The sequence below is a fragment of the Bombina bombina genome, chromosome 1 (assembly GCF_027579735.1).
Source record: "Bombina bombina isolate aBomBom1 chromosome 1, aBomBom1.pri, whole genome shotgun sequence".
Lineage (NCBI taxonomy): Eukaryota > Metazoa > Chordata > Amphibia > Anura > Bombinatoridae > Bombina > Bombina bombina.
In genome coordinates, this window is record NC_069499.1 from 1,509,574,489 (window position 1) to 1,510,727,921 (window position 1,153,433).

At 39.7% G+C, this 1,153,433-nt stretch overlaps 2 protein-coding genes and 2 long non-coding RNA genes across 5 annotated transcripts in view; 3 read left to right on the forward strand and 1 right to left on the reverse strand.

The window, feature by feature from the left end:
• Positions 1-85,730: 85,730 nt before the first annotated feature.
• LOC128643637 (uncharacterized) lies at positions 85,731-86,304 on the forward strand. The gene is made up of 2 exons (XR_008399854.1): positions 85,731-86,097; positions 86,189-86,304. It is a non-coding gene; the product is annotated as an uncharacterized LOC128643637 (long non-coding RNA).
• A 3,510-nt stretch (positions 86,305-89,814) lies between these two features.
• On the forward strand, positions 89,815-90,222 carry LOC128643643 (uncharacterized). Its single transcript, XR_008399856.1, has 3 exons — positions 89,815-89,911; positions 89,992-90,078; positions 90,166-90,222. It is a non-coding gene; the product is annotated as an uncharacterized LOC128643643 (long non-coding RNA).
• Positions 90,223-175,734: 85,512 nt separating this feature from the next.
• On the reverse strand, positions 175,735-702,638 carry PECAM1 (platelet and endothelial cell adhesion molecule 1). Of its 2 annotated transcripts, XM_053708076.1 has the most exons (19): positions 702,444-702,638; positions 609,131-609,424; positions 606,056-606,352; positions 589,301-589,597; positions 456,305-456,328; positions 360,289-360,582; positions 347,756-348,052; positions 328,211-328,495; positions 286,707-286,973; positions 279,612-279,902; positions 275,262-275,549; positions 262,394-262,501; positions 249,695-249,722; positions 249,116-249,183; positions 246,726-246,788; positions 233,201-233,269; positions 228,409-228,471; positions 204,796-204,818; positions 175,735-175,952 (listed from the first exon to the last, which is right to left on the reverse strand). In XM_053708076.1, exons 1-19 carry the CDS (start codon positions 702,475-702,477, stop codon positions 175,920-175,922), a joined length of 3,123 nt encoding a protein of 1,040 aa, XP_053564051.1. In that variant the 5' UTR covers positions 702,478-702,638; the 3' UTR covers positions 175,735-175,919. The 2 variants fall into 2 exon arrangements, with proteins under 2 accessions (XP_053564051.1, XP_053564058.1); XM_053708083.1 differs by lacking the exons at positions 589,301-589,597; positions 606,056-606,352; positions 609,131-609,424 and adding an exon at positions 702,338-702,361 and having other exon boundaries at positions 702,444-702,632.
• A 257,074-nt stretch (positions 702,639-959,712) lies between these two features.
• Positions 959,713-1,153,433, forward strand: part of TEX2 (testis expressed 2) — a 487,045-nt gene continuing 293,324 nt past the window's right edge. The window contains exon 1 of the mRNA XM_053708096.1: positions 959,713-960,023. The gene's annotated coding sequence lies outside the window, so the exon portion shown is untranslated. The remainder of the gene's footprint in view (positions 960,024-1,153,433) is intronic.

The following is a 1,153,433-nucleotide window of genomic DNA, read 5'->3' on the forward strand; positions in this document are numbered from 1 at the left end:
CCCCCCCTATACCGCCGCCACCTAGAATTAAGTTATTAACCCCTATCCTGCCAATCCCGGACCCTGCCGCAACTAAATAAATAGTTTAACCCCTAAACCGCCGCTCCCGGATGCTATCAGCCAATCAGATTGAAGTTCAATCCGATTGGCTGATCCAATCAGCCAATCAGATTGAGCTTGCATTCTATTGGCTGTTCCGATCAGTCAATAGAATGCGAGCTCAATCTGATTGGCTGATTGGATCAGCCAATCGGATTGAACTTCAATCTGATTGACTGATAGCATCAGCCAATCAGATTTTTCCTACCTTAATTCCGATTGGCTGATAGAATCCTATCAGCCAATCGGAATTGAAGGGATGCCATCTTGGATGACATCCCTTAAAGGAACCTTCATTCAGTCGTCGGCTGTCGGGGAAGAAGGATGTTCCGCGTCGGCAGGATGAAGATGGATCCGGAAGAAAGAAGATTGAAGATGCCGCTTGGAAGATGACATCGCCCGGTTGGAAGATCTCTTCAGCGCCGCCTGGATGATGACTTCATCGGATGGAAGATTTCTTCAGCGCCCCTTGGATGATTACTTCTGCCGCTCTGGATCTCCTCTTCAGTTCCATCGGTGGTCGGCTGGCTGAACACGACTCAAGGTAGGATGAACTTCAGGGGGTTGTGTTAGGTTTATTTAAGGGGGGTTTGGGTTAGATTAGGGGTACGTGGGTGGTGGGTTTTAATGTTGGGGGGGTTGTATTTTTCTTTTACAGGCAAAAGAGCAGAATTCTTTGGTGCATGCCCCGCAAAAGGCCCTTTTAAGGGCTGGTAAGGTAAAAGAGCTTTGAACTTTTTTTAATTTAGAATAGGGTAGGGCATTTTTTTTATTTTGGGGGGCTTTGTTATTTTATTAGGGGGCTTAGATTAGGTGTAAGCAGCTTAAAATTGTTGTAATATTTTTTAAATGTTTGTAACTTATTTTTTTTATTTTTTGTAACTTAGCTTTTTTATTTTTTGTACTTTAGTTAGTTTATTTAATTGTATTTAATTGTAATTTGTATGTAATTTATTTAATTAATTTAATGATAGTGTAGTGTTAGGTTTAATTGTAACTTAGGTTAGGATTTATTTTAGAGGTAATTTTGTATTTCTTTTAGCTAGGTAGTTATTAAATAGTTAATAACTATTTAATAACTATTCTAACTAGCTAAAATAAATACAAAGTTACCTGTAAAATAAATATAAATCCTAAAATAGCTACAATGTATTATTCATTACATTGTAGCTATCTTAGGCCTAGATTTAGAGTTGGGCGGTAGCCGTCAAAACCAGCGTTAGAGGCTCCTAACGCTGGTTTTTACCACCCTCTGGTATTTGGAGTCAGTCAGGAAAGGGTCTAACGCTCACTTTGCAGCCGCGACTTTTCCATACCGCCGATCCCCCTACGCCATTTGCGTATCCTATCTTTTCAATGGGATCTTTCTAACGCCGGTATTTAGAGTCTTGGCTGAAGTGAGCATTAGAAATCTAACGACAAAACTCCAGCCGCAAAAAAAAGTCAGTAGTTAAGAGCTTTCTGGGCTAACGCCGGTTTATAAAGCTCTTAACTACTGTGCTCTAAAGTACACTAACACCCATAAACTACCTATGTACCCCTAAACCGAGGTCCCCCCACATCGCCGCCACTCTAATTAAAATTTTAACCCCTAATCTGCCGTCTGCACGCCGCCGCAAGATACGTTATACTTATGTACCCCTAATCTGCTGCCCCTAACACCGCCGACCCCAATATTATATTTATTAACCCCTAATCTGCCCCCCTCAACGTCGCCTCCACCTACCTACAATTATTAACCCCTAATCTGCCGACCGGACCGCGCCGCTTTTATAATAAAGTTATTAACCCCTAATCCGCCTCACTCCCACCTCAATAACCCTATAATAAATAGTATTAACCCCTAATCTGTCCTCCCTAACATCGCCGACACCTAACTTCAAGTATTAACCCCTAATCTGTCGACCGGATCTCGCCGCTACTATAATAAATGTATTAACCCCTAAAGCTAAGTCTAAACCTAACACTAACACCCCCCTAAGTTAAATATAATTTAAATCTAACGAAATAAATTATTTCTTATTAACTAAATTAATCCTATTTAAAGCTAAATACTTACCTGTAAAATAAACCCTAATATAGCTACAATATAAATTATAATTATATTGTAGCTATTTTAGGATTTATTTTTATTTTACAGGCAACTTTGTATTTATTTTAACCAGGTACAATAGCTATTAAATAGTTAATAACTATTTAATAGTTACCTAGTTAAAATAATTACAAAATTACCTGTAAAATAAATCCTAACCTAAGTTACAATTAAACCTAACACTACACTATCAATAAATAAATTAAATAAAATACCTACAATTAAATACAATTAAACCTAACACTACACTATCAATAAATAAATTAAATAAAATACCTACAATTAAATACAATTAAATAAACTAACTAAAGTACTAAAAATAAAAAAGAACTAAGTTACAAAAAATAAAAAAATATTTACAAACATTTGAAAAATATTACAATTTTAAACTAATTACACCTACTCTAAGCCCCCTAATAAAATAACAAAGCCCCCCCAAAATAAAAAAATGCCCTACCCTATTCTAAATTAAAAAAAGTTCAAAGCTCTTTTACCTTACCAGCCCTTAAAAGGGCCCTTTGTGGGGCATGTCCCAAAGAATTCAGCTCTTTTGCCTGTAAAAGAAAAATACAACCCCCCCAACATTAAAACCCACCACCCACATACCCCTAATCTAACCCAAACCCCCCTTAAATAAACCTAACACTAAGCCCCTGAAGATCTTCCTACCTTGTCTTCACCACACCGGGTATCACACCGATCCGTCCTGGCTCCGAAGTGTTGATCCAAGCCCAAGCGGGGGCTGAAGAGTGACGTCCATCCTCCGGCTGAAGTCTTGATCCAAGCGGGCAGAAGAGGACATCCGGACCGGCAAACATCTTCATCCAAGCCGCATCTTCTATGTTCTTCAATCCGATGACGACCTGCTGATCTTCAAGACCTGCAGCGCGGATCCATCCATCTTCACCGACGACTTCCCGACGAATGACGGTTCCCTTAAGGGACGTCATCCAAGATGGCGTCCCTTGAATTCCGATTGGCTGATAGGATTCCATCAGCCAATCGGAATTAAGGTAGGAAAATTCTGATTGGCTGATGGAATCAGCCAATCAGATTCAAGTTCAATCCGATTGGCTGATCCGATCAGCCAATCAGATTGAGCTTGCATTCTATTGGCTGATCGGAACAGCCAATAGAATGCGATCTCAATCTGATTGGCTGATTGGATCAGCCAATCGGATTGAACTTGAATCTGATTGGCTGATTCCATCAGCCAATCAGAATTTTCCTACCTTAATTCCGATTGGCTGATAGAATCCTATCAGCCAATCGGAATTCGAGGGACGCCATCTTGGATGACGTCCCTTAAAGGAACCGTCATTCTTCGGGAAGTCATCGGTGAAGATGGATGGATCCGCGCTGGAGGTCTTGAAGATCAGATTGAAGAACATAGAAGATGCGGCTTGGATGAAGATGTTTTCCGGTCCGGATGTCCTCTTCTGCCCGCTTGGATCAAGACTTCAGCCGGAGGATAGACGTCACTCTTCAGCCCCCGCTTGGGCTTGGATCAAGATTTCGGAGGCTTGGATCAAGACTTCGGTGGACGGATCGGTGAACCTGGCATGGTGAAGATAAGGTAGGAAGATCTTCAGGGGCTTAGTGTTAGGTTTATTTAAGGGGGTTTTGGGTTAGATTAGGGGTATGTGGGTGGTGGTTGTAATGTTGGGGGGGGTATTGTATGTTTTTTTTTACAGGCAAAAGAGCTGAATTTTTTGGGGCATGCCCCGCAAATGGCCCTTTTCAGGGCTGGTAAGGTAAAAGAGCTTTGAACTTTTTTAATTTAGAATAGGGTAGGGCATTTTTTTATTTTGGGGGTCTTTGTTATTTTATTAGGGGGCTTAGAGTAGGTGTAATTAGTTTAAAATTGTTGTAATATTTTTATAATGTTTGTAAATATTTTTTTATTTTTTGTAACAGTTCTTTTTTATTTTTTGTACTTTAGTTAGTTTATTTAATTGTAGTTATTTGTAGGTATTGTATTTAATTTATTTATTGATAGTGTAGTGTTAGGTTTAATTGTAGATAATTGTAGCTAGTTTATTTAATTAATTTATTGATAGTGTAGTGTTAGGTTTAATTGTAACTTAGGTTAGGATTTATTTTACAGGTAATTTGTAATTATTTTAACTAGGTAACTATTAAATAGTTCTTAACTATTTAATAGCTATTGTACCTGGTTAAAATAAATACAAAGTTACCTGTAAAATAAATATTAATCCTAAAATAGCTACAATATAATTATAATTTATATTGTAGCTATATTAGGGTTTATTTTACAGGTAAGTATTTAGATTTAAATAGGATTAATTTATTTAATAAGAGTTAATTTATTTTGTTAGAATAAAATTATATTTAACTTAGGGGGGTGTTAGGGTTAGGGTTAGAATTAGCTTTAGGGGTTAAAAAATTTATTAGAGTAGCGGTGAGCTCCGGTCGGCAGATTAGGGGTTAATAATTGAAGTTAGGTGTTGGCGATGTTAGGGAGGGCAGATTAGGGGTTAATACTATTTCTTATAGGGTTATTGAGGCGGGAGTGAGGCGGATTAGGGGTTATTAACTTTATTATAGTAGCGGTGAGATGCGGTCGGCAGATTAGGGGTTAATTATTGTAGGTAGCTGGCGGCGACGTTGTGGGGGGCAGAATAGGGGTTAATAAATATAATATAGGGGTCGGCGGTGTTAGGGGCAGCAGATTAGGGGTACATAAGTATAACGTAGGTGGCGGCAGTGTACGGAGCGGCAGATTAGGGGTTAATAATAAAATGCAGGGGTCAGCGATAGCGGGGGCGGCAGATTAGGGGTTAATAAGTGTAAGGTTAGGGGTGTTTAGACTCGGGGTACATGTTAGAGTGTTAGGTGCAGACATAGGAAGTGTTTCCCCATAGGAAACAATGGGGCTGCGTTAGGAGCTGAACGCTGCTTTTTTGCAGGTGTTAGGTTTTTTTTCAGCTCAAACTGTCCCATTGTTTCCTATGGGGGAATCGTGTACGAGCACGTTTTTGAAGCTGGCCGCGTCCGTAAACACCGCTGGTATCGAGAGTTGCAGTTGCGGTAAATATGCTCTACGCTCCTTTTTTGGAGCCTAACGCAGCCCTTCTGTGAACTCTAAATACCAGCGGTATTTAAAAGGTGCGGCCAGAAAAAAGCACGCGTAGCTAACGCACCCCTTTGGCCGCAAAACTCTAAATCTAGGCGTTAGGGTTTATTTTACAGGTAAGTATTTAGTTTTAAATAGGAATAATTTATTAAAGTATAGTGTAGTGTTAGGTGTAATTGTAACTTAGGTTAGGATTTATTTTACAGGTAAATTTCTCTTTATTTTAACTAGGTAGCTATTAAATAGTTAATAACTATTTAATAGCTATTGTACCTAGTTAAAATAAATTGAAAGTTGCCTGTAAAATAAAAATAAATCCTAAGATAGCTACAATATAATTATTATTTATATTGTAGCTATATTAGGGTTTATTTTAAAGGTAAGTATTTAGTTTTAAATAGGATTAACTTAGTTAATAAGATAAATATTATTTATATGTATTTAATTAATATTTAAGTTAGGGGGGTGTTAGGGTTAGTGTTAGACTTAGGTTTAGGGGTTAATAATTTTATTACAGTGGCGGAGGTGTAGGGGGGGCAGGATAGGGGTTAATAACTTTATTATAGGTGGCGACGGTGTAGGGGGGGAAGATTAGGGGTTAATAAGTTTAAGATAGGTTGCGGCGGGGTCCGGGAGCGGCGGTTTAGGGGTTAAACTATTTATTTAGTTGCGGCGAGGTCCGCGATCCGCAGGATAGGGGTTAATAACTTTATTATAGGTGGCGACGATGTAGGGGGGGCAGATTAGGGGTTAATAAGTTTAAACTATTTATTTAGGTGCAGCGAAGTACGGGATTGGCAGGATAGGGGTTAATAACTTAATTCTAGGTGGCGGCGGTATAGGGGGGGCAGGATAGGGGTTACTAGGTATAATGTAGGTTTAGGGGTTAATACATTTATAAGAGTTGCGGCGGCGTCTAGGAGTGGCAGTTTAGGGGTTAATAACTTTATTCAGTTGTGGGGGGCTCCGGGGGCGCCGGTATAGGGGGTAGAACAGTGTAGTTTAGTGTGGGTGCTTAGTGACAGCTTGTCAATAAAGCTGTCAAAAAGCCGAAGAGCATCGAGATCGGATGTGTGATAACTATCACAGTCCGCTGCTCATCGCCCCGTACTTGGTGCGCGGCTTTTTGACAGCTTTTTTGATAACTTAGGCGAACGTATTCAGGTCCGCGGTGGCGATGGTAGGCGAGCTTAGGCGGGCGTATTGGACCGGCGAAGGCAGATAAAGTAGACGGCTTGATAACTACCCCTCTATATGTCCATTTCATCAGTTTTGGTATCTGCATGTTATTACATTTATAATTTAATGTTTTGACTTCATGCTAATTCCTTATAATGGTTTGATTGAATAACTTGTATATCTGTGCCATATTTTTACCGTAAATGGACATACACATTTTGCTGTTATTGCTAAAAATATCAATAAAAGATTATTTAAAAAAAGTATTTTTTCATGTTTTCGATGTATTTTACGTGAACATTATTATATATACTATATATAAATAATCAATAATAAAAAAGTACGTTATTTTCTATGTGAAGAACTTAGGAATGTAAAATATGCTTTTTGCGCATCAGATTTTGCAGTCGGGTTAGTGCACATGAAAAGTTAGTAATGGCGCATTATTGAAATATTAAATATTTTAAAAATATTCATAAAAATTATTAAACATACTGTCAAAAATATAGATATATCATATGGATTATTTCAAATATTTTACAGTATGTTTAATATTTTTATTAATATTTTTTTTAATATTTAATATTTCAATAATGTGCCTTAAAATTAGTACATTTTCATGTGCACTAACCTGGTCACATTAAATCTAAATCACCAATCCGGATGCGCAAAACACATATTTTACATATTTTTCACGTAGAATTGTTTTTATTTTTTATTATTAAATATATATTTCTATATATATCTGATAATGTTCATGTAAAATACATATCTATACCTATACATCTATAGGAATTAATATACAGGTGTGTATATATATATATATATATATATATGTGTGTCTGTATTTACAACATAAAGGACATATTCCTGTAAGTAAGAACATTGGAATATCAAATATGTACAGTAAATATACAGTAACACACATAAATATTTATGTTTAAATATTTTTTATTTAAGTTTGCAAAGATTTATGAAGTACATTTACATCAAAATTTGCCAATTACGTTTTCAAACAAATTGAAAATAAAACACATTGTCATAACAAATAAAGTTTCGAACTTGTATAACTCAAATATTCAAAAATTAGATCTCAGTTCTCCGCAATCATGATGTAAAACATAACATATATGGTGTCCTAGACCTCCCTCTAAGAGACATAAAAGAGAAAGGGGGAGGACTTATCCCCTTCAGCAATGTAAGACAAGGAAGGTAAGTTATATCATAAATTTATATGAAAAAAAAGGGGGGGGGGGGGGGAATATAAAATAGGTAAAAGTGACAACATATCCAGCAACAGCTGGATAAGCTTATCATGGTAGTGCTTTTGAATCTAAGTGTGTAATGCATGTTGATCAAGGTATAGTACTCCTATTGGGTAGATCCCGGTCTGAAGCATCCCCATTTATCCAATAGAACCAGATCTGATGAAATGTGTCCTTGTTGTCTAGGATCCCAGATGCCAATTCGTACATATTGTATGTGTATTGTATCTTATTAATTATTGCAGACCAGGTAGGGACCCCTGTCTTCCAATATTTAGCAATACATGTTCTGGTGACCGTACATAGAATATTGAAAAAGGTATTTAAGCGAATTTTGAAAAGAAACCAATGGCACTACTATCGTATGAGACCTTAATTCCTACAATTATTCAAAAGTTTGTCAGGATATGGGTGCTGTGTATAAAACCGTATTGTAACAAAGAAAGAGAGAAAGTATACACTTATAGCACACCTAGGTCAAAGGTAAATTAAATCTAACTGGGTTACACAATTTATTCCCTAAGGAATAAGTGAAAGGGGAGAAAACAGATTACTAATTAAAATATAACTTTTATTGGGTTGCGTTTAAAATAGGAATGAACTTAAAATCACACTTAAGCACCGATTTTATTGATGTCAACAAATATATATAAGTTAAGATTGTTGCTCCTAATACTTGAGTGTTAAATGTAGGCTGGAGTGGAAACTGCTGTATACTTGCGTCTTAGAGATGTGATACACCAAACTTTTATTGTACGAAGTTACCAGTTCAAATATAAGAGTTAGGTATATAGCGTGTTGTTAAATCTCCAAAATGATATATCTTTGTATGTGAAGTTAAGTGTAAATTAAATTAAATATTGGGTATAAAATTCTATTTATTACTGCTTATTTCCAGCTGAGATTATATACACCACTTACTTTAATTCTAAATATATAGCAAGATGGAACTTATTTCTATGACGTTGGTGTCAAAAATTATACACAGTCTCTTTTCAAAGTGACTCAGTTTCACTGAAAGTTTAAGGTGTAGGCTATTCACTCCAAAAACATCAAGAGCTAACTTACATAAGCACTCTTATAGTGTATATTAATGAATCAGCTCAATTCTGATACAATTTCTGTTTATTGAGACATTGTATAACCTTGTTCAACTGGATAAACTTAATTATGTATGCTTCCTCTACGGTTATATATAAAAACCGTAGCTACTGGATAAACTCAAATTTGAATTGCAAGGATTGTATTCTTAGTTGTGTGCACTTGAGCTGTCTGTGTTAAACGAACTTCAGTAAGATTTGTATGCTCACGATTTTATTTGGTGTCAGTTTAAGTAGCTCACTATACTACGGCAACTAAGTAATGATATATTTTTTGCAACAATGGAGCATAACTCTTCTTATCACCACAGATTTAATTGAGTATCTAATAAAGTACCTCACAGTGTTCCGGTAGTTGAATAGTGTAGTTTGTTAATACAATACAACGTATCTATTCCTAGTAACAACTGAGCTGTGGCAGAAAAATGTTTAGAGATTGTGCTTATATTGTGAATCTATAGAGTTAATCTTACTGTTCGTTTGGATTTGCACACTCGCAGTTGACTATCTTAGTCTGTGTATGTTCTACCTCCCATATAAACACAATTGCCACAAATTTAGTTTGTGCACTGCTCTATTATATGAGCCGTGTTAGAGGCGAAATTGTGCTTATGTGATCAAGCTGCACTTAATAATTAAACGCAAGGCAGATCCAATTGCGTTTTGAATATATTTAGTGCCCAATAGCTTTGGGGCAGATATAACTTACAGCTAAAGGTATCGTGGATATATACCAATACAACTCAAGGTTTATTTTATCTTATTGGACAGTAGCCACTAACGTAATTTTGTTGTCCGGTTATTGTATACTATAAGATTCAGAGTTAGCCATTACAGGAGGAATAGCACATTCGGTACCAGCACTAACCATTAACACATAGTTAGGTCTGAGCATTCAATAATACAAGTTAAATCATAGTTGACTACAGTAATTTGCGGTAGCTTAAGGCTGTCTAAAAACACAGGAGCTCCTAGGACTCCTCACCATTGCCCTATCGTCCCTAACATGTTTCGCAACTTAATGTTGCTTTTTCAAAGGTGAACGCGCCGCAATATTGGCGGCTTTTTAAGGCCGTTGGATACACGCCCCCAATAGGCGTGTATTGTAATTCAGACCAATGACACGAGATGGATTAATGATTGACGTAGAGAGACCTGTCTGAATTTTACTATAGAGCGGTTTATTTAATTCTGTTGTGAGCTTATTCTTGAATTCTTTCAAAAGCCTAATGATAGATAAAATTAATGAAATGATGGTATAGTGACAACAGTTAACCTGTTCAAAAGAGGTTTTCATTTTCCAAGTATATTCACAGAGGTGGCTGATGTTTTGTTGACAACAGTGACTCTGTGCATAAGTTCGTGTTGTTGTAGCAAGCTATTTTATATTGATTTATTCTAAGGTGTTTATTAACTAGGATTGTATTCTTCTGAAACCTAATCTGCTATTAATATTATGTGATAAGCATAATATGAAATAGCGTGTTACACCGTGAAGTAAAGTAAATTCCCAGCATTTGAGTTCCGCAACCCATCACACAATATTGAATGGGAAGAAGCATTAACAGAATGCTCAGGAAAATTGATGAAAATACTCATTAAACATGATAAGGAAGAATATGACTGTTTGGAAATCAAAGTTCAGGAATTAAATAAACAATTAGAAGAATTAGGCTTTTGAAAGAATTCAAGAATAAGCTCACAACAGAATTAAATAAACCGCTCTATAGTAAAATTCAGACAGGTCTCTCTACGTCAATCATTAATCCATCTCGTGTCATTGGTCTGAATTACAATACACGCCTATTGGGGGCGTGTATCCAACGGCCTTAAAAAGCCGCCAATATTGCGGCGCGTTCACCTTTGAAAAAGCAACATTAAGTTGCGAAACATGTTAGGGACGATAGGGCAATGGTGAGGAGTCCTAGGAGCTCCTGTGTTTTTAGACAGCCTTAAGCTACCGCAAATTACTGTAGTCAACTATGATTTAACTTGTATTATTGAATGCTCAGACCTAACTATGTGTTAATGGTTAGTGCTGGTACCGAATGTGCTATTCCTCCTGTAATGGCTAACTCTGAATCTTATAGTATACAATAACCGGACAACAAAATTACGTTAGTGGCTACTGTCCAATAAGATAAAATAAACCTTGAGTTGTATTGGTATATATCCACGATACCTTTAGCTGTAAGTTATATCTGCCCCAAAGCTATTGGGCACTAAATATATTCAAAACGCAATTGGATCTGCCTTGCGTTTAATTATTAAGTGCAGCTTGATCACATAAGCACAATTTCGCCTCTAACACGGCTCATATAATAGAGCAGTGCACAAACTAAATTTGTGGCAATTGTGTTTATATGGGAGGTAGAACATACACAGACTAAGATAGTCAACTGCGAGTGTGCAAATCCAAACGAACAGTAAGATTAACTCTATAGATTCACAATATAAGCACAATCTCTAAACATTTTTCTGCCACAGCTCAGTTGTTACTAGGAATAGATACGTTGTATTGTATTAACAAACTACACTATTCAACTACCGGAACACTGTGAGGTACTTTATTAGATACTCAATTAAATCTGTGGTGATAAGAAGAGTTATGCTCCATTGTTGCAAAAAATATATCATTACTTAGTTGCCGTAGTATAGTGAGCTACTTAAACTGACACCAAATAAAATCGTGAGCATACAAATCTTACTGAAGTTCGTTTAACACAGACAGCTCAAGTGCACACAACTAAGAATACAATCCTTGCAATTCAAATTTGAGTTTATCCAGTAGCTACGGTTTTTATATATAACCGTAGAGGAAGCATACATAATTAAGTTTATCCAGTTGAACAAGGTTATACAATGTCTCAATAAACAGAAATTGTATCAGAATTGAGCTGATTCATTAATATACACTATAAGAGTGCTTATGTAAGTTAGCTCTTGATGTTTTTGGAGTGAATAGCCTACACCTTAAACTTTCAGTGAAACTGAGTCACTTTGAAAAGAGACTGTGTATAATTTTTGACACCAACGTCATAGAAATAAGTTCCATCTTGCTATATATTTAGAATTAAAGTAAGTGGTGTATATAATCTCAGCTGGAAATAAGCAGTAATAAATAGAATTTTATACCCAATATTTAATTTAATTTACACTTAACTTCGCATACAAAGATATATCATTTTGGAGATTTAACAACACGCTATATACCTAACTCTTATATTTGAACTGGTAACTTCGTACAATAAAAGTTTGGTGTATCACATCTCTAAGACGCAAGTATACAGCAGTTTCCACTCCAGCCTACATTTAACACTCAAGTATTAGGAGCAACAATCTTAACTTATATATATTTGTTGACATCAATAAAATCGGTGCTTAAGTGTGATTTTAAGTTCATTCCTATTTTAAACGCAACCCAATAAAAGTTATATTTTAATTAGTAATCTGTTTTCTCCCCTTTCACTTATTCCTTAGGGAATAAATTGTGTAACCCAGTTAGATTTAATTTAAAGGTATTTAAGCGTTTGTTATATAAGGTGTTGTGATCGTGTAAGAGAGCTTGTTATATAGTGAAATTGATCTCCTCACCTATCAGGTGACCAATAAAAGAAGCCAATCTCATCCAGATCACATTGACCCTAGCGCAGTCCCACCACATATGGCGATATGTGCCTACCTCCCCGCACCCTCGATAGCATAGTTTGCTGCCATGTGTGGACATCTGTGCGGTCTTAACCGGTGTCAGGTACCATCAGAAAAGTGTTTTCATAACGTTTTTTTTTTAAGTCTGCACTCAAAAGGCCTCTATCAGCAGTCTGAATAGGTCTTTAGTCATATTCAAGTCCCTTTCCAAGGCTGTCATAACCGAGGATTTGGTCTTAAGTGGACCAGATTGAAAAGTCAAGTATAGTCTGGAAATAGTGTGTTTGGAGCGATGGGGGCTATTACAAAGTAGTTCCAAAATAGTAGGGGCTCCCTTCTGAGTGTCTCTGAGAAATGATTTGACTGAGGAGCTGAGTTGGAGGTAAAGATACCAATGTATTTGTATTGGTGCTACTTTCTCTTGCAATTGATTGAAGGAGAGCAACTTCCCATTATTTAATATGTCTGCAACTCGGTACAGTCCCTTATTCTCCCACTTCTTAAACTGTGGTCTTAGCTCGTCAGGAAAGATATATTGAATTGGGGTGGAAAGAGAGAATCTTGGCATTAGATCGTTGCCCAATATCACTTTCGACCATGGATGTAAGGTAAGCTCTGAAGTGTATGGTGTTGGGTGGGATAAAGTGGATTGTTGAATGTTCCTGTCCCAGAAGATTAAATCTGGTTCACCCCAGCCTCCCATCTCTGCCTCCAATCTGGGCCACAATGCATCTGTAACTTCTGTAAAAGCATTTTATCCTGTGCTATTCTAGCGGCTGTATAGTAATCTAACAATGCCGGTCCTCCAACCCCTCCTAGTGTTTTGTGTCTATTTATTATAAATTTCGATACTCTAGCAGATTTGCTCCCTCTAATGAAGGAGAGAAGCTCAGTTTGCAACTTCTCTATATCAGGCCTGTTGATCTTTATAGGGAGTGATCGAAATAGATATCAAATTCTAGGTAAAATAGTCATTTTGACAGCTGCAAGTCTCCCTAGCCAGGAAAAGTACACATAAATATTTAAAGGGACACGAAACCCAAAATTTTTCTTTTACCATAGAGCATGCCATTTTATACAACTTTCTAATTTACTTCTTTTATCTAATTTGCCTAATTCTCTTGGAATCCTTTGCTGAAAGAGCAGTAATGCACTACTGGGAGCTAGCTGAAAGACAATGACAAAAGGCATATATATGCAGCCACCAATCAGCAGATTCTGAGCCTACCTAGGTATACTTTTCAACAAAGAATAGAAAACAAGTTAGATAATAGAAATAAATTGGGTTTCATGTCCCTTTAAATACACACACACACACACACACACATATATATATATATATATATATATATATATATATATATATATATACACACACACATACAACATGCATGTTTAGACATGTGTATGTATGTATGTATATATATATGTTAAAGCCCTTTGCATCTCTTTTTTTTTCCAAACACCTGAGACCTCATATCTTTGAGCCCTTATAACTTTTTAATTCAATATTTTTACAATAATTTTTATCAGTGTTATTATGAGTGTAACTGTACATTTGATTGTGCTCAAGTGAACATGTTTACTTTCAACTCATAATACAAACACACAAAAAGCCAAAAGAATCAAATATCGCTCACGCACAACAGTAATCTAGCCCCAAAATATCAGGACCGTAAACAGCTTTATTTGTGGCGCAGCTGTAGAAATGACTAGCGTTAATGCAAAAAGTGTTGCAATGGCTGTTTTGGCTAGACAATCCTTATTGCTCAAGTCATGGTCTGCATACATGGTTTCTAAAAGAAGACTCATTTCTTCCCTTGCAAGGGAAGATTTTGTCCGGACATGGCCAGATGTAATTATTGCAATTGTCACTGGAGGCAAGGGAGCTTTCCTGTCACAAACCAAAAAGCTAAAAGGCAGGGTTAGGTCCACTGTATGTTTTCGCTCATTTTGTCTAAGAACCAAAAGCCTTGCTCCAGATCTATTCAGGGGACAGACTTCTTCAAGACTCCTTTGAAGCCCAGCTCTTTTTGATCAACATCAAAATAATTTAAGAAGTCTGCTCCTGCCTCAAACATGAAGGTGCAAGTAGGTGCAGCCCCCAAGCCTGATGACATTCTGTTTTGGGGCAGATTGAACTTTTTTGAGGAAACCCAAGAAAATTTGGTGTTAAACATAATTTCCTAAGGGTACTGAATAGGTTTCCGAACACCACCTCACTGAGGAGGGATCTTATTTGCCTTGAGATCCCTCAAAAGCCAAAGCCATCGTCGTTCATGTTAAAGACCTGGAAGCAATAGGAGTGATTGCTCCTGGTCCGATCATGGAACAGAATTAGGGTTTGTACTCTAATAACAATTTGCATTATATTTAGTGCAGGAGGGTCATCAACTGAAAAGATACCTGTTTACATTTACCTATTCACATGGATCATGTGAAGCTCCTGAGATATGCCTTTCTAGGCAGGCACTATCAGTTTATGGCACTTCCCTTTAGTCAAGCAACGGCACCCAGTGTCTTTATGAATGTTCTTAGAGCACTATTAACTGTGGTGTGAGCTCAAAGAATTGCCGTAGCTCCGTATGTACAAGCACCTTCTTTCCAGTTGGTGAGAGACCACACACAGAGGATTATTCTGCTGCTGCTACACAATCACAGTTGGAAAATCAACCTAATAAAGACCCCCTTATCTCCACAGATCTGGGTATCCTTTCCAGGGTTCCATAATAGATTCAGTGTCTATGAGACTTTGACAGAACAACAGAGACTCAAGTTACAGAAGCTGTATGCCCTTCTACAATTTAACTTCCTTTTTTTCATTGGCTCAATGCATCGAAGTGGCAGGCTTTTTGGTAACAGGTTTAGATGCAGTTCCCTTTACCATATCCCATCTGCAACCTCTCCAATTGAGGATGTTCCAACAGTGGAAAGGAGATTACAAGGATTTGTCTCAGAAGATCTTACTGGACATTAATAAAAAGACAACCCTCACATAGTGCCAGAATCACCAGTCCATTCTTTAGGGAACTTCCTTTATCCAACGTGAATGGTGATTACCATAGATGCCAGACTGGGGTGCTATCTGAGGTCCCAGAGGGTGCATTGACTGTGGTCTTCTTAGGAGGCGAGGTTACCAATCAGTATTTTGGAACTCCGCACAATTTTCAGGGCCCCCAGAATTGGCCCAGCCTAAGGTATGTATACTTTCTCAAGTTCCAATTAAACAATTTCACAACAGGGGCTTACATAAATCATAAAAGCGGAGCACAAAGCTCCTAAGTGATGAACAAAGTTGTTTGAATCCTCACATGGGCAGAACACAATAATTGCTTAATTTCAGCTATCCTCATACCAAGAGTTGACAGTTGGGAAGCAGACTTTCTCAGCCACCAGTAATTTCACCCAGGTGAATGTTATTTGAGCCAGGAGGTGTTTAACCAGACTGTGAGACATTAGGGCACGCTGTCAGGGTTTTTTCCCTGCTTTGTTTGCCATGTGCTGCTGGCAGCCATTTTACTCACCTCTCTTGCTGACTCTGGTGTATACTGTGTGATGCTGCTCATTTCCTGCTCTTCCTTTTATGGCCAGACTGGTGTACATCATCCGTGTGAGACAGGATGCAGTCTCAGAATTGTGATGTCATCACTTATTATTTAAAGGGCCTCTTTGGCTCCTGACTTGGCTCGTCTGACTACCAGCCCTGGTTTTGATTCCTGGCTTGTTATTTGACTTGTGGACTTTTTATTATTTCTTGCTATTAATAAAGGTGTGATTATTTTTGCACTTCTCGTCTCAGTCTGATTCCTGGCACCCTGACACACGCCCAACACAGACCTTATGGCCTCCCACTTAAACACCAAGCTGCTCCAGTATTGTGCCAGGTCTCAAGATCGTAAAAACAGTATTCTACTGAGCACAGGTGGATTTCGCAGCATTGTTTTTATTACATTTGTACAAAATGTGCAGGTTTTTTTTCTTCTTTTTGTTTGTTTTAAATTAGTCAGCAAAAGCATGTCCATGATCACTGGGCCCTGGGTGTCATATTTTGTACAACTGTCCATTGAGTTTTTAGTAGACTGCAGTAGGATTTGGAAGTGGTACTTGTAATGATACTGCTATGGTTCAGTAGATTTTGGAACTCTGAGTTTTTAAACTTCATCTCATAGATAGAGAGGGGTGGAACAGTAATGAAATAATGTGTGTAGGAGTCCTGCCCCCCTCCAATATGTGCTTGTGTTTGTGTTGTAGAATAGTGTTTTTCAATATTTTATGTAGCAAGTAGCCCTACAGGTATTGCAACACATAAACATCAGTTTAAAAAATACAAAATAAAATAAATAAGCGTCAATCATTCATAACCAAACTAACAAACTGGTATCAGATATTTTTTCAGTTTTCAGAAATGTTATTTTAAAATCCAGTTTTACTGAATGCAAATTAGGCAAATATTTTAAAATATATGAGCCATAGATAATAAAGACAGCAACTTATTGAGAACCCATATTCAGCACATACTAAAAATACATAGTACCATAGTAGATAAGGTTGAAAGAAGACAGAAGTCCTTAAAGTTGAGTCTTTACAGAGACTACCTAATTTACAATAAAGAAGCTGTCTATTTAATAGCTATTGTACCTAGTTAAAATAAATACAAATTTGCCTGTAAAATAAATATAAATCCTAAAATAGCTACAATATAATTATTTGTTATATTGTAGCTATATTAGGGTTTATTTTACAGGTAAGTATTTAGTTTTAAATAGGAATACTTTAGTTAATAAAAGTTAATTTATTTTGTTAGATTAAAATTATATTTAAATTGGGGGGGGTTAGGGTTAGGGTTAGACTTAGCTTTAGGGGTTAATACATTTATTAGAGTTGCGGCGAGGTCCGGTCGGCAGATTAGTGGTTAATACTTGAAGTTAGGTGGCGGCGATGTTAGGGAGGGCAGATTAGGGGTTAATACTATTTATTATAGGGTTTGTGAGGCAGGAGTGTGGCGGTTTAGGGGTTAATAACTTTATTAGAGTAGCGGCGAGGTCCGATCGGCAGATTTGGGGTTAATAAGTGTAGGTAAAGTAGCGGCGATGTTGGGGGGGGGGCAGATTAGGGGTTAATAAATATAATATAGGGGTCGGCGATGTTAGGGGCAGCAGATTAGGGGTACATAGGTATAATGTAGGTTGCGGCGGTGTACGGAGCGGCAGATTAGGGGTTAATAATAATATGCAGGGGTCAGCGATGTCCGGGGCGGCAGATTAGGGGTTAATAAGTGTAAGGTTAGGGGTGTTTAGACTCGGGGTTCATGTTAGGGTGTTAGGTGCAGACTTAGAAAGTGTTTCCCCATAGGAAACAATGGGGCTGCGTTGGGAGCTGAACGCTGCTTTTTTGCAGGTGTTAGGTTTTTTTTCATCCTAAACTGCCCCATTGTTTCCTATGGGGGAATCGTGCATGAGCACGTTTTAGCTGCTTACCGCTACCGTAAGCAACGCTGGTATTGAGGGTTGAAGTGGCGGTACATTAGGCTCAACGCACCCTTTTTGGAGCCTAACGCAGCCCTTCAGACAACTCTAAATACCAGCGTTGTCTTAAGGGTGCGTTGGGAAAAAAAGCGGCGTTAGCTACGCGGGTCTTTACCGACAAAACTCTAAATCTAGGCGTTAGAAAGCCTAGCCATTTAACACAAACAACCATACCCCTGAATTCTATTTTTAGCCAGAAATGTATCTAAGCCATTTTTAAGTTGATCTAAGGTATCGGCAGCCACTATCTCCTTTCCCCTAGCCTTAAATGGACACTGAACCCAATTTTTTTCTTTCATGATTCAGATAGAGCATGCAATTTTAAGCAACTTTCTAATTTACTCCTATTATCATTTTTTCTTCGTTCTCTTGCTATCTTTATTTGAAAAAGAAGGCATCTAAGTAAAGAAGCCAGCCAATTTTTGTTATAGTAAGATGGACAGCACTTGTTTATTGATGGGTGAATGTATGCATCAATCAGCAAAAACAACTCAGGTTGTTCAACATAAATGGCCCGGCATCTAAACTTACATTCTTGCTTTTCAAATAAAAATACCAAGATAATGAAGAAAATTTGATAATAGGAGTAAATTAGAAAGTTGCTTAAAATTGCATGCTCTATCTGAATCACGAAAGAAAAAATTTGGGTTCAGTGTCCCTTTAAATTGTTACCTCTAGTCACAAACTACTGCCATGGAATAAAGAACACTTTCACCAATTCTTTATATGGGCCTTGAATATATTTATATAAACATATCACCTCTCAAGTGTGTTTTTTTTCTAGAGTAGAACAGACCCAATTAGGCTAACCTCTCTTCATAGTTTAAATCCTCCAATCCCCTTATTAGTTTTGTGGCACTTCTCTGAGCTTTTTCTAATTCAGCAATGTCCCTTTTTAAAATTGGTTTCCAAAACAGCACTTACCAGGTCTTACCAGGGATTTATATAGAGACAGAATTATGCTTTCTTCCCTTGCATCTATGCCTGTTTTAATACATGCTAGTATCGTATTAGCCTTAGAAACCACTGCCTTGCATTGCACACTCATTTTTAGCTTGTTGTCTAAAAGTATGCCTAAATCCTTTTCCTCCTCTGTTTTGCATATTTTTACTTCCAAAATGTAGAAACTCACATTTACTAATATTAAATCTCATTGGCCATTTATCAACGCATTCCTCCATTTTTTTGTAAATCCCCATGCAAAGCAATTACATCCTGCACTGACCTAAATACTTTACACAGCATTGTATAATCTGCAAATTTAGCGATGTTGCTATTTAATCCTTCATCCTAGTAATTTATTAAAAAGAACAGGGTCCAGTACTGAACAGTAGGGAACCTCATTAATTACATTTGTCTAATCTGAGTATGATCCATTTAGCACAACTCACTGCTCCCTGTCGTTTATCCAGTTACCTATTCATGAGCTAACATTTTCCAGTCTCTATTCTCAGTATCTTAATTTTTTACAATAATGTATCACATGGCTTGGTATCAAAAACCTTTGCAAACTCCAAATAAATCACATCAACTGATTCACCTATATCTATATTTTTGCTTACCTCCTCATAGAGTATAATTAGTTTAATTTTACATCTATGATCTATTAATCATCAAACCATTCTGATTTGAACTCATAATTTTGTCTTCTCGAATATACTCTTGAATATAATCCTTTATAATCCCTTCCAGTATCTACCCTACTACTGGGGCGCGATCCGATATCGATCGCAGTTTGCGGCGCAAGCGAGGGAACCGGCGTCGCCCGCAGTTTCAGCTCGCAATTCGAGCCATCCCATATAGGTCGCCGTCAGATGCTAACGTGCCGTAAGTCTGACAAACCAGCGATGTCCAGAAATCTGCGTAAGTACAAATTTCTGGCGTCGCCAGTGACTTGCGCCACGTTAGAATCTGCCGGCGCCTATAAAACCTGACTAAAGTCTAAAACACCCGCACTGTCTAACACGCCTCCCTAACATAGCCCGCACTGTCTAACACGCCTCCCTAACATAGCCCGCACTGTCTAACCCTCTATCCGCTATCCCCCCTCACTAGCCTAACAATAAAAATGCTATTAACCCCTAAACCGCCGCTCCTTTACCCCGCCGCAACCTAATAAAATTATTAACCCCTAAACCGCCGCTCCCGTACCCCGCCGCCAGCTATATTATATCTATAACCCCCTAAAGTGAGCCCCTAACACCGCCGCCATCTATATTAAAATTATTAACCCCTAATGTAAGCCCCTTACACCGCCGCCATCTCTATTAAAATGATTAACCCCTAATTTAATCTACCTACCCTGCCGCCAGCTATATTATCTATATTAACCCTAAGTATATTATAGTTAATATAGGTATTACATTATATATATTAACTATATTAACCCTAATTATATTAGGGTTAATATAGTTAATATAGTTACTATAGTATTTATATTAACTATATTAACTCTATCTAACCCTAACACCCCTAACTAAATTTATATTAAATTAATCTAATTAATTTATAAACTAAAATATTCCTATTTAAAAATAAATACTTACCTATAAAATAAACCCTAAGATAGCTACAATATAATTAATAATTACATTATAGCTATGTTAGGGTTAATATTTATTTTACAGGTAAATAGTTAATTATTTTAACTAGGTATAATAGATATTAAATAGTTATTAACTATTTAATATCTACCTAGTTAAAATAATTACCCAATTACCTGTAAAATAAATCCTAACCTAAGTTACAAATACACCTACACTATCAATAAATTTAATAAACTACAAACATCTATCTAAAAATACAATTAAATTAACTAAACTAAATTAAAAAAAAAAACAAACACTAAATTACAAAAAATAAAAAAAAGATTACAAGATTTTTAAGCTAATTACACCTATTCTAAGCCCCCTAATAAAATAATAAACCCCCAAAATAACAAAAATTCCCTGCCCTATTCTAAATTAAACAAATTTCAAAGCTCTTTACCTTACCAGCCCTTAAAAGGGCCTTTTGTGGGGCATGCCCCAAAGAATTCAGCTCTTTTGCATTCAACAAATACAATCACCCCCCCCCCCCCCATTACAACCCACCACCCACATACCCCTATTCTAAACCCACCCAAACCCCCCTTAAAAAATCCTAACACTACCCCCCTGAAGATCTCCCTACCTTGTCTTCACCACACCGGGCCGAACTCCTGATCCGATCCGGGCGATGTCGTCCTCCAAGCGGCAAAGAAGAAATCTTCCTCCGGCGACGTCTTCCTCCAAGCGGCAGCAAAGTCTTCATTCTTCCGGCGGCATCTTCAATCTTCTTTCTTCGCTCCGCCGCCGCGGAGCATCCATCCCGGCCGACTGCTAAACTTGGAATGAGGTACCTTTAAATGACGTCATCCAAGATGGCGTCCGCCGAATTCCGATTGGCTGATAGGATTCTATCAGCCAATCGGAATTAAGTTAAAAAAATCTGATTGGCTGATTGAATCAGCCAATCAGATTCAAGTTCAATCCGATTGGCTGATCCAATCAGCCAATCAGATTGAGCTCGCATTCTATTGGCTGATCGGAACAGCCAATAGAATGCGAGCTCAATCTGATTGGCTGATTGGATCAGCCAATCGGATTGAACTTGAATCTGATTGGCTGATTCAATCAGCCAATCAGATTTTTTTAACTTAATTCCGATTGGCTGATAGAATCCTATCAGCCAATCGGAATTCGGCGGACGCCATCTTGGATGACGTCATTTAAAGGTACCTCATTCCAAGTTTAGCAGTCGGCCGGGATGGATGCTCCGCGGCGGCGGAGCGAAGAAAGAAGATTGAAGATGCCGCCGGAAGAATGAAGACTTTGCTGCCGCTTGGAGGAAGACGTCGCCGGAGGAAGATTTCTTCTTTGCCGCTTGGAGGACGACATCGCCCGGATCGGATCAGGAGTTCGGCCCGGTGTGGTGAAGACAAGGTAGGGAGATCTTCAGGGGGGTAGTGTTAGGATTTTTTAAGGGGGGTTTGGGTGGGTTTAGAATAGGGGTATGTGGGTGGTGGGTTGTAATGGGGGGGGGGGGGGTGATTGTATTTGTTGAATGCAAAAGAGCTGAATTCTTTGGGGCATGCCCCACAAAAGGCCCTTTTAAGGGCTGGTAAGGTAAAGAGCTTTGAAATTTGTTTAATTTAGAATAGGGCAGGGAATTTTTGTTATTTTGGGGGTTTATTATTTTATTAGGGGGCTTAGAATAGGTGTAATTAGCTTAAAAATCTTGTAATCTTTTTTTTATTTTTTGTAATTTAGTGTTTGTTTTTTTTTGTAATTTAGTTTAGTTAATTTAATTGTATTTTTAGATAGATGTTTGTAGTTTATTAAATTTATTGATAGTGTAGGTGTATTTGTAACTTAGGTTAGGATTTATTTTACAGGTAATTGGGTAATTATTTTAACTAGGTAGATATTAAATAGTTAATAACTATTTAATATCTATTATACCTAGTTAAAATAATTAACTATTTACCTGTAAAATAAATATTAACCCTAACATAGCTATAATGTAATTATTAATTATATTGTAGCTATCTTAGGGTTTATTTTATAGGTAAGTATTTAGATTTAAATAGGAATATTTTAGTTTATAAATTAATTAGATTAATTTAATATAAATTTAGTTAGGGGTGTTAGGGTTAGATAGAGTTAATATAGTTAATATAAATACTATAGTAACTATATTAACTATATTAACCCTAATATAATTAGGGTTAATATAGTTAATATATATAATGTAATAACTATATTAACTATAATATACTTAGGGTTAATATAGATAACATAGCTGGCGGCGGGGTAGGTAGATTAAATTAGGGGTTAATAATTTTTATATAGGTGGCGGCGGTGTAAGGGGTCAGATTACGGGATAGATAAGGTAGATGGCGGCGGTTTTAGGGGCTCACAGTAGGGGGTTAGTTTATGTAGATGGCGGCGGGGTCCGGGAGCGGCGTTTTAGGGGGTAATAACTTTATTAGGGATTTGGGGGGGGGGGGGGATCGCGGTTGACAGGGAGATAGACATTGCGCATGCGTTAGGTGTTAGGTTTATTTAGCAGCTAGTTTAGGGAGTTACGGGGCTCCAATAGTCAGCGTAAGGCTTCTTACGGCTGCTTTTTGTGGCGAGGTGAAAATGGAGTAAGTTTTCTCCATTTTCGCCACGTAAGTCCTTACGCTGCATATTGGATACCAAACTGCGCGGGTTTGGTATACCTGCCTATAGCCCAAAAAACTGCGGGCGACGGCAGAAATATACGCGCGTAACTTCTAGCTTACGCCGTATATAGGATACCAAATCCGCGCAATTCTTGGCGTCGCCGGCTTTTGCGGGCGACGATTTTTATCGGATCGACCCCCTGATGTCAGACTTACTGGTCTATAGCTTCCTGGATCAGCTCTGCTTTCTTTTTTAAAGAGTGGCACCACATCAGCTTTATGTCTTGAGGTGCTATGCCTTAGGATAATGAGTCTTGAAAAATTTAGAGCAGAGGTTAAGCTAAGACAGTGTTAATTCTCTTAGAACCTTTGGGTGTATTCCATCTAGACGGGGAGTTTTATTTACCTTGATATTATCCATTTTTTCCTGATATCATCTAGAGATTACACAGTTATTGGTATAGGTATATTGGTATGATATAGTTCTTTAAAGGGACAGTCAACACCAGAATTTGTGTTGTTTTAAAAGATAGATAATTTATTACCCATTCCCCAGGTTTTCATAACAAACACAGTTATAATAATACACATTTTACCTATGTGATTACCTTGTATCTAAGCCTCTGAAAACTGCCCCTGTTCTGTCAAGAACTCCAATTCATCAAAAACTCCAATCTGATGTCACTTCCGGTGACTCTTTTATTTTAATATCTGTTTTGCCTCTGTCTGGGGGGCCACCGCAGACCCTTTGGCATACACCCCAAGTAAACCATTCGCCCCCCCTTGAACCCCCCAGGCGGAGGCAAAATAGATAGTGAATATAGGCGATTACAGGGCCTATCTGATTGGTTGTGAATCCTGTCACTCACAGGACACGGACCAATCAGATGTATGGAAATACTGGAAGTGACGTCAGATTGGAGTTTTTCGACAGATTGGAGTTCTCAACAGAACACCCCCTTATATCAGTTCTCTTGACAGACTTGCATTTTAGCCAGTCAGTGCTTACTCCTAGGTAACTTCACCTGCGTGAACTCAATGTTATCTATATGAAACACATGAACTAATGCCCTATAGGGGTGAAAAACTGTCAAAATGCATTCAGATTGGAGGCGGCATTGAAGGTCTAAGAAATTAGCATATGAACCTCCTAGGTTTAGTTTTCAACTAAGAATACCAATAGAACAAAGCAAAATTGGTGGTAAAAGTAAATAAAGTTGTTTAAAATTACATGCCCTATTTGAACCATTTTTGTTTTGGACTTGACTGTCCCTTTAATATTACATCACTTACATTAAAAAACATAATTTATGCTTACCTGATAAATTTATTTCTCTTGTAGTGTATCCAGTCCACGGATCATCCATTACTTATGGAATATATTCTCTTCCCAACAGGAAGTTGCAAGAGTCCACCCACAGCAAAGCTGCTATATAGCTCCTCCCCTAACTGCCATATTCAGTCATTCGACCGAAAACATGCAGAGAAAGGAAACCATAGGGTGCAGTGGTGACTGTAGTTCCAATGAAAAAATTACCTGCCTTAAAGTGACAGGGCGGGCCGTGGACTAGATACACTACAAGAGAAATAAATTTATCAGGTAAGCATAAATTATGTTTTCTCTTGTTAAGTGTATCCAGTCCACGGATCATCCATTACTTATGGAATACCAATACCAAAGCTAAAGTACACGGATGATGGGAGGGACAAGGCAGGTACTTAAACGGAAGTTACCACTGCCTGTAAAAAACCCTTTCTCCCAAAAATAGCCTCCGAAGAAGCAAGGTATCAAATTTGTTAAATTTGAAAAAGTATGAAGCGCAGACCAAGACTCCGTCTTGTAAATCTGTTCAACAGAAGCCACATTTAAAAAAGGCCCAAGTGAAAACCACAGCTCTAGTAGAATGAGCTGTAATCCCTTCAGGAGGCTGCTGACCAGCAGTCTCATAAGCTAAATGAATTATGCTTTTTAACCAAAAAGACAGAGAGGCTGCTGAAGTCTTTTGACCTCTCCTCTGTCCAGAATAGACAACAAACAAGGTGAACGTTTGATGAAAACTGTATTAGCTTGTAAGTAAAATTTTAAAGCACAAACCACGTCCAATATTGTGTAATAGATGTTCCTTCTTTGAGGAAGGATTAGGATACAAGCATGGAACAACTATCTCTTGAGTGATGTTCTTGTTAGATACCACCTTAGGAAAAAACCCAGGTTGGTACGCAGGACTACCTTATCCGTACGAAGGACCAGATAAGGAGAATCACATTGTAACACAGATAACTTGGAGACTCTACGAGTCGAGGAAATAGCTACCCAAAAAGAACTTTCCAAGATAAAGATTGATATCTATGGAACAAAAAAGGTTCAAACGGAACTTCCTGAAGAACCTTAAGAACCAGGTTTAAGCTCCATGGCGGAGCAACAGGTTTAAACACAGGCTTGGATCTAATCAAAGCCTGACCAAATGCCTGAACGTCTAGAAAACCTGCCAGACGCTTGTGCAAAGAAATAGACAGAGTAAAAATCTGTCCCTTTTAAGGAATTAGCTGACAACCCTTTTCTCAAAAACATCTTGGAGAAAAGATAATATCCTGGGAATCCAGACTTTACTCCATGAGTAACCCTTGGATTCATAAAAATCAGATATTTACACCATATCTATGTTCAATTTTCCTAGAGACAGGCTTTCATGTCTGTATTAAGGTATCAATGACTGACTCGGAGAAGCCATGCTTTGATAACATCAAGCGTTCAATCTCCAGGCAGTCCATCTCAGATTGATTCTATTTAGATGGTTGAAAGGACCCTGAGGTAGAGGGACCTGTCTCAGAAGCAGAGACCGTGATGGAAAGGATGACATGTCCACCAGATCTGCATAGCAGGTCCTGCGTGGCTACGCAGGCGCTGTCAAAAAAACCAAAGCCCTCTCCTGCTTGGTCTTGACCTCCGGAGGAAATCCCACTCCCCAGGAAGAAAAGTCTGACGACTTAGAAAATCCACCTCCCAGTTCTCAACACCTGGGATATGGATAGCTGATAGACAAGAGTGAGCCTCTGTCCAGTGAATTATTGTAAGACTTCTAACATCGCTAGGGAACTTCTGTTCCCCCTTGATGGCTGATGTAAGCGACAGTCGTGTATATTGTCCGACTGAGAATGATGTACCTCAGAGTTGCTAACTGAGGCCAAGTCTGAAGAGCATGGAATATCACTCCCAATTCCAGAATATTTATTAGAAGGAGGGTCTCCTCCTAAGTCCCCTATCCCTGAGCCTTCAGGGAGTTCCAGACTGCATCCCAACCTAAAAGCCTGGCATCTATTGTAACAATTGTCCCATCTGACCTGCGGGAGGTCATATACTTGGACAGATGGACCCGACATAGTCACCAGAGAAGAGAATCTCTGGTCTCTTGGTCCAGGTTTAACAGGGGGACAAATCTGTGTAATCCCCGTTCCTCTGACTGAGCATGCTTAGTTGCAGCGGTCTGAAATGTAGACGTGCAAACGGTACTATGTCCCTTGCCGCTACCATTAAGCCGATTTCATTCATGTACTGAGCCACCGAAGGGCGCGGATGGAATGAAAAACACGGCAGCAATTTAGAAACTTTGACAACCTGGACTCCGTCAGGTAAATTTTCATTTCTACAGAATCTATCAGAGTCCCTAGGAGGGAAACCCTTGAGATTGGGGATAGAGAACTCTTTCCTTGTTCACTTTCCACCCATGTGATCTCAGAAATGCCAGTACTACGTCCGTATGAGACTTGGCAATTTGGATGTTTGACGCCTGTATCAGGATGTCGTCTAAATAAGGGGCCACTTCTATGCCCCGCGGCCTAAGGACCACCAAAGCGACCCCAGAACCTCCATAAAGATTCTTGGGGCTGTAGATATCCCAAAGGAAAGATCTACAAACTGGTAATGCCTGTCTAGAAAGGCAAACCTGAAAAACGATGGTGATCTTTATGCATCACAATGTGAGGATAAGCATCCTTCAAATCCATTGTAGTCCTCTATTGACTCTCCTGGATCATAGTTAAGATGGTACGAATAGTTTCCATCTTAAATGACGGAATTCTGAGGAATTTGTTTAAGATCTTTAGATCCAAAATAGGTCTGAAGGTTCCCTCTCCTTGGGAACCACAAACAGATTTGAGTAAAAACTCTGTCCCTGTTCCTCTCTTGGAACTGGATGGATCTCGTACACAATGTAAGAATGCCTCCTTCTTTATCTGGTTTGCAGATAATTGTGGAAGGCGAAATCTCCCCTTTTTATTGGGGGGGAATCTTTGAAATCCAGAAGATATCTCTGGGATATAAATTCCAATGCCTAGGGATCCTGGGCATCTCTTGCCCACACCTGGGCGAAGAATGAAAGTCTGCCCCCTATAGGAACCGTTACCGGATAGGGGTCCGTTCCTTCATGCTGCCTTAGAGGCAGCAGCAGGCTCCTTGGCCTGCTTATCCTTGTTTCAAGTCCGATTGTCTCCAGACCGCCTTGGACTGAGCAAAAATTCCCTCTTTTTTTGCCTTAGAGGAAGTGGATGCCACCCTCCAGTGATATAAGCAATAATCTCCTTCAAACCAGGCACGAATAGGGTCTGCCCCTTGAAGGGAAGTTAAATAGCTTATTTATTAAAGTCACGACAGCTGACCATGATATAAGCCATAGCGCTCTACGCGCCAGTATAGTAAAAAACTGAATTCTTAGCCGTTAGTCTAGTCAAATGAACAATGGCATCAGAAAACAAAGGAATTTGGCTAGCATAAGCTTGTCAAATATATTCATCCAATGGAGTCGCTAACTGTAAAGCCTCATCAAGAGACTCAACCCAGAACGCCGCAGCAGCAGTGACAGAAGCAATGTATGCAAGGGGCTGCAGGACAAAACCCTGTTGAATAAACATTTTTTATCCATTGGATCTAAAAAGCACAACTGTCCTCGCCAGAGGTAGTGGTATGCTTAGCTAGAGTAGAAACTCTTCTCTCCACCTTAGGAACTGTTTGCCAGAAGTCCCGTGTGGTGGTAACTATTAGAAAACATTCTTCTAAAAAAATAGGAGGGGAAGAGAACAGCACACCTGGTCTATCCCATTCCTTATTAAAAATGTTTTAGTAAACCTCTTTAGGTATTGGAAAAACATCAGTACACACCGGCACTGCATATTATTTATCCAGTCTACACAATTTCTCTAGCCCTGCGATTGTACACATTCATTCAGAGCAGCCAAAGCCTCCCTGAGCAACAAGTGGAGGTTCTCAAGCATAAATTTTAAATGTAGAAATATCAGAATCAGGTTAAATCATCTTCCCTGAGTCATTCACCCACAGATTAAGCATATTGTGAGGTAGTATCATATATGGTTCTTAAAGCGTCTGTATGCTCTGTATCTACCCCCAGAGCTATCTGCTTTCCTTTAATTTCAGGTAGTCTGACTAATACTGCTGCCAGAGTATTATTCCCCACCTTTGTCACGTCTTGTAAAATAAACGCTATGGGCGCCCTTGATGTACTTAGCGCCGTTTGAGCGTGAGTCCCTGAAGCGGGAGTCGAAGGGTCTGACACGTGGGGAGAGTTAGTCGGCATAACTTTCCCCTCGACAGAATCCCCTGGTAAAATAAACGCTATGGGTGCCCTTGATGTACTTGGCGCCATTTGAGCGTGAGTCCCTAAAGCGGGAGTCAAAAGGTCTGACACGTGGGCAGAGTTAGTCGGCATAACTACCCCCACGACAGAATCCTCTGGTGATAATGTTTTTAAAAACAAAAAATGATCTTTATTGTTTAACATGAAATCAGTACATCTGGTACACATTCTAAGATGGGGTTCCACCATGGCTTTAAAACATAATGAACACAGAGCTTCCTCTATGTCAGACATGTTAGAACAGACTAATAATGAGACTAGAAAGCTTGGAAAACACTTTAAATCAAGTTAACAAGCAAATATATAAAACGTTACTGTGCCTTTAAGAGAAACAAATTTTGTCAAAATTTGAAAAACAGTGAAAAAAGGCAGTAAAACAAACGAAATTTTTACAGTACATGTAATAAGGTAACAGAGCATTGCACCCACTTGCAAATGGATGATTAACCCCTTAATGCAAAAAACAGATAAAAAAAACGACATAGACGTTTTTAAAAACAGACACAACAAAACTGCCACAGCAGAGCTGTGGATTACCTTCCCTATAAACGATTTTGGAAGTCTTTTTAGCCCTTTAGAAATGTCCTGTAGTATTCATGGGACTGCTGAGGGAATCTAGATGATTCATTTTGTAATTTTAACTGCGCAAAAAAGCGCTAAATTAGGCCCCTCCCACTCATATTACAACAGTGGGAAGCTTCAGTTAACTGTTTCTATGCAAAATTTAAGCCAGCCATGAGGAAAAAACTTAGGCCCCAATAAGTTTTATCACCAAACATATGTTAAAAAACGATTAAACATGCCAGCAAACGTTTTAAAACACATTTGTACAAGAGTATGTATCTCTATTAATAAGCCTGATACCAGTCGCTTTTACTGCATTTAAGGCTATACCAACATTACAGTGTTATCACCTATGTTCGTTAAAAAACGATTAAACATGCCAGTAAACGTTTTAAAACACATTTTTATAAGAGTATGTATCTCTATTAATAAGCCTGATACCAGTCGCTATCGCTGCATTTAAGGCTTTACTTACATTACTTCGGTATCAGCAGTATTTTCTTAGTCAATTCCATTCCTAGAAAAATATTTTACTGCACATACCTTATCAGCAGGAAAACCTGCACGCCATTCCCCCTCTGAAGTACCTCACTCCTCAGAATGTGTGAGAACAGCAAATGGATCTTAGTTACGTCTGCTAAGATCATAGAAAAACGAAGGCAGATTCTTCTTCCAAATACTGCCTGAGATAAACAGCACACTCCGGTGCCATTTGAAAATAACAAACTTTTGATTGAAGAATAAACTAAGTATAAATCACCACAGACTCTCACGACCTCCTATCTATGTTGAGGCTTGCAAGAGAATGACTGAATATGGCAGTTAGGGGAGGAGCTATATAGCAGCTTTGCTGTGGGTGGACTCTTGCAACTTCCTGTTGGGAAGAGAATATATTCCATAAGTAATGGATGATCCGTGGACTGGATACACTTAACAAGAGAAATGAAACATGATGTGAGAAGTAATGTTCATGTTTCTATATTTCTGCAACTAATTTTATCACACAGTTTTTCAGGCTAGTTTAATTGGGGCATACTTGGGTATAGAACACTTTGCCTTGCACCTTTTACCATGGCATATATTTCACTGTGGCGTGTCTCTTTGACACTTTGTCACAGGGCTATACAGTTTACCTGGCACTATCCCTGTGACATACTTTATGTCAGCATTTCACAGATTCAGTTCTCAAATGTCACTAGCGGACGGATTTGCCTACCTCATTACAGGTGAGTCCCTCACAGTGAGTAAATTGCTGACAACCCACGCAGGAATTTAGAATCTAGGCCTGTTAAAGGTGATTTAGGGTAAAACTGAGAAGCACTGGTTTCTGTAATACAATGAATGCCAAAAATAATAAAATACCTCTTACCAATGCACTGAATGCCTCTTACCAATGCTCTAAGTACCCCCAGAAAAAGTACTTGTATGCTTATTTCTGTTAAATAATCCCCAGCACGCAACTCTATTTTGTCCCACAGGGTGGCAGCATTATTCTTTAACATTGTTCTGAAAATGATTAAACAACAAAACCACTGGAAACATCTCATCATTAGATTTCTTTCCCAGCATTGTAATATAGCGTCATATTAAAGAACACAATGAGATTGAATAGGCTGAATATGTATAAATAACAGTTACTGGTGCAAATTATTATGGAAATATAAGATTAAAAACCGAGCTGTCAAGTTGCTCTGTGAGACAATGAAATTAACAACTAATTAAACTATAGATCAGTAAAATCACACTATCAGATTGTGCAAAACTCCTTTTTTGTAATCACATAGACTCAGAAATCTTCAACAACTTTTAAAAAAAAATATTATATCTAAAACTTTGTAACAGCAATAACATGTTTGTACTCCAGATTATGGGCTAGATTACAAGTGGAGCGCTAATTTGTTTATGGGCACGCAATAAATAACGAGCTATTACAAGTGGCTCAATTTTTTTTTAAATGTCCCCCTAATGCCCCCACAATAACACGTGAGGTCTCTTTTTAAAAACAAAAAACTTCACTAAGCAGTTTTTGGGGGCTAAGGTTGGCGGGTGTGGGGTGTTAGAAAAAAAGCCTCAGAAAAGTGCCTTTGCATTGTGGTCTATGGTGACTGTGTGTTCCCTGTAAATAAATATATATGTATATGAATATATATATATATTTATATATATATATATATATATATATATTTATGTGTTAATATGTGTATTCGACACCCCATCACTGCGCTAGTTCTCATGCCGTGTCTCCCAGCATGAGAACGAGACTCCGATTGGAGCCTATGGAAGTGAGCTCTCGTGAGCGCAATGCTTTCATGCAATGCTAATGCAAGGTCGCATTTGCATTGCATCTCGCTTTTGCCTTTGCATGCGCTGGTATAACTAAATTGAGTGCAAATATTGCTTTCTCAGAAGCGATATTTTGCGCTTAACTTTTAATCTAGCCCTATATTTTGTAAAATGTAGTCAGTATCTATATACAGGCTTACTAGATTGTTTAATTATGCAGATTTTCTCTGGACAGTCCTGTTTTTGGCCTTCTGTTCATCTACGTATTTGTCCCTCAAGTCTGCAACTTATTTCACTAGCAGGACCAGTGAACAAATGTTGCTAATACTATTAGAGGGTCTTAGTTGGTCATTGTTGTTGTATTGGGTGTTTCTGGCTGAATATAAAGAGTGAGACTATGTTGGTGGGCCTGTTTAATATTCCCCTAACCTGCATAACTTATTATTGCTCTATTGCAAAGTGTCCTGCAGTTAATTTAAAAGACCACTCAATGCAGTATGATTGCATAATTAACACGTGCATAATAAACAGACAATGCTTTAACACCTCACATTTTCCGACCCCTTGTATCATGTGACAGACATCAGCCTATCACATACTAGTATACATATACCCTGTAAGTTTGTGCACATGCTCAGTAGGATCTTGTGCCCCAGAAATTGTGTATATAAAAATACTGTGCATATTTTGTTAATGGAAGTAAATTGGAAAGTGTCTTAAAATCGCATGCACTATCTGAATCATAAAAGTTTATTTTGACTTGAGTGTCCCTTTTAAAAAAGCAAAATAGATGACGTCTCAAAATATATCGTTCTATTTAAATAAAATAGCACACTGGTTTTGCTTTAAATTATTAAAATTAAGATTAAATACATTTTTAAATTAGAACAATATTTTAATGAAAGTATTCCTTACATGTAAATGTCTTTAGATACCCTGACCAACACAGTGCCACACTGACTCTGTTTCCCAACACTCCGGGTTATACATACTTGTGATGTTGAAATGTATGAGGTTTCGCTTTAAAAACAAAACCGGTGCAAATATCAGTATAGAATGCGCATAGAGCCTAAAAAGTATCTCCAGGAATCACAAACTACATCCCTGCACCAGCCAAAATCCACCTCCATATCAGCCAAACTCCAATCCCTTAGGACAGTTAAAAGAGCATGAAACCCAATTTTTTTCTTTTATGATTTAGAGAGCATGCAATTTTAACCAACTTTCTAATTTACTTATTATCTTATTTGCTTCAGTCTCTTGATATCCTTTGCTGAAAAGCATATATAGATAGGCTCAGTAGCTGCTATTTAGTGGCTGCACATAGATGCCTCGTATGATTGGCTCACCCATGTGCATTGCTATTTCTTCTACAAAGGATATCTAAAGAATGAAACAAATTAGATAATAAAAGTAAATTGGAATAGTAAACTACTAAATTATACTAAAAAATAAAAGTACAGAATTCAAAGAGTGTTTAACGCTTTGATGCAGATGAGAAAACAGAGGGACACATTGGCCAAACTCGTCTTAATAGGGACAAAACCACATTTTTAATTCCCCATAAGTTGAATTATGGGTAGTAAAGTACTTTGCTGTATACTTTTTGTAATATCCAGAAGCATTGGAAGCACAGACTGCTACATTCTACATAATGATTGTTTTTGAGGGCAGTATTATTTATATCTGACTAACTGGCGTCAGCAGCTGAGATAAGAGATGTTTATAAAGGTTATTTCCCAAGGCGGCAAGTAATGGAAATTTTGCTAACAAATTCTTTAAATACATTTGTTTTTGCATGCAGACCTTTTACAACACTGTGTTTAATTGCTTAGATATACTATGCAGTTAGCAAATAAGGTTTAGGTCCCTTTAATGATTCTAAAATTAACTTGCATTTTTTATAATTTTATACTCGGTTATGTGCTTGTAATCTGTGTAATTCCTTTTTTCTTCTCTGAGACAAATTAGAACAAACTTAAAGGGACATAATACCCATATGCTAAGGGGTAGATTTAACATGCAGCGTATACTGTCAGCATTTAGCGATGTCGGGCAGACATGATTCGCTACAGCGAATTATGTCCGCCCGGCACTTGGTAAATTGACCCCTAAATCTCTATGTAAAAAAGGAAGATATTTCACCTTCAAATTTCTTCCGCTCACAATAGTATGTGCTGTGTGAACAGTTATGCTTCAGCTGCTGTTATCTGCATGTTGAAAACAAACAAACCAGCAAATCATCTTCATCAGTGCTAATGTCACACTTTGCTTTACTGTGATCTCATGAGATTTCACTGATTTCATAGTAAAGTAACTTAAAGGGACACTGAACCCAAAAAAATTGTTTTGTAATTCAGAAAGAGCATGCAATTTTAAGCAACTTTCTAATTTACTCCTATTATCAATTTTTCTTTGTTCTCTTGCTATCTTTATTTGAAAAAGAAGGCATCTATGCTTTTTTTGGGTTCAGTACTCTGGACAGCAATTTTTTATTGGTGGATGAATTTATCTACCAATCAGCAAGGACAACCCAGGTTGTTCACCAAAAATGGGCCGGCATCTAAACTTACATTCTTGCATTTTAAATAAAGATACCAAGAGAATGAAGAAAATTTGATAATAGGAGTAAATTAGAAAGTTGCTTAAAATTTCATGCTCAATCTGAGTCATGAAAGAAAAATTTTGGGTACAGTGTCCCTTTAAATTGAGCAACGGACTGTGCTTGCACATGCAAGATGCACACTCCCTTGCAAGTCCCAGGAATGGCATCCTTATTGGCTGCTTAACGTCCATTTACAATGGGATGTGGCTACTCAGGATTTTTTAAGGTAAAATATCTTCTTTTTTCCATAGAGATATTATTCAGGTGATATTTTCTAGTCAGCTTTTTACAACTGTGCTGTATCAGTTTCAGTGCTATAACATTTGGGTATCATGTCCCTTTAACATGTTTCTCTCCACCTTTTCATTGATTTCCAATAATGAGTTAAGACTAGCCAAAGACAGACAACAAAAGTGAGAGCCAAGGAAAAGTTCATTAAGTTTGGCACAAATAAAAAAAGTCAAATCTTACGCAAGAGAAAAAAAATCAAAGGAATGGGAAAGAACATAACACAAAGGAAATTTCTTTATCCTGTTCTTTAGTTGAACATATTGTTCTGTGTTTCTCTGGCATTTCGCTGTGTCCCTGTCTTGGTGGATGGTTCCACACCTTGGTGACACAAAATGACAACCATGTGCCAAGATAGCTTGCTGCTGCTATTGTTGTATAATTGGGTATTTTTTAGCACATTACAGAATGAAGGTCAAAGTCGTTTGTCCTCTATGTCAACTTCACAAAACATTTCCTTTGTTATTTAGAACCAACAACAAACACTGTATCCGTTTAAAACATTTTTAAAATGTGTTATTATTGAAAGCAATATTGATACGTGCATTTTATGAAATATTTAATTACGTACCAAGGAGTTAATGATGCTTCTTTTACTGGAGAGCTTGGGGTGCAGGGGAGGTAATTAGCATGATCTGAAAGGTTCATATCTACTGGCACTGTCCCATACTTCACATATCTTCCTCAAGTGCTCTCCTTCCCTTAGACTATCCAGCCATTACACATGCAGGTGCTCTTCCATTGTATACACACATACTTAGGCGCTTTCCTGTTTTTGTACAGACCTGCCAGGTGTTTTGCCACAAGCACATTTCAGGCAGAATCCAACCTTTAAAGTACAACTAGATACAGTAGAATTGCATAATTAACGGGTGCATAATAAAAAGACAATGCAATAACATTTACTCTGAATTGCACAAAAGCAGTAGATTTATTTTTCTGGCAAATTCATTTTTTCTCTCATTTGCCACCCTACTGAATCATGTGACAGACACCAGCCAATCACACACTAGTAAATGTATACCCGGGGAGCTTGTGCACATGCTCAGTAGGAGTTGGTGTCTCAAAAAATGTGTATCTAAAAATATAAAATAAAAATATAGGATCTGCAAAAAATATAATCACTTTGCCGCACAGTGTAAGCAAGCTACGCAACTACATGCCGTTAAAACATACACATCGGGGTGCGTGGTTGAGCTGATAAATCTTCTTTCTCTTGTAAGGTGTATCCAGTCCACGGATTCATCCATTACTTGTGGGATATTCTCCTTCCCAACAGGAAGCTGCAAGAGGATCACCCACAGCAGAGCTGTCTATATAGCTCCTCCCCTAACTGCCACCCCCAGTCATTCTCTTGCAGATCTCGACAAGGGAAGTAGCTACAGAGATGTGGTGAATTAATGTAGTTTATCTTCAATCAAAAGTTTATTATTTTCAAATGGTACTGGAGTTGTACTATTTTGGCCTCAGGCAGAAAGTTGAAGAAGAGTCTGCCTGAGGTTTTTGATGATCTTAGCGGTTTGTAACTAAGATCCACTGCTGTTCTCACACATAACTGAAGAGATGGGTAACTTCAGCTGGGGGAATAGCGTGCAGGATTTCCTGCTCTGAGGTATGTGCAGTTTTAAATTTTTCTAGAGAGATGATAAGCTAGAAAATGCTGACAGTGCCTGATTTATTTAAGGTAAGCCTGATTACAGTGATTTAATAACGACTGGTATCATGCTTGCTGTAAAGGGTAATATTTTTGTTATTTACTCTCATTACTTAATAGATATAATGTTTGCTTGATGTATATAAGCGTTTATTACAATTGGTGATAAAACTTTATTCTGGGGCCCAGTTTTTCCACATCACTGACTAGATTTTGCCTAGGGATAGTTTTTTAAGGCCCTCTCACTGTGAGTACATGTTGGGAGGAGCCGATTTTCGCGCCTTAATTGCGCAGTAGTTTTTGCATCTTGAGACATCCAGCTTCCCTGAAGGAGTCCCCTGACATATAGGACCCCTCTAAAGGGTTTTTGTGCCTTCCAAAGTCGTTGTATGGGCAGGTAGGAGCCACAGTAGAGCTGTGGCAGTTGGTTGTGACTGTTTAAAAACGGTTATATCGTTTTTTTGATCCGGTTTTGATACTAAGGGGTTAATCATCCATTTGCAAGTGGGTGCAATGCTATTTCAGTCTATTATACACACTGTAAACATTTCATAGAATTTACTGCTTTTTTCACTGTTTTGCCGTTTCTATGATTGTTTTTTTCTCTTAAAGGCACAGTACCGTTTTTATTTTTTGCTTGTTCACAGTTATTAAAGTGTTTTCCAAGCTTTCTGGTCTCATTACTAGTCTGTTTAAACATGTCTGACATAGAGGAAACTCATTGTTCATTATGTTTAGAAGCCATTGTGGAACCCCCTCTTAGAATGTGTACCAAATGCACTGATTTTACTATAGATTACAAAGACCATATTCTGGCTTTAAAAAATTTATCACCAGAAGAAATTGACAAGGAGGGAGTTATGCCGTCTAACTCTCCCCACGTGTCAGAACCTATAACTCTCGCTCAGGGGACGCCAAGTACATCTAGCGCGCCCATTGCGTATACATTACAAGACATGGCGGCAGTTATGAATCATACCCTTACAGAGGTATTATCTAAACTGCCAGGATTGCAAGGAAAGCAAGACAGCTCTGGGACTAGAATAAATACAGAGCTCTCTGATGCTTTAGTGGCTATGTCTGATACACCCTCACAATGTACTGAAGCTGAAGCAGGGGAGCTTCAATCTGTGGGTGATTTTCTGATTCAGGGAAGATACTTCAACCTGATTCTGATATGTCTACATTTAAATTTAAGCTTGAACACCTCCGCATATTGCTCAGGGAGGTCTTAGCAACTCTGGACGACTGTGACGCTATTGTAGTCCCAGAGAAATTGTGTAGATTGGATAAATACTATGCAGTACCTACTTACACTGATGTTTTTCCAATCCCTAAGAGGTTTTCTCAAATTATTACTAAGGAATGGGATAGACCAGGTGTACCGTTCTCTCCCCCTCCTGTTTTTAAAAAGATGTTTCCTATAGATGCAGCTACCAGACGGTCCCTAAGGTGGAGGGAGCAGTTTCTACTCTAGCTAAGCGTACCACTATCCCTGTCGAGGACATTTGTGTTTTTCTAGATCCAATGGACATAAAATTAGAGGGTTACCTTAAGAAAATTTTTATTCAACAAGATTTTATTCTCCAGCCTCTTGCATGCATTGCCCCAGTCACTGCTGCTGCGGTTTTCTGGTTTGAGTCTCTAGAGGAGGCTCTACAGGCTGAAACCCCGTTGGAAGATATTATTGACAAGCTTAAGGCCCTTAAGCTAGCCAATTCATTTGTTTCTGACGCCGTTGTTCATTTAACCAAGCTAACGGCTAAAAATTCAGGTTTTGCTATTCAGGCGCGTAGGGCGATATGGCTTAAATCCTGGTCAGCTGACGTGACTTCAAATTCTAAACTTCTTAATATTCCCTTCAAAGGACAGACCCTATTCGGGCCTGGACTGAAGGAGATCATTTCTGACATCACTGGAGGAAAAGGTCACGCCCTTCCTCAAGACAGGTCCAACAAATTAAGGACCAAACAGTCTAGTTTTTGGCCCTTTCGAAACTTCAAGAGTGGCGCAGCTTCAACTTCCTCTAACACAAAACAAGAGGGAACTTTTGCCCAGTCTAACCCGGTCTGGAGACCTAACCAGGCTTGGAACAAGGGGAAACAGGCCAAAAAGCCTGCTGCTGCCTCTAAGACAGCATGAAGGAGCAGCCCCCGATCCGGAAACTGATCTAGTAGGGGGCAGACTCTCTTCGCCCAGGCTTGGGCAAGAGATGTCCAGGATCCCTGGGCATTGGAAATTGTGTCCAAAGGTTATCTTCTGGAATTCAAAACCTCTCCCCCAAAAGGGAGATTTCATCTCTCACATTTATCTGCAAACCAGATAAAGAGAGAGGCATTCTTACATTGTGTTCAAGACCTCCTAGTTATGGGAGTGATCCACCCAATTCCGCAGGAGGAACAGGGGCAGGGTTTCTATTCAAATCTATTTGTAGTTCCCAAGAAAGAGGGAACATTCAGACCAATCTTAAATCTCAAGATCTTAAACAAATTTCTCAGAGTCCCATCCTTCAAGATGGAGACAATTCAAACCATCCTTCCTATGATCCAGGAGGGTCAATATATGACTACCATAGACTTAAAGGATGCTTATCTTCACATCCCGATACACAAAGATCATCATTGTTTTCTCAGGTTTGCCTTTCTATACAGGCACTACCAGTTTGTGGCTCTTCCCTTCGGGTTGGCCACGGCACCAAGAATCTTTACGAAGGTTCTAGGGTCTCTCCTAGCGGTCCTAAGGCCGTGGGGTATAGCAGTAACCCCTTACTTAGACGACATTCTGATACAGGCGTCGACTTTTCAAATCACCAGGTCCCATACGGACATTGTTCTGGCATTTCTGAGGTCCCATGGGTGGAAGGTGAACGAAGAAAAGAGTTCACTATCACCTCTAACAAGAGTTTAATTCCTAGGGATTCTGATAGATTCGGTAGAAATGAAGATTTACCTAACGAAGGCCAGATTGTCAAAACTTCTAGACTCTTGCCGTGTTCTTTATTCCACTTCTCGTCCTTCAGTGGCTCAGTGTATGGAAGTAATCGGTTTAATGGTAGCGGCAATGGACATAGTACCGTTTGCCCACCTACATCTCAGGCCGCTGCAACTTTGCATGCTCAGTCAGTGGAATGGGGATTACACAGATTTGTCCCCTCTACTAAATCTGGATCAAGAAACCAGGGTTTCTCTTCTCTGGTGGCTATGTCAGGTCCATCTGTCCAAGGGGATGAGCTTCCGCACACCAGATTGGACTATAGTAACGACAGATGCCAGCCTTCTCGGCTGGGGTGCAGTCTAGAACTCCCTGAAGGCTCAGGGCTCATGGACTCAGGAGGAGGCTCTCCTTTCGATAAACATTCTGGAACTAAGAGCGATTTTCAATGCTCTTCAGGCGTGGCCTCAGCTAGCTGGGGTCAGGTTCATCAGATTTCAGTCAGACAATATCACGACTGTAGCCTACATCAACCATCAGGGGGGAACAAGGAGTTCCCTAGCAATGTTGGAGGTTTCAAAGATAATTCTATGGGCAGAGGTTCACTCTTGCCATCTATCTGCTATTCATATCCCAGGAGTCGAGAACTGGGAGGCGGATTTTCTAATTCGGCAGACTTTTCATCGGGGAGAATGGGAACTCCATCCGGAGGTATTTGCTCAGTTGATTCAACTTTGGGGCAAACCAGAACTGGATCTCATGGCGTCTCGCCAGAACGCCAAGCTTCCTTGTTACGGGACCAGGTCCAGGGACCCCAAGGAAACGCTGATAGATGCTCTAGCAGCGCCTTGGCTCTTCAACCTGGCTTATGTGTTTCCACCGTTTCCTCTGCTCCCTCGTCTGATTGCCAAGATCAGGCACGAGAGAGCTTCGGTGATTTTGATAGCACCTGCGTGGCCACGCAGGACTTGGTATGCAGACCTGGTGGACATGTCATCCTGTCCACCATGGACCCTGCCGCTGAGGCAGGACCTTCTACTTCAGGGTCCTTTCAACCATCCAAACCTAATTTCTCTGCGTCTGACTGCTTGGAGATTGAACGCTTGATTTTATCAAAGCGTGGTTTCTCTGAATCGGTCATTGATACCTTAATTCAGGCTCGAAAGCCGGTTACCAGGAAAATCTATCATAAGATATGGTGTAAATATCTTCATTGGTGTGAATCCAACGGTTACTCATGGAGTAAGGTCAGGATTCCTAGAATATTATCTTTTCTCCAAGAAGGATTGTTGGCTAGTTCCTTAAAGGGACCGATTTCTGCTCTGTCTATTCTTTTACACAAGCGTGTGGCTAATACTCCAGACGTTCAGGCATTTTGTCAGGCTTTAGTTCGAATCAAGCCTGTGTTTAAACTTGTTGCTCCACCATGGAGTCTAAATTTAGTTCTTAAAGTTCTTCAAGGGGTTCCGTTTGAACCTTTGCATTCCATAGATATCAAGCTGTTGTCTTGGAAAGTTCTGTTTTTGGTAGCTATCTCCTCGGCTCGACGAGTTTCGGAGTTATCGGCTTTACAATGTGATTCTCCTTATCTCATTTTCCATGCTGATAAGGTAGTGTTGCGTACCAAACCTGGGTTTCTTCCTAAGGTGGTATCTAATAAGAATATCAATCAGGAGATTGTTGTTCCTTCACTATGTCCTAATCCTTCTTCAAAGAAGGAACGTCTATTACACAATCTTAATGTGGTCCGTGCTTTAAAATTCTATTTACAAGCCACTAAAGATTTTCGTCAAACATCTGCTTTGTTTGTGGTTTACTCTGGACAGAGGAGAGGCCAAAAGGCTTCGGCAACTTCTCTTTCTTTTTGGTTAAGAAGCATAATCCGCTTTGCTTACGAGACTGCTGGCCAGCAGCCTCCTGAGAGAATTACAGCTCATTCCACTAGAGCAGTAGCTTCCACATGGGCTTTTAAAAATGAGGCTTCTGTTGAACAGATTTGTAAGGCGGCGACTTGGTCTTCGCTTCATACCTTTTCTAAATTCTAGAAATTTGATACTTTTGCTTCTTCGGAGGCTATTTTTGGGAGAAAGGTCTTACAGGCAGTGGTGCCTTCCGTTTAAGCGCCTGCCTTGTCCCTCCCTTCATCCGTGTCCTATAGCTTTGGTATTGGTATCCCACAAGTAATGGATGAATGCGTGGACTGGATACACCTTACAAGAGAAAACTAAATTTATGCTTACCTGATAAATTTATTTCTCTTGTGGTGTATCCAGTCCACGGCCCACTCTGTCATTTTAAGGCAGGTGTTATTTATTTTTTAAACTACAGTCACCACTGTACCCTATAGTTTCTCCTTTCTCTTGCTTGTCTTCGGTCGAATGACTGGGGGTGGCAGTTAGGGGAGGAGCTATATAGACAGCTCTGCTGTGGGTGATCCTCTTGCAGCTTCCTGTTGGGAAGGAGAATATCCCACAAGTAATGGATGAATCCGTGGACTGGATACACCACAAGAGAAATAAATTTATCAGGTAAGCATAAATTTTGTTTTTTATCTCTCCGAAGTCTCACCATTCCTGTTTTTTTTTAAGAGATATGTGCATAGTATCACTAGCGGAACAGACATATAATTTCTATGCAGAAAAAGAAGCCAGGCAGACCTGAATAAGAAGGTACACAGCAGAGGCCTAATAGCGGCCTGGACCTTCTTCTACCCCCCCCCCCCCAGTTTCTTGATAAGCCAGGCTGAACAGCTCTTAAACTTAAGAATAGCAAACTTCAACGCTATATTAAAGCTATATGATGGAGATGTTACATTTTACCCTGCTGGAGAAATTGGACCGTTTACTGTGCAGTCATTTCTCAAAACTTGAAGAGAGCATACTGGCAGCATGGGAGGGAGCTGGTGGCTTGGAGATGTAGAGAATCCCATTGAGTACCCCAGACAAGGTTTTAGCTGTGTAAATGAGACTGGGACCTACGGGGCAGGCGATCTCAGGTGAATTGACACAATCAGAGCCAAGAAATACTCTCCTACTTACCCCTGCTAATGCAACACAGCTAATGGACACGACACTTGTTCTCATACCACCGCGACAATTGGCTACTCCTAGAGGGGATATTAGCTCAGATTGGACCGAGTGTGATGGACGTGCAGATCCCCAAGTGAATAAGACGGCATCTTTATACTCACAGCTACTGAGAGGTATAGCGTGTCAGACGGGCGCAAGTGAGAAGAGGGATTGGATACCACTTGCTGAGGAGGCTCGCTCCACTATTAGAGGCCTCAGGCTTACAATGCTGACACCTTGGGTGTGGTGGCTCAAACCCTAAGAAAACAGAAAGAGGTTTAAACAGAGGGATTTGGTAGGACCTACAAAAAAGAGCCGGTATAGGATAGAGGCATAGTTGGAAATGAACAGCTCCGTGGTCATCAGTAGACTCATAGGCCCCTATTTAAGAAAGTCTGGCGGACCTGATCCGACAGTGCGGATCAGGTCCGCCAGACCTCGCTGAATATGGCGAGCAATACGCTCGCCGTATTCAGCATTGCACTAGCAGCTCACAAGAGCTGCTGTTGCAACGCCGCCCCCTGCAGACTCGCGGCCAATGGGCCGCCAGAAGGGGGGTGTCAATCAACCAGATCGCACTCGACCGGGTTGATTTCCGGCGATGTCTGTCCGCCTGCTCAGAGCAGGCGGACAGGTTATGGAGCAGCGGTCTTTGTGACCGCTGCTTCATAACTGCTGATTCTGGCGAGCCTGCAGGAGCTTGATAGATAGGCCCCATAATCTGCATATCCCAAACTTGATACTCTATACGGTTTCTTATATATGTCTTTTGTTATGCACTTACTTGGTTACTTTCTGCATATAGGTTTATCTAAGTCTCAAGTACATGTTTCTCTTATATTCGCCAAACCTCAAAGTAGTACTAATATGATAATACCAGTGTTTACCTTTATTTGCGTTATACTTGTGGATTGTATATGCATATTCAGATGGCATAGCCATAACTTATACTTAGCTATTCTCAAAAAAAAAAAAAAAAGGGAAAGCCAGATTAGCTTGGATAATTAATGTATAGAAGTTAACTTTAATAAGTTAATACTTGTTTGTGTTTAACTTACTAACGGCTCTAACACTATTTGTTGCTTTGATCATGTCGACGTGCTACCGGTGGCCGAGGTAGCACGATCACGCTATCAATAACAAGTTATTAAACACCTTCTCTTATATGTACTTAAAGAGAGAGCCAAAGGGTCCGAATTATCAAGCTCCTGTTTCCATGCGAGCCTTCAGGCTTGCCGCAAACAGCAGTTATGAAGCAGCGGTCTAAAGACCGCTGCTACATAACTTGTCTGCCTGCTTTGAGGCTGCGGACATCAATCCGCCTGATCCTATACAATCGGGCTGATTGAAACCCCCTGCTAGCGGCCGCGAATCTGCAGGGGGCGGCATTGCACAAGCAGTTCACAAGAACTGCTTGTGCAATGATAAATGCCGACTTCATATACTGTCGGCATTTATCGATGTGCGGTGGACATATTACGCTACATCGTATCATGTCCGCTCGCAGTTTCATAAATCGTCCCCAAAGTCCTTTATATGTCTGGGGCTCATAATTTAACCTACTTCTACTAATCCTTACAGACTGGTTGCTGGTACCTGGATTTTATATGCAATACACATCGAGGACTGAGAACTTCCACAATTGGTTAAATGTCACAGTCCCATAAATATCTGTTTTACTCTTTTCAACGATAGATGCATAAGCGATAATCCAGAAATATGTTATAATGCTATGTTACATTGTTAAGAATTAGTATAAGATGTGAGATTGTTCCTGAAGATGTATATCAGATCCATATTGTCCCTTTGTAACCTTTTTTTACAACTAATAGCATGGAGTCCTATTTACAATACGACTCTGGAGACATTGTTCACTAATCTTCTCCATTTAGTCCCCTTAGGAGCCGGGATTCTATCTATGTCAACATTACTAACGCCTAGATTACGAGTTTTGTCGGTAAAAACTTGCGGGGCTAACGCTCCTTTTTTTTCCAGCGCTCCCTTAAGCCAACGTTGGTATTACGAGTTTTCTGAATGGCTGCGTTAGCCTCAGAAAAGTGAACGTTGAGCCAAATTTAGCTCCACTTCAACCCTCAATACCAGCGTTGCTTACGGTAGCGGTAATCTGGAAAAACGTGCTTGTGCACGAATCCCCCATAGGATACAATGGGGCTGAGCTGGCTGAAAAAAAACCTAACACCTGCAAAAAAGCAGCGTTCAGCTCCTAACACAGCCCCGTTATTTCCTATGGGGAAACACTTTCTAAGTCTACACCTAACACCCTAACATGAACCCCGAGTCTAAACACCCCTAATCTTACACTTATTAACCCTTAATCTGCCGCCCCCGCTATCGCTGACACCTGCATTATACTATTAACCCCTAATCTGCTGCTCCGGACACCGCCGCCACCTACATTATCCCCATGAACCCCTAATCTGCTGCCCCCAACATCGCCGACACCTATATTATATTTATTAACCCCTAATCTGCCATCCCCTACATACACTTCTTAACCCCTAATTTGCCGACCGGACATCGCCGCCACTATAATAAATGTATTAACCCCTAAACGGCCGCACTCCCGCCTCGCAAATACTATAATAAATTTTATTAACCCCTAATCTGCCCTCTCTAACATCGCCGCAACCTACCTACAATTATTAACCCCTAAAGTCTAAATCTAACCCTAACACTCCCTAAATATAATTTAAATAAAACGAAATAAATTTACTATAATTAAATAAATTATTCCTATTTAAAACTAAATACTTACCTATAAAATTAAACCCTAATATAGCTACAATATAACTAATAGTTACATTGTAGCTATTTTAGGATTTATATTTATTTTACAGGCAACTTTGTATTTATTTGAACTAGGTACAATAGCTATTAAATAGTTAATAACTATTTAATAGCTACCTAGTTAAAATAATTACAAAATTACCTGTAAAATAAGTCCTAGCCTAAGTTACAAATACACCTAACACTACACTATCAATAAATTAATTAAATGAATTAACTACAATAATAATAACTATAATAATAACTAGTATTTATATAGTGCCTTTCTCCCAGTTGGACTCAAAGCACTTTTTCAGTGCTCGCTCTCGGAATTAACCAAATTGGCAGCTCAATAGTAATAGTTTAATGGTACCAATTTAATGGTACTCATTGATCACAATGATCTAAACTAAAATACAATTAAATAAACTAAACAATATTACAAAAACAGCAAACACTAAATTACAAAAAAATAAAAAAATATTACAAGAAGTTTAATCTAATTACACCTAATCTAAGCCCCCTAATAAAATAAAAAAGCCCCCCAAAATAATACAATTCCCTACCCTATACTAAATTACAAAAGTAATCAGCTCTTTTGCCAGCCCTTAAAAGGGCTTTTTGCGGGGCATTGCCCCAAAGTAATCATCTCTTTTACCTGTAAAATAAAATACAAGACCCCCCCAACATTACAACCCACCACCCACACACACCTACTCTAAAACCCACCCGATCCCCCTTGAAAAATACCTAACACTACCCCATTGAAGATCACCTTACCTTAAGCTGTGTTCACCCAGCCGGGCACCGATGGGCCAGAAGAGGACATCCGGAGCGGCAGAAGTCTTCCTCCAAGCGGCATCTTCTATCTTCATCCATCCAGCGCAGAGCGGGTCCATCTTCAAGACATCAGACGCGGAGCATCCTGTTCTTTCCGACGACTAACGACGAATGAAGGTTCCTTTAAATGACGTCATCCAAGATGGAGTCCGTCGAATTCCGATTGGCTGATAGGATTCTATCAGCCAATCGGAATTAAGGTAGGAAAAATCTGATTGGCTGATGTAATCAGCCAATCGGATTGAAGTTCAATCCGATTGGCTGATTGTTCAATCCGATTACCTTAATTCCGATTGGCTGATAGAATCCTTTACAGCCAATCGGAATTCGAGGGATGCCATCTTGGATGACGTCATTTAAAGGAACCTTCATTCATCGTTAGTCGTCGGGAAGAAGAGGATTATCCGCGTCCGATGTCTTCAAAATGAACCCGCTCCACGCCGGATGGATGAAGATAGAAGATGCCGCTTGGATGAAGACTTCTGCTGGATGGAGGACCTCTTCTGCCCCAATCGGATGAAGACTTCTGCCGCTCCAGATGTCCTCTTCTGGCCCATCGGTGCCCAGCTGGATGAACACGGCTCAAGGTAGGGTGATCTTCAATGGGGTAGTGTTAGGTTTTTTAAGGGGGGATCGGGTGGGTTTTAGAGTAGGGGTGTGTGGATTGTAATGTTGGGGGGGTCTTGTACTTCATTTTAAAGGTAAAAGAGATAATTACTTTGGGGCAATGCCCTGCAAAAAGCCCTTTTAAGGGCTGGTAAAAGAGCTGATTACTTTTGTAATTTAGTATAGGGTAGGGAATTTTATTATTTTGGGGGGCTTTTTTATTTTATTAGGGGGCTTAGGTTAGGTGTAATTAGTTTAAACTTATTGTAATATTTTTCTATTTTTTGTAATTTAGTGTTTGTTTTTTTGTAATATAGTTTAGTTTATTTAATTGTATTTTAGTTTAGATCATTGTAGTTAATTTATTCAATTAATTTATTGATCGTGTAGTGTTAGGTGTATTTGTAACTTAGGATTCATTTTACAGGTAATTTTGTAATTATTTTAACTAGGTAGCTATTAAATAGTTATTAACTATTTAATAGCTATTGTACCTAGTTAAAATAAATACAAAGTTGCCTGTGAAATAAATATAAATCCTAAAATAGCTACAATGTAACTATTAGTTATATTGTAGCTATCTTATGGTTTATTTTATAGGTAAGTATTTATTTTTAAATAGGAATAATTTATTTAATTATAGTAAATTTATTTTGTTTTATTTAAATTATATTTAACTGGGGTGTTAGGGTTAGGGTTAGACTTAGGTTTAGGGGTTAAAAACTTTATTATAGTAGCGGCGATGTTGGGGGCAGGAGATTAGGGGTTAATAATTGTAGGTAGGTTGCGGCGATGTTAGGGAGGGCAGATTAGGGGTTAATAAAATTTATTATAGTGTTTGTGAGGCGGGAGTGCGGCGGTTTAGGGGTTAATACATTTATTATAGTGGCGGCGATGTCCGGTTGGCATATTAGGGGTTAATAAGTGTAGGTAGGTGGCGGCGACGTTGGGGGGGGCAGATTAGGGGTTAATAAATATAATATAGGTGTCGGCGATGTTAGGGACAGCAGATTAGGGGTTCATAGCTATAATGTTGGTGGCGGGGGTGTCCGGTCGGCAGATTAGGGGTTAAATAATTTTATTATAGTGTTTGCGATGTGGGGGGGCCTCGGTTTAGGGGTTAATAGGTAGTTTATGGGTGTTAGTGTACTTTGTAGCACTGTAGTTAAGAGCTTTATGTTCCGGCGTTAGCCCATAAAACTCTTAACTACTGACTGCAGTAGGAGTCTTGGAGGTAGAAGCTGTACCGCTCACTTCTTCCAAGACTCGTAATACCAGCGTTAGGCAAATCCCATTAAAAAGATAGGATACGCAATTGACGTAAGGGGATTTGCGGTAGCCAAAATTCGTGGAAGAAAAGTGAGCGGTACACCTGTACCTGACAAACTCGTAATACCAGCGGGCATTAAAAAGCAGCGTTGGGACCTCTCAACACTGCTTTTTAAGGCTAACACAGAACTCGTAATCTAGCCGTAAGATACTTGTATATGGTCCTATAGTTTTATATCTTTTACACTGATGTTAATAGCTCTATATAGCTCAAACTTAAATATGTACTTATACTATTTGATGTTTGCCATTTTCACTTTATGGTTAATCTAAAGCCTATATAAGTTTGTTGCTACTAACATACCTAACTCATTTAAAATGAGGATATAAGAGCTTGTTATATACCCTACAAAATGAAAAAACTGAGATTCACCATTCAAGACCCAAGAGTGGTCTCCTATAGCTTTGCACTATTTCTATAACAATGAGAGGTCCAAGAGTGGCCTCATGGGTCCATTGGAAGGCATACCGTCTAACTGGCAAACACTATCGGTGAGATTACGAGTTTTGCGGTAACAGGATTGCGTTGCTAACGAGCCTTTTTTTTTTCACCGCTCCCTTAAGACAACACTGGCGTTAGCCGCAAAAAAGTGAGCGTAGAACAAAATTTAGCTCCACATCTCACCTCAATACCAGCGCTGCTTACGGTAGCGGTAAGCTGGAAAAACGTGCTCGTGCGCGATTTCCCAATAGGGAACAATGGGGCTGAACCGGCTGAAAAAAAGTCTAACACCTGCAAAAAAGCAGCGTTCAGCTCCTAACGCAGCCCCATTGATTCCTATGGGGAAATACATTTTATGTCTGCACTTAACACCCTAACATGAACCCCGTGTCTAAACACCCCTAATCTTACACTTATTAACCCTTAATCTGCCATCCCCGACATCTCCGATACCTACATTATATTAGTAACCCTTAATCTGCCGCTCCGGACACCGCCGCCACCTACATTATACTTATGAACCCCTAATCTGCTGCCCTCAACATCGCCGAACCCTACATTTTATATATTAACCCTTAATCTGCCCCCCAACGTCGCCACAACTATATTAAATGTATTAACCCCTAATCTGCCGCCGCCAACGTCGCCGCCACTATAATAAAGTTATTAACCCCTAAACCTAAGTCTAACCCTAACCCTAACACCCACCCTAATTTAAATATATTCATAATAAAATTGCTACAATGAAATAAATTATTCCTATTTAAAACTAAATACTTACCTATAAAATAAACCCTAAAATAGCTACAATATAAGTAATAGTTACATTGTATCTAGCTTATGGTTTATTTTTATTTTACAGCTAAGTTTGTATTTATTTTAACTAGGTACAATAGTTATTAAATAGTTATTAACTATTTAATAACTTCCTAGTTAAAATAAATACAAATATACCTGTAAAATAAATCCTAACCTAAGTTACAATTACACCTAACACTATCATTAAATTAATTTACTAAACTATCTACAATTAACTACAATTAACTACAATTAAATTAAATAAACTAAAGTACAAAAAAAACAAACACTAAATTACAGAAAATAAAAAAAGAATTACAATTTTTTGAAACTAATTACACCTTTTCTAATCCCCCTAATGAAATAAAAAAGTCCCCCAAAATAATAACATTCCCTACCCTATACTAAATTACAAATAGCCCTTAAAAGGGCCTTTTGCGGGGCATTGCCCCAAAGTAATCAGCTCTTTTACCTGTAAAAAAAAATTCAATACCCCCCAACATTAAAACCCACCACCCACACACCCAACCCTACTCTAAAACGCACCCAATACCCCCTTAATAAAATCTAACACTACCCCCTTGAAGATCTCCCTACCTTGAGCCATCTTCACCCAGCCAGGCACAAGTGGACCTCCATAGGGGCAGAAGTCTTCATCCGATCCGGGCAGAAGAGGACCTCCAGACCAGCAGAAGTCTTCATCCAGGCGGCATTTTCTATCTTCTTCCATCAGGAGCGGGTCCATCTTGAAGACATCCGACGTGGAGCATCCTCTTCCATTTGAACGGCGATTGAAGAATGAAGGTTCCTTTAAGTGACGTCATCCAAGATGGCGTCCCTTGAATTCGGATTAGTTGATAGGATTCTATCAGCCAATCGGAATTAAGGTAGGAAAAATCCTATTGGCTGATGCAATCTGCCAATAGGATTGATCTCACATTCTATTGGCTGTTCCAATCAGCCAATAGAATGCTAGCTCAATCCTATTGGCTGATTGGATCAGGCGTTAAAAAGCAGCGTTGGGACCCCTCAACGCTGCTTTTTAAGGCTAACGCAAGACTCGTAATCTAGCCGTATGTTTCCTAATTTTATTACAAAATGTCTTTTTTAATTTATTTTTATTGATTTTTTCCATATACATATACAACATAAAAATAACAACAACAAAACAAAGCTGTCTAAGCAGACTTAGTGCCTGCATAAATACAACATTATATCATATAAATTACATGATCTCTATATTGGAACAGATCTTCTTATTTACAATTGCTCTCTTAACTAATTAAATTATATCATGCCAGTTTAGTCCAACACCTTTTTTCACCTTCTAATATGGCTTAAACCTATTTCTAGCAATTGTAATTAAATCCAGCTCTCGTAAGAGGCAGCGTATATGGAGAGAAAAACAACAGAAAAAAAAAAAAACACCAACAAAAAACCACAAACATAAACCATCTAAACCTTGAATATCGACTTGTATATCCAGTTATACATACAGTATATTCCATGATGGAGTCATTTATAGTTTTATAATTTCACTAGGTTATATAACCTTATCGATTTAATTTAACTTATTACAACCATTTTAATCTCCATCTTCCTCTTATTGTGTACTATAGTGTCCGCCTATTACCTCGGACATAACCATCTTTATATATTAAGGTTTGTCCTGTGTATAACCCAAAAATAGAAAAATAGTACTGTCTGTGTACTTATCTATGTGCCGGGGGGGGGGGGGGGGGGAGAGACTCTGTGCATCCTTCCAGTGCACATTGATTTGCCTATAGTAATGTCTTCCATGTAGCCGGCAGCTTGTCATTAGCTATCCAGTGTCTTACTAGAATTGATTTTATTAACGGCTTAATAATCTGTATTTGTACCATCATTGGTTGGGCCTCTATAACTTTTAGCCATTTATACAAGAACATTTTAAGTACTCTCTCTGACTTTGGTTTTATATTATATTGTTCCATAGCCATCTGATTTATCATTTCTACTTTAAATTGGGCAATACTTGGCGCCTGATTAGATTCCATTTAGCAATGATCAATATACGCCCCTGCAAGATAGTGGTATTGATCAACTTTATATTGCTCAGTTGACCAGGCTCATATAAAAATATAATACGCTTACTATTAAGTTGGCATTTTTGTTCTAACATCTTATTCAGCCAATATTGTACTTTTAACCAAAACTGTTTAATTTTTGGTCATGCCCATAAACAGTGTTCCATATCTGCCAGTCTTGATCCACATTTATAACAGACTATACTATAATTTTTATACCAGTATGCCAGTCTACTAGGTGTGATATATAATTGATTTATTGGCATGTATTTTTCAAGCCATCAACCGCAAATACGCTGGAATTCCGCAGCGTATTTGTGGCGAGCCTGATTCACCTTAGTTATCAAACCCTACAAACCGGCAAAAGTAGAATTTAGTGACATAACATACGATCCGCCGGACTCAGTCTGACACAGATCGATGCTTACGCCACTGCAGATGTTCTGAACGCAAGTTCGGCACAATCTGGCTACTTTTGGAAGTTATCAAATTCCTACCAGGTACGCTCGGCACTATTCCGGCCCAGCGTACCTGGTTTTCAATCCGCCGCCCTGGAGGCGGCGGATGCCATAGGAATCAATGGGAGTCAGAAAGCAGCGAGAGCTTATGTTCGCTGCTGCCCGATATCCCATTGATTCCTATGGGAACGTTTACACCTAACACCCTAACATGTACCCCGAGTCGAAACACCCCTAATCTACCCCCCCTACACCGCCGCCACCTAAATTAAACTTATTCACCCCTATCCCGCCGTTCCCGGACCCCGCCGCAACTAAATAAACTTATTAACCCCTAAACCGCCACTCCCAGAGCCCACTGCCACCTACATTATACTTATTAAACCCTAATCTTCCACCCCCTACACCGCCGCCACTATATTAAATTTATTAACCCCTAAACCTAAGTCTAACCCTAACCCTAACACCCCCTAACTTAAATATAATTTAAATATATATAAATAAATATTCCTATCATTAACTACATGATTCCTATTTAAAACTAAATACTTACCTATAAAATAAACCTTAAGATAACTACAATATAACTAATAGTTACATTGTATCTAGCTTAGGGATTATTTTTTTTTACAGGAAAGTTTGTATTTATTTTAACTAGGTTCAATAGTTACTAAATAGTTATTAACTATTTAATAACTTCCTAGTTAAAATAAATACAAATATACCTGTAAAATAAAACCTAACCTAAGTTGCAATTACACCTAACACTACACTATAATAAATAAATTAAGTAAACTAAATACAATTAAAAACAATTATCTAAAGTACAAAAAAACAAACACTAAATTACAGAAAATAATAAAATAATTACAAGTTTTTTAAACTAATTACACCTAATCTAATCCCCCTAATAAAATAAATAATAATAAAAAATTAATAAAAAGCCCTACCCTATACTAAATTATGAATAGCCTTTAAAAGGGCCTTTTGCGGGGCATTGCCCCAAAGTAATCAGCTCTTTTACCTGTAAAAAAAAGTACAATACCCCCCCAACATTAAAACCCACCACCCACACACCCAACCCTACTTTAAAACCCACCCAATCCCCCCTTAATAAAACCTAACACTAACCCCTTGAAGATCACCCTACCTTGAGAAGTCTTCACCCAACCGGGCCGAAGTCCTCCACGAAGCCAGCAGAAGTGGTCCTCCAGACGGGCAGAAATCTTCATCCAGGCGGCATCTTCTATCTTCATCCATCCGGCGCGGAGCGGGTCCATCTTCAAGACATCCGACGCGGAGCATCCTCTTCTAACGACATCCGACGACTGAATGACGGTCATCCAAGATGGCGTCCCTTGAATTCCAATGGGAATTAAGGTAGGAAAATCCTATTGGCATCAGCCAATAGGATTTTTCCTACCTTAATTCTGATTGGCTAATAGAATTCTATCAGCCAATCGGAATTCAAGAGACGCCATCTTGGATGATGTCATTTAAAGGAACCGTCATTCAGTCGTCGGATGTCATTAGAAGAGGATGCTCCGCGTCGGATTTCTTGAAGATGGACCCACTCCGCGCCGGATGGATGAAGATAGAAGATGCCGCCTGGATTAAGACTTCTGCCCGTCTGGAGGACCTCTTTTTCCCGGCTTGAATGAAGACTTCTGCCCGTCTGGAGGACCACTTCGCCCGGCTTCGTTGAGGACTTTGGCCCGGTTGGGTGAAGATGTCTCAAGGTAGGATGATCTTCAAGGGGTTAGTGTTAGGTTTTATCGATCGGGCGGATTGAAGTCCGCAGGCTCCGTGTCTTAAGACCGCTGAAGGCTCGCACGGAAACAGGTGCATTAGGCACTATTCGGGGCATGTTATATCGGCCCTATTGAGTAATTATCAGATGGTACAAGCCCCTTAGGTTTTCTGAGCAAGTGCTGTGTCTAAAATGCTGGTGCACGGTGCATACTTAAATACACTTTTGAAACAGCAGTAGTTTTTATTAGAAGCATATTTGCTAAATCATGTATATTACAAAATGCTTCTATTTAAAAGTGAAATGCATCTATGTGGATTCCAGTTTTGACTGGAATGTCCCTTTAAGGTTATAATGCCGGAGGGGGAGAGGAGCGATTATCAATTCTTGAAGCATAAGGGTAAGAGTACATACTTATAAATGCATGCAATTCGTATGAAAGCTTACCCTTACTTTCACTGTTGTGCTTGATAGTCTCTAAATTAAATTAAGTCTCATTTGCCATATTTAGCATTAGTAGAAATAACACAAATTATTTACAGGCATATTACGGAAATTTACACAGCAGGCAAAAAACAAAAGTCTTATTTTTTAAAGTGTAAAGTTAACTCCCAGTAGTGCATTGCTGAAATTGAGCCTACCTAGTTATGCTTTTCAGTAAAAGATACCAAAAGAACAAAGCACATTTTATAACAGAAGTAAATTGGAAAGATCAACAAAAAGGCGTGAGAATAAAGAAAGAATTCCCACTAAAGAATGCGATTACAGCACTCACAGCCCTGACTACTAGGCAGAAAATATCAAACAACTAAAATAAAACATAAGTGTAGTGCCTGATACTACGCTTATTGCTCGCATACCAACCTCTACTTTTCATTTAAGCCTTATATAATAAGAGGCTATCTTACCTTAAAGGCCTATTTAATTACTAATAATAAGGGTCACTATTATTCAACTACTGCGTCCATGGTTTTAAACTTTTCACCCATTTTTTTTATATATTATTAAAAGTTATGTTTTAATTTAGTTGTTTGCTATTTTCTGCCTAGTAGTCAGGGCTGTGAGTGCTGTAATCGCATTCTTTAGTGGGAATTCTTTCTTTATTCTCACGCCTTTATGTTGATTTGTAAGATTGTGCCAAGCACCCATCTCTTTAGAGAATTTAGAGGGAGTTAGCCCCCTAGTGGTGCCATTGCTTTAAATTTAACTCAATTATATATTGGAAAGATGTTTAAAATTGCATGCCCTATCTGAATCATTAACATTTAATTTTAATTTTGCCCCTTTAAAGGTATAGGAAAGTCAAAATTAAACTTGCATGATTCTGCTAGAGCATGTCATTTTTTTTTTATTTTTTTTTTTTTAATTGATTTTCAACATGTTACATTCAAACAATATATTTTTCAACATACAACACATAATTTTAAATCTAAACATTGTTAATTCCACAATCAGTAATATTATTAATCCCAACTGGATTTGTAATCTCTAAATTGACAAAACATGAGTATTAGCATATAAAGGTTGGATCCTAGCAAAGTTTAAGTTATTACTATAGATTAATCCAAAACCAATTCCAATCCTATACTATGCTACTAGAAAATACCTCCAAGGATAATTTACCATCTAACGATCAGAGACCTAATCGTATTCTTATTATATTCTCGTTTATAGTAGTTAACTTAAATGATTGCAATTTTTAATTATATGTTGTGATTTGTACTCATGAATCCATTTCATCTTTAACCTACCTTCTAATTTAACCCACTTAGCTGTCTATTTATCCAAAATAAGCAAAAAACCAAAAGAAAAAAAAAAACATCCCATGAGAGGAAAACAAAACAAAAAAAAACAAAACAAAAAAAAAAACAATAAGGTCCGTCTCTCTCCTCAACTCTACTCACCATATCCACAGGAGTACTAATTCTGAATTTTGAAATGGCAGAATTATCTGATCGATTTCTGAGGCTGGGAGTGATTTAATAAATGCCGCCCATTTACTGAAAAATTGTCTGATATCAGATTCTTTGTCGATATTGGCATCTCGCTGTTCTAAAATACATTGTTTCTTGAGAAAGTTTTTAATCTCTGATATAGTTGGTCGATCTCTTAATTTCCATTTCTTAAAGATTAAATATCTAGCCGCTAAAATAATTGATATAATTAGCTTTTCATTAGGCTGACGTTTTTCCTGATTTTCTAGACAGAAGAAGATCTGAATCCGTGAGAGCGCCAGAGGGGAGATCTTAAGTGATACCTTCATCCAGAATTCTATTTTATACCAGAACTGTCTAATCACTGGGCAGTTCCAGAGCATATGTATTAGATCCGCAGCCAACAATGAACATTTGGGACATTTATTAAAGTGTAAATTCTGAAGCTTATATCCTTTTTCAGGGGTATAATAATATTTATGTAGAAGTTTAAGATGCGCCTCCCTCCATGTAGCTGAAAGTGTGGCCTGAGATACTTTGTGAATCGAAGTTTGTATGAATTTAATGTCAATATTGTCTTGTGAAAACTTTAGATTCCATTCATGAGCAACTTTTTCAAGAAGGTACCTCCCCTTGCCAACTCCAAGCAGGTGGTAACATGGTGTGATAGACATCAAGCCATTCTTTGCTAAAGTCAGCCAACCCTCGAGGCTGCCTAAATCCCATCGCCACTTGACTGCCCTCATTAATTCTAAGATATAATGCCTTGTCTGTAAATACGCAAAAAAAATCTTTATTTGAAAGATTAAAATCATTCTTAAGTTCCTCGAATGTTTTAATACTTTTCTTCTCTTGATCAGCAAAATATACAATCCTGTCCAAACCTAATAAATGCCAATTTTTAATAACTAATGAATCTAAGCCCGCCTGAAATTTTGAATTACCTATTACAGGTAAATATTGCGAAGCCTGACAATTTATTTCTAAGAGCTTTCCAATCTTCCACCAGGCTCTTAATGGGTTAAGAAACATTTTGAGTGCTCTAATACTAGTTGGCCATTCCTTTGGCTCACAATGTATCAGTGCTCTTGGCAAATAGGGATCACAGATTTTGTCTTCAAGTTCATTGTTCAAGACATAGTCCTTGGAGAAGATCCAATCAGCCACAATACGACAATACGAGCTAAAAAAGCAAGATTATACAATCGTATGTCCGGTAGGGCAAAGCCTCCGAAGTCTTTTGGAGAAGTTAGTTTAATTAACGAAATCCTAGGTCTTCTATTTTGCCAAATAAATCTTCTTAGCATGTTATTTATTGCCCGGACATCTCTTTCTAGAAGCATTATTGCAGTGGTCTGTAAGATATAAAGCAATTTAGGAAAGAGAACCATCTTGAATAGCGCTATTCGACCAGAAATGGAGAGTGGTACATTTTCCCATCTTCTAAGCCTTTCTCTAAAATTTGATAAGACTGGAAGTATATTAAGATTGTACAAATCTTTGGGGTTACTTGGGATATAAATACCAAGATATTTGAATAAATCTTTAACCAAACAGAAAGGAATATTGCTAAGGGAGCTATTATTTCTTCTGAGCCAAAATAATTCCGATTTTGTGGTATTTACTTTGTAGCCCAAAAATGAGCCAAATTGAGAAATGATTTGTATCAGTTTAGGAATATTGGTTTTAGTATCTGATAAATGGATGAGTATGTCGTCTGCATATAGGGCTACTTTTAATTCATATTTACCTATTTTAATGCCTTCTAATTGGTGTCTGATCATGATTGCTAAGGGTTCAATGCAGAGATTGAAGAGGAGGGGGGAGAGGGGACAGCCCTGGCGAGTTCCCCTGCCCAGTGTGATTGGCAAGGAGAGTATATTATTTACAATTATTTTTGTATATGGTTGGTCATATAGATTTTTAATAAAGCTGAGAAATGGTCATGTTGAACCGAGTCAAAGGCCTTCTCAGCATCAACTGAAATCACCGCTGAGTCAGGGGCTGCCTCTCCCCACCCCCCGTCCCTCACGCCCCCGCACTGAAAAAAAAAGAATTCTGATACCACTAAGGCCTCTCTAATTTTAGCAGAAGAGTTTCGGGCATTCAAAAACCCGGCCTGATCTTTAAGAATAATATTAACTAATATTTTTTGCAGTCTCTGAGCAAGAATTGAAGTAAGAATCTTGTAATCAGAGTTAAGTAAGGCAATAGGCCTGTATGACTCTTTCTGACTCGGGTCCTTCCCACTTTTCAAGATTAAAGTTGTATATGAAGCTGAGAAGGATTTCGCTACTGGCTCTCCATCAGTAAACATATAATTATAAAGTTTACAAAGATATGGTGTAATCTCTGAAGATATAATTTTATAAAATTAATTTGGTAGCCCATCCGGTCCAGAAGCTTTATTCAAGGCTAGATCAGCAATAGTTTTCCTAATTTCTTCTTCTCCAATTGGTGCATTAAGAATCTCAACCGACTCCTCAGATGCTTTAGGAAAATAAATTTTGCTCCAGAAATCCTCCGCCTGAGCTAAATCTGAATCTCTGGAGGCATATATTTCTTGGTAATATTTTACCATCTCCTCCGCTATTTCTTCATGTTTAAAAACATGCTTACCACCTGATGTTAGCTTCACAATTAGTGGAGACCTTTTATCATTTTTGACCAAATTTGCTAACAATTCTGGGTCAAGGGTGTTAGGCGCATATACATTACAAAGCGTGAAAACACGCTTGTCCATTTTTATTTTTAAAATTACTGATCTCCCCTCTGGATCCGCTTCAACATACAACACTTCTGCATTGATTTTTTTCCCTATTAGAATAGCCACTCCTCTCTTTCTCCCAGGACCTGGTGCGGTGAATACCTCTTTAACCCATGATGTTTTTAACTTTAAAGCTTCCTCCAGGTTAAGATGTGTTTCCTGGAGGAAGGCTATTCCTGTATCCATTTTCCTTAAATGATTTAAAGACGCTTTCCTCTTAATAGGGGTGGTGATGCCTCCAATATTCCAAGATACTATTTTAAAATTAGCCATAGAGTTTAGTTAGCAGAGGGGAGAGAGACAGAGGGGGGAAAAAAAGGAGTTTTATAAAGATAGCACTCATTCTACCTATTATAAATCCCTGCATTCTTTATTGGTAAGGAGTCAACAGAAAATCCTAAAAAAAAATAAAAGAAGTCATTTTTAATCGGAAGAGTTTAATTGAATCAAGAGTTTTTCTGCATCTTGTGCATTTTCAAAAAGATAGACCTCTCCCTTAACAAAGACCCTCAGCTTAGAAGGATAGATAATTAAGGCCTGATAGCCCTGTTGGATAAATTTAGAGCATGTTGGGGCCAAATTCCTTCTTTTGAATGCTGTTTCTGCTGAGAAGTCTTGGAAAAGAAGAATTCTATTTTCCCCAAAAATAACAGGCTGATTTTTTTAAAAAATATTGTAGCAGAGTTACTTTATCGTTAAAATTTAGCAGTTTAGCTATTATTGGTCTGGGTCTGTTATTTCCTTTGTTGTCAACCTGTACCTTCCGTATTCTATGTGCTCTTTCTACCACTATCTGAGAATTAGTAGAAGGGATTTTGAGCAGCTGCACCAGGGTCTCTGAAATAAATAAACTTAAATTTTCAGGTTGTTTCCCCTCAGGTACCCCAATAATACAGATGTTATTTCTCCTGGCACGATTTTCGAGATCCTCGATTTTAGTCTGCATTTTAGTTAAAGTGGTAATTGTAGTTTCTAAAGTTGTGCCTTGAGTGATGGTGAGATCCTCAAGATCAGATACCCTCTGTTCTACTTCATTAATTCTGTTGTTAAAATTTCTAATTTCTTGTGATAGTAAGGTGATATCCTGTTTGATCTCCACTCTAAGAGCATCAAATTTGGGGGTTAAGGCCTCTGCAATGCTTGATACTAAAGCCTGCATGTTCGTCAATTCATTGATGGCTAGTAAACTTGCAGGCACTGACTGTGTATCAGTTGCAGGATCTGTGGTGGTTTTAGTTCTTTTATCTCTTTGCCTCGCTGCCATGGCTGGCGAAGGAGTCCGGGAGTGACTGTGTAGGAATTTGTCCATATACCGTGACAAGGGAGTGAGAGAAAAAAAAAAGAAAAGGAAGAAGGGAGGGAAGACCAACCCAATCTATTAAGAAGGAGATCCCCCCGAGCCGTGGGGGGAAAAAAGGGGGGTAAAAAAAAAGAAAACCTTGTGAAGGAAGGGAGTGCAAAAAGAAAAGCAAGAATAAACACTAGTGCCTAAAAGATATTCACATATAGTGTGGTGTATAGTGAGAAATTAATTAATAAGGGAGTCACAGGACCAGCCATAGAGCGAGTCTACAATGTGTAGGGACATAATCAGAGGGGGGGGAAGGAAAAGGGACACACCCTCTTAACCCTCTTAACTTTCTAAATTATCTATTAGCAGTAAACCCTATTTACCAAGGCAATAGACCACCATTTAAATTAGAATTGACACTAGCACTATCATGTGATCAGACACTGTATATTTATCTAGTGGAGGACTGTAATATCTGTGGCCTATAGTCAATTGATATGTGCCTCCTAAGCAGTGCTGTATTAACTAAGCTATACTTAGTATAAAGGGTCCCAAATACTGGGTATGTATTGTATATCAATATCTTACGTAATCTATACCGTATACCGGAATACCCTTGTGTTTTTGATATATGTGATATACGCCAGGAAATTTCACTCTAATCCCTGTGTATTGTAGCTGATTAGTTGCTTCTATTCAGAACGATCTATGTATGTTATTCAGGAGTTGCCTTTGTGTGGCTGTATAATATCACGATCTCTTATGTACTTGAACGTGAAAATATTAGAAGATTTAGTTTGAAAGCAACTCCGGTATAATGTACTGTTTTTCACCGTTATCAGAATAAAGCTTTTTATACAGTATATTCTCTGTGTCCCTCCACTTCAAGAGGGCTGCCAAGAGACTTGCTTTTATTGCAAATACTCTTCAGTGAGTGGTACATGTGACTCTGGGTTGCAATGTATTTTGTTTCAAATTACGTAGCAATTTCAGTTATGCTTAGTGTACATTTTGAACATACAGCCTAAATACCAGTATCTACAGCTGCAAACAGCTTGCTACACAGTACAAGTGCACATGCTCCAAGCACGATGAAAAGTCTACCTACAGGAGAATTCTTAAGGCTACGCAGAAATTGCTCAGATGAGCAGGTATTCAACAACAGGGCAAAAGAATTGGAGGAGAGACTATGGACAAGAGGGTACAGTAAAAGAAGTACCAAAAAAGCCAAATATAGAGCTCTACATACTCCAAGACATGACCTCCTTTTCAAGAAATGCAAAAACAGCTCGAATATACCGAGGCTGATTATGACATGCAACAGTCAAACACCACAAATTCTGAGTATCATACAGAAACATTGGAGCATCTTAATGATGGATCCGACATTAAAGACCATCTTAGGAGACAGGCCCTCAGTTGGATACAGAAGGACGAAAAACCTAAAAGACCGTGTAACAAGTAGTCATTTTCAAAGAAAGAAAACCTTAACAGCATTCAAACCAGGAGCACGCAAATGTGGCAACTGCAGCACATGCAAATATATGCGTAACACTGATACTACTACAGACAGGTTTGGTAAAAAACACAACATCAAAAGATACATAAGTTGCAATACAGAGAGTGTAATCTATGTACTACACTGTACATGCAATCTGTACTATGTAGGAATGACCTCGAGGAAACTACACCTGAGACTAATGGAACATTTAAGAAACATTAAAAACGCAGCGAAGGATAAGGAAGAAATGAAAGCCATAACTAGTGTAGCTGCACATTTCTTAAAATTCCACAATTCCAATCCAAATGACCTACAATGTTGGGGTATAGAAAAAGTGAGTCTAGGAATGAGAGGAGGCAACTTGGAAACAGCTTTACTGAAAGCTGAAAGCCGGTGGATTTATTTATTGAACACAGTTCAACCACACGGACTAAATGAACAGAACAATTATTATATTTTTCTGTAAAAAATACATGAATAACAACAGTGAGTGATATAGAATCCCTGTATATTAAGTAGAGACATAATCTACAATACAGATGAATTATTATGAAGATATCGTAATACAAAAACTGGACACACAACATATGTAATAAACAATAAAATTTAATATATTAATGAAAACATAGAAAGATAGTAATAAGAAGACATCACAAAATATATATTTTTAAAAAAACTTTTTAAGAATCAACGTTCACCGTTCTCCCCAATTCTGGCACTAAAATCACATTAACACATAATTCACGCATATATCACACAGTTCCCAATTAATTTTTAAGATCCCCCAATAACACTCCCATTCACATCATAGAACTACCTCAAATACTTGTTCTATCACCACTGACTGAATGTTAGCTATAAATATAAACCAGCCACAGCAGTATTAGCATGCAACATTAGATTGCAGTAAGAACACGTTTGTCACCTATAATATTTACACTTAACATGGAAATCAATGTCACACTGAGGAATAATCAGACAAAAATAATTTTATTGTTACCAAGACACTTATAGGACCCAACAAAACATTCACATTTAGATTAAAATCCCACAAGTTTTTTCATAATCATTTTTCCCCCAAGAGCACTCACTCATTGGAGCACTAAGGTGACCACAATGTCGTATTATAGAATATTGAATATAACATATCAAAGGCTGTCAAGTATATTAAGAATATCAAGTCTGATTAATAAATGAAACACCTTGTCCGGTATTTAACATATAAAAGAGTATGAAAAATGAATACAGATGAACTACCCAAGGAACCCTAATGAGCTTTGAGAGAATCTGACATGTCATGCAGTGACAGCTCACAAAACCCCGACAGTAGATAGATACTATCATTAGCATCAATTGATTGGAACCTTAAGCTGTCAATCTTCAGAATTTGTCCAACCGTAAAATACATCAAAAATCGAAGAAGGCGGGACTTACATATACCCCCAAACAAACGGCGGCGCGCCGCCTTTGACAAAGCCCGGAGGGGCGAAACTAGTCAGGACTCAGCGTGACCGTTTGGGCGCTCTGGTTTTAACAGCCTAGCACTACATGTTGATCTAGCCACATAGAAAATTATAGCTATACTTAGTTAATCTGTTGAACAGTCTGGGTTGTGCCAGACTTAGCCAGTGTTAAAGTAACCTAAAACATAGGTATTTATTAAATTGTATACACTCTGAGATAGTGCCAGAGGCAGTGAATATTGGCTATACTTAGCTTTTACAAAATAGAAAAATAACTGAAAAATATCGACAAATATAAGAATAAGCGAGTATTTACTCCAATACAGGCTTTGGTTGCAGAGAAAATGGAGCCAAATATAATTCTGAAACATAGTGGCAATACAGAGCTTATGCTTCCTTCCAATTAAGCCATTATACAAGTGCGGGTTATATGCCTGCAACGCATATATAGCCAAATACAATTTATATTAACATAGGCAACACAAAATTAGTGTTGTCTTTAAATTTTGATACTGGTATTTAGGCTGTATGTTCAAAATGTACACTAAGCATAACTGAAATTGCTACGTAATTTGAAACAAAATACATTGCAACCCAGAGTCACATGTACCACTCACTGAAGAGTATTTGCAATAAAAGCAAGTCTCTTGGCAGCCCTCTTGAAGTGGAGAGACACATAGAATATACTGTATAAAAAGCTTTATTCTGATAACGGTGAAAAACAGTACATTATACCGGAGTTGCTTTCAAACTAAATCTTCTAATATTTTCACGTTCAAGTACATAAGAGATCGTGATATTATACAGCCACACAAAGGCAACTCCTGAATAACATACATAGATCGTTCTGAATAGAAGCAACTAATCAGCTACAATACACAGGGATTAGAGTGAAATTTCCTGACGTATATCACATATATCAAAAACACAAGGGTATTCCGGTATACGGTATAGATTACGTAAGATATTGATATACAATACATACCCAGTATTTGGGACCCTTTATACTAAGTATAGCTTAGTTAATACAGCACTGCTTAGGAGGCACATATCAATTGACTATAGGCCACAGATATTACAGTCCTCCACTAGATAAATATACAGTGTCTGATCACATGATAGTGCTAGTGTCAATTTTAATTTGTGTGTCACCCTTATTTTAAGTGCAATTTATAATAAAAGTTATATTTTATTTCAACTCAGTCCGGAAAAAACGTCTTACAGTCTAGGCTCAGAGTGCTTATAAGTGCATACTTACAGAAGAGATTCACATCTCTGTGAATATCTTCTTAGTTTTCTGGAATATTAATTTTCTATGCATCTAGCACCATTCCCTATAAAATATAAGCTTGATTGACCAATAAACATTAAGTTTAGAAACATATAATAATAGGGAAACAGCCCGTGTGGTGCCTTTGTTCGTGTGTTGTACCATTTAAATTAGGTTTAAACCAACCAAAAATAGGAAGCAATTATTATTTTCTTACTTTGCCTCACCTTGCTCCCTCTCTTTGATTCAAACGCCCAATTCTATCTGTACATATGAACAATCAATACTAAAGATTAAGTACCAGCAAGCTTTTGTTACTAAATCAAAAAATAACCAGTTAACTATAACACAGTAATACGTTATAGATGTTCAATTTTTAGGAGAGGAATAGTTAACACACATTGACCGTATAGAGTATTTGCTTATCTTTTGCACAGAAAGAATACTCAAGCAGAGAGAGGATATAGCCGCTTAACCTTAAAACTATACAGAATCAAAAGACAATTAAAAAAAAAAAAGAAAAAAAAAGAAACCTTGTTGCTTTAGACAGAAAATTTTCCTGAGCTTACAGTTCTGCCCTCCTGGCTAGGCAGAAAACAAGGATGGTATAAACACAGCAATTTAGTACCAATATCCAAATTTTACATAAATCATTATAACCTCAGACAGCTTTGTTACAATCAAGCTCTAGAAATCTCCCTTTCAATATACAAGGAGAATAAAGTCCCATTTAGTGAGAGATCAGTCCCAGGGATAATTTCAGAGTAAAGTTAAAGTTAAGCTTTTCTCTCCTTCTCTTTTTTCCTTTGCTTTTCTCTTCCCCTTCCCCTTCTGTTTCCAGTTTCTCTCCTCCTGAGTTACAGCAAGGTTATTCTCTCCCTCTACCAGGGTTAACTCATTTATCGTTATTCTTTCTTTCTTTCTTAAATGACTGTTTTCAACTTTTTTAAAAAATAGGTTGCACTTTTAGACAGTTATATCCACTTTAGAATGGTCAGTTTATGCCAATAATACACGCTCAGGCCAGCTACTTTGTATCTTTGTAGTGGTAATTGCATTAACTGTAATGTAGTGTATACTTCCTTGCAGGGCCTCCCAACCACTCTGCCGTATAACCCGGCTCCCTTTTTAGCTTTGCAAGTAGCAGTAAAAGTTCTTGCTCACCTTCCCTTCCCCTGAGATTGGAAAAGCACAGTACCTCTAGAGAGACCTCTGCGGCGTTCAGCGTTCACCCCCTCACGATCGGCACATTTCCTGCTTCTCAGATCCTTGCTGTCACTCAGAGCAAGCTAGCCTCCTCTCTCGCAGCACCGGTGGGAGAGGAGGGCAACAGCTGGCACTCACGAAGCACTGCCCCGAAAGAGCGTCTTCAGCTCCCGCAGTCAGATCAGCACAGAGCCTGCCTCCTCCCACGCAGCACCGGTGGGGGAGGAGGAGGGACAACCGCACAGCCACGCACAGGCTCGCCAACAAGCCCAGTGAGGAAGTCAAGAGGGCTCTCCAGGACACAACACAGATGCTCTATCTTCGTGCCGCTAGTGAGTATGAGGGGGCGGTCAACTGAAAAGGCAAAAACTTGTTTTTTAAGTCTCGTATGGGGAGGAGAGGTCGGTAGACGGAGTCTCTGCCGGGTTAATACAGCGAGCTCTGGTACTGAGCTTGCCCCGTCCCTCACCTCTCACTGTGAGAGAGGGGAAGGGGGGAACCAGTCATTAATGTTTACTCCTTCTTTGCTTTTAAAATAACTTGCGTTGTGGGGTAGTATTTTGTGGAATTATGTATCCGCTTTTTCCAAGGCCAAGGGGTTTCTACCACAGTGAAATGGAGTTCCACTGTGTTTGTTCCGGCAGCGTTGGTTCCTGCAGTCCAGTAGCTACCCCAGTTTCCAGGGCTTTAGCGCAAAGTTCACCGCCAACAGCTTTAGGACTGGAGAGTAGTTGCTCAGCCACCTAGAGCATGTAATTTTAAGATACTTTAACATTAATTTCTATTTTCAAATGTGCTTTGTTCTCTTGGTAACCCTTGTTGAAAAAGAATATCCACATATTCTACACTATTAGAAGCTAGTTGCCAGTAGTGCAATGATGTTCCTTCAGCAAAGGATAGCAAGATAATGAACCATATTTGATAATAGAATTAAATCATGTAAGGGAATGTTGGGGTTTAGTGTCCCTTTAAATGCTACTCTTTTATGTGGATGACATGCATTGTGTAAGCACTTTATTTCTTTAATGCCAAATATCCTTATCATCAACACATTCTGTTTTGTAGTTACATTCTGCATTACTTTCTCTATTATTTTTTTTTATTAACCAAAATAGTCGAATTTGCCCAATTGACTGTACTTTATAGCCCTCTCTTGCATCAAAAGGGTTAACCACATTTTCATGATACTGCTACCCCGATGTTTGAAAACAATATAACAGTCTTAATGGACACAAAGACTGGAGATCATTCAAGGAAGCGGAAGTCAAGTTATTGGTTATAGAGAGGAAAAATAAGCAAACAAAGTGTCGGAGGTAAGGCCGGCATCCCACAGGATGTGAAACAGTTAAGAAAAATAATCACCAGCCTGTCCCACCCCTAGATAAGAATAATAGAGAGGCTTATTCACTCTAATGAAAGAAAAAAAATGTTTAGAATATTGAGGTCAGCACTATGTTAGGAACCTTAATTCCTTCTTCTTGTGATGCTTAACCACTTGGCTGCCAGAGAAGACGGCAATGACTTGCACAGTAGCCAAGGTATTAAGCATAACAAGAAGAAAGGTTCACTCTTTCACAAATCTTAAAAATATTTTGAATTTTTTTTTTATATTTTGAAAACATTTTTAGATTTTCCCTACAGGAATGTCGACAATTCACTATAAAGGGCATTAACTGCAGTTTAAGAAAAAAAAATTATATGGACATGAAACACAACATTTTTCTTCAAATAGAGCATACAAGTTTAAACAACTTTCCAATGTACTTCTATTGTCAAATTGTCCTTGTTTTCTTGTTATTCATTTGTTGAAAAGCAGGATGCTAAGTTCAGGAGTGTGCACGTGTTTGCGGGACTATATGGAAGCAGTTTTGCAGCAATGTTATAGCAAGAGCACTAGATGGAAGCACTATTTCCTGTCATGTAGAGCTCCAGACATGTGCACGATACCTATCTAGATATCTCTTCAACAAAGAATAACATGATAATGAAACAAATTTGATGATAGAAATAAATTGGAAACTTTTTTATTTGTATCATCTATCTAATTCATGGGAAAAAAAATTTGGGTTTTGTGTTCCATTAACCAAGATAAAAAAATATACTGCACAAACATATACAAAGCTTAAATGATCAATGCCTTAGAAATATTTATGCTATAGTTTTTGTATACACATGGGGGTAAGAAGCTGCTCCTTAACCTTTTAGGATGATTGACAGCCACTGCTAGCAGCCGATTGGCCACCAATGAGCAGGGGAGGCATTGCACAAGCATTTCACTAGAAATGCTTATGCAATGTTAAATGCCGACAGCGGAAATGATTCAGTACAGCGAATCAGGTCCGCTCAACCTTTGTTAAATCTACCCCATGGACTGGATTGAAATAACAAATTATCTTAATGCAAAATACTCACGGTTAAAGAGATGTGAATGTCAAATTTAAATTTTCCTATTTCATATAGAGTGTGCAATTTTAAGACGTTTCAATTTGCTTCATATTTACTTTGCTGTCTTGGTATTCTTAGATGCAGACGATACCTTAGTAAACTCAGGAGCTAGGTGGTGATTGGTGGCCACACACATATGCCTTTTGTTATCAGCTCACCAGTTGTATTTAGCTAGGTAGCACTAGTGAATTGCTGCTCTGGAGCTGACTTTAAAGGGACAGTCAACACCAGAATTGTTGTTGTTTTAAAAGATAGATAATCCCTTAATTACCAATTCCCCAGTTTTGCATAACCAACACAGTTATAATAATACACGTTTTACCTCTGTAATTACCTTGTATATAAGCCTCAGCATACTGCCCCCTTATTTCAGTTCTTTTGACAGACTTGCATGTTAGCCAATCAGAGCTGACTCCATGGTAAATTCACGTGCATGAGCTCAATGAAAAACAATCAAAATGCAGTTAGATTAGAGGCGGCCTTCAAGGTCTAAGAAATTAGCATATGAACCTCCTAGGTTTAGCTTTCAACTAAGAATACCAAGAGAACAAAGCAAAATTGGTGATAAAAGAAAATTGGAAATTTATGTTTTATTGTATGCTTGTTATTTTTGTTATTATTATAAAAAAATTTTTTTATTTAATAATAAGAAAAAAAAAGTAAATTGGAAAGTTGTTTAAAATTACATGCCGTTTTTGAATCATGAAAGTTTTTTTGGAACTTGACTGTCCCTTTATCTATGTGTTTAACTAATTTGCGGGGTTGAATATATAGTTATATGTAAGCAATAGTGCATTCATAAAATGCTCTAACACATTAAAGCTTTTTCTCTTTTCACCTTTTTATTGTTATAACTTCTTATTGTTATAGACGCAAGCATGTATAATTTCCATACATAATGACAAAACGAAAGATGTAATTGGTTTTCCATTTTTGAACAAAGAAAAACATAAATTTAAACATTTTAAACATCAATACACCAAACATTGTATCATGCAGGCAATTTGTATATTGGGAGTCCAACTTCAGCTTTCAAATTTAGTCTAACGCTCAATGCATTATTGCTGGCAAAAAAGGTGATAATCATAATCCAGCCTTCAGGCTGTTAGACCCTAACCACATTCTTGGCTCTATTTAACAACAGGTGGAAGGACAAGGTTCCCTTCCAGGAACCTGTCCGCTCGGCATCGTGGCAGCGGTCATCAGTATGCTATCTGCATGTAACATTGCAGAAGGGGCTGTCAATCACCCCTGTTCGGATTTGTCCAGGGTGATTTCATGCAAGCCTGCGATTCAAAGCTGCATACGCAGATTGATAAATGGAGCCCTATCAGTATAATCTTTCTATGCACATAACTTCAAAATGACAGCACCTATATATAGGTCCTATAGATCTGAAGTCTAAAGATACTGAAGGTGTTGTAAATACCTTGAGGTTAAACCTACACATAGCTTGAACCTAGATGGCTAACCTTTGCAGAAAGTGATGTGAAATCAAGAACCACAATATCTTATAGAGAAATATAACAATGGCAGATTATTGAAATGACAGCCTTATAACAGTAAAAGTGTAAAGATTATAACATATTAAAAGCATTAGCCTTCAGTAATTTTAAAGCATGCCCATCTCTCTCGGAAATAATTGTGAGGGTAATATGACGTACCATCTTCTGGTTATGTTATTGATCAATGCAACAATATATAAGCATGGCTCAAACATTGTATGTAGGGTTAGCTGAGACAGTGAATTAAAGGCTGTGCAAATCTGACCCTACACTCCCCAGTCTAGGAAGAATTTTGGTGTAAAAACAGCAAATTATTAATAACATGTCGAAAGAAAAATAATAAAAAAAAGGGTTACTGCTACCTTCCCTAAGATGGAGCTCTATAGTGAAAAGGAGTGAGTACAGACAAAAAGCCTTGCTTTAGATAGAAAAAAGTGATAAAGACACGATTATAAAACAACCAATACAACAATTGTAACTGAAAAATTCTATACTGTCAAAGCTATCCTCCTAACATGGAAATTGAGGTACAGCAAGCTTACAAACAGACTGTTCAGCATAGACGTTCTGCTGCATTAAACAAGACTCTTTTAAGCAGCTGGCTCAAACAAGAGTATATGCTCTCAGCCAAGACCTCTCATAGGGGACAGTCCACAAATAATTGTGACAAGCATTTCTTCTATGCTGTCTGTCTATGGGTATACATCTTGAAATCAAGGGGATCACCCATCCGATTCCCATCTCAGACTGCTAGGCATGGTATTCTTTGTTAGCCCCAAGCTCAATAGCGCTAATTATGCGGAATGGTGCATTGACAATGAAGGTCGTTGTGTGTGAGATAAGCAACTCCACATTCGAAAGGCAGCCTTGCTCCATGCCTTCCTCAATTACAATACAAGCATTGAGGTGAATGGGGAAGTCCTGAATCGATAAAGGAATGTTGCACCTTATCTATTACCCTGTCCATTGAGTAATCAAGCATTACAGGTATAAGGTTAATGACTGGTAATGGCAGGTCAAGAGATCCTTTTCGGTGGTGCACTGCTGGGTTCAATAGCATCAGGTGCTAGGCAGTCTGATCAGAGACCATCCACGCTGTTGCACCTGCATTGCTAATTGTCAAGCCAATATAAGCCTTTACTAAGCAGGCTGCCTCTTTACCTAATCCCACCTCCAGTAGAAGTTTCCCAATCTTTGAAGCTAAGGAGTCAAATAGAATTGTAAGCAATTCAAACAAATGAACAGTAATGTGTTCCATCTTGCCAAAATACAAATTAATATATGGAGTAGGTTGGCCATGTGAGTAAGCCTGGCAGCATTAGTACATTCAGATGACTTCTCAGTGGGCAAGATAAATTAAATTGTGATCCTTAAAGTGTTACGGGTACAATGGCTGCTAAGGAAGATTGAATGGTGAAAATTTCAGCCACTAGGTATCTTAAAAATGAATTGCTAACCCAGAGCAACATTAGTCCATGGCCATTTTTTTTTTTTAGTTTAAGGGTTTCTATAGTAACGTTAATAAAGCTCTCATTTAGTTACATCTTATTTCCTCCATCATTTAAAGATATTCCTGTGCAATTGGGTTAATCAGTGACCATAACTTAGAAGGAGGGTATATATGCTTATTGAAAAAAGATAGAAGAAGAAAAAAAGAGGTGCAATATTATATGTATGTTGATTTTATACATGCTGTTCTAGTCTGAGATATATATTTTTCTTTAGTGTTTCATGTGTTCCATAGCAAACTTCTAACATCAGACTTTGAGACACATATTCTTCAGTATGTAACTTGGTAGCATTATAATGGTTTCCTTTTTTTACAGAACATGAAACCTTGAGGTATTTGTTCTTTGAAGTGACATTGTATGGCAACGCTGTAAAATTCTGATGTTCTAATTGTACTCAATTTTTAATCACCTCAATAAAAATTACTTCTGGAAAAAGAAAAAAGGCTAAAGGTTCCTTTTAAATAGCGCTTTGTTGTAGCTGTTGCATAAATTATATATATTTAATGATAGTTGTATTTCTATACTTTACTGCCTGCTGTTATTTGAAAAGTCTCAGCAACATAGCAGTTTTACCAACTGCCAACCCAACCCAATTTCATCTCCCAATATGATTCATTATAGAGCATAAACTCTTTTTTATTAGACATACATTCAGGACTGCTTTTTACTTCAACCACTGTCACCCCTCCACCACATTTGTAAATAATTTGTTCCTCTTAGACCAAATGCCAGTGAGCAGCTGTTCTGACAGATTAGTCAATTCCTCAGATTAGCCAATTCAGTCACTTCTGGAGAAGTGGGATCAGTTGTCTGACTGCAAATTCCTTCACTACGCATGTGCTCCACTGTGTCACCGCATTCTCCACTACATCACCACATTCCAATCTGCGCAGGTCATCAGATCAGCCAAATCTGACAAAAAATTGACTCAGTGTGCATGAGCTCCACAACGGAACTGCTTGCTAACCACACATATATACAATTCACTGTAATTTCCTCATCTACACTATTATTTTTTGCCTCCACCTGGGGGGGGGGGGGTTCAAGTGGGGCAACCCGCAAATCCTCTGGCATCCACCCAAGATGAACCTTGGGGAATGAACCCCCAGGCAGAGGCAAAAAATATAGTGTAGATGGGGGAATTATAGTGCATTGTATATATGTTTGATGCAGTGACTCGATAAAGCGCATGCGCAGTGAGAGAATTTGCAGCCAGACAGCTGATTCTATGTCACCGGAAGTAATAGAATTGGCTAATCTGAGAGGTTGGCTGATCTGATAGAACACAGGAATTATCCACAGACAGGGTGGCTGTTCTTTGCTCAAAACACTTTACCACCACATTGCAAAAAATTGATTGCTCCTTCTGCCACAGCAAATGAGCAGGAAACATCCTCATAGTAAGTAGTAGCTGTCAGTTTTGGGCGTCAGGTAAATAAACTCCCACTTTGACTTGTCTAGATGACGAATAGTTAAGAGATTAAGATATTAGTAGAGGAAATGAGCCACTTTAGAAGGTTTGGGAGTGAGTAATAAGATTTGTGTGTTTTCAGGAAGGAGCAACCTAAAAAGGTGAAAGCCAAGTTAAATGAACCTGACAAAATGTGATCATCTGTTAATGTCTTGATTTTGTAATAAAACAGGGGAATTTCAGGGGAGAGTGGTGAAAATACTTATCCATAGTGTGAAAGGCAATAATAGTCTATTCAAATATATTATTTTTTTTGCTGTGTATTTACATTGAATTCAAATAAATGGTTTATATTTCAATATTCTATTGCTGAGAATATCATTCTTGTGTGTGTAAATAAAAGCTATAATCATTAATATAATAGTAAGGAACCTGTTGGCCTACAGTTGAATATTATAGGGGTTGACAAATTTGTTTATAAACTAGGAACCAGGTCAAAAAGTTTACGGGCTATTTTAGTGAAAAAAAACTACAGGCTCTCATTCATTAGAGCATGCAATTTTATGACTATTGACCCTACAGTGCTACATGTTTAAACCACGCAAAGGGGTTAAGCACATAGGTAAAGTGCCACTCGGGATGATGCAGGACTTGACGTTTTAATATGCTGTTTCCCTGCATTAGTAAGTTGTGTCCCTGCATTATATATACGAATCTCACTTTTACACAAAGAATAGAAATCTCATCCATTGATTTTCTAGATGTCACTTTATATATATATCAAATGGGAATATATGCAGCAAGCTATACAGAAAACCTACTGACACTAACGGTTACTTAGACGCGCGTAGCAGCCACCATCCTAAATGGATAGAAAATATTCCATTCGGACAGTTTCAGAGACTGAGGCGAAACTGCTTAGATATGAGTAATTTTGAATTAGAGGCAAATAACCTCAAAGATAAGTTTACAGAAAAACACTATCCAACTAAAACTATCCAAAAGGCATATAATAAAGCAATTCAACTTAACAGAGAAACATTAGTACATGGTAATAATCAACAATCACAGACACAATTAACTACAATACCAGATACAATAAGGGCAACACAGAAAAGAGATAATAAAATTAATTTTGTTACAACTTTCAATGAAGGCCACTGGAAGATTAAGAACATTTTACAGAAAAATTGGTCAATCTTGAAAAATGACCCCATACTAAAAGACACTATAGGCAACAGACCATATGTCACATACAAGAAAAACAAGAATCTAAAGAATTTCTTAGCACCTAGTGACATTCAGAAAACCAGGAAAACAGATAAACAACCTAAAAGTCAGATTACTAATATACAAGGTTTTTTCAAATGTGCAAGAAAAAACTGTGTGTGTTGTGCACATATAAATAAGAATAAAAATTTCAATAAATTTATAGACTGTGGAAAAGGAGAAAAATATCCGATTAAAGGTCTACTAAATTGTAGATCTGATCATGTAGTCTATATGCTGGAGTGCACCTGTAACACCCCAAAAAGATATATAGGACGCACGACACGGGGTTTAAAAATCCGCTGTCTGGAACACATGAAAAATATAGAAGCAGGAACCCTCAAAAATCCTCTCATAAACCACTTTACGAATATTCATAATAAAAACAAAGATGCTTTTTTCATTAAGGCTATAGAACAAATACACAAAGGTAACAGAGGAGGGAGTAGACTTCTGGAACTACGAAAAAGGGAGACAGTTTGGATCCATAAATTGGGAACGCTAGAACCCAATGGGTTAAATAGAGATATTGATCTAGCAGCATTTTTATAATCACTGGTATACTAACTGGGGAGAATCTTTTGAACACCACTTGATCTCTCCCCCATATATGTATTCCAAAAATCATGAGACAGTTAATTTATGTTTTAAGTTTTTAGATTTTTAAAAAATATATAAACCATTAGGAAATATATACTATAGCTTTTAATTAAGTTAGTTTGGAATATCCAATCCCTTTAGAATTTTATCTCCCCTTTTAATAATATGCTAATTTTATGGTGTTTTGATATTTCTTGTTCTTTTAAGTATCCTTTTTCATCAACAAATATGAGGCAGAAATAATACGAGTATACATAACGTATCCCAGTAATTCTGTACCTATTCTTAATAACATTACAGTAATTCTGTACCCATTCTTAATAACATTTTTATTTAAAATGATAGTCACAATACATTTCGTTAAGTTTACTATATGTATATATTTTACTATTATTTTTATATAGACCTTACTCTTTTAAGTATCGTTTCTAACTGGATACTTCAATTTGATATAGTAACACTCAAAGTTACAAACAAGCACACAAAAATTTTGATTGCCAACTTGGAACTAAAATTCTATTGGCAATTTCAAATGTATGACTAACGAAAAAAGAAAAAGAAAACTAAAAATACTGGGTTTAGTAGAACAGTAAAGCCTGGCCACTTGCCCTTAAACAAAATGGCGACGAGGGGCTAACACTTGGCCAATCAGCCACAGCCACACGCATTTATAGAGCTAGGTTGGGGGGCGGCCCACACCTCTGATGAAGTAACCCATTGGTTACGAAACGCGTTAGGATCCGCCCCCCCGCCACACGTCACACCTGCACGTTTTTGAGTGCACAACATACACGGAGCTGCATAAGGTAATCGGTTGCTGGGCAACGAAACTAGCCTTATTAGCTCCGATTTATACCTTTGGTGCTCCTTATCTGTTTACTTGTATACTTGTATATTTGTATATCTGTGATACTGTCAATTTCTAACGTTCTAACAGTTGTGGAGCAATTTAGTGTATGCATTTGGAAACAGACCTTTTGTATAAGGATCTAACTACCGGTCAGCACTACGGCTCACTACCATTGTATATACATGTTTGTTCAACTTGCATCCTAATCAGACAAGGGTGTCTGTTTTATACTATTTAAAATAAATATATGGTTTTATAATCTCTGTTATATTATAAGGTATTGTGTGGTCAATTGAGATATATAGACTATACACACACCTCTATACATATAATATCCCCTTACTCCCCTTATCACTGACAACGAATAACGGTGAACCACTGAAGATACACCCAACACTGGAGGATCGTGGACACACGAGAGGGGAGAAAAGGAACAGAGTACAACCATATAAGTGCACTTCTAGTACCTCACTACTTGAGGGTACACCAGGTGAGCGCGGATAATTCCCCCACTGTTTGCTTTTTATGTAACTTCTGTGAACGTATTACACGAAGTGTGCCCCTGTGCGCCTGTCTCCTTCTATACTTTTCCAGACAATTTGAGAAGAACCTCACTTTGCGGGGGATCATCTTTAGACCAGACGGGCTGCCCACACCTATAGCACACGGGAACTAGCTTTGTGGACTATATGGAATATTATACATCCACAGACTTTCCATCCGAATAAGACTGCCATTTGCACTAACTATAAATTGTTGCATACATAGAGACATATATCTATATAAATATATTTATTCTTAATAGTGGATGAGAATATATATTTATTGTAAATAGCAGTTCATACATTAACTTTGAGCGCTGACCATTCTTTGTTTTTGTATTTTTGGGTATTCACTGTGACCACTTGTGATCAGAAGTGTTATATCATGTCATCAGCAGCTGAAGATTCATCCACATGTAATTTTGGAATGTATTTTGATCCAAATAGTAAAAAAAGAACCTTGTCTGTAGATTTACAAGGGGATACTAACATCAGTAATGTACAAAAACCAGTTAACCCTAGAGAACTATTTAAACAGGTGGAAAAATTGATTAAAATACAGATTAAAAACTGGTGCGATATAATAGGACTAGAAGCTTATCTGAAGGCAGGGGTAATACCCAAAGGTTTGATGTTAACAAAAACAGCTATATTCAACAGTACAGACATAGAACTCATTACAGAGTGGGAAACTGTTCTGGAAGAGAGTTCAAATAAATTGATATGTATTATAATCAGATTTAGAGAGGCAAACCTGGATAAGGTTACTGCAGAACTACACAAATTGCGCACTTTACTGTTACCCTTTAAGGGAGACACATATTATGACAAATTAGATAGTGACATAAGAGAAAGAATGAGCAAATTAGAAAGAGATTTAAAACTTAAAAAGAAGAAAAAGTTGGAACGAGACTTACAAAATAAAGTTAGTGAACAAACAGGAAATATCGAAATTGAGACCGATGTACCTTTAACACCAAACACACCAGGGGGTAATGAGACACCCAACACTCCACTAACAACCACAAACACTCTATACAGTGATGTAATTAGGAATAATCATCTCAAAAGTTCGAAGAAAATAGGTTCAAGAACCCCCAAACAAACAAACATTAAATTCAATTTCCCCTCTAGAGAGTATACTCCTAGACAAAATAGGGGTCACAATACTAGCAGAGATAACTATTATCATAATCCAAACCTGAGACATGATTCCCATATGATTGAAAGAGAAAATAGAGAGGGAAATTATTATCACTCTAGAGGTAGAGCACATCCCAGGGGAGGTATAAGACATTATAACCATAACTATAATTATAATTCAAATTATAGATCCAACAGGTACAATCAGGATTCATATGGTAACCAAGGGTGGAATGATACAAGGGCAAACCAAAACTCTAATTGGGAACAACAACCACATACCTACTCTAGAAATAGAGATAGTTATAATGATAAGGGTTTTCACGACAGACATCTGACAGACAAACCAAGAGCTTTAGAGGTACAGAGAGAAGTAAGACCCCCACCACAAGAACATATACCACTAGAATGGAGACAACCACAAACACATGTAGAAGGAAGAAGGGGAAAAAGACATATGGAAGAAGAAGAGGATGTAGAGCTGGTAGAAAATTCCAACTTAAAAAGACACAGAGAGATGAGACAGTAAAAGAAGAAACCATAAAAATCTTCAATTTGTCCACACACAATCTAAGTTTAGACGAAACAGACCTTCTAAAAAAAGGTTTGTCATTTGCGCCTACACAAAAACCAGATCCATTTGAATTATTTATTGACATAAACAAATTCATACGTAAACTAACATTAGCTAGACATTTTGAAAAAGATAAAAAGACACACAATTCAGTTAGCCTCACACAATCAGATTTAGAAACACTGGAAGCCTTAATGGATCTAGAGAATGGGAACAACCATCACTCACAAATAGATTGTAATAACTATTTTGGACCAGAAGTTGACTCAAATGAATTAAGCATTATTAATAGTGGCCTAAGACCCAAGTCCATTTTCTTCCCTGTCCAATCAAAGGGAAAGTATATAACTATGTTTAAGGATAAGGTCATTCAAGACTGTATGGAACTCTGCAGTAACTACAAAATCCAGAAACATAATATGAGCATAAGAGAGAAAAGGGTGCTAAAAACACTAATGGATAATGAACAGATTGTGATACGGGAGGCTGACAAGGGAGGAGGCATAGTCATTCTAGACAGGAAAGACTATTTAGAGGAAGCTAATCGCCAACTCTCTGATAGTAAGACATATATGACCCTGAAAAGTGACCCTACACCTCTTTTTTTTGAGAACTTATATGGAACACATAAATTCTGGTTACCAAAACAGAATACTCACGGACAGAGAGAGAAAATATCTCTCAAATGATGAACCGAAAATGGCAATATTTTATTACCTACCAAAGACCCACAAGAGCCTGACCAAACCACCTGGCAGGCCTATCATTTCAGGTATAGATTCAATAACATCTAGACTATCTGAATATGTGGATCAATTTTTAAAACCTATGGTACTTAATCTCAAATCATACCTTAGAGATACACCCCACCTTCTCCAAATTATAGAAAGAATAGAATGGAAGCCAACTTATAAATGGGCTACACTCGATGTAACAGCATTATATACATCTATCCCTCATGACCAAGGGATAAGTGCGATTAAGAGATCACTAGACAATGCTAATCAGATTGCCCTTGAGCAGAGAAACTTTCTATTAGAATCCATTAGATACATCCTACAGAATAATTATTTCAAATTCAAAGGAACATATTACCTGCAAAACACAGGAACAGCCCTGGGTACAAAGTTTGCACCTAATTTTGCTAACTTGTATATGGGTATATTTGAGGAGGAGATGGTTTATAATAATTTTGAATTTAAAAACAAAAATGTTGTATTCTGGCATCGCTTTATAGATGACATCCTAGTCATTTGGGATGGAGAGATTAATCTATGGGATACATATGTACAAGAACTTAATGCCAACTGCATGAATCTCACTTTTACACAAAGAATAGAAATCTCATCCATTGATTTTCTAGATGTCACTTTATATATATCAAATGGGAATATATGCAGCAAGCTATACAGAAAACCTACTGACACTAACGGTTACTTAGACGCGCGTAGCAGCCACCATCCTAAATGGATAGAAAATATTCCATTCGGACAGTTTCAGAGACTGAGGCGAAACTGCTCAGATATGAGTAATTTTGAATTAGAGGCAAATAACCTCTAAGATAAGTTTACAGAAAAACACTATCCAACTAAAACTATCCAAAAGGCATATAATAAAGCAATTCAACTTAACAGAGAAACATTAGTACATGGTAATAATCAACAATCACAGACACAATTAACTACAATACCAGATACAATAAGGGCAACACAGAAAAGAGATAATAAAATTAATTTTGTTACAACTTTCAATGAAGGCCACTGGAAGATTAAGAACATTTTACAGAAAAATTGGTCAATCTTGAAAAATGACCCCATACTAAAAGACACTATAGGCAACAGACCATATGTCACATACAAGAAAAACAAGAATCTAAAGAATTTCTTAGCACCTAGTGACATTCAGAAAACCAGGAAAACAGATAAACAACCTAAAAGTCAGATTACTAATATACAAGGTTTTTTCAAATGTGCAAGAAAAAACTGTGTGTGTTGTGCACATATAAATAAGAATAAAAATTTCAATAAATTTATAGACTGTGGAAAAGAAGGAGAAAAATATCCGATTAAAGGTCTACTAAATTGTAGATCTGATCATGTAGTCTATATGCTGGAGTGCACCTGTAACACCCCAAAAAGATATATAGGACGCACGACACGGGGTTTAAAAATCCGCTGTCTGGAACACATGAAAAATATAGAAGCAGGAACCCTCAAAAATCCTCTCATAAACCACTTTACGAATATTCATAATAAAAACAAAGATGCTTTTTTCATTAAGGCTATAGAACAAATACACAAAGGTAACAGAGGAGGGAGTAGACTTCTGGAACTACGAAAAAGGGAGACAGTTTGGATCCATAAATTGGGAACGCTAGAACCCAATGGGTTAAATAGAGATATTGACCTAGCAGCATTTTTATAATCACTGGTATACTAACTGGGGAGAATCTTTTGAACACTACTTGATCTCTCCCCCATATATGTATTCCAAAAATCATGAGACAGTTAATTTATGTTTTATGTTTTTAGATTTTTAAAAAATATATAAACCATTAGGAAATATATACTATAGCTTTTAATTAAGTTAGTTTGGAATATAGAATTTTATCTCCCCTTTTAATAATATGCTAATTTTATGGTGTTTTGATATTTCTTGTTCTTTTAAGTATCCTTTTTCATCAACAAATATGAGGCAGAAATAATACGAGTATACATAACGTATCCCAGTAATTCTGTACCTATTCTTAATAACATTACAGTAATTCTGTACCCATTCTTAATAACATTTTTATTTAAAATGATAGTCACAATACATTTCGTTAAGTTTACTATATGTATATATTTTACTATTATTTTTATATAGACCTTACTCTTTTAAGTATCGTTTCTAACTGGATACTTCAATTTGATATAGTAACACTCAAAGTTACAAACAAGCACACAAAAATTTCGATTGACAACTTGGAACTAAAATTCTATTGGCAATTTCAAATGTATGACTAACGAAAAAAGAAAAAGAAAACTAAAAATACTGGGTTTAGTAGAACAGTAAAGCCTGGCCACTTGCCCTTAAACAAAATGGCGACGAGGGACTAACACTTGGCCAATCAGCCACAGCCACACGCATTTATAGAGCTAGGTTGGGGGGCGGCCCACACCTCTGATGAAGTAACCCATTGGTTACGAAACGCGTTAGGCTCCGCCCCCCGCCACACGTCACACCTGCACGTTTTTGAGTGCACAACATACACGGAGCTGCATAAGGTAATCGGTTGCTGGGCAACGAAACTAGCCTTACTAGCTACGATTTATACCTTTGGTGCTCCTTATCTGTTTACTTGTATACTTGTATATTTGTATATCTGTGATACTGTCAATTTCTAACGTTCTAACGGTTGTGGAGCAATTTAGTGTATGCATTTGGAAACAGACCTTTTGTATAAGGATCTAACTACCGGTCAGCACTACGGCTCACTACCATTGTATATACATGTTTGTTCAACTTGCATCCTAATCAGACAAGGGTGTCTGTTTTATACTATTTAAAATAAATATATGGTTTTATAATCTCTGTTATATTATAAGGTATTGTGTGGTCATTTGAGATATATAGACTATACACACACCTCTATACATATAATATCCCCTTACTCCCCTTATCACTAACAACGAATAACGGTGAACCACTGAAGATACACCCAACACTGGAGGATCGTGGACACACGAGAGGGGAGAAAAGGAACAGAGTACAACCATATAAGTGCACTTCTAGTACCTCACTACTTGAGGGTACACCAGGTGAGCGCGGATAATTCCCCCACTGTTTGCTTTTTATGTAACTTCTGTGAACGTATTACACGAAGTGTGCCCCTGTGCACCTGTCTCCTTCTATACTTTTCCAGACAAATCGAGAAGAACCTCACCTTGCGGGGGATCATCTTTAGACCAGACGGGCTGCCCACACCTATAGCACACGGGAACTAGTTTTGTGGACTATATGGAATATTATACATCCACAGACTTTCCATCCGAATAAGACTGCCATTTGCACTAACTATAAATTGTTGCATACATAGAGACATATATCTATATAAATATATTTATTCTTAATAGTGGATGAGAATATATATTTATTGTAAATAGCAGTTCATACATTAACTTTGAGCGCTGACCATTCTTTTGTTTTTATATATATATATATATATATATATTTATATACACATGGATTGTCTCTCTATGTACATTAGCTGTTTTCATTTTAAAAAAAAAACAGTACTATAAGTGGTTTTGTTTAAAACGGTTTAATTTTACAATAAAAGATGGCTTCTTTATATATATATATATATATATATATATATATATATATATATATATATATATATATACCCCAAGGCAGAACATAGAGTGATCTGAGATGTCATCGCAGAAAATGCAGCATGTCTGCAGAAAGAACAGGAACTGTTAGCACTTTAACTTTTCAATGCTGCTCCACATTAAGCTGTTCTTTTTAAACAGAGCTGTTCCCCGGCTGCATTGTATAAGTTTTCCTTAAAGGGACACTGTACCCAATTTTTTTCTTTTGTGATTCAGATAGAGCATGCAATTTTAAGCAACTTTCTAATTAACTCCTATTGTCAAATGCTCTTTATTCTCTTGGTATCTTTATTTGAAATGCAAGAATGTAAGTTTAGATGCAGGCCCATTTTTGGTGAACAACCTAGGTTGTCCTTGCTGATTGGTGGATAAATGCATCCACCAATCAAAAACTGCTGTCCAGAGTTCTGAACCTAGAAAAAAGCTTAGATTCCTTCTTTTTCATATAAAGATAGCAAGAGAACGAAGAAAAATTGATAATAGGAGTAAATTAGAAAGTTGCTTAAAATTGCATGCTCTATCTGAATCACGAAAGAAATATTTTGCGTACAGTGTCCCTTTAACACAGTGCATCCAGAGCAAAGTGCCATTTGAAGATGACAGTCAAATATGCAGCAGTGCTACAAAGCAGCAGGCCATTGATTGGTGTCTGGCTCTGAGATTTTTGCAAGCTCGTTCCCTAGCTTTTCACAGTCTGCAAAGCTGTTTTTCTCTGAATGTAAGATGTTTATATGAGCAATGCACCTTTTTATTACTACATTTCTATGTTACAGGGAGTGCAGAATTATTAGGCAAGTTGTATTTTTGAGGATTAATTTTATTATTGAACAACAACCATGTTCTCAATGAACCCAAAAAACTCATTAATATCAAAGCTGAATAGTTTTGGAAGTAGTTTTTAGTTTGTTTTTAGTTATAGCTATTTTAGGGGGATATCTGTGTGTGCAGGTGACTATTACTGTGCATAATTATTAGGCAACTTAACAAAAAACAAATATATAACCATTTCAATTATTTTTTTTTACCAGTGAAACCAATATAACATCTCAACATTCACAAATATACATTTCTGACATTCAAAAACAAAACAAAAACAAATCAGTGACCAATATAGCCACCTTTCTTTGCAAGGACACTCAAAAGCCTGCCATCCATGGATTCTGTCAGTGTTTTGATCTGTTCACCATCAACATTGCGTGCAGCAGCAACCACAGCCTCCCAGACACTGTTCAGAGAGGTGTACTGTTTTCCCTCCTTGTAAATCTCACATTTGATGATGGACCACAGGTTCTCAATGGGGTTCAGATCAGGTGAACAAGGAGGCCATGTCATTAGATTTTCTTCTTTTATACCCTTTCTTGCCAGCCACGCTGTGGAGTACTTGGACGCGTGTGATGGAGCATTGTCCTGCATGAAAATCATGTTTTTCTTGAAGGATGCAGACTTCTTCCTGTACCACTGCTTGAAGAAGGTGTCTTCCAGAAACTGGCAGTAGGACTGGGAGTTGAGCTTGACTCCATCCTCAACCCGAAAAGGCCCCACAAGCTCATCTTTGATGATACCAGCCCAAACCAGTACTCCACCTCCACCTTGCTGGCGTCTGAGTCGGACTGGAGCTCTCTGCCCTTTACCAATCCAGCCACGGGCCCATCCATCTGGCCCATCAAGACTCAATCTCATTTCATCAGTCCATAAAACCTTAGAAAAATTAGTCTTGAGATATTTCTTGGCCCAGTCTTGACGTTTCAGCTTGTGTGTCTTGTTCAGTGGTGGTCGTCTTTCAGCCTTTCTTACCTTGGCCATGTCTCTGAGTACCTTGTGCTTTTGGGCACTCCAGTGATGTTGCAGCTCTGAAATATGGCCAAACTGGTGGCAAGTGGCATCTTGGCAGCTGCACGCTTGACTTTTCTCAGTTCATGGGCAGTTATTTTGCGCCTTAGTTTTTCCACACGCTTCTTGCGACCCTGTTGACTATTTTGAATGAAACGCTTGATTGTTCGATGATCACGCTTCAGAAGCTTTGCAATTTTAAGAGTGCTGCATCCCTCTGCAAGATATCTCACTATTTTTGACTTTTCTGAGCCTGTCAAGTCCTTCTTTTGACCCATTTTGCCAAAGGAAAGGAAGTTGCCTAATAATTATGCACACCTGATATAGGGTGTTGATGTCATTAGACCACACCCCTTCTCATTACAGAGATGCACATCACCTAATATGCTTAATTGGTAGTAGGCTTTCGAGCCTATACAGCTTGGAGTAAGACAACATGCATAAAGAGGATGATGTGGTCAAAATACTCATTTGCCTAATAATTCTGCACTCCCTGTAGACTAAGAGAAAAGAAAACAAATTAATTCAAGAGACATTTTGCAATTACTTTTTTTTTGTCTGCAGCTAATTTGCAATGCAGTTTTCAACTACTGCACTAGATTAGACAACTTTAAATATTGCTTTATTCTCCAGTTAACCAACACATTTCAATTAATCTCGTGATTTAGTGTAACTGACAAATTTACCATTTTATTTTATTTAAAAATTACCGGCAGAAAAAATTTTCACTAAAAAAATCTCATCGCAGAAAGTGAAAAAAAGTGATGTCTCTGGGTATATATATATATATATATATATATATATACAGGTATACTCCGCTCATACAGTGGGTTAGGGGTTCAATTAGTATTCAATAAATACTGTACCTGTAAAATTACTGTCAGTCACTTATCTCATGATGATTACAGCACTGTTTCAAAATCCTTGGAGGTTGAACTTCAGCTCCACAAAGCGCTGTATTAGCGAAGCGCTGTATAGTGAGGTATACCTGTATATATATATATTTATTTATATATATATATATATATATATATATATACACATACAGTGCCCTCTACTAATATTGGCACCCTTGGTAAATATGAGCAAAGAAGGCAGTGAAATTGTGTCTTTATTGTTTAACCTTTTGATCTTCTGTTAAAAAATACACAAACTTTATCTCTGTTTATGAGTATTGCATCTAATATAACCTCTTTTTTTAGTAGTTACCTGACCTGCTCACGTGATTCTTCTTGCAAACATTCAAGAAAATACTTGCTTGTAGCTGATTTAGCAACAGGTGCTTCCCAGTCTGTGGGGCTGATTTATCACGGCCCGAATGGGGCCGTATACACCTGTTTCCGCACGAGTCTTCAGGCTCAAGACCGCTGCTTATTAACTTGTCTGCTACCTCTGAGGCGGCGGACAGCAATTTGCCCAATTGCATACAATCGGGTTGATTGACTCCTCCTGCTAGCAGCCGATTGGCCACGAATCTGCAGGGGGCGGTATTGCACAAGCATTTCACTAGAAATGCTTTTGCAATGATAAATGCCAACATTGTATGCTGTCGGCATTTATCGATGTGCGGCGGACATGATCCACTGTCACTTTAATAAATCGGCCCCTATATCTAGCAAGCTATAATCACAACTAAACACTTTACCCTTCATGATCATTTTAGTTATTTCTTCTATACTTGGGGCTCTATTTATCATCATAATTCTCCTACTTTTGCGCCTATAATTTCTCTGTCGGATTTATTCTCCTATTTATCAACACATTTTATGCCCAAAATAAGCTGTAATACGACCTAAAAATACGACCAGTTTTTCGCTCTCGCCAAGGCGCACAGGTGCTCCAAATACAGCCAAAAAACAATGGATTTCAGTCGTATTTTTAGAAATACTCCCAAGAAATCACCGAAAATCATATTTATCATTATTTTGCGCCAAAGGAGAACCTATAATTCTCCTATAAATCCGACAGTGAAAATACTCCATAACCAAGTAGGAGAACTTACAATTTACTCCCATATTTTATTCATAGAAGATGGAGTTTTTTTTTATTTTGGCCGCTATTTCTCTTGCTCAGTCCCATGAAAATCGTGAAAATGATGGAAATATGTTCCGGAGACGGCAAAGAGTTCCTCAATTGTTTTTGCCCCGTTGTGGACTTGAGGCATTATCCGATCGTGAAATTAAGCGCAAATTCAGGATAAACCGAGAAAGCATTTTGAATCTATATTCTCTGATTAAAAATGACATTGATCCCCGAACCAGAAGAACAAGGGCAATACCTGGACTTTTGAAATTACTCGCAGTTTTACATTTTTTGGCAACCGGATCTTTTCAGGCTGTATCCAGTGATGTTGTGGGCATGAGTCAGCCTTCATTTTGCCGCCATTTAACAATTGTTTTAAAAGCAATTCTAAAACATCTTTCTACATTTATTTATGTTCCTAGGAATGTGCATGAATGGCATACAGTGAAGTCCAACTTTTACCAAGTAGCCGGTATGCCCAATGTTCTTGGTGCTATAGATTGCACCCATATTGCTCTTAGACCACCATCCCTAAGGGAGGAGCAATATAGGAACAGGAAAAGCTTTCATTCCCTAAACATACAGGCTGTGTGTGATGCAAACCTTAGAATTTGGGCTGTTCGATCTGGGTTTCCTGGATCATGTCATGATTTCCACATCCTAAAACAATCTGCACTATTTTCTGCTTTTGAACAGGGCAACATGCCACACGGTTGGCTATTAGGTAAATATGAACTTATTTCCATATAATCTAATTATAATGCAATCAGTTCTCTGTATTTTTTGGAAGTTTTTTCCTGATTTGCACTTTATACATGTCATAAATATATATATGAATTATGATTAATTGTAATGTTTAAATTATTTATAATCTCTAATCAATTTTTCTTTTTAAAAAATAGGTGATAGTGGTTATCCGTGCCGAACTTGGCTGTTGACACCTGTCCCAATGCCACATACCAGAGGAGAAATTAAATTTAATGAATCCCACCGTAGCACAAGAAGTGCTATCGAAAGAACTTTTGGGGTTTTAAAAATGCGTTTCAGAGTTTTGGATAGGTCTGGAGGAGCACTTCAATATTCGCCTGAAAAATGTAATGATATAATTCTAGTTGCATGCATGTTGCACAACATTGCAATTTCCCAAGGCAATTTAGAGGAGGAGTGTCCCAATGATCCCACAGATGACACTTATATCCCTCAAGAAATTATAGGCAGACACACTACAAGGGCAGGTGTACAAAATAGATTGGAAATTATTGAAAGATATTTTTCATGTAAGTATTATTGCAAACTATTTAGAATTGTGTATTATTCTATTAAATTTTATGTATTTGAATTACTAATATTTCTTTTTTTTTTTTTCAGAATACATGTCATCACCCAGAGTTTTAATTATTTTATAAGAAATGTACACAATTCTTTGATATTGAAGTTAACTCCACCCATTTGAAAAAATAAAACTTTTGCTTATTTATCAAAAATGTTTCTTTTATTAAGGGATAAATATCTTTAATGAAAATATAACCAAAACAAACTATATATAAATATGAATAATACAAACTTTAAAACAAACAAAGCGAAAATAAATGTAAATCAAAACAAAATTTAAAAACCAGAAAATATATACACTTAATTTTTTGGATTCTGTGTATCAATTCTGAGATCTCCGATTCATAATTTCTATTTTTTTTTTATAATATTCACTTTTTATTTCTGAATCACGTTTCAGAATATTGTTCCTTTGTTTCTGTAATTCAATGAGTTCCTTAAAAAAAGCACTTTGTTCCTGTCTAAATGAGGATGCCATATCTGTCAGTGCCTGTATGTCATTTGTTCGCTCTGTGATTGGAGGTTGTCTGACTTCTTCTGCTGTTTCATCAATGTCAGATTTGTTGACCATTGGACTTGCAGCAGGTGTATTTAAATCAGGTGGTGTTGGTCCCTCCTGTGTGTGACCATGTATTTGTGTCTCATCATCATCATCATCGTCTTGATTGATGGTGTCCTCGACTAGTGGTTGCAGTGTCAATTCGTCCTGTTCTTCTTCAAAAACAAAAATAAAATTAAAAAACAAATTAAATAAAATAAAAACAACCATATCTAACCTTTAAAATTTACCATTTCCATACATACCATCATATAATGCAATTGAACTATCTTGCATAGTTTGAAGCAATGCTCTAACACCTGTTGAGAAATAAAAGGGTTAACAAACTATATTTTCAATTTTTGAGATTTCAATGTACACATGCGTTCATTTAAAAATATTTTAAACATCGAAGAATTTCAATACCCATACAAACATTGTTTGCTTGATTACAAATTAAATTCCGTTACAAGGTTCATTATATTTATATAATTATGTTAAGAATATATATTTTGTTTGGTTATTTATTTGTGCTTAATATTGCTTTTTAATTATGCCCGTTCAAAAGGGCAATTTATGGTATTACAGTAGTCACACCCATAGCTCTATACATCACCCACCCCTCTAACCCTATGTTTTGCGATCTCGATCTCCAAACACTGCAAAGTCTCTTTTTTCTCTCTATCTACCATTTTCTTTTTCTCTCCATCACCCACACCTCTCTTTTGAGATCTCTATCTCTCTCACTTTCTATCTCTATCCCCTCCTTTCTATCTCTCTTCCCTCCTGTGTTATCCATCTTTCTATCTCAACAGCACTTTTTTGAAAAGCCTCTGACAAAGTAACGATATGACATACACATATAATTTATTTTTTATATTGCTTACATGCGGTTTCTTCTCGATCTCTATTTGTTTGGGAAGTTGAAGCTTGAGGTTCCTGAGACGTGGTTTCATGGACAAAAGGTTGGTCCTCCTGTGCATTTACCTCCTCTTCCCCACAGACATCCTCATGTTGTTCTTAAATATAAATAAAAAAAATTCAATTCACAATATACCTACAAATGTAAGAACACCACCCAACAAAAAAAAAAAAAGAAATAATAAAAAAAACATTTTACCTCTAAAGTCCATTGTGTCTCCAGGAACATCCAGGCCGAACACAACTGCATCCCCCATCCTGGCATAGAGAATTTGTTCGAAATCAGTCAATTCCGCCCTGTATCCTGGTCCTCCACCTGTTGCTTTAGCCGATTGTTTTGCTTGGCATACCTTTTTTTTTATGTTCTTTCTAATGTCGTTAACCCTCTTACGACATGCCCTTACATCCTTCGGAAAGCTACCTTCTGAAGACACAGATGCGCTGATTTGGGTCCATATTGCCCGCTTTCTCTGTGGGTTAACAGTTCTTGCCTGGTAGCCGATTATCTCCTCATAATGTTCCACCACTTGTTCCACCAAAATACAATTTTGACGATGGGTGAACATCACACTTCTCCCACTTTTTGTCTTTCCTGCTTGCAATGATGCCATCTTAAAAATGAGTAGTTAAAGTGCGCAAAATGGTATCCACAATTTAACTAAACTTAAATTTAAGTTACAATCTAATTTAAAGAATTTGTGCATAAAGGTTGCGAGAAAAGGGCGTGAACTTTATTTTTCTGGAAAGATCCCTATGTCGCATTAGTATTTATAAATAAAAATAAAATAAAATGAATAACGGTCATGTGTTTGGTTATGTGTAGATAATGTAATTTGAATAATATTTATATAAATTCTTATTACATGTTAGTTTTGTCTGTTAAAGTAACAATTGTTATATTTGATGGATACTAGCATAAAAAAATACATTTGTTGCAATACGGTAAAAAGTTAAGGTTTGCTTAGAAACTATTAGAGACAATTGATACAATAAAGATTATAAAGCTTAGGATGTAACTAAAAGTTAATAAAAGTTTATAATACATATTGAAACATAGATTAAAACCTATAGAAATACCAATCTATATCAATATTGATTTAAAATATTGGATTATTTTATTACTTGTAATTGCGCATTTTTATATAGAAATTAGTTCCGTTACTTGGCTACACCCTAGAAATAGAAATCAGCACAGCAAGATGGCAAGATCTAGGAAATTCTCTATAGGTGAACTATTGATAATTTCTTATACAATGGAAAAATATTTTCCAAAAAAAAGAAGGGGAATTTACACCTTGGACCAGGATAGGAGAAATAATATTCTCTGTGAAATGGTAAGAAGAGTGAGGCGTATATCTGGACAGAGGAGGACGAGAAAGCAATGCCTAAAACACTACAATGATTTGTACAGGAGACAATCTAAATTGAGGACACTTATCCGGTGATACCTGCGCAAATGTAAGACTTTGACATAATCCAGATTTAATTTTTACAATGTATGTTGCTCAGAAATGTATATATAACATTTGTATTTTTATCAATTTCATAACATGTGCATTGGAAAACACATTTATTTTATAAAACTATCAAATTTAATTGTGTTATATAATTTTATTGTATCTCTAGAAATCACTTAGAGAAAAGAAATTCTAGATATGCTCAGAGTCTGGTGATTTATGGCTGTACATTTGTCTATTGTGATTGGCTAACACATTTTAATAGAATTTTACTTTCACAGTTATCTTGAGTGTTGTTTCTAAAGTTAATTAACTTACATTGTTTGGGTTCTCTACTTTACAAGTTTAAAAAGAGATAGTGATGTAAATCTTTGGATTCAACAGTAGTCACTGTATCCCTTGAAGAATGACAAGGTTTTTATAATATGTCTGATTCTTTCTTTTATCTATTTATACTGAATTATAAGCCAACTTTGTTTTGATGTTTGTAAAAGAAAAGAATGTGTGAAAGTATGTTGTGCACATCCTAGTATTAAGGCGATTAGATAAAATAAAATAAAATTTTAGAAAGATTATCTAATCTATTTCTAACATTGGAAATATGGTCTTTTTCAAAAAGATATGTACAAATTAATAATTTTTCTTTTCTATTAAATTGTAGATTACATATGATTTTACATATAATATGGAAAGTGCAACTAATTTGTTTACATTTTTAAATAGTTAAAAACCGTAGAGCACTGAGATATCTCTGTCCAATTGATGACAATTCCTCAAGTTCTGGTGGAGAATCTGACCCCTTGCCAAGGGTGTTTATGGACAGGGAGGGAAATGATATTCCAGGTATTTATAAATTGTAATAATTTATATATATATAGATCCATACAATGTTGGCAATAAAATGAACATTTTTTGTGTTTAAGTAATAAGAAGGCAACAACGTAGGGCAAGGCCTATTATTGAAAATGAGTCAAATGAGGAAGAAGAACTTCAGAATCCGAATTTGGAAGGTTAAATTAATTTTATTACTTTTTATTGCATTTATAATAAAAAAATAATTTTATTTGAAATGTAAACCATTGTTTTGTTATACATAGATGATGCAGAAATTCAGGTTGAGAATTACCGTCAAGATGGAGAGGCAAATAATGAGGAGAGAGAAGAAGTGGTACAAGATTATGAAATAGAACAAGTGCTTGTGCAGGAAGACGATTTAGAAGATAGTAATAATATATTAGAAAAATTCTAGTGATAACAGAATATTTATATATATATATATATATATATATATATATATATATATATATATATATATATATTTAATAGAGAGAGAGAGAGAGAGAGAGAGAGATAGATAGATAGATAGATAGATAGATATAGAGAAAGAAATAAAAAAAAAGGATAATGAATTATTTTTAATATATACAAGTGGAGTAAAATCTAAAATTTCATTTTATACAGTGATGCAAGAAGAAGAGGTGGACAGAGAGGTGCATGATGAAAATAGTTCAAATGATTCCTCTGATACCATTAATTATGACTGGGGTGAGTATATCAGACATGTGTTTATATATGGATTTAAAAATACATAAGAATAACCTTATTCTTTATTTTATACAGTACCTGAAGATCAAAACATATTGATTAACAAGAAACAGTTATTGGAGATATTAAAGAAAGCTGAAAAAGGACTGAAAGAAAACTATTCAAGTTTGCATGAAATGCGCCTTAAAATAGAAAAAATGTAACAATACAATTTGATTTATCATAATGTGACCAAATTTTATTTTTATTTTTGTGATAAAAAATAAATATTTATGTTTAACCGTGTATTGGTGTCCTTATAAATTATTATAAACATAACACTGAAATCAATATAACAATGTATGAGATTGAATAAGGGACAGTCTCAAATCTATTTTTTTATTGTTTGCAAAAGATTGATATTCACTTTATTTCTGAGTTTAATGTTTAGCATTAACAACTCATTTATATTAATACACTTTTTTTTTTATCTGTGGTTACCTTGGACTTCTTCCAGCTCACTGATGAAATGACTATCACTGATTATTATCTATTCTCTTGCATTAGCATTGTGTAGTAACCCCAGTGCCTGAACAGAGTGTTATCTATATGGCCAACGTGTAATTTCAAACTCTTTTGAAAAGATATTTCAAAAGCCTGTGATAAGAGGCAGCCATGAAATTAGCATATGAAGTATGTTTAGTTTAAAATAAGATTATTTACAAAAAAGACATTTCACCAGAAAAGAAATGTGAAATTGTATTAATATTAATAAAGGTAGAATGGCAATAGTTTACTGTCCATAGAAACACTTTAGAAATAGTCATGTGGGTCATGCCAAGGGGGCTTGGATCATGTCAGCTATGAACTAAAAAAATATACATTTATATATATATATATATATATATATATATTTTTTAAAAATCAATATTTTACAAACACAATATTGAATATTTGTCAATTCAAATAAATATTGAGGAAGTAAAATTGATGTAATGCAAGGCAGATTATATTAAAATGGATTTAAAATTTATAAAAATAAAATAATAATAATCAAATGGATTAAAAAATTTAGAAAAGTATTATATTAGTTATTAAAAAACAAAGGATAAAAAAAAAAAAATGATATTAACATTATTGGCTCGAAATAATCGACATTGTAAGCTGTTTTAATGATAAATAAGGCGCATTTTAAAAAATTGTGGCGAGATTTATCAATAATCCGCCGCATCTCGACAATGGAAATCAGCGATAAAATACTACTGGTTTAATGATAAATATTGGCGCACATGTGCGCCTTTGCAAGGGCGAGATGCGGCGAGTTCATAGGAGAATTGAAAGTCGTAATTCTAAAATGAATGATAAATAGAGCCCTTGGTGCAATCCTTTATCCTGTAATGGAAGCCTATATACAATATTAGACATGTTTCCCCTATTTTCCACAGTCCCCCAAATACATTCCACATTATAATTAGTATCTAAAATTTTAATAACCTTTATATTTTCTTTCACATATAGAGCAACACCCCCTCCCCCTTTCACATACAGGAGCACCTATAGACTCTCTGACAGCCTTTGTCTGTGCCCCAGATTTGAAGTTCTAGAACAGCCCTGGTGGACTTGCTTTTTGCATTGAAATTCCAAAACTTAAGGCAGTTCTTCCGCTAGTCTACATAATACAGTAATTGCATATATATGCAGTCCTGAAACATTTAATATAATGCTATCTTCTAAATTCATATTATGCCAAAGTTGGACCATTGCTACATATCAGTATTCCCTTATCCAATCAATTGTGTTACCCATGTTTTACTGAAATATACAACATATCTGTTGAGTGTTTGTCACTTCCTTTTCCTTTGCATGTTTTTGTTACTATCTATTGATCCTTCAGCTTTGATCTTTTTGTTTTTGATAATTTTTGCGTTGGTGCCACTTGCAGTCAACTATTTTGCGTGTGAATTTCTCTGTGTACTTGAAGGAAATAATCCCCTTTCAACTGTAACCACAACAACTTTGTCTTGACGGTCTCCTCTTGGTTTGTCTCTATCATTATTTGCACCTTTTAAAAGAACTAGTAAAAAAAAGATAATTACTCATTATTTTCTAGACTTAAAGGGCCATTAGAAACAAAAATAAAATGACATGCTCTAATCCATTAGATCATTTCATTTTAAGACTATCAACCCTAGACTACTCTGGCCCAGATTACAAGTGGAGCACAAAATATAACTTTCATGAAATCGAAATTTGCGCTCCACTGTGTAATACCAGCGCACGCTAATGTGTGCTGGTTTTACAAGTTGTCAGCAATGCAAATGCGAGCTTGCGTTTTCATTGCTGGGAAGCATTGAGCTCATGGGAGCTTCATTATGATGCTGTCAGAGACAGGATCAGAACCTAAGCGAAGTTAAAGGGGTAAGTAGTGCAGAGATGGCAGCCAGGGCCGGCCTTAGGGGGGCCCCGCGGGTTCAAACAAACATTTATTTATTTATTTTTAATTTTTTTTGGTGCGCTGACACTTTATTTTTTTGGCGCCATTTTTAAATTTTTTGGGTGCAATTTATTTCCCAATCCCGGCAAAGGAAAGTTCAGTGAGGAGCGGCTGAGCGGAAGCACAGGAGGAGGAGACTGAGGAGTGACAGGCACTGGGCGGGAACAGGCCGAGAGGTACCGGGAGAGTCAGGTGTGTATCAGCACATAATCAGCCCGACCCAGCACCATTACACACTGCTTGCCACTAACACACCTACTCGCACCAGACATATTGGCAACGGTCCAAACATGGTTACAGCTCACGCTGCACATTCTTCCTCACCTGCAGAATGGATTGCCTGCTTAGATAAAAGGTACCGACCTCCCCATGTAAAATGCTGAACATTTTGTGTGACAATCATTTTGCATGGCATGTCTCTGAGCATTTTAATTAAGGAAAATAGGTCTACAAATATTGGATGGAGAAATATAAAAGCAAAGACTGCATACATTATTATTATTTTTTTAACTTCAGTGTATTTTTGTATTATACACGCACAAAGGGAAAGGAAAGGATGCAGGAATGATGCTGATAAGCTGTTGAATTTGTAGTTTGTCCTTGTGTTTAGACTGAAGGTCTGCATTATACATGCCTGGAAAAATCAATAAACTCTGTGTGTCCATTAGGAAAATAGCTGTCCATAATGACTAAGCATATACTTAACATAACATAAAATATTTTTAATACAAAAATATGTTTTTACTGTTTGAGACAATTTGAGTATCCTAACTCCCGCAGGCACTCATGTGTGTGTGCTGTTAGCGAAGGGATGAGATCTTTAGCCTAGGTAAACTTAGATTGACACACACTTGACAGTGACACCGTGGATTAAGATTTCCAGTCCCTCTCACCATATATGATGATCCATTGACGCTGGTTTGTATAAGTACCACAATGCCTTCAGCAGATTAAGAGCATTTAATGTTCTGGTCCCCTGAGATCTGAACTTTAGTAATTATAAATATGTAAATGATTTGCAAAGACAATAATCAGGGCAGAACATCAGTAGGTACAAAAGAGACTGGGGGACCACCTGCTACTCACAATACTTTGCTTACTGCTTTTTGTTTGCATTGCTAATGCTAAGTGTCTTATTTTGAAATAAAGTGGGCAAGCTCCATACATCTGTTCTGAGGTTTCACCAGGGAATATCACTGGCATTAAAGGGGCAATAGTTTCTATGTATCTGATTTGGGATTTCATTTGACATATAATTTTCATTAAGGGGGCTGCATGTGGAAAGCATATGATCTGAAGCCATACAGAAGCCTCTGGGACAGTGGAACTGCATGGGCATGTATGTAATCTGAGATCTCATTTGGACTCTGGGATATGATTTGGACATACAGCTTAAGTAAAGGGGTCTATAGTGACCAAACATCAGTTAATAGTTCCCTCTTAGTCACATAGCTGGCAAAAAAAGGAGACTACAGAGGCTGAGTGTGTGTGTGTGGGCTGTGTGTGTGGGCTGTGTGTGTGTATGGGCTATGTGTGTGTGGACTGTGTGTGTGTGGGCTTTGTGTGCGTGTGTGTGGGCTTTGTGTGTGTGTGGGCTGTGTGGGCTGTGTGTGTGTGTGGGGGGCTGTGTGTGTGTGTGGGCTGTGTGTGGGGGGGGGGGGGCTTTGTGTGTGTGGGCTGTGTGTGTGTGGGCTGTGTGTGTGTATGGACTGTGTGTGTGTGGGCTGTGTGTGTGGGGTATGCGTGTTTATGTGTGGGGGCGGTGTGTGTGTGGGCTGTGTGTGTGTGGGGGGGGATGTGTGTGTGTGTGTGTGGGCTGTGTGTGTGTGTGTGAGGGGCTGTGTGTGTGTGTGTGGGCTGTGTGTGTGTGTGTGTGGGCTGTGTGTGTGTGTGTATGGGCTGTGAATGTGTGTGGGCTGTGTGTGTGTGTGGGCTGTGTGTGTGTGTGTGTGGGCTGTGTGTGTGTGTGTATGGGCTGTGAATGTGTGTGGGCTGTGTGTTTGTGTGGGCTGGGGGTGTGTGTGTGTAGGCTGTGTGTGTGTGTGTGTGTGGGCTGTGTGTGTGGGCTGTGTTTGTGTGTGTGGGCTGTGTGTTTACACCTGTGTATGTATATCTGTGTACCTGCGTATAAAAGTATCTCTGTGTGTGGCATCTCTGTAATGTTCTTGTTATCATAAGAAAACACATAAAAATAAGGCGGGGTGGGGTTAGGGTGGAGATTGGGCGGGGTTAGGGGCGGTGATTGGGCAGGGTTAGGGGGTGGAGATTGGGCAGAGTTGGAGGCGGGGATAAAGGGGGCCCCATTTTGTCATCCTGCCTTGGGCCCTGCAATGGCTAGGGCTGGCCCTGATGGCAGCAAATGCTAAATATATATGTATATGCTTATTTATGTGTTAATATGTGTAAATACACACAGTAACACATTAATATATATGTATATAAGCATATATACATATATATTTACTAGGAACACACAATTCCCATAGACCACAATGTAAAGGCATTTTTCAGTGCCGTTTTTTTTTTTTCTAACACCCCACTCCTGCCAACTTTACCCCCAAAATACTGCCTAGTGCAGTTATTTTATTAAAAAAATAAAGATGCCGCTAGCTTTATTTTTTTAATAAAATACACTACACTGTATTTTAGGGGCATTTGGGAGATCTGATCTCTGGTTAATTTTATAAGCGCTAATTGCTACCATGAAATTGCGGTAGCAATAACTAGCCACTTGTAGTGGCTAGTTATTTATTGCTTGCCTGCAAATTTAGAGCTCCACTTGTAATCTAGTCCTATGTTTAACCCCTGCAAATAGGTTAAACAAACAGTAGAAATACTGCTCACGATTTTACAGAGCACTGCTGGTCCCGAGCGGAAAAGGCAGCGGATCCAATTAGCAGCACTAGTCGCACGTAGAGATGTACAATTTCTGGAAATTTAAAAGCCATGTGAAAAAAAGTTTTTTTTTTAATATTTTTATTTTTTTTAGGAAAAAAATGAAAATTTTCGGAAAAACTGATGGAGAAGCCCTTTGTGATGATGCAGTTGTTGTAGAAGGAGCAGAAAAAGTGTTTCTGGAATGGAAATATTTAATTCAATTAAAGGGACTGTCTAGTTAAAATTAAACTTTCATGATTCAGATCAACTTTAAACAACTTTTCATTTACTTTTATCATCAAATTTGCTTTGTTCTATTGCTTTTCTTTGTTGAAAGCTAAACCTAGATAGGATCATATGCTAATTTCAAAAGCCCTTGAACAGGGGCGTATTAAGGCCTAGGCACACAAGGCCTGTGCCTAGAGCGGCAAATTTTGGGGGGGCGGCACTTTTTTACATTGCCCCCGGCCGCTTCTGCACTTTAACATTTTTGGGGGATTTCCAGTCGGATAGTAGAGCGCACACAGTGCACACCACAAATACACTCTAATAACTGAGTTATTGCGAGTGCGCATATAAGTTGCCTTTCACCTCTGGCTACTAACTCAGAGATGTGAACTTTTGCATTGTGGATCCGGATTGCCGCTGCCCCGTTCACACCCGAGGAGATGTGACAGTTGCTATAGGTGATGACGTGGCTGTTCCGGAGTAAACATGGCAGCAGAGTCGGACATCACTTTACTTTACTGATTAGAGCTAGCTTGAAGACGCGGTGGGGGTGTCACTGCCTGAGAGAGTGATGTGCTCAGGAGAAGCCGCCCGTGGGGGAAGTTTAATGGCAGATTCTGTGATGGGGGGAGTGAGGGGAAAAGATGGTTGATATTTACCAAGGCAACCTGTAGGCTAAAGGGAGCCCTGTTTTTGCTGCAGCCTGCACATTTATTACATCTGACTGCAGAAATGTGATAGGTTTGTCACAGAGTGTGGCTTGTGCTTAGGTGTCTTATGTATATACCATGCATAATCTCTTTGCCAGCGCCTCACATAGCTTATTTTCTCGGTTTTAAAATTTGAATTGCGTTATTTAGAACCCTGCAATATTTTTATAGCATGATCATACCCACAAAGCATATGGGTGCATAGGTGTTCTATGGGCAGAGTCAGCATGTGTGGGAGTAGGGGCATCTTTCCGCTGTATATATTCACTGGTTAAAAAGAGCAGTGTTATTGTGCAGAATGGTTCTGATTTCCCACTATAGAGACCTGGGACTTTACAAAAGCAACAGAATTTGTACAGGATCTGGTTCTCTGCAGACTGGTTGTGTGGCACACAGGAATTAAAAAAGAAAAGTTTAATTATGCAGGATTGGGTTTCCAGGCAGATGGCGTGAACCTAGGAGAAAAAAAGTGTAGTGTTACTGCTGCACATGCCTGCTGGGAATTGTAGTTTTTTGGCACCATTAAAATGGCAGTATAAGTGGTTTTAGATTAAATCAATTCTTAGGATTCAATTTTAGGGTAATATTTTTGTAGAAATATGCCAAACAAAACCACAGGTGGGTTTTTCAGGCTCAAAAAAATATTTTCTTTTTGTATTTATATGTCTATATCTCTACATGGCAGGAATTGATATAATGAGAAATAGGAACATACCTGCATTAATAATTAATTAGTTTTACTGTTTACATTTGCATTAGCTGTTACATTTTTGCTTCCACAGGACTCTTCATGTCTACATATGAAAACCTAAAAAAAGTCTGAAAAATGGCTGTCGCTAATAGGATTTTACAGATTCATTTACAATGTTCCAAAAATACTGCATTCAATTCTTAGGTGGTTGAACTAGCTCAGACATCCAGGTGCCATTAAAATGAGAGTGGAGGGCCCTCTAGTGGGTCTGTAACAACATTAAGGGCTTACCAACTTGAAGTCTGGAGAATGTGAGATTGTGTTTTGTTACAATGTTGCAAAGGAGGAGGCGGTGTTTGTGCTTACCTTTATAGGGTCCTGCAGCAGAGTATCCGGCCTCTTTTTCCAGACTTCAAGAGGAAAGTTTCTGTGTCCCTGAAGGAAGAGTGTTGAGGATGGATAGGTCTAGGAGGAAATCTCTGCCACCCAAGAGATACAGGGAGGTTGTTGAGATGACGTCCAGGAAAAAAGGACCTGCTAGACAGACAGAGGAGCATGGATCAGATGATGTGGTACCCCCAACCCCCCAAAAAACGCCCACCCAGAGAAGTTTTAATAAGGGAAAAGGGCCTGCAAAGGGGGGTAGGAAGGGTACTGGGCCCAAATCGAGCCCCATAGTGAGGCCTGGGTTAATATCCGGATCGCAGCCTGGGGGAGTGGGCTGTGTGGAGACCCAGGCTGGGCCTAGTGGGGGGTGGGAAGGCCCGCGGGTGCTGGCGGCTCCCCTTATGGGTCCTGGGGTTGATTTGGGGAGGGAGAGTGCAGATCCCTTGCAAGCTTTGCCACCGGCAGCCATGGCGGCGGTAATGGCCCTGGCACAAACTTTGGCCTCTGCTATGGCCCCTTCTGCCCAGGTGCTGGGTCCGGCCGCGGCCCAGGCTGTCGGTGGTTCGGTGGTGATACAGCAGGCCGATGGGGCGGGGGGCCCGGTATCGGCGAGTGCAGAGTGAGCAGCGTGGCCTTCCCTCTCAGGTGGCGGGTCACGCAAGATCTACTCCTCTAGTTCGTCAGAGGAGGAGGATCTCGGCCGCCATCTTGGAGGGAGGCCTGAGGCTGGAGATGTCCCACCGCGCGACCGGAGCGGCCCAGGTAACTTGGGGAGGCTTCCGGTCGTGGGTGGGGTGACAACAGGCGGCAGCGGTGTGAGGCAGGAGTACTTACCCAGGGAGGCCAGGGTGCATGGTGCGGTTCAGGCTCAGGGGTGCAGCATGGAGGAGAGGCCCAGCACCAGTGCGCAGGCGCGCGCGTGTGCTGAAGGGCAGAGAATGACCGCGCATGCGCGCATGGTTGTGGCGGCTGGTAGTCAGAGGTGTGAGGCTGTGACTGATGGTGCAGGGGGGCCTTCAACTTTGGTGGCAGCGCGTTTGGGTGTGAACGGTTCCCGTGCAGCTGCGCATGCGCACACGGGGACTGGAGTTTGTGAAGGTACAAGTGCGTCTGGTGCTGGGGGGAGCAGGAACGTTGTTGCCTGTAATTTAAGGCTCACGGATGCTAGAGGTGGCATGTTTGTGGGGAATGCTGCTAGGGGCTCAAGTGGGTCGCATGCGGGGATAACGCATGGCGATGCCCATGGGGCACAGTATGGCATCAGTGGAGAGACAGTGCTTGGCGGGCATGGTTGTGGGATGTCTGCGAATGAGGAGTTAGGGGTTGCTGAGCGTGGGCCGACATTAGGACAGGTTGCTACGATGCAGGTGCAGGAGGAGGTCATTAAGAGGGCTGTTGAATCTGCGCTGCGTGAGATGGCAAGGCAGCAGGCTCCTCCCGGGTTGAGTGCACACGCTCAGGAGGGGTCTGATCAGGAAGTTTTGATTAGAAGAGCTGTGGCTGCAGCTCTAGGGATGAGTGCTGGTGGGGACCATAGGATGGAGGGGAGGAATGTCTCTTTTGGCGCACCACCTGTTGGCCAGAGTACTCCCCAAGTTGCTTTGTCTCCACAGGTACAGATTAGGCCTGCTTCAGCTATGGCGACCGAGGCTGGGGCACTGGTGGTGGCGAATCAGAGCAGCGAGCAGCTGGATCAGATAGGATCGTCGGCACCAGCACCCAGCGAAGAAAGCCGCCCTGGACATGGTGAGTACTACGCACCCCACACACTACAGGCTGACACGGGGTCTTCATCTAGTGGCTCAGGGTCAGACAGTGGGGAGGACCTGGGACTAGTGGGGAAAGGCCAGCGTAGAATGTTTAGGTGGATCAAGAAGATGGCGGCAGGGCATGCGAAGAACAGGGCCAGGGGGTCGGGGCCCTTGGACGGGGAGCCTGGGGTCGCAAGACCTGAGGGAGGTGCCCCCGGGGCTGCCGTGCCTCATAAGGTGGCAGCACAGGGGGACACTTACCCGTGCTTGGTTCATTCACTTTACGGTCACCTTAAGATGAAAACAATTACGAAAATACAGGAGGGTCGCTACGTTAATGTTTTCGACCTCTCACTTGACGCGTTTAGGGCGAAAGAAAGGGCCCAGGATGGATCCGGCCCTAAAAAGGTACGCAGGCCTGAAACGTACGAAGAATGGCTTAAATGCTTCAGAGTACTAGCGGCCTGCTATGTGGATAGGTGGCCGTTGCAAGGCCAGAACCTCTTTAAGTATCAGGATACTATTGAGGATATCCACAACAGATTTAAAGAGGGTGCATGGCGGGAGTATGACATGGCCTTCAGGAGGAAGATGGTGGGGAACCCATTACTGCATTTCGGCACGCAGGATATGCACCTGTGGTCGAAATTAGGGCTGGAAGGCGGAACCCCACCCCCAGCGCAGGCGCGGCAGGGACTTCAGCGACAAGGGGCAAGAGTCAGTAGGCGGGGGCGCGAGTGCTGGAAATTCCAGGACAAGCAGTGTGACAGGGGGAGCAATTGCTCCTTTCGGCACATATGCAGATACTGTGGCGGTCCGCACGCCGGAGCGGTTTGCGGTAAACGCAAGGACCAGGGGCAGCTTAAACCAGCTCCAAAAGCTTAAGCTGCCTCCTATGCTAGCATGGCTGGCACACTACCCAGACCGGGAGGCAGCGGCGCTGCTCAGGGACGGCCTGGAGTGGGGTTTTGTGATCCCGGTGACAAGAAATGTCCAGGGGTCTGGGTTACACAAAAATTTGAAGACGGCTTATGAATTCCCGCACGTGGTACGGGATAAATTGGCGAAGGAAGTCGCGTTGGGTAGGGTGTCCGGCCCATTCGCGGAGCTCCCATTGGCGGATCTGGTGATCTCGCCTTTGGGGGTGGTGCCAAAAAAGGAGCCGGGGAAGTTCAGGCTGATTCATCACCTGTCTTTCCCAAAAGGGGGATCGGTCAATGACGCCATTGACCCCGAAACCAGCTCGGTGCATTACCAATCGTTTGATAATGCTCTAGAGGTGGTAAGGTCGTGTGGCCCGGGGGCACTGATGGCTAAGCTCGACATAGAGTCGGCGTTCCGTCTGCTACCCCTCCATCCCTCGGCATTTAGGCTCATGGGGATGAAGTTCGAGGGGTGTTACTACGTGGACAGGTGCTTACCAATGGGTTGCTCCTTGTCCTGCTCATTGTTTGAGTGCTTTAGTTCATTCTTGCACTGGGTGGTGGAAACGGCGTCAGGAGGTGGGGCGATTGCTCATTACCTCGACGATTTCCTATTGGTGGAAAGAGCGGGTTGCGCGGAATGCGACCAGCTCATGATGGTCATGAAGGAGCTGATGGCTCGTTTTGGGGTCCCCCTAGCGGATGAGAAGACGCAGGGGCAATGTACGTGCATAACATTTCTTGGGATAGAAATTGACACGGTGCATGCGGTTTGCAGATTGCCGGATGACAAAGTGCAACGTATGCTGCAGGCCGTCAGGGCATTTATGGGGCGGTCAAGGGTTCCCATTAAGGAGGTCCAATCTTTGCTTGGCCTTCTGAATTTCGCAGGGCGTGTGATCCCAATGGGAAGGGTCTTCAACCGCCGCCTGGAGGGGCAATTGAAGGGCCCTCGGGGCCATGCAACATGGGCTCGGGTCACAGATGAGGTGAAGGAGGATCTAGAGGTGTGGGATAGGTTCTTGGTTAACTTCAACGGGGTTTGCCTGTGGAGGCACCCGCCAGTTTCGAATCAAGCCCTTCACCTCTTCACAGACGCAGCAGGCAGCTCGGGTTACGGAGCATACCTGGATGGGGAGTGGAGTGCGGCTCCATGGCCCAGAGACTGGATAGAGGCTGGGTGCGTCAGGAACCTGACGCTACTGGAGCTGTTCCCAATTATAGTAGCTGTGGAAATATGGGGTGCCTGGCTGGCAAACAGGTCGGTGGTGTTTTGGACGGACAACCAGAGTGTGGTGTACGCCATTAACAGGTTGTCTGCGACTTCGCCTAATGTCGTGTGCTATCTGAAGCACTTGGTGTTGCGCTGCTTGCAGCTCAACATATGTTTCACCGCCAAACACGTCCCGGGAGTGCAGAACGTAATAGCGGACGCACTCTCTCGATTCAATTGGGGGCAGTTTAGAAAAGCAGCGCCCAGGGTGGCGAAGGAGGGTCTAATGTGCCCTTCTTATCTTTGGCAGTTGATGAAGGTTGGGAGAGCATGGGATGCTTTCTGTCGTTAGAGAGGCATTCAGGTACAAGGGGCCAATAGGGTTCATGTGTTGGAATGGCTGTCTTGGATGCGGAAAGAGGGCGTTAGCAGGGCAGGAGCTGCAGGTAGGCTGGCGGCAGTGTCCTTCTTTAACAAGGCGCTCAGTTATGCGGACCACTCTCGGGCTTTTCTGGTTAGAAAAGTGCTGAAGGGTTGGGGGAGGATGGTTCCCCGGGTCAAGGACCATAGGGAACCTATCACAGCGACTAGGCTGAGGCAGTTGGCACTTGGCTTACAGGAAGTCTGCAAATCGGAATACGAGACGCTGCTCTTTCGAACAGCGTTTGTGTTAGCGTTTGCAGGAGCTCTGCAGGTGAGCGAGTTGGTATCATCGGCAAAAACAAATGGCACAGGGGGGGTTTTGGCGGAACATGTGCGGCTAGCCCAAGGGGGCGCCTTACTATTCGTTCCAAGGTCCAAAACAGATCAAGAAGGTAGGGGCACGTGGCTCCCCCTGGCGAGACAGGAGGAAGCAGTATGCTGCCCTGTGCGGTGCGTGGAGGAGTTCCAGAAACTCCGCCCGCAACATTGTTCGCAGTTCCTCGTGCACGAGGATGGAACGGCATTGTCAGTATTCCAGTTCAGAAAGGTCCTGGGGAGAACGGCGGGGTTAGCAGGGCTAGACCCCAAGAGAATAGCGGCCCATTCCTTTAGGATTGGCGCTGCTACCTGTGCAGCGGAGAAGGGGGTGGCAGCGTCGGAAATAAAGCGCTTGGGTAGATGGAGGTCAGCCCAATATAAAACTTACATTAGGCCCGCCCCTAGTCCACATTCCTAGAAGGGGATGTGGTTCAATGGCGCTTAGTTAGTCATGTTTAGCGGGCACCAACGGGGCCCCCGTGGGGCGATTAGCGGGTTGGTGCAAGGTATGGGGGCGGCGTATAAGGGAGCTTGACAGTGGGGGGCTGTGTTGTGGGCCAGTGTGGCTCTGGCTTATGGGATATCGTCTGTTTTACCAGGTGTTTTAAGAAGTTCACCCCCAGTTCAAGTGTGGATAGTTGGACACTCATTTATCCATTGGGCGTCCATCAGGGCGCTGCGGATGCCGGAAGGGCAACAACTTGGATTCCAAACGTCCAGGGCCAACTTCCGGTGGTTAGGACGCAGAGGTCTTGTGTGGGGCGATTTGCCAGCTTTGTTGCAGGAGGCGCATAGGAGGTGGGGGCAGCCTAATGTTATAGTGCTGCATTTGGGTGGTAATGACTTGGGGGCATTACCGGCCCTGGATTTGATTAAGAGGATGACAGCAGATATCAGGTGGATTTACACCTGGTTGAAAGAGGTCAGAATTGGTTGGTCCAACGTGGTTGCTCGGCTGCATTGGCGACACATTGTGACCCAGAGAGCCGCTTATAATGTGTGGAAGAAGGTGAATAGAGAGTTGGGGAGAGCGGTCACGGCCCTGGGGGGCTTCGTGATTAGGCACGATGGGATAACGGCCGACAAGAAGGACCTATTTCGTCCGGATGGGGTCCACCTGACCGACGTCGGTCTGGACTTGTTCTTGAAAGACCTTAAGAATGGGTTGTTAAGGGTGCTATAGAGTTTAAAAAAAAAAAAAAAAAAGGGTTTAATTGTTAATGGTTATTAAGGTTATATTTAAAGTTGATGTTAAGTTATTATAGGTGCCTGTCGGTTTTTGTGTGTGGCGGCAAGAGAACGCCTGGCTCTTGTGGCGGGTGGTCAGGGCCCTGGGGAGCGGGAACGGGGAGAGAAGAGTGACGGTCTAAAAAGGGGAGGGGTTACACCCGCCAGACGCCGGTCTGGGGGTCCTCTCCCTTGCGAACAAGACCGAAGATCTCTAACCTTCACAGCTCTCTCTCAGTGCCATTGGGCGTGACAGCCGGGTGTCACGCTGCAGACATCGAAAGGGGCCTTGACCATCTACCTAAAGGGACTAGGTTAGGGAAAGATGCCGCCAACTGATATTTCTGTATACGAACTTGTTGCCAAGTTTGGAAATAAGATTAAGTGCCTAAGGTAATTCGAATAACATTAGGCACTAGTTATTCGTTTATTTGAATAAACGTGACCGTGACCGGTCTTTTTCTTCCCAACTTGGTGTGCTGTCTTATTTATTTATGGTATGCTACACGACGTAGGACGTAATAGGGGGTTTAGACCTTATGAGAGTGGAGGGCCCTCTAGTGGGTCTGTAACAACATTAAGGGCTTACCAACTTGAAGTCTGGAGAATGTGAGATTGTGTTTTGTTACAATGTTGCAAAGGAGGAGGCGGTGTTTGTGCTTACCTTTATAGGGTCCTGCAGCAGAGTATCTGGCCTCTTTTCGGTTCCAGACTTCAAGAGGAAAGTTTCCCGCCCACCCGTCCCTGGAGTAGCAGTGAATTAGCAGCGATGCGGCTTGGTAGGGTGAGTTAGCCCGGCAGGGGTAGGTTTAATTGAGCTAGCCTTATGTAAGACCGGGTTCTTAATTTAGTCACCCACCTCCTTCAATAGGGTTGTACGATTCGATTGATCGAGGTCACCTTACTGGGTTGGTTTGATGCCTTGGCAGGCGGGTGGTCAGGGCCCTGGGGAGCGGGAACGGGGAGAGAAGAGTGACGGTCTAAAAAGGGGAGGGGTTACACCCGCCAGACGTCGGTCTGGGGGTCCTCTCCCTTGCGAACAAGACGGAAGATCTCTAACCTTCACAGCTCTCTCTCAGTGCCATTGGGCGTGACAGCCGGGTGTCACGCTGCAGACATCGAAAGGGGCCTTGACCATCTACCTAAAGGGGCTAGGTTAGGGAAAGATGCCGCCAACTGATATTTCTGTATACGAACTTGTTGCCAAGTTTGGAAATAAGATTAAGTGCCTAAGGTAATTCGAATAACATTAGGCACTAGTTATTCGTTTATTTGAATAAACGTGACCGTGACCGGTCTTTTTCTTCCCAACTTGGTGTGCTGTCTTATTTATTTATGGTATGCTACACGACGTAGGACGTAATAGGGGGTTTAGACCTTAAGACAACCAAAAATGTCCCTAATTGTATTCAAAGTTTTAGCAAACAAAACTCTAATATATTGCAAACAACTACAAAAACTTGTAGTAATCAAGGATAATAAAGTCTGGCACAGAGTAGCATCATCCTGATTATATGTATACATATAAGCCTGACCAAAAAAATATTATGGCCAAAAACAGCCTAAAACCTAGGGCAGCACAAAACCTAAATACGCCACTGCCCTTGAAGCCTGCCTCTTATCTCAGTGCATTTTGAAAGTTTTTCACAGCTAGACAGCGCTAGTTCATGCGTGTCATATAGATAACATTGTGCTCACTCCTGTGGAGTTATTAATGAGTCATCACCGATTGCCTGAAATGTATGTCTGTCAAAAAAACTGAGATAAGGGGCAGTCTGCAGAGGCTTAGATGCAAGGTAATCATAGTAAAAAGTGTATTTTTAAAAAAAATAAAAAATATTTATTCTCTCACAGGAATATACAGTTCAAGTACGATACATCAGCAATTGTTGTTAACAGATATGTTTGTAAGTGTTCGTATTGTTCCAGTCAATAATAATTGATAAAATAGTCCTTCCTGCAAGGATTGAAGCGCAAAATTAAAGCCAAAGAGGCCTATTTATCAAGCCGTCAACCGCAAATACGCTGGAATTCTGCAGTGTAATTGTGGCGAGCTTGATTTACCTTATTTATCAAAGCCTACAGACCGGCAAAAGTAGAATTTTGTGACGTAACATACGATCCGCCAGTCTCAGTCCAACACAGATCGATGCTTACATCACTACAGATGTTCCGAATGCAAATTCGGCACTATCTGACTACTTTTTTAAGTTAAAGGGACACTGAATCCAAATTTTTTCTTTCATGATTCAGATAGAGCATGCAATTTTAAGCAACTTTCTAATTTACTTCTATAACCAATTTTTCTTCATTCTCTTGCTAGTATTATTTGAAAAAGAAGGCATCTAAGCTAAGGAGCCAGCAAATATTTAGTTCAGTACCATGGACAGCACTTATTTATTGGTGCTGTCCAATCAGCAAGGACAACCCAGGTTGTTCACCAATAATGGGCCGGCATCTAAACATACATTCTTGCTTTTCAAATAAACATACCAAGAGAATGAAGAAAATTTGATAATTGGAGTAAATTAGAAAGTTGCTTAAAATTGCATGCTCTGTCTGAATCACGAAAGAAAAAATATGGGTTCCGTGTCCCTTTAACAAAAATCGACCAGGTACGCTCGCCACTATTCTGGCCCAGGGTACCTGGTTTTCGATCCGCTGCCCTGGAGGCGGCGGATGCCATAGGAATCAATGGGAGTCTGAAAGCAGCGAAAGCTTATGTTCGCTACTGCCCGATATCCCATTGATTTCTATGGTATAATAAAAGTAAAGTTTACACCTAACACCATAACATGTTCCCCCGAGTCTAAACACCCCTAATCTGCCACCCCCTACACCGCCGCCACCTACATTATACTTATTAACCCCTAATCTGCCGCCCCGCCACCGCCGCCACCTACATTATACTTATTAACCCCTAATCTGCCGCCCGTACACCGCCGCCACCTACATTATACTTATTAACCCCTAATCTGCCCTAAACCTAACAACCCGCTAACTTTATATTAAATATTAACTCATCCCTATCTTATAATTAATTTAAACTTACCTTTAGAATTATATTAAACTGGGGGCGGAGCCAGCATCCGTAGCTGCAGGACGTGTTCTTTCAGAGCTCTCGTCTCTAGATTGTATAAATAGCTATACTAAACTCGATTAGAGACCTTATACTACACTATTTCTCTTGATTATGTCCTAGTGCTCAGGGAAACTGTGATTTGAAACTGAAATGGGGCATTTAACACTGCAATAACACTAAGAATTTGCTGGCCTAACCGACGACATAAGATAACCCGCCATCTTTGGGGCCTTGTGTGTAATATAGTTACTGTTGGCGGTTTTCCTCATTATCTCCTACCGCACATAGACTCAGCCTTAAGATATGCTATGGAGCTGCACATTTTGTCAGCGCTAAGTGAACTGCTATACTCCCTGGACACCCATCAACAATAACTTATTGCGGAGTTGAGAGGGGCTGTACGCCATAATTGTGAGCCACACATCGCTAAGGGGTCTGAGGAAACCTCCGGACCCAGCGCTTCATCTAAACCACGATCGAGAGGAGACACGCCTCTGGACCCAGAAGAGACGAGTCTCGTAGATACCCAGAGCTCTGACTCCTTTACCGCAGACCAAATAGATTGCTGTGAGCAGCGCAACCTCCTACAGCCCAAAGTCTTTGCAGCTGAATATGTACAGCACCACGGGGGACAGATTCATAATTGCTCACTAAGGGCCTATAGGATAGAAACGAAATTACGCCAGGATTTAGCTGTCACACACTCTGGAGAACCAAGCTACATGAACAGTTCTGTCTCCGGTGTTCTTAGCAACGATTCCTGCGCAGAATTATATTAAACTAATAATTAACCTACCCTAACTATTATAATAAAATTACATTAAACTATATTAAATTAATAATTAATCTAACCTAATCTTTATAATAAAATTACATCAAACTACAAATTAAATTAACTATATTATATATTTAGAAACCTAACCCTACTCAAATAATTTAAATCTACACTAAAAAATTACTAAGTTACAAAAAACTAACAACTAAGTTACAAAAAATAATAAACACTAAGCTACAAAAAATAAAAAAGAAATTATCAAAGATTTAAACTAATTACAGCTAATCTAAGGGCCCTATGAAAATAAAAAAGCCCCCCCAAAATAATAAAAACCCCTATCCTAAAATAAACTACCAATAGCGCTTAAAAGGGCCTTTTGCGGGACATTTCCCCAAAGAAATCAGCTCTTTTACCTGTAAATAAAAAATACAAGTAACCCCCCCAACAGTAAAACCCACCACCCACACAACAAACCCCCCCAAAAAAACTACCTAAAAAAACCTAAGCTCCCCATTGCCCTGAAAAGGGGATTTGAATAGGCATTGCCCTTAAAAGGGCACTTAGCTCTATTGTACCCAAACCCTAATCTAAAAATAAAACCCACCCAATAAACCCTTAAAAAATCCTAACACTAACCCCTGAAGATGAACTTTCAGTTTTGAAGATCCGACATCCATTCTCCAAGAAGCCGGCAGAAGTCTTCATCCAAGCGGCCGAAGTCTTCATCCAAGCCCGCAGAAGTCTTCACCCAGACGGCATCTTCTATCTTCATCCATCCGGCGTGGAGCGGCTCCATCTTCAAGACATCCGACGTGGAGCATCCTCTTCCATCGACGTCTTCTTCGGAATGAATGTTCCTTTAAATGATGTCATCCAAGATGGCGTCCCTTAGATTTCGATTGGCTGATAGAATTCTATCAGCCAATCGGAATTAAGGTTGAAAATATCCTATTGGCTGTTGCAATCAGCCATTGCCAATAGGATTGAGCTTTCATCCTATTGGCTGATCCAATCAGCCAATAGAATGCAAGCTCAATGCTATTGGCTGATTGGATCAGCCAATAGGATGAAAGCTCAATTCTATTGGCTGATTGCAACAGCCAATAGGATTTTTTCAACCTTAATTCCGATTGTCTAGGTTAGGTTTCTAAATATATAATATAGTTAATTTGTAGTTTGATGTAATTTTATTATAAAAGTTAGGGTAGATTAATTATTAATTTAATATAGTTTAATGTAATTTTAAAGGTAAGTTTAAATTGATTATAAGATAGAGATGAGTTAATATTTAATATAAAGTTAGCAGGTTGTTAGGTTTAGGGGTTAATAGGTTAATTTAGTTTATGGCGAAGTGGGGGGCTGGCGGTTTAGGGGTTAATAACATAATGTAGGTGGCGGCGGTATAGGTGGTGGCAGATTAGGGGTTAATACCATAATGTAAGTGGCAGTGGGCTCCGGGAGCGGAGGGATAGGGGTTAATACATTTATTAGAGTTGAGGTGGGCTCCGGGAGTGGCGGTTTAGGGTTTAATAACTTTATTTAGTTGCGTTGGGGTCAGGGGGCGGCGGTTTGGGGGTTAATAACTTTACTTAGTTGCGGCGGGGTCCGGGAGTGGCGGTATAGGGGTTAAACATTTTAGGATAGTGGCGGTGTTTAGTGACAGTATACAAATAAAGCTGTGAAAAAGCAGAATAGCAGCGAGATCGATGAATGTCAGTTAACAACAGTCCGCTGCTCATCGCCCCGTACTTGGTGCGTGGCTTTTTTACAGCTTTTTTGTTAACTATGGAGACTGTATTCAGGTTCGCGGCAGCAATGTTAGGCGATGTCAGGCGAGCGTATTGGTGCCAGCGAATGCAGCACAGTTGACGGCTTGATAAATAGGCCTCTAAATCTTCTGAGGTTTTTAGTTTAGTAAACAAAACATACAAACAAACAAAATAAAATTAATTTAAATGCAGATTAATATGCACAGTTATGCACAGTTGTGATATATTTTAGCATGTTGCCAACAGTGCAACAGTTATATAGCTTTGATTTTAAGTTCCTAGTTATTATCTATTTTATTCTGAGTTAATCAAAATTTAACATCCATTCTCCACTAAGCCGTGCAGTAAACATAAATTCAGTGTTTCTCAGTGGGTACAACAGCTGTGTTTGCAGTTGCTGAGACAGGCTAAGCAAATAGCATTCCCATTTACCCACAAATTGAGATGTTCTTTGTGACATATCCCCAACTGAGTCATACAATTCTATTGTCAATTGGTGTAGGATAATTTAGTTAGAGTAGGAATGGTTGAGGTGTTCCATGTCTTGATAACCAGTTTTCTGGCTATCGGTATAACCGTACCTAACAACTTATCTCTCCTTTTTAGGCACTTAGGTAACTGTAAAAAGAGTATGGTATAAGTAACTGGGTGAAATCTATACCGCATTTTATTTTAAGACCATATGCTATCGATTTCCAATATCTTGTTAGGCGAGGACAACGCCATATTAAGGCCTAGATTTGGAGTTCGGCGGTAAAAGGGCTGTTAACGCTCCGCGGGCTTTTTTCTGGCCGCACCATAAATTTAACTCTGGTATCGAGAGTTTAATCAAATGCTGCGTTAGGCTCCAAAAAAGGAGCGTAGAGCATTTTTACCGCAAATGCAACTCTCGATACCAGAGTTGCTTACGGACGCGGCCGGCCTCAAAAACGTGCTCGTGCACGATTCTCCCATAGGAAACAATGGGACTGTTTGAGCTGGAAAAAAACCTAACACCTGCAAAAAAGCAGCGTTCAGCTCCTAACGCAGCCCCATTGTTTCCTATGGGGAAACACTTCCTACGTCTGCACCTAACACTCTAACATGTACCCCGAGTCTAAACACCCCTAACCTTACACTTATTAACCCCTATTCTGCCGCCGCCGCTATTGCTGACCCCTGCATATTTTTTTTAACCCCTAATCTGCCGCTCCGTAAACCGCCGCAACCTACGTTATCCCTATGTACCCCTAATCTGCTGCCCTAACCCCGCCGACCCCTATATTATATTTATTAACCCCTAATCTGCCCCCCTCAACGTCGCCGACACCTGCCTACACTTATTAACCCCTAATCTGCCGAGCGGACCTGAGCGCTACTATAATAAAGTTATGAACCCCTAACCCGCCTCACTAACCCTATCATAAATAGTATTAACCCCTAATCTGCCCTCCCTAACATCGCCGACACCTAACTTCAATTATTAACCCCTAATCTGCCGACCGGAGCTCACCGCTATTCTAATAAATTGATTAACCCCTAAAGCTAAGTCTAACCCTAACACTAACACCCCCCTAAATTAAATATAATTTTTATCTAACGAAATAAATTAACTCTTATTAAATAAATGATTCCTATTTAAAGCTAAATACTTACCTGTAAAATAAATCCTAATATAGCTACAATATAAATTATAATTATATTATAGCTATTTTAGGATTAATATTTATTTTACAGGCAACTTTGTAATTATTTTAACCAGGTACAATAGCTATTAAATAGTTAAGAACTATTTAATAGTTACCTAGTTAAAATAATAACAAATTTACCTGTAAAATAAATCCTAACCTAAGATATAATTAAACCTAACACTACCCTATCAATAAAATAATTAAATAAACTACCTACAATTACCTACAATTAACCTAACACTACACTATCAATAAATTAATTAAACACAATTCCTACAAATAAATACAATTAAATAAACTAGCTAAAGTACAAAAAATAAAAAAGAACTAAGTTACAGAAAATAAAAAAATATTTACAAACATAAGAAAAATATTACAACAATTTTAAACTAATTACACCTACTCTAAGCCCCCTAATAAAATAACAAAGCCCCCCAAAATAAAAAATTCCCTACCCTATTCTAAATTAAAAAAATTACAAGCTCTTTTACCTTACCAGCCCTGAACAGGGCCCTTTGCGGGGCATGCCCCAAGAATTTCAGCTCTTTTGCCTGTAAAAGAATAAATACAATACCCCCCCCCCAACATTACAACCCACCACCCACATACCCCTAATCTAACCCAAACCCCCCTTAAATAAACCTAACACTAAGCCCCTGAAGATCTTCCTACCTTGTCTTCACTATACCAGGTTCACCGATCCGTCCTGAAGAGCTCCTCCGATGTCCTGATCCAAGCCCAAGCGGGGGCTGAAGAGGTCCATGATCCGGTCAAAGTCTTCATCCAAGCGGGGCAGAAGAGGATCTTCCATCCGATTGAAGTCATCATCCAGGCGGCATCTTCTATGGTCTTCCATCCGGAGCGAAGCGGCAGGATCCAGAAGACCTCCAGCGCGGAACATCCATCCGGACCGACGACTGAACGACGAATGACTGTTCCTTTAAGGGACGTCATCCAAGATGGCGTCCCTCGAATTCCGATTGGCTGATAGGATTCTATCAGCCAATCGGAATTAAGGTAGGAATTTTCTGATTGGCTGATGGAATCAGCCAATCAGAATCTAGTTCAATCCGATTGGCCGATCCAATCAGCCAATCAGATTGAGCTCGCATTCTATTGGCTGATCGGAACAGCCAATAGAATGCGAGCTCAATCTGATTGGCTGATTGGATCAGCCAATCGGATTGAACTAGATTCTGATTGGCTGATTCCATCAGCCAATCAGAAAATTCCTACCTTAATTCCGATTGGCTGATAGAATCCTATCAGCCAATCGGAATTCGAGGGACGCCATCTTGGATGACGTCCCTTAAAGGAACAGTCATTCGTCGTTCAGTCGTCGGTCCGGATGGATGTTCCGCGCTGGAGGTCTTCTGGATCCTGCCGCTTCGCTCCGGATGGAAGACCATAGAAGATGCCGCCTGGATGATGACTTCAATCGGATGGAAGATCCTCTTCTGCCCCGCTTGGATGAAGACTTTGACCGGATCATGGACCTCTTCAGCCCCCGCTTGGGCTTGGATCAGGACATCGGAGGAGCTCTTCAGGACGGATCGGTGAACCTGGTATGGTGAAGACAAGGTAGGAAGATCTTCAGGGGCTTAGTGTTAGGTTTATTTAAGGGGGGTTTGGGTTAGATTAGGGGTATGTGGGTGGTGGGTTGTAATGTTGGGGGGGGGGTATTGTATTTATTCTTTTACAGGCAAAAGAGCTGAAATTCTTGGGGCATGCCCCGCAAAGGGCCCTGTTCAGGGCTGGTAAGGTAAAAGAGCTTGTAATTTTTTTAATTTAGAATAGGGTAGGGAATTTTTTATTTTGGGGGGCTTTGTTATTTTATTAGGGGGCTTAGAGTAGGTGTAATTAGTTTAAAATTGTTGTAATATTTTTCTTATGTTTGTAAATATTTTTTTATTTTCTGTAACTTAGTTCTTTTTTATTTTTTGTACTTTAGCTAGTTTATTTAATTGTATTTATTTGTAGGAATTGTGTTTAATTAATTTATTGATAGTGTAGTGTTAGGTTAATTGTAGGTAATTGTAGGTAGTTTATTTAATTATTTTATTGATAGGGTAGTGTTAGGTTTAATTATATCTTAGGTTAGGATTTATTTTACAGGTAAATTTGTTATTATTTTAACTAGGTAACTATTAAATAGTTCTTAACTATTTAATAGTTATTGTACCTGGTTAAAATAATTACAAAGTTGCCTGTAAAATAAATATTAATCCTAAAATAGCTATAATATAATTATAATTTATATTGTAGCTATATTAGGATTTATTTTACAGGTAAGTATTTAGCTTTAAATAGGAATCATTTATTTAATAAGAGTTAATTTATTTCGTTAGATAAAAATTATATTTAACTTAGGGGGGTGTTAGTGTTAGGGTTAGACTTAGCTTTAGGGGTTAATCAATTTATTAGAATAGCGGTGAGCTCCGCTCGGCAGATTAGGGGTTAATAATTGAAGGTAGGTGTCGGCGATGTTAGGGAGGGCAGATTAGGGGTACATAGGGATAACGTAGGTGGCGGCGATTTGCGGTCGGAAGATTAGGGGTTAATTATTTTAAGTAGCTGGCGGCGACGTTGTGGGGGGCAAGTTAGGGGTTAATAAATATAATATAGGGGTCGGCGGGGTTAGGGGCAGCAGATTAGGGGTACATAAGTATAACGTAGGTGGCGGTCGGCAGATTAGGGGTTAAAAATTTGAATCGAGTGGCGGCGATGTGGGGGGACCTCGGTTTAGGGGTACCTAGGTAGTTTATGGGTGTTAGTGTACTTTAGGGTACAGTAGTTAAGAGCTTTATAAACCGGCGTTAGCCAGAAAGCTCTTAACTCCTGCTATTTTCAGGCAGCTGGAATTTTGTCGTTAGAGCTCTAACGCTCACTTCAGAAACGACTCTAAATACCGGCGTTAGAAAGATCCCATTGAAAAGATAGGCTACGGAAATGGCGTAGGGGGATCTGCGGTATGGAAAAGTCACGGCTGAAAAGTGAGCGTTAGACCCTTTAATCACTGACTCCAAATACCAGCGGGCGGCCAAAACCAGCGTTAGGAGCCTCTAACGCTGGTTTTGACGGCTACCGCCGAACTCCAAATCTAGGCCTAAGTGTATTAGGTCAGGGTTTTCTTTTCAACATTTAGGACAAATAGTAGCTGTCTGTGGTGCCCATTTTTGTAATGTTTTTGGAGTTATGTATGCCTGATGCATTAGTCTGGCATGAGAGTCTTTTAAGTCTTGAGATAATATTACTTTAAGCATAGTTTTTATGCTTGATGGGATTAATGTATCTATCTGCTCACCTTTGGTTTTAGACCAATTTTCAGCTCTTTGTACACTTGTATTTGTTTTTAATGATTCCAATTATAGCCAATATATTGGAGATATTGTATGTATTTCCTGAGTAACTAGCGAGACCAATTGGGTTATAGGTCTTGTTTGTTTAAGAAAAACTTTTGTTTTTAATAAATCTGTCACGTAATGTCGGGCTTGAAAATATGCAAAGTGATGGTTATTTGGTAATGAGTATTCTGTCTGTAGAGTTCTGAAACTTTTTACAGAGTTGTCAGATTCCTCTAATATGTGAGAAACAGTGCAGAGTCCCTTTTGGTGCCATACTTGGGTTGTGTTGTAATGCCAGCCACAAAGTTGGGATTTCCATGGAGTGGTAAATATTTAGTGCAAGTTTGGGGATTGTTAGATATTTGCAGAGAGAGCTCCAAACTCTTATAGGTTCTGTAAGTGGGGGCACATCGCCCACATGACCTAGTACATGTTGTGTAGTTAGGTGGGGTAATACTGGCAGTGAGCAGGGTTTAATCTCTTCTTCTCTTAGATTTTTGAATGTGAAATGAAATTGCAGACTCAGTCAATGCAGACTAGCACAAATTTCTAGAGGGATGCCCAATTGTACAGCATTAGGTTAGGGAGTCAAAACCTCCATACCACACTGAGCTTGAAAGTTTTGAAGAGTTTATATAATGCTTTTTCCCTGCCCAGACAAAGCTAAGAATTTTGGAGTTGAGTAGTTTTAAGTATTTTCTTTCTAAGAGGGTTGGCAGCATCTGGAACACATACAGTAACTTTGGAAACGTTATCTTTTTGATCAAGTTTATACACCTAGAAAGTGAGAGAGGCAAGCCTCTCCAACTCTCTAGTTGATCTGTCACTTTTTTTAGAAGGGGGGTGTAGTTAAGACTGTACCAACGAAACAGATTCAGTACAGGACTGAACAAGCAATGTACATGGATAGCACTCAACAATTAGATAAGCTTATGTCAGTATTAGATACTGGATAGAAAGGATCCATGCAAGAACATTCTGTCTGCATAGAGACGTTTAAAACTTAACTTTTATTTCACAATAAAAACCAATTGAAATGATACACACAATTAAAAACACTGTAACAAGAAGGGCCCCCCAGGGTGAGAGGATAAGGTACTGCTCCAGGTAGCAGTGGGGCAAGAAAGTGTAGGTACTCGGTACAATATAGTAACCTCTTAACAATATTAACAATATTACCTGCCCACTGAGGGTGTGTATCTATTGGCAATATTCAAATCACACAGTGCCCAGATACTAGAACAAAGTATATATCTTGGTAATTGATATTGCAGATCTCCAACCATCTAAGTATGATCCTATTGATTGAATAGCACATCTGATGGGGTATAATAGTAGGGTACAATGACTACACCCAAAAGGAGGTGGATTTAATATTATTAAAATCAAAATTTATGGTACCACATAGATTGGGTTAGTATGTATTAATATATAGACCCTGGATAGAGGAGGTGCAGTAAAGATAAGACCAGTCCCTTACCCTCGTACCTAAAGTAAGGATATAACTTATAGCTGTTGGCTATGAAAGTCACCGCTAAGAGGTAGTTGTATTATTCTGTAGGTACAATACCATAGATAACTCAATAGGTATACTGTAGTTTTGGACGACAAACTACCCTCTCCCAATTAGTTTAGGGGGATAACTAGTAGTCAAGATTTTTCTTATAGTAGAGATTTACCCGTAGCAATTAGCTGTACATATAATTACTTGGAGGTGATGGTATATCACTGTGGGTATTACACCAGAGAAAGCTGAGTAGGTATATTATTAATATTTATATGTCAGTTTTTTCTATAGTGAATAGGCGATTTAAGAAACAATATATTTTATTTCAACTTAACAACAATCAGGTGTGTTTGGTGTGACTGTATTTATTAGAAAGCACAAATCCCACTCCCAATTGGTTTTGGGGGGATCGTTAATATTCAGAAGATCCAGCTGTATTTGCACATGTGCAATTTAACTTCTATCTGGTATAAACCATAAATACAATATCTATATATATATTGAGAGAGGAATGCAGTGTCAAATAAATCAATTTAACAGTCTGCCACAGTTGTCATGTGACTTTAGGAATCAGTGTAATTAAACACCGCCTAGTTCTCCCCACTCTAAAGTGCTACCACTGAGTATCTTCATGTATATTTCTCTTAATTATCTAAGATTGTATAGATCAAAAATTGTAATTAATTATTAAGACACTAGACAGAGTGGGAGCGTAAAGGTTACACCTTATAGTTAGCAAATAAAGTTTCTAATGGTACTCCCAAAGGAGTAATGGCTGCGAGATTTTTACCAAACAAGATTAAAGATAATATTACCTATTATACCGTCCTGTCATTGACAGGAAATATTACAAAATAGCAAGTACCAAAGATACCGGAGCTGAACTAAATTGTATTTAGAGGGACTACCTAATAGTAACAAGTCAAAATAAGTTTACGGAACTATAGGTAGACCCACGAGGGCCGTTACAGCAATTTAAAACACACAACCGGAGAGGGACCTAAGCATCCCAACTCCCCCTAACATGTTTCGCAAAAGAGCTTTATCAAAGGTGGGGCGGCCGGCTCTAATGCAGACATTTATAGGCTGAATTATTCGTTATGTCATGGTACTCCCTCAGCGGTGATAGGAGAAGTGAATAGTACCAGCTCATTGGTTCTGCTGGGGGGCGCGGCTGACCAATCGAATGATCAGTTCAGTGACGTGTAAGGACGTTTCCATGGAAACAGTGTTAAACAGCAACACTGGAAAGAAACACAGACTGATAATCGGGTAAATCCCTGGATCTAACATCCAAGCTAATCGAATGTACACTCAATATAGCAAAAAGGAGGATTTGCAATCATAGTTGAACCGATCAGTTACCTGTTCTCATATCGATCTAGGGATATAATATTCATAGGTAACTGACAGATTTATCATAAGGCACATTATAAAAACCGGCAAGCTGTTATTGGTCACAGATACACGTATGATGTATGCTCTTATGAAAATAACAATAACAGAGGTGATACTAATCAGTGACTAAGTCAAAGGTTATCTTAGGGTGGTCCTCCGTTCATATGCATTCATATCGTAAGGCACATTACAAAAACGGGCAAGCTGTTATAGGTCGCAGATACACGTATGATGTATGCTCTTATAAAAATAACAACAACAGAGGTGATTCTAATCAGTGACTAAGTCAAAGGTTATCATAGGGTGATCCTCCGTTCACATGCATAATGGAAATACCCATCTTACTATATAAGACACTAATAGAAAAGGGGAAGGGAGGAAGGGAAAATAAATAAAAATGGGAGATACTGAATTTATATCAAGCATGTTTTTATTTTTATTTTAATAGTATGCACCTCAGAACCAGATGACAATATAAACTCGAAGGGATTTCTAAAAAGGTGATAGTTAGTGGCAACGGTTTGCCTGTGTGGGGTGAAAATGTGATCGTGTGAAAAAAATCCTATAATAAGCTGGTGATTACTAAGATGAAAGGTGTGTGGGAAAAATGTGGACGTCAAAGTGCTGTGATGCGTGATAAGGGGGCTTTTATGGTCCCTGAATATTAAAGACATAATAATACAAATTTTAATTAAAAAAATATATACAGGGGTAATAATCAGATATGGTGAAATGTAAACATTAATAACAAAATAAATATAAGTTCCGCATAGTGATAATGTGTAAATGAAATGTATTTTTTGCATAATCCCAATAGGGTGTGAAAATAGCCAAAGAATGGATAAGAGTGAAAATAGTTTATATTAAAAATCACCTTCTTAGGTTACGGAGTGTAATTACACCACATTGACTGTGCTTTAAAAAAGCATAAGAATAAACATGAAAATACTAATGAAAATAATTTGTGTTATGGTGAAAAAAATGAACCTCTGTTTGAGGAGGGAAGAACGAGGGTAAATAAATATGGAGTTTGAAAGTACGGAGAGGGGTAGCCATGGCAGAAAACCCCTTTAATTTAAAATCACCTCAGGTTTATGTCAAATAATGATACTAGATTTGTTCATAAGGAATTTTTATGTTATAAGAAACATGCATAGTTATTCTGTTCGTTAAGTCCCTTTGGGTCAACACAGTCAAGCAAGTAGATCCACCTACATTCTGATCTTAACAAAGCTTGCTCCAAGTTGCCCCCCCGAATGCCAAGGGAAACTTTTTCCATTCCCTGGCATTTCAATTTTGAAGGATTAGATTGATGGTATTGCAAAAAATGTAGAGCCACAGAAGTCAAGGGCTTATCCTCTTCCAAGTCTTTACCTGCATTTTTAATGTTTCGAATATGTTCTTGCAGTCTACGATGTAACTTGCGGCTCGTCATGCCAACATATATCTTCGGACAGGGGCAATGTAAAGCGTATATGACACTTTGAGTAGTGCAGCTGATGTAATGTTTTATACGATGTGTTCGTCCGAATCTATCATGGATGCTGTCACTCTTTATGATGTGTTTGCAGCTGGAACATGAGCCACACGGAAAAGAGCCAGGGACAATGGCTGTCTTAGTTTTCTTCACTTGGAAGTGACTTGTAGATACAAGGTCCTTAATATTTTTACTTCTTCTGTATCCAACTTTAACAGAGTCCCCAATATTTGGTTTCAGATCTTGATCTAGTTGGAGAATGGACCAGTGTTTGTTGATAATTCTGGTTATTAGGTGCACGGATGGATTATAGGTTAGTATTAGTCTGGTCTGGGCATCTTGGTCTTTTTTGGTCTTTTTTCTGAGTAAATCTGACCGTTCCATTTTAAGCGCCCTAGTCCTTGCTTTTTTGATCCCGCGTTTGCTGTATCCTCGGTCGACTAATCTCTTCTCCAGATCTTTAGCCTGTGATTTGAATAAATCCAGATCACTACAGTTTCGTCTGATCCGGAGAAATTCCCCAATGGGTAGTGATTTGGTGGTTCCAGGTGCATGGGCACTAGTTTTGTGCAACAAACTATTGGTGGCAGTCGGTTTACGGTATAGATCTGTATGGATTTTACCATCTTCATCCTTAAAGATGGTCAAATCTAAAAATTCAATTTTAGATTGACTCAAATTGTAAGTTAATTTGATATTCAGAGAATTCTCATTAAGTTTACTCAAGAATATATCCAGATCCTCTCGTGTGCCTTCCCATAGGAACATAATGTCGTCTATGTACCGAATCCAGAGAGGTATCTGGTTCGTCTCTTCGGTCATAGAATCCGTGAATACACATTTTCGCTCCCACCACCCGAGGAAGAGATTGGCATAGGTGGGTGCACAGGCCGTGCCCATGGCCGTGCCTTGTATTTGTAAGTAGAATTGGTTAGCAAAAGTGAAGAAGTTGTATTTCAGTATGAATTCTAATAGTTTCAAAATGAATGAATCATGCATGGGTTCCTCTTTTGAACCCTCTTCTAAAAAGAACTCCACTGCTTTAAGGCCACGGTCATGGGCAATAGATGTATAGAGGGCCTCGACGTCAGCAGTCACTAACCATGTTTCTTTCTTGACATTAATATTGTCTATCCTGTGTAGCACCTCCATCGTGTCTTTTACGAACGACGGTAAAGCTTCAACAAATTCTCTAAGCCGGTAATCGACATATTGGCTGGCATGTTCAGAGAGGCACTCATTGCCCGAAACAATTGGCCTGCCCGGCGGTGTGTTAATATTTTTGTGGACTTTCGGGATGAGATAGAATGTGGCTACTTTAGGTTCTTTAACTGATAGAAATTTGGTTTCCAGGGTATTTATTATGCCTCTATCATTTGCCTCTTTGATGATCTTATTGTAAATTTTCAGGTAAGCCTCACTTGGATTGCTAAACAGTTTTTGATAACATTGTCTGTTTTTTAGTTGTTTATCCACCTGTTTAATATACATTTCTTTAGGCCAAATGACAATGTTGCCACCTTTATCCGCCTCCCTGATTACCACATAGTCCCAATCTTGTATCTTTTTCAAAGCCAATTTCTCTTCCGAATTTAAATTACTCCCTGAGTGGGGAGTTCTCATCTGTGAAATTTCCTGACAGACTAATTGGTTGAATGTGTCTAAATGGGAGGAAGTGGTATTTTTAGGAATAAATTTGGATTTGGTTTTTAGATTATTCCTCCAGTTAGTTGCTTCCTGACTGGTTTCTTCAGATAATTGTTCCAAATCACTAAGAGCAGCCAAATCATCTTCTGTGAAGCTAGGATCAGTTTTTTTGGCAAAAAACTTTTTTAAGCCCAATTTTCTAACGAAAAGCTGTATGTCTTTAATCACTTCGAATTTGTTCAAAGTACCAGTGGGACAATATGATAGACCTTTGGAAAGTACAGATATATCCATTGCGGACAGTGTATGCTCCGAGAGATTAATCACTTTTAGTGCTGTAATCGCATCTGGGAGAACGGGCTGGCTGCTCTCCTTGTCGTTCGACCTCCTCCTCTGTGAGATACTCTGGGGTGACCCCTGGATCGGGTGGGTCTTTTGTTTAAATTTTTTGCCTCGTCTGGAGGTTCGGCCTCGTCTTGTATGCCAGAATCTAAAAAAGATTTTCTTTTATTCCTTGATGGTAAAGTGAAATTTGTGGTTGAGGAAGTGGACGGAGTGCTGTTGTCCTCTAAGGTCTCATTATCCTCACCATCAGTATCAGACACATCACTTTGAATTGTGTTGTTTTGGTAGGATCTAGATGTATTATTATAAAAATTCCTCCTTCTCCACTTGTAAATCTTTTTTTCTTTAAAGTCATTTATGTCTCTGATCAATTTGCCCTGTTTGGTATCTTTGATTTCTTTAATGTATTGATCTAATTCCTTCTGATAGTTTTTGTATAATTTTTCGAAATCATTATTAGTTTCAAAAGTTTTTAATTGGGTGTACTGTTCCTGGATTAATGTTTCTAGTTTTTCATACTTTTCCTTGTCATGTTTGACAAGGATGTTCATAAGTTTGACAGAACATTCAGAGAGAGCGGTCTCCCATTCCTCTGTCAGGATTGGATTTTCAAATTCGTAGGCCGGGAACAGTTGAATCCTCAAGCCTCTCGGGATGAGTTTTTTTTCAATATATCTGTCAAAAAACTTTTGATCCCACCATACTTTTTCTTGTTTGAGCATGTTTTTGTGTACCTCTTTTAGGGCAGCATCTAATGATAATGAGGATATTACATTCTCCCTTGATGTATTTTTAAACATATTATCCAAGTCTATTGATCTTTTAGACTGTCTTTCCGTGCGGTCCTTACTAATAATATCAGCCATTTTTATATTCTTGTTCTGTGTCACGGTCTTTCTATCACTGTACAAAGACTGTACCAACGTCTGGGATTAAATGATAATTTGATACCCAGGTATTTAAATTCATTTGTGACTACTTTGAAGCCAAATCCAAAAGTACTTGGAGGAGTCTCTTTATCCAGCCAAATCAGCTCAGATTTATCCTGGTTAACATGATAACCTGAGATGGTGCCAAATCTCTCAATTAATGTCATCAACTGGAGTAAGTTAGATTGTGGCTCTGATAGGAATAATATCATATTGTCTGCGTATAATGATAAATGCATGGTGGATGTGCCTATCTTTAATCCTTCGGTCTCTATTCTTATAGCCTGGGCAAGGGGTTCAATAGCAATGTCAAAGAGGAGAGGGGAGAGTGGGCAGCCCTGTCTTGTGGCTTTGTGCAGGTGAAAGTTGGGGCACCTTCAGGGTTGATTCAGGGTTGTAGTGGATCTCTTTTAAAATCATGCTAATATGGACTTTAGTAAATCTATGGTTGGTTTGAGTAGTTCCTGAAATTATTTTATTGTATAGATTAGTCAAAGTTCTCATTTTTCATTAACTTATAGAACTCAGCTTGCATTCCGTCAGGGCCAGGGGTGTTATTAAGAGGGGTATTTTGTACGACTTTAGTTACTTCTTCCAATGTAATAGGTGCATTTAGCATGTGTATTTGATCATCTGAAAGTTTTGGCAGTTTTACATTTTCCAGGAATCTATTTATCTGATCCCTATCTGGGTCATAGGGACTATACAAAGTGGCATAATAATCAGTGAATACTTTTGAATGTCATCAGGTTTTGAAACCATATTCCCTTTATTATTGATTGCTGGTATGATATTTGGAGGCCTAACTAATTTGGTGCGGGTTACTAATGATCTGCTAGTTTATTTTACCAAACCTATAGAATCTCGCTCTAGACTTATTGGTGGCTTTTAATATTTTTCTGTAATAAAAGATTATCTCTAGCGGTTTTAATTTGTTTATATTGTTCCCTATTTTTCTCTGTTGGGGCCTTAAGATATTTATTTTGTGCATTCATTAGCTGTTTAAACAATAGCTCTTCTTGTGCAACAGACTTTTTCCGGACTCCAGCAGCATAGTTTGTGATAACCCCTCTCAAAACTGCTTTAGCTGTTTCGCAAAATAGCAAGGGGTTCTGAAGGTGTTGTGTGTTAAGGGAACAGTAAGCGTGCTACTCGCCAATGAGCTAGTGGAGGAGATTGGGATCTTTATACAGATATGTTGGGAAGAACCATTTATTTTCTTTTGGAGGGTCTTTTTTAATGGTAAGGGTTAATTTTACTGGGGCATGATCAGAAAAGGTAACTATGCCATTTTTAATATTTGCAATATTCACACTAACAGGTAGATTACGAGTTGTGCGCTCATCTTTTAGCTTAAAAAATGGTAATTTCAGCATTAAAACAGCAATGCAGCCATTACAAGTCTTGTCGGTATAGCTGTACTGCAAGCCTTTTAGCCTGTAACGCAACGTCAGTCCGGCACTCGTAAAAATGACATTTTTAAATGGGATTCCCATAGAGCTGCCATTATGAGTTTTGCGGTGAGGCTAAAAAGCTTGCGTTACACCCTATAACGACGAGATCCGTACCGCTATCTGAGAGCAGTAGTTATGAGTTTTACGCAACAAAACTGTTACCTATTAACCCCTAAACCGAGGCCCTCCCGCATCGCAAATACTATATTAAAGTTATTAACCCCTAATCTGCCACTCCCGACATCACCACCACTAATAAAATGTATTAACCCCTATTCCACCACTCCCAGACATCGTCACCACTATAATAAAGTTATTAACCCCTAAACCGCCGCCCTCCCACATCACAAACACTATTTAAATATTATTAACTCCTAATCTGCCATCCGCCCACATCGCCCCCCACTATACTAAAGTTATTAACCCCTTTTCCGCCGGTCCCCGACAGAGCCGCCACTATAATAATCCTATTAACCCCTAAACCAAAAGCCCCCCACATCGCAATAAACTAATTTAAACTAGTAACCCCCGAACCTTACACCCCCTAACTTTATATTAAAATTACAATTTCACTATCTTCAAATAAATTAAAACTTACCTGTCAAATTAAAAAAACTAAGTTTAAACTAACAATTAAACTAACTACCAATTAAAGAAAACTAAAATAAACATTAAAAAATCCTAACTCTACTATAAAAATAACAAAGTATCTCATTACAAAAAATAAAAAATACTAAATTACAAATAATAACAAACACTAAATTACGAAAAATAACAAAAGAAATTATCAAAAATAAAAAAGAATTACACCTAATCTAATAGCCCACCCAAAATAAAAAAACCTAGCCAACAATAAACTACCAATAGCCCTTAAAAGAGCCTTTTGTAGGGCATTGCCCTAAGTTAAACAGATCTTTCACCTGTAAAAAAATACAAAGACCCCCAACAGTAGAACCCACCACCCAAACAACCTACCAAAATAAGAAAACCTAACTCTAACAAAAACCTAAGCTAACCATTGCCCTGAAAAGGGCATTTGTATGGGCATTGTCCTTAAAAGGGCATTTAGCTATTTTAAGAAAAAAACAAACCCTAAACTAAAAAAAAAAACACCCAAAAAAGTTTAAAAAATCCTAACACAAACCCCCTTACAGTTTCTGAAGTCCGGACATCCAGGCGGCAAAACGTCTTCATCCAGGCGGCGAGGTCTTTATCCATCCAGGCGCCACTTCTATCTTCATCCCGGCGGAACGGAGAGGCTCCATCCTGAAGACATCCGGCACGGAGCATACTCTTCATACGGTCACCGCCGTATACTAAATCATCAATGCAAGGGAGCCTTTTCAAAATGGCGTCCCTTGCATTCCTATTGACTGTTTTGATTTTGGAAATTCAAATCAGCCAATAGGATGACAGCTACTGAAATCCTATTGGTTGTTCAAATCAGCCAATAGGATGAGAGCTACTGAAATTATATTGGCTGATTTGAACAGCCAATAGAATTTCAGAAGCTCTCATCCTATTGGCCGCAGAGATGAAGATAGAAGATGCCGCCTGGATGAAGATGGAGCCGACGGGATGAAGATCGTTCAAGTGGGACTTCAGCAACTGTGAGTACCTAAAGAGGGGTTAGTGTTAGGTTTTTTTAAGGTTTTTTGGGTGGTTTTTTTTTTTAAATTAAGGGTTGGGCATTTCTTAAAAGAGCTAAATGCCCTTTAAGGGCAATGCCCATACAAATGCTCTTTTCAGGGCAATGGGTAGATTAGTTTTTTTTTTTAGATAGTTTCTTTTTGTGGGTGGGGGGGGGGGGACTTGTAATGTTAGTGGGTCTTTGTATTTTTGTTTCAAAAAAGAGCTGATTTCTTTAGGGCAATGCCCTACAAAAGGCCCGTTTAAGGGCTATTGGTAGTTTATTATAGATTAGGTTTTTAAGGGCTATTGGTAGTTTATTATAGATTAGGTTTTTTATTTTTATTTTTTTATTTTTTAAATGGGCATTAGAATAGGAATAATTTTTATTATTTTTGATAATTTGCTATTTTGTGGTATTTTTTTTTTTTGGGGGGTGTTTTTTTTTTAGAATAGACATTTTTTATTTTTAATTGGCAGAATAAGAGCTGAATGCCCTTTTAAGGGCAATTCCCATACAAATGCCCTTTTCAGGGCAATGGGTAGATTAGGTTTTACTTTATTTTTATTTTGTGGGTTTGGGGGTGGGGTTTGTATACTGTTAGGGGGTGTTTGTTTTTCTTTTGTAGAAAAAGAGCTGATTTCATTAGGGCAATGCCCTACAAAAGGCCCTTTTAAGGGACCACAAAAGGCCCTTTTAAGGGCATTGGTAGTTTATTATACATTAGGATTTTTTATTTTGGAGTGTTTTTTTAGTTTTTTTTTTTAAAGGGTATTAGAATAGGAATAATTGTTATTGTTTTGGATAATTTCGTTTGTTATTTTTTGTAATAGTAGTTTTTTTATTTTTTGTAAGGCAGCTTAGGTTTTATTTCATAGGTAAGTTGGTATTTATTTTAACTAGGTAGTTAGTAAATAGTTAATAACATAATATAAACTTACCTGTGAAATAAAAACCTAAGCTAGCTACAATCTAACTATTAGTTATATTGTAGCTAGCTTAGGTTTTATTTCACAGGTAAGTATGTATTTAGTTTTGTTTTAAATAGGTATTTAGTTAATAATTGTAACTTTAATTTAACTCTAATTTAATTATGTTAAAGTTAGGGGGTGTTAGGGTTACGGTTAGGTTTAGGGGTTAATATAGTTTAATTTAGGTTGTTGCGATGTGAGGGGCTGGCATTTTAGGGGTTAATAGGTTTATTTAGTGGTAGTGATGTGGAAGGCAAGAGGTTTAGGGGTTAATAACTTTATTTAGTGGCGGTGATGTCGGGAAGTGGCGGAATAGGGGTTAATAGATTTATTATAGTGTGGGCGATGTTGGGGTGCAGGGGAATAGGGGTTAATAACTTTAGTATAGTAGCTGCGATATCGGGAGCGGCAGATTAGGAGTTAATAGATTTATTTTGGTGGCGGCGATATCGGTAGCGGCAGATTAGGGCTATACAGATTAGGGCTTGATAACTTTATGTAGGTGGCGGCGATGTCGGGGGCAGCAGATTAGGGGTGTTTAGACTTGGGGTTTATGTTAGGATGTTAGGTTTAGACGTAGGTTTTATTCTAACCCAAGAACAAATTTCCAAAAGCGCCAACAAAAAAAGAGAGTCAAATAGACCCACTATTTAAAAATACGGGGTTAAAAATAAACACTATAAATTCACAGGGTCTAATGCTTAATCAAAAATCATGCACATATACATTTAGACTTAATCCTGAAAAGAAGAAAAATATACTCTTACCAAATGTATGTTCAACAAAGGCAGATAAAAAACTAATTAATTTGTAATGATAGTTCAGAAAAAAGTTCACAATTTTCCTCCACACTGTCCTGCTGCTCCTTATATTCCACTGGTGTAGAATCCGTGGTAGTAAAACTGAAAAGAATCCCTGTCAAAAGACACAAGAAGACAGAAGCGCAACTCCGTGCACCAAACAGTACACGGATGATCTAAGTGTAGATTTAAAACAATTTTAATGGTAGTAATACATGTAAAAACATCTAAACAAATGATTGCAAACTCACATAGTAGCCCTCAAACATATGAGGTATGTCAGCACATCATAAAATAAGAGGAGTGTATGTCCCACTGCTGGTCTTTTCCTCTCTCTCTCCCAAGTTATTCGATAGCCAGCGGGTAAATCCTCTCATGAAAAACGGACCCTCTCTGCTCTCAATGCGATAGACGCTGTACTGCAAATAGCCGGCTCCAGTCCAGGTACTAACACAAACGTCAGAGTACATCCTACGTTGCGTAAAGTGGGCGAGGAAAAGACCAGCAGTGGGACATACACTCCTCTTATTTTATGATGTGCTGACATACCTCATATGTTTGAGGGCTACTATGTGAGTTTGCAATTATTTGTTTGGATGTTTTTACATGTATTACTAGCATTAAAATTGTTTTAAATCTACACTTAGATCATCCGTGTACTGTTTGGTGCACGGAGTTGCGCTCCTGTCTTCTTGTGTCTTTTGACAGGGATTCTTTTCAGGTTTATTCTAACCCGCTCTCCCCATTGATGTCTATGGGGAAAGCGTGCACAAACACGTCAAAACAGCACTTGTATTTTGTGCGGTATGGAGCTCAATGCAACCATATCGCACGCACAAGCCAGCTGTTTCAAAACTTGTTATGGCAGCGCTATGGTGGGTGAAATAACGCAACTTTTGTTGCTTTCGTTAAATTCCCTCTAACGCGCATTACTTGTAATCTACCTGTAAGTGTTTTAGAGATTAAGAAATAATCAATGCGGGAAAGGGTGTGTTTTGAGAAAGCAATGCATGTATAGTCCTTAGCTTCTGGATTAAGTGAACTCCAGATATAGCCCTTCCTCCTAGATATGTAGAACTAACCACTTCCTGGACCCAGCCCTGTTTCAATTTTAGGTGTCCCTCTATGTTGAGGTGTGTTTCAGTTAATATAGCAATATCTGTTTTCTTGTTTTTTAGGATTCTCAAAATGCTTTTTCTTTTTATGGGGGATGTAACTCTGCCAACTTTCCAAGTAAAAAATTGAAAAAATAGGTTATTAACTCCCTATAGAGATGCGCTATGGATCCAAGCGAACAGTAGTAGAATGTCCACGTCAGGCAGCTCTCCCAAAGTCAAAGTGTCAGATGAAAGTCCTAAATGAGGAATAAGAAGGCGCCAATAGGGTAATAACGTCAAGTGAGGGTAAGCAAAACAGAATGACGATTATGTACTCACAAATGAAGCGGCACTTGATTGTGCCAAGACTCGCAAGCCGGGACCTCTCTGTCGCCCGACAGGCAACAAACAGCGATGGCTACCAGCCGGTCATGTGGGAACCCTCCACCAAACAGGAACAGACCTGCACCAACGCCTTCCTCTGGGGTATCCAATCGCCAGTCGTGCTTGAAGGGATGTGTAGATTAGATACACCCTGTTGTTGCCGGGTATTTAGCTTGTTTCAGCAAATATATACAAATAAGTATAAATCAGTTCAAAAAAAGGGGAGATCGACTCCAGCAGGGATACAAACTTAAAATAATTTTAATAGAATAAAAAAGCGTCAAAATCCAGCTATACTTTCCAAGTAGCTATATTTATTTTATTAGCTGTCAGTATGGCCACTCAGCAGTATAGAATATATGCAAAGCATTACATAAGTGTGTACAGTGTATCAAGCAGTATACTTGCTGTTTAAATTAGGTGTGTTGCAACAATAGTGTAATAGTTTCATTCCTTTGGTGCCGCTTCCTGTTAAGTGCTTTCGTAAAGGAGTGATGGAGTGGTAGGAACTTCCTGATATCAAAACTGTGGACATTTGAATAACATATAATTAAGATCAACATATAAAACCAAAACCAACAAAAATACAAGAAACATATAGAACATATGAAACATGTGAACTGCATGGATTTGACCTCTTCCACTTGGTACTTCATTTCCCTCTAAACAGTCCCCTCCCCCCTCCCTGAGAGTAAACAAAAAGGATATATTAACAGCTTTCACTATGTTTTATCATTGGTGTCATCTGCTTTCCAGTGCTCTTGAAAAGTCCAGAGATAGTAAGTAGACCCTGTTTGTGTAAGTCTGATTCATATATTTTCCATTTCAGATGCCTGATCCAACTGGTGATTTTCTCTGAGTGTGTTGTCTTCAGCTTGTAAAAAGAGTTGGAGCGGTTTAGGTGTATCAAATAACTTTGGTCCACTAAATGTCTGTAGTCGTAGCTTGGCAGGACACAGTAGCACCACTGTTCGTCCCTTTTCTATCAGCTATTTGCAGTAGGGTGAGAACTCACAACGTTTTCTGGTTACTTCTGAGGAGTAATCTTGATATATTAGTACCTTCTTCCCTTCAAATGTAGTAGGCCTGGACTTACGATAAGTCCTGAGTAGTTAAACCTTGTCCTTGAAATTTAGGTACTATTAGGACATGTCTAGGTGATCCATTGTTGGTCTGTTCAGATCTTGGCTGTCCCACTCTGTGCGCCCTCTCTGCGATGCAGGGGATATTTGCTTCAGTCACTTTGAGCAATTGTGGCAGCACAGTCTCTGCAAAGTGTAACAACGATGAGCTTTATACAGATTCTGGGAGACCTACAATGCATAGGTTATTCCTACGGGACCTATTTTCAAGGTCGTCCAGGCATGCTTTCAGCTCCGTGTTTTGCTGTTGTAATTGGGTGACAGTTGTAGAAACTTCCTGATGGCGGTCCTCATGTTCGGAAACACGATGTTCCAAATGAGTGAGCCTTCTTGAGAATTGTTTAAACTCTGTTGACAATGATTCTACCCCCATTTGCAGCTGCTCTATGTTAGGGAGAAACAGAGCATACATTTGAGATACTATTGGGTGTGTATCTTGCGTTACTATCATCTCTTTTGAAGTGGTCGGAGTTACGAGTCTTGTAGGTATAGCTATAACGCACGCATTTCAGCCTGTAATGCAACATCAATCCCGCACTCAAAAAAAATGACATTTTTTCATAGGATTTCCATAGCACGGTATTACAAGTTGTTCGGTGAGGCTAAAATGCTTGAGTTACAGCCTATACCGACATGATCCATTCCGCTATCTGAAAGTAGTAGTTATGAGTTTTGCGCCACAAAACTAAAAAAAATAGTTCACAAAACTCATAACTAAACTGTTACAAATTACACTAATACCCATAAACTACCTATTAACCCCTAAACCGAGGCCCTCCCGCATCGCAAACATTATTTAAAACTTATTAACCCCTAATCTGCCACCGACCCACATTCCCGCCACTATAATAAAGTTATTAACCCTTATTCCGCCGCTACCTGCCACCGCCGCCACTAACTAAACCTATTAACCTCAAAACCGCTAGCCCCCACATAGCTACTACTAAATAAACCTATTAACCCCTAAACTGCCAGCCCCCCACATCGCCACTAATAAATTAAACTATTAACCCCTAAACCTATCACCCCCTAACTTTAAATTAAAATATCCATATCTAAAAATAAATAAAAACTTACCTGTGAAATTAAAAAAACCTAAGTTTAAACTAACAATTAACCTAACATAACTATTATACTAAAATTAAAATAACTACCAATTAAAAAAACTAAATTACACATAAAAAAAAAAAACTAACACTACTAAAAAAATGTAAGTCTAAAATTACAAAAAATAAAGAATACTAAATTACAAAAAAATAACAAACACTAAATTACGAAAAATAACAAACGAAATTATCCAAAATAAAAACAATTACACCTAATCTAATAGCCCTATAAAAATAAAAAAGCCCCCCTTGCATTCCTATTGGCTGATTTGATTCTTGAAATTCAAATCAGCCAATAGGATAAGAGCTACTAAAATCCTATTGGCTGATTTGTTGCATTCGTGCTATAGGGTTTCAGTTGGTAACACATAACAAGCTGTTGCGAAGATGAGGGAGGGGTGTTTATCCATACTTTAGATGATAGCTGTTTTATGGAAAATTGAAACGTTTTCCCCACTGATAAACTCTTCCTTTGTATTACCCCTTGGTAGCAGCAGAGGGTCAAATATAGCAATCTCAGTCAACAAGTACAAAAATAAATATCAAGGAATGCAAACTTTAACAGCTCACTGTTTTGAAGCTTTCTTATGTGCAAGTTAGTCAATGATCATTAAAATAAGCTGTGTCCTCTGCATATGGTATGCATCTTTGTAGAATATAAAGGGAAAAGCTTCTAAGGATATCGTTTTATGCTATACAGTAATAAAGTCAATTATTGCTCTAAGTATTCAGCGAGGTCTTGCGGACCTGATCCACAGTGTCGGTTCAGGTCCACAAGACCATTCTTAAATAGGGGCCGATGTGTGTTTCTGAGATCTGGTGAAGCCATTTTTAGGCACCACGCGGCACTCCGGCCAAATCTAAGATGGCGCCGACAATGCCGTCCCTCTCCTCTAGCGACTTTGGTTCCAGGCGAATAAACCTTGCCCCACGGTTCTTTAGAACTAGAGATAGTGTATTTGCACTGCTTTTATAAGCAAGCTGCTTCCTCTGCGTTGTCTCTCAACATCTCCAAAAAGTGATTAAAATGCAAAAAAAAATAGGGTGTATATATATATATATATATATAAAAAGAAACAAAAGAGTGATGATCCGATACTATCAATAAGATTTAATATTGTTCCAAAAATCACAATTTAAAACACATCATAATAAAAAACAAATGTCTGTGTAAAAAGCATATAGTGTCTCTAGGTTGGCCAACATTCCTGTGCAAAATACGCTGTATATATAAAATCAAATAGGCAGAAAGTAGGAAATATCATCCAATACCAAATTCCTGCTATCAAAGTGCTATATATGACTGACAAGATAAGATCAGAGTTGCAGCTTAAGATCAAATGGCAGATAGCAAAAGATCAAAACATCAAACAACATAAAATCATCTGCTCTTAAAGGGCCATGATACCCAAATGTTTAAACACTTGAAAGTGATGCAGCATAGCTGTAAAAAGCTGACTAGAAAATATCACCTGAACATCTCTATGTAAAAAAGAAAGATATTTTTGGGGCCTATCTATCAAGCTCCGAAAGGAGCTTGACGGCCCGTGTTTCTGGCGAGTCTGAAGACTCGCCAGAAACAGCAGTTATGAAGCAGCGGTTACAAAGACCGCTGCTTCATAACCCTGCCTGCCTGCTCTGAGCAGGTGTGACACATAAAATATATGTGCACAATTGTATATTGTTTTATGCAATTTTCATGTTTCATAATGAAAGATGTTTGTTTAATTATATTTATTTTATATGGTGCTTGTAATAATTTTCTATGAAAATGCAACTCTCTGTTGTGAGAGCATAGGACTCCTATTTTGTAATAATTTACTATGAGAATGCAACTCTCTGTTGTGAGAGCATAGGACTCTTATTTTGTAATAATTTACTATGAGAATGCAACTCTCTGTTGTGAGAGCATAGGACTCTTATTTTGTAATAATTTACTATGAGAATGCAACTCTCTGTTATGAGAGCATAGGACTACTATTTTGTAATAATTTACTTACGGCTAGATTTAGAGTTGGGCGGTAGCTGTGAAAACCAGCGTTAGAGGCTCCTAACGCTGGTTTTAGGCTACCTCCGGTATTTGGAGTCACTCAAAATAGGGTCTAACGCTCACTTTTCAGCCGCGACTTTTCCATACCGCAGATCCCCTTATGTCAATTGCGTATCCTATCTTTTCAATGGGATTTTTCTAACTCCGGTATTTAGAGTCGTGTCTGAAGTGAGCGTTAGAAATCTAACGACAAAACTCCGCCGCAGAAAAAAGTCAGTAGTTAAGAGCTTTCTGGGCTAACGCCGGTTCATAAAACTCTTAACTACTGTACTCTAAAGTACACTAACACCCATAAACTACCTATGTACCCCTAAACCGATGTCCCCCCACATCGCCGCCACTCGATTAAATTTTTTAACCCCTAATCTGCCGACCGCCACCTACGTTATCCTTATGTACCCCTAATCTGCTGCCCCTAACACCGCCGACCCCTATATTATATTTATTAACCCCTAATCTGCCCCCGACAACGTCGCCGCCAGCTACCTACACTTATTAACCCCTAATCTGCCGACCGCAAAGCGCCGCCACCTACGTTATCCTTATGTACCCCTAATCTGCTGCCCCTAACACCGCCAACCCCTATATTATATTTATTAACCCCTAATCTGCCCCCCTCAACGTCGCCTCCACCTGCCTACATTTATTAACCCCTAATCTGCTGAGCGGACCGCACCGCTACTATAATAAAGTTATTAACCCCTAATCCGCCTCACTAACCCTATAATAAATAGTATTAACCCCTAATCTGCCCTCCCTAACATCGCAGACACCTAAATTCAATTATTAACCCCTAATCTGCCGACCGGAGCTCACCGTTATTCTAATAAATGTATTAAACCCTAAAGCTAAGTATAACCCTAACACTAACACCCCCTAAATTAAATATAATTTTAATCTAACGAAATTAATTAACTCTTATTAAATAAATTATTCCTATTTAAAGCTAAATACTTACCTGTAAAATAAATCCTAATATAGCTACAATATAAATTATAATTACATTGTAGCTATTTTAGGATTAATATTTATTTTACAGGCAACTTTGTAATTATTTTAACCAGGTACAATAGCTATTAAATAGTTAAGAACTATTTAATAGCTACCTAGTTAAAATAATTACAAAATTACCTGTAAAATAAATCCTAACCTAAGTTACAATTAAACCTAACACTATACTATCATTAAATTAATTAAATAAAATACCTATAATTACCTACAATTAAACCTAACACTACACTATCAATACATTAATTAAATACAATATCTACAAATAACTACAATGAAATAAACTAACTAAAGTACAAAAAATAAAAAAGAACTAAGTTACAAAAAATAAAAAAATATTTACAAACATAAGAAAAATATTACAACAATTTTAAACTAATTACACCTACTCTAAGCCCCCTAATAAAATAACAAAGACCCCCAAAATAAAAAATGCCCTACCCTATTCTAAATTACTAAAGTTCAAAGCTCTTTTACCTTACCAGCCCTGAACAGGGCCCTTTGCGGGGCATGCCCCAAGAAGTTCAGCTCTTTTGCCTGTAAAAAAAACCATACAATACCCCCCCCCCCAACATTACAACCCACCACCCACATACCCCTAATCTAACCCAAACCCCCCTTAAATAAACCTAACACTAAGCCCCTGAAGATCATCCTACCTTGTCTTCACCTCACCAGGTATCACCGATCCGTCCTGGCTCCATCTTCTTCCGGTGACGTCCAACTGAAGAATGACGGTTCCTTTAAGGGACGTCATCCAAGATGGCGTCCCTCGAATTCCGATTGGCTGATAGGATTCTATCAGCCAATCGGAATTAAGGTAGGAATATTCTGATTGGCTGTTGGAATCAGCCAATCAGAATCAAGTTCAATCCGATTGGCTGATCCAATCAGCCAATCAGATTGAGCTCGCATTCTATTGGCTGATCGGAACAGCCAATAGAATGCGAGCTCAATCTGATTGGCTGATTGGATCAGCCAATCGGATTGAACTTGATTCTGATTGGCTGATTCCACGTCATTTGCGTATCCTATCTTTTCAATGGGATCTTTCTAACGCCGGTATTTAGAGTCGTGTCTGAAGTGAGCGTTAGAAATCTAACGACAAAACTCCAGCCGCAGAAAAAAGTCAGTAGTTAAGAGCTTTCTGGGCTAACGCTGGTTTATAAAGCTCTTAACTACTGTGCTCTAAAGTACACTAACACCCATAAACTACCTATGTACCCCTAAACCAAGGTCCCCCCACATCGCCGCCACTCGATTAATTTTTTTTAACCCCTAATCTGCCGACCGCCACCTACGTTATACTTATGTACCCCTAATCTGCTGCCCCTAACACCGCCGACCCCTATATTATATTTATTAACCCCTAACCTGCCCCCCACAACGTCGCCGCCAGCTACCTACAATAATTAACCCCTAATCTGCCGACCGCAAAGCGCCGCCACCTACGTTATCCTTATGTACCCCTAATCTGCTGCCCCTAACACCGCCAACCCCTATATTATATTTATTAACCCCTAATCTGCCCCCCTCAACGTCGCCTCCACCTGCCTACACTTATTAACCCCTAATCTGCCGAGCGGACCGCACCGCTACTATAATAAAGTTATTAACCCCTAATCCGCCTCACTCCCGCCTAAATAACCCTATAATAAATAGTATTAACCCCTAATCTGCCCTCCCTAACATCGCCGACACCTAACTTCAATTATTAACCCCTAATCTGCCGACCGAATCTCGCCGCTACTGTAATAAATGGATTAACCCCTAAAGCTAAGTCTAACCCTAACACTAACACCCCCCTAAGTTAAATATAATTTAAATCTAACAAAATAAATTAACTCTTATTAAATAAATTATTCCTATTTAAAGCTAAATACTTACCTGTAAAATAAACCCTAATATAGCTACAATATAAATAATAATTATATTATAGCTATTTTAGGATTTATATTTATTTTACAGGTAACTTTGTATTTATTTTAACCAGGTACAATAGCTATTAAATAGTTAAGAACTATTTAATAGCTAAAATAGTTAAAATAATTACAAAATTGCCTGTAAAATAAATCCTAACCTAAGTTACAATTAAACCTAACACTACACGATCAATAAATTAATTAAATAAAATACCTACAATTATCTGCAATTAAACCTAACACACACTATCAATAAATTAATTAAATACAATATCTACAAATAAATACAATGAAATAAACTAACTAAAGTACAAAAAATAAAAAAGAACTAAGTTACAAAAAATAAAAAAATATTTACAAACATTAGAAAAATATTACAACAATTTTAAACTAATTACCCCTACTCTAAGCCCCCTAATAAAATAACAAAGCCCCCCAAAATAAAAAAATGCCCTACCCTATTCTAAATTAAAAAAGTTCAAAGCTCTTTTACCTTACCAGCCCTGAACAGGGCCCTTTGCGGGGCATGCCCCAAGAAGTTCAGCTCTTTTGCCTGTAAAAAAAAAACATACAATACCCACCACCCACATACCCCTAATCTAACCCAAACCCCCCTTAAATAAACCTAACACTAAGCCCCTGAAGATCTTCCTACCTTATCTTCACCATACCAGGTTCACCGATCCGTCCTCGGAAGTCTTGATCCAAGCCTCGGAAGTGTTGATCCAAGCCCAAGCGGGGGCTGAAGAGTGACGTCCATCCTCGGGCTGAAGTCTGGATCCAAGCGGCGGCTGAAGAACTCCATCATCGGGCTAAAGTCGGAAGTCCATCATCGGGATGAAGTCTTCTATCAAGCCGCATCTTCAATCTTCTTTCTTCTGGAGCGGAGCGGAGCCATCTTCTTTCCAACCGACGCGGATCCAACCTCTTCAACCGACGCCTACTCGCCGAATGACGGTTCCTTTAAATGACGTCATCCAAGATGGCGTCCCTCGAATTCCGATTGGCTGATAGGATTCTATCATCCAATCGGAATTAAGGTATGAATATTCTGATTGGCTGATGGAATCAGCCAATCAGAATCAAGTTCAATCCGATTGGCTGATCCAATCAGCCAATCAGATTGAGCTCGCATTCTATTAGCTGTTCCGATAGAATGCGAGCTCAATCTGATTGGCTGATTGGATCAGCCAATCGGATTGAACTTGATTCTGATTGGCTGATTCCATTAGCCAATCAGAATTTTCCTACCTTAATTCCGATTGGCTGATAGAATCCTATCAGCCAATCGGAATTCGAGGGACGCCATCTTGGATGACGTCATTTAAAGGAACCGTCATTCGGCGAGTAGGCGTCGGTTGAAGAGGTTGGATCCGCGTCGGTTAAAAAGAAGATGGCTCCGCTCCGCTCCAGAAGAAAGAAGATTGAAGATGCGGCTTGATAGAAGACTTCATCCCGATGATGGACTTCCGACTTCAGCCCGATGATGGAGTTCTTCAGCCGCCGCTTGGATCCAGACTTCAGCCCGAGGATGGACGTCACTCTTCAGCACCCCGCTTGGGCTTGGATCAACACTTCCGAGGCTTGGATCAAGACTTCCGAGGACGGATCGGTGAACCTGGTATGGTGAAGATAAGGTAGGAAGATCTTCAGGGGCTTAGTGTTAGGTTTATTTAAGGGGGTTTGGGTTAGATTAGGGGTATGTGGGTGGTGGGTTGTAATGTTGGGGGGGGGTATTGTATGTGTTTTTTTACAGGCAAAAGAGCTGAATTCTTTGGGGCATGCCCCGCAAAGGGCCCTGTTCAGGGCTGGTAAGGTAAAAGAGCTTTGAACTTTTTAAATTTAGAATAGGGTAGGGCATTTTTTTATTTTGGGGGGCTTTGTTATTTTATTAGGGGGCTTAGAGTAGGTGTAATTAGTTTAAAATTGTTGTAATATTTTTCTAATGTTTGTAAATATTTTTTTATTTTTTGTAACTTAGTTCTTTTTTATTTTTTGTACTTTAGTTAGTTTATTTCATTGTATTTATTTGTAGATATTGTATTTAATTAATTTATTGATAGTGTAGTGTTAGGTTTAATTGTAGATAATTGTAGGTATTTTATTTAATTAATTTATTGATCGTGTAGTGTTAGGTTTAATTGTAACTTAGGTTAGGATTTATTTTACAGGTAATTTTGTAATTATTTTAACTATTTTAGCTATTAAATAGTTCTTAACTATTTAATAGCTATTGTACCTGGTTAAAATAAATACAAAGTTACCTGTAAAATAAATATAAATCCTAAAATAGCTATAATATAATTATTATTTATATTGTAGCTATATTAGGGTTTATTTTACAGGTAAGTATTTAGCTTTAAATAGGAATAATTTATTTAATAAGAGTTAATTTATTTTGTTAGATTTAAATTATATTTAACTTAGGGGGTGTTAGTGTTAGGGTTAGACTTAGCTTTAGGGGTTAATCCATTTATTACAGTAGCGGCGAGATTCGGTCGGCAGATTAGGGGTTAATAATTGAAGTTAGGTGTCGGCGATGTTAGGGAGGGCAGATTAGGGGTTAATACTATTTATTATAGGGTTATTGAGGCGGGAGTGAGGCGGATTAGGGGTTAATAACTTTATTATAGTAGCAGTGCGGTCCGCTCGGCAGATTAGGGGTTAATAAGTGTAGGCAGGTGGAGGCGACGTTGAGGGGGCAGATTAGGGGTTAATAAATATAATATAGGGGTCGGCGGTGTTAGGGGCAGCAGATTAGGGGTACATAGGGATAATGTAAGTAGCGGCGGTTTACGGAGCGGCAGATTAGGGGTTAAAAAAAATATGCAAGTGTCAGCGATAGTGGGAGCGGCAGATTAGGGGTTAATAAGTATAAGGTTAGGGGTGTTTAGACTCGGGGTTCATGTTAGGGTGTTAGGTGCAGACGTAGGAAGTGTTTCCCCATAGAAAACAATGGGGCTGCGTTAGGAGCTGAACGCGGCTTTTTTGCAGGTGTTAGGTTTTTTTTCAGCTCAAACAGCCCCATTGTTTTCTATGGGGGAATCGTGCACGAGTGCGTTTTTGAAGCTGGCCGCGTCCGTAAGCACCGCTGGTATCTAGAGTTGCAGTGGCGTTAAATTATGCTCTACGCTCCCTTTTTGGAGCCTAACGCACTGAAAACCCAGCCATTCTGTGAACTCTAAATACCAGCGGTATTTAAAAAGTGCAGGGGGAAAAAAGCACGCGTAGCTAACGCACCCCTTTGGCCGCAGAACTCTAAATCTAGGCGTATGAAAATGCAACTCTCTGTTGTGAGAGCATGGGACTCCTATTTTGTAATAATTTACTATGAGAATGCAACTCTCTGTTGTGAGAGCATGGGACTCTTATTTTGACATGGACTTATGATCCTGAAGGATTGTGGGAGATCATGGGTGGAGCAAAGAGACTGTTTTTGTTTTACCTCATAACCATTGAGGATTATGTGAAGTACACACCCATTCTCCTTATTTCCTGTTTTAACAGGTATGCCTAAAGAAATACCACACAAAATACTTCAGGTGTAAAAGAGATATTTTATGTACAGCTTTATTAAATGTCAGATGGGTGGGAGAAAATAAGAGAGATATGTTAACATTTTTGTATTTAATGAATCAGTTGATCTGTAAATATGTCTGAGGTAATCAAAATAAGATTGTAAGGCTCCAGTTACTTCTAAATTATTTTATTAATGTATTATTCATTCCAGTTACTTCTAATTTATTTTATTAATGTAGTATTCATTGCAAATACTTTTTAAAATTAATTTATTAATGCAGTATTCATTGGTGTTAAATGCTATATTAATGTTAATATAAAATGTGTATTGGTAACAGCACTGTCTGACACAGAGACAGTTATTTACAGTTAAATGTACTTTATATGCAGATAATTTCTTTATATGCAGATAATTTCAGATACATTATTGTCTTCTTTTTGAAAAGATTTATTACATGTCCTGTTATGTATGACATTCCCTTGTATAGATAAGAATGTAAAGTTTGTGAGATTGATTTACATGAAACTGATAGAGGAATACTGTAGGGAAAAATGAATATGTGCATGTTTAATATTTATGATAAATAAGCACAAATTACATGTTACTTGATTATTAAGATTGCAAAACTTTATTGTTTGAATACAATTGCAAAACTTTATTGTTTACATACAATTGCAAAACTTTTATTGTTTGAATACAATTGCAAAACTTTATTGTTTAAATACAATTGCAAAACTTTTATTGTTTGAATAAAACTGCAAAACTTTATTGTTTGAATACAATTGCAAACAAATATATGTTTAATAAAGATAACCATTGCGGATTATGTGAAGTACACACTCATTCTCCTTATTTCCTGTTTTAACAGGTAACATTTAATCTCTTGGTATCCTTTGCTGAAAAGCATATATAGATAGGCTCAGGACCTTCTGATTGGTGGCTGCACATAGATGCCTCATGTGATTGGCTCACCCATGTGAATTGCTATTTTTTCAACAAAGTATATTTAAAGAATAAAGCAAACCAGATAATAGAAGTAAATTGGGATGTTGTTTAAAATTGTATTCTCTACCTCAATCAAGAAACATTTTGGGTTTAGTGTCCCTTTAAGGAAGTTTACTATGAAATCTCATGAGAGTTAAGTGAAATCTCATGAGATCACAGTAAAAGAGTTCATGACCTCAGCACTGCTGATGCTGATTAGCTGCTGTTCATTTCTTCATTACTTTTTGTTTTACCTACAGCTGGGCAGCAGCTAAAGTATATTTTTTTACACCGAACTTACTCTGCTGAGCTGAGAAAATTGTGAGGTAAAATATCTTTTTTTTTTTTTACATAGAGATGCTCAGGTGATATTTTCCTGTCAGCTTTTTACAGTTATACTGCACCAGTTTCAAGTGATTTAGCATATGAGTATTATGTCCCTTTAAGTGGTAAAGCAGTATGGTCCCTATGTACTTTGATTTACTGAATAGGGTGGAATATGAAATCTGTAGTGTATTTGGTATTAATCACAGTTAATTCAGATCACTACATAATGGCATCCATCCAAAAGCCAAATTTGGTATTTCACAGTCTTAGTTGCATACTCAACAGAATAAAGGTGATTGTTTCTTTCAATATTATCCTGTATTTCCCTGGTCAGACCGATTCTGGAGCAGGATGGAGGTGCATTCTTGTGTCAGTGTTTCACTGAATGTATCTTACTTCCCGCTTTATGGCTCCCCCTGTGATGGTGTCCAGTCTGGGCCAAAAAGGTGTGAATTTGGATAGTGCTGTATCCTAGCAATGCGTTTCATCTGTCTAAGCAGCCTTTGTCAAGAAACTAATCACCCACATAAGATATTTATAGAGACACTATCCCACGGTTCTTTAGGCAGAGGCTCTTCAAGGCTTGTGTGTGGGAGCTACAAAGGCTTGGTGGCATGAAATATACCAAAATGGGCCTAGATCAATACTTTGGGAAGTCTTCTAAAAAAAAATATATACATGTCAAGGGATATTCAGGTATTCCTGACAGATATCAGGGTTCCAATGTAACTAGCGCTCATTTTGAAAAAAAGTGGTTTTGAAATAGCAAAGTGCTTCTTGTATTTATTTCCCTATAACTTGCAAAAAAAGCAAAGAACATGTTAACATTGGGTATTTCTAAACTCAGGACAAAATTTAGAAACTATTTAGCATGGTTGTTTTTTGGTGGTTGTAGATGTGTAACAGATTTGTCAGGGCCTGCCACGGCACAGTGTCACACCAGTGCAACTCATATCTGGTGTAACAGTAGTGTACATTAAAAAAAATACAATTTTGACTGTAATAGATTGAATAGCAGTTAGTTGTCTGCAAGCGTGTGTGTCAGGCCTACAGCGTCTACTCTGCCAACTTCTGCCAGTGCACAGTGCCACTCATATCTGTTGTCACAGTAGTTTGCACGCATAGTACCACTAATGGAAAAAAAAATGACAGGCAGAGGCAGGCCACCCCGCAGGGGCCGTCGTGGTGCTGTGATTCCCTTTGGCCCTAGAATAATGCCCAGTGTTCAGAGGCCACGTACCCTGAACTCGAAAAGTTCTGAGGACATAGTTGACTGGCTAACACAGGACACCCAATCTTCTACAGCTTCCACTCGGAACCTTGACACACCATCCTCCTCCAGCTTAGCTTCGGGCACCTCTCAAGTTACCACTCGCCCGCCTGCCGCCACCACCAACACTAGCACCACAGCCACTTGACTTGATCTGTCAGAGGAGTTATTTACACATCAGTTGGAAGAAATGAGCGATGCGCAACCATTATTGCCAGAGGATGTAGATAACAGGGATATGTCTCAGTTAGGCAGCATTACACACATGGACGTACGGTGTGATGATGATGATGATGTTGTACCCGCTGCGGGAGTGTGGTCTGTCACTGTGAAGCGGGCGTAACCCTTACACTACCTGATCAATACAGCATCATACCTAATGTTTTAAAGCACGTTATTCCAAACAATTTAGGAATGTTAGGCGATTTATGCCCTTTATGGATTAAAACCAGACTCTGCATCAACTATGTAATTTTCCATGGGAGTTTTGCCATGGATCCCCCTCCGGCACGCCACAGTCCAGGTATTAGTCCCCTTAAAACAACTTTCCCATCACTATTGTGGCCAGAAAGAGTCCCTGTGGGTTTTAAAATTTGCCTGCCCATTGAAGTCTATGGCGGTTCGCCTGGTTTGCCGGTTCGCGAACTTTTGCGGAAGTTTTTTATGTTCGCGACATCACTATTGTCTAACATGTTTTCTAATTAAACTGATTTTATATTCTTTTAATGTATATGTTTATACCATCATATATTTATACACATCAAATTGTTTTGTTTGCATATTTGCAAATCCAAAATATATGCACTTTAAACAAAGGGTTAATGGTCTATATGTTCCCTCTCCTGTGAAGTAGGTGACCTGTTGTTAATTTTGATTGGTAGAGTTCAAATATTTAAGGACTAATTGTTGTTAACACTATATGCCTGATGAAACAGCGTTTGGACACGCTGAGAAATGCGTTGCATAGTTTGGGGAGAGTGAGCTAGCAAACCCTACCTCCACATTGGTTCTTGTTTTTAATATCACTATATCCGAGTTTTAATAAATCGTTTTTACTTTATTAAAATTGGAACTGTGTAATGCTTCATACTACCAATCACTTTTGCTGGGAGTGGAGATTTCAGTGCTCCATTATTCTGGAATTTATTGACTGATTCATTTATGTATTAGATTCATATATGTGCATGCATTTTATACCATCATATATTTATACACATCAAATTGTTTTGTTTGCATATTTGCAAATCCAAAATATATGCACTTTAAACAAAGGGTTAATGGTCTATATGTTCCCTCTCCTGTGAAGTAGGTGACCTGTTGTTAATTTTGATTGGTAGAGTTCAAATATTTAAGGACTAATTGTTGTTAACACTATATGCCTGATGTAACAGCGTTTGGACACGCTGAGAAATGCGTTGCATAGTTTGGGGAGAGTGAGCTAGCAAACCCTACCTCCACATTGGTTCTTGTTTTTAATATCACTATATCCGAGTTTTAATAAATCGTTTTTACTTTATTAAAATTGGAACTGTGTAATGCTTCATACTACCAATCACTTTTGCTGGGAGTGGAGATTTCAGTGCTCCATTATTCTGGAATTTATTGACTGATTCATTTATGTATTAGATTCATATATGTGCATGCATTTTAAGAAGTGATACCGTTTTTTGGGAAGACTCAAGCTTGTAATCATTATATATTTTTTAATTCAATATTTTTTAATTCAATATTTTTAATTCTATATATTTTTTAATTTGATATTTTTAATTCAAAATATTTCTAATATATATATATATATATATATATATATATATATTTTTTTTTTTTCTTCCCAATATATATATCAATATCTATCTATCTATCTATCTATCTATCTATCTATCTATCTATCTATCTATCTATCTATCTATCTACAGTATATATATATATATATATATATATATATACATACATACATTTTTTATTTGATTCGAATATATGGATTTCTAAATACTATCGGCTAGATTTAGAGTTTTGTCGGTAAAGACCAGCGTAGCTAACACAGCTTTTTTTACCAACGCACCCTTAAGACAACGCTGGTATTTAGAGTTGTCTTAGGGGCTGCGTTAGGCTCTAAAAAGGGTGCGTTGAGCCGAATTTACTGCCACTTCAACCCTCAATACCAGCGTTGCTTACGGTAGCGGTAAGCTGGCAAAATGTGTTCATGCACGATTCCCCCATAGGAAACAATGGGGCAGTTTGGGCTGAAAAAAAACCTAACACCTGCAAAAAAGCAGCGTTAAGCTCCCAACGCAGCCCCATTGTTTCCTATGGGGAAACACTTTCTAAGTCTGCACCGAACACCCGAACATGAACCCCGAGTCTAAACACCCCTAACCTTACACTTATTAACCCCTAATCTGCCGCCCCCGCTATAGCTGACACCTGCATTATACTATTAACCCCTAATCTGCCGCTCCGGACACCGCTGCAACCTACATTATACCTATGTACCCCTAATCTGCTGCCCCTAACATCGCCAACCCATATATTATATTTATTAACCCCTAATCTGCCCCCCCCAACGTCGCCGCTACCTTACCTATACTTATTAACCCTTAATCCACCGACCGGACCTCGCCTCTACTCTAATAAATGTATTAATCCCTAAAGCTAAGTCTAACCCTAACCCTATCACCCCCCCTAAGTTAAATATAATTTTAATCTAACGAAATAAATTAAATCTTATTAACTAAAGTATTCTTATTAAAACTAAATACTTACCTGTAAAATAAACCCTAATATAGCTACAATATAACGAATAATTATATTGTAGCTATTTTAGGATTTATATTTATTTTACAGGCAACTTTGTATTTATTTTAACTAGTACAATAGCTATTAAATAGCTATTAACTATTTAATAGCTACCTAGTTAAAATAATTACAAAAGGAGGGCGGAGCTAACCGCCAAGCAGGAAAGTCGCACTAGTTGTGAGCAATTTCAACTACTTTAGGGTAGTATTAGTGCTCCAAAAGCGCCCAAAAAGGACAACATTGGGTATAGCAGTGTGGACTGCAAGATTCTATACCCCCTGAAGCACTTGGACGGAGCCTAATTCGTTGGAGGTACCTCTATTCTCCAGGCCTGCCGGACGCATCACAAGTACCTGGCTACAACTAGACGCAGGGGCAGACTGAGGCCATCGCTCCGGAGGATCAGGGCTCCGCTCCGGAGGGTCGGGGCTCCGCTCCGGAGCGACGGATCTAGCCTTTCCAGAAGGTGTTAAGAGAACGTCTGAAGGAGACCGGCCTGGAAGAGTTTGGCGCCACAAGACACACTGCCCCTATACTATAAAGAGCTCCCTGCACAATTGGAGCTTAGTGGAGAGGTCCTAGAAGCTTGCTAAGGGGGGCTTAACAGTGGAAATTGGCCCCAGGGGAGTAAAAGTGAAGGTAACGGAGTGCAGATTAGCGGCGCGAAACTGCGCCATTTTAACTTCAGGGCCTAGCCGCAGCACGTCCGCTGCTGATATAAAGACAGGACATTTACAGCAGTAGACACCCGGGTGAGTGGTTATACCCGATCCTACAGCAATTGTAAGTTCAAGATCAGGCACATTCCCCAGAGCGACCACCCATGTGCCCTAGAGTGTGGTGTACTTATATAGAAACATAGCCCTGCTGTTCACACACGACTATACTTCTTATCAGGGGAATACAACATAATCTAATAGCTGATGAATCTCAGACAGGCCCAAGGCCTAAACCCCCCTCTGCCTGAAATTCAAAAGTCTCAAACATAAAAGATATCGTTGTCTCATGCAGTGATCACACTTCTGTATAGGGTGTTCAGCCCCTCTACTCCACATAAGGAAAAGAGTTGAGATTAGTGTCTTAGACCCACAGTAGCAAACTGCAGGCTCTGAGATACAAGCAGGCCTCTACCAGCTAAATGACCCAAACCACTAATTAACAGCACAGGTGGACTCAAGATTGGTGGGCATCACATTACGTAAGAGAAGGGAACTGCCAATCACCATGGCTCTCATGAAAGCACAAATCAAATACAGGTGGTCTTTCCCATTTAGACTTATGTTTCTCTATAATAAATCCACCTATTCCTGCACATCCGTTGAGGAGGGAACAGACCTACTTCGATGATTACATTTAAAGGGGGATGACACTCCCTTGCCATTACCACCCAGACCACCAAGGAAACAGATACAATAGATGTGGAACAGAGTCCCTAGAGTTTCAAACTCGCACAGCAGGCCTAGTGACATTTCAGACATGGAACCAATTCACCATTCCCAGGCTGCAACTAACCGATGAAGGATTCTGTTACAGGTGCTTCAAAAAACTGTAAGCTGGACACTGATAAGAATCATATGCTTCTTTCCACACTACAAAGTTTGGGAGAGACATCTCAAACTTGGGGGTCCGCTATCTATTTAGAAATTGTAAGGCTAATGTTTTAAGGGTTAACAGCTGCCCAGGTTGGAGTCAGCTTACTTAGGTTTCTAGTTCTGTTTATTTCACTCACACTGGTTTAGTTCAATTTAGTGTAGCGCTGCAGCTACAACTCTAGCAAAAGGTAGGCCCCTCTGGTCTTATCAGAATGCTCTACATTAAACTTATATACTATAATTTTATTAATGTTGCCAGTTCCTGTTAGTACTGTTAGATAGTAACAAAAGGTGGGCCCAGACTCACATGTTGATAATCGCCTATATTGATAGACTCTAACAAATATAGTCTGGTCTGATGTTGTTGTTCTATTTAGATCTAAACTAATTGCCACTGTTAGCTATACTGTTTATACACCTTGTGACCAATGTACCTAGTATATAGGGAAACTAGGTATCTCGCACTGATACTAATGTTTATGTTTATATCTGTCGTTATGTTCACAGTTTATATTTTTCTCCTATTTCTAGTTCTTTTCTATCTTTCTCTGAGTACTTGGGGGGCCATAGTTGCTGGACAATGGTGTTGGTGCATGGTACCAATTTTAAAAGGTAGGAACGAGATATCTCACAGACATTATCTGGACACTATAGGAGTACAAACTAGCTTAACAATACAAACACGTAATGTCATTTAAGATACTCTCCCATAATGTAAGAGGGCTTCACTCACATGTCAAAAGGAAAAAAGCTATTGCGGAATACAAAGCACAGGCACATATCATAATGTTACAAGAAACCCACTTTACTTCTACACGAAACCCGAATTATTGGGATACGCCTTTCCCGACACAGTACCATTCTTTCGGCCATAAGAAAAAGAGAGGAGTCTCTATTATTCTTCATGCATCCCTAAATTTCCAGGAAGAGGAGGTAATTAGAGATCCAGAGGGAAGGTTTATAGTATTGAGGGGGAAGATACATGGGAATTCGATTGTATTAGGAAACATATACGCCCCTAATGATAATCAGGGACACTTTATGGCCAAAATTAGTAAACTATTAACTTCGTGGAAAAAATACAAAATTATTCTAGGGGGGGACTTCAATCTAACACTTAATGACAGGATTGACAGATCCCCCACCACAGGGGCGCCTTCAAAAAAGATATTGAGCGATTTCATACTAGATCATAACCTGTTAGATGTCTGGAGAATCCATAATTTAGGGGTTAAGAACTACACATACTACTCTGCAGCCCACAATTCTTTCTCCAGGATAGACTATATTTTTGCTAGTCAGATTTTATGCCCATTGACAACATACGCCAATATAGCGCAAACCAGCTGGTCTGACCACTCTATTGTGGAAGTGTTGATTAAAGGTTTTTTTGACCCCTCTAGAGACAGATCCTGGTCCTTGGACTCTTCGCTCCTAAGAAATGAAATAATATGTCAGAAGCTTACCCAACAAATTAGATTTTTTTGGGCAGATAACAAAAACTCAACTCCAAACCCTTTATTTATCTGGGGTGCATTCAAAGCCTTCCTAAGAGGTTTTTTAATTCAAGAAAAAGCAAACTTAAATAAACAGAAAAAAAAGATAATTGAGGAAAGGAAACAAGAGCTCGAGGAGCTCAACACACAAATAATAGCGAATAGAAGTCCCAATTTAATTAAACTAATTGCAGCTAAAAAGACAGAATTAAATAAATTACTTGATGAAGAAGTGTTGGCTTATCTGAGGATAGCTGACGCTCAATATTTTGTTTACGCCAACAAACCTGACCGAATGCTAGCCAGAAAAATTAGAAACATTACTAGATCATCCTCCATCCCTCAGAATCAGACTACATCAGGCTCAATAATTAATGACCCTCAACACATTGCTAACTCTTTTTGCAGACTTTTACCAGTCCTTATATGGACTGCCAAAGAGCCAAACAGAATCCAGAAGAAATAGAATACAGGAGTTCTTGAGAGAGTGCCATCTCCCTACCCTAGAAAAAACGGCTCTAGATCAGTTGAATGCTCCCATTACGGCCCAGGAAATCGTTATATCAATCAAACAACTTAAAAGCAATAAAGCTCCTGGGCCTGATGGCTACTCAGGAAGCTTTTATAAAAAATTCTCGGTGGATCTCGTCCCTCATTTAGTAGAGACATTAACTATATAATGGAGGGAGGCACAGTCCCAAATGACCTATTAACGGCCCGAATTTGCGTGGTCCCTAAACCGGGTAAGGATAAGTTGCACTGTAAAAATTATAGACCTATATCGCTCATCAATTTAGACCTCAAACTCCTTACTAAAATTATGGCCACTAGACTAAACTTACACATATCCAAACTGATAGTAAATGATCAGGTGGAGTTTATTACGGGGAGGGAGGCTCCTGATAATGTGCGTAGGGTTATTGATCTTATTAATTTTGCAACAAATGAAAAAATGCCTTCTCTGTTCCTATCTTTGGACGCAGAGAAGGCATTTGATAGAATTCATTGGGATTACATGTTTGAGACTCTTTCACAGTTCGGTATTTCGGGTTCTTTTGTTAAGGCAATTCAAGCCATTTATACCAGTCCGCCCGCGTATCTTAGGGTGGCAGGATAACAATCCAAAAGAATTCATATCCATAATGGCACCAGGCAGGGATGTCCCCTGTCGCCCCTGCTATTTGCTATATGCATTAAGCCTCTAGCCGCGAGCATTAGAAATCAGAGAGATATATCCGGAATAATAGTGGGCAAAACAGAACACAAATTCTCATTGTTTGCCAACGATATAATTTTAACGATAAGCAAACCCCTATTATCACTACCAATTCTATAGACCTCTTATCACAATTTGGCACCCTGTAGGGCTATAAAATCAATAATGATAAGTGTGAAGCAATTGAGGTGCACCTCCCTTGCCATACAAAAAAATTATTGGAAATCAATTTTGACTTCAAATGGGCCACTAAAGCAATTAAATATCTTGGAGTCTTAATCCCGTATAACCTTGAAGACTTATATAAACTCAACTACCCCCCTTTATATAAATACCTCCATAAAGAAATGAAAGTCTGGAGTACATACAAAATCTAATTTTATGGAAAAATGGTAGTCAGCAAGATGGTGATACTTCCAAAATTGTTGTATCTCTTTAGATCATTGCCTATAGATGTCCCCTTAAAAGACCTTAAAAAAGTCCAAAAACATATTTTTAAATTTATTTGGGCTAATAAAAAAGCGAGGATAAATAGGAACACCCTCTTGAAACCTAAAGCTGAAGGTGGGTTGGGAGTCCCTGATCTACAAATTTATTTTAAAGCTGCTAGTCTAGCTCAAACAACGCTCCTACACAACTCTAATAGTGACCTAGCATGGGTTCAGTTAGAGAGAGACATGTTAAACTTACACCCGGTATATCGGATGTTTTGGACCCCAAAAAAAGACAGACCAGATACCTGGAAAAAATACATAGCACTTGTACATACGATGGGGTTGTGGGATAAGTTACAAAAAAAATATAATTTAATTCCTATAGGCTCACTTCTCACACCATTATCTACATTCCCCGACCAACATAACAATAGTGACAAAACTAGCACGGTTTGGGCTAACAAAGGCTTATATAGGATAGCAGACACATTACGCAACTCTGAGATTATCTCGTTCCAGCAGTACGACGCTCTCCCACCCTCTACACCACACTCCTGGTTTCATTATTTTCAATTAAAAGGTAAGTTAGACGAAGTCCGTAGATTAAGAGATCCAAAAAGCACCACATTATTTGAGAAAATATGCAGCTCTACTTCTAGGACTAGAGGTACAATCTCTAGCCTATACCAGTTTCTGTCCACTAGGCAACGACCGGAGAAGCCATACTATATTCGAAAGTGGGAAAATGAGGTTAACCTCTCTAGGGATTTAGTAGATTGGGCAAACATAATACAAAAAGGTCTAGCCTGCTCCATTAGCGCAAACTTGAAGGAAAACTATATTAAAGTTGTATATAGATCGTATAATTATCCATGCAGGTTCAAGCATTACCAGTTAGCGACAAACTTAGCAAGCCCACCTCAGTGTTACCATGGCTGCCTTTCAGAGGGCACATATACTCACATGTGGTGGAGTTGTCCTGAAAGTTCTAAAATTTGGGACGCAACCTCGGAACTACTAAGTAAGATCTTCAACAAACAGAATGCATTAAGTATGGAGCAGGCTCTCTTGCATTTCCCTATTGAAGGGCTTCACAAATACTCCTTAAAACTAGTGGGTATTATCTGCACGGCTGCTAGAACAGTAATTGCGAAATTTTGGAAAACAAATGTTCCCCATTACGATATTATACTACACAAAATCAGGTACTATTACCAGATGGAAAACATAGCATCATCCTTACTGGATAAAAGACAAGAATTTTTACAGATATGGGAGGAATGGATAGTATGGGAAGATTCTGTCAGAATGCAAACTAGAAGATCCTTAGGCATTAGAACCGACTAGGAAACCAGGTTCTTCAGGAAGATTTCCCTGCGAGTGCTCAAATTCTTCTTACTCTCTTCTTTCTTTCCCTTTTTCTTCTTCTCCTCTTACTTAGAAACCTTCCTACTATTCTATTTCCTCGTATCTTTGTTATAAATAACATTATTTGTTATGGAAGTCTTTCATGCCCCAGCATAAGGAGCCAGGGGGTCAATTTGTATTGTCCCTTTGGGCCAACAGTGTATATTGTAACAATACCTTATATCTGTTATCTTGTGGGCACTAAATATGTATCGTACAGTTATGTGATGTATTTTGACTATTGCTTGCCAATGCTCTGTTTGTCAAATGATAAGACTTCTTTGATAATAAAAAAATATTTACAATTAAAATAATTACAAAATTACCTGTAAAATAAATCCTAACCTAAGTTACAATTAAACCTAACACTACACTATCATTAAATAAATAAATTAATTACATACAATTAAATAAACTAAACTAAATTATAAAAAAAAAAAACCATTAAATTACAAAAAATAAAAAAAGATTACAAGAATATTAGGCTAATTACACCTACTCTAAGCCCCCTAATAAAATAAAAAAGCCCCCCCAAATAATAAAGGTCCCTACCCTATTCTATTCTACATTACAAAGTAATCAGCTCTTTTACCAGCCCTTAAAAGGGCTTTTTGCGGGGCATGCTCCAAAGTAATCAGCTCTTTTGAGTGTAAAAAAAAATACAACCCCCCCAACATTAAAACCCACCACCCACATACCCCTACTCTAACCCAAACCTCCCTTAAATAAACCTAACACTACCCCCTGAAGATCTCCCTACCTTGAGTCGTCTTCACTAGTGATGTCGCAAACCTAAAAATTTGGGTTTGCGAACTGCGAACGCGAACTCCCGCAAAAGTTGGCGAACCGGGCGAACCCCCATAGACTTCAATGGGCAGGCGAATTTTAAAACCCACAGGGACTCTTTCTGGCCACAATAGTGATGGGAAAGTTGTTTCAAGGAGACTAACACCTGGACTGTGGCGTGTCGGAGGGGGATCCATGGCAAAACTCCCATGGAAAATTACATAGTTGACGCAGAGTCTGGTTTTAATCCATAAAGGGCATAAATCACCTAACATTCCTAAATTGTTTGGAATAACGTGCTTTAAAACATCAGGTATGATGTTGTATCGATCAGGTAGTGTAAGGGTTACGCCCGCTTCACAGGGACAGACCAAACTCCCGCAGCGGGTACAATATCATCATCATCACACCGTACGTCCATGTGTGTAATGCTGTCTGACTGAGACATATCCCTGTTATCTACATCCTCTGGCAATAATGGTTGCGCATCACTCATTTCTTCCAACTGATGTGTAAATAACTCCTCTGACAGATCAAGTGAAGCAGCTGTGGTGCTAGTGTTGGTGGTGGCGGCAGGCGGGCGAGTGGTGACTTGAGAGGTGCTGCCCGAAGCTAAGCTGGAGGAGGATGGTGTGTCAAGGTTCCGAGTGGAAGCTGTAGAAGATTGGGTGTCCTGTGTTAGCCAGTCAACTATGTCCTCAGAACTTTTCGAGTTCATGGTACGTGGCCTCTGAACACTGGGTATTATTCTAGGGCCAAAGGGAATCACAGCACCACGACCACGATGGCACCTGTGGGGTGGCCTGCCTCTGCCTGTCATTTTTTTTTAAATGTACCCTTACACTACTATTAAACAAGATATGAGTGGTGCCACTGGGCAAGTGGGCACAGTATACGCTGTGGTCCTGACACAAAAAAGCAGACTGATGTTTCACAGTCCAAAAAGTTTTTATTTTTTTAAATGTACACTTACACTACTATTTAACAAGATATGAGTGGTGGCACTGGGCAAGTGGGCACAGTATACGCTGTGAGTCTGACACAAAAAAGCAGACTGATGTTTCACAGTCCAAAAAGTTTTTTTTTTTAAATGTACACTTACACTACTTTTAAACAAGATATAAGTGGTGGCACTGGGCAAGTGGGCACAGTATACGCTGTGAGCCTGACACAAAAAAGCAGACTGATGTTTCACAGTCCAAAAACTTTTTGTTTTTAAATGTACACTTACACTACTATTAAACAACATATGAGTGGTGGCACTGGGCAAGTGGGCACAGTATATGCTGTGAGCCTGGCACACACGCTGGCAGGCAGGCAACTGCAATTAGATTACACAAGCAGACTGATGTTTCACAGTCAAAAAAGTTTTTTTTTTTTAAATTTACACTACTGTTACACCAGATATGAGTGGTGGCACTGGGCAAGTGGGCACAGTATTATACGCTGTGAGCCTGGCATAAATGCTGGCAGGCAGGCAACTGCAATTAGATTACACTAGTAGACTGTTGTTTCACAGTCAAAAAAGTTTTTTTTTTTTTAAATTTACACTACTGTTACACCAGATATGAGTGGTGGCACTGGGCAAGTGGGCCTTGCACACACGCTGGCAGGCAGGCAACTGCAATTAGATTACACTAGCAGACTGATGTTTCACAGTCAAAAAAGTTTTTGTTTTTTTTAATTTACACTACTGTTACACCAGATATGAGTGGTGGCACTGGGCAAGTGGGCCTGGAACACACGCTGGAAGGCAGGCAACTGCAATTAGATTACACAAGCAGACTGATGTTTCACAGTCAAAAAAGTTTTTTTTAAAATTTACACTACTGTTACACCAGATATGAGTAGTGGCACTGGGCAAGTGGGCACAGTATACGCTGTGAGCCTGGCACACACGCTGGCAGGCAACTGCAATTAGATTACACTAGCAGATTGATGTTTCACAGTCAAAAAAGTTTTTTTTTTTTAAATTTACACTACTGTTACACCAGATATGAGTGGTGGCACTGGGCAAGTGGGCCTGGCACACACGCTGGCAGGCAGGCAACTGCAATTAGATTACACAAGCAGACTGATGTTTCACAGTCAAAAAAGCTTTTTTTTTAAATTTACACTACTGTTACACCAGATATGAGTGGTGGCACTGGGCAAGTGGGCCTGGCACACACGCTGGCAGGCAACTGCAATTAGATTACACAAGCAGACTGATGTTTCACAGTCAAAAAAGTTTGTTTTTCTCTTGCAAGGTGTATCCAGTCCACGGATTCATCCTTACTTGTGGGATATTCTCATTCCCTACAGGAAGTGGCAAAGAGAGCACACAGCAGAGCTGTCCATATAGCTCCCCCCTAGCTCCACCCCCCAGTCATTCTCTTTGCCGGCTCTGGCAGCAGGGCCTCTCTACGGGAGGGTAAAGTGAATGTGGTGTTAGATTTGTAGTTTTATATCTTCAATCAAAAGTTTGTTATTTTTAAATGGTACCGGTTTGTACTATTTACTCTCTGGCAGAAATGTGATGAAGAATTCTGCTGAGAGGACAATGATTTTAGCATGTTGTAACTAAAATCCATTGCTGTTCTCACACAGGACTGAGGAGTACCAGAAAACTTCAGTTGGGGGGAACAGTTTGCAGGCTTAACTGCATTAAGGTATGTTTCAGTCATCTTTTTTCTAGTCAAGACAAGATAATGCTAGAAGACTGACAAGAATCCCCATGTGGGAAGGGTAAGCCATGTTCTGAGACTCAGTATAGAACTAAAGGCTTATTTAAGAGGGCTCAATAGGCTGGTTTACACTGTTGCAGGGCAATCGATTATTTTTTTTAACAAAATACTCATTAAAGACACTTTTTAAACACTTTGGGTGTGTTTATTACAGGGTTTTTATTCCACATGGCATTATTTTAGTCACCTAAAATGGGGATTCTGAAGGCCTCACAACTCCGGAGTGGAGTGGGAGGGGCCTAATTTTGCGCCTCAGTTGCGCAGTTAATCCTGACAGATTGTTCCTGCTGCTTCACATGGAGGGTTCAGAGACTGTTTGAGGACTTCCAGAGGCTTGCTTTTCACAAAACTAATCCCTAAGGGCAGGTAGGGCCACAGCAGGCTGCTGTGGCAAGATGCTGTAGTTTATTAACCGGTTGTAGGCTTTAGACTGCTCCGGTTTGGGCATTAAAGGGTTAATCAGGCTGAAACTTGTTGTGCAATCATATCGAAGCATTAGGCACATACTGTGAAAATTTCAAGTGATTTGGTTCATTTTTCACCGTTTTGTAAAATTGTGTGCGCTTTTTATTTCTTAAAGGCACAGTACAGTTTATTTCAAATTGTGTTTTTTATTGATTAAAGTGTTTCCCAAGCCTGCTTGTGTATAATACTAATCTGTTAAACATGTCTGACACTAAGGAAAAGCCTTGCTCTATGTGTTCAGAAGCCATGGTGGAACCCCCACTCAAAATGTGTCCCAAGTGCACTAATGTGTCTATACACTTCAAAGATCATATTGTGTCACTTAAAAATATAGCCCTAGATGATTCTTTGACTGAAGGTAATGAGGATAGTCCGCCTTCCTCTCCCCATGTGTCATCACCAGTTACGCCCGCTCAAGCGATACCTAGTACCTCTAGTGCATTGGCACCTATTACATTGCAACAACTAGCGACAGTCATGGATAATTCCCTTGCGGCCTTTCTATCCAAACTGCCAGTTTTCCCTAAAAAGCGCGATAGCTCTGTTTTAAGAACAGATGAGGAGCAGTCGGAAGCTTTGGGAGGTTTATCTGATGTACCCTCACAACACTCTGAAGTAGGGGCGAGGGATGTGATGTCTGAGGGAGAAATTTCTGACTCAGGAAAGGTTTCTCAGCAGGCAGAATCAGATTCACTAGCGTTTAAATTTAAATTGGAACACCTCCGCGTATTGCTTAGGGAGGTTCAACTCTGGGTGATTGTGACCCTATGGTGGTCCCAGAGAAATTGTGTAAAATGGACAAATATCTAGAAGTCCCTGTATACACTGATGCGTTTCCGATCCCTAAGAGGGTGGCGGATATTGTTGCTAGGGAGTGGGAGAGACCAGGTGTACCTTTTGTCCCCCCCCCCCTATCTTTAAGAACATGTTCCCCATAACTGATCCCAGGCGGGACGCGTGGCAGACGGTCCCTAAGGTAGAGGGGGCAGTTTCGACACTAGCCAAGTGCACAACCATCCCAATTGAAGACAGTTGTGCTTTTAAAGATCCTATGGATAAAAAGTTAGAAGGTTTACTAAAGAAAATATTTGTTCAACAAGGTTTCCTTCTCCAACCTATTGCCTGCATTATTCCTGTAACTACTGCAGCGGCTTTTTGGTTTGAGGCACTGGAGGAGTCGCTCCAGAGGGAGACTTCATATGACGAAGTCATGGATAGAATTAATGCTCTAAAGCTGGCTAATTCTTTTATCACAGATGCCGCTTTGCAATTAGCTAAGTTAGCGGCGAAAAATTCTGGTTTCGCCATTATGGCGCACAGAGCGCTTTGGCTCAAGTCATGGTCTGCTGACGTGTCGTCCAAAACAAAATTACTAAATATCCCTTTCAAAGGAAAGACCCTTTTCGGGTCCCGAGTTGAAAGAGATTATTTCAGATATCACCGGGGGAAAGGGCCATGCTCTCCCACAAGATAGGCCTTTTAAGGCTAAAAACAAGGCTAATTTTTGTTCCTTTCGCAACTTCAGGAGCGGTCCTGCTTCAACCTCTGCAACCGCAAAGCAAGAGGGTAACGCTTCACAGCCCAAGGCAGCCTGGAAGCCTTTGCAGGGCTGGAACAAGGGTAAACAGGCCAAGAAGCCTGCAGCTGCTACTAAGACAGCATGAAGGGGTAGCCTCCGATCCGGGACTGGATCTGGTAGGGGGCAGACTCTCTCTCTTCGCTCAGGCTTGGGCAAGAGATGTTCCCGATCCCTGGGCATTAGAGATCGTTACTCAGGGATATCTTCTAGAATTCAAGGACTCCCCTCCAAGGGGAAGGTTCCACATTTCTCGTCTGTCTACAGACCAGACAAAGAAAGAGGCATTCTTACGCTGTGTAGAAGATCTACTCAAGATGGGAGTGATATATCCAGTTCCAATTACAGAACAAGGACTGGGTTTTTACTCAAACCTGTTTGTGGTTCCCAAAAAGGAAGGAACTTTCAGGCCAATCCTGGATCTAAAAATTCTAAACAAATTCCTCAGAGTTCCATCATTCAAGATGGAGACCATCTGGACAATCTTACCTATGATCCAGGAAGGTCAATATATGACTACCGTGGATCTAAAGGATGCGTACCTACATATTCCTATCCACAAAGATCATCATCAGTTCCTAAGGTTCTCCTTTCTGGACAAGCATTACCAGTTCGTGGCCCTTCCCTTCGGGTTGGCCACCGCTCCCAGAATTTTCACAAAAGTGCTAGGGTCCCTTCTGGCGGTATTAAGACCGCGGGGCATTGCAGTAGCACCTTATTTGGACCACATCTTAATACAGGCGTCGTCTATTCCCAGAGCCAAGGCTCATACAGAGATTGTTCTGGCCTTTCTAAGGTCTCACGGGTGGAAGGTGAACATCGAAAAAAGTTCTCTGTCCCTGCTCACAAGGGTTCCCTTCCTGGGAACATTAATAGACTCGGTAGAAATGAAAAGATTTCTGACGGAGGTCAGAAATTTAAAGCTTTTAACTACTTGCCGAGTTCTTCATTCCATTCCTCGGCCATCTGTAGCTCAGTACATGGAGGTAATTGGATTAATGGTAGCGGCAATGGACGTAGTCCCTTTTGCTCGAATACATCTCAGACCACTGCAACTGTGCATGCTCAAACTGTGGAATGGAGATTATGCAGATTTGTCTCCTCAGATACAACTGGACCAGAAAACCAGAGATTCTCTTCTCTGGTGGTTGTCTCAGGATCACCTGTCTCAGGGAATGTGCTTCCGCAGACCGGAGTGGATCATTGTAACGACCGACGCCAGTCTGTTAGGCTGGGGCGCGGTCTGGGACTCCCTGAAAGCTCAGGGCCTATGGTCTCGGGAAGAGTCTCTTCTCCTGATAAACATTTTGGAACTGAGAGCGATATTCAACGCGCTTCAGGCATGGCCTCAACTAGCGGCGGCCAAATTCATCAGATTTCAGTCGGACAACATCACGACTGTAGCATACATCAATCATCAGGGGGGAACAAAGAGTTCCCTAGCGATGAAGGAAGTAACCAAAATAATCAGGAGGTGCCATCTATCTGCAATTCACATCCCAGGTGTAGACAACTGGGAGGCGGATTTTCTAAGTCGTCAAACTTTTCACCCGGGGGAGTGGGAACTCCACCCGGAGGTTTTTGCTCAGCTGACCCACCTATGGGGCATTCCAGAATTGGATCTGATAGCGTCCCGTCAGAACTCCAAACTTCCTCTCTACGGATCCATGTCCAGGGACCCCAAGGCGGCATTGATAGATGCTCTAGTAGCGCCTTGGTCCTTCAATCTGGCTTATGTCTTCCCACCGTTTCCCCTTCTCCCTCGTCTGGTAGCCAGAATCAAACAGGAGAAGGCTTCGGTAATTCTGATAGTGCCTGCGTGGCCACGCAGTACTTGGTATGCAGACCTAGTGGACATGTTATCTGTCCCACCTTGGACACTGCCAGGATCTGGTGTTCCATGCAGATAAGGTAGTTTTGCGTACCAAACCTGGTTTTCTTCCTAAAGTTGTTTCTAATAAGAATATTAACCAGGAAATCATTGTTCCTTCCTTGTGTCCTAATCCAGCTTCAAAGAAGGAACGGCTATTACACAATCTTGATGTGGTTCGTGCTTTGAAATTCTATTTGCAAGCAACCAAGGATTTCAGACAAACATCATCCTTGTTTGTTGTCTATTCTGGTAAGAGGAGAGGTCAGAAAGCGACTGCTACCTCTCTTTCCTTCTGGCTGAAAAGCATCATCCGATTGGCTTATGAGACTGCTGGACAGCAGCCTCCTGAACGAATTACAGCTCATTCCACCAGAGCTGTGGCTTCTACATGGGCTTTCAAGAATGAGGCTTCTGTTGAACAGATTTGTAAGGCAGCGACTTGGTCTTCACTGCATACTTTTGCCAAATTTTACAAATTCGATACTTTTGCTTCTTCGGAGGCTATTTTTGGGAGAAAGGTTTTGCAAGCAGTGGTGCCTTCCGTTTAGGTTACCTGTCTTGTTCCCTCCCTTCATCCGTGTCCTAAAGCTTTGGTATTGGTATCCCACAAGTAAGGATGAATCCGTGGACTGGATACACCTTGCAAGAGAAAACGGAATTTATGCTTACCTGATAAAATACTTTCTCTTGCGGTGTATCCAGTCCACGGCCCGCCCTGGCAATTAAGTCAGGTTAATAAATTTTTTTGTTTAAACTACAGTCACCACTGCACCCTATGGTTTCTCCTTTTTTCCTAACCTTCGGTCGAATGACTGTGGGGTGGAGCTAGAGGGGGAGCTATATGGACAGCTCTGCTGTGTGCTCTCTTTGCCACTTCCTGTAGGGAATGAGAATATCCCACAAGTAAGGATTAATCCGTGGACTGGATACACCGCAAGAGAAAGTAATTTATCAGGTAAGCATAAATTCTGTTTTTTTAATTTACACTACTGTTACACCAGATATGAGTGGTGGCACTGGGCAAGTGGGCACAGTATATGCTGTGAGCCTGGCATACACGCTGGCAGGCAGGCAACTGCAATTAGATTACACTAGCAGACTGATGTTTCACAGTCAAAAAAGTTTTTTTTTTTAAATTTACACTACTGTTACACCAGATATGAGTGGTGGCACTGGGCAAGTGGGCCTGGCACACACGCTGGCAGGCAGGCAACTGCAATTAGATTACACTAGCAGACTGATGTTTCACAGTCAAAAAAGTTTTTTTTTTTAATTTACACTACTGTTACACCAGATATGAGTGGTGGCACTGGGCAAGTGGGCCTGGCATACACGCTGGCAGGCAGGCAACTGCAATTAGATTACACTAGCAGACTGATGTTTCACAGTCAAAAAAGTTTTTTTTTTTTTTAAATTTACACTACTGTTACACCAGATATGAGTGGTGGCACTGGGCAGGTGGTCCTGGCACACATGTTGGCAGGCAGGCAACTGCAATTAGATTACACTTGCAGACTGATGTTTCACAGTCAAAAAAGTTTTTTTTTTATAATTTACACTACTGTTACACCAGATATGAGTGGTGGCACTGGGCAAGTGGCTTGGCAGGCAGGCAACTGCAATTAGATTACACAGGAAAAAAAAAAATCAGACTGATGTTTTCTAGCCCTAAAAAGGGCTTTTTGGGGTGCTGTCCTTACAGCAGAGATCAGATGAGTCCTTCAGGACTGTAGTGGACACTGAATACACTAGCCTAGCTATCAATTTCCCTATTAAATCAGCAGCAGCTACACTGTCCCTCCTCTCACTAAGAATGCAGCTTCCAAATGAATCTAAAATGGATGCTGTCCAGGAGGTGGGAGGGTCTGGGAGGGAGTGTCTGCCGCTGATTTGCTGTAATGTGTCTGCTGACTGTGAGGTAGAGGGTCAAAGTTTACTCAATGATGACGAATAGGGGGCGGATCGAACATTGCATATGTTCGGATCGAACATTGCATATGTTCGCCCGCCGCGGCGAACGCGAACATGCTATGTTTGCCGGGAACTATTCCCCGGCTAACTATTCGCGACATCACTAGTCTTCACCCAGCCGGGCCGAAGTCTTCATCCGATGGGGCAGAAGAGGACATCCAGACCGGCAGAAGTCTTCATCCTATCAGGGCAGAAGAGGACATCTGGACCGGCAGACATCTTCATCCAAGCGGCATCTTCTATCTTCATCCATCCGGAGCGGAGCGGAGCCATCTTCTTCCAGCCGACGCGGATCCATCCTCTTCAACCGACGCCTACTCGCCGAATGAAGGTTCCTTTAAATGACGTCATCCAAGATGGCGTCCCTCGAATTCCGATTGGAATTCTATCAGCCAATCGGAATTAAGGTAGGAAAAATCTGGCTGATTAAATCAGCCAATCAGATTCAAGTTCAATCCGATTGGCTGATCCAATCAGCCAATCAGATTGAGCTTGCATTCTATTGGCTGTTCCGATCAGCCAATAGAATGCAAGCTCAATCTGATTGGCTGATTGGATCAGCCAATCAGATTTTACCTACCTTAATTCCGATTGGCTGATAGAATCAGCCAATCGGAATTCGAGGGACGCCATCTAGGATGACGTAATTTAAAGGAACCTTCATTCGGCGAGTAGGTGTCGGTTGAAGAGGATGGATCCGCGTCGTCTGGAAGAAGATGGCTCTGCTCCGCTCCGGATGGATGAAGATAGAAGATTCCACTTGGATGAAGATGTCTGCCGGTCCGGCTGTCCTCTTCTGCCCAGATAGGATGAAGACTTCTGCCGGTCTGGATGTCCTCTTCTGCCCCATCGGATGAAGACTTTGGCCCGGCTGGGTGAAGACGAATCAAGGTAGGGAGATCTCCAGGGGGGTAGTGTTAGGTTTATTTAAGGGGGGTTTGGGTTAGAGTAGGGGTATGTGGGTGGTGGGTTTTAATGTTGGGGGGGGGGGGTTGTATTTTTTTTTACAGGCAAAAGAGGGTAGGGACCTTTATTATTTTGGGGGGCTTTTTTATTTTATTAGGGGGCTTAGATTAGGTGTAATTAGCCTAATATTCTTGTAATCTTTTTTTATTTTTTGTATTTTAGTGTTTGTTTGTTTTTGTAATTTAGTTTAGTTTATTTAATTGCATGTAATTGTAGGTAATTTTTTAATTAATTTAATGATAGTGTAGTGTTATGTTTAATTGTAACTTAGGCTAGGATTTATTTTAAAGGTAATTTTGTAATTATTTTAACTAGGTAGCTATTAAATAGTTAATAACTATTTAAAGGGACAGTTTACTCAAAAATTTTCTCCCCTTTATTTTGTTCCCAATGATCCACTTTACCTGCTGGAGTGTATTAAATTGTTTACAAGTAGCTCCTTTACCCTTATATTGGCATTTGAAATTGTTAATTTAGCATGTGGTATCCCCACCTATTCTGAAAGTTTGTGGCCGCGCGTACCAGCTATAGATAAGCTTTGTAAACACAGCCAGCAGAAGAAATTACACTCCCAGTGTGATAAAGCAGAGATAAGGTAATAAAATGTTGATTTTCCATTGTTCTCTCAAAGTATTGGTGATTGTTTTAAGGACAGATATAAGATAAAGAAGCAGGTATATGTGCACAATGTGGTACAGTAATGAGATCTGATTATACCTACAAGCTCAACCTATTTTATTAGGCTGTGGCTTCAAAACACAAAATCAGAGCTTTAATATACAGAAATAAACCTTAAAAAGCTCATTTTCATACATTTTTTACTCTGCAGTTGGTAAAAAAAGCAATTGTAAACACATTAAGGGAAAAACTATTTTACAGTATACTGTCCCTTTAATAGCTATTGTACCTAGTTAAAATAAATACAAAGTTGCCTGTAAAATAAATATAAATCCTAAAATAGCTACAATATAATTATTTGTTATATTGTAGCTATCTTAGGGTTTATTTTACAGGTAAGTATTTAGTTTTAACCCTTTGAGTGCTAATGACGGCTCTGAGCCGTCACAGAGTTTCTCACTCTGGTGCTAATGACGGCTCAGAGCCGTCATGAGCACTCTCCCACCTTGAGGGAGATCTGGGGGCTCCTTAATGATCCTACCCCGGCGATCGTGCCTGTAGAGTGACAGGCATCGCCGGGGCTTCACGTGATGTGCGGTGACGTCACGCACAATTACGTGATGACGTCACCGCGCAACTTTATTTATACTTAACAATGTTAAGTATAGGAGGAGTGGGCATGCTGCTTAGAAGCCTGTATCTCAGGCATCTAAGCAGCTACAGGCCCCCAAGACGCACTGTTGGAAAGGTAATCACCTAACCTCTCCAGCAGTGTAAGTATTGGGGGTCTGTAAAAAATTTTTTTTAAAAAAATAATAAAATTAAAAGAAAATATTAGCACCCAGGTGGGAAATGGCTTAGCAGCCAAAGGGTTAAATAGGAATACTTTAGTTAATAAGATTTAATTTATTTCGTTAGATTAAAATGATATTTAACTTAGGGAGGTGTTAGCTTTAGGGGTTAATACATTTATTATAGTAGCGGCGAGGTCTGGTCGGCAGATTAGGGGTTAATACTTGAAGTTAGGTGGCGGCGATGTTAGGGAGGGCAGATTAGGGGTTAATACTATTTATTATAGTGTTTGCGAGGCGGTAGTGCAGCAGTTTAGGGGTTAATACATTTATTATAGTGGCGGCGAGGTCCGGTCGGCAGATTAGGGGTTAATAAGTGTAGTTAGGTAGCTGCGATGTTGGGGGGGGCAGATTAGGGGTTAATAAATATTATGTAGGTGTCGGCGATGTTAGGGGCAGCAGATTAGGGGTTCATAGGGATATTGTAGGTGGCGGCGGTGTGCGGTCGGCAGATTAGGGGTTAAAAATATTTATTATAGTGGCGGAGATGTGGGGGGACCTCGGTTAGGGTGTACATAGGTAGTTTATGGGTGTTAGTGTACTTTAGAGCACTGTAGTTTATAAACCGGCGTTAGCCCATAAAGCTCTTAACTACTGACTTTTTTTGGTAGTAGGAGTCTTATCGGTAGAGGCTCTACCACTCACTTCAGCCAAGACTCTAAATACCGGCGTTAGGAAGATCCCATTGAAAATATAGGATACGCAATTGGCGTAAGGGGATCTGCGGTATGGAAAAGTCGCGGCTTGACCCTTTCCTGCCTGACTCTAAATACCAGCGGAGCGGCCAAAAGCAGCATTAGGACCCTTTAACGCTGCTTTTGATAGCTAACGCAGAACCCTAAATCTAGGCGTATATGTTTTTTCTGATATTACACTGATCAAATAACTTTCCAATAGACCATTTTAATAAAACATTTTTTTGATAAAAGCTAATGTTTAAAAACCGTTTTAAAATATACACAATTCTGATAAGACCATATCTTCATTAACGTGTATATAATTTTCTGATGCAATAGCCCTAACAAACACCTATGGCTATATAAGCACACAATCCGTTGCCCTTTTTAAAAATGGGGTTGTTATCATAACTGGAGATCACATGACAAAAACCGGAAGTTACATAAGACCTGATGCCATAATACCGGAAGTTGCGCGATAATCAGAAGTGAAGCAAATTAGACCAGACAGCCGGTTTTTGGCAGGAACAATCTATCAATGATTGCAGTACTTAATTGGTCAATATATCCTTTAATAGCTCATACGACTATAAGCCTGATATATATTTTTTCTGCATCCAGTTTTTTGATACACCCTTTACCCCAAGGACACTAGGGATTTATACATATAATTATTTTGGGATTCTTGATTGATTTTTATCTCACATGTACACGTTATATATGTTTTTTTATATTTTTTCTATATTTATCTATTTTTTTATTTTTTTTATTCCATTCTTTTTCATATCACATCAAGGACCACATAATGGATCCACTTTGAGGACTTTAACGCCTTATGAACTTTACAGACTTTTAATTAGTTTTTCAGTTTTGATGCCATCCAACTGAAGCCTGATTCTGCTCCATCGTAACGTATCTGCATAAAAAATATTCAAAAAATGTCACCTTTTTTTACAAGGTTTTTATAGGGAACTAGCCTTCATGCACACTAATTCCAAACACGTTCACAGTATAATTTAAAGTCTTACATCTACATTATTGAACTCAAATTCACAAATGTGCAATCCATTTAGATGTTCAATGTTTGATACAATGTTGAGATTGAGCGGGTTCATGCATTTTCAGTACTGTAAAAATCCAGTATAAGAAGATTTCATAATAGAAACCCATAGTCTTGTTCTTGTTTTCAGATAACGCTAACCCGGAGATGGTGCTTTTACAATCAACAAATGTAAATATTGTAATAAACAAATATTAAAAGTGAAAATATGACTGAGCAATTGCACCAAGTATGCCCATCATACCTTCATACAATTGGCATTCAGATGGTTTAGCAGTAGTAAGGAGGGATTCAGATAGAAAAAGGTTAATTTCACACATGTAAATGGGCATTTCCCTTACACAATGCATGACCTGGACAGTTCGGGTTTCCATTTGTGTGTCCAGGTTTGAGTCAGACATGCAAATGTCCGGGTTTGGTGGGAAACACCAACATCCAAAAAGGTGACGTGCATTTGCAACATACTTCACATGCCAACAGTTATTTTTTTCTTACGTGTGTCTTTGTGTGGGAGTGTGTCTGAGTGTGCAAGTATATTTGTGTTTGTCTTTCTGTGTGAGTCTGTGTGTGTGAAAATAATTCTATTTGTGTTTGTGAGAGAGTGTGTGTGTGAGAGTGTGTGTGTGAGAGTGTGTGTATGCGAGTGTTTGTGTCTGTGTGTGTGAAAGAGTGAGTTCGAATGTGGAAGACAGTATGTGTGTGTGTGTAAAAGAGTGTGTGCTTGCGAGTTAGTGTCTGCGTGTGAAAAAGTGATTGTATTTGTGTGTGTATGCGAGTGTTTGTGTCTGTGTGTGTGAAAGAGTGAGTTTATATGTGTGTAAGAGAGTATGTGTGTGAGTGAGTGTGTGTGTAAAAGAGTGTGTGCTTGCGAGTTAGTGTCTGTGTGTGAAAGAGTGAGTGTATTTGTGTGTGAGAGAGAATGTGTGAGAGTGTGTGTGTGAGAGTGTGGGTGTGCGCATGTGGGAGAGTGTATGTGAGAGTGTAAATATATATGTGCGAGTTTGTCTTTATGTGCTATTATACATAGTGTGTACTCTGCAAAATATCTTTTTTGCTGTGCTGTGCACGGCGCAAGAGTGTTGGGGTTTGGGCTGAACTAAAGGTGGCAACCCAATCAGCCACCACTGTTTAATAAAAAATCCCTTTCCTGTATGATTGTGTCATAAAGTACCTCTTTAAAGACTCAAATATTTCTACCTTTATGCTAAACATTCTGTTCAAGATAGATAACTGAGAGTACATCATTGGTATAAAATCTTTATTTACAACAAGCTGTTCAAAAAGAAGCAACAAAATATACTATTGCTGGGGGATTCAAGTCTTGATTCAGCTAAGTTTAACATTAAAGGGACATTAAACACTTAATACATTAATAAGCATAGTGTTTAGAATTAGATTATTCCCTGCCTCCCTCTAATAATGGGTGCTACCAGTACTATATTCGAGTACTGATGCGTTTGCAGCACTCTCCCCCAAGATACCTGCAGTATTGGTTTCTATAATGGCAGTGCCCATGATTAGGGGGAGGTGCATTAAATGTATTCCGTGTTTAGTTTCCCTTTAATTGAGGGATGAGAATTTTGAAGCAGAAGTGCAGGTTTTAGATGAGTCTAAATAACTTTCCCTGTTGGTTTTCACCAGGAATGTTTACAAGGAACACACTTCATCTCTTATCTCTTAACTACTAACAATAGAAAATTAGTACTGTACATATAGAAGTCTCAATATTGTTACCAACGTCAGTCTAGCTTTAAATAAAGCACTGTTAAACCACTCTAACAAGAAAACTACAGATCAAGACAAGAGAGTGGTACAGGTGGGGTCCTCATTTTCTGCCACTTAATTGGTGCTTTTATTAGTTAAAGGGACATTGAAGTAATTATTTATGCATCCAAAATTACTCACGTTATTACGGACAGATTTTTGCACAATTGAATATTTTATGGGGAATAACATTTTCAGTTTAACGTCCCTTTAAAGGGACAGAAAAGTCAAAATTAAACTTTAATGATACAGACAGATCATACAATTTCAAACAACTTTCTTATTTACTTATATTATCTAATTTACATTGTTCTTTTTGCATCTTTTGTTGAAAAGCTTTGCTAAGTAGGCTACTGGGAGCAAGCTGCTAATTGGTGGCTGTACATATATGTCATATTGTCATTATTTCACCAGATGTGTTCAGCTCCCACTAGTGCATTTCTGCTCCTTCAACAAAGGATGCCAAGAGAATGAAGCAAATGTGATAATTAAAGAAAAGTGAATAGTTGTTTAAAATTGTATGTCCTATATGAATCAGGAAAGATACATTTGTTTTTTTTATCACTTTAATTTTGTTCTTGCCTATTTTACCTCTCTGCTTGTCCTGCTAAATGACGTACAAAAACAGCAACTTTCTAATTTACTCCTATTATCAATTTTTCTTCGTTCTCTTGTTATCTTTATTTGAAAAAGAAAATCAAGAACCCTGGACAGCACTTGTTTATTGGTGGATGAATTTATCCACCAATCAGCAAGAACAACCCAGGTTGTTCACCAAAAATGGGCCGGCATCTAAACTTCCATTCTTGCTTTTCAAATAAAGATACCAAGAGAATGAAGAACATTTGCAAATAGGAGTAAATTAGAAAGTTGCTTAAAATTGCATGCTCTAGCTGAATCACAAAAGAAAAAAAATTGGGTTCAGTGTCCCTTTAAAGATAGAAGACATTTTATTACATATACTCATAATGTGCATTTATACCTTTGTGACTTCTTGTCATTCTATCAATGTGAGATAAGCAGGAACGATCAGGGTGGATTTACCCCCCATTTTTTTAAGTCACTTGCGCTCAGTCATTGCTAACAGCCGTAAATCATGTGACTATCCAGAACAATGCCTCCTTAGGCAGTTGCTGATATTGGGCTAGACTATGAGTGGAGCGCTATTTATCGCTCCCACATGTGCATTAACTTTGCTAGAAGTAAGCTTTTTGTGCGCGTTGGGTTGTGTGCATATTACAAGTTGAAAGGAAAAAGTTTTTACTTGCACGCAAACCCGATGCACACAAAAAGCCGAAGTTAGAATATCGCAACCCGTTAACGTATTCCTCCATAGACTTCAATGGTGAAAACAAAAACTAACACCCTATTCGCACACAAACCGGATCGCATTTTTTCATGTGCACTAACCCAACATGAAAATATTAATATTTCACATTCCAACGTTCTTTACATAGGAAAATATGTTCTATTTGTTTATTTGTTCATATTTCTACATATATCTGATTTTTTTTGTTACAATATATATATATATATATATATATATATATATATATATATATATATATATATATATATATATATATATATATATATAGATAGATAAGGAAATATTCCTATATATATCTGTATATATAATTATGTGAAGAGCATTAGGATGTGAAATATTTACACTAAAACACAGTATAAAATTTTATTGAAAATGAATATTGCATAAATATGATTTTGCATGTTTTCATCTACTTGACTGCAAAGGGCATAAATATGTCTATATGTGTGTACATATACGTATATGAATATATATATATATGTACACACATGTCAACATATATATATATATATATATATATATATATTTATATATAAAGCTGAATGTGTATGCACTCCCACTATCTCTGGTCATCTGCCAGGGTGCTATAGTTGTGAAATGATAAACAGGATTGAAGATAAGCACTCACTGAACTCCGGACAGCGTGGTTAACAAAAATTCTTTATTTGTGCTGTGGCGTTTCGGGACTAAGCACTGTCGGGACTAAGCACTGTCCCTTCCTTTCAGAGGAAGGGACAGTGCTTAGTCCCGAAACGTCACAGCACAAATAAAGAATTTTTGTTGACCACGCTGTCCGGAGTCCAGTGAGTGCTTATCTTCAATCCTGTTTATATATATATATATATTTACACATGTATATGTATGTATCTCTATGTTAAAGACTTTTTTTTCTAACACCTGAGACCCACCACATATCTTTGAGCCCTTATAACTTTTTTGCATTTTTTTAAAAATAATCTTTATTAGATAGTGTTATTATGAGTATAACTTTACTTTTAAATGTATTTTGATGTATTTTGTGCAATTTTTATTGGAGTGTAAGAGTTAATCAGAGCTCTGAAGTCACACTATCTCAACGCGTGTTAAATTCAATTGCACTTTAAACCTGTAATACGAGCGCTACTTCCGACTCGTACAAACAGGCGCGATAAACCCAATATCGCTCATGCACTACTGTTAGAGCACCACTCATTATCTAGCCCATTGTCTAAAAAAATCCAGCTTTTAGCACTGGTTTCCATAGGTAGTAGGGCTATGCCTGTACGTCACTCTACTGTAAATGACATTTTAGTATAAAAATAAAATATTTACAGTAAATATATATATATGAATATTCATGTTTTCATCTACTTAACTGCAATGCTCCAATGCACTTATATATATGTCTATATATGTATGTATTTGTGTTTTTATGTGTATATATGTCTGTAAATACATATATACATATACTGTATGTATATATATATATATATATATATATTTATACACACACATAAATACGTATGTAACATATGCATACATAAAAAGACATACAGTACATATACACCTTTAGAAATATATATGTGTGTATCTCTATATTAAAGCCCCTTGCTTGCTTTTTTTCTGTAACACCTGAGACCTCATATCTTTGTGCTCTTATAACTTTTGTGTGCAATATTTTTTTAAATAATTTTTACTAGTTGTTGTTATTATGAGTGTAACTGTACTTTGTAATGTATTTTTAATGTGTTTTGTGAAACAGTTAACCAGAGCTCTGAAGTCGCGGTAATCATTCTATCGTAAATCACAATTGAGCTCAAGCCCGACCAACCCATAATCAGTTAAAGGGACACTGAACCCAATTCTTTCTTTCATGATTCAGATAGAGCATGAAATTTTAAGCAACTTTCTCCTACATTGGTGTGTCCGGTCCACGGCTTCATCCTTACTTGTGGGATATTCTCTTCCCCTACAGGAAATGGCAAAGAGAGCACACAGCAAGAGCTGTCCATATAGTCCCCCCTCTGGCTCTGCCCCCTAGTCATTCTCTTTGCCTGCTCTGAACAAGTAGCATCTCCACGGGGATGGTAAAGAGTATGTGGTGTTAGTTGTAGTTTTATTTCTTCTATCAAGAGTTTGTTATTTTAAAATAGTGCCGGTTTATACTATTTACTCTACAACAGAAAGTGATGACGAGTTCTGTTAAAAGAGGAGTATGATTTTAGCAACAGTAACTAAAATCCATTGCTGTTCCCACGCAGGACTGTTGAAACCAGAGAACTTCAGTTGGGGGGAACAGTTTGCAGACTTTTCTGCTCCAGGTATGACTAGTCTCTTTTCTAACAAGACATAGTAATGCTAGAAGACTGTCATTTTCCCTTATGGGATCGGTAAGCCATTTTCTTAGACTCATAACAGAATGAAGGCTTATAAATGGGCTCTATACGGGTTGACACTATTGTGGGCTAAATCGATTGATTTATATATTATTTATATGACTTTTGGAGTGTTTTGTGACTTTGAAACACCTTTGGGAACGTTTTTATTACGCCTGGCAGTTGTTTAGACACCTAATCTAGTCAGGAAGGCCCCTTCACTCTGGTATGCAGAGGGAGGAGGCCTCATTTTCGCGCCTCAGTTGCGCAGTTACTTTTGGAAGCAGTGCATGCAGCTTCATGTGAGAGGGTCCTGTGGCCATAAAAACGATTTCAAGAAGTCTTATTTCTGTGTTGAATAACCCCCAAGGAAGGTAAAAGCTGCAGCAAAGGCTGTGGCAGGGACTGTAGTGGGTTTAAACTGGCAAATTGAACAATTAGCTCCGGTTTGCTCATTTAAGGGGTTAGAGACTTGAAATTTTGTAAAGATCGGATATTTCCTTCATAGTTTTTCAAACATTCAGAAATAAAGTGTGCTCTTTTTATTATTTAAAGAGACAGTAACGGTTTTGTTTAAAAACAGTTTTCTTGCATTAATAGCCTGCCAAAGTCTGTCTAACATGTCTATACCTTCAGATAGCATATGTTCTGTGTGTATATGACGACTGTAGCGTACATCAATCATCAGGGGGGAACAAAGAGTTCCTTGGCGATGAGAGAGGTATCCAAGATCATCAAATGGGCGGAGGATCACTCCTGCCATCTATCTGCAATTCACATCCCAGGAGTAGACAACTGGGAGGCGGATTATTTGAGTCATCAGACTTTCCATCCGGGGGAGTGGGAACTCCACCCGGAGGTCTTTGCCCAGTTAACTCAACTATGGGGCATTCCAGACATGGATCTGATGGCGTCTCGTCAGAACTCCAAGGTTCTTCGCTACGGGTCCAGATCCAGGGATCCCAAGGCGACACTAGTGGATGCATTGGTGGCACCTTGGTCGTTCAACCTAGCTTATGTATTTCCACCGTTTCCTCTTCTTCCCAGGCTTGTAGCCAGGATCAAGGAACAAGGGTAAACAGGCCAAGAAGCCTGCTGCTGCTACCAAGACAGCATGAAGGGGTAGCCCCCGATCCGGGACCGGATCTAGTAGGAGGCAGACTTTCTCTCTTTGCTCAGGCTTGGGCAAGAGATGTTCCGGATACCTGTGACTAGGAAAATTTACCATAAGATATGGAAAAAATATATCTGTTGGTGCGAATCCAAGGGATTCTCTTGGAGTAAAATTAAAATTCCTAGAATACTCTCCTTTCTCCAAGAGGGTTTGGATAAAGGGTTGTCAGTGAGTTCTCTAAAAGGACAGATATCTGCTCTGTCTGTTTTGTTGCACAAACGTCTGGCAGCAGTGCCAGATGTACAGGCATTTGTACAGGCCTTAGTCAGAATCAAGCCTGTCTACAGACCCATGACTCCTCCATGGAGTATAAACTTAGTTCTTTCAGTTCTTCAAGGGGTTCCGTTTGAACCTTTACATTCCATAGATATTAAGTTACTATCTTGGAAAGTTCTGTTTTTGGTTGCTATTTCTTCTGCTAGAAGAGTTTCTGAATTGTCTGCTTTGCAGTGTACTTCACCCTATCTGGTATTCCATACAGATAAGGTTGTTTTGCGTACCAAACCTGGTTTTCTTCCAAAAGTGGTTTCCAACAGGAATATTAACCAGGAAATAGTTGTTCCTTCTCTGTGTCCGAATCCAGTTTCGAAGAAGGAACGTTTGTTACACAATTTAGATGTGGTCCGTGCTTTAAAATTCTATTTAGAAGCAACAAAGGATTTCAGACAGACTTCATCCTTGTTTGTCGTTTATTCTGGTAAGAGGAGAGGGCATAAAGCTACTGCTACCTCTCTTTCTTTTTGGCTGAAAAGCATCATCCGATTGGCTTATGAGACTGCCGGACGGCAGCCTCCTGAACGAATTACAGCTCACTCTACTAGAGCTGTGGCTTCCACATGGGCCTTCAAGAACGAGGCTTCTGTTGATCAGATCTGTAAGGCAGCGACTTGGTCTTCTCTGCATACTTTTGCCAAATTTTAAAAATTTGATACTTATGCTTCTTCTGAGGCTATTTTTGGGAGAAAGGTTTTGCAAGCCGTGGAGCCTTCCGTTTAGGTAACCTGACTTGTTCCCTCCCTTCATCCGTGTCCTAAAGCTTTGGTATTGGTTCCCACAAGTAAGGATGAAGCCGTGGACCGGACACACCAATGTAGGAGAAAACAGAATTTATGATTACCTGATATATTTCTTTCTCCTACGGTGTGTCCGGTCCACGGCCCGCCCTGGCTTTTTAGTCAGGTTTAAAAAAATTTATTCCATACACTACAGTCACCACGGCACCCTATGGTTTCTCCTTTTTCTCCTAACCATCGGTCGAATGACTGGGGGGCGGAGCCAGAGGGGGGACTATATGGACAGCTCTTGCTGTGTGCTCTCTTTGCCATTTCCTGTAGGGGAAGAGAATATCCCACAAGTAAGGATGAAGCCGTGGACCGGACACACCGTAGGAGAAAGAAATTTATCAGGTAAGCATAAATTCTGTTTTCTAATTTACTCCTATTATCAATTTTTCTTCTTTCTCTTGCTATCTTTAGTTGAAAAAGAAGGCATCTAAGCTTTTTGTCTTGGTTTAGGACTCTGGACAGCACTTTTTTATTTGTGGATCAATTTATCCACCAATCAGCAAGGACAACCCAGGTTGTTCACCAAAAATGGGCCGGCATCTTAACTTACATTCTTGAATTTTGAATAAAGAAAAATTGATAATAGAAGTAAATTAGAAAGTTGCTTAAAATTTCATCTATCTGAATCACGAAAGAAAAAATTTGGGTTCAGTGTCCCTTTAAATACATAATTAAAGACATGCTCCTGTGCCACTTCAAATATGGATACAGCCGGTGAGCAAATGAAAAGCAGCCATACATATGTATGCTCCAGTCACTGGTCATATAATCATCTTGAGCGAAATAGGAGTGTTTTTTGGAGTGCAACTTGACTATGTGTTAAAGGCACAGTCAAGTCAAAATTAAGCTCTCATGATTTAGATAGGGTATGACATTTTAAACAACTTTCCAATTGACTTTTCATTAAATTTGCTTTGTTCCCTTGGTGGTATTTTTCAAAAGCTAAACCAAGGTAGCCTCAAACTGATTTCTAAACCGTTGAAAACCGCCTCTTAGCTCAAAACATTTTGAAAATTTTTCACAGTTAGACAGTATTAGTTAATTTGTGTCATATAGATAACATTCTGCTCACTCCCGTGGAGCTATTTAGGTCTGCTCTGATTGGCTAAACTGCATGTCTGTCGAAAGCACTGAGATAAGGGGCAGTCTTCAGAGACTTAGATACAAAGTAATCACAGAGGTAAAACATATATTAATATAACTGTGTTGGTTATAAACGGAGTAATCCTGTTATATAAAAGGCCAAGTGTGTTTGTCCGAAGCTGTCATGCACAGTAGAAACTGCACAAGGACAAACACACCTTGCCTTCAAGAAGACTGACCTGGCTGGCATCTGGGACGACCGTGTGTGATGGGGGCAGGACTGGCCGGGCATTACGTGGGCGGGGCCGGGCGTTGCATGGACAGGGCTGGGCGGGGCCGGATGTAACATGGACAAGGTTGGGCGTGGCGTGGGTGGGGTCGGGCAGATGTCAGAGAGAGAGAGAGAGCTCAAAAAAAGAGGGGGTAGAGAGAGAGCTCAAAAAAGAGGGGGATAGAGAGAGCAAAACAGGGGGGTAGAGAGAGCAAAAGAGAGGGAGAGAGACAGCAAAGAGATGGGGGAGGGAGAGCAAAAGAAAGGGGGGAGAGCAAACTAGGAGAGATAGAGAGAGCAAAAGAGAGACAGCAAAAGAGAGGGGGGAGAAAGGGGAGAGAGAACAAAAGAGGGGAGAGAAAGAGAGTGCAAAAGAGGGGGGGAGAGAGGGAAGAGAGAGAGAGCAAAAGAGATGGGAGAGAGAGAGAGCAAAAGAGAGGGGGGAGAGAGAGAGCAAAAGAGAGGGGGGAGGGTACAAAAGACAGAGGTGAGGGAGCGCAGAAGAGAGGGGAGAGACAGAGAAGGAGAGAAAAAGAGAGGGGAGAGAGAGAGAGCAAAAGAGAGGGTGAGAGAGAGCATAAGAGAGGGGGGAGAGAGAGCAAAAGAGAGGGGGAGAGAGACAGCAAAAGATAGGGGAAAAGAGAGCAAAATAAAGGGGAGAGAGAGAGCAAAAGAGGGGGGAGAGAGAGAGAGAGCAAAAGAGAGGGGGAGAGCACAAAAGACAGGGGAGAGAGAGCGCAAAAGAGAGGGGGGAAAGAGAGGGGAGAGACAGAGTGGGAGAGAAAAAGAGAGGGGAGAGAGAGAGAGCAAAAGAGAGGGTAAGAGAGAGCAAAAGAGAGGGGGAGAGAGACAGCAAAAGATAGGGGGAAAGAGAGCAAAATAAAGGGGGGAGAGAGAGAGCAAAATAGGGGGGGAGAGAGAGAGAGCAAAAGAGAGGGGGGATAGAGAGAGCAAAAGAGGGGGGATAGAGAGAGCAAAAGAGGGGGGATAGAGAGAGCAAAAGACAGGGAGAGAGAGAGCAAAAGAGAGGGAGAGAGAGAGCAAAAGAGAGGGAGAGAGAGAGCAAAAGAGAGGGGGAGAGAGAGCAAAAGAGAGGGAGAGAGATAGCAAAAAAGAGGGGAGAGAGAGCACAAAAGAGAGGGGGGAAAGAGAGGGGAGAGAGAGCGTGCAAAAGAGGGGGAGAGAGAGCATGCAAAAGAGAGGGGGAGAGAGAGAGAGCAAAAGTGAGGGGGAGAGAGAGCATAAGAGAGGGGGGAGAGAGAGCAAAAGAGAGAGGGAGAGAGCAAAAGAGAGGGAGAGAAAGAGCAAAAGAGGGGGATAGAGAGAGCAAAAGAGGGGGATAGAGAGAGCAAAAGAGAGGGGGGAGAGGGAGCAAAAGAGGGGGGATAGAGACAGTAAAAGACAGGGAGAGAGACAGCAAAAGAGAGGGGGAGAGAAAAAAAGAAAGGGGGGAGAGAGAGCAAAAGAGAGGGAGAGAGAGAGCAAAAGAGAGGGGGGGGAGAGAGAGCGCAAAAGAGAGGGAGAAAAAGAGAGCAAAAGAGAGGGGGGAGAGAGCGAGAGCAAAAGAGAGGGGGATAGAGCATAAGAGAGGGGGAGAGAGAGCGCAAAAGAGAGGGAGGAAAAGAGAGGGGGGAGAGAGAGCAAAAGAGAGGGGGAGAGAGAGAGAGAGCGCAAAATAGAGAGGGGGAGATAGAGAGCAGAAGAGGGGGAGAGAGAGAGCAAAAGAGAGGGGGAGACAGAGAGAGAGCAAGGGGTGGAACCGCTGTACTGCAAAAAATGGCCCGTGTACACGGGTTTTAGGACTAGTGGGTAATAAAGGGATTATCTATATTTTTAAACAATAATAATTCTGGTGCAGACTGTCCCTTTAAACATTTTTGAGGAAGTTGAGCACATAGTAATATAAGGGAATTTGTTTTCAATTAAAATGCTCTAACAAAACAGAATATTTTATTTTACCACTAGAATATCTATTCTAATTAATATTGTTATTGTTCTTTATTTGGTTGCTTCTTGACCTGCATTTATGATGATAGTGGGAAGCTAAAATAACTGTATTACTGAACAGTAACCCAATCCCATTACATCTAGAATTATATGAAGCACAATGTGTAACTGGCCCCTACCCCAGCAAAACCTTAGTGGCAAAATACATAATTAAAGGGACATCATACTTTTTTATATCTTTGATTTATCTAAAATAGAGTATTTAAAAGGTATCCTAGCTTTTTTAGTTAATGGGATACTAAACCCAATTTTTGACATTTTAAGCAATATTCTCATTTACTCCTTTTATTAATGTTTCTTTGTTCTCTTGAATTCTTTATTTGAAAAAGCAGGAATCTAAGCTAAGGAGCCGGACCATTTTTGGTTCAGCACCAGGATAGCGCTTGCTGGACATTTTGCCACCAATCAGCAAGCGCAATCTAATCAGCAAGAACAAAGAAACATTGATAAAAGGAGTAAATTAGAATTATGCTTAAAATTGCATGCTCTATCTGACTCATGAAAAAAAAAAAAAAGTGTGTTTAGTATCCCTTTAATAAAAAAATTTTTGTCTGGATTCTGAAGGTGCGTCCCTTCCAGTCAATTTAACTAGAGGAGTGGTCCTTTTTGGCCAATGAGCAATTGATACAGTTGTTTCAATGTCAGCTTAAATAGCGTTTACTTTACCCTTTACTCATACAAAAATAATTTTAATGTACATAATTGCTGCTCTTTAATGTGCACGACAGAAAATGCTTGTTTACAATGTCCCTTTAATAATTATTTTTCCAATTCTTGATAAAAAAAATTACTAACACTTTGCATAGTTATTTGAGGTACTGATTTACACTGGAAAAGTCTGTAGTTTTCTTTTATAAATAAGTGCAAAACAGTTGACATCTGCTTCTCTCTTTGATATCAGATCTTTATTAAATGAGCCACTAGGTCGCATCAGGAGGAGAGTCGTTTATTCTCTGTAAGAGACAGGAAAGAACCAAGTTTAAATTAGTATAAAACAAAAATAGGAAAACCATCTTTTGATCAGTTTTAAGAATACAAAGGCAGATTTTTTGCGGTTTTGATTTAAATCACAATTTAAATTACTAATCAGTAAGACTAGATTTAAATCATGGTTTCCCACATAAAAACGCATTCTTGCTCGTTCTTATAATGTTAATATTTACAACCAGATTAAGGTTTAATTTTTAGAATAACTTTTCAGATTAGTTTTACAATTATATCAGAAAACTTTCATTCATATTTGGCCAACTTTTCTACTGTACTTTATTGGAAAGAGAAAAAGAATTATTACATTAAAGTGTAAGTAAAGTTAAACTGACAGTTCGCTACCAATGCAAATAACATCAAAAATAAAGTATAGTTTCATTCATCGTTTTTTTTTAAATACCTTTTTTAATGCAGTAATTTAGTTATTTATTATCCCGTCTAATAACCTCCTTCCTCCACCCGCATACAAATTTTTTTTCGGTTAGTAGTGACGTTCTCATCCGTATCTAACGGATTGGGTCCCCCACTGGCGTCTACATAGGAATTGATGACTCCCACTTCCTGTATTGCGCATGCGTTAGAGATTAATCTCTAGTACTCTGGATCTGCGCGTTCACAACTCCCGCATGCGCACTTTGAACAATCGATCGGCATCGGACCAAAACATTCTTCTTTCTGCAATCCCTTTTTCAAAGTAAGTTTAGATATAATAAAATGCAATTGATATATATATACACACTCTTAAAAAATATTTACATACTTTGATATACTGTATCGGAGTGTAGATGGCAGAATTGCGCATGCGCATAGTTCCAAACATCGAGAACGCGCACTCAGGAGGAGCGCATAAATCATTTAGAGAGACAAAGCAGGAAGAATGCAAGGGGGAGGAGGAAGCGGAGAAAATAGGGTATGAATAAATATAAGATTTACTTGAAAGCAATGGTGTTATTCAAAAAACAAAGTTAGCGACTAGGATGTTGGTCAGATTATATGTTATAAGATGCATTGCACTTAGAAAAACTTTACTTTCACTTTAATAACAATTTAAATAGTTATTATTTAACTAAAACAATAACATAGGTTTCACATTACTGCTTGCCCCTCCCTTCTCACACGTATCTCCTTGTGCAGATCTACTCTACTCCAAACAATTTTCTATTTATTGACCTTCTTGAAGCTTAGCACTTAAAGGCACATGAAACAAGTTGAGATGGTAATAGAAAAAGATCAATTGTATATGAAAAAAAAACCTCTGCAATATGCCTTCATTATTTATTTTATCCCCTTTTCCTGTAATTCCATTCTGAAATTGTGAGCTTTTCAGTTCCTGTGAGAAATGGAATTGCAGAACAGTGTTATATTCCAACTCTAGTGTCCCTAATTGGCCACAGCAGAGAATGTTACAACATGGCAGCTCCCATTGTGTTATAGACACTAAAACTTTGAACTTATTTTGTCAATATTTAAACAGCTAGTGAAACTTTAAAAAATACATCTAAGTGTTATTCTCAGACTTACCAGAGCGCAATATTTGTGCTCCACTCAGTAATTACAAGTCAGTGCACTTCCATAGGCTCCAATGGGAGCCTCGTTCTCATGCCGTCAGACATGGCAAACCATATAGCGCAGTGCAGGGGGCAAATCGCGCAGCGTTGGGAAGCAAAATAACCCTTTATTTTTATTTTTTTAAAACTGCACAAAGCAGTTATAAAGCTGGTCAGATTTTTATTTTATATTACTCTACAGGCCTGGGGCAACTTTTTTTCATTAACCAAAAGTCTGATCTCTGGTTAAGGATTGCTAGAGTAAAGTAAAATTGAGCTAACGGTAGCATTAACCAGACACTTGTAATGGCTAGTTATTTAACTTTTTGACTGTCAAAGGGACAAATTTGCCTCGTTACCAGCAAACTTTAAGATAGCGCCTCACTTGTAATCTAGCCCTTAGTGTTTAATGTCCCTTTAAGATGTAGTAGGTTGATTCTGTTTATATAGATTTGCAGAGGAACAATGGTATGAAGGTCTTTTTCTCAACTCTGTATGTTTATTTTATAATATTTTTGCGGTCAAGTAGAGGGATGTTATGTTATATCAAATTCACAGTTTTGAGTACTGCAAAACCAAGAAGCTGTGATAAAATCTTTTAGATAGAAAAAATGGCCAAATTAGGGCTAGATTACAAGTGGAGTGCTAATTTATTACGCGTCCGTAAACAGGTGAATTCGCTTATTTACGGGCATGCAATAAATAACCAAAAAAACATAATTTATGTAAGAATTTACCTGATAAATTCATTTCTTTCATATTGGCAAGAGTCCATGAGCTAGTGACGTATGGGATATGCAGTCCTACCAGGAGGGGCAAAGTTTCTCAAACCTCAAAATGCCTGCAAATACACCCCTCACCACACCCACAATTCAGTTTAACGAATAGCCAAGAAGTGGGGTGATAAAGAAAAGAGCAAAAAGCATAAACAAAGGAATTGGAATAATTGTGCTTTATACAAAAAAATCATAACCACCATAAAAAGGGTGGGCCTCATGGACTCTTGCCATTATGAAAGAAATGAATTTATCAGGTAAATTCTTACATAAATTATGTTTTATTTCATGTAATTGGCAAGACTCCATGAGCTAGTGACGTATGGGATAGCAATACCCAAGATGTGGAACTCCACGCAAAGGTCACTAGAGAGGGAGGGATAAAGAATAAAGACAGCCAATTTCCGCTGAAAAAATTAATCCACAACCCAAATCATAAATTTTAATCTTATAATGGAAAAGAAAAAAACTGAAATTATAAGGAGAAGAATCAAACTGAAACAGCTGCCTGAAGAACTTTTCTACCAAAAATTGCTTCTGAAGAAGAAAAAATATCAAAATGGTAGAATTTAGTAAATGTATGCAAAGAAGACCAAGTTGCTGCTTTGCAAATCTGATCAACTGAAGCTTCATTCTTAAAAGCCCAGGAAGTGGAAACTGACCTAGTAGAATAAGCTGTAATCCTCTGAGGCGGGGATTTACCCGACTCCAAATAAGCGTGATGAATCCAAAGCTTTAACCAAGATGCCAAAGAAATGGCAGAAGCCTTCTGACTTTTCCTAGAATCAGAAAAGATAACAAATAGACTAGAAGTCTTCCAGAAAACTTTAGTAGCTTCAACATAATACTTCAAGGCTCTCACCACATTCAAAGAATGTAAAGATCTTTCCAAAGAATTCTTAGGATGGGGACACAAAGAAGGGACAACAATTTCCCTACTAATGTTGTTGGAATTCACAACTTTAGGTAAGAATTTAAATGAAGTCCGCAAGACTGCCTTATCCTGATGAAAAATCAGAAAAGGAGACTCACAAGAAAGAGCAGATAATTCAGAAACTCTTCTAGCAGAAGAGATGTCCAAAAGAAACAACACTTTCCAAGAAAGCAATTTAATGTCCAAAGAATGCATAGGCTCAAACGGAGGAGCCTGTAAAGCCTTCAAAACCAAATTAAGACTCCAAGGAGGAGAGATTGATTTAATGACAGGCTTGATACGAACCAAAGCCTGTACAAACCAATGAATATCAGGGAGTTTAGCAATTTTTCTATAGAATAAAACAGAAAGAGCAGAGATTTGTCCTTTCAAGGAACTTGCAGACAAACCCTTATCCAAACCATCCTGAAGAAACTGTAAAATTCTAGGAATTCTAAAAGAATGCCAAGAGAATTTATGAGAAGAACACCATGAAATGTAAGTCTTCCAAACTTGATAATAAATCTTTCTAGAAACAGATTTACGAGCCTGCAACATAGTACTAATCACTGAGTCAGAGAAACCTCTATGACTAAGCACTAAGCGTTCAATTTCCATACCTTCAAATTTAATGATTTGAGATCCTGATGGAAAAATGGACCTTGAGATAGAAGGTCTGACCTTAGTGGAAGTGGCCATGGTTGGCAACTGGACATCCGGACAAGATCCGCATACCAAAACCTGTGAGCCCATGCTGGAGCCACCAGCAGCACAAACGATTGCTCCATGATGATCTTGGAAATCACTCTTGGAAGAAGAACTAGAGGCGGAAAAATATAGGCAGGTTGATAACTCCAGGGAAGTTTCAATGCATCCACTGATTCCGCCTGAGGATCCCTGGACCTGGACAGGTACCTGGGAAGTTTCTTGTTTAGATGAGATGCCATCAGATCTATTTCTGGAAGCCCCCACATCTGAACAATTTGAAAAAACACATCTGGGTGAAGAGACCACTCTCCCGGATGTAAAGTTTGACGACTGAGATAATCCGATCCCAATTGTCTATACCTGGGATATGGACCGCAGAAATTAGACAGGAGCTGGATTCTGCCCAAACTAGTATCCGGGATACTTCTTTCATAGCCTGAGGACTGTGAGTCCCACCCTGATGATTGACATACGCCACAGTTGTGACATTATCTGTCTGAAAACAAATAAATGGCTCTCTCTTCAATAGAGGCCAAAACTGAAGAGCTCTGAGAATCGTACAGAGTTCCAGAATATTGATTGGTAATCTCGCCTCTTGAGATTTCCAAACCCCTTGTGCTGTCAGAGATCCCCAGACAGCTCCCCAACCTAAAAGACTTGCATCATTTGTGATCACAGTCCAGGTTGGACAAACAAAAGAGGCCCCTTGAACTATACGATGGTGATCTAACCACCAAGTCAGAGATAGTCGAACATTGGGATTTAAGGATATTAATTGTGATATCCTTGTATAATCCCTGCACCATTGGTTCAGCATACAAAGCGTCCGATGCTGCAGTCATGAGACCTAAAACCTCCATGCACATAGCTACTGAAGGGAATGACTGAGACTGAAGGTTCCAACAGGCTGCAACCAATTTCAGACGTCTCTTGTCTGTTAGAGACAAAGTCATGGATACTGAATCTATTTGGAAACCTAAAAAGGTTACCCTTGTCTGAGGAATCAAAGAACTTTTTAGTAAATTGATCATCCAACCATGTCTTTGAAGAAACAACACTAGTTGATTTGTGTGAGATCCTGTAGAACGTAAAGACTGAGCAAGTACCAAGATATCGTCCAAATAAGGAAACACTGCAATACCAGACTCTCTGATTACAGAGAGTAGGGCACCAAGAACCTTTGAAAAGATCCTTGGAGCTGTCGCTAGGCCAAAAGGAAGAGCAACAAATTGGTAATGCTTGTCTAGAAAAGAGAATCTCAGGAACTGATAGTGATCTGGATGAATCGGAATATGAAGATATGCATCCTGTAAGTCTATTGTGGACATATAATGCCCTTGCTGAACAAATGGCAGAATAGTCCTTATAGTCACCATTTTGAATGTTGGTACTCTTACATAACGATTTAAGACTTTTAGATCCAGAACTGGTCTGAATGAATTTTCTTTCTTTAGGACAATGAACAGATTTTAATAAAACCCCAGACCCTGTTCCTGAAAAGGAACTGGCACGATTACCCCAGATAACTCCAGGTCTGAAACACACTTCAGGAAAGCCTGTGCTTTCTCTGGGTTCACTGGAATGCGTGAGAGAAAGAAACTTCTCACAGGCGGTCTTACTCTGAAATTTATTCTGTACCCCTGAGAGACAATGTTCTGAATCCAATGATTTTGTACTGAATTTATCCAAACGTCCTTGAAAATTTTTAATCTGCCCCCTACCAGCTCAGCTGGAATGAGGGCCGCACCTTCATGCAGACTTGGGGGCTGGTTTAGATCTCTGAAATGGCTTGGATTTATTCCAGATTGAGGAAGGCTTCCAATTGGAGACAGATTCCTTAGGGGAAGGACTAGGTTTCTGTTCCTTATTTTGTCGAAAGGAACGAAAATGGTTAGAAGCTTTAAATTTACCTTTAGATTTTTTATCCTGAGGCAAAAAAGCTCCCTTCCCCCCAGTGACAGTTGAAATGATAGAATCCAACTGAGAACCAAATAATTTATTACCTTGGAAAGAAAGAGATAGCAATGTCGATTTAAAAGTCATATCAGAATTCCAAGATTTAAGCCATAAAGCTCTTCTAGCTAAAATAGCTAAAGACATATATCTAACATCAATTCTGATGATATCAAAAATGGCATCACAAATGAAATTATTAGCATGTTGAATTAATTTAACAATGCTATACACATTATGATCTGATACTTTTTGAGCTAAAGTTTCCAACCAAAAAGTTGAGACAGCTGCAACATCAGCCAAATAAATAGCAGGCCTAAGAAGATGGCCTGAACATGAATAAGCTTCCCTTAGATAGGATTCAAGTTTCCTATCTAAAGGAACTTTAAAGGAAGTACTATCTTCTGTAGGAATAGTAGTACGTTTAGCAAGATTAGAGATGGCCCCATCAACTTTGGGGATCTTTTCCCAAAACTCCAATCTATCAGTAGGCAAAGGATACAATTTTTTAAACCTTGAAGAAGGAGTAAAAGAAGTACCCAGTCTATTCCATTCCTTAGAAATCATATCTGAAATAGCATCAGGAACTGGAAAAACCTCTGGATTAACTACATGAGGTTTATAAACCGAATTTAAACGTTTACTAGTTTTAGTATCAAGAGGACTAGTCTCCTCCACATCTAATGCAATCAACACTTTTTTTAATAAAGAACGAATATACTCCATTTTAAATAAATAAGAGGATTTGTCAGTGTCAATATCTGAGGCAGGATCCTCTGAATCAGACAGATCCTCATCAGAGATAGATAAATCAGTATGTTGTCGGTCATTAGAAAATTCATCAACTCTATGAGAAGTTTTAAAAGACCTTTTACGTTTATTAGAAGGCGGAATGACAGACAAAGCCTTCTGAATGGAATCAGAAATAAATTCTCTTAAATTTACAGGAATATCCTGAGCATTAGACGTTGATGGACCAGCAACATGTAATGAACTACTACTAATGGAAACATTCTCTGCATGTAAAAGTTTATCATGACAACTATTACAAACCCCAGCTGGAGGAACAGTTACCACAAGTTTACAACAAATGCACTTAGTTTTGGTAGAACCGATATCAGGCAGCAGGATTCCAGTAGTAAATTCTGAGACAGGATCAAATTGAGACAACTTGCAGTATGTAAAAGAAAAAACAACATATAAAGCAAAATTGTCAATTTCCTTATATGACAGTTTCAGGAATGGAAATAAATGCAAACAGAATAGGCCTCTGACATAGAAAAAAAGACCAGAGGCAAAAGGAATGAGGTCTTAAATAATTTGTAGGCATTTTGAGGTTTGGGAAACTTTGCACCTCCTGGTAGGATTGTATATCCCATACATCACTAGCTCATGGACTCTTGCCAATTACATGAAAGAAAGTAGCATTTTTTTAAATAAAAAAAAAACTGTAAAGCAGTCATGAGGGCTTAACGTTGGTAGGTGCGGGATGTTACATAGCAGTCTATGGGAACTGTGTGTTCCCTGTAAATGTATATTCTTATATACATATATAGTTATGTGTTAATATGTTTTTATACACATATTAACGCATACATTTATATTTACAATCTGCTGCCCATTGCTGCTTACCCCCTTCGCTGCGCTAGTTCTCATACTGTGTCTGACAGCATGAGAATGAGGCACCAATTGGCGCATATGGAAGTGTGCAAGGTCACGTTCGCATTGCACCTAACTTGTAATACCAGTGCACATTTGCGTGCGCTGGTATTACTAAGTGGAACGCAAATATCGCTTACGCGGAAGCGATATTTTGCGCTCCACTTATAATCTGGCCCATAATCTTTTACAGATACCTCTAGGAGAGCATGACAATGTGAATAGATTAATAAAATTAATTTGCAAAAAAAAGGAAATGTAATTATTGCAAACGTAAATATACAGCCCCATGCTACATCATTAAAACTAATTCTTATTTTAGGTTGAATAACATTTTTTTTTTTTTTTTAATGTATCTTAAAGGGACATAATACTTAAGTGATGCAGTATAACTGTAAAAAGCTGACAGGAAAATATCACCTGAGAATCTCTATTTAACAAAGGAAGATATTTTACCTTACAATTTCCTCAGCTCATCAGCGTAAGTGCTGTGTACAAGTTATACGTCAGCTGCAGGTAAAAAATAATTAAGAAATGAACTGCAGCCAATCAGCATCAGCAGTGCTGAGGTCATGAATTCTTTTACTGTGATCTCATGAGATTTCACGTAACTCTTATAATATTTCATAGGCCGCGTTCGGCAAGCGCTCCAAACGAACTGGCACTCGCTTGGAGCGTTCTGTGAATACTTGCCAGTGAGACGCTTTGGTTTTCCCTCAGTGCTCTGATGACATAAGTCCCAGTGTTTCCAACGTGCTCAGACGCTTGTAAACATGGCATCCTCTATTTATATACACACGTGTTGCTCGTGGAGGCTGCCATATTTACAATAATGTAAAAAAATCATGTTGATTTGTGAAAGCATAATTAAATTTATTAAACTTATTTATATTTATTTATTTATATATATATTTATATATATATCTCAATAAGTGTTGTAAATTTAATAATACTTTTACAAGTAAGGGAGCTTATAATAAACGTTCGCATGCGAAGGGATCTGCTGCACAATAATGGAGTACTCCTATATAATTCACATGTGAGACGTTTTATTTACATGCAATATTTCTAATACTTAAAAGGTAACAGAAATATTGCATGCAAATATAAGCGTCTTACATATGAATTATATAGGAGTACTCCATTATTGTGCAGCTGATCCCTTTGTGCATGCAAACGTTTTTTCTAAGCTCCCTTACTTGTGACGACTCCTAGCATCACGTCTTCCCTGGAGCAGATGTGCCCAGCGCTGGCTCTGATAGTAAATATCCTTAAAATAATTAGGGAAATAACAATAGTGTGCATGAGGCCCACTCCCTTGCTTGTCCCAGGACAGACATACTGATTTGCTGCTTAAAGTCCTTTACAATGGGGTATGAATACTTAGGACATTTTGAGGTAAAATTTCTTTCTTTTTTACATTGAGATGTTCAGGTGATATTTTCTAGTCAGCTTTTTACAGCTATGCTGCATCATTTTCAAGTGTTTCAACATTTGGGTATCATGGCCCTTTACATAGATTTTTCCTAAAAACAAACAAACATTTTAATAAAAAAATCCAATTTAAATAAAAAAAATATGATTTAAATCAAAATAAAAATCGAATTCAAATATATATATTTATATATATATATATATATATATATATATGTACTATAATCTCGTTTGTAACACGTCCTTCGCCAGTTGCGCACGCATCCTTAAAGGAATGTTGGCTGCACGCTTTGCTGCATCCCGCCGGATTCCGAAAATGGCAGGGAGGTGATTCTTTTACCACCCTGCCATTTTCAGAATCCACTTGGATGCAGCGTAGGCAAACCAAGCCTTAAAAAACAAACAAAAAAAAACTGCAACCGCCCACAATAAATAACTAAAAAACACGTAACCGCCCGCAAGAAATAAAAAAATAACGAACCGCCAGCATGAAGGCGGCACAGAGGTGCGGATCTGGCTTTTCCGATACATGGATCCTCAGCGGCGGTCTTTAGCGGCGGTCCTCAGCGGTGGTCTTCAGTGGCGGCGGTCCTCAGCGGTGGGGAGGCTCCTCTTCATGCAATTGTCCGTCGCACACTGAAGATTGAATACAAGGTACCCCATATTTATTGGGGTGCCTTGCATTCCTATTGGCTGAAATTTTTAAATCAGCCAAATGGATGAGAGTTACTGAAATCTTATTGACTGATTTGAACAGCCTATAGGATTTCAGTAGCTCTAATCCTATTGGCTGATTTCAAAATTTCAGCCAATAGGAATGCAAGGTACCCCAAATTGATTATGATACCTTTCATTCAATTTTTAGTGTATGCCGTAAATCGGATGTAGAGGAGCCTCCTCGCTGCTGAGGATCGCCGTCGCTGAAGACCGCTGCTCTGGATCCATGCATCGGGGAAGACCGCTCTGCACCGCCTTCAGTCAGGATGAAGATAGGACTTCAGGAACGTTGAGTACCTATTTGGGGCTTAGTTTTAGGATTCTTTATTTTATTTTATTTTTAAGATTAGGGATTTAATGGGCTGTAAAAGAGCGGATTGCCCTTTAAATGGCAGTAAAAGAGCTGAATGCCCTTTTAAGGACAATGCCCCTAAAAATGCACCTTTAGGGGCAATGGGTAGTTTAGGTTTTTTTAGTGTTAGTTTTTTTTTATTTTGGGGGGGTTGGTTCGGTGGGGGGTTTTACTGTTAGGGGGTAATTGGTAATTTTTTAAAGTAAAAGAGCTGTTTAATTTAGGGCAATGCCCTACCAAATGCCTTTTTAAGGGCTATTGGTAGTTTAGTATTAGATTAGGGAGTGTTTTTATTTTGGGGGGATTTTTTATTTTTATAGGGGTATTAGTTTAGGTTTACATTTTTTATTTTGGATAGCTTTGTTTATTTTTCTATGTAATTTTACATTTTTTATTTTTAGTAAAATTAGCTTGGGGATTTGTATTTTTTTAAACATAGACTGCCCTCTGGGCAGGCTTATCACCTAGTGTATGTGTGTGTGTGTATATATATATATATATATATATATATATATATATATATATATAAAAACAGATTACATGTTCCAGTTATAAACCTCTTGATGCTTAAAGGGACAATATACTGTAAGGACAATATACTGTAAATTAAATTAAATTGTTTTGCCTAAATGTGTTTCCAATTACTTTTTTTACCAACTGAAGAGTATAAAATGTATGAGAATTTGCTTTTTAAAGTTTATTTGTGTAAATTAATTAGCTGATTTTGTGTTTTGAAGCCACAACCTAATAAAATGGGTTGAGCTTGTATAACCAGATCTCATTACTTTATCACATTGTGTTCATATAAATGCTTTTTTTTATCTCATATCTGTCCGTAAACCAAAGACCTATACTTGGAGAGAACAATGGAAAATTAACATTTTATTACTTTATTTCTTCTATACCACACTAGGAGTGTACTTTCTTCTGCTGGCTGTGTTTACACAACTTATCTATAAGGCCAGAAACTTTCAGTATAGGTGGGGATACCACAGGCTAAATCAACTATTTCAAATGCCAATATAAGGGTAAAGAAAATACTTGTAAACAATTAAATACACTCCAGCAGGTAAAGTGGATCATTGGGTACAAATTAAAAGGGCAGAAAAAATTTGAGTAAAATGTCCCTTTAAGGATAGCAATGAGTTGCTACCCTCTCTGACATTTAATGACTTAAACCCTATGATCTAGATTCTGCCAGTATGTAGACCTTGCATTTTGCCTGTATCAGTTAACAACATTACCTATATATTTGAAAGTAATGTATGTGGGGTATTTTAGGAATGCAACATTATACATAATTATACACTCACTGTTTTAAATGTTGAGATGTCATGTTGACCTCTTTGAGTTTAACCAGAATGTCATATTTTACTGGAGGTGCCTAGTTTAATATTAGCTGGTACTTTCGTATAAGTATAGGCATTATTTATGTAAGTAACAAAACTAATCTATTATTTTTTGCGCAATTTTGTAAGATTGCAAGATGGTAAGGTGCTTCTATCTGAACATCTGCAGTGGTATTAGTAGATTTTCTTAAAACTGAAATGAAATGCTTTATAAATACTTAAAGGGAGATAACAGCGGCATTGGAAATGCACTACATGACAACATTTTATGTATGTATATATATATATATATATATATATATATATATATATATATATATATATTGTATTTTTATTTTATTTATTTATTTATTTATTTATTATTATTTTAAAATATATATATATATATATATATATATATCTTTCTCCAACATTGGTGTGTCCGGTCCACGGCGTCATCCATTACTTGTGGGATATTCTCCTCCCCCACAGGGAAAGGCAAGGAGAGCACACAGCAAGAGCTGTCCATATAGTCCCTCCCAGGCTCCGCACCCCCAGTCATTCTCCTTGCCGCTCTGAACAAGTAGCATCTCCTAGGGGATGGTGAGGAGTTTGTGGTGTTTAGTTGTAGTTTTTTATTCTTCTATCAAGAGTTTGTTATTTTAAAATAGTGCTGGTATGTACTATTTACTCTGAAACAGAAAGAGATGAAGAGTTCTGTTTGAAAGAGGAGTATGATTTTAGCAGCAGTAACTAAAATCAATTGCTGTTCCCACACAGGACTGTTGAGATGAGAGAACTTCAGTTGGGGGGAACAGTTTGCAGACTTTTCTGCTCAAGGTATGACTAGCCATTTTTCTAACAAGACTGTGTAATGCTGGAAGGCTGTCATTTTTCCCTCATGGGGATCGGTAAGCCATTTTCTTAGTCTCAAACAGAATAAAGGGCTTATTATGGGCTATAAACTGGTAGACACTTTTAGGGGCTAAATCGATTGCTTTATTTAAGTATTATATGCAGTTTGAAGTTGAATTTCACACTTTTATAACATTGGGGAACGTTTTTTAGCACCAGGCACTTGTTAAGACACCTTCCCAGTCAGGAAGGGCCTTTCTCTGTAGTAGGCAGAGCCTCATTTTCGCGCCATTACTGCGCAGTTACTTTTGAGTACAGTACATGCAGCTGCATGTGTGAGGGTCTGGAATCCACTAAAAACGTTCCTAGAAGGCTTTATTTGGTATCATATATCCCCCTGGGATTAGGGTTGCCAAGTGTCCGCCACAAAAATACCGAACACCCAAGAAAACAACTGCGGGGGGGGGGGGGGGAATTGGGCGGTGGAGTTTGAGGTGACATTATATATATATATATATTATATATGTGTGTATATATATATATATATATATATATATATATATATAATATATATATATATAAAATATGTATTATATATAATATATATATATAATATATATATATATATATATATAATATATATATATATATAATATATATATAATATATATATAATATATATAATATTATTATATATATATATATATATATATATATATATAAATATATAAAATATGTATTTTATATATATATATAATATATATATATATATATATATATATATATATATAATATTTATTATATATATATATAAAATATTTATTATATATATATAATTACTTATAGAATTTGTTGCATCAAGGTCACCAGAGCAAAGGCGCAAATGAAAATAAAGAATAAAGTTCTGTTCCCCAGTAGGTCCCTGCTGGCTGAGGGGTCCGCAACTCACCAGGTCTTACCTGGTCAGTGTCACACACAGTGAAGTGACAGATTGCTGTGTGCTGACTTAGTGAACGGCATGCAGACTCAGAAGCGCCACTCAGCAGCCAGCTAACAGCACAACCCGGTCTTCTCAATGACGTGATGTCACGTGCACGGCGTGATCACGTGACGTCCGTCCGACAGACTCTCAGTCACTGCAAGCTGCGCGGTTGTGCCCACCAGGAGTCCAGCTCTAGCTGAGCTAATAGCAGCCAACTAACAGGCTAGATTGGGTGCTGCTGGTTGGGAGTGGGACACAGCCTGGTAGGGGTAGTGGAACTCTGGGAGGGAACTTTTTAACGGATCATCACAAATAAAATAAAAAAAATTGAAAGTACAGACAGTGTGACTGTCTTAGAGAGACTTGTCCGTTTTTTTTGTATTTGTATTACCGGGCAGCAACTGAAAATACCGGACTGTCCGGTCAAATACCGGACAGCTGGCATCCCTACCTGGGATTGGTGAAGTCGCAGCAAAGGCTGTGGCTGGGACTGTAAGGGGGTTAAAATTGTAAACGGCTCCGGTTTCAACATTTTAAGGGTTAACAGCTTGAAAATTGGGGTGCAATACTTTGAATGCATTAAAACACTGTGGTGAAAATTTGGTAAAGATTGGATAATTCCTTCATAGTTTTTCACATATTCAGTAATAAAGTGTGCCCTGTTTAACATTTAAAGAGACAGTAACGGTTTTGTTTTAAAACGGTTTTTGTGCTTTATTAACCAGTTTAAGCCTGTTTAACATGTCTGTACCTTCAGATAGATCATGTTCTGTATGTATGGTAGCCAATGTGGTTCCCCCTTCAAATATGTGTGATAATTGTGCCATAGCGTCCAAACAAAGTAAGGACAGTACTGTCACAAATTGTAAAGTTGCCCAGGATGATTCCTCAGATGAAGGAAGTAGACATAGTTCTACATCATCTCCTTCTGTGTCTATACCAGTTATGCCCGCGCAGGCGACCCCTAGTACTTCTAGCGCGCCAATGCTTGTTACTATGCAGCGATTGACGGCAGTAATGGATAACTCCATAGCTAATATTTTATCCAAAATGCCAGCATTTCAGAGAAAGCGCGATTGCTCTGTTTTAAACACTGTAGAGCAGGAGGGCGCTGATGATAATTTTTCTGTCATACCCTCACACCAATCTGAAGTGGCAGTGAGGGAGGGTTTGTCAGATGGGGAAATTTCTGATAGGAAGAATTTCTCAGCAGGCAGAACCTGATGTTGTGACATTTAAATTTAAATTAGAGCATCTCCACGCATTACTTAAGGAGGTGCTATCTACTCTGGATGATTGTGACAATCTGGTCATCCCAGAAAAATTGTGCAAGATGGACAAGTTCCTTGAGGTCCCGGTGCACCCTGATGCTTTTCCGATACCTAAACGGGTGGCGGACATAGTGTATAAGGAGTGGGAGAAGCCAGGCATACCTTTTGTCCCTCCTCTTATATTTAAGAAATTGTTCCCTATGGTCGACCCCAGGAAGGACACATGGCAAACAGTCCCTAAGGTCGAGGGGGCTGTTTCTACTCTAGCCAAGCACACGACCATTCCTATTGAGGACAATTGTGCTTTCAAAGATCCTATGGATAAGAAATTGGAGGGTTTGCTTAAAAAGATTTTTGTACAGCAAGGTTACCTCCTTCAACCTATTTCGTGCATTATTCCTGTCACTACAGCGGCGTGGTTCTGGTTCGAGGAACTGGAAAAGTCGCTCAGTAGGGAGACTCCGTATGAGGAAGTAATGGACAGAATTCACGCACTTAAGTTAGCTAATTCCTTTATTTTAGATGCCGTTTTGCAGTTAGCAAGGTTAGCAGCGAAAAATTCAGGGTTTACAATTGTGGCGCGCAGAGCGCTCTGGCTAAAGTCTTGGTCGGCGGATGTATCTTCCAAGACAAAATTGCTTAATATCCTTTTCAAGGGTAAGACCCTTTTTGGGCCAGAATTGAAAGAGATTGTTTCAGACATCTCTGGGGGAAAGGGCCATGCCCTCCCACAAGATAAACCTTTCAAGGCTAAGAATATCCAATTTTCGTTCCTTTCGCAATTTCAGGAACGGACCGACTTCCAACTCGGCAGCCTCTAGACAAGAGGGTAACGCTTCCCAGTCTAAACCAGCTTGGAAATCAATGCAAGGCTGGAACAAGGGTAAACAGGCCAAGAAGCCTGCTGCTGCTACCAAAACAGCATGAAGGGGTAGCCCCCGATCCGGGACCGGATCTTGTAGGGGGCAGACTCTCTCTCTTTGCTCAGGCTTGGGCAAGAGATGTTTAGATCCCTGGGCACTAGAAATAGTCTCTCAGGGTTTTCTTCTGGAATTCAAGGAACTACCCTCAAGGGGAAGGTTCCACATGTCTCACTTATCTTCAAACCAAATAAAGAGACAGGCATTCTTACATTGTGTAGAAGACCTGTTAAAGATGGGAGTGATACACCCAGTTCCAACTGTGGAACAAGGTCAGGGGTTTTACTCAAATCTGTTTGTAGTTCCCAAAAAAGAGGGAATTTTCAAACCAATTCTGGATTTAAAAATTCTAAACAAATTTCTCAGAGTTCCATCGTTCAAATCCAGGAGGGTCAATTTATGACTACCGTGGATTTAAAGGATGCGTATCTACATATTCCTATCCACAAAGATCATCCAAGGATTTTCACAAAGGTGCTAGGGTCCATTCTAGCGAAAGACCAAGGGGTATTGCAGTGGCACCTTATCTGGACGACATTCTAATCCAAACGTCATCTCTTTCCAAAGCAAAGGCTCATACAGACATTGTCCTAGCCTTTCTCAAATCTCACGGGTGGAAGGTGAACGTAGAAAAGAGTTCCCTGTCTCCGTCGACAAGAGTTCCCTTCTTGGGAACGATAATAGATTCTTTAAAAATGAAGATCTTCCTGACAAGAGTCAGAAAGTCAAAGCTTCTAAACGCTTGTCAAGTTTTTCACTCTATTCTGCAGCCTTCCATAGCTCAGTGCATGGAAGTAGTAGGGTTGATGGTTGCAGCAATGGACATAGTTCCTTTTGCTCGAATTCATCTAAGACCATTACAACTGTGCATGCTCAAGCAGTGGAATGGGGACTATACAGACTTGTCTCCAAAGATTCAAGTAGACCAGATGACCAGAGACTCACTCCGTTGGTGGTTGTCACAGGATCACCTGTCTCAGGGAATGAGTTTCCGCAGACCAGAGTGGGTCATTGTCATGACCGACGACAGTCTATTAGGCTGGGGCGCGGTCTGGGATTCCCTGAAAGCTCAGGGTCTATGGTCTTGGGAAGAGTCTCTTCTCCCGATAAACATCCTGGAACTGAGAGCGATATTGAATGCTCTCCAGGCTTGGCCTCAACTAGCGAAGGCCGGATTCATAAGATTCCAGTCAGACAACATGACGACTGTAGCTTACATCAACCATCAGGGAGGAACAAAGAGTTCCTTGGCGATGAGAGAGGTATCCAAGATCATCAAATGGGTGGAGGATCACTCCTGCCATCTATCTGCAATTCACATCCCAGGAGTAGACAACTGGGAGGCGGATTATCTGAGTCGTCAGACTTTCCATCCGGGGGAGTGGGAACTCCACCCGGATGTTTTTGCCCAGTTGACTCAATTATGGGGCATTCCAGACATGGATCTGATGGCGTCTCGTCAGAACTTCAAGGTTCCTTGCTACGGGTCCAGATCCAGGGATCCCAAGGCAACTCTAGTGGATGCATTAGTGACGCCTTGGTCGTTCAACCTAGCTTATGCGTTTCCACCGTTCCCTCTCCTTCCCAGGCTTGTAGCCAGGATCAAACAGGAGAAGGCCTCTGTGATTCTGATAGCTCCTGCGTGGCCATGCAGGACTTGGTATGCAGACCTGGTGAATATGTCATCGGCTCCACCAGGGAAGCTACCTTTGAGACAGGATCTTCTAGTACAAGGTCCATTCGAACATCCAAATCTAGTTTCTCTGCAGCTGACTGCTTGGAAATTGAACGCTTGATTTTATCCAAGCGTGGATTTTCAAATTCAGTGATAGATACTCTGGTCCAAGCCAGAAAACCTGTGACTAGAAAGATTTACCATAAAATATGGAAAAAATATATCTGTTGGTGTGAATCCAAGGGATTCTCATGGATTAAAATTCCCAGGATCCTCTCCTTTCTCCAAGAAGGTTTGGATAAGGGATTGTCAGCGAGTTCACTAAAAGGACAGATTTCTGCTTTATCTGTTTTGTTACACAAACGACTGGCAGCTGTGCCAGATGTACAAGCTTTTGTACAGGCTTTGGTCAGAATCAAGCCTGTTTACAGACCTTTGACTCCTCCCTGGAGTCTAAATTTAGTTTTTTTCAGTTCTTCAAGGGGTTCCATTTGAACCCTTACATTCCATAGATATCAAGTTACTATCTTGGAAAGTTCTGTTTTTGGTTGCTATTTCTTCTGCTAGAAGAGTTTCTGAACTATCTGCTTTGCAGTGTGATCCATCCTATCTGATGTTCCATTCAGATAAGGTTGTTTTGCGTACCAAGCCTGGTTTTCTTCCAAAAGTTGTTTCCAACAAGAATATTAACCAGGAAATAGTTGTCCCTTCTTTGTGTCCGAATCCAGTTTCAAAGAAGGAACGTTTGTTACACAATTTAGATGTAGTCCGTGCTTTAAAGTTCTATTTAGAAGCAACAAAGGATTTCAGACAAACTTCTTCTTTGTTTGTCGTTTATTCAGGTAAGAGGAGAGGACAAAAAGCTACTGCTACCTCTCTTTCTTTCTGGCTGAAAAGCATTATCCGATTGGCTTATGAGACTGCCGGACGGCAGCCTCCTGAACGAATCACAGTTCACTCTACTAGGGCTGTGGCTTCCACATGGGCCTTCAAGAACGAGGCTTCTGTTGATAAGATATGTAAGGCAGCGACTTGGTTTTCTCTGCACACTTTTGCCAAATTCTACAAATTTGATACTTTTGCTTCTTCGGAGGCTATTTTTGGGAGAAAGGTTTTGCAAGCCGTGGTGCCTTCTGTTTAGGTAACCTGATTTGCTCCCTCCCTTCATCCGTGTCCTAAAGCTTTGGTATTGGTTCCCACAAGTAATGGATGACGCCGTGGACCGGACACACCAATGTTGGAGAAAACACAATTTATGCTTACCTGATAAATTACTTTCTCCAACGGTGTGTCCGGTCCACGGCCCGCCCTGTTTTTTTAATCAGGTTTGAAAAATTTCTTGCTCTATACACTACAGTCACCACGGCACCCTATAGTTTCTCCTTTTTTTCTCCTAACCGTCGGTCGAATGACTGTGGGGGCGGAGCCTGGGAGGGACTATATGGACAGCTCTTGCTGTGTGCTCTCCTTGCCTTTCCCTGTGGGGGAGGAGAATATCCCACAAGTAATGGATGACGCCATGGACCGGACACACCGTTGGAGAAAGTAATTTATCAGGTAAGCATAAATTCTGTTTTTGTTCCCTTTATTTACAAGCAGGAAAGTCTTTGCAGTAAATAAATCTAAGCAAGGTTCAGATGATTCACTAAGAGGGTCACTTTTTCTATAGAACCCATTAAAGCAGTGCTTTCCAAACTGTTTGTCGTAACACATTAGTGTGTCGGCGGCAATGTGTATGTGTGTCCCTGCTTCAGCAAAAAAAAATTTTAATTTAATTTTTTTTACATTTTTTTGTGGTTTCCGAATTTCCGCCTGCCTGCTTCGCATATCACATGGTTAACACATGATTGATACCTAGTGGGTCACAGATCATCTTAACCTACTGTTGCAGCTCAGTGGGAACTGAAACTATTCCCATTGGCGGCACATTGGCTCCTGACTGTACGTGTAGACTCCTCAGTCGGCTCATGACTGCATGTGTAGTCAGTCAATGGGACAGCAGTGTGTTTTCTGTGCAGGAAGTAGTCAGTCGGACTAGGGCGGAAGCTTAAACGCTGAGCTGAAGTCAGAAGTCAAAGTGTTAGGTTTTTTTGCAGCTTTAGCTCCCAGTAGTGCATTGCTGCTCCTGCTCTTGATATATGGATAGGAAGTAGAAGCTTAAAAATGCTTGATGATGAAATGCATCATCCCATCAACCTCATACATCCCATTAAAATAGAAAGTAGCTATTGGTGTTATTAAACTTTTTTTAATTCTTGCACATACATACTGTTAATTGTAAATACATTTCGTTATTATATAATTTATGTATGTGTCCGTATCTCTTAAAACAAGTTAGTTTAACCTCCTGTTTGCTAGTACACCTGAATTACTGTGTCACGAAATGATGTAGGTCTAAAAAGTGTGTCACCAACATGAAAAGTTTGGAAAGCTCTGCATTAATGGGATACTAAACCCAATTTTTCTTCGTTCTCTTGCTATCTTTATTTGAAAAAGAAGGGATCTAAGCTAAGGAGCCAGCCAATTGTTGGTTTTGAACCCAGGACAGCACTTGTTTATTAATGATGGCTTACATTTAGCAACCAATCAGCAAGAACAACCCAGGTTGTGAACCAAAAATGGGCCGGCATCTAAACTTATATTCTTGCTTTTTAAATAACGATAGCAAGAGAATGAAGAAAAATTGATACAAAAAAAAAGCGATGTAGATTATTGAGGGGGGGCAGTTACACTACAGAAAACAATGTTTTGAGATAAAAAATAAAAAAAAACTTTTTTGGGGGGCAAATTGGGTACTGGCAGACAGCTGCCAATACCCAAGATGGCGGCAAATAGGTAGGGGGTTAGAGAGATGTATGGGGGGGGGATCAGAGATCTTGGGGGCTAAGGGGGGATCCATCACTGCAGACTGTATGTAAAAAAAATAATAATATAAAAAAAATAATAAATACTTTTTATTCCAGTACTGGCAGACTTTCTGCCAGTACTTAAGATGGCGGTGACAATTGTGAGGTAGGGGAGGGAAGAGAGCTGTTTGAGGGGGGTCAGGGAGGGATCAGGGAGTGGGATGTGGCACTTACTTCCAAAACTAGTAGATAAAAGCTCAAAATGTATTGGAGATCAGTTAAAACAAGTGCAGACATGGCAGGTAAAAAACATGCAGGTAAATCTTACGTGTTTCACGCCCCGTACAGGCGCTTACTCATAGACTAAGGTCTCTGTAGATACCTGGTCTATTTATGCAAAGCGAACAGCAGTGTTAACTATTTAATTTCCACATTGCATAAAAAGAAAAAGATAAAAACTAAGTGCATGCAGCTATACACGGAATATCATCATTCAAATGGCTCATAATTTCTATAATAAGCAGAAGAGACTCAAAGATTACTTTAGACAGAGTTAAAAATACATACATGTTACAAAAAACATATGTTACAAAAAAGAGAGAATTACCAATTATGTGAGAAAAATTGATTACTACTTTTATACATGAACAATCAAGCTGAAAAATTCATATACATATAATATTTGTTCATATTGAGATTATTATTCTGGGGACAAATTACAAAAAGTTAACAGGTGATTAATGAATAAATACTACCTAAACCTTAATATAGGTAGCATTGTAGTCATGGATAAACACCAGTATTTCAAAGAAGCTTACAGATAATTGTCGGATAATAGGGTGTGTAGGAAACTACATTTTAATCCCACTGAAGTCTTCCAGGAAAAACTAAGAAAGATTGTTGGGGAAGGAATTACATTGGGAATTTTTAAAGAATAAGATATGGATACACTGGTACCCCAGTATCCAATTTGCCCTATCTTTCATCATGTACCAAAAATACACAAGAGTGTTGAGTGTCCCCCGGGTAGGCCCATAGTGGCTGGCATTGGCTCTCTTTTTGAACCATTAGCCGAATGGCTAGATCGCATCTTGCAGCCATTTGCTGTATCACAGCTGTCCTACTGGAGGGATACATCACATCTCATGCTTACACTGGATCAATTTGTCTGGCAGCCTGGACATACATGGGTTACTATGGATATTGTCTCGCTGTATACTTCTATTCCCCAACATCTTGGCATACAGGCGGTTGAATTTTTTATGACCAAGGAATCCAAATTTTCCCCTGAACATGTAGAATATATTTGTAGTATATTGAGGTTCCTGCTGTCACATAATTATTTTATGTTCAATAATGAATTTTTCCTTCAAATATGTGGCACCGCCATGGGCGCAAAATTTGCGCCCACTTTTGCGAATATTTTTGTGGCTTGGTGGGAACAACTATATATATATATATATATATATACCCCTTACAACCCATGGAAAAATAGGATACAGCTATTTGTACGGTATATAGACGATCTGCTCCTTATTGTAAAAAACCCTGTAGAAGATTCACAATTTAGCAATTTCCTAGCTTACTGTAACAAGAATGATTTGGGCTTAAAGTTCATGGGGGCATATAGTTGTGAACAGGTTAACTATTTAGATCTCAATTTATGTGCTGGCGACAAAGAGATTACTACCAAAATCGAAAACCATCAGCGGGGAATACGATCCTACATGCCACCTCACAGCACCCCGATCACCTTATAAAATCTATACCCAAGTCTCAATTCTTGAGGCTTAGGAGAAATACCAAAAATAATTCAGTTTATGATCAACAGTCAATAGAACTTAGAGATAGATTAATAAAACGAGGGTACAGACATCACCTCCTGGAACCATGTAAGGAAAAAATCAAAGAGGTAAAACCTTCCCAAAATGTAAATTCTAGCAAAAGTAATACCAAATTTGAAGATTCTATAGTCTTTTCAACAGAATTTAGCCAACAGTATGATGAGATTGTAAATATTTTAAAGAAACATCTACACATATTGATGGCGGATGATACACTGCAGCCACATATCAAAAACTGTAAATTTGTCCCTAAAAAAATCAAGGACCATTGCACAAATGTTGTCCCCCAGTTAAGTCACAAATAATGATCATAAAAAACAAGGTACATGGTTGAATAAAACTGGCACTTATAGATGTGGTAGTAGAATTTGCTATGCATGTCCCAATATCTGCTTAGGTAATCAGTTCAGTAGTCATATCACAAGTAAAACTTTTGATATAAAGTTTTATCCAAATTGTAGCTCCCAATATGTAGTTTACTTATTGACATGCAATATTTGTCTCTGTCAGTATGTAGGGAAAACTACAAGAATGCTTAGAACTAGGCATAATGAACATGTTAGGGATGTCAAAAATTATAATAAGGATTCCGCAGTTGCCAATCATTTCAACAATTTCCATTTTACACATATTGCAAATTTATCTCTACAGGTTATAGATGTGGCAACATTACCCTCCAGAGGAGGTGATAAAGCAAAAATGTTGGGAAAATAAAAATTATACTGGATACTCAAACTTCAAACTCTTAGTCCTTATGGCATGAACAGAAAATGTGACATAATTTCTCTTAGTCCTTATGGCATGAACAGAGAATGTGACATATTTTTTCTCCAACATTGGTGTGTCCGGTCCACGGCGTCATCCATTACTTGTGGGAATATTCTCTTCCCCAACAGGAAATGGCAAAGAGCACAGCAAAAGCTGTCCATATAGCCCCTCCTCAGGCTCCGCCCCCCAGTCATTCTCTTTGCAGCTCTGAACAAGTAGCATCTCCACGGAGATGGTGAAGAGTATGTGGTGTTTAGTTGTAGTTTTTTATTCTTCTATCAAGAGTTTGTTATTTTAAAATAGTGCCGGTTTGTACTATTTACTCTAAAACAGAAAGGGATGAAGAGTTCTGTTTAAAAGAGGAGTATGATTTTAGCAGCAGTAACTAAAATCAATTGCTGTTCCCACGCAGGACTGTTGAGCCTAGAGAACTTCAGTTGGGGGGAACAGTTTGCAGACTTTTCTGCTCAAGGTATGACTAGTCCATTTTCTAACAAGACTGTGTAATGCTAGAAGACTGTCATTTTCCCTCTTGGGGATCGGTAAGCCATTTTCTTAGACTCTTAACAGAATGCAGGCTTATTATGGGCTATACACTGGTTGACACTCTTGTGGGCTAAATCGATTGCTTTATTTAAGTTTTTTTTATGAAGTTTGAAGTGATATTTCTAAACTTTTAGTGTGGGGAACGTTTTTAGACGCCAGGCAGTCATTTAGACACCTTCCCAGTCAGGAAGGGCCTTTCACTATAGTAGGCAGAGCCTCATTTTCGCGCCATAATTGCGCAGTTTCTTTTGGATGCAGTGCATGCAGCTGCATGTGAGAGGGTCTGGTGATCATTGAAAACGTTCCTGGAAGGCTTAATTTGGTATCGTATAACCCCCAGGGACAGGTGGAGTCGCAGCAAACGCTGTGGCTGGGACTGTAGTGGGGTTAAAGTTGTTAATTGATTAAACGGCTCCGGTTTCCTCATTTATGGGGATAAAAGCTTGATAATTGGGGTGCAATACTTTAAAGTTAACTCAATTATGGGGCATTCCAGACATGGATCTGATGGCGTCCCGTCAGAACTTCAAGGTTCCTTGTTACGGGTCCAGATCCAGGGATCCCAAGGCGACTCTAGTGGATGCATTAGTGGCGCCTTGGTCGTTCAACCTAGCTTATGTATTTCCACCGTTTCCTCTCCTTCCCAGGCTCGTAGCCAGGATCAAACAGGAGAAGGCCTCGGTGATTCTGATAGCTCCTGCGTGGCCACGCAGGACTTGGTATGCAGACCTGGTGAATATGTCATCGGCTCCACCATGGAAGCTACCTTTGAGACAGGATCTTCTAGTACAAGGTCCATTCGAACATCCAAATCTAGTTTCTCTGCAGCTGACTGCTTGGAAATTGAACGCTTGATTTTATCCAAGCGTGGATTTTCAAATTCAGTGATAGATACTCTGGTCCAAGCCAGAAAACCTGTGACTAGAAAGATTTACCATAAAATATGGAAAAAATATATCTGTTGGTGTGAATCCAAGGGATTCTCCTGGAGTAAAATTAAAATTCCTAAGATTCTTTCCTTTCTCCAAGAGGGTTTGGATAAAGGGTTGTCAGCGAGTTCTCTAAAAGGACAGATTTCTGCTTTATCTGTTTTGTTACACAAATGCCTGGCAACTGTGCCAGATGTACAAGCTTTCGTACAGGCTTTGGTCAGAATCAAGCCTGTTTACAGACCCATGACTCCTCCTTGGAGTCTAAATTTAGTTCTTTCAGTTCTTCAAGGGGTTCCGTTTGAACCTTTACATTCCATAGATATCAAGTTACTATCTTGGAAAGTTCTGTTTTTGGTTGCTATTTCTTCTGCTAGAAGAGTTTCTGAATTATCTGCTTTGCAGTGTGATCCACCCTATCTGGTGTTCCATTCAGATAAGGTCGTTTTGCGTACTAAGCCTGGTTTTCTTCCAAAAGTTGTTTCCAACAAGAATATTAACCAGGAAATAGTTGTTCCTTCTCTGTGTCCGAATCCAGTTTCAAAAAAGGAACGTTTGTTACACAATTTAGATGTAGTTCGTGCTTTAAAATTCTATTTAGAAGCAACAAAGGATTTTAGACAAACCTCATCTTTGTTTGTCATTTACTCTGGTAAGAGGAGAGGACAAAAAGCTACTGCTACCTCTCTTTCTTTCTGGCTGAAAAGCATTATCCGATTGGCTTATGAGACTGCCGGACGGCAGCCTCCTGAACGAATCACAGCTCACTCTACTAGGGCTGTGGCTTCCACATGGGCCTTCAAGAACGAGGCTTCTGTTGATCAGATATGTAAGGCAGCGACTTGGTCTTCTCTGCACACTTTTGCCAAATTCTACAAATTTGATACTTATGCTTCTTCGGAGGCTATTTTTGGGAGAAAGGTTTTGCAAGCCGTGGTGCCTTCCGTTTAGGTAACCTGATTTGCGCCCTCCCTTCATCCGTGTCCTAAAGCTTTGGTATTGGTTCCCACAAGTAATGGATGACGCCGTGGACCAGACACACCAATGTTGGAGAAAACAGAATTTATGCTTACCTGATAAATTACTTTCTCCAACGGTGTGTCCGGTCCACGGCCCGCCCTGGTTTTTTAATCAGGTTTGAAAAATTTCTTTCTCTATACACTACAGTCACCACGGCACCCTATAGTTTCTCCTTTTTTTCTCCTAACCGTCGGTCGAATGACTGGGGGGCGGAGCCTGAGGAGGGGCTATATGGACAGCTTTTGCTGTGCTCTTTGCCATTTCCTGTTGGGGAAGAGAATATTCCCACAAGTAATGGATGACGCCGTGGACCGGACACACCGTTGGAGAAAGTAATTTATCAGGTAAGCATAAATTCTGTTTTTTTATTGACAACTAGATAAATATCATAGCACTATGTCAATTTTGTCCAATCTGTTCTTGCCAGTAAAAAGGATAAGAGGAAAGTTTTTCTCTAACCCATGTTCTTATATATATAAAAAATATTTTTCTCATGTACATGTCTATATAAGATTTTTACACACTCTCTGTGAGCATTCCATGTGCCCAGGCAATATAAGTATTTAGGGATAAGTATTTTTACACTCTTGTCTATATTTTGTGGACATGAGGAAACATATATTAAGGTTTAGGTAGTATTTATTCATTAATCACCTGTTAACTTTTTGTAATTTGTCCCCAGAATAATAATCTCAATATGAACAAATATTATATGTATATGAATTTTTTAGCTTGATTGTTCATGTATAAAAGTAGTAATAAATTTTTCTCACATAATTGGTAATTCTCTCTTTTCTGCAACATACATGTTTTTTGTAACATATATGTATTTTTAACTCTGTCTAAAGTTATCTTTGAGTCTCTTCTGCTCATTATAGAAATTATGAGCCATTTGAATGATGATATTCTGTGTATAGCTGCATGCACTTTGTTTTTATCTTTTACTTTTTATGCAATGTGGAAATTAAATAGTTAACACTGCTGTTCGCATTGCATAAATAGACCAGGTATCTACAGAGACCTTAGTCTATGAGTAAGCGCCTGTACGGGGCGTGAAACGCGTAAGTTTACCTGCATGTTTTTTTACCTGCCATGTCTGCACTTGTTTTAACTGCTCTCCAATAAATTTTGAACTTTTATCTACTAGTTTTGGAAGTAAGTGCCTGCCGCTTTTCTGTTGATCCTAGAGAAGCATTTACAACCATTTGTGCCATAATTGCACAAGCTGTTTGTAAATAATTTCAGTGAGAAATCTAAAATTGTGAAAAATGTAACTTATGTTTGATTTGATCGCATTTGGCGGTGAAATGGTGGCATGAAATATACGAAAATGGGCCTAGATCAATACTTTGGGTTGTCTACTACACATATAGTAGGTTAGGGAAAATTCAAAGGGTTTATGACATTAAAGCCAAGTGCTGAATTAGGCACTATTATAATTAAATAGAGTAGATAAAAATAACACTTTATTAAACATTTATGCAAGGACAAACAGATCACTTAAATTGGATCATACTAAAGAAACAGGTAGTCACCATTTGTTTCTATATTCAATCATGTATAATGATCCAACAATAGGATAAAACTAAGAGTTAAAAATAAGGGCAGTGTGATCTAATAGATGCTTGTGCAGTGTGTAATTTAAATGAATCCAGGTTGTGAAGTAAGGGATATTAAGGTGTTTAAACCAAACACAAACACACAGGCTATGCGCTCAAAGGCGTCCTCCTTCCTGCGTACTGCTGAGATTTAACCCAGTCAGCCGATTTCTAATTTGTATCCCTATAAATAAACAGCACAACATTCATTCAGTATCAGTGTATCCTTGAAAATCAGACACTTAGGCTCGTATGAGTAGAAATATTCTATTGTATATTAGTAAAGATATAGCGCTAATAGTCATGTATTCAACATGCAGAGTGTACATCAAACCGCCTTATAATTATAAGGGTTTTGCTTTACAAGGTCTAGATATGCTAACTTAGCCTAGAGAATATTCAACATAGTTCTATGTGCATATCGTCACTAAACAAACTTTTCTCTACAATATTGGCACAGTTAGCTAATTAAATGTACAGCTATCGACCTTATGTGCTATTACGCTATAATACAAATACGCTGTTGAACCAGCTGTTATTTCAACAAACAAGCATAAGCTTCAATGACTGCTCTCACACCATACTAGAACTTGCCCACTGACGCGTTTCGTCACTGTACGTGACTTCGTCAGGGCATAGGGCCGGCCCAGCCTCATAGTCCGTCTTTTGTAGTCAACGGTTGCCGTAGTGACGGCTTGTGTATAGCGGAAGTGTTCACCGCAATAGCTGTCTTCCAACTGAGTACATGCAGTATTCTCATGTAGATGTGTAGATCGAGTACATAATATCAGGATATCTTCCTAAAGCCAAAGTCTTGCTTACCTCTGTTTATAACAACACCTGTACACATTTACTTATACCATGTCAGTACTTAATAAAGAGCAACAGTTGTTGCAGTTTAATTATGCGATATTTTGAATCAGCATATTATGTTTACTCTCTGTTTTCATGTACATTAATTACACAAAGATCAATTCAGAATTATTTACAGCAATTTAGAACCATCACTCAAATGCAACATGGTAACCAACTAGGTCCATTCAGTATTTTCATGTAGGTGTGTAATTCGAATACACACATTTTCATGTAGGTGTGTAGTCTTTAGACTGAGGCGGCAGACAGAATACGATCGGGTTGATTGACACCCCCTGCTAGCGGCCGATTGGCCTCAAATCTGCAGGGGTCGGCATTGTACCAGCAGTTCACAAGAACTGCTGTTGCAATGATAAATACTGACAGTTACGCTCATTTCTGGACATCGCTAGTTTATCCGACTTACGGCACTTTATGAACTGCCGGCGCCGTATATGTAATACCCCGATGTGCGAGGTGAAATTATGGGCCGAAACCTGCGCCGTATATGTGATCGCGCCCTATATTTGTAACTGTTTAATATTAGATCTTTTGCCTAAAACAGTATATTTAAGACAGGTCAGGGAGATTTTAGTTTATTGATTATTTCAAGAAAAAGCAAATCATTGTATTACTTCAAATCCTGTTCACCTATGCATGATAGAAATCAGTACAATGTTCTCTTAAAAAACAGGAAATATTTATACAAATAGATATGTATTAATAGCCGATAAACTCATGCTGAGACAAAAGTTGTATCCATTTTAGTGGATATATATTATTTTATAACCAAGATGCACTAACAAAATAAAACAACGTCTCAGGTCACAAACAGTCAAATTCCTGTTTAAATAAACCTATTCTGAATCACTGTTCAAGAAGAAGAAGAAAAATGTGGTTTGTGTAAACTCATGTAGCTGACTTCTTTCAGAGCTTAGAAGAAATAAAATGAATTTGGTTACCAAGAAAGGGATCTGGGAGTGTATTTCCTTCCTGTATTTTTGAATTGACAGGTTTCTGAGTTAGTTTAAGAAAGTAGCCTTTGAAAACATGTTTAAGGAAATATCTTAACAATGAAAAGGTCTCCAAGCCAAGAATCACTAATTTAGTATTGTTTAGTGTTTTCAAAATGCTTAATTTTTCCTAAGCGTTTCTGTTTTGCATTAAATCATTACACTACTGAAAAAAAAAAAAGATTAACCTCTTTGACACCCAAGTATGATACTCTGCAAAATTCACACAGCTAATAATTCTCAGTACAATAATTAAAACAAGACAGGGCATATAAATGATATCATTGTGAAATCTATACTCACATTCAAATTATTTTCAGCAGCATCTGCAAAATAAATAATTATTAATGGCTGATTCAAATAGTAGTTTATTTTAAATTCTTATTCAAATTAAACAGGACAAATTGTAATATGTTGTTATCCAGTCCCCTTTTTAATAGGAACTTATTGTTGATGCAGAGAAAAGTTATGTAAACTGTAAGATTCATATTTTTTAGTTAAACTCTCTCACCTTGTATGCTTGTGCATGTGTTGGCCAAAATCGTATATAGGGGCATATTTATTTAGCTCCGTACGGAGCTTGATGCCCCATGTTTCCAACGAGCCTTCAGGCTCGCCGGAAACAGAAGTTATGAAGCAGCAGTCTTTAGACTGAGGCGGCGGACAGAATACGATCGGGTTGATTGACACCCCCTGCTAGCGGCCGATTGGCCGCAAATCTGCAGGGGGCGGCATTGTACCAGCAGTTCACAAGAACTGCTGTTGCAATGATAAATGCTGACAGCGTATGCAGTCGGCATTTATCGATGTGCAGCGGACATGATATCATCATTTCTGCTCGCACCATAGTAAAAAGAGGTTTATCGCAGGTGTTTGCGTGCATCAGGTGTTCGTTATACAAGTTTACAAAGTGATCGCGTGAGCGCAATTGAAGTTAAAACATGTCGGGTTACCGATACATCAGAGATCTGGTTAACTGTTTCGCAAAACAAAGTGTCACAAAACACATCAAAATACATTTAAAAGTACAGTTACACAGTTACACAATAAAACCATCTAATAAAAGTTATTAAAAATAATTGCATAAAAAAGTTATAACGGCTCAAAGATGTTCAAAGGACTTCAAAGGGCTTTAACATAGTGATACATATATATACATGTCTAGATATGTATGTATATATATATATATATATATATATATATATATATATATATATAAACAGTATATATATATGCCTATATGTGTTTACATATGTATTTATGCATTTTTATGTGTATATATGAATTTACAGACATATATACACATATAAACACATAAATACATATGTACATGTACCTAAACATGTGTGTGTGTGTATATATATATATATATATGTGCAGAGCCATTTGTAGTTCAATGAAAACATGTAAAAACATATTTATGCGATATTCATATTTAATAATGTTAAATTGTATATTTACTGTAAATATCTCACATTACAAAGTTCTGTACATAAGTGAATATATTTTTAAAAATATATTCCTATATATTTCTGTCTCTAAACCTTTACAAATTCCCCTTTTCCTCTTTCTGACCATCATGTCCTCACTTGTAATATCACAGCGCTTCCTACTGCCCTCCCTCCTTCTAAACCTCACACCAAACTCCACAGGAGCATTAAAGGAACACTAAACCCCAAAATTTTCTTTCATGATTCAAGTAGAGAATACAATTTTAAACATCATTCCAATTTACTTCTTTTATCTAATTTGCTTCATGTTTTAGATATTGCTTGTTTAAGAAATAGCAATGCACATGGGAGAGCCAATCGCACAAGGCATCTATGTGCAGCTACCAATCAGCAGCTTCTGAGCCTATCTAGATATGCTTTTCAGCAAAGGATATCAAGAGAATGAAGCAAAAAATTGAAGTAAACTAGAAAGTTGTTTAACATTGCATGCTCTTTCTAAATCATAAGAGAAAAAAATTGGGTTTCATGTCCCTTTAAGTCACTTGATCTGCAACATCTTTCAAACTTTCTCAAACCTCTTCTCTCTTCCGACTCCTCCTTTTCCTGCCCTTACCAATCTATCTGTCACTATAATTCCCCTCCAGTCCTTGACAATTTGGCACCTCCTACCATAGCTCAAAAGTCAAGCACTAATCTTCAGCCCTGGCATACTCCTCTGATACACTACCTACGTAGATGTTCCCGCACCGCTAAGTGACATTGGAGAAAATCCCGTTGTTCAGCTGACTTCCTTCATTACTAGTTCATCTTAAATTCCTACTATTCTGCCCTTAACCTCTCCAAGCAGAATTACTTCTCTACTCTTATCTCTACTCTTTCTTCAAACCCACAACGTCTGTTCTCCACTTTTAACACCCTTCTCCACCCACCAACATCTCCTATTCCGACTTCTCTCTCAGCTCAAGATTTTGATAACCACTTCACCAGCAAAATAGATTCCATAAGAAAAGAAATCATCTCTCAACCCACTACCAGTCTCCAACCGCCTCAAACGATCATCAATGTCCAAACCCACAAAGCATAAATTCTTTTTTGCTCCTGCTACTGAGGAAGAAGTTTCTGCCCTAATATCCTCCTCTCAACTCACTACCTATCACCTTGATCCATCATCCCATCCAACTACCACCCTATTTCCCTATTCCCCTTGCCTCAAAACTTCTGAAAAGACTTGTATATACACACTTATCACATTTCCTCACATTAAACTCCCTTCTTGATCCATTGCAATCTGGATTTCGCCTTCAACACTCCACAGAAACTGCCATCATTAAGGTTACTAATTACAGCAAAATTAAAAGGCCCCTGACTTCCTTCATTACTAGTTCATCTTAAATTCCTACTATTCTGCCCTTAACCTCTCCAAGCAGAATTACTTCTCTACTCTTATCTCTACTCTTTCTTCAAACCCACAACGTCTGTTCTCCACTTTTAACACCCTTCTCCACCCACCAACATCTCCTATTCCGACTTCTCTCTCAGCTCAAGATTTTGATAACCACTTCACCAGCAAAATAGATTCCATAAGAAAAGAAATCATCTCTCAACCCACTACCAGTCTCCAACCGCCTCAAACGATCATCAATGTCCAAACCCACAAAGCATAAATTCTTTTTTGCTCCTGCTACTGAGGAAGAAGTTTCTGCCCTAATATCCTCCTCTCAACTCACTACCTATCACCTTGATCCATCATCCCATCCAACTACCACCCTATTTCCCTATTCCCCTTGCCTCAAAACTTCTGAAAAGACTTGTATATACACACTTATCACATTTCCTCACATTAAACTCCCTTCTTGATCCATTGCAATCTGGATTTCGCCTCCAACACTCCACAGAAACTGCAATCATTAAGGTTACTAATTACAGCAAAATTAAAAGGCCCCTTTTCTCTGTTAATCCTTCTTGATCTGTCTGCAGCCTTTGACACTGTTGACCACACTCTCTTGCTCCAAATCCTCCAATCCTTCGGCATCTGTGACACAGCCCTCTTGTGGCTCTCCTCTTACCTGTCTAACCGGAACCTTTAGTGTAACCTTCTTTGGCACATCCTCTGACCCTTTACCACTTTCTGTAGGGATACCACAAGGCTCTGTCCTTGGTCCCTTTCTCTTCTCAATTTTTGCACCATCCTTAGGTTCCTTAGTACAGTCCCATGAGTTTCAATACCATTTGTATGCTGAGGGTACCCAAATCTACATCTCTGTACCAGACCTATCCCCTTCCTTATTAACTCGTGTCACTAACCGTCTTTTTACTACTTCTTCCTGGATGTCCTCTTACTACCTTAAGTTATTCTCTCAAAAACTGAGCTCCTTATTTTTCCCCTTCTTACAAAATCCCTACCCCCCACAAAATTCTCTAACTGTTGATAATAACATCATTACCACAATCCGGCATGCCTGATGCCTTGGGGTCACACTTGACTCAGATCTCTCTTTCACTCCCCACATCCAGTCTTTGGTCAATTCCTGCCGCCCCCACCTTAAAAACATCTCCAAAATTCACCACTTCCTCACAAAAGACACAACTAAGACTTTAATCCACTCTCTTATCATTTCCCGCTTTGACTATTGCATCTCCATCCTCGCTGGCCTCCCTAGCTGCCGTCTATCTCCCTTACAATCCATAATAAATGCCTCTGCCAGGCTAATCTTTCTCACATGTTGCTCCTTATCTGCTGCACCTCTCTGCCAGTCCCTTCACTGGCTTCCTCTAACCTCCAGAATAAAACACAAAATCCTGACTCTAACGTTTAAAGCTCTCAATAACACTGCTCCACCCTATATCTCCAACCTAGTCTCCAGATACTCTCCCTCCCGTCCCCTTTGCTTTGCTCATGACATCCTCTGCTGTTACTTCCTCACATACCCGTCTAGGAGAATTCTCCAGACTAGCCCCTTTTTTGTGGAATTCTCTGCCTCACTCCACAAGACTCTCCCCTAGTTTTCAAACCTATAAGTGCTCCTTAAAGACTCTACTAATCAGGGATGCTTATAATATACACTAACATTTTCCTATCTTAGTTTCTCTCCTCCTTTAGTTATACCCTTGAACCCCCTTAGCATGTAAGCCTAGAAGCCTAGCTGTTTTGTAGATTGTCTTCCATAATTGTTACCTTGCATATTAGACCCATGTTTCTAGGGCTGCGTAATCTGTTGGCACTCTACAAATAACTGATAATAATAATATCTATACGTATATACTGTATAATTATATATATATATATATATATATATTTGTGCCAAAATTCATCAGATATATGTAAAAATATGTATTATTGAATAAGTAGAACATATTCTGCTTTGTAAAGAACATTGGAATGTGAAATGTTCACATTTTCATGTCGAGTTTGCGCACTTGAGAATATGCTATCAGGTTTGCGTGTGAGTAGGGTGTTAGGGGTTTTTCCACTTTTTTGCTCCATTGAATTCAATGGGAGAATACGTTATCGTGCACATGATATTCTAAGTTCAGTGTTTTACATGCATCGGTTTAGCACACTTCTAGCAGAATTAACACTCAAGCGGGAGAGATAAATACTGCTCCACTTGTAATATAGCCCATCATTTTTTTTATCAGATATACTGTATATTAATAAAAGCATTTTAACTTAGTGTAAAGATCTTTTTCCCCTCAGTGAAGTGAATATTTAATCTACAGAAGATGAGTGTTTTACATGTTAAGGTTCCTTATATGGTTGACCAAGTACAAGATTAAAAATTAAGCATTTGTGTGTCTGCAATGAACAATTTAAATGGGGTTACTCTTGAGCACCTGCATTTTGTAGGCGCACATGTAAACCATGTCTCAATAGTAAAATAATAAAGTAATTAACATTTTGCTCCCTAATTTGTCTATACATAGCCATGGGCACTGGTCCTTTTAGGATTTATGTACTTATAGAATAATAATGTATTTTTAAAAATGTGTAGGTAGTGATCTTTCTTTTGCAAAGTGGGTTCATTTTACTACACAAGACTGACAGGTGCTCAGCATTGCAACCATGACAATTCTGATCCATGGGGATTACTGGAGTGGGGTTGAGAAGAGGAAAGCACATCAAGAGGGATAAGGAAATGTCAGTCCAAGGTGCTAACCTTGTGGCCTTTTTTTGTGAATGGACAGATTTAGCAACATCAGTAAGTGCTCTCCAGGGACTCAGACCCAATGTATTGGGGTGATTCTGAGGCCACTCAATAATCTTACCCAACAACATGGTTTCCATCAGCAAAATACCTAGCTATCTGGCTCCTTGCAATTGCCATGGTATCAGGGAGACAGAAACTCCACCTCAAAGCTCTTTTTATCTATAAAGGAGAGACAGCCATTTACAATGGTGCACACTCAAAAGACCTTAAGGCTGACAAACTATTAGTCAGCAGTTCCTGCGGGGTGACAAACTATTAGTCAGCAGTTCCTGCGGGGTGACAAACTATTAGTCAGCAGTTCTTGTGGGGTGGTGTGTTTATAGTCAGAAAGCATTTATAATTTGTAAACCTTTAACAATCTGTTGATGCCGTTTTGTTAAGAAAAACAATACTATAGGATTTTTAAATAGTATATTTAAAATGTAAGATGTTTGCAGTTCACTTAAAGTATGTAACCCAAATTTACTGCTAGGAATTTTAGTTTCAGCACCCTGGATAGTGCATGCTTATCGGTAGCTACATTTAGCCACCAATAAGCCCCAATAAGCCACCAATAAGCAAGCGTAACAAAGGTTCTGAACCAAAAATGGGCCAGCTCCTAAGCTTAACATTCCTGCTTTTAAAATAAAGATAGCAAGAAAATGAAGTAAAATTGATAATAGGAGTAAATTAGAAAGTTGCTTAAATTGCATGCTCTATCTAAATCACTAAGGAAAACAATTGGGTCTAGTATCCCCTTAAATATTCACTAATTTCATTAGAATATTCTTGCTCCAAGATTGTGGGAACAGTCTCCTACTTTGACTTACATCTAACGTAGTTTAATGAATTTATGTCTCACTTTTGCCACTTGAGATGTTTATTTGAGTTGAAAATGTCATACTATAAGATTGTTCCCCACCTTCTGTTTATAATTTAAGTTTTAAAATCTTGACCAATAAGGAGGCAGTTAAGAAAAGCAGACAGACCCATTAGAATGTCCAAATGGACCATATAGTGACCAGTAGTCTTTATACTGTCCTTATTTTTTGTTGCTCTAATACAGAAGAGTACAGTGCAGCCCCTCATAGTTTGTTCTATAGTTTTATTCTTTTTTTCTTCATTGATTCTTTATTAGACTATATTTTTCTCACTCTTTTTATCCTTATCATTTTTATTTGAAAACGTTTTTATGGTTTCTGTTTCCTTTTAACCCTCGCTTTCACTTTGCATACCATGAGGCTCCGTATGGAGCTTGTGGGCCCCTGTTTCTAAAGGCCGCTACTCCATAACCCTGTCCGCCTGCTCTGAGCAGGCTGACAGGAAACGCCACAATTCAACCCAAACGGGTTGATTGACACCTCCCTGCTGGCGGCCCATTGGCCACGAGTCTGCAGGGGGCGGCGTTGCACCAGCAATGCTGAATACGGAGAGTGTATTGCTCTCCGCATTCAGCAAGGTCTTGCGGACCTGATCCGCACTATCGGATCAGGTCCGCAAGACCTTTGATACATAGGCCCCCATATGTTTTCTAGTACATACCACATTTTTTCCCTTTTTAATGGATCATTTTCTGCCTCTCTTTTCATTGTTATGAATGTCAACATTATTCCAGTGCATTGTGCACACTTCCTCCTCACCCTGTCCTTCTTTTTCACCTTTTTGCATTGTTACTACTTTTTTTTTTATATTTATCAGAAACACTCCTTTTATTATCCCTCCTTCCCACCCCTCAAGTAAATTGGCAAGTGTCTATATGCCAGAAGATCTCTGATTTAAGCGCTGATGATCTAAACAACCATGGTGATATGTTCAAAAGGGATCTGTTGCGGGTTGGAGATTGCCAAAATATTCAAAAGGGCAAAAATCATTTTTTGAAGGCAGTCTCATCTTATTGTTTTGCATAATAAAAATAATAAAAAAAATTCTGTTACATTAGAAACTCCTAAAACTCAAGTACATAAGAAAACACAACTAAGACTTAGGGCTAGATTATGAGTGGAGAGGTAATTACCACTCCCGCTCGGACACTAACTCTGCTTGACTTCTGCTCTTGGTGCACATTGGGTAGCACGTGTATTATAAGTTGAAAGTATTTTTTTTCCCGCTTGCACACTAACCTGAAGTGCGCAAAGAGCAGAAGTTAGAATGTTGTAACTGTGTTAATGTATAATGTATTCCTCCATATACTTAAATGGAGTGAGAAAGAATGAACACCCATACTCGCACTAACCCTAATTGCCCTAAACCCCTATTCTAATAACCCCTAAACTACCACATACCTATCGCAAAGTACCCACTACACTATTAACCCCTAAACCGCCACATCCCCATCACAAAATACACCTCTACACTATTTACCCCTAAACTGCCACAACACCTATTGCAAAATACCCCTCTACACTATTAACCTCTAAACTGCCACACACCCACATCACAAAATACCCACTAATATCTAGATCCCCTAACCAGCTAACCCCCTAACCTAACGCCAGATTCAACTTTGGTGAGTACAATCTTTGGTGTTTAGTGATAGGATTTTTTGGGGTGTTTTTTTTTTGTAGAATAGGTTTTTTTTTTGTTTTTTTTTGGGCAGCAAAACAGCTAAATGCCCAACTAAATGCCGTTTCCAGGACAATTTTTGGAGTAGGTTTTTTCAGATAGCCTTTTTTGGCAGGGTGGGGGGTTACTTGTAGAATGAGTTAGTATTTATTTTAGTGAAAAATAGCTAAATTACTTTAGGCCAATGCTCTACAAAAGCCTTTTTATGGGCTATTGCTATAGTTTAGTGTTAGTTTAGATTTTTGTTTTTTTAAATGGGGCTTCTGTTTTAGAATAGGCATAACCGTTTGTTTTTTTTGGTATTATTATTTTTTCTGCATTGGTAGGTTTTTATTTTCTGTAATGGTATATTTTTATAATGTATTTTGTTCAGGTAAAGTTAGGTTTTTTTCTTCAGCTAAGGTTAGGGTTTTTTTCAGGTAAGGTTAGGTTATATTTTTGGGTAACTTAGGGGGTGTTAGGTTAGGGGGATTAGCTTGTTAGAGGGTTTAGATGTTAGTAGGTATTTTTCAGTGGGGGTGAGTGGCGATTTAGTGATTGTAAGTGTAGTGGGGTATTTTGCAATGGGGGGTAAGGTGGTTTAGGGGTTAATAGTTTAGAGGTGTAGTTTGCAATGGGGGTTGTGGTGGTGTAGGGGTTAATAGTGCAGTGGGTACTTTGCGATGGGTATGTGTGGAGGTTTAGGGGTTAATAGTGTAGTGGGGTATTTTGTAATGGTTAATAGAGTAGTTTAGTGCAACTGTTTCCTCTCAGGTCGCTTAAAAATTTTGAGTTATAAATGCGATTGTGTTTGTGCAATCGCATTTACTTTCAACTTGTAATACGAGCGGACATGGCTGCTCAACCCCGCACTTATAAAATAGTTCACGTAAATTAATTTGCAGTAATTTAAACAGAGTAGCACTTGTAATATGGATTTGAGTTTAAAAAACACAGTGATCTTGCGATCGTGTTTGTGCTCGTAATCTTGCCCTTAGTATTTTAATAAATTGCTTTTCTCAGGGAAGATTTTAAATTACCCTAATATTCAAAGCCACTGATCTTGCCTAAGCAGAAACCCAGAAATCTATTTTTCTTCTGACTCCAACACATTTTCCAAGTCTTTACATTTGGGAGATATTGATATAAAAAAATGATATTATCCTCTTTTTCAAAAAAAATAAAAAAAATTATATATACAGTATTTGTGTGTGTGCACTGAAATCATCGGTATCCCTTTTGAACTCCTTCAAATCAGATTGTTAATTATTTTTATTCTCTTTTGAAATCAGTTTGATTATTTTACTTTAATTTAACCCCTCACAAACTGAGGTTACTCATCATAAAGTGGGACTTCCAATATTAAATACATTCTGTAGAAAACTTTTGCAACTGTTTTATACCAAACCAAAAACCCCCAGCATCTTTCAAGTTACTTAGTGGCCCAGTTTATGAACTTGATTACAGTTACAAATGGGGCAGTACATCAATTATGGATGAACTTGGGTTTTTAAATATTTATTTTTGGGCTGATCTAGAGTGTAATATTTAGGTTTTCTGACCATCAATTTTGTTATACCCATCATGTTTGTTTTTTTCCAGTGATCTTACAACTATGTTCAAGATACTCAGTGCAGTTCTTGTAACCTGCTCTCCTGCAAGATTGTCTCTGTCCTTTTATGTCTTTTCTGCAACATGGTTTGAAGTATCTAAACACCTGCCACTCAACATTAATGTTTTGTGGATCAAGTTTAAAGCTATTATTAGGTCCATTCTGGGCCGGCTCTACAATTGGACCAGGTGGGACCATGGGATAGAGGCTGAAGATAACAAGGGTGACACAAAAGTAGAGTATATTTAGGCTAATAGTGTTTTTAAGTGAAATTATTTTCTTTTATGGTTTGTCAGTTGAGTAACAGCAAGATATTGTTTCTACTAAACTTTATTCTTTAAAACAATATGGCTGGGTTTAGATTTTAGATAGGAAGCATCTGGTGTCTCAACAGACTCAATGTATTGAATCAGAAGGACAAGGGATTCAGGATTAGCATTGTGTATTTAACTTCCCTCTATAATCTTTGTTAATCTAGGAAGCGGCATTGTAACTGCCACTAAATTCACACCAGATTGGAATGCAGAACTCTTGCCTTAAAGGGACATTACAAATAAAATTGAAATGCACATAGATTAATTACATCTTTGGATAGAAACATATTTACAATAGACATATATTGGCAAAACAAATTCTAGTAAAAGTTATCACTGTTTTAGTGTTAGCATTTTTCTCTGTACTTGCATGTGCAAATAAATGTATAGTGCAAAAATGTTTCTATTCAAAACTGCAATGCAACTGTGTGCATTCCTATTTTGGCTGTAATGTCCCTTTAACAAACAGCCCAACTATTGCCAGTGTTATTTTGTACCATGTGGCTGGAAGAATTACAAAGAATTTTTGTTATTAAACCAAAACAGACATCATCACCACAGACAAGTGCAACTTAAAGGGACATGAAACAATTTTTTTTCTTTCATGATTCAGATAGAGAATACCATTTTAAACAACTTTCTAATTTACTTCTATTATCTAATTTGCTTCATTCTCTTGGTATAATTTGCTGAAGAAGCAGTAATGCACTAATGGTTTCTAACTGAACACATGGGTGAGCCAATCACAATCTCTCTCTCTCTCTCTCTCTCTCTCTCTCTCTCTCTATATATATATATATATATATATATATATATATATATATATATGCAGCCACCAATCAACAGCTAGAGACTAGGTTCTCTGCTGCAAGTGAGCTGGCCTAGATAAACCTTTCAGCAAAGGATACCAAGAGAAGGAAGCAAATTAAATAATAGAAGTAAATTGGAAAGTTGTTTAAAATTGTATGTTCTGTCTGAATCATGAAAGAAAAAATTTGGGTTTCATGTCCCTTTAAGGTTGGCCTATTAGAATATTACAATGTTATTCCCTAGTTCACCTGTATGGTGATGTTGAGCCCAAACTTATTAATCGAATATTAAAGTCATTTATATTCCTAGTATATTTCAAATGATGGTAAACTTTAGCTAATCAAATGCCATATATATAATATTTGCCATTAAAAAAGTAAAGAGAATGACTGGGGGTTGTGGGTAAGGGAGTGATACTTAACAGTTTAACTGTGGTTCTCTTTGTCTCGTCCTGCTGGCCTGGAGTGATATTCCCAACACCAACAGTAATTACTCAAGCTGTGGACTCACCATATTTTAGGAAAGAAAAAGTATGTGTGCACTTTTTTTTTTTTTTTTTTTTTTAAATCTATCTGTGAAAAGGGTTAAATGTTATGCTGGCCCCCTCGGATGCACTCTTTTTTTATGACAATGCCAATAAACATCCAATCAGTGTGTGTGTCATATGACACTCTTGAAGTCCTGCCCTTGGAAAGCTCTTAGGAAGTCTATGTAGAGAGAGTGTGAGACTGCTCTCTATGTCACAGCCCAGCCAAAAGAGGAAATGTAGGGGGAAGAGGAACAGAAGATACCCAGTAGGATTATAAATCTAGTATTATAAAATATATATTTACTTTTCTTTAAAAAAAGAATTATGCAGTTTTTGCTTATACACTAATATATTTTTCATTGCAACATTCTTAAAGTCTGAAATTTACCATCACTTTAAGCAATTAATAATTGCATTGCAAAGAACCGCATACAAGTAACATCTTTACAAAAATGTAAAACTTTTTTTTGATATTGTAAAGTTGTTTTTTTAATTCAACACTTTTGAGATTAAAGGCACTTGAAAGTAATGCAGTATATATGTTAAAAGCTGACTCAAAAATATCCCCTTAAGATTTCTATTTAAAAAAGGAAGATGTTTTACTTCAAAATGTATTAGGCAGCCAATCAGGATGTTATTTCTGGTACATGCTGGCACAGACATGTTATTTCTCTTACTGAAATCTAATGAGATTTAATTAAAAACACATGAGATCACAGTGAAATAAAGTATGACATGAGCACTGATGTAGCTGATTGGCTGTTGGTGTTTTGCTTTTTCTCAGAACACTTACTACTGAGAGCTGAACACATTTTTAAGATAAAGGCTCCATGTACGAAGCAGCAAGAGCTGCTCCGAGCCCTTGTGGGGCAGGTTCGCATATGCGAGCCTGCTTTCCGCAATGTAAATGACCGCTGCTTCTTACACCCTACACCACCTCTGAGGTGGTCGTGCTAATGAAGGCGCGGGCATAACAAACTGCGATAAGCGTGTCATGATACATACGGGCCAGTGGATCAACAGATCCGCTGCTCGTATGCAGCGAAGGTGGGCGGACACTTTTGCAAGTTGAGAAGCTGTCCACCAGACTCAGTACATAAAGCTCAAAATATCTTCCTTTTTTTACATAGAGATGTTCACGTGATATTTTATGAGTCAGCTTTTTACAGTTATGCTACATAATTTTCAACTGATTTAGCATATGGGTATTTAAGGGAGTCTTATTTTAATATAGGGCTAGATTACGAGTGGAACAGTATTTTGTTCTCCCGCTTGTGCGTTACCTCTGCTAGAAGTACGTTTTTTGCACGTGGCGGGTAGCGCTCATATTACAAGTTAAAAGTAAAAATGTTTTGCTTGCGCACTAAAAAGTCAAACTTGGAATATCACGATCAAGTAAACAAATCCCCCCATATAAGTCAATGGAATGTGAAAAGTGGGAAAAAACACCCTACTTGCGCACAAACCCAATCATGTTTTTTCAAGTGTGCTAACACAACATGAAAATATGAATATTTCACATTCCAATGTTCTTCACATAACAGAATATGTTCTATTTATTCATAAATACATATTTATACATATATCTGATGGCATTTTGATATAACATAGATCTATACCTATATTTATAGATGATTACCTATAGGTATAGATACTGTATATACTTGGAACACATTTCTCTAAGTGAAGAACATTGGAATATGAAATATTTACAGTAAATAAACAGACACTTTCTTAAATATGAATATTGCATAAATATGATTTACATCTACCTGGCTGTAAATGGCTCCAATGCAATTGTATATATATATATATATATATATATATATATACTGTATATATATATATATATATATATATATATATATATATATATTTAATGTATATATGTCTGTAAATACACACACACATACTGTATATATATATATATATAGATATATGTATAAATATATATATATATACAAACAAATACATATGCACACACATATAAGCATATATATATATATATATATATATATATATATATATATATATATATATATATAGACATGCTTATGTATGTATCTCTATGGTAAAGCCCCTTGCATGCCTTTTTTTTCTAATACATGAGACCTCATATCTTTGAGCCCTTATAACTTTTATATGCAATTTAAAAAAAATGTTTTTATGAGATGGTGTTATTATGAGTGTAACTGTACTTTTAAATGTATTTCTCTTGTAAGGTGTATCCAGTCCACGGATTCATCCATTACTTGTGGGATATTCTCCTTCCCAACAGGAAGCTGCAAGAGGATCACCCACAGCAGAGCTGTCTATATAGCTCCTCCCCTAACTGCCACCTCCTAGTCATTCTCTTGCAGCTCTCGACAAGGGAAGCAGCTAGAGAGATGTGGTGCATTAATGTAGTTTATCTTCAATCAAGAGATTGTTGTTCCGTCACTGTGTCCTAATCCTTCTTCAAAGAAGGAACGCCGATTACACAATCTTGACGTGGTTCGTGCTTTAAAGTTTTATTTACAAGCTACTAAAGATTTTCGTCAAACATCTGCATTGTTTGTTGTCTACTCTGGACAGAGGAAAGGCCAAAAGGCTTCAGCAGCTTCTCTTTCTTTTTGGTTAAGAAGTATAATCCGCTTATCTTATGAGACTGCTGGCCAGCAGCCTCCTGTAAGAATTACAGCTCATTCCACTAGAGCGGTGGCTTCCACATGGGCCTTTAAAAATGAGGCTTCTGTTGAACAGATTTGTAAGGCGGCGACTTGGTCTTCGCTTCATACTTTTTCTAAATTCTACAAATTTGATACTTTTGCTTCTTCGAAGGCTATTTTTGGGAGAAAGGTCTTACAGGCAGTGGTGCCTTCCATTTAAGCGCCTGCCTTGTCCCTCCCTTCATCCGTGTTCTATAGCTTTGGTATTGGTATCCCACAAGTAATGGATGAATCCGTGGACTGGATACACCTTACAAGAGAAAACTAAATTTATGCTTACCTGATAAATTTATTTCTCTTGTGGTGTATCCAGTCCACGGCCCGCCCTGTCATTTTAAGGCAGGTGTTTTTTTTTTTAATTTTTAAACTACAGTCACCACTGCACCCTATAGTTTCTCCTTTCTATTGCTTGTCTTCGGTCGAATGACTGGGATGTGGCAGTTAGGGGAGGAGCTATATAGACAGCTCTGCTGTGGGTGATCCTCTTGCAGCTTCCTGTTAGGAAGGAGAATATCCCACAAGTAATGGATGAATCCGTGGACTGGATACACCACAAGAGAAATAAATTTATCAGGTAAGCATAAATTTTGTTTTTTGATGTGTTTTCTGACACTTTTTATTTTAGCATAACAGTTAGCCAAAGCTCTGGGGTAGCTCTATCCCGATGCATTTTAAATTAAATTGAGTTCAAGCAACTGGGTTTACTTTCAACTTGTAAAATGCGTGCTACTTCCGGCACATACAAACAGTCGCGATAAATGCGATATCGCTTGAGTGCAACTGTTAGCGTGCCACTCGTAATCTGGCCCATAAAGCGTTAAAGCTGGAGACAAATCAGCCCATAAAGGCAAAGCATTGTAGTGTGAACCAGTCAACATTGGGACACCTTGTAAATTGGTGACTGGCTTAAGCAGAATATGGTCATATTGTTTGACTAAGATTCCAATTTTAACATGAAATCATGGGTGTTTTTTTGCAGGTAATTTTGCAGCATTTATAAATGTTTTGTTTATTTGCAAGTGGATGTGAGCCAATACCCTTTGTTTTGTGTAACTATTTGGTCTCAGGGGCTGCACTCCCAAAAATGTATTTGAAATTTTTGTAAGGTTTGCTATAAAAAAAACAACTTTGTGGCGTGTATGGGTATTATGTCCATTTAAAGAGGCAAAAACATTGTTTTTTCCCCGATTCAGCTACAGGATACAATTTTCAACAACTTTCTAGTTACTTGTACAAACATTTTCTTGGTATCCTTTGTTGAAAAGCAGGAAGGTAAGCTCTTAAGCGTGCACGTGTCTGCAGCAATATTTGACAGCAGTTTTGAAAGAATGTTATACATTAGCAAAAGCACAAGATAGCAGCACTATTTCCTGTCATGCAGTGCCCCAGCCATGTGCACACTAGCTAACTAGATATTTCTTCAACAAAGAATAACATGAGAATGAAGCAAATGTGAAAATAGAAGAAAATTACAAAGTTTAAAAACGTTATGCTCGTTCTGAATCATGAAAGAAAAATATTGGGCTTCATGTCTCTTTAACATCACTTTATAAGTATCCTATAATATACTGCACTACATTTCATACTACACTTATAAAATAATTGTGCATAAAGCTATCCTAAGGCTTTTTTTTTGTCATCATTATAGTTGCTGTTTGTTTATTGTAAATTCCCCTCCTCTATGATCTATCAGCCCTGGGATCAAGGCACATGAAATCTGAACGCTGTATTCTACAGCCAGGCTTGAACGAACCTGTCCTTATCTGAGCCAAACACTTTTCCTGACCATCACTCAGGAAGCACAGAAGCCGTTTAAACAATGTAGTGCAATAACTGTTCCAAAAATAACTCATGACTTTTTTTCGTCTTGTTATGAAAAAAGGCAGGTGGAATGGTGTTTTATCACTGACAGTTTATTTGTCCAAATATTTTTATGTGTGGGAGTGCAAAGTGTATTTCTTTTGCTGTTGACTATTATTGAATGGGCTTTGCAGACAACTTTTTCTTTGTTTCATCCGAAATAGGGCATTTCAAAATGTATAATATTCTTTTTTCTTCTTCTTCTTGTTAAAGGGACATAAAACAAAAAAAAAAAATGATTTCATGATTCAGACAAAGCTTACCATTTTCAACAACTTTCCATTTCAACTTTTCTATTATTTAATTTGCTTTGTTCTGTAGGTATACTTTGTTGAAGGATACCTAGGTCGTCTCAGGAGCTGGAAGCTAGCTACTGGTTGGTGGCTGCACATGTATGAATCTTGTCATTGGCTTAGCAATGTGAGCTCTCAGTAGTGCATTGCTGCTCCTTCAATAAAGAATGCCAAGAGAATGAAGCAAAATTGATCATAGAAGTAAATTGGAAAGTTGTTTAAAATTGCATGCTCTATCTGAATAATGAAAGAAAATGTTTGGGTTTCATGTCCCTTTAACTCATACTCCTGACCTGACTAAGCCAAGATGTTCTTGTCACTGTTGCAGATTTGTGTCCCTTTCCATCCCCAAAACTGTGGCTGTTGTCCTTTTTCTTCTCCCCTTTAATTTGTTCACAATTTTAATTTTACCTGCTGGAGTGTATTAAATTGTTTACAAATATCTCTTTTTACTGTATTTAATAAGGATATCTGATTTCCCAGCAAGCTCAACACATTTTGGCACAGATTACAAGTGACTCGCTATTTAGCGCTTTCGCTCAAGCATTAACAGCGCTAGTCTGAAGATTTTGCGCTCACGGGTTAGCACGTGTATAACAAGTTGAAAGTAATACTTTTGGACAAGATCAAAACCTGATGTGCAATAACTACAGGACTTCGAATATCGAGACTGTGCTAATATCTATTCATATAGATACATAGGTATAGATATATATTTTACATTAACATTATCATATATATATATATATATATATATATATATATATATATATATATATTTAAAAATAAAAAGCAAATTTTTTTCTATGTGAAGAACATTGGAATGTAAAATATTTGTAACACGATTCGGGATGCACGCTTTGGGTCTATGTGCAATGATTATGCAATAGATTGTTGAAAAAAAACATCTTTATCAATCTGTTTAACTAATAACCCAGATGAATCAACTTAAAATGTTTAAAATATATCATTTATATCTTTAAATAAAAGGGATTACCTTGGATTAAAAAAGAACTCAAACTTCCCTAGTCTTTGTAGTATCTTCTAAGAAAAGTGAGCCCATGAATTTAACCTTCACAACACACACACTGGTGATGATCCAGAGCAGAACTTATTCAAATTGAGACCAATAATCCGGGCCTGACTTTACATGTGTTTAACCCTTTTAGATTGTAAATATCCACAGGAATAAGGCCCTAAATGTCTCATCTATTTGTTGTGATCTCGCTCAAAAAAGTGGGGCACTGCAGAAATAGATTTGCAGAGTTAGCGATGCAGAGAGGGCCACTCTGTGGCCCTCTCTGCATCGGACAGCGGTGGTGCTGATCGTTGGTGGGTGGGAGCCTTAGCAGGGAGGTGGGCGGCTCATCGCAGTTGCGGCATCTGGATCCTGTCCGTGATCCTGTGAGGAGGCAGGGGGCTGGGCTCGGGAGTGCATGGTAATTACATTTACCGAAAATGTATAAGCAAAGGAAGGAGAAGGGAAAGGGAGGGGAAAAATGTTTTTGAAAGGGATCCGGGAGGGGAGAGGGTAGGGTATTGAGGGGGGGGGGGGGGATCTACACTACAGAAAATAGGGGGTTTCGATTTTTTTATTAAAAAATGGCAAATTTGTTAGGAAACTGGGTACTGGCAGAAAGCTGCCAGTACCTAAGATGGAGGCCAATAGGTCGAGGGGGAGGCTTAGAGAGCTGTTTGGGGGGGAACAGGGAGGTTGGAGGCTAAGGAGGGATTCTACAAGGCAGAATATTTTTATTTATTTTTTAATTAAAAAATAAAAATACCCTTTTATTTTAGTACTGGCAGACTTTCTGCCAGTACTTAAGATGGCAGACAATTGTGGTGTGGGGGGAGGGAAGAGAGCTGTTTGGGAGGGATCAGGGGGTGGGATATGTCAGGTGGGAGGCTGATCTCCATACTAAAGCTAAAATTAACCCTACCAGCTCCCTAATTAACCCTTTCACTGCTGGACATAATACATGTGTGGTGCGCAGCGGCATTTAGCGGCCTTCTAATTACCAAAAAGCAACATCATAGCCATATGTCTGCTATTTCTTAACAAAGGGGATCCCAGAGAAGCATTTAGAACCATTTGTGCCATGATTGCACAAAACTGTTTGTAAATAATTTCAGTGAGAAACCTAAAATTCTGAAAAAGTTAACTATTTTTTTTATTTGATTGCATTTGGCGGTGAAATGGTGGCATAAAATATACCAAAATGGGCCTATATTAATACTTTGGGTTGTCTACTAAAAAAAAATATATACATGTGAAGGGATATTCAGGGATTCCTGACAGATATCAGTGATCCAATGTAACTATCGCTAATTTTGAAAAAAAAATTGTTTGGAAATAACAAAGTGCTACTTGTACTTATTGCCCTATAACTTGCAAAAAAAGCAAAGAACATTGGATATTTCTAAACTCAGGACAACATTTAGAAACTATTTAGCATGGGTGTTTTTTGGTGGCTGTAGATGTGTAACAGATTTTGGGGGTCAAAGTTAGAAAAAGTGTGTGTTTTTACATTTTTTCATCATATTTTATATATTTTTTATGGTAAATTATAAGATATGATGAAAATAACGGTATATTTAGAAATTTTATTTAATGGCGAGAAAAACGGTATAAAATATGTAGGGGTAGAGTAAATGAAAATTCATTAAAATTAAGATTTCTGATTTGCTGCTATAATCCTGTTAAAAGGTTAGCTGTGTTAAAACAGTATTTTTGAAGCAAAAAATTTAAGAATTTGCATATCTAATTTGCATAGCTTACCCAGAATTCTCTTGTGCATTGGTAACATTGTATATGAGTTATTTCTGGGGGAAAAGGAAGCAGGGATTCTTGCCTAGATGTGCTAATTTCCTATGCAAATATTTACATTGATTTTACAGTAAATGAGTAAGAGGAAAATTACAGCTAAACACAAACACAGCAGAAATGTAAAAATAGCCCTGGGGTCCTTAAGGGAAATTGAAAAATGGCCTTGTCCTTAAGGGGTTAAATCAATTGAACCTATGGACAGCACTGTGGAATATGTTGGCACTTTATGAATAAAGTATAATAATAATAGTAATATTAACCCCTTTGGGAGGGTTAAACATAAAGTGCCAGATTATCTAAAGCTCTCCACTCTGGCTGGATTATCTAAGAGGTCTTGAAAAGCAGGGATTTATGCCATTTCTGAAGCACTTTATTGCAGCAGTTTTGCAAGAATGTTATCCATTTGCAAGAGTACTAGATGGCAGCACTATTTCCTGCCATGCAGTGCACATGACACCTACTAGGTATCTCTTCAACACAGAATATCATGGGAATGAAGCAAATTTGAGAATTGGAAACTTTTTTAAAAGCTGAATGCTTTGTCTGAATCACAAAATATTTTTTTTGGGATTCATATCCCTTTAATCTCTGAAAAATAGAGATGCTGGAATGGACCCTGCAGGATTTTGATCTGAGACCCTTCAACACTTCAGCATAGGGAATATGATGAACAATAATGTATAATAATGCAAACTGTGCTAATGTAATGAGAGTTTAAATGCCTTTCAAACATTTAGAGCTAGATCACAAGTGGAGTGATTAGCGCTCTACTTTGTAATACCAGCGCATGATAATGTGCGCTGGTATTACAAGTAAATAGCAAAACGAACGCGAGCTTGCGTTTGCATTGCTAGGAAGCATCCTATTGGAGCCTCGTTCTGATGCCGTCAGAGGTGCATCAGAACCTCGCGCAGCGAAGGGGCTAAGTAGCGCAGCGATGGCAGCAAACTTAAATATATATGTATATGAATATATATTTATGTGTTAATATGTGTATATACACATACTAACACATAAACATATATGTATATAGACTAGTCATATACAAATATTTATTTATAAAATATTTTACCAGGAAGGATACATTGAGATTTCTCTCGTTTTTAAGTATGTCCTGGGTCCACAAAACATTGCATTGATACAATAGGGTACAATAAAATACAGACACAATATTAATACATAATATATGCAAAATTTAACATAGAACAGGTAGGAAATATAAAATCAACCACGACAGGTGCATTTTGTTTTGAGATATGTATAGAGGGATCTCTTAAAGGATATTAGGCTTGGGGAAGGTTTGAAAGTGTGCGGGAGGTCGTTCCATAATTGTGGCGCTCTGTAGGAAAAGGAGGATCGAGCTGCATAGCGGTTAATGGCAACACACAGTTCCTATAGATCACAATGTAAAGGCATTTTTCAGTGCTGTTTTTTTTTTTTATAATATCCCACTCCCACCAACTTTTAAGCCCCAAAACGGCATAGTGCAGTTTTTATTTATTAAAAAAAAATGCTAGATTTTTTTTTAATTAAAAAAAAAAAAAGCCCTCTATTTTGAGAGCATTTGGTGGCTCACTTTAAGAAAATTAATCAGAGATTTTGGTTAATTTTAGGAGCGCTTACTGCTACTGCGAGGTCACGGTAGCAATAACCAGCCATTTGTAATCGCTGGTTAATTATCGCTCGCCAGATAATTTAGCGCCCCACTTGTAATCTAGCCCTTATTATATAAGCAGCCGTTTTGTTATGCACTAAATGATTGCTGATATATATCACAAACGTGCCTAAAAATTTAATGTATATGGCCTTAAGGATATAAACAAGGAAAAGGCCAGTAAGAAGTCACCGGGATATCTGAATTCCAGATGCTGCAGGATTTGCTGATGAGGGAAACATAAGACCAGAAAAATGTACACTAATCAGAGCATTGGGACCAAATGGCATTGTTGTTATAAGAAAAAAGGAAGAAGGATATTACCATAACAATATAATATATACTGTATATAAACAGAGGGAGAGGCATAGAGCAATATGGGTTAGATAGATTGATAAATAGATGATAGATATAGATAGACAAACAGCCAGCCAGACAAACTGATCGAGGATAGATAGATGATAGATATAAATAGACAGATGATAGATAGATAGATAGATAGATAGATGATAGAACAAGCTAGATAGATAGAGAGATAGATAGATGGATAGACAAACAGACAGACAGATAGATAGATAGACATTGACAGACAGCAAGACAAACTGATAGATGATGGATAGATGATAGATAGAAATAGATAGATGATAGATAGATAGATAGATAGATAGATAGAACAAGCTAGATAGATAGAGAGATAGATAGATAGATAGATAGATAGATGGATAGACAAACAGACAGATAGATAGATAGATAGATAGATAGATATTGACAAACAGCCAGCCAGACAAACTGATAGATGATGGATAGATGATAGATAGATAGATAGATAGATAGATAGAGATAGATAGATAGATAATTTATATATATATATATATATATATATATATATATATATATATATAAACATTATGATAGATGAGTGAAAGGATAGAGATAGACGGACAAGCAGATGTTGATAAAGAAAGACATTAAACATATTCTCTTAACATTTTCCTACTCCGCCCCTACGCCTGTTTGATACAAGAAAAATGCCTCTATTAAATATTGTAGAATATTAATAAAAGTATTTTTAAAATTATGTGTACTCACAAGAGCTGCTGGTACAATACTGAATACGGAGAGCGTATTGCTCTCCGCATTCAGCGAGGGCTTGCGGACCTGATCCGCACTGTCGGATCACGTCCTCAAGACCTTTGATACATAGGCCTCTTAAACTAAAACTTAGTTCAAATTCTTCATAAAGGCCTAGATTACAAGTGGGGCACAAAAATATTAGTGCTAACACCATTAAAGTTAAATCAATAGTGCCCCTATTCTTGTGCTTATATAATAAGTTGAAAGTAAAAAGTTTGCGTGTGAGTCACTCAGGCGCATCAATATCTGGAGGTCGGATAGTGTGGTATCCCTAAATCTTTCCCCAACTACGTTAAAGCTGAATGCGTGTTAAGAAATGCTTCAAATAGCATTGTTCTTTACTTAGATGAAAATGTTATTTTTATTTATTTATATATATATATATATATATATATATATACACATATATATATATATATACAAATCATATAAGCATTCACTGGACTTGAGACATCTTAGGGCTAGATTACGAGTGGAGCTCTAATTACCGCTCACGTGCTTACTCCACTCGATTTTTGCACGGGTCTGCTACCGCACATATTATTAATTGGAAGTAAAACATTTAGGCTTGCAAGCTAAATGTAGCCTCTAATCAGCAAGCGCTACCCAGGTGCTGAACCAAAAATGGGCCGGCTCCTAAGCTTATATTCCTGTTTTTCATATAAAGATTCCAAGAGAACAAAGAAAAAATGATAATATGAGTAAATTAGAAGTTGTTTGAAATTGCATACTCTGGACTCTATTTATTAAGGTCTGTCGGACCTGCCGTATTCAGCATTGTACAGCAGCTCACAAGAGCTGCTGGTGCAACCCCACCCCCTGCAGACTCGCGGCCAATAGGCCGCCAGCAGGGGGGTGTCAATCAACCCGATCGTACTCGATCGGGTTGATTTCCGGCGATGTCTGTCCGCCTGTTCAGAGCAGGCGGACAGGTTATGGAGCAGCGGTCTTTGTGACCGCTGCTTCATAACTTGTGTTTCTGGCGAGTCTGAAGACTCGCCAGAAACACGGCCCTTCAAGCTCCGTACGGAGCTTGATAAATATGGGCCTCTATCTAAATCATGAAAGAAAAAAATTGGGTTTCGTATACCTTTTGTTTCATACAAGCTACTACTCTCTGAGAAGTTGTGGTGTTTGAATGCTAATTCACAAGGCGTTCACAGCATATGTGCGTATGCCACTGATAAAATACTAATAACTTTTACTAGAGGCATTTTTGATAATAGAAGTATATTGCAAAAATGGTTCCATTTAAAATTTAAACTTACCCATTCACATTGCAATTTTGATTTTTCTATCCCTTTAATTTTGTAATTCTAGATATATTAAAATACATTTGCTGTTTTCTTTCAGATTTAAATTTCTCTGTTACATTTTTGCTACGTTTTGATACAACTACTCGTAATAACTGTGATAAAACATATTAAAGTGAATGTAAAGTTTAATGAATAAGTGCCCGGTATCTAAAAATACTTTTAAAAACAGGGGCACTTTCAGTCATTAAATTGTACACTGAAGCTTCTTTTTTTAAAAACGTACCTTTGCGTTATGGAAAGCAGATCCTCCGCCCTCAGCTCCTGCTGTAGTTAGCACAGAGATGACTAATCCGTCTTCTTCCAATCGTTGCGTGCCTCATGAGCTGGACGCCAATGGGGCACGCAACAATTGGAGGAAGCAGGATTTGTTATCGATCTGCTAACTACCGCTGTGGGCGGAGCATCACCAGTCTTCTATTTTAAAAAAGAAGCTTTAGTGTAAAGTTTAAAGAATGTTTAACTTATTTATTAAAAATTACGTTTGCTTTAAGAACTGTTGCTCAAAATTATTTGGGGGGGATTCTGCTAGACAGAAGTTTGAATAGCAATGCAAACACATTCCATTTTATGGGTGTTCAACATGATCTAAATTATTTAATCTGGGCTCTGTGCCACTAAAGAAAGGACAAAGCCACCCAGGCTATGCCCCTAAATCTGCATCCTAAATCTTGTTTACTTACCATGGTTAGACTTTCTGATTTCACTATATACTGCATCTGTCCCCTTCTTGTCTGTCCCTGGAGCTGTAAAATGTGTTGGCACAGGATGAATAGTATTGATTTGGAGAAAGGTGAATTTAAATAAACAGCTAGATTACGAGTTTTGCATTATGAGCGGCTCGGTGCTAACTTGCAAGTTATTTCCACCGCTCACCTCCCTATAGAGCTGCTATTACAGGTTTGCAAAAAAACGGCGTTAGCAGGCAAAATGGCAGCGTTGAGCCCCATTGAGCTCCATACCGCACTCAAATACCAGCGCTGCTTTGAGCTGGTTTTACATGCTCATGCACGATTTCCCCATAGACATCAATGGGGAGAGCCAGCTAAAAAAAAGCCTAACACCTGCATTTTTATGTTTTACACCTTACACCCTAACATAAACCCTGAGTCTAAACACCCCTAATCTGCTGCCCCCAACATCGCTGACACCTACATTATACTTATTAACCCCTAATCTGCCACCCCCGACATCGCCGACACCTATATTAGTTATTAACCCCTAATATGCCGCCTCCAATATCGCCGCCACCTACATTACAGTTATTAACCCCTAATCTACCGCCCGACATCGCCGCCACCTACCTACACTTATTAACCCCTAATCTGCCACCCCCAATGTCGCTACCACTATACTAAAGTTATTAACCCCTAAACCTAACCCTAAGTCTAACCCGAAAAACCCACTAACTTTAACATAATTAAAATAAATCTAAATAAAAATTACAATTAATACCTAAATAATTCCTATTTAAAACGAAATACTTACCTGTAAAATAAACCCTAAGCTACCTACAATATAACTAATAGTTACATTGTATCTATCTTAGGTTTTATTTTTATTTCACAGCTAAGTTTGTATTTATTTTAACTAGGTAGACTAGAAGTAAATAGTTATTAACTATTTACTAACTACCTACCTAGCTAAAATAAATACAAACTTACCTGTAAAATAAAACCTAACCTGTTTTACACTAACACCTAACCTTACACTACAATTAAATACATTACATTAATTAAATACAATTAACTAAACTACCAAAAAAAAATAAACACTAAATTACACAAAATAAAAAATAAATTATCAAATATTTAAACTAATTACACCTAATCTAATAGCCCTATCAAAATAAAAAAGCCCCCCAAAATAAAAAAAACCCTAGCCTAAACTAAACTGCCAATAGCCCTTAAAAGGCCTTTTGTGGGGCATTGCTCCAAAGAAATCAGCTCTTTTACCTGTAAAAAAAAATACACAAACAACCGCCAACAGAAAAACCCACCACCCACACAACCAAATCCCCCAAATAAAATCCTATCTAAAAAACCCTTAGCTCCCCATTGCCCTAAAAAGGACATTTGGATGGGCATTGTCCTTAAAAGGGCATTTTGCTCTTTTTCAGCCCAAACCCCTAATCTGAAAATAAAACCCACCCAATAAACCCTTAAAAAAACCTAACACTAAACCCTGAAGATCCACTTACAGTTTTTGAAGACCAGACATCCATTCTCATCCAGCCGGGAGAAGTCTCCATCCAAGCTGCAAGAAGTCGTCAGCGAAGCCGGGAGAAGTCTTCATCCAAGCGGCAAGAAGTAGTCCTCCAGGCGGGCAGAAGTCTTCATCCAGACGGCATCTTCTATCTTCATCCTTCCGACGCGGAGCATCCTCTTTTTTCGAATCCTCTTGAATAATAAGGGTTCATTTAAATGATGTCATCCAAGATAGCGTCCCTTGAATTCCGATTGGCTGATAGAATTCTATCAGCCAATCGGAATTAAAGTTGAATAAATCCTATTGGCTGATGTAATCAGCCAATAGGATTGAGCTTCAATCCTATTGGCTGATCCAATCAGCCAATAGGATTGAGCTTGCATTCTATTGGCTGTTCCAATCAGCCAATAGATTGCAAGCTTAATCCTATTGACTGATTGGATCAGCCAATAGGATTGAAGATAAATCAGCCAATAAAAAAATTTCAACTTTAATTCCGATTCGCTGATAGAAATCTAGCAGCCAATCGGAATTCAAGGGACACCATCTTGGATGACGTAATTTAAAGGAACCTTCATTCTTCTTCTTGAAGATGGAGCCTCTCCATGTCAGAAGGATGAAGATAGAAGATTCCATCTGGATGAAGACTTCTGCCGCCTGGAGGACCACTTCTTGCTGCTTGGATGAGGACTTCTCCTGGCTTCATCGAGGACTTCTGCCAGCTTGGATAAAGACTTCTCCCGGCTTCGTTGAGGATGGATGTCCGGTCTTCAAAAACTGTAAGTGGATCTTCGGGGTTTAGTGTTAGGATTTTTTAAGGGTTTATTGGGTGGGTTTTATTTTTAGCTTAGGGTTTGGGCTGAAAAAGAGCTAAATGCCCTTTTAAGGGCAATGCCCATCCAAATGCCATTTTCAGGGCAATGGGGATCTTAGGTTTTTTTAGATGGAATTTTATTTGAGGGGTTTGGTTGTGTGGGTGGTGGGTTTTACTGTTGGGGGGTTGTTTGTATTTTTTTTGACAGGTAATAGAGCTGATTTCTTTGGGGCAATGCCCCGCAAAAGGCCCTTTTAAGGGCTATTGGCAGTTTAGTTTAGGCTGGGTTTTTTTTTTATTTTGGGGGGATTTTTTATTTTCATAGGGCTATTAGATAAGGTGTAATTAGTTTATATATTTGATAATTTATTTTTTATTTTGTGTAATTTAGTGTTTATTTTTTTTGGTAATTTAGTTAATTGTATTTTATTAATGTAATTGATTTAATTGTAGTGTAAGGTTAGGTGTTAGTGTAAGACAGGTTAGGTTTTATTTTACAGGTAAGTTTGTATTTATTTTAGCTAGGTAGTTAGTAAATAGTTAATAACTATTTACTAACTAGTCTACCTAGTTAAAATAAATACAAACTTAGCTGTGAAATACAAATAAAACCTAAGATAGATACAAGGTAACTATTAGTTATATTGTAGCTAGCTTAGGGTTTATTTTACAGGTAAGTATTTCGTTTTAAATAGGAATTATTTAGGCATTAATTGTAATTTTTATTTAGATTTATTTTAATTATGTTAAAGTTAGTGGGTGTTAGGGTTAGACTTAGGGTTAGGTTTAGGGGTTAATAACTTTAGTATAGTGGCGGTGATTTTTATGGCAGCAGATTAGGGGTTAATAACAGTAATATAGGTTGCGGCGATGCTAGGGACAGCAGATTAGGGGTTAATAATTAACTAGTGTTTGTGATGCGGGAGTATGGCAGTTTAGCGGTTAATATGTTTATTATAGTGGCGGCGATGTCGGGAGCGGCAGATTAGGGTTAATAATTTTAGTGTTTGCGATGCGGGGGGGCCTCGGTTTAGGGGTTAATAGGTAGTTTATGGGTGTTAGTGTACTTTTTAGCACTTTAGTTATGAGTTTTATGTTACGGCTTTGTAAAATAAAAGCCATAACTACTGACTTTCAGTTTACAGTACGGATCTTGACGGTATAGGCTGTACCGCTCACTTTTCGGCCAGACAGGCAAACTCGTAATACCGGCACTATGGAAGCCGCTTTGAAAAAGCTGCGGTAGTTACGTTGCGTTACGGCCAAAAAAGTGTGCAGTACAGATATACCTGCAAAACTCGTAATACCAACTGTAGTGAAAAAGCTTCGTTATGAGGCTTTTTCACTCATAACGCAAAACTCGTAATCTAGCCGAATGTTTGTTGCATATACAGCTGAAAGATCCCACTCAATGGGTTCAACAAGGGGTCTTATTCATTTTCAATTTTAGCCAGAATTTAAAACCTGAAATAAATTATGTACATGAATTTCCTTGATATGTGCAATTACTTACTTAAAGGGACATGATATCCAAATGTTGAAGCACTTGCAAAAAGCTGACTAGAAAATATCACCTGAATATCTCTTTGTAAAAAGGGAGGATATTTTACTTCATATATACTAAGTATTCACACCCCACTGTAAGACTTTGTAGCAGCCAATCAGAATGCTAATCACAGAACTTGCAAGAGAGTGTGCATCTGGCATGTGCAGGCACAGCCATATTTTTTCCTATTCAGTTTAAGTAAGTGCTATGAAATCTCATGAGATTTCAGTGAAATGTCATGAGATTTCAGTGAAATCTCATGAGATCACAGTAAAGGCAAAGCATTACCTCAGCACTGCTGATTCTGTTTTCAACTTGTAGCTGGGCAGCAACTGAAGTATAACTGTTTACACAGCACTTACTCTGATGAGTTGAAAAAATGTTGAGGTAAAATATCTTCCTTTTTTACATAGAGATGCTCAGATGATATTTTCCTGTCAGCTTTTTACAGTTATGCTGCATCACTTTCAAGGGCTTTAGCATATGAGTATTATTATGTCCCTTTAATATTTCAATGTTTTATCACTATATACACCCAGAATGTGTATCTGGCAATGTTGCCATTGCAGGAATCATGCTGACAACATTGTCCTGGGTTGGCAAGCTTCAGGTAAACCCTAATTACATCCTAATCCTTAAACCTAACCTCATTTTCCAATTCCATCTTCAAAAACATCAATGTTTCAACATTATGGTTAGAGATCTCTGGGCTATTTGTTTTAACAGTCAAATACTCAGAACTCAGATATTGTTATTCCAGAGATTATTAGCACATCTAATATTGCTTCTGCATCACTGTTTTAGTAATTAGCATAGACAACATTATTGTATGGTAGTAAAACAACCTAGAAATTATTAATTTAGGTTGCAGGAAGTTTGCAACATGAATAAGATGAGAGATACTTACCTAGGTGAGTGTTTGGTAATGCTACATCCACTTCTGTGTACTCCACTTCACAGTTTTCCTTGCTGTTCCCTGTAGCAGAAAAAAAACAAAATGTATGCTTACTTGATAAATTTCTTTCTTTCCGGACATGGAGAGTCCACAATGTCATTCCAATTACTAGTGGGATATTCAACTCCTGGCCGACAGGAGGAGGTAAAGAGCACCCCAGCAAAGCTATTAAGTGTAACTTAATACCTTACCCATAGCCTTACCCATAACCCCCAGTCATTCAGTTGAAGGAAATGGAAAGGAAGAAACACAAGGGTGAAAAGGTGCCTGAAGTTTTCACCAAAAAACTGCAGAATTATAATTTAAAAAGGACTGGGTCGTGGACTCTCCATTTCCAGAAAGAAATTTATCCGGTAAGCATAAATTGTGTTTTCTTTCCTATGACATGGAGAGTCCACAACGTTATTCTCATTACTAGTGGGAACCAATAACTAACCTAGAGGACACAGAATGAACAGGGAGGGAGAAAAAAGGCAGGAGGACCTAAACAGAAGGCACCACCGCTTGAAGAACCTTTCTCCCAAAAGAAGCCTCAGTTGAGGCAAAAGTATTAAATTTGTAGAATTTGGAAAAAGTATGAAGAGCGGACCATGTTGCCGCCTTGCAAATCTGTTCTACAGAAGCTTTATTTTTGAAAGCCCAACACAGGGATACAGCCCTAGTGGAATGTGCCATAATTCTCTCAGGAGGCTGCTGTCCAGCAGTCTCATAAGCCAAACAAATCAAACTTCTCAACCAGAGAGACAGAGTAGTAGAAGTGGCCTTCGACCCTTTTACTATAGAAAAAAACAAACAGGGCAGAAGATTGCCTAAAATCTTTAGTAGCTTGTAAGTAAAACTTTAGAGCCCACACAACATCCAAGTTATGCTAAAGACGTTCCTTTTGAGAAGAAGGATTAAGACAAAGAGAAGGAACAACAATTTTCTGATTAATGTTTCGATCCGATACTACCTTAGGAAGAAACCCAAATTTAGTACGAAGGACCGCCTTATCAGCATGAAAAATAAGGTAGGGGGAATCACACTGCAGAGATGAAAGTTTAAACACTCTGCGAGCGGAAGAAATGGTCACAAGAAACAAAACTTTCCAGGATAATAGTTTTATATCAACAACATGCATAGGCTCAAACAGAGCCTGCTGTAAAACCTTAAGAACTAAATTAGGACTCCATGGAGGAGCAACAGGTTCCAACACAGGCCTGATTCTAATCAGGGCCTGTACATAGACTTGAACATCTGGTAGATCAGCCAGACATTTGTGCAAAAGGATAGATAACACTGAAATCTGACCCTTTACTGAACTGACCGATAAACCCTTATCCAGTCCATCCTGAAGAAAAGACAAAATCCGGGGAATCCTCACCTGGCTCTGGGAGAACCCCTTAGAATCGAACCAATAAAGATAGTTACACCATATCTCATGGTAAATCTTGCGAGTAACCAACTTCCGAGCTTGAATCATAGTATCAATGACATCTCCATGCAGGAAGCTTCAGAGAATCTAGGTTTGGATGGAGGAAAGGACCATGAAGTAGAAGGTCTTTCCTCAGAGGTAACCTCCAAGGAGGTAGAGAAGACATCCTCACCAGATACACGAACCATATCCTGTGAGGCCCTGCAGGAGCTATTAGGATCACTGATGCTCTCTCCTGTTTGATACGAGCAATGAGTCGTGGAAGGAGAGCAAACGGAGGAAAGACATATGCCAGAGAAAACCTCCAAGGAACCGCTAGAGCATCTATCAGAAAAGCCTGAGGATCTCTTGACCTTGAACCGTACTTTGGAACCTTGGCATTTTGGCAGGACGCCATTAGATCCAACTCTGGAACCCCCCACTTGAGAGTTATCTGAGAGAACACATCCGGAAGAGCCCACTCCCCTGGATGAAAAGTCTGTCTGCTCAGAAAATCTGCCCCCCTATTGTCCACTCTTGGAATGTGGATGGCAGATAGGAGACAACAGCAGAATTTGAGTCACTTCCTTCATGGCTAAGGAACTCCAAGTTCCTCCCTGGTGGTTGATGTAAGCTACTGAGGTGATGTTGTCCGATTGAAATCTTATAAACCGGACCAACACCAGTTGAGGCCATGCTAATAGGAAATTGAAGATAGCTCACAACTCCAAAATGTTTATGGGAAGAGAGGACTCCTCCCAAAACCACAGGCTCTGAGCTTTTAGAGGGCCCCAAACAGCACCCCAACCAGTCAAGCTGGCGTCCGTAGTCACAATTTCCCAGAAAGGTCTCAGAATGCAAGTGCCCCGAGACAGATGTTCCTGTGACACCCACCATGAGAGAGAGTCTCTTGTCAGAGGGTCCAGATTTATCCTTTGAGTTAAATCCGAATGATCTCCATTCAATTGAGGGAGCATAGAAAGGCAGGAAGCAAGAATATTGTCCTTTCTGACCTCCGTCAGAACAATCTTCATGGACAGGGAATCTATTATAGTTCCTAGGAAACACAACAAGAGAACTTTTTTCCTAATTCACCTTCCATCCATGGGAACGTAGAAAAGACAACAGCATCTCTGTATGAGATTGGGCTAGTTGAAAAGATGACGCCTGAACTAAGATGTTGTCTAGACAGTGATTCCCTGGGATCTGATCACAGCTAAAAGAACCCTCATAACCTTTGTGAATATTCTGGGAGCCGTGGCCAGACCAAAAGGAAGTGCAACAAATTGGAAGTGTTTGTCCAGAAAGGCAAACCTCAGATACTGATGGTGTTCCCTGTGTATGGGAATGTGAAGGTATGCGTCCTTCAGGTCTATGGTCATCATAAACTGACGTTTCTGTACCAAAGGGAGAATGGAACGAATAGTTTCCATCTTGAAGGACGGAACCCTGGGGAATTTGTTAAAACACTTGAGGTCTAAAATGGACCGAAAAGTTCCCTCCTTTTTGGAAACCACAAATAGATTTGAGTAGAATCCTAGACCTTGTTCTGCTAGAGGGACAGGAAAAATAAGTCCCAGAGAGAATAGGTCTGTTACACAGTTTAAGAAGGCTTCCTTCTTTATTTGGTCTGAGGAAAGTCTTGACATGAGAAATCTGCCCTTGGGAGGGCAAGACTTGAATCCCATTCTGTAACCCTGAGATACTATGTCCACCACCCAAGGGTCTGGGATATCGCATATCCAGGCTTGACGAAAAAAGAGAGAGCCTGCCCCCCACCTGATCCGCACAGGAATCTGGGGCGGAACCTTCATGCTTATTTAGAGTCAGCAGAAGGCTTCTTGTTTTGTTTTCCCTTATTTCAGGGTTGGCTGGATTTCCAAGAAGATCTGGGTTGATCTGGTTTAGATGAGGAAGAGGAGGACTTTTGTCCCTTAAAGTTACGAAAGGAAAGAAAATTAGAAGTCTGATAACCTCTAGGTCTGTTCTTCTTATCCTGAGGTAGAAAAGATCCCTTTCCATCTGTAATCTCTGAAAGACCAGGTCCAAACAGAGTCTTTCCCTTGTAAGGCAAAGCCAAATGCTTGGCCTTAGAAGAGCCATCAGCTGACCAAGATTTTAACCACAGAGCCCTGCGAGCTAGAACTGTGAAGCTAGACATCTTAGCTCCCAGACAAATTATTTGCATATTTGCATCACAGATAAAAGTGTTGGCCAATTTAAGAGCTTTGATCCTATCCTGGATCTCCTCTACAGTAGTTTCCTCTGTAATAAGATCAGATAACTCATCGCACCAATAAGATGCAGTAGCTGCAACCGTAGCAATATTCACTGCTGGTTGCCACTGTAACCCTTGATGGACATACATCTTTTTTAAATAAACCTCTAGCTTTTTGTCCATTGGATCCTTAAAAGAGCAACTATCCTCTATAGGAATGGTAGTTCTCTTAGCAGAGTAGAAATAGATTCTTCTACTTATAGGAAACATTTTCTTAATAACAGGTGAAGGGGAAAAAGGAACCCCTAGTTAGTCCCATTCCTGAGCAATAATTTCAGACATCTTCCTTGGTACAGGAAAAACCTCCACAGAAGATGGTAAATCATAGACTCTTTCCAATTTTGATGACTTTATTGGGTTGATAGCAACCACTGGTTCAGAGTCGTCCAAAGTAGCTAGAACCTCCTTCAAAAGTAATCGGAGGTGCTCAACCTTAAATCTAAAATTAACTTCTTCAGATTCTGAAGATTTTTCTGCTAAAGTGTCAGAGTCTGAAATCTCACCTTCAGAAGCTACTGAAGTATTTTCATCATCAGACATCTGAGCAAGAGTGGCTAATGCAGTTCTAGAAACAGAAACCTTAGCATTAGGCAAGTGTTTAGATTTTCTCTTACGCTTACCCAATGAAGGGAAAGCTGACAAAGCCACTGTTACTGCAGAAGAAACCTGAGCGGCAAAATCCCCAGGTAAATAAACACCCCTAGGTGAATTAGAGGACACGGAAGGCATAGTATCAGAAACAACTAAGGCTTGGGACGTTTGAGGAGAAAGCTGAGGCATATCACGCACAGCATTATCCTTAGAGACATTAGGTTCAGAAGGGAGTAATTTGTCTTTAAATTTTAAAGTCTTAGATAAACAAGAAGAACAAAATTGCATAGACAAAACAATTTGGGCTTCTAAACAAAGTAAACATTTATCCATGGCGCTAGACTGATCCTGTTCTAAGTCCATAGCTAATAATTCCCACAAGTAATGAGATACAAAAATAAAATGCTTTAAATTTTATGAAATGTAAAAAATCAAATGTCCCCAGAAAAATAACACAGATTGCCTATGACAGAAAAGTAAAAAAAAGCTTTAAACTTAATAAAGCTTAAAAATTAAATGAGGAAAAGAAAAAACTTTAATACCAAAAATACCTCAGATTACCTGAGGTACCTACTGGCAAGGAAATATCCCACTAGCATTAGGAATGGACTCTGACTTGCTCAGCAATACAATCTGATGAGAACACCAAATGCAGCTTCCACTTTGAAAAGCTGAATTCAACTGCCAATCAGTCCGGTCACAAAGGCACCGTTCCACTAAACCGGAAGTGCGGGTGTCACGTGACCGGACCGAAAAGAAAGTGCGCAACAACTTCTCTGTAGAGAGAAAAAGGTGCCAGTTAAAATCAACTGTCTATAAAAATTAAAATATTTAATATACATAAAGCAACTCTTCCTTGGTACAGCGCAAGTAAGAATAATACTTTGGCTCACCAGCCATAACCCTTCTGATCCTTTTACACATGTCTCTAATAAAAAAAAAGTATCTCTGTCCCAGCCTATTGAGAGAACTCTGGCTCTTTCTCCAAATTAGGAATAATTTATCTCCTTTAGAAAAATGCCAATAAAATGTGCCCATATGAATCCTTAAAGGGACACTGAACCCAATTTTTTTTCTTTCGTGATTCAGATAGAGCATGACATTTTAAGCAACTTTCAAATTTTCTCCTATTATCAAATTTTCTTCATTCTCTTTGTATCTTTATTTGAAATGCAAGAATGTAAGTTTAGATGCCGGCCCATTTTTGGTAAACAACCTGGGTTGTTCTTGCTAATTGGTGGACAAATTCATCCACCAATAAAAAAGTGCTTTCCAGAGTTCTGAGACAAAAAAGAAGCTTAGATGCCTTCTTTTTCAAATAAAGATAGCAAGTGAACAAAAAAAATTCATAATAAAATAAAAATGTCATGCTCTATCTGAATCACGAAAGAAAAAATTTGGGTTCAGTTTCCTTTTAAGTTGAACAAGGATTATTATTTTGCAAAATAACAATCTGGAGGTTGATTAACCCCATTAATGCTGTTGTCCTTCATTACCTAGAAGGCAAAGGCACTTACCTTAGATTGTATAAGAGATGCTGATCCTCAAGGTGTGGCAGGCACTACGCTCCCTGTCATGAACCTGTAGGAAAAGAAAGAACAGAGTAACCAATCCTGGCTTTTCACAAAGGGGTAGCAAAGTGTTAAAAGTAAAGCAAAGGACTGCCTTTTAACTGCTAAAAGCCACCACTACTCTTACTCAAGAGACTGACGTGGACACAGCTTGACCCCAATCCTTACTTGCAGGGAAAAGTACCCATACAAGGATTAAATTCTTCAGACACTAACTTCGCACAGCTTCCATTGACAGAGGCTGGGGGTTATGGGTAAGGCAGTTACACTTAACAGCTTTGCTGGGGTGTTCTTTGCCTCCTCCTGCGACGTTGTGGACTCTCCATATCATAGGAAAGAAATTCAGTTATTGCTCTAAAAGGTTTCTGCTAAAACAGTTTCTAAACTGATCACATGGTTAATAAAAACATATACAAATATGTTTTTGTTTTAAAATAGCTGTACACTTTGTTGTCATAATAGCATTATTTAGGTTGGCAGAACCAAGTATGAGCTTTTTAAGGGGATATTAAACAGTAAAATTCTTAAAGGGACATAAAACCACAATTTTTCCTTTACATGATTCAGATAGAAAATACAATTTTAAACAACTTTCCATTTTACTACTATTATCTAATTTGCTTTATTCCGGCTAGATTACAAGTTTTGCGGTAAGGTAAAAAAGCAGCGTTAACAGGTCCTAACGCTGCTTTTTTACTTCCGCTGCTATTACGAGTCTTGCAGGTTTAGGGGCCCCGCACACTTTTTTGGCCTTACCGCAAACCGACTTATGTAAACTTCGTAAACCCTTTTTTCAATGGGACTTGCATAACGCCGGTATTACAAGTCTGTCCTAATAACTACCTAGCTAAAATAAATACAAATTTACCTGTAAAATAAAACCTAACCTAAGTTACACTAACACCTAACACTACACTACAATTAAATTAAATTAAATTAAATTAGCTAAATTACAAAAACAAACAAACACTAAATTACAGAAAATAAAAAACAAATTACAGATCTTTAAACTAATTACACCTAATCTAATAGCCCTATCAAAATAAAAATGCCCCCCCCAAAATAAAAAAAAAACCTAGCCTAAACTAAACTACCAATAGCCCCTAAAAGGGCCTTATGCGGGGCATTACCCCAAAGAAATCAGCTCTTTTTGCTTTAAAAAAAATACAAACATCCGCCCAACAGTAAAACCCACCACCCACACAACCAACCCCCCAAATAAAATACTAACTAAAAAACCTAAGCTCCCCATTGCCCTGAAAAGGGGATTTGGATGGGCATTGCCCTTAAAAGGGCATTTAGCTCTATTGCAGGCCCAGAGCCCTAACCTAAAAAATAACCCCCCCCCAATACACCCTTAAAAAAATCCTAACACTAACCCCCGAAGATTCACTTACCGGGAGAAGTCTTCATCCAAGCGGCAAGATGTCCTCAACGAAGCTGGTAGAAGTGGTCCTTCAGACAGGCAGAAGTGCTCCTCCAGACGGGCAGAAGTCTTCATCCAGATGGCGTCTTCTATCTTTGCGGAGCATCCTCTTCAAACGACGGCTTCTTCGTAATGAATATCTCTTTAAGTGACATCATCCAAGATGGCACCCCTTAGATTCCAATCGGAATTAAGGTAGAAAAAATCATATTGGCTGATTAACAAGCCAGTCCTTGTCTTTGTATCTCAGTCCGTTACCTGTGTTTTAAAGTTGCGACTTAATAGGGCATTAGATGTTATTCATTTCTGCCTGGGCAATTTGTTTACCTTTGTATATTACTTGTTCTCAAATTGTACCTTTAAAGTGGTATGAAGTAGTGAAGTATTGTGTCTACCCTAGTGGTGTGGGATTCTGGTTCAGGCCCTGTGAGGGATGTTTTATTTCTTCTCCACTTGATGGTTTTGTGGCCTTGTGGCGCTTTGAAAAGCAGATTCGTCAGCAATGTTTACTGATTATGGGTCAAATCTTTATTAGGCCTAATGTGGTAGGGATCTCCCATTGAGCCTTATCGTGGCGTATGTTTAAGCCTTATTGCTATAATCATTAGCGGCTCAGTGGAGGAGTGGGACTCACCACGTGGCTGACTGCCTTGATCTATCGTCTCCTCTTCAAGCTCGGCAGTCTGTTGTCCTGATGTTGCCTGAGGGCTATTGGTACCGCTAATAGGTTCGCGGGTGGCCTAGGCCGCAGCGTCTGTCAGCCAATGTTGTTGTTTTGCCTCTTAGATGTATTTTCGGCAGGCTGTTCTGATAAGAAGGTGATCCGTTCACCTTTAGCAGATTAAGGCAGCTTTACAAGCTGATATTTAAGTGGATGGTTGCACAATACTTTGAGTAAGAACATTGGGGACTACGGCGCTCAATTAGTGTGCTGCCATCTACCAGTGTAGCTAGGCTCCGCCCCTTCTCTGAACATGTTCTAAGTCTACAATGTATTTTTTTGAGATTGGTCCCCAGAACTACACTTTTAATACATGCTAGTATCTTATTAGCCTTGATTAGTGTTGCATACCTGAGTATAAGCTTTCTTGTTTCTCCTTAATCTGGGCGACTCTTTGATCCACTGATGTTATATCTTTTTTAAGCTCTCTACACATAGTTTTGACATCTAACATAGCTTCCTTAAAATCCTCTTTTGATGAGAGTAGTTTAAGGTCATCTTGTTGTGTGGAGTTAGATCTGTACTGTGGATTTGAGCTGCGACTGTTTGTTTATGAATATCCTGTGGGTCTCTGTTGATTGTAGGAGTGGAGTCCGCTGCAATGAGATAATTCTCCATATTGGAGGTCTGAGCGCTTTTGGAAGGTCTTGGCGATCTTTTGTTTGGTATCATATTGTTTTCTGCTGTTGTTGGAAGTTATTGTGTACTGCCTTTGGTATTACTGTCATATACCAGATTATGTGGGCCTTATTGACTTTTGCTGTGTCCCAAATGGGGAATTTAATCCCTTTTTGGATGGTTAGGATGTTGTTTTGTTAACAATCTGGGTCTATCTTCTGTATGTCATTGGAAGTGGGAGGGTTTATTATTGTGATTTCGGGCACTTAAGGCAGCTTTACAGACTGATATTTAAGTGGATGGTTGCACAATACTTTGAGTAAGAACATTGGGGACTACAGAGCTCAATTAGTGTGCAGCCATCTACCAGTGTTGCTAGGCTCTGTACCCTTCTCTGAACATGTTCTAAATCTACAATGTATTTTTTTGAGATTGGTCCCCAGAACTGCACTTTTAATACATGCTAGTATCTTATTAGCCTTAGAAGCCACTGCCCTGCATTGTGCATCCATCTTTATCTTGTTATCTATAAGTACTCCCAAATCCCTTTCCTCCTCTGTTTTGCTAAGTGTAGTCCCATTTAAATAATAGGTTGCCTGCTTATTTTTACTTTTAAAATGTAGAACCTTACATTTACCAGTATTAAATCTCATTATTGCCCATTATTCTAATTTTTGTAGATCCCCTTGTAAAGCAATTTCATCCTGCACTGAGTTAATAACGTTACACAACTTTGTATCATCAGCAAAAATAGAGATGTTACTATTTAATCCTTGCTCCATGCAGGGGCGTAACTAACGTTGATGCAAAGGTCGCCATTGCGACCGGGCCCAGCAGGTCTCCCAAACAGGGGGGGGGGCCAACAAGGCAGGTTTTTTTTTTTTATTAATATTTTTATTTTTTTTTATATATAGGGGGCACACTGCCGCACTAGGGCAGCCAGGCACAGCAGCACATGCCAGGGATGTGAGTGCGCCAATTCTAGTTTGTGTTGTTGCGCGGTGGGCCGTGTGCGACTACGCACTGAATCTGACTGATATCCATCCAACCATCTAGTTCTCCCTCCAGGCTCCTCCTCACTCCTGAGTCCTGACTGACTGGCTGCACTGCACGCACGTCAAGTGTATCTCAACAACATTGGCACTGCAGTCTCGTGACTGCACGTGCGGTGCAGGCAGCAGTCAGTAGCAGGAGAGTCTGTTGACGGTGGGGACTGGGAACATATGGGGACCTGCTCCTGTGAGTGACTGTCCTGGCGGGTCCAGTAGTGGGAGTCCCTCCTCCTTGGGCACTGGTCTGGACTGGAAAAGTGCTACCTACCTCTGTCTATGGTGGTCCTGGAAATCCGACTCCTCTCAGGTAAGCACACCGGGTCCGGGGTCCGGTCCGTATAGCTTAGCTGCCTCAGCTGCCTGAGTGCGCCTGGCCGTCTGCTCAGGCTGAGGGAGGGGGCCGCGGCACGGGGGCATGGACGGTGACATCGGTGATGAGCAGTGAGCACCTCAGTCCAGGCTCAGACTCAGAGTCAGACAGGGGGGCCGCGGGGGGGCACGGACCGGTCACTCACGGCACTACACGGACCCACCCCACAGTGAGCTGAGCTCACTCAGCTTAGACAGAGAGTGACACACATGTTATTTTTACATCACTGCCCCTTTTAGCACAGAAATTCCAAATGATAAAATAAACTACGATGTCTTGAGTGTTCAGAATCAATGAAGATTACCCTCTCTCCATTACTTTTTTTTACTATAATTTATGAAATTGAAATGTAACGCATGTCCTTTGCCACTGACTTGTGTCTAAGTTTGAGAGACTGCTTGGCACAGGTTATGGGGTAGGGGTTAATAGAGGCTTAAAGTGTGACTAAATTGTTTTGGGGGTTACTAGACCTGGGGACCTATGTAATTACATAGGTAGCCAGATCTCACATTGCACCATACCAAGGTCACTTACCTTGCACAGTATGTATACTCACTCAAACACCATGATTATTAACACTTCACACACAATCACTACATATGACCATTTGATTTAAGCCATTCTATATATATATATTATTTCCCAAATCACACGCAGCCCACTCACCAGGTCTAGTACCCCCAAAACAATTTAGATAATGTAATGCAAGTGATTGAGCTGGCTATGTGGTACTGTACAGTGTGTAAACTAGGCATGGGGGCATTATGCATATAATGTAAGCTGATTATGGGTAGATGGCATTGCTAGGGTAAGGGTTGTTGTATTTATTATACTGAAGGATGAGTAAGCTAGTTTGCATACATATAGTAGAGGGATGGTGTAGACATATACATACGATTAGATTTATTTATTATACCACTGGTGACCCTAGGCAACATTTACTTGGAGTGACTTTAACACAATAGTGTGAAATGATACAGAATGTATCAGAGCTAAGAAGAGAAATACTGAACCCCCTAATGTATATCATCCAATAGATTATAAAAGGCCTGCTAATTATGCAGTACAGTACATCATGTGTAAGAAGAGTAGATCATTACACTTTTACATTACTTGGGCAGAAAGAGAGAACTGTCTGATTAAATGAAACCCTAGACAGCTACCTGCTTTAATCAATGACAAAGCCAACACTGGCAGTAAAGGTAATATAGTATAGCTGATATACATTCTGCATGGTGATTATCCTGGGTGGGTAGTGGGTGTAGATAATGTAGTTTAAGAAACTTGGTTATATGAGAGTACATAATATAATTGAGAGACTAAATAAGAGGCGTACCTAAAATAGCAAATTACCTGAGTATGAATTAATATATCTACTCCTGTGTCATGGCTTAGGAAACTAACTATAAAATAAGTGACCTTATTAGTAGTGTAAATGATAATGGGTAAGTGATTTGGTTAAATGCTACTGAATTACTATCCTTGGTATCAGTGTACTGTAATGTTAGCGAATAGGCACTGTCTGTGCTCATTGCTTATTTGACTAGTTTTTAAAGGCAGGCAGATTATGAATTCAACTAGTCCTAAAGCCCGTTCACACGGGCCATTTTTTGCAGTACAGCGGTCCCACCCCTTGCACTCTCTCCCTTCCCCTCTCTTTTGCTCTCTCTCTCTCTCTCTCTCTCTCTCTCTCTCTCCCCCCTCTCTTTTGCTCTCTCTCTCCCCCTCTCTTTTCAGCTTTCTCTCTCCCCCTCTCTCTTTTGAGCTTTCTCTCTCCCCCCTCTCTTTTGAGCTTTCTCTCTCCCCCTCTCTTTTGAGCTCTCTCTCTCCCCCTCTCTTTTGCGCTCTCTCTCTCCCCCCTCTCTTTTGCTCTCTCTCTCTCCCCTCTCTCTTTTGCGCTCTCTCTCTCCCCCCTCTCTTTTGCGCTCTCTCTCCCCCTCTCTTTTGAGCTCTCTCTCCCCCCCTCTCTTTTGAGCTCTCTCTCTCCCCCCTCTCTTTTGAGCTCTCTCTCTCCCCCCTCTCTTTTGCGCTCTCTCTCTCCCCTTCTCTTTTGCGCTCTCTCTCTCCCCCTCTCTTTTGTGTGCTCTCTCTCCCCCTCTCTTTTGCATTCTCTCTCTCCCCTCTCTTTTGCTCTCTCTCTCTCCCCCCTCTCTTTTGCTCTCTCTCTCTCCCCATCTCTTTTGCGCTCTCTCTCTCCCCCCTCTGTCTCTCCCCTCTCTTTTGCGCTCTCTCTCCCCCTCTCTTTTGTGCTCTCTCTCTCCCCCTCTCTTTTGTGCTCTTTCTCCCCTCTCTTTTGCTCTCTATCTCCCCCCTTTCTTTTGTGCTCTCTCTCCCCCCTCTCTTTTGCGCTCTCTCTCCCCCCCCCTCTCTTTTGCGCTCTCTCTCCCCCTCTCTTTTGGGCTCTCTCTCCCCCCTCTCTTTTGCGCTATCTCTCCACCCCTCTCTTTTGCACTGTCTCCCCCCTCTCTTTTGCGCTCTCTCTCCCCCCTCTCTTTTGGGCTCGTCCCCCCTCTCTTTTGTGCTCTCTCTCTCCCCCCTCTTTTGCGCTCTCTCTCTCCCCTCTCTCCCCCCTCTCTCTCTCTCCCCCCCTCTCTCCCCCTCTCTCTCCCCCCTCTCTTCCCCTCTCCCCCCCTCTCTCTCCCCCTCTCTCCCCTCTCTCTCTCTCTCTCCCCCCCTCTCTCTGTCGCTCTCTCTCCCCCCTCTCTCTCTCTCCCCTCCTCTCTCTCTCTCTCTCTCCCCTCTCTCTCTCTCTCTCTCCCCTCTCTCTCTCCCCCCCTCTCTCCCCCCTCTCTCTCCCCCCCCCTCTCTCTCTCCCCCTTCTCTCTCTCTCTCTCCCCCCTCTCTCTCACCTCTCTCCCCCTCTCTCCCCCCTCTCTATCTCTCTCCCCCCCTCTCTATCTCTCTCCCCTCTCTATCTCTCTATATCTCTCCCCTCTTTATCTCTCTCCCCTCTATTGCGCGACTTTGCCCAGCCACGCCCCCTTCATGCCAGGCCACGCCCCCTGCAGGGCATTCACTTTGGCCACGCCCCCTTCATGTCAGTCATGCCCCCCGGTCATGCCCACTCCTGCCCTTCTTAGATTCTTGCACCTGGGCCCTGTGGTTCATAGTTACGCCTCCGGCTCCATGTCATTAATATTAAAAAGAACAGGGCCCATTACTGATCCCTGGGGGACTCCACTGGTTACCTTTGTCCAATCTGAGTATGATCTGTTTACTACTACTCGTTGCTCCCTGTCTTTTATCTAGTTATTTAACCATGATCTAACATTTGCAGCTATTCACAGTCCCTTAATTTTGTACATTAATCTCTCATGTGGCACTGTATCAAACCTTTGCAAAATACAAGTATATCACATCAACTGATTCCCCTTTAGCTATATTTTTACTTACTTCCTCCTAAAATCTAATTAGATTAGTTTAGCATGAATTGAACGTATGGAAAAAAGTACAATACCTGTTTTTTCCTCTGCCATTTTATCAACGTGATTTTCATCCTCAGTTTGGCTAGTCCCAGAAACTAAGCAGAAAGCAGAGATATCATTATGAGTGAAAATCCTCATAAACTAAATAATATGCTGTTGTTTTTTTTTTTAAATATATATATATATTTTTATTGATTTTCTTACAACTAAACACAGTTGCAACAAAACATGGCTATACGGGCATTCTGAACATTCAGATACAGTACAGCTAATAATGTAATTACAACATTGAAGTTCCTGAAAAGAAAACCATTCTTATATATCAAAGGTTAGCTCATGAGGAGACCGGAAGTGCAGAATCAACCTTATACTGTATAAAAATCTCAGCGGCGGAGTAATGGGACAAAGAAAGAAAAAAACCTCCACAATATTAACCTCCCTGACAAAGCTATATCTTGTAAACCCTAAGGGGCCGAATTATTAGCTTGATGCCCCTGTTTCCGCCCCTGTTTCCAGGCTCGCCGGAAACAGAAGTTATGAAGCAGCGGTCTGTTATCCTTTCTTGAAAAGCAAGGAGGTAAGTTCAGTAGCGTGCACGTGTCTGCAGTACTATATAACAGCAATTTTGCAACAATGTTATACATTAGCAAGAGCACTAGGTGGCAGCACTATTTCCTGTCATGTGGTGCCACAGATATGTGCACAGTACCTATCTAGATATCAATTTTTTTTGTACCAATGACCTCAATTGAAGATATTGAAACTAGCAAACTGGGTCCAGCAAGTCTAACTCTAAATAGTGTGTAAAATTAATAAATAAACCATTGCATTATTTTCCTATTTATTCTGTACAAACTGAGTATCAGGGGGAGCCAAGGAAGACAGGGTGTAGGGCACAAACTTATCCCACATAGAGAAAATGTAACCAATACTATATATCCCACATGAAAACTCAATGTGCTACAGTTATGTATGTCTTCCAGAAGGAGGGGCTGCAGCCCCTAGAGCATCATAATAATTTAAAGATGGGGACAAATCAAGTATGTCAGATTTCAGTGGTACCTATTGTAGGTACTGCCCTATTATGCCACAAAGCTGTTTGGGCTAGCCTGGCTGCATAATAATAAGATACCAAGGGGCTGATTTATCAATGTGTGGTGGACATGATACGCTGTACTGGATCATGTCCTCCAGACATCGCTGAATGCCGACAGCATACGCTGTCAGCATTTACCATTGCACAAGCAGTTCTGGTGAATTGCTTGTGCAATGCCTCCCCCTGCAGATTTGCCGGGAGTGTCAATCAATCCGATCGTACACGATCGGGCAGATTGATGTCCGTCGCCTCAGAGGAGGCGTATTAGTTAAGGATCAGTGGTCTTAAGACTGCTGCTTCTTAACTCCTGTTTCCGGCGAGCCTGAAGGCTCGCACAGAAACAGATGCATTGGCGCCGATTGACACTTTGATAAATTGGCCCCCAAGTCGTTTTTTGGGAGGCGCAGAACCAGCACAGGGGATGGTGACCGGAGCAGGTAAGGTTCTGCCAGTTGGAGAACTCTGCGACCGGTCAGGAAAGTTGCGCAATATTACTGGAAGAGTAAAGTTTTTGCTGCCCAAGCAGCAGTATATGTTGAGGGAGATCCTGCGGGATTTGAGGGTTCGCTATTGCTGAGCATTAGTTGATGGGTCACGTGCTGAGCATTGGTGTATGTTTGTTAGCGAAAGGTGAGCATTGACTTTGTGTAGGTGAATGCTGAAAGCTGGCATTTGGCAGTAGAGGTTTTGCATTGGTATTTGGCAGGGGGGCTTTGCATTGGCATTTGGCAGGGGGGCTGACTACTGGCATAGAGCGTTGAGGGCTGACAGAACTGATGATTGATTATGGAATGTTGCAGACTGAATCGAACCACAATCATTTGTATAAAGGCTTAGTGTTGCAGGGTGCTGGTTCCTGGCTTGCTTGAGCAGCTCCCTGCACTGTTTGCTTTATACATGCCCCCCTTCACTGTCTGCGTGTGAACGTGAAGTGGCCTTTTCCCTCCCATATGTACTATCATGCACTCATTATATGTTAGGAACTAATATGGTTAATATATCAGCTGTATGTTCTGCTCCAGCTACCCCTCTACACACATGGAGGGGGCTGCAGCACTGGGGCATAGTTGGCTGGGCTGGAGGGGGCAGGGCTGGGCTGGAGGGGGTGGGGTGGGGTGGGGCTGGAGGGGGGCGGGGCTGGGCCGGTCTATACTAATTTCCAGGCCCGGTCTGAATGAGTGTCCATTGTTTTAGTATCAGAAGAAAAATTTTAAATCAAGCAATCTGTTAAACTATACCATCAACAATTTAGCTAACAATGCTTCCACAAAATAGAGCAAGATATTAAAAATTATTAATACACTTTTTTTATAACTAAATATTTACCGAAGTAGGAAACCTCTTCATTTTTGATTGTTAACTTCTCTGGGTTGGAATTGGTGGAGTTTGTAGTTCTGTAATAAAAAAAGTCAAAATTTAAAAAGATTTTTCCACTATTAAATAAAAAAAAAATATTGCAGATCAACAATAAGCAAATTTTCACATTAAAAAATATTAGATTAGATAATATATGATTAAGGTTCCCCAGCTTAACACATGTTTCTTTGTTATTGAAACCAGGTAAAGTGATTATTCTATAAAGTTGGTGTAAATCATGTGACAATTACTCTCTCGTGTTATTATCAAAAAGTGTCTCACTGTGATATTTACTAAGTATGTGTATTTTTTCAGAATTCGGCATTTGATATAGAAATGAATGCCGATTATGTCCACCTGCAGCGACATTCTGCTTGATTTGGTGATGGATTTTTAAGTGTAAAATTGCATCACACAAGATTTATGCAAATTCAGATATTCATTTGTTGCACTTTCACACAAATACATTGTGCACTGAAAAGAGGTAAATGCGCATGTCTAGTAGCAGCTAAGCCTGGCCAAGAATATACAATGAAAAGTATCACGTACCTTGCATTGTCCAGTGTAGCTCCTCGGTCTGTAATTACAAATTAAATTACAATTGAATGTATCAGCAAGTGCATTTTATAAGACTGTTTGCACAGACAGATTGACATGATTGATTGCACTAATGCTAGTACTAATACTTGGGTACTAGGACAGTGATATAATATAGTGAAATAATAGTACATAAGAATATAATGAGCCCCGTTAGCAAATGCTGGTGAGATTAAACAGTTGTTTGATCAACATTCGAGATGTTGCATACCCAACAATCTTTAGATCAATTACAATTACATATTAAATCGTTATAGCTTACATAGAAATACAGTATAGAATTTGACTAGATAAGAACCAAAAAGGCCCATCAAGTCTACCCATATTACATGTTACTGTTTTCTTAGGACAGCCCTATGAATGTCTCAGGCATTTTTTAATTTATTTACAGTCTTTGGAGCCGATTTATCAAGGCATCAATATTGACACATTCGCGATGAGCTATATGCTCGTCATACATCGCTGGCGCAAATCTACATTCAACGTCCTTATTTTTCAAAAAGACTCAAAAACACGCACGTCAAGTCCGGCGTGATTAGCATCAGACTGTTGATAAATAAGATTCATCGATGTCGAGGGGGCGGAGCCTACACTCAATGCGGCAAGACGTGTCTCAATGAAGCTCTCTGAGACAGACATTAATTATAGGAGTTATATACTGCAAATCTTGACATTTCCTATCCTGAACTCCGGGGTTACGATATCCTAAAATAGGATTGCCAGCAGTCATATACTGACTGTCTTTTTCCTCCTACGAGAGAACCATTACTGACAAGACAGTATCATTATAAGAGACTACCCTGCTATAGTACCTATTCCTAATCCGACAAGCACACATGGAGGCCCTAACAAAGTGGGAGACACATATACATAACCTCCAACAGGAAAACTTCTGTGATCTAGAAAGGGATCTTTGTGAAATCCTCGCTACACATGCTCGGGTGACAGAGGAGAGCCCGGATATCATTTCGACCGGGAGGGCTTGTGGGGGAGAGGCCCTCTCGACTACAACCCAGACCCCAACAAGCTTGAGCTCAGAAAAGTCCCTCCTGACGGTACAAGGGGCCCACGAGTTACCCGAGGATGTGTCCCACATCACGGTGCCTCTTAGCCTCTGGCTGGATCGCAGGCTAGATGGAGAAGATAACGCGGCAGCAAGTGAGGGGGAGACCCGCAAGGAACTATACATCACGTCCACTTCCCTACCTGAGCTGACTACTGCCACGAGCAACACCACAAAGATAGGCATGACTACACATGTAGATCAGAATGGAGTTTACATGCAAGGATCAGATCCGGTCTGCCTTTCTTTCACAAGTGACGCGGAGACCATTCCAGGAGGGGATTACCATTTAGCCACCGCAGATGGGCTTGTGTTAGAAAGGGGTCATTTGCTGCGATATTTCAAAAGGCAGCTGTACTACCTGGCTCAGTTACAGTGTGGAGACCGGGCTGTGGGATCACTTCGCTGGGTAGCTCTGCAAAAGGACTTAAAGGACGCTACATTTTGCTCACAACATCCACCCTTCATTCCCATGGTGGTAAGACACGCTAAATTGTTGGGACTGTTCAGTACGTGGAAGGTGGGAATAGGTTAGATCATTTGTGAAGTCCAGTGTTACCTTAATACCCTTTGGTCTACACAGAACAAATATGGCCGAACTGTGTAGGTTTTAACTCATTGCCATAGATGACCCATTTGTAGATAACATATTGAAGGTCCTGGTTTTAAAGTTCAATTAGTTCAATTTGTTATTATTTGTGTAATCCTTTTGTCGCTATGTACGCTTTCTCTCCCTATTGGTGTACTATATACTGTTAAACTATATGTATAACAGTGGAATACGTGTGTGTAAAGATAGATGTTATGTCTGTTATGTGCAGGAAGTTTCTCAATATGCTGCCAGTGCTAAGTGTTCAGGGGTCATACTCCATTCTGTCTAAGGTGTAACGTTAATCTTTGCTCCACGCACAATACCTCGTCCCTTTCCCAAAGTTTCTTATGTAGGCAAGGGTACACAAAATAAACCTACATTTTATTTCCTTTTGCATCTGAAATCTGCATTTCTCCAAAGCCTCTACTAGTCTGTGGAGAGGATTACTCTATGTAGCTAGTTGACCCACCCCACAACTACAGATATCCACTATTTAAAGTATGTAATTTGGCAAGGTGGTCTTTAACTGAAAGATCAGGATGTTTCTCTCTATTTGACTATTCCCAGAGGTTTTCCACACAACCAATGATATATCAGTAAGCCCCTTTATATCCTATATTATAATACATTCCCTGTTCTAGAGTGCAGCTCTATAAGGCTCGCATGTCAGTATATATCCCAAACCTGAACACTCTTACAACTCCGGCTTAGGCATGCATATAGTGTTAACGTAGTGGCCCCATATAACAGACCCTAGAGCGTTTTATTCTCTATGTACATCACAAGTTATTATTTATATTTTCTCATTTCACCCATTTTTCATGGCCCAAGAGTGACTGTATTGCCTATTGGAGCGTCTCATCTAAACCATTTAGTTTACAAAGGCCCATAAGTGACTGGTTGCAATATTGAAGGTGCATTCATCCCGTTTATAAAATGAGGTTTCAATTCTTTAGTTTGGCGGTAACCTGATTAATAGAACTATACTGACTCTATATATGTTTGCAGCGGTGTATTATACACTCCAATATTTGTTGTTCTGTAATGTAATAGCTACTTAATTGATGATGTACCTACGGTACTTAATATTGAATTTTTGATTAATATTATTTATGTATATAACCTCAATAAAGATCATAAAATAAAAAAAGATTAATCGATGTCGAGGATATCCTTAAAAATGATCTACCCTGAATGTCCATCAAATGAGGACAGTTTTGTCTGTTTTTTTCCAACTGTATTTATACTATTTCATTACTGTCCATGAACAAGCACATTTTTCTAAAGATAATCTTTTATTTTTAATCTGTTAATGTCCAAGAAATAGCTAGATTTATACCAATAATATCTCATAGAAAGTTATTTTTCTATTTATGTTTTATACAAAAAATCTGATATATGATATCTTCACATAAATGAATGTGTATTTGTATTTCTCATGATATGCTTATCTCATGTTTTTTTTTAAATGATTATTAATGCTAGAATTTGTACATATATTTTTGCACATACTTGTGTATATACAGTATATATGTGTTATGTCAGAAATCTTTTGCAAACATATTTACATGTCCCTAAATTCTTTTTTTTTGTTCTAAACGATGTTGTCTTTCATATCTCTGTGTTTATTTATACCACTATATGGATATAGTGTAAATATATCATTATTCGGAGCAAGAATAATTGCAAATATAATGTAATCAGGGTATCATATGGATATTTTAAGAGCTGGGACAGTTTTCTTTCTGCACCTGTGTATCACTTCCTGATTGAGTCTAGTTTTAAACACCACTACTACACAGGTGTTAAAAAATGGGCTGGCATTTAAGATGACGTTTCTTAATGAAAATTAAATTCAAGAGAAGGAAGAAAATAGGATGACATTAAAGAGGTGATTTTAATTTCTGTTGTATCTGATTCATGACAGTTTAATGTTAGGTAGACTATCCCTTTGAGCTATCAGCTTAAGATTATATTGAATCAAACATCATTCGATTATGAAAATCATTGTCAAAAATATTACACTGTGTGGCCTAATGTCATCATCAATGTTTATCTTTAATACTAATTTCCCATATACATACTTTCAAAGTATAATACACAATGTAACAAATGGCACTTACAAGTTCTGATAAGTGATCACTGTTCAGTGACACAAGTATAGAGCAATTTGATTAGTTAGTGATAGTAGAAAATGTATATTTAAATCAGATTGGCTGATTTCATTAATCACGTGATTATGCATTTCCCAATAAAAAGTGGTGAAAAACGTAACTAGTTTGTGGGTTGTTTAGGAGTTTGAGGTTTTGTATCAAATTTGGTGCAAAGTATTGCGACAAATTTGGTGTGAAGTACTGCTCCAAATTTGGTGCAAAGTATTGCGTCAAATTTGGTGCAAAGTGGAGAGTGCTGCAGTCTGCAATCCGCCCGATCATATACGATCGGGTTGATTGACACCCCCTGCTAGCGGCCACGAATCTGCAGGGGCGGCATTACATAAGCAGTATTCCATGCGTTAAACATGGTGCAAATAGATTTATCAAAAAAAGGAAGTTAGCTATATTATGTAAAGTATTTATTTTATTTTTATCCTTATATCTACTAGTACTGCTGCCAGACAGGCATTACCTGTTTTTATAGCTGGTTCAGTCATTATAAACTTACAAGGCAGGCTAAAATGATGGAAAAACAAATAAGAATAAATGATAATAAACCAAAGATTTCTTAAAATGCTTTTGAAATTAATCTGTTCTTTGAAAATAACATGTGATTATAACATCTCCCTACTTGATTTTATTTAGTAATAAGGGCAGATCTTAATATATTTTGTTAGCACAAAAGTTTAAAGGGACATGAAACATTTTTATTATACTTCATGATTCAGATGGTTCATTAATATCCTCCTTCCGCGTCATAAAAGTATTGCAAATTTAGAAATATTCTGCATGTTAATTGTTAACTGTCTGCGATGACAAACAGCATAGAACAAAACCTTTTCAGACTCCCATTGATTTTCATGGCATTCGCGGCCTCAGAGGTGGCGGTTTGAAGGATAGGTACGCTGCGTCTGAATAGACGCGTACATGTTAAATGTTTGATAAATTGGTAAGAGGGTCAAATAGAGTCGAATGTGAAGGCGGATCATCAGTAATACGCTCGAATAGAGTGTAATGTGAAGGCTGATGATCTGCATTATGCTTGAATAAAGCAAGCAATAATTTGCATTGGATTGATCTTGTGGGAGCGTATATTATGTTGAACATTTCAACATTGACACTGTGTTAACGAGGGCGGATCAACTTTGCGTCTAATTCACAGTTGAAACTTTGATAAACTGGCCCCTTTGTGTTTAACACCTTAATAGGAAGTTTATTTTATGAATCCACCACCCTGCTTCCTCACATTTCTCCTGAATCTGCTACCCTCAAACTTTAGATTGTGACCCCTTTCTCCTGTTAAGTGTAGTCAGTCCACGGGTCATCCATTACTTATGGGATTATATCTCCTCCCTAACAGGAAGTGCAAGAGGATCACCCAAGCAGAGCTGCTATATAGCTCCTCCCCTCTACGTCATACCCAGTCATTCTCTTGCACCTAACTAATAGATAGGACGTGTGAGAGGACTGTGGTTATTAAAATTAGTTTTTATATCTTCAATCAAAAGTTTGTTATTTTAAACAGCACCGGAGTGTGTTGTTTTTTCTCAGGCAGCATTAGAAGAAGAATCTACCTGAGTTTATGTATGATCTTAGCGGTCGTAACTAAGATTCATTTGCTGTTCTCGGCCATTCTGAGGAGTGAGGTAACTTCAGAACAGGGGACAGTGGGCAGGGTTCACCTGCAAGGAGGTATGTTGCAGTATATTATTTTCTAGGAATGGAATTGACTAAGAAAATACTGCTAATACCCATATAATGTAAGTGCAGCCTTAAATGTAGTAGTAGCGACTGGTATCAGGCTGATATGTATGTATGTTACACTGAGGTATTTCTGGGGAATGGAACTTCACTAAGAAAATACTGTATACATTTAACTTATATTTGAGCCCCCACTGCAGTGAAAGCGACTAGCAGCAGGCTTATTAGTATCATTTCATAATTTTATTTAAAACGTTTTTCTGGCATGTTAATCGTTTTTCTCTGAGGTACTTGGTGATAAAAAATTTTGGGCATTATTTTTCCACATGGCTGTCGTTTATTTATGAATAAATTCAGTTTACTGAGCTTCCCCACTGTTATAATATGAGTGGGAGGGGCCTATTTTGGCGCTTTCTTGCGCAGTAAGAATTCACTCACAGTCTTCCTATTCCTTCCTCCATGATCCAGGACGTCTCTACAGAGCCCAGGGGTCTCCAAAACTAGTTTTGAGGGAGGTAATCACTCACAGCAGACCTGTGAGACTGTGCTTTTGACTGTGATACAACGTTTTATATCTGTTATCCGTTTTTTTGGGTATTAAGGGGTTAATCATCCATTTGCTGGTGGGTGCAATCCTTTGCTAACTTATTGCATTTATTGTAAAAATTTGGTTGCTATAACAAATTTGGTTCATTGTAATTCAACTGTGACAGTTTATTGGTGTTTTTTAAAGGCACAGTATCGTTTTTTATATTGCTTGTAAATTTATTTCAAAAGTATTTTCCAAGCTTGCTAGTTTCATTGCTAGTCTGTTAAACATGTCTGACACAAAGGAAACTCTTTGTGCAATATGTTCAAAGGCCAATGTGGAGCCCAATAGAAATTTGTGTACTAATTGCATTGATGCTACTTTAAATAAAAGTGTACATGTAAAGAAAATTTCACCAGACAACGAGGGGGAAGTTATGCCGACTAACTCTCCTCACGTGTCAGTACCTTCATCTCCCGCTCGGGAGGTGCGTGATATTGTGGCGCCAAGTACATCAGGGCGGCCCATACAAATCACTTTGCAAGACATGGCTAATGTTATGACTGAAGTATTATCTAAATTGCCAGAAATTAGGGGTAAACGCGACCACTCTGGGGTGAGAACAGAGTGCGCTGATAATATTAGAGCCATGTCTGATACTGCGTCACAATATGCAGAACATGAGGACGGAGAGCTTCATTCTGTGGGTGACGGATCTGATCCAAGTAAACTGGACTCAGACATTTCAAATTTTAAATTTAAGCTTGAGAACCTCCGTGTATTGTTAGGGGAGGTATTAGCGGCTCTGAATGATTGTAACACGGTTGCAATTCCAGAGAAAATGTGTAGGCTGGATAAATATTTTGCGGTACCGACGTGTACGTTTTTCCTATTCCTAAAAGGCTTACAGAAATTATTAACAAGGAGTGGGATAGACCTGGTGTGCCCTTTTCTCCCCCTCCTATATTTAGAAAAATGTTTCCAATAGACGCCACCACACGGGACTTATGGCAGATGGTCCCTAAGGTGGAAGGAGCAGTTTCTACTCTGGCTAAACGCACCACTATCCCGGTGGAGGATAGCTGTGCTTTTTCAGATCCAATGGATAAAAAGTTAGAGGGTTACCTTAAGAAAATGTTTGTTCAACAAGGTTTTATATTACAACCCCTTGCATGCATTGCGCCTGTCACGGCTGCGGCGGCATTCTGGTTTGAGTCTCTGGAAGAGACCATTAACTCAGTTACATTGGATGAGATTACAGACAAGCTTAGAGTACTTAAGCTAGCCAATTCATTTATTTCCGATGCCGTAGTACACTTAATTAAACTTACGGCTAAGAATTCAGGATTCGCCATTCAGGCGCGCAGAGCGCTGTGGCTTAAATCTTGGTCAGCCGATGTGACCTCTAAATCTAAATTGCTTAACATACCTTTCAAAGGGCAGACATTGTTCGGGCCCGGTTTGAAAGAAATTATCGCTGACATTACTGGAGGTAAGGGTCATGCCCTGCCTCAAGACAGAGCCAAACCAAGGGCTAGACAGTCTAATTTTCGTGCCTTTCGTAACTTCAAGGCAGGAGCAGCATCAACTTCCTCAGCCCCAAAGCAGGAAGGAACTGTTGCTCGCTACAGACAGGGCTGGAAACCTAACCAGTCCTGGAACAAGGGCAAGCAGGCCAGAAAACCTGCTGCTGCCCCTAAGACAGCATGAAGTGAGGGCCCCCGATCCGGAAACGGATCTAGTGGGGGGCAGACTTTCGCTCTTCGCCCAGGCTTGAGCAAGAGATGTCCAGGATCCCTGGGCGTTAGAGATCATATCTCAGGGATACCTTCTGGACTTCAAAGCTTCTCCTCCAAAAGGGAGATTTCATCTTTCAAGGCTGTCAGCAAACCAGCTAAAGAGAGAAGCGTTTCTACGCTGTGTACAAGACCTTTTACTAATGGGAGTGATCCATCCAGTTCCGCGGTCGGAACACGGACAAGGGTTTTACTCAAATCTGTTTGTGGTTCCCAAAAAAGAGGGAACCTTCAGACCAATTTTGGACTTAAAGATCCTAAACAAGTTCCTAAGAGTTCCATCGTTCAAAATGGAAACTATTCGGACAATCTTACCTATGATCCAAAGGGGTCAATACATGACCACAGTGGATTTAAAGGATGCCTACCTTCACATACCGATTCACAAGGATCATTATCGGTACCTAAGATTTGCCTTCCTAGACAGGCATTACCAATTTGTAGCTCTTCCCTTCGGGTTAGCCACGGCTCCAAGAATCTTTACAAAGGTTCTGGGCTCTCTTCTGGCGGTACTAAGACCGCAAGGAATTTCGGTAGCTCCGTACCTAGACGACATTCTGATACAAGCGTCAAGTTTCCAGACTGCCAAGTCTCATACAGAGTTAGTTCTGGCATTTCTAAGGTCGCATGGGTGGAAGGTGAACGTAGAAAAGAGTTCTCTGTTGCCACTCACAAGAGTTCCCTTCTTGGGGACTCTTATAGATTCTGTAGAAATGAAAATTGACCTGACAGAAGACAGGTTAACAAAACTTCTAAATGCTTGCCGTGTCCTTCATTCCATTCAACACCCGTCAGTGGCTCAATGCATGGAGGTAATCGGCTTAATGGTAGCGGCAATGGACATAGTACCTTTTGCACGCCTGCATCTCAGACCACTACAATTGTGCATGCTAAGTCAGTGGAATGGGGATTACTCAGATTTGTCCCCTATGCTGAATCTGGATCAAGAGACCAGAGATTCTCTTCTATGGTGGCTTTCTCGGCCACATCTGTCCAGGGGGATGCCCTTCAGCAGGCCAGACTGGACAATTGTAACAACAGACGCCAGCCTATTAGGTTGGGGCGCTGTCTGGAATTCCCTGAAGGCTCAGGGATCATGGACTCAGGAGGAGAGTCTCCTTCCAATAAACATTCTGGAATTGAGAGCAGTTCTCAATGCTCTTCTGGCTTGGCCTCAGCTAGCAACTCTGAGGTTCATCAGGTTCCAGTCGGACAACATCACGACTGTGGCTTACATCAACCATCAGGGAGGGACAAGGAGTTCCCTAGCGATGATGGAAGTCTCAAAGATAATTCGCTGGGCAGAGTCTCACTCTTGCCACCTGTCAGCGATCCACATCCCAGGCGTGGAGAACTGGGAGGCGGATTTCCTAAGTCGCCAGACTTTTCATCCGGGGGAGTGGGAACTTCACCCGGAGATTTTTGCACAACTGCTTCGGCGTTGGGGCAAACCAGATCTGGATCTCATGGCGTCTCGCCAGAACGCCAAGCTTCCTTGTTACGGATCAAGATCCAGGGATCCGGAAGCGGTTCTGATAGATGCTCTGACAGCACCCTGGGTCTTCAACATGGCTTATGTGTTTCCACCCTTCCCGATACTTCCTCGTCTGATTGCCAGGATCAAACAGGAGAGAGCATCAGTGATTCTAATAGCGCCTGCGTGGCCACGCAGGACCTGGTATGCAGATCTAGTGGACATGTCGTCCTGTCCACCATGGTCTCTGCCTCTGAGACAGGACCTTCTGGTTCAGGGTCCTTTCAAACATCCAAATCTAATTTCTCTGAGGCTGACTGCTTGGAGATTGAATGCTTGATTCTATCAAAGCGTGGATTCTCGGAGTCAGTGATTGATACCTTGATACAGGCTAGGAAACCTGTTACCAGGAAAATTTACCATAAAATATGGCGTAAATACTTACATTGGTGCGAATCCAAGAGTTACTCATGGAGTAAGGTCAGGATTCCTAGGATATTGTCTTTTCTACAAGAAGGCTTAGAAAAGGGTTTATCTGCTAGTTCGTTAAAGGGACAGATCTCAGCTCTGTCCATTCTTTTGCACAAGCGTCTGTCAGAAGTTCCAGACGTTCAGGCTTTTTGTCAGGCTTTGGCCAGGATTAAGCCTGTGTTTAAAACTGTTGCTCCGCCATGGAGCTTAAACTTAGTTCTTAACGTTTTGCAGGGTGTTCCGTTTGAACCCCTTCATTCCATTGATATCAAGCTGTTATCTTGGAAAGTTCTGTTTTTAATGGCTATTTCCTCGGCTCGAAGAGTCTCTGAGTTATCAGCCTTACATTGTGATTCCCCTTATCTGATTTTTCATTCAGACAAGGTAGTTCTGCGTACTAAACCTGGGTTCTTACCTAAGGTAGTCACTAACAAGAATATCAATCAAGAGATTGTTGTTCCTTCATTGTGCCCTAATCCTTCCTCAAAGAAGGAAAGACTTCTGCACAATCTGGACGTTGTCCGGGCCCTGAAATTCTATTTACAGGCAACTAAAGATTTTCGACAAACTTCTTCCCTGTTTGTCGTTTATTCGGGACAGAGGAGAGGTCAAAAGGCTTCGGCTACCTCTCTCTCTTTTTGGCTTCGTAGCATAATACGTTTAGCCTATGAGACTGCTGGACAGCAGCCTCCTGAAAGAATTACAGCTCATTCTACCAGAGCTGTGGCTTCCACTTGGGCCTTTAAAAATGAGGCCTCTGTTGAACAGATTTGCAAGGCTGCAACTTGGTCTTCACTTCACACCTTTTCAAAATTTTACAAACTTGACACTTTTGCTTCTTCGGAGGCTGTTTTTGGGAGAAAGGTTCTTCAGGCAGTGGTTCCTTCCGTGTAAAGGTCCTGCCTGTCCCTCCCGTCATCCGTGTACTTTTAGCTTTGGTATTGGTATCCCATAAGTAATGGATGACCCGTGGACTGACTACACTTAACAGGAGAAAACATAATTTATGCTTACCTGATAAATTCCTTTCTCCTGTAGTGTAGTCAGTCCACGGCCCGCCCTGTTTTTACGGCAGGTCTAAATTTTAAATTAAACTCCAGTCACCACTGCACCCTATAGTTTCTCCTTTCTCGTTTGGTTTTGGTCGAATGACTGGGTATGACGTAGAGGGGAGGAGCTATATAGCAGCTCTGCTTGGGTGATCCTCTTGCACTTCCTGTTAGGGAGGAGATATAATCCCATAAGTAATGGATGACCCGTGGACTGACCAGGAGAAAGGAATTTATCAGGTAAGCATAAATTATGTTTTTTTGGCATTTGTTTTTTTTTGTGGAAAATGCTTTCAACTTTATTAAGTTTATTAAGTCTTCCGTTCTCTCCTTTTAAACTATACATATTTAGGTCATAGGGGTTGATTTATCAACCTCCGTATGGACCGCTGCTACGTTAAAGACCGCTGCTCCATAACTTGTCCGCCTGCTCTGAGGCAGTGGACAGAAATCAACCCAATCAAATACAATCAGGTTGATTGACACCCCCTGCTAGCGGCAGATTGGACGCAAATCTACAGACAAGAACTTCACAAGAACTGCTGGTGCAATGATAAATGCTGACAGTGTATGCTCTCTGCATTTATCGATGTGCAGCGGACATGATATGCTACATCGTATCATGTTCGCTCGCACTATAATAAATATACCCATAGAACCTTTCTTTGTATGCTTTATATTTTAGACCCTGTACTATTTTAGTAGCCCTCTTTTGGACAGCTTCTAGTTTATTTATATCTTTCTGAAGATATAGGGGCTAATATATCAAGGGCCGAAGGCCTCTGATGCCCCTGTTTCCGCGCAAATCTTCAGGCTCGCCGGAAACAGCAGTTATGAAGCAGTGGTCCTAAGACCGCTGCTCCATAACTGGTCCACTGCCTCTGAGGCTGCGGTCTGCAATCTGCCCGATACTATACGATCGGGTTGATTTTCACCCCCTGCTAGTGGCTGATTGGACGTGAATCTGCAGGGGACGGCATTGCAAGAACTGCTTGGGAATGATAAATGCTGACAGCGTATGCTGTCGGCATTCATCGATGTCTGTCGGACATGATCCACTGCTCCATAACTTGGCCGCGGACAGAAATCAACCCGATCGAATATGATCAGGTTGATTGACACCCCCTGCTAGCGGCCGATTGGCCACAAATCTACAGGGGGTGGCATTGCACCAGCAGTTCACAATAATACTGTCTGCATTTATCAATGTGCAGAGGACATGATACGTTACATCATATCATGTACGCTCGCACATTAATAAATATACCCCATAGTCTCCAGAACTGTACACAGTAACAAAGAAGGTGGTTATTTCTGGAGAATGAATTAATTACTTTTATAACTTTGTAACCATAAAGTAATAGTTGTCCTTAATATTCAGAATATTAATCATTTTAAAATTAAGAATTGGTTTATTATGATGTGACATTGCCCCACAAGAAATAATCTAACTGAATGATGGGAGAAGCATGAATTTGCATACATTTTAGTAAACATAAGCACTGTCACTTTGTGATTAAGTTTGATCAATGGGAATTGAAATGTTTTCTTGAAATATAACTTTTTGGGAGATTCAGCATGACCAGAAACACATCCAGAAGGCGCTAATACACAGAGGCCTTACTTTCTTATATAAAGGGGTTTATTCTATTATTATAGCAGCACTAAAGCACTAGTTGTCAGGAGCTTGAACGGTCAATACTACTGCTGGGGTAGGCTGCATTGTTTGTGGAGCAATTGCTCTTAATAAGGAGGAAAACATTTTACCAATAGGAAGAACAGATACACCGCTACATAGTGTGATGGGGTAGAATAATTACCTTTTTTCTTCCTGTCCACATATAAGTAGATGATGATGCCTATTGCAGCTATAATAATAAAAATAACAAAGCAGCTGATAATTCCTTTCTTCCATCTGGCTAGGACACCTGCAAATGAAGATATTGGTGTAAGGCACTTGTCTTGCTGTTACAGAAAACATCCAACTGACTTGCACAGAAAACTAAAATACCAACACTAATGGTAGAAGTATTTTTGTATCATAAAATAATACAGTTTATTTACAAGCCTGCTTTATATGGGTATGGAGCAATCATCCAACCAGAAACCACAGTATCGTGTCTAATGGCATACAACACAGGCACTATTGTTTTTCTAAATAAATAAGGCATGGCTTGTCAGATCCCTAGAGAATAGTCACTACATTTTCTAAAATGTTTGGCACCTATATTTATGGATTAATACTTAGTTTATGCTTAAGAATTCTGTGTTAAGTAAAAACCGTGATAATTTTTACCAGAGAATTTTTAGCATTTTTGTTATCACTCAGTTTAAACAGAAATAGAGCTTTTTTTAAATTTATATTTACATAGTAACATAGTAGATAAGGTTGAAAAAAGACCGAAGTCCTTCAAGTTCAACCTATGCAAATCTAAAATACTTACAAAAATCTCCAGTTAAGCTCAAAGGGACACTGAACCCAAATTTTTCCTTTCAGGATTCAGATAGAGCATGACATTTTAAGCAACTTTCTAATTTACCCCTATTATCAAATTTTCTTCATTCGCTTGGTATCTTTATTTGAAATGCAAGAATGTAAGTTTAGATGCCGGCCCATTTTTGGTGAACAACCTGGGTTGTTCTTGCTGATTGGTGGATAAATTCATTCACCAATAAAAAAGTGCTGTCCAAAGTCTGAATAATAAAAAAAAAAGCTTAGATGCATTATTTTTCAAATAAAGATAGCAAGAGAACAAAGAAAAATTGATAATAGGAGTAAATTAGAAAATTAAAATTGCATGCTCTGAATCACGAAAGAAAAAATTTGGGTTCAGTGTCCCTTTAAATAATCCCACTAAAAGGTTACCCATTTAATATGAGCAATCATATCAGTGAATTTTGTTTCTAGACAGAAATGTATCCAAACAGTTTTTAAATATATCTAGGGTATTGGCATTCACCACCTCCTTTGGTAATGAGTTCCACAATTTTATTGCTCTTACAGTGAAAAAACTTTTCCGTTGCAGGAGATTAAATCTCCTTTCCTCCAATCTTAAATTGTGACCTCTTGTCACAAACAATTTTCTTGGAATAAACAGAGCTTCTGCCATCACTATATATGGGCCTTGAATATATTTATATAAAGTAATCATGTCACCTCTCAAGCACCTTTTTTCTAAAGAAAACAGACCCAGTTTTGCTAGCCTCTCCCTGATAGTTTAAATTTTCTATTCCCCTTATTAGCTTTGTGGCCCTTCTCTGAACTTTTTCTAGTTCTGCAATATCTATTTTTGCAATCGGTCCCCAGAACTGCACTCCATACTCAAGGTGAGATCTTACCAGGGATTTATATAGTGACAGAATTATGCTTTCCTCCCTTGAATCAATGCCTCTCTTAATACATGCTTGTATCTTATTAGCCCTTGTAGCAGCTGCCCTGCATTGCGCACCCATCTTTAGCTTGTTATCTATTACTACTCCCAAATCCCTTTCCTCCTCTGTTTGGCTAAGGGACATATTTATCAAGCTCTGTATGGAGCTTGAGGCCCTTGTTTCCACAGAAGTTATGAAGCAGCGGTCTAAAGACCGCTGCTCCATAACCTGTCTGCCTGCTCTGAGTCGGTGGACAGAAATCAACCCGATTGAATATGATTGGGTTGATTGACACCCCCTCCTAGCGGCCGATTGGCCGTGAATCTGCAGGGCGCGACATTGCACCAGCAGTTCACAAGAACTGCTGGTGCAATGATAAATTCCGACAGTGTATGCTGTCAGCATTTATCGATGTGGAGCAATGTGCAGCGGACATGATACGCTACTTTGTATCATGTCCACTCGCACATTGTTAAATATGACCCTAAGTCTTGTCCCATTTAAATTTTAAGTTGCCTGCTTATTTTTACTTCCAAAATGTAGAACCTTGCATTTTCCCGTATATAAATCTAATTTTCCATTTACCTGCCCATACTTCTAATTTTTGCAGTTCCCTTTGTAACGAAAGGTCATCCTGCTCTGACCTAATGGCCTTACTTAACTTAGTATCATCTGCAAAAATAGAGATGTTGCTATTTATTCCTTGCTCCAAGTCATTTATAAAAAATATTAAAAAGAACAGCGCCCAGTACTGATCCCTGGGGGACTCCACTGATTACCTTTGTCCAATCTGAGTATGATACATTCACTGCTACTCATTGCTCCCTATCTTTTATTCAGTTATTTATCCATGAGCTAAGATTTTCAGCTATTCCCAGTCCCTTAATTGTGTGCATTAATCTCTCATGTGGCACTGTATCAAATGCCTTTGCAAAATCAACTGATTCCCCTTTATCTATATTTTTACTTACTTCCTCATAGAATCTAATTAGATTAGTTTGACATGATCTTTTTTCTCATAAAACCATGCTGATTTGAAATTATAATTTTGTTTACACGAATGTGCTCATCAATATAATCCCTTCAAATATCTTCCCCACTATTGATGTCAGACTAACTGGTCTATAGCTTCCTAGATCATCCCTACTTCCCTTTATGAAGAGTGGCACCACATCAGCTTTACGCCAATCCTTGGGTACCATGCCTGAGGATAATGAGTCTTGAACAATTAAGAGTAGAGGTTTATCTATAACAGTGCTAAGTTCCCTTAACACCATTGGGTGTATTCCATCTGGGCCTGGAGTTTTATTTACCTTAATATTATCCAGTTTTTTCCTGATATCCTCTATACATAACTCAGTTAATGGTATGGGCTGGCATGTTCTAGTTTGTTCCAAAGTATTGTCCATTGGTTCCCCTCTTGTGTATACTGAAGAAAAAAACTGGTTTAGTACCTCAGCCTTCTCCCTGTCATTATTTATCATGCTACCCTCCACACATTTTAATGTACCTATATTGTTCTTCTTAGATTTTTTGCTATTTATGTACTTAAAGAACCTTTTAGGGTTAGACGTAGAATCCTTTACAATTAATTTCTCATTTTAAATTTTGGCTAATTTGATAGTTTTTTTGCATGCATAGTTACATTCCTTATAAATATGGTATGTTGAGTCTGTACTATTTTCTTTGAATAATTTAAATGCCCTACGTTTTTTCCTAATTTCTCTTAACACATTTTTATTTAGCCACATTGGCTTGGATTTTTTATTTTTATGACCATATGGTATTTGTTGATATGTATATTTATATAACAAAGTTTTAGATTTTATCCATTTATCCTCTGTATTTTTATTAGAGAATACTTTGTCCCAATTTATGTATTTAATACTTTCCTTAAATCGTTGAATTTTGCTTTCTTAAAATTAAAAGTTTTAGTTAAACCTTTAAGACACTGCTTATGAAAAGAGATTTCAAAAGTGATCAGGTTATTTACCTATGAAAACTATATGTATTTTTAAAGGAGACAACCTAAGGTATTGATCAAGGTCCATTTTGGTATATTTGATTTCACTACTTGGCCCCCAAATATGATCATATAAAAAAAAATTGTTAACTTTTTCCAAGCTTTCGCTTTCTTACTGAAATTATTTACACACAATTACGTCAGTCATAAGAAAAATGGTTGTAAAAGCCTCTCTGTAGCTACGTGCCACACTTCTGAAATTCCCGTCAGTAAAGGGGGTTATCAGTTAGCTTGTAAGGTTCATTTTTGTGTAGTTATTGACTACCCTCCTGTCTGATACCTCCCACCTCTTGATCTCTATCTCCCCCCCCACACACACACTGGCTACCACCATCTTAGGTACTGGCAGGCAGTATTTATTTTTTAACTTCTGTAGTGTAGGGATCCATCCTCACCCTCCCACCTCCCTGATTCCACCCAAAAGTTTGAATACCCTTCCCCTTCCACTTATCTCAGCCAGTCTGCCAAAAACAAATGATGATTTATTTTTTAATATTTATTAATTATAAAAAAAATTCTGTAGTATAGGGATCCCCTCACTCTCCCCAACTCCCCCTCCAAGCATATACTTTATTCTGTAGTGTAGGTTACTTCCTCCCCCTTCCAACTAATAATTTTTCCTGTAGGGACCCATCCCTTCCAAAGCATTTGCCATAACATAGGGAGCCCCATCCTTTCCTCCCCCCTCCTGCACTAGGCTTTCCACTCACCCACCTCCCTCCTTCCCTCCCACCCGCCCCAATGGCAGATTGTTACAGAGAATGCCACAGACAGTGTCAAACACTGTAACAGCTAGGGATCTGGCTTCATATGGTAAGGGAGCACAATTTGTGCTCTCTTACCATATGAAGGCAGATACCCTCTGCCCCCTGGTTGCAGCTTCCACTATCTAAGCTGACTGCTAGGGACTGCAAAATGCACCTCTGTGATGGATGTAGGTAGTAGGTCAACACAGTATGCTATGCAAAGTAAAAGATGAAAATGTGTTAATTTTCAATATAGTCATATAAGGATTGTGAGAAAAAAAGGTACAGCTAAAACTACTTTGACTGGCATGACAATTCAAAACTTACAGGAAAACTGTCAGTGATTTGCAAGTGAATTTTACAAAATTGGCAAATTATTACTAAAGGTATATAGAAGTCAAAAATAAATGTTTATGATTCAAAGTCTACAATGTTCCTCTTTTTCTCTGTCCCATTGGTTGAACACTGGCTTATTTCCATAAAAAAACATATTTAGATAGGCTCAGAAGTATGGAAGTGTCTTGAGTACTATATGGAAGCAGTGTGTGATAACAGTGAAGACAAACAGTTCTGCATCCACTTATACTGTATGTCTCCTGTATAACCTCTCAGTTTTTGTTTTATTAAACAGTGTTTCTAGCTATACAGCTGTCATGTTCACTAGTTTAGTTTACCATAGAGTTTTACCATAGAGTAGCTGAAGCAACTGATCTGACCTCTACAGGTTGCTTATATTACATTGCTTCACACACTGCTGCCACATATTGCTTAAAGGGACATGAAACTCAATTTTTTCTTTCAATATTCAGAAAGAGCATGTGATTTTAAACAACTTTCCAATTTACTTGTATTATTTCATTTGTTATCTTTTGCTGAAATGTTTATCCAGGTAAGCTCAGGAGCAGCAAAGAACCTATGTTCTTCCTGCTGATTGGTGGCAGCATATATATACCGATTGTCATTGGTTCACCCATGTGTTCAGTTAGAAACCAGTAGTATATTGCTGCTCCTTCAAAAAATGATACCAAGAGAATGAAACAAATTTGATAATAGAAGTAAACTGGAAAGTTGTTTAAAATTGTATGTTCTTCCTAAATCATAAAGGATTTTTTTTGCGTGTCATGTCCCTTTAAGACAAGTTCATGTTCAACCACGCCGACCATGAGCAAAATGTAAATTTTAGAACAGAACTGAATTAAATATGTTTTTTTTTTAAATGTATCCTCTGGGGCCTATCTATCAAGCTCCAGATGGAGCTTGAGTGTTTCTAAAGACCGCTGCTCCATAACCTGTCCGCCTGCTCTGAGCAGGAGGACACACATCGCCGAAAATCAACCCGATCGAGTATAATCGGGTTGATTGACACCTCCCTGCTGGTGACCGATTGGCCGCAAATCTGCAGGGGGTGGCGCTGCACCAGCAGCTTACAAGAGCTGCTGGTGCAATGCTGAATACGGAGAGTGTTTGCTCTTTGCAGTCAGCGAGGTCTGGTGGACCTGATCCGCACTGTCGGATCAGGTCCGCCAGACCTTTAATAAATATCCCCCAATGTCTGAATCATGCATGTTTAATTTTGTCTTCCAAGTCCCTTTAACAAGCAGGAAATTAATCATTTTCTTTTCTTCTCACCTATGCCATATGCATGTGTGCACTAATTTGAAAGCTGCAAATCACCTACAATTAAAGACAGATCAATTTTTGCAGTAGTCATTTTCTTTCTAATATCGATCTCCCATGATTAACAAATATATAAAGATAGTGGGCTAGATTACGAGTGGAGCGATATTTTGAACTTCTGCTCACACGCTAACTCCGCTAGAAGTAAGCTTCTTAAACAAGTCGGGTAGCGCTTGTACTACAAGTTGAAAGTAAAAAGATTTTGCTTGTGTGCTAACCCGATGTGAGCACAAAGCCGAACTTCAAATATCGATGAAATATATATATGAAAATATTAATATTTCAAATTTCAATATGTTCTATTTATTCATAAATACATATTTCTACATACAGTATATGTCATGGTATTTTGGTACAATATATATCTATAGCTATATGATTATATGTAGGTATAGATATATACAGATAAATACTTAGAACATATTCCCCTGTGTGAAGAACATTGGAATGTGAAATATTCACAGTTAATTCATAGTTAAACACTTTATTAAATAGGAATATTGCATAAATATATTTCTCTTGTAAGATGTATCGAGTCCACGGATTCATCCATACTTATGGGATATTCTCCTTCCCAACAGGAAGTGGCAGAGAGAGCACCCACAGCAGAGCTGTCCATATAGCTCCTCCCTTAGCTCCACCCCCCAGTCATTCTCTCTGCCTGCTTAACTGCTAGGAAGGGCAAAGTGAGTGTGGTGACAAAAATGTTAAGTTTTTATTTTCTCATGCAAAAGTTTGTTATTTTAAATGGTACCGGTGTGTACTATTTACACTCTGGCAGAAAAGGGATGAAGATTTCTGCAAGGAGGATGATGATCTTAGCATTTTGTAACTAAGATCCACTGCTGTTCTCACAAGAGCTGAAGAGTACAGGAAAACTTCAGTTGGGGGAACAGTTTGCAGGCTAAACTGCATTAAGGTATGTTCTATTTTTTTCTAGACAGAATATCCCCATGAGGGAAAGGTAAGCTGTATTCAGAAAAAGAGAAATCCAAGCTTGCATAAAGGGCTCATAGTTACTGGTGACACTAATAGGAAAAAACGTTTTGGTTTAATTACAAATAAAACGTTTTTTGAGGGACTTTAAGGGGTCTTTGTGGCTTGTTTAAGGGTTATTAAACCACATAGCTAGTTTAAGAAACACTCTGTGGTGTTTTTTTAGGCCCCATAACATCGAGTGAGGTGGGAGGGGCCTATTTTCAGTTGCACAGTTTATTTACCTCAGAAGCATCCAGATACTTCTCCAGAGATTCCTGCTGTATTTGAGGGCTGTAAAGAGGTTTTTTCCCCCACAAATCGTTCCTAAAGGGCAGGTAGGCGCCACAGCAGAGCTGTGGCAAGGTGCTGAACGTTATTTTACCGGTTTTGAAGTTTTTTCAATCCGGTTTTTACATTAAGGGGTTAATTGTTTATTTGCATAGTGGTGCAAAGTTACTAAGGCTTTATGATGCTACTGTAAAAAATTTGTTTTGTTTACTGCTTTTTTAAACTGTTTTGCAGAGTTTGTGCAGCTTTTTTTCTCTTAAAGGCTCAGTACCGTTTTTGTTTAAAGTGTTATTTTCTTTGATTAAAGTGTTTTCCAAGCTTGTTTGTTTCATTACTAGCCTGTTTAACATGTCTGACACCAAGGAAAATCCTTGTTCTATGTGTTTAGAAGCCATTGTGGAACCCCCTCTTAGAATGTGTCCCACTTGCACTAATATGTCTATAAATTATAAAGAGCATATTTTAGCACTTAAAAATATTGCAATAGATGATTCTCAGTTAGAAGGAAATGAGGGTTTAGCATCTAGCTCTCCCCAAGTGTCACAACCAGTAACGCCCGCACAAGTGACGCCAAGTACCTAATGCGTCAAATTCATTTACTTTTCAAGACATGGCCATAGTTATGAATAAAACCCTCACAGAGGTTTTCTCTAAACTGCCTGGTTTACAAGGAAAGCGTGACAGCTCTGGGTTAAGAACAAATGCTGAGGCGTCTGACGCTTTAGTAGCCGTATCCGATATACCCTCACAATGTTCTGAAGTAGGGGTAAGGGATTTGTTATCTGAGGGAGAGATTTCTGATTCAGGAAAGACGCTCCCTCAGACAGATTCTGATATGACGGAATTTAAATTTAAGCTTGAACACCTCCGCTTATTGCTCAAGGAGGTATTAGCTACTCTAGACGATTGTGACCCTATAGTGGTCCCAGAGAAATTGTGTAAAATGGACAGATACTTAGAGGTTCCTGTTTACACTGATTTTTTTCCAGTCCCTAAGAGGATTGTGACTATTGTTACTAAGGAGTGGGATAGACCAGGTATTTCGTTCGCTCCCCCTCCTGTTTTTAAGAAAATGTTTCCCATATCTGACACCATACAGGACTCGTGGCAGACTGTTCCTAAGATGGAGGGAGCTATTTCTACTCTTGCTAAGCGTACAACTATACCTATCGAAGACAGTTGTGCTTTCAAAGATCCTATGGATAAAAAATTAGAAGGTCTCCTAAAGAAAATTTTTGTTCATCAAGGTTTTCTTCTCAAACCTATTGCATGCATTGTTCCTGTAACTACTGCAGCTGCTTTCTGGTTTGAGGCTCTAGAAGAGGCTCTCCAGGTGGAGACTCCATTAGAGGATATTATGGATAGAATTAAGGCCCTTAAGTTGGCTAATTCTTTCATTACAGATGCTGCTTTCCAAATGGCTAAATTAGCGGCAAAGAATTTAGGTTTTGCCATTTTAGCACGCAGGGCGTTATGGCTTAAGTCCTGGTCTGCTGATGTGTCATCAAAATCTAAGTTGTTGAACATCCCTTTCAAAGGAAAGACCCTATTCGGGCCTACACTGAAAGAAATTATTTCAGACATCACTGGAGGGAAAGGCCATGCCCTCCCTCAGGATAAAACAAATAAGATGAGGGGAATTCTGTCCAATCCAAGTCAGTCTGGAGACCTAACCAGGCTTGGAACAAAGGTAAACAGGCCAAGAAGCCTGCTGCTGCCTCTAAGACAGCATGAAGGGGTATCCCCCGATCTGGGACCGGATCTAGTAATGGGCAGGCTCTCTCTCTTCGCTCAGGCTTGGGCAAGAGATGTTCACGATTTCTGGGCTTTAGAAACTGTGTCCCAAGGATATCTTCTGGACTTCAAAGACTCCCCCCCAAGGGGGAGATTTCACATTTCTCAATTGTCTGCAAACCAGACAAAGAGAGAGGCGTTCTTACGCTGTGTAGAAGACCTACATACCATGGGAGTGATCTGCCCAGTTCCAACAAGGGCTAGGTTTTTACTCCAACCTGTTTGTGGTTACCAAAAAAAAGCGGAACTTTCAGACCGATCTTGGATCTCAAAATTCTAAACAAAGATTTCAAGATGGAGACTATTCGGACTATTCTTCCTCTGATCCAGGAGGGTCAATATAGGACTGCCGTGGATTTAAAGGATGCGTATCTACACATCCCTATTCACAGAGATCATCATCAATTCCTCAGATTCGCCTTTCTGGACAGGCATAACCAGTTTGTGGCCCTTCCTTTCGGGTTGGCCACGGCTCCCAGAATTTTCACAAAGGTGCTAGGGTCCCTTTTGGTGGTTCTAAGACCGCGGGGTATAGCAGTGGCGCCTTATCTAGATGACATCTTAATTCAGGCGTCGACTTTCCAGCTTGCCAAGTCTCACACGGACATCGTGTTGGCTTTTCTGAGATCTCACGGATGGAAGGTGAACATAAAAAGAGTTCTCTCGTCCCTCTCACAAGAGTTTCCTTCCTAGGGACTCTGATAGACTTGGTACAAATGAAAATATTTCTGACGGAGGTCAGAAAATCAAAACTTTTAATCACTTGCCGAGCTCTTCATTCCATTCCTCGGCCATCAGTGGCTCAGTGTATGGAGGTAATCGGACTCATGGTAGCGGCAATGGACATAGTTCCTTATGCCCGCCTACACCTCAGACCACTGCAACTATGCATGCTCAAACAGTGGAATGGGGATTATGCAGATTTATCTCCTCAACTGCATCTGGACCAAGAGACCAGAGATTCTCTTCTCTGGTGGTTGTCTCAGGACCACCTGTCTCAGGGAATGTGTTTCTGCAGGCCAGAGTGGCTTATAGTAACGACAGATGCCAGCCTGCTAGGCTGGGGTGCAGTCTGGAAATCCCTGAAAGCACAGGGCTTATGGTCTCAGGAGGAATCTCTCCTCCCGATAAACATTCTAGAACTGAGAGCGATATTTAATGTGCTTCAGGCATGGCCTCAGCTAGCTGCGGCCAAATTCATCAGATTTCAGTCGGACAACATCACGACTGTAGCCTATATCAATCATCAAGGAGGAACACAGAGTTCTCTAGCGATGATGGAGGTAACCAAAATTATCCGATGAGCGGAGGATCACTCATGCCATCTCTCAGCAATCCATATCCCAGGAGTATAGAACTGGGAGGTGGATTTCCTAAGTCGTCAGACTTTTCATCCGGGGGAGTGGGAGCTCCATCCAAAGGTATTTGCCCAGCTGACTCAGCTATGGGGCACACCAGAATTGGATCTGATGGCGTCCCGACAGAACACCAAACTTCCTTGATACGGGTCTAGGTCCCGGGATCCCCAGGCGGTACTGATAGATGCTCTAGCAGTGCCCTGGTCCTTCAATCTGGCTTATGTATTTCCACCGTTTCCTCTCCTCCCACTTCTGGTTGCCAGAATCAAGCAGGAGAGAGCTTCAGTGATTCTGATAGCGCCTGCGTGGCCACGCAGGACTTGGTATGCAGACCTGGTGGACATGTCATCTGTTCCACCGTGGACTCTGCCAATGAGGCAGGACCTTCTAATCCAAGGTCCATTCAAGCATCCAAATCTAACTTCTCTGCGTCTGACTGCTTGGAGATTGAACGCCTGATTCTATCAAAGTGTGGTTTCTCTGAGTCGGTCATTGATACCCTGATTCAGGCTAGAAAGCCTGTCACCAGGAAAATCTATCATAAGATTTGGCGCAGATATCTTTGTTGGTGTGAATCCAAGGGTTACTCATGGAGTAAGATTAGGATTCCTAGAATTTTGTCCTTTCTCCAAGAAGGATTGGAGAAGGGATTATCAGTTAGTTCCTTAAAAGGACAAATATCTGCTTTGTCTATTCTTTTACACAAACGTCTGGCAGATGTCCCAGACGTTCAAGCGTTTAGTCAGGCCTTGGTCAGGATCAAGCCTGTATTTAAACCTGTTGCTCCACCATGGAGCTTGAATTTGGTTCTTAATGTTCTTCAAGGGGTTCCGTTTGAACCTATGCATTCCATAGATATTAAGCTTCTATCTTGGAAAGTTTTGTTTTTAGTAGCTATCTCTTCGGCTCGAAGAGTTTCTGAGTTATCTGCTTTACAGTGTGACTCACCTTACCTAGTTTTCCATGCAGATAAGGTGGTTTTGTGTACCAAACCTGGGTTTCTTCCTAAGGTTGTTTCTAATAGGAATATCAATCAGGAGATTTTTGTTCTTTCTCTGTGTCCTAATCCTTCATCAAAGAAGGAACGTCTGTTGCACAATCTTGAGGTGGTTCGTGTTTTAAAGTTCTACTTACAAGCAACTAAAGATTTCCGTCAAACATCTTCATTGTTTGTTGTTTATTCTGGTAATCGGAGAGGTCAAAAGGCTATGGCTACCTCTCTTTCCTTTTGGCTGAAAAGCTTCATCCGTTTGGCTTATGAGACTGCTGGCCAGCAGCCTCCTGAAAGAATTACTGCTCATTCCACTAGAGCAGTGGCTTCCACATGGGCTTTTAAAAATGAGGCTTCTGTTGAACAGATTTGTAAGGCGGTGACTTGGTCTTCGCTTCATACTTTGTCCAAATTTTACAAATTTGATACTTTTGCTTCTTCGGAGGCTATTTTTGGGAGAAAGGTTCTACAAGCAGTGGTGCCTTCCGTTTAAGGTACCTGTCTTGTCCCTACCTTCATCCATGTCCTAAAGCTTTGGTATTGGTATCCCATAAGTATGGATGAATCCGTGGACTCGATACATCTTACAAGAGAAAACAGAATTTATGCTTACCTGATAAATTTCTTTCTCTTGTGATGTATCGAGTCCATGGTCCACCCTGTCTGTTTAAGACAGGTAGTATATTTTTATTTAAAAAACTTCAGTCACCACTGCACCCTATAGTTTCTCCTTTTTCTTCCTAGCCTTCAGTCGAATGACTGGGGGGTGGAGCTAAGGGAGGAGCTATATGGACAGCTCTGCTGTGGGTGCTTTCTCTGCCACTTCCTGTTGGGAAGGAGAATATCCCATAAGTATGGATGAATCCGTGGACTCGATACATCACAAGAGAAAGAAATTTATCAGGTAAGCATAAATTCTGTTTTTTACATGTTTTCATCTACTTGACTGTAAAGGGCTCAAATGCACTTATATATATATGTCAATATATATATTATATAGATACATATAGAAAAATATAGATGCATATACAAATTTAGACATGTATATGTATGTATCTATATGTTAAAGTCCTTTGCAGTACTTTTTTTTTTTTCTAACACGAGACCTCATATCTTTGAGCCCTTATAACCTATTTATGCAAATATTTTTTATAATAATTTTTATTAGATGGTGTTATTATGATCTTAACTGTACTTTTTAATTGTATTTTTGATGTGTTTTGTGACACTTTTTATTTGAGTGTGACAGTTAACCCTAGCTCTGATGTTGTGCTATCCCCACATGTGTTAAATTCAATTGCGCTCAAGTGAATGCGTTTACTTTCAACTTGTAATACACTCACTATTTCCGACTCACACAAACAGGCACGATATAAACCCAATATAGCTTGGGTGCAATCGTAATCTGGTCCAATATTTGTAAACCGTATATTACATTTTATAAGTATTTTTACATCTGACCTCTCACAGGCAGAGGATTACTCTGTATTTGGTGGCCGGCTTTGTTTGAGGCTATACAGTAATAGCTTCCATCACGTTGTTTGCTGAATGACTGTATTTCATGTTCTGCAAAGTCTTCATTATCTTTGGTTGTGTTGTGCAAAAACTCATCTTTTCCTTTTTTCACATAAAAACTAAAGTAAATTGGCAACGATCCCTTTTGTACTTTGCATATCAGTGTTAATTCTGCCCCCTCTTCCACTTCTCCATTGGATGGAATAATTGTGAGAGTAACATTACTGACTGGAGCTGAAAAAGAAAAACAGAAGTTAAAAACAAAAATGAGCATTTCCCCCCCCTTTGCAAGAATGTACTTATCTCTTTCACCATTTACCTATGTATATTTTCAGAAATTATACAGTGGCTAACTTTGTGTTTAAAGGGACACAAAAGAACAAAAAGCATGTTATTATTGCATAATTGCTTGCACATAGCTATGACCTTGATCACAATCTTTCTGATATTGGCTCCCAGTATGGAGGTTTCGGTTTCAGGCAATATGTGCAGCGTGTTTTTCAAGTGATCACAATCACAAATAGATTCAGCTGCTAAAAGGCCCCAGCCATAAAAGAGTTTTCAAATGAATGTGTTTTTAGTTGTTGCTATAGGGATTGAATTTTGAATCAAAGTGAAAATGACAAATAAAATGGCAATTTTTCACCTCTGAAGATTATATTATAGGACTTTAGACCCCTTTGTACATAAGGTAATGAAAAAAAAATCATTGACGTATGGAAAAGTAACCTTTGTAATTCTAAACCTTTTTGATAAATGTTAAAGAATAAGAATTCCATTTGTATATGGGCATGGCAAATATAGTCTGGGCATGTTTGCTCAATGAGTTTTTTTAAAGGGACACTGAACCAAAAATGTTTCTTTTGTGATTCAGATAGAGCATGCAATTTTAAGCAACTTTCTAATTTACTCATATTATCAATTTTTCTTCAATAGAGATTCCAAGAGAATGAAGAAAATTTGATAATAGGAGTAAATTAGAAAGTTGCTTAAAATGTCATGCTCTATCTGAATCACGAAAGAAAAAATTGGGTACAGTGTCCCTTTAAAGTAATTTAATAAATAGGGGGGCGATTTATCAGGGGCTGGACTCGCCGGAAACAGTAGTTATGAAGCAGTGGTCTTAAGACCGCTGCTCCTTAACTGGTCCGCCTGCTCTGAGGCTGCGGACATCAATCTGCCCGATCTCATACGATCGGGCTGATTGACTCCCCCTGCTAGCGGTCAATGTGCAGGGGGTGGCTTTGCACAAGCAGTTCACAAGCAATGATAAATGTTGATAGCGTATGCTGTTGGCATTCATCGATGTCTGTCGGACATGATCCGCTGAGCGGTTCATGTCTGACAGACCGATGATAAATCAGCCCCATAGTGTTAAATGTTTATCATTGAATTTAGACATTGGCATATTAAATGTGAAATTTCAATGTCACATTCACTATTCAAAATATATGGGAAAGTTGCAAGCATCAGATATTAAATCTCAAAAATAGGCATCAGTATTCAGTACCAATAATTGGTTAAATATCTGTTAAGTAAAAGAACCAGTAGTAATATTCTATCACATTCATAGTAAAAGCACTTGAATCAGGAGATGATTTTTGACAACTGAGTTAATAGTAAGTTATCCACTTAAAAACAGACAGCGATTTCAAACAATCTTTTTAACAGGAAACCACTACTTCCCTTACCCACTTTCCTCTGCCTGCATTTTTTGTAAGTTTGGGTGTGGAGGAGGCTGTTTCAGAACTTGCTGCTGTGCTGCAAGGTTGCTATCATGTCTTCTGCTGCTTCAGCTCTTACATAAATTTCCTGTCACTCATTTAGATAGAACATTACATTTTAAGCAACTTTCTAATTTACTCCTATTATCATTTTTTCTTCGTTCTTTTGCTATCTTTAATTGAAAAAGAAGGCATCTAAGCTTTTTTCTTAGTTCAGCACTCTGGAGAGCACTTTTTTATTGGTGGATGAATTTATCCACCAATCAGCAAGGACAACCCAGGTTGTTCACAAAAAATGGGCCGGCTTTATTCTCTTGGTATCTTTATTTTAAATGCAAGAATGTAAGTTTTACATTCTTGCATTTAAAATAAAGATACCAAGAGAATAAAGAAAATTTGATAATAGGAGTAAATTAGAAAGTTGCTTAAAATCTCATGCTCTATCTAATTCATGAAAGAAAAAATTTGGGTTCAGTGTCCCTTTAAGGTAGTGAGAGGACATTCAGGATGAAATATTAGAAAGACAGTTAGAGACATGAGCTATTAAAGGGACATAATACTCATATGCTAAATCACTTGAAACTGATGCAGTATAACTGTAAAAAGCTGACAGGAAAATATCACCTGAGCATCTCTATGTAAAAAAGGAAGATATTTTACCTCACAATCTCCTCAGCTCAGCAGAGTAAGTTCTGTGTAAAAAGTTATACTCAGCTGCTCCCAGCTGCAGGTAAAAATAAATAAATGAAGAAATTAACTGCAGCCAATCAGCATCAACAGTGCTGAGGTCATGAACTCTTTTACTGTGATCTCATGAAATTTCACTTAACTCTCATGAGATTTCATTGTAAGCTTCCTTTGACCTGAATAGGGAAATAACATGAGAGTGCACGAGGCTCATCCCCTTAGCTGTCCCAGGACAGACATACTAATATGCTGCTAAGAAATCCTTTACAATAGGATGTGGCTACTGAGGAACTTTTGAGATAAAATATCTTTCTTTTTTACATAGAGATGTTCAGGTGATATTTTCTAGTCAGCTTTTTACAGCTATGCTGCATCACTTTCAAGTGTTTAAACATTTGGGTATTATGGCCCTTTAAGGAAAGGGATAGGTCTGGTGCAGAGATGTAGATTTGGGTATCATCAACATACAAATGGGACTGTATTAAGGAACCTACTTGGTCTATTTTGGTCTGGCTCTGGCCATCACGGTTCTTTTCTAAGGTTTCTTTTCACTTGGTTATATGGTAAAATTAGAGGGAAAGGGGAGTTAATGGTAGGTGAAGGAGTTTTCTGTGAAATAACTTAAAGGGATATTAAACTTTTTTCTTCTTTTGATTCAGACAGAACATACCATTTTTTTCTATCATCAAATTTGATTACTGCTGCCATATAGTGCTCCAGAAATGGGCCGGCTCCTAAGTATACGACTGCGCTTTTCAACAAAAGATACCAAGGCGTCTATAAATGTAGGTGCGGATAGAGATGATCCACTATAGCGAATCATGTCCGCCACACATTGATAAATAAGCTGTTGGCATTTATCATTGCACCAGCAGTTCTGGTGAACTGCTGGTGCAATACCGCCCCCCTGCAGATTCGCGGCCAATTGGCCGCTAGCAGGGGGTGTCAATCAACCCGATCATAGGACCACTGCTTCTTAACTTCCGCTTTAGTCGGAACTGAAGCAGAGAGGGTCGGAAGCAGCATCTGCTGCTTCATAAATAGACCCTCAAAAGAACGAAGAAAAATTGATAATATAAGTAAATTAGAAAGTTATTTAAAATTGCATGCTCTATCTGATTCATGAAAGAAAAAATGTGGGTTTCATATCCCTTTAAGGTTTTCAACGAGATGGATTACTATTAGCCCAATTATCTAGAATCATCTGCTTCATGTGTTGTCACTGTGAAGAAATTACTTTAAAAAAAAATAAAAAAATATGTTATCTTCAAAACTTATACAGTCAGCGAGTATAAGAAGAAACAATTAACTTTTTTCATGTAATTGCTAATCTAATGCATTGGTCAATTGGTCATTGTCCCTTATACATTTCTATACATAGATTTTAATAATTTATTAGGCCTTAACGCTGTTAGGATGTTCCATTCCATCCTAACAGCGCTGGGCTTTAACACTGTTAGGACGACATGGAACGTCCTACCATATAGGACGTCCTGCAGCTTCCCCCTTTTGACGTAAGCAAGGATCTGCCGGGGGGGGGGGGGTTTAGCAGTGTATCTGATCGTGTGATTTCATTTTTACTAATAGTGTTTTACACACTAAATAAATGCTAGATATAATCATGTATTGAAGTAAAAATTAGCATAAGTATGATGATGTATATTTTAATGTTATATTAATTGTTTAAATATTGAAGAAAAAAGTGTAAAGTTTTAGTTTGTATAAAATAATACGCCCTGCCATGTTGTAACTTAAGTTAACGTCCTAGGTTTAAAAGTGTTTTCACTTTATCTTATCTCTTCTGCTGGGGCCAGTTAGGAAAGCTATATATAAGCTGGTAAAATTACATTCTCACATATTTTAATGCACATATAAAAAGTCTTACTAATGACAGTGATGTTTATAGTGTCGCTGCTTTGTCTGGAGGCTGTATTCCTGTTTTCAGCTTTGCATGTGTACTGCCGCAAATCATGTTGCTTGGTGACGTTAACTTTAAATACGGCTGCTTCGTTCTTGTACACTTCTATTTTTCCAAGATTTTCATCTTCTCTTGACAAGGAGTAATTTATAGGATGAGTCCCATGTTCAGATTTGCAGCTCAGTTCGAGGGTCTGTCCCAGTACCACCATCCTGTTACTTTTGTTAATATGTGTGAGAACTGGCTTGGAGACAGGAGCTGTACAGGAGCAATAAGCAAAACTGTTGAGCCGAGGTTAAGATAAGACTGAAAGGAAAAATTCTAGAACTGGAAAACAATAACCACTTGCTATAACAGGAGTATGATAGGATCAACAAATTGCATTGACATTAAACTAACTATACTTTATGGTGTGCCTTTAAACTGTGGGTAAAACAGGTGCAAAAAGAATTACATATGGACATTATAGATAATAACACATTGAAATGCAATATTACATATTCTGACTTATTAGAACATGTCATTTCTTCACCACTACAGTGGAAGACTGTGTTTAAATCAAGCAAAGCAGTTATACATTTAAATATACATGTAAATAGTCCTGTCTGGGAGCAGCAGAGAACTGCTAGGAACAGCCAGTGAACCAATCAGCGGCAGCGGTCGTACAACCCTGCCAATCAGGCGCTTTATGCAACTCGAGAGCTGCAGTGCTTGAGGCTTCCGAGCAGGACTTTACTTATGTACTTAATCACATGGCATTCTATGGTGAGTACTGCAAACATGACACACTGTAAAAAATCAGAAGATTAGAGCATTAAAGAATTCAATTTCTCTTGTTAAGTGTATCCAGTCCACGGATCATCCATTACTTATGGGATATTCTCCTTCCCAACAGGAAGTTGCAAGAGGATCACCCACAGCAGAGCTGCTATATAGCTCCTCCCCTCACTGCCATATCCAGTCATTCTCTTGCAACTCTCAACTAAGATGGAGGTCGTAAGAGGACTGTGGTGTTTTATACTGAGTTTATTTCTTCAATCAAAAGTTTGTTATTTTTAAATGGTACCGGAGTGTACTGTTTATCTCAGGCAGTATTTGGAAGAAGAATCTGCCTGCGTTTTCTATGATCTTAGCAGAAGTAACTAAGATCCTTTGCTGTTCTCACATATTCTGAGGAGTGAGGTAACTTCAGAGGGGGAATAGCGTGCAGGTTTTCCTGCAATAAGGTATGTGCAGTTAAAATATTTTTCTAGGGATGGAATTTTCTAGAAAATGCTGCTGATACCGAAGTAATGTAAGTAAAGCCTTAAATGCAGTGATAGCGACTGATATCAGGCTTATTAATAGAGATACATACTCTTATAAAAGTGTATTTTAAAACGTTTGCTGGCATGTTTAATCGTTTTTTATATATGTTTGGTGATAAAACTTATTGGGGCCTAGTTTTTTCCACATGGCTGGCTTGAATTTTGCCTAGAAACAGTTCCTTGAGGCTTTCCACTGTTGTAATATGAGTGGGAGGGGCCTATTTTAGCGCTTTTTTGCGCAGCAAAAATTACAGACACAGACATCCAGCTTCTTCCTGCATGTTCCAGGACTTCTCTGAAGGGCTCAAAAGGCTTCAAAAGTCGTATTGAGGGAGGTAAAAAGCCACAGTAGAGCTGTGGCAGTTGTTGTGACTGTTTAAAAAACATTTTTGTCATTTGTTATTCCGTTTTTGGTATTAAGGGGTTAATCATCCATTTGCAAGTGGGTGCAATGCTCTGCTAACTTGTTACATACACTGTAAAAATTTCGTTAGTGTAACTGCCTTTTTTCACTGTTATTTCAAATTTGGACAAAATTTGTGTTTCTTAAAGGCGCAGTAACGTTTTTTATATTGCTTGTAAACTTGTTTTAAGTGTTTTCCAAGCTTGCTAATCTCATTGCTAGTCTGTTTAAACATGTCTGATACAGAGGAACCTACTTGTTCATTATGTTTGAAAGCCATGGTGGAGCCCCATAGGAGAATGTGTACTAAATTTATTGATTTCACCTTAAACAGTAAAGATCAGTCTTTATCTATAAAAGAATTATCACCAGAGGGTTCTGGCGAGGGGGAAGTTATGCCGACTAACTCTCCCCACGTGTCAGACCCTTCGCCTCCCGCTCAGGGGACGCACGCTAATATGGCGCCAATTACATCAGGGACGCCCATAGCGATTACCTTGCAGGACATGGCTGCAATCATGAATAATACCCTGTCAGAGGTATTATCTAGATTTCCTGAATTAAGAGGCAAGCGCGATAGCTCTGGGGTTAGGAGAGATACAGAACGCGCAAATGCTGTAAGAGCCATGTCTGATACTGCGTCACAGTATGCAGAACATGAGGACGGAGAGCTTCATTCTGTGGGTGACATCTCTGACTCGGGGAAACCTGATTCAGAGATTTCTAATTTTAAATTTAAGCTTGAGAACCTCCGTGTATTGCTTGGGGAGGTATTAGCTGCTCTGAATGACTGTAACACAGTTGCAATTCCAGAGAAATTGTGTAGGCTGGATAGATACTATGCGGTGCCGGTGTGTACTGACGTTTTTCCTATACCTAAAAGGCTTACAGAAATTATTAGCAAGGAGTGGGATAGACCCAGTGTGCCCTTTTCCCCACCTCCTATATTTAGAAAAATGTTTCCAATAGATGCTACTACACGGGACTTATGGCAGACGGTCCCTAAGGTGGAGGGAGCAGTTTCTACTTTAGAAAAGCGTACCACTATCCCGGTTGAGGACAGTTGTGCTTTTTCAGATCCAATGGATAAAAAATTAGAGGGTTACCTTAAGAAAATGTTTATTCAACAAGGTTTTATTTTGCAGCCCCTTGCATGCATTGCGCCTGTCACTGCTGCGGCGGCATTCTGGTTTGAGGCCCTGGAAGAGGCCATCCATACAGCTCCATTGGAGGAAATTATTGACAAGCTTAAAACGCTTAAGCTATCTAACTCATTTGTTTCTGATGCCATTGTTCATTTGACTAAACTAACGGCTAAGAATTCCGGATTCGCCATCCAGGCGCGTAGGGCGCTATGGCTTAAATCCTGGTCAGCTGACGTGACTTCAAAGTCTAAGTTACTCAACATTCCTTTCAAGGGGCAGACCTTATTCGGGCCTGGCTTGAAGGAAATTATTGCTGACATTACTGGAGGCAAGGGTCATACCCTTCCTCAGGACAGGGCCAAATCAAAGGCCAAACAGTCTAATTTTCGTGCCTTTCGAAATTTCAAGGCAGGAGCAGCATCAACTTCCTCCGCTTCAAAACAAGAGGGAACTGTTGCTCGTTCCAGACAGGCCTGGAAACCTAACCAGTCCTGGAACAAGGGCAAGCAGGCCAGAAAACCTGCTGCTGCCCCCAACACAGCATGAAGGAATGGCCCCCTATCCGGAAACGGATCTAGTGGGGGGCAGACTTTCTCTCTTCGCCCAGGCGTGGGCAAGAGATGTTCAGGATCCCTGGGCGTTGGAGATCATATCTCAGGGATATCTTCTGGACTTCAAAGCTTCTCCTCCACAAGGGAGATTTCATCTTTCAAGGTTATCAGCAAACCAGATAAAGAAAGAGGCATTCCTAAGCTGTGTGCAAGACCTCCTAGTATTGGGAGTGATCCATCCAGTTCCGCTGACGGAACAGGGACAGGGGTTTTATTCAAATCTGTTTGTGGTTCCCAAGAAAGAGGGAACCTTCAGACCAATCTTGGATCTAAAGATCTTAAACAAATTCCTCAGAGTTCCGTCATTCAAAATGGAAACTATTCGGACCATCCTACCCATGATCCAAGAGGGTCAGTACATGACCACAGTGGACTTAAAGGATGCCTACCTTCACATACCGATTCACAAAGATCATCATTGGTTCCTAAGGTTTGCCTTTCTAGACAGGCATTACCAATTTGTAGCTCTTCCCTTCGGGTTGGCCACAGCCCCGAGAATCTTTACAAAGGTTCTGGGCTCACTTCTGGCGGTTCTAAGACCGCGAGGCATAGCGGTGGCTCCGTATCTAGACGACATCCTGATACAGGCGTCAAGCTTTCAAATTGCCAAGTCTCATACAGAGATAGTTCTGGCATTTCTGAGGTCGCATGGGTGGAAAGTGAAAGTGGAAAAGAGTTCTCTATCCCCACTCACAAGAGTCACCTTCCTAGGGACTCTTATAGATTCTGTTGAGATGAAAATTTACCTGACGGAGTCCAGGTTATCAAAACTTCTAAATGCTTGCCGTGTCCTTCATTCCATTCCACGTCCGTCAGTGGCTCAGTGCATGGAAGTAATCGGCTTAATGGTAGCGGCAATGGACATAGTGCCATTTGCGCGCCTGCATCTCAGGCCGCTGCAATTATGCATGCTAAGTCAGTGGAATGGGGATTACTCAGATTTGTCCCCTCTACTAAATCTGGATCAAGAGACCAGAGATTCTCTTCTCTGGTGGCTATCTCGGGTCCATCTGTCCAAGGGCATGACCTTTCGCAGGCCAGATTGGACGATTGTAACAACAGATGCCAGCCTTCTAGGTTGGGGCGCAGTCTGGAACTCCCTGAAGGCTCAGGGATTGTGGACTCAGGAGGAGAAACTCCTCCCAATAAATATTCTGGAGTTAAGAGCAATATTCAATGCTCTTCTAGCTTGGCCTCAGTTAGCAACCCTGAGGTTCATCAGATTTCAGTCGGACAACATCACGACTATGGCTTACATCAACCATCAAGGGGGAACCAGGAGTTCCCTAGCGATGTTAGAAGTCTCAAAGATAATTCGCTGGGCAGAGTCTCACTCTTGCCATCTGTCAGCGATCCACATCCCAGGCGTAGAGAACTGGGAGGCGGATTTTCTAAGTCGTCAGACTTTTCATCCGGGGGAGTGGGAACTCCATCCGGAGGTGTTTGCTCAACTGATCCATCGTTGGGGCAAATCAGAACTGGATCTCATGGCGTCTCACCAGAACGCCAAGCTTCCTTGTTACGGATCCAGGTCCAGGGACCCGGGAGCGACGCTGATAGATGCTCTAGCAGCTCCTTGGTTCTTCAAACTGGCTTATGTGTTTCCACCGTTTCCTCTACTCCCTCGACTGATTGCCAAAATCAAGCAGGAGAGAGCATCAGTGATTCTAATAGCGCCTGCGTGGCCACGCAGGACCTGGTATGCAGACCTAGTGGACATGTCATCCTTTCCACCATGGACTCTGCCTCTGAGGCAGGACCTTCTAATACAAGGTCCTTTCAATCATCCAAATCAAATTTCTCTGAGACTGACTGCATGGAGATTGAACGCTTGATTCTATCAAGGTGTGGCTTCTCCGAGTCAGTCATTGATACCTTAATACAGGCACGAAAGCCTGTCACCAGGAAAATCTACCATAAGATATGGCGTAAATATCTTTATTGGTGTGAATCCAAGAATTACTCATGGAGTAAGGTTAGGATTCCTAGGATATTGTCCTTTCTCCAAGAGGGTTTGGACAAAGGATTATCAGCTAGTTCTTTAAAAGGACAGATTTCTGCTCTGTCTATTCTTTTGCACAAGCGTCGGGCAGAGGTTCCAGACGTGCAGGCATTTTGTCAGGCTTTGGTTAGAATTAAGCCTGTGTTTAAAACTGTTGCTCCCCCGTGGAGCTTAAACTTGGTTCTTAAAGTTCTTCAAGGAGTTCCGTTTGAACCCCTACATTCCATTGATATTAAACTTTTATCTTGGAAAGTTCTGTTTTTGATGGAAAGTTTCTGTTTTTGATGGCTATTTCCTCGGCTCGAAGAGTCTCTGAGCTATCTGCCTTACAATGTGATTCTCCTTATCTGATTTTTCATGCAGATAAGGTAGTTCTGCGTACCAAACCTGGGTTTTTACCTAAGGTGGTTTCTAACAAGAATATCAATCAAGAGATTGTTGTTCCATCATTGTGTCCTAATCCTTCTTCAAAGAAGGAACGTCTCTTACATAATCTGGACGTAGTCCGTGCCTGAAGTTTTACTTACAAGCTACTAAAGATTTTTGCCAAACATCTTCCCTGTTTGTCATTTACTCTGGACAGAGGAGAGGTCAAAAAGCTTTGGCAACCTCTCTTTCCTTTTGGCTTCGGAGCATAATTCGCTTAGCCTATGAGACTGCTGGACAGCAGCCCCCTGAAAGGATTACAGCTCATTCTACTAGAGCTGTGGCTTCCACCTGGGCCTTTAAAAATGAGGCCTCTGTTGAACAGATTTGCAAGGCTGCGACTGTTTTTGGGAGAAAGGTTCTTCAGGCAGTGGTTCCTTCCGTTTAATCCTGCCTTGTCCCTCCCATCATCCGTGTACTTTAGCTTTGGTATTGGTATCCCATAAGTAATGGATGATCCGTGGACTGGATACACTTAATAAGAGAAAACATAATTTATGCTTACCTGATAAATTTATTTCTCTTGTAGTGTATCCAGTCCACGGTCCGCCCTGTCCTTTTAAGGCAGGTCTAAATTTTAATTAAACTACAGTCACCACTGCACCCTATGGTTTCTCCTTTCTCGTCTTGTTTTGGTCGAATGACTGGATATGGCAGTGAGGGGAGGAGCTATATAGCAGCTCTGCTGTGGGTGATCCTCTTGCAACTTCCTGTTGGGAAGGAGAATATCCCATAAGTAATGGATGATCCGTGGACTGGATACACTACAAGAGAAATAAATTTATCAGGTAAGCATAAATTATGTTTTTTACACTACAATGTCTGTTTAACTTTAATGTAGGGGATGTACCAATGTCTCATTTGTTAAAAGTAACATTTTCATTATGAACAAACATAGAAAGTTTGTTGAACATTTAACTTTCAGTTTTTCCAAATGATTGTTTAACATTTTTTAAATTGAAATTGAAAATACCAAAAATGTTTCTTTACGTAAAGAAAGAGATGCATTTTTTAAAATTATTATTTATTGCTGTAGAGTCAAAGATTTCTCTAAGAAAATATCAACCTCTCCAAGTATTTTTTGAGATAATGGCTATGTCATTATTATGTATCTTGATAACTATTCAGATGGCTTCCTAATTAACAGATATGACAAATTTGTACTCACCATATACTGTGACGTTGATTGAGTTGCTTTTTTTGGTGATATTTGATATTGTAACCTCACACACATAAGAACCAGCGTTATTCTCCATTGCCCTTATGCTGTATTGTCCATCCTTGTTCATTACTATTCTAGTTGCTTTATTCCTCAGCAAGTAATAACTTTCATTGTGTGCAAACCCAGGAACAAAGCATGAGAAAGATAATATACTTCCTTCATTGATATCTGAACTTTGGATACTTGAATTAAGACGAGGCTTTGGAAATAACTCTGTAAATAAAGAGAACGTAGAAGGCATAAAGGATTTACATTACTGACATGGAGGAAACTCAACTGCTAATGCAAATAGGAAAAGGCTGCTAATAATAACAATGCTGTCATTATGGTAGATTATAACTACCCCAAAATAAACTAGGCCAATGAAACTAACAATACAGCTGAGGGAGATAGATTTTTAAATGTTTTCAAATATAATTTAATTTAAAAATTAATAGAGGTGTCAATTAGGCATAAAGCTATATTGGATTTAGTGTTATCAAACAATACAGAAATAATATCAAAGAAGTTAAAAATATTTGGTAACTGATCATAAATTGGTAACATTTGAAATCACTTTCCATAAGCAGTGTTACAAGGGCTCAAACAAGACTTTTAATTTTAAGAAAGCAAAATTCAGTGATTTAAGGAAATAGATAAATAGCATAAACTGGGACAAATTATTCTCAAATAAAAACACAGAGGATAAATAGATAACAGTTAAATCTTTGTTAAACAAATATACGCATCAACATATACAACATGGTTATAAAAGTAAAATAAATAAATCCAAGCCAATGTGGCGAAATAAAAATGTGAAGAATTAGGAAAAAAACATAGGGCATTTAAAATATTCAAAGAAAATAGTAAAGACGCAACATTCCAAATATGAGGAATGTAACAAAGCATACAAATTAGCCAAAATTGAAAATGAAAGATTAATTGGAAAGTCAAACCCTAAAAGTTTTTTTTTTTTAAGTATATAATTGGCAAAACAAAACTAAGAAGGAAAATATAGGTACATTAAAATTTGAGAAAAGTATCATGATTAACAGTGACAAGGAGAAGGTTGAGGTACTAAACCAGTTATTTTCGTTCAAGAAAAATCTACTTTAATGATTGTTGGATTACCCTTATATGTGGATATATTTACAAATAATTATTATTACTTGTAATATAATAGTATTTGTTAGGGTTTAGGTGCTATGTACTACTTCACATTAAAGCTGGGCTGTCAATACAAGACTGATCTGGATGTACATCTGGATGTACATACTGTATGTTAGTACTCACTTTCTGAAGCTAGAACAATGTTACTAACGTAGGGATAAGTTAAAATGTAACTTTTATTGTATCAATTAAAACAATGGAAACATTAAAAACACAAGGAAACCTTGCTGGAACACTCAGTATTCATGCTTGGAAGAAATAAGCATAGGTAAAGGAGGATTCTTTTTCTTTAACAGGCCTAGGATGTGGATTTTAATCCATAGTCTGTTATATATTTATTAATTGTTATAGCTGCCAATAAGCGCTGTTGTGAACCACTATCATGCCTCACTCACTTATTCAATTAATCCCAAAGAACTACTATATATGAATCCAACAATGGGATATGCAGATCAGAGGCATATACTGTTCCGTTCTATAAATTCATGGCACTCATAGACAGCAAAAACTAGAGAAAAAACATCAGTTTATATATAATAGCAACCTTAATACCTTTTGATATTTGAATTGGCCAAGTTATCTGAAATATACTGATATGTCAGCAATATGGGTAATGCCATAAGTCTCTAGCTGAGCCGTTGAGCTATTGCACTATTAAGAACATATTTCCTCTAACAATATCAACGGTGCTTTTAGTAAATGGCTAATATTAGATCGCTACTATTAGATCGCATATTTGGTCCAGAGTTAGCTTGCTTTTAAAAACACTCAGAGAGCCCATTAACACTCCCCACCCTCCCCTAACATGTTTTGCCATAACCGACTTTTTCAAAGGTTACCTATGATTACATCTGTCCAAGCATGAATGCTGAGTGTTCCAGCAAGGTTTCTTGTGTTTTTAATGTTTCCATTGTTTTATTGACACAATAAAATTTACATATTGACATCTCTATGTTAGTAACTTTCCTCTAGGTTCAGCCTCAAGGGAAAGTGAGTGCTAACATATGTACATCCAGATCAATCTTGTACTGACAACCCAGCAGTTATTTTCTTCAGTATACACAAGAGATGAATCAATGGGAGATACAGTTAAACAAATTAGAACACATAAGCCCTTACCATTAACTAGGTTATCTCTAGAGGATATCAGGAAAAAAATTGGATAATATTAACGTAAATGAAACTCCAGGTCCAAATGGAATACATTCAAGGGTTTTAAGAGAATATATCACTGTTATAGCAAACCTCTTCCCTTAACTTTTCAAGACTCATTATCCTCAGACATAGTACCACAGGACTGGTGTAAAGCTTATGTGGTTCCACTTTTTAAAAATGGAAGCAGGGATGATCCAGGAAGCTATTGACCAGCTAGTCTGACAGTCTGGTAGTGGGCAAAATACTCGAAGGGAATTAGAATTAGAATTAGATTATGTCAAACTAATCTAATGTAATTAGATTCTATGGGGTCAATTTATCATTGTGCGGACGGACATGATCCGCTATAGCAAACCGTGTCCGCTGCACATCGTTAAATGCAGACAGCATACGCTGTCTGCATTTATCATTGCACCAGCAGTTCTTGTGAACTGCTGATGCAATACCGCCCCCTGCAGATTTGTGGCCAATCAGCCGCTAGCAGGGGGCTTGCCGGAAACATGGGGCATTAAGCTCCATACGGAGCTTGATAAATTGACCCCATAGACTCAGTTTATTTGATATACTAGGATTTTGCAAAGGCTTTTGATACATTGCCATGTAAGAGATTATTGTACAAAATTAAGGAAATGGAAATAGCTGAAAATGTTAGATCATGAATAAATAACTGGATAAAAGACAGGGAGCAACAAGTAGTAGTAAATGGATCATTCTCAGATTGGACAAAGGTAATCAGTGTAGTCCCCCAGGGATCAGTAAGCAGACAACCTAATATTTAAATGGGACTATATTTAGAGAAATAGGAGGGAAGGGATTTGGACATAGTTATAGGTAACAAGCTGAAAATAGGCGCACAATGCAAGGCAGTGGCTTCTAAGGCTAATAAGATACTAGCATGTATTAAAAGAGGCATTGATGCAATGGAGGAAAGCATAATGCTGTCACTATATAATCCCTGGTAAGATCTCACCTTGTGTATGGAGTGCAGTTCTGGGAATCAATCTCAATAAAAGACATTGCAGAGTTAGAAAAAGTTCAGATAAGGGCCATAAAACTAATAACAAGGTTAGCCAAATTAAATCTGTTTTCTCTAGAAAAATGTGCTTGAGAGGTGATATTATTACTTTACATAAATATATTCAAGGCCCATATACAGAGATGGCAGAAGCTCTGTTTATTAAAAAAAAATGTTTGTGAAAAGAGGTCACAATTTAAGGCTGGAGGAAAGGAAATTTAATCTGCAGCAACATTAATTTTTTTTCACTCTAAACTCAATCAAATTATGGAACTCATTTCCTAAGGAGGAAGTGAATGCCTATACCTTAGATACATTGAAAAATGGCTTTGATACATTTCTGGCAAGGAACAGAATTCAGGGATAAGATTGTTTGTGTGAAATGGGTTTCCATTTAAATTGATAAATTAAAGCTCATTTGGAGCTTTTATTGTAAGTCACATATGTATGTATGTATTGGGTACTTGTAAAGCGCGGCTAATCACCCGTAAGGGTCTCAAGGCGCTGCTCATTTTATCGACCTCGGAAGGATGAAAGGCTGAGTGGACCTTGCCGGGGATCGAACCTACAACCCTTGGGTTGCTACAGAGCTCAGCCACAGTGCCTTAGCATGCTGAGCTATCTGTCAAAGGTACGCAGCAGCAACCGCAACGTTTCGGGCTATTCACCCTTAGCATGATTAAGGGTGAATAGCCCGAAACGTTGCGGTTGCTGCTGTGTGCCTTTGCTTTGTATTAGCAAAAAGATCAATAAATGCTTTAAAGATTAAATATTTTTTCCTTGTGATTGGTGTTGTGGAACCTAGCTGCTGTCCATCTTATTTGTTACTATGTAAATTGGAAAGTTGTTTAAAATCAAATGCTTGATCTAAATCGTGAAAGAAAAGTTTGGGGTGTCATGCCCCTTTATATAACTCTTAAAGGGATATTATTTGTTTCTCTGTTACATGTTGCTTTTAATGGATGCTTGTGTTCTGAAAATGTTTTATTTTTATATTTGTGGGGATTGTCATTGTCCAGTGAGCTTCTATCTTATGGACCAGTGGTGCAGTTCCTGTTTGTCTCAAAATTACAATAACAAATTTAAAAACAAAACAAAAAAAGAAAAATAATACATTGTAACTTGCTTAAAGAGGCATGAATCAATGCTTTTCTTTTATGATTCATTTACAAAAAAAAATCTATTTCCATATTTACTTTATTTCTCGGTATCCTCTTGTGGAAGAGCAAGTAGGTAGGTTCATGAGTGTGCATGTTCCTGTATCAATATGGCAGTAGTTTTGCAAGAATGTTTTTTTTGTTTGTTTAATTTTATTTTATTTTGTGAGATAGGATTTTTACATGTACAGTAGACATTGTATGTTAATAAAGACAAATAAAACAGAGAATGCAACTACAAACAAAAATCAGTGATTGTCTATTTTATGTAATTCTAAAGATATAGACAATGAAAATTATTCTTATTCCTCACATTTTACAGTCATTTTAACTTAATCTATTTTAAACCGTGCTGCTTAGATCCAGAAGCTAATCGGTTTAGATGAATAACCAAAGGAAAAGGTAAAAAAGAGGAAGAAAAGAAAAATAGAGAGAAGAGAAAGGAGAGGAGGAAGAGAAAAAAAATGCAAGAATGTTTTTAACAATGGTTATACATCTGCAAGAACCCTCAATGAAAGCAGTGTTTGCACAAATTTGATAATATAAGTAATTTAAAAAGAAAATAATTAGGTTTCATGTCCCTTTAAATAGTACTCTTTTGTATGCATTATACAAAATTGTACTTGACGTCCATTCAAGAAATGTTCAGGTAGATTACGAGTTGTGCGTTCGTGTTTTAACGCTGAAAATTTAGTCATTTCAGCGTTAAAACAGCAACGCAGCCATTACAAGTCTTGTCGGGAAAGCTGTATAGCAAGCCTTTTAGCCTGTAACGCAACGTCAGTCCCGCACTCGTAAAAATGACGTTTTTTCATGGGACTTCCATAGCTCTGCCATTACGAGTTTTGCGGTGAGGCTAAAAAGCGTGCGTTACACTCTATAACGACAAGATCCGTACCACCATCTAAGAGCATTAGTTATGAGTTTTACGCAACAAAATTGTTACATAAAAGTCGTAACTAAAATGTCACAAAGTACACTAACACCCATAAACTACCGATTAACCCCTAAACCGAGGCATTGCAAACACTATATTAAACTTATTAACCCCTAATCTGCCGCTCCCGACATCGCCGCCACAAATACAATTTATTAACCCCTATTCCGCGCTCCCCAACATTGTCATCACTATAATAAAGTTATTAACCCCTAAGCCGCCACCCTCCCGCATCGCAAACACTATTTAAACATTATAAACCCCTAATCTGCTGTCCGCCCACATCGCCCCCACTATACTAAAGTTATTAACCCCTACACCGCCACCACTATAATAAACCTATTAACCCCTAAACCGCAAGCCCCCCACAACAAAATATACTGAATTCAACTATTAACCCCTAAACCAAAAGCCCCCCACATCACAATAAACTAATTTAAACTAGTAACCCCTAAACCTAACGCCCCCCTAACTTTATATTCAAATTACAATTTCCCTGTCTTAAATTAAATTAAAACTTACCTGTTAAATTAAACAAACTAAGTTTAAACTAACAATTAAACTAGTATAACTATTAAACTAAAATTAAACTAACTACCAATTAAATAAAACTAAAATACACGTTAAAAAAATCCTAACACTACTATAAAAATTACAAAGTATCTAATTACAAAAAATAACAAACACTAAATTACGAAAAATAACAAACGAAATTATCAAAAATAAAAAAGAATTACACCTAATCTAATAGCCCTATAAAAATAAAAAAGACCTCCCAAAATAAAAAAAAAACCCTAGCCTAAAATAACCTACCAATTGCCCTTAAAAGGGCCTTTAGTAGGGCATTGCCCTAAGTTAAACAGCTCTTTTACCTGTAAAAAAAAAATACAAAGACCCCCCAACAGTAAAACCCACCACCCAACCAACCCCCCAAAATAAAAAAACCTAACTCTAACAAAAACCTAAGTTACCCATTGCCCTGAAAAGGGCATTTGTATGGGCATTGTCCTTAAAAAAGGGCATTTAGCTCTTTTAAGAAAAGCCCAAACCCTAAACTGAAAAAAAACCACCCAAAAAAGATTGAAAATCCTAACACTAACCCCCAAAGATCCACTTACAGTTTATGAAGTCCGGACATCTAGGCCGCGAGAAGTCTTCATCCAGGCCGCGAGGTCTTCATCCATCTAGGCAGCGTCTTCTATCTTCATCCAGACGGCATCTTCTATCTTCATCCCGGCGGCATCTTCTATCTTCATCCTAGCAGCGCGGAGCGGGTCCATCCTGAAGACATCCGACGCGGAGCATCCTCTTCATACGGTCGCCACCGTATACTGAATCTTCAATGCATGGGAGCTTTTTCAAAATGGCAATTTTTGAACAGCCAATAGGATTTTAGTAGCTCTCATCCTATTGGCTGATTTGAATTTCAAAAATAAAATCAGCCAATAGGAATGCAAGGGACTTCATTTTGAAAAGGCTCCCTTGCATTGAAGATTCAGTGTACGGCGGCAAACATATGAAGAGGATGCTCCGCGCCGGATGTCTTCAGGATGGACCCGCTCCGTGCCGCCGGGATGAAGATAGAAGATGCTGCCAGGATGAAGATAGAAGATGCTGCCTGGATGAAGATGGAGCCGCCTAGATGAAGATGGAGCCGCCTGGATGAAGATCCTTCAAGCGGGACTTCAGCAACTGTGAGTACCTAAAAAGGGGTTAGTGTTAGGTTTTTTTTTAAAGTTTTTTGGGTGGATTTTTTATTAGATTAGGGGTTGGGCATTTCTTAAAAGAGCTAATGTTTTTTTTTTTTCGTTTTGGGGTGGGTTTTTCTTTTTAGAATATCCATTTTTTATTTTTAATGGGCAGCAAAAGAGCTGAATGCCCTTACAAATGCCTTTTCAGGGAATGGGTAGATTAGGTTTTACTTTATTTTTATTTTGTGGGTTTGGGGGGTGAGGGTTTGTATACTGTTAGGGGGTGTTTGTTTTTCTTTTGTAGAGAAAGAGCTGATTTCTTTAGGGCAATTACAAAAGGCCCTTGGTAATTTATTATAGATTAGGGTTTTTTATTTTGGGATGTTTTTTTTTTTCTTTTTCTTTAAAGGGTATTAGAATAGGAATAATTTTATTGTTTTGGACTATTTCTTTCATGTAATTGACAAGAGTCCATGAGCTAGTGACGTATGGGATATACAATCCTACCAGGAGGAGCAAAGTTTCCCAAACCTCAAAATGCCTATAAATACACCCCTCACCACACCCACAATTCAGTTTTACAAACGTTGCCTCCTATGGAGGTGGTGAAGAAAGTTTGTGCTTAGATTATAGGTTTATATGCACTTCTCAGCATTTTAAAGCCTGATTCCTCTCAGAGTACAGTGAATGTCAGAGGGTTGTGAAGGGAGTATCACCTATTGAATGCAATGGTTTTCCTCATGGGAGATCTATTTCATAGGTTCTCTGTTATCGGTCATAAAGATTCATCTCCTACCTCCCTTATTCAGGTCGATGATATACTCTCATATTACCTCTACTGATAACTGTTTCAGTACTGGTTTGGCTATCTGCTATATGTGAATGGGTGTCTTTTGGTAAGTATGTTTTCATTACTTAAGACACTCTCAGCTATGGTTTGGCACTTTATGTATTATTATAAAGTTCTAAATATATGTATTGTACTTATATTTGCCATGAGTCAGGTTTATGTATATTTCCTTTTGCAGACTGTCAGTTTCATATTTGGGAAAAGCATATTTAGGAAAATATTTCTTCTGTTAAGTGTGATCAGTCCACGGGTCATCATTACTTCTGAGATATTACTCCTCCCCAACAGGAAGTGCAAGAGGATTCACCCAGCAGAGCTGCATATAGCTCCTCCCCTCTACGTCACTCCCAGTCATTCTCTTGCACCCAACGACTAGATAGGATGTGTGAGAGGACTATGGTGATTATACTTAGTTTTATATCTTCAATCAAGAGTTTGTTATTTTAAAATAGCACCGGAGTGTGTTATTATCTCTCTGGCAGAGTTTGAAGAAGAATCTACCAGAGTTTTTGTTATGATTTTAGCCGGAGTAGTTAAGATCATATTGCTGTTTCTCGGCCATCTGAGGAGAGGTAAACTTCAGATCAGGGGACAGCGGGCAGATGAATCTGCATAGAGGTATGTAGCAGTTTTTATTTTCTGACAATGGAATTGATGAGAAAATCCTGCCATACCGATATAATGTCATGTATGTATACTTTACACTTCAGTATTCTGGGGAATGGTACTTCACTAGAATTACACTGTAAGAAATACATAAAGCTGTTTAATAACTAAAGATTATGTTTAACGTTTTTGCTGGAATGTAAAATCGTTTTCATTTACTGAGGTACTGAGTGAATAAATGTTTGGGCACTATTTTTCCACTTGGCAGTTGCTTAATCTGTTTTCTGACAGTTTCTGTTCTCCCTCACTGCTGTGTGTGAGGGGGAGGGGCCGTTTTTTGGCGCTTTTACTACGCATCAAATATTTCAGTCAGAAACTCATTGTATTCCCTGCATGATCCGGTTCATCTCTACAGAGCTCAGGGGTCTTCAAAACTTATTTTGAGGGAGGTAATTTCTCTCAGCAGAGCTGTGAGAATTATAGTTTGACTGAGATAAAAAACGTTTATTCTGTAATTTGTTTCCTGCTTTCAGAATTTGTTATCTTTGCTAATGGGATTAAACCTTTGCTAAAGTTGTGTTGTTTACAAGGATTGAGGCTATAACTGTTTCAATTTATTAATTTTCAACTGTCATAGATCTTCTGTGCTTCTTAAAGGCACAGTACGTTTTAATATTATTCTAATTGAATTGTATTTCCAAGTTGCAAGTTTATTTGCTAGTGTGTTAAACATGTCTGATTCAGAGGATGATACCTGTGTCATTTGTTGCAATGCCAAAGTGGAGCCCAATAGAAATTTATGTACTAACTGTATTGATGCTACTTTAAATAAAAGTCAATCTGTACAAATTGAACAAATTTCACCAAACAACGAGGGGAGAGTTATGCCGACTAACTCGCCTCACGTGTCAGTACCTGCATCTCCCGCTCAGAGGGAGGTGCGTGATATTGTAGCGCCGAGTACATCTGGGCGGCCATTACAAATCACATTACAGGATATGGCTACTGTTATGACTGAGGTTTTGGCTAAATTACCAGAACTAAGAGGTAAGCGTGATCACTCTGGGGTGAGAACAGAGTGCGCTGATAATATTAGGGCCATGTCAGACACTGCGTCACAGGTGGCAGAACATGAGGACAGAGAACTTCATTCTGTGGGTGACGGTTCTGATCCAAACAGACTGGATTCAGATATCTCAAATTTTAAATTTAAACTGGAAAACCTCTGTGTATTACTAGGGGAGGTGTTAGCGGCTCTGAATGATTGTAACACAGTTGCAATACCAGAGAAAATGTGTAGGTTGGATAAATATTTTGCGGTACCGGCGAGTACTGAGGTTTTTCCTATACCTAAGAGACTTACTGAAATTGTTACTAAGGAGTGGGATAGACCCGGTGTGCCGTTCTCACCCCCTCCGATATTTAGAAAAATGTTTCCAATAGACGCCACTACACGGGACTTATGGCAAACGGTCCCTAAGGTGGAGGGAGCAGTTTCTACTTTAGCTAAGCGTACCACTATCCCGGTGGAGGATAGCTGTGCTTTTTCAGATCCAATGGATAAAAAATTAGAGGGTTACCTTAAGAAAATGTTTGTTCAACAAGGTTTTATATTGCAACCCCTTGCATGCATTGCGCCGATCACGGCTGCAGCGGCATTCTGGATTGAGTCTCTGGAAGAGAACATTAGTTCAGCTACTCTGGACGACATTACGGACAGGCTTAGAGTCCTTAAACTAGCTAATTCATTCATTTCGGAGGCCGTAGTACATCTTACTAAACTTACGGCGAAGAATTCAGGATTCGCCATTCAGGCACGCAGGGCGCTGTGGCTAAAATCCTGGTCAGCTGATAATACTTCTAAGTCTAAATTGCTTAATATACCTTTCAAAGGGCAGACCTTATTCGGGCCCGGGTTGAAAGAGATTATCGCTGACATTACAGGAGGTAAAGGCCATGCCCTGCCTCAGGACAAAGCCAAAGCTAAGGCTAGACAGTCTAATTTTCGTTCCTTTCGTAATTTCAAAGCAGGAGCAGCATCAACTTCCTCTGCACCAAAACAGGAAGGAGCTGTTGCTCGCTACAGACAAGGCTGGAAACCTAACCAGTCCTGGAACAAGGGCAAGCAGACCAGGAAACCTTCTGCTGCCCCTAAAACAGCATGAATTGAGGGCCCCCGATCCGGGATCGGATCTAGTGGGGGGCAGACTTTCTCTCTTCGCCCAGGCTTGGGCAAGAGATGTCCAGGATCCCTGGGCGCTAGAGATAATATCTCAGGGATACCTTCTGGACTTCAAATACTCTCCTCCAGGAGAGAGATTTCATCTGTCAAGGTTGTCAACAATCCAGACAAAGAAAGAGGCGTTTCTATGCTGCGTACAAGAGCTCTTGTTAATGGGAGTAATCCATCCAGTTCCACGATCGGAACAGGGACAGGGGTTTTACTCAAATCTGTTTGTGGTTCCCAAAAAAGAGGGAACTTTCAGACCAATCCTGGACTTAAAGATCCTAAACAAATTCCTAAGAGTTCCATCATTCAAGATGGAGACTATTCGGACAATTTTACCTATGATCCAAGAGGGTCAGTACATGACCACTGTAGATTTAAAAGATGCTTACCTTCACATACCGATTCACAAAGATCATTACCGGTACCTAAGGTTTGCCTTCCTAGACAGGCATTACCAGTTTGTGGCTCTTCCATTCGGTTTGGCTACAGCTCCAAGAATCTTCACAAAGGTTCTGGGTGCTCTTCTGGCGGTACTAAGACCGCGGGGAATCTCGGTAGCTCCATACCTAGACGACATTCTGATACAAGCTTCAAGCTTTCAAACTGCCAAGTCTCATACAGAGTTAGTACTGGCATTTCTAAGGTCACATGGATGGAAGGTGAACGAAAAGAAAAGTTCACTCGTTCCACTCACAAGAGTTCCCTTCCTGGGGACTCTTATAGATTCTGTAGAAATGAAGATTTACCTGACAGAGGACAGGCTAACAAGACTTCAAAGTGCTTGCCGCACCCTTCATTCCATTCAACACCCGTCAGTGGCTCAATGCATGGAGGTAATCGGCTTAATGGTAGCGGCAATGGACATAGTACCCTTTGCACGCTTACACCTCAGACCACTGCAACTGTGCATGCTAAGTCAGTGGAATGGGGATTACTCAGACTTATCCCCTTCTCTGAATCTGGATCAAGAGACCAGAAATTCTCTTCTATGGTGGCTTTCTCGGCCACATCTGTCCAGGGGGATGCCATTCAGCAGACCAGACTGGACAATTGTAACAACAGACGCCAGCCTTCTAGGTTGGGGTGCCGTCTGGAATTCTCTGAAGGCTCAGGGACAATGGAGTCAGGAGGAGAGTCTCCTGCCAATAAACATTCTGGAATTGAGAGCAGTTCTCAATGCCCTCCTGGCTTGGCCCCAGTTGACAACTCGGGGGTTCATCAGGTTTCAGTCGGACAACATCACGACTGTAGCTTACATCAACCATCAGGGAGGGACAAGAAGCTCCCTAGCTATGATGGAAGTATCAAAGATAATTCGCTGGGCAGAGTCTCACTCTTGCCACCTGTCAGCAATCCACATCCCGGGAGTGGAGAACTGGGAGGCGGATTTCTTAAGTCGTCAGACTTTTCATCCGGGGGAGTGGGAACTCCATCCGGAGGTCTTTGCCCAAATACTTTGACGTTGGGGCAAACCAGAGATAGATCTCATGGCGTCTCGACAGAACGCCAAGCTTCCTCGTTACGGGTCCAGATCCAGGGATCCAGGAGCAGTCCTGATAGATGCCCTGACAGCACCTTGGGACTTCAGGATGGCTTACGTGTTTCCACCCTTCCCGATGCTTCCTCGATTGATTGCCAGAATCAAACAAGAGAGAGCATCAGTGATTCTAATAGCACCTGCGTGGCCATGCAGGACTTGGTATGCAGACCTGGTGGACATGTCATCCTGTCCACCTTGGTCTCTACCTCTGAAACAGGACCTTCTGATACAGGGTCCCTTCAAACATCAAAATCTAACTTCTCTGAAGCTGACTGCTTGGAAATTGAACGCTTGATTTTATCAAGACGTGGGTTTTCTGAGTCAGTTATTGATACCTTAATACAGGCTAGGAAACCTGTTACCAGAAAGATTTACCATAAGATATGGCGTAAATAACTATATTGGTGTGAATCCAAAGGTTACTCTTGGAGTAAGGTTAGGATTCCTAGGATATTGTCTTTTCTACAAGAAGGTTTAGAAAAGGGTTTATCTGCTAGTTCATTAAAGGGACAGATCTCAGCTCTGTCCATTCTGTTACACAAACGTCTGTCAGAAGTTCCTGACGTCCAGGCTTTTTGTCAGGCTTTGGCCAGGATTAAGCCTGTGTTTAAAACTGTTGCTCCACCATGGAGTTTAAACCTGGTTCTTAATGTTTTACAGGGCGTTCCGTTTGAACCCCTTCATTCCATTGATATAAAGTTGTTATCTTGGAAAGTTCTATTTTTAATGGCTATTTCCTCGGCTCGAAGAGTCTCTGAATTATCAGCCTTACATTGTGATTCTCCTTATTTGATTTTTCATTCGGATAAGGTAGTTCTGCGTACTAAACCTGGGTTCTTACCTAAGGTAGTTACTAACAGGAATATCAATCAAGAGATTGTTGTTCCTTCTTTGTGCCCAAATCCTTCTTCGAAGAAGGAACGTCTACTGCACAACCTGGATGTAGTCCGTGCTCTAAAATTTTACTTACAGGCAACTAAGGAATTTCGACAAACGTCTTCTCTGTTTGTCGTTTACTCTGGGCAGAGGAGAGGTCAAAAAGCTTCTGCTACCTCTCTTTCTTTTTGGCTTCGTAGCATAATTCGTTTAGCTTATGAGACTGCTGGACAGCAGCCTCCTGAAAGAATTACAGCTCATTCTACTAGAGCTGTGGCTTCCACTTGGGCCTTCAAGAATGAGGCCTCTGTTGAGCAGATTTGCAAGGCTGCAACTTGGTCTTCGCTTCATACTTTTTCCAAATTTTACAAATTTGACACTTTTACTTCATCGGAGGCTATTTTTGGGAGAAAGGTTCTTCAGGCAGTGGTTCCTTCTGTATAAAGAGCCTGCCTATCCCTCCCGTCATCCGTGTACTTTTGCTTTGGTATTGGTATCCCAGAAGTAATGATGACCCGTGGACTGATCACACTTAACAGAAGAAAACATAATTTATGCTTACCTGATAAATTCCTTTCTTCTGTAGTGTGATCAGTCCACGGCCCGCCCTGTTTTTAAGGCAGGTAAATATTTTTTAATTTATACTCCAGTCACCACTTCACCCTTGGCTTTTCCTTTCTCGTTGGTCCTTGGTCGAATAACTGGGAGTGACGTAGAGGGGAGGAGCTATATGCAGCTCTGCTGGGTGAATCCTCTTGCACTTCCTGTTGGGGAGGAGTAATATCCCAGAAGTAATGATGACCCGTGGACTGATCACACTACAGAAGAAAGGAATTTATCAGGTAAGCATAAATTATGTTTTTTTCTTACCTGGGGTATAGTTTTATTTCTATTGACTGTTTTCTCATTAAATTTCACGGGCAAAATTAGGCTCGCAAGGGCGCAAAATGCCAAAGTTTATTGCGTTACTCTTGGCGCGAGAAATTTTTTGACGTGAGGTTACGTCCGATGACGCAAATTCGTCATTTCCGGCGTCTTAGTTGATGCTGAGTTCCTTGCACAAGTTTGCGTCGTCAATGACGCATGTGTCATTTCCAGATGTTGTTAGCGCCAAAAAAAATTTCACTTACGTTGTGCGTCATACTTGGCGCCAAATAATTTCATTATTTAATACCCCATTCCTATGCGCCTCTTGCCTTTTTCTATGTTAGAGGGCTATGCTGTTTGCATTTTTTCCCATTCCTGAAACTGCCATATAAGGAAATTGATAATTTTGCTTTATATGTTGTTTTTCCTCTTACATTTGCAAGATGTCTCAACCTGATCCTGTCTCAGAAACCACTGTTGGAACCATGCTGCCTGATAACAGTTCTACCAAAGCTAAGTGCATTTGTTGGAAATTTGTGGAGATTATGTCTCCAGCTGTGGTATGTAATAGTTGTCATGATAAGCTTTTACATGCAGAGAATGTGTCCATCAGTAATAGTACTATGCCTGTTGTTTCTTCAACATCTAATGTATAAGATATACCTGTGAAGTTAAAAGATTTTATTGCTGATGTGATTCAAAAGGCTTTGTCTGCCATCCTGCCTTCTAATAAACGTAAAAGGTCTTTTAAAACTTCTCATAAAGTTGTTGAAATTTCAAATGACCGACAACATACTTAATTATCCTCCTCTGACGAGGATCTATCTGATTCAGAAGATCCTTCTTCAGATATTGACACTGATAAATCTACTTATTTGTTTAAAATGGAGTATATTTGTTCTTTGTTAAAAGAGGTGTTAATTACATTGGATATTAAAACTAGTAAACATTTAAATTCTGTTTATAAACCTCCTGTGGTTACTCCAGAGGTTTTTCCAGTTCCTGATGCTATTTCTGATTTGATTTCTAAGGAATGGAATAGGCCTGGTACTTCTTTTATTCCTTCTTTAAGGTTTAAAAAATCGTATCCTTTGCCAGCAGTTAGATTAGAGTTTTGGGAAAAGATCCCCAAAGTTGATGGGGCTATTTCTACTCTTGCTAAATGTACTACTATTCCTATGGAAGATAGTACTTCTTTTAAAGACCCTTTAGATAGGAAACTTGAATCTTATCTAAGGAAAGCTTATTTATATTCTGGTCATCTCCTCAGGCCTGCCATTTCTATGGCTGATGTTGCAGCTGCATCAACTTTTTGGTTGGAAAGTTTAGTGCAACAAGAAACGGATCCAGATTTGTCTAGCATTGTTCGCTTGCTTCAACATGCTAATCATTTTATTTGTGATGCCATTTTTGATATCACCAAAATTGATGTTAAATCTATGTCTTTAGCTATTTTAGCTAGAAAAGCTTTGTGGATTAAATATTGGAAGGCTGGTATCTAAGTCTAGATTACTATCTCTTTCTTTCCAAGGTAATAAGTTATTTGGTTCTCAGTTGGATTCAATTATTTCAACTGTCACTGGGGGGAAGGAAGTTTTTTGCCTCAGGATAAAAGACCTAAGGGTAATCTAAAGCTTCTAACCGCTTTAGTTCCTTTTGACAAAATAAGGAACAGAAACCTAATCCTTCCCCCAAAGAATCTGGTTCCAATTGGAAACCGTCTTCAAGTTGGAGTAAATCCAAACCATTTCGGAAATCAAAGCCAGCCCCCAAGTCTGCATGAAGGTGCGGCCCTCATTCCAGCTCAGCTGGTAGGGGGCAGATTAAGATTCTTTTAAAACATTTGGGCAGATTCTGTCCAAAATCATTGGATTCAGAGTATTGTCTCTCAAGGGTACCGAATAGGATTCAGAGTAAGACCTCCTGTGAGAAGGTTTTTTCCTCTCATGCATCCCAGTAAATCCAGTAAAGGCTCAAGCTTTTCTGAAGTGTGTTTCAGACCTGGAGCTTTCATGGGTAATCATACCAGTTCCGTTTCAGGAACAGGGTCTGGGGTTTTATTCAAATCTATTCATTGTCCCAAAGAAAGAAAATTCTTTCAGGCCAGTTCTGGATCTGAAAATTTTGAATCGTTATGTAAGAGTGCCAATTTTCAAAATGGTGACTATAAGGACGATTCTGCCTTTTGTTCAGCAAGGGCATTATATTTCCACAATAAACTTACAGGATGCATATCTTCATATTCCGATTCATCCAGACAATTATCAGTTTCTGAGATTCTCTTTTCTAGACAAGCATTACCAATTTGTCGCTCTTCCGTTTGGTCTAGCAACAGCTCCAAGAATCTTATCGAAGATTCTCGGTGCCCTACTCTCTGTAATCAGAGAACGGGTATTGCGGTATTTCCTTATTTGGACGGTATTTTGGTACTAGCTCAGTCTTTACATTCTGCAGAATCTCACATGAATCAACTAGTGTTGTTTCTTCAAAGACATGGTTGGAGGATCAATTTACCAAAAAAGTTCTTTGATTCCTCAAACAAGGGTCACCTTTTTAGGTTTCCAAATAGATTCAGTGTCCATGACTCTGTCTCTAACAGACAAGAGACATTTAAAATTGGTTTCAGCTTGTCGGAACCTTCAGTCTCAGTCATTCCCTTCAGTGGCTATGTGCATGGAAGTTTTAGGTCTCATAACTGCAGCATCGGACGCAATCCCCTTTGCTCGTTTTCATATGAGTCCTCTTCAGCTTTGTATGCTGAACCAATGGTGCAGGGATTATACAAAGATATCACAATTAATATCCTTAAATCCCTATGTTCGACTCTCTCTGACTTGGGGGTTAGATCACAATCATATAGTTCAAGGGGCCTCTTTTGTTCGTCCAACCTGAACTGTGATCACAACAGATGCAAGTCTTTCAGGTTGGGGAGCTGTCTGGGGATCTCTGACAGCACAAGGGGTTTGGAAACCTCAAGAGGTGAGGTTACAAATCAATATTTTAGAACTCTGTGCTATCTTCAGGGCTCTTCAGGTGTGGCCTCTGTTGAAGAGAGAACCGTTCATTTGTTTTCAGACAGACAATATCACAACTGTGGCATATGTCAATCATCAGGGTGGGACTCGCCATCCCCAAGCCATGAAAGAAGTATCTCGGATACTTGCTTGGGCAGAATCCAGCTTCTGTCTAAGGTATAGACAATTGGGAGGCGGATTATCTCAGCCGTCAGACTTTACATCTGGGGGAGTGGACGCTCCATCCAGATGTATTTTCTCAGATTGTTCAGATGTGGGGTCTTCCAGAAATAGATCTGATGGCTTCCTATCTAACAAGAAACTTCCCAGGTACCTGTCCAGGTCCAGGGAACCTCAGGCGGAAGCAGTGGATGCGTTCCTTGGTGTTACCAACCTGCTTATATCTTCCCGCCTCTAGTTCTTCTTCCAAAAGTGATTTCCAAAATCATCATGGAACAGTCGTTTGTGTTGCTGGTAGCTCCAGCATGGCCTCACAGGTTTTTTTTTATTTTTTTGAAATAATTTTTTATTGAGGTAAAAAGTGATAACAACAAAACAGAAAAATATGTCCAGGTACAAATTATACTTGACAAGAATATCTATACATTTCTCGTACAGAAAGTATAATTGAACTAAAACATAAGGATACCCTTATTACCATACAGCGGTGGTAAATATATGCCAATGAAGGCTTTTAGTTTACAGAACAGCAAGTTCAACAGCCAGAAAATGGATTCTTACAAGGGATATAACAGTATATCTGACATGTGGATCATAAAACGTATGATATATAAAATTAAAGATAGAAAGAAATTCAAGTGTGGTAGATAAGGGTAACTGGAGCATATAATTATGAGAGCTCATTTTTTTTTTTAACCTTTAACTTAGGAAGAATAGTAATGATCCCCAGAATGGTTTATCTATTCAGAACAGATTGGGGCGAAATGGGGGGTTAGTAGCAAGGTTTTATTTTTTTAAGGGGGGGGGGAATTCAGCGGGCCAGAGCCACTCTAAAATGGGGGAGGGGGGCGGAGCTAGTTAGAATATCAGTCTGGGAGGGCTTTTGGGTCTCTAGGGCTGTTGGGCATAAAACGAGGGAAGGCAGCTCCCAACGAGATTGCGTGTAAGGGCAAGGAAAAGAAAAAAAAAAGAAAAAAATATTAATATATACTATATGCCACTTGGCGAAGACACTCAAACAGGGAGACTCCAAACCATTAGGCTGCCACAAAAATTCCCGCCGTAAAGTTATGTCCCTTAAGAATTTCCATAGTAGGACGCACATAGTGCTAATTCAGAATTATAGGGGCATAATATATATGTATGGAGACCCATGAACATTGAGCACAAGTACCAGAAGGCCCAGTTGTCTAAGATATCCCTTACCAGAGAGTGCCGCGTCAATAGTATAGTTCATTACCACACGTATAATAATCATTAACCTAGTCCTAGGGAAACCTGTGAGGAATGTTAACTAAGATGAAGGGCACCTGTCAGTATGATTGCCTCTAAGCAATGTGCTATATGAAGAAAATCAGGAGGAATAACCAATATAGCATATACCAACTTCATGAAGCTGAGCATTAGAATATATAGACCTCTGTAACACATATATATGTTAATAATTATGTTTTCTTAAATTGCTTACCAAGTCATTCTCAGATTTCTGGGCTATGCAGAGCTAGTGGAACACACAAACTGCCAGAGGTATACCAACCCCTACAATTCTTTAACACTTATCTGTACAGGACTATTCACTAGACATATGGTATATATTGTGTGACATACAAAAGCGTGGTTGAGTATCTCATGAAGTGGAGCTTTGATGGAAAAATGGGAGCCCTAACAGCATATTAATACCTACATATATAACTTTGTATTAAAATAAAAATAAAATAAAAGGCATTTAGAATGGGTCCAGAGCAGAGAATAACAGCCATTCACAGATGAATATATATAATATCATAACAGCTTTACAGGTCAATAGGCAGGGTCTAGGGGGTAGAAGCCAAACAATCCACTTGGGGTATGTACCACAATAGTTAAGTGTAACTGTATATGTCAATTCTGAGTTTGTTAGAAAATAACCCATCATCACTTAAGTAAATATGAGAAAGGGAGATGGTTAATAAAAGTAACCCCCCTGAACCAAACTATCACCTAGATTTAGAGTTTTGCGTTAGCCGTCCAAACCAGCGTTAAGGGGTCCTAACGCTGGTTTTGTCCGCTCTCTGGTATTTAGAGTCAGTCAGGAAAGGGTCTAACGCTCACTTTCCAGCCGCGACTTCTCCATACCACAGATCCCCTTACGCCAATTGCGTATCCTATCTTTTCAATGGGATCTTCCTAACGCCGGTATTTAGAGTCTTGGCTGAAGTGAGCGTTAGAACTCTAACGACAAGACTCCAGCTGCAGAAAAAAGTCAGGAGTTAGCTTTCTGGGCTAACGCCGGTTCATAAAGCTCTTAACTACTGTACTCTAAAGTACACTAACACCCATAAACTACCTATGCACCCCTAAACCGAGGTCCCCCCACATCGCCGCCACTATAATTACATTTTTTAACCCCTAATCTGCCGACCGCACACCGCTGCAACCTACATTATCCCTATATACCCCTAATCTGCTGCCCCTAACATCGCCGACCCCTATATTATATTTATTAACCCCTAATCTGCCCCCCCCCCCCAACGTCGCCGCTACCCACCTACACTTATTAACCCCTAATCTGCCGACCGGACCTCGCCGCTACTCTAATAAATGTATTAACCCCTAAAGCTAAGTCTAACCCTAACCCCCCCGTAAATTAAATATAATTTAAATCTAACGAAATAAAATAAATCTTATTAAATAAATTAATCCTATTTAAAGCTAAATACTTACCTGTAAAATAAACCCTAATATAGCTACAATATAACGAATAATTATATTGTAGCTATTTTAGGATTTATATTTATTTTACGGGCAACTTTGTATTTATTTTAACCAGGTACAATAGCTATTAAATAGTTAATAACTATTTAATAGCTACCTAGTTAAAATAATTACAAAATTACCTGTAAAATAAATCCTAACCTAAGTTACAATTAAACCTAACACTACACTATCAATAAATTAATTAAATAAACTACCTACAATTATCTACAATTAAATCAACTAAACTAAATTACAAAAAAAAAAACACTAAATTACAAAAAATAAAAAAAGATTACAAGAATTTTAAACTAATTACACCTACTCTAAGCCCCCTAAAAAAATAACAAAGCCCCCCAAAATAAAAAAATGCCCTACCCTATTCTAAAATAAAAAGTTAACAGCTCTTTTACCTTACCAGCCCTTAAAAGGGCCTTTTGCGGGGCATGCCCCAAAGTAAACAGGTCTTTTGCATTTTAAAAAAACATACAATACCCCCCCAACATTACAACCCACCACCCACATACCCCTAATCTAACCCAAACCCCCCTTAAAAAACCTAACACTAAGCCCCTGAAGATCTCCCTACCTTATCTTCACCACGCCGGCTGATAGGAACAGCCAATAGAATGCAAGCTCAATCTGATTGGCTGATTGGATCAGCCAATCGGATTGAACTTGAATCTGATTGGCTGATTCAATCAGCCAATCAGATTTTTCCTACCTTAATTCCGATTGGCTGATAGAATCCTATCAGCCAATCGGAATTCGAGGGACGCCATCTTGGATGACGTCACTTAAAGGAACCTTCATTCGTCGCCCAGAAGAAGAGGATGGATCCGCGTCGGCTGCTTCAAGATGGTCCCGCTCCGCGCCGCCTGGATGAACATGTCTACCGGTCCGGATGTCCTCTTCTTGCCGAATAGGATGAAGACTTCGGAGCCTCTTCTGGACCTCTTATTGCCGGATAGGATGAAGACTTCGGTGATACCCGGCGTGGTGAAGATAAGGTAGGGAGATCTTCAGGGGCTTAGTGTTAGGTTTTTTAAGGGGGGTTTGGGTTAGATTAGGGGTATGTGGGTGGTGGGTTGTAATGTTGGGGGGGGTATTGTATGTTTTTTTTAAATGCAAAAGAGCTGTTTACTTTGGGGCATGCCCCGCAAAAGGCCCTTTTAAGGGCTGGTAAGGTAAAAGAGCTGTTAACTTTTTATTTTAGAATAGGGTAGGGCACTTTTTTATTTTGGGGTGCTTTGTTATTTTTTTAGGGGGCTTAGAGTAGGTGTAATTAGTTTAAAATTCTTGTAATCTTTTTTTATTTTTTGTAATTTAGTGGGGGGGGGGGGGTTTGTAATTTAGTTTAGTTGATTTAATTGTAGATAATTGTAGGTAGTTTATTTAATTAATTTATTGATAGTGTAGTGTTAGGCTTAATTGTAACTTAGGTTAGGATTTATTTTACAGGTAATTTTGTAATTATTTTAACTAGGTAGCTATTAAATAGTTATTAACTATTTAATAGCTATTGTACCTGATTAAAATAAATACAAAGTTGCCTGTAAAATAAATATAAATCCTAAAATAGCTACAATATAATTATTTGTTATATTGTAGCTATATTAGGGTTTATTTTACAGGTAAGTATTTAGCTTTAAATAGGATTAATTTATTTAATAAGATTTTATTTCGTTAGATTTAAATTATATTTAACTTAGGGGGGTGTTAGGGTTAGGGTTAGACTTAGCTTTAGGGGTTAATACATTTATTAGAGTAGCGGCAAGGTCCGGTCTGCAGATTAGGGGTTAATAAGTGTAGGTAGGTAGCGGCGACGTTGGGGGGGCAGATTAGGGGTTAATAAATATAATATAGGGGTCGGCGATGTTAGGGGCAGCAGATTAGGGGTACATAGCTATAATGTAGGTTGCGGCGGTGTACGGAGCGGCAGATTAGGGGTTAATAATAAAATGCAGGGGTCAGCGATAGCGGGGGCGGCAGATTAGGGGTTAATAAGTGTAAGGTTAGGGGTGTTTAGACTCGGGGTACATGTTAGGGTGTTAGGTGCAGACTTAGGAAGTGTTTCCCCATAGGAAACAATGGGGCTGCGTTAGGAGCTGAACGCTGCTTTTTTGCAGGTGTTAGGTTTTTTTCCAGCTCAAACTGCCCCATTGTTTCCTATGGGGGAATCGTGCACAAGCACGTTTTTGAAGCTGGTCGCGTCCGTAAGCAACGCTGGTATTGAGAGTTGAAGTGGCGGTAAATTATGCTCTACGCTCCCTTTTTGGAGCCTAACGCAGCCCTTCAGAGAACTCTAAATACCAGCGTTGTTTAAAAAGTGCGGGGGGAAAAAAACACGCGTAGCTAACGCACCCCTTTGGCCGCAAAACTCTAAATCTAGCCGTATGTAAATAACACTTAGGCCGATAGCTATACATTTCTAAATAAAATAAGCTCTGTAAGTGATTACATTAGAGGGTATGTGTAATACAGTGAGTAGCATAGAGTACAAGATAAGTTCCGGAGGCCATAACAGAATCAGCTCTGGCAGACACAAACGGCAACTTCAATTTAGCCAATACCTCCTCTAAGTTCACAGAGAACAACAAGAATTGCCACCTCTATAGGGAGCAAGGATTTATCAAAGGTCCCCTATTCATTCCAGAGCATGAGCGGTATCTCAAATAGGATCCGGGAACCACTGACAAGGTAGGTTGTGACACGGTTCTGAACCATATGGTAGTCGGCCAGACCAATGGCCATGCATCTAGGATCCCCTGGCAATTGCTCCGGGTTGATACCTTGAATATTTGGGGTTGTTAGGGTCTCTCTCTCCAGCGTCTTCATGGTAGATTTACAGGCTTCCCTTGGGAGCGTGACTGTGGTAAACGGCAGCTGCAAAGTAATGTCTATCTCCGTCAGACATGTGGTGCAGCAAGCATCGACAATAGATTCACCAGTAGCCATGACTAGTGCGGAGCTAGAAATCCAGCTCTCTGCATGAGGATTTGAAGCGCTTATTGGAGGTAAGGTGCTAACTGACTGCGGTGCTCTGCCTCTTAGACTATAATCTTTTCCCAACGGAGTGAGCAAAATAGAACTCTTCTCTCCTACAAAACCCGTCACTGGATTCAGAGGGAAAGATTGTGTCGGAGACTCTGTGCGGGTCTGGGGTGCTTTCAGTCCCGGTGATGAGGTTCTTGCGTTGAGGTGCGAGGTCTCGGCGTTCCTAGCGATATCTATTGTAGGCACCATTTTAAGCGTTAGGTTAGTCTCTCCTCCACACTGACCTCTGACCACAAGTGTTAGATCATGAAAGCTGTAGTCCATCTTCTCCTCGAATTTGTGGAGTAACGCTTGTACCCTTTCATAGAAATCTGCCATGTTTAGTTAGGTAGCCGTGGGTTTTGTATGAATGACACTGTGGCTGTAAAATGAGCAAATATTTCTGCCTCGTGGTTCTACCAGTCTGTGTAGCTCCAGGCCGGCATTGTAGTAGATGTTTAAGGCTTCGTCAAGATCAAATGTAAAAAGGATGTTTTCCTTCCCATAGAAGTGTAGATCAAAGGCTGAGATAGAAAGTACCAATTATACCCTATAAAAGGCTTAATATTTGTTAATATTGCAGGAGCTCAAATGTTGTGCGTCTTGTCTCATCTGTTGCTAGCTCCGCCCCCCAAGAGTGATAAATTTAAAACCACCTCAGTAGTGTCCTGTAGTAAAGTTCAAAACAAGTAGTTGAGGTAGGTATTCAGGGTATATTAGGGGAGTTGGGTCAGGTTATATTCCCTGTGTGTGTGTGCAGTATCTGTTGCGCAATTCTGAGGAAAGATGGCGTCGTTCCCTCTCACAGGTTTCAGGCCTATGTCTGGAGCTGCAAACCTTAGAGCCTGATGTGCAGTTATTTATCAGGGATGGTAGTTCTGCCTGCTTTAATCTTATTCTTTCCTGAAGATTTCAGGCTCTTTAATGAGCCAGATACTTCCAAGGTAGGCCGAAGCCTGGGATTTTCCTGAAAATCCTCTGGAACTCCTTTCTGGGTAGATCGAAATTTGTCTCAAACTCAGCCAAATTTCAGCCAATGGCCCCTTGTAGTGAGTAAATACTGCTCCAAAGTTTTTTTCTGGGAATCAGCTCCTAAATCGTGCTTTTTAGGGCTAATAAATGACAGGTTTTAACTAGAGCTCTGTTAAATTGTGACTGTCTAGGCTGCTGGCTAGCTCCGCTCCCCCGGCCTCACAGGTTTTGGTATGCAGATCTTGTTCAAATGTCCAGCTGCCATCCTTGGCCACTTCCATTAAGGTTAGACCTTCTGTCTCAAGGTCCATTTTTCCATCAGGATCTCAAATCATTAAATTTGAAGGTATGGAAATTGAACGCCTAGTGCTTAGTCATAGAGGTTTCTCTGACTCAGTGATTATTACTATGTTACAGGCTCGTAAATCTGTTTCTAGGAAGATTTGTTATCGAGTTTGGAAGACATATTTCATGGTGTTCTTCTCATAAATTCTCCTGGCATTCTTTTAGAATTCCTAGAATTTTACAGTTTCTTCAGAATGGTTTGAATAAAGGTTTGTCTGCAAGTTCCTTAAAGGGACAAATCTCTGCTCTTTCTGTTTTATTTCACAGAAAGATTGCTAAGCTTCCTGATATTCACTGTTTTGTACAGACTTTGGTCCGTATCAAGCCTGTCATTAAATCAATCTCTCCTCCTTGGAGTCTTAATTTGGTTTTGAAGGCCTTACAGGCTCCTCCTTTTGAGCCTTTGCATTCTTTGGACATTACACTACTTTCTTGGAAAGTGTTGTTCCTTTTGGCCATCTCTTCTGCTAGAAGAGTTTCTGAATTTTCTGTTCTTTCTTGTGAATCTCCTTTTCTGATTTTCCATCAGGATAAGGCAGTTTTGCGGACTTCATTTAAATTCTTACCTAAGGTTGTGAATTCTAACAACATTAATAGAGAAATTGTTGTCCCTTCTTTGTGTCCCAATCTTAATAATTCTTTGGAGAAATCCTTGCATTGGATGTGGTAAGAGCTTTGAAATATTATGTTGAAGCTACTAAAGATTTCAGGAAGACTTCTAATCTATTTGTTATCTTTTCTGGTTCTAGGAAAGGTCAGAAGGTTTCTACCATTTCCTTGGCATCTTGGTTAAAGCTTTTGGTTTATCAGGCTTATTTGGAGTCGGGTCAGGCCCCACCTCAGAGAATTACAGCTCATTCTACTAGATCAGTCTCCACGTCGTTGGATTTTAAGAATGAAGCTTCAGTTGATCAGATTTGCAAAGCAGTAACTTGGTCTTCTTTGCATACATTTACTAAATTCTACCGTTTTGATGTATTTGCTTCTTCGGAAGCAGTTTTTGGTAGAAAAGTTCTTCAGGCAGCTGTTTCAGTTTGATTCCTCTGCTTATGTTTAAAGTTTTTTTCTTTCATTTATGAGAAAAACTTATTTTTTTGGTTGTGGATTTAATTTTCTCAGCGGAAAATGGTTGTTATTATTTCTCTTGTAAGGTGTATCCAGTCCACGGATTCATCCATTACTTGTGGGATATTCTCCTTCCCAACAGGAAGCTGCAAGAGGATCACCCACAGCAGAGCTGTCTATATAGCTCCTCCCCTAACTGCCACCTCCAGTCATTCTCTTGCAGCTCTCGACAAGGGAAGTAGCTAGAGAGATGTGGTGCATTAATGTAGTTTATCTTCAATCAAAAGTTTGTTATTTTCGAATGGTACCGGAGTTGTACTATTTTAGCCTCAGGCAGAAAGTTGAAGAGTCTGCCTGTGGTCTTTGATGATCTTAGCAGGTTGTAACTAAGATCCATTGCTGTTCTCACACATAACTGAAGAGATGGGTAACTTCAGCTGGGGGAATAGCGTGCAGGGTCTCCTGCTATGAGGTATGTGCAGTTTTAAATTTTTCTAGAGAAATGATATGCTAGAAAATGCTGACAATACCGGATTTATTTAAGGTAAGCCTGATTACAGTGATTTAATAACGACTGGTATCATGCTTGCTGTAAAGGGTAATATTTTTATTATTTACTCACATTACTGAATAGATATAACGTTTGCTTGAAGGTGTATGAACGTTTATTACATATTGGTGATAAAACATAATTTATGTAAGAACTTACCTGATAAATTCATTTCTTTCATATTAGCAAGAGTCCATGAGCTAGTGACGTATGGGATATACATTCCTACCAGGAGGGGCAAAGTTTCCCAAACCTCAAAATGCCTATAAATACACCCCTCACCACACCCACAATTCAGTTTAACGAATAGCCAAGAAGTGGGGTGATAAAAAAGTGCGAAAGCATATAAAATAAGGAATTGGAATAATTGTGCTTTATACAAAATCATAACCACCACAAAAAAAAGGGCGGGCCTCATGGACTCTTGCTAATATGAAAGAAATGAATTTATCAGGTAAGTTCTTACATAAATTATGTTTTCTTTCATGTAATTAGCAAGAGTCCATGAGCTAGTGACGTATGGGATAATGACTACCCAAGAAGTGGATCTTTCCACACAAGAGTCACTAGAGAGGGAGGGATAAAATAAAGACAGCCAATTCCTGCTGAAAATAATCCACACCCAAAATAAAGTTTAACGAAAAACATAAGCAGAAGATTCAAACTGAAACCGCTGCCTGAAGTACTTTTCTACCAAAAACTGCTTCAGAAGAAGAAAATACATCAAAATGGTAGAATTTAGTAAAAGTATGCAAAGAGGACCAAGTTGCTGCTTTGCAGATCTGGTCAACCGAAGCTTCATTCCTAAACGCCCAGGAAGTAGAAACTGACCTAGTAGAATAAGCTGTAATTCTCTGAGGCGGAGTTTTACCCGACTCAACATAGGCAAGATGAATTAAAGATTTCAACCAAGATGCCAAAGAAATGGCAGAAGCTTTCTGGCCTTTTCTAGAACCGGAAAAGATAACAAATAGACTAGAAGTCTTACGAAAAGATTTTGTAGCTTCAACATAATATTTCAAAGCTCTAACAACATCCAAAGAATGCAACGATTTCTCCTTAGAATCCTTAGGATTAGGACATAATGAAGGAACCACAATTTCTCTACTAATGTTGTTGGAATTCACAACTTTAGGTAAAAATTCAAAAGAAGTTCGCAACACCGCCTTATCCTGATGAAAAATCAGAAAAGGAGACTCACAAGAAAGAGCAGATAATTCAGAAACTCTTCACCACCTCCATCGGAGGCAAAGTTTGTAAAACTGAATTGTGGGTGTGGTGAGGGGTGTATTTATAGGCATTTTGAGGTTTGGGAAACTTTGCCCCTCCTGGTAGGAATGTATATCCCATACGTCACTAGCTCATGGACTCTTGCTAATTACATGAAAGAAAACTTTATTCTGGGGCCCAGTTTTTTCCACATGGCTGACTAGATTTTGCCTAGGGATAGTTTTTTAAGGCCCTCTCACTGTGAGTACAGGCTGGGAGGGGCCTAAATTGTGCATTAGTTTTTTCAGTTTGAGACATCCAGCTTCCCTAAAGGAGTCCCCTGAACATTTAGGACCTCTCTAAAGGGTTTTTGTGCCTTCCAAAGTCGTCGTATGGGCAGGTAGGGCCACATTAGAGCTGTGGCAGTTTGGTGTGACTGTTTAAAAAACGTTTATATCGTTTTTTTGATCCGGTTTTGAAACTAAGGGGTTAATCATGCATTTGCAAGTGGGTGCAATGCTCTTTTAGCCTATTATACACACTGTAAAAATTTTGTAAGATTTACTGCTTTTTTCACTGTTTTGCCGTTTCTGTGATTGTTTTTTTCTCTTAAAGGCACAGTACCGTTTTTATTTTTTGCTTGTTCACAGTTATTAAAGTGTTTTCCAAGCTTGCTGGTCTCATTACTAGTCTGTTTAAACATGTCTGACATAGAGGAAACTCATTGTTCACTATGTTTAGAAGCCATTGTGGAACCCCTGTTACGGTTACCCTTAGTCTCGCTGAGAGATGGACCGCTTAGTAGCCTGGATCCCTATTGCTAAAGAGGGGAGAAGCTGCTTTCCATAGTATTCTATATGAGTCTCGCAAATATAGAATAATCTCCCTTAGCTGCAGTACAGCTAGGATACCCTTCTGCCCACAAAAACGAGTCAACGCTGCGATTGAGGGTCAAACAAGAACTCAGGACTGGGATGCCCAGCCTGCTTTTTATTAAGGTTTATGCACACAGGGCACTCCCAGGGGGAGAGGGGGGAAGCACAAAATCCCCCATCACACATTTAGATAGAGAGCACTGTCCTTTGACAGGCCACAATAGGATTACAGTACTTAAGATAACAAGTTTACAAGTTCATCTTATCAATTAGCAGTCTGGCTCCAGAGGTGATTAGACAAACGTGTATTTAGGCAATAGTTTCTAAAAGCTGAAAAAAAAAAAGAGTTAACTCTTTATGAAATGATACTTGTTACGGTTTTCTTGGAGCCCTTCTTAGGCACTGGCTTGCTGGTTCAGGCATTGCTGCTGGGAAATAAGCTCTTTATAACAAAATAACTAATGCTTCTGTAACAGTGCTCCCTTTCTGTGGAACACTCTGGCAGACACGGTCTGACCCCTTTTCGGGGCAGACTAAGGCTGTCCAGACCGCTGGTTATGCGGGGCTGAGGTCGGTTTGTCTGGACAACCCGTCGGCGTTGCCATTCTGTTTCCCAGGTCTGTAAGTAATGGTGAAATTGAAGGGTTGCAACGATAAGCTCCAACGTAATAGCCTGCCGTTATCTCCAGAGACCCGGTTCAGCCACACCAACGGGTTATGGTCAGTGACCAGAGTGAACTCCTGACCATATAAATAGGGAGTCAATTTCTTTAATGCCCACACCAAAGCCAAACACTCCTTTTCGACCGCTGCATAGCTGACTTCGCGGGGCAGGAGCTTCCGGCTGATGTAGGCAACTGGATGCTCCCCTCCATCTTCGCCTACTTGGCTGAGGACGGCTCCCAGCCCAAACATGGAAGCATCTGTATGGACGATAAAACGTTTGTTAAGGGCTGGGGCCGCCAAGACAGGAGCGTTAATTAGAGCATTTTTGAGAGCCTGGAAAGCCGTTTCACAGTGGGGAGACCACAGGACCTGTCGAGGTAAGTTCTTCTTGGTCAAGTCAGTCAGGGGTTTGGCAAGTGTGCTGTAGTCTGGTACGAACCGTCTATAGTACCCTGCCGTGCCCAGGAAGGCTAGGACCTGAGTCTTAGTGATGGGGGTGGGCCAATTGGCGACAGCTTCTATTTTGGCCGGCTCTGGTCGCTGCTTTCCACACCCCACCCGGTGACCCAGGTACTGTACCTCGGCCATCCCAAAGTGGCATTTTTCTGGCTTCAGAGTCAGGCCAGCAGCCCGGATCTGATCCAGAACCATTCCCACATGAGCTAAGTGGTCCTCCCAGGACTCACTGTGGATCGCTATGTCGTCCAGGTAGGCGCAAGCAAAACTCTGGAAGCCATCCAGGAGCCTATCCACCAAGCGCTGGAATGTAGCTGGGGCATTCATCCCAAACGGCATTACCCTAAACTGATATAAGCCGAATGGGGTGACGAATGCCGACTTGGGGATAGCCTCCGGGGCCAGGGGAATCTGCCAGTAACCTTTGCAGAGGTCAATAGTGGTCAGGTAATTTCCCCTGGCTATACGATCGAGTAGCTCGTCTACCCTGGGCATAGGGTAAGCGTCCGTCACGGTATTTTCATTGAGCCTCCGATAGTCTACGCAGAACCGGGTGGTCCCATCTTTCTTGGGCACCAAGACAACTGGGGAGGCCCAGGGACTATCGGAGGGCTCAATTACCCTGAGCTGGAGCATCTCATCGATCTCCTTCTTCATTCCTGTCCTAACTGCTTCGGGGATTCGGTACGGAGCCTGGCGCAAGGGAGCTTGTCCCGGAGTATCTACCTGGTGGGTGGTTAAAGTAGTGTACCCTGGCTTCGGGGAGAAGGTGAGGTGTTTGGACTGGAGGAGTTGGTTGAGCTGCTCCCTTTCAGTGGGGCTAAGTCGGTCCCCTATCTGAACCTGCGCCACTATACCTGTGGGGAGACTCTTTTCTAATAGGTCTGGAATGGGTAAACTGTCGGGGTCTTCCTGAGGGGAACAACATACGGCCGTCACGTTCTCTGGTCGCTCAAAATATTCCTTGAGCATGTTTACATGGAATGTCTTTCTAAGATTGTTGTCATGGCAGCTAGCTATCACATAAGTGGTGTCTCCTCTTTTCTCTACGATCTGGTAGGGACCCTGCCAGGACGCCTGCAATTTGTCTGTCTTCACCGGCTTAAGTACTAACACCTTTTGTCCTATGGTGAAGATTCTCTTTCGGGCCCCCCGATCGTACCATACTTTCTGTCTTCTCTGGGCCAACTGGAGATTAGCCCGCACGGATTTGGCTAATTGCTCCATTCGGTCCCTGAGTTCCAGCACGTATGGCACAATGGGGACACCGTCAGCCTCCATCTCTCCCTCCCAGTGCTCCCGGATCAGGTTTAGGGGTCCCCGTACCTTTCTTCCGTAGAGCAACTCGAAGGGAGAGAACCCTGTTGTTTCCTGGGGCACCTCCCGATAAGCAAATAGGAGGTGCGGCAGGAAGCGTTCCCAGTCTCGGTATTCCTGAGTGAACGTCTTGAGCATTTGCTTGAGGGTCCCATTGAACCTCTCACACAGCCCGTTCGTCTGGGGGTGGTATGGGGAGCTCAGGAGGGACTTAATTTTGCAAACCTGCCAGAGTTGTTGGGTCAATTCAGCCGTAAATTGGGTGCCTCGGTCGGATAGGATTTCTTTTGGAAATCCTACCCGGGAGAAGACCTGTACTAGTGCATTCGCTACCGTATCCGCTTGTATGTTGGATAGGGCGACAGCCTCTGGGTACCTGGTAGCGTAGTCCACTACGGTAAGAATGTAGCGCTTACCGGAGGGACTAGGGGTAGCCAGTGGTCCCACTAGGTCAATAGCAACCCGGCTGAAGGGTTCCTCTACAATGGGCATATTTACTAGATGGGCTTTAGGGTGATCGCCTCGCCTTCCTACTCGTTGACACACATCGCAGGTGTTACAGTAAGTTCTAACGTCAGCGTGCACCCCTGGCCAAAAGAACGTGTGAGTAATGCGGTGTAGGGTACGGGTTACGGCTAGGTGGCCTGCTAAGGGGATGTCGTGGCCTATTTTGAGGATTTCTTGACGGTATTTGTGGGGCACTACCAGCTGTCGCCTACGCTGTCCCCTTTTCTCTGTCCAGCGGTATAGTTTCCCTTTTTCCCATAAGAATGTTTCGTTATCTGCCCCGCCCCCTCTGGTCTCTGCTCGTTCCCGGTACTTTTGGAAGGTCGGGTCAGTCTTAGACTCTGCCTCGAAAGCATCTGGGGTGTCCCAGGGTATGGGGCCTAACCTGTCAGGCAAGGTCGGGGTAGGTCTTACCTGTGTCTCCCGCACTGGTGAGAGCTCTCGCTCCGTCCGGGCTTGGGCCCGTGTAGTCACTGGGTCCGCCTCGTTGTTGCATACTGGAGCATAGGCAGAAGTCATGGGGCCCAAATCGTTGCCCAGTAGTACTTCGGCAGGTAAATTATCCATTAGGCCCATGTTCACAGCCCCCTTTCCCGCTCCCCAATCAAGATGCACTTTAGCTGTTGGAATTTTGTACACATCCCCCCCCGCCACTCTAACGGCCACAGTCTGTCCGGATCGCTTGTGCTCTGGCACCAAATGACTCTGTACCAGCGTGATAGTAGCCCCTGTGTCTTGCAATCCCTCGGTAGATCGCCCCTCGAGCCATACCCTCTGCCGATGGTGCTGGCGGTTATCTGAGGCAGCATGTACAGGGTCTGCCTCGTGAAGCGGCCCCACATATCCCTCCATAGGGGCCTCTTGGTTAACACAGAGGGCCCGGGCCGGACAATAGGACCCAGAGGGGTAATTGTAATTCCTGGGTGTCTGGTGCGTATTAAGGGGGCAGCTAGCCATGAAATGCCCTGGTTGCTTGCATCGGTGGCAAGTCGGTCTGGGACGCTCAGAGCTGTTATTGGGTGGTCCTGAGTGTCGGACGGGCCCTGTGGGCACCGGGGCTCGGAATTCAGCACGAGGGGGTGCACGGTAAACCTCTCTCGGTTCGACCCGTGCTGGAGCTCGGTAGTTCATGGGTTCGTGAAGACGGGAGTCATAATGTTCATCGGCCAATTTGGCTGCTTCTTCTAAGGTAGAAGGCCGCCTGTCTCGCAGCCATTCCTTCCCTTGCTGTTCCATGCCATTATAAAAATGTTCTAAGAGAAACAATTGTAAAATTTCCTCCCCAGTCACCGCTTTACTTCCGCTCAGCCAGTGATTTGCCGCTCTCCGCATTCGGTGCGCCCATTCCATATGGGTATCGTTAGGCTTCTTTTCCGTGCCCCGAAACTGTCGGCGATACGTGTCCGGAGTTACAGCGTACCGTCGCAACAGTGTCTCCTTAACTAGCTCATACTGTGTCACTTCCTCAGCACCCAGAGTACGAAAGGCTTCCAGGGCTCGCCCAGATAGTTTCCCAGACAATATCGTGGGCCACTCTCTGTTGGGAATCTGGTGCAGGGCACATTGCCTTTCGAAGTCCGCCAAATATTCATCAATCCCTGTCTCGCTCTCTAGGAAGGGTCGAAATGCCGCATAGGGTATCTTGGGCCTCCCAGCATTTTCGACAGGGATGATTACCTGCGGGGCTTCAGCATTGCGGTGTGCGTTCGCTAGGTTGAGTTCGTGGGCTCGAGTCTCTCGTATATCCTTGTCCGCCTCCGCCATCAACTGCTGTACCAATTTCATGGAGAGGGTTCGGCCCGTATAATGAGAGCCTTTCCCGAACAATCCTGGTTTTTTCGTCACTAATCGTGGTCGGTGTTTCCGCCATTGTGAAGCTCTGATCCAGTTCGGTCAATTCTGCGATCAGCTCTCTCCTCGGCCGGTTGCTGGCGTACCCCCCTCTGCTTTCAAGTAAATCCTTTAGCGTTGTACGCTTCAATTTTTCGTAAGCGCTCTCCATCCGTTCTGTACCTCTCCTAGGAAATCCAGGAAAATCCCGCCGCTGCCGCCAAATGTTACGGTTACCCTTAGTCTCGCTGAGAGATGGACCGCTTAGTAGCCTGGATCCCTATTGCTAAAGAGGGGAGAAGCTGCTTTCCATAGTATTCTATATGAGTCTCGCAAATATAGAATAATCTCCCTTAGCTGCAGTACAGCTAGGATACCCTTCTGCCCACAAAAACGAGTCAACGCTGCGATTGAGGGTCAAACAAGAACTCAGGACTGGGATGCCCAGCCTGCTTTTTATTAAGGTTTATGCACACAGGGCACTCCCAGGGGGAGAGGGGGGAAGCACAAAATCCCCCATCACACATTTAGATAGAGAGCACTGTCCTTTGACAGGCCACAATAGGATTACAGTACTTAAGATAACAAGTTTACAAGTTCATCTTATCAATTAGCAGTCTGGCTCCAGAGGTGATTAGACAAACGTGTATTTAGGCAATAGTTTCTAAAAGCTGAAAAAAAAAAAGAGTTAACTCTTTATGAAATGATACTTGTTACGGTTTTCTTGGAGCCCTTCTTAGGCACTGGCTTGCTGGTTCAGGCATTGCTGCTGGGAAATAAGCTCTTTATAACAAAATAACTAATGCTTCTGTAACAACCCCCTCTTAGAATGTGTACCAAATGCACTGATTTTACTATAGATTACAAAGACCATATTCTGACTTTAAAAAAAAAAAAATTATCACCAGAAGAAATTGACAAGGAGGAAGTTATGCCGTCTAACTCTCCCCACGTGTCAGATCCTATAAATCCCGCTCAGGGGACGCCTAGTACATCTAGTGCGCCCATTGCGTATACCTTGCAAGACATGGCAGCAGTTATGAATCATACCCTTACAGAGGTATTATCTAAACTGCCAGGATTGCAAGGAAAGCGAGACAGCTCTGGGACTAGAATAAATACAGAGCTCTCTGACGCTTTAGTAGCTATGTCTGATACACCCTCACATTATACTGAAGCTGAAGCAGGGGAGCTTCAATCTGTGGGTGAATTTTCTGATTCAGGGAAGATACTTCAATCTGATTCTGATATGTCTACATTTAAATTTAAGCTTGAACACCTCCGCGTATTGCTCAGGGAGGTTTTAGCAACTCTGGACGACTGTGACACTATTGTAGTCCCAGAGAAATTATGTAGATTGGATAAATACTATGCAGTACCTACTTACACTGATGTTTTTCCAATCCCTAAAAGGTTTTCTGAAATTATTACTAAGGAATGGGATAGACCAGGTGTACCGTTCTCTCCCCCTCCTGTTTTTAAAAAGATGTTTCCTATAGACGCCGCTACACGGGACTTATGGCAGACGGTCCCTAAGGTGGAGGGAGCAGTTTCTACTCTAGCTAAGCGTACCACTATCCCTGTCGAGGACAGTTGTGCTTTTCTAGATCCAATGGATAAAAAATTAGAGGGTTACCTTAAGAAAATTTTTATTCAACAAGGTTTTATTCTCCAGCCTCTTGCATGCATTGCCCCAGTCACTGCTGCTGCAGCTTTCTGGTTTGAGTCCCTAGAGGAGGCTCTACAGGTTGAAACCCCGTTGGAAGATATTGTTGACAAGCTTAGGGCCCTTAAGCTAGCCAATTCATTTGTTTCTGATGCCGTTGTTCATTTAACAAAGCTAACGGCTAAAAATTCAGGTTTTGCTATTCAGGCGCGCAGGGCGCTATGGCTTAAATCCTGGTCAGCTGACGTGACTTCAAAGTCTTAACTTCTCAGCATTCCCTTCAAAGGACAGACCCTATTCGGGCCTGGACTGAAGGAGATCATTTCTGACATCACTGGAGGAAAAGGTCACGCCCTTCCTCAAGACAGGTCCAACAAATTAAGGACCAAACAGTCTAGTTTTCGGCCCTTTCGAAACTTCAAGAGTGGCGCAGCTTCAACTTCCTCTAACACAAAACAAGAGGGAACTTTTGCCCAGTCTAAGCCGGTCTGGAGACCTAACCAGGCTTGGAACAAGGGGAAACAGGCCAAAAAGCCTGCTGCTGCCTCTAAGACAGCATGAAGGAGCAGCCCCCGATCCGGAAACGGATCTAGTAGGGGGCAGACTCTCTCTCTTCGCCCAGGCTTGGGCAAGAGATGTCCAGGATCCCTGGGCATTGGAAATTGTGTCCAAGGGTTATCTTCTGAAATTCAAAACCTCTCCCCCAAAAGGGAGATTTCATCTCTCACTTTTATCTGCAAACCAGATAAAAAGAGAGGCATTCTTACATTGTGTTCAAGACCTTCTAATTATGGGAGTGATCCACCCAGTTCTGCAGGAGGAACAGGGTCAGGGCTTCTATTCAAATCTGTTTGTAGTTCCCAAGAAAGAGGGAACATTCAGACCAATCTTAGATCTCAAAATCTTAAACAAATTTCTCAGAGTTCCATCCTTCAAGATGGAGACTATTCGAACCATCCTTCCTATGATCCAGGAGGGTCAATATATGACTACCGTAGACCTAAAGGATGCTTATCTTCACATCCCGATACACAAAGATCATCATCGTTTTCTCAGGTTTGCCTTTCTAGACAGGCACTACCAGTTTGTGGCTCTTCCCTTCGGGTTGGCCACGGCACCAAGAATCTTTACAAAGGTTCTAGGGTCCCTTCTAGCGGTCCTAAGGCCGCGGGGTATAGTAGTAGCCCCTTACTTAGACGACATTCTGATACAGGCGTCGACTTTTCAAGTTGCCAGGTCCCATATGGACATTGTTCTGGCATTTCTGAGGTCCCATGGGTGAAAGGTGAACGAAGAAAAGAGCTCTCTATCACCTCTAACAAAAGTTTCATTCCTAGGGACTCTGATAGATTCGGTAGAAATTAAGATTTACCTAAAGGCCAGATTGTCAAAACTTCTAGACTCTTGCCGTGTTCTTTATTCCACTTCTCGTCCTTCAGTGGCTCAGTGTATGGAAGTAATTGGTTTAATGGTAGTGGCAATGGACATAGTACCGTTTGCCCGCCTACATCTCAGACCGCTGCAACTTTGCATGCTCAGTCAGTGGAATGGGGATTACACAGATTTGTCCCCTCTACTAAATCTGGATCAAGAAACCAGGGATTCTCTTCTCTGGTGGCTATCTCAGGTCCATCTGTCCAAGATCCGCAGGCCAGATTGGACTATAGTAACGACAGATGCCAGCCTTCTGGGCTGGGGTGCAGTCTGGAACTCCCTGAAGGCTCAGGGCTCGTGGACTCAGGAGGAGACACTCCTTCCGATAATCATTCTGGAACTAAGAGCGATATTCAATGCTCTTCAGGCTTGGCCTCAGCTTGCTGCGGTCAGGTTCATCAGATTTCAGTCGGACAATATCACGACTGTAGCCTACATCAACCATCAAGGGGGAACAAGGAGTTCCCTTGCAATGTTGGAGGTTTCAAAAATAATTCTATGGGCAGAGGTTCACTCTTGCCATCTATCAGCTATCCATATACCAGGAGTAGAGAACTGGGAGGCGGATTTTCTAAGTCGGCAGACTTTTCATCCGGGGGAGTGGGAACTCCATCCGGAAGTGTTTGCACAGTTGATTCAACGTTGGGGCAAACCAGAATTGGATCTCATGGCGTCTCGTCAGAACGCCAAGCTTCCTTGTTACGGGTCCAGGTCCAGGGATCCCAAGGCAGCGCTGATAGATGCTCTAGCAGTGGCTTGGTCCTTCAACCTGGCTTATGTGTTTCCACCGTTTCCTCTGCTCCCTCGTCTGATTGCCAAGATCAAGCAGGAGAGAGCTTCGGTGATTTTGATAGCACCTGCGTGGCCACGCAGGACTTGGTATGCAGATCTGGTGGACATGTCATCTCTTCCACCATGGACTCTACCGCTGAGACAGGACCTTCTACTTCAGGGTCCTTTCAACCATCCAAATCTAATTTCTCTGCGTCTGACTGCTTGGAGATTGAACGCTTGATTTTATCAAAACGCGGTTTCTCCGAGTCAGTCATTGATACCTTAATTCAGGCTCGAAAGCCCATCACCAGGAAAATCTATCATAAGATATGGTGTAAATATCTTCATTGGTGTGAATCCAAGGGTTACTCATGGAGTAAAATCAGGATTCCCATAATATTATCTTTTCTCCAAGAGGGATTGGAGAAGGGATTGTCAGCTAGTTCCTTAAAGGGACAGATTTCTGCTCTGTCTATTCTTTTGCACAAGCGTCTGGCGGATGTTCCAGATGTTCAGGCGTTTTGTCAGGCTTTACTTAGAATCAAGCCTGTGTTTAAACCTGTTGCTCCGCCATGGAGTTTAAATTTAGTTCTTAAGGTTCTTCAAGGGGTTCCGTTTGAACCTCTGCATTCCATAGATATCAAGCTTTTATCTTGGAAAGTTCTGTTTTTGGTAGCTATTTCTTCGGCTCGAAGAGTTTCAGAGTTATCTGCCTTACAGTGTGATTCCCCTTATCTGATCTTCCATGCAGATAAGGTAGTTTTGCGTACCAAACCTGGGTTTCTTCCTAAGGTGGTATCTAATAAGAATATCAATCAGGCGATTGTTGTTCCGTCACTGTGTCCTAATTCTTCTTCAAAGAAGGAACGTCTATTACATAATCTTGACGTGGTTCGTGCTTTAAAGTTTTATTTACAAGCTACTAAGGATTTTCGTCAAACATCGGCATTGTTTGTTGTTTACTCTGGACAGAGAAGAGGCCAAAAGGCTTTAGCAACTTCTCTTTCCTTTTGGTTAAGAAGTATAATCCGCTTATCTTATGAGACTGCTGGCCAGCAGCCTCCTGAAATAATTACATCTTATTCCACTAGAGCGGTGGCTTCCACATGGGCTTTTAAAAATGAGGCTTCTGTTGAACAGATTTGTTAGGCGGCGACTTGGTCTTCGCTTCATACTTTTTCTAAATTCTACAAATTCGATACTTTTGCTTCTTCGGAGGCTATTTTTGGGAGAAAGGTCTTACAGGCAGTGGTGCCTTCCGTTTAAGCGCCTGCCTTGTCCCTCCCTTCATCCGTGTCCTATAGCTTTGGTATTGGTATCCCACAAGTAATGGATGAATCCGTGGAATGGATACACCTTACAAGAGAAAACAAAATTTATGCTTACCTGATAAATTTATTTCTCTTGTGGTGTATCCAGTCCATGGCCCACCCTGTCATTTTAAGGCAGGTGTTTTTTATTTTTAAACTACAGTCACCACTGCACCCTATAGTTTCTCCTTTCTCTTGCTTGTCTTCGGTCGAATGACTGGAGGTGGCAGTTAGGGGAGGAGCTATATAGACATCTCTGCTGTGGGTGATCCTCTTGCAGCTTCCTGTTGGGAAGGAGAATATCCCACAAGTAATGGATGAATCCGTGGACTGGATACACCACAAGAGAAATAAATTTATCAGGTAAGCATAAATTTAGTTTTTATCCCTCCCTCTCTAGTGTCTCTTGTGTGGAGTTCCACATCTTGGGTATTTCTATCCCATACGTCACTAGCTCATGGACTCTTGCCAATTACATGAAAGAAAACATAATTTATGTAAGAACTTACCTGATAAATTCATTTCTTTCATATTGACAAGAGTCCATGAGACCCACCCTTTTTATGGTGGTTATGATTTTTTGTATAAAGCACAATTATTTCCAAATTCCTTTGTTGATGCTTTTTACTCCTTTCTTTTTCACCCCACTACTTGGCTATTCGTTAAACTGAATTGTGGGTGGTGGTGAGGGGTGTATTGGCATTTTGAGGTTTGGGAAACTTTGCCCCTCCTGGTAGGATTGTATATCCCATACATCACTAGCTCATGGACTTGCCAATATTAAAGAAATTAATTTATTAGGTAAGTTCTTACATAAATTATGTTTTCTTTTGTTATTTTTTGTAATGATAGGTTTTTTTATTTTTTGTAATGGTAGGTTTTAGTGTAAGGCAGCTTAGGTTTCATTTCACAGGTAAGTTTGTATTTATTTTAACTAGGTAGTTAGTAAATAGTTAATAACTATTTTCTAACTAGTCTACCTAGTTAAAATAAATACAAACTTACCTGTGAAATAAAAAATAAAACCTAAGCTAGCTACAATATAACTATTAGTTATATTGTAGCTAGCTTTGGTTTTATTTCACAGCTAAGTATGTATTTAGTTTTAAATAGGTATTATTTAATTAATAATTGTAACTTTAATTTAGCTCTATTTTAATTATGTTAAAGTTAGGGAGGGTTAGGGTTAGGTTTAGAGGTTAATATAGTTTAATTTAGGTTGTTGCGATGTGGGGGGCTGGCGGTTTAGTGGTTAATGAGTTTATTTAGTGGTAGTGATGTGGGAGGCCAGAGGTTTAGGGGTTAATAACTTTATTTAGTGGCGGCGATGTTGGAGAGCGGCGGAATAGGGTTTAATATATTTATTATAGTGTGGGCGATGTTGGGGTGCAGAGGAATAGGGGTTAATAACTTTAGTATAGTGGAGGCGATATCGGGAGCGGCAGATTAGGGGTTAATAGATTTCTTTCGGTGGCAGCAATGTCGGGAGAGGCAGATTAGGGGTTAATAACTTTATGTAGGTGGCGGGAATGTCAGGGGCAGCAGATTAGGGGTGTTTAGACGTGGAGTTTATGTTAGGATGTTAGGTTTAGACGTAACTTTTTTTCCCCAATGGGGTTGCGTTACGGAGCTTTTCATTCTGCGATCTCAGGTGTTAGGTTTTTTTTCTAACCCGCTCTCCCCATTGATGTCTATAGGGAAAGCGTGCACGAGCACGTCAAAACAGCGCTTGTATTTTGTGCGATATGGAGCTCAACGTAACCATATCGCACGCACAAGGTGGCTGTTTTAAAACTTGTAATGGCAGAGCTATAGAGGGTAAAATAATATTGCGCATATCTTGTAATCTACCTGGTTGGTCTTTAAGAGGAATAATTTGGGTCAGGGGCATAGTGAGGGGTTTGTTAGAGTTAAAATGTGTGGATTTGTTCAATCCTAAATCTGATCACCATGCACAGTCATTGATGTATTCCTAATGTACAGAAAAAGATTACTGTGTTAGCACAAGTTTGTGCATGCTTGTGGCAATGTGTGAATAATATATGTGTGTGCATACTTTACTGACTTTATTCCCTGTGTGTGCATGGCAAAGGAATAATTAGCAGTATTGCATTTTTTATTGGACTTAAGACTCATATATTTTTCTAAACACCCCAAAAATTATTATTATAAATAGTAGTTTTAGTATTATTATGTTTTGTGTTTCTTATTTTTTAAAATTGAATTAATCAGTCTTTTGAATTAATTAATTTTTATTTATGCAATGTATTTTTATTTCAATATTTGTGTGTTTCTAAATGGAATCGTGCATCCTTAAAATACCTTTCTTAACTGGACAGCTTTGTGTGTGTGTGTATGTGTATGTGTGTGTGTGTGTGTGTGTGTGTATATTTACTTTACTGAATTTATTGACTGTGTGCGCATGACAAAGAATTAATCTGTGTCAAATTTTTGATTGGACTCAAGACCCATATCTTTTTGCATCCCAGTAATGCCAAGCACATGGGAGCTGAATGCATTTTTGTATTAACTACAAGTCAGACCACCTATATATTTTTTTTTTTCTTCTTCTTATAAATAAAAGACAGTGTATAAACCCTAAAAAAATCCTCCAGGACAGGGTTCTTTAACCCATGGGTTGGGACCCTTTACTGGGTCACAACACCATGTTTACTCGGTCGCGACTTGTCTGTGTGTTGTAGGAGAGTGTGTGTGGTGTGTGTGTTGTATCAGAGTGTGTGTGGTGTGTGTGTGTTGTGTTTGTGTTATATTAGAGTGTGTGGTGTGTGTGTTGTATGAGAGTGTGTGTGGTGTGTGTGTGTGTTGTATGACTGTGTTGTGTGTTTGTGTTATATTAGAGTGTGTGGTGTGTGTGTTGTATTAGAGTGTGTATGGTGTGTGTGTTGTATCAGAGTGTGTGTGGTGTGTTTGGTGTGTGTGTGTTGTATGAGAGTGTGTGTGTTGTATGAGTGTGTGGGGTGTGTGTGTGTTGTATGAGAGTGTGTGTGGTGTGTGTGTTGTATGAGTGCATGTGTGTGTTGTATGAGAGTGTGTGTGTTATTACCTTTTATATCACTTTCACGTTTGACTACAATCAGGAATAAAGTACACACACGTTTTAGTCACTTTGCATAAAATTGCAGCTACAGTATCTTGTATATTACTTCAGAATTTTTCAGACCAAACATTAAAATAGGGTCACGAAGGTATGTGGTATCATTGCACAGGGTCTTGGGTAAAAAACATTTGAAGAACCCTGCTCTAGGATATGTACAAAAATCCTAAATGATTTTGGATAAGATATTAAATCCACATCCAAACCCCAAAAGGCCAAAATTGACATGGACAAATACAATAGAAATATACATTATTAATCAGATTGCACTAATTATGCACCAGAACAACACAAAACATCCTTTGTTAAAACTGATATATTACCTGTAACATGTATGTAGACATTGGCAGTTTTCATAATGCTATTTAATTCTGCTTTGCATGTGTAGTTGCCCATTTGGTTTACAGTGGCGAGCTGAAAATATATTGCAGTTTCTTCCTTGGAGCTCACCAAAATAACCTTGTCCTTCTGAATTGTTATTTCCACAGGATTTGAATCAATTTTAGATCGAATTGAGGACTTTATTATGGAGCATGTCACAGTTATGTTTTGCCCTTCGGTGATGTTCGTTGAAGGATAGACGTACATTTTCGGAGTAGAAAAAGGTTCTGTAATATAAAATAATAGACTGAAATAGATATTTCCAGCTTTATCAAATTTAAAATTGCAGAACTCTCTACCATCCTATATAATGCACATTTGTCACAGTTTAAAAGCTCTGCCCTTCCTGTCTCCTCACAGTCAACCCTTTCCTAGAAAAGTAAACCTAAAGTCTGCGTTTACTTCACCTTACGGCTCACCCCAATTCCACCCATCCTATTCCAACCTTGTTATTCATTGCTCCGCTCACAGCTTTGGTCACAATGCTCCCCCAGTCTTGGTCTACTAGTCTTTGAAGACATCTGACAATTGTTGGGAGGTATAAGATTAAATAAATGTAAGACATTGCATGGAAATACACTATCATGAGGGCACATAATACAATATTATCAGTGGTGGCTGGTTCATTTGGTTGGTGATTATTATTATAAATAATAGTATAAGTATTATTCTGGTATGTGTTGCTTAATTTTTTAAATTCAGTATTTGAATTATCTTGATTAATTTTTATTTATGTAATGTATTTTTATTTATTTCCTAAGACATGGAGAGTCCACGATGTCATTCCAATTACTAGTGGGATATTCAACTCCTGGCCAGCAGGAGGAGGCAATAGCACCCTAGCAAAGCTTTTAAGTGTAACTTCCCTTACCCATAATCCCCAGTCATTCTCTTTGTCTCTGTCAATGGAGGTTGTGCAAAGTTGGTGTCTGAAGATAATAATCCTTTTATGGGTAGTTTCCCTGCAAGCAAGGATTGGGGTCTAGCTGTGTCCATGTCAATCTCTTGAGTAAGAGTAATGGTGGCTTTTAGCTGTTAGAAGGCGGTGAAGTTGTCTTTGCTTTACTTCTAACATTATTGCTACCCCTATTATAGAAAGCCAGGGTTGGTTACTCTGTTCTTTCTTTTTTGCCCAGGTCCCTGTTAGATGTATGATGATGCTGACTAAACCTGGAGTTCGTAAGAAGAATGAAGACGTCTAACTGTGAGTCCCTGTATCCTCTGCCCCCATGACTTATGGTCTGATTGAGACATAATAGGGGTGAGGGGCTTTTATTATTGCTGGGTACCCTCTAATGAGAGTGGGCAATGAGGGAAGGGGTTATATAGCCTCAGCATTTATGACTTCTAGTGAAGTTTTTCACATCCTGGGCTTGGATTCTCCCTCCCTGCAGCGGCGGTTTAATCTCTCCTCTATATAATTCATCAGAGACAACCGCACACATGTCGGCAGATAGTTATGCTTCTGCGAATAGATTTGGCGCCATCGTCTATACTCTCTGTAGAGCCTTAACTCTACTGTATGTATCTCAGGGCAGCAGCACAAACAGAAAGAGAGTACTCTTTGCAGGAGAGTTTTGCCTGTATGTTTAATGCACTTTTATGTTTAAAGTACGGCGCCTTTTTTCCTCATGTGTGAGGGCTGTACACACGTTCAATCCTAAGTAGTCATGGCGGCTGTGTGTTGCGATATTATTTGATCATTTTTGGCACCATTTGCCCTAACTCCTGGCAGCATTTCCCGCTTGCCAGGTCTCGTACTTAATTATCGCTGCAATGTGATGTTAGGAGAAAATGTTTTTATCTCTACGATGTGTCTAGTGTTTGTAGTACACGGTCGCTTAGACTTAGAGATCTTTAAAGTGATATATGAATAAATATTTTCTCTTTATTTATGTAAAATTATATAAGACTCTAGAAAATGGGGGCTGAGGGCTATCTGAATCAGTTTGCCATCATTTATATTTTTCTACCTGGTGTATTAAAATATTACAAAAGGACATGAGGGAATATATTTCTCTTTCTTTTGTCACGTTTTGCTCCTGAGCTTCATGATTTTTTACCGCAATCTGGTGGAAAATCAGTAAATGATCATTCACATTTTTAAATGTTTTTTGTATATTCATTTTGCATTCTATCTCTTTCATATGGAGATTAATGCGCTGTTGGTGGCATATAGATTCATTGTCTACTGAGTGCCCTCTTTCCTGTCCCAAAAAGGAGGGAACTTCGTTCTCACCTTCTCCTGTTTTTTTATAAAAAAAAAAAGTTTCCTATTGCTGACTCCATTCGTGACTCATGGCGTTCTGTGCCTAAAGTAGAAGAAGCTATCTCTACTCTAGCTAATATAACTACCATTCCTATAGAGGATGGTTGTTCTTTCAAAGATCCAATGGATAAAGAGCTAGAGGCTTGCTTTAAAAAGATGTACATCCATCAGGGATTACAGTGGCAACCTGCTGTGAGTATTGTTACGTTTGCGGTAGCAGCATCTTATTGGTGCGATGCCTGTATGATCTTGTTTCAGAGGAGACTACGGTAGCGGAGATCCAAGATAGGATCAAAGCTCTTAAACTGGCCAATTCCTTTATCTGTGATGCCAACATGCAGGTAATCAGACTAGGAGCTAAGATGTCTAGCTTCGCTGTGCTAGCTCACAGAGCTCTGTGGTTAATATCTTAGTCGGCTAATGTCTCCTCAAAGGCCAAGCTTTTGGCTTTGTCTTATAAGGGTAAAACCCTATTTGGGCCTGGTCTGGCTGAAATCATTTCAGAGATTACGGGTGGAAAGGGATCTTTCTTACCTCAGGACAAGAAGAATAGACCTAAGGGTCATTAGACTTCTAATTTTTGTTCCTTTTGCAACTTTACAAGTCAGAGGTCTTCCTCCTCCTCTTCCAAACCAGACCAATCTAGGTCCTCTTGAACTGCCCCCGATTCGATTTTGGGTCAGGTGGGGGGCAGGCTTTCTTTTTTTCGACAGGCTTGGATACGCGATATCCCAGATCAGGGTTATAATATAGGATTCAAGTCTTGCCCTCCAAGGGGCAGATTTCTACTGTCAAGACTATCCTCAAACCAGTTAAAGAGGAAGGCCTTCTTAAATTGCATAGAGGACCTATCCTCCCTGGGAGTATTTGTTCCAGTTCCTCTAGGGAAACAGGGTCAAGGATTCTATTCAAATCTCTTTGTGGTCCCCAAAAAGGAGGGAACTTTCCGTACCATCCTAGACTTAAAATACCTAAACAAATTCCTCAGGGTTCCGTCCTTCAAGATGGAAACTATTTGTTCCATTCTTCCATTGGTTCAGGTAGGTCAGTTCATGACGACCATAGACCTGAAGGACGCGTCCCTTCATGTTCCCATACTCAGGGATCATCACCAGTTTATGAGGTTTGCCATCCTGGACAAGCATTCCCATTTGTTGCACTTCTGTTTGGGCTGGCCACGGCTCCCAGAATATTCACAAAGGTTCTGGGGGCTCTATTGGCAGTGGTCAGATCCCAGGGAATTGCTGTGGTGCCTTATCTACACGACATCTTGGTTCAGGCGTCATCTTTTCAACTAGCAAATCTCACACAGTGATGTTGTTGTCTTTTCTATGTTCCGAAGGGGGGAAAGTGAATCTGTAAAAGAGTTCTCTAGTTCCAGCTACGAGTGTGTGTTTTCCTAGGGACAATGATAGATTCCATGTCCATGAAGATTTTCCTGATGGACGTCAGAAAATACAAACCTCTTGCTGCTTGCCTTTCTCTCCGGCTGCCTTCATCCAACAGTGGCTCAATGCATGGAGGTGATTGGTCTGATGTTGACTTTCTTGGACATCATTCCTTTTGCTCGGTTCCATCTTCGACCGCTGCAGCTTTACATGCTCAGTCAATGGAACGGAGATCATTCAGTCCTATAAAAAAAAAATAGATCTGGACTCCCTGACAAGAGACTCTCTTTCGTGGTAAATTTCTCAGAGAAACCTGACTCTGGGAACTTGCTTCCTGAGACCCTCCTGAGTGATTGTGACTACGGATGTCAGCCTATTGGGCTTGGGAGCAGTTTAGGGCTCTCTAAAAGTCTCTAAAAAAAATTTTTTTAGTCCGGTTTATCAGATTCCAGTCGGACAGCATCACCTCAGAGGCTTACATCAACCACCAGGGAGGAACTCAGAGTTCCTTTGCTATGAAGGAGGTGACTCACATTCTGCAGTGGGCGAAAGCTCACAATTGTCTCTTATCTGCCATCCACATTCCAGGAGTGGACAATTGGGAGGCGGATTTTGTGACCCACAGACTTTTCATCCAGGGGAGCGGGATCTCCATCCGGAAGTGTTCTCCAGATAACCCTCAGGTGGGGGGTTCCAGAGTTAGATCTGATGGCGTCTCGACAAAACGCCAAGGTTCAAAGGTACGGTTCAAGGTCAAGAGATCCTCAGGCCGTTCTGATAGATGCTGTAGCGGTTCCTTGGATTTTCTCTCTGGCATTTCGGTTTCCTCTGTTTGCTCTCCTTCCACGAGTCATTGCTCGTATCAAACAGGAGAGAGCATTGGTAATTCTAATAGCTCCTGCCTGGCTTCACAGGATCTGGTTCACGGATCGGGTAAGGATGTAATCTCTACCTCCTTGGAGGTTACCTCTGAGGAAGGACCTTCTAATTCAGGGTCCTTTCTTCCATCCAAACCTGGATTCTCTGAAGCTGACTGCTTGGAGATTGAACGCCTAGTTCTGTCTAGACGTGGTTTTTCTGGAGCGGTCATTGATACTATGCTTCAGGCTCGTAAACCTGTTACTCACAAGTTTTACCATAAGGTATGGCGTAAATATCTTTATAGGTGTGAATCTAAGGTTTTCTCCTGAGACGGGGGAGGATTCCCCGTATTTTATCCTTTCTTTAGGATGGCCTGTAGAAAGGTTTGTCAGTACTCTGAGGGGTCAGATTTCTGCATTATCTATTTTTTTGCATAAACGTCTGGCAGACTTACCAGATGTTCAATCTTTTGTACAGGCCCTGGTCAGAATCAGGACTGTGTTTAAACCTGTTGCTCCTCCATGGAGCCTTAATCTAGTTCTTAAAGTTTTGCTGCAGGCTCCATTTGAGCTGATGCATTTTGTTGATATAAAATTATTATCTTGGAATGTTTTATTTCTCCTTGCTATTCTTCTGCTCGCAGAGTTTCTGAACTTTCAGCTCTGCAGTGTGATTCCCCGTACCTTATCTTTCATGCAGATAAGGCAGTCCTTTGTACTAAATTGGGTTTTCTCCCTATGGCGGTGTCAAATTGAATCTTTAATCAGGAAATTGTTGTTCCTTTTTTTTGTCCTAATCCTTCTTCTCATAAAGGAACGTCTTTTGCATAACTTGGATGCTGTGCGGGCTCTACAGTTTTACCTACAATCTACTAAGGGTTTTCGGCAATCTTCTGCCCTGTTTGTTGTTTCTCTGAAAAGCGTAAAGTTTAGAAGGCCACTTCTACTATTCTTTCTCTCTGGTTGAGAAGTATGATTCGTTTGGCTTATGAGACTGCTGGACAGCAGCCTCCCGAGAGAATTACAGCTCATTCCACTAGGGCTGTCTCCTCTTCTTGGACTTTCAAAAATGAAGCTTCTGTGGAACAGATTTGCAAGGCGGCTACATGGTCCTCTCTGCATACTTTTTCCAAATTCTACAAATTTGATACTTTTGCCTCGGCTGAGACTTCTTTCGGGAGAAAGTTTCTTCAAGCGGTGGTGCCTTCTGTTTAGGTCCTCCTGCCTTTTTCTCCCTCCCTGTTCATTCCGTGTCCTCTAGCTTGGGTATTGGTTCCCACTAGTAATTGGAATGACATTGTGGATGTCTCTCCATGTCTTAGGAAAGAAAAAAAAAATGTATGCTTACCTGATAAAATGTTTTCTTTCCGGACATGGAGAGTCTTTTTAATTATAATTCGGCAGTTTTCTTTAGTAAACCTCAGGCACCTTTTTCACACTTGTGTTTTCTTCTTTTTCCATTTTCCTTCGGCTGAATGACTGGGGATTATGGGTAAGGGAAGTTACACTTAACAGCTTTGCTGGGGTGCTCTTTGCCTCCTCCTGCTGGCCAGAAGTTGAATATCCCACTAGTAATTGGAATGACGTTGTGGACTCTCCATGTCCGGAAATAAAGAAATTTATCAGGTAAGCATAAATTTTGTTTTTAAAGGGACAGTAAACATTTAAAATAATGTTATATAATTCTGCACATAGTGCAGCATTATATAACATTATCTTAACGGCAGCTTGCAAAAACAAAAGCATTGCGAGATATTTTATATCAAAGTTGGAGTTAGCAGTTCTCCACTCCAGGATCTTCTGAGCTGGGCTTGGATTTCAAAAGCGTGTTATTTAATCATTAAGATATGTGCAGCTGTAGCCCACAGCCATAGGAAATAAAACAGGATTCTGTCATTGACAAATAAAACGAAAACAATTAGAAGAGCAAAGTGTTTTGGAATCAAAAAGTTAACCCCGCCATGAGGATTTCACAGAAACATCAAAAACAAGCTTTTTTATCTTACGTCTTTTGCAGCTTCAAAAGGTTACAACAGTAGAATGGAAATTACAACAACCTGTTTCAGAAGATCTCTTTTGACTTCAATACAAGACAATCTCTACCTTGGTGGCAGATGCACCAATCATTGATTGAGAGAGCATCATTTCTACATCCAAATTGGGTAGTAATTACCATGGAAATGAGCATGCTGGGATGGGGCTCGGTCTGGGTTTCCCAAAAAGAGCTGAGAGTTTGGTCCCCTTGTTAGGCAAGGTTACCAATCAACTTGGAACTCCCTGCAATCTTCAGGTCTCTCAGTCAGACAATGTCACATCTATCGCCAATGTGCTACTCAATTTCCTTAGTGATGAAAGATTATCATTGCATGATTTCAGCAATTCACTTTCCGGGTGTGGACAATTTGGAAGCGGACTTCCTCAGTTGTCCATACGTTCACCTTAGTGCATGGTCCTTGAATTAGGATGTATTTTAATAATTGGGGAAGGCCAGACATAGACCTCATGGCCTTTCACTTGAATCTCAAGCTACTCCAGTATTGTGTGAAATGAGTTTCACAAGTGACTCTAATAAAAGAACTAGTGATTCCCTGGTAATTCAAACTCATTTACATCTTTCCACCTTTTGTTTTACTATCCAGGATAATAGTCAGGATAAAACAGGAAAGGGTCTCAGTGATTCTAGTTGCTCAATTATGGCTTTGCAGGACTTGGTATGCAGATCTGGTACAAATGTCCTTGAGCCAGGATTGGCACCTCAGAAAGGACCATCTCTCTTAAGGTCCCTTCTTCCATCAAGACCTTAAAATCTCTCAATTTGATGGCATTGCACCTGAATGCCTAATATGGTCTCAAAGTGGTTTTATAGAAAGCAGGTTACAAGACTCAATTATCACAAAGTCTGAAAAGCTTTCCTTTCCTGGTGTGAGTCTAAGAATTACCATTGAAACGCATTTAGAATTCCTTGAACACTTCAATTTTTTCAGGAAGGCCTGGATAAGGGTTTATCAGTCAGTTGCCATAAAAGCCCAATTTCTGCTCTTTTAGTTTTGTATCACAAGAGGATTTCAAGACTTCCTAACTTCCAAGCCTTTTTCAAGCTTTGGTCAGTAAAAGACCAGCTATCAGACCTGCTTTTCTCTGTTCATTGTCAAAACCAGTATATAGTAGAGTCTTGAGATTTTATCTTCAAGCCACTATAGAATTCAGAAATTCTTCTTCCTTGTTTATCAATTTCTCAGGTCCCTGCTGGGATAGAAAGCTATTTCAATCACCTTTGCAGCTTAGCTTAAATCTTTCATAAAGCATACCTAGTAGCAGGGAAGTCTCCCCCAGAACAAATGACTGCTTATTTTACCAGAGAAGTTGCCACCTCTTGGCTTTTAAAAATGAAGCTTCCGTTGAATAAATGTTCAAGGCAGCTATCTGATCATTTCTACATATAGTACATTTTCCAAATTCTACCACGTTTGCCTCCTCTGAGGCTGCTTTTAGTAGGAAAGTTTTGCAGGCCACAGTGCCTTTACTGTTTTTCCCATTCTATTTCATGGTGGCCTCATGGGCTTCACAGCTTGGGTATAGGACTCCACATGCAATGGCTTGTGGATTCTCACCAACTTTTGAAAGAAAAAACAAAGTTTATGCTTACCTGATAAATGTATTTATTTCCGGATATGGTGAGTCCACGGCTTGAGTAATTACTGTTGGGAATATCACTCCTGACCAGCAGGAGGAAAGAGCACCACAGTTAAACTGTTAAGTATCACTCCCTTACCCACAAAGCCCAGTCATTCGATCGAAGGGAAATGGAGAAAAAGGAGTAACACAAGGTGCAGAGGTGCCTGAGGTTATAGTCAAAAGAACAACTGTCTTAAAATAAAGTGTGGGGCCGTGGACTCACCATATCCAGAAATAAATAAATTTATCAGGTAAGCATAAATTTTGTTTTTCTTTCCTAAGATATGGTGAGTCCACGGCTTTAGTAATTACTGTTGGGAACCAATACCCAACTAAGAGGACACAGATAAATAGGGAGGGACAAGACAGTCAGTCCTAAACAGAAAGCACCACCGCTTGTAGAACCTTTCTCACAAAAGAAGCCTCAGTCAAGGCAAAATTATCAAATTTGTAATATTTTGAAAAAAGTATGTAGAGAAGACCAAGTTGCAGCCTTGCAAATTTGTTCCACAGAAGTCCAGCAGTCTCATAAGCCAAACAAATTATACTTCATAACCAAAAAGAAAGAGTAGCAGCAGTAGCTTTCTGACCTTTACGTTTCCCAGAGAAACAGACAAAGAGGGCATAGGACTGGCGAAAATCCTTCGTCGCCTGTAAGTAGAATTTAGCAGCACGTACAACATCTAAATTGTGAAACAAACGTTCTTTTGAAGAAGAAGGATTAGGACACAGAGAGGGAACAACAATTTCCTGATTGATATTTCTATTAGAAACAACCTTAGGAAGGAAACCTAACTTAGTACGCCTTATCGGCACGAAAAATCAGATAAGGGGAATCACACTGCAGAGCTGAGAGTTCCGAGACTCTTCGAGCAGAAGAGATAGCAACAAGAAACAAAACCTTGCAAGATAACAACTTAATGTCTATGGAATGCAACGGCTCAAACAGAGACAGCTGTAAAACTTTAAGAACAAGTTTAAGGCTCCAAGGAGGAGCAACAGACTTAAAGACAGGCCTGATTTTGACCAAGGTCTGACAAAAAGATTGCACATCTGGCACATCCGCCAAACGTTTATGTAATAAAACTGAAAAAGCAGAAATCAGACCCTTCAGGGTACTGACTGACAATCCCTTCTCCAGGCCTTCCTGACGAAAAGATAAAATTCTAGGAATTCTAATTCTACTCCAAAAGTAGCCCTTGGATTCACACCAATAAAGATATTTACGCCATATCTTATGGTAAATCTTTCTAGTAACAGGTTTGCGAGCCTGAATCATGGTCTCAATGACCGACTCAGAAAAACCTTGCTTAGACAGAATTAAGCATTCAATCTCCAAGCAGTCAGCTTCATAGAAATGAGATTTGAATGAAGGAAGGGACCCTGAATCAGGAGGTCCTTCCTCAGAGGTAGTCTCCAAGGTGGGAGAGATGACATCTCCACTCGGTCTGCAAACCAGATCCTGCAAGGCCACGCTGGGGCTATTAGAATCACTGATGCCCTCTCCTGTTTGATACGAACAATGACTCATGGAAGGAGAGCAAAAGGAGGAAACAGTTATGCCAACCTGAAAACCCAAGGAACCGTCAGAGCATCTATCAGAACGGCATGCGGATCTCTTGACCTTGAACAGTACCTTGGAAGTTTGGCGTTCTGACAGGACGCCATCAGATCTAACTCCGGCACCCCCATTTGAGGACTAAGTTGGAAAACACCTCCGGATTGAGTTCCCACTACCCAGGATGAAAAGTCTGTCTGCTCAAAAAATCCACTTCCCAGTTGTCTACTCCTGGAATGTGGATGGCAGAAAGACAGCATTTATGGGTCTCTGCCCACTGAAGAATCCGAGTAACCTCCTTCATGGCTAAGGAACTCTGAGTTCCTCCCTGGTGATTGATGTAAGCCACAGAGATTATGTTGTCTGACTGGAACCTGATAAACTGGGCTGAGGACAACTGAGACCAAGCCAATAGAGCATTGTATTGCCCTCAACTCCAAGAATCCAAAGGCCCTGAGCTTTTAACAAGTTCCAAACTGCTCCCCAGCCCAGCAGGCTGGCGTCTGTGGTCACGGTCACCCAGGAAGATCCCCCGAAAGCATGTGCCCTGAGACAGATGTTCCTGAGAAATCCACCATGGGAGAAAATCCCTTGACGACTGATCTAACTCTATTCTCTGAGATAGATCTGCATGGTCGCCATTCCATTGTCTGAGCATGCACAACTGGAGAGCTCTCAAATGGAATCGAGCAAAAGGAATGATGTCCATGGAAGCTACCATCAGACCGATTACCTCCATACATTGAGCCACTGAAGGATGAGCAGAAGCCTGAAGACAGAGACAAGAGGAAATTATTTTGTTTTTCCTGACCTCTGTCAGAAAAATCTTCATCAATAAAGAATCTATTATGGTCTCTAAGAACACTACTTTGGTAGCAGGGGAAAGGGAGCTTTTTTCCAGATTCACATTCCATCCGTGGGAACGAAGAAAAGACACAATATTTCTGTGTGAGATTTTGCTAGTTGAAAAGATGGCGCCTGGACCAATATATCGTCCAGGTAGGGTGCCACAGCAATTCCACGAGAACGGATCACTGCCAAAAGAGCCCCCAGAACCTTTTAAAATATTCTTGGAGCCGTGGCTAGACCAAATGGAAGGGCCAAGAACTGGAAATTTTTGTCCAGAAAGGCAAATCTCAGGAATCTGTGATGGTCCCTGTGAATAGGAACATGAAGATATGCATCCTTTAGGTCTATGGTTGTAATGAACTGGCCCTCTTGTACAAATGCAAGAATGGAGCATATAGTCTCCATCTTGAAGGATGGAAATTTGAGAAACTTGTTTAGACACTTCAAGTCTAGAATGGTACGGAAAGTTCCCTCTTTTTTGGGAACCACAAATAGGTTGAAGTAGAACCTGAGACCCTGTTCCTGCACTGGAACTGGAATTATCATTCCCTCTTTATCTGATCTGCAGATAATCTTGAGAGAAAGAATCTGCCTCTGGGAGGAAAAGTCTTGAATTACAATTTATAACCCTGGGATACTATGTCTACAGTCCAGGGATCTGGGACATCTCATATCCAGGCTTGAGAGAACTGAGAAAGTCTACCCCCCCCCCCCCGATCCAATCCCGGATCGGAGGCAAACCCTTCATGCTGATTTGGAATCAGCTGCGGGTTTCTTTGATTGTTTCCCCTTATTCCAAGACTGATTGGGTTTCCAAGAAGACTTGGATTGTTACTGCTTGGAAGAAGAAGGGGAAGGGTTTCCTTTGAAGTTACAAAAGGAACGAAAATTACTCTGACGTCCTTTAGGCCTATTCTTCTTATTTTGAGGTAGAAAAGACCCTTTTCCACCCGTAATATCAGAGATAATTTCTGCCAAACCAGGTCCAAACAAGGTTTTGCCCTTGTAAGGAATCGCCAGAAGCTTGACTTTAGAGGAAACGTCCGCAGACCAGGATTTCAACCATAATGCCCTGCGGGCTAGGACAGCAAAACTAGAAGTTTTAGCTCCTAGTCTAGCAACCTGTAAAATGGCATCTGCAATAAAGGAATTGGCCAACTTAAGAGCTTTAATCCTGAATGAATTTCATCCAAGGAAGTCTTTACTTGAAGAGAATCAGACAAGGCGTCAAACCAATAAGATGCGGCACTAGTCACGGTGGCAATACACACCGCAGGTTGCCATTGGAGACCTTGATGAACATAAATCTTTTTCAAATAAGCCTCCAGCTTCTTGTCCATTGGATCCTTAAAAGAGCAACTACTCTCAATAGGAATAGTGGTTCACTTAGTCAGAGTGGAAATGGCCACTTCAACTTTGGGTACAGTATTTTCTTAAAAATGGGAGACGGGGAAAAAGATACCCCTGGTTTCTCCCATTCTTGTGAGATAATCTCCCTAGCACGGTCCGGCATAGGAAAAACATCCGAAGTGGAAGGTTCATCAAAGAAACTATTAAGTTTACTAGATTTCTTAGGAGTGACAACGACAGGGGTATCAGAGTAATCTAAAGTAGCTAAAATCTCCTTTAACAATACACAAAGGTGTTCAAGCTTAAATCTGAAAGATACCATCTCAGATTCTGAGATTTCACCCTCAGAAAGTCCCGATGTATCTTCCTCATCAGACTTATGAGAAAGGGCAACTTGGGAAGCAGAACTGAGGACATGCACCTTACTTTCTGAATTTGTAGATTTCCTCTTGCATTTTACCTGTAATCTGGGAATGGCAGCTAATGCCGCAGATACCACTGAAGATACCTGGGCAGCAATTTCTGCTTTTAAATAAACTTCACTAGGAGTTATAGAGGAACTGCAGGGCACTGCATGTGATGCCATTGAGGCTTGGGACGTAGCAGGAGAAAGCTGAGGTATTATTTTAACAGCATCATCCTGAGAGACATTAAGCTCAAAACATTTTACCTTTATTTTGCAAGGTTTTCTTGACACATGAAAAACAAAATTGCATAGGAGCTGCAATTTGTGCATCTAAACATAATAAGCATGAATTCATGAGAGCAGGCTCTTGCTCCATATCAGGCATGTTGTGAAACAGTAAATAAACTTGTACAGATAAGTTTCAAAGATTTTAATATTTAATTAAAATAAGCCAAAGGAAAAAATTATTTTTACATTTTATCCCAAATTAGGATCGATCCCCAGCTAAAATTATGTGAGAAAACTTAAGAAAAAACATTTAATAAACATCAAATAAACTTCTAAAATACCCCTCAGGCAACCCCACACCTCATTTACTGAGGTGCCTTACTGCTACCAAAGAAATAGAGAAAAATAACTTTTTCCTCAGAAACGTTATGAAGTAAAGCCGGTCATTTGACCGCAACTGCCGAGCTCAAATTACTGCTGCAACATAGAGAGGCACTAAAAATAACTTCCTGGTGCACTGAGTACCAGAAATAACCATTTTTTCAAACCGGACAGTTTAAAATGTTGCATTGGTTTATTTTAAAGCAAAGAGAAAATAAATATAAGCTGCTGAAATAGAAAATCAAGCCTTACTTTCAGTTTGAACTTGTATTGTTTTATCAAGTAAATATGTGTCTAAAATATAAAGCCTAAAATTTTACCCTTTCTTTTTAAAAGAGTTTAAATTTTAGTCTCACACATGCTACAGTGCCTGCTTCATGCCCCAGTGTAACCCATACAATAGGAGTATCTATGTCCCAAAAAAAAAGCAGTGTCTTTTAATTTGTTAAGTGCATGGTATCCCCAACTGGAAGAAAAAGCACTTACCTGCTCCGCTGTTCAGCATGTAGACAGTTACAAGGTATGAGAAGACACAGTTCTTCACAGAGACCTTTAAAAAAGAAAGAACAGAGTAGCCAACTCTGGCTTTCTAAACTAGGGCAGCAATTGTTAGGAAAACTCAGTAAGTACCTCTTTACAAGTTTCTAACTGCTTTAAAGCCACCACTACTCGACTGCAAGGATTGACGTGGAATACGGCTATACCCCAAAACTTGCTTGTAGATGAAATAAAAACATTTCTTCAGACACCTAAACTTCACCTCCTCCATGCACCGAAGGCAAAGAGAATGACTGGGCATTGTGGGTAAGGGAGTGATACTTAACAGTTTAACTGTGGTGCTCTTTACCTCTTCCTGCTGACCAAGAGTGATATTCCCAACAGTAATTACTCAAGCCGTGGACTCACCATATCTTAGGAAAGAAAAAAAAATATTCTTACCCACCCTTGTTTTTCCATAACAGTTGGCAGCAGTACCAGTTTGCACTACTATTACCCTGCTCTTCCTTTCCTACTTTCTTATTTTCTCTTGATCAAATGTATGACTAAGTAATCATAGGAAAGTTGGATGGATAAAGCTCTGTTATGTGGGGTGATTTGCCTCCTCCTGTAGGACTGGACTTTAATCCCACAAGTAGACTCTCACCATAATGAAAGCATTAAACATAATTTATTTTTATTTTTTTACACGATTACCATATATTTCCATTTTGGCAAACAGTTGCAACTTTGAGAGACCAACTCCCCTCTTTAAATGGGAGGTTGTATACCCCTCTATGCAATGCAGTTTTAGACATTCTGTGGTTATTCTGTTTTATCATGGACTTGTAATACCAGATTGCACACTAATTTTAGTGTTGTTCAACAATATCGATAGTGCTCTTTGCACTATCAATAGTGCTCAGCCAGTTTGTGTAAATGACAAGGGACTCTAATAAGCAATTTGGAGAGATAATGTCAATTTTATCAAACATCTTGGGTACAAGCTCCACACCAGACAAGCACATTGGAGGATATTTCTGAGAAGTCTGTATATATCTCCCAGTTATTGCTTACTGGTCCTTGCCATTTAGCTAGACTGCTGGGTGTGAGCATATATATAGATTAATGAAGTGCCTATAGGCAGAGGCATTTTTTGACTGCTTTTGGCACTGCTGAGGGGGTCTTTTTCCATAATTTATTTTGGATTAAACAAAATGTATTTTCAATCAACTTCATCATCTTTTGAATAGGGTTTTATGTTATTTTGCCACTGTAGTGGCTCATCTATCAAGACTATTGCCTATTTATGCCATTACTGATCCTAAAGCCTGTTTACATGGGCCATTTTTTGCAGTACAGCTGTCCCACCCCTTTCTCTCTCTCTCCCCCTCTCTTTTGTGCTCTCTCCCCCTCTCTTTTGTGCTCTCTTCCCCCTCTCTTTTGCGCTCTCTCTCGCTCCACCTCTCTTTTGCTCTCTCTCTCTCCCCTCTCTTTTGCTCTCTCTCTCCCCCCTCTCTTTTGCTCTCTCTCTCCCCCCCTCTCTTTTGCTCTCTCTCCCCCTCTCTTTTGCGCTCTCTCCCCCTCTTTTTTGCGCTCTCTCCCCCTCTCTTTTGCGCACTCTCTCGCTCCACCTCTCTTTTGGTCTCTCTCTTCCCCCTCTCTTTTGCTCCCTCTCTTTTGCTTTCTCTCCCCCCTCTCTTTTGCTCTCTCTCCCCCTCTCTTTTGCACTCTCTCCCCCTCTCTTTTATGCTCTCTCTCTCCCCCCTCTCTTTTGCGTTCTCTCTCTCCCCCTCTCTTTTGCACTCTCTCTCTCCCCCTCTCTTTTGTGCTCTCTTTCTCCCCCCTCTCTTTTGCGCTCTCTCTCTCCCCCTCTCTTTTGCTCTGTCTCTCTCCCCTTTTTTTTGCTCCCTCTCTCATCCCCTCTTTTGCGCGCTCTCTCTCCCCCTCTCTTTTGCGCTCTCTCTCTCTCCCCCTCTCTTTTGCGCTCTCTCTCTCCCCCTCTCTTTTGCTTAGTGCTCTCTCTCTCCCACTCTCTTTTGCTTTTGTCTCTCTCCCCTTTTTTTTGCTCTCTCTCTCATCCCTCTCTTTTGCTCTTTCTATCCATCCATTTATTTTGCTCTCTCTCCCCCCTCCCCCCCTCTCTTTTGCTTTGTCTCTCTCCCCTCTCTTTTGCTTTCTCTCTCCATCCCTCTCTTTTGCTCTCTCTCTCCCCCTTTCTATTGTTCTCTCTCCCCCTCTCTTTTGCTCTCTCTCTCCCCTTTTTTTTCTCTCTCTCTCCCCCTCTCTATTGATCACTCTCCCCCCTCTCTTTTGCTCTCTCTCCCCCCTCTTTTTCTCTTTCTTCAGTCTCAAGTATCCAACACAGGGAATGTATCAAGGTGTGCCAGCAACCAGGTTCCTGCCAGAACCCAACAAATAAGCACAAACAAAGATGAAGCAGCACCACCAAATTCTTTCTTCAAGTAGCTTTATTCAGCTTGAGGAGTAGCCAGACCAAAAATTCAAAAACAACAATGTTTCGGACACAGTCCTTAGTCATGTATGGCTAAACTGTACATAGAATCAACCTTAAATACTATATAAGCCCCACCCCCACACCTGTACAACTGCACAATACAAATTAACCCCTTACAACCTAAATCTTAACACACAGGTAAGGTATAAAGAAAGCACAGTTATATACTGCAATGTCATTAAAGCTAAACATAGCTACTTAATATATATTAGAATACAATCATGCATATCTATACATCAAGCAAAAAAGCAGAAAATAATCCAAAGTCATCTGAAACAGAAGAAAAATAAAAAATAATTAAACAATTTATACATAGTATGTAATTAATTAAAGGCACACAGACAGGTCAAAATCCCTATTCATCCCATTTGGGTATAATGTCCCCAATTTGTTAATCCAGAACATTTCTCTACTTTTAAGAATTTTAACCCTGTTCCCACCCCTTCTAGGAATTGGAATATGTTCTAGGACTTGGAATCTTAACTGATTAAGGTTATGTCCAGCAGACAAAAAATTATATGCTACCGGTGCATCCAATTTTTTAGTCCTAATACTGCTCTTATGTTGAACAATACGTTCTCGGATACTATGGGTGGTCTCCCCGACGTACCCCAATCCGCAAGGACACTTAATGATATAGACTACATATTCTGTATTACAGGTAAAGTAATCTCTAATAGAAAATATATACCCAGTCCTAGGATGGCTAAAGGTGAGGCCTTTAATCATACTGTTGCAGTTAGAGCAACCTAGGCAGGGGAAATTACCCCAATTTTTCTTGCCTATATAGCTCTGTACCCCCCTCTTTTTAAGAGGGCCAATATCAGCCCTAACCAGTGAATCTTTAAAATTTCTGCCCCTTTTATAGGCAGGCATAAATGGTTTACAAAATTCCAAAACATCAGATTCACAAGTTTGCAAGACATGCCAATGTCTAAGCAAAATTTTTTGTACTTTTAAACTTAATGGAGAGTATTGGCTAATGAAAACCAATCTGTCAGATTTTTCTTTTTCCACACTGTTTTTTTTAGTTAAAAGGGACTGCCTAGATGTGGCAAGGGCACTCTTTAATTCAGCCTCAATTAAATCCTTAGGGTAACCCCTGGCTAAAAAACGATCACCCATCTCTCTCAGTCTTTTTTCTGCCGGATTTTCATTTGACACAATCCGTCTTACCCGAAGGAACTGGCTCTTAGGTAAAGATCTGAGAAGAGATGGGGGATGGGCACTGGTGTAATGGAGGAGAGCCGCCAGGATCACTACTTTGACCCGGGGCTCCAGGGACTTTTTAAAATCCTCACCAACACAAACTGTGAGTAAAAAATTGGAGTATCTGGAAAAGAAACATGTGGCATTCAAATTACATGCGGTAACACTAGCTGAGTACCACAGGGTGAAGCGCATACCAAGAGGGTTGAGATTACACCTGCGCCCCACTCTTATGCAAGATAATGTAGAATACTCCAATAAATTCAAGATGATATTGAATAAATGTTCATTTTATATAATGGTCTTGACGGTAGAATGTCTGCAGAGAGAGATTGAGAACCAAGGCACACAAATTGACATTATGAAACAAGAGCTTAAACATTATTTTTGATAATCACTTTCTATATCCATTTACAACTCTCCTTTAAGTTTAAAAGTACAAAAAATTTTGCTTAGACATTGGCATGTCTTGCAAACTTGTGAATCTGATGTTTTGGAATCTTGTAAACCATTTATGCCTGCCTATAAAAGGGGCAGAAATTTTAAAGATTCACTGGTTAGGGCTGATATTGGCCCTCTTAAAAAGAGGGGGGTACAGAGCTATATAAGCAAGAAAAATTGGGGTAATTTCCCCTGCCTAGGTTGCTCTAACTGCAACAGTATGATTAAAGGCCCCACCATTAGCCATCCTAGGACTGAGTATATATTTTCTATTAGAGATTACTTTACCTGTAATACAGAATATGTAGTTTATATGATTAAGTGTCCTTGTGGATTGGGGTACGTCGGGGAGACCACCCGTAGTATCCGAGAACGTATTGTTCAACATAAGAGCAGTATTAGGACTAAGAAATTGGATGCACCGGTAGCATATCATTTTTGGTCTGCTGGACATAACCTTAATCAGTTAAGATTCCAAGTCCTAGAACATATTCCAATTCCTAGAAGGGGTGGGAACAGGGTTAAAATTCTTAAAAGTAGAGAAATGTTCTGGATTAACAAATTGGGGACATTATACCCAAATGGGATGAATAGGGATTTTGACCTGTCTGTGTGCCTTTAATTAATTACATACTATGTATAAATTGTTTAATTATTTTTTATTTTTTATTTTTCTTCTGTTTCAGATGACTTTGGATTATTTTCTGCTTTTTTGCTTGATGTATAGATATACATGATTGTATTCTCATATATATTAAGTAGCTATGTTTAGCTTTAATGACATTGCAGTATATAACTGTGCTTTCATTATACCTTACCTGTGTGTTAAGATTTAGGTTGTAAGGGGTTAATTTGTATTGTGCAGTTGTACAGGTGTGGGGTGGGGGCTTATATAGTATTTAAGGTTGATTCTATGTACAGTTTAGCCATACATGACTAAGGACTGTGTCCGAAACGTTGTTGTTTTTGAATTTTTGGTCTGGCTACTCCTCATGCTGAATAAAGCTACTAGAAGAAAGAATTTGGTGGTGCTGCTTCATCTTTGTTTGTGCTTTTTCTCTTTCTTCCCTATATTTTGCTCTTTCCCTCTCTTTTGCTCTCTCCCCCTCTCTTTTGCTCTTTCCCCTCTCTTTTGCTCTCTCTCCATCCCTCTCTTTTGCTCTCTCTCTTCCCCTCTCTATTGCTCGCTCTCCCCCTCTCTTTTGTTCTCTCTCCCCTCTCTCTTTTGCTCTCTCTCCCCCCTCTCCCCCTCTCTTCTTTTGCTCTCTCTCCCCCCTCTCTTTTGCTCTCTCTCTTCCCCTCTCTTTTGCGCTCTCTCTTCCCCTCTCTTTTGCGCTCTCTCTTCTCCTCTCTTTTGCACTCTCTCTTCCCCCCTCTTATTTTCTCTCTCCCCCTCTCTTTTGCTCTCTCTCTCCCCCCTCTCTTTTTCTCTCTTTGCCCTCTAATTTGCTCTTTCCCCTCTCTTTTTCTCTTTCCCCTCTATTTTGCTCTCTCTCCCCCCTCTCTTCTGCTCTTTCCCGTCTCTTCTGCTCTTCCCCCTTTCTTTAGCTCTTTCCTATCTCTTTTTGTCTCTCCCCCTCTCTTTCTATTTCTCTCCCCCCTCTCTTGCGCCACCCGAGCCGGGCCACGCCCCACCACCCCCACCACGCCCAACCACACCCGACAATGCCCGGCCACACCCACGCTCCCGTCGGCCACATCCACACCCCGCATGGCCACGCCCACTTTCGCCCCACTGCCACAAACAGCATGTCAGGTAAGGCCAGGTGTTTGCGTCCTGTGCTGTCTCTACTGCATGACAGCTTTGGGAAAAAAAAATGGCCTTTTATATTATAGGATTGGTCTTCATCTAAGATTGCTGTTATTTATAGAGCTTACCAGCAACTGCCACCATCTGTCGATCACTGGGCTGTGACATCTCATCCTTTGTTGCAAACTGGAGTTTTACTGTACACTCAAACCTTACTTCCCTCTCTCCAGCAAGAAAAGTATAGGTAGTTTTGAATTGATTGGTTGTAGTAAATTTGCTTTTGATTATTGTTTTCTCTTCGTTCTTAGTCTTGTAGAAAGTAAAATAATACATTGTGGCCTCTTCTGGAATTTCACAGGTCATTGAAACTTCTTCCCCCTCTTTCGCACTATTCGTAGAAAGGTTTAATATTGGTTTAGGTAGTCCTTGAAAAGTGAAAAAAAAAAGATAAGATGAACATCGTCATAAACTAATTGAAATCTAATTGAACTTCCAAAATGTGACTACTATAAAGATATTTGTCAAAAAAACAAACAAACTGTAACCTCCTCCTCCCTAAAAAAAGCCAATATTTAGGTGAACCACATAAGTTTAGGCAAGATGTAAAGCTTCACCATATATAAGTTATGAAAGTAGCAACTGTGGACTTTTGAACCCTGAAAGCAAAGTTTATTTTTAGGATGCAAAGTGTAGGTACATTATAAGATAATTAATAATTCCTGTAAAGAAATTTAAAACAAGTGTACGCTAATTTATTGTGCAATAAATAACCAGCTATTACAAGTGGCATTTATGGGTTTAAATATGAATATATATATATATATATATATATAAATGTGTATATAAGTATATACATATATATTTAAACTCTTCTGCCCATCACTGCGCGACTTTCCCTCTTCCCTGCGCTAGTTTTCATGCCGTGTCTGACAGCATGAGAACGAGGATCCCAATGGAGCCTATTGAAGCACTCTAGCTTTAGCACATAGCTTTCTAGCAAAGCAAACACTAGGTCTCGTCCACATTACGGGCCATATAAAATACCAGCCCACAATTGCGTGCACTGCTATTACAGGTGGAGCGCAAATATCGTGATTGCGAAAGTGCAATTTTGCGCTCCACTCGTAATCTGGCCCTTATTGTTTAATTTTTACTGTGTGAGCTAAAACTGTCTACACTGCCATGAGAAGATTTTATTATAAAATGCACCTTTTAAATCAAGCCAAAAGTTGGTTGCATATTAATTGCCATATTTCTCATCACGTACAGCATATATTTTAATGATTACTGACAATTAATTTGAACATAAAACTGAATGTGGAGGTTTAAGATGATTTTTATACCTATTGGATTAAAAATAAATTAACATATATTTTTGCAGGGTATTAAAGGCAGATGTTAAAGTAATGCATTTCTTCTGTTATGTGCGATCAGTCCACGGGTCATCATTACTTCTGGGATATAACTCCTCCCCAACAGGAAATGCAAGAGGATTCACCCAGCAGAGCTGATATAGCTCCTCCCCTCTACGTCAGTCCCAGTCATTCTCTTGCACCCAACGACTAGATAGGATGTGTGAGAGGACTATGGTGATTATACTTAGTTTTTATGACTTCAATCAAAAGTTTGTTATTTTACAATAGCACCGGAGCGTGTTATTACTTCTCTGGCAGAGTTTGAAGAAGAATCTACCAGAGTTTATTACTATGATTTTAACCGGAGTAGTTAAGATCATATTGCTGTTCTCGGCCATCTGAGGGAGGTAAAGGCTTCAGATCAGGGGACAGCGGGCAGATGAATCTGCATTGAGGTATGTAGCAGTTTTTATTTTCTGAATGGAATTGATGAAAAAATCCTGCTATACCGTTATAATGAGAAATTGTTACTAAGGAGTCATGTATGTATACACTTCAGTATTCTGGGAATGGTTTTTCACCGGAACTACTCTGTTAAAGGTCACTAATCCTTTTAATAAATATTGTCATGTTAAACGTTTTTGCTGGAATGTAGAATCGTTTACATTGCTGAGGTACTGAGTAAATAAATGTTTGGGCATTATTTTCCACTTGGCAGTTGTCTGCTTTAAATTGTGACAGTTTCGTTTCTCCTCACTGCTGTGTGTGAGAGGGAGGGGCCGTTTTGGCGCTCTTTTGCTACGCATCAAAAAATTCCAGTCAGCTACTATTATATTTCCTGCATGATCCGGTTCACTGACAGATCTCAGGGGTCTTCAAACTTCTTTGAAGGGAGGTACATTCTCTCAGCAGAGCTGTGAGAATTGTTATTGACTGTGAATAAAAACGTTACTCTATAATTTTTTATGTCAAATTTAGTTATTTACTAATGGGAACAAACCTTTGCTAAAAGTTGTGTTATTTTAAACTTGATGCTATAACTGTTTCAGTTCATTATCTCAACTGTCATTTAATCGTTAAAGTACCTCTTTGAGGCACAGTACGTTTTTGCTAAAAAAGATTATAACCAGGTTGCAAGTTATTGCTAGTGTGTTAAACATGTCTGACTCAGAGAATATCTGTGTCATTTGTTCCAATGCCAAGGTGGAGCCCAATAGAAATTTATGTACTAACTGTATTGATGCTACTTTAAATAAAAGTCAATTTGTACAATGTGAACAAATTTCACCAAACTGCGAGGGAAGAGTTATGCCGACTAACTCGCCTCACGCGGCAGTACCTGCATCTCCCGCCCGGGAGGTGAGTGATATTATGGCGCCTAATACATCTGGGCGGCCATTACAGATAACATTACATGATATGGCTACTGTTATGACTGAAGTTTTGTCTAAATTACCAGAACTAAGAGGCAAGCGTGATCACTCTGGGGTGAGAACAGAGTGCGCTGACAATACTAGGGCCATGTCTGATACTGCGTCACAGCTTGCAGAGCATGAGGACGGAGAGCTTCATTCTGTGGGTGACGGTTCTGATCCAAACAGATTGGATTCAGATATTTCAAATTTTAAATTTAAATTGGAGAACCTCCGTGCATTACTAGGGGAGGTCTTAGCAGCTCTCAATGATTGTAACACCGTTGCAATACCAGAGAAAATGTGTAGGTTGGATAAATACTTTGCGGTACCGGCGAGTACTGACGTTTTTCCTATACCTAAGAGATTAACTGAAATTGTTACTAAGGAGTGGGATAGACCCGGTGTGCCGTTCTCACCCCCTCCAATATTTAGAAAGATGTTTCCAATAGACGCCACTACTCGGGACTTATGGCAAACGGTCCCTAAGGTGGAGGGAGCAGTTTCTACTTTAGCTAAGCGTACCACTATCCCGGTGGAGGATAGCTGTGCTTTTTCAGATCCAATGGATAAAAAATTAGAGGGTTACCTTAAGAAAATGTTTGTTCAACAAGGTTTTATATTGCAACCCCTTGCATGTATCGCGCCGATTACGGCTGCGGCAGCATTTTGGATTGAGTCTCTGGAAGAGAACCTTAGTTCGTCTACGCTAGACGACATTATGGACAGGCTTAGAGTCCTTAAACTAGCCAATTCATTCATTTCGGAGGCCGTAGTACATTTAACTAAACTTACGGCTAAGAACTCTGGATTCGCCATACAGGCACGTAGAGCACTGTGGCTAAAATCCTGGTCAGCTGATGTTACTTCTAAGTCTAAATTACTTAATATACCTTTCAAGGGGCAGTCTTTATTTGGGCCCGGGTTGAAAGAAATTATCGCTGACATTACAGGAGGTAAGGGCCACGCCCTACCTCAAGACAAAGCCAAAGCTAAGGCTAGACAGTCTAATTTTCGTTCCTTTCGGAATTTCAAACCTGGAGCAGCGTCAACCTCCACTGCACCAAAACAGGAAGGAGCTGTTGCTCGTTACAGACAAGGCTGGAAACCTAACCAGTCCTGGAATAAGGGCAAACAGACCAGGAAACCTGCTGCTGCCCCAAAGACAGCATGAACCGAGAGCCCCCGATCCGAGACCGGATCTAGTGGGGGGCAGACTTTCTCTCTTCGCTCAGGCCTGGGCAAGAGATGTTCAGGATCCCTGGGCGCTGGAGATCATATCTCAGGGATACCTTCTAGACTTCAAATTATCTCCCCCAAAAGGGAGATTTCATCTGTCAAGGTTGTCAACAAACCAGATAAAGAAAGAAGCGTTTCTACGCTGTGTACAAGATCTGTTATTAATGGGAGTGATCCATCCAGTTCCGCGGTCGGAACAAGGACAAGGGTTCTACTCAAACCTGTTTGTGGTTCCCAAAAAAGAGGGAACTTTCAGGCCAATCTTAGATTTAAAGATTCTAAACAAATTCCTAAGAGTTCCATCGTTCAAAATGGAAACTATTCGGACAATCTTACCTATGATCCAAAAGGGTCAGTACATGACCACAGTGGATTTAAAAGATGCTTACCTTCACATACCGATTCACAAAGATCATCAACGGTATCTACGGTTTGCCTTCCTAGACAGGCACTACCAGTTTGTAGCTCTTCCATTCGGATTGGCTACGGCCCCAAGAATCTTCACAAAGGTTCTGGGCGCCCTTCTGGCGGTACTAAGACCGCGAGGGATTTCGGTAGCTCCGTACCTAGACGACATTCTAATACAAGCTTCAAGCTTTCAAACTGCCAAGTCTCATACAGAGTTAGTTCTGGCATTTCTAAGGTCGCATGGATGGAAAGTGAACGAAAAGAAAAGTTCTCTTTTTCCTCTCACAAGAGTTCCATTCTTGGGGACTCTTATAGATTCTGTAGAAATGAAGATTTACCTGACAGAAGACAGGTTAACAAGGCTTCAGGATGCATGCCGTGTCCTTCATTCCATTCAACACCCGTCAGTGGCTCAATGCATGGAGGTGATCGGCTTAATGGTAGCGGCAATGGACATAGTACCTTTTGCACGCCTACACCTCAGACCGCTGCAATTGTGCATGCTAAGTCAGTGGAATGGGGATTACTCAGATTTGTCCCCTACCCTGAATCTGAATCAAGAGACCAGAAATTCTCTTCTATGGTGGCTTTATCGGCCACACCTGTCCAGGGGGATGCCATTCAGCAGGCCAGACTGGACAATCGTAACAACAGACGCCAGCCTATTAGGTTGGGGCGCTGTCTGGAATTCTCTGAAGACTCAGGGATTATGGAATCAGGAGGAGAGTCTCCTTCCAATAAACATTCTGGAATTGAGGGCAGTTCTCAATGCCCTTCTAGCTTGGCCCCTATTAACAACTCAGGGGTTCATCAGGTTTCAGTCGGACAATATCACGACTGTAGCTTACATCAACCATCAGGGAGGGACAAGAAGCTCCCTAGCAATGATGGAAGTATCAAAGATAATTCGCTGGGCAGAGTCTCACTCTTGCCACCTGTCAGCAATCCACATCCCGGGAGTGGAGAACTGGGAGGCGGATTTCTTGAGTCGCCAGACTTTTCATCCGGGAGAGTGGGAACTTCATCCGGAGATTTTTGCCCAAATACTTCGACGTTGGGGCAAACCAGAGATAGATCTCATGGCGTCTCGCCAGAACGCCAAACTTCCTCACTACGGGTCCAGATCCAGGGATCCGGAAGCGGTTCTGATAGATGCTTTGACAGCACCTTGGTAACTTCGGGATGGCTTATGTGTTTCCACCCTTCCCGCTGCTTCCTCGATTGATTGCGAAAATCAAACAAGAGAGAGCATCTGTGATTCTAATAGCACCTGCATGGCCACGCAGGACTTGGTATGCAGATCTAGTGGACATGTCATCCTGTCCGCCTTGGTCTCTACCTCTGAGACAGGACCTTCTGATACAGGGTCCATTCAAACATCAAAATCTAACTTCTCTGAAACTGACTGCTTGGAAATTGAACGCTTGATTTTATCAAAGCGTGGTTTTTCTGAGTCGGTTATTGATACCCTGATCCAGGCTAGGAAGCCTGTTACCAGAAAGATTTACCATAAAATATGGCGCAAATACCTATACTGGTGCGAATCCAAACGTTACTCCTGGAGTAAGGTTAGGATCCCTAGGATATTGTCCTTTCTACAAGAAGGTCTAGAAAAGGGTTTATCGGCTAGTTCATTAAAGGGACAGATTTCAGCTCTGTCCATCTTGTTGCACAGGCGTCTGTCAGAAAATCCAGACGTCCAGGCTTTTTGTCAAGCTTTAGCTAGGATCAAGCCTGTGTTTAAAGCCGTTGCTCCGCCATGGAGTTTAAACTTAGTTCTTAACGTTTTACAAGGTGTTCCATTTGAACCCCTTCATTCCATTGATATAAAATTGTTATCGTGGAAAGTTCTATTTTTAATGGCTATTTCCTCGGCTCGAAGAGTCTCTGAGTTATCAGCCCTACATTGTGATTCTCCTTATCTGATCTTTCACTCAGACAAGGTAGTTCTGCGTACTAAACCTGGGTTCTTACCTAAGGTAGTTACTAACAGGAATATCAATCAAGAGATTGTTGTTCCATCCTTGTGTCCAAATCCTTCTTCAAAGAAGGAACGTCTTCTACACAATCTGGATGTAGTTCGTGCCCTCAAGTTCTACTTGCAGGCAACTAAAAATTTTCGCCAAACTTCTTCCTTGTTTGTCGTTTATTCTGGACAGAGGAGAGGTCAAAAAGCTTCTGCTACCTCTCTCTCTTTCTGGCTTCGTAGCATAATACGTTTAGCCTATGAGACTGCTGGACAGCAGCCTCCTGAAAGAATTACAGCTCACTCCACTAGAGCTGTGGCTTCCACTTGGGCCTTTAAGAATGAGGCCTCTGTTGAACAGATTTGCAAGGCTGCAACTTGGTCTTCGCTTCATACTTTTTCCAAATTTTACAAATTTGACACTTTTGCTTCTTCGGAGGCTATTTTTGGGAGAAAGGTTCTTCAGGCAGTGGTTCCTTCTATATAATGAGCCTGCCTATCCCTCCCGTCATCCGTGTACTTTTGCTTTGGTATTGGTATCCCAGAAGTAATGATGACCCGTGGACTGATCGCACATAACAGAAGAAAACATAATTTATGCTTACCTGATAAATTCCTTTCTTCTGTTGTGCGATCAGTCCACGGCCCGCCCTGTTTTTTAAGGCAGGTAAATATTTTTTAAATTATACTCCAGTCACCACTTCACCCTTGGTTACTCCTTTCTCGTTGATTCTTGGTCGAATGACTGGGACTGACGTAGAGGGGAGGAGCTATATCAGCTCTGCTGGGTGAATCCTCTTGCATTTCCTGTTGGGGAGGAGTTATATCCCAGAAGTAATGATGACCCGTGGACTGATCGCACAACAGAAGAAAGGAATTTATCAGGTAAGCATAAATTATGTTATTTCAGTTTGAAGGTACTGATTTTTTGGACCCTTTAACTTGTGAGACATTGTCATAAAGAATAAGGCAAAATGACATATAAAAGAGACACAAGAAATAATTACATGCGGGAGATAGAGAAGCTCCAAATGATTATATTTATGGTGCCAATTAAATCATACTTAAACATTCAATAGAATGTAGACTACTTTATTTATTTATGAGCTGTGTATTGTAATGTACTCAGTAAACATTCCATTTCCCAACACATCACCCTGAGAATAAACTGGGTGCACATGCTATAAGTTTGGCAGTATTTACAGAATAAACGATGTGTGCATTACCTGAAATGGGCAGCATTTAAGAGTCAATTAGTTTCAAAATGAAGTTGAGATGACCGCAAATAAATAAATCTATCTATCTAACTATCTATCTATCTATCTATCTATCTCTCTCTCTATATATATATATATATATATTTCATTATTTATTTTATATATATATATATATATGTAAATCAATATCCGCACTCACTGGACTTATATCAGTGTGTAATTTATTGCTGTGACTTTTCGGAGCCAAACTGCCCCTTTATCAGACCAACCATATCAAGTGAGAAATCGAGCATAATATACCCTCATAAGCCCCGCCCCAACAAACAAAATTGCGCCAAGAACAGTTACCATAGTGATGGTGCATAATCATACAATCATAAATAACAACAATGCAATGTGATATACAATAGGGGTAAAAAACAATATGTTCATATACAGTATATCGTTAATTATCTAAAGCGTGCATGTTTAAAACACCTAATGGATCCGCTGTTTTAAACATTTTAGATCAATGTTTCCCAACTGCGGTCCTCAAGTACCCCCAACTGGCCTGGTTTTCATTATAGCTGAACCAGTGCACAGGTGAAATAATCAGCTGATCAGTAACCATGGTTACTAACCTGCTCTCATCCATCAGATGATTATTTCACCTGTGCTCTAGTTCAGCTATAATGAAAACCTGGACTGTTGGGGTTACTTGACGGACCGCGGTTGGGAAACACTGCTTTAGATAATTAAGGATATATATATGAACATATTGTTTTTCACCACTATTGTATATCACATTGCATTGTTGTTATTTATGATTGTATAATTATGTACCATCACTATGGTAACTGTTTTTGGCGAAATTTTGTTTGTTGGGGCGGGGCTTAAGAGGGTATATATGGTTGCTCTGAAGAAGGGGCAGTTTGTCCCCGAAATGTCAGAGCAATAAATTACACATTGATATAAGTCCAGTGAGTGCAGATCTTGCTTTACATGGATTCATTTCTTTTCCTGACACCCTGGCAGTTAATTTTCTGAGATGTGAGTGCAAATCCACCTTGACTTTTCTCATATATATTTATTTATATATATATATATATATATATATATATATATATATATATATATATATATATATATATACACTAATTAAACTATATATACATTAATTAAAGATACTACAGACAAGACCCAGCGAGTGCCTTCTCTTTTTGATGTTATATTGTGCACTGGAGTGCACCCTGGGCACCACGGACGGACTCAGTCCTTAACATATACCTGGAGTGCTTTACCATTTGAAGTGTTTATATATATATATATATATATATATATATATATATATATATACATATATATATATATATATATATATATATATATATGGATATAGAAAGTGATGATCAAAACTAATGTCTGGGCGCACAGCAATAACAAGTACTAACAATAATACTGGCTATGATATGATTGATCTGAACAAATGGATGTGTATACAAAGTTCAAATGCAGTTTCATTAGTCGCCAGTCTTTTCTTTTTAAATAGATCTCAGTATGAGGTAAGTATAATGTACTTACCAGAGGGTACCTCAATCGTATGAGGTAAGTGATCAGCAGCTATATAAGTAAAGATGATCCCCAGGCTCTTTCTGAAGTGGTATCCAAACGATTCCCTGTAAGCGCCAGGTGGTGTCAGGAATAGGTCTTTTTCTTTCCCATCCATAACTCCTGTGAGCATCTGAGGAAATTGTAGATCTCACCACCAGAGGAAAGACAAGAAAGATATCAAGAGAGTCCAGGATTTCCATTTGTTGCAAAGACAATCTACAGGAAACTGTTAAGATACCTCTTCAGAAAGAGCCTGGGGATCATCTTTACTTATACAGATAGCAAGAGAGTCCAGGATTTCCATTGTTGCAAAGACAATCTACAGGGAATCGTTTGGATACCACTTCAGAAAGAGCCTGGGGATCATCTTTTTTTTTATTAAATCTTTTTATTAAGGTTATTCCAAAGAAAAGAAAAACAAAATTACACAATTTGTCAATATCATATACAGTGAGTACATCAATAGCTTTGTTGGTACAAGCTTATGTAATATACTAAAGGAAAACAAGCAAAATTGTAAAGCATCTGAAAATCAGAGTAGTACTTTAGCATAAATGTACAATGTGAATGGAACCTCATTTTTAATTATTTTTAGGGATATACAGTATGTGCCTCCATAGCTTCAAAGGGCCACTCATGGGTCCATAAAAACTTAACTAACTCATAGGAGGAATTATGATATTGGGGATCTTCAAGGGTGCCCAGGGGGCCACTTTTGGGCCTCAAACTAGACAAACCTACATTTTATACTTAGCTGAAATCAAAAGGAATGCAACCAAGGATCTCCCATTGCATATACATCAATAATAGTACAGGAGATGCTTCCAACTAGGAGGCACAGTCCCTTCAAAAGGGCTAAAGTTGTATAGGGGGACTATATGGGGGGACTTAAAGAGTTACAACCGAATACCAATGATATGAAGTAATCCTGTAGAGTTGTAAAAATACGGTATGGTGCTAATGCACATTAGGTAAAAACTAGATGAATTGAAACGGTGTATTTACTTACATTGTTAAGGTATTGAGCTAGAATCAACCATACACTTATCAAAATAATAGAGGGCAATCCCAGTGTGGAAATACAATATTGAAAATGCCAGTGGTAGGGAGGTGACTTATGAATTTATAGCTGGCGCACTAGTGAACCTCACATATTGATCTACACAAACAGTAATATCTAAACATATGGATGAAATGCAATGATATTAACATACTAACAGAGGGTGAGCTCAAAACTAATTTATCTGAGTTGTCTCCATAGTCCACAACACTGACTTAGACTAGCAGTTGTCTAATAAGTAAAACATTCTTATTCAGAGTCACTGACCATATTGAGAATTCTAAAGTTGGGCAAACCTCACAATGGGGGACATGGTTGTTCAGGCAGTGAAAGCCTTCATAGGAAGTCCTCATAAAGAAGGTTGACAGTGTAGGTATGGCAGGTATGTCTATTAGGGGCCACTGTGAAACTTGAAAACAGTACATAGACCAGTTGATGAAAAACTGCCTATGCAGATTGCAAGGCACGTAGTCGTTGGGCCCCCAGCTATCATATTACAAGACTGTCAGCCTATTCCGGAGCGTAGGGCTACACCACCTGCCCTGAGGTGAATTTTCCCACAGGTCCCCTTGTACCTACAGAGGTGGTCATTCCTGAGGTGTTCTTTGTTCCCAAAGAGGAGATCATAGCTGGCCCAGCGCAACCACCGCACACTCCAGCTGCACACCCTCGAAGTCAGCGGACCAGCCTGATCGCCGGCAAGAGGCCGAGTCATGAGTAGTTGGTGACCCCTCGCGGTTTGACAGGGCCGCATGTATACTGCAGGGTCACTTTTTGTAGACTCAGCTGCGGCGATCTGATCGCACAGCAACAGACCCGGCTCCCTCATGGCAAATTGCCGGAACGGGGCATGGCACTCCTGGGTCGCCACACCACTGTGGAGCGGCACAGAGGCCGCTGGGCATCCGCTCAAGCGCTCGGGATCATCGGCACAGCAGGAGGTAAGCATTGCATGGGGTACTTTGTTCTCTGCAACACCATCAAATTTTCCTTCCGTAACGAGCAGAGATGTGGGTCTCCTGCGTGTGGTTGCCTGGAAGGGTGCTAAATCCGGCTCTGTAGCTTCATCGTTCTCACAAGGTTCACCGGCAGAAAAGGTTGGTGATACACTCGAAGTGAAAGTTTCAGGAGGGGGCCGGAGTGTATTTCTAAGAGCACTTGAGAAGACCTCTTGATAGTAGGAGAGCAAGTTGCTGAACTCTCCGATAAAATGCGCATCCTCCATGCTAGATACATCCATGTTAGGGGACACTCAGTAGTAATCAACTGGGTGTTCAGGGAATTGATGTTATTGACAGTTATGGCTAGTTAGTGAGATAAAGTTCTTGAAGATCTTTATGCTAAGTTTTTGCAACGGAACCACGGCGTTGCGCGACGGCAGAGCCCTAAGGAATCTCTACCGGGGGGTTTAATTGGAGGCCGCAACCTCAGTATATGCTCCGGTGCTCTGGTGCTGACAGCAATTACAACAAGTTTAAGATCGTCAGGTAGATGATGGTTAGCTTGATTGTAACAAGTATTGTTTCTTGCCAAATGGTGACTTATTCCAGTTTTATCAAGTAAATTCTATCTAGGCTGGAGCAGCACACAAAACTGCGACCTATCATGGCCGCCGCCCGGAAGTTCCCCCCCTGGGGATCATCTTTACTTATACAGCTGCTGATCACTTACCTCATACGATTGAGGTACCCTCTGGTAAGCACATTATACTTACCTCATACTGAGATCTATTTAAAAAGAAAAGACTGGCGACTAATGAAACTGCATTTGAACTTTGTATACATATCCATTTGTTCAGATCAATCATATTATAGCCAGTATTATTGTTAGTGCTTGTTATTGCTGTGCGCCCAGACATTAGATTTGATCATCACTTTCTATATCCATTTACAACAGTGACAAGGGTACACTGTATCAACTCATAGGCAGCACGCATACACCATACAGGATCAAGCTACCATCCTATACTCTTGTATCATACAGTGATTCTTGCACTTTAAAACACTTACTATAACACTAGCATAGAATCCAAAATCTGTCCAAACAGATTTAGATACATCAGTTTTATAGACTTTACGCACATTTAGGTGTTACAGTTTTAGCGCTGGTGCCAATCCTTTTTATCCATAGTAAGTTCCCATGGGAACAGGGCTCCCAGTTCCCCCTGTATTTGTTTGTTAAATTTTGTCTGGTGTCTCATATTTTACTGTCCTTTTATCTTTGTTACCCATGGACAGCGCTGCTGAATCTGTTGGCGCTTTATAAATAAAGAATAATAATAATATATATATATATTTCCATGTGTTTGGGTATTAGTTGTACCAATTTATTTCATGACAGTGCATGGGCATTAGAAACCACAAGCAACCGGAAAAATGTTGCCAATCAGAAAGGTTTAATCCATAATTTCTTACCAGTTATATTAACTTGTCTTTCATCAGTAGTTTTTTCCTTGTCTTCCACAACCACTTTACATGTATAAATTCCAGAGTTGGACACCCGGGTCTGATTGATGGTGTAGAATACTGCTTCTGTGTTGGAGCTGACATTGTAGAACAAATCATCATTTTTGTAGAAGAAAAAATGGTATTTCAGCTGAAATTCTTTATTTTTTGCAAGTTCCACAGAGCAGTTCAAATCCATTTTGTTTCCACTTTTTAGCTCATTAGATGGAAGAACATTTAGATCAATGCTGTTAATTTGGAATACTGAAATGATAAAAAAAAATTGTCAGCTCAAATATGAGTTCTCTTATGTACAATTATCACTGCCTGGGAACATACACACACACACAACCTCTAGAGCAGTTTAGGCACTTTCTTTTTTTTTTTCAAAAAAATAGGGTACTTTAAATTTAAGATTTAAACCGAAACAGCTTTAGCGCTATTTGGTACTACCGGAGCCCTTAATGCACCTCTATCTCTCACACCTGTGCTACTAAACTGCAGTTTGACACCAGACAAATGGTTTTATCGCTCATTGGTAGCGCTGGTTTGCTAGAGGCTAAAGTTCTGACTTCTCTATTTCTTTATTCTGAGGTGCAGTAGTCATTTTAAAGGGTCGGGAGACGTTCTCTAGCATCAGAAGGGGGTGAGACATTGGGACATATCAAAGTATATGCTCAATACTGTCTATATAATTGCTGCTGATAACATTTTATTGCTGGTACTTACTGATAATGCAGTCTTTAAGGGGCTATTGTTATTAAGTGTACTTTTTTGTATACCCTTAAAGGTTTAACCAGTTTTTCATTGTGCCATGTTATCTGTCATATGACTTAACTACTTTCCTGCCGAGTTTGTCTTTGTCTGTGTGCCCTATATACTGTGTCTGTGCTTAGTTTATCTCCTCATCCGTACTTTACCTGCCTTTCCTTACACTGCTGTACTGGAGTAATTATGGACCTAGCAAGGGTCTCAAAACTATAAGCTAGATTACAAGTTTTGCGTTGCGGCTTGTAATGCTGAAAATATGGTATTTTCAGAGTTAAAACAGCACCGCAGCCATTACGAGTCTAGTCAGTATAGGTGTACCGCACACCTTTTAGCCTGTACCATAACGTCAGTCCCGCACATGTAAAAATGATGTATTTTCATGGGATTCCCATAGCACTGCTATTACGAGTTATGCGGTGAGGCTAAAAAGTGAGCGTTACAGCCTAAAACCACAAGATCCGTAACGCCATCTAAAGTCAGTAGTTATGAGTTTTACGTTACAAAGCTGTAACATAAAACTCATAACTAAACAGGTACAAAGTACACTAACACCCATAAACTACCTATTAACCCCTAAACTGAGGCCCTCCCGCATCGCAAACACTATAATACATTTATTTACCCCTAATCTGCCGCTCCCGATATCGCCGCCACTAAAAAAATGTATTAACCCCTATTCCGCCGCTCCCCAACATAGTCACCACTATACTAAAGTTATTAACCCCTAAACCGCCGCCCTCCCGCATCAAAAACACTATTCAAATATCATTAACCCCTAATCTGCTATCTGCCCACACCGCCACTATAATAAACCTATTAACCCCTAAACCTCAAGCCCCCCTAACTAAATATACTAAAATAAACTATTAACCCCTAAACCCAAAGCCCCCCACAACGAAATAAACTAATTTAAACTAGTAACCCCTAAACCTAACAACCACCTAACTTTATATTAAAATTACAATTTCCCTAGCTTAAATTTAATTAAAACTTACCTGTTAAATTAAAAAAAATAATTTTAAACTAACAACTAAACTATTATACTTATTAAACTAAAATTAAACTAACTAAAGTGTAAGGCAGTGTTTATTGTAAGGCAGCCAATAGAATGAGAGCTGCTTAAATCCTATTGGCTGATTTGAATAGCCAATAGGAATTTAGCAGCCCTAATTCCTATTGGCTGATTCGAATCTTTCAGCCAATAGGAATGCAAGGGACGCCATCTTGAATCACGTCCCTTGCATTGAAGATTCAGTTTACGGCGGCGACCGTAAGAAGAGGAGCTCCACGTCGGATGTCTTCAGGATGAAGATCGAAGAGGCCGCCTGGATGAAGACTTCTTGCCGCATGGATGAGGACTTCGCCGGCTGGATGAAGATAGAAGAGGCCGTCTGGATGAAGATTTCTTGCCGCATGGATGAGGACTTCGCCGGCTGGATCCTTCAAGCGGGACTTCAACAACTGTAAGTGGATCGTCTTGGGGTTAATATTAGTTTTTTTATGGGTTTTTTGGGTGGGCTTTTTTTAGTTTAGGGTCTGGGCAGTAAAAGAGCTAAATGCCCTTTTAAGGGCAATGCCCATACAAATGCCCTTTTCAGGGCAATGGTTAGCTTAGGTTATTTTAGCGTTAGGGTTTTTATTTGGGGGGGGGGGGTGGTTGTGGGGGTGGTGGGTTTTACTGTTGGGGGGGGGGGGTGTTTATATTTTTTTCCAGGTAAAAGAGCTGATATCTTTGGGGCAATGCCCCACAAAAGGCCCTTTTAAGGGCCATTGGTAGTTTATTGTAGGCTAGGTTTTTTTTATTTTGGGTGGGCTTTTTTATTTTGATAGGGCTATTAGATTAGGTGTAATTCTTTTTTATTTTTGATCATTTGTTTGTTATTTTGTGTAATGTATATTTTTAGGGGGTGTTTTTTTAAGTAAAAAAGCTGTTTATCTCAGGGCAATGCCCTACAAAAGGCCCTTTTAAGGGCCCCCCAAAAGGCCCTTTTAAGGGCTCTTGGTAGTGTGGGGGGTGGGGGATTGTATAGTGCTAGGGGGTGTTTGTATTCTTTTGAAAGTAAAAGAGCTGGTTATCTCAGGGCAATGCCCTAGAAAAGGCCCTTTTAAGGACCCTTGGTAGTTTGGGGGGGTGGGGGTTTGTATAGTGTTAGGGGGTGTTTGTATTCTTTTTAAAGTAAAAGAGTTGGTTATCTCAGGCCAATGCCCTAGAAAAGGCCCTTTTAAGGACCCTTGGTAGTTTGGGGGGTGGGGGTTTGTATAGTGCTAGGGGGTGTTTGTATTCTCTTTAAAGTAAAAGAGCTGGTTATCTCAGGGCAATGCCCTAGAAAAGGCCCTTTTAAGGGCCCTTGGTAGTTTGGGGGGTGCGGGTGTGTATAGTGTTAAGGGGTGTTTGTATTCTTTTTAAAGTAAAAGAGCTGGTTATCTCAGGGCAATGCCTTTTAAGGGCCCTTGATAGTTTATTCTAGAGTAGGGTTTTTTAATTTGGGGTGTTTTTTTTTTTAACGGTATTAGAATAGAATTAATCTTTTTTTTGTTGATAATTTCGTTTTTTTGTAATGATAGTTTTTTTTATTTTTGGTTTCAGTGTAAGGCAGCTTAGGGTTTATTTCACAGGTAAGTTTGTATTTATTTTAACTAGGTAGTTAGTAAATAGTTAATAACTATTTACTAACTAGTCTACCTAGTTAAAATAAATACAAACTTACCTGTGAAATAAAAATAAAACCTAAGCTAGCTACAATGTAACTATTAGTTATATTGTAGCTAGCTTAGGTTTTATTTCACAGGTAAGTATGTATTTAGTTTTAAATAGAAATTATTTAGTTGATAATTGTAAATTTAATTATGTTAAAGTTAGATGGGGTTACGTTAGGGTTAGGTTTAGGGGTTAATATAGTTTAATTTAGCTTGTTGCAATGTGGGGGGCTGGCGGTTTAGGGGTTAATAAATGTAGTATAGTGGCGGCGATATAAAGAGCGGCAGATTAGGGGTTAATAATTTTATTTAGGTAGCGGCGATATCATGAGCAGCAGATTAGGGGTTAATAACTGTAGGGAGGTGTCAGCGATGTTGGGGGCAGAAGATTAGGGGTGTTTAGACGTAGGGTTTATGTTAGAGTGTTAGGTTTAAACGGTATTTTAATTTCCCCATAGACATCAATGGGGCTGCGTTACAGAACTTTTGTTTCCGCAATCGCAGGTGTTAGTTTTTTTTTTTTTGCCTGCTCTCCCCATTGATGACTATGAGGAAATCGTGCACGAGCACGTCTCAGCAGCGCTCTAATTGTGTGCGGTATGGAGCTCAACACAATCATATCACATGCAAAAGGCGTATGTTTGAGAACTTGTATTAGCAGTGTTATAGAAAATTAAATAACGTAACTTTTGTTGCGTTCGTTAATTTCTCTATAGCGCTCAAAACTCGTAATCTAGCTGTATGGCAGTTACTTTAGCCACTTGGCTTAAAGCCTTACGGCTAGATTTAGAGTTTTGTCGGTAAAGACCCGCGTAGCTAAGGCTGCTTTTTTTTCCAGCGCACCCTTAAGACAACGCTGGTATTTAGAGTTGTCTCAATGGCTGCGTTAGGCTCAGAAATGGGAGCGTTGAGCATAATTTACCTTCCCTTCAACTCTCAATACCAGCGTTGCCTACGGTAGCGGTAAGCTGGAAAAACGTGCTCGTGCACGATTTCCCCATAGGATACAATAGGGCTGAGCTGGCTGAAAAAAAACCTAACACCTGCAAAAAAGCAGCGTTCAGCTCCTAGTGCAGCCTCATTGTTTCCTATGGGGAAACACTCTCTAAGTCTCTCTAAGTAACACCCTAACATGAACCCCGAGTCTAAACACCCCTAACCTTACACTTATTAACCCCTAATCTGCCGCCCCCGCTATCGCTGACACCTGCATTATATTATTAACCCCTAATCTGCCACTCAAGACACCGCTGCCACCTACATTATCCCTATGAACCCCTAATCTGCTGCCCCTAACATCGCCGACACCTATATTATATTTATTACCCCCTAATCTGCCCCCCCAACTTCACCGCTACCTTACCTACACTTATTAACCCCTAATCTGCCGACCGGACCTCAACGCCACTATAATAAATGTATTAACCCCTAAACCGCCGCACTCCCGCCTCGAAACACTATAATAAATTTTATTAACCCCTAATCTGCCCTCCCTAACATCGCCGCCACCTACCTACAATTATTAACCTCTAATCTCCCGCCCGCAACGTCGCCGCTACTATAATAAAGTTATTAACCCCTAAACCCTAAAGTCTAACCCTAACACCCCCCTAACTTAAATATAATTAAAATTAAACGAAATAATATTCCTATAATTAAATAAATTATTCCTATTTGAAACTAAATACTTACCTATAAAATAAACCCTAATATAGCTACAATATAACTAATAATTACATTGTAGCTATTGTAGGATTTATATTTATTTTACAGGCAACTTTGTATTTATTTTAACTAGCTACAATAGCTATTAAATAGTTAATAACTATTTAATAGCTACCTAGTTAAAATAAGTACAACATTACCTGTAAAATAAACCAAACCTAAGTTACAAATACACCTAACACTACACTATCATTGAATTAATTAAATAAATTACCTACAATTAGCTAAACTAAAATACAATTAAATAAACTATTCTATAATACAAAAAAAAAAACACTAAATTACAAAAAATAAAAAAAATTACAAGAAGTTTAAACTAATTACATCTAATCTAAGCCCCCTAATAAAATAAAAAATCCCCCCAAAATAAAAAAAATGCCCTACCCTATTCTAAATTACAAAAGTAATCAGCTCTTTTACCAGCCCTTAAAAGGCTTTTTGTGGGGCATTGCCCCAAAGTAATCAGCTCTTTCACCTGTAAAAAAAAATACAACCTCCCCAACATTAAAACCCACCACCCACATACCCCTACTCTAGCCCACCCAAACCCCCTTAAAAAAAACTAACGCTAACCCCCTGAAGATCTCCCTACCTTGAGTCGTCTTCACCCAACCGGGCCGAAATCTTCATCCAAGGTGCGCAGAGGAGGTCCTTCATCTGGTAGAAGTCTTTATCCAGGCGGCATCTTCAATCTTCATCCATCCGGAGTGGAGCAGAGCCATCTTCAAAGGAGCCGACGCAGAGCCATCCTCTTCAACTGACGACTGAACAACGAATGAAGGTTCCTTTAAGGGACGTCATCCAAGATGGCGTCCCTTCAATTCCGATTGGCTGTCAGCCAATCGGAATTAAGGTAGGAAAAATCTGATTGGCTGATTCAATCAGCCAATCAGATTGAAGTTCAATCCGATTGGCTGATGCAATCAGCCAATCGCATTGAGCTTGCATTCTATTGGCTGATTGGAACAGCCAATAGAATGCGAGCTCAATACAATTGGCTGATTGGATCAGCCAATCGGATTGAACTTCAATCTGATTGGCTGATTGGATCAGCCAATCCGATTTTTCCTACCTTAATTCCGATTGGCTGATAGAATCCTATCAGCCAATCGGAATTGAAGGGACGCCATCTTGGATGACGTCCCTTAAAGTAACCTTCATTCGTCGTTCAGTCGTCGGTTGAAGAGTATGGCTCCACGTCGGCTCCTTTGAAGATGGCTCCGCTCTGGATGGATGAAGATTGAAGACGCCGCCTGGATGAAGACTTCTACCGGATGAAGGACCTCCTCTGCGCACCTTGGATGAAGATTTCGGCCCGGTTGGGTGAAGACGACTCAAGGTAGGGAGATCTTCAGGGGGTTAGCGTTAGGTTTTTATAAGGGGGGTTTGGGTGGGCTAGAGTAGGGGTATGTGGGTGGTGGGTTTTAATATTGGGGGGGGTTGTATTTTTTTTTACAGGTAAAAGAGCTGATTACTTTGGGGCAATGCCCCGCAAAAAGCCCTTTTAAGGGCTGGTAAAAGAGCTGATTATTTTTGTAATTTAGAATAGGGTAGGGCATTTTTTTATTTTGGGGGGATTTTTTATTTTATTAGGGGGCTTAGATTAGGTGTAATTAGTTTAAACTTCTTGTAATTTTTTTTATTTTTTGTTATTTAGTTTTTTTTTTTGTATTATAGAATAGTTTATTTAATTGTATTTTAGTTTAGCTAATTGTAGTTCATTTATTTAATTAATTTAATGATAGTGTAGTGTTAGGTGTATTTGTAACTTAGGTTAGGATTTATTTTACAGGTAATTTTGTACTTATTTTAACTAGGTAACTATTAAATAGTTATTAACTATTTAATAGCTATTGTACCTAGTTAAAATAAATACAAAGTTGTCTGTAAAATAAATATAAATCCTAAAATAGCTACAATGTAACTATTAGTTATATTGTAGCTATATTAGGGTTTATTTTATAGGTAAGTATTTAGTTTTAAATAGGAATAATTTATTTAATTATAGGAATATTATTTTGTTTAATTTAAATTATATTTAAGTTAGGGGGGTGTTAGGGTTAGGGTTAGACTTCGGTTTAGGGGTTAGTAACTTTATTATATTAGCGGTGACGTTGCGGGCGGGAGATTAGGGGTTAATAATTGTAGGTAGGTGGTGGCGATGTTAGGGAGGGCAAATTAGGGGTTAATAAAATTTATTATAGTGTTTGCAAGGCGGGAGTGCGGCGGTTTAGGGGTTAATACATTTATTATAGTGGCGGCGAGGTCCGGTCGGCAGATTAGGGGTTAATAAGTGTAGTTAGGTAGCAGCGACGTTGGGGGGGGCAGATTAGGGGGTAATAAATATAATATAGGTGTCAGCGATGTTAGGGGCAGCAGATTAGGGGTTCATAGGGATAATGTAGGTGGTGGCGGTGTCCGGTCGGCAGATTAGGGGTTAAAAATTTTTATTAGAGGGTTGGCGATGTGGGGGGGGGGCTCAGTTTAGGGGTACATAGGTATTTTATGGGTGTTAGTGTACTTTATAGCACAGTAGTTAGCAGCTTTATATTCCGGCGTTAGCCCATAAAGCTCTTAACTACTGACTTTTTTTGGCGGTAGGAGTCTTGTTGGTAGAGGCTCTACCGCTCAGTTCTTCCAAGACTCCAAATACCAGCGTTAGGCAAATCCCATAGAAAAGATAGGATACACAATTGACGTAAGGGGATCTGCGGTAGCCTGGAGTCGCGGAAAGGAAGTGAGCGGTAGACCCTTTCCTGGCTGACTCTAAATACCAGCGGGGGGTAAAAAGCAGCATTAGGACTCCTTAACGCTGCTTTTGACGGCTAACGCCAAACTCTAAATCTAGGCGTTAATTTGTATGCTGTACTTAGTCACTACTCCCCCAAAAGCATTACTGCTAATTTCACTACAGCACTTGCCGCTTCTTGTGCCTTCTGCAAAGACGCCAGATTAGTAAGGAAACCACTTGGTCTTCTTTGCATACATAACTAAATGTTTCCACTTTGACTTGTATGTCTCTTCAGAGGCTGCTTTTAACAAGAAAGTACTGCAGGCCACAGTGCCTGATCAGTTACATACCTGCCTTAACAGTTTTGCCCACCCTATTGATGGTTGTCTCATTGACTTCACTGCTTGGGTATAAGATTCCACATCTGATTATTTTGTGGACTCACAGGGGCCGATTTATCAAGGGCCGAATGGCCCCTGATGCCCCAAATAGCAGTTATGAAGCAGCAGTCTTAAGACTGCTGCTCCTTAACTGGTCTGCCGCCTCTGAGGCTGTAGACATCAATCCGCCCAATCGTGTACGATCGGGTTGATTGACACCCCCTATAATAATAGTGATAAATGACAGAAATAAATTATTATTTTTGTAATTTAAAGGCAATGGAAAAATAACATATTATACTTATTTAGATAATGTCATTTTTGCATTAGGGAGCCTAGATTATTTTGGCCTACATTGCAAGTTGATCAATATTGATTGTGAGCAGATAGTTATTTTACCCTTATCTTTGTGCAATCAATATCACTTGATTTGGTTTACTTAATAAGATGGTGAGAGCCATTACATGTGAGATTAAACTCCAGTCCACTAGGAGGAAGCAAAAACAACGTACTGGGGCTTTTAATCTTTCCCCTATGCAACTCATAATTGTTTTACCTACATCAAGGAGTGAGGTGAAATTAGAAGTGCTGATCTATATGTCGTTGATAGGGGTTCTAACCAATATGAGACCCATTTTCCCATTTTCCCCTTCAAAGTCCCTAGGAAGGACAGAGGGAAAGAGTTCATATAGGTTAAATGTGGGCATGCTCTTTAATCTCCTGGTCTACAGTGTGCCGCTCCTTGTCCAGTCCTTACAAGATCCTTGGCACAGTGTTGGTACTGCATTGGATGGGCATGCCTTCTGCAGCTGAGGGGAGCACATATTTTTAAAATAATTTTATTTTATAAGGTGGTGAGAGTCCACGAGCCATCACACATGGAATTAAACTTCAGATCGTGTGACAGTGTGTCTACTATACACAGCTTGGTAAGCACAGTATAGTGAGTGCTGACAGGTATGTAGGTTACACACTCACGCAGTCCACAGGCTGGAACTTGCACCTGCTTTCTTCTTTTTCTAGGTCTCTATAAGCTCTGGCAGCCATTTTATGGTATGTATCTTTATTGTTATCACTTAGGATATATCATCCTATTTATTTTGTTTTATTTCGTTTTTTTGCATCAGAGAGTATCATAAGTTTTTCACTGAGATAATTGTTGCTGTTTTATTTCTATACAGACTATTATTTATATTCAGTTTCACATGTCACTGCCTTTTTAGTCATCGCTTCTTATTTGGCATTATATCTTTGTGTTGACATTATAGTTTCAATAGGTAAATATTTACTGTTGGTTATTTTATGTGTGTGTGTAGAACTTGTCTCTCTCCTTGCTCATTACTCAGTGGGATCTGTGTTTCCCTTTCTTTAATGGAGCAAACTGGAATAGTCCCTAATCCATCTTTGCAATCTGACCCTTTAGAGGGGAGATCTACAGATCATCTACCAATTTATGTTATATTAGTCCTAAAGCCCGTTCACACGGGCCATTTTTTGCAGTACAGCGGTCCCACCCCTTGCGCTCTCTTCCCCTCTCTTTTGTGCTCTCTCCCCCTCTCCTTTGAGCTCTCTCCCCCCTCTCTTTTGCGCTCTCTCTCTCCCCCTCTCTTTTGCACTCTCTCTCTCCCCCTCTCTTTTGCGCTCTCTCTCCCCCTCTATTTCTTCTTTTAAGTGTGATCAGTCCACGGGTCATCATTACTTCTGGGATATTACTCCTCCCCAACAGGAAGTGCAAGAGGATTCACCCAGCAGAGTTGCATATAGCTCCTCCCCTCTACGTCACTCCCAGTCATTCTCTTGCACCCAACGACTAGATAGGATGTGTGAGAGGACTATGGTGATTATACTTAGTTTTTATCTTCAATCAAGAGTTTGTTATTTTAAAATAGCACCGGAGTGTGTTATTATCTCTCTGGCAGAGTTTGAAGAAGAATCTACCAGAGTTTTTGTTATGATTTTAGCCGGAGTAGTTAAGATCATATTGCTGTTTCTCGGCCATCTGAGGAGAGGTAAACTTCAGATCAGGGGACAGCGGGCAGATGAATCTGCATAGAGGTATGTAGCAGCTTTTATTTTCTGACAATGGAATTGATGAGAAAATCCTGCCATACCGATATAATGTCATGTATGTATACTTTACACTTCAGTATTCTGGGGAATGGTACTTCACTAGAATTACACTGTAAGAAATACATAAAGCTGTTTAATAACTAGAGATTATGTTTAACGTTTTTGCTGGAATGTAAAATCGTTTTCATTTACTGAGGTACTGAGTGAATAAATGTTTGGGCACTATTTTTCCACTTGGCAGTTGCTTAATCTGTTTTCTGACAGTTTCTGTTCTCCCTCACTGCTGTGTGTGAGGGGGAGGGGCCGTTTTTTGGCGCTTTTACTACGCATCAAATATTTCAGTCAGCAACTCATTGTATTCCCTGCATGATCCGGTTCATCTCTACAGAGCTCAGGGGTCTTCAAAACTTATTTTGAGGGAGGTAATTTCTCTCAGCAGAGCTGTGAGAATTGTAGTTTGACTGAGATAAAAAACGTTTATTCTGTAATTTGTTTCCTGCTTTCAGAATTTGTTATCTTTGCTAATGGGATTAAACCTTTGCTAAAGTTGTGTTGTTTACAAGGATTGAGGCTATAACTGTTTCAATTTATTAATTTTCAACTGTCATAGATCTTCTGTGCTTCTTAAAGGCACAGTACGTTTTAATATTATTCTAATTGAATTGTATTTCCAAGTTGCAAGTTTATTTGCTAGTGTGTTAAACATGTCTGATTCAGAGGATGATACCTGTGTCATTTGTTGCAATGCCAAAGTGGAGCCCAATAGAAATTTATGTACTAACTGTATTGATGCTACTTTAAATAAAAGTCAATCTGTACAAATTGAACAAATTTCACCAAACAACGAGGGGAGAGTTATGCCGACTAACTCGCCTCACGTGTCAGTACCTACATCTCCCGCTCAGAGGGAGGTGCGTGATATTGTAGCGCCGAGTACATCTGGGCGGCCATTACAAATCACATTACAGGATATGGCTACTGTTATGACTGAGGTTTTGGCTAAATTACCAGAACTAAGAGGTAAGCGTGATCACTCTGGGGTGAGAACAGAGTGCGCTGATAATATTAGGGCCATGTCAGACACTGCGTCACAGGTGGCAGAACATGAGGACGGAGAACTTCATTCTGTGGGTGACGGTTCTGATCCAAACAGACTGGATTCAGATATTTCAAATTTTAAATTTAAACTGGAAAACCTCCGTGTATTACTAGGGGAGGTGTTAGCGGCTCTGAATGATTGTAACACAGTTGCAATACCAGAGAAAATGTGTAGGTTGGATAAATATTTTGCGGTACCGACGAGTACTGAGGTTTTTCCTATACCTAAGAGACTTACTGAAATTGTTACTAAGGAGTGGGATAGACCCGGTGTGCCGTTCTCACCCCCTCCGATATTTAGAAAAATGTTTCCAATAGACGCCACCACAAGGGACTTATGGCAAACGGTCCCTAAGGTGGAGGGAGCAGTTTCTACCTTAGCTAAGCGTACCACTATCCCGGTGGAGGATAGCTGTGCTTTTTCAGATCCAATGGATAAAAAGTTAGAGGGTTACCTTAAGAAAATGTTTGTTCAACAAGGTTTTATATTGCAACCCCTTGCATGCATTGCGCCGATCACGGCTGCAGCGGCATTCTGGATTGAGTCTCTGGAAGAGAACATTGGTTCAGCTACTCTGGACGACATTACGGACAGGCTTAGAGTCCTTAAACTAGCTAATTCATTCATTTCGGAGGCCGTAGTACATCTTACTAAACTTACGGCGAAGAATTCAGGATTCGCCATTCAGGCACGCAGGGCGCTGTGGCTAAAATCCTGGTCAGCTGATGTTACTTCTAAGTCTAAATTGCTTAATATACCTTTCAAAGGGCAGACCTTATTCGGGCCCGGGTTGAAAGAGATTATCGCTGACATTACAGGAGGTAAAGGCCATGCCCTGCCTCAGGACAAAGCCAAAGTTAAGGCTAGACAGTCTAATTTTCGTTCCTTTCGTAATTTCAAAGCAGGAGCAGCATCAACTTCCTCTGCACCAAAACAGGAAGGAGCTGTTGCTCGCTACAGACAAGGCTGGAAACCTAACCAGTCCTGGAACAAGGGCAAGCAGGCCAGGAAACCTGCTGCTGCCCCTAAAACAGCATGAATTGAGGGCCCCCGATCCGGGATCGGATCTAGTGGGGGGCAGACTTTCTCTCTTCGCCCAGGCTTGGGCAAGAGATGTCCAGGATCCCTGGGCGCTAGAGATAATATCTCAGGGATACCTTCTGGACTTCAAATACTCTCCTCCAAGAGAGAGATTTCATCTGTCAAGATTGTCAACAATCCAGACAAAGAAAGAGGCGTTTCTACGCTGCGTACAAGAGCTCTTGTTAATGGGAGTAATCCATCCAGTTCCACGATCGGAACAGGGACAGGGGTTTTACTCAAATCTGTTTGTGGTTCCCAAAAAAGAGGGAACTTTCAGACCAATCCTGGACTTAAAGATCCTAAACAAATTCCTAAGAGTTCCATCGTTCAAGATGGAGACTATTCGGACAATTTTACCTATGATCCAAGAGGGTCAGTACATGACCACTGTAGATTTAAAAGATGCTTACCTTCACATACCGATTCACAAAGATCATTATCGGTACCTAAGGTTTGCCTTCCTAGACAGGCATTACCAGTTTGTGGCTCTTCCATTCGGATTGGCTACAGCTCCAAGAATCTTCACAAAGGTTCTGGGTGCTCTTCTGGCGGTACTAAGACCACGGGGAATCTCGGTAGCTCCATACCTAGACGACATTCTGATACAAGCTTCAAGCTTTCAAACTGCCAAGTCTCATACAGAGTTAGTGCTGGCATTTCTAAGGTCACATGGATGGAAGGTGAACGAAAAGAAAAGTTCACTCGTTCCACTCACAAGAGTTCCCTTCCTGGGAACTCTTATAGATTCTGTAGAAATGAAGATTTACCTGACAGAGGACAGGCTAACAAGACTTCAAAGTGCTTGCCGCACCCTACATTCCATTCAACACCCGTCAGTGGCTCAATGCATGGAGGTAATCGGCTTAATGGTAGCGGCAATGGACATAGTACCCTTTGCACGCTTACACCTCAGACCACTGCAACTGTGCATGCTAAGTCAGTGGAATGGGGATTACTCAGACTTATCCCCTTCTCTGAATCTGGATCAAGAGACCAGAAATTCTCTTCTATGGTGGCTTTCTCGGCCACATCTGTCCAGGGGGATGCCATTCAGCAGACCAGACTGGACAATTGTAACAACAGACGCCAGCCTTCTAGGTTGGGGTGCCGTCTGGAATTCTCTGAAGGCTCAGGGACAATGGAGTCAGGAGGAGAGTCTCCTGCCAATAAACATTCTGGAATTGAGAGCAGTTCTCAATGCCCTCCTGGCTTGGCCCCAGTTGACAACTCGGGGGTTCATCAGGTTTCAGTCGGACAACATCACGACTGTAGCTTACATCAACCATCAGGGAGGGACAAGAAGCTCCCTAGCTATGATGGAAGTATCAAAGATAATTCTCTGGGCAGAGTCTCACTCTTGCCACCTGTCAGCAATCGACATCCCGGGAGTGGAGAACTGGGAGGCGGATTTCTTAAGTCGTCAGACTTTTCATCCGGGGGAGTGGGAACTTCATCCGGAGGTCTTTGCCCAAATACTGCGACGTTGGGGCAAACCAGAGATAGATCTCATGGCGTCTCGTTACGGGTCCAGATCCAGGGATCCAGGAGCAGTCCTGATAGATGCTCTGACAGCACCTTGGGACTTCAGGATGGCTTACGTGTTTCCACCCTTCCCGTTGCTTCCTCGATTGATTGCCAGAATCAAACAAGAGAGAGCATCAGTGATTCTAATAGCACCTGCGTGGCCACGCAGGACTTGGTATGCAGACCTGGTGGACATGTCATCCTGTCCACCTTGGTCTCTACCTCTGAAACAGGACCTTCTGATACAGGGTCCCTTCAAACATCTAAATCTAACTTCTCTGAAGCTGACTGCTTGGAAATTGAACGCTTGATTTTATCAAGACGTGGGTTTTCTGAGTCAGTTATTGATACCTTAATACAGGCTAGGAAACCTGTTACCAGAAAGATTTACCATAAGATATGGCGTAAATACCTATATTGGTGTGAATCCAAAGGTTACTCTTGGAGTAAGGTTAGGATTCCTAGGATATTGTCTTTTCTACAAGAAGGTTTAGAAAAGGGTTTATCTGCTAGTTCATTAAAGGGACAGATCTCAGCTCTGTCCATTCTGTCACACAAACGTCTGTCAGAAGTTCCTGACGTCCAGGCTTTTTGTCAGGCTTTGACCAGGATTAAGCCTGTGTTTAAAACTGTTGCTCCACCATGGAGTTTAAACCTTGTTCTTAATGTTTTACAGGGCGTTCCGTTTGAACCCCTTCATTCCATTGATATAAAGTTGTTATCTTGGAAAGTTCTATTTTTAATGGCTATTTCCTCGGCTAGAAGAGTCTCTGAATTATCAGCCTTACATTGTGATTCTCCTTATTTGATTTTTCATTCGGATAAGGTAGTCCTGCGTACTAAACCTGGGTTCTTACCTAAGGTAGTTACTAACAGGAATATCAATCAAGAGATTGTTGTTCCTTCTTTATGCCCAAATCCTTCTTCAAAGAAGGAACGTCTACTGCACAACCTGGATGTAGTCCGTGCTCTAAAATTTTACTTACAGGCAACTAAGGAATTTCGACAAACGTCTTCTCTGTTTGTCATTTACTCTGGGCAGAGGAGAGGTCAAAGAGCTTCCGCTACCTCTCTTTCTTTTTGGCTTCGTAGCATAATTCGTTTAACTTATGAGACTGCTGGACAGCAGCCTCCTGAAAGAATTACAGCTCATTCTACTAGAGCTGTGGCTTCCACTTGGGCCTTCAAGAATGAGGCCTCTGTTGAACAGATTTGCAAGGCTGCAACTTGGTCTTCGCTTCATACTTTTTCCAAATTTTACAAATTTGACACTTTTGCTTCATCGGAGGCTATTTTTGGGAGAAAGGTTCTTCAGGCAGTGGTTCCTTCTGTATAAAGAGCCTGCCTATCCCCCCCGTCATCCGTGTACTTTTGCTTTGGTATTGGTATCCCAGAAGTAATGATGACCCGTGGACTGATCACACTTAACAGAAGAAAACATAATTTATGCTTACCTGATAAATTCCTTTCTTCTGTAGTGTGATCAGTCCACGGCCCGCCCTGTTTTTAAGGCAGGTAAATATTTTTTAATTTATACTCCAGTCACCACTTCACCCTTGGCTTTTCCTTTCTCGTTGGTCCTTGGTCGAATGACTGGGAGTGACGTAGAGGGGAGGAGCTATATGCAGCTCTGCTGGGTGAATCCTCTTGCACTTCCTGTTGGGGAGGAGTAATATCCCAGAAGTAATGATGACCCATGGACTGATCACACTACAGAAGAAAGGAATTTATCAGGTAAGCATAAATTATGTTTTTACGATCTCTCCCCCCCTCTCTCTCCCCCCTCTTTTGTGCTCTCTCTCTCCCCCCTCTCTTTTGTGCTCTCTCTCTCCCCTCTCTTTTGCGCTCTCCCCCCCTCTCTTTTGCGCTCTCTCTCCCCCCTCTCTTTTGCACGCTCTCTCCCCCTCTCTTTTGCGCTCTCCCCCCTTTCTTTTGCGCTCTCTTTCTCTCCACCCCTCTGTTTCACTCTCTCTCCCCCTCTCTTTTGCGCTCTCTATCCCCCTCTCTCTTTTGTGCTCTTCCCCCCCTCTCTTTTGCGCTCTCCCCCTCTCTTTTGTGCACTCTCCCCCCTCTCTTTTGCGCTCTCTCTCTCCCCCCTCTCTTTTGCGCTCTCTCTCCCTCCCTCTTTTGCGCTCTCCCCCTCTCTTTTGTGCACTCTCCCCCCCTCTCTTTTGCGCTCTCTCTCCCTCTCTTTATCCCCCCTATTCTGCTCTCTCTCCCCCTCTCTTTTGAGCTCTCTCCCCCCTCTCTTTTGCGCTCTCCCCCCTCTCTTTTGTGTTCTCTCTCCCCCCTCCCTTTTGCGCTCTCTCTCTCCCCCCTCTCTTTTGCGCTCTCTCCCCCTCTCTTTTGTGCTCTCTCTCTCCCCCTCTCTTTTGAGCTCTCTCTAGCCCCCTCTCTTTTGCGCTCTCTCCCCCTCTCTTTTGCGCTCTCTCTCTCCCCCCTCTCTTTTGCACTCTCTATCTCCCCCTATCTTTTGCGCTCTCTCTCTCCCCCTCTATTTTACGTTCTCTCCCCCCTCTCTCTCCCCTCTCTTTTGCGCTCTCTCTCCCCCCTCTCTTTTGCGCTCTCTCTCTCCCCCTCTCATTTGTGTTCTCTCTCTCCCCTCTCTTTTGCGCTCTCCCCCCTCTCTTTTGCGCTCTTTCCCCCCTCTCTTTTGCGCTCTCTCTCCCCCTCTTTTTTGCGCTCTCCCCCCTCTCTTTTGCGCTGTCTTTCTCTCCCCCCCTCTTTTACGCTCTCTCTCTCCCCCCTCTCTTTTGCGCTCTCTCTCCCCCTCTTTTGTGCACTCTCCCCTCTCTCTTTTGCTGTCTCTCTCCCTCTCTTTATCCCCCTCTTCTGCTCTCTCTCCCCCTCTCTTTTGAGCTCTCTCTCTCCCCCCTCTCTTTTGCGCTCTCCCCCTCTCTTTTGCGCTCTCTCCCCCCCTCTCTTTTGCGCTCTCTCTCTCCCCCTCTCTTTTGCGCTCTCTCTCCCCCCTTTCTTTTGCGCTTTCTCTCCCCCCTCTCTTTTACGCTCTCTCCCCTCTTTTTTGCGCTCTCTCTCTCCCCCTCTTTTGCGCTCTTTCTCTACCCCTCTCTTTTGCGCTCTTTCTCTCCCCCTCTCTTTTGCGCTCTCTCTCCCCCCTCTGTTTTGCGCTCTCTCCCACCCTCTTTTGTGCTCTCTCTCTACCCCCTCTCTTTTTCTCTCTCTCTCCCCCCTCTCTCTCTCTCCCCCTCTCTTTTGCGCTCTCCCCCTCTCTTTTGCGCTCTCCTCCTCTCTTTTGCTCTCTCTCTCTCCCCCTCTCTTTTGCGCTCTCTCTCTCCCCCTCTCTTTTGCGCTCTCTCTCCCCCCTTTCTTTTGCGCTTTCTCTCCCCCCTCTCTTTTGCGCTCTCTCCCCCTCTTTTTGCGCTCTCTCTCTCCCCCTCTTTTGCGCTCTCTCTCCCCCTCTCTTTTGCGCTCTTTCTCTCCCCCTCTCTTTTGCGCTCTCTCTCCCCCCTCTGTTTTGCGCTCTCTCCCACCCTCTTTTGCGCTCTCTCTCTACCCCCTCTCTTTTGCTCTCTCTCTCCCTCCCCCTCTCTCTCCCTCCCCCCCTCTCTCTCCCTTCCCCCCTCTCTCTCTCCCCCTCCCCCCTCTCTCTCTCTCCCTCCCCCTCTCCCCCCTCTCTCTCCCCCTCTCCCCCCTCTCTCTCCCCCTCTCCCCCCTCTCTCTCTCTCCCTCCCCCTCTCCCCTCTCTTTTTTATCTCTCCCCCCTCTCTATCTCTCTCCCTTTATCTTGCGAGCGACCATGCCCGGCCATGCCCCCTTCACGTCCGACCACGCCCCCTTCACGGGCCTTCATGTCGGTCACGCCCCCTTCACGTCCGACCACGCCCCAGCCACGCCCACCACTGCCGCAGATCAGGTAGGGATTGAAAAGGCCAGGTGTGTTTGTCCTCGTGCTGTCTCTACTGCGCATGACAGCTTCGGACAAACACACTTGGCCTTTTATATAACAGGATGTGTTCTTTGCAAACAAGCTTTTATTTGTTACCCAGCCCAATTATGCATGTCCTGTGTGGATAATATTGCTTCTGCTAGACACACTCTCATGTCTGGACATGGTCAATATCCTCCTATCATTGCTACAACTCAAGGATGTCAATTGGATTTTTCTCCAGGATTTAAAAAATACAATCTCTAAAGTATTAGCAACTATACCACCTCTATGTAAATGTCAGCATTTAGTTGCAGACTGATATGATACTGCCTTGAGATTCAGTTCTTCTGGCACATTTTACAAGAGTTGTACATTTGTATATCTTCCAAAGGACTTTGACCTAGAAGATTCAGGTATCTCTATAGAATAAAATATATTGCCAGCATCCTACCATGGATTAGAAATAAAAAAAATCTTCCTTTTTTTTTATAATGGAATATTTATATACTTTGCTCAATTTTTTTTCTCCATAATATGTTTTATTGAAGTTTTTATAGTTTACAGCATATGGCTATGACTCTATCTATCTATCTATTTCTATCTATCTATCTATCTATCTATCGGGTTCTTGTAAAGCGTGGCTATTCACCCGTAAGGGTCTGAGGCTTGCAGTTCAGTCGAAGAGCCAGGTCTTGAGGTCCTTTCTGAACTTAGTTAGGGCGGTAGCTTGTCTGAGGTGCAGCGGGAGGGTGTTCCAAGTCTTGGCTGCAAGGTGAGAGAAGGATCTGCCTCCCGCTGTGGTTTTCCTGATGGGTGGATGACTGCGAGGGCTTCGCGGTGGTTCAAGTATTCGGGACCGATGTTGTGGAGGGCCTTGAATGCGTGGGTAAGAAGCTTGAAAGTTATTCTTTTGTTGATGGGGAGCCAGTGCAGGTCCCGCAGGTGTTTGGTGATGTGGCATTGACGAGGGATGTCGAGGATTAGTCAGGCTGAGGCATTCTGGATGCGCTGTAGTCTCTTTTGGAGCTTGATGGTGGTGCCGGCGTAGAGTGCGTTACCATAGTCCAGTCGGCTGCTGACGAGGACGTGAGTGACAGTCTTCCTGGTCTCAGTTGGGATCCATTTGAAGATCTTTCACAGCAGGTGAAGGGTGTGGAAGCATGCAGAAGAGACGGCGTTGATTTGCCGGTCCATGGAGAGCGATGAGTCCAGGATGACGCCTAGATTTCATGCATGGTTGGTGGGCGTTGGAGGGTGTCCGAGGGCTGTGGGCCACCAGGAGTTATTCCAAGCGGATGTGGTGGGACCGAGGAGGAGGACTTCGGTCTTGTCTGCGTTCAGCTTTAGGCAGTTGTAGCTCATCCAGGTGGCGACTGCTGTCAGCCCTTCATGGACGTTTCTCTTGGTGGTGGTGGGGTCACTGGTGAGTGAGATGATTAGCTGGGTGTCGTCGGCGTAGGAGACGATGTTGAGGTCGTGTCGTTGGGCGATGGCGGCGAGAGGGGCCATGTAGATGTTGAATAGGGTGGGGCTCAGTGAAGAGCCTTGGGGTACACCGCAGCTGATTTCTGTGGGCTTGGAGGTGAAGGGTGGGAGTCTAACTTTCTGGGTTCTGCCGGTGAGGAAGGAGGTGATCCATTCCAGGGCTTTGCCGGGTATGCCGGCATCGTGTAGTCGGTTGCGGAGGGTGAGGCGGGAGACAGTGTCGAATGCTGCTGAGAGGTCTAGGAGAATGAGGGCGGCGGTCTCTCCTCGGTCGAGTAGGGCGAGGATGTCGTCTGTGGCGGCGAGGAGGGCGGTCTCAGTGCTGTGGTTGCTCCTGAAACCGGATTGGGAGGGGTCCAGGGTGTGGTTGGCTTCGATGTAGTCAACGAATTGCGCGTTGATGGACTTACAATTTGTTGATAACATGACAGCAAAAGAAACATACACCTAGATTACAAGTTATGCGCGCTATAGGGTTTTTAATGACCGCAACAAAAGTTGCATTATTTCACCCTCTATAGTGCAGCCATTACAAGTTTGGAAAAAGCTGGCTTGTGCGGGCAATATGGTGGCGTTGAGCTCCATATCGCACCAAAAACAAGAGCTATTTTGATGTGCTCGTGCAAGCTATCCCTATATACATCAATGGGGAGAAAGTGTCTCCTGCAATCTCGGAATGAAAAGCTCTGTAATGCAGCCCCATCGATATCTATGGGGAAAATAAAAGTTACGTTTAAACCTAGCACCCTGACATAAACTCCACGTCTAAACACCCCTAATGTGCTGCCACCGACATCACTGCCACCTACATAATGTTATTAACCCGTAATGTATCACTCCCGATATCGCTGCCACTATACTAAAGTTATTAAACCCTATTCCCCTGCACCCCAACATCACCTACACTATAATAAATCTATTAACCCATATTCTGCCGCTCCCCGACATCGCCGCCACTAAGTAAAGTTATTAACCTATAAACCTTTGGCCTTCCACATCACTACCACTAAATAAACCTATTAACCCCTAAACCGTCAGCCCCCCACATCGCAACAACTTAAATTAAACTATATTAACCCCTAAACCTAACCCTAACGTAACCCTAACCGTAACCCTAACACCTCCTAACTTTAACCTAATTATAATAGAGCTAAATTAAAGTTACAATTATTAACTAAATAATACCTATTTAAAACTAAATACAAACTTACCTGTAAAATAAAACCTACGCTAGCTACAATATAACTAATAGTTATATTGTAGCTAGCTTAGGTTTTATTTTTATTTCACAGGTAAGCTTGTATTTATTTTAACTAGGTAGACTAGTTAGTAAATAGTTATTAACTATTTACTAACTACCTAGTTAAAATAAATACAAACTTACCTGTGAAATAAAACCTAAGCTGCCTTACACTAAAGCCTAACATTACAAAAATAAAAAACCTACCATTACAAATTTTGAATCGCGTACCTTGCATTGAAGATTCAGTGTACGGTGGCGACCGTATGAAGAGGATGCTTCGCGCCAGATGTCTTCAGGATGGACCCGCTCCGTGCCGCCGGGATGAAGATAGAAGATGCCGCCTGGATGAAGATAGAAGAGGCCGTCTGGATGAAGACTTCTTGCTGCCTGGATGAGGACTTTGCCGCCTGGATGAAGATAGAAGAGGCCGCCTGGATGAAGACTTCTAGCCACATGGATGAGGACTTCCCCACCTGGATGAAGAACTTTCAAGCGGGACTTCAGAAACTGTAAGTGGATCATCGGGGTTAGTGTTAGGTTTTTTTAAGGGTTTTTTGGGTGGGTTTTTATTTTAGATTAGGGTTTGGGCAGTCTTAAGAGAGCTAAATTCCCTTTTAAGGGCAATGCAAAAGAGCTAAATGCCCTTTTAAGGGCAATGCCCATACAAATGCCCTTTTCAGGGCAATGGGTAGATTATTATTTTTTTTAGAATTAGGTTTTTTTATTTTGGGGGGTTGGTTGGGTGGTGGGTTTTACTGTTGGGGGGTCTTTGTATTTTTTTTATAGGTAAAACATAATTTATGCTTACCTGATAAATTTATTTCTCTTGTAGTGTAGTCAGTCCACGGGTCATCCATTACTTATGGAATATATCTCTTCCTAACAGGAAGATGCAAGAGGATCACCCAAGCAGAGCTGCTATATAGCTCCTCCCCTCACATGTCATATTCAGTCATTCGACCAAAACCAGACGAGAAAGGAGAAACCATAGGGTGCAGTGGTGACTGGAGTTTAATTAAAATTTAGATCTGCCTTAAAGACAGGGCGGGCCGTGGACTGACTACACTACAAGAGAAATAAATTTATCAGGTAAGCATAAATTATGTTTTCTCTTGTTAAGTGTAGTCAGTCCACGGGTCATCCATTACTTATGGAATACCAATACCAAAGCTAAAGTACACGGATGAAGGGAGGGACAAGGCAGGAACATTAAACAGAAGGAACCACTGCCTGAAGTACCTTTCTCCCAAAAATAGCCTCCGAAGAAGCAAAAGTGTCAAATTTGTAAAATTTTGAAAAAGTGTGAAGTGAAGACCAAGTTGCAGCCTTGCAAATCTGTTCAACAGAGGCCTCATTTTTAAAGGCCCAGGTGGAAGCCACAGCTCTAGTAGAATGAGCTGTAATCCTTTCAGGAGGCTGCTGTCCAGCAGTCTCATAGGCTAAACGTATTATGCTACGAAGCCAAAAAGAGAGAGAGGTAGCCGAAGCCTTTTGACCTCTTCTCTGTCCAGAGTAAACGACAAACAGGGAAGAAGTTTGACGAAAATCTTTAGTTGCCTGCAAATAGAACTTCAGGGCACGGACTACATCCAGATTATGCAAAAGTCGTTCCTTCTTTGAAGAAGGGTTAGGACACAGTGATGGAACAACAATCTCTTGATTGATATTCCTGTTAGTAACTACCTGAGGTAAGAACCCAGGTTTAGTACGCAGAACTACCTTGTCTGAATGAAAAATCAGATAAGGAGAATCACAATGTAAGGCAGATAACTCAGAGACTCTTCGAGCCGAGGAAATAGCCATCAAAAACAGAACCTTCCAGGATAACAGCTTGATATCAATGGAATGAAGGGGTTCAAATGGAACGCTTTGCAGAACGTTAAGAACTAAGTTTAAGCTCCACGGCGGAGCAACAGTCTTAAACACAGGCTTAATCCTAGCTGAAGCCTGACAAAAAGCCTGAACGTCTGGAACTTCTGCCAGACGTTTGTGTAGAAGAATAGACAGAGCAGAAATCTGTCCCTTTAACGAACTAGCAGATAAGCCCTTTTCTAAACCGTCTTGTAGAAAGGACAATATCCTAGGAATCCTAACCTTACTCCATGAGTAACTCTTGGATTCGCACCAATATAAATATTTACGCCATATCTTATGGTAAATTTTTCTGGTAACAGGCTTCCTAGCCTGTATTAAGGTATCAATAACCGACTCCGAGAAGCCACGCTTTGATAGAATCAAGCGTTCAATCTCCATGCAGTCAGCCTCAGAGAAATTAGATTTGGATGGTTGAAAGGACCCTGAATTAGAAGGTCCTGTCTCAGAGGCAGAGACCACGGTGGACAGGACGACATGTCCACTAGGTCTGCATACCAGGTCCTGCATGGCCACGCAGGCGCTATCAGAATCACCGAAGCTCTCTCCTGTTTGATCTTGGCAATCAAACGAGGAAGCATCGGAAATGGTGGAAACACATAAGCCATGTTGAAGACCCAAGGGGCTGTCAGAGCATCTATCAGCACTGCTCCCGGGTCCCTGGACCTGGATCCGTAACGAGGAAGCTTGGCGTTCTGGCGAGACGCCATGAGATCCAGATCTGGTTTGCCCCAACGATGAATCAGTTGAGCAAAGACCTCCGGATGAAGTTCCCACTCCCCCGGATGAAAAGTCTGGCGACTTAGAAAATCCGCCTCCCAGTTCTCCACGCCTGGGATGTAAATCGCTGACAGGTGACAAGAGTGAGACTCTGCCCAGCGAATTATCTTTGAGACTTCCAGCATCGCTAGGGAACTTCTGGTTCCCCCTTGATGGTTGATGTAAGCCACAGTCGTGATGTTGTCCGACTGAAATCTGATGAACCTCAGAGTTGCTAACTGAGGCCAAGTTAGGAGAGCATTGAATATTGCTCTTAATTCCAGAATATTTATTGGGAGGAGTTTCTCCTCCTGAGTCCATAGTCCCTGAGCCTTCAGGGAGTTCCAGACAGCGCCCCAGCCTAGAAGGCTGGCGTCTGTTGTTACAATCGTCCAATCTGGCCTGCGAAAGGTCATCCCCTTGGACAGATGTGGCCGAGAAAGCCACCATAGAAGAGAATCTCTGGTCTCTTGATCCAGATTTAGTAGGGGGGACAAATCTGAGTAATCCCCATTCCACTGACTTAGCATGCACAATTGCAGCGGTCTGAGATGCAGGCGCGCAAATGGTACTATGTCCATTGCCGCTACCATTAAGCCGATTACTTCCATGCACTGAGCTACTGACGGGTGTGAAATGGAATGAAGGACACGGCAAGCATTTAGAAGCTTTGATAACCTGGCCTCTGTCAGGTAAATTTTCATCTCTACAGAATCTATAAGAGTCCCTAGAAAGGGAACCCTTGTAAGTGGTAATAGAGAACTCTTTTCCACGTTCACCTTCCACCCATGCGACCTCAGAATGCCAGAACTATCTCTGTATGAGACTTGACAGTTTGAAAACTTGACGCTTGTATCAGAATGTCGTCTAGGTACGGAGTCACCGCTATGCCTCGCGGTCTTAGTACCGCCAGAAGTGAGCCCAGAACTTTTGTAAAGATTCTTGGAGCCGTAGCTAATCCGAAGGGAAGAGCTACAAACTGGTAATGCCTGTCTAGGAAAGCAAATCTTAGGTACCGATAATGATCCTTGTGAATCGGTATGTGAAGGTAGGCATCCTTTAAGTCCACTGTGGTCATGTATTGACCCTCTTGGATCATGGGAAGGATGGTACGAATAGTTTCCATTTTGAATGATGGAACTCTTAGGAATTTGTTTAGGATTTTTAAGTCCAAGATTGGTCTGAAGGTTCCCTCTTTCTTGGGAACCACAAATAGATTTGAATAGAATCCTTGCCCGTGTTCCGTCCGCGGAACTGGGTGGATCACCCCCATTAGTAAGAGGTCTTGTACACAGCGTAGAAACGCCTCTTTCTTTATTTGGTTTGCTGATAACCTTGAAAGATGAAATCTCCCTCGTGGAGAAGTTTTGAAGTCCAGTAGATATCCCTGAGATATTATCTCCAACGCCCAGGGATCCTGGACATCTCTTGCCCCAAGCCTGGGCGAAGAGAGAAAGTCTGCCCCCCACTAGATCCGTTTCCGGATAGGGGGCCCGCTCTTCATGCTGTCTTAGGGGCAGCAGCAGGTTTCTTGGCCTGCTTGCCCTTGTTCCAGGACTGGTTAACTTCCAGCCCTGCCTGTAACGAGCAACAGCTCCTTCCTGTTTTGGAGCGGAGGAAGTTGATGCTGCTCCTGCCTTGAAGTTACGAAAGGCACGAAAATTAGACTGTTTGGCCTTTGATTTGGCCCTGTCCTGAGGTAGAGCATGGCCCTTACCTCCCGTAATGTCAGCTATAATTTCTTTAAAGCCGGGCCCGAATAAGGTCTGCCCTTTGAAAGGAATATTAAGCAATTTTGATTTAGAAGTCACGTCAGCTGACCAGGATTTAAGCCATAGCGCTCTGCGCGATTGGATGGCGAAACCGGAGTTCTTAGCCGTAAGTTTGGTTAAATGTACAACGGCATCAGAAACAAATGCGTTAGCTAGCTTAAGTGCTTTAAGCTTGTTCATAATTTCATCCAATGGAGCAGTGCGGATGGCCTCTTCCAGAGACTCAAACCAGAATGCCGCCGCAGCAGTGACAGGCGCAATGCATGCAAGGGGCTGTAAGATAAAACCTTGTTGAACAAACATCTTCTTAAGGTAACCCTCTAATTTCTTATCCATTGGATCTGAAAAAGCACAACTATCCTCCACCGGGATAGTGGTACGCTTAGCTAAAGTAGAAACTGCTCCCTCCACCTTAGGGACCGTCTGCCATAAGTCTCGTGTGGTGGCGTCTATAGGAAACATTTTCCTAAATATGGGAGGAGGGGAAAAAGGCACACCAGGTCTATCCCACTCCTTGCTAATAATCTCTGTAAGCCTTTTAGGTATAGGAAACACGTCAGTACACACCGGTACCCGCATAGTATCTATCCAACCTACATAATTTTTCTGGAATTGCAACCGTGTTACAATCATTCAGAGCCGCTAATACCTCCCCTAGCAATATACGGAGGTTCTCAAGCTTAAATTTAAAATTAGAAATCTCTGAATCCAGTCTCCCTGGATCAGATCCGTCACCCACAGAATGAAGCTCTCCGTCTTCATGTTCTGCAAACTGTGACGCAGTATCTGACATGGCTCTCACCTCATCCGCGCGCTCTGTCCTTAACCCAGAACTATCGCGCTTGCCTCTTAATTCTGGCAATTTAGATAATACTTCTGACATAACAGTAGCCATGTCTTGCAAAGTGATTTGTAAGGGCCTCCCTGATGTACTTGGCGCCACGAAATCACGCACCTCCTGAGCGGGAGGCGAAGGTACTGACACGTGAGGAGAGTTAGTCGGCATAACTTCCCCCTCGTTGTCTGGTGATAATTTCTTTGCATGTAAAGATTGACTTTTATTTAAAGTAACATCAATGCAATTAGTACACAAATTTCTATTGGGCTCCACATTGGCCTTTAAACATAGTGAACAAAGAGATTCATCTGAGTCAGACATGTTTAAACAGACTAGCAATGAGACTAGCAAGCTTGGAAATACTTTTCTAAATAAATTTACAAGCAATATAAAAAACGCTACTGTGCCTTTAAGAAGCACAAAAAGCTGTCACAGTTGAAATAACAATGAGCCAAAATAGTTATAGCAACCAATTTTTCACAGTAAATGTATTAAGTTAGCAAAGGATTGCACCCACCAGCAAATGGATGATTAACCCCTTAATACCCAAAAATGGATAACAATTTAATAATTAACGTTTTTCTCACAGTCAAAACACACTGTCACAGGTCTGCTGTGACTGATTACCTCCCTCAAAATGAATTTTGAAGACCCCTGAGCTCTCTAGAGATGATCTGGATCATGGAGGATGAAGTAGACAGATTGTGACTGAATTTTTACTGCGCAAAAAAGCGCTAAAATAGGCCCCTCCCACTCATATTACAACAGTGGGGAAGCTCAGATAACTGTTTCTATGCAGAAAACAAAGATGGCCATGTGGTAAAAATCATGCCCCAATAAGTTTTATCACCAGTACCTCACAAAAAACGATTAACATGCCAGTAAACGTTTTAAACATACATTTTAAAAGTTATGAAGTGTTATTAATAAGCCTGCTACCAGTCGCTTTTACTGCAGTTAAGGCTCATACATTATTTCAGTATTAACAGTATTTTCAGAGTCAATTCCATTCCTCAGAAAAATAATTTACTGCACATACCTCATTTGCAGCGGGGGCCCTGCATGCTATTCCCCTTTTCTGAAGTTACCTCACTCCTCAGATGAGAACAGCCAGTGGATCTTAGTTACGTCTGCTAAGATCATAGAAAACGCAGGCAGATTCTTCTTCTAATGCTGCCTGAGAACAAACAGCACACTCCGGTGCCATTTAAAATAACAAACTTTTGATTGAAGAAATAAACTAAGTTAAAAAACACCACAGACCTCTCACAGCGACCTATCTTTTAGTTAGGCTGCAAGAGAATGACTGAATATGACATGTGAGGGGAGGAGCTATATAGCAGCTCTGCTTGGGTGATCCTCTTGCAGCTTCCTGTTAGGAAGAGATATATTCCATAAGTAATGGATGACCCGTGGACTGACTACACTTAACAAGAGAAAAGAGCTGTTAAACTTAGGGCAATGCCCTACAAAAGGCCCTTTTAAGGGCTATTGGTAGTTTATTGTAGACTAGGGTTTTTTTTATTTTTGATAATTTAGTTTTTTATTTTTCATAATTTAGTGTTTGTTATTTTTTGTAATTTAGTATTTATTTATTTTTGTAATTAGTTACTTTGTAATGTTTAGAGTAGTGTTAGGATTTTTTTAATGTTTAATGTATTTAAGTTTTCTTTAATTGGTAGTTAGTTTAATTTTAGTTTAATTTTAGTTTAATAATTATATTAGTTTAATTGTTGGTTTAAACTTATTTTTTTTAATTTAACAGGTAAGTTTTAATTTAATTTAATATAGGGAAATTGTAATTTTAATATAAAGTTAGGGGGGCGTTAGGTTTAGGGGTTAATAGTTTAATTTAGTATATTTCGTTGTAGGGGGCTTGCGGTTTAGGGGTTAATAGTTTAATTTAGTATGTTTCGTTGTGGGGGCTTGCGGTTTAGGGGTTAATAGGTTTATTATAGTGGCGGCGGTGTGGGCAGACGGCAGATTAGGGGTTAATAATATTTAAATAGTGGTTGCTATGTGGGAGGGCGGCGGTTTAGGGGTTAATTACTTTATTATAGTGGCAGCGATGTCCGGAGCGGCAGATATGGGGTTAATACATTTAATATATCATTGCTCCCTGTATTGTCAAAAATCTTAGAAAAATGCGTCCATACGCAATTATGCGAGTATTATCAACTTTCTAACTATCTGACCCCTGATCAATCAGGTTTTAGACCGAATCACTCCACTACAACTGCCCTCCTAAAAGTTTGCAACAACATCCAAACTGGCATGGAACAAGGAGACCTAACTGGAGCTATTTTCCTTGATTTTGCTAAGGCTTTTGACACAGTGGACCATGACATACTACTTCTCAAACTAAAAAACTCTGGTATTGCTGATCGCCCGTTAACCTGGTTTAAATCATATGTATCGGATCGATCACAATATGTCTCTGTTTCTAACAGTGACTCCCTCCCTCTCCCAGTCACGTGTGGTGTTCCCCAAGGTTCCATTCTCTAGGTTCCATTCTCGTCCCCCTACTATTCACCTTATTTATAAATGATTTGCCTAATGTCTGCAAATCCTCAACTGTACACATGTACGCAGACGACACGGTAATCTATGCAAACAAATCTGATCTGCCGCAGCTTGAAGCAGTGCTCCAAGACCAGTTCACAGTGGTAGAAAAGTGGATCTCGAAAAACAAACTCTTCCTAAACACTGACAAAACTGTCACAATGATCTTTGGAACGGGACCTAAATTACAAAAATTACAAAATTCCCATCTTCGCATCAAAACAAAATCCAATTGCACGCTGACCGCAGTCCACTCTTTTAAATACTTAGGTATGTTGTTAGACCCCAATCTATCTTTTGGACTCCACATAGAAAAACTTGCCTCTAAACTTTATCCAAAACTAGGTGCCCTGTACAGAAACAAATCTTGCCTTAGCCCTACAGTAAAGGAAAAGATTGTACAGCAAATGCTGATACCTATTCTTTGATTATGGGGACATAGTATATGCACCTGCTCCGCAAACTCACCTAAATAAACTAAATACATTATATAACTCGTTCTGCCGCATTGTGCTACAATGTAACTACAGGACCCACCATTGTGACATGCTAAAATAACTAAACTGGCTGTCGCTGGACTCCAGACGCACCCTCCATCTTTCCTGCCTTGTCTTTAAGAGCCTTTCTGGGAAGCTCCAACCCTACCTGAGCAGAATGCTCTCTCCTGCTATTCCCACCTCCTATAACCTCCGATCCAATAACAGCACATTATTTAGCTTGCCTCAATATAAAAAGAAAGCAGCTCGATCCTCCTTTTCCTACAGAGCGCCACAATTATGGAATGACCTCCCTCACACTTTAAAAACTTCCCCAAGCCTAAAATCCTTTAAGAGATCCCTCTATACATATCTCAAAACAGAATGCTCCTGTCATGGTTGATTAAATATTTTGTACCTGCTCTATGTTAAATGTTTGCATATATTGTGTATTATTATTGTTTTTGTATTTTATTGTACCCTATTGTATCAATGCAATGTTTTGTGGTCCCAGGACATACTTGAAAACGAGAGAAATCTCAATGTATCCTTCCTGGTAAAATATTTTATAAATAAATAAATAATATAGTGTTTGTGATGTGGGAGGGCCTCGGTTTAGAGGTTAATAGGTAGTTTATGGGCGTTAGTGTACTTTGTAACACTTTAGTTATGAGTTTTATGTAACAGTTTTGTGGCATAAAACTCATAACTACTGGTCTCAGATGGCGGTACGAATCTTATCATTATAGGGTGTAATGCTAGCTTTTTAGACTCCTAGAAAAACTTGTAATACCAGCGCTATGGAAATCCCATGCAAAAACTTCATTTTTACGAGTGCGGGACTGGCGTTGCGTTACAGGCTAAAAGGCTTGCGGTACAACTATGCTGACAAGACTTGTAACGGCTGAGTTGCTGTTTTAATGCTGAAAATACAATTTCAGCGTTAAAAGACGAACGCACAAACTTGTAATCTACTCGATAGATACATAATTGTGAACCTCAAGTTATTGTGGCAATCTAGAGTATAATAGAACTATCTCCCAGCAAAAATACGTACTAATTTGACTACTTGAGTCTGATGGAACTCACATTTCTCGAGTTTACAAAACAGGCCGTTCTCACGTAGTCTCTGAAGTACCCGTGTAACATCAGAACGATGAGCCTCAAGTGTGGGTGAGTGTATGAGGATGTCGTCTAAGTACACCACAACACACTGTTGCAATATATCTCGTAGGACATCATTAATAAATTCCTAGAAAACAGCAGGAGCATTACATAGGCCAAAGGGCATTACAAGATACTCATAATGCCCGCTCCTGGTATTAAATGCTGTTTTCCATTTGTGGCCCTCCTTAATCCTAACGAGATTGTACGCCCCTCTCAAATCAAGTTTAGTAAAGACCGTAGCTCCCTTGAGGCGGTCAAAGAGTTCCGTAATAAGTGGAATAGGGTAAGCATTCTTAATGGTAAGATGATTAAGACCCCTATAATCGATGCATGGTCTTAACTCGCCACCTTTTTTCTTCACAAAGAAGAAGCCAGCCCCTGCAGGAGAGCAGGATTTGCGGATGATCCCCTGCGACAGAGCATCGGCAACATACTCCTCCATAGCACAATTCTCTGCAACAGACAGAGGGTACACCCGGCCCCGAGGAGGAATGGCTCCGGGTTGCAGGTCTATGGCACAATCGTAAGATCGGTGAGGAGGCAACGTACCGGCACGCACCTTGTCAAACACGTCTAGGAACTCTCGGTACTCCTCTGGCAATTGAGATACCGAAGAAGTGCACAAGACTTTAACTGGTTTCCGAAGACAAGTGGAAATACATTGCGGGGACCATGACAAAATTTCGGACCTGCGCCAGTCGAGACTGGGATTGTGCTTTTGGAGCCAGGGATAACCCAGAACAACCGGAAAATGCGGAGAGTTTATCACCTGGAACTGGAGGGTTTCAAAATGGAGAGCCCCAACAGCCATGGACAACGGAGCAGTTTCGTGAGTAATGAGTGCGGGCTGAAGGGGCCTGCCATCAATGGCCTCAATAGCAAGTGGAACGGACTGAGGCAAAACATTAATGGAATGCTTTGATACAAAAGCACTGTCAATGAAATAGCCCGCAGCACCAGAGTCAACAAGAGCCTGGGTGACTATGGAGGAGTCCACCCAGGAAAGGACAACCGTGACCAAAGGTTTCTCCTTAAGCGGTTCCGGGGACGAGGATAAACCACCCAAGGTCTGCCCCCGACAGGACCTTAAGTGTGAGCGTTTCCCGGCCGTGTAGGACAAGACTTCAAAAGGTGGCCCTGTAACCCACAATAGAGGCAGAGCCCCTCCCTCCTCCTAAAGGCCCTCTCCGCTGCGGAGAGACGCGTGAATCCCAGCTACATCGGTGCAGCAGTACCTGGTGACTCGGGACCAGGAGGCATGGGAGGAGAGGGAGGCATGGGTGGGAATGAACACGTAGGAGACAATGGAACAGGAGGCTTCCGCAAGCGCTCCTTGAAAGAGGGCCTCTCTCTGAGTCTGATGTCAATTAGGATAAAAAAAGACACCAATGCCTCGAGATCCTCTGGTAAATCTCTGGCAGCAACTTCATCTTTGATCGCATCAGAGAGCCCATGAAAGAAGGCGGCAACAAGGGCTTCATTGTTCCAACCTACCTCTGCGGCAAGCGTACCGAACTCAATAGCATACTGAGCAACAGATCTTGTACCTTGCTGAATAGACATAAGTCGTTTAGCAGCAGAGGAGGAGCGAGCCGGAACATCAAATACCCTTCGAAAGGAGGCCACAAATTCAGGGTAATTTGAAATCACAGGTTTATTAGTCTCCCACAAGGGATTAGCCCAGGCAAGAGCTGTGTCAGAGAGTAACGAGATGAGAAATCCCACCTTAGCTCTGTCAGAGAGAAACGCCTGAGGTAACATCTCAAAGTAAATGCCCACCTGGTTCAAAAACCCTCTGCACTGAATAGGATCGCCTCCATATCGCTGAGGTAGAGGTGCAGAACCGGACATGCTCCTGGTAGGTATAGGTGCAGCAGCGGAAACAGGAGCAGCCATAACTTGCGGGACACTTTGGTCCAAATGTGCAGTGCGAGTCAGCAGGGTTTGCAGGGCTAGTGCAAATTGATCCAAGCGGTGATCCTGTTCATCCATCCTGGAAATGATGGCAGGTAAAGGTGGATTATTAGCACCATCAGGATTCATGGCCCTTGCGTAATGTCAGGGTGCCAGGAAACAGAAACAGGGAAAACAGCAGAGTCAGGAACAAGCCAGGGATCAGGAACCAGGAAGGATGTCAGGCAGCCAGGTAAAACACAGGAGCTCTCACAAACAGGTCTGAGACAACGCAAGGGCAAAGCATACTGAACAGAGGCCCTTTAAATAATAAGTGATGACATCACAATTCTGAGACCGCATCCTGTCTCACATGGATGATGCACAACAGTCTGGCCATAAAAGGAAGTGCAGGCAATGAGCAGCATCCCCCACAATGCACCAAGACAGGAAGAGAGGTGAGTAAAATGGCTGCCAGCAGCACATGGAAAACACAACAGGGAAAAAACCCTGACACATTTGACTCAAATCTGTCCTTCATTTCCCACATCCAATTGCTCTCTTCATCCTGTCGCAACCACCTACGCAATATATCAAAAATTCCTCCATTTCTAAACGCTGAAACTACTAAACAGCTAATCCACTCCCTGGTAATTTCCCGACTTGACTACTGTACTACTAACTGGCCTTCCTCTCTCCCACCTCTCTCCCCTTCAATCCATCCTAAATGCATCTTCCAGGCTAATCCACCTCTCTTGATGCTCTATTTCTGCTGCACCACGCTGTGAGTCCCTTCACTGGCTCCCCATTCACAGCAGAGTTAAATTCAAATTTCTCACCCTGACCTACAAAGCCCTCACCAATGCTGCCCCACCCTACCTGTCCTAACTCATCAACAAATATACTCCAGCCCGCCCCCTAAGCTCCAACAATGACCTGCTCCTTGAGTCCTCTACCATCACCTTCTCTCATGGTAGACTACAGGACTTCTCTCATGCAGCACCAACCCTCTGGAACGCACTTCCTGGAGCTGTCAGACTTTCCCCTAACCTCTCCTCCTTTAAACGTTCGCTAAAGACCTTTTTGTTCAGGGAAGCTTATGACCCGACTCAGTAACAATTTTTTACTTGCTTAACAGTTGCCCTCATCTATCGCCTCACCTTTGCAGTCCCCACCTCCTGTTTCCCATCCTCCTACCCATCTAGATTGTAAGTTCCCACAGGAACAGGGCCCTCAATTCCCCCTGTATTTGTCTGTAAAATGTTGTCTTTCCTTCTTAATACAGGGAGAGTCCACAGCTGCATTCCTTACTTGTGTATTTGCCTCCTCCACCAGGAGGAGGCACAGACACCCCAGCCAAAGGCTAAAATACCTCCCCCACTTCCCTCATCCCCCAATCATTCTTTGCCTTTCGTCACAGGAGGTTGGCAGAGAAGTGTCAGAAGATTTTGGAGTAGTTCCTTAGGAAGGGTATCTACCCTTCAATATGGGACTGGAGTTTTAAGTAGTCTTGTCAGCCTCTCAGTGAGAGCATTGATGAAAGTTAGAGTCTGGCGATGCAGGGAGAGTCTTTCTGCGAAACCATCCAGACTCATATTAACAGTTCCTAAGCAATCAGCGTTGACGAGTTTCCCTGCCTGCTTTTTTTTTCTCAAGTCCATGTCAGAAGCGATGCTACAGTCTGTCACACTTGAAGGACTGTGTTTCTTTTTCACGGCATAGATTCCGGTAAGATTGTTTAATTTTTTATACATATGTTAACGCTAGAAGACAGGGTCACAGTGGGACTCCTTTATCTTTATGGAATCAAGGGTTAATATCTCCTGAGGGAGATTGTTGAACACTGGGGTGTTAATCATATTTGTTTATGTGATTTATGCTGCTTATATGTGTGAGATGTTTTGGGCTCATAGGCTGATATGGAACGTACAGGTTGCTCCTTTACTTTGAGAACAGTGCAGTTTTATTAAGCTTGGCGCGCTTTTCCTTTAGCAAGGGAGGTCATGCATTGCGCACCGTGTGACCGAGAGTGGTCACGGTTTCCTTTTTCCTATTCCTGACCGAGTGACTACGGAGAGGAGCGAGTTTCATTACACTGTCTGGGTCATAGGAGGTGGTGAGTGCCCCAGCCATTGGGGGTATAGGTGCCAGTTGTTTTTTCTTTGATTTATATAAAGTTACCTAGTTATGGAGGATTCAGATTTTTTAGAGGATGAGACCTCTACGACAGAATTCGATACCTGTGTATATTGTGAGGGGGCCTGGGTAATCCAGCCCTCTCAATTATGTTCCATTTGCCGCAACAGGGTGTTTTCATCAACCAATGTTGAGATGTTAGATGCAACTGAGCCTTCAGCCTCTAAGGACTCTTCGTCCCGTGTGGTGTGTCCCCTACATTCATCTGATCCTACACATGCAGCTTCCCCTTGTACCACTAATCCTCCACCTGGAGGGGACCATTTTCCACCAGACATTACTGCGCAGTTCAGTATGGCGATGTCTGTGGCCTTAGCCGCTTTGCCTCGTACAGCTATGCGCAAATGAAGGGTTAATCCTTGCACTCCTACACAGGGAGCATCATGTAAATTGACAGTTGTATTCGATCAGTCATCTGAGGATGCGGTTCTCTCTGAGGCTTCAGAATACGGACCTTCTGGGTGGGAGCCTGCTGCTTCTATTCCTCTGGCAGAGGAGGATTTCACCTTTAGATTTAAAGTAGCACGCCTGTGCTTCCTTCTAAGAGAAGTTTTGACGATATTAGAGATTCCTAGTACTGATCTGCCAATCAAATCTCAGAGCCCTAAATCAAAGGGCGAATTTGATTAAGGCGGGTGGGGAAGGAATGGAGATCCTCTTCCTTTTCATCTATATTCTTTTTTTAAGATTCTCAGTTGCCGGGCTCTTTAGGGGGGTTGTGTTGTTGCCCATCCCTACTTGGCTATCACTTTTTGTGTGCTTGCCTATCATTTTTACTATTCAGTTTGGGGATAGTTTATTCTTAGAGCTCTGGGTTATCAGAGGAAACTCTTTTTATGAAGATGTTTCATCACGTGGGATATTTATGTACTGACGACTTGGAGACTTCCTATTTAAGCATCTCTGTCTCGATTCAAGGTGAGGGTTCCCTCGATATTTTCGAGAAATAATTAAGACATTGGAGCTTATAATTATTTTATCTGTGTCTTTCACAGATTTTTAGCCCTAAGCTAGGGCTTCAGGTTTTTTCTGTTCAGGCCTTGAATCGCTCTGACAGATATGGCCTCGGAATCTACTCTTTCCTTCTGTTTGAGGGAAAGATTTAATTTGATTCTGCTATCTGCGGTTTTACCATTTGATGAGAAAACAAATCTGAGAGACACATTTCGTTGTCTTATTCTTAAAGCCCAGCATCATAGACCTCTGCTAAGCCTGAGCAATCCAGTTATTTTTTGGAAGCTGACTAAGTCCAAACAGAGGAGAGGCCAGCCGTTCCTAGGTTGGCGGAAGGGGCCAGTCCCAGGTCCTATCTTGGATCGAGTTGGGGACAGACTATCGCTCCTTTATCGCTCCATGGGTCTTAGAGGTCATAGCTAGGCTTCAAAGCTCAGCCTCCCAGGACAATTTCCTTCTCTTGACCCTGTCTTCCAGACAGAGAGAGACCACTTCAGGTGGGTGCGGGTTTCATTCTCCTTTGGAGTCATTGTCCCGGTGACTATCGCAGAGTGAGGTTTGAGATATTATTCAAACCGTTTTGTTCGTGGTCCTACAGAGGGAGGGAACTCCCATCCTATTTGGGTCCTAAAATTCTTAAGCAAACTTATTCTGTCTCCTTGTTCCAGAGGCAGATTATAAGGTCCACTCTACCCTTGGTAGAGCAGTGCAGGACCACTGTTGAGGATGGATATCATGCTTTTTCATTCCTCCTCAGGAAACATTTCCGGTTCCTAAGGTTGACGTTTCTGGACCAGCCCTTCCAGTACATTGCTCCTCCTTATTGGTCTCGCTCCTGCTTCTAGAGCCTTTTAGGAATCTAGGGATTTTTGGGCAGTTGCCAGAATCTAGATCTAGTGGTAGCTTCCCTTGTCTAGACAATTCTGGTACAAATCGCCATCGTCTCGTCTGATAGCAGACCATTAGGGATTTCGTCTGTCTTCCCCATTCCTCAGGATTGTAGAATTTCTTGTCCAGTGTTTTCTGGTGTAGGGCACCAGGGTCGGCTCCTGGATGCATTTTTTTTAGTCTTCATAGACATGAGGATATTTTCTATCGGACTTGTGAAGTTATGATAGCTTCAGCAGGTCGTACCCTCCAGACCTCCTTCAGGCCATCGCTGGCTCTGTGTGGTAATGATTTGTCATGTGGTCCATCTTGGACTTTACTCCTTTGGCCAGGGCTCATCTCTGTCGAGGCTCGGTGTATGCTGAGGCAGTGGAGCGGCGCTGTTTTTCAAATCTGTCTTAACAGATTTACCTGGACCACTGGTTGAGAGAATTGCTCTCTAGTGTCTTTGTCCAGATCTCCTTGTCCTGAGGGACTTTTTTCTAAATTCATCCAGGACAATTTTGACTTTGGTCGCAAGCCCTTCAGGATGGTGAGGGCGTGCCAAGAGGGCATGGGGTCCGTGGAATCAGGAGGTTTCCCTCCCGATTTCTTTATGGATCTTCAGGCATTCTTTTTGTTCTGAAGGTTCAGACTACTGGGTTATTCTCAGTTTATAGATTCTAGTCTGTCTTACTCTCAGTGGCTAAGAGCTCGATCTTAGGGGAATGAGAGACTCCCTAGCGATGAGGGTAGTATCTCGGGTTTGGTAGTGGGCGGAGGCTCACTATCAATGATCCACTCTCCGGGGGTGGTCATCCGGTACAGATGTTCTTTACAGACATTCCACTTATCTGGGGATAAGGTCTTCATCCGAGGGGTTTCGGATATGTGTCACTGGAAGGGGAGACGCCGGATGAAAATCTTAGGTCTTCCTGTTTCAATACCAAGTTACCCGCAGATGGGTCATGGTTCTGGATACTCTGGCGGAGCTAATGGATGCATTAGCGGGACCTTGGAGGTTCAATACAATTTTTCCTTTTCTGCCATATCACTCCTTCCTCAAGTGGTGGCTTAAAACTAGCAGGAGCAGGCGTCAGTGATACTGATTGCTCCATCGCGACCGCGAAGATCATGGTTTGCGGTTTAGTGGGGATGTTGTCTTCCCCTCCATGAGGGTTACCATGTCGCAGGGATCTGCTGGAACAGGGCCCCTTTGCGTCATCAGATCTTAATTCTCTGAGGCGGACTGCGTGGAGATTAACACTTAGTCTTAGCCAAGAGAGTTTTTCTGAGAGGTTATGGTCCTCTCCTTCCAGCGCGTAAGCTGGTTTCTCGTCATCTATCTTAAGGTGTGGAGGACCTCCTTCTTCTGTTGAGAGTGTGGTTCATCCTGGCACACTATCAAGTCTGTCAGGATTCTTTTCTTCCTCCAGGATGGTCTGGAGAAGGGCCTCTTAGCTAGTTCCTTGTTGTGACAGTTTTGGCCCTGTCTGTTTTCAGTCTAGAGGCTCACTGAGCTTCCGGATGTACAGTTTTTTATTAGGGCTCTGACTACGATCAGGCCGGGATGTCGATCTGATGCTCCTCCTTGGAGCTTAGATCTTGTTCTTAAAGTTTTGCATCAGGCTAATTTTGAACCTATGCATGAGGTTAACATTAAGTTGTTATCTTGGAAGACTCCTTTCCATCTATATATTGCTTCTGCATGCAGAAGTCTCTGAGACTGTGACCTTGCAATGCGAACCTCCTTATCTGGTGTTCCACGATAGTAGGGCTGTTCTTCGAACCTAGTTAGGATTTCCTCCTAAGGTTGTGTCAAATCGCAATTTCAATCAAGAGATTGTGGTTCCTTTCTTATGTCCTATTCCTTCTTCCTTGAAGGAAAGTTTACCACATAATATGGATTCTTGCTTTGAAGTTCTATCTTCAGGCTACTTAAGAATAGACAGATTTTTTTTTTCTCTGTTTGTTATCTATCTGGGAAGCGTAAGGGTCAGAAGGCATCTTCGATTTCCTTATCTTTTAGTTGAGGAGTATCATCTGCTTGGCATATGAGACAGCGGGACACAAGCCTCCTCAGAGGATTATGGCTCATTCTATGATAGCAGTGTTGTCCTTTTGGGCCCTTTAAAATGAGGCCTCTATGGATCAGATTTATAGGGCCTACTTACATTCTTTTTCTTAAATTTTTAACATTTTTTTTTGCTTCTGTGAAAGCAGCCTTTCGGGAGAAAGGATTTTGCAGGCTGTGGAGCCCTCAGATGGGTGCCGCCTCTCTTTTTTTTCCCCTCCTGTTAGCATTCAGTGTCCTCTGGAGCTTGGGTATAATTTCCCACAAGTAAGGAATGCAGCTATGGACTCTCCCTGTATTAAGAAGGAAAACATAAATTATGCTTACCTGATAGTTTCCTTTCCTTCTGTACAGGGAGAGTCCACAGCTCCCGCCCGTATTCTCCGATAAGCAGCCCTAAATTTTAACTTATTCTTCTGGCACCTTTTTCACCCTGATATTTATCCTACTGTTCCTTGTTCCATCGGCAGAATGACTGGGGGATGAGGAAAGTGGGGGAGGTATTTAAGCCTTTGGCTGGGGTGTCTTTGCCTCCTCCTCGTGGCCAGGTTCAGTATTTCCCACAAGTAAGGAATGCAGCTGTGGACTCTCCCTGTACAGCAGGAAAGGAAATTATCAGGTAAGCATAATTTATGTTTATGTATTGTATTGTTTCTCCATTGTAATTTTATCCTTGTACTCATGGGCAGCGCTGTGGAATCTGTTGGCACTTTATAAATAAAGAATAACAATAATTAGAAGACCGTTGTAGGAATCTCCCATTCCACTTCTCACCTCACAATGTTAAAGACAGTGCCTCTCAACACACTGAGTATAAACCAGACCATTGTTACACTTGGGGAGCTCGGCCGCACCCTCCGTAACAACACATACAGGCAGCTTTAATCTGGACACTTCCACTGCATTGTTCCCTGGGGCACCTTCTGTACTTACCACTGTCCTATGTTGTTGGGCTATAGGTTATTCTCTTTGTGTCTCAGTTAAATACTCCAGGCATTCTGTCGAGATAATGGCAGGTCTCAGTGCAGCCAGGGCCAGCTTATCAATGGGACCAACAGGGTCCCACGGACCCAGGCGGCACTTGACAGGGGGCGGCAGTTCAGTCAGTGACTAATATTATTATAGTCTCTGCCGACTGCCGCTCCTGCCTGCCTTCCCCCTCTCAGCAGCATAAGTGTGAAACACTGTCTGTAATTTCCCCTCTGTCAGGCTCAGGCCGCTCAGCGGGCGGCATAAGTGTTAAACTGTCTGTGTCACTGTGTATATATATATATATATATATATATATATACTCACTCACACACATCAAGATGATTCCCAGGGGGCAAGGGCGGGCCAGACAGACTCCAGACCTGAGGCGCCAAGAGAGGGGAGCGAATATATAACGTATGTCATTGTCATATATCCCTGCCCCCTCTGGTTCTGCCGCCGCGGCTCTATTAAGTCTAGTTGAACGCCTGCCTAATACAAATGCGAGGAGGAGACAGGACTACAGGAGAGTGACTGACTGTGTATCGATTCGCAATCGCTGGCTGCTGGTAAGTTTCTTCAGGACTGGAGGCTCCTGTCCTATGGGCTTGCATGCTATTGTCTCATATACCTCTTCCTATACACCCATGATCTATATCACCTGCTGCGTTGCTGCTTTTTTAACAACTTTCACTCATTTGTACAATCCCCGGTTTTTAATCTCTCTCTCTGTGATGCCACCTCTCTCTCTCTGTGATGCCACCTAGTTTTATCCTATGCCATCTCTCTCTCTGTGATGCCACCTCTCTATCTGTGATTCCACCTCTCTCTCTGTGATGCCACCTCTCTATCTGTGATTCCACCTCTCTCTCTGTGATGCCACCTCTCTCTCTCTCTGTGATGCCACCTCTCTCTCTATGCCACCTCTCTCTCTCTCTCTGTGATGCCACCTCTCTCTCTCTCTGTGATGCCACCTCTCTCTCTCTGTGATACCACCTATCTCTCTGCGATGCCACCTAGTTTTCTCCTATCATACCTCTCTCTCTCTGTGATACCATCTATCTCTCTGCGATGCCACCTAGTTTTCTCCTATCATAGGAGAAAACTAGGTGGCATCGCAGAGAGATAGATGGTATCACAGAGAGAGAGAGAGGTGGCATCACAGAGAGAGAGAGATGGCATCACAGAGAGAGAGGTGGCATCACAGAGAGAGAGTTGGCATTTCACAAACAGTATGTGCCAGTGAGACATTGAGCCAATAAGAGACAGAATTGTATGTGTGATAACCTAAATTTAAACAGAGAATACACATGTATTAGAGTGGTGGCATCACAGAAAGAGCTGCATAACAACAAGATAGGTGGCATCACAGAGAGAGATGGCATAGGAGTCCTATGCCATCTCTCTCTCTGTGATGTCACCTATCTCGTTATGCAGCTCTTTCTGTGATGCCACCACTCTAATACATTTGCATTCTCTGTTTAAATTCAGGTTATCACACATACTATTCTGTCTCTTATTGTCTCAATGTCTCACTGGCACATACTGTTTGTGAAATGCCTCCAGGTATCAGCAACACGGTACCAGTTAGGCTTGTTACCTGACTCAGGAGGCCCTAAGAGATCATTTATTTATAATATCTTAAAACACTGTGAAAAGGCTTTTAACAAAGCTAACCTAAATTACAGAGCTATGGGAAATGTAACTTAGAAATTATATACTAAAAATAGTAGCATTCTTTTTTATTCTATTTCATGACTTTTATTCAATATTATCAGGTCTACATATAGCAAATTCATCTTGTAACAACAGAAGGGTATATTTCCATGAATTTTAAACACAACATACTAATTCCCTAAATTACAAAGGGTACATAGTATACACAGACACAAACATTCACACACACACGTGTAAACTGACATGCATACACACAGACACTGACATGCACACACACATATACACACAGACACTGACATGCACACACAGACATACTGTATATACACACATAAATACACACACCCCTAGTGTACACACAGTGACACATATATACACACACATATAGACGCACACACAAATAAATATACACACAGACTTACACAGTGACACACACATGTATATATATATACATACTAATATAGTAATAATATTAAGAATGTAATGCATTGCTATGGATGGAGTTAAATAGGTAGAAGTGTGTGTATGGGGGGGTGGCGTTGAGGGGGTCGGGGCGGCGTAGGGGGGTCAGGGGCGGCGTGGGGGGCAGTTGGGGCTTCGTTGGGGGGGGGCGTCAATTTGATCTCGGACCAAGGCAGCACAATGTCTTGAGCCAGCCCTCTTATGTACTGGAGCGGACTGACTCTGTGCCGTCTATGTTTTGGGACCCAGACTGTTTGTTCCAGCACCAATGTACTGAAACCTCATTCTCTCTATCTTCAGCTGCCGAATGCCTGAAGGTGGGATAGCTTGTTTGGAATGGAGGGAAGCATATCCAGATAGCAATGAGACTAACCCCTGTTCAAGCTCCTCCAAGTGGCTCTGAATCAACAGGGATACTTCTGCTTCCCACTTGTTTAAAACGTTCATGGCCACACTCCGTCTGTTACGTTATAAATTCTCTAAGCCTTTGCTGAATTTAGTGATAGATTGCTGTAGAAGGTCTAATTTTTTATAAGAATAAGAGCGCTGTTTCCTCTTCCCCGTTAGCCTCAGCCATAGTATGTATCCAACTAATAACTGAGCGTAGAACTGTGTATAAGAACCTTGTGAGCAGCGATAGTGTATGGAAACTAGTTCACTGGAGTATCAAAGTACTCGGTAACCCAGGTATCTGGGGGGGGGGATTGTTGCAAAAGCCCAAGCCACACTGAATGAAACTCATAAAATATACCTCTAGGTAGTGTAGGTTTGCGTAGCTTTTCTGAAGAGCAGTATAAGGCCTAGATTTGGAGTTTGGCGGTAAAAGGGCTGTTAACGCTCCACGGGCTTTTTTCTGGCCGCACCATAAATTTAACTCTGGTATCGAGAGTTCAAACAAATGCTGCGTTAGGCTCCAAAAAAGGAGCGTAGAGCATTTGTACCGCAAATGCAACTCTCGATACCAGCGGTGCTTACGGACGCGGCCAGCCTCAAAAACGTGCTCATGCACGATTCTCCCATAGGAAACAATGGGGCTGTTTGAGCTGAAAAAAAAGCAGCGTTCAGCTCCTAACGCAGCCCCATTGTTTCCTATGGGGAAACACTTCCTACATCTGCACCTAACACTCTAACATGTACCCCGAGTCTAAACACCCCTAACCTTACACTTATTAACCCCTAATCTGCCGCCCCCGCTATCGCTGACCCCTGCATTTTTTTTTTAAACCCTAATCTGCCGCTCCGTAAACCGCCGCCACCTACGTTATCCCTATGTACCCCTAATCTGCTGCCCCTAACACCGCCGACCCCTATGTTATATTTATTAACCCCTAATCTGCCCCCCACAACGTCGCCGACACCTGCCTACACTTATTAACCCCTAATCTGCCGAGCGGACCTGAGCGCTACTATAATAAAGTTATTAACCCCTAATCCGCCTCACTAACCCTATCATAAATAGTATTAACCCCTAATCTGCCCTCCCTAACATCGCCGACGCCTAACTTCAAACATTAACCCCTAATCTGCCGACCGGAGCTCACCGCTATTCTAATAAATGTATTAACCCCTAAAGCTAAGTCTAACCCTAACACTAACACCCCCCTAACTTAAATATAATTTACATCTAACGAAATAAATTAACTCTTATTAAATAAATGATTCCTATTTAAAGCTAAATACTTACCTGTAAAATAAATCCTAATATAGCTACAATATAAATTATAATTATATTATAGCTATTTTAGGATTAATATTTATTTTACAGGCAACTTTGTAATTATTTTAACCAGGTACAATAGCTATTAAATAGTTAAGAACTATTTAATAGTTACCTAGTTAAAATAATAACAAATTTACCTGTAAAATAAATCCTAACCTAAGATATAATTAAACCTAACACTACCCTATCAATAAAATAATTAAATAAACTACCTACAATTACCTACAATTAACCTAACACTACCCTATCAATAAAATAATTAAATAAACTACCTACAATTACCTACAATTACATACAATTAACCTAACACTACACTATCAATAAATTAATTAAACACAATTCCTACAAATAAATACAATTAAATAAACTAGCTAAAGTACAAAAAATAAAAAAGAACTAAGTTACAAAAAATAAAAAATTTTTTACAAACATAAGAAAAATATTACAACAATTTTAAACTAATTACACCTACTCTAAGCCCCCTAATAAAATAACAAAGACCCCCAAAATAAAAAATTCCCTACCCTATTCTAAATTAAAAAAGTTACAAGCTCTTTTACCTTACCAGCCCTGAACAGGGCCCTTTGCGGGGCATGCCCCAAGAATTTCAGCTCTTTTGCCTGTAAAAAAAAACATACAATACCCCCCCCAACATTACAACCCACCACCCACATACCCCTAATCTAACCCAAACCCCCCTTAAAGAAACCTAACACTAAGCCCCTGAAGATCTTCCTACCTTGTCTTCACCATCCAGGTTCACCGATCCGTCCTGAAGAGCTCCTCCGATGTCCTGATCCAAGCCCAAGCGGGGGGCTGAAGAGGTCCATGATCCGGTCAAAGTCTTCATCCAAGCGGGGCAGAAGAGGATCTTCCATCCGATTGAAGTCATCATCCAGGCGGCATCTTCTATGGTCTTCCATCCGGAGCGAAGCGGCAGGATCCTGAAGACCTCCAGCGCGGAACATCCATCCGGACCGACGACTGAACGACGAATGACTGTTCCTTTAAGGGACGTCATCCAAGATGGCGTCCCTCGAATTCCGATTGGCTGATAGGATTCTATCAGCCAATCGGAATTAAGGTAGGAATTGTTCCGATCAGCCAATAGAATGCGAGCTCAATCTGATTGGCTGATTGGATCAGCCAATCGGATTGAACTTGATTCTGATTGGCTGATTCCATCAGCCAATCAGAAAATTCCTACCTTAATTCCGATTGGCTGATAGAATCCTATCAGCCAATCGGAATTCGAGGGACGCCATCTTGGATGACGTCCCTTAAAGGAACCGTCATTAGTCGGGAGACAACGGAAGAAGAGGATGGATCCGCGTCGCCTGCTTCAAGATGGACCCGCTCCGCACCGGATGGAAGAAGATCGAAGATGCCGCTTGGAGAAGATGTTTGCCGGTCCGGATGTCCTCTTCTTGCCGGATAGGAGGAAGACTTTGGAGCCTCTTCTGGACCTCTTCAGCACCGGATGATGGATCGCCAACCCCCGCTTGGGTTGGATGAAGATGTTGGAGCCAGGACGGATCGGTGATACCTGGATGGTGAAGACAAGGTAGGAAGATCTTCAGGGGCTTAGTGTTAGGTTTATTTAAGGGGGGTTTGGGTTAGATTAGGGGTATGTGGGTGGTGGGTTGTAATGTTGGGGGGGGGTATTGTATTTATTCTTTTACAGGCAAAAGAGCTGAAATTCTTGGGGCATGCCCCGCAAAGGGCCCTGTTCAGGGCTGGTAAGGTAAAAGAGCTTGTAACTTTTTTAATTTAGAATAGGGTAGGGAATTTTTTATTTTGGGGGGCTTTGTTATTTTATTAGGGGGCTTAGAGTAGGTGTAATTAGTTTAAAATTGTTGTAATATTTTTCTTATGTTTGTAAATATTTTTTTATTTTTTGTAACTTAATTCTTTTTTATTTTTTGTACTTTAGCTAGTTTATTTAATTGTATTTATTTGTAGGAATTGTGTTTAATTAATTTATTGATAGTGTAGTGTTAGGTTAATTGTAGGTAATTGTAGGTAGTTTATTTAATTATTTTATTGATAGGGTAGTGTTAGGTTTAATTATATCTTAGGTTAGGATTTATTTTACAGGTAATTTTGTTATTATTTTAACTAGGTAACAATTAAATAGTTCTTAACTATTTAATAGCTATTGTACCTGGTTAAAATAATTACAAAGTTGCCTGTAAAATAAATATTAATCCTAAAATAGCTATAATATAATTATAATTTATATTGTAGCTATATTAGGATTTATTTTACAGGTAAGTATTTAGCTTTAAATAGGAATAATTTATTTAATAAGAGTTAATTTATTTCGTTAGATGTAAATTATATTTAAGTTAGGGGGGTGTTAGTGTTAGGGTTAGACTTAGCTTTAGGGGTTAATACATTTATTAGAATAGCGGTGAGCTCTGCTCGGCAGATTAGGGGTTAATAATTGAAGGTAGGTGTCGGCGATGTTAGGGAGGGCAGATTAGGGGTTAATACTATTTATGATAGGGTTAGTGAGGCGGATTAGGGGTTAATAACTTTATTATAGTAGCGCTCAGGTCCGCTCGGCAGATTAGGGGTTAATAAGTGTAGGCAGGTGTCGGCGACGTTGAGGGGGGCAGATTAGGGGTTAATAAATATAATATAGGGGTCGGCGGTGTTAGGGGTAGCAGATTAGGGGTACATAGGGATAACGTAGGTGGCGGCGCTTTGCGGTCGGAAGATTAGGGGTTAATTATTTTAAGTAGCTGGCGGCGACGTTGTGGGGGGCAGGTTAGGGGTTAATAAATGTAATACAGGGGTCGGCGGGGTTAGGGGCAGCAGATTAGGGGTACATAAGTATAACGTAGGTGGCGGTCGGCAGATTAGGGGTTAAAAATTTTAATCGAGTGGCGGCGATGTGGGGGGACCTCGGTTTAGGGGTACATAGGTAGTTTATGGGTGTTAGTGTACTTTAGGGTACAGTAGTTAAGAGCTTTATGAACCGGCGTTAGCCAGAAAGCTCTTAACTCCTGCTATTTTCAGGCGGCTGGAGTTTTGTCGTTAGAGCTCTAACGCTCACTTCAGAAACGACTCTAAATACCAGCGTTAGAAAGATCCCATTGAAAACATAGGATACGCAAATGGCGTAGGGGGATCTGCGGTATGGAAAAGTCGCGGCTGAAAAGTGAGCGTTAGACCCTTTAATCACTGACTCCAAATACCAGCGGGCGGCCAAAACCAGCGTTAGGAGCCTCTAACGCTGGTTTTGACGGCTACCGCCGAACTCCAAATCTAGGCCTATATTTGCTGTCAGATTAGCAGGGAACAATACATTGCCAATAGGTGATTCTACTTGAGAATATATAGGGAAACAAAATTGAAGCCAGGAGCTTCACAGAGATGTGTCCTGCCACTTCAGAAGTTGGCTTCGCCCCCTGTGAAAGTGTGCTTTTTTACCTCAAGACAAAAAGATTAAGAGCAAAAATAGATTTGCTAGTCATTTTTTTTATTCCTTTCCTCAATACAGGCATCAAAAATCATCTTCCTTTCCTAATCTAAAATCGGAGTCTTCCAAGGCCTCTTAGAAAACAGGTAATGCTTGGAACAAAACCAAGAAATCTAAAAAATCAGCCACTACTACTTTGCTCAATGCCTCCTTGAGGGCAGTCCCACCCAGTCAATAGCAAGAGCCTTTTTCCAATGGAAGATATGAGAGAAATTATTGCATTTCCTCAATCAGAAAGAAACCAAGGTTTTCATTCAAATCTATTCATAGTACCAAAGAAAGAGGGAACTTTTAAACCACTTCTAAATTTAAAAAATTTTGAACAAGTTTTTTTGAGTTTCACTTTTAAGATAGAAATTATTCAAACCGTTCTTTTCTTGGTCCAGGAGGGTCAGTTCATGACCACAACAGATTTAAAGGATGCCTACTTGCATATCCCAATTCAAAGAGATCATTTTTAGTTTCTCTGAGTTGCCTATCAAGACAATCATTTCCAGTTTGTAGCTCTTCCTTTTGGGTTAGCTATGGTGCCCAGAACATTTACAAAGGTACTGGGGGCTCTGCTATCAGTCTTTGAGCCCAGGTCCCAGCAATAGCTCCTTATTTGGATGACATCTTTGTCCAGGATCCTTCTTTTCACCTGCAGAGATTCACAACCATGTTCTTTAATTTCTTCACATCCATGGTTGGAAGATAAATGTCTCAAAGTACTCCTTGTCTTTTCAAATGAACGTTTCCTTTCTAGGAGTGTTAATGGATTCTGTAGCCATTGATTTTTCTCTCACAGAGAAATGCTAAACAAAGTTACAGAGGGCTTGTGCTAATTTACAGCCTCTGTCACACCACATGCTAAGTGCATGAACTTAGTGGGCTTAATGGTGGCGTCTTCTGACGCAATTCCAACACCTTACCTGCAGGTAGATTTGATTTCAATTAAATCGATTTAAATTATTATTTAATTCACTAGTCAGTAAGACTCAATTTAAATAATGGTGTTCTATATAAAGGTTTAATTTCTAGAATAATAACTTCTCAGATTATTATTATTATTATTATTTTCCAGTTGTATCAGAAAATGACTGATTTATTTATATACCATTAGAAACACATGATTAGGTGTACAATCCCAATTCCGAAAAAGTTGGGACAGTATGGAAAATGCAAAAAACAAACAACAAGGGGCCCAATTATCAAGCTCCGAATAGAGCTTGATGCCCCTGTTTCCGCGTGAGCTTTCAGGCTCGCCGGAAACAGCAGTTATGAAGCAGCAGTCTAAAGACCGCTGCTCCATAACTGATCCGCTGCCTCTGAGGCTGCGGTCTTCAATCCGCCCAATCCTATACGATCGGGCTGATTGACACCCCCTGCTAGCGGCCACGAATCTGCAGGGGGCGGCATTGATAAATGCCTGAAAATTGGCCCCAAAAAGTCATTTGAAAATTCACCCTGTACTACAGTATATTGAAAACACAATATTAACAAATTATTTGATGTTTTACTTTGTGAATTTAATGTATTTTTGAAAATATACACTCATTTCAAATCTGATGACAGCAACACACTCCCAAAAAGTTGGGACAGGAGCAATTTAGGACTTATAGCAATGTGACAAGTTTAAATAAGAAGGTGATGTGAAAAAGGTGAGGCAATTGTGTAATCTTAGTATATAAGGAGATTTAAAAAAAAGAGCAAGGATAGGTCGAGGCTCGCCAATCTGCCAACAGATGCATCAGCAAATAATCCAACACTTTCAGAACAACATTCCCCAAAGACAAATCAGTAGGATTTTGGGTATTTCACCTTCTACAGTGCACAAAATAATTAAAAGATTCAAGGAATCCGACCAAATCTCGGTGCGGGCAAGGTCTGTAATGGATATCCTGACATAGGCTCAGGATTACTTTGGTAAATCTTTGTCAGCCAACACCATTTGCCGCTGCATCCCCAGATGCAAGTTAAGGCTTTACTATGCAAAGCAGAAGCCATACATCAACACTGTCCAAAAGTGCTTCCGACTTCTCTGGGCTCAGTCTCATCTGAGTTGGACCGTAGCACAGTGGAATTGTGTTTTGTAGTCTGACGAGGCCACATTTAAATAGTTTTTATTTAAAACAGTCATCGTGTTCTCTGGGCCAAAGAAGAAAAGGACCATACAAGCTGTTATCAGCGTCAGGTCCAAAAGCCAGCATCTGTAATGGTATGGGGCTGTGTCAGTGCCCATGGCATGGGTAACTTGCAGATCTGTGAGGGCACCATTAATGAGCAAAGATATGTTTAGATTTTGGAGCAACATATGCTGCCATCCAGATGTCGTCTTTTCCATGGACGTCCCCCCAGCAGGACAACGCCAAACCCCATTCTACCCATATTACAAGCACATAGTTGCATAAGCAGAGTGTAGGTGCTAGCATGGCCTGCCTGCAGTCCTGACCTGTCTCCAACTGAGAATGTGTGGCGCATTATAGAGCGCAAAATAAGGCAACGGAGGCCCTGTACAGTTGTGCAGTTGAAGACATGCATAATGGATGAATGGGGGAAAATTCTGCTTGCTAAACTTAAAGGGACAGTATACACTTATTTTCATATAACTGCATGTAATAGACACTACTATAAAGAATAAGATGCACAGATACTGATATAAAAATCCAGTATAAAATGGTTTAAAAAGGTACTTAGAAGCTTTCAGTTTAGCTCTGTTGAAAAGGCAGTTGGAAAGCCCACTGCAAGTGGGAAATAAGACACTCCCCCCTCCCCCTTCTTTTGTATATGAAAAGACCCTTTACACAAACAGGAGCAAGCTGTAGAAGGTAGCTGACGGTATTCAAATAAAACTTTGGGGCTTGGTTAGGAGTCTGAAAATCAGAGCAATGTTCTTTAAAAATAAGCAAAATTATACATTTTTTTAAAAAACAAACTTTATGGGCTTTATAAATAGATCATCTACAAAACATTTATGCAAAGAAAAAATGAGTGTATAATGGCCCTTTAACCAACTGGTGTCTTTAATGCCCAAATGCTTAATAAGTGTTATTAAAAGATGTTACACAGTGGTAAACAGTTAACTGTCCAAACTTTTTTGGAGTGTGTTGTAGCCATCAGATTTGAAATGAGTGTATATCAAAAATACATTAAATTCACAAAGTAAAACATCAAATAATGTGTTCATAATCACCTAGATTACAAGTTTGTGCATTCGTCTTTTAGCACTGAAAATATGGTATTTTCAGCGTTAAAACAGGACCGCAGCCATAACTAGTCTTGTCGGTATAGGTGTAGCGCAAGCCCTTTAGATTGTAACGCAACGTCAGTACCGCACTCGTAAAAATTACGTTTTTTCATGGGATTCCCATAGTGCCGGTATTACGAGTTTTGCGGTGAGGCTAAAAAGCGAGCATTACAGCCTAAAACCACAAGATCCGTACCGCCATCTAAAATCAGTAGTTATGAGTTTTACACTACAAAGCTGTTACATAAAACTCATAACTAATGTGTTAAAAAGTACACTAACACCCATAAACTACCTATTAACCCCTAAACTGAGACCCTCCCGCATCGCAAATACTACAATACATTTATTAACCCCTATTCCGCTGCTCCCCAACATCGTCACCACTATAATAAAGTTATTAACCGCTAAACCGCCAGCCCACCACATCGCAACGACCTAAATTAAACTATATTAACCCCTAAACCTAACCCTAACACCCCCTAACTTTAACATAATGAAATTAAATTAAATTAAATGTACAATTATTAACTAAATAATTCCTATTTAAAATTAAATACTTACCTGTGAAATAAAACCTAAGGTAGCTACAATATAACTAATAGTTACATTGTACCTAGCTTAGGTTTTATTTTTATTTCACAGGTAAGTTTGTATATATTTTAACTAGGTAGGCTAGTTAGCAAATAGCTATTAACTATTTACTAACTACCTAGCTAAAATAATACAAACTTACCTGTGAAATAAAACCTAACCTGTCTTACACTAAAACCTAACATTACAAAAAATAAAAAAACCTACCATTACAAAAAAAAGCAAATGAAATTATCCAAAAAAATAAAGATTTTCTTTCATGTAATTGGCAAGAGTCCATGAGCTAGTGACGTATGGGATATACGTATGGGATATACAATCCTACCTCAAATGCCTATAAATACACCCCTCACCACACCCACAATTCAGTTTTACAAACTTTGCCTCCCTATGGAGGTGGTGAAGTAAGTTTGTGTTTGATTTTCTTCTGTGATATGCGCTTCTCAGCATTTTGAAGCCCAATTCCACTCAGAGTACAGCGTTTGTCAGAGGGATGTGAAGGAAGTATCGCCTATTGATTTTTATGGTTTCCCTCGTGGGAAATCTTTTCAAAGGTTCTCTGTTATCGGTCTTAGAGATTCATCTCCTACTTCCCTTTTCAGATCGACGATATACTCTCTCATACTTTACCATTACCTGTACTGATACTTTTTCAGTACTGGTTTGATTATCTGCTATATGTGGATGTGTGTCTTTCGGTAAGTACGTTTTATTATTTAAGACACTCTCAGCTATGGTTTTGGTGCCTTATGTATTAATATAAAGTTTTAAATACTGTATATGTATTTACTTATATTTGCCATGAGTCAGGTCTATGTATATTTCCCTTTGCAGTCTATACCGTTTCAGTATAGGAATCATGTTTGGGAAGCTTATTTAAACTTTTTGCTTACCTGGGGTTCAGTCTTTTTCAATTTGACTAATTTTTTCGCGGGCAAATCTTGGCTCGCAAGGGAGCAAAATGCTGTTTTTTATTGCGTCATTCTTTGCGCAATTTTTTTAAATTTGTTTCATCATTTCCGGTGTCTTTGTTGACGCTAGTTGTTTTGGCGCAAAATCGCGTTTGTTATGACGCAAATTGTGTCATTTCCTGGTGATGTTTTGTGCCAACATTTTTTAATTCATTTTGCCTTATGCGTCATTCTTGGCGCAATAATTTTTAGTCATTTTACCCCTATCCCTCTATTGCTCACTGTTTTCTTACGGCTAGATTACGAGTTGTGAGTTAAGGTAAAAAAGCAGCGTTAAGAGGTCCTAACGCTGCTTTTTTTACGCCCGCTGTTATTACGAGTCTTGAAGGTTTAGGATCACCGCACACTTCTTTGGGTTTACCGCAAAACAACTTACATAAACTTCGTAAAGTCTTTTTTCTATGGGACTTCCGGTCGCCGGTATTACGAGTCTGTCCTGGGAGGCCAAAAAGTAAGCGGTACACCCTACCCCGTCAAGAGTCCTAATGCATTTAAGAGTCAGTAGTTAAGAGTTTTATGGTACAACGCCGTAGCATAAAACTCATAACTAAAGTGCTAAAAAGTACACTAACACCCATAAACTACCTATTAACCCCTAAACCGAGGCCCTCCCGCATCGCAAACACTAAAAGAAAATTTTTAACCCCTAATCTGCCGCTCCGGACACCGCCGCCACCTACACTATATTTATGAACCCCTAATCTGCTGCCCCCAACATCGCCGACACCTACATTATATTTATTAACCCCTAATCTGCCGCCCCCAATGCTAAATTATTCCTATTTAAAACTAAATACTTACCTATAAAATAAACCATAAGCTAGCTACAATATAACTAATAGTTACATTGTATCTAGCTTATTTTTATTTTACAGGCAAGTTTGTATTTATTTTAACTAGGTAGAATAGTTACTAAATAGTTATTAACTATTTAATAACTACCTAGCTAAAATAAATACAGAAAATAATAAACAAATTACAAGATATTTAAACTAATTACACCTAATCTAATAGCCCTATCAAAATAAAAAAAAGCCCCCCCAAAATAAAAAAAAAACCCTAACCTAAACTAAACTACAAATAGGGCCTTTTGCGGGGCATTGCCCCAAAGTAATCAGCTCTTTTACCTGTAAAAAAAAATACAAATAAGTCCCTAACCTAAAAATAAAACCCACCCAATACACCCTTAAAAAAAACCTAACACTAACCCCCTGAAGATCAACTTACTGTTCTGAAGATCCGACATCCATCCTCAAGGAAGCGGCAGAAGTCTTCATCCAACTGGGCCGAAGTCCCCAACGAAGCCGGGAGAAGTCTTCATCCAAGCCGGGTGAAGTGGTCCTCCAGACGGGCAGAAGTCTTCATCCAGACGGCATCTTCTATCTTCATCCATCCGACGCAGAGCGGCTCCATCTTCAACACATCCGACGCGGAGCATCCTCTTCATCCGACGACTAAAGACGAATGAAGGTACCTTTTTAAGGTAGAAAAAATCCTATTGGCTGATGCAATCAGCCAATAGGATTGAAGTTCAATCCTATTGGCTGATCCAATCAGCCAATAGGATTGAGCTCGCATTCTATTGGCTGATTGGAACAGCCAATAGAATGTGAGCTCAATCCTATTGGCTGATTGCATCAGCCAATAGGATTGAACTTCAATTCTATTGGCTAATTGCATCAGCCAATAGGATTTTTTCTACCTTAATTCCGATTGGCTGATAGAATTCTATCAGCCAATCGGAATCTAAGGGACGCCATCTTGGATGACGTCACTTAAAGGTACCTTCATTCGTCGTTAGTCCGTCGGATGAAGAGGATGCTCCGTGTCGGATGTCTTGAAGATGGAGCCGCTCCGCGTTGGATGGATGAAAATAGAAGATGCCGTCTGGATGAAGACTTCTGGCCGTCTGGAGGATCACTTCGCCCGGCTTGGATGAAGACTTCTCCCGGATTCGTTGAGGACTTCGGCCCGGTTAGATGAAGACTTCTGCCGTTTCCTTGAGGATGGATGTCGGATCTTCAGAACAGGTCTTCAGGGGGTTAATGTTAGGTTTTTTTAAGGGTGTATTGGGTGGGTTTTATTTTTAGGTTAGGGACTTTGGGCCGCAAAAGAGCTAACTGCCCTTTTAAGGGCAATGCCCATCCAAATGCCCTTTTCAGGGCAATGGGGAGCTTAGGATTTTTTAGTTAGGCTTTTATTTGGGGGGTTGGTTGTGTGGGTGGTGGATTTTACTGTTGGGGGTTGTTTGTATTTTTTTTTTAACAGGTAAAAGAGCTGATTACTTTGGGGCAATGCCCCGCAAAAGGCTCTTTTAAGGGCTATTAATAGTTTTGTTTAGGCTAGGTTTTTTTTATTTTGGGCGGGCTTTTTTATTTTGATAGGGCTATTAGATTATCTGTAATTAGTTTAAATATCTTGTAATTTGTTTATTATTTTCTGTAATTTAGTGGGGGTGGGTTTGTGTACTTTAGCTAATTTAATTTATTTAATTGTTTTTAATTTAGTAAATTTATTTAATTACAGTGTAGTGTTAGGTGTTATTGTAACGTAGGTTAGGTTTTATTTTACAGGTACTTTTGTATTTATTTTAGCTAGGTAGTTATTAAACAGTTAATAACTATTTAATAACTATTCTACCTAGTTAAAATAAATACAAACTTGCCTGTAAAATAAAAATAAACCCTAAGTTAGATACAATGTAACTATTCGTTATATTGTAGCTAGCTTAGGGTTTATTTTAAAGATAAGTAGTTTTAAATAGGAATAATTTAGCTAATGATAGTAATTTTATTTAGATTTATTTAAATTATATTTAAGTTAGGGGGTGTTAGGGTTAGGCTTAGACTTAGGTTTAGGGGTTAATTTTAGTATAGTGGCGGCAATGTTGGGGGCGGCAGATTAGGGGTTAATAAATGTAGGTAGGTGGCGGCGATGTTAGGGACGGCAGATTAGGGGTTAATAATATTTAACTAATGTTTGCGAGGTGGGAGTGCAGCGGTTTAGGGGTTAATATGTTTATTATAGTGGCGGCGACGTTGGGGCAGCAGATTAGGGGTTAATAAGTGTAGGTAGGTGGCGGCGACATTGGGGGCGGCAGATTAGGGGTTAATAAATATAATGTAGGTGTCTGCGATGTCGGGGGCAGCAGATTAGGGGTTAATAAGTGTAAGATTAGGGGTGTTTAGACTCGGAGTTCATGTTAGGGTGTTCGATGTAGACATAAAATGTGTTTCCCCATAGGAATCAATGGGGCTGCGTTACTGAGTTTTTGAAAGCTATTAAGCCTGCTTTTGTTTTTCTTTACTGAAACTGTTACATTATGGAAATTGAATATTTTGCCTAAATGTTATTTTTCTTTTTCCCTGTTACATTTTGCGAGATGTTTCATTCTGATCCTGATTCTGATGTTACTGTAGAAATTATGATGCCCTGGAACACAATTCTACAAAGCTAAGTGTGTTCTTTTCATTAATTATTATGTTTTATGAAAAACTGTTTCTACATGTATAATGACATTTAATGTTTTTTACATATTCAGTTCTTGTACTTGATTTCATTTGCAAACATTACATCTTGTTGCTTATATCATAAAGGTTATGACTGCTATTATGCCTTTAAGTAAACTTACGAGGTCTTTTCAAAATTGTTAAAATTTAATTAATTTTGTTCTTACCGACAGCATACTTAAGTTTATTATACTGATGAAGGTTTCTTTGTTTTAAAGATCCTGTATCAGACAGTTTGTTAAAAATTCTCCTTATTCATTTTGAACATTTTTTATGTTCTTTGTTAAGGAAATATTTGTTATTTATAGCTTTTAGGAGTACTCCTATTAACTATCAGCTAGATTACAAGTTATGGCATTATGGCTGCTCGCTAATTTCGTGTACGTTATTTTCATCACTCACCTTTCATAACGCTGCTATTAGAGGTTTGAAAAAAGCAGGCTTGTGCGGGCGATATGGTGGCGTTGAGCTCCATGCTTCACCCAAATACAAGTGCTGCTGTGATGTGCTCGTGCACGATTTCCCCATAGACATCAATGGGGAGAGCTGGCAAAAAAAAAAAGCTTAACACCTGCAATCGCGGAAACAAAAGCTCCGTAACGCAGCCCCATCTATGGGGAAAGAAAAAGTTATGTTTAAACCTAACACCCTAACATAAAAACCAAGTCTAAACACCCCTAATCTGCCACCCCTAACATCGCCACCACCTACATTACAGTTGTTAACCCCTAATCTGCCGCCCTTAACATCTCCGCCACCTAAATAAAACTATTAACCCGTAATCTGCCGCCCCTAACATCGCTGCCACCTACATTACAGCTATTAACCCCTAATCTGCTGCCCCTAACATCACCGCCACCTAAATACACTTATTAACCCCTAATCTGCCGCCCTTAACTGCCGCCACTATACTAAAGTTATTAACCCCTAAACCTCTGACCTCCAACATCACTAACACTAAATAAATATATTAACCCCTTAACCTAACCCTAACGTAACCCTAACGTAACCCTAAGCCTAACCCTAACACCCCCTAACTTAAATATAATTAAAATAAATCTAAATAAAACTTACAATTATTCCCTAAATAATTCCTTTTTAAAACTAAATAGAAACTTACCTGTGAAATAAAACCTAACGGCGAGATTACGAGTTTTGCGTTAGCCTTAAAAAGCAGCGTTGAGAGGTCCCAACACTGCTTTTTATCTAACGCTGGTATTACAAGTTTGACAGGTAGAGGCTCACCGCTCACTTTTCTTCCGCGACTCGAGGCTACCGCAAATCCCCTTACGTCAATTGCGTATCCTATCTTTTTAATGGGACTTGCCTAACGCTGGTATTACAAGTCTTGGAAGAAGTGAGCGGTAGACCCTCTCCTGTCAAGACTTCTACCGCGTATAAAAGTCAGTAGTTAAGAGTTTTATGGGCTAACGCCGGAACATAAAACTCTTAACTAAAGTGCTACAATATACACTAACACCCATAAACTACCTATTAACCCCTAAACCGAGGCCCCCCCCACATTGCAAACACTATAATAAAAATTATTAACCCCTAATCTTCCGACCGGACATTGCCGCCACCTACATTATACCTATGAACCCCTAATCTGCTGCCCCTAACATCGCCGACACCTACATTATATTTCTTAACCCCAAACTGCCGCCCCCAATGTCGCCGCCACCTACCTACAATTATTAACCCCTAATCTGCCGACCGGACATCGCCGCCACTTTAATAAATGCGAGGTCAATTCTATTGGCTGATCCAATGAGCCAATCGGATTGAACTTCAACATAAGTCTTCATCCAAGCGTGCAGAAGTCTTCATCCAAGCGGGCAGTAGTCCTCGTCGAAGCCGGCAGAAGTCTTCATCCAAGCGGGCAGAAGTCCTCATCGAAGCCAGCAGAAGTCTTCATCCAAGTGGGCAGAAGTCATCATCCAGACAGCATCTTCAATCTTCATCCATCCGGCGCGGGTCCATCTTCAAGACATCCAGCGCGGAGAATCCTCTTCTTCCGATGGTTGCTGTAGAATGAAGTTTCCCTTTAAGTGACGTCATCCAAGATGGCGTCCCTTACATTTTGATTGGCTGATAGAATTCTATCAGCCAATAGGAATTAAAGGGGAAAAAATCCTATTAGCTGTTGCAATCAGCCAATAGGATTGAGCTTTCATCCTATTGGCTGATCCAATCAGCCAATAGGATTGAGCTTGCATTCTATTGGCTGATTGGAATAGCCAAGAGAATGCGAGCTCAATCCTATTGGCTGATTGCAACAACCAATAGGATGTTTTCCCCTTTAATTCCTTTTGGCTGGGTTAATAGGTAGTTTATGGGTGTTAGTGTACTTTGTGACAGTTTAGTTATGAGTTTTATGCTACAGCTTTGTAGCATAAAACTCATAACTACTGACTTTAGATGGCGGTACAGATCTTGTCATTTTAGGGTGTACCGCTCACTTTTTGGCCTCACAGCAAAACTCGTAATACTGGCGCTATGGGAGTCCTATTGAAAAAGGACTTTTTTAAAAGTACAGTACTGACGTTGTGTGAGTGCCAAAAAGGTGTGCGGTACACCTATTCTGACAAGACTTGTAATAGCGGCATTAGGGAAAAAGCATAGTTATGTAGCATAACAATGCTATTTGAGTCATAACGCAAAACTCGTAATCTAGCTGTCTGTTATTAATTATTTTCAAAACTGGATTTTTTTGCTCTTGAGGTTTTTTCCCTATTATACTAGTTGTATTATATTCTAGAGAATGTTTATCCTGATTCCCTTTTGGGATTGTACTACTATTTCTATGGAGATTGGTACTTATTTTCAGGATTCTTTAGAATTTTTGAATATAACCTTGGTAGAACATATTCATGTACTGTTTATATTTTTTTAGCTCAGCTTTATCTATGGCTGACATTGCTGTTTTCTCAACCTTTGTTGAACAGTTAGTATAAACAGTTTCAGCTTCTCAAGTATATAACTCTGTTTATTTACTTCAGATGTATTCATTTAATTATGTTTACTATATATATTATTATGATTTCGAATATATTTTATTATCTCTATCTTGATAGGATAATAATTTGTTTGATTTCTATTTTCTCCACTATTGTTGGAGATCTAGAATTTTTTTCTGCCCTACTTTAAGTCTGGTGATGTAGATCAGTTGGTAAATGTCCTTACTACAAATTTTGTTCTAGATCCAAGTTTCTCAGATTCATATTCCGGCAGGGTTATTGTTATTACAGCCCACTGGCCTTTTAAGGTCAATTTATTGTACACCATTTATTTGAGTAATAATGACTGTTTTTTTCAGCTGCTAATTTGGTTAATTCCGAATGTAAGCACTGAGTAAACGTTTTTTGTATCCTTTTGGGAGAAAAACGCTATATGTTTACTAGTTATTAGACTGCATGAAGGTGCGGTTCTCTATCCAGTCCTTCTGGTGGGGGGCAGACTAAATTGTTTTTGGATCAGTCCAAAATCTATATTATTCTTAGGGTTTGAATAGATTTTCAGAAGGAGACCTTCGATGGGAAGAATCTTTCTTTCTCAGTACACTCTGTGAATTCTTTCAGGGGGGATTATGCCAGTTCTTTTTCAGGAACAAGGTTTGGGTTTCTATCCAATTCTATTGTCCCAAAGAAAAAGGGTTTATTCAGTCCATTTTTGGATCTGAAGACTTTTCTATTGTTTTGCTAGAGTTTCAACTTTTATGTTGGCGATTATAAGGACTATTATGCCTTTTGTTAAGGTCATTTCATGTCCACTCCATTTTTCAGGATGTTTATCCTCATATTTTAATTTCGTTCAGACCACTTGTGGATTCTGAGATTTTCTTTTATAAATAAGCTTTACCAATTTGTCACTTTTCCATTTGGTCTAGCGACAGCTTTATGAATCTTTTCATAGGTTCTTGGTGCCTGTAAGGAAAATGGTTGAGGTCATTGCTCATGTAACACTTGCTTTAATTTGTATAACTTTGCCTTTAAGAGAGTGTGCCTTTAACAGAGTTAAAGTACATGATTAATTTCAAGTAGATGACACCGTATTTCTCTGAGTCATGTTACACTGGTAAACAACCAATGGGTACTAATGATAATGAGTCAAACCCAGACAGAACAAAGGTGTAACTCTGACAAGGGGGGTCACTTACTGACACTAACAGAACATCTTAAATACTAGTTATTTGTTAAAGGATTAATTATTATTAATTGTAGTGTGCTAAGTAATAAAGCTATTATGGTATTTCAGCTATTATATAAAGCTATGAGAGATTGTTAAAGCTAAATATTATTGTTACTGTATTTGGCAGAGGTAATTGTATAAGAACACCTTATCAGATGTGTAATGTTAAAGGGACACTGGACCCAAATTTTTTCTTTTGTGATTCAGATAGAGCATGCAATTTTAAGCAACTTTCTAATTTACTCCTATTATCAATTTTTCTTCGTTCACTTGCTATCTTTATTTGAAAAAGAAGGCATCTAAGCTTATTTTTTGGTTTAGTACTCTGGACAGCACTTTTTTTTATTGGTGGATGAATTTATCCACCAATCAGCAAGAATAACCCAGGTTATTCACCAAAAATGGGCCGGCATCTAAACTTACATTCTTGCATTTCAAATAAAGATACCAAGAGAATGAAGAAAATTTGATAACAGGAGTAAATTAGAAAGTTGCTTAAAATTGCATGCTCTATCTGAATCATGAAAGAAAAAATTTGGATTCAGTGTCCCTTTAAATATGAAGTTTGACAGCATAAGCCTAGGAATGACGTAAGGGATAGTACCCTGGTATGCCCCTGATAAGCTTGGGTGAGGCTAAAGCAGACTGGCCAGATGCTTTGAGCTTCAGCCAACCTGCAGGGAGTGTCTAGGGGTCTGTGGATTTGCGCCAAAACTGTTACATAAGTTGAGATTATAAAGAGAGGTACCTGTGGGCAATCTGATTAGGAGACTTGTGACCTGTGGATGGACGCATCATCAGTGTTGTTCCCGAGACCGCCTTCTCCTGTTCAGATTGCCCAGATGTCTTCTCCAATTGAGCCACAGGACAGGATGCTGAGATGGGGGATCACGGTTATGTATTACTTGTTTGTTTAAAACTAGCTAGAATTGTCTAAGTAGTAATGTAACATAAGATTGTTATCGGTGGTTGTGCAGGCAGCTTAGTTATAATTTTTATCACTAAACAGTAACTGAAACTGCATAGATGTGGTAAGAATAAGATAATTGCAGGAGTATTGTAATTGTATAAATGTTCTAAGCATGAATAGAATTTTGTGGTATATTGTTATTATAATCATATTGCGGAATAAAGCCATTATTGTTATTGTAAGTATTGCAAAAAACCTGGGTGACTTGTCAGTTATTTCCTTGCTCTAAGTGATATATGATATGTATACATCCTAAAAGAACCACAAAACAGTGACCTTCTTTCTGTCTTCAGACAGTAAGTATGGTGGTGCTTCCTTTTTTGGATGGTATCTTGGAATTAGCTTAAACTTTTCTTTTATTAAAGATGGACAGATAAACTCAGCATATTAATGCACTTTGGCTGAGCTCTGTTGCAACCTGAGGGTTGCAGATTAGGGGGTCGATCCGATAAAAATCGTCGCCCGCAAAAGCTGGCGACGCCAATATTTGCGCGGGTTTGGTATCCTATATACGGCGTAACCTAGAAGTTACGCGCGTATATTTCTGCCGTCGCCCGTAGTTTTTTGGGCCATAGACAGGTATACCAAACCCGCGCAGTTTGGTATCCAATATACAGCGTAAGGACTTACGTGGCGAAAATGGAGAAATCTTACTCCATTTTCACCTCGCCACAAAAAGCAGCCGTAAGAAGCCTTACGCTGAGTATTGGAGCCCCGTAACTCTGTAAACTAGCTGCTAAATAAAACCTAACACCTAACGCATGCGCAATGTCTATCTAACTGTCAACCGTGATCTGCTAAATAAAACCTAACACCTAACGCATGCGCAATGTCTATCTCCCTGTCAACCGCGATCCCCCGCCGCAATCCCTAATAAAGTATTTAACCCCAAAACCGCCGCTCACGGACCCCACCGCCATCTACATAAACTAACCCCCTACTGTGAGCCCCTAAAACCTCCACCATCTAACTGATCTATCCCCTAATGTGAACCCCTTACACCGCCGCCATCTACCTTATCTATCCCCTAATCTGACCCCTTACACCGCCGCCACCTATATAAAAAATATTAACCCCTAATCTAATCCCCCTATACCGCCGCCAGCTATATTAATATTATTAACCCCTAATCTAATCCGCCTAAAATAATTATCTCTATTACCAGCCCTTAAAAGGGCCTTTTGCGGGGCTTTGCCCCAAAGTAAACAGCTCTTTTGCCCTATAACCTGCCCTCCCTACACCGCCGCCACCTATATTAATAGTATTAACCCCTAATGTAAGCCCCTTACACCGCCGCCATCTATATTAAAATTATTAACCCCTAATTTAATCTACCTACCCCGCCGCCAGCTATATTATCTATATTAACCCTAAGTATATTATAGTTAATATAGTTATTACATTATATATATTAACTATATTAACCCTAATTATATTAGGGTTAATATAATTAATATAGTTACTATAGTATTTATATAAACTATATTAACTCTATCTAACCCTAACACCCCTAACTAAATTCTTATTAAGTAAATCTAATTCATATTATAAACTAAAATATTCCTATTTAAATCTAAATACTTACCTATAAAATAAACTCTAAGATAGCTACAATGTAATTAATAATTACATTGTAGCTATGTTAGGGTTTATACTTATTTTACAGGTAAATTGTTAATTATTTTAACTAGGTATAATAGCTATTAAATAGTTATTAACTATTTAATAGCTACCTAGTTAAAATAATTACCCAATTACCTGTAAAATAAATCCTAACCTAAGTTACAAATACACCTACACTATCAATAAATTAAATAAACTACAAATATCTATCTAAAAATACAATTAAATAAACTAAACTAAATTACAAAAAAAAAAAAACACTAAATTACAAAAAATTAAAAAAAGATTACAAGATTTTTAAGCTAATTACACCTATTCTAAGCCCCCTAATAAAATAATAAAGCCCCCCAAAATAAAAAAAAATCCCTACCCTATTCTAAATTAAAAAAAGTTCAAAGCTCTTTTACCTTACCAGCCCTTAAAAGGGCCTTTTGTGGGGGCATGCCCCAAAGAAAACTGCTCTTTTGCCTGAAAAAAAACACATTACCACCCCCCAACCTTACAACCCACCACCCACATACCCCTAATCTAACCCAAACCCCCCTTAAATAAACCTAACACTACCCCCCTGAAGATCTCCCTACCTTATCTTCACCACGCCGGGCCGAACTCCTCATCCGATCCGGGCGATGTCTATCCAAGCGGCAAAGAAGAGGTCTTCATCCCGGCGATGTCTTTATCCAAGCGGCAGCAAAGTCTTCTTCCATCGGGCAGCATCTTCCATCAAGCGGCATCTTCAATCTTCATTCTTCGCTCCACAGACGCGGAGCATCCATCCCGGCCTACGACTGAACGTCGAATGAGGTACCTTTAAATGACGTCATCCAAGATGGCGTCCGTCGAATTCCGATTGGCTGATAGGATTCTATCAGCCAATCGGAATTAAGGTAGAAAAATCTGATTGGCTGATTGAATCAGCCAATCAGATTCAAGTTCAATCCGATTGGCTGAACCAATCAGCCAATCAGATTGAGCTTTCGTTCTATTGGCTGTTCCGATCAGCCAATAAAATGCGAGCTCAATCTGATTGGCTGATTGGTTCAGCCAATCGGATTGAACTTGAATCTGATTGGCTGATTCAATCAGCCAATCAGATTTTTCTACCTTAATTCTGATTGGCTGATAGAATCCTATCAGCCAATCGGAATTCGACGGACGCCATCTTGGATGACGTCATTTAAAGGTACCTCATTCGTCGTTCAGTCGTCGGCCGGGATGGATGCTCCGCGTCTGTGGAGCGAAGAATGAAGATTGAAGATGCCGCTTGATGGAAGATGCTGCCCGATGGAAGAAGACTTTGCTGCCGCTTGGATAAAGACATCGCCGGGATGAAGACCTCTTCTTTGCTGCTTGGATAGACATCGCCCGGATCGGATGAGGAGTTCGGCCCGGCGTGGTGAAGATAAGGTAGGGAGATCTTCAGGGGGGTAGTGTTAGGTTTATTTAAGGGGGGTTTGGGTTAGATTAGGGGTATGTGGGTGGTGGGTTGTAATGTTGGGGGGTGGTATTGTGTTTTTTTTTTCAGGCAAAAGAGCAGTTTTCTTTGGGGCATGCCCCCACAAAAGGCCCTTTTAAGGGCTGGTAAGGTAAAAGAGCTTTGAACTTTTTTTAATTTAGAATAGGGTAGGGATTTTTTTTTATTTTGGGGGGCTTTATTATTTTATTAGGGGGCTTAGAATAGGTGTAATTAGCTTAAAAATCTTGTAATTTTTTTTTTATTTTTTGTAATTTAGTTTTTGTTTTTTTTTGTAATTTAGTTTAGTTTATTTAATTGTATTTTTAGATAGATATTTGTAGTTTATTTAATTTATTGATAGTGTAGGTGTATTTGTAACTTAGGTTAGGATTTATTTTACAGGTAATTGGGTAATTATTTTAACTAGGTAGCTATTAAATAGTTCATAACTATTTAATAGCTATTATACCTAGTTAAAATAATTAACAATTTACCTGTAAAATAAATATAAACCCTAACATAGCTACAATGTAATTATTAATTATATTGTAGCTATCTTAGGGTTTATTTTATAGGTAAGTATTTAGATTTAAATAGGAATATTTTAATTAATAATATTAATATTAGATTTATTTTAATAAGAGTTTAGTTAGGATGTTAGAGTTAGATAGGGTTATTATACTTAATATATATATATATATATATATAAAATAACGATATTAACTATATTAACCCTAATATAATTAGGGTTAATATAGTTAATATATATAGTATAATAACTATATTAACTATATTAACCCTAATATAATTAGGGTTAATATAGTTAATATAGCTGGCGGCGGTGTAGGGGGATTAGATTAGGGGTTAATACATTTATTATAGGTGGCCGCGGTGTAGGGGGATGTAGATTGTAGGCAAAAGAGCAGTTTACTTTGTGACAAAGCTCTGCCAAAAGCCCTTTTAAGGGCTGGCAAAAGAGCTGAATTCTTTGGGGCATGCCCCGCAAAAAGCCCTTTTAAGGGCTGGCAAAAGAGCTGTTACTTTGGGGCAATGCCACGCAAAAAGCCCTTTTCAGGGCTATTTGTAGGGTTAGACTTAGGTTTAGTGGTAGGGATAGTTTAGTATTTTAGGGGTTAAATAATTTAATATAGATGGCGGCGGGGTAGGGGGATTAGATTAGGGGTTAATAATTTTAAAATAGATAGCGGCGGGGTAGGGGCTCACTTTAGGGGGTAGGTAAGGTAGATGGCGGCAGGCGTTAGGGGCTCACTTTAGGGGGTTATAGATTTAATATAGCTGGCGGCGGTTTAGGGGTTAATAACTTTATTAGGTTGCGGCGGGGTTTGGGAGCGGCGGTTTAGGGGTTAATACATATTTTATTGTTAGGATAGAGAGGGGGGATAGCGGATAGAAGGTTAGACGTGTCGGGCTATGTTAGGGAGGCGTGTTAGACAGTGTGGGTGATTTAGACTTTAGTCAGGTTTTGTAGGCACCGGCAGTTTCTAACGTGGCGCAAGTCACTGGCGACGCCAGAAATTTGTACTTGCGCAGATTTCTGGACATCGCTGGTTTATCCGACTTACGACACGTTAGCATCTGACGGCGCCGTATATGGGATAGCTCGAGTTGCGAGCTGAAACTGCGGGCAACGCGGGTTCCCTCGCTTGCGCCGCAAACTACGCCGTTTATCGGATCACGCCCTAGATTCCTGGTGAGGTCGATTAAATGAGCATCGTTTTGAGTCCCTTACGGGTAATTAGACGCTCTTACAAGTACCCAATACATGCAGTATTCATTTATATGGATCTTTCTTTTTTGGAATCTCTTATGAATCTGTTGAGTTTTGTTTCTTCAAAACATAGTTAGAGGATTTAATTTACCTAAGAGTTTCGTGATTCCTCAGACAAGGGTCACTTCTTTTTGGGTTTTTAGATGGATTCTGTGTTCATGTCTTTGTCTTTATCGGACAAAAGTCAATTGTAATTGGCGCTAGCATGTTTAATTTACAGTCTGGAACATTTCTTTCAGTGGCTATGTGCATGAAAGTCTTAGGTCTCATAACTGCAGCATCGGACGTGGTTCCCTTTGCTCGTTTTTCATTTGAGATCTCTTTTTGCTTTGCATACTGAATCTATAATACACGGATTGTTTTCAGATATCACAGTTGATATTCTTAAATCCTAAACACTTTACTCTCTCTGTTTTTGATGATTAGTCTATCATCGTTTTATTCAGGGGGCCTCCTTTTGTTCGTCCTTCCTGGACTGTATTCTTCATGGATGCAAGTCTTGCAGGTTGGGGAGCTGTCTGAGGGTCTTTGACAGCACAAGGGGTTTGGAAACTTCAAGAGGCGAGGTTTCCAATCGTTATTTTGAACCCTGTGCTATTTTCAGAGCTCTTTCAGGCTTGGCTTCTTTTAGGAGAGAATTTTTCTTTCAGACAGACAATATCACAAATGTGGTATATATCAAGTATTTAATAGGGACTCGCAGCTCCTTAGCAATTAAGAAGTATCTTGAATACGTTTTTAGATGGTGTTTTATCTCCTGTCAAATCTTTACGATTTATATCTCAGGTTTAGACATTTGGGAGATGGATTATCTCAACCATCAATCTTTACATCTGGGAGAGGGGTATCTCTATACAGATGTGTTCTCTCAATTTCCTAGGCACCTTTTCAGGTCTAGGGATCCTCAGGTGGAAATGGTGGATACATTAGCAGTGTATTGGTTTTTGCAACCTGGCTACATCCTTCCGTCTCTGTTTTTTTTCTTCCAAAGGTGTTCTTCAAGATCATATTGGAACAGTCTCATATGTTTCTGATAGCATCAGCATGGCCTCTCAGGTTTGGTATGTGGATCTTGTTCAGATGTCCAGTTGCCATCCTTGGCCGCTTTTTCTTTGGCTAGCCCTCTTGTTTTAGGCGCTATTTTTCCATCGGGATTTCAAATTACTAATTTGAAGGTATGGAAATTGTTTAGTGTTTAGTCATAGAGAATTTATTTTACTCAATTTTTTAACACTATGTTGCAGGCTTATAAGTCTGTTTTAAAGAACATTTATTATAAGGTTTGGTAAATCTATATTTTATGGTGTTCTTTTCATAAATTCTCTTGGCATTCTCTTAGAATTTTTCAGTTTCTTCAGGATGGTTTGGTTTAAGATTTGTCTGTAAGTATTTTTTTGAGACACATCTTTGTTTTTTCTGTTTCTTTTTATAAAAGAAAAGAAAAGATTACTATTCTTCCTGATATTTACTGTTTTGTTCAGACTTTTGTTCATATCAAGTCTGTTATTTAATCAATTTCTCCTCCTTGGAGTCTTACTTTTTTTAAGGCTTTGCAGGGTCTTTCGTTTGAGCCTATGCATACTTTGAATATTAGACTACTTTCTTGGAAAGTGTTGTTCATTTTTAAACTTTTGTTACTTAAAGCTTATTTGGAGGCGGGACAGTCTTCACTTCAGAGAATTACAGCTCATTCTACTAGTTCAGTGGCCACTTCTTGGACTTTTAAGAATGAAGCTTCAGTTGTTTCGTTTTGCAAAGCAATAACTTTTTAGGTTTTCTTTGCATACATTTACTAATTTTACCATTCTGATGTATTTGCTTCTTTTGAAGCAATTTTTGGTAGAAACGTTCTTCAGACAACTGTTTCAGTTTGATTCTTCTGCTTATGTTTTAAGATTTTTTTTTCTTCAGTTTATGAGAAAAACTTATTTTTTGTGTGGATTTAATTTTTTCAGCGGAAATGGCTGTTTTTATTTTATCCCTCCCTTCTAGTGACTATTCTGTGGTCTTCCATGGTCTTCCACATCTTGGGTATTTCTATCCCATACGTCACTAGCTCATGGACTCTTGCCAATTACATGAAAGAAAACATAATTTATGTAAGAACTTACCTGATAAATTTATTTATTTCATATTGGCAACAGTCCATAAGGCCTACCCTTTTTATGGTGGTTATGATTTTTGTATAAAAGCACAATTTTATTTTCAGTTCCTCGTCTTGTATGCTTTTTGTATGCTAAAAATATACATTACACAAAATAACAAACAAATTATCAAAAATAAAAAAAAATATTCCTATTCTAATACCCATAAAAAAACACACCAAAATAAAAAACCTAATCTAGAATAAACTACCAATGGCCCTAAATGGCCTTTTGTAGGTCATTGCCCTAAAGAAATCAGCTCTGTTTATAAAATAAAAATACAAAAAAAAAAAAAAAATGAATTCAAATTAGCCAATAGAATGAGAGCTGCTTAAATACTATTGGCTGATTTGAACAGCCAATAGGATTTTAGCAGCCCTAATTCCTATTGACTGATTCAAATTTTTCAGCCAATAGAAATGCAAGAGACGCCATCTTGAAATGCGTCCCTTGCATTGAAGATTCAGTGTACGGCGGCGACCGTATGAAGACAATGCTACGCACCGAATGTCTTCAGGATGGACTCGCTCCGCGCCTCCGGGATCAAGATAGAAGATGCTGCCTGGATGAAGATTGAAGATGCTGCCTGGATGAAGACTTCTCGTCGCTTGGATTAGGACTTCGCCGCTGGGATGAAGATTGAAGAGGCCGCCTGGATGAAGACTTCTCGCCACCTGGATAAGGACTTCAACCCTGGGATTAAGATCGTTCAAGCGGGACTTCAAAAACTGTAAATGGATTGTCAGGGGGTTAGTGTTAGGCTTTTTTAAGGGTTTTTGGGTGGGGTTTTTTTTAGTTTAGGGTCTGGGCAGTAAATGAGCTAAATGCCCTTTTAAGGGCAATGCCCATACAAATGCCCTTTTCAGGGCAATGGGTAGCTTAGGTTTTTTAGATATTTTTTTTTTGTGGGTTTTGGGGGGTGGGGGTTTGTAATGTTAGTGGGTATTTGTATTTTTATTTCATAAACAGAGCTGATTTATTTAGCGTAATGCCCTACAAAAGACCCTTTTAAGGGCCATTGGTAGTTTATTCTAGATTAGGTTTTTTATTTTTGATAATTTGTTTTTTATTTTGTGTAATGTATATTTTTAGGGGGTGTTTTTTTTTTTAGCAAAAGAGCCCTTTTAAGGGCCTCCCAAAAGGCCCTTGGTAGTTTGGGGGTGGGGTTTGTATAGTGTTAGGGGGTGTTTGTATTACTTTTTTAGCAAAAGAGCTGTTTAACTCAGGGCAATGCCCTACAAAAGGCCCTTTTAAGGGCCCTTGGTAGTTTGGAGGTGGGGGTTTGTATAGTGTTAGGGGGGTTGTATTTTTTTGGAGCAAAAGAGCTTTTTAACTCAGGGCAATGCCCTACAAAAGGCCCTTTTAAGGGCCCCCCTAAAAGGCCCTTTGAAGTGTCCTTGGTAGTTTATTCTAGATTAGGCTTTTTTTATTTTGGGTTGGGTTATTTTAAAAGGGTATTAGAATAGGAATAATCTTTAATTTTTTTTGGATCTTTTTTTTTTTTTTGTAATGGTAGGTTTTTTTATTTTTTGTAATAGTAGTTTTTTTTATTTTTTTGTAATGTTAGGTTTTAGTGTAAGGCAGGTTAGGTTTTATTTCACAGGTAAGTTAGTATTTATTTTAGCTAGGTAGTTAGTAAAAAGTTAATAACTATTTACTAACTAGTCTACCTAGTTAAAATAAATACAAACATACCTGTGAAATTAAAATAAAACCTAAGCTAGCTACAATGTAACTATTAGTTATATTGTAGCTACCTTAGGTTTTATTTCACAGGTAAGTATTTAGTTTTAAATAGGAATTATTTAGTTAATAATTGTAAATTTAATTTAGATCTAATTTCATTATGTTAAAGTTAGGGGGTGTTAGGGTTAGGGTTAGGTTCAGGGTTAGGTGTAATATTGTACTGCATCATATGAGTGTTTTGTTACACTTGCACTTTGTGCTTTCGATTTTATATTACTTTACACTTCAAATTGGGTCCTTTCAGTATTATTACATGTAAGCGTTGCATTTTCTATTTTAATACATTTAGATTTAGACCCAGCAGTGTTTTTACAGATTCTGATTATATTTTGAAAGTTTCTGTGTTACTTTAACAAATTTGGATCATACTTTATATATTTCTGTGTCGCTTTTACAAATTACATTCCAATTTGTATTTGCTATTTTGTGTATTAAAACTGACATCTTCAGAAAGTGAGAGGGACAGGGGAGTTCCCAATGCTGAACAGGGGAGTTCCTAGGGTATTTCAGAAACAAAGGTATATATCTATCCTGCTCTTATCGGTATAAGCTCTGAGAACCAAAAGGAGCCCCCTCAGTACTCCTGTAAGAATATTTTGTGTAAGGGTAGGAAGGTAAACAGAGCGCTAATAGCTAATACCTAATGTCGAGAGAATAGTGTATGTTTGCCATGTCATTTTTGTAGAGCAACGGTGTCTAGCAGTGTCTAGCCTCTGCTAGAGTCAATAGAGAATCCACAATGTGTGGAATAACCTAATGACTAATGTTATATGTGGAGAACCAACATATGCAAAAAAACACCAAATGTTTATAATATACATTCGGCTAGATTACGAGTCTTGCGTTAGGCTTAAAAAGCAGCGTTGGCCGGTCCCAACGCTGCTTTTTAACGCCCGCTGGTATTACGAGTCTTGCAGGTACAGGTGTACCGCTCACTTTTTTGTCCAGACTTGGAAATACCGCAAATCCACTTACGTCAATTGCGTATCCTATATTTTCAATGGGACTTGCATAGTGCCAGTATTACGAGTCTGCCACAAAGTGAGCGGTACACCCTCTCCTTTCAAGACTGGTACCGCATTTTAAAGTCAGTAGTTGAGTTTTACACTACAACGCCGTAGCATAAAACTCTTAACTAAAGTGCTAAAAGTACACTAACACCCATAAACTACCTATTAACCCCTAAACCGAGGCCCCCCCACATCGCAAACGCTAAAATAAATTTTTTGAACCCTAATCTGCCGAACTGGACATAGCCGCCACTATAATAAATATATTAACCCCTAAACCGCCGCACTCCCACCTTGCAAACATTAGTTAAATATTATTAACCCCTAATCTGCCGTCCCTAACATCGTTGACACCTACCTACATTTATGAACCCCAAATCTGCCGCCCCCAACGTAGCTGCCACTATACTAAAGTTATTAACCCCTAGATCTAAGTCTAACCCTAACCCCCCCAACTTAAATATAAATGAAATAAATCTAAATAAAATTCCTATCAACTAAATAAGTCTTATTTAAAACTAAATACTTACCTATAAAATAAACCCTAAGCTAGCTACAATATAACTAATAGTTACATTGTAACTAGCTTAGGGTTTATTTTTAATTTACAGGCACGTTTGTATTTATTTTAACTAGGTAGATTAGTTACTAAATAGTTATTAACTATTTAATAAACTACCTAGCTAAAATAAAGACAAATTGACCTGTAAAATAAAACCTAACCTAAGTTACAATTACACCTAATACTACACTATAATTAAATAAATTCCCTAAACTAAATACAATTAAATACAATTAAATAAAATTATCTAAAGTACAAAAAAAAATCACTAAATTACAGAAAATATTAAACAAATTACAAGATTTTTAAACTAATTACACCTAATCTAATCCCCCTAACAAAATAAACCCCCCCCCCCCCCAAATAAAAAAGCCCTACCCTACACTAAATTACAAATAGCCCTTAAAAGGGCCTTTTGCGGGGCATTGCCCCAAAGTAATCAGCTCTTTTACCTGTAAAAAAAATACAAATCCCCCCAACATTAAAACCCACCACCCACACAACCAACCCTACTCTAAAACCCACCCAATACCCCCTTAAGAAAACCTAACACTAACCCCTTGAAGATCACCTTACCGGGAGAACTCTTCATCCAACTGGGCCGAAGTCCTCAACGAATCCGGCAGAAGTGGTCCTCCAGACGTGCAGAAGTGGTCCTCCACATGGGCAGAAGTCTTCATCCAGACAGCATCTTCTATCTTCATCCATCCGGCGCAGAGCGGGTCCATCTTCAAGACATCCGGCGCGGAGCATCCTCTTCTTCCGATGGTCGCTTCTTCCACGGCGACTGAAGAATGAAGGTTCCTTTAAGTGACGTCATCCAAGATGGCTGCATCACCCAATAGGATTTTTTCTACCTTAATTCCGATTGGATATCAGCCAATCGGAATTGAAGGGGCGCCATCTTGGATGACATCACTTAAAGGTACCTTCATTCTTCAGTCGCCGTTGAAAGAAGAGGATGTCTAGAAGATGGACCCGCTCCGCGCCAGATGGATGAAGATAGAAGATGCCGTCTGGATGAAGACTTCTGCCCATCTGGAGGACCACTTCTGCCCGTCTGGAGGACCACTTCTGCCGGATTCGTTGAGGACTTCGGCCCAGTTGGATGAAGAGTTCTCCCGGTAAGGTGATCTTCAAGGGGTTAGTGTTAGGTTTTCTTAAGGGGGTATTGGGTGGGTTTTAGAGTAGGGTTGGTTGTGTGGGTGGTGGGTTTTAATGTTGGGGGGATTTGTATTTTTTTTACAGGTAAAAGAGCTGATTACTTTGGGGCAATGCCCCGCAAAAGGCCCTTTTAAGGGCTATTTGTAATTTAGTGTAGGGTAGGATTCGTTGAGGGCTTCGGCCCGGTTGGGTTTTAGAGTAGGGTTGGTTGTGTGGGTGGTGGGTTTTAATGTTGGGGGATTTGTAATTTTTTTTACAGGTAAAAGAGCTGATTACTTTGGGGCAATGCCCCGCAAAAGGCCCTTTTAAGGGCTATTTGTAATTTAGTGTAGGGTAGGGCTTTTTCTATTTGGGGGGGCTTTTTTATTTTGTTAAGGGAATTAGACTAGGTGTATTTAGTTTAAAAATCTTGTAATTTGTTTATTATTTTCTGTAATTTAGTGTTTGTTTGTTTTTGTACTTTAGATCATTTTATTTAATTGTATTTAATTGTATTTAGTTTAGGGAATTAATTTAATTATAGTGTAGTGTTAGGTGTTACTGTAACTTAGGTTAGGTTTTATTTTACAGGTACTTTTGTATTTATTTTAGCTAGGTACTTTATTAAATAGTTAATAACTATTTAGTAACTAAAATAAACACAAACTTGCCTGTAAAATAAAAATAAACCCTAAACTAGATACAATGTAATTGTTAGTTATATTGTAGCTATCTTAGGGTTTATTTTATAGGTAAGTATTAAGTTTTAAATAGGAATAATTTAGTTAATTATAGTAATTTTATTTATATTTATTTAAATTATATTTGTTAGGGGGTGTTAGGGTTAGACTTAGGTTTAGGGGTTAATAAATTTAGAATAGTGGCGGCGACGTTGGGGGCGGCAGATTAGGGGTTAATAAATGTAGGTAGGTGGCGTCGATGTTAGGGACAGCAGCTTAGGGGTTAATAATCTTTAAATAATGTTTGCGGTGTTGCGGTTTAGCGGTTAATATGTTTCTTATAGTGGCGGCGACGTTGGGGCGGCAGATTAGGAGTTAAGAAGTGTAGGTAGGTTGCGGCGACATTGGGGGCATCAGATTAGGGGTTCATAAGTATAATGTAGGTGGCGGCGGTGTCCAGAGCGGCAGATTAGGGGTTAATAATATAATGTAGGTGTCTGCGATGTCGGGGGCGGCAGATTAGGGGTTAATAAGTGTAAGATTAGGGGTGTTTAGACTCGGGATTCATGTTAGGGTGTTAGGTGTAGACGTAAAATGTATTTCCCCATAGGAATCAATGGGGCTGCGCTAAGGAACTTTACGCTGCTTTTTGGCAGGTGTTAGACTTTTTTTCAGCCGGCTCTCCCCGTTGATTCCTATGGGGAAATCGTGCACGAGCACATACGACCAGCTCACCTCTAAAGTAAGCAGCGCTGGTATTGGAGTGCGGTAAGGAGCAGAATTTTGCTCAACCCTCACTTCTTGTCTGGGTTGTAAAAACCTGTAATACCAGCGCTATCTGTAAGTGAGCCGTGAGCATAAACTGCTTGTTAGCACCGCACAGCTCAAAACGAAAAAATCGTAATCTAGCCGTATGTCTCTTATTGTCAGAAAAAGAAGAATTTATTAATCTAAAACCATGTATAAGGATTACTACAAATGTCCTGTGTATACAGTTAAATACAATGTAATATCTATACTATTATCGCGTTTTCAAAGCGTCCGTCGCCAGTTGCGCACGCATCCTCAAAAGAATGTTGGCTGCGCGAGGCAGCCAAAAGAATGTTGGCTGCACGCGCAGCCAAAATAATTAATCTGGATGCTGCAAAGCTGCATCCCGGTGGATTCCGAAAATGGCAGGGTGGTGAAAGAATCCACCCTGCCATTTTCATAATCCACCTGGATGCAGCATTAGCAAACCCGAAGCCTTAAAAAAAAAAAACATGCAACCGCCCGCACGAAATATCGAAAAAAACACATAACCGCCCACAAGAAATAAATAAAAAACACGTAACCGCCCATACGAAGTATAACCAAAAAAAATAACCTCCCGCACAAAGTATTAACAAACACCTAAACCGCAACCCCCCACATCGCAAAATAATAAAGTAATTAACCCCTAATCCGCAAATAACCTAATTAAAATATTAACCGCTTAACCGCCAGCCCCTCACATCGCAATAAACCTAATTAACCTATTAACTGCCAACCCCCAACTACGCAATAAACCTAATTAACCTATTAACCCCTAAACCACCAAACCCCCACATCGCAATTAACCTATTAACTCCTAAACTGCCAACCCCCCCACAACGCAAATAACTAACACCTAGATTATGAGTTTTGCGCTAGAGAGGGTGTGAAACGAACGCAACAAAAGTTGCGTTATTTCACCACCCCCCCATAGCGCTGCCATTACAAGTTTCTGAAAAGCCTCCTTGTGCGTGCGATATGGTTGCGTTTAGCTCCATACTGCACAAAAGCCAAGGGCTGCTTTGACGTGCTCGTGCACGCTTTCCCCATAGACATCAATAGAGAGAGAAAGTGTTAGAAAAAACACCTGAAGTGCGGAATGGCGATCGCCGTAACGCAACCCCATTGATGTCTATGGGGAAAAAAAGTTAAGTTTAAACCTAACACCCTAACATAAACCCCAAGTCTAAACATCCCTAATCTGCTGCCCCCGACATCGCCGACACTAATTAAAGTTACTAACCCCTAATCTTCCGCCCCTGACATTGCCACCACTAATAAGTTATTAACCCCTATTCCGCCGCTCCCCGACATTGCTGCCACTAATAAAAGTTATTAACCCATATTCCGCTGCTCCCCGACATCGCTGCCACTAATAAAAGTTATTAACCCCTATTCCGCTGCTCCCCGAAAACGCAGCCACTATAATAAATGTATTAACCCCTAAACCTCTGGCCTCCCACATCACCGCCACTAAATAAACCTATTAACCCCTAAACCGCAAGCCCACCACATCGCAAAAAAATAAATTAAACTATTAACCCCTAAACCTAACAACCCCCTAACTTTATATTAAAATTACTTTATCCCTATCTTAAAATAAATAAAAACTTACCTGTAAAATAAAAAAAGGAAGTTTAAACTATAAATTAACCTAACATAACAATATTACTAAAATTAAAATAACTACCAATTAAAAAAACTAAATTACACATTAAAAAAAAATAACACTACTGAAATAATTTAAGTTTAATATTACAAAAAAAAATACTAAATTACGAAAAACAACAACGAAATTATCAAAAATAAAAAAATTACACCTAATCTAATAGCGCTATCAAAATAAAAAGCCCCCCCAAAATAAAAAAAAAACCCTAGCCTACAATAAACTACCAATAACCCTTAAAATGGTCTTTTGTAGGGCATTCCTCTAAGTTAAACAGCTCTTTTACCTGTAAAAAAATACAAAGACCCCCCAACAGTAAAACCCACCACTCAACCAACCCCCCAAAATAAAAAACCTAACTCTAACAAAAACCTAAGCTACACATTGCCCTGAAAAAGGGCATTTGTATAGGTATTAAGCTCTTTTACATTGCCCTGAAAAGGGCATTCAGCTATTTTACATAAAGCTCAAACCCTAATTTATAAAAAAAAAAAACACCCAAAAAGATTTTTAAAAAACCTAACACTAACCCCTGAAGATCCACTCACAGTTTCTGAAGTCGGGACATCCAGGTGGCAAGAAGTCTTTATCCAGGCGACGAGGTCTTCATTCATCCAGGGGGCATCTTCTATCTTCATCCAGGCGGCGTCTTATATCTTCATCCTGGCGGCGTCTTATATCTTCATCCCGGCAGCATGGAGCGGGTCCATCCTTGAAGACTTCTGGCGCGGAGTATCCTCTTCATACGGTCACCACCGTACACTGAATCTTCAATGCAAGGGAGCCTTTTCAAAATGGCGTCACTTGCATTCCTATTGGCTGATTTGATTTTTGAAATTCAAATCAGCCAATAGGATGAGAGCTACTGAAATCCTATTGCCTCTTCAAATCAGCCAATAGGATGAGAGCTACTGAAATTCTATTGGCTGATTTGAATAGCCAATAGAATTTCATTAGCTCTCATCCAATTGGCTGATTTGAACAGCCAATAGGATTTCAGTAGCTCTTATCCTATTGGCTGATTTGAATTTAAAAAATCAAATCAGCCAATAGGAATGCAAGGGACTCCATTTTGAAAAGGCTCCCTTGCATTGAAGATTCAGTGTATGGCGGTGACCGCATGAAGAGGACGCTCCGTGCTGGATGTCTTCAAGGATGGACCCGCTTCGTGCCGCCGGGATGAAGATAGAAGACGCTGCCTGGATGGATGAAGATCTCACTGCCTGGATGTCTGGACTTCAGAAACTGTGAGTGGATCTTCGGGAGTTAGTGTTACATTTTTTTAAAATCTTTTTTAGATTAGGGTTTGGGCTTTATGCAAAAGAGCTAAATGCCCTTTTCAGGCAATGTAAAAGAGCTGAATGCCCTTATAAGGGCAATGCCCACCCAAATTCCCTTTTCAGGGCAATGGGTAGCTTAGGTTTTTGTTAGTTAGGTTTTTTATTTTAGGGGGTTGGTTGGGTGGTGGGTTTTACTGTTGGGCTGTCTTTGTATTTTTTTTTACAAGTAAAAGAGCTGTTTAACTGAGGGCAATGCCCTACAAAATGCCCTTTTCAGAGCTATTGGTAGTTTATTGTAGGGTTATTTTTTATTTTGGGGGGCTTTTTATTTTGATATTAGATTAGGTGTAATTGTTTTTATTTTTGATAATTTCATTGGTTTTTTTCGTAATTTAGTATTTTTTGTAATTTTAGACTTCAATTATTTTAGTAGTTTTAGGTTTTTTATGTGTAATTTAGTTTTTTTAATTGGTAGTTATTTTAATTTTAGTATAATTGTCATGTTAGGTTAATTTATAGTTTAAACTTAGGTTTTTTTAATTTCACAGGTAAGTTTTTATTTATTTAAAGATAGGGATATTGTAATTTTAATTTAAAGTTAGGATGTTGTTAGGTTTAGGGGTTAATAGTTTAATTTATTAGTGGAGATGTGGGGGGATGGCGGTTTAAGGGTTAATAGGTAGTTTATGGGTGTTAGTGTACTTTGTAACACTTTAGTTATGAGTCTTTGGGGTGGGTTTCTTTTTAGATTAAGGTTTTTTTGGGCTTGAAAAAGAGCTTATTGCCCTTTTAAGGGCAGTAAAAGAGCTGAATGCCCTTTTAAGGGCAATGCCCATACAAATGCCCCTTTAGGGGCAATGGGTAGTTTAGTTTTTTTTAGTGTTAGTTTTTTTATTTTGGGGGGTTTGGTGGGTGTGGGGGTTTTCCTGTTAGGGGGAACTTAGTATTTTTTAGAGGTAAAAGAACTGTTTAACTTAGGGCAATGCCCTACAAAAGGTCCTTTTAAGGGCTATTGGTAGTTTAGTATTAGATTAGGAGGTGTTTTTATTTTGGGGGGTATTTTTTATTTTTATAGGGGTATTAGTTTAGGTTTACATTTTTTATTTTGGATAGCTTTGTTTATTTTTTTCTGTAATTTAACTTTTTTTATTTTTTGTAACTTTAGCTTAGGGGGTTTGTATTTTTTAAACATAGACTGTCCTCTGGGAAGGCTTATCGCCAAGTAATACAATAAAGTAAAAGATTGACCAACCTGAAAAAATCTAAAAGGAATCTAAAAAATCGAATTAATGCGCAAACAAACTAATATGAGGGGGAAAAAAAATATATATATATATATTTTAAAAAAAATATATATCTATCTGTAGAAGAAAGTCCTTAAATGAAGCAAGATCGGTGATTCCGTTTGAAAGTACAGTTCATCTCTATATTATGTTAAGCACAGTTCATTCGTATGTTGTGTTAAGACACATATCGTAGTCTTACTCCTTTTTTAAAAAACGAGCGCTTACCATGAAGCGTGTTCAGACTCGTCACAGTATCCGCCACGGTATCCCAATGTTATGCTTAATATTAATAAGCGCTTCATACCTTGATCTTCTTGGAGTCTTGGGTTAGGTATCTTCTTTTCTTTTGGACGAAAATTATTTATTGTCCTCCTTTCCGCTCACTAATGCCGGTCCCAGAGCCTTGGTCTGTCAGTATGTACGCACTTTCAGTCCCTGTTTGGCGGTTCAGGAGATTCAAAGCTCTACGGCACGTCTGTAGTGTCAAAAGAGTTCAGTTCTGGTTTCTCCTACTCACAGGATTATTGCAACGCGTTTCAGCTGAATTAGCAGGCTTTCTCAAGCATAATTCTGTGAGCTATAGAACAGGGATTTATATGCTGAGGTTAATTGCAGCTCCATTTGTCAATTTATATTTAACTGTATATTTAACTATGGATGAACTGTGCTTAACATAATATAAAGATGAACTGTACTTTCAAACGGAATCACCGCTCTTGCTTCATTTAAGGAATTTGTTCTATAGATATATATATATATTTTTCTTCATATTAGTTTGTTTGCGCATTTTTTTAGATTTTTTAGATTCCTTTTAGATTTTTTCAGGTTGGTCAATCTTTAACTTTATTGTATTTTATTGCATTGCATTAATCCTTATACATGGTTTTAGATGAATAAATTCTTCTTTTTCTGACAATAAGAGACTATGGGGCCTATTTATCATGATGCGAGTCGACATGATCCGATATTGTGGATCATGTCCGCTGCACATCGATAAATGTCAACAGCATACGCTCTCAGCATTTATCATTGCACCAGCAGTTCTTGTGAACTGCTGGTGCAATACCGCCCCCTGCAGATTTGCGGCCAATCGGCCCCTAGCAGGGGGTGTCAATCAACCCAATCATATTTGATCGGGTTGATTTCCGGCGATGTCTGTCCACCGCCTCAGAGCAGGCGGACAGGTTATGGAACAGCGTTCTTTAGGCTCGCCAGAAACACAGGGCATCAAGCTCCATTCGGAGCTTGATAATTCGGCCCCTATGTATATTATAAACATTTGATGGTTTTTTGCATATGTTGGTTCTCCACATATAACATTAGTCATTAGGTTATTCCACACATTGTGGATTCTCTTTGGGGAATACAGTTATTGACTCTAGCAGAGGCTAGACACTACTAGACACAGTTGCTCTACATAAATTGCATAGCAGACATACACTATTCTCTCGACATCAGGTATTAGCTATTAGCGCTCTGTTTACCTTCCTACCCTTAAACAAAAGAGTTCCTAGGGTATGCCTGAAGCTCTCACACAGTTCTTGTGAAATGTTGTAAGCATTTTAAAAAAGCTAGTCTCACTGAATTATGCAGGTGAAGCTTGCTCAAGATTCTCAATACACTTATTTTAACAGAAAAGTAAAATATACTAAAGTGTAGGTTTAATTTGTAATAGATTTAAACTGAGCCTATATATGAGCCCAGGGGTTCTCCTGTTAACCTCTCTTTCCAATGTGAAATTCTGTATCCCATAACTTTGTAATACCAGCAAAGATTAGTTTGTGCTGGTATTACTCTATGGAGAGCAAATATCACTTTCAAGAAAGCGATATTTAGAGCTCCACTTGTAATCTGGCCCTTATACACTTATATTACTCAGTTTATATATGTCATGCCTCCAGCAGTTAAACACAGACACTTGCAAGGGGCAGAAGGAGATCCTTAAAAGCCCTTAAACTCATCATGGAGATCCCTTAAGGTGTGACCAGTCTAAGTACTCTGCTGGAATCTGAAATAATCTCAGAAACTTAGGACCCCTCTGCTGAGGACATGGCAAAAAGAGTCCTTTAATTTGAGGCGTGATCATCTACACACTGTGGGAGGTTTTACTGGCTTTGGAAGTAGAGGATCTCCTACTACAGACCAGCAAACAGTAAAAAAGATTGATAAATTCTTCAAGACAGCTCCTAAGCAACTGCCTACTATCCCTGTACCTGGTTGATTACAAAGTATTAGAACAAACCTAGGATTACTTTTGTTCCCTCAACCAAGTTTAAGAACATGTTCCCACTCACCTCTGCAAAATTATAGGCATGGGAAACCATCCAAAGGTGGATGGAGCAATATCTTGCCAGGCAGACTACAATCCTTTTAGAGGATAGCATCTCTGGCTGGCTTTATGTGTAGACCAGCTGTCAGCGTAGCTGAAGACCCCTTATGCTAAACCCCCTCTGCTACTAACCCTAAACTGCCAATATTCCAACCCATAAAAATCCCCTATGCTATTAAACCCTAAACAGCAACTACCCTTATTGCTAACCCCCCATTCTATTAACATCCTAACCTTCTATTCCCCACATGCATAACCCACCACCCCAAATTGACCCCATAGGAATAAACTTCCCTCCCTAATAGACCAACCAACCAATCTATGCAGTTTATAGTTATAGAGTCATAAAGTTAATAGTGGAGAAGAATTTAGAATGTAGGTTATCCATTGGGGTAGCAACAGTTTAGGGGTTAATTTAAACTTTGGGGCAGAATGTTTGAAAATAATGTTTGTGCCTTTGCTAGATATTGTACTAACACAAACTACTTTACTGCTCTAGCACAAAGAATAACACTCACATAATTATCTCTGCAGAAATAAATAACCAAATAGTTGTAACGTACCTGTAACAAAAAATGAAGCGCCATGTTTATTCATTAAATGCAAGCAATAGAGTCTAACGGCTAGATTTAGAGTTCTGCGGCCAAAGGGGTGCGTTAGCTACGCATGCTTTTTTCCCCCCGCACCTTTTAAATACCGCTGGTATTTAGAGTTGTCAGAAGGGCTGCGTTAGGCTCCAAAAAGGGAGCGTACAGGCATATGTACCGCCACTGCAACTCTAAATACCAGCGGTGCTTACGGACGCGGCCAGCTTCAAAAACATGCTCGTGCACGATTCCCCCATAGGAAACAATGGGGCAGTTTGAGCTGAAAAAAAACCTAACACCTGCAAAAAAGCAGCGTTCAGCTCCTAACGCAGCCCCATTGTTTCCTATGGGAAAACACTTCCTAAGTCTGCACCTAACACCCTAACATGTACCCCGAGTCTAAACACCCCTAGCCTTACACTTATTAACCCCTAATCTGCCACCCCCGCTATCGCTGACCCCTGCATTATATTATTAACCCCTAATCTGCCGCTCCGTACACCGCCGCAACCTACGTTATCCCTGTGTACCCCTAATCTGCTGCCCCTAACACCGCCGACCCCTATATTATATTTATTAACCCCTAATCTGCCGCCCCCAACGTCGCCGCCACCTACCTACAATTATTAACCCCTAATCTGCCGACCGGACCTCACCGCTACTCTAATAAATGTATTAACCCCTAAAGCTAAGTCTAACTAACCCTAACACCCCCCTAAGTTAAATTTAATTTTATTCTAACGAAATAAAATAAATCTTATTAAATAAATTATTCCTATTTAAAGCTAAATACTTGCCTGTTAAATAAACCCTAATATAGCTACAATATAAATAATAATTATATTGTAGCTATTTTAGGATTTATATTTATTTTACAGGCAACTTTGTATTGTATTTTAACCCGGTACAATAGCTATTAAATAGTTAATAACTATTTAATAGTTACCTAGTTAAAATAATTACAAAATTACCTGTAAAATAAATCCTAACCTAAGTTACAATTAAACCTAACACTACACTATCAATAAATTAATTAAATAAACTATCTACAATTATCTACAATTAAATCAACTAAACTAAATTACAAAAAAACAAAACACTAAATTACAAAAAAAAAAAAAACACTAAATTACAAAAAAAAACAAACACTAAATTACAAAAAATAAAAAAAGATTACAAGAATTTTAAACTAATTACACCTACTCTAAGCCCCCTAAAAAAATTACAAAGCCCCCCAAAATAAAAAAATGCCCTATCCTATTCTAAAATAAAAATTGTAAAACTCTTTTACCTTACCAGCCCTTAACAGGGCCTTTTGCGGGGCATGCCCCAAAGAAAACAGCTCTCATTCTATTGGCTGATCGGAACAGCCAATAGAATGCGAGCTCAATCTGATTGGCTGATTGGATCAGCCAATCCGATTGAACTTGAATCTGATTGGCTGATTCAATCAGCCAATCAGATTTTTCCTACCTTAATTCCAATTGGCTGATAGAATCCTATCAGCCAATCGGAATTCGAGGGACGCCATCTTGGATGACGTCCCTTAAAGGAACCTTCATTCGTCGGGAGTCACCGGAAGAAGAGGATGGATCCGCGTCGGCTGCTTCAAGATGGTCCCGCTCCGCGCCGGATGGGAGAAGATAGAAGATGCCGCTTGGATGAAGATGTTTGCCGGTCCGGATGTCCTCTTCTTGCCGGATAGGAGGAAGACTTTGGACCCTCTTCTGGACCTCTTCTTGCCGGATAGGAGGAAGACTTCGGAGCCTCTTCTGGACGGATCGGTGATACCCGGCGTGGTGAAGATAAGGTAGGAAGATCTTCAGGGGCTTAGTGTTAGGTTTTTTAAGGGGTGTTTGGGTTAGATTAGGGGTATGTGGGTGGTGGGTTGTAATGTTGGGGGCGGTATTGTATGTTTATTTAAATGCAAAAGAGCTGTTTTCTTTGGGGCATGCCCCGCAAAAGGCCCTGTTAAGGGCTGGTAAGGTAAAAGAGCTTTACAATTTTTATTTTAGAATAGGGTAGGGCATTTTTTTTATTTTGGGGGCTTTGTAATTTTTTTTAGGGGGCTTAGAGTAGGTGTAATTAGTTTAAAATTCTTGTAATCTTTTTTTATTTTTTGTAATTTAGTGTTTGTTTGTTTTTGTAATTTAGTTTAGTTGATATAATTGTAGATAATTGTAGTTAGTTTATTTAATTAATTTATTGATAGTGTAGTGTTAGGTTTAATTGTAACTTAGGTTAGGATTTATTTTACAGGTAATTTTGTAATTATTTTAACTAGGTAGCTATTAAATAGTTATTAACTATTTAATAGCTATTGTACCTGGTTAAAATAAATACAAAGTTGCCTGTAAAATAAATATAAATCCTAAAATAGATACAATATAATTATTCGTTATATTGTAGCTATATTAGGGTTTATTTTACAGGTAAGTATTTAGATTTAAATAGGAATAATTTATTTAATAAGATTTATTTTATTTCGTTAGATTTAAATTATATTTAATTTAGGGGGGTGTTAGTGTTAGGGTTAGACTTAGCTTTAGGGGTTAATACATTATTAGAGTAGCAGCGAGGTCCGGTCGGCAGATTAGGGGTTAATACTTGAAGTTAGGTGTCGGCGATATTAGGGAGGGCAGATTAGGGGTTAATACTATTTATTATAGGGTTTGCGAGGTCGGCAGATTAGGGGTTAATAACTGTAGGTAGGTAGCGGCGACTTTGGGGGGGGCAGATTAGGGGGTAATAAATATTATGTAGGGGTCGGCGATGTTAGGGGCAGCAGATTAGGGGTACATAGGGATAATGTAGGTTGCGGCGGTGTGCGGTCGGCAGATTAGGGGTTAAAAAATTTAATAGAGTAGCGGCGATGTGGGGGGCCTCGGTTTAGGGGTGCATAGGTAGTTTATGGGTGTTAGTGTACTTTAGAGCACAGTAGTTAAGAGCTTTATGAACCGGCGTTAGCCCAGAAAGCTCTTAACTCCTGACTTTTTTCTGTGGCTGGAGTCTTGTCGTTAGATTTCTAACGCTCCCTTCAGCCAAGACTCTAAATACGGCGTTAGGAAGATCCCATTGAAAATATACGATACGCAATTGGCGTAAGGCGATCTGCAGTATGGAAAAGTCGCGGCTGGAAAGTGAGCGTTAGACCCTTTCCTGACTGACTCTAAATACCAGCGGGCGGAAAAAAACAGCGTTAGGACCCCCTAACGCTGGTTTGGACGGCTAACGCAGAACTCTAAATCTAGGCGTAAGTTTTTATACAGTGGACTATTTAGAGCTCCCACTTGTGCACAATCATTTTGCATGCGTCGGTTTGTGTGCGTATTACAAGTTGAAGGTAAAAAAAGGGCTTTGTGATATCGCGACCAAGCTAATGTGAAAACATTGGAATGTAAAATATGCTTAACATGGGGTTCACAATTTAGGTCTAATGCGATGTATAGTTAGTGCACATGAAAAATTACTAATCTTAGGGTGATTTATTGACATATTACATATAAAATATTAAAAACTCTTAATAATAATTATTATAGATACTGTAAAATATATATATATGCTGTAATTTTTTTTACAAAATATTCCATACAATATATATATATATATATATATATATATATATATAAACGTTAGTAAATAGAGACCTGCACTCCAAATCTCATATCTTGAGTGAGCAGTCCCCAGGGTGCTATATCAAAAATATAAATAGTCACATAATAAGATAGCAGTCACTGGATAAAGATAAAACTTAGCTTTTATTGTAGATTCTTTAAAGGTTAAAACAGTTCCATGACGTTTCGGTGCCAAACAGCACCTTTATCAAATGGATCAGATGGTTCCTACAGGCAGATCACAGAGCCTGACATCCAAAGAGAAGGCAAGTTAAAAACATGGGAAAATCGCAGCTTTATATACATAGTGTCTTGTTTAATTGGAAACTGGTAACGCTGTGTGCTTGCATGTCCGTGTGCACGTCACGGAGGCCACGCCCCTTCCAGATTCATAACAAGCTGTAATAGGTGCAACTAGCATCAACATAGCTTGGATCCTTAGTAACGGAGTTGCGTATGGCACATGGCTAATTAGCATAACAACTGCTGCGTGACGTATCAACCCAGGAAATCGCTTGAATCCCATAACGATGTTTAAAATCAAGCACTGTTTGCAAAGGACATAATTGGTATATAGTAATTAGTGTATCATATTAGACATCTATTAATGCATGATATAATCAAGGAATAAAGGAATAAAGGGTATGATTTGAACGTATAATGTAGACACATGGTAGAAGTTTCAAGTCACATAGGGGATTGATCACATAAGCCGATCAGATTTAAAGAAAATCGAAGTGATCAAGTAAAAAAAGTGGACATCCGCTGGGCACCAAACCAGCAACTCATATGCATATCACATTGTGCAACCCCATTATTATGATGTAGGACTTCATCCTATAAAGGGGACATAATCTAGCTGTATGTTAAGCCCCCTAGGCTCCACAGTGTCCAAAGTATAAATCCATTTGGTCTCACGTTGTAGGAGGATTTTGCCATGATCACCTCCCCTTGTTAGAGGTGGTATGTGGTCTATAATCATAGTTCTCAAACTGGAGACACTGTGTTTTAATTGTGCAAAGTGGCGCGCCACTGGTTGATCTGAGGTGCCCTTCTTGATGGCATCGCTAATGGCGTGTCTATGGTTGGCCATTCTTTCGCGGAAGGTTGTAATGGTTTTCCCTACATAGACAAGGGAGCATGGGCAAATCAGAATATAGACCACATACGTGCTGCTGCACGTCACTCTGTGTTGTATCTTATAGCGATTACTGCAATGTGAGTGTTGGACAGTGGGGCCCATTTGCATCCCATTACAGGTGATACAGTCACCGCATCTGAAGCATCCTTTTTTGGTGGATTTGAGCCATGTATCCTTTTGGTAGGAGTCCTTAGGGTCAGTTTAGACCAAGATATCCCGTAGGATTGAGTCTTCAATTTGACAAGTTCTTGTCAGTCTGTAGAATGTCCCAACGATTGCAGACCGCTTTGGCAACACAGTGGTGATCCGGAGTGAATGTCGTGATGAAATTTATGTGTGTTTTACCCCTCTCCAAGAGTGTATTTTGTGATTGGCCATCCAAACATTGTCTGGCTGTGTCAATGTCCTTTTTTGCATACCCTCTAGCCTGTAATTTGTTACACATATTATCCAACTGAGATTGGAGGATGATAGAATCTGAATTATTGCGAACCCCCCTCGTTAACTGAGAGGTGATTATACCCAATTTTTGGTGGTCGGGGTGGCAGCTTGTAGATAGAAGAAGCGAATTTCTATCTTTAGGTTTAGTATATAGCGAAGTGCCAAACCTATATGACCCTTCTGTAGGGACCTTAAAAATATTAAGGTCCAGGAAATGTACACTTTGCGTACTACATTCCATTTTGAATTTGATAGATGAATCAATATGATTCAAATCAAATACCCATTTTTGAAGATCTATTAGACTCCCTGTCCAAACAAAAAATAGATCTATGTAGCGAGTGTAAAAGGAAATACATGGATGTGTTAAGGGTTTCATAATGGTAGACTCATAACCCAGCATAAATAGATTGGCATATACAGGTGACATATTCGACTACATGGCCGTGCCAGACAGTTGTAGATAAAAATTTTGTTTGAATTTGAAATAATGTTTCTTCAGTGTTCCATGAGTTCTATAACAAACTCAAGAGGTGGACCCGTGTAGTCAGAAGAATCCCCCACTATGGTTCTGATAGTGTCTAATCCTGACTCATGGGGAATAACAGTATACAAACTGTCAACGTCCATAGTAACAAGAATGTCATCAGAGTTCAGACTACTGTGTTTTTGCAATATACAAATCAAAGATGTAGTATCCTGTAGGTATAAAAAGGACTTTCGTATCACTGGCTGCAGATGAAAGTCAATAAATTCCGCAATACCAGAAAAAATGGTGGGCTGTTTAAACTCTTGTGTATTTTAGGGAGTAAATACAAAAAAGGTATCTTAGAATAAGATATGGACATATAATTGAATTCATTCTCATTAATGTACTGCATTTGTAAACCACGAGATAGAGATAGGTCTATCAATTTTTTATACTTAGCAGTAGGATTAGTGTCTAGTCTCATATAGGTAAGTGCATTCAATTGTCTAATGGCCTCTAGTTTATAGTCACTGTAATCCTGAACCACTATGGCCCCACCCTTGTCAGCCGGACGTATGATAATACTGTAGTCATTGGCCAGGGTGGTCAAGGCTTTATATTCATCAAGTGGAAGATTAGAGTAAGTACGTGTATTGTCCTGCTTGGTACAATCATTGCGTATTAGCCGAGTAAAGCTTTTGATAGAGGGATTAGTAGTTTGTGGATCAAATTTAGATGGTGGTTTAAATCTATTATCGTTGCTGGGTAACGGTCTATCATGTTTGAAAATCTCTCTGATATTTAGAGTCCTCTGAAATTTTTGTATATCAACCGAGGTTTGAAAATTATCATTTTTAGGTGTTGGAATAAACAATAAGCCCCTATTAAGGAGATGGCTTTCACTGACAGTCAAAGGTCTAGTGCTTAAATTGTATATTATGTCAGTCGTTTCTTTACCCCATTTGTCTTTTTCTTTGTGCCCCCCTCGTCTAATGTGGGGCCTTCCCCGTTTTTTGACTGTGCATGTGGTGGTTTAAAAGAAGATCTAGTTGCAATGCCACTATGTGTGTCCCTATTGTCGCTTTGTATATTGACAGTACCACCATCTGAGGAGTCTCCACCACTGTTATCAATAGTATCTACTTGGGTCTTGTGTCTCTGCATTCGCTGCCTAGGTGTATACGGTCTGCTAGTATCATCTTTACCATAAAGCTATTTATAGATACGTTTCTCACGGTAGTCATTTTCTACCATGTTAAGTTTCCTGTTCTTAAAACTAAGTAGCTCATTGTGATATTTTGTAACTAAACCCTCGAGTTTGGTCACCCAGTTCTCAGGTTTATCATCAATTAATGCTTGGTAACCATTGACTTTAATAATGTCAATCTCAATCTGCAACTAACTTCCTCAATGGAAAGTAATATAAGGTCATAGGAGGACTTGTTAAGTATGCAGCACCGATTTCTGAAAAATTCAGGGTTTGATCTGCCTAATGTGGGTACATTACTGACCCTAAAGCCTCTGGGGATATATTTGTTCTTGTGATAATTAGAGAGATAAACAGCATGCAGTTGTAATCTACCTTGCGTTTTCTTAAATTTAATAGCTTATGGTATATATTAATGGGTATATCCCCCCTCAGTTCACAGACATCCGTGGTAGCACAGATTCTATCTGAAGATGTCTGTGTTAACATTATCATCATTCTTTACTTGATCACTTTGATTTTCTTTAAATCTGATTGGCTTATATGATCAATCTTCTATGTGAATTGAAACTTCTACCATGTGTCTACATTAAACGTTCAAATCATACCTTTTATTCCTTTATTCCTTAATTATATCATGCATTAATAGATGTCTAATATGATACACTAATTACTATATACCAATTATGTCCTTTGCAAACAGTGCTTGATTTTAAACATCGTTATGGGATTCAAGCAGTTTAACATAGGGACGCTTTCCTGGATTGATACGTCACGCAGCAGTTGTTATGCTAATTAGCCATGTGCCATACGCAACTCCATTACTAAGGATCCAAGCTATGTTGATGCTGATTGCACCTATTACAGCTCGTTATGAATCCGGAAGGGGCGTGGCCTCCGTGACGTGCACGCGGACATGCAAACACACAGCGTTACCAGTTTCCAATTAAGCAAGACACTATGTATATAAAGCTGCGATTTTCCCATGTTTTTAACTTGCCTTCTCTTTGGATGTCAGGCTCTGTGATCTGCCTGTAGGAACCATCTGATCCATTTGATAAAGGTGCTGGTTGGCACCGAAACGTCATGGGACTGTTTTAACCTTTAAATAATCTACAATAAAAGCTAAGTTTTATCTTTATCCAGTGAGTGCTATCTTATTATGTGACTATACATATATATATATATATATATATATTTTTGATACAAGAGATAGGGTGCACACAGATAGAACCAAAGGGTAAAGCGTATTGTGCTGGCAATCCTAAATGAATATAAACAAATTAATTAGAAAAGAGCTCTAACATATCAAAAGAGCTAAAGCGGATACCTGGCCGCACCAACACACCCCTACAGTATACTAAGGAATGACATCCTAAACAGGTATGCTGAACATATGCTTTTAATAAAACAAAGCCAAAAAAGATACATGCTGAGAAAAATGGCAACAACAAGATACAGCACACAAATATATACCAAGCGTAGTGCACTACTGTCAACTGTGAGCTAGCATTTGCATAGTATTGTTAACTCATGAGAAAGTCCGTTCTTGATGCCGGGCACTTAAGTGTTAAAAACACGCTCCGGTTTAAAGATTTAGACAGATAACCGTCCTTGATATCTCATTATGTGTATTTGTTCCGGTACCGGATTAAGGATATAATGTGAGAGTCCAAAGGATGGTACTAGTACTATTGCAAACTTGATCCCATGTGCTAATGACAGCTCCAACTTTAAACTTTCAGTGTGCAAGACTTATTACTGCATGGCTTACCTTCGCTATCTTCACACACTCTACGGTATTACCTGGCAGGATCTCATCCGTGGTGTGACTTACAGCGATGTATTCCGCCTATGCAGCTCTTCACTTGCTTGGTTGTGTTGTGTTCCCTTGATATCGTCAGATTCACAGCATATCCACCATGCTGGCGTTCTCCACACTGTGTCTTGTTCTACACATTACGCGTTTCGCCCCTCCCCCTTTCCGGGCTGAACTCAGGGCTTCATCTGATGAAGCCCTGAGTTCAGCCCGGAAAGGGGGAGGGGCGAAACGCGTAATGTGTAGAACAAGACACAGTGTGGAGAACGCCAGCATGGTGGATATGCTGTGAATCTGACGATATCAAGGGAACACAACACAACCAAGCAAGTGAAGAGCTGCATAGGCGGAATACATCGCTGTAAGTCACACCACGGATGAGATCCTGCCAGGTAATACCGTAGAGTGTGTGAAGATAGCGGAGGTAAGCCATGCAGTAATAAGTCTTGCACACTGAAAGTTTAAAGTTGGAGCTGTCATTAGCACATGGGATCAAGTTTGCAATAGTACTAGTACCATCCTTTGGACTCTCACATTATATCCTTAATCCGGTACGGAACAAATACACATAATGAGATATCAAGGATGGTTATCTGTCTAAATCTTTAAACCGGAGCGTGTTTTTAACACTTAAGTGCCCGGCATCAAGAACGGACTTTCTCATGAGTTAACAATACTATGCAAATGCTAGCTCACAGTTGACAGTAGTGCACTACGCTTGGTATATATTTGTGTGCTGTATCTTGTTGTTGCCATTTTTCTCAGCATGTATCTTTTTTGGCTTTGTTTTATTAAAAGCATATGTTCAGCATACCTGTTTAGGATGTCATTCCTTAGTATACTGTAGGGGTGTGTTGGTGCGGCCAGGTATCCGCTTTAGCTCTTTTGATATGTTAGAGCTCTTTTCTAATTAATTTGTTTATATATATATATATATATATATATATGTTACGTGTAAAGTCCCAAAATCCGGGTAATCCTAGTGAACCTTGGGGAATGAGGTTCGCCCCCCTTGACCACCCCAGTAGATATACAATGTTACCCGGGTAATGCTAGGATTACCCAATTTTGGACTTTACGTAAGACACATATAAATATATATATATATTATATGGAATATTTAGAATTTTTTTAACAGCATGTATAATAATTTATAATAATTATTATTCATAGTTGTTCAAATATTTTAAATGCATTATTTCATTAACACACCTTAAGATTAGTAATTTTTTATGTGCGCTAACCCAACCAAATTAGATTTAAATTGTGAACCCCAAAGCGTGTTACGCCTTTTTTCCATTCCTATGTGTTTCACATAGAAAAAAATAAATATTTGTATTATTAAATATATGTTTCTAAATATAAATATATGATAATATTTATGTAATATATAGCTATAGGAATATCTGTATAGGTATATACAGATACAGTATATATATAGGAATATATATTTACAATAAAAATTATATTGTCCTCTATGTGAAGAACATTGGAATGTGAAATATTTACAGTAAAACACATAAATACATAAATGCATAGGTACACACACACACACACATACACATATATATATATATATTTAGACATGTATATGTATATATACAATAAATACCTTTGCAGTCAAACACCTTGTCATATACCCTTATACCTTTTTGCAAGGGTTTCAGCCGGGCTAACCAGGTAACTGTAAAATGTGATCACGTTTACTTTCTACGCGTAATATTTCCAGACATCTTTTTATTATTTTTATTATAAAAAAAGTTGCTGAAAACACAGGACAGGAAGTGATATGCATCAGTTTATTTTTTCTACTTCTATATTTTTTTGAAAAGGGATGTTTTGGAAGAGTTGGCACATTGTGATGCTCCACAAGAGTATTTATAATATGTGATAATATAGTGCAGTATCTGATGTGATGACACTGGGCGTATGTCATTCTCAGATAGATTTCCAACATTTTCACAGCTGCCAATAATACATCAATAGGACGTGCTCTTGTGGAAATTTTATGTAGTCACCAAAATGTCAACGTTTTGATGTTTACTTTCCAAATATGACTCAAAATTGCTACTGTGCCACTGAGTTTAAACAAAGTGAGTGATGTGAAGTGTACAGCTGCTGTATGATTGTTCAATCATTTGTTATTACTGTAACTTTATATCTTCCAGGACTATTTCCCATTAGGTAATGGTTAATTTACGGGTTGTCATATTATAAAAACCCTGTGTTGTGCCACGGAAAGGTGATCACTGGGTTACAAACTCAGTGAATATTAAAAACTCACTTTGTAAATTTCAAACTTAATGGCTCAATGCCTGTCCACTCATATGGGCAGGACATTTGGTATGGACGGTAAAAAACACAACGGAGCTGTTACCCCAGTGACTACATGTAAGATAAAGAGAGCAGTACTGAGTACCATTAAAGGGACATAAAACAAACATATATATATATTTCATTATTCAAATAAAGCAAACAGTTTTAAACAACTTTCTAATTTAATTTTGTGCACATTTCTAGAGCACTATATGGCAGCAGTGTTTCAAGAATGTTATCCATTGCAAGAGTGCTAGATGGCAGCATAATTTCCTTTCATGTAGTGCCCCAGACACCATTCAACAAACAATACTATGGGAACAAAGCAAATTTGATAGCAGTTAATTGAAAACTTTTTTTAAATTGTATGCGCTATCTGAATAACAAAAGAAAAATTCTTGGTTTCATATTCCTTTAACATATAAGATAGCATTTTTTAATACCCTTTACCTACATATTTGAAATACATAGAGAAATAATAGGTGTTTAAAATTAAGCTGCCATTATACTATAACTATAAAATAAAAAAGATAATTAAGTGTCCAATATTTTTATTGGACAGCCTGCTGAAATACTTGACTGTCCCATAAAATTCTAGACACCTGGCAACCTTACTTTTCAGTCAAAATTATTCATCTGTTCAAACGGTTTGCACATTTGGAAATCAACATTTAACACATAATTTGTGTTTATGTATGTGCATGACTGTGTTTGTGTATGTGTGTATAAATATATATATATATATATATATATAGAGAGAGAGTGAGAGAGAGAATAATGAAATATATATCTGCACTAATTGGACAATAATTACAGGCCAACCAGAACAGTAAAACAAAAAAAGTATAATTTTAGTGTAAAATCCACCCCGCACAAACTTCATAAATCTGCCAAGTGGGTAATTTAATGATGATTTGTACAATAAAAATTGAACTTTACCTCATTTAGATATATATATAATCATATATATAAAAATATGTATTTGTGAATAAGTAGAACATATTCTGCTATGTGAAGAACATTGGAATGTGAAATATTCATATTTCATGTGGGGTTAGCACACTTGAGAATATGTGATCAAGTAGGGTGTTATGTCTTTTTTTCCACGTTTTTAACTTTTTTTTCTTAAATGAGCGAATTTGCTAACGTGTACGCGACATCCTAAATTAATTTTTTTGCGCACATTGGGTTTGCAAGCAAGCAAATACGTTTTGCTTTCAACTTGTAACACTGCTCCACTTGTAATCTGGCCCTAAATGTAAAACACATTTTCAAAAGTGCCACACCAGCATCTTAACTCAGAGATAAATACATTGATTTTTTATTTAAATCTAGTTAATAACCGCTCTAACATTTTTTGACTGTTCAAGTGAAAAGGGTGGTCACACATTTATCAGTGCATTTTTCACTTCCCATCAGGAATGTCATATTGAGGGCAATATGTCACCTTTGCAGCAATGTTGCAGGAAACAATAAGGTTGCCGTCCTTTATGCGGGCTCGCCATTTGGGCAGGGTGAGCGGGTCACCAGCCCCGGGACCTGCCCTTTGGGGTTCCCCATGCACACATGATAGAACTGTGGTGCAGAGTGCAGTGCTGCTCCTCTGAGTTTGAGGGCTGAGCATGTGGGCATTGAGAGATCAGGACAATGTTAAGTGAAGTGGAGGCTCTTCTCTCGGTAGAGCCTTTATCTCTTGTTCAATCCTTCTCCCTGCTCTTAGGCAGCCAACTGCATGGAAGCAGCGAGTTTGTGGTGATTATCTCTGCCACCTAGAATAAGAAGCATAGACTGCCCTTTAAGGGCTTGATTACAATTTGCACGCTAACGATAAGGGGGAAGTAGTAAGCATATTACATGTTGAAAATAAATGCGTGTGTTTGAGCACATATGAATTTAACAAGAGTTGTATTTGCATTACATATATTTATATATATATATATATATATATATATATATGTGTGTGTGTGTGTGTGTGTGTACATATGTATTTATATGTGAATATATGCATTGACAGACATATATACTCATATAAACACATACATACATATCTATACATAAATAGACATGTAGGGTTTTTGGAGCCCTCTGCAGTCAAGTAGCTGAAAACATGAAAAATTATATTTATGTAATAATCATATTTAATAATATGTTTAACTGTGTAATTACTGTAAATATTTCACATTACAATATTCTTATGTTCTAAGTATTGGTAAATAGTTATTCCTATATATATATATATATATATATATATATATATATATATATATATATATATATATATATATATATATATATATATATATATATATATATATGTATGTATATATATATATATGTGTGTGTGTATATATGTATGTATATAACTATACCTATTATTAATTAATTTTATATATATATATATAGATTTATATATATATATATATATGTGTTTAGATATATATTTTACCAAAAAAAATTTGATATATTTAAATATATATTTAAGAATAAATAGAACATATTCTGCTATGTGAAGAGCATTGTGATGTGAAATATTTATATTTTATGTTGGGTTAGCGCACTTAAGTAAACGCGGTTAGATTTTCACGTGACTAAGGTTGTTATGTTTTTTTTTTCCACTTTTCATACTCCATTAACTTGCAGTGGAGTAGCAGCAAGTTTTGGCCAGGGGACCAGTACAACTCACACTTATTTTCGGCAACTGTCAATATATAGTGATGCTTATAAACATTTATACACTAATAATCACAACACTTTGCACTATATGAAAATGCAAGGCATCTATACACTAATAACATGCTGAAAAGAATAACTAATGCAGGGTACCTATACACTGATAACATATATGCTGCTCTATATAATAATGTTGAGTGTTCATACACTAAAAACAGAACAGGCTTCCCTGTATAATGATGATGGGTGGTGATGGTGAACACTCTGTGCTGCATAATGATGCTGAACATTTATACACTGAAAATGAACACACTGCATTGTATAATTATGCCAGCTATATATACACTGTAATAGGACATGTTGTGCTGAATAATGATTATGGCCATCTATGCACTTTAAGGTATAGGCATGCATGTAAAGTACACAGATAACGTCTGGTTATGTGCAATACTGATTTTATATATATATATATATATATATATATATATATATATATATATATATATATACACACACAGTATAGATAGATAGATAGATAGATAGATAGATAGATAGATAGATAGATAGATAGATATAGATATAAAGATAGATATATAGATACAGTATATTGATATATACACACACATACACATATATATTTAAATACACACGTCAGATACCATGTACAGTGTATATCAAAAGCTGGAGGATTGTCGGTACTTCTACGAGTGCCCATCAGCCCTAATAATACCCACTAGGCTGAGGGTCTTACTGCTGTCTCCGGCTCCACCACCTTTTATGAAGGCTGGCCAGTACTCTCTGCCTCCATATATTTTAGGGGAGTCTCCTTCCATTCTAGCGATTTATGCCATACCACATATGGTCACTACTCTAGTCAAAAAGGATGATCTTCCTGGGGTCATTCAGAAATAATAGATGACTCCAGACTAGTTATCAGAAGCCATCCTAAAGTATGCCCACAGGCTGTAATATTTAAATGAGATGACTATAGAGTAATCATTCTGAAGTCATCACCCACATTTTGTTTAACTTAGCTGATGACTTTGCAAGCCTAATCATGTCTGATAATGTGCAAATTACTTCTAAAGTACTTTGATGGTCATCAAATTACTACAGGATGGTCTCTAAAGTAATCCGGTTTGTTTTGGGTAATCTGAAGCCCAAGTTAGGTAGCAAAAATAAATATAGACATTTTCAAAAAATCATGTAATTCACCAAATTTGCAGGGGCGACTTTAGGGGGTTGCCTAGTCTGCCTCTATTGTATCAACGGCCCTGAGGGGGGCTGAGACTTGGTAGATATTATACATTTCAGTGGAACTAACTGCAGCTGCACCACACAAAAAGTCTGCTCCATTTTGAAAAAATGTTATAGAAAAATCCAGTGTTTGTGCAGTTTGTATGTTTTTGTTTTTTATTTGATGACAGTTGTTGAAACATTTCAGAGTAGTTTTTTTTAACATAGGGTTAAAAGCATATGATGAGGCACATCTTACCATATATTTTCAATATCATGTTATTCTTAATCATTAAACAGATATATAGATGATATATCCAAAAACTAATGCACATGTCTAATATAAATAAATAAATAAATATATATATATATATATATATATATATATATATATACACACACAGAAACATGCATTGTTAGCCGTTAAATATACATATGTTCATGTTGCAATAATGTATTACCTTGAATTATCTAATGTAAATTTGGGAGAATGATGCAATATTAAAATAAAATGTAAGAAAATGTACATGAAAAGAGGACAAAATATATAATGAAAGTATATTGCAATGTTGTTTCACTATGCATAATTAAACATGTTATATACAAAAATCAAGGTGTTTACTGTCCTTTTAACTCCTAACTCTATTCCCTAACTCTATTAAAATGTTGACTAGGACTTTCTTGTACTAAAATATCATAGAAGGTGATAACTCGCATGTAAGAACTGCAGTTGCAATATTTAGACCACAAGATTGTGGTTGACGATCTTGCACCTGATAGTTGCTACCTGGATACCAATTTATGTATTCTTTTCTCTAGCTATAGATTTATCTATTAATAGAAACTTGTTTATATTTTCCCTACCTTAAAACCATAACAAACACAATATGGAATCCTAAAAAGTTATTTTATTTGGCACCCTAATTATACATTAGAATTACTGCTACAAAAACACACAAAGAATGTAAGTACCAAATGATAGCTTAGACTGTAAAGCTCCTGCACCAGATATCTGTTATTTTTTTTAACTATTTCTTTAATGATAGATATACTAGTAACAAAAGGAAAAACTATACTTACTGTTTTCTGCATTGGTTGTCCCCCCTGAAAAAGTGAGACAGCAGGCTGTTATTTCCAGTTTTTTTAAGATATTGCAGTTGATAAGCTTAAATAACTTGATACTTACATCCTCCAATAAGCAAAACAAAATATAAATACATCTCTGCATCAAAGTCAAAGCAGTTTAGTTCTCCCAAAAAATAAAATATGTAATAGTAATCCTGTTGTAAATCTCCGAAAAACAATCCCAAAATCTAAGCTATGGCTTCCAGAGTTCTATTTTGAAGTCAAGTAATCATCGATTCAGTGCCAAAACTGAAACTCACGTATAATCATTCAGTATCTATGGTTTGCAGGCAAACTGTTCAGGAAGCTATGGAAGTTACACTTTTCCTGAGCTCATTCTTCCTGCCTTGTTCCTTAAGATGTATTCAGAAACAATGAAATAATGTTTCTGTAATGTGAATTTTGATTAATACTTACAAAGACATCCAGTTCCTTTGGAGCTGATGATATTTTTTCACATGTTATGACAGTATGATAGCCCTGCCCTTGTGAAATACAAATCTCATATCATTTTTATATTTGGATGGCAAAGATGCCTGGAATTTTAGGCTCTAGTCATCTTGATGTCTACTCCAATTTTTTTACAAAAGCTGTTTGTAGTAAGGTGTCTTTTAAATGAAGCTGTTACAGCCCCTAAGTAGTTACTCTTTTATTGAAAATCAGATGGTGTTGAACTACATAAGCTATATTTAGAACTTCACCAATAATTTTGCAATCTTTTAGAAAGCTTTTTTTTTTTTTTTTAGTAATTTAGGTTCTTTAATCCCTTGGAAATCTATATTGGCCAATCACATGGTATATATGGGCATTTTGTAGGCTTTTGGGGGGTAATTATCACATGTGCATGATCAGTTCTTTTTTTTTTCAACAAAAATGATAATTTCCTGGTTCTATTAAAATTTTATAATAGTCAATAAACTATTGTAAGGAAAATGGTTGAGGTAATTGCTCATGTAACACTTGCTTTAACTTGTATAACTTTACCTTTAAGAGAGTGTGCCTTTAACAGAGTTAAAGTGCATTATTAATTGCAAGTAGTTGACACTGTATTTCACTGAGTCATGCTACACTGGTAAATAACATAGGCACTAATGATAAAAAGTCAAAACCCAGACAGAACAAGGGTGTAACCCTGACAAGGGGGGAAACTCACTGACACTAAAAACATCTTGATAGCACATTAACTGAGGGTTTAACACTAGCTATATGTTAAAGGATTAATTATTATTAATTGCAGTGGGCTAAGTAATAAAGCCATTATGGTGTTTCAGCTATTATATAAATCTATGTGAAGATTGTTGAAACTAGTATTGATGTATTTGACAGAAGTAATTGCATAAGAACCAGGGCCGTTTCTAGAGAATCTGGCTCCCAGGGCATAATTTCAAAATGCGCCCCCTCACAGATTCTAAAGTCCCCCTTCTAGAACATTTATGTCACTCTGTCATTTAGAGGTCAGCTCCAAAACAGCAGTGCACTACTGGGACCTAGCTGAACACATCTGGTGAGCAAATGACAAGAGACAAATGTGTGTTGCGGCCAACCACCAGTTAGCTCCTAGCAGTTCATTGGTGCTGCTAAGAATATGTACATAGGCTTTTCAACAATGGATACCAAGAGAACAAGAATGATAGAATTGTCTTCAAATTTTTTGCTGTATCCTGAATTATGAAAGTTTAATTTTGACTTTCCTATCCCTTTAAATATGTCCTTTTCAGCAGGAGTTCTGAGCACTGAATAGACGCAATCCCCGGGAGTCCAGGAGGTCCTCTGGGAGTGGGGATAATGTCTGTCCCCCTCCGCCCCCTTTCCTTCCCCCCCCCTTGCTCTTTCGAGGGCTGGGATTAATGGATCATTATTAGAATTATGAACCCTTTGGTAAACACTAGCGGCTAGATTTAGAGTTTTGTCGGTAACGACACGAAAAGCTAACGCTGGCTTTTTTCTGGCCGCACCTTTTAAATAACTCTGGTATTGAGAGTCCACAGAATGGCTGCGTTAGGCTCCAAAAAAGGAGCGTAGAGCATATTTAACGCAACTTCAACTCTCGATACCAGAGTTGCTTACGCAAGTGGCCAGCTTCAAAAACGTGCTCGTGCACGATTCCCCCATAGGAAACAATGGGGCTGTTTGAGCTGAAAAAAACCCTAACACCTGCAAAAAAGCCGCATTCAGCTCCTAACGCAGCCCCATTGTTTGCTATGGGGAAACACTTCCTACGTCTGCACCTAACACTCTAACATGTACCCCGAGTCTAAACACCCCTAGCCTTACACTTATTAACCCCTAATCTGCCGCCCCCGCTATCGCTGACCCCTGCATATTATTTTTAACCCCTAATCTGCCGCTCCGTAAACCGCCGCTACTTACATTATCCCTATGTACCCCTAATCTGCTGCCCCTAACACCGCCGACCCCTATATTATATTTATTAACCCCTAATCTGCCCCCCACAACGTCGCCTCCACCTGCCTACACTTATTAACCCCTAATCTGCCGAGCGGATCTCACCGCTACTATAATAAAGTTATTAACCCCTAATCCGCCTCACTCCCGCCTCAATAACCCTATAATAAATAGTATTAACCCCTAATCTGCCCTCCCTAACATCACCAACACCTAACTTCAAGTATTAACCCCTAATCTGCCGACAGGAGCTCACCGCTATTCTAATAAATGTATTAACCCCTAAAGCTAAGTCTAACCCTAACACTAACACCCCCCTAAGTTAAATATAATTTAAATCTAACGAAATAAATTAACTCTTATTAAATAACTTATTCCTATTTAAAGCTAAATACTTACCTGTAAAATAAACCCTAATATAGCTACAATATAAATTATAATTATATTGTAGCTATTTTAGGATTTATATTTATTTTACAGGTAACTTTGTATTTATTTTAACCAGGTACAATAGCTATTAAATAGTTAAGAACTATTTAATAGCTAAAATAGTTAAAATAATTACAAAATTACCTGTAAAATAAATCCTAACCTAAGTTACAATTAAACCTAACACTACACTATCAATACATTAATTAAATAAAATACCTACAATTATCTACAATTAAACCTAACACTACACTATCAATAAATTAATTAAATACAATACCTACAAATAAATACATTTAAATAAACTAAATAAAGTACAAAAAATAAAAAAGAACTAAGTTACAAAAAATAAAAAAATATTTACAAACATTAGAAAAATATTACAATTTTAAAATTATTACACCTACTCTAAGCCCCCTAATAAAATAACAAAGCCCCCCAAAATAAAAAAATGCCCTACCCTATTCTGAATTACAAAAGTTCAAAGCTCTTTTACCTTACCAGCCCTGAACAGGGCCCTTTGCGGGGCATGCCTCAAAGAATTCAGCTCTTTTGCCTGTAAAAAAAACACATACAATACCCCCCCCAACATTACAACCCACCACCCACATACCCCTAATCTAACCCAAACCCCCCTTAAATAATCCTAACACTAAACCCCTGAAGATCTTCCTACCTTATCTTCACCCTGCCAGGTTCACCGATCCGTCCTCGGAAGTCTTGATCCAAGCCAAGGAAGTGTTGATCCAAGCCCAAGCGGGGGGCTGAAGAGTGACGTCCATCCTCGGGCTGAAGTCTGGATCCAAGCGGCGGCTGAAGAAATCCATCATCGGGATGAAGTCGGAAGTCCATCATCGGGATGAAGTCTTCTATCAAGCAGCATCTTCAATCTTCTTTCTTCCGGAGCGGAGCGGAGCCATCTTCTTCCCAGCGGACGCGGATCCAACCTCTTCAAGCGACGCCTACTAGCCGAATGACGGTTCCTTTAAGGGACGTCATCCAAGATGGCGTCCCTCGAATTCCGATTGGCTGATAGGATTCTATCAGCCAATCGGAATTAAGGTAGGAAAATTCTGATTGGCTGATGGAATCAGCCAATCAGAATCAAGTTCAATCCGATTGGCTGATCCGATCAGCCAATCAGATTGAGCTTGCATTCTATTGGCTGATCGGAACATCAGCCAATCAGAATTTTCCTACCTTAATTCCGATTGGCTGATAGAATCCTATCAGCCAATCGGAATTCGAGGGACGCCATCTTGGATGACGTCCCTTTAAGGAACCGTCATTCTTCATTTGGACGTCGTCGGAAGAAGATTGATCCGCGCTGGAGGTCTTCACGATGGAGCCGGTCCTCATCAGATGAAGATAGAAGATGCCGCTTGGATCAAGATGGTTGCCGGTCTGGATCGCCTCTTCTTCCCGGATAGGATGAAGATTTTGGAGCCTCTTCTGGACCTCTTCAGCGCCGGATGATGTATGTCTAGCCCCCGCTTGGGTTGGATGAAGATTTTGGAGCCAGGACGGATCGGTGATACCCGGTGAGGTGAAGATAAGGTAGGAAGATCTTCAGGGGCTTAGTGTTAGGTTTATTTAAGGGGGGTTTGGGTTAGATTAGGGGTATGTGGGTGGTGGGTTGTAATGTTGGGGGGGGGGTATTGTATGTGTTTTTTTACAGGCAAAAGAGCTGAATTCTTTGGGGCATGCCCCGCAAAGGGCCCTGTTCAGGGCTGGTAAGGTAAAAGAGCTTTGAACTTTTGTAATTTAGAATAGGGTAGGGCATTTTTTTATTTTGGGGGTCTTTGTTATTTTATTAGGGGGCTTAGAGTAGGTGTAATTAGTTTAAAATTGTTGTAATATTTTTCTAATGTTTGTAAATATTTTTTATTTTTTGTAACTTAGTTCTTTTTTATTTTTTGTACTTTAGTTAGTTTATTTAATTGTATTTATTTGTAGGAATTGTATTTAATTTATTTATTGATAGTGTAGTGTTAGGTTTAATTTAACTTAGGTTAGGATTTATTTTACAGGTAATTTTGTAATTATTTTAACTATTTTAGCTATTAAATAGTTCTTAACTATTTAATAGCTATTGTACCTGGTTAAAATAAATACAAAGTTGCCTGTAAAATAAATATTAATCCTAAAATAGCTATAATATATTAATCCTAAAATAGCTATAATATAATTATAATTTATGTTGTAGCTATATTAGGGTTTATTTTACAGGTAAGTATTTAGATTTAAATAGGAATAATTTATTTAATAAGAGTTAATTTATTTCGTTAGATTTAAATTATATTTAACTTAGGGGGGTGTTAGTGTTAGGGTTAGACTTAACTTTAGGGGTTAATACATTTATTAGAATAGCGGTGATCTCCTGTCGGCAGATTAGGGGTTAATACTTGAAGTTAGGTGTCAGCAATGTTAGGGAGGGCAGATTAGGGGTTAATACTATTTATTATAGGGTTATTGAGGCGGGAGTGAGGCGGATTAGGGGTTAATAACTTTATTATAGTAGCGGTGCGGTCCGCTCGGCAGATTAGGGGTTAATAAGTGTAGGCAGGTGGAGGCGACGTTGTGGGGGGCAGATTAGGGGTTAATAAATATAATATAGGGGTCGGCGTTGTTAGGGGCAGCAGATTAGGGGTACATAGGGATAACGTAGTTGGCGGCAGTGTACGGAGCGGAAGATTAGGGGTTAAAAAATTTAATAGAGTGGCGGCGATGTGGGGGGGCCTCGGTTTAGGGGTACATAGGTAGTTTATGGGTGTTAGTGTACTTTAGAGCACAGTAGTTAAGAGCTTTATGAACCGGTGTTATCCCAGAAAGCTCTTAACTACTGACTTTTTTTCTGCGGCTGGAGTTTTGTCGTTAGAATTCTAACGCTCACTTCAGACACGACTCTAAATACCGGAGTTAGAAAGATCCCATTGAAAAGATAGGATACGCAATTGACGTAAGGGGATCTGCGGTATGGAAAAGTCGCGGCTGAAAAGTGAGCGTTAGACCCTTTTCTGACTGACTCCAAATACCGGCGGTAGCCTAAAACCAGCGTTAGGAGCCTCTAACGCTGGTTTTCACGGCTACCGCCAAACTCTAAATCTAGGCCTCGGTTTTTTTCTTATACTTTACTCCTTTTTCTTTACTGTATTAAGAGGTTCACAAAAAAAGATAAATATGAAACAGTATTCTCAGACACAGCCAGCTGTAACAAAGAGTGAGAGACTTGATCTAGTTTGTAGGATCCTATACCCTCAACAATGTGCCCCCTGGAAATATGAGGTATTTTTAAACACATGGGAGGTACTGGGGATATACGGGACATATTGGGTCTGTTACCTGTTATTGTTATCAAACCTATTCCTAAATTATTAATGTATTGTATATGATCAAAAATTCTTGTTATAATGAAAATAAAAAATATTTAAACATAAATATGTCCTTTTTCTACTACAATGTTTTTTCCAAATATATTGATATTATCTAAAAATATCTTTATATATTTTACTAATTGCCATTATATTTATACTTTTCTCATAGCTATGCATATTTATTTGTTTAATGCATATCAATCCCTTTAAATTCTTATCCAAATTGTATCTACAATACGTCCAATAGACTTTAAAGTTGAACTTTGCAAAAAAGTCATCAGGTAAGATTTTCTAAAGGATTGCAATATGTCACTAGGTGTATTTGTAACATATTTAGGGGTCTATTACAATTATTAAGAAAAGTTATAACAAGTTTTTTTTTTTTACAAAATTCACTATTAAAGTCTATGGCCTAGATTTAGAGTTCGGCGGTAGCCGTCAAAACCAGCGTTAGAGGCTCCTAACGCTGGTTTTGGCCGCCCGCTGGTATTTGGAGTCAGTGATTAAAGGGTCTAACGCTCACTTTGCAGCCGCGACTTTTCCATACCGCAGATCCCCCTACGCCATTTGCGTAGCCTATCTTTTCAATGGGATCTTTCTAACGCCGGTATTTAGAGTCGTTTCTGCAGTGAGCGTTAGAGCTCTAACGACAAGATTCCAGCCGCCTGAAAAAAGCAGGAGTTAAGAGCTTTCTGGCTAACGCCGGTTCATAAAGCTCTTAACTACTGTACCCTAAACTACACTAACACCCATAAACTACCTATGTACCCCTAAACCGAGGTCCCCCCACATCGCCGCCACTCGATTAAAATTTTTAACCCCTAATCTGCCGACCGCCACCTACGTTATACTTATGTACCCCTAATCTGCTGCCCCTAACCCCGCCGACCCCTATATTATATTTATTAACCCCTAACTTGCCCCACACAACGTCGCCGCAAGCTACTTAAAATAATTAACCCCTAATCTTCCGACCGCAAATCGCCGCCACCTACGTTATCCCTATGTACCCCTAATCTTCTGCCCCTAACATCGCCGACCCCTATGTTATATTTATTAACCCCTAATCTGCCCCCCACAACGTCGCCGACACCTACCTACACTTATTAACCCCTAATCTTCCGAGCGGACCTGAGCGCTACTATAATAAAGTTATTAACCCCTAATCCGCCTCACTAACCCTATCATAAATAGTATTAACCCCTAATCTGCCCTCCCTAACATCGCCGACACCTACCTTCAATTATTAACCCCTAATCTGCCGACCGGAGCTCACCGCTATTCTAATAAATGTATTAACCCCTAAAGCTAAGTCTAACCCTAACACTAACACCCCCCTAAGTTAAATATAAATTTTATCTAACGAAATAAATTAACTCTTATTAAATAAATGATTCCTATTTAAAGCTAAATACTTACCTGTAAAATAAATCCTAATATAGCTACAATATAAATTATAATTATATTATAGCTATTTTAGGATTAATATTTATTTTACAGGTAACTTTGTATTTATTTTAACTAGGTACAATAGCTATTAAATAGTTAAGAACTATTTAATAGTTACCTAGTTAAAATAATTACAAATTTACCTGTAAAATAAATCCTAACCTAAGATATAATTAAACCTAACACTACCCTATCAATAAAATAATTAAATAAACTACCTACAATTACCTACAATTAACCTAACACTACACTATCAATAAATTAATTAAACACAATTGCTACAAATAAATACAATTAAATAAACTATCTAAAGTACAAAAAATAAAAAAGAACTAAGTTACAGAAAATAAAAAAATATTTACAAACATAAGAAAAATATTACAACAATTTTAAACTAATTACACCTACTCTAAGCCCCCTAATAAAATAACAAAGACCCCCAAAATAAAAAATTCCCTACCCTATTCTAAATTTAAAAAGTTACAAGCTCTTTTACCTTACCAGCCCTGAACAGGGCCCTTTGCGGGGCATGCCCCAAGAAGTTCAGCTCTTTTGCCTGTAAAAGAAAACATACAATAACCCCCCCCCAACATTACAACCCACCACCCACATACCCCTAATCTAACCCAACCCCCCCTTAAATAAACCTAACACTAAGCCCCTGATGATCTTCCTACCTTGTCTTCACCATGCCAGGTTCACCGATCCGTCCTGGCTCCAAGATCTTCATCCAACCCAAGCGGGGGCTAGACATCCACTGAAGAAGTCCAGAAGAGGGTCCAAAGTCTTCCTCCTATCCGGCAAGAAGAGGACATCCGGACCGGCAAACATCTTCTCCAAGCGTCATCTTCTATGTTCTTCCATCCGATGACGACCGGCTCCATCTTGAAGACCTCCAGCGCGGATCCATCCTCTTCTTCCGACGACTAGACGACGAATGACGGTTCCTTTAAGGGACGTCATCCAAGATGGCGTCCCTCGAATTCCGATTGGCTGATAGGATTCTATCAGCCAATCGGAATTAAGGTAGGAATTTTCTGATTGGCTGATGGAATCAGCCAATCAGAATCAAGTTCAATCCGATTGGCTGATCCAATCAGCCAATCAGATTGAGCTCGCATTCTATTGGCTGTTCCGATCAGCCAATACAATGCGAGCTCAATCTGATTGGCTGATTGGATCAGCCAATCGGATTGAACTTGATTCTGATTGGCTGATTCCATCAGCCAATCAGAAAATTCCTACCTTAATTCCGATTGGCTGATAGAATCCTATCAGCCAATCGGAATTCGAGGGACGCCATCTTGGATGACGTCCCTTAAAGGAACCGTCATTCGGCTAGTAGGCGTCGCTTGAAGAGGTTGGATCCGCGTCCGCTGGGAAGAAGATGGCTCCGCTCCGCTCCGGAAGAAAGAAGATTGAAGATGCTGCTTGATAGAAGACTTCATCCCGATGATGGACTTCCGACTTCATCCCGATGATGGATTTCTTCAGCCGCCGCTTGGATCCAGACTTCAGCCCGAGGATGGACGTCACTCTTCAGCCCCCCGCTTGGTAAAGATTCTATCAGCCAATCGGAATTAAGGTAGGAATTTTCTGATTGGCTGATGGAAGATTGAGCTCGCATTCTATTGGCTGATCGGAACAGCCAATAGAATGCGAGCTCAATCTGATTGGCTGATTGGATCAGCCAATCGGATTGAACTTGATTCTGATTGGCTGATTCCATCAGCCAATCAGAAAATTCCTACCTTAATTCCGATTGGCTGATAGAATCCTATCAGCCAATCGGAATTCGAGGGACGCCATCTTGGATGACGTCCCTTAAAGGAACAGTCATTCGTCGTTCAGTCGTCGGGCCGGATGGATGTTCCGTGCTGGAGGTCTTCAGGATCCTGCCGCTTCGCTCCGGATAGAAGACCATAGAAGATGCCGCCTGGATGAAGACTTCAATCGGATGGAAGATCCTCTTCTGCCCCGCTTGGATGAAGACTTTGACCGGATCATGGACCTCATCAGCCCCCCGCTTGGGCTTGGATCAGGACATCGGAGGAGCTCTTCAGGACGGATCGGTGAACCTGGATGGTGAAGACAAGGTAGGAAGATCTTCAGGGGCTTAGTGTTAGGTTTATTTAAGGGGGGTTTGGGTTAGATTAGGGGTATGTGGGTGGTGGGTTGTAATGTTGGGGGGGGGTATTGTATGTTTTTTTTTACAGGCAAAAGAGCTGAAATTCTTGGGGCATGCCCCGCAAAGGGCCCTGTTCAGGGCTGGTAAGGTAAAAGAGCTTTTACCTTTTTTAATTTAGAATAGGGTAGGGAATTTTTTATTTTGGGGGGCTTTGTTATTTTATTAGGGGGCTTAGAGTAGGTGTAATTAGTTTAAAATTGTTGTAATATTTTTCTTATGTTTGTAAATATTTTTTTATTTTTTGTAACTTAGTTCTTTTTTATTTTTTGTACTTTAGCTAGTTTATTTAATTGTATTTATTTGTAGGAATTGTGTTTAATTAATTTATTGATAGTGTAGTGTTAGGTTAATTGTAGGTAATTGTAGGTAGTTTATTTAATTAATTTATTGATAGGGTAGTGTTAGGTTTAATTATATCTTAGGTTAGGATTTATTTTACAGGTAAATTTGTTATTATTTTAACTATTGTAGCTATTAAATAGCTATTGTACATGGTTAAAATAAATACAAAGTTACCTGTAAAATAAATATTAATCCTAAAATATCTACAATATAATTATTATTTATATTGTAGCTATATTAGGATGTATTTTACAGGTAAGTATTTAGCTTTAAATAGGAATAATTTATTTAATAAGAGTTCATTTATTTCGTTAGATTTAAATTATATTTAACTTAGGGGGGTGTTAGTGTTAGACTTAGCTTTAGGGGTTAATCCATTTATTATAGTAGCAGTGAGCTCCGGTCGTCAGATTAGGGGTTAATAATTGAAGTTAGGTGTCGGCGATGTTAGGGAGGGCAGATTAGGGGTTAATACTATTTATGATAGGGTTAGTGAGGCGGATTAGGGGTTAATAACTTTATTATAGTAGCGCTCAGGTCCGCTCGGCAGATTAGGGGTTAATAAGTGTAGGCAGGTGTCGGCGACGTTGTGGGGGGCAGATTAGGGGTTAATAAATATAATATAGGGGTCGGCGATGTTAGGGCAGCAGATTAGGGGTACATAGGGATAACGTAGGTTGCGGCGGTTTACGGAGCGGCAGATTAGGGGTTAAAAATAATATGCAGGGGTCAGCGATAGTGGGGGCGGCAGATTAGGGGTTAATAAGTGTAAGGTTAGGGGTGTTTAGACTCGGGGTACATGTTAGAGTGTTAGGTGCAGACGTAGGAAGTGTTTCCCCATAGGAAACAATGGGGCTGTGCTAGGAGCTGAACGCTGCTTTTTTGCAGGTGTTAGGTTTTTTTTCAGCTCAAACAGCCCCATTGTTTCCTATGGGGATATCGTGCACGAGCACGTTTTTGAGGCTGGCCGCGTCCGTAAGCAACTCTGGTATCGAGAGTTGCATTTGCGGTAAAAATGCTCTACGCTCCTTTTTTGGAGCCTAACGCAGCATTTGTTTGAACTCTCGATACCAGAGTTAAATTTATGGTGTGGCCAGAAAAAAGCCCGCGGAGCGTTAACAGCCCTTCTACCGCCAAACTCCAAATCTAGGCCATAGTTATTCCAGAAGTTTTTCCAGTCCCTGGTGCTATTTCTGAAGTAATTTCTAGGGAATGTAATAATCTGGGTACTTCATTTACTCCTTCTCAAAGGTTTAAGAAATTGTACCCTGTGCCATCTGATAGATTAGAGTTTTGGGACAAAATCCCTAAAGTTGATGGGGCTATCTCTACTCTTGCTAAACGTACTACTATTCCTACGGCGGATAGTACTTCCTTTAAGGATCCTTTATATAGGAAGCTTGAATCCTTTCTAAGGAGAGCTTATTTATGTTCAGGTAATCTTCTTAGACCTGCTATTTCTTTGGCTGATGTTGCTGCTGCTTCCACTTTCTGGTTGGAGGCTTTAGCGCAACAAGTGTCAGACCATAATACTCATAGCATTGTTAAACTTCTTCAACATGCTAATAACTTTATTTGTGATGCAATTTTTTATATCATTAGAATTGATGTCAGGTATATGTCTTTAGCTATTTTAGCTAGAAGAGCTTTATGGCTTAAAACTTGGAATGCAGATATGACTTCAAAGTCAACTTTGCTTTCTCTTTCTTTCCAAGGTAATAAATTATTTGGTTCTCAGTTGGATTCTATTATTTCAACTGTTACTGGGGGGAAAGGAACCTTTTTGCCTCAGGACAAAAAATCTAAAGGTAAATACAGGGCTGCTAATTGTTTTCGTTCCTTTCGTCAGACTAAGGAACAGAAGCCTGACCCTTCCCCTAAAGGAACGGTTTCCGTTTGGAAACCTTCTCCATTCTGTAATAAATCCAAGCCTTTTAGAAAGTCAAAGCCAGCTCCCAAGTCCACATGAAAGTGCGGCCCTCATTCCAGCACAGCTGGTAGGGGGCAGGTTACAATTTTTCAAAGATATTTGGATCAATGCGATTCAGAGCCTTTGGATTCAGAACATTGTTTCACAAGGGTACAGAATAGGTTTCAAGGTAAGGCTGCCTGCGAGAAGATTTTTTTCTCTCTCGCATTCCAATAAACCCAGTGAAGGCTCAGGCGTTTCTGAAATGTGTTTCAGATCTAGAGTTGGCTGGGGTAATTGTGCCAGTTCCAGTTCTGGAACAGGGTCTGGGGTTTTATTAAAATCTATTCATTGTTCCAAAGAAGGAGAATTCCTTCAGACCAGTTCTGGATCTAAAAATATTGAATCGTTATGTAAGGATACCAACATTCAAAATGGTGACTGTAAGGACTATTCTGCCTTTTGTTCAGCAAGGGCATTATATGTCCACAATAGATTTACAGGATGCATACCTTCATATTCCAATTCATCCAGATCACTATCAGTTTCTGAGATTCTCTTTTCTAGACAAGCATTACCAGTTTGTGGCCCTTCCGTTTGGCCTAGCAACAGCTCCAAGGATCTTTTCAAAGGTTCTCGGTGCCCTTCTCTCTGTAATCAGAGAACAGGGTATTGCGGTATTTCCTTATTTGGACGATATCTTGGTACTTGCTCAGTCTTCACTTTCTGCAGAATCTCATACGAATCAACTTGTGTCGTTTCTTCAAAGACATGGTTGGAGGATCAATTTACCAAAGAGTTCTTTGATTCCTCAGACAAAGGTAACCTTTTTGGGTTTTCAAATAGATTCAGTGTCCATGACCTTGTCTCTAACAGAAAAGAGACGTCTGAAATTGGTTTCAGCCTGTCGAAACCTTCAGTCTCAATCGTTCCCTTAGGTAGCTTTGTGCATGGAAATTCTAGGTCTCATGACTGCTGCATCGGACGCGATCCCCTTTGCTCGTTTTCACATGAGACCTCTTCAGCTTTGTATGCTGAACCAGTGGTGCAGGGATTATACAAAGATATCAAAATTAATATCCTTAAATCCCAATGTACGACACTCTCTGACGTGGTGGATAGATCACCATCGTTTAGTTTAAGGGGCTTCTTTTGTTCGTCCAACCTGGACTGTGATCTCAACAGATGCGAGTCTGTCAGGTTGGGGAGCTGTATGGGGATCTCTGACAGCGCAGGGGGTATGGGAATCTCAGGAGGCGAGATTACCAATCAACATTTTGGAACTCCGTGCGATTTTCAGAGCTCTTCAGTTCTGGCCTCTTCTGAAGAGAGAATCGTTTATTTGTTTTCAGACAGACAATGTCACAACCGGGGCATATGTCAATCATCAAGGTGGGACTCACAGTCCTCAGGCTATGAAAGAAGTATCTCGGATACTTGTATGGGCGGAATCCAGCTCCTGTCTAATCTCTGCGGTTCACATCCCAGGTGTAGACAATTGGGAAGCGGATTATCTCAGACGTTACATCCGGGCGAATGGTCTCTTCACCCAGAGGTATTTCTTCAGATTGTTCAAATCTGGGGACTTCCAGAAATAGATTTGATGGCCTCTCATCTAAACAAGAAACTTCCCAGGTATCTGTCCAGATCCAGGGATCCTCGGGGGAAGCAGTGGACGCGTTGTCGCTTCCTTGGAATTATCATCCTGCCTATATCTTTCCGCCTCTAGTTCTTCTTCCAAAGGTGATTTCCAAAATTCTAATGGAACGTTCGTTTGTACTGCTGGTGGCTCCATCATGGCCTCACAGGTTTTGGTATGCGGCTCTCATTCGGATGGCCAGTTGCCAACCTTGGACACTTCCGTTAAGACCAGACCTTCTCTCTCAAGGCCCTTTTTTCCATCAGAATCTCAAATCATTAAATTTGAAGGTATGGAAATTGAACGCTTGATTCTTAGTCATAGAGGTTTCTATGACTCAGTAATTAATACTATGTTACAGGCTCGTAAATCTGTGTCTAGGAAGATTTATTATCGAGTCTGGAAATCTTACATTTCTTGGTGTTCTTCTCATAAATTCTCCTGGCATTCTTTTAGAATTCCTAGAATTTTACAGTTTCTTCAGGATGGTTTAGATAAAGGTTTGTCTGCAATTTCCTTGAAAGGACAAATCTCTGCTCTTTCTGTTCTTTTTCACAGAAAGATTGCTAATCTTCCTGACATTCATTGTTTTGTACAGGCTTTGGTTCGTATCAAACCTGTCATTAAGTCAATCTCTCCTCCTTGGAGTCTTAATTTGGTTCTGAGGGCTTTACAGGCTCCTCCGTTTGAACCTATGCATTCTCTGGATATTAAATTACTTTCTTGGAAAGTTTTGTTCCTTTTGGCCATCTCTTCTGCTAGAAGAGTTTGAGTTATCTGCTCTTTCTTGTGAATCTCCTTTTCTTATTTTTACCTAAGGTTGTGAATTCTAACAACATTAGTGGAGAAATTGTTGTCCCTTCATTGTGTCCGAATCCTAAGAATTCTCTAGAGAGATCTTTATATTCTTTGGATGTAGTAAGAGCTTTAAAATATTATGTTGAAGCTACTAAAGGTTTTAGAAAGACTTGTAGTCTCTTTGTTATCTTTTCTGGTTCCAGGAAAGGTCAGAAAGCTTCTGCCATTTCTTTGGCGTCTTGGTTAAAGTCTTTGATTCATCATGCTTATGTGGAGTCGGGTCAGTTTCTACTTCCTGGGCGTTTAGGAATGAAGCTTCTGTTGATCAGATTTGCAAAGCAGCAACTTGGTCTTCTTTGCATACTTTTACTAAATTCTACCATTTTTATGTTTCCTCTTCTTCTGAAGCAGTTTTTGGTAGAAAAGTACTTCAGGTAGCTGTTTCAATTTGATTCTTCTGCTTATAATTTCAGTTTTTTTTCATTATTAAGATTAAAACTTTTGTTTTGGGTTGTGGATTATTTTTCAGCGGAATTGGCTGTCTTTATTTTATCCCTCCCTCTCTAGTGACTCTTGCGTGGAAGTTCCACATCTTGGGTATCTACTATCCCATACGTCACTAGCTCATGGACTCTTGCTAATTACATGAACGAAAACATTTATGTAAGAACTTACCTGATAAATTCATTTCTTTCATATTAGCAAGAGTCCATGAGGCCCACCCTTTTTTGTGGTGGTTATGATTTTTTTGTATAAAGCACAATTATTCCAATTCCTTATTTTGATGCTTTCGCTCCTTTCTTATCACCCCACTTCTTGGCTATTCGATAAACTGAATTGTGGGTGTGGTGAGGGGTGTATTTATAGGCATTTTGAGGTTTGGGAAACTTTGCCCCTCCTGGTAGGAATGTATATCCCATACATCACTAGCTCATGGACTCTTGCTAATGTGAAAGAAATGAATTTATCAGGTAAGTTCTTACATAAATTATGTTTTTTTAATTAGCTCGGTAAATCAAAAAATATATACATATTATGTAAAGACCATATATAATTTGTCATATGCATAAAACATCACCTCTTTAGTGACACAGATCAGTGAGATAGGAGACTGCTTTCCTCAGGGTGATTCCTATCCTTTTTACTTTCAGTTTTAGCTCTAAGTAGTTATCCAGTCTTAACACACCCCCACTGTGAACTTGTTGCTCCATTAGTATGATTGACATCCAATTCAGCCAATTAACATAACAGCTTCCTTTCAAATATATATATATATATATATATATATATATATATATATATATATATATATATATATATATATATATATATTAATTCCTCAGAAAAGATAAGCACAGTCTTACAATGTTGTCACAGCTGCCAGGGTGCACTTCCTGTTAGTATAAACAATTCCCATCATAGAAAAAAGGCACTCGCTTGACTTTGGCACAGTATCCAATACTTAATTCATATTCAAAAACATCTCATAAAAGACATAACGTTTCGGTGTTATATTAACACCTTTGTCAAATGTCAAGTTTACAGAACAAACATGTCCCCATAGAAATTCCTGGAACTGACACTGAGGAGAGGCTTTTGGGAACCCTGGAAGCACCCTTAAAAGTCAACGGTGGAATCGTTGAACATAAAAGTCCTATACTATACATGGAAACAAGGGGAACAGGGGCCATTCGGCCCTTTTTAAATAGACCCCATGGTATGAGAACGCATTTAAAATGGAACTCCAGGCAACATGAGACTCGCTTATCCACCAAAGTCGGCTTAACTATAACACACATTTGCAATATAGACTGCTATTCACCCTTTTGCTCCAAATTACATTTCTTCATTCCTTTATATTTGTCAGCATTGGATGCGGGTATAGCAGATATCCCTGATTAGTATTCTTTTTGACACTGCATATGTTTAATCTCTATTGCTAAAAGTTAAGTGGTAGTTACTTCACTTTTTGTTGTTTCAATATAGTTTCATGTTCTACTTTGAGGTTGATATTGGTTATGCCCCTAATACTGTGTAGCCCTGAAGCTAGATGCTTTTATAAGTAAAATCTGTTATGAGAGTAGGAAGTGACGTCACCAGATTGGGGGCGGGGCTTAGGTCCGTTTGTCTGTGTCGCAGTCAGTTAGTGAGAACAATGCTACCAGATGTATATTTCCATGCTCTACGATAAAATAGAGTTGTACCATCTTTGCTGTGCCCTGCGTGTGTCCTGCATCTCATGACATAGTGTCAGAAGTTCTTGCCTGCGCTTCTGTTTCCTGATCGATGACGATGTCAAAGTTTACCCCACCCGAGCCTTTTGATTTCTCTCAGCCTGCAGCTTGGCCCACATGGCGTCAGCGGTTTCAGCGCTTCAGGATTGCTTCCAAGCTGGACAAGGAGAGTGGTGAAGTACAAGTTCATTCTCATTTTTACTCTATGGGGAAAGATGTGGAGTCAGTGTTCAATGCTTTTTCTTTCCAAGAAGGGGAAGAATTTGACTTTGAAATAGTTATGAATAAACTCAGTGCCCACTTTGTGCCCAAAAGAAATGTGATTCATGAGAGGGCTTGTTTTCACAAACGTGCTCAGCGTGTGGGAGAAACTGTGGAGTCATTTGTGTGCAGCCTGTATCAACTAGCTGAATTCTGTGAGTTTGGTGTTGCTAAAGAAGAGCAAATCAGAGACAGAATATTTATTGGAATCGCAGATGCTGAAGTCTCACTGAAGCTACAGTTAGAGTCTGATTTAACATTAGATGGGGCTATTAGGATGGCCCGCCAGAGTGAACTGGTGAAAAAGCAAAGTGCTGATCTGAGGTCTGAGAGTATTGTGGATGAAGTGCAGCAGTTCAGGAAAGCTGCTAGTGAAAGACACAGTGTGAGCGGTAGACCTAAGATAACAGATAGGCCTAGAAGTGGATGGGCGCAGCATGCCCGATGCACACGGTGCAACCGTGCCCATGATCAGAGTGTCATATGCCCTGCTAAAGACAAAAGATGTAGAAAATGTAACAAGATGGGCCATTTTGAAGTGGTGTGTAAGACTGAATATATTAAGGAGATGCAGGTGGATAGAGACCAGGAGGGTCAAGAAGTGTCCTTTGTAGGGTCTGTTGTTGAACGGCCGGGTTCAGAAGATGATTGGAGGGTTACTCTTACTGTAATGGGAGTCAAAGTTACCTTTAAGATTGACACAGGAGCAGACATCACTGTAATGTCTCTTGCAGCGTTCATAAAACTGCCTCGACAGCCCCAGCTGGCGAAAGTTACAACAAAGTCCATAGTCCTGGTCGCCGCATTGATTGTGCGGGGAAATTTCTTGCCAGCTGTGAGTACAAGCAAAGGAAATTCACCATGTGGGTGCATGTGATTAGAGGTCAATGTGTTAACAACTTATTGAGCAGAAAAGCAGCCTGTGGTTTGGGCCTAGTAGCCAGAGTGAATGAGATCTCAGAAGATATGTTTGGTGAATTGGGCCTACTGAATTGCAACCCAGTCCGTATATCACTTAAAGGTGACGCAGTCCCATACAGCATTACCACTCCCCGTAGAATTCCGTTCCCGCTCATGCCTCAGGTGGAGAAGGAGCTTCTGCGTATGAAGAATATGGGGGTTATTGAAGAGGTTGTTGAAGCAACTGACTGTTGTGCCCCCATTGTGCCTGTTGCAAAGAAAAACAGGAAGGTACGCATATGCGTAGACTTGAAAAGGCTGAATGAGGCAGTGAAGAGAGAGAGATATGTGCTGCCGACACTTGAAGACATAGCTCCGAAATTGGCGGGGGCGAAGTTCTTCTCTACATTGGATGATTCTAGCGGCTTCTGGCAGATACCTCTAGATCCAAAGTGCCGCAAACTGACTACCTTCATTACACCAGTAGGTCAGTTTTGTTTTTGCTGACTCCCCTTCGGGATAGTCTCTGCTCCTGAAATCTTCCAAAGAGAAATGAGTTCTCTCCTAAGAGACCACGTGGGCACGGCAGTCGTCATATACGACATCTTAGTGTACGGGTTTACATTGGAGGAACATGATCAGCAATTGAGCTGTGTGCTGCAGACTATCAGAGAGTCCGGGCTGAGGCTAAATAAAGAGAAATACCATATTGGGAAAGCTGAGTTATGTTACTTTGGGCATATCATCAATGGGGATGGCATCAAGCCAGACCCCGAGAAAATTTGTGCTATTAAACAGATGAAAAATCCTTCTGATGTACATGAGCTGAGACAAATATTGGGCCTTGTAAATTATGTGGGCAGGTTCCTTCCAGATTTATCCACAATACTACACCCTATCACAGAGTTGCTAAAGAAAGATGTTGCCTGGGTCTGGGGACCTTCACAGGAAGAATCTTTTATGCAGGTCAAGTCCCTGCTGGGGTCTGCCCCAGTGTTGGGGTTCTACGACCTTTCCAAAAAGTGGTTAGTGCTGATGCGAGCAGTTATGGGTTAGGGGCCGCTCTCCTGCAGCTGAATGAAAACAAACTACAGCCCATCGCCTACTGTTCCCGTACACTGACGGCTGCTGAGTCAAAATACACCCAAATTGAGAAAGAATGCCTGGCTGCAGTTTGGGCCTGTGAGCGCTTTCAGCGTTACCTAGTGGGTTTAGAGAAATTTAGTCTGGAGACTGATCATAAACCGCTATTCCCTCTAATCAACTCCTATGATATTGACAAAATACCCCTAAGATGCCAGAGACTTCTAATGAGGCTGCTCAGATTCAACGTTCAGGCAGTGCATGTGTCGGGGAAACAACTGGTTGTGGCAGATACACTATCCAGGCTCCTGCTGGCTGCTGCTGAAGAGTCTTCAACGGAATCGGATGTGAAAGTGTACATAGATTCAGTTCTGGCCTCCAAGTCCATCTCTTCAGGGAAGCTAGAACAAATAAAGAAAGAGACATATTTAAATACAGATCTTCAAGAAGTTATAAAGTACATAAAAGAAGGTTGGCCCGAGAGTCGGGCAGCCTGGATAGCTTTAAGTTCTTACCAGACAGAAAGGTCGCAACTCATGGAGCTGGATGGGTTGGTGCTGTTCCAGGACCGCATTGTTATTTCTGTCAGTATGCGGCAGGAGATGTTAAACAGGATTCACAATGGCCACTTAGGCATTACAAAGTACAGAGAAAGGGCAGCTACGGCTGTATGGTGGCCTGGGATCAGTTCCGACATTGCAAGCCATGTGTCTAAATGTGCCTTTTACCGAGAACGCCGGCCGACTCAGAGAAGGGAGCCCTTGATTTCTACTCCGCTGCCTGCAGGCTCGTGGCAGAAAATAGCTGCTGATTTGTGCGAACTGCACAGGAAAAAGTTCCTAGTTGTGATCGACTACTACTACTATTCCAGGTATTTGGGAATTGCACCTTTGAATAAAATCACAAGTCAAGCCGTTATCACTCGTCTCAAGAGCTTGTTCGCCCGGTGGGGCATACCAATGGAGTTGGTGAGTGATAACGGGATGCAGTTCGCTTCCACAGAGTTCAGTTCTTTCAGCAGGGAATATGATTTTATACATTCCACGTCAAGTTCACATTACCCTCAAGCCAATGGAATGGCTGAAAGGACAGTTCAAACAACAAAATTAATTTTGAAACAATCTGAGCCGTACCTGGCCCTCATGTCCTATAGGGCGACTCCCATTCAAGCCACAGGGTTTAGCCCGGCACAGCTGATGCTAGGATGCCAGATTCACACCACCTTACCCTCTGTGGGTGTCTTCCAGCCAACTAGCTCTATTCCTCGGGACGAAGTCCTTAGGAGGGATGAAGAGTCAAAAAGGGGCTTTCGATTCTTTTATGACAGGAGACATTCTGTGAGGCCCTTGCAGGAGCTGAATGCGGGGCAAAGTGTCAGAATTAAACTGGATGATGAGAAGAAATGGAAGACTGCCTGCTACGGTAATTGAACAATAATATTTTATTTCCTCTCTAAAGAACCTTAGTACTAATTGGCAAACAACTTTGGAAAAAGCAATTTGACAGCACTGGAACACCTCTGTCTGCAGTCTGCATGCGGTTCTGTAATCTGTATATGTTACGATTCATAGCCTATACAGAACCGCATCCAGACTGCAGACAGAGGTGTTCCAGTGCTGTCAAATTGCTTTTTCCAAAGTTGTTTGCCAATTAGTACTAAGGTTCTTTAGAGAGGAAATAAAATATATATAAATTATTGATATATATTTTATTTCCTCTCTAAAGGACCTTAGCACTAATTAGCAAACAACTTTAGAAAAAGAGAATGCAGGGATCCCTGTTAATAAATAAAGAATATCCTATCTTCCCCCAGTACACTATAATATTCTGTGTTTTGATTTAAACAAACACTATACTTGCTGCATTTTAAAATGACCTGCCTATTTCTGCCTATAATGCACAGTTTATACTCTATATTTACAAGCTACAATTTCACTGACGTTTTTTTATCACACATGAAGCTATAAACTAAATATGGTAACTGCCCTTTACAAATATTTAAAACTAACATTAGGGAGGGGCGGAGCTTGGCCATACCAGATAATGGCCGCACATTAGAATAGCCCTTAAGCCTCAGAAACATTCCATATATAAAAATGGGTGGAGATAGCTCTAAGGAGCAAAATTTATTCATAAACCAGCAACAGGACATGATCATTTATTGTTTATGCTCTAAATTCAGCGAGCAAGGCATAATAACTGTGCTGGAAGAAGGAGGAGAAAGGGCGCGAAAGGAGCGCAATCTGTTTCAAGCCGGCGCACTGACCTTTCTAAATGCTGTGAGGTGAGAAGAGGTGCACTAGTTATCCCAGTAACGTTACTTTAACTGCGGCCAATAACATATGAAGAGGACCCGGCTGGAGTGTCACATAAGGAACCACAACGGCTGAGCGCATCCCCGCCATTACCTTCAGTAAGCAAGCAGAACACAGCAGCAGCGGGGAACCCCAACCACTGACGTCGCATCAGGAGCTCACGGAGGTACACTTGCTTTAGTGATCCGGAGATCAGAGTCCTCACTTACCCCTTAGCAAACGGAGCACAGCTACAGCGGGGAATTCCAGCCACTGACGCCGAATCAGGAGCCCACGGAGGTAAACTTGTCTTAGAGTTCTGGAGATTGGGGTCCTCACTTACCCTGTAGCAAACGGAACTCAGCTGCAGCGGGGAATCCCAGCCACTGCCGTTGTATCAGGAGCTCATGGAGGTACACCTGTCTTAGAGAGCAGGAGATCAGGGTCCTCACTTACCCCCTAGCGCAGCTAATACATTACTCAAATAGCAGGGGTCGCACTTTACTAAAAGCAGGAGAACAGACAGGCCCAAAGCTAAAACAATCTTCAGGCAGCAGTAGGTTTGGGAACATACAATTATACATAGACTTTTCTCTCCCTAAGCACCAATATAAAGGGAAACTGGCTGCAATCACTTAGTATAACATTGTGGCATAAAACAGCAAGGATAATAACTATATAAAACAAAAAATAAGGGGGAAAAGATAAAAAATATATATATATATATATATATATAAAGTGATCTACTCACAAAATCTCAGATCCTGAGTCACAGGAGACTGTATTGGGAAACTTTATCGAAAACATAATTTATGTAAGAACTTACCTGATAAATTAATTTCTTTCATATTAGCAAGAGTCCATGAGCTAGTGACGTATGGGATATACATTCCTACCAGGAGGGGCAAAGTTTCCCAAACCTCAAATGCCTATAAATACACGCCTCACCACACCCACAAATCAGTTTAACGAATAGCCAAGAAGTGGGGTGATAAGACAAAAGTGTGAAAGCATAGAAAATAAGGAATTGGAATAATTGTGCTTTATACAAAAAAATCATAACCACCACAAAAAAGGGTGGGCCTCATGGACTCTTGCTAATATGAAAGAAATGAATTTATCAGGTAAGTTCTTACATAAATTATGTTTTCTTTCATGTAATTAGCAAGAGTCCATGAGCTAGTGACGTATGGGATAATGACTACCCAAGATGTGGATCTTCCACGCAAGAGTCACTAGAGAGGGAGGGATAAAATAAAGACAGCCAATTCCGCTGAAAATAATCCACACCCAAAACAAAGTTTAAATCTTATAATGAAAAAAACTGAAATTATAAGCAGAAGAATCAAACTGAAACAGCTGCCTGAAGTATTTTTCTACCAAAAACTGCTTCAGAAGAAGAAAACATAACAAAATGGTAGAATTTAGTAAAAATATGCAAAGAAGATCAAGTTGCTGCTTGCAAATCTGATCAACCGAAGCTTCATTCCTAAACGCCCAGGAAGTAGAAACTGACCTAGTAGAATGAGCTGTAATCCTTTGAGGCAGAGTTTTACCCGACTCGACATAAGCATGATGAATTAAAGATTTCAACCAAGATGCCAAAGAAATGGCAGAGGCCTTCTGACCTTTCCTAGAACTGGAAAAGATAACAAAAAGACTAGAAGTCTTTCGGAAAATCTTAGTAGCTTCAACATAATATTTCAAAGCTCTAACTACATCCAAAGAATGCAATGATCTCTCCTTAGAATTCTTAGGATTAGGACATAATGAAGGAACTACAATTTCTCTACTAATGTTGTTAGAATTCACAACCTTAGGTAAAAATTTAAAAGAAGTTCGCAACACCGCCTTATCCTGATGAAAAATCAGAAAAGGAGACTCACAAGAAAGAGCAGATAATTCAGAAACTCTTCTAGCAGAAGAGATGGCCAAAAGAAACAAAACTTTCCAAGAAAATAATTTAATGTCCAGAGAATGCATAGGTTCAAACGGAGGAGCTTGAAGAGCCCCCAGAACCAAATTCAAACTCCAAGGAGGAGAGATTGACTTAATAACAAGTTTTATATGAACCAAAGCTTGTACAAAACAATAAAAATCAGGAAAACTAGCAATCTTTTCTGTGAAAAAGAACAGAAAGAGCAAAGATTTGTCCTTTTAAGGAACTTGCAGACAAAACTTATCCAAACCACCCTGAAGAAACTGTAAAATTCTAGGAATTCTAAAAGAATGCCAAGAAAAAAGATGAGAAAAACACCAAAAAATGCAAGTCTTCCAGACTCGATAATATATCATCCTAGATACAGATTTACGAGCCTGCAACATAGTATTAATTACGGAGTCAGAGAAACCTCTATGACTGAGAATCAAGCGTTCAATCTCCATACCTTCAATTTAAGGATTTGAGATCCTGATGGAAAAAAAGGACCTTGTGATAGAAGGTCTGGACTTAACAGAAGAGTCCACGGATGGCAAGGAGCCATCCGAACAAGATCCGCATACCAAAACCTGTGAGGCCATGCTGGAGCCACCAGCAGAATAAGCGAACGCTCCTTTAGAATTTTGGAAATCACTCTTGAAAGAAGAACTAGAGGCGGAAAGATATAGCAGGATGATATTTCCAAGGAAGTGACAATGCATCCACCGCTTCCGCCTGAGGATCCCTGGATCTGGACAGATACCTGGGAAGCTTCTTGTTTAGATGAGAAGCCATCAGATCTATTTCTGGAAGTCCCCATATTTGAACAATCTGAAGAAATACCTCTGGGTGAAGAGACCATTCGCCCGGATGTAGCATTTGGCGACTGAGATAATCCGCTTCCCAATTGTCTATACCTGGGATATGAACCGCAGAAATTAGACAGGAGCTGGATTTCGCCCATACAAGTATTCAAGATACTTCCTTTATAGCCAGAGGACTGTGAGTCCCTCTTGATGATTGACATATGCCACATTTGTGACATTGTCCGTCTGTAAACAAATGAACGACTCTCTCTTTAGAAGAGGCCACGACTGAAGAGCTCTGAAAATTGCACGGAGTTCCAAAATGTTGATTGGAAATCTCACCTCCTGAGATTCCCAAACCCCTTGTGCTGTCAGAAGCCCCCATACAGCTCCCCAACCTGTCAGACTTGCATCTGTTGAGATCACAGTCCAGGTTGGAAGAACAAAAGAAGCCCCCTGAACTAAACGATGGTGGTCTGTACCACGTCAGAGGGTGTCGAACAATCGGTTTTAAAGATATTAAATGAGATATCTTTGTATAATCCTTGCACCACTGGTTCAGCATACAGAGCTGAAGAGGTCGCATGTGAAAATGAGCAAAGGGGAACACGTCCAATGCAGCAGTCATAAGAACCTAGAATTTCCATGCATACCGAAGGGAATGATTGAGACTGAAGGTTTTGATAAGCTGAAACCAAATTCAGACGTCTCTTGTCCTGCAGAGACAGAGTCATGGACACTGAATGATCTATCTGGGAATCTAAAAAAGGTTACTCTTGTCTGAGGAATCAACAAACTGATTGGTTAATTGATCCTCCAACCATGTTCTTGAAGAAACAACACTCATAAAAAGCTGGAAAGGATCTTTCCATTGAAAATGAGCAAAGGGAATTGAATCCAATGCTGTTAAAACTTCTATGCATATATAGCAACTGAAGGAAATAATAGAGACTAAAGGTACCGACAGACGGAACCCAATACAAATTGTCCCTTGTCCGATAGAGACAAAGACAGTGACATAAACCATCTGGAAACCTAAAAAAGGTGACCCTTACGTGAGGAATCAAGAACTTTTGAAAAAAAGATCCTCTAACTATGTCCTGAAGAGCAAAGTGAATCATATGAGATTCCGCATCCTCAGGAAATAATCTGAATGAAAACAGAAAAATGAAAAATATGCATTTATTGTATCTAATGAAAACAAATAATGCTATCAGTGACCATAAAAAGGCAGAATAGTTTGAATAAAACTCCAAAACCCAGTTCCTAAAAAAGGAACTGGGAGAAATACCCCAGAAGATTCCAGGTCTGAGCAGTGCTTGAACCCCATGGGTGCCCAGCCATGCTTCAACAGTATCCAAAATATATAGGACAGAAACACACTTAAAGAAAGTGTTAGCCTTACTGGAATAAAATCAAAGAAATTTGGACAAAATAGAACCAAATAAATTTCAAAGAAGTCTTAACCTGCCCCTTACCAGCCAAGCTGGAATACGGCACGTACATCGCAATATTAGGGAGCTGATTCGAACCCCAATTATAAACATGTTACTTGGGAAAGAACTCAGGAATTCGTTCCTTAATAAGAACAACCAAACTAGTATAAGCTTAAAGTTTTAGTCTTAGAACTCAATCTTGAAGCCCATAGTAACAGTTAAGAATTGAATCCAATTATAAAACAAATAATTGATTATCTTAGAACAAAAGAAATATGGATTTTCTCTTTTTTTTTTTTTTTTAAAAATCACAAAATTCTTCTAGCTAAAATAGCTAAAGACATAGATTAACCCTCATTTGCGAATATATTCAATAAAATGAAGATACAAATGAAATCATAGCATGATAGTCCAGTTTAAAGGACCAGTCAAAACAGAGGACTTGCAAAATGCAAAACAACAAGACAAATGCAACAGCACCTAGTCTAGTAAATGTTGTCCCTTTAACAATGCTAAAATAAATCATAATCTGATATTTGATCTTAAAGTAAACAGAAAAAAATGAAGCAATTGCAATATCACAGGACCAAGAAAAGTACCTGAAACTAAATAATTTTCCATAAATAAGATACAACTATATAAAGGAAAATAAATATTATTTTGCTATAGAAACAATAGCATAATTAGTAGGAGTAGAGATAGCCCCAATAAATTGGAGAACCCTCCAAATTGTATTTAACTGCTGGCAAAGAATATAGTTTAAAACCTTTGAAGAAGGAATAAAAGAGAATTCTCAGCCTATTCCATTACCTAGTATGGGGAATTGTAATGAAAACCTCTGAAATCACAGAAGAATAAAAAGGCAGAAATAGTGTCAGCTAGTCTTAAAGAACTAGTTACCTTAATATCCAAAATAATCAACACCTCTTCAACAAAGAACAAATGTACTTTAATAAAAAATTTCTAAAAAAGTAGATTTGTTAGTGTCAATATCTGATGAAGAGAATTTCTGAAAGAGAAAAAAACATCATCAGAGAAGGATAAATCAGTATGTTGTTGGAAAAGACCTAAAAATTGTATTAGAAGGCACGAAGTCAGACAAAGCCTTAATCAGAAAAAATATTTCTTATAAATCTTCTAAACATTTCTTGTACTTAACAATGGAAATGTATAAAGCATAAATACTAATGGAATCTGCATGTAAAAGTATACCATAATAACTTATTACAAACCATAGCTAAAGATAAACATTTATAACATTTAAAATAAATGAACTTAGCTTTGGTAGAACTGAAACTCAGTTAAGCATTTTTCCAGAAGTGGCTTCTGACTCAGGGTCAATCGTAGACATCTTGCAATATGTAATAGAAAAAAACAACATATAAAGCAAAATTGATCAAATTCCTTAAATGACAGTTTCAGGAATGGGAAAAAATTCTAGTGAACAAGCTTCTAGCAACCAGAAGCAATAATTAATGAGACTTAAATAATGTGGAGACAATAGTGACGCCCGTATTTTTTAGCGCCAAAAAAGACACCCACATTATTTGGCGCCTAAATGCTTTTGGCGCCAAAAATGACGCCACATCCGGAACGCCGACACTTTTGGCGCAAAAAAACATAAAAAAAATGACGCAACTTCCGGCGACACGTATGACGCCATAAACAGAAAACAAATTTTGCGCCAAAAAAATCCGCGCCAAGAATGACGCAATAAAATGAAGCATTTTCAGCCCCCGCGAGCCTAATAGCCCACAGGGAAAAAGTCAAATTTTAAGGTAAGAAAAAAAATTGATTACTTCATATGCATTATCCCAAATATGAAACTGACTGTCTGAAATAAGGAACGTTGAACATCCTGAGACAAGGCAAATAAATGTTTGAACACATATATTTAGAACTTTATATAAAAGTGCCCAACCATAGCTTAGAGTGTCACAGAAAATAAGACTTACTTACCCCAGGACACTCATCTACAAGTAGTAGAAAGCCAAACCAGTACTGAAACGAGAATCAGTAGAGGTAATGGTATATATAAGAGTATATTGTCGATCTGAAAAGGGAGGTAAGAGATGAATCTCTACGACCGATAACAGAGAACCTATGAAATAGACCCCGTAGAAGGAGATCATTGAATTCAAATAGGCAATACTCTCCTCACATCCCTCTGACATTCACTGCACGCTGAGAGCAAAACCGGGCTCCAACCTGCTGCGGAGCGCATATCAACGTAGAATCTAGCACAAACTTACTTCACCACCTCCATAGGAGGCAAAGTTTGTAAAACTGATTTGTGGGTGTGGTGAGGGGTGTATTTATAGGCATTTGAGGTTTGGGAAACTTTGCCCCTCCTGGTAGGAATGTATATCCCATACGTCACTAGCTCATGGACTCTTGCTAATTACATGAAATAAATAATATATTATCACTACAGATCATTACATCTACTAGACTACCTGTGTGTGTAGGGGATAAGTGTATACTCTAAACTGTTTAAAGACCCTTCCAATTGCTGTTCACTCCTTATAACCAAGAAGCAGACATGTCTCTTAGAAGGAACACGAAAACAGACAAACCACCCAAATCATCCACACTAACCCAATACTTAAAATTGCCGGAGGCCTTTGCAGGGATTGCAGATGATTCGGAAACACTGAATACTCAGCATATCTCAGTCCAAGTGCAAGAAGCTCTTACTATGGAAAATGAAACTGCCACTAAAGCAGATCTTAGGCAACTAGCGTCAAAGGATGATATACAGTCTGTGTTGGCGGAGGTCCGTCAGCTGTGCGGTGACATAAAAAGAGACATTTCATCTATAACCCAACAGGTACAGCATGTGGAGGTCAAGCAGAAGGAACTAGAGGGATCTGTATAAAAAGTAACTCATAAACTACAAGACCATGATGATAGCCTGTACTACTTTATGGAAAAGGTTGAAGACCTTGATAATAGGAACAGGCGCAACAATATCCGTATCAGAGGCATCCCTGAATCAGTAACACCTAATGCTTTACCTGGCTACCTGCAGGATTTGTTTCGCACTATGAAGGGGACCCCATCTTCTAAAGACATAACTATGGAGAGAGCTCACAGAGCCTTAAAACCACGCCCACCACCTAAAGCTCCTCCTCGAGACGTGATCATTAAACTGTTGAACTTCCAAGACAAAGAGGAAATTCTAAAGTGCTCCAGAGCAAAACAACAAATAACACACGCAGATATCTCTTTACAACTTTTCTCAGACTTGAGTCCAGCCACTCTGCAAAAGAGAAGGGATCTCAGGTTTTTCACCTCTGTTCTGCAATCAGAGAAAATAACATATCGCTGGGGTTTCCCGGTCAGCATCACAGCAACCAAGGATGGGAAATCAACCACATTCAAGTACACAAAAGATCTACCGGAATTCTGCAAGACTCTGAACATCCCCTTAATCACTCCTCTTCAAAACAACAGTCAGCAACACTTTGCGGCAGGGAATACTACTGCTTCTATACCAGAAGAAGCTGAGTGACTTTCCATCCAGCCCCCTGCAATTTCTTGGGACTTATACTGATCCACACTTTTGGAACACGTAAATATATAAGGGTCCACCCAATTAGAGAAAATGTTAATGTTTAAACCTTATTATTATATTCTACTTGCATAGGATTATTTTATAGAGTTGTTATATATACACACTGTTGGTAATGTTCATAGTAAAAAAATTCAATGATTTGTTACAGTTTGTTACTTCCAAAGTTACTTGGTTCATCGTATGTAATTCATTTCTGTCTTAGACTCAGATCAAACCCTGGGACCAGATTGGTTCTGGACCCTATATTTTTATACCCCCTGTTTAACTAACTAATAACACTACCTAAAGATTTCTATACCTTACACATGGACTTAGTCCATAATTAATGTAACAGAACGCAAATGAGGATACAACCCTCGAGTTCTACATCCCACCTTATTGTAGTTTACTACATACTTTTGTTTTCTACTAGACGGGATACTATCTGCAGTCTCCTTTAGTCATTTTATAACCTTTACCCAATCAGCCAATCAGATTGAGCTCGCATTCTATTGGCTGATCGGAACAGCCAATAGAATGCAAGCTCAATCTGATTGGCTGATCGAATCAGCCAATCGGATTGAACTTGATTCTGATTGGCTGATTCCATCAGCCAATCAGAATATTCCTACCTTAATTCCGATTGGCTGATAGAATCCTATCAGCCAATCGGAATTCGAGGGACGCCATCTTGGATGACGTCCCTTAAAGGAACCGTCATTCGGCTAGTAGGCGTCGGGAGAAGAGGATGTTCCGCGTCGGAGGTCTGCAAGATGGATCCGGAAGAAAGAAGATTGAAGATGCCGTTGATAGAAGACTTCATCCGGATCATGGACCTCTTCAGCCTCCGCTTGGATGAAGACTTCAGCCGGATCATGGACCTCTTCAGCTCCCGCTTGGATGAAGACTTCAGCCGGATCATGGACCTCTTCAGCCCCCCGCTTGGGCTTGGATTAGGACATCGGAGGAGCTCTTCAGGACGGATCGGTGAACCTGGTAGGGTGAAGACAAGGTAGGAAGATCTTCAGGGGCTTAGTGTTAGGTTTATTTAAGGGGGTTTGGGTTAGATTAGGGGTATGTGGGTGGTGGGTTGTAATGTTGGGGGGGGGGGTATTGTATGTTTTTTTTTACAGGCAAAAGAGCTGAATTTCTTGGGGCATGCCCCGCAAAGGGCCCTGTTCAGGGCTGGTAAGGTAAAAGAGCTTTGAAATGTAGTAATTTAGAATAGGGTAGGGCATTTTGTTATTTTGGGGGTCTTTGTTATTTTATTAGGGGGCTTAGAGTAGGTGTAATTAGTTTAAAATTGTTGTAATATTTTTCTTATGTTTGTAAATATTTTTTTATTTTTTGTAACTTAGTTCTTTTTTATTTTTTGTACTTTAGCTAGTTTATTTAATTGTATTTATTTGTAGGAATTGTATTTAATTAATTTATTGATAGTGTAGTGTTAATTTAATTGTAGGTAATTGTAGGTAGTTTATTTAATTAATTTATTGATAGTGTAGTGTTAGGTTTAATTGTAACTTAGGTTAGGATTTATTTTACAGGTAAATTTGTAATTATTTTAACTATTTTAGCTATTAAATAGTTCTTAACTATTTAATAGCTATTGTACATGGTTAAAATAAATACAAAGTTACCTGTAAAATAAATATAAATCCTAAAATAGCTATAATATAATTATAATTTATATTGTAGCTATATTAGGATTTATTTTACAGGTAAGTATTTAGCTTTAAATAGGAATAATTTATTTAATAAGAGTTAATTTATTTAGTTAGATTTAAATTATATTTAACTTAGGGGGGTGTTAGTGTTAGGGTTAGACTTAGCTTTAGGGGTTAATACATTTATTAGAATAGCGGTGAGCTCCGGTCGGCAGATTAGGGGTTAATAATTGAAGTTAGGTGTCGGCGATGTTAGGGAGGGCAGATTAGGGGTTAATACTATTTATTATAGGGTTAGTGAGGCGGATTAGGGGTTAATAACTTTATTATAGTATCGCTCAAGTCCGGTCGGCAGATTAGGGGTTAATAAGTGTAGGCAGGTGGAGGCGACGTTGTGGGGGGCAGATTAGGGGTTAATAAATATAATATAGGGGTCGGCGATGTTAGGGCAGCAGATTAGGGGTACATAGGGATAATGTAAGTAGCGGCGGTTTACGGAGCGGCAGATTAGGGGTTAAAAATAATATACAGGGGTCAGCGATAGCGGGGGCAGCAGATTAGGGGTTAATAAGTGTAAGGTTAGGGGTGTTTAGACTCGGGGTACATGTTAGAGTGTTAGGTGCAGACGTAGGAAGTGTTTCCCGATAGCAAACAATGGGGCTGCGTTAGGAGCTGAACGCATCTTTTTTGCAGGTGTTAGTTTTTTTTTCAGCTCAAACAGCCCCATTGTTTCCTATGGGAGAATCGTGCACGAGCACGTTTTTGAGGCTGGCCACTTGCGTAAGCAACTCTGGTATCGAGAGTTGAAGCTGCGTTAAAAATTCTCTACGCTCCTTTTTTGGAGCCTAACGCAGCCTTTTTGTGGACTCTCAATACCAGAGTTATTTTTATGGTGCGGCCAGAAAAAAGCCGGCGTTAGTTTTTCGGGTCGTTACCGACAAAACTCCAAATCTAGCCGATAGTAAATTATTTTAGTTTACTATTTTTTTTCACTTATTATTTGCCTATTGTCTTTCTTAAAATCACCTTTACCATTATTTATTTCCCTGTGGTACAACAATGTGCATCCTGGTGGTCTCTCCCTAAACCCATTACCCCAGTTATTTCCATTTATGTAAATTTCTATGAAGTCCACAACATTTTAATCAGAATATAATAATAGAATATAATTCTGAGTCACATATTCAACTAAATAAACAAAAAACAAACGCAGCATTATTTGAGAACATTTAATCTTAGTACATGATTTAACACACAAAATACATATTTTGGAAATGATGTAATGTTTTGTGCATTAGAGAATTGATACTGTTGGTGTTTTCTCCTTGTGCTTTAAGGTATCTTCCTTAAATGATGCAAACTTACAGGATGACAAAGTATTTATGGTTAAATAAAAAATCCACTGAAGTGCCATAAAAAATGTCATGCCTGAGAGTTTGCTTAACTTAAAGGGACACTGAACCCAATTTTTTTCTTCTGTGATTCAGATAGAGCATGAAATGTTAAGCAACTTTCTAATTTGCTTCTATTATCAAATTTTCTTCATTCTCTTGGTATCTTTATTTGAAATGCAAGAATGTAAGTTTAGATGCCGGCCCATTTTTGGTGAACAACCTGGGTTGTTCTTGCTGATTGGTGGATACATTCATCCACCAATAAAAAAGTGCTGCTCAGAGTTCTAAACCAAAAAAAAGCTTAGATGATTTCTGGTTCAAATAAATATCATTATTTATTTGTAGAGAGCCAACAGATTCTGTCTGGGATTACATGAAGAGACAGAAGTAACTGAGGCTGCCTAAACTTGTAATACGGGTGCTACTTTCGACATGCACAAAGAGCCGCGATAAACCCCTTTTCTCTTGCAAGAAGTATCCACAGATTCATCAATACTTGTGGGATATTCTCCTTCCCTACAGGAAGTGGCAAAGAGAGCACCCACAGCAGAGCTGTCTATATAGCTCCTCCCTTAGCTCCACCCCCCAGTCATTCTCTTTGCCTACTCTAAGTACTAGGAAGGGCAGAGTGAGTGTGGTGACAAAAATGTTAGTTTTTATTTTCTCAAGCAAAAGTTTGTTATTTTAAATGGTACCGGTGTGTACTATTTACTCTCTGGCAGAAAAGGGATGAAGATTTCTGCAAGGAGGATGATGATCTTAGCACTTTGTAACTAAGATCCACTGCTGTTCTCACAAGGCCTGAAGAGTACAGGAAAACTTCAGTTGGGGGAACAGTTTGCAGGCTAAACTGCATTGAGGTATGTTCAGTCTATTTTTTTCTAGACAGACTGTGATTATTCTAGAAAAGACTGGCAATATCCCCATGAGGGAAGGGTAAGCTGTATTCAGACACTTAGTAGGAATCCTAGCTTGCATTAAAGTGAATGTCAATTTTCCGGTTTGGATGATATAGTTATGTAGACAATCATCCTATTTAGCATACCGCCACAAATTTTTTTTACTAAAAGTATTCATTTATTTCTAATTTCATACCGTAAATATTCTTCACTTACTTTACCCGCTCCTTCCACTCACTGTTTCCTTATTCTCCTCAATATTACGGAAACAGCGGTCCCATCCGCTGTTTACGTATCTGCAATGTGCGCTCCCGCTTACTATTGCCATTTTGTAAATAATATCAGTTATAAATTTGATTCACAATATGACCATTTTTGTTTCGATCGAGAATACAATATACCTATATACTGAGCCCTTTCATATCAACTTACCGAGTGGTAAAATAGTTAGGAAACGTCAGGACTCCGTATACTGTTCTATTGCGCATGCGCGAAATGTGCACAAGCTGTCACGTTTATCACTCCTGTCCCTTTAATTTTACTTGAGACTCTATATAAGGCCCCTCCTTCCCAACATCAGTGCTAAGTATTTTGTCAAAATCTTCATTAGTGAGGACACTTCAACTTAGCCTGTCAGTATAGTAAGTTTAGGATACAAGGCATTACTTATCTGACTTCAGACGTTCCTGCAATATAATTACTTGTAACCAATCATATAACTACTCCAATAAAAAACTGTTACATTCGTAAGCAGGCTCTACGTCATTAGGCACGCTGCCAGAAGACGCCACTCTCACAGACTGTCGGAACTTCACTACTGCAGCGTGTAACGCACACGCCATTCTCTGCTGAAGAAGATTGCAAACAACGAGACCACTACATTAAACGGAACGACCAAACTCCGGTCTTCAAACCGGGTGAGTACATTACTCAAGTATAGCGCATGTCATCCTGGAACATTCAAGTCACTGTTAATCAATACTAAACATTCAGATACACGGACTGTAATACAGCTTAACTTGTTTACGGCTTCAACTACCTCACAACGCCTTATTGTTACAAGAACTGCAAACGCTAAGCTATTACAGAGGCTCATACAGGTTAACTCCTTAAACACTCAGAAATAAAGTTTAACCGGAACCGCAAATCAGAAATAATCTAGAACTATTATTGCAACTGTCATAAAGCCTCTATTAAACTACTAAAGGAGACACTGCTCTCAGATCTCTTGGAACGAGACTGCATCTACTTAATAAGTGAATAAGAACTACTTCCACAACATTATTGTACAGGTTCACATATTGAATACCTCTTGCAAACTTGATCTTATATGAATCATTAAAAACACACACTGAATCACTATTTAGCTAAATCCAGTTTAGCTGTGTTACACAAACTTTATCTCTTATACTCTGTTTTATCTCTGCACATCTGATTTAGACAGGGAGGCTGTGTGATACTCTGTTCACCCATTTTGCTATCTCTATCTAATTTTCCCTGACTGCTTACAGTCCCCTCAGTCGATGAGCAAAATCTTGACTTAAAGACATCTAAGTCAGTGGGTTGGTGTGAGACTGAGCGGTAATAGGCTGCATGCTTATGATCCTCAACTTAGTTTAATGTTACATTATATGTGATATACATGTAGAATGAGCAGTAATTCTTTCAGGAGGCTGCAGGACTTGGTATGCAGACCTAGTGGACATGTCATCGGTTCCACCATGGACTCTGCTAATGAGGCTGGACCTTCTAATCCAAGGTCCATTCACGCATCCAAATCTAATTTCTCTGCGTCTGACTGCTTGGAGATTGAACGTCTGATTCTATCAAAGCGTGGTTTCTTTGAATCGGTCATTGATACCCTGATTCAAGCTAGAAAGCCTGTCACCAGGAAGATCTATCATAAGATTTGGGGCAAATATTTTTATTGGTGTGAATCCAAGGGTTACTCATGGAGTAAGATTAGGATTCCTAGAATATTGTCCTTTCTCCAAGAAGGATTGGAGAAGGGATTATCAGGTAGTTCCTTAAAAGGACAAATATTGGCTTTGTCTATTCTTTTACACAAACGTCTGGCAGATGTCCCAGACGTTCAAGCGTTTAGTCAGGCCTTGGTTAGGATCAAGCCTGTATTTAAACCTGTTGCTCCGCCATGGAGCCTAAACTTAGTTCTTAAAGTTCTTCAAGGGGTTCCATTTGAACCTATGCATTCCATAGATATTAAGCTTCTATCTTGGAAAGTTTTGTTTTTAGTAGCTATCTCTTCGGCTCAAAGAGTTTCTGCTTTACAGTGTAATTCACCTTACCTTATTTTCCATGCTGATAAGGTGGTTTTGCGTACCAAACCTGGGTTTCTTCCTAAGGTTGTTTCTAATAGGAATATCAATCAGGAGATTGTTGTTCCTTCACTGTGTCCTAATCCTTCATCAAAGAAGGAACGTCTTGAACAATCTTGATGCGGTTCGTGCTTTAAAGTTCTACTTACAAGCAACTAAAGATTTCCGTCAAACCTCTTCATTGTTTGTTGTTTATTCTGGTAAACGGAAAGGTCAAAAGGCTACGGCTACCTCTCTATCCTTTTGGCTGAAAAGCATCATCCGTTTGGCTTATGAGACTGCTGGCCATCATCCTCCTGAAAGAATTACTGCTCATTCTACTAGAGCAGTGGCTTCGACATGGGCTTTTAAAAATGAGGCTTCTGTTGAACAGATTTGTAAGGCGGCGACTTGGTCTTCGCTTCATACTTTTTCCAAATTTTACAAATTCGATACTTTTGCTTCTTCGGAGGCTATTTTTGGGAGAAAGGTTCTACAAGCAGTGGTGCCTTCCGTTTAAGGTACCTGTCTTGTCCCTCCCTTCATCCGTGTCCTAAAGCTTTGGTATTGGTATCCCACAAGTATGGATGAATCCGTGGACTCGATACATCTTACAAGAGAAAACATAATTTATGCTTACCTGATAAATTTATTTCTCTTGTGATGTATCAAGTCCACGGCCCGCCCTGTTTACTTAAGACAGGCAGTATATTTTTATTTAAAAAACTTCAGTCACCACTGCACCCTATAGTTTCTCCTTTTTCTTCCTAGCCTTCGGTCGAATGACTGGGGGGTGGAACTAAGGGAGGAGCTATTTAGACAGCTCTGCTGTGGGTGCTCTCTTTGCCACTTCCTGTAGGGAAGGAGTATTACCCACAAGTATGGATGAATCCGTGGACTCGATACATCACAAGAGAAATAAATTTATCAGGTAAGCATAAATTATGTTTTCGCTCGCATTCAACAGTTTTCGTGACACACATTATCTGGCCCAGAGTGTCTAGGAAGGGCAGAAGGGAATGACAGAGTTCAGCCAGGCAATGATTATCTTCTCCCTGTGAGGAGATGCTGCTAGCCTCCCAGGTGAAATGTTGTTATGCCTGCCAATCCCCTGGTCTACAGTGTGCTGCTATTTGTAACCAGATTCTTGGCACCGTGCTTGCACCGCCTTGGATGGGCCGTCTACTGGAAGCTGTCTTCTGCAGTTGAGGGACGCATGGTAGGTGCTTACAGGCAATTACAATGCACCTTCACAGCCTGCAGGCTATTAGTATGGTCATGTACACACAATTCAATCATGTCAGCTGCAGTTCCCCTTGTTCTCCAGGTTTGATTTTGGCAGAAGTTTTGCAAAAAATCAGCTCATACTAATCTTCCCTGGCCATGCTTCTTTTTCTTACCTCAGAGGTTGGTGGTCACCTTTTCAGCAACCTTGCAGTTTCCAGGTGCTCAGAGCTTAAACAAATCTAGGGCTTTATCCCTTTGTAACATAGCAACAGCAGTTATTTATTAAAATGAACTGTTTCTTTTTTTTCTTTGTTTTGTTAAAAAGACTGTAAACAGTACACTTTTATTTTAAATCCATATAGAGACTTTAGTTTTTTTTCAATGTGTCACCTTTGCCGTGTTTCCTACTTGGGGTTAACCCTGTGCTTTATTATTGTGTTTTGTGCTCAAATCGACCTATATATATATATATATATATATATATATATATATATATATATACTTCATCCTTTCCATTCTGTACTTGCTAAATAGAGCAAAGTGATGAAGCTCAGGTCTCTGACCCCCTTAAAGGGCAATCCAGGGTTAACTTAACGCCTTCAATGTTTTGTTTGCTATGTACGGATATTTAAATTTGGAGTGTCCATCTACTCAGCTATGCTCAACATGAGTCTATGTCTAATAATAAAGAGGGTCTTGCAGAGCTATCCTTACAGCAGAGTGTTCAAATGTTTACTGCCCACCAGGGCCAATCCCAGGGATGCATGTAATAGACACTACTATAAAGAAGAATAGGCACATATACTGATATAAAAATCCAGTATAAAACTTTTTAAAAACTTACTTAGAAGCTCCCAATTTAGCACTATTGATGAGGTTAGGATAGGACACCCAGTGAAAGGGGTTGGGAAAACAGGAACAGCGGACACAGTATACATCTAAAATATTGGGGCTTGGTTAAGAGTCAGAAAATCAGCACAATGCTATTTAAAAATAAGCAAAACTTTACATTTTTACAAAAACACACCCAGATAGACTATATAAATGTATCATCTACAAAACATTTACGCAAAGAAAAATCTAGTTAACAATGTCCCTTTTAAGAGCAAATGCTTGCAAATTGTAGAAGGTGATCCTTTCCAGGCCTTGAGCTCATTAGGGACATCCTTCAGGAGAGACATGTCTAAATAACCAGCAGAGAAGAGGGGTACCTTTGAATCTGAAATTTCAAAATGTGAACTCAAGATCCCGCTGCTAAAGAAGTTGCATAAAATGTCCTTTAATGTTAGGCTTGAGCATAAACACGCTCTATTATGGGAGTTTTACTGGATTTTGCAGTAGAGAATCCTCTACAGACAAGCAAACAGTAAAAAAGATTGATACATTTAATACAGCTTTAATTTTGCAACCATCTACCTTCCCAGTACCTGTCTTAGATTCTTGTTAGATTACAAAGGAATGCAACAAACCTGGGATTTCCTTTGTTCCCTCCACCAAGTTTAAAAACATTTTCCTGTTCACCTCTGCAAAATTGCAGTTATAGAAAACTATCCCAAAGATGCATGGAGCAATATCAACTCATTCCAAGTAGACTACAATTCATTTAGAGTATCCCATGGGTAGACAGCTTTAAAGGCTTTAACAGAACATCCTTCCAGCTAGCAGACTTTATGTTTAGACCAACTGTCAGTGTAGTCTGCGTGGCAGCAATTACTGCAGTTTGGGTGACAACCTAGATGACTATATCACTAAATAAACATCCCTGGAAGAAATTTGCAATTGTTAAAAATGGTCAAAACTGCAATCAGTTTTATTTGTGATGCAGCTGTAGAAATGCAGACATGGCTTTAATGCAGACTCTTATCTCTTCGCTTCAAGGGAATATTTTGTTTAGACCAGTACAAGATGCAGTTATTGCAACAATCAATGGAGGTAAGGGAGCTTCCTGCCACAAGCTAGTTTTTGCTCATTTTGTCAGTCTAAGAACAAAAAGACTTCCTCCATATTTACTCAGAGGACAGAATCCTCCAAGACCCCTTAGAATCTCAGTTCTTCATAGTCAAAGTCCAAACAATTCAAAACAATTGCTCCTGCCTCAAAGTCTGCATAAAGGTGCGGGCCCCCAAGCCAAATGACATTCTGGTAGGGGGCATACTGGGAGAATTTGTTTTAATATTTTTGGGTGTTAAACATAATTTCACAAAAGTACCTAATAAGCTTTTGAACAAGATCTCATGTCTCATGTGCCTTGAGTTCCCTCAAAGGCCAGTCTTCTTGGCTTGTTTAAAATACATTGAAAAGATAGGATTGATTGCTCCCGTTATGGTCCTGAAACAGAATCAGGGTTCTAATCCAATATGTTCATAGTTCCAAAGAAGGAAGGTACTTTTAGGCCTATATTGTGCTATATTTCTCTTGTTAAGTGTATCCAGTCCACGGATCATCCATTACTTATGGGATATTAACTCCTCCCCAACAGGAAGTGCAAGAGGATTCACCCAGCAGAGCTGCTATATAGCTCCTCCCCTAACTGCCATTACCAGTCATTCTCTTGCACCCAACGAATAGATAGGATGTGTGAGAGGACTGTGGTGATTATACTTAGTTTCATACCTTCAATCAAAAGTTTGTTATTTTTTTTAATAGCACCGGAGTGTGTTATTCCTTCTCTGGTAGAATTTGAAGAAGAATCTACCTGAGTTTTTCTATGATTTTAGCCGGAGTAGTTAAGATCATATTGCTGTTTCTCGGCCATCTGAGGAGAGGTAAACTTCAGATCAGGGGACAGCGGGCAGATTAATCTGCAAAGAGGTATGTAGCAGCTTATTATTTTCTGACAATGGAATTGATGAGAAAATTCTGCCATACCGATATAATGTAAACTCAGCCTTAAATGCAGTAGCAGCAACTGGTATCAGGCTGTCATGTATGTATATTTTACACTTCAGTATTCTGGGGAATGGCACTTCACTGGAATTATACTGTATGCATAAAACTTTAGCCTAATTTGCAGGGACTAGCAACAGGCTTTTTAATAACACTCAATTTATTAATGTTAAACGTTTTTTGCTGGCATGTAAAATCGTTTAATTTTCTGAGGTACTGGGTGAAAAAATGTTTTGGGCACTATTTTTTTCCACTTGGCAGTCGTTTTATTTAATTTATGACAGTTTACTGATCTCTCTCACTGTTATGTGTGAGGGGGAGGGGCCTTTTTTGGCGCTTTTGCTACGCATCAAAAAATTCAGTCAGAAGTTTATTGTCTTCCTTGCATGATCTGGTTCATCTCTACAGAACTCAGGGGTCTTCAAAACTTGTTTTGAGGGAGGTAATCACTCACAGCAGAGCTGTGAGATTGTAGTTGACTGTGATAAAAAAAAAAAAACGTTTATTTCTGTATTATTATTTTTTTCTGCTATCAGGGTTAGTTATCCTTTGCTAATGGGAGCAATCCTTTGCTAAAATTGTGTTTTTACAAAGATTTGATGCTATAACTTTTTCTGTGCTTCTTATAGGCACAGTACGTTTTCATATTATAGTAAATTACTTGAAAAGTATTTCCAAGTTGCTAGTTTATTTGCTAGTGTGTTAAACATGTCTGATTCAGAGGAAGATATCTGTGCTATATGTGCTAAAGCCAAAGTGGAGCCCAATAGAAATTTATGTACTAACTGTATTGATGCTACTTTAAATAAAAGTCAATCTGTACAAATTGAACATATTTCACCAAACAACGAGGGGAGAGTTATGCCGACTAACTCGCCTCACGTGTCAGTACCTGCATCTCCCGCTCGGGAGGTGCGTGATATTGTAGCGCCGAGTACATCTGGGTGGCCATTACAAATCACATTACAGGATATGGCTACTGTTATGACTGAAGTTTTGGCTAAATTACCAGAACTAAGAGGTAAGCGTGATCACTCTGGGGTGAGAACAGAGTGCGCTGATAATATTAGGGCCATGTCAGACACTGCGTCACAATTTGCAGAACATGAGGACGGAGAGCTTCATTCTGCGGGTGACGGTTCTGATCCAAACAAACTGGATTCAGATATTTCAAATTTTAAATTTAAGCTGGAAAACCTCCGTGTATTACTAGGGGAGGTGTTAGCGGCTCTGAATGATTGTAACACAGTTGCAATACCAGAGAAAATGTGTAGGTTGGATAAATATTTTGCGGTACCGGCGAGTACTGACGTTTTTCCTATACCTAAGAGACTTACTGAAATTGTTACTAAGGAGTGGGATAGACCCGGTGTGCCGTTCTCACCCCCTCCGATATTTAGAAAGATGTTTCCAATAGACGCCACCACACGGGACTTATGGCAAACGGTCCCTAAGGTGGAGGGAGCAGTTTCTACTTTAGCTAAGCGTACCACTATCCCGGTGGAGGATAGCTGTGCCTTTTCAGATCCAATGGATAAAAAGTTAGAGGGTTACCTTAAGAAAATGTTTGTTCAACAAGGTTTTATATTGCAACCTCTTGCATGCATTGCGCCGTCACGGCTGCAGCAGCATTTTGGTTTGAGTCTCTGGAAGAGACACTTGAATCAGCTCCATTAGATGAGATTACACACAAGCTTAAAGCCCTTAAGTTAGCTAACTCATTTATTTCAGATGCCGTAGTACATTTAACTAAACTTACGGCTAAGAATTCCGGATTCGCCATTCAGGCACGCAGAGCACTGTGGCTAAAATCCTGGTCAGCTGACGTTACTTCTAAATCTAAATTGCTTAATATACCTTTCAAAGGGCAGACCTTATTCGGGCCCGGGTTGAAAGAAATTATCGCTGACATTACAGGAGGTAAAGGCCATGCCAAAAAAAGCCTCAAGACAGAGCCAAACCTAAGGCTAGACAGTCTAATTTTCGTTCCTTTCGTAATTTCAAAGCAGGAGCAGCATCAACTTCCTCTGCACCAAAACAGGAAGGAGCTGTTGCTCGCTACAGACAAGGCTGGAGACCTAACCAGTCCTGGAACAAGGGCAAGCAGGCCAGGAAACCTGCTGCTGCCCCTAAGACAGCATGAATCGAGGGCCCCCGATCCGGGAACGGATCTAGTGGGGGGCAGACTTTCTCTCTTCGCCCAGGCTTGGGCAAGAGATGTCCAGGATCCCTGGGCGTTAGAGATCATATCTCAGGGATACCTTCTAGACTTCAAATTCTCTCCCCCAAGAGGGAGATTTCATCTGTCAAGGTTGTCAACAAACCAAATAAAGAAAGAGGCGTTTCTACACTGCGTACAAGATCTTTTATTAATGGGAGTGATCCATCCGGTTCCGCGGTCGGAACAAGGACAAGGGTTTTACTCAAATCTGTTTGTGGTTCCCAAAAAAGAGGGAACTTTCAGGCCAATCTTGGATTTAAAGATCCTAAACAAATTCCTAAGAGTTCCATCGTTCAAAATGGAAACTATTCGGACAATTTTACCCATGATCCAAAAGGGTCAGTACATGACCACAGTGGATTTAAAGGATGCGTACCTTCACATACCGATTCACAAAGATCATTACCGGTAAGGTTTGCCTTTCTAGACAGGCATTACCAGTTTGTAGCTCTTCCATTCGGATTGGCTACGGCTCCGAGAATCTTCACAAAGGTTCTGTGTGCTCTTCTGGCGGTACTAAGACCGCGAGGAATTGCGGTAGCTCCGTACCTAGACGACATTCTGATACAAGCTTCAAGCTTTCAAACTGCCAAGTCTCATACAGAGTTAGTACTGGCATTTCTAAGGTCGCATGGATGGAAGGTGAACGAAAAGAAGAGTTCTCTCTTTCCACTCACAAGAGTTCCCTTCTTGGGGACTCTTATAGATTCTGTAGAAATGAAGATTTACCTGACAGAAGACAGGTTAACAAAGCTTCAAAATGCATGCCGTGTCCTTCATTCCATTCAACACCCGTCAGTAGCTCAATGCATGGAGGTGATCGGCTTAATGGTAGCAGCAATGGACATAGTACCCTTTGCACGCCTACATCTCAGACCGCTGCAATTGTGCATGCTAAGTCAGTGGAATGGGGATTACTCAGACTTGTCCCCTACTCTGAATCTGGATCAAGAGACCAGAAATTCTCTTCTATGGTGGCTTTCTCGGCCACATCTGTCCAGGGGGATGCCATTCAGCAGGCCGGACTGGACAATTGTAACAACAGACGCCAGCCTACTAGGTTGGGGCGCTGTCTGGAATTCTCTGAAGGCTCAGGGACAATGGAATCAGGAGGAGAGTCTCCTACCAATAAACATTCTGGAATTGAGAGCAGTTCTCAATGCCCTTCTGGCTTGGCCCCAGTTAACAACTCGGGGGTTCATCAGGTTTCAGTCGGACAACATCACGACTGTAGCTTACATCAACCATCAGGGAGGGACAAGAAGCTCCCTAGCAATGATGGAAGTATCAAAGATAATTCGCTGGGCAGAGTCTCACTCTTGCCACCTGTCAGCAATCCACATCCCGGGAGTGGAGAACTGGGAGGCGGATTTCTTAAGTCGTCAGACTTTTCATCCGGGGGAGTGGGAACTTCATCCGGAGGTCTTTGCCCAAATACTTCGACGTTGGGGCAAACCAGAGATAGATCTCATGGCGTCTCGACAGAACGCCAAGCTTCCTCGTTACGGGTCCAGATCCAGGGATCCGGGAGCGGTTCTGATAGATGCTTTGACAGCACCTTGGACCTTCGGGATGGCTTATGTGTTTCCACCCTTCCCGATGCTTCCTCGATTGATTGCCAGAATCAAACAGGAGAGAGCATCAGTGATTCTAATAGCGCCTCCATGGCCACGCAGGACTTGGTATGCAGATCTAGTGGACATGTCATCCTGTCCACCTTGGTCGCTACCTCTGAAACAGGACCTTCTGATCCAGGGTCCCTTCAAACATCAAAATCTAATTTCTCTGAAGCTGACTGCTTGGAAATTGAACGCTTGATTTTATCAAAACGTGGTTTTTCTGAGTCAGTTATTGATACCTTAATACAGGCTAGGAAGCCTGTTACCAGAAAGATTTACCATAAGATATGGCGCAAATACTTATATTGGTGCGAATCCAAGAGTTACTCATGGAGTAAGGTTAGGATTCCGAGGATATTGTCTTTTCTACAAGAAGGTTTAGAAAAGGGTTTATCCGCTAGTTCCTTAAAGGGACAGATTTCAGCCCTGTCCATTCTTTTACACAAACGTCTGTCAGAAGTTCCGGACGTTCAAGCTTTTTGTCAGGCTTTAGCTAGGATCAAGCCTGTGTTTAAAACTGTTGCTCCACCATGGAGTTTGAACTTAGTTCTTAATGTTTTACAGGGGGTTCCGTTTGAACCCCTTCATTCCATTGATATCAAGTTGTTATCTTGGAAAGTTCTGTTTTTAATGGCGATTTCCTCGGCTCGAAGAGTCTCTGAGTTATCTGCCTTACATTGTGATTCTCCTTATCTGATTTTTCATTCAGACAAGATAGTTCTGCGTACTAAACCTGGGTTCCTACCTAAGGTGGTCACTAACAGGAATATCAATCAAGAGATTGTGGTTCCATCTTTGTGTCCTAATCCTTCTTCGAAAAAGGAACGTCTGCTACACAATCTAGATGTAGTCCGTGCCCTGAAATTTTATCTACAGGCAACTAAGGATTTTCGACACACGTCTTCCCTGTTTGTCGTTTATTCTGGTCAGAGGAGAGGTCAAAAAGCTTCGGCTACCTCTCTCTCCTTTTGGCTTCGTAGCATAATACGGTTAGCCTATGAGACTGCTGGACAGCAGCCTCCTGAAAGAATTACAGCACATTCTACTAGAGCTGTGGCTTCCACTTGGGCCTTTAAGAATGAGGCTTCTGTTGAACAGATTTGCAAGGCTGCAACTGGTCTTCTCTTCATACTTTTTCCAAATTTTACAAATTTGACACTTTTGCTTCTTCGGAGGCTGTTTTTGGGAGAAAGGTTCTTCAGGCAGTGGTTCCTTCCGTATAAAGAGCCTGCCTGTCCCTCCCGTCATCCGTGTACTTTAGCTTTGGTATTGGTATCCCATAAGTAATGGATGATCCGTGGACTGGATACACTTAACAAGAGAAAACATAATTTATGCTTACCTGATAAATTTATTTCTCTTGTAGTGTATCCAGTCCACGGCCCGCCCTGTCACTTTAAGGCAGGTAATTTTTCCATTAAACTACAGTCACCACTGCACCCTATGGTTTTCCTTTCTCTGCATGTTTTCGGTCGAATGACTGGTAATGGCAGTTAGGGGAGGAGCTATATAGCAGCTCTGCTGGGTGAATCCTCTTGCACTTCCTGTTGGGGAGGAGTTAATATCCCATAAGTAATGGATGATCCGTGGACTGGATACACTACAAGAGAAATAAATTTATCAGGTAAGCATAAATTATGTTTTCAAAACCCTTAACAACTTTTTCAAAATACAGATCTGCACTATACTTCCATTGATGTAAGAGGGTCAATCTATGTCGACAGTCAACTTTAAAAATGCCAATTTACATATTACTATTCACACGGATCATTTCAAGTTCCTGACATTAAACTTCCTAAACAGGCACCATCAGTTTATGGCACTTCCCTTTGGACTAGCAAGCTTGCAAAAGTTCTTTAAGCACTATTGACTGTGGTATGAGCTCATTGAATTGCTGTAGTACCCCATCTATATGACAGGAAGCTTTTCTCTAGTTGATGAGTGATCACCAAAATAGGGTTCTTCTGCTGCTGCACAACCAGGGCTGGAAAATCAACCTGTTAAAGTGCTTCTCATCTACTCAGACCTGGGTATCCTTCCTGGGGTCCATTATAATTCAGTCTCTATCAGAACAATGCAGACTGAAGTTACAGATGGCATGTGCCATTCTACAACTGAATTTCCTTCCTTCAGTGGCTCAATGCATGGAAAGGGTAGGCTTAGTGGTGTCAGCTTCAGATGCAGTTCTCTTGGCCAGATTATATCTGCAACCTCTTCAAGTGAGGATGTTGCAACAGTGGAATGGTGATTACAAGGTTTTGTCTCAGATTTTCCTATTGGACTTCAATTCAGTGCAGTCCCTGACAAAGTGGCAGACTCAATAATTAATTCTTCAGGGGGCCTCATTTCTCCTGTTAATGTTGGTAGTGATCACAACATCCTGACTGGTTGGGATGCTGTCTTAAGTTCCCAGAGGGTGGAAAGAGTGTGTTCCCCATGGAAGGCAAGGTTATCAATTAACATTTTGGAACTCTGTGCCGTCTTCAAGGACCTCCATAGTAAGCCCAGCCTAATGCAGGTATCCTTTCTAAGGTTCCATTCAGACAATGTCACAGCAGTGGCTTACAACATGAATCAACAAGATGGAAGACAATGTTCCCTTGCAATGAAGAAAGTAGCCCACATTCTCATTTGGGCAGAATGCAATTATTGCAGGGCTTTGGCAATCCACATCCTAAAAGGGTGAACAATAGGGAAGTAGATTTTCTCTGCCACCAGCACCTTCATCGGAGGTGTTTGACCAGATCATAAGATGTTGGGGCACACCAGAGTTAGACCTCTTGTCCTCATGCTTCAACTACAAGATTCTGTGGTGTTGTGCCAGGTCTTGAGGTCCTCTGGCAACTTTCATACCTTACTATTATGGTCATCCAATATGATGTTCATCTTGCCTCCATTTGTTTTGCTTCCCAGGGTAATAGCCAGGATCAAACAGGGACACGCATCAGTAATTCTGATTGCTTCCATGGAGGAAACTTCTGTTTTACTGCAATATTTCATGGTGTTCTTGTGGACTTCACTACTTGAGTATAGCATCCAACATGTTATGGCTCATGGACTGTAACCATCCTATGAAAGAAAACTAATATTAAGCTTAACTGATAAATTAATTTATTTCATGATGGTTCGAGTGCACAAGAACAGCCCTTGTTTTTTTTTGTACAGTTAGCAGCAGTACCAGTTTGCACTTCATTTGTCCTGCTTTATCTTTCCTGCTTATCCGTTTTACTCTCTTCTGTTCGCCATATGTATTTCTGAGTTTTAAATGTGTGCAATATATTTAACTAAGATCAGCCCCTAGTTAAAACATAAGCTGAAAGTATCATTCTTTATCACAAATATGCGTATAAAGTTTTGGAATGTAGCTAATATATCACACAAACTTAACAATTGAAATAACAAGTAGAAAGCTATAATTTAGCACTTGATGTGATTTTATAATATAGAATTGTAATTACCTATGAAAAGTTATATACTGTACAGGCAGTCCTTAGGTTACGCTGAGTATATATACAAACAGACTTTAAGTTAGGCAAAGTTATATACACGCAATCCGTAAGTCTCAGAACAGCAGAGATTATAGAAACAGTATCAAGGAGTGAGGAGCTGAATCTGAACAGTGTGTTAGAGAGGCAGCGTGTGGCAAAAAACATACAGTGACGTCACTTGTTATATGTATATTAGAGGAGAGAGTATTCACAAACAGAATACTAGACTGAAACCGTCCTTTACAAAAGACTTGTGGGAATACTTGGGATCCTGAGACTAGCTGAAGAGAGTGGCTGGAAGCAGGAGTCAGACACGGTGTGGCTGTGGTGATTGCTGTTCCGGAAACAAATGCCGGTCAGATGATTAGAAGAGAGAGTAAGAGACAACAAGATCCACAACGATTGAGAAGTGAACAGCTTACTGCTTGCAATTAATCAAGCAATGTGGAGAGTTTGAAGCTGGTTTAAATAAGGCAGTTGGAAAGGGAGGTACTTGAAATTAAAGGTACAGCAATGTGATATGACAATGTGCATGCATGTGTAAAATAAATTAATTTATGAGGTACATTTCTTTCATAAGATGGTGAGAGTCCACAAGAACATTGCTTATTTAAACCTTTTTGGAGACATTGTGTCTAACTTCCATATCTCTTTGGCCTCTCTCCTTTTTTTTTTGGGCTTGATCTAAAATCATAAACCTTAGCTGATTAGCCTGATGCCCAGTCTCCAATGGGCTAGTACAGGAAGATGAGTCATAGGGGGGTAGTTATCAAGCCGTCTACTTTTCTGCCTTTGCCGGCCCAATACGCCCGCCTAAGCTCGCCTACCTTCGCCGCCGCGGACCTTGAATACGTTCGCCTAAGTTATCAAATAAAGCTGTCAAAAAGCCACGGGGCGATGAGCAGCGGACTGTGATAGTTATCACTCATCCGATCTCGCTGCTCTTCGGCTTTTTCCCAGCTTTATTGCTAGCCTGTCACTAAGCACCCACACTAACTACACTGTTCTACCCCCTATACCGGCGCCCCCGGAGCCTCCCGCAACTCAATAAAATTATTAACCCCTAAACCGCCGCTCCTAGACCCTGCCGCAAGTCTTATAAATGTATTAACCCCTAAACCGCCGCTCCTAGACCCTGCCGCAACTCTGATAAATGTATTAACCCCTAAACCGTCGCTCCCGGACACCGCTGCCACCTACAGTATACCTAGTAACCCCTATCCTGCCCCCCCATACCGTCGCCCTCTATAATAAAATTATTAACCCCTATCCTGCTGATCCCGCACCTCGCCGCAACTAAATAAATAGTTTAACCCCTAAACCGCCGCTCCCTGAACCCGCCGCAACCTATATTAAACCTATTAACCCCTATCCTGCCCCCCTACACCGTCGTCACCTATAATAAATTATTAACCCCTATCCTGCCCCCACTACATCGCCGCCGCTGTAATAAAATTATTAACCCCTAAACCTAAGTCTAACCCTAACCCTAATGCCCCCCTAACTTAAATATTAATTAAATAAATCTAAATAATATTTCTATTATTAACTAAATTAATCCTATTTAAAACTAAATACTTACCTTTAAAATAAACCCTAATATAGCTACAATATAAATAATAATTATATTGTAGCTATCTTAGGCCTAGATTTGGAGTTTGGCGTTAGCCGTGAAAACCAGCGTTAGAGGCTCCTAACGCTGGTTTTAGGCTAACTCCGGTATTTGGAGTCACTCAAAAAAGGGTCTAACGCTCACTTTTCAGCCGCGACTTTTCCATACCGCAGATCCCCTTACGTCATTTGCGTATCCTATCTTTTCAATGGGATCTTTCTAACTCCGGTATTTAGAGTCGTGTCTGAAGTGAGCGTTAGAAATCTAACGACAAAACTCCAGCCGCAGAAAAAAGTCAGTAGTTAAGAGCTTTCTGGGCTAACGCCGGTTCATAAAGCTCTTAACTACTGTACTCTAAAGTACACTAACACCCATAAACTACCTATGTACCCCTAAACCGAGGCCCCCCCACATCGCCGCCACTCGATTAAATTTTTTTAACCCCTAATCTGCCGACCGCCACCTACGTTATACTTATGTACCCCTAATCTGCTGCCCCTAACACCGCCGACCCCTGTATTATATTTATTAACCCCTAATCTGCCCCCCACAACGTCGCCGCCAGCTACCTACAATAATTAACCCCTAATCTGCCGACCGCAAAGCGCTGCCACCTACATTATAGCTATGTACCCCTAATCTGCTGCCCCTAACACCGCCGACCCCTATATTATATTTATTAACCCCTAATCTGCCCCCCTCAACGTCGCCTCCAGCTGCCTACACTTATTAACCCCTAATCTGCCGAGCGGACCGCACCGCTACTATAATAAAGTTATTAACCCCTAATCCGCCTCACTAACCCTATAATAAATAGTATTAACCCCTAATCTGCCCTCCCTAACATCGCTGACACCTAACTTCAATTATTAACTCCTAATCTGCCGACCGGAGCTCACCGCTATTCTAATAAATGTATTAACCCCTAAAGCTAAGTCTAACACTAACACCCCCCTAAATTAAATATAATTTTAATCTAACGAAATTAATTAACTCTTATTAAATAAATTATTCCTATTTAAAGCTAAATACTTACCTGTAAAATAAATCCTAATATAGCTACAATATAAATTATAATTACATTGTAGCTATTTTAGGATTAATATTTATTTTACAGGCAACTTTGTATTTATTTTAACCAGGTACAATAGCTATTAAATAGTTAAGAACTATTTAATAGTTACCTAGTTAAAATAAGTACAAAATTACCTGTAAAATAAATCCTAACCTAAGTTACAATTAAACCTAGCACTACACTATCAATAAATTAATTAAATAAAATACCTACAATTACCTACAATTAAACCTAACACTACACTATCAATACATTAATAAAATACAATATCTACAAATAACTACAATGAAATAAACTAACTAAAGTACAAAAAATAAAAAAGAACTAAGTTACAAAAAAATAAAAAAATATTTACAAACATAAGAAAAATATTACAACAATTTTAAACTAATTACACCTACTCTAAGCCCCCTAATAAAATAACAAAGACCCCCAAAATAAAAAATGCCCTACCCTATTCTAAATTACTAAAGGTCAAAGCTCTTTTACCTTACCAGCCCTGAACAGGGCCCTTTGCGGGGCATGCCCCAAGAAGTTCAGCTCTTTTGCCTGTAAAAAAAAAACATACAATACCCCCCCCCAACATTACAACCCACCACCCACATACCCCTAATCTAACCCAAACCCCCCTTAAATAAACCTAAAACTAAGCCCCTGAAGATCATCCTACCTTGTCTTCACCTCACCAGGTATCACCGATCCGTCCTGGCTCCAAAATCTTCATCCAACCCAAGCGGGGGCTGGCGATCCATCATCCGGTGGTTGAAGAGGTCCAGAAGAGGCTCCAAAGTCTTCATCCTATCCGGGAAGAAGAGGCGATCCGGACCGGCAACCATCTTGATCCAAGTGGCATCTTCTATCTTCATCCGATGACGACCGGCTCCATCCTGAAGACCTCCACCGCGGACCCATCTTCTTCCGGCGACGTCCAACTGAAGAATGACGGTTCCTTTAAGGGACGTCATCCAAGATGGAGTCCCTCGAATTCCGATTGGCTGATATGATTCTATCAGCCAATCGGAATTAAGGTAGGAATATTCTGATTGGCTGATGGAATCAGCCAATCAGAATCAAGTTCAATCCGATTGGCTGATCCAATCAGGCAATCAGATTGAGCTCGCATTCTACTGGCTGATCGGAACAGCCAATTGAATGCGAGCTCAATCTGATTGCCTGATTGGATCAGCCAATCGGATTGAACTTGATTCTGATTGGCTGATTCCATCAGCCAATCAGAATATTCCTACCTTAATTCCGATTGGCTGATAGAATCCTATCAGCCAAACGGAATTCGAGGGACGCCATCTTGGATGACGTCCCTTAAAGGAACCGTCATTCTTCAGTTGGACGTCGCCGGAAGAAGATGGGTCCGCGGTGGAGGTCTTCAGGATGGAGCCGGTCGTCATCGGATGAAGATAGAAGATGCCGCTTGGATCAAGATGGTTGCCGGTCCGGATCGCCTCTTCTTCCCGGATAGGATGAAGACTTTGGAGCCTCTTCTGGACCTCTTCAGCCACCGGATGATGGATCGCCAGCCCCCGCTTGGGTTGGATGAAGATTTTGGAGCCAGGATGGATCGGTGATACCTGGTGAGGTGAAGACAAGGTAGGATGATCTTCAGGGGCTTAGTGTTAGGTTTATTTAAGGGGGGTTTGGGTTAGATTAGGGGTATGTGGGTGGTGGGTTGTAATGTTGGGGGGGTATTGTATGTTTTTTTTTACAGGCAAAAGAGCTGAACTTCTTGGGGCATGCCCCGCAAAGGGCCCTGTTCAGGGCTGGTAAGGGAAAAGAGCTTTGACCTTTAGTAATTTAGAATAGGGTAGGGCATTTTTTATTTTGGGGGTCTTTGTTATTTTATTAGGGGGCTTAGAGTAGGTGTAATTAGTTTAAAATTGTTGTAATATTTTTCTTATGTTTGTAAATATTTTTTTATTTTTTGTAACTTAGTTCTTTTTTATTTTTGTACTTTAGTTAGTTTATTTCATTGTAGTTATTTGTAGATATTGTATTTAATTAATGTATTGATAGTGTAGTGTTAGGTTTAATTGTAGGTAATTGTAGGTATTTTATTTAATTAATTTAATGATAGTATAGTGTTAGGTTTAATTGTAACTTAGGTTAGGATTTATTTTACAGGTAATTTTGTAATTATTTTAACTAGGTAACTATTAAATAGTTCTTAACTATTTAATAGCTATTGTACCTGGTTAAAATAATTACAAAGTTGCCTGTAAAATAAATATTAATCATAAAATAGCTAAAATGTAATTATAATTTATATTGTAGCTATATTAGGATTTATTTTACAGGTAAGTATTTAGCTTTAAATAGGAATAATTTATTTAATAAGAGTTAATTAATTTCGTTAGATTAAAATTATATTTAATTTAGGAGGGTGTTAGTGTTAGGGTTAGATTTAGCTTTAGGGGTTAATCCATTTATTAGAATAGCGGTGAGCTCCGGTCGGCAGATTAGGGGTTAATAATTGAAGTTAGGTGTCGGCAATGTTAGGGAGGGCAGATTAGGGGTTAATACTATTTATTATAGGGTTAGTGAGGCGGATTAGGGGTTAATAACTTTATTATAGTAGCGGTGCGGTCCGCTCGGCAGATTAGGGGTTAATAAGTGTAGGCAGGTGGGGGCGACGTTGTGGGCGGCAGATTAGGGTTTAATAAATATAATATAGGGGTCGGCGGTGTTAGGGGCAGCAGATTAGGGGTACATAAGGATAATGTAAGTAGCGGCGGTTTACGGAGCGGCAGATTAGGGGTTAAAAATAATATGCAGGGGCCAGCGATAGCGGGGGCGGCAGATTAGGGGTTAATAAGTGTAAGATTAGGGGTGTTTAGACTCGGGGTACATGTTAGGGTGTTAGTTGCAGACGTAGGAAGTGTTTCGGCATAGCAAACAATGGGGCTGCGTTAGGAGCTGAACGCGGCTTTTTTGCAGGTGTTAGGTTTTTTTTCAGCTCAAACAGCCCCATTGTTTCCTATGGGGGAATCGTGCACGAGCACGTTTTTGAGGCTGGCCGCGGCCGTAAGCAACACTGGTATTGAGAGTTGAAGTTGCGTTAAAAATTCTCTACGCTCCGTTTTTGGAGCCTAACGCAGCCTTTATGTGGACTCTCAATACCAGAGTTATTTTTATGGTGCGGCCAGAAAAAAACCGGCGTTAGCTACGCGGGTCTTTACCGTCAAAACTCTAAATCTAGCCGTTAGGATTTATATTTATTTTACAGGTAACTTTGTATTTATTTTAGCTAGTTAGAATAGTTATTAAATAGTTATTAACTATTTAATAACTACCTAGCTAAAAGAAATACAAAATTACCTGTAAAATAAATCCTTACCTAAGTTACAATTAAACCTAACACTACACTATCATTAAATTAATTAAATAAACTACGTACAAGTAACTACAATTAAATACAATTACATAAACTAACTAAAGTACAAAAAATAAAAAAGCTAAGTTACAAAAAATAAAAAAATAAGTTACAAACATTTTAAAAATATTACAACAATTTTAAGCTACTTACACCTAATCTAAACCCCCTAATAAAATAACAAATCCCCCCAAAATAAAAAAATGCCCTACCCTATTCTAAATTAAATAAAGTTCAAAGCTCTTTTACCTTACCAGCATTTAAAAGGGCCATTTGTGGGGGCATGCCCCAAAAAGTTCAGCTCTTTTGCCTGTAAAAGAAAAATACAACCCCCCCCAACACTAAAACCCACCACACACATACCCCTAATCTAACCCAAACCCCCCTTACAAAAACCTAACACTAATCCCCTGAAGATCATCCTACCTTGTGTCGTCTTCACTCAGCCGAGCAGCGATGGAACCGAAGTGGACATCCGGAGCGGAAGAAGTTAATCCTCCAAGCGGCGCTGAAGAAATCTTCCATCCGATGAAGTCATCATCCAGGCGGCACTGAAGAAGTCTTCGATCCGGGCGATGTCATCTTCCAAGAGGCGCTGAAGAGGTCTTCTATCCGGGCGATGTCATCTTCCAAGCCGGGTCTTGAATCTTCCTCCCGCCGACGCGGAACATCCTTCTTCACCGACGGACTACGACGAATGAAGGCTTCTTTAAGGGACGTCATCCAAGATGGCGTCCCCTCAATTCCGATTGGCTGATAGGATTCTATCAGCCAATCGGAATTAAGGTAGGAAAAATCTGATTGGCTGATGGAATCAGCCAATCAGATTCAAGTTCAATCCGATTGGCTGATCCAATCAGCCAATCAGATTGAGCTTGCATTCTATTGGCTGATCGGAAAAAAAACGATCCGTATTATCCCTGAGTGTGGGTATTTGAGTGGCACAAACCTATATTCTGCTTGTAGTGTTACCACTCCAATTTGAATCTCTAGGTAATTTACTAAATTCCTTTATTTGTGGACATGCTTCCTGCAGGAGAGCATTTTTTTTCTGATATTCGTAAATACTCATGTTATTGTATGTACTCACAAAAGTCATTCTATCAAAGTTGCACCCCCTAGGCCTAACCATACTGTTATCCAATACTTCTTGAATCTTTTGTAATTCCTGTTCTTTATATCCCGTCCTGATAAATTTCTCCTTCATTTTTTCAGATCTACCCTGTGTAATATCAGGGTCAGTAACTATTCTGTTGACCCATACAAATTGTGACTTGTGGACAGGATCAGTGGGCTTAACATATAAATCAGTCTGTAGTATTGTATTCAAAAATTATATCCATTAAGTGTCACTTTTCACAATGAATTTCAATAAAGGAATTTCCTTTCAATATATGACCTGAGTTCTTGAAGCACTTCTGGCATGCCCACACTACACAATGAACAAGTCATCAATGTAGTAGAATCCACCCTAGACAGAGCTGCTTGTGTAATGGATGTGAATATACTATCTTCTCTTCCAAAGTATCCATAAACAGACACTCTTGATCCCATCGCTGTCCAAGTTTTCTGCATATCGTATGTCCCCTCAAACTTAAAGAAGTTATTGATTAACATCAATTCTAATTGGCCTCCAAAAAACTGTAAATGAATAACACTGTACTGTTTGCTTGATAGCAATACACTCTGAATACTAGTCATACCAACAGTATGTGGGATAACATTATATAAGGAAGTAACATCCCAGGTATCTCATCACCCAAAGTTTGAAATTGTTGGATCTTAGAAATACAATTCTTAGTGTCATTAATATTGGATCTTTCTTGTGTAGCCAATGGAGATACTATTTTGTCCAAACATGGTGCTGCTAGACTTAGAATCAAACCCATTCTGGCAACACTAGGTTGACCAGGAAGGTTTTCTAAATATTTGTGGACTTTTGGAACTACATACAAAACTGGAACCACTGGATGTTTTGTGAATAGAAAGTCATAACTTTTTGCTGACAATACCATTTTCTTTCTAATGGCATGGAGAGTCCATGAATCAATTCAAATTACTAGGGGGAAGTCAACTCCTGGCCAGCAAGAGGAGGCAAAGAACACCCCAGCAGAGCTGTTAAGTGTCACTCCCATTACCCATAATCCCCAGTCATTCTTTACCTTGTACATCAGGAGGATGTGTGAAGATGGTGTCTGAAGAAATCAAGTATAATCCTTTAATAGGTACTTTCCCCTGCAAGCAAGGTTTGGGGCTATGGTCCTGTGTCCATGCAATCCTCTTTAGTAAGAGTAATGGTGACTTTTAGCAGTTGGAAGACGGTGAGGTGGTCCTTGCTTACCTTCCAACATTTATACTACTCCTATATAGAAAACCAGGGTTGGTTACTCTGTTTTTCTTTTTCCTTCAGGTCCCTGTCAGTGGTCAGGTGTGGCTCACAGACCTGAAGCTACTGTGACTGCTCCACAGTTGAAGACCCAGGAGGGTAAGTCCTTTTCATATATATTTCACAGGGAGATATCTTGAAGGCAGGACAGGAAGATCAGGGACCTGGTGGGACCTGCTACCTCCTGAAGGGGTTCACAATTTATTATTTCTATATATCTGTTACTTCAGATATATTGCAGCTGAGCAGCTAGCTGGTTTTTACCAGGTACAAAAGGGAATTTTGCTGCTCCCATAGCAAGTATTTCTATTGCTAACCCTGGCTTTATGGTGTGTGGGGATTGGGTATTAGGGTAATACTTTCTCTCACACTTAATTTTCCCTACTCAGTCCATTTTACGGACCCTTATAGTGCTTAGAGCTTTGGGAACATATTCCCTCTGTCGGCTATTTTGTGAGGAATATTGCCTTTGATGGAGCAGTATGTTTTTCATGCCTGCTTTTGTTATAAGGATTACAGCCGTCAGTACTAGGCTGTTGTTTTCCTTTAATTGTTATCTCCTTTGTGGACACAGCTTTCCAGGTCTGACAGCAGAATCTGGCAGTGGAATTAAGGTCGGACTTGCCTCTTGCCACAAACTGTGGTTTACTTAGCAGAACCTGACTAATTGCTGAGCATGTAATTTACTCAGCCATTGTGGGTGGATAACTAAGGCCGCTTTGTTATTTTTGCGGCGGTGTGTTCAGCTTTTATATCACCAACTGAGGGATTACATTTGTTGGTTTTAGAGCTGTTTATGTTGCGCTATATCTTTCCTCAATGTGTGAGGATATCTGCAGTCTGCAGATATTGAGGATGCCGGTTTTCTCAAATGTGACGCCTCTGACTGAATTGAGAAATTATTTTGGTTTGTGTATTTTCTATGAACTAGCCCGTTTTTAAGATATCATGAGTTTTCTAATATCCTGCCTCTCTGCACTTAATTTTTCTAGACATACACCTAGATTACGAGTTTTGAGCGCTATAGGGAAAGTAAAGAATGCCACAAAAGTTGTGTTATTTAATTCCCTATAGCGTTGCCATTACAAGTTTGAAAAAAAACCCGGCTTGTGCGGGCGATATGGCTGCGTTGAGCTCCATACCGCACACAAAAGCAGCAGTGTTTTGACATGCTTGTGCATGCTTTCCCCATTGATATCAATGGGGAGAGCCAGCGAAAAAAAGGCTAACACCTGCGACAGCGGAAAAAAAATCTCCATAAAGCAGCCCCATTGATGTCTATGGGGAAAAAGAAACTACAGTTTAAACCTAACACCCTAACATAAACCACAAGTCTAAACACCCCTAATCTGCTGCCCCTGACATCGCCGACGCCTGCCTACAGTTATTAACCCCTAATCTGCTGCTCCCGATATCGCCACAATTTAAATAAAATTATTAAACCCTAATCTGCCGCTCCCGATATTGCCGCAACTATATTAAAGTTATTAACCCCTATTCCGCCGCTCCCAATATCGCTGCCACCTAAATAAAGCTATTAACCCCTAAACCTCTGGCCTCCCACATCATTACCACTAAATAAACCTATTAACCCCTAAATCACCAGCCCCCCATATTGCAACAACCTATATTAAACTATTAACCCCTAACCCTAACATAACCCTAACACCACCTAACTTTAACATAATTAAAATAGAACTAAATTAAACTTACAAGTATTAACTAAATAAACCTATTAACCACTAAACCGCCAGTCTCCCACATCGCAACAACCTAAATTAAACTATTAACCCCTAACCCTAAACCTAACCTTAACATCCCCTAACTTTAAAATAATTAAAATAGATCTAAATTAAATTTACAATTATTAACTAAATAATACCTAGCTAAAACTAAATACTTACTTGTGAAATAAAACCTAAGCTAGCTACAATATAACTAATAGTTACATTGTAGCTAGCTTAGGTTTTATTTTTATTTCACAGGTAAGTTTGTATTTAATTTAACTAGGTAGACTAGTTAGTAAATAGTTATTAACTATTTACTAACTACCTAGCTAAAATAAATACAAACTTACCTGTGAAATAAAACCTAACCTGCTGTGGTGGATTTAACCGTCAAAGAGAACAGACATGTTGAGAGGAAGCTCTCAGTTATAGTTCACCTAAAAGTGCATTTTTAACACCTACTTGAGGCCTTTTTGTGTTAGACTTTTGGACTTATATTGTGTAGGAAACCCTAGCCAGCATTTAGGGGTCTGAACCCCAAGAGAAACTTTTGACTATATTTGCCCAGGTTCAACGCAGGTCCGGCTTCTCTAATACTAGCCAAGAGTGGCCTGCAAGAGGTCCGGATGGTGGGGGATCCGCTCCGGAGCTGAAGATAAATTCATCTAAAGCCAATAGTGAGGTACTGGCTTGACCAGTCACATACCGGACCTGTGCTTTCACAGCAACAATAAACTCGTCTGAAACAAGAGGGTGCCTTAATCTTTAAAGCCCCATCGGAATAAGCTGTCTCGCACCTCTTAACCGACAGTCAATGGAAAATATAGTACTTCGCCTAGCTGCATCTCAGATCTGATTGACTCTGCTGACCCGGTCTTCTTAAAGCGATCGTTATCGGAGGTTTGGCACGGAAGTCTACTATTTTCCCTGAGACCTTCCCCCACTTCACGAGGTGGACAAGTTCCCGAGCTTTGGATGAGGCCTCCTATACAGTCGGGAGAAAACACGAGGGGCCGGTGAGACTCTTCTCAACCTACCTATACCCCTCCATCCCTGCTTCTTGGATCACCTGCTCTCAACTCCAACAAGACCCGGTATACTTTCTTCTCGCTCCAGCAGGGACCTGCATGCTGAGAAAGTTTCCTACTTCACTTGCCTGAGTGGTCTTGGGGGCCCTCTCCCCCAGTGGTTCAGCAGTCCCATCAGAGATTGTTATTCCCTGGGTGGATGCCATCAGAGGGGTTAGAGGACCAGTCACCTCTGATCTAGCGCAAAAATCCACCATCTTGGATACAGCCTTCCTGGCTCCACACGGAGCCTACTTAAGTCCAGGAACCGAGACAGTGAAGAGAGAAGGTGGACAGCTGGTAAGAGGTTCTTACACCAAACACATCCCTCTTGTTGGCCCATATGGCCTGACATTACTGGGCGCCACTAAACTCACTATTACTTACCTACATGGCAATAAGACCTGTATAGTGATCTGGTACATTTTAAGAGGGCCCCTGGGTTTTTCCATCACATGACCCAGGGAATCCCTAAATCTTAGGGCCAGAACTACTCAAACATTACAGAGACGACTCTCAAGTTGTACAGAACCTGGGCAGTATAGGATAATATATATAAGAATTAAGCACTAGGAATAGTGAACATTATGAGTGAAGTGAACCACACCAAGGGCCACATACTTTAGAGACTGCAGTATAAGGAGGGATATTGATGAGAAAGCTGCAGGGCAGCCAGAGGAAGGTCTGGGGTCAGAGGAGAAAGAAGTGCCACTGCAAGATACTGATCCCTTACAACTACCCCTACTTTCTCAGTTCCAGACCAGGAGTCCACCCAGACATCTTAAAAGACACCCAAAGCACCCCCACCTCTAATACTCAGTCCCACTGCCAGCAAAGCCTCTCCCCTGCCATTTCCCACTGAGGGCCTCTTGGTGGGTCATATCCAATTTCCGTTCTCCCACATAGTCATCAGATGACACTTTCCCCTGGGGAGAGGCCTTCCCTGGTTGTTAAAAGACTTTTCTCTCTTGAATATCAATGGCCTAGGGGAGGCGGCTGGAGCATGGGGGGGGGGTGAGATGCCAGAAGTCCCATCTACATAACTATGCTCCATGTACAAGGTGTATATCTAAAGTGCAAGTGAACCAAGATACATCTGTCTAGCTCCTACTATGCCCCAATCTAACAGGAAGAAGTCCAAACCAGTGGGCCAACCTAGAAGAACTGTTGTTGATCATTTTAAATCTTCCCCTAGGGAGGATAGAGGCTCTTCCCCTGAGGAGCTTACACTTTGAGATTAAGAGAACGACCCTGTGCTTAGTGCCCACTCGTCTGAGACCCCACCTCTAGATAATATGGCGGCCACCATTGTGGATACTCTGTCAAAATGAATGAATAGCATACAGGACACTCTTACTAAGACCATTAAGGGGTCTGCAGCGGAACTGCGCATAGATATGGCGGTGATTGGTGAAAGAACGGAGGCTTTAGAGAGTAAGCAGGAAGATCTAGTGGTTGATCATGAAAATTTTATGTCAGCCTATCTAGCCTCTAAAATTTCAGATCTGGAACTTAAACTCTCGGACCTTGAGGACATATCCAGAAGAAACAATTTAAGGTTTAGAGGAGTCTCTAAGGAGATTACTACACTAGATCTGGACGGCTTCATTAAAGAGTTCTGCACTCAATTTCTTACTGATCTAGACGCTCTGAACTTCCTTCTGGACCGGGTCCATCGCACCTCAAGACCCCAAAATATCTCTGCGGACAAACCCAGGTATGTATTAGGTAGGATCCATTTTTTCACACACAAGGAGAAGATTCTGAGAGAGCTAGCCAATAAGTCTTCACTGCCTGAGAAATTTCAAGCCATCTTAGTGTTACCAGATCTATCCCAATTTACGCTTCAGAGATGCAGGTCCTTTTCTCCATTCACACAGGTCTTGAAACAGCACAATGTAAAATATCGCTGGGGTTATCCAACTAAACTAAATGTTAATAGGAATGGAACATGGTCTCTTCTGTGAATGATGGCATGGACCTTCTTAAAAATATGGGACTTAAAGAGGATCTAATCAAAAGCTGGAGAGGCAAGCACCCCCCCCCCCCCATCACTGCTCCAAGCGTCAGCACCAGAATGGACACCCCTTCCTAGACGTCCTGTCTTGGGACCGAACCCCGGGGATTCTCCAGCCTCCTCCCAGACCCATACTATGGAAGAGGAAACTTGATCCACAGGTCACCAGTTTATTGCTGAACTCAGTCAGCCCAATCAGTTACAGAGGGAAGTTTGACACTGGAAGTAATTTAGCCAGTTAGAAATGCCTAGATTCATAAAAATGTATAGTGATATGTTCCCTATATTGTTATTGTTCATCTGAATGTTTTATTGTTCAGGGTTTTAGTTGGTGCCTCACGGGTGCTAGGGCCACACATTACACTAAGTCATAACCTGCCTAAGGTAACATAGAGGGGAACCACTAGATTAGTATACTGCTACAAGGTCAGATCACGCCCCTCTCTAGGTATACCCTGGACATCTTAAAGCAGCCCATTTGGTATTCCATAATACCTTACTCACCGGGACAGTCTCTACTTTGTTACCATGGGACCTAGGTACTAATATTTACCACCCACTTTTAGACCCACACAGTTCGAGCTCCTAGGTTAAGAATGCTGATTAAGTTGCTAGGAAGACATAAGATCACTAATTCACATAGAGGTAAGTTCACCTATATTAGTACCATACGTCAAAATGTCCTGGTGATTCATTGATAGGGTTAGAGAGATACCCAGGAGACTTTAGGTCCTCTTATCTTGCCGAGACTAGTCTTACACTGAGTTCACTATGAGAAATGCACCAGTTTAACCGGGCAAATTAACATTAGGTGAGCTCCTTTCACGGGTTACTTTTCAGAGACCCTAAGCTAGTTTTAATGTTAGCCCTTGACGTCCTACCCAACAGGGCAGTTCCCCTTCAGATTTAATAAGACCTTGGTGCTATATATATCTACCATTCTTTACTATACTCCTTTAGCCTAAAGTTACTGGATGAGGAGTATAGAGTATGTTCTTAAGTTATGCTGATGTCACTGTTTCTTGTTAATTGTTGCTACTGAGTTATGTTCACTGCTATTTATTTGCTACACACAAAATTGTACTACTGTTTAATGTAGCGTTCCCAGATGATGCTTTCCTACCCCTAGGTCCTTACTGATTGCCGAGTCATGCCTCTTGTCTCAACTCATCTGGAGGGCATGATAACTTAGTCTGCCACCTCATGATAGGCCTCCCTCTCATTGGATAATGACCCAAGTTTATGGGTTATCTTAGACGACAAGATGCACATCCCTTAGTAATTAGGTTTTTACCTCTTTGTTACAGTGTGGCCTGGGGACTAGGATTCACCACCTCCCCATATAATGATCATTTTGAAATAAGATGGGATACTTCCCTGTATTAATCCAGAGTCTCCAGACTCCATGGATATTTTCACCATGCCCCCCCCCCCCATGACCACTAGCTACCCCCTCACTAGAGGCACTCTCTGTAGTTCAGAAGTAGGATTTCCCTCGAGATTCCCCCCCCCCCCAATTTTGCTATTTCTCATCTTGAAGAGATCAAGGAATTAGCATACCATAGGGTATATTCGTGAGTTCCTTGTTAGGCGATTAATAGTGCCGCCAATTTCTTTAAGTATAGGATTTGGCTGGATATAACCCTAGTGCAATAGTCCGTACTCTCGTTGTCACTCTGGTTTCCACACTGCCTGTTTGAGTCATAGACTCGATTGAAAGACAGTTTTTCTGTATAACTCCTGCCCTGTGTTTGACAACCAAACTAAAAGTATTCTCTGTCTCCCATTAGCAGACGTCTAGACACATTGCCGCCAAGGTATGAAACCCTATACTCTCCAACAGCCGGTTTTGCATTTTGGTATCCAGGTAGGTGGAGTTCTTCCTTTCCCCCTGACCCTACTCTTAGTCCAAATCAAAATCAACCTAGGTCCCTTAAGACATTACTACAAAACATAAACCGAATTAAGTCGGGGAGGTTACTGATGGGAGGTGATTTCAATATGATATAGGATCCCTCACTAGACAAAAGAGTTAGGCCTGACAAAACCATAGACTTTTATTCAATCACCACAGCAAAGAAATTTAGAGACCTTATCTCTCAACATAACCTAGATGACATTTGGCGGGCATGCCATCCCAATACTAGAGTCTATACATTTTTCTCTAGACCACAAAATTCCTACTCGAGATTGGACTACTTTTTCACAGACTCTTGGACTCTCATCAAAATCAAAGATGCAATTAGGTCTTGTTCCTGGTCTGACCATGATGCACTTACATTTTCCCTTGACTCTAACTTGCACTCATCATCGTGCCCGAGCTGGAGGCTACCAGACCATCTCTGGGCTAACCCAGATTTTCAACCTTTAATTCAGAACTCTATCCAAGAGTATCTGAACCACAATATTGACTCTACCACCTCCCACCAAATGATCTGGGCGACCTTAAAGGCCTATATTCGAGGAGTCTGCATACACAAACAGGCCTCCCTTAAAAAATTAAAGAGAGTCCCTCTGGGTCTCTTGCTTGCCAGTCTTAGAACAAAAGAGATGCTTAACAAGCATAGCCCAACCCCTGGGTTAGCAGCAGAAATAGCAGCTGTACGCAGCCAAATCAGGGAGATAGAAACTACCCGGATCCCGGTAGCGGTATGCAGATTCAAGCAACTTCTATACTATCAGGGGAAAAAGACATCCACTATTCTTTCCCGCAAGTTGAGAGGTAGATGTGCGAGCTCTTGCATTCCTGCCATTAATAGAGAGGGTCAACAGGTTACTTCCCCTCAGGACATTGGGAAAACATTTGCTGCGTTTTACGCCAACTTATATAATCTCTACAAAACCGAAACGGATGATATTCCTCTCCGAGACAAAATCTGTATCTTTTTGAAGGGGTTGGGCCTTCCAGCCCTGACCCAGGAGGATATAGATATACTACTGGCCCCATTCTCAGTAACTGAGATGAAGGGAGTAATCCACCAACTTCAAAATGTAAATGCACCGGGCCCGGATTGGTTACCGGCCTTGTTCTATAAAACCTTTCTGACAAGCTCTCTCGCCTTTACTACTTCAGGCCTTTGAGGAGGCCAGAGAATGGGGCTCCTTTAGAAGTGAACTCCTGGAAGCAACGGTTCTCACCATACCGAAACCCAATAAAGACCCTTCCCACTGCGGTAGTTACCGACCTATTTCACTTATTAATATTGATGTAAAACTCTACTCAAAACTTTGGGCCAATAGACTACGCCTTATCATCCCCACATTGCTTCATCCAGACCAAGTGGGGTTTACCTGGGGTAGAGAGGGTTCGGATAACACCAGACTACTATTAAACATTTTTACCAAAGCAAATAGGTTGAAGATTCCCATGCTGGCCCTGTCTTTAGAGGCAGAAAAAGCATTTAATAGGGTCAGATGGGAATATCTCTGGGAAGTACTTCTCCAGTTTGGGTTCCCTAGGCAGGTGGTCTCGGCTATTCAAGTCCTATATAGTTCTCCATGTACAAGAGTCAGGGGCTTAGGTTTTTGCTTGTCAAGATTTTCTATAGCTAATGGGACGAGGCAGGGCTGTCCCCTCTCGCCCATAGTATTTTCCCTAGCTATTGAACCACTGGCCCAAGCCATTAGGAATTCAGACTTGATACGGGGAGTCCCTTTGAGTCACCAGGGGGGTGGGCTGTGGGGAGGGGGAGAAAGAATAGCTTTATTTGTGGATGATATTACTCTTTTTCTGACAAACCCTATAGGCTCCCTCCCGGCGCTATTCAATATTATTACCCAGTTCAGTTCCCTAAGCTTCTATAAAATTAACCTCTCCAAAACAGAAGCCATCAATTTAACTGGACATCAAAGACTATCACCCACTTAGGTGTCCAACTAGGCCCAGATATTGCCAAAGTTAGGGAGAAGAACTATGACAAGCTTTTGCATGAATTTAGAACTTTTCTCAACACATAGACCTTTCATGAGATGTCCTGGTTGGGTCATATCGCATCGTTTAAAATGACTTTTGCCGAAGATCTTATATCCGCTAAATCTGCCTCGAGAGCTCCTCGACAAGTTGAATGCCCTGATCACACGTTATATTTGGCAGGGGAAAAAACCTAGAATCTCTAGAAAAACACTGCAAAAACCCTATCACCTGGGAGGGGTCTCCCTCCCCAATGTATCCATTTATTACAAAGCAGCTCGCCTCACACATATTTCACAATGGGGTACTGCTGATAGGACACGGGGCTGGAAAAAAGTGGAACAGTTCTCTTTACCAACAGGTTTCACCCTTAGAGACTTACCCTGGATACCTGACGATCAAATTGATAGCTTACTTATACAAAATCTAATCGTTAAACAAAATCTAGACTGTTGGAAAACTATTAGACATTATTCTGAGATAGCGCGTCCCCAATCCATTCTATCACTGGTTTGCTACAAGGGCTCCCGAACTCCCATGTCTCTCAGTGGAGGAATGAGGATCTATCACATGTATCTTACCTTTATAAACAGAATTGTTACAGAAGCATTAGTTATTTTGTTGTGAAGAGCTTATTTCCCAGCAGCAATGCCTGAACCAGCCAAGCCAGCGCCTAAGAAGGGCTCCAAGAAAACCGTAACAAGTATCATTTCATAAAGAGTTAACTTTGTTCAGCTTTTAGAAACTATTTTCTAAATACAAGTTTGCTGACATCAGCTCTAATTAAGTTTAGTGATAAGCATTCACATTGTCTAATCACCTCCGGAGTCAGACTGCTAATTGATAAGATGGACTGCATTGTTTTCTTGTGTGTAACTTGTTATCTGCTGAAGTACTGTAATCCCATTGTGGCCTGTCAAAGGGCGTTGTCTCTCTATCTAAATGTGTGATGGGGGATTTTATGCTTCCCCCCCTGGGAGTGCCCTGTGTGCATGTAACCTCAATAAAAAGCAGGCTGGGCATCCCAGTCCTGAGTTCTTGGTTGACCCTCAATTGCAGCGTTGACTCGTTTTTGTGGGCAGAAGGGTATCCTAGCTGTACTACAGCTAAGGGGGATTATTCTACATTTGCGAGACTCATATAGAATACTATGGAAAGCAGCTTCTCCCCTCTTCAGCAATAGGAATCCAGGCTACTAAGCGGTCCATCTCTCAGCGAGACTAAGGGTAACCGTAACAAGAATACTCTACAGTTAGCTGACCCATCATCCATAGAAGTAAATCCTCCTCTGCCATGGTTCCAGTTTGAAAGGTTCAGACTTCATAAGTTCCTTACTAGCTGGGACTTCTCACCCTCAGACCTTACGCAGCAATCCATTTTGGAACAGAGATGGATGTCGGGCTCGAGTTTGGGGAGATCCCTATCCACTCACTATATGTTAATCATGAAGAATGTGGTTGCAGACGAGGTGTAGCAGTTAAGGGCCTCAGTGGAATTATATGTCAAGGTATCACTTAGGTGGCACTACACCCCCATGAGACTGGCGCAGATGTCCTCGTCCCACTCATCCTTATTTTGGAGGAATTGTGGTCAGGTTGGCTCAGACCTCCATATCTGGTAGTCCTGCCCAGAGATTGAGGTGCTATAGGAGGAGGTATTTCGGTTGTGTAGTTTGGCTGGGATTCTACTCCCGAAAGAACCTAAGGTGGCCCTTCTTAATATTTTCCAGCAGAAAATGTCCAAAATCCAGATACAGTTGTCCATCTTTATCTTCGCAGCTACCAAGATCTTGATTGCTAGACAATGGAGACAGCCTAATCCGCCTGCATTGTCTGGTGTCCAAAAAACCCTAGAATTATACGCTTCAATGGAATGAGGATTCTACTAGCATTTGAACAAAATAGATTTATATTGGAAAATTTGGGATCTCTGGTCCCATAGACAGGAACCTTAAGGAAGTTCATAATATATATCCAAAATCAACCCTGGGATTGCCTTAATATAGTGAGCCCAAATGAGATCTTAACCCCCGAGGGGATTTATCCCCCTTCCTCCACCTCCCCCCCCCCCTCTCCACCTCAGTACTCCTTTCCCCCCTCTTCCCTCCTTCACTCCACCTGCCTGGAAGAAACTGAAGCTAGGTAAAGTAGTTCTAGTTTGATTTATTGGCCTATGCCCCCCTTCTAATTGAATAGTAAATTTAATCCTCTACGATATCTAATTGGAACAGCCAATAGAATTAGAGCTCAATCCTATTGGCTGATTGGAACAGCCAATAGGATGAGAGCTAAATCCTATTGGCTGATTGGAACAGCCAATAGGATTTTAGCAGCTCTAATTCCTATTGGCTGATTGAAATCTTTCAGCCAATAGGAATGCAAGCGGCACCATTTTGGATTGTGTCACTTACATTGAAGAATCAGTTTACTGCGGTGACCATATGAAGAGAATGCTCCACACCGAATGTCTTCAGGATGGACCCGCTCCGCGCCAGCTGGATGAAGATCGAAGAGGCCACCTGGATGAAGACTTCTTGCTGCATGGATGAGGACTTCCCTGGCTGGATGAAGATAGAAGAGGCCGTCTGGATGAAGACTTCTTTCCGCATGGATGATGACTTCGTCGGCTCAATGGATCCTTCAAGCGGGACTTCAACAACTATATATGGATCGTCGGGGTTAGTGTTAGGTTTTTTAAGGTTTTTTGGGTGGGGGTTTTTTTTAGATTAGGGTTTGGGCAATGTAAAAGAGTTAAATGCCCTTTTAAGGGCAATGCCCATACAAATGCCCTTTTCAGGGCAATGGTTAGCTTAGGTTATTTTAGATAGTTTCTTTATTGGGGGGGGTTGGTTGGGTGATGGGTTTTACTGTTGGGGGGGTGTTTGTATTTTTTTACAGGCCCTTTTAATGGCCATTGGTAGTTTTTTGTAGGCTAGGGTTTTTTTTATTTTGGGGGGGCTTTTTTATTTTGATAGGGATAATAGATTAGGTGTAATTCTTTTTTATTTTTGATAATTTGTTTGTTATTTTTCATAATTTAGTGGGGGGGTTGTAATTTAGTTTGTTTTTTTGTAATTAGATACTTTTTGTAATTTTTAGAGTAGTGTTAGGATTTTTCAATGTGTAATTTAGTTTTATTTAATTGGTAGTTAGTTTAATTTTAGTTTAATAATTATAATAGTTTAATTGTTAGTTTAAAATTAATTTTTTAAATTTGACAGGTAAGTTTTAATTTAATTTAAGATAGGGAAATTGTAATTTTAATATAAAGTTAGAGGGTCATTAGGTTTAGGGGTTAATAGTTTATTTCAGTATATTTCGTGGTGGGGGGGCTTTCAGTTTGGAGGTTAATAGTTTATTTTAGTTTATTTCGTTGCGGGGCTTTTGGTTTAGGGGTAAATAGTTTATTTTAGTTTATTTCATTGTGGGGGGCTTGCGGTTTAGGGGTTAATAGGTTTATTAAAGCGGAGGTGTGGGCAGATGGCAGATTAGGGGTTAATAATATTTAAATAGTGTTTTCGATGTGGGAGGGCAGCGGTTTAGGGTTAAATAGGTTTATTATAGTGGCGACGATGTCAGGCAGCGTCAAAATAGGGGTTAATACATTTTATTAGTGTCGGCGATGTCAGGAGCAGCAGATTAGGGGTTAATGAGTTTATTATAGTGTTTGCGATGCGGTAGGACCTTGGTTTAGGGGTTAATAGGTAGTTTATGGGTGTACTTTGTAGCAGTTTAGTTATGAGCTTTATGCTACAGCTTTGTAGCGTAAAACTCTAACTACTGACTTTAGATGGCGTTACGGATCTTGTCGTTTTAGAGTGTAACGCTCACTTTTTAGCCTCACCGCAAAACTCATAATACAGGCTCTATGGGAATCCCATGAAAAAAACATAATTTTTACAACTGACGTTGCATTACAGGCTAAAAGGTGTGCGGTACACCTATACCGACACGACTTGTAATGGCTGCGGTGCTGTTTTAACGCTGAAAATGCCATATTTTCAGTGTTACCAGCGGCAACCCAAAACTTGTAATCTAGGTCCGTTATTCTCAACAGCCGGGCCACTGCCGGGCCGCGACGGTGGGCCGCGACCCGACATACCCCTGCCACTCGCTCTGACAGGCCCGCCACTCTACACATATCTTTGAAATTCTGGACGGGCCTGTCAGAGCACCACTGCGAATGTCCGCTTGTGCACTGTTCCGCTGTCATTGAGTAGCAGCGGGGAGCGTGACAAGACGTGAAGGACCGGCATTTGGCTGACAGGTTGGTAGCCCACTGACACCAATGTATAATTACATAGTTAGGGAGGCCACTGACACCATTGACTGTTTTTTTTTATTATTAACCCACTGACACCAATGACTGTATTTTATTATTATTAACCCACTGACACCAATGCATTATGATTGTTATAATTAACTCACTGACACCAATATATATATATATATATATATATATATATATATATATATATTTCCCACTGACACCAATTAATTGTTAAGTAATTAACCCACTGTACACCAATGTATATATACATATATATATATATATATATATATATATATATATACATATATATGGATCCCACTGACACCAATGAATTGTTATGTAAATAACCCACTGTACACCAATGTGTATATATATATATATATATATATATATATATATAGAGAGAGAGAGAGAGAGAGAGAGAGAGAGAGAGAGAGAGAGAGAGAGATCCCACTGACACCAATGAATTGTTTTTTTTTATATAACTGACTTTATTGGAAAAAAAGCATATTTGGTACAATGTGGCAGACACAGCTCCCTTTAGTACAACAATCTTGTCAGTTGAGTTTTACATAATAACCAACAGTAACAGAAAGGAAGAAATAAACCTCTATATATTCTAAAGTTGCATGAGATATTACTGTTATAGAGAGGTTAAGGAAAGAGGTGGGGGAAGTAAGTATACCCGAAGAAGGGTATCCGGGGAAGAGGAAGGTGCTGCATGACCTCGTCCACACGAGCTTGTTAAGTTCAGTTTTTTTAAAAAATTTATATCTGTTTTAAGGCTAGTTAATGTATGAAATTGGTTTTGTTATAGTCTATTTAAGGGTATAACCCATTGCTAGAATTCGTCTCTAAATAGTGATCCCATGTGGCTCTAATCTCTGCGTATATATCCATTTTATCGTTTACCATGTAGAAATATTCTTCTAGATCTAGAAATTCCGAAACCCGGCGGGACCACATTTCTAATGTTGGAGCAGTTCTGCTTTTCCAATTTTTGGCTATTAAGTATTTGACACTGTTTGTCATAATATAGAATAATTTATAATAGGGTTTGTATTTGATTTTAGGTGGGTAGCCTAGCAACCATACTAATGGGTCTAGAAGGAATGTAGTTTCTAAAATTTTCTCCATCTCCGCTATGGTGGTTCTCCAGAAAATCTGGATCGTGTTACACCACCACCACATATGTGCCGCGTCACTGCCCTTGTGGCTGCAACGCCAACAATGGTCTGATCTGTGATTAAATAAGCGGTGGAGTTTTCGAGGGGTGAGGTACCACCTGTGTAATAGTTTAAGGTTAATTTCCACTGCTGAAAGTGAGATTGACGATTTAGTTATGCTCTGAAAGATGGATAAGCATTTTTGTGGAAGAACTATAACTCCTAGGTCATCTTCCCATCTCTCCATAAATGGAGCTATATAACCTGGAGGGTTAGTGGATAACAATTTATATATCTTTGAGAGAGTGTGTGATAGGGGGGGAGTTCGAGTACAAAGAGTTTCGAAATTTGTTAAGGGTCTTAGCATGTTTCTGTAATGTTCATGGCGGGTAATGTATTGATGTAAACGATGATAGCTATACCAGTTATGAAAGTATATGAATCCCTTTTCCACTAGCTCAGATTGAGAGAGGACTTTCTCATTGGATGAAATCATATGTATAGTGAGATCACGAATATTACTATCTGATATGATGTGGGTGATGTTGGGTCCTAGTGAAAATTGCTTGTTATCAATAAGGGATGTTAATGGGGATGGTTTGGATGAGATATAGATGTTGTGGGACAGAGCATGTTCCCATATAGCATAGGTTTCTGTCACCATGGGGGGTATGTGGGAATGAGTGGTTTTTGACACCAATGAATTGTTAAGTAATTAACCCACTGTACACCAATGTAATAATATGGATCACACTGACACCAATGATTTATTATATAATTAATCCATTAACCCACTGTACACCAATGTATTTTTTATATATTTATATGTCTGTATGTATATGGGCTTGATCCTTTGGCGCCAAATGTAACTGACTTCCCCCAGTTTTGCTTTTAAACATTGCTGTGAATCTGCTAGTGAGTGCTGGGTTTTTGTGTTTTGTGTTAATGTTTGTAATGCTCCCCTGCGGACCTGACACCCAGGTTGCTCGGGGGTTAACTGCCTGGGTTGCTGGGAACTTTGCAGCTGTCTGTCAGTGTTCAGGGCTGTAGAGTTAACAGTGGTTTAGGATGTGTACCCAGTCCAGTCTGTGAGTGCGGTCCATTCCTGTGTTTTGTATTTATATAGGGGAGGTTACAAAAGCCTGTGTCACCCTGGGAGGTTCCCAGTTGGTTTGTTTGGAAGTATGCATTGTGTGGGTGCTGGTTAGGGTCCCAGGAAGGGGGAGACCTTGTCGTGGTCCTGGGCTTGATCCTTTGGAGCCAAATGTAACTGACTTCCCCCAGTTTTGCTTTTAAACATTGCTGTGAATCTGCTAGTGAGTGCTGGGTTTTTTGTGTTTTGTGTTAATGTTTGTAATGCTCCCCTGCAGACCTGACACCCAGGTTGCTCGGGGGTTAACTGCCTGGGTTGCTGGGAACTTTGCAGCTGTCTGTCAGTGTTCAGGGCTGTGGAGTTAACAGTGGCTTAGGATGTGTACCCAGTCCAGTCTGTGAGTGCGGTCCATTCCTGTGTTTTGTATTTACATAGGGGAGGTTACAAAAGCCTGTGTCACCCTGGGAGGTTCCCAGTTGGTTTGTTTGGAAGTATGCATTGTGTGGGTGCTGGTTAGGGTCCCAGGAAGGGGGAGACCTTGTTGTGGTCCTGGGCTTGATCCTTTGGCGCCAAATGTAACTGACTTCCCCCAGTTTTGCTTTTAAACATTGCTGTGAATCTGCTAGTGAGTGCTGGGTTTTTTGTGTTTTGTGTTAATGTTTGTAATGCTCCCCTGCGGACCTGACACCCAGGTTGCTCGGGGGTTAACTGCCTGGGTTGCTGGGAACTTTGCAGCTGTCTGTCAGTGTTCAGGGCTGTGGAGTTAACAGTGGCTTAGGATGTGTACCCAGTCCAGTCTGTGAGTGCGGTCCATTCCTGTGTTTTGTATTTACATAGGGGAGGTTACAAAAGCCTGTGTCACCCTGGGAGGTTCCCAGTTGGTTTGTTTGGAAGTATGCATTGTGTGGGTGCTGGTTAGGGTCCCAGGAAGGGGGAGACCTTGTCGTGGTCCTGGGCTTGATCCTTTGGCGCCAAATGTAACTGACTTCCCCCAGTTTTGCTTTTAAACATTGCTGTGAATCTGCTAGTGAGTGCTGGGTTTTTTGTGTTTTGTGTTAATGTTTGTAATGCTCCCCTGCGGACCTGACACCCAGGTTGCTCAGGGGTTAACTGCCTGGGTTGCTGGGAACTTTGCAGCTGTCTGTCAGTGTTCAGGGCTGTAGAGTTAACAGTGGTTTAGGATGTGTACCCAGTCCAGTCTGTGAGTGCGGTCCATTCCTGTGTTTTGTATTTACATAGGGGAGGTTACAAAAGCCTGTGTCACCCTGGGAGGTTCCCAGTTGGTTTGTTTGGAAGTATGCATTGTGTGGGTGCTGGTTAGGGTCCCAGGAAGGGGGAGACCTTGTCGTGGTCCTGGGCTTGATCCTTTGGAGCCAAATGTAACTGACTTCCCCCAGTTTTGCTTTTAAACATTGCTGTGAATCTGCTAGTGAGTGCTGGGTTTTTTGTGTTTTGTGTTAATGTTTGTAATGCTCCCCTGCGGACCTGACACCCAGGTTGCTCGGGGGTTAACTGCCTGGGTTGCTGGGAACTTTGCAGCTGTCTGTCAGTGTTCAGGGCTGTGGAGTTAACAGTGGCTTAGGATGTGTACCCAGTCCAGTCTGTGAGTGCGGTCCATTCCTGTGTTTTGTATTTACATAGGGGAGGTTACAAAAGCGTGTGTCACCCTGGGAGGTTCCCAGTTGGTTTGTTTGGAAGTATGCATTGTGTGGGTGCTGGTTAGGGTCCCAGGAAGGGGGAGACCTTGTCGTGGTCCTGGGCTTGATCCTTTGGCGCCAAATGTAACTGACTTCCCCCAGTTTTGCTTTTAAACATTGCTGTGAATCTGCTAGTGAGTGCTGGGTTTTTTGTGTTTTGTGTTAATGTTTGTAATGCTCCCCTGCGGACCTGACACCCAGGTTGCTCGGGGGTTAACTGCCTGGGTTGCTGGGAACTTTGCAGCTGTCTGTCAGTGTTCAGGGCTGTGGAGTTAACAGTGGCTTAGGATGTGTACCCAGTCCAGTCTGTGAGTGCGGTCCATTCCTGTGTTTTGTATTTACATAGGGGAGGTTACAAAAGCCTGTGTCACCCTGGGAGGTTCCCAGTTGGTTTGTTTGGAAGTATGCATTGTGTGGGTGCTGGTTAGGGTCCCAGGAAGGGGGAGACCTTGTCGTGGTCCTGGGCTTGATCCTTTGGCGCCAAATGTAACTGACTTCCCCCAGTTTTGCTTTTAAACATTGCTGTGAATCTGCTAGTGAGTGCTGGGTTTTTTGTGTTTTGTGTTAATGTTTGTAATGCTCCCCTGCGGACCTGACACCCAGGTTGCTCGGGGGTTAACTGCCTGGGTTGCTGGGAACTTTGCAGCTGTCTGTCAGTGTTCAGGGCTGTGGAGTTAACAGTGGCTTAGGATGTGTACCCAGTCTGTGAGTGTGGTCCATTCCTGTGTTATGTATATATATATATATATATATATATATATATATGTATATAGTTTAGTTTTTAGTCTATCATCTCTCTGATATACTGCGCTGTCATGTAGGTGCTGGATCTAATATTACATATTTTTGGGTATTTCTTACTCTGATGTAATATGTGTGGATGTGCTTCACATTATAAACATGTAGCGCTATATAACTTTGAGATGACATAGCTGCACAGAGTTACACCAGTGTTACTGCATGAACCGTGTTATGTTTACATGTTGCTAAGGCAACTTCGGCTATACGATATCACAGGGCGCATAGTCCAACGCGCCTTGATGACGTCAGACGCCGACTTCACTCACAGAGATTTGGCGGCATGTGGTGTACACTAGGGGTATTTAGGTGGTGGATCGGGGTAAGTTATTTAGGAAGTTTTTAATATCCATCTTTTGCTACATTTGATAAAGGTACAACGATGTACCAAAACGTCATGTTAATGTAACTTTTTTCTATGGATCAAAAAATGGATTATGTCTAAAGACCAGTGAGTGCCTACGTTCTTGGGAAGGATACACATTATTGGTTTGTAGTGCACCTTGGCAGCTGGATCGTGTAAGATAGTGCTGTCCTTAACTTGGACTGTATTTATGCATTTGCATTTGGGATAAGCACTCCAACTGTTTATATACACACGAACTGTGGACATTGTACAAGTTTTATAAGGATATTTTAACAGTGATATTGGAACTTCACTTCTGACTTTCACCTGTTTTTAATCAGTGTGATTGGTGGTGTATCGTTTGCACATTACATTATGTTTTTCTATATGTGATATTATCTTTACCGGCTTTCATTCTATACATTAACTGTCAATATTTGTTAAACATGGCTGAATCAGCACATTTTGATAATCTTTATCATGGTGAAGACTTCAACACGGAACCATTGGCCTTCACGGATGATGATGCAGAGAGAATCAGAATCAGCGATGAACTGAGTGAGTTTGGGGGTGACACCCCAATTAATATTTACCACAAATTGTTGAATTTAAGGAGAAAACAAATAGATTACCATCTTCATGCAGTTTTTTTTATCTGGGTATCATAGGAAGAAATATATCCCTAGGGGATTTAGGGTAAAAAATATACCTACCCTAGGCCGTAACAATGTAGAATTCTGCAGGAGGTGGTGCTCTGTGTTAAACAAGTGCTCCTATGACCTCATACTATTGGTGATAGAGGAAGTCACTAGGATGGAGAATAAGATCAAAATTGAAACTGAGATTATTAAACAGAATAGTATGCACATCCTGTTGGAGGATAAGAGTCAGGATTGGGTTACCAAACTGGATGGTTTAGTCAGTAAGTACCGTAGTGATCTCATTGCATTTAAGAACAAAAAGCTTAACAGTGTAGAAAATGATTATAGGTAAAAATGTGTATATAAATGGCTGCATGGGAAAGATGACCCTTTACATAATAGACGGCGCCGTAATTTGCGCCCCAGGAATACACTAAGTATAGTAGACAGCAGTGGAGGAGATTCCTCAGGCCCAGAAGGCACCATTTTTAGCCAAACTAATACAGATTCTACAGAACATCCACAATATTTTTTAGGAGTGGCGACACGTTCAGCAGCAAAACCCCCATCCATTCCCAGTATAAGAAGAGAAGAGAGGGAAGAAAGATTAGAAGGGGGGCCACAAAAAAAAAAAAAAACCAGCAAGGAAAAAGTAGATATTATATTCAATCTAAGCAATAGACACCTTAGTGAAGCAGAAATATCTTTATTGAATCGGGGTCTATCATTCATACCGACTCCTAAAATGGACTCTTTTGATATGCTGGTTGATGTACACAAATTACAGAGGCAGTTGAAACTTAGAGATCATTTTAGAAATGATACATACGTCCCTGCTCCGTTTAAGAAAAGATCTACATTTGAACCAGCCAATACACATAACTCTATCAGGGGATATACACGTGCTTTGAGTCATGACATTAAGCAGATACCACGACAAAAAATATATTCCAATATGAGTAAATCTGAATCACAGGCATTGATAGACTTAAAAAATGACACATCTATCATCATCCGCCCGGCAGATAAGGGCGGATCAGTTGTCATTTTGGATTATACTGATTACAGAAATGAAGCACTCAGACAACTGAATGATAGTCATACTTACAAAAAATTATCCAGTAACCCTACGATAACATATAAAAAGGTTATTGACAGATTTTTACAGAATGGCTTTGAGGCAGGCATACTCAGCGAACAAGAACTTACATTTCTTATCACTGATCATCCTAAGGTACCTGTGCTCTATTTACTACCAAAGGTGCACAAAACTTTGAAAAATCCACCTGGCAGACCTATAGTGTCTGCCAGGGGATCAATATTATCCAGTTTGGCCATATATATTGACTCGCACCTCCAAGAGGTTGTTAAGCACACTGAGTCCTATTTAAAGGACTCTTCAGACATGATTCGTATTCTCAAGGGATATGCTGACCTACGCGATGATGACATGCTGGTCACCATGGATGTGGACAGCCTCTACACGGTTATACCTCATCATGAGGGTGTGGAGGCTGTCAGGTCCATGGTGGCCGGTAATGTATTTTACAATGGTCCACCCATTGAATTTCTTTGTGAGATGTTGACATATTACCTTGAGAATAATTATTTCAAATTTGAATGTGACTACTTTTTACAGATAGCTGGTACGGCCATGGGTTCGAATGTGGCACCCACTTATGCAAACCTCTACATGGCATGGTACGAGCGTGAACTAATGCGGCCATACGAGAATATTAACATCATGTACTACACGCGATACATAGATTATGTGTTTTTAGTGTGGAGAGGTGGTGAATCTGCATTGCTTGAGTGGGTGTCACTTTTGAACACCATGGCCAGTGCCATTAGATTTAAATTGGAATACAGCGTAGCATCTGTACATTTCTTGGATCTCACTATTTTTAAGGTTGATGCAGAGGGTGTAACTCGATTTGGCACCTCTCTCTATACTAAGCCAACTGACCGCAATTCCTTGTTGGATGCGAGGAGCTTTCACCCTCTGCACCAAAAGAAGGGGATTCTCACCTCCAAACTCACTCGTGTCATCAGGAACAACAGTGAGTTGCCTATGATGCAACAACAGCTTGAGGAGATGAATGCCAAATTAGTGGAGAGGGGCTATGCAAAGGAGATGGTCAAAAAGGCACAGGATGACCTCATGGATCCTACCAAGTCAGGAATGAAGAAACGTACAATAAAATCTAACCCTGAACAGATCAACATGGTTACCACATATACACCAAGCTCCAGACATCTTACTGAGGCGGTCCGGAGACACTGGCCAGTTATAAGCTGTGATCCTACGCTACCATTTGGGAGGGTCTCTGCCCCCAGAATAGCATAACGAAGAACAAGTAATCTAAGGGATATACTGGTCAAAACAGACCCGGTGAGAAATTACAAGAAGGATACCTGGCTCAAGCCTACAAAGATGGGCTGTTTTCCCTGTTCGGGATGTGTTACCTGTAATGGTATGCTTAGGGGCAACTCTTTCCAGCACCCTCACAACAACCATAGGTTTGACATCAGGCATCGTTTAACATGCACTAGCATATATGTAGTGTATATGATCATTTGCCCATGTTCCAGTGTCTATATTGGCAAAACCATAACAACTTTTCGTGAACGCATGGCGAATCATCGATGTGCGATACGTGAGGCCCTCCGCACTGGTGAATCTGATCAGCCAGTAGCAAGGCACTGCCTTCAGCACAAACATGTGGTCTCTAGCTTACGCACGATGCTTATTGATCACATACCCCCCCTGCCAAGGGGTGGTGACAGAGGAAATCTTCTACTACAATGTGAAACCAAGTGGATTTACAGACTGAATACCATCTCTCCATATGGCCTTAACACCTCTCTGGACTTTAGTCCTTTCTATTGAAACATCACACATCTGTGTAATAATATATCTGCGATCACCTCCAACCTGCAAGCGCTCATATGGACTTTAACATGGCTCATAATGGCCCTCTTATTTGTTCCTATGTTTCTACCATATGACAATTAGGTATGAATGTAAACCGGTAGTTTTACCTATATATGTAATTAGATACTGTTAATTGATGCTATAGCATAAAAATACACACAGGTCTGTTACAGTTTTTAGGATTGATAGTAATGTTGTATTGATACACATATGTATATAGTTTAGTTTTTAGTCTATCATCTCTCTGATATACTGCGCTGTCATGTAGGTGCTGGATCTAATATTACAGATTTTTGGGTATTTCTTACTCTGATGTAATATGTGTGGATGTGCTTCACATTATAAACATGTAGCGCAGCTAGCGCTATATAACTTTGAGATGACATAGCTGCACAGAGTTACACCAGTGTTACCGCATGAACCGTGTTATGTTTACATGTTGCTAAGGCAACTTCGGCTATACGATCTAACAGGGCGCATAGTCCAACGCGCCTTGATGACGTCAGATGCCGACTTCACTCACGGAGATTTGGCGGCATGTGGTATACACTAGGGGTATTTAGGTGGTGGATCGGGGTAAGTTATTTAGGAAGTTTAATATCTATCTTTTGCTACATTTGATAAAGGTACAACGATGTACCGAAATGTCATGTTAATGTAACTTTTTTCTATGGATCAATAAACGCATTATGTCTAAAGACCATTGAGTGCCTACGTTCTTGGGAAGGATATATATATATATATTATTAAACCACTGTACACCAATGTATTTTTTTATATATTTATATTTATGTGTCTGTATGTATACATATATATACAGTATATATATATATATATATATATATATATATATATATATACATATATATAATATATACATATATTATACACATATATATATATATATGTGTGTGTATGTGTATATATATATATATATATACACACACACACAGTATATGCATATAGATATACATATGTACATATACTGTATATACATATATAGATAGATATATAGAGATAGATAGAAATGCATTTATACCAACCCCAATGCATTTATATATGAAAGAGGTTATTAAAAATAAGTGGGACAGTGTTCTCCCCAGGACCTTTTTAATGGGTGCATTACCTGGCTAATTTTACTGGCTACCTGACTAAAATATAAAAAAGTTAAGATTAGCTAATATTAACATTTTTAAATGTTTATTGCTCAAATTATCATAAATACATTTATAATAAATGATGCAATTATTTTGTGCTTTTGATAGCAGAAATGTTATAATATTAGAAAATATAAAATTTCCGCCACCTGGCTACTTTATAATGCCATCGGCTGTCAAAATTTGTTGTGGAGAACACAGGGTTACGCAAGATGACGTCAAATTTGTTAAGAAGAATGGAGCATCTGAATGATGAAGAAAGGGTGCAATTCTGGAAGAATGGCGTCTTACAAGGATATGATTGCATATAAAAATTCAAGGACATATGACACTTTGGAGTAAAAAAGAAAAATGTTTTTTCATTTTTTTGAGGAACAACTAATAATCACATCAAGTGTTTTTTTTTCTTCTTTCTTTTGGATCTAAAGTAACAGGAAAGTTTAACTTTTTTTCAACCACTATATTTATAAAAGGCATTGTGTAAATATGGCCCCTTAGCATTGGTGTTAGAATTTTTTTTTTTTCAAATCCTCCTTTTAAGTAGTTGTTTTAATCTGAGCACCAAACTTAAAATTTGTTTTTTCCATCAGTGCTTAACTCTGCCTCAGCTGACACTCTTCTGTATAGCCGGTGACATATATAGTACTCATTTAACACTAAAAACATGAGCACTAAACACCAAGGAACTTTATTATCTTTTGTTTCAAAGAAGCAGTGTGTTGAAGCAGTTCCTTCCACAAGTAAGTCATCATCTCAGACCCATAGTGATGATTCTGATAGTAGAGAAACCATGCAAGAACAAATTGTAATGAGAAAAGGCTCGTTTGTACGAAAGTACAGTGAGGAATATTTAAAATATGGATTTATTGAGGTCCCAGGAAAATTACCAAAACCCCAGTGTGTTGTGTGTGCCAGAGTCCTGGCAAATGAGGCAATGAGGCCTTCAATATTATCTCAACACTTGACTACAAACCATCCAGAGTTAATTAATAAGTCAGTTGACTTTTTTATTCGAAAAAAGGAAGCACTTCATAGTGAAAAACGTGTGCTTGTTCAGGCTAGTACTACTGAAAAGTCACTTTTAATGTCTTCTTATTTAGTTGCCAAAAGAATAGCCACATGTAAAAAAACATATTCTGATGGTGAAAACCTTATTAAGCCTTGTCTCATTGATGATGCTAGCACAGTCTTTGGTCAGTCTGCTGCAGATAAACTGAAGCAAATTACGTCAAATGACACCATTGCTCGCCGAGTTTGTGATATGTCAGCAAATGTGGAGACTCAACTCATTGAAAAACTTAAAAAATCAACATGGTTCTCATTTCAGTTAGATGAGTCAACTGATATTGCAGACAACAGTGTTTTAATAGCCTATGTACGGTATGCAGCTTATGACATGGGTGATGTGGCAGAAGACATACTTTGTGTGTGTACATTGCGAACATACACCACTAGCTCAGAAATATTCAGAATATTAAACGAGTACATTGAGAATGCAGGTCTACAGTGGAAATACTGTGTAGGCCTATGTACTGATGGCGCTGCTAATATGACAGGTAGGCATTCAGGAGTGGGTGCTAAGATAAAAGAAGTGTCCCATCCCAACATAATGCTGACCCACTGCTTTATTCACAAAGAGCATCTGGCTTCAAAGAAACTGTCCCCTGAACTCAATGATGTTCTTACACAAGCCACAAAACTTGTAAATTATATAAAAACTCTGCTCTGAACTCCAGATTGTTGGCTGTGCTCTGTGAAGAGATGGGATCAGATTACCAACACCTTTTGTACCATACAGAGGTAAGATGGCTATCAAGAGGTAGAGTGTTAAAGAGGCTTTTTGAAATGAGGAAGGAGGTAGAAGTGTTCTTACTGAGCAGAAAACATGAAATGGCTGGTTTATTTCAAGATGAAGGATGGGTGGCTAGACTTGCTTACCTGAGTGACATTTTCTCAAAGATAAATAAGTTAAACTTGGGTCTGCAAGGAGAAATGACAAATATTTTCACAGCAGCAAAAAAAGTAGAAGGTTTCAAGAAGAAGCTATCTCTGTGGGTTGAAATGATTGAAAGAAAGAAATTTGAAATGTTTGCAGCATTCAGTGAGTTTCACCAAGAAGACACTGGCTTTGACTTAGAAGTTATAAAAAAACACATACAAGAACATCTTGAAGTACTTTTGAAGGCATTCCAAAGCTATTTTCCTGAAGAAAAAGATCCCAGGAAAGAGAATATGTGGATAGTCAATCTATTTATTGGTCATGACAACAGCTTGCCTTATGAAGCCAAAGAAACTCTATTGGAACTCTCATGTGATGAACAACTTGAAAAAGATTTTCAGAACAAAAGTCTAACTTAGGTTAGGTTTTATTTTATTTATTAGTATTTATTTTAGCTAGGCAGTTAGTAAATAGTTTATAACTATTTAGTAACTATTCTACCTAGTTAAAATAAATACAAACTTGCCTGTAAAATAAAAATAAACTCTAAGCTAGCTACAATGTAACTATTAGTTATATTGTAGCTAGTTTAGGGTTTATTTTATAGGTAAGTATTTAGTTTAATAGGATTTTTTTAGGTAATGATAGGAATTTGTATTTAGATTTATTTTAATTATATTAAAGTTAGGGGGTGTTAGGTTTAGGGGTTAATAACTTTAGTATAGTGGCGGCGACGTTGGGGGCGGCAGATTAGGGGTTAATAAATGTAGGTAGGTGGCGGCGATGTTAGGGGCGGCAGATTAGGGGTTAATAATATTTAACTAGTGTTTGCGATGCAGGAGTATGGTGGTTTAGGGGTTAATATGTTTATTATAGTGGTGGCGACGTTGGGGGCGGCAGATTAGGGGTTAATAAATATAATGTAGGTGTCGGTGATGTCGGGGCAGCAGATTAGGGTTTAATAAGTGTAAAATTAGGGGTGTTTAGACTCGGGATTCATGTTAGGGTGTTAGGTGTAAACATAAAATGTGTTTCCCCATAGAGATCAATGGGGCTGCGTTACTGAGTTTTACGCTGCTTTTTTGCAGGTGTTAGACTTTTTATCAGCCGGCTCTCCCCATTGATGTTTATGGGGAAATCGTGCACGAGCACGTATAACCAGCTCACTGCTCACTTAAGCAGCGCTGGTATTTGAGTGAAGTGTGGAGCGCAATTTTGCTCTACGCTCACTTCTTGCCTGTTAACGCCGGGTTGTTAAAAACCCGTAATACCAGCGCTATAGGAAAGTGAGCGGTGACAATAAACTGCAAGTTAGAAACGCACCCCTGTTACCGCACAACTCGTAATCTAGGCAATAGGATCTGTATAAGTTAAACTCAATGGACTTCTATTTCCTTTCTACCCCATCTTATTTGTTACTGTGTAAATTGGAAAGCTGTTTAAAATCAAATGCTTGATCTGAATTGTGAAAGAAAATTTTGGGGTTTCATGCCCCTTTAAATAACTCTTAAAGGGATATTATTTGTTTCTCTGTTACATGCTGCTTTTAATGGATGCTTGTGTTCTGAAAATGTTTTATTTTTATATTTGTGGGGATTGTTATTGTCCAGTGAGCTTCTATCGTATGGACCAGTGGTGCAGTTCCTGTTTGTCTCACAATTGCAATAACCAATTTAAAAAATAAAAAAAAATAAAAAAATGTTTCTAGCTTGCTTAAAGAGGCGTGAATCTTAATGCTTTTTTTATGATTCATTTACAAAAAAAATCTATTTCTATATTTACTTTGTTCCTAAGTATCCTCTTGAGGAAGAACAAGTAGGTAGGTTCAGGAGTGTGCATGTTCCTGGAGCAATATGGCAGTAGTTTTGCAAGAATATTTTTTTTTGTTTGTTTAATTTTATTTTTGTGAGATAGGATTTTTACATGTACAGTAGACATTGAGGCCCATTTATCAAGCTCCGAATGGAGCTTGAGGGCCCGTGTTTCTGGCGAGTCTTCAGACTCGCCAGAAACAGCAGTTATGAAGCAGCGGTCTAAAGACCCCTGCTCCATAACCTGTCCGCCTGCTCTGATGAGGCGGACAGAGATCGCCACAATTCAACCCGATCGAGTACGATCGGGTTGATTGACACCCCCTTGCTTGCGGACAATTGGCCGCGAGTCTGCAGGGGGCGGCGTTGCACCAGCAGCTCACAAGAGCTGCTGGTGCAATGCTGAATACGGAGAGCGTATTGCTCTCCACATTCAGTGATGTCTGTCGTACCTGATCCGCAATGTCGGATCAAGTCCGGCAGACATTTGATAAATAGTCCCCATTGTATGTAAATACAGACAAATAAAACAGAGAATGCAACTACAAACAAAAATCAGTGATTGTCTATTTTAAGTAATTCTAAAGATATAGACAATTAATTTATTCTTACACCTCACATTTTACAGTCATTTTTTACTTAATCTATTTTAAACCGTGCTGCTTAGATCCAGCAGCTAATCGGTTTAAATCCAGCAGCTAATCGGTTTAGATCCAGCAGCTAATCGGTTTAGATCCAGCAGCTAATCGGTTTAGATCCAGCAGCTAATCGGTTTAGATCCAGCAGCTAATCGGTTTAGATGAATAACCAAAGGAAAAGGTAAAAAAGAGAGAGAAGAGAAAGGAGAGGAGGAAGAGAGAGAAGAAAAAAGCAAGAATGTTTTTAACTGTGGTTATACATCTGCAAGAACACTTGAAAGCAGTGTTTGCACAAATTTGGTAATATAAGTAATTTGGAAAGAAAATAATTAGGTTTCATGTCCCTTTAAATAGTACTCTTTTGTATGCATTATGCAAAATTGTACTTGACGTCCATTTAAGAAATGTTGGTCTGAATAATTTCGGTCAGGGGCTGCAGGGGCATAGTGAGGGGGTTTGTGAGAGTTTTGAAATGGGTGGATTTGTTCAGCCCTAAATCTGATCACCATGCACATACATTAATGTATTCCTAATGTACAGAAAAAGATTACTGTGTTAGCACAAGTTTGTGCATGCTTGTGGCAATGTGCAATTGATCTATGTGAGTATATGTGTGTGTATACTTTTTTGGCAAAGGAATAATTAGCAGTATTGCATTTTTTATTGGACCTAAGACTCGTATCTTTTTCTAAACACCCCCAAACATACCATTATTATTATAAAACGTAGTTTTAGTATTATTATGTTTTGTGTTTCTTATTTTTTTAAATTTAATTAATCAGTCCTCTGAATTAAATATTTTTTATTTTTGCAATGTATTTTTATTTGAATATTTGTGTGTTTCTAAATAGAATCATGCATCCTTGAAATACCTTTCTTAACTGGACAGCTTTGTGTGTGTGTGTATATATTTACTTTACTGACTTTATTGACTGTGTGTGCATTACAAAGAATTAATCTGTGTCAAATTTTTGATTGAACTCAAGACCCATATCATTTTGCATCCCAGTAATGCCAACCACATGGGAGCTGAATGCATTTTTTCATTCTTATAAATAAAACACAGTGTATAAGCCCTTAAAATCCTCTAGGACAGGGTTATTCAACCCACGGGTCGGGAACTTTTACTGGGTCACAACACCATATTTACTTGGTCGCGACTTGTCTGTGTGTTGTAGGAGAGTGTGTGTGGTGTGTGTTTGTGTTGTATGAGTGTGTGGTGTGTTTGTGTTATATTAGAGTGTTGGGTGTGTGTTGTATTAGAGTGTGTATGGAATGTGTGTTGTATGAGAGTGTGTGTGTGGTGTGTGTGTGTTTTATGAGTGTGTGGTGTGTTTGTGTTATATTAGAGAGTATGGTGTGTGTGTTGTATTAGAGTGTGTATGGTATGTGTGTTGTATGAGAGTGTGTGTATTTTATGAATGTGTGGTGTGTTTGTGTTATATTAGAGTGTGTAGTTTGTGTGTTGTATTAAAGTGTGTATGGTGTGTGTGTGTGTGTTGTATGAGAGTGTGTGTGGTGTGTTTGTGTTATATTAGAGCGTGTGGTGTTGTATTAGAAAGTGTATTGTGTGTGTGTTGTATGAGAGTGTGTGTGTGTGTTGTATGAGAGTGTGTGGGGTGTGTTTGTGTTATATTAGAGCGTGTGGTGTGTGTGTTGTATTAGAAAGTGTATTGTGTGTGTGTGTTGTATGAGAGTGTGTGTGTGTTGTATGAGAGTGTGTGGGGTGTGTGTGTTGTATGATAGTGTGTGGGGTGTGTGTGTTGTATGAGAGTGTGTGTGGTGTGTTTGTGTTATATTAGAGCGTGTGGTGTGTGTGTTGTATTAGAAAGTGTATTGTGTGTGTGTTGTATGAGAGTGTGTGGGGTGTGTGTGTTGTATGAGAGTGTGTGGGGTGTGTGTGTTGTATGAGAGTGTGTGGGGTGTGTGTGTTGTATGAGAGTGTGTGTTGTATGAGAGTGTGTGGGGTGTGTGTGTTGTATGAGAGTGTGTGTGTGTGTTGTATGAGAGTGTGTGGGGTGTGTGTTGTATGAGAGTGTGTGTGTTGTATGAGAGTGTGTGTGTTGTATGAGAGTGTGTGTGTTGTATGAGTGTGTGTGTTGTATGAGTGTGTGTTGTATGAGAGTGTGTGGGGTGTGTGTGTTGTATGAGAGTGTGTGGGGTGTGTGTGTTGTATGAGAGTGTGTGTGTGTGTTGTATGAGAGTGTGTGTTATTACCTTTTACAACACTTTCACGTTTGACTACAATCAGGAATAAAGTACACACATGTTTTTGCACTTTGCATAAACTTGCAGCTATATTACGTCAGAAATGTTCAGACATAGAGGCCCATTTATCAAGCTCTGAATGGAGCTTGAGCGCCAGTGTTTCTGGCGAGTCTTCAGACTCGCCAGAAATGCAAGTTATGGAGCAGTAACCTGTCCTCCTACTCTGATGAGGCGAACAGAGATCGCCACAATTCAACCCGATCGAGTACGATTGACACCCCCTGCTTGCAGACGATTGGCTGCAAGAGCTGCTGGTGCAATGCTGAATACGGAGAGCGTTTTGCTCTCCGCATTCAGCGAGGTCTGTTGGATCAGGTCCGACAGACCTTTGATAAATAGGCCTCTAAGCATTAAAATAGGGTCACAAAGGTATGTGGTATCATTGCTCAGAGTCTTGGGTTAAAAACGTTTGAAGAACCCTGCTCTAGGATATGTACAAAAATCCTAAATGATTTTGGATAAGATATTAAATCCACATCCAAACCCCAAAAGGCCAAAATTGACATGGACAAATACAATAGAAATATACATTATTAAACAAAGATCTTGCACTAATTATGCACCAGAACAACATAAAACATCCTTTGTTAAAACTGATATATTACCTGTAACATGTATGTAGACATTGGCAGTTTTTATAATGCTATTTAATTCTGCTTTGCATGTGTAGTTGCCCTTTTGATTCACAGTGGCGAGCTGAAAATATATTGCATGTTCTTCCTTGGAGCTCACCAAAATGAACTTGTCTTTCTGAATTGTTATTTCCACAGGATTTGAATAAATTTTAGATCGAATGGAGGGCTTTATTATGGAGCATGTCACAGTTATGTTTTGCCCTTCAGTGATGTTCGTTGAAGGATCGACGTACATTTTCAGAGTAGAAAAAGGTTCTCTAATATAAAAAAATAGACTGAAATAGATATTTCCAGCTTTATCAAATTTAAAATTGCAGAACTCTCTACCATCCCCTATAATGCACATTTGTCACAGTTTGAAAGCTTTGCCCTTCCTGTCTCCCCATAGTTAACCCTCTCCTAGAAAAGTTCAGATTTCCAAAGTGAAATCAAAGTCTGCTTTAACTTCAACCACGGCTGGCCCAATTCCACCCATCCCATTCCAACCATGTTATTCATTGCTCCGCTTACAGTTTTGGTCACAATGCTCCCCCAGTCTTGGCTTACTATTCTTTGAAGACATCTGACAATTGTTGGGAGATATAAGATTAAATAAATGTAAGACATTGCATGGAAATACACTATCATGAGGGCACAAAATACAATATTATCAGGGATGGCTAGTTCATTTGGTTGGTGATTATTGTTATAAAGAGTAGCATTAGTATTATTCTGGTATGTGTTGCTTAATTTTTTTAATTCAATATTTGAATTATCTTGATTAATTTTCATTTATGTAATGTATTTTTATTTTAAAGCGACAGTAAACATAAAATAATGTTATATAATTCTGCACATAGTGCAGCATTATATAACATTATCTTAGCAGCAGTTTGCAAAAATAAAAGCATTGCAAAATATTTTATATCAAAGTTGGATTTAGCAGCTCTCCGCTCCAGGATCTTTTGAGCTGGTCTTGGATTTCAAAAGCGTTTTTGTTTTAATCATTAAGATATGTGCAGCTGTAGCCCACAGCCATAGGAAATAAAACAGGTTTCTGTGATTGCCGAATAAAACGAAACCAATTAGAAAAGTAAACTGTTTTGGAATCAAAACGTTAACCCCATGAGGATTGCACAGAAACCTCAAAAACAAGCTTTTTTATCTTACGTCTTTTGCAGCTTCAAAAGGTTACAACAGTAGAATGGAAATTACAACATCCTGTTTCAGAAGATCTCTTTTGACTTCAATACAAGACAATCTCTACCTTGGTGGCAGATGCACCAATCATTGATTGAGAGAGCCTCTTTTCTACATCCAAATTGGGTAGTAATTACCTAGGAAATGAGCCTGCTGGGCTGGGACTCGGTCTGGGTATCCCAGAAAGAGCTGAGAGTTTGGTCCTTGGTAGGCAAGGTTACCAATCAACATCTTGGAACTTCCTAAATTCTTCAGGGCTGTCAGTCAGACAATGTCATATCTATCACCAAGGTGCTACTCAATTTCATTAGTGATGAAAGATTATTATTGCATGATTTCAGCAATTCTCTTTCCAGGTGTGGACAATTTGGAAGCAGGCTTCCTCAGTCGTCAATACGTTCACCCTAGTGCATTGTCCTTGAATAAGGATGTATTTAAATCATTGGGGAAAGCCAGACATAAACCTCATGGCCTTTCACTTGACTCTCAAGCTACCCCAGTATTGTGTGAAATGAGTTTCACAAGTGACTCTAATAAAAGAACTAGTGATTCCCTGGTAATTCAAACTTATTTACATCTTTCCACCTTTTGTTTTACTATCCAGGATAATAGCCAGGATAAAACAGGAAAGGGTCTAAGTGATTCTAATTGCTCCATTATGGCTTTGCAGGACTTGGTATGCAGATTTGAAATGTCCTTGATCCAGGATTGGCACCTCAGAAAGGACCATCTCTCTCAAGGTCCCTTCTTCCATCAAGACCTTAAAATCTGATCTGATTTGATGGCATTCACATGAATGCCTAATATGGTCTCAAAGTGGTTTCACAGAAAGCAGGTTACAAGACTCAATTATCACAAAGTATGAAAAGCTTTCCTTTCCTGGTGTGGGTCTAAGAAATACAGTTGAAACTCATTTAGAATTCCTTGAACGCTTCAATTTTTGCAGGAGGGCCTGGATAAGGTTTTTTCCATCAGTTGCCATAAAAGCCAAATTTCTACTCTTTTAGTTTTGTATCACAAGAGGATTTCAAGACTTCCTAACGACCATTTATCAGACCTGCTTTTCTCTGTTCGCTGCCAAAACCAGTATATAGTAGGGTCTAAAGATTTTATCTTCAAGCCACTATAGAATTCAGAAATTCTTCTTCCTTGTTTATCCATTTCTCAGGTCCCTCCCGGGATAGAAAGCTATTTCAATCACCTTTGCAGCTTGGCTTAAAGCTTTCATAAAGCATACCTAGTAGCAGGGAAATATCCCCCAAAACAAATTACTGCTTATTTTACCAGAGAAGTTACCATCTCTTGTCTTTTAAAAATGAAGTGAAATGAATCATCTCTACATACGTTTCCCAAATTCTACCATTTTTACACGTTTGCCTCTTCTGAGGCCGCTTTTAGTAGGAAAGTTTTGCAGGCCACAGTGCCTTTACTGTTTTTCCTATTCTATTTTATGGTGGTCTCGTGGGCTTCACAGCTTGGGTATAGGACCCCACATGCAATGGCTTGTGGATTCTCACCAACTTTTAAAAGAAATAAAATGTATTCTTACGCACCCTTGTTTTTCCGTAACAGTTGGCAGCAGTACCAGTGTGCACTACTATTACCGTGCTCTTCCTTTCCTACTTTCGTATTTTCTCTTTTATCTTGATCAAATGTATGACTAAGGAATCATAGGAAAGTTGGATGGATTAAAGCTCTGTTATGTGGGGTGATTTGACTCCTCCTGTAGAACTGGACTTTAATCCCACAAGTGATGGCTCGTAGACTCTCCCCATAATGAAAGAATTAACGTTATCAGGTAAACATTTTTTTTTTTTACACGATTACTATATATTTCCATTTTGGCAAACGGCTGCAACACTCAATGTGACACCTAACAGCGCTTAGATTACAAGTGGATGTCAAAAATATAAGTGCTATTGAGCACTAACACCACTCAAGTTAAATCAATTAGAAAATAAAACTTTTGCACTTGAAAGCTTCTATTTCCTAATAGTCTTCTATGGGGCACGCTACAAAACCCTGAACAGACTTTCGCTTGGTTCCAAAGGTGCACTGAACCCGCCGCCGCCCCTTAGGAGCTGGATTCAAGATGGAGATGGGGGGGTATTTTTAGTTCTTCATTTTTCTTTCATGTAAGTGGCAAGAGTCCATGAGCTAGTGACGTATGGGATATACATTCCTACCAGGAGGGGGCAAAGTTTCCCAAACCTCAAATGCCTATAAATACACCTCCCACCTCACTCATACCTCAGTTTTAAAAACTTTGCCTCCTTTGGAGTTGGTGAAGCATGATGTGCTTTGATTTCTTCAGTGAAAGGCGCTTCTAAACATAGTGAAGCCCAGTTCCTCTCTAATTGCAGTGTTTGTCTGTTTGATGTGAAGGGAGTATTGCCTGATGATACCATGGGGCCTATTTATCAAATGTCTTGCGGACCTGATCCGACAGTGCGGATCAGGTCCGCAAGACATTGCTGAATGCGGAGAGCAATACGCTCTCCGTATTCAACATTGCACCAACAGCTCAGAGCAGGCGGACAGGGTTACGGAGCAGCGGTCTTTGTGACCCCTGCTCCATAACTTGTGTTTCTGGCGAGTCTGAAGACTCGCCAGAAACACGGGCCATCAATCTCCGTTCGGAGCTTGATAGATAGGCCCACAAGTTTTCACCTATGTGAAAACTTTTCATAAGGCTCTCTGTAAATCGGTTGCAGGGATTCATCTGCGGCCTCCCTTTATAGATCAACAATATACTCTTGTACCATTACCTCTGCTGATATGTTTCAGTACTGGTTTGACTGTCTGCTAAATGTGGATGGGTGTCTTAAAGTGTAATATCCCTTTAAAATGGGATCCTCCCTTTTTCATTCACCAGCCTATTTAACCTCACTTCCCCCTAATAACTTTGCTTGGTTATTCTGGTCATATTGCCTTCAGCTGGAATACCTCTCAACACTATTCTGAATTGTGGAACTTCAAGCTAACTTTTCATTTTGTACTCTGGCAGACACGGTCTCTGTCCTTTTTCCTTGTGCAAATACTATGGATTCCCCTGAACTCGACTGCAGCAGCTCACAGCACAAAGCCTTCCAGCCTTTACTGCATAAGAAACCGCAAGTACTTCTTACCTCTGATACTGGTAACATTCTGATACACTGTTTCCTTTTTGTTATACCATCAACCACCTGTTTGCTGTATTGTTACCTATTTTGCTGCATTTAGTAACTTCAGCCTGTATTGCTGAGCAGCATTCTGAGACACTGTTTTTTTTGCTATGTCAACACACACCTGTGTGCTGTATGTATCAAGTTACCTGCAAGTACTTTGTTACCTTTTTTGCTGCATTTACTAACTTCAGCCTGTAATGCTGAGCAGAACCTCTTTTTCAATGTATCCTGTTAAAGTATTCTGCACTGTTTATTCATAGGATTACCTTAGCATAGTCCTTTACAGGGAGTGCAGAATTATTAGGCAAGTTGTATTTTTGAGGATTAATTTTATTATTGAACAACAACCATGTTCTCAATGAACACAAAAAACTCATTAATATCAAAGCTGAATATTTTTGGAAGTAGTTTTTAGTTTGTTTTTAGTTTTAGCTATTTTAGGGGGATATCTGTGTGTGCAGGTGACTATTACTGTGCATAATTATTAGGCAACTTAACAAAAAACAAATATATACCCATTTCAATTATTTATTTTTACCAGTGAAACCAATATAACATCTCAACATTCACAAATATACATTTCTGACATTCAAAAACAAAACAAAAACAAATCAGTGACCAATATAGCCACCTTTCTTTGCAAGGACACTCAAAAGCCTGCCATCCATGGATTCTGTCAGTGTTTTGATCTGTTCACCATCAACATTGCGTGCAGCAGCAACCACAGCCTCCCAGACACTGTTCACAGAGGTGTACTGTTTTCCCTCCTTGTAAATCTCACATTTGATGATGGACCACAGGTTCTCAATGGGGTTCAGATCAGGTGAACAAGGAGGCCATGTCATTAGATTTTCTTCTTTTATACCCTTTCTTGCCAGCCACGCTGTGGAGTACTTGGACGCGTGTGATGGAGCATTGTCCTGCATGAAAATCATGTTTTTCTTGAAGGATGCAGACTTCTTCCTGTACCACTGCTTGAAGAAGGTGTCTTCCAGAAACTGGCAGTAGGACTGGGAGTTGAGCTTGACTCCATCCTCAACCCGAAAAGGCCCCACAAGCTCATCTTTGATGATACCAGCCCAAACCAGTACTCCACCTCCACCTTGCTGGCGTCTGAGTCGGACTGGAGCTCTCTGCCCTTTACCAATCCAGCCACGGGCCCATCCATCTGGCCCATCAAGACTCACTCTCATTTCATCAGTCCATAAAACCTTAGAAAAATCAGTCTTGAGATATTTCTTGGCCCAGTCTTGACGTTTCAGCTTGTGTGTCTTGTTCAGTGGTGGTCGTCTTTCAGCCTTTCTTACCTTGGCCATGTCTCTGAGTATTGCACACCTTGTGCTTTTGGGCACTCCAGTGATGTTGCAGCTCTGAAATATGGCCAAACTGGTGGCAAGTGGCATCTTGGCAGCCGCACGCTTGACTTTTCTCAGTTCATGGGCAGTTATTTTGCGCCTTGGTTTTTCCACACGCTTCTTGCGACCCTGTTGACTATTTTGAATGAAACGCTTGATTGTTCGATGATCACGCTTCAGAAGCTTTGCAATTTTAAGAGTGCTGCATCCCTCTGCAAGATATCTCACTATTTTTTACTTTTCTGAGCCTGTCAAGTCCTTCTTTTGACCCATTTTGCCAAAGGAAAGGAAGTTGCCTAATAATTATGCACACCTGATATAGGGTGTTGATGTCATTAGACCACACCCCTTCTCATTACAGAGATGCACATCACCTAATATGCTTAATTGGTAGTAGGCTTTCGAGCCTATACAGCTTGGAGTAAGACAACATGCATAAAGAGGATGATGTGGTCAAAATACTCATTTGCCTAATAATTCTGCACTCCCTGTAAATCTGTCCTATGAATCTGACATAAAGGTAAGTATGAAAATGCATCTTTTTTAACAAAGACACTATCAGCTATGGATTAGGCACTTTTTAAGTAAAGTTGTTATCTATCTATCATCTATCTATCTATCTATCTATCTATCTATCTATCGTTTAGTGTTACTTATATATTATAGCTGCAAAACAGGTTTATTTGAGTTTGAAACATATCTTAGTATGACTTAGCATGTCTGGGCATGTCTTAAAAAAAAAAAAAGGCATGCCTTTACGTGTCTTCACATGTTTGGGGATAAAACTCCACCCCCAATGCGCCCTGTGTTTTTCATTTTTTTTTTGTTAGAAAGCTATATGCAGCTTCCTTTTAATGTATAAGCACTGTTTTCCACTCTCTCAAGCCTGCTATATATAGGAGCATAGATATAAAATTGCAAACTATTTATATATTTTTTATTTAGTTTTTCTTGCAACTATGTCTCAAACTGAACCTGCCTCAGAAGTCCCCATATAAACTAAGCTGCTTGAAGATATCTCTACAAAAATAAGTGTGTTTATTGTTAAAAGCTGATCTGATTTCTTCAGCTCAATTATGTGGCTATTGTTTTAATATTTTTTATGAGTATAAATGCTATCACTGTTAATAATTTCCAGTCTAAATGCTGAGGACATGTCTGCAGCAATGAAAAATGTTATTGCTACAGCCATAGAGAAGACTATGGCCTATATTTATCAAAGTCTGGTGGACCTGATCAGACAGTGCGGATCAGGTCCGCCAGACCTCACTGAATACGGAGAGCAATATGCTCTCTGTATTCAGCAATGCTGCCCCTGCTGACTCGCGGCCAATTGGCCACCAGCACGGAGGTGTCAATCAACCCGATCGTACTCGATCGGGTTGATTTCCGGTGATGTCTGTCCGCCTGCTCAGAGCAGGCGGACAGCGTATGGAGCAGCGGTCTTTGTGACCGCTGCTTCATAACTTCTGTTTCTGGTGAGTCTGAAGACTCGCCAGAAACAGGGGCTGTCAAGCTCCATACGGAGCTTGTTAAATAGAGCCCTATGTCTGCTATTCCACCTTCAAATAAATGTTAAAGGGTTTTGCATTACGTTCTTCAATCTAGTAAATTTTGTACTGACTGAAGCATACTGACGTATCTTCTACTGATGGGGGTTCCTCTGATTCAGAGGATCTTACATCAGAGACAGAGATTGACAAATCTTTTTTGTTTAAAATAAAATATATTTGTCCTCTTTTTAAGGAAGTATTATTTACTTTAGAGATTAAGGAGCCTACAACTCCTGATGATAGACCTAGTAATCGTTTAAATTCTGTATTTAAGACTACTGTTATTACTCCTAGAGTATTTCATATTCCAGATGCTATCTCTAATCTAATTGCTAAAGAATGGTCTAAGCCTGGTACTTCTTTTAACTCTACTTCTAGGTTTAAAAACTTGTATCCTTTACCTATTGCTAATTTGGAACTTTGGGAAACAGTCCCTAAAGTTGATGGGGCAATTTTCACTCTTGCCAAAGGTACTTCCATTCCTATAGAAGACAGTTTTTTGTTTTTTTTAAACACTTTAGATAGAAAACTTGAATCTTATCTTAGAAGGGCATAATTGCATATTGGCTATATTCTTAGACCAGTTATATCTATTGCGGATGTTGCTGCTGCCTCTATATTTTGTTTGGACAGTTTAGCTCAGCAGTTGTCTTTAGACCCATAATTAGCTAACATTATTCTCTTACTTTAACATGCAAATCATTTTATTTGAGATACTATATTTTGATGTTGTGAAAGTTAACATCAAATCTTTGTCTTTAGCTATTCCTACTAGAAGAGCTTTATGGCTTAAATCTTGGAATGCTGACGGTGTCTAAATTTAGATTATCATCTCTATCTTTTCAGGGTAATAATCTGTTTGGTTCTCAATTGGATTCTATTTTCTCCACTATCACTGGAGGTAAGGGAGTTTTTCTGCCCCAAGACAAGAAATCTAAGGGTAAATTTAAAGCTCCCAATCATTTTCTTCCCCTAAGGCCTTCCCCTAAGGCCTCTGGCTCTAATTGGAGACCATCTCCGAATTGGAATAAATCCAAGCCTTAGAATGCATGAAGGTACAGCCCTCAAACTAGTTCTTCTGGTGGGGGACAGACTTAAGTTATTTCAAGACATTTGTACAGATTCTATCCAAAATTAGTGGATTCAGATTGAATATTGTTTCTCAAGGGTATCAAATAGTTTTCAGAATAAAACCTCCCATGGAAAGATTCTTTCTTACTCATGTTCCACAAAACTCTGTGAAGGCTCAGGCTTTTCTGAAGTGTGTTTCAGACCTAGAGCTTTCACGGGTGATTGTACCAGTTCCTCAGCAGGAACAGGGATTGGGTTTCTATTCAAATCTATTCATTGTCCCAAAGAAGGAAGATTCTTTCAGACCAATCCTGGATCTGAAGACTTTAAATCGTTTTGTAAGAGTCCCAACTTTCAAGATGGTGACTATGAGGACTATTCTGCCTTTTGTTCAGCAAGGTCATTTCATGTCCACAATAAACTTACAGGATGCTTATCTTCACATTCCGATTCATCCAGACCACTATCGTTTTCTGAGATTCTCTTTTTTAGACAAGCATTAACAATTTGTCACTCTTCCATTTGGCCTAGCAACAGCACCAAGAATTTTCTTGAAGGTTCTCGGTGCCCTTCTATCTGTAATTAGAGAGCAGGGTATTGCGGTGTTTCCTTATTTGGAAGATATCTTGGTACTAGCTCAATCTTTTCATTTAGCAGAATCTCACACAAAATAACTAATGTTGTTTCTTCAAAGACATGGTTGGAGGATCAATTTACCAAATCGTTCCTTGAATACTCAGACAAAGATCACCTTCTTAGGTTTCCAGATAGATTCAGTGTCCATGACTTTTTGTCTAACAGACAAGAGACGAATGAGATTGGTCTTAGCTTGTCTAAACCTTCAGTATCTTACATTCTCTTCAGTGGCTATGTGCATGGAAGTTTTAGCCCTTTGCTCATTTTCATATGAGACCTCTACAGCTTTGCATGTTGCACCAGTGGTGCAGGGATTAAACTCAGATATCACAGTTGAAATACTTAAATCTAAACACTCAACTCTCTCTGACTTGGTGGTTAGACCATCACATTATTGTTCAAGGGGTCTCCTTTCTTCGTCCTTCCTGGACTGTGATCACAACAGATTCAAGTATTACAGGTTGGGGAGCTGTCTGGGGGTCTCTGACAGCACAAGGAGTTTGGAATCTTCAAGAGGTGAGGTTACCAATCAATATTTTAAAAATACGTGCTATTTTCAGAGCTCTTCAGGTTTGGCCTCTATTAAAGAGAGAACTTTACATTTGTTTTCAAACAGTCAATATCACAACAGTGGCATATGTCAATCATCAAGGGGTGCTCGCAGTCCTTTAGCAATGAAAGAAGTATCTCTGATACTTTCTTGGGCGGAATCCAACTCTTGTTAAATTTCTGTGATTCATATCCCAGGTGAAGACAATTGGGAAGCGGATTATCATCTATACATCTGGGGGAGTGGTCTCTCCACCCAGATGTGTTTTTTCAACTTGTACAGATGTGGGGTCTTCCAGAAAAAAGATCTAATGGCCTCTCCTGAATAGGAGACTTCCCAGATACCTTTCCAGGTCCAGGGATCCTCAGGCGGAAATTATGGATGTTCTAGCAGTTCCCTGGTTTTACCAACCTGCTTACATTTTTCCGCCTCTGGTTCTTCTGCCAAAGGTGATCTCCAAGATCATAATGGAACAATCTTATTTTTCTGATAGCACCAGCATGGCCTCACAGGTTTTGGTATGCAGAAATTGTCCAAATGTCCATTTGCCAGTCTTGGTCACTTCCTATAAGACCAGACCTTCAGTCTCAAGGCCCAGTTATCCATCAGGATCTCAAATCTCTAAATTTGAAGGCATGGACATAGAACGCTTAGTTCTAAGTCATAGAGGTTTCTCTGACTCAGTAATTAACACTATGATACAGGCTTGTAAGTCTGTTTCAAGGAAGATTTATTATAGGGTTTGGAAAACCTATATTTCATGGTGTTCCACTCATAATTATTCTTGGCATTCTTTTACAATTCCTAGGATTTTACAGTTTCTTCAGGATGGTTTGGATAAAGGTTTGTCTGCAAATACTTTGAAAGGACAAATTTCTGCTCTTTCTGTCTTATTTCATAGAAAGATTGCTAAGCCTCCTGATATTCACTGTTTTGTTCAGGCTTTGATTCGTACCAAGCCTGTTATTAAATCAATTTCTCCTCCTTGGAGTCTCAATTTGGTTTTAAAGATTTTGCAGGCTCCTCCTTTTGAGCCTATGCATTCTTTGGGTATTAAACTACTTTCTTGGAAAGTGTTATTTCTTTTGGCTATCTCTTCTGCTATTTTTGCGGACTTTGTTTAAATTTTTGCCTAAGGTTGTGAATTCTAACAACATCAATAGGGAAATTATTGTTCCTTCCTTGTGTCCTAATCCTAAGAAAGCTCTTTAAAGGTCTTTACATTCTTTGGATGTGGTAAGAGCTTTGAAATATTATGTTGAGGCTACTAAAGATTTCAAAAAGACTTCTAGTCTATTTGTTGTTTTTTGTCTGGTTCCAGAAAAGGTCAGAAAGACTCTGCCTTTTCCTTGGCATCTTGGTTGAAGCTTTTGATTCACAATGCTTATTTGGAGGCAGGGCAGTCTCCGCCTCAGCGTATTATAGCTCATTTTACTAGATCAGTCGCCACATCTTGGGCTTTCCAGAATGAAGCTTCAGTTGATCAAATTTGTAAAGCAGCAACTTGGTCTTCTTTGCATACATTTTCTAAATTTTACCATGTGTTTGCTTCTTTGGGAAGCAGTCTTTGGTAGAAAGGTACTTCAGACAGCTGTCTCAGTTTGTTTCTAGTGCCTATGATTTGAGGTTTTTTAATATTTTAAGAAAATGTAATTATTTTTTGGATTTAATTTCTCAGTGAAGGTGGGAGGTGTATTTATAGGCATTTGAGGTTTGGGAAACTTTGCCCCCTCCTGGTATGAATGTATGTATATATCTATGTAATAATGTATATCCCATACGTCACTAGCTCATGGACTCTTGCCAGTATGAAAGAAATTAATTTATCAGGTAAGTTCTTACATAAATTGTGGGTTTTTTTTAGTTTTAGGATAGATATTTTTAGGAGGTGTTTGGGAGGTACATTAGTTTTGGAATAGGTTTTTTTAGAGGGGCTATTTATTTTTTAGGAAATTCAAAGCTCCACAGCACCAGATAAGAATGTAAATGTTCTTTATTTAAATATTAAAAGCATACAAAGAACAGGTATGCAATGTTTCAAGACCGTGGTCTCTTAATCATGCATACAAAGCAATGCACCTGTCTCTTAATTTAAAAGTAGCACCAACCAATCACAACAGTAATCCAAAAAACATACACCTTGCAAGGTAAGTAACCCTTTTACTGCTTATTATATATATATATATACATATATATATATATATATATATATATATATATATATATATATATATATATATATATAATTACATTCCCTGAGGATGGTTACTGCCATCTAGAGGTCAGTATAAACAATTAAAACAAATATAAATACATAAAGGCCAGGTAAATTACAGGCAAAGAGCAAATGTACAATATCAGAAATTCATTTCTCATTTTTTCAAAAGTATTTTTCAAAACAGACAATAATCAATTTTACTCACATAGGATAATGTATATGTCTTATTAATCCTAATTTATATCTTAACCCTTATTCTACATTCTTTTGAAATGAAAAAAAAATATTTTTTTTAAAAAAATAAACTGCTGCATATTATGACTTACCATTGGACTAATTTAAGAGAGGTTTAGTGAATAGTTGTGTAATACCAGAATGTAAGCAAAAAGCTTTTACAAGAAAGACTATTAGAAGAAAGATTTTTAGCAGGTTTGTTTAGAGGAAAACAGACAGATCCCATTCTCTATTTAACCCCTTTGGGTGCATGGAATCCAACTTATGGATCCAAAATGCCTCTCTTTGTTTTAGAATCATTTCTCTGTTGCCTCCTCCTCTAAGTATACCTACTTGATCGATTATTTGCCATCGTAACTGGCTAATTTGATGGCCATATTCCACAAAATGGCAAGCTACTGGTGCTTTATCATCTTTTTTCCTAATGTTGGATTTGTGTTGGTTGAGCCTATTTCTCATGCTTTGGGTCGTTTCACCTATGTAAATCCTGGCACACGGCATTTTATAATATACACCACATAAGTGGATTTGCATGTATAGTGAGATTTTAACTTAAACCTATGCCCACTTATAGGATGAACAAACTCCTTGCCCTTGATTACAGAATGGCAATTACCACAACCCAAGCATGGGTAACAACCAACATTTTTCTCAGTGATATACCTTTCTTTATTCCTCTGTCTAGAGCCTAAATCGGATTTTACCAAAATATCACCAAGATTCTTAACTCGCCTGTAGGCCATAATCAGTTTATTCTGGAATATCTTTATTTCCTTATTACAATTCTGAATGATGTGCCAATGCTTTCTAATAATATTTGATATCTTATTACTATATTCATTGTGCTGGGATATAAATATCAATTTTTCATTATTTGCCTGTCTGGCTGTACTTTCACTAAACCTCTCTTAAATTAGTCCAATGGTAAGTCATAATATGCAGCAGTTTATTTTTTTTTAAAAAAGAATTTTTTTTCATTTCAAAAGAATGTAGAATAAGGGTTAAGATATAAATTAGGATTAACAACACATATACATTATCCTATGTGAGTAAAATTGATTATTGTCTGTTTTGAAAAATACTTTTGAAAAAATGAGAAATGAATTACTGGTATTGTACATTTGCTCTTTGCCTGTAATTTACCTGGCCTTTATGTCTTTATATTTGTTTTTAATTGTTTATACTGACCTCTAGATGGCAGTAACCATCCTCAGGGAATGTAATTAGATATATATATAAAATAAGCAGTAAAAGGGTTACTCACCTTGCAAGGTGTGTGTTTTTTGGATTCCTGTTGTGATTGGTTGGTGCTACTTTTAAATTAAGAGACAGGTGCATTGCTTTGTATGCATGATTAAGAGACCACAGTCTCAAAACATCGCATACCTGTTCTTTGTATGCTTTTAATATTTAAATAAAGAACATTTACATTCTTATCTGGTGCTGTGGAGCTTTGAATTTCTTGTATTGTGGGGCTGAAGGTCCCAGCCAGTTCACTGTGCATCAGAGCCTAGGAGGGCATTACCCGGTGCTGGTCTCAACTTGCAGTGCTGTATTTATTTTCTAGGGTTCTTTAGATATAGTATAAGGCATTTTTATTTTTAAGTGTTAGTGTTGAGGTTTTAGGTTAGGGGTCTTGGGGGGGTTAGCTGTTGGCGGCTTAGGGGTTAAGTAATGTATGTTTTGTTTTTGCAATTGGTTTGTGGTGGTTTAGAGGTTTAAAGTGTAAGGGAGTTTTGTGATGGGGGTTGCTGCAGTTTAGGGGTTAAGCAGTGTGGGTGGTTTTGAAATAGGGTTTGCGGCAGTTTAGGGTTTAGGTAGTATAGTGGGGGGTTTTGCAATGGAGGGTTATGGCGGTTTAGTGCAGGTTTTTTTTGTGATGGGACTGCAGCAGTTTAGGAGTTAAGTAGTGTAGGTTTAGGTCTTAGCGTGTTTATGTAGTGTAGTGGGTTTCTGCGATGGGGGTTGGGGTGATTTCGTATAGCGGGAGTTTGTGATGGGATTGTGGAGGTTTAGGGGTTTATAGTTTTTTGTGATGGGGTTTGTGGCAGTTTAGTAACTAAATATAGTGTAGCTGTTATATAGAGGTAGATTACGAGTTGTGCTTTCGTGTTTTAATGCTGAAAAAATGGTCATTTCAGCATTAAAACAGAAACGCAGCCATTACGAGTCTTGTCGGTATAGCTGTACTGCAAGCCTTTAAGCCTGTAATGCAACTTCAGTCCTGCACTTGTAAAAATTAAGTTTTATAGTGGGATTCCCATAGCGCTGCCATTCCGAGTTTTGCGGTGAGGCTAAAAAGCTTGCGTTACAGCCTATACCAATACGATCTGTACCGCAATCTGAGAACAGTAGTTATGAGTTTTACGCAACAAAACTGTTACATAAAACTCATAACTTAAGTGTTACAAAGTACACTAACACCCATAAACTACCTATTAACCCCTAAACCGCCGCCCTCCCGCATCACAAACACTATATTAAATGTATTAACCACTTATCTGCCGCACCCCAACATAGTTGCCACTATCATAAATATATTAACCCCTATTCAGCCACACCCCAACATCGCCGCAACTATAATAAATATATTAACTGCTATTCCGCCGTTCCCCGACATCGTCGCCACTAAATAAAGTTATTAACCCCTAAACCTTTGGCCTACCACATCCCTACCACTAAATACACCTATTAACCCCTAAACCACCAGCCCCCCACATCGCAAAAGACTAAATTCAACTATTAACCCCTAAACCTAACAACCTCCTAACTTTACATTTAAATTACGATCCCTATCTTAAAATAAATAAAAAATTACCTGGGAAATTAACAAAACCTAACTTTAAACTATAAATAAAACTAACATTACTATTACACTAAAATTAATCTATCAATTAAATAAATTAAATTACAAATTAAAAAAACTAACACTACTTTACAAAAAAATCTACAATTACAAAAAATTTAAAATACTAATTACAAAAAATACAAAATTACGAAAAATAACAAACAAAATTATCCAAAATAAAAAAATTACACCTAATCTAATAGCCCTATCAAAATAAAAAAGCCCCTCCCAAAATAAAACTACCAAGCATTTCTCTTAAAAGGGCATTCAGTTCTTTTGCTGCCCTTAAAAGGGCATTTAGCTCTTTTAAGATTGCCTAAACCCTAATCTAAAATAAAAACCCACCCAAAAAAACCTTCAAAAACTGTTAGTGGATCGTCGGGGTTAGTGTTAGGTTTTTTAAAGGGCCACTAAACCCAAAATCTTTCTTTCATGATTCAGATAGAACATACAAATTTAAACAACATTACAATTTACTTCTATTATGTATTTTGCTTCATTTTTGAGATATCCTTATTTGAAAAAAAAGCAATGCACATGGGTGAGCCAATCACATGAGACTTCTATGTGCAGCAACCAATCAGCAGCTCCTGAGCATATCTAGATATGCTTTTCAGCAAAGAATATCAAGACAATAAAACAAATTAGATAATAGAAGTAAATTAGAAAGTTGTTTAAAAATGCATTCTCTTTCTAAATCATGAAAGAAAAAATGTGGGTATCATGGCCCTTTAAGTCCTGCTTTAACGATCTTCACCCAGGCTGCATCTTCTATCTTCATCCCGGCGGCCCAGAGTGGGTCCATCCTGAAGACATCCGGCACGGAGCATCCTCTTCATATGATTGCCCCCGTACACTAAATCTTTAATGCAAGGGAGCCTTTTCAAAATGGCGTCCCTTGCATTCCTATTGGCTGAAAAATTTGAATCAGCCAATAGGAATTAGAGCTGCTAAAATCCTATTGGCTGTTCAAATCAGCCAAAAGGATTTAAGCAGCTCTCATTCTATTGGCTGATTCCAATTGATTCCAATCAGCCAATAGAATGAGAGCTGCTTAAATCCTATTGGCTGATTTGAACTTTTTTTTAAAAGGCTCCCTTGCATTGGAGATTCAGTATACGACGGCGTCCGTATGAAGAGGATGCTCTGTGCAGATTAGGTTTTTTTAGTTTTTATTTTGTGGATTTCGGGTGGGTGTGGGTTTGTAATGTTAAGGGGTGTTTGTTTTTATTTTGTTGCAAAAGAGCTGTTAAACTTAGGGCAATGCCCTACAAAAGGCCCTTTTAAGGGCTATTGGTAGTTTATCATAGATTAGGGTTTTTTATTTTGGGGTGTTTTTTTTTTTTTTAAGCGGGTTAGAATAGGAATACTTTTTTATTTTGGATAATTTGTTTGTTATTTTGTGTAATGTTTTTTTTATTTCTTTTTGGGTGTTTTTTGTTTTTTTCTAGGTTAGGGTTCGGGCAGTTGGAAAAGAGCTAATGCCCATACAAATGCCCTTTTCAAGTCAATGGTAGCTTAGGTTTAACTTTATTTTTATTTTGTGGGTTTATGGGGTGTTGGTTTGTATACTGTTAGTGGGTGTTTTATTTCTCCAACATAGGTGTGTCCGGTCCACGGCGTCATCCTTACTTGTGGGATATTCTCTTCCCCAACAGGAAATGGCAAAGAGCCCAGCAAAGCTGGTCACATGATCCCTCCTAGGCTCCGCCTACCCCAGTCATTCTCTTTGCCGTTGTACAGGCAACATCTCCACGGAGATGGCTTAGAGTTTTTTAGTGTTTAACTGTAGTTTTTCATTATTCAATCAAGAGTTTGTTATTTTCAAATAGTGCTGGTACGTACTATTTACTCAGAAACAGAAAAGAGATGAAGAATTCTGTTTGTATGAGGAAAATGATTTTAGCAACCGTAACTAAAATCCATGGCTGTTCCACACAGGACTGTTGAGAGCAATTAACTTCAGTTGGGGGAACAGTTTGCAGTCCTTTGCTGCTTGAGGTATGACACATTCTAACAAGACGATGTAATGCTGGAAGCTGTCATTTTCCCTATGGGATCCGGTAAGCCATGTTTATTACGATTGTAAATAAGGGCTTCACAAGGGCTTATTTAGACTGTAGACCTTTTTTGGGCTAAATCGATTGATATTAACACTTATTTAGCCTTGAGGAATCATTTATTCTGGGTATTTTGATATAATAATATCGGCAGGCACTGTTTTAGACACCTTATTCTTTAGGGGCTTTCCCAAAGCATAGGCAGAGTCTCATTTTCGCGCCGGTGTTGCGCACTTGTTTTTGAGAGGCATGGCATGCAGTCGCATGTGAGAGGAGCTCTGATACTTATAAAAGACTTCTGAAGGCGTCATTTGGTATCGTATTCCCCTTTGGGTTTGGTTGGGTCTCAGCAAAGCAGATACCAGGGACTGTAAAGGGGTTAAAGCTTAAAACGGCTCCGGTTCCGTTATTTTAAGGGTTAAAGCTTCCAAAATTGGTGTGCAATATTTTCAAGGCTTTAAGACACTGTGGTGAAAGTTTGGTGAATTTTGAACAATTCCTTCATGTTTTTTCGCAATTGCAGTAATAAAGTGTGTTCAGTTTAAAATTTAAAGTGACAGTAACGGTTTTATTTCAAAACGTTTTTTGTACTTTCTTATCAAGTTTATGCCTGTTTAACATGTCTGAACTACCAGATAGACTGTGTTCTGAATGTGGGGAAGCCAGAATTCCTATTCATTTAAATAAATGTGATTTTTGTGATAATGACAATGATGCCCAAGATGATTCCTCAAGTGAGGGGAGTAAGCATGGTACTGCATCATTCCCTCCTTCGTCTACACGAGTCTTGCCCACTCAGGAGGCCCCTAGTACATCTAGCGCGCCAATACTCCTTACTATGCAACAATTAACGGCTGTAATGGATAATTCTGTCAAAAACATTTTAGCCAAAATGAACCCTTGTCAGCGTAAGCGTGGATGCTCTGTTTTAGTTACTGAAGAGCATGACGACGCTGATATTAATATCTCTGAAGGGCCCCTAACCCAATCTGAGGGGGCCAGGGAGGTTTTGTCTGAGGGAGAAATTACTGATTTAGGGAACATTTCTCAGCAGGCTGAATCTGATGTGATTACTTTTAAATTTAAATTGGAACATCTCCGCATTTTGCTTAAGGAGGTATTATCCACTCTGGATGATTGTGAAAATTTGGTCATCCCAGAGAAACTATGTAAAATGGACAAGTTCCTAGAGGTGCCAGGGCTCCCAGAAGCTTTTCCTATACCCAAGCGGGTGGCGGACATTGTTAATAAAGAATGGGAAAGGCCCGGTATTCCTTTCGTCCCTCCCCCCATATTTAAAAAATTGTTTCCTATGGTCGACCCCAGAAAGGACTTATGGCAGTCAGTCCCCAAGGTCGAGGGAGCGGTTTCTACTTTAAACAAACGCACCACTATTCCCATAGAGGATAGTTGTGCTTTCAAAGATCCTATGGATAAAAAATTAGAAGGTTTGCTTAAAAAGATGTTTGTTCAGCAGGGTTACCTTCTACAACCCATTTCATGCATTGTCCCTGTCACTACAGCCGCATATTTCTGGTTTGATGAACTGATTAAGGTGCTCGATAGTGACTCTCCTCCTTATGAGGAGATTATGGACAGAGTCAATGCTCTCAAATTGGCTAATTCTTTCACTCTAGACGCCTCTTTGCAATTGGCTAAGTTAGCGGCTAAGAATTCTGGGTTTGCTATTGTGGCGCGCAGAGCGCTTTGGTTGAAATCTTGGTCGGCTGATGCGTCTTCCAAGAACAAGCTACTAAACATTCCTTTCAAGGGGAAAACGCTGTTTGGTCCTGACTTGAAAGAGATTATCTCTGATATCACTGGGGGTAAGGGCCATGCCCTTCCTCAGGATCGGCCTTTCAAGGCAAAAAATAGACCTAATTTTCGTCCCTTTCGTAAAAACGGACCAGCCCAAGGTGCTACGTCCTCTAAGCAAGAGGGTAATACTTCTCAGGCCAAGCCAGCTTGGAGACCAATGCAAGGCTGGAACAAGGGAAAGCAGGCCAAGAAACCTGCCACTGCTACCAAGACAGCATGAAATATCGGCCCCCGATCCGGGACCGGATCTGGTGGGGGGCAGACTCTCTCTCTTCGCTCAGGCTTGGGCAAGAGATGTTCTGGATCCTTGGGCGCTAGAAATAGTCTCCCAGGGTTATCTTCTGGAATTCAAGGGACTTCCCCCAAGGGGGAGGTTCCACAGGTCTCAGTTGTCTTCAGACCACATAAAAAGACAGGCGTTCTTACATTGTGTAGAAGACCTGTTAAAAATGGGAGTGATTCATCCTGTTCCATTGAGAGAACAAGGGATGGGGTTCTACTCCAATCTGTTCATAGTTCCCAAAAAAGAGGGAACGTTCAGACCAATCCTAGATCTCAAGATCTTAAACAAATTTCTCAAGGTCCCATCGTTCAAGATGGAAACCATTCGAACTATCCTTCCTTCCATCCAGGAAGGTCAATTCATGACCACGGTGGATTTAAAGGATGCGTATCTACATATTCCTATCCACAAGGAACATCATCGGTTCCTAAGGTTTGCATTCCTGGACAAACATTACCAGTTCGTGGCGCTTCCTTTCGGATTGGCCACTGCTCCAAGGATTTTCACAAAGGTACTAGGGTCCCTTCTAGCGGTGCTAAGACCAAGGGGCATTGCAGTAGTACCTTACCTGGACGACATTCTGATTCAAGCGTCGTCCCTCCCTCGAGCAAAGGCTCACACGGACATCGTCCTGGCCTTTCTCAGATCGCACGGCTGGAAAGTGAACGTGGAAAAGAGTTCTCTATCCCCGTCAACAAGGGTTCCCTTCTTGGGAACAATTATAGACTCCTCAGAAATGAGGATTTTTCTAACAGAGGCCAGAAAGACAAAACTTCTGGACTCTTGTCGAATACTTCATTCCGTTCCTCTGCCTTCCGTAGCTCAGTGCATGGAAGTGATCGGGTTGATGGTAGCGGCAATGGACATAGTTCCTTTTGCGCGCATTCATCTAAGACCATTACAACTGTGCATGCTCAGTCAGTGGAATGGGGACTATACAGACTTGTCTCCAAAGATACAAGTAAATCAGAGGACCAGAGACTCACTCCGTTGGTGGCTGTCCCTGGACAACCTGTCACGAGGGATGACATTCCGCAGACCAGAGTGGGTCATTGTCACGACCGACGCCAGTCTGATGGGCTGGGGCGCGGTCTGGGGATCCCTGAAAGCTCAGGGTCTTTGGTCTCGGGAAGAATCTCTTCTACCGATAAATATTCTGGAACTGAGAGCGATATTCAATGCTCTCAAGGCTTGGCCTCAGCTAGCGAGGACCAAGTTCATACGGTTTCAATCAGACAACATGACGACTGTTGCGTACATCAACCATCAGGGGGGAACAAGGAGTTCCCTAGCGATGGAAGAAGTGACCAAGATTATTCTATGGGCGGAGTCTCACTCCTGCCACCTGTCTGCTATCCACATCCCGGGAGTGGAAAATTGGGAAGCGGATTTTCTGAGTCATCAGACATTGCATCCGGGGGAGTGGGAACTCCATCCGGAAATCTTTGCCCAAGTCACTCAACTATGGGGCATTCCAGACATGGATCTGATGGCCTCTCGTCAGAACTTCAAAGTTCTTTGCTACGGGTCCAGATCCAGGGATCCCAAGGCGGCTCTAGTGGATGCACTAGTAGCACCTTGGACCTTCAAACTAGCTTATGTGTTCCCGCCGTTTCCTCTCATCCCCAGGCTGGTAGCCAGGATCAATCAGGAGAGGGCGTCGGTGATCTTGATAGCTCCTGCGTGGCCACGCAGGACTTGGTATGCAGATCTGGTGAATATGTCATCGGCTCCACCTTGGAAGCTACCTTTGAGACGAGACCTTCTTGTTCAGGGTCCGTTCGAACATCCGAATCTGGTTTCACTCCAGCTGACTGCTTGGAGATTGAACGCTTGATTTTATCGAAGCGAGGTTTCTCAGATTCTGTTATCGATACTCTTGTTCAGGCCAGAAAGCCTGTAACTAGAAAGATTTACCACAAAATTTGGAAAAAATATATCTGTTGGTGTGAATCTAAAGGATTCCCTTGGGACAAGGTTAAGATTCCTAGGATTCTATCCTTCCTTCAAGAAGGATTGGAAAAAGGATTATCGGCAAGTTCCCTGAAGGGACAGATTTCTGCCTTGTCGGTGTTACTTCACAAAAAACTGGCAGCTGTGCCAGATGTTCAAGCCTTTGTTCAGGCTCTGGTTAGAATCAAGCCTGTTTACAAACCTTTGACTCCTCCTTGGAGTCTCAATTTAGTTCTTTCAGTTCTTCAGGGGGTTCCGTTTGAACCCTTACATTCCGTTGATATTAAGTTATTATCTTGGAAAGTTTTGTTTTTAGTTGCAATTTCTTCTGCTAGAAGAGTTTCAGAATTATCTGCTCTGCAGTGTTCTCCTCCTTATCTGGTGTTCCATGCAGATAAGGTGGTTTTACGTACTAAACCTGGTTTTCTTCCAAAAGTTGTTTCTAACAAAAACATTAACCAGGAGATTATCGTACCTTCTCTGTGTCCGAAACCAGTTTCAAAGAAGGAACGCTTGTTGCACAATTTGGATGTTGTTCGCGCTCTAAAATTCTATTTAGATGCTACAAAGGATTTTAGACAAACATCTTCCTTGTTTGTTGTTTATTCAGGTAAAAGGAGAGGTCAAAAAGCAACTTCTACCTCTCTCTCTTTTTGGATTAAAAGCATCATCAGATTGGCTTACGAGACTGCCGGACGGCAGCCTCCCGAAAGAATCACAGCTCATTCCACTAGGGCTGTGGCTTCCACATGGGCCTTCAAGAACGAGGCTTCTGTTGATCAGATATGTAGGGCAGCGACTTGGTCTTCACTGCACACTTTTACCAAATTTTACAAGTTTGATACTTTTGCTTCTTCTGAGGCTATTTTTGGGAGAAAGGTTTTGCAAGCCGTGGTGCCTTCCATTTAGGTGACCTGATTTGCTCCCTCCCTTCATCCGTGTCCTAAAGCTTTGGTATTGGTTCCCACAAGTAAGGATGACGCCGTGGACCGGACACACCTATGTTGGAGAAAACAGAATTTATGTTTAACTGATAAATTTCTTTCTCCAACGGTGTGTCCGGTCCACGGCCCGCCCTGGTTTTTTAATCAGGTCTGATAATTTATTTTCTTTAACTACAGTCACCACGGTACCATATGGTTTCTCCTATGTTATTATTCCTCCTTAACGTCGGTCGAATGACTGGGGTAGGCGGAGCCTAGGAGGGATCATGTGACCAGCTTTGCTGGGCTCTTTGCCATTTCCTGTTGGGGAAGAGAATATCCCACAAGTAAGGATGACGCCGTGGACCGGACACACCGTTGGAGAAAGAAATTTATCAGGTAAACATAAATTCTGTTTTTATTTTTTAGCAAAAGAGCTGTTAACTTTAGGGCAATGCTCTACAAAAGGCCCCTTCAAGGGCCTACAAAAGGCCCTTTTCAGGGCCCTTGGTAGTTTATTATAGATTGGCTTTTTTATTTTGGGGTGGGTTTTATTTTTTTTAAACAGGGTATTAGAATAGGAATATTTTTTATTGTTTTGGATAATTTCATATACTGTATATGTTATTTTTTTGTAATGTAGTTTTTTTTTATTTTTTGTAATTTTAGTGTTTGTTATTTTTTGTAATTTTAGTTGTTAGTGTAAGGCAGCTTAGGTTTTACTTTTATTTCACAGGTAAGTTTGTATTTATTCTCACTAGGTAGTTGGTAAATAGTTAATATCTATTTACTAACTAGTCTACCTAGTTAAAATAAATACAAACGTACCTGTGAAATAAAAACCTAAGCTAGCTACAATATAACTATTAGTTACATTGTAGATAGTTTAGGTTTTATTTTATTTCACAAGTAAGTATTCAGTTTTAAATAGGTCTTATTTAGTTAATAATTGTAACTTTAATTTAGGTCTATTTTAATTATTTTAAAGTTAGGGGGTGTTAGGTTTAGGGGTTAATATTTTAATTTAGTGTTTTGCGATGTGGGGGCTGGCGGTTTAGGGGTTAATAGGTTTATTTAGTCTTAGTGATATGGGAGGCCAGAAGTTTAGGGGTTAATACCTTTATTTAGTGGTGGCGATGTCGAGGAGCGGAGGAATAGGGGTTAATAACTTTATTATAGTGGCAGCGATATTGAGGGTGGCAGATTAGGGGTTAATACTTTATTTAGGTGGCGGTGATGTCGGGGAGCTGCGGAATAGGGGTTAATATCTTTATTATAGTGTGGGCGATGTTGTGGTGCGGTGGAATAGGGGTTAATAACTTTAATATAGTGGCGGCGATATCGATGGCGGGAGATTAGGGGTTAATAGCTTTATTTAGGTGGCAGCGATGTCGGGGAGTGGCAGATTAAGGTTTAAAAACATAATGTATATGTCGGGGGCAGCAGATTAGGGGTGTTTAGACGTGGGGTTTGTTAGGGTGTTAGGTTTACACTTAACTTTTTTTCCCATAGATATCAATGGGGTTGCATTACAGCGATCGCCATTCCGCACTTCAGGTGTTAGGTTTTTTTCTGACACTCTCTCCCCATTGATGTCTATGGGGAACGCGTGCATGAGCACATCAAAACAGCGATTGTATTCCTTTCATGTAATTGGCAAGAGTCCATGGCCTCTATTTATCAAGCTGTCTACTTACCTGCATTCGACAGCCCCAATACGCTCGCCTAAGTTCGCCTAACATCGCTGCCACAGACCTGAATACGCTCTCCAAAATTATCAAGAAAGCTGTCCAAAAGCCCCGCACCAAGTACGGGGCGATGAGCAGTGGATTGTTGTTAACTAACAGTCATCGATCTCGCTGCTGTTCGGCTTTTTCACAGCTTTATTGATAAACTGTCACTAAACACCCACACTATACTACACTGTTTTACCCCCTATACCGCCGGCCCTGGAGCCCCCCGCAACTAAATAAAGTTATTAACCCCTAAACCGCCGCTCCCGGACCCTGCCGCACCTACATAAAGTTATTAACCTCTAAACCGCCGCTCCCGGAGCCCACCGCCACCTACATGATAAATATTAACTCCTAATCTGCCGCCCCCTATACCGCCGCAACCTACATAAACTTATTAACCCCTATCCTGCCGCTCCCGGAGCACACCGCAACTAAATAAAATATTTAACCCCTAAACCGCCGCTCCCGGAGCCCACCGCCACCTACATTACATTTATTAACCCCTAATTTGCCCCCCTACACCGCCGCCACCTACATTACATTTATTAACCCCTATCGTGCCCCCCATACCGCCGCTACTATATTTAAGTTATTAACCCCTAAACCTAAGTCTAACCCTAACACCCCCCTAACTTAAATATAATTTAAATACATCTAAATAAAATTACTATTATTAACTAAATTATTCCTATTTAAAACTAAATACTTACCTATAAAATAAACCCTAAGATAGCTACAATATAACTAATAGTTACATTGTAGCTATCTTAAGATTTATTTTTATTTTACAGGCAAGTTTGTATTTATTTTAACTAGGTAGAATAGTTATTAAATAGTTATTAACTATTTACTAACTACCTAGCTAAAATAAATACAAATTTACATGTAAAATAAATCCTAACCTAAGTTACAATTACACCTAACACTATACTATAATTAAATAAATTAAATTAATTAAATACAATTACCTACAATTAAATAAAATTAACTAAAATTAACTAAAGTACAAAAAACAAACAAACACTAAATTACAGAAAATAAAAAATAAATTACAAGAATTTTAAACTAATTACACCTAATCTAAGCCCCCTAATAAAATAAAATAAAAAATTCCCCCAAAATAATAAAATTCCCTACCCTATACTAAATTACAAATAGCCCTTAAAAGGGCCTTTTGCGGGGCATTGCCCCAAAGTAATCAGCTCTTTTACCTGAAAAAAAAAGAAATACAACCCCCCCAACATTAAAACCCACACACCCAACCCTACTCTAAAACCCACCCAAACCCCCCTTAAAAAAACCTAACACTAACCCCCTGAAGATCACCCTACCTTGAGCCGTCCTCATCCAGCCGGGCCGAAGTCTTCATCCAATCCGGCCAGAAGTGGTCATCCAGACGGTCCGAAGTCTTCATCCAATTCGGCCAGAAGAGGTCCTCCAGACTGGCAGAAGTCTTCATCCAGGCGGCATCTTCTATTTTCTTCCATCTGATGACTAAATGACGGTACCTTTAAGTGACGTCATCCAAGATGGCGTCCCTTGAATTCCGATTGGCTGATTGGATTCTATCAGCCAATCTGAATTAAGGTAGGAAAAATCCGATTGGCTGATCGGATTGAAGTTCAGCCATTAGGATTGACCTTGCATTCTATTGGCTGATCGGAACAGCCAATAGAATGTGAGGTTAATCCAATTGGCTGATTGGATCAGCCAATCAGATTGAACTTCAATCCGATTGGCTGATTGCATCAGCCAATCGGATTTTTCCTACCTTAATTCTGATTGGCTGATAGAATCCTATCAGCCAATCGGAATTCAAGGGATGCCATCTTGGATGATGTCACTTAAAGGTACCGTCATTTAGTCGTCGGATCAAGAAAGAAGAGGATGCTCCGCATCGGATGTCTTCAAGATGGACCCGCTCCGCAACAGATGGAAGAAGATAGAAGATGCCGCCTGGATGAAGACTTCTGCCCATCTGGAGGACCTCTTCTGGCCAGATTGAATGAAGACTTCGGACCGTCTGGAGGACCACTTCTGGCCGGATTGGATGAAGACTTCGGCCCGGCTGGGTGAAGACAGCTCAAGGTAGGGTGATCTTCAGGGGGTTAGTGTTAGGTTTTTTTAAGGGGGGTTTGGGTGGGTTTTAGAGTAGGGTTGGGTGTGTGGGTGGTGGGTTTTAATGTTGGGAGGGGTTGTATTTCTTTTTTTTTCAGGTAAAAGCGCTGATTACTTTTGGGCAATGCCCCACAAAAGGCCCTTTTAAGGGCTATTTGTAATTTAGTATAGGGTAGGGAATTTTATTATTTGGGGGGGATTTTTTATTTTATTAGGGGGCTTAGATTAGGTGTAATTAGTTTAAAATTCTTGTAATTTATTTTTTATTTTCTGTAATTTAGTGGGGGGGTTTTGTACTTTAGTTAATTTTAGTTAATTGTATTTAATTGTAGGTAATTGTATTTAATTAATTTAATTAATTTAATTATAGTATAGTATTAGGTGTAATTGTAACTTAGGTTAGGATTTATTTTACAGGTAATTTTGTATTTATTTTAGCTAGGTAGTTATTAAATAGTTAATAACTATTTAATAACTATTCTACCTAGTTAAAATAAATTCAAACTTGCCTGTAAAATAAAAATAAATCCTAAGATAGCTACAATGTAACTATTAGTTATATTGTAGCTATCTTAGGGTTTATTTTATAGGTAAGTATTTAGTTTTAAATAGGAATAATTTAGTTAATGTTAGGGGTAATATGAACCTGATGGCAGCCATCTTGTTCTTCGCAGCCATCTTGTTCCTCGCAGCCATTTTGTAATGAATAGACTTTATTATACTGGGGTATTATGCAGTAAGAATTATATGCATGTTATGATAATTTCCTTAGCTGTTCGGCCTTGCCAATGTACCCTGGCCCGACGCCCAGAAATAAGATAGAATAAGATAATGTAAACAAGAGGCTTCAGAATCCTTGTTGTCTCCGCAGATGGTAGTTTGTTATGACTCTGTAATTATTGTTATGAGAAACTCATGTTCCAGTTTTTCCTTGTAAATTGCTCTGTATAACTGTGTAAGATGACGCGGTCCTAACGTGTCATCCCCTTAACCCTGTATGTCACTATAAGAAAGGCTTGCACTGTGCAATAAACAGAATTGGCTTTCGATCATAATGCTGCGTGGTCTGAGTCATTCTAAGGGGCCCTTATCAGGTAATCTACATATGCTTCAGGTGGTACACTAGGCCCCAGGCTTTGGCCTGCACTGACACTTACCCCCTGAAGGGGACACCTAACAGTTTTGGTGTCAGAAGTGGGATTCGCTGGGAGTAAGTATGAGTGCTTCTACCATGCTTTCTTTCTGTGAATTTGAACCTAAATTTAGTCTGGTAATAGGTGTTGATAATATATGATAAAGGGTTAAAGGGGTTCCTGTGGTTGAAGCACAGGTTTGCGGAGGTTATAGTCCTGCCGGCAGTTGTGATACCCCTCCAGACAGGTAATCAGTCCTGTGCTGGGACACGACAGGTATTGTGAGTCCTGTCTGTGATAAGCGCGCAAGTAATATATGTATGCCAGTCGACGGGAGGATTTTTTAAGATAAGGTCCCCCGGGCAACTTGGCAGTGAGTGAGTCTCACGTGTGTTGAAGTTTCCCATATTCATTCCCATAATAGAGTTTTGCTACCCACCTGAAGCTCATGTTGATATCTGATGCTTGCTTTGCTTTGGTTATTTGTGTGGTGCTGCTATATAAAATGATGCTGTGCGTAGAAAATATTAAGTGGCTATGCATGTTATTATTGTGGCTATTATTGTGTTGAGAATTGGGAACTGCTTATTGATAAGATTGCACAGAGAAAATTACATGTATAAGGTAAAAGAAAAAGAGAGTTAATAGTTTCTGCAAAAGACAGAAATATTTTTTTAAAACACTGTCAGTAAGTACTGCTGTTTGATAAATAGAAAAATCTCTGTGTTAAAAGAATGTAGCAGGCAAAGAAGTGGGGCCACCACTGAGCGCGCACATAGATCAGAAGAAAAAAAAAAAGAAAAGAAACCTGTTACAGCAGCTTCGTTTGTAAGATTTTTTTTGTTTGCTTGCAGTAACAAAAATGAAATTGTGTATATTGAGATGCATAATGTGTGATGGTCTGTAGGTTCTCACTGTGGTATGAGTGTAACAGATTTGCTTTAAACCAAAAACAGAATGTATTATTTGAAAATGATTATCCCAATCCACGCAAAAAATGGCCATTTTGCGTGGAATCGGAAAGAAAAAAATGCATTGTGGACATGGTGAAAAGTTAATCTAGTGTTTTTTATATATATATATATATATATGTATGTCGTACGCTAGAAATTAGATGTTTTTCTGAGAAAGGAAAAAAGGGAGTGAATCTTTGGTATGCGAGATGAAATGAACTTGTGTGTCTGTATCGTAATAATGTTTCCTTCTGTTTCTCTGCTGGGAAATCAGACGTTTTTAGAAGATATTTGGTAATGTTATTTTATGTAACTGTATTTCAAAGTCACCAGCATGTTTTTAGTATGTGGTATTCATATGCAGTTGTCGTTTTAAGTGATAATTGTGTGGCGGCATGTAAATATGAAACTGTTTCTGGTATGATTAATGGGTTAACGTATGTTGTATTTGTAAGATCTGTGCACAGAGTTGGTGCACCCAATGACATATAGTTATAAGCTGTAATTGAAAGTTTATTTAAAAGTGCGTCCGTTTTTGTTGCAAGTAAATTAATCTGCAGGGCATGCTACAGTACAGAGGTGAAATTTGTGTGGTAAATCATACAAGCAGCCTAAATTATGGTTGGGATATATATATGAGATTTACATGATGAATGGTTAGTCCTTAAAGGGACAGTCCACTGTAACAAGGTGTTGCTATTAATGTATTGTCCATGACTTGTTATACAAGCAAGTTTATTTGTATATTTATGAAGTAGCTGGTTTTATGCTTTCAAAACACAGTTGATTGCAATGGGTTGAATTTTAGATAATAAGAATATCTCATTATCTTATATTTGTCTGTAAAATCAGAGCTCAGTGTTTAGACGGAGCAATAGAAAATTGTAATTTTCTTATTTAAAGGACCAGTGCAATAACACTGTATTAGTAGTTTGCTAAATATATTTTAAGAGACCTTTCTTTGTATATATTTATTTTAAATCTGCTGTTCAGATAGAAGATATTTTTTTTTGCAGCATGACTTAATTCTCTCTGTAATGCAAACTGAAGTGATAAGTTGTCTACAATTTTAGTGTAGGGATCCGTGAGACTAGCGGACAGAAAAAAAAACCGAGGAAAAACAGGAGAGAAAATATTTAAAGGGACACAGGAAAACTGATATAATATCTGAGAATTTAAGGGAATATTTACAGAAAAGACAATGAGGTTTACTGTGAGCCTAACACTAGTATATTTCACTGTGTCAGCAGTTTCAATTTAAGATTATTTTTAGTTTGGTTGAAATGTCCCTTTAACTAGCCTGCATCCCGCTGTGAGTGCGTTCTTATGCTGCTTATGCTTGTTTAGGCTATTTAATGAACGTCAGTATACATTTTTTATTATAAGGATCATTGGGATTAATTTAAAGGGGAAATTGTATTAGTATTCTTTTTCAGAAAGCTTATTTTTGTGTTATATGCAATTGTTATATTTGGCTGGAGAGCTGCAGAATGGGGAATATCAAATTATATACAACGTTAAATCCAATAATTTTGTTGTGGTTAAACTAATTAGCATTTATCAAGTTTTAGTGTGAATTTTATATTTTTAAGCAGTAAACAGTGTTTTCTCCTTTAAGTAAAAATTTAACTTTGAACTTGCCTCACTATCCTTGAGAAAGACTGATAACACTGTGCATGTTTTGGTTTTTTTAAAAAAAAAAAAAGAAAAGAAAGTTCTCTCTTGTGTTTGGCTTTGTTGCAGAGAGAACGATTTGTACTTCACATTTAAAGAGGCAGTACTGGTGTTCTATGTTATAAAAAATGATAACTATAAATTGCTCACTACAAAGGAACCAGTATTTATGTTATATTCTGTCACAGAATATTTCTTAAAAATGATAATTTTATTTCTGTGGCTGTCAAACTGTATATCACAGATATAACTCTTTGTTATTTAAAATAACCCCCACTGCGTTCAATAAATAAATGAGATATTATTTAATGAAGTGATTTCAGTGACACTTTAAAATATATATAGTTGTTTGGTTATTAACTAGTCTACCACTATTATTGCAATGACTTTGATTGCTGCTTAACAGCTAAGCCGTGGTCTATAAGGTGTCTACAAATAAACACCCCTAAAACAAATGATGCACATTTTATCTGATTCTGCTGCATTTATATAACTTGCTAATTTATCTGATCACAGTTTTGGTTTTATTTATATGGCTTACGTGTATTTTGTCTCTTGGGGTTGTAATGAGATTTATACAGCCTGTGATAAGAGGCAGTCCTCAAAGGTTTAAAAAATTAGCATATGAGCCTACCTATGTTTGGTTTAATCTAGGAAGGTTGGTGAAAATTAAAAGTCCTATCTGAATAATGAAATTTTCATTTATCCTACAATGTCCCTTTAACAGTGGCTACCGTGGTTATCTGTTCGTTCCCAAATAAGCGCAATTTTATTTGTATAATCTGCAACTGAAGTTTCTTGTGCATCTGCCGTGTTTGTACATAGTGGATGTTTTTAATTGTTTATAGTGTTCTGAGAGTGTTGCATTCCAGTGAATGTCAGAATATGTGTTGCATTCTAAGTTAATTGTGGTTGTTTGAAATTTGTGTCAGCAGCTAATGTTTTGTTTTGTGAAAGACAAGAACGATTGGTTTTCATTGTTTGTTATGTTTTTCTCTTTTGTGGAAGCGTGCTGTATGGACAGCATATTGAATTGTGAAGTGTATTTCATTTTGCTTGCTATTGAGAATTGTCTCTGCATGAGTTTATCGTTTAGTTTCTTGTTATCTTGTGTTTGCGTGTCACATGAGATGTTTTACGCAAACATGGGGGAAGTATTGATGAGTATTGATGAATATCTTTATGTAATGGGGGTGATTGTTTTGACCTTTTTATTGCCTTTCTGTGTTTTATTTTGCTCTCATATTTCAGATGCCTAAAATGTTTTATTTTTCTATGTGGTTCTTAACACTATATTTGTATTTGCAGGATGAGAGTATGCAGCTGTTTTCAGAGATTGAAACACACTAACTGAATTATTTTTGAGTTTCCATATTTAGGTAAAATCTGTACAGGCAAAATTCCATAAGTGCACTCTTCAAAAGATTAAAGATTGAAAGCAAGTAAACCTTTAAAGAAAGAAAAGATAAAGATGAAAGACTTTTTGTCAAGCTTGTTTTAACCACCATACTGCAGTAAAAAAAGTTACTGAACTATCTTTGGATCCATTCTTTGCTTTGCATGCTGGTACCAGCCCCCGAACTGGACTCTGGGTAATCCATGACTGTTTCCTCTGATGTGTGTCTTCAGGACATAAAGACTATCCTTCTCTGGACTGTGCCTTACCGCTCGATATGGAAGTCCTGTTATGCTGTTACAGGGTCAACCAATTAAATTAGGGGAGTATTGTTTTAACCCTATTCCTTATATTGCTTGTTTTGTATTCTCTTGTATTTGTTTTATTTTTATTGATCATATTGGGTATAAGACATCATATGCTTCATTGGTATTAGTGCACATTGTAGTTTATGTGCTTAACATAGTAACTCTTTAGATAAATGTAACTGTGAACTTCGCAGTATTGTACTCTATTGAATGGCCCACTGAGTATAGAAAATAGGTTTAAGGAAAATGCTGCAACATAGCATAATATCTTAGACCCTTCACCCTTTAGAACATAAGGAGGACACGTCTAAGCTAGAAGTTTATAGTAAATATACAGAGAAACGTTTCAGGGAATAGCATAATTATAGTTTATGAAAGCAAAGGTATTTTTCCCTTTTATTAATTAGTATGGTATCTGCAAAGTGAATTTGGTCATTCCTGATGTTTGTCAAAGAGAGTAATTCTTATCATAAAGATGTGTTTACCTTTAAAAGAGCTTGTAGTTTTAAATGATGTTCTGTTTGTACGCTTTCCTCATATAGGAGTGTGAGAGAATTTAGGTTGCATAAAATAATTAGTAAACTAGTAGTGTTTATATCAGATGAGATTGTTGAATATTAGGATCATGGTTGGAGAATTATAAGCATTATAGATAGCAGCCATCCAGAATAAAGCAACACAAGGTTCTTTTATTTTTTTTAGAAGTTCAAAGTGACAGTGTAAAGAAATTCATTTATTTTCATTGACTGTTTTATTTTTTTCCATTCTTACTACAGGGCAGGCCTTAGCATAAGTTTTGGTATAACCCTTCAGGCCCTTGATGAAGTCTGACAGGATTTCACTTGCGTAGTATTCATGAAGTATCATTTAAAAGTGTATAGAGAAGTTGTAAATTATTCTCTGAGAAATATCAATGTATTTAGTTTGTATTATATATCAACAATGTTTTGTTTGATTTTAAATGACATAGGATGAAAGTGACGTTTTATTTGGACATAATTGTGATTGTATTGCGGTGTGTACTCATCCTGTACTGTTTCTGTTTGCTTCCTAGACTCCCTGTGACTTGAGTGTTTGCTTGCCATGGGTATCCACTGGTTGCTTTGTCTACCCCATGAACAAACCATCAGATTTCCAGTATCTCCCTGCGGAAGAATCGTGGATAAGCACCCCTACTGCAAATGAACTGTTGGAGAACTGTATTATAGCAAAGTGTCAAGGTGCAGCGCTCTCAAATGGACAAAGACTGTTCTTAAAGTGATCAGAGGCCACCTAGAGACAGTTGTGCTGTTGCTATGTCATGCTTTACTGTGGAAAAGGAACTGTTGGACATATTGGGGGGTGCTAGCAATGCAGGTGGAGAGATAGAAGATGCAGCGTTGTTTGGGGGTAGATGGGGGGCTGGTTGGGTCTCTGTGCCGGTAGACCGGTAGTTCTGGGAGGGCTGGAAGTTAGATGGAAGGTATTGGAGGGACTGTACCTATATGCAGTGACAATTAGCCTATAAAAGTATATCACGACATGCGAATATTTTTCTCTTTAGTATTCTCACAGAGTTCTGTTACCATAATATAAGGCTTTACTAATTTTCTATGCCTGTCTATTTTTATGTTATTCTGTTAGAATAAAAGGATGGTATGTTAGGGGTAATATGAACCTGATGGCAGCCATCTTGTTCTTCGCAGCCATCTTGTTCCTCGCAGCCATTTTGTAATGAATAGACTTTATTATACTGGGGTATTATGCAGTAAGAATTATATGCATGCTATGATAATTTCCTTAGCTGTTTGGCCTTGCCAATGTACCCTGGCCCGACGCCCAGAAATAAGATAGAATAAGATAATGTAAACAAGAGGCTTCAGAATCCTTGTTGTCTCCGCAGATGGTAGTTTGTTATGACTCTGTAATTATTGTTATGAGAAACTCATGTTCCAGTTTTTCCTTGTAAATTGCTCTGTATAACTGTGTAAGATGACGCGGTCCTAACGTGTCATCCCCTTAACCCTGTATGTCACTATAAGAAAGGCTTGCACTGTGCAATAAACAGAATTGGCTTTCGATCATAATGCTGCGTGGTCTGAGTCATTCTAAGGGGCCCTTATCAGGTAATCTACATATGCTTCAGGTGGTACACTAGGCCCCAGGCTTTGGCCTGCACTGACACTTACCCCCTGAAGGGGACACCTAACAGTTAATAATAAGTAATTTTATTTAGATGTATTTAAATTATATTTAAGTGAGGGGGGTGTTAGGGTTAGACTTAGGTTTAGGGGTTAATATAGTGGCGGAGGTGTAGGGGGGGCAGGATATTGGTTAATAAGTTTAATGTAGGTGGCAGCGGTTTAGGGGGGCAGGATAGGGGTTAATATGTATAATGTAGGTGGCGGGGGGGTCCGTGAGCGGCGGTTTAGGGGTTAATACCTTTATTTAGTTGCGGCGGGGTCCGGGAGCAGCGGTTTAGGGGTTAATAAGTATTATATAGGTGGCCACGGTGTAGGGGGGGCAGATTAGGGGTGTTTAGACTCGGGGTACATGTTAGGGTGTTAGGTGCAGACATTTCCCATAGGAATCAATGGGATATCAGGCAGCAGCGAACATGAGCTTTTACTGCTGTCAGACTCCAATTGATTCCTATGGGATCCGCTGCCTCCAGGGTGGCGGATTGAAAACCAGATACGCTGGGCCGGAATAGTGGCGAGCGTACCTGGTTGTTCTTTGATAACTACCAAAAGTAGTCAGATTGTGTTGAACTTGCGTTCGGAACATCTGTAGTGACATAAGCATCGATCTGTGTTGGACTGAGTCCGGCGGATCGTATGTTACGTCACTAGATTCTACTTTTGCCGGTCTGTAGGGCTTGATAACTACGGCGAATCAGCCTCGCCAAAAATACGCTGTGGAATTCCAGTGTATTTGCGGTTGACGGCTTGATAAATATCCCCCTTGAGCTAGTGACGTATGGGATATACAATCCTACCAGGAGGGGCAAAGTTTCCCAAACCTCAAAATGTCTATAAATACACCCCTCACCACACCCACAATTCAGTTTTACAAACTTTGCCTCCTATGGAGATGGTGAAGTAAGTTTGTGCTTGATTTCTACGTTGATATGTGCTTCTCAGCATTTTGAAGCCCGATTTCTCTCGGAGTACAGTGAATGTCAGAGGGATGTGAAGGGAGTATCACCTATTGAATTCTATGGTTTTCCTTGCGGGAAATCTTTTTTCATAGGTTCTCTGTTATTGGTCGTAGAGATTCATCTCCTACCTCCCTTTTCAGATCGACAATATACTCATATTCCATTACCTCTACTGATAACCGTTTCAGTACTGGTTTGGCTATCTGCTATATGTGGATGGGTGTCTTTCAGTAAGTATGTTTTCATTACTTAAGACATTCTCATCTATGGTTTGGCACTTTATGTATTAATATAAAGTTCTAAATATATGTATTGTACTTATATTTGCCATGAGTCAGGTTTATGTATATTTCCTTTTGCAGACTATCAGTTTCATATTTGGGAAAAAACATATTTAGGAAAATATTTTTCTTACCTGGGGTATAGTCTTTTTTCAAATTGACTGCTTTTTCATTACATTTTTGAGAGCAAAATTAGGCTCACGAGGTCGCAAACTGCTGATGTTTATTGAATTTTTTTGGCACAAAGGTACGTCCGGTGACGCAAATTTGTCATTTCCGGCACCTTAGTTGACGCTGAGATTCCTTGCACAAGGTTGCATCTGCAATGACGCTAGTGTGTCATTTCTGGCTGTTGTTAGCGCCAAAAAAATGTCATTTTGCATTGTGCGTCATTCTTGGCGCTAAATAATTTCATTATTTAAAGCCCCATTCCTATATGCTTCTTGCCTTTTTCTATGTCAGAGGGCTATGCTGTTTGCATTTTTTCCTATTCCTGAAACTGGCATATAAGTAAATTGATATTTTTTTTTAATCTATATTACCCATTGAAGAGATTTCTCGCAATAGTCATAATCCTATGCTTAGGTTGCGCCGCAGAGAGACCTACTGGATACATAAATTGCATACTTTAGTTCCGGATGTTGTCAACTAATGTGTGGACCTAGCAGCCTTTGACATATGATAGATTGAATTGGTAGGTCTGGTCCCTCATGTGGCCATAAACCAGTTTTTGGTATATATGGTTTCTAGTAAGCTTAAATTTGGAATATTAGTGTCTTTTGTTCTGGTCTAATGTCTCTCTGTTGTAGCTATTGTTGACATCTTTGCACTTATGGTAATAGAAAGGTTAATTGTATATTAATTTACATACGGTTTGTTATTAATATTACAATGAACTATCTGGACTCAATATTGGATATACTATCTACTACTAAATCGACTATGATGAGTGACTACCCTTCCCAAGGCATCATATTTGGATATATTAATCTGTACATAATTCTGCGAATGATAATCACACTATATTTATCACTAGACTATCACCACTGGTCAATTAGATATAGAGATTACATCTTATTATCTTTTAGTTTAGTTAGATTTCACTAAGATAGTAATTTATAGAGAATTAAATTTATGCAGTCATATTTGCAGCCAAAGGTTGTTATGATGCATATCACTTGTGATTGTGTATACACTGCCAGCAGGATCTGATAATATCACTTGTATCTATCACACTGTGAATGGTTCATTACTGAACCTATCACTCTTAGATAAATTGATATCTTATATGGATTAGGTGCTTTATCACATATACATTGGGGAGTATATCTTTATATTATTCTTTATATTACACTTTATTTTATTAGTCACATAATAATCATATCATTATTAGATATATACATCACCCATCACCTATCACTAAGAGGGACCACCAATGTGTCCTTTATGAATTAATTCTCTTATTATAAACTTATATCCAAAATTCGTATAGGCAGAGTAGTACTATATGCGATTCACTACATCAAACCATGTAGTTTTTCAGTTACTTGGTAGTTATATGTTCAAAACCAATTGTGCAAATGTTCACCACATATTTACACATTTTTTTAGATAAATAATATTTTTTATTATTAATAATTAGAACCTAAGTATATGGTTGCCATAACAACAAAGTGTTGGAGAAAATATCATATATTTTATTATGATATCCAACATTTGGTATTAATGCCCAAATTAAAAGTCCAAAGTTAAAGATTACTGGGGTTATTGCTAATCACATATTCACCTACTAAGTTTAGATATCTATATTTCATATATGTCTATCAATCAGAAATGAATTTTATTGCTGCCATAAAAACAACATTAATGGCAATTACTTTATATCCGTTTATGATAATCTGATCATGATTTAGTATTTACCACTCAAGGTATTTTACACAAAGAACTGTTTTGTGACTTATGAACATGAGTGATCGTTGTAACAGCTATACATCTGACAGCTCTCACACACTCACTACGGCTATAGTACATCGACACACCTCCAGTGACTATAGCTGTGATGACAGGTTGATATTATCTGTTAGCATTGGTCTATTCGCTACACACCCCTAATGATGACATCCCACGAATGGCTCAACATACAACTTAATTAAAAATATACCATGCTATTGAGTGACAGGCTATGGATGCCACACACTCAGGATCTGTATTCACCCACAATGATGATGTAGCTTGACTGGTACGGCACATAAACCTATGACAATACGTTGCGCGATTGATTGACAGATCATGTTCTACACATGCGCAGTAGGAAATAGGGAACGCCAATATAACTCAATGGACGCCATTAATTATAGCAATATGTCTAACTTAAAAAGGAATTAAACCAAGTAAGTCTTAAGAGTGCTAACTTTTTGAGAGCATGTCTGTCTTTCTGTCTTTCCAAAAAGGGAACATATATAAACGATATCAGTTATATCTAAACTATATAATCATCTATGAAATAACAAATGAAATGTTAAAAATATTACCATGAAGCCACTTTTTATGCTTTTTATGTTTACTACAGTAAATAGACTATAACTATATGTGATCTTATGAAATGATATTATGTGTATCTTAATGAATTTGCATCAATTTGTTATTAGAATCTGAAATGTTTGCTACATAATTTAATTGAATGCTGATAGGCTCTCACATGAGGAAGTTGCCTATAGCCACTCCCCTCACAAGTGTGGCCAATGAAGTTGATACAATTGTTTGGTGTATATATAGCAAGTGTTTTTGTCATTTTTTATAAGCCTGATGAAACAGCTTGTTGCTGAGAAACGCGTTGCTTGTTTTTAATTATTTTAAGTAAAGTTTGTTACTTTTATATAAAAACACTTGCTGCACTGTATTCTTTGGATCAATATTTATTTGACCCACTGGACATCTTGGGACTCTGCCAAATGCTGTTTGCCTTGTTAAAGTCTGTTGGGTGACTGTATTGATCCCTTCCTGTCTGACTAGCATCATTGGAGATGCAACACCAAATGTGAGTATATATCATACAACTCATACTATATACTCCTGGGTCCAAACTGTACTAGGCCATATAGGCACCTTTGTGTCTTCTTGTATTTCCACACTACAGATTATCCTTCCCTCCCAAGAGGTTGGTCTGCTGGGTGACTGTTATAGATCCTAGACTGCTCCCACGGCACTATTTGGAGTGCTTTAATACATGTGAGTGTAATCTTGCACATCTTTATTATACACACCGTTTGGAACAAACAATATTGGGCGATGTGGCGCATATGTCTTTTTTTCTTGTCTTTAGATTGCCATCCTGGGATCCAGGCCGGGTCCTCCACAGATTGATGCCTACGTCATATCTACTTCACAATAAGAGACTCTCATTTATCTTTCTAATAGTGTGAAATCAATTGTTTATTGGATTAATACTGTATCTTATTATAACATACTCATACTAGATTATTGTTAATATAATTGTTTCTTATATACATCATTTCGTTTTAGATTTGGTTCTCATTTGTGCCTGATAATATATAGGCATTAATTCTTATTAATTCTAGCAACTGTTCTAATTATTTGTTCAATTGTATTGTATATCCTTATAAGGGCACCCCCTATCTAGTAGAATAAATTGCTTTATATGTTGTTTTTTCTCTTAAATTTGCAAGATGTCTCAATCTGATCCTGTCTCAGAAACCACTGTTGGAACCCTGCTGCATGATAACAGCTCTACCAAAGCTAAGTGTATCTGTTGTAAATTTGTGGAGATTATATCTCCAGCTGTGGTATGTAATAGTTGTCATGATAAGCTTGTACATGCAGAGAATGTTTCCATCAGTAATAGTACAATGCCTGTTGTTCCTTCAACATCTAATGTACATGATATCCCTGTGAATATAAAATATTTTATTGCTGATGTTATTCAGAAGGCTTTGTCTGCTATCCCGCCTTCTAATAAACGTAAAAGGTCTTTTAAAACTTCTCATAAAGTTGCTAAAATTTCAAATGACCAACAACATACTGAATTATCCACCTCTGAGGATCTATCTGATTCAGAAGACTGACAAATCTACTTATTTATTTAAAATGGAGTATATTCGTTCCTTGTTAAAAGAGGTATTGTTTACATTGGATATTGGGGAAACTAGTCCTCTTGATACTTAAACTAGTAAACATTTAAATTTTGTTTATAAACCTCCTGTGGTTACTCCAGAGGTTTTTCCAGTTCCTGATGCTATTTCTGATATGATTTCTAAGGAATGGAATAGGCCTGGTACTTCTTTTATCCCTTCTTCAAGGTTTAAAAAAATTGTATTCTTTGCCAGCAGTTAGATTGGAGTTTTGGGAAAAGATCCCAAAAGTTGATGGGGCTATTTCTACTCTTGCCAAACGTACTACTATTCCTATGGAAGATAGTACTTCCTTTAAGGACCCTTTAGATAGGAAACTTGAATCTTATCTAAGGAAGGCTTATTTATATTCTGGCTATCTTATCAGGCCTGCCATTTATATGGCTGATGTTGCAGCTGCATCAACTTTTTGAATGGAAAGTTTAGCGCAACAGGAAATGGATCCTGATTTGTCTAGCTTTGTTCGCTTGCTTCAACATGATAATCATTTTAACTGTGATGCCATTTTTTATATCATCAAAATTGATGTTAAATCTATGTCTTTAGCTATTTTAGCTAGAAGAGTTTGTGGCTCAAATATTGGAATGTTGACATGGTATCTAAGTCTAGATTACTATTTGGTTCTCAGTTGGATTTGATTATTTCAACTGTCGTTGGGGGAAGGGAGTTTTTTTGCCTCAAGATAAAAGACCTAAGGGTAAATCTAAAGCTTCTAACTGTTTTCGTTCCTTTCGACAAAATAAGGAACAGAAATCTAATCCTTCCCCCAAAGAATCTGGTTACAATTGGAAACGTTCTTCAAGTTGGAGTAAATCCAAGCCGTTTAAGAAACCAAAGCCAGCCCCCAAGTCTGCATGAAGGTGTGGCCCTCATTCCAGCTTAGCTGGTAGGGGGCAGATTAAGATTCTTCCAAGACATTTGGGCAGATTCTGTCCAAAATCAATGGATTCAGAGTATTGTGTACCGAATACGCTTCAGAGAAAGACCTCATGTGAGAAGATTTTTTCTCTCACGCATCCCAGCAAATCCAGTAAAGGCTCAGGCTTTTCCGAAGTGTGTATCAGACCTGGAGTTTTCAGGGGTAATCATACCAGTTCTGTTTCAGGAACAGGGTCTGGGGTTTTATTCAAATCTATTCATTGTCTCAAAGAAAGAAAATTAATTCAAGGCAGTTCTGGATCTGAAAATTTTGAATCATTTTGTAAGAGTGCCAACTTTCAAAATGGTGACTATAAGGACCATTCTGCCTTATGTTCAGCAAGGGCATTATATGTCCACAATAGACTTACATGATGCATATCTTCATATTCCGATTCATCCAGACCACTATCAGTTTCTGAGATTCTCTTTTCTAGACAAGCATTACCAATTTGTCGGTCTTCCATTTCGCCTAGCGACAGCTCCAAGAATCTTTTTAAAGGTTCTCGGTGCCCTACTCTTTGTAATCAGAGAACGGGGTATTGCGGTGTTTCCTTATTTGGACGATATCTTGGTACTAGCTCAGTCTTTACATTCTACAGAATCTCACACGAAACAACTAGTGTTGTTTCTTCAAAGACATGGTTGGAGGATCAATTTACCAAAAAGTTCCTTGATTCCTCAGACAAGGGTCATCTTTTTAGGTTTCCAGATAGATTCAGTGTCCATGACTCTGTCTCTAACACACAAGAGATGATTAAAATTGGTTTCAGCTTGTCGGAACCTTCAGTCTCAATCATTCCCTTCAGTAGCTATGTGCATGGAAGTTTTAGTTCTCATGACTACAGCATCGGACACGATCCCCTTTGCTCATTTTCATATGAGACCTCGCCAGCTTTGTATGCTGAATCAATGGTGCAGGGATTATACAAATATATCACAATTAATTTCCCTAAATTACAATGTTCGACTCTCTCTGATTTGGTGGTTAGATCACCATCGTATAGTTCAAGGGGCCTCTTTTGTTCATTCAACCTGGACTGTGATCACAACAGATGCAAGTCTTTCAGGTTGGGAAGCTGTCTGGGGATCTCTGACAGCACAAGGGGTTTGGAAATCTCAAGAGGCGAGGTTACCAATCAATATTTTAGAACTCTGTGCTATTTTCAGGGCTCTTCAGGTTTGGCCTCTGTTGAAGAGAGACCATTCATTTGTTTTTACACAGACAATATCACAACAGTGGCATATGTCAATCATCAGGGTGGGACTCACAGTCCCCAAGCTATGAAAGAAGTATCTCGGATACTTGCTTGGGTGGAATACAGCTCCTGTCTAATTTCTCTGGTTCATATACCAGGTGTAGACAATTGGGAAGCAGATTATCTCAGCCATCAGACTTTACATCCGGGGGAGTGGTCGCTACATCCAGATGTGTTTTCTCAGATTGTTCAGATGTGGGGTCTTCCAGAAATAGATCTGATGGCTTCCCATCTAAACAAGAAACTTCCCAGGTACCTGTCCAGGTCCAGGGATCCTCAGGCAGAGGCGGTGGATGCGTTAGCAGTTCCTTGGTGTTACCAACCTGCTTATATTTTCCTGCCTCTAGTTCTTCTTCCAAGAGTGATCTCCAAGATCATCATGGATCAATCGTTTGTGTTGCTGGTAGCTCGTATGCTGTTGCTGGTATGCGGATCTTGTTCTGATGTCCAGTTGCCAACCTTGGCCACTTCCTTTAAGACCAGACCTTCTGTCTCAAGGTCCATTTTTCCATCAGGATCTCAAATCATTAAATTTGAAGATATGGAAATTGAACGCCTAGTGCTTAGTCGTAGAGGTTTCTCTGATTCAGTGATTAATACTATGTCACAGGTTTGTAAATCAGTTTCTAGGAAGATTTTTTATCGAGTTTGGAAGACTTATATTTCATGGTGTTCTTCTCATAAATTTTCATGGCATTCTTTTAGAATTGATATCATTTTACAGTTTCTTCAGGATGGTTTGGATAAGGGTTTGTCTGCAAGTTCCTTGAAGGGACACATCTCTGCTCTTTCTGTTTTATTTCACAGAAAGATTGCTAAGCTTCGTGATATTCACTGTTTTGTACAGGCTTTGGTCCATATCAAGCCTGTCATTAAATCAATCTCTCCTCTTTGGAGTTTTTATTTGGTTTTGAAGGCTTTACTGGCTCCTCCGTTTGAGCCTATGCATTCTTTGGACATTAAACTACTTTCTTGGAAAGTGTTGTTCCTTTTAGCAATCTCTTCTGTTAGAAGAGTTTCCGAATTATCTGCTCTTTCTTGTGAATCTCCTTTTCTGATATTCCATCAGGATAAGGCAGTTTTGTGGACTTCATTTAAATTTCTACCTAAGGTTGTGAATTCTAACAACATTAATAGAGAAATTGTTGTTCCTTCTTTGTGTCCTAATCCTAAGAATTCTTTAGAGAGATCTTTACATTCTTTGGATATTGTAAGAGCTTTGAAATATTATGTAGAAGCTACTAAAGATTTCAGGAAGACTTCTAGTCTATTTGTTATATTTTCTGGTTCTAGGAAAGGTCAGAAGGCTTCTACCATTTCCTTGGCATCTTGTTTAAAGCTTTTGATTCATCAGGCTTATTTGGAGTCAGGTAGCTGTTTCAGTTTGATTCCTCTGCTTATGTTTAAGTTTTTTATTTTCATTTATGAGAAACTTATATTTTGGGTTGTGGATACATTTTTTCAGCGGAAAATGGCTGTTATTATTTTTATCCCTCGCTTATGGTGGTTATGATTTTTTATAAAGCACAATTATTTCCAAATTCCTTTTTTGATGCTTTTTACTCCCCCACTACTTGGCTATTCATTAAACTGAATTGTGGGTGTGGTGGGGTGTATTTATAGGCATTTTGAGGTTTGGGAAACTTTGCACCTCCTGGTAGGATTGTATATCCCATACGTCACTAACTCATGGACTCTTGCCAATATGAAAGAAATTAATTTATCAGGTAAGTTCTTACATAAATTATGTTTTTGTGCGGTATGGAGCTCAAAATGTTTCAAAATGGCAGCGCTATAGAGGGTGAAATAACGCAACTTTTGTTGCGTACGTTAAATATCCTTTAGCGTGCATAACTTTTAATCTAGCTGGTAGTGTATTTTAGACATTTTATTTGTTTTTGATAAAGTTCGTTAAATTTTTGTTAACGAAATTTAATGAAATGCCTAACAAACGTCCGATGATGCACATCTAATGTATATACATATATGCACCTTTAAATACCTAAATACACATATAAACATAAATATATACACCCATACACATATTTAGACATGTATATCTGTATATACTGTATATTTAAGATCCTAAGCTACTCAAAATCTAAGGTCCTAAGCTACTAGCCAGGCCAAAACTGTTATTCACCATTTATAATACCGCGCATACCATGCCTGCTGCATACACAAGCCACACCCACTACCCCACCACGCTTTGCATATGCTTAGCAATTGCAAAACACCTTCTTGTGCAGTACCTTTATTTTTGTTTTATTTTATACTTTAACAAATAAATACATACACACATACATATTTACACACCAATACTTATTTACATACACATACAATATACACACAAATATATACCCACATACACACTTATTTACATATGCACATACATATTTACACACATATTTACATACACATAAATACACACTTATTTACATACACATACATATTTACACACACACACACACATACATATTTACAAACATATGCATACACATACATATTTACACATACACACATATTCATACACACACACAGGCACATACTCATACATATTTACACACACACATATACATACACACATACATATTTACACACCTATTTACATACACAGTTAATACTACATGTGGCCATAACTGTTGGGTCTGTAAAAAAAAAAAACATGCAGTGAAGTCCATATTAAAAATTAGCCAGAGTATGGCATTGATAAAACAAACTCAAAGAGCTGCAGGAGAATTTAACACTCACTATTTTTGCTCCAGATTTCAGATACACACATCAGTCTTTCCAAAGTGATCCTTCTGTAACTTCAGAGCCGATGTTGTTACAAAAGTGGTGATTGTCAAAAGTGGTGATCTGCAATTTCCGGAGCTCCACCCACTTATCATAACTCCAACAACACTCCTCCCAAACTCCACACAGCTACCTCCCACTGTTGGTACAGATGAGCTGCCACATTTACTATATTATTGACAACATAGTATTTGTGACAGCTTGTCATGTACCGAGGCATTGTGTACATTATTTAGCTGCTAGCTTTTTAAACTTATAAATACACTGGCTTTCGGTATAAATAGCTAAATAATGTAAACACTGCCTCGGTACATGACAAGCTGTCATAAATACTATGTTGTCAATAATATAGTAAATGTGACAGTTCATCTGTACCAACAGTGGGAGGTAGCTGTGTGGAGTTTGGGAGGACTGTTTTCGGAGTTGAAATAAGTGGGTGGAGCTACAGAAATTGCCGACCACCAGTTTCGACAATGACCAGTTTCGACAATCACCAGTTTCGACACAACACCGGTGAGCAGAAGGTCTGCCCACGGCCATTTCTATGACAACGATCTTCAGTAAGCTGGGTCTGTTAGGGGAGGGATATTCATGCAGCCACTGCCAGACACCACTTGACTGTAACGGAGGATTCCATCTCCTACAGTCTGCTTTAGTGCTGAGGGTCACCAGGTCAAAAGTGATAATCAGCAGGTTCCAGTATAACAGATGCGCACAGCAAAAACTACCGATCGGATCTGATAGTAACTGACCAAAAAATTGAGACTGAGCCACATTTGGGAGAAGGGACAAATTGAGGTAGTGACTGCACCATAAGTTACTCGCCTCTGCATAAATCTCACTCGCCAATGGCGAGAGGGCGAGTGGAATTTTTGAGCCTTGAGATATAGATATAGATAGGGATATACAGTATATATATATATATATATATATATATATATATATACAAGATTTTGGGATCCAAGCACTCACTGTTAGTGGTATGCGCCTGGGTGCACTCTATGGTAAATAGGTAGAAACTTCTCAAAAGGAAGAAGCACTCACAGGTCTTAATATGCAAAAAAGTACTTTTATTAATTCATAGGTTCAGTCAATGTTTCGGTCCTCGCAGGGACCTTTGTCAAGACTGTTTTCTGTTTTCACAGTGACAAAGTCCCTGCGAGGACCGAAACGTTGACTGAACCTATGAATTATTAAAAGTACGTTTTTGCATATTAAGACCTGTGAGTGCCTCTTCCTTTTGAGAAGTATATATATATATATATATATATATATATATATATATATATCTGTGTATACATTATAGCCCTTTCCAGTGAAATACCTTGTTATATGCCATATATCGTTTAACCCTTATAAAAAACTGTTATTACTATTTATTTGACTATTTTTTTAGTAGAAATTGATTGGATACACCCATACACATATTTAGACATACATATACCTGTATATACATTATAGCCCTTTCCAGTCAAATACCTTGTTATGTGTCATATATATATACAGTATATCATCTTTTACCCTTATGAAAAAATATTTTTATTAGAATATTGTTTTTATTAGAAATTGTATTTGTTGTGTTTGGTGCACATTTTTTTAACCCTTGCCCTTTACGCGAGATCTTCTGTCGCGATAACTTGAAGACTGCAAATTTAATTTGTGCTCGAGTGAAAGCGTGTATTGTTTATCACGACCAACACTAACTCTAGCATGCCACTTGTAATCTAGCCCACAGTATACACAACTTTTAGCCCTTCTCTGTCCAACATTTTGAGATATTACATATCCCTTTCAAGCTATTTTTATATTTAATGTGTGTATGTGTGTGTGTGTATGTGTACATATATATATATATATATATATATATATATATATATATATATATATATTTACTGTATATATAATACTTTATCTTAATATGATTTACATACGTTTTGTTATAATTTTATTTTAACCCTTGAGCACAACACATAACTCACATTTCGTTATATGAGCGATGTTTAGCGTGGCTGCTCTATCCGTTGAAAGTATAGGGCTTATACATATATATTTAAACTCTGCTGCCAATCACTGTGCAACTTAACCTCTTCGCTGTGCTAGTTCTCATGCCGTGTCTGATAGCATGAGAACGAGTATCCTATTGGAGCCTATGGAAGTATGCTCTATTTAGCGCATAGCTTTCTAGCAAAGCAAACACTAGGGGGCCAATTTCTGAAAGTGCAAGCAGATATACGATGTAGCGTATCATGGCAGCGTACTCTGTCAGCACTTATCATTGCACAAGCTATTCTTGTGCACCTTTTAAATCAAGCCAAAAGTTGGTTGCATATTAATTGCCATATTTCTCATCACGTACACTATATAATTTAATCATTACTAACAATTCATTTGAACATTTAACTGAAGGTGGAGGTTTAAGATGATTTTTATACCTATTGGATGGCTTAAAGGGATTCAAAACTGATTACTTGAAAAGCAATTATACATTGCCTAATATGTCCTGCATGAAAATAAGTAGTGGTAATGTATTTTTTAATAAAATCAGCTGCTCCTTATCCTTATTTACCGCATGCAGTAGCCTAATGTCTTTAGCACAAGCGTATCCCATTTTTTTATTTTTCAAGAAGCAGAGTGCTACAGCCAATCAAAAGCTGTAATGCTGGATACATTTTAGAATAAAGACGCGTGCTCTTGCAGCATGGTTGGTGTTGCAATTCATTTGAGATTATTCACTGCGGATATGCGAACTGAATGCAGTGCAAGTGTGCGTCTACATTGTAAAATTAAGGGGACATGAAACCCAAATTTTTTTATTTTTTTCTATTCAGATAGTGCATACAAATTTAAACAACTTTCCAACTTACTTCTATTATCTAATTTGCTTTTTGTTTTCCTGGTATCATTTGTTGAAAAGGATACCTAGGTAGGCTCAGGAGCTGCTGTTTTTTGGCTGCAGAGTTATGTTTCCTGTTATTGGCTCATCCAGTGTTCAGTTAGCTCAGAGTAGTGCATTGCTTCTTCAACAAAGGATACCAAGAGAACAATGCAAATTTGATGAAAGAAGTAAATTGGAAAGTTGCTTAAAATTCTACACTCTATCTGAATCATGAAAGAAAAATGTTGGTTTCATATCCCTTTAAGCTAGAGTTGCAGCTTCTGAATGGTTGTAGCACTCGAATAAGAAAAAAAATGGGCTACTGCATGTAAGGTAAGTGAGGATAAAGAATGGATGATTCTATTAAAAATAAATTAACACATTTTTTGCAGGGTATTAAAGGCAGATATTAAAGTAATGCATATTTCAGTTATGGTATTGGTATGGTACTGCTTTTTTGGACCCTAACTTGTGTGAGACAAATTGTCATAAAGAATAAAGGCTTTGCACCACATCGCTTCTGAAGTTCAAATATTTCATCTCTGAGCGCTCAGCTACACGACAGAGTGTATATATATAAAATTTCAAGCCCTAAGCTACTAGCCAGCCCAAAATGTTACTCGTAACTTTTGATCCTACCCACCCATACCATAGCCACTAAGCCACCCTCTCTTTGCATATGTTTAGCCTATGGGAAACACCTTATTGTGAAGTAATAAATTAAATAATTCTTCATACAGTAATAAGTACATAGCAGTTAACAACATAAACTAGAGGTTCTGTGGAAGACAACAGCTGGATAGAAAAATGTTGTTGAACTGAGAGAGTGCAGAAAGTGTTGACATTAATGTGAGGTCATAGCAGACAGAAAAATTGTTTTAAAATTATTCCACTGCCTCCTCTCTCCAATCTCTCTTTTTACCCCCTCCCTTTATATTTATCTCCATGTGTTTGGGTATTAGTTGTACCAATTTATTTCATGACAGTGCATGGGCATTAGAAATCACAAGCAACTGGAAAAATGTTGCCAATCAGGTTTAATCCATAATTTCTTACCAGTTATATTAACTTGTAGTCTTTCATCAGTAGTTTTTTCCTTGTCTTCCACAACCACTTTACATGTATAAATTCCAGAGTTGGACACCCGGGTCTGATTGATGGTGTAGAATACTGCTTCTTTGTTGGAGCTGACATTGTAGAACAAATCATCATTTTTGTAGAAGAAAAAATTGTATTTTAGCTTAAAATCTCCATTTTTTGCAAGTTTCACAGAGCAGTTCAAATCCATTTTGTTTCCACTCTTTAGCTCATTAGATGGAAGAGCATTTAGATTAATGCTGTTAATTTGGAATACTGAAATGATAAAAAAAAATGTCAGTTCAAATATGAGTTCTTTTATGTACAATTTTTACTGTCTGGGAACATACACACACACACAACTTCTAGAGCAGTTTAGGCACTTTCCATCTTTTTTCAAAAAAACTGGGTACTTTCAATTTAAGATTTAAGCCCAAACAGCTTTTCGTGCTATTTGGTACTACCGGAGCCCTTAATGCACCTCTATCCCACCTGTGCTACTAAACTGCAGTTTGACACCAGACAAATGGTTTTATCGCTCATTGGTAGCGCTGGTGTGCTAGAGGCTAAAGTTCTCTATTACTTTATTCTGAGGTGCAGTAGTAAAAAAAACAGCCTGTTTTTGCAATTGATTGTGAAGTATTCACATGAGTGCAGCTTCCACAAGGAGTTTTTACACAGAGTTGAAGAAATAAGTTTGCTGCTGTGAAGAGGAGCTACATGAATAACAGGTCTGGCGAGACTACGCTGGAAGCATTTGGAAGACAGAGGTACAGGCTAAGCAGTGTGTTTGTTAAAACCCTTGGAGAGAGACTGCAGGTAACAGAACAAAAAATTAAAGGTGTGGCAAAGAAAGGGGCTGGAGGTTTCAGGTAATATCATACTATGTTATGAGACACATTGTGGTAAATTCCTGTGAAGCCCAATTGCGGAAGGTAACGGTCCCTATTTTCACAAAATATACACCATAAAGTTTAAGAAGCTTTGTAATAAGGAGCTGGACATACATGTGCTTATCTCCTGCTCAGTAACCTGCTTGCCTGTATTTTCATACTAACACTTAAGGCTTAAAAAGCATTGCAATAAGGAGCTGGACATCTAAATGTTGCTTTTTATCCTGTTTGCCTGCTCACCACACTAATGCTTTTCCTGACATAAATGTTTGGAGACCTATTTTGAATTCATCAACATAAAGTTACTAATTGACACAACTATATTATTACTTTTTGGAAATGGACTATTTGCAGTTTTTCATTATCTTTGCAAAGATTTTTTCTTAAAGTAGCAGCGCTGTTATTTCCTAGTCATTGTGGCCACATAAGATTCTTGTGACTAGGTATTGATTTCAATGCTGATGCATAGTGTGTTTTAGTATGTATGTTGAATGAATGCAATGTGTGAGTACTTGATACTTTGTGTATATATATATGTATATTTGTTCAGCTTTACCAATATTTGCTTGATTTGTTTCAGTTCTGGGATTGGAACTGTGTAACAATAAATATGTGCTTTAGATAAATATAAAGAGTGCTGTATTCCCTGTCTTTTTAAAGGCCTAATATTAGATTGAGGCTTTTCTTTCTCTTCTTATAGTGTTGTATACATTGATTAATTAAGGGTGTGTACAGGCTATCATACCTGTGAAAATTTAAGCACTGTGTATGAGGAATAAGTGTTATTTTTTTACCAAATATCAACATAAGCATAATATAAGATGCTGTCGGTGAGGATTAGGCAAGCCACTCTTGGTTCAATTATTTAACTTAAAGTGTGTGGCCATAGCAATGTTTATATTGTCTATTACATATAGGAAAAACAATACAGTATGAGGAAGCTCACCATAAAATTGGGCATCTAGAGAAGGTTATCTGGAACAATAATAAACTAGCTCCTTGTGGAACAAATATAGCAAGGATAACTACAAAACCCTATAGCATATTTTCAACTAAGTATTTATGACCTTAGAAAAAAATAAAAGAAATTAACTATAGGAAAATAAAGAAACTCTTACGGCTAGATTACGGGTTTTGTCGGTAAGGCTGTGCGGTGCTAACGAGTCTTTTTTTCTCACCGCTCACTTAAGACAAAGCTGGTATTACGAGTTTTCTGCAAGCCGGCGTTAGCCTCAGAAAAGTGAGCGTTGAGCAAAATTTAGCTCCACATCTCACTGTAATACCAGCGTTGCTTACGTTAGCGGTAAGCTGGCTAAACATGCTTGTGCACGATATCCCCATAGGAAACAATGGGGCTGAGACGGCTGAAAAAAACCTAACACCTGCAAAAAAACAGTGTTCAGCTCCTAATGCAGCCATGGGAAAATAAAAAATATGTCTACACCTAACACCCTAACATGAACCCCGAGTCTAAACAACCCTAATCTTACACTTATTAACCCCTAATCTGCCCCCCCCCGACATCGTCGCCACCTGCATTATATTATTAAACCCTAATCTGCCGCCCCCAACGTCGCCGCAACCTAACTACAATTATTAACCCCCTAATCTGCTGACCCCAACGTCGCCACCACTATAATAAAGATATTAACCCCTAAACCTAAGTCTAACGCTAACCCCCCCAATTTAAATATAATTTAAAATAATCTAAATAAAATTACTATTATTAACTACATTATTCCTATTTAAAACTAAATACTTACCTATAAAATAAACCCTAAGCTAGCTACAATATAACTAATAGTTACATTGTAGCCATCTTAGGGTTTATTTTTATTTTACAGGCAACTTTGTATTTATTTTAACTAGGTACAATAGTTATTAAATAGGTATTAACTATTTAATAGCTACCTAGCTAAAATAAATACAAGTTTACCTGTAAAATAAATCCTAACCAAAGAATCTGTTTACAATTGGAAACCTTCTTCAAGTTGGAGTAAATCCAAGCCGTTTAAGAAACCAAAGCCAGCCCCCAAGTCTGCATGAAGGTGAAGCCCTCATTCCAGCTCAGCTGGTAGGGGGCATATTAAGATTCTTCCAAGACATTTGGGCAGATTCTGTCCAAAATCAATGGATTCAGAGTATTGTGTACCGAATAGGCTTCAGAGAAAGACCTCATGTGAGAAGATTTTTTCTCTCACGCATCCCAGCAAATCCAGTAAAGGCTCAGGCTTTTCCGAAGTGTGTTTCAGACCTGGAGTTTTCAGGGGTAATAATACCAGTTCTGTTTCAGGAACAGGGTCTGGGGTTTTATTCAAATCTATTCATTGTCTCAAAGAAAGAAAATTAATTCAGGGCAGTTCTGGATCTGAAAATTTTGAATCGTTTTGTAAGAGTGCCAACTTTCAAAATGTTGACTATAAGGACCATTCTGCCTTTTGTTCAGCAAGGACGTTATATGTCCACAATAGACTTACATGATGCATATCTTCATATTCCGATTCATCCAGACCACTATCAGTTTCTGAGATTCTCTTTTCTAGACAAGCATTACCAATTTGTCGCTCTTCCATTTCGCCTAGCGACAGCTCCAAGAATCTTTTTAAAGGTTCTCGGTGCCCTACTCTTTGTAATCAGAGAACGGGGTATTGCGGTGTTTCCTTATTGGACGGTATCTTGGTACTAGCTCAGTCTTTACATTCTACAGAATCTCACACGAAACAACTAGTGTTGTTTCTTCAAAGACATGGTTGGAGGATCAATTTACCAAAAAAGTTCCTTGATTCCTCAGACAAGGGTCACCTTTTCAGGTTTCCAGATAGATTCAGTGTTCATGACTCTGTCTCTAACACACAAGAGATGATTAAAATTGGTTTCAGCTTGTCGGAACCTTCAGTCTCAATCATTCCCTTCAGTAGCTATGTGCATGGAAGTTTTAGTTCTCATGACTACAGCATCAGACGCAATCCCCTTTGCTCGTTTTCATATGAGACCTCGCCAGCTTTGTATGCTGAATCAATGGTGCAGGGATTATACAAATATATCACAATTAAATTCCCTAAATTACAATGTTCGACTCTCTCTGACTTGGTGGTTAGATCACCATTGTATAGTTCAAGGGGCCTCTTTTGTTCATTCAACCTGGACTGTGATCACAACAGATGCAAGTCTTTCAGGTTGGGGAGCTGTCTGGGGATCTCTGACAGCACAAGGGGTTTGGAAATCTCAAGAGGCGAGGTTACCAATCAATATTTTAGAACTCTGTGCTATTTTCAGGGCTCTTCAGGTTTGGCCTCTGTTGAAGAGAGACCATTCATTTGTTTTTACACAGACAATATCACAACAGTGGCATATGTCAATCATCAGGGTGGGACTCACAGTCCCCAAGCTATGAAAGAAGTATCTCGGATACTTGCTTGGGCGGAATACAGCTCCTGTCTAATTTCTCTGGTTCATATACCAGGTGTAGACAATTGGGAAGCGGATTATCTCAGCCGTCAGACTTTACATCCGGGGGAGTGGTCGCTCCATCCAGATGTGTTTTCTCAGATTGTTCAGATGTGGGTTCTTCCAGAAATAGATCTGATGGCTTCCCATCTAAACAAGAAACTTCCCAGGTACCTGTCCAGGTCCAGGGATCCTCAGGCAGAGGCGGTGGATGCGTTAGCAGTTCCTTGGTGTTACCAACCTGCTTATATTTTCCTGCCTCTAGTTCTTCTTCCAAGAGTGATCTCCAAGATCATCATGGAACAATCGTTTGTGTTGCTGGTAGCTCCAGCATGGCCTCACAGGTTTTGGTATGCGGATCTTGTTCTGATGTCCAGTTGCCAACCTTGGCCACTTCCTTTAAGACCAGACCTTCTGTCTCAAGGTCCATTTTTCCATCAGGATCTCAAATCATTAAATTTGAAGATATGGAAATTGAACGCCTAGTGCTTAGTCGTAGAGGTTTCTCGGACTCAGTGATTAATACTATGTCACAGGTTTGTAAATCAGTTTCTAGGAAGATTTTTTATCGAGTTTGGAAGACTTATATTTCATGGTGTTCTTCTCATAAATTTTCATGGCATTCTTTTAGAATTGATATAATTTTACAGTTTCTTCAGGATGGTTTGGATAAGGGTTTGTCTGCAAGTTCCTTGAAGGGACAAATCTCTGCTCTTTCTGTTTTATTTCACAGAAAGATTGCTAAGCTTCATGATATTCACTGTTTTGTACAGGCTTTGGTCCATCAAATCAATCTCTCCTCCTTGGAGTTTTTATTTGGTTTTGAAGGCTTTACTGGCTCCTCCGTTTGAGCCTATGCATTCGTTGTTCCTTTTAGCAATCTCTTCTGCTAGAAGAGTTTCCGAATTATCTGCTCTTTCTTGTGATTCTCCTTTTCTGATATTCCATCAGGATAAGGCAGTTTTGTGGACTTCATTTAAATTTCTACCTAAGGTTGTGAATTCTAACAACATTAATAGAGAAATTGTTGTTCCTTCTTTGTGTCCTAATCCTAAGAATTCTTTAGAGAGATCTTTACATTCTTTGGATATTGTAAGAGCTTTGAAATATTATGTAGAAGCTACTAAAGATTTCAGGAAGACTTCTAGTCTATTTGTTATATTTTCTGGTTCTAGGAAAGGTCAGAAGGCTTCTACCATTTCCTTGGCATCTTGGTTAAAGCTTTTGATTCATCAGCCTTATTTGGAGTCAGGTCAGGCCCCGACAGCTCATTCTACTAGATCAGTCTCCACTTCGTGAGCTTTTAAGAATGAAGCTTCAGTTGATCAGATTTGCAAAGCAGCCACCTTGGTCTTCTTTGCATACATTTACTGAATTCTACCGTTTTGATAGTTTTTGGTAGAAAAATTTTTCAGGCAGCTGTTTCAGTCTGCTTATGTTTAAGTTTTTTATTTTCATTTATGAGAAACTTATATTTTGGGTTGTGGATACATTTTTTCAGTGGAAAATGGCTGTTATTATTTTTATCCCTCGCTTATGGTGGTTATGATTTTTTATAAAGAACAATTATTTCCAAATTCATTTTTTGATGCTTTTTACTCCCCCACTACTTGGCTATTCATTAAACTGAATTGTGGGTGTGGTGGGGGTGTATTTATAGGCATTTTGAGGTTTGGGAAACTTTGCACCTCCTTGTAGGATTGTATATTCCATACGTCACTAACTCATGGACTCTTGCCAATATGAAAGAAATAGACATGTGCGATTCGGTTCGGTTCGATTCGGAAATTCTGAAAATTCTGAAAATTCTGAGATTCGGATCGAACCGAATCTCCGAATTAAAATAGTGCCGAATCTACCGAATAAATCCGAATAACTTCGGATTTATTCGGTAGATTCGGATGGCCATGGATTACACTAGTATTGTACAGTATATTAGGTTATATCACTCTGCTATGGGTTACACCTAATGTACAGTACATAATACTAGTCTAATCCCACCTAACACTTAACGAAATTCCGAATTTCCGAACCGAATCGAACCGAATCCAGCCGAATCTATTCGAATCCGAATGAATCCGAAACAAATCCGAACCGAATTTATTCAAATCCGAATGAGTCCGAAACAAATCCGAACCGAATTGATTCAAATTTTTCCGAATTCGAATCGCTCCGAACCGAAATTAGAAAAAATCTGAACCGATCCGAACCGAACCGAACCGAATTTTTTCGCCATGCACATGTCTAGAAAGAAATTAATTTATCAGGTAAGTTCTTACATAAATTATGTTTTTGTGCGGTATGGAGCTCAAAATGTTTCAAAATGGCAGCGCTATAGAGGGTGAAATAACGCAAATTTTGTTGCGTACGTTAAATACCCTTTAGCGTGCATAACTTTTAATCTAGCTGGTAGTGTATTTTAGACATTTTATTTGTTTTTGATAAAGTTTGTTAAATTTTTGTTAACGAAATTTAATGAAATGCCTAACAAACGTCCGATGATGCACATCTAATGTATATACATATATGCACCTTTAAATACCTAAATACACATATAAACATAAATATATACACCCATACACATATTTAGACATGTATATCTGTATATACTGTATATTTAAGATCCTAAGCTACTCAAAATCTAAGGTCCTAAGCTACTAGCCAGGCCAAAACTGTTATTCACCATTTATAATACCGCGCATACCATGCCTGCTGCATACACAAGCCACACCCACTACCCCACCACGCTTTGCATATGCTTAGCAATTGCAAAACACCTTCTTGTGCAGTACCTTTATTTTTGTTTTATTTTATACTTTAACAAATAAATACATACACACATACATATTTACACACCAATACTTATTTACATACACATACAATATACACACAAATATATACCCACATACACACTTATTTACATATGCACATACATATTTACACACATATTTACATACACATAAATTCACACTTATTTACATACACATGCATACACATACATATTTACACACACACACACACATACATATTTACACACCTATTTACATACACAGTTAATACTACATGTGGCCATAACTGTTGGGTCTGTAAAAAAAAAACATGCAGTGAAGTCCATATTAAAAATGAGCCAGAGTATGGCATTGATAAAACAAACTCAAAGAGCTGCAGGAGAATTTAACACTCACTTTTTTTGCTCCAGATGTCAGATACACACATCAGTCTTTCCAAAGTGATCCTTCTGTAACTTGTCTTCAGAGCCGATGTTGTTACAAAAGTGGTGATTGTCAAAAGTGGTGATCTGCAATTTCCGGAGCTCCACCCACTTATCATAACTCCAACAACACTCCTCCCAAACTCCACACAGCTACCTCCCACTGTTGGTACAGATGAGCTGTCACATTTACTATATTATTGACAACATAGTATTTGTGACAGCTTGTCATGTACCGAGGCATTGTGTACATTATTTAGCTGCTAGCTTTTTAAACTTATAAATACACTGGCTTTCGGTATAAATGGGTAAATAATGTAAACACTGCCTCGGTACATGACAAGCTGTCACAAATACTATGTTGTCAATAATATAGTAAATGTGACAGTTCATCTGTACCAACAGTGGGAGGTAGCTGTGAGGAGTTTGGGAGGACTGTTGTCGGAGTTGCAATAAGTGGGTGGAGCTACAGAAATTGCCGACCACCAGTTTCGACAATCACCAGTTTCGACAATCACCAGTTTCGACACAATACCAGTGAGCAGAAGGTCTGCCCACGGCCATTTCTATGACAACGATCTTCAGTAAGCTGGTCTGTTAGGGGAGGGATATTCATGCAGCCACTGCCAGACACCACTTGACTGTAACGGAGGATTCCGTCTCCTACAGTCTGCTTTAGTGCTGAGGGTCACCAGGTCAAAAGTGATAATCAGCAGGTTCCAGTATAGCAGCTGTGCACAGCAAAAACTACCAATCGGATCTGATAGTAACTGACCAAAAAATTGAGACTGAGCCACATTTGGGAGAAGGGATTAATTGAGGTAGTGACTGCACCATAAGTTACTCGGCTCTGCATAAATCTCACTCGCCAATGGCGAGAGGGCGAGTGGAATTTTTAAGCCTAGAGATATAGATATAGATAGGGATATACAGTATATATATATATATATATATATATATATATATATACACACAAGATTTTTATAGTTCTTAATATGCAAAAAAGTACTTTTATTAATTCAAAGGTTCAGTCAACGTATCGGTCCTCGCAGGGACCTTTGTCAAGATTGTTTTCTGTTTTCACAGTGACAAAGTCCCTGCGAGGACCGAAACGTTGACTGAACCTATGAATTAATAAAATTACTTTTTTGCATATTAAGACCAGTGAGTGCCTCTTCCTTTTGAGAAGTTTATATATATATATATATATATATATATATATATATATATATATATATATATATATATGTATACATTATAGCCCTTTCCAGTGAAATACCTTGTTATATGCCATATATCTTTTAACCCTTATAAAAAACTGTTATTACTATTTATTTGAATATTTTTTTAGTAGAAGTTGATTGGATACACCCATACACATATTTAGACATACATATACCTGTATATACATTATAGCCCTTTCCAGTCAAATACCTTGTTATGTGTCATATATATATATACAGTATATCATCTTTTACCCTTATGAAAAAATATTTTTATTAGAATATTGTTTTTATTAGAAATTGTATTTGTTGTGTTTGGTGCACATTTTTTTAACCCTTGCCCTTTACGCGAGATCTTCTGTCGCGATAACTTGAAGACTGCAAATTTCATTTGTGCTCGAGTGAAAGCGTGTATTGTTTATCACGACCAACACTAACTCTAGCATGCCACTTGTAATCTAGCCCACAGTATACACACCTTTTAGCCCTTCTCTGTCCAACATTTTGAGATATTACATATCCCTTTCAAGCTATTTTTATATTTAATGTGTATATGTGTGTGTGTGTATGTATGTGTACATATATATATATACATATATATATATATATATTTACTGTATATATAATACTTTATCTTAATATGATTTACATACGTTTTGTTATAATGTTATTTTAGCCCTTGAGCACAACACATAACTCACATTTCGTTATATGAGCGATGTTTAGCGCGGCTGCTCTATCCGTTGAAAGTATAGGGCGCGCTAAACGATGCCACTAAACATCCTGTGGTTATTCTGTTTTACCATGGACTTGTAATACCAGATTGCGCACTAATCTTAGTGTTCAACAATATTTATAGTGCTCTTTGCGCTATCAATAGTGCTAAGCCAGTGTGTAAATGACAAGGGACTCTAATAAACAATTTGGAGAGATAAGGTCAATATTAGCAAACATCTTGAACACAAGCTCAAGTAAATTGGAGGATATTTCTGAGAAGTCTGCTTATATCTCCCAGTTATTGCTTACTGGTCCTTGCCATTTAGCTAGACTGCTGGGTGTGAGCATAGGACATATAGATTAATGAAGTGCCTTTAGGCAGAGGCACTTCTTGATTGCTTTTGGCACTGTTTAGGGGGTCTTTTTCCATAATTTATTTTGGATTAAAGGGACAAGTCCAAAAAAACCTTTCATGATTTAAATAGGGCATGCAATTTTAAACAACTTTCCAATTTACTTTTATCACCAATTTTGCTTTGTTCTCTTGGTATTCTTAGTTGAAAGCTAAACCTAGGAGGTTCATATGCTAATTTCTTAGACCTTGAAGACTGCCTCTAATCTGAATGCATTTTGACCACTAAAGGGTTTCAGTTCATGTGTTTCATATAGATAACATTGAGCTCATGCATGTGAAGTGTACCCTAGAGTGTGCAAAACTGGGGAATGGGTAATAAAGGGATTATCTTTCTTTTTAAACAACAACAAATTTGGTGTTGACTGTCCTTTTAATCAAAATGTATTTTCAATCAGTTTCATCATCTTTTGAATAGGGTTTTAGAGATATTATATTTCTCCAACATTGGTGTGTCCGGTCCACGGCGTCATCCTTACTTGTGGGATATTCTCTTCCCCAACAGGAAATGGCAAAGAGTCCCAGCAAAGCTGGTCACATGATCCCTCCTAGGCTCCGCCCACCCCAGTCATTCTCTTTGCCGTTGCACAGGCAACATCTCCACGGAGATGGTTAAGAGTTTTTTGGTGTTTAAATGTAGTTTTTATTCTTCTATCAAGTGTTTGTTATTTTAAAATAGTGCTGGTATGTACTATTTACTCTGAAACAGAAAAGGATGAAGATTTCTGTTTGTAAGAGGAAGATGATTTTAGCAGACAGTAACTAAAATCGGTTGCTGTTTCCACATAGGACTGTTGAGATGAAGTAACTTCAGTTGGGGGAAACAGTTAGCAGACTTTTCTGCTTAAAGGGCCACTGTAAGTAAATATTTTCTATGCCTGTTACTAACTAACTACCCCAAATGTGCTTTTTATCAATAGCATTTCATTAACATATATCTTCCGTATATCAGAAATCTTGTCTGCAAATTTAATTGTTTTCCAAACCCACTCCGTGGGTATCCTTTGCTCTGTACCAATCCGTTTACAATACCTAAGTTTCAAAATGGCGCTTTAAACACAAAGTTATTGGTTTAAGTATTTTGAACACTCAGTGCTGAAAATAGTGGGCAGGATAACGTGACATCATCGGCAAATAAAATATATAACTTTTAGAACTTTATGAAACTTCGTTTTGGAGAAAATATAGGTCAGTAGGTTTTAATTAATGTTTATTAACTTTAATATGTTAGTTGTTTAGCTTAAAAATTATAACAGAAAGTAATCCTTTAAGGTATGACTAGCCATATTTCTAACAAGACTGTGTAATGCTGGAAGGCTGTCATTTCCCCTCATGGGGACCGGTAAGCCATTTTCTTATTCAAAAACAAACAGATTATAGGGCTTATTATGGGCTAAAAAACTGGTAGACATTTTTATGTTATTATAAATCGATTGCTTTATTTGTGCATATTATTCAAATTTAGGCTAACAATTGACATTTATAATCTTGGGGAACGTTTATAAAACGGCAGGCACTGTATTGGACACCTTTTTCAGTCAGGGGGCCTTTCTAGTCATAGACTGAGCCTCATTTTCGCGCCATTAATGCGCAGTTGTTTTTTGAGAACAGGGCATGCAGATGCATGTGTGTGGATCTAAGAATCTCTGAAAAAGCTTTTAGAAGGCGTCATTTGGTATCGTATTCCCCTCAGGGCTTGGTTGGGTCTTAGCAAAGACTGTATCTGGGACTGTATAGGGGTTAAATTGAAAAACGGTTCCGGTTCCGTTATTTTAAGGGTTAAAGCTCTGAAATTTGGTGTGCAATACTTTTAAGGCTTTAAGACACTGTGGTGAAAATTTGGTAATTTTTGAACAATTCCTTCATACTTTTTCACATATTCAGTAATAAAGTGTTTTCTGTTTGAAATTTAAAGTGACAGTAACGGTTTTATTTTAAAACGTTTTTTGTGCATTGTTGACAAGTTTAAGCCTGTTTAACATGTCTGTACCTTCAGATAAGCTATGTTCCATATGTATGAAAGCCAATGTGTCTCCCCATTTAAATTTATGTGATAATTGTGCCATAGCGTCCAAACAAAGTAAGGACAGTACTGCCACAAATAATGATATTGCCCAAGATGATTCCTCAAATGAGGGGAGTAAACATGATACTACATCATCTCCTACTGTGTCTACACCAGTTTTGCCCATGCAGGAGGCCCCTAGTACATCTAGTGCGCCAATACTTATTACCATGCAACAATTAACGGCTGTAATGGATAACTCCATAGCAAATCTTTTATCCAAAATGCCTACTTATCAGAGAAAGCGCGATTGCTCTGTTTTAAACACTGAAGAGCAAGAGGACGCTGATGATAATTGTTCTGTCATACCCTCACACCAATCTGAAGGGGCCATGAGGGATGTTGTGACATTTAAATTTAAATTAGAACATCTCCGCGCACTGCTTAAGGAGGTGTTATCTACTCTGGATGATTGTGACGATTTGGTCATTCCAGAGAAATTATGCAAGATGGACAGGTTCCTAGAGGTTCCGGTGTCCCCCGACGCTTTTCCTATACCCAAGCGGGTGGCGGACATAGTAAATAAAGAGTGGGAAAAGCCCGGCATACCTTTTGTTCCTCCCCCTATATTTAAGAAATTATTTCCTATGGTCGACCCCAGAAAGGACTTATGGCAGACAGTCCCCAAGGTCGAGGGGGCAGTTTCTACTCTAAACAAACGCACTACTATTCCTATCGAAGATAGTTGTGCTTTCAAAGATCCTATGGATAAAAAATTGGAAGGTTTGCTTAAAAAGATTTTTGTACAGCAAGGCTACCTTCTACAACCAATTTCATGCATTGTTCCTGTCACTACGGCAGCGTGGTTCTGGTTCGAGGAACTAGAAAAGTCGCTCAGTAGAGAAACTCCATATGAGGAGGTTATGGACAGAGTTCACGCACTTAAATTGGCTAATTCTTTTATTTTAGATGCCGCTTTGCAATTAGCAAAATTAGCGGCGAAAAATTCAGGGTTTGCTATTGTGGCGCGCAGAGCGCTTTGGCTAAAGTCTTGGTCAGCGGATGTGTCATCCAAGACAAAATTACTTAACATTCCTTTCAAAGGTAAAACTTTATTTGGACCTGATTTGAAAGAGATTATTTCAGACATCACTGGGGGAAAGGGCCACGCCCTTCCACAGGATAGATCTTTTAAGGCTAAAAATAAGCCTAATTTTCGTCCCTTTCGCAGAAATGGACCAGCCTCTAATTCTGCATCCTCTAAGCAAGAGGGTAATGCCTCACAACCCAAACCAGCCTGGAAACCAATGCAAGGCTGGAACAAAGGTAAGCAGGCCAAGAAGCCTGCCACTGCTAACAAGACAGCATGAAGGAGTAGCCCCCGATCCGGGACCGGATCTGGTGGGGGGCAGACTCTCTCTCTTTGCTCAGGCTTGGGCAAGAGATGTTCAGGATCCTTGGGCGCTAGAAATAGTTTCTCAAGGTTATCTCCTGGAATTCAAGGAACTACCCCCAAGGGGAAGGTTCCACAAGTCTCACTTATCCTCAAACCAAATAAAGAGACAGGCATTCTTACATTGTGTAGAAGACCTGTTAAAGATGGGAGTGATACACCCAGTTCCAATAAAGGAACAAGGAATGGGATTTTATTCCAATCTGTTCGTAGTTCCCAAAAAAGAGGGAACGTTCAGACCAATTTTGGATTTGAAGATCCTAAACAAATTTCTCAGGGTACCATCGTTCAAAATGGAAACTATTCGAACGATTCTACCCACCATCCAGGAAAGTCAATTTATGACTACCGTGGATCTAAAGGATGCGTACCTACATATCCCTATCCACAAGGAACATCATCAGTTCCTAAGGTTCGCTTTTGTGGACAAACATTACCAGTTTGTGGCTCTTCCATTCGGATTAGCCACTGCTCCAAGGATTTTCACAAAGGTGCTAGGGTCCCTTCTAGCGGTTCTAAGACCAAGGGGCATTGCAGTAGTACCTTACTTGGACGACATTCTAATACAAGCGTCGTCCCTGTCAAAGGCAAAGGCTCATACGGACATCGTTCTAGCCTTTCTCACATCTCACGGATGGAACGTGAACAAAGAAAAGAGTTCTCTGTCCCCGTCAACAAGAGTTCCCTTCTTGGGAACAATAATAGATTCCTTAGAAATGAGGATTTTTCTGACAGAGGTCAGAAAATCAAAACTTCTAAGCTCTTGTCAAGTGCTTCATTCTGTTCCTCGTCCTTCCATAGCGCAGTGCATGGAAGTAATAGGATTGATGGTTGCAACAATGGACATAGTTCCTTTTGCACGAATTCATCTAAGACCATTACAACTGTGCATGCTCAAACAGTGGAATGGGGATTATACAGACTTGTCTTCAATGATTCAAGTAGATCAAAAGACCAGAGATTCACTCCGTTGGTGGCTGACCCTGGACCATCTGTCCCAGGGAATGAGCTTCCGCAGGCCAGAGTGGGTCATTGTCACGACCAACGCCAGTCTAGTGGGCTGGGGTGCGGTCTGGGAATCCCTGAAAGCTCAGGGTCTATGGTCTCGGGAAGAGTCTCTTCTCCCGATAAACATTCTGGAACTGAGAGCGATATTCAATGCTCTCAGAGCTTGGCCTCAACTAGCAAAGGCCAAATTCATAAGGTTCCAATCAGACAACATGACGACTGTAGCTTATATCAATCATCAAGGGGGAACAAAGAGTTCCCTAGCGATGAAAGAAGTGACCAAAATAATTCAATGGGCGGAGGATCACTCCTGCCACTTGTCTGCGATCCACATCCCAGGAGTGGAAAATTGGGAAGCGGATTTTCGGAGTCGTCAGACATTTCATCCGGGGGAGTGGGAACTCCATCCGGAAATCTTTGCCCAAATAACTCAATTATGGGGCATTCCAGACATGGATCTGATGGCGTCTCGTCAGAACTTCAAGGTTCCTTGCTACGGGTCCAGATCCAGGGATCCCAAGGCGACTCTAGTAGATGCACTAGTAGCACCTTGGACTTTCAACCTAGCTTACGTATTCCCACCGTTTCCTCTCATTCCCAGGCTGGTAGCCAGGATCAATCAGGAGAGGGCCTCGGTGATCTTGATAGCTCCTGCGTGGCCACGCAGGACTTGGTATGCAGACCTGGTGAATATGTCATCGGCTCCACCATGGAAGCTACCTTTGAGACAGGACCTTCTTGTTCAAGGTCCATTCGAACACCCAAATCTGGTCTCACTCCAACTGACGGCTTGGAGATTGAACGCTTGATTCTATCAAAGCGTGGGTTTTCAGATTCGGTGATAGATACTCTGGTTCAGGCCAGAAAACCTGTAACTAGAAAAATTTACCATAAAATATGGAAAAAATATATCTGTTGGTGTGAATCCAAAGGATTCCCATGGAATAAGATAAAAATTCCTAAGATTCTCTCCTTTCTTCAAGAAGGTTTGGAGAAAGGATTATCTGCAAGTTCCCTAAAGGGACAGATCTCTGCTTTATCTGTCTTACTACACAAAAGACTGGCAGCTGTGCCAGATGTTCAAGCATTTGTTCAGGCTCTGGTTAGGATCAAGCCTGTTTACAGACCTTTGACTCCTCCCTGGAGTCTAAATCTAGTTCTTTCAGTTCTTCAAGGGGTTCCGTTTGAACCCTTACATTCCATAGATATTAAGTTACTATCTTGGAAAGTTTTGTTTTTGGTTGCAATTTCTTCTGCTAGAAGAGTTTCAGAGTTATCTGCTCTGCAGTGTTCTCCTCTTTATCTGGTGTTCCATGCAGATAAGGTGGTTTTGCGTACTAAGCCTGGTTTTCTTCCTAAAGTTGTTTCTAACAAAAATATTAACCAGGAGATAGTTGTACCTTCTTTGTGTCCGAATCCAGTTTCAAAGAAGGAACGTTTGTTACACAATTTGGACGTTGTCCGTGCTCTAAAGTTCTATTTAGAGGCTACTAAAGATTTCAGACAAACATCTTCCTTGTTTGTTGTTTATTCTGGTAAAAGGAGAGGTCAAAAAGCGACTTCTACCTCTCTTTCCTTTTGGCTTAAAAGCATCATCCGATTGGCTTATGAGACTGCCGGACGGCAGCCTCCTGAAAGAATCACAGCTCACTCCACTAGGGCTGTGGCTTCCACATGGGCCTTCAAGAACGAGGCTTCTGTTGACCAGATATGTAAGGCAGCGACTTGGTCTTCACTGCACACTTTTGCCAAATTTTACAAATTTGATACTTTTGCTTCTTCGGAGGCTATTTTTGGGAGAAAGGTTTTGCAAGCTGTGGTTCCTTCCGTTTAGGTGACCTGATTTGCTCCCTCCCTTCATCCGTGTCCTAAAGCTTTGGTATTGGTTCCCACAAGTAAGGATGACGCCGTGGACCGGACACACCAATGTTGGAGAAAACAGAATTTATGCTTACCTGATAAATTACTTTCTCCAACGGTGTGTCCGGTCCACGGCCCGCCCTGGTTTTTTAATCAGGTCTGATGAATTATTTTCTCTAACTACAGTCACCACGGTATCATATGGTTTCTCCTATATATATTTCCTCCTGTCCGTCGGTCGAATGACTGGGGTGGGCGGAGCCTAGGAGGGATCATGTGACCAGCTTTGCTGGGACTCTTTGCCATTTCCTGTTGGGGAAGAGAATATCCCACAAGTAAGGATGACGCCGTGGACCGGACACACCGTTGGAGAAAGTAATTTATCAGGTAAGCATAAATTCTGGTTTTTTTGCCACTTTAGTGACTCATCTACAGTATCAAGACTAATGCCTATTTATGCTATTATTGGTCTTCATCTAGGATGGCTGTTATTTATAGAGCTTACCAGCAACTGCCACCATCTGCCGATCACTGGGCTGTGACATTTCATCCTTTGTTGCAAACTGGAGTTTTACTGTACACTCAAACCCTAATTCCCTCTCTCCAGCAAGAAAAGTATAGGTAGTTTTGAATTGATTGGTTGTAGTAAATTTGCTTTTGATTATTGTTTTCTCTTCATTCTTAGTCTTGTAGAAAGTAAAATAATACATTGAGGCCTCTTCTGGAATTTCACAGGTCATTGAAACTTCTTCCCCCTCTTTCGCACTATTCGTAGAAAGCTTTAATATTGGTTTAGGTAGTCCTTGAGAAGTGAAAAAAAAGATAAGATGAACATCGTCATAAACTAATTGAAATCTAATTGAACTTCCAAAATGTGGCTACTATAAAGATATTTGTCAAAAAAAAAAAAAAACGGTAACCTCCTCCTCCCTAAAACAAGCCAGTATTTAGAGAGGTGAACCACATAAGTTTAGGCAAGATGTAAAGCTTCACCATATATAAGGTATGAAAGTAGCGTACCTAAAGAAGACTGTGGACTTTTGAACCTTTAAAACAAAGTCTATTTTTAGGATGCAAAGTGTAGGTGCATTATAAGATAATTAATAATTCCTGTAAAGAAATTTCGAACAAGTGTACGCTAATTTATTGTGGGCGTGCAATAAATAACCAGCTATTACAAGTGGCATTTATGGGGTTAAATATATATGTATATACATATATATTTAAACTCTGCTGCCAATCACTGCGCAACTTAACCTCTTCGCTGCGCTAGTTCTCATGCCGTGTCTGATAGCATGAGAACGAGAATCCCATTGGAGCCTATAGAAGTATGCTCTATTTAGCGCATAGCTTTCTAGCAAAGCAAACACTAGGGGGCCAATTTCTGAAAGTGCAAGCAGATATACGATGTAGCGTATCATGGCCGCCGCACATCGATAAATGCTCAGCACTTATCATTGCACAAGCTATTCTTGTGCTCCTTTTAAATCAAGCCAAAAGTTGGTTGCATATTAATTGCCATATTTCTCATCACGTACACTATATAATTTAATCATTACTAACAATTAATTTGAACATTAAACTGAAGGTGGAGGTTTAAGATGATTTTTATACCTATTGGATGGCTTAAAGGGATTCAAAACTGATTACTTGAAAAGCAAATATACATTGCCTAAAATGTCCTGCATGAAAATAAGTAGTGGTAATGTATTTTTTAATAAAATCAGCTGCTCCTTATCCTTATTTACCTCATGCAGTAGCCTAATGTCTTTAGCACAAGCGTATCCCATTTTTTTATTTTTCAAGAAGCAGAGTGCTACAGGCAATCAAAAGCTGTAATGCTGGATACATTTTAGAATAAAGACGCGTGCTCTTGCAGCATGGTTGGTGTTGCAATTCATTTGAGATTATTCACTGCGGATATGCGAACTGAATGCAGTGCAAGTGTGCGTCTACATTGTAAAATTAAGGGGACATGAAACCCAAATTTTTTTATTTTTTTTTATTCAGATAGTGCATACAAATTTAAACAACTTTCCAACTTACTTCTATTATCTAATTTGCTTTTTGTTTTCTTGGTATCATTTGTTGAAAAGGATACCTAGGTAGGCTCAGGAGCTGCTGTTTTTTGGCTGCAGAGTTATGTTTCCTGTTATTGGCTCATCCAATGTTCAGTTAGCTCAGAGTAGTGCATTGCTGCTTCAACAAAGGATACCAAGAGAACAATGCAAATTTGATGAAAGAAGTAAATTGGAAAGTTGCTTAAAATTCTACACTCTATCTGAATCATGAAAGAAAAATGTTGGTTTCATATCCCTTTAAGCTAGAGTTGCAGCTTCTGAATGGTTGTAGCACTCGAATAAGAAAAAAAATGGGCTACTGCATGTAAGGTAAGTGAGGATAAAGAATGGATGATTCTATTAAAAATAAATTAACACATTTTTTGCAGGGTATTAAAGGCAGATATTAAAGTAATGCATATTTCAGTTTGAAGGTATGGTACAGCTTTTTTGGACCCTAACTTGTGTGAGACAAATTGTCATAAAGAATAAAGGCTTTGCACCACATCGCATCGCTTCTGAAGTTCAAATATTTCATCTCTGAGCGCTCAGCTACACGACAGAGTGCTCAGAGATGAAAAGGCAGGACACATTAAGCTCGCACAGCTGCATCTACACGCTGCGCTTGCAGTGTGTCACAGCCTTAAGGCAAAATGACATATAAAAGAGACACAAGAAATAATTACATGCGGGAGATAGAGAGGCGCCAAATGATTATATTTATGGTGCCAATGAAATCATACTTAAACATTTAATAGATTGTAGACTACTTTATTAATATAAGAGCTGTGTATTGTAATGTACTTGGTAAACATTCAATTTCCCATCACATCACCCTCAGAATAAACTGGGTGCACATGCTATAACTTTGGCAGTATTTTCAGAATAAACGATGTGCGTATTACCTGAAATGGGCAGCATTTCAATTTGTTTCAAAATGAAGTTGAGATGAACCACAAATAAATAAATATATCTATCCATCGAACTAACTATCTATCTATCTATATAAATATATATATATAAAATTTCAAGCCCTAAGCTACTAGCCAGCCCAAAATGTTACTCGTAACTTTTGATCCTACCCACCCATACCATAGCCACTAAGCCACACTCTCTTTGCATATGTTTAGCCTATGGGAAACACCTTATTGTGAAGTAATAAATTAAATAATGCTTCATACAGTAATAAGTGCATAGCAGTTAACAACATAAACTAGGGGTTCTGTGGAAGACAACAGCTGGATAAAAAAATGTTGTTGAACTGAGAGAGTGCAGAAAGTGTTGACATTAATGTGAGGTCATAGCAGACATAGAAAAATTGTTTTAAAATTATTATCTCTCATCTATCTTTCTCCACTGCCTCCTCTCTCCAATCTCTCTTTTTACCCCCTCCCTTTATATATATCTCCATGTGTTTGGGTATTAGTTGTACCAATTTATTTCATGACAGTGCATGGGCATTAGAAATCACAAGCAACTGGAAAAATGTTGCCAATCAGGTTTAATCCATAATTTCTTACCAGTTATATTAACTTGTGTTTCATCAGTAGTTTTTTCCTTGTCTTCCACAACCACTTTACATGTATAAATTCCAGAGTTGGACACCCGGGTCTGATTGATGGTGTAGAATACTGCTTCTTTGTTGGAGCTGACATTGTAGAACAAATCATCATTTTTGTAGAAGAAAAAATGGTATTTTAGCTTAAAATCTCCATTTTTTGCAAGTTTCACAGAGCAGTTCAAATCCATTTTGTTTCCACTATTTAGCTCATTAGATGGAAGAGCATTTAGATTAATGCTGTTAATTTGGAATACTGAAAGATAAAAAAAAAATGTCAGTTCAAATATGAGTTCTTTTATGTACAGATTTTACTGTCTGGGAACATACACATACACACAACTTCTAGAGCAGTTTAGGCACTTTCCATCTTTTTTCAAAAAAACTGGGTACTTTCAATTTAAGATTTAAGCCCAAACAGCTTTTCATGCTATTTGGTACTACCGGAGCCCTTAATGCACCTCTATCCCACCTGTGCTACTAAACTGCAGTTTGACACCAGACAAATGGTTTATCATTGGTAGCGCTGGTGTGCTAGAGGCTAAAGTTCTCTATTACTTTATTCTGAGGTGCAGTAGTAAAAAAAACAGCCTGTTTTTGCAATTGATTGTGAAGTATTCACATGAGTGCAGCTTCCACAAGGAGTTTTTACACAGAGTTGAAGAAATAAGTTTGCTGCTGTGATGTGGAGCTACATGAATAACAGGTCTGGCGAGACTATGCTGGAAGCATTTGGAAGACAGAGGTACAGGCTAAGCAGTGTGTTTGTTAAAACCCTTGGAGAGAGACTGCAGGTAACAGAACAAAAAATTAAAGGTGTGGCAAAGAAAGGGGCTGGAGGTTTCAGGTAATATCATACTATGTTATGAGACACATTGTGGTAAATTCCTGTGAAGCCCAATTGCGGAAGGTAACGGTCCCTATTTTCACAAAATATACACCATAAAGTTTAAGAAGCTTTGTAATAAGGAACTGGACATACATGTGCTTATCCCCTGCTCAGTAACCTGCTTGCCTGTATTTTCATACTAACACTTAAGGCTTAAAAAGTATTGCAATAAGGAGCTGGACATCTAAATGTTGCTTATTATCCTGTTTGCCTGCTCACCACACACACGGCTAGATTTAGAGTTCTGCGGCCAAAGGGGTGCGTTAGCTACGTGTGCTTTTTTCCCCCCGCACCTTTTAAATACCGCTGGTATTTAGAGTTCACAGAATGGCTGCGTTAGGCTCCAAAAAAGGAGCGTAGAGCATAATTTAACGCCACTGCAACTCTCGATACCAGCGGTGCTTACGGACGCGGGGTAGCTTCAAAAACGTGCTCGTGCACGATTCCCCCATAGAAAACAATGGGGCTGTTTGAGCTGAAAAAAAACCTAACACCTGCAAAAAAGCAGCGTTCAGCTCCTAACGCAGCCCCATTGTTTGCTATGCGGAAACACTTCCTAAGTCTGCACCTAACACCCTAACATGAACCCCGAGTCTAAACACCCCTAACCTTACACTTATTAACCCCTAATCTGCAGCCCCCGCTATCGCTAACCCCTGCATATTATTATTAACCCCTAATCTGCCGTTCCGTACACCACCGCAAGCTACATTATAGCTATGTACCCCTAATCTGCTGCCCCTAACACCGCCGACACCTATATTATATTTATTAACCCCTAATCTGCCCCCCTCAATGTCGCCTCCACCTGCCTACACTTATTAACCCCTAATCTGCCAAGCGGACCGCACCGCTACTATAATAAAGTTATTAACCCCTAATCCGCCTCACTCCCGCCTCAATAACCCTATAATAAATAGTATTAACCCCTAATCTGCCCTCCCTAACATCGCCGACACCTAACTTCAAGTATTAACCCCTAATCTGCCGATCGGAGCTCACCACTACTCTAATAAATTTTTTAACCCCTAAAGCTAATTCTAACCCTAACCCTAACACCCCCCTAAGTTAAATATAATGTTATTCTAACAAAGTAAATTAACTCTTATTAAATAAATTATTCCTATTTAAATCTAAATACTTACCTGTAAAATAAACCCTAATATAGCTACAATATAAATAATAATTATATTGTAGCTATTTTAGGATTAATATTTATTTTACATGCAACTTTGTATTTATTTTAACCAGGTACAATAGCTATTAAATAGTTAATAACTATTTAATAGTTACCTAGTTAAGATAATTACAAAATTATCTGTAAAATAAATCCTAACCTAAGTTACAATTAAACCTAACACTACACTATCAATAAATAAATTAAATAAACTACCTACAATTATCTACAATTAAACCTAACACTACACTATCAATAAATTAATTAAATACAATACCTACAAATAAATACAATTTAATAAACTAACTAAAGTACAAAAAATAAAAAAGAACTAAGTTACAACATTTTTTTTTTTACAAACAGAAAAATATTACAACAATTTTTAACTAATTACTCCTACTCTAAGCCCCCTAATAAAATAACAAAGACCCCCAAAATAAAAAAAAATGCCCTACTCTATTCTAAAATTAAAATAGAAAAGCTCTTTTACCTTACCAGCCCTGAAAAGGGCCCTTTGCGGGGCATGCCCCAAAGAATTCAGCTCTTTTGCCTGTAAAAAAAAACATACAATACCCCCCCCAACATTACAACCCACCACCCACATACCCCTAATCTAACCCAAACCCCCCTTAAATAAACCTAACACTAAGCCCCTGAAGATCTCCCTACCTTGTCTTCACCACACCAGGTCCCGATCTGTCCAGAAGAGCCTCCGATGTCTTGATCCAAGCCCAAGCGGGGGGCTGAAGAGTGACGTCCATCCTCGGGCTGAAGTCTGGATCCAAGCGGCGGCTGAAGAAATCCATAATCGGGATGAAGTCTTCTATGAAGCAGCATCTTCAATCTTCTTTCTTCCGGAGCCATCATCTTCCAGCCGACGCGGAACATCCTCTTCTACCGATGCCTACTCGCCGAATGACGGTTCCTTTAAATGACATCATCCAAGATGGCGTCCGTCGAATTCCGATTGGCTGATAGGATTCTATCAGCCAATCGGAATTAAGGTAGGAACATTCTGATTGGCTGATGGAATCAGCCAATCAGATTGAGCTTGCATTCTATTGGCTGTTCCGATCAGCCAATAGAATGCAAGCTCAATCTGATTGGCTGATCCAATCAGCCAATCGGATTGAACTTGAATCTAATTGGCTGATTCCATCAGCCAATCAGAATTTTCCTACCTTAATTCCGATTGGCTGATAGAATCCTATCAGCCAATCGGAATTCGAGGGACGCCATCTTGGATGACGTCCCTTAAAGGAACCTTCATTCTTCAGTTGGACGTCGGAAGAAGAGAATAGATCCGCGCTGGAGGTCTTCAGGATGGAGCCGTTCGTCATCGGATGAAGAACGAAGATGCCGCTTGGATCAAGATGGTTGGCGGTCCAGATCTCCTCTTCTTCCCGGATAGGATGAAGACTTTGGAGCCTCTTCTGGACCTCTTCAGCCGACGCTTGATAGAAGACTTCAGCCGGATTATGGATCGCCAGCCCCTGCTTGGGCTTGGATGAAGACTTCGGAGCCAGGACGGATCGGTGTTATACCCGGTGTGGTGAAGACAAGGTAGGATGATCTTCAGGGGGGTAGTGTTAGGTTTATTTAAGGGGGGTTTGGGTTAGATTAGGGGTATGTGGGTGGTGGGTTTTAATGTTGGGGGGGGGGGTTGTATTTTTCTTTTACAGGCAAAAGAGCTGAATTCTTTGGGGCATACCCCACAAAGGGCCCTTTTAAGGGCTGGTAAGGTAAAAGAACTTTGAACTTTTTTAATTTAGAATAGGGTAGGGCATTTTTTTATTTTGGGGGGCTTTGTTATTTTATTAGGGGGCTTAGAGTAGGTGTAATTAGTTTAAAATTGTTGTAATATTTTTCTAATGTTTGTAAATATTTTTTTATTTTTTGTAACTTAGTTCTTTTTTATTTTTTGTACTTTAGTTAGTTGATTTAAATGTATTTATTTGTAGGTATTGTATTTAATTAATTTATTGATAGTGTAGTGTTAGGTTTAATTGTAGGTATTTTATTTAATTTATTTATTGATAGTGTAGTGTTAGGTTTAATTGTAACTTAGGTTAGGATTTATTTTACAGGTAATTTTGTAATTATTTTAACTAGGTAACTATTAAATAGTTATTAACTATTTAATAGCTATTGTACCTGGTTAAAATAATTACAAAGTTGCCTGTAAAATAAATATTAATCCTAAAATAGCAGCAATATAATTATAATTTGTATTGCAGCTATATTAGGGTTTATTTTACAGGTAAGTATTTAGCTTTAAATAGGATTAATTTATTTAATAATAGATAATTTATTTCGTTAGATTTAAATTATATTTAAGTTAGGGGGGTGTTAGGGTTAGAATTAGCTTTAGGGGTTAAAAAATTTATTAGAATAGCGGTGAGCTCCGGTCGGCAGATTAGGGGTTAATGCTTGAAGTTAGGTGTTGGCGATGTTAGGGAGGGCAGATTAGGGGTTAATACTATTTATTATAGGGTAATTGAGGCGGGAGTGAGGCGGATTAGGGCTTAATAACTTTATTATAGTAGCGGTGCGGTCCGCTCGGCAGATTAGGGGTTAATAAGTGTAGGTAGGTGGGGGGGGCAGATTAGGGGTTAATAAATATAATATAGGTGTCGGCGGTATTAGGGGCAGCAGATTAGGGGTACATAGGGATAACTTAGCTGGCGGCGGTGTACGGAGCAGCAGATTAGGGGTTAAAAAATTTAATAGAGTGGCGGCGATGTGGGGGGACCTCGGTTTAGGGGTACATAGGTAGTTTATGGGTGTTAGTGTACTTTAGAGCACAGTAGTTAAGAGCTTTAGAAACCGGCGTTAGCCCAGAAAGCTCTTAACTCCTAGTTTTTTTCTGCGGCTGGAGTTTTGTCGTTAGATGTCTAACGCTCACTTCAGCCACGACTCTAAATACCGGCGTTAGAAAGATCCCATTGAAAAGATAGGATACGCAAATGGCGTAGAGGGATCTGCGGTATGGAAAAGTCGCGGCTGGAAAGTGAGCGTTAGACCCTTTCCTGACTGACTCCAAATACCAGAGGGCGGTAAAAACCAGCGTTAGGAGCCTCTAACGCTGGTTTTCACGGCTACCGCCCAACTCTAAATCTAGCCGTTAATTTGTATGCTGTACTTAGTCACAGCTCCCCCAAAAGCATTACTGCTAATTTCACTACAGCACTTGCCACTTCTTGTGCCTTCTGCAAATACGCCAGATTAGTAAGGAAACCACTTGGTCTTCCTTGCATACATAACTAAATGTTTCCACTTTGACTTGTATGTCTCTTCAGAGGCTGCTTTTAACAAGAAAGTACTGCAGGCCACAGTGCCTGATCAGTTACATACCTGCCTTAACAGTTTAGCCCACCCTATTGATGGTTGTCTCATTGACTTCACTGCTTGGGTATAAGATTCCACATCTGATTATTTTGTGGACTCACAGGGGCCGATTTATCAAGAGCCGAATGGCCCCTGATGCCCCAAACAGCAGCTATGAAGCAGCAGTCTTAAGACTGCTGCTCCTTAACTGGTCTGACGCCTCTGAGGCTGTGGACATCAATCCCCCAATCGTGTACGATCGGGTTGATTGACACCCCCTATAATAATAGTGATACATGACAGAAATAAATTATTATTTTTGTAATTTAAAGGCAATGGAAAAATGACATCTTCTACTTATTTAGATAATGTCATTTTTGCATTAGGGAGCCTAGATTATTTTGGCCTACATTGCAAGTTGATCAATATTGATTGTGAGCAGATAGTTATTTTACCCTTAGCTTTGTGCAATCAATATCACTTGATTTGGTTTAGTCAATAAGATGGTGAGAGCCATTACATGTGAGATTAAACTCCAGTCCACTAGGAGGAAGCAAAAACAACGTACTGGGGCTTTTAATCTTTCCCCTCTGCTATGCAACTCATAATTGTTTTATCTACATCAAGGAGTGAGGTGAAATTAGAAGTGGTGATCTATATGTCGTTGATAGGGGTTCTAACCAATATGAGACCCATTTTCCCCTTCAGAGAGAGGGAAAGAGTTTATCCAGGCAGTGATTATATTCTCCTAGTAGGGAGATAGTGCCAGCCTCCCAGGTTAAATGTGGGCATGCTCTTTAATCTCCTGGTCTACAGTGTGCCACTCCTTGTCCAGTCCTTACAAGATCCTTGGCACAGTGTTGGTACTGCATTGAATGGGCATGCCTTATGCAGCTGAGGGGAGCACATATTTTTAAAATGTTATTTTATAAGGTGGTGAGAGTCCACGAGCCATCACACATGGAATTAAACTTCAGATCGTGTGACAGTGTGTCTACTACACACAGCTTGGTAAGCACAGTATAGTGAGTGCTGACAGGTATGTAGGTTACACATTCACGCAGTCCACAGGCTGGAACTTCCACCTGCTTTCTTCTTTTTCTAGGTCTCTATAAGCTCTGGCAGCCATTTTATGGTATGTCAGACAAAATGGGAACCCCGAAGGGAACCGTGAACGGGGTGCGCTAGAAATAAAAATAAGTGTGTCGTGTCTAAGCACCAACCATGATACTTGGTGTGAATGGATAGTGCTGGATCTTAGAGCGCAATCAAATGTGCTGGCGGCAAAGCTCCTCTGGTCCTCGGAGTGAAGATATCTGTGAATTAAAAGTAGAAAAGAGGGCGCCACATAGCGTAATACTGTTGACTCAAAGCCGTATGAGTGACTAATATTATAGGCTTACCGAAGGTGTATGCACCGTATTGTAACCGATGCTGACAGGCAGACTAACACTTTCAGTGGTTAGCACACTGGGTGGCCTCAGGTTGGCTGTACACAGGTGGTACTCAGCGTTGCTTGATTGAATGTGGATGAGCGACTGTGCAGTTAATATGTCAAAGACTGCGGTAGGTGAGAAGATTACAACACCTTTCCAGGAAGGATCATATAAAATAGTAAAAGACAACTTCCGTATATTAAAATTGAAAGACTTTAATCCATACAAATTGCTACGCGTTTCTAGACCATAAACCGGTCTTTTCTTCAGGCATAAAAACAATGGATACAATTTACACAAATTCAAACCTTATATACAGGTAACTTTAAAAGCGGAAGTTGTCATAGTTTCAGAAATGGACCTATGATATAAAAGTGGGAACTCTAGATCTTGTCAATACTAATTAGGCTAGGACACCTATGGACTTCATTATCATTCACAATATGTATCAATATCCCGTGAATACACTTCTGAACAATTTAAAGTATCCCTTCAAAATCTACTTTAATAAAATTAACTTTAATAAAATGATCTTAACTTTATAATTTGATATATTAAGATGTAAGTGCATAGGCTTTTGTAGTTTGAAAAAAACGAAATAAAGCTAAATAAATAAATGTTATATTTGATCTGTGTGTGGCACCGTAAAATAGACTACTAGCTGATGGCCAATGTTTAACTCCACTGTAATTTCATATTTTATCCTCTGAAGCTTCAAAGTCATAAAAGGCGTATGTATGTGAATGTGTATTGGAGATGTAATGTATTGGAGATGTAATGTGTGTTAAACGTAGACCTACAATGTTATTTTAGGTGTATCAATAAGTAGTGTGTGTATCGTGAAAAAATGTGACATATGAGTCAAAATTCTGTTCAACACTCAATTTGACATAAAAAGCTGCAGAAAAAGTCAAACAAACAAATAATAAAATTAAAAAATGAATAAGATGAAACCCACGGCTGTGGATCTTGATAAACTGAGGTTTTTGGATGCAGATTTTTTAAACGAACATGCCAGTCTATACGAATGACTCACACTTTTGTATATAAAAACTAGAATATACTTGTTATTAATGCACTTTATGTTCCTGAATATGTGAATATGTGATGTAACACGTCTGCAGTTGGTAGATAATTTTTTTTTTAAAATAAGATAATATTAATCTTGTAATATATGAACTTCTGTAAATGGGGGGGAGGGATGGTATATATGACAATTAGAAAAACGTTTTAATACTCATTGTTTGGAGGATTAATTCATGGGTTTGTATATTTATTTATTTGTTATAGCTCCTGAGTCTAAAACAAATTAACATATTTCAGGGTGTTGGAATGAATCTGATGTGCCTGATGTGACCAGTACATCAATATTAATCAGACAATTTTAATGTCTGATCAAATTTTGCATTAGAAACTGCTATTAATGTATTGGTAGTGTTAACAATTTGATTACATTGAACTGTGGGATATGTTTATAATTCAATGTATTGTGAAACAGATGTCTGCTGATTAAGTGATGTGCTGAAAAGTGAAAAGAATGAACTGTGTGTATGTGTTGAGATAGAAAAGTACAAATGAAATTAAAATTATTCTTGAAATACCATATTAATTGCAGTCTTATTTATAAATCTTAATGAAAATATAATCAATCATTGGTCATAAATCTGATTGTTAGTTAAATGCTGCTAAATCTAAATTGGCATTTAAACCATCAGGAAAAAGTGTTTTTAACTTAAAAATCCAAAAAGTTTCTCGTTGTCTGAGTTTGTTAGTTCTATTGTAATCTGTAGATCTGGGGATGAAATCTATAGGTGTGTATTTGAAAGTATATGGGTTACCTTGATGTTTAATTAAACAATGGTTTGGCACACTATGTTTAATTTTAGTTTTCTTACAGTTTTTACAATTGCGCAGGTGTTCTCCCCATCTTGTTTTAACTTTTCTAGAGGTGCGGCCTACATATTGTAGGCCGCATATACACTCCAACAGGTATACAACAAAAGAAGAATTACAATTGTAAAATCCCTGAATGGGATATGTATCACCAGTGGTGTGAGATCTAAAAGACTTGCTACCATGTTTAATGTATTGGCAAGACTTACAACTGGTTTTTCCACATTTATATGTTCCTTGTAGACCAAAAATGCCTCTCTTGATTTGTCTATTATTCTTGGATCGTTGTTGGGTATGTTTGACTATTTTGCTGGGTGCTAGTCTACTTCTCAGGGTGGGAGCCCTCCTGTAGACTATCTTTGGTCTGTCTTGTACAATGTTTCGTAAAATGGGATCCCTTTGAATGACGTGCCAATGTTTGTATATTATCTGATTTATTTTTTGGAAGTTGTTATTGTATTGTGTGATAAACATGATGTTATCCTGATTTGTTGTATTGTTGGTTAATTGTTTAGTTTTATTGTTGTTGGATAATATCTCATTTCTATTTAGCCTTTTGGTTCTTGTTAATGCATTGTCTAGAATATGGACTGGGTAATTCCTTTCTATAAATCTATTGTATATGGTCTGACTTTGTTCAAGAAAGGTGTTAAAATCTGAACAATTTCTCCTAATGCGTCTGAACTGGCTGTTAACCCAAAACTGGTTAGATGATGAGTTAATTGCTGGTCGTCTGAACTGGTGCAAAGTGTCACTGTGATCATTATGATCACGTCTCATGGTATTTTCACCCTGGGATCTATAATGGCCATTCTGGTTCCTATTATTTCCTTGATATGCACCTTTATGATGATATGTCTGGGCTGTCTGGTAGGACATGTTGTATGCATCCTTATTGGTGTTATGCCTAAATTTTGGATCTCTGTTAGTGTGAGGCATGTGATCTCTATTAGAAGATTGATAATGATGTTGTGATTTGTAAGGATGTGGTTGGTATGGGCCCTTGGAAGAGGGATAATGATTGTATTGTGCTCTATTGTTGGATGAGGACCAATTGTGTCTGTGTTGTTCTTCTTGGTTTACTGTTCGTTCAAAATCAGGTTGAATGGTTCTGTGATAGGATGAATTGTGGTGTGTGGAATGATGTAAATTTGGTCGATTTTGGAAGGATTGAGAGGGTCTATAATAGTTATTATTACTCCTACTATGTTGTACTGGTCTTAATTCCTCTTGGTTATGTGTTGGAGAAAATTTGTCCTTGCGGTTAAAGGTATACACACTATCACTAATGTAATCTTCATGGTCCCTTTGTAATTTTTTATTTTTGATTTGGACAATGTTTTCCTGGAACCTATCAGTACGTTCATTAATTTCTTTTAAAATTTTGTTATAATCCGGGTTTTGTTGATAGACGCTAAGGTCTGTTTGTATTTTTTCTATGTTAGTACTACTCTGGCTGTAGAGTTTGCGTCTGTGTTCTATTAGGATTTTTATTAAATTGAATGAGCACTCATTGAGTGCCTCATACCACTTTTTTAAAAGTACAGGATCGTCTTTGAATGAACAATGTTTCAAAAGCCTCAGACCTCTGGGGATATATTTAACCTCTGTGTATTTTTCCAGAGCCGTGAGGTCCCACCAGTGTCTGTGTTCTTTTTTTTTTTTTTTTTTTTTAAATTCTTTTTTATTGAGGACACAAGAAAAAAGACAAATGTGGTCACAGTTTTACATCAAAGACGGCATACTCATGAATAAATGAACATTTGTACAGTTAAGTACAGGTGGGTACATTGTCAGATATTGCCATGGAGCATTCTCTCATGTCCCATTTTTTGGTTTTCAGTTACAAAGGAAAAGGAACAGATGTGTTTACAGTGTTACATCAAAAACAGCGTTATCCTGAGTAAGTGAACAATTGTACAGTTTAGTATAGGTAGGTATAGTAACAGATAATACCATATAACAATCTTTCATGTCCCATTTCTTGATTTACAGTTATTCTTTCTTATCCTTTAATTGGTAATAACTTGTTTTAACTTTCCCTCTCCCATCCCCCCCCACTCCCCCCTCCCAGGATTCAAACATCACCTAACTACATTTAAACTCAATAACCATATGATGCCGAATCCATCATCTTATAATATTAAAACTGCTCTAGATCATTCTTTGTGGTATATAGAGAAAGGAGGAGAAGCAAAAAAAAAAAAAAAAAAAAAAAAATCTCTCCAGCTCCCTAGATAGGGATGTTTTCTCTCTCCTCCCCCCCACCCCCTCTTATCTGTTGCAGGAATCTCCATTCTCCTCTCAGAGAGGCTGTCAGCATGTATTCAGTATGGGCAAAGGGGAGCAATAACTGTTTTTGTGAGTCCATAGTTAGGGTTTCAATATATTTCCGCCATTTAGTTATAAAGTGTCTGAGTCGTCTGTCGGTGTCCATCTTAGTGTCTAGCTGTTCGGTAATCAGTTGTTTGTGTATGCTGTGTTTAAATGCACTAAAGGTAGGAGCAGCATTCTCGGTCCAGACCCCAAGAATAGTCTTTCTGGCTATTAAAATTATGGTAGTTAGTATTGAGATGTGCCTAGCGTCCTGTTCCTCCCAATCCAAGAAGCAGATTTGCTCCACTTCTAACTTGACCCTGATTTTGATAACGTTTGTGATCCAGTGAGCTATCCTACCCCAGAACTGTCTAACTCGTGGGCAGGCATAGAAGTAATGAAGAAAATCTGGGTCGTTAATCCCGCACTTACTGCACTTATTTACCACCCCAAGCTTCCATTTAGCTAGCCTTCGTGGGATAATGTAGTCTTTATGCAGCATTCTGATCTGGGATTCTCTCAGTGTCAAGGATAGTGTTGCCCTTTTAACGTTCTCTATACTGTGTTGAATTAGTTCTAACATATTTTCCCTATCTAATTGTCCCCTCCATTTGTTTTCTAATAGTGTTAAATGCTTAGATTCAACCTGGTTCAGCAGTGTTTTATATATCCCCGAAATAGAAAAGTTTCCAAGCTTGAAAGAGGAGACCGACGCGCTAAATACGTGCGGTTCCCAGAATTGTGGTTCTTCCCTAATTAGTTGACCGATATAATGCCTCAACTGGAGATAGGCATAAAAGTGGGTCCGAGGTAGCCCATATTGAGTCTGCAGCTCCTCAAAAGACCTGACACATTTTCTAGGGATGTCTAAAGCATCCCCCACCGAACATAAACCCTTAGCTTCCCAAATGGTAAACGGGTAGGTATCCATTCCGGGGGGGAAACAAGTGTTATTTTTCAACGGGGTTAGTCTGGGGGACACGTGCCATCGGCCAATGTGACCCAGGGCTAGACGCCATGCTCTCAATACATCCCCATAGAGAAGGCTATCTCTGACCTCCCCAGGGATGTCATTAAGTGGGGCGTATGGCAGGAATGAGGGATCAAATCCCCCCAAAGCATTTCTCTCTAGTTCATACGTATAAAAGTGTTCTGTTTTTAGTTGCCAGTCCAGCATGAGATGGCTTAGTGTTGCCCAGTTGTATAGCTTCAGGTCGGGAAGACCCAGTCCACCAGAGGAGGGTCGTGCATATAATTTCATTAGAGCTATCCTAGGTCTGCCTCCCTTCCATAGAAACTTAGATAAAGCCTTTGTGTATGTCGCCAGGTCTTTTTTTGTAATCAAAAAAGGTAGCATCAAGAGGGGATACAGGATCCGTGGTAAGATAACCATTTTTACCAAGTTGATTCGTCCTGTGAGGGAGATCGGTAGGTTTCTCCACCCTTCCAAGGTTTGGGCCAGTTCCTGACACACCTGTGTGACGTTATTATGGTATAAGACTTGTCTGTTGGTGGACAATTGAATGCCCAAGTAAGTCAAAGTGTCTTTAGCTTCCTGAAACGGATAGGAGTCCGTCTGTGCCTTACGCTTCCGAAGCCACAGGATTTCCGATTTCGTTTTATTTATCCTGTATCCTGAAAAGGACCCAAAGGTCTCAATTGTCGCCAGGATTTTTGGGATGTGCTTTGCTGGGTGCTCCACAAAGAGGAGCATGTCATCCGCATATAATGCTAGATGCATTTTCTCATTTCCCAGCCTCATACCTGGATATACCTTGCGTAATTTAACAGCCAACGGCTCTAAGGCCAGGTTAAAAAGGAGGGGGGATAAGGGACACCCTTGACGGGTGCCCCTTTGCAAGGTAATACGCGGTGAAAACAAGCCATTAGCCATGATGGAGATCCATGGGGCCCTGTAGATGTTGTTGACATATTGGAGAAAGGGTCCCGAGAAGCCAAAGCGTCGCATTACATCCAGCAAGTGGCTCCACTCCACCCTATCGAAGGCCTTCTCCGCATCCAGGGATAGCAGGAAGGCCTCCGGCTTATCTAGTGCTGTGGGAAGTTCCGAGTCTCTTTCATAATGCGCTATGGCATGCAATACCCTTCGCACATTAGTCACGGACGTTCTGCGGCACATGAATCCGGTCTGGTCCGAGTGAATAATGTCGGTCAAGATTACTTTCAGCCTGTCAGCCAGGATCTTCATTAGTATCTTGTAATCCGAATTGAGTAGGGAGATGGGACGATAGGACTCAGGGAGCCCCGGGTCCTTCCCAGGCTTCGGAATCAATGACACATGCGCCATTGTAAATGTCTGTGAAGGAGGCGTCAGTTCTGTATAGTATAGATTGTACAAAGTAGTCAAGGTAGGTGTAATCTGGGTCTTCAGCATTTTGAAGAACTCAGCAGGGAGGCCGTCGGGGCCTGCTGCCTTCCCGTTGGACATGGAGGCTATAGATTTTAAAATTTCCTCAGGAGAGATAGGTGAGTTGAGGGCCGCCACCTGTTCTTCCTTGAGTTGTGGGAGATCAAGATCTCTCCAAAAGGATGTTACAACCTCCTGGGGAGGTTTCGTTTGGCTAGCATATAGGGTGGTATAGTAGTCCGCCAAGGCCGCCACTATGGACTCTGGGGTCTTATGCGTCTTGTTGCGGTGGATGATCGCCGCAATAGGCCTACGGGCAGTCCGCTTTTTAATCAGTGAGGCCAATAGCCTACCCGATCTGTTTCCCTCTCTATAATACTTCGCCTGGGTTCTGAGAAGTTGTGTAACCGCTTGGTGACCCAAAAACACATCCAGCTCTCCTTTGCTCTCAAGGTACTTGTCCCTCAGGACTTGACATGGGTTGCCACAGTAGGCCTGATAAGCTTCTGTTAAGGCCTCTTGTAGTTTTTGCAACTTGGTTTGGGTTTTTCTCCGTAGGGCGGCTACATAAGAGATAATGTCACCCGTTAAAACCGCTTTCGCCGTATTCCAAAACAATTCTGGATTATCACGGTGAGCCTGGTTGTCTGTATAGAAGTCGTTCCATGCATGTGTTAGATGCTTGGAAAAAGCGTCAGAGGTGTAAAGGAAGCCTGGGAATCTAAGCGTCTGCTTATTTGCAATCACGGTGCCGACCGCGAGGATAAGTTCAACTGGGGCATGGTCAGAGACCACCACGTTGTGGATTTTGGTTTTAGTAATCCTTGGAATCATGCTAGAGGATGTCATAAATAAATCTATGCGCGACAGTGTTGGGGTAGCTCTAGAGATACATGTAAAATCTCTACTTTCCGCATTCCTTAACCTCCAAACATCCACCAGTTGTAAGGAGTTAGAGATTCTAGAGAAGATTTTGCGTTCAAAAGTGCCATTGCACCCCGACCGACGCCCCTCCGCTATACGTTCCGGATCTCTCATTCTATCGCAGACGGGGTTTGGAGCTAAATTAAAGTCGCCTCCGAGAATAATCTCGGAGCCCGTGAAAGGCATAAGTGTTTGTATAAGTCGTGTCCAGAAGGCTGTAGATTTACAGTTTGGGGCGTATATGTTGCATATTACTAGCACCTTCTGATTTATTCTAACCTTAACTACTAGAAATCTGCCCTCCTTGTCCTTAAGTGTGTGCAAGATTTCAAAGTTCCCTCTCTTCCCAAACAGTATAGCGATGCCCCTACTCGAATTAGTGTAAGAGATATGTTTCACTTCCCCCACCCAATCCCTCTTCAGTTTCTCATGTTCTGCCTCAGATAAGTGTGTCTCCTGTAGTAGTGCAATGTCAGTTCCTAAGCGTCTTAAATGTGTCAGTATGGTACTTCTCTTAGCGGGAGAATTAATCCCCCCTACATTCCATTATATAAATCTTACCGCCATCTATGTGATGTCATGTGAGTTCGAATCGCACCAGTGCCCTGTGAGGGAGGAGGAAAGAAAAAAAAAAAAAAAAAAAAAAAAAAAAAAAAAACACTTCTCACCTTCCTACTTGTATCCACAATTGGTTCACACACATTGTGCAGTATCCTAGACCTAAGCACGCCTGTCATCTGCAGCTCTGAAAGAAAACCTGACAGATTACAAAGCATTCTAGAATGGAGTTTGCTTTCTACATCTTCTTTGTAATGAACATTTAAACTAATGCATACTGGATACGCCACATCCAGATATAGAGCCAGTGATCCATTCCTGAGAGAAAGTATTAATATTTTGGCTGCATCATTTAAAAAGAGCAGCATATACCAATAGGTCCTACAAACAACAGTGAGCATACAAGGTGTGTGAGAGTGCTTACTTAAACTAAGTATCATATTGCATATAGCCAGTGCAACATAGGAAAGTATAACATAACGAGTCAAACTGTTTTCCCTATTAAACATAGATATTAAACACATTGATATAACAATAAAATATAGCGGTTAGGGATAAAGTTAACCCTTACCCCTGGTATAAAATACACATTTACCATCCTCCCTCCCCCCCACCTCTCACCCTGGGTCAGAGCGGGATGATCTGGGTGAGTCTGCACCTTCCCTGTCTCCCACACTATTTAGATACACATTGGCTTCTTGTGGGGTATCAAAAAATTTAGGGCCGGAGGGGGTCAGAAGCTTCAGTCTAGCGGGGTAAAGGAGGTACACTTTTCTCCCTTTTCTATTTAATTCAGAACATATTGGGGAGAACTCTTTACGCTTTCTCATTAACTCAGCAGAAAAGTCTTGAAAGATTAATAGCTTAGAGCCATCAAACAAAACAGGGGAAGCTTTCCTAAAGGCTCGCAGCATCTCCACTTTAAGCTGAAAGTGTAGCAACCTGATCATAACCTGTCTGGGTTGAGTATTACCCCTATCAGTTTGTCTCTCTGGGCCTATTCTATGCGCCCTTTCTACGCTGCCTTTGAACACAGCCGGTGTTATTTTTAAGAGCCTAGGTAGGGTCTCCTCTATGAAGCAGATAAGATCTTTGGGCTTCACACTCTCTGGGATACCTAGTATGTGCAAATTATTGCGGCGAGACCTGTTTTCCAGGTCTTCTAACCTTTGATGCAGATTAATGTTTTGCTTCAGTAGGGCATCTAGCTGTGTGTCGTGTGTTACTGAGGTATCCTCTAGCCCTGACACCCTGTCCTCTATTTCGGTGAATCTGACAGAGAACTGCTTCATCTCTCCAGTCAGATGGTCCAGACCCCTCTGGAGGTTTTCCATTTTTGGGAGAAAGATAGAGGAGAGCTGCTGAACCACTGCATGGGTGTCTATGGAATTTGCAGCAATTTCCTGCCCTCCAGGGGTTGTTTCCTGCAGGTGGTCAGCAGCTCCCCTGTTCTTGCCTCCATTTTTATTTTTGCCTGACATTTTTCCCCCAGACAGGAATCTATCCATGTACCAATGCAGTGTGATCTAGTGGCTTTTCAGTGAGCAAATAGCAAAAACAGAGCATACACATGAAAAAAAAAGCAAAAAGAGAAAAACACTGTGTAGATAGACAAAACCATAAAGAAACAAAACATATAAACCCCTCTCAGTGTCCTGCAAAGTATAGGTTTCAGTGCGTTCTGATGTTCCAGGAGGGCCCAAAATCAGAAGTTATTCTCCTATGTGTTATGTCCAAAGTCACAGCCTGATTAATAAAGGCTAGCAAAGTGATTACCCAAGGTTGTGAAGAAGGTGGCTAATTTTTCAGTCCCGGTGTATGGGTTTCACTTAGAGTTGTAGAGGGTAAGCCTTTCCCTCACATCCAGACTGTGGCCCTGTCTATCAGAGGCAATCCAAGAGTCTAGCCCCCACACCACTCGCTATCTGGATAATATTCCCCTCTATCAGATATGAGAAAGAACAGTGTATCTGGCCCGGTGTTGTACAGGCTGGGGCAGTTTAAACAAAATGGTGAGTCCTCCGGCTAAGGGGATGTTATGATTCTGGTGATGGGGTGTTCTAGCCCTTGACAGAGACGTGCCTTAGGGAAACATGTTGCAGGCCTATGCTGGGGTGCATGTAAAGTACTTTACCCTGTCGTCGTTCCGTCTCAGGTGGTGAGCTGCTTCTCTTTGTTCCAGATGCTGTCCGGAGGCAAGTAGGGGATCAGCCAGTTGTGCAGCCGTGCATGGATGTCTGTTCCTGTCCGTAGTTTGAGAACTGAAGCAGTCGGCTATGCGTGGGGTTAAGATGGCGCCTGGGGTTTTTCGCGCCAAATGAGGGTCGCTGCTGCAGAAAGAGTGAGCCTGCTCATATAATGCGATAGCCTCTCCCTCCACTTCTCTGCCCCTCTCAGGTCCCCACCGGCAGGTGGGTGCAGATGTTTTCTCACCCGGGTTCCGTCTCTCCTCCGCCTTTCAGTTAACCCCTGTATGGAGCATAGGTGTGCGTGGGGTAGGGGGCCGGTCCCGTCACCGCTGTGATACCGGGTTGTTGCTCCGGGGGAAAAGGCGCTGCCCAGCTCTCTAGCTCTCTTCGGGTTATAGCAGGCTCCTCATCCAGATACTGCCTTCGTGCCAAAGTGCGGTATTGCTGCGTATGTATTTACAGATGCACCTTGTGTGCTGTTTGACTTGCGGCGGGGGTCTGTGGTGTTAGACCAGTGCTGAAGGTGCCGGATACCCCACGTATCAAGGCCAAAGTGCACCTGGGCTCCTAGGAGGGTATTATTCTGCTAGGGCAGATAGAAATGCCACGGGCAGGTTAGTTAGAATTAGTATTTTTGCTGAACAGCTCCGGAGCTCACACTCAAAGCTGCTTACTCCTTGGCCCGCCCACCGGAAGTCCCGTTTCTGTGTTCTTTATTTAATTCCTCTTCTAATAAATAGAAGAGGTCTCTCATGGGTTTAATTTCATTACTTTCCAATATAATATCTGCAATGTTATTGTCTTTAGAAAGATTGAAACTGAGTCTTTTAGAACTACGTTCTTCCTTAGATTGCATGATGCGTAGTGAGACTAAATGTGCTTATTAGTGAGATCCCCCAAGGATTCTTGTGATCAATGTGCTGTGTAAAAATGTGCAATGGTGTATAATGTGACCTGATATGCAGTGTGTGAGTGTTCAAATCAAAACTGTGTGTGTGAGCAAAAATAAGTGAAGTTATCTGTGTAAAAAAAGGGGAGAAAATGTTTCAGCTGTCAAATGTTGTATTGGTGTTATAGGTGTATGTGGTTGTAAATCTGTGAATAAAATAATCTGATCTCTAAGATATTATATTTATGGTGATAGTATTAGTAGGCGAGTGCTAAGAATGCCAACTCTGGTTATTGAGGCATGGTGATAGTAGTTGAGTTAGATATTAAAAAAGAAAAATGATGTGTGTATGCAGTGTAAAATGTAATGCTAGTGCTGCTAGCTCCCAGTGTATTAACGCAATGAAAGGATATTAAATACGGTGTGTGCTGATTAACCCTAATCCACACAGGTGATAACCAATAATGATAAGTGACTATATCTACATTTATATAACAAAACAAATTAGTGCAGTGTTCATAATAAAATGAAACAGCAATCGGAGTAATTGAAAAAAAAATATTGATCAATATATGTGATATGCAAACACTATTATATCTCTAATTATTGCATGTAGTTAACCCTAAACAATAAAATAGTTAGTGAACCAAACTTGAAACAAATGTATGATAGGCATACAACATAAAAACGGTTGTTAAAAAATGCAATTTAGAATTCAGATATAAATGTAAAAACCAATGTTAAAATTAATAAACAGTCCATAAAAAACGTGATTTCAAAGTTCTCCAATAGGTGAGCTTATTGAAAACAAAAAGATGATTGTTCAGTCATTAATATGGATAGCTGCAAAAAAACCCGAATAAACACCACAAGAAACAATCAGACAAAATGGGAACCCCGAAGGGAACCGTGAGCGGGGTGCGCTAGAAATAAAAATATCCAGATTAGATCAGGGTCTTTTCAACTTATCATCACACATATTATCTATAGAGGAAAAAAGAGTACTGAAAAAAGGCCTTTCTTTCTGTCCACCTAATTCACCAAATATTTTTAATCTATTTGTGGATGTGAACAATTTCACACGAAAGTTAGCCTTACAGAAATATTTCGCAAACAAAAAACAAATTAGAGATCAACACCACAACACCAATTCACAGATAATATTAACTGATAACATGCCATCTGACAAATCGACACCATGTGTTATAGCAAATATTGAAGACATAACTGATCAACTATTTGAAGGGTATATACATACAATAAATCTAATTTTAATCCTAGCAACATTAACAACAAATATATTGAATTATATCAAAATATGGTTCTGGAAGATTGCAAGAAATTACTAAAAACAACAGCTAAAAAGACTAATTATTCATTCCACAGACACAGAAAAGCTTTACACAGCCTACAGAACAATGCCAATATTATCATCCGCGATGCGGACAAGGGGGGGGCATCATCATCCAAGATTACAAAGATTACATCAAAGAAGCAGAGAGAATCCTAGGAGATAATAACTATTACCAAATTTTACCCAGAGATCCAACTCCTGGTTTCAAATCAACATATCAGAAACTAATAGATAAAGGCTCACTACAGGGTATTTTAAATAAAGAAGAAAGAGAATTTCTGAAAACAGATAATCCAAGCATAGCACATTATTATCATCTTCCAAAAATTCATAAGGACAAAAATAACCCCCCCGATCGTCCTATCATAGCGGGGATTGGTAACCTGACTTACAACTTATCTTTCTATATTGACAAATTTCTACAGAAATTTGTTACTACACTTCCTTCCTACATTAGGGACAGTACTCACCTTTTACAACTATTACATAATCTTACCTTTACCAATGATAAGAAATTTTGGATCACATGTGATGTCAGCTCGCTTTATTCAAATATCACTCACGATTTAGGATTGATGGCAGTTTCACATTTTTTAGAACAGGACCCATTTTTACCCGATGATCAAAGAACATATATTCTAGAATGCATCAAATACATTTTACAACATAATTATTTCTTATATTTAGACCGTTATTATTTGCAGATTAAGGGGACGGCCATGGGTACCAGGTTCGCCCCAAGTTTCGCTAATCTCTTCATGGGATTATTTGAGGAGATTTACATACACCAAGGGGACCTTGGGGAGAACCTGGTATTCTATGGCCGTTACATAGATGATCTCATATTGATTTGGAATGACAGCTTAGAATCAGCGGAACTGTTTACAACGCAACTTAACAACAACAATATGGGGATCACATTCACAGCCAATATTCAATCAGAATCAATAGACTATTTAGATTTGGTACTCAGTTGGGGTCCCAATCAGACTATTACATCAAAAAAAAATTCAAAGATGTGGATAGCAACAGCTATTTAGAATACCACAGTAATCACCATAGAAGCTGGATCAATAACGTACCGTACAGCCAGTTCAGACGCATTAGGAGAAATTGTTCAGATTTTAACACCTTTCTTGAACAAAGTCAGACCATATACAATAGATTTATAGAAAGGAATTACCCAGTCCATATTCTAGACAATGCATTAACAAGAACCAAAAGGCTAAATAGAAATGAGATATTATCCAACAACAATAAAACTAAACAATTAACCAACAATACAACAAATCAGGATAACATCATGTTTATCACACAATACAATAACAACTTCCAAAAAATAAATCAGATAATATACAAACATTGGCACGTCATTCAAAGGGATCCCATTTTACGAAACATTGTACAAGACAGACCAAAGATAGTCTACAGGAGGGCTCCCACCCTGAGAAGTAGACTAGCACCCAGCAAAATAGTCAAACATACCCAACAACGATCCAAGAATAATAGACAAATCAAGAGAGGCATTTTTGGTCTACAAGGAACATATAAATGTGGAAAAACCAGTTGTAAGTCTTGCCAATACATTAAACATGGTAGCAAGTCTTTTAGATCTCACACCACTGGTGATACATATCCCATTCAGGGATTTTACAATTGTAATTCTTCTTTTGTTGTATACCTGTTGGAGTGTATATGCGGCCTACAATATGTAGGCCGCACCTCTAGAAAAGTTAAAACAAGATGGGGAGAACACCTGCGCAATTGTAAAAACTGTAAGAAAACTAAAATTAAACATAGTGTGCCAAACCATTGTTTAATTAAACATCAAGGTAACCCATATACTTTCAAATACACACCTATAGATTTCATCCCCAGATCTACAGATTACAATAGAACTAACAAACTCAGACAACGAGAAACTTTTTGGATTTTTAAGTTAAAAACACTTTTTCCTGATGGTTTAAATGCCAATTTAGATTTAGCAGCATTTAACTAACAATCAGATTTATGACCAATGATTGATTATATTTTCATTAAGATTTATAAATAAGACTGCAATTAATATGGTATTTCAAGAATAATTTTAATTTCATTTGTACTTTTCTATCTCAACACATACACACAGTTCATTCTTTTCACTTTTCAGCACATCACTTAATCAGCAGACATCTGTTTCACAATACATTGAATTATAAACATATCCCACAGTTCAATGTAATCAAATTGTTAACACTACCAATACATTAATAGCAGTTTCTAATGCAAAATTTGATCAGACATTAAAATTGTCTGATTAATATTGATGTACTGGTCACATCAGGCACATCAGATTCATTCCAACACCCTGAAATATGTTAATTTGTTTTAGACTCAGGAGCTATAACAAATAAATAAATATACAAACCCATGAATTAATCCTCCAAACAATGAGTATTAAAACGTTTTTCTAATTGTCATATATACCATCCCTCCCCCCCATTTACAGAAGTTCATATATTACAAGATTAATATTATCTTATTTTTAAAAAAAATTATCTACCAACTGCAGACGTGTTACATCACATATTCACATATTCAGGAACATAAAGTGCATTAATAACAAGTATATTCTAGTTTTTATATACAAAAGTGCGAGTCATTCGTATAGACTGGCATGTTCGTTTAAAAAATCTGCATCCAAAAACCTCAGTTTATCAAGATCCACAGCCGTGGGTTTCATCTTATTCATTTTTTAATTTTATTATTTGTTCGTTTGACTTTTTCTGCAGCTTTTTATGTCAAATTGAGTGTTGAACAGAATTTTGACTCATATGTCACATTTTTTCACGATACACACACTACTTATTGATACACCTAAAATAACATTGTAGGTCTACGTTTAACACACATTACATCTCCAATACATTACATCTCCAATACACATTCACATACATACGCCTTTTATGACTTTGAAGCTTCAGAGGATAAAATATGAAATTACAGTGGAGTTAAACATTGGCCATCAGCTAGTAGTCTATTTTACGGTGCCACACACAGATCAAATATAACATTTATTTATTTAGCTTTATTTCGTTTTTTTCAAACTACAAAAGCCTATGCACTTACATCTTAATATATCAAATTATAAAGTTAAGATCATTTTATTAAAGTTAATTTTATTAAAGTAGATTTTGAAGGGATACTTTAAATTGTTCAGAAGTGTATTCACGGGATATTGATACATATTGTGAATGATAATGAAGTCCATAGGTGTCCTAGCCTAATTAGTATTGACAAGATCTAGAGTTCCCACTTTTATATCATAGGTCCATTTCTGAAACTATGACAACTTCCGCTTTTAAAGTTACCTGTATATAAGGTTTGAATTTGTGTAAATTGTATCCATTGTTTTTATGCCTGAAGAAAAGACCGGTTTATGGTCTAGAAACGCGTAGCAATTTGTATGGATTAAAGTCTTTCAATTTTAATATACGGAAGTTGTCTTTTACTATTTTATATGATCCTTCCTGGAAAGGTGTTGTAATCTTCTCACCTACCGCAGTCTTTGACATATTAACTGCACAGTCGCTCATCCACATTCAATCAAGCAACGCTGAGTACCACCTGTGTACAGCCAACCTGAGGCCACCCAGTGTGCTAACCACTGAAAGTGTTAGTCTGCCTGTCAGCATCGGTTACAATACGGTGCATACACCTTCGGTAAGCCTATAATATTAGTCACTCATACGGCTTTGAGTCAACAGTATTACGCTATGTGGCGCCCTCTTTTCTACTTTTAATTTTATGGTATGGATCTTTATTGTTATCACTTAGGATATATCATCCCATTTATTTTGTTTTATTTTGTTTTTTGCGTCAGAGAGTATCATAAGTTTTTCACTTAGATAATTGTTGCTGTTTTATTTCTATACAGACTATTATTTATATTCAATTTCACATGTCACTGCCTTTTTAGTCATCGCTTCTTATTTGGCATTATATCTTTGTGTTGACATTATAGTTTCAATAGGTAAATATTTACTGTTGGTTATTTTATGTGTGTGTGTAGAACTTGTCTCTCTCCTTGCTCATTGCTCAGTGTGATCTGTGTTTCCCTTTCTTTAACGGAGCAACCTGGAATAGTCCCTAATACATTTTTGCAATCTGACCCTTTAGAAGGGGAGATCTACAGATCATCTACCAATTTATGTTAGATGTGTTCTTTGCAAACAAGCTTTTATTTGTAACCCAGCCCAATTATGCATGTCCTGTGTGGATAATATTGCTTCTGCTAGACACACTGTCATGTCTGGACATGGTCAATATCCTCCTATCATTGCTACAGCTCAAGGATGTCAGTTGGAATTTTCTCCAGGATTTAAAGAATCTATAAAGTATTAGCAACTATGCCACCTCTAGGTAAATGTAAGCATTTAGTTGCAGAGAGTGATACTGACTTGAGATTCAGTTCTTCTGGCACATTTTGCAAGAGTTGTACATTTGTATATCTTCCAAAGGACGTTGGCCTAGAAGATTCAGGTATCTCTATAGAATAAAATATATTGCCAGCATCCTTCCATGGATTTGGAATAAAAAACATCTTCCTTTTTTTTATAACGGAATATTTATATACTTTGCTCCATTTTTTTTTCTCCATAATATGTTTTAATGAATTTTTTATAGTTTACAGCATATGACCATGACTGTGTCACAATGGCAAAGTAGTAGGCTTACAATTTGTTGATAACATGACAGCAAAAGAAACATACACCTAGATTACGAGTTATGCGCACTATAGGGTTTTTAATGACCGCAACAAAAGTGGCGTTATTTCACCCTCTATAGCGTAGCCATTACAAGTTTTGAAAAAGCTGGCTTGTGCGGGCGATATGGTGGCGTTGAGCGCCATACCACACCAAAAATGAGCGCTATTTTGATGTGCTCTTGCACGCTTTCCCCATAGACATCAATGGGAAGAAAGTGTCTCCTGCGATTGCGAAATTAAAATCTCCGTAACGCAGTCCCATTAATGTCTATGGGGAAAATAAAAGTTTAAACCTAACACCCTGACATAAACCCCACGTCTAAACACCCCTAATCTGCTGCCCCCGACATCGCCACCACCTACATAATGTTATTAACCCGTAATTTTCCGCTCCCGATATTGCTGCCACCGAAATAAAGCTATTAACCCCTAATCTGCCGCTCCCGATATTGCCGCCACTATACTTAAGTTATTAAACCCTATTCCCCTGCACCCAAACATCACCCACACTATAATAAATCTATTAACCCCTAATCCGCCGCTCCTCGACATCACCGCCACTAAATATAGTTATTAACCCCTAAACCTCTGGCCTCCCACATCACTACCACTAAATAAACCTATTAACCCCTAAACCGTCAGCCCCTCACATTGCAACAACCTAAATTAAACTATTATATTAACCCCTAAGGATTTCAGAAACGTAAGTATTCTTAACATAAAGTGTTTTTCCAAATTTTAGGTATAATAGCCTTATATGGTGCAGACCCTTATAAAAATTATTACTTCAAAACTATAAGAAAGAGAGAAGGTAGGACCTATAACTGTTAGGTAGTCCTATAAAAAGACAGGGAATACAGCACTTTTTTAAATGTCAATAAACACTTATTTTTAATTTATTAATACAGTTCCATATATATGAACTGAAACAACATAAGCATGAACCAGTGTAATGTGAAGAATCATCATATTATACAAAATACACAACCACACCTAAAGCAATCATGCAAGCACAGACATCAGATCCATCAACAACTGAAAGGCACTGAAGTGGGGGCGGTTTGCGCCCCCACCTATGCATGCCTGCATTTAGGTGCATGGGAGTTAACTGATGTATTTGATAAACATGGGGAGATTGTGGATAAATACATTCACCTCTGGGTCCGCTATGTGGATGATGTCCTGTTGCTGTGGGATGGCCCGGTGGAGCTATTAAAGGATTTCATTTCAGAACTAAACAAAAATAATAGGAATATCTTCTGAGATAAATGAAAGTGAACTTAATTTTCTGGATATTAGAATTAAAAAGCAAGGCACACTATAATTAGAGATATCAGCAAATTTAATTGTCAGTGGGAGACTATAAGATCTATCTTTAAAAAGAACTGGCATTACTTACTCCAAGATGAGGGGGTAAAAGAAGTAGTGGGTCCAGTTCCTCTCATGACAGCAAGAAGAGCACAAAATTTGAAAGATGCACTGCTAACAAGTATTTATGTGAGATCTACCTATATGGGTAATTGGTTGAGTTCCCTTAGGGTAAAAGGTAAGTCTCCATGTGGTAAATGTGTTTATTGCCCCTTTATGATGAGGATAAAAACTTTTGGCAATGGGGAGAAACAGTACCAGATTAAACATTTTACCAACTGTGATTCCTTTGGAGTGGTCTATCTTCTCTATTGTCCAAAATTTTAAGTTGGAAAAACGAAAAGACAGATAAAAGATTGTATAAGAGAACATAGAGATGATATTACCTCTCTGAAGGACACAAGTGTGGCAAGGCATTTTTTGGAATGCCATGAATCAAATCCAGAATCTTTAAAGGGACAGTAAACACCAGAATTTGTGTTGTTTAAAAAGGTAGATAATCCCTTTATTACCCATTTCCCAGTTTTGCATAACCAACACAGTTATAATAATATACTTTTTACCTCTGTGATTACCTTGTATCTATGCCTCTGCAAACTGCCCCCTTATTTCAGTTCTTTTGACAGACTTGCATTTTTAGCCAATCAGTGCTGACTCCTTGGAACTTCACGTGCCTGAGCTTAATGTTATCTATATGAAATACATGAACTAACGCTCTCTAGTGGTGAAAAAATGTCAAAATGTTTTCAGATTAGAGGCAGTCTTCAAGGTCTAAGAAATTAGCACATGAACCTCCTAGATTTATCTTTCAACTAAGAATACCAAGAAAACAAAGAAAATTGGTAATAAAAGTAAATTGGAAAGTTGTTTTAAATTACATGCCCTATTTAAAGCATGAAAGATTTTTTTTGAGTTTACTGTTCCTTTAAGATTTGTGGGTATTGATAGAGGCATTACATCAGGAAGAGGAGGAGACAATGATAAATGTCTTTTACAAAAAGAGACAAAATGGATGTATATTCTAAAAACATTGTCCCCTAGGGGATTGAATGAGAAATTAGAATTTGCAAGTTTTCTGTAGATTAATAATTTTCTAACGGCTAGATTACAAGTTTTGTCGTTAAAGACTTGCGGTGCTAACGCTCCTTTTTTTCCCAGCGCCTACGTTAAACAACGCTGGTATTACAAGTTTTCTGAATGGCTGCGTTAGCCTCAGAAAAGTGAGCGTTGAGCAAATTTACGCCACTTCTCCCTGTAATACCAGAGTTGCTTACGGTAGTAGTAAACTGGCTAAAACGTGCTCGTGCACGATTTCCCCATAGGAAACAATGGGGCTAAGACGGCTGAACAAAAACCTAACACTTGCAAAAAAGCAGCGTTCAGCTTCTAACGCAGCCCCATTGTTTCCTATGGGAAAATAATTTCTAAGTCTACACCTAACACTCTAACATCAACCCCGAGTCTAAACACCCCTAATCTAAAACTTATTAACCCCTAAACTGCCGCCCCCGACATCCTCGCAACCTGCATTATAATTTTAACCCCTAATCTGCCACTCCGGACACCGCCACCACCTACATTATACCTATGAACCCCTAATCTGCTGCCCCTAACATCGCCGCCACCTACATTTTATTTATTAACCCCTAATCTGCCATCCCCAATGTCGCCGCAACCTACCTACAATTATTAACCCCTATTCTGCCGCCCCCATTGTCACCGCTACTATAATAAAGTTATTAACCCCTAAACCTAAGTCTAACCCTATCCCTAACACCCCCTAACTTAAATCTAATTTTATTAAATCTAAATAAAATTACTATCATTAAATAAATTATTCCTATTTAAAACTAAATACTTACCTATAAAATAAACCCTAAAATAGCTACACTATAACTAATAGTTACATTATAGCTATTTTAGGATTTATTTTTATTTTACAGGCAACTTTGTATTTATTTTAACTAGGTACAATAGTTATTAAATAGTTATTAACTATTTAATAACTACCTAGCTAAAATAAATACAAAATTACCTGTAAAATAAAAATAAATCCTAACGGCTAGATTTAGAGTTCGGCGGTAGCCGTCAAAACCAGCGTTAGAGGCTCCTAACGCTGGTTTTGGGCTACCGCTGGTATTTAGAGTCAGTGATTAAAGGGTCTAACGCTCACTTTACAGCCGCGACTTTTCCATACCGCAGATCCCCCTACGCCATTTGCGTAGCCTATCTTTTCAATGGGATCTTCCTAACGCCGGTATTTAGAGTCGTTTCTGCAGTGAGCGTTAGAGCTCTAACGACAAGATTCCAGCCGCCTGAAAATAGCAGGAGTTAAGAGCTTTCTGGCTAACGCCGGTTTATAAAGCTCTTAACTACTGTACCCTAAAGTACACTAACACCCATAAACTACCTATGTACCCCTAAACCGAGGTCCCCCCACATCGCCGCCACTCGATTAAAATTTTTAACCCCTAATCTGCCGACCGCCACCTACGTTATACTTATGTACCCCTAATCTGCTGCCCCTAACACCGCCGACCCCTGTATTATATCTATTAACCCCTAACTTGCCCCCCACAACGTCGCCGCAAGCTACTTAAAATAATTAACCCCTAATCTTCCGACCGCAAATCGCCGCCACCTACGTTATCCCTATGTACCCCTAATCTTCTGCCCCTAACATCGCCGACCCCTATGTTATATTTATTAACCCCTAATCTGCCCCCCACAACGTCGCCGACACCTGCCTACACTTATTAACCCCTAATCTGCCGAGCGGACCTGAGCGCTACTATAATAAAGTTATTAACCCCTAATCCGCCTCACTAACCCTATCATAAATAGTATTAACCCCTAATCTGCCCTCCCTAACATCGCCGACACCTACCTTCAATTATTAACCCCTAATCTGCCGACCGGAGCTCACCGCTATTCTAATAAATGTATTAACCCCTAAAGCTAAGTCTAACCCTAACACTAACACCCCCCTAAGTTAAATATAATTTTTATCTAACGAAATAAATTAACTCTTATTAAATAAATGATTCCTATTTAAAGCTAAATACTTACCTGTAAAATAAATCATAATATAGCTACAATATAAATTACATTTATATTATAGCTATTTTAGGATTAATATTTATTTTACAGGTAACTTTGTATTTATTTTAACCAGGTACAATAGCTATTAAATAGTTAAGAACTATTTAATAGTTACCTAGTTAAAATAATTACAAATTTACCTGTAAAATAAATCCTAACCTAAGATATAATTAAACCTAACACTACCCTATCAATAAAATAATTAAATAAACTACCTACAATTACCTACAATTAACCTAACACTACACTATCAATAAATTAATTAAACACAATTGCTACAAATAAATACAATTAAATAAACTATCTAAAGTACAAAAAATAAAAAAGAACTAAGTTACAGAAAATAAAAAAATATTTACAAACATAAGAAAAATATTACAACAATTTTAAACTAATTACACCTACTCTAAGCCCCCTAATAAAATAACAAAGACCCCCAAAATAAAAAATTCCTTACCCTATTCTAAATTTAAAAAGTTACAAGCTCTTTTACCTTACCAGCCCTGAACAGGGCCCTTTGCGGGGCATGCCCCAAGAATTTCAGCTCTTTTGCCTGTAAAAAAAAACATACAATACCCCCCCCCCCAACATTACAACCCACCACCCACATACCCCTAATCTAACCCAAACCCCCCTTAAATAAACCTAACACTAAGCCCCTGATGATCTTCCTACCTTGTCTTCACCATGCCAGGTTCACCGATCCGTCCTGGCTCCAAGATCTTCATCCAACCCAAGCAGGGGCTAGACATCCACTGAAGAAGTCCAGAAGAGGGTCCAAAGTCTTCCTCCTATCCGGCAAGAAGAGGACATCCGGACCGGCAAACATCTTCTCCAAGCGGCATCTTCTATGTTCTTCCATCCGATGATGACCGGCTCCATCTTGAAGACCTCCAGCGCGGATCCATCCTCTTCTTCCGACGACTAGACGACGAATGACGGTTCCTTTAAGGGACGTCATCCAAGATGGCGTCCCTCGAATTCCGATTGGCTGATAGGATTCTATCAGCCAATCGGAATTAAGGTAGGAATTTTCTGATTGGCTGATGGAATCAGCCAATCAGAATCAAGATCAATCCGATTGGCTGATCCAATCAGCCAATCAGATTGAGCTCGCATTCTATTGGCTGTTCCGATCAGCCAATAGAATGCGAGCTCAATCTGATTGGCTGATTGGATCAGCCAATCGGATTGATCTTGATTCTGATTGGCTGATTCCATCAGCCAATCAGAAAATTCCTACCTTAATTCCGATTGGCTGATAGAATCCTATCAGCCAATCGGAATTCGAGGGACGCCATCTTGGATGACGTCCCTTAAAGGAACCGTCATTCGTCGTCTAGTCGTCGGAAGAAGAGGATGGATCCGCGCTGGAGGTCTTCAAGATGGAGCCGGTCGTCATCGGATGGAAGAACATAGAAGATGCCGCTTGGAGAAGATGTTTGCCGGTCCGGATGTCCTCTTCTTGCCGGATAGGAGGAAGACTTTGGACCCTCTTCTGGACTTCTTCAGTGGATGTCTAGCCCCTGCTTGGGTTGGATGAAGATCTTGGAGCCAGGACGGATCGGTGAACCTGGCATGGTGAAGACAAGGTAGGAAGATCATCAGGGGCTTAGTGTTAGGTTTATTTAAGGGGGGTTTGGGTTAGATTAGGGGTATGTGGGTGGTGGGTTGTAATGTTGGGGGGGGGGTATTGTATGTTTTTTTTTACAGGCAAAAGAGCTGAAATTCTTGGGGCATGCCCCGCAAAGGGCCCTGTTCAGGGCTGGTAAGGTAAAAGAGCTTGTAACTTTTTAAATTTAGAATAGGGTAAGGAATTTTTTATTTTGGGGGTCTTTGTTATTTTATTAGGGGGCTTAGAGTAGGTGTAATTAGTTTAAAATTGTTGTAATATTTTTCTTATGTTTGTAAATATTTTTTTATTTTCTGTAACTTAGTTCTTTTTTATTTTTTGTACTTTAGATAGTTTATTTAATTGTATTTATTTGTAGCAATTGTGTTTAATTAATTTATTGATAGTGTAGTGTTAGGTTAATTGTAGGTAATTGTAGGTAGTTTATTTAATTATTTTATTGATAGGGTAGTGTTAGGTTTAATTATATCTTAGGTTAGGATTTATTTTACAGGTAAATTTGTAATTATTTTAACTAGGTAACTATTAAATAGTTCTTAACTATTTAATAGCTATTGTACCTGGTTAAAATAAATACAAAGTTACCTGTAAAATAAATATTAATCCTAAAATAGCTATAATATAAATGTAATTTATATTGTAGCTATATTATGATTTATTTTACAGGTAAGTATTTAGCTTTAAATAGGAATCATTTATTTAATAAGAGTTAATTTATTTCGTTAGATAAAAATTATATTTAACTTAGGGGGGTGTTAGTGTTAGGGTTAGACTTAGCTTTAGGGGTTAATACATTTATTAGAATAGCGGTGAGCTCCGGTCGGCAGATTAGGGGTTAATAATTGAAGGTAGGTGTCGGCGATGTTAGGGAGGGCAGATTAGGGGTTAATACTATTTATGATAGGGTTAGTGAGGCGGATTAGGGGTTAATAACTTTATTATAGTAGCGCTCAGGTCCGGTCGGCAGATTAGGGGTTAATAAGTGTAGGTAGGTGTCGGCGACGTTGTGGGGGGCAGATTAGGGGTTAATAAATATAACATAGGGGTCGGCGATGTTAGGGCAGCAGATTAGGGGTACATAAGGATAACGTAGGTGGCGGCGGTTTACGGAGCGGCAGATTAGGGGTTAAAAGTGTAATGCAGGGGTCAGCGATAGCGGGGGCGGCAGAATAGGGGTTAATAAGTGTAAGGTTAGGGGTGTTTAGACTCGGGGTACATGTTAGAGTGTTAAGTGCAGACGTAGGAAGGGTTACCGCATAGCAAACAATGGGGCTGCGTTAGGAGCTGAACGCTGCTTTTTTGCAGGTGTTAGGTTTTTTTTCAGCTCAAACAGCCCCATTGTTTCCTATGGGAGAATCGTGCACGAGCACGTTTTTGAGGCCGGCCGCGTCCGTAAGCAACTCTGGTATCGAGAGTTGCATTTGCGGTAAAAATGCTCTACGCTCCTTTTTTGGAGCCTAACGCAGCATTTGTTTGAACTCTCGATACCAGAGTTAAATTTATGGTGCGGCCAGAAAAAAACCCGCGGAGCGTTAACAGCCCTTTTACCGCCGAACTCTAAATCTAGGCCTAAAATAGCTATAATGTAACTATTAGTTATAGTATAGCTATTTTAGGGTTTATTTTATAGGTAAGTATTTAGTTTTAAAAAGGAATAATTTATTTAATGATAGTAATTTTATTTAGATTTAATAAAACACTACTCTATAATTACATTAATTAACTAAACTACCTACAATTAAATACAATTACATTAACTAAACTATAGTACAAAAACAAACAAACACTAAATTACAGAAAATAAAAAAAGAGGTTTAAACTAATTACACCTAATCTAAGCCTCCTAATAAAATAATAAAGCCCCCCAAAATAATAAAATTCCCTACCCTATACTAAATTACAAAAGTAATCAGCTCTTTTACCAGCCCTTAAAATTGCTTTTTGCAGGGCATTGCCCCAAAGTAATCAGCTCTTTTACCTGTAAAAAAAAATACAATACCCCCCAACATTACAACCCACCACCCACATACCCCTACTCTAAAACCCACCCAATCCCCTCTTAAAAAAACCTAACACTAACCCCCTGAAGATCACCCTACCTTGAGCCGTCTTCACCCAGCCGGGCCGAATTCTTCATCAATCATGGATCAGCCAATCGGAATTAAGGTAGGAAAAATCTGATTGGCTGATTCAATCAGCCAATCGGATTGAAGTTCAATCTGATTGGCTGATCCAATCAGCCAATCGGATTGAGCTCGCATTCTATTGGCTGATCGGAACAGCCAGTAGAATGCGAACTCAATCCGATTGGCTGATTGAATCAGCCAATCAGATTTTTCCTACCTTAATTCCGATTGGCTGATAGAATCCTATCAGCCAATCGGAATTCGAGGGACGCCATCTTGGATGACATCACTTAAAGGAACCGTCATTCATCGTTAGGACTCCGGATGAAGAGGATGCTCCGTGACGGCTGGGATGAAGATGGACCTGCTCCGCGCCGGAAGGATGAAGATAGAAGATGGAGCCTGGATGAAGACTTCTGTCATCTGGAGGACCTCTTCTGCCCCGCTTGGATGAAGACTTCAACCGGATGGAGGACTACATCGCCCGGATTGGATGAAGAATTCGGCCCGGCTGGGTGAAGACGGCTCAAGGTAGGGTGATCTTCAGGGGGTTAATGTTAGGTTTTTTTAAGGGGGGGTTAGGTGGGTTTTAGAGTAGGGGTATGTGGGTGGTGGGTTGTAATGTTGGGGGGGGTATTGTATTTTTTTTACAGGTAAAAGAGCTGATTACTTTGGGGCAATGCCCCGCAAAAAGCCCTTTTAAGGGCTGGTAAAAGAGTTGATTACTTTGTAATTTAGTATAGGGTAGGGAATTTTATTATTTTGGGGGGCTTTATTATTTTATTAGGGGGCTTAGATTAGATGTAATTAGTTTAAACCTCTTGTAATTTTTTTTTATTTCCTGTAATTTAGTGTTTTGTTTTTTTTGTATTATAGTTTAGTTAATTTAATTGTATTTAATTGTAGGTAGTTTAGTTAATTAATATAATTATAGAGTAGTGTTAGGTGTAATTGTAACTTAGGTTAGGTTTATTTTACAGGTAATTTTGTATTTATTTTAGCTAGGTAGTTATTAAATAGTTAATAACTATTTAATAACTATTCTACCTAGTTAAAATAAATACAAAGTTGCCTGTGAAATTAAAATAAATCCTAAAATAGCTATAATGTAACTATTAGTTATATTGTAGCTATATTAGGGTTTATTTTACAGGTAAGTATTTAGTTTTAAATAGGAATAATTTATTTAATTATAGCAATTTTATTTATATTTATTAAAAATAGATTTAAGTTACGGGGGTGTTAGGGTTAGTCTTAGGTTTAGGGGTTAATAAATGTAATATAGTAGCGGCGACGTTGGGGGCGGCAGATTAGGGGTTAATAAAGCTCTTAACTACTGACTTTTAAATGTGGTAGGAGTCTTGGAGGTAGAGGCTGTACCGCTCACTTCTTCCAAGACTTGTAATACTGGCGTTAGGAAAATCCCATTAAAAAGATAGGATACGCAAATGACGTAAGGGGATGTGCGGTAGACAAAAGTCGCGGAAAAAAAGTGAGCAGTACACCTGTACCTGCCAAACTCGTAATACCAGCAGGTGTGGTTGTGTATTTTGTATAATATGATGATTCTTCACATTACACCGGTTCATGCTTATGTTGTTTCAGTTCAGATATATAGAACTGTATTAATACATTAAAAATAAGTGTTTATTGACATTTAAAAGAGTGCTGTATTCCCTGTCTTTTTATAGGACTACCTAACAGTTATAGGTCATACCTTCTCTCTTTCTTATAGTTTTGAAGTAATTATATTAACCCCTAACCCTAACTTAACCCTAACCATAACCCTAACCTTAACACCCCCTAACTTTAACATAATTATAATAGAGCTAAATTAAAGTTACAATTATTAACTAAATAATACCTATTTAAAACTAAATACAAACTTACCTGTGAAATAAAACCTACGCTAGCTACAATATAACTAATACCGTATTGTTCTGAGCATAGGCCGCTCCTGATTATAAGCCCCACCCTTAAAGTTTGGTGCCATTTTAAAGAAATTCAAATTTTAACTTAAAAATAAATATACACAATATTGCCTGCTCTTAGCCCACTCAGCCTCCTTCCCTCACACAGTGCCCAGTATTCACCCTATTAACTACCTATATACAAGCCTCCCCTAAGCCCCCCTCACCCTCTTTGCCCCTTTCTTCCTCACACAACCCCCTCCTCACCACTTCTCATACATCCCCAATCCTGACTCACCCTCAGCACACACACATAAGGTGGCTTCCACCCTGGCTCCATCTCACTCCCATCCTTTGTGCTATAGATATTTACTTGTATTCTCAAAGGGGTTACACTAGCAGTAGGTACCAGTAAATCAAATACAGTACTGTTAGATGACTTTGAGATCAATTTTAGTGTACCTCAATCCTGTCACGCTGCCGCCTGTGTCACAGCCGATACCGGTAACTCACAGCAACTCCTGCTCTCATGTTAAGCTTATCCCACTCCTATCCTGAGCACATCGATGTGAGCCATGGTGTTGCTGGGGAATGTACTGTGCCAGACATCTGCTTCTGTGGCATTGTGCGGTGGCCAATTAAGAATACAACTTTGAGTAGGGGATCGTCCCTAATGCCCATCCTATCAGGGAGTGTTGTGTGCGGGAGGGTTGTTGGCTGTAGTTGCAGAATCTCCAGGAAGCCCAGTGTTTGTGCCAAAATTCCTCCCTCTAACAAGAACTGCGATCCTGCTTAACCCCGCCCCCCATCCCAACCACTCACAGCTACATCCCGTGTATAGGCCGCATCCCTGATTTAAAGACTTACATCAGGGGAAAAAGTGCGGCCTATACTCGGAACATTACGGTAGTTACATTGTAGCTAGCTTAGGTTTTATTTTGATTTCACAGGTAAATTTGTATTTATTTTAACTAGGTAAACTAGTTAGTAAATAGTTATTAACTATTTACTAACTACCTAGTTAAAATAAATACAAACTTACCTGTGAAATAAAACCTAAGCTGCCTTACACTAAAACCTAACATTACAAAAATAAAAAACATACTATTACAAACAAAAAAAACCACTAAAATTAAAAAAAATTCAAAAACCTACCATTACAAAAAACAAACGAAATTAAACAAAGCAATAAAAATTATTTCTATTCTAATCCCCTTTTAAAATAAAAAATAACCAGGAATCAGCCAATAGAATGAGAGCTGCTTAAATCCTATTGGCTGATTTGAAGAGCCAATAGGATTTTAGCAGCTCTAATTCCTATTGGCTGATTCAATAGGAATGCAAGGGATGCTATTTTGAATCGCGTACCTTGCAATGAAGATTCAGTATATGGCAGCGACCGTATAAAGAGGATGTCTTCAGGATGGACCCGCTCTGTGCCTCCGGGATGAAGATAGAAGATGCCGCCTGGATGAAGATAGAAGAGTCCATCTGGATGAAGACTTCTCGCCGCCTGGATGAGGACTTCGCCGCCTCGATGAAGATAGAAGAGGCTGCCTGGATGAAGACGTCTCGCCTCATGGATGAGGACTTCCCCGCCTGGATGAAGATCGTTCAAGCAGGACTTAAAACACTGTAAGTGGATCGTCAGGGTTAGTGTTAGGTTTTTTTAAGGTTTTTTTGGGTGGGTTTTTATTTTAGATTAGGGTTTGGGCAGTCTTAAAAGAGCTAAATGCCCTTTTAAGGGCAATGCAAAAGAGCTAAATGCTCTTTTAAGTGCAATGCCCATACAAATGCTCTTTTCAGGTAGATGGGTAGATTAGGTGGGTTTTTTTAGAATTAGATTTTTTATTTTAGGGGGTTGGTTGGGTGGTGGGTATTACTGTTGGGGGGTCTTTGTATTATTTTACAGGTAAAAGAGCTGTTAAACTTAGGGCAATGCCCTACAAAAGGCCCTATTGGTAGTTTATTGTAGGCTAGGGTTTTTTTTTTATTTTGGGTGGGCTTTTTTATTTTGATAGGGCTATAAGATTAGGTGTAATTCTTTTTTATTTTTGATAATTTCGTTTTTTATTTTTCATTATTTAGTGTTTGTTATTTTTTGTAATTTAGTATTTATTTATTTTTGTAATTAGATACTTTGTAATTTTTAGAGTAGTGTTAGGATTTTTTTAATTTGACAGGTAAGTTTTTTAATTTAATTTAAGATAGGGAAATTGTAATTTTAATATAAAGTTAGGGGGGCGTTAGGTATAGGGGTTACTAGTTTAAATTAGTTTATTGTGATGTAGGGGGCTTTGGTTTAGGGGTTAATAGTTTAATTTAGTATATTTCGTTGTGGGGGCTTTCAGTTTAGGGGTTAATAGTTTAATTTGGTATATTTCGTTGTGGGGGGCTTGCGGTTTAGGGGTTAATAGATTTAATTATAGTGGCGGCGGTGTGGGCGGACGGCATATTAGGGGTTAATAATATTTAAATAGTGTTTGCGATGTAGGAGGGCAGCGGTTTTAGGGGTTAATAACTTTATTCTAGTGGTGACAATGTCGCGGAGCGACTGAATAGGGGTTAATACATTTTATTAGTGGCGGCGATGTCCGGAGCTGCAGATTAGGGGTTAATACATTTAATATAGTGTTTGCGATGTGGGAGGGCCTCGGTTTAGGGGTTAGTAGGTAGTTTATGGGTGTTAGTGTACTTTGTAACACTTTAGTAACGAGTTTTTTGCAACAGTTTTATGGCGTAAAACTCATAACTACTGGTCTTAGATGGCGGTACGGATCTTGTCATTATAGGGTGTAATGCTAGCTTTTTAGCCTCCCAGAAAAACTCGTAATACCAGTGCTATGGAAATCCCATGCAAAAACGTCATTTTTACGAGTGCAAGACTGACGTTGCGTTACAGGCTAAAAGACTTGCCGTACAACTATACTGACAAGACTTGTAACGGCTGCGTTGCTGGTTTAACGCTGAAAATACAATTTCAGTGTTAAAAGACTAATGCATAAACTTGTAATCTACCTGATAGATACATAATTGTGAACCTCAAATTATTGTGGCAATCTAGAGTATAATAGAACTATCCCCCAGCAAAAACACTATTACTTAGAAACTTACTATTAGGAAGATGCTGAAAAAGAAATCTAACTCTGAGACACACTTGGAATTAAATGTTGCAGACACTGGTTTAGTCCATACTATGAATAATCTAATACAAACATCTCTGTGTAAAATAAAACTATACATATATAGTAATGAAATATATATATATATATATATATATATATATATATATATATATATATATATATATATATATATATATATATAAAGAAAAGAAATGTGGCCTGGGCGCAAGGATTTCTGGAGTACAAAGGTGAACAATATGCAGCCAAATCTCACCTATTGTAATCTATAGATTCCCTCAAATCAAAGAGTACAACATAAAAAGATAAGGAAGAAAGGGTTGTTTGTGAGTTGGCGCAGCGTAGCTACATGTATGGAATATATATAAAATAATGATTAGAACACATATATACAAATGCCCACTAGGATCAAAATAAAATCAATAAAAGATGCATATAAAACCTATAAAGATAACAGTATAGGTAACAAAACAAAAACAATTGGCTAGATTACGAGTTTTGCGTTATGAGGGGTGCGGTGCTAACTTGCACGTTATTGTCACTGCTCACTTCCCTACAGCGCTGGTATTACAGGTTTTTATAAACCCGGCGTTAAAAGACAAGAAGTGAGCGTAGAGCAAAACTGTGCTCCATACCGCATTCCAATACCAGCGCTGCTTAGACATTAATGGGGAGAGCCGGCTGAAAAAAAGCCTAACACCTGCAAAAAAGCAGCGTAAAGCTCCATAACACAGCCCCATTGATTCCTATGGGGAAACAAAATTTATTTTTACCCCTAACACCATAACATGAACCCCAAGTCTAAACACCCCTAATCTTACACTTATTAACCCCTAATCTGCCTCCCCCCAACACCGCAGACACCTACATTATATTTATTAACCCCTAGTCTTCCGCTCCGGACATCGCCAACACCTACATTATACTTATTAACCCCTAATCTGCTGCCCCCAACACCCCAATTGACATAAGGGACTATGGTTCAGTTAAGAGAGAGTTATAAACTGCATAGCCTAAAGTATGCCACTTTTAACAAACGTGGATATATTAGGGTCAATCTCCACTGCTATTTAGCTAGCCCAAGGGTACAGTCATATAGATGTTTTAGAATTTGCCAAGTCTCACATCCCATAGAAAATATGAATCCCAATCCTACCCCCTGTAAAATAAATCAATCTCAGCTACAGTTTGACTAATAATACATTAAGAACAACTATATGCCCACAAAATAATCTAGTACAAATTAGTGAATGAAGGAACAGCAAAGAATAAATATGTAATTATAAGGAAATACATATCAGTAACAGTTAGATAGGTGAACTAGGCAATCACATAGCAACTCAAAATTACGACGAGTCCCAAGGGCTGAAAGCCGTGATGTGATAAAATGTCCCTTAAACTGTATTTCTTCTGTTATGTGCGATCAGTCCACGGGTCATCATTACTTCTGGGATATAACTCCTCCCCAACAGGAAATGCAAGAGGATTCACCCAGCAGAGCTGATATAGCTCCTCCCCTCTACGTCAGTCCCAGTCATTCTCTTGCACCCAACGACTAGATAGGATGTGTGAGAGGACTATGGTGATTATACTTAGTTTTTATGACTTCAATCAAAAGTTTGTTATTTTACAATAGCACCGGAGCGTGTTATTACTTCTCTGGCAGAGTTTGAAGAAGAATCTACCAGAGTTTTTTACTATGATTTTAACCGGAGTAGTTAAGATCATATTGCTGTTCTCGGCCATCTGAGGGAGGTAAAGGCTTCAGATCAGGGGACAGCGGGCAGATGAATCTGCATTGAGGTATGTAGCAGTTTTTATTTTCTGAATGGAATTGATGAAAAAATCCTGCTATACCGTTATAATGACATGTATGTATACACTTCAGTATTCTGGGAATGGTTTTTCACCGGAACTACTCTGTTAAAGGTCACTAATCCTTTTAATAAATATTGTCATGTTAAACGTTTTTGCTGGAATGTAGAATCGTTTACATTGCTGAGGTACTGAGTAAATAAATGTTTGGGCATTATTTTCCACTTGGCAGTTGTATGCTTTAAATTGTGACAGTTTCGTTTCTCCTCACTGCTGTGTGTGAGAGGGAGGGGCCGTTTTTGGCGCTCTTTTGCTACGCATCAAAAAATTCCAGTCAGCTACTATTATATTTCCTGCATGATCCGGTTCACTGACAGATCTCAGGGGTCTTCAAACTTCTTTGAAGGGAGGTACATTCTCTCAGCAGAGCTGTGAGAATTTTTATTGACTGTGAATAAAAACGTTACTCTATAATTTTTTATGTCAAATTTAGTTATTTACTAATGGGAACAAACCTTTGCTAAAAGTTGTGTTATTTTAAACTTGATGCTATAACTGTTTTTCAGTTCATTATCTCAACTGTCATTTAATCGTTTAAGTACCTCTTTGAGGCACAGTACGTTTTTGTTAAAAAAGATTATAACCAGGTTGCAAGTTATTGCCAGTGTGTTAAACATGTCTGACTCAGAGAATGATATCTGTGTCATTTGTTCCAATGCCAAGGTGGAGTCCAATAGAAATTTATGTACTAACTGTATTGATGCTACTTTAAATAAAAGTCAATCTGTACAATGTGAACAAATTTCACCAAACTGCGAGGGGAGAGTTATGCCGACTAACTCGCCTCACGCGGCAGTACCTGCATCTCCCGCCCGGGAGGTGCGTGATATTATGGCGCCTAATACATCTGGGCGGCCATTACAGATAACATTACATGATATGGCTACTGTTATGACTGAAGTTTTGTCTAAATTACCAGAACTAAGAGGCAAGCGTGATCACTCTGGGGTGAGAACAGAGTGCGCTGACAATACTAGGGCCATGTCTGATACTGCGTCACAGCTTGCAGAGCATGAGGACGGAGAGCTTCATTCTGTGGGTGACGGTTCTGATCCAAACAGATTGGATTCAGATATTTCAAATTTTAAATTTAAGTTGGAGAACCTCCGGGCATTACTAGGGGAGGTCTTAGCGGCTCTCAATGATTGTAACACCATTGCAATACCAGAGAAAATGTGTAGGTTGGATAAATACTTTGCGGTACCGGCGAGTACTGACGTTTTTCCTATACCTAAGAGATTAACTGAAATTGTTACTAAGGAGTGGGATAGACCCGGTGTGCCGTTCTCACCCCCTCCAATATTTAGAAAGATGTTTCCAATAGACGCCACTACTCGGGACTTATGGCAAACGGTCCCTAAGGTGGAGGGAGCAGTTTCTACTTTAGCTAAGCGTACCACTATCCCGGTAGAGGATAGCTGTGCTTTTTCAGATCCAATGGATAAAAAATTAGAGGGTTACCTTAAGAAAATGTTTGTTCAACAAGGTTTTATATTGCAACCCCTTGCATGTATCGCGCCGATTACGGCTGCGGCAGCATTTTGGATTGAGTCTCTGGAAGAGAACCTTAGTTCATCTACGCTAGACGACATTATGGACAGACTTAGAGTCCTTAAACTAGCCAATTCATTCATTTCGGAGGCCGTAGTACATTTAACCAAACTTACGGCTAAGAACTCTGGATTCGCCATACAGGCACGTAGAGCACTGTGGCTAAAATCATGGTCAGCTGATGTTACTTCTAAGTCTAAATTACTTAATATACCTTTCAAAGGGCAGTCTTTATTTGGGCCCGGGTTGAAAGAAATTATCGCTGACATTACAGGAGGTAAGGGCCACGCCCTACCTCAAGACAAAGCCAAAGCTAAGGCTAGACAGTCTAATTTTCGTCCCTTTCGGAATTTCAAACCTGGAGCAGCGTCAACCTCCTCTGCTCCAAAACAGGAAGGAGCTGCTGCTCGTTACAGGCAAGGCTGGAAACCTAACCAGTCCTGGAATAAGGGCAAACAGGCCAGGAAACCTGCTGCTGCCCCAAAGACAGCATGAACCGAGAGCCCCCGATCCGGGACCGGATCTAGTGGGGGGCAGACTTTCTCTCTTCGCTCAGGCCTGGGCAAGAGATGTTCAGGATCCCTGGGCGCTGGAGATCATATCTCAGGGATACCTTCTAGATTTCAAATTATCTCCCCCAAAAGGGAGATTTCATCTGTCAAGGTTGTCAACAAACCAGATAAAGAAAGAAGCGTTTCTACGCTGTGTACAAGATCTGTTATTAATGGGAGTGATCCATCCAGTTCCGCGGTCGGAACAAGGACAAGGGTTCTACTCAAACCTGTTTGTGGTTCCCAAAAAAGAGGGAACTTTCAGGCCAATCTTAGATTTAAAGATTCTAAACAAATTCCTAAGAGTTCCATCGTTCAAAATGGAAACTATTCGGACAATCTTACCTATGATCCAAAAGGGTCAGTACATGACCACAGTGGATTTAAAAGATGCTTACCTTCACATACCGATTCACAAAGATCATCAACGGTATCTACGGTTTGCCTTCCTAGACAGGCACTACCAGTTTGTAGCTCTTCCATTCGGATTGGCTACGGCCCCAAGAATCTTCACAAAGGTTCTGGGTGCCCTTCTGGCGGTACTAAGACCGCGAGGGATTTCGGTAGCTCCGTACCTAGACGACATTCTAATACAAGCTTCAAGCTTTCAAACTGCCAAGTCTCATACAGAGTTAGTTCTGGCATTTCTAAGGTCGCATGGATGGAAAGTGAACGAAAAGAAAAGTTCTCTTTTTCCTCTCACAAGAGTTCCATTCTTGGGGACTCTTATAGATTCTGTAGAAATGAAGATTTACCTGACAGAAGACAGGTTAACAAGGCTTCAGGATGCATGCCGTGTCCTTCATTCCATTCAACACCCGTCAGTGGCTCAATGCATGGAGGTGATCGGCTTAATGGTAGCGGCAATGGACATAGTACCTTTTGCACGCCTACACCTCAGACCGCTGCAATTGTGCATGCTAAGTCAGTGGAATGGGGATTACTCAGATTTGTCCCCTACCCTGAATCTGAATCAAGAGACCAGAAATTCTCTTCTATGGTGGCTTTATCGGCCACACCTGTCCAGGGGGATGCCATTCAGCAGGCCAGACTGGACAATCGTAACAACAGACGCCAGCCTGCTAGGTTGGGGCGCTGTCTGGAATTCTCTGAAGACTCAGGGATTATGGAATCAGGAGGAGAGTCTCCTTCCAATAAACATTCTGGAATTGAGGGCAGTTCTCAATGCCCTTCTAGCTTGGCCCCAATTAACAACTCAGGGGTTCATCAGGTTTCAGTCGGACAATATCACGACTGTAGCTTACATCAACCATCAGGGAGGGACAAGAAGCTCCCTAGCAATGATGGAAGTATCAAAGATAATTCGCTGGGCAGAGTCTCACTCTTGCCACCTGTCAGCAATCCACATCCCGGGAGTGGAGAACTGGGAGGCGGATTTCTTGAGTCGCCAGACTTTTCATCCGGGAGAGTGGGAACTTCATCCGGAGATTTTTGCCCAAATACTTCGACGTTGGGGCAAACCAGAGATAGATCTCATGGCGTCTCGCCAGAACGCCAAACTTCCTCACTACGGGTCCAGATCCAGGGATCCGGGAGCGGTTCTGATAGATGCTTTGACAGCACCTTGGAACTTCGGGATGGCTTATGTGTTTCCACCCTTCCCGCTGCTTCCTCGATTGATTGCGAAAATCAAACAAGAGAGAGCATCTGTGATTCTAATAGCGCCTGCATGGCCACGCAGGACTTGGTATGCAGATCTAGTGGACATGTCATCCTGTCCACCTTGGTCTCTACCTCTGAGACAGGACCTTCTGATACAGGGTCCATTCAAACATCAAAATCTAACTTCTCTGAAACTGACTGCTTGGAAATTGAACGCTTGATTTTATCAAAGCGTGGTTTTTCTGAGTCGGTTATCGATACCCTGATCCAGGCTAGGAAGCCTGTTACCAGAAAGATTTACCATAAAATATGGCGCAAATACCTATACTGGTGCGAATCCAAACGTTACTCCTGGAGTAAGGTTAGGATCCCTAGGATATTGTCTTTTCTACAAGAAGGTTTAGAAAAGGGTTTATCGGCTAGTTCATTAAAGGGACAGATTTCAGCTCTGTCCATCTTGTTACACAGGCGTCTGTCAGAAAATCCAGACGTCCAGGCCTTTTGTCAAGCTTTAGCTAGGATCAAGCCTGTGTTTAAAGCCGTTGCTCCGCCATGGAGTTTAAACTTAGTTCTTAACGTTTTTCAAGGTGTTCCATTTGAACCCCTTCATTCCATTGATATAAAATTGTTATCTTGGAAAGTTCTGTTTTTAATGGCTATTTCCTCGGCTCGAAGAGTCTCTGAGTTATCAGCATTACATTGTGATTCTCCTTATCTGATTTTTCACTCAGATAAGGTAGTTCTGCGTACTAAACCTGGGTTCTTACCTAAGGTAGTCACTAACAGGAATATCAATCAAGAGATTGTTGTTCCATCCTTGTGTCCAAATCCTTCTTCAAAGAAGGAACGTCTTCTACACAATCTGGATGTAGTTCGTGCCCTCAAGTTCTACTTGCAGGCAACTAAAAATTTTCGCCAAACTTCTTCCCTGTTTGTCGTTTATTCTGGACAGAGGAGAGGTCAAAAAGCTTCTGCTACCTCTCTCTCCTTCTGGCTTCGTAGCATAATACGTTTAGCCTATGAGACTGCTGGACAGCAGCCTCCTGAAAGAATTACAGCTCACTCCACTAGAGCTGTGGCTTCCACTTGGGCCTTTAAGAATGAGGCCTCTGTTGAACAGATTTGCAAGGCTGCAACTTGGTCTTCGCTTCATACTTTTTCCAAATTTTACAAATTTGACACTTTTGCTTCTTCGGAGGCTATTTTTGGGAGAAAGGTTCTTCAGGCAGTGGTTCCTTCTGTATAATGAGCCTGCCTATCCCTCCCGTCATCCGTGTACTTTTTGCTTTGGTATTGGTATCCCAGAAGTAATGATGACCCGTGGACTGATCGCACATAACAGAAGAAAACATAATTTATGCTTACCTGATAAATTCCTTTCTTCTGTTGTGCGATCAGTCCACGGCCCGCCCTGTTTTTTAAGGCAGGTAAATATCTTTTAAATTATACTCCAGTCACCACTTCACCCTTGGTTACTCCTTTCTCGTTGATTCTTGGTCGAATGACTGGGACTGACGTAGAGGGGAGGAGCTATATCAGCTCTGCTGGGTGAATCCTCTTGCATTTCCTGTTGGGGAGGAGTTATATCCCAGAAGTAATGATGACCCGTGGACTGATCGCACAACAGAAGAAAGGAATTTATCAGGTAAGCATAAATTATGTTATCAGACCTGGAAGCCATCATTAATTTGATGAAAATAGAATAAACACGAAAATAAGGTCCTTATGAAAAAACTAAATTACTGTCATCCCACTCCAATCTTCAACTTGCAGCGATTTAGTACTTTGACATTGTTATTCCGCCAAAGGCTCAATACACAGTATCCATGTGATGTTCATTCTCTTGAGAAAAGTACTCCTCTCTATTACCTCTGTCTGTTGGAGTACCTCAAGGCTCTGTTCTGGGTCTTCTACTCTTCCCTATTTACACTTCTTCACTATGGCTAGAACAATCACCTCTATGCTGATGATACCAAGATCTACCTATCCACCCCTGGACTTTCTCCTTCTCTATCACTGTTGGCAGCACCACTTTCTTCCCATCACCCCAAGTCCGCTGCCATGGAGTCACTCTTGACTCAAATCTGTCCTTCATTTCCCACATCCAATTGCTCTTTTCATCCTGTCGCAACCACCTACCCAATATATACAAAATTGGTCCATTTCTGAGAGCTGAAACTACTAAACAGCTAATCCACTCCCTGGTAATTTCCCGTTTTGACTACTGTAATAACCTACTAACTGGCATCCCTCTCTCCTGCCTCTCTCCCCTTCAATCCATCCTAAATGCATCTTCCAGGCTAATCCACCTCTCTCGATGCTCTATTTCTGCTGCACTGCTCTGTGAGTCCCTTCACTGGCTCCCCATTCACAGCAGAGTTAAATTCAAAATTCTTACCCTGACATATAAAGCCCTCACCAATGCTGCCCCACCCTACCTGTCCTCACTCATCAACAAATATACTCCTGCCCGCCCCCTAAGATCCAACAATGACCTGCTCCTTTAGTCCTCTACCATCACCTTCTCTCATGTTAGACTACAGGACTTCTCTCGTGCGGCACCAATCCTCTGAAACGCACTTCCTGGAGCTGTCAGACTTTCCCCTAACCTCTCCTCCTTTAAACGTACACTAAAGACCTTTTTGTTCAGGGAAGTTTATCACCCGACTCAGTAGCAAATGAATTTCACTTACTTAACAGTTGCCCTCATCTATCGCCTCACTAATATCATTCTCACCTTTGCAGTCCCCACCTCCTGTTTCCCATCCTCCTACCCACGGGAACAGGGCCATCAATTCCCCCTGTATTTGTCTGTAAAATTTTGTCTTTCCTTCTTAATACAGGGAGAGTCCACAGCTGCATTCCTTACTTGTGTCATTGCCTCCTCCACCAGGAGGAGGCACAGACACCCCAGCCAAAGGCTTAAATACCTCCCCCACTTCCCTCATCCCCCAGTCATTCTTTGCCTTTCGTCACAGGAGGTTGGCAGAGAAGTGTCAGAAGATTTTGGAGTAGTTCCTTAGTAAGGGTATCTACCCTTCGATATGGGACTGGAGTTTTAAGAAGTCTTGTCAGCCTCTCAGTGAGAGCATTGATGAAAGTTAGAGTCTGGAGATGCAGGGAGACTCTGTCTGCAAAACCATCCAGACTCATATTAACAGTGTTGACGAGTTTCGCTGCCTGCTTTTTTTCACTCAAGCCCATGTCAGAAGCGATGCTGCAGTCTGTCACACATGAAGGAGCATGTTTCTGTTCCACGGCATAGATTCCGGTAAGATCGTTTCATTTTTTATACATATGTTAACGCTAGAAGACAGGGTCACAGTATCTTTATGGAATCAAGGATTAATATCTCCTGAGGGAGATTGTTGAACACTAGGGTGTTAATCATATTTACTTTAAGAGCTGCACAGTTTTATTAAGCTTGGCGCGCTTTTCCTTTAGCAGGGGCGGTCCTGCATTGTGCACCGTGTGACCGAGAGGAGCAAGTTTCTTTACACTGTCTGGGTCATAGGAGGTGGTGAGTGCCCCAACCATTGGGGGTATAGGTGCCAGTTGTTTTTACTTTGATTTATATAAAGTTACCTAGTTATGGAGGATTCTGATTTTTGAGAGGATGAGACCTCTACGACAAAATTCAATACCTGTGTATATTGTGAGGAGGCCTGGGTAATTCAGCCCTCTCAATTATGTACCATATGCCGCAACAGGGTTTTTTCATCAACCAATGTTGAGATGTTAGATGCCACTGAGCCTTCTGCATCTGAGGACTCTTCGTCCTGTGAGGTGTGTCCCCTACATTCATCTAATCCTACACATGCAGCTTCCCCTTGTACCACTAATCCTCCACCTGGAGGGGACCTTTTTCCACCAGACATTACTGCGCAGTTCCGTATGGCGATGTCTGTGCCCTTAGCCGCTTTGCCTTGAACAGCTACGCGCAAACGTAGAGTTAATCCTTGCACTCCTGCCCAGGGAGCATCATGTAAATTGACGGTTGTATTTGATTAGTCATCTGAGGATGCGGTTCTCTCTGAGGCTTCAGAGTACGGACCTTCTGGGTCAGAGCCTGCTGCTTCTATTCCTCCGGCAGAGGAGGGTTTCATCTTTAGATTTAAAGTAGCACGCTTGCGCTTCCTTCTAAGAGAAGTTTTGACGATATTAGAGATTCCTAGTACTGATCTGCCAGTCGAATCTATGAGCCCTAAATCAAAGGGCAAATTTGATTAAGGCAGGTGGGGAAGGATGGAGATACTCTTCCCTTTCATCTATATTCCTTTTTTAAGATTCCCAGTTGCCCGGCTCTTTAGGGGGTTGTGTTGTTGCCCATACCTACTTGGCTATCACTTTTTGTGCGCTTGCCTATCGTTTTTACTATTCCGTTTGGAGATAGTTTATTCTTAGAGCTCTGGGTTATCAGAGGAAACTCTTTTTATGAAGATGTTTCATCACGTGGGATATTTATGTACTGACAACTTGGAGACTTCCTCTTTAAGCATCTGTGTCTCGATTCAAGGTGGGGGTTCCCTTGATATTTTTAAGAAATAATTAAGACATTGGAGCTTATAATTATTTTATCTGTGCCTTTCACAGATTTCTAGCCCTAAGCTAGGGCTTCAGGTTACTTCTGTTCAGGCCTTGAATCGCTCTGACAGATATGCCCTCTGAATCTACTCTTTCCTTCTGTTTGAGGGAAAGATTTAATTTGATTCTGCTATCTGTGGTTTTACCGTTTGATGAGAGACAAATTTTGTTATCTTATTCTTTTAGTGCGGCTAAAGCCCAGCGTCATAGACCTCCACTAAGCCTGAACAATCCAATTATTTTTGGAAGCTGACTAAGTCCAAACAGAGAAGAGGCCAGCCGTTCCTAGGTTGGCAGAAGTGGCCAGTCCCAGGTCCTATCTTGGATCGAGTTAGGGACAGACTATCGCTCCTTTCAGATGCTTGTTTCAGGGACGTACAGGACCCATGGGTCTTAGAGGTCATAGCTAGGCTTCAAATCTCAGCCTCCCAGGACCATTTCCTTCTCTTGACCCTGGCTTCCAGACAGAGAGAGGGAGACCACTTCAGGTGGGTGCGGGTTTCATTCTCCTTTGGAGTCATTGTCCCTTGTGACTATCGCAGAGTGAGGTTTGAGATATTATTCAAACCGTTTTGTTCGTGGTCCTACAGAGGGAGGGAACTCCCATCCTATTTGGGTCCTAAAGTACTTAAGCAAACTTATTCAGTCTACTTGCTCCAGAGGTGGATTATAAGGTTCACTCTATCCTTGGTACAGGAAGAGCAGTGCAGGACCACTGTTGAGGATGGATATCATGCTTTTTCATTCCTCCTCAGGGAACATTTCCAGTTCCTAAGGTTGACGTTTCTGGACCAGCACTTCCAGTACATTGCTCCTCCTTTTTGGTCTCGCTCCTGCTTCTAGAGCCTTTTAGGAATCTATGGATTTTTGGGCAGTTGCCAGAATCCAGATCTAGCGGTAGCTTCCCTTTTCTAGACGACTCTGGTACAAATCACCATCGTCTTGTCTGATAGCAGACCATTAGGGATTTCGCCTGTCTTCCCCATTCCTCAGGGATAGTAGAATTTCTTGTCCAGAGTTTTCTGGTGTAGGGCACCAGGGTCGGTTCCTGGATGCTTTTTTAGTCTTCATAGACATGAGGACATTTTCTATCGGACTTGTGAAGTTATGATAGCTTTAGTAGGTCGTGCCCTCAAGCCCTCCTTCAGGCCATCGCTGACTCAGTGTTGGTGGTAATGATTTGTCATGTGGTCCATCTTGGACTTCACTCCTTTGGCCAGGGCTCATCTCTGTCGAGGTTCGGTGTATGCTGAGGCAGTGGAACAGCGCTGTTTTTCAAATCTGTCTTAACGGATTCACCTGGACCACTGGTTGAGAGAATCACTCTCTAGTGTCTTTGTCCAGATCTCCTTGTCCTGAGGGACATTTTTCTAAATTCGTCCAGGGCGATTTTGACTTCGGTCGCAAGCCTGTCAGGATGGTGAGGGCGTGCCAAGAGGGCATGGGGTCCGTGGAATCAGGAGGTTTCCCTCCCAATTTCTTTATGGATCTTCAGGCAGTCTTTTTGTTCTGAAGGTTCAGACTACTGGGTTATTCTCAGTTTATAGATTCTAGTCTGTCTTATTCTCAGTGGCTTAGAGCTCCATCTGAGGGGAATGAGAGACTCCCTAGCCATAAGGGTAGTATCTCGGGTTTGGTAGTGGGTGGAGGCCCACTACTGCTCGCTATCAGTGATCCACTCTCCGGGGGTGGTCATCCAGTACGGATGTATTTTACAGACATTCCACTTATCTGGGGATAAGGTCTTTATCTGAAGGGTTTTGGATATGTGTCACTGGAAGGAGACGCCGGATGAAAATATTTGGTCTTCCTGTTTCAATACCAAGTTACCCGCAGATGGGTCATGGTTCGGGATCCTCTGGCGGAGCTAATGGATGCATTAGCGGAACCTTGGAGGTTCAATAGAATTTTTCCTTTTCTGCCATATCACTCCTTCCTCGAGTGGTGGCTTAAACCTAGCAGGAACAGGCCTCAGTGATACTGATTGCTCTATCGCGACCAGTTTTGGCCCTGTCTGTTTTCAGTCTAAAAGCTCGCTGAGCTTCCGGGTGTACAGTTTTTTTGTTAGGGCTCTGACTACGATCAGGTTGGGATGTCGATCTGATGCTCCTCCTTTGAGCTTAGATCTTGTTCTTAAAGTTTTGCATCGGGCTAATTTTGAACCTATGCATGAGGTTGACATTAAGTTGTTATCTTGGAAGACTCTTTTCCATCTAAATATTGCTTCTGCGTGCAAAAGTATCTGAGACTGATCTTGCAATGTGATCCTCCTTATCTGGTGTTCTACGATAGTAGGGCTGTTCTACGAACCTAGTTAGGATTTCCTCCTAAGGTCATGTCAAATCGCAATTTCAATCAAGAGATTGTGGTTCCTTTCTTATGTCCTATTCCTTCTTCCTTGAAGGAAAGTTTACCCCATAATATGGATTTGTACTTTGAAGTTCTATCTTCAGGCTACTTAGGAATAGACAGATTTTTTTCTCTGTTTGTTATCTATCTGGGAAGCATAAGGGTCAGAAGGCATCTTCGATTTCCTTATCTTTTAGTTGAGGAGTATCATCTTCTTGGCATATGAGACAGCGGGACACAAGCCTCCTCATAGGATTACGGCTCATTCTATGAGAGCAGTGTCATCATTTTGGGCCCTTTAAAATGAGGCCTCTATGGATCAGATTTGTAGGGCAGCTATCTGGGCCTACTTACATTATTTTTCCTAAATTTTTAACAAAATGTTTTTGCTTCTGTGAAAGCAGCCTTTCGGGAGAAAGGGTTTTGCAGGCTGTGGTGCCCTCAGATGGGGGCTGTCTCTCCTTTTTTTTTCCTCCCGTTAGCATTCAGTGTCCTCTGGAGCTTGGGTATAATTTCCAAAAAGTAAGGAATGCAGCTGTGGACTCTCCCTGTATTAAGAAGGAAAACATAAATGATGCTTACCTGATAGTTTCCTTTCCTTCTGTACAGGGAGAGTCCACAGCTCCCACCCGTATTCTCCGATGGGCAGCCCTAAATTTTAACTTATTGTTCTGCCACCTTTTTCATCCTGATATTTCTCCTACTGTTCCTTGTTCCCTCTGAAGAATGACTGGGGGATGAGGAAAGTGGGGGAGGTATTTAAGCCTTTGGCGGGTGTCTTTGCCTCCTCCTGGTGGCCAGGTTCAGTATTTCCCACAAGTAAGGAATGCAGCTGTGGACTCTTCCTGTACAGCAGGAAAGGAAATTATCAGGTAAGCATAATTTATGTTTTTAATGTATTGTTTCTCCATTGTACTTCTATCCTTGTACCCATGGGCAGCGCTGTGGAATCTGTTGGCGCTTTATAAATAAAGAATAACAATAATTAAAAGACCGTTTTAGGAATCTCCCATTCCTCTTCTCACCTCACAATGTTGAAGACCGTGCCTCTCAACACACTGAGTATAAACCACACCATCGTTGCACTCGGGAAGCTCAGCCACACCCTCCTAAGCAACACATACAGGCAGCTTTAATCTGGACACTTCCACCACATTGTTTCCTGGGGCACCTTCTGTACTTACCACTGTCCTATGTTGTTGGGCTATAGGTTATTCTCTTTGTGCCTCAGTTAAATACTCCAGGCATTCTGTTGAGATAATGGCAGGTCTCAGTGAAGCGCAATCTTATGTACTGGAGCGAACTGACTCTGTGCCGTCTACATTTTGGGGCCCAGACTGTTTGTTCCAGCACCGATGTACTGAAACCTCATTCTCTCTATTTTCAGCTATCAGCTGCCGAATGCCTGAAGGTGGGATAGCTTGTTTGGGATGGAGGGAAACATATCCAGATAGCAATGAGACTAACCCCTGTTCAAGCTCCTCCAAGTGGCTCAGAATTAACAGGGATATTTCTGCTTCCCACTTGTTTAAAATGTTCATGGCCACACTCCGTCTGTTACGTTATAAATTCTCTAAGCCTTTGCTGAATTTAGTGATAGATTGCTGTAGAAGGTTTAATTTGTTATAAGAATAAGAGCACTGTTTTCTCTTCCCTGTTAGCCTCAGCCATAGTATGTATAAAACTAATAAGTGAGCGTAGAACTGTGTATAAGAACCTTGTGAGCAGTGATAGTGTATAGAAACTAGTTCCCTGGAGTATCAAAGTACTCGGTAACCCAGGTATCTGGGGGGGGGGGGGGGGGATTGTTGCAAAAGCCCAAGCCACACTCTGAATGAAACTCATAAAATATACCTCCAAGTAGTGTAGGTTTGCGTGGCTTTTCTGAAGAGCAGTATAAATTTGCTGTCAGATTAGCAGGGAACAATAAATTGCCAATAGGTGGTTCTACTTGAGAATATATAGGGAAACAAAATTGAAGCCAGGAGCTTCACAGAGATGTGTCCTGCCACTTCTGATGTTGGCTTCGCCCCCGTGAAAGTGTGCTTTTTTACCTCAAGACAAAAAGATTAAGAGCAAAAATAGGTTTGCTAGTCATTTTTTTATTCCTTTTTTCAATACTGACTTTAAAAATCATCTTCAAACCCTAATCTAAAATCGGAGTCTTCCAAGGCCTCTTAGAAAATAGGTAATGCTTGGAACAAATCCAAGAAATCTAAAAACTACTACTTTGCTCAATGCCTCTTTGAGGGCAGTCCCTTCTTTTACAAGTGCACAAGGACCCAGTCAATGGCAAGAGCCTTTTTCCAATGGAAGATATGAGAGAAATTATTGCATTTCTTCAATCAGAAAGAAACCAAGATTTCATTCAAATCTATTCATAGTACCAAAAAAAGAGGGAACTTTCAAACCACTTCTAAATTTAAAAAATTTTGAACAAGTTTTTTTGAGTTCCACTTTTGAGATAGAAATTATTCAAACCATTCTTTTCTTGGTCCAGGAGGGTCAGTTCATGACCACAACAGATTTAAAGGATGCCTACTTGCATATCCCAATTCAAAGAGATCATTTTTAGTTTCTCTGAGTTGCCTATCAAGACAATCATTTCCAGTTTGTAGCTCTTCCTTTTGGGTTAGCTATGGTGCCCAGAACATTTACAAAGGTACTGGGGGCCCTGCTATCAGTCTTTGAGCCCAGGTCCCAGCAATAGCTCCTTATTTGGATGACATCTTTGTCCAGGATCCTTCTTTTCACCTGCAGAGATTCACAACCATGTTCTTTAATTTCTTCACATCCGTTGTTGGAAGATAAATGTCTCAAAGTACTCCTTGTCTTTTTAAATGAACGTTTCCTTTATAGGAGTGTTAATAGATTCTGTAGCCATTGATTTTACTCTCTTAGAGAAATGCTAAACAAAGTTACAGAGGGCTTGTGCTAATTTACAGCCTCTGTCACACCACATGCTAAGTGCATGAACTTAGTGGGCTTAATGGTGGCGTCTTCAGATGCAATTCCAAGACTTTACCTGCACCTTCTACAGCTACAGACAGGGTGGATTTTATTTAAATTAAATCGATTTAAATTATTATTTAATTCACTATTCAGTAAGACTCAATTTAAATAATGGTTTTCTATATAAAGGTTTAATTTCTAGAATAATAACTTCTCAGATTATTATTATTATTTCCATTTATATCAGAAAATGACTGATTTATTTATATACCATTAGAAATACATGATAAGGTGTACAACCCCAATTCCGAAAAAGTTGGGACAGTATGGAAAATGCAAAAAACAAACAACAAGGGGCCGAATTATCAAGCTCTGAATAGAGCTTGATGCCCCTGTTTCCGTGCGAGCTTTCAGGCTCGCCGGAAACAGCAGTTATGAAGCAGCAGTCTAAAGACCGTTGCTCCATAACTGATCCGCTGCCTCTGAAGCTGCGGTCTTCAATCCGCCCAATCCTATACAATCGGGCTGATTGACACCCCTGATAGCACGAATCTGCAGGGGGCGGCATTGATAAATGCAGAAAATTGGCCCCAAAAAGTCATTTGAAAATTCACCCTGTACTATATTGAAAACACAATATTAACAAATTTGTTGATGTTTTACTTTGTGAATTTAATGTATTTTTGAAAATATATCACTCATACACAAAAAAACCTTAGGACCATGTATCTGTTCTGTAGCCTTTTAGCGATATCCACAATTGGGAACATAAAACCAGAGGGTATAAACTGTATCCACTATATAATCAATATGTTCAATATATACACTGGAAGTTCAATAGAATGATGCCGCAGTATAATGTTGCCCACTAGCCCTACGGCCACTCTTACCGGACTGTGTGAGGCTGACGGTGCACGGTTATATTACACTACCTCTCCGAGTGCTCCCCTCTCTTCACCGGCGTGGCTCGGCGTCCTCATGGGTTATCCACATACATCCAGCATCACCGGGGCACGCCCCTTTTTATTGTCATTGAATCAGCTCCTCCAATGGTTGTCCCAATAACGGCTCACACCTCCCCACAGCCAAAGTCTGTAGTAATGCTGGCAAAGCGATGAATAAGGAAAAGAGAAACTTCCACGGATTCTTCTAAAAACATTATTTATTCTTCATTAATTTTTGAAAATATACACTAATTTCAAATCTGATGACAGCAACACACTCCCAAAAAGTTGGGACATTAGCAATTTAGGACTTATAGCAATGTGACAAGTTTAAATAAGAAGGTGATGTGAAAAAGGTGAGGCAATTGTGTAATCTTAGTATATAATATATATATATATATATATATATATGCATCAGCAAATAATCCAACACTTTCAGAACAACATTCCCCAAAGACAAATCAGTAGGATTTTGGGCATTTCACCTTCTACAGTGCACAATATAATTAAAAGATTCAAGGAATACGGTCAAATCTCGATGCGGGAAAGGTCTGTAATGGATAACTTTGGTAAATCTTTGTCAGCCAACACCATTTGCCGCTGCATCTCCAGATGCAAGTTAAGGCTTTACTATGCAAAGCAGAAGCCATACATCAACACTGTCCAAAAGTGCTTCCGACTTCTCTGGGCTCAGTCTCATCTGAGTTGGACCGTAGCACAGTGGAATCGTGTTTTGTAGTCTGAGAAGGCCACATTTAAATAGTTTTTATTTAAAACAGCCATCGTGTTCTCTGGGCCAAAGAGGAAAAAGACCATCCAAGCTGTTATCAGGGTCAGGTCCAAAAGTCAGCATCTGTAATGGTATGGGGCTGTGTCAGTGCCCATGGCATGGGTAACTTACAGATCTGTGAGGGCACCATTAATGAGCAAAGATATGTTTACATTTTGGAGCAACATATGCTGCCATCCAGATGTCGTCTTTTCTATTGACATCCTTGCATTTTCCAGAAGGACAATGCCAAACCACATTCTACCCGGATTACAAGCACATGGTTGCGTAAGCAGAGAGTGTGGGTGCTAGCATGGCCTGCCTTCAGTCCTGACATGTCTTCAACTGAGAATGTGTGTCGCATTATAGAGTGCAAAATAAGGCAACGGAGGCCCTGTACAGTTGTGCAGCTGAAGACATGCATAATGGATGAATGGGGGGGAAATTCCGCTTGCTAAACTTAACCAACTGGTGTCTTCAGTGCCGAAATGCTTAATAAGTGTTATTAAAAGAAAGGGTGATGTTACACAGTAGTAAACAGTTAACTGTCCCAACTTTTTTGGAGTGTGTTGTAGCCATCAGATTTGAAATGAGTCTATACTTTCAAAAATACATTCAATTCACAAAGTAAAACATCAAATAATGTGTTCATAGTAATTTAGATTACAAGTTTGTGCATTCGTCTTTTAACGCTGAAAATATGGTATTTTCAGCGTTAAAACAGCACCGCAGCCATAACAAGTCTTGTAATGCAACGTCAGTACCGCACTAGTAAAAATTATCGCCTAGATAACGAGTCTTGCGTTAGGGTTAAAAAGCAGCGTTGAGAGGTCCCAACGCTGCTTTTTAACGCCCGCTGTTATTACGAGTCTTGAAGGTACAGGTGTACCGCTCACTTTTTTGGCCAGACTCGAAAATACCGCAAATGCACTTATGTCAATTGCGTATCCTATTTTTTCTATGGGATTTGCCTAACGCCGGTATTACGAGTCTTTCTAAAAGTGAGCGGTACACCCTCTACCTCCAAGATCCATAACGCATTTGAAAGTCAGTAGTTAAGAGTTCTATGGGCTAACGCCGTAGTATAAAACTCTTAACTAAAGTGCTAAAAAGTACACTAACACCCATAAACTACCTATTAACCCCTAAATCGAGGCCCCTCACATCGCAAACACTGAAATAAAATATTTAACCCCTAATCTTCCGAACCGGACATTGCCGCCACTATAATAAATATTAACCCCTAAACCGCCGCACTCCCACCTCACAAACACTAGTTACATTTTATTAACCCCTCATACAATTGTTTCCTCTAGATCTCACTACAATGGGTACCTTCTGTGAACACTCAAACAAAACGTTATCCCCTCAAAAAGTTCAAATATTTTTTAAAATTCAATAAAAGTTATAGAGAGTTGCGCCCCTAAGGATATCAGGGCTGAAGGTCAACTGTTTTTATATAATCAATATCCACAATGTAAATTATGGCATATTTATAGGCTCTTATAGAAACTTATATAAAAAACTCATATAGAGAATTTATATGCAAACATTTGATCAACCAGTTGAATACATATAAAAATATTTAATAATACATAAAATGGATACTTGTTGTTTTCATCCAAGTCGTTATTTATATTGAGGGCAGAATTTGCAACAACTTATTTGTAACAGCTTAAGTTTGTATAATACGGCGTTCCCCAGCCGTTATTTGCTCTGAAACAGCTGTGATAGATTTTAGCCAATCAGCTTGCTAGTTATTTGAAAGTTTCGTTTAGGTTGTAAAAAAGTTCTTAAATATTTCACAATAAAACGGTATATATCTTTTACACTTGTTCAAAGTCTCATGTAGTAGTATAGTCTCTTATTGATTATAGCCTGATGAAACGGCTCTGCGTAGCCGAGAAACGCGTTGCTTTGTTTTAAAAACATTTTAATAAATTTGTTTTTATTTATCCTGCTGGAGTTCGATCTCCCCTTTATCCATTTTTAACCTGCACTAATACCGAGGAACCGGAGGTTGTTCCCGGCGTTCTGTGATCTGTTTTCTCCCCAGCTGAGCGTGCAGAGCCCTGGAAGTATCGAGAGGAAGGTGTGTCACCACTTCGGGTTCTTGATTGGCCGTTGCTTGTGTGTTCCTGCTCGGTGATTGGATATTGCCTGTGTTGGTCTTCCGGGCGACGCTGAGGTCCCGGTCTGCTTGTCAAGGCACGATTCAGTGCCGCTCTGCTTGTGAGTACCATTCTCAATTACCCTGCTCATTGTTCGGTCCGTAGCGATATTATTCTATTGGCGCCTTCTTTTTCCTGCTACAGATATTATTCGCCTCATCTTATACCGAAAGAGCTGCCTTGCATCTGGACTTTGGAATCCATTGACTATCATCACTGTTTGTTTCCCGAGGGCACCTCCATAGGAGGTTTGTTACCCTGAACTGGTCTTATCTTGGAAAGTGCCCGCATGATTCCGTTGTATTGATATTTAGCTGCAGCTTGTATTTAGCTCTTTTTAGAACAGCGGTCCCAGCTATCAATGACGCTCACCCGCCTTGTAGTGCCAGAAATCTTTTTACTTTCTCCCGGTGTAGCTGAACTCGTATCAACTGTTTTGCTTTCACTGTGATAAAGTCACAACTTCCTTCAAATCTACGCGTTTCAGCATCACAGAGATGCCTTTATCAAGATGACAGGAAGTTGGCTGGGTTCCATCTTTTATATCCGTTTATTAAAGGATTACTTTCTGTTATAATTTTTAAGCTAAACAACTAACATATTAAAGTTAATAAACATTAATTAAAACCTACTGACCTATATTTTCTCCAAAATGAAGTTTCATAACGTTCTAAAAAGTTATATCTTTTATTCGCAGATGATGTCACGTTATCCTGCCCACTATTTTCAGCACTGCATGTTCAAAATACTTAAACCAATAACTTTGGCCTAGATTTGGAGTTTGGCGGTAGCCGTCAAAACCAGCGTTAGAGGCTCCTAACGCTGGTTTTGGCCGCCCGCTGGTATTTGGAGTCAGTGATTAAAGGGTCTAACGCTCACTTTTCAGCCGCGACTTTTCCATACCGCAGATCCCCCTACACCATTTGCGTATCCTATATTTTCAATGGGATCTTTCTAACGCCGGTATTTAGAGTCGTTTCTGAAGTGAGCGTTAGAGCTCTAACGACAAAACTCCAGCCGCCTGAAAATAGCAGGAGTTAAGAGCTTTCTGGCTAACGCCGGTTTATAAAGCTCTTAACTACTGTACCCTAAAGTACACTAACACCCATAAACTACCTATGTACCCCTAAACCGAGCTCCCCCCACATCGCCGCCACTCGATTAAAATTTTTAACCCCTAATCTGCCGACCGCCACCTACGTTATACTTATGTACCCCTAATCTGCTGCCCCTAACCCCGCCGACCCCTGTATTACATTTATTAACCCCTAACCTGCCCCCCACAACATCACCGCCAGCTACTTAAAATAATTAACCCCTAATCTTCCGACCGCAAAGCGCCGCCACCTACGTTATCCCTATGTACCCCTAATCTGCTACCCCTAACACCGCCGACCCCTATATTATATTTATTAACCCCTAATCTGCCCCCCTCAACGTCGCCGACACCTGCCTACACTTATTAACCCCTAATCTGCCGAGCGGACCTGAGCGCTACTATAATAAAGTTATTAACCCCTAACCCGCCTCACTAACCCTATCATAAATAGCATTAACCCCCTAATCTGCCCTCCCTAACATCGCCGACACCTAACTTCAATTATTAACCCCTAATCTGCCGACCGGAGCTCACCGCTATTCTAATAAATGTATTAACCCCTAAAGCTAAGTCTAACCCTAACACTAACACCCCCCTAACTTAAATATAATTTACATCTAACGAAATTAATTAACTCTTATTAAATAAATTATTCCTATTTAAAGCTAAATACTTACCTGTAAAATAAATCCTAATATAGCTACAATATAAATTATAATTATATTATAGCTATTTTAGGATTAATATTTATTTTACAGGCAACTTGGTATTTATTTTAACTAGGTACAATAGCTATTAAATAGTTAAGAACTATTTAATAGCTACCTAGTTAAAATAATAACAAATTTACCTGTAAAATAAATCCTAACCTAAGATATAATTAAACCTAACACTACCCTATCAATAAAATAATTAAATAAACTACCTACAATTACCTACAATTAACCTAACACTACACTATCAATAAATTAATTAAACACAATTGCTACAAATAAATACAATTAAATAAACTAGCTAAAGTACAAAAAATAAAAAAGAACTAATTTACAAAAAATAAAAAAATATTTACAAACATAAGAAAAATATTACAACAATTTTAAACTAATTACACCTACTCTAAGCCCCCTAATAAAATAACAAATCCCCCCAAAATAAAAAATTCCCTACCCTATTCTAAATTAAAAAAGTTACAAGCTCTTTTACCTTACCAGCCCTGAACAGGGCCCTTTGCGGGGCATGCCCCAAGAATTTCAGCTCTTTTGCCTGTAAAAGAATAAATACAATACCCCCCCCCCCAACATTACAACCCACCACCCACATACCCCTAATCTAACCCAAACCCCCCTTAAATAAACCTAACACTAAGCCCCTGAAGATCTTCCTACCTTGTCTTCACCATACCAGGTTCACCGATCCGTCCTGGCTCCAACATCTTCATCCAACCCAAGCGGGGGTTGGCGATCCATCATCCGGTGCTGAAGAGGTCCAGAAGAGGCTCCAAAGTCTTCCTCCTATCCGGCAAGAAGAGGACATCCGGACCGGCAAACATCTTCTCCAAGCGGCATCTTCAATCTTCTTCCATCCGGTGCCGAGCGGGTCCATCTTGAAGCAGGCGACGCGGATCCATCCTCTTCTTCCGTTGTCTCCCGACTAATGACGGTTCCTTTAAGGGACGTCATTCAAGATGGCGTCCCTCGAATTCCGATTGGCTGATAGGATTCTATCAGCCAATCGGAATTAAGGTAGGAATTTTCTGATTGGCTGATGGAATCAGCCAATCAGAATCAAGTTCAATCCGATTGGCTGATCCAATCAGCCAATCAGATTGAGCTCGCATTCTATTGGCTGTTCCGATCAGCCAATAGAATGCGAGCTCAATCTGATTGGCTGATTGGATCAGCCAATCGGATTGAACTTGATTCTGATTGGCTGATTCCATCAGCCAATCAGAAAATTCCTACCTTAATTCCGATTGGCTGATAGAATCCTATCAGCCAATCGGAATTCGAGGGACGCCATCTTGGATGACGTCCCTTAAAGGAACCGTCATTAGTCGGGAGACAACGGAAGAAGAGGATGGATCCGCGTCGCCTGCTTCAAGATGGACCCGCTCCGCACCGGATGGAAGAAGATCGAAGATGCCGCTTGGAGAAGATGTTTGCCGGTCCGGATGTCCTCTTCTTGCCGGATAGGAGGAAGACTTTGGAGCCTCTTCTGGACCTCTTCAGCACCGGATGATGGATCGCCAACCCCCGCTTGGGTTGGATGAAGATGTTGGAGCCAGGACGGATCGGTGAACCTGGTATGGTGAAGACAAGGTAGGAAGATCTTCAGGGGCTTAGTGTTAGGTTTATTTAAGGGGGGTTTGGGTTAGATTAGGGGTATGTGGGTGGTGGGTTGTAATGTTGGGGGGGGGGGTATTGTATTTATTCTTTTACAGGCAAAAGAGCTGAAATTCTTGGGGCATGCCCCGCAAAGGGCCCTGTTCAGGGCTGGTAAGGTAAAAGAGCTTGTAACTTTTTTAATTTAGAATAGGGTAGGGAATTTTTTATTTTGGGGGGCTTTGTTATTTTATTAGGGGGCTTAGAGTAGGTGTAATTAGTTTAAAATTGTTGTAATATTTTTCTTATGTTTGTAAATATTTTTTTATTTTTTGTAAATTAGTTCTTTTTTATTTTTTGTACTTTAGCTAGTTTATTTAATTGTATTTATTTGTAGCAATTGTGTTTAATTAATTTATTGATAGTGTAGTGTTAGGTTAATTGTAGGTAATTGTAGGTAGTTTATTTAATTATTTTATTGATAGGGTAGTGTTAGGTTTAATTATATCTTAGGTTAGGATTTATTTTACAGGTAAATTTGTAATTATTTTAACTAAGTAACTATTAAATAGTTCTTAACTATTTAATAGCTATTGTACCTGGTTAAAATAATTACAAAGTTGCCTGTAAAATAAATATTAATCCTAAAATAGCTACAATGTAATTATAATTTATATTGTAGCTATATTAGGATTTATTTTACAGGTAAGTATTTAGCTTTAAATAGGAATCATTTATTTAATAAGAGTTAATTAATTTCGTTAGATGTAAATTATATTTAAGTTATGGGGGTGTTAGTGTTAGGGTTAGACTTAGCATTAGGGGTTAATACATTTATTAGAATAGCGGCGAGATTCGGTCGGCAGATTAGGCGTTAATAATTGAAGTTAGGTGTCGGCGATGTTAGGGAGGGCAGATTAGGGGTTAATACTATTTATGATAGGGTTAGTGAGGCGGATTAGGGGTTAATAACTTTATTATAGTAGCGCTCAGGTCCGCTCGGCAGATTAGGAGTTAATAAGTGTAGGCAGGTGTCGGCGACGTTGAGGGGGGCAGATTAGGGGTTAATAAATATAATATAGGGGTCGGCGATGTTAGGGCAGCAGATTAGGGGTACATAGGGATAACGTAGGTTGCGGCGGTTTACGGAGCGGCAGATTAGGGGTTAAAAAAAATATGCAGGGGTCAGCGATAGCGGGGGTGGCAGATTAGGGGTTAATAAGTGTAAGGATAGGGGTGTTTAAACTCGGGGTTCATGTTAGAGTGTTAGGTGCAGACGTAGGAAGTGTTTCCCCATAGGAAACAATGGGGCTGCGTTAGGAGCTGAACGCTGCTTTTTTGCAGGTGTTAGGTTTTTTTTCAGCTCAAACAGCCCCATTGTTTCCTATGGGGGAATCGTGCACGAGCACGTTTTTGAGGCTGGCCGCGTCCGTAAGCAACTCTGGTATCGAGAGTTGCATTTGCGGTAAAAATGCTCTACGCTCCTTTTTTGGAGCCTAACGCAGCATTTGTTTAAACTCTCGATACCAGAGTTAAATTTATGGTGCGGCCAGAAAAAAGCCCGCGGAGCGTTAACAGCCCTTTTACCGCCAAACTCCAAATCTAGGCCTTTGTGTTTAAAGCGCCATTTTGAAACCTAGGTATTGTAAACGGATTGGTACAAAGCAAAGGATACCCACGGAGTGGGTTTGGAAAACAATTAAATTTGCAGACAAGATTTCTGATATACGGTAGAGATATGTTAATGAAATGCTATTGATAAAAAGCGTATTTGGGGTAGTTAGTTAGTAACAGGCATAGAAAATATTTACTTACAGTGGCCCTTTAAAGGGATATTTCGTTCAAATATTAAACGGATTTTTATTTCATGTTTTTGATGTATGTCTCTTGTAATTATTTCCACGTTTATAAATTTCATTTCCAGCATTCATTATATATTTACAGTTATACATTTTTGTCCGCTCATTATGAAGTAGCACTTTCATTTTATAACATTACAGAAATTGATCAGAACTTGATTTCTGAAAAACTAAAAAATAGAAATTGATCTATATACACCTTAATCTTAGGGTCAGTTGTTTTTGATCTGTTAGTTCATATAGGTACAATATTACTATGTCTGCCATACTTAAAAATTCATATACATATATGTCTAATAGAGTTCTAACCCCTTCTAAGAAAACTCACATAGATAATTTAATTATCACATTTTTAAAATTATATTTATAGTTTTTGTTGCATCATAAAAACATTCTTATATAGTTATTAAAAAGAGTCTTATATGAGAGATAATAAATATGTAAAGAGTAACTTGTCTATGAGCCAAAGACAAGGCTACTATATTCTTTTTAATAGAGATTAATATCTCTACAACTTTTAATATTTTTAAAAACTTATAGATTTTTTGTTTTTTATATATTTATAATTTTAAAAACCTTCTCCCAAGGAGTATATAAAAGGGATTAAATTACACTATAAAAACTCACAATATAGAAAAGATATACAGTATTAAAAAAATTGGTATCAAAATAGTGTTGTTAAGAAATTTTATTTAAAGGTCTTAATATAATTCTTGTGAATAAATGAATTGATTAAATAAAATAAAAAATTAGATAAAAGGGTTTAAGTCCAATTCAGCATTCAGGCCATTTGGGGTTAGGGTATTAACTTTAAAAAATAGTTCTGCTTCAGTTAAAAGGAGGGTATTTGTTAAGTTTCCTCCTCTATGTAGACTGACCTTTTTTAGGGCCCATTTTTTTAACCCTTTCGTGATCTGATTATGGCAGTCTTTAAAATGTTTAGATAGCAGATGATCTTCGAAGCCCCACTCAATATTCAATAGATGTTGTCTTATTCTATCTCTTAATGGGCGGCTCGTTTGACCTAAGTATTGCCGTTTGCACAGACATTGAATTATATATACTATATTGCTGTCAGTACACGTTATAACTTCTTTAATGTGAAATTTAAATTGGGAGTGACTGGATTCTACAATTTTAGTTTTGTTACTACATTTACAAGCCTTATAGCCTAAGCATGGGAAAAAAACCTTCTATTTTTTGTCCTGTTAAAGTTATATCCGTTATATTCCCTTTCTTATGGCTGAATTCACTGGGTGACAGAATATTCTTTAGAGATTTTGTCCTTCTATATATTATTTTTGGTAAAAAAGGAGAAAGTTCCGTGTTTTAACCCTTGTTAGCCGATATGTATTAGTGGCAGTTCACAGCCTTATATATAACAACCTTAGGCGATATAACAAAAAGAGCTCTGATTAAGCATATTGTCCACTGTAATCAAGCAATGATTCCTCTGCATTGAGTAACAAGCAGATTCCTTTAGCTTGTGTAGTAGAAAGACTCACCCACATTGACCATATATACTCCGTCCGGCGAGCATCCACACATGCGGAAATGGAGCCGTCCAGGCGCTCAAATTGCTTGTCTCCCCCCTGAGAACGGTCGATCAGTTCAGCCGCTGCTCATCAGGTGCTGTATCTGCAAGCACCTCAGCTACGCGGCTCCTCACTGAACCAGTTCCGGCTTGCCTCCAGGTGCAAACAACCAATGGGAATCCGTGGGTAAGGTCACGTGGTGGGTAGTCAGCCAATCCTGTGCTTAGAAGGTGTCTTTGAAAACAGTATCGCCAAGGTAGCTGTGTTGGCTCCGAAAGTGAGCACTTTATCCGCCCTCAGCTTATAGCCATCACCTCCAGTCTAAATCATTTAATCAAATATATTTGACATTCAAATAGGGTATATATTCACATAACTAGTATAATAAGTATAGGCATGAACTACATGAATGGCAAAATTATTTTGTTACTTGCTAAATCTATTAGCTTCTGAGCCTTTTTTCAAACATATGTTTATTCCTAAAATGACGTTAAAATGACATATATTTATTACTACATTATGTTTAAATATGAGTTCTGTCTAATTAATGTATGTTCATCATGAAGGCTCTGCTGTTCATGTTTATGTTTATGTTTTTGCTTTTGTCTTTATTGCTTTATCTCTTCTAACGTTATTTCATTATTTCGTTATTAGATATGCTTTCCCTACAAAAATACTGTAGTGCTATGTTTGTAGCCAACATTGATAACATGTAATTTGTAGCAGGCTTCTGACATCAGCATTACATTTACTGGTTATTTATGAACTGCCCTTGTCAAGTGACGTTAGATCTGATACATGTATATACTATCTCCCTTTTTCTTATCCATTTCCCATTTCTTTCTAAATGTGAAACAAGTAATTGATTGTGTGCACTCACTACTTTAATGGTTAATAGGGGTGTGTTGAGCACCAACCAATAACCATGTTTTGTAACCCTTTTAAGACGGCACTCACCTGTGCCTAATCAGGTTTATGAGTACGGCACCAGCCGAAACGCGTAAAACCTGATACCTTCTGTGCATGTATCATGTTTGTTATTTTAAATTTGAAGCAATAAAGGCTGTTTTTATATACACTATATGGATACTGGGATCGACCTCCTTTTTTCTATTTGATATTATTTTTGGCTTATAACTTATTAGATCACACAATAGAGCATTGTTTTTCAACCAGTGTGCCGTGGCACACTAGTGTGCCGTGAGAGATCCTCAGGTGTGCCGCTGCTGACAACAGTGCGGGGGTGTCCCTCTTTAAAATTTTGAAATATTGGGAGTTATGTGACAGGCTCATCAGGCATCATTTACAACCATGACATTGACATTCATTCACAGACAATCATTATGATTGTTTGTGAATGAATGTCAATATGTCATGTATAGTTTGTAGGAGGCATGGAATGACAGCACAGTACAGTGTGTGTGTGTGTATTTATATATATGTGTATATATATATATATACATATATATATATATATATATATATATATATATATATATATATATATATATATATATACATATATATATCCTGTATTAGGCTACAATGTGTGATTTTGTAACATTTTGGGATGGTGGTGTGCCACAGGATTTTTTAATGTAAAAAAGTGTGCCACGGAAAAAAAAAGGTTGCAAATCACTGCATTAGAGGGTCCTTTTTGACCAAATACCAGTGCTTGTTTAGTATTTTATTTATTAACTTATGGTCTGAACTAAAACTTGTAATAAAAGCTGTGTCTTTAATAGAGTTTTCTTGTTCCTTCTTATTGTTTTGTGAATTTCTGGGTTCTAATTATTTCCCTCTATCCTTCTGTTCTGCGTCTAGCATTTCTCCATTTATAATATTCTCACCATATCCACGTTCAATAAATTTTTCTTTCAGGATTATAGCTTGTTCCCTATAGGTTGATAGATCTGTGCAATTCGTTCTTAAACATAGAAATTGTCCCTTGGGGATATTGGTTTTCCATAAATCTAAATGACAGCTCTGGAAATGGATATCATTATTTGCATCCACTTCCTTGAAAAAGGTTTTAGTTAAAATCTGGTTTGTTTCTATATAAACATGGATATCTAAAAAATTAATTTTTTGTGTACTTGATTCGTGTGTAAAAGTTAGACCCCAAGAATTTTGGTTTATATCTTGTATGAACAAATTTAGGAGTTCCTCTCCCCCTTTCCATACAATAAAAATATCATCTATAAACCTTTTAAACATAATTAAATTATTATTCCAATGTGACTGCATAATATTCTCTAATTCAAAAAGACCCATAAAAATATTCGCATAACTCGGTGCCAATTTAGTGCCCATAGCTGTGCCTTTTGTTTGGATAAAAAATTCCCCATTAAAATTAAAATAATTATTGTTTAGAATAAAATCTGCCTGTACAATCGGGATATCTTCATCATTATGTAAATAGTGTTTAACAGCTTCCAGACCTAGTTCAGGGGATTAAGTTTGAAGAAAAATTGTACATTTGTACTAGAACAGGATCATAACCTAGAATGGTGTGAAGTTTTACAAAAAGCTTCTATAGACCTAATGAAAATTATTATAAAAGCTAGAACACGTTCACTGACTAACACTAGTAAGATAATTGAAGAATATAGAGGGAAATTAGCAAAAGAAGTAGATAATCCTTATTTTAAGGAAAAACAAAAACATATTATAAATAATATAACTAATACAAAAAAGAAATAATTGAGATAAAATTGAAAAAGTTCACTAGAGATGAACAAGACTACCAAAATAAAGATACAGGGGATTTAGAGACAAGTGAAAAACAGAAAACAACCACGGTAGAAAGTATGTCCACAAATGATAGGGAAAAAGCAATTATAAAACTATTCAGAAAAGAAAATAAGGTTAATAATCAGGGAAAAATAAAAAAGAACCATACCCCAGAATGGAGAAATATGAACAATGATAATATGAGAAAAGAACGAATAGAATATAATAGTGGTGAGAGGTATCAGACGAGATGGGGAGATGAAGGATATGGAAATAACTATAATGAGGAACCCTATTTGCAAAATAGGAGAAATCCAGCTACCTGGAAGAATTATAATACATATCCAAACCAACGTAAAGGGGCAGACCACAACCAAAGAAATATGTACAAACAAAACACATATCAGAGATATACACCAAGAATAGATTATTCAGAAAAGAGATCTTATTATGGAGGTAACACACAACAAGAATCAAATTATAATTCACAAAACATATATACTAATAGACAAAGAATACAAAGTAACAACTTTGAAAGAAATAGAACCAATTACAGGAACTATGAAGGGAATAGATCTTATGGAAATAGGAATCAACCAGATAGAGAAAACATCACTTTAACTAATAGATTCAAACCATTGGAAAATCATAGAACTAATATTGATGATAATATTAGAAAAACTAGTGAGCCTGAAACTCATTTTTTAGGGAAACCTCCACGGGAGGAGAAACTCCATGGGGAATAAGGAGGGAGGTACAAGAAATGGATATAAAATTCCAAAAACTAAAAACAGAATTTATGCTTACCTGATAAATTTCTTTCTCTTGTGATATATCGAGTCCACGGATTCATCCATACTTGTGGGATATTCTCCTTCCCAACAGGAAATGGCAGAGAGAGCACCCACAGCAGAGCTGTCTATATAGCTCCTCCCTTAGCTCCACCCCCCAGTCATTCGACCGAAGGCTAGGAAGAAAAAGGAGAAACTATAGGGTGCAGTGGTGACTGAAGTTTTTTAAAAGAAAATATACTACCTGTCTTAAATAGACAGGGCGGGCCGTGGACTCGATACATCACAAGAGAAAGAAATTTATCAGGTAAGCATAAATTCTGTTTTCTCTTGTAAGATGTATCGAGTCCACGGATTCATCCATACTTGTGGGATACCAATACCAAAGCTTTAGGACACGGATGAAGGGAGGGACAAGACAGGTACCTTAAACGGAAGGCACCACTGCTTGTAGAACCTTTCTCCCAAAAATAGCCTCTGAAGAAGCAAAAGTATTAAATTTGTAAAATTTGAAGTATGAAGCGAAGACCAAGTCGCCACCTTACAAATCTGTTCAACAGAAGCCTCATTTTTAAAAGCCCGTGTGGAAGCCACTGCTCTAGTAGAATGAGCAGTAATTCTTTCAGGAGGCTGCTGGCCAGCAGTCTCATAAGCCAAACGCATGATGCTTTTCAACCAAAAGGAAAGAGAGGCAGCCGTAGCCTTTTGACCGTTCCGTCTGCATGGTAGATAAGGTGGTAGATAACTCAGAAACTCTTCGAGCTGAAGAGATAGCTACTAAAAACAAAACTTTCCAAGATAGAAGCTTAATATCTATGGAATGCATAGGTTCAAACGGAACCCCTTGAAGAACTTTAAGAACTAAGTTTAGGCTCCATGGCGGAGCAACAGGTTTAAATACAGGCTTGATCCTAACCAAGGCCTGACTAAAGGCTTGAACGTCTGGGACATCTGCCAGACGTTTGTGTAAAAGAATAGACAAAGCCGATATTTCTCCTTTTAAGGAACTAACTGATAATCCCTTCTCCAATCCTTCTTGGAGAAAGGACAATATTCTAGGAATCCTAATCTTACTCCATGAGAAACCCTTGGATTCACACCAATAAAAATATTTGCGCCAAATCTTATGATAGCTCTTCCTGGTGACAGGCTTTCTAGCTTGAATCAGGGTATCAATGACCGACTCAGAGAAACCACGCTTTGATAGAATCAGGCGTTCAATCTCCAAGCAGTCAGACGCAGAGAAATTTGATTTGTATGCGTGAATGGACCTTGGATTAGAAGGTCCTGCCTCATTGGCAGAGTCCACGGTGGAACCGATGACATGTCCACTAGATCTGCATACCAAGTCCTGCGTGGCCACGCAGGTGCTATTAGAATCACCGAAGCTCTCTCCTGCTTGATTCTGGCAACCAGACGTGGGAGGAGAGGAAACGGTGGAAATACATAGGCCAGATTGAAGGACCAGGGCACTGCTAGAGCATCTATCAGTACCGCCTGGGGATCCCGGGACCTGGACCCGTAACGAGGAAGTTTGGCATTCTGACGGGACGCCATCAGATCCAATTCTGGTGTGCCCCATAGCTGAGTCAGCTGGGAAAATACCTCCGGATGGAGCTCCCACTCCCCCGGATGAAAAGTCTGACGACTTAGGAAATCCACCTCCCAGTTCTCTACTCCTGGGATATGGATTGCTGAGAGATGGCAAGAGTGATCCTCCGCCCATCGGATTATTTTGGTTACCTCCATTATTGCTAGAGAACTCCGTGTTCCTCCTTGATGATTGATATACAGTTGTGATGATGTCTGACTGAAATCTGATTAATTTGGCCGCAGCAAGCTGGGGCCACGCCTGAAGCGCATTGAATATCGCTCTCAGTTCTAGAGTTTATCGGGAGGAGAGTTTCCTCCTGAGACCATAAGCCCTGTGCTTTCAGGGAGTTCCAGACTGCACCCCAGCCTAACAGGCTGGCATCTGTCATTACTATGAGCCACTCTGGCCTGGGGAAACACATTCCCTGAGACAGGTGGTCCTGAGACAACCACCAGAGAAGAGAATCTCTGGTCTCCGGGTCCAGATGCAGTTGAGGAGATAAATCTGCATAATCCCCATTCCACTGTTGAGCATGCATAGTTGCAGTGGTCTGAGGTGTAGGCGGGCAAAAGGGACTATGTCCATTGCCGCTACCATGAGTCCTATTACCTCCATGCACTGAGCCACTGATGGCCGAGGAATGGAATGAAGAGCTCGGCAAGTGGTTAAGAGTTTTGATTTTCTGACCTCCGTCAGAAATATTTTCATTTCTACCGAGTCTATCAGAGTCCCTAGGAAGGAAACTCTTGTGAGAGGGAAGAGATAACTCTTTTTTATGTTCACCTTCCACCCGTGAGATCTCAGAAAAGCCAACACGATGTCCGTGTGAGACTTGGCTAGTTGGAAAGTCGACGCCTAAATTAAGATGTCGTCTAGATAAGGCGCCACTGCTATGCCTTGCGGCCTTAGAACCGCCAAAAGGGACCCTAGCATCTTTGTGAAAATTCTGGGAGCCGTGGCCAACCCGAAGGGAAGGGCCACAAACTGGTAATGCCTGTCCAGAAAGGTGAATCTGAGGAATTGATGATGATCTCTGTGAATAGGGATGTGTAGATACGCATCCTTTAAGTCCACGGTAGTCATATATTGACCCTCCTGGATCAGAGGTAGAATAGTCCGAATAGTCTCCATCTTGAATGATGGTACTCTGAGGAACTTGTTTAGAATTTTGAGATCCAATATTGGGCTGAAAGTTCCCTCTTTTTTGGGAACCACAAACAGGTTTGAGTAAAACCCTAGCCCTTGTTCCGCTTTTGGAACTGGGCGGATCACTCTCATGGTATGTAGGTCTTCTACACAGCATAAGAACGCCTCTCTCTTTGTCTGGTTTGCAGACAATTGAGAAGTGTGAAACCTCCCCTTTGGGGGAGAATCTTTGAAGTCCAGAAGATAACCCTGGGTAACAATTTCTAAAACCCAGGAATCGTGAACATCTCTTGCCCAAGCGTGGAAATTTTTACAGTAGCATCATAAAGCCTTAGTATCTTTGCACAGCTATGCAAATAAACAATTAACCCCTTAATGTAAAAACCGGATTGACAAAACGTCAAAAACCGGTAAAAAACGTTCAGCACCTTGCCACAGCTCTGCTGTGGCGTCTACCTGCCCTTTATGAACGATTTGTGGGGGGAAAAACTTCTTTACAGCCCTCAAACACAGCAGGACCCTCTGGAGAAGCAGTTGGATGTCTCTGAGGAAAAGAAACTGCGCAACTGAGGCATGAAAATAGGCCCCTCCCACCTCACTCGATGTCATGGGGCCTAAAGGAAATACAACAGAGTGTTTCCTAAACTAGCCATGTGGGTTAATAACCCTTAAACAAGCCACAAAAACCCTTAAAGTCCCTCAAAAAAACGTTATTGCAATAATAATAAAAACGTTTTTCCTTATCAGTGTCACCAGTAACTAATGAGCCCTTTGTGTAAGCTGGGATTCTTACTAAGTCTCTGCCTTTTCTAGAATTAACACAGTCTGTCTAGAAAAAATTAGACTGAACATACCTCAAAGCAGTTTAGCCTGCAAACTGTTCCCCCAACTGAAGTTTTCCTGTACTCCTCAGTCTCTGTGAGAACAGCAGTGGATTTTAGTTACAAAGTGCTAAAATCATCATCCTCCCTGCAGAAATCTTCATCTCTTTTCTGCCAGAGAGTAAATAGTACACACCGATACCATTTAAAATAACAAACTTTTGCTTGAGAAAATAAAAACTAAAGATTTTTGTCACCACACTCACTTTGCCCTTCCTAGCAGTTAAGCAGGCAGAGAGAATGACTGGGGGGTGGAGCTAAGGGAGGAGCTATATAGACAGCTCTGCTGTGGGTGCTCTCTCTGCCACTTCCTGTTGTATGTATGAATCTGTGGACTCGATACATCTTACAAGAGAAAACTAAACTATCCATTGCCCCTAAAGGGGCATTTGTATGGGCATTGCCCTTAAAAGGGCATTAAGCTCTTTTTCAAGCCCAAAAAAAACCCTAATCTAAAAAAAAAAACACCACAAAAATGAAAATTAAAAAAATCCTTAACCTACGCCCCAAGTAGGTACTCACTGTTCCTGAAGTCCGGCGGAGAAGGTCTTCTTCCAGACGGATCCATCATCTTCTATCTTCATCCTGCTGTGTTCCCGAAGCCTGGATCCTTAGCATCGGTCCTCAACGGCGGTCCTCAACGGCATGGAGGCTTCTCTTCTCGCGATCATCCGTCGCACACTGAAGATTGAATGCAATGTACCCCATATTTATTGGGGTACCTTGCATTCCTATTGGCTGAAATTTTTAAATCAGCCAATACGATGAGAGCTACTGAAATCTTATTGACGGATTTGAACAGACAATAGGATTTAAGTAGCTCTAATCCTATTGGCTGATTTCAAAATTTCAGCCAATAGGAATGCAAGGTACCCCAAATTGATTGCAGTACCTTGTATTCAATCTTCAGTCTACGATGGACATCGGATGAAGAGGAGCCTCCATGCCAACGAGGAACGCTGCCGCTGAGGAACGCCGCCATTGAGAACCGCCGCTGAGGATCCAGGCATCAGGAACACAGCTCCACACCTCCGCTCCGCGCCACCTTCACATAGAAGATGATGGATCCGTCTGGAAGAAGACCTTCTCCGCCGGACTTCAGGAACAGTAAGTACCTATTTGGGGCTTAGGTTTAGGCTTTTTTATTTTCATATTTGGGGTGGGTTTCTTTTTAGATAAGGGTTTTTTTGGGCTTGAAAAAGAGCTGATTGCCCTTTTAAGGGCAGTAAAAGAGCTGAATGCCCTTTTAAGGGCAATGCATATACAAATGCCCCTTAGGGGCAATGGGTAGTTTAGTTTTTTTTATTATTAGTTTTTTTTATTTTGGAGGGTTTGGTGGGTGGGGGGGAATTACTGTTAGGGGGGACTTAGTATTTTTTAAAGGTAAAAGAACTGTTTAACTTAGGGCAATGCCCTACAAAAGGCCCTTTTAAGGGCTATTGGGAGTTTAGTATTAGGGGGTGTTTTTATTTTGGGGTAATTTTTATTTTTATAGGGGTATTAGTATAGGTTTACATTTTTTATTTTTGATAGCTTTGTTTATTTTTTTCTGTAATTTTACTTTTTTTATTTTTTGTAACTTTAGCTTAAGGGGTTTGTATTTTTTAAACATAGACTGCCCTCTGGGCAGGCTTATCGCTAAGTAATACAAAAAAGTAAAGATTGGCCAACCTGAAAAAATATAAATGGAATCTAAAAAATCTAATTCATGAGCAAACAAACTAATATGAGGAAAATATATATATATATATATATATATATATATATATATATATATATATATGTATATATATATATATATTTTAAAAAAATATATCTATCTGTAGAAGAAAGTCCTTAAATGAAGCAAGATTAGTGATTTTGTTTGAATGTACAGTTCATCTCTATATTATGTTAAGCACAGTTCATCCGTATGTTGTGTTAAGACACATATCGTAGTCTTACTCCTTTTTTTTAAAAACAAGCGCTTACCATGATGCGTGTTCAGACTCGTCACAGTATCCGTCACGGTATGCCAATGTTATGCTTATTATTAATAAGCGCTTCATACCTTGATCTTCTTGGAGTCTTGGGTTAGGTATCCTCCTTTCTTTTGGACGAAATTGATTTATTGTCCTCCTTTCCGCTCACTAATGCCGGTCCCAGAGCCTTGGTCTGTCAGTATGTATGCTGCTTCAGTCCCTGTTTGGTGGTTCAGGAGATTCAAAACTCTACGGCACGTCTGTAGTGGCAAAAGAGTTCAGTTCTGGTTTCTCCTACTCACAGGATTATTGCAACGTGTTTCATCTGATGTAGCAGCCTTTCTCAAGCATAATCCTGTGAGCTATAGAGCAGGGATTTATATGCTGAGGTTAATTGCAGCTCCATTTGTCAATTTATATTTAACTTTATATTTAACTGTGGATGAACTGTGCTTAACATAATATAAAGATGAAAACTTTCAAACTGAATCACCTCTTTCTCTTGTAAGGTGTATCCAGTCCACGGATTCATCCATTACTTATGAGATATTCTCCTTCCCAACAGGAAGCTGCAACAGAATCACCCACAGCAGAGCTGTCTGTATAGCTCCTCCCCTAACTGCCACCCCCAGTCATTCTCTTGCAGCTCTCAACAAGGGAAGTATCAAGAGAGATGTGGTGAATTAGTGTAGTTTATCTTCAATCAAAAGTTTGTTATTTTTAAATGGTACCGGCGTTGTACTGTTTTTTACCTCAGGCAGAAATTAGAAGAAGAGTTTTGCCTGAGGTTTTTGATGATCTTAGCAGGTTGTAACTAAGGTCCACTGCTGTTCTCACACATAACTGAAGAGTATGGGGAAACTTCAGCTGGGGGAACGGCCTGCAGAATTAACTGCCCTGAGGTATGTTCAGTATATTTTTTTCTAGAGAGATGATAAGACCTAGAAAATGCTGACAGTGCCTGATATATTTAAGGTAAGCCTGATTGCAGTGATTTAAGAAACGACTGGCATCATGCTTGCAGTAAAGGGTAATATTCATATTACTTGCTCTTATTACTTAGTATGTAAAACATTTGCATGATATATTAAAAAAGTTTTTTACTGAGGGTGATAAATCTTTATTTGGGGCCTAGTTTTCCACATGGCTGACTAGATTTCTCCTAGGAGTAGTTATTTATAGCCCTTTCACTTTGAGTGCATGGTGGGAGGGGCCTATTTTCGCGCTCTAATTGCGCAGTTGTTTTTACATTCTGAGACATCCAGCTTCCCTGAAGGAGTCCCCTGACATATTGGACCTCTGTAAGGGGTTTTTGTGCCTACAAAAGTTGTTTTATGGGAAGGTAAGAGCCACAGTAGAGCTGTGGCAGTTTGCTTGTGACTGTTATAACGGTTTTACCGTTTTTTTGCTTCATTTTTGAGCCTGAGGGGTTAATCATCTATTTGCAAGTGGGTGCAATGCTATTTTAGTCTGTTATACACACTGTAAAAATTTTGTAAAGTTAACTGCTTTTTTTCACTGTTTTGCAGTTCCCTTGCAATGTTGGAGGTTTCAAAAATAATTCTATGGGCAGAGGTTCACTTTTGCCATCTATCAGCTATCCATATCCCAGGAGTAGAGAACTGGGAGGCGGATTTTCTAACTCGGCAGACTTTTCATACGGGGAAGTGGGAACTCCATCTGGAAGTGTTTGCACAGTTGACTCAACGTTGGGGCAAACCAGAATTGGATCTCATGGCGTCTCGTCAGAATGCCAAGCTTCCTTGTTATGGGTCCAGGTCCAGGGATCCCAAGGCAGCGCTGATAGATGCTCTAGCAGCGCCTTGGTCCTTCAACCTGGCTTATGTGTTTCCACCGTTTCCTCTGCTCCCTCGTCTGATTGCCAAGATCAAGCAGGAGAGAGCTTCTGTGATTTTGATAGCACCTGCGTGGCCACGCAGGACTTGGTATGCAGATCTGGTGGACATGTCATCCCTTCCACCATGGTCTCTACCGCTGAGACAGGACCTTCTACTTCAGGGTCCTTTCAACCATCCAAATCTAATTTCTCTGCGTCTGACTGCTTGGAGATTGAACGCTTGATTTTATCAAAACGTGGTTTCTCTGAGTCAGTCATTGATACCTTAATTCAGGCTCGAAAGCCTGTCACCAGGAAAATCTATCATAAGATATGGTGTAAATATCTTCATTGGTGTGAATCCAAGGGTTACTCATGGAGTAAAGTCAGGATTCCCAGGATATAATCTTTTCTCCAAGAAGGATTGGAGAAGGGATTGTCAGCTAGTTCCTTAAAGGGACAGATTTCTGCTCTGTCTATTCTTTTGCACAAGCGTCTGGCGGATGTTCCAGACGTTCAGGCGTTTTGTCAGGCTTTAGTTAGAATCAAGCCTGTGTTTAAACCTGTTGCTCCGCCATGGAGTTTAAATTTAGTTCTTAAGGTTCTTCAAGGGGTTCCGTTTGAACCTCTGCATTCCATCGATATCAAGCTTTTATCTTGGAAAGTTCTGTTTTTGGTAGCTATTTCTTTGGCTCGAAGAGTTTCAGAGTTATCTGCCTTACAGTGTGATTCCCCTTATCTGATCTTCCATGCAGATAAGGTAGTTTTGCGTACCAAACCTGGGTTTCTTCCTAAGGTGGTAGCTAATAAGAATATCAATCAGGAGATTGTTGTTCCGTCACTGTGTCCTAATCCTTCTTCAAAGAAGGAACATCTATTACATAATCTTGACGTGGTTCGTGCTTTAAAGTTTTATTTACAAGCTACTAAGGATTTTCGTCAAACATCGGCATTGTTTGTTGTTTACTCTGGACAGAGAAGAGGCCAAAAGGCTTCAGCAACTTCTCTTTCTTTTTGGTTAAGAAGTATAATCCGCTTAGCTTATGAGACTGCTGGCCAGCAGCTTCCGGAAAGAATTACAGCTCATTCCACTAGAGCGGTGGCTTCCACATGGGCTTTTAAAAATGAGGCTTCTGTTGAACAGATTTGTAAGGCGGCGACTTGGTCTTCGCTTCATACTTTTTCTAAATTCTACAAATTTGATACTTTTGCTTCTTCGGAGGCTATTTTTGGGAGAAAGGTCTTACTGGCAGTGGTGCCTTCTGTTTAAGCACCTGCCTTGTCCCTCCCTTCATCCGTGTCCTATAGCTTTGGTATTGGTATCCCACAAGTAATGGATGAATCCGTGGACTGGATAGACCTTACAAGAGAAAACAAAATTTATGCTTACCTGATAAATTTATTTCTCTTGTGGTGTATCCAGTCCACGGCCCGCCCTGTCATTTTAAGGCAGGTGTTTTTTATTTTTAAACTACAGTCACCACTGCACCCTATAGTTTCTCCTTTTTCTTGCTTGTCTTCGGTCGAATGACTGGAGGTGGCAGTTAGGGGAGGAGCTATATAGACAGCTCTGCTGTGGGTGATCCTCTTGCAGCTTCCTGTTGGGAAGGAGAATATCCCACAAGTAATGGATGAATCCGTGGACGGGATACACCACAAGAGAAATACATTTATAAGGTAAGCATAAATTTTGTTTTTGCTTCATTTAAGGAATTTGTTCTATAGATATATATATATTTTATTTTATTTTAAATATATATATATATTTTTTCTTCATATCAGTTTGTTTGCGCATTTTTTTTTTTAGATTTTTTAGATTACTTTTAGATTTTTTCACGTTGGCCAATCTTTTACTTTATTGTATTATATTGCATTGTATTAATCCTTATACATGGTTTTAGATTAATAAATTCTTCTTTTTCTGACAATTAGAGACTATGGGGCCTATTTATCATGGTGCGAGTGGACATGATCCGATATTGCGAATCATGTCCGCTGCACATCGATAGCTGCCAACAGCATACGCTCTCGGCATTTATCATTGCACCAGCAGTTCTTGTGAACTGCTGGTGCCATACCGCCCCCTGCAGTTTCGCGGCCAATCAGCTGCTAGCAGGGGGTGTCAATCAACCCGATCGTATTCAATCGGGTTGATTTCCGGTGATGTCATTCCGCCACCTCATAGCAGGCGGACAGGTTATGGAGCAGTGGTCTTTAGACCGCTGCTTTATAACTTGTGTTTCTGGTGAGCCTGGCGGCTCACCAGAAACCAGAGACATCAAGTTCTGTTCAGAGCTTGATAATTCGGCACCTATGTATATTATAAACATTTGATGTTTTTTTGCATATATTCGTTCTCCACATATAACATTAGTCATTAGGTTATTCCACACATTGTGGATTCTCTTTGGGGAATACAGTTATTGACTCTAGCAGAGGCTAGACACTGCTAGACACCGTTGCTCTACAAAAATTGCATAGCAGACATACACTATTCTCTCGACATTAGGTATTAGCTATTAGCGTTCTGTTTACCTTCCTACTCTTAAACAAAAGAGTTCCTAGGGTATGCCTGAAGCTCTCACACAGTTCTTGTGAAATACTGTAAGCATTTTAAAAAAGCTAGTCTCACTGAATTATCTCGCCAGCTGTATGCAGGTGAAGCTTGCTCAAGATTCTCAATACACTTATTTTAACAGAAAAGTAAAATATACTAAACTGTAGGTTTAATTTATAATAGATTTAAACTGAGCCTATATATGAGCCCAGGGCTTCTCCTGTTAACCTCTCTTTCCACTGTGATATTCTGTATCCCATAACTTTGTAATACCAGCAAACATTAGTGTGTGCTGGTATTACTCTATGGAATGCAAATATCACTTTCAAGAAAGCCATATTTAGAGCTCCACTTTTAATCTGGCCCTTATAAACTTATATTACTCAGTTGATGTATGTCATGCCTCCAGCAGTTAAACACAGACACTTTTTAAAGGGGCAGAAGGAGATCCTTAAAAGACCTTAAACTCATCATGGAGATCCCTAAAGGTGTGACCAGTCTAAGTACTCTGCTGAGCTCGGCGTGAGCATCTACACACTGTGTGAAGTTTTACTGGCTTTGGAAGTAGAGGATCTCCTACTACAGACCAGCAAACAGTAAAAATGATTGATAAATTCTTCAAGACAGCTCCTAAGCAACTGTCTACTATCCCTGTACCTGGTTGATTACAAAGTATTAGAACAAACCTAGGATTACTTTTGTTCCCTCAACCAAGTTTAAGAACATGTTCCCACTCACCTCTGCAAAATTAGAGGCATGGGAAACCATCCAAATGTGCATGGAGCAATATCTTGCCAGGCAGACTACAATCCCTTTAGAGGATAGCACCTCATTCAAGGATCCCATGATTAGAAAACTTGAAGGCTTTCATTTCATATTGCTAACCCCCCCATTCTATTAACATCCTAACCTTCTATTCCCCACATGCATGACCCACCACCCCGAATTGACCCCATAGGAATAAACTTCCCTCCCTAATAGACCAACCAATCTATGCAGTTTATAGTTATAGAGTTATAAAGTTAATAGTGGAGAATAATTTAGTTATGCATTTAGGTTATGCATTGGGGTAGCAACAGTTTAGGGGTTAATTTAAACTTTGGGGCAGTAGTTAAGAATGTTAGAAAATAATGTTTGTGCCTTTGCTAGATATTGTACTAACACAAACTACTTTACTGCTCTAGCACAAAGAATAGCACTCACATAATTATCTCTGCAGAAATAAATAACCAAATAGTTGTAACGTACCTGTAACAAAAAATGAAGCGTCATGTCTATTTATTAAATGCAAGCAATAGAGTCTACGTTTTTATACAGTGGACAATTTAGAGCTCCCACTTGTGCAAAATCATTTTACATGCGTCGGTTTGTGTGCGTATTACAAGTTGAAAGTAAAAAAGGACTTTGTGATATCGCGACCAAGCTAATGTGAAAACATTGGAATGTAAAATATGATTGTCAAATTCCGTGTGAGCACCTAAATTACTGCACAGTCTTAGTATGAAGAAAATGATAACTTATGTCCCAACGTGTAGATTAACAGGAACCAGTTTTCATAAGTTAAAGACTCACCCCAGCTGGAGGATCCCTGCCATATGCCGCTGCTGGAAAGGAGACAAGCCCGTCCGCAGAGAGCGTGCATTCACTTTCCGGTATACCTGAGGCAGCGGGTTGACAACGTCAGAGCCCTTTTGTGTACCTCCGGCTTCTTCACTGCTCTCCTCCTGGGCCTTGCTCCACTTGCAGTAACCAGCGGTAACTCTGCGTGTGACGTCACCGACACCTTTTACTTGCGGCTTCTGGGTCCTTTCGCCATTGGATTAATCCACGGGTGCTGGCTTAGTGAACTTGCGGTTATTGAAGTGTCAGTGTGCATGCTCCGTTTCTTGAATACCGAATAGCAAAGTGATGAGCTGCACCAGAGTACTTCTTTAAAACTTTTATTATAGGTCACAGAAACTTCTCCAAGGAAGTGTGGTCTCAACAAAAGTAGGGGGCTTGGTGGTGTGTGTGGATAACACCCAAAGAACTATTGCTGACGCGTTTCAGCCAGTAAGGCCGTAGTCGTAGCATGAAGTTCTTAATCTCAACTACCTATAAATACCTAGTGCATAATTGTGATTGGATAAAAACATTTTATCCTGGGCGTTATCTAAAAACACACCTAATTAGTCCAGTATTACAAAGCTTAAGTTCTAAATAGAAACAATTGTTGTATACTGTTTGAATAGCAACAAAATACATACATGTTATTGCAAACTTCGACAAATAGTGAGTTAATATACAAAAAACTTAATATATATTACAGAACATTTTTTACTTTTTCTAACACCTTAATAAGCATACTTTAATGCTATGAAAAAAGGATTAACCTTCCCAATAGGAAATCAAATGTTCTGTTAAAATGTTCTGTTGAAATTAATATATACTCACTATAAACTGAATATTAAGGATTGATTTGAACCTGTTTAAGTTTGTAGGTAAAAACATAAATAGTTGTTGTTGTTACCTGGTTGGTAATTATTATTGTTGAACTTAGATAGGGCTAACTTAGTTGAAGAAACATTTATATTGTAATTTTAAATTTTGAATTTTATAGGGATGACAGGCCCCATTCTCGAGACTATTCTGAACACACAGACCGAAAACTACTCCCAGAAGTTGATAATATCAAATTCCGAATTTAGACCTAAGGGAATTCTTGTTTTCAGTCTGTGTATCCAGAATGCTTCTCTTTTAGCCAAAAGCCTATCCCTATCTCCACCTCTTGATTTGCAAGTCACCTTTTCAATAATGGTCCACCTTAAAGTGTCAGCTTTTTTATTATGTTTCAGATTAAAATGCTGTATTAGCGGAGTAGTCAATTTTCCTGCCTTAATGTTATTTATATGCTCACGGATTCTATCACGTGTTTCCCTAGAGGTGAGACCTGTATATTGGACTCCACACTCTGCACAAGTAAGCAAATACACCACATAAGTGGCTCTACAGTTCAGGCAAGAGTAATGTCTGAATTTTTCTCCTGTCACTGTGCTCAAAAAGCCTTCTCCACTTTGGAGATAGCTACATGCTATGCACGACACATAGCTACATTTGTACACTCCCTTAAAACTTAACCATGATGAATGGTCTGGTCTAGTAGAGTATAACTGTGTGGGAGCTAGAATATTACCTAAGGTTTTCCCTCTCTTGAAAGCATATCTGCATCCCTTAGTAACTATCGGCTAGATTTAGAGTTTTGTCGGTAACGACCCGAAAAGCTAACGCCAGCTTTTTTCTGGCCGCACCATAAAAATAACTCTGGTATTGAGAGTCCACATAAAGGCTGCGTTAGGCTCCAAAAAAGGAGCGTAGAGCATATGTAACGCAGCTTCAACTCTCGATACCAGAGTTGCTTACGGACGCGGCCAGCCTCAAAAACGTACTCGTGCACGATTCCCCCATAGGCAGGTTAGGGGTTAATAAATATAATATAGGGGTCGGCGGTGTTAGGGGCAGCAGATTAGGGGTACATAGCTATAATGTAGCTGGCGGCTCTTTGCGGTCGGCAGATTAGGGGTTAATTATTGTAGGTAGGTGGCGGCGACGTTGTGGGGGGCAGGTTAGGGGTTAATAAATATAATATAGGGGTCGGCGATGTTAGGGCAGCAGATTAGGGGTACATAGGGATAATGTAGCTGGCGGCGGCGTGCGGACGGCAGATTAGGGGTTAATAAGTGTAGGTAGCTGGCGGTGACGTTGTGGGGGGCAGATTAGGGGTTAATAAATATAATATAGGGGTCGGCGGTGTTAGGGGCAGCAGATTAGGGGTACATAAGGATAACGTAGGTGGCGGTCGGCAGATTAGGGGTTAAAAAAATTTAATCGAGTTGCGGCGATGTGGGGGGACCTCGGTTTAGGGGAACATAGGTAGTTTATGGGTGTTAGTGTACTTTAGAGTACAGTAGTTAAGAGCCTTATGAACCGGCGTTAGCCCAGAAAGCTCTTAACTACTGACTTTTTTCTGCGGCTGGAATTTTGTCGTTAGAATTCTAACGCTCACTTCAGACACGACTCTAAATACCGGAGTTAGAAAAATCCCATTGAAAAGATAGGATACGCAATTTACGTAAGGGGATCTGCGGTATGCAAAAGTCGCGGCTGAAAAGTGAGCGTTAGACCCTTTTTTGAGTGACTCCAAATACCGGAGGTAGCCTAAAACCAGCTTTAGGAGCCTCTAACGCTGGTTTTCACGACTACCGCCAAACTCCAAATCTAGGCCTATGTCTTTAAGATCATCATCAGCTGACTACATATGGAAATGTTTCCGTATGATATTGCAAACCTGATGGTACTGATTGCTATATCTGGTGATAAAAGAAACACCTTTTGAGACATCATGTTTTATTGTTTTTTCTGTTCTTAGAAACTCTGACCTATTTCTCTTGGCTATGTCCATCCTAGTGAGGGACACCTCCTTTCTATTATACCCTCTCTGGCATAGACGATTTTCTAGATCTAGGGCTTGTTCCTCATATTCCTCTTGTGTAGTACAGTTTCGTCTAAGACGTATGAACTGTCCTTTTGTGACTGACTTGAAAACCCTCCTGGGGTGATTGCTTCTTGCGTGAAGCAATGTGTTCCCAGAAATGGGTTTTCTGTACACCTTTGTGTACACTTTATTGCCTTTACTCATAAGAGTCACATCCAAATAGTATAGTTGGATTGCATTGAACTCAGAAGTGAATTTTATTCCTACAGTATTGTCATTAAGGTACATTAGAAAATCTTTGGCTTCCATTTCATTGCCCTCCCAGATGATCTTAAAGACATAGTTACTAAGGGATGCAGATATGCTTTCAAGAGAGGGAAAACCTTAGGTAATATTCTAGCTCCCACACAGTTATACTCTACTAGACCAGACCATTCATCATGGTTAAGGTTTAAGGGAGTGTACAAATGTAGCTGTGTGTCGTGCATAGCATGTAGCTATCTCCAAAGTGGAGAAGGCTTTTTGAGCACAGTGACAGGAGAAAAATTCAGACATTACTCTTGCCTGAACTGTAGAGCCACTTATGTGGTGTATTTGCTTACTTGTGCAGAGTGTGGAGTCCAATATACAGGTCTCACCTCTAGGGAAACACGTGATAGAATCCGTGATGACACTGGGCGTATGTCATTCTCAGATAGGTTTCCAACATTTTCACCGCTGCCAAATTCACAGCTGCCAATAATACATCAATAGGACGTGCTCTTGTGGAAATTTTATGTAGTCACCAAAATGTCAACGTTTTGATGTTTACTTTCCAAATATGACTCAAAATTGCTACTGAGTTTAAACAAAGTGAGTGATGTGAAGTGTACAGCTGCTGTATGATTGTTCAGTCTTCAAATTACAATAATTTGTTATTACTGTAACTTTATATCTTCCAGGACTATTTCCCATTAGGTAATGTTTAATTTACGGGTTGTCATATTATAAAAACCCTGTGTTGTGCCACAGAAAGGTGATCACTGGGTTACAAACTCAGTGAAAATTAAAACTCACTTTGTAAATTTCAAACTTAATGGCTCAATGCCTGTCCACTCATATGGCCAGGACATTTGGTATGGACGGTAATTTGCCAGTAAAAAACACAACGGAGCTGTTACCCCAGTGACTACATGTAAGATAAAGAGAGCAGTACTGAGTACCATTAAAGGGACATAAAACAAACATATATATATATATATATATATATATATATTTCATGATTCAAATAAAGCAAACAGTTTTAAACAACTTTCTAATTTATTTTGTGCACATTTCTTGAGCATTATATGGCAGCAGTGTTTCAAGAATGTTATCCATTGCAAGAGCGCTAGATGGGAACAAAGCAAATTTGATAACAGAAGTTAATTGAAAACTTTTTTAAATTGTATGCGCTATCTGAATCACAAAAGAAAAATTCTTGGTTTCATATTCCTTTAACATATAAGATAGCATTTTTTATACCCTTTACCTACATATTTGAAATACATAGAGAAATAATAGGTGTTTAAAATTAAGCTGCCATTCAGGGAACTATAAATAAAAAAAAAGATAATTAAGTGTCCAATATTTTTGTAAAGATTTTATTGGACAGCCTGCTGAAATACTTGACTGTCCCATAAAATTCTGGACACCTGGCAACCTTACTTTTCAGTCAAAATTATTCATCTGTTCAAAAAAAAATATAATTTTAGCGTAAAACCCACCCCGGACAAACTTCATAAATCTGCCAAGTGGGTAATGTATTTAATGATAATTTGTGCAATAAAAATTGAACATTACCTCATTTAGATAAATATTTTACCCCAAAAAAATCATATATATATAAAAATATGTATTTATGAATAAATAGAACATATTCTGCTATGTAAAGAACATTGTGAAATATTAATATTTCATGTCGGGTTAGCACACTTGAGATGTGATCAAGCAGGGTGTTATGTTTTTTTTCCACTTTTTGACTCTTTTTTTTTTTCTTAAATGAGCGAATTCGCTAACGTGTACGTAATATCCTAAATTAAATGCGCACATTGGGTTTGCAAGCAAGCGAATACGTTTTGCTTTCAACTTGTAACACTGCTCCACTTGTAATCTGGCCCTAAATGTGAAACACATTTTCAAAAGTGCCACACCAGCATCTTAACTCAGAGATAAATACATCACTGATTTTTTTTTTTTAAATCTAGTTAATAACCGCTCTAACATTTTTTTACTTTTTAAGTGAAAAGGGTGGTCACACATTTATCAGTGCATTTTTCACTTCCCATCAGGAATGTCATATTGAGGGCAATATGTCACCTTTGCAGCAATGTTGCAGGAAACAATAAGGTTGCCGTCCTTTAAGCGGGCTCGCCATTTGGGCAGGGTGAGCTGGTCACCAGCCCCGGGACCTGCCCTTTGGGGTTCCCCATGCACACATGATAGAACTGTGGTGCAGAGTGCAGTGCTGCTCCTCTGAGTTTGAGGGCTGAGCATGTGGGCATGGAGAGATCAGGACAATGTTAAGTGAAGTGCAGGCTCTTCTCTCGGTAAAGCCTTTATCTCTTGTTCAACCCTTCTCACTGCTCTTAGGCAGCCAACTGGATGGAAGCAGCGAGTTTGAGGTGATTTATCTCTGCTACCTAGAATAAGAAGCATAGACTGCCTCTTAAGGGCTTGATTACAATTTGCAAGCTAACTGTTGCGCAGAGTGATAAGGGGTTTATCGCAGGGGAAGTAGTAAGCGTATTACATGTTGAAAATAAATACATGCGTTTGAGCACAATTGAATTTAACGAAATATCTATACATAAATAGACATATAGGGTTTTTGGAGCCCTCTGCAGTCAAGTAGCTGAAAACATGAAAAATCATATTTATGTAATAATCATATTTAATAAAATTACTGTAAATATTTCACATTCCAATATTCTTATGTTCTAATTATTTGTAAATAGTTATTCCTATATATATATATATATATATATATATATATATATATATATATATATATATATATATATATATATATATATATATATGTATATAACTATACCTATTAATCATATAGATATATATTTTACCAAAATAAATCTGATTTATTTAAATATATATTTTAGAATAAATAGAACATATTCTGCTATGTGAAGAGCATTGTGATGTGAAATATTTATATTTTATGTTGGGTTAGCGCACTTAATTAAACGCAATTGCATTTTCAAATGACTAAGGTTGTTATGGTTTTTTCCACTTTTCATACTCCATTAACTTGCAGTGGAGTAGCAGCAAGTTTTGACCAGGGGACCAGTATAACTCACACTTATTTTCGGCAACTGTCAATATATATTGATGATTATGAACATTTATACACTAATAGTAACAACACTTTGCACTATATAAAAATACAAGGCATCTATACACTAATAACATGCTGAAAAGAATAACTAATGCAGGGTACCTATACACTGATAACATATATGCTGCTCTATATAATAATGTTTAGTGTTCATACACTAAAAAACAGAACAGGCTTCCCTGTATAATGATGATGGGTGGTGATGGTGAACACTCTGTGCTGCATAATGATGCTGAACATTTATACACTGACAATGAACACACTGCATTGTATAAGTATGCCAGGTATATATACACTGTAATAGGACATGTTGTGCTGAATAATGATTATGGCCATCTATGCACTTTAAGGTATAGGCATGCATGTAAAGTACACAGATAATAGACGTGGTTATGTGCAATACTGAATTTATTTATATATATATATATATATATATATATATATATATATATATACATATATATATATATATATATATATATATATATATACACAGTATAGATCGATAGATAGATATATAGATATAAAGCTATAGATACACATATACACACACACATATATATTTAAATACATACGTCAGATATCATGTACAGTGTATTTCAAAAGCTGGAGGATTTTCAGTGCTTCTACAAGTGCCCATCAGTCCTAATAATACCCACTAGGCTGTGGGTCTTACTGCTGTCCCCGGCTCCACCACCTTTCTTTCATGTAATTAGCAAGAGTCCATGAGCTAGTGACGTATGGGATATACATTCCTACCAGGAGGGGCAAAGTTTCCCAAACCTTAAAATGCCTATAAATACACCCCTCACCACACCCACAATTCAGTTTTTACAAACTTTGCCTCCGATGGAGGTGGTGAAGTAAGTTTGTGCTAGATTCTACGTTGATATGCGCTCCGCAGCAAGTTGGAGCCCGGTTTTCCTCTCAGCGTGCAGTGAATGTCAGAGGGATGTGAGGAGAGTATTGCCTATTTGAATGCAGTGATCTCCTTCTAAGGGGTCTATTTCATAGGTTCTCTGTTATCGGTCGTAGAGATTCATCTCTTACCTCCCTTTTCAGATCGACGATATACTCTTATATATACCATTACCTCTGCTGATTCTCGTTTCAGTACTGGTTTGGCTATCTGCTATATGTAGATGAGTGTCCTGGGGTAAGTAAGTAAGCTTATTTTCTGTGACACTCCAAGCTATGGTTGGGCACTTTGTTTATAAAGTTCTAAATATATGTATTCAAACATTTATTTGCCTTGACTCAGAATGTTCAACTTTCCTTATTTTCAGACCGTCAGTTTCATATTTGGGATAATGCATTTTAATTTAACATATTTTACCTTAAAATTTGACTTTTTCCCTGTGGGCTGTTAGGCTCGCGGGGGCTGAAAATGCTTCATTTTATTGCGTCATTCTTGGCGCGGACTTTTTTTGGCGCAAAAATTCTATTTCCGTTTCCGGCGTCATACGTGTCGCCGGAAGTTGCGTCATTCTTTGACGTTATTTTGCGCCAAAAATGTCGGCGTTCCGGATGTGGCGTCATTTTTGGCGCCAAAAGCATTTAGGCGCCAAATAATGTGGGCGTCTTTTTTGGCGCTAAAAAATATGGGCGTCATTTTTGTCTCCACATTATTTAAGTCTCATTATTTATTGCTTCTGGTTGCTAGAAGCTTGTTCACTGGCATTTTTTTCCCATTCCTGAAACTGTCATTTAAGGAATTTGATCAATTTTGCTTTATATGTTGTTTTTTTCTTTTACATATTGCAAGATGTTCCACGTTGCAACTGAGTCAGAAGTTACTACAGGAAAATCACTGCACAGTGCTGGAGCTACCAAGCTAAGTCTGCTATAAACTTTTGGTATCTGTTTCTCCAGCTGTTATTTGTATTGCATGTCATGTCAAACTTATTAATGCAGATAAAATTTCCTTTAGTACTGTTACATTACCTGTTGCTGTTCCGTCAACATCTAATTTTCAGAGTGTTCCTGATAACATAAGAGATTTTATTTATTTTAAATCCATTAAGAAGGCTATGTCTGTTATTTCTCCTTCTAGTATACATAAAAGTCTTTTAAAACTTCTCTTTTTTTCAGATGAATTTTTAAATGAACATCATCATTCTGATACTGATAATGGTTCTTCTGGTTCAGAGGTTTCTGTCTCAGAGGTTGATGCTGATAAATCTTTGTATTTGTTCAAGATGGAATTTATTCGTTCTTTACTTAAAGAAGTGTTATTTGCATTAGAAATAGAGGATTCTGGTCCTCTTGATACTAAATGTAAACGTTTAAATAAGGTTTTTAAATCTCCTGTAGTTATTCCAGAAGTGTTTTATCTCCCTGATGCTATTTCTGAAGTAATTTCCAGGGAATGGAATAATTTGGGTAATTTATTTACTCCTTCTAGACGTTTAAGCAAATTATATCCTGTGCCATCTGACAGATTAGAGTTTTTTGGGACAAAAATCCCTAAGGTTATGGGGCTGTCTCTACTCCTGCTAATGTACTACTATTCCTATGGCAGATAGTACTTCATTTAAGGATCCTTTAGATAGGAAAATTGAATCCTTTCTAAGAAAAGCTTACTTATGTTCAGGTAATCTTCTTAGACCTGCTATATTTTTAGCGGATGTTGCTGCAGCTTCAACTTTTTGGTTAGAAGCTTTAGCGCAACAAGTAACAGATCATAATTTTATAGCATTATTATTATTCTATAACATGCTAATAATTTTGTTGGTGATACCATCTTTTGATATCATTAGAGTTGATGTCAGGTATATGTCTCTAGCTATTTTAGCTAGAAAAGCTTTATGGATTAAACTTGGAATGCTGACATGTCTTCTAAGTCAACTTTGCTTTCCCTTTCTTTCCAGGGTAAATATTCATTTCGTTCCTTTCCTCACAACAAGGAACAAAAGCCTGATCCTTCATCCTCAGGAGCGGTATCAGTTTGGAAACTATTTCCAGTTTGGAATATATCCGAGCCTTATAGAAACCTATAGCCAGCTCCTAAGTACCTATGAAGGGGCGGCCCTTATTCCAGCTCAGCTGGTATGGGGCAGATTACGTTTTCTTCAAAGAAATTTGGATCAATTCCGTTCTTAATCTCTGGTTTCAGAAACATTGTTTCAGAAAGGTACAGAATTGGCTTCAAGTTAAGGCCTCCTGCTAAGAGATTCTTTTCTTTCCCGTGTCCCAGTTAACACAGCAAGGCTCAGCATTTCTGAAATGTGTTTCAGATCTAGAGTTGGCTGGAGTATTTATGCCAGTTCCAGTTCTGGAACAGGGGCTGGGGTTTTATTTTATCTCTTCATTGTACCAAAGAAGGTCAATTCCTTCAGACCAGTTCTGGATCTATCATTATTGAATCGTTATGTTAGGATACCAACATTCAAGATGGTTACTGTAGGACTATCCTGCCTTTTGTTTAGCAAGGGCATTATATGTCTACAATAGATTTACAGGATGTGTATCTGCATATTCCGATTCATCCAGATCACTTTTAGTGTCTGAGATTCTCTTTTTAGACAAGCATTACCAGTTTTGTGGCTCTACCGTTTGGCCTAGCCTCAGTTCCAAGAATTTTTTTTTTTCAAAGGTTCTCGGTGCCCTTCTTTCTGTAATCAGAGAATAGGGTTTTGGTATTTCCTTATTTGGACGATATCTTGGTACTTGCTCAGTCTTCTCATTTTCGTAGAATCTCATACGAATCGACTTGTGTTGTTTCTTCAAGTTCATGGTTGGAGGATCAATTTACCAATCAGTTCATTGATTCCTCAGACAAGGGTAACCTTTTTAGGTTTCTAGATAAATTCAGTGTCTATGACTCTGTCCTTGTCAGACAAGAGAAGTTTAACATTGATATCAGCTTTTCAAAACCTTCAGTCACAATCATTCCCTTTGGTAGCCTTATGCATGGAAATGTTGGGTCTTAGGACTGCCGCATCAGATGCGATCTCCTTTGCTCGTTTTCACATGCGACCTCTTCAGCTCTGTATGCTGAACCAATGGTGCAGGGATTACTCAAAGATATCTCAATTAATATCTTTAAACCGATTTTACGACACTCTCTGACATGGTGGACAGATCACCATCGTTTAGTTCAGGGGGCTTCTTTGTTCTTCCGACCTGGACTATAATCTCAACAGATGTTAGTTTTACAGGTTGGGGAGCTGTGTGGGGGTATCTGACGGCACAAGGGGTTTGGGAATCTCAGGAGGTGAGATTTCCGATCAATATTTGGAACTCCGTGCAATTTTCAGAGCTCTTCAGTCTTGGCCTCTTCCGAAGAGAGAGTTGTTCATTTGTTTTCAGATAAGACAATGTCACAACTGTGGCATACATCAATCATCAAGGACTCACAGTCCTCTGGCTATGAAAGAAGTATCTCGAATTTTGGTTTGGGCGGAATCCAGCTCCTGTCTAATCTCTGCGGTTTATATCCCAGGTATGGACAATTGGAAAGCGGATTATCTCAGTCGCCAAACGTTGCATCCGGGCGAATGGTCTCTTCACCCAGAGGTATTTCTTCAGATTGTTCAAATGGGGGAACTTCCAGAAATAGATCTGATGGCTTCTCATCTAAACAAGAAACTTCCCAGGTATCTGTCCAGATCCCGGGATCCTTAGGCGGAGGCAGTGGATGCATTTTTCACTTCCTTGGAAGTATCATCCTGCCTATATCTTTCCGCCTCTAGTTCTTCTTCCAAGAGTAATCTCCAAGATTCTGAAGGAATGCTCGTTTGTTCTGCTGGTAGCTCCGGCATGGCCTCACAGGTTTTGGTATGCGGATCTTGTCCGGATGGCCTCTTGCCAACCGTGGACTCTTCCGTTAAGACCAGACCTTTTGTCTCAAGGTCCTTTTTTCCATCAGGATCTGAAATCCTTAAATTTAAAGGTATGGAGATTGAACGCTTGATTCTTGGTCAAAGAGGTTTCTCTGACTCTGTGATTTATACTATGTTACAGGCTCGTAAATCTGTATCCAGAGAGATATATTATAGAGTCTGGAAGACTTATATTTCTTGGTGTCTTTCTCATCATTTTTCTTGGCATTCTTTTAGAATACCGAGAATATTACAATTTCTTCAGGATGGTTTAGATAAGGGTTTGTCCGCAAGTTCCTTGAAAGGTCAAATCTCTGCTCTTTCTGTTCTTTTTCACAGAAAGATTGCTATTCTTCCTGATATTCATTGTTTTGTACAAGCTTTGGTTCGTATAAAGCCTGTCATTAAGTCAATTTCTCCTCCTTGGAGTTTGAATTTGGTTCTGGGGGCTCTTCAAGCTCCTCCATTTGAACCTATGCATTCATTGGATATTAAATTACTTTCTTGGAAAGTTTTGTTCCTTTTGGCCATCTCTTCTGCCAGAAGAGTTTCTGAATTATCTGCTCTTTCTTGTGAGTCTCCTTTTCTGATTTTTCATCAGGATAAGGCGGTGTTGCGAACTTCTTTTGAATTTTTACCTAAGTTGTGAATTCCAACAACATTAGTAGAGACATTGTGGTTCTTTCATTATGTCCTAATCCTAAGAATTCTAAGGAGAAATCGTTGCATTCTTTGGATGTTATTAGAGCTTTGAAATATTATGTTGAAGCTACTAAGTCTTTCCGAAAGACTTCTGGTTTATTTGTTATCTTTTCCGGTTTTAGAAAGGCCAGAAAACTTCTGCCATTTCTTTGGCATCTTGGTTGAAATCTTTATTTCATCTTGCCTATATTGAGTTGGGTAAGACTCCGCCTCATAGGATTACAGCTCATTCTACTAGGTCAGTTTCTACTTCCTGGGCGTTTAGGAATGAAGCTTCGGTTGATCAGATTTGCAAAGTGGCAACTTGGTTCTCTTTGCATACTTTTACCAAATTCTACCATTTTGTTGTATTTTCTTCTTCTGAAGCAGTTTTTGGTAGAAAAGTACTTCAGGCAGCGGTTTCAGTTTGAATCTTCTGCTTATGTTTTTCATTAAACTTTATTTTGGGTGTGGATTATTTTCAGCAGGAATTGGCTGTCTTTATTTTATCCCTCCCTCTCTAGTGACTCTTGTGTGGAAAGATCCACATCTTGGGTAGTCATTATCCCATACGTCACTAGCTCATGGACTCTTGCTAATTACATGAAAGAAAACATAATTTATGTAAGAACTTACCTGATAAATTCATTTCTTTCATATTAGCAAGAGTCCATGAGGCCCGCCCTTTTTTGTGGTGGTTATGATTTTTTTGTATAAAGCACAATTATTCCAATTCCTTATTTTATATGCTTTCGCACTTTTTTCTTATCACCCCACTTCTTGGCTATTCGTTAAACTGAATTGTGGGTGTGGTGAGGGGTGTATTTATAGGCATTTTAAGGTTTGGGAAACTTTGCCCCTCCTGGTAGGAATGTATATCCCATACGTCACTAGCTCATGGACTCTTGCTAATATGAAAGAAATGAATTTATCAGGTAAGTTCTTACATAAATTATGTTTTTATGAAGGCTGGCCAGTACTCTCTGCCTCCATATATTTTAGGGGAGTCTTCTTCCATTCTAGCAATTTATGCCATACCACATATGGTCACTACCCTAGTCAAAAAGGATGATCTTCCTGGGGTCATTCAGAAGTGATAGATGACTCCAGACTAGTTATCAGAAGCCATCCTGAAGTATGCCCACAGGATGAAATATTTAAATGAGATGACTATAGAGTAATCATTCTAAAGTCATCACCCACATTTTGTGTAACTTAGATGATGACTTTGCAAGCCTAATCATGTCTGATAATGTGCAAATTACTTCTAAAGTATTTTGATGGACATCAAATTACTACAGGATGGTCTCTAAAGTAATACTATTTGTTTTGGGTAATCTTAAACCCAAGTTAGGTAGCAAAAATAAATATAGACATTTTTTAAAAATCATGTAATTCAGCAAACATGCCCCCCCCCCCCCCTGCAGGGGCGCCCTTAGGGGGTTGCCTAGTCTGCCTCTATTGTAGCAACGGCCCTGAGGGGGGGGGGTGAGACTTGGTAGATATTATACATTTCAGTGGAACTAACTGCAGCTGCACCACACAAAAAGTCTGCTCCATTTTGAAAAAATGTTATAGAAAAATCTAGTGTTTGTGCAGTTTGTATGTTTTTGTGTTTTTTATTTGATGACAGTTGTTGAAACTGTCTGCCAAGGAGATATATGCTATAAATCATCCCCCACCTGTAATTACTTTAATTAAAATGCCTTTTTTTCCCTTTTGTTGCTTTCTTGATTTTTAAGCCCTGAATGCTTGTGCATATAATTCATGTAAACTCATATAATTTATGTATGCATTTACATGAATTCTGCAAAAACAGTTATTAGTTTATAATACACAATTTTTTCTGCTTGACAACATTTCAGAGTAGTTTTTTTAACATAGGGTTAAAAGCATATGATGAGGCACATCTTACCATATATTTTCAATATCATGTTATTCTTAATTCATATACAGATATATAGATGATATATCCAAAAACAAATGCACATGTCTAATATATATATATATATATATATATATATATATATATATACAGTATATATATATATATATATATATATATATATATATATATATATATATATATATATACATATATATATATATACAGAAACATGAATTGTTAGCAGTTAAATATACATATGTTCATGTTGCAATAATGTATTACCTAGAATTATCTCATGTAAATTTGGGAGAATGATGCAATATTAAAATAAAATGTAAGAAAATGTAAATGAAAGGAGGGCAAAATATATAATGAAAGTATATTGCAATGTTGTTTCACTATGCATAACTAAACATGTTATATACAAAAATCAAGGTGTTTACTGTCCCTTTCACTCCTAACTCTATTCCCTAACTCTATTAAAATGTCGATTAGGACTTTCTTGCACTAAAATATCATAGGAGGTGATAACTCGCATGTAAGAACTGCAGTTGCAATATTTAGACCACAAGATTGTGGTTGACGATCTTGCACCTGATAGTTACTACCTGGATACCATTTTATGTATTCTTTTCTCTAGCTATAGATCTATCTATTAATAGAAACTTGTTTATATTTTCCCTACCTTAAAACAATAACAAACATAATATGGAATTCTAAAAAGTTATTTTATTTGGCACCCTAATTATACATTAGAATTACTGCTACAAAAACACACAAAGAATGTAAGTACCAAATGATAGCTTAGACTGTAAAGCTCCTGCACCAGATATCTGTTATTTTTTTTAACTATTCCTTTAATGATAGATATACTAGTAACAAAAGGAAAAACTGTAGTTACCGTTTTGTGCATTGGTTGTCCCCCCTGAAAAAGTGAGACAGCAGGCTCTTATTTCCAGTTTTTTTAAGATATTGCAGTTGATAAGCTCAAATAACTTGATACTTACATCCTCCAATAAGCAAAACAAAATATAAATACATCTCTGCATCAAAGTCAAAGCAGTTTATTTCTCCCAAAAAATAAAATATGTAATAAAGTAATCCTGTTATAAATCTCCGAAAAACAATCCCAAAATGTAAGCTATGGCTTCCAGAGTTCTATTTTGAAGTAAAATAATCATCGATTCAGTGCCAAAACTGAAACTCACGTATAGTTCATTATTAATTGCAAGTAGTTGACACTGTATTTCACTGAGTCATGCTTCACTGGTATATAACATAGGCACTAATGAATCGATAAGAAGTCAAAACCCAGACAGAACGAGGGTGTAACCCTGACAAGGGGGGCCACTCACTGACACTAAAAACATCTTGATAGCACATTAACTGAGGGCTTAACACTAGCTATATGTTAAAGGATTAATTATTATTAATTGCAGTGGGCTAAGTAATAAAGCCATTATGGTGTTTCTGCTATTATATAAATCTATGTGAAGATTGCTGAAACTATTATTGATGTATTTGACAGAAGTAATTGCATAAGAACCAGGGCCGTTTCCAGAGAATCTTGCTCCCAGGGCATAATTTCAAAATGCGCCCCCTCACAGATTCTAATTTATTTCATGATTCAAATAAAGCAAACCGTTTTAAACAACTTTCTAATTTAATTTGTGCACATTTCTAGAGCACTATATGGCAGCAGTGTTTCAAGAATGTTATCCATTGCAAGAGCGCTAGATGGGAACAAAGCAAATTTGATAACAGAAGTTAATTGAAAACTTTTTTAAATTGTATGCGCTATCTGAATCACAAAAGAAAATTCTTGGTTTCATATTCCTTTAACATATAAGATAGCATTTTCTTCTGTTATGTGCGATCAGTCCACGGGTCATCATTACTTCTGGGATATAACTCCTCCCCAACAGGAAATGCAAGAGGATTCACCCAGCAGAGCTGATATAGCTCCTCCCCTCTACGTCAGTCCCAGTCATTCTCTTGCACCCAACGACTAGATAGGATGTGTGAGAGGACTATGGTGATTATACTTAGTTTTTATGACTTCAATCAAAAGTTTGTTATTTTACAATAGCACCGGAGCGTGTTATTACTTCTCTGGCAGAGTTTGAAGAAGAATCTACCAGAGTTTATTACTATGATTTTAACCGGAGTAGTTAAGATCATATTGCTGTTCTCGGCCATCTGAGGGAGGTAAAGGCTTCAGATCAGGGGACAGCGGGCAGATGAATCTGCATTGAGGTATGTAGCAGTTTTTATTTTCTGAATGGAATTGATGAAAAAATCCTGCTATACCGTTATAATGACATGTATGTATACACTTCAGTATTCTGGGAATGGTTTTTCACCGGAACTACTCTGTTAAAGGTCACTAATCCTTCTAATAAATATTGTCATGTTAAACGTTTTTGCTGGAATGTAGAATCGTTTACATTGCTGAGGTACTGAGTAAATAAATGTTTGGGCATTATTTTCCACTTGGCAGTTGTCTGCTTTAAATTGTGACAGTTTCGTTTCTCCTCACTGCTGTGTGTGAGAGGGAGGGGCCGTTTTGGCGCTCTTTTGCTACGCATCAAAAAAATTCCAGTCAGCTACTATTATATTTCCTGCATGATCCGGTTCACTGACAGATCTCAGGGGTCTTCAAACTTCTTTGAAGGGAGGTACATTCTCTCAGCAGAGCTGTGAGAATTGTTATTGACTGTGAATAAAAACGTTACTCTATAATTTTTTATGTCAAATTTAGTTATTTACTAATGGGAACAAACCTTTGCTAAAAGTTGTGTTATTTTAAACTTGATGCTATAACTGTTTCAGTTCATTATCTCAACTGTCATTTAATCGTTAAAGTACCTCTTTGAGGCACAGTACGTTTTTGCTAAAAAAGATTATAACCAGGTTGCAAGTTATTGCTAGTGTGTTAAACATGTCTGACTCAGAGAATATCTGTGTCATTTGTTCCAATGCCAAGGTGGAGCCCAATAGAAATTTATGTACTAACTGTATTGATGCTACTTTAAATAAAAGTCAATTTGTACAATGTGAACAAATTTCACCAAACTGCGAGGGAAGAGTTATGCCGACTAACTCGCCTCACGCGGCAGTACCTGCATCTCCAGCCCGGGAGGTGAGTGATATTATGGCGCCTAATACATCTGGGCGGCCATTACAGATAACATTACATGATATGGCTACTGTTATGACTGAAGTTTTGTCTAAATTACCAGAACTAAGAGGCAAGCGTGATCACTCTGGGGTGAGAACAGAGTGCGCTGACAATACTAGGGCCATGTCTGATACTGCGTCACAGCTTGCAGAGCATGAGGACGGAGAGCTTCATTCTGTGGGTGACGGTTCTGATCCAAACAGATTGGATTCAGATATTTCAAATTTTAAATTTAAATTGGAGAACCTCCGTGCATTACTAGGGGAGGTCTTAGCAGCTCTCAATGATTGTAACACCGTTGCAATACCAGAGAAAATGTGTAGGTTGGATAAATACTTTGCGGTACCGGCGAGTACTGACGTTTTTCCTATACCTAAGAGATTAACTGAAATTGTTACTAAGGAGTGGGATAGACCCGGTGTGCCGTTCTCACCCCCTCCAATATTTAGAAAGATGTTTCCAATAGACGCCACTACTCGGGACTTATGGCAAACGGTCCCTAAGGTGGAGGGAGCAGTTTCTACTTTAGCTAAGCGTACCACTATCCCGGTGGAGGATAGCTGTGCTTTTTCAGATCCAATGGATAAAAAATTAGAGGGTTACCTTAAGAAAATGTTTGTTCAACAAGGTTTTATATTGCAACCCCTTGCATGTATCGCGCCGATTACGGCTGCGGCAGCATTTTGGATTGAGTCTCTGGAAGAGAACCTTAGTTCGTCTACGCTAGACGACATTATGGACAGGCTTAGAGTCCTTAAACTAGCCAATTCATTCATTTCGGAGGCCGTAGTACATTTAACTAAACTTACGGCTAAGAACTCTGGATTCGCCATACAGGCACGTAGAGCACTGTGGCTAAAATCCTGGTCAGCTGATGTTACTTCTAAGTCTAAATTACTTAATATACCTTTCAAGGGGCAGTCTTTATTTGGGCCCGGGTTGAAAGAAATTATCGCTGACATTACAGGAGGTAAGGGCCACGCCCTACCTCAAGACAAAGCCAAAGCTAAGGCTAGACAGTCTAATTTTCGTTCCTTTCGGAATTTCAAACCTGGAGCAGCGTCAACCTCCACTGCACCAAAACAGGAAGGAGCTGTTGCTCGTTACAGACAAGGCTGGAAACCTAACCAGTCCTGGAATAAGGGCAAACAGACCAGGAAACCTGCTGCTGCCCCAAAGACAGCATGAACCGAGAGCCCCCGATCCGAGACCGGATCTAGTGGGGGGCAGACTTTCTCTCTTCGCTCAGGCCTGGGCAAGAGATGTTCAGGATCCCTGGGCGCTGGAGATCATATCTCAGGGATACCTTCTAGACTTCAAATTATCTCCCCCAAAAGGGAGATTTCATCTGTCAAGGTTGTCAACAAACCAGATAAAGAAAGAAGCGTTTCTACGCTGTGTACAAGATCTGTTATTAATGGGAGTGATCCATCCAGTTCCGCGGTCGGAACAAGGACAAGGGTTCTACTCAAACCTGTTTGTGGTTCCCAAAAAAGAGGGAACTTTCAGGCCAATCTTAGATTTAAAGATTCTAAACAAATTCCTAAGAGTTCCATCGTTCAAAATGGAAACTATTCGGACAATCTTACCTATGATCCAAAAGGGTCAGTACATGACCACAGTGGATTTAAAAGATGCTTACCTTCACATACCGATTCACAAAGATCATCAACGGTATCTACGGTTTGCCTTCCTAGACAGGCACTACCAGTTTGTAGCTCTTCCATTCGGATTGGCTACGGCCCCAAGAATCTTCACAAAGGTTCTGGGCGCCCTTCTGGCGGTACTAAGACCGCGAGGGATTTCGGTAGCTCCGTACCTAGACGACATTCTAATACAAGCTTCAAGCTTTCAAACTGCCAAGTCTCATACAGAGTTAGTTCTGGCATTTCTAAGGTCGCATGGATGGAAAGTGAACGAAAAGAAAAGTTCTCTTTTTCCTCTCACAAGAGTTCCATTCTTGGGGACTCTTATAGATTCTGTAGAAATGAAGATTTACCTGACAGAAGACAGGTTAACAAGGCTTCAGGATGCATGCCGTGTCCTTCATTCCATTCAACACCCGTCAGTGGCTCAATGCATGGAGGTGATCGGCTTAATGGTAGCGGCAATGGACATAGTACCTTTTGCACGCCTACACCTCAGACCGCTGCAATTGTGCATGCTATGTCAGTGGAATGGGGATTACTCAGATTTGTCCCCTACCCTGAATCTGAATCAAGAGACCAGAAATTCTCTTCTATGGTGGCTTTATCGGCCACACCTGTCCAGGGGGATGCCATTCAGCAGGCCAGACTGGACAATCGTAACAACAGACGCCAGCCTATTAGGTTGGGGCGCTGTCTGGAATTCTCTGAAGACTCAGGGATTATGGAATCAGGAGGAGAGTCTCCTTCCAATAAACATTCTGGAATTGAGGGCAGTTCTCAATGCCCTTCTAGCTTGGCCCCAATTAACAACTCAGGGGTTCATCAGGTTTCAGTCGGACAATATCACGACTGTAGCTTACATCAACCATCAGGGAGGGACAAGAAGCTCCCTAGCAATGATGGAAGTATCAAAGATAATTCGCTGGGCAGAGTCTCACTCTTGCCACCTGTCAGCAATCCACATCCCGGGAGTGGAGAACTGGGAGGCGGATTTCTTGAGTCGCCAGACTTTTCATCCGGGAGAGTGGGAACTTCATCCGGAGATTTTTGCCCAAATACTTCGACGTTGGGGCAAACCAGAGATAGATCTCATGGCGTCTCGCCAGAACGCCAAACTTCCTCACTACGGGTCCAGATCCAGGGATCCGGAAGCGGTTCTGATAGATGCTTTGACAGCACCTTGGAACTTCGGGATGGCTTATGTGTTTCCACCCTTCCCGCTGCTTCCTCGATTGATTGCGAAAATCAAACAAGAGAGAGCATCTGTGATTCTAATAGCGCCTGCATGGCCACGCAGGACTTGGTATGCAGATCTAGTGGACATGTCATCCTGTCCGCCTTGGTCTCTACCTCTGAGACAGGACCTTCTGATACAGGGTCCATTCAAACATCAAAATCTAACTTCTCTGAAACTGACTGCTTGGAAATTGAACGCTTGATTTTATCAAAGCGTGGTTTTTCTGAGTCGGTTATTGATACCCTGATCCAGGCTAGGAAGCCTGTTACCAGAAAGATTTACCATAAAATATGGCGCAAATACCTATACTGGTGCGAATCCAAACGTTACTCCTGGAGTAAGGTTAGGATCCCTAGGATATTGTCCTTTCTACAAGAAGGTCTAGAAAAGGGTTTATCGGCTAGTTCATTAAAGGGACAGATTTCAGCTCTGTCCATCTTGTTGCACAGGCGTCTGTCAGAAAATCCAGACGTCCAGGCTTTTTGTCAAGCTTTAGCTAGGATCAAGCCTGTGTTTAAAGCCGTTGCTCCGCCATGGAGTTTAAACTTAGTTCTTAACGTTTTACAAGGTGTTCCATTTGAACCCCTTCATTCCATTGATATAAAATTGTTATCGTGGAAAGTTCTATTTTTAATGGCTATTTCCTCGGCTCGAAGAGTCTCTGAGTTATCAGCCCTACATTGTGATTCTCCTTATCTGATCTTTCACTCAGACAAGGTAGTTCTGCGTACTAAACCTGGGTTCTTACCTAAGGTAGTTACTAACAGGAATATCAATCAAGAGATTGTTGTTCCATCCTTGTGTCCAAATCCTTCTTCAAAGAAGGAACGTCTTCTACACAATCTGGATGTAGTTCGTGCCCTCAAGTTCTACTTGCAGGCAACTAAAAATTTTCGCCAAACTTCTTCCTTGTTTGTCGTTTATTCTGGACAGAGGAGAGGTCAAAGAGCTTCTGCTACCTCTCTCTCTTTCTGGCTTCGTAGCATAATACGTTTAGCCTATGAGACTGCTGGACAGCAGCCTCCTGAAAGAATTACAGCTCACTCCACTAGAGCTGTGGCTTCCACTTGGGCCTTTAAGAATGAGGCCTCTGTTGAACAGATTTGCAAGGCTGCAACTTGGTCTTCGCTTCATACTTTTTCCAAATTTTACAAATTTGACACTTTTGCTTCTTCGGAGGCTATTTTTGGGAGAAAGGTTCTTCAGGCAGTGGTTCCTTCTATATAATGAGCCTGCCTATCCCTCCCGTCATCCGTGTACTTTTGCTTTGGTATTGGTATCCCAGAAGTAATGATGACCCGTGGACTGATCGCACATAACAGAAGAAAACATAATTTATGCTTACCTGATAAATTCCTTTCTTCTGTTGTGCGATCAGTCCACGGCCCGCCCTGTTTTTTAAGGCAGGTAAATATTTTTTAAATTATACTCCAGTCACCACTTCACCCTTGGTTACTCCTTTCTCGTTGATTCTTGGTCGAATGACTGGGACTGACGTAGAGGGGAGGAGCTATATCAGCTCTGCTGGGTGAATCCTCTTGCATTTCCTGTTGGGGAGGAGTTATATCCCAGAAGTAATGATGACCCGTGGACTGATCGCACAACAGAAGAAAGGAATTTATCAGGTAAGCATAAATTATGTTTTTTAATACCCTTTACCTACATATTTGAAATACATAGAGAAATAATAGGTGTTTAAAATTAAGCTGCCATTTAGGGAACTATAAATAAAAAAAAGATAATTAAGTGAAAAATATTTTTGTAAAGATTTTATTGGACAGCCTGCTGAAATACTTGACTGTCCCATAAAATTCTGGACACCTGGCAACCTTACTTTTCAGTCAAAATTATTCATCTGTTCAAAAGGTTTGCACATTTTGAAATCAACATTTAACACATAATTTGTGTTTATGTATGTGCATGACTGTGTGTGTATAAATAAATAAATATATATATATATATATATATATATATATATATATATATATATATATATCTGCACTAATTGGACAATAATTACAGGCCAACCAGAACAGTAAAAATTTTTTTATAATTTTAGCGTAAAACCCACCCCGGACAAACTTCATAAATCTGCCAAGTGGGTAATGTATTTAATGATAATTTGTGCAATAAAAATTGAACATTACCTCATTTATATAAATATTTTACCCCAAAAAAATCATATATATATAAAAATATGTATTTATGAATAAATAGAACATATTCTGCTATGTAAAGAACATTGTGAAATATTCATATTTCATGTCGGGTTAGCACACTTGAGATGTGATCAAGCAGGGTGTTATGTTTATTTTCCACTTTTTGACTCTTTTTTTTTTTTTCTTAAATGAGCGAATTCGCTAACGTGTACGTGATATCCTAAATTAAATGCGCACATTGGGTTTGCAAGCAAGCGAATACGTTTTGCTTTCAACTTGTAACACTGCTCCACTTGTAATCTGGCCCTAAATGTGAAACACATTTTCAAAAGTGCCACACCAGCATCTTAACTCAGAGATAAATACATCACTGATTTTTTTTTTTTTAAATCTAGTTAATAACAGCTCTAACATTTTTTTACTTTTTAAGTGAAAAGGGTGGTCACACATTTATCAGTGCATTTTTCACTTCCCATCAGGAATGTCATATTGAGGGCAATATTTCACCTTTGCAGCAATGTTGCAGGAAACAATAAGGTTGCCGTCCTTTAAGCGGGCTCGCCATTTGGGCAGGGTGAGCTGGTCACCAGCCCTGGGACCTGCCCTTTGGGGTTCCCCATGCACACATGATAGAACTGTGGTGCAGAGTGCAGTGCTGCTCCTCTGAGTTTGAGGGCTGAGCATGTGGGCATGGAGAGATCAGGACAATGTTAAGTGAAGTGCAGGCTCTTCTCTCGGTAAAGCCTTTATCTCTTGTTCAACCCTTCTCACTGCTCTTAGGCAGCCAACTGGATGGAAGCAGCGAGTTTGAGGTGATTTATCTCTGCTACCTAGAATAAGAAGCATAGACTGCCTCTTAAGGGCTTGATTACAATTTGCAAGCTAACTGTTGCGCAGAGTGATAAGGGGTTTATCGCAGGGGAAGTAGTAAGCGTATTACATGTTGAAAATAAATACATGCGTTTGAGCACAATTGAATTTAACGAAATATCTATACATAAATAGACATATAGGGTTTTTGGAGCCCTCTGCAGTCAAGTAGCTGAAAACATGAAAAATCATATTTATGTAATAATCATATTTAATAAAATTACTGTAAATATTTCACATTCCAATATTCTTATGTTCTAATTATTTGTAAATAGTTATTCCTATATATATATATATATATATATATATATATATATATATATATATATATATATATGTATATAACTATACCTATTAATCATATAGATATATATTTTACCAAAATAAATCTGATTTATTTAAATATATATTTTAGAATAAATAGAACATATTCTGCTATGTGAAGAGCATTGTGATGTGAAATATTTATATTTTATGTTGGGTTAGCACACTTAATTAAACGCAATTGCATTTTCAAATGACTAAGGTTGTTATGGTTTTTTCCACTTTTCATACTCCATTAACTTGCAGTGGAGTAGCAGCAAGTTTTGACCAGGGGACCAGTATAACTCACACTTATTTTCGGCAACTGTCAATATATATTGATGATTATGAACATTTATACACTAATAGTAACAACACTTTGCACTATATAAAAATACAAGGCATCTATACACTAATAACATGCTGAAAAGAATAACTAATGCAGGGTACCTATACACTGATAACATATATGCTGCTCTATATAATAATGTTTAGTGTTCATACACTAAAAAACAGAACAGGCTTCCCTGTATAATGATGATGGGTGGTGATGGTGAACACTCTGTGCTGCATAATGATGCTGAACATTTATACACTGACAATGAACACACTGCATTGTATAAGTATGCCAGGTATATATACACTGTAATAGGACATGTTGTGCTGAATAATGATTATGGCCATCTATGCACTTTAAGGTATAGGCATGCATGTAAAGTACACAGATAATAGACGTGGTTATGTGCAATACTGAATTTATTTATATATATATATATATATATATATATATATACATATATATATATATATATATATACACAGTATAGATCGATAGATAGATATATAGATATAAAGCTATAGATACACATATACACACACACATATATATTTAAATACATACGTCAGATATCATGTACAGTGTATTTCAAAAGCTGGAGGATTTTCAGTGCTTCTACAAGTGCCCATCAGTCCTAATAATACCCACTAGGCTGTGGGTCTTACTGCTGTCCCCGGCTCCACCACCTTTTATGAAGGCTGGCCAGTACTCTCTGCCTCCATATATTTTAGGGGAGTCTTCTTCCATTCTAGCAATTTATGCCATACCACATATGGTCACTACCCTAGTCAAAAAGGATGATCTTCCTGGGGTCATTCAGAAGTGATAGATGACTCCAGACTAGTTATCAGAAGCCATCCTGAAGTATGCCCACAGGATGAAATATTTAAATGAGATGACTATAGAGTAATCATTCTGAAGTCATCACCCACATTTTGTGTAACTTAGATGATGACTTTGCAAGCCTAATCATGTCTGATAATGTGCAAATTACTTCTAAAGTATTTTGATGGACATCAAATTACTACAGGATGGTCTCTAAAGTAATACTATTTGTTTTGGGTAATCTTAAACCCAAGTTAGGTAGCAAAAATAAATATAGACATTTTTTAAAAATCATGTAATTCAGCAAACATGCCCCCCCCCCCCTGCAGGGGCGCCCTTAGGGGGTTGCCTAGTCTGCCTCTATTGTAGCAACGGCCCTGAGGGGGGGGGGTGAGACTTGGTAGATATTATACATTTCAGTGGAACTAACTGCAGCTGCACCACACAAAAAGTCTGCTCCATTTTGAAAAAATGTTATAGAAAAATCTAGTGTTTGTGCAGTTTGTATGTTTTTGTGTTTTTTATTTGATGACAGTTGTTGAAACTGTCTGCCAAGGAGATATATGCTATAAATCATCCCCCACCTGTAATTACTTTAATTAAAATGCCTTTTTTTCCCTTTTGTTGCTTTCTTGATTTTTAAGCCCTGAATGCTTGTGCATATAATTCATGTAAACTCATATAATTTATGTATGCATTTACATGAATTCTGCAAAAACAGTTATTAGTTTATAATACACAATTTTTTCTGCTTGCCAACATTTCAGAGTAGTTTTTTTAACATAGGGTTAAAAGCATATGATGAGGCACATCTTACCATATATTTTCAATATCATGTTATTCTTAATTCATATACAGATATATAGATGATATATCCAAAAACAAATGCACATGTCTAATATATATATATATATATATATATATATATATATATATATATATATATATATATATATATATATTCATATATATATATATACAGAAACATGAATTGTTAGCAGTTAAATATACATATGTTCATGTTGCAATAATGTATTACCTAGAATTATCTCATGTAAATTTGGGAGAATGATGCAATATTAAAATAAAATGTAAGAAAATGTAAATGAAAGGAGGGCAAAATATATAATGAAAGTATATTGCAATGTTGTTTCACTATGCATAACTAAACATGTTATATACAAAAATCAAGGTGTTTACTGTCCCTTTCACTCCTAACTCTATTCCCTAACTCTATTAAAATGTCGATTAGGACTTTCTTGCACTAAAATATCATAGGAGGTGATAACTCGCATGTAAGAACTGCAGTTGCAATATTTAGACCACAAGATTGTGGTTGACGATCTTGCACCTGATAGTTACTACCTGGATACCATTTTATGTATTCTTTTCTCTAGCTATAGATCTATCTATTAATAGAAACTTGTTTATATTTTCCCTACCTTAAAACAATAACAAACATAATATGGAATTCTAAAAAGTTATTTTATTTGGCACCCTAATTATACATTAGAATTACTGCTACAAAAACACACAAAGAATGTAAGTACCAAATGATAGCTTAGACTGTAAAGCTCCTGCACCAGATATCTGTTATTTTTTTAACTATTTCTTTAATAATAGATATACTAGTAACAAAAGGAAAAACTATACTTACTGTTTTCTGCATTTGTTGTCCCCCCTGAAAAAGTGAGACAGCAGGCTGTTATTTCTAGTTTCTTTTAAGATATTGCAGTTGATAAGCTCAAATAACTTGATACTTAATATTTAAATGAGATGACTATAGAGTAATCATTTTGAAGTCATCACCCACATTTTGTTTAACATAGCTAATGACTTTGCAAGCCTAATCATGTCTGATAATGTGCAAATTACTTCTAAAGTATTTTGATGGTCATCAAATTACTACAGGTAAAATCCTATTTGTTTTGGGTAATCTTAAACCCAAGTTAGGTAGCAAAAATAAATATAGACATTTTTAAAAAATCATGTAATTTACCAAATGTCCCCCCCCCCCCTCTGCAGGGGTGCCCTTAGGGGGTTGCCTAGTCTGCCTCTATTGTAGCAACGGCCCCGGGGGGGGGGGGGGGGGGAGTGAGACTTGGTAGATATTATACATTTCAGTGGAACTAACTGCAGCTGCACCACACAAAAAGTCTGCTCCATTTTGAAAAATTTTTATAGAAAAATCCATTGTTTGTGGAGTTTGTATGTTTTTGTATTTTTTATTTGATGACAGTTATTGAAACTGTCTGCCAAGGAGATATATGCTATAAATCAGCCCCCACCTGTAATTACTTTAATTAAAATGCCTTTTTTTTCTTTTAGTTGCTTTCTTGATTTTTAAGCCCTGAATGCTTGTGACACATAATTCATGTAAACTCATATAATTTATGTATGCATTTACATGAATTCTGCAAAAACAGTTATTAGTTTATAATACACCATTTTTTCTGCTAGATGACATTTCAGAGTAGTTTTTTTAACATAGGGTTTAAAGCATATGTTGAGGCACATCTTACCATATATTTTCAATATCATGTTATTCTTAATTTATATACAGATATATAGATGATATATCCATAAACGAATGCACATGTCTAATGTGTGTGTATATATATATATATATATATATATATATATATATATATATATATATATATATATATATATATATATATATATATATATATATAACCTTTAGCCGGTATCCTAGCACTCCATCCACACATGTGTAATAGTATCCCGGGTGCTATCCTCAAAAGCTGTATAGAAATGTCCAAGAATAGGAGAGCACTTACAGGTTTTAAGTAGCAAAAAAAATATACTTTAATTTTCCAACTCAATTATACATCATTTTGCAGAAGTCAACGTTTCGACCCATTCATGGGCCTTCTTCAGGACAATAAACAATTCTCATTATGCATGCATAGTGTGCAACGAAACTCCCAACGATAATCTGAAATCATTAGAATTACTGCTACAAAAACACACAAAGAATGTAAGTACCAAATGATAGCTTAGACTGTAAAGCTCCTGCACCAGATATCTGTTATTTTTTTTAACTATTCCTTTAATGATAGATATACTAGTAACAAAAGGAAAAACTGTAGTTACCGTTTTGTGCATTGGTTGTCCCCCCTGAAAAAGTGAGACAGCAGGCTCTTATTTCCAGTTTTTTTAAGATATTGCAGTTGATAAGCTCAAATAACTTGATACTTACATCCTCCAATAAGCAAAACAAAATATAAATACATCTCTGCATCAAAGTCAAAGCAGTTTATTTCTCCCAAAAAATAAAATATGTAATAAAGTAATCCTGTTATAAATCTCCGAAAAACAATCCCAAAATGTAAGCTATGGCTTCCAGAGTTCTATTTTGAAGTAAAATAATCATCGATTCAGTGCCAAAACTGAAACTCACGTATAGTTCATTATTAATTGCAAGTAGTTGACACTGTATTTCACTGAGTCATGCTTCACTGGTATATAACATAGGCACTAATGAATCGATAAGAAGTCAAAACCCAGACAGAACGAGGGTGTAACCCTGACAAGGGGGGCCACTCACTGACACTAAAAACATCTTGATAGCACATTAACTGAGGGCTTAACACTAGCTATATGTTAAAGGATTAATTATTATTAATTGCAGTGGGCTAAGTAATAAAGCCATTATGGTGTTTCTGCTATTATATAAATCTATGTGAAGATTGCTGAAACTATTATTGATGTATTTGACAGAAGTAATTGCATAAGAACCAGGGCCGTTTCCAGAGAATCTTGCTCCCAGGGCATAATTTCAAAATGCGCCCCCTCACAGATTCTAAAGTCCCCCTCCTAGAACATGCATGTCACTCTGTCATTTAGAGGTCAGCTCAAAAGCAGCAGTGCACTACTGGGACCTAGCTGAACACATCTGGTGAGCAAATGACAAGAGACAAATGTGTGTTGCGGCCAACCACCAGTTAGCTCCTAGCAGTTCATTGGTGCTGCTAAGAATATGTACATATGCTTTTCACCAATGGATACTAAGAGAACAAGAATGATAGAATTTTCTTCAAATTTTTTGCTGTATCCTGAATTATGAAAGTTTAATTTTGACTTTCCTATGCCTTTAAATATGTCCTTTTTCTACTACAATGTTTTTTCCAAATATATTGATATTATCTAAAAATATCTTTGTATATTTTACTAATTGCCATTATATTTATACTTTTCTCATAGCTATGCATATTTATTTGTTTAATGCACATCAATCTCTTTAAATTCTTATCTTCCAATAGACTTTAAAGTTGAACTTTGCAAAAAAGTCATCAGGTAAGATTTTCTAAAGGATTGCAATATGTCACTGGGTGTATTTGTAACATATTTAGGGGTCTATTGCATTTATTTAGAAAAGTTATAACAAGTTTTTTTATACAAAATTCACTATTAAAGTCTATGAGATTTTTGCACATAAATAATTTTATAAAGAACGGTAATAGCTGTTTATTTTTCAAATATACTATACACACAGGCAGTAATAGACAGAGACATGCACACACAGACAGTAATAGACAGTGCATATCTCTGTCTATTACTGTCTGTGAATGCATGTCTCAGTCTATTACTGCCTGTCAGTGCATGTCTCTGTCTATTACTGTCTGTGAGTGCATATCTCTCACAGACAGTAATAGACTGAGACATGCACTCACAGGCAGTAATAGACAGAGATATGCACACAGACAGTAATAGACAGCGACATGCACTCACAGACAGTAATAGACAAAGACATTCACACATAGGCCTCTAGTTATCAATGTGTCTACTTACCTGCCTTCGCCGGCCCAATATGCCCGCCTAAGCTCGCCTACCATTGCCGCCGCGGACCTGAATATGCTCACCAAAGTTATCAAAAAAGCTGCGCACCAAGTAAGGGGCGATGAGCAGCGGAATGTGATAGTTATCACTCATCCGATCTCGCTGCTCTTCGGCTTTTTCCCAGCTTTATTGATACTCCTGTCACAAAGAACTCACACTAAACTACACTGTTCTACCCCCTATACCGGCGCCCCCGGAGCCCCCCGCAACTAAATAAAGTTATTAACCCCTAAACCGCCGCTCCTAGACCCCGTCGCAACTATAATAAATGTATTAACCCCTAAACCGCCGCTCCCTGAGCTCACCGCCACTATAATAAACTGATTAACCCCTAATCTGCCGCTCCCGGACCCCGCCGCCACCTACATAATACCTATTAACCCCTATCCTGCCCCCCCTATACCGCCGCCACCTATAATAAATGAATTAACCCCTATCCTGCCGATCCCGTACCCCGCCGCAACTAAATAAATTGTTTAACCCCTAAACCACCGCTCCCGGACCCAGCCACAACCTATATTAAACTTATTAACCCCTAATCTGCCCCCCTACACCGTTGCCACCTAACATTAATTTATTAACCCCTATCCTGCCCCCCCTATACCGCCGCAACCTATAATAAAATTATTAACCCCTAAACCTAAGTCTAACCCTAACCCTAACACCCCCCTAACTTAAATATTAATTAAATAAATCTAAATAAATATCACTCTTATTAAATTAGTTATTCCTATTCAAAACTAAATACTTACCTATAAAATAAACCCTAATATAGCTACAATATTACTAATAATTATATTGTAGCTATTTTATGATTTATTTTTATTTTACAGGCAAATTTGAATTTATTTTAACTAGGTACAATGGCTATTAAATAGTTATTAACTATTTATAGCTACCTAGATAAAATAAAGACAAATTTACCTGTAAAATAAAAACTAACCTAAGTTACAATTACACCTAACACTACACTATCATTAACTAAATTATTCCTATTTAAAAATAAATACTTACCTGTAAAATAAACCCTAAGATAGCTACAATGTAATTAATAATTACATTGTAGCTATTTTAGGATTTATATTTATTTTACAGGTAACTTTGTATTTATTTTAACTAGGTAGAATAGTTATTAAATAGTTATTAGCTATTTAATAACTACCTAGCTAAAAGAAATACAAAATTACCTGTAAAATAAATCCTAACCTAAGTTACAATTAAACCTAACACTACACTATCATTAAATAAATTAAATTAATTATCTATTAAATAAACTAACTAAAGTACAAAAAATAAAAAAAAATAAGTTACAAAAATAAATAAAGATTTTTAAGCTAATTACACCAAATCTAAGCCCCCTAATAAAATTACAAAGCCCCCCAAAATAAAAAAATGCCCTACCCTATTCTAAATTACGAAAGTTAACAGCTCTATTACCTTACCAGCCCTTAAAAGGGCCTTTTGCGGGGCATGCCCCAAAGTATTCAGCTCTTTTGCCTGTAAAAATAAAATACACCACCCCCAACATTAAAACCCACCACCCACATACCCCTACTCTAACCCACCCAATCCCCCCTTAAAAAAACCTAACACTACCCCCTGAACATCATCCTACCTTTAGCCGTCTTCAGCCAGCCGACCACCGATGGAACAGAAGAGGACATCCGCAGTGGCAGAAGTCTTCATCCAAGGGGCGCTGAAGAGGTCTTCCATCCGATAGAAGTCTTCATCCAGGTGGCGTCTTCAATCTTCATCCATCCGGAGCGGAGCCATCTTCAAAGCAGCCAACGTGGAGCCATCTTCATCCACCGACGCCTACTCGCCGAATGAATATTCCTTTAAGTGATGTCATCCAAGATGGCGTCCCTCGAATTCCGATTGGCTGATAGGATTCTATCAGCCAATCGGAATTAAGCTAGGAAAAATCTGATTGTCTGATCCAATCAGTCAATCAGATTCAAGTTCAATCCGATTGGCTGATCCAATCAGCCAATCAGATTGAGCTCACATTCTATTGGCTGTTCCGATCAGCCAATAGAATGCAAGCTCAATCTGATTGGCTGATTGGATCAGCCAATCAGATTTTTCCTACCTTAATTCCGATTGGCTGATAGAATCCTATCAGCCAATCGGAATTCGAGGGACGCCATCTTGGAATATTCATTCGGCGAGTAGGCGCCGGTGAATGAAGATGGCTCCGCGTCGGCTGCTTTGAAGATGGCTCCGCTCCGCTCCGGATGCATGAAGATTGAAGACGCCGCCTGGATGAAGATTTCTATCGGATGGAAGACCTCTTCAGTGCTCCTTGGATGAAGACTTCTATCGGATGGAAGACCTCTTCAGCGCCCCTTGGATGATGACTTCGGCCACTGGGGATGTCCTCTTCTGTTCCATCGGTGGTCAGCTGGCTGAAGACAGCTAAATGTAGGATGATCTTCAGGGCGGTAGTGTTAGGTTTATTTAAGGGGGTTTGGGTTAGAGTAGGGGTATGTGGGTGGTGTGTTTTAATGTTGGGGGGGTTGTATTTTTTTTAACATGCAAAAGAGCTGAAAACTTTGGGGCATGCCCCGCAAAAGGCCCTTTTAAGGGCTGGTAAGGTAATAGAGCTGTTAACTTTCGTAATTTAGAATAGGGTAGGGCATTTTTTTTATTTTGGGGGGCTTTGTTATTTTATTAGGGGGCTTAGATTAGGTGTAATTAGCTTAAAAATCTTGTAATATTTTTTTATTTTTGTAACTTAGTTTTTTTTATTTTTTGTACTTTAGTTAGTTTATTTAATTGTATTTAATTGTAGGTATTTTGTAGTTAATTAATTTAATTTATTTAATGATAGCGTAGTGTTAGGTTTAATTATAACTTAGGTTAGGATTTATTTTACAGGTAATTTTGTATTTCTTTTAGCTAGGTAGTTATTAAATAGTTAATAACTATTTAATAACTATTCTACCTAGTTAAAATAAATACAAAGTTACCTGTAAAATAAATATAAATCCTAAAATAGCTACAATATAATTTTCGTTATATTGTAGCTATATTAGGGTTTATTTTATAGGTACGTATTTAGTTTTAAATAGGATTAATTTAGTTAATAAGAGTAATTTTATTTAGATTTATTAAAATAATATTTAAGTTAGGGGGGTTTTAGGGTTAGGGTTAGACTTAGGTTTAGGGGTTAATTAGTTTAATATAGATGGCGGCAGTATGGGGGGGCAGGATAGGGGTTAATACATTTATTATAGGTGGCGACGGTGTAGGGGGGGCAGATTAGGGGTTAATAAGTTTAATATAGGTGGCGGCGGGGTCCGGGAGCGGTGGTTTAGGGGTTAAACAATTTATTTAGTTGCGGCGGGGTCCGGGATCGGCAGGATAGGGGTTAATAAATGTATTATAGGTGGCGGTGGTATGGGGGGGCAGAATAGGGGTTAATAGGTATTATGTAGGTGGCGGCGGGGTCTGGGAGCGGCGGTTTAGGGGTTAATAAGTTTATTAGAGTGGCGGTGGGCTCCGGGAGCGGCGGTTTAGGGGTTAATACATTTATTTAGTTGCGGCGGTGTAGGGGGGGGGCAGATTAGAGGTGTTTAGACTCGGGGTACATGTTAGGGTGTTAGGTGTAGACAGCTCCCATAGGAATCAATGGGATGTCGGGCAGCAGCGAACATGAACTTTCACTATGGTCAGACTCCCATTGATTCCTATGGGATCCCCGCCTCCAGGGCGGAGGATTTAAAACCAGGTACGCTGGGCCGGAAAAGTGCAGAGCGTACCTGGTAGTCATTTGATAACTAGCAAAAGTAGTCAGATTGTGCCGAACTTGCGTTCGGAACATCTGGAGTGACGTAAGAATCGATCTGTGTCGGACTGAGTCCGGCGGATTGAAGCTTACGTCACTATATTCTACTTTTGCCGGGCAGCAGGGCTTGATAACTTAGGCGAATCAGCCTCGCCACAAATACGCTGCGGAATTCCAGCGTATTTGAGGTTGACGACTTGATAACTAGAGGCCATAGACTGTAATAGACAGAGACATGCACACAGGCAGTAAAAGACAGAGACATGCACACACAGGCAGGGATAGATAGGCATACACACACAGGCAGAAATAGACAGAGACATGCACACACAGGCAGTAATAGACAGAGACATGCACACACAGGCAGGGATAGATAGGCACACACACACACACACACTCAGGCAGTAATAGGCAGATACACACACACAGGCAGGGATAGATAGGCATACACACACTCATAGCAGACTCACACACACAGGCAGGGATATATAGGCACACACTCAGGCAGTAATAGCAGACACAAGCACTCACATGTGAGTTTGTGAAAACTTGCCATTGTCATTATAGATGAAATGACACATAACACACCCATTACTATTAAAGGTACATTATACACTCATTTTTTCTTTGCATAAATATTTTCTAGTTTATCTATTTATATAGCCCATAAAGTTTTTTTGTTTTTTTTAAATGTATAGATTTGCTTATTTTTAAATAACATTGCTCTGAATTTCAGACTCCTAATCAAGCCCCAAAGTTTTATGAGAATACCGTCAGATACCTAATTCAGCTTGCTCCTGTTTATGTAAAGGGTCTTTTCATATGCAAAAGAAGGGGGAGGGGGGAGTGTCTTATTTCCCACTTGCAGTGGGCTTTCCTGCTACCTTTTCAACAGAGCTAAACTGAGAGCTTCTAAGTAAGTTTTTAAACAGTTTTATACTGGATTTTTATATCAGTATCTGTGCATCTTATTCTTTATAGTAGTGTCTATTACATGCAGTTATATTAAAATGAGTGTATACTGTCCCTTTAACCTTTATTAAACCATAAGTAAATAAATACAAAAAAAAGCATAATGTCAAAAAGATTTTTTTTTTATTCAACAGTCCTTAAAGGATTACTTTCTGTTATAATTTTTAAGCTAAACAACTAACATATTAAAGTTAATAAACATTAATTAAAACCTACTGACCTATATTTTCTCCAAAACGAAGTTTCATAACGTTCTAAAAGTTATATCTTTTATTCGCCGATGATGTCACGTTATCCTGCCCACTATTTTCAGCACTGCATGTTCAAAATACTTAAACCAATAACTTTGTGTTTAAAGCGCCATTTTGAAACCTAGGTATTGTAAACGGATTGGTACAGAGCAAAGGATACCCACGGAGTGGGTTTGGAAAACAATTAAATTTGCAGACAAGATTTCTGATATACGGTAGAGATATGTTAATGAAATGCTATTGATAAAAAGCGTATTTGGGGTAGTTAGTTAGTAACAGGCATAGAAAATATTTACTTACAGTGGCCCTTTAACAAAAAACCTGTTCCTTACTATGTGGAAACCCACGTTTTATAAAGCCCCTTTTTTAATTAGCTCAGTAAATCAAAAAATATATACATATCATTATGTAAAGACCATGTATAATTTCTCATATGCATAAAACATCACCTCTTTAGTGACACAGATCAGTGAGATAGGAGACTGCTTTCCTCAGGGTGATTCCTCTCCTTTTTACTTTCAGTTTTAGCTCTAAGTAGTTATCCAGTCTTAACAACCCCCCACTGTGAACTTGTTGATCCATTAGTATGATTGACATCCAATGCAGCCAATTAACATAACAGCTTCCTTTCAAATATATATATATATATATATATATATATATATATATATATATATATAATGTATATGCTTGTGATCTATGTATTTTAACATTTGCTATACCAGTAGTGTATCAAGCAAGCATTGCCACTTTAACACAATAAAATAATAATAATTAAAAAAAAAAAAAAAAATTTTAAAGTGCTCCCCACTGCTCCGTAATGCACCCCGGGCAACTGCCTGGTCTGCCCGCCCCTAAAAACAGCCCTGATAAGAACACATGATCAGATGTATAATGTTAAGCGAGAAATATGAAAGGTGACAGCATAAGCTTGGGAATGTACCCTGCTATGCCCCTGATAAGCTTGGGTGAGGCTAAAGCAGACTGGCCAGATGCTTTGGGCTTCAGCCAACCTACAGGGAATGTCTAGGGGTCTGTGCATTTGTGCCAAAAAACTGTTACATAAGTTGTCAGTATAAAGAGAGGTACCAGTGGACAATCTGATTAGGAGACTTGTGACGTGTCGATGGATGCATCATCAGTGTTGTTCCCGAGACCGCCTTTCTCCTGTCCAGATTGCCCAGGTGTCTTCTCCAATTGAGCCACAGGACAGGATGCTGAGATGGGGGATCATGGTGATGTATTATTTGTTTGTTTAAAACTAGCTAGAATCGTGAGTAGTAATATAACATAAGATTGTTATCGGTGGTTGCGCAGTCAACTTAGTTATATTTTTTATTGCTAAACAGTAACTAAAACTGCATAGATGTGGTAGGAATAAGATAATTGCAGGAGTATTGTTATTGTAATTGTATAAATATTATAAGCATGAATAGATGTTTGTGGTATATTGTTGTTATAATCATATTGCAGAATGAAACCATTATTGTTATTGTAAGCATTGCAAAAACCTGTGTGACTTGTCAGTTATTTCTTTGCTCTAAGTGATATATGATTTGTATACATCCTGAAAATAACCACAAAACAACTATGAAACATTTTCACAAATAAAAAATCACCTGGATCCTAGTTCACTTTACCAATTAAATGGATAGTCTACTCCAAGATTTTTATTGTTTAAAAATAGATAATGGCTTTTATTAGCCATTCCCCAGTTTTGCATAACCAACACTGTTATATTAATACACGTTTTACCTCTGTGATTTTCTTGTATTTAAGCCTCTGCAGACTGCTCCCTTATTTCAGTTCTTATGAGAGACTTGCATTTTAGCCAATCAGCGCCCTCTCATAAGTAACTGCACAGGCGTGAGCACAATGTCATCTATATGTCACACATGAACTAACGTCCTCTAGCTGTAAAAACTGTTAAATGCATTCAAATAAGAGACAGCCTTCAAGGTCTTAGAAATATGAGCCTACCTAGGTTTAGCTTTCAACAAAGAATAGCAAGAGAACAAAGCAAATTTGATGATAAAAGTAAATTGGAAAGTTGTTTAAAATTACATGTCCTCGGACTTCCAGTGGGTGGCGAAACAAGATGGCCACAAATGTGTGTTGCTCTCTGAAGGATCTTGTTCTTTACAGCTGAAAAGTGGTCATGCTTAGAGCCATCCTCCCTTCCCTTCCTTCAGCTGTTTGGAAGCTTCTTTGGATCAAGAAAGGCACCTCTTGGCCTCCGGGAAGTTAAATAATTGAATAATACCAGACGGTATTCAGTAAGGACTGTCACGTGTCAAAGACTTCTTATTATACAATATGTACATCACGGAGAACAGTGCGACTACACAAGATATAGTTGCAGCCCTATCAGCTCACCCATTACCGGTGTTTAATGCGCTGGAAAAAGCCATGCAGAGTCTACTGATTCAGCTATGCCCTTCCGAATCCACATACACGCCAACTCTGCATATAGATCCCAATATAGTGGATTTATTGGCGGCTAACACACCTATCACTACTCAGACTCCAGATGACACTGAGGAGAGGCTTTTGGGAACCCTGGAAGCACCCTTAAAAGTCAACGGTGGAATCGTTGAACATAAAAGTCCTACTCTTGTATGCAGCAGCAACAAAGTCTCACAGGCCCATTTATCAAGCTCCATACGGAGCTTGAAGGGCCGTGTTTCTGGCGAGTCTGAAGACCGCTGCTCCATAACCCTGTCCACCTGCTCTGAGCAGGCGTACAGGAATCGCCGGAAATCAACCCGATCGAGTTGATTGACACCTCCCTGCTCCCTCTTGTGAGCTGCTGGTGCAATGTTAAATGCGCAGAGCGTATTGCTCTCCGCATTTAGCAAGGTTTTGCGGACCTGATCTGCAGTGTTGGATCAGGTCCGCAAGACCTTTGATAAATTGGGGCCTCAGTCTCTAAGGAAGCGGCTGGCTCCGCTTCAAGCTCTGGGAGAGATGGTAGATCTTTCAGTACACTGGGAGACGCAAGATATATCCTTTTTCCGCAGCACAGATTTTTCTAACCTTGATCTGTTAAATAGCCCTATGGTAAACACGGTCAAATACAGAAATCGTTGCTTTGTCCTCTATGTTGTGACACTTGTTGCTGGCTTGCCTGAAAAGGGGAGACTTAGGGGTCTATTTCTATATGTGCGGACAGACATGTTCCGCTATACCGAACCATGTCCGCCGCACATCGATAAATGCCGACAGCATATGCTGTTGGCATTTATCATTGCACCAGCAGTTCTTGTGAGCTGCTGGTGCAATACCGCCTCCCTGCAGATTTGCAGCCAATCAGCCTCTAGCAGGGGGTGTCAATCAGCCCAGAGGCAGCGTGTGAGTTTAGAAGCAGCGGTCTTAAGAACGCTGCTTCTTAACTCCTGTTTCCGATGAGCCTGAAGGCTCGCGCGGAAACAAGGGGAACAAGGGCCTTGTTAAATAGACCCCATGGTATGAGAACGCCTTTAAAATGGAACTCCAAGCAACGTGAGGCTCGCTTATCCACCGGAGTCGGATGAACTATAACACACATATTTGCGCTATAGACTGCTATTCACCCTTTTGCTCCAAATTACATTTCTTCATCCCTTTATATTTTTCAGCATTGGATGGGGGTATAGCAGATATCCCTGATTAGTATTCTTTTTGACACTGCATATGTTTAATCTCTATTGCTAAAAGTTAAGTGGTAGTTACTTCACTTTTTGTTGTTTCAATATAGTTTCATGTTCTACTTTGAGGTTGATATTGGTTATGCCCCTATTACTGTGTAGCCCCGAAGCTAGATGCTTTTATAAGTAAAATCATTTTCAATCCCTGCACTCTGTAACAAAATAGAACATAAAATGATGTCATGGCCAGTGTACCCTAAGTCATATTTCTTCTGTTATGTGTGATCAGTCCACGGGTCATCATTACTTCTGGGATATAACTCCTCCCCAACAGGAAATGCAAGAGGATTCACCCAGCAGAGCTGCATATAGCTCCTCCCCTCTACGTCAGTCCCAGTCATTCTCTTGCACCCAACGACTAGATAGGATGTGTGAGAGGACTATGGTGATTATACTTAGTTTTTATGACTTCAATCAAAAGTTTGTTATTTTACAATAGCACCGGAGCGTGTTATTACTTCTCTGGCAGAGTTTGAAGAAGAATCTACCAGAGTTTTTTACTATGATTTTAACCGGAGTAGTTAAGATCATATTGCTGTTCTCGGCCATCTGAGGGAGGTAAAAGCTTCAGATCAGGGGACAGCGGGCAGATGAATCTGCATTGAGGTATGTAGCAGTTTTTATTTTCTGAATGGAATTGATGAAAAAATCCTGCCATACCGTTATAATGACATGTATGTATACACTTCAGTATTCTGGGGATGGTATTTCACCGGAACTACTCTGTTAAAGGTCACTAATCCTTTTAATAAGTATTTATCATGTTAAACGTTTTTGCTGGAATGTAGAATCGTTTACATTGCTGAGGTACTGAGTGAATAAATATTTGGGCATTATTTTCCACTTGGCAGTTGTTTGCTTTTAATTGTGACAGTTTCGTTTCTCTTCACTGCTGTGTGTGTGAGGGAGGGGCCGTTTTTGGCGCTCTTTGCTACGCATCAAAAAATTCCAGTCAGTTACTCTTATATTTCCTGCATGATCCGGTTCATCTCTGACAGATCTCAGGGGTCTTCAAACTTCTTTGGAGGGAGGTATATTCTCTCAGCAGAGCTGTGAGAATTTTATATTGACTGTGAATAAAAACGTTGCTCTGTAATTTTATGTCAAATTTAATTATTGTTATTTTACTAATGGGAAACCTTTGCTAAAAGTTGTGTTGTTTTAAAGTTTGATGCTATAACTGTTTTTCAGTTCATTATCTCAACTGTCATTTAATCGTTTAGTACCTCTTTGAGGCACAGTACGTTTTTGCTAAAAAAGATTATAACCAGGTTGCAAGTTATTGCTAGTGTGTTAAACATGTCTGACTCAGAGGAAGATATCTGTGTCATTTGTTCCAATGCCAAGGTGGAGCCCAATAGAAATTTATGTACTAACTGTATTGATGCTACTTTAAATAAAAGTCAATCTGTACAATGTGAACAAATTTCACCAAACTGCGAGGGGAGAGTTATGCCGACTAACTCGCCTCACGCGGCAGTACCTGCATCTCCCGCCCGGGAGGTGCGTGATATTATGGCGCCTAGTACATCTGGGCGGCCATTACAGATAACATTACATGATATGGCTACTGTTATGACTGAAGTTTTGTCTAAATTACCAGAACTAAGAGGCAAGCGTGATCACTCTGGGGTGAGAACAGAGTGCGCTGACAATACTAGGGCCATGTCTGATACTGCGTCACAGCTTGCAGAGCATGAGGACGGAGAGCTTCATTCTGTGGGTGACGGTTCTGATCCAAACAGATTGGATTCAGATATTTCAAATTTTAAATTTAAATTGGAGAACCTCCGTGTATTACTAGGGGAGGTCTTAGCAGCTCTCAATGATTGTAACACCGTTGCAATACCAGAGAAACTGTGTAGGTTGGATAAATACTTTGCGGTACCGGCGAGTACTGACGTTTTTCCTATACCTAAGAGATTAACTGAAATTGTTACTAAGGAGTGGGATAGACCCGGTGTGCCGTTCTCACCCCCTCCAATATTTAGAAAGATGTTTCCAATAGACGCCACCACTCGGGACTTATGGCAAACGGTCCCTAAGGTGGAGGGAGCAGTTTCTACTTTAGCTAAGCGTACCACTATCCCGGTGGAGGATAGCTGTGCTTTTCAGATCCAATGGATAAAAAATTAGAGGGTTACCTTAAGAAAATGTTTGTTCAACAAGGTTTTGTATTGCAACCCCTTGCATGTATCGCGCCGATTACGGCTGCGGCAGCATTTTGGATTGAGTCTCTGGAAGAGAACCTTAGTTCATCTACGCTAGACGACATTATGGACAGGCTTAGAGTCCTTAAACTAGCTAATTCATTCATTTCGGAAGCCGTAGTACATTTAACCAAAACTTACGGCTAAGAACTCAGGATTCGCCATACAGGCACGTAGGGCACTGTGGCTAAAATCCTGGTCAGCTGATGTTACTTCTAAGTCCAAATTACTTAATATACCTTTCAAGGGGCAGTCTTTATTTGGGCCCGGTTTGAAAGAAATTATCGCTGACATTACAGGAGGTAAGGGCCACGCCCTACCTCAAGACAAAGCCAAAGCTAAGGCTAGACAGTCTAATTTTCGTCCCTTTCGGAATTTCAAAACAGGAGCAGCATCAACCTCCACTGCACCAAAACAGGAAGGAGCTGTTGCTCGTTACAGGCAAGGCTGGAAACCTAACCAGTCCTGGAACAAGGGCAAACAGGCCAGGAAACCTGCTGCTGCCCCAAAGACAGCATGAACCGAGAGCCCCCGATCCGGGACCGGATCTAGTGGGGGGCAGACTTTCTCTCTTCGCCCAGGCCTGGGCAAGAGATGTTCAGGATCCCTGGGCGCTAGAGATCATATCTCAGGGATACCTTCTAGACTTCAAATTATCTCCCCCAAGAGGGAGATTTCATCTGTCAAGGTTGTCAACAAACCAGATAAAGAAAGAAGCGTTTCTACGCTGTGTACAAGATCTGTTATTAATGGGAGTGATCCATCCGGTTCCGCGGTCGGAACAAGGACAAGGGTTCTACTCAAACCTGTTTGTGGTTCCCAAAAAAGAGGGAACTTTCAGGCCAATCTTAGATTTAAAGATTCTAAACAAATTCCTAAGAGTTCCATCGTTCAAAATGGAAACTATTCGGACAATCTTACCCATGATCCAAAAGGGTCAGTACATGACCACAGTGGATTTAAAAGATGCTTACCTTCACATACCGATTCACAAAGATCATCACCGGTATCTACGGTTTGCCTTCCTAGACAGGCACTACCAGTTTGTAGCTCTTCCATTCGGATTGGCTACGGCCCCAAGAATCTTCACAAAGGTTCTGGGTGCCCTTCTGGCGGTACTAAGACCGCGAGGGATTTCGGTAGCTCCGTACCTAGACGACATTCTAATACAAGCTTCAAGCTTTCAAACTGCCAAGTCTCATACAGAGTTAGTTCTGGCATTTCTAAGGTCGCATGGATGGAAAGTGAACGAAAAGAAGAGTTCTCTTTTTCCTCTCACAAGAGTTCCATTCTTGGGGACTCTTATAGATTCTGTAGAAATGAAGATTTACCTGACAGAAGACAGGTTAACAAAGCTTCAAGATGCATGCCGTGTCCTTCATTCCATTCAACACCCGTCAGTAGCTCAATGCATGGAGGTGATCGGCTTAATGGTAGCGGCAATGGACATAGTACCTTTTACACGCCTACACCTCAGACCGCTGCAATTGTGCATGCTAAGTCAGTGGAATGGGGATTACTCAGATTTGTCCCCTACTCTGAATCTAAATCAAGAGACCAGAAATTCTCTTCTATGGTGGCTTTATCGGCCACACCTGTCCAGGGGGATGCCATTCAGCAGGCCAGACTGGACAATCGTAACAACAGACGCCAGCCTACTAGGTTGGGGCGCTGTCTGGAATTCTCTGAAGGCTCAGGGATTATGGAATCAGGAGGAGAGTCTCCTTCCAATAAACATTCTGGAATTGAGAGCAGTTCTCAATGCCCTTCTGGCTTGGCCCCAATTAACAACTCGGGGGTTCATCAGGTTTCAGTCGGACAATATCACGACTGTAGCTTACATCAACCATCAGGGAGGGACAAGAAGCTCCCTAGCAATGATGGAAGTATCAAAGATAATTCGCTGGGCAGAGTCTCACTCTTGCCACCTGTCAGCAATCCACATCCCGGGAGTGGAGAACTGGGAGGCGGATTTCTTGAGTCGCCAGACTTTTCATCCGGGAGAGTGGGAACTTCATCCGGAGGTCTTTGCCCAAATACTTCGACGTTGGGGCAAACCAGAGATAGATCTCATGGCGTCTCGCCAGAACGCCAAACTTCCTCACTACGGGTCCAGATCCAGGGATCCGGGAGCGGTTCTGATAGATGCTTTGACAGCACCTTGGAACTTCGGGATGGCTTATGTGTTTCCACCCTTCCCGCTGCTTCCTCGATTGATTGCCAAAATCAAACAGGAGAGAGCATCAGTGATTCTAATAGCGCCTGCATGGCCACGCAGGACTTGGTATGCAGATCTAGTGGACATGTCATCCTGTCCGCCTTGGTCTCTACCTCTAAGACAGGACCTTCTGATACAGGGTCCATTCAAACATCAAAATCTAACTTCTCTGAAACTGACTGCTTGGAAATTGAACGCTTGATTTTATCAAAACGTGGTTTTTCTGAGTCGGTTATTGATACCCTGATACAGGCTAGGAAGCCTGTTACCAGAAAGATTTACCATAAAATATGGCGCAAATACCTATACTGGTGCGAATCCAAACGTTACTCCTGGAGTAAGGTTAGGATCCCTAGGATATTGTCCTTTCTACAAGAAGGTTTAGAAAAGGGTTTATCAGCTAGTTCATTAAAGGGACAGATTTCAGCTCTGTCCATCTTGTTACACAGGCGTCTGTCAGAAAATCCAGACGTCCAGGCCTTTTGTCAGGCTTTAGCTAGGATCAAGCCTGTGTTTAAAGCCGTTGCTCCGCCATGGAGTTTAAACTTAGTTCTTAACGTTTTACAGGGTGTTCCGTTTGAACCCCTTCATTCCATTGATATAAAATTGTTATCTTGGAAAGTTCTGTTTTTAATGGCTATTTCCTCGGCTCGAAGAGTCTCTGAGTTATCAGCATTACATTGTGATTCTCCTTATCTGATTTTTCACTCAGACAAGGTAGTTCTGCGTACTAAACCTGGGTTCTTACCTAAGGTAGTCACTAACAGGAATATCAATCAAGAGATTGTTGTTCCATCCTTGTGTCCAAATCCTTCTTCAAAGAAGGAACGTCTTCTACACAATCTGGATGTAGTTCGTGCCCTCAAGTTCTACTTGCAGGCAACTAAAGATTTTCGCCAAACTTCTTCCCTGTTTGTCGTTTATTCTGGACAGAGGAGAGGTCAAAAAGCTTCTGCTACCTCTCTCTCTTTTTGGCTTCGTAGCATAATACGTTTAGCCTATGAGACTGCTGGACAGCAGCCTCCTGAAAGAATTACAGCTCACTCCACTAGAGCTGTGGCTTCCACTTGGGCCTTTAAGAATGAGGCCTCTGTTGAACAGATTTGCAAGGCTGCAACTTGGTCTTCGCTTCATACTTTTTCCAAATTTTACAAATTTGACACTTTTGCTTCTTCGGAGGCTATTTTTGGGAGAAAGGTTCTTCAGGCAGTGGTTCCTTCTGTATAATGAGCCTGCCTATCCCTCCCGTCATCCGTGTACTTTTGCTTTGGTATTGGTATCCCAGAAGTAATGATGACCCGTGGACTGATCACACATAACAGAAGAAAACATAATTTATGCTTACCTGATAAATTCCTTTCTTCTGTTGTGTGATCAGTCCACGGCCCGCCCTGTTTTTAAGGCAGGTAAATATCTTTTAAATTATACTCCAGTCACCACTTCACCCTTGGTTACTCCTTTCTCGTTGATTCTTGGTCGAATGACTGGGACTGACGTAGAGGGGAGGAGCTATATGCAGCTCTGCTGGGTGAATCCTCTTGCATTTCCTGTTGGGGAGGAGTTATATCCCAGAAGTAATGATGACCCGTGGACTGATCACACAACAGAAGAAAGGAATTTATCAGGTAAGCATAAATTATGTTTTTGTGCCTTTTGGAAATAGTATACTCACCCCAAAAATTGCTAATTTATGCCATAGTCACTGTCAAAGAACAGTTAAAGTTATTTATATATTTTAGATTTTAGATTTTATAATAACATAATAATGTACTTGACTCGCTGCAACAAAGCATTGCTGATTTTATTCTGCATATTTAGTAAAGCTCCAAGATAAGGTTTGGAAATAACTCATTTTTTTAATTGTATAACTATATGATTCAGTAATCCACACCAGGTACACTCTGCCACACTATCTTTTGTATTGATGTACTCCATAAGTGCACAGGTGCACGTGAACCCTCAGAGACAAAAGAAGAAGAAACATTTTTTGGCTGAATAAATATCATTTTTCCAATAGCCCCCTATTGGAAAAATTATATTTATTTAGTCAGCCAAAAAAAGGTCCAAGCAAGACTGTGTTTGGAGAAAAAAAAAAAGCCTTTTGGTTTTTTTTGACCACACGTGCGGTAGAGTCTAGATGCCTGGCATACCCATTTACACTTATTCCTATGTGCCTGCAGGACCACCTGCAGGACCACTCCGACCCAGCCCCTATCCTTTCCTAATTGCACAGTTTTTGCTGTGCGAGTGAGATGCAGACGTCACCACTCACCAAGTCACATGCGATGAGGCTCCTCCTCCCCTCGACGGCGCAAAATCACAGTGCAGGCTAAGGCTAGTCTTTAAGCTGTGTGGAAAACAAGACAGAGGGTGAGAGAGAGAGCTTGACTTGAGGCAAGATTAAGAACTTCAGAAGTGATTTATTATTATTCAAGATCAAAAGATCTTATTGCGCAAACGGTACTGTTCTTTGCATGTTATCTGAATTTCTGTACTCTGCTGCTGTGGACCACAGCGCTTCTGGTTAGTGTGAGCTTTGCTTGTTCTCAACCTAAATAGCCTAAACAATCTCACACAGTCATTTTATTTCCTCTCTAAAGAACATTAGTACTAATTAGCAAACAACTTTAACAATTTCGTAACAATTTGACAGCACCAGAACACCTCTGTCTGCAGTCTGCATGCGGTTCTGTAATCTGTATATGTTACGATTCATAGCCTATACAGAACCGCATGCAGACTGCAGACAGAGGTGTTCCAGTGCTGTCAAATTGCTTTTTCCAAAGTTGTTTGCTAATTAGTACTAATGTTTTTTAGAGAGGAAATAAAATATATATAAATTATTGATATATATTTTATTTCCTCTCTAAAGGACCTTAGTACTAATTAGCAAACAACTTTAGAAAAAGCAAATGCAGTGATTCCTGTTAATAAATAAAGAATATCCTATCTTCCCCCAGTACACTATAATATTCTGTGTTTTGATTTAAACACACACTATACTTACTGCATTTTAAAATGACCTGCCTATTTCTGCATATAATGCACAGTTTATACTCTATATTTACAAGATACAATTTCACTGACTTTTTTTTATCACACATGAAGCTTTAAACTGAATATGGTAACTGCTCTTTACACATATTTAATATAAAACTAACATTAGAAAGTGTGAATATATCAAATATAGTAAATTATTTTAGTTTACTATTTTATTCACCCATTATTTGCCTATTGTCTTTCTTATAATCACCTTTACCATTATTTATTTCCTGTGGTACAACAATGTGCATCCTGGTGGTCTCTCCCTAAACTCATTACCCCAGTTATTTCCCATATTCAAGACAACTAAATAAACAAAAAACAAACGCAGCATTATTTGAGGAACATCTAATCTTAGTACATGATTTAACACACAAAATACATATTTTGGAAATGATGTACTGTTTTGTGCATTAGAGAATTGATAATGCTGGTGTTTTCTCCTTGTTCTTTAAGGTATCTTCCTTAAATGATGCAAACTTACAGCATGACAAAGTATTTATGGTTGAATAAAAAATCCACTGAAGTGCCAAAAAAAATGTCATGCCTGAGAGTTTATTGCTTAACTTAAAGGGACACTGAACCCAAATTTTTTCTTTTGTGATTCAGATAGAGCATGAAATTTTAAGCAACTTTCTAATTTGCTCCTATTATCAAATTTTCTTCATTCTCTTGGTATCTTTATTTGAAATGCAAGAATGTAAGTTTAGATGCCGGCCCATTTTTTGTGAACAACCTGGGTTGTTCTTGCTGATTGGTGGATACATTCATCCATCAATAAAAAAAGTACTGCTCAGAGTTCTAAACCAAAAATAAGCTTTGATGATTTCTGGTTCAGTTCCACTTTAAATTTCTTTGCTGCAAGTATATTAACTGACTAACATTACTGCTTTAATTACTGTTTAATATATATAGATATAGCTAAATAGGGAGAGAGAGGGAAAGACCATTGGTGAGCACACTGCACAAATACATTCAAAATATTTTATTTTAGTTTTTTATTATATATGTATATATGTGTGGTTTGGTTAATGTACCTGGATTTTTAATCAAAATAAAATAGCAATGTGGGATCCTGATGCCCTGGAAAGACCTTTATTTTTATGGCAGTTGTGTTATACTGGTTTTGAATAATATTATATTTAACTAGTCCTAAAGCCCGTTCACACGGGCCATTGTTTTCAGTGCAGCGGTCCCACCCCTTGCTCTCTCCCTCCCCCTCTCTATTGCTCTCTCTCTCTCCCTCCTCTCTTTTGCTCTCTCTCTCTCCCTCTCTTTTGAGCTCTCTCCCCCCTCTCTTTTGCGCTCTATCCCCCCTCTCTTTTGCGCTCTCTCTCCCCCCTCTCTTTTGCACTCTCTCTCTCCCACATGTGCATGATCAGTTCTTTTTTTTTCAACAAAAATTATCATTTCCTGGTTCTATTAAAATTTTATAATAGTCAATAAACTATTGTAAGAAAAATGGTTGAGGTAATTGCTCGTGTAACACTTGCTTTAACTTATATAACTTTGCCTTTAAGAGAGTGTGCCTTTAACAGAGTAGTTGACACTGTATTTCACTGAGTCATGCTACACTGGTATATAACATAGGCACTAATGAATCCATAAGAAGTCAAAACCCAGACAGAACGAGGGTGTAACCCTGACAAGGGGGGCCACTCACTGACACTAAAAACATTTTGATAGCACATTAACTGAGGGCTTAACACTAGCTATATGTTAAAGGATTAATTATTATTAATTGCAGTGGGCTAAGTAATAAAGCCATTATGGTGTTTCAGCTATTATATAAATCTATGTGAAGATTGTTGAAACTAATATTGATGTATTTGACAGAAGTAATTGCATAAGAACCAGGGCTGTTTCTAGAGAATCTTGCTCCCAGGGCATAATTTCAAAATGCGCCCCCTCACAGATTCTAAAGTCCCCCTCCTAGAACATGCATGTCACTCTGTCATTTAGAGGTCAGCTCCAAAGCAGCAGTGCACTACTGGGACCTAGCTGAACACATCTGGTGAGCAAATGACAAGAGACAAATGTGTGTTGCGGCCAACCACCAGTTAGCTCCTAGCAGTTCATTGGTGCTGCTAAGAATATGTACATATGCTTTTCACCAATGAATACTAAGAGAACAAGAATGATAGAATTTTCTTCAAACTTTTTGCTGTATCCTGAATTATGAAAGTTTAATTTTGACTTTCCTATCCCTTTAAATATGTCCTTTTTCTACTACAATGTTTTTTCCAAATATATTGATATTATCTAAAAATATCTTTGTATATTTTACTAATTGCCATTATATTTATACTTTTATTATAGCTATGCATATTTATTTGTTTAATGCACATCAATCTCTTTAAATTCTTATCCAAATGTATCTACAAAACGTCCAATAGACTTTAAAGTTGAACTTTGCAAAAAAGTCATCAGGTAAGATTTTCTAAAGGATAGCAATATGTCACTGGGTGTATTTGTAACATATTTAGGGGTCTATTACAATTATTAAGAAAAGTTATAACAAGTTTTTTTTTTTTACAAAATTCACTATTAAAGTCTATGAGATTTTTGCACATAAATAATTTTATAAAGAACTGTAATAGCTGTTTATTTTTCAAATAAACTATACACACAGGCAGTAATAAACAGAGACATGCACACACAGGCAGTAATAGACAGAGACATGCACACACAGGCAGTAATAGACAGAGACATGCACACACAGGCAGTAACAGACAGACAGAGATATGCACACAGACAGTAATACAACGACATGCACTCACAGACAGTAATAGACAGAGACATGCACACACAGGCAGTAATAGACAGTGCATATCTCTGTCTATTACTGTCTGTGAATGCATGTCTCAGTCTGTTACTGCCTGTGAGTGCATGTCTCAGTCTATTACTGTCTGTGAGTGCATATCTCTGTCTATTACTGTCTGTGAATGCATATCTATGTCTATTACTGTCTGTGAATGCATGTCTCAGTCTGTTACTGCCTGTGAGTGCATGTCTCAGTCTATTACTGTCTGTGAGTGCATATCTCTGTCTATTACTGTCTGTGAATGCATATCTCTGTCTATTACTGTCTGTGAATGCATGTCTCAGTCTATTACTGTCTGTGAGTGCATATCTCTGTCTATTACTGTCTGTGAATGCATGTCTCAGTCTATTACTGCCTGTGAGTGCATGTCTCAGTCTATTACTGATCAGCCAATAGAATGCGAGCTCAATCTGATTGGCTGATTGGATCAGCCAATCAGATTTTTCCTACCTTAATTCCGATTGGCTGATAGAATCCTATCAGCCAATCGGAATTCGAGGGACGCCATCTTGGATGACATCACTTAAAGGAATATTCATTCGGCGAGTAGGCGTCGGTGAATGAAGATGGCTCCGCGTCGGCTGCTTTGAAGATGGCTCCGCTCCGCTCTGGATAGATGAAGATTGAAGACGCCGCTTGGATGAAGACTTCTACTGATGGAAGACCTCTTCAGCGCTCCTTGGATGAAGACTTCTATCGGATGGAAGACCTCTTCAGCGCCCCTTGGATGATGACTTCGGACACTGCGGATGTCCTCTTCTGTTCCATCGGCGATCGGCTGGCTGTAGACGGCTAAAGGTAGGATGATCTTCAGGGCCGTAGTGTTAGGTTTATTTAAGGGGGTTTGGGTTAGAGTAGGGGTATGTGGGTGGTGGGTTTTAATGTTGGGGGGGTTGTATTTTTTTAACATGCAAAAGAGCTGAATACTTTGGGGCATGCCCCGCAAAAGGCCCTTTTAAGGGCTGGTAAGGTAATAGAGATGTTAACTTTCGTAATTTAGAATAGGGTAGGGCATTTTTTTATTTTGGGGGGCTTTGTTATTTTATTAGGGGGCTTAGATTAGGTGTAATTAGCTTAAAAATCTTGTAATATTTTTTTATTTTTGTAACTTAGTTTTTTTTATTTTTTGTACTTTAGTTAGTTTATTTAATTGTATTCAATTGTAGGTATTTGTAGTTAATTAATTTAAGTTATTTAATGATAGTGTAGTGTTAGGTTTAATTATAACTTAGGTTAGGTTTTATTTTACAGGTAATTTTGTATTTCTTTTAGCTCGGTAGTTATTAAATAGTTAATAACTATTTAATAACTATTCTACCTAGTTAAAATAAATACAAAGTTACCTGTAAAATAAATATAAATCCTAAGATAGCTACAATGTAACTATTAATTACATTGTAGCTATTATAGGCCTAGATTTAGAGTTTGGCGTTAGCCGTGAAAACCAGCGTTAGAGGCTCCTAACGCTGGTTTTAGGCTACCGCCGGTATTTGGAGTCACTCAAAATAGGGTCTAACGCTCACTTTTCAGCCGCGACTTTTCCATACCGCAGATCCCCTTACGTCAATTGCGTATCCTATCTTTTCAATGGGATCTTTCTAACTCCGGTATTTAGAGTCGTGTCTGAAGTGAGCGTTAGACATCTAACGACAAAACTCCAGCCGCAGGAAAAAAGTCAGTAGTTAAGAGCTTTCTGGGATAACGCCGGTTTATAAAGCTCTTAACTACTGTACTCTAAAGTACACTAACACCCATAAACTACCTATGTACCCCTAAACCGAGGTCCCCCCACATCGCCGACACTCGAATACATTTTTTTAACCCCTAATCTGCCGACCGCCACCTACGTTATCCTTATGTACCCCTAATATGCTGCCCCTAACACCGCCGACCCCTATATTATATTTATTAACCCCTAATCTGCCCCCCACAACGTCGCCTCCACCTGCCTACACTTATTAACCCCTAATCTGCCGACCGCAAAGCGCCGCCACCTACGTTATCCTTATGTACCCCTAATCTACTGCCCCTAACACCGCCGACCCCTATATTATATTTATTAACCCCTAATCTGCCCCCCACAACGTCGCCTCCACCTGCCTACACTTATTAACCCCTAATCTGCCGAGCGGAGATCAGCCAATAGAATGCGAGCTCAATCTGATTGGCTGATTGGATCAGCCAATCGGATTGAACTTGATTCTGATTGGCTGATTCCATCAGCCAATCAGAATATTCCTACCTTAATTCCGATTGGCTGATAGAATCCTATCAGCCAATCGGAATTCGAGGGACGCCATCTTGGATGACGTCCCTTAAAGGAACCGTCATTCTGCAGTTGGACGTCGCCGGAAGAAGATGGGTCCGCGGTGGAGGTCTTCAGGATGGAGCCGGTCGTCATCGGATGAAGATAGAAGATGCCGCTTGGATCAAGATGGTTGCCGGTCTGGATCGCCTCTTCTTCCCAGATAGGATGAAGACTTTGGAGCCTCTTCTGGACCTCTTCAGGCACCGGATGATGGATCGCCAACCCCCGCTTGGGTTGGATGAAGATTTTGGAGCCAGGACGGATCGGTGATACCTGGTGAGGTGAAGACAAGGTAGGATGATCTTCAGGGGCTTAGTGTTAGGTTTATTTAAGGGGGGTTTGGGTTAGATTAGGGGTATGTGGGTGGTGGGTTGTAATGTTGGGGGGGGGTATTGTATGGTTTTTTTTTACAGGCAAAAGAGCTGAACTTCTTGGGGCATGCCCCGCAAAGGGCCCTGTTCAGGGCTGGTAAGGTAAAAGAGCTTTGAACTTTAGTAATTTAGAATAGGGTAGGGCATTTTTTATTTTGGGGGGCTTTGTTGTTTTATTAGGGGGCTTAGAGTAGGTGTAATTAGTTTAAAATTGTTGTAATATTTTTCTTATGTTTGTAGATATTTTATTATTTTTTGTAACTTAGTTCTTTTTTATTTTTTGTACTTTAGCAAGTTTATTTATTTGTATTTATTTGTAGGAATTGTATTTAATTAATTTATTGATAGTGTAGTGTTAGGTTAATTGTAGGTAGTTTATTTAATTAATTTATTGATAGTGTAGTGTTAGGTTAATTGTAGGTAATTGTAGGTATTTTATTTAATTAATTTATTGATAGTATAGTGTTAGTTTTAATTGTAACTTAGGTTAGGATTTATTTTACAGGTAAATTTGTAATTATTTTAACTATTTTAGCTATTAAATAGTTCTTAACTATTTAATAGCTATTGTACCTGGTAAAAATAAATACAAAGTTACCTGTAAAATAAATATTAATCCTAAAATAGCTACAATATAATTATAATTTATATTGTAGCTATATTAGGATTTATTTTACAGGTAAGTATTTAGCTTTAAATAGGAATAATTTATTTAATAAGAGTTAATTTATTTCGTTAGATTTAAATTATATTTAACTTAGTGGGGTGTTAGTGTTAGGGTTAGATTTAGCTTTAGGGGTTAATCCATTTATTAGAATAGCGGTGAGCTCCGGTCGGCAGATTAGGGGTTAATAATTGAAGTTAGGTGTCGGCGATGTTAGGGAGGGCAGATTAGGGGTTAAAACTATTTAATATAGGGTTAGTGACGCGGATTAGGGGTTAATAACTTTATTATAGTAGCGCTCAGGTCCGGTCGGCAGATTAGGGGTTAATTATTGTAGGTAGGTGGAGGCGACGTTGTGGGGGGCAGATTAGGGGTTAATAAATATAATATAGGGGTCGGCGATGTTAGGGAACCAGATTAGGGGTACATAGGGATAATGTAAGTAGCGGCGGTTTACGGAGCGGCAGATTAGGGGTTAAAAATAATATGCAGGGGTCAGCGATAGCGGGGGCGGCAGATTAGGGGTTAATAAGTGTAAGGTTAGGGGTGTTTAGACTCGGGGTACATGTTAGAGTGTTAAGTGCAGACGTAGGAAGGGTTACCGCATAGCAAACAATGGGGCTGCGTTAGGAGCTGAACGCGGCTTTTTTGCAGGTGTTAGGGTTTTTTTCAGCTCAAACAGCCCCATTGTTTCCTATGGGAGAATCGTGCACGAGCACGTTTTTGAGGCTGGCCGCGTCCGTAAGCAACTCTGGTATCGAGAGTTGAAGCTGCGTAAAAAATGCTCTACTCTCCTTTTTTGGAGCCTAACGCAGCCTTTATGTGGACTCTCGATACCAGAGTTATTTTTATGGTGCGGCCAGAAAAAAGCCGGCGTTAGTTTTTCGGGTCGTTACCGACAAAACTCCAAATCTAGGCCATAGGGTTTATTTTACTTATTTAGTTTTAAATAGGAATAATTTATTTAATGATAGTGTAGTGTTAGGTGTAATTGTAACTTAGGTTAGTTTTTATTTTACAGGTAAATGTGTCTTTATTTTAACTAGGTAGCTATTAAATAGTTAATAACTATTTAATAGCTATTGTACCTAGTTAAAATAAATACAAACGTGCCTGTAAAATAAAAATAAATCCTAAAATAGCTACAATATAATTATTAGTTATATTGTAGCTATATTAGGGTTTATTTTATAGTTAAGTATTTAGTTTTATATAGGATTAATTTAGTTAATAAGAGTAATTTTATTTAGATTTATTAAAATAATATTTAAGTTGGCGGCGAGATCTGGGAGCAGCGGTTTAGGCGTTAAACAATTTATTTAGTTGTGGTGGGGTCCGGGATCGGCAGGATAGGGGTTAATAAATGTATTATAGGTGGCGGCGGTATAGGGGGGGCAGGATAGGTATATGTAGGTGGCGGCGGGGTCTGGGAGCGGCGGTTTAGGGGTTAAATTATATATTTGATTGTAATTGCATGCTCTATCCCATTCTTTTGCATTGTGATCAATATGTTTTGTGTCCTAAAACAGATTACTGTACATTGCAAAAATGGATCTATGTGCCACATGGGTTAGGTTCTAGTTGTCACCAGTTGTTATTCAAAGTGTTGTGTGTGTGTTTGTATTATTTTTAAAACAGGGATCAATAGTTATATTTAGATATGCCATCAATTCATATGAGAAGAATTGGCTGTCTAAAATAATAAGAAATCCAACATATGCGAAAGACATCATTTTCTTTACTATCACCTTGATGAACTCATATATTTATTGTTCATATTAGTGCTCTAGTCTTCACATTTCTAAGTATACTATTTAGAACATTTTATACTAATGTGATTTAGTGATGTCCAAACTGTCGGCTAGATCACGAGTTTTGCGTTAGCCTTAAAAAGCAGTGTTCAGAGGTCCCAACGCTGCTTTTTAATGCCCGCTGGTATTACGAGTCTGGCAGGTACAGGTGTACCGCTCACTTTTCTTCCGTGACTAGAGGCTACCGCAAATCCCCTTACGTCAATTGCGTATCCTATCTTTTTAATGGGATTTGCCTAACGCTGGTATTACGAGTCTTGGAAGAAGTTAGTGGTACAGCCTCTCCTGGCAAGACTCCTACCGCATTTGAAAGTCAGTAGTTAAGAGTTTTATGGGCTAACGTCGGAACATAAAGCTCTTAACTAAAGTGCTAAAAAGTACACTAACACCCATAAACTACCTATTAACCCCTAAACCAAGCCCCCCCCCAAATCGCAAGCACTAAAATAATTTTTTTTAACCCCTAATCTGCTGACCGGACATCGCTGCCACCTACATTATACCTATGAACCCCTAATCTGCTGCCCCTAACATCGCTGACATCTACATTATATTTATTAATTCCTAATCTGCCGCCCCCAAAGTTTACTTACAAAGTTTAATAACCCCCTAAACCGCCGCACTCCTGCCTCGCAAACACTAGTTAAATTTTATTAAGCCCTAATCTGCACCCCAAAGTCGCCGAAACCTACCTACATTTATTAACCCCTAATCTTCCGACCCCAACGTCGCCGCTACTATAATACATTTATTAACCCCTAAACCTAAGTCTAACCCTAAGTCTAACCCCCCCAAACTTAAATATAATTTAAATTAAACAAAATAAATTTAACATAATTAAATAAATTAATCCTATTTAAAACTAAATACTTACCGATAAAATAAACCCTAAGATAGCTACAATATAACTAATAGTTACATTGTAGCTAGCTTAGGGTTTATATTTATCTTACAGGTAAGTTTGTATTTATTTTAACTAGGTACAATAGTTATTAAATAGTTATTAATTATTTAATAACTACCTAGGTAAAATAAAGACAAAATTACCTGTAAAATAAATCCTAACCTAAGTTACAGTTACACCTAACACTACACTATCATTAAACTAATTACCTAAACTACCTACAATTAATTACAATTAAATTAAATAAACTAAATTACGGGGAAAAAAATACTAAATTACAGAAAATAAAAAAAGAATTACAAGAATTTTAAACTAATTACACCTAATCTAATCCCCTAATAAAATAAAAAAGCCCCCGAAAATAAAAAAAATTCTCTACCCTATACTAAATTACAAATAGCCCTTAAAAGGGCCTTTTGCGGGGCATTGCCCCAAAGTAATCAGCTCTTTTACCTGTAAAAAATAATACAATACCCCCCCCAACATTACAACCCACCACCCACACACCCCTACTCTAAAACCCACCCAATCCCCCCTTAAAAAAATCTAACAACCCCCTGAAGATCACCCTACCTTGAGCTGTCTTCACCCAGCTGGGCACAAGTGGTCCTCCAGAGGGTCCGAAGTCTTCATCCGATCGGGGCAGAAGAGGTCCTCCAGACAGCAGAAATCTTCATCCAGGCGGCATCTTCTATCTTCATCCTTCTGGAGCGGAAAGGGTCCATCTTCAATCCAGTCAATGCGGAGCATCCTCTTCAAACGAAGTCCTAACGAAGAATGAAGGTTCCTTTAAATGACGTCATCCAAGATGGCGTCCCTTGAATTCCGATAGATAGATTCCTATCAGCCCATCAGAATTAAGGTAGGAAAAATCCTATTGGTTGATGTAATCAGCCAATCGGATTGAAGTTCAATCCGATTGGCTTATCCAATCAGCCAATAGGATTGACCTCACATTCTATTGGCTATTCCAATCAGCCAATAGAATGCGAGGTCAATCCTATTGGCTAATTGGATCAGCCAATCGGATTGAACTTCAATCTGATTGGCTGATAGCATCAGCCAATAGGATTTTTCCTACCTTAATTCTGATTGGCTGATAGAATTCAAGGGACGCCATCTTGGATGACGTCATTTAAAGGAACCTTCATTCTTCGTTAGGACTTCTTTTGAAGAGGATGCTCTGCGTCGGCTGGATTGAAGATGGACCCGCTCCGGAAGGATGAAGGTAGAAGATGCTGCCTGGATGAAGATTTCTACTGTCTGGAGGACCTCTTCTGCCCCGATCGGATGAAGACTTCTGCCGTATGGAGGACCACTTGTGCCCGGCTGGGTGAAGACGGCTCAAGGTAGGGTGATCTTCAGGGGGTTAGTGTTAGGTTTTTTTAAGGGGGGATTGGGTGGGTTTTAGAGTAGGGGTGTGTGGGTGGTGGGTTGTAATGTTGGGGGGTATTGGGTTTTTTTTACAGGTAAAAGAGCTGATTACTTTGGGGCAATGCCCCCCAAAAGGCCCTTTTAAGGGCTATTTGTAATTTAGTATAGGGTAGGGAATTTTTTTAATTTTGGGGGGATTAGATTAGGTGTAATAAGTTTAAAATTCTTGTAATTCTTTTTTTATTTTCTGTAATTTAGTGGGGGGGTTTCCGTAATTTATTTTATTTTATTTTATTGTAATTAATTGTAGGTAGTTTAGGTAATTAGTTTAATGATAGTGTAGTGTTAGGTGTAATTGTAACTTAGGTTAGGATTTATTTTACAGGTAATTTTGTACTTATTTTAGCTAGGTAGTAATACCTAGTTAAAATAAATGCAAAGTTGCCTGTAAAATAAAAATAAATCCTAAACTAGCTACAATGTAACTATTAGTTATATTGTAGCTAGCTTAGGGTTTATTTTATCGGTAAGTATTTAGTTTTAAATAGGATTAATTTATTTAATTATGTTAAATTAATTTTGTTTAATTTAAATTATATTTAAGTTAGGGGGGGTTAGGGTTAGACTTAGGTTTAGGGGTAAATAACTTTATTATAGTGGCAGTGACATTGGCGGCGGCAGATTAGGGGTTAATAACTATAATGTAGGTGTCGGCAATGTTGGGGGCAGCAGATTAGGGGTTTATAAGTATAATGTAGGTGGTGACGGTGTCCGGAGCGGCAGATTAGGGGTTAATAATTATAATGTAGGTGTCAGCGATAGCGGGGGCAGCAGATTAGGGGTTAATAAGTGTAAGATTAGGGGTGTATAGACTCGGGGTTCATGTTAAGGTGTTAGGTGCAGACGTAAATTTTCCCCAAAGAAAACAATGGGGCTGCATTAGGAGCTGAACGCTGCATTTTTGCAGGTGTTAGTTTTTTTTTCCACCCAGCTCAGCCCCATTGTTTCCTATGGGGAAATCGTGCATGAGCACGTTAAGCCAGCTTACAGCTGACTTAAGCAGCGCTGGTATTGAGGTGAGATGTGGAGCTAAATTTTGTTCAACGCTCACTTTTCTGAGGTTAACGCCGGCTTGCAGAAAACTCGTAATACCAGCGTTGTTTAAAGGGAGCGGTAAGAAAAAAAGGAGCGTTAGCACTGCACAGACTTACCGACAAAACTCGTGATCTAGCCGAGTGTTCACTAATATATTTTAATATCATTAATAGAACTAGTTATTTTGACGAGCACAGAGGGATCCAGCACTGATGGTGACCTGCCTTTGCAGGCTTCTGGTAAGTCAATTGACTCATTCATATGTCATTGAAGGTGTATTTTTCATAAATATTCTGATCATGATTCTGATGAAGCATTCCATTTGAATTAACATATAATGTACTCCTCTGATGATATATATATTTTTAAAATTATTTTAAAATTAAGATCTCAAAGTTTCTTAGTCTACACCTTTGTGCTTCAGAACATGGCTAGCACATGTTTATAGTTATTATAAATTTAGACAGCAATCATCAAGTGATACACACATGAGAACTCTTAAATGTTCGATATACTTAGCTTTTGTGAATATTTTCAAAATGCAGACACTAAAATGTAATTATTACTCATCGATAATTTAAAATCTTTTTTCATTTGCATGCTCCATCAAAATGATGTAATTCCTAACTTTGGTTTAGTATCTCTTTAATGCAACATTGATGTGTGTCCTTGAGCACCAGTAACATATGTTATAATATTTGATTTTAACGTGTACACAACATATTATGTTTTACAGAAATTGATGTAACAACATGTGTGATGGAGGAGGAAGTGGCTTCCTCGGAGTCTGATGGTACGTCAAATATATATAACATGTATCTAACATGTATTATTTTTTAAAAATCATACTCTTGAAGAAAAATAAAGTCTACAGCTTTGTCCCTTTAAAATATATTATTCCATTTTTTTTTCAATACACTACTGCCCCCCTTTCTATATCATGCAGCATGAACATATGTTTTTAATTTTTATTAAATTTATGTATGATTTGTCATTATTGACATCATGATAACACATGCATATTCCATGCAAAACCTCAATAATCATCTTCTGATTGTACAGACAGTCATTGCTATTCATCTGAGTGCCTAGATGCAGACCATATCATTATGTCATCATTGTTTAGAACTTCTAAACCACTTCTAAGTATACATAAAACAGAATCATGTTGAAATTCCTTGATTTAATTTCATGATGTATGATATGTAAATGGATATTAAAAAGATTTATGTGTAGACTGTCCATTTCAATCAAACATACATTAATATTCCTCAAAAATAAAGCATGCATTTTGGAATGTGTCTATTAATATTGGGATGACATACATTTAATTCTAATGTAAAAGAGAGATTCACAAAAAAGACTCAGAAAATGGAATATCAGAGAAGATTATATTCTTAATATTTCATATGAACGGTAGTATCTACTGTGTATATATTATGAATAGTAATTGATCAAATTAATCCATTTAAGATTACAAAGGCAATCACCAAAATATATATGTAAATCAGTGTTTACCTGGTTTCAAAGGCTACCTGGAGTGGCCATTTAAATTTGATCATATTACACACTCCCATATTATTCAATTGTTGGATTTTCAAAAATCAATCCACGGGCATGTCTCTAAAAGAACTCTATTGCATTTCAATCGCAAATGCATACATGCATACCAAAATATTATCCAAAAGATAAATATATTATAAAATCATAAATATTAGCACATAATGTTGACTTTGAAAAATATGATTTGTAATGTATTTATGAAATGTTACATGAAAAATAACAGTGAACATTCAGAGTTTAAAGGATCAATTAAATCTTCTTATTAATTACATTTGATTCCAATCAATCAATAACTTAAAACATAGTCATTATTGTGACTTTGTCTAAATATTTTATGAGAACAAGAATCCAGACTTTAAATAATGTAGAATATTGATTTATTTCAAGATAATAATATATTTTCATATCATATATGTATATATTTTTAAAATATATTTCAGATGGACCTTCCACTTCTGGGCATCAGCCTCCCGCGCCCCCTCAGCCAGAAGTCCCTCCTCAGCCAGAAGCCCCTCCCACCCCTCCCCAGCCAGAAGTCCCTGCCACCCCTTCCCAGCCAGAACCCTCTCTCGGCACTTCCCATTCTTACTTCTGTCCCTCCCAAAAAAACGTTTTTTTGCCCCATTCGCTGCTCTCCCCATTTGGCCGCCCTTAGATCTCCCCCACCTGCACAGCCACCAACTTCTCAGGCCCCTGACTCCCCAGCTGTGCAGGCTCCACCAGAGTGGCAACCCAGTCCCCCACCTTGCCCCATCCCTCCCCATCAAGATTTTTACCCCAATCCCCACCTTCATTGTCCTGGGTGTCAGATTGTCCTTCCCAGCCACCGATGTAAGTATCATTACAAACAACATTATAACATACTTTATTAAAGGGATATACTGATCTAATTATACATAAATTGAATTTTATTTGACATTTTTTTTGATAAACCTTTTCTTTATTTGATTAATGCAAATGTAAATGTTTCTGATTTTCATTCTTTGAAATCACCAGCCACATTTTCTAATATCTAAATGATATTGCCTAGATGTTGGATATCTATTATGTATATATGCCAATATTTTGGATTTGGTATCACTGCCCTTTTCACAGTGTGTCATAAACCAAAGAAATATATTTTTCAAGATTGATAGGGTTTTGATTTGTCTTAATATCTTTATAGTTTATCTCTGAAGAACATATTTAATGTGTAAATCTTCTATATAGCATATTTAATTATATTAATGATTTGTATTTTAATTATTACAATGTCTCTTTGCTCTCTTTTTATTATGTTCTGTAATTATTATTCATTTTTAGTATTTTTGTTTAGGTTGGGATTCAGCATGGTTAACGCTAGAGGCTCTAGCACGTATAGAGCAGACCATGCTGAGTAACAGTTAGTTGCTGGGAAGAATGCATGAGACCATGCATCTCCAGCTGCGACTTCATCGCTTGACTCAATGCATGAAGCCGCAGCTGGAAATGCACAGGACGATGAAGGTGATGCTGATGCTCCATAAGTGGAGAATCCGGAGATGGCCCAAGGAAGAACAAATAAATCCTCCATCCACATGTTGTTATTTCTTTATTTAATCTTTTGCCATTTGGCCTATTTTGTGTTTCTTGTTGTGCCTGTTGCACTATTTCACCTTGTCAGATTTTAATTAAGGGGCCATGTTGGCCTTTTTGCCCTTGTCAACTCCCTCCAAGGACTGTGATGCACTATGTCACCTTGTCAGATGGCTCCAATGGGGCTGTGTTGGTCTTTGTTTGCCCTTGTCAACTCCCTCCAAGGACTGTGATGCACTATGTCAGCTTGTCAGATGGCTCCAATGGGGCTGTGTTGGTCTTTGTTTGCCCTTGTCAACTCCCTCCAAGGACTGTGATGCACTATGTCACCTTGTCAGATGGCTCCAATGGGGCTGTGTTGGTCTTTGTTTGCCCTTGTCAACTCCCTCCAAGGACTGTGATGCACTATGTCAGCTTGTCAGATGGCTCCAATGGGGCTGTGTTGGTCTTTGTTTGCCCTTGTCAACTCCCTCCAAGGACTGTGATGCACTATGTCAGCTTGTCAGATGGCTCCAATGGGGCTGATTTATCAATATGAATTTTTTTAAAGTTATCTTATTTCTTTATGTTTTATGACATCATAATAAAAAGTCATTAATATATTATTTTTCATCTTTATTTATTCATGTCATTTAGTTAAAACTATATTTTATGTAGTTAATCCTTAAAAGGACATGAAACCAAAAAATGGTCTTTCATGATTCAGATATATAATACAATTTTAAATACATTTTTTATTTACATCTATTATTTAATTTGCTTCATTTTATTGATATACTTTGCTGAAAGGTTTATCTTTGCAAGATCATGAGTAGCAGAAAACCTAGGTTCTAGATGTTGATTGTTGGTTGCATATATATATATATATTGGTTGTTGTTGGCTCATCCATGTGTTCATTTAGAAACCATTAGTAAATTATGAAGTTGATGGAAATAGTATCCTCTCTGTTAATCCTGAACTTAATTGTTTGTATTTCATGTCCCTTTAAGTGATGCTGACCACAATTCTTAATTTATGGATATGCATTTCTAATGTATTTATTTACTTTTTACATCAACATAGACATAAAATATGTTTAAAACAGACTATTAGTTGAATGTTGACAGCACATGTATTCCAATTTCACTTATATCTTATTGTTGTAGTCTAACAAAATAAATCACTGTGTGTAATGCACATATTTTAGATGATTAATATCTTTCTATTATTACTGATTCTCTTTAATTATCCAACGATATATTGCTATAAATAGGCTGACTATATTTCCAATTGAATAAGTGACAAATATGATAAATATATCTGTCATTATTCTTATTCCAAATAAATCTTTAAACAGATCTGAAAACATTCCTGACATATGTATTTCTCATGTGTCCCTTTTTAAAGCGGAAAGATGGACACCAGAGCTATAGGTAACATATAATGTATAACCAATCCACATTTTCATAATGTATCTCGTAGCATTATTTCTCAGTTAAACACAATAATGTATTTTATCATTTAGGTATAACATACTATTTTAAACAAAATTTAAATTTTCAGAAATCCTCAAATTTGATTCAGTCTCTTTGTATAATTTTTTAAGGAGCAGCAGTGAACTAATGGTTTCTAAATGAACACATAGGTGAACCAATGACAATCGGTATATATATGTAACCACATATAAGCAGTTAGAAAATAGGTGGTTTGCTGCTCTTGAGATTACCTCAAAACACATTTCATCAAAAGATAACAAGAGAAAGAATCAAATTTAAATAATATCAGGAAATTTGAAAGGTAGTTAAAATTGCAATCTTGTACATAATTGTCTAACATAAAATGTGGGTTTCATGTCTATTTAAACCCTGCTGCTTCATAAATAGTTCTGAATCCTCTTATTCAAATGAAATATATCCTTATTACCAACAATGGATTTTATTTCATATATCACAGTATTATGTTATCTAGCGTGACATTATGTGAAGCTGTGCATTACATGAAACAAACACGCTTCATAGATAACAATATAGCACACACTAGTTTTTAAAATATAAATACGTTTCTTATTGACATGCAAAGCTGTAAAATTTCTCCTTTGATTGGATGAGGTTTTTACATGATCTCGGATGCGCCATGTTGCTTAAGACATCACATGCCAAGGTGTTAAATGAGTCCTTTGATTGGATGACGTTTTTACGCGATCTCGGATGCACGAAGTTGCTTAAGACGTCACATGCCAAGGTGTTAAATGAGTCCTTTGATTGGATGTCGTTTTTACGCAATCTCAGATGCGCCATGTTGCTTAAGACGTCACATGCCAATGTGTTAAATGAGTCTTTTGATTGGATGATGTTTTTACGCGATCTCGGATGCGCCATGTTGCTTAAGACGTCACATGTCAAGGTGTTAAATGAGTCCTTTGATTGGATGACGTTTTTACGCAATCTCAGATGGGCCATATTGCTTGAAACGTCACATGCCAAGGTGTTAAATCTGTCTGATTGGATTACGTTGTCCTGCAATATTTGATTTTCCACGTAACCCACATTTGCAAATGAGAACACAAGTTTAAAACCATGACTTTCTTGGATTATGGATTGTGTCAATCATGTACATTGTTGAACCATAGCTGATAAAGAACAGAAAAAATCTCTTTTGATGGCTGTCTCATTGAAGAAACGAATGAAGGCAATATGTTTTTCATGCAGAATATATTTTGAGGCAAGTTCAAATCCATGAATATACTCCATCTTGTTTAATATGTTTGTCAACAATATTTTGACTTTACTAAATAATTACTGTGTTATATTGAATTTTGTACATATATAATTCCTAAAGATGCGCTTTTGTATTTGAATGAAATAATCAATATGCATTGACCTTTATCATATGATAAATATATGAGATGTCTACTTATTCTAGATGTTATGTCCTGATATTTTTTCTTAATGTAAATGCTCAGTATTGTGTCATGTATGGCTTCCACATTGTTGATCTCTAAATATAGTATTGTGAGCATGTATTTCTAATGTAACTCTTAAAAGGACATGAAACCAGATTCCTTCTAAATGAAATGTCTTTCTTAAATAATTCAAACACTATAATGTAGCTTTAATAAAATAGACTTTATTTAACACGTCGAGAGAAATATGGCATGTATGCTTAGTATCCTATTCAAATATTTTAAAGTTTTAACAAGTAGGTGTAGATATACCAACAAGCTCTACGGATTAGTATATGTTAGCATATGTTATTGTTTAAAGGGACAGTCAAGTCAAGCAAAACATTAATGAATTAAATATTAATAAATGCAATTTTTATCCTATTTCTCTTAAACTTTTATCCCCAATTTATCTTTGTTCTCTTGGTGTTCTTAGTTGACAGCTAAACCTAGGAGGTTCATCTGCTCATTTCTTAGACCTTAAAGAGTGCATATAATCTTAATGCATTTTGACCACTAGAGGGCATTAGTTAATCTGTTTCATATAGAAAACATTGAGCTCATGCAGTATAGTTACCCTGGATTGATCACTGATTGGCTGCAATGCAAGTCTGTCAAAAGAACTGAAATAAGGGGTCATTTTGCAGCGGCATAGATACAAGGTTAATCACAGAAGTAAAATGTGTATTTCTATAAGTCTTGTTATTCCAAACTTGATAATGCGAAATAAAGTGTTTTCTTTGTAACCAATAATAATTCATGTTATGACTGTCCCTTTAAGCTGGGTTGTTGGCATCAAAACAGGGATATTCCATCATGTATAATTGTAAGGGTCATTTTGTTTGAGATTAGGAGAACAGTTTGGACATCACATTGCAAAAACCAACCAATGTAATCAACAAGGACAGCATGTGATGATGTGGTCTCCACACACTTGTAAAACACACTCAGCAAACAATCTGCCTTCATGGACCCGGTCCCATAGAAGCCTATTAAATACAGAGTGTGCTCCACAAGTGTAAGAAGACCACATCATCACATACCTATCCTTTACACATGAAATAAATAAAAAAATATATAAAAGAATTACTTCCTTCCCCTCTTCCCACGAGACTGAGGCTCTGGTGGGGGGCAACTGTCCCCTCCAATGAGTTCTCATAGGAGATGTTTGGGGAAGAGGGGGAGGAGGAGTACTGTGAGTGGTTAAGGGATCACCAGGCTGAGGAAGAGATTGAGGCAGAGGAGAAGATGGAGGAATCCCAGGATCAGATGGTGCAGGAAAAGATGACCCAGGATCAGATGGCCCAGGAGCAGATGGCACAGCAGCAGATGGCCCAGGAGCAGATGGCCCAGGATCAGATGGCCCAGGATCAGATGGCCCAGGATCAGATGGTCCAGGAGCAGATGGCCCAAGGGCAGATGGCCCAGGAGCAGATGGCCCAGGAGCAGATGGTCCAGGAGCAGATAGTGCTTTTTGCGCCTCCCGGAAGACCTGCAACATATCCTTAAGAGTATTCAAAATCTCTCTTTGGTCTTCGCGAATATCATTCAGTACTCCCATCAGGTACACTCTGCTTTCCGCCTGTTCCCTCCGGGAGGCACGCATCTTCTCAAGGAAATCAGTCAAGATCTGCACCTCTGCTATCTCTGGGGGTATGTTCTCCTGAGGAGCTGCTGCATGGCGGGCTGCTGGTGCACGGCAGGCTGCTGGTGCACAAGGGGCTGCTGGTGGACGAGGGGCTGCTGCAAGGATCTCTTCTGCAGCGGGGGCTTCTTCTGCAGCGGGGGCTTCTTCAGGGGATGATGGTACAGGGATGTCTTCCATGTCTCCCCGAGGTGGCGAGTCATCTGCACCACTCTCATGCCTGGGTGAAGGAGAAGCCTGTGGGTGCTGTGCTGCCTCCTCCCCAGGCTCAAACTCTGTATATTTTTTAAAAATAAAAAAATCGAGATATTATCACAGTTCTAAATCAAGATGTAAATGTTCTATTTGAAAGTTTATTAATGAGTCTGCCTTCGTAATTCTATTGTAAGCAAAAGCAATCAATATGATTTCAGCATTTGCAAACCCATCTTTCTGATATCTATATGGTCAATCTAAATGTCCTTTTGCATTTGTCTTCAATCAGTTTTAATGCACACCTAATCTGTAGACTAGATACTACGGTGATAGCTTTCTTTAAATGCAACTTTCGCAAGGTAATTGTGAATGCGTTTACGTAATAATGTATAAAAAAGCGTAATTGCGTTAGTCATATCCTTAAAGAATTTTTGCATGTGAATGGGTTATGAGGTGGATGTAAAGAGATTAGTAAATGAGCTTACCGGCAGATGATGAAAGGGGCAGGTTCCCGGTATCAACTCCTCCGATACCGACTATGGCCATCTCGGAGATGTTGGGACGCAGCATTTCCTCCCAGCGGGAAAACTCAAATATTATTTCTGGACCGCAATCAGTCCTGGCTAGGTATTCCCTCTCCCTTGTGAGCTTTCTTTTCAGTTCAGCTCTGCAGTCCCGGTAACAATGCTGGATAGACTTCACATCCCTGTTATAAACCCCCACTGCATTTACGGCATCCCTGATCTCGTTCCACCACTTCCTCTTATCCTTAGGGGTGGCCTTCTGTGCCTGCAGCCTCCTATCCCTCTTCATATAAGCCTCTATAAGGGCCTCCTTCTCATCCATGGTATATCTCTCCTCCCTCTGTCTGGGCTTCCCATTCGATGTGAGCCTCTGTTCCCCAGACTGTGAAGCTCCCTGTCTACACTGCACACCACTGGGCCCAGCCACTTGTTCATCCTCAACAATGTGGCTGGGTCTACCCACCCCTTCCTCTCCCCCTTTCTCTCCCCCTTCCTGTCCCTTTCCTCTCCCCCTTCCCCTTCCTTTCCCCCTCCTGCCTAACCTCCTGCCTAGCCTCCTCTACAAGCTCATCCCTGAACTCAGCCCTAGCCTCCTGCCTAATGAGCTCTAATAGCTGCGGGCTAATCTGCCCCCAATCCCCCTCTCCCGACATAATCAAACAAAATGTGAAGGTGCCCAAATGAAAGGGGGTCAAAATAATTAACCAAAAGTTAAAAAAGTGCTAAAAGTGTGGATGGGGTGGATGGGATATAAATAAAAGAGGGTAAGGGGTATTAAACAGACAAACGTATATGTGCAAAAAGAAGAAATTGAGGATATGTAAACAATAAGTTTAATAAAACAAAAAGGTATGAGCTTAAAGGGAATGGGGTATGGGCTTAAAGGGAATGGGGTATGGAGTGTAGTATGAGAGGGAATGGGGTATGGATTGTATGTAGTGTTCGAATAGTGATAAGTGTATGTATGTATTGAATGTGTTTGCGTGTAAATGTGTTTATATAATAAGTGTATGAACAAAACACTCGCACACTCACCCAAACAAACTCTCGCTCACTAACTCACACTAACTTACACTAACTCTAGCTCTCACTAACTCTCACTAACTCTCACTAACTCACACTAACTCTCACTAACTAACTCACACTAAATCTCTCTACTCTCCAATCTCTCTACTCTCAAATCTCTCCAAACCCTCCAACGCCTAGACCTGCACCTAACTGGAGAAATCAATATAGTCAAAGAAGCCATGCTTAGAGCGTGCTTATATACTCTATGTACATGTTTAATGATGTACCAGTTTGCAAAGTAAAGGATGTTCAGGTGTGCTTTCTTTGTAATTAGTATGTGTGCAATGTGCATTAGTTGTTTGAATTTGCGCATGCTCATATTGATTTGGTATTTGTATAATGCGCTGATGTCATAGTGATCGTTTTGTATAACATTGTCCAAAAGCAGTATCTGTAAATGTAAATGCTGATTTGTGATGGTCTCGTATTTGTCAAGTGGTGTAAATGTTTATTTATACTAATGTTACGTAATCTTTAATGTGAATGTTTTGTTTGTGTATCAGTGTGCAATTCTTTTTTCATGTTGTTTTGTTCCGTGTTGCAAGATCTGAACGTATTTATGGATTCCTTGTTTAGTGTAAATGTTGTGCATTATGTTTTGTTTCCGATTGTGAATGTGTAATGCGTATCTGCTATGTTGCGTGAGCGATTGTTGTTTGTACATTTGATCTGTGTTTTTGTTGTGCATTATTCAGTATAAGTAATATGACAGAGCAGTGTGTATTCCTCGCAAGATCGAGTGTTAGCTGAAAAATCTGTGCTTAGTTCATTTAGCATTGATCTCTATGGAAGAATCTTTAACGCACCCATAATTACGCTTATTAAATAAACGCGGTAGTCGTGTTACCGCGACGCATTACGAGGTTGTTTTCAGACTCGTAATACCTATGTTATAAAAAGATACGCAATGGAAATAACGTACAAGTCATTAGTGAGCAGCCATAACGCAAAACTCGTAATCTGGTCGTATGTTAGCTAAAGGGACTTTCTAGTGCTATTCATTAGAACAATGTATTATCCCCTGCAAAGGAATTTATTATATTGTATTATCCCTGGCTGGTGTTCAAGATCAGGACAAGAACAGCTATTGACAGATGCACACTTATGCTGCTCATTTTTTTATTAAACCTCTTTGCAGGGGATAAACACACTGAAAAACAATCATTAATGTATTCTAATCAATCAGAACATTTTATTTTTATATTTCAACTAGTGGGAAAGTCTGCCCAGAGGGCAGTCGATTGTGGTGACAGAACCACCCTGCCATTTACGGTGCATCCAGGTGGATTCCAAAAAAGGCAGGGTGGTGAAAGAATCCATCCAGGTGGATTCTTTCACCACCCCTTTTGCTCTCTCTCCCCCCTCTCTTTTGCTCTCTCACACCTTCTTTTGCTCTCTCTCCCCCTCTTTTGCTCTCTCTCCCCCCTGTCTTTTGCTCTCTCTCCCCCTCTCTTTTGCTCTCTCTCCCCCCTCTCTTTTGCTCTCTCTCCCCCCTATCTTTTGCTCTCTCTCCCCCTCTCTTTTGCTCTCTCTCCCCCTCTATTTTGCTCTCTCTCCCCCCTCTCTTTTGCTCTCTCTCCCTCCTCTCTTTTGCTCTCTCCCCCTATCTTTTGCTCTCTCTCCCCCTCTCTTTTGTTCTCTCTCCCCCCTCTATTTTGCTCTCTCTACCCCTTTTCTTTTGTTGTCTCTTCCCCTCTCTTTTGCACTCTCTTTCCCCCTCTCTTTTGCACTCTCTCCCCCTCTCTTTTGCTCTCCCTCTCCCCCCTCTCTTTTGCTCTCCCTCTCCCCCCTCTCTTTTGCTCTCCCTCTCTCCCCTCTCTTTTGCTCTCCCTCTCCCCCCTCTCTTTTGCTCTCCCTCTCCCCCTCTCTTTTGCTCTCCCTCTCTCCCCTCTCTTTTAATCTCCCTCTCCCACCTCTCTTTTACTCTCCCTCTCCCCTCTCTCTTTTGCTCTCCCTCTCCCCCCTCTCTTTTGCTCCCCCTCTCCCCCTCTCTTTTGCTCTCCCTCTCCCCCTTCTCTTTTGCTCTCCATCTCCCCCTTCTCTTTTGCTCTCCCCTCTCTTTTGCTCTCTCCCCCTGTCATTTGCTCTCCCCCACTCTCATTTACTCTCTCTCCACTCTCATTTACTCTCTCTCCCCTCTCATTTTCTCTCTCTCCCCTCTCATTTGCTCTCTCCCCTCTCTTTTGCTCTCTCTCTCCCCTCTCTTTTGCTCTCTCTCTTCCCTCTCTTTTGCTCTCTCGCTCCCCTCTCTTTTGCTCTCTCGCTCCCCTCTCATTTGCTCTCTAGCTCCCCTCTCTTTTGCTCTTTCTCCCCCCGCTCTTTTGCTCTCTCTCCCCTCTCTTTTGCTCTCTCTCTCCCCGCTCTTTTGCTCTCTCTCCCCTCTCTTTTGCTCTCTCTCTCCCCCGGCTTTTGCTCTCTCTCCCCCCTCTTTTGCTCTCTCCCCCCCTCTATTTCTCTCTCCCTCCACTCTCTTTTGCTCTCCCTCTCCCCCTCTCTTTTTCTTCTGTTATGTGCGATCAGTCCACGGGTCATCATTACTTCTGGGATATAACTCCTCCCCAACAGGAAATGCAAGAGGATTCACCCAGCAGAGCTGATATAGCTCCTCCCCTCTACGTCAGTCCCAGTCATTCTCTTGCACCCAACGACTAGATAGGATGTGTGAGAGGACTATGGTGATTATACTTAGTTTTTATGACTTCAATCAAAAGTTTGTTATTTTACAATAGCACCGGAGCGTGTTATTACTTCTCTGGCAGAGTTTGAAGAAGAATCTACCAGAGTTTTTTACTATGATTTTAACCGGAGTAGTTAAGATCATATTGCTGTTCTCGGCCATCTGAGGGAGGTAAAGGCTTCAGATCAGGGGACAGCGGGCAGATGAATCTGCATTGAGGTATGTAGCAGTTTTTATTTTCTGAATGGAATTGATGAAAAAATCCTGCTATACCGTTATAATGACATGTATGTATACACTTCAGTATTCTGGGAATGGTTTTTCACCGGAACTACTCTGTTAAAGGTCACTAATCCTTTTAATAAATATTGTCATGTTAAACGTTTTTGCTGGAATGTAGAATCGTTTACATTGCTGAGGTACTGAGTAAATAAATGTTTGGGCATTATTTTCCACTTGGCAGTTGTCTGCTTTAAATTGTGACAGTTTCGTTTCTCCTCACTGCTGTGTGTGAGAGGGAGGGCCGTTTTTGGCGCTCTTTTGCTACGCATCAAAAAATTCCAGTCAGCTACTATTATATTTCCTGCATGATCCGGTTCACTGACAGATCTCAGGGGTCTTCAAACTTCTTTGAAGGGAGGTACATTCTCTCAGCAGAGCTGTGAGAATTTTTATTGACTGTGAATAAAAACGTTACTATATATTTTTTATGTCAAATTTAGTTATTTACTAATGGGAACAAACCTTTACTAAAAGTTGTGTTATTTTAAACTTGATGCTATAACTGTTTCAGTTCATTATCTCAACTGTCATTTAATCGTTTAAGTACCTCTTTGAGGCACAGTACGTTTTTGCTAAAAAAGGATTATAACCAGGTTGCAAGTTATTGCTAGTGTGTTAAACATGTCTGACTCAGAGAATATCTGTGTCATTTGTTCCAATGCCAAGGTGGAGCCCAATAGAAGTTTATGTACTAACTGTATTGATGCTACTTTAAATAAAAGTCAATCTGTACAATGTGAACAAATTTCACCAAACTGCGAGGGGAGAGTTATGCCGACTAACTCGCCTCACGCGGCAGTACCTGCATCTCCCGCCCGGGAGGTGAGTGATATTATGGCGCCTAATACATCTGGGCGGCCATTACAGATAACATTACATGATATGGCTACTGTTATGACTGAAGTTTTGTCTAAATTACCAGAACTAAGAGGCAAGCGTGATCACTCTGGGGTGAGAACAGAGTGCGCTGACAATACTAGGGCCATGTCTGATACTGCGTCACAGCTTGCAGAGCATGAGGACGGAGAGCTTCATTCTGTGGGTGACGGTTCGGATCCAAACAGATTGGATTCAGATATTTCAAATTTTAAATTTAAATTGGAGAACCTCCGTGCATTACTAGGGGAGGTCTTAGCAGCTCTCAATGATTGTAACACCATTGCAATACCAGAGAAAATGTGTAGGTTGGATAAATACTTTGCGGTACCGGCGAGTACTGACGTTTTTCCTATACCTAAGAGATTAACTGAAATTGTTACTAAGGAGTGGGATAGACCCGGTGTGCCGTTCTCACCCCCTCCAATATTTAGAAAGATGTTTCCAATAGACGCCACTACTCGGGACTTATGGCAAACGGTCCCTAAGGTGGAGGGAGCAGTTTCTACTTTAGCTAAGCGTACCACTATCCCGGTGGAGGATAGCTGTGCTTTTTCAGATCCAATGGATAAAAAATTAGAGGGTTACCTTAAGAAAATGTTTGTTCAACAAGGTTTTATATTGCAACCCCTTGCATGTATCGCGCCGATTACGGCTGCGGCAGCATTTTGGATGGAGTCTCTGGAAGAGAACCTTAGTTCATCTACGCTAGACGACATTATGGACAGGCTTAGAGTCCTTAAACTAGCCAATTCATTCATTTCGGAGGCCGTAGTACATTTAACCAAACTTACGGCTAAGAACTCTGGATTCGCCATACAGGCACGTAGAGCACTGTGGCTAAAATCCTGGTCAGCTGATGTTACTTCTAAGTCTAAATTACTTAATATACCTTTCAAGGGGCAGTCTTTATTTGGGCCCGGGTTGAAAGAAATTATCGCTGACATTACAGGAGGTAAGGGCCACGCCCTACCTCAAGACAAAGCCAAAGCTAAGGCTAGACAGTCTAATTTTCGTCTCTTTCGGAATTTCAAACCTGGAGCAGCGTCAACCTCCACTGCACCAAAACAGGAAGGAGCTGTTGCTCGTTACAGACAAGGCTGGAAACCTAACCAGTCCTGGAATAAGGGCAAACAGGCCAGGAAACCTGCTGCTGCCCCAAAGACAGCATGAACCGAGAGCCCCCGATCCGGGACCGGATCTAGTAGGGGGCAGACTTTCTCTCTTCGCTCAGGCCTGGGCAAGAGATGTTCAGGATCCCTGGGCGCTGGAGATCATATCTCAGGGATACCTTCTAGACTTCAAATTATCTCCCCCAAAAGGGAGATTTCATCTGTCAAGGTTGTCAACAAACCAGATAAAGAAAGAAGCGTTTCTACGCTGTGTACAAGATCTGTTATTAATGGGAGTGATCCATCCAGTTCCGCGGTCGGAACAAGGACAAGGGTTCTACTCAAACCTGTTTGTGGTTCCCAAAAAAGAGGGAACTTTCAGGCCAATCTTAGATTTAAAGATTCTAAACAAATTCCTAAGAGTTCCATCGTTCAAAATGGAAACTATTCGGACAATCTTACCTATGATCCAAAAGGGTCAGTACATGACCACAGTGGATTTAAAAGATGCTTACCTTCACATACCGATTCACAAAGATCATCAACGGTATCTACGGTTTGCCTTCCTAGACAGGCACTACCAGTTTGTAGCTCTTCCATTCGGATTGGCTACGGCCCCAAGAATCTTCACAAAGGTTCTGGGCGCCCTTCTGGCGGTACTAAGACCGCGAGGGATTTCGGTAGCTCCGTACCTAGACGACATTCTAATACAAGCTTCAAGCTTTCAAACTGCCAAGTCTCATACAGAGTTAGTTCTGGCATTTCTAAGGTCGCATGGATGGAAAGTGAACGAAAAGAAAAGTTCTCTTTTTCCTCTTACAAGAGTTCCATTCTTGGGGACTCTTATAGATTCTGTAGAAATGAAGATTTACCTGACAGAAGACAGGTTAACAAGGCTTCAGGATGCATGCCGTGTCCTTCATTCCATTCAACACCCGTCAGTAGCTCAATGCATGGAGGTGATCGGCTTAATGGTAGCGGCAATGGACATAGTACCTTTTGCACGCCTACACCTCAGACCGCTGCAATTGTGCATGCTAAGTCAGTGGAATGGGGATTACTCAGATTTGTCCCCTACCCTGAATCTGAATCAAGAGACCAGAAATTCTCTTCTATGGTGGCTTTATCGGCCACACCTGTCCAGGGGGATGCCATTCAGCAGGCCAGACTGGACAATCGTAACAACAGACGCCAGCCTGCTAGGTTGGGGCGCTGTCTGGAATTCCCTGAAGACTCAGGGATTATGGAATCAGGAGGAGAGTCTCCTTCCAATAAACATTCTGGAATTGAGGGCAGTGCTCAATGCCCTTCTAGCTTGGCCCCAATTAACAACTCAGGGGTTCATCAGGTTTCAGTCGGACAATATCACGACTGTAGCTTACATCAACCATCAGGGAGGGACAAGAAGCTCCCTAGCAATGATGGAAGTATCAAAGATAATTCGCTGGGCAGAGTCTCACTCTTGCCACCTGTCAGCAATCCACATCCCGGGAGTGGAGAACTGGGAGGCGGATTTCTTGAGTCGCCAGACTTTTCATCCGGGAGAGTGGGAACTTCATCCGGAGATTTTTGCCCAAATACTTCGACGTTGGGGCAAACCAGAGATAGATCTCATGGCGTCTCGCCAGAACGCCAAACTTCCTCACTACGGGTCCAGATCCAGGGATCCGGAAGCGGTTCTGATAGATGCTTTGACAGCACCTTGGAACTTCGGGATGGCTTATGTGTTTCCACCCTTCCCGCTGCTTCCTCGATTGATTGCGAAAATCAAGCAAGAGAGAGCATCTGTGATTCTAATAGCGCCTGCATGGCCACGCAGGACTTGGTATGCAGATCTAGTGGACATGTCATCCTGTCCACCTTGGTCTCTACCTCTGAGACAGGACCTTCTGATACAGGGTCCATTCAAACATCAAAATCTAACTTCTCTGAAACTGACTGCTTGGAAATTGAACGCTTGATTTTATCAAAGCGTGGTTTTTCTGAGTCGGTTATTGATACCCTGATCCAGGCTAGGAAGCCTGTTACCAGAAAGATTTACCATAAAATATGGCGCAAATACCTATACTGGTGCGAATCCAAACGTTACTCCTGGAGTAAGGTTAGGATCCCTAGGATATTGTCTTTTCTACAAGAAGGTTTAGAAAAGGGTTTATCGGCTAGTTCATTAAAGGGACAGATTTCAGCTCTGTCCATCTTGTTACACAGGCGTCTGTCAGAAAATCCAGACGTCCAGGCTTTTTGTCAAGCTTTAGCTAGGATTAAGCCTGTGTTTAAAGCCGTTGCTCCGCCATGGAGTTTAAACTTAGTTCTTAACGTTTTACAAGGTGTTCCATTTGAACCCCTTCATTCCATTGATATAAAATTGTTATCTTGGAAAGTTCTGTTTTTAATGGCTATTTCCTCGGCTCGAAGAGTCTCTGAGTTATCAGCATTACATTGTGATTCTCCTTATCTGATTTTTCACTCAGATAAGGTAGTTCTGCGTACTAAACCTGGGTTCTTACCTAAGGTAGTTACTAACAGGAATATCAATCAAGAGATTGTTGTTCCATCCTTGTGTCCAAATCCTTCTTCAAAGAAGGAACGTCTTCTACACAATCTGGATGTAGTTCGTGCCCTCAAGTTCTACTTGCAGGCAACTAAAAATTTTCGCCAAACTTCTTCCCTGTTTGTCGTTTATTCTGGACAGAGGAGAGGTCAAAAAGCTTCTGCTACCTCTCTCTCTTTCTGGCTTCGTAGCATAATACGTTTAGCCTATGAGACTGCTGGACAGCAGCCTCCTGAAAGAATTACAGCTCACTCCACTAGAGCTGTGGCTTCCACTTGGGCCTTTAAGAATGAGGCCTCTGTTGAACAGATTTGCAAGGCTGCAACTTGGTCTTCGCTTCATACTTTTTCCAAATTTTACAAATTTGACACTTTTGCTTCTTCGGAGGCTATTTTTGGGAGAAAGGTTCTTCAGGCAGTGGTTCCTTCTGTATAATGAGCCTGCCTATCCCTCCCGTCATCCGTGTACTTTTGCTTTGGTATTGGTATCCCAGAAGTAATGATGACCCGTGGACTGATCGCACATAACAGAAGAAAACATAATTTATGCTTACCTGATAAATTCCTTTCTTCTGTTGTGCGATCAGTCCACGGCCCGCCCTGTTTTTTAAGGCAGGTAAATATTTTTTAAATTATACTCCAGTCACCACTTCACCCTTGGTTACTCCTTTCTCGTTGATTCTTGGTCGAATGACTGGGACTGACGTAGAGGGGAGGAGCTATATCAGCTCTGCTGGGTGAATCCTCTTGCATTTCCTGTTGGGGAGGAGTTATATCCCAGAAGTAATGATGACCCGTGGACTGATCGCACAACAGAAGAAAGGAATTTATCAGGTAAGCATAAATTATGTTTTTACTCCCTCCCCTCTCTTTTGCTCTCTGTTCTCTTTTGCTCTATCCCGCTCCTCTCTTTTGCTCTCTTTCTTCCCTCTCTTTTGCTCTCTCTCTCCGCTCTCTTTTGCTCTTTCTCCCCCTGTTTTTTTTTTTGTTAGGGCACTCCCACTTCCTCCCCTTCTATGCTGAGCCGCCCACCCACACCTCCCGCCGGCACCAGCAGAAGATCATTGCAGACGGTGACACACAGTTTCATTGTCTGTAACAATCAGGCATCTGGCCTCATATGGAGGTCGGAGCACCAATCGCGCTCCGGCTCCATATTCGGCAGATGCCTTAAGCTTCAGGATCTCCAGCTCTCAGCTGTTATGTTACAGCTGAGAGTTGGAGTTCCTGAAGCTGTCTCACGCTGAGGTGGCTGCGTGCGCATCCAACATTTCTTTGAGGATGCATGCGCAACTGCCTACGGCGACGGACAAACACAATTATAGTATAGATGTCCCTAAATCACTTTCTCATTGATAATTTCTCTGTTTATCTCTTTTGGCTGATTATATTACTTTGAATATGAGGTGACTAGAATATTCCCATACATACAAATGTATGATCTGTCACAGCTACATAATAGTGTGTATGTTGTATGCCTACATGTACAAATGTATGCTGTGTAGTGTGTGTGCAAGTTTATTTGTATGCTATGTAGTGTGTGTTGCTGTGTATTTGAGTGTGTGTACATGTATATGTGCAGTGAGTGTTACTGTGTATTTGAGTGTGTATACATATATATGTGTAGTGCGTGTTGCTGTGTATTTGAGTGTGTATACATGTATATGTGTAGTGTGTGTTGCTGTGTATTTGAGTGTGTGTACATGTATATGTGTAGTGTGTTTTACTGTGTATTTGAGTATGCGTAGATGTATATGTGTAGTGTGTGTTGCTGTGTACTTGAGTGTGTGTACATGTATATGTGTAGTGTGTGTTGCTGTGTACTTGTGTGTGTACATGTCTATGTGTAGTGTGTGTTGCTGTGTACTTTAGTGTGTGTACATGTCTATGTGTAGTGCGTGTTGCTGTGTACTTTAGTGTGTGTACATGTATATGTGTAGTGTGTGTTGCTGTGTACTTGAGTGTGTGTACATATATATATGTGTAGTGTGTGTTGCTGTGTACTTTAGGGTGTGTACATGTACTGTATATGTGTAGTATGTGTTGCTGTGTACTTTAGTGTGCGTACATGTATATGTGTAGTGTGTGTTGCTGTGTACTTGAGTGTGTACATGTATATGTGTAGTGTGTGTTGCTGTGTACTTGAGTGTGTGTATATGTGTAGTCTATGCTGCTGTGTACATGAGTGTGTGTACATGTATATGTGTAGTGTGTTTTACTGGGTATTTGAGTATGTGTAGATGTATATGTGTAGTGTGTGTTGCTGTGTACTTGAGTGTGTGTACATGTATATGTGTAGTGTGTGTTGCTGTGTACTTGTGTGTGTACATGTCTATGTGTAGTGTGTGTTGCTGTGTACTTTAGTGTGTGTACATGTATATGTGTAGTGTGTGTTGCTGTGTATTTAAGTGTGTGTACATATATATGTGTAGTGTGTGTTGCTGTATATTTGAGTGTGTGTACATGTATATGTGTAGTGTATGTTGCTGTGTACTTGAGTGTGTGTACATGTATATGTGTAGTGTGTTTTACTGGGTGTTTGAGTATGTGTAGATGTATATGTGTAGTGTGTGTTGCTGTGTACTTGAGTGTGTGTACATGTATATGTGTAGTGTGTGTTGCTGTGTACTTGTGTGTGTACATGTCTATGTGTAGTGTGTGTTGCTGTGTACTTTAGTGTGTGTACATGTATATGTGTAGTGTGTGTTGCTGTGTACTTTAGTGTGTGTACATGTATATGTGTAGTGTGTGTTGCTGTGTACTTGAGTGTGTGTACATGTATATGTGTAGTGTGTGTTGCTGTGTACTTGTGTGTGTACATGTCTATGTGTAGTGTGTGTTGCTGTGTACTTTAGTGTGTGTACATGTATATGTGTAGTGTGTGTTGCTGTGTACTTTAGTGTGTGTACATGTATATGTGTAGTGTGTGTTGCTGTGTACTTGAGTGTGTGTACATGTATATGTGTAGTGTGTGTTGCTGTGTACTTGAGTGTGTGTACATATATATATATATATATGTGTAGTGTGTGTTGCTGTGTACTTTAGGGTGTGTACATGTACTGTATATGTGTAGTATGTGTTGCTGTGTACTTTAGTGTGCATACATGTATATGTGTTGTGTGTGTTGCTGTGTACTTGAGTGTGTGTACATGTATATGTGTAGTGTATGTTGCTGTGTACTTGACTGTGTGTACATGTATATGTGTAGTGTGTGTTGCTGTGTACATGAGTGTGTGTACATGTATATGTGTAGTGTGTGTTGCTGTGTACTTGAGTGTGTGTACATGTATATGTGTAGTGTGTGTTGCTGTGTACTTGAGTGTGTGTACATGTATATGTGTAGTGTGTGTTGCTGTGTACTTGAGTGTGTGTACATGTATATGTGTAGTCTGTGCTGCTGTGTACATGAGTGTGTGTACATGTATATGTGTAGTCTGTGCTGCTGTGTACATGAGTGTGTGTACATGTATATGTGTAGTGTGTGTTGCTTTGTACTTGAGTGTGTGTACATGTATATGTGTAGTGTGTGTTGCTGTGTATTTAAGTGTGTGTACATATATATGTGTAGTGTGTGTTGCTGTAGATTTGAGTGTGTGTACATGTATATGTGTAGTGTATGTTGCTGTGTACTTGAGTGTGTGTACATGTATATGTGCAGTGTGTTGCTGTGTACTTGAGTGTGTAACATGTATATGTGCAGTGTGTGTTGCTGTGTACTTGAGTGTGTGTACATGTATATGTGTAGTGTGTGTTGCTGTGTACTTGAGTGTGTCTACATGTATATGTGTAGTGTGTGTTGCTGTGCAGTTTTACAGACTCTCAATCTAGAACATTAATAGGGAATGCATAGAGCAGTTTTAAAAAATGTTTTATTAAATGTCCAACTGAAATATTTAGCACTGTCTCTGCAAAGACTAATTAAATATAAAGCTATACCAGGGGTTTGTGCTTAATTTGCTTCCTAGGAGTATTAAAAGATATTTATTTAGAATTTTATTTATATTACCTATTTGGTCTCATTATTTTTTAAGCCACTCCCCATCTCTGCTCCTGCCAAATATATAACCCATTTTTGCCCCGAGGGGTGGGAGGTGTCCCTCTTTTGGATTTTGAAATGTTATGAGGTATGACACCACGATCTTGCTAACGATAACGCTCCACTTGTTATCTGGTCCATAATGTTTTACAGATCTTAAAAATCTAGAAGACTAATATATTCATCTTCCTGTATCAGGACAAACTTCAGAGATTAGTTTCCTTTTCGTCAGTCAAGTCCTTAGTTGTTGTCTGAGTGTCTGAGGTGCTCCTCTCGCTTTATAAGCAGAACAATGCATTTATAATAATATAATATAAAATATCTGCTATATATTTCCATGACAAATTATGTTGATGAAATGAATCCATTGTTTTTAATTACATGCTAATCTCCTATCTAGGGACAGCAATTTTAGTGACATCATCAAATATGCAAATAAGTGCAGACTTTGAAATATTTTGCAGGTCTGTAGATAAATAAGAACTTCTAACTCTAAATAATAGAGTCCATAAGCAGCATACAGTTAAAAGTATATAGCATTTTTTGTGCTATAAAATCCATATGTCTCACTCTTGGAATCATCATTATAAATTAGACAGTACCCACTCTATGAGAAGTGGATCAGCAAGATGTCCATTCCACTGTAATCTACGTGTGTACAATTAGCTTTTTAGCAGTACCGGAAAAGGGAAGGAAATACTCATCCATGTTGTACTCTAGGTCCGTGACATTCATGCACAGTAGCAAGCCAGGTCCCTGGTGATTATGGTCAGGAAGTTACTTGAAGTCATATTTGTTCCCACCATCCTGCTAATCTTATGGTGCAGTATGGTATTGTGATTAGCTAAGTCCTATTATTTCCTTTAGTTCTTCAATTATTTAGTTTAACACAGAGCCACTAATAATTAAAATAAAAAAAATGTCCAGTAATAGCTAAATGTGCTGAACAAGATGTATCAATGCAAGTGCTTAAATAATGTCTTCTTAAGAGTCCCCTGCAAGGTCTTTGTCACGGGTACCGGGCTGCAAGGGTTAAACCCCTACCCCCCTGCTACCTCATCCCTGTTGTTTCTCAGTGGATTTGGGCTCCTCAGAGCAACTGTGATCTCTAGGAGTCTTTGTTTGCTTGTTTTGTTTTCCTACTTTATCAGAGCTGGACTTTGACCGAAAAAACCCTCCTAGGCTAGCCTGGTCTCCTGGAACTCCCGGTTGGCCACCTCACTACGGACACCCACCTAACCCCTTTCAGGCTGATCAGGCTCCTGGAACTCCCATTCAGCCACAGAACAGCAAGACACCCATTAACTTTGCCCCTGGTCCCCCCCAACGGCCCTTTGCCCCAGAGCTCCGCTCTTTTGGGGATGGGTAGCCCCTAGGACAGATAGCTCAGTATGCTAAGGCACTGTGGCTGAGCTCTGTAGCAACCTAAGGCCACTCAGCCTTTCATCCTTCCGAGGTCGATAAAATGAGCAGCGCCTTGAGACCCTTACGGGTGATTAGCTGCGCTTTACAAGTACCTAATACATACATACATACATAGGGAGGAAAAGGGGTGGTGGAATTGCCAGAGGGGAGCTACTTGGGGAACTGGGGGTTCTGGAATCCCCTACCCCCAATCTTTACCGGGCTGTAACTCTGAATCATGCCGCTTTTTGGACTTTGGCATCTGGGGAACGAGAGCTTTAAAATGACACCCTGGAAGTGCCGCCTCTCTACCGTGATCACCCCAAAACTGCTGCCCCTGGGTACTTTGACTCTGTTGGACTGTGGCTGCTATGGAGGCACTAGCCTGTCTGGAGGGGCAGGAATGGCAGGATAACTGTGGGATTGTCCTTTGGCTTATCAAGATGAGTTCCTGTATAAATGTTGTGTGTTTGTCCCAATAAAATGTTCTTCTTTGTTCTACCTAAATGCTAGTTGTCTAGTTATCTGGGTGGGGATTGCTGAAATCACTCTCTGTTCGCTACATAGCGGCTGGTTCCAGGTGTTGGAAGATTGTTTTGGTGGAGCTACCCAGTGTAGCAGGGGATCTGTCACAGTCCTCAACAACAATATCATAAAACAAAATCCTATATTGACCGCTTAAAGGGATATGAAACCCCAAAAAAGATCTTATGTGATTCAACCAGAGAACATAATTTTAAAAACAATTTCCGATTTACTCCTATTATAACATTTGCTTTGTTCCCATGGTATTCTTTGTTGAAGAGATACCTAGGTAGGTATCTGGAGCACTACATGACAGGAAATAGTGCTGCCATCTAGTGCTCTTGCAAATGAATAACAATCTTGCAAAAACAGCTGCCATATATTGCTCCACAAATGGGCAGGCTCCTGAGCTTACGCCCCTGCTTTTGAACAAAAGATACCAAGAGAAACAAGGAAAATTTGATAATAGAGGCAAATGAGAAAGTTGTTTAAAATGGCATGCTCTTTCTAAATCCCTAAAAAATTATTTTTGGGGTTCATATGCCTTTAAAAGTGACTTGCTGCAGTATAATACTTGAAGATTATAATTAAAGTTGTTAGATAACTTCAGTCCCACCCAAGGGACGTCCCTTTCTGACCCAAGGAACTCCCCACACCACACTCTCTCAAACTGCTAGACTTCATTTCAAAACTAACTCTGCAATATAATTTGTTAAAGATACATTCAAACATTCAAAGCACATTTAAAATTTGTACAAGTCACAATCCTAAAGAAATTGCTTAATACAAAGGCCACTAGTTATTAAGCTCCGTACTTACCTGCATTCGTCGGCCCCAATACGCCTGCCTAAGTTCGCCTAACCTCACTGCCGCAGACCTGAATACGTTCGCCAAATTTATCAATAAAGCTGTCAAAAAGCTGTGCACCAAGTACGGAGCGATGAGCAGCGGACTGTGTTATTAATCAGTCATCGATCTCGCTGCTCTTTGGCTTTTTCCCAGCTTTATTGATAACCCTGTCACTAAGCACTCACACTATACTATACTGTTATACCCCCTAAACCGCCGCTCCCGGAGCCCCCCGCAGCTATAATAAAGTTTTTAACCCCTAAACCGCCGCTCCCGGACCCCGCCGCCACCTACATTATACCTATTAACCCCTAATCTGCCGCCCCCTAAATATAAATATATTAACCTGTAAACCACCGCTCCCGGACCCCGCCGCAACTATAATAAATATATTAACCCCTAAACTGCCGCTCCCGGACCCCGCCGCCACCTACATTATACCTATTAACCCCTAATCTGCCGCCCCCTATACCGCCGCCACCTACATAAATTTATTAACCCCTATTCTGCGGATCCCGGACCCCACCGCAACTGATTGGAACAGCCAATAGAATGCGAGCTCAATACGATTGGCTGATTGGATCAGCCAATCGGTTTGAACTTCAATCTGATTGGCTGATTGAATCAGCCAATCAGATTTTTCCTACCTTAATTCCGATTGGCTGATAGAATCCTATCAGCCAATCGGAATTGAAGGGACGCCATCTTGGATGACGTCCCTTAAAGGAACCTTCATTCGTCGTTCAGTCGTCGGTTGAAGAGGATGGCTCCGCGTCGGCTCCTTTGAAGATGGCTCCACTCCGGATGGATGAAGATTGAAGACGCCGCCTGGATAAAGAGTTCTACCAGATGAAGGACCTCCTCTGCGCACCTTGGATGAAGATTTCGGCCTGGTTGGGTGAAGACGACTCAAGGTAGGGAGATCTTCAGGGGGTTAGCGTTAGGTTTTTTAAGGGTGGGTTAGAGTAGGGGTATGTGGGTGGTGGGTTTTAATGTTGGGGGGGTTGTATTTTTTTTTTACACTTAAAAGAGCTGATTACTTTGGGGAAATGCCCCGTAAAAAGCCCTTTTAAGGGCTGGTAAAAGAGCTGATTACTTTTGTAATTTAGAATAGGGTAGGGCATTTTTTTATTTTGGGGGGCTTTTTATTTTTTTAGGGGGCTTAGATTAGGTGTAATTAGTTTAAACTTCTTGTAATATTTTTTCATTTTTTGTAATTTAGTGTTTGTTTTTGTATTATAGATTAGTTTATTTAATTGTATTTTAGTTTAGCTAATTGTAGGGAATTTATTTAATTATTTTTATATCAAAGATTGTGTGCACTCTACTATTGTTATAAAATTATAAATAACCAGGTGCTTGCAGTTATAAACACAGAATTATAATAAAACATTGTAAAGAGAAGTCATAACTAAATTAATTGTTATGAAAAGGAATGACAAGGCAGCACTCAGATTACATTGAAAACAAGTGGTTTATTTTGCTTATCCCAACATGTCAGAGACATTAATTAACCCCTAAACCAAATATGTGTTTAAAAAGGAGTAATATACACATACCAGGCCTGGTTACCAGAACAATTCCTTATACATAAATCTTTTGTACTTAAATAAAGCGAAAGCGCAATATTGTTGCAAAACGCTCTCCTCTGTTAATCACTTATGTTAAGGATACAACACGCAACAAATATCACCATTAGACATAAAGAAACAAAATGTCCAGAGACACCAGAGCACTTAGTGTGAATTACACGCTCTGTATAACATAGGAAAGTTGCACAGAAAAGTTCCAGCGTTACTGATTTTGAGCCAGCCAGCACAACAAGAAAAAAGCAGCCTCACCACAATGCGCGGTAGAAGTTCCTGTTTACATCTATGTCGTTACCACTTTATCCATCTCACAAGCTCCACAGCGAGTGTGGCAACATCACAAAAGGGTAACTGTGTGTGATCCTGATTATCACCTCCTTTCAGTTGTGTACCCGGAACTCCGAACAAGGCTGCTGCTGTTATTGCTGGTCACCGCAAATGCTCCTCAGTTACACGGTAATTCAGAACCACTGCCAGGTAAGTGTACTCCACTTCAAAAGTTGCCGCTTCTCAAACGTCGGTCATGACGCGTTTCGCCCCCCCCCCCCCTTAATTTAATGATAGTGTAGTGTTAGGTGTATTTGTAACTTAGGTTAGGATTTATTTTACAGGTAATTTTGTACTTATTTTAACTAGGTAGCTATTAAATAGTTATTAACTATTTAATAGCTATTGTACCTAGTTAAAATAAATACTGTACAAAGTTGCCTGTAAAATAAATATAAATCCTAAAATAGCTGCAATGTAACTATTAGTTATATTGTAGCTATATTAGGGTTTATTTTCTAGGTAAGTATTTAGTTTTAAATAGGAATAATTTTTTTAAATGATAGGAATATTATTTCGTTTAATTAAAATTATATTTAACTTAGGGGGGTGTTAGGGTTAGGGTTAGAGTTAGGTTTAGGGGTTAATAACTTTATTATAGTAGCGGCGACGTTGCGGGCGGGAGATTAGGGGTTAATAATTGTAGGTAGGTGGCGGCGATGTTAGGGAGGGCAGATTAGGGGTTAATAAAAATTTATTATAGTGTTTGCGAGGCGGGAGTGCGGCGGTTTAGGGGTTAATACATTTATTATAGTGGCGGCGAGGTCCGGTCAGCAGATTAGGGGTTAATAAGTGTAGTTAGGTAGCGGCGACGTTGGGGGGGCAGATTAGGGGGTAATAAATATAATATAGGTGTCGGCGATGTTAGGGGCAGCAGATTGGGGGTGGCGGATTAGGGGTTAAGAAATTTTATTAGAGGGTTGGCGATGTAGGGGGGGATGTAGGGGGAACTCGGTTTAGGGGTACATAGGTAGTTTATGGGTGTTAGTGTACTTTATAGCACAGTAGTTAGGAGATTTATATTCCGGCGTTAGCCCATAAAGCTCTTAACTACTGACTTTTTTTGGCGGTAGGAGTCTTGTCGGTAGAGGCTCTACCGCTCACTTGTTCCAAGACTCCAAATACCAGCGTTAGGCAAATCCCATTGAAAAGATGGGATACGCAATTGACGTAAGGGGATCTGCGGTAGCCTGGAGTCGCGGAAAGGAAATGAGCGGTAGACCCTTTCCTGGCTGACTCTAAATACCAGCGGGCAGTAAAAAGCAGCGTTAGGACCCCTTAACGCTGCTTTTGACGGCTAACGCCAAACTCTAAATCTAGGCGAGTATTTGCAGAGTTTGGCAACAGGTTAACATGCAGTTTGAGAGTTTCACAGAATAAACAGAACTTGCAATATTTGGCAACAGGAAATCAAGCAGTTTGAAGGTTTACACTGAATAAACAGTCGCCTAGATTAAGAGTTTGGCGTTAGCCGTCAAAAGCAGCATTAAGGGGTCCTAACGCTGCTTTTTACCGCCCGCTGGTATTTAGAGTCAGGCAGGAAAGGGTCTACCTCTCACTTTCTTTCCACGACTCCAGGCTACCGCAGATCCCCTTATGTCAATTGCGTATACTATCTTTTCAATGGGATTTGCCTAACGCTGGTATTTGGAGTCTTGGAAGAAGTGAGCGGTAGAGCCTCTACCGACAAGACTCCTACCGCCAAAAAAAGTCAGTAGTTAAGAGCTTTATGGGCTAATGCCGGAACATAAAGCTAGATTGAATCCTATCAGACAATCGGAATTGAAGGGACGCCATCTTGGATGACGTCACTTAAAGGTACCGTCATTGTGTTAGAAGACTCCGAATGAAGAGGATGGCTCCGCGTCGGCTCCTTGGAAGATGGCTCCGCTCCGCTCCGGATGGATGAATATTGAAGACGCCGCCTGGATTAAGACTTCTACCGGATTAAGGACCTCTTCTGCGCACCTTGGATGAAGATTTCGGCCCAGTTGGGTGAAGACGACTCAAGGTAGGGAGATCTTCAGGGGGTTAGTGTTAGGTTTTTTTAAGGGGGGTTTGGGTGGGTTAGAGTAGGACAGTGAAGAGGTGGTGTGAGTGCTATCTATATAGGTATATGCTTAAATCCCTAAGTAGTCTGATATAATCTCCAAATACAGACTATTGCAAAAAGAAAAAAATGGGAGGGGTGGGGGATAAGCGCTCTGGAAGGAGCAGACCTAAGGTGAATTACAATAATATATATATATATATATATATATATATATATATATATATATATATATATATATATATATATATATATATATATATATATATATATATATATATATAAAGAGTGATCAAGATGTTGAATATATAAAAAATATATATAAAAAAAATCTAGACAAAAAAGAACGATATCAAAAATATCAATTTAATTAAAATAAATGTCAGCAGTGTGTAAACAACAAACATTCAGCATAAGACATATAGCATAAAATCAATTTCGGATGACTAATGTTAGTCTAAGATGCCGGCATCAAAAGATAGACTAGTACTAACAGATGATGAAATATATAATTAGCCAACTAAAATAAAATACACATAGTATTGACGGTTGATATTATAAAATAGCGATTGCTATATATTAAAAACAGCAGTGCAAGAGACTTGATAATTGCAGTAAAAGCTCTAATGTATAACAAACCGATATTTCAGGCACTTTTGTCGGTGAAACCAAGAATAAAATTCAAATAAAGAATAAAATTCAAATAATAAGTCTGTAATGAGAAAGAACAAACTAGCAGCGTGTGTTTGTGTCCGTTAGGAACAATGATGAGTGAGATCCATGAATAGTGACGTCACGTCATGTGACTTATAGTAGTGATCCAATGATATCAAACGATTTTGGTGTAGCGTATTTTTGAAAAATATATATACCGGTATATAGAAAAAAGAAACTTACGGCTAGATTTAGAGTTTTGTCGGCAATGACCCGCGTACCTAACGCTGGCTTTTTTCTGGCCGCACCTTTTAAATAACTCTGGTATTGAGAGTTCACAGAATGGCTGCGTTAGGCTCCAAAAAAGGAGCGTAGAGCATATTTAACGCAACTTCAACTCTCGATACCAGAGTTGCTTACGGACGCGGCCAGCTTCAAAAACGTGCTCGTGCACGATTCCCCCATAGAAAACAATGGGGCTGTTTGAGCTGAAAAAAAACCTAACACCTGCAAAAAAGCTGCGTTCAGCTCCTAACGCAGCCCCATTGTTTGCTATGGGGAAACACTTCCTACGTCTGCACCTAACACTCTAACATGTACCCCGAGTCTAAACACCCCTAACCTTACACTTATTAACCCCTAATCTGCCGCCCCCGCTATCACTGACCCCTGCATATTTTTTTAACCCCTAATCTGCCGCTCCGTAAACCGCCGCTACTTACATTATCCCTATGTACCCCTAATCTGCTGCCCCTAACACCGCCAACCCCTATATTATATTTATTAACCCCTAATCTGCCCCCCACAACGTCGCCTCCACCTGCCTACACTTATTAACCCCTAATCTGCCGACCGGACCGCACCGCTATTATAATAAAGTTATTAACCCCTAATCCGCCTCACTCCCGCCTCAATAACCCTATAATAAATAGTATTAACCCCTAATCTGCCCTCCCTAACATCGCCGACACCTAACTTCAAACATTAACCCCTAATCTGCCGACTGGAGCTCACCGCTATTCTAATAAATGTATTAACCCCTAAAGCTAAGTCTAACCCTAACACTAACACCCCCCTAAGTTAAATATAATTTAAATCTAACGAAATTAATTAACTCTTATTAAATAAATTATTCCTATTTAAAGCTAAATACTTACCTGTAAAATAAATCCTAATATAGCTACAATATAAATTATAATTATATTATAGCTATTTTAGGATTTATATTTATTTTACAGGTAACTTTGTATTTATTTTAACCAGGTACAATAGCTATTAAATAGTTAAGAACTATTTAATAGCTAAAATAGTTAAAATAATTGCAAAATTACCTGTAAAATAAATCCTAACCTAAGTTACAATTAAACCTAACACTACACTATCAATAAATTAATTAAATAAAATACCAACAATTATCTACAATTAAACCTAACACTACACTATCAATAAATTATTTAAATACAATATCTACAAATAAATACAATGAAATAAACTAACTAAAGTACAAAAAATAAAAAAGAACTAAGTTACAAAAAATAAAAAAATATTTACAAACATTAGAAAAATATTACAACAATTTTAAACTAATTACACCTACTCTAAGCCCCCTAATAAAATAACAAAGCCCCCCAAAATAAAAAAATGCCCTACCCTATTCTAAATTAAAAAAGTTCAAAGCTCTTTTACCTTACCAGCCCTGAACAGGGCCCTTTGCGGGGCATGCCCCAAAGAATTCAGCTCTTTTGCCTGTAAAAAAAAAACATACAATACCCCCCCAACATTACAACCCACCACCCACATACCCCTAATCTAACCCAAACCCCCCTTAAATAAACCTAACACTAAGCCCCTGAAGATCTTCCTACCTTATCTTCACCCTGCCAGGTTCACCGATCCATCCTCGGAAGTCTTGATCCAAGCCTCGGAAGTGTTGATCCAAGCCCAAGCGGGGGGCTGAAGAGTGACATCCATCCTCGGGCTGAAGTCTGGATCCAAGCGGCGACTGAAGAAATCCATCATCGGGCTGAAGTCGGAAGTCCATCATCGGGATGAAGTCTTCTATCAAGCCGCATCTTCAATCTTCTTTCTTCTGGAGCGGAGCGGAACCATCTTCTTCCAAGCCGACGCGGAACATCCTCTTCAACCAACGACTAGACGACGAATGACGGTTCCTTTAAATGACGTCATCCAAGATGGCGTCCCTCAAATTCCGATTGGCTGATAGGATTCTATCAGCCAATCAGAATTAAGGTAGGAATATTCTGATTGGCTGATGGTATCAGCCAATCAGAATCAAGTTCAATCCAATTGGCTGATCCAATCAGCCAATCAGATTGAGCTCACATTCTATTGGCTGATCAGAACAGCCAATAGAATGAGAGCTCAATCTGATTGGCTGATTGGATCAGCCAATCGGATTGAACTTGATTCTGATTGGCTGATTCCATCAGCCAATCAGAATATTCCTACCTTAATTCCGATTGGCTGATAGAATCCTAATTAAGGTAGGAATATTCTGATTGGCTGATGGAATCAGCCAATCAGAATCAAGTTCAATCCGATTGGCTGATCCAATCAGCCAATCAGATTGAGCTCTCATTCTATTGGCTGTTCTGATCAGCCAATAGAATGCGAGCTCAATCTGATTGGCTGATTGGATCAGCCAATTGGATTGAACTTGATTCTGATTGGCTGATACCATCAGCCAATCAGAATATTCCTACCTTAATTCTGATTGGCTGATAGAATCCTATCAGCCAATCGGAATTCGTGGGACGCCATCTTGGATGACGTCATTTAAAGGAACCGTCATTCGTCGTCTAGTCGTTGGTTGAAGAGGATGTTCCGCGTCGGCTTGGAAGAAGATGGTTCCGCTCCGCTCCAGAAGAAAGAAGATTGAAGATGCGGCTTGATAGAAGACTTCATCCCGATGATGGACTTCCGACTTCAGCCCGATGATGGATTTCTTCAGTCGCCGCTTGGATCCAGACTTCAGCCCGAGGATGGATGTCACTCTTCAGCCCCCCGCTTGGGCTTGGATCAACACTTCCGAGGCTTGGATCAAGACTTCCGAGGACGGATCGGTGAACCTGGCAGGGTGAAGATAAGGTAGGAAGATCTTCAGGGGCTTAGTGTTAGGTTTATTTAAGGGGGGTTTGGGTTAGATTAGGGGTATGTGGGTGGTGGGTTGTAATGTTGGGGGGGGTATTGTATGTGTTTTTTTTACAGGCAAAAGAGCTGAATTTCTTGGGGCATGCCCCACAAAGGGCCCTGTTCAGGGCTGGTAAGGTAAAAGAGCTTTGAACTTTTTTAATTTAGAATAGGGTAGGGCATTTTTTATTTTGGGGGTCTTTGTTATTTTATTAGGGGGCTTAGAGTAGGTGTAATTAGTTTAAAATTGTTGTAATATTTTTCTAATGTTTGTAAATATTTTTTTATTTTTTGTAACTTAGTTCTTTTTTATTTTTTGTACTTTAGTTAGTTTATTTCATTGTAGTTATTTGTAGATATTTTATTTAAATAATTTATTGATAGTGTAGTCTAAGGTTTAATTGTAGATAATTGTAGGTATTGTATTTAATTAATGTATTGATAGTGTAGCGTTAGGTTTAATTGTAGATAATTGTAGGTAGTTTATTTAATTAATTAATTTATTGATAGTGTAGTGTTAGGTTTAATTGTAACTTAGGTTAGGATTTATTTTACAGGTAATTTTGTAATTATTTTAACTATTTTAGCTATTAAATAGTTATTAACTATTTAATAGCTATTGTACCTGGTTAAAATAAATACAAAGTTACCTGTAAAATAAATATAAATCCTAAAATAGCTATAATATAATTATAATTTATGTTGTAGCTATATTAGGGTTTATTTTACAGGTAAGTATTTAGCTTTAAATAGGAATCATTTATTTAATAAGAGTTAATTTATTTCGTTAGAATAAAATTATATTTAACTTAGGGGGGTGTTAGGGTTAGGGTTAAAATTAGCTTTAGGGGTTAAAAAATTTATTAGAGTAGCGGTGAGCTCCGATCGGCAGATTAGGGGTCAATACTTGAAGTTAGGTGTCGGCGATGTTAGGGAGGGCAGATTAGGGGTTAATACTATTTATTATAGGGTTATTGAGGCGGGAGTGAGGCAGATTAGGGGTTAATAACTTTATTATAGTAGCGGTGAGATCCGCTCGGCAGATTAGGGGTTAATAAGTGTAGGCAGGTGGAGGCGACGTTGAGGGGGGCAGGTTAGGGGTTAATAAATATAATATAGGGGTCAGCGATGTTAGGGGCAGCAGATTAAGGGTACATAAGGATAACGTAAATAGCGGCGCTTTGCGGTCGGCAGATTAGGGGTTAATTATTGTAGGTAGCTAGCGGCGACGTTGTGGGGGGCAGGTTAGGGGTTAATAAATATAATATAGGGGTTGGCAGTGTTAGGGGCAGCAGATTAGGGGTTCATAAGTATAACGTAGGTGGCGGTCGGCAGATTAGGGGTTAAAAAAATGTAATCGAGTGGCGGCGATGTGGGGGGACCTCGGTTTAGGGGTACATAGGTAGTTTATGGGTGTTAGTGTACTTTAGAGCACAGTAGTTAAGAGCTTTATAAACCGGCGTTAGCCCAGAAACCTCTTAACTACTGACTTTTTTCTTCGGCTGGAGTTTTGTCGTTAGATTTCTAACGCTCACTTCAGCCACGACTCTAAATACCGGAGTTAGAAAGATCCCATTGAAAAGATAGGATACGCAATTGACGTAAGGGGATCTGCGGTATGGAAAAGTCGCGGCTGAAAAGTGAGCGTTAGACCCTTTTCTGACTGACTCCAAATACCGGCGGTAGCCTAAAACCAGCGTTAGGAGCCTCTAACGCTGGTTTTCACGGCTACCGCCAAACTCTAAATCTAGGCCTTAGTGTCAATTTTCTTTGTAGCAGTGTAAAATATACTTGCAAGTAGTGGATCGCTGTCTTCCGATCTCTCCTGAGGGAAAACGATTCAGCTGTTTAAAACAACATTGTAGATAAAGTGTGAACAAATGTCCGTCTTTTCTTTCTGAACTCCAGATGAATAAAAGTTCTTTGCAAGGTGCTCTTTTTTCAGCTGTCCTTGTAGTAGGTAGTAGTGTTGTAATTAGAACAAGAGATAAACAGCAGGCACACAGGAATTATTCATATATCTAGCTCAAGATTGATTTGTGAGGTAGAAATGAACCTGTTATTAGTGCCGCCGTAAACAAGGTGAGATGAAAATGAAAATCAGTGGCTATAATTAGCGTATAAACACCGCACACAGGAATTGCTCATATATCTTGCTCTGCTTGGATTGTAGAGCTCGAAATGAACCTGTAATGTGCAGAGTAGGAGAATGTATGAGTATCTCTCATCAAATGTAAGCAAATCTACGCGTTTTGGCAGAATGACCTGCCTTTATCAAGATCATTGGGTTAGAGTAGGGGTATGTGGGTGGTGGGTTTTAATGTTGGGGGGTTGTATTTTTTTTTACAGGTAAAAGAGCTGATTACTTTGGGGCAATGCCCCGCAAAAAGCCCTTTTAAGGGCTGGTAAAAGAGCTGATTACTTTTGTAATTTAGAATAGGGTAGGGCATTTTATAAGTTTGGGGGGCTTTTTTATTTTATTAGGGGGCTTAGATTAGGTGTAATTAGTTTAAACTTCTTGTGATTTTTTTTATTTTCTGTAATTTAGTGTTTTGGTTTTTTTGTATTATAGATTAGTTTATTTAATTAAATTTAATTGTAGGTAATTGTAGTTAATTTATTTAATTAATTTAATGATAGTGTAGTGTTAGGTTTAATTGTAACTTAGGTTAGGATTTATTTCACAGGTAATTTTGTAATTATTTTAACTAGGTAGCTATTAAATAGTTATTAACTATTTAATAGCTATTGTACCTAGTTAAAATAAATACAAAGTTGCCTGTAAAATAAATATAAATCCTAAAATAGATACAATGTAATTATTAGTTATATTGTAGCTATATTAGGGTTTATTTTTTAGGTAAGTATTTAGTTTTAAATAGGATTAATTTATTTAATTATAGGAATATTATTTTGTTTTATTTAAATTATATTTATGTTGGGTGTTAGGGTTAGGATTATATTTAGGTTTAGGGGTTAATAACTTTATTATAGTAGCGGCGACGGTGGGGGCGGCAGATTAGGGGTTAATATTTGTAGGTAGGTGGTGGCGATGTTAGGGAGGGCAGATTAGGGGTTAATACAATTTATTATAGTGTTTGCGAGGCGGGAGTGCGGCGGTTTAGGGGTTAATACATTTTTTATAGTGGCGGCGAGGTCCGATCGGCAGATTAGGGGTTAATAAGTGTAGGTAGGTGGCGGCGACGTTGGGGGGCAGATTAGGGGGTAATAAATATAATATAGGTGTCGGCGATGTTAGGGACAGCAGATTAGGGGTTCATAGGGATAATGTAGGTTGCGGCGGTGTCCGGAGCAGCAGATTAGAGGTTAATAATAAAATGCAGGTATCAGCGATAGCGGGGGTGGCAGATTAGGGGTTAATAAGTGTAAGGTTAGGGGTGTTTAGACTTGGGGTTCATGTTAGGGTGTTAGGTGCAGACTTAGAAAGTGTTTCCGCATAGGAAACAATTGGGCTGCGTTAGGAGCTGAGCGCTGCTTTTTTGCAGGTGTTAGGTTTTTTTTCAGCCAGCTCAGCCCCATTGTTTCCTATGGTGATATCGTGCACAAGCACGTTTTTCCAGCTTACCGCTACCATAGGCAACGCTGGTATTGAGGGTTGAAGTGGCGCTAAATTATGCTCAACGCTCCCTTTTCTGAGCCTAACGCAGCCATTCAGACAACTCTAAATACCAGCGTTCTCTTAAGGGTGCACTGGAAAAAAAAAGCAGCATTAGCACCGTGGGTCTTTACCAACAAAACTCTAAATCTAGGCGAGTATTTGCAGAGTTTGGCAACAGGTTAACATGCAGTTTGAGAGTTTCACAGAATAAACAGTACTTGCAGTATTTGGAAACAGGTTATCAGAAAGTTTGAGGGTTAACCCAGCATAGTCTGTCTTTGCAGAGTTTGGCAACAGAAAATCAGCAGTTAGAGAGTTTCCACAGCGAAGTCCTCACAAAGAGTAACAAACAAATGGGCACTGAAGAAACAGGAAGCCCGGAATAAAAAGCCTGGTAGTGACATCATCAGGAAGGGGCGGCTCAGACTACCTGCCAATCAAGCACACAGAGAGGACCGCCGGAGCTTCCCAGCGGCCGAGCATGACAGTGCCCCCTCCTCAAGGACCCCTCCGGGGGACCCGACCAGGCCTGGCAGGGTATTTCTTGTGAAAAGACTTGACAAGAGCTGGAGCATGAACATGAGAGGCTGGTTCCCAAGATCATTCAGAGATAGGATAACCCTTCCAATGGACCAGGTAGTACAGCCGATTGCCCCGTAGCTTGGAATCCAAAATCTGTCTGACTTCAAACTCAGAAGTTCCCTCTACGGAAAGTGGAGGAGGGGGTTTACTCTTGATAGAGTACCAGTTGTAGATGACTGGCTTGAGTAAGGAGACATGAAACACTGGATGGATCTTGAGAGTCTTGGGTAAAGCCAAGCGGTATGCAGAAGAACAAACCTTGGAAACAATTCGGAAAGGTCCAATGTACTTAGGACCCAACTTAGTACAAGGTTGTTTTAGACGTATGAATCTGGTGGATAAAAATACTCTGTCTCCAGTACGAAGTAAAGGAGCCTTACACCTTCTGCAATCAGCATATCTCTTGTGTCTAAAGGAAGAGGAAAGTAGATTTTGACAAATGAGTTGCCAGTGGTTACTGAGATTTTTCACAATACGATCTGCTCCAGGGACTTCAGTAGAACTGGTAATCATAGGAAAGGTTCTAGGCTCAAAACCATAAGCTGCCTTAAAGGGAGAGGTCGGTAATGAGGCGTTATAGCGTGAGTTGTGAGCTAATTCCGCCAAAGGCAATAACTGAGACCAGTTGGAGTGGTGATGGTCTACATAATGTCTAAGAAAAGATTCCAAGGCTTGATTTACACGCTCAGTCTGTCCGTTGGATTGAGGATGATGTGCAGTAGAAAGAGATATGTTGATTTCGAAGTGCTTACAAAAAGACCTCCAAAACTTGGAAACCAATTGAACTCCGCGATCTGAGACTATGTCAGTGGGAAAACCATGTAAATGAGATATATGTAGAACAAAGAGTTCAGAAAGTCTTTGAGCTGAAGGCAAGCCTGGAAGAGGTATGAAGTGAGCAGACTTGGAGAACCGATCCACCACTACCCAAATGGTTGTATTTCCAGCAGAAACAGGAAGATCTGTAACGAAGTCCATGGATAAGTGAGACCAAGGGTAATGAGGAATAGGAAGAGGGTGTAATAGACCAAACGGTCAATGAGAAGATTGTTTGTTCGAAGCACAAGAACTACAAGCAGCAATATAATCCTTAACATCCATCCTCATAGTGGACCACCAAACATGCTGCTTCAGTTTCCACAAAGTATTGGTTACTCCAGGATGACCTGCTGAAATGTTGTTGTGAGCCCAACGTAGAAGCTTAAGACGTAATCCTTTGGGTACATACAGGATACCAGAAGGTAGTTTGCAAGAAGATGGTACCCAGACTTGAGCAGCATGTAAAGCCTGTACTGGAAAAGAGAATACTTGAGCCAAACCTTTGACTGGACGTAGTATAGGTTCAGAATCCAAAGGAGAAGGCTCAGAACACTGGAACTGCCTAGATAAAGCATCTGCCTCGGAATTTTTTGAACCAGGAACATAGGAAAGTACAAAATTAAACCTGGAGAAGAACAAGGCCCACCGAGCCTGACGAGGATTGAGACGAGTAGCTGTATGGAGGTATAAAAGATTCTTATGATCTGTCAGAATGAAAAAAGGTTTACTGGTACCCTCTAACCAATGCCTCCATTCATCCAAAGCTAATTTTATAGCCAAAAGCTCCTTATTGCCCACATCATAATTTAACTCGGCAGGATTGAATTTTTTCGAAAAGAACGCCACAGGATGTATCTTGCTGGTAGTCGGATCACGTTGGGAGAGAACAGCTCCAGCTGCTATAGAAGAAGCGTCAACCTCCAAAATAAACTGGAGATCAGGAATTGGATGACTGAGAAGAGGTGCAGAAGAAAATGCTGATTTTAGCGTTTCAAAAGCCTGTACTGCCGAAGTGGACCAGTTCTTACAATTTTGCCCTTTCTTAGTAAGAGAAGTGAGCGGAGACGTGATGTCAGCAAAGTTCTTAATAAACTTTCTATAGTAATTGGCAAAGCCAAGAAACCTCTGCAGGGATTTGAGAGTAGTTGGTCTGGGCCAGTCCTTGATAGCCGAACGTTTAGCAGGATCCATCTCAAAACATGATTCTGAAATGATATAGCCCAAAAAGGGAATGGAACTCTGATGAAAAGAGCATTTCTCCAATTTAGCGAACAGGGAATTGTCTTGTAACCTCTGAAGAACCAGTCTTACATGATGTACATGTTCCTGTAATGTTTTAGAATAGATCAGAATATCATCGAGATAAATGATAACAAATTGATTTAGATAATCTCTGAAGATTTCGTTAACAAAGTGCTTAAATACTGCTGGTGCATTGCACAATCCGAATGGCATTACTAGATACTCGTAGTGACCAAATCTAGTGTTAAATGCCGTCTTCCATTCGTCTCCTTTACGGATTCTGACCAAATTGTAGGCCCCACGGAGATCTAACTTGGAAAAAATAGAAGTACCTTGAAGACGATCAAATAACTCAGGAATGAGCGGCAGAGGATAGCTGTTGACAGTAATCTGATTTAAGGCCCGATAATCGATACAGGGACGGAGACCTCCATCTTTATTCCCAATGAAGAAAAAACCCGCACCCACAGGTGATGAGGAAGGATGAATAAATCCTCTGGCTAAGTTGTCCTTTATGTATTCCTCAAGAGAGACATTTTCTTGACGAGAGAGGGGATAGGTCATTCCCATAGGTAGAGGAGCCACTGAAAACAATTTGATAGGACAGTCAAATATCCGGTGTGGAGGTAACGTCTGAGCCTCCTTTTTAGAAAACACATCACTAAAGATATGATAGTAATTAGGCAATGAATCAGGAACTTCCACCATAGCTACGACAGGACAAGATGGTTTTGAGGGATTTTGCAGGCAATGTTTGAAACAGGTAGTTCCCCGGGAAATAAGTTCTCCTTTAGACCATGAGAAGACTGGATCATGAAGCTGCAACCAAGGTAACCCCAGAATCAACGGTATGTGGGGAGAAGTGATGACGTCAAAACGGATAATTTCAGAATGGAGTATGCCCACAGACAAAAGAAGAGGAATGGTAGAATTTTGTATGATACCAGAACCTAGAGGCTGTCCACTAACAGTGGTTACCTTAATTAACTGTTTCTTGGCTTGAAGAGGAATCCTGAGAGAGTCAGCAAAGTTTGAATCAATGAAAATTCCAGCAGCTCCAGAGTCAATGAGGGCTTGAGCTCGAAACTTTGTGTTTCCAAAAGTGATAGTTACAGGAACAAAAAGTTTAGAATTGAGGGAAGACATGGGATTCTGGCTTAACTCTGTCCCTCTATCAAAAGTTAAGCCTTGGCTTTTACTGGCCGGATAGGACAGTCCTTCAGTAAATGTCCTTTGGTACCACAATACAGACATAATCCAAGAGTACGCCTTCTATGGCGTTCAGCTTCTGACAATTTAATAGCTCCTACTTCCATGGGTTCCACAGATTCAGGAGATTGGGAATTATTATTAGACAGACTTGAGGTTCGAATAGGAGGACGAAAAGAAGATTTAACAAAGGATCTCCGATTCCTATCTCTCTCCTGAAGACGTTCAGAATGCCGGGCGTCAAGAGTAATACACAAATTGATAAGACCCTCCAATGAATCGGGGAGTTTCCGAAATACAAGTTCATCCTTAAGGCGTTCGCAAAGTCCCTTGCGAAAGGCTGCCCGTAAGGCTCCATGGTTCCAATCAGTTTCTGAGGCTAAAGTCCTGAATTCAATAGCATATTGAGCTACCGAAAGGGATCCCTCTCTCAGATCCAACAATCCTGCCTCTGCAGCTGCAGACCTCCCAGGCTTGTCAAAAACAGAAGAAAAAATGGACACAAATAATTCCACATCCTGTAGTAAAGGATCATTCTTCTCTAAAAGAGGAGACACCCAGGCTAGAGCCTTACCCTTCATGAGGGATATAATAAAGGTGATTTTGGAAGTAGAATTGGAAAAAACGTAAGGATTGTTTCTGAAGTGTAAACGATATTGATTAAGGAATCCAAGGCATTCTTCAAGATTACCGTCATATTTATCTGGAAGTGGGATTTGTGGTATATACTGTCCAACAGGTTGAGGTGGGTTCAAGACAGCATTGGAGCTAGTAGCAGCTGCAGTAGGAGTCGCCGTAGCTTGAGAAGGAACGGAGAGGTTACGTAGCAGAGCAGTAATCTGGTTAAGCTTGGAATCCAAAGATAGCAAATGAGCAGAATGATTTCCTAGAAGTTGCCCTTGTAGAGCCACAGCCCTGGATAACTCATCAGGGTCCATATTATGGCCCATTTGTACTGTCAGGTTAGGAAAGGTCCAGAAGAAGACCCAAATGCTAGGGCGAACAACACCCTTGCACTCTGAGTTTAATCCAGGACGTGACCCCACGGCAACCTCTAAAAAACAATGTACTCACTATATGGAGCAGAGTTAGCCTGAGTCCAAAGTAATACAAGATATCAGCCAAATAGACTTCTGAGTAAGGAACTGGTTTCAGGAAATGTCTTCCACAAAATCAGGAGAGCAGGGATAGTCCACTTATACTCAAACAGAGGAAGGATAAAACAAGAAACAGTTAATAATGCAGGAGTAGGTAACTTGTTATCAGGCGGTTTGAGGGTTAACACTGTGTAGTCAGTCCTTGCAGAGTTTGGCAACAGGTTATCAGGCAGTTTGAAGGTTAATACTGAATAGTCAGTACTTGCAGAGTTAGACAACAGGATATCAGGTAGTTTGAGGGTTAACACTGTGTAGTCAGTCCGTGCAGAGTTTGGCAACAGGTTATCAGGCAGTTTGAGGGTTAATACTGAATAGTCAGTACATGCAGAGTTTGGCAACAGGATATCAAGCAGTTTGAAGGTTTACACTGAATAAACAGTATTTGGAGAGTTTGGCAACAGGTTAACATGTAGTTTGAGAGTTTCACAGAATAAACAGTACTTGCAGTATTTGGCAACAGGATATCAAGCAGTTTGAAGGTTTACACTGAATAAACAGTATTTGCAGAGTTTGGCAACAGGTTAACATGCAGTTTGAGAGTTTCACAGAATAAACAGAACTTGCAGTATTTGGCAACAGGAAATCAAGCAGTTTGAAGGTTTACACTGAATAAACAGTATTTGCAGAGTTTGGCAACAGGTTAACATGCAGTTTGAGAGTTTCACAGAATAAACAGTACTTGCAGTATTTGGAAACAGGTTATCAGGAAGTTTGAGGGTTAACCCAGCATAGTCAGTCTTTGCAGAGTTTGGCAACAGAAAATCAGCAGTTAGAGAGTCTCCACAGCGAAGTCCTCACAGGAGCCACAAAGAGTAACAAACAAACGGGCACTGAAGAAACAGGAAGCCCGGAATAAAAAGCCTGGTAGTGACATCATCAGGAAGGGGCGGCTCAGACTACCTGCCAATCAAGCACACAGAGAGGACCGCCGGAGCTTCCCAGCGGCCGAGCGTGATAATTACAACCCACCACCCACATACCCCTACTCTAAAACCCACCCAAACCCCCTTAAAAAAACCTAACACTAACCCCCTGAAGATCACCCTACCTTGAGCCGTCTTCACCCTGCCGGCCAAACTCTTCATCCAAGCGAGGCAGAAGAGGTCCTCCATCCGGTAGAAGTCTTCATCCAAGCGGGGCAGAAGAGGTCCTCCATCCGGTAGAAGTCTTCATCCAAGCAGCGTCTTCTATCTTCATCCATCCGGAGCAGAGTGGAGCCATCTTCCATCCAGCCGACGCGGAGCCATCCTCTTCAACCGACGGACTAACGACGAATGACGGTTCCTTTAAGGGACTTCATCCAAGATGGCATCCCTCAAATTCCTATTGGCTGCTAGGATTCTATCAGCCAATCGGAATTAAGGTAGGAAAAATCCGATTGGCTGATTCAATCAGCCAATCAGATTGAGCTTGCATTTTATTGGCTGTTCCAATCAGCCAATAGAATGCAAGCTCAATCCGATTGGCTGATTGGATTCACCCCCCTTGAACCCCCAGGCAGAGGCAAAAAAGATAGTGAAGATGTGGGTATTAGCCAATAGGATTGAACTTCAATCGTATTGGCTGATCCAATCAGTATTTAGGATTGAGCTTGCATTCTATTGGCTGATTGGAACAGCCAATAGAATGCAAGCTCAATCCTATTGGCTGATTGGATCTTTTCACCTTTAATTCCGATTGGCTGATAGAATTCTATCAGTCAATCGGAATTCAAGGGACGCCATCTTGGATGATGTCCCTTAAAGGAACCTTCATTCTTCAGTAGCCATCAAAAGAAGAGGATGCTCCATGCCGGATGTCTTGAAGATGGAGCCACTCCGCATCGGAAGGATGAAGATAGAAGATGCCGTCTGCATGAAGACTTCTGCCCGCCTGGAGGACCACTTCTTGCCGCTTGGATGAAGACTTCTCCCAGCTTCGTTGAGGACTTCTGCCCGCTTGGATGAAGACTTCTCCCAGCTTCGTTGAGGATGGATGTCCTGTCGTCAAAAACTGTAAGTGGATCTTCGGGGGTTAGTGTTAGGTTTTTTTAAGGGTTTATTGGGTAGGTTTTATTTTTAGCTTAGGGTTTGGGCTGAAAAAGAGCTAAATGCCTTTTTAAGGGCAATGCCCATCCAAATGCCCTTTTCAGGGCAATGGGGAGCTTAAGTTTTTTAGATAGGTTTTTTTGGGGGGGTTGGTTGTGTGGGTGGTGGGTTTTACTGTTGGGGGTTGAGAAGAGGGATCCAACGTGTATTGCCCCTCTCCCAAGGTCTTGCATGTCCCCTGTGGAGGTATGGAGCTGGGTAGTGGTTTCTGAATGTCCAGGTTCCCTTCAGTCTGCGCTGTGGCCAAGGGGGACATCCCCCAACATGCCCCTCCGTCCAAGTCCAGACCCAGGCTGCTATCATTAATTCTCCGAGCGCTTTCAATGGGAGACCGGGATGTCTCATTCTGAGGCTGCACTCTAGAGATCAGAGCGGTTAGTTCTCTCTCTAGTTGCTGGAAGTGGTCCTGTAGAAGCCGACTCATCTTTGCCTACCATTTTGCCAGAGCCTCTATGTGCACTCAGTGAGATGGATGAAGTTACTAGAGCAGATTAGTCATTTAAACTAGCCCTTTAATGCAAGTGATGATTCCCTCTTAGAAGTGAAAGAAAGAAGCAGTCTAAGGAATGACTGCATTACCCCAGGTACGGAGGGGGTGCTGAATCCTCATGGTAGGCCGCCACCTGAGGTTCCAATGGTCCAGATCTGCAATTTTAGTAGTAGTCGGGTCAGTGTTTCACTACCCGTTTAGATCTCAGTATTATTGTAACAGGAGTTGCAGGATAAGCTTGATAACTGGCGGGTTAGGAAGATCATACATGGAGCTACAGATATTGGGACCTAACATGGCCGCTGCCTAGACACGCCCCCGTAAAAAATTTTTCATTTTTAATATATTTTAATGTGTTTTGAATATAAATATTTGAAATTCCAACTTTATTAACTTTAATTGACAGTCTAGGCCCAATACTTATTCTTTATTACTTATTGTTACATGCCAGGCAGGCATTGGGCAAAGGGTTTCACATCTATAAGCTTGTTAGAAGTAAATGAAACTTTTAAATAATCATTCTTTGTTAGCAGCCAAAAATGGCCGCCAAGCTCCGCCTACAGCTTTCTCCTTGCCCAGTTAGCTGTTTTCCTGTATGACAGCTTAGCAATGCACGTCTATTATTTTTCAGTTAGCTATTTCACATTGCACAGGCACAAATCAGCATTTGCAAGTAGGTAAACTTTTTGTGAATGGAGAAAATTAGCATACCAAAATATACACACGATAGGTGGGCGGAGCTTGGTGGGCATTTTCAGCTCCTAACAAACTATGAATATTTAAATGTTTCATGTACTTCTTACAAGCTTATAGATGTGGGACCAGTTGCAGAATGCTTCCCTGGTATGTAACAATAAGTCATCAAAATTAAGTATTGGGTCCCTTTAAAAAATGTTCTTTTTATTATCAAATAGATATTTCTGTATATATCTGTATAAACAATATATATTTAAATACATGTATAGGTATAGATATATAAAATAACATAATATATTGAAATATAATATTATAAAAAAAATACTATAAATATCTGTTTAAAGATAAAAACATTTTCTTCTACGTGCAGAACATAGGGATGTAAAGTATTCATCTAGAGCATTTGATCTAGCGCAGTGTCTGGTTAGCTCGCGAGCGATAACTAATGGCCATTTCTTCAGCGTGCCCCATAGAAGTCTATGGGGAGAAGGCATTAGCATGGTCGTGATATCCGAACTCCTGAAGTTAGTGCGCCGAATCTTTTGCTTGTGTGCTACCTTTTTACATTCAACTTGTAATATGCGCACTAATGCGGCCGATTATGTGGCACTAACCTGACCCATTATCGGAGTCGATACCTAAGAGATTGTAATCAAACCCTATGGCCTTGATCACATATGCAGCGTCGCCCGCAAAAGCCGGCGCCGCCAGATTTTACGTGATTTTGGTATTACATATACGGCGTAGCATACAAGTTACGCGCATATATTTCACCGTTAGGACGTATTTTTTTTAGCCATAGACTAACATAGAATAGACGCGCAATTTGGTATCCAAAATACAGCGTAAGGACTTACGCGCGCAGAATTCAGAAAAACTACTCCATTCTCATCTCGCCACATATTGCAGGCGCAGCAACCCTTGCACTGACTAAAAAGCAACGTAACTCCCTGGAAGCCTTAACAAACACATACATTTAAGCAGCATCTCAAGGTTAAAGGGACAGTATACTATGTTTTTTTAAGGTTTATTTGTATATTTGAAATAGTTTGAAGCCACAACATAATCAAATGGATTGAGCTTGTAGGTACGTTATCACATTGTGGACATATACTTGCTTATTTACTTTAAATTGTATTACCTTCATCTCTTTAGAACCCACTGGAGTGTAATTTATTCTAATGATAACACAGCTTGGCACTGATGCCAAAATATATAAAGGGACAGTCAAGTCTAGGGTTGCCACCTCAGCCATGTTTTCCTGGACACTTATGAGTTACACATGCTGCAGGGTGTGCAGGGAGGAACATGTATTGTGTTTCTAGACAGAACTATTCATATTCCTCCCTGCACACCCTTCAGCATGTGTAACTTATAAGTGTTCTGTATTTTAAGGGACAGGTGGCAACCCTAGTCAAGTCCAAAGAAAACCTTCTTCTTTTAAATAGGGCATGCTATTTCAAACTACTTTCAGATTTAATTATAACACTTGCTTTGATCTCTTGGTATTCTTAGTTGAAAGCAAAACCTAGGATGGCTCATATGATAATTTCTAAGACCTTCTTGAAGGCTGCCTCTTTGCAATTGTGTCAAACCAATCACAGACACCACAACCTCTCACCTGCAGACTTAAAACACCTGATAATGCCCACCCTATCAGTAACATCACTACTATATATACCAATGTGTCCATTTATATTGGATGTGAGATACATTGATTTACATCTTAGAAGTGAATATTACTATATGTACCCTTCATAAACAACTATTGTGGATGTGAGTTATAGTACAAGAATATGTCATAAACAGGATAATATTAACTTTTTTTTCCATTTTCACACAGGTCTTATTATATGTCTTAACAATATTAGTGTACTAAAACACACCTCACATGGATGTGGATGACAATTATATGGTAAATAACAGAGGACAAGATTTATGGTGAACTATAAGAATATTTATTTCTTTTTTGGCTTCTTGGATGAGGGAGCTGAGGTGACTGTAGTGGATTGCCTTGTTCTCCTGGTTTGAGAAGATTCTGCTATTTCTTCTGGTGTGCTGGCCACAGATGATAGGCTGGAGGCAGTGTCCTGCTGGTGTGTAAAGTGCTCAACCAACACACCCAAGAGTTGATTTTGTTCTCGCCATCTATTGTCCATCTGCATCTGCATATCAGACAGAATTCGCATCATCTGTGATTGGTTATGAACAATTGCACTTAACAATGCTGACATGTCCCTCTGTAGCTTTATGCTACATTGTTGTCTCCTCTCTTGGCTCCTGAAGAACCTCTCTTGGCATCTTTGTCTGCTCTCGGAGCTTGTTATGAGCCTCCTCTGGAGTGCAATGTACAGGGAGTGCAGAATTATTAGGCAAGTTGTATTTTTGAGGATTAATTTTATTATTGAACAACAACCATGTTCTCAATGAACCCAAAAAACTCATTAATATCAAAGCTGAATAGTTTTGGAAGTAGTTTTTAGTTTGTTTTTAGTTATAGCTATTTTAGGGGGATATCTGTGTGTGCAGGTGACTATTACTGTGCATAATTATTAGGCAACTTAACAAAAAACAAATATATACCCATTTCAATTATTTATTTTTACCAGTGAAACCAATATAACATCTCAACATTCACAAATATACATTTCTGACATTCAAAAACAAAACAAAAACAAATCAGTGACCAATATAGCCACCTTTCTTTGCAAGGACACTCAAAAGCCTGCCATCCATGGATTCTGTCAGTGTTTTGGTCTGTTCACCATCAAAATTGCGTGCAGCAGCAACCACAGCCTCCCAGACACTGTTCAGAGAGGTGTACTGTTTTCCCTCCTTGTAAATCTCACATTTGATGATGGACCACAGGTTCTCAATGGGGTTCAGATCAGGTGAACAAGGAGGCCATGTCATTAGATTTTCTTCTTTTATACCCTTTCTTGCCAGCCACGCTGTGGAGTACTTGGACGCGTGTGATGGAGCATTGTCCTGCATGAAAATCATGTTTTTCTTGAAGGATGCAGACTTCTTCCTGTACCACTGCTTGAAGAAGGTGTCTTCCAGAAACTGGCAGTAGGACCGGGAGTTGAGCTTGACTCCATCCTCAACCCGAAAAGGCCCCACAAGCTCATCTTTGATGATATCAGCCCAAACCAGTACTCCACCTCCACCTTGCTGGCGTCTGAGTCAGACTGGAGCTCTCTGCCCTTTACCAATCCAGCCACGGGCCCATCCATCTGGCCCATCAAGACTCACTCTCATTTCATCAGTCCATAAAACCTTAGAAAAATCAGTCTTGAGATATTTCTTGGCCCAGTCTTGACGTTTCAGCTTGTGTGTCTTGTTCAGTGGTGGTGGTCTTTCAGCCTTTCTTACCTTGGCCATGTCTCTGAGTATTGCACACCTTGTGCTTTTGGGCACTTCAGTGATGTTGCAGCTCTGAAATATGGCCAAACTGGTGGCAAGTGGCATCTTGGCAGCTACACGCTTGACTTTTCTCAGTTCATGGGCAGTTATTTTGCGCCTTGGTTTTTCCACACACTTCTTGCGACCCTGTTGACTATTTTGAATGAAACGCTTGATTGTTCGATGATCACGCTTCAGAAGCTTTGCAATTTTAAGAGTGCTGCATCCCTCTGCAAGATATCTCACTATTTTTTACTTTTCTGAGCCTGTCAAGTCCTTCTTTTGACCCATTTTGCCAAAGGAAAGGAAGTTGCCTAATAATTATGCACACCTGATATAGGGTGTTGATGTCATTAGACCACACCCCTTCTCATTACAGAGATGCACATCACCTAATATGCTTAATTGGTAGTAGGCTTTCAAGCCTATACAGCTTGGAGTAAGACAACATGCATAAAGAGGATGATGTGGTCAAAATACTCATTTGCCTAATAATTCTGCACTCCCTGTATTCCTCACCCAGGCGAGAATACAATGCATCCACAGGCTCTTGAGCAGCAGGGCTTCTAGTTGCCTGAGGTGCAGGTTCAGCTGCATCTGCTGGTTCTGTTGGGACAGGTTCAGCTGCATCTGCTGGTTCTGTTGGGACAGGTTCAGCTGCATCTGCTGGTTCTGTTGGGACAGGTTCAGCTGCATCTGCTGGGGCTTGAGTACTTTCAGCTATAGTTTCATCTGCAGATGGTGGAGCTCTCCCAAGTGATGAGGATGGTGGAGCTCTCCCAAGTGATGAGGATGGTGGAGCTCTCCCAAGTGATGAGGATGGTGGAGCTCTCAGGGTGGATTGATAGTCCCACTGATGACCAGTGTGTGACCACTCAGCCTGTCCAGTTGGCACTTCTTGTGACATAGTCTGTGTGTAAAAGCCATGACTGCCCTGAGATTGTGGGGGGGGGGGGGGGGTAAATACATGGACCCTTTGTGGCTGTCTTGGCTCCCCCTCAAATCCAAAAGAATCTTGCCAGGGGTCATATGGCAATGGTGGTGGCATCACTCCCGGGTCCTCAACTGAAGCCATCCAACCATGCTCATGCCTGGGAGCATACTGTTCATGTGTTTGCCTGAAGACTGGTGGTGGTGGCTGCATGCCTGTGACTGGTGGTGGTGGCTGCATGCCTGTGACTGGTGGTGGTGGCTGCATGCCTGTGACTGGTGGTGGGGGTGGTGGTGGCGGCATGCCTGTTTGTATCCTCATGACAGGAGGTTCTGTGGAGGAGTCAAATGATGAGAGGGATTAGTACAGTCATATATATGTCCATGTGGGCATACAATGTACATTGATACATGCTAGGGCCTATACTGATTCTCATGTCAAACTCTATAACATGCATGTGCACATTGTGATTTGTGATATGAGGGATTTTAATATGCGCAGTATACAGGTATGTGTTTCATACAATAGTTATGTGTACATGTCAATGATGGAAAAAAATTGTTCTTTAAGTGACACTATGGTCACACAATTTACTTTAGCCTGATGTAGGCAACCTTCTTTCTTGAGCTAAAAGTATTGTGATGGCTATAGTGTCCATTTACTGAAAACTACATGTGGCTTGTGGCCTGTGTTACTCTGTCTGAGACAGGTTAGTATTGCACTATTCCACCTCATATCATGAATTGCATTGTGTTAAGTAGCATTAATGTCAAATATAATTGTAGATGTTTTTGTTAGTAGGCCAAATACCATGCTCCTCATTGTGTACATGAATGTGTGACATTAAAGGATGTTATATCTCAAATACATATAATACTGGTGTGTGGGATGTTACTCACCAGCATGATGTGCTGTGGTTGCAGCCCCTGAGTCACGAGCCCCTGGAAGTCCACGGACTGCTGTGATACTCAGGGACCTGCGTATCATCTACTGCCAGGTGTTATATTCTATGTCCAGGAATGGACCGCCGCCTGTTCCCCTCTGGTGCATATCTTCCTGCCCCATCCTTTCTTTCACCCGCCTCTTGCAGTCATTCCACCGCTTTTTAAGGCCCTCAACAGTCCTCCTCTGCGGGGCCACACTGTTGACGGCATCCTCTACCGCCAACCATGCTGTTTTTCGCCTTTTGGCACTGCCTTTGCCCTTCTCCTGCCCAAAGAGGGCACTGTAATTGTCCATGATGGCCTGGACTAGGGCAACATTTTCATCGAATGAGAAGTTAGGACATCTCAGCCTCTCATCCTCCATAGACACCTGGCTTGCTCCCTGTGATGTCCCTGGTGTTGGTTCCTCCCTATCCTCTCCCTCCTCCCCCCTTCTGTCCCCATGTGCACCCTCTGTCCCTCTCCTAGATGTGCCTGGTCTCTGGAGCTCTCGGGCATCCCCCCTCCCATTATCCCTTCTAGCTCTCCCTCTCCCCACTCCACTTACTCCCTGACGGGGACCCGACTGCTCCTCCTGTCCTCTACAATACTCCTCTCCCTGCCATTCCTCTCCCCTCCTCCCCTCCGCCCTACCTCTCCCTGCCATCCTCACACTACACAGACTCACACTCACTCCCAGTTCAATCACACACAATCACAACCAAACACTCAGCCTATCACACTGTAAAATTGAAATAAAATGTGTGAGGTGTTAGAAAAAAAAGTGTGGTGTATTTGTATATGTATGTATGCAAAATGTGTGCAATATGTAAAAATATGTGTAAGTGTACAAGCTTAATCAAACAACAATGCGACCTAACTCCTCTGTTTGCGCCTCTCTCTCTACTCTGACTAATCCTCCACTCCACTGTAGTGTGCTGTAGCTCAAAGAACAATCCAAACACACTGAAGAAATATGGGTTTATGTATGAATTTTGAATAGCGTAATTACGTGTCGCATTTTTATATGAAGTCGCGGTTCATTTTTACGATTAGCCTAATTTACATAAAACTACTCTTTATTGAGACTTTTCGTGGACAAAATACTGGCGTAAGTTACTTGCGACGACTAAAATATGTATTTGCGCACATTTCGGAAGATCGCCCTACGTCCTACTTACGTCACTTTAGCATCTAACGGCACAGTATATGTAATACCCCAATGTGCGAAGTGAAATTACGGGCGGCGCGGGTTCCCACGTTTGCGCCGAAACCTGCGCCGTATGTTTGATCTTGCCCTTTGTTTTAAAAACAAGGGACACACATGTTTAAATTCAGTGATTATCCTATGTTCATTATGTTCATTTTAAAAATAGAGTAACAAAAAAAATGTAATAATATAGCAAATGACGTTGCCGTTTTCTCTGAGAAAAGGTGTTTTACAAATTTACATCTTAAAGGGACATGAAACCCAATTTTTTTCTTTCGTGATTTAGAAAGAGCATGTCATTTTAAACAACTTTCTAATTTACTTCTATTATCTAATTTGCTTCATTTTCTTGATAGCACTTGCTGAAAAGCATATCTAGATATGCTCAGTAGCTGCTGATTGGTTGCTGCACATAAAGGCCTTGTGTGATTGGCTCACACATGTGCATTGCTATTTCTTCAACAAAGGATATCTAAAGAATTGAGCAAATTAGATAATAGAAGTAAATTGGAAAGTTGTTTAAAATTGCATGCCCTATCTGAATCATGAAAGTTTAATTTTAACTAGACTGTCCCTTTAAAATGATAGTAATCCCTAGCATTTGTGAAACGCTAGAATTTACCAGTGGAACAAATAAATGGGACTTTTAGTCATGAAGTATAAAATACTTCATGAGGAAAGTTCCTTTATTTGTCTGACGCATTCGCCGCACTGAGAGCCTCAGACCGCCAACGGCAGAATGCTATTTTGCTGTGAGGTGATCTTAGCCAATAGAGTGCTATTGCCTAAGAGGTAGAAATGTCACCTCACAGCAATATAGCGTTATGTCGTGAGCTGCCTGAGGAGCTCAGTGCGGCAAACGCTTCAAACAAATAAAGGAACTTTCATATGAAGTATTTTATACTTCTTGACTGAAGTCTCCTTTATTTGTTCCACTGATAAATACTAGTGTTTCACAAACGCTAGGATTTACTATCACTTTAAAAAAGAAAAGATAGATATTACATTATTAAAGGGACACTGAACCCAAATTTTTTCTTTCGTGATTCAGTTAGAGCATGCAATTTTAAGCAACTTTCTAATTTACTCCTATTATCAATTTTTATTTGTTCTCTTGCTATCTTTATTTGAAAAAGAAAGCATCTAAGCTTTTTTTAAGTTCAGTACTCTGGACAGCACTTTTTTATTTGTGGATGAATTTATCAACCAATCAGCAAAGACAACCCAGGTTGTTCACCAAAAATGGGCCGGCATCTAAACTTACATCCTTGCATTTTAAATAAAGATACCAAGAGAATGAAGAAAATTTGATAATAGGAGTAAATTAGAAAGTTGCTTAAAATTTCATGCTCTATCTGAATCATGAAAGAAAAAAATTTGGGTTCAGTGTCCCTTTAAAGGTAAGTTGGCGGTAAGCAGGTTGGATGAATGTTCAGGTACCAGGTCTTTAGCATACTTTTGGTACATTTAGTTGAAGAGAACTTAATGTTCTGTTTCCCATACAATAAATTGCCATTCCATATAAAAAAGTGCTTAACTATTCCTCAATAAATATATAGAATACAATCCAAAGAAAAAGAAAATATACAGTCTCCATCTGCTGGCCAATGTTTAAGACTGCATTTTGTTACTGTGCAGATAAGAACTGAGTCTATATGCACTCATTACGTGTACAAATCCCTAAATCCACAATTCCAAATTCCAATTTTATTCTGAAATCCAAAATTTTTAATTAATATTTTTAAAAATAAAATTATAAAAAATTACCATATTTCCCCGCCTCTGAGTCACAATCTTCTCTGCCTGTGTCTTTGTTTTTTGCTTTTTTTGTGTGTTTTAAAAAGCAAATAATGGTCTATATTGATTTAAAAAACAAATATTACCTTTATGATTACAGTACTGTACTATGTATATGACTTGGGGGGGTTCAAAGGAAAGAGGCAGATGTGTATATGTATTTATGTTTATGTGTGTATATGTATTTGTGTGTGTGTGTGTGTGTGTGTATGCATTTGTTTGTGTGTGTGTATATGTATTTGTGTCTGTGTGTATGTGTATGTATTTGTGTGTGTGTGTGTGTGTGTGTGTGTATTTGTGTGTGTATGTATTTGTGTGTGTGTATGCATTTGTGTGTGTGTGTATGTATTTGTGTGTGTGTGTGTATGTATTTGTGTGTGTGTATGTATTTGTGTGTGTGTGTGTATGCATTTGTGTGTGTATGTATTTGTGTCTGTGTGTGTGTATGTATTTGTGTGTGTGTGTGTGTGTGTGTATTTGTGTGTGTATGTATTTGTGTGTGTGTGTGTATGCATTTGTGTGTGTGTGTGTGTATTTGTGTGTGTATGTATTTGTGTGTGTGTATGTATTTGTGTGTGTGTATGCATTTGTGTGTGTGTATGTATTTGTGTGTGTATGTATTTGTGTGTGTGTATGCATTTGTGTGTGTGCCTGTGTGTGTGTATGTATTTGTGTGTGTGTGTGTGTATGCATTTGTTTGTGTGTGTGTATATGTATTTGTGTCTGTGTGTGTGTGTATGTATTTGTGTGTGTGTGTGTATTTGTGTGTGTATGTATTTGTGTGTGTGTATGCATTTGTGTGTGTGTGTATGTATTTGTGTGTGTGTATGTATTTGTGTGTGTGTGTATGCATTTGTGTGTGTGTCTGTGTATGTATTTGTGTGTGTATGTGTGTTTGCATGTGTGTCTTTTTCTGCCCATGGCTCTTATTTGTACTTTCTTCCTTCTCTTTTCTCTCTCTTCACTTTCTTCTTTTCTCTACACTCTCTCTCTCTTCACTTTCTTTTCTCTTTTTTCTACTCTCTCATCTTTCCTCTCCAATCTCTCTATCTCTGCCACCTTCTTTTCTCTTTCCTCAAATCACTATCTCTCTCTACACTTTATCTTCCCTCTCATTTCCTTCAAATCTCTTCTCTCTCCTCACTCTGTCTTCTCTCCTCCAGTCTTCCTCCTCGCTCTCTCTCCTTCTCTTGTTAGAAGTCCACAAGATCATCACAAGTGGCATCCAGTCCACTTGAAGGAGGCAAAACATGTCTACATACTAGGGCTTTAATCCCTCCCAGTATCCCCCAGTCAATTTTTTGCCTCCATGATGGAGTGATGTGACTTCTGAAGTGCTGATATGCAAGATATATAAAGGGATTCTCTAATCTAATTGAAGCCTATTTTCTCCTCAGAAAACCGACAAAGAGGACAGAGGTGTAGACAGACTTTTTTAGCAGTGAAAAAATGTCACAGTCCTCCCAGGTGAAATGTGGATTTATCCGCCACTCCCCTGCTCTTTATACGCTGATGAAGAAATTTGGATCTATCCACCAATATATTGGCTTAGAGTGGCCGCACTTTAACAGATCCTTGTCACCATGCTTGCACTTCCTCGGATGAACTTGTCTAATGGAAATTATTCTTCTGGAACTGAGGTGAGCACAGAAGGAGCAGGTACTGAAACTGAAGTGCAATGCACTTCATAGCCCACTGGCTTTTCACATGAACATGGACACATAATTTACTTACGGCTAGATTACAAGTTTTGCGTTATGAGGGGTGCAGTACTAACTTGCAAGTTATTGTCACCGCTAACTTCCCTACAGAGCTGGTATTACAGGTTTACAAAAACCCGGCGTTATCAGGCAAGAAGTGAGCGTAAAGCAAAATTGAGCTCCATACCGCACTCCAATACCAGCGCTGCTGAAAGCTGTGGTGAGCTGGGTTTACGTGCTTGTGCACTATTTCCCCATAGACATCAATGGGGAGAGCCAGCTGAAAAAAAGCCTAACACCTGCAATAAAGCAACGTAAAGCTCCGTAATGCGGCCCCATTGATTCCTATGGGGAAACAAAATTTATGTTTACACCTAACACCCTAACATGAACCCCGAGTCTAAACACCCCTAATCTTACACTTATTAACCCCTAATCTGCTGCCCCCGACATCGCCGACACCTACATTATATGTATTAACCCCTAATCTGCCGCCTCGACATCGCCGACACCTACATTATACTTATTAACCCCTAATCTCCCGTCCCCAATGTCGCTGCAACCTACCTACACTTATTAACCCATAATCTGCCGCCCCCAACATCACCACCACTATAATAAACATATTAAACCCTAAACCACCGTACTCCCGCATAGCAAACACTAGTTAAATATTATTAACCCCTAATCTGCCGCCCTAACATCGCCGCCACCTACCTACATTTATTAACCCCTAATCTTCCGCCTCCAACGTCGCCGCCACTATACTAAATTTGTTAACCCCTAAAACTAACCCTAAATATAACCCTAACACCCACTAACTTTAATGTAATTAAAATAAATCTAAATAAAACCTACTATTAATAACTAAATAATTCCTATTTGAAACTAAATACCTATAAAATAAACCCTAAGATAGCTACAATATAACTAATAGTTACATTGTAGCTATCTTAGGTTTTATTTTTATTTCACAGGCAAGTTTGTATTTATTTTAACAAGGTAGAATAGTTAATTAATAGTTATTAACTATTTACTAGCTACCTAGTTAAAATAAATACAAATTTACCTGTAAAATAAAACCTAACCTGAGTTACACTAACACCTAACCTTACACTACAATTAAATCAATTACCTAAATTAAATACAATTAACTAAATTACAAACAATTATTAATTAGTAATTAGTTTAAATATCTGATAATTTATTTTTTTATTTTGTGTAATTTAGTGTTTGTTTGTTTGTTTGTTTTTTAATTTAGGTATTTGTATTTAATTTATGTAATTAATTTAATTGTAGTGTAAGGTTAGGTGTTAGTGTAACTCAGGTTAGGTTTTATTTTACAGATAAGTTTGTATTTATTTTAACTAGGTAGTTAGTAAATAGTTAATAACTATTTAGTAACTATTCTACCTAGTTAAAATAAATACAAACTTGCCAGTAAAATAAAAATAAACCTCAATCTAGCTACAATGTAACTATTAGTTATATTGTGGCTATCAATCACCTAGATTACGAGTTTTTTCGGTAATGGTGTGCGGTGCTAACGAGCAGTTTTCCCTCACAGCTCACCTACAGTCAACGCTGGTATTTAGAAATCCGGCGTTAGCCGCAGAAAAGTGAGTGGAGAGCAAAATTTAGCTCCACATCTCACCTCAATACCAGCGCTGCTTACGGTAGCTGTGAGCTGGCAAAACGTGCTCGTGCACGATTTCCCCATAGGAATCAATGGGGCAGAGCCAGCTGGAAAAAAACTAACACCTGCAAAAAAGCAGCGTAAAGCTCCTAACGCAGCCCCATTGATTCCTATGGGGAAATACTTTTAATGTCTACACCTAACACCCTAACAGAAACCCCCAAGTCTAAACACCCCTAATATTACACTTATTAACCCCTAATCCACCACCCCCGACATCGCCAACTCCTACATAATATTATTAACCCCTATTCTGCCGCTCCGGACACTGCCGCCACCTACATTTTATTTATTAACCCCTAATCTGCCGCCCCAATGTTGTCGCCACCTACCTACACTTATTAACCCCTAATCTGCCGTCCCCAAAGTCGCCACCATTATAATAAAGTTATTAACCCCTAAACCCCCTAAAAGTCTAACCCTAACCCCCCCTAACTTAAATATAATTTAAATAAATCTAAATAAAATTACTATCATTAACTAAATTATTCCTATTTAAAACTAAATACTTACAGGTATACCCCGCTCATACAGCGGGTTAGGGACCGGAGCCCCGCTGTAAAGTGAAAACCGCCTTAAAGTGAAACAAGGCAGTTTTAGCTTTCTTTCCACCTGCCAGTGTGTTTAAAAACTTGAAAACATGTTTGAACTAACATATATTAGGGGTGCAATAGGGCTAAGTTTAGTTTAACACTAGCACAGCACAGAATTCAATAAATACTGTACTTGTAAAATAGTGACAATTACTGTAGTAAAATTTGCCAAACTATAGCACTGAGACACAGATTGCACTACAATGCTGTAAACAGAGTGAACTGTGCATAACAAAATGGTGCCAGTCACTTTTCTCACAAACTCACAATGATTACAGCACTATTTCATAATCCTTGGAGGATGAACTTCAGCTCCACAAAGCGCTGTATTAGCGAATCGCTGTAAAGTGAAACGCTGTAAAGTGAGGTATACCTGTACCTATAAAATAAACCCTAAGAGAAGCTACAATATAACTAATAGTTACATTGTATCTAGCTTAGGGTTTATTTCTCTTGTTAAGTGTATCCAGTCCACGGATCATCCATTACTTGTGGGATATTCTCCTTCCCAACAGGAAGTTGCAAGAGGATCACCCACAGCAGAGCTGCTATATAGCTCCTCCCCTCACTGTCATATCCAGTCATTCTCTTGCAACTCTCAACTAAGATGGAGGTCGTAAGAGGACTGTGGTGTTTTATACTTAGTTTATTTCTTCAATCAAAAGTTTGTTATTTTTAAATGGTACCGGAGTGTACTGTTTATCTCAGGCAGTATTTAGAAGAAGAATCTGCCTGGGTTTTCTATGATCTTAGCAGAAGTAACTAAGATCCTTTGCTGTTCTCACATATTCTGAGGAGTGAGGTAACTTCAGAGGGGGAATAGCGTGCAGGTTTTCCTGTAATAAGGTATGTGCAGTTAAAATATTTTTCTAGGGATGGAATTTGCTAGAAAATGCTGCTGATACCGAAGTAATGTAAGTAAAGCCTTAAATGCAGTGATAGCGACTGGTATCAGGCTTATTAATAGAGATACATACTCTTATAAAAGTGTATTTTAAAACGTTTGCTGGCATGTTTAATCGTTTTTTACATATGTTTGGTGATAAAACGTATTGGGGCCTAGTTTTTTCCACATGGCTGGCTTGAATTTTGCCTAGAAACAGTTCCTGGAGGCTTTCCACTGTTGTAATATGAGTGGGAGGGGCCTATTTTGGCTGGTTTTTTTGCACAGCAAAAATTACAGACACAGACATCCAGCTTCTTCCTGCATGATCCAGGACTTCTCTGAAGGGCTCAAAAGGCTTCAAAAGTCGTATTGAGGGAGGTAAAAAGCCACAGTAGAGCTGTGGCAGTTGTTGTGACTGTTTAAAAAACGTTTTTGTCTTTTGTTATTCCGTTTTTGGTATTAAGGGGTTAATCATCCATTTGCAAGTGGGTGCAATGCTCTGATAACTTATTACATACACTGTAAAAATTTCGTTAGTGTAACTGCATTTTTTCACTGTTATTTCAAAATTTGGGAAAATTTGTGTTTCTTAAAGGCGCAGTAACGTTTTTTATATTGCTTGTAAACTTGTTTTAAAGTGTTTTCCAAGCTTGCTAGTCTCATTGCTAGTCTGTTTAAACATGTCTGACACAGAGGAACCTACTTGTTCATTATGTTTGAAAGCCATGGTGGAGCCCCATAGGAGAATGTGTACTAAATGTATTGATTTCACCTTAAACAGTAAAGATCAGTCTTTATCTATAAAAGAATTATCACCATAGCGATTACCTTGCAGGACATGGCTGCAATCATGAATAATACCCTGTCAGAGGTATTATCTAGATTGCCTGAATTAAGAGGCAAGCGCGATAGCTCTGGGGTTAGGAGAGATACAGAGCGCGCAAATGCTGTTAGAGCCATGTCTGATACTGCGTCACAGTATGCAGAACATGAGGACGGAGAGCTTCAGTAGGGCGCTATGGCTTAAATCCTGGTCAGTTGACGTGACTTCAGAATCTAAATTACTCAACATTCCTTTCAAGGGGCAGACCTTATTCGGGCCTGGCTTGAAGGAAATTATTGCTGACATTACTGGAGGCAAGGGTCATACCCTTCCTCAGGACAGGGCCAAATCAAAGGCCAAACAGTCTAATTTTCGTGCCTTTCGAAATTTCAAGGCAGGAGCAGCATCAACTTCCTCCGCTTCAAAACAAGAGGGAACTGTTGCTCATTCCAGACAGGCCTGGAAACCTAACAAGTCCTGGAACAAGGGCAAGCAGGCCAGAAAGCCTGCTGCTGCCCCCAAGACAGCATGAAGGAATGGCCCCCTATCCGGAAACGGATCTAGTGGGGGGCAGACTTTCTCTCTTCGCCCAGACGTGGGCAAGAGATGTTCAGGATCCCTGGGCGTTGGAGATCATATCTCAGGGATATCTTCTGGACTTCAAAGCTTCTCCTCCACAAGGGAGATTTCATCTTTCAAGGTTATCAGTAAACCAGATAAAGAAAGAGGCATTCCTAAGCTTTGTGCAAGACCTCCTAGTAATGGGAGTGATCCATCCAGTTCCACGGACGGAACAAGGACAGGGATTTTATTCAAATCTGTTTGTGGTTCCCAAGAAAGAGGGAACCTTCAGAACAATCTTGGTTCTAAAGATCTTAAACAAATTCCTCAGAGTTCCAACATTCAAAATGGAAACTATTCAGACCATCCTACCCATGATCCAAGAGGGTCAGTACATGACCACAGTGGACTTAAAGGATGCCTACCTTCACATACCGATTCACAAAGATCATCATCGGTTCCTAAGGTTTGCCTTTCTAGACAGGCATTACCAATTTGTAGCTCTTCCCTTCGGGTTGGCCACTGCCCCGATAATTTTTACAAAGGTTCTGGGCTCACTTCTGGCGGTTCTAAGACCGCGAGGCATAGTGGTGGCTCCGTATCTAGACGACATCCTGATACAGGCGTGAAGCTTTCAAATTGCCAAGTCTCATACAGATATAGTTCTGGCATTTCTGAGGTCGCATGGGTGGAAAGTGAACGTGGAAAAGAGTTCTCTATCACCACTCACAAGAGTCTCCTTCCTAGGGACTCTTATAGATTCTGTAGAGATGAAAATTTACCTGACGGAGTCCGGGTTATCAAAACTTCTAAATGCTTGCCGTGTCCTTCATTCCATTCCACGCCCGTCAGTGGCTCAGTGCATGGAAGTAATCGGCTTAATGGTAGCGGCAATGGACATAGTGCCATTTGCGCGCCTGCAACTCAGACCGCTGCAATTATGCATGCTAAGTCAGTGGAATGGGGATTACTCAGATTTGTCCCCTCTACTAAATCTGGATCAAGAGACCAGAGATTCTCTTCTCTGGTGGCTTTCTCGGGTCCATCTGTTCAAGGGTATGACCTTTCGCAGGCCAGATTGGACGCCAGGTGCCAGCCTTCTAGGTTGGGGCGCAGTCTGGAACTCCCTGAAGGCTCAGGGATTGTGGACTCAGGAGGAGAAACTCCTCCCAATAAATATTCTGGAGTTAAGAGCAATATTCAAGGCTCTTCTAGCTTGGCCTCAGTTAGCAACACTGAGGTTCATCAGATTTCAGTCGGACAACATCACGACTGTGGCTTACATCAACCATCAAGGGGGAACCAGGAGTTCCCTAGCGATGTTAGAAGTCTCAAAGATAATTCGCTGGGCAGAGTCTCACTCTTGCCACCTGTCAGCGATCCACATCCCAGGCGTAGAGAACTGGGAGGCGGATTTTCTAAGTCGTCAGACTTTTCATCCGGGGGAGTGGGAACTCCATCCGGAGGTGTTTGCTCAACTGGTCCATCGTTGGGGCAAACCAGAACTGGATCTCATGGCATCTTGCCAGAACGCCAAGCTTCCTTGTTACGGATCCAGGTCCAGGGACCCGGGAGCAACTCTGATAGATGCTCTAGCAGCTCCTTGGTTCTTCAACCTGGCCTATGTGTTGCCACCGTTTCCTCTGCTCCCTCGACTGATTGCCAAAATCAAACAGGAGAGAGCATCAGTGATTCTGATAGCGCCTGCGTGGCCACGCAGGACCTGGTATGCAGACCTAGTGGATATCTCATCTCTTCCACCATGGACTCTGCCTCTGAGGCAGGACCTTCTAATACAAGGTCCTTTCAATCATCCAAATCTAATTTCTCTGAGACTGGCTGCATGAAGATTGAACGCTTGATTCTATCAAGGCGTGGCTTCTCCGAGTCAGTCATTGATACCTTAATACAGGCTCAGAAGCCTGTCACCAGGAAAATCTACCATAAGATATGGCGTAAATATCTTTATTGGTGTGAATCCAAGAGTTACTCATGGAGTAAGGTTAGGATTCCTAGGATATTGTCCTTTCTCCAAGAGGGTTTGGACAAAGGCTTATCAGCTAGTTCTTTAAAAGGACAGATCTCTGCTCTGTCTATTCTTTTGCACAAGCGTCTGGCAGAAGTTCCAGACGTCCAGGCATTTTGTCAGGCTTTGGTTAGGATTAAGCCTGTGTTTAAAACTGTTGCTCCCCCGTGGAGCTTAAACTTGGTTCTTAAAGTTCTTCAGGGAGTTCCGTTCGAACCCCTTCATTCCATTTATATTAAACTTTTATCTTGGAAAGTTCTGTTTTTGATGGCTATTTCCTCGGCTCGAAGAGTCTCTGAGTTATCTGCCTTACATTGTGATTCTCCTTATCTGATTTTTCATTCAGACAAGGTAGTTTCTGCGTACCAAACCTGGGTTTTTACCTAAGGTGGTTTCTAACAGGAATATCAATCAAGAGATTGTTGTTCCATCATTGTGTCCTAATCCTTCTTCAAAGAAGGAACGTCTTTTGCATAATCTGGACGTAGTCCGTGCCTTGAAGTTTTACTTACAGGCTACTAAAGATTTTCGTCAAACATCTGCCCTGTTTGTCGTTTACTCTGGACAGAGGAGAGGTCAAAAAGCTTCGGCAACCTCTCTCTCCTTTTGGCTTCGGAGCATAATACGCTTAGCCTATGAGACTGCTGGACAGCAGCCCCCTGAAAGGATTACAGCTCATTCTACTAGAGCTGTGGCTTCCACCTGGGCCTTTAAAAATGAGGCCTCTGTTGAACAGATTTGCAAGGCTGCGACTTGGTCTTCGCTTCACACCTTTTCAAAATTTTACAAATTTGACACTTTTGCTTCTTCGGAGGCTGTTTTTGGGAGAAAGGTTCTACAGGCAGTGGTTCCTTCCGTTTAAGTTCCTGCCTTGTCCCTCCCATCATCCGTGTACTTTAGCTTTGGTATTGGTATCCGACAAGTAATGGATGATCTGTGTACTGGATACACTTAACAAGAGAAAACATAATTTATGCTTACCTGATAAATTTATTTCTCTTGTAGTGTATCCAGTCCACGGCCCGCCCTGTCCTTTTAAGGCAGGTCTAAATTTTAATTAAACTACAGTCACCACTGCACCCTATGGTTTCTCCTTTCTCGTCTTGTTTCGGTCGAATGACTGGATATGGCAGTGAGGGGAGGAGCTATATAGCAGCTCTGCTGTGGGTGATCCTCTTGCAACTTCCTGTTGGGAAGGAGAATATCCCACAAGTAATGGATGATCCGTGGACTGGATACACTACAAGAGAAATAAATTTATCAGGTAAGCATAAATTATGTTTTTTATTTTACAGGCAAGTTTGTATTTATTTTAACTAGGTAGAATAGTTATTAAATAGTTATTAACTATTTAATAGCTACCTAGTTAAAATAAATTCAAATTTACCTGTAAAATAAATCCTAACCTAAGTTACAATTACACCTAACACTACATTATGATTAAATTAATTAACTAAACTAAATACAATTAAATACAATTTAAATAAATTATCTAAAGTACGAAAAAAACACTAAATTACAGAAAATAATAAAATAATTACAAGCTTTTTAAACTATTACAACTAATCGAATCGCCCTAATAAAATAAAAAGCCCCCCAAAATAAAAAAAAAGCACTACCCTATACTAAATTACAAATAGCCCTTAAAAGGGCCTTTTGTGAGGCATTGTCCCAAAGTAATCAGCTCTTTTACCTGTAAAAAAAAGTACAATACCCCAACATTAAAACCCACCACCCACACACCCAACCCTACTCTAAAACCCACCCAATACCCCCTTAATAAAACCTAAGACCAACCCCTTGAAGATCACCCTACCTTGAGAAGTCTTTAAACAACCGGGCCGAAGTCCTCAACGAAGCTGGGCGAAGTGGTCCTCCAGACGGGCAGAAGTCTTCATCGAAGCCGGGAAGAAGAGGTCCTCCAGATGGGCAGAAGTCTTCATCCAGGCGGCATCTTCTATTTTCATCCATCCGGCGCAGAGCGGCTCCATCTTCAAGACATCCGACGTGGAGCATCCTCTTCAAACGAAGTCCAACTGAAGAATGAAGGTTCCTTTAAATGACGTCATCCAAGATGGCGTCCCTTGAATTCCCATTGGCTGATATAATTCTGTCAGCCAAACGGAATTAAGGTAGAAAAAATCCTATTGGCTGATGCAATCAGCCAATAGGATTGAAGTTCAATCCTATTGGCTTATCCAATCAGCCAATAGGATTGAGCTGGCATTCTATTGGTTGATTGGATCAGCCAATAGAATGCAAGCTCAATCCTATTGGCTGATTGCATCAGCCAATAGGATTTTTTCTACCTTAATTCCGATTGGCTGATAGAATTCTATCAGCCAATCGGAATTCAAGGGACGCCATCTTGGATGACGTAATTTAAAGGAACCTTCATTATTCAGTTGGACTTCGTTTGAAGAGAATGCTCCGCGTCGGATGTCTTGAAGATGGAGCCGCTCCGCGCCGGATGGATGAAGATAGAAGATGCCACCTGGATGAAGACTTCTGCCCGTCTGGAGGACCTCTTCTTCCCGGTTTCGATGAAGACTTCTGCCCATCTGGAGGACCACTTCGCCCGGCTTCGTTGAGGACTTCAGCCCGTTTGGGTGAAGACTTCTCAAGGTAGGGTGATCTTCAAGGGGTTAGTGTTTTATTAAGGGGGGATTGGGTGGGTTTTAGAGTAGGGTTGGGTGTGTGGGTGGTGGGTTTTAATATTGGGGGGGTATTGTACTTTTTTTTTACAGGTAAAAGAGCTGATTACTTGGGGCAATGCCCCGCAAAAGGCCCTTTTAAGGGCTATTTGTAATTTAGTATAGGGTAGGGCTTTTTATTATTTTGGGGGGCTTTTTTATTTTATTAGGGGGATTAGATTAGGTGTAATTAGTTTTAAAAACTTGTTATTATTTTATTATTTTCTGTAATTTAGTGGGGGTTTTTTCGTACTTTAGATAATTTATTTAAATTGTATTTAATTGTATTTAGTTTAGGTAATTAATTTAATTATAGTGTAGTGTTAGGTGTAATTGTAACTTAGGTTAGGATTTATGTTACAGGTATATTTGAATTTATTTTTATTTTTTTTAATTTTCAAAAGAGCTTTATTAAAGTCAGAGAGACATACAAATCATAAAGCGGTTGTACATGATATAAATCGATAAAGTTACAGGATAGCATAACTCAGACATCTATTCATGTAATAATAACTAGAAACCAAAACATCTATTTCTTTACTTATTATTTTGAGAGATAGTTAAAGTAATGGTAACATATCTTAAATGATACATACAAACCCGCAGGGTATTTATCACAGAGCTGACTATAGCTATACATCAATAATAATAGCTCTCTTTCATTGGCCCCCTGTAACTAAAATGTAGGCCTCTCTTGGGCCTGTTTCCATGCAAAAATGATATTCAGGGATATTAACAGACTTGTGGTAGGTAGGAGAATCTACAATTTACCGCCTTGCACCATATTTAAAGACATCATAAAACTAGTCGTTTCTATCACATGTTTATATAGGTGCAACGGTCAGGACTGGATACTTTATTAGCATTTAACTCACTAAAAAAACAAAAAATGAAAGAAAGAGAACAATTAACCAATCTCATGGTCTAACTAGAGAACTGCATAACAAATTTGAAAACAGTGCATCTGCTCAGAACTAATATCCCAGCCAACTTAACCCACCTTGTTGAGCCTGAGTGGTTATCTACATACACTGTCAGTTAATTGTGGTGTAATAATAACTATGATACTATTCAAAGAGTTTTCTTTTTGAGTATAACACAATTTGATAATATTGATTAATGTTATGAACACCCAACAGCAGTCCCGGCCGTAGACCACAAGAGGGGTGTTGATATTGCTATCCCTTATTTTCCACCTTTTCTTACCAATATCTGAGACAGCGTCTGCATCATTATCCCTTTTTCAGTTACATGTGTGTGTGTCCCCCGGGGCCCCCCTAAACCCCATAGGAAACACTTTGAGATGTTGAAGGGCATTAATACATTCGCTATGCCTCCACAGTGTCACTAGCACAAAGTTTTTCATAAAGGCTCACTAATAGCGTACTGCAGAGAGCTGCAAATAGTCTGCTGGGATAACAAATATAAAAGATACAACTAACATTATCACTTAATCATAAACATAGGGAAGCAAGTTTAAAACCTATTCAAACCAACAATATACAACTGCTTTAACGATACCACTGATTCATCAGGCTGGCTTTAATTTGTCCCAGTAATTGTACAATATTTACTGTCTGTTAGGGGCTTTTCTTCCGGAGTTGCAAAACATGTCCATCTGCCAAGTTTGAGCCGCATCCGTGAGAGGCAAAAAGTTGTCAGTGTATGCATCGAACCTGGGTTTGCCTCTGTTTCCCTGTTGAAGGAGTGCTTCAAATTCATGCCACGGGACAACTTGACCACAAGTACTGAGCTTCTTGATTTGGTTAGCAGCCATTACACAGTTTGTACCGACGCCATTGCTGTTTTTATACGTTGTGTCAGCCCTGAGAGGGACTCTACACACAGGACTCCCCTGTAGCTGATCAGTCATTTGTAGCTTGTTGATTTGTCGGGGCATCTTCTTTCGGTATGACACCAGGGAAGACGACACACTCACTATTATTTCCCTTTTGCTTTGCAGAGGGGAAACCGCGGGAGCACCCTTGGCCGCAGCTCCGACCTCCACAGCCTTGTCTTCTTTAGCTTTTGCTATGACAAATGTGATTGTGACCAAAAGTCCCAAGGAGCTCTATCCATTAAGTCCATAAAGCAATGTTCCAGTCTCATCATAATGGTGTCGATGTAGTTTCCACCGTGGCAGCCATATTTGCTACGCAGTATTAGATTTCTTTGTAGTCTTGAAATTTCTTTTCTCAAGAAGGTCTCTTTGCTTGTTCAAAGAAGCTGAATAGGAGTGAGAGAGTATTATATTATCTGCAGCCCTGACAATGACCCTCGGGAAACCGAGGGGGGTAGCGCTGCCTGTCCTGAGCTGCCGCTCCAGGCTTTACTGTCCGTTCCTATGTTCCGGCGTCACAAATACAGAGAACTATCCGGTTTTCATCAAACAGACCACTGCATCAACAGTGCCAATCTTTTTATGCTGTAAATCGCTGTAAAAAGTACCCCAAACCGGCGGGTTATTAGGCAATCGGCTGGAGAACTAAGAAAGTGCGACCGTTCACAGTCGCTGCTTGGACACGCCCCCCTATTTGAATTTATTTTAACTAGGTAGCTATTAAATAGTTAATAACTATTTAATAACTATTGTACCTAGTTAAAATAAATACAAACTTGCCTGTAAAATAAAAATAAACCCTAAACTAGCTACAATGTAACTATTAGTTATATTGTAGCTAGCTTAGGGTTTATTTTGTAGGTAAGTATTTAGTTTTAAATAAGAATTATTTAGTGAATTTTAGTAATTTTATTTAGATTTATTTAAATTAAATTTAAGTTAGGGGGGGTTTAGGGTTAGACTTAGATTTAGAGGTTAATACATTTAATATAGTTGTGGCAACATTGTGGGCGGCAGATTAGGGGTTAATAAAATTTAACTAGTGTTTGCGATGCGGGAGGGTGGCGGTTTAGAGGTTAATATATTTATTATAGTGGCGGCGATGTCCGGTTCGGCAGATTAGGGGTTAAAAAATTTATTTTAGTGTTTGCGATGTTGGGGCCTCGGTTTAGGGGTTAATAGGTAGTTTATGGGTGTTAGTGTACTTTTTAGCACTTTAGTTAAGAGTTTTATATTACGGCGTTAGCCCATAAAACTCTTAACTACTGACTTTTTAAATGCGGTATCAGTCTTGACAGGAGAGGGTCTACCGCTCACTTTTTGTCAGACTTGTAATACCGGCGCTATGCAAGTCCCATTGAAAATATAGGATACGCAATTGACGTAAGTGGATTTGCGGTATTTTCGAGTCTGACCAAAAAAGTGAGCGTTACACCTTTACTTGCAAGACTCGTAATACCAGCGTTTGGAAAAAAGCAGCGTTGGGACCTCTCAACGCTGCTTTTTAAGGCTAACGCACAACTCGCAATCTAGCCGTTAGGGTTTATTTTACAGGTAAGTATTTAGTTTTAAATAGGAATTATTTAGGTAATGATAGTAGGTTTTATTTAGATTTATTTTAATTATATTTAAGTTAGGGGGTGTTAGGGTTAGACTTATGTTTAGGGGTTAAAAAAATGTAGTATAGTGGTGGCGACGTTGGGGGAAGCAGATTAGGGGTTAATAAATGTAGGTAGGTGGCGGTGATGTTAGGGGCAGCAGATTAGGGGTTAATAATATTTAACTAGTGTTTGTGATGCGGGAGTGAGGCGGTTTAGAGTTTAATATGTTTATTATAGTGGTGGCGATGTCCGGAGCGGCAGATTAGGGGTTAATAATTTTATTTTATTATTTGCGATGCGGGAGGGCCTCGGTTTAGGGGTTAATAGGTAGTTTATGGGTGTTAGTGTACTTTTTAGCACTTTAGGTATGGGTTTTATGGTACCGCGTTGTAGCGTAAAACCCATAACTACTGACTTTCAGTTTACGGTATGAATCTTGAAGGTATTGGGGCATATCTATCAAGCTCCGGATAGAGCTTGAGGCCCCGTGTCTCTGGCGAGCCTGCAGGCTCGCCAGAAACACCAGTTATGAAGCAGCGGTCTAAATTACCGCAAAACTCGTAATTTAGCCGATAGCCTGTGGACATATATTCACACACCACAAAATATTAAATACAGTTTGGGTCACCTCTAGACATTTTTGCATTGTATGCAATTTTGAAGTAGCTGTCTCTTTAAATCTAGCACTACTGGGTTTAGCACCAGTGTTACTGAAGCTTTTCATGTAGCCTTCACTTCCTCAACATATATTTCTATAATTCTCACACCAGGGATCGTGTCAGCACACTTGGATAGAGCTGCACTCTGGGGGTTAACACTTTGGAAGGCTTTTATGGTACCTTCTGACTTCTCCTTCTTAATTCCTGAGGTTTGGTAGCCAGTTATTTGTCTAGTTGCTCCACCTTGGAATCTGGCCCCGAAGGCGACCAAGCCCCACCATTTGAACCTGTAAAGGGTTTGGACCTTCAGCTTTTATCTTGGAAGGTTATTTTTCTCTTGGCTATTTCGTGAGCTAGAAGAGTTTCTGAGCTTTTGGATTTTTCGTCAGGAAAAGACAGTTTTTCATACCCAGTATTTTTTTCTTCCCAAAGTAGTATGAACAGCTACTATCAATCAAATAATTGTGGTTCCATCTTTACGCCCAGCTTCTAAGAAAGAGCATCTTTTTAACAACCTTGATTTTGTTAGGACACTAAAATGTTAGACTTTCTTCTTCTTTGTTCGTCCATTTTTCTAGACTTTGCAAGGGACCTAAAACTAAAGTCATTACCTTAGCCGCTTGTCTCAAAGTTTTAATGCACAAGGCATATTAGTTGCGGGGAAGGCTTCTCCTGAATGCATAACTTCTCATTCCACTAGGGCAGTAGCTGCTTCTTGGGCTTTTTGACAGGAAGCTTCAATGCACCAAATCTGAAGTGTGGCTACTTGATCCTCTCTTCTCAGTGCCTGGTCAGTAACATTCCTGTCTTAACTGTATTGTCCCCCATGAACACGGTGGTCTTGTGGACTTCACTGCTTGGGTTATTGGGTATAAGATCCCACATGTGATGATCTTGTGTGCTCTCACCATCTTATGAAAGAAAACCAAATGTATTCTTAACTGGTAAACTAATTTCTTTCATGATGGTGAGAGCCCATGAGCCATGCCCTTCTTTATATACAGTTAACAGTGGAACTTGTTTTGTACTTCATTTGCCCTGCTTTGACTTTCCTGCTTTCTATTTTCTTTTGAGATATTATGGGAAAGTTGGAAGGATTAGAGCTCTTGTATGTAAGGGGTTCTTTGCCTCCTCCTAGTGGACTGGAGTATAATCACACATGTGATAACCTGTACTCTTACCATCATGAAAGAAATGGCTATCGCTTTGCGAAATTGGCAAGACTGAAATGAACATTTCTTGACGGACCTGGCAATCATTATACCATTGGGCCCCAGAAATGTAATCAAAAGATTGAAAGAGATAATGAAAAAAATCATTTTCCTCCTCTCACTCACATTGCTAAACAGACAATAAGGTAACCTTGTAACCACCTGATAAAAGGGACCCTTTCTTAAAAAGACATTAAACACCCCTTGCTTTTGTGTAAAAAAATAAATGTGCTTTGTCCAATGCTCCCTATGGAGCCAGAAAGCAAAATCTGTAACCTACGTTTCCAAAAGGATCATGGGTCAAGCACAATTTTTACTAGTTTGCAGAAAGAACTATTTAGTGTTTTTTGTTGTTGTTCTTGTTGTTTTTTTCATATCTATTCTCTCAATATTGGCCCTATTACAGTCAATGATATTTAAAATGTGAACTTTTTGTGGGGGGGTTTAAATTCAAACCTATTTCAAACTGTTTGAAAACAAAAACATAATCACTTTTTCAAATGCTTTTATTGCATGAAAACACCACCTGTCCTATACCTTGTTTGGAATACATTTTTTACAACAATTTGGATAAGAAACTATTATTGTTTATTTATAAAGCGCCAACAGTTTATGCAACGCTATACAAAGGTACATTACAATCATGAGGGTACAATACAATAAAAAACTTACAATGAGACATAGAGGCCGAATTATCAAGTGTCCGACAGTGCGGATCAGGTCCGACAGACATCGCTGAATGCGGAAAGCAATACGTTCTTCATGTGAGCTGCTGGTGCAACGCCGCCCCCTGCAGATTTGCGGCCAATCGGCTGCCAGCAGGGAGGTGTCAATCAACCCGATTGTACTTGATCGGGTTAAATTGTGGCGATGCATGTCCGCCTCATCAGAGCAGGCGGACAGGGTTATGGAACAGCGGTCTTTAGACCGCTGCTCCATAACTTGTGTTTCAGGCGAGTCTGAATACTCGCCAGAAACACGGGCCCTCAAGCTCCGTACGGAGCTTGATAAATGAGCCTCATTGTGTAAGACTATACACTGTACATTACTACACTTACATTGACAATCATAAGTAAAAGGAGAGGAGCGTCCTGCCCTTAAAGGGACAGTCGAGTCCAAAAAAAACGTTCATGATTTAAATAGGACATGTAATTTTAAACAACTTCCGAATTTACTTTTATCACCAATTTTGCTTTGTTCTCTTGGTATTCTTAGTTGAAAGCTAAACCTAGGAGGTTCATATGCTAATTTCTTAGACCTTGAAGACTGCCTTTAATCTGAATGCATTTTGACCACTAGCGGGCATTAGTTCATGTGTTTCATATAGATAACATTGAGCTCATGCACGTGAAGTGACCTAGGAGTGAGCACTGATTGGCTAAAATGCAAGTCTGTCAAAAGAACTGAAATAAGGGGGCAGTCAGCAGAAGCTTAGATACAAGGTAATTACAGAGGTAAAACGTGCATATTATAACTGTGTTGGTTATGCAAAACTGAGGAATGGGTAATAAAAGGATTATCTTTCTTTTTAAACAACAAAAAATCTGGTGTTGACTGTCCCTTTAAGCAAAATCAGTTGTAGATGCACTTTTATACTAAGTGAGCTACAGTAAGAAAGGCTCTCAAGTTTACAATCTAAAGGAAATACACAAGGAGGTTAAGGGAGAGGGAAACATATGTAGTATAAATCTTAAAGTAAGTTGTATATTTTTTTAAGGAACACAAAGTTTTTGAGACTAAAGGAAAGTCTGACTGAGCGAGGCAAGGAGTTCCATATGATAGGTGCAGTTCTAGAAAAGTCTTGCAGACGAGAGTGTGAGTGGTAGTGGTTTTCTCATACGATAAAAGCATTTGTAAAAGTAAAAGGATTATATTTTTGTTAGGTTTTCAAACAGTTTGGAATAGGTTTGAATCTAAACGCCCCACAAAAGCTATACAGTGCACACATTTCAAATATTATTGACTGTAATAATGCCAAAATTGTGAGGTATATAGATATGAAGAAAACAACAAGAACAACAACAAAAAAGAAAATGTATATGGTAATTTTGGACTCTTTTAAACATTGGACCTGAACAAAATAATTGTTGTCCTCTTGTATTTCAATTTTCATATAGATTTTTATTTTAAATTTACATTCTTGTGCATGTTAAACAAAAATTAGCATGGTAGAGGAGAACTGTGCTTTTTCCCATGGATACAATGTTTTCAAATATTCGCTAATTCATCAGTTAAAACAAAAATTTGCGCTCACTTTTAATACTCTTGTAATGACATTTTTACACATTCTGAATAGAAATCTAAATGGATTTTTAACATTTCCTGTGTATTACTTAAAGGGACACTGAACCCACATTTTTTATTTCATGATTCAGATAGAGCATTAAATTTTAAGCAACTTTCTAATTTACTCCTATTATCAATTTTGCTTTGTTCTCTTGCTATCTTTATTTGAAAAAGAAGGCATCTAAGCTTTTTTTTGGTTAAGCACTCTGGACAACACTTTTTTTATTGGTGGATGCATTTATCCGCCAATCAGCAAGGATAACCCAGGTTATTCACCAAAAATGGGCCGGCATCTAAACTTACATTCTTGCATTTCAAATAAAGATACCAAGAGAATGAAGAAAATTTGTTAATAGGAGTAAATTAGAAAGTTGCTTAAAATGTCATGCTCTATCTGAATCACGAAAGAAAAAAAATTGGGTTCAGTGTCCCTTTAAACAAATAATATTAAAACACAGTTTACTTCATGCTTAGACATTTTTTAATGGTTTGTGAAATGAGAAAAGGGGAATGGACTGGTTAAAAGCATGAAGTGTGGAATTGCCAGTGAGAGGGGAAGTGTCCAAGAAAGTATGAGTGAAAAGGACTGTGGTTAGCAGAATAAGAGTGAGAGTGGTAAAACCTCACATTAGGGTTCTGCCAGTGAAAGGGGAATGAGTCAGGGGCTGTCAGTGGCAGAGACTGAATTGGAGAGGGTGGTGGGGTCAGCTTTTGAAATGGGCAAGTAATCCAGGGAATGCAGTTGTGTGAGATAGATATTTGCTAAAAAGGTCCATCCATCCTGAGTCAGGATACTATGTGTATGTGTATGGGCAGCTGGAGCATTTAGAATGATAGCAGTTATAGGTGATTCTCCCCTTCACACTAATCATAAGGATGAGCTGGAAATTCCAGACAGGTGAACGGAAGTCCTTGTGGACAACCATGTTCGGAACTAACTTACCAAGGGTTTTTCCAAGGTATACTTGTATTAAACGGAGCGTTTACACCAATATTTATATAACTGCATGTAATAGATACTACTATAAAGAAGAATATGCACAGATACTAATCTAAAAATCCGGTATTTTTTTCCCTTCCTCATACCAAACCAGAAGGGGGGGGACGGGGAAGAGGGAGAACGGAAGGGCATCCAGGCCAGATCAGATATTCAACCAGAAGAGGAATATACAGAAACAAATACCAATGAATCATAATGTCATCAATCTGTCAGATTATACACTTACTGAGAGTGAAATAAGAGTTTTAAATTTAGGTTTGGGCTTTGTGCCCACACAGAACTTTAATCTCTTTAATACTCTCATAGATTTGAATAAACTTATTAGGGGACTCACTTTGAAAAAATTATTTTTCAATGAACAAATTGATGATATGGACCCAACGAACAGGGTAGACAACCGTAACCAGATGGATACTAATGTACTTACTTTCACTGAGGCTTGTGATTTGGCCTCATTGGAAGATTTGTGGCAAGAGGGATTGGTAGACGAGCATATTGCAACTGCCAATATCCCAAGATTCAAAGAAAGCTCCAAATTTTACCCCATTCAATATAGGGGTAGTATTTTGGAGACTTTTCAGGCAAGAGTGGAAAAAGAGCTGACATCGCTACACCGGGCCACCCAATCAGCACAGCATAATTTGAATGCTAAAGAAAGAAGGATTTTGAAGAGATTACAAAAAAAACCAGACTTGGTTATAAGAAATGCCGATAAGGGTGGTTCGGTTGTAGTTATGTCTAAGTTGCAGTTCATTGCCGAAGCAGAAAGACAGTTGGCTAATGAGAATTTTTATCAGAAATTGGGTGGAGATCCCACCATCAGGTTCAAGAAAGATTTGGCACAAATCCTGGATGATGGTAAAGATCTGGGCATTTTGGATGAGTCTACCTGTGACTTCCTCCTGGTAGACAACCCTGTGATGCCTATTTTTATCCACCTGCCCAAGGTACACAAGTCCTTGGAGGGAGTCATGGGTAGACCCATCTTCAGTGGGATAGGATCATTACTCGAAAGGACTTCACAGTGGCTGGATAGTATCCTGCAACCACTAGTGGGGAGTCTCACTAGTTACATTCAGGACACCACTCACGTTTTGAACCTTATGAAAGATTTGGACTGGACAGAATCAGATATCTGGCTAACTATAGACGTCAGAGCGCTCTATACTTCAATACCCCATGATAGGGGATTGCAGGCCATAGAATTGTTTCTGCACAGGAGCAATAATTTTACTGAAGAGTATGTTAATTATATTCTCAGGATACTTAGGTACCTCTTGACACACAATTATTTCTCTTTTGAGGGAGTTTTTTACCTCCAGAGATGCGGGACAGCGATGGGCGCAAAATTTGCGCCATCTTTTGCCAACCTCTATATGGGGTGGTAGGAGCTGTCCCGCATCTATGGAGGTGAAAGCCCTTACAAACAATATATACGTTTTTACAAACGTTATATAGATTACTTGCTCCTGGTGTGGAGAGGCCCGGCCAACTTGGCTAAAGAATTTGTTACATGGCTAAATACCAATGACTTTGGACTAGAGTTCACATTTGAGCTCAACAATTCCAAAATTAATTTTTTGGATTTGACACTGATTGGTATACCCAATGTTGGAATTGAGACAGTGGTATACAGGAAACCTATAACTGGCAATACCCTTCTCCATGCCAGGAGTAGTCATCCGAAACAAGTTTTCAAATCAGTGGCGAAGGGGCAGTTCTCGAGATTAAAGAGGAACTGCAGTGATCCTTTACAGTATGAGATACAGGCTGACCAATTAACAGAACGCCTACTCAGTAGGGGCTATAAATATCCTGTGGTCACAAAGATGAGACAGGAAGTAGAAGCCATTGAAAGACATACCCTATTGGAGAAATCAGAATCCAATAAAACCAGCAACAGAAGGATTTTTTTCACCACGGACTATAGTGTGCAGTATCATAAAATCTGCCATATAGTAGAAGAATTTCAGATTACTAGCGGCGGATGATGCCTTAGTTGAAACAGTAAAGAGAGGTTGTAAATGTTCCTTCGGGAAAGGAGTTTCCCTGGGGAACATGTTGGCACCGACACAGCTTAAATCACAGAAAACAGGTGAACCAAGTTCTTGGCTTTGCTTTAAAGGCATGTTCCGCTGAAATAACCACTCTTGTAAAGCTTGTGAGTATGTAACAATAGGAGAGGGTTTTAAAAGTGAGGTAACACAAAAAACCTATCATCATGATAGATGTATGAACTGCAGAAGCAGCTATACTATTTACCTAGCAGGCTGTGGTGATTGTCACCTACAATATGTAGGGATGACATCCAGAGAAACACGTACGCGTATCAGGGAACATCTCTTGGACATTAGGGATGGTGTCTTGACCACCCCCATGGTACAACATTTCAATTTGGTCCACAATAAACAAGCCAAGAGCTTTAAGTGGACTATTATAGAAATAGTTAATACTAAACCAAGAGGGGGAGACAGGGACCATGCCCTAGCAAAAAGGGAAATATTTTGGATTTTCCATTTACAAACGAGGTATCCAAAAGGTTTAAATTCCTCTTATGACTTAATAAATTTTTGGAACTAGTGGTATCCTGGAACACATTTGGGAATCAACACCACAGATTTAACCAATCCAAACACCAATTGTCAAGCAGAAAATATAGTCCCAATTCACTATTTCGCGAACAGGGGTGCATCCAAATTTAATTTTTTGGGGTACTCTGTCAGCGAAAATCTGTAGATAGAAACAAATCATTAAAGAATTTAAGGAACACTATAGGAGGATAGTTAAGCAAGGGATAGCGTTGATCCACACTATACATTTATACAGTTTGTAAGACATTAGGTTAGTGTAGGTTTTTTGTAAATAGTGATTGTTAGCCAAAATAGGGTAATTAAAGACAAACCGTACCTTAATCTATTGTACTATAAATGATTAATCAAACAGTGGAGTCAACTAGGATGTTAAGGTCACACTTTTTTCAACTCTATTCACAGCCCAATTAATGCTTAAAACAATGGACAGTGAGTTAATCCTTGAAAGAGCTGTTTTTGTAAATGATCACAGGGTGTGATTAGCAGCCAAGAAATTTTTGAATGTGAAGCTTAACACTTTCACTCTTTTCTCCTTTTCTTGATCTTTTCTTTCCTTTTTCTCTTTTTTCTTTTTATATTTTTTGTTTATATATCCTCTTTATATATCAATGTTTCAGACAATGTATTGTGTTATTATATTGAAGCACTTGTGTAGTATTCACTAAACTTTGTATAGAAATTGGAGCTAATAAGCTCAGTAATACCAGAGGTTAGTTTGAATCCAGCAATGTATTAGTTAATTGAAGCATGACCCCTTGACCAATCAGATGTTTTAACCCCTCTTAAAAGGCCCATTAGTAAGAGTGTGGTTAGCAAGCTATGAGTATGGCGTATTGATGAAACGCGTAAGCTGTGTTTACTATGGGTATGAAAAATTGCTACACTTGTAACCGATCTTAAGATTGAATAAATTCACCTAAGTTTTAACTGCAGCTCCGAACTTTTGTCTTTTTGTTTTTCCAAGGTATACTTGTATTAAACGGAGCGTTTACACCAATATTTATATAACTGTATGTAATAGATACTACTATAAAGAAGAATATGCACAGATACTAATCTAAAAATCCGGTATAAAACCTTTTTGAAATATTACTTAGAAGCTCCCAGTTTAGCACTGTTGATGAGGTTAGGCTGTGACACCCACTGAAAGGGGCTGAGAAAAGAGGAAGACCAGACCCTCCCCTGCATATGAGAAGACCCATTACAAAAACAGGAGCAAGCAGGAATCTGTAGACTGCAGTCTACATCTGATACTTTGGGACTTAATTAGGAATCTGAAAATAGTTTTGCTTATTAAACAATTAAGCAAAACGGGGGGCGTGTCCGACCAGTGACCAAGATGGCTGCTTCTTAGCTACGGCTGAATAATTGAGCTGATAAATCTGCTGTTTATCTCTCTTAAATCTCACCATACCTGTTTCTTTTAAGAGTTGTGTGCCTGTTATCGTTTGTGGAATAGATTTATATAATTTCTACACAAAAATGAAGCCAGGCAGACCTGAATAGAGAAGGTACACAGCAGAGGCCTAACAGCCAGCGGCCTGGACTTTCCTCTACCCCCACCAGTATCCTTATTAGTCAGGTTAAACAGCTCGGTATACTTAAGAATAGCAAACTTCAAGACTATAATAAAGCTATATGATGGAGCCGCTACATTTTCACTTTGCTAAAGAAATTGGACTGTTTACTGTGCATTTATTTCTCGAGACTGGAAGGGGGAGCTGATGGCTTGGATAAGCAGAAAAGCCTATTAAGTACCTCAGTCAAGGTTTTAGCTGTGCAAACGAAAATGGGAGCTATGAGGCGATCTCAGATGTATCGACATGATCAGAGACAAGACATATTCTCCTACTTACCCCAGCTACTGCAACACAGCTGTCTGTGGACACGACACCTTCTCCCATGCTACCACCACCACTGGCTACCCTTGGAGGGGATATTAGCTCGGATTGGACCAAGTGTGCTGACCATGCAGAACTCCAAGTGACCATGACGGAACCCTCATACCCACAGTTGCTGAGAGATACAGAGGAACAGAAGGACACAAGGGAGAAGAGGGTTCGAATAAAGCTTGCTGATGTGGCTCGCTCCACAACTAGAGGTTATAAGCTTGCGACACTGTCATCTTGGGTCTGGTGGATCAAGCCCAAAAACAACAGAATGGGGTTTAAATATGGGGAACTGATAGGACTCCATGGCTATCGTGATCGGTCTCAGCTGAGACAGTATGTGAGACTGCTCAATAACTCTGTATTCAGAAGCCTACGCACAAGAGCCGGTATAGGATAGAGGCATAATTGGAAAAAGACAGCACCGGCGACCCATATTCCAGACCTGTTACTATATATGTTTTTCTGTATAAACATCTTTTGCTATGAACTCATATGGTTACTTTCTGCTTATAAGCCTATCTATTTATGTATTGTGTACCTGTGTCTTCTATATTAGCTGAACCCCAAAACAATACCAACAAGTGGATACCAATGTTTACCGTTATTGGTGGTATACTTGTGGAGTGTAAATAAATATTCAGATGGCATAGCCATGCTTTGCACCCAGTTATTCTAAAAAAAAGAGATGCCCGATAAGCTTAAATAATTAGCAGGCAGAAGTTAACTTTAATGGGTTGGTATGTGTTTGTGTTTAATTTACTAACAGCTTTAACACTATCCACTGTTTAGATCATGACAACGTGCTACCACCTTTAAATTAGGTGTATTTTAATTATGTTAGGTTGTAAGGTTTAGGGGTTAATAGTTTCATTTAGGCAGTTGCTATTTGGGGGGATGGCGGTTTAGAGGTTAATAAGTTTATTTAGTGTTGGCGATTTGGGGGGCCCGCGTTTTAGGGGTTAATAGCTTTATTAACTGTGTACTGGATGCTGAATATTTCAATGTTATTGTAACAGAGAAGTAGGGAGCAGATTTAACTCCTTAACGAAAAGGGGGAAAAAAATGTATTATGTCAAAATGGATACTGTCCAGTACCCAAGATGGTGGAAGATAGGTAGCGGGAGGAGGGTTAGAGAGCTGTATTGGGGGATCAGGAAGGTTGGGGGCTGAGGGGTATTCATCACTGCAAAATAAATATATTAAAAAATTAAAATATAAAAAAAAATTAAAATTGTCTTTTATTTTAGTACTGGCAGATTTTCTGCCAATACTTAAGATGGCGGTGACAATTGTGAGGTGGGGGAGGGAAAATAGCTGTTTGAGGTGGGTCAGGAAGGGATCAGGGGGTGGGATGTGTCAGGTGGGAGGCTGATCTCTACACTAAAGCTAAAATTAACCCTAAAAATGTAGGGTGTGATTAGGGATACTACACTTCTGCTCTCCTAGCTAATCCCAATATAGAGTGTACTAACCTCATAAGGTACACTCTTGATTCAAAAAGAAAATGTGGGGGAGGGATAGCGCTAACGAATAGCTGAGAGCCAAATATCTACAAAACTCTAATGAGATAGTACATTACTTGAATAAATAGATATAAAAAATCAAATTAAAAAATCAAATTAAAAATTAGCGTGTCTAAGTAGCCAAAAAAGAGGATTGGATATATATGTACAAATAAATCAATATTTATTATAACAATATAAAATATATTCTAACATAAATTCTAACAGAAATTCTAACAGATTATTCCTATAAAAGATGCCGGCATCAAGTAAAAAATGAATGTATCTAAAATACTACATTGAGATAGACTATCTGAGATTCTAAATGCACAATGTTATTAGCAGCATATATGACTAAACAGAATTATTAGCAGCATGTATGACTAACCAGAATTAAGGCAGCCTATATGACAAAAAACAAATCAATTCGCTACAAAGTCTAATGATAATCCCACAATGGAGCTGATCCGTGGGTGATACTGTTTACCAGTGTGATCTCCTTACGGGGTAATGTTTAACAGTGTGTCAATTCAAAGTCCGGGTAATGTTTAACAGTGTGTCAATTCAAAGTCCGGGTAAAAACGGAGTAATGTAAGAGGTAACCTTATCTTCTTTCTGTATGGCTTTCCTCCGTGTTTAGCCTGTTCTTAGCCAATGTGTGTCCGTCCTCCGCAGCAGGTATCCAGCGTGTGGAAATGGCCCCAGAGGGATCAGGTTCCGGGTTAAAGTTCAGTCCAGATTTCCAAATAGTAAAGCGCCGTTGTGCAATATTTCAGCCTATGAATGATAGACCTATAAAGGCACTCTGGGTTCGTTTTTTGTGGGTCCTGGGGCAGGAATTACACATACCGAGACGGCTCACCTATGATCAGTGACCGCTCAATCTACCTGTCCTATCCACCAACGATACCTCAGCTAGTAACGATATATTATGTCAAAGTTTAGTAAGCAAATTCTACGCGTTTCAGCCTCCAGGGGCCTTTATCAAGATGCTTACTAAATGTATAGGCCATTTTAAATAGCCCTCTCTCTTTTCTCATTGGATAATACCCAGCCAATAGTAAATGAACTAATGGAGATATGTGAATCATTGTGTTACAAACACTTTAGTCAAAAATGTTACATTGTTAATTCATATGTTTACACTTGATTTTAAGTATCTATTATTTGATTCATTTGATACAATAAATCCAATCTTGGCAACTTATTGAATAAATATACGAAAAAATAAAATATAAAAAATATAAAAAATTAATTAAAATGTATACGAAAATAAAAACAACAAATATCTGAGAGGATTCTATCTATACTGAGTTTCTCAATGGTTTTGGTAGTTGTATTTGTGTGTTAATGTGGCGATGTTAGAGATAGCGAACAATTGTAAAAAGTAATAACAGTTTCATGTAGTTTGTGCAAAATTTAGGAATTAGAATATGGGAATTAAAATATAAAATCATATATGTGTATAGAAAGATTATTTACAATTCTTTTTTAAAATTTAAAATTTTTTCATATTAGCCTACTAAGATCCATTTCGGAGTTCAGGCCATGGGGGTGCAGGGTTTTAAAATTAAATATAAATTCAGCTTCCTTTTTTAGTAGCACATTGTTGATATTCCCTCCCCTACTCCCAAGGTTAATTTGTGTTACACCCCAATATTTAAAATCTTTTAGACTCCCTTCATGTTTTTCTTTAAAATGGTTATATAATTTTGTTTCTGAAGAGCCGTGCTCTATTTTTAAAATATGTTCCCGAATGCGATCTCTTAAAATCCTGCTCGTCTGTCCAAAATAGAACAGATTACATGAACATTTAATGCAATAGATTATATTCTTATCAGAACATCTTATTAATTGCTTTATTTTGAAACTGAAGTTTGTGTTATGTGATTTTAATTCTTTTAACTTATGGCTGTGTTTGCATGACTTACAGGTGTTACACGGAAAAAAACCAATTACTTTATCTCCTTTCATATCTTTATATGTAGAATGTTGTTTTTTTTCTTTATATTCACTGGGAGATAATACACTCTTTAAGTTTCTAGCTTTTTTAAAAATTATATCAGGTTGACTTTTTACTTGATTCCCTAGTATATGGTCCTGTTTAATTAAATACCAATGTTTTCTTAGAATCTTTTTAACTTCATAGTGTTCTGAGCTAAACTCAGTGATGAAAGGTACAAACAGTTCATTGGATTTTTTTGCAATGGATTTCTTTTTTGGTAGTAATAGGGTGTTTCTATCAATTTTAGCAACCTCTTGTTGTATTTTACCTATTCTATTACTGTCATAACCTTTTTCGATAAATCTGGTAGTTAGTATCTGGGATTGTGTCTGATAGCTTTCTAGAGATGAACAATTTTTCTTTACTCTCATATACTGGCTTTTTGGGATATTATGTTTCCATTGATTTAAATGGCAACTTGATGAATGTATATAATTATTAGCGTCAATAGCTTTGAAGTAGGTTTCAGTGTGTATTTGGTTATCATTGATTTCTATTGCAATATCTAAAAAATTGAGTTTCCTACAACTGTATTCATGAGAAAAGGATATTCCTAAGTTGTTACTGTTAAGATCTGTTAAAAATATGTTTAATAGTTCAACGTCCCCACGCCACACAATAAAAATGTCATCTATGAATCTGCAATAGAGCACAAGGTTCGCCTCCCAGTGACCATTGTAGATATGATTATCTTCAAAATGGCCCATAAACAAATTAGCATAACTGGGGGCGAACCTTGTGCCCATTGCAGTTCCCTTAGTCTGGAGAAATACCTCATTATTGAATAAAAAACTGTTATTTTGTAGGATAAAACTAATACAATCCAAAATAAACTTGTTTTGAGTCTCAGATAGATCTATATCTCTGTCTAAAAATGATTTAATAGCCTCTTTTCCCATATGGTGGGATATATTAGTATACAAAGAGTTGACATCACATGTTGCCATAATGTAATTTTCTTTCCATTCTAGGTTTTGGATTTTATTTAGAAAGTGTGTCGAATCTCTTAGATATGCTGGTAGCGTTATCACATATTTCTGTAGAAAAAAATCTACATACTGGGATAGGCCTGATGTGAGGGAACCTATCCCAGAGATTATGGGACGGCCAGGGGGATTTTTAAGATCTTTGTGGATCTTTGGCAGAAAGTAAAAGGTGGGGGTCTTAGGATATGTTGTATTTAAAAAGTTAAATTCTGATTCATTAATTATACCTTCTTTCTTAGCCTCTTTGAGTAATGTTCCTAATTTTAATTCCTGTTGCTTTAATGGATTCTGTTTAAGTTTAGTGTAAGTGGTCTTATCTTGTAAGATCCTATTTGCTTCTTGGATATAATAGTTTGTGTCCATTAGGACAATCCCCCCACCTTTATCTGCCGGTTTCACTACTATATCAGTGTTATTTTGTAATTCCTTGAGCGTTTCACTCTCTTTTTTACTCATATTATTTTTAAAAGGTTTGCTTTGATCAAGTGTTTCTAAATCTTTCTTTATATTTTCCTCAAATAGTTTTATGTGTTCGCTTTTCTCCTGTATAGGAAAGAAATCGGATTTTGCCTTCAAGTCTGTATGGATGTAACTGTTTTGTGTGTCTCTGTGTTGTATGGGATTTTTGAGAAAGTATCTTTTTAATGTGAGTTTTCTAATGTACTGATTGATGTTAATTAAGGTCTCAAATTTATTGAGTCTGCATGATGGTGCAAACGTGAGGCCTTTTCCTAATACTTTCTCTTGTTCTTCGGTTAAAATCACTTTACTTAAATTAAATATTCCAACTTTCTTTTTGTTTTCTATCTCCTTTGTGATTTGTTTAGAGGTTCCTCTCCCTCTTCTACCTCTAATCTTCTTTTTCCTTGTGTGTTTCTTTCTACTATTACAGTTCCTGGATAATCTCTTGATGGCCCCGCCTTTGCGGGGGCACCCTCTAAAAAATGTTTAGTCTGTGTGTTGTCTTCTTGTATGTTTGAATTTAGTTGTTTCCTGAATTGATGAGTTCTCGCGGGGCTCTGTTGTGCTTGCAGCGGTGTATATCTGTTTTGTAGGGGTATTCTCCAGCTTTGTTGTTCATTATTCATTTATTGTATCAAATGAATCAAATAATAGATACTTAAAATCAAGTGTAAACATATGAATTAACAATGTAACATTTTTGACTAAAGTGTTTGTAACACAATGATTCACATATCTCCATTAGTTCATTTACTATTGGCTGGGTATTATCCAATGAGAAAAGAGAGAGGGCTATTTAAAATGGCCTATACATTTAGTAAGCATCTTGATAAAGGCCCCTGGAGGCTGAAACGCGTAGAATTTGCTTACTAAACTTTGACATAATATATCGTTACTAGCTGAGGTATCGTTGGTGGATAGGACAGGTAGATTGAGCGGTCACTGATCATAGGTGAGCCGTCTCTGTATGTGTAATTCCTGCCCCAGGACCCACAAAAAACGAACCCAGAGTGCCTTTATAGGTCTATCATTCATAGGCTGAAATATTGCACAACGGCGCTTTACTATTTGGAAATCTGGACTGAACTTTAACCCGGAACCTGATCCCTCTGGGGCCATTTCCACACGCTGGATACCTGCAGCGGAGGACGGACACACATTGGCTAAGAACAGGCTAAACACGGAGGAAAGCCATACAGAAAGAAGATAAGGTTACCTCTTACATTACTCCGTTTTTACCCGGACTTTGAATTGACACACTGTTAAACATTACCCGGACTTTGAATTGACACACTGTTAAACATTACCCCGTAAGGAGATCACACTGGTAAACAGTATCACCCACGGATCAGCTCCATTGTGGGATTATCATTAGACTTTGTAGCGAATTGATTTGTTTTTTGTCATATAGGCTGCCTTAATTCTGGTTAGTCATACATGCTGCTAATAATTCTGTTTAGTCATATATGCTGCTAATAACATTGTGCATTTAGAATCTCAGATAGTCTATCTCAATGTAGTATTTTAGATACATTCATTTTTTACTTGATGCCGGCATCTTTTATAGGAATAATCTGTTAGAATTTCTGTTAGAATTTATGTTAGAATATATTTTATATTGTTATAATAAATATTGATTTATTTGTACATATATATCCAATCCTCTTTTTTGGCTACTTAGACACGCTAATTTTTAATTTGATTTTTTAATTTGATTTTTTATATCTATTTATTCAAGTAATGTACTATCTCATTAGAGTTTTGTAGATATTTGGCTCTCAGCTATTCGTTAGCGCTATCCCTCCCCCACATTTTCTTTCTAAAATTAACCCTACAAGCTCACTACAAGCTCCCTAATTAACCCCTACACTGCTGGGCATAATACATGTGTTGTGCACAGCGGCATTTAGCAGCCTTCTAATTACCAAAAAGCAATGCCAAAGCCATATATGTCTGCCATTTCTGAACAAAGGGGATCCCAGAGAAGCATTTACAACCATTTGTGCCATAATTGCACAAGCTGTTTGTAAATAATTTTAGTGAGAAACCTAAAGTTTGTGAAAAAATTAACCATTTTTTTTATTTACAATACAAAAAATAGAGAGCGCCTCATGGTGCAGACCAGTGCGATATTCAATGATAACGAAAGGCAGATTCAAACTACTCACATATAGTGAAGCACTTGATGTGCACAACTAGCAAGCTGGATCCAAAGAGTCGTCCGGCAGACAGTGACTCACACCCACACAACAGCAACGGTGAACGGTCCTCAACAACCAGTGCAGATTCCAATGCTGGAGGTGTAGCAGGCCAGCAACAGCTGCACAGGAATGTGAAGGGTTATTCAGGGATTCCTGACAGATATCAGTGTTCCAATGTAACTATCGCTAATTTTGAAATACTTTTGCTTATTGCCCTATAACTTGCAAAAAAACAAAGAACATGTAAAAATTGGATATTTCTAAACTCAGGACCAAATTTAGAAATTATTTAGCATGGGTGTTTTTTGGTGGCTGTAGATGTGTAACAGATTTTGGGGGTCAAAGTTAGAAAAAGTGTGTTTTTTTTCATTTTTTTCATCATATTTTATATATTTTTTTATAATAAATTATAAGATATGATGAAAATCATGGTATCTTTAGAATGTCAATTTAATGGTGAGAAAAACGGTATATAATATGTGTGGGTACAGTAAATGAGTAAGAGGAGAATTATAGCTAAACACAAATACCGCAGAAATTTAAAAATACCCTGGTCCTTAAAGGGACACTAAACCCAAACTTTTTCTTTCAGGATTCTGGTAGAGAATACAATTTTAAACTATATTCCAATTTACTTCTATTTTCTAATTTGCTTCATTCTTTAGATATCCTTTGTTGAAGAAATAGCAATCCACATGGGTGAGCCAATCACACAAGGCATCTGTGTGCAGCCACCAATCAGCAGCTACTGAGCCTATCTAGACATGCTTTCCCGCATAGGATAGCAAGAGAATGAAGCAAATTAGATAATAGAAGTAAATTATAGAAAATTGTTTAAAATTACATGCTCTTTCTAAATCATGAAAGAAAATAAATTAAGTTTAATGACCTTTTAAGGGAAGGAAATTGAAAAATGGCCTTGTCCTTAAGGGGTTAAGTTATACAACCATACAAAGCTGACAGGGGAAGTAAAATTATGTATAATGAGGAGATTTTACCACATGGTGGCGCTACAGGACTCATAATGCTTCACAGAAAACACATTTCTAACCAGAGATCTCAATGAATGCAAAACTGGAGATTAAACAGTAAAGATATTTAGCAGTTTATGAACAAACTATTGATAAACCCTTTTCATGGCATTTTGTTGAGTAAGTTTTCTTAGAAAGCCTTTTTTTTGGGGGGGGGTGTTACTTGTAGAATGGGGTAGTATTTATTTTTGTAAAAAAGAGCTAAATCACTTTCGGGCAATGCCTTACAAAAAGCCCTTCTAAGGGATATTGATATAGTTTAGTTTAGTGGTAGTATAGTTTATTTGTATTTTAGGGGGGGTTCTTTTTAAAGTGGGACTTTAGTTTTAGAATAGGCATAACTGGGGGGGGTTTATTTTAGGTAATTTGTTTTATCTGTAATGGTACGTTTTTTAATTTTCTGTATTGGTAACTTTTTTATGTAATGTTAGGATTTTTTTATTTTGTGTAATGTTAGTTTATTTTTATCAGGTAAGGGTTTGTTTGTGGTTGTTTAAGGGTTAATAGTGTAGATTGGGTGGTTTGCGATGGAGATTGTGGTGTGTTAAGGGTTAATAGTGTAGAGGAGTATTTTGCAATGGGGGTTGTTGTGGTTTAGGGGTTAATAGTGTAGAGGGGTAGTCTGCGCTGGGGGCTGTGGTGGTTTAGGGGTTAATAGTATAGAGGGGTAGTTTGCATTGTAGGAGTTAATAGTGTAGAGGGATAGTTAAAAATGTGTGGGGGGGTTAGGGGTTAACAGAGTAGTTTAGTGCAATTGTTTCCTCTGGCAAAACTCTTTACGCTAAATTTCAGGCTGCATTTCATTTCAACTTGTAATACGAGCGGACATTGCAGCTCAATGCCGCCCATAGAAAATATGGGGAGTGTAAATTAACACAAGTTTGCACAAACGAATTTGCGGTAATTTAAACAGCACACCACTTGTAATATGCCTTCAAACTTAAAAACCACCACAATCTCGCAATCGTGTTTATATTCCTTGAGCTAATGATAGCGCTCCACTCATAATCTAGCCCTTTATCAGGTTAAACTGATATATGCTACAATATGTTTAGAATAATAAACAGATGACAATACCAGATTAAGGGAATGCACATCCCTTAGTTTAAAACTTGAAAATTTAGAGATTTTACCCCAGAATCTTGACTAATAGTAATAATAATTAATTATAAAATACTAGTCCTAAAGCATTTTCTGCAGTACAGCATTTTTGCTCTCTCTCTCTTCCTCCTCTCTTTTGCTCTCTCTTCCCTTTCTTTTGCTCTTACCCTCCCTTTTGCTCTTTCCCCTCTCTTTTGCTCTCTCTTCCCTCCCTTTTGCTCTTTCCCCTCTCTTTTGCTCTTACCCTCCCTTTTGCTCTTTCCCCTCTCTTTTGCTCTCTCTTCCCTCTCTTTTGCTCTTGCCCCTCTCTTTTGCTCTTTCCCCTCTCTTTTGCTCTCTCTTCCCTCTCTTTTGCTCTTGCCCCTCTCTTTTGCTCTTTCCGACCTCTTTTGCTCTCTCCCCATCTCTTTCTCTCTTTCTCCCCCCTCTCTTTTGATCTTTCTCTCTCGGGCGCATGACCGCGCACAACCCTGCCACGCCTGATCCCGTCCCCGCCACACCCGGCCATGTCGCTCACACCCGGCCACACCCACTCCCACCCACCATTGTCACGCCGCAGACAGCTGATCAGGTACACTCTAAGACCAGGTGTGTTTGTCCTCACGCTGTCTCTATTGTGCATGACAGCTTCAGACAAACACACTTGGCCTTTTATATTATAGGATGGTCGAAAACAATTAATTAAATCCCAATTAGACCAACAATATTAAGGCGTGTCTTTAAGGCGTAGATAATTGTATTTTTTTAAACAGACCTTAATAAAATAAATTCAAGTTTGGCACAGGCAGATTTCTTTCTCTATTTAAAAACATTTTAGTACCTTTCATATACCGCTCAGATGTTAGACGGTCTAGTCTTTCAAATGTCTCCTCCATTTAACCGTTGACAAATACATATTAAACGGCTTTGATGATAACCAGAGACTTTCAGAGCGAATTTTCTGATGTCCTGCCAAGGCATGATATTGACTTCCGTTCATCCAATGAATTACAAATTATGTATATCACAGAATTCTGTATCTCAGAACCCTGGCAGTAATTGCTTGCCTAATGAAATATCTGCATTAAAACACTCTCGGGCTTAACATGGGTTTATCATTAATGCACCATTGGGGTCTGCAAGCAAAATCAACTTTTCCAGCTCAGTTATTCATAATGTGCTGCTGGTTCAAATGTGCATTATGCTAGAGTGTATTAATGGACCACTCAAGGCAGCAGTAATGCATAGTTAACAAGTGCATGATAAAAAGACAATAATGCATCACCTACTCCGACTTTTAAATAAGCAGTAGATTTGTTTTCTGACAAATTTATTTTTTCTATAATTTTCTGGCCCCCTGTATCATGTGACAGACATCAGCCAATCACAGACTAGTACACGTATAACCTGTGAACTTGTGCACAAGCTCAGTAGGATTTTGTTCCCCTGAAAGTGTCCACAAAAAAATTGATAATGGATGTAAATTGGAAAGTGAATTAAAACTGCATGCTCTATCTGAATCATAAAACTTTATTTTGACATGAGTGTCCCTTTAATATTCTTACTCTCAACAATAAGAGGTGTGCTGTCATTGGAAAAGCAAATAAATACCTACTTTATCAATGTGATTTACTAGATCTATTGGAGTGTTATATTCTCTTACACAAGGTAATGTTGAGACCTTTCTTATATGACTGACTTCAATATGGGATGATTACTTATGTTCACAAAATAAAGCAATTTTGGATAATTAAGACAATTATTTTACTCTATATATTTATTTTGTGAGAATATTAATTTCTTTGAGACAGGTTATGTACTTTAGACATTGTGTTGGTGACTTGGTACCAAGGTTGGTGGGGTCACACAATGCCACCACTCTTGAACTCACCATGTAAATTTTTCACAACTGAGCAGTCATTGTACCCCTTGGCTGCCAGTAACACATAAACATAAGTGATTTTACTCCCATGTCTGCCCTCTTGAGACACTGCATATCTTTACATTTAGCTAACACTCTTGGGGCTCCATGTATTAAAAGACAAGTGGAAAAACTTCTGAACTTGAGAAGTTGTCTGCTCGCCTTTGAAGTATATAGGCAGTGGGTCTACCCGTATGTATGAGGTGAAAACAAAAAGAAAGCACCTCATGGTGTAGAAAACTCAACACATATGTAGAGCGGTGTGTGTGAAACAAGTGAACAGGTACTCACAAGTGTAGTGGCACTCTTGATATAAGAAATGCAAACGAGCAGGCTGACCATTAACAGCAGTCAGTACGCTGGAAGGACAAAATCTTAATGGCAACAGGACCGGCTGCTGGCTCTCCACGATGGGAAAGGAAAACTCCTGTGTGACTGTCGGAACTGTTCTGGCAGATGGCCGGATGCCTGATTGCGCCGTATGCGCTGCAGCTGATTGAGAACCAATGCTGAGAGTGTAATACCAACGTGTAATAACAACAATAGAGATATGGTTCACTCTTCTAATCAAATTGAATACTTAGACATCCGAGTATGATAAAAACATGAATTTATTCGAGCTAAACAACGCGTTTCTCGTCCGTAAGCTCTTGCCCGTTTCCTCAGGTTAGATACAAACTATGCCTGCCGTGAGGCTTAAAAATGCATACATCGGATGTGATTGGACATTGGATTTACCAATGGTAACATTTGTAACATAATTAATATAATGTTTAAAAACAAAAGATCAGCAAGACAAAAAATTGTCAAATAAGTGACTGATAGAAAACAATAATACAATATATAAAAAAACAATATATAAAAAAAAATATATATATATGTAAAGAACAGATCAGTAAAACGGTTAATTTGTCAAATAAATGTCTAATAGAAAATAATAACATAATATGATGTTATAGGGGACAAAAGACTAAAAGTATATTTGAACAAGCTGCAATTTGCGTAGCTTGAAATGTTGTAAGCTATAAAATCCATAGCAAGGCTAGTCTAAACGTTTTTTTTTATATATTAGAATTCTCACTATTTGAATATTTTAGAAAATAAGGGTGTGAAAGAAATTTTCACATTTCGAATTTGATTTGTCAATTCATTAAAGGGACACTGAACCCAAAAATTTTCTTTTTGTAATTCAGATAGAACATGCAATTTTAAGCAACTTTCTAATTTACTCCTATTATCAATTTTTCTTCGTTCTCTTGCTATCTTTATTTGAAAAAGAAGGCATCTAAGCTTTTTTTGGTTTCAGTACTCTGGACAGCACTTTTTTATTGGTGGATGAATTTAGCCACCAATCAGCAAAGACAACCCAGGTTGTTCACAAAAAATGGGCCGGCATCTAAACTTACATTCTTGTATTTCAAATAAAGATACCAAGAGAATGAAGAAAATTTGATAATAGGAGTAAATTAGAAAGTTGCTTAAAATGTCATGCTCAATCTGAATCACGAAAGAAAAATTTTGGTTACAGTGTCCCTTTAAGGAAGTCTAAAAACGGTGAATTCATATTATATAATTAATCTAAAAATAAACAGTGACAAGCTAAAGTAAGAGATTAAAAATGTTAGTGATATTATGACAACAGGAGGATTTGGTAATATCCCCAAAAAAGTATATGGGCTGATAGGAAACTAATAAACTAGTAAGCGATCTATAAATACCATTGAAAAATGGAAAGAGAAATAAAGTAAAAAAACAAAAAATATGTAAATATAAAAATATATATATATATAAATAAAACAACTAGAAAGGTAAACAATGACATTGTGAAAGTCAAGATAAAACTCTCGCATAACTGTATGGAAAAAACAATATCTATATGAAAAAAGGTATATATCAGGGACATATATATATATGTAAAATCTATGTGAAAAATAATAAACATGAGCTTGGTGAAGAACCATGTCTATGAAGAGTGTCACTGAATGAAAAATAAGGATCTGGAAGGAGTAGGAGAGAGATAAAAAAGATGACCTGGAATGAAAAAGAGTGAAGCAGAAAAGAGAAGATAGGTGTTTAGATAAATGCGAATATATTGGAGCAACAGAAAATAGTATTGTGGTGTGATAGTGTGCAGTGATATACTGTGGTGAGAATCAACAAACAAACAAGCTAACTTATATGTCCTAATAAAGATTATTTCTACTATTGGAGAGCTGTGGACACCTTCCTTACTGTGGTGAGAAAGGAGAACTAGTGAAAAACGGAAAGAAAATAGATGTGTACAATGATTTATGTAAGAAAAAAGAAGAAATCTAATGGAATCAGTGTGTTAACTGATAGAATAATCTAATCCAGACAGTAAGTAGGATCCGGCGCCAATGTTCACCCCAACGTACCCGAGCTTTTCTAGAGGTACGTCCCACATACTGTCTAGACAGAAATACACTTCTAGACAAAAACAACACAAAACACAACAAAAGTAAAGACAACCAAACTTCTACTGACCCTATGTGTATCACCCAATACAATAGTAACTACAAGCAAATACGTCATATCCTAAACAAACATTGGCATATTGTCCTCAAAGATCCTATATTAAAGACCTTATTAGGAGAACATCACAGGATCATTTACACTAGAGCCCCCACTCTTAGGGGTAAACTAGCTCCCAGTAAGAAAGTGAAACATAAAAACTCTAATCATCTCATTAAAAATAAAAAAAAAACATACTTCTTTTTAGGGCACTCAGGAATCTTCAAATGTGGCAAAAAAAGATGTAACACATGTAAACATATAATATCAGGCAAAAAGACCTTTAAATCTTTTTCCACTGGAGAGACCTTTGAAATATCTAGATTCTTCAACTGCAATTCTAGCTTTGTGGTCTATGTATTGGAATGTGTTTGTGGGGTTCAATATGTGGGACGTACCTCTAGAAAAGCTAGGGTACGTTGGGGTGAACATTGGCGCAATTGCAAAAATTGCAAAAAGAAAAATATCAAACATAGTGTACCTGAACATTGCCTAACTAAACATGATGGCAACCCTGATATTTTCAAGTTTTATCCCATAGATTACATTCCTCCTTCCACAGATTACATTAGAATCATCAAACTCAGACAACGTGACACTTTTTGGATACACAAATTGAACACTCTGTTTCCATCAGGCCTCAACTCTAATTTAGACTTAGCAGCTTTTAATTAACACTCTTTCCCCGGATCCTACTTATTGTCTGGATTAGATTATTCTATCAGTTAACACACTGATTCCATTAGATTTCTTCTTTTTTTCTTACATAAATCATTGTACACATCTCTTTTCTTTCTGTTTTTCACTAGTTCTCCTTTCTCACCACAGTATATCACTGCACACTATCACACCACAATACTATTTTCTGTTGCTCCAATATATTCGCATTTATCTAAACACCTATCTTCTCTTTTCTGCTTCACTCTTTTTCATTCCAGGTCATCTTTTTTATCTCTCTCCTACTCCTTCCAGATCCTTATTTTTCATTCAGTGACACTCTTCATAGACATGGTTCTTCACCAAGCTCATGTTTATTTATTTTTTACATAGATTTTACATATATATATATATATATATATATATATATATATATATATATATGTACATATATATATATATGTCCCCGATATATACCTTTTTTCATATAGATATTGTTTTTTCCATACAGTTATGCGCGATTTTTATCTTGACTTTCACAATGTCATTGTTTACTTACATATTTATTTATTTTTACTTTATTTCTCTTTCTATTTTTTAAAAGGTATTTATAGATTGCTTACCAGTTTACCAGTTTATTAGTTTCCTATCAGCCCATATACATTTTTGGGGATATTACCAAATCCTCCTGTTGTCATAATATCACTTACATTTTTAAACTCTTACTTTAGCTTGTCACTAGTTATGTTTATTTTTAGATTAATTATATAATAAGAATTCACAGTTTTTAGACTTCCTTAATGAATTGACAAATCAAATTCGTAATGTGAAACTTTCTTTCACACCCTTATTTTCTAAAATATTCAAATAGTGAGAATTCTAATATAAAAAAAATGTTTAGATTAGCCTTGCTATGGATTTGATAGCTTACAACATTTCAAGCTAGGCAAACTGCAGCTTGTTCAAATATACTTTTAGTCTTTTGTCCCCTATAACATCATATTATGTTATTATTTTCTATTAGACATTTATTTGACAAATTAACTGTTTTACTGATCTGTTCGTTTATATATATATATATATATATATATATTTATATATATATTTTATATATATTGTATTATTGTTTTCTATCAGTCACTTTTTTGTCTTGCTGATCTTTTGTTTTTATACATTATATTAATTATGTTACAAATGTTACCATTGATAAATCCATTGTTAATCACATCCGATGTATGCATTTTTAAGCCTCACGGCAGGCATAGTTTGTATCTAACCTGAGGAAATGGCCAAGAGCTTACGGACGAGAAACGCGTTGTTTAGCTCGAATAAATTCATGTTTTTATCATACTCGGATGTCTAAGTATTCAATTTGATTAGAAGAGTGAACCATATCTCTATCGTTGGTATTACACGTTGGTATTACACTCTCAGCATTGGTTCTCAATCAACTGCAGCGCATACAGCGCAATCAGGCATCTGGCCATCTGCCAGAACTGTTCCGACAGTCACACACAGTTTGAAGGAGTTTTCCTTTCCCATCGTGGAAAGCCAGTAGCCGGTCCTGTTGTCATTAAGATTTCGTCCTTCCAGCATACTAACTGCTGTTAAAGGTCAGCCTGCTCGTTTGCACTTCTTATATCAAGAGTGCCACTACACTTGTGAGTACCTGTTCACTTGTTTCACACACACCACTTGTCATGAACCAAGCCTCCAGACGAAAAAGAAAAAGAAAAGGTCTGGGAGGCATTCTGCTAAGAAGGGCTGTGTGGGGATTTGAACCTGTGACTCTGTGGTTGCTATTTCTGTTTGCTTACATGTTGAGCCACAGACAGTTCTAGCAATAGCATGGATCTTAAAAGATCTGATAAATAACTATTTGCCTTACTTGTTATTACACCTGTGCAACACACAGGTGTTCTCAATTCTGGAATTAATCAGAACCAACCCTGTGCAAAACCTCCCTATTTAAGGATGGGTTTTAGTCTGCATTTTTGTCTTCACATTGGATCTGTTTTGTCAAGTCAGAACCTGTTTCCTGTACTTCTTTGGAGAAAGATTTCACCTTTGCACCTGTTTACAAGGTATTACCAGGAGAAAGCCTTTACCTTTAAACCTGTTACCAATCTACAAGTTCGTTTCATGCTTTATGCAATTCCTGCACCAAGCTATTGCCAGGAGACAGACTTCACCTTTGCACCTGTTTACAAGGTATTACCAGGAGAAAACCTTTACCTTTAAACCTGTTACCAGTTTGCAAGTTTGTTTCCTGCCTTGTGCATTTCTGCACTCAGCAATTACAAGGAGAGAGACTTTACCTTTAAACCTGTTACCAGTTTGCAAGTTGTTTCCTGCATTGTGCAATTCCTGCACTCAGCAATTACAAGGAGAGAGACTTTACCTTTAAACCTGTTACCAGTTTGCAAGTTGTTTCCTGCATTGTGCAATTCCTGCACTCAGCAATTACAAGGAGAGAGACTTTACCTTTAAACCTGTTACCAGTTTGCAAGTTGTTTCCTGCCTTGTGCTATTCCTGCACTCAGCAATTACAAGGAGAAAGACTTTACCTTTAAACCTGCTACCTGTTCACAAGTTGTGTTCTGCCTTGTGCAAATCTTACATTTCAGTTATTACCAGGAGAAAGACTTTCCTTTTTGAATCTGCATCTCTGCTTACTAGTTTTCTTTCTTTTCACTCCTGCTGTATGTGGTCTTAACATACCTGAGTAGCATATTTAAATATCCTGCAAGTATTTGCTTAAACAAAGTATTTTGTTGTTTAAATAAATTTGTTTTCATTTTCAATCAGTATGGCTTCTACTAATCTTCCTTTAAAGCAACTGTTCCAGACAATGAGGCTCTCACATGATATCCTGAGACAGAACATGACAGAATGTGAAGACCCTAAAAGAGAGCCCTCTGGGATTATTGCTGTATTGGATTCAGTGTTAAAGTTTATTAAGGACATACTCATTAACTTTATGGAGCTGGTGGAAATGTTATCTCTCCCAACTGAAACCTTGTCTAAAGTTACCTCCCAAACAAGGAAAGGTTTTAAAGAACCCTTAACAGAAGAGGAGAAAATTCGGCGAAGACAACTTAACCTCTGTTTCTATTGTGGGGGACCTGGTCACCGCATCACAGGGTGTCCAGTAAGACCTCCTAGAGGATCAAGTCAAGATACAGCCAAGTTGAAAATGAACTCTGATGTTAAGGGAACAAATTATACTTCCACTAGCAAACTGTATGATACCCCTGGAGATGACCCAGCTATGGAGAATACATCTATTCTACAAACAACCGTTTCTAACACGCTTCAAGAAATGGTACCTGATTTGAAACAGATGGTCATTGGGAGTACAACTCCAACTACATCCATTACCCATACCACTGCGTCTGTTTCTGCATCAACCACATTGGGGAACTCTGCAAAAATACCTCCTGGAAATCCTGCACATTACCTTGTTTCTGCCCTGGCTGGAGATCCAGCTAACAAAAGTTACTCATCAGACATAAAAGTGACAAACCTTCCAGCTGAATCAGACTCTGCCAATTCTAAAGATCCACACCTCCTTGTACCACCTTCACCCAGCTACTCATTGACTGAGAAAGAATTGGATGAGATGGTTGAATTGGATATAAATGACACAGAAAATGAATTCCTGGACTCTGAAGGAGAGGTCATACCTTACCCGGAGGTACTCTACCCATCAGGCAGATATGACCCAGATAACGAATTCCTTGACTCTGAAGGAGAGGTCTTTTCCTACCCGGAGGTACCCTGCCCATCAGCCAGTCCATTGCAAGCTGCTGGGTATAATCAGGAACCTCTAAATCAAAACTGTCTTGGTTTTTCAGCTCTTGTTATGCCTACAGGGATATCTTCTAAGGGTCCCCAATCTCAGGCAGCTGTTCCAAGCAAAGAATCCATTCCATCTGATTGTATTAGGGCTTCAAATGGAACACTTGTTCGTAAATCCCACCTTCAGATGTTTGAACAGGCTTTGAGCGCCCAGAGTGCGCTCTTTGGAGGGGGCATCTGTCATGAACCAAGCCTCCAGACGAAAAAGAAAAAGAAAAGGTCTGGGAGGCATTCTGCTAAGAAGGGCTGTGTGGGGATTTGAACCTGTGACTCTGTGGTTGCTATTTCTGTTTGCTTACATGTTGAGCCACAGCCAGTTCTAGCAATAGCATGGATCTTAAAAGATCTGATAAATAACTATTTGCCTTACTTGTTATTACACCTGTGCAACACACAGGTTTTCTCAATTCTGGAATTAATCAGAACCAACCCTGTGCAAAACCTCCCTATTTAAGAATGGCTTTTAGTCTGCATTTTTGTCTTCACATTGGATCTGTTTTGTCAAGTCAGAACCTGTTTCCTGTACTTCTTTGGAGAAAGATTTCACCTTTGCACCTGTTTACAAGGTATTACCAGGAGAAAGCCTTTACCTTTAAACCTGTTACCAATCTACAAGTTCGTTTCATGCTTTATGCAATTCCTGCACCAAGCTATTGCCAGGAGACAGACTTCACCTTTGCACCTGTTTACAAGGTATTACCAGGAGAAAACCTTTACCTTTAAACCTGTTACCAGTTTGCAAGTTTGTTTCCTGCCTTGTGCATTTCTGCACTCAGCAATTACAAGGAGAGAGACTTTACCTTTAAACCTGTTACCAGTTTGCAAGTTGTTTCCTGCATTGTGCAATTCCTGCACTCGGCAATTACAAGGAGAGAGACTTTACCTTTAAACCTGTTACCAGTTGGCAAGTTGTTTCCTGCCTTGTGCTATTCCTGCACTCAGCAATTACAAGGAGAAAGACTTTACCTTTAAACCTGCTACCTGTTCACAAGTTGTGTTCTGCCTTGTGCAAATCTTACATTTCAGTTATTACCAGGAGAAAGACTTTCCTTTTTGAATCTGCATCTCTGCTTACTAGTTTTCTTTCTTTTCACTCCTGCTGTATGTGGTCTTAACATACCTGAGTAGCATATTTAAATATTCTGCAAGTATTTGCTTAAACAAAGTATTTTGTTGTTTAAATAAATTTGTTTTCATTTTCAATCAGTATGGCTTCTACTAATCTTCCTTTAAAGCAACTGTTCCAGACAATGAGGCTCTCACATGATATCCTGAGACAGAACATGACACCACTCTACATATGTTTTGAGTTTTCTACACCATGAGGCGCTTTCTTTTTGTTTTCCCCTTCTAGATCCACTGACTCACCATCGGCCTCAAGAAAAGCAGCCTACATTAAGAATTGTTGTTTTTTCACAGCGGATTTTTTCGCTCCTGCACGAATTTTGCAAAACCTTTTCCTTTTTTTGGACTTTTTTTTTGGACTTTTATTTTATATATATTTCATATATTAATAGCATTCAAATAGGATAAGCACTCACTGGACTTCAGCCGTCTGTGTAATAAACAAATTTTATTGGTGACGTTTCGGGACAAAAAAACAGTCCCTTCCTCTGACAAACAACAATACAAAGTACCAAACTTATAAAGGTGAATAAAGCCCTCCCCTGTGTTCAAAAACCAATCAATGTGATCTGCGTGTAAAGACTGGAGAGACAAGTCTCCTGATAGGTTAGAGACCAAAGGTCAAACAAGTTGATAGGATAAAAAACTGTCAATCAAAGTGCATATTCATCTGAATGATTAAAAGTGAACAAAAGTGTGTAAGTGTGTTAAAAAACAAAGTCCTGGGTCAGCAACTAATAAATAGGCATATAAAGACAACCAAGGGTGTCAATCATAATGCTGAGTGAGGCCCATGTGGCATTGATTTACATCATACAAATAACCAATGGCATTAGTCCACACAAAAGGATCAAGCCCGATCAACCAATCACACAATCCGTCAGACAAATGGTAAGATGAGTCACAGCTTGTCCGGCTCCACCTCCAAAATTGTCCGTGTCTCCCAGATTGACTCTGTCAAAAGATTTATGTCGATCAGGATATACCCATCATGCTAGTCATCAACTGTCTATAGGGGTCTCATGTATATCCCCACTGAGTTAAGATCTATCACAACCACATAGAAGGCCGGTCCCAGATACATAGACTGGACAAAGGCTAAAGCGTCATCGTCCAGAACAATGGGAGCACACAATCGCCACACTTTCCCATCGGGTCCACTCCGACCAAGGGCTGCGCCATATTACCATCACAAATAGAAAATAGAAAATAACCACTATCCTGTCTAAATCTGTGCCCGACAAGTGTATACTATCCAGCGCGCGTCACTGGCCAATGGTGTGTCGGTGTGGAGCCACACACCACCGGTGCACCAATCATACGCATTGTTGACTAAGTATTGTAGTCACGCGTCTCTAACCAATAGTGTTACAGTGTGGAGCCACACACCACTGAAGCACCAATCATGTAATGTATAGCCACAATGCACGCCCATATATTTGCAAGTAATCTACATACTATGGACGGCACTGTCTAACTCTGTCAGTAAAGAAGATGCTGCTGTAAGAAACACACAGTTATCAACACAATTATGTATCAACAAGAACTACTATGTTCTGTTAATAGAAAAACAAAACAAAACCTAGATATTCGTAATATTTAAATGACCACCTATCAAACGAATCATAACTGCTAACAAACTAGGTAGTGTCACAACGACTCTTTAATGTGTAAGACAAACAATGTGTAGTTCCCACATGCAGAACCTAAATCATAGATATGCGCGCACCAAATATAACCAAACAGCCGTAGGCAATCCCTTATAGCCTAATACATGCAACAAACTGTCTTGGCAACGCCATGTGTAAGTGTCATGGGCCGCAGCCTATCACATTAAGTGTTCCTCATAAATTAGTGATGCGGCAACAAGCCACTATCGGAGTGTAAAACAAACTTAAACATACCAACTCCCTATCATATCATAGTATAAATAAATTAATCAAAATACAGAATTAGTTAGCTCCAATAGTGTCTAGATCAAACCAAGATCCTAGACATTCTAGAGAAAATAATGATAGTGGAAACAAGCCACTTATCGGAGTGTGAATAAACTCCATCCTACCAACTCCCTATTGTATCAAAATAAATCTATCAAAATACATAATTGGTTAGCTTCAATAGTGTCTAGATCAAACCAAGATCCTGGACATTCTAGAGAAAAAAGTGTTAATATTGGTAGTGGTGCCGCCTATAACTGTTTATGTGTGTAATTCCATGCCCCCACAGCCTGTCACTCTCTAAGCACCAACATGGCTATTTGCTGACCAAGGAATATTGCAAGAATAAAAACAAACAAAACAAACAAAAACAAATTAAAAGCAATGGTGTCCTATTGCAATATTAGTATCTTGTTTAAAAAATGTACCCATTGTATATCTTCTTAACATCAGAGGAACATAATGGTAGAGTACAGAGTAATCATCATACTATATCTATTCATATAAGTGAATTGAGGACAAAACCTGTATCAAATAGGTTCACAAAGGCTCGTGGACTCTCACTATCATGTGTGGACCATAGACTCTCATTACTAAAGATGGATCAATGAACTCTCATCAAAGATAGCATTGTCATCCTGTGTGGACGTTAAGACCTCTTGGTTGTAATGTCCCCAATTCGAACATCCATCTGGCTTCTTTCTTTAGGAGAATTGTCGCCCTATCGCCTCCTCTGTTCAATTTAGGAACATGGTCAATGATCCGAAATCTCATGTCTGTGACCGTGTGTCCAGCTTCCAAAAAGTGGCGAGCCACATGTTGGTCTGATTTACCATTGTTGATTGCAGATCTAATACTGGACCGGTGATTTGCCATCCTAGTCCTGGCGTCATCTGTCGTCTTACCGGTGTCGTCTTACTGTCGTTTGATAGGTGGTCATTTAAATATTACGAATATCTAGGTTTTGTTTTGTTTTTCTATTAACAGAACATAGTAGTTCTTGTTGATACATAATTGTGTTGATAACTGTGTGTTTCTTACAGCAGCATCTTCTTTACTGACAGAGTTAGACAGTGCCGTCCATAGTATGTAGATTACTTGCGAATATATGGGCGTGCATTGTGGCTAAACATTACATGATTGGTGCTTCAGTGGTGTGTGGCTCCACACTGTAACACTATTGGTTAGAGACGCGTGACTACAATGAGTATGATTGGTGCACCGGTGGTGTGTGGCTCCACACCGACACACCATTGGCCAGTGACGCGCGCTGGATAGTATACACTTGTCGGGCACAGATTTAGACAGGATAGTGGTTATTTTCTATTTTCTATTTGTGATGGTAATATGGCGCAGCCCTTGGTCGGAGTGGACCCGATGGGAAAGTGTGGCGATTGTGTGCTCCCATTGTTCTGGACGATGACGCTTTAGCCTTTGTCCAGTCTATGTATCTGGGACCGGCCTTCTATGTGGTTGTGATAGATCTTAACTCAGTGGGGATATACATGAGACCCCTATAGACAGTTGATGACTAGCATGATGGGTATATCCTGATCGACATAAATCTTTTGACAGAGTCAATCTGGGAGACACGGACAATTTTGGAGGTGGAGCCGGACGAGCTGTGACTCATCTTACCATTTGTCTGACGGATTGTGTGATTGGTTGATCGGGCTTGATCCTTTTGTGTGGACTAATGCCATTGGTTATTTGTATGATGTAAATCAATGCCACACGGGCCTCACTCAGCATTATGATTGACACCCTTTGTTGTCTTTATATGCCTATTTATTAGTTGCTGACCCAGGACTTTGTTTTTTAACACACTTACACACTTTTGTTCACTTTTAATCATTCAGATGAATATGCACTTTGATTGATAGTTTTTTATCCTATCAACTTGTTTGACCTTTGGTCTCTAACCTATCAGGAGACTTGTCTCTCCAGTCTTTACACGCAGATCACATTGATTGGTTTTTGAACACAGGGGAGGGCTTTATTCACCTTTATAAGTTTGGTACTTATACTGTTTTTTTGTCCCGAAACGTCACCAATAAAATTGTTTATTACACAGACGGCTGAAGTCCAGTGAGTGCTTATCCTATTTGAATACTATTGAAATACCCATAGAGCACCCTGGCGGTTGATGACAGATAGTGAGAGTGCACACACCTACAACAAAAATTATTTCATATATTACATTTTTCATATATTTACATTGATCATCACTTTTAATTGTTATAATATTTCTTTTCATCACTGATTTTCACTATTGTTTTTTGTCACCCCTGGGAGGTTATTGCATTCTGCTTTACTTTACTATTTTACAATTTTTATTAACATTGTTATACGTTACGCCTATACTATCATTGCATATATATTCTTGTGTAACTACTCTATATAACTAGTAAGCTGTACATTAGTACCCCCTAGCGCACCCTATTTCTATGCTTAAAGCATAGTTTTTTAAAATAGTTTTTACTACCCGTATGTATCATTACACTCTCAAGTGAGTGTGTGAAACACACCCCTTCTCTCGCACGACCAATCGCGTGATAGAAGGACCTGTCAATCACCCCAAGTTAGGGAGTTCGGGGTGAGTTCTCTTTGCCACCTCAGAGGACTTTGAAAAAACAGGACATTTAAGTGTCCTGTATTTTTATGAAATGGACTGTGCGGTTGAATACTGGACACATGACAATTCTAAACGTTTCCTTTTTTTTCTTTTCTTTCTTTTGTTCCTGTTTTTATAATAAAAAAAAGTAATACTACACTTTTGTAACAGTAATTGGATACGAAAATGTTTTTTATTCTTATTGTTGTATATTTTATCTCTGTAGTTTGCAAGTTACTATATATTTTAATAAAGCCTGGAATTATTAAAAAAAAAATGCGGTTGTCTACAATAAAATAAACTACACAAAGATTTTGAATCTACATTTGATGCATCAGAGACCTAGAGATTTATTTAAAAAAGGCTTTTTGAAACATTCTGAAACAATATGCTTTATATAAAGTATGGCCAACTGGGGACCGAGGGCCTCATGCATCCCTCTGTACTAGTTTTGTTGCCCTAGGAAAAGCAGAACTAAAAATGTGAAATTTTGTGAATTTTTGGGGTAGGCAAACAAAGTGGCCACAACTAAGAGCCCTGTGGAGGGGAGAATAACAGACAGAGAGTACCCTGTGTATATATATATACAGTATATTTTCTTCATAAATGGAAAGAGTCCACAGCTACATTCACTTTTGGGAAATTCAGAACCTGGCCAACAGGAGGAGGCAAAGACACCCCAGCCAAAGTCTTAAATAGGAGGTTGGCAGAGAAGTGTGTGGATGATTTTCATTCAGCTTTTGTTTTCATCAGGCTACAACTTCCTGTTTGGGGCTTGTGCGCTGTTGTTCTCTAGGCTCTCTCCCTTGGGGGGGTAGTTTGGATCTACGTTAGGAGGTGGAATTCCCTCTCTCGGGAGGTTGGCTGTCATGTCTTGTGGGCAGGTGATTGGAATGGGTATTCTACCCTATAGTGGGTTGTTCTGTTCCATCTGTGGAGATTGAAGTCTCCGTGTTGAGACTATCATTAGTAGGTGCTGGGTCTTATGGTGATCTACTGCATTTCTCTGTTCATCTCTATGCGGTTCTCTTGGGAGTTTCTAATTGAGGGACCTATTTGGGTTGGCACCCAAACTCTATTGGGATGGCTAGGTCCGTCCCATTCTGTCCTTTTTCTGGGCTGGAGATTGGGGACTTTCTGTTCCCCTGCTTGTCAGATCTGCCTGTCGCTGGGCTGGTCTGGTATTGGGAGCAGATTCTGGGATCTGGGGTTAGTCCTTGAGGTACGGTGAGCCTCTTTGAGGTTTCGGTGCTTCTCCATGTTCAAGTTACACGAGTAGCTTTGGTGGCTTGTGGATAGCCTGTGATGTGTCCACTGCTCAGTGGATGTTTCACAGTTTGAAGGGGGGGTGGGGTTGGTGCTCTGATCTGGTATATAGTTAGAGCAACAGCTTAGGTCTTTTGACAACTCAGGTTTGATTCCCATTACTGGGAAGTGTATTTTTATCAAATCTACTTTAGCTGCTCTTTACTTGCTCTGCAAGTATTTTTGTTTACAAGTCACCCTGGTATGACTATTGTGTGTGCTTGATGCAGGTGTTTTCTATCTGTGTTTGCAGCACATATTTTGGCTTCTGAATATCTTGATATTCTGAGTTCCTTGCAACTTGAGGACTTCGTCTTCAGATGTTATTTAGGATGCGTTTGCCCTGTAATGGGAGAAGTTTTCTTCTCTGTTTTCGGATCCGGTCCTAATCCTGCGGTTTCTGTACTCTTTGGGTTCTGGGCGTTGCCTCCTCTTGTTTCTCAGGACTGGTTTTTGGTCTCTGTGAGTCTGACTTGGTTCTGGAGTTTTTTCCTTATTTTATTTGGAATTTGTTGTACGCTATTTAAGGTCTTCCGGGTATCCTTGTCTGTTTTCTCTGTATTCTCTTCCTTTTGGAAGTTTACGGTAGTTGATCCCTTTCTCTCGTAAGGGGTGTGTTCTGGGGGTTGCGCTGCCCTCTCATTTGCTTGTTTCAGAATCAATATAAATAGATGCAGCTGCAACAACAAAGGAATCTTTAACTAGACAACCATTAAACATCATTGGAATAAACTTGCTCAAGAGTTTAAGAACGTTTTGGAGTTTCTATGTTTGTGATCAACTGTCTGTACATACACCAAAAGGATATTTTTTGTTAATAATAAGTGTTGTAACACATAGGGCTTTATTTAAGAAGCAGCTTTAGAGCACAATCCACTGCAGGCTCTAAAGTGGCATTTGTCAATTCCCCCCCGGACTAGACATGTACGTTTTGTTCCAAATCGAAATTCGGCCGAATTCGGAGATTAGGATCGATTCAAATTTCTTAATTACCATAGCAACAAAACTAAACTAATCCGAATGCATTTGTACCGACGTTACATTCGAAATGTAATATTCAAATTCGAATATCACATTCAAATTTGAATGTCACATTCGAATTCGAAATAGTATTTCTAGTCTAAAACTGTGTTTAATAAATGTAATCAAATTTCCAAATTACCCTAGCAACAAAACTAAACTAATCCAAATGCATTTGTACCGAATAAATCCAAATTAGTTTGGATTTATTTGTGACATTCGAAATGTAATATTCAAATTTGAATGTCAAATTCAAATATCACATTCGTATTCGAAATAGTATTTCTAGTCTACAACTGTGTTTAATAAATGTAATCGAATTTGAAAGCTATATTCGAATTCAAATGTAACATTCAAATTCAAAATAGTATTTCTAGTCTACAACTGTTTAATATATGTAATATTCAAATTTGAATGCTACATTCGAATTTGTATGTAACATTAGAATTTGTATGTAACATTCGAATTCGAAATAGTATTTCTAGTCTACAACTGTGTTTAATAAATGTAATATTCGAATTTGAATGCTACATTTGAATTTGAATGTAACATTAGAATTCAAAATAGTATTTCTAGTTTAATACTGTGTTTTATAAATATAATATTCGAATTTGACATTCCAATTCAAATGTCACATTCAAATTCAAAATAGTATTTCCAGTCTAATACTGTGTTTTATAAATGTAATATTCGAATTCGAATGTGACAATATTATTGAACTTCCGAATTTACTAATCGAATCCGAAACGAATACATCCGAAAACATTCAAATTTATTAGACTCCGAAAGAATCCGAAATGAATGCATTCAAATATATGTGAATTCAAATCGATCCGAATCCGAAATTTAAAAAATCCAAATAGGTCCGAAACAAATTTTTTCGCTGCGTACAAGTCTACCCCGGACTTCTCCAACCTGCGCACAAGCAGGGGCGGACCCCATAGTGTGTATCTTTTGTTGCCATTTTTTATTTTAATCTTTAGCTATTGGTAATTGCATAATTAAATTTTAAGACCATACACTGAGGAAAATAACACTATTTTCTGTTTACTTTTCTTTTGTACAATAACATCTCAATGTAAAAATTAAAATATTTTACCTAAAAATGTCTTATTATTTACCCCTAGATTGCTTAACATGTGCTGCCTGCACTGACTTTGTTGTCTAATGTCCCTGACCCCAGTGGCGTCACTAGGGGGTGCGGGCCACACCCAGGTAACACCCTCCAGGGGGTGACACCACCAAAAAAAATACAGGGCGCGATCCGATATACGGCGCAGGTTTCAGTGCAACCGTGGAAACCTGCGCCGCCCGTAGTTTCACCTCGCACATCGGGCTATCACATATAAGGCGCCGGCAGTTGCTAAAGTGCCGTAATTCGGACAAACTAGCGATGTCCAGAAATAAGCGTAAGTACAAATTTCTGGAGTCGACAGTGACTTACGGCACTTTAGAAACTGCCGCCGCCTACTAAAACTTACTAAATATGAAATCTCCCGTAACTGTCTAACACACCTCCCAAACATCATCCCAACACGTATACCCCTCTATCCGCAATCCCCCCTCTCACTCCTAATAATAAATATATTAACCCCTAAACCGCCGCTCCCGGACCCCGCCGCCACCTACATTATATGTATTACCCCCTAATCTGACCCCCCTACACCACTGCCACCTATATTATATGTATTACCCCCTAATCTGACCCCCCTACACCGCCGCCACCTATATTAAATATATTAACCGCTAATCTGATCCCCCTACACCGCCGACACCTATATTAAATATATTAACCCCTAATCTGATCCCCCTACACAGCCGCCACCTATATTAAATATATTAACCCCTAATCTGATCCCCCTACACCGCCACCACCTATATTAAATATATTACCCCCTAATCTGATCCCCCTACACCGCCACCACCTATATTAAATATATTAACCAATAATCTGATCCCCCTACATCGCCGCAACCTATTTTAAATATATCACCCCCTAATCTGATCCCCCTACGCCGCCGCCACCTATATTAAATATATTACCCCCTAATCTGATCCCCCTACACCGCCGCCACCTATATTAAATATATTAACCCCTAATCTGAGCCCCCTACACCGCCGCCACCTATATTAACTATATTACCCCCTAAACCTAAGTCTAACCCTAACACCCCCTAACTTGATTATTATTGAAATAAATCTAAATAATATTAATATTATTAACTAACGCCTAGATTTAGAGTTCTGCTGTAGCCGTCAAAACCCGTGTTAAGGGCTCCTAACGCTGCTTTTTACCGCCCGCTGGTATTTAGAGTCAGTCAGGAAAGGGTCTAACGCTCACTTTCCAGCCGTACTTTTCCATACCGCAGATCCCCTTACGCCAATTGCGTATCCTATCTTTTCAATGGGATCTTCCTAATGCCGGTATTTAGAGTCTTGGCTGAAGTGAGCGTTAGAACTCTAATGACAAAACTCCAGCCGTAGAAAAAAGTCAGGAGTTAAGAGCTTTCTGGGCTAACGCCGGTTCATAAAGCTCTTAACTACTGTGCTCTAAAGTACACTAACACCCATAAACTACCTATGCACCCCTAAACCGAGGTCCCCCCACATCGCCGCCACTCTAATAAAAAATTTTAACCCCTAATCTGCCGACCGCACACCGCCGCAACCTACATTATCCCTATGAACCCCTAATCTGCTGCCCCTAACATCGCCGACACCTACATAATATTTATTAACCCCTAATCTGCCCCCCCAACGTCGCTGCTAGCTTACCTACACTTATTAACCCCTAATCTGCCGACCGGACCTCGCCGCCACTATAATAAATGTATTAACCCCTAATCCGCCTCACTCCCGCCTCGCAAACCCTATAATAAATTTTATTAACCCCTAATCTGCCCTCCCTAACATCGCCGCCACCTAACTTCAAGTATTAACCAATAATCTGCCGACCGGACCTTGCCACTACTATAATAAATGTATTAACCCCTAAAGCTAAGTCTAACCCTAACACCCCCCTAAATTAAATATAATTTAAATCTAACGAAATAAATTATTTCTTATTAAATAAATTAATCCTATTTAAAGCTAAATACTTACCTGTAAAATAAACCCTAATATAGCTACAATATAACGAATAATTATATTGTAGCTATTTTAGCATTTATATTTCTTTTACAGGCAACTTTGTATTTATTTTAACTAGGTACAATAGCTATTAAATAGTTATTTAGTATTTAATAGCTACCTAGTTAAAATAAATACAAAATTACCTGTAAAATAAATCCTAACCTAAGTTACAATTAAACCTAACACTACACTATCAATAAATTAATTAAATAAACTACCTACAATTATCTACAATTAAATCAATTAAACTAAATTACAAAAACAAACAAACACTAAATTACAAAAAAAAAACACTAAATTACAAAAAATAAAAAAAGATTACAAAAATTTTAAACTAATTACACCTACTCTAAGCCCCCTAAAAAAATAACAAAGCCCCCCAAAATAAAAAAATGCCCTACCCTATTCTAAAATAAAAGGTTAACAGCTCTATTACCTTACCAGCCCTTAAAAGGGCTTTTTGCGGGGCATGCCCCAAAGAAATCAGCTCTTTTGCCTGTAAAAAAAGCATACAATACCCCCCCCAACATTACAACCTACCACCCACATACCCCTAATCTAACCCACCCAAACCCCCCTTAAAAAACCTAACACTAAGCCCCTGAAGATCTCCCTACCTTGTATTCACCCAGCCGGGTATCACCGATCCGTCCAGAAGAGGGTCCGAAGTCTTCATCCTATCCGGCAAGAAGAGGTCCTCCAGAGGGTCCAAAGTCTTCATCCAGGCGGCATCTTCTATCTTCTTCCATCCGGAGCGGAGCGGGTCCATCTTGAAGCAGCCGACGCGGAGCCATCCTTCCTCACCGACGGACTAACGACGAATGAAGGTTCCTTTAAATGACGTCATCCAAGATGGCGTCCCTCGAATTCCGATTCTATCAGTCAATCGGAATTAAGGTAGGAAAAATCTGATTGGCTGATTGAATCAGCCAATCAGATTCAAGTTCAATCCGATTGGCTGATTGGATCAGCCAATCAGATTGAGCTCGCATTCTATTGGCTGTTCCGATCAATGCAGCGCAAAAGGCCCTTTTAAAGGCTGGCAATAGAGCTGATTACTTTTGTAATTTAGTTTAGGGTAGGGAAATTTTATTATTTTGGGGGGCTTTGTTATTTTATTAGGGGGCTTAGATTAGGTGTAATTAGCTTAAAATTCTTGTAATCTTTTTTTATTTTTTGTAATTTAGTGTTTGTTTGTTTTTGTAATATAGTTTAGTGTATTTAATTGTATTTTAGTTGAGATAATTGTAGTTTATTTAATTAATTTATTGATAGTGTAGTGTTAGGTGTAATGGTAACTTAGGTTAGGATTTATTTTACAGGTAATTTTGTAATTATTTTAACTAGGTAGCTATTAAATAGTTATTAACTATTTAATAGCTATTGTACCTAGTTAAAATAAATACAAAGTTACCTGTAAAATAAATATAAACCCTAAAATAGCTACAATGTAATTATTAATTATATTGTAGCTATTTTAGGGTTTATTTTATAGGTAAGTATTTGGTTTTAAATAGGAATAAGTTAGTTAATAATATTAATATTATTTAGATATATTTCAATAATAATTAAATTAGGGGGTGTTAGGGTTAGACTTAGGTTTAGGGGGTAATATATTTAATATAGGTGGCGGCGGTGTAGGGGAATCAGATTAGGTGGTAATATATTTAATATAGGTTGCGGCGGTGTAGGGGGATTAGATTAGGGGGTAATATATTTAATATAGGTGACGGCGGTGTAGGGGGATCTGATTAGGGGTTAATATATTTAATATAGGTGGCGGCAGTGTAGGGGGCTCAGAGGGGTTAATATATTTAATATAGGTGGTGGTGGTGTAGGGGGATCAGATTAGGGGTTAATATATTTAATATAGGTGGTGGCGGTGTAGGGGGATCAGATTAGGGGTTATTACATTTAATATAGGTGGCGGCAGTGTAGGGGGATTAGATTAGGGGGTAATATATTTAATATAGTTGGCGACGGTGTAGGGGGATCAGATTAGGTGTTAATATATTAAATATAGGTGACGGTGGTGTAGGGGGATCAGATTAGGGGTTAATATATTTAATATAGGTGGCGGCGGTGTAGGGGGATTAGATTAGGGGGTAATAAATATAAGTTGCGGCAGTGTAGGGGGATTAGATTGGGGGTAATATATTTATTATAGGTGGTGGCGGTGTAGGGGGATTTGATTAGGGGGTACTATATTTAATATAGGTGGCGGCAGTGTAGGGGGATCAGATTAGGGGTTAATATATTTAATATAGGTGGCGGCGGTGTAGGGGGATTAGATTAGGGGGTAATATATTTAATATAGGTGGCGGCGGTGTAGGGGGGTCAGATTAGGGGGTAATACATATAATATAGGTGGCGGCGGTATAGGGGGATTAGATTAGGGGGTATTATATTTAATATAGGTGGCGGTAGTGTAGGGGGATTAGATTAGGGGGTAATATATTTAATATAGGTGGCGGCGGTGTAGGGGGATTAGATTAGGGGGTAATATATTTAATATAGGTGGCGGCGGTGTAGGGGGGTCAGATTAGGGGGTAATACATATAATATAGGTGGCGGCAGTGTAGGGGGGTCAGATTAGGGGGTAATACATATAATGTAGGTGGCGTCGGGGTCCGGGAGCGGCGGTTTAGGGGTTAAACACTTTATTAGGGATTGCGGCGGGGGATTGCGGTTGACAGGTAGATAGACATTGCGCATGCGTTAGGTGTTAGGCTTTATTTTGCAGCCAGTTTAGGGAGTTACGGGGCTCCAATACTCAGCGTAAGGCTTACTACGCCTGCATTTTGTGAGGAGGTGAAAATGGAGTAAGATTTCTCCATTTTCGCCACTTAAGTACTTACGCCTTATATAACCGATATCAAACTGCACGGCTTTTATATACCAGTCTATGGGCCAAAAAACTACGGCCGAAGGGTGAAATATACGAGCATAACTTCTATGTTACGCCGTATATAGGATACCAAACCAGCGCAATATTTGGCGTTGCCGGGTTTTGCGGGCGACGCTGCATATCGGATCGGGCCCACAATTTTTTATTTTTATTTTATTGAAATTCAAAGAAATACAATGTAGAGATGCATATATTTTTTTATTAGAGGGGCCAGCATTTGTGAACATTAGTGGGACTGGGGAAGTTGTAGACACATTTTTTTGCTCCTTGAGCCAGCACTGCAATTTCCACAAATAGTTTTCCCGGCTGCTTTTGCTTGTTTGTACTTTGCTCCTCCCCTGCCCAATGTCACTATGAATGTTGTGAGTGTGCCGTGGGGCTTGCGAAGTTGCGCTGTTAGCCTAAACCTGCCTGCCTATCTGTGCTCACTGCTCAGTGACAGGTGGAGCCGTGGAGTCACTCACTGCTGTGCTGTCTCTCTAAACGGAAACTAGGAAATCATGAGGGGGATGCCTGGCACCTGACCGCATGACAGTCTGACACTGTCTCTAAAGTGAAGGAGCCACGTATAATGCCCACCAGACCGGTACAGTTACGGTACACTAAGTGCACAATGAAGAGGTAGGAGGGGAGGGCGGATGGGGATCTGGGGGTGGGCAGAGAGCAGAGGTGCTTGGCCATAAGAAGCGGTAGACACGCGGCCCGGGGCTGTGCACTGACAGACTCGGAACAGAGTCAGAGAGCATAATTTTCATAGTACGGTTACGGTACACTAAGTGCACACTGAAGAGGTAGGAGGGGAGGGCGGACGGGGGTGGGCAGAGAGCAGAGGTGCTTGGCCATAAGAAGCGGTAGACACGCGGCCTGTGGCTGTGCACTGACAGACTTGGAACAGAGTCAGAGAGCAGAATTTTCATAGTTTGTGCGCCTAAACCTTTTCTTTAGTGATTTATTTTTAGAGTGCTCTGTTTATCTTTCATTTGATGCTCTGCTGAGCCAGGGAGCAACTCTAGGCATGAGCTTTATAATTAATGCAGTGCAGTTTACATATTTTGTATGTGTGTGTGTCTGAGTGTTTGTGTGTATGTGTGTCTGAGTGCTTTTGTGTGTGTGTCTGAGTGTTTGTGTGTGTGTGTCTGAGTGTTTGTGTGTGTCTAAGTGTTTGTGTGTGTGCCTGAGTGTTTTTGTGTGTGTGTCTGTGTGTGAGTGTTTTTGTGTGTGTGTGTCAGAGTGTTTTTGTGTGTGTGTGTCTGAGTGTTTTTGTGTGTGTGTCTGAGTGTTTTTGTGTGTGTGTTTTTGTGTGTGTGTCTAAGTGTGTTTCCGAGTGTTTGTGTGTGCATCTGAGTGTGTTTTTAAGTGTGTCTGAGTGTTTGTATGTGTGTGTGTCTGTGTTTTTGTGTTTGTGTGTGTCTGCTTTCTGGGGGGAGGGGGGGTGACACCATAAGTTGCCGCACCGGGTGACACCAACCCTAATGACGCCACTGCCTGATCCTGGGCTTTATGCCTGTCTTCTGGCTTGTCTACAGTTTCTGACTCTGTGCTGATTGCCTTGACATCTGGCTTGTGTACCATCCCTAAACCTGTGCTACCTGCCCTGACTGCTTGCTTGTCTACAATTCCTAAAACTGTGCTTCCTGCCATGATCCCTGACTTGCCTATTATTCCTGAACCTGTGCTGTCTGCCCTGACCTCTGGCTTGTCTACAATTCCTAAACCTGTGCTTCCTGTCCTGACCTCTGGCTTGTTTATTATTCCTGAACCTGTGCTTCCTGCCCAGACGTCTGGCTTGTCTATTATTCCTAAACCTGTGCTTCCTGCCCTGACCTGTGGCTTGTCTATTATTCCTGAACCTGTACTTCCTGCCCTGACCTGTGGCTTGTCTATTATTCCTGAATCTGTGCTTCCTGCCCTGACCTCTGGCTTGTCTATTATTCCTGAACCTGTGCTTCCTGCCCTGACCTGTGGCTTGTCTAATATTCCTGAACCTGTGCTTCCTGCCCTGACCTGTGGCTTGTCTAATATTCCTGAACCTGTGCTTCCTGCCCTGACCTCTGGCTGATCTATTATTCCTAAACCTGTGCTTCCTGCCCTGACCTCTGGCTGGTCTATTATTCCTGAACCTGTGCTTCCTGCCCTGACCTCTGGCTGGTCTATTATACCTGAACCTGTACTTCCTGCCCTGACCTCTGGCTTGTTTATTATTCCTGAACCTGTGCTTCCTGCCCTGATGTCTGGCTTGTCTATTATTCCTAAACCTATGCTTCCTGCCCTGACCTGTGGCTGGTCTATTATTCCTAAACCTGTGCTTCCTGCCCTGACCTGTGGCTTGTCTATTATTCCTGAATCTGTGCTTCCTGCCCTGACCTCTGGCTTGTCTATTATTCCTGAACCTGTGCTTTCTGCCCTGACCTGTGGCTTGTCTATTATTCCTGAACCTGTGCTTTCTGCCCTGACCTCTGGCTGGTCTATTATTCCTGAACCTGTGCTTCCTGTCCTGACCCTTTGGCTTGCCTATTATACCCAAAGCTGTGCTTCCTGCCCTGACCTGTGGCTTGTCTGTTATTCCTAAACCTGTGCTTCCTGCCCTGACGTCTGGCTTGTTTATTATTCCTAAACCTGTGCTTCCTGCCCTGACATCTGGCTTGTCTATTATTCCTGAACCTGTGCTTCCTGCCCTGACCTCTGGCTTGTCTATTATTCCTGAACCTGTGCTTCCTGCCCTGACCTCTGGCTGGTCTATTATTCCTGAACCTGTGCTTCCTGCCCTGACCTCTGGCTGGTCTATTATTCCTGAACCTGTGCTTCCTGCCCTGACCTCTGGCTGGTCTATTATTCCTGAACCTGTGCTTCCTGCCCTGACCTCTGGCTGGTCTATTATTCCTGAACCTGTGCTTCCTGCCTTTGGCTCGTCTGGTGCTAAATACAGTCTTGTGATTTAGTGCTTCATTTGTTGCATACTTTTCTGAAGAAATCAACTTTTAAAACATTACAGATAACAGTCACTTCTACTCTGAATGACCTTGGCTTTCCTTCCTAACAATACATTTTTTGCTGCCTGTCAACCAAGGAGTTGATTTTTATTTTTTTATTTAGAAGCAAACCACAAACTTTTTTTGGAACAATAAAACCATCGAACACCATAGTTCCCAACAAAGCATTGCTGCTCCTGAGCCTACCTAGGCATCCCTTTTAACAAAGCATATCAAGAGAAAAATTACAGAAGTAAATTGAACTCTCTTAAAAGTTAATTCTCTGTTTGAACCATGAAAGTTTAATTTTGACTTTTGTGCCCTTTTAAATGTTTTAATGCCATTTATTTTGCATACAGTTAGTTTTTAATACAGTCTGTATAAACCAGATGTGTCCAAAAGGTAGATCAGCATCTATCAGTTCAGTTGATTTCTAAGTGCTAAAATAATTTTTTCCATTCCCTGTCAACCAGTAGTGATAGTATGAGTTTAAGTTAAAAGAAATGTTAAAAAAACAAGGTTTTGTATGAGTATATCTTGCACCACTGCCTCAATTAATAAAGTGTGTTTAAAAGAATATTAATATCTATGTTAAACAAAGATCTGTTTCTCCACCAAGCTTTTTATGATTAGCACATGCATAAGCAGATCACAGGTATGGGCATAGGGTTGCCACCTGCAGTTCAGGACACACCCGCCATGAACAGCACAGCACAGCATTTTTTATTTTTTTTTGCAGAGTACACACTATCGGCTAGATTTAGAGTTTTGTCAGTAAAGACCTGCGGTGCTAACGCTCCTTTTTTTTTCCAGCGCACCCTTAAGACAACGCTGGTATTACGAGTTGTCTGAATGGCTGCGTTAGCCTCATAAAAGTGAGCATTGAGCATAGTTTAGTGCCACTTCAACCCTCAATACCAGCGTTGCTTACGGTAGAGGTAAGCTGGAAAAACGTGCTTGTGCACGATATCCCCATAGGAAACAATGGGGCTGAGCTGGCAAAAAAAAAACTAACACCTACAAAAAAGCAGCATTCAGCTCCTAACGCAGCCCCATTGTTTTCTATGGGGAAACACTTTCTAAGTCTACACCTAACACCCTAACATGAACCCCGAGTCTAAACACCCCTAACCTTACACTTATTAACCCCTAATCTGCCGCCCCCAACATCGCTGACACCTGCATAATAGTATTATCCCCTAATCTGCCGCTCCGGACACCGCCGCCACCTACATTATCCCTATGAACCCCTAATCTGCTGTCCCTAACATCGCCGACACCTACATTATAGTTATTAACCCCTAATCTGTCGCCGCCACCTAACTACAATTATTAACCCCTAATCTGCCGCCCCCAATGTCACCGCTACTATATTAAATTTATTAACCCCTAAACCTAAGTCTAACCCTAACACCCCCCTAAATTAAATATAATTTAAATAAAACAAAATAAATTTACTATCATTAAATAAGTTATTCCTATTTAAAACTAAATACTTACCTATAAAATAAACCCTAATATAGCTACAATATAACTAATAGTTACATTGTAGCTATTTTAGGATTTATATTTATTTTACAGGCAACTTTGTATATATTTTATTAGGGGGCTTACAGGCAACTTTGTTTTTATTTTATTAGGGGGCTTAGATTAGGTGTAATTAGTTTAAACTTCATGTAATTTTTTATTTTTTTCTGTAATTTAGTGGGGTTTTTTGTATTATAGTTTAGTTTATTTAATTGTATTTTAGTTTAGATAATTGTAGTTTATTTAATTAATTTATTGATAGTGTAGTGTTAGGTGTATTTGTAACTTAGGTTAGGATTTATTTTACAGGTAATTTTGTAATTATTTTAACTAGGTAGCTATTAAATAGTTATAGTTTATTTAATAGCTATTGTACCTAGTTAAAATAAATACAAAGTTGCCTGTAAAATAAATATAAATCCTAAAATAGCTACAATGTAACTATTAGTTATATTGTAGGTATCTTATGGTTTATTTGATAGGTAAGTATTTAGTTTTAAATAGGAATAATTTATTTAATGATAGTAAATTTAGTTCGTTTTATTTAAATTATATTTAACTTAGGGGGGTGTTAGGGTTAGGATTAGACTTAGGTTTAGGGGTTAATAACCTTATTATAGTAGCGGCGACGTTGGGGACGGGAGATTAAGGGTTAATAATTGTAGGTAGGTGTTGGCGATGTTAGGGGTTAATAAAATTTATTATAGTGTTTGCGAGGCGGGAGTGCGGCGGTTTAGGGGTTAATACATTTATTATAGTGGCGGTGATATCCTGTCGGAAGATTTGGGGTTAATAAGTGTAGGTAGGTGGCGGCGACGTTGGGGGGGCAGATTAGGGGGTAATAAATATAATGTAGGTGTCGGCAATGTTAGGGGCAGCAGATTAGTGGTTCATAGGGATAATGTAGGTGGCGGCCGTGTCCGGAGCGGCAGATTAGGGGTTAAAAAAAATTATTATAGGGTTTGCGATGTGGGGGGGCCTCGGTTTAGGGGTTCATAGGTAGTTTATGGGTGTTAGTGTACTTTATAGCACTGTAGTTCAGAGCTTTATGTTTCGGCATTAGCCCATAAAACTCTTAACTACTGACTTTTTTTGGCGGTAGGAGTCTTGGCGGTAGAGGCTGTACCGCTCACTTCTTCTAAGACTCATAATACCAGCGTTAGGCAAATCCCATTGAAAAGATAGGATACGCAATTGACGTAAGGGGATCTGCGGTAGCCTCGAGTCGTGGAAAGAAAGTGAGCGGTAGACCCTTTCCTGTCTGACTCTAAATACCAGCGGGAGTTAAAAAGCAGCGTTAGGACCCCTTAACGCTGCTTTTAACGGCTAACGCAGAACTCTAAATCTAGGTGTATGTGTAATAGCATATAAACACAGACTTGCACATATATATTCACACTCTCTCACACAAATACTCTCACACAGGCTAACACTTTCACACACACTCACACACATACTTTCCCTCGCATACACACAAATGCTCTCACACACACACTCACACATTAGCAGACACACTCTCACACACTAACAGACACACAGAAAAACTGACAAATACAAATAAACACACACTCACAAAAAAGGACACTTACACACACAGAAACACTTACACAAGTAAAACTGTGGATTGGTATCTGTATATTTCAACATTTCTTTTGCTTGTTTTGAATTTAGTAAAGCTTTTTTACCCTATTCTACTAAATAAGAGGACTGAACGTTACGCTTCTATATAGTGAAAAAGAAACACAAACTACCTGATTGAGGACTGTCTAATATTGAACTACCAGATTTAGAACTGCAAACACGGACAGACTGTAACGCCTACATGATGATGTTGTTAAAGTGGGATTGGTTAACAAACCGTGATTGACAGATGATGAAAGAAAAGATAACACCACATTGGATTAAAATCTAAAGGTTATAATTTGACAATTTTAGGAGTTTTAAAACCGCTTTTGAAATTTAAATTTGAAAATGGATAGATAATAATAGTGTTTAAATTAAGTCTGTAAACTTGTGTGAACGATAAACGTTGTTAACTTTTAAAGTAAATATGTGGACAAGTTTTATGCTTGTTGGGTTTAAATGGGAATATACGGGAATACATAAAGATATATTTCTAACTCACGATTCTCTTTCACACAAGTAGGGAAGTGTAAGATTGTAAACCGCCCTTTCACATGCTGATAAAGGTAGTGAGAGGCCGGTATATAACACAGGATGTAATTGATCACTTTATTTATCAAAAGTGCTCTTGAGAAAGGCAATTTTTGCTGAAACGCGTAGAGCTATTGCAATTAAGCTCAAGATACACTTTGTATTTTAAAAAGTTTTTAGTAAACCACCTTTTATTACATCCTTTCTTCGGAAACTGATCTTGTCCGAGGAGACAATATATACGTGTGAGTAATTTCCACTTAGAACCCTTGGTGTTTCGCTAGTACTTCACTATTGTGATCTTTTGGTTTTTTGAGAGACACACATTGAGGCCATAGAAAATCAAGAAAAGTTTAGGAAGTGCCGCCATTCTACACATTTGCATCTTCTGATCGAGTTGAGGGAGACTGGAGAGACTTTTGGCGAGCAGCATTACCCTAAGGGAAGTGTAATTCATATTGTATCTTTGCTTTGTTTTATTTATATTTGGTATAATTCCCTGTTATAGACACATATGGCTACACATACTCTACATCACTGGAGAGAATCTAGAATGGCCAGATATAATGAGTGTTAACACAAATTATGTTGTTAGTAAAGATTGGGAATCAATGTTTTTTAAATTACAAAAACTATATAAAAAAGAAACAAAAAAGTGGTGGGAGATTACTTTTCTCAGCTGTCATCTTAATGAAGATTTAGTTCCAAGGGGTCTTAGAGTTTCCAAAATACCGGCTTTTGGTCCAGATGATGTTAAAGAGATAGAAATAACACTAGAGCAATATTTAGGAAATAAACAATGTAAACAGAAATATGAACCATATCATTAAAGAAACAAACTATTATGATGAAACAATAGGGGGACACAAATATAATAAATATTTGCAGAATAAAGATGATTTCAAGAATGCTACACAATATGTTAAAAATACAAAACGCTTTATTAAAGGGACAGTCAACACCCAGAAATTTTGTTGTTTAAAAAGACAGATAATCCTATTCCCCAGTTTTGCATAACCAACACAGTTATAATAATACACGTTTTACCTCTGTAATTACCTTGTATCTAAGCCTCTGCCCCCTTATTTCAGTTCTTTTGACAGACTTGCATTTTAGCCAATCAGTGCTCACTCCTAGGTAACTTCACATGCATGAGGTCAATGTTATCTATATGAAACGCACGCACTAACGCCCTCTAGTGGTGAAAAACTGTCAAGATGCATTCAGATTAAAGGCGGCCTTCAAGGTCTAAGAAATTAGCATATGAGTCTAACTTAGCTTTCAATTAAGAATACCAAGAGAACAGAACAAAATTGGTTATAAAAGTAAATTGCAAAGTTGTTTAAAATGACATGCCCTATTTGAATCATGAAAGTTTATTTTGGACATGACTGTCCCTTTAATTCTACTGCTAAGAATATGTCCGGTTCAAATTCACGTCCCAACAACCAAACACAAAAACTTCATTAAAATTCTAACATTAATAATACAAAAGAACAAAATCCTTCTAATTCATGTTCATTTAATTCAAATAAGTTACATAAACAACAAAACATTATATTGCTTATAGAGATTCTTCATGGGATTCTGTAGCTTTAAAACAAAATCAATATCCACAAAGATCTAAGCAAACTAGAGACTGTGATAAAAAAACTGGTCTCACCCAAACAGGCCCCCCCCCCCCAAAACAATCAGGATGGAGAAAAAGAGAAAAGTCACCAGAGGAAGCAGGGGAAAGGGGGCACCAGAATTTCAAAACTATATCAACAATAAAAAAAGATTTTATGTAAAGGATTTAAATTTGCTCCTACAAAAAAGCAAACCCATTTATAGATGCACTGAAATGTATGCGCAATTTAACTGTTAAATTGTTATTTTTAAGCAAAGACAATACTACAACCAGCCTTTTAACTAATAACATAAGCCCAGAACATGGTGATAATAAAAAATGTAGTCTAAAAATCCCTCTAAATTATATTCCAGGGGAGCTAAAGTCTCAAATATCGAAGTGTTTAACAAACTAATAAAATATTTTAAGAATGTAATACAACCATCTAAACAGAATCAATATAGAGAAAATTTGAACCAACAGGATATAAACGCACTTAAAAGCCTTAAGAAAAAGATGGTATAGTCATTAAGGAGGCAGACAAGGGTGGAGATGTCTAAGGAATACTATTTAGAAGAATCTAAAAGAATACTTTCACATAAAAAACATACCAAATTCTTAAATCTAGCCCTAAGCATCTGTTCTTTAAACAATTGGAAAATATACTTAACGAAGCCAATAAAGAAAATATCTCCAAAACTGAATTTGATTTCCTTTTACAAAAGGATTTTATCACACCTATATATTATTTTTTACCTAAATTACACAAAAATAGTACCTTACCACCAGGTAGACCAATTATTAGTGGCATCGACTCTTTCTGCATGTATACACCATTTCCTTCAACCATATGCAAGTACAGAAAAATCTCATCTAAAAGATATGAAACATACCTTACACATATTAGAGGAGATTGAATGGCAGATGTATGGAATACAGGCAGTTAGATGGAAATTAACAAAAGACCATTCCCTTAAAAAATAACTAATTTAATTTTTGTTACTCTCAATAGATTTTATTTTACATCACAATTTGTTCTGGTTAAATAATACATTTTATCTTCAAATTTGTGGCACAGCCATGGGCACCAGCTTCGCCTTCAGCTATGCTAATATCTTCATGTATTATTTTGCGAACCAGTATATCTAGTCCAATAATCCATGGGGGGCAAACCTGGTGATATGGAGAAGATATATAGATGATGTCATCCTTATATCGAAAAACAACAATAATAACTTACAGAAATTTATCAAATATGTCAATAATAATTCTATGTCTTTAAGATTTATCCCTAAAATCCAAATAGACTAAATTGATTTTTTGGATCGTAATATAAAGATAATACACCAAAAAATGTTGGCATTTTTTTTTTTAAGAAATATGATAAAAATACATATATTAGTCAGAATAGTAGCCATCATCCAAATTGGATGAGAGCAATCCCAAAGGGAGAATTTTATAGTATTAGAATACATTTTATAGAGTTAGAAATAACATTTTAGACTTTGATACTCTGTATTTGACACTTAAAGAAAAGTTTATAGCAAAAGGTTACTCATCCACAGAGATTGACAAATTATTAGACATATGGATAGAAAAAAATTATTAAAAAAACAAAACCATTAAAAATAATACATTTAATCAGTTTCCTCAATTTTCACAACATTCTGTAAAGACTACAGACACATCAATAAAGTTATTTCTAAACAATGGAATATTCTACATAATGACAAAGTTTTAAAAACCATAATTCCAGAGAAACCTAAAATAATTTATAAAAAAGCTACATACTTTCAGAATCAACTAGCACCATCTTTGATCAGCAGTTTGATCCCCAAGCCAGTAAAAATCAATGACCTAGCAGGATTTTACACATGCAGCAGTTGTTGTAAAGCTTGTGATTACAAAAAAGGGTCCAAAAAAGCTTAATTTAAAAAAACAACAGGAATTTTTTTTTAAATTAAGTATTTTATTAGTTACAAAACAAAGAATGTGATATATCTGTTAGAATGCGGCTGCGGGGTTCAATATTTAGGTCAGACCTCTCAGTTCCTCAAAACAAGAATTTTAGAACATCTCAATAAAATTTTAAAAAATCACGAAGATCATTGTATCCTTTTACACTGTAAAAAATGTGCGTCTTACACAAGTGAAATTTTTCAGTGGATTGGAATAGAAAAGGTTTCTACACATTGGAAAGGAGGAAAAATTAAACAGACACTACTTAAAGGAGCATTATGGTGGATTTTTAATCTAAAAACATACACAGAATTTAGTTTAAACAAAGACACTAGTGTAGCTCCATTTATTTAATTGTATTCATTAGTTCACTTAAGATAGCACATTAACAAGTGTTAATATATAAACAGATGGGGATACACGTATTAGAATTAAATTAATTTTCACTATAAGGGATATAATATATTTTTAAGGTATCTGTTTATTTAAAAAAAAAATTTGCTTGTTTTTTTTTTAATTTAGTATAGCTTTTTTACCCTATTCTACTAAATAAGAGGACTGAACATTATCGGCTAGATTTAGAGTTTGGCGTTAGCCGTCAAAACCAGCGTTAGAGGCTCCTAACGCTGGTTTTGGGCTACCGCTGGTATTTAGAGTCAGTCAGGAAAGGGTCTAACGCTCACTTTCCAGCCGCGACTTTTCCATACCGCAGATCCCCCTACGCCATTTGCGTATCCTATCTTTTCAATGGGATCTTTCTAACGCCGGTATTTAGAGTCTTGGCTGAAGTGAGCGTTAGAACTCTAACGACAAAACTCCAGCTGCAGAAAAAAGTCAGGAGTTAAGAGCTTTCTGGGCTAACGCCGGTTCATAAAGCTCTTAACTACTGTGCTCTAAAGTACACTAACACCCATAAACTACCTATGTACCCCTAAACCGAGGTCCCCCCACATCGCCGCCACTCTATTAAAAATGTTTAACCCCTAATCTGCCGACCGCACACCGCCACCACCTACGTTATCCCTATGTACCCCTAATCTGCTGCCCCTAACACCGCCGACCCCTATATTATATTTATTAACCCCTAATCTGCCCCCCACAACGTCGCCGCCAGCTACCTACAATTATTAACCCCTAATCTGCCGACCGGACCTCACCGCTACTATAATAAAGTTATTAACCCCTAATCCGCCTCACTCCCGCCTCAATAACCCTATAATAAATAGTATTAACCCCTAATCTGCCCTCCCTAACATCGCCGACACTTAACTTCAAGTATTAACCCCTAATCTGCCGACCGGACCTCGCCGCTACTCTAATAAATTTATTAACCCCTAAAGCTAAGTCTAACCCTAACCCTAACACCCCCCTAAGTTAAATATAATTTAAATCTAACGAAATAAATTAACTCTTATTAAATAAATTATTCCTATTTAAAGCTAAATACTTACCTGTAAAATAAACCCTAATATAGCTACAATATAAATAATAATTATATTGTAGCTATTTTAGGATTAATATTTATTTTACAGGCAACTTTGTATTTATTTTAACCAGGTACAATAGCTATTAAATAGTTATTTACTATTTAATAGCTACCTAGTTAAAATAATTACAAAATTACCTGTAAAATAAATCCTAACCTAAGTTACAATTAAACCTAACACAACACTATCAATAAATTAATTAAATAAAATACCTACAATTATCTACAATTAAACCTAACACTACACTATCAATAAATTAATTAAATACAATACCTACAAATAAATACAATTAAATAAACTAACTAAAGTACAAAAAATAAAAAAGAACTAAGTTACAAAAAAATAAAAAAATATTTACAAACATTAGAAAAATATTACAACAATTTTAATACTAATTACACCTACTCTAAGCCCCCTAATAAAATAACAAAGCCCCCCAAAATAAAAAAATGCCCTACCCTATTCTAAATTAAAAAAGTTCAAAGCTCTTTTACCTTACCAGCCCTTAAAAGGGCCTTTTGTGGGGCATACCTCAAAAAAAACTGCTCTTTTGCCTGTAAAAGAAAAATACAACCCCCCCCCCCAACATTAAAACCCACCACCCAAATACCCCTAATCTAACCCAAACCCCCCTTAAAAAAACCTAACACTACCCCCCTGAAGATCATCCTACCTTGAGTCGTCTTCACTCAGCCGAGCCACCGATGGAACTGAAGAGGAGATCCGGAGCGGCAGAAGTGATCCTCCAAGGGGCGCTGAAGAAGTCTTCCATCCAATGAAGTGATCCTCCAAGCGGCGCTGAAGAAGTCTTCCATCCGATGAAGTGATCCTCCAAGCGGCGCTGAAGAAGTCTTCCATCCGGGCGATGTCATCTTCCAAGCGGGGTCTTCAATCTTCTTGATCCATCTTGCAGACCTCCGACACGGAACATCCTGCTGGCCCGACGGACTACCGACGAATGAAGGCTCCTTTAAGGGACGTCATCCAAGATGGCGTCCCTCGAATTCCGATTGGCTGATAGGATTCTATCAGCTAATCGGAATTAAGGTAGGAAAATTCTGATTGGCTGATGGAATCAGCCAATCAGATTCAAGTTCAATCCGATTGGCTGATCCAATCAGCCAATCAGATTGAGCTCACATTCTATTGGCTAGTTAGTTTTTATTTTACAGGTAAATTTCTCTTTATTTTAGCTAGGTAGCTATTAAATAGTTAATAACTATTTAATAGCTATTGTACCTAGTTAAAATAAATTGAAAGTTGCCTGTAAAATAAAAATAAATCCTAAAATAGCTACAATATGATTATTATTTATATTGTAGCTATATTAGGGTTTATTTTACAGGTAAGTATTTAGCTTTAAATAGGAATAATTTATTTAATAAGAGTTAATTTATTTAGTTAGATTTAAATTATATTTAACTTAGGGGGGTGTTAGGGTTAGGGTTAGACTTAGCTTTAGGGGTTAATAAATTTATTAGAGTAGCAGTGAGGTCCGGTCGGCATATTAGGGGTTAATACTTGAAGTTAGGTGTCGGCGATGTTAGTGAGGGCAGATTAGGGGTTAATACTATTCATTATAGGGTTATTGAGGCGGGAGTGAGGCGGATTAGGGGTTAATAACTTTATTATAGTAGCGGCGAGGTCCGGTCGGCAGATTAGGGGTTAATAATTGTAGGTAGCTGGCGGCGACGTTGGGGGCGGCAGATTAGGGGTTAATAAATATAATATAGGGGTCGGCGGTGTTAGGGGCAGCAGATTAGGGGTTCATAGGGATAACATAGGTTGTGGCGGTGTGCAGTCGGCAGATTAGGGGTTAAAAAAAATATGCAGGTGTCAGCGATAGCGGGGGCGGCAGATTAGGGGTTAATAAGTGTAAGGTTAGGGGTGTTTAGACTCGGGGTACATGTTAGAGTGTTAGGTGCAGACTTAGGAAGTGTTTCCCCATAGGAAACAATGGGGCTGCGTTAGGAGCTGAACGCTGCTTTTTTGCAGGTGTTAGGTTTTTTTTCAGCTCAAACTGCCCCATTGTTTTCTATGGGGGAATCGTGCACGAGCACGTTTTTGAAGCTGGCCGCGTCCGTAAGCACCGCTGGTATTGAGAGTTGCAGTGGCGGTAAATTATGCTATACGCTCCCTTTTTGGAGCCTAACGCAGCCCTTCTGTGAACTCTAAATACCAGCGTTAGATACGCGGGTCGTTACCGACAAAACTCTAAATCTAGCCGTAAGTTTCTAAACGGCAAAAAGAAACATAAATGACCTGATTGAGGACTGCCTAATATTGAACTACCTGATTAAGAACTGAAAACATGCCTTCACAATGATGCTGTTAAAGTGCGATTGGTGAACAAACCATGATTGACAGATGATGAAAGAACAGATAACGTCACATTGGATTAAAAGCTAAAGGTTATAACTTGACAATTGTAAGACTTTTAAAACCCTTTTTGAAATTTAAAGTTGAATAGGGATAGTGAATAACTGTGAATAACATAGAAAAACAGAAGCGCCACATGGCCTAGTATTGCATAACTAGATGAAAAGACATATGTGATATATAGCACTCAAATTTAGTGGAGCACCCCTTTGGTGCTAGAAGTGCTAGAAAAAGCAGGCTGGGATCAAACAGTCACCCAGCAGACTGGCCTCCGGTGTTGGAACAGCAATTTCTAGGTGAAATGGAAGCACAAAAACGCCAATATGGCCTATACTGTATGACTTAACAGAGTGATAATAAATAAGGTTGCACTCACATGCGGTAAAGCATGTCACCCAGCAGACTAACCTCCGGTGTATTAGGAAGTTTCAGGATACTTTCAAAGGTTTAGATGGTAAATCCCAAAATGTAGTACATCTATTTGGATATCAATTAAATAAGAGTATGGCAGCAAGTGGTAAGTAAAAATGTACTTTAATAAAAATATAAAAACATGCAACGCGTTTCTCAACCAGAATGGTTGTTTCATCAGGCTTAATAAGAGAATAACTGTGTTTAAATTAAGTCTGGAAACTTGTGTGAGCAATAAACGTGTTAAATTTTAAAGCAAATATGTGAAGTTTTACGCTTGTCGGGTTTAAATGGGAATATACGGGAATACATAAAGATATATTCCTAAATCACGATTCTCTTTTACACAAGTAGGAAAGTGTAAGATTGTGAACTGTCCTTTCACACCTGAAATGCTGATTGAGGTATGGAGAGTCCGGTTTATAAGACAGGATGTCAATGATCACTTTATTCAGCTACTTAGCACAAAACACAAAACAGTAACACAAAAGTGCTCTTGAGAAGACATAATTTATACTTAATTGATAAATTATTTTCTTTCCTGGCATGAAGAGTCCACAAATCCATTCAATTACTAGTGAGAATTCAACTCCTGGCCACCAGGTGGAAGCAAAGAACACCCCAGAAAAGCTTTAAGTATCCTCCCATTACCCACAATCCCCAGTCATTCAGCCGAGGAATTATGGAAAGAGAAGAAGACATAAAGGGTATAATAGGTGCCTGAAGTTGAAAAAAAATGACAAAAAGCCGTCTTAAAATAAGGGTGGGTCATGAACTCTCCTCGTCAGGAAAGAAAATAATATATCAGGTAAGTATAAATTATGTTTTCTTTCCAATGGCATGGAGACTCCACAAATCCATTCAATTACTAGTGGGAACCAATACCAAAGCTAGAGTCCACAGAATGGAAGGGAGGGATACACAAGACAGGTGAACCTAAACAGAAGGCACCACCGCTTGAAGAACCTTCCTCCCAAAAGAAGCCTCAGCTGAGGCAAAAACATCAAATTTGGAAAAAGTATGCAATGATGACCAAGTGGTCACCTTGCAATCCTGTTCCATAGAAGCATCATTTTTAAAGGCCCAAGAGGAAGCGACAGCCCTACTGGAGTGAGCCGTAATTTTCTCTGGAGGCTGCTGTCTCAACCAGAAGGAGATAGTAGAAGAGGCCTTCTGACCTCTCCATTTACCAGAAAAGACAACAAAAAGAGCAGAAGATTGACGAAAATCTTTCGTAGCCTGAAAATAGAACTTTAAAGCACTCACAACATCCAGATTGTAAAACAACCTCTACTTCTTAGAGGAAGGATTAGGACAAAATGAAGGAACAACAATTTCTTTGTTAATATTGCGTTCCGAAACCACCTTAGGTAAAAATCCTAATTTAGTACGGAGAACCGCCTTATCTGCATGAAGAATAAGATAAGGAGAATCACACTGTAGAGCCAAAAGCTCAGAAACTCTATGGGCAGAAGAAATTGCCAGCAGAAACAAAACCTTCCAGGACAAAGTGCTGCAGAACTTTAAGAACCAGAATAAGACTCCAAGGAGGAGCAATTAACCTAAACACAGGCCTGATTATAAACCCTTCTCCAGGCCCTCCTGAAGAAAGTACAGAATACGTGGAATTCTCACCTGACTCCAAGAAAAACCCCTAGATCTGCACCAATGAAGGTATTTATGCCATACATTATAATAACCTTCTTCGCACATCAGCTACAATGTTACACAGGCAAAGAATGAATTCCCACTAGTAATTGAATGGATTTATGGACTCTCCATGCCATTGGAAAGAAAGGCAATTTTTGAGAAGAGCTACCACAATTAAGCTGAAGATATACTTTGTATTTTAAAAAGTTTTTATTGAACTACCTTTTATTACATAGTGTCTTCGGAAATCGTTTTTGTCCGAGGAGAATATATACGCACCCAACAACCGAAGATATCTTTTGAGTTCTTTCCACTTTGTATCTGTGGTGTTTTGTCAGTACTTTTGTGATCTTTTGGTTTCTCGAGATACACATTGAGGCAAAAGAAAATCAAGAAAAGTTTGGGAAGCTTCGCCATTCTACACATTTACATCTTCTGTTCGATTCGAGGGAGAGACTTTTGATCAGTAGCATTACCCTAAGGGAAGTGTAATTCATAATGATTCTTTGCTTTGTTTTATTTATATTTGAAATAAAAATATGCAGTAAAAATTGTATTGTTAAATAATGTCACGGATACCAAGCTGCCAAGGCCACCTCATCAACAATATTGATTACTGTGTTTCCACTGCCCTCTTTTTATTTTTTGCTACTCTGCTTGAACTTTTGCCTTGAAAGAGCTGATCTCTACACCGCTTAACCCCTCCCCGCCGTATCGAGGTCCAACCGGAATATCATAGAACTACTCTCCGGCTGGACCTGATAGAGATCCTCGCTGAACTTCAACCTAGGTCGCTTCAGAGGCCCTTTGCCCCAGAGCTCCACTCTTTTGGGGATTTGTACTTACAATGAAGGGCAAGGAATTGGGTAATTGCCAAGAGGGAGCTCACTTCGGAACTCAGGTTTTCAGACCCCCCCCCCTCTACCACAACTACTACTGGTTGACCCGGTGTACCTTTGATCAGCTGCCGCTCCAGCCCCCAGCAATGGATCATGTCGCCTTCTGGACTGAGACAACTTGGGGCCCGAAGCTCTACCATGGTCTGGGAATAGCCACCACTCCCTTGTTATCACCCCGAGATCGCGACCTAGTTACAATGGGATCCCTATGTTCCTATTGTTCTTATGGTGTAATGCAGCTGAATTTAAAGAAATTATATTCCTTAAACTGAAGAGTTAATATGTTTGGATCTCAACTGCAGTTTCCCTATTGAATATATTCTGAATATTAAATTGAGTGAAACGTCCCTTTAAGGGGGATCTTGTTTGTTGGTTACAGGAGAGACTGATAAGTCCTGTAATTATCAGATTGTATTTCAAGTGATACAGATAGAAGAGGTTATCAATTGTTGTTCTTTTGGCTTTTAACAGTTTGTTAAAAGACTGCAATGGAGTATTGGAACTGTCCCTTTAAATCTGGTTTGCACAGTAAGCAGTTCAAATAATACAAACAAGAGGAAACCAAAAGACAATGAGGTTTTATCCGTTACTCACGTTCTTGGAAGGAGTGCCTGCTTATTCCCAGTTAGTTGGTTTGTGAACTGAGCGCTTTCGGTAATGCTGCAGCGTCTGTGAGGCCTCTTTCGGTTCAGCCGTGACGTCACGCTGAGGGTGTGAGGCGGATGGCCAATGAGGAGCGTAGAATATCGGCAGCTACGAGTGGAAAGGGAACAAGGTATGTTAAGTTTGTTTGTTGGCGGTTGTAACCGCAGTCAAGCAGTGAATGTCCTTGGAAGTTTAATCCGAGTTGGATGGTAAGAATCCAGTATTTGGTATCAGCTGAAAATATGAGGGTTATAGTAATTGCAGTCTCTGATGTATTGCAAAATGGAACTTGCTTCTCTGCTTAATGCAGCTAGGAGTGGATGTCCTCTATTTTCTCAAATATCCTTGATAACCTGGGTTGAAGGTTTTAATGAGATAGCTATAATTCATGTAGACAAGCTTCTTAGTCTCTGCACAAACACAGAATAATTGACAAGGTGCTCTAGGGATTGTGGGAATTTATAGAGCAAGTATTGAAGGGAGTTACCGGACTAGAGCTGTTCTTAAAGGGACATATACCACTAGAATAAGTGTTACAGGACCCCCCGTCAAAAGGGGCTGCACCGCAGCACCAGGACCTGGTCTATCAGGGTTGGCACGATGAAAAGCAGAAACCAATCTTGAAGCGAAAATGTTATCAGCAGGTTCCCAAGAATCATCATCGGAATTATACCCTTTCCATCGTATTAGATATTGGAGTTTTCCTTTAAGCAATCTGGAATCTTGAATGGAGCTAATCTCATAAACTTCTTCTTCAATGACTGTCGGTGGAAGCAAAGAATTAGTTGACTGAAGTCTGGTTTCAACATATGGTTTTAATAGAGAGACATGGAATGTCGGATGGAACTTATATTCAGAAGGAAGATTCAAAGTAACAGCATTTTCATTCACCACCTTGATAATGGAGAATGGACCAATGAATAATTGAGTGAATTTCCTACAGGGCGTATTCATTTTTTGATTTTTTGTAGAAAGCCATACCTTATCTCCCACAGAGTAAGCTGGAGGTCTTCTTCTTCTAGTGTCATAATATTTTTTCTGTCTCATCTGCGCTTCTTTAATATTGTCCTTGAGGAACTCAAACGATTCAATTAGGCTGTTACTTGTCTCATCTACCTTTGGAGAAGTGGTGTGCATATGAGGGAACAGATGGAATGTTGGATGATATCCATAGTTGGAATAAAACGGAGTCATTTTTGTGGATACATTCAAAGTATTGTTGTATGCGTATTCTGCTGTAGAGATCTTGTCATACCATTGGTCTTGGTGGAAAGAACAATAGCATCTGATGTACTGTTCCAACCATTGATTCACCCTTTCCGTTTGCCCATTTGTTTGGGGATGGAATGCTGTACTGTATCTCTGATCGATTTTAAGGACATTACATATTGCTTTCCAGAACTTGGAGGTGAACTGAGATCCCCTATCAGTTATGATGATGGAAGGTAGTCCATGTAACCTTACTACATTATGCAGAAATAACTGAGCAGTCTCTGATGAGGTTGGTAACTTTCGGTATGGAATAAAATGTGCCATCTTGGTTAACAGATCTACTACCACTAGTATGGTGTTACAATTGTTGGATAGTGGGAGATCAACTATATAATCCATACCTATGGTCTGCCAAGGTCTGTCAGATATGTGGAGTGATTTTAAGTATCCATAAGGCCGGGCCTTTTCTGGTTTGAGAGTGGCACAAACCTCACAGGTTTTAACATAGTCTTCCACGGACTTATCAATGTTTGGCCACCAGTAGTTCCTCTTCAATAATTCTAAGGTCTTTTGGATCCCTGGATGACCTACAAGAGGGGAATCATGATGCATGGTAAGGATCTCTGTTCGAAGAGGAGGTGGAATAAAAATTTTGTCCTGATGATAGTAAAGATGATCATCTTTTTGATGTAATTTTTCTTTAGGGTATGTAATATCTTCCCTTTGAGATTTACTCAAAATTTCATAGGGTGTTACTAAGGCACAAAAATGTTCAGGTGATAGAATAGAATGTGGTGCAGATTGAGACAGAGAATGACTGTCTTTTCTGGATAAGGCATCTGCCTTGCCATTCTTTGTTCCTGGGCGATATGTGATTTGGAAGTTGAAACGGGTGAAGTAGAGACTCCATCTAAGTTGACGAGCAGAGAGAGTTTTACTGGATTGTAAATATTCCAAATTTTTGTGGTCTGTAAAAATAAGTATGGGTATCTTGGTACCTTCAAGTAAATGACGCCAATGTTCGAAAGCTTTTCTAATGACCAGAAGTTCTTTGTCACCAATGGAATAATTTAATTCTGGAGATGTCATCAATTTTGAAAAGAAGGCAACAGGATGTATAGGATCCAAAGCAGTCTTCCTTTGCGAGAGGATGGCTCCCATAGCATAGTTGGAGGCATCAACCTCTAGTATATACTGTAATTCGGGGTTTGGAAATTGTAAAATTGGTGCGGTGGTAAAGGATCTTTTTAATGTATTAAATGCTTCATCTGCCTGGAGATTCCATTTGAAAGGTGTATGAGAACCAGTGAGTATAGTAAGGGGTTTTACTATGGTGGAGAATCCCTTAATAAATTTCCGGTAGAAGTTGGCAAAGCCTAGAAACCGTTGAACTTCCTTAGTATTAGTTGGTACGGGCCAAGTTTGTATTGCCTCTACTTTACCGTCATCCATCTTCAAACCAGCAGAAGATATATGATACCCAAGAAAAGATATCTGTTTTACATGAAAAAGACATTTTTCGGGCTTTGCATATAATTGGTGTGTCCTTAATCGTCCTAAGACCCAGCGAACGTGCTTTATATGATCTTCTTCATTGTCTGAGTAGATAAGAATATCGTCTAGATACACGACCATGCACACGTCCAACAAATCTCTGAAGATGTCATTTATGAAGTGTTGGAACGTGGCTGGGGCATTGCAAAGCCCAAATGGCATCACCAAATACTCGTACAACCCATAGCGTGTTCTAAAAGCAGTGAGCCATGCATCTCCGTCGCAAATCCTTACCAAATTATAAGCCCCTCTCAAATCCAACTTTGAATAAATCTTTGCATCACAGAGCCTTTCCACCAGTTCAGGTATTAGAGGGAGAGGATAACGGCTTTTAACCGTGCGTTTATTAAGTTCCCGGTAATCAATAATTGGTCTGAGGGAAAGATCTTTATTCCTGACAAAAAAGATACCGGCACCAGCAGGAGAAGTGGATGGTCTGATGAAACCTTTCTTCAAATTCTCCTCCAGGTATGTTTTAAGATGCTGTAGTTCTGGTTCGGATAATGGGTAAATGTGCCCATAAGGTATGGTGGCTCCTGGGAGTAGTTCAATAGGGCAGTCATAGATTCGGTGAGGGGGTAAATTTTCTGCCTCTTTTTTACTAAAAACATCGGAGAAATCTTCATATTGAACTGGTAGATGGAATTCAGAAACCTGTAATAAATGTTGGTGGGGGAAACATGTTTTTTGACAATATGACGAATCAAATTTTATCTGTAAAGTTCCCCAGTTAATGTTTGGTTTATGTAGTTGTAGCCAAGAGAGACCTAACACTACAGGAAATAGAGGAGAGGGTATGATGTCAAAGGTAATATATTCTATGTGCCCTGTCTCAGTAATTGTTTTTAAAGGTATGGTATGATGTGTGATTGGTCCTGTTTTCACAAATGATCCATCAATAACTCTTATAGACACAGGTTTTGCTTTTGCACATAAAGGTATTTTATTCTTCATTGCTAAATCATAATCCAAGAAATTAGAATAGGCTCCTGAATCCACGATGGCCTCAGTACGAATTGTTAGTCGATCCCACTGTAATGACAGAGGTAAGGTACAGTAAGCTGAATTTAAAACTTTGGTAGTTAAACAATTACTCTTATTATTTAGAAACTTACTGTTCTTTTGTCTTTGAAGAATGGGACATTCTCTCACGGTATGTGTTGGGGAAGCACAGTACATACAAAGGTTGGCCCTTATTCTTCTAAGCCTTTCTTCTGGCTGTAAGGGTCCCTTCATGATACCAAGATCCATGGGAACTGGTGTGTCCTTTTGGGTTGAAGATTTATTGATTGAAGGAATGTATTTCTGTGGACTATAAGAGTGTGTTTTTTCTGCACGTCTTTCTCTTAAGCGTCTATCCAATTGTATAGTAAGATCTATTAACCCTTCGAGTGTCCTGGGTAACTCAGTTCGTGCTAATTCATCCTTAACAGAATCATTTAATCCCAATCTGTACTGATTCCGGAGGGAAACATCACTCCATTCTGAGTCCTTAGCATATAACTTAAACTCTGTTAAATACTCTTCCACAGGACGGCGGCCCTGTTTAAGTGAATGCATATTTGTTTCAGCAGAAAATTGTTTATGAACATCTTCGTATAAAGTTCCCATTTGTAAAAAAAAATCTGATAGTGACCCCAGTATTGGATCATCATTCTCAAAAAAAACATCTGCCCATTTGCGGGGTTCCCCCCTTAGAAATGATATAACTGCCATTACTTTAATCCTCTCTGAGAAATAAGTCTTAGGTCTCATTTGAAAAAGTAACAAACATGCATTGCGGAACTGTCTGAAGGTTGCCCTGTCTCCAGAGAAGAGATCTGGCAGAGATACTTGTGGTTCAGGTGTGTTATCCCTAACCATTACCTTAAGAGTATCGTTTTGAGCTTTCAATTCACGTAGGCCTTGAGTTAACTGATCCACACGCTGAGACAAACTGTATACAACATTAGGTAAATCTGCTGGATCCATTTTTTATAGGTCAATTATTATGTAATGCAGCTGAATTTGAAGAAATTATATTCCTTTTAACTGAAGAGTTAATATGTTTGGATCTCAACTGCAGTTTCCCTATTGAATATATTCTGAATATTAAATTGAGTGAAACGTCCCTTTAAGGGGGATCTTGTTTGTTGGTTACAGGAGAGACTGATAAGTCCTGTAATTATCAGATTGTATTTCAAGTGATACAGATAGAAGAGGTTATCAATTGTTGTTCTTTTGGCTTTTAACAGTTTGTTAAAAGACTGCAATGGAGTATTGGAACTGTCCCTTTAAATCTGGTTTGCACAGTAAGCAGTTCAAATAATACAAACAAGAGGAAACCAAAAGACAATGAGGTTTTATCCGTTACTCACGTTCTTGGAAGGAGTGCCTGCTTATTCCCAGTTAGTTGGTTTGTGAACTGAGCGCTTTCGGTAATGCTGCAGCGTCTGTGAGGCCTCTTTCGGTTCAGCCGTGACGTCACGCTGAGGGTGTGAGGCGGATGGCCAATGAGGAGCGTAGAATATCGGCAGCTACGAGTGGAAAGGGAACAAGGTATGTTAAGTTTGTTTGTTGGCGGTTGTAACCGCAGTCAAGCAGTGAATGTCCTTGGAAGTTTAATCCGAGTTGGATGGTAAGAATCCAGTATTTGGTATCAGCTGAAAATATGAGGGTTATAGTGATTGCAGTCTCTGATGTATTGCAAAATGGAACTTGCTTCTCTGCTTAATGCAGCTAGGAGTGGATGTCCTCTATTTTCTCAAATATCCTTGATAACCTGGGTTGAAGGTTTTAATGAGATAGCTATAATTCATGTAGACAAGCTTCATAGTCTCTGCACAAACACAGAATAATTGACAAGGTGCTCTAGGGATTGTGGGAATTTATAGAGCAAGTCTTGAAGGGAGTTACCGGACTAGAGCTGTTCTTAAAGGGACATATACCACTAGAATAAGTGTTACATATGGAGGGGCAGGAATGGTGGGAATTTTGGGATCAGATAAGGCTCTTATCAAGATGAGAATGTGTATATAAGCTGTGTGGTTTTCCCAATAAAGTCTGTTCGTGTTTCACCTTAATACTGGTCTTGTCTGGTTATTAGAATGGGCTCTGGCTAAAATCTCTTTCTCCGCTCTACAACTACAGCTTCCAGTTACAGGAAGGATCCTTTTGGCGAAGCTAACCAGTCAGGGTAGCCAGAGTCCGTCACAATTGGTTGGCAGTGGTGGAATGTTTCCTTCTACCTAGAACATCCAAACCACCACCAGGGCCCCTTTGATAAAGCAGCGATATTCTGGGCTTAAAAGAAGTATCCTAAAGACTTGCTGGAAGTTTGTGGACAAGGGGCCATCAACAAATCCAAGGCAGTTATAATCACTGAGCTGATGGAAGGTATTCGAAACTCAGTGTGAGTTGTAGGGCATCGCTGATGCCGACAGGGTTACCCTCTTGATCAAAAAGCTGTCGGGGAGGGCCTTGGATGCCTTTGAGGCCCTCCCCCTAGATTATAAGTGGAACTATGAGTGGGTGAAGGAGCACATTTTGGCTAGGTATGCCATCAACCCCTAGGCTCACCATCTCAAGTTCCAGAATCCGAGGAGGAGAGAGGGGCAACCCTTTAACAAGTGGACCTACCAGTTCACCCGCTCCCTGGACTATTGGTTTTCGGGTTGCCAAGTGACCACCCTGGCCTAAGCCTTCTAGCTCATCCTTTTGGAGCTTTTTTATGACCACTCCCTGCTGAAGGTACGAGAATGGGTCAGGGATCAGAAACCGGAGACGGTAGATCAAGCGCTGTCCTGGTGGACCAATTCTTGGATGCCCAATGCACAGTTCAGCCTGAACACCGTCCAAAAGCCTGCTCCACTCCTGCACCTCCTGACCTCTATTGACCCACCAGTACCCCCTGCACCACTGGCTCCACTCTGCTCTGGTGGTCCCAGTCTGCCCTGGAAGACGGGAATCCAGTGCTGCAGGTGTCATCAAATGGGGCCATGTACAGTCCAAATGTCCCAAGATTCCGCCCCACCTCAATTGGACTAGAGCCCTAGCTGGAGTTTCCCGAGCAGCAGCTCACTGCTTGGTGTCAGGGAGCCCTGCTGACCCGGTCACTTGGGTTGAAGTGGAATTTTGGAATACTCCATGAGGTAGACCCAGTACAAGCGGCAGCTGGCGACAATCGTCGGCACCATCGCCAGCCCGTATGGATCAATGGCCGACAGACCCAAGGATTACGAAACAATGGAGCTACCATTACCCTTGTCCAGCCACACCTGGTCACCAGTGTGGACGAGACCCAGAAATCAGTTATAGTTTGTATGGCTGTGGGCAAGGTACTCCGAATCCCCACAGCACAGGTCCACTCGGATTGGGGTGCCAGTCCCTGTGCTGTGGAAGTAGGTGTCATGAGCCACTTGCCGGAGGAGGTGTTGCTGGGAAATGATCTGGGACACCTTGCCTCCTCCTTCCTCATGGATGGTCCTCTGGATACTTGCCCGGTTACCACCCGCCAACAAGCCAGGCTTCAGGCTGAAGCACTCAAAAATGGGACCCAGGTAAGCCAACCCTACTACCCCGACCTATTACCCCATCTCCTGGGCTTCCCCTCCGACTTTGCCCAGGAGACCTAAGTGACCCGATGTTAGCTTCCTACAGGGCCTGGGTGGGGGCCGACCCAGGTGGGCTAGGAGGGGACCATTTTGAGTGGGAAAGAGGAATCTTATATCCAAACAGAACGATAGCTGTATGTGCTTACTGATAAGCAGTATTTAAACTGTGATAAATCTCTTAAGTACAAATAAAGAAATCTCAAAGAGAAAGAAATCTTTATAAACCAAAGGAACATAAAGGGTGAAAAATACAGCTGTAAGGCCCATACAATAAAATAAAGACTTGTTAGCAGTGACAAATTCTCATATGGTGCATAGTGTAAAAATACTTAAAAGTTCATAGGTTGGAGACAAGTACTGACCAGTGTTCCCTCTAAGGCCACTTTTTAAGCAGCCCACCAATAAACCGTTAATAAAGGAACCACACCTTGCAGTCTGTATTGTATTTAAATTTGTAATTAGTTTTGCAAAAATGTTATTGCATTGAAAAAAGTAAAATTCATATTCAGCTAGATTACGAGTTGAGCGTTATGAGTCAAATAGCAGCGTTGTGGCCCATAACGCATAATTTTCCCTAACGCAGCCATTACAATTCTTGTCGGTATAGCTGTACCGCAAGCCTTTTAGCCTGTAACGCAACGTCACATTCGTAAAAATTACATTTTTTAATGGGATTCTCGTAGCGCTGGTATTACGAGTTATGCGTTGAGGCTAAATAAACCTGCATTACAGCCTAAAACGACAAGATCTGTAACTCCATCTAAAATCAGTAGTTATGAGTTTTACACTCATAACTACCTATTAACCTCTAAACCGAGGCCCTCTTGCATCTCTAACAATATAATAAATTTATTAACCCCTAATCTGCCGCTCCCGACATCGCCGCCTCTAATAAAATGTATTAACCCCTATTCCACTGCTCCCCGACATTGTCACCACTATGCTAAAGTTATTAACCCCTAAACTGCCGCCCTCCTGCATCAAAAACACTATTTAAATATTATTAACCCCTAATCTGCCATCCATCCACATCGCCCCACTATACTAAAGTTATTAAGCCCTACACCGCCGCCACTATAATAATAAACCTATTAACCCCTAAACTGCAAGCCCCCACAATAAAATATACTAAATTAAACTATTAACCCCTAAACCGAAAGCCCCCACATCGAAATAAACTAAATTAAACTATTCACCCCTAAACCTTACAACCACCTAAATTTATATTAAATTTACAATTCCCCTAACATAAATTAATTTAAAACTTACCTGTCAAATTGAAAAAACTAACGGCTAGATTTAGAGTTTTGTCGGTAACGACCCGCGTAGCTAACGCTGGCACCTTTTAAATACCGCTGGTATTTAGAGTTCACAGAAGGGCTGCGTTAGGCTCCAAAAAGGGAGCGTAGAGCATAATTTACCGCCACTGCAACTCTAAATACCAGCAGTGCTTACAGACGCGGCCAGCTTCAAAAACGTGCTCGTGCATGATTCCCCCATAGGAAACAATGGGGCCGTTTGAGCTGGAAAAAACCTAACACCTGCAAAAAAGCAGCGTTCAGCTCCTAACGCAGCCCCATTGTTTCCTATGGGGAAACACTTCCTAAGTCTGCACCTAACACCCTAACATGTACCCCGAGTCTAAACACCCCTAACCTTACACTTATTAACCCCTAATCTGCCGTCCCCGCTATCGCTGACACCTGCATATTTTTTTAACCCCTAATCTGCCGCTCTGTACACCGCCGCAACCTACATTATACCCCAACGTCGCCGCCACCTACCTACAATTATTAACCCCTAATCTGATGACCGGACCTCAGCGCTACTAAAATAAATGTATTAACCCCTAAAGCTAAGTCTAACCCTAACCCTAACACCCCCCTAAGTTAAATATAATTTTATTCTAATTAACTCTTATTAAATAAATTATTCCTATTTAAAGCTAAATACTTACCTGTAAAATAAATCTTAATATAGCTATAATATAAATTATAATTATATTGTAGCTATTTTAGGATTAATATTTATTTTACAGGCAACTTTTTATTTATTTTAACCAGGTACAATAGCTATTAAATAGTTAAGAACTATTTAATAGCTACCTAGTTAAAATAATTACAAAATTACCTGTAAAATAAATTCTAACCTAAGTTACAATTAAACCTAACACTACACTATCAATAAATTAATTAAATAAAATACCTACAATTATCTACAATTAAACCTAACACTACACTATCAATAAATAAATTAAATACAATAACTACAAATAAATACAATGAAATAAACTAACTAAAGTACAAAAAATAAAAAAGAACTGTTACAAAAAATAAAAAAATATTTACAAACATTAGAAAAATATTACAACAATTTTAAACTAATTACACCTACTCTAAGCCCCCTAATAAAATAACAAAGCCCCCCAAAATAAAAAAAAATGCCCCACCCTATTCTAAAATTAAAATAGAAAAGCTCTTTTACCTTACCAGCCCTTAAAAGGGCCTTTTGCGGGGCATGCCCCAAAGAATTCAGCTCTTTTGCCTGGAAAAAAAAACATACAATACCCCCCCCCAACATTACAACCTAACACTAAGCCCCTGAAGATCTTCCTACCTTATTGATGGGTATGTATATGTGTATGTGTGTGTATTTGTATATATATGTGTATATGTGTATATGTATATATGTATATATATATATATGTGTGTATATATATATTATATATATTATGTTATATGAGTAATTTGAATCTCACATATTAAGCATATTGAGGGCAACTTTAAATCTTGTATCAAATGTTTATAAAGCAGCATTCCACAAGTTTCTTTCTGTATAAGTTGTAACATATGGTTCTAATATAAGTTCCTCTCTACAAATGGTTATATGGGCATATTCTGTTATGTGCTATAACAACATTCTTATTTCCTGTGGGCCCCTTATGCAGATGTGAAGTTAACTACGTTTTTTATATATTTCCTGTGACCTCATGTATGACGTATACATCACTATAAATTCTTTGTGTGTTCTTCAAATAAATGGGACTTTTGTGAAAACACTCAGTTGCATGTGTGTGTGATTTCAGTGGTCACCCCAGGGCCCTGAAGAAAACGTGTGCCGCACCCTTATCAGCCAGAGCAGAGCTAAGGAACAAAAGAAGTAACCCTACAAAACTGGCGTCAGAAGTGGAATGAAACAGGGAACTCTCGGAAGGTAAGCTGAACAAAGAGTCCTTTTTATTCTGACCTTTTTTCTCTTACCACGAGACCCCTCAAGTTTCATTTTACATAGGAATAGTTGGGGAATATATATGTGAATCATTGGTTGATTCTAACTATTGTCTAAAAAGAGCAATAGTAGATTTTTTTGGTAGAAATCAGGTTAAATATATATATGAATCTTTGGTAGATTCTAATCAAATCTTTGATTAAAAAATAAAAAAAATAAAAAGGGAATAAGATTTCTTTGGTAGAAATCAGGTTATATTAAGTCTGGCTGAAGGGTTAAACCACACATTTTCTTGCTGCTTGCTTTTGAAATATTGCTGTAGGCTAACATTGCTTTAAAGTTATAAGATAAATACTGCATTGTTTATATGAATTCTTATGCTGCTTGTTTTTAAATATGCTGTATGGCAAAATACTGTTTATTTGTATAAAGTGTTAAGGAAGTAAAATACTGCTTATTGTTTAAAGTATTAAGAAAGTAAACTGTTGTTAATATGTATTGCTGTTTCTAAATGTTAGTAAAAGGCTACATTTTTTTCTGGTGAAGGGTGACCTTTGACCTAGAGATAATTAATGCCAGAAACTACTGAAAGGATCAGCATAGTGATATTTTTTTTTCTTTCTCTTGTTGTAAACTTAAGCATTAAGCACAATAACTGGTAACGGAGTACAACCATTCTAGTTAATTTGTTTTTTGCAAAAAGATTCAATAATTAATGGCTCTTAAAGGTAAAGGTATTGTATTTTTTATTTTTATTATTTTTTTATTATTTATTTTTTTTTTTTTTTTTTTTTTGTGTTGTATTGTATTTTGTTGTAAATGTTTTAAATGATAAGTTAGGAGTTGAGAATGGGCAAATCCCAGTCTAAACAATTTCCAACACCTAGACCAAGAGAAACATTTAAAGATTATGTGGGAGAATATAGCAGATTGGACAGAAGCTATGAGAAGCTCTGATCCATTCCCCAGAGAGGGGGATAATGATACATTTCATATGAATATGGTAAAAGGGTTGTGTCTAGGTGATGAAGAGGCATTTCCATGGTATAATGGTGATCCAAGATGGAATATGGATTATATGAAAAAGGGTGGGGAAAATTGGCTGACTGTTGCTCCATACTGGCGATATATTGATATAGATGGGAATAAAAAGAAGGGTAAAAGTGAGAAGCAAAAACAGAAAGCATATTCACCCCCCCCCTGCCCCATATAATGCCCCTCACCTACCTTTGCCATCATATAACAGACTATATCCTAGCCTCCCATCCCCTAGTGACATAGATCTAGAGACTATTGCTATTGCCTCTGCTCAGATACCCCAGGAATGGACCTTGCCAGGACCTTCTGTAACTCCCCGATACCAGGTCACTAAACCCCCAATTATGCCCAAACCCCTGATTAAGGTTGAACCAGTAACACCTTCCTACCCCCCTACAATAACCCCACAATATAAAAGAGGGAATGAAGAAGTAGAGGAGGAGGAGGCAGCTGTACCAGAAGCTAGTATGCCATTTCTTACTGTGGGAGACCAATTAATTATTAAACCTTTGTCCCCGGGTGAATTAAGGGAAATTACCAAGGGAGCCCCAAACCCCCGTCAACATCCATCAGCTTGTATTATGTATTTAAAAAGAATGTTACAAGGACAAAACATGACACAGACAGATATAAGAATTATTATTGATGCACTTCTAGACTATGACCCTGAGTCAGGTTGGGAGTGGGGTAATGTAAAGAGTATTAGTAAATTGAGTCGAGATCCAACAATTAACTATGCCCTAAACACACGTGAAGGACTTGATGAAATGTGGACAGAATTAAGTATAGAAATGCATAGAATATGGAAGGATAAACAAAGTATGTCAATTGCACTAGCGTGCAAACAGAATACAAGGAAACAGTAGTAGAATTTGTTAAGCGTTTTTATAAATGCTGGAAGGAAGAGGCTGGAATGGAATCAGGAGATGCAATGGGCTCTCTGAAGGTCCAGACTTGCATTAGTAATATGCAACCTCAGCTTTCTTTGTTGGTGAAACAACTTGTCTCTGATTGGCCAGAGTTGACTCCAGCAGAATTCTTGAAAAGAATTCATGAAAAAGAAGGGGCAGGTTGTTTTGACATCAGGAAATTAGAAGGAAAAAACGCTGCTTTTTATCAAAAGCAGAGTTTACAACATTGTGATCCATTCCAGGCCAGGGAAAGGGATAATACAGGGAGTAATAGAATGTATGTGAGAGGTAGAGGGAGAGCTAGAGGAAGAGCTAGAGGGAATTATACTTCAAACAGAACACATTGTTTTAACTGTGGGGAACAGGGACATTGGAAAAATGAATGCCCAAAACCCCCTAATAATTCTGGCCCCCCTTACAATCCCCGACAGTATAACAGACAGCCTTACATAGCCCCTGCACCCATGGAGGCACCCAAACACAACATACAATGGCCATAGAGGTGCCTAGAAGGTAGCACTCCAATTTTTCCAGTGGTGTCAACAAGTTATCATGAGCAACCGTACTTAGTCCTAGAAGTAGAGGGAGAACCCCTACCATTTCTAGTAGACACAGGAGCTACATGCTCTGCCTTATGCTCAGATATGTATGATGGCATTACTGAAAAATCTGAACCTTCTCTAGGGATTAATGGAGTGCTGACTCAGACTCGCATCACACCGCCACTTGAAGTTAGGGTACCCTGTACTGGCCAACAACTTTTGCACCCATTTCGTATTATAACTGGGTGTCCCCTTAACCTTTTGGGTCGTGATCTTATGGGTCTCCTTGGTTTGAAAGTAGCTGTCACTAGACAGGGTGGGTTAGACGTGAGTCTAGGGTCCACTAACCTGTGTTTTTTTAATGACATATTGACAGATGTCCCATCCTCTGTATGGGCATCTTCAAAACTTGACGTTGGTTTAGTTCAGTGTACCCCATATAAAGCCAGATTAAAACCTAATACTACTCCAGTGTTTATTAAACAATATCCATTGTCTAGAGAAAAGAAAGAAGGGATAAGACCCATGATAGAGGAATTCCTTAAACAAGGAATCCTCCGTCCAGTAGTTTCTCCCTATAATACCCCCATAAATCCGATCCCAAAGAAAGACAATGAATATAGGTTAGTACAAGACCTAAGGGCAATTAATGAAATAGTAATCCCAATTGCCCCAATAGTCCCAGATGTTACAACCTTACTCACAGCCATTCCACATGATGCCTGTATATTTACAGTCATTGATTTAGCTAACACATTTTTTTCAGTCCGATTGGACCCTGAGACACAGCTACTTATGGCTTTTTATTATGATGGGCATCAGCTTACCTGGACACGCCTCCCTCAAGGCTATGTGGCCTCACCTGTGGTCTACTCGCTGGTGCTCCAACGTACCTTGCGGTCATGGACTCCCAGCCAAGGTTCTGTCCTCCTTCAGTACATCGATGACCTACTGTTGTGTAGTCCTAACCAGGAGGCTAATACAGTAGATACAATAATTCTGTTAAAACACCTTGCTGCTGAAGGTCATAAAATAGCAAAACATAAGCTACAAGTAGGAGTGACAAAAGTGGATTACCTTGGTTTTGTGCTTTCCCAAGGCCACCGTTCCATTAGTCCCAAACGAATCCAAGCGATTCAACAGATTCCAAAGCCAGTTACTAGAAAGGACATGCTCACCTTTCTAGGTATGATTAATTATTGCAGACAATGGATTCCTGAGTGCTCCCATCATGATTCCATTCTAAGGCAAGCCACAAAAGGGGATAGCCCTGAACATATACAATGGACCACAGACATGACTAAATCCTACATAGCTCTGAAGACTAGCATTATTAGTGCCCCTGCTTTAGGACTACCTGATTATTGTAAACCATTTCACTTGTATGCGAGGGACAATTGTAAAACCATGGCTGCTGTCTGTGCCCAAGAGCATGGTGGAGGCAATATGCGTCCCGTAGCTTTCTTTTCCAAAGTAGTTCCAATACCGGTACAATGGATGCCAGCGTGTCTCTGAGCATTGGCGGCTTGCGCCATGGCTGTAGAGATGGTTGAAACAATCACATTAGGCCATCCAATAGTACTACACACTAGTCACCAAGTTTTACATCTTGTAAAAAATGTCACTACCCAACACATGACTTCTCAAAGACTTTCTGGTTATGAATGTATATTACTGAATAATACAAATCTGACTATTAAATATAGTAGTGTATCCTAAGGGCCAACTCAAATACTTAGTGCCTTACTTACAGGATCACCAGACTTTCCAACAGATCATGATTGTATAGAGGTAATACACCACATTACCACACCAAGACCTGACTTGATGGATAAACCTTTTGACCATGCTGATAATGTGTTTGTTGATGGTTCTTGTTCCCGACCTAGTGATGGTATTTATAAGACAGGCTATGTCGTTGTGCAACTACCAGACATTGTTCTAGATGCAGGCCCCGTTCCTTATCCTTCTGCACAAGCTGCAGAATTAATAGCACTTACAAAAGCATGTAAACTGTTTGAAAATAAATCTGTTAACATTTACACTGACTCTCGCTATGCTTTTGGGGTTGTGCACGATTTTGGTATGATATGGAAACAACGTGGTTTTGTTTCAGCAGATGGCAAGACCATCTCTCATACAGACCTGATTAATGAACTTTTAGAGGCCATACAACTCCCAAAGGACATAGCGATCATACATTGCCGTGCACATACATACAAGTCTGACCCTATTTCCTTGGGTAATGCACTTGCAGATAAAATTGCTAAAGAGGCTGCTTATGTTTCTCATACACCCAGATCCACCATCCGTATGTATGCTGTTTTAGCCCCACCTTCATGTCCTACAGACCATATGCTTCTTGAACTCCAGGGACATGCCACTCCTAGTGACATATCTTTCTGGACTACTAATGGGTTAGCTTTAGATGAGAATGGTTTGTTTTCTAAAGAGGGGAAGGTGGGCATACCGGAAAGCAGTGCACCACTCTTTATAGCACAAGCCCATGGTGTTGGACACCTAGGTATAAAACCAACAACTAACTTGTTGAAGCAATCTTTCTACATTAGAGGTATAGGTGATCATTGCAAGGCATATATTAATAGATGTGTATATTGCTTACAGACCAATGCAACCATCCCCAATAAAGCCCAGCATGACCACTTACCCCCACCTACAGCCCCATTCACACATCTACAAATTGATTTTACACATATTCCAACAACTGGCACTAAACAATTATATCTGCTTGTAATAGTTGACCAATTTTCTAAGTGGCCAGAAGCTTTTGTTACCCAGAGGGAAGATGCAAAAACAGTCGCTAAAATTTTAGCCACTGAAATAATTCCCAGATTTGGTTGTCCGCTTCAGATTAATTCTGATAACGGTCCAGCGTTCGTTAGTAAAATCACACATGAGTTAGTAGAATGGTTACAGATTAATTGGAACTTTCACATTCCCTACCATCCTCAAAGCTCAGGGATTGTAGAAAGAATGAATCGCAATATCAAGGAAAAACTATTAAAGGCAACAGCAGGTACATGGGTTAAATGGCAAAACTATTTACCTGCGATTTTAGCAGAAATCAGAATGACCCCAAATAGGACAACCAGGTTGTCTCCATTTGAGGTCCTAATGGGTAGACCATTCCCGACTCCATGGGTAAAAGGCCCACTTATCATTAAAAATGGTGATTTAGATTGTATTAAGGAACAATATGTAAAACAATTGATTGATAAATTGAATGGCATCTATGGTGATGTGTCTTCCCATTTACCTCTTCCCTCACAGGAACCAACCCATCCTTTCAAGCCTGGAGATCTGGTCTGCATTCGCCAGCTGAATAAAGCAAAGAAAGGAGGTTTCCCGTTCAGCAAGCCAGTCACTGTGATCGCTGTAACCATGACTGCCGTACTGACTGACGACAAGGACATCTGGATACACGCTTCACGAGTGAAACTCTGTCCAAAGAGAGGAGAAGCGGGTGACGAGCTATCGGTCACCCCTCACAAAGGAGAAGTGGGTGATAAGGTATCGATCACTCCTCACAAAGACCAGGATGATGATCTCAATCATGGATCCAAGACATTTCTGCAAGATCTTCCTTTTCCTAATGGGGATATTGATCTTTGTGTATATCCCAATAGTATTAATAACGGCATGTTATTACTCACCTGAAGATGTTGAACACTTTACACCTATTTGTTTACTATTATTAACATTGTTTAACTGTTACATGTCTTGTACTTTACGAAAGAAAATATCAGGTATGATACAAGATGCAGAAAAAGTTCAACTGCAAAATTTAATTAGAGGTAGACCCAGATAGTTTATATTGTAGGAACATTACAGGTTATGTGATCACAATGTGATCAAAGAGGGGAATGATGGGTATGTATATGTGTATGTGTGTGTATGTGTATATATATGTGTATATGTGTATATGTATATATGTATATATATATATGTGTGTATATATATATTATATATATTATGTTATATGGGTAATTTGAATCTCACATATTAAGCATATTGAGGGTAACTTTAAATCTTGTATCAAATGTTTATAAAGCAGCATTAAACAAGTTTCTTTCTGTATAAGTTGTAACATATGGTTCTAATATAAGTTCCTCTCTACAAATGGTTATATGGGCATATTCTGTTATGTGCTATAACAACATTCTTATTTCCTGTGGGCCCCTTATGCAGATGTGAAGTTAACTACGTTTTTTATATATTTCCTGTGACCTCATGTATGACGTATACATCACTATAAATTCTTTGTGTGTTCTTCAAATAAATGGGACTTTTGTGAAAACACTCAGTTGCATGTGTGTGTGATTTCAGTGGTCACCCCAGGGCCCTGAAGAAAACGTGTGCCGCACCCTTATCAGCCAGAGCAGAGCTAAGGAACAAAAGAAGTAACCCTACACTTATCTTCACCACGCCGGGTATCACCGATCGGTCCAGGCTCTGATGTCTTGATCCAAGCCCAAACGGGGGCTGAAGACGTCCATCCTCCGGCTGAAGTCTTGATCCAAGCGGCGGCTGAAGAAGTCCATCATCGGGCAGAAGTCTTCATTCTATCCGGGCAGAAGAGGAGATCCAGACCGGTAGACATCTTCATCCAAGCGGCATCTTCTATCTTCTTCCATCCGATGACGAGCGGCTCCATCTTCAAGACCTCTGGCGCGGATCCATCCTCTTCTTCTGACGTCCTAAAACAGAATGAAGGTTCCTTTAAGGGACGTCATCCAAGATGGCGTCCCTCAAATTCTATCAGCCAATCGGAATTAAGGTAGGAAAATTCTGATTGGCTGATGGAATCAGCCAATCAGATTCAAGTTCAATCCGATTGGCTGATCCAATCAGCCAATCAGATTGAGCTCGCATTCTATTGGCTGTTCCGATCAGCCAATAGAATGCGAGCTCAATCTGATTGGCTGATTCCATCAGCCAATCAGAATTTTCCTACCTTAATTCCGATTGGCTGATAGAATCCTATAAGCCAATCGGAATTTGAGGGACGCCATCTTGGATGACGTCCCTTAAAGGAACCTTCATTCTGTTTTAGGACGTCGGAAGAAGAGGATGGATCCGCGCCGGAGGTCTTGAAGATGGAGCCGCTCGTCATCGGATGGAAGAAGATAGAAGATGCCGCTTGGATGAAGATGTCTACCGGTCCGTAATTTAAAGGAACCTTCAATCTTCAAGAACCATCGAAAGAAGAGGATGCTCCACGCCGAATGTCTTGAAGATGGAGCCACTCTGCGTCGGAAGGATGAAGATAGAAGATGCCGTCTGGATAAAGACTTCTGCCCGCCTTGAGGACGACTTCTTGCTGCTTGGATGAAGACTTCTCCCGGCTTGATGAGGATGGATGTCCGGTCTTCCAAAACGGTAAGTGGATCTTCGGGGGTTAGTGTTAGGTTTTATTTAGGGTTTATTGGGTGGGTTTCATTTTTAGATTAGGGTTTGGGCACAGAAAAAGAGCTAAATGCCCTTTTAAGGGCAATGCCCATCCAAATGCTCTTTTCAGGGCAATGGGGAGCTTAGGTTTTTTAGGATTTTATTTGGGGGGTTTGGTTGTGTGGGTGGTGGGTTTTATTGTTGGGGGGTTGTTTGTAAAAGAGCTGATTTATTTGGGGCAATGCCCCGTAAAAGGCCCTTTTAAGGGCTATTGGCAGTTTAGTTTAGGCTAGGGTTTTTTTTATTTTGGAGGGGCTTTTTTATTTTGATAGGGCTATTAGATTAGGTGTAATTAGTTTAGATATTTGATCATTTCTTTTTTATTTTGTGTAATTTAGTGTTTATTTTTTTTGTGATTTAGTTAATTGTATTTAATTAATGTAATGTATTTAATTGTAGTGTAATGTTAGGTGTTAGTGTAAGACAGGTTAGGTTTTATTTTACAGGTAAATTTGTTTTTATTTTAACTAACTAACTAATAACTATTTACTACCTAGTCTACCTAGTTAAAATAAATACAAACTTAGCTGTGAAATAAAAATAAAACCTAAGCTAGCTACAATGTAACTATTAGTTATATTGTAGCTAGCTTAGGGTTTATTTTATAGGTAAGTATTTAGTCTTAAATAGGAATTATTTAGTTAATGATAGTAATTTGTATTTAGATTTGTTTTAATTATATTAAAGTTAGGGGTGTTAGGGGTTAGGGGTTAGTGAAGTGGGAGGCCAGAGGTTTGGGGGTTAATAACTTTAGTATAGTGGCGGTCAGCGACGTTGGGGGCGGCAGATTAGGGGTTAATAAGTGTAGGTAGGTGGCGGCGACATTGGGGACAGCAGATTAGGGGTTAATAAGTGTAGGTAGGTGGCGGCGACATTGGGGGCGGCAGATTAGGGGTTAATAAGTGTAGGTAGGTGGCGGCGACATTGGGGCGGCAGGTTAGGGGTTAATATGTGTAATGTAGGTGTCGGCGATGTCGGGGTGGCAGATTAGGGGTGTTTAGACTCGGGGTATATGTTAGGGTGTTACGTTTAAACATACATTTTCTTTCCCCATCGGAATCAATGGGGCTGCGTTACGGAGCTTTACGCTCCTTTATTGCAGGTTTTAGGCTTTTTTTTAGCCGGCTCTCCCCATTGATGTCTATGGGGAAATCATGCATGAGCACGTAAAACCAGCTCAAAGCAGCGCTGGTATTTGTGTGCTGTATGGAGCTCAACGCTGCCATATTGCCTGCTAACGCCGGATTTTTGCAAACCTGTTATAGCAGCGCTATTAAAGGTGAGCGGTGGAAATAACTTGCAAGTTAGCAGCGAGCCGCTCATAATGCAAAACTCGTAATCTGGCCGTTTATTTATACCCTGTCACTAAACCTCTCCACTATACTAAAACATTTAACCCCTATCCTGCCGCTCCCCGACATTGCGGCAACATAAATAAAGTTATTAACCCCTTTCCCGCCGCTCTCCGACCCTGCCGCAACCTAAATAAATGTATTAACCACTATTACGCCGCTCCCCGACCCCTCCGCAATCTAAATAAAAGTATTAACCCCTATCCCGCCGCTCCCTGACCCTGCCGCAACCTAAATAAATGTATTAACCCCTATTCCGCCGCTCCCCGACCCCGCCACAACCTAAATAAAAGTATTAACCCCTAAATCTCTTGCCTCCCACATCACTACCACTAATTAAACCTGTTAACCCCTAAACCATCAGCCCCCCACATTGCCATAAACTAAATTAAGCTATTAACCCCTAAACCTAACAACCCGCTAACTTTTAATTAAAATTACAACATCCCTATCTGAATAGAAATTAAAACTTACCTGTAGAATTAAAATAAACTATTTTAAAATATTAATTAACCTACCCTAACTATTATACTACAATTAAATTAAACTACCAATTAAATTAACTAAATTACATATTAAAAACCCCTATCTCTACTCAAATTATTTAAATATACTATTAAACCTTATTACAAATTACTAAATTATAGGGGGAAAAACCACTAAGTTACAAAAGAAAAACCCCCACTAAATTACGAAAAATAAAAAAACCACATTATCATAAATAAAAAAAAAGCCCCCCAAAATAAAAAACCCTAGCCTACAATAAACTACCAATGGCCCTCAAAAGGGCCTGCAAAAAAAATACAAACACACCCCAACAGTAGAACCCACCACCCAACCAACCAATCCCCCAATAAAAAAACTATCAAAAATAACCTAAGCTCCCCATTGCCCTGAAAATAGCATTTAGCTCTTTTACATGCCCAGACCCTAATCTAAAAATAAAACCCACCCAAAAAAACACTAACCCCCAACTATCCACTTACAGTTATTGAAGTCCCGCTTAAAGGATCCATCCAGCCGGCAAGAAGTCTTCATCCAGGCAGCCTCTTCAATCTTCATCCAGCCGGCGAAGTCCTAATTCATGCGGCAAGAAGTCTTCATCCAGACGGCATCTTCTATCTTCATCCATCCGGCACGGAGTGGGTCCATCCTGGAGACATCCGGCGCGGAGCATCCTCTTCATACGGTCGCTGACGTAAACTGGAACTTTAATCCAAGATGGCGTCCCTTGCATTCCTATTGGCATATCCTATCCTATCAGCCAATAGGACTAGAGCTGCTAAAATCCTATTGGCTGTTCCAATCAGCCAATAAGATTTGAGCAGCTCTCATCCTATTGGCTAATCCAATCAGCCTATAGGATTGAGCTCTCATCCTATTGGCTGATTGGAATTCTAAGGGACAGCCCTTTTTGTTTATATAATTCCAGAGGGCAGTCCCTGCACGTGTTATCATGTTTTTTGACATTCTGACCAACAAAGTTTAGATTATCACACCCTACATGTCACATCACATTTCTTAATAATTCCTACTAATTGTAACATAGTATTACAGTACTACAGAATTTGTTTGCCCTTTAGAAATAAAATGTAATGTTAAAAAAGTCATAAAGACACATGTAAAGTGTTAATAATGCATCTACAGAGGAAAAAGGAACTGTTTTTAATTTGCATGTTGATTATAACAAAGTCCATGAAAAAGTCCAGAAACAAAGCAGTACAAAGCTTGGCAGACCAGGTGGTTTTAGAACTGCTAATGCATTCAAATAATTGTTTGATTTTTTATTTTGCTTCCTTTTGTATTTGCAAAACTATTCCCTTAAATCTAAATTTAGATATAAGTTAAAAGACTCTGTGGCGCCACTAGGTGGCTTAATATATGCAAGTATCAACAGAGAATCTCCTAGTTACCTATATTCACTAAAAATCTCCAATCCAAATAAGTCAAACACAAATATCTTATATTCTAAGGCTAAAGATAATAATCCAATAATATTAAAAGTGAACGCAATGTCAAACTACCAAACTCACTATGCAGCTACGTAGCGTCAAATCTGTGGATCAAAGTAGTTCCCAACCTGCAGTGTAGGTGTGCAATCAGAAACATCACATGTGTATTTAAAGGACCAGTCAACACATTAGATTTGCATAATCAACATATGCAAGATAACAAGGCAATGCAATAGCACTTAGTCGGAACTTCAAATGAGTAGTAGATTTTTTTATAACAAATTTCAAAGTTATGTATATTTCCACTCCCCCTGTACCATGTGATAGCAATCAGCCAATCACAAATGCATATACGTATAGTCTGTGAATTCTTGCACATGCTCAGTAGGATCTGGTGACTCAAAAATTGTAAATATTAAAGACTGTGCACATTTTTTTAATGGAAGTAAATTGGAAAGTTGTTTAAAATTACATGCTGTATCTGAATCATGAAAATGTAATTTAACCTGAGTGTCCCTTTAACCCGTTACTTTGTTGCTGCAGAGCGGAGTTAACTTCCTCTAATTGTGTCAATATTATGCTCACATCTATATTAGATAACTCTAATATATCTGCGTAGTATCAAACACTCGATTCCCTTAAATATAGATACTTCTTTATAATCTCACAACAATAAAATCATTACAGAAATTAATTTAGATTTAAGGGAATAGCTTTGCAATTTGTCTGTAGGTATTTATTGAGGCGATATACCTATCTGTAGGCATTATATAGGTATACATATTAGCGCTTGTACACAACTCTTTATTCCTTTTGTATTTGCATTTACAGTAAAGGGACACACAACTGCAATGCAAAATGGCTCTATTTAAACCCAACATTACAATACATATAGCTTTGTTAATACATTGCTATTAAAAATCTACCACTATTCTCATATTCATGCCACAATGCTGACTTAGAAACTTTCTTTAAAGCTGATTGGTGCACACCCTGAATAGCAAAGTTATGTACAATTTTAATAATACATAATATTTTTCTGGGGGGCTTTGAAACACAGTTTTATTTTTTATTTGTGCTTGCTCTCTGTTCCTCTAATTTAGCTCTAAAAAATATTTTTACACTGCCCTCAGAGCGCATCCTGCAGGATCCATAACCACTAGTGCAGGGGATCAATTACACCTAGATTACGAGTTTTACGCTTAACAGTGTGCGAAACTCACGCCAAAAATGTTGCGTTATTTCACCCTCCATAGCGCTGCCATTACGAGTCCCTGAAAAGCCTCCTTGTGCGTGCGATATGGTGGCGTTAAGCTCCATACCGCACAAAAGCCGAGGGCTGCTTTGATGTGCTCGTGCACGCTTTCCCCCATAGACATCAATAGGGAGAGAGTGTTTGGAAAAACACCTGAAGTGCGGAATGAAAAATCTCCGTAACACTGCCCCATTGATGTCTATAGGGAAAAAAAGGTTTAAGCCTAACACCTAACATAAACCCCAAATCTAAATACCCCTAATCTGACGCCCCCAACATCGCCGATACCTAAATAAAGCTATTAACCCCAATCTGACGCTCCTGACATCGCTGCCATTATTAAAAGTTATTAACCCCTATTCCGCCTCTCATCCAACATCGCCGCCACCTAAATAAAATGATTAACCCCTAATCTGCCATTCCTGACATCGCCGCCACTAGTAAAAGTTATTACCCCTATTCAGCCGCTCCCCGACACTAATAATAAAGTAATTAACCCCTAAACTTCCGGCCTCTCACATCTCTGCAACTAAATAAACCTATTAACCCCTAAACCTCCGGCCTCCCACATCTCCGCAACTAAATTAAACTATTAACCCCTAAACCTAACATCCCGCTAACTTTAAATAAATAAAAACTTACCTGTAAAATAAACATTAAACTATAAATTAACCTAACCTTACTATTCTAATAAAATAAAAATACTACCAATTAAAAAATCAAAATAAAATAAAATAAATGAAATTATCAAAAATAAAAACAATTGCACCTAATCTAATAACCCCCCCCAAATAAAAACACCCCCTAGCCTACAATAAACTACCAATAGTCCTTAAAAAGCCCTAAGTTAAAGGGACAGTAAACACCAGAATTTATGTTGTTTAAAAAGGTAGATAATCCCTTTATTACCCATTCCCCAATTTTGCACAACCAACACAGTTATAATAATATACTTTTTACCTCTGTGATTACCTTGTATCTATGCCTCTGCAAACTGCCCCCTTATTTCAGTTCTTTTGACAGACATGCATTTTTAGCCAATCAGTGCTTGCTCTTAGGAGCTTCACGTGCCGGAGCTCAATGTTATCTATATGAAACACATGAACTAACACCCTCTAGTGGTGAAAAACTGTCAAAATGCGTTCCGATTAGAGGCAGTCTTCAAGGTCTAAGAAATTAGCACATGATTTAGATTTCAACTAAGAATACCAAGAGAACAAAGCAAAATTGGTAATACAAGTAAATTGGAAAGTTGTTTAAAATGACATGCCCTATTTAAATCATGAAAGATTTATTTTGACTTTACTGTCCCTTTAAACAGCTCTTTTACCTGTAAAAAAATGCAAAGTCCCCCCAACAGTAAAACCCACCACCCAACCAACCCCCCAAAATAAAAAAAAACTAACTCTAAAAAAAAAACTAAGCTACCCATTGCCCCTAAAGGGGCATTTGTATGGGCATTGCCCTTAAAAGGGCATTCAGTTCTTTTTCATTGCCCTTAAAGGGCAGTTTAGTCAAAACTAAACTTTCATGATTCAGATAGGGCATGCAATTTTAAACAACTTTCCAAATGACTTTTATCATTAAATTTGCTTTGTTCCCTTGGTGCTAATTTTGAAAAGCTAAACCTAGGTAGGCTCAAACTGATTTCTAAACCGTTGAAAAACCGCCTCTTAGCTCAGAGCATTTTGAAAGTTTTTCACAGTTAGACAGTACTAGATTGGCTAATCTGCATGTCTGTGAAAAGGGGGCAGTCTGCAGAGGCTTAGATACAAGATAATCACAGAGATAAAATATATATTAATATAACTGTGTTGATTATGCAAAACTGGGTTATGGGTAATAAAGGGATTATCTAACTTTTTAAACTATAAAAATGCTGGTGTAGACTGTCCCTTTAAAAGGGCATTTTGCTCTTTTTCAAAAGTCCAAACCCTAATCTGAAAAAAAACACCCCAAAAAATTTACCTAACACTAACCCCAGAATATCTACTCACGGTTGCTGAAGTCCAGACATCCAGGCAGCGAGAAGCAGGGTCGGCTCCAGAACAAATTAAATGGGGGGGCATTTTTTTCCCACAAGGGGGCACGCATTTACAAAGCATGTATGAGATTAAAAATAAGAGCAGACCTACATATTCTGCAGGAAAGTGTAGCTTCTAGCTGGCTTATCCTCCACTATTAACATTTGGAGAATATGTGCTAAATCACTAGGTAAAAGAATGAAGTCTAAATCCTATGCAGTGCACTAAAACAGAGCCATTAAACTTGAGACCCCCAGTGCGATAGCTCCTTAAAAACAATTCACCCCTTAATCACCATGATCCAAAACCCTTAAACTCATTCTCAAATCTCAATCATGTCCCCTAAACAGCCATGCACCCCAAATCCCCCAATGCAATTAACCCCTTTGTTTGCAATAGCAGTGAGGATACTAGGTTTTCAGGTACAGGTAGTTTTGTAGATTAGATTTAGCTATATCTGTTTCACAATAACTAACGTATATCAGGCTACTTAATACAACCTATGTATTGTGAACCTATAAGAATATTATTGGCCGGACTAAGATCACAGTGCAGTTTTGAGGCGTCGATAGAAGCCGGTAGTAATTTATAGACATATTTATATGATACAATCATATTCTTATCATGGTCTATTGTTTAAGAAAATGAGTAACTCACGATAGTTTACAAAGCAGCCGTTTTGGTAAAAAAAATTACCTTTTTTTCTTTTCACTGCTACAGCAGCTTCCCCCACATAGAGATTCTCTATTCACACGTCAGCAATGACTAATCCTGCTTCCTACAAAAAAGTCTAAGTTACCATAAATAAAAAAAGACAGTATCAAAAATAAAAAAAAATCATTATACTTAAAACCTACACTAAATTTAAATTGCAATAGCCCTTAAAAGGGCCTTTCCCTTGACTTATATCGCCTGAGATATTTAGCGTAGGTTTAGTGCAACTTAGGTCCACTTGCAATATTTGGAGTGTGCCTACACGGAAATTATTTTTAGTTTCAGTGAGCGCACTGTCTGCGCTGTGTAGGCCCACTTCAAACAGGGCCCTACCTCAGCCACAGCAAAATGCCAACGAGTGGCAATGCGGGTGGTGATGTTGCACTCCCATTGAATTCTATGGGAGAGACATCTCTGTTTGCTTGGCCACTTGATTGTTAGACTTGATTGAACACTTTCAACCATGCATTGATTGCCTTAAAGTTTGCTATACCCCTGACATAATGAAAATGCATTAATATTCATTAAAGGAAATCTTTATACTTTATGTACAAGGCTTATGGCTTGCTCTCTACAATATAAAAAGGCAATACAATTAATATTACATAGCTTGACAAGGTAGGTAGGCTGGTGGCTGCCTTCAGAAGTGGAGTTATGTCACATTAGGCTAAAGAATAAGTAGGGAGGGGTGGGAGAGGGTGGAGTTGGTCAGGTATAGAGGAAATAAGGGGCGTGGCTAGACTGTCCTCGGCTATACAGGACTTTTTTAATGTGCTCAGGAGCTGGGGTAGGTACATCAGGTAGAGCTCCTAAAACAATGTCAACCCTACAATATGCAGGACATTTTGGAGCTCTGGTATTGCAGCAGGAGAACCTAGATACATATGGAAACAAAAGTCTTTAAACTAATTGCTACATTATGGGTAACAGAACCATTGAACAATCTACTCTATTGCTTAAACAACCATATCTGCCAAGCATGGCACAAAAAACAATATTATAAGAAAGCATACAAAAGAAACAGTGTGTATGCACAGTCAGCTGTTTGCTGAAGTTCTGCTCCTATGTGAGTTTTGTAATCAATTGTTACCTTTGGTAATTTACAAGAAACAGCATAATTATTCTATAAAAAGAGAGCTGTCAGGAAAGAAATATAAATTAATGTCCTATGTTACCCAGTCCTATTAGATCAGGAAGTGCAGTTTAATTATTAAAGTAACTGAGATGAAGCACTCGGTGACAGTTCCTATGAAGTGTATGTTTGCACAGAGATAAGCATATTCAGTACATAGTAGAGGGAGATAAGGATAATGACAGAATTGTTCCATCAATGCTTGGGACATTATTGAAGAATGAGTAATTAAACTTTCATGACTTACATACACCTAAATTACAATTTATGCGTTAAACCCGGTGCCATTACAAGTTACTAAAAAACCTTCTTGTGTTGTGCGTCATGGTGCGTTAAGCTACATACCGCCTAAAAGCCAAGTCCTGACCTGACTTGTTTGTGCACGTTTTCCTCCATAGACATCAATGGAGAAAAAATGTTAGAAAAAAAAAAATAACACCTGCGATTGCGGAATGGTGATCGCTACAACACAATCCCTATTGATGTTTATGAAGACAAGAAGGTTTTGTTTAAATCTAACACCCTAACATAAACCCCTAGTCTAAATATCCCTAATTTGCCGACCCCCAACATCAACGACACTAAATAAAGTTATTAACTCCTAATCCGCTGCCCCCGACATCGCCGACACTAAAGTTATTAACTTTTAATCTGTTGCCCACCCGCATCGCTAACACCTAAATAAAGTTATTAACCCTTAAATTGCGCCCCCTCGACATTGCCAACATTAAATAAAGTTATTAACTCCTAAACCGCCGCCCGACGTCACCAACACTACAGTAAACCTATTAACCCCTAATCCGCCGCCCCGCATTGCAAATACTAAACTAAATGTATTAACTCCTAAACCGCCAAACACCCACATCGCGACACACTAAATTAAACTATTAACCCCTAAACCTAACACCCGCTGACTTTAAATTAAAGTTATAATATAACTACTTTAAAATAAATAAACACTTAAACTAGAAATAAACCTAACATTAATATTTAAAAAAAACTAAAATGAACTAAAAATAAAAAAACTAAATTACAAAATTAAAAAATCCTAACACTACGAAAAAATTTACGAAAAATAAAAAAAATAAGATTACAAAATAGTTAATAAATTATCCAAAATAATAAAAATGAATCCTAATCTAATACCCAAGCTCCAGAGGACACTGAATGAATAACACACAGGAGGGCAAAAGGGGAGCTGGACCCTAAACTGAGGGCACCACAGCCTGTAATACCTTTTTCCCAAAAGCTGCTTCAAAAACATTGAATTTATAGAATTTAGAAAAAGTATGTAAGGAGGACCAGATAGCCGCCTTACAAATTTGATCTATGGAGGCTTCGTTCTAAAAAGCCCAGGAAGAAGAAACTGCCCTAGTGGAATGAGCCATCATTCTTTCAGGAGTATGATGTCCAGCCTGCTCATAAGCCAAACGGATGATACTCCTCAGCCAATAAGATAATGAAGTCGCAGTGGCCTTCTGGCCCTTGTGTCGCTGTCTACCAGCATATAAAAGAAACAAAGAAGAGGATTGTCTGAAATCCTTAGTTGCCTGGAGATAAAAATTTAAAGCACGCACAATGTCCAGATTGTGAAGCAAACTTTCCTTCACGGAAGAAGGATAAGGACAAAAGGAAGGAACAACAATCTCTTGATTGATGTTGCAATCCGAGACCACCTTAGGTAGAAATCCTAACTTGGTACGTAAAACTGCCTTATCCTCATGGAAAACCAGATAAGGGAGCTCACACTGTAAAGCAGATATCTCAGAGACTCTGCTAGCAAAGGCGATGCCCAACGAAAATAGAACCTTCCAGGATAGAAGTTTAAGATCAACAGAATGCATAGGCTTGCTGCAAAACACGAAGAACAAGAATAAGGCTCAATGGTGGAGCAACAGGTTTAAATACAGGCCTGATTCTAACCAGGGCCTGAACAAAGGACTGTACATCAGGGAGGTCTGCTAATCTCTTGTGCAGTAGGACCAACAAAGCAGAAATCTGACCCTTCAGAGAACTAGCCGATAGGCCCTTTTCCAAACCATCCTGAAGAAAAGACAGAATTCAAGCAATTCTCACCTTGTGCCAGGGAAAAACGTGTTCCGCACATCAAAGTAGGTAAGTACGCTACACCCTGTGGTAGATACGGCGAGTAACAGGCTTATGAGCCTGTATCAGAGTATCTATGACTCTCTCAGAGAAACCTCTTTTGGATAAGACTAGGCATTCAATCTCCACGCAGTCAGTCTCAGAAAATCTAGGTTCTGATTCAGGAATGGTCCCTGTATAAGAAGATCCACCCAGGGGGTGGAGGAGAGGAGGACATCCTCACCAGATCTGCGAACCATGTTCTTCGCGGCCAAGATGGTGCTATCAGAATTACTGGAGCTAGCTCCTGCTTGATGCGAGCAATGACTCAAGGTAAGAAAGCCAACAGAGGAAAAAGATATATGAGCTTGAACTTCCATGGAACCGCTAACGCGTCCACCAACTCCGCCTGAGGATCCCTCGGTCTCGACCCGTACCTGGGTAGCTTTCTATTGAGACGAGAGCCCATGAGATCGATCTACGGAACCCCCCATCTGAGAGCTCAGAGAACACCTCAGGGTGTAGAGACCACTCCCCCAGGTGAAAGGACTGTCTGCTGAGGAAGTCCGCTTCCCAGTTGTCTACTACCGGGATATCAATCGTGGAGATAGACAATTGTGGGATTCCACCCAGGATTGGGGACACTTCCATCATCGCTAGGGAGCTTCTTGTTCCTCCCTGATGATTTATGTAGGCGACAGACGTTATGTTGTCTGATTGAAATCTGATATACCGGCCAGAACGCAGTTGAGGCCAAGCCCTCAGAGCATTGAAAATTGGCCTGAAGTTCCAAGATGTTGATTGGAAGAAATGATTCTTCTCAAGACCGGGTCCACTGAGATTTCCTGGGACCCCAAACTGCTCCCCGTAGTCACAATCTCCCAGGATGGTCTCAAGAAGCAGGTGCCTAGAGACAGGTGATCTAGACAGAGCCACCAAGAGAGAGAGTCTCTCGTTAGATTGTCTACAACTTGAGACAGATTTGAGTGATCTCTGTTCCATTGCCTCAGCATGCAGAATTGTAGAGGTCGAAGATGAAAGTGAGCAAAAGGAATAATGTCCATGGAAGACACCATGAGACCAATGACTTCCACACACTGAGCCACTGAAGGGTTTAGGGTGTTCTGAATGGATCGACAAGCCGACCCCAGCTTGGAACATCTCTGATCCGACAGAATTTTTTTTATAGAGACTGAATCTATTATAGTTTCTAGAAAATCAACCCTGGTGCTGGGAACCAGGGAACTCTTTTCCAGATTTATCTTCCATCCATGTGTCCAAAGGAGACACAGAAGAGACGCTGTCTGATATTTTGCTAGAGGAAAAGATGCAGCTTGAACCAAGATGTTGTCCAGGTAAGGAGCCACCGTGATAACCTGGGATCTGGCCACTGCTAGGAGGGCTCCCAGAACCTTCTTAAATACTCTGGGAACAGTAGCTAAGCCAATTGGTAAGGCAATGAACTGAAAATGCTGGTCCAGAAATGCAAACCGCAGGAACTGAAAATGATCCATGTGGATCAGAAAATTAAGGTAAGCATCATTTAAAAATCGATTGTAGTCATGAACTGTCCTTCCTGAATCAAGGGAAGAATGGACCTGATAGTCTCCATTTTGAAGGAGGGAACTTTGAGAAACTTGTTTAGATATTTCAAGGCTAGTATAGGGTGATAAGTCCCCTCCTTTTTGGGAACCACAAAGAGGTTTGAGTGGAAACCATGGGGCATATTTATCAAGCTCCGAATGGAACTTGATGCCCAGTGTTGAAACAGCAGTTATGAAGTAGCGGTCACAAAGACCGCTGCTCCATAACCTGTCCGCCTGCTCTGAGCAGGCGGACAGACATCGCCGGAAATCAACGTCTAACATGCTGAACCCAAGCCTCTGAGAAAAAGGACAGTCTGCCCCTACTCGATCCGATCCCGGATCGGGGGCCGCCCCTTCATGCAGATTTGTTGTCAGTGGGCTTCTTGGTCTGCATTGATTTGTTCCAAGTCTAGTTAGGCTTCCAAGTATCTTTGGACTGTTCAGGCTTGGAGGATGATTGAGTCTTCTGGGTCTTGTCTGACCGAAAGGAATGAAAATTAGAAGTCTGATGACCCTTAGGTCTAACTTTCTTATCCTGGGGAAGGACTGAACCTTTTCCCCCCCGTAACAGTGGAAATTATGGAGTCCAGACCTGGTCCAAATAAAACCTTCCCCTTGAATGGTAAGGAAAAAAGTCTTGACTTTGAGACCACATCAGCTGACCAAGATTTCAACCATAGGGCCCTGCCAGCCAGGACCGCAAAACCTGAATCTTTAGCATTCAAACAAACAATCTGCATATTAACATCACAGATAAAGGAGTTGCCTATCCCTAAAGCCTTCATATTATCCTGAATATCGTCAAAAGCGGATTCCACTTCAATTAATTTCCAACAGAGAGTCACACCAATAAGTGGTGGCACCTGCAACTGTGGCTACAGCTGCTGCCGGTTAGAAAAGGAAGCCCATATGTTGAAACATTCTTATCCATAGGGTCACTAAAAGAGGAGCTATTCTCTAGAGGGATAGTAGTGTGTTTGGCAAACGTAGAAATGGCGCCATCCACCTTAGGAATGGAGTTCCACATTTCCAGAATCAGGAACTGGAAATAATGTCTTAAAAGTTGAAAAAGGAGAGAAAGGAGTTCCAATCCTTTCCCATTCATTTGCAATAATGCTCGCCATCCGGACAGGAATTGGAAAAGTCTCTGGAACCTTCTTGTCTTCATAGACCCTATCTAACTTAAGGGATCTTAGGTTCCTCAGGAAGCTTAACGTCTGGAACCTCCAGAGTAGATAAAACCTCCTTTAAAAGAAAACGGAGATGTTCAATTTTAAATCTGGTTAGGTTCCTCTAAAGCAGGAGTCTTAACTTCTGAAACCTCTGACATAGAAAGTTCACCTTCGGATGCGACCGAGGTTAACTCATCCTTTAAAAAGGTGGAACAGACTAGCCAAATCAGTTGAACTATGTTTGACCTTTCTCATACATTTCCCAGAGATAGGCAATGCATTTAGGGCCGCAGATACTGAGAAGTAACATCCGCTGGAAAAAAGCCACCTCCAACTGGAGGGATAAGCATGCCACAGGGAACTGCTTGTGAAGAAGGGTTAAATTGGGGTTGTGGAGTGAGTGTAGGCATCTCCTGGACAATAGATTCCTGAGAGGTGGAAGGTTCAGAGGGGATAAACTTATCAGAGGGATTAGCTGTTCTAGCCCCATTCCTAGCTTTTAAAATGACACCTAAATAGATTGAACAAAATTGAGCAGTTGGACAAACCATGGACTCCTCACAATATAAACAAGCATTAGATATTGTTAAGGCAGGAGCAGAACCCTCAGATGGGTTAACATCAGAGTCCTCCATGGTTAAAGTAATGTTTCTCAATGAAAACAAATGAAAAATTATACTGCACAGAATAAAAGGCACCTCTACCCACACCTAGATTGGGGTACTCACCGCCTCCTAGTAACCGAGACCAGTCAGAAGAACACAGTAGACTCTCCGGAGCAACAGCAGGGATCACTGGATCACTGCAGTCTGCAACTAGAACCGGAGTCGTTAACAAGGAGGAACTGTGGCCGGTAACGTGGCACGCAAGCTAGGACTGCCCCCACTACCGGCCTAAGGGGGTGAAGCTTAATATCATCTGTGTAGTGCAAAAAAAGTTAAAAAGAAGCCATCCTGCATCAATCTGTTAAAAAAACACCCTCATGAGCCAATAACCCCTTTCACAAGTGCTCCATTCTAAGGAGCTAATCAGCACATTTCCCCAACTGCTCTATATTATAACCTCAACTATGGAGGAAATATGTCCCCAGATCTCTTAGGGAATAAACATTCATCACACTGTGACTAAAGTAGCCCCTGACATTACTCTTAGGGGAGTGATATACCCACTAGGCACATTCCCATGATGCCAACAATAAAGTAATTTACCCACGGATCAGCGCTGTGGAGCAGACACAGCATCTCAAGGTGTTTCAGTCTCTTTGTTTTCGCTGACAGTGACCTGAGTGACAAGGTATAAACAGTGTAACTCTTTAACACCGGTTACCCAGGGGTTTTTAGATTGATTAATCAAATTTACAGAGAACATTCTCTGCCATATCTAGACCTAACGTTCACCACCACTCTCACTGAGAGATTTACATGGTTACTTCAAGCACCCCAGACCTATTTTTAAGGGAAACTTCCCATTAAAGGACTATTTTCTTCTAACACTTTCTCTGCCATCCTCCTTTAGAATGACTGGGGGGGGATAGAGGAAGTGGGAGGGATATTCATAGCCTTTGGCTGGGGTGTCTTTGCCTCCTCCTGGTGGACAGGTGTTGATATTCCCAACAGTAATGAATGAAGTCTTGGACTCTCCCTGCCTTTGGAAAGAAATTACAAACTGCTGCCTGTAACCAGAAAGTTTTCAGAGGAAGTCCAATCTGCTGCAATCCTGCAAAAACAAGCTGACTGGGCCCAACAGTAGCTGCTGAAGCTGGAAAATAGCCAAGGTTCATCACTGACCTTGTAATCCCTCATCTCCTGCTTGCAACAAATACAACTGAAATGTCTGTATTTTTTGCATAAAATTAGTCAGAGCAGTGAGTTACTGGGCTAATGTACTAATGATGCTTCTCATCTCCACAGGATCCTTACTAGTTTAGTTATTTTATAAACCTATCCAAAAGTTAACTTGCTTGGTAGTTGAGGCCACATGTGCAGGAGATGTTTAGCAGTATGGAAACAGGAGCATGTTTGTTCTGTAGCACAGACAAATAGTCAAAGCACATATAGGAACACTAGGAAATTCATCATAATGTCAAGAAATTCAAAATAGCAACTTCCTGTACAGCATTTGGCGCAATTTCTGGCACAAGTCTACTTTCAAACTCATTATTACCAAGTAGCCCTATCCTTACCCCAGGTCATTAAGTCATATTAAGAGCTTTGCGCTATGAGTGGCTCGGTAATAACTTGCACCGCTCACCTTTATTAGCGCTGCTATTACAGGTTTGCAAAAACATGGCGTTAGCAGGCAATATGGCAGCGTTGAGCTCCATACCGCACACAAATACCAGCACTGCTTTGAGCTGCGTTTACGTGCTCGTGCACGATTTCCCCATAGACATCAATGGGGAGAGCTGGCTAAAAAAAGCCTAACACCTGCAATAACAGAGCGTAAAGCTCCGTAACGCAGCCCCATTGATTCCTATGGGGAAAGAAAATTTATGTTTAAACCTACCACTCTAACATAAACCCAGAGTCTAAACACCCCTAATCTGACATCGCAGACACCTACATTACACTTATTAACCCCTTATCTGCTGCCCCCGACATCGCCGACACCTACCTATACTTATTAACCCCTAATCTGCCATCCCCAATGTCGCCACCACCCACCTACACTTATCAACCCCTAATCTGCCGCCCCCAATGTTGCCGCCACCCACCTACACTTATTAACCCCTAATCGGCCATCCCTGAGATCGCCGACACCTACCTACATTTATTAACCCCTAATCTGTCGCCCCCAATGTCGCCACCACCCACCTACACTTATTAACCCCTAATCTGCCGCCCTCAATGTCGCCGCAACCTACCTAAATTTATTAACCCCTAGGCCTCTAGTTATCAAGCTCCGTACGTACCTGCCTTCGCCGGCACCAATACGCTCGCCTAAGCTCGCCTCACATCGCTGCTGTGGACTTGAATACGTTCGCCAAAGTTATCAAAAAAGCTGTCAAAAAGACGCGCACCAAGTACAGGGCGATGAGCAGCGGACTGTGATAGTTATCTATCACTCATCCGATCTCGCTGCTCTTCGGCTTTTCTACAGCTTTATTGATAAGCTGTCACTAAGCACTCACACTATACTATACTGTTCTACCCCCTATACCGCCGCCCCCGGAGCCCCCCGCAACTAAATAAAGTTATTAACCCCTAAAAAGCCGCTCCTAGACCCCGCCGCAACTATAATAAATATATTAACCCCTAAACCGCCGCTCCCGGACCCCTCCGCCACCTACATAATACCTATTAACCCCTATCCTGCCCCCCTATACAGCCGCCACCTATAATAAATTTATTAACCCTTATCCTGCCGATCCCGTACCCCGCCGCAACTAAATAAATTGTTTAACCCCTAAACCGCTGCTCCCGGACCCCGCCGCCACCTATATTAAACTTATTAACCCCTAATCTGCCCCCCCTACACCGTCGCCACCTATAATAAATTTATTAACCCCTATCCTGCCCCCCTATACCGCCGCCATCTATATTAAACTAATTAACCCCTAAACCTAAGTCTAACACTAACCCTAACACCCCCCTAACTTAAATATTATTTTAATAAATCTAAATAAAAAATACTCTTATTAACTAAATTAATCCTATTTAAAATTAAATTCTTACCTAGAAAATAAACCCTAATATAGCTACAATATAACTAATAATTATATTGTAGCTATTTTAGGATTTATTTTTATTTTACAGGCAAATTTAAATTTATTTTAACTAGGTACAATAGTTATTAAATAGTTATTAACTATTTAATAACTACCTAGCTAAAAGAAATACAAAATTACCTGTAAAATAAATCCTAACCTAAGTTACAATTAAACCTAACACTACACTATCATTAAATTAATTAAATAAATTACTAGCCAATACCTACAATTAAATACAATTAAATAAACTAAACTAAATTACAACAAAAACCCCACTAAATTACAGAAAATAAAAGAATTTTAAACTAATTACACCTAATCTAAGCCCCCTAATAAAATAAAAAAAAATAATAAAAGTCCCTACCCTATTCTACATTAAAAAGTAATCAGCTCTTTTACCAGCCCTTAAAAGGGCTTTTTGCGGGGCATAAAACCCACCACCCACATACCCCTACTCTAACCCACCCAAACCCCTCCTTAAAAAAACACTAACCCCCTGAAGATCTCCCTACCTTCAGTAGTCTTCACCCAGCCGGGTCTTCATCCGATGGGGCAGAAGAGGACATCCAGACCGGCAGAAGTCTTCATGCTATCCGGGCAGAAGAGGACATCCGGACCGGCAGACATCTTCATCCAAGCGGCATCTTCTATCTTCATCCATCCGACAAGGAGCGGCTCCATCTTCAAGACCTCCGGTGCGGATTGAACTTCAATCTGATTGGCTGATAGCATCAGCCAATCAGATTTTTCCTACCTTAATTCCGATTGGCTGATAGAATCCTATCAGCCAATCGGAATTCGAGGGACGCCATCTTGGATGACGTCACTTAAAGGAACCTTCATTCGTCGGGTAGTCGTCAGGGAAGAAGAATGTTCCGTGCCAGAGGTCTTGAAGATGGAGCCGCTCCTCGTCGGATGGATGAAGATAGAAGATGCTGCTTGGATGAAGATGTCTGCCGGTCCAGATGTCCTCTTCTGCCCGGATAGGATGAAGACTTCTGCCGGTCTGGATGTCCTCTTCTGCCCGGATAGGATGAAGACTTCTGCCGATCTGGATGTCCTCTTCTGCCCCATCGGATGAAGACTTCGGCCCGGCTGGGTGAAGACGACTCAAGGTAGGGAGATCTTCAGGGGGTTAGTGTTTTTTTAAGGGGGTTTGGGTGGGTTAGAGTAGGGGTATGTGGGTGGTGGGTTTTAATGTTGGGGGGTGTATTTTTTTTTTTACAGGCAAAAGAGCTGATTACTTTGGGGCATTCCCCGCAAAAAGCCCTGGTAAAAGAGCTGATTACTTTTTAATGTAGAATAGGGTAGGAACTTTTATTATTTTTTTTTTTATTTTTTTTTATTAGGGGGCTTAGATTAGGTGTAATTAGTTTAAAATTCTTGTAATATTTTTTTATTTTCTGTAATTTAGTGTTTTTTTGTAATTTAGTTTAGTTTATTTAATTGTATTTAATTGTAGGTATTGGCTAGTAATTTATTTAATTAATTTAATGATAGTGTAGTGTTAGGTTTAATTGTAACTTAGGTTAGGATTTATTTTACAGGTAATTTTGTATTTCTTTTAGCTAGGTAGTTATTAAATAGTTAATAACTATTTAATAACTATTGTACCTAGTTAAAATAAATACAAAGTTACCTGTAAAATAAATATAAATCCTAAAATAGCTACAATGTAATTATTAATTACATTGTAGCTATCTTAGGGTTTATTTTACAGGTAAGTATTTAGTTTTAAATAGGAATAATTTATTTAATTAATACAATTATAGTGTAGTATTAGGTGTAAATGTAACTTAGGTTAGTTTTTATTTTACAGGTAAATTTGTCTTTATTTTATCTAGGTAGCTATTAAATAGTTAATAACTATTTAATAGCTATTGTACCTAATTAAAATAAATTTAAATTTGCCTGTAAAATAAAAATAAATCCTAAAATAGCTACAATATAATTATTAGTTATATTGTAGCTATCTTAGGGTTTATTTTATAGGTAAGTATTTAGTTTTAAATAGGAATAATTAATTTAATAAGAGTAATATTTAATTAGATTTATTTAATTAATATTTAAGTTAGGGGGTGTTAGGGTTAGTGTTACACTTAGGTTTAGGGGTTAATAATTTGATTATAGGTTGTGGCAGTATGGGGGGCAGGATAGGGGTTAATTAGTTTAATATAGATGGCAGCAGTATAGGGGGGCAGGATAGGGGTTAATACATTTATTATCGGTGGCGACGGAGTAGGGGGGGCAGATTAGGGGTTAATAAGTTTAATAAAGGTGGCGGCCGGGTCCGGGAGCGGCGGTTTAGGGGTTAAACAATTTATTTAGTTGCGGCGGGGTACGGGATCGGCAGGATAAGGGTTAATAAATTTATTATAGGTGGCGGCATCCAAGATGGCGTCCCTTGAATTCAGATTGGCTGATAGAATTCTATCAGCCAATCGGAATTAAAGGTGAAAAAATCCTATTGGCTGATACAATCAGCCAATAGGATTGAGCTTGCATTCTTTTGGCTGATTGGAAACTTTAATGGCAATGGGGAGCTTAGCAGGGACGTGCACTCATAGGAGGCAGGGGAGGCAGTGCCTACCCTGCCATATGTGGCCAAAGCTTAATTACATTTTAATTAAAACAAACAAAAAAATGTCTAAAAAAATGTTTTTCACCATTTTCCCCCATGTAATGCTATGGAGAGGCAGGTACAGGAACGCTTCTCTCCATTGCAGTACATGGGTCAAAGGAAAAGCTGTACTGCAGTGCCACCTGTGTTCTGTCAATATATTAGCAGCACAAATTGGGACCAATAGGAGGCACTCCTCTTGATGCCTCCTAGCAAGTGAAGGATATATTGATTAATCAGAAGGAGGATGCAGTGAGCAGGGTCATGTGACACAACTGGAAGCTGAGGTAACCTAAGAACAGATGACACCAAGCAGAAGAGTAAAGTAGTATTCTGCATCTCTTGTGATTCACAAATTGTGTTCAGACACAGCTCATTAACATGGGGGGGGGCAGTAAGTGAGCATAACCCAAGCAGAAGAGTAAAGTAGTATTCTACATCTCTTGTGATTCACACATTGTATTCTACATACAGCTCATTAACAGGAACTGACAGGAAGTCAAAGGGTCAATTCAAATTTAAATCCATCATTTAAAACCCAGAGTTTGAAGTTAAGTGTGCAGTGTCCACATTATTTAAATTAAAGTTTTTTTACATTGAATATTGCTAAGCCTCCCTTTTTCATGGTTATTTGATTTAATTAGGTACAAACTCCATATATGTTATGTCTGTTCAGTCAGAGGATGCAGTATCTATTTTTATTTTTCTCTGTGTCTCCATTTATTTAAAGCCTGCTGTTAACTTGTAATTCACAAATCAATTGAAAGTTGTTGCATTGTGTTTTTAATATGTGCTGCTTTTATACAAGTTTATATTAATAAAAGGAGATGAGTCATTTAAAAAATATATGTAATTATTGCAGTTAAATGTTTTTAGAAATAATGCCACTGTAAAGTAACTGGTTAAACACATAGTCAAAGGGAGACATTTAAAATTAAACTTTCATGATTGAGGTAGAGCATGCTATTTTAATAGACTATTCCAGTTATTTATATTTTGAAAATTAGCATTAACTGTTACTGGCCCCATGTCAGCAAATAAAATTAGTTTTTGAAAGGAACATGAAAGTCATAATTAAATTTCCATCATTCAGATAGAAATTGCACACAAAAAAATAAATAAACTTTCTATTTTACTTTTATTATTATGTACTTCATTCTTTTGGTATCCTTTGGTATCCTTTGTTAAAGAGCATACCTAAGTGGGATGTGCACGTGCGTTTCTTGGGCACCAGTGTTGGCAGTATTGATAACTTCTCCTTTGTGTAAAATTTGTATGGTAAATGATTTCTATTTTTACAATACAGTAGTGAGTAGAGAAGAGATTGTGTATCATTCTAATTGCTTAGTAACTGGCACTGTGCCATAGAATTGTGTGTGTGTGTATGTGAGCAGAGTGTGTGTGGGTGTCAGTGAGCAGAGTATGTGTGCTTTATTCTCCAGGTAATCAATACATTTCCGATGAGCTGGTGCTTAGGGCAGTGTTTCTCAACCATGGTCCTCAAGTACCCCCAACAGGCCAGGTTTTCATTATAGCTGAATTAGTGCACAGGTGAAGTAATCAGCGGATCAGTAACTCAGTGGTTACTAACTTGCTCTCACCCATCAGCTGATTATTTCACCTGTGCACTGGTTCAGCTATCATTTAAACCTGCCCTGTTGGGGGTACTTGCAGCCCTCTGAATATGTGTTTCTCCGGTGTATCATATATAGTGCCTCACCAGCCTCTAACCTCACTGCACGTCACTGGAGCTTAGGTTTTTTAGGTAGGTTTTTATTTGGGAGGGTCGGTTGTGTGGTTGGTGGGTTTTACTGTTGGGGGGTTGTTTGTATTTTTTTACAGGTAAAAGAGCTGATTTCTTTGGGGCAATGCCCCGCAAAAGGCCCTTTTAAGGGCCATTGGCAGTTTAGTGTAGGCTAGGGTTTTTTTTATTTGGTGGGGGGCTTTTTTATTTTTATAGGGCTATTAGATTAGGTGTAATTAGTTTAAATATTTGATCATTTCTTTTTAATTTTGTGTTTATTATTTTGTGTAATTTAGATAAATGTTTTTTTGTAATTAGTGTAAGACAGGTTAGGTTTTATTTTACAGGTAACTTTGTATTTATTTTAACTAGGTAGCTAGTAAATAGTTAATAACTATTTACTAACTAGTCTACCTAGTTAAAATGAAAACAAACTTAGCTGTGAAATACAAATAAAACATAAGTTAGATACAATGTAACTATTAGTTATATTGTAGCTAGTTTAGGTTTTATTTTACAGGTAAGTATTTATTTAGTTTTAAATAGGAATTATTTAGGTATTAATTGTAATTTTGTTTTGGAATTATTTTAATTATGTTAAAGTTAGTGGGTGTTAGGGTTAGACTTAGGGTTAGGTTTAGGGGTTAATAACTTTAGTATAGTGGCGGCGACATTGGGGGCAGCAGATTAGGGGTTGATAAGTGTAGTTAGCTGGCGGCGATTTTGGGGGCAGCAGATTAGGGGTTAATAACAGTAATGTAGGTTGCGGCGATGTTAGGGACAGCAGATTAGGGGTTAATAAGTGTATGTAGGTGGCGATGATTGGGGCAGCAGATTAGGGGTTAATAAAATTTAACTAGTGTTTGCGATGCGGGAGTACGGCGGTTTAGGGGTTAATATGTTTATTATAGTGGTGGCGATGTCCGGAGCGGCAGATTAGGGGTTAATAAAAAAAATTGTGTTTGGGATGCAGGAGGGCCTCGGTTTAGGGGTTAATAGGTATTTTATGGGTGTTAGTGTACTTTGTAACACTTTAGTTATGAGTTTTATGTTACAGCTTTGTAACGTAAAACTCATAACTACTAACTTTCAGGTGGCGGTACAGATCTTGTAGTTGTGTACTGTACCGCTCACTTTTTGGCCGGACAGGTAAACTCGTAATACCGGCGCTGTGGAAGTCCCATTGAAAAAGGACTTTATAAAAAGTGCGGTAGTTACGTTACGTGACGGCCAAAAAGGTGTGCGGTATAGCTGTACCTACAAGACTCGTAATAGCAGCGGTAGTGAAAAAGCAGCGTTATGAAGCTTTTTCACTCATAACGCAAAACTCGTAATCTAGCCAAGAGAAACAAACACCTAGATTACGAGTTTTGCGTTAACAGGGGTGTGGTGCTAACGAGCAGTTTAAGCTCACCACTCACTTGCAGACAATGCTGGTATTACCCCTAATCTTACACTTATTAACCCCTAATCTGCCGCCCCCCGACATCGCCAACACCTGCATTATATTATTAACCCCTAATCAGCCGCTCCATACACCACCGCCACCTACATTATACTTATAAACCCCTAATCTGCCGACCCCAACATCGCTGAACCCTACATTATATTTATTAACCCCTAATCTTCCGCCCTCAATGTCGCCGCAACCTAACTACATTTATTAACCCCTAATCTGCCGCCCACAACGTCGCCACTACTATAATAAAGTTATTAACCCCTAAACCTAAGTCTAACCCTAACCCCCCTAACTTAAATATAAATAAAATAAATCTAAATAAAATTAATACAATTCACTAAATAATTCCTATTTAAAACTAAATACTTACCTGTAAAATAAACCCTAAGCTAGCTACAATATAACTAATAGTAACATTGTAGCTAGCTTAGGGTTTATTTTTATTTTACAGGCAAGTTTGTATTTATTTTAACTAGGTACAATAGTTATTAAATAATTATTAACTATTTAATAACTACCTAGCTAAAATAAAGACAAATTTACCTGTAAAATAAAACCTAACCTAAGTTACAATTACACCTAACACTGCACTATAATTAAATTACCAAAACTAAATACAATTAATTACAATTTAAAAAAATTATCTAAAGAACGGAAAACCCCCCCACTAAATTACAGAAAATAATAAAATAATTAAGATTTTTAAACTAATTACTCCTAATCTAATCCCCCTAACAAAATAAAAAGCCCCCCCCCCCAAAAGAAACCCTACCCTACACTAAATTACAAATAGCCCTTAAAAGGACCATTTGCGGGGCATTGCCCCAAAGTAATCAGCTCTTTTACCTGTAAAAAAATTACAAATACCCCCCTCCACATTAAAACCCACCACCAACACAAACAACCCTACTCTAAAACCCACCCAATCCCCCCTTAAAAAACCTAACACTAACCCCTTGAAGATCACCCTACCGTGAGACGTCTTCACCCAACCAGGCAGAAGTGGTCCTCTAGATGAGCAGAAGTCTTCATCCAAGCCGGGCAGAAGAGGTCCTCCAGACGGGCAGAAGTCTTCATCCAGATTGCATCTTCTATCTTCATCTATCCGGCGCGGAGCAGGTCCATCTTCAAGACATCTGACGTGGAGCATCCTTCTCAGCTGACGACTAAAGACGAATGAAGGTTCCTTTATGTGACGTCATCCAAGAGAGCGTCCCTTCAATTCCGATTGGCTGATAGAATTCTATCAGCCAATCAGAATTATGGTAGGAAAAATCCTATTGGCTGATGCATCAGTCAATAGGATTTTTCCTACCTTAATTCCGATTGGCTGATATCTATGCTGATTCTATCAGCCAATTGGAATTGAAGGGACGCCATCTTGGATGACGTCACTTAAAGGAACCTTCATTCGTCGGGTAGTCGTCGGCCCGAGAAGGATGCTCCGCGTTGGATGTCTTGAAGATGGACCCGCTCCGCGCCGGATGGATGAAGATAGAAGATGCCGTCTGGATGAAGACTTCTGCCCGTCTGGAGGACCTCTTCTGCCCGGCTTGGATGAAAACTTCTGCCCATCTGGAGGACCACTTCTGCCCGGTTGGGTGAAGACGTCTCACGGTAGGGTGATCTTCAAGGGGTTAGTGTTAGGTTTTTTTAAGGGGGATTGGGTGGGTTTTAGAGTAGCGTTGGTTGTGTGGGTGGTGGGTTTTAATGTTGGGGGGGTATTTGTAATTTTTTTTTTACAGGTAAAAGAGCTGATTACTTTGGGGCAATGCCCCGAAAAAGGCCCTTTTAAGGGCTATTTGTAATTTAGTGTAGGGTAGGGCTTTTTTTATTTTGGGGGGCTTTTTTATCTTGTTAGAGGGATTAGATTAGGTGTAATTAGTTTAAAAATCTTGTAATTATTTTATTATTTTCTGTAATTTAGTGTGGGGGTTTTGTACTTTAGATAATTTTTTTAAATTGTAATTAATTGTATTTAGTTTAGGTAATTTATTTAATTATAGTGTAGTGTTAGGTGTTAGTGTAACTTAGGTTAGGTTTTATTTTACAGGTAAATTTGTCTTTATTTTAACTAGGTAGTTAAAATAAATACAAGGTTGCCTGTAAAATTAAAATAAACCCTAAGCTAGCTACAATGTAACTATTAGCTAGCTTAGGGTTTATTTAAAGGGACACTCAGGTTTTATTAAATTTTCATGATTCAGATAGAGCATGTAATTTTAAACAACTTTCCAATTTACTTCCATTAAAACAAATGTGCACAGTCTTTTATATTTACACTCTTTTAAGTCACCAGCTCCTACTGAGCATGTGCAAGAACTCAGACTATACGTATATGCATTTGTGATTGGCTGATTGCTATCACATGGTACAGGGGGAGTGGAAATATGCATAACTTTGAAATTTGTTATAAAAAAATATACTACTCATTTGAAATTAAGAGTAAATGCTATTGTATTGTCTTGTTATCTTGCATTTGATGATTATGCAAATCTACTGTGTTTACTGATCCTTTAATAGGTAAGTATTTAGTTTTAAATAAGAATAATTTAGTGAATTGTAGTAATTTTATTTAGATTTATTGTAATTATATTTAAGTTAGGGGTGTAGGGTTAGGGTTAGACTTAGGTTTAGGGGTTAAAACATTTAATATAGTGGCGGCGACGTTGGGGCGGCAGATTAGGGGTTAATAAATGTAGGTAGGTGTCGGCGATGTTAGGGCTGGCAGATTAGGGGTTAATAATATTTAAATAGTGTTTGCGATGCGGGAGTGCGGCGGTTTAGGGGTTAATATGTTTATTATAGTGGCGACAATGTCCGGTCGGGCAGATTAGGGGTTAAAAATGTTATTTTAGTGTTTGCGATGTCGGGGGGGGGCTCGGTTTAGGGGTTAATAGGTAGTTTATGGGTGTAAGTGTACTTTTTAGCACTTTAGTTAAGAGTTTTATGCTACAGCGTTGTAGTGTAAAACTATTAACTACTGACTTTTAAATGCGGTATCAGTCTTGACAGGAGAGGGTATACTGCTCACTTTTTGGAAGACTCATAATACCGGCGCTATGCAAGTCCCATTGAAAAAATAGGATACGCAATTGACGTAAGTGGATTTGCGGTATTTCCGAGTCTGGCCAAAAAAGTGAGCAGTACACCTGTACCTGCAAGACTCGTAATACCAGCGGGCGTTAAAAAGCAGCGTTGGGACCTCTCAACGCTGCTTTTTAACCCTAATGCACAACTCGTAATCTAGCCGAAAGTATTCCAGGCACCAATATAAGATTAAAAATTATTTATTTCTCCATCTTAAAACATATGAATGTAGACTGGGTAGACACGGTCAAATGCATTTCGGTTTTCTAGCTTGACGTAATCATAGACAATAACACATCATTTCTAATCCAGAGCTTAAATAGCCCTTCAATGCCATGACGCATGACCTATACTAATTTACGAATAATCACCTAGATTACAAGTTTTACGTTTGTGTTTTAACGCTGAAAAAAATGTCATTTCAGCTTTAAAACAGCCTGCAGCCATTACAAGTCCTGTCGGTATAGCTGTTCCCGCAAGCCTTTTAGCCTGTAACGCAACGTCAGTCCCGCACACTTAAAAATGACGTTTTTTCATGGGACTTTCATAGCACCTGTATTACAAGTTTTGCGTTGAGGCTAAAAAGCTTGTGTTCCAGCCTATACCGACAAGATCCGTTTCACAATCTGAGACCAGTAGTTATGAGTTTTATGCTACAAAACTGTAACATAAAACTCATAACTAAACTGTCACAAAGTACACTAACACCATAAACTACCTATTAACCTCTAACCCGAGGCCCTCCTGCATCGCAAATACTATATTAAATGTATTAACCCCTAATCTGGCGCTCCTGACATTGCCGCCACTAATAAAATGTATTAACCCCTATTCCACCACAGAGTGAAATTCTATTGGCTATTCAAATCAGCCAATAGAATTTCAGTAGCTGTCATCCTATTGGCTGATTTGAACAGCCAATAGGATTTCAGTATCTCTCATCCTATTGGCTGATTTGAATTTCCAAAATCAAATCAGCCAATAAGAATGCAAGGGACGCCATTTTGAATCGCATACCTTGTATTGAAGATTCAGTATACGGCGGCAACCATATGAAGAGGATGCTCCGCGCCGGATGTCTTCATGGACCCGCACCGCGCCACCGGGATGAATATAGAAGACGCCGCCGGGATGAAGATAGAAGATGCCGTCTGGATGAAGATGGAGCCCCCTGCCACCTGAATGAAGATGGAGCCGTCTAGATGAAGATGGAGCCGCCGGGATGAAGATTCTTCAAGCGGGACTTCAGTAACTGTAAGTTGATCTTTGGGGGTTAGTGTTAGGATTTTTTAAACTTTTTTGGGTGGGTTTTTAGGGTTTGGGTTTTTCTTAAAAGAGTTAAATGCCCTTTTCAGGGCAATGCAAAAGAGCTAAATGCCCTTTTAAGTGCAATGCCCATACAAATGCCCTTTGCAGGGAAATGGGTAGATTAGGTTTTTTTATATATTTTTTTGTTAGTGGGTCTTTGTAATTTTTTTTCCAGGTAAAAGAGCTGTTTAACTTTGGGCAATGCCCTACCAAATGCCCTTTTAAGGGCTATTGGTAGTTTATTATAGATTAGGTTTTTTTATTTTGGTTGTTTTTTTAAAAAAATGGGTAATAGAATAGGAATAATTGTTATTATTTTTGATAATTCGTTTGTTATTTTGTGTAATTTATTTTGGGGTGGGTTTTTCTTTTTAGAATAGACATTTTTATTTTTAGTGGGCAGCAAAAGAGCTGAATGCCCTTTTAAGGGCAATGCCCATACAAATGCCCTTTTCAGGACAATGGGTAGATTAGGTTTTTTTAGATATTTTTTTGCTAATGGGTCTTTGTAAACATTTTTTCAGGTAAAAGAGCTGTTTAACTTTGGGCAATGCCCTACAAAATGCCCTTTTAAGGGCTATTGGTAGTTTATTATAGATTAGGTTTTTTATATTTTTTTATTTTTATTTTTTAAATGGGTATTAGAATAGGAATAATTGTTATTATTTTTGATAATTCGTTTGTTATTTTGTGTAATTTATTTTGGGTGGGTTTTTCTTTTTAGAATAGACATTTTTATTTTTAATGGGCAGCAAAAGAGCTGAATACCCTTTTAAGGGCAATGCCCATACAAATGCCCTTTTCAGGACAATGGGTAGATTAGGTTTTACTTTATTTTTATTTTGTGGTTTTGGAGGGTGGGAGTTTGTATACTGTTAGGGGTGTTTGATTTTCTTTTTTTTAGCAAAAGAGCTGTTAACTTTAGGGCAATGCCCTACAAAGGGCCCTTTAAAGGGCCCTTTTGACCCCTTAGTGACCGAGGACGTGCAGGGTACGTCCGAAAAAAAAGGCAGTTAACGCCTGAGGACGTACCCTGCACGTCCTCGGCTAAAGTGAGTGCTGGAAGCGATCAAGATCGCTTCGACACACTATTACAGTACTGCAGGGATGCCTCGATGTCCAGGCATCCCTGCAGTACTGTTCCGGAGTGCCGGGACCGGATTGATCACTCCCCCTTGAGTGATCACTTCCGGTTTTGCTCCACGTGGAGCCTGGCAGTGCAGCAGAGCATCGGAAGCAATCGGACACGCTTCCGATGCTCTGCTAGTGTGCTAAGTGCCTTGGTGGGTCGAGGCACTTAGTTAGTATATAAATTAAATAAAAAATGTAAAAAAAAAAAAGGGTAATAAAATAAAAAAGCCCCTATTTAGCCCCCCCCCCCCCCCATGAGGCTTCCAAAATGGCGATGCCCAGTGCATCATGGGGCCTCTGGGGGTGTCCCTAGCCTGCCTCATCATAGGGGCAAGCTAGGGTCACCCAATCTGAGCCTTCCCACAAAAAATAAAATAAAATAATAAAATCTCCCATTTGTCTGATCAGGTCAATATTTGTAAATATTGACTCTGATCAGTGTGGATATCCCTCCCTCTCCTTACTTGTGATTTTGTTGGAGAGAGAGAGAGAGAGACCTGTATTTAGCAGAGAGAGAGATTTATTTATTTTATTTGTTAAAAAATTTAAAATCCAAAGGCTCTTTTCAGAGCCATTAACCCCTAGCTTGCCAGTGATCACTATAAATCACTGGCAGTAGCACAGCTGCATTTTTTTTGCTGTCTGTGCATTTTTTTAGGGGTTCATTTTTGTTGTTGTATTTTTTTTTTAAAAACCCAAAGGCTCCTTTCAGAGCCATTTAGCTAATTTAATTTAATTTAAAGACTATTTAACCCCTAGCTTGCCAGTGATCGCTATACATCACTGGCATTAGCATAGCTGTACTTTTTTGCTGTCTGTGCAATTTTTAGGGGTTAATTTTTGTTGTTGTAATTTTTTAAAAACCCAAAGGCTCCTTTCAGAGCCATTTAGCTAATTTAATTTAATTTAAATAGTATTTAACCCCTAGCTTGCCAGTGATCGCTATAAATCACTGGCAGTAGCATAGCTGTACTTTTTTGCTGTCTGTGCATTTTTTTAGGGGTTAATTTTTGTTGTTGTAATTTTTAAAAAACCCAAAGGCTCCTTTCAGAGCCATTTAGCTAATTTAATTTAATTTAAAGAGTATTTAACTCCTAGCTTGCCAGTGATCGCTATAAATCACTGGCATTAGCATAGCTGTACTTTTTTTTTAATTCTGGTACATTGATGGGGGCCCATTGCTGCTTTGCCAAATATGTTTCAGGCTTTGCAGCACGGTACTGATGGGCATATAAATTAGTTTGGGCGACAATGTTCCCCAATGCATCATCGCCCAGAAACACCTCCAGAAACTGTTGGGGGCTAATTTTGACCCTGCCATATGCTGAATTTTTGTTGTTATTTTTTTACTTTTAATGTGCCAGATTTTTACATTTCACTAATATATTTTTTTTTCTAAAATGGGGCTGTTTTTTTTTACAAAAACCCCTGTCAAACCTATGCATGGGGGACATAGGTGTTCTCAAGGTGCCTTGCAGAAAACAACCTGTAGTATTTTTTTCACTAACTTACAACAGTCTCTCCTAAATCATAGTCAAAAAGCAATGTGTGTCTAAAAATGAAAATTGAAAAATTGCCACCATACACTTTCTCCAATTTTTTTGGCTAAAACGGTTGCTTCAAAGGCATCAAAGCACACCATATACAATACCTTGGGGTGTCAACATTTCAAAAATATACACTTTCATGGCAATAAATATAAGTGGGGTATACAATAGGCCCCAAACTAAAGATAGGCCTATCAGAAGAAATACTCTCACTTAATAACTAAAATCACAAGTCATAAAATTGTAACATAACCTTCCCAAAATCCTGGCAAACCTATGCATGGGGGGCATAGGTGTACTCAGGGTGCCTAGCAGAAAACAACCTGAAGTATTTTTTTGCACTAACTTACAACAGTCTCTCCTAAATCATAGTCAAAAAGCAATGTGTGTGTAAAAATGAAAATTGAAAAAATGCCACCATACACTTTCTCCAATTTTTTTGGCTAAAACAGTTACTTCAAATGCATCAAAGCACACCATATACAATACCTTGGGGTGTCAACATTTCAAAAATATGCACATTCATGGAAACAAATAAATTGGGGTATGTTAAAATACCCCCAAAAAGACAATAGGCAAAGAAAATATGTTAAATGTGAAAAAAAAATCACAAACGCATGTTGGACATTTGGCATTACACCCCCCGAACAAGCCAAGAAACTTATGCATAGGTGGTATCACTGTACTCAGGAGATGTTGGTGAACACATATTGGGGTCTTCTTTGGCAGTAACACATAACAGGAGCTGAGAATTCATGTCTAAAGTACAATGTGTGTGAAAAATAACACACAAAAAATGACTGCCCAATAGTTTGACAAAGACTGGTGGTTGAATTAGTGCATGGAAAGTGTTAAAATACCAGCATTTGAAATACCCTAGGGTGTCTACTTTTCAAAAATATATGGTTTGATGGGGGTAAATTACATTGGCCGGCTTCAGAAATGTCCTATATAGGACATGGGTGCATGGGATGTGAAAATTCCAAGTTGAAAACTGGAATGCGCCCCCTAAAATTAAGGCCTTTTAGCCCCCAGAGAACCCGACACACCTATACATGGGTGGTATCACTGTACTCAGGAGATGTTGTTGAATACATATTGAGGTGTTTTCTGGCAGTAACACATAACAGGGACTGAGAATATATGCCTAAAGTACAATGTGTGTGAAAAATAACACCAAAAAAATGACTTACCCAAACGTTTGACAAAGACTGGTGGTGGAAATAGTGCATGGAAAGTGTTAAAATAACAGCATTTTAAATACCCTAGGGTGTCTACTTTTCAAAAATATATGGTTTTATGGGGTAATTTACATTGCCCGGCTTCAGAAATGTCCCAAATAGGACATGGGTGCATGATGACAGATGTGAAAATTCCAAGTTGAAAAACTGGAATGTGCCCCCTAAAAATAAGGCCTTTTAGCCCCCAGAGAACCCAACACACCTATACATGGGTGGTATCACTGTACTCAGGAGATGTTGTTGAATACATATTGAGGTGTTTTCTGGCCGTAACACATAACAGGGACTGAGAATATATGCCTAAAGTACAATGTGTGTGAAAAATGACACAAAAAAATGACTACCTAAACGTTTGACAAAGACTTGTGGTTGAATTAGTCCATGGAAAGTGTTAAAATACCAGCATTTGAAATACCCTAGGGTGTCTACTTTTCAAAAATATATGGTTTTATGGGGGTAATTTACATTGCCCGGCTTCAGAAATGTCCCAAGTAGGACATGGGTGCATGATGACAGATATGAAAATTCCAAGTTTAAAAACTGGAATGCGCCCCCTAAAATTAAGGCCTTTTAGCCCCCAGAGAAACCGACACACCTATACATGGGTGGTATCACTGTACTCATAAGATGTTGTTGAACACATATTGAGGTGTTTTTGGTCAGTAACATATAACAGGAACTGAGAATCCATGCCTAAAGTACAATGCGTGTGAAAAATAACACACCAAAATGACTACCCAAAAGTTTGACAAAGACTGGTGGTTGAATTAGTGCATGGAAAGTGTTAAAATACCAGCATTTGAAATACCCTAGGGTGTCTACTTTTCAAAAATATATGGTTTGATGGGGGTAATTTACATTGCCCGGCTTCAGAAATGTCCCAAATAGGACATGGGTGCATGATGACAGATGTGAAAATTCCAAGTTGAAAAACTGGAATGTGCCCCCTAAAAATAAGGCCTTTTAGCCCCCAGAGAACCCAACACACCTATACATGGGTGGTATCACTGTACTCAGGAGATGCTGCTGAAGACATATTGGGGTGTTATTTGGCAGTAACCCTTAACGTTCTCAGTAAATGTATTCTTGAACTGCTATTTTGTCAAAAAATCACCATTTTTTTTTTTCAAACTTTGGCATAGATTGGTGGTAAAATAGTTGCATGGAAAGAGTCAAAATACCCCATGTTTAATACCTTAGGTTGTGTTCTTTAAAAAAAATATATATATGTGAAGGGTTAATCAGGGATTCCTGACAGATATCAGTGTTCCAATGTAACTATCGCTAATTTTTTTTAAAAATTGTTTGGAAATAGCAAAGTGCTACTTGTACTTATTGCCCTATAACTTGCAAAAAAAGCAAAGAACATGTAAACATTGAGTATTTCTAAACTCAGGACAAAATTTAGAAACTATTTAGCATGGGAGTTTTTTGGTAGTTGTAGAAGTGTAGGAGATTTTGAGGGTCAAAGTTAGAAAAAGTGTGGTTTTTTTATTTTTTCCTCATATTTTATAATTTTTTATAGTAAATTATAAGATATGATGAAAATAATGGTATATTTAGAAAGTCCATTTAATGGCGAGAAAAACGGTATATAATATGTGTGGGTACAGTAAATGAATAAGAGGAAAATTACAGCTAAACACAAACACAGCAGAAATGTAAAAATAGCCTTGGTCCCAAACGGACAGAAAATGGAAAAGTGCTGCGGTCATTAAGGGGTTAAGGGCCCTTGGTAGTTTATTATAGATTAGGGTTTTTTATTTTGGTTTTTTTTTTTTAAAGGGTATTAGAATACGAATCATTTTTATTGTTTTGGATACTTTTGTTTGTTATATTTTGTAATGGTAGGTTTTTTTATTTTTTGTAATTTTAGTGTTTTTTATTTTTTGTAATTTTAGTGTTTTTTTATTTTTTGTAATGTTAGGTTTTAGTGTAAAGCAGCCTAGGTTTTATTTCACAGGTAAGTTTGTATTTATTTTAACTAGGTAGTTAACATAGTAACATAGTAGATGAGGTTGAATAAAAACCGAAGTCCATCGAGTTCAACCTCTACAAATCTAAAATATATATAAAAAGCTCCAGTTAATCTTAAATAATCCCACTAAAAGGTGACCCATTTAAAATTTAGCAATCATATCCATGAATTTTGTTTATAGACAGAAATGTATCCAAATAATTTTTAAATGTATCTAGGGTATTGGCATTCACTACCTCCTTTGGTAATGAGTTCCACAATTTTATTGCTCTTACAGTGAAAAAACTTTTCCATTGCAGGAGATTAAATCTCCTTTCCTCCAACCTTAAATTGTGACCTCTGGTCACAAGCAATTTTCTTGGAATAAACAGAGCTTCTGCCATCTCTGTATATGGGCCTTGAATATATTTATATAAAATAATCATGTCACCTCTTAAGCGCCTTTTTTCTAAAGAAAACAGACCCAGTTTGGCTAGCCTCTCCTCATAGGTTAAATTCTCCAATCCCCTTATTAGCTTTGTGGCCCTTCTCTGGACTTTTTCTAGTTCTGCAATATCTTTTTTTGCGATTGGTCCCCAGAACTGCACTCCATACTCAAGGTGAGGTCTTACCAGGGCTTTATATAGTGACAGAATTATGCTTTCCTCCCTTGAGTCAATGCCTCTTTTAATACATGCTAGTATCTTATTAGCCTTTGAAGCTGCTGCCCTGCATTGTGCACCCATCTTTAGCTTGTTATCTATTACTACGCCCAAATCCCTTTCCTCCTGTGTTTGGCTAAGTCTTGTCCCATTTAAATAATACGTTGCCTGCTTATTTTTACTTCCAAAATATAGAACCTTGCATTTTCCCGTATTAAATCTCATTTTCCATTTACCTGCCCATACTTCTAATTTTTGCAGGTCCCTTTGTAACGAAAGTTCATCCTGCTCTGACCTAATAACCTTACTTAACTTAGTATCAGCTGCAAAAATAGAGATGTCGCTATTTAATCCTAGCTCCAAGTCATTTATAAAAATATTAAAAAGAATAGGGCCTAGCACTGATCCCTGGGGTACTCCACTGATTACCTTTGTCCAATCTGAGTATGATCCATTTACTACTACTCGTTGCTCCCTATCTTTTATCCAGTTATTTATCCACAAACTAACATTTTCAGCTATTCCCAGTCTCCTAATTGTGTGCATTAATCTCTCATGTGGCACTGTATCAAACGCCTTTGCAAAATCTAAGTATATCACATCAACTGATTCCCCTTTATCTATATTTGTACTCACTTCCTCATAGAATCTAATTAGATTAGTTTGAAATGATCTATTTCTCCTAAAACCATGTTGAGTAGAACTCATAATCTTGTTTACACGAATATGCTCATCAATATAATCCCTTATAATCCCTTCAAATATCTTCCCCACTATTGATGTCAGACTAACTGGTCTATAGCTTCCTGGATCATCCCTACTTCCCTTTTTGAAGAGTGGCACCACATCAGCTTTACGCCAATCCTTGGGTACCATGCCTGAGGATAATGAGTCTTGAAAAATTAAGAGTAGAGGTTTGTCTATAACAGTGCTAAGTTCCCTTAACACCCTTGGGTGTATTCCATCTGGGCCTGGAGTTTTATTTACCTTAATACCTTATTAAGGTAATATTTATTTACCTTAATATTAATATTAATATTGGTTCAGCCAATCGGATTGAACTTGAATCTGATTGGCTGATTCAATCAGCCAATCAGATTTTTCTACCTTAATTCCGATTGGCTGATAGAATCCTATCAGCCAATCGGAATTCGACGGATGCCATCTTGGATGACGTCATTTAAAGGTACCTCATTCCTCGTTTAGTCTTCGTGCCGGATGGATGCTCCGCGGCGGAGGAGCGACGAAAGAAGATTGAAGATGCCGCTTTGCTTGAAGACATCGCCGGGTGGAAGAAGACATCGGGATGGAAGAAGACTTCACTGCCGCTTGATTGAAGACATCGCCGGATGGAAGAAGACTTCACTGCCGCTTGATTGAAGACATCGCCCGGATGGAAGAAGACCTCTCTGCCGCTTGATTGGACATCGCCCGGATCCGATGAAGAGTTTGGCCCGGCTGGGTGAAGACAAGGTAGGGAGATCTTCAGGGGGGTAGTGTTAGGTTTTTTTAAGGGGGGGTTGGGTGGGTTTAGAATAGGGGTATGTGGGTGGTGGGTTGTAATGTTGGGGGGTGGTATTGTGTTTTTCTTTTACAGGCAAAAAAGCTGTTTTCTTTGGGGCATGCCCCGCAAAAGGCCCTTTTAAGGGCTGGTAAGGTAAAAGAACTGTGAACTTTTTAAATTTAGAATAGGGTAGCGAAATTTTTTTATTTTGGGGGGCTTTATTATTTTATTAGGGGGCTTAGAATAGGTGTAATTAGCTTAAAAATCTTGTAATATTTTTTGTATTTTTTGTAATTTAGTGGGGGGGGTTTTGTAATTTAGTTTAGATTATTTTATTGTATTTTAGTTTAGATATTTGTAGTTTATTTAATTTATTGATAGTGTAGGTGTATTTGTAACTTAGGTTAGGATTTATTTTACAGGTAAATTGGTAATTATTTTAACTAGGTAGCTATTAAATAGTTATTAACTATTTAATAGCTATTGTACCTAGTTAAAATAAATACCAAGTTACCTGTAAAATAAATATAAACCCTAAAATAGCTACAATGTAATTATTAATTACATTGTAGCTATCTTAGGGTTTATTTTATAGGTAAGTATTTAGATTTAAATAGGAATATTTTAATTAATAATATTAATATTAATTAGATTTATTTTAATATGAATTTAGTTAGGGATGTTAGAGTTAGATAGGGTTATTATACTTAATATATATATAATAACGATATTAACTATATTAACCCTAATATAATTATAGTATATAGGATAGCTCGAGTTGCGAGCTGAAACTGCAGGTGGCGGGGGTTCCCTTGCTTGCGCCACAAACTACGCTCTTTATCGGATCGCGCCCTATATATTTTTTTTTTATAAAATGTTTTTAATGATCAACTCTCTATTCCCAAAAGTTTACGGATTTGTGTTTGCAGCATAAAGATTCAGTATACCTCTTGTCTTCTCAGTATACCTAGTCTGTCTCTCACTCTCAATGGTCTGTTCACTATTTATATTGCATTCCAAAGAAATGCTTTTACATTTTGCTGGTGCTCCTCTATGAAGTGTTTAGCCAAAGCAGAACAAGGATTATTATTTTCAATATAGGATAGATGTTCTCGAATACGTGTTCTGACGTCACAAGTTGTCATTCCTACATACTGACCCTAATGCTCACAGTATTCTACCAAATAAATTACGTATTCAGAGGTACAATTTATACGTCCTTTTATATCAAATTCCTCTTGTGTTACATATGACTTAAATGCCTTGGTAGTTTTAAAGGGACAGTCTACACCAGAATTTGTATTGTTTAAAATGATAGACAATCGCTTTATTACCCCATTCCCTAGTTTTGCATAACCAACACAGTTATATTAATATATTTTTTACTTCTGGGATTACCTTGTATCTAAGCCTCTGCAGACTGCCCCTTATCTCAGTGCTTTTGACAGACTTGCAGTTTAGCCAATCAGTGCAGACTCATAAATAACTCCACGGGAGTAAGCACGATGTTATCTATATGCCACACATTAACTAGTACTGACTAACTGTGAAAAACTTTAAAAACGGAGAGGCAGTTTTCAACGGTTTAGAAATCAGTTTGTGCCTACCTAGGTTTAGCTTTTCAAAAATACCACCAAGGGAATAAAGCAAATGTAATGATAAAAGTCAATTGGAAAGTTGTTTAAAATTGCATGCCCTATCTGAATCATAAAAGTTTAATTTTGACGTGTCTGTCCCTTTAATATATCCACATGCGCAGCATAGTTTTCTGCCGCATTGAAACATTCCATTTACAGTTAGCCAAGCACTTCCTTGACTTTTAGGATTAGTTTTAATCATACTAGGAGACAGAATATTCCTTAGTGTCTTTCATCTGCAAAAATACAAACATACAACCTTCTTCTATACTTTTCTATAGAGCAATGTCTCCATACTAGGGAGATATTTCTTTATGATATTACAGACAGAATAACAACAACAAAATCCAGAAAAATGCATTTCAAAAAAGTTATAAATTGATTTGCATTTTAATAAGTGAAATAAATATTTGATCCCCTATCGATCAGCAAGATTTCTGGCTCCCAGGTGTCTTTTATACAGGTAACAAGCTGAGATTATGAGCACTCTCTTAAAAGGAGTGCTCCTAATCTCAGTTTGTTACCTGTATAAGAGACACCTGTCCACAGAAGCAATCAATCAATCAATCAGATTCCAAACTCTCCACCATGGCCAAGACCAAAGAGTTGTCCAAGGATTTCAGGGACAAGATTGTAGACCTACACAAGGCTGGAATGGGCTACAAGACCATCGCAAAGCTGCTTGGTGAGAAGGTGACAACAGTTGGTTTAATTGTTCGCAAATGGAAGAAACACAAAATAACTTTCAAGCTCCCTTGGTATGGGTCTCCATGCAAGATCTCACATTGTGGAGTTTCAATGATCATGAGAACGGTGAGGAATCAGCTCAGAACTACACAGGAGGATCTTGTCAAGTATCTCAAGGCAGCTGGGACCATAGTCACCAAGAAAACAATTGGTAACACACTACACTGTGAAAGACTGAAACCTGCGTTACCTGCAAGGTCCTCCTGCTCAAGAAAGGACATGTACAGGCCTGTCTGAAGTTTGCCAATGAACATCTAAAAGATTCAGGGGAGAACTGGGTGAAAGTTGTGGTCAGATGAGACCAAAATCAAGCTCTTTGGCATTAACTCAACTCGCCGTGTTTGGAGGAGGAGGAATGCTGCCTATGACCCCAAGAACACCATCTCCACCATCAAACATGGAGGTGGAAACATTATGCTTTGGGGGTGTTTTTCTGCTAAGGGGACAGGACAACTTCACTGCATCTAAGGGACGGTGGATGGGGCCATGTTCTGTCAAATTTTGGATGAGAACCACCTTCCCTCAGCCAGGGTATTGAAAATGGGTTATGGATGGGTATTCCAGCATGACAATGACCCAAAACACACGGCCAAGGCAACAAAGGAGTGGCTCAAGAAGAAGCACATTAAAGGGACAGTCAAGTTAAAAGAAACTTTCATGATTCAAATTAGACATGTGCAACGCTAAAAATTTTGTCTGTTATTTCTGAAAAAGGGGATCCCAGAGAAGCATTTACAACCATTTGTGCCATAATTGCAGAAGCTGTTTTTAAATAATTTCAGTGGGAAACCTTTTTTTTTATCGCATTTGGCGGTGAAATGGTGGCATGAAATATACCAAAATGGGCCTAGATCAATACTTTGGGATGTCTTCTAAAACAAAATATATACATGTCAAGGGATATTCAGGTATTCCTGACAGATATAAATTATAATAGTGAGATACTGTGATAGTAAGATACATATTAGATCCCCAACACAATTATACCTAATAAGCTGGAGGAAAAAGATTTTTCCTTTTTACTAATTAATAGGGTGGGGGGTGCTCAATATCCTAGATAAACATAGAGAAAATGTAAAGAAAAAATGGATATAACAGAGCACTCAAATAGTCCTAATTGTAAATAGTTCTGTATGATGAGTTTGCAGGATTGGGTATGATATATAAAACGTAACTTTTAATATTTGTTGAAATTAAAATATATTGTGACGAACACTCACACAATTAGGTGTATATAAAAACATTTAAAATAAAAGACAAGTGCTGAGATACCAGTTTGTAGCTATCTATAGTGTGTTAAGTGGGTAAGTCTGGCAAGGAAGCACCATAATATGCTCGCGGATTGCACGATTGCTAGTCTAAAAAAGAGGATTGACCTCATACATAATTAACTGACTGGTGCAATACTGGAGCAGTGCTATCACTTGTCAGAATCCCACACAATTGAATATCCTCAAATTAGATTACATACAAGCTCCTATAATTATATTGTGCTGTAGTGAGCCTGGACACAAAACAATATCCAGAAATAATTACCAGCGAAATGACTTGTAAGTAAATATCTATTACAATTATTACGGTTTTAACACACTGACTAATAAATTCTCAGCATTTGTCAGAGCGCCTGATGCGCATTTCGCCACATCCGTGGCTTTCTCAAAGGCTAACCCGTCCTGCCTCATACTCAGGGCTTAAGTATTACTTTGAGCCAATCATGGGTGAGTATTCTTACACACCCCTAAGCGCCGGCCAATCACCTATAGTCTGCCCTATTGGTCAGTCGTATGTCACATGACTTTGTGATGACATATACAGAGAGGCGTGACTTCACACGCCGGTGTCAACATGAGTGAAAGTAAACATTTAGAAGAAATCGATCAGAGGAATATCAGTATTGCGTTGTTTATGCTAAATTGTATATATTCTCTGGTATAGTTTGATAAACGGATTGCATGTCCATACACCCGCCATCAATATTTACGTTACTATTCTCTTATTCCATTATCATGGTTATCTGTATTATCAGAAATAGAATCCTATGATCATTTGTGTGGTTAGGTCTTTTTGGAAGTTATGGACAGCGGGTCGTCCCATCTTAACCAAGAGAAAAATATATGTTTACCAATACAGTTCGTCAGGGTATTATTTATTATCTGTTATACACTGCTATTAGGGTTTACATTGAAATAGCCCACATTGATAGTAAAATTAAAGTTGTTCTATTAAGAGCAAAAAGACACTATAAGGAAAACGCTCCTAAATACACGGTTATTTAAAATTCACACTGTATGAATAAAGAATTATCAGTATAGCATACATGCTAAATTATCATTCGGACCACGTTAAGTTCATATCTAGGTACCTGTAATAAATACCGTGTATGCAGTGTGTTATATGAGTTGTGAATCATACGTATCTCCATGTTTTTAAAAACATATCAATTGTGGAGTAGTGTATTAGCTACAGTTATACATACATTAACCATCTCAATGCCAAACACAATTTGAAGTTTTGTGACACAAGGGATTTCATTCATAATGATTGTGTTACTTTGTACATCTAAAGCTATCTCTGTGAAGCAGTGTATATTCCGAAGGCCATATTGAATAGAGTAAGCACATATTTAAATTTTAAATTTTGTTTCATGCTCTATCATCCATTACTATAATAAACACATAGTTGCATTTATGGTTTCGTGTCTTTATTTGTTCTATTGTCATTAGAGTAAATTTTAAATTTTGTTTCATGCTCTATCATCCATTACTATAATAAACACATAGTTGCCTTTATAGCTACGTGTCTTTATTTGTTCTATTGTCACTAGTGTGTATGTCACAGTATTATTAAATCCATGATGATGATCATATTTCAAATATTAGACAGATTATCAGACAGATAACAATTGTTTGTAACATATGTTGTTATATTTCTACAGATTCCAACTAACTAACCCTTGTTATTGGTCATAATAACATTGCAGAAATTTTTTTTTTTGTGATTATCCATTTCACAAGAAAGAATTAAAAGAATCTAACCCCTGTTGCCAAGCATTACCTAAAAAATCATGGTACCAAACCTGAATTAAAAGTGTCAGTACTGCAAGTAATTAAACCCGGTATTAGGGCAGGAAATGTGGAAAGCATGCTACTCCAAGCTGAGTGCCGCTGGATATTCTGGTTGGACACTCTAGCACCGTTAGGTCTCAATGAACAAGATGGATATAATTCTTTCTTGTGAAATGGATAATCACAAAAAAAAAATTTCTGCAATGTTATTATGACCAATAACAAGGGTTAGTTAGTTGGAATCTGTAGAAATATAACAACATATGTTACAAACAATTGTTATCTGTCTGATAATCTGTCTAATATTTGAAATATGATCATCATCATGGATTTAATAATACTGTGACATACACACTAGTGACAATAGAACAAATAAAGACACGTAGCTATAAAGGCAACTATGTGTTTATTATAGTAATGGATGATAGAGCATGAAACAAAATTTAAAATTTACTCTAATGACAATAGAACAAATAAAGACATGAAACCATAAATGCAACTATGTGTTTATTATAGTAATGGATGATAGAGCATGAAACAAAATTTAAAATTTAAATATGTGCTTACTCTATTCAATATGGCCTTCGGAATATACACTGCTTCACAGAGATAGCTTTAGATGTACAAAGTAACACAATCATTATGAATGAAATCCCTTGTGTCACAAAACTTCAAATTGTGTTTGGCATTGAGATGGTTAATCTGTGGCTAATACACTACTGTGGCTAATACACTACTCCACAATTGATATGTTTTTAAAAACATGGAGATACGTATGATTCACAACTCATATAACACACTGCATACACGGTATTTATTACAGGTACCTAGATATGAACTTAACGTGGTCCGAATGATAATTTAGCATGTACGCTATACTGATAATTCTTTATTCATACAGTGTGAATTTTAAATAACCGTGTATTTAGGAGCGTTTTCCTTATAGTGTCTTTTTGCTCTTAATAGAACAACTTTAATTTTACTATCAATGTGGGCTATTTCAATGTAAACCCTAATAGCAGTGTATAACAGATAATAAATAATACCCTGACGAACTGTATTGGTAAGCATATATTTTTCTCTTGGTTAAGATGGGACGACCCGCTGTCCATAACTTCCAAAAAGACCTAACCACACAAATGATCATAGGATTCTATTTCTGATAATACAGATAACCATGATAATGGAATAAGAGAATAGTAACGTAAATATTGATGGCGGGTGTATGGACATGCAATCCGTTTATCAAACTATACCAGAGAATATATACAATTTAGCATAAACAACGCAATACTGATATTCCTCTGATCGATTTCTTCTAAATGTTTACTTTCACTCATGTTGACACCGGCGTGTGAAGTCACGCCTCTCTGTATATGTCATCACAAAGTCATGTGACATACGACTGACCAATAGGGCAGACTATAGGTGATTGGCCGGCGCTTAGGGGTGTGTAAGAATACTCACCCGTGATTGGCTCAAAGTAATACTTAAGCCCTGAGTATGAGGCAGGACGGGTTAGCCTTTGAGAAAGCCACGGACGTGGCGAAATGCGCATCAGGCGCTCTGACAAATGCTGAGAATTTATTAGTCAGTGTGTTAAAACCGTAATAATTGTAATAGATATTTACTTACAAGTCATTTCGCTGGTAATTATTTCTGGATATTGTTTTGTGTCCAGGCTCACTACAGCACAATATAATTATAGGAGCTTGTATGTAATCTAATTTGAGGATATTCAATTGTGTGGGATTCTGACAAGTGATAGCACTGCTCCAGTATTGCACCAGTCAGTTAATTATGTATGAGGTCAATCCTCTTTTTTAGACTAGCAATCGTGCAATCCGCGAGCATATTATGGTGCTTCCTTGCCAGACTTACCCACTTAACACACTATAGATAGCTACAAACTGGTATCTCAGCACTTGTCTTTTATTTTAAATGTTTTTATATACACCTAATTGTGTGAGTGTTCGTCACAATATATTTTAATTTCAACAAATATTAAAAGTTACGTTTTATATATCATACCCAATCCTGCAAACTCATCATACAGAACTATTTACAATTAGGACTATTTGAGTGCTCTGTTATATCCATTTTTTCTTTACATTTTCTCTATTCCTGACAGATATCAGGGTTCCAAAGTAACTAGCGCTCATTTTGAAAAAAAGTGGTTTGGAAATAGCAAAGTGCTACTTGTATTTATTGCCCCATAAATTGCAAAAAAAGCAAAGAACGTGTAAACATTGGGTATTTCTAAACTCAGGACAAAATTTATAAACTATTTAGCATGGGTGTTTTTTGGTGATTGTAGATGTGTAACAGATTTTGGGGGTCAAAGTTAGAAAAAGTGTGTTTTTTTCCATTTTTTCCTCATATTTTATCATTTTTTTTTAGTAAATTATAAGATATGATGAAAATAATGGTATCTTTAGAAAGTCCATTTAATGACCAGAAAAACGGTATATAATATGTGTGGGTACAGTAAACGAGTAAGAGGAAAATTACAGCTAAACGCAAACACTGCAGAAATGTAAAAATAGCCATTGTCATTAAGGGTAAGAAAATTGAAAAATGGTCCGGTCATTAAGGGGTTAAGTTAAATCATTTTTTTGATCCATTATTTATTCATATTCATTATTCTCTTCTAAAGTTTCGTATAGAATAATGCATATGAAAAAAGAATGGATCCGAAAAAACTAAAGGATCCGAAAAAACGATTTAACTTAACATAACTAATATGCCGCCGATTGCCGAAACAAAATTATTTAAAACCGCCGCCATCACCCACATCGTCGACACTAAATAAAGCTATTAACTCCTAAACAACCGTACCCCCACATTGCCAACACCAACTAAAGCTATAAACTCCTAAACCACCGCCCTCCCATCGCTGACACTAAATAAACCTATTAACCCCTAAACCGCAGCTCCCCGACATCTCTGACACTAAATAAAGCTATTAACCCCTAAATCGCTGCCCCCCCCCCACATTGCCAACATTAACTAAACCTATTAATCCATTAACCTATTAAACCTATTAACCCATAAACCGCCGTACCACCACATCGTCAACACTAACTAAACCTATTAACCTCTAAAGCGCCATTCCCCGACATCGCCAACACTAAATAAAACACTAAATAAAGCTATTAACCCCTAAACCACCATACCCCCACATCGCTAACACTAACTAAATTAAACTATATTAACCCTTAAACCTAACACCCCCTAACTTTAACATAATTAAAATAGACCTAAATTAAAGCTACAATTATTAACTAACTACCTATTTAAAAATAAATACAAACTTATCTGTGAAATAAAAATAAAACCTAACGGCTAGATTTAGAGTTCTGCGGCCAAAGGGGTGCGTTAGCTACGCGTGCTTTTTTTCTCCTGCACCTTTTAAATACAGCTGGTATTTAGAGTTCACAGAAGGGCTGCGTTAGGCTCCAAAAAGGGAGCGTAGAGCATATTTACCGCCACTGCAACTCTAGATACCAGCGTTGCTTACGGACACGGCCAGCTTCAAAAACGTGCTCGTGCACGATTCCCCCATAGGAAACAATGGGGCGTTCAGCTCCTAACGCAGCTACATTGTTTCCTATGGGGAAACACTTCCTAAGTCTGCACCTAACACCCTAACATGTACCCCGAGTCTAAACACCCCTAACCTTACACTTATTAACCCCTAATCTGCCGCCCCCACTATCGCTGACCCCTGCATTTTATTATTAACCCCTAATCTGCCGCTCCGTACACCACCGCAAGCTACATTATAGCTATGTACCCCTAATCTGCTGCCCCTAACACCGCCGACCCCTATATTATATTTATTAACCCCAAATCTGCCCCCCTCAACGTCGCCTCCACCTGCCTACACTTATTAACCCCTAATCTGCCGACCGGACCGCGCCGCTATTATAATAAAGTTATTAACCCCTAATCCGCCTCACTCCCGCCTCAATAACCCTATAATAAATAGTATTAACCCCTAATCTGCCCTCCCTAACATCGCCGACACCTATCTTCAAGAATTAACCCCTAATCTGCCGAACAGAGCTCACCGCTACTATAATAAATATTTTAACCCCTAAAGCTAATTCTAACCCTAACCCATAACACCCCCCTAACTTAAATATAATTTAAATCTAACGAAATAAATTAACTATTATTAAATAAATTATTCCTATTTAAAGCTAAATACTTACCTGTAAAATAAACCCTAAGATAGCTACAATATAAATTATAATTATATTGTAGCTATTTTAGGATTAATATTTATTTTACAGGCAACTTTGTAATTATTTTAACCAGGTACAATAGCTATTAAATAGTTAATAACTATTTAATAGTTACCTAGTTAAAATAATTACAAAATTACCTGTAAAATAAATCCTAACCTAAGTTACAATTAAACCTAACGCTACACTATCAATAAATAAATTAAATAAAATACCTACAATTACCTACAATTAAACCTAACACTACACTATCAATAAATTAATTAAATACAATACCTACAAATAAATACATTTAAATAAACTAACTAAAGTACAAAAAATAAAAAAGAACTAAGTTACAAAAAATAAAAAAATATTTACAAACATTAAAAAATATTACAACAATTTTAAACTAATTACACCTACTCTAAGCCCCCTAATAAAATAACAAAGCCCCCCCAAAATAAAAAAAAATGCCCTACCCTATTCTAAATTAAAAAAGTTCAAAGCTCTTTTACCTTACCAGCCCTTAAAAGGACCTTTTGTGGGGCATGCCCCAAAGAATTCAGCTCTTTTGCCTGTAAAAGAAAAATACAACCCCCCCCAACATTACAACCCACCACCCACATACCCCTAATCTAACCCAAACCCCCCTTAAATAAACCTAACACTAAGCCCCTGAAGATTATCCTACCTTATCTTCACCACGCCGGGTTCACCGATAGATCCAGAAGAGCTCCTCCGATGTCTTGATCCAAGCCCAAGCGGGGGGCTGAAGATGTCCTTGATCCGACTGAAGTCTTCATCCAAGCGGGAGCTGAAGAGGTCCATGATCCGACTGAAGTCTTCTATCAAGCGGCATCTTCAATCTTCTTTCTTCCGGATCCATGTTCATTCCGCCGACGTGGAACATCCATCTTCACCGACGACTTCCCGACGAATGACGGTTCCTTTAAGGGACGTCATCCAAGATGGCGTCCGTTGAATTCCGATTGGCTGATAGGATTCTATCAGCCAATCGGAATTAAGGTAGGAAAATTCTGATTGGCTGATGGAATCAGCCAATCAGAATCAAGTTCAATCCGATTGGCTGATCCGATCAGCCAATCAGATTGAGCTCGCATTCTATTGGCTGATCGGAACAGCCAATAGAATGCGAGCTCAATCTGATTGGCTGATCGGATCAGCCAATCGGATTGAACTTGATTCTGATTGGCTGATTCCATCAGCCAATCAGAATTTTCCTACCTTAATTCCGATTGGCTGATAGAATCCTATCAGCCAATCGGAATTCGACGGACGCCATCTTGGATGACGTAATTTAAAGGAACCGTCATTCGGCGAGTAGGCGTCTGTAGAAGAGGATGGATCCGCGTCGGCTGGAAGATGATGGCTCCGGAAGAAAGAAGATTGAAGATGCTGCTTCATAGAAGACTTCATCCCGATGATGGACTTCTTCAGCGCCCGCTTGGATCAAGACTTCAGCCCGATGATGGATTTCTTCAGCCGCCGCTTGGATCCAGACTTCAGCCCGAGGATGGACGTCACTCTTCAGCCCCCCGCTTGGGCTTGGATCAAGACATCGGAGGCTCTTCTGGACAGATCGGGACCCGGTGTGAGACAAGGTAGGGAGATCTTCAGGGGCTTAGTGTTAGGTTTATTTAAGGGGGGTTTGGGTTAGATTAGGGGTATGTGGGTGGTGGGTTGTAATGTTGGGGGAGGGTATTGTATGTTTTTTTTACAGGCAAAAGAGCTGAATTCTTTGGGGCATGCCCCGCAAAGGGCCCTTTTCAGGGCTGGTAAGGTAAAAGAGCTTTTCTATTTTAATTTTAGAATAGGGTAGGGCATTTTTTTATTTTGGGGGTCTTTGTTATTTTATTAGGGGGCTTAGAGTAGGTGTAATTAGTTTAAAATTGTTGTAATATTTTTCTAATGTTTGTAAATATTTTTTTATTTTTTGTAACTTAGTTCTTTTTTATTTTTTGTACTTTAGTTAGTTTATTTAATTGTATTTATTTGTAGGTATTGTATTTAATTAATTTATTGATAGTGTAGTGTTAGGTTTAATTATAGATAATTGTAGGTATTTTATTTAATTTATTTATTGATAGTGTAGTGTTAGGTTTAATTGTAACTTAGGTTAGGATTTATTTTACAGGTAATTTTGTAATTATTTTAACTAGGTAACTATTAAATAGTTATTAACTATTTAATAGCTATTGTACCTGGTTAAAATAAATACAAACTTGCCTGTAAAATAAATATTAATCCTAAAATAGCTACAATATAATTATTATTTATATTGTAGCTATATTAGGGTTTATTTTACAGGTAAGTATTTAGATTTAAATAGGAATAATTTATTTAATAAGAGTTAATTTATTTCATTAGAATAAAATTATATTTAACTTAGGGGGGTGTTAGGGTTAGGGTTAGAATTAGCTTTAGGGGTTAAAAAATTTATTAGAGTAGCGGTGAGCTCCGATCGGCAGATTAGGGGTTAATACTTGAAGTTAGGTGTCGGCGATGTTAGGGAGGGCAGATTAGGGGTTAATACTATTTATTATAGGGTTATTGAGGTGGGAGTGAGGCGGATTAGGGGTTAATTACTTTATTATAATTGCAGCGCGGTCCGGTCGGCAGATTAGGGGTTAATAAGTGTAGGTAGGTAGCGGCGACATTGGGGGTGGCATATTAGGGGTTAATAAATATAATATAGGGGTCGGCGGTGTTAGGGGCAGCAGATTAGAGGTTCATAGGGATAACGTAGGTGGCAGCGGTGTGCGGTCGGCAGATTAGGGGTTAAAAAAATTTAATAGAGTGGCGGCGATGTGGGGGGACCTCGGTTTAGGGGTACATAGGTAGTTTATGGGTGTTAGTGTACTTTAGAGCACAGTAGTTAAGAGCTTCATAAACCGGCGTTAGCCCAGAAAGCTCTTAACTACTGACTTTTTTCTGCGGCTGGAGTTTTGTCGTTAGATTTCTAATGCTCACTTCAGCCACGACTCTAATACCAGCGTTAGAAAGATCCCATTGAAAAGATAGGATACGCAAATGGCGTAGGGGGATCTGCGGTATGGAAAAGTCGCGGCTGTAAAGTGAGCGTTAGACCCTTTCCTGACTGACTCCAAATACCAGAGGGCAGTAAAAACCAGCGTTAGGAGCCTCTAACGCTGGTTTTGACGGCTACCGCCCAACTCTAAATCTAGCCGTAAGCTAGCTACAATATAACTATTTACTAACTACCTAGTTAAAATAAATTCAAACTTACCTTTGAAATAAAAATAAAACCTAAGCTTAAACTAATAAAACCTAACATTACTAAAAATAAAAAACCTACCATTACAAAAAAATTTAAACTACAATTTCAAAAAATAAAAAACACTAAAATTACAAAAAATAAAAAAACTACCATTACAAAAAAAAAAACGAAATTATCCAAAATAATAAAATTATTCCTATTCTAATACCCCATTTAAAAAAAAAACCAACTAATCTATAATAAATAACTTTAGGGCCTTTTGTAGGGCATTGCCCTAAAGTTAACAGCTCTTTTGCAAAAAATAAAAACAATCACCCCCTAACATTACAAACCCCCACCCCCCCAAACCCTCAAATAAAAAAAAAATTATCTACACATTGCCCCGAAAAGGGCATTTGTATAGGCATTGCCCTTAAAAGGACATTCAGCTTCTTTAAAGCCCAATAAAAATAAAAAAAGCCTTAATCTAAAAAAAAAAAACACCCCAAAAATAAAAAAATTACAAAAAATAACAAACGAAATTATCTCTTAGCTCTTTTACTACCCTTAAAAGGGCATTCAGCTCTTTTTCGGCCCATTAAAATAAAAAAGTCCTAAATCTATATAAAAAAAAAACACCACAAAAAAACACCTAACACTAACCCGAAAATGGGTACTCAGTTGCTGAAGTCCGGTGAAAGATCTTCATCCCAACGGCTCCATCTTCATCCATCGCGGGACCAGCTTCTTCTATCTTCTTCATCCCTGCGGTGGCGGAGCGGTCTGTGGATACGCGGAGGTGGAGGTCCAGGCAGGGGTCCAGGAGGAGGTCCATTGTAAAGGTCTTCTTCATGCAATCGTCCGCCGCACACTGATGATTCAATGCAAGGTACCCCTTTTATATTGGGGTACCATTGCATTCTTATTGGCTGAAAAATTTAAATCAGCCAATAGGAATGAGAGCTGCTTAAATCCTATTGGCTGATTTGAACAGCCAATAGGATTTAAGCAGCTCACATTCCTATTGGCTGTTTAGGATGTTTGGGAAGGGGGGTTTAGAGGTTATTAGGTTTAGTTAGTGTTGGCGATGTCGGGGAACTGCGGTTTAGTGATTAATAGGTTTAGTTAGTGTCGGTGATGTTGGGGAACGGCGGTTTAGGGGTTAATAGCTTTATTTAATGTTTTAGTTAGTGTTGGCGATGTCGAGGAACTGCGGTTTAGATTAGAACAATGAAAAATTCAGAATATGAATAAAAAATAGATCCAAAAATTCGGAAACTGATTTATTCATTTTTGGAATTTTAGTTATGGTGATGATTTGGAAATTTGGGTTCATTCGAATCTCCATATCGGCCAAAAACGAATTGCACATGTCTAATTCAAAAAGGGCATGTCATTTTAAACAACTTTCCAATTAATTTTTGCTTTGGTCTCTTGGTATTCTTAGTTGAAAGCTAAACCTTGAAGTTTCATATGCTAATTTCTTAGACCTTGAAGGCTGCCTCTAATCTGAATGCATTTTGACAGTTTTTCACCACTATAGGGAGTTAGTTCATGTATTTCATATAGATAACATTGAGTTTGCGCACGTAAAGTTACCTAGGAGTAAGCACTACTGATTGGCTAAAATGCAAGTCTGTCAAAAGAACTGAAATAAGGGGGCAGTTTGCAGAGGCAAATATACTAGGTAATTACAAAGGTAAAAAGTATATTATTATAACTGTGTTGGCTATGCAAAACTGGGGTATGGGTAATAAAGGGATTATCTATCTTTTTAAACAGAAAAAAATCTGGTGTTGACTGTCCCTTTAAGGTCCTGGAGTGGCCTAGCCAGTCTTCAGACCTTAATCCCATAGAAAATCTGTGGAGGGAGCTGAAGGATTGAGTTGCCAAACGTCACTCTTGAAACCCTAATTAGAGGATCTGCAAAGAGGAGTGGGACCAAATCCCTCCTGAGATGTGTGCAAACCTGGTGGCCAACTACAAGAAACGTCTGACCTCTGTGATTGCCAACAAGGATTTTGCCACCAAGTACTTAGTCCTGTTTTGCAAAGGGGTCAAATACTTATTTCACTCATTAAAATGCAAATCAATTTAGAACTTTTTTGAAATGCGGTTTTCTGGATTTTGTGTTGTTATTCTGTCTCTCACTGTGTAAATAAACCTACCATTAAAATTATAGACTGATCATTTCTTTGTCAGTGGGCAAACATACAAAATCAGCAGGGGATCAAATAATTTTTTTCCTTCACTGTAAATCTTTTGTATAAAATAATAGATTCCTTGAAAGGGTTACCATCTCCAAAGATCAGGGAAAGTACAAGCCAACCCATAAATATATATTACATATTGTTATTATTATGTTATTATACAAATATTCTTTACGACTAATTTATTAAAAACACTAGATGTGGATAAAAAAAATGCTAAATATTGATAAAAAAAAAAAACAGGCAACCAAAGAGTCCAAGTGTTAACTGGAGTCTTCAAAATCACACTTCTTTAGGCTTGGCTGCTCTCCTCCTCTCAAAATGAATATATTGGTTCTGAAATGGCAAGCAAATAGAGGGGTGCCTCATGTGTGTATCAGTATGTTCCAAAAGTAGCACAAAACAGACGTTGAAATTTTACTCACATTTGCGTTGCACACCCTTATGTGCTAGTAAAAACACAATCCCCTAAGAAATATGCAACACGTTTCTCGGCTCTCATACTTGGCCGTTTTAGCAGGCATACTGGTTACAATAATACAGATCTTTATTTAAAGGGCATATTGGCCAATAGAATACATGATTAGTGGAAAGGTGCAGACTGATTAAACAGCACCTGGCAATTCTAACAAACATACACTAAAATGACAAGTTGTTCGCTAAACCGGGTGCGTAAATAACGCAAAAAATGAGCGGTATTGCACACTCCAAAGCGCTGCCATTACAAGTTACTGAAAAACTTTCTTTTGTTGTGCAATATGATGCGATAAGTTCCATACCGCAGAAAACCCAAGGCCTGACTTGATATGCTCGTGCACGTTTTCCCCCATAGACATCAATGGGGAGAAAGTGTTAGAAAATAACCTAACACCTGTGATCGCGGAATGGCGATCGCTGTAACCCAATCCCCATTGATGTCTACTGAGAAAAGAAAGTTATGTAAAAACCTAACACCCTAACATAAACCCCTTGTCTAAATACCCCTAATCCGCCGCCCCCCGACATTGCCGACACTAAATAAAGTTATTAACCACTATTCCGCCGCACCAACATTGCCGACACTAAATAAACCTATTAACCCCTAAACTGCTGGCCCCCACATCACTACTACTATATTAAACCTATTAATCCCTAAACCGCCGGCCTCCCACATTGTAAAACACTAAATTAAACTATTACCCCCTAAACCTAAACCCCCCCTAACTTTAAATTAAAATTACAATATAACTATACCTTAAAATAAATAAAAATGTACCAGTGAAATAAAAATAAAAAAATGCCCAAATCTAAAAAGAAAACCCACCAAAAAAAAATAAAAAAAGACCTAACACTAACCCCAGAAAATCTACTCACAATTCCTGAAGTCTGGACATCCATCTTCATTCAGGCGGCGAGAAGTCTTCATCCAGGCGGCGACATTTTCCTCCATCGGGGCGGCATCTTCTATCTTCATCCCTATGGCGCGGAGCTGACCAGGACCGGCAACAACGACATCCAGTGCAGAGCCTCCTCTTTATGCGATCCCTGCTGCACATTGAAGCTTGAATGGAAGGTACCCCTTTTATATTGGGGTACCGTTGCATTCCTATTGGCTGAAAATTTCAAATCAGCCAATAGGATGAGAGCTGCTTAAATTCTATTGGCTGATTTGAACGGTTTGTTATGATCAGATTCACCAAAACCTTTACTAAAATTGAAAAGAGTATGTGATCATGAATTTGATTGACCAATATGCCTTTTAAATAAGAGCTGTATTGTTGTAACCAGTATGCCTGATGAAACGTCCAAGGGGTTGATCCGATAAAAATCGTCGCCCGCAAAAGTCGGCGACGCCAATATTTGCGCGGGTTTGGTATCCTATATACGGCCTAACCGAGAAGTTACGCTCGTATATTTCTGCCGTCGCCCGTAGTTTTTTGGGCCATAGGCAGTTATACCAAACCCGTGCAATTTGGTATCCAATATACAGCGTAAGGACTTACGTGGCGAAAATGGAGAAATCTTACTCCATTTTCACCTCGCCACAAAAAGCAGCCGAAAGAAGCCTTACGCTGACTATTGGAGCCCCGTAACTCCCTAAACTGGCTGCTAAAATAAACCTAACACCTAACGCATGCGCAATGTCTATCTCCCTGTCAACCGCGATCTTCTAAAATAAACCTAACACCTAACGCATGCGCAATGTCTATCTCCCTGTCAACCGCGATCTGCTAAAATAAACCTAACACCTAACGCATGCGCAATGTCTATCTCCCTGTCAACCGCGATCCCCCGCCGCAATCCCTAATAAAGTATTTAACCCCTAAACCGCCGCCATCTACATAAACTAACCCCCTACTGTGTGCCCCTAAAACCGCCACCATCTAACTGATCTATCCCCTAATGTGAACCCCTTACACCGCCGCCATCTATATTAAAATTATTAACCCCTAATTTAATCTACCTACCCCGCCGCCAGCTATATTATCTATATTAACCCTAAGTATATTATAGTTAATATAGTTATTACATTATATATATATTAACTATATTAACCCTAATTATATTAGGGTTAATATAGTTAATATAGTTACTATAGTATTTATATAAACTATATTAACTCTATCTAACCCTAACACCCCTAACTAAATTCTTATTAAATAAATCTAATTCATATTATAAACTAAAATATTCCTATTTAAATCTAAATACTTACCTATAAAATAAACCCTAAGATAGCTACAATGTAATTAATAATTACATTATAGCTATGTTAGGGTTTATATTTATTTTACAGGTAAATTGTTAATTATTTTAACTAGGTATAATAGCTATTAAATAGTTATGAACTATTTAAGAGCTACCTAGTTAAAATAATTACCCAATTACCTGTAAAATAAATCCTAACCTAAGTTACAAATACACCTACACTATCAATAAATTAAATAAACTACAAATATCTATCTAAAAATACAATTAAATAAATTAAACTAAATTACAAAAAAAACAAACACTAAATTACAAAAAATAAAAAAAAGATTACAAGATTTTTAAGCTAATTACACCTATTCTAAGCCCCCTAATAAAATAATAAAGCCCCCCAAAATAAAAAAATTCCCTACCCTATTCTAAATTAAAACAAGTTCAAAGCTCTTTTACCTTACCAGCCCTTAAAAGGGCCTTTTGTGGGGGCATGCCCCAAAGAAAACTGCTCTTTTGCCTGCAAAAAAAAACACAATACCACCCCCCAACATTACAACCCACCACCCACATACCCCTAATCTAACCCAAACCCCCCTTAAATAAACCTAACACTACCCCCCTGAAGATCTCCCTACCTTGTATTCACCCCGCCGGGCAGAACTCCTCATCCGATCGATGTGTTCCAGCAAGCGGCAGAGAGTCTTCTTCCATCCGGGCGATGTCTTGAAGCAAGCGGCAGAGTCTTCTTCCATCGGCGACGTCTTCAAGCAAATCGGCATCTTCAATCTTCTTACTTCGCTCCTCCGCCGCGGAGCATCCTTCCGGCACGACGACTTCCCGAAGAATGAGGTTCCTTTAAATGACGTCATCCAAGATGGCGTCCGTCGAATTCCGATTGGCTGATAGGATTCTATCAGCCAATCGGAATTAAGGTAGAAAAATCTGATTGGCTGATTGAATCAGCCAATCAGATTCAAGTTCAATCCGATTAGCTGAACCAATCAGCCAATCGGATTGAACTTGAATCTGATTGGCTGATTCAATCAGCCAATCAGATTTTTTTACCTTAATTCCGATTGGCTGATAGAATCCTATCAGCCAATCGGAATTCGACGGACGCCATCTTGGATGACGTCATTTAAAGGAACCTCATTCGTCGGGAAGTCGTCGTGCCGGAAGGATGCTCCGCGGCGGAGGAGCGAAGTAAGAAGATTGAAGATGCCGATTTGCTTGAAGACGTCGCCGATGGAAGAAGACTCTCTGCCGCTTGCTTCAAGACATCGCCCGGATGGAAGAAGACTCTCTGCCGCTTGCTGGAACACATCGATCGGATGAGGAGTTCTGCCCGGCGGGGTGAATACAAGGTAGGGAGATCTTCAGGGGGGGTAGTGTTAGGTTTATTTAAGGGGGGTTTGGGTTAGATTAGGGGTATGTGGGTGGTGGGTTGTAATGTTGGGGGGTGGTATTGTGTTTTTTTTTTGCAGGCAAAAGAGCAGTTTTCTTTGGGGCATGCCCCCACAAAAGGCCCTTTTAAGGGCTGGTAAGGTAAAAGAGCTTTGAACTTGTTTTAATTTAGAATAGGGTAGGGAATTTTTTTATTTTGGGGGGGGTTTATTATTTTATTAGGGGGCTTAGAATAGGTGTAATTAGCTTAAAAATCTTGTAATCTTTTTTTTATTTTTTGTAATTTAGTGTTTGTTTTTTTTGTAATTTAGTTTAGTTTATTTAATTGTATTTTTAGATAGATATTTGTAGTTTATTTAATTTATTGATAGTGTAGGTGTATTTGTAACTTAGGTTAGGATTTATTTTACAGGTAATTGGGTAATTATTTTAACTAGGTAGTTCTTAAATAGTTCATAACTATTTAATAGCTATTATACCTAGTTAAAATAATTAACAATTTACCTGTAAAATAAATATAAACCCTAACATAGCTATAATGTAATTATTAATTACATTGTAGCTATCTTAGGGTTTATTTTATAGGTAAGTATTTAGATTTAAATAGGAATATTTTAATTAATAATATTAATATTAGATTTATTTTAATAAGAGTTTAGTTAGGGGTGTTAGAGTTAGATAGGGTTATTATACTTAATATATATATAATATAATAACGATATTAACTATATTAACCCTAATATAATTAGGGTTAATATATATAATATAATAACTATATTAACTATATTAACCCTAATATAATTAGGGTTAATATAGTTAATATAGCTGGGGGCGGTGTAGGGGGATTAGATTAGGGGTTAATATGCTGTTTCACAGTGGTCACGTTGTAGTGCACACTGCACTGTTTAGTCTGTGTGAGTCTCAATCACGCGGTGGAGCCAGGAAGAATACCGCATTCCCTCTCAGTCCAGGCCAGGCTGCGCAAGTGAGCTCCGCCTCCACTGTCACCACGTCATGCACACCCACATACAATCCCATAGGATAGCAATAGCTGGGCCAGCCATTAAAGTCATTTGTAATTGGTTGATTTAGCCACCTGGCCCTGAGTTCAGTAGAGTGGCCCTAGGGACTCAAAATTCTGCTGCCCCTTAAAAATCTGCTGCCCTAGGCACCGGCCTTGTTGGCCTATGCCTTAATACGCCCCTGAGCTAATGTTAATGTCAGAGTAAAAGTTTCCAAACGTAATAAGGAGGGAATTCCAAAATGAAACTTCCCCACCAATTATATAAAGTATATTATTTGAATTGGGAGTTTAATTTTGGAATTTAATGTTTGATCAGTAACTTAAAGGGACAGTCAAGTCAAAATTAAACCATGATTCAGTTTTTTTGTATTTTTTTTATTTCTAAGTTTTTATTGAGGTTTTTCAAAAACATGAAAATACATAACAAATGCTATAACATGTGTAAAAACTTTTTCATGAATCATATTACATTGGTATATTAAAAAAAATACAAAATGAATGCTAGAATGTGAGCATCTGAAACCTCCATTTTCCATTTAGTTTGTTTAAATAGCTTTTGTAGGAGTAATGAGCCGGTCACTTTTGGACCAATTGATTTAGGTAACACTGGTAAACCTAGTTAGTCCAGTTTATGACCCTCTTGGGTCTATTAATACACAATAGGGAAAGTCCAACAGCGGGTAAGCACCGCTTGAGGCTTTACGCCATAAATTTGAATAGAAAGTAGCAGTAAAACTAAGTAAAGGGAACATTCAAGTTCTAAGCTGGATGTAGCCCACTGGGGGGCTCATGTTAGCATATGGGGGGAGGGGTTAATAATATAAGGAGACATACAATAATTATAACAGCTTCAAATTAGTAATAACAGTCATTCAGGTTTTTCCCTTCTAAACTAAAACAGAATTGCAGGGTGTCAGCAATGTAAATGGAGTTGTAACTAAATTAAAATGTCTGTAAATATCTTAATACAAGGAGTTAAGGGCAAATGATCTCCAGGCGTACAGTAATGTTATAAGAGATGTGGCAGAATAACCATCAGCTAGTATCAGCTTTTTGTTGCCAGTAAAGGGAAAAAATATGTAGGACAGAGCCGTCCTATGAAACACCTATAGCAAAATTATCTCTCAGGACTGTAGCCCGTCATATATATGGTGTACTTTACAACCTGATATGTTGCGCAACTAGCGTCTTAACCCTATATTATCAGAGATGTCGTAATCTTAAATGGAAACTTCTATCAGACTATACAGTTTTGGAATATTTGTTACATGTATAACAGGCATAACAAGAGATCTGGCTCACCTCTGAGTAAAGCTGTGATATATTACAGATTGGGGTGTTAGATAACCGTAAAGAGTGGCATCTTTACATTAGGCTGTTGTAAAGGTCTCAGCTGTGCAAAGAAGTCCCCTAGGAATATCTAAGGTGTACTGAGCAGTATATAAGTTTGGATGAGTACAAAACATAGGTGATATGTATATAGCCAGCTTCAGAATAGAACTTTGTTTTTCTTTTAGAACATGGATGGGAAGTAACTACTGCATTGGTCACTCTTGGGCCAAATGTATCATAGGTGTTATGTCAAATGGTAGTTACTTAGGACTATTGTTGTGTAAGATATTAGGGAAAGGGGTACAGTGGACAAAAGCCGCTCATGTAATAGGAAGGGGAGGGGAGCGTGTCTTACTAATTCCAAAATAGAGATCTTCCAAAAAGCAAGATGACCAGCGCTGGGTCCGGTTATATAAACATCTTAGGCATTATTAAAGTTAGTACAGGCATACCAATGCAATTAAGTCTGGCCATAGAGGTACTCAATATATATAGGGTATGTAGAAGGTCAACAGGTGGGTGGTCTTGAGAGGTAGGTCAGAGAGTTAGGTAACATAAGAATCATCATGAAACCATATAGTTATTTACAAACAGACTGGGGCTTCATATTCTGGGGCAATTATATCAGACTATAGTGTCATCATTTTTATATGCATTGTTGAGTGGTATAACTTTACAGACCTTTTAAATGGATTGAGAAGAGTGAGAGGCATAAGTCATGGTGCTTTTACCTGATCCCTGTGCGAGTGACCCTAAACTCATAGCTGGTATAGTAGGCATGGTGGTTGTAATGTCTAAGAAGAGGTTGTTATCAATAATAATGCTTCTAAGTCCATGTGCTGCGGGTAACCACCGCTTAAAATTTAAAATAGTGCTGCAGTCATTGGAATCTCCCCTGAGCTGTAGTATACATATACCAGGGGTACTAGATTTAACAGAAAGAACGGCTAATCTCCGGTATTTACTAGTCTAACATCAGGTAAGCGAGTGCTTCTTTAAAACCCTGCTTATGTGGAGAGAGAATTCTGTTATATACGAGGAGTAAAGGGTTAGATGTAATAAGGCGCTGCACTATTTTTGCCTGCAATCAAGAGATTAGTAGCCCTATCGTTAGTTGGGAAAGATCATTATAGGACATGTTATTGGGCGTGAGTGAGTGCTAAACCAAAACGTGTTGATATATGAGACAAACATTTTAACTACATAGAAGCAGAAGACATAAAATAGCATGCACTGCCTGTTTGTTACCTAGTCCAGACATATTGTAACATATGGCATTAACAGCGTCGTATTAGGTATTTCCTGAGTGTAGGAGAAAGAAATAAAAAGAAAAAAAAAGTGTGCAATCCAAACATATTATCTAGAGATATATACTAAACCTCTATAAAATGCACCTTTTGATAGATACTACTCTCTCCCAAATCCAGGAGTCAGGTTCCACAACAAGTAAGCGAGAGCTTCCTGAGATACCCACTTATGTATGCACAACAGTAGGGAATATAAAGATGCCACTCTCTCTTGAACCTAGGAGTTAGGTTGTGCAGCTAGCCGATGCTACAAGGTAGTAGAGCTAAGACAGGTTCTGTGTCTGCAATCCATGTGATGTCCCCTGAGGGAAGGTAAAATGACAGTAAGCTATGATCTTCAAAAGAGGCCACATTGCAGGCTTTTCCTAATTGGCGTCTCACATTAACAGAGCATAATGTAGACAGTGAGCAGTAATCAGCAGCAGGGGCCGGACTGCAAACTGTAGGACTGTTCTTCCCCTTAACTTTACTACTGACCAAACATCTGAGTAGGAGCCAGAGATCGTAAGAGCTATAGGATGCAGCACACTTTTCTTTACCAAGTCCATCGAACAGCTACAGCAGGCACCCGACTCCGATATGACTCCTGCGCACTTCTCCATCAGGTTTTGTGAGGTAGCACTGACTCGTTTGCTTATCTGATATGGATAGTTCCTCCAGATCTCTCGCTGGGAACTTGTCTCTTGCTGTTTCATCTCGCATGCAAGCCGGGGGGGGGATGTTAAGTGGGTAGAGTAGGACTGCTGCTGCCTTCAGGCTTGATCCCTCTGACTAGGGTACTGGGCTCCACACGGCCTGCAAAATGGCCGCTCTTCAGTCGGGTAGTGTGTGAGCTGCGGTTGATAAAAGGATGCTCAGAGCAGTCACTTTAGAACTTTTCTTCTCCACCGGACTCTATAGCACTAGTCTCCGAATTATTAGTAGCTATTTTGTGAAATTTTGGGCAATACTGAGCGGTCTAGTTATTAAATATAGGTATCTCGTGAGCAGATTTCTCTCAGTGTGCGACCGATCAGACGCCCGGCTTGCTCCACCCCCATGATTCAGTTTTTAACAACTCAAGCATATGCAAGATTCAGAGGATATAAGTATATACATTTTGTGAAAGGCTTATGGCTGTCACATGATGCATTAGGAAGAAAAATCTACTGCAATTTTACCATGGTTAGTGATCCTTTAACCTCTCGGGAATTAACATAATTTATATATATAGTTACCAATGAGCATTCATGTAAAATAATAAAATACTCTAATGATTTGAAAATTGTTTTATTGTATTAAAATGGCCCTTTAAAAAAAAATGTGTTTGGAATGTAGTTATGTATGAGGTAAAGATTAATTTTCCTTTAAAATAAGACTCTAAAATAGGTTGGATTGTGTCATATAAATGAACAAACAGGTGAGTAATACTGTGTACTTTACGCCATTAATGGATAACTCTGTACTTTATTTGTTTCCCAATAAACCCAACATTCTGAGAATGAAATCAGGTGACTTAAGAGTTCAAAGTCCATTAGAACTGTAAACAATTAATAGTGTAGTAGGAAATCCCACCCGGCCCTCCCAGAAAGGCTAACTTGTGAAAATTCAATTCAGTTTTGAAACCCACATGCTGTAAAGTCACAATTACTATTCCAAAGAACAGTACAACAGTCCAATTATACTTAGTTATTCAAAATTCCGTTTTATGTGTATGCTAAAACATCAATGTAACTCAGTAAAATCCATAGGAGACAGAAACGTCTCGGCAAACCTACATGTTTATTGTTAGATCTCTAAAAATGATAGATATTAGCACCTACAAGTAATAAATAAATAGCTTGCTCAATGGAGAAAGCTACTTTGGGTCCTAAACATGACACCAGTCTCAAAGTACAAATCAATTCTTCTCAGAATGGGGGGGGGGGGGGGCTTCCAGAGGGTCACACATTTTCTGACTTGTGTAGAGGCCCTTGAAATAGTCTGAACATCTGTGTGATATGGCAGCATTTGTACATTTCACAGACATCTCTGTATAATAGTGGACAAACGGGAGAGCTGATTTTAAATATTTATTTTTAATATGGTAGCCTAGAAAAAGGTTATAGTCCATGGCAAGGCCTTGTATTAAACTGTTCTGACACAGGTCTCAGTGACATGGCAACAGTGAGATTACTCTATACCATAACCCCCCTTTCCTAGGGCCCGATGTCATTGTAGGAATAGGTATCTGCATTGCAATTGAGACTGCAGGTGAAATGTGATAAACGGATTAAATCACTATTATAAGGCAGTCTCGCCAAGAGGCATTTTATTATACTTTACTGTGGGAGGCGATGGTTCTTTGCTTTTGACACAATGTTAAAAGCAGCATCGCCATCTGCAGAAAAGGTGTAATGAAAATTATCCCTTTAGAATGTCAGTACAATTTACATGTGTGAATAGAAACTGAACCTCTTAAGTGAAACTATTACATGAATAATAAACCTATATGAGCTGGGGGATTATGGGCATATTGTGCATGTGTATATAATGTGTTATTTTTTTAGTTCTTCTCTGTGAAAAGAATTTCTGGGCTAAAAGAAGCTGCACCCAGGTGGTAAATTGCCATAGAACAGGCTAACAATAGCATTGAGTCAGTTGTTCATTCCTGTGAGTGTGCTTCTCTGTGTATGTGTATATATATATATATATACAGATAGCCCTCCGTTTTATGCCGGGGTTAGGTTCCAGAAGGAATGGTTGTAAATCGAAACCGTTGTAAATTGAAACCCAGTTTATAATTTAAGTCAATGGAAGTGAGGGAGTTAGGTTCCAGGCCCCTTTCAAAATTGTCATAAGTAACACCAAATACATTACTTTTAAAGCTTTGAAATGAAGACTTTAAATGCTAAACAGCATTATAAACCTAATAAAATAACCACACAACACAGAATATATAATTAAACTAAGTTAAATTAACAAAAACATTTGCTAAACAGCATTATAAACCTAATAAAATAATCACACAACACAGACTTCACTTGCATTTTTCTGCAAACAATTCTTTCTATGCATTCCAATCTGGACTGATTTATAGACAGGAAGATCTTGTTCCTTTGAAATCTGCTCGATAGCTCAGGTCTGGTTAAACGGATTAATTTCAGCTTGCTTGGCTTTGCTGCAACACAAGCGGACAGCTCCATCTACTGGCTATTTTAATAAATGCACTGCTTCTCAATGCTTTTCAATAGCAATCACATGACTGGAAAAAAAGGTTGTTATTCTGAAACGGTGTAAATTGAACCGTTGTAAAACGAGGGCCACCTGTATATATAATTCATTAAAATTATGGGGGGAGATAAAATGCTCCATGTCTCAAAATTAAATCAATGTAAATATTTGCATAGGAAATTAGCACATCTAGGCAAGATTCCCCGCTTGCTTTTTCCCAGAAATACCTCATATACAATGTTACCAATGCACAAGAGAATTCTGCGTAAGATATGCAAATTAGATATACAAATTCTCAGTTTTTTTGCTTCAAAATACTGTTTTAACACAGCTATCCTATTAACAGGATTATTGCAGCAAACCAGAAATCCCTCACTAAACAGCCTGTTTTGTTCTTTTTGGAACTAAATTTTAATGAATTTTGGTTTAACCTTGAAAATAGCTTTACCAATGCAGCAACCAGAAATCTATCTCCTACTGATGAGTTCCAAAAAGAACGAAACAGGCTGTCTAGTGAGTGATTTCTGGTTTGCTGCAATAATCCTGTTAAAAGGATAGCTGTGTTAAAACAGTATTTTGAAGCAAAAAAACTGAGAATTTGCATATCTAATTTGCATATCTTACCCAGAATTCTCTTGTGCATTGGTAACATTGTATATGAGGTATTTCTGGGAAAAAGCAAGCGGGGAATCTTGCCTAGATGTGCTAATTTCCTATGCAAATATTTACATAGATATATATATATATATATATACATATATATATATATATATATATATATATATATATATATATATATATATATATATATATACATACATATATATATATATATACAGTACTATGGAAGCAAAAAAAAATCTAATTTGCATAACTTACCCAGAGTTCCCTGGTGATTAGGTAACAGTGTATATACAGAGTCCTTCTGGGGGTAATCAAGTGGGGATACTTGCCTAGATTTGCTAATTTTCGATTCAATAATTCTATATTATTATAATTTTTTTAAATTAATTCAAATAATTTTTTTTTAAATATGAATAAATGTATTTTTTACTTTTGACCTGTACTTTTCTTTTTAAGAAAAAGATTTTGTGTATTAATTTTCCATAGAAAACACTAGAAATAAGCAACAATGTATTCTGTAACACTATACCCTTCATATAGCTAGAACTTCCCAAAGAAACCTCTTACTCCCTAGAGATATTAGAAATATTGCATCGAGAAAGGAAGCAGCGCTCAACGAGCAATAAAGGGACCTCCTATGGATATAGTAAAACAAAGGTATTACAAATCTGGTGATGCTTAAAGATTCCTACTGGTATATAAAGAATGTCATAGGTGCAAATCTAAATATAATTATCTAATATCATTGATAGAAAACATTAGCTACAGCCTTTTCCTTTTATAATAGTGTTTTGTTTTTTTTTTAACATGTAAAATGTGTTTTTAAAAGTAGATGTTTTTTTTCAAAACTGACTTTCTTCATAAAAATGTATAAAGAGTTTACAAATCTTGGAGACGTATTTGTATTTGTATAGCAGCTACAAGTTTACACTGTAATTAACGTGTTTAGATCTAATATCGCAATCACACTGTATCAAATGTTTTATACAGTGAGACCACAATATTAGAAGTAAGCCTGTTTAGTACAGTGTGAACTCACTTTGGTTTATTTCTAAAATTACAATTATACTATAGTAAACATGTTCTGTTAGTTTAATATTGGGCTTGTGGGCTTTCCGCTTTATATTTATGAAGAAGGTAGATGAGGTCACGAGATCAGCAACTGATGCTTCTACAGTAGACCCTAGCCTTCTAAATTTGTCTAGCAACCTTCAATAAAAAGTTAGTTCCAGGCTCTGGAGATGCTGTTGGGACAATGGAGCTTCGGGAGTCAGTGACTTGGTGTTGCTGTCCCAAGAGGTGAGCTGAATGCGCAGGGAAAGATGGATGAAGATCACCAGGGTTGGCTCTACCATTAGGCCAAGTAGTCATGCATTGTTCATCATTCTGGAGGTGATCCCCTTCCAATTTAGATGCTCGGGACCCCAACACTGCAGATAGGTAAAAGAAACTGCAGTCTCCTTCCCCATCACTGTCTCTTTCCTGCAGGTTATGGGCAGCTTGTAAGAGACAGTAAGCCAGAGTTTTGGGAACAGGGCTTTGCAAGCCTGTATTTCAGCCCCGAGGCCACTTACAGGGACAAGTGCTGTGTTGGGAAGATGAACTGATGCTAAATGTGGGATAATATTTAAGTCATTATCACTCTTTCAGGGTACCAGACAAAGATGCCCATTAATGACTCTATTATTTAATTTGACTCTCGAGTTATTAGTAAAGTTATTAAAAAGTATATCTTTTGGTATCAAAATAGATAATAGAGAAGTCAAAATGGCATTATATGCAGACAACATGTTGTTGTTTATATCTAATCCGCAGAAACACATAAAAAGCATAATAAATATCATTGAAATATTTAGATTAATATCAGGATATAATATAAACACTACAAAATCTAAAATATTGTGTCTCAAAAAAGGACATAAAGAAAAAAAGTACCCTTTTGAAATAGCTAAAGACTATCTGACATATTTGGGTATAAAGATTACACCGGACCTAAATAAGATGTATAAAACAAATTATCATCCAATAATACAACAAATAGAAAGAGATTATAAAATATAGCAAAATGTACACTTTAATTTAACTGGAAGAGTACAGCTAGTAAAAATGATGATACTACCTAAGCTTCTATGTCCTATTCAAATGCTACCACTCACTGAATAATTTAGATATGCATCAGATTAATATCCTTATTAGGAATTTCATATGGAAGAATAAAAAACCTAAAATAAAAATGAAAAAATTACAATCTCTCCAAACACAGGGAGGTCTGGGATTACTTAATATACAATTGTATAACTGGGCATCATTAAAGGGACACTGTACCCAAAAAAATTATTTCGTGATTCAGATAGAGCATGCAATTTTAAGCAACTTTCTAATTTACTCCTATTATCAAATGTTCTTTATTCTCTTGGTATCTCTATTTGAAATGCAAGAATGTAAGTTTAGATGCCGGCCCATTTTTGGTGAACAACCTAGGTTGTCCTTGCTGATTGGTGGATAAATTCATCAACCAATTAAAAACTGCTGTCCAGAGTGCTGAACCAAGAAAAAAAGCTTAGATGCCTTCTTTTTCATATAAAGATAGCAAGAGAACGAAGAAAAATTGATAATTGAAATAAATTCGAAAGTTGCTTAAAATTGCATGCTCTATCTGAATCATGAAAGAACATTTTTGGGTACAGTGTCCCTTTAATGAGATACAACATAGAATGGATAGTAGGCAAAGGAACGGTAGAATAGCAGGAAATGGAAAATAAAATGGCAACCCCTCTGGAGTTGACATACTACCATATGTGAAAAAAAAGGCTGCATTATGGGTGTGGAAACAAGTTAACAAACATTTTAAAACTGGATTAGAAATATCTAAACTTTTGCCCATACAGGGTAATCCTAACTTTGCCCCAGGTAATCAATATCCATTCCTATCTCAAACAGGCACACCCACAATTAAATGAATAATAGAAATGATAGACAGAGAAAATGGTAAAATAATATAATTTATTGAATTTCAAAGTAAGCATGAATTACTAGTTGCCTTATATGCAGATCAAACATTACATACAATCGTTGACAAATCACTTGCCTAATATAAGTAAAGAACAGGTCACATTTAGTATAATTGAAAGATGGCAAAATGAGAAATATAAACTTTCACTTATATATACGCAATTATTAAATAAAGAAGCAAAAAATAATTTGGAAGGTTTAAAGAAATATTGGAAGAAAGTTGAAGGCCCGTGGGTAAATGACAAGTCGATAATGTACAGTATTAAAAAGGTTAAAAACACCACATTAATAATGGGCATGAGGAAGTCTCATACAAGGCTATTACACATGAATGATATAACCCCAACTAGGGCAAAGTGGAATAGCAGCGTACACCCAGTTTGCGTGAAATGTGATCAACAAGAGCCAGATGTGACTCACCATATATGGCAGTGTCCAAAGATAAATCAATTCTGCTGCCAGACCTCTTATATGTTATCAAAAATGTTAAAAGTTAGTATAAAGCTAAATTTATCGAACATCAAGATTTTTTAATTTTCAGAGTAAATAACTAAAGGAAGATAAAAGCTGATCATAATGATTACTCTAATAGCTAAATATAAAATTTGGATTCAGAAAAGGGAAGCCCTCAATCAAAATACTTAAGAGGACAGAAAAGTCATAATTAGACATGCATGAATGAATGAATGAACAACTTTTCAATTTACTTCTATTATTTAATTTGTTTCCTTCTCTTGTTATCCTTTGCTGAAAGGTTTATCTAGGAAAGCTCAGGAGAAGCAAAGAACCTAGGTTCTAGGTGCTGATTGGTGGCTGCATATATATACTGCTTGTCATTGCATCAACCATGTGTTCAGTTAGAAACCAAAAGTGCTCCTTCAACAAATGATACCAAGAAAATTAAACAAATTTGATAAAAGAACTCGGAAAGTTGCTCAAAATGGTATGTTCTATCTAAATCATGAAAGATAAATTTTAGGTTTTATGTCTCTTTAAAAGAGAGATCTGGCACCAGATTAATATAGAAAAAATGGACATAACATTTGATATGAATAATAAATTAGAGAATTACATGGAGAAATGGTCCCTATATTTGAAGTATTTGCCTGTAGCAAAACAGATAAATGTACTTAACGACTTTAAGAATACTCAATACTTTATAGAACTACAAATTAAGGGAGAATGGCAAGAAATAATATAATAATCTTTACTATTTTTAAATGGTAAAAGAAAAGATGTGTAAATTAGATAGTCCAATTTTTTTTTCAATGATTTAAATAGGGCATGCAATTTTAAACAACTTCCCAATTTACTTTTATCACCAATTTTGCTTTGTTCTCTTGGTATTCTTAGTTGAAAGCTAAACCTAGGAGATTCATATGCTAATTTCTTAGACCTTGAAGACTACCTCTAATCTGAATATATTTTGACCACTAGAGGGCATCAGTTCACATGCCCATTGAGCTCATGCACGTAAAGTGACCTAGGAGTGAGCACTGATTGGCTAAACTGCATGTCTGTCAAAAGAACTGAAATAAGGGGGCAGTCAGCAGAGGCTTAGATACAAGATAATTACAGAGGTAAAACGTGTATTATTATAACTGTGTTGGTTATGCAAAACTGGGGAATGGGTAATAAAGGGATTAGCTTTCTTTTTAAACAACAAAAATTCTGGTGTTGACTGTCCCTTTAAATATTTTGGAAATAATGACTCCTATGCTGCTATTTACTATGTACACCATATAAAATTAACACAAAAATGTATTTAAAAAACAATTTTGCATTTCATATGGTGCATTTTTCTTTTATTATGATATTTCTGCAAACTAAAGTAATTTTCTAAAAATGCATAAATGCAATGAGAGACAAACAAATAAAAAACACATCTAGTTTAGGGGTGTAAAAATGTCTCAGCAGAGAAAGGTTTAAAGAATAGCAGTGCAGAAAATTATATTATTATACACTCATAAACATATATTTATGTTACGTAGATTGAAAATTGTTGTTCATGCCTGTATTTTTTATATGTACGTACAGATATACAGGTAAGCTGCCAAATGACAGCCTGATGAAATAGCATATGTAGCTGAGAAACGCGTTGCTGTGTATTTTGTTTTTATTTGTTTTAATAAACAACCTTTTATGTATCAATTACGCTCCTCCCGTTTTGAATTGTCCTGGGTGATTTTCCGGATTCCTGCTGATGCCCTAATTACTCGCTGAGATTGTCTGTTGTTTCCGGAAGCCGCAGCTGTGGGAACCAGTGAGATCTTTGGTGATTTGTGGAAGCCCCTCCATGTGACCAGTCGATTGGTGCCGGATACGAGTCTGTCGAGCAACTGAGAGGTCTCAGCTTGCTGTCTATAGCACTGTGTGTGCTCTTGGAACTTGTGAGTTGCCACGAAAAGCGTCTGCGTGTGCTCCTGTTCTATTTTCTACCTGAAGGTAGTGATTGTTGCTGGCTATTTGCCTTGTATGTTTTTAAATTTTGGAATAAAGATTTTTGCATTTTTATGGAATTCTACTCATCCTTATCATTGCATTTTCATATCACCTATACCGTGCTTTTTACAGCGCTTCTACACATTGGATCATTTGTTGATATTTCGTTTGGGGCGTGTTTGGCAGTTCCGCCCGTAGTAGCAGACTAGGCATTGGTCAACGAAGGGGGTGTGTCCCCGCCCACGCTCCATTGTGCCGATTCTACAGAGGGCTACGGATGTAAGCAGATGAGCGCTAGTTATACACAAATTATCTGTTTTTGTTGTCTGTCCTTATATGTACTGGTGATAGATGTCATTAAACAATTACGCGCCTCTCTCTTGTCTTCCAGGACTTTTGCATAAGCTGCAGAATACGGGGTTACACAAAAATTCATAGCCTAGTGAGCAGTAAAAGGTACACGCTCTGGGAAGGAGGAGTCAACTGTTAAGCACCCACGATCAAAGGTATTTAATTAAAGAGATATGCTTGAGTTATGTTACAGCTTGTTGTAACGATGATGACACAGAAGTGGTAAGAGTGGAAGTCTCCCTCATAGTTTTAGTCCTACTCCTGGGAAGGGGAGGGTGTTTCAGAAAGAAGATAATTATAGTATAAATGGTGAATAAATACAAAATGAGAGACATTTGGACAACACGTGATAAGGCTTTGACTCTGCATCGAATCACGTATTAGAGACAATATTGCTTCTCTCTGAAGGACTCATTTTCAATAAGATTGATGTAACCAAATGGCACTAGACTGTAATTGTTGTTAATTTGTCACTCAATAAAAATATAATTTAAAAAAAAAAAAAAAAAAGTATGCGCTCTAAACTGGGACATCATCTGCAGCGAAATGTGCATGAAAGTCAGGTTGCTTGTTTGTCCGATTGATCTGTTTGTGAATACAAAATAAGAGACTCTTGTGAGGTCAGAATTTGGAACCCATTGAGTATTGTGGTGTAGTTCCCCTATGTCCCCGCCACAACTATGAGATGCTTTTTTCTAGGGCACCCTATGTCTTATTAATAAATTGCAAAGTCTCTTAAAATTGCATGCTCTATTCAAACCATGAAAGATTAAAGGGACATGTTACCCAAATGCTGAATCATTTGAAAGTGATGCAGCATATCTGTAAAAAGTTGGCTTGAAAATATAACATGAACATCTTTGTTTAAAAAAGAAAGATATTTTACTTCAGTTTTTTTCCACTCAACAGAGTAAGTCGTCTTTGAGCATTTTTCCTTCAGCTGCTTTTCCCCCCCACTGTTATCTGCATGATGAAAAAAAACCACAGCTAATTGTCATCATCAGTGCTGAGTCACACTTTGGAAGTCTCAGGACAAGCATCCAGATTGGATATTTAAAGTTCCTCTACAATAGGATGTGGCTAGTGTGGACATTTTTAGATAAAATATCTCCGTTTTTTACCTAGAGATGTTCATGTGATTTTTTTATAGTCAGCTTTTTACAGATATGCTGCAACACTTTAAAGTAATTTAGCATATGGGTAACATGTCCCTTTAATTGGCTTTCATGTCCCTTTAAAGGGACATACTAGGGTATAAGAAAATTCCCTATTTAGTTAGGACCTTTTGTTTTTAATCAAATTTCTTTCATTTACTATTTGTTGAACTGTTGCAAAGAGAGTTAATGTGTAATCAAAGTTGTGCTCCTGACAATGACCACAAAAAGAAGCATTTACAGCTACTAATGAGGACTTAAAGGGACACTCAGGTTTTATTAAATTTTCATGATTCAGATACAGCATGTCATTTTAAACAACTTTCCAATTTACTTCCATTAAAAAAAATGTGCACAGTCTTTTATATTTACACTTTTTTTGAGTCACCAGCTCCTACTGAGCATGTGCAAGAACTCAAACTATACGTATATGCATTTTTTATTGGCTGATTGCTATCACATGGTACAGGGGGAGTGGAAATATACATAACTTTGAAATGTGTTAGAAAAGAATCTTCTACTCATTTGAAATTCAGAGTAAATGCTATTGTATTGTCTTGTTATCTTGCATTTGTTGATCATGCAAATCTGTAGTGTTTACTGGTCCTTTAAGCCAGAGCAAACAACAATACACATACTGGGTAGACCAAATGCAAGTGTCATAGTGCCCCTGTGGTGCAGAACCAGCAGTAATGGAACTAAACCACAAAAATTTAATCATGGAAAAAGTGTTCACACTCACAAGTAATAAACAATAAAAATCCAAACTTTTATTAAAACAGCATTTAAAAATACAAAAGCAAATGAAGGGGCAGGGGGGTGCTCCTGTGCAAATGGAGATGTGCTGCTGTGCCACTGATGATACTGCTTGTGAGCCAATCAGAAGCAGGTACACATGTCTGTGCTCCAAAAACTTGGCATATCCTCATCTGGAGCAGAATGGGGATGTTGCAGGAATGCATGATTGACTATGTGCTTAAACCTTTTGAAGGAGTTAAAGGGACACACTATCCATATACTAAATAATTTCAAACTGATGCAGAATATCTGTAAAAAGCTGACCAGAAAATATTACATGAACATGGCTATGTAAAATTGGAAGATCTTGTCCCCAAAATTTCCTCAGCTCAGCAGAGTAAGCAGAGTAAGTGCTCTAATCATGTGAGATTTAGTAAACTTCCTTAAATTGAGAGGGGAAATAAAATGACTGTGTCTGCACATGCCAGATGCTTGCTCCCTTGCAAGTCCCAAGATAAGCATCTTGATTGGCTACTGATGTGGCTACTGAGGACATTTTGAGATGGAATGCCTTCCTTTTTATCATAGAGGTGTTAATGTGATATTTTCTAGTTATCTTTTTACAGATATGCTGCATCACTTTCAAGTGATTCAACATTTGGTTAACATCCCTTTAAACAGAATAAAAGAAGGTTATACATTTATTTTTACATTGCAATGTCTGTTTAAGCAACACAGTAATGCAAAGATATGGATGAAAACAGGCATATGATATCATAATGTTTTAAGGCAGTCACCATTTTTGCCAACATTATAAGGGCATGGCTAGTAGCCAAGGGGTTGTTTGGTATTTAAAATGTGCAACATAGTAATGATAATTACACACCTTCCAGTTCCTGCTCCCTTAAAAGGCTAAGGAGAGGTGAGATAAATACATACCAGAGTGTACACTGGCAGTCATGTGACAGCAGCGTGTACACAAGACATGTGGCAGATGGTCACTGTCTCCCATTTAAATGCCAGGTAGCCCCTCTGGAAAGAACAGAAACAGTATCAATAAAATACATTTTACCATGTTTAAAATACATTAAATGGTTGTTCTATTTTTTACTACAATGTATATTTGCTAATACTGCCACTTATGTGCTATGGATCCATGCTGTTATACATATTTATTAATAATGCATATGCACAAAATCAAAAGAATTACAGAACAAAACATAAATGTTTAAATATAGAGGATAGTTTTTATGACACATTTATTATTAGCAAGCAACTCATATTTCCCTTTAACAAACACCTGCAGCAAAAACTGGGCGTGTACTTATCAGCTATTCAAAAAAAGGTGTGCCTTCACGAGCCAATCAGTTGAAAGTTATAGTTAACCTCTTGGCTGCTACGGAAGAGGACAACACGCAGCTGGAAGTGCAAGGGTCAAAAATCAACATTCAACAGTCATTTGTTAGCATGAATTAAAACGAGTCTTGAAACGCAAACTATAAGCAAGTAGGCGTCGCTTCAGGCAGGCTGGTCCTACCTCCTCCTTTCTGGGCAGGCCCCACGAATTGAACACCGAGGCAGGAATAGCCAGACAGTAAGGAGCGATTAGCTACGCCTGTCGCCGCTGGCTCCACTGTTTCTTGGTTGTCAGGCGGCCGTGGAAAGATAACCTGCGACTGGGCGGGCTGGGAGAGGCTGGGAAATGAGCCACGGAGAAGGTGAGTGGGTGACCTAGCTGTATAACGTGTATGAGGGGTGACATGTGTACAGACACCTCAGGGACTGGGTACTCTGGAGAATATTTATAAGAATGAGGGATGAGTCTACTACTAGATATCACTGCAGCTCTAGGGCAGGAGCCATGCATATAAAGAGCTGGCACTGCCATAGGGAAACTCTGATTTAAGTGCTGCTGTTTAAAACTCTCAGCTGCCCTAGCAAAATGGTGGCAAATATAGTCAGAATATTGTTGTGGCAGCTCACTTTCTTTCTGTAACCCAAGATCTGAGCTGTCATGGGATTCATGTTGTACTTAACCTCTTAGCTGCCCGAAGGGAGAGCAACGTATTAGGTTGCAATCTGAGCTGTCATGGGATACAAGTGTTGCTTAACCACCTTTCTGCCAGAAAAAGGCTTTAACAGGGATGCAGTTCTCTCTGGTAATCCATGGCTAAACGATTAAAAAGGTGGTTGAAGATTACAGTTCCTGCTAACTGTGCTTTAAAGAATAAGCAAAATCTAAAATGTCTTGTGGGGCAAAGAGCTCTTATACACCCCCAGTAAGAATGTATATGTGTGTGACCTTTATACACCTGATGATGCACTGCCTTTATTGTAGCCCTGTGTATAGTAGGTAGTAGCTATAGGTGAGAGATGTCTGGCTTATTTGTCAGGAGAGGAGGGAGTATCTAATGAAAGTTTTATTATATTCTGATGAGCTACATATATTCCTGTTACTAAAATGTTATCACTTCTAGGGACAAATTCAAATACTTAAAGGATATCAAGCCTTATTTGTCTACAAAATCTATATGAGGTCATTCATTTGAAAAGCTTTTCTAAATCTCTCCTTGAAATCTTGTTAAGTGTGTACTGTACATACGGTATCTCAAGGATATGCATGTTATTTCACTGAGACACTAGCAGACATACATCTGCCTCTCACTGATACAGTGACTGACTGTTGAAACACATATACCTCCCACAAACAGCCAAGGTACACACACATGTCAAAGACACAGTGACCTACACTAATCTTTCCCTAACATATTGGGTTTGAGACATATTTCTGTTGTTAATATAGTGACGTTATATTTGAGAGTCACAAACTGAGCTATCACAGCCACAAACTTGACACTGACAGACACTGTCCTTGGCAGATCAGCAGGCTCATCTATAGCATGTATCTATCGCTGGTTAACTGTCAAGCACAATTATTACTACACTGAAAAATCCATTAGTGCTTTTGTCTTTGAAACACAAGCAGACCGTTAATGGGTACTTGCCTATCACTGAAAGGCCCATTGCAGACACATATCTGTCAATAACCCACTGGTTATGACTGATTGTCAACAGATATATAAAGACCATGCCACTTGCGCAAGAATGGACAACGAGAGTATATACAATACCTGCCTTTTGCAGTTTCTTCTGAGATAGGGAATTAAAGATACATGCCTGTCATAAAGGACTAGTAAATATAAAAGATTTGCATATACGTATATTCTGTGATCTTTTGAGCTGGTGTCTCAAAAAGTATAAATATAAAAGACTGTGCACATTTGGTTGATGGAAGTAAATTGGAAAGTTGTTTAAAATTGCATGCTCTATCTGAATCATGAAAATATGTTTTTGACTTGTGTCTTTAAAGGAGCATCAATATATTAAAATGACTACATAATTGCCATAAACTTTGTCTAGTACTAAGCAATAGGAGCTCTGATATCCTGCTGTCAAATATTCAAGCCACTGTTTTAATTATTATTCTAAACCATGTTCTCACCTTAGGGCCGCCAAGGGTTCACGTGCACATGGTTTCCTGCCATAGCGGTATGTCGTGCACTTTATAAAGTTATTACTTCTTCAGTTATAACTATTTTAATGAGCAATATTGGAAAAGAAAGTAAATTGCTGTATTGGTTGTAATCAGATTTGAAATACATTACAGTGCCTTTCCGGTTCAATTTTCGTTTCCTTTATTTCAAAATGCCTTAGTTTGTTAGGCTACCTTCCCAACCAATCATTCAAGCTCAAATATAACCTGGCATATATATTTCTAATTCTACATACCTACATAATATTGTGTTCCCTCTTGTAGTTCAGGTTCATTTGCATATTTACAAGGCCCTAAATGGTTTTAATGTTTGTTAGGGCATGCTATTATTTTTACTTTTTCTTTCATATTATGTGTTTACCCCTGCAAAAAAGATTAAGCAACAGTGTAAAGGCAGTTCCAGAGCAGAAATGTGCTAATGGAACCTAGCTGAACACATCTTGTGAGCCAATGACAAGAGGCATATTGTGTAGCCACCAATCAGCAGCTAGCCCCGAGTACTACATTGCTGCTCCAGCTTTTCAACAAATGACACAAAGACAACAAAGTACATTTTATCATAGATGTAAATTGAAAATTCTCTTACAATTACATGCTCTGTTTGACTCATAAATGTATAAAAGAACATTAACCATTTGATGACTGGGTCACTTTGTCTACATCGGAACATCGTCTATAGACATGATGTGACAGGTCATATCTGTATAAGTATGTGTTCTTCTGTGTAGTAGGTAACTGTGACAGGTTTTATGAATGAGAAGGGTGTGTTGTGTGAAGGAATGTTTTAACCAATGTCGACTAAACATAAGGGTGGAGTTTGTACAGACACATTTTCAGGCTACCAATCAGATTGTGAGGGGGCATTTAAATCCCCACAGGTGAATTAACTACATTAAGTCTATGAATAATGCACATCAGCCAAAACGCGTCAGACTGGCCTGTTTGTGACTAAACAGCTTTTTTTAAATACTTGTTACTGCACGCTGGCACTAAGTTTTTATCATTGACCAATAAAGTGCGGAGTTTTACCGTAAGCGGCATTCTTGTTTGTTTGACTGGGTCACTTTGTCTACATCGGAACAACAGTCCGATGTAAACAAATTGAAATCCCGCGATAGTGCATGCAATCGCGAGATTTCAATGATGGGATCGGGTCAAGGGGCGTCCCTATGATGCTAGGCAGCGATCGCATCTAGGAAGTACCGTTGGCTTTAGGAGAGCCAAACGGCTGGGACGTTCTATTCCGTCTTAACGGCACTAAAGCCCGGCACGGTTAGGACGGAATAGAACGCCATAACGGCGTTAAATGGTTAAACACTTATGCACTGCCATCTAATTATGGGTGCCACCATATTATAACCTAGGTTACACTGCAGGTATCTGAAGGAGAGTTATTCCACATGTGCAAACTCATCGGCACTGGAATGATGTGAAAGGAAGATTTCAACAAGGAAACAGACATGATTAGAGGGAGGTCATGCATAACCTCAATGCTATGCTTATAATTTGTATTTAGTGTTTCTTGTCTCTCTGGCTAAACACAATGGGACTTTTTCAAAGTTAAAGGAACAGTCTAATCAAAATTAAACTTTCATGATTCAGATAGAGAATGTAATTTTAAACAACTTTCCAATTTACTTATATCATCAATTTGCTTTGTTCTCTTGGTATTCTTTGTTGAAAGCTAAACCTAGGTAGGTTTCTATGCTAATTTATAAACCCTTGAAGGCCACCTCTTATCTCAGTGCATTTTTTCACAGCTAGATAGCGCTAGTTCATGTGTTCCATATAGATAACATTGTGCTCACCCCCATGGAGTTACTTAGGAGTCAGCACTGATTGACTAAAATGCAAGTCTGTCAAAAGAACTGAAAAAGGGGGTGGTCTGCAGAGGCTTAACTACAAGGTAATCACAGAGGTAAAAACGATATTAATATAACCGTGTTGGTTACGCAAAACTGGGGATTGGACAATAAAGGGATTATCTATCTTTTTAAACAATAACAATTCTAGAGTAGGCTGACCCTTTTAACATATTTATTATCTTTTTTTAACTACGTGGTATACAGTGTATGAATATTGCTTCATCTTGTTACATTTAAATAGTATATTCATGTAGATTATTTTCCGGTTATAAAGATGACAACAGCAGGTATCTACAAATGTTCCTACAGACTTTAAAGGGACACACAACCCTATTTTTGTTTTCCATGATTCAGACAGAGCATGCAATTTTAAGCAACTTTCTAATTTACTCCTATTATGAAATGTTCTTCATTCTTTTGCTATCTTTATTTGAAAAAGCAGGAATGTAAGCATAGGATCCGGCCCATTTTTGGTTCAGCACCTGCTGATTTGTGGTTTCAATATCGGGTTAAGCTACACTTTTAATTTTATTGTCTATTTTCATACATATTAAAATTGTTTGATTTTAAAGAGAAGTTAGTTATTTTATATGCAATATTTTTATCAATAATGACCTGTTGTAATACACTGATGCTCTTATTTGTTGGAGCTTATTATTTTTATTATTAGTTTTATTGGCTGTGTACTTCTCAACAGCTGCAGTGTGTTATTGGCTGTCTACTTGTTAGCGGTTGCAGCTTGTCATTGGCTCCGTACTGCTCACAGCTGCAGTGTGTCATTGGCTGTGTACTTGTTAGCGGTTGCAGCTTGTCATTGGCTCCGTACTGCTCACAGCTGCAGTGTGTCATTGGCTGTGTACTTGTTAGCGGTTGCAGCTTGTCATTGGCTCCGTACTGCTCACAGCTGCAGTGTGTCATTGGCTGTGTACTTGTTAGCGGTTGCAGCTTGTCATTGGCTCCGTACTGCTCACAGCTGCAGTGTGTCATTGGCTGTGTACTTGTTAGCGGTTGCAGCTTGTCATTGGCTCCGTACTGCTCACAGCTGCAGTGTGTTATTGGCTGTGTACTTGTTAGCGGTTGCAGCTAGTCATTGGCTCCGTACTGCTCACAGCTGCAGTGTGTTATTGGCTGTGTACTTGTTAGCGGTTGCAGCTAGTCATTGGCTCCGTACTGCTCACAGCTGCAGTGTGTTATTGGCTGTGTACTTGTTAGCGGTTGCAGCTTGTCATTGGCTCCGTACTGCTCACAGCTGCAGTGTGTCATTGGCTGTGTACTTGTTAGCGGTTGCAGCTTGTCATTGGCTCCGTACTGCTCACAGCTGCAGTGTGTTATTGGCTGTGTACTTGTTAGCGGTTGCAGCTAGTCATTGGCTCCGTACTGCTCACAGCTGCAGTGTGTTATTGGCTTTGTACTGCTCACAGCTGCAGTGTGTTATTGGCTGTCTACTTGTTAGCGGTTGCAGCTAGTCATTGGCTCCGTACTGCTCACAGCTGCAGTGTGTTATTGGATGTGTACTTGTTAGCGGTTGCAGCTTGTCATTGGCTCCGTACTGCTCACAGATGCAGTGTGTCATTGGCTGTGTACTTGTTAGCGGTTGCAGCTTGTCATTGGCTCCGTACTGCTCACAGCTGCAGTGTGTTATTGGCTGTGTACTTGTTAGCGGTTGCAGCTAGTCATTGGCTCCGTACTGCTCACAGCTGCAGTGTGTTATTGGCTGTGTACTTGTTAGCGGTTGCAGCTAGTCATTGGCTCCGTACTGCTCACAGCTGCAGTGTGTTATTGGCTGTGTACTTGTTAGCGGTTGCAGCTAGTCATTGGCTCCGTACTGCTCACAGCTGCAGTGTGTTATTGGCTGTGTACTTGTTAGCGGTTGCAGCTTGTCATTGGCTCCGTACTGCTCACAGCTGCAGTGTGTTATTGGCTATGTACTGCTCACAGCTGCAGTGTGTTATTGGCTGTGTACTTGTTAGCGGTTGGAATGTGTTATTGGCTTTGTACTGCTCACAGCTGCAGCTTGTCATTGGCTGCGTACTGATTAGTGGCTGCGGTGTGTCATTGGCTGGGTACTGCTCCCAGCTGCAGTATGTTATTGACCTTGTACTGCTCAGCAGCTTAAAGTGTCTGAACATCAGGGGAAATGCTGGCTGAGCACCATGGGAAATGTGGTTCCAAAACCTCTGATATTTTTATCAATAGTTACCTGTTGTAATACACTGATGCTCTTATTTGTTGGAGCTTATTATTTTTATTATTTGTTTTATTGGCTGTGTACTTCTCAACAGCTGCAGCGTGCCATTGGCTGTGTACTTGTTAGCGGTTGCAGCTTGTCATTGGCTCCGTACTGCTCACAGCTGCAGTGTGTTATTGGCTTTGTACTGCTCACAGCTGCAGTGTGTTATTGGATGTGTACTTGTTAGCGGTTGCAGCTTGTCATTGGCTCCGTACTGCTCACAGCTGCAGTGTGTTATTGGCTTTGTACTGCTCACAGCTGCAGCTTGTCATTGGCTGCGTGCTGATTAGTGGCTGCGGTGTGTCATTGGCTGCGTACTGCTCCCAGCTGCAGTGTGTTATTGGCTGCGTACTGCTCAGCAGCTTAAAGTGTCTGAACATCATGGGAAATGCTGGCTGAGCATCATGGAAAATGTGGTTCCTCTGGAGTGCCAAGGTCGAGCACCCTTGGTTTAGCAGCTAGTGCTACTCAGTGGCTGCATACTGTTTAGCAGCTGCAGTGTGTAATTGGCTGTGTACTGGTTAGCGGCTGCAGTGTGTTATTCGCTGTGCACTGGTTAGCGGCTGCAGTGTGTTATTGGCTGTGCACTGGTTAGCGGCTGCAGTGTGTTATTGGCTGTGTACTGGTTAGCGGCTGCAGTGTGTTATATTGGCTGTGTACTGGTTAGCGGCTGCAGTGTGTTATATTGGCTGTGTACTGGTTAGCGGCTGCAGTGTGTTATTGGCTGTGTACTGGTTAGCGGCTGCAGTGTGTTATTGGCTGTGTACTCGTTAGCGGCTGCAGTGTGTTATTGGCTGTGTACTGCTTAGCGGCTGCAATGTGTTGCAGCATCAAAACAGGACTTTAGGTGTAAAAGACATTGCTAGCAAAATACATTAGTTCACTAATATTCTCCAAATGATAAGAGCAATTTATTTTTGCATTACTATGTTCCTTTTAAGAACTGTATTGAAAAGATCATGATACTAAATTAAATGTTTTAAAATAATTTAAAGCAGTCTACATTTACTTTGTTTTGCAGTCAAGGTACATACCCTTTAAAGGTCTCTTGTTCTTGTTTACCTTATCCCATTTGATGTAGTCAGTAATGAACAGATATAAATAAACTAATGCACTTATCACTCTTTCAAGTGTTGCACAGTCAGGAATCTAGATCCTTCAGCATTCGCTCACTCCTGCCTCTCTGGGGAGAGTGGGAAAATGATAGGAGAAGCAGGTAACATACGCCATGAAAGCAGATTGTAACATTTTATTTCTACTACTCATAATTAAACATTTTATGAGGAATTGCATTTTAATGTCACAATCAGATTCTCAACTGGTGTAAACTCTGCTATTCTCAGACCTTTATTCACTAAACTCTGTTAACTGTCAGACTGTAAAACTACATCTCTCTGTGTGCTGTAGAAATCATTATCATTGCTTCCCTGCGGGACTTTGTAGAAAACATTTTCTTCTTCAAATCTATTTCTTTCCCAGGATGAAATACAGATATATTCAGCTTGTTTTTACTTCTGCCCAAGGTTAGGTTACATCGCATCTGTTTAGCTAAAAATGTAAAATACTTACCAGGGGCAGACAGGCTGACATGGTTTATCATTAATTAAAGGACCAGTCAACACAGTAGATTTGCATAATCAACAAAATGCAAGATAACAAGACAATGCAATACCACTCAGTCTGAACTTCAAATGAGTAGTAGATTTTTTTTTTTTTTCTTACAATTTTAAAATGTATGTCTTTTCTTCTGTTATGTGTGATCAGTCCACGGGTCATCATTACTTCTGGGATATAACTCCTCCCCAACAGGAAATGCAAGAGGATTCACCCAGCAGAGCCGATACAGCTCCTCCCCTCTACGTCAGTCCCAGTCATTCTCTTGCACCCAACGACTAGATAGGATGTGTGAGAGGACTATGGTGATTATACTTAGTTTTTATGACTTCAATCAAAAGTTTGTTATTTTACAATAGCACCGGAGTGTGTTATTACTTCTCTGGCAGAGTTTGAAGAAGAATCTACCAGAGTTTTTTTTACTATGATTTTAACCGGAGTAGTTAAGATCATATTGCTGTTCTCGGCCATCTGAGGGAGGTAAAGGCTTCAGATCAGGGGACAGCGGGCAGATGAATCTGCATTGAGGTATGTAGCAGTTTTTATTTTCTGAATGGAATTGATGAGAAAATCCTGCTATACCGTTATAATGACATGTATGTATACACTTCAGTATTCTGGGAATGGTATTTCACCGGAACTACTCTGTTAAAGGTCATTAATCCTTTTAATAAATATTATCATGTTAAACGTTTTTGCTGGAATGTAGAATCGTTTACATTGCTGAGGTACTGAGTGAATATATGTTTGGGCATTATTTTCCACTTGGCAGTTGTCTGCTTTAAATTGTGACAGTTTCGTTTCTCCTCACTGCTGTGTGTGAGAGGGAGGGGCCGTTTTTGGCGCTCTTTTGCTACGCATCAAAAATTTCCAGTCAGCTACTATTATATTTCTTGCATGATCCGGTTCACTGACAGATCTCAGGGGTCTTCAAACTTCTTTGAAGGGAGGTACATTCTCTCAGCAGAGCTGTGAGAATTTTATATTGACTGTGAATAAAAACGTTACTCTATAATTTTTTATGTCAAATTTAGTTATTGTTATTTACTAATGGGAACAAACCTTTGCTAAAAGTTGTGTTATTTTAAAGTCGATGCTTTAACTGTTTTTCAGTTCATTATCTCAACTGTCATTTAATCGTTTAAGTACCTCTTTGAGGCACAGTACGTTTTTGCTAAAAAAGATTATAACCAGGTTGCAAGTTATTGCTAGTGTGTTAAACATGTCTGACTCAGAGGAATATATCTGTGTCATTTGTTCCAATGCCAAGGTGGAGCCCAATAGAAATTTATGTACTAACTGTATTGATGCTACTTTAAATAAAAGTCAATCTGTACAATGTGAACAAATTTCACCAAACTGCGAGGGGAGAGTTATGCCGACTAACTCGCCTCACGCGGCAGTACCTGCATCTCCCGCCCGGGAGGTGCGTGATATTATGGCGCCTAATACATCTGGGCGGCCATTACAGATAACATTACATGATATGGCTACTGTTATGACTGAAGTTTTGTCTAAATTACCAGAACTAAGAGGCAAGCGTGATCACTCTGGGGTGAGAACAGAGTGCGCTGACAATACTAGGGCCATGTCTGATACTGCGTCACAGCTTGCAGAGCATGAGGACGGAGAGCTTCATTCTGTGGGTGACGGTTCTGATCCAAACAGATTGGATTCAGATATTTCAAATTTTAAATTTAAATTGGAGAACCTCCGTGTATTACTAGGGGAGGTCTTAGCGGCTCTCAATGATTGTAACACCGTTGCAATACCAGAGAAACTGTGTAGGTTGGATAAATACTTTGCGGTACCGGCGAGTACTGACGTTTTTCCTATACCTAAGAGATTAACTGAAATTGTTACTAAGGAGTGGGATAGACCCGGTGTGCCGTTCTCACCCCCTCCAATATTTAGAAAGATGTTTCCAATAGACGCCACCACTCGGGACTTATGGCAAACGGTCCCTAAGGTGGAGGGAGCAGTTTCTACTTTAGCTAAGCGTACCACTATCCCGGTGGAGGATAGCTGTGCTTTTTCAGATCCAATGGATAAAAAATTAGAGGGTTACCTTAAGAAAATGTTTGTTCAACAAGGTTTTATATTGCAACCCCTTGCATGTATCGCGCCGATTACGGCTGCGGCAGCATTTTGGATTGAGTCTCTGGAAGAGAACCTTAGTTCATCTACGCTTGACGATATTATGGACAGGCTTAGAGTCCTTAAACTAGCTAATTCATTCATTTCGGAGGCCGTAGTACATTTAACCAAACTTACGGCTAAGAACTCTGGATTCGCCATACAGGCACGTAGAGCACTGTGGCTAAAATCCTGGTCAGCTGATGTTACTTCTAAGTCCAAATTACTTAATATACCTTTCAAGGGGCAGTCTTTATTTGGGCCCGGTTTGAAAGAAATTATCGCTGACATTACAGGAGGTAAGGGCCACGCCCTACCTCAAGACAAAGCCAAAGCTAAGGCTAGACAGTCTAATTTTCGTCCCTTTCGGAATTTCAAGACAGGAGCAGCGTCAACCTCCACTGCACCAAAACAGGAAGGAGCTGTTGCTCGTTACAGGCAAGGCTGGAAACCTAACCAGTCCTGGAATAAGGGCAAACAGGCCAGGAAACCTGCTGCTGCCCCAAAGACAGCATGAATCGAGAGCCCCCGATCCGGGACCGGATCTAGTGGGGGGCAGACTTTCTCTCTTCGCCCAGGCCTGGGCAAGAGATGTTCAGGATCCCTGGGCGCTGGAGATCATATCTCAGGGATACCTTCTAGACTTCAAATTATCTCCACCAAAAGGGAGATTTCATCTGTCAAGGTTGTCAACAAACCAGATAAAGAAAGAAGCGTTTCTACGCTGTGTACAAGATCTGTTATTAATGGGAGTGATCCATCCAGTTCCACGGTCGGAACAAGGACAAGGGTTCTACTCAAACCTGTTTGTGGTTCCCAAAAAAGAGGGAACTTTCAGGCCAATCTTGGATTTAAAGATTCTAAACAAATTCCTAAGAGTTCCATCGTTCAAAATGGAAACTATTCGGTCAATCTTACCTATGATCCAAAGGGGTCAGTACATGACCACAGTGGATTTAAAAGATGCTTACCTTCACATACCGATTCACAAAGATCATCAACGGTATCTACGGTTTGCCTTCCTAGACAGGCACTACCAGTTTGTAGCTCTTCCATTCGGATTGGCTACGGCCCCAAGAATCTTCACAAAGGTTCTGGGTGCCCTTCTAGCGGTACTAAGACCGCGAGGGATTTCGGTAGCTCCGTACCTAGACGACATTCTAATACAAGCTTCAAGCTTTCAAACTGCCAAGTCTCATACAGAGTTAGTTCTGGCATTTCTAAGGTCGCATGGATGGAAAGTGAACGAAAAGAAGAGTTCTCTTTTTCCTCTCACAAGAGTTCCATTCTTGGGGACTCTTATAGATTCTGTAGAAATGAAGATTTACCTGACAGAAGACAGGTTAACAAAGCTTCAAGATGCATGCCGTGTCCTTCATTCCATTCAACACCCGTCAGTAGCTCAATGCATGGAGGTGATCGGCTTAATGGTAGCGGCAATGGACATAGTACCTTTTGCACGCCTACACCTCAGACCGCTGCAATTGTGCATGCTAAGTCAGTGGAATGGGGATTACTCAGATTTGTCCCCTACCCTGAATCTGAATCAAGAGACCAGAAATTCTCTTCTATGGTGGCTTTATCGGCCACACCTGTCCAGGGGAATGCCATTCAGCAGGCCAGACTGGACAATCGTAACAACAGACGCCAGCCTGCTAGGTTGGGGCGCTGTCTGGAATTCTCTGAAGACTCAGGGATTATGGAATCAGGAGGAGAGTCTCCTTCCAATAAACATTCTGGAATTGAGGGCAGTTCTCAATGCCCTTCTGGCTTGGCCCCAATTAACAACTCAGGGGTTCATCAGGTTTCAGTCGGACAATATCACGACTGTAGCTTACATCAACCATCAGGGAGGGACAAGAAGCTCCCTAGCAATGATGGAAGTATCAAAAATAATTCGCTGGGCAGAGTCTCACTCTTGCCATCTGTCAGCAATCCACATCCCGGGAGTGGAGAACTGGGAGGCGGATTTCTTGAGTCGCCAGACTTTTCATCCGGGAGAGTGGGAACTTCATCCGGAGATCTTTGCCCAAATACTTCGACGTTGGGGCAAACCAGAGATAGATCTCATGGCGTCTCGCCAGAACGCCAAACTTCCTCACTACGGGTCCAGATCCAGGGATCCGGGAGCGGTTCTGATAGATGCTTTGACAGCACCTTGGAACTTCGGGATGGCTTATGTGTTTCCACCCTTCCCGCTGCTTCCTCGATTGATTGCGAAAATCAAACAGGAGAGAGCATCAGTGATTCTAATAGCGCCTGCATGGCCACGCAGGACTTGGTATGCAGATCTAGTGGACATGTCATCCTGTCCACCTTGGTCTCTACCTCTAAGACAGGACCTTCTGATACAGGGTCCATTCAAACATCAAAATCTAACTTCTCTGAAACTGACTGCTTGGAAATTGAACGCTTGATTTTATCAAAGCGTGGTTTTTCTGAGTCGGTTATTGATACCCTGATCCAGGCTAGGAAGTCTGTTACCAGAAAGATTTACCATAAAATATGGCGCAAATACCTATACTGGTGCGAATCCAAACGTTATTCCTGGAGTAAGGTTAGGATTCCTAGGATATTGTCTTTTCTACAAGAAGGTTTAGAAAAGGGTTTATCGGCTAGTTCTTTAAAGGGACAGATTTCAGCTCTGTCCATCTTGTTACACAGGCGTCTGTCAGAAAATCCAGACGTCCAGGCCTTTTGTCAGGCTTTAGCTAGGATCAAGCCTGTGTTTAAAGCCGTTGCTCCGCCATGGAGTTTAAACTTAGTTCTTAACGTTTTACAAGGTGTTCCATTTGAACCCCTTCATTCCATTGATATAAAATTGTTATCTTGGAAAGTTCTGTTTTTAATGGCTATTTCCTCGGCTCGAAGAGTCTCTGAGTTATCAGCATTACATTGTGATTCTCCTTATCTGATTTTTCACTCAGATAAGGTAGTTCTGCGTACTAAACCTGGGTTCTTACCTAAGGTAGTTACTAACAGGAATATCAATCAAGAGATTGTCGTTCCATCCTTGTGTCCAAATCCTTCTTCAAAGAAGGAACGTCTTCTACACAATCTGGATGTAGTTCGTGCCCTCAAGTTCTACTTACAGGCAACTAAAGATTTTCGCCAAACTTCTTCCCTGTTTGTCGTTTATTCTGGACAGAGGAGAGGTCAAAAAGCTTCTACTACCTCTCTCTCGTTTTGGCTTCGTAGCATAATACGTTTAGCCTATGAGACTGCTGGACAGCAGCCTCCTGAAAGAATTACAGCTCACTCCACTAGAGCTGTGGCTTCCACTTGGGCCTTTAAGAATGAGGCCTCTGTTGAACAGATTTGCAAGGCTGCAACTTGGTCTTCGCTTCATACTTTTTCCAAATTTTACAAATTTGACACTTTTGCTTCTTCGGAGGCTATTTTTGGGAGAAAGGTTCTTCAGGCAGTGGTTCCTTCTGTATAATGAGCCTGCCTATCCCTCCCGTCATCCGTGTACTTTTGCTTTGGTATTGGTATCCCAGAAGTAATGATGACCCGTGGACTGATCACACATAACAGAAGAAAACATAATTTATGCTTACCTGATAAATTCCTTTCTTCTGTTGTGTGATCAGTCCACGGCCCGCCCTGTTTTTAAGGCAGGTAGATATCTTTTAAATTATACTCCAGTCACCACTTCACCCTTGGTTACTCCTTTCTCGTTGATTCTTGGTCGAATGACTGGGACTGACGTAGAGGGGAGGAGCTGTATCGGCTCTGCTGGGTGAATCCTCTTGCATTTCCTGTTGGGGAGGAGTTATATCCCAGAAGTAATGATGACCCGTGGACTGATCACACAACAGAAGAAAGGAATTTATCAGGTAAGCATAAATTATGTTTTTCCACTCCCCCTGTACCATGTGACAGCCATTAGCCAATCATAAATGCATACACGTACCATGTGACAGCCAACAGCCATTCACAAATGCATACACACTTATTCTTGCACATGCTCAGTAGGAGCTGGTGACTCAAAAAGTTTAAATATAAAAAGACTGTGCACGTTTAGTTAATGGAAGTAAATTGGAAAGTTGTTTAAAATAGCATGCTCTGGGAAAGTTGTTTAAAATGGCATGCTTTGGTTTCCGGGGGGAGGAGACTGGATGCTGGACATGCTGTGAGCACGCTCTCCCTAAACTCCCATACTAGCCACTGGCGGTAAAACTCGCGCTGAGCCCTTGTCCTGGGCGGCTACTCATCCAAGACTCGCAACCAGGGAAGCGCTCAGACACAGCAGCGTGTCAAATCCGATCACGTGACACTCTTCACGTAGTAAACACACCCACTTTCTTGCTAGACGTCCTGATGACGTATGTACGTTCGCTCATCTGCTCCGGTGCGAAGGAAAAAGGAGCGCTCCATCCACGCCCACCAAAGTAACACTGCAACAACAAAAGTCCAGCGCACCCGGCAGCAATGAGACTCAACAAGTTGATATGCCTTGATATATACCTTTAATTCTGTTAGATGTTGATCACAGGGCTAGACAAAGCCAAATATGCCTGATGGCCAGACAGTCCAACACGCTAAAAGTAAGACAGCATATGACAGGCAGCAGTTAGGGAAAAGAAATAATGGTCAGACGCGTTTCCTTATGTTGTTACATAGCAATCCTCAGTGACCATGGTCACTGAGGATTGCTATGTAACAACATAAGGAAACGCGTCTGACCATTATTTCTTTTCCCTAACTGCTGCCTGTCATATGCTGTCTTACTTTTAGCGTGTTGGACTGTCTGGCCATCAGGCATATTTGGCTTTGTCTAGCCCTGTGATCAACATCTAACAGAATTAAAGGTATATATCAAGGCATATCAACTTGTTGAGTCTCATTGCTGCCGGGTGCGCTGGACTTTTGTTGTTGCAGTAGTACTCATCCAAGACACCTGGATCCCGGTTACATGGTGGTGTAACTACAGCACACCGCACTTTTACTTGGCCCTGCTTTGACTTTATTGCATCCCTTTGTGGGCATAAAACAGGTACGGGCTGATCTCCCCCACCCCTCCCACCGGTGCTGCGTGAGGAGGTGGACGGGTCACCGTCAGAAGAACTGCCTGCCTACAAGCCCAGATTCTACACACGGACTAAGAGTTATTTTCCAGCCAACAACTCTGCCCGAATAACTAAGTCGCATACCCCGCACCATCCCAATCTCACCAAGCCTCCTGGACACAGGGGGAGAAGAGCCCGGTTACCTCTCTCCATTCTGCAGCCGGACGATGCAGGCGGAAAGACGGGGCGCCGACTGGTGACGTCAACTGATCGATGCCGCGCTGACTGGTGACACAACGCGGTAGTAACCGCCGAGCTGTGGACCTCTGCACACCGATGCTGCTTGCGGAGGCTCGGCGACCACCAGAGGCAAGAATCGGCTAGCCACCTGGGGACGGTAAGATTTGTTGGGAGCTCGGCTCCATCGTAGGTAAATTGGCAAGTATAGAGCTGGAACGCCGGTCTGTTATAATAAAGGAAAAAAAAGAGACAATAAAAACCGCTATAACCATTGCATTGAACTGCACAGCCTAAGGTTCTCTTTAAGATCCACACTGCCTAGCAATTTATTGCTCCAGTATTCGTTAAACCAACCTATTGTTTCATCTGAGAAAAAGGAAAAGCTAAGTTAAAGGGGACCAATAAGACAGTGTTTTTTCCTCTTCCTCATTAACACAAGGTTGAAAGGAATATAAAGTGGTTCATGGCTAAGGAAGGAAAGTGAAGGGGAAGGGAAGGAGGAAAAGGAACAAAAGCAAGAGAAGGAAGAGGGGAAGGAAAATCCACGTTAGTTGCCTGTGGGGACTTGTGCTTTAACATCTTTACCCATTTAAAGGGAGGTTATTTGGACTAACAATAATCTGCATGGTCTCAAGCTAACTGCCTGTGCCACTAACTCCCTAACTAACTCCCTCATATGCTCTTTCCCCTTGCTGCTATCTCCTCTACACTGCTTTAACAAAGACTTGAGTTATCAGAGGAACACTTTCAAGGCCCAAACTTATGCGCTGTTGCTTCTATTTTCAGGAGATTATTTTCTGCAAAACACAGCTCTAATGAACTCAATACACGAACCCTAAATCTTTCTCAAACTCCTTGTAAATTTGTTTCTGGGGTTTTGTATTTGTTGCTAAATGTTGCTTTTTTTGTGCCACTAACAACTTTTTTTTCCCCTTAGGGGTATCAGTTGTGTTAATATATAGAGTCCATTTTTTTTTTTTTTTTCTTTTGCTGAATTTATATATCAAAACCCAAGATATATTTAGTTTTACAGGTGATGGATAGCTGATACCAATTAGGGTTGCCTTTTGCTATATTCAGAAATTGTGCTTAGAAGGTGGATGATTTGATGCTATCTGCTGTTTTTTGTTGCTTTGCTCAAATTTCTACAGGGGTATCAGATAAATCAACCCATAGAATCCATTCTTTGTTAAATTCATACATCAAACTTAAGGTATATTCAGTTTTATGGGTACTAGATAAATGATACCATCTAAGGTTGCTCTAAGGTATATCTAGCATACAAGTACTCTGAAAGTTATTCTGAATATATTGTAACATAGCATAGGTTGACCAAAAGCAGAAAAGGTAGGGTAGAAATGTAAAGACATAAGTTTTCATATGGTTGTAATTAGCAAAGTGTATTTTTTCTGTTTATCTTTGTTCACAGCAAAGGTTGCTGTAAATTGGTAACTATAAGGAAACTTAATATACAAAACATAAACTCTGCCTAAATTTTTTATAAGGAGGGGGGAACCGAAGGAGGGAAACCCATAATTAGCTGTGGCCTATTGCTTGCTGTGTGTTGTCAATCATCCTCATTTTTTGACTCGTCAAATAACCTTGTGCATGCTAATATAAGACACTAATTTAGTTCTTTCTACACTGTCAATTAATCTGTTTTTGTGTGTGGTCTTTAAAACACTGCAGTGTTCAACCTCTTTAAAAAGGTACTAGAGAAGTATATTATATCAGCTAACTTGTTCTCGCAGTAGTAACTGAGAGTAGGGGTCCTTCTTTCCTTCACATTAAAGATACTGCTTAGCTTTGGGCTTAAGGGGCTTGTGAAATTTAACATTACATATATCATACTCAATATACTTGTAACCCAGCCACTGCTCGGTGGAAGAGTCCGAATTAATCACTTCATTTAACTAATTCACCCTCACCTCCACACAGGTCATAAACCTTCCCTTTTCTTTCATGTTAACAAGAGTCCATGAGCTAGTGACGTATGGGATATACATTCCTACCAGGAGGGGCAAAGTTTCCCAAACCTTAAAATGCCTATAAATACACCCCTCACCACACCCACAAATCAGTTTTACAAACTTTGCCTCCAAGGGAGGTGGTGAAGTAAGTTTGTGCTAGATTCTACGTTGATATGCGCTCCGCAGCAAGTTGGAGCCCGGTTTTCCTCTCAGCGTGCAGTGAATGTCAGAGGGATGTGAAGAGAGTATTGCCTATTGAATACAGTGATCTCCTTCTACGGGGTCTATTTCATAAGGTTCTCTGTTATCGGTCGTAGAGATTCATCTCTTACCTCCCTTTTCAGATCGACGATATACTCTTATATTTACCATTACCTCTACTGATTCTCGTTTCAGTACTGGTTTGGCTTTCTACAAACATGTAGATGAGTGTCCTGGGGTAAGTAAGTCTTATTTTCTGTGACACTCTAAGCTATGGTTGGGCACTTTATTTATAAAGTTCTAAATATATGTATTCAAACATTTATTTGCCTTGACTCAGAATGTTCAACTTTCCTTATTTTCAGACAGTCAGTTTCATATTTGGGATTATGCATTGAATTATCATATTTTTCTTACCTCAAAAATTTGACTTTTTTCCCTGTGGGCTGTTAGGCTCGCGGGGGCTGAAAATGCTTCATTTTATTGCGTCATTCTTGGCGCGGACTTTTTTGGCGCAAAAATTCTTTTGAAGAGTTTCTGAATTATCTGCTCTTTCTTGTGAGTCTCCTTTTCTGATTTTTCATCAGGATAAGGCGGTGTTGCGAACTTCTTTTGAATTTTTACCTAAGGTTGTGAATTCCAACAACATTAGTAGAGAAATCGTGGTTCCTTCATTATGTCATAATCCTAAGAATTCTAAGGAAAAATCGTTACATTCTTTGGATGTTGTTAGAGCTTTGAAATATTATGTTGAAGCTACTAAATCTTTCCGAAAGACTTCTAGTCTATTTGTCATCTTTTCTGGTTCTAGAAAAGGCCAGAAAGCTTCTGCCATTTCTTTGGCATCCTGGTTGAAATCTTTAATTCATCTTGCCTATGTTAAATCGGGTAAGACTCCGCCTCAGAGGATTACAGCTCATTCTACTAGGTCAGTTTCTACTTCCTGGGCGTTTAGGAATGAAGCTTCAGTTGATCAGATTTGCAAAGCAGCGACTTGGTCCTCTTTGCATACTTTTACTAAATTCTACCATTTTGATGTATTCTCTTCTTCTGAAGCAGTTTTTGGTAGAAAGGTACTTCAGGCAGTGGTTTCGGTTTGAATCTTCTGCTTATGTTTTTCTTTAAACTTTATTTTGGGTGTGGATTATTTTCAGCAGGAATTGGCTGTCTTTATTTTATCCCTCCCTCTCTAGTGACTCTTGTGTGGAAAGATCCACATCTTGGGTATTCATTATCCCATACGTCACTAGCTCATGGACTCTTGTTAATTACATGAAAGAAAACATAATTTATGTAAGAACTTACCTGATAAATTCATTTCTTTCATATTAACAAGAGTCCATGAGGCCCACCCTTTTTTGTGGTGGTTATGATTTTTTTGTATAAAGCACAATTATTCCAATTCCTTATTTTATATGCTTCGCACTTTTTTTCTTATCACCCCACTTCTTGGCTATTCGTTAAACTGATTTGTGGGTGTGGTGAGGGGTGTATTTATAGGCATTTTAAGGTTTGGGAAACTTTGCCCCTCCTGGTAGGAATGTATATCCCATACGTCACTAGCTCATGGACTCTTGTTAATATGAAAGAAATGAATTTATCAGGTAAGTTCTTACATAAATTATGTTTTGTTTTTTTTTTTCCCCTGCACTCACGCACTTTATCCCTCAATACCAATCCACTTGCACACTCTAACCGGCCGATACCCATATTATCACACTTCACCCCTTGATATCACCATATTAACACAACACACCTATCCTTCCACCTTATCTCACAAGACACTAACACAGGTTCCCACGTAATTACCTAACCTCACCACTTCCCCTTCCCTCACGGCTGCTATCTGTCCTATGGACAGATTTTTGAACACTTCCCCCAAGACTCTCTCTCCAAGCATGGCAGGCAGATATAAAGACAAAAAATCAAAAGGAGTCCCAGAAAATGCAACAGATAACACTACACCAATTAATAATCCTGCTAATGAGACCTTAAATATTCAAAATTTGGTCTCTAATATCTCTGAAGCATTGACTCCCAAATTTGAATCTTTGAGGACTGAAATAAAACAGGACATTGCCCAATTGTCTCAGGAAATCAGGCAATTCTCAAATAGAATACAAGAAGCAGAGTAGAGGATCTCAGATCTTGAGGATCTCACTAATACACATAGTTCCAGGTTAGAGGAAACAAATACTATGATTCAAAAATTACAGATGAAAATTGAGGATCTTGAAAACAGATCCCGTAGAAATAATATTAGGATTATAGGTGTACCTGAGGGTAAAGATTTTGAAGATCTTACTTTGTTTATCACTAAAACTCTAGCCCAACTACTGGAAATGCCCAACACTCAGATAATAATAGAAAGAGCCCACAGGCTAGGCCCACCCCCGACAGATAATACAATAAAGAACAGACCCAGACCAGTAATTGCTCGCTTCTTGAATTATCTTGATAAAATCAATATTCTTCAACAATTTAAAAAGAAATAACCAATTAATATAGGAGGTGCTAAAATACTTCTATTTCAAGATTTTTCAGCTGAGACAGCTGCAAGAAGAAGAGAACTGGCACCAATATGTACAAAATTAATACAAAAAGGTTTTAAAGCGACACTGCTGTACCCATCTAAACTTAAAATAACAATCAGAGACAAAGTGTATCTCTATGAAAATGCGCGAGAAGCCGAAAAGTTTCTCTCTGATTTAGACCCAATAGTGTAAACTGGCAGTAGGCAACTACAAGTAAATAAATCATAAAATATTTGGTTTACTTAAGTCCTTATAGGTAGTAATGGATTTTTTTAAAGTAAGACAGGCTCCAAAAAAGGAATATCATAGGGCCAAGGAATCAGCAGGGAAGGCTTCCCTGCTGTTTTGTGAATTGAGATATATCTGTGTTTTTTTTTTTTTTTTTTTTTCTCCTCTCTCTCTCTGTCTTCTTCTCTTCCTCCCTTCCCCCCCTCCGCCCTCCTCTCTGGCTTTCATATACTCTTAAATAGATGGCTAAGAAGTTAGACAAATTTATAATAGTATCATGGAACATAGGTGGCATCTCAACTCCTATTAAAAGGAAGGCAATTTTCTCGCACTTGAGGAAAATGCAGGCAGATCTTGCATTTCTGTAAGAAACACATTTAAATATAGAAGAGATTAAAAAAATGAAAAGCTCCTGGGTAAAAGAAGTTGTAGCCTCTCCTAGTCTTGGGAGAAAAAGGGGGGTAGCCATCTTGATTGGTAAGAGACTAGAATTTGAAATAATTCATTCTGAAAGAGACCCAGAGGGGAGATATGTAATGTTGAAAATTAAAATTCATGGCAGTAGACTTCCGTTGGGGGCGGTGCAGTATAGTTTACCTGCACGCAGGTGTGGTGAGAGGACGCCTTCTACCGGTTCCCCGCTCTCTGCCACGTACCTGGGTAATCCACTCCAGGTTGAGAAGGTGGCGTTCCGCAGAGTTTGTTTCCTGCTGAGGGCTGGAAGTCCGTTGAAGCCGAATTGGCTGCGACTGCGGGGCAGTCCGAATTTTTAAAAAATCCCTTTCATTAGGGACATCACAGAAAGATCCGCAGGCTGGTGCCGATAATAAGCAAAGGAAGAGCTTGTGCTGGGCAGTCAAGACACCTACCCCCCTGGATGGGGTTCGCCTTTTCTGATGCCGCGGTGTTGGGAGTTGGAGCGCATTAAGTGGCCAGTGCCGGTTATGATAAGCCTCACTGGGGTTGGATACTTTCCAAGATGCCAGCCGGTAAGCTAGGAGTTAAGAAGGGAGAGAAAAACCTTGTGTTGCACCTGTTGGGTCAGTGTACGCCCCTTGCTCCTGGCTGTGTAGCAGGTAAGAGCTGCAGCTGTGAAAGACTTATCGCTAGATTTGGCACCACTTGAGAACTGTGTATCTTTATACCTAATGTGCTGGAAACTGCTATTATTTATTATTTGAGCCAAGGCTGTTTGGAAAAGTCCTATATACCAGGCTCCCGGCTCCGCTAAGCCTTGTGTATTATCTTGCTGTGGTTAGAGTCACTTGTGCAGGAAAGGGTACAGGAGCAGATTAAGAGAATTCCACGTTGTACAGGAGTGGTGAGAAGGCCAGTATCCTTGTTTTGCACATAATATTTGCCTGCAGTTATACGGGGGTACTCTTACCTTGGTCTGGGTCTTCTGTAAACTCCTTCTCTCCTGGAAAGTTCTACCGTAACACACAGCTGTACGGTTAAGGAGGTTTGGAATAAAATTACCCTTTAACCAGCTGGATACATATTAAATTTTGGAGAATTCAGGTGTAGGGGAGGAGGTGAGGGCACCTGAAAGAGGCCGCAAAGGTTAGCATTGTGTCTGCATTGGAGTTCGTTAAAAGCAAGCGCATTGTCTCCCATACGCTAACTGTCACTTTGCAAGGAGTCCTTCCACTTTACTGGACCGGTGGTCTTAGACTATGATTTGGATCCCTATTTGTTTTTTGGGAATTTGACGATGGTGTGTAAGTAGGAAAGGAAAAAGGGAGAAAGAGGAGAGAGAAGGAGGGGGAAAGAAGAAAAAGGACTAAAAGGAATGCAAAAGTCAAAAGGAAGGCTAAAGGCTAGCTAAATTCATTCCAATAAGTCTAACATTGCCACTAAAGACGTTTTTGGTTTGATATGGACAGTATTAATTGAGGTATTAACTGTATGTCATTTGTGCCCTACAGGTATATTTTGAGTAAGTTTAATTCCTTGTTTAAAAATATTTCTGTTTAAAGGGGGTTGTATTGGCCAATAATGACCTTATTGGGTGACTTAATTACATGTATATACAGGTTGAAAAGTAGTTGAAGCTTTAATATTGGTTGGTAACTGAGTTCAGGTAAAAGACAGCTTTAGAGAGTGCTTTGGGCATCAGGCTGTAATATCACTTTGTTTGCTGTGCTTAATAATTTCACTTTTTTTTTTTTTTTTTTTTTTCTCACTTAAGTAGTGCTGGTTGTGATACCGGATTTTCACGCTTTGTCATTTCAATTTGGTTTTTCTTGGTTTTTTTTCTCCCACTCTTTTAAAACATTTAAGGTTTCTCGGCAGGACCTTCGTGTCCCCTAATTACACCCTTTTTTTTTTTTTTGTCTTCTCTTTTTCCCTAAAATACTTTCACTAGAATAATATTAATTCACTGTATTATAGACACATGGAAAAATTTGTGACACAAGGTAAGGTTAATTCACCAAGAATGCCTGTTAAAAAGGATAAAAAAGCTAAACTGACAGATGTTGGTATAGAAAATATGCCTGATAATATTCCTACCGAAACTCATACCCTGGTTGCCCAACTTGCTGATATTTTTACCCCCCAATTTGAGAGCATTAAAGAGTTGGGGACTATCTCCGCCGACTTGAGTCTATTATCTGTTGAGGTGAGACAATTTGCCTCCCGAATGCAGGAGGCAGAGGACAGAATTTCTACACTAGAAGACAGAGTCCATATACAAGAGGAGACTATCTCCAGTCAAGATACCAAAATTAATGCATTACAATTACGCCTTGAGGATCTAGAGGATCGCTCAAGGCGTAATAACATTCGTATTGTAGGCCTGCCCGAGTCCCCCGAATTTGAGGATCTCATGCAATTTACAACTGTTACATTGCCCAAAGCGTTAGGGTTCCCCCCTCAGCAAATACCGCTATCCATAGAAAGAGCCCATAGGGTGGGCCCAAGAAATTCCCCTGGAAATGGTAGGGCAAAAGATAGAATGGTTATTTTTAAACTCTTAAAGTTCCAGGATAAAGTGGAAATTTTCAAAATGTATAGGAAAAGGGCTCCGTTTATGATAGGGAATAATAAGATTTTATTGTTCCAGGATTTCTCCTCTGAGACAGCGGCGAGGAGGAAGCTGATGTCCCCGTTCTGCTCCCAACTTATTAAGGCAGGACTACGTGCCTGGATGATTTATCCGGCCAAGATTATAGTAGAGGACGGGGACAGTAGACTGACCTTCACGGAGGTCTCAGAGGTGAAGAATTTTATTCATGCAAAACAGTCCTAGGGGCCCAATTATTGGGTTTTCTCTTGTTAAGTGTATCCAGTCCACGGATCATCCATTACTTATGGGATATTAACTCCTCCCCAACAGGAAGTGCAAGAGGATTCACCCAGCAGAGCTGCTATATAGCTCCTCCCCTAACTGCCATTACCAGTCATTCTCTTGCACCCAACGAATAGATAGGATGTGTGAGAGGACTGTGGTGATTATACTTAGTTTCATACCTTCAATCAAAAGTTTGTTATTTTATAATAGCACCGGAGTGTGTTATTCCTTCTCTGGTAGAATTTGAAGAAGAATCTACCTGAGTTTTTCTATGATTTTAGCCGGAGTAGTTAAGATCATATTGCTGTTTCTCGGCCATCTGAGGAGAGGTAAACTTCAGATCAGGGGACAGCGGGCAGATTAATCTGCAAAGAGGTATGTAGCAGCTTATTATTTTCTGACAATGGAATTGATGAGAAAATTCTGCCATACCGATATAATGTAAACTCAGCCTTAAATGCAGTAGCAGCAACTGGTATCAGGCTGTCATGTATGTATATTTTACACTTCAGTATTCTGGGGAATGGCACTTCACTGGAATTATACTGTATGCATAAAACTTTAGCCTAATTTGCAGGGACTAGCAACAGGCTTTTTAATAACACTCAATTTATTAATGTTAAACGTTTTTTGCTGGCATGTAAAATCGTTTAATTTTCTGAGGTACTGGGTGAAAAAATGTTTTGGGCACTATTTTTTTCCACTTGGCAGTCGTTTTATTTAATTTATGACAGTTTACTGATCTCTCTCACTGTTAGCTATCAGGGTTAGTTATCCTTTGCTAATGGGAGCAATCCTTTGCTAAAATTGTGTTTTTTACAAAGATTTGATGCTATAACTTTTCAGTTTATTAATTTTCAACTGTCATAACTTTTTCTGTGCTTCTTATAGGCACAGTACGTTTTCATATTATAGTAAATTACTTGAAAAGTATTTCCAAGTTGCTAGTTTATTTGCTAGTGTGTTAAACATGTCTGATTCAGAGGAAGATATCTGTGCTATATGTGCTAAAGCCAAAGTGGAGCCCAATAGAAATTTATGTACTAACTGTATTGATGCTACTTTAAATAAAAGTCAATCTGTACAAATTGAACATATTTCACCAAACAACGAGGGGAGAGTTATGCCGACTAACTCGCCTCACGTGTCAGTACCTGCATCTCCCGCTCGGGAGGTGCGTGATATTGTAGCGCCAAGTACATCTGGGCGGCCATTACAAATCACATTACAGGATATGGCTACTGTTATGACTGAAGTTTTGGCTAAATTACCAGAACTAAGAGGTAAGCGTGATCACTCTGGGGTGAGAACAGAGTGCGCTGATAATATTAGGGCCATGTCAGACACTGCGTCACAATTTGCAGAACATGAGGACGGAGAGCTTCATTCTGCGGGTGACGGTTCTGATCCAAACAAACTGGATTCAGATATTTCAAATTTTAAATTTAAGCTGGAAAACCTCCGTGTATTACTAGGGGAGGTGTTAGCGGCTCTGAATGATTGTAACACAGTTGCAATACCAGAGAAAATGTGTAGGTTGGATAAATATTTTGCGATACCGGCGAGTACTGACGTTTTTCCTATACCTAAGAGACTTACTGAAATTGTTACTAAGGAGTGGGATAGACCCGGTGTGCCTTTCTCACCCCCTCCGATATTTAGAAAGATGTTTCCAATAGACGCCACCACACGGGACTTATGGCAAACGGTCCCTAAGGTGGAGGGAGCAGTTTCTACTTTAGCTAAGCGTACCACTATCCCGGTGGAGGATAGCTGTGCCTTTTCAGATCCAATGGATAAAAAGTTAGAGGGTTACCTTAAGAAAATGTTTGTTCAACAAGGTTTTATATTGCAACCTCTTGCATGCATTGCGCCTGTCACGGCTGCAGCAGCATTTTGGTTTGAGTCTCTGGAAGAGACACTTGAATCAGCTCCATTAGATGAGATTACACACAAGCTTAAAGCCCTTAAGTTAGCTAACTCATTTATTTCAGATGCCGTAGTACATTTAACTAAACTTACGGCTAAGAATTCCGGATTCGCCATTCAGGCACGCAGAGCACTGTGGCTAAAATCCTGGTCAGCTGACGTTACTTCTAAATCTAAATTGCTTAATATACCTTTCAAAGGGCAGACCTTATTCGGGCCCGGGTTGAAAGAAATTATCGCTGACATTACAGGAGGTAAAGGCCATGCCCTGCCTCAAGACAGAGCCAAACCTAAGGCTAGACAGTCTAATTTTCGTTCCTTTCGTAATTTCAAAGCAGGAGCAGCATCAACTTCCTCTGCACCAAAACAGGAAGGAGCTGTTGCTCGCTACAGACAAGGCTGGAGACCTAACCAGTCCTGGAACAAGGGCAAGCAGGCCAGGAAACCTGCTGCTGCCCCTAAGACAGCATGAATCGAGGGCCCCCGATCCGGGAACGGATCTAGTGGGGGGCAGACTTTCTCTCTTCGCCCAGGCTTGGGCAAGAGATGTCCAGGATCCCTGGGCGTTAGAGATCATATCTCAGGGATACCTTCTAGACTTCAAATTCTCTCCCCCAAGAGGGAGATTTCATCTGTCAAGGTTGTCAACAAACCAAATAAAGAAAGAGGCGTTTCTACGCTGCGTACAAGATCTTTTATTAATGGGAGTGATCCATCCGGTTCCGCGGTCGGAACAAGGACAAGGGTTTTACTCAAATCTGTTTGTGGTTCCCAAAAAAGAGGGAACTTTCAGGCCAATCTTGGATTTAAAGATCCTAAACAAATTCTTAAGAGTTCCATCGTTCAAAATGGAAACTATTCGGACAATTTTACCCATGATCCAAAAGGGTCAGTACATGACCACAGTGGATTTAAAGGATGCTTACCTTCACATACCGATTCACAAAGATCTTTACCGGTATCTAAGGTTTGCCTTTCTAGACAGGCATTACCAGTTTGTAGCTCTTCCATTCGGATTGGCTACGGCTCCGAGAATCTTCACAAAGGTTCTGGGTGCTCTTCTGGCGGTACTAAGACCGCGAGGAATTGCGGTAGCTCCGTACCTAGACGACATTCTGATGCAAGCTTCAAGCTTTCAAACTGCCAAGTCTCATACAGAGTTAGTACTGGCATTTCTAAGGTCGCATGGATGGAAGGTGAACGAAAAGAAGAGTTCTCTCTTTCCACTCACAAGAGTTCCCTTCTTGGGGACTCTTATAGATTCTGTAGAAATGAAGATTTACCTGACAGAAGACAGGTTAACAAAGCTTCAAAATGCATGCCGTGTCCTTCATTCCATTCAACACCCGTCAGTAGCTCAATGCATGGAGGTGATCGGCTTAATGGTAGCAGCAATGGACATAGTACCCTTTGCACGCCTACATCTCAGACCGCTGCAATTGTGCATGCTAAGTCAGTGGAATGGGGATTACTCAGACTTGTCCCCTACTCTGAATCTGGATCAAGAGACCAGAAATTCTCTTCTATGGTGGCTTTCTCGGCCACATCTGTCCAGGGGGATGCCATTCAGCAGGCCGGACTGGACAATTGTAACAACAGACGCCAGCCTACTAGGTTGGGGCGCTGTCTGGAATTCTCTGAAGGCTCAGGGACAATGGAATCAGGAGGAGAGTCTCCTACCAATAAACATTCTGGAATTGAGAGCAGTTCTCAATGCCCTTCTGGCTTGGCCCCAGTTAACAACTCGGGGGTTCATCAGGTTTCAGTCGGACAACATCACGACTGTAGCTTACATCAACCATCAGGGAGGGACAAGAAGCTCCCTAGCAATGATGGAAGTATCAAAGATAATTCGCTGGGCAGAGTCTCACTCTTGCCACCTGTCAGCAATCCACATCCCGGGAGTGGAGAACTGGGAGGCGGATTTCTTAAGTCGTCAGACTTTTCATCCGGGGGAGTGGGAACTTCATCCGGAGGTCTTTGCCCAAATACTTCGACGTTGGGGCAAACCAGAGATAGATCTCATGGCGTCTCGACAGAACGCCAAGCTTCCTCGTTACGGGTCCAGATCCAGGGATCCGGGAGCGGTTCTGATAGATGCTTTGACAGCACCTTGGACCTTCGGGATGGCTTATGTGTTTCCACCCTTCCCGATGCTTCCTCGATTGATTGCCAGAATCAAACAGGAGAGAGCATCAGTGATTCTAATAGCGCCTGCATGGCCACGCAGGACTTGGTATGCAGATCTAGTGGACATGTCATCCTGTCCACCTTGGTCGCTACCTCTGAAACAGGACCTTCTGATCCAGGGTCCCTTCAAACATCAAAATCTAATTTCTCTGAAGCTGACTGCTTGGAAATTGAACGCTTGATTTTATCAAAACGTGGTTTTTCTGAGTCAGTTATTGATACCTTAATACAGGCTAGGAAGCCTGTTACCAGAAAGATTTACCATAAGATATGGCGCAAATACTTATATTGGTGCGAATCCAAGAGTTACTCATGGAGTAAGGTTAGGATTCCGAGGATATTGTCTTTTCTACAAGAAGGTTTAGAAAAGGGTTTATCCGCTAGTTCCTTAAAGGGACAGATTTCAGCTCTGTCCATTCTTTTACACAAACGTCTGTCAGAAGTTCCGGACGTTCAAGCTTTTTGTCAGGCTTTAGCTAGGATCAAGCCTGTGTTTAAAACTGTTGCTCCACCATGGAGTTTGAACTTAGTTCTTAATGTTTTACAGGGGGTTCCGTTTGAACCCCTTCATTCCATTGATATCAAGTTGTTATCTTGGAAAGTTCTGTTTTTAATGGCGATTTCCTCGGCTCGAAGAGTCTCTGAGTTATCTGCCTTACATTGTGATTCTCCTTATCTGATTTTTCATTCAGACAAGGTAGTTCTGCGTACTAAACCTGGGTTCCTACCTAAGGTGGTCACTAACAGGAATATCAATCAAGAGATTGTGGTTCCATCTTTGTGTCCTAATCCTTCTTCGAAAAAGGAACGTCTGCTACACAATCTAGATGTAGTCCGTGCCCTGAAATTTTATCTACAGGCAACTAAGGATTTTCGACAAACGTCTTCCCTGTTTGTCGTTTATTCTGGTCAGAGGAGAGGTCAAAAAGCTTCGGCTACCTCTCTCTCCTTTTGGCTTCGTAGCATAATACGGTTAGCCTATGAGACTGCTGGACAGCAGCCTCCTGAAAGAATTACAGCACATTCTACTAGAGCTGTGGCTTCCACTTGGGCCTTTAAGAATGAGGCTTCTGTTGAACAGATTTGCAAGGCTGCAACTTGGTCTTCTCTTCATACTTTTTCCAAATTTTACAAATTTGACACTTTTGCTTCTTCGGAGGCTGTTTTTGGGAGAAAGGTTCTTCAGGCAGTGGTTCCTTCCGTATAAAGAGCCTGCCTGTCCCTCCCGTCATCCGTGTACTTTAGCTTTGGTATTGGTATCCCATAAGTAATGGATGATCCGTGGACTGGATACACTTAACAAGAGAAAACATAATTTATGCTTACCTGATAAATTTATTTCTCTTGTAGTGTATCCAGTCCACGGCCCGCCCTGTCACTTTAAGGCAGGTAATTTTTCCATTAAACTACAGTCACCACTGCACCCTATGGTTTTCCTTTCTCTGCATGTTTTCGGTCGAATGACTGGTAATGGCAGTTAGGGGAGGAGCTATATAGCAGCTCTGCTGGGTGAATCCTCTTGCACTTCCTGTTGGGGAGGAGTTAATATCCCATAAGTAATGGATGATCCGTGGACTGGATACACTACAAGAGAAATAAATTTATCAGGTAAGCATAAATTATGTTTTCAACAGGAAAATATAAGATTTAAGGAATGATGGACTGAAACCTAATAATAAGGTTATTATGGGATGGAAAGTACCAGAGGGTTTCCTCCTTTTTTTTTTTTTTTTTTTTTGTTTATAGGCATAATATTCTGTGGATTGTTTATGGGTGGTTGATTTTCAACTGTATGTCTATTCTTTGTCTCCTTGAAAATATATGAAAATGTATAAACCTGTTGAAATACAATAAAAAAATAAAGGAAAAAAAAAATAGCATGCTCTATCTGAATCATGAAAGTTTAATTTTGATTGAGTGTCCCTTTTAAAGAAGCAAGATATGACCCATTCATAGGACACCTTACCTAATATGTAATTGGGTATCAAAGGGACAGTCTAGTCAAAAATAAACTTTAATGATTCAGATAGGGCATCTAATTGTAAACAACATTCCAATTTACTTTTATCATCAAATGTGCTTTTGTTCTTTTGGTATTCTTAGTTGAAAGATAAATCTAGGTAGGCTCATATAATTTCTAAGTACTTAAATGCCGCCTCTTATCATATGCTTTTTTATTTGCTTTTCACAGCAGGGGAGTGCTAGTTCATGTAACGACATATAGGTAACATTGTGATCATGCCGTAGCTTGTGGCAGACACTGCACTAATTGGCTAAAATGCAAGTCAATAGATACTAAATAAAATGTCATGTGATCAGGGGCCTGTCAGAAGATGCTTAGATACAAGGTAATCACAGAGGTAAACAGTATATTATTATAACTTACTTGGTTATGCAAAACTGGGGAATGGGTAATAAAGGTATTTATCTTTTTAAACAATAAATATTCTGGTGTAGACTGTCCCTTTTAAGGGACATGAAACCCAAATGTTTTTTCTTTCACGATTTAGATGGAACATGCAGTTTTCCAATTTCTTATTCTGTAGTTTTGTTCTTTTGGTATCCTTTGTTAAAAAAGGATGCCTAGGTAGGCTTAGGAGCTGCTCTGTGTTGGTTGCACATACAGTATAAGCCTTGTGTTATTGGCTCACCTGATGTGTTCAGTTAGCTTATTTATCTTTGCGCATACATTTTTTTTTTAACATTAAAGGGACATAAAACCCAAAATCTTTCAGTCATGATTCAGATAGAGAATAACATTGTAAAGGGACATAATAACGGTGAAAAAAAGATGCTGTAATGTTAGAGCATTTTATTATTGCACTATTACTCCTACAAATGGATTAAAGACAGGTATGCTCTTCAACAGATGATACCAAGAGAACAAAGTAAAATTTCATTTTGACTTTCATCTTGTACTTAAAGTGAATGAAAATTTTGATGCTAAAGTGCCCGGTTTTTAAAAATTTGATTAAAAACAGGGGCACTTTAATTCATCAAAATTTACATTTCACTCGTGAAAAAATACATACCTTTTTAAACTTGACAGCCGCTCCAGCTTCCCCCGGTCGTCGCAAGCCATTTCTGACGTCAGAAATGATGGATCAGTCATCCTCCAATCATGGCTTCCCCCCCTGGGGGAATCGGTGTCTGATTCAATGCCGTGATTGGAGGAAGCCGGATTTCTCATTTTAGACCCAGAAAGAGGCTTTGCGACGGGCGAAGGAAGCTGGAGCGGCTGTCAAGATTAAAAGGTAAGTATTTTTTCACAACACAAGTGAAATGTAAATTTTGATGAATTAAAGTGCCCCTGTTTTTAATTGAATTTTTAAAAACCGGGCACTTTAGCATCAAAATTTAGATTCACTTTAATTTCAGTCATCCATATTAAATTTAAAGGGACACTGTACCCAAACATTTTCTTTTGTGATTCAGATTGAGCATGAAATTTTAAGCAACTTTCTAATTTACTCCTATTATCAAATTTTCTTCATTCTCTTGGTATCTTTATTTGAAATGCAAGAATGTAAGTTTAGATGCCGGCCCATTTTTGGTGAACAACCTGGGTTGTCCTTGCTGATTGGTGGATAAATCCATCCACCAATAAAAAAGTGCTGTCCAGAGTACTGAAACCAAAAAAAAGCTTAGATGCCTTCTTTTTCAAATAATGATAGCAAGAGAACGAAGAAAAATTAATAGGAGTAAATTAGAAAGTTGCTTAAAATTGCATGCTCTTTCTGAATTACAAAAGAAAAAATTTGGGTACAGTGTCCCTTTAAGCTAACAAAGCTGTGTCGGTTGTGTATTTTCTGCTAATGTTAATTCTGCATAAGCTCATTGGTTCCTAAAAACAACTCCCTCATTTCTGTTTGTGGGGAGGGACAGATTTCTGAAAACCTGGTTGCATACAAAAAGGTCATATTTAAAGGGACATAAAACCCAAAAACAATTATTTCCTGATTCATATAGAACACACAATTTTAAACAGATTTTCAATTTACTTCTATTATCAAATTTTCTTTTATTTTCTTGTTAACTTTTGTTGAAAAGCTAGAGGCGAGCTGGGGCGGACAGGGGTGCATATATCCGCCCCTATCCGCCCTAGCGTGATAAATCAAGCTCAAAGCGTTTCAACACACGGTTAAAAACACAGGTCTCTGCAAGTAATAGTTTTGTAACAAAAGTAATCTGTTACAGCATTTTTTTTTAAAATATCTTTTATGTTTATGTACTGTCACGCAATTGTCCCAAGAGTGATGATCTCTCAGCCGTGTCACTAATATAGGAACACACATCTAGGTTAGCACACAGAGCTTCCAGATTATTCCCAAATTTCCAGCCAGTTAGTCTGCATTTTATTGGAGTTTGAACAGACGAGCCCTGGGGAGAAGGAATCTTGATTATGGGCCATTTCTCATATTCAGAAACACAGAGTGGCGTCATACAGCTTTGTCTGGGTCTATTGGTTCAATGTTTCAAATACTTTGCAAAAGAGCTCATTTAGCTTAGCATAAGAAATCCTGTTAAAGGGATATTGGTATTCTTTTTTTTTTTTTTTTTTTTTTTTCTCAATGGATATGTAGTGCATAATTGCAATTAAAGGGACATTCTACTCCAGAATTTATTATTGTTTATAGATGATGCCTTTTTATCACCCATTCCCCGGTTATATTAATATACTTTTACCTCTTATTACCTTGTATCTAAGCCTGTGGTAAACTGCCCCCTTATCTCAGTGCTATTTACAGACTTGCATTTTAGCCAGTCAGTGCTAACTCCTAGGCAACTCCACAGGAGTGAGCACACGGTTATCTGTATGGTACACACTAACTAGCACTGTCTTGTTGTGAAAAGCAAATAAAATGCACTTGGATAGAGGCAGCCTGCAGAGATTTAGAGTTTTAAAAGTTATAAAGTATGTTAATAAAACAATGTTGATTGTGCAAAACTGGGGAATAGGTAATAGAGGCGTCTATTTTTTTTTAAACAATAAAAAATTTGAGGTAGATTGTCCCTTTTTAAGCGCTCGGTTGCAAAAGTTCTACATTGAAAATAAAATGTTTATTGCCACTTTAACACAATATATGGGGTTTTGCAAATCAAGAGCAGTCCCTGGGTAAACTATTTGAAAACTGCTAAGTGCATTTATCTTATCTCCTTTAGTTGTGGCCTCTTAATGCTAGATATTTTATGCACTGCCCTAAGCAATCTGTAGTATTTAGCTGGGTCAGGCAGATTGCTTTAAATATGTTTATATATTTAGCTTCTAAAAGGTTCATTTCTAGTTGCTTTATTTTGAAACTAACAGAAACTACCGTACATGTCTGTGTACAGCTGGTCTGTGGGATAGAGGTGATTACCGGTAACATAGGAACTAAATTAATTTGTTAACTGTAAATAGTCATAGGATCTTTTACCAAAATGTTATAACAAGATGTTTTTTTGGCTTCTTCTGGTAACTGATTTGGGTGATACTAGAACATTGTGCTCATACACCGTCTCATATTTTTTTTTACTACAGTCATTTGTCAGCCCTATACAGAATTGGGAAATAGTGTTTAATCATTCCATATACCCACTGAAACTGAGTAACAAAAGTCATGTTCATTCTCCTATTTATTCACTGAAAATGTCCTTAGATTTCAACATATCCATAGACGGTCCTATCCCAGGTGATGGCAAAGAATAAAATAAAAAGTCTTAATCCTCTAGAAACTGTTACAATTACAGAGGAGGATGAAGATACTTTAAATGTACTTGAAAGTTTGATCAGTGAAGATGAAATTGAGGATACCTTCCCAACATCTGTAGATAATATTGCTATTAATACCACCAATATTCCCAAAATTTCAAAATTTAGACCTAAATCAAGTTATATGCCACCATTGTCACTTGTGCCAGCAGTAAATCTCTTCGTAAAAGAAGTAGAAAAAGAAATTGATAGACAACCAATCAATAGAATAACTAATGATAACCTTTCTAAGCAAGAAAGAACGGCTTTGCAAGAACTTATGAATGCTCCTGGCATTATCATCAAGCAGGCGGATAAGGGTGGCAACTTGGTTATAATGAATGAGTCCAACTATGTGTTGGAGGTAAAGAAACAGCTGAATAGAAAGGATCAATACCAACCTCTTCATTGTAACCCAATTGCCAAAATACAGGGAGAATTGCTCCATATTTTGAATAGAGCCAGAAAGAATGACATAATAAATAAAAAAGAGTGTGATTACCTTTATGTGAAATTCCCTAAAGTATATATATATATATATATATTCCTTAAAATTATGGGGGAGATAAAAAACTGAAATTAAAATCCTCCATGTCTCAAAATTAAATCAATGTAAATATTTGCATAGGAAATTAGCACATCTAGGCAAGATTCCCCGCTTGCTTTTTCCCAGAAATACTCCATATACAATGTTACCAATGCACAAGAGAATTCTGGTTAAGATATGCAAATTCTCAGGTTTTTTTGCTTCAAATACTGTTTTAACACAGTGATCCTTTTAACAGGATTATTGCAGCAATCCAGAAATCACTCACTAGACAGCCTGTTAAAAGGATCGCTGTGGTAAAACAGTATTTGAAGCAAAAAAACGGAGAATTTGCATATCTTACCCAGAATTCTCTAGTGCATTGGTAACATTGTATATGGAGTATTTCTGGGAAAAAACAAGCGGGGAATCTTGCCTAGATGTGCTAATTTCCTATGCAAATATTTACATTTTATTTATATATACAGTGTGTATGTGTGTATGTGTATGTGTATGTATATATATATATATATATATATATATATATATATATATATATATATATATATATATATACAGTATACACAATTGTATCCTGAAGAGCGGAGAGATAGAGAGAAGAGAAAAAAACAAAAACAAAAAAAAAACAACTAATATTATTTTAAACTTCACATCGAATGGCAAAATATAAAGGTGTTGAATTTACCATCACTTTAACAAACACCCCATGAAATGCATTGAGCAGTAGAGTATTTTGAAATGAGCCTTTGGTTTATTTTATTTTTTGTGGAAAATTTCAAGGTTAATCCATTTTTTCCTTCATGTGCTTTCTTCAACCTATCACAAAATGCATATACAGGTGAAACTCGAAAAATTAGAATATCGTGCAAAAGTTCATTTATTTCACTAATGCAGCTTAAAAGGTGAAACTAATATATGAGAGACTCATTACGTGCAAAGCAAGATAGTTCAAGCCGTGATTTTGTCATATTTGTGATGATTATGGCTTACAGCTCATGAAAACCCCAAATCCACAATCTCAGAAAATTAGAATATTGCATGCATTCAATAAAACAAGGATTGTACATAGAACATTATCGGACCTCTGAAAAGTATAAGCATGCATACTGTATGTACTCAGTACTTGGTTTGGGCTCCTTTTGCAGCAATTACTATCTCAATGCGGCGTGGTATGGAAGCTATCAGCCTGTGGCACTGCTGAGGTGTTATGGAAGACCAAGATGCTTCAATAGCGGCCTTCAGCTCTTCTGCATTGTTCGGTCTAATGTCTCTCATCTTTCTCTTGGCAATGCCCCATAGATTCTCTATGGAATTCAGGTCAGGCGAGTTTGCTGGCCAATCAAGCACAGTAATCCCACTGTCATTAAACCAGGTTTTGGTGCTTTTGGCAGTGTGGGTAGGTGCCAAGTCCTTCTGGAAAATGAAGTCAACATCCCCATAGAGCTCTGCGGTAGGAAGCATGAAGTGCTCCAAAATCTCCTGGTAGATGGCTGCGTTGACCCTGGATTTAATGAAGCACAGTGGACCAACACCAGCAGATGACATGGCTCCCCAAATCAAATAATAGTTGTTATTATTACCCAATTTAATGGTACTCATTTTATCGACCTCGGAAGGATGAAGGGCTGAGTTGGCCCTGCCGGGATTTGAACCTGTGACCTTGGATCTTTTAAACAGGCTTTTTTGTAGTCAGGGCATTTACCAACTGAGCTACCTCACAGGCTTTGCTCAGCAGGAGCTGGAGAAAGTGTGCGTAGAAATAGTGGAAGTATTATAGAAATTTAGTTTTTTTTCACATTACCTGCTCTGTCTGATTCATGAAACTTTAATTTTTACTTTTATTGGTCCTTTAAAGTGAACGTAAATTTTGATGATAAAGTGCCCGGTTTTTAAAAATTAAATTAAAAACAGGGGCACGTTAATTCATCAAAATTTACATTTCACTCCTGTTGTGAGAATACTTACCTTTTAAACTTGACAGCCGCTCCAGTTTCCCCCGGTCATCGCAAGCCTCTTCCAACGTCAGTAATGACGGATCAGTCATCCTCCAATCACGTCTCCCCCCCCCCCCCCCCCGGGGGAATCAGTGTCTGATTCAATGCTGTGATTGGAGGAAGTCGGATTCCTCATTTTATACCCAGGAAGAGGTTTTGCGACGGTCAGAGGAAGCAATGCAGCGGCTGACAAAATGAAAAGGTAAGTATTTTCACAACACGAGTGAAATGTAAATTTTGATGAATTAAAGTGCCCCTGTTTCTCCTACATTGGTGTGTCCGGTCCACGGCTTCATCCTTACTTGTGGGATATTCTCTTCCCCTACAGGAAATGGCAAAGAGAGCACACAGCAAAAGCTATCCATATAGCCCCCCCTCTGGCTCGGCCCCCCAGTCATTCTTTTTGCCGATCTCAACAAGTAGCATCTCCACGGGGATGGTAAAGAGTATGTGGTGTTAGTTGTAGTTTTTTATTTCTTCTATCAAGAGTTTGTTATTTTAAAATAGTGCCGGTTTGTACTATTTACTCTACAACAGAAAGTGATGAAGAGTTCTGTTAAAAGAGGAGTATGATTTTAGCACCAGTAACTAAAATCCATTGCTGTTCCCACGCAGGACTGTTGAAACCAGAGAACTTCAGTTGGGGGGAACAGTTTGCAGACTTTTCTGCTCCAGGTATGACCAGTCTCTTTTCTAACAAGACATAGTAATGCTAGAAGACTGTCAGTTTTCCCTTATGGGATCGGTAAGCCATTTTCTTAGACTCATAACAGAATTAAGGCTTATAAAATGGGCTCTATGCTGGTTGACACTATTGTGGGCTAAATCGATTGGTTTATATCATATTTATATGACATTTGGAGTGTTTTGTGAATTTTGAAACACTTTTGGGAACGTTTTATTACGCCTGGCAGTTGTTTAGACGCCTAATCTAGTCAGGAAGGCCCCTTCACTCTGGTATGCAGAGGGAGGAGGCCTCATTTTCGCGCCTCAGTTGCGCAGTTACTTCTAGAAGCAGTGCATGCAGCTTCATGTGAGAGGGTCCTGTGGCTGAAAAACGGACTCAGGAAGGCTTATTTCTGTGGTGAATAACCCCTAAGGAAGGTAAAAGCCGCAGCAAAGTCTGTGGCAGGGACTGTAGTGTGTTTAAATCTGTAAATTGAACAATTAGCTCCGGTTTGCTCATTTAAGGGTTTAGAGACTTGAAATTTGGTGTGCAATACTTTCAAAGCATTAAGACACTGGGGTGTAAATTTTGTAAAGATCGGATATTTCCTTCATAGTTTTTCAAACATTCAGAACTAAAGTATGCTCTTTTTATTATTTAAAGAGACAGTAACTGTTTTGTTTAAAAACGTTTTTATTGCATTAATAGCCTGCCAAAATCTGTCTAACATGTCTGTACCTTCAGATAGCATATGTTCTGTGTGTATGGAGGCCAAGTTGGTTCCCCCTTTAAATGTATGTGCAAATTGTGCCATGGCGTCCAAACAAAGTAAGTACAGTACTGTCACATTTAATAAGGTTGCCCAAGATGATTCTTCAAATGAAGGTACTGGGGATAGCTCATCATCCTCTCCTTCTGTGTCAACACCAGTTTTGCCCGCGCAGGCGATACCTAGTACATCTAGCGCGCCAATGCTTGTTACTATGCAGCAATTAACTGCAGTAATGGATAATTCTATAGCAAATCTTTTATCCTCAGCTCAGTTTTAAATACAGAGGATGAGCAAGTTGGCGCTGACGATAATTTATCTGTTATACCCTCACCTCAATCTTAATTGGCAGTGAGGGAGGGTCTGTCTGAGGGAGAAATTTCTGATTCAGGAAAAGTTTCTCAGCAGGCAGAACCTGATATCGTGGCATTTAAATTTAAGTTAGAACATCTCCGCTCCCTGCTTAAGGAGGTGCTAACTACTCTTGATGATTGTGACTCTTTGGTGATTCCAGAGAAGTTGTGCAAAATGGACAAATTCTTAGAGATCCCTGTGCACGCTGATGCCTTTCGGATACCCAAGAGGGTGGCGGACATAGTGACTAAGGAGTGGGAGAAGCCAGGTATACCTTTTGTTCCACCTCCTATATTTAAGAAAATGTTCCCCATTGTCGACCCCAGAAGGGACGCATGGCAAACGGTCCCTAAGGTTAAGGGGGCAGTTTCAACGTTAGCCAAGCGCACAACTATTCCTATTGAGGACAGTTGCGCTTTCAAGGATCCTATGGATAAAAAATTGGAAGGATTGCTTAAAAAGATATTTGTTCAGCAAGGTTTCCTTCTTCAACCAATTTCGTGCATTATTCCTGTCACCACGGCGGCGTCTTTTTGATTCGAGGAACTAGAAAATTTGCTCCAAAAGGAGACTCCATATGATGAAGTCATGGACAGAATTCACGCACTAAAGTTGGCTAATTCCTTTATTTTGGATGCCGCTTTTCAATTGGCTAAATTAGCGGCGAAAAATTCAGGTTTTGCAATAGTGGCGCGCAGAGCGCTTTGGCTAAAATCTTGGTCTGCGGATGTGTCGTCCAAAACAAAATTGCTTAATATTCCTTTCAAAGGTAAGACCCTTTTCGGGCCAGAATTGAAGGAGATTATTTCAGACATCACTGGGGGAAAGGGCCATGCCCTCCCACAGGATAGGCCTTTCAAGGCTAAGAACAAATCTAATTTTCGTTCCTTTCGCAATTTCAGGAACGGACCGACTCCTAACTCTGCAGCCTCTAGACAAGAGGATAACACTTCCCAGCCTAAACCAGCATGGAAACCATTGCAAGGCTGGAACAAGGGTAAACAGGCCAAGAAGCCTGCGGCTGCTACCAAGACAGCATGAAGGGTTAGCCCCCGATCCAGGACCGGATCTAGTAGGGGGCAGACTTTCTCTCTTTGCTCAGGCTTGGGCAAGAGATGTTCCGGATCCCTGGGCACTAGAAATAGTCTCTCAGGGGTATCTTCTAGAGTTCAAGGAACTTCCTCCAAGGGGAAGGTTCCACATGTCTCGCTTATTTTCAGACCAGATAAAGAGACAGGCATTCTTACATTGCGTAGGAGACCTATTAAAGATGGGAGTGATACACCCAGTTCCAACAGCAGAACAAGGTCTGGGTTTTTACTCAAACCTGTTTGTAGTTCCCAAAAAAGAGGGAACTTTCAGGCCAATTCTGGATTTAAAAATTCTAAACAAATTCCTCAGAGTTCCATCATTCAAAATGGAAACCATTCGGACGATTTTACCAACAATCCAGGAGGGTCAATATATGACTACCGTGGACTTAAAGGATGCGTACCTGCATATTCCTATCCACAAAGATCATCATCAGTTCCTGAGGTTCGCCTTTCTGGACAAACATTACCAGTTCGTAGCTCTTCCATTCGGTTTAGCCACTGCTCCCAGAATTTTCACAAAGGTGCTAGGGTCCCTTCTAGCGGTTCTAAGGCCGAGGGGCATTGCTGTAGCACCTTACCTAGACGACATTCTAATCCAAGTGTCGTCCCTTTCCAAAGCAAGGGCTCATACAGACATTGTTTTAGCCTTTCTCAGGTCTCACGGGTGGAAGGTGAACGTAGAAAAGAGTTCCCTGTCCCCGTCCACAAGGGTTCCTTTTCTGGGAACAATAATAGATTCTGTAGAAATGAAGATTTTTCTGACAGAGGTCAGAAAGTTAAAGCTTCTAAACGCTTGTCAAGTTCTTCAATCTATCCCTCAGCCTTCCATAGCTCAGTGCATGGAGGTAATAGGATTAATGGTTGCAGCAATGGACGTGGTTCCTTTTGCTCGAATTCGTCTAAGACCATTACAACTGTGCATGCTCAAACAGTGGAATGGGGATTATGCAGACTTGTCTCCCCAGATTCAAGTAGACCAGGTAACCAGAGACTCACTCCGCTGGTGGTTGACTCAGGATCACCTGTCTCAGGGAATGAGTTTCCGCAGACCAGAGTGGGTCATTGTCACGACCGACGCCAGTCTCTTAGGCTGGGGCGCAGTCTGGGACTCCCTGAAAGCTCAGGGTCTATGGTCTCGGGAAGAGTCTCTTCTCCCGATTAAACATTTTGGAACTGAGAGCGATATTCAATGCGCTCCTGGCTTGGCCTCAACTAGCGAAGGCCAGATTCATAAGATTTCAGTCGGACAACATGACGACTGTAGCGTACATCAATCATCAGGGGGGAACAAAGAGTTCCTTGGCGATGAGAGAGGTATCCAAGATTATCAAATGGGCGGAGGATCACTCCTGCCATCTATCTGCAATTCACATCCCAGGAGTAGACAACTGGGAGGCGGATTATTTGAGTCGTCAGACTTTCCATCCGGGGAGTGGGAACTCCACCCGGAGGTCTTTGCCCAGTTAACTCAATTATGGGGCATTCCAGACATGGATCTGATGGCGTCTCGTCAGAACTCCAAGGTTCCTCGCTACGGGTCCAGATCCAGGGATACCAAGGCGACGCTAGTGGATGCATTGGTGGCGCCTTGGTCGTTCAATCTAGCTTATGTGTTTCCACCGTTCCCTCTTCTTCCCAGGCTTGTAGCCAGGATCAAACAGGAGAAGGCCTCAGTGATTCTAATAGCTCCTGCATGGCCACGCAGGACTTGGTATGCAGACCTGGTGAATATGTCATCGGCTCCACCATGGAAGCTACCTTTGAGACAGGATCTTCTAGTACAAGGTCCATTCGAACATCCAAATCTAGTCTCTCTGCAACTGACTGCTTGGAAATTGAACGCTTGATTCTATCTAAGCGTGGGTTTTCAGATTCAGTTATAGATACTCTGGTTCAAGCAAGAAAACCTGTGACTAGGAAAATTTACCATAAGATATGGCAAAAATATATCTGTTGGTGCGAATCCAAGGGATTCTCCTGGAGTAAAATTAAAATTCCTAGGATACTTTCCTTTCTCCAAGAGGGTTTGGATAAAGGTTTGTCAGCTAGTTCTCTAAAAGGACAGATATCTGTTCTGTCTGTTTTGTTGCACAAACTTCTGGCAGCCGTGCCAGATGTACAGGCGTTAGTCAGAATCAAGCCTGTCTACAGACCTATGACTCCTCCATGAAGTCTAAACTTAGTTCTTTCAGTTCTTCAAGGGGTTCCGTTTGAACCCTTACATTCCATAGATATTAAGTTGTTACCTTGGAAAGTTCTGTTTTTGGTTGCTATTTCTTCTGCTAGAAGAGTTTCTGAATTGTCTGCTTTGCAGTGTACTTCACCCTATCTGGTATTCCATACTGATAAGGTAGTTTTACGTACCAAGCCTGGTTTTCTTCCAAAAGTGGTTTCCAACAGGAATATTAACCAGGAAATAGTTGTTCCTTCTCTGTGTCCGAATCCAGTTTCGAAGAAGGAACGTTTGTTACACAACCTAGATGTGGTCCGTGCTTTAAAATTCTATTTAGAAGCAACAAAGGATTTCAGACAGACATCATCCTTGTTTGTCGTTTATTCTGGTAAGAGGAGAGGGCAGAAAGCTACTGCTACCTCTCTTTCCTTTTGGCTGAAAAGCATCATCCGATTGGCTTATGAGACTGCCGGACGTCAGCCTCCTGAACGAATTACAGCTCACTCTACTAGAGCTGTGGCTTCCACATGCGCCTTCAAGAACGAGGCTTCTGTTGATCAGATCTGTAAGGCAGCGACTTGGTCTTCTCTGCATACTTTTGCCAAATTTTACAAATTCAATACTTATGCTTCTTCGGAGGCTGTTTTTGGGAGAGAGGTTTTGCAAGCTGTAGTGCCTTCCGTTTAGGTTATCTGACTTGTTCCCTCCCTTCATCCGTGTCCTAAAGCTTTGGTATTGGTTCCCACAAGTAAGGATGAAGCCGTGGACCGGACACACCAATGTAGGAGAAAACAGAATTTATGTTTACCTGATAAATTTCTTTCTCCTACGGTGTGTCCGGTCCACGGCCCGCCCTGGCTTTTAGTCAGGTTTAAAATTTTTATTTCTGTACACTAGTCACCACGGCACCCTATAGTTTCTCCTTTTTCTCCTAACCGTCGGTCGAATGACTGGGGGGCGGAGCCAGAGGGGGGGCTATATGGACAGCTTTTGCTGTGTGCTCTCTTTGCCATTTCCTGTAGGGGAAGAGAATATCCCACAAGTAAGGATGAAGCCGTGGACCGGACACACCGTAGGAGAAAGAAATTTATCAGGTAAACATAAATTCTGTTTTTTAATTGAATTTTTAAAAACCGGACACTTTAGCATCAAAATTTACATTCACTTTAATGGTGCGAAGAAAGTGAGATCTGTCTAGCAATATGAGCAAATGTGTTTGTGTTGAGAATGCTGTCATATGAACTGTGATTCAGTATTCAGTGCTACATTTCCAAGAGCTGGTTAAATGGGATCCTTTGTGTACGTCTGGCTCTGCAGTAACCTAAAGTGTTAAATATGTCTAGCAGCACAAAAACAAACTGATTAAATCTAAAAAAATAATAATCTAGAAAGAACTTAAGACCTTAAAGCGCTGCGGTTCTACTTGATGTGCTGATTAGTTTGCCAGTTCCCAACCAGATGGACATTTTGTGTGTTTATAAAGTTTTTAACCTTAAATGTTTATTTTAGCATTGCAGTCCAGTCAAAGGGTTAAACACATAGGTAAAGTCCTGTTTGGAAATCCTAAGCATTGCAGTTCCTGAGCAGAAAATGACTACTTGGCGGTTACGTACAATTAATGCACCTATGTGGCTTGCTGTCCGGGTTCTGCTTAAAAACTGCAATACTTGTTGCTCCTGAACAGTATATTACCCCTGCAAAGGGTTAAACACGTGGTTACTTAGGGCCAATAAGGTAAACATTAGAGCATGCAATTTTTCAATATAATGTCCATTTTATATTAAAGGGATAGAAAGGTAAAAAAAAAAATGTGCAAGGTGTGCGCTTCAATTTGAAATATTAAACATATCTGCAGCATACGCACATATCCTGGGAGTGCCTGTGCACCACTATTCAAACCCCACACCTTCTCAGAGAATAGGAGTGACTTGTAAGACCTGTGAGCCCCCTGAGCAGGCATGGGGTTTGTATACTGCTACATAGTCCCTACAGGATACGTGCAGTTGCTTCTGAAAAACAGTTATAACTTTTATTAGAAGCATTTTTGCTTATGGAAGTTTATTGCAAAAATGCTTATTTTAAATGCAGCAATGCACATTTCAATTTTGACCTTTCTATCCCTTTAAAGGGACCCAACACTCACATTTATCTTTCATGATTCAGCTAGAGCATGCAATTTTTAAAGCACTTTCAAATTTACTTCTGTTATCAAGTTTGCTCCATTCACTTGCTATCCTTTTTTGAAAAGCATACCTAGGTAGCTCAGGAGCAGCAATGCACTACTGAGAGCTAGCTGCTGATTGGTGGCTGCACTTGTATATCTCTTCTCATTGGCTCACCTGATATGTTCATCTAGCTCCCAGCAGTTCATTGCTGCACCTTCAACAAAGCATACCAAGAGAATGAAGCAAATCTGATAATGGAAAGCTGTTTAAAATATGCTCTACATGAAAGACAACACATTGGTTTCATGTCCCTTTAAATCTCATGGTTGCTATAACTAGCTTGTTGCATTGTTTCCTGGGCGCAAGAGGTTAAAGGTCACAGGAGGAAGGCTACCTACTGAGTATAGAGGCTGCACACTATGTTTGGCTTATAAATAAAATATGTATCTATAGGCTCAGGGCTTTGTTATTGTTGTGCACTCCATGAAACAGCTATTGTCTGTTCTCTAAATATTAATTCTAAGAAGCTTTGGCGTTCTCTTTAATTGTGTGCAGAATGCATCTGCAAATGCTTGCTCAGTGCTGTCTAGTTAAATGCCGGGTATAAAAATTAACGGACCATAAGTCTTAAAGGGGCATTATAGTAGAAATATTGCATTCTCTAAATAGTTATAGCATGTCGTTTTAAGACTAAAGACCAGGCACCTCTGTGTTTAACCCCTGCAAAGGGTTTAAACAAATAGAAGTACCGCTCAGGAGCCGCAGAGCACTGCAGATCCTATTGGCGCACGACCCAGCTAGGTAACTAGGGTTGTCCATGGGATCAGTGGTAGTTTCCACTTAGGACCAGCAGTGCTCTGTGGGTCTCAAGTGGTACTCCTACTTTGTGCTTAACTTTGTCACTTTAAAGATACATTGGATTTGAGCATTTGCAGTGAATGCCTTGATTGTAGGGATTTTTTACTCCATTATGTACATTTCTTCACCTGTAGGTCACACAATATCTAGAGTAATCATCATTAAAGGGACATGAAACCCACATTTTTTTTCTTCATGATTTAGAAAGAGCATGTCATTTTAAAAAAACTTTCCAATTTACTTCTTTTATCTAATTTGCTTCGTTCTCTTCATAGCCTTTGCTGAAAAGCATATCTAGATAGGCTCAGTAGCTGCTGATTGGTGGCTGCACATAGATCGTGATTGGCTCACCCATGTGCATTGCCATTTCTTTAACAAAGAATATCCTAAAGAATGAAGCAAATTTAGATAATAGAAGTAAATTGGAATGTTGTTTTATTCTCTACCTGAATTATGAAAGAGAACATTTTTGGGTTTAGTGTCCCTTTTAAATCTCATCACAGACTTGTTATGCCAACAAGACATTGGCATTATTGGACCACAAATATCTGAGTGAATCATTTGCAGAGGCTCTGAGTTCTGGTTGTACATAGCAACAGAAGTTTCTGTTCTCTTCCTCGTCAGAAAACTGTCACGTGCTCCTGATCCTACCTAATTATGCTCTTTAACAAAGGATAGCAAGAAAACTAAGCCAGTTATATAATAGTTGTACATTGGAGAGTTGTTTATCCCTTTCACTGCTAAGCCTTTTTAATACTCCACTGCTAAGCCAATTTTAAGCTTTTTTTTTTTTTTTTTTTTATTGCTACCTACATTTTAAATACTATTGTAAGATATAGTTCAGGGAGTGACTCACACAAATAATATATATATATATTTCTCCTGTTAAGTGTAGTCAGTCCACAGGTCATCCATTACTTATGGGATATTAACTCCTCCCTAACAGGAAGTGCAAGAGGATCACCCAAGCAGAGCTGCTATATAGCTCCTCCCCTCTACGTCATACCCAGTCATTCTCTTGCACCTAACTAATAGATAGGATGTGTGAGAGGACTGTGGTTGTTAAACATAGTTTTTATTTCTTCAATCAAAAGTTTGTTATTTTAAACGGCACCGGAGTGTGTTGTTTTTTCTCAGGCAGCATTAGAAGAAGAATCTGCCTGAGTTTGTGTATGATCTTAGCGGACGTAACTAAGATCCATTTGCTGTTCTCGGCCATTCTGAGGAGCGAGGTAACTTCAGAACAGGGGACAGCGGGCAGGTTCACCTGCAAGGAGGTATGTTGCAGTATATTATTTTCTAAGGAATGGAATTGACTGAGAAAATACTGCTAATACCGATGTAATGTAAGTACAGCCTTAAATGCAGTAGTAGCAACTGGTATCAGGCTGATATGTATGTATGTTTACACTTAAGTATTTCTGGGGAATGGCACTTCACTAGGAAAATACTGTATACATATAAACTTTTAGCCTAATTCTGCAGTGTGAGCGGCTAGCAGCAGGCTTTTTAATTACTTCTCATAAATTATATTTTAAACGTTTACTGGCATGTTAATCGTTTATTTATCTGAGGTACTTGGTGAAAAATTGTTTTGGGCATTATTTTCCACATGGCTGTCGTTTGTTTTGAATTAAAACCGTTTACTGAGCTTCCTTTACTGTTGTATTATGAGTGGGAGGGGCCTATTTTAGCGCTTTTATTGCGCAGTAGAAATTTAGTCACAGTCTGCCTTTTTCTCCCTGCATGATCCAGGACGTCTCTACAGAGCTCAGGGGTCTCCAAAACTAGTTTTGAGGGAGGTAATCACTCACAGCAGACCTGTGAGACTGTGCTTGACTGTGATAAAAACGCTTATATTTTCAATTGTTATCCGTTTTTTGGTATTAAGGGGTTAAAAGATCCATTGCTAGTGGGTGCAATCCTTTGCTAACTTAATGCATTTACTGTGAAAATTTGGTGTCTATAACTAATCCGGTTCATTGTTATTTCGACTGTGACAGTTTTTGTGTGCTTCTTAAAGGCACAGTAACGTTTTTTATATTGCTTGTAAATTTATTTGAAAAGTATTTTCCAAGCTTGCTAGACTAATTGCTAGTTTGTTTTAACATGTCTGACACAGAGGAATCTCTTTGTGCAATATGTTCAAAAGCCAATGTGGAGCCCAATAGAAATTTGTGTACTAATTGCATTGATGCTACTTTAAATAAAAGCCAATCTGTACATTTTAAGAAAATTTCACCAGACAACGAGGGGAAAGTTATGCCGACTAACTCTCCTCACGTGTCAGTACCTGCATCTCCCGCTCAGGAGGTGCGTGATATTGCGACGCCAAGTACATCAGGGCGGCCATTACAAATCACTTTACAAGACATGGCTAATGTTATGACTGAAGTTTTATCTAAATTGCCAGAACTTAGAGGTAAACACGATCACTCTGGGGTGAGAACAGAGTACGCTGATAATGTTAGAGCCATGTCTGATACTGCGTCACAAATGGCAGAACATGAAGACGGAGAGCTTCATTCCGTGGGTGACGGCTCTGATCCAAATAAATTGGACTCAGACATTTCAAATTTTAAATTTAAGCTTGAGAACCTCCGTGTATTATTAGGGGAGGTATTAGCGGCTCTGAATGATTGTAACACAGTTGCAATCCCAGAGAAATTATGTAGGCTGGATAGATACTATGCGGTACCGGCCTGTACTGACGTTTTTCCTATACCTAAGAGGCTTACAGAGATTATTACCAAGGAGTGGGATAGGCCCGGTGTGCCCTTTTCCCCCCCCTCCTATATTTAGAAAAATGTTTCCAATAGACGCCACCACACGGGACTTATGGCAGACGGTCCCTAAGGTGGAAGGAGCAGTTTCTACTCTGGCTAAGCGTACCACTATCCCGGTGGAGGATAGCTGTGCCTTTTCAGATCCAATGGACAAAAAGTTAGAGGGTTACCTTAAGAAAATGTTTACTCAACAAGGTTTTATATTACAACCCCTCGCATGCATTGCGCCTGTCACGGCTGCGGCGGCATTTTGGTTTGAGTCTCTAGAAGAGACCATTAGCTCAGTTCCATTGGATGAGATTATAGACAAGCTTAGAGTCCTTAAGCTAGCTAATTCATTTATTTCTGATGCCGTAGTACATTTAACTAAGCTTACGGCTAAGAATTCCGGATTCGCCATTCAGGCGCGCAGAGCGCTGTGGCTAAAATCGTGGTCAGCCGATGTGACTTCTAAATCTAAATTGCTTAACATACCTTTCAAAGGACAGACATTATTTGGGCCCGGTTTGAAAGAAATTATCGCTGACATTACTGGAGGTAAGGGCCATGCCCTGCCTCAAGACAGAGCCAAACCAAGCACTAGACAGTCTAATTTTCGTGCCTTTCGTAACTTCAAGGCAGGAGCAGCATCAACTTCCTCCGCTCCAAAACAGGAAGGAACTGTTGCTCGTTACAGACAGGGCTGGAAACCTAACCAGACCTGGAACAAGGGCAAGCAGGCCAGAAAACCTGCTGCTGCCCCTAAGACAGCATGAAGTGAGGGCCCCCGATCCGGAAACGGATCTAGTAGGGGGCAGACTTTCTCTCTTCGCTCAGGCTTGGGCAAGAGATGTCCAGGATCCCTGGGCGTTAGAGATCATATCTCAGGGATATCTTCTGGACTTCAAAGCTTCTCCTCCAAAAGGGAGATTTCATCTTTCAAGGTTGTCAACAAACCAGACAAAGAAAGAGGCGTTTCTACGCTGTGTACAAGATCTTTTGCTAATGGGAGTGATCCACCCGGTTCCGCGGTCGGAACACGGACAAGGGTTTTACTCAAATCTGTTTGTGGTTCCCAAGAAAGAAGGAACCTTCAGACCAATCTTGGATTTAAAGATCCTAAACAAATTCCTAAGAGTTCCATCGTTCAAAATGGAAACTATTCGGACAATCTTACCCATGATCCAAAAGGGTCAGTACATGACCACAGTGGATCTAAAGGATGCGTACCTTCACATACCGATTCACAAGGATCATTACCGGTACCTAAGGTTTGCCTTCCTAGACAGGCATTATCAGTTTGTAGCTCTTCCCTTCGGGTTAGCTACGGCTCCAAGAATCTTTACAAAGGTCCTGGGCTCTCTTCTGGCGGTACTAAGACCGCGAGGAATAGCGGTAGCTCCGTACCTAGACGACATTCTGATACAAGCGTCAAGTTTCCAAACTGCCAAGTCTCATACAGAGTTAGTTCTGGCATTTCTAAGGTCGCATGGGTGGAAGGTGAACGTAGAAAAGAGTTCTCTATTGCCACTCACAAGAGTTCCCTTCTTGGGGACTCTTATAGATTCTGTAGAAATGAAAATTTACCTGACAGAGGACAGGTTAACAAAACTTCTAAATGCTTGCCGTGTCCTTCATTCCATTCAACACCCGTCAGTGGCTCAATGCATGGAGGTAATCGGCTTAATGGTAGCGGCAATGGACATAGTACCTTTTGCACGCCTGCATCTCAGACCACTGCAATTGTGCATGCTAAGTCAGTGGAATGGGGACTACTCAGATTTGTCCCCTATGCTGAATCTGGATCAAGAGACCAGAGATTCTCTTCTATGGTGGCTTTCTCGGCCACATCTGTCCAGGGGGATGTCCTTCAGCAGGCCAGACTGGACAATTGTAACAACAGACGCCAGCCTACTAGGTTGGGGCGCTGTCTGGAATTCCCTGAAGGCTCAGGGATCATGGACTCAGGAGGAGAGCCTCCTTCCAATAAACATTCTGGAATTGAGAGCAGTTCTCAATGCCCTTCTGGCTTGGCCTCAGTTAGCAACTCTGAGGTTCATCAGGTTTCAGTCGGACAACATCACGACTGTGGCTTACATCAACCATCAGGGAGGGACAAGGAGTTCCCTAGCGATGATGGAAGTCTCAAAGATAATTCGCTGGGCAGAGTCTCACTCTTGCCACCTGTCAGCGATCCACATCCCAGGCGTGGAGAACTGGGAGGCGGATTTCCTAAGTCGCCAGACTTTTCATCCGGGGGAGTGGGAACTTCATCCGGAGGTCTTTGCCCAAATACTTCGACGTTGGGGCAAACCAGATATGGATCTCATGGCGTCTCGCCAGAACGCCAAGCTTCCTTGTTACGGGTCCAGGTCCAGGGACCCGGGAGCGGTCCTGATAGATGCTCTGACAGCACCTTGGACCTTCAAGATGGCTTATGTGTTTCCACCCTTCCCGATGCTTCCTCGATTGATTGCCAGGATCAAACAGGAGAAAGCATCAGTGATTCTAATAGCGCCTGCGTGGCCACGCAGGACCTGGTATGCAGATCTAGTGGACATGTCATCCTGTCCACCTTGGTCTCTGCCTCTGAGACAGGACCTTCTAATTCAGGGTCCTTTCAAACATCAAAATCTAATTTCTCTGAAGCTGACTGCATGGAGATTGAACGCTTGATTTTATCAGAGCGTGGATTTTCGGAGTCAGTAATTGATACCTTAATACAGGGTAGGAAACCTGTTACCAGGAAAATTTACCATAAAATATGGCGTAAATATTTACACTGGTGTGAATCCAAGAGTTACTCATGGAGTAAGGTTAGGATTCCTAGGATATTGTCTTTTCTACAAGAAGGTTTAGAAAAGGGTTTATCTGCAAGTTCGTTAAAGGGACAGATCTCAGCTCTATCCATCCTTTTACACAAACGTCTGTCAGAAGTTCCAGACGTTCAGGTTTTTTGTCAGGCTTTGGCCAGGATTAAGCCTGTGTTTAAGACTGTTGCTCCACCGTGGAGCTTAAACTTAGTTCTTAACGTTTTACAGGGTGTTCCGTTTGAACCCCTTCATTCCATTGATATCAAGCTGTTATCTTGGAAAGTTCTGTTTTTAATGGCTATTTCCTCGGCTCGAAGAGTCTCTGAGTTATCGGCCTTACATTGTGATTCTCCTTATCTGATTTTTCATTCAGACAAGGTAGTTCTGCGTACTAAACCTGGGTTCTTACCTAAGGTAGTCACTAACAAGAATATCAATCAAGAGATTGTTGTTCCATCATTGTGCCCTAACCCTTCTTCAAAGAAGGAACGACTTCTGCACAATCTAGACGTAGTCCGTGCCCTGAAATTTTATTTACAGGCAACTAAAGATTTTCGCCAAACTTCTTCCCTGTTTGTCGTTTATTCTGGACAGAGGAGAGGTCAAAAAGCATCTGCTACCTCTCTCTCCTTCTGGCTTCGTAGCATAATACGTTTAGCCTATGAGACTGTTGGACAGCAGCCTCCTGAAAGAATTACAGCTCATTCTACGAGAGCTGTGGCTTCCACGTGGGCTTTTAAGAATGAGGCCTCTGTTGAACAGATTTGCAAGGCTGCAACTTGGTCTTCTCTTCATACTTTTTCCAAATTTTACAAATTTGACACTTTTGCTTCTTCTGAGGCTGTTTTTGGGAGAAAGGTTCTTCAGGCAGTGGTTCCTTCCGTGTAAAGATCCTGCCTGTCCCTCCCGTCATCCGTGTACTTTTAGCTTTGGTATTGGTATCCCATAAGTAATGGATGACCCGTGGACTGACTACACTTAACAGGAGAAAACATAATTTATGCTTACCTGATAAATTCCTTTCTCCTGTAGTGTAGTCAGTCCATGGCCCGCCCTGTTTTTTATGGAAGGTCTAAATTTTAAATTAAACTCCAGTCACCACTGCACCCTATAGTTTCTCCTTTCTCGTTTGGTTTCGGTCGAATGACTGGGTATGACGTAGAGGGGAGGAGCTATATAGCAGCTCTGCTTGGGTGATCCTCTTGCACTTCCTGTTAGGGAGGAGTTAATATCCCATAAGTAATGGATGACCCGTGGACTGACTACACTACAGGAGAAAGGAATTTATCAGGTAAGCATAAATTATGTTTTTTAATTTTCCAGCAGGCCTAGAATATACCGTTATTATATTTATATTTCATGCCATGTGAGATAGCTGCAACAAAAGCTGTATTTTTTTTCCTTAAGGTTTTAGTAAATAATATTGAAAATGAACAAGGTGACCAGTGCTGTTACTGGGGTCAACTTACTAAACTGTCATTAATAGAAGCCACATGTAAAATAGGGGCCCATATGGGCATTTGGGGGTTATAATATAGGTTAGAGAGACCCCATTGGGTAGTACAGAAATAAAAGCACACTTTTTTTTTTCTTGCCAAGTGATTAGTTAGCGCAGTGATTACCTGACTATACAGAAAACAATTATTTATTTGAGAGAGGGACTTGTCTACTAGAAAACAAACTTTATTACTGTTTTTTGATCATACAGTGTCCCATTCTCAAACAAATCCCTATGCTTTGTTTGCACTTTTTTTTGTTAAACATCTGTTTTGATTCGTCTTTCTAAGACCACCATTGGAAAGGGTAGGTGATTATATTTAATTTGATGTCTTTGAAGTCTGCTACTAGTAAGGGAGCTGAGATTGAGGGTTTGAACAGCAACCCCCCCCCCCCCAGCTCCCTTACCTGCCTGTCATATTGAGGTCTCGTCCCCTCTGCGATGTCACCATGCATGTTCGTGGTGATATCAACTGCACTCCCATGTAGCCACCAATGTTTAGGCTTGCAGTGTAAGGGGAATCGCTGATGCGGTGCTGTGATCAGTGATTCCCCTTCATGACGAGAACAGGCGTCATGCGTTCACAGGCAGCAATTTTGCCTGACTACCCATTCGCTTCATGAACAGGGAAGTGATTAAAATTGCATGCGCTATTTGAATCATGAAACTTTCATTTTAACTTTACTGTCTCTTTAACATTAAAAAATACAGAGAAAGAAGAGGTTGACTACAGACCTGACATTTAAATAAGAAAATAAAACACAATTTCGAGACATAGTGTTCTTAGAGACAATGTATTTTTAAAGGGACAGTAAACTCAAAATTAAACTTTCATGACTGAGAGAGCATGCAATTTAAAAAAGAAAAACGACAACCTTTTTTTAGAGTAAATCTAAGTAGGCTGATAGGAGCTTAGGAGTGTGCATGTGTCTAGCATTCTATGACAGCAGTGTGTTTGTAAAAATATATAACCTTGTCCTATAACATTTCTGTAAACCCTAGGTAGGCCAATAGTAGTTTAAACGGACATGATACCCAAATGACGAAACACTTGAAAGTGATGCAGCATAGATGTAGAAAGCTGACTAGAAAATATCACCTGAACATCTATATGTAAAAAATGAAGATATTTTACCCTAAAATGTCCTTAGAATTCACACCCCACTGTAAAGAGACTTTAAGCAGCCAATCAGGATGCTAGTCCCAGGTTTTTGCAAGGGAGTGTGCATCTGCCATGTGTAGGCACAGTCATGTTATTTCCCTATTCAGTTTCAGGAAATCTCATGAGATCACCGCAAAGCAATGCATGACCTCAGTACTGCTTATGCTGATTGGCCAATTTATTATTTTTCTTCAACTTGCAGCTGAAGTATAACTTTTCACAGAGCACTTACTCTGGTGAGCTGAAGAAATTTTGAGGTAAAATATCTTCCTTTTTTACATAGAGACGCTCAGGTGATTTTCATGTCGGCTTTTTACAGTTATGCTGCATCACTTTGAATGGATGTAACATATGAGCATTATGTCCCATTAAGATCTGCTGCAAACACAGATAACTAAAAAAGACACGTGCACCCTCCTGAGCTCACCTAGGATGACTCTTTCTTTCAAGTATACCAACAAAACTAACCAAAATTAATAATAGAAGCAAATTGCAAAGTTGATTAAAATTTCATCCTCTAACCAATCTGTTTCATTTTTACTTTACCGGCACTTTAAGTGGCATATGTGACATTGTTTATATTTGTACAACACATTTATGTTTACTCAAGGTAACGAGCACATTGGACAAGACTTGCAGAGCAAGCAGCTTTTACGCATTGTAAGTTCCATAGGCGAGTGCGCTGTAGAGAAAGAGTAAAGTGATTTCACAGCTAAATGCTTCATTATAACCTAAACCAGTGTTGCACATAAGCAGTTAGTGACTCATGCATTTCTAGCGGTGCTAATTATATGCATGGATAGAGCACAAATATTTATTACAAATCTGGTATACTGAAGCCTCATAGCATATTGTTCACCTAAAACCTTGGGTTGGACATTCTTGCTGTACATTTATATTGCAACAGCCAGTTCAGTTTGCACTGCGCGATAAGACTTTATTAGTTCTGGGCTGGCTGCATGGACTTTGTTTTAGAAACAAAAACATAGAATTTAACAGCAGATTGCAACCAGAAGGCCAATTGAATCTGCCCATATTTATTTCTGACCTGTTAGTTTAAAGGGACATTCTATTATAAATTAGACCTCCCCTTCAATAAAGTTACATCAGATAAACTATTGTAACTACCTTACCTTTTAAATAATTTTATTTGCAGTTTTTGTATTCTCAGCTGCACATCAGCTTGTGCACCAATAAATACAGCAGAGTCAATAAATGCATAATAAAAAGAGAATTGCAATAACATTTAATCTGAATTTCAAATGAGCAGTAGATATTTATTTATTTTCTTTTTCTTTCTGGCAAATGTCATTTTTATTTTCCCCTGCCCTCTGTATCATGTGACAGCCATCAGCAAATAGCAGACTGACATATGTATACACTGTGCATTCTTGCACATGCTCAGTAGGCGCTGGTGCCTCAAAGTGTGCATATAAAAATATTGCACAATTTCATAGTGGAAGTAAATACGATTTTTTTTCAATTTAAATAGCCTGCTCTATCTGATTCATAAAAAGTTCATTTTGACTTTTGTGCCCCTTTTAAGGCTTGCCTGGGATACTGGAGCACACACATTTTTGTTCTTCAGCACAGTGCGCTTCTTGTTGGACATCATTACTAAGACAAAAATCTTCAATAAGCAGATGGGCGGTCAGGGAATTAAAAAAAAAAAAAAAAAAAAAAAAATCAAACTGCCCTTTTAACCCCTTCCTGCCATTAGGATGTTCCATGCCGTCCTAACCGCGCTAGGCTTTAGTGCAGTTAGGATGGCATGGAACAACCTTAGCCGTTCTACTGCCCTGAAGCCTCTGCAGGTTTCTAACTGGGATTGCGGGCCGGAGGGCGTGCCTAGCGTCATAGGCACTTACCCCGTACCCAATCCCATTATTGAAATCGCGCAATCACATGTACGATTGTGTGGTTTACATTTTTTTACTTATTTGTTTACATAGTTACTTTGTTCCAATTGTAACAAATAAGTACAGGCAGTAGGGGTGAAACATTGCAAATGGATGATATTGTTACAAGAGCAAATCTGGGGGAAGTATATTGAAGGGGTGGAGTTCTTATACATTTTCTAAATGAGTGGTTTTGGTATTCTTGCAATTGTAAAGTATATTGGATTGGATTATAATACATATTTGTAAAACGAGTACCATGTATACGGAAAAAGTACTCTCTCTGTTTCACACTTCTCTTCTTTCTAAATAAACAATGTAGTTTACTCTAATGCAATCTCTGGGACTAGCCTTGTCTGCTGCAGACTCGAGCTTGGATTGGCTCTTGCAAATAAGGCAAGTGGGGTTATTGTTTTAATTTATTTAGTATTTAATTTCCATTTAAAAATGTTTAATAATTTTGCCTGAAATAAAATGTGAAGTAAAAGCTATTAAATGTGAAAAACAATGCAGCACCATTAACTGTGCCGGATAGCGCAGGATTGTCCCAGTTTTTACCCACTGTCCTTTCCACAGCTTAACCCGTCTGGGAAAATGTCCCAGCTTCCTGGGAATGCCCTGACTCTGCCCATGACAAATCTCTGTTTCACATAACCCCACCAATGACATGCCTGGCACTGCCCACAAAACACCAACATGATGAATATTGATTAGTAATGAGTCTACTAGTAACTTCCCCCTGGGATAGCAATTGTTTTCCTGATTAGTAAACTAGTGATATATTTTTTTTTTTACCACCCTTTCCAGTAGTAGTGGTGAGCAAGAAAGCCAGCGAGTCCTCAAATAAGCCCTGATTTATTCTTTTGTTTTCAGATACACACAGATCTTTAGCCAAAGCAAAAAAGGCTTCAATTAACTGTATGTAGAAGGAATTATGGCACAGTAGAGAAAAACCTATGTTTCTATTAGTAATGACAAACACTGTGGGGGACTTTAAAAATGCCTCAGACAAGCATAACGCTATCCCACAAACTAGAGAAGTTTATACTGTTAGGTAATATCGGGCAGACTTGCTGGGCCTATGGCCCTTTTCTGCCGTCAATATCTGTTTCTATCTTTCTATTAGTAAAACCTGAGGCCAAAGAGAGTTGTGTTGATATGACCGGGCGTGACAAATCCTCTGAGCCAGGGAGCTTCATTTCTTGCTCCTCAATTTGTCAACCACAGTTGTAAGGTACAAAATACGCAAACACTGCAATGGAGGGGAATGAGAACAGCTACAAGGGAGATTGTGGAGGCTACAGTAAAGCCTTCCCAGGGCCGCCTTGTAAACATTTTGTTAACTGTTATTGAGGTGCCTATGTACTTTTGGTCTTGTGTTCTCCCCCCCATTATTTAATTAATTTCTCCAACATTGGTGTGTCCGGTCCACGGCGTCATCCTTACTTGTGGGATATTCTCTTCCCCAACAGGAAATGGCAAAGAGTCCCAGCAAAGCTGGTCACATGATCCCTCCTAGGCTCCGCCCACCCCAGTCATTCTCTTTGCCGTTGCTCAGGCAACATCTCCACGGAGATGGTTAAGAGTTTTTTGGTGTTTAAATGTATTTTTTTATTCTTCTATCAAGTGTTTGTTATTTTAAAATAGTGCTGGTATGTACTATTTACTCTGAAACAGAAAAGGATGAAGATTTCTGTTTGTAAGAGGAAGATGATTTTAGCAGACAGTAACTAAAATCGGTTGCTGTTTCCACATAGAACTGTTGAGATGAAGTAACTTCAGTTGGGGGAAACAGTTAGCAGACTTTTTCTGCTTAAGGTATGACTAGCCATATTTCTAACAAGACTGTGTAATGCTGGAAGGCTGTCATTTCCCCTCATGGGGACCGGTAAGCCATTTTCTTAGTCAAAAACAAACAGAATAAAGGGCTTATTATGGGCTAAAAAACTGGTAGACATTTTTATGGGCTAAATCGATTGCTTTATTTGTGCATATTATTCAGATTTAGGCTAATAATTGGCATTTATAATCTTGGGGAACGTTTATAAAACGGCAGGCACTGTATTGGACACCTTTTTCAGTCAGGGGGCCTTTCCTGTTGGGGAAGAGAATATCCCACAAGTAAGGATGACGCCGTGGACCGGACACACCGTTGGAGAAAGTAATTTATCAGGTAAGCATAAATTCTGTTTTTTTCTTCTTTATTTGGACTTTTTTTTATTTTTATTGAGGATTTTCAAACCATACAACAGTTGGTAATAGTCACAGACAATACAATTATAAACTCAAAAACATACAAAATACATGTACAGGATATATTGACATTAGTGATTGAAATAAGAAGTGACATGAGCTTCTGAATCCTCCTTTTTATGATAAGAGCTTATTGGGGGACTACTGAGCAAACAACGTGTGGGTTATATGGTCATGAACATGATGTAAGCATGGTAGTCTCTAGGAAGGTCCCTTCTGGACCTTATGATGAATATATATAGGGGAGGGGGGGATAATCAACGGACAGAGAGACGCTTTAAATTATAGGAAAGTATAGAAGGGGGGGGGGCGGGGCGGAGCCGATTATATCAAAACCATGATATAGCTGAGAAAATGGAGAAGTGAGTTGGTGACATGCACAGAGGAGAGAATATATATGACGTCGTATATGAGTAATATAAATTACAATGATAGAGTGGATTTGAAGTGCTACACTTAGGACCTTTCTTGAAATAATAGCAACAAGCACATATTATATGTGGCACTAAGGTACTATAGTAAATAACAACAATAACAGTTTAACTATTCAAAACATCTGCATCTCTTTATAAGCTATTACTATAGGTATGGTAGAATATGACATTACACCTATATCTGAGTTACCGCATGCGTAGAATATAATAGATAAGAATGCTTTTATGGATATCTAAGTTTGACATGCTATATATACATAGGTAAATGGGCAGGAGAATATAGGTATGATATACCGCCAGTGAGCTAGCACTAGTGAGGATGTTGCCAAGTGAAAAAGCCATATGTGCTTCCTATAATTAAGAAGTAGAAATAAACCTATTGGCAATGAACAATAACTACAGATGTCATAATCTATAAACGTGTAAGCAAAAGGAGCATGATAAATGTCACAGAATAATAGCTTATTTAACGCATGTCAGGGGGCATGTTTGGGGGTGGAGTTATAAATCCCTAAGCATAAGACAACATTGGTAATATAACCTTATATATGAGAAGTTTGCCAAAATTGCAGCAAGGTAAGCAGTGTTCTCAATAGTAAAATGATGGTGCATTATCCTGGTTACAGACAACACTTTATCCAAACTAAATATCTTAGAGCAACCGTCCAAAGGACCCTAATCATAACATGAAGGTTAGCCCCAATCCAGCCTGAGGTTAGGATCGCTCAGTGCAAAAACCCAGTCACAAACTAGGCTCGAGAAGCATCAACTAAACTATGTGATAGGGGATAACAAATATGCTAAGAACTCTCAAAACAGTAGGGTATAAACTTAACAGAATGAAGAGATCACAATGTGCTTAAGACTTTTAGGGCTAATCATGTCAGGCTGAGGACAGTACTATATTACATATATGAGAAAAAGATGAGCAAGCGTATAACACAGTTCATAGTCCCACATAACATGTAAAAAGTGAGTAGAAATTTAAACATTAAAACATGGTAAGACAAAATCACCCAATTGTGCAAAATTTAAGCATAGGCCTAATAAACGGGGGTTACTATGTAAACTTATAAAGGACTTGGAGAGATTGGTTACCTTCATGTACTATTTTTATGAACTAATGTTGTGGAGCTTATAGTGATAGAAGAGTAGGAGAGTACCAAGAATCCTGAGTCTATATTCTTCAGACCCAAGGGTCGTTATTTGGGGCAATAAATGGCTATCAAACAACATTACTTCTGATTGAGCTCCCTTAATCAATACCAGGGTAATCTAGATACAGAGTAAATATATAGACCAGAATTGTGTATATCAAGTACAATGGAATGGTTAACATTACAATCATGTTTCCAACAATGTTGGTCTGTGGAATGAAGAAGTAACTGAAAACTCAGCAGAAACTGTTCCTTTGGCTAAGAATGTCACTAAATCCAGCTTAGGATAGAGATGCAAGGGCTTAGATTGCTATTATCAAAGGCAGCTCAACATGGGCTTGTAAAGTCTGCTTCATCTAGAACACCTAGTGGAAAAAGCAGTCAAGTGTGACAAAAGGTATGAGACCAACTCACCCATACCTGTAATTAGTCTGCTCTCATCCGAATGTTCAGAGAAGTCAGAGTCAGATTATGAACCCACTACTGCAGATTGATCACAAACTTCGTCTCGCTTCCTATACAATGTCGGATGTTTCATTGCCTGCTCCGGAATTCGCACCACCTCATACAGAACTTGTGATGTCTCTGCTTACTAGTGAGTCGGCTGAACCAACCCAGATTACATCTTTTCCTGGGTCCCACAAGGATCTCCATAGCTTGTCCGGGCTGTTTAAGAAGCGGTAGACAGTGTGGAAAGAGCTTTGCAGCAGTTTAGTCGGCCAGATGTGGCTAAGACAATTAATGTCTTCTTCTGTGTAGTAATAAGGGCCATAAGAGCGTCCGGTATAAGGTGGAATCCACCGTAACTTCATAGTGTGACTGGATCGCTTAACTTTCTCTGCGCAATAGCACACAGCACCAGCAGGCCAGAGCAGGGATTCTTTGCCTTCTCCTGTGTCCCTTAAGTCACACAGATTATTCTGCAGGCCGGCCAATATAACCTCCCGACAGCCGAAAACAGGCCCAGAAGTAGGTCCACCCTTGTAATCTGATTTATTCTCTGTGGCGCTTTGCAAAACGGGGGGAGTTGCAGGTTCATACGTCTCCATACCCTGTGGTTGGTAAAATGTGACAGCTGCCAATTTGTCCAGTATAACGTTCAGATCTTGCTTTAGCTCCCAATAATAATCTTGAATCAGCTGCGTCGCTGCAATCTCCCAACGGTTTAGGTATTCCATCTTAATCTAAAATGGCGACACGCACCCCTCCAGTGAGACACTTAATGCCGGCGCCAAGGACTGTTTATTAACAATATTCGTGACCAGCTCTCTCCTTCGCAAGAGAAGATCAAAGCAAACTAAGCAAAAGTCCAAAATAGCATAGCTAAGGAGGTCTCCTTTGCATAGTATTGTCACTTTGTAAAATTATAATTCAGGAGCTCCAGCAATGTGTGCCCGATCACTTCGGCAGTTGGCTCCGCCCCCTAGTTGGACTTTTTTAATATATTTTTTTTTTTTATTTTTTTTTTTTACATTTTGATGTTTGATATTATCCGATAAGATGGAATCAGAGCCATACATGTGACCTCCATCGTGCTGGGCTAAATGCATGAAATCTAGTATACATATGTAGGTTTTTGTGGCCATGTAAGACTTTCCCGAGTTCTCTCTGTATGTCCAACCACGCATTTCTCCCTGCTGTCTAGATGCTTTATACCTGTTAGTAGACAACTGTCTCTCTACAAACAAACATACTGATCAGGCACCCAATCATGCAGTGTCCTGTATACAAGGTTGATGAGCAATGTCGCCACAAACTACAGTACCCATAATACAGCAGGGGGGGGCAAAAGCCGAGATGGGAACCAAAGCCACCAAAGGAAACCATAGAAAATGAACAGCTGCACTCGAGGGACGATATGACAAAAACACTTTTGCTTAAACTTACGAAAAATGAATACACTGTGATCAGATTGTTCTTGTGCATTTCACACCCATTCTGGTCAAAACTGAAATGCGCATAGATGAATTACACAATTTAATAGAAACATATTTACAATGTACATGTACTGGCAAACAGGCTTCTAGTAAAAGTTATCACTGTTTAGTGTTAACATTTTATCTGCACGTGCATGTGAAGCATAGCTAGATACTCTCAGTACACAAGCAGTTTAAATACTGTAGCTGCTCAGTGCGCAGTGGGGGCTTGTATTTGCAGTTAACACTGAGTCATTAACAGATGTTATACGCACGTTAGACTCTTAGTGAGTGCTATGATTAAAATGCTAGTGCACAGAAAATACTTAAAGGGACACTCAAGTCAAAATTAAACTTTCATTATTCAGATAGAGCACGTCATTTTAAACAACTTTCCAATTTACTTCAATTAACAAAATGTGCACAGTCTTTTTATATTTACACTGAGTCACCAACTCCTACTGAGCATGTGCAAGAATTCACAGCATATATAAGTGCAATTGCATTGTCTTGTTATCTTGCATTTGTTGAGTATGCAAATCTACTGTGTTGACTGGTCCTTTAAAGGGACAGTCAAGTCCCAAAAAAGCTTTCATGATTCAAATAGGGCATGTAATTTTAAACCACTTTCAAATTTACTTTTATCACCGATTTTGCTTTGTTCTCTTGGTATTCTTAGTATAAAGCTAAACCACTAGAGGGCGTTAGTTCATGTGTTTCATATAGATAATATTGAGCTCATGCACATGAATTTACCAAGGAGTGAGCACTGATTGGATAATATACAAGTCTGTCAAGAGAACTGAAATAAGGGGGCAGTCTGCAGAGGCTTAGATACAAGGTAATTACAGAGGTAAAATGTGTATTATTATAATTTTGTTGGCTATGCAAAACTGAGGAATGGGTAATTAAGGGATTATCTATCTTTTTAAAAAACTATTGTTGACTGTCCCTTTTTCTAGAAGCATTTTTGCTAATACAGTGAAATGCTCCTGTGTCCATTACAATTTTCGCTGGAATGTCCCTTTTAATCATAAATTAAGAGCCAAAATAGGCATGACGTGTAAGAATGATCTGATCACTGTGCATTAATTTTTAATATGTTTATTCAATTCTATTCTCTATTAACTCCCTGTCTAATCTTATTTGTACTCTTTGTTCATTCTTCTTTCTTTACCGTTCCAGTACAATTGCGTACACATTTGTTTGTTTTATCTTAAAGGGACATAGCTGTTAACCCCTTAATGACCACAGCACTTTTCCATTTTCTGTCCGTTTGGGACCAAGGCTATTTTTACATTTTTGCGTTGTTTGTGTTTAGCTGTAATTTTCCTCTTACTCATTTACTGTACCCACACATATTATATACCGTTTTTCTCGCTATTAAATGGACTTTCTAAAGATACCATTATTTTCATCATATCTTATCATTTACTATATATAAAATAAAAAAAAATATGAGGAAAAAATGGAAAAAACACACTTTTTCTAACTTTGACCCCCAAAATCTGTTACTCATCTAAAACCACCAAAAAACACCCACTCTAAATAGTTTCTAAATTTTGTCCTGAGTTTAGAAATACCCAATGTTTACATGTTCTTTGCTTTTTTTGCAAGTTATAGGGAAATAAATACAAGAAGCACTTTGCTATTTCCAAATAATTTTTTTTCAAAATTAGCGCTAGTTACATTAGAACACTGATATCTTTCAGGAATCCCTGAATATCTATTGACATGTATATATTTTTTTTTAGTAGACATCCCAAAGTATTGATCTAGGCCAATTTTGGTATATTTCATACCACCATTTCACCGCCAAATGCGATCAAATACAAAAAAGCATTCACTTTCTTCTGTTAAGTGTGATCAGTCCACGGGTCATCATTACTTCTGGGATATTAACTCCTCCCCAACAGGAAGTGCAAGAGGATTCACCCAGCAGAGCTGCATATAGCTCCTCCCCTCTACGTCACTCCCAGTCATTCTCTTGCACCCAACGACTAGATAGGAGGTGTGAGAGGGCTATGGTGATTATACTTAGTTTTATATCTTCAATCAAAAGTTTGTTATTTTAAAATAGCACCGGAGTGTGTTATTACCTCTCTGGCAGTGTTTGACGAAGAATCTACCAGAGTTTTTGCTATGATTTTTGCCGGAGTAGTTAAGATCATATTGCTGTTTCTCGGCCATCTGAGGAGAGGTAAACTTCAGACCAGGGGACAGCGGGCAGATGAATCTGCATAGAGGTATGTAGCAGCTTTTATTTTCTGACAATGGAACTGATGAGAAAATCCTGCCATACCGATATAATGTCATGTATGTATACTTTACACTTCAGTATTCTGGGGAATGGTACTTCACTAGAATTACACTGTAAGAAGTACATTAAGCTGTTTAATAACTAGAAATTATGTTTAACGTTTTTGCTGGAATGTAAAATCGTTTTCATTTGCTGAGGTACTGAGTGAATAAATGTTTGGGCACCATTTTCCCACTTGGCAGTTGCTTAATCTTTTTCTGACAGTTTCTGTTCTCTCTCACTGCTGTGTGTGAGGGGGAAGGGCCGTTTTTTGGCGCCTTTTCTATGCATCAGTTATTTCAGTCAGCAGCTCATTGTATTTCCTGCATGATCCGGTTCATCTCTACAGAACTCAGGGGTCTTCAAACTTATTTTGAGGGAGGTAATTTCTCTCAGCAGAGCTGTGAGAATTATAGTTGACTGTGATAAAAAACGTTTATTCTGTAATTGTTTCCTGCTTTCAGAATTTGTTATCTTTGCTATTGGGATTAAACCTTTGCTAAAGTTGTGTTGTTTACAAGGATTGAGGCTATAACTGTTTCAATTTATTAATTTTCAACTGTCATAGATTTTCTGTGCTTCTTAAAGGCACAGTACGTTTTTAATATTATTCTAATTGAATTGTATTCTAAGTTGCAAGTTTATTTGCTAGTGTGTTAAACATGTCTGATTCAGAGGAAGATACCTGTGTCATTTGTTGCAATGCCAAAGTGGAGCCCAATAGAAATTTATGTACTAACTGTATTGATGCTACTTTAAATAAAAGTCAATCTGTACAAATTGAACAAATTTCACCAAACAACGAGGGGAGAGTTATGCTGACTAACTCGCCTCACGTGCCAGTACCTGCATCTCCCGCTCGGGAGGTGCGTGATATTGTAGCGCCGAGTACATCTGGCCGGCCATTACAAATCACATTACAGGATATGGCTTCTGTTATGACTGAAGTTTTGGCTAAATTACCAGAACTAAGAGGTAAGCGTGATCACTCTGGGGTGAGAACAGAGTGCGCTGATAATATTAGGGCCATGTCAGATACTGCGTCACAGGTTGCAGAACATGAGGACGGAGAACTTCATTCTGTGGGTGACGGTTCTGATCCAAACAGACTGGATTCAGATATTTCAAATTTTAAATTTAAACTGGAAAACCTCTGTGTATTACTAGGGGAGGTGTTATCGGCTCTGAATGATTGTAACACAGTTGCAATACCAGAGAAAATGTGTAGGTTGGATAAATATTTTGCGGTACCGACGAGTACTGAGGTTTTTCCTATACCTAAGAGAATTACTGAAATTGTTTCTAAGGAGTGGGATAGACCCGGTGTGCCGTTCTCACCCCCTCCGATATTTAGAAAAATGTTTCCAATAGACGCCACCACACGGGACTTATGGCAAGCGGTCCCTAAGGTAGAGGGAGCAGTTTCTACTTTAGCTAAGCGTACCACTATCCCGGTGGAGGATAGCTGTGCTTTTTCAGATCCAATGGATAAAAAATTAGAGGGTTACCTTAAGAAAATGTTTGTTCAACAAGGTTTTATATTGCAACCCCTTGCATGCATTGCGCCGATCACGGCTGCAGCGGCGTTCTGGATTGAGTCTCTGGAAGAGAACATTAGTTCAGCTACTCTGGACGACATTACGGACAGGCTTAGAGTCCTTAAACTAGCTAATTCATTCATTTCGGAGGCCGTAGTACATCTAACTAAACTTACGGCGAGGAATTCAGGATTCGCCATTCAGGCACGCAGGGTGCTGTGGCTAAAATCCTGGTCAGCTGATGTTACTTCTAAGTCTAAATTGCTTAATATACCTTTCAAAGGGCAGACCTTATTCGGGCCCGGGTTGAAAGAGATTATCGCTGACATTACAGGAGGTAAAGGCCATGCCCTGCCTCAGGACAAAGCCAAAACTAAGACTAGACAGTCTAATTTTCGTTCCTTTCGTAATTTCAAAGCAGGAGCAGCATCAACTTCCTCTGCACCAAAACAGGAAGGAGCTGTTTCTCGCTACAGACAAGGCTGGAAACCTAACCAGTCCTGGAACAAGGGCAAGCAGACCAGGAAACCTACTGCTGCCCCTAAAACGGCATGAATTGAGGGCCCCCGATCCGGGATCGGATCTAGTGGGGGGCAGGCTTTCTCTCTTCGCCCAGGCTTGGGCAAGAGATGTCCAGGATCCCTGGGCGCTAGAAATAATATCTCAGGGATACCTTCTGGACTTCAAATACTCTCCTCCAATAGAGAGATTTCATCTGTCAAGGTTGTCAACAATCCAGACAAAGAAAGAGGCGTTTCTACGCTGCGTACAAGAGCTCTTGTTAATGGGAGTAATCCACCCAGTTCCACGATCGGAACAGGGACAGGGGTTTTACTCAAATCTGTTTGTGGTTCCCAAAAAAGAGGGAACTTTCAGACCAATCCTGGACTTAAAGATCCTAAACAAGTTCCTAAGAGTTCCATCGTTCAAGATGGAGACTATTCGGACAATTTTACCTATGATCCAAGAGGGTCAGTACATACCGGTACCTAAGGTTTGCCTTCCTAGACAGGCATTACCAGTTTGTAGCTCTTCCATTCGGATTGGCTACAGCTCCAAGAATCTTCACAAAGGTTCTGGGTGCTCTTCTGGCGGTACTAAGACCGCGGGGAATCTCGGTAGCTCCATACCTAGACGACATTCTGATTCAAGCTTCAAGCTTTCAAACTGCCAAGTCTCATACAGAGTTAGTACTGGCATTTCTAAGGTCACATGGATGGAAGGTGAACGAAAAGAAAAGTTCACTCGTTCCACTCACAAGAGTTCCCTTCCTGGGGACTCTTATAGATTCTGTAAAAATGAAGATTTACTTGACAGAGGACAGGTTAACAAGACTTCAAAGTGCTTGCCGCACCCTTCATTCCATTCAACACCCGTCAGTGGCTCAATGCATGGAGGTAATCGGCTTAATGGTAGCGGCAATGGACATAGTACCCTTTGCACGCCTACACCTCAGACCACTGCAACTGTGCATGCTAAGTCAGTGGAATGGGGATTACTCAGACTTATCCCCTTCTCTGAATCTGGATCAAGAGACCAGAAATTCTCTTCTTTGGTGGCTTTCTCGGCCACATCTGTCCAGGGGGATGCCATTCAGCAGACCAGACTGGACAATTGTAACAACAGACGCCAGCCTTCTAGGTTGGGGTGCCGTCTGGAATTCTCTGAAGGCTCAGGGACAATGGAGTCAGGAGGAGAGTCTCCTGCCAATAAACATTCTGGAATTGAGAGCAGTTCTCAATGCCCTCCTGGCTTGGCCCCAGTTGACAACGCAGAGTTTCATCAGGTTTCAGTCGGACAACATCACGACTGTAGCTTACATCAACCATCAGGGAGGGACACGAAGCTCCCTAGCTATGATGGAAGTATCAAAGATAATTCGCTGGGCAGAGTCTCACTCTTGCCACCTGTCAGCTATCCACATCCCGGGAGTGGAGAACTGGGAGGCGGATTTCTTAAGTCGTCAGACTTTTCATCCGGGGGAGTGGGAACCTCATCCGGAGGTCTTTGCCCAAATACTTCGACGTTGGGGCAAACCAGAGATAGATCTCATGGCGTCTCGACAGAACGCCAAGCTTCCTCGTTATGGGTCCAGATCCAGGGATCCAGAAGCAGTCCTGATAGATGCCCTGACAGCACCTTAGGATTTCAGGATGGCTTACGTGTTTCCACCCTTCCCGATGCTTCCTCGATTGATTGCCAGAATCAAACAAGAGAGAGCATCAGTGATTCTAATAGCACCTGCGTGGCCACGCAGGACTTGGTATGCAGATCTGGTGGACATGTCATCCTGTCCACCTTGGTCTCTACCCCTGAAACAGGACCTTCTGATACAGGGTCCCTTCAAACATCAAAGTCTAACTTCTCTGAAGCTGACTGCTTGGAAATTGAACGCTTGATTTTATCAAGACGTGGGTTTTCTGAGTCAGTTATTGATACCTTAATACAGGCTAGGAAACCTGTTACCAGAAAGATTTACCATAAGATATGGCGTAAATACCTATATTGGTGTGAATCCAAAGGTTACTCTTGGAGTAAGGTTAGGATTCCTAGGATATTGTCTTTTCTACAAGAAGGTTTAGAAAAGGGTTTATCCGCTAGTTCATTAAAGGGACAGATCTCAGCTCTGTCCATTCTGTTACACAAACGTCTGTCAGAAGTTCCTGACGTCCAGGCTTTTTGTCAGGCTTTGGCCAGGATTAAGCCTGTGTTTAAAACGGTTGCTCCACCATGGAGTTTAAACCTTGTTCTTAATGTTTTACAGGGCGTTCCGTTTGAACCCCTTCATTCCATTGATATAAAGTTGTTATCTTGGAAAGTTCTATTTTTAATGGCTATTTCCTCGGCTCGAAGAGTCTCTGAGTTATCAGCCTTACATTGTGATTCTCCTTATTTGATTTTTCATTCGGATAAGGTAGTTCTGCGTACTAAACCTGGGTTCTTACCTAAGGTAGTTACTAACAGGAATATCAATCAAGAGATTGTTGTTCCTTCTTTATGCCCAAATCCTTCTTCGAAGAAGGAACGTCTACTGCACAACCTGGATGTAGTCCGTGCTCTAAAATTTTACTTACAGGCAACTAAGGAATTTCGACAAACGTCTTCTCTGTTTGTCGTTTACTCTGGGCAGAGGAGAGGTCAAAAAGCTTCTGCTACCTCTCTTTCTTTTTGGCTTCGTAGCATAATTCGTTTAGCTTATGAGACTGCTGGACAGCAGCCTCCTGAAAGGATTACAGCTCATTCCACTAGAGCTGTGGCTTCTACTTGGGCCTTTAAGAATGAGGCCTCTGTTGAACAGATTTGCAAGGCTGCAACTTGGTCTTCGCTTCATACTTTTTCCAAATTTTACAAATTTGACACTTTTGCTTCATCGGAGGCTATTTTTGGGAGAAAGGTTCTTCAGGCAGTGGTTCCTTCTGTATAAAGAGCCTGCCTATCCCTCCCGTCATCCGTGTACTTTTGCTTTGGTATTGGTATCCCAGAAGTAATGATGACCCGTGGACTGATCACACTTAACAGAAGAAAACATAATTTATGCTTACCTGATAAATTCCTTTCTTCTGTAGTGTGATCAGTCCACGGCCCGCCCTGTTTTAAGGCAGGTAAATATTTTTTAATTTATACTCCAGTCACCACTTCACCCTTGGCTTTTCCTTTCTCGTTGGTCCTTGGTCGAATGACTGGGAGTGACGTAGAGGGGAGGAGCTATATGCAGCTCTGCTGGGTGAATCCTCTTGCACTTCCTGTTGGGGAGGAGTTAATATCCCAGAAGTAATGATGACCCGTGGACTGATCACACTACAGAAGAAAGGAATTTATCAGGTAAGCATAAATTATGTTTTTTCACAAATTTTTTCACAAACTTTCGGTTTCTCACTGAAATTATTTACAAACAGCTTGTGCAATTATGGCATAAATGGTTGTAAATTCTTCTCTGGAATCCCCTTTGTTCATAAATAGCAGATATATATGGCTTTGGCATTGCTTTTTGGTAATTAGAAGGCCGCTAAATGCCGCTGCGCACCACACGTGTATTATGCCCAGCAGTGCAGGGGTTAATTAGGGAGCTTGTATGGTTAATTTTAGCATTAGTGTAGTGTAGTAGACAACCCAAAGTATTGATCTAGGCCCATTTTGGTATATTTCATGCCACCATTTTACCGCCAAATGCGATCAAATTAAAAAAATACGTTAAATTTTTCACAATTTTAGGTTTCTCACTGAAATTATTTACAAACAGCTTGTGCAATTATGGCACAAATAGTTGTAAATTCTTCTCTGGGATCCCCTTTGTTCAGAAATAGCAGACATATATGACTTTGGTATTGCTTTCTGGTAATTAGAAGGCCGCTAAATGCTGCTGCGCCTCACACGTGTATTATGGCTAGCAGTGAAGGGGTTAATTAGGGAGTTTGTAGGGAGCTTGCAGGGTTAATTTTAGCTTTAGTGTAGAGATCAGCCTCCCACCTGACACATCCCACCCCCTGATCCTTCCCTCACCCACCCTACAATTGTCCCTGCCATCTTAAGTACTGGCAGAAAGTCTGCCAGTACTAAAATGTTTTTTTTTTTTTTTAAGCATATTTACATATGCTACTGTGTAGGATCCCCCCCTTAGCCCCCAACCTCCCTGATCCCCCCCAAAACTGCTCTCTAACCCTCCCCCTCTGCTTTATTGGGGGCCATCTTGGGTACTGGCAGCTGTCTGCCAGTACCCAGTTTGCAAAAAAATGTTTTATTTTTTATTTTTTGCCTGGTTTTTCTGTAGTGTAGCTTCCCCCTCCCCACAGACCAACCCCCACCACCTAACTGATGTGTTTTTTTTAATGATTTGTTTATTTTTTTTTACCATTATTTTTCATTTTCCTACACTTTTTTTTTCTTTAGTGTAGCGGTTCCCACCCGCTCCCTCCCCGTGCACGCGCCCGCCCCCCGTGCACGTGCGCGCGTCCGTGCGCGCCCCCCGGACATCCCCGCCCACGATCCCGCCCCCCTCCAGATCAGAAGGGCCATCGATGGCCGCCACCCGCCCCCCACGCCGGCTTCCACCCACCAACGAACAGAGCCACCGATCTCCAGTGCAGAGGGCGCCACAGAGTGGCTCTCTCTGCATCGGATGGCTGAAAAATTTTATTGCAGGATGCCTCGATATCGAGGCATCCTGCAATAACCGGAAAGCAGCTGGAAGCGAGCAGGATCGCTTCCAGCTGCTTTCCAGACCAAGGACGTACGCCACACGTCCTCGGTCATTAACTGTATTTTTTTGAGGACGTATGGCGTACGTCCTTGGTCGTTAAGGGGTTAAAGGGACACTGAACCAAAAAATTTTTCTTTCGTGATTCAGATAGAGCATTTCTAATTTACTCCTATTTTCAAATGTTCTTCATTCTCTTGGTATCTTTATTTGAAATGCAAGAATGTAAGTTTAGATGCCGGGCCATTTTTGGTGAACAACCTGGGTTGTTCTTGCTGATTGGTGGATACATTTTTTTATGCACTAATAAAAAAGTGCTGTCCAGAGTTCTTAACCAAAAAAGAAGCTTAGATGCCTTCTTTTTCAAATAAATATAGCAAGTGAACGAAGAAAAATTGATAATAGGAGTAAATTAGAAAGTTGCTTAAAATTGCATGCTCTGTCTGTATCATGAGATAATTTTTTTTTTTTTTGGGTTCAGTGTCCCTTTAAGTTAGTTCATGGAGTATGCCCAACTTATCTTGTATTAAAGGGGCAGTAAACACCTTGATATTTTTAAAAAATGTTTTAGTTGTGCATAATGAAATCACTTTATTTTGCCCCCTTTTCATGTTATTTACCACTGAAAACTGGATTTTCTTTGAATAAGTTGAAACACATCCTGCTGACTTCTCAAGGCTAACCCTGCTACTCCCATGTCCTTAGTTGACTTTAACAGATAACCACTGTATAACAATGCACTTTATACATTTTGACTTTGGCTAGCCTTGTTCTTTGCAGATTCAAGCCAGGATTGGCTTCTCCAGATAAGGCAACTGATGCATGGACTTTGGCTATTAAAAAAAACAAAATTTTAATTTGTTTTAAAAATGTTTAGATAGACGCTATATCTTGTAATTGTAAAAGTATGATTAGCCCTTGCGGGTGTTTAGGGGTGACAATCCAGTCATTTATAAAGGGACATTCTAGTGCAAAGATGTTGTGCTCTAATTCATTAAAAGTACGTACAATTTTACACTATTGACGCTGCAACTCTGTGTTTAACCCTCTCAAATGAAGAAAACTTCTGGTTCCAAGTAGGAAACGGCCGGTGAGCCAAACGGCAGTGGCATTTGTGCAGCTTTGCCAATCACTGGCTGTGTTCAGCTCACCAGCTTCAGCGCTTGTGGTCCAGAATAGGACTTTAACTATGTGTTTATTAATAGATAGTTGTGGTGTCAATAGTGCTAAAATTGCATGCTCTAACAGATTAGAGCTCACAGTTTTTAAACTGGAATGTCCCTTTTAAATGCAGCAACGTATCATGTAATAGTGTGACTAATAACTTTCATAAGTCTGTATTTGGTTATGCAACAACCTGAAGACAAAAGGAAAACTTGTCTAATGGCTGTGAGCAAACACATATTTTGATTATCTGGATGTGGCTTGAGTCTGTGTTCTATGAATTTTTGTAGTACATAAACGGGGAACCATCCTCTTTCTTGTAGAGTTAAAGAGCAGCACATACATCAGAAAACATGATTTGTCCCTTTTAACTGTTTGCACAACTCTTATCACTGCCTATTGCATGTAATCAAGATTGTTCCAAAAGTTGCACAAAACATTCAGATGTTATGTCGTAAGCAAGAACCCTAATTTGCATAGCAATTCTAGCACACGTAGCTCTTCCCTTAATCAAAAGCTAAGCATTGTGCTTGTCAGAATGATAAAGTGAATTTTATCCGTGATCATCCACCTTGTACATGAAATTTATTGGCAGAATCATTCTTTTGTTATGGATTTAAAGAGATACTGTACAAGTGATAGGTTATGCGCGTGATCCTTGGCTCTTGATAAAGAGCTTTTAAATTCATTCTTTTCATTGTACTTTCCTGTTTTCTTACATCATAAAATGCTAAGTAGCATTAGCGTAAATAAAGCACAATCCCAAATATACTATTTCTGATTTGTAATAGTTTGTATTATTCCTCATTTACAGTATATGTATATGCAAAGTTTGTATTTCATTGTGTCTCAACCATTTTATATTAAGTACCCCCACAGGTATAAATTTGTGCTCAAACTACTTGGTTATAAACACTTTGCCTGACACTTTCCCTGTTACACACTTTATATTAGCATTTCTTCAAGGGACAGTAAAGTCATAATTAGACTTTTATGATTTAGACAGAAGTAAATTGGAAAGTATAAAATTGTATGCTGTATTATGTAATTTGCTTTCTTCTCAGCTCAGGAGCAGTGAAGAAGAACCTAGGTTCTAGCTGCTGATTGGTGGCTTTATATATATATATATATATATATATATATATATATATATATATATATATATATATATATATATATATATATATATATATATATATATATATATATATATATATATATATATGTAGCCGGTAGCCTAGCACTCCATCCACATGTGTGTGGCCACAGCCTGGGTGCAGTCCTTGAACAGTTGTATAGAGTAGCAGTATGGGGTGGAGGGCACTCACAGGACTTTCCAAGAGAGGTAAAAAAAATTCAGTCTTTATTTATAGCATCAGCTTAACATCAAAGCATGTCGACGTTTCGACCCATTCAGAGGCCTTCTTCAAGACAAAACATAATCTTGACAAGTACAAACTGCACCTCGCAAAACACCGGACTCCCAAATCTCCGAGTCTGCTTTTGGGAGTCCGGTGTTTTGCGAGGTGCAGTTTGCACTTGTCAAGATTATTGGTTCACCCATGTGTTCAGTTAGAAACCAGTGCATTGCTGCTCCTTCAACAAATGATACCAAGCGAATGAAGCAAATTTGTTAATAAAAGTAAACTGGAAAGTTGTTTAAAATTGTATGTTCTACTTAAATCATGAAAGAAAATGTTGGGTTTCTTGTCCATTTAAATCTAGATCTCAAATGTCGCTAATCGTCCAGGTTCTACGTATTTCCCTACCTGAGCACAGGTGAGTCAGTCCCAGTGAGTGAGTAGCTAACCAGCCCCATGCAGGGCATTAGCATCTGGCCTGTTAGGGGTGCTTGTTGGTGGAACTGATAACCACTGATTTCTGTGGCACACTGTATCAGGACAATATGAAAGGGCAAGCCACTGAATACCCTTTACCAAAGCTCTGGCTATCCCAGTAAGAATTTGTGCCACAGGTTGGATACAAGGGAGCATTTGAAAATATATGACTGATATACATTTTTAAATTTTGTGCTGCTTTGATTGAAGCTCTACTCACCATGTAATGTCCCCAAACATATGCTGGAATATAGACATGGTATACAGTAGTCTAGGGTGACAGCATGTAATTAGGCCACTAACTAACTGTAATACCATACCTTTCCCTTTAATTAATCCTCATATACTGAACAGACCAACAGCACAATGTACTAATCTACTGGCGTTTTGTACTCCTGCCAGCTTCCACTCATTAAGCCACACATGAATCTTTTTTTTTTTTTTTTTTTTTTTTTTTTTAATCCTTTAGCTGTGCACGTGCTCTACACGTATAACCAAATGCTCCTGTCATATAGTGCTCGACACTACTGAGCATATTTTAGTATGCTTATATGGAAAAGAGTTGTTTTTTCACTGCCGAATGCGGAAAATGGCGGCCACATTTCTTCTTGTGAAGGTGCAACATGCTATGATTTGGATTTGCACAGATCGAAGGGCTCGATTTACCAAAGCCCTACGGCTGCAAGTTCTCACACGAACTTGCTCGCCGTAATTTATGAAGCAGTGTTCACCAGACCGCCGCTTCCTTAACCTCTTCGCCACCTTTAAGGTGGCGAAATTCAATCTCCGCGGTCGAGTCCGACCAAGGAGATTGACAGCTCCTGCCCGCGCGTGATTGGCTGTATTGCGGGGGGCAGGATTGCACGCAAGAGCAAAATTGCACTCGTGTGCAATAGCGATTACCTGCGGGTAATTTTGCCAAAGGCGAGCAGAGGCGTACAGGGGCGCGTATACGTGCCCTTGTACGCCTCAGCTTTGATAAATCTAGCCCTTAGTTTGCTGCACTTTCAGAAGAACACTGGCTCCAAAAAAACCAACTGAATGCCTCGAGGGGCTGCTGCTTTCCACATTTGGCAGTGCCGAATTAACATGTCTAGAAAAGAGCTGTTTCAGCAAAAGATAGTAACTATACAACAATTAATAAATAACCAAACCAGCGTGATTTCACATAAAATATTTACATTCTTATTATAGTATTAAAGGGACATTAAACACTTTGAGACGGTAATATAAAATCATAAATTGTATGCATAAAAAAAAAAAACTCTGCAATATACTTTCATTATTTTGTTCCCTTTTCCTGCAATTCCATTCTGAAATTGTGAGCATTAGAAATTGTGTTAGAAATGGAAGTGCAGAACACTGTTATATTCCACACAGCCATTGGCTGCACACTCTAGTGACCTATTTATAACTGTCCCTAATTGGCCACAGCAGAACAGGTAACCTAAGTTACAACATGGCAGCTCCCATTGTTTTATAGACACTAAAACTTTACACTTATTTTGTCAATATTTAAACAGCTAATGAAACTTTAAAAATACATCTACATGTTATCAGACTAGTCTTTTCTTTGACTGCATCATTCTATCTAGCATTTTAGTGTTTAATGTTCCTTTAAAGAGACAGTACACTGTAAAATGGATTTGTCCTTAATGTGTTTCTAATGACTTGTTATACTGGCTGCAGATTATAAAATGAATGAGAAGTTGTTTAATGTGTTTGTATTTTTTTGTATTTTTTTATTTTTAAAAACAACCACCCATTAAAATAGGTTGTTCTTGTAGGGAAAATCAGATCACTTTATTTCATCACTTTGTGTAGCAAGAAAATGCTTCTTTATATTATCTCTGTCTGTTAACCAAATCCCAAAACTTAGGACACAATGATCTAAAGCTCTCCACTCAGGTGAGATGATCTAAGAAGTCTCATCGGTATGGCGAGATACAAATTTTATCTTGAGAAATATTTGTTGCGATGTAGTGTTCATTATGTGAATCGGAGACTCCTATGATTTTTGTGGGATTTCTCTCCAAGAGGTTTTGATCATCAGGCCTTTAGAGAGAACAATTAAAATTTAACATTTTATATCTCCTAACCCCCACTGGGAGTGTAATTTCTTCAGCTGGCTATGTCTAAACAGCTTCTTTATAGCCTATTCTTAAAGGGACAGACTACACGCGTTTGCAAGCACCTTGTTTGGGATCGTTGTGCTGCGGGCACCCGACTCCATCCTGTGCCACCTCATGCAGGGCAAAAGAAAAAGTATTTTAAAAAATACTTTCCAAATTTGGCCGTTTTTATAGGATGGCAGCAAGCTCCTCCCAGAGAATCCGTGGGCGTGTCCATTGTGAAGTAGCATCAAATGATCAGGCTCTCACTTGTAAAATTCATGACGCGCGCTGTAGTTTTGCGCATGCGCAATATGTCTGCCCTAGTGTCTTAATGTTAATCAGTCCCTTCACGCACACTGCTGGGTGCGATTTCAAACAAACATACAAGAAGGAGGGAGGAGGAATTTGGCGGCCATATTATGGCTGCCGAATAAAGAAATTTTCCCAAGAATACTGTAATCACTTTTGCCCTGCATGAGGTGGCACAGGACGGAGCGGGGTGCCCGTAGCACAACAATCCCAAACAAGGTGCTTGCAAACGCGTGTAGACTGTCCCTTTTTTAAGTATAGAAACTTTCAGTATAGGTAGAGATACCACAGGCAAAATCAGCTATTTCAAATGCTGAAACAAAGGATAAGGAACTATTTGTAAACAATTTAGTACACTCCAGCATTTAAAAATTGATAACTGGGAATAAATTAATGGAGAGATAAAAAATTGGGGTACACTGTCCCTTTAATTATACACAATTGCTGTCAATTGACTACTCGCACTTAGAAGAGCTACATTAGTATGGTGCTTAATTCAAATCCCTCCTCAAAGTGAAGAAAAACGGCAAACCATAACATGACCAAGATCTGTACATTTCTATCTGAATAATGAATTTTAAATGTTGACATCCATTTTCCTTTTAGGCAGACATTTTTTTTTTTTTTCTTACCATGCTTTTGTATAACACTGATCTGCAACCCTAAATATGCAAGTGTGCAAGAACCATTTGTACTAGGCCTGTGCATTCAGCAGCTTCGTTAGCTGCCGGACGTGGAAGAAGGTGAACGCTTGTGGCCTTCAGCTCTTTTCGTAGTGCGTTTCCCATATGCAAGGATAAATCTAAGATATGTGCAAGTGCACAGGTCTGATTTTATACTGATGAGCTTATTCCATTACTTCACACTGGTAGCTTAAACTTCCAGTCATGCACAACCCTTTGTGTCTGTCCTAGTTTGACCCTGAACATGATTCTGAGAGACAATCGTTTGCTTTCTCATTTCTTTATCCAAATGGGCCCTTGCTTGGCTGTAGGTGAAGTGCTGACATCTGATATGATAAGCGGATGGCTCAAGAGTCTTCTGTACGTTTCTGCCTAGTTAATAAAACAAAAAACACAGGACATTCTATTCGTGGAAGTGGTTCTACTGCACGTGTGAAGGTGGCCAAAACATTTATTGACTTCTACATTTTATTTTGTTTGTGCCGTTATATTGACCTAAAAAAAAAGAGTGTGCGAAATGTATTTAAAGGAGGCGCTAAAAAGCTCTAAGTGTTAAAAACTAAGTGATTGGGGGGAATATGACACAGGCTATATAGTATGTGCTAGATATAATGTAAACTGATTACAATATAAGAGGCATATTCCACATTTTATACATCCTTATTAATCTCAAATTCTACCAACGCCTAATGTAAAAAGGAGCTAGAGATATTATTATATAAAAAAGTTTTACTAATCAAACATCATAAAAAACATAGACATATCTAGACAGGTAAAATAAAATACATATGGTTTAAAAAAAAAAAAACAATATTCATTGCATATTATACAATTGGGTGAATAAGGAACCCAATAAATGTGGGTACAATCAAAAATGATGTGAAAAATATTGGCGTAATACACTCCTATGCAAGAATATAAGAAGAGAGAGCCCAGATTTATAACTGATAAAAATCGCAAATAATGCGTATATTGTAGTCCTTTGTAGGAATATAGATAATCAAGAATTAATAAGATGACATCTTTTCATTAAAATAATGATTTGTAGAATGGCAGCCTTTATTTAGAAGAATAGCGATCTTTTAATATTGTGTTCAAGGTATTCCTTTTGATGCAGCAATATATTAGTGAAAATGACAGTATTTGTTTAAAAGAATAGCGTTCTTTTCAAGATATCCCTTTTAATGCGGCAAAATAATACGTAAAATAGTAGTGGCCAGCCACTATTAGACTCTAAGTAATTCCGCGCTGGGGAGAGAGTTCAAGCACAATATAACAATGTGAAGACAAACCAAACAGATCCGTACCTTTAGGTGAGTGTATGTTATGCCTGCTGTGCAGGTAATCTCACCCTTCTTCGTATGCGGCTGGTTTCTGAGTGGCTTCTGTTGTTAGTGCTTCTGCTGATGGCGGTAGCTGATACTGGTTTCTTCAAACTTGCGCAAGTTAACGTAGGGGACCGGTTAACTCTCTCTCTTCTTATATCCTTGCATAGGAGTGTATTACGCCAATATTTTTCACATCAGTTTTGATTGTACCCACATTTATTGGGTTCCTTATTCACCCAATTGTATAATATGCAATGAATATTGTTTTTTTAAACCATATGTATTTTATTTTACCTGTCTAGATATGTCTATGTTTTTTATGATGTTTGATCAGTAAACCTTTTTTATATAATCCTATCTCTAGCTCCTTTTTACATTAGGCGTTGGTAGAATTTGAGATTAATTATAAGGTTGTATAAAATGTGGAACATGCCTCTTATATTTTAATCAGTTTACATTCTGTCTAGCACATACTATATAGCCTGTGTCATATTCCCCCCAATCACTTAGTTTTTAACACTTAGAACTTTTTTAACGCCTCCTTTAAATACATTTCACACTTTCTAACCTTTTTTAACCTAGAGGAGGTTAATATAGAGGAGGCATAAGTGTTTTGAGTTCAAGCGTTATATACACATCTCATACACATTCTAAAAAAAAGAATAATTGAGTTTGTTTGGAGATTGTCCACCAAAATGTTCAGAATGTGTGTGTGGTAAAGAGACAGTGTACTATATATTACACCTACAGAGTGTAATAAATTGTTTTAAAAATAGCTCCTTTACCTTTTTGTCAAATGAAATAGCTGGTTTTGCCTATTGTGTCTTCACCTCTGCTATAGATTTCAGTACAGCAGTATTGGCTATGTAAACAAGAAGATGCATAAGAAATCATACTCCCAGTGTGGGGTGTGAGTAGGTTTGCCACCTTGGCCACTTATGAGTTACACATGCTGCAAGGTGTGCTGGGAGGAAAATGAATAGTGCTGTCTAGGGGTGCCATTCATGTTGCCCTCTGCACACCCTGCAGCATGTGTAACTCATAAGTCTCCAGGAAAACATGGCTAGGTGGAAACTCTAGGTGTGAGGCAGGTACTAAAATGTTTATTTTTAATTAATCTAAGTATTGGCTTTTGTGTATCGAGGCCCTTGTGCAGGAAGACAGATAAAATAAGGATGTCTGTTCTTCCTGCAAGCTTAGCCCATTTAAGTAGGTTGTGGTTAAGCAAAAAAATAAAGCTTTTTGAGTAATTTCCCATATATTTTATACTATGCAGTTAGTGTAACAAGTCATTAAATCAAATTAAAGGACAACAAATGTTACAGTACAATGTCACTTTATGGAATTGATTAACTTATAAATTGCTTAGTTCTTACTCACTGGATAGACTTCTCTATTATTGGTGGCATTTAGCATTCTGTACTGTATATTATTTAGTTTGATGCAATATACTGCTCAGCATAGTGGTTTGACAAGGATCTAGAAACAAATATTCAACCGCTCCCCAGTTCTCTGTTGCCATTTTTGTAAAATGTTCACATTTCTCTGACATTGACCAAGACGCAATAAAACCCATTTGCAAAATGAATATATTGCGGGAAAACGTCCTCACATGGTGCAGATCTATTTTACTCCAAACCATCTTTTCAGTGAGCTTCTTGAAGCAATATGGGTAGATTCTGTGTACATAGATTTGTAGGGGAGCAATTGCATTAAAGGGATAGTAAAATTAAACTTTCATGATTCAATTTTCCTTCCATAAGGCAGGGAGAGTCCACGACTTCATTCCTACTGTTGGGAAATAAAACACCTGGCCACCAAGAGGAGGCAAAGACACCCCAGTCAAAGGCTTTTAGTTATTATCTATTGACTTTTAGTTATTATCTATTGACTTGCATTTTAGCCAATTAGTGCAGTGTCTGCCACTCTCCACGAGCGTGATCACAATGCTATCTATATGGCCTACATGAGCTTGCTCTCCCCTGCTGTGAAAAGTAAACTAAATAGAGGCGGCGTTCAAGGGCTTAGAAATTATCATATGTGCCTTCCTAGGTTTGCTTTCAACTTGAATACCAAGAGAACAAAGCAAAATTGTTGATAAAAGTAAATTGGAAAGTTGTTTAAAATTACATGCCCTATTTGAAAAATGAAAGTTTTTTTGTTTTTGTTTTTTTTTTGGACTTGACTGTCCCTTTAAGTAATCATGTCAACCTTTCTCCTGTTAAGTGTGATCAGTCCACGGGTCATCATTACTTCTGGGATATTACTCCTCCCCAACAGGAAGTGCAAGAGGATTCACCCAGCAGAGCTGCCATATAGCTCCTCCCCTCTACGTCACTCCCAGTCATTCTCTTGCACCCAACGACTAGATAGGATGTGTGAGAGGACTATGGTGATTATACTTAGTTTTATACCTTCAATCAAAAGTTTGTTATTTTATAATAGCACCGGAGTGTGTTATTCCTTCTCTGGTAGAATTTGAAGACGAATCTACCTGAGTTTTTACTATGATTTTAGCCGGAGTAGTTAAGATCATATTGCTGTTTCTCGGCCATCTGAGGAGAGGTAAACTTCAGATCAGGGGACAGCGGGCAGATTAATCTGCAAAGAGGTATGTAGCAGCTTATTATTTTCTGACAATGGAATTGATGAGAAAATCCTGCCATACCGATATAATGTAAACTCAGCCTTAAATGCAGTAGCAACATCTGGTATCAGGCTGTCATGTATGTATATTTTACACTTCAGTATTCTGGGGAATGGTACTTCACTGGAATTGCACTGTGTACATAAGACTTTAGCCTATTTTGCAGGGACTAGCAACAGGCTTTTTAATAACTCTTAATTTATGTTAAACGTTTTTTGCTGGAATGTAAAATCGTTTTCATTTTCTGAGGTACTGGGTGAATAAAATGTTTGGGCACTATTTTTCCACTTGGCAGTTGCTTGATCTAATTTCTGACAGTTTACTGATCTCTCTCACTGTTGTGTGTGAGGGGGAGGGGCCTTTTTTGGCGCTTTTGCTACGCATCAAAAAATTCAGTCAGAAGCTCATTGTATTTCCTGCATGATCCGGTTCATCTCTACAGAACTCAGGGGTCTTCAAAACTTGTTTTGAGGGAGGTAATCACTCACAGCAGAGCTGTGAGATTGTAGTTGACTGTGATAAAAAACGTTTATTCTGTAACTTTTTTCTGCTATCAGGGTTAGTTATCCTTTGCTAATGGGAACAAACCTTTGCTAAAATTGTGTTTTTTTACAAAGTTTGATGCTATAACCTTTTCAGTTTATTAATTTTCAACTGTCATAACTCTTTCTGTGCTTCTTATAGGCACAGTACGTTTTCATATCATAGTATTTTACTTGAATAGTATTTCCAAGTTGCAAGTTTATTTGCTAGTGTGTTAAACATGTCTGATTCAGAGGAAGATATCTGTGCTATATGTGCTAATGCCAAAGTGGAGCCCAATAGAAATTTATGTACTAACTGTATTGATGCTACTCTAAATAAAAGTCAATCTGTACAAATTGAACACATTTCACCAAACAGCGAGGGGAGAGTTATGCCGACTAACTCACCTCACGTGTCAGTACCTACATCTCCCGCTCGGGAGGTGCGTGATATTGTGGCGCCCAGTACATCTGGGCGGCCATTACAAATAACATTACAGGATATGGCTACTGTTATGACTGAAGTTTTGGCTAAATTACCAGAACTAAGAGGTAAGCGTGATCACTCTGGGGTGAGAACAGAGTGCGCTGATAATGCTAGGGCCATGTCAGATACTGCGTCACAACTTGCAGAACATGAGGACGGAGAGCTTCTTTCTGCGGCTGACGGTTCTGATCCAAACAGATTGGATTCAGATATTTCAAATTTTAAATTTAAGCTGGAAAACCTCCGTGTATTACTAGGGAAGGTGTTAGCGGCTCTGAATGATTGTAACACAGTTGCAATACCAGAGAAAATGTGTAGGTTGGATAAATATTTTGCGGTACCATCGAGTACTGACGTTTTTCCTATACCTAAGAGACTAACTGAAATAAGGAGTGGGATAGACCCGGTGTGCCGTTCTCACCCCCTCCGATATTTAGAAAGATGTTTCCAATAGACACCACCACACGGGACTTATGGCAAACGGTCCCTAAGGTGGAGGGATCAGTTTCTACTTTAGCTAAGCGTACCACTATCCCGGTGGAGGATAGCTGTGCCTTTTCAGATCCAATGGATAAAAAGTTAGAGGGTTACCTTAAGAAAATGTTTGTTCAACAAGGTTTTATATTGCAACCCCTTGCATGCATTGCGCCGGTCACGGCTGCGGCGGCATTCTGGTTTGAGTCTCTGGAAGAGACCATTAGTTCAGCTACTCTGGATGAGATTACGGACAAGCTTAGAGTCCTTAAGCTAGCTAATTCATTCATTTCGGAGGCCGTAGTACATTTAACCAAACTTACGGCTAAGAATTCCGGATTCGCCATTCAGGCGCGCAGAGCACTGTGGCTAAAATCCTGGTCAGCTGATGTTACTTCTAAGTCTAAATTACTTAATATACCTTTCAAAGGGCAGACCTTATTTGGGCCCGGTTTGAAAGAAATTATCGCTGACATTACAGGAGGTAAAGGCCACGCCCTGCCTCAAGACAGAGCCAAACCTAAGGCTAGACAGTCTAATTTTCGTTCCTTTCGGAATTTCAAAGCAGGAGCAGCATCAACTTCCTCTGCTCCAAAACAGGAAGGATCTGTTGCTCGCTACAGACAAGGCTGGAGACCTAACCAGTCCTGGAACAAGGGCAAGCAGGCCAGGAAACCTGCTGCTGCCCCTAAAACAGCATGAATTGAGGGCCCCCGATCCGGGATCGGATCTAGTGGGGGGCAAACTTTCTCTCTTCGCCCAGGCTTGGGCAAGAGATGTCCAGGATCCCTGGGCGCTAGAGATAATATCTCAGGGATACCTTCTGGACTTCAAATACTCTCCTCCAAGAGAGAGATTTCATCTGTCAAGGTTGTCAACAAACCAAACAAAGAAAAAGGCGTTTCTACGCTGCGTACAAGAGCTTTTGTTAATGGGAGTAATCCATCCAGTTCCACGGTCGGAACAGGGACAAGGGTTTTACTCAAATCTGTTTGTGGTTCCCAAAAAAGAGGGAACTTTCAGGCCAATCCTGGATTTAAAGATCCTAAACAAATTCCTAAGAGTTCCATCGTTCAAAATGGAGACTATTCGGACAATTTTACCCATGATCCAAAAGGGTCAGTACATGACCACAGTGGATTTAAAGGATGCTTATCTTCACATACCGATTCACAAAGATCATTACCGGTATCTAAGGTTTGCCTTCCTAGACAGGCATTACCAGTTTGTAGCTCTTCCATTCGGATTGGCTACAGCTCCAAGAATCTTCACAAAGGTTCTGGGTGCTCTTCTGGCGGTACTAAGACCGCGAGGAATTTCGGTAGCTCCGTACCTAGACGACATTCTGATACAAGCTTCAAGCTTTCAAACTGCCAAGTCTCATACAGAGTTAGTACTGGCATTTCTAAGGTCGCATGGATGGAAGGTGAACGAAAAGAAAAGTTCTCTCTTTCCACTCACAAGAGTTCCCTTCCTGGGGACTCTTATAGATTCTGTAGAAATGAAGATTTACCTGACAGAAGACAGGTTAACAAGACTTCAAAGTGCATGCCGCGTCCTTCATTCCATTCAACACCCGTCAGTGGCTCAATGCATGGAGGTAATCGGCTTAATGGTAGCAGCAATGGACATAGTACCCTTTGCACGCCTACACCTCAGACCGCTGCAATTGTGCATGCTAAGTCAGTGGAATGGGGATTACTCAGACTTGTCCCCTTCTCTGAATCTGGATCAAGAGACCAGAAATTCTCTTCTATGGTGGCTTTCTCGGCCACATCTGTCCAGGGGGATGCCATTCAGCAGGCCAGACTGGACAATTGTAACAACAGACGCCAGCCTTCTAGGTTGGGGTGCCGTCTGGAATTCTCTGAAGGCTCAGGGACAATGGAGTCAGGAGGAGAGTCTCCTACCAATAAACATTCTGGAATTGAGAGCAGTTCTCAATGCCCTCCTGGCTTGGCCCCAGTTGACAACTCGGGGGTTCATCAGGTTTCAGTCGGACAACATCACGACTGTAGCTTACATCAACCATCAGGGAGGGACAAGAAGCTCCCTAGCAATGATGGAAGTATCAAAGATAATTCGTTGGGCAGAGTTTCACTCTTGCCACTTGTAAGCAATCCACATCCCGGGAGTGGAGAACTGGGAGGCGGATTTTTTAAGTCGTCAGACTTTTCATCCGGGGGAGTGGGAACTTCATCCGGAGGTCTTTGCCCAAATACTTCGTCATTGGGGCAAACCAGAGATAGATCTCATGGCGTCTCGACAGAACGCCAAGCTTCCTCGTTACGGGTCCAGATCCAGGGATCCAGGAGCAGTCCTGATAGATGCCTTGACAGCACCTTGGACCTTCAGGATGGCTTATGTGTTTCCACCCTTCCCGATGCTTCCTCGATTGATTGCCAGAATCAAGCAGGAGAGAGCATCAGTTATTCTAATAGCACCTGCATGGCCACGCAGGACTTGGTATGCAGACCTGGTGGACATGTCATCCTGTCCACCTTGGTCTCTACCTCTGAAACAGGACCTTCTGATACAGGGTCCTTTCAAACATCAAAATCTAACTTCTCTGAAGCTGACTGCTTGGAAATTGAACGCTTGATTTTATCAAAACGTGGTTTTTCTGAGTCAGTTATTGATACCTTAATACAGGCTAGGAAGCCTGTTACCAGAAAGATTTACCATAAGATATGGCGTAAATACCTATATTGGTGCGAATCCAAAGGTTACTCTTGGAGTAAGGTTAGGATTCCTAGGATATTGTCTTTTCTACAAGAAGGTTTAGAAAAGGGTTTATCTGCTAGTTCCTTAAAGGGACAGATCTCAGCTCTGTCCATTCTGTTGCACAAACGTCTGTCAGAAGTTCCAGACGTTCAGGCTTTTTGTCAGGCTTTGGCCAGGATTAAGCCTGTGTTTAAAACTGTTGCTCCGCCATGGAGTTTAAACCTTGTTCTTAACGTTTTACAGGGCGTTCCGTTTGAACCCCTTCATTCCATTGATATAAAGTTGTTATCTTGGAAAGTTCTATTTTTAATGGCTATTTCCTCGGCTCGAAGAGTCTCTGAGTTATCAGCCTTACATTGTGATTCTCCTTATTTGATTTTTCATTCGGATAAGGTAGTTCTGCGTACTAAACCTGGGTTCTTACCTAAGGTAGTCACTAACAGGAATATTAATCAAGAGATTGTTGTTCCTTCCTTGTGTCCAAATCCTTCTTCGAAGAAGGAACGTCTTCTGCACAATCTGGATGTAGTTCGTGCCCTAAAATTTTACTTACAGCAACTAAAGAATTTCGACAAACGTCTTCCCTGTTTGTCGTTTACTCTGGTCAGAGGAGAGGTCAAAAAGCTTCTGCTACCTCTCTCTCTTTTTGGCTTCGTAACATAATACGTTTAGCTTATGAGACTGCTGGACAGCAGCCTCCTGAAAGAATTACAGCTCATTCCACTAGAGCTGTGGCTTCCACTTGGGCCTTTAAGAATGAGGCCTCTGTTGAACAGATTTGCAAGGCTGCAACTTGGTCTTCGCTTCATACTTTTTCCAAATTTTACAAATTTGACACTTTTGCTTCCTCGGAGTCTATTTTTGGGAGAAAGGTCCTTCAGGCAGTGGTTCCTTCTGTATAAAGAGCCTGCCTATCCCTCCCGTCATCCGTGTACTTTTGCTTTGGTATTGGTATCCCAGAAGTAATGATGACCCGTGGACTGATCACACTTAACAGGAGAAAACATAATTTATGCTTACCTGATAAATTCCTTTCTCCTGTAGTGTGATCAGTCCACGGCCCGCCCTGTTTTTTAAGGCAGGTAAATATTTTTTAAATTATACTCCAGTCACCACTACACCCTTTGGCTTCTCCTTTCTCGTTGGTCCTTGGTCGAATGACTGGGAGTGACGTAGAGGGGAGGAGCTATATGGCAGCTCTGCTGGGTGAATCCTCTTGCACTTCCTGTTGGGGAGGAGTAATATCCCAGAAGTAATGATGACCCGTGGACTGATCACACTACAGGAGAAAGTAATTTATCAGGTAAGCATAAATTATGTTTTTAGTGAGAGTATTGATTAAAGTTAAGAGTCTGGAGATGCAGGGAAAGTTTTTCTGTGAACCCATCCAGACTGTCGCTAACAACTCCTGAGCAATTAGTGTTGGCGAGTTTCACTGCTTGCTGTTACACACTCAAGTTTATGTCCGAAGCGCTGCTGCAAGACTGTCACACTTGAGAGGCTGTGCCTGTTCCACAGCATGGATCCTGGAGGGTAAGACCGTTTTTATATATACACTTTAAAACGCTATACAGGGTCACAGTGTGGCTCCTTTATACCTCGATAGAATCAAGGGTCAATATCTTCTTCAGGGAGATTGTTTCAACAGTTTGGGGATTTATATCTGCTTAATGTGAGTTTTTTTTTTTTTTTTTTTTCTTTTTTTTTAGGCTCATAGACTGTTTTCCTTCCTAAGATAGGGAGAGTCCACGGCTTCATTCCTTACTGTTGGGAATTACAACACCTGGCCAGCAGGAGGAGGCAAAGACACCCCAGCCAAAGGCTTAAATATCCCTCCCACTTCCTCATTACTCGAGTCATTCTTTGCCTTTCGACGCGTTAGGAGGTAGCAGAGAAGATTTGGAGAGTCCTGAAAAAGGGTATCTGCCCTTCGAGATAGGACTGGAGTTTTAAGAAGTCATGTCAACCTCTCAATAAGAGAATTACAAACGCAAGAGAGAGGTTAAACATAGCTCTCCTGACCTGGAATCGTCTAAATATTTATCAGATTTATATATTATGTCCCAGTTATCCAATGATGAGTTAACCTCTGTAGCTTTAGATGCTGAACTTTCTCATCGGAGTCCTTGGCTTCTAAGCCTCCGGCTGCGGGGGAACCGTCTTTTAGATTTAAAATTGAGCACTTGTGTTTTTTATTAAAGGAGGTTTTGTCTACGTTAAAAGGTTCCAGAGGTCGCGCTGCCTGAAGAACCTATGATACCTAAATTAGACAGAGTTTACGAAGACAGGAAAGTTCCTTTTGACTTTTCCTGTGCTTGTTAAAATGACGAACATTATTAAGAACAAATGGGAAAGAATTGGTTCTTCCTTTCCCCCTCTTCTACTTTTTAAAAAGTTGTTCCCGGTTCTGGACTCTCAACTGGATTTGTGGGGCTCCATTCCTAAGGTGGATGGTGCTGTCTCTACACTTGCTAAACGTACTACTATACCTCTTGAGGATAGTAATTTGTTCAGAGAGCCGATTGATAAGAAAATGGAAACCTTTCTGAGAAAGATGTTTCAACATACAGGATTTTTGTTGAAACCGGCGGCTGCAGTTGCCGGAGTGGCTACCTACTGGTGCGACTCTTTGTCGGAACTCATTGAGGTGGAGTCCCCCCTCGAGGATATTCAAGACAGAATTAAAGCTCTGAGAATGGCTAATTCTTTTATATGTCCCACGGATCTAGTGGGGATGTCCTCACCTCCTCCATGGAAGTTACCTTGTCGCAGAGACCTGCTGATACAAGGTCCATTTGTTCATCAAAATCTAGTTTCTCTGCGTGGAGATTGAACGCTTAGTCTTAGCCAAGAGAGGTTTCTCTGAGAGTCATTGATATTCTTATTCAAGCTCGTAAACCAGTTACTCGGCGTATCTACCACAAGGTGTGGAGGGCCTATTTATTCTGGTGTGAAGAGCGTGATTTTTTTTCCTGGCACAGAGTTAAGGTTGCCAGGATGTTATCTTTTCTCCAGTATGGACTGGATAAGGGCTTTTCTGCTAGTTCCCTGAGGGGACAGATTTCGGCCCTGTCGGTTTTATTGCACAAGAGACTGGCTGAGCTTCCAGATGTGCAGTCCTTTGTTAAGGCTCTGTTTAGGATCAGACCTGTGTTTAGTTCTGGGGCTCCTCCTTGGAGCCTAAATCTTGTTCTTTGGGATTTGCAACAGGTTCGGCTTGAGCCTTCGCATTCCGTTAACATTAAATTGTTATCTTGGAAGGTTTTCTTTTTTTTTTTTTGGCTATTACCTCTGCGCATAGAGTTTCTGAGATCTCTGCTTTGCAATGTGAGCCCCCATATCTGATTTTTCATGCAGATAAGGCAGTTTTACATACTAAATTAAGTTTTCTTCCTAAGGTTGTGTCGGATCGCAACATCAATCAGGAGATTGTGCTTCCTTCCTTCTGTCCTAATCCTCCTCCGTCAAAGGAACGCTTACTTACTTTTCTATCTTCAGGCCACTAAGGAGTTTTAGACAATCTTCCTCTTTGTTTGTTTTCTATTCAGGGAAGTGTAAGGGGCAGAAAGCTACTTCGACTTCCCTATCTTTTTGGTTAAGGAGTGTCATCCACTTAGCTTATGATACAGCGGGACATCGGCCTCCTGAGAGGATAACGGCTCATTCCACTAGAGCAGTGTCTTCGTCTTGGGCCTTTAAGAACGAGGCCTCTATGGATCAGATTTGTAAGCGGCTACCTGGTCCTCCTTACATACTTTTTCCAAATTTTTTCCAAATTTGTTGTTTTTGCTTTGGCTGAAGCAGCTTTCTGGAGAAAATATTTGCAGGCTGTTTAGGGTCCGCCTCTTCCTTTTTGTTCCCTCCCGTTATTCATTTTGTGTCCTCTGGAGCTTGGATGTATAGTTTTCCCTACAGTAAGGAATGAAGCTGTGGACTCTCTCTATCTTAGGAAGGAAAACATAATTTATGCTTACCAGATAAATTCTTTCCTTCCGGATAGGGAGAGTCCACTGCCCCCGTCTGTTTTTTCTTGTCTATGGGCTGTCCCCTATTATTAATTTTATTCTTCTGGCACCATTTATACCTAATGTTTCTCCTACTTTTCCTTGTTCCCTTGGCAGAATGACTGGGGTAATGAGGAAGTCGGAGGGATATTTAAGCCTTTGGCTGGGTTGTCTTTGCCTCCTCCTGGTGGCCAGGTGTTGTATTTCCCAACAGTAAGGAATGAAGCTTTCGACTCTACCTATTCGAAAGGAATTTATCTGGTAAGCATAAATTATGTTTTTTGGCTTGGAACAAACGGGTTTCACTTTCGTTTTTGAAGTGTTGCGCAGCTCATAATAGCTCAGCACCCTTTTTCATAACAAGGGAAGTCCTGTCTTAAGCACCACATGACCGGGTGCGGTCTCTTTCATTTCCTAAGATCCTGCTGCAGACGACATTGCTGAGGAGAGCGTGTTCACTGTTAGCTGTCTGAGTCTAGGAGGTGGTGAGTGCCCCAGCCATTGGGAGTATTAAGGTGCCTTTTTTTTAAATAAAAATGTTTCTTTTTGTTTGTCCTTCTGTGGGTATATACAAAGCTATGGAGGACTCTTATACTACTTTAGAAGGTTCCGCTCCGTCTGTACTGATACATTTTTCCTGTTTATATTGTGAGGAGGCTGTGCTTTGGCCGCCTGCTCAATTTTGTTCAATTTTCCTAAACACTCTTCTAAAGTCTAAGAAGGGAGACAAGCCTGCTAATACTCATTAGCCCCTCTGAGCCTTCTACTTCTCAGAAATCTGGGTCCAGAGAAATTACTACCCTTTCTACATTACCCGCTCCACATGCAGTTCCCGTTGCTCATCTAATCCTCCATCTGAAGGGGGCCTTTTCCCAGTGGACTTTATCACACAGTTACAATCAGCGGTGTCTGTGGCCCTGAGTGCCTTACCTTGCTCTAACAAACGCAAGAGAAAGGTAAACATATTTCTCCTGACCTAGAGTCATCTAAATATTTGTCGGATTTAGCTACTATGTCCCAGCTATTCGAGGATGAGTTAACCTCTGTGGCTTCAGAAGGTGAACTTTCTGAGTCGGAGACTTCAGTTTCTAAACCTCCTTCAGCGGAGGAACCCTATTTTAGATTTAAAATTGAGCATCTGAGTTTTTTTTAATTAAAGGATGTTCTGTCTACACTACAGGCTACACTCCCTGAGGAACCTAAGATCCCTAAATTAGACAGGGTTTATGAAGATAGGAATGTCCCTCTGACTTTTCCTGTGCCAGTTAAATTGGCGAACATTATTAGTAACGAATGGGAAAGAGAAGAAATTTTTTTTTGTTTTTTGTTTTCACCCTCGTCTACTTTTTAAAAGATAATTCCCGGTCCCTAACTCTGAATTAGATTTGTGGGGCTCCATTCCCAAGGTGGATGGTGCTATCTCTACGCTGGCTAAGCATACTACTATCCCTTTGGATGATAGCTCTTCTTTTAGAGAGCCTATGGATAAAAAAAAATGCAAACTTTTCTGAGGAAGATGTTTCAATATACAGGGTTTTTATTTCAACCGGCGGCAGCTGTAGCCACGATTGCTGGAGCAGCTACCTACTGGTGTGACACTGTCGGAGCTCATTGAAGTGGAGACTCCCATCGAGGATATTCATGAGAGAATTAAAGCACTGAGAATTGCTATCTCTTTCATCTGTGACACACGAAATTGCAGATTATTCGCATAAATGCAAAGGCTTTTGGCTTTGCGGTCCTAGCCCGCCGTGCTCTCTGATTAAGTCTTGGTCTGTGGATATGACTTCGAAATCCAGACTCCTTTCTCTTCCTTTCAAGGGGAAGATTTTATTCGGTCCAGGGCTGGACTCCATTATTTCTACGGTTATCGGAGGGAAGGGTGCCTTTCTACAGCAGGATAAGAAAAATAGGCCTAAGGGACGGCAATTGTCTAATTTTTTGTTCTGACAAATCGCAACAACAGCAATCCTCATCCAAGTCCGAGCAGCCCAAGGTTACTTGGAAGCTGGCTCAGTTCTGTAATAAGTCCAAACAGACTAAGAAGCCTGCCGAGAACAAATCGGCATGAGCCAGGATGTACAGGATAATTGGGTCCTGGAGATTGTATCTTAAGGATTCAGGATAGGATTCAAGTCTCATCCTCCCAGGGGCAGATTCCAATACTCTCTAGTCTGTCTACAAAACCAGAAAAGAGGGTTGCCTTCTTAGGATCTCTCCTCTCTAGGAGTAATTGTCCCGGTACTTACAGCAGAAATAGGTTTGGGGTTTTATACAAACCTTTTCGTGGTTCCAAAGAAGGAGGAAACTTTTCGTCCAATTCTGAACCTAAAGTGCCTAAACAAGTTTGAGTGTTCCTTTTTTCAAAATGGAGACAATTCGGTCAATCCTTCCTCTGGTACAGGAATGATGGTTTATGACCACAATAGACCTGACGGATGCATACCTTACCATCCCGATACACAGGGAACATTTTCAGTTCCTGAGGTTTGCTTTTTTGGATCAGCACTTCCAGTTCATAACTCTTCTGTTTGGCCTAGCTACTGCTCCAAGGATATTTTTCAAAGGTTCTGGGAGCTCTTCTAGCCATTGCCAGAACACGAGGTGTTACAGTAGTCCCTTACCTTGACGATATCTTGGTACAGGCACCATCTTTTTGTCTTTCAGAATAACATTCGGAGTCCCTTCTCAATCTTCTTCGATTTCATGGATGGAAGATTAAACTTGGAAAAGAGTTCTCTTACTCTAAGTCCAAGGGTGAATTTCCTGGGAACAATAATAGACTCCATATCCATGAGAATATTCCTCACAGATCAGAGACGTTGCAAGCTAACTTCTGCATGTCTTACCCACCAGGCCTCCTCGAGACGCGCAGTGTATGGAGGTGATCGGACGCATGGTGTCTTGTATAGACCTCATTCCTTTTGCGAGATTCCATCTCAGACCCTTACAACTATGCATGCTGAGACAATGGAACAGCGACCATTCAGATCTGTCTCAACAAATTGTGCTGGACAGCCTGTCGAGACTCGCTCTCCTGGTGGCTCTGTCCAGATCATCTGTCCCAAGCGTGCTTCTTGAGACCGTCCTGGGAGATTGTGACTACGGACGCAAGCCTTTCCGGCTGGGGAGCCATTTGGGGTGCCAAGAAGGCACAAGGTCTGTGGACTCAGGAGCAGTCCTCCCTTCCGATCAATATTTTGGAACTCTGGACAATCTTCAATGCCTTGATGGCTTGGCCCCTTCTGGGTTCGTCCCAGTTTATCAGATGCCAATCGGACAATATAATCTTGGTTGCCTACATCAACCATCGGGGGGAACGAGAAGTTCCTTGGCGATGAGAGAAGTATCTCAGTTACTAGAGTGGGCGGAGACTCACAGGTGTACGCTATCAGCGATCCACATGCCGGGTGTGGACAACTGGGAAGCAGATTTTATCAGCAGGCAATCTTTTTACCCAGGGGAATGGTCTCTTCACCCCAAGGTGTTTGCAGAGATATGCAGTGAGCGAGGAACGCCGGAGATAGATCTCATGGCATCCCGCCTCAATACCAAGCTACCCAGGTACGGGTCGAGGGATCCTCAGGCGGAACTGATAGATGCCATATCAGTACCTTGGAGGTTCAGACTCCGTATATCTTTTTCCTCCATTACCCTGCCTTATGGAAGGAAAACATAATTAATGCTTACCAGCTAGCGCAGCGGAATCTGTTGGCGCTCTACAAATAGCCGATGATGAAAATAATAACCAGATAAATTCCTTTCCTTCCTGGCAGGGAGAGTCCACGACCCCGCCCATAATTTAGGTTTTTGGTTGGCTGCTCCCTTTTTTATATTTTTCTTCTGGCACCTTTTTTATACCCTGATGTTGCTCCTACTTTTTCTTGTTCCCTCAGCAGAATGACTGGGGGATGTGGGAGGGATATGTAAACCTTTGGCTGGGGTGTCTCTGCCTCCTCCTGGTGTTGTATTTCCCAACCGTAAGGAATTAAGTTGTGGACTCTCCCTGCCAGGAAGGAAAGGAATTTGTTCTTTTGTTATCCATTGTTGAAAAGACTGCATAGGTAGGCTCAGAAGCAATGCACTACTGTGAGTTAGCTGCTTGTCACTATCTCACCCAATGTGTTCAGCAAGGCCCCAGTAGAGCTTAGCTCTCCTTCAACAAAGGATTCCAAGAGAATGAAGCTAATCTGATAATAGAAGTACATCTGAAAAGTGTATGCTACCTGAAACCCAAAAGTAATCTTTCATGATTATGTCCCTTATAACATTTTGCTGTGAAGAAGGGGCATGTTATTTCTGTAGACACAAATTCGCAGATTTTAGAATTAAAAGAACAATAATATGTGATAATATCTTCAAGATAGAAAAATTGTCCAAAATAATCGGACAGAAACCTCTGTGAGATCATGATATTATTGTTAATGGAATTAATTTACCAAAAAACAAACAAACATTTACAGCCATGAATATACAGCATCTTGCTATATAATTTATAAAATAATCTATATTTCTGGATGAATAACCTTTAGAATATAATGTATCTTAAATAGAAACTATATTTAGATAGATTTTTCCTCCAAAAAGCATTTTATTCTAATAAATCCTATTTCTTCTGTTATGTGCGATCAGTCCACGGGTCATCATTACTTCTGGGATATAACTCCTCCCCAACAGGAAATGCAAGAGGATTCACCCAGCAGAGCTGATATAGCTCCTCCCCTCTACGTCAGTCCCAGTCATTCTCTTGCACCCAACGACTAGATAGGATGTGTGAGAGGACTATGGTGATTATACTTAGTTTTTATGACTTCAATCAAAAGTTTGTTATTTTACAATAGCACCGGAGCGTGTTATTACTTCTCTGGCAGAGTTTGAAGAAGAATCTACCAGAGTTTTTTACTATGATTTTAACCGGAGTAGTTAAGATCATATTGCTGTTCTCGGCCATCTGAGGGAGGTAAAGGCTTCAGATCAGGGGACAGCGGGCAGATGAATCTGCATTGAGGTATGTAGCAGTTTTTATTTTCTGAATGGAATTGATGAAAAAATCCTGCTATACCGTTATAATGACATGTATGTATACACTTCAGTATTCTGGGAATGGTTTTTCACCGGAACTACTCTGTTAAAGGTCACTAATCCTTTTAATAAATATTGTCATGTTAAACGTTTTTGCTGGAATGTAGAATCGTTTACATTGCTGAGGTACTGAGTAAATAAATGTTTGGGCATTATTTTCCACTTGGCAGTTGTCTGCTTTAAATTGTGACAGTTTCGTTTCTCCTCACTGCTGTGTGTGAGAGGGAGGGGCCGTTTTTGGCGCTCTTTTGCTACGCATCAAAAAATTCCAGTCAGCTACTATTATATTTCCTGCATGATCCGGTTCACTGACAGATCTCAGGGGTCTTCAAACTTCTTTGAAGGGAGGTACATTCTCTCAGCAGAGCTGTGAGAATTTTTATTGACTGTGAATAAAAACGTTACTCTATAATTTTTTATGTCAAATTTAGTTATTTACTAATGGGAACAAACCTTTGCTAAAAGTTGTGTTATTTTAAACTTGATGCTATAACTGTTTCAGTTCATTATCTCAACTGTCATTTAATCGTTTAAGTACCTCTTTGAGGCACAGTACGTTTTTGTTAAAAAAGATTATTACCAGGTTGCAAGTTATTGCTAGTGTGTTAAACATGTCTGACTCAGAGGAAGATATCTGTGTCATTTGTTCCAATGCCAAGGTGGAGCCCAATAGAAATTTATGTACTAACTGTATTGATGCTACTTTAAATAAAAGTCAATCTGTACAATGTGAACAAATTTCACCAAACTGCGAGGGGAGAGTTATGCCGACTAACTCGCCTCACGCGGCAGTACCTGCATCTCCCGCCCGGGAGGTGCGTGATATTATGGCGCCTAATACATCTGGGCGGCCATTACAGATAACATTACATGATATGGCTACTGTTATGACTGAAGTTTTGTCTAAATTACCAGAACTAAGAGGCAAGCGTGATCACTCTGGGGTGAGAACAGAGTGCGCTGACAATACTAGGGCCATGTCTGATACTGCGTCACAGCTTGCAGAGCATGAGGACGGAGAGCTTCATTCTGTGGGTGACGGTTCTGATCCAAACAGATTGGATTCAGATATTTCAAATTTTAAATTTAAATTGGAGAACCTCCGTGCATTACTAGGGGAGGTCTTAGCAGCTCTCAATGATTGTAACACCATTGCAATACCAGAGAAAATGTGTAGGTTGGATAAATACTTTGCGGTACCGGCGAGTACTGACGTTTTTCCTATACCTAAGAGATTAACTGAAATTGTTACTAAGGAGTGGGATAGACCCGGTGTGCCGTTCTCACCCCCTCCAATATTTAGAAAGATGTTTCCAATAGACGCCACTACTCGGGACTTATGGCAAACGGTCCCTAAGGTGGAGGGAGCAGTTTCTACTTTAGCTAAGCGTACCACTATCCCGGTGGAGGATAGCTGTGCTTTTTCAGATCCAATGGATAAAAAATTAGAGGGTTACCTTAAGAAAATGTTTGTTCAACAAGGTTTTATATTGCAACCCCTTGCATGTATCGCGCCGATTACGGCTGCGGCAGCATTTTGGATTGAGTCTCTGGAAGAGAACCTTAGTTCATCTACGCTAGACGACATTATGGACAGGCTTAGAGTCCTTAAACTAGCCAATTCATTCATTTCGGAGGCCGTAGTACATTTAACCAAACTTACGGCTAAGAACTCTGGATTCGCCATACAGGCACGTAGAGCACTGTGGCTAAAATCCTGGTCAGCTGATGTTACTTCTAAGTCTAAATTACTTAATATACCTTTCAAGGGGCAGTCTTTATTTGGGCCCGGGTTGAAAGAAATTATTGCTGACATTACAGGAGGTAAGGGCCACGCCCTACCTCAAGACAAAGCCAAAGCTAAGGCTAGACAGTCTAATTTTCGTCCCTTTCGGAATTTCAAACCTGGAGCAGCGTCAACCTCCACTGCACCAAAACAGGAAGGAGCTGTTGCTCGTTACAGGCAAGGCTGGAAACCTAACCAGTCCTGGAATAAGGGCAAACAGGCCAGGAAACCTGCTGCTGCCCCAAAGACAGCATGAACCGAGAGCCCCCGATCCGGGACCGGATCTAGTGGGGGGCAGACTTTCTCTCTTCGCTCAGGCCTGGGCAAGAGATGTTCAGGATCCCTGGGCGCTGGAGATCATATCTCAGGGATACCTTCTAGACTTCAAATTATCTCCCCCAAAAGGGAGATTTCATCTGTCAAGGTTGTCAACAAACCAGATAAAGAAAGAAGCGTTTCTACGCTGTGTACAAGATTTGTTATTAATGGGAGTGATCCATCCAGTTCCGCGGTCGGAACAAGGACAAGGGTTCTACTCAAACCTGTTTGTGGTTCCCAAAAAAGAGGGAACTTTCAGGCCAATCTTAGATTTAAAGATTCTAAACAAATTCCTAAGAGTTCCATCGTTCAAAATGGAAACTATTCGGACAATCTTACCTATGATCCAAAAGGGTCAGTACATGACCACAGTGGATTTAAAAGATGCTTACCTTCACATACCGATTCACAAAGATCATCAACGGTATCTACGGTTTGCCTTCCTAGACAGGCACTACCAGTTTGTAGCTCTTCCATTCGGATTGGCTACGGCCCCAAGAATCTTCACAAAGGTTCTGGGTGCCCTTCTGGCGGTACTAAGACCGCGAGGGATTTCGGTAGCTCCGTACCTAGACGACATTCTAATACAAGCTTCAAGCTTTCAAACTGCCAAGTCTCATACAGAGTTAGTTCTGGCATTTCTAAGGTCGCATGGATGGAAAGTGAACGAAAAGAAAAGTTCTCTTTTTCCTCTCACAAGAGTTCCATTCTTGGGGACTCTTATAGATTCTGTAGAAATGAAGATTTACCTGACAGAAGACAGGTTAACAAGGCTTCAGGATGCATGCCGTGTCCTTCATTCCATTCAACACCCGTCAGTAGCTCAATGCATGGAGGTGATCGGCTTAATGGTAGCGGCAATGGACATAGTACCTTTTGCACGCCTACACCTCAGACCGCTGCAATTGTGCATGCTAAGTCAGTGGAATGGGGATTACTCAGATTTGTCCCCTACCCTGAATCTGAATCAAGAGACCAGAAATTCTCTTCTATGGTGGCTTTATCGGCCACACCTGTCCAGGGGGATGCCATTCAGCAGGCCAGACTGGACAATCGTAACAACAGACGCCAGCCTGCTAGGTTGGGGCGCTGTCTGGAATTCTCTGAAGACTCAGGGATTATGGAATCAGGAGGAGAGTCTCCTTCCAATAAACATTCTGGAATTGAGGGCAGTTCTCAATGCCCTTCTAGCTTGGCCCCAATTAACAACTCAGGGGTTCATCAGGTTTCAGTCGGACAATATCACGACTGTAGCTTACATCAACCATCAGGGAGGGACAAGAAGCTCCCTAGCAATGATGGAAGTATCAAAGATAATTCGCTGGGCAGAGTCTCACTCTTGCCACCTGTCAGCAATCCACATCCCGGGAGTGGAGAACTGGGAGGCGGATTTCTTGAGTCGCCAGACTTTTCATCCGGGAGAGTGGGAACTTCATCCGGAGATTTTTGCCCAAATACTTCGACGTTGGGGCAAACCAGAGATAGATCTCATGGCGTCTCGCCAGAACGCCAAACTTCCTCACTACGGGTCCAGATCCAGGGATCCGGGAGCGGTTCTGATAGATGCTTTAACAGCACCTTGGAACTTCGGGATGGCTTATGTGTTTCCACCCTTCCCGCTGCTTCCTCGATTGATTGCGAAAATCAAACAAGAGAGAGCATCTGTGATTCTAATAGCGCCTGCATGGCCACGCAGGACTTGGTATGCAGATCTAGTGGACATGTCATCCTGTCCACCTTGGTCTCTACCTCTGAGACAGGACCTTCTGATACAGGGTCCATTCAAACATCAAAATCTAACTTCTCTGAAACTGACTGCTTGGAAATTGAACGCTTGATTTTATCAAAGCGTGGTTTTTCTGAGTCGGTTATTGATACCCTGATCCAGGCTAGGAAGCCTGTTACCAGAAAGATTTACCATAAAATATGGCGCAAATACCTATACTGGTGCGAATCCAAACGTTACTCCTGGAGTAAGGTTAGGATCCCTAGGATATTGTCTTTTCTACAAGAAGGTTTAGAAAAGGGTTTATCGGCTAGTTCATTAAAGGGACAGATTTCAGCTCTGTCCATCTTGTTACACAGGCGTTTGTCAGAAAATCCAGACGTCCAGGCCTTTTGTCAAGCTTTAGCTAGGATCAAGCCTGTGTTTAAAGCCGTTGCTCCGCCATGGAGTTTAAACTTAGTTCTTAACGTTTTACAAGGTGTTCCATTTGAACCCCTTCATTCCATTGATATAAAATTGTTATCTTGGAAAGTTCTGTTTTTAATGGCTATTTCCTCGGCTCGAAGAGTCTCTGAGTTATCAGCATTACATTGTGATTCTCCTTATCTGATTTTTCACTCAGATAAGGTAGTTCTGCGTACTAAACCTGGGTTCTTACCTAAGGTAGTTACTAACAGGAATATCAATCAAGAGATTGTTGTTCCATCCTTGTGTCCAAATCCTTCTTCAAAGAAGGAACGTCTTCTACACAATCTGGATGTAGTTCGTGCCCTCAAGTTCTACTTGCAGGCAACTAAAAATTTTCGCCAAACTTCTTCCCTGTTTGTCGTTTATTCTGGACAGAGGAGAGGTCAAAAAGCTTCTGCTACCTCTCTCTCTTTCTGGCTTCGTAGCATAATACGTTTAGCCTATGAGACTGCTGGACAGCAGCCTCCTGAAAGAATTACAGCTCACTCCACTAGAGCTGTGGCTTCCACTTGGGCCTTTAAGAATGAGGCCTCTGTTGAACAGATTTGCAAGGCTGCAACTTGGTCTTCGCTTCATACTTTTTCCAAATTTTACAAATTTGACACTTTTGCTTCTTCGGAGGCTATTTTTGGGAGAAAGGTTCTTCAGGCAGTGGTTCCTTCTGTATAATGAGTCTGCCTATCCCTCCCGTCATCCGTGTACTTTTGCTTTGGTATTGGTATCCCAGAAGTAATGATGACCCGTGGACTGATCGCACATAACAGAAGAAAACATAATTTATGCTTACCTGATAAATTCCTTTCTTCTGTTGTGCGATCAGTCCACGGCCCGCCCTGTTTTTTTAAGGCAGGTAAATATCTTTTAAATTATACTCCAGTCACCACTTCACCCTTGGTTACTCCTTTCTCGTTGATTCTTGGTCGAATGACTGGGACTGACGTAGAGGGGAGGAGCTATATCAGCTCTGCTGGGTGAATCCTCTTGCATTTCCTGTTGGGGAGGAGTTATATCCCAGAAGTAATGATGACCCGTGGACTGATCGCACAACAGAAGAAAGGAATTTATCAGGTAAGCATAAATTATGTTTTTAAAAAAAAATCATTGATTTTTATCCACCCTGACCTATGTCCCTTTAGAAAAATGATCGTATTAGAAGCTTCTTTGTCTCATCTGTCTTTTCTTCTCAAGTGCCTTATTTCCTGTATGAAACCCAATGTATTATTAACCCAAGTAATTCTAGTTTATACACAGATCTCTTCAAATAAAGAACATCCTGTTCTGATTTAATTACCTTCTTTTATTTAGCATAATTAACAAAGGAGTAGATGCAGTTCTCCAACGCTACCTTTAGATCTATTTGCTGTTAATAGATTTATCATTAATAAATAAGAATAACAATAAAAAACTCTTTACTGATCCCCGAAGAGCTCAATTAAACACTTGCTTTGTGTTTTAGAACATATCCTGTGTCAGGGGTGACAAGTTCTGGTCTTTATGTTCCACAGACAGTCCAGAATTTTAGGATCTCTCTATTCAAACACTTGACTCAGACCTTTCCTTCACTCCTCATATTCAGTCCTTAGCTAAAGCCTGCCGCTTCCACCTTTTTAAAAACATCTCTAAAATTAGACATTTCCTTACACAAGACACAACTCAGATTTTAATCCACTCTCTCATCCTTTCCCGTCTCGACTACTGCAACTCCGTCCTCTCTGGTCTACCTAGCTGCCGCCTAGCTCCTTTACAATCCATAATGAATGCCTCCGCCAGGCTCATCTTCCTTACACGTCACTCTTCATCTGCTGCACCTCTCTGCCAATCCCTTCACTGGCTTCCTCTTGCCTCCAGAGTTAAACACAAAATTCTCACGCTGACATATAAAGCCCTCAACTGCACTGTTCCCCACTACATTTCAGACCTTGTCTCCAGATGCTCTCCCTCCCGTCTCCTTCGCTCTGTTTACGATCTCCTACTCTCCTCCTCTCTTGTTACTTCCTCACATTCCTGTTTACAGGACTTCTCCAGACTGGCCCCCTTCCTGTGGAACTCTCTGCCTCGCTCCACAAGACTCTCCCCTAGTTTTAACAGTTTTAAGCACTCCTTAAAGACTCTACTATTCAGGGATGCATACAACCAACCTTTCCTAACTCCATCGCTTTCCCCTTGAACCCCTTAGAATGTAAGCCTATGAGCCCAGCTGTTTGTAGATCGCCTTCATAAAAGCCGACTACAACAGTGCGACTCTCGGCAGGGCCCTCTACCCATTTGATCCATATAAATGTTATCCTGTATACCAACTATGTTTATATCGCTGCGGAATCTGTTGGCGCTCTACAAATACCTGCTAATAATGCAAACACACGTAATAAGGTTCAATGGCTCAATGAAGTAATGAATTCCTTGAATGGTTAGCAGCCCGTTAGAGGGTCTTGATTAGATTTTAGTTTTCCAATTTACTGTGTAGTCTCAGGAGTTTGCAGATGTCTGGAGAACTATATGGCCGCTTTTAAAGGGATGGTAAAGTCAAACTAAAACTTTAGCAATTTTAAACAACTTTAAATTTACTTCCATCCTGTAGGCATCCTTTGATGAAAAGCATACCTAGGTTGGCCCAGGAGCAGCAGTAGCTAGCTTTTGATTAGAGGCTGCACATTATATGCCTCTTGTCGTTGGCTAACCCATTGCGTTCAGCTAGCTCCCAGTAGTGCATTACTGATTCTTCTACAAAGGGCACCAAGAGAATGAAGAAAATTTGATGATAGAAGTAAATTGGAAAGTTACTTGGTATCTTTTTGTTGAAAAGCAGGGACATGAGTTCAGGAGCGTACACATATCTTGAGCACTATATGGCAGCATTTTTGCAGGAATGTTATCAATTTGCAAGTACACTAGAAGGCAGCACTATATCCTGCCATGAAATACTTCAGACGCCTACCTCAGTATCTCTTCAACAAAATATACTACGGAAATTATGCAAATTTGTTAATAGAACTAATTAGAAAGCTTTTATTAAAGGCACAGTGAAGTCCAAAAAAACCTTTCATGTTTTAAATAGGGCATGTCATTTTAAACAACTTTCCAATTTACTTTTATCACCAATTTTGCTTTGTTCTCTAGGTATTCTTATTTGAAAACTAAACCTAGGAGGTTCATATGCTAATTTCTTAGACCTTGAAGGCCGCCTCTAATCTAAATGCATTTTGATAGTTTTTCACCACTAGAGGGCATTACTTCACGTGTTTCATATAGATAAAATTGAGCTCATGCACGTGAATTTACCATGGAGACAGCTCTGATTGGCTAAACTGCAAGTCTGTCAAAAGAACTGAAATAAGGGGCAGTCTGCTGAGGCTTAGATACAAGGTAATTACAGAAGTAAAACATGTATAATTATAACTGTGTTGGTTATGCAAACCTGGGGAATTGGTAATTAAGGGATTATCTATCTTTAAAAAAAAAAAAACCAAATCTTGTGTTGACTGTCCCTTTAAAATTGTATGCACTGTATGAAACACAAAATAACATTTTGTGGGTTTTATATTCCTTTAAAATGTTGGGTATTATATCCCTATAACAGTTTTATACATTGTGTAAACTGCTGCCATATTGTTCATGAAAGTGTTACATTATTAAACACATTCTTGCAAAATTGTGGATTTTTAACAAAGGATAGCATAAGAACAAGGTAAAATAATATATATATATATTTCTGAATCATGAAACAAAATAAAATTTGGTTTAATTTCTCTTTAATTTATTCTGTACAGTATTTTGCAATGTTACACTTTACTGAAGTCCTGTAGAAAATTCTGACTATAAAATTTCATCTAAATTCCTTAGTGCTCTGTATATTCTCTTAAAGGGACACTGAACCCAAATTCTTTCTTTCGTGATTCAGATAGGGCATGCAATTTTAAGCAACTTTCTAATTTACTCCTGTTATCACATTTTCTTCATTCTCTTGGTATCTTTATTTGAAATGCAAGAATGTAAGTTTAGATGCCGGCCCATTTTTGGTGAACAACCTGGGTTGTTCTTGCTGATTGGTGGATACATTCATCCACCAATGAACAAGTGCTTTCCAGGGTTCTGACCAAACAAATAGCTTAGATGCCTTCTTTTTCAAATAAAGATAGCAAGAGAACAAAGAAAAATTGATAATAGGAGTAAATTAGAAAGTTGCTTAAAATCGCATGCTCTATCTGAATCATGAAAGAAAAAAAATGGGTTCAGTGTCCCTTTAAGCGCTAAATTAGATTTGTTTATCATGGTGTCTCCCATTCATCGTTCCTGTAGATGTGATGCCAGCGTTATTACAGCTTAAAGGAGCAGTGCTAGTGTTGGCAGTTGTCATGGAGCCAGGGAAGGAAATGGCAGAGGGTAAGAAGCCAGTCAAGGGGAGAGACACACAGGTGCCCTGTCCAGAATTTCTCCCTGGTTATCAATGCCTTCTGACCAATTGTTCTACAGCTGAGTAAGATATGTTGTCTAAGTGTTTGTATAGCAATAAATGAAGAGTACTTCACTTGTAATGGGTTGTGTAAGGCTCACATTAGGTCATTGCTGCCTGTGTCACCTGTAGGTACTGAAGTTCACTAGTCACAAAGGATAATTACATCTTGCTTATCAGCCTGTTTAGTCGTGGGTCTCTCTCAAGATAAAACACACTGTACTTGCATTATCAGATGAACACCAGAACAGAATCATTCTGTGGTATTGATACTCTACTCAGTCTATGCATCTTCACATTGGGTTCCAGTATCACTTCTATGTTGATGACAATCTCTACCCTTCCTTTTAACTTCTGTCTGACTCTCATAGATGCTTCAAACCATTATGTCAAAAATTTAAAGGGACATTAAAGTCTGGTAGTGTTGTGTGTAAAGTACAGATTTTAAAACAAATTGTGAGTTGTCTTCCTCGACCATTGAGCAGTCTATTTTAAGGAAGAGCACACATAAAAAACTGCTTTAGCCGAACCGTTTGTACTTATACAAAAAAAATATATAATATTTCATTTTTTAACTTGCATTTTTTAACTGATTTCTCTTAAACTTTTACTATTCCCTAATATACCACTAGACCAACAGTCTCCATTTCAGCATCATGGTCGAACCAAGTTCTCAAGTCCTCTGCCTTTGAGAAGAACTTGTCCCTGCTCTCTCTCACCTATTGTACGTCCTTTCTTACTAAATCTTGCAGATTTCACTTACAGTAAATACCCAAAATCTTTCTCTTTCTTTGTCGACAGATTTTTTTTTTTTTTTGATCCACACTCTTGTCATGTTTTGACTTAATTTCGGTATCTACCACTCTGTTCTGCTCTTTTCTGAATGTGTTGACTAGAGTCACCCACCTCACGTTCAGTTCCTCCTCTGCTCCTTTATGCCAGACCCATTGTGGCTTCCATAAGTCTCCAGGAGCAAATGAGCAGTTATAATCCTCGCCCTCAAAGAACTGTACAACTCTTATTTCCTTTTCACATCTGTTCTTCGGATTCATGCTTCTTCATCTGCTTTTTTATTCTGTTACTGTATCTGTCTGACCTATCCAAAGCACAATTTAACATGAATGTATTTATTTATAATCTGTGCAATAAGCATTTAAAAAAAACCAAAAAACCACAGCAAATTTTATCTTAATATTGGCACCGGATAGTGCACCTACTAAAATGGTCGGTAAAACACTGCTGTGTGTGTGTGTGTGTATGTTAAAAAAATATAACAAAATACAAAAGAGCAGATAATTACATTCAGATGAAGATATTATGGGAGTCATACACTAACAACAAAACACAAACTTAAACACCAACTCTCTCATCCCAGTAGGATTCCGCGAGCTATATGGGTCATGTGACGCCTTTGATGTTTTTTCCACCCTGCGTGTAACAATGGGGAGAGGCAGCTACCTGTTGATTTGTAAAATTGTAAAATTGTTCAAAATTCTGACTTAATGTTATATGAAACTATGCTTATAAATGTGAAACCCAACAGCATCAGGAGATACAATTACTTGGACTTTGCTATGTACGCGAATTTGTTTGTAATCTTCTTCCATCCATTTCTATTTTCTGTGCGTGGTAATACTCAAGTTGTAATTTGACCTTTTTCGTTCAATAAAGCTGTTTTGAAAAAAAAAAAAAAAAAAAAAAAAAAAAAAAATATAACAATATATATATATATATATATATATATATATATATATATATATATATATATATATATATATATATATATATATATATATATAGACTTCAATTAAGTGCACTCTCACTTGCCAACCCAAACACAGACCAGGGTGCTTAACGAAATATTCAATCTGGATAAGGATAAGCACTCACTGGATTTCAATACAACAAATATTTATTCGGCAGTGACGTTTCGGGGCATTCACCCCTTCCTCAGACAACCCAAAATGTGATACAAACAATGTTAAATAATTACTCAAACCCCTCCCCCATCAAATTTCAGCCAATCAAAATACATCCAAAGCAATCAATAGGAGATGTATGTTTAACAAAACTATTACATTTCTGTATAATATCAGCAAAGTGTATACTCTTAAAAAACATGTGTGTAGTATACCCATCTATAGCGTAATGTTATTATGTATCAGTGACAGTGTAGTGAGTGGCTATGGAATGTACCAACAGATAATACATGATAAATCTGCCCTCTGTAGTCCACACTGTAATCAAAACATAAGGTGTTCACTGGACTTAGTATAACAATGAAAAACGGCTTATTTTGTAAAGCACACAATGTACTCAAAGGCATTCAATTGACTTAATATAACAATGCAAAGCAACTTACTTTTTTAAAAACATCATATTAGACAGTCATCGAGGGTATGTATACTCCGCCATTCGCTACCACGCTAACCACCGCGTGGTCTGAGGGGGCGTGTTAGCATCCGGGTTATCGTCTAGACTGATCCCAGAGCCTAATGCCCTAAGCGCTGTCATATGTTGCCATGGCAACCTACCGTGACGTACCCAGATACAACAAAGAGAGGCCATAATACATAGGTCACCAACAGGCTGCCATGGCAACCCTACAAACACTTGTACGATATACAGATCAATAAGCCTGCATACCAGGTGTCCTAATCTAATCAGATAATGCTCAGCCTATTAAGAGCATAATTACATGGCAACTAGGTGTGCGATTGACTACAAACTATCTCTTTGTGAGCTATCTGGTGGTAGATCTGTCAGCGGACATATGGAATAAAGCTAAATGATACATAATGACATAAACAAAAGGCCTCTTAAGACTATAGTAGATGTAAATTATATAATCTAATGGGGATCTATGTATCAAAAATTGAGGAGTATATATAGCCACATATCGTTAAATCTAAAATCTAACAAGAATCTAAATTATAAATGATGAGCTATCTGTTCTATTGCTAATTACTGAATCAAATATGTCCTGCTATTAACCCATATTACTTACTCCCTAACTACTCTAAAATGATAATGGAAAACCACAGTGTATAATTGGGATGATCTAGATCATGTAATTCAAAACATGGGTCTCAGCATGTAAACTGGTGAGATGTACAGGGCACACCACATATCTATATCCAATTTAGGCTATATTAACCAAGTGGGTCATATATTAATGAGATCATATCAGTAAGGCATTATGTCTCTAAAGTCCTAACAGTTATTAGATATTAGATAAGAGTGGAACTTCATGTCTCCTAGAATATGGTATTACAAGATAAGTCATTAGTAGATGGACTATGCGTGGACTCTCAATATGTCCACAAGGGCTTCATAGAGTGTACATGGACTCTCATTAATAAATGGGATGTTTAAAGACATCCTACCAGTTCTGACTCAAGAGTAGGTACTATAAGAAACAGTGCCAGTCCACATTTGCATTCAATCCACCTGGTTGCACCGTTCCAAGTCTGTGGATCCACTTGGCCTCAATTTGTAGGAGCTTCTTCTTTCTGTTGCCTCCCCGTGTCAATGTTGGCACATGATCAATAAGTATGAAGCACAAGTCCTTCACAGTGTGGTTCATCTGTAAAAAGTGGCGTGCCACCGGTTGTTCCGATGTACCATCTTTGAGTGCAGTCCTAATGGCACTCCGATGGTTAGCCATCCTCTTCTTGATGTCATCATCCGTCTTACCGACGTAATACATCCCACATGTGCAATTCAACAGGTAGACCACAAGTGGGGTGGAGCAAGTTAGATGATGTTGGATCTTAAAACTCTGATTAGTGTGTGGTTGATGGAAGGTTTTGCTCTGTATCATTGAATTGCACGTTGTGCATCCAATGCACTTAAAGCATCCCTGTCTCTTCGATTTTAACCATGTATCCTTGATGTAGGCATGTCTTGGATCAGTGATCATCAGCATGTCTTGGAGGTTGCGTCCTCTTTTATATCCCATCCTTGGTGGGGAGAATTCTTTAAAAGGTAATTGTTGGTCTGTGGTCAGTAGGTCCCAGTGGTCCTTCACCGATTTTGCTACAATCCCAATATTAGGTGAATATGTCATGGTGCAAGTCATCCGTTTTTCAACAGGTTTCTCTCCTCCTGTTTTGAGTAGGGTACTCCTTTCTGTATCTTTGGCTATTCTTTGAGCTTTTTGAATGGTTGTGTAGGAATATCCTCTCTGTAGAAATTTGGTGGACATCTCTTCTAGCTGTCTCTCGCCATTATTCCTTATAGAGTTGTTCCTCACTACTCGGTAGAGTTGTGCCAATGGGATGGCTCTGATGAGAGATCTCGGGTGGCTACTGCTTGCCAACAGTAGGGAGTTCCTGTCTGTATGTTTTTGGTACATGGTGGTTTCTAATTGACCATTCTCCTTAAGTATTCTCAAGTCAAGGAAATCAATGGATTCTTTGCTAGCCACCATCTTGAATTTCACCAGATGTGGTAGATCATTGAGGTCCTGTATCCACTTCTGTAGATGTTCTTCTGTACCTCTCCACACCAGCAGAACATCATCAATGTATCTCATGTATTTGATGATTTCAGGAACCTCATAAACCTTCATTGTGTTGGATTCATAATCCTCCATAAATAAGTTTGCATAGGACGGGGCCATGTTTGACCCCATGGCGGTTCCCGTGATTTGCTGGTAGTATTTCAGTTCAAATCGGAAAAAGTTTAGTGTCAAGCATACTTCAAGGATCTTAATAATGTAGGTACTGCTAGGCCCGACATAGGGGTATCTAGAAAGAGCCTGTGTAACTGCCCTCATCCCATCTTGGTGTGGGATGATGGTATATAGGCTTGTGACATCCATAGACACCAAGTAGTCATCTGCAGAAAGATCTTGAACCTGTGACAGATGTCCCAATACATCGGTAGAATCTTTAACATATGATTTCATGTGTCTCACCAGTGGTTGGAGAAATGAATCAATCCACTTCGCCAAAGGACTCAGCAGGGATCCCCTCGCTGACACAATCGGGCGTCCAGGGGGTTTCTCCAGGCCCTTGTGCACCTTAGGCAGGGTATACAAAATAGGGCAAATCGGATATGTCACCCGCAGCCAATCATATGTATCTTTATTGACCCAACCTTCCACTACACCTTCAAGCAGTAGATTATCAATTTGTTCTTGAAATTGATTAGTAGGATCCTTCGTAAGAGGTAGATATACCCGGTCATCGTTTAATTGTGAGAGTATCTCTTCTTTGTAATCCTTGTAATTCAGGACTACAATGGCCCCACCTTTGTCCGCATTACGGATCACAATGTTAGGATCGCGGGCCAGACTCTCAATTGCCACACGTTCCTCTTTAGAGATGTTGTGTCTGAATAACTCTTTCGGCATTGTTGCAGCATCTTGTAGGACCAATCTAGTGTAGGTTTGTATGCTGGCAGCAGTGTGTTGAGAGTCAAACGTTCCTTTATTTCTAAAAGTGGTTCTCATTTCTTGCTGTTCCGTCATCTTAAAATGATCTTTAAGCTTAAGATTTCTTTTAAACTTTTGGATGTCCAACCAAATATCAAATTCATCTGGTCTGTGAGTGGGGACAAATGTCAAACCTCTGTTGAGGAGTGTCAATTCTGCTTCGTTAAGCAAGCGATCAGACAAATTCAGCACTATATTCTCCTGGTTCTTCCACGTCGTGGTGGTCTTCCAGTGAGTCCCACTCCTTCTTGGATGTGGTCTTCTTCCTTTTTTCGGTGGCTTGATCTTGTAGTCACCCCTAAAAAATGCGACTGAGAAGTTGAGGGACTTGCATAATCATGTAATCCTGGAGTGTCTGTGTCAGAACCTGAGCTTGTATCCACAGTGTTCAGTTGTCTCCTGGTATATACCCTCTGACGGCGGGGTCGCCTAAGCCTGTAGTTTTGCCTCTCCTCAGGGCTCAGGAGCCATTTGTACACCTGTCTATCCCTGTAGTCTTCAATCACTTGTTGTAGTTTCTTATTTTTGAAGGCTATCAGGGAGTCCTTATATTCCTTGACTTGGTGTGTAGGTTTGTTCAGCCAATTGTCACTCTGATCCTGTAGCAGAATGGGGCCTTTCGTGGTATCAAATGTCACGATTTCTTCCTTGGCTTTATTAAGTAGGGCTCTAATGCATGTTCAAATAAAATTCTTGCTGCGTCCACCTCAGTCAGGGAGAATGTATCAGCTCCCTCTACATCTGATGGTGCTGTTACAGGCAGGCCTTGTGAGGCACTGATCAATACAGGTGTATCCATAGTCCACAACCAAGTGCAAGTGTCACCCAAGTGTATCCCAAAGTGATGATGGCTGAAGATAGGGAGGGTAGCAAGGCAGTGGGTGCTACACAGTATAACACAGACTTCAGTTAAGTGCACTCTCACTTGCCAACCCAAACACAGACCAGGTTGCTAATGAAATATTCAATCTGGATAAGGATAAGCACTCACTGGATTTCAATACAACAAATATTTATTCGGCAGTGACGTTTCGGGGCATTCACCCCTTCCTCAGACAACCCAAAATGTGAAACAAACAATGTTAAATAATGACTCAAACCCCTCCCCCATCAAATTTCAGCCAATCAAAATACATCCAAAGCAATCAATAGGAGATGTATGTTTAACAAAACTATTACATTTCTGTATAATATCAGCAAAGTGTATACTCTTAAAAAACATGTGCGTAGTATACCCATCTATAGTGTAATGTTATTATGTGTCAGTGACAGTGTAGTGAGTGGCTATAGAATGTACCAACAGATAATACATGATAAATCTGCCCTCTGTAGTCCACACTGTAATCAAAACATAAGGTGTTCACTGGACTTAGTATAACAATGAAAAACGGCTTATTTTGTAAAGCACACAATGTACTCAAAGGCATTCAATTGACTTAATATAACAATGCAAAGCAACTTACTTTTTTAAAAACATCATATTAGACAGTCATCGAGGGTATGTATACTCCGCCATTCGCTACCACGCTAACCACCGCGTGGTCTGAGGGGGCGTGTTAGCATCCGGGTTATCGTCTAGACTGATCCCAGAGCCTAATGCCCTAAGCGCTGTTATATGTTGCCATGGCAACCTACCGTGACGTACCCAGATACAACAAAGAGAGGCCATAATACATAGGTCACCAACAGGCTGCCATGGCAACCCTACAAACACTTGTACGATATACAGATCAATAAGCCTGCATACCAGGTGTCCTAATCTAATCAGATAATGCTCAGCTTATTAAGAGCATAATGACATGGCAACTAGGTGTGCGATTGACTACAAACTATCTCTTTGTGAGCTATCTGGTGGTAGATCTGTCAGCGGATATATGGAATAAAGCTAAATGATACATAATGACATAAACAAAAGGCCTCTTAAGACTATAGTAGATGTAAATTATATAATCTAATGGGGATCTATGTATCAAAAATTGAGGAGTATATATAGCCACATATCGTTAAATCTAAAATCTAACAAGAATCTAAATTATAAATGATGAGCTATCTGTTCTATTGCTAATAATATGTAAGCTAATTACTGAATCAAATATGTCCTGCTATTAACCCATATTACTTACTCCCTAACTACTCTAAAATGATAATGGAAAACCACAGTGTATAATGGGGATGATCACTACACTGTCACTGACACATAATAACATTACACTATAGATGGGTATACTACACACATGTTTTTTAAGAGTATTCACTTTGCTGATATTATACAGAAATGTAATAGTTTTGTTAAACATACATCTCCTATTGATTGCTTTGGATGTATTTTGATTGGCTGAAATTTGATGGGGGAGGGGTTTGAGTCATTATTTAACATTGTTTGTATCACATTTTGGGTTGTCTGAGGAAGGGGTGAATGCCCTGAAACGTCACTGCCGAATAAATATTTGTTGTGCTTATCCTTATCCAGAATATATATATATATATATATATATATATATATATATATATATATATATATATATATATATATATATATATATATATATATATATATATATATATATATATATATATATGTGTGTGTGTGTATATATATGTATATGTATATATATATATATGTGTGTGTATGTGTATGTGTGTATATATATATATATATGTATATGTGTGTATATGTATGTATATATATATGTGTGTATATGTGTGTGTGTATATGTATTTATGTATGTGTGTGTGTATGTGTGTGTGTATATGTGTGTGTGTATATATATATATATATATATATATATATATATATATATATATATATATATATATATATATATATATATATATATATGTATATATATATATATATATATATATATATACAGTGAGGCCCCGGTTTACGCACGACTCGGTATACGAAATTTCGGTTTACGAAATCGAAATTTGAAGAAAATTTGACTCGGTTTACGAATTTTTTTCGCAATACGAAACAAAATGCCGGTTTGCCCTCCTCGGTTTACGAATATTTTTCGCAATACGAAACCAGTGGCCCCTGTGCCCCCTGCATACTCAAGTAATATTGAATTAATGAAGTTTGGGTACCAGTGTGGAGGTGTTGGAGAGGTTTTGGAGCCATTTTGCAGCAAGTTGTTGAGCCTTTTGGAGCCATTTGCAGCAAGTTGTTAAGCCTTTTGGAGCCATTTGCAGCAAGTTGTGGAGCCTTTTGGAGACATTTGAGACATTTGCAGCAAGTTGTTAAGCCTTTTGGAGCCTTTTGGAGCATTTTTTGGACACTTTATTTGAATTTTTTCGGACCTCCGGAACGCATTAATTGATTTTCAATGCATTCTTATGGGAAACCGTGTTTCGGTTTACGAATTTTTCGCAATACGAAACGACCCGGAGAACGAATTAAATTCGAAAACCGAGGCCTCACTGTATATATGTATGTATATGTGTATGTATATATATATATATATATATGTGTATATGTGTGTATATATATATATATATATATATTAGGGATGCACCGATACCGATACTAGTATCGGTATCGGTGCCGATACTTAGCATTTGCACAAGTACTTGTACTCATGCAAAATGCTCCGATACCGCTACCGATACTTTTGGAGCTGCTTTGAAGTTAGGAGGGACGTGACGCAAGGGAGCTTTTGCCTTTACTTCTGCCCTTAGTATAGACACGCTGCCACGCGAACACAAATTGTTTCAGGAGAACACGCTACAGGGGGTGGGCGGACCCAGTGAGAGAGCACAATAGAGCGACGGCGTGTGGAGGTTTGAGGTAAGCTGATCTATAATGATGATCAGTATATGCATAATCTTGTGTAACAGCAAAAATTGGGCATAATTGTAGTCCCAGTCTAATTTAAACGAACGTATGCTTGTTTCATATTCAAAGCAATTGCATATTTATATCAGTGTCAGTGATATAAGATTTTTGGCAGAAAGTTATCTACAAAACGTTACATACGTTTTTCATACATGTCAAAATATGGCACAAGCTAAAAAAGGAGACTGTAGCCAAGTATTAAATAAAAAGGTCTCTTTGCTTAGAGCATTTTATTTTTAAACAAAAACGGTTTGTTTTTTTGCTTATCAAATAAAATAAAAGCTAAATTAAATGTATGAAGTCAAAGTTCCACTTCCAGAATGCTGCAGTGCTTTTCAGGCCACTGTTTTATATGTTTTATTTATATTTTATACATTTTGTAAAATATGGTTATGGACTGGTAAATATTAGACCATTTTTTCTAAATATATTTAGCTCTGTATTGGTATACAGATCAAATTTAAATTCAGTAATTTTGAAACAAGCAATTTTCCCTATAGTAATTCTTAATATTTATGGCCCTGTTTAATTTTGTGATGCAATGTGTTAATTTGCCTGTTAAAAAATATTTCACCTCTAACATGTCTCTCTTTTGGAGAAAAGATACTCTTTTTAAGAGCAAATTCATTTCTCATGATCCTATAAATGTTCATTTTTGAAAACCTTCTGGTTTTCAAAAGGGAACAACTACCCTTACAAAAACTGGTAAAATCAACCTTTGAATTTGTGAAGCTGGGCATGTGTACTTGTGTAGAACTTAATACATTGTACATGAATACATTTTTATTATTGGCTTTCTGGACAGGATTTTATATCATAAAATTAAGCTATTTTTTTTTTTAGAGACTTCTACGTCCCTTTCAGTGTAAATCATGATTTTGTAGCTGATTTATTATATTGTGTCACGGTAGCATGCTTGGATTCTTCAACCCTAGCATGCTTAGGCATTGGCAGTACCTCTTCAATCCTCTCACATATTTTATTCCAAGCAAACTCCTTCTGAATTTTATACACTGAAAAAGGGACAGTAAAGTCAAAATTATTCAGAAAGACTTGTGTTTTTGGTATTCTTTGTTGAAACACATATTTTTATATGCTCACTAGCAGAAATACGCTACTGGGAGCTAGCTGATGGTGGCTGCACATATATTCATCCTGTCATTTGCTCACTTAACTTGTTGAGCTAGCCCCCAGTAGTGCATTGCTGTTCCTTCAACAAAGTGTGTCTGTGTGAGAGAGTGTGTGTCTGTGTGAGAGAGTGTGTGTCTGTGTGAGAGAGTGTGTGTGTCTGTGTGAGAGAGTGTGTGTGTCTGTGTGAGAGAGTGTGTGTGTCTGTGTGAGAGAGTGTGTGTGTCTGTGTGAGATAGTGTGTGTGTCTGTGTGAGATAGTGTGTGTGTCTGTGTGAGATAGTGTGTGTGTCTGTGTGAGAGAGAGTGTGTCTGTGTGAGAGAGAGTGTGTCTGTGTGAGAGTGTGTGTTTCTGTGAGAGTAGCTAAATCATTAGTCTCTGTATTGCTCTTGGGAAACTGTCACATGACAAAAAAAGTATCGGTAATTGGTATCGGCGAGTACCTGAAAAAAAGTATCGGTACTTGTACTCGGTCTTAAAAAAATGGTATCGGTGCAACCCTAATATATATATATATATATATGTGTGTGTATATATATATATATATATATATATATATATATATATATATATATATATATATATATATATATATATATATATATATATATATATTTCTCTTGCAAGGTGTATCCAGTCCACGGATTCATCCTTTACTTGTGGGATATTCTCATTCCCTACAGGAAGTGGCAAAGAGAGCACACAGCAGAGCTGTCCATATAGCTCCCCCTCTAGCTCCACCCCACAGTCATTCTCTTTGCCGGCTCTAAGCACTAGGGTCTCTCTACGGGAGGGTAAAGTGAATGTGGTGTTAGAAGAGGAGAGGTCAGAAAGCGACTGCTACCTCTCTTTCCTTTTGGCTGAAAAGCATCATCCGTTTGGCCTATGAGACTGCTGGCCAGCATCCTCCTGAAAGAATTACTGCTCATTCTACCAGAGCAGTGGCTTCCACATGGGCTTTCAAGAATGAGGCTTCTGTTGAACAGATTTGTAAGGCAGCGACTTGGTCTTCACTGCATACTTTTGCCAAATTTTACAAATGTGATACTTCATCCGTGTCCTAAAGCTTTGGTATTGGTATCCCACAAGTAAGGATGAATCCGTGGACTGGATACACCTTGCAAGAGAAAACAGAATTTATGCTTACCTGATAAATTACTTTCTCTTGCAGTGTATCCAGTCCACGGCCCACCCTGGTAATTAAGTCAGGGAAAAATGTTTTTGTTTAAACTACAGTCACCACTGCACCCTATGGTTTCTCCTTTTTCTTCCTAACCTTTGGTCGAATGACTGGGGGGTGGAGCTAGAGGGGGAGCTATATGGACAGCTCTGCTGTGTGCTCTCTTTGCCACTTCCTGTAGGGAATGAGAATATCCCACAAGTAAAGGATGAATCCGTGGACTGTATACACTGCAAGAGAAAGTAATTTATCAGGTAAGCATAAATTCAGTGTGTATATATATATATATATATATATATATATATATATATATATAATTTATATATGTGTGTGTATGTATGTATGTATATGTGTGTGTATATATATATATATATATATATATATATATATATATATATATATATATAGTGTGTGTGAGAGGATCTTCAACATTTTCATTTATTTATTTTAGCTCTTCTGTCATATATTTAAAGAGAGTGATCCCAGCAGTTGAAACAGTTAAACCATTTAATTACCTTGTTGTTGGGAATAGATGATTCTCTGATTGCCAGCATACAATTATTGTGAGTCATGCCGCCTGCTGCTCCGTTTGTTACATTGAAGTCATGTATCATAATATGGTGCATTACGGATGTAGTATCCTGCTTTCTCAGAACTCTAATGGCATTTTTTTATTTATTTATTTATTTTTAAGAAATTGTTTATTTTAAATTATGGAGACAATGTTGTGTACAAGGCAGTATAGAAGCCAGTGCTGCTTAGGAGGAACCTTAACATCAAAGATCTCAACAGAAAAATAATTTGCTTATAAAAGTAGCATCATTATTTATATCACTGAAATATGTAATTCCACTTACTGTAAAAAAAAAGTAACATTTTTGAGCTTGTAAAAGGTCATTCTAACATAATAATAAAATGCTCTGATTCATATACACTGGTGCTTAACTGGCAAACAACCTTAAATGGACAGTATACTGTAAAAATGTTTCTTTCTAATGACACGGTGAGTCCACGGATCATCATCAATTACTGTTGGGAATATCACTCCTGGCCAGCAGGAGGAGGCAAAGAGTACCACAGCAAAGCTGTTAAATATCACTCCCCTACCCACAATCCCCCAGTCATTCTCTTTGCCTTTAGTGCAAGGAGGAGGTGAAGTTTAGGTGTCTGATGAGAAGTTTTCTTCAGTCAAGATTTTATTATTTTTTTTAGCATGTGTTTTCAATTACTTTTTTTACCAGCTGCAGAGTATAAAATGTATGAGATTTGCTTTTTTAAGGCTTATTTGTGTATATGAATTAGCTGATGTTGTGTTTTTGAAGCCACAACCTAATAAAATTGGTTGAGCTTGTAGGTATAATCAGATCTCATTACTTTATCACATTGTGTACATATACCTGCTTCTTTATCTTATATCTGTCCATAAACGAATCGCCAATACTTGGAGAGAACAATGGAAAATTAAAGGGACAGTAAACCTTAAAAATAATGTTATATAATTCTGCACTATGTGCAGAATTATATAACATTAGTTTTAAGGTTTACTGTCCCTTTAACATTTTATCACCTTATCTCTTCTATAACCCACTGGGAGTGTAATTTCTTCTACTGGCTTTGTTTACACAGCTAAGCCTTGAGGCCAAAAACTTTCAGGATGGGTGAGGATACCACAGGGTAAATAAACTATTCCAAATGCCAATATAAGGGTAATGGAAATACTTGTAAACAATTTAACACACTCCAGCTGGTAAACTGGATTATTGGGAACAAATTAAAGGGGAGAACATTTTTGAGTTAACTTTCTAACTAGGTAGTTAGAGGGGCACAAAACACTTAAAGGTTGTAATATAATAAAACCCCCACATTTTTCTATCATGATTCATATAGAGCATGCAATTTTAAAGTACTTTTCTAATTTCCTCCTATTATAAATTTTTCTTTGTTCTCTTGCTATCTTTTGGCGAAAATCAGGATGTAAGCTCAGGAGCATGCATTTCCTGCCATGTAGCGCTCCAGACACCTATCTAGATATCTCCAACAAAGAATTCCATGGTAACAAAGCTAATTTGATAGTAGAACTTTTATAAAATGATAAAATCACAATCTCAATCACAAAATATTTTTTTTTGGATTTTATATCCCTTTAACTATAAAACTGATGCGTTAAAACATTTGCTTAGTTTTATTGCCAATTTTTATTTGGACAAATTTTGTTTTTGATGGTGACAACGTCAGTGGGACATTGGACTATTTTAGTGTGAGGTGCTCTGTAGATATATGTAGTAATGCTAATGATGTCCTGGTGTTCCAAGGCTCATTCAGACTTCTGGCAAGGAAGAGCAAAAAGAAGAATCAGCAATGCTTATGGATGTAAAGGAATCCACAAATTACACAGCGCATTGAAATCTTACACCACTTTCACCTTTCTCTTGGTTTTGCTTACATGACCTTCCGCAACCTCAATCTTAGGTAAGGCGGATAGGTTTGCAATAGGGGACCCCGTGATAATGGGATTATTATTCTAGATATCCAGTTCCTCTCTAATACAGGCCACATATTAACACTTCATCTCATGAAGCAACAAGGAACTGGCAGCTCAGTAAATTAATAAGGAAATCCTAGCTGTTCGTCTTTATAAGATACATTTTAAATTGACATTATGCAAATAAAAAGTAGTACACGGAAACACCTATTGAAAATGCTGTTGTAATTTATGGTCCTGGTCTTCAATGTAGTGGCCAGTTAGGGACTGATGTAATGGAGATTGTGCTATGAGCAAACTAATCATTGTATAGAATGTTAAAAAGTAAGGTAAATTAAAACTTAATTAAAGGATCGGTAAATGCAGTAGATTTGCATTATCTTTGAAGAACTGTGTCTTCTCATACCTTGTAACTGTCTACATGCCGGACAGCGGAGCAGGTAAGTGCTTTTTCTTCCAGTTGGGGAGACAATGCACGTAACAAATTAAAAGACGCTGCTTTTTTAATTGGGACATAGATAATCCTGTTGTATGGGTTACACTGGGGTATGAAGCAGGCACTGTAGCATGTGTGAGCCTAACATTTAAACTGTTGTAAAAAGAAAGGGTAAAATGTTTTTATTAGGCTTTATTTTTTGACACATATTTACTTGATAAAACAGTACAAGTTTAAACTGAAAGTAAGGCTGCATTTTCTATTTCAGCAGCTTATTCATTTCCCCTTTGCTTTAAAATAAGCCGATGCAACATTTTAAACTGTATTAAAACCGGTTATTTCTGGTACTCAGGGGGTAGATTTAAGCTTGATCACCTTTGTGTATTGTTAAAGGAGGTTTTAGCTACTTTAGATGACGCCAATACCCCCTGTCGTTGTCACTCCTAAGAAGTTTAGTAAACTTAATAGTTTCTTTGATGAACCTTCCACTTCAGAGATTTTTCCTGTGTCGAACTGTGCTAGGGAGATTATCTCACAGAAATGGGAGAAACCAGGGGTGTCTTTTTCCCCCCCATCTCCCATTTTTAAGAAAATGTTTCCTGTTGAGGACTCCATTAAAGACACTTGGTATACTGTACCCAAAGTTGAAGGGGCCATTTCCACTCTAAGAGAACCACTATTCCTATTGAGGATAGCTGCTCTTTTAAGGATCCGATGCACAAGAAGCTGGAGGCTTATTTGAAAAAGATTTATTTATGTTCATCAAGGTCCCCAATGGCAACCTGCGGTGTGTATTGCCACCGTGACTTGTGAGGCATATTATTGGTTTGACACCTTGTCTGATTCTCTTCAAGTAGAGACTTTCTTGGATGAAATTCAAGATAGGATTAAAGCTCTTAAGCCAATTCCTTTATTGCAGATGCCATTTCTCCAACATAGGTGTGTCCGGTCCACGGCGTCATCCTTACTTGTGGGATATTCTCTTCCCCAACAGGAAATGGCAAAGAGCCCAGCAAAGCTGGTCACATGATCCCTCCTAGGCTCCGCCTACCCCAGTCATTCTCTTTGCCGTTGTACAGGCAACATCTCCACGGAGATGGCTTAGAGTTTTTTAGTGTTTAACTGTAGTTTTTATTATTCAATCAAGAGTTTGTTATTTTGAAATAGTGCTGGTATGTACTATTTACTCAGAAACAGAAAAGAGATGAAGATTTCTGTTTGTATGAGGAAAATGATTTTAGCAACCGTCACTAAAATCCATGGCTGTTCCACACAGGACTGTTGAGAGCAATTAACTTCAGTTGGGGGAACAGTGTGCAGTCTCTTGCTGCTTGAGGTATGACACATTCTAACAAGACGATGTAATGCTGGAAGCTGTCATTTTCCCTATGGGATCCGGTAAGCCATGTTTATTACGATCGTAAATAAGGGCTTCACAAGGGCTTATTAAAACTGTAGACTTTTTTTGGGCTAAATCGATTCATTATTAACACATATTTAGCCTTGAGGAATCATTTTATCTGGGTATTTTGATATAATAATATCGGCAGGCACTGGTTTAGACACCTTATTCTTTAGGGGCTTTCCCAAAGCATAAGCAGAGCCTCATTTTCGCGCCGGTGTTGCGCACTTGTTTTTGAGAGGCATGGCATGCAGTCGCATGTGAGAGGAGCTCTGATACTTAGAAAAGACTTTCTGAAGGCGTCATTTGGTATCGTATTCCCCTTTGGGCTTGGTTGGGTCTCAGCAAAGCAGATACCAGGGACTGTAAAGGGGTTAAAGTTCAAAACGGCTCCGGTTCCGTTATTTTAAGGGTTAAAGCTTCCAAATTTGGTGTGCAATACTTTTAAGGCTTTAAGACACTGTGGTGAAAATTTGGTGAATTTTGAACAATTCCTTCATGTTTTTCGCAATTGCAGTAATAAAGTGTGTTCAGTTTAAAATTTAAAGTGACAGTAACGGTTTTATTTTAAAACGTTTTTTGTACTTTGTTATCAAGTTTATGCCTGTTTAACATGTCTGAACTACCAGATAGACTGTGTTCTGAATGTGGGGAAGCCAGGATTCCTATTCATTTAAATAAATGTGATTTATGTGATAATGACAATGATGCCCAAGATGATTCCTCAAGTGAGGGGAGTAAGCATGGTACTGCATCATTCCCTCCTTCGTCTACACGAGTCTTGCCCACTCAGGAGGCCCCTAGTACATCTAGCGCGCCAATACTCCTTACTATGCAACAATTAACGGCTGTAATGGATAATTCTGTCAAAAACATTTTAGCCAAAATGAACACTTATCAGCGTAAGCGCGGCTGCTCTGTTTTAGATACTGAAGAGCATGACGACGCTGATAATAATATTTCTGAAGGGCCCCTAACCCAGTCTGATGGGGCCAGGGAGGTTTTGTCTGAGGGAGAAATTACTGATTCAGGGAACATTTCTCAACAGGCTGAACCTGATGTGATTGCATTTAAATTTAAGTTGGAACATCTCCGCATTCTGCTTAAGGAGGTATTATCCACTCTGGATGATTGTGACAAGTTGGTCATCCCAGAGAAACTTTGTAAAATGGACAAGTTCCTAGAGGTGCCGGGGCTCCCAGAAGCTTTTCCTATACCCAAGCGGGTGGCGGACATTGTTAATAAAGAATGGGAAAGGCCCGGTATTCCTTTCGTCCCTCCCCCCATATTTAAAAAATTGTTTCCTATGGTCGACCCCAGAAAGGACTTATGGCAGACAGTCCCCAAGGTCGAGGGAGCGGTTTCCACTTTAAACAAACGCACCACTATACCCATAGAGGATAGTTGTGCTTTCAAAGATCCTATGGATAAAAAATTAGAAGGTTTGCTTAAAAAAAAATGTTTGTTCAGCAAGGTTACCTTCTACAACCAATTTCATGCATTGTCCCTGTCGCTACAGCCGCATGTTTCTGGTTCGATGATCTGATAAGAGCGGTCGATAGTGATTCTCCTCCTTTGGAGGAGATTATGGACAGAATCAATGCTCTCAAATTGGCTAATTCTTTCACCCTAGACGCCACTTTGCAATTGGCTAGGTTAGCGGCTAAGAATTCTGGGTTTGCTATTGTGGCGCGCAGAGCGCTTTGGTTGAAATCTTGGTCGGCTGATGCGTCTTCCAAGAACAAGCTACTTAACATTCCTTTCAAGGGGAAAACGCTGTTTGGCCCTGACTTGAAAGAGATTATCTCTGATATCACTGGGGGTAAGGGCCACGCCCTTCCTCAGGATCGGCCTTTCAAGGCAAAAAATAAACCTAATTTTCGTCCCTTTCGTAGAAACGGACCAGCCCAAGGTGCTACGTCCTCTAAGCAAGAGGGTAATACTTCTCAAGCCAAGCCAGCTTGGAGACCAATGCAAGGCTGGAACAAGGGAAAGCAGGCCAAGAAACCTGCCACTGCTACCAAGACAGCATGAAATGTTGGCCCCCGATCCGGGACCGGATCTGGTGGGGGGCAGACTCTCTCTCTTCGCTCAGGCTTGGGCAAGAGATGTTCTGGATCCTTGGGCGCTAGAAATAGTCTCCCAAGGTTATCTTCTGGAATTCAAGGGACTTCCCCCAAGGGGGAGGTTCCACAGGTCTCAGTTGTCTTCAGACCACATAAAAAGACAGGCATTCTTACATTGTGTAGAAGACCTGTTAAAAATGGGAGTGATTCATCCTGTTCCATTAAGAGAACAAGGGATGGGGTTCTACTCCAATCTGTTCATAGTTCCCAAAAAAGAGGGAACGTTCAGACCAATCTTAGATCTCAAGATCTTAAACAAGTTTCTCAAGGTTCCATCGTTCAAGATGGAAACCATTCGAACTATTCTTCCTTCCATCCAGGAAGGTCAATTCATGACCACGGTGGATTTAAAGGATGCGTATCTACATATTCCTATCCACAAGGAACATCATCGGTTCCTAAGGTTCGCATTCCTGGACAAACATTACCAGTTCGTGGCGCTTCCTTTCGGATTAGCCACTGCTCCAAGGATTTTCACAAAGGTACTAGGGTCCCTTCTAGCTGTGCTAAGACCAAGGGGCATTGCTGTAGTACCTTACTTGGACGACATTCTGATTCAAGCGTCGTCCCTTCCTCAAGCAAAGGCTCACACGGACATTGTCCTGGCCTTTCTCAGATCTCACGGATGGAAAGTGAACGTGGAAAAGAGTTCTCTATCCCCGTTAACAAGGGTTCCCTTCTTGGGAACAATAATAGACTCCTTAGAAATGAGGATTTTTCTGACAGAGGCCAGAAAAACAAAGCTTCTAGACTCTTGTCGGATACTTCATTCCGTTCCTCTTCCTTCCATAGCTCAGTGCATGGAAGTGATCGGGTTGATGGTAGCGGCAATGGACATAGTTCCTTTTGCGCGCATTCATCTAAGACCATTACAACTGTGCATGCTCAGTCAGTGGAATGGGGACTATACAGACTTGTCTCCGAAGATACAAGTAAATCAGAGGACCAGAGACTCACTCCGTTGGTGGCTGTCCCTGGACAACCTGTCACAAGGGATGACATTCCGCAGACCAGAGTGGGTCATTGTCACGACCGACGCCAGTCTGATGGGCTGGGGCGCGGTCTGGGGATCCCTGAAAGCTCAGGGTCTTTGGTCTCGGGAAGAATCTCTTCTACCGATAAATATTCTGGAACTGAGAGCGATATTCAATGCTCTCAAGGCTTGGCCTCAGCTAGCGAGGGCCAAGTTCATACGGTTTCAATCAGACAACATGACAACTGTTGCGTACATCAACCATCAGGGGGGAACAAGGAGTTCCCTAGCGATGGAAGAAGTGACCAAAATCATTCTATGGGCGGAGTCTCACTCCTGCCACCTGTCTGCTATCCACATCCCAGGAGTGGAAAATTGGGAAGCGGATTTTCTGAGTCGTCAGACATTGCATCCGGGGGAGTGGGAACTCCATCCGGAAATCTTTGCCCAAGTCACTCAGCTGTGGGGCATTCCAGACATGGATCTGATGGCCTCTCGTCAGAACTTCAAAGTTCCTTGCTACGGGTCCAGATCCAGGGATCCCAAGGCGGCTCTAGTGGATGCACTAGTAGCACCTTGGACCTTCAAACTAGCTTATGTGTTCCCGCCGTTTCCTCTCATCCCCAGGCTGGTAGCCAGGAGCAATCAGGAGAGGGCGTCGGTGATCTTGATAGCTCCTGCGTGGCCACGCAGGACTTGGTATGCAGATCTGGTGAATATGTCATCGGCTCCACCTTGGAAGCTACCTTTGAGACGAGACCTTCTTGTTCAGGGTCCGTTCGAACATCCGAATCTGGTTTCACTCCAGCTGACTGCTTGGAGATTGAACGCTTGATTTTATCGAAGCGAGGGTTCTCAGATTCTGTTATTGATACTCTTGTTCAGGCCAGAAAGCCTGTAACTAGAAAGATTTACCACAAAATTTGGAAAAAATATATCTGTTGGTGTGAATCTAAAGGATTCTCTTGGGACAAGGTTAAGATTCCTAGGATTCTATCCTTCCTTCAAGAAGGATTGGAAAAAGGATTATCTGCAAGTTCCCTGAAGGGACAGATTTCTGCCTTGTCGGTGTTACTTCACAAAAAAAAAATGGGTGCTGTGCCAGATGTTCAAGCCTTTGTTCAGGCTCTGGTTAGAATTAAGCCTGTTTACAAACCTTTGACTCCTCCTTGGAGTCTCAATTTAGTTCTTTCAGTTCTTCAGGGGGTTCCGTTTGAACCCTTGCATTCCGTTGATATTAAGTTATTATCTTGGAAAGTTTTGTTTTTAGTTGCAATTTCTTCTGCTAGAAGAGTTTCAGAATTATCTGCTCTGCAGTGTTCTCCTCCTTATCTGGTGTTCCATGCAGATAAGGTGGTTTTACGTACTAAACCTGGTTTTCCTCCAAAAGTTGTTTCTAACAAAAACATTAACCAGGAGATTATCGTACCTTCTCTGTGTCCGAAACCAGTTTCAAAGAAGGAACGTTTGTTGCACAACTTGGATGTTGTTCGCGCTCTAAAATTCTATTTAGATGCTACAAAGGATTTTAGACAAACATCTTCCTTGTTTGTTGTTTATTCCGGTAAAAGGAGAGGTCAAAAAGCAACTTCTACCTCTCTCTCTTTTTGGATTAAAAGCATCATCAGATTGGCTTACGAGACTGCCGGACGGCAGCCTCCCGAAAGAATCACAGCTCATTCCACTAGGGCTGTGGCTTCCACATGGGCCTTCAAGAACGAGGCTTCTGTTGATCAGATATGTAGGGCAGCGACTTGGTCTTCACTGCACACTTTTACCAAATTTTACAAGTTTGATACTTTTGCTTCTTCTGAGGCTATTTTTGGGAGAAAGGTTTTGCAAGCCGTGGTGCTTTCCATTTAGGTGACCTGATTTGCTCCCTCCCTTCATCCGTGTCCTAAAGCTTTGGTATTGGTTCCCACAAGTAAGGATGACGCCGTGGACCGGACACACCTATGTTGGAGAAAACAGAATTTATGTTTACCTGATAAATTACTTTCTCCAACGGTGTGTCCGGTCCACGGCCCGCCCTGGTTTTTTTAATCAGGTCTGATAATTTATTTTCTTTAACTACAGTCACCACGGTACCATATGGTTTCTCCTATGCAAATATTCCTCCTTAACGTCGGTCGAATGACTGGGGTAGGCGGAGCCTAGGAGGGATCATGTGACCAGCTTTGCTGGGCTCTTTGCCATTTCCTGTTGGGGAAGAGAATATCCCACAAGTAAGGATGACGCCGTGGACCGGACACACCGTTGGAGAAAGTAATTTATCAGGTAAACATAAATTCTGTTTTTAAAGGTTATGGTTGAAATCCTGGTCTAAGGATGTTTCCGCTAAAGTCAAGCTTACAGGCGATTCCTTACAAGGGCAAAACCTTGTTTGCACCCGGTTTGGCAGAAATTATCTCTGATATTACGGGTGGAAAAGGGTCTTTTCTACCTCAATATAAGAAGAATAGGCCTAAAGGACGTCAGAGTAATTTCCGTTCGTTTCGTAACTTCAGAGGAAAGCCTTCCCCATCTTCCAAGCAGGAACAATTCAAGTCTTCTTGGAAACCCAATCAGTCTTGGAACAAGGGGAAACAACCAAAGAAACCTGCAGCTCATTCCAAATCAGAATGAAAGGTTTGCCCCCTATCCGGGATCGGATCAGGTGGGGGCAGACTTTTTCAGTTCTCTAAAGCCTGGATATGAGATGTCCCAGATCCCTGGACTGTGGACATAGTATCCCAGGGTTACAAATTGGAATTAAAGACTTTTCCTTCCAGAGGCAGATCAGTTGCGTCACTAGGGTTGGTGTCACCCGATGCAGTAAGTTATGGGGTCACCCCCCACCCCCCAGAAAGCAGACACACACATACAAACATTTAGACACACACACACTCAGATGCACATGCAAACACTTGGAAACGCACTTGGATACACACACAAAAACACTCAGGCACACACACAAACACAGACACACAGACATACAAAATATGTAAACTGCATTAATTATTAAGCTCATGCCTAGAGCTGCTCCCTGGCTCAGCAGAGCATCAAATGAAAGATAAACATTGCACTCTAAAAATAAATCACTAAAGAAAACGTTTAGGCACGCAAACTATGAAAATTCTGTTCTCTGACTCTGTTCCAAGTCTGTCAGTGCACAGCCCCGGGCCATATGCCTATTGCTTCTTATGGCCAATCACCTCTGCACTGTTGGGCATCATACGTGTCTCCTTCACTTTAGAGACAGTGTCAGACAGTCATGCGGTCAGGTGCCAGGCATCCCCCTCACAACTAGAAAAATCTCACACAGAGATATTGTCTTTTCTTCGTTCCCACGGATGGAATGTGAATCTGGAGAAAGCTTCCTTTTCCCTGCTACAAGAGTAGTGTTCTTAGGGACCATAATAGATTCTCTATTGATGAAGATTTTTCTGACAGAGGTCAGGAAAAACAAAATCATTTCCTCTTGCCTCTCTCTTCAGGCTTCTGCTCATCCTTCAGTGGCTCAATGTATGGAGGTAATCGGTCTGATGGTGGCTTCCATGGACATCATTCCTTTTGCTCAATTCCATTTGAGAGCTCTCCAGTTGTGCATGCTCAGACAATGGAATGACGACCATGAGGGTCTATCTCAGAGAATAGTTAGATCAGTCGTCAAGGGATTCTCTCCCGTGGTGGATTTCTCAGGAACATCTCTCTCAGGGCACATGCTTTCGGAGACCTTCCTGGGTGATTGTGATCACGGACGCCAGCCTTCTGGGCTGGGGAGCAGTCTAGAACTCGTTAAAAGCTCAGGGCCTTTAGACTCAGGAGGAGTCTGCTCTTCCCATCAACATCTTGGAGTTGAGGGCGATTTACAATGCTCTATTAGCTTGGCCTCAGTTCAGTTCTCAGCCCAGTTTATCAGGTTCCAGTCAGACAACATAACCTCTGTGGCTTACATCAATCACCAGGGAGGAACTCTGAGTTCCTTAGCCATGAAGGAGGTTACTTGGATTCTTCAGTGGGCAGAGACCCACAATTGCTGTCTGCCATCCACATTCCAGGAGTAGACAACTGAGAAGCGGATTCTCTGAGCAGACAGACATTTCATCCCGGGGAGTGGGAACTCCATCCGGAGGTGTTTTCCAGCTTAGTCCTCAAATGGGGGGTGCCGTAGTTAGATCTGATGGCGTTCCATCAGAACTCCAAGCTTCCAAGGTACGGTTCAAGGTCAAGAGATCCGCAGGCCGTTCTGATATATGCTCTGGCGTTCCTTGGGTTTTCAGGTTGGCATACCTGTTTCCTCTGTTTGCTCTCCTTACACGAATCATTGCTCGTATCAAACAGGAGAGGGCGTCAGTGATTCTACTTGCCCCTGCGTGGTCTCGCAGGATCTGGTTTGCAGACCAAGTGGAGATGTCATCTCTCTCACCTTGGAGACTACCACTGAGGAAGGACCTCCTGATTCAGGGCCCCTTCCTTCATCCAGATCTCGTTTCTCTGAAGCTGACTGCTTGGAGATTGAACGCTTAATTCTGTCTAAGCAAGGTTTTTCTGAGTCGGTCATTGAGACCATGATTCGGGCTTGCAAGCCTGTTACTGGAAAGATTTACCATAAGATATGGTGTAAATATCTTTTATTGGTTTGAATCCAAGGGCTACTCTTGGAGTAGAATTAGAATTCCTAGATTTGTATCTTTTCTTCAGAAATGCCTGGAGAAGGGATTGTTGGTCAGTACCCTGAAGGGTCAGATTTCTGCTGTATCAGTTTTACTACATAAATGTTTGAGGGATGTGCCAGATGTGCAATCTTTTTGTCAATCTTTTTGTCAGACCTTGGTCAAAATCAGGCCTGTCTTTTTAAGTCTGTTGCTCCTCTCCGTTTGAGCCGTTGCATTCCATAGACATTAAGTTGTTATCTTGGAATGTTTTGTTTCTTGTTGCTATCTCTTCTGCTTGAAGAGTCTCGGAACTCTCAGCTCTGCAGTGTGATTCCCATTATCTTATTTTTCATGCCGATAAGGCGGTTCTTCGTACTAAGTTAGGTTTCCTTCCTAAGGTTGTTTCTAATAGAAATATCAATCAGGAAATTGTTGTTCCCTCTCTGTGTCCTAATCCTCCTTCGTCCAAAGAACGTTTGTTACACAATTTGGATGTTTTAAGTGTTATTAAATTCTACTTACAGGCGACTAAGGATTTTCGCTAGTCCTCTGCTCTCTTTGTCTGTTTCTCTGGGAAACTTAAAGGTCAGAAAGCTACTGCTACTACTCTTTCTTTTTGATTACGAAGTATAATTCGTTTGGCTTATGAGACTGCTGGACAGCAGCCTCCTGAGAGAATTATGGCTCATTCCACAAGAGCTGTTTCCTCTTCTTGGGCTTTCACAAATGAAGCTTCTGTGGAACAAATTTGCAAGGCTGCAACTTGGTCTTCTTAGGACTGCCTTTCTTGTCCCTCCCTATTTATCCATGTCCTCTAGCTTGGGTATTGGTTACCAACAGTAATTACTCAAGCCGTGGACTCACCATATCTTAGGAAAGAAAAACAAAATTTATGCTTACCTGATAAATTTTATTTATTTCCGGATATGGTGAGTCCATGGCCCCACCCTTTATTTTAAGACAGTTGTTCTTTTGACTACACCTTATGTTTACTCCTTTTTCTCCATTTTACTTCGGTCAAATGACTACGGGTAGTGGGTAAGGCAGTGATACTTAACAGTTTAACTGTGGTGCTTTTTGTCTCCTCCTGCTGGCCAGGAGTGATATTCCCAACAGTAATTACTCAAGCCGTGGACTCACTATATCCGGAAAGAAAGAAATTTATCAGGCAAGCATAAATTTAGTTTTTTCACATTTAAATCCAGGGTCTTTGGAACTTTGGTCTGTGAGAGTGCACCTTGACTAATACAATATATATACATTGTATATTTAATTTTTAACCTTGCATTTGTTTTTGACATTTACTATGCACATATATTATACACATGCTTCCTGGTGTCTGGATATATGGTTGTTCAACCTGTATTACAAATGATTTTGGCACAGGAAAGGTGATCTTTTTTTCAAAACCACTATTACTCAATTACCTGCAACCTAAACCTTGTAAGTAAAAGCTGCTTACTTAGTCATAAATTGCAACACTCTCGGGTAACTAAACAGTTATGAGAACATATGTATTCCTTTTTATTTATTTGTATCTAAATGTAGAAGTTGTTGGGTCCTTTTATATAGTATTACATAGTTTATTCTTTTGTTTTTATTTAAGCATTTTCTTGTTCTGAATTAACCAAAAAATTGTATTGTCCAGCGTACAGAGGTGTGTCCCTTTGCACCAATAGACTGATGGAATTGTATTTATCAGCCAGTGAATGGGAATAAGGAAACAAACAATGGGTATCACTTTATTAGTTTAATGAAAAACAGCTTTTGATTAAATGTAATTGGCCAGAAATTAATTTAATTAATAAAAATTAAGCAGCATAGATTAATTAATAGTTTTGCTTGTATTTTCTGTAAAATCCAATGCTTTTATTAGTACTAATTGTGAACCTACAGTGTAGATCATGGGGAGAACACTGACCTCTATTAAAGGGACATGAAATCCAAAATGTTTCTCTCATAATTCAAATAGAGCATGCAATTTTAATAGATTTTCTAATTTACTTCTTTTATCTAATATGCTTTGTTCTTTTGGTATCCTTTGTTGAAAGCATAGCTTGGTAGGCTCAGGAGCTGGGAGCTAGCAGCGATTTGGTGGCTTAACATATTGGCCTCTTGTGATTGGTTACTGAAGTGTTTAGCAAGATTCCAGTAGTGCATTGCTGCTCCTTCAACAAAGGATACCAAGATATTAAGGCATAATTGATAATAGAAGTAATTTGGAATGTATGCTCTTTCTGAATCATTAAAGAAACATTTTTGGTTTCTTGTCCCTTTAAGTTAAAACAAAGGATACCAAGAAAGTCCAAATTGGTATCCTAAAATAGCTTCAAAATTCTGCAAATTGCATGATAAAAGAATCACACTACACAGTGATTGCTCAGAGCAGCACATACATTTACTGCTGACCTTTAAGGACCAGATTTATCAAACGATACGGCTGCAGGCTCCCAAAAGCGATCTTGTAGCCGAGAGTTAAGAAGCTGCTGTCATCAGACCGCTGCTTCTTAACCTGCTTCGCCACTTGATAAGTGTCGTATCTCAACTCCCCCTGGACTTTTTTTGACTGGGAAGATTGACAGCCCATGCTTGTGCACGATTGACTGCACGCATGCAGGGGGTGACATTGCACACTAGCCGTAGTGTGCAATGAAAAATACGTGGAAGCAATGTCGGGTGCACGGGGCGAAGATGTACTACCCTGTCCACTGGACTTGGATAAATCTTGGCCTAACAAGTTACAATCAAGAGAGATTTGTTCACCATTCTGTGCAAAGTGACAATGCTTTTAAAACATTAATTGTGTATGCAGATCCATTGTAATTCTGTACTTAATTGCGGATATATTGTATGAATATATATAAATAATTTTAAGATTTTGTAAATGTATTCTATCAGTAATGGGCAGAAAGACAAACTAATTATTTTATTTTTTTTGAGTTTTAAATGTTTTATTGAAAGTTTTACTGTTACAATGAAAAGAGAGATCAGGGCACATCATCCCTTAAACACTGTAAATGTTATAACATCGTAAAAATACAATTAGTCTGCTTTGTCCAAGAACTGAGTCTTTTAGTGTGTCCATGCCATGCATCACTTGGCGGCGGGGTGATGTTCAAGATCCCGCTTGGAAACGTCCTTTGCTTTAGAGATTACAAAGCTGTGTCCCTATGTGCAATGCTTTCAAGTAGAGTGATACAGAATTTAAATATGAACAAGGAGCACACATAATGCAAGGCGGGCAATCTTAGATCCACAGTGATAATGAGATGTAGTTTTCTCTTGTAAGGTGTATCCAGTCCACGGATTCATCCATTACTTGTGGGATATTCTCCTTCCCAACAGGAAGCTGCAAGAGGATCACCCACAGCAGAGCTGTCTATATAGCTCCTCCCCTAACTGCAACCTCCAGTCATTCTCTTGCAGCTCTCGACAAGGGAAGTATCAAGAGAGATGTGGTGAATTAGTGTAGTTTATCTTCAATCAAAAGTTTGTTATTTTTAAACGGTACCGGCGTTGTACTGTTTTTTACCTCAGGCAGAAATTAGAAGAAGAGTTTTGCCTGAGGTTTTTAATGATCTTAGCAGGTTGTAACTAAGGTCCACTGCTGTTCTCACACATAACTGAATAGTATGGGAAAACTTCAGCTTGGGGAACGGCCTGCAGAATTAACTGCCCTGAGGTATGTTCAGTATATTTTTTTCTAGAGGATAAGAACTAGAAAATGCTGACAGTGCCTGATATATTTAAGGTAAGCCTGATTGCAGTGATTTAATAAACGACTGGCATCATGCTTGCAGTAAAGGGTAATATTCATATTACTTTCTATTATGGCTTAGTATGTAAAATGTTTGCATATATATAAAGAACGTTTTTTTACTGAGGGTGATGAATCTTTATTTGGGGCCTAGTTTTCCACATGGCTGACTAGATTTCTCCTAGGAGTAGCTGTTTTTGGCCCTTCCACTTTGAGTGCATGGTGGGAGGGGCCTATTTTCGCGCTGTAATTGCGCAGTTGTTTTTATATATTGAGACATCCAGCTTCCCTGAAGGAGTCCCCTGACATATTGGACCTCTGTAAGGGGTTTTTGTGCCTACAAAAGTCGTTTTATGGGAAGGTAGGAGCCACAGTAGAGCTGTGGCAGTTTGCTTGTGACTGTTATAACGGTTTTACCGTTTTTTTGCTTAGTTTTTGAGCACAAGGGGTTAATCATCCATTTGCAAGTGGGTGCAATGCTATTTTAGTCTGTTATACACACTGTAAAAAAATCATAAAGTTAACTGCTTTTTTCACTGTTTTGCAGTTTTTGTGTTTGTTTTTTTCCCTTAAAGGCACAGTACCGTTTTTTATATAATGCTTTTTCACATTAAAGTGTTTTCCAAGCTTGCTGGTCTCATTACTAGTCTGTTTAAACATGTCTGACATAGAGGAAACTCCTTGTTCATTATGTTTAGAAGCCATTGTGGAACCCCCTCTTAGAATGTGTACCAAATGTACTGATCTTACTATAAGTTAAGTTATAAAGACCATATTCTGGCTTTAAAAGATTTATCACCAGAGGAAATTGACAAGGGGGAAGTTATGCCGACTAACTCTCCCCACGTGTCAGAGCCTATAACTCCCTCTCAAGGGACGCCAAGTACATCTAGCGCGCCCATTGCGTATACTTTACAAGACATGGCGGCAGTTATGAATCATACTCTTACAGAAGTATTGTCCAAACTGCCAGGGTTACAAGGAAAGCGAGACAGCTCTGGGGCTAGAACAAATACAGAGCTCTCTGACGCTTTAGTAGCTATGTCTGATATACCCTCACAATGTGTAGAAGCCGAAGAAGGAGAGCTTCTATCTGTGGGTGATTTTTCTGACTCAGGGAAGACACTTCAACCTGATTCTGATATGTCTACATTTAAATTTAAGCTTGAACACCTCCGCATGTTGCTCAGGGAGGTTTTAGCAACTCTGGATGACTGTGACGCCATTGTAGTCCCAGAGAAATTGTGTAAATTGGATAAATACTACGCAGTGCCTGTTTACACTGATGTTTTTCCAATACCTAAGAGGTTTTCAGAAATTATTACTAAGGAATGGGATAGACCAGGTGTACCGTTCTCTCCCCCTCCTGTTTTAAAAAGATGTTTCCTATAGATGCCGCTACACGGGACTTGTGGCAAACGGTCCCTAAGGTGGAGGGAGCAGTCTCTACCCTAGCGAAGCGTACAACTATCCCTGCCGAGGACAGTTGTGGTTTTCTAGATCCAATGGACAAAAAATTAGAGGGTTACCTTAAGAAAATTTTTATTCAACAAGGATTTATTCTCCAGCCTCTTGCATGCATTGCCCCAGTCACTGCTGCTGCGGCCTTCTGGTTTGAGTCTCTAGAAGAGGCTCTACAGGTAGAAACCCCATTGGATGATATCCTTGACAAGCTTAAAGCTCTTAAGCTAGCCAATTCATTTGTTTCTGACGCCGTTGTTCATTTAACCAAGCTAACGGCTAAAAACTCAGGTTTTGCTATTCAGGCGCGTAGGGCACTATGGCTTAAATCCTGGTCAGCTGACGTTTCTTCAAAGTCTAAGCTTCTCAATATTCCCTTCTATTCGGGCCTGGACTGAAGGAGATCATTTCTGATATTACTGGACGAAAAGGTCACGCCCTTCCTTAGGATAGGTCCAACAAATTAAGGACCAAACAGACTAATTTTCGTTCCTTTCGAAACTTCAAGAATGGCGCAGCTTCAACTTCCTTTAATACAAAACAAGAGGGAAATTTTGCCCAGTCCAAGCCGGTTTGGAGACCTAACCAGGCTTGGAACAAAGGAAAGCAGGCCAAAAAACCTGCTGCTGCCTCTAAGACAGCATGAAAGATCAGCCCCCGATCCGGAAACGGATCTAGTAGGGGGCAGACTTTCTCTCTTCGCCCAGGTTTGGGCAAGAGATGTCCAGGATCCCTGGGCGTTGGAAATTGTGTCCCAGGGATATCTTCTGGACTTCAAAGCTTCTTCCCCAAAAGGGGAGATTTAATCTCTCACAATTATCTGCAAACCAGATAAAGAGAGAGGCATTCTTACATTGTGTTCAAGACCTCCTAGTTATGGGAGTGATCCACCCAGTTCCAAAGGAGGAACAGAGGCAAGGCTTCTATTCAAATCTGTTTGTAGTTCCCAAGAAAGAGGGAACTTTCAGACCAATCTTAGATCTCAAGATCCTAAACAAATTTCTCAGGGTCCCATCCTTCAAGATGGAGACTATTCAAACCATCCTACCTATGATCCAGGAGGGTCAATATATGACTATCGTGGACTTAAAGGATGCTTATCTTCACATTCCGATACACAGAGATCATCATCGGTTTCTCAGGTTCGCCTTCCTAGACAGTTATTACCGGTTTGTGGCTCTTCCCTTTGGATTAGCTACGGCACCAAGAATCTTTACGAAGGTTCTAGGGTCATTCCTAGCGGTCCTAAGGCCGCGGGGTATAGCAGTAGCCCCTTATCTAGACGACATTCTGATACAGGCGTCGAATTTTCAAATCGCCAGGTCCCATACGGACATTGTGCTGGCATTTCTGAGGTCTCATGGGTGGAAAGTGAACGAAGAAAAGAGTTCTCTATTCCCTCTCACAAGAGTTTCCTTCCTAGGAACTCAGGTAAATCTTCATTTCTACAGAATCTATCAGACAGAGGCCAGGTTGTCAAAACTTCTAAATTCCTGCCGTGTTCTTTATTCTACTTCTCGCCCTTCAGTGGCTCAGTGTATGGAAGTAATCGGCTTAATGGTAGCGGCAATGGACATAGTGCCGTTTGCCCGCCTACATCTCAGACCACTGCAACTCTGCATGCTCAGTCAGTGGAATGGGGATTACACAGATTTGTCCCCTCTACTAAATCTGGATCAAGAGACCAGGGATTCTCTTCTCTGGTGGCTATCTCGGGTCCATCTGTCCAAGGTTATGACCTTCCGCAGGCCAGATTGGACAATAGTAACGACAGATGCCAGCCTTCTGGGCTGGGGTGCAGTCTGGAACTCCCTGAAGGCTCAGGGTTCGTGGACTCAGGAGGAGGCACTCCTTCCGATAAACATTCTGGAACTAAGAGCGATATTCAATGCTCTTCAGGCTTGGCCTCAGCTTGCTGCGGTCAGGTTCATCAGATTTCAGTCGGACAATATCACGACTGTAGCCTACATCAACCATCAAGGGGGAACAAGGAGTTCCCTAGCAATGTTGGAGGTTTCAAGAATAATCCTATGGGCAGAGGTTCACTCTTGCCATCTATCCATATCCCAGGAGTAGAGAACTGGGAGGCGGATTTTCTAAGTCGACAGACTTTTCATCCGGGGGAGTGGGAACTCCATCCGGAGGTGTTTGCACAGTTGATTCAACTTTGGGGCAAACCTGAACTGGGTCTCATGGCGTCTCGTCAGAACGCCAAGCTTCCTTGTTACGGGTCCAGGTCCAGGGATCCCAAGGCAGCGCTGATAGATGCTCTAGCAGCGCCTTGGTCCTTCAACCTGGCTTATGTGTTTCCACCGTTTCCTCTACTCCCTCATCTGATTGCCAAGATCAAGCAGGAGAGAGCTTCGGTGATTTTGATAGCACCTGCGTGGCCACGCAGGACTTGGTATGCAGATCTGGTGGACATGTCATCCCTTCCACCATGGACTCTGCCGCTGAGGCAGGACCTTCTACTTCAGGGTCCTTTCAACCATCCAAATGTAATTTCTCTGCGTCTGATTGCTTGGAGATTTAACGCTTGATTTTATCAAAGCGTGGTTTCTCTGAATCGGTCATTGATACCTTAATTCAGGCTCGAAAGCCTGTCACCAGGAAAATCTATCATAAGATATGGTGTAAATATCTTCATTGGTGTGAATCCAAGGGTTACTCATGGAGTAAAGTCAGGATTCCCAGGATATTATCTGTTCTTCAAGAAGGATTGGAGAAGGGATTGTCAGCTAGTTCCTTAAAGGGACAGATTTCTGCTCTGTCTATTCTTTTGCACAAGCGTCTGGCGGATGTTCCAGACGTTCAGGCGTTTTGTCAGGCTTTGGTTAGAATCAAGCCTGTGTTTAAACCTGTTGCTCTGCCATGGAGTTTAAATTTAGTTCTTAAAGGGACACAGTACCCAAATTTTTTCTTTTGTAATTCAGAAAGAGCATGCAATTTTAAGCAACTTTCTAATTTACTCCTATTATCAATTTTTCTTCGTTCTCTTGCTATCATTATTTGAAAAAGGCATCTAAGCTTTTTTTTGGTTTCAGTACTCTGGACAGCACTTTTTTATTGGTGGATGAATTTATCCACCAATCAGCAAGGACAACCCAGGTTGTTCACCAAAAATGGGCCGGCATCTAAACTTACATTCTTGCATTTCAAATAAAGATAACAAGAGAATGAAGAAAATTTTATAATAGGAGTAAATTAGAAAGTTGCTTAAAATTTCATGCTCAATCTGAATCACGAAAGAAATTTTTTGGGTACAGTGTCCCTTTAAAGTTCTTCAAGGGGTTCCGTTTGAACCTCTGCATTCCATAGATATCAAGCTTTTATCTTGGAAAGTTCTGTTTTTAGTAGTTATCTCTTCAGCTCGAAGAGTTTCAGAGTTATCTGCCTTACAGTGTGATTCCCCTTATCTGATCTTCCATGCAGATAAGGTAGTTTTGCGTACCAAACCTTGGCTTCTTCCTAAGGTGGTATCTAATAAGAATATCAATCAGGAGATTGTTCCGTCACTGTGTCCTAATCCTTCTTCAAAGAAGGAACGTCTATTACATAATCTTGACGTGGTTCGTGCTTTAAAGTTTTATTTACAAGCTACTAAGGATTTTCGTCAAACATTGTTGTCTACTCTGGACAGAGAAGAGGCCAAAAGGCTTCAGCAACTTCTCCTTCTTTTTGGTTAAGAAGTATAATCCGCTTAGCTTATGAGACTGCTGGCCAGCAGCCTCCTGAAAGAATTACAGCTCATTCCACTAGAGCGGTGGCTTCCACATGGGCTTTTAAAAATGAGGCTTCTGTTTAACAGATTTGTAAGGCGGCGACTTGGTCTTCGCTTCATACTTTTTCTGAATTCTACAAATTTGATACTTTTGCTTTTTCGGAGGCTATTTTTGGGAGAAAAGTCTTACAGGCAGTGGTGCCTTCCGTTTAAGCGCCTGCCTTGTCCCTCCCTTCATCCGTGTCCTATAGCTTTGGTATTGGTATCCCCCAAGTAATGGATGAATCAGTGGACTGGATACACCTTACAAGAGAAAACAAAATTTATGCTTACCTGATAAATTTATTTCTCTTGTGGTGTATCCAGTCCACGGCCCGCCCTGTCATTTTAAGGCAGGTGTTTTTTATTTTTAAACTACAGTCACCACTGCACCCTATAGTTTCTACTTTCTCTTGCTTGTCTTCGGTCGAATGGCTGGAGGTGGCAGTTAGGGGAGGAGCTATATAGACAGCTCTGCTGTGGGTTATCCTCTTGCAGCTTCCTGTTGGGAAGGAGAATATCCCACAAGTAATGGATGAATCCGTGGACTGGATACACCACAAGAGAAATAAATTTATCAGGTAAGCATACATTTTGTTTTTTTTGGGGAATGATCACAATGTTATTAATTCAAGTCAAGTAAGTTGGGGTTATTTTCAGAAAGAGGGGAAGAATAGGGGAAAGTGAATTAGCAAAAGGAGGAAATGAGAGAGAGAAAAAAAAAAGAGGGAGGGTGGAAGTGCCAAATGTCCAATAGGGTGTGTCTTTAAGGACGGGGAAGCAGTTGTCCCTTACTGAGGTTAGTCTGTCAGTAGCTGTATGTTCAGCTGCTAGGAAGGGTGTATTATTCCCAGTGTTCTATCATATGTTGATGTAAGTCTAATTTGTCTATTTTCATGAAATGGAAATGTTCTAGTGTAAGAAGCTCTGTTGTTTGTAAGTAAAAGAAAATGTGGAGTGATATGTAGATAGGACTCAACTGGCTTCCCCAAATCTGATATGCTCCCAATATCAGATATGTAGAAATATGCAAGAATGGGGTGGGTGTGGGGAGCGCTCTAAAAGAGCTGTGAGTATAAACTGTGGTTAAAGTGTGTATAAACTGTGATAGGATGTGTATGAATTTTCCAAAATTGTAATATCTCACAAATATAATTGTCTTAAATCGTGTTGGAAGTGTATCGATTCAGATGCAATAAACAATGTGTCAGTTTGTTGAAAAAAATACGTGGCTCTAGTGTTGAATTAGTGTCTCTTCAAAAATGTGTAAATAAATAAACAAAAAGCTAATTTTCAAAAATCTTCAGGGATAATTTACAAAAAATCTTCTATTTCTTCGAGATGTGTATTAGTGTATCCACCGTGTATTTTCACTGTACCTCTAAATGAATTAATACACAAATAATACTTCTAAATGAATAAATAAACAAAATCGTTATAAATTTAAAAAGACGTTTACTAAGATATTAAAAAACAATGATAAAATCGTGTCAGTTGTATTATATGGTTGTACCATACAGTGAATCTGTTTAGAGCATATAGGGGTACATCCTTATCATATAAAATTGCTGAAAGTTCGGATTTGTAATCCTTGTGATTCTCTTAAGTTGTGGCCACAACTAATTCTGAAGCAGTTAAAATCCAAATGCAGTACTGTACTGTATGTAGTCTTGATAAAGGCGCAAGTTACGGCGCTGAAACGCGTAGAAAACCTGACATCGAGTGTGGAAAGATTGGCTCCAGTACAAGAAACACTCCCCCCACGATCCGGTTGCCTGATAGGTCCTCCGTGTACAACGTCAACGTCACACGCACATCAGGGTAGGAAGTAGCTGCGGAGGAAATTCAAACAGCGGCAAAACCGCTTGGAGAACTCGACCTATTTACAAAAGCACTCTTCCCAGAACCCAAGGTAAAACAAAGAATACAAACACAGAGGTAAGGAATATCAGAGGTCCGGTTAGGGGGAGAATAAACTGTGAACTTACATCAGCACCGTACTGCATTTGGATTTTAACTGCTTCAGAATTAGTTGTGGCCACAACTTAAGAGAATCACAAGGATTACAAATCCGAACTTTCAGCAATTTTATATGATAAGGATGTACCCCTATATGCTCTAAACAGATTCACTGTATGGTACAACCATATAATACAACTGACACGATTTTATCATTGTTTCTCTTGTTAAGTGTATCCAGTCCACGGATCATCCATTACTTATGGGATATTAACTCCTCCCCAACAGGAAGTGCAAGAGGATTCACCCAGCAGAGCTGCTATATAGCTCCTCCCCTAACTGCCATTACCAGTCATTCTCTTGCACCCAACGACTAGATAGGATGTGTGAGAGGACTATGGTGATTATATTTAGTTTTATACCTTCAATCAAAAGTTTGTTATTTTATAATAGCACCGGAGTGTGTTATTCCTTCTCTGGTAGAATTTGAAGAAGAATCTACCTGAGTTTTTACTATGATTTTAGCCGGCGTAGTTAAGATCATATTGCTGTTTCTCGGCCATCTGAGGAGAGGTAAACTTCAGATCAGGGAACAGCGGGCAGATTAATCTGCAAAGAGGTATGTAGCAGCTTATTATTTTCTGACAATGGAATTGATGAGAAAATTCTGCCATACCGATATAATGTAAACTCAGCCTTAAATGCAGTAGCAGCAACTGGTATCAGGCTGTCATGTATGTATATTTTACACTTCAGTATTCTGGGGAATGGCACTTCACTGGAATTATACTGTGTGCATAAGACTTTAGCCTAATTTGCAGGGACTGGCAACAGGCTCTTTAATAACACTTAATTTATGTTAAACGTTTTTTGCTGGCATGTAAAATCGTTTCATTTTCTGAGGTACTGGGTGAATAAAATGTTTTGGGCATTATTTTTTCCACTTGGCAGTTGTTTTATTTAATTTATGACAGTTTACTGATCTCTCTCACTGTTGTGTGTGAGGGGGAGGTCAAAAAATTCAGTCAGAAGCTCATTGTATTTCCTGCATGATCCGGTTCATCTCTACAGAACTCAGGGGTCTTCAAAACTTGTTTTGAGGGAGGTAATCATTCACAGCAGAGCTGTGAGATTGTAGTTGACTGTGATAAAAAACGTTTATTTCTGTAACTTTTTTTTCTGCTATCAGGGTTAGTTATCCTTCGCTAATGGGAACAAGCCTTTGCTAAAATTGTGTTTTTTACAAAGATTTGATGCTATAACCTTTCAGTTTATTAACTTTCAACTGTCATAACTCTTTCTGTGCTTCTTATAGGCACAGTACGTTTTCATATTATAGTAAATTACTTGAAAAGTATTTCCAAGTTGCTAGTTTATTTGCTAGTGTGTTAAACATGTCTGATTCAGAGGAAGACATCTGTGCTATATGTGCTAATGCCAAAGTGGAGCCCAATAGAAATTTATGTACTAACTGTATTGATGCTACTTTAAATAAAAGTCAATCTGTACAAATTGAACACATTTCACCAAACAACGAGGGGAGAGTTATGCCGACTAACTCACCTCACGTGTCAGTACCTGCATCTCCCGCTCGGGGGGTGCGTGATATTGTGGCGCCGAGTACATCTGGGCGGCCATTACAAATCACATTACAGGATATGGCTACTGTTATGACTGAAGTTTTGGCTAAATTACCAGAACTAAGAGGTAAGCGTGATCACTCTGGGGTGAGAACAGAGTGCGCTGATAATGTTAGGGCCATGTCAGATACTGCGTCACAACTTGCAGAACATGAGGACGGAGAGCTTCATTCTGCGGCTGACGGTTCTGATCCAAACAGATTGGATTCAGATATTTCAAATTTTAAATTTAAGCTGGAAAACCTCCGTGTATTACTAGGGGAGGTGTTAGCGGCTCTGAATGATTGTAACACAGTTGCAATACCAGAAAAAATGTGTAGGTTGGATAAATATTTTGCGGTACCGTCGAGTACTGACGTTTTTCCTATACCTAAGAGACTTACTGAAATTGTTACTAAGGAGTGGGATAGACCCGGTGTGCCGTTCTCACCCCCTCCGATATTTAGAAAGATGTTTCCAATAGACACCACCACACAGGACTTATGGCAAACGATCCCTAAGGTGGAGGGAGCAGTTTCTACTTTAGCTAAGCGTACCACTATCCCGGTGGAGGATAGCTGTGCCTTTTCAGATCCAATGGATAAAAAGTTAGAGGGTTACCTTAAGAAAATGTTTGTTCAACAAGGTTTTATATTGCAACCCCTTGCATGCATTGCGCCTGTCACGGCTGCAGCAGCATTTTGGTTTGAGTCTCTGGAAGGGACACTTGAATCAGCTCCATTAGATGAGATTACACACAGGCTTAAAGCTCTTAAGTTAGCTAACTCATTTATTTCAGATGCCGTAGTACATTTAACTAAGCTTACGGCTAAGAATTCCGGATTCGCCATTCAGGCGCGCAGAGCACTGTGGCTAAAATCCTGGTCAGCTGACGTTACTTCTAAGTCTAAATTTCTTAATATACCTTTCAAAGGGCAGACCTTATTCGGGCCCGGATTGAAAGAAATTATCGCTGACATTACAGGAGGTAAAGGCCATGCCCTGCCTCAAGACAGAGCCAAACCTAAGGCTAGACAATCTAATTTTCGTTCCTTTCGGAATTTCAAAGCAGGAGCAGCATCAACTTCCTCTGCTCCAAAACAAGAAGGATCTGTTGCTCGCTACAGACAAGGCTGGAGACCTAACCAGTCCTGGAACAAGGGCAAGCAGGCCAGGAAACCTGCTGGTGCCCCTAAAACAGCATGAATTGAGGGCCCCCGATCCGGGAACGGATCTAGTGGGGGGCAGACTTTCTCTCTTCGCCCAGGCTTGGGCAAGAGATGTCCAGGATCCCTGGGCGCTAGAGATAATATCTCAGGGATACCTTCTGGACTTCAAATACTCTTCCCCCAAGAGAGAGATTTCATCTGTCAAGGTTGTCAACAAACCAAATAAAGAAAGAGGCGTTTCTACGCTGCGTACAAGAGCTTTTATTAATGGGAGTAATCCATCCAGTTCCACGGTCGGAACAGGGACAAGGGTTTTACTCAAATCTGTTTGTGGTTCCCAAAAAAGAGGGAACTTTCAGGCCAATCCTGGATTTAAAGATCCTAAACAAATTCCTAAGAGTTCCATCGTTCAAAATGGAGACTATTCGGACAATTTTACCCATGATCCAAAAGGGTCAGTACATGACCACAGTGGATTTAAAGGATGCTTACCTTCACATACCGATTCACAAAGATCATTACCGGTATCTAAGGTTTGCCTTTCTAGACAGGCATTACCAGTTTGTAGCTCTTCCATTCGGATTGGCTACGGCTCCGAGAATCTTCACAAAGGTTCTGGGTGCTCTTCTGGCGGTACTAAGACCGCGAGGAATTGCGGTAGCTCCGTACCTAGACGACATTCTGATACAAGCTTCAAGCTTTCAAACTGCCAAGTCTCATACAGAGTTAGTACTGGCATTTCTAAGGTCGCATGGATGGAAGGTGAACGAAAAGAAGAGTTCTCTCTTTCCACTCACAAGAGTTCCCTTCTTGGGGACTCTTATAGATTCTGTAGAAATGAAGATTTACCTGACAGAAGACAGGTTAACAAAGCTTCAAAATGCATGCCGTGTCCTTCATTCCATTCAATACCCGTCAGTAGCTCAATGCATGGAGGTGATCGGCTTAATGGTAGCAGCAATGGACATAGTACCCTTTGCACGCCTACATCTCAGACCGCTGCAATTGTGCATGCTAAGTCAGTGGAATGGGGATTACTCAGACTTGTCCCCTACTTTGAATCTGGATCAAGAGACCAGAAATTCTCTTCTATGGTGGCTTTCTCGGCCACATCTGTCCAGGGGGATGCCATTCAGCAGGCCGGACTGGACAATTGTAACAACAGACGCCAGCCTACTAGGTTGGGGCGCTGTCTGGAATTCTCTGAAGGCTCAGGGACAATGGAATCAGGAGGAGAGTCTCCTACCAATAAACATTCTGGAATTGAGAGCAGTTCTCAATGCCCTTCTGGCTTGGCCCCAGTTAACAACTCGGGGGTTCATCAGGTTTCAGTCGGACAACATCACGACTGTAGCTTACATCAACCATCAGGGAGGGACAAGAAGCTCCCTAGCAATGATGGAAGTATCAAAGATAATTCGCTGGGCAGAGTCTCACTCTTGCCACCTGTCAGCAATCCACATCCCGGGAGTGGAGAACTGGGAGGCGGATTTCTTAAGTCGTCAGACTTTTCATCCGGGGGAGTGGGAACTTCATCCGGAGGTCTTTGCCCAAATACTTCGACGTTGGGGCAAACCAGAGATAGATCTCATGGCGTCTCGACAGAACGCCAAGCTTCCTCGTTACGGGTCCAGATCCAGGGATCCGGGAGCGGTTCTGATAGATGCTTTGACAGCACCTTGGACCTTCGGGATGGCTTATGTGTTCCCACCCTTCCCGATGCTTCCTCGATTGATTGCCAGAATCAAACAGGAGAGAGCATCAGTGATTCTAATAGCGCCTGCATGGCCACGCAGGACTTGGTATGCAGATCTAGTGGACATGTCATCCTGTCCACCTTGGTCGCTACCTCTGAAACAGGACCTTCTGATCCAGGGTCCCTTCAAACATCAAAATCTAATTTCTCTGAAGCTGACTGCTTGGAAATTGAACGCTTGATTTTATCAAAACGTGGTTTTTCTGAGTCAGTTATTGATACCTTAATACAGGCTAGGAAGCCTGTTACCAGAAAGATTTACCATAAGATATGGCGCAAATACTTATATTGGTGCGAATCCAAGAGTTACTCATGGAGTAAGGTTAGGATTCCGAGGATATTGTCTTTTCTACAAGAAGGTTTAGAAAAGGGTTTATCCGCTAGTTCCTTAAAGGGACAGATTTCAGCTCTGTCCATTCTTTTACACAAACGTCTGTCAGAAGTTCCGCACGTTCAAGCTTTTTGTCAGGCTTTAGCTAGGATCAAGCCTGTGTTTAAAACTGTTGCTCCACCATGGAGTTTGAACTTAGTTCTTAATGTTTTACAGGGGGTTCCGTTTGAACCCCTTCATTCCATTGATATCAAGTTGTTATCTTGGAAAGTTCTGTTTTTAATGGCGATTTCCTCGGCTCGAAGAGTCTCTGAGTTATCTGCCTTACATTGTGATTCTCCTTATCTGATTTTTCATTCAGACAAGGTAGTTCTGCGTACTAAACCTGGGTTCCTACCTAAGGTGGTCACTAACAGGAATATCAATCAAGAGATTGTAGTTCCATCTTTGTGTCCTAATCCTTCTTCGAAAAAGGAACGTCTGCTACACAATCTAGATGTAGTCCGTGCCCTGAAATTTTATCTACAGGCAACTAAGGATTTTCGACAAACGTCTTCCCTGTTTGTCGTTTATTCTGGTCAGAGGAGAGGTCAAAAAGCTTCGGCTACCTCTCTCTCCTTTTGGCTTCGTAGCATAATACGGTTAGCCTATGAGACTGCTGGACAGCAGCCTCCTGAAAGAATTACAGCACATTCTACTAGAGCTGTGGCTTCCACTTGGGCCTTTAAGAATGAGGCTTCTGTTGAACAGATTTGCAAGGCTGCAACTTGGTCTTCTCTTCATACTTTTTCCAAATTTTACAAATTTGACACTTTTGCTTCTTCGGAGGCTGTTTTTGGGAGAAAGGTTCTTCAGGCAGTGGTTCCTTCCGTATAAAGAGCCTGCCTGTCCCTCCCGTCATCCGTGTACTTTAGCTTTGGTATTGGTATCCCATAAGTAATGGATGATCCGTGGACTGGATACACTTAACAAGAGAAAACATAATTTATGCTTACCTGATAAATTTATTTCTCTTGTAGTGTATCCAGTCCACGGCCCGCCCTGTCACTTTAAGGCAGGTAATTTTTCCATTAAACTACAGTCACCACTGCACCCTATGGTTTTCCTTTCTCTGCATGTTTTCGGTCGAATGACTGGTAATGGCAGTTAGGGGAGGAGCTATATAGCAGCTCTGCTGGGTGAATCCTCTTGCACTTCCTGTTGGGGAGGAGTTAATATCCCATAAGTAATGGATGATCCGTGGACTGGATACACTACAAGAGAAATAAATTTATCAGGTAAGCATAAATTATGTTTTTTTAATATCTTAGTAAACGTCTTTTTAAATTTATAACGATTTTGTTTATTTATTCATTTAGAAGTATTATTTGTGTATTAATTCATTTAGAGGTACAGTGAAAATACACGGTGGATACACTAATACACATCTCGAAGAAATAGAAGATTTTTTGTAAATTATCCCTGAAGATTTTTGAAAATTAGCTTTTTGTTTATTTATTTACACATTTTTGAAGAGACACTAATTCAACACTAGAGCCACGTATTTTTTTCAACAAATTGACACATTGTTTATTGCATCTGAATCGATACACTTCCAACACGATTTAAGACAATTATGTTTGTGAGATATTACAATTTTGGAAAATTCATACACATCCTATCACAGTTTATACACACTTTAACCACAGTTTATACTCACAGCTCTTTTAGAGCGCTCCCCACACCCACCCCATTCTTGCACTGTTGTTTGTAAGTGCCAGTCTTTTAACGTTGGGGTTGTGGTGGACTTCCAATGTTTGGGAATGAGTTTTTTGCACTATTGATCATTTGCTGTAATAGGGGTTTTGTAATTTTATTTTGCAGTTAATGAAGAGAATGGAACATGAGAATGTGGATCTTGAATGTAAGAGTGGTTTCAATTACCTCTGAGATAGCTGCAAAAGCTGCTAATTGCTGGGAATGTCAACCATTTGTAAGACATGGTTCCCCTCTGACCGAACTCCCCCCAGCATTTGTCTGTGATTTGTGTGTTGGTTTTATGTAGTCTGGAGGGGGTGAGGTACCATCTACTGACAAACTTAAAGTGCATTTACTGGATAGAAACTGACGAAGAAGCCCTAAGTGCTGTTTGGAATGACCTCCTCCATTGGATAGAATTGAGCTCTGTGCTTGTTTCTATATTCCATGCCTGCGAGTATGTAGGAAGTATTTGGTCATCATGTATCAGTAGATATTGGTATAGGAAAGAGAATGTGTGTTTCGGGGGTGATTGCTGCGTGCATAAGTGTTCAAATGCGGCGAGTTCTCTGTTAATTTTGGATTTATGTTCATGAGTGGTAATAAAGTGTATAATTTGTGCACGAGTGTACCATGACGCAAAAAGGACCTCGTCCCATTGCTGTAAGGTTTCCAATGGTGCGATACTGCCTTGGTCTAGCGCAAAATGTAAAGTGCCTTCCCTCAGTTTGTATGGACGCCTGCTGCCTGTCTGAGCATGAGATAGAGGGATACCCGGATGTTCCATGAGATATTGTTAGAGCTGGACATAGTTTTGTCCCACTCTTTCAATGTTTCTGAGGTGATTGGGTAATGCGGCAATGCGTTTGGTCTATGGCGTGGTTCAAGCCATGCTAGTGTTGCCATATTGCCTTTTGAAAAAATGTGATTTTCTAACTGTACCCATGCTTTTTGTGTCAAGTTGTGGCTTCTATAAAGTGTAATATTTAGTAAACCCAGGCCACCTCTGCTTTAAGGGAGGTACATAGTCTGTCTTTGAATTCTACTTCTTTTCCCCTGCCATATGTAACTGTCCATTATTTGTTGTTGCTGTTTAAGAAGCAGGGAGGAAGTGGGATGGGAAGAGTTTGGAAAATATATAGAATACGTGACAGTATATTCATTTTTATAATGCCAATTCTGCCCAATCAGGATATTGGCTTATTATGCCAAGATTGTAAGTCTCTCAGTATTTCGTTCTTTAGATTCGAATAGTTAAATGTGAAAAGTCACTGTTGGTGACTGTGAGATTTATCCCTAGATACTTCAGCTTTCCCTATCTGTATGTGGTGAGTAAATTCTAATTGGATGATGAGGTGAGGGGGTGAGGATATATTGAGTAGTTCTGATTTTGTTACATTACGGTGGAAGTTAGATACCTGACCATACATTTCTAGTTCTTTTAATATGTTTGGAAGTGTGGTTTCTATATCTGAGATAATAAAGAGGATATCATCTGTGTACATGATCATTTTGTGCACTGTTTTACCTATCGGGATGCCTGTGATATTTTGGGTCAATCGGATTTTTAAAGCTAGAATCTCAATAGAAAGAACAAAAAGCAAAGGGGATAGGGGACAACCATGACGCGTACCATTTGATATACGGAACGGCTTTGAAAGAGAACCATTCGCCTTGACTTTGGCGTTTGAGTTCGAGTACAAAGAGAAAAACATATGAAGGAAGGGGGCCCCCGAAGTTCATCTTGATCAATACTTTTTTGATAGGGTGGATTGGCATTTTCTAAAACACCTTTTCCGCGTCCGACGAAAATAGTATTGGTAAATATGGTATTTGGCATAATTGATAATTTGATGGACTCTGGGGGTTATTATCCCTTACCTCTAGGCCAGGGACGAATCCTGCCTGATCTGTGGCTATGAGGTTTGGAAGGAATTGTTCAATCTGGTTGCTAAAGTTTTTGCGAGAATTTTCACGTCTGTGTTTAAAAGCGAAATTGGTCTGAAGTTTGCCAGGTGTCTTTCCCGGCTTTGGTAGAACCGTAATGTGTGCTTCTAACATACACTTGGGAGGTTAGTTGTAGTAGGGAGTTCTTTAAATAAGGCTTGTAATTGGGGGAGAAGGATAGGTTTGTAAGTTTTATAATACTTGGGAGTGAGACCATCTGGGCTGGGACTTTTTCTAGAGGGCAGATCTTTTATTGCCTGGTCTATCTCCTCTGTAGTGAGGGGCAATCGAGGGAGGACCGAATCCTCATTTGTGAGGCTATTAAGGGGGAGCTCGGACAGGTAGTCTGCGATACGTAGGTTGCTATTGTTGTGTGGTGGGGCGTTTGATGTAGTGTTTTCTCCTGTTAAGTGTAGTCAGTCCACGGGTCATCATTACTTATGGGATATTAACTCCTCCCCAACAGGAAGTGCAAGAGGATCACCCAAGCAGAGCTGCTATATAGCTCCTCCCCTCTACGTCACACCCAGTCATTCTCTTGCACCCAACTAATAGATAGGATGTGTGAGAGGACTGTGGTGATTATACTTAGTTTTTATATCTTCAATCAAAAGTTTGTTATTTTAAACGGCACCGGAGTGTGTTGTTTTCTTCTCAGGCAGAATTTGAAGAAGAATCTACCTGAGTTTTTGTATGATCTTAGCGGACGTAACTAAGATCCATTTGCTGTTCTCGGCCATTCTGAGGAGTGAGGTAAACTTCAGATCAGGGGACAGCGGGCAGGTTCACCTGCAAAGAGGTATGTTGCAGTATATTATTTTCTAAGAAATAGAATTGACTGAGAAAATACTGCCAATACCGATATAATGTAAGTACAGCCTTAAATGCAGTAGTAGCAACTGGTATCAGGCTGATATGTATGTATGTTTACACTTCAGTATTCTGGGGAATGGCACTTCACTGGGTAAATACTGTATGCATATAACTTTTAGCCTAACTTGCAGTGTGAACGACTAGCAGCAGGCTTTTAATGACATTTCATAAATTAGATTTTAAACGTTTGCTGGCATGTTAAATCGTTTAATTATCTGAGGTACTTGGTGAAAAATAGTTTTGGGCGTTATTTTCCACATGGCTGTCGTTTATTTAAATTAAAACAGTTTTACTGAGCTTCCCTCACTGTTGTATGTGAGTGGGAGGGGCCTATTTTGGCGCTTTTGCTACGCATCAGAAAATCAGTCACAAGTCTGTCTTCTATCCCTGCATGATCCGGAACGTCTCCACAGAGCTCAGGGGTCTTCAAAACTTGTTTTGAGGGAGGTAATCACTCACAGCAGACCTGTGAGACTGTGCTTTGACTGTGATAAAAACGCTTATCTTTTCAATTATTATACGTTTTTTTCTGATATTAAGGTTAATCATCCATTGCTAATGAGTGCAATCCTTTGCTAAATTTATGTTTTTACCGGGTAAATTTGGTTTTTATAACTAATCCGGTTCATTGTTATTCAACTGTCAGTGTTTTTCTGTGTTTCTTAAAGGCACAGTAACGTTTTACATATTGCTTGTAAATTTAGTTGAAAAGTATTTCCAAGCTTGCTAGTCTAATTGCTTGTTTGTTAAACATGTCTGACTCAGAGGAATCTCTCTGTGCAATATGTTCAAAAGCCAAGGTGGAGCCCAATAGAAATTTATGTACTAATTGCATTGATGCTACTTTAAATAAAAATCAATCTGTACATGTTGAACATCATTCACCAGACATCGAGGGGGAAGTTATGCCGACTAACTTGCCTCACGTGTCAGTACCTGCATCTCCCGCTCGGGAGGTGCGTGATATTGTAACGCCAAGTACATCAGGGAGGCCATTACAAATCACTCTACAGGACATGGCTAATGTTATGACTGAAGTTTTGTCTAAATTGCCAGAACTTAGGGGTAAACGAGATCACTCTGGGGTGAGAACAGAGTGCGCTGATAATGCTAGGGCCATGTCTGATACTGCGTCACAATTTGCAGAACATGAGGACGGAGAGCTTCATTCTGCGGGTGACGGATCTGATCCAAATAAACTGGATTCAGACATTTCAAATTTTAAGTTTAAGCTGGAAAACCTCCGTGTATTGCTAGGGGAGGTATTAGCGGCTCTGAATGATTGTAACACAGTTGCAATCCCAGAGAAAATGTGTAGGTTGGATAAATATTTTGCGGTACCGACGAGTACTGACGTTTTTCCTATACCTAAGAGACTTACTGAAATTGTTACTAAGGAGTGGGATAGACCCGGTGTGCCTTTCTCACCCCCTCCTATATTCAGAAAAATGTTTCCAATAGACGCCACCACACGGGACTTATGGCAAACGGTCCCTAAGGTGGAGGGAGCAGTTTCTACTTTAGCTAAGCGTACCACTATCCCGGTGGAGGATAGCTGTGCCTTTTCAGATCCAATGGATAAAAAGTTAGAGGGTTACCTTAAGAAAATGTTTGTTCAACAAGGTTTTATATTGCAACCCCTTGCATGCATTGCGCCTGTCACGGCTGCGGCAGCATTTTGGTTTGAGTCTCTGGAAGAGACCCTTGACTCAGCGCCATTAGATGAGATTTCACACAAGCTTAAAACCCTTAAGCTAGCTAATTCATTTATTTCTGATGCCGTAGTACATTTAACTAAACTTACGGCTAAGAATTCCGGATTCGCCATTCAGGCACGCAGAGCACTGTGGCTAAAATCCTGGTCAGCTGATGTTACTTCTAAATCTAAATTACTTAACATACCTTTCAAGGGGCAGACTTTATTCGGGCCCGGTTTGAAAGAAATTATCGCTGATATTACAGGAGGTAAAGGCCATGCCCTGCCTCAAGACAGAGCCAAACCTAGGGCTAAACAGTCTAATTTTCGTGCCTTTCGTAACTTCAAGGCAGGAGCAGCATCAACTTCCTCTGCTCCAAAACAGGAAGGAGCTGTTGCTCGCTACAGACAAGGCTGGAAACCTAACCAGACCTGGAACAAGGGCAAGCAGGCCAGAAAACCTGCTGCTGCCCCTAAGACAGCATGAAGTGAGGGCCCCCGATCCGGGAACGGATCTAGTGGGGGGCAGACTTTCTCTCTTCGACCAGGCGTGGGCAAGAGATGTTCAGGATCCCTGGGCGTTGGAGATCATATCTCAGGGATATCTTCTGGACTTCAAAGCTTCTCCCCCAAAAGGGAGATTTTATCTTTCAAGGTTGTCAACAAACCAGATAAAGAAAGAGGCGTTTCTACTCTGTGTACAAGATCTTTTACTAATGGGAGTGATCCATCCGGTTCCGCGGTCGGAACACGGACAAGGGTTTTACTCAAATCTGTTCGTGGTTCCCAAGAAAGAGGGAACCTTCAGACCAATCTTGGATTTAAAGATTTTAAACAAATTCCTAAGAGTTCCATCGTTCAAAATGGAAACTATTCGGACAATCTTACCCATGATCCAAAGAGGTCAGTACATGACCACAGTGGATTTAAAGGATGCTTACCTTCACATACCGATTCACAAAGAACATTACCGGTATCTAAGGTTTGCCTTCCTAGACAGGCATTACCAGTTTGTAGCTCTTCCATTCGGGTTGGCTACGGCTCCAAGAATCTTCACAAAGGTTCTGGGCTCTCTTTTGGCGGTACTAAGACCGCAAGGAATTTCGGTGGCTCCGTACCTAGACGACATTCTGATACAAGCGTCAAGCTTTCAAACTGCCAAGTCTCATACAGAGTTAGTACTGGCATTTCTAAGGTCGCATGGGTGGAAAGTGAACGAAGAGAAGAGTTCTCTCTTACCACTCACAAGAGTTCCCTTCTTGGGGACTCTTATAGATTCTGTAGAAATGAAGATTTACCTGACAGAAGACAGGTTAACAAAGCTTCAAAATGCTTGCCGTGTCCTTCATTCCATTCAACACCCGTCAGTGGCTCAATGCATGGAGGTAATCGGCTTAATGGTAGCGGCAATGGACATAGTTCCTTTTGCACGCCTGCATCTCAGACCACTGCAATTATGCATGCTGAGTCAGTGGAATGGGGATTACTCAGATTTGTCCCCTACTCTGAATCTGGATCAAGAGACCAGAAATTCTCTTCTATGGTGGCTTTCTCGGCCACATCTGTCTAGGGGGATGCCCTTCAGCAGGCCAGACTGGACAATTGTAACAACAGACGCCAGCCTACTAGGTTGGGGCGCTGTCTGGAATTCCCTGAAGGCTCAGGGATCATGGACTCAGGAGGAGAGTCTCCTTCCAATAAACATTCTGGAATTGAGAGCAGTTCTCAATGCCCTTCTGGCTTGGCCTCAGTTAACAACTCGGAGGTTCATCAGGTTTCAGTCGGACAACATCACGACTGTAGCTTACATCAACCATCAAGGAGGGACAAGGAGTTCCCTAGCGATGATGGAAGTATCAAAGATAATTCGCTGGGCAGAGTCTCACTCTTGCCACCTGTCAGCGATCCACATTCCAGGAGTGGAGAACTGGGAGGCGGATTTCCTAAGTCGCCAGACTTTTCATCCGGGGGAGTGGGAACTTCATCCGGAGGTCTTTGCCCAAATACTTCAACGTTGGGGCAAACCAGATATGGATCTCATGGCGTCTCGCCAGAACGCCAAGCTTCCTTGCTACGGGTCCAGGTCCAGGGACCCGGGAGCGGTCCTGGTAGATGCTTTGACAGCACCTTGGACCTTCGGGATGGCTTATGTGTTTCCACCCTTCCCGATGCTTCCTCGTTTGATTGCCAGGATCAAACAGGAGAAAGCATCGGTGATTCTAATAGCGCCTGCGTGGCCACGCAGGACCTGGTATGCAGATCGAGTGGACATGTCATCCTGTCCACCTTGGTCTCTGCCTCTGAGACAGGACCTTCTAATTCAGGGTCCTTTCAAACATCAAAATCTAATTTCTCTGAAGCTGACTGCATGGAAATTGAACGCTTGATTTTATCAAAGCGTGGATTTTCGGAGTCAGTAATCGATACTTTAATACAGGCTAGGAAACCTGTTACCAGGAAGATTTACCATAAGATTTGGCGTAAATACTTACACTGGTGCGAATCCAAGAGTTACTCATGGAGTAAGGTTAGGATTCCTAGGATATTGTCTTTTCTACAAGAGGGTTTAGAAAAGGGTTTATCTGCAAGTTCTTTAAAGGGACAGATCTCAGCTCTGTCCATCCTTTTACACAAACGTCTGTCAGAAGTTCCAGACGTTCAGGCTTTTTGTCAGGCTTTGGCTAGGATTAAGCCTGTGTTTAAGACTGTAGCTCCACCGTGGAGCTTAAACTTAGTTCTTAACGTTTTACAGGGTGTTCCGTTTGAACCCCTTCATTCCATTGATATCAAGTTGTTATCTTGGAAAGTTCTGTTTTTAATGGCTATTTCCTCGGCTCGTAGAGTCTCTGAGTTATCAGCCCTACATTGTGATTCTCCTTATCTGATTTTTCATTCAGATAAGGTAGTTCTGCGTACTAAACCTGGGTTCTTACCTAAGGTAGTTACTAACAAGAATATCAATCAAGAGATTGTTGTTCCATCATTGTGCCCTAACCCTTCTTCAAAGAAGGAACGTCTTCTACACAATCTGGACGTAGTCCGTGCCCTGAAATTTTATTTACAGGCAACTAAAGATTTTCGCCAAACTTTTTCCCTGTTTGTCGTTTATTCTGGTCAGAGGAGAGGTCAAAAAACATCTGCTACCTCTCTATCCTTTTGGCTTCGTAGCATAATACGTTTAGCCTATGAGACTGCTGGACAGCAACCTCCTGAAAGGATTACAGCTCATTCTACTAGAGCTGTGGCTTCCACTTGGGCCTTTAAGAATGAGGCCTCTGTTGAACAGATTTGCAAGGCTGCAACTTGGTCTTCTCTTCATACTTTTTCCAAATTTTACAAATTTGACACTTTTGCTTCTTCGGAGGCTGTTTTTGGGAGAAAGGTTCTTCAGGCAGTGGTTCCTTCCGTATAAAGATCCTGCCTGTCCCTCCCGTCATCCGTGTACTTTAGCTTTGGTATTGGTATCCCATAAGTAATGATGACCCGTGGACTGACTACACTTAACAGGAGAAAACATAATTTATGCTTACCTGATAAATTCCTTTCTCCTGTAGTGTAGTCAGTCCACGGCCCGCCCTGTTTTTTATGGCAGGTCTAAATTTTAAATTATACTCCAGTCACCACTGCACCCTATAGTTTCTCCTTTCTCGTTTGGTTCTCGGTCGAATGACTGGGTGTGACGTAGAGGGGAGGAGCTATATAGCAGCTCTGCTTGGGTGATCCTCTTGCACTTCCTGTTGGGGAGGAGTTAATATCCCATAAGTAATGATGACCCGTGGACTGACTACACTACAGGAGAAAGGAATTTATCAGGTAAGCATAAATTATGTTTTTAGAGTCAATGTTGTATAAAGTTGCGATATAATTGCAAAAAGTATTGGCTATGCCTTTGCTGTCTTGAGTTGCTATACCATCCTGATTATATAGAGTATGAATATTTGTCTTGTATTTTTTATACATTGGATTGATCTAGCAAGAAGATTTCCAGGTTTATTCACTTGGTCATAGTATAATTGTTTGAGGTAGATAGCATGTCTTTGCGAATCAGCTGTCAAGAGGTCCCTCAGTTCCTTCCTAGTTTGTTGTAGTTTTTGTAAGTTTTCTGTATTGTGTGGGTTCTGTTTGTTTGCTCTCTAATTGGGATATTGTGGAGTGTATGCTTTCCCCCCGTATGACACATTTGTGTGCTTCCCAGTTTATGATATTTAAGGTGTCTGAACTGGAGTTAAAGGTGAAGTATTCTGTAAGTGTATTACTTAGTGGTGGCCACCAATGGGTCTTGAAGTAAGTGGCCATCAAGTCTCCATGTGTAATTGGGCAGAGTGGCCTCAGGCCAGATAATGTCACATGTTACATGGTCAGTCCATGTAATAGTGCCTATTTCGCAGGCATTAAAGACAGGAAGGCTTATAGAGTCTGTAAACCAGTAATTTATGCGGGAGTATTTGTGAAAAGCGCTAGAGAAATATGTGTAATCCCTATTTGCGGGGTGTAGAGTTCTCCAGACGTCGTGGAGGTTGAGTTCCACTAGTGTTGATTTGATAGTTTTTAATATGTTTTTTTGAGATACTGGATGTGGAGTTTGATGCATCAAGTGTAGTGTTTAATGGGGTATTGAAGTCCTCCGCCCAAAAGGATGGTGCCCTTCGCATGATCCAATAGCGTTCTTGAATTTTTTTTAAAGAATCAGTGTTGTGTGTTTGAAGCATAAATATTAAGTAATGTGATCGGTCTACCAAAGAGTAATCCCACAATCAATAAGTATCTGCCTTCAGGGTCTTTAGTAATTTTTAGTGTTTGGAGAGATATTGAGCTATGAATCAAAATGCCGACCCCGTTTTTTGGGGGGAGACCCGAGGCAAAGAAAATATTAGGATATCTAGTATTCGGCCATTTAGGTTCTTTATTTCTTTGGAAGTGTCTCCTATAAAAAGACAATGGAGCTGTGTTGTTTATTTATTTAGTTCTCAGATTAGTATGGAATGTTTTCCCTGGGCTATTGAGGCCTAATTGTTGTCAATGTCAACGAGTGTTCTGGTCTGTGGTATCGTTTGGCATCATGTTTGTAGGGTTAGGGGGTATTAAATGGGAGAGGAAAGAGAACAGGAAATTTAAAGACAAATTTGCAGGTAGTGATTCTAGTGAAGAGGTAAGAAAAAAGAGAGTAGGGGAAAGAAAATGTTTTAAGATGATATACGGGTGGCGATAGGCTATGTTATGTGAAGCTGAATGGCTAAAGGCAAGATCTCACAATGGCTCGCCTCTGAAGGGCATGTGATGTTAAAGTTGTAAGATAATAGGGTAATATGGTAAATAAAGGGGGTAATTATTTAATGTATATGGTTACTACAATGTGTATTTGGATTTGTTGAGATTCTAAGTGAAGGGGTGAGACCGATTGACAGATCTACGGTTAGAGTATGGTCATAAGGTGTTCCAGGGGGAGCACAACTGTGCATGCAATATCTACAGGAAGCAACATTCTTTAATTAAACTTTTAAACTTGCACAGATATCATGAGCAATTTACCTAATTAAGGATTCCTGTTGCTATTTCGTCTGAAAGACATAAACAGTAAAACAGTGTAGGCTAGTTGTTTAGTACAGTATGACTCTCTAACTGCCTTGCTAATCAAAACTTAGTGAAGATATTAACAAAGTTCCCTGTACAACATTCCAATATAAACAGTAAAACAGTAAAAACGGGTTACGAGGCTCAACATGAACCTCTGAATACATTTGTGCTATAACTGAATAAGGTAAGCATCCGTGCTAAGATATATCTGAGAGATACAGTAAACTAACACATATATCTATATAGACTTTACAAATGACTATCTAGATGAGAGCACTTATTGCCTATATGTCTAATAAGTGTAAATATAAAAACAATCGTATTAAAGAGGTCTTGTAAATAACCCATGATGGCAGCGGGTGCAACTGACTCTAACCCGTAGGTTATTGCGGCGGCTGCGATTGTCCAGATCTTCAATTTTTTTATTAAGGGAGCAGATGATATTTTCTTGTGAAGTTAGTTTAGTGGTGAGCTGGTTTATATTAGTGGTTGTTAAGGTATTGTGTTCTTCAATCAAGGTGACCCTGTCTTTTTAAGTAAATTAACATCTTTGTGGAGGTCTTTGTACAAGGTTCTGACCTCATGCATAGCCACTTGTCGTCTTTGGATGACAGTAAGCTTAAATCAGGTTTGGTTACATAGTCCATAGGTAATTGGTCAGGAGTGTGTACTTGGACTGCGACCGTTTGCTGTCTGTTTTCTGTGGGGCTTGCCGGTAAAGATATTTGTGGTTCTGCAATTTTCAGATAGTGGCCCATTGTCTTAGTGGTGGAACCTTTATCCATTCTCATTGGTTTCTTATTGGGCATTTCCAGAATAATGGACCGGGTAAACTAAGTTAAGAGTATTCCTTGCTGATCAGGGCCTGGAGCAAAAAGAACAGATGCCGGGCTTAGGCCTGTCCCAGCCTGTGGCGGGTATTTGATAATGCCAAAATGGTGATGCCTTCTATTAAACAACCTTATGCTGTATTTTTATCCTCCTGATTTATTTGTGAAGGCCCGTATGGGGCTCTAATAGTTGTAATAAAATGATGCAACGCTGTTTCCCTTCTAGTTGGTGAAAACCCAGATCGTGGGGCCTAGATGTAGTGCAAGAAATTGCCTGCTGTGTCTGCACCAGTATTTACTGATTTGTGTGATGGTTTGTACTGGGATCCGTCTGAGCTTGTCTATTCAGCTGCGCTGTATAATATGGAGTGCCGACAGCCACCCACGTGGATTATGACAGTGTTTCGCTGCGGACTTACCGGCTTAGTGCTTGTCCTCGGATCTGTGCCAGTTACGGATTGTAGTGTAGCAGATCTGCCCCAAGGAATATTTGGCTCTTGTAGTTAGAGTAAGGGAAAAGGCCGGTCTCGGCCCAGGCTGCTGATGCGGAAGTTGCGCTCCGGTCAGTGTCTGGTCCGGTATTTGAGTCCTTCGCTCCTGCAAATCCCCACTTTGTAAGGTCTGTTAATTGCCCCTTAATATTGTTAGGGAAGGTAGTGTTAATTTTGCGGATACATGCCTATTTTCAGCCTTTATAGCGCCACTGGGCCTAAGAGCTCTATCAATGTGCAACCATCCGGCTCTGTGGCTAGGCTCCGCCCCCCAGTCATTTTTTATGTTCATAACACAACTAATGGCTCTGCTTTCGCTTTATTTCTAGTAGTACATTTGAATTCTAAAACTTTGTGAAATGACTGAATCTGATTAAAATGGTGTGAAAAATTATTAGAAGCAGTTATGCAAATATGATAACTCTCTTCATATATTGCTAACTGCAGAATATGCTACACACATTCTATTATATATTTTATTTACAGTAACCATTTAGTGCCCTGTCTGGACCTGTTTTACAGCACAGAAAATAAACATCTTGGCAGCACCCATTAAATAATTATATGATTGTCTTGTAAAAGGTTTTGAAAGATTACAGCTCTTGAAAATCATTTAGTGCAGTGCCACATAATACCAGGATAACGTGTGATGGAAAAAGTAGACGACTAGCTACATAAACCCTTTCCATGCATATGTGACTTTTATTTATTCCTTTTCAGTCAGCCTTTGTTTCTTAAAATAGCTCTCACATTAAAAATAGCAAACAAAAGCCATGTATTTATTTCAAGTGAATGTCAACTATCATGAATCAGTGCCCATTTTTAAAAAAAAAATATTAAAAACAGGGGCACTTTCTTTCATGAAAAGTACATTGCAGCGGATTTTACAAAAACGTACCTACTCCTGAAACGCTAGATCGCCGATCCCACGCATGCAGCTTCTCTGTACTTTGTCAGCAATGACGAAATCGGCTCTCTCTAATCATGACTTCCCCCCAGGAGCGTTATCTGATTGGAGGAAACCGGTTTTGTCATTGCTGTGCTAGTACAGCAGGAAGAAGCAGGTGTGGGATCTGCGATCCGGTGTTTCAGGAGAAAAGGTAAGTAGTTGTAAAATCTGCTGCAATGTAAACTTTCATGAATGAAAGTGCCCCTATTTTTAATAGAGTTTTTTTTAAAAACTGGGCACTTGATTCATGGAAGTTGACAATCACTTTAAAAAATAGAGTAGGAATACTCTCTAGTGAATTAGTAATTTTGTATAAGTGTCTCTCAAGTATTTGTTTAACCCCTGAAAAGGGTATTGACTATGCATAGTTACCAAGGGACGCCAATAAAAGCATTATATTCTCTAACAAGTAGAAGGGGTTAAAGGGACAGTCTACTCCAGAATTTTTATTTTTAAAAAGATATATAATCCCTTTATTAACCATTCCCCTAGTTTTGCATACCCAACAGTTATATTAATACTCTTTTACCTCTGTGATAACCTTGTATCTAAGCCCCTTATTTTAGTTAAAGGGACAGTCTAGTCAAAATTAAACTTTCATGATTCAGATAGGGCGTGTAATTTTAAACACCTTTCCAATTTACTTCTATTATCTAATTTGCTCAATTCTTTAGATATCCTTTGTTGAAGAAATAGCAATGCACATGTCTTAGCCAATCACACGAGGCCTCTATGTGCAGCAACCAATAAGCAGCTACTGAGCATATCTAGATATGCTTTTCAGCAAGTGATATCAAGAGAATGAAGCAAATTAGATAATAGAAGTAAATTAGAAAGTTGTTTAAAATGACATGCTCTTTCTAAATCATGAAAGAAAAAAAATGTGGGTTTCATGTCCCTTTAATGTGACATTCTTGCATTTTAGCCAATCAATGCGGACTCATAAATAACTCCACTGGAGTAAGCAGAATTTGATCTATATGGCATACATGAACTAGCACTGTCTAGCTGTGAAACGGTCAAAAGACTGAGCTAAGAGGCGACCATCAAGCGCTTTGAAATTAGCATATGAGCCTTCCTAGGTTTAACTTTAAACAAAGAATACCAAGAAAACAAAGCAAGTTTTGATTAAAAAAAAAAAAAAAAAAAGTAAATTGGAAAGGTATTTAAAATTGAACGCCCTATCTAAATCATTAAAGTTACATTTTGTCTAGACTGTCCCTTTTAAGTGAGGGAAAAAATGTAACCCCCCCCCCCAATTTAAATATTTGTTATTCCTGAGCTTTTAATTTTAAAGGCACATGTAAGTAAAGTGCACTTTCATGATTCAGAGTGTGCAATTTACAAAAGTTTTCAATTTCAGCAAATAGGCATCTGGAGCTCTACATGACAGGAAATGGTGCACTTGCAAATGGATAACATTCTAGCAAAACTGCTGCCATATAGTGCTCCAGTAATGGGCCAGCTCCTAAGCTTACATTTCTGCTTTTCAACAGAAGATACCAAGCGAATGAGGAAAACAATATAATAGAAGTAAATTAGAAAGTTGTTTAAAATTGCATGCTCTATCTGAATCATGAAAGAAAAATTCTGGATTTCATATCCCTTTTAGTGGCAGTTTCCAGAAGAATATATTTACCAAATTATAATAGTGCCATCGGAACTCAAATATTGCAAACATCTCATAAGAGGCTTTTGTGAACTATTAGATATTGAGTCTTTGTTTAGAAATGTCCAGGAAAGTGGCTTCTTTCATTGTATGGGGCAGAATGTTCCATAGAGATTGAGTGTCATTTTTGGTGAATTCTTCGCAAATTTAGCTTAAAGGACACTAAACCCAAATTTTTCTTTTTTTTTTTTTAAGCAACTTTCTAATTTACTCCTACTATCAATTTTTTCTTTGTTCTCTTGCTATCTTTATTTAAAAAGCAGAAATTTAAAGCTTAGAGGCCAGCTCATTTTAGGTTCAGAACCCTGGATAGCGCTTGCTTATTGGTGGCTACATTTAGCAAACCAATAAGCAAGCATAGCCCAGGTTGTCAACCAAAAATGGGCTGCTCTTACGCTTTACATTCCTGCTTTTTAAATAAAGATAGCAAGAGAACAAAGAAAAAATGATAATAGGATTAAATTAGAAAGTTGCTTAAAATTGCATGTTCTATCTGAATCATTAAAGAAAAAATTGGGTTTAATGTCCCTTTAAGGCCATGTGCTGACAGTGACAGAAGGGTGCAAGTTGGGACATAGTGCACAAGTAATTCTTCTTTTCGATAGCTTGGACCCTTATTGTGCAACGCTTGGTGAGATAACAGGTCTATCTTGAATTGTATGCACCATTTTATTGGGCAACTAGTGCAGGGAGTGGATGATGTGTGTCACATGGTAGAATTTTGACTGGCCAGTCAGCAGCCTTGCTGCAGCATTTTGTACCAGCTGGAGGTGAGGAATTATTCATTCTGGAGGATCATATATGGTGTTTCAGGGAAAGTTCACTGTATAATATGTGTATGTTCAAAGTATATTTATGAACCTCAAATTTCCCTGCTTCCTTTGCTTTGATGTTTGTATAAAATGTGTGTGTTTGGCAGCTTTACTAACACACTGAGCAGTAGATACTGCATGGTAAGGTGCGATCTGATCTTTCCTCTCTCCCTCCCAGTTAAGGAATGCTGTGCTTGTTTTTAGCTGACCCTGATTGAATCGGCAATTCAAACAGATTACTGTGTAACCCAAAGACTAATCCATCTGGTCTCTGCATAATCCCTCAATCTTGCATCAGATTAAAGATGAATATCTTTATTTTATTCTGTGAATGTATAAAATATAAGTAAAAAAAAAACTAAAATTAAAAATGTTAATTATCTGAGTAGCTAAATATTAATAAAATTATGGACTTTATTACTTTTTTATTCTGCCATCTTTGTTTTTAATGGGATCAAATTAGATCTTTATTTAATCTATGATGCACACTAGGTTGCATGTTGGGTGCTATTAGGAAGCGGTTATATGCTGTGTTATAAAATATAGTCTGGTAATTATAGACTTCTGTGTCAGTATTTAAATTAGATGACTGAACAAGCATTATTTTTTGTTTGTTTTTAAAGGAAGTGTCCTATATTTTTATGTTGCGTCATCTATACTGGTTTTGACTGGGTATAATGTATTTCATACGGTTTGACCTATTCACCAATACTGAATTCTGGAAAACTCTGCGGGTTTATTTTAAATCTTTCATTCACAAAAACTTGGGATTTAAAAACTGGTTTTCTTTATAAATCATGTTGTTAAACTTAACCAATTATATTATATTAATATTATAACAACAGTTCTACTAATAATAGTAGTAAAGAACAATAATCAGATCAAACCCCTGAACCTACAACCCCTCATTCACTCATATACCCACATTGTACATAAGATCTCAGACCCCTGTCCTGCATCTCCTCATATACCCACATCACACATCAGATCTCAGACCTCTCTCCTGCAGCCCCTCATGCACTCATATTACCCACATCAGATCTCAGACCCTTAAACCTGCAGCCCCTCATATACCCACATCACATATCAGATCTCAGACCCCTGTCCTGCAGCTCCTCAGTCACTCATAATACCCACATCACACATCAGATCTCAGACCTCTGTCCTGCAGCCCCTCATGCACTCATATACCCACATCAGATCTCAGACCCCTTAAACCTGCAGCCCCTCATATACCCACATCACATATCAGATCTCAGACCCCTGTCCTGCAGCTCCTCAGTCACTCATAATACCCACATCACACATCAGATCTCAGACCCCTGTCCTGCAGCCCCTCATGCACTCATATACCCACATCAGATCTCAGTCCCCTGTCCTGCAGCCCCTCATATACCCACATCACACATCAGATCTCAGACCCCTTAACCTGCAGCTCCTCATATACCCACATCACACATCAGATTTCAGACGTTCAGAGGGTAAGCGCGGCGTAGCGGCGTCCGGAACCGGCAAAGGAGAGTGAAGTCCTCCAATGAAAGAAGCTGACAGAGTGCCGTAGCCTGCAAATAACTCACATCGCTGATAATGAACCAAAACAGGAGGGCAAATGGCAGGCACTTCAAAAACCAAGTCGGCGCCACTCAATAAGGTAAAAAATAGAAAAACTTTAATTGAAAAATATATAAAATACACATATAAGCCTGACGCTTGTCTTGTCCCCCCCTGTATCTGTGTTCAGCCTTATATGTGTATTTTATATATTTTTCAATTAAAGTTTTTCTATTTTTTACCTTATTGAGTGGCGCCGACTTGGTTTTTGAAGTGCCTGCCATTTGCCCTCCTGTTTTGGATCAGATTTCAGACCCCTGTCCTGCTGCCCCAGTCACTCATATACCCACATCGCACATCACATTTCAGACCCCTGTCCTGCAGCCCCTCAGTCACTCATAATACCCACATCACACATGACATTGCAGACCCCTGTCCTGCAGCCCCTCATGCACTCATATACCCACATCAGATCTCAGACCCCTGTCCTACAGCCCTTCAGTCACTCATATACCCACATCAGATCTCAGACCCCTTAACCTGCAGCCCCACAGTCACTCATATACCAACATCGCACATCAGATCTCAGACCCCTGTCCTGCAGCCCCACAGTCACTCATATACCCACATCGCGCATCGGATCTCAGACCCCTGAACCTACAGCCCCTCAGTGACTACTAATACCCACAGCACATCTCAGATCCCTGTCCTGCAACCCCCCAGTCATTCATATACCCACATCACATCTCAGACCAGTCCTGCAACCCCCCAGTCACTCATATACACACATTTAGATCTCAGACCCCTGAACCTGCAGCCCCTTAGTTAGCCACATACACACATCAGCTCTCCGACCCCTATCTCTACAGGTCCTCAGCCAGCCACATACACACATCATATCTAAAACCCCTGTTTCTGAAGTCAGTATATGAGGCTCTTAACTTAATATTCCAGGGGATGTTTAGCTTTAGTTTGCTGCTGTGGCTTCCCATGTGCATAGGGCCTGTATGGGAAAGTGAAAAGGCAGATTGCAATAGCCATATTTGCCACACCAACTGACCAGGTAGCTACATTTAGCAACCAATCTGCATGCGCTACCCAGGTGTTGAACAAAAAATGGGCCGGAACCTATGATCACATTCCTGCTTTCTTTCTAATGACACGATAAGTCCACGGATCATCTAATTACTAATGGAATATATCACTCCTGCCCAGCAGGAAGCGGCAAAGAGCACCACAGCAAAGCTGTTAAATATCACCTCCTTTCCCTCCCACCCCAGTCATTCTCTTTGCCTGTGTTAGAGCAAGGAAGTGGTAAAGTTAGGTGTTAGAAAAGGGTTTGCTATTTTTTGAGTAGTACAAGATTGTGCTGCTTTGTTCTAGGGTGTAGCCGTAGTCCACATCAGTCTCTTCAGTAGGGCAGTGGTGGCTTTAGAGCAGTAGGAACTTGTGGGACATAATTCTCACTGCGCCTCCCATATAATTTATCCTGCCCTGACTCTGGGTATTCCCCTCAGGCTTTCAGTCTTTTCTTTCCACAGGTCTATGTGAGGGAGAGGACCTCTCAAACCTGGTGAGCCGCCTTGCTGTCGGGCAGATTTGTGAGGTAAGTGCTGACATTTATTTCTGGGGAAAAGGCACTCAGAAAAAGTGGGCACTTTATTTAAAGACAAATGAAAGTCAAAATGATGGGCTATTTTAAGTCAAAGCACTTTATTTTGAAGGGACACTTAAACTCTCCTATACTGGAGAGGACTCTCAGACAGCAAGTTATGCAGGCACTGGGGCTGAGAATAGTCTGCTTGGCTGGTATATACTGGTGGTTTCACTTCTCCCGGCGGTTAAACTATAAATCAATATGCTGACCGGGAGATTGTTATTTTGAAACGCCCACAAAGGGCGGAGCTAAACAAGGCGGCAATCTGCATTGCGTGCCACTTTCTTTCTAACTTCTGATTGTGGCGGAGACAGAATTCAAGGGGTTGTCTAGAAACGCATGGTTTTCTCAAAGCATACGTTTCTAGGACCGGAAAACAGCTCATCTATTCTGCTACTGGAGTCCGGATCGTTTGGCTACTAACAGGGACTAAACTCTGGTGGTTGCAGGGCAGGTAGGCACCTCGGCAAAGCAGCTGAGGTGTAGAGGTGTTTTCTTTCATTTATTTAGCTTAATACCGCTTTCTGCAGTTTTAAAGGGACAGTATACACCAGAATTTATGTTTAAAAAGATAGATAATACCTTTTATTACCCATTCTCCAGTTTTGCTCAACCAACACTGTTATATTAATAAACTATACACTTTTTACCTCTGTGATTACCTTGTATCTAAGCCTCTGCAGACTGCCCCTTATCTTGGTGCTTTTGACAGACATGCAGTTTAGTCAATCAGTGCAGACTCCTAAATAACTCCACGGGAGTGAGCACAATGTTATCTATATGACACACATGAACTATTACTGTCTAACAGTAAAAAACTTTCAAAATGCTCTGAGCTAAGGGGCGGTTTTCAACGGTTTAGAAATCAGTTTAAGTCTAGCTAGGCTTAGCTTTTCAAAAATACCACCAAGGGAACAAAGCAAATTTATTGATAAGAGTCAATTAGAAAGTTGTTTAAAATTGCATGCCCTATCTAAATCATGAAAGTTTAATTTTGGCTAGACTGTCCCTTTAAGTAAAAAAGCTGCAGTTTAAAATTTAAAGAGACAGTAACGTTTTGCTCAATTTTATTTTTTATTAAAAATTTGAGGTTATTATTGCTAATTTGATCCATTGTGAGTTAGAATGGACCAAGAGGCTTCACAAAATGTCACTTGTTCAATGTGTTTTGATGCCAATGTGGAACCACCAATCCCTTTCTGTTCCTCATGTATTGAGAGGACTTTAAATTATAGGGATAGACTTTTTTCTGAGTCAACATTTTCCAAGACGGATGTTGTTCAGGAATCTAATGACAATGTTCAATATATGCCCCAGCTTTCTCCTCAAGCGTCCCAAAGTTTACCGCCCACACATGCAGTGCCCTGCAATTCCTCTTTAACTTCTCCTGGGGTTGCGTTACAAGACATCGCTTCTCTCATGTCTTCTGCAGTTTGATGCGTTGTCTGCTTTTCCCATGTTGCAGGGAAAGCGTAAGAGGGAAAACAAACATTCAGTAAGCAAGGTTTTTGACGCAGATGTTGCTATATCGAATGCCCCCTCCCAGAAGCCTGAGGAGGAGGATACTTCAGTAGCATCTGAAGGTGAAATTTCAGATTCTGACAGTGTAATTCCTCTTGCTGACACTGAAGTTGTATCTTTCAGGTTTAAGCTAGAACACCTCTGTCTGTTACTCAATGAGGTTTTAGCTACATTGGACGACTGCGACACCATGGTCGTAGTTAAACCTAAGAAATCCTGTAAGCTAAACAAATATTTTGATGTACCTTTCTTGGTGGAGTTTTTTCCTGTACCAGATCAAGCTTCTGAGATCATTGCTAAGGAATGGGAGAGACTGGGTTTCCCTTTTTCTCCATCTCCTATTTTTAAAAAGATGTTTCCCATAGCAAACTCTATCAAGGAGTCTTGGCAAACAGTACCTAAGGTGGATGGGGCAGTTTCCACTCTGGCCAAGAGGACTAACATCCCCATAGAGGATAGTTGTGCCTTTAAAGATCCTATGGATAAAAAATTAGAGGGGTTACTCAAGAAGATGTATGTACACCAGGGTTAACAATGGCAACCTGCAGTGTGTATTGCTACTATCACTAGTGCGATGGCATATTGGTTTGATGTGTTGTCTGATGCTATTAAGACAGACACTCCCCTTGATGAGATCCAGGATAGGATTAAAGCCCTTAAATTGGCTAATTCCTTTATTACTGATGCTTCCCTACAGGTTATCAAGATGGGAGCAAAGATTTCAGGTTTTGCTATACTAGCCCGCAGAGCTTTATGGTTAAAACCTTGGTCTGTGGATGTGTCATCCAAGTCTAAACTTTTAGTGATTCCTTACAAGGGAAAGACCTTGTTTGGACCAGGCTTGACGGAAATAATCTCTGATATTACGGGAGGAAAGGGCCATCTTCTCCCTCAGGATAAGAGAAGCAAACAAAAGGGACGTCAGAGTAATTTTCTTCCTCTTCCAAACAAGAACAGTCCAAGCCTTCCTGGAGACCCAGCCAGTCTTGGAGCAAGGGAAAGGAATCCAAGAAGCCTACTGTGGAATCAAAGTCAGCATGAAGGGACTGCCCCCGATCCGGGACCGGATCTTGTGGGGGGCAGGCTTTCCTTATTCACTCAGGCTTGGGTTCGAGATGTTGGGTAGTGGACATAGTGTCCCAGGGATACAAACTAGAGTTCAAGAATTTTCCTCCCAGAGGCAGGTTTCTGCTTTCAAGATTATCTGTAGACCAGACAAAAAGAGAGGCGTTCTTACACTGTGTATGGGACCTCTCCGACCTGGGAGTGATAGTTCCTGATCCGATGCAGGAACGGGGTCTGGGGTTTTATTCCAATCTGTTTGTGGTTCCCAAAGAGGAGGGAACCTTGAGACTAATTTTAGATCTCTTCAGAGTACCGTCCTTCAAGATGTAAACTATTCGTTCCATTCTTCCTTTGGTCCAAGAGGGTCAATTTATGACCAGTGGATTTAATGGACGCGTACCTGCATGTTACCATTCACAGGGATCATCACAAGTTTCTAAGGTTTGCATTTCTAGACAAAGGCTTCCAATTTGTGGCTCTTCCTTTTGGCCTTGCCACAGCTCCCAGAATTTTCTCAAAGGTTCTGGGATCCCTGTTAACGGTGCTCTGATTACGGGGCATTGCGGTGGTGCCCTATCTGGATGACATCCTGGTCCAGGCCCCATCTTTACAACAAGCAAGGTCCCAGACGGAAATGTTATCTTTCCTGCGTTCTCACGGATTGAAGGTGAATTTGGGAAAGAGCTCCTTAGTTCCAAATACAAGGGTAACTTTCTTGGGAACCATAATAGATTCCCTATCAATGAAGATTTTTCTAACAGAAGTCAGGAAATCAAAGATTTTCGATTCTTGCCTAGTGCTTCAGTCCGCTCCTCGACCATCAGTGGTTCAGTGCATGGAGGTAATCTGGCTGATGGTGGTGGCAATGGACATCATCCCATTCGCTCGTTTCCACCTCTGACCTCTGCAGTTAAACATGCTCCGTCAATGGAACAGAGATTATGCGGATTTGTCTCCACGAATACAGCTGGAGCAGGAGACAAGGGATTCTCTTCTTTGATGGTTGTCTCTCTCCCAGGGAACCTGCTTTTGCAGACCCTCTTGGGTGATTGTGACAACAGACGCCAGCCTTCTGGGATGGGGAACAGTCTGGGGCTCTCTAAAGGCACAGGGAACATGGACTCTTCAATGCTCTTCTGGCCTGGCCCCAGATAGCCTCGGCCCGGTTCATCAGGTTCCAGTCGGACAACATAACTTCAGTGGCTTACATCAACCATCAGGTTTGACAAAGGTAGCCAAGATAATTCGGTGAACGGAGACTCACAATTGTTGTCTGTCTGCGATCCACATCCAAGGGGTGGACAACTGGGAGGCGAACTTCCTGAGCAGACTTCACCCGGGGGGAGTGGGAACTCCATCCAGAAGTGTTTTCCAGCCTGATTCTCAAATGGGGTCAGCCGGAATTTGATCTCATGGCATCTCGGCAGAATGCCAAGCTTCCGAGGTATGGGTCGAGGTCAAGGGACCCTCAGGCTTTACTGATAGATGCCCTGGCGGTAGCTTGGAATTTCATTCTTCCATACCTATTTCCTCCGTTCGCTCTCCTTCCTCGGGTCATTGCCTGAATCAAGCAGGAGAGGGCGTCGGTGATCCTCATTGCACCGGCATGGCCCCGCAGGATTTGGTATGCAGATCTGGTGGACATGTCATCTCTTCCACCTTGGAGACTTCCCTTGAGGAAGGACCTTCTACTTCAAGGGCCTTTCTTTCATCCAAATCTAGTTTCTCTGAAGCTGACTGCTTGGAGATTGAACGCTTAATTTTATCCAAGCGGGGATTTTCGGAATCGGTCATAGAGACCATGATTCAGGCTCGTAAACATGTGACTAGAAAGATTTACCACAAGATATGGCGTAAATATCTATATTGGTGTGAATCCAAGGGCTACTCTTGGAGTAGAGTTAGGATTCCTAGAGTTCTGTCCTTTCTCCAAGAAGGTTAGGAGAAGGGCTCATCGGCTAGTTCCCTAAAGGGTCAACTATCTGCCTTGTCTAATTTGTTACATAAAAGTCTAGCGGACGTACAAGCCGTGCAATCGTTTTGTCAGGCCTTCGTCAAGATCAGGCCTGTGTTCAGACCAGTTACTCCTCCCTGGAGTCTTAATTTAGTTCTTAAGGTTCTTCAAGGGGCTCCATTTGAGCCTATGCATTCCTATGATATTAAAGGGACAGTCTAGTATAAATTAAACTTTAATTATTCAGATAGGACTTTTAATTTTAATCAACTTTCCAATTTACTTTTATCATCAAATTTGCTTTTTTCTCTTGATATTCTTAGTTTAAACTAAACATAGGTAGGCTCATATGCTAATTTCTAAGCCTTTGAGGGCTGCCTCTTATCACATGCTTTTTAAATCTCTTTTCAACACAAAGAGACAGAAAGTACACGTGGGCCATATAGATAACACTGTGTTCAGGCACAGGGGGTTATTTAAGATTTAGCACAAAACAATGCTAAATGCAAGACAATAGATAATAAACAGTCACAGTCATGTGATCAGGGGACTGGAAGAAGGTTCCTAGATACAAGGTAATCACAGAGGTAAAAAGTATATTAATATAACTGTGTTGGTTATGCAAAACTGGGGAATGGGTAATAAAGGGATTATATCCATCTTTTAAAACAATAACAATTCTATGGTAGACTGTCACTTTAAGTTGTTATCTTGGAAAGTTTTTGTTTCTTGTTGCCATTTCATCTGCTCGTAGAGTGAGTGTCAGAGCTCTCAGCATTACAGTATGATTCTCCTTACCTTATTTTTCATTCGGATAAGGTAGTTTTACGTACCAAATTAGGGTTTCTCCCTAAAGTAGTTTCTGACCGGAACATTAATCAGGAGATTGTTGTTCCTTCTTTATGTCCTAATCCTTCTCAGAAGGAACGGCTTCTGCACAATCTGGATGTGGTACGTGCACTAACATTTTATTTACAGGCGACTAAGGATTTTCGTCAGTTTTCTGCCTTGTTTGCGGTTTTCTCGGGAAAACGTAAGGGACAAAAAGCTACGGCTACTTCTCTTTCTTTTTGGCTGAAGAGTATCATACGTTTTGCCTATGAAACTGCTGGACAGCATCCTCCAAAGAGAGAGTTACGGCTCATTCCACGAGGGCTGTTGCTTCCTCATGGGCATTCAAAAATTAAGCTTCTGTGGAACAGATTTGCAAGGCTGTAACTTGGTCCTCTCTTCACACTTTTTCAAAATTCTATAAATTTGATACTTTTGCCTCTGCTGAGGCCGCTTTTGGGAGAAAGGTTCTTCAAGCAGTGATGGCTTCCGTTTAGGTTCCCTATCTTGTCCCTCCCTTATCATCCGTGTACTCTAGCTTGGGTATTTAATCCTATTAGTAATTAGATGATCCGTGGATTCATCGTGGCGTTAGAAAGAAAAGAAAATTTATGCTTACCTGATAAATTTATTTCTTGACATGATAAATCCACGGCCCGCCCTGTTTTTTTAGACAGGGTATGAGTAAACTTCAGACCTCTGCACCTTGTTACTTCCTTTCTCTCTTTTACTTCGGTCAAATGACTGGAGTTGGAAGGAAGGTAGGTGATATTTAACCCCTTAATGACCACAATGTACCCTGTATGTCACTGGTCGTTAAGGTATTTTTCAGGACATAATAGCACAAGTCTAGCAAGAACACGCTATTAATTCCCTCCCTCCAGCAGGCTTTGTGGAATAAAGCAGTCTCAATGCTGGTGGCAAGACCGTGCTATAAAACAATCAAGTTCCAAAAAAAGGCCAGCGACATACAGGGTACGTCACTGGTCCTTAAGGGGTTAACAGCTTTGCTGTGGTGCTCTTTGCCGCCTCCTGCTGGGCAGGAGTGTTATATCCCATTAATAATTAGATGATCCGTGGACTCATCGTGTCAAGAAATCAATACATTTATCAGGTAAGCATAAATATTGATTTCTCCAACATAGGTGTGTCCGGTCCACGGCGTCATCCTTACTTGTGGGATATTCTCTTCCCCAACAGGAAATGGCAAAGAGCCCAGCAAAGCTGGTCACATGATCCCTCCTAGGCTCCGCCTACCCAGTCATTCTCTTTGCCGTTGTACAGGCAACATCTCCACGGAGATGGCTTAGAGTTTTTTAGTGTTTAACTGTAGTTTTTATTATTCAATCAAGAGTTTGTTATTTTGAAATAGTGCTGGTATGTACTATTTACTCAGAAACAGAAAAGAGATGAAGATTTCTGTTTGTATGAGGAAAATGATTTTAGCAACCGTCACTAAAATCCATGGCTGTTCCACACAGGACTGTTGAGAGCAATTAACTTCAGTTGGGGGAACAGTGAGCAGTCTCTTGCTGCTTGAGGTATGACACATTCTAACAAGACGATGTAATGCTGGGAAGCTGTCATTTTCCCTCTGGGATCCGGTAAGCCATGTTTATTACGATTGTAAATAAGGGCTTCAAAAAGGGCTTATTAAGACTGTAGACTTTTTTTGGGCTAAATCGATTGATTATTAACACATATTTAGCCTTGAGGAATCATTTTATCTGGGTATTTTGATATAATAATATCGGCAGGCACTGTTTTAGACACCTTATTCTTTAGGGGCTTTCCCAAAGCATAGGCAGAGCCTCATTTTCGCGCCGGTGTTGCGCACTTGTTTTTGAGAGGCATGGCATGCAGTCGCATGTGAGAGGAGCTCTGATACTTAGAAAAGACTTTCTGAAGGCGTCATTTGGTATCGTATTCCCCTTGGGGCTTGGTTGGGTCTCAGCAAAGCAGATACCAGGGACTGTAAAGGGGTTAAAGCTTCCAAATTTGGTGTGCAATACTTTTAAGGCTTTAAGACACTGTGGTGAAAATTTGGTGAATTTTGAACAATTCCTTCATGTTTTTTCGCATTTGCAGTAATAAAGTGTGTTCAGTTTAAAATTTAAAGTGACAGTAACGGTTTTATTTTAAAACGTTTTTTGTACTTGTTATCAAGTTTATGCCTGTTTAACATGTCTGAACTACCAGATAGACTGTGTTCTGAATGTGGGGAAGCCAGAATTCCTATTCATTTAAATAAATGTGATTTATGTGACAATGACAATGATGCCCAAGATGATTCCTCAAGTGAGGGGAGTAAGCATGGTACTGCATCATTCCCTCCTTCGTCTACACGAGTCTTGCCCACTCAGGAGGCCCCTAGTACATCTAGCGCGCCAATACTCCTTACTATGCAACAATTAACGGCTGTAATGGATAATTCTGTCAAAAACATTTTAGCCAAAATGAACACTTATCAGCGTAAGCGCGACTGCTCTGTTTTAGATACTGAAGAGCATGACGACGCTGATATTAATATTTCTGAAGGGCCCCTAACTCAGTCTGATGGGGCCAGGGAGGTTTTGTCTGAGGGAGAAATTACTGATTCAGGGAACATTTCTCAACAAGCTGAACCTGATGTGATTGCATTTAAATTTAAGTTGGAACATCTCCGCATTCTGCTTAAGGAGGTATTATCCACTCTGGATGATTGTGACAAGCTGGTCATCCCAGAGAAACTATGTAAAATGGACAAGTTCCTAGAGGTGCCGGGGCTCCCAGAAGCTTTTCCTATACCCAAGCGGGTGGCGGACATTGTTAATAAAGAATGGGAAAGGCCCGGTATTCCTTTCGTCCCTCCCCCCATATTTAAAAAATTGTTTCCTATGGTCGACCCCAGAAAGGACTTATGGCAGACAGTCCCCAAGGTCGAGGGAGCGGTTTCCACTTTAAACAAACGCACCACTATACCCATAGAGGATAGTTGTGCTTTCAAAGATCCTATGGATAAAAAATTAGAAGGTTTGCTTAAAAAGATGTTTGTTCAGCAGGGTTACCTTCTACAACCAATTTCATGCATTGTCCCTGTCGCTACAGCCGCATGTTTCTGGTTCGATGAGCTGATAAAGGCGGTCGACAGTGATTCTCCTCCTTATGAGGAGATTATGGACAGAATCAATGCTCTCAAATTGGCTAATTCTTTCACCCTAGACGCCACTTTGCAATTGGCTAGGTTAGCGGCTAAGATTCTGGGTTTGCTATTGTGGCGCGCAGAGCGCTTTGGTTGAAATCTTGGTCGGCTGATGCGTCTTCCAAGAACAAGCTACTTAACATTCCTTTCAAGGGGAAAACGCTGTTTGGCCCTGACTTGAAAGAGATTATCTCGGATATCACTGGGGGTAAGGGCCACGCCCTTCCTCAGGATCGGCCTTTCAAGGCAAAAAATAAACCTAATTTTCGTCCCTTTCGTAGAAACGGACCAGCCCAAAGTGCTACGTCCTCTAAGCAAGAGGGTAATACTTCTCAAGCCAAGCCAGCTTGGAGACCAATGCAAGGCTGGAACAAGGGAAAGCAGGCCAAGAAACCTGCCACTGCTACCAAGACAGCATGAAATGTTGGCCCCCGATCCGGGACCGGATCTGGTGGGGGGCAGACTCTCTCTCTTCGCTCAGGCTTGGGCAAGAGATGTTCTGGATCCTTGGGCGCTAGAAATAGTCTCCCAAGGTTATCTTCTTGAATTCAAGGGACTTCCCCCAAGGGGGAGGTTCCACAGGTCTCAGTTGTCTTCAGACCACATAAAAAGACAGGCATTCTTACATTGTGTAGAAGACCTGTTAAAAATGGGAGTGATTCATCCCGTTCCATTAAGAGAACAAGGGATGGGGGTTCTACTCCAATCTGTTTATAGTTCCCAAAAAAGAGGGAACGTTCAGACCAATCTTAGATCTCAAGATCTTAAACAAGTTTCTCAAGGTTCCATCGTTCAAGATGGAAACCATTCGAACTATTCTTCCTTCCATCCAGGAAGGTCAATTCATGACCACGGTGGATTTAAAGGATGCGTATCTACATATTCCTATCCACAAGGAACATCATCGGTTCCTGAGGTTCGCATTCCTGGACAAACATTACCAGTTCGTGGCGCTTCCTTTCGGATTAGCCACTGCTCCAAGGATTTTCACAAAGGTACTAGGGTCCCTTCTAGCTGTGCTAAGACCAAGGGGCATTGCTGTAGTACCTTACTTGGACGACATTCTGATTCAAGCGTCGTCCCTTCCTCAAGCAAAGGCTCACACGGACATTGTCCTGGCCTTTCTCAGATCTCACGGATGGAAAGTGAACGTGGAAAAGAGTTCTCTATCTCCGTCAACAAGGGTTCCCTTCTTGGGAACAATAATAGACTCCTTAGAAATGAGGATTTTTCTGACAGAGGCCAGAAAAACGAAACTTCTAGACTCTTGTCGGATACTTCATTCCGTTCCTCTTCCTTCCATAGCTCAGTGCATGGAAGTGATCGGGTTGATGGTAGCGGCAATGGACATAGTTCCTTTTGCACGCATTCATCTAGGACCATTACAACTGTGCATGCTCAGTCAGTGGAATGGGGACTATACAGACTTGTCTCCGAAGATACAAGTAAATCAGAGGACCAGAGACTCACTCCGTTGGTGGCTGTCCCTGGACAACCTGTCACGAGGGATGACATTCCGCAGACCAGAGTGGGTCATTGTCACGACCGACGCCAGTCTGATGGGCTGGGGCGCGGTCTGGGGATCCTTTATAGCTCAGGGTCTTTGGTCTCGGGAAGAATCTCTTCTACCGATAAATATTCTGGAACTGAGAGCGATATTCAATGCTCTCAAGGCTTGGCCTCAGCTAGCGAGGGCCAAGTTCATGCGGTTTCAATCAGACAACATGACAACTGTTGCGTACATCAACCATCAGGGGGGAACAAGGAGTTCCCTGGCGATGGAAGAAGTGACCAAAATCATTCTATGGGCGGAGTCTCACTCCTGCCACCTGTCTGCTATCCACATCCCAGGAGTGGAAAATTGGGAAGCGGATTTTCTGAGTCGTCAGACATTGCATCCGGGGGAGTGGGAACTCCATCCGGAAATCTTTGCCCAAGTCACTCAGCTGTGGGGCATTCCAGACATGGATCTGATGGCCTCTCGTCAGAACTTCAAAGTTCCTTGCTACGGGTCCAGATCCAGGGATCCCAAGGCGGCTCTAGTGGATGCACTAGTAGCACCTTGGACCTTCAAACTAGCTTATGTGTTCCCGCCGTTTCCTCTCATCCCCAGGCTGGTAGCCAGGATCAATCAGGAGAGGGCGTCGGTGATCTTGATAGCTCCTGCGTGGCCACGCAGGACTTGGTACGCAGATCTGGTGAATATGTCATCGGCTCCTCCTTGGAAGCTACCTTTGAGACGAGACCTTCTTGTTCAGGGTCCGTTCGAACATCCGAATCTGGTTTCACTCCAGCTGACTGCTTGGAGATTGAACGCTTGATCTTATCGAAGCGAGGATTCTCAGATTCTGTTATCGATACTCTTGTTCAGGCCAGAAAAGCCTGTAACTAGAAAGATTTACCACAAAATTTGGAAAAAATATATCTGTTGGTGTGAATCTAAAGGATTCCCTTGGGACAAGGTTAAGATTCCTAGGATTCTATCCTTCCTTCAAGAAGGATTGGAAAAAGGATTATCTGCAAGTTCCCTGAAGGGACAGATTTCTGCCTTGTCTGTGTTACTTCACAAAAAGCTGGCCGCTGTGCCAGATGTTCAAGCCTTTGTTCAGGCTCTGGTTAGAATTAAGCCTGTTTACAAACCTTTGACTCCTCCTTGGAGTCTCAATTTAGTTCTTTCAGTTCTTCAGGGGGTTCCGTTTGAACCCTTGCATTCCGTTGATATTAAGTTATTATCTTGGAAAGTTTTGTTTTTAGTTGCAATTTCTTCTGCTAGAAGAGTTTCAGAATTATCTGCTCTGCAGTGTTCTCCTCCTTATCTGGTGTTCCATGCAGATAAGGTGGTTTTACGTACTAAACCTGGTTTTCTTCCAAAAGTTGTTTCTAACAAAAACATTAACCAGGAGATTATCGTACCTTCTCTGTGTCCGAAACCAGTTTCAAAGAAGGAACGTTTGTTGCACAATTTGGATGTTGTTCGCGCTCTAATATTCTATTTAGATGCTACAAAGGATTTTAGACAAACATCTTCCTTGTTTGTTGTTTATTCCGGTAAAAGGAGAGGTCAAAAAGCAACTTCTACCTCTCTCTCTTTTTGGATTAAAAGCATCATCAGATTGGCTTACGAGACTGCCGGACGGCAGCCTCCCGAAAGAATCACAGCTCATTCCACTAGGGCTGTGGCTTCCACATTGGCCTTCAAGAACGAGGCTTCTGTTGATCAGATATGTAGGGCAGCGACTTGGTCTTCACTGCACACTTTTACCAAATTTTACAAGTTTGATACTTTTGCTTCTTCTGAGGCTATTTTTGGGAGAAAGGTTTTGCAAGCCGTGGTGCCTTCCATTTAGGTGACCTGATTTGCTCCCTCCCTTCATCCGTGTCCTAAAGCTTTGGTATTGGTTCCCACAAGTAAGGATGACGCCGTGGACCGGACACACCTATGTTGGAGAAAACAGAATTTATGTTTACCTGATAAATTACTTTCTCCAACGGTGTGTCCGGTCCACGGCCCGCCCTGGTTTTTTTAATCAGGTCTGATAATTTATTTTCTTTAACTACAGTCACCACGGTACCATATGGTTTCTCCTATGCAAATATTCCTCCTTAACGTCGGTCGATATGACTGGGGTAGGCGGAGCCTAGGAGGGATCATGTGACCAGCTTTGCTGGGCTCTTTGCCATTTCCTGTTGGGGAAGAGAATATCCCACAAGTAAGGATGACGCCGTGGACCGGACACACCGTTGGAGAAAGTAATTTATCAGGTAAACATAAATTCTGTTTTTTCAAATAAAGATAGCAAGAGAATGAAGATTTTTTTTTCTAATAGGAGTAAATTGGAAAGTTGCTTAAAATTGCCTGCTCTATCTGAATGATGAAAGAAAAAATAATTGGGTTTTGTATCCCTTTTAACATAAAAGTGATAATTTGAAGAAAATTAAAAAGTAAAAAAGTATATGAACGCTTTAGAAATGACTGGATTTATGTATCATTTTTTTTCTTAAAATCGGATTTGATGTTCATCTAAGTTACAGTAATCAACAAACACAATCTGTTTTAACTAATAACACCCACATTATTGTATTGTTCTTTTACATATTGAATATATCATTCAAATATTCACAGTATAGGTTGGAAAAAGTATCTGAAACCCTAGGCTAATTACTTCATCAAAGGTTAATTTGATTTGGAAATTGGCAAAACTGGTGTCCAATTAATAAAACGAGATTGTACATGTGGGTTAGAGTTACTTTGACTTCTAAAAAGCACTCAAACATTTTGAGTTTGCTATTCACAAAATGCATCCGTTGATGTGAATCAGCCTTGCAAAAAAGAGCTCTCAAAAGATCTTTGATCAAGAATTGTTGCGTTTGCGTAAAGCTGGAAATTTTAGATAAATTGTCTATAAATGGAGACAATTTAGTACTGTGTGTGTGTATATGTATAAGTCTGCAATATACTTTCATCATTTATTTTGTCCCTTGTTAGCTCCCTAGAAGTTGCCATCCAGCCAAGATGACTTAAAGGTCACACTGCACAATTCTCAATTGGGTAAAAAAAATGTTTTGCGGACTGATGAAACTAAGGTTGAGTTGTTTGGGAAGAACATGCAGCATTATGTATCGCATAAAACATGAAAACATCATCCCAACAGTTAATTACGGTGGAGGGAGCATCATGATTTGGGGCTGCTTTGGTAACTGGACCAATTGTCATCATAGAGAGAAAAATGAATTCCCAAGTTTATCAAGATATCGTACAGGATTATACCAGGGTGGCTGTGTGCCAGCTGAAGTTCAGTAGAAGTTGGGTGATGCTGGAGGAGAATAATCCTAAACAATTAAGTAAATCCACTACATAATGACTTAAAAAAAAAGAAGCAAATCGGCTTTTTGGAGTGGCCCAGTCAGAGCCCAGACATAACCTCATAGAGATGCTGTGGAATGACCTAAAGAGAGCGGTTCACACCAGACACCCTAAGCATATGGTTTAGCTGAAGCAGTTTTGGAAGGAAGAGTGGTCCAGAATTCCTCCTGAATATTTTGCAGGTCTAATCCGGAAACGCTTGCTTGAGTTTATTGCTGTCAAGCGAGGATCAGCTAGCTATAAAATCCAAGTGTTCACTTGCTTTTTTTACAGCACTGTGAATGATTAATGGGATTTGTTCAATAAAGACATGAAAGATTATAACTGTTTGTGCGTGGTTAGCTTAAAGGGACATTAAACCCCCAAAAATTCTTTCATGATTCAGATAGAGAACACATTTTTTTAAAAGTTTCCAATTTACTTCTACTATCAAATTTCTTTCATTCTCATGAGGTAGTAGCAACAAACACTGTGGGGGACTTTAAAAATGCATGGGACAAACATAAGGCTATCCTACGAAATAGATAAGTTTATACTGTTAGGTAAGGTCGGGCAGACTCGCTCGCTCTCTCTCTCTCTCTCTCTCTCTCTCACACACTCACACTCACACACACACACACACTCACATACACACACCCACCCTATATACCCATACATAAACAGACACTCACAAAACCCAGAAATTGACTACACTCTCAAACTGGAGTGGATGCTGAATTTGCAATCAGTGGCTCTGGCAGTTAACCCCAGATGAGCCCAATAGGAGAGATCACAACAAAACATCAAATGGCACAGAACACTGGATTGGATGCACACAGCTGATATAAAAATGAAGAATTTGTTATAGTGTTTGGCCAAAGAGTGATAAGCCCAGGGACCACTTCACGGTCTCTTCTTGCCTAGGTCTACAGCAAACGCACACTAGTTTCCAACCAAACACACTAAGAACTCCCAAAGGTGTCACAACTATGTGTAACCTTCCCTACAAATAGTTACAAGGAGGTTACAAACAGTTGTGACACTCCAAGCGAGTGCTGACTATTCTGTGTGCTTCATATATATATATATATATACATACATACATACATATATACAAACATATATATACACACACACATACACATATATACAGATACACATATATACAGATACACATATATACACATACACATATATACACATACACATATATACACATACACATATATATACACACACACATATATACACACACACATATATACACACACACATATATACACACACACATATATACACACACACATATATACACACACACATATATACACACACACATATATACACACACACACATATACCCACACATACACACACATACATATATATATACACACACATACACACACATACACACATACACACACATACACACATACATATATATACACACACATATATACACACACACACACACTATACCTTATATTCCCTCCAGAAAACCTAGAGTGCATACATTATACAGGAAGGTGAACATTACCAGAGAGTACAATTTCTCTTGTTAAGTGTGTTCAGTCCACGGGTCATCCATTACTTATGGGATATATTCTCCTTCCCAACAGGAAGTTGCAAGAGGATCACCCAAGCAGAGCTGCTATATAGCTCCTCCCCTCACATGTCATATCCAGTCATTCTCTTGCAACCCTCAACAAAGAAGGAGGTCACGAGAGGAGCTGGAGTTTTTACTTAACTATTCTTCAATCAAAAGTTTGTTATTTTAAATGGCACCGGAGTGTGCTGTTTTTCTATCTCAGGCAGTATTTGGAAGAAGAAACTGCCTGCGTTTTTTATCTATGATCTTAGCAGGCGTAACTAAGATCCACTGGCTGTTCTCGACATTCTGAGGAGTAGGGTAACTTCAGAAACTGGGAATAGCATGCGGGGTCCTCCGCAAATGAGGTATGTGCAGTACTTTGTTTTCTGGGAATGGAATTGACTAAGAAAATACTGCTGTTACCATATGATGTAAGTACAGCCTTAAATGCAGTAGTAGCAACTGGTATCAGGCTGATAAATGTATGCACAGTCGAGTTATATTCTAGGGACTAGAATTTGACTGAGAAAATACTGTTAACACTGAAATAATACTTGAGCCTTCTCTGCAGTGGTAGCGACTGGTAGCAGGCTTAGTGATAGCTTTGCATGACATTGAAAAATGTTGTTTTTTAATAAAACGTTTACTGGCATGTTATTCGTTTTTTGTGAGGTACTTTGGTGATAAATCGCTTTGGGCATGATTTTTTTCCACATGGCTGACATACTTTTCTGCATGGAAACAGTTATATCAGGGCTCCCACTGTTGTGATTGGAGTGGGAGGGCCCTTGTTTTAGCGCCTTGTTGCGCAGTTAAAATTATTGCACAGTCTTTCTGCTTCTTCCTCCTTGATCCAGGACGTCTCTAGAGAGCTCAGGGGTCTGCAAATTTCATTTGTGAGGGAGGTAATCAGTCACAGCAGATCTGTGACAGTGTGCTGACTGTGATTAAAAACGTTAAATCTTAATTGATATGTTTTATCCGTTTTGGGTATTGAGGGGTTAATCATCCTTTTGCTAATGGGTGCAATCCTCTGCTAATAATACACTTCTTGTTAAGAATTGTTTAATTATATCTGTATTTGTGAAGCGCTGCAGCGTTTTTTATATTGCTTGTAAACTTATTGAAAGTGATTTCCAAGCTTGTTAGTTTCATTGCTGAGTCTGTTTAAACATGTCTGATTCAGAGGAAACTGTTTGTTCATCATGTTCAAAAGCCAATGTGGAGCCCAATAGAACAATGTGTACCAATTGTATTGATATTGCTTTGAATAAAAGTCAATCTGTACCGATAAAGAAGCAATCTCCAGACAACGAGGGGGAAGTTATGCCGCCTAACTCTCCTCACGTGTCAGTACCTGCGTCTCCCGCTCGGGAGATGCGTAGGATTGAGACACCTAGTACATCTAGGCCCTTACAAATCACTTTACATGATATGGCTAATGTTATGAAAGAAGTATTATATAATATGTCCGAATTAAGGGGCAAACGCGATAGCTCTGGGTTAAGGACAGAGCGCGCTGATGACACGAGAGCCATGTCTGATACTGTGTCACAAGTTGCAGAACATGAGGACGGTGAACTTCATTCTGTCGGTGACGGTTCTGATCCGGGGAGACCGGATTCAGAAATTTCAAATTTTAATTTAAGCTTGAGAACCTCCGTGTGTTACTAGGGGAGGTATTAGCGGCTCTGAATGATTGCGACACGGTGGCAATTCCAGAGAAATTGTGTAGGTTGGATAGATACTATGCGGTACCGGTGTGTACTGATGTTTTTCCTATACCAAAAAGACTTACAGAAATTATAAGTAAGGAGTGGGATAGACCCGGTGTGCCTTTTTCCCCTCCCCCGATATTTAGAAAAATGTTCCCTATAGACGCCACCACACGAGACTTATGGCAGACGGTCCCTAAGGTGGAGGGAGCAGTTTCTACGTTAGCCAAGCGTACCACTATCCCGGTGGAGGATAGCTGTGCTTTCTCAGATCCAATGGATAAAAAATTAGAGGGTTATCTTAAGAAAATGTTTGTTCAACAGGGTTTTATATTGCAGCCTCTTGCATGCATTGCGCCTGTCACGGCTGCAGCGGCATTCTGGTTTGAGTCTCTGGAAGAGGCGATTCGCACAGGGCCGTTAGATGAGGCCTTGAGCAAAGTTAGAACCCTTAAGCAAGCTAATGCGTTTGTTTCAGATGCCGTAGTACATCTAACCAAACTTACGGCTAAAAATTCCGGATTCGCCATACAGGCGCGCAGAGCGCTCTGGCTTAAATCCTGGTCAGCGGATGTAACTTCAAAGTCTAAACTACTTAACATTCCTTTCAAAGGGCAGACCTTATTCGGGCCCGGCTTGAAGGAAATTATTGCTGACATTTCGGGAGGTAAGGGCCACGCCCTTCCTCAGGACAGGGCCAAACCAAGGGCCAAACAGTCTAATTTTCGTGCCTTTCGTAACTTCAAGGCAGGAGCAGCATCGACTTCCTCCGCTCCAAAACAGGAAGGAACTACTGCTCGTTACAGACAAGGTTGGAAAGGCAACCAGTCATGGAACAAGGGCAAGCAGGCCAGAAAGCCTACTCCCGCCCCTAAGACAGCATGAAGTCAGGGCCCCCTATCCGGAGACGGATTTAGTGGGGGGCAGACTTTCTCTCTTTGCCCAGGCTTGGGCAAGAGATGTGCAGGATCCCTGGACGTTAAAGATTATATCTCAGGGATACCTTCTGGACTTCAAAACCTCTCCTCCACAAAGGAGGTTCCATCTTTCGAGGTTATCGACAAACCTAGTAAAGAGAGAGGTATTTCTACAATGTGTAGAAATCTATTTGTGGTTCCCAAAAAAGAGGGAACCTTCAGACCAATCTTGGACTTAAAGATCTTAAACAAATTCCTAAGGGTACCATCGTTCAAGATGGAAACCATTCGAACCATCCTACCCATGATCCAAGAGGGTCAATATATGACCACGGTGGACTTAAAGGATGCTTACCTTCATATACCGATTCACAAAGATAATTATCGGTACCTGAGGTTTGCCTTTCTAGACAGGCATTACCAGTTTGTGGCTTTTCCCTTCGGGTTAGCCACGGCCCCGAGAATTTTTACGAAGGTTCTGGGCTCACTTCTGGCGGTACTAAGACCACGAGGCATAGCGGTGGCTCCGTACCTAGACGGCATTCTGATACAAGCGTCAAGTTTTCAGAATGCAAAGTCTCATACAGAGATAGTTCTAGCATTTCTGAGGTCGCATGGGTGGAAAGTGAACGTGGAAAAGAGTTCTCTGTTACCACTCACAAGGGTTCCATTTCTAGGGACTCTTATAGATTCTGTAGAGATGAAGATTTACCTGACGGAGTCCAGGTTATCAAAGATTCTCAATGCTTGCCGTGTCCTTCATTCCGCTCCAAGCCCATCAGTAGCTCAGTGCATGGAGGTAATCGGCTTAATGGTCGCGGCAATGGACATAGTGCCATTTGCGCGCCTGCATCTCAGACCGCTGCAACTATGCATGCTCAGTCAATGGAACGGGGATTACTCAGATCTGTCCCCTTTGCTAAATCTGGACCAGGAGACCAGAGATTCGCTTCTCTGGTGGTTGTCACCGGTTCATCTGTCCAAAGGAATGACCTTTCGCAGGCCAGATTGGACGATTGTAACAACGGATGCCAGCCTTCTAGGCAGGGGAGCAGTCTGGAATTCCCTGAAGGCTCAGGGATCGTGGACTCAGGAGGAGAAACTCCTCCCAATAAACATTCTAGAATTAAGAGCAATATTCAATGCTCTTCTAGCTTGGCCTCAGTTAGCAAAGCTGAGGTTCATCAGATTTCAGTCGGACAATATCACGACTGTGGCTTACATCAATCATCAAGGGGGAACCAGGAGTTCCCTAGCGATGTTGGAAGTCTCGAAGATAATTCGCTGGGCAGAGTCTCACTCTTGCCACCTGTCAGCGATTCACATCCCAGGCGTAGAGAACTGGGAGGCGGATTTCCTAAGTCGCCAGACTTTTCATCCGGGAGAGTGGGAACTTCATCCGGAGGTGTTTGCTCAACTGATTCGTCGTTGGGGCAAACCGGATCTGGATCTCATGGCATCTCGCCAGAACGCGAAGCTTCCTTGTTACGGATCCAGGTCCAGGGACCCGTGAGCGGTGCTGATAGATGCATTAGCAGCCCCTTGGGTTTTCAACATAGCTTATGTGTTTCCACCATTTCCGTTGCTACCTTGACTGCTTGCCAGGATCAAACAGGAGAGGGCATCGGTAATTCTGATAGCGCCTGCGTGGCCACGCAGGACCTGGTATGCAGACCTAGTGGACATGTCGTCCTGTCCACCATGGTCTCTTCCTCTGAGGCAGGACCTTCTAATTCAGGGTCCTTTCAACCATCCAAACCTAATTTCTCTGAGGCTGACTGCCTGGAAATTGAACGCTTGATTTTATCAAAGCGTGGGTTTTCGGATTCGGTTATTGATACATTAATACAGGCTCGGAAACCTGTGACAAGAAAAATTTACCATAAGATATGGCGTAAATATTTATATTGGTGCGAATCCAAGAGTTACTCATGGAGTAAGGTTAGGATTCCTAGGATATTAGCTTTTCTACAAGAGGGTTTAGAAAAGGGTTTATCCGCTAGTTCGCTAAAGGGACAGATTTCAGCTCTGTCTATTCTTTTACACAAACGTCTGGCAGAGCATCCAGACGTCCAGGCCTTTTGTCAGGCTTTGGCTAGAATTAAGCCTGTGTTTAAAGCTGTTGCTCCTCCGTGGAGCTTAAACTTGGTTCTTAAAGTTCTTCAGGGTGTTCCGTTTGAACCCCTTCATTCCATTGATATTAAGCTTTTATCTTGGAAAGTTTTGTTTTTGATGGCTATTTCCTCGGCTCGAAGAGTCTCTGAGTTATCTGCCTTACATTGTGATTCTCCTTATCTGATCTTTCATTCAGACAAGGTAGTTCTGCGTACTAAACCTGGGTTCTTACCTAAGGTTGTTTCTAACAGGAATATCAATCAAGAGATTGTTGTTCCATCATTATGTCCTAATCCTTCTTCAAAGAAGGAACGTCTTTTGCATAATCTAGACGTGGTCCGTGTTCTGAAGTTCTACTTACAGGCAACTAAAGATTTTAGACAAACTTCTTCTCTGTTTGTCGTTTACTCTGGACAGAGGAGAGGTCAAAAGGCTTCGGCTACCTCTCTCTCTTTTTGGCTTCGTAGCATAATACGTTTAGCCTATGAGACTGCTGGACAGCAGCCTCCTGAAAGAATTACAGCTCATTCCACCAGAGCTGTGGCTTCCACCTGGGCCTTTAAGAATGAGGCCTCTGTTGAACAGATTTGCAAGGCTGCAACTTGGTCTTCACTTCATACTTTTTCCAAATTTTACAAATTTGACACTTTCGCTTCTTCGGAGGCTGGTTTTGGGAGAAAGGTTCTACAGGCAGTGGTTCCTTCTGTTTAATGTTCCTGCCTTGTCCCTCCCTTCATCCGTGTACTTAGCTTTGGTATTGGTATCCCATAAGTAATGGATGACCCGTGGACTGAACACACTTAACAAGAGAAAACATAATTTATGCTTACCTGATAAATTTATTTCTCTTGTAGTGTAGTCAGTCCACGGCCCGCCCTGTCTTTTTCAGGCAGGTTCTAAATTTTAAAATTATAACTCCAGTCACCACTGCACCTTATAGTTTCTCCTTTCTCGTCTTGTTTCGGTCGAATGACTGGATATGACATGTGAGGGGAGGAGCTATATAGCAGCTCTGCTTGGGTGATCCTCTTGCAACTTCCTGTTGGGAAGGAGAATATATCCCATAAGTAATGGATGACCCGTGGACTGAACACACTACAAGAGAAATAAATTTATCAGGTAAGCATAAATTATGTTTTTCTGCACAGTGACCTGGATTCCAGGCTTTTCAATAGATGTATGCAAGGACTACTCTTGATTTGCAAAACATTGTAAACTGTGCTAGCAAAACATTTCTTTTGCAACCCACTGCTACTTTAAAGGGACATTATACACCAATTTTCATTTAACTGCATGTAATAGACACTACTATAAAGAATATACACAACTACTGATATAAAAACACAGTATAAAACCTTTTTAAAAACTTATTAAAAGCTACTAATTTAGCGCTGTTGATTAAGTTAGACTGGGACATCCACTGATATGGGCTGAGAAAGCAGGAATAGCAGCCCCCCCCCCTGCATATGAAAAAACCCTTTACACTAACAGGAGCCATGGGAATCTGTAGACATCAGTATACATCTTAAATTTGGGGCTTGGTTAGGAGACTGTATAGTTTTGCTTATTTTTAAATAACATTGTGCTGATTCATTTTTACAAAACCTCCACCAGATTAGCTATATAAATGGATCATCTACAGAGCATTTATGCAAAGAAAAATTTAGTGTACAATGTCCCTTTAAAAAAAAAACTTTCATTTAAAACCTTTTATTGTACAACTAGTAGTGTAAAACAACAAATCAAATGTCTTGTGAAAACAAAGCCCTGGGTATCTGTTTCATGTAATTTGTTCAGTACTTAAGGCCTCGTGGATTAACTTTCCACCGGTTTGACATTACTTTTAAGTGAAGTACATCTGTAATTAACCCACAGGAGATCTTTACCAAACGCCTGTTTATTTGGCATCCGATTACTGTACACAAGAGAGAGAACTTTGTATCACTTTACTTTCTGCATCTATAATGAGGGTCTGATGATGGGTCGCTGTGAACTGGGGATAATATCACACTGTTGTTTCACCTTAGGGCAGGGCACCTTGTTTAAGCGTGTGTGCCACATTAGCAATAATCTTCAGGGAAAAATATTTTCTTGTGTTTTTTTTATTTTATTATTAAAGTATAACAAAATATTAATCCTCAGTTTTCTTGTAAATCCATAATCTACATTATCAGTTCATGTGTAAAATCGTTGATTTCAAAGTATGGATTCATTAGAAAAAAAAATAACAAGTTTTGCAGCCAATCAAAATCAATAAAGTGGCAGCTTAGTGCTGGAGTGCCAGCAAATGTGTTATTAGTGCCTCTTAGGACATTCATGCCGTAGTGATGTGTATGCTTCTGTACACCTGAGGTGCCCAGTCTTTAGCAAGATGTCATCTGCTTTTCTGTGAAATTTGCGATCTGGCAAAGAAATCTTGGACATGTACTGTTCCCCAAATCCCGAATTATTCAGAAATCCAGAGTTTTTCGTTAATTATGTTTTCAAAATAAAGTTTATTAAAAATTACAATTTTTCCCATCAGCAGTTCGCAATCTTCTCTGCCTGCATCTTTGGTTTGGGTTTTGTCTTCTAAAATGCAAATATTAGTCTTTATTTAAAAACCACTATTGCCTTTCTGATTACAGTACGGTACTGTCTTATTGAGGGTACTATGTATACAAAGTATTAATTACGTTGCATGAATAAGCTGTAATTTGACATACTGTATAAATATTGCCTAAATTACTTAAAGGGCCATAATACCCAAATGTTTAAACACTTGAAAATGATGCAGTATAGCTGTAAAAAGCTGACTAGAAAATATCACCTGAACATATGTAAAAAAGAAAGATATTTACCTCAAAAGTTCCTCAGTAGCCACCTCCCATTGTAAAGGATTTCTAAGCAGCATTTTAGTGTGTCTGTCCTGGGACATCTGAAAGGATGAGCATCGTGAACTCTCATATTATTTCACCAATCGGGTAAAGGAAGCTTACTATGAAATCTCATGAGAGTTAAGTCAAATCTCATGAGATCACAGTAAGAGTTCATGACCTCAGCAATGCTGATGCTGATTGGCTGCTGTTCATTTCTTCATTTTTTTTTTATTTTTACCTGCAGCTAGGAGCAGCTGAGTATAACTTTTTACACAGAACTTACTCTGCTGAGCTGAGGAGATTGTGAGGTAAAATATCTTCCTTTTTTATATAGAGATGCTCAGGTGATATTTTCCTGTCAGCTTTTTACAGTTATACTGCATCAGTTTCAAGTGATTTAGCATTTGAGTATTATGTCCCTTTTAAGATATTGTTGTTTACACTTAGTTCTATGTCCTCTTCTAGCTGTCCCATTCTACAGCTGCAAATAATACAAATATTCTGAAATGAATCCAAACCTTTTCCGGTCCCAAGCAGTTTGGGTAAAGGCTTTTGTATTTGTATGCATCACGCACCACATGTTCCAGTATTCTCCTAGACCCAGTGATGGCGAACTTTGATGTTTCAGAACTACATTTACCATGATGCTCAACTGGACTGCAGAGAGCTTAAGCATTATGGGAAATGTAGTTCTGAAACATTTTCCTAAACTAGGATTTACCCAGGCAAAATTCCATATATATATTTTTTTTAACGGAGTCTATTCTTCAGAATAGTTTTGTACAAATCACGTTTACACATTTTTGTTAACCTCAGGCATATTCTGCAACTAACTTCAAAGCTTCTAGTAAAATTGGAAGTCACACAACAATCTTGTGATCTACAAGTACCTTTTGGGTACGACTGAACTACGCTTGATTTCGGATGTTCATTACCATCATTTAACCCCTTGGTCATGTAGGATTACATTTTGCAGATTTAAAAGGACATGGAATCCAACAAATTTCTTTCGTTATCTTGCTATCCTTTCTTGAAAGAGCAGCAATGCACTAGTGGGAGCTAGCTGAATACATCATGTGAACCAATGACAAGAGGGCATGTATGTGCAGCCACAAATTGGCAGCTAGCTCCCAGTAGTGCATTGCTATGGCTGAGCCTACATATGTATGTTTTTCAACAAAGGATACAAAAAGAATGAAGCAAAATAGATAATATCAGTAAATTGGAAAGTTGTTTTAACATTGTATGCTCATGAAAGAAAACTTTGGGGTTTCTTGTCCCTTGTAATGGCTAGGTATTCTAGAAGCTTTGTATACATTCCTAGTTTAGTTGTTGATCTATGTAATTGACTCTACAACATTGTTCAGCTTATGATGTTGTGGCTTCTTCTTAAATGGAAATATCAGTTGGTCCTAAATTGAAATGTCCATAAAAAACATTCAGTTTAATATTCAGTTTTTCATGCAATTAATTATTCCTATTTTTTGTTTGATTACAAGAAACGAGAATAATTTTCACCCCTTAAAGACCACAACAAACCTTGTATGTCACTGGTCGTTAAAGGACCTTCAGGCCTTAATAATGCAGGTCTTGCCGTGAGCGGCAGGACCGCACTAACTATTATGACCTCCCTCACTCCTGCAGGCATCCTAGAATAGCACTATAAAAAAAAGAAAAACCCCAATCAAAGACCAGCGACGTCATTAAGGGTTTAAGCTTTGTGTGTAAATAAAAATAAGCTTAAAGGGACAGTAAACTTATAAAATAATGTTATATAATGCTGCACATAGTGCAGCATTATATAGCATTATCTTAGCGGCAGGTACCCAAAAAAAAAGTATTGCGATAGCCACAGCGGGAGCGAGCTACATTCATTTCAATGGCTCGATCAGGCGTGCTGTGATTAGACAGCGCACCTGCAATGCGCTTTTAAAATCCAAGACCCGCTCAGAAGATCTTGGAGCGGAGAGCTGCTAAATCCAAGTTTGATATTAAATATCTCGCAATGTTTTTGTTTTTGCCACCTGCCGCTAAGATAATGTTATATAATGCTGCACTTTTTATAAGTTTACTGTCCCTTTAACATTGTCATATTTCTTTTTTCTTTAGAATATACAATCTTAAAGGGACACTGAACCCACATTTTTTCTTTTGTGATTCAGATAGAGCATGCAATTTTAAGCAACCTTCTAATTTACTCCTATTATCAAATGTTCTTCATTCTCTTGGTATCATTATTTGAAAACCCAGAATGTAAGTTTAGATGCCCGGCCCATTTTTGGTGAAGAACCTGGGTTGTTCTTGCTGACTGTTGGATAAATTCACCCACCAATAAACAAGTGCTGTCCAGGGTCTGAACCAAAAATTGGCAGGCTCTTTAGCTTAGATGCCTTCTTTTTAAAATAAAGATAGCAAGAGAACGACTAAAAATTGATATTAGGAGTGAATTAGAAAGTTGCTTAAAATTGCATGCTCTATGTGAATCACAAAATATTTTTTTTGGGTTCAGTGTCCCTTTAAATGAGCAAAGGAACCGGAAAGCCCAAAGATGTGTTTTTTTTTTTTTTTTTTATATATAAAATTAATATGTTATTTAAATAAAGTTTTTTTTTTTTTTTTTTTTTTAAGCATGCAGGGAATATACGTTCATGTGCAGCTCATACTGCTGTAGTAAATCTTCATTGGCTCGCAACTTACAAAACTATATTTACAGATAAGGACAATCATTCTAAAAGGGATATGAAACTCAAAATTAAACTTTCATGAATCAGGTAGAACATGCTATTTAAGAGTCTATTCAATATACTTCTATTATCAATTGTACTTTGTTCTTTGTATTCTTTGTTAAAAAGTAAACTTAGGTTGAGTTTGTAAATTAAATAGCTGGTTTTCTTTGAAACACAACCCTTTAAAATGGCTTGAGTCTGCAGGGAAATCAGATCTCCTTATTTTATCACTTTCTGTACACATACGTTTGTTTATATTGTCTCTATACCAAAACCCAATACTTAGAACAATTGAAAATGTAAATGTAATTGCTCATCTCTCCTACCTCCCACTAAGAGTTTAATGTCTCATGCTGGCTATGTTTACTCCGCTTTTATTTAGCCTATACTTAAGTACAGAAATGTTTAGTACAGGTAGGGATACCACTGTCAAAAGCAGTTATTTCAGATACCTATATAATGGTAAAGGAGCGATTTTTAAAATAATGAATACACTTCAGCAGGTAAATGCATCATTGGGAACAAATTAAAGTAAAGAAAATTTGGGGGACATTGTCCCTTTTAAAGAGGGCAGCTGTTAACAGACTGTTTACAGTCTGCAGGATACAAACAGTAGAGAGACTTCTTCAACACCTGATCTTTTAAAATAAGTATTTTATTTAATGGCTAAATGATTAGTTATAACAGATAATCAAATTATGATAATTTGATGGATAAAGTGAATAATACTGAATACTAATTTCTTCTGTTAAGTGTGATCAGTCCACGGGTCATCATTACTTCTGGGATATTAACTCCTCCCCAACAGGAAGTGCAAGAGGATTCACCCAGCAGAGCTGCATATAGCTCCTCCCCTCTACGTCACTCCCAGTCATTCTCTTGCACCCAACGACTAGATAGGAGGTGTGAGAGGACTATGGTGATTATACTTAGTTTTATATCTTCAATCAAAAGTTTGTTATTTTAAAATAGCACCGGAGTGTGTTATTACCTCTCTGGCAGAGTTTGAAGAAGAATCTACCAGAGTTTTTGCTATGATTTTAGCCGGAGTAGTTAAGATCATATTGCTGTTTCTCGGCCATCTGAGGAGAGGTAAACTTCAGATCAGGGGACAGCGGGCAGATGAATCTGCATAGAGGTATGTAGCAGCTTTTATTTTCTGACAATGGAATTGATGAGAAAATCCTGCCATACCGATATGTCATGTATGTATACTTTACACTTCAGTATTCTGGGGAATGGTACTTCACTAGAATTACACTGTAAGAAGTACATAAAGCTGTTTAATAACTAGAAATTATGTTTAGCGTTTTTGCTGGAATGTAAAATCGTTTTCATTTGCTGAGGTACTGAGTGAATAAATGTTTGGGCACCATTTTTCCACTTGGCAGTTGCTTAATCTTTTTCTGTCAGTTTCTGTTCTCTCTCACTGCTGTGTGTGAGGGGGAAGGGCCGTTTTTTTGGCGCCTTTTCTATGCATCAGTTATTTCAGTCAGCAGCTCATTGTATTCCCTGCATGATCCGGTTCATCTCTACAGAACTCAGGGGTCTTCAAACTTATTTTGAGGGAGGTAATTTCTCTCAGCAGAGCTGTGAGAATTATAGTTGACTGTGATAAAAAACGTTTATTCTGTAATTGTTTCCTGCTTTCAGAATTTGTTATCTTTGCTATTGGGATTAAACCTTTGCTAAAGTTGTGTTATTTACAAGGATTGAGGCTATAACTGTTTCAATTTATTAATTTTCAACTGTTATAGATTTTCTGTGCTTCTTAAAGGCGCAGTACGTTTTTAATTGAATTGTATTCCAAGTTGCAAGTTTATTTGCTAGTGTGTTAAACATGTCTGATTCAGAGGAAGATACCTGTGTCATTTGTTGCAATGCCAAAGTGGAGCCCAATAGAAATTTATGTACTAACTGTATTGATGCTACTTTAAATAAAAGTCAATCTGTACAAATTGAACACATTTCACCAAACAACGAGGGGAGAGTTATGCCGACTAACTCGCCTCACGTGTCAGTACCTGCATCTCCCGCTCGGGGGGTGCGTGATATTGTAGCGCCGAGTACATCTGGCCGGCCATTACAAATCACATTACAGGATATGGCTTCTGTTATGACTGAAGTTTTGGCTAAATTACCAGAACTAAGAGGTAAGCGTGATCACTCTGGGGTGAGAACAGAGTGCGCTGATAATATTAGGGCCATGTCAGACACTGCGTCACAGGTTGCAGAACATGAGGACGGAGAACTTCATTCTGTGGGTGACGGTTCTGATCCAAAACTGGATTCAGATATTTCATATTTTAAATTTAAACTGGAAAACCTCCGTGTATTACTAGGGGAGGTGTTAGCGGCTCTGAATGATTGTAACACAGTTGCAATACCAGAGAAAATGTGTAGGTTGGATAAATATTTTGCGGTACCGACGAGTACTGAGGTTTTTCCTGTACCTAAGAGAATTACTGAAATTGTTTCTAAGGAGTGGGATAGACCCGGTGTGCCGTTCTCACCCCCTCCGATATTTAGAAAAATGTTTCCAATAGACGCCACCACACGGGACTTATGGCAAACGGTCCCTAAGGTAGAGGGAGCAGTTTTCTACTTTAGCTAAGCGTACCACTATCCCGGTGGAGGATAGCTGTGCCTTTTCAGATCCAATGGATAAAAAATTAGAGGGTTACCTTAAGAAAATGTTTGTTCAACAAGGTTTTATATTGCAACCCCTTGCATGCATTGCGCCGATCACGGCTGCAGCGGCGTTCTGGATTGAGTCTCTGGAAGAGAACATTAGTTCAGCTACTCTGGACGACATTACGGACAGGCTTAGAGTCCTTAAACTAGCTAATTCATTCATTTCGGAGGCCGTAGTACATCTAACTAAACTTACGGCGAAGAATTCAGGATTCGCCATTCAGGCACGCAGGGCGCTGTGGCTAAAATCCTGGTCAGCTGATGTTACTTCTAAGTCTAAATTGCTTAATATACCTTTCAAAGGGCAGACCTTATTCGGGCCCGGGTTGAAAGAGATTATCGCTGACATTACAGGAGGTAAAGGCCATGCCCTGCCTCAGGACAAAGCCAAATCTAAGACTAGACAGTCTAATTTTCGTTCCTTTCGTAATTTCAAAGCAGGAGCAGCATCAACTTCCTCTGCACCAAAACAGGAAGGAGCTGTTGCTCGCTACAGACAAGGCTGGAAACCTAACCAGTCCTGGAACAAGGGCAAGCAGACCAGGAAACCTACTGCTGCCCCTAAAACGGCATGAATTGAGGGCCCCCGATCCGGGATCGGATCTAGTGGGGGGCAGGCTTTCTCTCTTCGCCCAGGCTTGGGCAAGAGATGTCCAGGATCCCTGGGCGCTAGAAATAATATCTCAGGGATACCTTCTGGACTTCAAATACTCTCCTCCAAGAGAGAGATTTCATCTGTCAAGGTTGTCAACAATCCAGACAAAGAAAGAGGCGTTTCTACGCTGCGTACAAGAGCTCTTGTTAATGGGAGTAATCCACCCAGTTCCACGATCGGAACAGGGACAGGGGTTTTACTCAAATCTGTTTGTGGTTCCCAAAAAAGAGGGAACTTTCAGACCAATCCTGGACTTAAAGATCCTAAACAAGTTCCTAAGAGTTCCATCGTTCAAGATGGAGACTATTCGGACAATTTTACCTATGATCCAAGAGGGTCAGTACATGACCACTGTAGATTTAAAAGATGCTTACCTTCACATACCGATTCACAAAGATCATTACCGGTACCTAAGGTTTGCCTTCCTAGACAGGCATTACCAGTTTGTGGCTCTTCCATTCGGATTGGCTACAGCTCCAAGAATCTTCACAAAGGTTCTGGGTGCTCTTCTGGCGGTACTAAGACCGCGGGGAATCTCGGTAGCTCCATACCTAGACGACATTCTAATTCAAGCTTCAAGCTTTCAAACTGCCAAGTCTCATACAAAGTTAGTACTGGCATTTCTAAGGTCACATGGATGGAAGGTGAACGAAAAGAAAAGTTCACTCGTTCCACTCACAAGAGTTCCCTTCCTGGGGACTCTTATAGATTCTGTAAAAATGAAGATTTACCTGACAGAGGACAGGTTAACAAGACTTCAAAGTGCTTACCGCACCCTTCATTCCATTCAACACCCGTCAGTGGCTCAATGCATGGAGGTAATCGGCTTAATGGTAGCGGCAATGGACATAGTACCCTTTGCACGCCTACACCTCAGACCACTGCAACTGTGCATGCTAAGTCAGTGGAATGGGGATTACTCAGACTTATCCCCTTCTCTGAATCTGGATCAAGAGACCAGAAATTCTCTTCTTTGGTGGCTTTCTCGGCCACATCTGTCCAGGGGGATGCCATTCAGCAGACCAGACTGGACAATTGTAACAACAGACGCCAGCCTTCTAGGTTGGGGTGCCGTCTGGAATTCTCTGAAGGCTCAGGGACAATGGAGTCAGGAGGAGAGTCTCCTGCCAATAAACATTCTGGAATTGAGAGCAGTTCTCAATGCCCTCCTGGCTTGGCCCCAGTTGACAACGCGGGGTTTCATCAGGTTTCAGTCGGACAACATCACGACTGTAGCTTACATCAACCATCAGGGAGGGACACAAAGCTCCCTAGCTATGATGGAAGTATCAAAGATAATTCGCTGGGCAGAGTCTCACTCTTGCCACCTGTCAGCAATCCACATCCCGGGAGTGGAGAACTGGGAGGCGGATTTCTTAAGTCGTCAGACTTTGCATCCGGGGGAGTGGGAACTTCATCCGGAGGTCTTTGCCCAAATACTTCGACGTTGGGGCAAACCAGAGATAGATCTCATGGCGTCTCGACAGAACGCCAAGCTTCCTCGTTACGGGTCCAGATCCAGGGATCCAGAAGCAGTCCTGATAGATGCTCTGACAGCACCTTGGGACTTCAGGATGGCTTACGTGTTTCCACCCTCCCCGATGCTTCCTCGATTGATTGCCAGAATCAAACAAGAGAGAGCATCAGTGATTCTAATAGCACCTGCGTGGCCACGCAGGACTTGGTATGCAGATCTGGTGGACATGTCATCCTGTCCACCTTGGTCTCTACCTCTGAAACAGGACCTTCTGATTCAGGGTCCCTTCAAACATCAAAGTCTAACTTCTCTGAAGCTGACTGCTTGGAAATTGAACGCTTGATTTTATCAAGACGTGGGTTTTCTGAGTCAGTTATTGATACCTTAATACAGGCTAGGAAACCTGTTACCAGAAAGATTTACCATAAGATATGGCGTAAATACCTATATTGGTGTGAATCCAAGGGTTACTCTTGGAGTAAGGTTAGGATTCCTAGGATATTGTCTTTTCTACAAGAAGGTTTAGAAAAGGGTTTATCCGCTAGTTCATTAAAGGGACAGATCTCAGCTCTGTCCATTCTGTTACACAAACGTCTGTCAGAAGTTCCTGACGTCCAGGCTTTTTGTCAGGCTTTGGCCAGGATTAAGCCTGTGTTTAAAACGGTTGCTCCACCATGGAGTTTAAACCTTGTTCTTAATGTTTTACAGGGCGTTCCGTTTGAACCCCTTCATTCCATTGATATAAAGTTGTTATCTTGGAAAGTTCTATTTCTTCTGTTATGTGTGATCAGTCCACGGGTCATCATTACTTCTGGGATATTATCTGCTCCCCTACAGGAAGTGCAAGAGGATTCACCCAGCAGAGTTGCTATATAGCTCCTCCCCTCTACGTCACCTCCAGTCATTCTCTTGCACCCAAAGACTAGATAGGAGGTGTGAGAGGACTATGGTGATTATACTTAGTTTTTATAACTTCAATCAAAAGTTTGTTATTTTACAATAGCACCGGAGCGTGTTATTACTTCTCTGGCAGAGTTTGAAGAAGAATCTACCAGAGTTTTTCTTATGATTTTAACCGGAGTAGTTAAGATCATATTGCTGTTTCTCGGCCATCTGAGGGAGGTAAAAGCTTCAGATCAGGGGACAGCGGGCAGTTGAATCTGCATTGAGGTATGTAGCAGTTTTTATTTTCTGAATGGAATTGATGAGAAAATCCTGCCATACCGTTATAATGACATGTATGTATACTCTACACTTCAGTATTCTGGGGATGGTATTTCACCGGAATTACTCTGTAAAAGTACATTAAACCTTTTAATAGGTATTTAATCATGTTAAACGTTTTTGCTGGAATGTAGAATCGTTTGCATTTCTGAGGTACTGAGTGAATAAATATTTGGGCATTATTTTTCCACTTGGCAGTTTGCTTGTTTTGATTATGACAGTTTCGTTTCTCTCTCACTGCTGTGTGTGAGGGGGAGGGGCCGTTTTTGGCGCTCTTTGCTACGCATCAAAAATTTCCAGTCAGTTACTCTTGTATTTTCTGCATGATCCGGTTCATCTCTAACAGAACTCAGGGGTCTTCAAACTTCTTTGAAGGGAGGTAGATTCTCGCAGCAGAGCTGTGAGGCTTATGTAGTGACTGTGTTTTAAAACGTTGCTCTGTGATTTTTATGTTTAAAATTTAATTAGTGTTACTTTACTAATGGGAACAAACCTTTGCTAACAAGTTGTGTTGTTTTTAAAGAGTGATGCTATAACTGTTTTTCAGTTCATTATTTCAACTGTCATTTAATCGTTTAGTGCTTCTTTGAGGCACAGTACGTTTTTTGTTAAATAAGATTGTAACCAAGTTGCATGTTTATTGCTAGTGTGTTAAAACATGTCTGATTCAGAGGAAGATACCTGTGTCATTTGTTCCAATGCCAAGGTGGAGCCCAATAGAAATTTATGTACTAACTGTATTGATGCTACTTTAAATAAAAGCCAATCTGTACAAATTGAACAAATTTCACCAAACAGCGAGGGGAGAGTTATGCCGTCTAACTCGCCTCACGTGTCAGTACCTGCGTCTCCCGCCCGGGAGGTGCGTGATATTATGGCGCCTAGTACATCTGGGCAGCCATTACAGATAACATTACAAGATATGGCTACTGTTATGACTGAAGTTTTGGCTAAGTTACCAGAACTAAGAGGCAAGCGTGATCACTCTGGGGTGAGAACAGAGTGCGCTGATAATTCTAGGGCCATGTCTGATACTGCGTCACAGCTTGCAGAGCATGAGGACGGAGAGCTTCATTCTGTAGGTGACGGTTCTGATCCAAGCAGATTGGATTCAGATATTTCAAATTTTAAATTTAAATTGGAAAACCTCCGTGTATTACTAGGGGAGGTCTTAGCGGCTCTTAACGATTGTAACACTGTTGCAATACCAGAGAAAATGTGTAGGTTGGATAAATACTTTGCGGTACCGGCGAGTACTGACGTTTTTCCTATACCTAAGAGATTAACTGAAATTGTTACTAAGGAGTGGGATAGACCCGGTGTGCCGTTCTCACCCCCTCCAATATTTAGAAAGATGTTTCCAATAGACGCCACCACACGGGACTTATGGCAAACGGTCCCTAAGGTGGAGGGAGCAGTTTCTACTTTAGCTAAGCGCACCACTATCCCGGTGGAGGATAGCTGTGCTTTTTCAGATCCTATGGATAAAAAATTAGAGGGTTACCTTAAGAAAATGTTTGTTCAACAAGGTTTTATATTGCAACCCCTTGCATGCATCGCGCCGATTACGGCTGCGGCAGCATTTTGGATTGAGTCTCTGGAAGAGAACCTTAGTTCCGCTACGCTGGACGACATTACGGACAGGCTTAGAGTCCTTAAACTAGCTAATTCATTCATTTCGGAGGCCGTAGTACATTTAACCAAACTTACGGCTAAGAATTCAGGATTCGCCATTCAGGCACGTAGGGCGCTGTGGCTAAAATCCTGGTCGGCTGATGTAACTTCTAAGTCCAAATTACTTAATATACCTTTCAAGGGGCAAACTTTATTTGGGCCCGGTTTGAAAGAAATTATCGCTGACATTACAGGAGGTAAGGGCCACGCTCTACCTCAAGACAAAGCCAAAGCTAAGGCTAGACAGTCTAATTTTCGTCCCTTTCGGAATTTCAAAGCAGGTGCAGCATCAACTTCCACTGCACCAAAACAGGAAGGAGCTGTTGCTCGTTACAGACAAGGCTGGAAACCTAACCAGTCCTGGAATAAGGGCAAGCAGGCCAGAAAACCTGCTGCTGCCCCTAAGACAGCATGAACCGAGGGCCCCCGATCCGGGACCGG

Coding starts and splice junctions, on each gene's coding strand:
- PECAM1 (XM_053708076.1), bottom strand. CDS start 702,477: ATGTATTTATATTTTGTTTTGCTTATTGGAGGAT. Junction 609,425..702,443: donor TGTTTTGCTTATTGGAGGAT/GTAAGTATCAAG, acceptor TTTATCTTTCAG/TATTCCAAATTAACAGCATT. Junction 204,819..228,408: donor AATCAGAAAGTCTAACCATG/GTAAGTAAACAA, acceptor TTTATTTTGCAG/ATGCTGCTGAAAATAATTTG.